General features: G+C 41.6%; 105 protein-coding genes, 6 long non-coding RNA genes and 5 other non-coding genes across 211 annotated transcripts; 52 read left to right on the top strand and 64 right to left on the bottom strand.

The window, feature by feature from the left end:
* Nucleotides 1-4,735: 4,735 nt before the first annotated feature.
* emp1b (epithelial membrane protein 1b) lies at nt 4,736-8,686 on the top strand. The gene is made up of 5 exons (XM_085933036.1): nt 4,736-4,849; nt 6,123-6,210; nt 7,005-7,113; nt 7,444-7,584; nt 7,662-8,686. The coding sequence occupies exons 1-5, from the start codon at nt 4,785-4,787 to the stop codon at nt 7,820-7,822; spliced, it is 564 nt and encodes a 187-aa protein (XP_085789162.1). The 5' UTR covers nt 4,736-4,784; the 3' UTR covers nt 7,823-8,686.
* gsg1 (germ cell associated 1) lies at nt 8,112-11,853 on the bottom strand. Its single transcript, XM_085933037.1, has 5 exons — nt 11,087-11,853; nt 10,321-10,368; nt 10,066-10,230; nt 9,875-9,986; nt 8,112-9,495 (listed from the first exon to the last, which is right to left on the bottom strand). Exons 1-5 carry the CDS (start codon nt 11,382-11,384, stop codon nt 9,048-9,050), a joined length of 1,071 nt encoding a protein of 356 aa, XP_085789163.1. The 5' UTR covers nt 11,385-11,853; the 3' UTR covers nt 8,112-9,047.
* Nucleotides 11,854-12,450: 597 nt separating this feature from the next.
* On the bottom strand, nt 12,451-26,037 carry tcf20 (transcription factor 20). Of its 5 annotated transcripts, XR_015068421.1 has the most exons (8): nt 25,937-26,037; nt 25,456-25,838; nt 15,781-23,721; nt 15,578-15,671; nt 15,339-15,388; nt 14,803-14,858; nt 13,833-14,178; nt 12,451-13,520 (listed from the first exon to the last, which is right to left on the bottom strand). XR_015068421.1 is itself a non-coding variant. In XM_085933035.1 (7 exons), the coding sequence occupies exons 3-6, from the start codon at nt 22,702-22,704 to the stop codon at nt 14,799-14,801; spliced, it is 7,128 nt and encodes a 2,375-aa protein (XP_085789161.1). In that variant the 5' UTR covers nt 22,705-23,721; nt 25,456-25,838; nt 25,937-26,037; the 3' UTR covers nt 12,451-14,178; nt 14,778-14,798. The 5 variants fall into 5 exon arrangements, 4 of the variants coding, with proteins under 4 accessions (XP_085789161.1, XP_085789158.1, XP_085789159.1 ...); XM_085933035.1 differs by having other exon boundaries at nt 12,451-14,178; nt 14,778-14,858; XM_085933032.1 differs by having other exon boundaries at nt 12,451-14,178.
* A 9,749-nt stretch (nt 26,038-35,786) lies between these two features.
* grin2ba (glutamate receptor, ionotropic, N-methyl D-aspartate 2B, genome duplicate a) lies at nt 35,787-98,312 on the bottom strand. The gene is made up of 17 exons (XM_085933664.1): nt 98,248-98,312; nt 91,586-91,704; nt 90,441-90,548; nt 76,376-76,996; nt 61,478-61,621; nt 60,686-60,956; nt 57,363-57,555; nt 50,994-51,108; nt 49,492-49,700; nt 49,165-49,336; nt 45,778-45,931; nt 45,259-45,384; nt 43,434-43,663; nt 43,183-43,343; nt 42,768-42,955; nt 40,550-40,788; nt 35,787-38,141 (listed from the first exon to the last, which is right to left on the bottom strand). Exons 3-17 carry the CDS (start codon nt 90,465-90,467, stop codon nt 35,922-35,924), a joined length of 5,070 nt encoding a protein of 1,689 aa, XP_085789790.1. The 5' UTR covers nt 90,468-90,548; nt 91,586-91,704; nt 98,248-98,312; the 3' UTR covers nt 35,787-35,921.
* A 9-nt stretch (nt 98,313-98,321) lies between these two features.
* Nucleotides 98,322-99,833, top strand: fmc1 (formation of mitochondrial complex V assembly factor 1). Its single transcript, XM_085933665.1, has 2 exons — nt 98,322-98,514; nt 99,405-99,833. Exons 1-2 carry the CDS (start codon nt 98,386-98,388, stop codon nt 99,606-99,608), a joined length of 333 nt encoding a protein of 110 aa, XP_085789791.1. The 5' UTR covers nt 98,322-98,385; the 3' UTR covers nt 99,609-99,833.
* Nucleotides 99,834-100,817: 984 nt separating this feature from the next.
* LOC147044570 (heme-binding protein 1-like) lies at nt 100,818-103,114 on the top strand. The gene is made up of 4 exons (XM_085934724.1): nt 100,818-100,895; nt 102,453-102,591; nt 102,685-102,865; nt 102,937-103,114. The coding sequence occupies exons 1-4, from the start codon at nt 100,818-100,820 to the stop codon at nt 103,112-103,114; spliced, it is 576 nt and encodes a 191-aa protein (XP_085790850.1).
* Nucleotides 103,115-103,850: 736 nt separating this feature from the next.
* On the bottom strand, nt 103,851-107,634 carry wbp2nl (WBP2 N-terminal like). The gene is made up of 8 exons (XM_085934725.1): nt 107,561-107,634; nt 106,522-106,630; nt 106,286-106,424; nt 106,017-106,109; nt 105,719-105,928; nt 105,336-105,449; nt 104,947-105,029; nt 103,851-104,849 (listed from the first exon to the last, which is right to left on the bottom strand). Exons 1-8 carry the CDS (start codon nt 107,617-107,619, stop codon nt 104,793-104,795), a joined length of 864 nt encoding a protein of 287 aa, XP_085790851.1. The 5' UTR covers nt 107,620-107,634; the 3' UTR covers nt 103,851-104,792.
* A 702-nt stretch (nt 107,635-108,336) lies between these two features.
* On the top strand, nt 108,337-111,223 carry LOC147044568 (zona pellucida sperm-binding protein 4-like). 2 transcript variants are annotated; one of them, XM_085934778.1, is made up of 12 exons: nt 108,337-108,597; nt 108,675-108,799; nt 108,866-108,986; nt 109,050-109,184; nt 109,254-109,426; nt 109,523-109,602; nt 109,675-109,808; nt 109,873-110,056; nt 110,124-110,262; nt 110,348-110,417; nt 110,487-110,624; nt 110,700-111,223. In XM_085934778.1, exons 1-12 carry the CDS (start codon nt 108,426-108,428, stop codon nt 110,855-110,857), a joined length of 1,629 nt encoding a protein of 542 aa, XP_085790904.1. In that variant the 5' UTR covers nt 108,337-108,425; the 3' UTR covers nt 110,858-111,223. The 2 variants fall into 2 exon arrangements, with proteins under 2 accessions (XP_085790904.1, XP_085790905.1); XM_085934779.1 differs by having other exon boundaries at nt 110,490-110,624; nt 110,700-111,221.
* Nucleotides 110,983-112,686, bottom strand: rrp7a (ribosomal RNA processing 7 homolog A). The gene is made up of 7 exons (XM_085934780.1): nt 112,588-112,686; nt 112,217-112,359; nt 111,965-112,090; nt 111,750-111,873; nt 111,566-111,663; nt 111,285-111,492; nt 110,983-111,181 (listed from the first exon to the last, which is right to left on the bottom strand). The coding sequence occupies exons 1-7, from the start codon at nt 112,649-112,651 to the stop codon at nt 111,096-111,098; spliced, it is 849 nt and encodes a 282-aa protein (XP_085790906.1). The 5' UTR covers nt 112,652-112,686; the 3' UTR covers nt 110,983-111,095.
* A 476-nt stretch (nt 112,687-113,162) lies between these two features.
* poldip3 (polymerase (DNA-directed), delta interacting protein 3) lies at nt 113,163-118,244 on the bottom strand. Of its 2 annotated transcripts, none has more exons than XM_085933591.1 (10): nt 118,088-118,244; nt 116,305-116,405; nt 115,526-115,953; nt 115,376-115,420; nt 115,210-115,287; nt 114,904-115,122; nt 114,705-114,782; nt 114,452-114,581; nt 114,203-114,269; nt 113,163-114,081 (listed from the first exon to the last, which is right to left on the bottom strand). In XM_085933591.1, the coding sequence occupies exons 2-10, from the start codon at nt 116,399-116,401 to the stop codon at nt 113,868-113,870; spliced, it is 1,356 nt and encodes a 451-aa protein (XP_085789717.1). In that variant the 5' UTR covers nt 116,402-116,405; nt 118,088-118,244; the 3' UTR covers nt 113,163-113,867. The 2 variants fall into 2 exon arrangements, with proteins under 2 accessions (XP_085789717.1, XP_085789716.1); XM_085933590.1 differs by lacking the exon at nt 118,088-118,244 and adding an exon at nt 117,083-117,190.
* fam234b (family with sequence similarity 234 member B) lies at nt 116,399-123,237 on the top strand. 4 transcript variants are annotated; one of them, XM_085933586.1, is made up of 14 exons: nt 116,399-116,429; nt 118,161-118,282; nt 119,248-119,757; nt 119,850-119,963; nt 120,032-120,199; nt 120,340-120,455; nt 120,820-120,970; nt 121,055-121,199; nt 121,333-121,527; nt 121,592-121,670; nt 121,741-121,908; nt 122,092-122,212; nt 122,354-122,580; nt 122,699-123,237. In XM_085933586.1, the coding sequence occupies exons 2-13, from the start codon at nt 118,246-118,248 to the stop codon at nt 122,578-122,580; spliced, it is 2,031 nt and encodes a 676-aa protein (XP_085789712.1). In that variant the 5' UTR covers nt 116,399-116,429; nt 118,161-118,245; the 3' UTR covers nt 122,699-123,237. The 4 variants fall into 4 exon arrangements, with proteins under 4 accessions (XP_085789712.1, XP_085789711.1, XP_085789710.1 ...); XM_085933585.1 differs by lacking the exon at nt 116,399-116,429 and adding an exon at nt 117,666-117,821; XM_085933584.1 differs by lacking the exon at nt 116,399-116,429 and adding an exon at nt 117,666-117,821 and having other exon boundaries at nt 118,086-118,282.
* On the top strand, nt 117,649-117,802 carry LOC147044566 (U12 minor spliceosomal RNA). The gene has a single exon (XR_015068575.1). It is a non-coding gene; the product is annotated as a U12 minor spliceosomal RNA (small nuclear RNA).
* Nucleotides 118,890-123,880, bottom strand: LOC147044563 (uncharacterized). Its single transcript, XR_015068466.1, has 5 exons — nt 123,387-123,880; nt 121,722-121,914; nt 120,814-120,966; nt 120,146-120,526; nt 118,890-120,072 (listed from the first exon to the last, which is right to left on the bottom strand). It is a non-coding gene; the product is annotated as an uncharacterized LOC147044563 (long non-coding RNA).
* smdt1a (single-pass membrane protein with aspartate-rich tail 1a) lies at nt 123,405-124,307 on the top strand. Its single transcript, XM_085933593.1, has 3 exons — nt 123,405-123,601; nt 123,759-123,935; nt 124,162-124,307. The coding sequence occupies exons 1-2, from the start codon at nt 123,467-123,469 to the stop codon at nt 123,894-123,896; spliced, it is 273 nt and encodes a 90-aa protein (XP_085789719.1). The 5' UTR covers nt 123,405-123,466; the 3' UTR covers nt 123,897-123,935; nt 124,162-124,307.
* ndufa6 (NADH:ubiquinone oxidoreductase subunit A6) lies at nt 124,085-125,418 on the bottom strand. The gene is made up of 3 exons (XM_085933592.1): nt 125,215-125,418; nt 124,843-124,958; nt 124,085-124,758 (listed from the first exon to the last, which is right to left on the bottom strand). Exons 1-3 carry the CDS (start codon nt 125,351-125,353, stop codon nt 124,627-124,629), a joined length of 387 nt encoding a protein of 128 aa, XP_085789718.1. The 5' UTR covers nt 125,354-125,418; the 3' UTR covers nt 124,085-124,626.
* Nucleotides 125,419-125,726: 308 nt separating this feature from the next.
* LOC147044560 (TRIO and F-actin-binding protein-like) lies at nt 125,727-137,074 on the bottom strand. 2 transcript variants are annotated; one of them, XM_085933589.1, is made up of 18 exons: nt 136,823-137,074; nt 135,926-136,071; nt 135,588-135,736; nt 133,236-135,231; nt 133,035-133,149; nt 132,448-132,519; nt 129,734-129,790; nt 129,550-129,618; nt 129,358-129,447; nt 129,164-129,273; nt 128,650-129,064; nt 127,976-128,219; nt 127,663-127,774; nt 127,435-127,594; nt 127,259-127,360; nt 126,793-126,879; nt 126,339-126,529; nt 125,727-126,217 (listed from the first exon to the last, which is right to left on the bottom strand). In XM_085933589.1, exons 1-17 carry the CDS (start codon nt 137,072-137,074, stop codon nt 126,368-126,370), a joined length of 4,338 nt encoding a protein of 1,445 aa, XP_085789715.1. In that variant the 3' UTR covers nt 125,727-126,217; nt 126,339-126,367. The 2 variants fall into 2 exon arrangements, with proteins under 2 accessions (XP_085789715.1, XP_085789714.1); XM_085933588.1 differs by lacking the exons at nt 132,448-132,519; nt 133,035-133,149; nt 133,236-135,231; ... (1 more) ...; nt 135,926-136,071; nt 136,823-137,074 and adding an exon at nt 131,049-131,438.
* Nucleotides 137,075-137,977: 903 nt separating this feature from the next.
* Nucleotides 137,978-140,111, bottom strand: nol12 (nucleolar protein 12). Its single transcript, XM_085933885.1, has 7 exons — nt 139,971-140,111; nt 139,287-139,491; nt 138,869-138,974; nt 138,737-138,785; nt 138,523-138,668; nt 138,344-138,438; nt 137,978-138,261 (listed from the first exon to the last, which is right to left on the bottom strand). The coding sequence occupies exons 2-7, from the start codon at nt 139,394-139,396 to the stop codon at nt 138,066-138,068; spliced, it is 702 nt and encodes a 233-aa protein (XP_085790011.1). The 5' UTR covers nt 139,397-139,491; nt 139,971-140,111; the 3' UTR covers nt 137,978-138,065.
* On the bottom strand, nt 139,848-149,406 carry srebf2 (sterol regulatory element binding transcription factor 2). The gene is made up of 20 exons (XM_085933884.1): nt 149,113-149,406; nt 146,724-147,046; nt 146,440-146,572; nt 146,163-146,311; nt 145,959-146,057; nt 145,545-145,805; nt 145,270-145,384; nt 145,060-145,211; nt 144,743-144,941; nt 144,483-144,658; nt 144,092-144,341; nt 143,832-144,001; nt 143,566-143,737; nt 143,332-143,449; nt 143,133-143,239; nt 142,678-142,810; nt 142,356-142,527; nt 141,806-141,982; nt 141,603-141,714; nt 139,848-141,453 (listed from the first exon to the last, which is right to left on the bottom strand). The coding sequence occupies exons 1-20, from the start codon at nt 149,189-149,191 to the stop codon at nt 141,251-141,253; spliced, it is 3,300 nt and encodes a 1,099-aa protein (XP_085790010.1). The 5' UTR covers nt 149,192-149,406; the 3' UTR covers nt 139,848-141,250.
* Nucleotides 149,407-149,782: 376 nt separating this feature from the next.
* LOC147044557 (uncharacterized) lies at nt 149,783-152,736 on the bottom strand. 2 transcript variants are annotated; one of them, XM_085933314.1, is made up of 3 exons: nt 152,590-152,736; nt 151,978-152,045; nt 149,783-151,712 (listed from the first exon to the last, which is right to left on the bottom strand). In XM_085933314.1, the coding sequence occupies exon 3, from the start codon at nt 151,666-151,668 to the stop codon at nt 150,271-150,273; it is 1,398 nt and encodes a 465-aa protein (XP_085789440.1). In that variant the 5' UTR covers nt 151,669-151,712; nt 151,978-152,045; nt 152,590-152,736; the 3' UTR covers nt 149,783-150,270. The 2 variants fall into 2 exon arrangements, with proteins under 2 accessions (XP_085789440.1, XP_085789441.1); XM_085933315.1 differs by lacking the exon at nt 151,978-152,045 and having other exon boundaries at nt 152,590-152,735.
* Nucleotides 152,737-152,788: 52 nt separating this feature from the next.
* On the bottom strand, nt 152,789-158,730 carry ccdc134 (coiled-coil domain containing 134). Of its 2 annotated transcripts, XM_085933317.1 has the most exons (9): nt 158,201-158,730; nt 157,350-157,444; nt 155,809-155,899; nt 155,575-155,711; nt 155,344-155,465; nt 155,074-155,158; nt 154,570-154,751; nt 154,249-154,320; nt 152,789-154,057 (listed from the first exon to the last, which is right to left on the bottom strand). In XM_085933317.1, the coding sequence occupies exons 4-9, from the start codon at nt 155,675-155,677 to the stop codon at nt 153,932-153,934; spliced, it is 690 nt and encodes a 229-aa protein (XP_085789443.1). In that variant the 5' UTR covers nt 155,678-155,711; nt 155,809-155,899; nt 157,350-157,444; nt 158,201-158,730; the 3' UTR covers nt 152,789-153,931. The 2 variants fall into 2 exon arrangements, with proteins under 2 accessions (XP_085789443.1, XP_085789442.1); XM_085933316.1 differs by lacking the exon at nt 155,809-155,899.
* Nucleotides 158,731-158,876: 146 nt separating this feature from the next.
* Nucleotides 158,877-182,090, bottom strand: mei1 (meiotic double-stranded break formation protein 1). Of its 12 annotated transcripts, none has more exons than XM_085933308.1 (35): nt 182,027-182,090; nt 181,261-181,430; nt 176,096-177,610; nt 174,967-175,127; nt 174,610-174,733; nt 174,500-174,550; nt 174,218-174,291; nt 173,726-173,831; nt 172,284-172,493; nt 171,296-171,459; nt 170,561-170,675; nt 169,939-170,058; nt 169,674-169,773; nt 168,851-168,985; nt 168,437-168,551; nt 168,210-168,301; nt 167,961-168,108; nt 167,734-167,845; nt 167,435-167,495; nt 167,031-167,128; nt 166,374-166,554; nt 165,972-166,122; nt 165,708-165,893; nt 165,533-165,616; nt 165,077-165,260; nt 164,779-164,889; nt 164,422-164,532; nt 163,825-164,003; nt 163,502-163,586; nt 162,763-162,947; nt 162,149-162,230; nt 161,508-161,614; nt 161,275-161,406; nt 159,585-159,706; nt 158,877-159,157 (listed from the first exon to the last, which is right to left on the bottom strand). In XM_085933308.1, exons 4-35 carry the CDS (start codon nt 175,108-175,110, stop codon nt 159,088-159,090), a joined length of 3,939 nt encoding a protein of 1,312 aa, XP_085789434.1. In that variant the 5' UTR covers nt 175,111-175,127; nt 176,096-177,610; nt 181,261-181,430; nt 182,027-182,090; the 3' UTR covers nt 158,877-159,087. The 12 variants fall into 12 exon arrangements, 7 of the variants coding, with proteins under 7 accessions (XP_085789434.1, XP_085789430.1, XP_085789436.1 ...); XM_085933304.1 differs by having other exon boundaries at nt 177,460-177,610; XM_085933310.1 differs by having other exon boundaries at nt 159,585-159,685; nt 177,460-177,610.
* LOC147044554 (ankyrin repeat and fibronectin type-III domain-containing protein 1) lies at nt 175,671-185,031 on the top strand. Of its 2 annotated transcripts, none has more exons than XM_085933313.1 (19): nt 175,671-175,860; nt 177,271-177,415; nt 177,482-177,779; nt 177,886-178,086; nt 178,848-178,961; nt 179,043-179,140; nt 179,206-179,296; nt 179,736-179,843; nt 179,912-180,011; nt 180,270-180,399; nt 180,672-180,791; nt 180,998-181,104; nt 181,301-181,415; nt 182,303-182,469; nt 182,727-182,904; nt 183,065-183,227; nt 183,312-183,478; nt 183,590-183,794; nt 183,872-185,031. In XM_085933313.1, exons 1-19 carry the CDS (start codon nt 175,850-175,852, stop codon nt 184,543-184,545), a joined length of 3,192 nt encoding a protein of 1,063 aa, XP_085789439.1. In that variant the 5' UTR covers nt 175,671-175,849; the 3' UTR covers nt 184,546-185,031. The 2 variants fall into 2 exon arrangements, with proteins under 2 accessions (XP_085789439.1, XP_085789438.1); XM_085933312.1 differs by having other exon boundaries at nt 177,089-177,415.
* A 314-nt stretch (nt 185,032-185,345) lies between these two features.
* On the top strand, nt 185,346-186,964 carry LOC147044553 (GTPase IMAP family member 7). The gene is made up of 2 exons (XM_085934403.1): nt 185,346-185,379; nt 185,720-186,964. The coding sequence occupies exons 1-2, from the start codon at nt 185,346-185,348 to the stop codon at nt 186,742-186,744; spliced, it is 1,059 nt and encodes a 352-aa protein (XP_085790529.1). The 3' UTR covers nt 186,745-186,964.
* On the bottom strand, nt 186,846-189,498 carry kdelr3 (KDEL endoplasmic reticulum protein retention receptor 3). The gene is made up of 5 exons (XM_085934044.1): nt 189,135-189,498; nt 188,376-188,476; nt 188,147-188,305; nt 187,821-188,073; nt 186,846-187,520 (listed from the first exon to the last, which is right to left on the bottom strand). The coding sequence occupies exons 1-5, from the start codon at nt 189,223-189,225 to the stop codon at nt 187,477-187,479; spliced, it is 648 nt and encodes a 215-aa protein (XP_085790170.1). The 5' UTR covers nt 189,226-189,498; the 3' UTR covers nt 186,846-187,476.
* A 2,532-nt stretch (nt 189,499-192,030) lies between these two features.
* On the top strand, nt 192,031-194,656 carry kcnj4 (potassium inwardly rectifying channel subfamily J member 4). 2 transcript variants are annotated; one of them, XM_085934043.1, is made up of 3 exons: nt 193,226-193,490; nt 193,560-194,455; nt 194,570-194,656. In XM_085934043.1, exons 1-3 carry the CDS (start codon nt 193,226-193,228, stop codon nt 194,654-194,656), a joined length of 1,248 nt encoding a protein of 415 aa, XP_085790169.1. The 2 variants fall into 2 exon arrangements, with proteins under 2 accessions (XP_085790168.1, XP_085790169.1); XM_085934042.1 differs by adding an exon at nt 192,031-192,059 and having other exon boundaries at nt 193,042-194,656.
* Nucleotides 194,657-201,156: 6,500 nt separating this feature from the next.
* sox10 (SRY-box transcription factor 10) lies at nt 201,157-203,120 on the top strand. 2 transcript variants are annotated; one of them, XM_085933057.1, is made up of 3 exons: nt 201,157-201,862; nt 201,968-202,236; nt 202,369-203,120. In XM_085933057.1, exons 1-3 carry the CDS (start codon nt 201,432-201,434, stop codon nt 203,118-203,120), a joined length of 1,452 nt encoding a protein of 483 aa, XP_085789183.1. In that variant the 5' UTR covers nt 201,157-201,431. The 2 variants fall into 2 exon arrangements, with proteins under 2 accessions (XP_085789183.1, XP_085789182.1); XM_085933056.1 differs by having other exon boundaries at nt 201,968-202,269.
* A 3,862-nt stretch (nt 203,121-206,982) lies between these two features.
* Nucleotides 206,983-208,537, bottom strand: polr2f (RNA polymerase II, I and III subunit F). Its single transcript, XM_085933990.1, has 5 exons — nt 208,388-208,537; nt 208,145-208,214; nt 207,897-208,027; nt 207,678-207,749; nt 206,983-207,381 (listed from the first exon to the last, which is right to left on the bottom strand). Exons 1-5 carry the CDS (start codon nt 208,405-208,407, stop codon nt 207,291-207,293), a joined length of 384 nt encoding a protein of 127 aa, XP_085790116.1. The 5' UTR covers nt 208,408-208,537; the 3' UTR covers nt 206,983-207,290.
* Nucleotides 208,538-208,871: 334 nt separating this feature from the next.
* On the bottom strand, nt 208,872-213,802 carry LOC147044548 (MICAL-like protein 1). 2 transcript variants are annotated; one of them, XM_085934007.1, is made up of 15 exons: nt 213,007-213,802; nt 212,657-212,705; nt 212,377-212,518; nt 212,136-212,182; nt 211,919-212,061; nt 211,346-211,851; nt 211,030-211,192; nt 210,568-210,952; nt 210,344-210,466; nt 210,136-210,256; nt 209,961-210,051; nt 209,781-209,854; nt 209,585-209,699; nt 209,467-209,510; nt 208,872-209,375 (listed from the first exon to the last, which is right to left on the bottom strand). In XM_085934007.1, exons 1-15 carry the CDS (start codon nt 213,174-213,176, stop codon nt 209,269-209,271), a joined length of 2,280 nt encoding a protein of 759 aa, XP_085790133.1. In that variant the 5' UTR covers nt 213,177-213,802; the 3' UTR covers nt 208,872-209,268. The 2 variants fall into 2 exon arrangements, with proteins under 2 accessions (XP_085790133.1, XP_085790132.1); XM_085934006.1 differs by having other exon boundaries at nt 210,136-210,262; nt 213,007-213,799.
* Nucleotides 213,803-214,203: 401 nt separating this feature from the next.
* gga1 (golgi-associated, gamma adaptin ear containing, ARF binding protein 1) lies at nt 214,204-220,804 on the top strand. 3 transcript variants are annotated; one of them, XM_085934581.1, is made up of 17 exons: nt 214,204-214,304; nt 215,361-215,445; nt 215,600-215,675; nt 216,210-216,308; nt 216,405-216,528; nt 216,746-216,846; nt 216,915-216,995; nt 217,096-217,233; nt 217,315-217,396; nt 218,006-218,119; nt 218,190-218,339; nt 218,412-218,485; nt 218,557-218,744; nt 218,916-219,133; nt 219,215-219,384; nt 219,487-219,597; nt 219,813-220,804. In XM_085934581.1, exons 1-17 carry the CDS (start codon nt 214,262-214,264, stop codon nt 219,921-219,923), a joined length of 1,965 nt encoding a protein of 654 aa, XP_085790707.1. In that variant the 5' UTR covers nt 214,204-214,261; the 3' UTR covers nt 219,924-220,804. The 3 variants fall into 3 exon arrangements, with proteins under 3 accessions (XP_085790707.1, XP_085790708.1, XP_085790706.1); XM_085934582.1 differs by lacking the exon at nt 214,204-214,304 and adding an exon at nt 214,689-214,704; XM_085934580.1 differs by lacking the exon at nt 214,204-214,304 and adding an exon at nt 214,739-215,108.
* A 2,318-nt stretch (nt 220,805-223,122) lies between these two features.
* Nucleotides 223,123-224,169, bottom strand: LOC147044546 (leukocyte cell-derived chemotaxin-2-like). Its single transcript, XM_085934951.1, has 4 exons — nt 224,020-224,169; nt 223,830-223,941; nt 223,614-223,765; nt 223,123-223,503 (listed from the first exon to the last, which is right to left on the bottom strand). The coding sequence occupies exons 1-4, from the start codon at nt 224,060-224,062 to the stop codon at nt 223,337-223,339; spliced, it is 474 nt and encodes a 157-aa protein (XP_085791077.1). The 5' UTR covers nt 224,063-224,169; the 3' UTR covers nt 223,123-223,336.
* A 170-nt stretch (nt 224,170-224,339) lies between these two features.
* Nucleotides 224,340-230,926, bottom strand: LOC147044545 (putative ATP-dependent RNA helicase DDX17). Its single transcript, XM_085934947.1, has 13 exons — nt 230,532-230,926; nt 230,214-230,373; nt 230,040-230,136; nt 229,840-229,973; nt 229,681-229,746; nt 229,395-229,536; nt 229,096-229,256; nt 228,835-229,007; nt 228,656-228,766; nt 228,514-228,575; nt 228,383-228,442; nt 226,266-226,499; nt 224,340-225,916 (listed from the first exon to the last, which is right to left on the bottom strand). The coding sequence occupies exons 1-13, from the start codon at nt 230,579-230,581 to the stop codon at nt 225,423-225,425; spliced, it is 1,944 nt and encodes a 647-aa protein (XP_085791073.1). The 5' UTR covers nt 230,582-230,926; the 3' UTR covers nt 224,340-225,422.
* Nucleotides 230,927-231,057: 131 nt separating this feature from the next.
* Nucleotides 231,058-236,864, bottom strand: LOC147044544 (transmembrane protein 184B-like). 2 transcript variants are annotated; one of them, XM_085934948.1, is made up of 10 exons: nt 236,444-236,864; nt 235,621-235,854; nt 234,918-235,083; nt 234,379-234,469; nt 234,224-234,299; nt 234,054-234,145; nt 233,751-233,920; nt 233,496-233,690; nt 233,317-233,343; nt 231,058-232,915 (listed from the first exon to the last, which is right to left on the bottom strand). In XM_085934948.1, the coding sequence occupies exons 2-10, from the start codon at nt 235,852-235,854 to the stop codon at nt 232,686-232,688; spliced, it is 1,281 nt and encodes a 426-aa protein (XP_085791074.1). In that variant the 5' UTR covers nt 236,444-236,864; the 3' UTR covers nt 231,058-232,685. The 2 variants fall into 2 exon arrangements, with proteins under 2 accessions (XP_085791074.1, XP_085791075.1); XM_085934949.1 differs by lacking the exon at nt 233,317-233,343 and having other exon boundaries at nt 236,444-236,859.
* A 986-nt stretch (nt 236,865-237,850) lies between these two features.
* LOC147044543 (casein kinase I) lies at nt 237,851-244,120 on the bottom strand. Its single transcript, XM_085934950.1, has 11 exons — nt 243,875-244,120; nt 241,387-241,477; nt 241,140-241,250; nt 240,534-240,682; nt 240,169-240,397; nt 239,639-239,809; nt 239,399-239,547; nt 239,125-239,320; nt 238,904-239,043; nt 238,750-238,820; nt 237,851-238,668 (listed from the first exon to the last, which is right to left on the bottom strand). Exons 2-10 carry the CDS (start codon nt 241,460-241,462, stop codon nt 238,788-238,790), a joined length of 1,254 nt encoding a protein of 417 aa, XP_085791076.1. The 5' UTR covers nt 241,463-241,477; nt 243,875-244,120; the 3' UTR covers nt 237,851-238,668; nt 238,750-238,787.
* Nucleotides 244,121-244,553: 433 nt separating this feature from the next.
* Nucleotides 244,554-255,730, bottom strand: tnrc6bb.1 (trinucleotide repeat containing adaptor 6Bb.1). 2 transcript variants are annotated; one of them, XM_085934091.1, is made up of 21 exons: nt 255,434-255,730; nt 254,690-254,777; nt 254,597-254,618; nt 253,749-254,183; nt 250,979-253,615; nt 250,742-250,888; nt 250,458-250,642; nt 250,287-250,349; nt 250,051-250,200; nt 249,716-249,853; nt 249,402-249,584; nt 249,115-249,243; nt 248,844-249,039; nt 248,587-248,742; nt 248,276-248,350; nt 248,058-248,204; nt 247,683-247,775; nt 247,353-247,565; nt 247,181-247,251; nt 246,760-246,899; nt 244,554-246,515 (listed from the first exon to the last, which is right to left on the bottom strand). In XM_085934091.1, the coding sequence occupies exons 2-21, from the start codon at nt 254,744-254,746 to the stop codon at nt 245,948-245,950; spliced, it is 5,805 nt and encodes a 1,934-aa protein (XP_085790217.1). In that variant the 5' UTR covers nt 254,747-254,777; nt 255,434-255,730; the 3' UTR covers nt 244,554-245,947. The 2 variants fall into 2 exon arrangements, with proteins under 2 accessions (XP_085790217.1, XP_085790218.1); XM_085934092.1 differs by having other exon boundaries at nt 248,844-249,021.
* Nucleotides 255,731-255,888: 158 nt separating this feature from the next.
* LOC147044541 (caspase recruitment domain-containing protein 11) lies at nt 255,889-269,641 on the bottom strand. 5 transcript variants are annotated; one of them, XM_085934096.1, is made up of 28 exons: nt 269,492-269,641; nt 265,559-265,683; nt 264,830-264,946; nt 264,210-264,725; nt 263,614-263,659; nt 261,999-262,241; nt 261,758-261,895; nt 261,485-261,671; nt 261,267-261,405; nt 260,928-261,140; nt 260,741-260,860; nt 260,528-260,653; nt 260,281-260,460; nt 259,837-259,941; nt 259,530-259,566; nt 259,401-259,438; nt 259,244-259,329; nt 259,102-259,148; nt 258,903-259,023; nt 258,603-258,780; nt 258,286-258,409; nt 257,963-258,203; nt 257,679-257,745; nt 257,499-257,601; nt 257,245-257,403; nt 257,006-257,118; nt 256,737-256,852; nt 255,889-256,670 (listed from the first exon to the last, which is right to left on the bottom strand). In XM_085934096.1, the coding sequence occupies exons 4-28, from the start codon at nt 264,294-264,296 to the stop codon at nt 256,463-256,465; spliced, it is 3,222 nt and encodes a 1,073-aa protein (XP_085790222.1). In that variant the 5' UTR covers nt 264,297-264,725; nt 264,830-264,946; nt 265,559-265,683; nt 269,492-269,641; the 3' UTR covers nt 255,889-256,462. The 5 variants fall into 5 exon arrangements, with proteins under 5 accessions (XP_085790222.1, XP_085790221.1, XP_085790224.1 ...); XM_085934095.1 differs by adding an exon at nt 267,661-267,802 and having other exon boundaries at nt 264,210-264,946; nt 269,492-269,629; XM_085934098.1 differs by having other exon boundaries at nt 263,614-263,679; nt 264,210-264,946.
* Nucleotides 266,907-271,443, top strand: cdc42ep1b (CDC42 effector protein (Rho GTPase binding) 1b). Its single transcript, XM_085934105.1, has 4 exons — nt 266,907-267,035; nt 269,086-269,269; nt 269,418-269,920; nt 270,516-271,443. The coding sequence occupies exons 2-4, from the start codon at nt 269,190-269,192 to the stop codon at nt 271,094-271,096; spliced, it is 1,164 nt and encodes a 387-aa protein (XP_085790231.1). The 5' UTR covers nt 266,907-267,035; nt 269,086-269,189; the 3' UTR covers nt 271,097-271,443.
* Nucleotides 271,444-271,861: 418 nt separating this feature from the next.
* LOC147044536 (galectin-1-like) lies at nt 271,862-288,831 on the bottom strand. Of its 4 annotated transcripts, XM_085934109.1 has the most exons (9): nt 288,765-288,817; nt 288,429-288,483; nt 288,085-288,157; nt 274,261-274,439; nt 274,051-274,139; nt 272,570-272,627; nt 272,403-272,482; nt 272,128-272,299; nt 271,862-272,011 (listed from the first exon to the last, which is right to left on the bottom strand). In XM_085934109.1, the coding sequence occupies exons 6-9, from the start codon at nt 272,576-272,578 to the stop codon at nt 271,865-271,867; spliced, it is 408 nt and encodes a 135-aa protein (XP_085790235.1). In that variant the 5' UTR covers nt 272,579-272,627; nt 274,051-274,139; nt 274,261-274,439; nt 288,085-288,157; nt 288,429-288,483; nt 288,765-288,817; the 3' UTR covers nt 271,862-271,864. The 4 variants fall into 4 exon arrangements, with proteins under 4 accessions (XP_085790235.1, XP_085790234.1, XP_085790236.1 ...); XM_085934108.1 differs by lacking the exon at nt 288,085-288,157 and having other exon boundaries at nt 288,765-288,831; XM_085934110.1 differs by lacking the exon at nt 288,765-288,817 and having other exon boundaries at nt 288,085-288,258.
* pick1 (protein interacting with prkca 1) lies at nt 273,088-277,193 on the top strand. 3 transcript variants are annotated; one of them, XM_085934104.1, is made up of 13 exons: nt 273,088-273,113; nt 273,591-273,660; nt 273,861-273,972; nt 274,082-274,210; nt 274,673-274,739; nt 274,815-274,904; nt 274,986-275,039; nt 275,101-275,163; nt 275,237-275,370; nt 275,437-275,529; nt 275,596-275,646; nt 275,721-275,865; nt 276,218-277,193. In XM_085934104.1, exons 2-13 carry the CDS (start codon nt 273,620-273,622, stop codon nt 276,472-276,474), a joined length of 1,236 nt encoding a protein of 411 aa, XP_085790230.1. In that variant the 5' UTR covers nt 273,088-273,113; nt 273,591-273,619; the 3' UTR covers nt 276,475-277,193. The 3 variants fall into 3 exon arrangements, with proteins under 3 accessions (XP_085790230.1, XP_085790228.1, XP_085790229.1); XM_085934102.1 differs by having other exon boundaries at nt 273,110-273,244; XM_085934103.1 differs by lacking the exon at nt 273,088-273,113 and adding an exon at nt 273,120-273,314.
* On the top strand, nt 277,240-277,312 carry trnar-ccu (transfer RNA arginine (anticodon CCU)). Its single transcript has one exon. It is a non-coding gene; the product is annotated as a tRNA-Arg (tRNA).
* plbd1a (phospholipase B domain containing 1a) lies at nt 277,513-287,326 on the top strand. 3 transcript variants are annotated; one of them, XR_015068510.1, is made up of 12 exons: nt 277,513-277,661; nt 277,952-278,174; nt 278,345-278,428; nt 278,540-278,681; nt 284,692-284,829; nt 284,957-285,101; nt 285,206-285,406; nt 285,532-285,672; nt 285,750-285,935; nt 286,007-286,270; nt 286,450-286,556; nt 286,632-286,674. XR_015068510.1 is itself a non-coding variant. In XM_085934100.1 (11 exons), exons 1-11 carry the CDS (start codon nt 277,592-277,594, stop codon nt 286,806-286,808), a joined length of 1,614 nt encoding a protein of 537 aa, XP_085790226.1. In that variant the 5' UTR covers nt 277,513-277,591; the 3' UTR covers nt 286,809-287,326. The 3 variants fall into 3 exon arrangements, 2 of the variants coding, with proteins under 2 accessions (XP_085790226.1, XP_085790227.1); XM_085934100.1 differs by lacking the exon at nt 286,007-286,270 and having other exon boundaries at nt 286,632-287,326; XM_085934101.1 differs by lacking the exons at nt 284,692-284,829; nt 286,007-286,270 and having other exon boundaries at nt 286,632-287,326.
* On the top strand, nt 287,696-290,318 carry LOC147044535 (uncharacterized). Its single transcript, XM_085934106.1, has 3 exons — nt 287,696-287,870; nt 288,046-288,204; nt 289,502-290,318. Exons 1-3 carry the CDS (start codon nt 287,771-287,773, stop codon nt 289,819-289,821), a joined length of 579 nt encoding a protein of 192 aa, XP_085790232.1. The 5' UTR covers nt 287,696-287,770; the 3' UTR covers nt 289,822-290,318.
* Nucleotides 289,487-296,657, bottom strand: gucy2ca (guanylate cyclase 2Ca). Its single transcript, XM_085934093.1, has 27 exons — nt 296,421-296,657; nt 296,088-296,200; nt 295,949-296,016; nt 295,643-295,864; nt 295,440-295,558; nt 295,169-295,268; nt 294,984-295,095; nt 294,762-294,915; nt 294,595-294,680; nt 294,396-294,513; nt 293,964-294,045; nt 293,802-293,895; nt 293,618-293,680; nt 293,469-293,540; nt 293,281-293,385; nt 292,987-293,073; nt 292,775-292,907; nt 292,577-292,714; nt 292,420-292,508; nt 292,237-292,328; nt 291,994-292,152; nt 291,719-291,911; nt 291,472-291,646; nt 291,224-291,322; nt 291,059-291,153; nt 290,897-290,973; nt 289,487-290,822 (listed from the first exon to the last, which is right to left on the bottom strand). The coding sequence occupies exons 1-27, from the start codon at nt 296,650-296,652 to the stop codon at nt 290,621-290,623; spliced, it is 3,279 nt and encodes a 1,092-aa protein (XP_085790219.1). The 5' UTR covers nt 296,653-296,657; the 3' UTR covers nt 289,487-290,620.
* A 1,187-nt stretch (nt 296,658-297,844) lies between these two features.
* csdc2b (cold shock domain containing C2, RNA binding b) lies at nt 297,845-307,135 on the bottom strand. Of its 3 annotated transcripts, none has more exons than XM_085934051.1 (5): nt 306,205-307,135; nt 305,194-305,527; nt 304,948-305,070; nt 304,528-304,621; nt 297,845-297,914 (listed from the first exon to the last, which is right to left on the bottom strand). In XM_085934051.1, exons 2-5 carry the CDS (start codon nt 305,373-305,375, stop codon nt 297,873-297,875), a joined length of 441 nt encoding a protein of 146 aa, XP_085790177.1. In that variant the 5' UTR covers nt 305,376-305,527; nt 306,205-307,135; the 3' UTR covers nt 297,845-297,872. The 3 variants fall into 3 exon arrangements, with proteins under 3 accessions (XP_085790177.1, XP_085790175.1, XP_085790176.1); XM_085934049.1 differs by lacking the exon at nt 297,845-297,914 and adding an exon at nt 301,919-302,146; XM_085934050.1 differs by lacking the exon at nt 297,845-297,914 and having other exon boundaries at nt 304,272-304,621.
* Nucleotides 299,626-303,449, top strand: pmm1 (phosphomannomutase 1). 2 transcript variants are annotated; one of them, XM_085934046.1, is made up of 8 exons: nt 299,626-299,984; nt 300,128-300,245; nt 300,400-300,476; nt 300,624-300,715; nt 300,791-300,890; nt 301,306-301,381; nt 302,317-302,432; nt 302,816-303,449. In XM_085934046.1, the coding sequence occupies exons 1-8, from the start codon at nt 299,919-299,921 to the stop codon at nt 302,936-302,938; spliced, it is 768 nt and encodes a 255-aa protein (XP_085790172.1). In that variant the 5' UTR covers nt 299,626-299,918; the 3' UTR covers nt 302,939-303,449. The 2 variants fall into 2 exon arrangements, with proteins under 2 accessions (XP_085790172.1, XP_085790171.1); XM_085934045.1 differs by having other exon boundaries at nt 301,306-301,396.
* Nucleotides 307,136-307,283: 148 nt separating the features above from the next.
* On the bottom strand, nt 307,284-308,964 carry polr3h (polymerase (RNA) III (DNA directed) polypeptide H). The gene is made up of 6 exons (XM_085934047.1): nt 308,664-308,964; nt 308,500-308,596; nt 308,269-308,355; nt 308,114-308,177; nt 307,782-308,010; nt 307,284-307,646 (listed from the first exon to the last, which is right to left on the bottom strand). The coding sequence occupies exons 1-6, from the start codon at nt 308,772-308,774 to the stop codon at nt 307,596-307,598; spliced, it is 639 nt and encodes a 212-aa protein (XP_085790173.1). The 5' UTR covers nt 308,775-308,964; the 3' UTR covers nt 307,284-307,595.
* A 269-nt stretch (nt 308,965-309,233) lies between these two features.
* Nucleotides 309,234-315,735, bottom strand: LOC147044530 (aconitate hydratase, mitochondrial-like). Of its 2 annotated transcripts, none has more exons than XM_085934664.1 (18): nt 315,693-315,735; nt 314,765-314,907; nt 314,425-314,683; nt 314,252-314,344; nt 314,004-314,162; nt 313,781-313,931; nt 313,611-313,715; nt 313,443-313,534; nt 313,234-313,339; nt 312,839-312,996; nt 312,659-312,732; nt 312,385-312,496; nt 312,036-312,218; nt 311,816-311,911; nt 311,522-311,713; nt 311,277-311,409; nt 311,081-311,202; nt 309,234-310,959 (listed from the first exon to the last, which is right to left on the bottom strand). In XM_085934664.1, exons 1-18 carry the CDS (start codon nt 315,726-315,728, stop codon nt 310,828-310,830), a joined length of 2,346 nt encoding a protein of 781 aa, XP_085790790.1. In that variant the 5' UTR covers nt 315,729-315,735; the 3' UTR covers nt 309,234-310,827. The 2 variants fall into 2 exon arrangements, with proteins under 2 accessions (XP_085790790.1, XP_085790791.1); XM_085934665.1 differs by having other exon boundaries at nt 313,781-313,880.
* Nucleotides 315,736-316,418: 683 nt separating this feature from the next.
* tob2 (transducer of ERBB2, 2) lies at nt 316,419-321,841 on the top strand. Its single transcript, XM_085934193.1, has 2 exons — nt 316,419-316,983; nt 318,942-321,841. The coding sequence occupies exon 2, from the start codon at nt 319,127-319,129 to the stop codon at nt 320,315-320,317; it is 1,191 nt and encodes a 396-aa protein (XP_085790319.1). The 5' UTR covers nt 316,419-316,983; nt 318,942-319,126; the 3' UTR covers nt 320,318-321,841.
* Nucleotides 321,842-325,830: 3,989 nt separating this feature from the next.
* tefb (TEF transcription factor, PAR bZIP family member b) lies at nt 325,831-330,026 on the bottom strand. 2 transcript variants are annotated; one of them, XM_085933223.1, is made up of 4 exons: nt 329,783-330,026; nt 326,990-327,529; nt 326,610-326,821; nt 325,831-326,403 (listed from the first exon to the last, which is right to left on the bottom strand). In XM_085933223.1, the coding sequence occupies exons 1-4, from the start codon at nt 329,883-329,885 to the stop codon at nt 326,188-326,190; spliced, it is 1,071 nt and encodes a 356-aa protein (XP_085789349.1). In that variant the 5' UTR covers nt 329,886-330,026; the 3' UTR covers nt 325,831-326,187. The 2 variants fall into 2 exon arrangements, with proteins under 2 accessions (XP_085789349.1, XP_085789348.1); XM_085933222.1 differs by lacking the exon at nt 329,783-330,026 and adding an exon at nt 327,853-328,400.
* Nucleotides 330,027-330,384: 358 nt separating this feature from the next.
* Nucleotides 330,385-337,106, bottom strand: LOC147044527 (zinc finger CCCH domain-containing protein 7B-like). Of its 2 annotated transcripts, XM_085933217.1 has the most exons (22): nt 336,846-337,106; nt 336,688-336,750; nt 336,466-336,533; nt 336,214-336,250; nt 335,849-336,046; nt 335,588-335,746; nt 335,431-335,508; nt 335,308-335,359; nt 335,048-335,217; nt 334,398-334,932; nt 334,080-334,160; nt 333,830-333,991; nt 333,547-333,764; nt 333,378-333,478; nt 333,128-333,309; nt 332,685-332,776; nt 332,213-332,379; nt 331,785-331,887; nt 331,593-331,701; nt 331,395-331,519; nt 331,154-331,323; nt 330,385-331,069 (listed from the first exon to the last, which is right to left on the bottom strand). In XM_085933217.1, the coding sequence occupies exons 3-22, from the start codon at nt 336,522-336,524 to the stop codon at nt 330,889-330,891; spliced, it is 2,979 nt and encodes a 992-aa protein (XP_085789343.1). In that variant the 5' UTR covers nt 336,525-336,533; nt 336,688-336,750; nt 336,846-337,106; the 3' UTR covers nt 330,385-330,888. The 2 variants fall into 2 exon arrangements, with proteins under 2 accessions (XP_085789343.1, XP_085789345.1); XM_085933219.1 differs by having other exon boundaries at nt 332,213-332,376; nt 336,688-337,106.
* Nucleotides 336,921-341,693, top strand: LOC147044526 (ran GTPase-activating protein 1-like). Of its 2 annotated transcripts, none has more exons than XM_085933220.1 (16): nt 336,921-337,252; nt 337,793-337,912; nt 338,010-338,137; nt 338,224-338,283; nt 338,368-338,547; nt 338,650-338,784; nt 338,876-339,034; nt 339,233-339,346; nt 339,455-339,554; nt 339,622-339,706; nt 339,786-339,960; nt 340,090-340,206; nt 340,283-340,388; nt 340,588-340,670; nt 340,765-340,886; nt 341,173-341,693. In XM_085933220.1, the coding sequence occupies exons 2-16, from the start codon at nt 337,801-337,803 to the stop codon at nt 341,252-341,254; spliced, it is 1,758 nt and encodes a 585-aa protein (XP_085789346.1). In that variant the 5' UTR covers nt 336,921-337,252; nt 337,793-337,800; the 3' UTR covers nt 341,255-341,693. The 2 variants fall into 2 exon arrangements, with proteins under 2 accessions (XP_085789346.1, XP_085789347.1); XM_085933221.1 differs by having other exon boundaries at nt 336,929-337,252; nt 340,765-340,930.
* A 652-nt stretch (nt 341,694-342,345) lies between these two features.
* chadla (chondroadherin-like a) lies at nt 342,346-345,563 on the top strand. The gene is made up of 10 exons (XM_085934139.1): nt 342,346-342,504; nt 342,592-342,786; nt 342,865-343,020; nt 343,145-343,290; nt 343,412-343,650; nt 343,722-343,984; nt 344,096-344,432; nt 344,496-344,848; nt 344,908-345,074; nt 345,180-345,563. The coding sequence occupies exons 1-10, from the start codon at nt 342,346-342,348 to the stop codon at nt 345,487-345,489; spliced, it is 2,325 nt and encodes a 774-aa protein (XP_085790265.1). The 3' UTR covers nt 345,490-345,563.
* A 212-nt stretch (nt 345,564-345,775) lies between these two features.
* On the top strand, nt 345,776-345,847 carry trnaq-cug (transfer RNA glutamine (anticodon CUG)). The gene has a single exon. It is a non-coding gene; the product is annotated as a tRNA-Gln (tRNA).
* Nucleotides 345,848-346,000: 153 nt separating this feature from the next.
* rbx1 (ring-box 1, E3 ubiquitin protein ligase) lies at nt 346,001-347,306 on the top strand. The gene is made up of 5 exons (XM_085934459.1): nt 346,001-346,155; nt 346,553-346,631; nt 346,797-346,867; nt 347,008-347,093; nt 347,182-347,306. The coding sequence occupies exons 1-5, from the start codon at nt 346,078-346,080 to the stop codon at nt 347,192-347,194; spliced, it is 327 nt and encodes a 108-aa protein (XP_085790585.1). The 5' UTR covers nt 346,001-346,077; the 3' UTR covers nt 347,195-347,306.
* A 185-nt stretch (nt 347,307-347,491) lies between these two features.
* st13 (ST13 Hsp70 interacting protein) lies at nt 347,492-351,155 on the bottom strand. Of its 3 annotated transcripts, none has more exons than XM_085934456.1 (13): nt 350,953-351,155; nt 350,432-350,566; nt 350,083-350,131; nt 349,763-349,856; nt 349,523-349,596; nt 349,380-349,446; nt 349,213-349,297; nt 349,029-349,139; nt 348,847-348,949; nt 348,594-348,710; nt 348,413-348,458; nt 348,154-348,254; nt 347,492-348,049 (listed from the first exon to the last, which is right to left on the bottom strand). In XM_085934456.1, exons 2-13 carry the CDS (start codon nt 350,539-350,541, stop codon nt 347,912-347,914), a joined length of 1,095 nt encoding a protein of 364 aa, XP_085790582.1. In that variant the 5' UTR covers nt 350,542-350,566; nt 350,953-351,155; the 3' UTR covers nt 347,492-347,911. The 3 variants fall into 3 exon arrangements, with proteins under 3 accessions (XP_085790582.1, XP_085790580.1, XP_085790581.1); XM_085934454.1 differs by having other exon boundaries at nt 348,154-348,257; nt 350,953-351,107; XM_085934455.1 differs by lacking the exon at nt 350,953-351,155 and adding an exon at nt 350,683-350,701 and having other exon boundaries at nt 348,154-348,257.
* xpnpep3 (X-prolyl aminopeptidase 3, mitochondrial) lies at nt 347,608-355,081 on the top strand. The gene is made up of 11 exons (XM_085934453.1): nt 347,608-351,553; nt 352,124-352,246; nt 352,420-352,607; nt 352,780-352,999; nt 353,262-353,446; nt 353,554-353,616; nt 353,743-353,856; nt 354,217-354,302; nt 354,393-354,579; nt 354,657-354,777; nt 354,915-355,081. The coding sequence occupies exons 1-11, from the start codon at nt 351,481-351,483 to the stop codon at nt 355,079-355,081; spliced, it is 1,527 nt and encodes a 508-aa protein (XP_085790579.1). The 5' UTR covers nt 347,608-351,480.
* Nucleotides 355,082-357,652: 2,571 nt separating this feature from the next.
* ep300b (EP300 lysine acetyltransferase b) lies at nt 357,653-375,379 on the top strand. 4 transcript variants are annotated; one of them, XM_085934450.1, is made up of 30 exons: nt 357,653-357,796; nt 359,485-360,050; nt 360,422-360,601; nt 361,124-361,442; nt 361,558-361,671; nt 361,777-362,025; nt 362,128-362,227; nt 362,324-362,449; nt 362,656-362,773; nt 362,889-363,072; nt 363,140-363,217; nt 363,401-363,486; nt 363,647-363,799; nt 363,888-364,373; nt 364,453-364,707; nt 364,791-364,971; nt 365,246-365,364; nt 366,847-367,086; nt 367,184-367,272; nt 368,177-368,257; nt 368,355-368,411; nt 368,536-368,613; nt 368,729-368,796; nt 368,874-369,024; nt 369,155-369,415; nt 369,482-369,647; nt 369,755-369,922; nt 370,010-370,171; nt 370,270-370,551; nt 370,622-375,379. In XM_085934450.1, the coding sequence occupies exons 1-30, from the start codon at nt 357,703-357,705 to the stop codon at nt 373,943-373,945; spliced, it is 8,535 nt and encodes a 2,844-aa protein (XP_085790576.1). In that variant the 5' UTR covers nt 357,653-357,702; the 3' UTR covers nt 373,946-375,379. The 4 variants fall into 4 exon arrangements, with proteins under 4 accessions (XP_085790576.1, XP_085790575.1, XP_085790574.1 ...); XM_085934449.1 differs by having other exon boundaries at nt 368,147-368,257; XM_085934448.1 differs by having other exon boundaries at nt 365,246-365,397.
* A 121-nt stretch (nt 375,380-375,500) lies between these two features.
* On the bottom strand, nt 375,501-382,789 carry pold1 (polymerase (DNA directed), delta 1, catalytic subunit). 2 transcript variants are annotated; one of them, XM_085934451.1, is made up of 28 exons: nt 382,661-382,734; nt 381,949-382,113; nt 381,207-381,401; nt 381,013-381,126; nt 380,810-380,950; nt 380,607-380,732; nt 380,346-380,514; nt 380,143-380,257; nt 379,950-380,079; nt 379,697-379,863; nt 379,503-379,607; nt 379,294-379,434; nt 379,090-379,200; nt 378,825-379,016; nt 378,667-378,755; nt 378,482-378,598; nt 378,286-378,399; nt 378,062-378,209; nt 377,536-377,631; nt 377,310-377,447; nt 377,013-377,188; nt 376,753-376,905; nt 376,462-376,564; nt 376,254-376,386; nt 376,064-376,177; nt 375,927-375,979; nt 375,757-375,854; nt 375,501-375,693 (listed from the first exon to the last, which is right to left on the bottom strand). In XM_085934451.1, exons 3-28 carry the CDS (start codon nt 381,391-381,393, stop codon nt 375,606-375,608), a joined length of 3,318 nt encoding a protein of 1,105 aa, XP_085790577.1. In that variant the 5' UTR covers nt 381,394-381,401; nt 381,949-382,113; nt 382,661-382,734; the 3' UTR covers nt 375,501-375,605. The 2 variants fall into 2 exon arrangements, with proteins under 2 accessions (XP_085790577.1, XP_085790578.1); XM_085934452.1 differs by lacking the exon at nt 381,949-382,113 and having other exon boundaries at nt 382,661-382,789.
* Nucleotides 382,106-383,221, top strand: znhit1 (zinc finger, HIT-type containing 1). 2 transcript variants are annotated; one of them, XM_085934458.1, is made up of 2 exons: nt 382,106-382,137; nt 382,258-383,221. In XM_085934458.1, the coding sequence occupies exon 2, from the start codon at nt 382,352-382,354 to the stop codon at nt 382,820-382,822; it is 471 nt and encodes a 156-aa protein (XP_085790584.1). In that variant the 5' UTR covers nt 382,106-382,137; nt 382,258-382,351; the 3' UTR covers nt 382,823-383,221. The 2 variants fall into 2 exon arrangements, with proteins under 2 accessions (XP_085790584.1, XP_085790583.1); XM_085934457.1 differs by having other exon boundaries at nt 382,111-382,137; nt 382,213-383,221.
* Nucleotides 383,222-383,531: 310 nt separating this feature from the next.
* Nucleotides 383,532-391,361, top strand: gys1 (glycogen synthase 1 (muscle)). Its single transcript, XM_085933673.1, has 16 exons — nt 383,532-383,682; nt 386,652-386,770; nt 386,836-387,017; nt 387,586-387,777; nt 387,851-388,036; nt 388,157-388,301; nt 388,414-388,531; nt 388,635-388,755; nt 388,827-388,933; nt 389,053-389,112; nt 389,195-389,387; nt 389,461-389,587; nt 389,658-389,753; nt 389,827-389,990; nt 390,066-390,146; nt 390,229-391,361. The coding sequence occupies exons 2-16, from the start codon at nt 386,653-386,655 to the stop codon at nt 390,475-390,477; spliced, it is 2,139 nt and encodes a 712-aa protein (XP_085789799.1). The 5' UTR covers nt 383,532-383,682; nt 386,652; the 3' UTR covers nt 390,478-391,361.
* On the bottom strand, nt 391,135-393,253 carry aspdh (aspartate dehydrogenase domain containing). The gene is made up of 8 exons (XM_085933675.1): nt 393,182-393,253; nt 393,008-393,104; nt 392,753-392,897; nt 392,571-392,655; nt 392,342-392,491; nt 391,814-392,037; nt 391,588-391,727; nt 391,135-391,491 (listed from the first exon to the last, which is right to left on the bottom strand). The coding sequence occupies exons 2-8, from the start codon at nt 393,060-393,062 to the stop codon at nt 391,454-391,456; spliced, it is 837 nt and encodes a 278-aa protein (XP_085789801.1). The 5' UTR covers nt 393,063-393,104; nt 393,182-393,253; the 3' UTR covers nt 391,135-391,453.
* Nucleotides 392,109-400,478, top strand: LOC147044515 (lysoplasmalogenase TMEM86B-like). 4 transcript variants are annotated; one of them, XR_015068471.1, is made up of 5 exons: nt 392,109-392,292; nt 394,136-394,220; nt 394,300-394,543; nt 394,621-397,086; nt 398,147-400,478. XR_015068471.1 is itself a non-coding variant. In XM_085933676.1 (4 exons), the coding sequence occupies exons 2-4, from the start codon at nt 394,170-394,172 to the stop codon at nt 395,070-395,072; spliced, it is 747 nt and encodes a 248-aa protein (XP_085789802.1). In that variant the 5' UTR covers nt 392,109-392,292; nt 394,136-394,169; the 3' UTR covers nt 395,073-400,478. The 4 variants fall into 4 exon arrangements, 2 of the variants coding, with proteins under 2 accessions (XP_085789802.1, XP_085789803.1); XR_015068472.1 differs by having other exon boundaries at nt 394,621-398,287; nt 399,375-400,478; XM_085933676.1 differs by having other exon boundaries at nt 394,621-400,478.
* On the top strand, nt 400,454-401,335 carry LOC147044514 (lysoplasmalogenase TMEM86B-like; the record flags this gene model as incomplete). The annotated part of the gene is made up of 2 exons (XM_085933678.1): nt 400,454-400,661; nt 400,739-401,335. Coding segments are annotated over 2 exons (660 nt in total), but the record flags the coding sequence as incomplete, so codon positions are not given.
* A 38-nt stretch (nt 401,336-401,373) lies between these two features.
* Nucleotides 401,374-403,714, bottom strand: hspbp1 (HSPA (heat shock 70kDa) binding protein, cytoplasmic cochaperone 1). Its single transcript, XM_085933674.1, has 8 exons — nt 403,350-403,714; nt 402,958-403,081; nt 402,682-402,883; nt 402,387-402,611; nt 402,155-402,310; nt 401,996-402,092; nt 401,789-401,900; nt 401,374-401,675 (listed from the first exon to the last, which is right to left on the bottom strand). The coding sequence occupies exons 2-8, from the start codon at nt 403,075-403,077 to the stop codon at nt 401,595-401,597; spliced, it is 993 nt and encodes a 330-aa protein (XP_085789800.1). The 5' UTR covers nt 403,078-403,081; nt 403,350-403,714; the 3' UTR covers nt 401,374-401,594.
* A 79-nt stretch (nt 403,715-403,793) lies between these two features.
* On the top strand, nt 403,794-406,982 carry tufm (Tu translation elongation factor, mitochondrial). Its single transcript, XM_085933926.1, has 10 exons — nt 403,794-404,055; nt 404,544-404,590; nt 404,697-404,835; nt 404,936-405,102; nt 405,218-405,487; nt 405,569-405,701; nt 405,846-405,950; nt 406,133-406,284; nt 406,367-406,486; nt 406,583-406,982. Exons 1-10 carry the CDS (start codon nt 404,019-404,021, stop codon nt 406,748-406,750), a joined length of 1,338 nt encoding a protein of 445 aa, XP_085790052.1. The 5' UTR covers nt 403,794-404,018; the 3' UTR covers nt 406,751-406,982.
* A 427-nt stretch (nt 406,983-407,409) lies between these two features.
* Nucleotides 407,410-414,922, top strand: LOC147044510 (uncharacterized). The gene is made up of 3 exons (XR_015068462.1): nt 407,410-407,458; nt 407,543-407,580; nt 414,811-414,922. It is a non-coding gene; the product is annotated as an uncharacterized LOC147044510 (long non-coding RNA).
* Nucleotides 409,224-411,573, bottom strand: kcnj12b (potassium inwardly rectifying channel subfamily J member 12b). The gene has a single exon (XM_085933552.1). The coding sequence runs from the start codon at nt 411,518-411,520 to the stop codon at nt 410,240-410,242; it is 1,281 nt and encodes a 426-aa protein (XP_085789678.1). The 5' UTR covers nt 411,521-411,573; the 3' UTR covers nt 409,224-410,239.
* Nucleotides 414,923-416,067: 1,145 nt separating the features above from the next.
* On the bottom strand, nt 416,068-420,957 carry LOC147044509 (uncharacterized). The gene is made up of 10 exons (XM_085934402.1): nt 420,938-420,957; nt 420,571-420,631; nt 419,950-420,208; nt 419,604-419,885; nt 419,412-419,515; nt 419,235-419,333; nt 416,604-419,150; nt 416,426-416,501; nt 416,224-416,315; nt 416,068-416,153 (listed from the first exon to the last, which is right to left on the bottom strand). Exons 1-10 carry the CDS (start codon nt 420,955-420,957, stop codon nt 416,103-416,105), a joined length of 3,591 nt encoding a protein of 1,196 aa, XP_085790528.1. The 3' UTR covers nt 416,068-416,102.
* A 1,013-nt stretch (nt 420,958-421,970) lies between these two features.
* natd1 (protein NATD1) lies at nt 421,971-424,129 on the top strand. The gene is made up of 3 exons (XM_085934068.1): nt 421,971-422,138; nt 422,613-422,731; nt 422,805-424,129. Exons 1-3 carry the CDS (start codon nt 422,039-422,041, stop codon nt 422,919-422,921), a joined length of 336 nt encoding a protein of 111 aa, XP_085790194.1. The 5' UTR covers nt 421,971-422,038; the 3' UTR covers nt 422,922-424,129.
* Nucleotides 424,130-424,445: 316 nt separating this feature from the next.
* On the top strand, nt 424,446-426,817 carry tmem11 (transmembrane protein 11). The gene is made up of 2 exons (XM_085933903.1): nt 424,446-424,516; nt 425,850-426,817. The coding sequence occupies exons 1-2, from the start codon at nt 424,470-424,472 to the stop codon at nt 426,364-426,366; spliced, it is 564 nt and encodes a 187-aa protein (XP_085790029.1). The 5' UTR covers nt 424,446-424,469; the 3' UTR covers nt 426,367-426,817.
* A 661-nt stretch (nt 426,818-427,478) lies between these two features.
* Nucleotides 427,479-430,571, top strand: dhrs7b (dehydrogenase/reductase (SDR family) member 7B). Of its 2 annotated transcripts, none has more exons than XM_085933901.1 (7): nt 427,479-427,588; nt 428,135-428,294; nt 428,396-428,514; nt 428,650-428,887; nt 428,983-429,075; nt 429,164-429,316; nt 429,456-430,571. In XM_085933901.1, exons 2-7 carry the CDS (start codon nt 428,138-428,140, stop codon nt 429,659-429,661), a joined length of 966 nt encoding a protein of 321 aa, XP_085790027.1. In that variant the 5' UTR covers nt 427,479-427,588; nt 428,135-428,137; the 3' UTR covers nt 429,662-430,571. The 2 variants fall into 2 exon arrangements, with proteins under 2 accessions (XP_085790027.1, XP_085790028.1); XM_085933902.1 differs by having other exon boundaries at nt 428,650-428,860; nt 429,456-430,566.
* cramp1 (cramped chromatin regulator 1) lies at nt 430,123-439,924 on the bottom strand. Of its 2 annotated transcripts, none has more exons than XM_085933900.1 (20): nt 439,808-439,924; nt 437,821-438,170; nt 436,472-436,674; nt 436,250-436,403; nt 435,929-436,012; nt 435,672-435,720; nt 435,523-435,608; nt 435,066-435,189; nt 434,897-434,978; nt 433,891-434,799; nt 433,632-433,809; nt 433,333-433,511; nt 433,191-433,262; nt 433,038-433,119; nt 432,856-432,957; nt 432,563-432,708; nt 432,250-432,436; nt 432,020-432,187; nt 431,740-431,885; nt 430,123-431,677 (listed from the first exon to the last, which is right to left on the bottom strand). In XM_085933900.1, the coding sequence occupies exons 1-20, from the start codon at nt 439,837-439,839 to the stop codon at nt 431,564-431,566; spliced, it is 3,447 nt and encodes a 1,148-aa protein (XP_085790026.1). In that variant the 5' UTR covers nt 439,840-439,924; the 3' UTR covers nt 430,123-431,563. The 2 variants fall into 2 exon arrangements, with proteins under 2 accessions (XP_085790026.1, XP_085790024.1); XM_085933898.1 differs by lacking the exon at nt 439,808-439,924 and adding an exon at nt 438,551-439,390.
* A 492-nt stretch (nt 439,925-440,416) lies between these two features.
* On the top strand, nt 440,417-444,493 carry jpt2 (Jupiter microtubule associated homolog 2). Its single transcript, XM_085934584.1, has 5 exons — nt 440,417-440,664; nt 441,534-441,685; nt 442,086-442,237; nt 442,431-442,461; nt 442,660-444,493. The coding sequence occupies exons 1-5, from the start codon at nt 440,609-440,611 to the stop codon at nt 443,094-443,096; spliced, it is 828 nt and encodes a 275-aa protein (XP_085790710.1). The 5' UTR covers nt 440,417-440,608; the 3' UTR covers nt 443,097-444,493.
* A 780-nt stretch (nt 444,494-445,273) lies between these two features.
* Nucleotides 445,274-456,896, top strand: mapk8ip3 (mitogen-activated protein kinase 8 interacting protein 3). 8 transcript variants are annotated; one of them, XM_085933344.1, is made up of 31 exons: nt 445,274-445,851; nt 446,071-446,340; nt 446,841-446,961; nt 447,119-447,189; nt 447,262-447,344; nt 447,944-447,995; nt 448,973-449,207; nt 449,270-449,372; nt 449,454-449,572; nt 450,696-450,753; nt 450,873-451,025; nt 451,129-451,186; nt 451,265-451,416; nt 451,556-451,612; nt 451,695-451,865; nt 452,145-452,271; nt 452,419-452,469; nt 452,621-452,710; nt 452,997-453,152; nt 453,308-453,473; nt 453,559-453,756; nt 453,862-454,057; nt 454,119-454,238; nt 454,320-454,400; nt 454,472-454,539; nt 454,617-454,765; nt 454,829-455,000; nt 455,075-455,188; nt 456,089-456,253; nt 456,504-456,650; nt 456,727-456,896. In XM_085933344.1, the coding sequence occupies exons 1-31, from the start codon at nt 445,816-445,818 to the stop codon at nt 456,849-456,851; spliced, it is 3,864 nt and encodes a 1,287-aa protein (XP_085789470.1). In that variant the 5' UTR covers nt 445,274-445,815; the 3' UTR covers nt 456,852-456,896. The 8 variants fall into 8 exon arrangements, with proteins under 8 accessions (XP_085789470.1, XP_085789471.1, XP_085789468.1 ...); XM_085933345.1 differs by having other exon boundaries at nt 452,112-452,271; nt 453,862-454,045; XM_085933342.1 differs by having other exon boundaries at nt 452,112-452,271.
* A 756-nt stretch (nt 456,897-457,652) lies between these two features.
* nme3 (NME/NM23 nucleoside diphosphate kinase 3) lies at nt 457,653-459,590 on the bottom strand. Its single transcript, XM_085933354.1, has 5 exons — nt 459,453-459,590; nt 458,835-458,965; nt 458,654-458,755; nt 458,297-458,409; nt 457,653-458,228 (listed from the first exon to the last, which is right to left on the bottom strand). The coding sequence occupies exons 1-5, from the start codon at nt 459,496-459,498 to the stop codon at nt 458,114-458,116; spliced, it is 507 nt and encodes a 168-aa protein (XP_085789480.1). The 5' UTR covers nt 459,499-459,590; the 3' UTR covers nt 457,653-458,113.
* Nucleotides 459,308-466,144, top strand: LOC147044500 (uncharacterized). Of its 4 annotated transcripts, none has more exons than XR_015068446.1 (5): nt 459,308-460,066; nt 461,078-461,163; nt 462,427-462,560; nt 462,823-462,898; nt 462,985-466,144. It is a non-coding gene; the product is annotated as an uncharacterized LOC147044500 (long non-coding RNA). The 4 variants fall into 4 exon arrangements; XR_015068445.1 differs by having other exon boundaries at nt 459,309-460,066; nt 462,982-466,144; XR_015068447.1 differs by having other exon boundaries at nt 459,309-460,066; nt 462,823-463,399; nt 463,552-466,144.
* Nucleotides 462,406-464,452, bottom strand: LOC147044501 (uncharacterized). 6 transcript variants are annotated; one of them, XM_085933348.1, is made up of 13 exons: nt 464,380-464,452; nt 464,224-464,323; nt 463,989-464,030; nt 463,857-463,913; nt 463,698-463,750; nt 463,578-463,618; nt 463,438-463,503; nt 463,273-463,365; nt 463,119-463,192; nt 462,979-463,044; nt 462,816-462,903; nt 462,648-462,708; nt 462,406-462,572 (listed from the first exon to the last, which is right to left on the bottom strand). In XM_085933348.1, the coding sequence occupies exons 4-13, from the start codon at nt 463,881-463,883 to the stop codon at nt 462,440-462,442; spliced, it is 702 nt and encodes a 233-aa protein (XP_085789474.1). In that variant the 5' UTR covers nt 463,884-463,913; nt 463,989-464,030; nt 464,224-464,323; nt 464,380-464,452; the 3' UTR covers nt 462,406-462,439. The 6 variants fall into 6 exon arrangements, with proteins under 6 accessions (XP_085789474.1, XP_085789476.1, XP_085789472.1 ...); XM_085933350.1 differs by having other exon boundaries at nt 463,273-463,503; nt 463,573-463,618; XM_085933346.1 differs by having other exon boundaries at nt 463,273-463,503.
* mrps34 (mitochondrial ribosomal protein S34) lies at nt 465,826-467,442 on the bottom strand. The gene is made up of 4 exons (XM_085933353.1): nt 467,091-467,442; nt 466,609-466,937; nt 466,457-466,499; nt 465,826-466,249 (listed from the first exon to the last, which is right to left on the bottom strand). The coding sequence occupies exons 2-4, from the start codon at nt 466,924-466,926 to the stop codon at nt 465,951-465,953; spliced, it is 660 nt and encodes a 219-aa protein (XP_085789479.1). The 5' UTR covers nt 466,927-466,937; nt 467,091-467,442; the 3' UTR covers nt 465,826-465,950.
* Nucleotides 467,443-467,995: 553 nt separating this feature from the next.
* Nucleotides 467,996-471,211, bottom strand: spsb3a (splA/ryanodine receptor domain and SOCS box containing 3a). The gene is made up of 7 exons (XM_085933937.1): nt 471,043-471,211; nt 470,393-470,597; nt 470,135-470,309; nt 469,875-470,062; nt 469,706-469,808; nt 469,498-469,623; nt 467,996-469,408 (listed from the first exon to the last, which is right to left on the bottom strand). The coding sequence occupies exons 2-7, from the start codon at nt 470,516-470,518 to the stop codon at nt 469,017-469,019; spliced, it is 1,110 nt and encodes a 369-aa protein (XP_085790063.1). The 5' UTR covers nt 470,519-470,597; nt 471,043-471,211; the 3' UTR covers nt 467,996-469,016.
* Nucleotides 471,212-471,628: 417 nt separating this feature from the next.
* atp6v0ca (ATPase H+ transporting V0 subunit ca) lies at nt 471,629-474,289 on the bottom strand. The gene is made up of 3 exons (XM_085934156.1): nt 474,034-474,289; nt 472,839-473,022; nt 471,629-472,729 (listed from the first exon to the last, which is right to left on the bottom strand). The coding sequence occupies exons 1-3, from the start codon at nt 474,107-474,109 to the stop codon at nt 472,525-472,527; spliced, it is 465 nt and encodes a 154-aa protein (XP_085790282.1). The 5' UTR covers nt 474,110-474,289; the 3' UTR covers nt 471,629-472,524.
* Nucleotides 474,290-474,906: 617 nt separating this feature from the next.
* ypel3 (yippee-like 3) lies at nt 474,907-478,282 on the bottom strand. The gene is made up of 5 exons (XM_085934157.1): nt 477,943-478,282; nt 477,097-477,215; nt 476,692-476,735; nt 476,140-476,248; nt 474,907-476,035 (listed from the first exon to the last, which is right to left on the bottom strand). Exons 2-5 carry the CDS (start codon nt 477,211-477,213, stop codon nt 475,946-475,948), a joined length of 360 nt encoding a protein of 119 aa, XP_085790283.1. The 5' UTR covers nt 477,214-477,215; nt 477,943-478,282; the 3' UTR covers nt 474,907-475,945.
* A 507-nt stretch (nt 478,283-478,789) lies between these two features.
* Nucleotides 478,790-482,277, bottom strand: gdpd3a (glycerophosphodiester phosphodiesterase domain containing 3a). 2 transcript variants are annotated; one of them, XM_085933976.1, is made up of 10 exons: nt 482,250-482,277; nt 481,581-481,623; nt 481,290-481,420; nt 481,087-481,132; nt 480,879-480,997; nt 480,518-480,607; nt 480,300-480,433; nt 480,168-480,227; nt 479,978-480,029; nt 478,790-479,874 (listed from the first exon to the last, which is right to left on the bottom strand). In XM_085933976.1, coding segments are annotated over exons 2-10 (762 nt in total). In that variant the 5' UTR covers nt 481,582-481,623; nt 482,250-482,277; the 3' UTR covers nt 478,790-479,745. The 2 variants fall into 2 exon arrangements, with proteins under 2 accessions (XP_085790102.1, XP_085790101.1); XM_085933975.1 differs by lacking the exon at nt 482,250-482,277 and adding an exon at nt 481,801-482,166 and having other exon boundaries at nt 481,290-481,425.
* Nucleotides 482,278-483,082: 805 nt separating this feature from the next.
* Nucleotides 483,083-489,827, bottom strand: mapk3 (mitogen-activated protein kinase 3). The gene is made up of 9 exons (XM_085933539.1): nt 489,324-489,827; nt 487,816-487,998; nt 487,537-487,726; nt 486,954-487,070; nt 486,761-486,875; nt 486,554-486,685; nt 486,316-486,425; nt 486,019-486,147; nt 483,083-485,947 (listed from the first exon to the last, which is right to left on the bottom strand). The coding sequence occupies exons 1-8, from the start codon at nt 489,539-489,541 to the stop codon at nt 486,028-486,030; spliced, it is 1,185 nt and encodes a 394-aa protein (XP_085789665.1). The 5' UTR covers nt 489,542-489,827; the 3' UTR covers nt 483,083-485,947; nt 486,019-486,027.
* A 481-nt stretch (nt 489,828-490,308) lies between these two features.
* nudt9 (nudix (nucleoside diphosphate linked moiety X)-type motif 9) lies at nt 490,309-492,978 on the top strand. The gene is made up of 8 exons (XM_085933008.1): nt 490,309-490,533; nt 490,766-491,044; nt 491,275-491,364; nt 491,469-491,555; nt 491,652-491,763; nt 491,876-492,022; nt 492,204-492,288; nt 492,405-492,978. Exons 1-8 carry the CDS (start codon nt 490,436-490,438, stop codon nt 492,548-492,550), a joined length of 1,044 nt encoding a protein of 347 aa, XP_085789134.1. The 5' UTR covers nt 490,309-490,435; the 3' UTR covers nt 492,551-492,978.
* Nucleotides 492,979-493,297: 319 nt separating this feature from the next.
* LOC147044492 (uncharacterized) lies at nt 493,298-496,586 on the top strand. The gene is made up of 12 exons (XM_085933007.1): nt 493,298-493,543; nt 493,736-493,847; nt 493,946-494,039; nt 494,129-494,183; nt 494,247-494,387; nt 494,467-494,627; nt 494,817-494,915; nt 494,999-495,144; nt 495,235-495,406; nt 495,497-495,609; nt 495,733-495,817; nt 495,912-496,586. The coding sequence occupies exons 1-12, from the start codon at nt 493,426-493,428 to the stop codon at nt 495,966-495,968; spliced, it is 1,353 nt and encodes a 450-aa protein (XP_085789133.1). The 5' UTR covers nt 493,298-493,425; the 3' UTR covers nt 495,969-496,586.
* A 323-nt stretch (nt 496,587-496,909) lies between these two features.
* On the top strand, nt 496,910-501,377 carry rabep2 (rabaptin, RAB GTPase binding effector protein 2). The gene is made up of 12 exons (XM_085933009.1): nt 496,910-497,145; nt 497,851-498,006; nt 498,256-498,326; nt 498,400-498,738; nt 498,832-498,927; nt 498,998-499,096; nt 499,230-499,343; nt 499,828-499,909; nt 500,020-500,031; nt 500,148-500,302; nt 500,373-500,489; nt 500,558-501,377. Exons 1-12 carry the CDS (start codon nt 497,100-497,102, stop codon nt 500,660-500,662), a joined length of 1,392 nt encoding a protein of 463 aa, XP_085789135.1. The 5' UTR covers nt 496,910-497,099; the 3' UTR covers nt 500,663-501,377.
* atp2a1 (ATPase sarcoplasmic/endoplasmic reticulum Ca2+ transporting 1) lies at nt 501,009-514,753 on the bottom strand. 5 transcript variants are annotated; one of them, XM_085933003.1, is made up of 29 exons: nt 514,653-514,753; nt 512,922-513,518; nt 512,123-512,178; nt 511,937-512,048; nt 510,172-510,229; nt 509,079-509,215; nt 508,740-508,757; nt 508,426-508,508; nt 507,331-507,435; nt 506,621-506,759; nt 506,443-506,523; nt 506,294-506,379; nt 506,071-506,226; nt 505,851-505,992; nt 505,612-505,778; nt 505,440-505,528; nt 505,273-505,375; nt 505,076-505,207; nt 504,874-504,999; nt 504,578-504,796; nt 504,259-504,370; nt 503,955-504,178; nt 503,640-503,860; nt 503,368-503,570; nt 503,214-503,299; nt 502,990-503,123; nt 502,735-502,852; nt 502,538-502,655; nt 501,009-501,730 (listed from the first exon to the last, which is right to left on the bottom strand). In XM_085933003.1, exons 5-29 carry the CDS (start codon nt 510,183-510,185, stop codon nt 501,720-501,722), a joined length of 3,024 nt encoding a protein of 1,007 aa, XP_085789129.1. In that variant the 5' UTR covers nt 510,186-510,229; nt 511,937-512,048; nt 512,123-512,178; nt 512,922-513,518; nt 514,653-514,753; the 3' UTR covers nt 501,009-501,719. The 5 variants fall into 5 exon arrangements, with proteins under 5 accessions (XP_085789129.1, XP_085789130.1, XP_085789128.1 ...); XM_085933004.1 differs by having other exon boundaries at nt 513,148-513,518; XM_085933002.1 differs by having other exon boundaries at nt 512,123-513,518.
* A 524-nt stretch (nt 514,754-515,277) lies between these two features.
* Nucleotides 515,278-529,452, bottom strand: nherf1b (NHERF family PDZ scaffold protein 1b). Its single transcript, XM_085933105.1, has 6 exons — nt 528,525-529,452; nt 520,188-520,358; nt 519,381-519,534; nt 517,631-517,674; nt 516,445-516,552; nt 515,278-516,360 (listed from the first exon to the last, which is right to left on the bottom strand). Exons 1-6 carry the CDS (start codon nt 529,065-529,067, stop codon nt 516,223-516,225), a joined length of 1,158 nt encoding a protein of 385 aa, XP_085789231.1. The 5' UTR covers nt 529,068-529,452; the 3' UTR covers nt 515,278-516,222.
* An 833-nt stretch (nt 529,453-530,285) lies between these two features.
* On the bottom strand, nt 530,286-537,094 carry LOC147044488 (ras-related protein Rab-37). Of its 2 annotated transcripts, none has more exons than XM_085933106.1 (9): nt 536,637-537,094; nt 535,820-535,930; nt 533,687-533,728; nt 532,941-533,007; nt 532,748-532,800; nt 532,387-532,452; nt 531,739-531,795; nt 531,400-531,476; nt 530,286-531,316 (listed from the first exon to the last, which is right to left on the bottom strand). In XM_085933106.1, the coding sequence occupies exons 1-9, from the start codon at nt 536,745-536,747 to the stop codon at nt 531,211-531,213; spliced, it is 690 nt and encodes a 229-aa protein (XP_085789232.1). In that variant the 5' UTR covers nt 536,748-537,094; the 3' UTR covers nt 530,286-531,210. The 2 variants fall into 2 exon arrangements, with proteins under 2 accessions (XP_085789232.1, XP_085789233.1); XM_085933107.1 differs by having other exon boundaries at nt 536,945-537,091.
* Nucleotides 537,095-537,787: 693 nt separating this feature from the next.
* On the bottom strand, nt 537,788-548,826 carry xylt2 (xylosyltransferase II). 3 transcript variants are annotated; one of them, XR_015068424.1, is made up of 15 exons: nt 548,620-548,826; nt 546,106-546,637; nt 545,817-545,992; nt 544,929-545,131; nt 544,521-544,601; nt 544,068-544,284; nt 543,707-543,883; nt 543,377-543,633; nt 543,075-543,270; nt 542,662-542,995; nt 541,193-542,376; nt 540,573-540,613; nt 540,411-540,468; nt 539,261-539,419; nt 537,788-537,856 (listed from the first exon to the last, which is right to left on the bottom strand). XR_015068424.1 is itself a non-coding variant. In XM_085933104.1 (11 exons), exons 1-11 carry the CDS (start codon nt 548,749-548,751, stop codon nt 542,054-542,056), a joined length of 2,628 nt encoding a protein of 875 aa, XP_085789230.1. In that variant the 5' UTR covers nt 548,752-548,826; the 3' UTR covers nt 540,666-542,053. The 3 variants fall into 3 exon arrangements, 1 of the variants encoding a protein (XP_085789230.1); XR_015068423.1 differs by having other exon boundaries at nt 540,411-540,613; nt 540,750-542,376; XM_085933104.1 differs by lacking the exons at nt 537,788-537,856; nt 539,261-539,419; nt 540,411-540,468; nt 540,573-540,613 and having other exon boundaries at nt 540,666-542,376.
* A 663-nt stretch (nt 548,827-549,489) lies between these two features.
* Nucleotides 549,490-555,068, top strand: LOC147044486 (uncharacterized). The gene is made up of 5 exons (XM_085934297.1): nt 549,490-549,748; nt 550,297-550,406; nt 552,253-552,345; nt 552,655-552,825; nt 554,213-555,068. Exons 1-5 carry the CDS (start codon nt 549,598-549,600, stop codon nt 554,393-554,395), a joined length of 708 nt encoding a protein of 235 aa, XP_085790423.1. The 5' UTR covers nt 549,490-549,597; the 3' UTR covers nt 554,396-555,068.
* Nucleotides 555,069-555,331: 263 nt separating this feature from the next.
* Nucleotides 555,332-558,949, top strand: LOC147044485 (uncharacterized). The gene is made up of 10 exons (XM_085934086.1): nt 555,332-555,501; nt 555,800-555,911; nt 556,609-556,710; nt 557,035-557,136; nt 557,263-557,397; nt 557,524-557,661; nt 557,727-557,775; nt 557,869-557,895; nt 557,988-558,014; nt 558,106-558,949. Exons 2-10 carry the CDS (start codon nt 555,852-555,854, stop codon nt 558,663-558,665), a joined length of 1,200 nt encoding a protein of 399 aa, XP_085790212.1. The 5' UTR covers nt 555,332-555,501; nt 555,800-555,851; the 3' UTR covers nt 558,666-558,949.
* Nucleotides 558,950-559,266: 317 nt separating this feature from the next.
* recql5 (RecQ helicase-like 5) lies at nt 559,267-567,511 on the top strand. The gene is made up of 18 exons (XM_085933703.1): nt 559,267-559,408; nt 559,585-559,706; nt 559,791-560,306; nt 560,498-560,594; nt 560,668-560,779; nt 560,867-561,029; nt 561,142-561,224; nt 563,242-563,454; nt 563,520-563,616; nt 563,965-564,001; nt 564,083-564,141; nt 564,430-564,500; nt 564,636-564,723; nt 564,806-564,958; nt 565,020-565,592; nt 565,656-565,838; nt 565,931-566,003; nt 566,292-567,511. Exons 1-18 carry the CDS (start codon nt 559,297-559,299, stop codon nt 566,408-566,410), a joined length of 2,871 nt encoding a protein of 956 aa, XP_085789829.1. The 5' UTR covers nt 559,267-559,296; the 3' UTR covers nt 566,411-567,511.
* LOC147044484 (uncharacterized) lies at nt 561,259-562,973 on the bottom strand. The gene is made up of 4 exons (XR_015068475.1): nt 562,592-562,973; nt 562,408-562,526; nt 562,079-562,197; nt 561,259-562,000 (listed from the first exon to the last, which is right to left on the bottom strand). It is a non-coding gene; the product is annotated as an uncharacterized LOC147044484 (long non-coding RNA).
* Nucleotides 567,512-567,721: 210 nt separating the features above from the next.
* cdr2l (cerebellar degeneration-related protein 2-like) lies at nt 567,722-571,539 on the top strand. Its single transcript, XM_085933704.1, has 5 exons — nt 567,722-568,008; nt 569,427-569,539; nt 569,634-569,782; nt 570,043-570,207; nt 570,483-571,539. The coding sequence occupies exons 1-5, from the start codon at nt 567,930-567,932 to the stop codon at nt 571,354-571,356; spliced, it is 1,380 nt and encodes a 459-aa protein (XP_085789830.1). The 5' UTR covers nt 567,722-567,929; the 3' UTR covers nt 571,357-571,539.
* A 5-nt stretch (nt 571,540-571,544) lies between these two features.
* arhgdia (Rho GDP dissociation inhibitor (GDI) alpha) lies at nt 571,545-579,013 on the bottom strand. The gene is made up of 6 exons (XM_085933705.1): nt 578,866-579,013; nt 573,505-573,700; nt 573,303-573,386; nt 572,856-572,932; nt 572,721-572,784; nt 571,545-572,643 (listed from the first exon to the last, which is right to left on the bottom strand). Exons 2-6 carry the CDS (start codon nt 573,692-573,694, stop codon nt 572,441-572,443), a joined length of 618 nt encoding a protein of 205 aa, XP_085789831.1. The 5' UTR covers nt 573,695-573,700; nt 578,866-579,013; the 3' UTR covers nt 571,545-572,440.
* A 492-nt stretch (nt 579,014-579,505) lies between these two features.
* On the bottom strand, nt 579,506-582,402 carry alyref (Aly/REF export factor). Its single transcript, XM_085934651.1, has 6 exons — nt 582,025-582,402; nt 580,523-580,675; nt 580,296-580,443; nt 580,146-580,209; nt 579,887-580,067; nt 579,506-579,795 (listed from the first exon to the last, which is right to left on the bottom strand). The coding sequence occupies exons 1-6, from the start codon at nt 582,256-582,258 to the stop codon at nt 579,781-579,783; spliced, it is 795 nt and encodes a 264-aa protein (XP_085790777.1). The 5' UTR covers nt 582,259-582,402; the 3' UTR covers nt 579,506-579,780.
* A 330-nt stretch (nt 582,403-582,732) lies between these two features.
* mcrip1 (MAPK regulated corepressor interacting protein 1) lies at nt 582,733-585,326 on the bottom strand. Of its 2 annotated transcripts, none has more exons than XM_085934077.1 (5): nt 585,209-585,326; nt 584,565-584,629; nt 584,338-584,456; nt 583,871-583,975; nt 582,733-583,782 (listed from the first exon to the last, which is right to left on the bottom strand). In XM_085934077.1, the coding sequence occupies exons 2-5, from the start codon at nt 584,570-584,572 to the stop codon at nt 583,718-583,720; spliced, it is 297 nt and encodes a 98-aa protein (XP_085790203.1). In that variant the 5' UTR covers nt 584,573-584,629; nt 585,209-585,326; the 3' UTR covers nt 582,733-583,717. The 2 variants fall into 2 exon arrangements, with proteins under 2 accessions (XP_085790203.1, XP_085790204.1); XM_085934078.1 differs by having other exon boundaries at nt 584,565-584,652; nt 585,210-585,284.
* A 215-nt stretch (nt 585,327-585,541) lies between these two features.
* Nucleotides 585,542-587,438, bottom strand: ppp1r27a (protein phosphatase 1, regulatory subunit 27a). Its single transcript, XM_085934307.1, has 3 exons — nt 586,763-587,438; nt 586,536-586,686; nt 585,542-586,234 (listed from the first exon to the last, which is right to left on the bottom strand). The coding sequence occupies exons 1-3, from the start codon at nt 587,145-587,147 to the stop codon at nt 586,114-586,116; spliced, it is 657 nt and encodes a 218-aa protein (XP_085790433.1). The 5' UTR covers nt 587,148-587,438; the 3' UTR covers nt 585,542-586,113.
* Nucleotides 587,439-623,913: 36,475 nt separating this feature from the next.
* LOC147044477 (uncharacterized) lies at nt 623,914-626,828 on the bottom strand. 2 transcript variants are annotated; one of them, XR_015068504.1, is made up of 4 exons: nt 626,812-626,828; nt 625,296-625,539; nt 624,892-625,069; nt 623,914-624,189 (listed from the first exon to the last, which is right to left on the bottom strand). It is a non-coding gene; the product is annotated as an uncharacterized LOC147044477 (long non-coding RNA). The 2 variants fall into 2 exon arrangements; XR_015068503.1 differs by having other exon boundaries at nt 623,914-625,069.
* Nucleotides 624,632-628,306, top strand: nptx1l (neuronal pentraxin 1 like). The gene is made up of 5 exons (XM_085933952.1): nt 624,632-625,075; nt 625,342-625,549; nt 626,703-626,947; nt 627,025-627,204; nt 627,292-628,306. The coding sequence occupies exons 1-5, from the start codon at nt 624,632-624,634 to the stop codon at nt 627,511-627,513; spliced, it is 1,299 nt and encodes a 432-aa protein (XP_085790078.1). The 3' UTR covers nt 627,514-628,306.
* Nucleotides 628,307-638,590: 10,284 nt separating this feature from the next.
* On the bottom strand, nt 638,591-645,383 carry sec14l1 (SEC14-like lipid binding 1). Its single transcript, XM_085933739.1, has 17 exons — nt 645,250-645,383; nt 644,339-644,542; nt 644,145-644,231; nt 643,191-643,340; nt 642,837-642,968; nt 642,537-642,665; nt 642,280-642,439; nt 641,922-642,031; nt 641,238-641,427; nt 640,930-641,018; nt 640,773-640,843; nt 640,530-640,701; nt 639,892-640,026; nt 639,678-639,812; nt 639,226-639,477; nt 638,935-639,113; nt 638,591-638,851 (listed from the first exon to the last, which is right to left on the bottom strand). Exons 3-17 carry the CDS (start codon nt 644,205-644,207, stop codon nt 638,746-638,748), a joined length of 2,073 nt encoding a protein of 690 aa, XP_085789865.1. The 5' UTR covers nt 644,208-644,231; nt 644,339-644,542; nt 645,250-645,383; the 3' UTR covers nt 638,591-638,745.
* A 6,331-nt stretch (nt 645,384-651,714) lies between these two features.
* mgat5b (alpha-1,6-mannosylglycoprotein 6-beta-N-acetylglucosaminyltransferase B) lies at nt 651,715-678,296 on the bottom strand. Its single transcript, XM_085933791.1, has 17 exons — nt 677,861-678,296; nt 677,244-677,356; nt 670,905-671,049; nt 669,090-669,199; nt 667,439-667,512; nt 667,177-667,344; nt 666,050-666,214; nt 665,122-665,291; nt 659,461-659,592; nt 658,201-658,334; nt 657,459-657,586; nt 656,316-656,471; nt 656,069-656,215; nt 655,772-655,888; nt 654,105-654,179; nt 653,020-653,291; nt 651,715-652,394 (listed from the first exon to the last, which is right to left on the bottom strand). The coding sequence occupies exons 1-17, from the start codon at nt 677,920-677,922 to the stop codon at nt 652,196-652,198; spliced, it is 2,367 nt and encodes a 788-aa protein (XP_085789917.1). The 5' UTR covers nt 677,923-678,296; the 3' UTR covers nt 651,715-652,195.
* A 997-nt stretch (nt 678,297-679,293) lies between these two features.
* LOC147044473 (uncharacterized) lies at nt 679,294-681,152 on the top strand. 3 transcript variants are annotated; one of them, XM_085934974.1, is made up of 4 exons: nt 679,294-679,432; nt 679,501-679,585; nt 680,010-680,321; nt 680,406-681,152. In XM_085934974.1, exons 1-4 carry the CDS (start codon nt 679,430-679,432, stop codon nt 680,753-680,755), a joined length of 750 nt encoding a protein of 249 aa, XP_085791100.1. In that variant the 5' UTR covers nt 679,294-679,429; the 3' UTR covers nt 680,756-681,152. The 3 variants fall into 3 exon arrangements, with proteins under 3 accessions (XP_085791100.1, XP_085791099.1, XP_085791101.1); XM_085934975.1 differs by having other exon boundaries at nt 679,325-679,413; XM_085934973.1 differs by having other exon boundaries at nt 679,307-679,585.
* Nucleotides 681,153-683,819: 2,667 nt separating this feature from the next.
* On the top strand, nt 683,820-684,517 carry LOC147044472 (ras-related protein Rap-2a-like). The gene has a single exon (XM_085933794.1). The coding sequence runs from the start codon at nt 683,820-683,822 to the stop codon at nt 684,444-684,446; it is 627 nt and encodes a 208-aa protein (XP_085789920.1). The 3' UTR covers nt 684,447-684,517.
* A 985-nt stretch (nt 684,518-685,502) lies between these two features.
* Nucleotides 685,503-691,797, bottom strand: LOC147044471 (phosphoribosyl pyrophosphate synthase-associated protein 1). 2 transcript variants are annotated; one of them, XM_085933792.1, is made up of 11 exons: nt 691,377-691,797; nt 691,083-691,135; nt 690,842-690,908; nt 690,599-690,771; nt 690,401-690,516; nt 690,255-690,310; nt 690,036-690,181; nt 689,221-689,262; nt 687,602-687,672; nt 687,264-687,410; nt 685,503-687,110 (listed from the first exon to the last, which is right to left on the bottom strand). In XM_085933792.1, the coding sequence occupies exons 1-11, from the start codon at nt 691,457-691,459 to the stop codon at nt 686,952-686,954; spliced, it is 1,113 nt and encodes a 370-aa protein (XP_085789918.1). In that variant the 5' UTR covers nt 691,460-691,797; the 3' UTR covers nt 685,503-686,951. The 2 variants fall into 2 exon arrangements, with proteins under 2 accessions (XP_085789918.1, XP_085789919.1); XM_085933793.1 differs by lacking the exon at nt 689,221-689,262.
* A 1,368-nt stretch (nt 691,798-693,165) lies between these two features.
* LOC147044470 (cytoglobin-1-like) lies at nt 693,166-696,708 on the top strand. Its single transcript, XM_085934087.1, has 4 exons — nt 693,166-693,306; nt 693,410-693,552; nt 695,890-696,121; nt 696,197-696,708. The coding sequence occupies exons 2-4, from the start codon at nt 693,410-693,412 to the stop codon at nt 696,359-696,361; spliced, it is 540 nt and encodes a 179-aa protein (XP_085790213.1). The 5' UTR covers nt 693,166-693,306; the 3' UTR covers nt 696,362-696,708.
* Nucleotides 696,709-700,352: 3,644 nt separating this feature from the next.
* Nucleotides 700,353-707,076, top strand: fbf1 (Fas binding factor 1). The gene is made up of 29 exons (XM_085934283.1): nt 700,353-700,582; nt 700,648-700,678; nt 700,817-700,864; nt 700,938-700,983; nt 701,055-701,121; nt 701,224-701,350; nt 701,466-701,534; nt 701,822-701,971; nt 702,064-702,190; nt 702,268-702,395; nt 702,472-702,565; nt 702,751-703,173; nt 703,252-703,329; nt 703,393-703,472; nt 703,657-703,709; nt 703,787-703,834; nt 703,937-704,062; nt 704,131-704,231; nt 704,335-704,541; nt 704,742-704,849; nt 704,969-705,108; nt 705,184-705,302; nt 705,446-705,568; nt 705,646-705,822; nt 705,896-706,072; nt 706,172-706,309; nt 706,376-706,466; nt 706,553-706,671; nt 706,905-707,076. Exons 1-29 carry the CDS (start codon nt 700,562-700,564, stop codon nt 706,995-706,997), a joined length of 3,309 nt encoding a protein of 1,102 aa, XP_085790409.1. The 5' UTR covers nt 700,353-700,561; the 3' UTR covers nt 706,998-707,076.
* Nucleotides 706,792-708,004, bottom strand: LOC147044466 (uncharacterized). The gene is made up of 4 exons (XR_015068525.1): nt 707,751-708,004; nt 707,527-707,579; nt 707,288-707,346; nt 706,792-707,118 (listed from the first exon to the last, which is right to left on the bottom strand). It is a non-coding gene; the product is annotated as an uncharacterized LOC147044466 (long non-coding RNA).
* LOC147044468 (small nucleolar RNA R38) lies at nt 707,192-707,261 on the bottom strand. Its single transcript, XR_015068579.1, has one exon. It is a non-coding gene; the product is annotated as a small nucleolar RNA R38 (small nucleolar RNA).
* On the bottom strand, nt 707,414-707,483 carry LOC147044467 (small nucleolar RNA SNORD49). The gene has a single exon (XR_015068580.1). It is a non-coding gene; the product is annotated as a small nucleolar RNA SNORD49 (small nucleolar RNA).
* Nucleotides 708,005-708,185: 181 nt separating the features above from the next.
* LOC147044465 (sphingosine kinase 1-like) lies at nt 708,186-714,775 on the top strand. 2 transcript variants are annotated; one of them, XM_085934285.1, is made up of 6 exons: nt 708,186-708,289; nt 708,366-708,925; nt 710,984-711,133; nt 712,041-712,135; nt 712,209-712,324; nt 712,553-714,775. In XM_085934285.1, the coding sequence occupies exons 2-6, from the start codon at nt 708,508-708,510 to the stop codon at nt 713,415-713,417; spliced, it is 1,644 nt and encodes a 547-aa protein (XP_085790411.1). In that variant the 5' UTR covers nt 708,186-708,289; nt 708,366-708,507; the 3' UTR covers nt 713,418-714,775. The 2 variants fall into 2 exon arrangements, with proteins under 2 accessions (XP_085790411.1, XP_085790410.1); XM_085934284.1 differs by having other exon boundaries at nt 708,225-708,925.
* A 4,715-nt stretch (nt 714,776-719,490) lies between these two features.
* Nucleotides 719,491-726,337, bottom strand: LOC147044464 (uncharacterized). The gene is made up of 4 exons (XM_085934460.1): nt 725,609-726,337; nt 724,527-724,694; nt 723,432-723,556; nt 719,491-723,342 (listed from the first exon to the last, which is right to left on the bottom strand). Exons 1-4 carry the CDS (start codon nt 726,059-726,061, stop codon nt 720,774-720,776), a joined length of 3,315 nt encoding a protein of 1,104 aa, XP_085790586.1. The 5' UTR covers nt 726,062-726,337; the 3' UTR covers nt 719,491-720,773.
* A 2,672-nt stretch (nt 726,338-729,009) lies between these two features.
* On the bottom strand, nt 729,010-744,161 carry grapa (GRB2 related adaptor protein a). The gene is made up of 6 exons (XM_085933807.1): nt 743,903-744,161; nt 739,435-739,513; nt 737,652-737,749; nt 736,828-736,947; nt 732,985-733,153; nt 729,010-729,846 (listed from the first exon to the last, which is right to left on the bottom strand). The coding sequence occupies exons 1-6, from the start codon at nt 743,935-743,937 to the stop codon at nt 729,661-729,663; spliced, it is 687 nt and encodes a 228-aa protein (XP_085789933.1). The 5' UTR covers nt 743,938-744,161; the 3' UTR covers nt 729,010-729,660.
* epn2 (epsin 2) lies at nt 742,428-752,632 on the top strand. Of its 4 annotated transcripts, none has more exons than XM_085933802.1 (10): nt 742,428-742,749; nt 745,407-746,085; nt 746,319-746,473; nt 747,198-747,310; nt 747,489-747,593; nt 747,678-747,783; nt 748,274-748,426; nt 748,571-748,663; nt 749,438-749,665; nt 749,735-752,632. In XM_085933802.1, exons 2-10 carry the CDS (start codon nt 745,655-745,657, stop codon nt 750,058-750,060), a joined length of 1,710 nt encoding a protein of 569 aa, XP_085789928.1. In that variant the 5' UTR covers nt 742,428-742,749; nt 745,407-745,654; the 3' UTR covers nt 750,061-752,632. The 4 variants fall into 4 exon arrangements, with proteins under 4 accessions (XP_085789928.1, XP_085789930.1, XP_085789931.1 ...); XM_085933804.1 differs by having other exon boundaries at nt 742,429-742,749; nt 748,571-748,600; XM_085933803.1 differs by lacking the exon at nt 742,428-742,749 and adding an exon at nt 744,702-744,778.
* b9d1 (B9 protein domain 1) lies at nt 752,007-754,669 on the bottom strand. The gene is made up of 7 exons (XM_085933806.1): nt 754,434-754,669; nt 754,223-754,291; nt 753,611-753,722; nt 753,442-753,538; nt 753,272-753,334; nt 753,063-753,130; nt 752,007-752,978 (listed from the first exon to the last, which is right to left on the bottom strand). The coding sequence occupies exons 1-7, from the start codon at nt 754,494-754,496 to the stop codon at nt 752,836-752,838; spliced, it is 615 nt and encodes a 204-aa protein (XP_085789932.1). The 5' UTR covers nt 754,497-754,669; the 3' UTR covers nt 752,007-752,835.
* cacna1ha (calcium channel, voltage-dependent, T type, alpha 1H subunit a) lies at nt 752,795-812,828 on the top strand. 3 transcript variants are annotated; one of them, XM_085933798.1, is made up of 38 exons: nt 752,795-754,781; nt 772,836-773,248; nt 791,712-791,823; nt 792,227-792,360; nt 792,672-792,769; nt 793,716-793,875; nt 794,205-794,529; nt 794,872-794,964; nt 796,164-796,402; nt 796,483-797,006; nt 797,485-797,651; nt 797,718-797,912; nt 798,800-798,951; nt 799,074-799,259; nt 799,347-799,464; nt 800,609-800,764; nt 801,454-801,541; nt 801,640-801,914; nt 801,994-802,365; nt 802,627-802,730; nt 802,817-802,940; nt 803,178-803,246; nt 803,605-803,789; nt 804,198-804,324; nt 804,474-804,599; nt 804,797-804,886; nt 805,165-805,357; nt 807,127-807,278; nt 807,415-807,524; nt 807,611-807,744; nt 808,290-808,360; nt 808,735-808,813; nt 809,289-809,410; nt 809,916-810,074; nt 810,144-810,287; nt 810,361-810,529; nt 811,288-811,445; nt 811,524-812,828. In XM_085933798.1, the coding sequence occupies exons 2-38, from the start codon at nt 772,860-772,862 to the stop codon at nt 812,823-812,825; spliced, it is 7,401 nt and encodes a 2,466-aa protein (XP_085789924.1). In that variant the 5' UTR covers nt 752,795-754,781; nt 772,836-772,859; the 3' UTR covers nt 812,826-812,828. The 3 variants fall into 3 exon arrangements, with proteins under 3 accessions (XP_085789924.1, XP_085789926.1, XP_085789925.1); XM_085933799.1 differs by lacking the exon at nt 752,795-754,781 and adding an exon at nt 771,470-771,753; XM_085933800.1 differs by lacking the exons at nt 811,288-811,445; nt 811,524-812,828 and adding an exon at nt 810,732-811,026.
* The last annotated feature ends 1,515 nt before the right edge of the window (nt 812,829-814,343 follow it).

The following is an 814,343-nucleotide window of genomic DNA, read 5'->3' as shown; positions in this document are numbered from 1 at the left end:
TTGCTAATTTTCTTATATTATTGAGTTCAAAGTCAAGCAGCCAACAGGAGACATGCAAAGCCTAATTTGCTTTGCTTTATGTTTTAATTTGATTTTCATTGCTTTTCCACTGAAGCTTTCCATCACTTTGTATAGCTTCTATCTTTCAATCATGAATTACTTTTAGTTTGCACTGTGAAATCTTTGTTTTCCATTCATACAAACATCCATGCCGCCTGGAGTGTTTTGTAAAATTGTTGTCATTTTGCTGAAGAGTGATTCAAAGGTTTTGTGGCTGCAAGAAAATCTAGGAGGTTTATTATTTAACCACTGGGTGCTTATCGTGGTTTTCGTCTCCTCCAAACATTTGTCATATCTATTGGTATTATGTGGTTTTAAATAACTGTCACTTACACTAACATTCAGAGACCCAAGTTAAAGCTCTGCTTTTTGGTTTTATGGGCGCGGCCATCTTGGAAATGGAAGTCGGCCCACTTGATGAATCAAGAAATGTGCCGAGTGTCATCATGGACTGCCAACTGTGTGTTAAAATGGAAATTACACCAAAGGGGAAGTCAAATCAAACATTCTCTTGGGTTTAGGGTTAGTTTGCAAATGTCACATGACCAAACTTTGAAAACTGGTGAGCCGTGATTGGTTGTCACACGAACAACTGTGACGCCATTTTCAGTGTATAGTTAGTGGTCATGACCGCCCCATTCCAATATCACACTTTTTTTTTTTCTCCATAGTTTACGGATCCGTTTTTTTTTTATTCCATACAAATTTATTTAATTTTTTTTTTTTTTAAAGAAAAATGGGCTGCTACTGCTTAAAAACCTGATGTGATAAAGATGGTCAAAAAGTTCAAATCAGTTGCATATAAAGCACTGAGTGACTTGAACCGCTGAACCTTTGACTGCATGGCACACACGTGCGAGCCAAATGTAGCGCTGCTAATTGGACAAGTGTGATCTCAAGTTTTCCTACAATAGTAAATTTTCACAAAGCCCCGAACGCCAACATAAATAACCAAGGCGTGGACACAGAGAAATTAAAGCCATGACCAGTCCTCTAAAAACATACTTTTGTAAAAAGAAAAAAAAAAAAAGAGTTTTGTGTCACTCCCTTAGTGAATGAGTAAGTGTTTGCTTTTGTTTGTCTCCGTTGATGTGTCACGAGCCAGATGTGTATTCCGCATGAGGGTTTAAGATTTTGCCATCGCGCATATGTGTCACTCGGGAGTAGTAGCGAATGATCATCAAAAACAAGCTCGCCCACACCGGAAGCAAGGCCGCAAGTGCCGCCAAGGTCCAAACTGAACCTTTGAGGTAAGCGTGAGCTCGTCCTCCCTTCTAATTCATAACCTAAAATATTCTCAAGCACCACAAGACACTTTTTTTTTTCATATGTGCTTTGGCAGGGTGTGACGTGCAAAACAGCAAAGGAACGAGTGGATTGAAGAAAGAACCACAGGCGAGGAGTTTTACTATTGTGTAACGCTGCAGTCTCATTGGCTGTGGTCAGGCTCACTCGTCTGGCATGTGCACACTGCTTTACTTCCCACAGACATTTTGAAAGGCTCCCGTCCTTTCACAAACACCTTCATCAAGGAATTATCATCCGACAAACATTTGTCATGCCACGCTCTACCGACTTTGAATAGCAATCCCACAATATGCCTCAAGAGAAGCTGTGGCATTCTGGCTTCTATATCATTGTTCCAAGCTACTGGAATTCTTATTGTGACAGGGCATGTAACTCATTCTGGGGAAATATAAAAAAATGTCAAAGTTGCATAGCTCACTTCTGTGTACTGAATAGTAGATTGTGCCCTGCATTCACTTCTCAGAAGTTCACACAAACAGGAACTTACTTTGTAAAAAGAACCACCCTCATCCAAGGCATGCTTGGGAGAATTTCATGGATTCGTCTTTTTTTTTTACATGTGCACACAGCGTTTGGTATCGCACACTCACAAACAATATCACACTGTTCAAACTCTGTTTTATGAGTCTGGTTTTTCCGGTATTCATTGGCGTTGCAATATGACAAAGAGCTGTTTGTTGAGTAAGCTACTCCATTGGTAGATTCAATAGCTACTCAGGCATGTGATTAGTTGACTTGTGCTTGGTTTCCCAAAAAAAAAAAAAAAAACCGTCTTCTGGACCAAGCGTCCGCCCCACCCCGCCTTAGACAAGTAGGCATTGGTAGTAGACCACTTCTTGCATCATCCAAGTGGCAATGAGCACATCCGCCGGTTTGACTCAGACTTTTATCACGCTTTACGAATAGTACAGAGCAAACCTCGCCCAAAGGTGGGGTCGACACACCCAGAACTCAATCGGGTCGGACGGCATTCTCTCCTCTCTATCGTGTCTCGCACTTGTCTCACTCTTCTCTCCGCTTGACACTCAACTCCTCATAATATTCGCAATTCTAATCACCATATCGTTGTGATGTCAGCACAGCCCAGATGGAGCTGATGAATCTTTCAAAGATAAGATGGATGAAAAGATACAGTGTGTATCTTTGCTGGGGGTACGATGAAAGAATATTCATTGTGATTTGAGAAGTCAGAAATAAACGTTAGAAGTCATTTCGGCTCTATGTGAGGGGGAGTGCTTGTGTTTGCATTCTACCATGGGATTGGAAGGTATGTGTGTGGAATTGATAACACCTTCACAATACAGTATGCATGGCTGTAGACTTTTATCAGGAAAGGAACTATATTTTGCTAACACTAAAAATGATCGTAGCCCTTCAGCAACAATTAGGATTTTTGATGAGTATGAGGGTTTTTTTTTGTGTGGTATTGATTAGCAGAAAGTCGGTGAAGGCCCGGGTCCCAAATACTCACTCGCCACGAAGAAGTTTTTGTTTAATTATTTAAAAAAAAAAAAAACTTTAAATTGTATAGTTTTTTTTTATTATTATTTATTATTATTATTATTTTTTATTCCGTAAGGACTCACAGTTTAGTTCAGCTCCCTGCTCCTCAATTTTCTCGAATTCCTCCCTCACGTGACCTGCAGCTGATTTGGCTGAAGGCCCTTGCAAAAATTTCTGTCTTTCCTACGTCACACAAAGATTCTGTCCTCATTCACTGGAATGAATGTTGTACTCATCTGACCTGCCTTCAGGTCACTCTTAAGGTCACTTTCCTGGATGTTCAACAAAGGCTGTTTCTCACTGAGCTGCGACGGTTAGCGTGGGTTTGCGGAAGGTCTGAATGATATTTTTCATCAGGATTCCTTCAAGGACGCAAATGGTCATAAAGACCATTTAACAGTCAACAAAATTTCTATGCGATAAGAAAAAACGAACCGTTTGCAACCTTGACGAAATGCTAACATTCGCTACGTACGCCGACACTTATCTTGGTTTCTGATTAGCATCCTGCTAGCTTATGAAATCAATATTCCGCATAACATTTACCTGTTTATATCTGTCTGAAACAACTTATCGAAACGATGCTATCATACTGTTTGGCTAAAAGGCTTCTTTGAGTTGTTTTGATAAAAATCAGTTTCTCTGCTATCACGCTTTCTCAATTTATGGTTGGTATGTTCTTGCTGTGAGGATTTGACATTCCACAATAAATACCACATTCATACTTATGATTTACATCTTGACTACAGTTGGAAAGCAAAGAGCTCATGGACAAAAAAAAAAAAAACATGCAATGATGAGCTTGCATATATTCAGCAACATGATCTGATTTCCAAGACGTTATATTTTCCCTTTTACTAAAAGAATGCGGTACTGCTACACGTGGGTGAGGGATGGATGACTTTGACTCACTGGAAACATTCAAACCATATACCACAAGCTATAAACGAGCAATGTGGATGATAATAATGAATTAATAGTCTGAAGCCGTCTCCTCCTGTTCTCATTACCCTCGGCTTCTCTAGCTTGACACTCCACCCGTTTCTTCCCCACCCTTGTCGTTTTTTTTTTTTTCCCGTTCCTTCTTTCTCTTTCAAGCTGTGACATGCACTCATTTGCCCCCACCTCTTTCTCGATTGCAACCAACAACATTCTTTCTTCCTCAAACTCCTTCCTCTAAAACAAAAGCAGGAAAAGAAGGGTGTTGATCGTGAAAGAAATGCTACTGGAAACTTTATTTTTCCTCTGAGCTTGTGTTTATAGCTACAGCAATCGCACACCGCATGAATACAAATAAATAAATAAATAAATAAATAAATAAATAAATAAATAATGATCGGCCACAACAGTAGTAGTTTTTTTTTTTAGTAAATTAAAAAAACAAAACAAAATCGGAGACACACCCCACCATTTCGTCATCTTCCAGTTAAAATGCAAACGTGGAGAACTTGTGTAGGTGTAATGACAGATACTTTTGCCCGTATAGTATTGTGATTACGATCCGGCCAGTCTGTCACCATGGCAACCCCGTGTACATTCATCAATGTCCACTGTTAGGGAGTTCCCCCACCAAACCTCAGTGAGTCATCTGCTGCCCTCCCAGAACAAAAATCACCATCAGCTGAGTGACAAAGTCAGGAGACACCAAAAAGGAGGAAAGTATGTTGTATAAGAGTCCCCCGTGCGTGGGTGTATATGTGTGTGTGTATATGTGTGTGTGTGTGTGTGTGTGGTGAGAAGCTGGGCGGGCAGCGGGGAGTTGTGGGAGTGTGCGGTGGACGAGTAGAAACTTGGGGTGGGTTAGACCAAGTAAAATAGAGTATATTAGTTTTGAGTCATAGGAGGGGAGGGCAAAGAGGGGTGTGGACTTGAAAAAGAAGGCGGGGCAAAAGCAGGCGGACGGGTAGTCTCTCATGTTTGTACTTTGCCAGGCTGAGTCTGAAATTAGTGTTCGAGACAGCCAGCCAGCCATTAAACAGTAAGTTGAAGATTTCTATTTATAAACTCCAAACAATACTTATGAAATTATTGTTGCTGATGAGTAGTTGATGGTTTGATTGTGTGCACTTGGTGTTTTTTTTTGTGTCCTTTAAATAATGTCAATTTAAGAGGTTTTGTTTAACTCTTCTATTTTTGTAGTCAGGTTTTGGAAGATTTGTTTTAAAGTCATGTGTTTTTGTTGAAAGTGTAAAAGAACATTTATTGGGTGTATTTTTCCATGTTGAGTAGCCAACTTTTTGTCTTTTATATCCTATTCCGGTAATTATTGAAAATATTACCCTCTGACAGAAAAAGAGATGAAGTCTGTATTTGTACGCCTATCGCCTCAGGCAGAGATTATACAAGACAAATATTTGACGACTCAATCTTTCATTTCACTGTAGGCAGATAAAAGGTGGGGAAACATCGATGTAGATGAGTCGGGCGTGAACACGTGTTTCGGCGTCCGCGTATGCGTTCTTGGCGGTGTGCGTGAGTGAGCGCGTTAGGCAGAGAGCCTCGGCCCAACCCTTGACCACTCCTTTTTTTTTTTTTACTGTGGAAAGAAGCAGCACATTCCAGATGTGACTCTTCCATACTTCACACCCAGTCTTTAAAAAAAAAAATATTGAAATGTCGTATGAATTTGTATGCAGAAAATAAAACCTTCATTAAATATTTGATCAAAGGACTCAGTCAGGGTGGGGCCACCTCATTCATTTTGATACACATTACAAGGCGACGTGAATGGATTGGAAATGTTCTGATGTGGTTTTGTGCTTAGGGTGCGAGTATTTCTCTGCAGAAATTCAAACTAGAGGAAGGATAAGTTTAGGCCCAGTCACACGAAGGAGGGGGGTCTGTGTGAATATTCTTTACAGTTATTTTAAGGAGTGGCAGGTTTCTTGCAGGCATCAGGCAGGCAAGTCCAAACTCATCTTCCCGCCACTCAAAATTTCCTCAAGTATAGTCAAGATTTAGTTTGTTGTATTCAGTCCTCGCATCTAAACAGCAACACTCACGCTTTGGATATAACTCAAAAGTAATTAGAAGTTGGAAAAACCAAAAAAGATGAGCGCGAGCCAGCATTTGGACCTCGCTCGGTCGGGTCACGTGTGTTTTTATGAAGATGGGCGTGTGCTTTTCATTACTGGCTTACGTTCAGAAAGCTAGCGGCCATATTTGACTTTTAAAGTGTTTGATGACATATTCATTTGAAAAAAAGTGGCACGACTGCTTTTCACCAACTTCCTTGTACTTGTCTCACACAGCACCGCCATCATGCTGATTCTTCTCGCTGCCATCTTTGCCCTGCATATTATTGCCATCATTCTACTCCTGGTGGCAACCATCGACAATGTAAGTGCGCACACACACACACACACACAGCTTCGTCATCGCCGTAAGGCTTCAAGGCATGCATAGGAGACATCGGTATGTTTTAATGACAGCAAAAAGAACCTCCTGACGAGTGATTGATTGGCGACGCTTTCATCACTCCCGAAAAGTCTGTAAGCTCCATTGTCTTACTCTTTAGGGGCGCTTGGCGAAAGGGATGGGCAATAGTTTTGACATCTCATGATGAGAGATGACGGAAGCATCTTCCTCTCTTATTGCTTCTAAATTGTAGCTGACACTTGAGGGAGACGACCTGCACATACTCGTCATTCACGCGCAAAATATGTGACATTGTTGCCTGTGTTTTACGTGCCACGCAGAGACTTGCGGAATGCCGCACCGCCCGACACATTCCACGCTCGGATTTTTTGATTACAAAGCACGTCTGAACATAAGGAGTAAACCCTTTCAAGAACAAGCAACCGTGACGATAATATTTTGGGAGATACATCATGAAAAGAGCAGCCAATAGCTACTGAAGGCCCAAACCACGCCCATACACTCGCTGACATCGCTCCCGAGCCTTTTAAAAGGCACACGTCACACCAGGGTTGTTGTTGTGCTATTTCTTCATTGCCAAAAAACAACAAACACACACTGGAAAGTTTAAATGTGGAAGCTGGAACGGATTAAAGCCATTTCAATTCATTTCAAATTGATTCTTGATTTGATAGCGAGTCAATAGAGTTACAACTGGGTCACGGTGTAACTATTTTTATATTAGACAATCAAATTGTTTCTACTATCTCCCTCAGGCTTGGTGGGTGACTGAAACCATATCCACTGATGTGTGGTTCCGGTGGATATTAGTGAATGGAGAGTGGAACGCCACCGACCTTCCGACGGGCTCACACTACCCACAGGGTAAGATACACACACACACACACACACACACACACACACACATAAATCAGCATCAGCTAGAGGGAAAACCTGTTCTTCGGCACAGGTGCTACTTCCCAATTCTAAAAGTTCTGGCTCAGGCCCTGTGTGCAAATCAACAGTGTCAAATATTTGAACCTCATTGGCCTCGCATTTAGTCAAATGAATTCAACTTTGGCCTGTGTTAAACATTTACCACGTGTTTGTCATTTGACAGATATTTTTAATTTTTAAGCCAGACATATTTTTTCAAGACCAAAGCATTATATTACACATTTGAACAGGTATTGCTTTTTCTGACTCCCCCTACAGACTACCTCCAGGCAGTGCAAGCTACTTCAGTGCTAGCCTGTATATTCTCCATTCTGGGAATTTTCGTCTTTGTAGCTCAGCTCTTCACTTTGAACAAAGGACAGAGGTTCACCATCTCTGGCGTTTTCCAAGCCCTTGCCTGTAAGTTTCTTCTCGGATGTTACTTTCTTTATCGTGCGAGAACAAAAAAATAAATGACGATTCCTCCTCCCTCTCAGGTCTCTGCATCATGATCGCCGCCTCCATCTACACGGATCGTTTCCATCTGGATGAGAGTGTCGGTTCTTATGGTCATTGCTATATCCTAGCATGGATCGCCTTTGCGCTCACGTTGATCTCCGCTATCACTTACTTTGTGCTACGCAAGAAGACTGCATGAGAGGAACACCAGAAACAAAACCCATCCAACCAAAATGGTTAGGTTGGATTGATTGTTTTTAGCAAAAACCTGATCTTTAGTTACTGAGCAATAGCAGATTGCAACATTCCACAATGGCAGTAGAATAGGAGGCACAACCAATTTAAATTGTATTGGTGTGGAATATTATTTCCACAAATGTGCATATGATGCAAAAAGAAAGTAAGAGCCAGCATCACTTTCTGTAACAAAAAAAAAAAAGGATTTAACAATTAAAATCTGTAATCTTTGTACGTCATTTTAAATATGGATATAAGTGGATAAAAAAAAAAAAAAGGCGGTGCGTCTATAATTTTTTAAGTTTTTTTTCCTCCCCATTATTTTATTGCAAGTTTATCAAGTTAAATTCATATATTTTATATGGTCTTTCTCTGTGATAAGTGTTACTCAAATTCATTCTGGTGCTTCCCTATCACGACGGCATCGGTCCAAAGTGACATGTTGCTAGATTTAAGAATGACTTGATGCCAATACATTTTCCAGTAAACAATGATGTGTGCTTGTTTAGGAATTATTTAATATTAGAAAGAGTCTAACAGTCATATGTTCAAAGATACAAATCTTTCAGTCATATAAAAAGTCCCTTCTAAATGATCTTTTGAATTGAATGCTCTAGGAATTTTTTTGAAATGATAAATTTTGCTATGGTAACAATAATTTTCACCTTCTAAATGTCATATTGCTGACTTAGGAATTGACACTGCCTTTAATACAACAAATGTAAATATGTTTCCTGTTATGCTTTGTATATCTAATGCTGTTCTGTTTTGTTGTTTCTCATCATGGATGATTATTTTTATGATAATAAAAAGAGATTCCCAACCATTTATTGTCATTTGAGAGTTTTCATTATCCTTTCCATTCTTTCCATCCTTCCCGTCATTAACAGTACTTCCATTTCACCCAAGTGCATAATAAATGCTTTCAGAGTTATGTTCTTTTCTCTGTTATGAATCGGTTAATGGGCTTGTTAAGTCCATTTCCCACCTTGTTATTCTTCTTCACATTGTAAAAAGAAGAAAAGAAAAATGACATCACAGAAAAGGTTTTAGCAGGAATAAAACTTTAGTGTACTTATCAAAACAACATGGAGCAAAAAAAAAAAAAATCACCTTTGTTAATATCCAATTCTGACCTGAGTTCTAGAATTGATCACATCTGACCAAATGAACTGTACCATAAGAGTTCAAATAGGGTTATAATATTCCTGATGTGTGTAAAGGGGAACTATCTTCTCCTGTCTATGGGCAACAGCAGGTGATCCAGGTGAGTGAGATGGAGAAGGGAGGGACAAACGATGCAAAGGAGACGCAAGGTGAGAGGATGGAGGAGGAAAGGACACAGAGTGAGTTAGAGGAATACAAAGGGAAGGCTTACCGGGCAGCGGTGACTTGGTTGGTGCTTGATCGTAGTATGGGGACAAATGGGAGATTGGCGCATTGGATTGGTGAAAAAAATGGCCCATGCCAGAGTTGGGTGTCGACAAATAAGGTGCCGGGGGCAGGAGCCCCACAAAGTTGAAAGGGTTGAGGCTGGAGTTAAGTCGGGCTCCCACCATCAGGACCTTTTTTGTGTAGTTGTTTAGAGTGGACACGCCAGCTGACATGCAGACAGTGAAGGCGAACCAGGCCACGCTGAAAAAGAGACAAATGGGAATGTGTTCAATTCTGGAAACTTTCATTTGACTTGGACAATGTTAGTCTTTGTCGAGGATAAACAATATATATGCCTGTGTGTATTATTATGAACGGTCTAAATGTGTTGCTCCACCATTTGTGTTCAAATTTCCGTAGCCTCTAAAACCGCAACTATCAATGTGTCAGACTTTCCATGAGGCAAAGCAACTTTGTAATATTTTTTAAAATTTAAGTGGGAGTGGCATTAAATAGCTTGAAGGCTATTTTTGAAGAATTGGTTACTATTTGCTATCAAAAGTGAGGTGAGACGACTTCGACCATATAGCGCCGGCGGGTATCTATATTTTAAAAATCTTTGCGTGTATAGAGGACTCACTAAAATGCCCAAGAATAACCGTAACTGTGAGGCTTGAAATCTTCTGGACCCATGGACACCGTAGTCTGAAACACCTGCATGAACATCATGTGACCCACCATTCCAAGCAAACCTGGAAAAGACAGGGGGGGGGAAAAAAAAAATTGAAGACATTCCATAGATATCAAATTGTTCATAAACCAATTTGGCACCTCCCAAAACTGTGAAGACAGCAGCAAAGGCGTTAAGCAGCTGGCCCCAGCGTTGAGTGGACGGGAACCAAGCCCTGATGCACAACTGCACGGAGAGCAGGATGCAGCTGATGAACAGCAGAGCCACGTACATGAGCTCCAAGGACAACGACAGCCACATCATGGCTGAGGGAATGTGAGAGAATAAAAAAAAATATATATATATATATATTTACAAACAATTTAGAATTTGACCAACTATGCGATGCAAGTCACCTTTTTCAGATCCCGGAGTCAAAGTGTAGAACCCTCGACACTTCTCCTCTGGAATAGAAATTTGAAGTTTTATAGTACAGCGGAAACCCATGAAGTCATTCATACAATTTGGAAGTGGACAATTAGTCTGGAAAATATGCTTCTGAGGTCAGACATGATTTCACATCATCTTATAAGAACTCCGATGATATTCAGCCCCTGACCTTTTGCTCTCTGGATTTCTGATCCATGATTGAGCCATACTGCTAAAGACTAAATCTCCACAAGCAAAACACACACTTTAGATAATCCCCTTTAGGCTGAGCGCACACACACGCACACAAATTCTAATTTACACAGACCAGGAGCTCAGTTCCCTATTATCACCTTGGATTTCCATTCCCCGTATGACCCAATTTGTTGTTTCCACTTCCTGTTTGTGTGAATCCTCATCTGACACCTTGGCAATCATGCTGCGCTGCACTCACGATCAATCCAACGTCTACAGCATGGATTGATAACTTTAACAGTTTGGGATTTTGGTGTTTAAGGCCAGAAAGCAAATCTGATTGGTCAGATTGTGATTATAATTTAATTTATATCAGTTATCACTATTAATTTTGAAGTCTAATCTAATATACAGCCAAGAGAAAGGCTACAAAAAAGGAGTAAAAAAAATAATGAAAAAAATCAATTTTATCACTCAAATATTAGAATTCAGTAAATATTTATTTATGCCACTTTACGTGTCCTTTCACCGTTCGTGTGTTTTGCTTTGAACGCTCACCCCACGCGTCCGTGTAGATGTTCTCCTCGCAAGTGACAAACAGGCCCGTGTGAAAAATGGGGAAGACAAAGCGGTCGTCTCCCGTCTCCCAGGAGAACTGGATGCTGGACGAGTTGGACACACCGGGAACTGGGATGCATTTGCTATGCTTGGTGGGTGAACACAGAGGTTTGGGTACCTTCTGTTTACCCACACACCAGTTGGAGGACGTGAGCGCCATGGCAGCCAGGAAGAGAGACACAACAGTCTGGATGAAGGAGAGCTCGGGGGAGCGCATTTGCTGAAGGAAAGCCATCATGCCTGTGTGAAGAAACACCTTGACCAGCGATAAGGAATATATGCCTGAGGTTTGTTGTCTGTCTACATGTGTTGCTCCACCTTTTGTGTTCAGTTGTTTAAAAGGCTTACCACATACAAATGTTATTTATTAGCCTGTCTATGAATGGTTGCACTTTTTTTTTTTGCATTATGTTAAATGAATTTAGATGATCTAAAGCAATGCAGTGTGGTAGTGAATCGTTAGAGATTTTTTTTTCCAAAACCATCAAATGATACACAATGCTACGTTTAACAAAAATATAGAAATAATTGAAAGTATTGGATCAAATGGGAAAACCATAACAGAAAAATAGCAAACGTCTGGTAATTAGAGGGTTAATTCGGGGGAAAGTCGGAGAGAAAATATCCAATTCTCCACCAGGTTTAATTTGAAATAATATATATATATAAATAAAAATGTTCAATTAAAAATAAGAAAAAATGCACTCACCGCCTGCAGCGTCTCTACGGGTTAGTTTCTCATCGCCGCTCCACTTTCAGTCTTCGCTCATCACATAGTGAGGAGTGCCAAATGAGGAGGCCTGCATTCAGACTCAGACACACACACGCACGCACACACACTCGTCTTCTTTAATCCATATTAATCCAAAACAGACAACTCTTTTCCATCTGTTTTCATTTTGGCTATTCCATTCATTTTCCCTCCAATTCATCATCACCGTCACCGCCGCCTGACCCATGTGTGGTCTCCTTCCCCTTTAGCGTGACCTTGACGTGATGAAAAGATGGCAAATAAAGAATTTAATGAACATTGCTTTTTCACTGCTATCATGTTTTCTGAGCCCTAATGGATTCCTGCACTCATTCCACCCTAAATATTTGGGTTGAAAAGCAGAGGATAGAAAAATAATGCTCTTAGAGTAAAACAGTGACTAGGTGGCTTTACAAAAAAATAATAATAATAATAAAATAAAGAGTACATTTTATGTCCCTTACCGAACACGTTACCTGTGGGTGGAATATTTGACTGAAATCAACATAAAAGGAAAATAAATAGAAACTGCTAATTTCATAAGGGGTGGCATAATCTATTTATTGGTTAAATCCTGAAGAATTCTTTGCCAGTTGATTGATTGCATTTTGAAGCAATAGAAGCAAAAAGGCGTAAACTACTCAGCGGTGACTTGCAGAGCTGCTGTTGAATCACTGACACCTAGCTTGGTTCTGAAAATGGAACAAACGTATGGGGAACTTGCATTCACAAATACTTGCGAGCATTGTTGGGCTAAATATAACACTGGCACGGAAACAGAAGCTCAGAACATTCAGAGATTCTCGCACCGCTTTTAAAATATTTAAAAATAACAAAATGCGCATGGATATTCCCTAGAATAGAATAAAACATATTCCAGGAAAAAGAGCATAGTTGAAGCATTTAAGTGTATTCATAATTCATATACATATTGACAATTTTTTTTTGTGATACATGGTTCTGATAGTGTGACTGCCATCTTTTAGCTTTTTTTTTTTTTTTTTAAAACAAGAATAACAATAAAAAATGATCAGGACAACACCATGTACGACTTACAGTTTAAAATCGGATGGCAATTGCGTCTTTTGAATGGATTCTCAACCTCCTTGCTGTGCTACCGCTGCAAAACTACTTGCTTGGTCCCCATTGGCCCGTGCAGCCAACTGGCCAATCACAAGCTCTCCATCAGAACCTCCTACTCATGTTGTTTAATTCCCAATTCCTATATAAGCGTCCAGCACACAGTTCTCCAACTCCGGACAAGTGCTCAATGTCCTTCATCTTAGTCTCGCTCCACATTGGCCTGGACATTGGTCCTTCGTTTTACCTTCTCCGCGCACTTTAGGAACATTTGTATTCCCCAAAATAAGACTGTGTCCATCTGATTTTTCAGGAATACTTGCTGTACCGTAAAAAGCTCATGATGAAAAATAAGAACACTTTTCAAAAAGGACCAGAATGGTATAGCACTTTCTCTTTCTCATGCACACACGCACGCACGCACGCACGCAGACACACTTACACTACATTGAAAGGCAACAAATGTCCGTTCTCCAAGGCAATAAAATGTCTTTGTGGCAAACTCGACCCTGACATTCCAGGACATCAATTTGGCTCCTTCCTCTCCGGGAATGAAAGAAAGAAGGGGGGGAAAGAAGCAGCCAATTAACGTTCTGACTGAATATTAAGTGAGATACATCCATTTCATCATCATGGGTAAATACTGTTGAGGATATAAAAATAAGAATGAGGGCTAAACTATGAATTCTTCATCTTGATACCATGAGATAAAATAGTATTTTGCAAGAGAAAATCCCAATCTCTCTTTGCTCACTTTGACACCCTGTTTTCTCCCAACAGGCTTCCTTAAATATATCCCCCCAAAAATTCCAGACCAAAAAAATTTGTGATGATAAACAAAAATGTAACACTTACAGGGTATCGTAAGGAAATGAAAGTAAGCCCAGAGAAGAAATTTGCTTCTTTTGTTCTCGACTGAAAAGTTCATTTGTTCCGCTGTCAATCCATTCCACTCTGACCTCCGTTAGTGTTTTGTTTTGAAAAGTTTTTCTCCTTCCGCTTTGTTCGTCTACGCTGCGTGTTTTTTTTTTGTTTTGTTTTGTCTTTCAAGTAAAAAAGCAATAATAGCGGCTTTTCTTTAAAGTCTTGAATGGAAATGATGCTGATTCTCGTTGAAATTGTACATTCCCTTTTGTTGCTTGGCCTTGTGCAAGTCGTCTATCACAACAAGTCTCAACTCTTAGCTGACTCTTGTCCAAACCTGAACACAAGAAGAAAAAACATTGCTGTACAAATATCACACATACTGTGCAAAGTGATAATTATTCATTTTGTTGCAAACCACAATTTCTATGAAAATCCGGAAAGGTGGTGTTATGTAAGATGGGAAACATGCCCCTGTCCCATTTTTTTTTTTTCTGGAATGGGTTGCAGGCATCAAATTCAAAATGCGTGAATATTTGCAAACAAACACACACACAAAACAATCAAAAAATGATTTACAAATTGTAGTCATTCATTGGAACTGGGATTAGTATTTCAAATGGAGGTGATGATATATAAAAAAAAAAAATGTTCCCAAGTAGTTAAGGCTTTGGATAAGAATAAGGAAGCGACAAGGTGCTTGCTGCCTTGGCAACAGGTATTCATAGCTTCCCATCTGCAAGAGCAACCGTGAGACCATAATAATTAATCGTTACTAGGTGGTATGTCGAGGTGAAAAAAATAAAATAAAACAAAAACTAAATCATGACCCTGAATGGCAAAATGATGACATAATGAAAGGTGGGCAAAATAGATCAATAACTAAGGATTCCATTGAGCAAGTTGTCGAACAACATGATGTTGAGGACGACTTACAGGTTCCATGCTGAATAAGTCTCACCCTCTCTCAGACTGCTCCAGGTACACTGACATGACGGGCCGGAGGTTCTGGGTAACCTGCGGGTGAGAACAGTGGATGAAAAAGTTCAATCTGTAAAAGTATCAAATGTTGACTAGCTTGTCTTCCTCTCTCTCTCTCTCTCTCTCTCTCTCTCTCTCTCTCTCTCTCTCTCTCTCTCTCTCTCTCTCTCTCTCTCTCTCTCTCTCTCTCTCTCTCTCTCTCTCTCTCTCTCTCTCTCTCTCTCTCTCTCTCTCTCTCTCTCTCTCTCTCTCTCTCTCTCTCTCTCTCTCTTAACCAAAAAGCTATTGAAAAGGTCCGATGTCATGTCAGAGGGCAAGTAGTTATCTTTTTCATGATTGTATTTTCTAATTAAACCGCATTTTCTAAATAGAAAATAGATGAGAACATTTCTATAAGGAAAATCTATATCTTGATAGAATTTAAAAAATAGAAATATCCAGATATAAAATATTCTTCACTCATCTGAGACAGGGATGAAATTTCATTGAATATTAAAATTGCCTTTGCTCTTTTACCTTGTGCTTCGGACACCGCATTGAGAAGTTATCTTCATTGAGGGAACAGTCTGGAAGGGAGAGGAAAAATATGAAGACAAAACATGCTGAACTCATCTTTTAAGAATACCAGTTGTGTCTCTTAAGAGCGACAGGTTTAACAAAAATAACATTGAATAAAGTTACGATAACTATTCTGAACACGATTTGTTAATCTGATTTATTTTTGCAGAGTCAGGTTTTTTAAACCTTTTTCTCACCTGTTTCAATGGCACAAATATAATGATAACGACGTATACAGCCTTTACTGTAGCAGCCCAGGGTGGAGCCGACCATCTCGCAGTATGAACAGCTCTAGGACACAAAAGCAGAAATGTTCATGAGCAGCGACCGCTAAGTAGCTTTCTTAGAAACCGCAGCAATAAACAAATCGAAACAGATCACACGGGTTAACAGTACTTACTGTTTCTCTAGCACCATCTAGCGCCTCCTGCAGGCCGTAAAGTCTCCCATTGACAAGGTATACTCCACTGGTCCACACGATGCACGCTTCATGAACCCACAACTCTTCTGGGTCCATAGGCATCTGAGGCAACTGGGCGAGTTGTGCCAACGGTCCCAAGGAATCCAAAGCTGGCGGCGGAGGTTGGAAGGGGAGTGAAGCCTTACTGTTGGATGGCACCATTCTGGGGGAGTCCTCACTGGATTTGTGCCTCCGTTTGAAGCGTGGATGCGAGGTCAGCTTTCGGTGTTGTGGTCGTTGTTGGGCTTCCTCCGCCGGTTGCTCCGGTGGCTGTATGGGCAACTGCTGCTGCTCCGTGTCAAAGTCTGGCTCTCTTTTAAGCTCTGGAATCGGTATGATATCAAGGTTCAGGTCCCAGGATAAAGATGGGGCTTTATTGGCAGTGTAGGAAGAGGTAAAGGTACTGGACTCGCCAATCAGATCTTCTCTAAAAGATAAGGGAGGAGGTCTTAATGTGGCGCAAAGAGATGCAAGATTGGAATCCAAGTTTACGGTACAGTTAGTCGTGGCCACGGGTCTGGGCAACAGAACATGTTGCTTTTGTAAGTTCTGCAAAGTATCGAAAGCATTTGAGACAATTTGTGGATTTGGTCCAGTTTTGGTTGCGGTCGTATGACATTGTCTAAGTTGGGGCTGGTTTTTGGGGAGCTTTGCGGCATATTCGGCGGGATAGTATGGCCCGTAAAGATCTCCGAGGTGTTTGTAATTGGCCCATTTTTGACAGAGACAGCAAAGCTGGCGGCCGGAGTGTTTTGATTCTGTAACAGCAGGTCCAGAAACAACATAGCCAGATGAAGGAAGTGCTTTTCCAGACTGAAGCGTGGTTTCCACCTGGTCCGTCTCCCTCGCTTCCGATTCTCTTTTTGATAACTGTGAGTAAAGAGTTGAGGTTGGTAGAGAATCAGTCGCACTTCCACCTGTTTTCCCTCCGACGGCACTACGCTCTCCTTTCGATTTGTCATCCTCAGCATTTACGATCGTGCAGACTGACCCGATCTCTGGTATTTTGTTTTCCACATGAATGTGTGGAACAAACAGGCCTTTGAGATTTGGATCCAGGAATCCTCTATTTATGCTGCTAGAGCCTTTCGCCCCCAGCGGCGTTTCCGGGTTATCTCTAGCGGCTGATTGCGATGACGGTGGCCCTCCTCTTCTCATTCTTTGACGTCCTCTTCTATCTGGTGAGCCGTCTTCATCTTTCATACCTTTGCGCCGGCGTCTCACGGGTTTGACTTCTATCTCAGGTTGAATTGGTTCGCTGTCGACATCCACTTTTATTTCCTGTGTTAAAATGGGCGGCAACGGAGGAGGAGTGCTTTTGTTTTCCAAGATGGAGTTGGCTGTGCTGGTTGTGGTTTGAACTGTGTCAGGGATTGTCAGGACATCTGGAATGGGAGTTGGTGGCAGCTGAGAATTCTGATTCATGCTTTGGGCTTGAGACTGGACCTGTGGTTGGCCTTGGTTTTGGACACGTTTCTGTTTATTGACACTTCCAACAGGTCTGCCCTTCTTTTTGCCAGATGGAAAATAGCCTTTAGGCACAGCGTTATCTGGAGTCTTACAATCTTGTGTGGACAGATTTGGCCGAGGAGAGGACATCTGGTGTCTGCTCAGAACATGTCCTTGAGACTGGCTATGATGGGGCGAGGTAGCTCTATAGTAATCACTGCCAGCGTAATCATCAAATCCCATGCCAGATTCTTGAAGTTTCTGTCGAAGAAGGTTAGCGGCAGATTGTTCACCTCTTCTTGTCTCGAGCTGCTGGTAAGTATTGGTAAAATGTTGAATGTCTGACAGGGCGGATGAAGATGGAGGCGGAGAACCCTGGACTGGACGTGGAAGTGGCGGAGGAGGGGGTAACGGTCCGAGCAGTGCAAAGTCCTCCTTGTCACCAGACGCTGACACCACAGCAGCTCCTAAGCCAAAGTCAAAGTCTTTTTGTTTATGAGTTTGTGTTTGCGGATTGCATGCGTAGCCAGACAGTGGCAACGGGCCAGTCTCATCTACACCTCTGAAGGGCATCATGTCATTTAGTGAGTGAGTGTCTTCAATATAACCATCATCCCCTCCTGCAACTCTTGGAAAATTGATAAGGTCTTGGTCCTGTGGGTCATTAAACGGTGGGATTGTTGCATTTGTAAAGCCCGGGTAATGATTTGTTCCGTCATCAACATGGCCGACAGGCTTTGTAACACTTGGTGATATTTTCTGTACTATTGCCTCTAGTTTCAAACCACGTCCTTTCTTTGGAGGCAAGGCTTTTGTAATTCCACTTGATGGAGAAAGAGATTTAGGAAAGGTATTCTCACCGGGCAAAGGGGAAGAGAGGCGCGGCACATCCGAAGAGGATGATTCGTCGTCGTTGCGGTGGTTTGATTCCGAGTGCGCCCCGGCAGCGTTTGAATTGGTGGCAGCTCTCTGTTGAGAAGCATCCTGCAGTAGCCTTTTGGCAGGAATGGGAGAGATAAAAGAACGCACTCTCCTTCTCAATATGAGAGGATTGGTCTCACCAGGACCTCCAGATTTAGTTTGACGTTGCACCTGTGGTTGTTGAGTAGAAGTTGCGTCAGTTTGAGGTTTGGATGAGTTGCAAGGAGGAGGAAGGCAGGGTCGTTTAGTTTCCTCAAGCTCTGCTGTAGCCTTGGAAGGAGGCAAAGTGCCTTGTGAACCTGCAGGAACAGATGACGGTGGAGGAAGTCCCTGTGTCCTGTAGCAAGAATCCGTTTCAGTCATTCGAACAGCATCTCTGCCTGGAGGTGTGGACTCCCACATTTTCATGTCATAAAAGCCGCTTTGTTGATGGAGCAATGTTTTGGTTGCATGTTGATCACTATGAATGTCCGTTTGAGGGACCATCATCTGCCTGTGCTCCGAATGACTGACTTTATGTCGTCCTGGGGAAGAAACGGGCAACATCATCATGTCCTTAGCGGATCTATTCATTGCTTTTACCCAGTCGTTTATTTCCTGTGAATGCTGGAAAGGTCCACGAGGATGAGGATACATTTGAAGCTTGTTTGTAGTTTGAGCCTGGGGTGATAAATTATGGTATGGATGATGGGAAGGAAAATGAGAGTGGCCACGAGGCATATTGCTTTCTCTTGCGTCTCCAAAGCGATAACCTGGGAAATTGTTGGCGTTGCTTGTTGCTAAATCCACACCGTGAAGATATGACTGATGTCTTGATGGTGATGATAAAGGATTTGTGCTCAGAGAATGGGGAGGCAGGTGCCTGTAAGGGTCAGAATTAAGCACAATGGATGAATGTGGATATTTTGAAGAATATTCCATATCACTGTCATTTGTTCCACTACTGCCATGGCAATCGGGATTGGGACCAATCTCTTTGGGTGCCGTTTCAAGTTTGAACACTTTTTTCTCTAAAATGTCCTTTTTACTCAGGTCAGTGGCTGATGCTGGAGAAGAAAATGGCTGCTGAATCACAGAGGCCGCACTCTGGTTTTTCTCTCGCTCCCTGCTACTTTCCCTGTCCCTCTCTGGTGTGCCCCGTCTATTTGGTGACACATCACAGATGACGGAGCGACGTTCTGATTTCTGAGAATCCGCTTGACCGGTACACCCTTTGAGCGGCTCGGGCGCTTGCAAAAGGAGCTCTTGTACAGTAGAAGATGAAGCAGACATATTGGGTAATGTTTTTCTTTGTGGAAGAGAGTAGTCGGCTAAATTGATATGTTTTGGTTGGATTGGCTGTGAGTCAGAATCTCGTGGTAAATGATCTTCGGACAAATCCATTTCTTTTTTGGGAGTATTTTGCAGTATCTTGGGATGGGAAACATCCGTCTTAATTGAAGATTGAAGACCTGCTGCAAAATTGCTTTTACTTCCGAGTCGATGATTCGGATGTTGGGGCTTTCCACTAGTGCCCATTAGGGACAAATGGTCAGTGGCTCCACCTTCCATCATCCTGGTGTTTTCTGTCATACCGTATGGGTATCTGGTTTGAAACTGTTGTTGAACTTGGAGATGTGCAGGAAATGCCTGTTCTGGTCTTCCGTAACGTCGATCTAAATTATAGCCCTGAAGAACCTCTTGTAAGAGACTAGGGAATTGTTGGATTTGAGAAATGTCCTCTTGACCTTTCGTTCCTATTGCTTGGCCTTTCTTCCCAAATGCCTCTGTTAGAGAACTTGATTCTTTTGAATGCTCAGTACCATAAGCAGAGTGCGATTGTTGATAGTTTCTGGAACTTGATTCCATTACACTTGCTGGGCCAGTCCTTCCTTTCTTCATCATTGACAAATCAGAGCCATATGTTGACTCTACAAAACCATACTTATGGGATCCAAACTGGTTGAGATTGTGGGCCTGTTCAATATTTGATTTTGGATGCTGGCTTGAATAGCGACTTAAGTCAGTCCCTTCCTCTCCATTATTATTCATTGATTCTTTCAAATAGGATTGTGAGTGTTTCTCCTTCAAACAGGTGTCTTGAGGTTGCTTGCTTTTTTCAACCTGACTTCCCTCTGAACGAGCAGAAACAATCACACCGACACTTAGCTGTTCCTCAGACGGTGCTTTTTGTTCATTCTCGTCGTGTGCCGTAGAAGCGGTGTGCAGCAAATTTTCTTTGTCCTGTCCATGCTTTGTGCTGATTTCTCCATCTCGAACCATTTGGCTATTGCCTTTTTCCATTTTCTCAACCCCGTCTTCATGTTCGATTTTGATCTGTTCGTGTTTTATTTCGACACTCTTTTTATGGCCACCTTTTGAGTTATTCAATAAACTGGGATGTGAGACACGGTTTGCTTGGGCGGGAGGAATAATACAGGAGGTGGATGAGGAAATAGGAGATTTTGAATGTGAATTTGAGTCAGCATCTGACGACTGACACTCAGTCGGAGATGCTAATGTAGAAGCGGAGCGAGCATTTCCTTTTGAGACTATTTCCCTGGGTGATGACTTACAAATCAATGTTTTAGCATTTAATGCTTTTCCAGGTGGTGGCTGGTTTTGACTGTGAGGGGGATGATAGAAAATTGGTTCCGATCCACTGCTTGCGCCACTCATCCGCCTCACTCTTGTATGTGAGCCCTCTATTAAATGATCATCTTGCTCGATCTTGGTCTCGGCTGACAGATAGGAAGAGTCTTCATTGGCGACGGTTTCTAAAGCAGCACTTTCAGCAATTCCTAGAACAGATCCATCTTTAACTGTGCCGGTACTCGACGCTGCGCTTGCATTTCTACTCCTCGGTTGCAACGGGGGAACACTGTGTGTTGCTTGTTGCGCCGGTCCACCGTCTTTGCCCTTCTTCTGTGACAGCACGTTGTCAGTCCGAAGCATGTGTTGAATGGTGTTTGGTAAATTAGCGACCTGGGAGCTCAAGGCGTTTAGACTATTTAGTCCTGTATCGTGCATTTTCCCAACAGGGGGAGATGAGTAAACAGATGGGCTTTCCTCTCGGGGCACTGAACCAAGAACAGTTTTGTTGCAGCTTGTTGGCGGGACATTGTTTACTCCAACGGTACTGATGTTATGAGCTTTGTGACCGCCACTGCTACCACAACTACTGATGCTACTGTTTGAGTTGGGCGTTGGACTTAACTGTGACGCAGCCCGTATGAATCGATGACCATGACTGCTGGTATGGGCAGTAGATGAAGGGTGGGAAGGACCGGAGGGGTTGATGTAGGTTTCTGAAACACCCATCGAAGGGGAAGGAGTGGAGCTACAGCTGGGGGAGTGTACTGCCGAGGCAGCTGGGGACGGGTTTGAAATTGGGCTGAGGTTTTGGTTCATCTGACTTTGTTGAGAATGCAGTGGGGATTTGGCTATTTCTTGAGATGTTGACGGTGGCATACTCGTCGGGGTAGAGCCCTGGTGATGTTTACCGTATACTGAGCCAGGAGTTGGGCCTTGGTGTTGCGTCTTCACAGGGTTGTCGTAGCCCACACCTAAATTGTGCTGTGTGTTACAGTGCTGCAGTGTGCCTTCCTTGTGAAGTGTTTGCATTTGTGAAATATACCCAGCATAGTTTGATGCATGGTACCGCTGTTGAACACTCTCCACTGGCCCCGTATTGTTATCACCAGCTGAACTAGAGTTTGCACTTGAGTTGACACTGTGAGAACTGTTGACTTTGGGATCAAAAGTAGCGTTGGCAGTCCCATCAACATATCTCTGCGGAGGAGGGCTGTACATTCCCGATGACCCCGTGGACGCGCCAGCCTGCGGGGAGTACTGTGGGTATTGAGGGGTCAGTCTATGCCCAGAGCTCGGGTAACTCCGATGCTGCAGTCCATGGTGGACTGGAGCGAACGTTTGTCCGTGTTGGCGGCTCAGAGAAGCTGGCATGGCCTGCATTGCAGCGTTCTGGCTCATGTTGTATTGATGAGGAGAGAATGCTCCAGATCCTCCACCTGACCCAGTGCCGGGCCCATAATCTACTGAATATTGTGACATGATCCCAGATGATAATACAGATCCAGCGCCAGAATGTCTGTACTGGGGAGGTATGTGTCCATCAATATTAGGGTAAGCAAATCCTGCTCCATAGACCAGACCTCCTCTTCGAGCTTTGTCCTTCCCGGCCAATGAAAAATAATAATCCATTGTCTCCTTCCTGTAAGGGTTGTTACTGCTGCTGTGAAGGTTACCCTGTGTGGGCGGTGGTTCTACAATGCCTCTGTTTCGAGCACCGTAAGCAAGCATGGGGCTGGCTTGATTGGGATGCGGATGGCCTCGATGAAGGCTCTGCTGTTGCATCGCTGCATAATCTTCTGTCATCCTTGGGGAGACCTGGGGGTCTGCGCTTTGTGGGGGATATGGAGGTCCACCTCCACCCCTCATGCTAAAGCCCGGCGGGAGAGAATGGGGGGTGGGGCTATTAGAAAAATTCTGCATGTTTTTTTCCTTTTTACTTAAAGTAACACAATGCAAAATGCCACCCGCATCTGAGTGAAGTGCTGAAAGCAGGTACCATGGATGCAGAATTTTTTCTTTTTTTTTTTTTTTTAAATTAAATGCTTTGTTGAATCCACGAGAACACTGAATCACTGGGAATATAAGTACCCAACAGATGATGGTTGTATCAAAAAGTAAAAATGTTCTCACTTCAACGTGGCATTGGTATATGGTTGTTTCCACCTAAAAAGGCTCACATCACAGTGGGTTTTAAAATGTGTCGTTATTCATTAGCAGTTTGGCATCAAGAATATGATATGGACGGCTAACACGTCACTATGTAAGGCAACTTTCAAAAGTCTCACTTGCAGATGCTGTACCACAACAGCTTGGGTAAACATAGCTGTTTTAGGATAAAGGTGATGGAAAGATAAAATTGCAATTGCGCAAAAAACGGTTGTTCCATTGAGACGGAATTCTGACGAGATTTTTTTTTTCCTTCTTCTTCTGTTAATATATGTTATTTTGCCAGGATGTGAACCCAAATTGTCTTGGTGGATTGGAGTCAAAAAGATTTGAAAAGAGACTTTTACAAAACACTTTCCAGAACTCCATTGATATGCTCATCCACTCTTAGCTGCAGTGTGACACTTTAGCTCTTGTCTTTCTTGGTCATTCTCATTTGATATCATTTTTTGTTTGGCTTTTTTTGTCTGTCACTGCGTGTATTCATCTGGGTTATAAGTCTTTGGTCCCTCTTATTCCATTATTTCTGGGCATAGATTCCTCTTGATGCTCTCCTGGTACTTCAGCATTTAGCCGTCTTACCTTTGTTATTGTCTGTCAACCATCATTTAATTCTACCCGGCTCCATGGCAACTTATTTCCCAAAAGGAAGGTAATCCATTTATTCCACTTCAAGTTCAGTTGTTTCAAACTCCAGTTGTCGTTTGTTCCTCAGTAACTCCATGCAGATGAATTCATTTTCCAGCAGCTGCTGACCAAAAGATTAGAAGTCTGTAGATACAAAGGATACATATCAAAGTCAGCATGTGAGGGCGGAAAACATCATACAAGTATTACCATCATATGAGAACTAATGCACGTTTAAACGTAAGCATACATTAACATTATTATATATGATTTAAATCGTGAATAAAAGATGCCAAAATTATGCTATAATATATTCATTATTTTATTTTTCAAATATGAACAGGATTAGAATAATTTTGCTCACGAGTCAACGAAAACACAAGCACGACAGTATACTCTTATGACAAACATAAACAGCAACCAGCCACATTATTATTACAACTTACGTTGCAAGAGCTGCATCAAATGGTCCTTCATTACCAAAACTAACAATGCTGAGTTTTGATTGACACTGTCAGAGAATTGCTAATTAAGCAACCTCTCTATATGTATGCAGTACAAGATTTGTACACATTTTATCAAATAAATAGAGACAACAAATTTACTCCGCCTTTATAGACATTTAGGAAAATTGAGATTTTCTCATGGACTTTGACAGTATTTACAGGAATTGGAACATAAAGGCATGCCAAAGCATTTCCTATTGACTGATGAAGAGGTTTGGTGAGCAGTGGGAGCAAGCAACTATGGAAATAAAGTGATATCATCACATAATGCAACTGCTAAAGTAAACAACTTCATGAAGCCAGGCCTCATTATGTTGCCACTAAATGTAAACTTTATTGTGTGTTAACTTCTTTTAATTATAATGGCTCACAACTTGTGGGATTGCACCTTTTTTATGGGGCCAGGACCCATAATTGCCTCAAGTGTCAAGCTTGCATTGTCTCTTTTTTTTTTTTTTATTTTTTTTATAACCAACAGAATGGTTAATTGCCCTTTAACACATTTGCACAATTGTGTTTTGTAAAGTACACCATTAAGCAACTCATTGTAATTACACTATTAATGTAAGTGACACCATTTCCCTGACTGTCATTTTCTTTAACAATACATTGCAAATGAGTAAACACAAATAACCCAGTGATGAGCAGATACAGGAAAAACAAACACAGTGTGTCTGTATCAGGCAGTTGTGCCTTCAAGCATGCCACTGGAATCTGATTTAGAGAAAAATCTGTGCAGTTGGAGGGATTCCATTGATCTCCACCCTTGTATCTTGAGTACTAATTAATCACAGTAGCTCACTGAGCACGACCAACAAATAGAAAAAAAAAACACCCTGTTGTAATGTCAGCAAGACATGACAAGCATGTCAGTAACAGCACAAGCTTTTTGCACTGCTGCACCACTTTTGGGCCAAACATTATGCTGTTTTTTTTAGCAGCTGCATTAGCCAAAGAGAGGCTTTACGCATTCCAATTAGCTTAGTCGTGCTGCCTTTTTAGCTTGGTAAGGTTGGCGTTAGCTTATACACTCCCAATTGGGAGCTAGCAATGCTACAAGCTGTGGTTAGCATCTTAGCAAGACAGCTAATTAGGGTTGATTACGCTCTTGCGCGTTATTACAGAGCGTACACACAACGATAGCCACGGCAGGCTAAAATGCTGCGTTTGGCTAGAAAACATGGGTGATTGGGTACAGATGTTTCTCCCCTTACAATTCAGCGGTGCTGTAATAAACTGTTTTAGCTCGTGTTTATGGAGAAAATGAGCAAGAGACGCGACGTGAGATAATTAGCATCACTCTCCTTGGCGTTTTTCAAGAAGCTAACGTTGGTTCAGGGAAGGCTAGCTAACACCTTCCACATATACTTACCTGAAAACGTAGCAATACAAGGCCCAGCTTGGAGTGAAGGGCTCCTTTTGACAATCCCGCTGTTGTGGCAGGAAACCCCCAGTCTGTCTTGAGTCGAACGCTACGCTGCTTTTTTTTTTTTTTTTTTTTTACCTTCAGCCGTTTTGGGTTTAGGAAAGCCCGACCATCGGCGACCAATTTCGGGAGGGGGGTGAGCCGTCACGACAGTCGTATCCCGGGCCTCTCCTCCGATTTGCCCCCTCTTTTTTCCCTTTTGTCCTCACCTCCAGAAATGATGAGAGCGGGGCACAATCAGGGTGCCTGTGGGTCCCGTCAGCGGTGAGGTCCACACACACCCTCCCTCTCTCCCTCTTTTCACACACCGCTGAGGTGATTGCACCTATCTTCAACAAAAAAAAAAAAAAAATGAAACACAGAAGCCTCTGAACGATCTACCGAAGCGCCTAACGTCACTTTGCGTCCCTGAAGTACATCTACATACCTTCCATCACATGCTGATTTCCCTCCAAGACAATTTTTTTTTTCTTGCAACAGACTGCCTTGACTCTCGCACACAAAACACACACATTCCCTGCACCCCCCCCCTCCCCTCATCTTCCACATCACATCCCTCCATGTCTTTTGTTATTGCTCAGATGTTCCTCTATTTCTACCATTAAAAAATAGATCATTTCAACTAAGTGCGTCTTGTTCTCATCTATTGTGTTATTTTTCTCCTGTGTCCAGTCTACAATAGATACAAGATAAGACTTGCATAGACTGCAGTGTTGTTTTGGTGACTATGTTTTATTGATGCTGGAACACAGAGCTATTCTACTAAGAGCAGCATTGTACTTTTGTTTTAATTGGAACTTAATCTTTGCTGCATTTTTGGTACAACATAATGGATATTTATTGATGAATTAATTGCAATTTTACTGGCATTCAATACATTATGCGAGTGATTTTGTTGTTCATTTAGAAATAGGAACTTAGTGATTTTAGTATTTATTCATTTGAAAAGAAAACATGTCAAATGCTCTTCCATGGAAACCTACCCGCTTGATTTTTGTTTTGATTTTTAAATAAAAAATGATTTAATTAATCACTACAGTTCAAGGTATCAGCCAATCACAAGCCACATACAAAAACATCATTTATTTAATTATTTATTTATTTATTTATTTATTTATTTATTTATAGTTATCTATCTGTAAATGAGATTTTGTCAAATGGCCTTGTGGGGAATCTGAGCATCTTAAAAGAGTTGGGTTATTTTTAATGGCATTTTACTTTCTCCTAAAGCAGATCTGATGTCTGACACTTTGAAAATTCTCTACACTCTGCACCATGGAACAACCAAACCACATTTCATGCAAACACATATACAAATCCAACAATCAAACAGGGAACGGTCATTCAAACAATTAACCTTCCGTGGGTCACTTAACCTATCAATCAAGGCTAAATTCCCTTTTCCTCACAACAGTTCAATGCATTTCTTTCACTTGCAGACAGACGTCTATTTCTATCATAGTTGCCATAGCAACTGCAGCGCAGTGCTTTAACTGTGTATAATTTTTAGGCAACTGACATTTGCAGCTTACATGCACATTTTAATACACACCCACCATTCAGCTAGAATCCTGAAACCAAACAAAATGCGTGCAACATGTGGTAGTGCACTTGTGTGAGCGAGCTGAAAGAGAAAGAGCTGGGAAGCAAAGATGCGCCGTGCATTGATACGCTGAACCAGTAAGTCGGCCAGCCAGGCCTATCCAATCAACAGCAATGCCTGCTGGGATACGCAGAGTCGCTCCATCACCGACAAGGTCACAAAAAAATGATCAAATACAATGGCCCTAGTTTCTGTTTTGTTTTCGAATAGAGGAAACAGACCAAGGCTCGTCCATCAATGATTCTTGTTCCTTATCTAAGTGTCCACTTGAAATGTCACTCATTGTGCTGAAAACATGCACAAAATGAGTTTTTCTGCGTCATGCTGGTTTGCCGTTCAGCAGCTTTGTGACACATTTAAATAGGAATTTTGTGCAAGAGAGCCCTCCCACAGGAGGACAACAAAAGAGCAGTATATGGTTATTTTTATAGTTTGCTTGAAACCGCTGAAGAGTGGATTTTCTTTTCCATTTACATAAGAGCAAAAAATGAAATGTTCTGTACATTGGTTTCTGTACTTTTGAATGTCAGTCAAAGAAACACAACCTCCAACAGTGCACCTCATACCTTTCTTTATACTTCTATGTTATTAGAATGAACAACTTGCCACTAAGCAGATGTTCTAGCAGTTTCCTTGACGACCACCAGAAGTCAAATGACTGAGCAACGGGTACACCGACAAGCCACTTCCATCATATTCTCATTTCAAAAACACAAGCTGTATTTATTCTGTCTCTATAATATTTTTGGGATTGTTTGTATTTGGGTGGGGGGCATACAGCAGCACTGTCTGCATAAAAGGCAGCAGCTTGTACCAATACAAAGTGCTTATAATGTTATGTACAAAATCACAATAAAATAATTTAAAATGATAATAATTATAGATATATCTATCCATGGAAATTTTACCGACACAAATCCAATAAAGTATATAATCAAAACAAATTATAGTGACATTTTCAAATTCCAGCGAATGCGGTTGTAATATCAGTAACCAACAGGGGGCGCACTCACCCAATGTCCCAGCAGCTCACCAACGCTGTTAGATTACTTCAGTACATGTTGACTACCAGCAGGAGGCAGCCTCGCCTAATTTCTCCTCGCCTTTTCAACTAGAAGACCAAGGCTGTCTTTCTGCCACACTCGCCTCGTATCCTAGCAACCACAGAACCCTGCCTCCAATCACTACGGATACCGGGAGGGATGGAGGGAGGGTAGGAGGGAGGGTGGAGAGTGTGAAAGAGTCAAAGGAGGAGGAGGCGGAGAAGAGCTTGGTGAGGTATCAGCATCCAATGCAGCAAAGCTGAAAAGATGAGTGCCAGGTAACCATTAAAACCAGGTTCCTGTTGCTGTGTGCTCAGGGTTGGAGGATTGATCCATGGAACCCAGGGCTCTAAGGGACAGATTGAAATCATATTTCAAATCCGTCGTGATAGAAAGTGGAGGGAAAAAGTGAGTTATTGCCCTATTAAAATACTTTGTCTTGTGGGCTCCACAGCTCATACCCCGCCTCTCCTCGTAAGTCGGTCTATCCTTTCTATCACAGTTATCCAAATCATTTCAATTATCATCACCTTTTTCTTTACAACTACCGTTTTTATTGATGTGTTTAAGATAAATAAATAAAAAATCAAATCACTGTTTTGTCCTTGTGACTCTGAAGGTATTTTTCCAGAATGACTGGATTCTATCTTGGCATCTCTTGGCCTGACTTGACCTTCGTGGCTTTTCTATTACAACAGGCACCAAAGCAATTGGGGTGGGATAAACTGAACTATGCACACTTGTAGCGTTCTGCCACAGATTTCACGAATGACTGTCAACCACTGGTTTTGCAGGGATTCCAAATATGCAATTGCATGATATGGTGACGGTAAAAAAAAGTTTCATTGTTCCGAAGTGTGACGACAAAGCACATAATGGTATCAGATGGAGATCAAACATAATTGTGACCATGTCATGCAAATGAGCCCACACAGGCTTACAGTTGAAGCAAACAAGCGATCACACATTTCTCATGCAATGTGGCGCTGACCTCAGACCCGGGATGCTGTCGTCCTCCTCCCCCGACTCCCGCGTGGCTGTCATGTGAGGATACGCAACATTGATACACGAGTGACAGGATTTTGTCGACAACACTGAGCTGCCGTCAATGTCAGGTGGATGCGTAAAAAGTGAAAGCTGACAGCAGCTCACAAGATTGAAGTTATTGTGTTGAATCTTACAGAAAAGGCTTGATGAGCTCTGAGATTCCTACCAATGCATCATAGAATTTGAATATATCCTTAAGTGTGAGTCTACAAAATAAAATAAAAAAAAATGCTTGCTGCTGTCGCCAGGGCAACCATTTTCCTCTAATGTCTACGTTAACCCTTTCTCCCTCAACACATCCCTTTCACATTCTGTCTTTTATCATCACCACATTCTAACACTTTGCTGATGTCCTCTCACTCCATCTGTCCGTTTCTTTACGGCCATGTATCCCTCTGCTCCATCCTTGAAAAAAGTTGTGAGCTTAATCTTTGATTATTCAACCTTCTCGTCCATCCTCACACCTGCCATTTTGTCTGCTACGCGTTTGCATTGTTAGCACTGACTCATTCCGTGTTAAAGAACAGACAATTTGTGCTATCCGGTGTTAGCTAACGGGAATTTCACTTTAGGTGTTATCGGAGGATGTGCTGCTTTGATACACTAAGTAAATGATGTTAAAGAATAACCGTGAGTGTGAAAACGCAAAGGCGAGAGGTATTATTTGCTGTTTGTGAGGAGGACCACGCAAAACAACAACTGACTTTCGATGAGACGACAAACAATAACTTTTGGATCAAGTGAAGTCCGTTCAGACAGTTGATCAGTCAATCATAAAGTATATGCATTAAATTAGCTTATTAAAGTTGATACTTTTTCTTGTTAGCATTCCCATCGTTTTTTTTTCTTTTAAAGCAGTTCATTGTCCTCCCATTTTTGTTTTGCTTTCCCAGGAGCCTTTCTCATTTCTAACAGCAAGAAGCTGCTGAAGGGCGACGGAGTGCGCCAGAAGCTGCAGGACTGGGAGCTCACCAGGCCGCTCCTGGCTAACAACCATTTTAACAACAACAAAATGCTGCTCCAGGCTCACGTTGAACTGCTTGGATGCTTAGCTGAGCCCTAAAGATATGAATAAAGAAGCAGATTGTCACAGATTTCCTAAAACTTGACAAAGGATGACTAAGATTATTGGATGAACAAGTTGAAGTGGAAAATGATGATGTAGCCTGTATCATAGTCTCGGTTTAGCAATGGAAATTTGAAAAATCGGTACTCAGGGCTCAAGCAGAAACAGAATGACGGACAACTCATCTTGCACGCACAGCGAGTGGCTATTTCAGAGCAGCCAATCCCAAAGCATCTCCGACGTGAAAAATGTGCGGCCTGATCTGCTTCGTGATTCAGGTTTTTGACTAGGGGTGGATTCAAAATGGCACGAGGTCAAAGCGGCGTCACGAAAAGCGCTAATTACTCACACTTTACATCTTTGCTAAGCTTCAAAGATGACTAATGAACATCTGGTGTTTTTACAGCCTGCTTAAAAAAAGGATTTTGAACACTCGTCAGCTTTGATTGACTCTGGAATATTTGGCTTGGATTCTTTATGGAGCGCCCTGCTTATTATTCATACATTTCAATATATTCTACAAGTGAAATACTTGTGGCAACAGAATATCAAACGAGATCAACGTCCTTCTCAATGTCATGTGGAGAAGACTGGAAGTTTTCCATCTCTCTGATTTTTCAACCTGACATTATATCAACAATATGTATTTTATTGAGCAAGTCAGCCTAAGATAGGAGCGAGAATATTCCTGTTGCCGAGCAAGGAGAAGGCGAGAGCAGCATGAGAGCAACTCTGAGTGGCCTGAATGGCATCACACAAAGCTTTGTGGAGTGCCAGCAGCAATGTGGATGGTGGAGGGGATGGACCCAGACCCACCCGCTCCACCATATGGCCCTGTTTCTGTAGCATGCCGCTCCTCTGCTCATCTATTAGTGAGTACAAAAGGCCCCCGTTAGCTTAATGTTAACTTGTCATGAAAAATCCCATTGACAAGCTAACATTTAGCGGTCACTCATTTTACAAACCGTTAAGCTGATATCCGAACACAAATGGTGCAACAACACATTTAGACTAACAAAGATAACAAGCATTGATACTCAGCTGCATTTATTCTTTGTCCTCGTGAAGTGTTCTCATTAAATGGGGAGGAATTATGTTTGGAACAGATGAATGGCTTTTCTGTGCTATGAGGAAAAAGTGATTTGAGATACAACCATGGTCACGGAACAAATGAAACTTGCATCTCAAGACAATGACTATAAAACATTCAAAAGTTTAAAACGACTCAGAACCATATGCATGAAACTTACAGCATTTTATTATTAATACTCAACACATTTTGTTCATGTACAAAGAGAAAGAATAGTCTTATTTAATTAAGCACTTATAATTGTAGGTGTTTATCCTTATTAGAAGTACCATAATAATGCATTTTTGCAGTTTTTGCCATGACATGGTTAATTTTTATTGAGATTACTTTGATTCCATAGAAAAAAGTTAATGTATTCTCTAATAGTATTTACACAACCTGTACAATATTTTTTATGCGTGTAATTTCCGTGATCATGATGTAAACATATTGGCATTATTTCAAAGGGCCACAACAAGAAAATTGTGGCCAAGAGCAAATTGAGTGTATAGAATTATGTATACAATTGATCATATTTTACATTTTGTCGAGACACAGTAAATTGAATCAGGTCGTGTATCTTTACTTGGAAAGGAGTACTTTTGTAAACTCACTCCCCCCCAATGTGAAATACATTTAGTAGCAACCCCTTCTGCCACTTTAGAAATGATCCCGATGGAAAAACGGAGCAGTTTTATCCTTAATAGAAATGATATGCATATGCATTTGTATAAATCAGCACGCACACCCCAACACAAACAACAAAACATCAAATGTTAGCAAAGATATTCTGCAAAAAAAAAAAAAAAAACTTGGGAGGATAACATTAGTAATATGTAAAGCTAGTATCACAGTTTAAGTCTTCCTGGCTGCATGTGATGAAATCCAGTGCTAAACACTGAGGTGCCTATTACAAATACTGCTGACAAAGATCATTCAGAGCAATCCCGTCCCAAAACATATTTTAACTGACGCCTGTCATCCGCTTGTCATGGATGTCAGCTGGGGGGTGAGATTTACATCCTCCAGCTCCAGGATGTTCCCGTAACTCAAAGCTAGCTCAACCTTGTGTTGTTAAAAAAAAAAAAAAAAGGTGACACAGTGGGGTTTTTTTTTTTTCTTAAAGTGGTGTGGCATGATTGTGTGCAGAGAAGCCAGGCTGGAACCAATTTGGGTTGAAGGGAAACAAAAAGATCAACAGGTTAAAGGTTAAGGTTTCAAGAATCCCAAAAAATATTGCCCATCTGTCTCATGCATGAACCAAGAAATAGCCTGCTGAATAAACTAGATTTGAGTTCCTTACAGAATTATGAAAACAACAAATTTAATGATGGTCTAAGAATTGTGTGCAATACACAGTCCATGTATTGTTTATTTTGGATTTATTTGGAGCAGAAAGCAAATGGAAAAAAAAAAAAATCCAACTCCCAAGCACGGGTTCATAGTGTCAGTCTACGAACCTGAGCTACAATAAATCAACAGTTGACTCTTGCCAAGCAAAAAAAAAAAAAAAAGCAAATTCTTTTGATAAGGGGTTGCACTAATGCATTTCAATTTCAAATCAATTCCTTTTCCACGTTATTGTGCCGAAATTCTCAGCGACATTAACAGCATCGGTGTGCACTTGTGTGTTCTACACACATACACACGTTTATATACATACATCTTTCTTTACCACAGTGATATCTATCCCAATGATAAAGAGGGAACAGGATAGGCCGGGCCCACGATGGCTCTAAATTCTGTGTGCAATCACCATTAAAGCCCAGCTTCAAAAAAATGAACCCCCCCACCCACCTCCTCCCCCGAACAGAACACAATGATTTCGTAAGATCTGAACAAGGATCGCTGCCTAAAATGAAAGCACACAATATGCTGCTTCTATCTTCAAATATCATACATGTAATATTGTATTATAGAAATGTGTCGAGCAAGAAAAAGCATGAAGTCTAGCTCAGCTTCAAAAGAGAGAATCTAACACAATTCGAGGGAAACTTAGAGCTAAAACTAAATTGTCCCTCTTTAATATCACCAGACGTGTACACCTACGCTAAATTATCAATTCCTCAAACACTTCAGCGAACATATGAAAAAAAAGTAAAAACCTTAACATAATCCAATATATTAAATCGGTAAACTATCGTAACAACGAGTGTAAAACAAAATGGTTGACTTCCATCGCTTAAAATGAGTAATGTTGGTGTTTCTGCACATTTTTATCCGTCTAATTTTTTTTTTTTTTTCATTTTTTAAAATCAGTTTCATTCTTAAATTGCTGTAAAACTTGATGGAAAGTTACATCCTGTCTGTCTGTTTACTGTACAAAGTGAAAAGAGGTTCTGAATATACTATTTACAAGTAAAAGCTTAAACATACTAATGCCGACTCAGATGCCATCACCAAAGTGTTACTTATTTTCTCGAGATTCCTACTTGCTTCTCAGATAACACTTGATCAGAAAATGTGTACATATAAAAATTCCAGAGATCTCAGTCTATTTATTCAGAGTCATGGTCGTATGGTTGGTGTATTGATTTAAGGCTAACAACTATCAATCTCACGATTACATTGTTATCTGTGAATTTATGAATAGTAATCGGCAAATCTGTGCAGGAAAGGGGAAGAAAAAAAAAAAAAGAAAAAAAGTGCTGTTATCATTAAATTGTGACTTGCATCATCCAGCTCACACAACACACACTCACCTATAACAGCGGTGCATTTAGATGAGGTTATAAGATAGATGTCAGCACTCTGCACACTCGGGCAGCTTCAATCTTGGCCGAGCACTCCTGCGCAATTTCTTGCAGCCCTTGAACTTCTGACACCGCCAGCTAATTGAAGATCAAACCTTTAAATAGCTCATAGAGACTTTTTTTTTTTTTTTTGTATTCTGTACAGTTGGATGAGTCATTAGCAGACAGCTTCTGTGAAGTGGGAGGGTGTGTGTGATGGGGATGATAAGGCATGTCTACTGAGTGCCTGAACCTACAACAGGTAAAGGTCCTGTGCAATAATGAGGCTTCACCAGCTTTTGAGAAATAGAAAAAAAAAAAAAAAAAAAGCAAAATTATCTACATCAGTCAAAGCTGATACCTCAGCGACCGTTCTTCTGCTCAACGTATTATGACTATCATTGATCCCCCCGCCCCCTCAGTTTAATTTTGCCATCCGGGCCCACAAACGCGATAGATGTTGGGACACTAGTGAGAGGCCAAACGGGTGGTGACTATTACCATGTAACCTGAATCAAAAAAGAAGCGAAGTAGAAAGGCCGCCGTGCTGTGAAGTGGGCCACTGCGAGACAGTGTGGGGACATCCTGAATAGAACTGGCGTACAGGTTCATAAAATCATTTTTACGAAGTTATAAAACTCTGCAGCATCTTGTATCTAAACCACTGCCAGGCGGCTTCTCCAACCGCTTGTCATTTTTTTTTTTTTTTACTGCAGTTTTTTTGTCGTACGTGAAGAGAACACCAAGTAATGGCGCGCGCCGCTGCGTGACCATGTGAACAAGAGGACACTTCCATTGGAGACCATTAAGGCACGTCCTTTTCTCTCAGCTTCTGCAGCTCTCAGGCTCTTGACTGAACAACAATTTGAAATATCTCAAAACAAAGTATGAGTCTTTAAGATCCTTTTTTTCCCATAAGGAGAAAATATGTACTGTACTCGTATGAAGTAAAACGTCCTACAAGGTAACTAAAGACTTCAGTCTTGCTGGCTTGGAGGTTGAAGAACCTGGCCAGTACTCAAATGGGGATGGAATATCACACCAATTGAAAATAAAGCATTAAAAAAAAAAAAAAATTATAAGCAGTGTTAACACAATCATTGTTGTTATTCACAATGTTATTAATATTATTGTTGATCTTATACCCTGTTTTTTTTTTCTTTCAAGAAGAATATCATCATTCATGATTGTATTTCTTTTGGTGTCGGGGGAGGACGAGGAAAAGGGAGGAGAACAGAAGTTTAAGGGGGTGGGGGGGGGGACAAGTCATCCACGTTGCCACTCCATCAAGGCGACAATGTCTTCTTGGAGCCCAGAGGGGCCGCTCGCTCGCTCCGCCCGCCCGCCGATCTCACAGTCTTCCCCTCGTAAGCACTCAGCGGGAGCTCTCGGGCTGCCGTCGAATCTCAACCAGCGCTCACATGTCCGATATCAAATTAAGATGAGCGATAATGGCCGACCGCGGCTTCACCGGTGGATGAAATGCGAGGCTTGAGCTGAGTGCATTTTCCCAGTTTTGTTTCTTTAAACTGCAACTGGACATAAAAGTAGAGTAGCTTTGGCCATTTGTGAGAGAGGGGTCACCTCCCTCTCCCCCGTCTCACCAAAGGTGTCCTGATTTTTTGTGTTTACCAAGATTTGCTTGCAAAATATAGATTTTTCCATTACTCAAGTTTGCATCCTGTTTCTGACACCACCTTTGGCTCTCGCCTTGCTTATCTTAAATTCCAGTCTCAGTATGGGATAGAGATGCAGTGTGTGTGTGGACAGTGTCTTTAAAAACATCCCTGATCTCCTAACACACCTAACACAACTCTATTCCACGTCTAATCCCAAATCCAGTCTCGGTCTCTCACACGTCCGATTCGATACTGGAGAGTTTCTCGTAGACGTGGCCGTTGCTTCCGTTGAAGGGTCGCGGCGGGCCCACCCCGAGCATGGAGCCGTGGTGGTTCAGTCCACCCAGGCTGAGTTCTTTCGGGAACCGCGGGGACACATTGGACATTGGCGCGGCAGATGGCGGCAGATAAGACGTGGTGCTCAACTGGCTTCTGAAGTCACTTCGGCTGTTTTTGGCAACCTGTTGCTGCTGCTGTTGCTTTTTCATGTAATATTGTTTGGCTCCGTGCATCAGACATTGATCGTCATCAAACGTGGGTATAAAGGGGTTCTGGTTTACCCGGTCCGGATAAAGCGATTTGGATAAAGAGAATGCCGCCCCGCCGCTACCTTCCATCAAAGACCTGTCCCTGTCTCTCATGTCTCTCTCTCCGACGGAGCGGCGATGGAGGCCCTCGCCTCCTCGGAACAGCCCCCCGAATCGGCCGTCACCTCCATAAAACGAAGGGTCCCGGTCTCTTTCCCTTTCCCTCTCAGAACCCCCGTGACGCTCAAATATGTGCGCAAAGGGGCTCGTGCCCTCCATGTAGCGCTCCTTTTCCTTCAAGCTAACGCTTCGGGGAGGTGGTAGCATGCCTCCCATGCCCGGAGCACCCATCCCACCAACTCCTCCCATACCTCCCATCATGCTCCCCATGCCGTCCGAGTCGTCCTTCTGAAGGTCAACAAAGGCGTCGTAGGAATGCTGCCGCCTGAGTGGTTTGCCGAATCCGCCGCCCTTCCTCCTCTGCTGGGCTTGCGATGGCGGCTGGGAGATCGGAGCCCCACCTTTCCCTCCACCAATCTGTTCCAAGAGGTGGTTATTGTCCTCGCTGATGTCGTAGAGGTTTCCCGTCTTTTTGCAGCCCTCGCAGCGCATACAAGTTGCAGAGCTCGGGCGGCTGCTTCCTCCGCCCCCCGAGGAGCCGCAGCTCATACCGCCACCGTAGCCTCCTCCGTGCATGGACATCTGCTTCATTCCTCCTCCGGACCGACAGTTCCTGCACTCCCATTCTCCGCCCGCCAAGCCAGATCCACCGCCACTTTTCGAGTCTGACTTTTTGGGTTTGCCCTTGAGGAAGTCCTCCACCGGAACCAGAGAAGTGCAAGTTGGTACTCCGCCGTCCCTATTTCCAGTGCCCTCAGTCAGATCGACGTGTTCCCACTGAGGGACGCCCTCTTTTGGACGGAATTGGTCCAAATAAAAGTCCCTCACGCTCTCCTTTTCTCTAAAGAGATAGTTTGTGTCATTATTCCCTCCTCGCTTCCGTTCCAATGGCAAAAGTGGCGGTGAGGCCGAGCGATGGTTGTGGTAGTGGTGGTGGCTTATGTGGTACGGCTTTCTCCTGTAGCCCAGCTCGATCTCATCCAGCTCACGTCTGGATTTGGCAGAGGCCGGCCTCTTTTTCAAGCTATCGCGGTATTGTTTGCGCTTCTTGGCATTTCCTTCCAGGTTCCCATAGGTCACCGTGTGCGTGGAAATATCAGAGACATCCGATCGTATATTCCCATCATCGTCCCCTCTCCCTCCGCAGTAAGTCGGACCGGGGACGTAAGTGGAACTGGAGGCTCCTCCCTTGAACGAAAACTTCCCGTACAAGTCAGGAAGGCCACTCTTAAATCCTTGGCCTGAGGGGGGAGTCTGTCCGGACAGAAGGTCAAACTTGCTCATGTTTCTGTGGGTCAGTGCCGAGCAGGGTTGGGTGGTGAAAATGGGCGGAACCCCGCCTCCGAGGCTGTCGCAGTCAAACATGCCGCCCTCCAGGGAACTGGCACTGCCCAAACTATGGGGCCTGTTGGGAGGCGGTCCACTGAGCCCAACTGTGGAACCGTGATGGTGCAGGTAGTGGTCCTGGTACAGATTACTATCCTTCATGTGGACGTTGCCAAACGTCCTCTCCACCTCACTGATGTAATCACTGAACATGTTATCATCCGGTAAGTAAGGCGGCTTGCAGTCCGAGTGTCCCGCCAGGCTGCGTCTGTGTTCCGAGATGTCGTAAACGGAGGATTCGCGTCGAATGAAGTCCAGGGCGCTGTGCGGCGAGCCGTTCACCCCGGAGGCCATGTTCTTTGCCGTGCGTAATAGACGCAAGATGTTGGAATGAGTGTTGTTCATGGTGGCCGATGGCGAGTTCAACGCCGAGCTGCTTTTCTCTTCGATCTGCACGCCGTGAATACAGCTGTAGATACCCTGCGTGGGGAAAGAAGCGCCATTAACGAGGGAAAGGAGACGCTGACAAAAAGACAAACGGCTTCATTTGCATCCGCTGATGTACCGTACAAGCGAATGTATAGGAAAGCAAAGCGGGCTTGACAGATGGGACAGTAAGGGCACATATCAATTGCACAGAAGGATTTTAGTCAGGACGAACATAAATAAGACTTGGAAGAAAGTACACTAATAAAGCGGATACATCTGTCCAGAAGTCAAAGGTCACATGGCTTTTGAATGCTCTATTTTTTTTGTCCCCCTATCACTTTAATCAGGAGGTCAGAAAATAATGACTCACTTTGGTTGATAAATTTGAAAATCAGACACTAATGTCTTTTCCTCACGAACAATGAACGTCATTGCGAGGCTCGGTGTGAGAGCTCTCTTGCGCACAAATTGGCACCATTAGCTCACGCTAGCAAATGTCTGAGAAGTTAATACGGATGAAATCAAATCTTAGACATCACAGGTTTCATATGCGGCAGCTGCTCTTTGACAAAATGGACTACTTTGCTGCTGGCCCCTTTATTAAAGTAGTTGATTATTTGGGCAGGTTCGGCAAATAGCAATAACAGAGATCTTTTTTTTTTTTTTCTCGAGGGGATCACGGTAAAATCTATAAGTGATTAAGCTGGTACAGAGAGGCGGGAAATCAACAAATAACTAGCCGCTCCCTGTGTACAAGTGCATATAAAGTGCCGACAAGCACAAGATCATAATTTGGTTGATACACGATGCAAATAAAGGACGACAGGAGGGGGAAAAAGGGAGTAATTAACAATCCTAATATATTTATTGTTCTAAATTCCCGAATCAATATTTTTCATTAATTTGCAGCAACGGTACAGGTTGGGGGTTCGAGAAACAGGTAGCCCGCGGGAACAGGCTAGCAAAGGCGCTAACCGACCATGAAGTCATGTGACGCCCACCGAGGGTGACAGATGACTCATTTTCTCCACGCCCAAACTCAAATGTTAATTGCAGCAATAATAATAACATTTATTGGATTAAGCTGTGAAATTAGAAAAGCAGAAGGACAAAAAAAAAGAGAAAGAAAAGGGTCAAATAAATAGAAAGGACACAATAGGTTATGCAAAAATAAAAAAAAGTCTCATTTCCACTGTCTGTCAGGTGTTTTACTAGGATGGCGATTTGCATATGCAAATAAAGCGCTCAATGAATTATTTTCCCCCTGAATATGTTTACATACAAATGATCTGGCTGCGTGCGTGGACTTTCATTTAGGTTGCAGCAGAAATGGAGGTAATTTGGGTCAAAAGAGAGCAATCAGTGAATGTTACGGGGAAACGTAATGGCTCTCACATTGCGATTGTTCCCATAGAAATGTTAATGCCGCAATCATAAAAACAAGTGCGCTGAACAGCCTGCCTGAGCGTAGAAATTTAATACAATGTCACCTGACATGTTTGCAGATGACATTTTATGTTCAGTCTACTAAACAGTCGTGTCAGGCAGAAATGATTTGTTCAATGTTATTAAAGAGGATGTTAACAACATGAGTATGATTTAATGAAAAACAATTCAGCGTGAAATTCTGCAATTAAAAAAGTAGAACAGGAAATACTGTAGCTACTAATTCAACTATACAGTGATACTTTTTTTTTTTGTCTTGATTGAAGAGAGTCGGCAAAATTTTCCCTTCAAAATATGGCACCGTTTTAAAGAAAAATGTATTGCGAAGAAATATTGTTACAAAACTAATCATCTATTTTCCTTACTTTTTTGTGCCGTTTTGTTGGACCCGTGGTTTAAAAACATAAATAAGGAAATATGAGAAACCAGGATTGTTTTTCTGCGGCCCCGGTGCCATAGCAGCATATCAACGAGAAGGAGCGAGCAAGCCGCTCGTGGACCTCTGCCGTAAATTATCCGAGTGCTTTTTTTCGCCTGCAGCACTTCACCTTCAGAGGCACGCGGTGAATTACACCGCAGCCGTGTCAAAACAATTGGAATGCAAATCAAACACCTCGGGTGACTTTGCGATCGAGTAATCCACCTTCGACTGATTTTGCTTGAGTGATTGATTGATTTCGTCTCAATAGTTTGACAATATTTCATTTATGGCTACCAGAATGATTTCAGTTAAAAAAGCCAATCCAAATTGAGTGGGCCTAAGGTAGAGCCTTGGGGGATGAACTGGCGTAAAGATGCAGCCATTTATGGATGGGCTTGTTTGTATTGCGTACACGCTTTATGGTAATTTGTTGACATTTTCTTGTCAATTTTTTGGAATTAATCATGAATATTATGCTAACCTTTTTTGCATATAGGTCACACTGTCATTCCTGGGAATTTCAAAAGTTTGGCGAAGGATGTATATGTTACAATTCCTTAATAGTGATGAGGATGAAAAGTATTAATCTCACCCTGCTGACGGAAAAGACAAGGCCGGGGCGACCCGAGCAGACACCCATGAAGCAGAAACGCAGCTGCCAATAGAACCAGTGTTCGCAGATAAATGTGATGAGCGACAGTGCCATGGCGGCCCCCAGCATGTAGAAGACCCCCGCCATGTTGTCCACGTCCAGCTGGCTGGACATCACCTCATTCTTCTCGTGGTGGCAGATTCCCGTCAGCCACAGGGACTCCAGTTCCTCCATCTCACCTGGATGTGGTGAAACAATAGAGAAGAAAATGGAGGGAGGGCAACAACAAGGAGGAAAAGGGGGGGGGGGGATCAAGATCAAAAAGTCAGTTTGGGCCATGGCGCAATGATAAGCGGGGAATAGTTTTATAATTCATGAGGGACTGTGTCCGTGTGTGTGTGTTTTAAGTGGCAAGCAGAAGGGATGTGATGCAATAACATGATGCCTGTTAGAGGACACCAGGGAAGAAGAGAATGATGCAACAGAAGAGGAGAGGGGGGGGGAAAAAGATGGCAGGCATATTTGTCTAAATTCTTAACTAATATTCGCCTGCTTTCTGGATGATATAGGATTTAAATAAATAAATACATAAATAAATAGTCACATGTATTTTAAATAAATACACATATAAATAAGGACACAAATACATATAAATAAATAAATCAACTTGTTTTTATACCGCCCGTAATCACAGAAACATCTCCACGTGTCTGATCTTTTTCTAGGCCAACAGGAGGGGAAGCAAGTGGGGGTGAGGCGTTGCAATGTCACATTGAAATCCAGAGCAGAGGGGAGACATGGCCGCTTGGTTCTTGTCGTACTTTTGAAAGACATTGTTCAAACACACCAAAACAAGCTCATAGTAGATAAAAAAGAAAAAAAAACCACCAACATTTGCCAGGTATTTTAAATAGTCAAGTCTGTCACTCTTGTTTTAGGGTAATAAAAATCAAATCAACGCTCTTTTGTCATGTTGAAAGCGATGACCCAAATTCACACACACACATACACACCAACAAACCTGGAAACCCAAACGCATGCAGGGTCGAAATAAACCGGGAGCGATGCTGGCAACGCTAACTGGGACGCACGATAGCCGGCCCCGGAGGGTCTATGGTTCAGGAGCTGACATGATGGATGTTTTCGTGAATTTAGAAGAATTTTAACTATTACCGACACCATCACGAAAGCATTTTAAACTGATTTTCTTTCTTTTTTTCAATTAATGATTGTCGGTCACTTTGCTGCTAATCAATTTAACGGCTCACTATTTTTTTTCCTCATCATCTTATATCTCCTTACCTTTATTTTTATTATCCATTGTGATAAAGAACATATTTCTTTCAAAAGGCTTGTAATATTAATGCAGCTTTTATTATTGAGATTTATTCACCAAGCCGACGTGTGTCTTTCTAAAAGATTGTTTACTAAAAGGCTTAGACACTTCTGAGTGGGTTCAATTTCCACTTTGTCTTGATGTACTCTGTGATTGACTGGCAACCTTTACAAGGTGTAGCTGGCCTTTTGCCTGAGGTCGGCCGGAATAGGCTACAGCTCCTTATGACCGGGTCCGAGCTAAGCAGTATAGTAAATGGATGGCTGCTAGGCTCCAAATATGGTTGTCCAATCCCCTGAAAGCAAGGACTGAACTTAACCCGCAATTAAATTGAATTTTCTTCCCTTTAGTCATTTGAAATCATAAACTATAATCCCCAAATGAGCAACCTCCATTGGGTTATTCGTAGCAAAAAAAAGATGTCGTCGGAAAGCAAATAATACCGTGAGCTGTGTTTTGCGCACACCCCTAAAAACAATGCAGCAATGGCGGGAAGACGACTATAAATCTGACGTAACCTCTGAGTTGTGCTGAGGGGGGACAATAAATCCAAAGAAGACGTTTGATGTGTGATCACAATGAGCTAACGCTATCTCGCTTTTGAAACATTTTAGAGAGTATTGGCTTGCAGTCATTCCAAGGTGTTAGGAGGTTTAATTTCCCTCAAGAGCTGTCTGAATCCTTCCTTCCTTACGGGGGTCGGCCATAATCGTCTTATTTGAAAATTCAATGTGAGCGGATGTTTCAATAAATCATTCCGAGAACAGAACCTCCTCGTGAACAATCTGCTCCCTTCGCTTATGATGTAAAGGCGGATTGCCCTTGGTCCGCTCGGCGCATTGAGATGTGGACAGAAAACAGATGAGCGCCGCCGCGTCTCACCGTCTCCGAAGAGCTGCAGGATGGCCAGGTCCACGTGTCTCTTCCAAAGCGACTCCTTCTGGATGGCGATGCCGTAACCGGTGGTGGCGAAGATGTAGCCGCTGCCGATGGTCACCAGTTTGCAGCCCTCGTCTCTGCCGGCCATGTAATTCAGCACGGCCGCGTCATAAATGAAAGCGTCTAGTTTGCTAATGAAAAAAGAAGCAGCGGAAGAGAGATAGGTTAGACTTAATTAGCACTTAGGAGCGAGACATCGCAGCTACAACATTCCAATTAACCTGCTAAATAGCACTAAGCTGGTGATAAGTGGAATAGACTTCCAGACAGTTTGCACACAGTGTGGTTGGTGGAGATGTCATGCTCAACGGTCACAATATTAGGTACACCGAGACGCAATATTAAAAAAAATCTTCACCCGGCTTTGAGGCTCTGAAGAGCCTCGTTGACATTTCTCTGATGAAACTTGGTCATGTAGGAGTGCATCTCGGGATAGTTGTTCCTTATGTTTCTCTCTGTGCTCCCATTCGGAACCGTGCCGAACCGAAAGGGAGGCGAGAAGTCGTTGGGGCTTTGGAACTAAAGATGGAAAGCAGAAGATGTGTGTCAAAAAAAAAAATTCTTCATGAGGAGCAAATGAGAAAGACGCAAATTAGACGACCATCTTACCTTTTTGTCCGAGAGTCCCGTTACCTGGTCCACGTATTCCTCCTGGATCATGAAGGCGGCCAAGTTGGCAGTGTAGGAGGCCAGGAAGATGACAGCAAAGAAGGCCCACACTGAGACCATGATCTTGCTGGTGGTACCTTTGGGGTTCTGCACCGGCACAGAATTGTTGAAGACCAGACCCCACAACAACCAGATGGCTTTGCCAATGGTGAAGGATGGACCGTGCGGCTCTGGGGTCAAATACAGGAAACATTTACGGTTATCTGATGTTCCGTCCCTGCATAAATATTAGTTTTCACACCAAAGTAACAACAACAATAATAATAATAGTCATTTCATGATAATAATGCTAACAACAACAATAATAATAATAATAAGTTTTATTATTATTATTATTATTATTATTATTGAATGTCTTCCTACCAAGGCAAACTGCAGTTAACATTCAAATGTGTTTCGAATAATTTTGTCCACAGTATCCAGCGGCAACATAATAAAAACAAAAATCAGCTTGATAGATAAAACGCAGGTACTGTATGTCTGGTACAGTTCTCCTAAATTGTAGTCATCTGCATAAATTGAGTGACATGTCCATTTATTTGACACACTATCAAGTATATGGCGATTATGATCACGAATTGTGTCGTAATGAATAAACTATTTAATTAGTTCTGAGTCATGAACTGAGAGCAGACTGTCTCCCTCTACTCATTATGGAGTGATATAGCAGTTGAATTGTAATGTTTGTGTGAGTAAGTGTGAACGTGAGCGTGTGTGTGTGTGTGTGTGTGTGAGAGGGAGAGCGAGGGGACATGACAAGGAGGCAGACAGTATCCGTGCCCTCCATGTGGGTTTGCATTGTGATGCGATGGGGGGGGGGGGGGGCTTTGTTCATGGACAAACAGACTTTGTTGTGCCAAATGTTCTCTTTTGTAAAGTTTGTGAGAGAGTCAGTTACATAAGTGGAGTGGAGACTATGCAATCTGCAGCCATTGATATCCAGTATTGTTGTTTGGAGTCCTTTGTGTCCAAACTTCGATCTGTGTGATTCCAAACTCCTTTGGTGCAACATGCAGATAAAAAAAAACTAAAACTAAGGCTCAGATAGAGCAGTTAAGGATGAGAACATCCTTACATTTTGCTGAAGTTGGAATGGAAAGAAGAGCGAGACAGATGTCTAAATATAGCCATGTGAGGTGGCCTGGCGGCTTGGAAGATCTGACACAAAACTAGCCCCCCCTTTCGCTGTCAGTGCGAAGAGGAATTTTTTAAGCAGCATGGAAATGTATGCAAATAACTTGCAAATGGACTGTGTGGAGGTAAGAGCACTGACGCCGCGTTGAAAGCAGAGCACACAACACCTGTAAATGATGAAAAGGGCAAACGTGAAGGAGGAGGAAGAGAAGGGGGATGAAATAAGCAAAGGACTGCTGGTCTCCGTGTGGAGGCGGGCTTTGATATTTTTGCGCATGTCTGTAGCTCTCTGCACAAAATATATTCAACAGAGAAGTGTGGCAAAAAAAATGCAATGAGTCACTTTATTACTTTTTATGTTTATTTATTTATTTATTTATTTATTTATTTATTTATTTATTCATGATTTATTTATTTATATTATTTTATTTTATTTTATTTTTATACATTATTTTTATTTTTGACACCACTATTATGGCGCTACTGTATAGTAATTGACGCCCACTAAAAATGAAGCATTCAAAAACACGCTAAATGTCTCCAAGTGATGCAAACCGGCACATCTCCTTCTTGTTTGCGCATCTACTGTGGTATGTGTGCGCTGTGCGTTGATTTGGGGGAGGAGCCTCACCTCTGCCGTCAGCCAGACAGCGGTTGTAGCCCACGGGGCTGAAGTACTCAAAAATGAACACGGCAAATGCTGACACCAGCAACAGCATCACGAACATCATCACCCACACATCCGCGCTGAAGGGCTCTGGAGGGCAAGCCGGCAAAAAGAGAGGGAGAGAAGAGGGGAAGATGAAGGGAGACCAGGGAGGGGGTTTGGACCCACGGTGATAAGAAAAAAAAGACACCAAAGGGAGGTCGTGGGGAGCCAGAAAATTGAGGGGTGATGTTGAGAAATGAAGGGGAAACAGAATGAAAAGAAAAAAAGGAGGTAAGTGAAATAGAGATATGCAAGTATGGCGTGCCAGATTGAGAAAAGGAAGGACGAGTAGGAGAAATGAGTGGGAAGAAAAGGGCAGAGTGCAAGAATAATAACACATGAATAAACTGTGGAATATAAGATTTGAGTCAATGCATTGCCATGTCCGGTAGTTTTATGACAATATCCAGAACAGAGGAGAACAATAAAAACATTGCTCACCTAAGAAGGCAGAAGGTGAAACGGTGCCGTTGCTACGGGAGACCATGACGCTGATGCCGGTCTCGATGAATGGGACTGAGAAGTCGATGACCTCTGACCTTTCCTCGTTGATGGTCAAGGAACCGACAGCCATGTGGGCATTTTTTAACACCACCTGGACAATAGAGGACGGAGACTTTTGGTTCCGGATTGCAGACTTTATCGACCCGGGGTGTATATTTTGCATTGGGGAAAAAAAGTCTCGTGGCACATAAACAAAGAAAAATGTCACAACAAATGGATACACGGGTTAATTATGTAACCTCAGCCATCTAGTGGAAGAGCATTTAATGGTTTCTGCCTGTCACTTGGCGTCGCTGGCATAGATTTATCGCATCAATTAAGCAGAATTGGATAATTTGCCGTGGCGCACCTGATGATCTCTCATGGCACATTACAGTAATGTGTCACGGCACGCTGGTTGCCATCGAACACCTGAACGTCTGTATAAATTAGTAGGTCCATGGAAAATGGACACTGGAAGGCATATGGATCCAAACTGTCAAGAAATTACAACTTCATTTCGGAAAATCTACATGCAGCAGCCTGTATAAAATATAAATTAGTCAGTTGTACTCAAATAAAATAGTATTGTACTAATAATCAACAACTTTTAATGATATTTTAATAATATATAAAAAAATATATTGATTTTATCTGTGGTGTCATTTAAAAAAAACAATTTTGATATATTAAAAGAAATATTGAATTTGTCATTTTATCAATTAAAAAATTAAAAAAATCAAGTCTGTTGTCGACGCTTCTATTATTATCCCTGGAAATGAGAGACTGAAATATGTTCAATGATGTAATATATCAGGGGCAACTATTAGGTTTTTAGAGCTCAGACCTTGCAATCAGAGCATAATAACACCCGTCTAGACATCGTGATATCCAGCAACCGCACAGAGCGAGTCGGCTTTAAATTAAAAAAAAAAATTCAAACCTAGCTTCACCGCTAAAAATGAAGGAAGGTGTGGTTACTGTTAAGATATCCACTGCATCATAATGAGAGCTGATTGGCCCTCTAAAATAGACCAATCCAATTGTTGTTCTTATTTTGGATCTCCTCACATTGTTTGAAATGAAATATTAATCATTGTAGTAGAGGGAGGCGGACTCTCTTACTGCCCATCAGGGCGAGGAGAGGAGGAAAAAAGTAGGTTATCACATTAGGTCAGAACTGCATCCCAATACCTGTCCTACTTCTACTTCTCCGCAGTCCGCCAAAGGTAGTATATTTAGCCCCCAATTTGTGTTCAAGTGGCCCGAGACTATCGAATTAATAAAGTGTGCATGAGTCAAAGCTCCAGTGTGTGCAAAGAGACTTTGTGTGCTTGTGCATGAGTGAGTCACCAAGCGATGCTACCCAACCTTTGTTCCCCACCTGTGAAGCGGACGCTCACAGGCAGAAAGACAATCGACTCGGCCCGGTTGACGCTGTTTGTGTGTGTGTATTTGCAGACTTATTTGTCGGGAGGAAGCGTCGACGCGCATGTCCACCTGTGTGCCTAAACGTGTCAACGTCACCCCGGGGGAGAAGAAGAAGAAGAAGAAGAAGCTCGTGTAGCAGTGCACTTACTTCCTCTCTCTCTCGCTCTCTCTTTCCATTTGCTCTCTCCATCTCCCTCCTACGACATGTTCTCTCCGTGTTATGAAAGTGACCCATGTGGGTGTTATTGAGAATGAGTGAGCAAGGATGGAAGTTTGTGCGAGTGTGTGTCTCAGCTGGTGTGTGTCTTGGGTGGCCTAACTCATTATCTTATTGCCAAGAAGATTTTCGATGAAAAGTATGAATGGTAATGTAATCTCTGACACTTGCTGAAGTGAAGAAAAACTAGAAGCAATTATTGCCCGCCTCCAACCAACACCCCCCCCCCCTTCTCATTTTGATCTATTGTCTTATGAAAGGCCTTAAGTGATCTCAGAAAGTGTTCAAGAGAGTGTTGGGGCACGTCCCCAAATGGGTGCATGTGTGTGTGTGTAGGCACGTGTGTGTCCAGATCTCAGTCCATTAAGAGTTTGAAATCTACTGTCATTTTGGCGACTTTCCAACTGGAGAAGGACAAAGATAGTCGACATCCGCCAGAGAGATGCAACAGCATGGTGCGCATGGGTGTGTATGTGGTAAAATAAATAAATAAATAAATAAATAAATAAATAAAATCTGCGTAAATGCAAATTTGCCAGTGAAAAACGGAGAATATCCAAGGGTCAACTGTGGTTTTAAGTTGTAATATTACCATTCACCACTAGATGGAAGACATGGCTTAGGTGCATTTATACTATTATCTTATATTGCTCTACATTACATGAGCAAGGAAAAAAAAAATCTGTGGCTTTTAATGATATGCGGAATTATACCTCAATAATGGTTAAATTTGAGTACGTTGATTTTTATGAAAAAATACCCAACGTACGTCTGTGCACTTCATTTTGATATGCTGTTCAATAATATCTTTGTTTTTAGATTAGCATAGTGCATCTTATATACGCATTAGGAAAAATATAAGTTGCTCATCTCTGGTTTATATGCTTTTGTGTGTGTGTGTGTTGGGGGGAGAGCAAAATAGCAAGTTTGACAAATGGCGCCTCCCCCCCGATCCTAATGACCATTTATCGGTGAGGCTAGGAAGAAGACAGCACATTATGACGCTTTTAGCAAGGGTGATGGCGTTTATTACAGGTGAGCACACTTATAGCTCGGTGCACACTAAAGCCCAGCAGTGTAGCTTAAATGGCTTTATATAATAGACTAAATGGGTCACTTTAATATAAATTGAATAGCGGGGAGGGGGGAATGGACACATTGTGAAGGTTATGCAGACTTGTGATGAGACACAGCTACGTTTTCAACCTGTGACCTTTGAGCTGCTATTGATCTGCTTACTTTTTCCTTCATTACCAAACCACTGGCCAGACAGCAAAAGTGCATCTCGCTGTAACGGGTTGATGTACGAGAACTGACAGCGAGCTTTGACCGGGACCGGGGTCTATTATGGGATGTTAAGAGCCCACTGACCGAATCGCTTTGGGCTGCTGGAAATTGAAGGTATGAAAACAAATTTCCATGAGGAAATTCATCCTTTTGACGGCAAAGCTAAATATAGAAGAGTTCATTTGGCCTTTGGGAAGAAAGGCAGACACTTTTTTTTTTTTTCTTCACCTTCGCCCACACGTACATAATTGCAATTCTGGCCAGGTTTATTCAAACCAAAACAATGTCCGTATACTTCCGAGCAGGAAGGGCATTTTGGAATAAATAAATAAATGAAAGAAATTCTTGCTGGAGCTTTTCTCATAAAGCTGGAATCATAAATTGGAATAAAGAAAAATAAAACTCCTTACCTCTCCCACCATGCCATTCCACGTTCCATTAATCTTCTTGCCATGCTTGCCATTGGTAACCAGATACAAGTCGTAAGTGAACTTGACTGACTTGGCGATCTTCTTTAAGATGTCAATGCAGAAACCTTTACAGCATCGCTTGATGTAAATCCCCGACTCCTTGGTCTGATTCCTGTATATGTAGTAGATGAAATTAAAATGCGTGATTTCCATTGCCCTCAGGCAAATGATGTCATAATTAAACAGAGCAGAGTGGAGATTATTTAACCTAAACTAATTACAATTTCATATCATAGCTTTAAATAAGCCATAATTGAAGCATCTCACAATGTTTTGATCTGTTTGCGGCAGGGCACAGTGTTCCTCATACAAGTCCCGCTCAGCGGGTCCACGTCCTCCACGATGACGAAAGGAGCCTCCTCCAGCGTCACGATGGACAGGTGGTCATCTTCCCTGGTTGCAATCCCACCATAGAGTTCGTAGCGAGGCCACACGTGGTACTTCATCGAGAGGGAACCGTTTTCCCATTTGCCTACCTGTAGGGCGAAAAAATGCAAAATGGCGATTTAAATTGAGAAACAACGAATGACGAGACAGAAAATGGATGGAGTGGGAGAGTCACATGACCAGCTGGCTATGAAACTCATTCAGATGCAAACTGTTGCCTCCTCTGTGGAGGGAGGAGGGTCCAGCTGTACGGCTGAAGGACCGGGCCAAGCCCTGGTGGCTCTCCTCCAACCAAGAGTCATCAATTAGTCCATTTCCCCAGTTGCCGGTCACATGACAGCACTCTGCTGATGCCGGTTCCTTCAAGTGTACTTATGGAGATGGAACCGGCTTTGGATCGTCCAATCAGAGGCCACGCAATGGGAATCGTAACAGGAACGACGGCATCGGGTTGTAGAGTCATCATTGCACTGCGGGGAACTTGGCATGAACTTCGACAAACATGAGTCAGTGTAATATAGACAAAGACGCAGATGGGGCGCTGAACACGACTGGACACTCTTCACACTCATTCAGAAGGTGCCAGAAAGGACGCTTGTAAGAGCTCGGAACTCATTAGGATCCACAAAAGCAGTTCGGATGGAAGTCAAGCTGAGAATTAAACATGAGTGAAAACGAGAAGGAGGGGGGGGGGGGGCAAAGACAGCAGAGACAGAAGGGGAGACGCTCACCTTGTTCTCTGATCAGAGGACAGAATATAGATTGGAGGGGTAGAAGACGGAGAAATACAAAGAATAGAGAAGAGGAAGAGTCATAGAAGTCAGCTACGAGGACGAAGAGAAGGAAGAGGCGGGTCCGTGCAGCAACTTTGCAGGTGGCGTTCGTTTTGGGTTCGTTTTTGGATGTGACAGCGTGTCTCGGGATTATGAACCTATGACTTGACACATCTGGATTTTCTCCATCAGTTAAAGAAATTTTCCTTCATTGTTTCAAGTCAGGGGGCCCTTAAGTTGGTTCTTACTTTTCTCTCCCTTTACTTTCAAAACAGCCTCAAAATAAAATTGCTAATTAGCAGCTTTGGCAAATATTCATTCAGAAGCATCACTTCGGAGCGTGTGCCGCAGCGTGCCGCTCAAAGGCACCTTGACCATTTTGATCATATCTAATCAGTATGGCGCCTGGAAAGCTTTGGGCTTAAAAACTCCAAAACGTGATGATGAGCGAATCAGATCTTTATCTCCACATCAGCCGCTTCAATCACTAAACTAACTTACTGTCACTTTCTGTCTCATAATTATAACACAGGAGCATTTAGTTTGTCTGATTGATTGTTTGCTTGCTTTTGGTGACTTGCAAAATTAAAAAGTCCACGACAAACTTACCCTGTCCCACTGTCTGTCCTTATTGAGCAGAATGATGACCAGCTTGGGGTGCATCTGGTAGCCATCTTCACTGAACGACAGATTTCGGCCCTCAAACGTCACATTCATTAGGTACCTGAGTGTAGAAAACCAAATGAGATTGTATTATTATTATTATTATTTGAGTGTATTTTACAAACTCAACCGACAACTCATTCAGTACCATTGACGGTTATAGACGTCAAAGATATTAACTGGGTCGGCAGTGAATGAGTTAAATAAAAAGCCGCATCCACAGTGGTAGAGTACAAAAAAAAAAAAAAACACTGCCAAGAGTGCGATATGCTGATAGAGAAGCAGCAGTTCCATCACACAAGGGGAAACAAATGTCAAGAACACAAAATGTGCCGAACCAAAAACAAAAAGCCACAAATTGATGGTTGTCACACATTGCTACCCTTTATTTATCTCTCAGGTTCCTGAATGCATCAGCAGGTTGCATTGCGTCACACGCCTAGTGATGTCACACTATTTACGTAAGCGAAAAAGCTAATCGCCATCCCTGATTTCACACCCCGCTCGAGAAGCACAAGCCAGACGAGGATTTACTGTCCCAAATTGTACCGTGACAAGCTGAACTCAACTTGAGCTCGCTGGAGTTGAGGTCTGCTCAGGGACATCTGAATGGCTGAATTGCATACAAAAAAAAAATACAAATATATATTTTTTTACAGTTTCTAATAACAGATCTTCAAATTAACAATCAAGAAATCCCTCTCTGGAATGAATTGAAACGATTCCCTTGCGGTATATGTGCGATGCAGTATGTCTGCTTCTGTCAGTGTGTGTTTGTGTGGTGGAGGAGCAGAAAGCCAGCAAAAGCAGCATTGTTCCTGTCAGGTGAAATAATTTCAACTACACAACACACACAGTGCACTCTCATATTGCGATCATAGCGAACGTGCGTGTGTGTGTGTGTAGATGGGAACATTTGTCAGGTGATCTGAAATCTCGCACAGCCACACACACTCCTTTTGAAAGTGTGTCCTTACATGACAACCGCAATGTGCTCAAGCATGGAGTCGAAAACTCGAACGGTTCCTCGGAGAGATATAAACAGGCAAAAAAAAAAAAAAACACTCTTTCTGGATTCTTTCGCTCTTCACCCTTTACTCTCGGTCTCGCACCCACCCGACCGCCCCCCCCCTCCTCTGTGACAGTTTCCATGGAAACATTCTACCTCATAACCATGGCTGCCGTATATATTGTATGTAGATGAAATATGTACGAGAGGAAAAAAAAATCAATCTACCCATCCATCCTAGATATCGAGATTAGATTTGCAGACTGGAATGTTTTAGCCAATCATTCCGCAATGATGCTAATGCTAGCCTATTTATTTGATTTCCTGTATTAATAATTGATCTTTTCGATAGCGGCGAGTTCCGCGTGTCCTGCACATGGCCCCATCCCACAGAGCTTTGGCACCGATACAAAGTGCATGGAATAAATCAGAGGCCATTTACAAAATGACTTGACGCCGTGGCCCCTTTAATCTCGACAGAGCGGGCGATTGGTACAAACCACCATGCATTGTTTGCGATGGCATGTTTGGGCGTCCCACACACAAGCATATGTGTGTTGCCATGGCACCCACAACCACTGCGACTTCCGAGCCAATCTGCTGCATCACTATGGTAACGGTAATCTCTCGGAGGGTGGGCGGGAACGAGACCGAGACAGTGTGATGGGATTCAGAGAAAAATAAGGGGAAGAGGACTGCGTGTCATAATTCAAGTGTCTTCTTCTTACATTATATTGTTGCTATCGCTGCCGATAAGGTATTAGTGTGATTATATGTAATGTATAGAAGTGTGGGTAGAACTGAACAGCTGCACTCTGACATGTTGAGAAATTTTTTTTATAAATATATATATAATATATACATATATATAAAATATATTATTATGATATATACATAAGATATTATTATACATATATAATATATACACAAAATTCCCATGACTAGTCAGTTTGGTTTAGTGTGATTTTTTTCAAGTTTGCATTTTCAAATTATGAAAGGCATTGAAATGATAGGTTCCCTTTGTGAACCACTTTTTTTGTCCCAAATGAATCTGGTCAGATCCCGCAGGTCCTGCTGCGTGTCATCATGCCTTGCTTAAAACTAGATGACAGAGGTTGCCATGGTAACTCTCAGTGTATTCCTTGGAGCGCAGCCTCCTCCCTTTATTTTGTGACGTGAAATTGTAGCAAATGATATTGAATTGGGCACCCACTAAATGCCACGATGTGCTGCCAACATCATCAATTGGAATGAAAAGAAGTGTCATGCGTAGCCTGTGATGAAATAGAAGAGCAGCGGCTCACCGCACGTGTATTAAAAGTACAGCGAGGCATTCCGAAAACAATTGAGGCGCTCGCGCAATTTCCCTCATTAATGCTCTTGTTCCCATTTACATGGAAGCACAAAATGCAAAAAACACACAAACAGCCACTCGCTCGACAAAATTCACGGGTTGACACAGATACGTTTCAGCGCATGTTCTCATGTGAATAATGGAGCAGTGTGAAATATTGATAAGTCAGTTTCAATAAATTAACCCCAGAATAAATTAGTCATGAATTACGCTCCTTAGCAATTACTGTGGCTCAATGTACTTATTAGATTTGCATAAAGGAGCCCATTGGAAAATGGGCCATTTGTCACTGTGGGGGGAATTATTATTTTTTTTAAATATATTTACACTGTTTGTAACATACTGTACCTTTACTGCATTCACACTACGCGATGTGTCTGTGTTTAACTCTTTAAGCAACACACTGAACAAAAACGGTGGAGCATCATATGAGGACAGACAATAAAGTTAAGTCATATATTCCTTATCCTCTGCAAAGAATAACTAACATTTGCACAGGTGAGCTGAGAAGATCTGAGGTGTTTCTGATGCATTATACTGCCCCCAGGTGGCCAAGGGGGACACACCCAAAAGAGCAATGCAATTGAAATTCGATTAACATTTGAGTCTTTTCAATTGTATCCTCCCAAAATAGTAATTCATTACTAACAATGATGGAGTGCTATTTTTCGTTCAAGTACTTAAACAAACAGGGACATACAAAAATGCGGGGTTAAGATAAGACGACAGGATAGCGGAATAAACCCAAAGAGGAAAGTAGGAGGAAAACAGGAGATTACAATAAAAATAGAGAGCATTAAAAGACTAAAAATAAGCAGGAACACCCTGATCGAGTTCCAGTCAAGAGCAAACGCTCGCACACACATCTACATAAACACACACATATACGCAGGTGCACATGGCACACACTCATTGCGCAGCTCACTAGGGTTACAACACATTTTTACAAACACACACATACCAAGTTCAAAAAGGTCCAGAGAGCTTCAGAAGCACTTGACACCTTTCCAAGTTCAAACTCATTTGGAACGTGTCCACGGCATGCGAGGTCAGCGGCCCCGCTGTCAAACTCGTGATCCCCTCGCTCGTCCGTTTCCATCGCTGCCTCGTTCTGTTCTTATGCTCTCTTTGTGCTCCTCTTCTCCTCCTCTTCTTCCCGCCGTTATCTTTCCCTTGTCAGGATACCCCAGAGCTGCGTACTGTGGATTTTATTCACGTATAGTTGTGACCTTCACATAATGTGCTGCGTCCTTTTTTTTGTCCTGCACTGGTTGCTTTATTTAGATTACTTTTGGATATAAAAGAATGAATACTAAAACTAACTTTGCCAAAACATTTGGAATGCAAATTACTTCAGATAATCATTTAAAAAAAAAACAATAATTTTATAACTTTAAATTAAAAATGCGTTGACAAATTAAAAAAATCTATTTAAAATTTGTAAATTTAAATTAAAAAATGGGTTTTCATTTTTTATTTTTATTTTAAAGTATTCTGTCAGTATTTTAAGCTTTTCTATGAATCTTTTAATTTGATCCTTATAAGACAAGGCGGGACAATCACAAATTTGGACAGCACTCAGTTTTGCTTGTTTCTAAACTCACCCAATAGAGTACAAACCAGGTCAGTTTGAAAAGTCCAACCTTTGGCTGCAAATGTGAATGGAACCATTTCAAAGTCATGCGTTACAGCTTGAAAGCAAAAATCGAACAGGTTTTGTTGACCCCGCGGAACTCGTCGTGATGATTGCCTGCTCTCCCTGAACCGATGTGACTTCCTCGCAATTGAGCAAAAATATGTTCCACTAGAAACGGAGCGTGCGCTTTTATCGCTCAGGAGGGTAATTTGAGATGCGGCTGCTCAGACTAAAAAGAAAACAGGAAATAGACCGAGCGCTTTCTGAATCATGCTCTTTCTATTTCTACAGATTAATAACTACTCCTAATTAGTTTTTGAGAGTCAGAACAATTTCTAATCCAATTCCACTAGTTTGCCGATTAGTCTTCCTTTCAGCTGCCGGGTTCAATCAATTTTCCATGGTTTGTTTTCAGGACCTATTTCTTGCAGACACTCAGAGAATAGAGAATTAGTTATGACTGATAATCAGGCCCGTTTGAGCTACAGATGGCTGGCCAATGAAATAGAAGATCCAAAACCAAGTGGGGAAAGCAACCTGAGCGGGAGCAATCTGGCAAAAGATGCTCTCGTTCGAAAGATGCGGCTAGCGATGCAAAAATCTCCCACAAGTGTTACGCAATGATGTCGAAATAGGTCGATTGACTCGCATCCTTTTCATTCTGAAACCATTCAGCGACCTCGCTGTCCTGCACAGAAGCATTTATGCGTCTGCATTCATTTCTTTTACAGGAGAGTAAGGCCGCCTTTCATTGAGTCGTTTCTCCGCTCCTCGTTCCATGACTTAGCGACGAACCGTCATGGCCGCCTATGCTGGCGAGCGTCCGTTCGCTTTCGACTTCATAGACTGCATCCGATTGATAATCTCTTGAAGACAAAGGTTATCGCCACCTAAATTTGGTTAAAGCAGCAAGGGGGCGAAGGATCTTCGCGCGGCTCGGAACTGATCTAATCAACGACAACGCTAAGTTGATTATGAGATTGCACGTCCAAAACACAGAGGCTGGCTTTGGAGAGGATGGAGAAGGAGAAAGCGCCACACGCTTACGGGCCACTTCACTAAGCACACTTGGAAAACATTAAGAGATCTTGTACGCCACACCCCGATTCATTTTTTTTTTTTTCATCATTATGATTAAAAGCCTGTTTGCTAACAGTGTTACTCGCATTACCACTGATAGCTAGCATTTGGCTATGCCACACCTTTAAATAATTGTCAAGGCTTAGTGACATCTGTTTGAGTGAAATCTGTATGGACACGCATTTTATGGGGTAAAATAAAAAAAATAAAAAAGGGAAAGAGTCGAGGCATGTTGTCCGAGTGAGGTCATAATCCGTGCAGGTAAAAACACACTGAGCAGCTCAGCCTTCACTGACTTTCTTGACTAAAATAAAAACACACACACACATGGAGACACGACGGGAGAAGACACGCGAGGTGATACCGCCTCTGGCCCGACCGCGTATAATTCTGTGCCGAGCTCTGGAGCACAGCATGACAGAGGTTTGTGTTTGCCCACTGAAACGCCATTGGGACCAATTAGGACGCAGGGAGAGGAAAGTACCGGCGAGCGTCGCGCTTCACAGACGGTTCAAAAAGGGCCGCCGTTGAGACGGACAGCTGAGGGGGGGGCTCGGATTTTCCCGGCAAGGCGCCTATGAAGGGAGGCTTTTGTGAGGGCAGGCTATTATTACATGGAGGGAGGATGATCACAGTATGCGGGGGGATTGAAGGTGTTTGGGTATGTGCACCGGCATCTCCTGCAACTTTTAGTGGTCTAGGGAGTGGAGGTTTCAACAAACCAGGTCGAAACCGCCACTTTAATAGGAACACCTGCATGGAATAATCCAGTACTCTTGTGCATGTTTTTTTTTGTACCCAATATTTTTATGCCCTATTTAACTACATAGGCAAATAAACAAAATAAAATATATTTGTTTCATTTATGTGCAGGAATGTGCAATGCAAATAGAGAAAGCGTTTCTAAATCCTGCTCATGCTGCATTTTAATAACTACCCCCTAATTGGGTTTGGAGAGTCAGAATGATGTCTAATCCAATCCCCTCTCAATATTATACAAGGGGCAGCTTTACAATACTATGAAATGAAAGCGCAATAAGAGACAAATGACTAAATGAATACCCCTCGGTTAATGTCAATCAAAATTGAGCATTATTAATTTTGCCAGAAGGGTTATGATTATGGTTTTGTCATTCCTCCAAGGACATTCCTGTTCAATGACAATAAAATCCGCCAAATGATGGCGCCAACAGGGACAAAAAAAATATTCCGATAAGGACGTCGTGTTTTGCTCACCTGAGGACTTCATTAGGGTTACCCGAGATGGGGGTCTTCTTGTCGGGAGCTCCGTGGCACTCGGACTTAAGCAAGGTATGCGGTCCTCGGTCCATCATCATGGTGGACGTCGCCATGGTTATAATAGCCACGCCGTCACGGACGCGGGCCTCCAGGCCGTAGTCCCATTCGTCGTAGGACACGGACAGCAGCCCTTGATTGCAAGCAGAGAAAAGACCAATTAGAAGATCCAGAAGGCGCCAGATGGATTTATTTAAACAGAGTCAAAGTTAAGGAAGGATTGAAATCCGAAAGGTAAACAGTGCAAGATGACGAGCGAGGTGAGAGAGAAGAGATGAGACGAATCTGCTTTTTGAACAGGCTCCAAGACTTTGTGCATCTATCACCTTGTTCTGTTTGTCCATCTGTCAGTCTGAAGCACTGTCGCTCTCTATTTGTTAGCCTTTGTATTGTCTCTGCGCCTGTTTATCTTCTCTCTGTGTGCCCGAATGCTGTTCTCTCTCTACAATCTGTCGCTTTGGGAAGAAAAAAAAACAAAAATTGTCCATTTTTCCTTTTATGTAACCTGCACGTCATCCATTGGCTATTAAAAGTGCCGCTTTGGTTGATATGTAAACAAAAGTTATTTTGTTGACGTATAGCATTAATCTGAGATAATTGAAAGTCACACAATGTGAGGGGTTGATTTATTTTGAAAATGAGCTCCATCTATTAGAATACACTGGGCATTTTGGTAATGAGATCCATTGATATAATCTGCTGTTATTGACCCCGTATGATTAACTCATGACGGATCGCCGGCGGTAATTGATGAGACGGCGGCTTCTGCAAAACACTGATTTGAGTACGGCACATAGATCATGTTGAAATTAGCGATCATTTTGGACTGTCAGGATTTTGGAAGGTTAAGCGCAAAGATGTCTATTTTGTAAACATCCATCCATTCTTTTTTTTTTTAACAAAACTTGTCCTCATTAGGGCGGTGTGTTATTTTAGATGCTGAAGAAAAAGTTCAGTCAAGGTGGAAGTTACATTTTGTCCTTTTGTAGCTTTGACACATAACAGCTGGAGCTAAAACATATGCTTTAGCACTAACTTAATGAATGTTACTGCTTATGCAAATAAGTGTGTCCTCAATTTTGAATTCTGACCAAACTTCAGATGAAAAACATTCTTCAGTAGGTGTTATTTGGCTTTCTTGTATTTTAAGTGGAAAAAAAAAGAGTATAGATCCTGAGGTGGGCTGGGATTTGGCAAGGTTGGTCTAATAAAAAAAAAACAAAAAAAAACAGTAATACAAAAAAAAAAGTTCATCAATGGTATCGATGAAACCACAAATATGGAAATTTCCAAGAAGGTAAGTGAGAGGGAGGAGGATTGTCTCATCCTCAAATTCTCCGCTGCATGCGCCCTTCTGACTTGTGGAGATAGCTTCTAAGTGGTCCTCTTGTTTGGGCTCACCTCAGGGATGGAGGTCACGGCGCTCTCAACTAAGAGCGCAGTGCCTTCAAAACAATTTATCAGGCTATCTGTCTCTCAGTTTGCCTTTTAATCTGCCCCGCTGGCTCTCCATCAGATTGTCGGCATCCGTGTGACAGTGTATGACCGCATGTCAGCCAAGTGCAGTAGCATGTCAGCGTTCAGAAATAGACAGGCGGCATAGCAAAGTACCCCCCCCCGCCCCTCCCTCGTGGTGGCTTCACCATTGACAGCTCTCTTCCTCCAGGACCGCGGCACTGTCCACACGTTTGCAACACGCACTTGAACTTATTATGAGATGTAAAATAAATGCGTTTTTGCTTTAAGTGCTAGGACCCAGGAAATAAGCGCACATCTCTGAGGGTAAGTTTAAAAATGTCACAACAAAAATATGTCATAGCCCAGTGTGAAAGGAGGGCAGCATCAACTGACAACATTTTTTTTTTTCCATAGCTAATTTGCATTTGTCAAATATTGGTTGCTTATATGATCTTAGTGGAAGCAAAAAAAAATTAAAGATTTTATATCACGCTTACATTTTTATATTAAAGACTAACTTAGAGGATCAATCCAAAATATCTTATTCCTTATCTCGGCCGGGCTGGTTTTGAATTGGAACATTCTGCTGCTGCTGCTCTATATTGCTATAAATTGTACCCCCCCGGATTCTCACGAGGGTTGACGCGTCCCTCCAAAGCACCCGCCCCACGGCTGTGGTGTCCTTGATCAAGACATCAAAACCCTAAACTGCTCCCTGGTGTTACATAAGTCACTCCCCCCCCCCACACACACACACCATGTGCAATTCATGTATTCATGACAGTTAAAAACAAAGAGATAGAAGCTACGAAGAATCTCTGTGTGATAGATATACTTTTTGTCATGTATACTTGGTGCAGTTTGCATTTGATTTTTCATGCATTAAATGAGTAGCTAACATTTAGTCTTCTATCTGTCATTATGTCCCTTATGATTCATCTGGTAATATCTCAGTGTTAACTGAAAAATCACCCAGGCACCGAGCACATGAGCGGCTCGTGATTTTCTCGGTGGCTTCATAAATCAAGAGGGAACTTGTGGCATTTGCATAACTGATACGGTCATATATCAAATTTGATGAAGTGGAGGGAAAGGGAGACAAACTCACTGATAGACATTTTTTAAGTTGGCTTTGAAGAGTTGAATGGAGGACGTGTCGCTAGCACACAAAACACACAAATCAAGCTCGTGCAAAACATATACAGTAAATCATGTGTGAGTGTCCCAAAAAAGCTGAGATAAAAAGTTGGAACTTTTTTTTTTGTGTGTTCCAGAAACTGCAAGTGTGAAACATGGCGGCGCCTCCTTGACTTAAGTCAGGCAACGTTCCATTTGTTTTAACACAGGAATTACAAAGAATCCAAACTGTGATTCCCACTGCAAATTAATGCCAAAAAAAAAAAATGCTGGAAAATATTTGGTTGGGAAATAATAGAAAACATGTCTGATTGGCAAAATTCAGCATGTTGGATTCAGTTTCATCTTATATATAATAATATGCATAAACTAAACTCAGTGAGACAGGCAAAATAAAAAAAAATAAAAAAAACTGAAAAGTTCCATTCCGCATTCCGAAGGTCTGCACTAAATCAAAACCATTGGCGCTATTTTGTTTTTGAATTACGGAGGCCAAAGCGAGCGCTAAGGCACAACCAAGGTCTCCTGCTTCAATTCAAAATGTCTCCCCCTGAAGGTTAACATCCCGTGCCAAAATGATGCTCTTCAAAATCTGGCATCTAATCATGATTGGGCTTAGAAAATCAAATCTTTTTTCCCCCCCCAAAGACTGCATTAAAATTTCCTACCTGTCGGGAACTCGGCGGGAACCACGTCAGTGTCTCCGGCGATGAGCGAGGGCACAATCCACGTGTAGCCATAACCGGTAATCCCGACCGAATGGCCCACCTCAAAAATAGTGTTGGCTTCTTCTTTTGTGCAGTACAAAAGAATAACGGGACTCTGGAGTTTCTTTAGCTGGTTCTGAATCTTGGAATCGCCGTCATCTACAGACATGTCAAGGAGTAAAACTTCTTCCAATTCCCAGCCCACAAAACTGTTCTCGATGGTGCTTCGGATCTGGAGGGGCACAAAAATAATTGTTCAGATTGACCAAGCGGGCCTGAGTTACTTTTCTGAAGTCTGTTTTAACTAAGAGCACCAAGTGGAATCTTCTTCTGCCTCATTAGAGAGCAATGAAACATATTTTGTAAAAACAAAAAAGATCAGCAATCGACAATTAATTAGCATTTGTAATGATTTTACTAAAAGAGTGGTCATGGTTTATCCCGATTTTTTTCAGTTTTATGGCTTGAAAACGGCGAGTGATAGAAAGTCGGAGCTCATCCCACCATTGAGGTAGCTGGAATAAATTCTTATCGACTCGGACAATCAATTTTGGAGCACTCCAGTGTGCCGTGATTTGGAACCAATCCATGGAAGGGTGAAGATTTCAATTTCGCCCATTTTGGAACGCCGACTTAATTAACCGACTGGGAACTGTAAATGAATGGACTCGACAGTTGGTTCATTTTTATCTCCAGCGGGGCTAATATTGAACATTTCAGTGATGCTCTTTAATGTCTTGTTCTGACCGTTACCTTTGTGACAAAGTCCTGGTAACCCGGGTAATATGTGGTAACGATGGAGAAGATGTACCAGTCATACTCCTCCATGATGTTGAGCATGACTGATGCTTGCTGCTCGATGGAGGGGCCAAATTGAAAGAACATGGAGTCGTCATCCTGTAAATGAGAGCGGGACAAGGTTAGGGAACAATATTTGGCCCCAAGCTTTGATTTACTGTCATTGACTTGACACAATGTATCCCGGTCAACATGTTTTAAATTAGCTTCCTTTTTTTTTTTTTTTTTTTTTTCTGTTCACAGAGGACACCGGTGGCGGGAAACGATAGCGCTCACGACTTTCATTAGTTTCTTTTATGACTCCTTTAATCGGTTTGTACACGGGGCTGGTAAAAGTTTTTTTTTTTTCAGGGGACTTCAAACTGCTGTTGCTAATTCCATTCATCCTTTTCATCATTTAACGCCAGCACACATCTGGAGAAAAAAAAAAAAGTTTCAATATAGGTGTTAAATATGGAGGACCATGTATAGATGATCTTGATCTGCAAGGACACCTCGTTTAAGAGAAGCTAAATAAAGACAGGAGACGGGTCGAGAATGTGAATCTTAAACGGTGAGATAATCACAGCGCTGTTGAAAGGAGATATTGATCAGCACACAAGTGGAGGGGGGAGAGAGGGGGTTAAAGGTCAAAGTCTCAACAAGACTGTGAGATGAGCTTGACCCTCAGATGTGAGCGAGGTCATTAAGTCTAAATTTCCAGGAGACAGGAGCAGGCAAGTAGTGCAGATAATAACCAATTGCATGAACTGAAAAGATGCTGACGGACAAAAAAAAAAAAAAATCCTGGATGCTTTTAAAAACCTTGGCCGCTTGCTTTTTTTTTTTTTAGTAGTACTTTAAAAAGTGGACATGTCCAAGAAACAGCATCTGTATGCTGACTAATTCAACTACTGAGATTTCGGGCTCTTTGGCTTTTTTTTTTTAGGACCGTCTTTGAGCTTGTGTTCACATCAAACGGCAACGTGCCCCTCCCTCTCGCACACAGCTTGATCCGCTACCTTGTTTGTGCATTAATGAGATCAGGGCGATGGCGTTGAGGTGGGAGCGTTGGATTTGCAGTGCATTTGGCAAACAATGCTGCCGCGGTACACGTGATGGCGGAAACGTGTCCGTCTCGTGTGCCGTGCAAAACAAGTGCATCAACTTGCCAAATGAATCCGTGTTGGAAAAAAAAGCATGAAATAATGATGTGCACGCTGATGTTGGAGTCGTGTCTCTTTGCTGACGAGAATCCATTTACTCCTCAATTTTATCTTGCTCTGTCTTAATTATCTATCCAGAACCATACATAGCTTTTTTTTTTTTTTGCTGCTTTTCCATTTACACGAGTGGAATGTCTGCCAGGGCACAGTTATAATTGAATTTCCAGATCCAAATTGTTTCCTCTGGCTTCATCTTTCTATTTTACTATTCTTAAGAGCAGAATTAATCTACTGTCCAACACACTCGTTTAGAGAGCCAAATTCCCATTAGCCTTGAAGAAATACTATATCTAAGACCGAAATTGGTCGGGCAAACAAGAAAATTGCTGACGTCAGCGGATTTGAGCGTAAGGAACCTTGAGGAAAATGAAGTGGTGCAAAACACCTCTTTGCTCATTTACAGCAACAATAATTAGGCTCTGGCCACATTAGCACCTTTTGTTGGCACAATGTGATCGATTAGCGAGTATTAAAATTCCCACAGGGGGTGAAGCGGGGCCAGCGAGTCACTCATCCGGATTCGGGAAAGGGGCCAGCGAGGCCTTGGATTCGCTTCCGAGTTGTCTCTTACGTCAGCACTGGCTTCAATGCGTGCAAAAAAAAAACAAAACACTTCAGCCCACGAGTGGGATGAATGGCCAGTGGAGATATGAGTATATGAAAAGAGAGAACAGAAGAGAGTGAAGATAAAAGAGGGATCAAATTGTGAGAGGGAGGAATTAAATGAGAGAGAAAGGATGGAAAATTGAGTTGTAGCAGAAGAAGGGAGGGCGGAGGTAGACGAGGTGTGATGCCTCCTGAGGGACGGCGGCAGAGGACAATGTGACAATGGAATAAATAGACAGGAGGAGGCCAAGCTGGCACTCGGCTCTGATCCTGTGTGGCGCGACAGAGCAAGCCAGAAGTCAGGAGCGCCGTGTGTGTACATGTGTGTGTATGTGTGTGTGGGGGCTGGACAGGTAGAGAGTGTTTCCTGTTAGAGAACGAAAAGGAAGTAGAAACGCCGGTTGAAATGTCAGAGACAAGCTTGCAGTTTCATTTCCTGACCATAGTTTGGCTTGGTGGAGGTAATAAAGCTAATTTAACAAAATTCTGTAATTGGAGCTTTTTTTTCCTGCATTGCGTCATACTGGGACGTCCTGGATTTAAAAAAAAAGAAAAAAAAAAGGCTGCTGTGCCGTAATCTCTGGCCTGGAGCCTCCAAATGAGTGCACTTATATACTCCTTAGAGCAGTTATTTGGCTTGGAGGCGAGACAGTCAATAAGTTAGGTAGTATTTCAATTACACACACACACACGTGCACATCACCGAGTGCAAAAGAAATAATCCTGCATCTAATTTGCTATGGAATATGCATGAATACACACAAACACACACACACTCAAAAATGCACGTTGTAAAAATCTCAAAATAGTCAGGCACATGGGCGAACCACTTGTCCATCATTTACGCCAAAGTTTTTCAATAGAGACTTTCCATACAATTGTATTTGTCTACCAGTTCCGAAGTAGCCATGCAAAAAAAAAAAAAATTGCGATGACGCTGTGGGCTGCTGGGATTTTTTTCAGATTTTTTTTTGGGCAATGCATATTTCTACCCTGTCTATAAAGGCGCTTTTGAACTTGAGAGTTGGGGGGGGGGGGGGGCTGCTGGGTTACTGGCGCTGGTATTGACACTGCCTGATGGAGGAAGAGAGAAGTGAGAGGTTGGACGGCTGGAAAAAGAGAGCTGAGTGGGAGGCGAGGTGGGAGAAAAGGAAGGAGGGGAAGGTGGGTGGGGGTGGGGGGGGACAGCTGGCCTTCACTTGAATATAGTCAATTGAAAAGACAGCAAGCAGGAGAAACTTGCCACCGGCTCTTTCGCTCCCATACACTCATGCACACGGAGAGTCGAGATGCACACACACACACACACACACACACACACACACACGCAGTGCTAAAATGACGTATTGATGACGAGACCTTCCCTTTCCTTTATGCCGCTCTTCACACGAATTATCTCTACCTCAATTAAAAGCCCCCCCCCCTCCGCTCCTCATACCTTAACGATAAGGTTTTCTTATCACATTCGCCTACTCATCCTAAGTCAAACATATACGCGCTTAATTAGCTCAGGCATTTATCACAGCATCGCCTAATTAACACTGACCCTATTTTAGGCACGTTTTTTTAAACCTTAATTTAAAGCTCAGAGACGGTCATTGAATTGATTTGCTTTGCCGTGATAGCTCTTGTACTAGAAGAAGAAGATGTCATGAAGAAGACAACACGAAGAGGACGCTTTTGGTTCATGTCTTGACACGGTGGTCTAAATGTAACACAGATGATTTCTCAGTGGCCCATTTGGGCTTTAAATTTAGCAGATGAGCCACTCTGGAGCATCTGCAGTCTTCTGCTCCTCCTGTTTGTGTCCCGGCTTTTTATTGAACCGTAATAGTGCGTGCTTTTTTAGGAAATGTATTGCTCGGTGAAGTGGCGGGGGCTGAGATGCGTTTTTTGACATCCCGGGAGAAAACTCCATGCTCGCCTAGTTTTCCATATCTCATCTGTAAAGTCGGGCCATGTTTCAGAAGCATTTTAAGGGAATCCGGATTACACAGGAGGTGCAGCCCACATTTGCTTGTATGGGATTTCATTTAATAAAGGAAAGTGGATGCTTGAATAAAAGGCTGATACAAATTTGATTTATGGTATTGCTTACTGGGACTCCCTCCATCTGACTGACAAGAAAATAAACTATTGGCTTATGTCAAAATGATATCAAAGGTTTTGACTTTGATCAGATAAGGCTTCTCAGGCTAGCACGGCGGTGTGTCGCTTCGTTCAGTGTCAAGTCGGTATGTCGAGTTTGAACACATTTCCCATGTTGTCACAATGCATTTACAACCCCCTGGCAAAAAAAATATAAAAAATATAAAATCGCCAGCGGCAGATGAAATTGTTGATCACAAAAATGACAACAAACTGGTCATTTCAAAAGGCAACTTTCTGGCTTGAAGAAAAAAAAAAAACGTGGTGGAATTGATCAATTCTGAGGAAACAATTATGGAATCAACTTACAAATTCCCATTTGGCATCAAATTTGAGAAAGTCCTGCCAATCTGTCACATCAACCGATCAATCACAGCTTGTTCTCTCCTCAGCCACCATCTGAGCTCCATCCACAAAGCAAGGGCCAAGCACGCATTTAACCTTACAAGCCTTTCCAGCCCCCTGGAAAGAAACGAAGCATGGAAGCCAATGATCTCACGAGGGCAGGGAAAAGGAGCGAGGGGCGAGAGAGTGAAAAGGAAATGGAGTGCGAGTGCTTTGTGTGCTCGCAACACGATAAAGGCTGGTTCTCAGTCACTGTCAGTGGAAAGACCACCCTCCCTCCCTTCCCCGTCCCATCCCATCCCATCCAAAGCAAGGATGAGCTCCTCTATATCTTTGTGCTTCAGACTGTGTGCAATTTCAAATTACAGCCACTTTGCTGCCTTAGTGATAAGTGGCGAAAAAAAAAAAAAAGCTTCATATATTCCACAACGGCAGGTGTACAGAGGTAACGGCTCAGATAAAACAAACATGGGGGGTGGGGGGGGGGGGATTATGTGGGGAAATAAATAAAGAGGGTAAAACTTAAGAGGGCTTAAGTGCTCCGTCTTGCACGCAGACCACCCCGCATCTACAATTCCTCCATCCAGCCGGATGAAAATTCAAATCTCTTTTATTGCCGTGACAGCGACAGGGCCGCCTGCGCCACGGCACATGTCGGAAGACGAACAAAGACAATAAGACCGTGTGTATTCTTCTCATCTTCTACCACCTCGCTGCCTCAGCTTCACAAAAAGCTGCACACGCACTTCAAGTCCATTATACGATCAACTGAGCTGGGTGAATATCCTGGGCCATTTTCAACCGACAGTCGTCATACAAAAAGAAATCATCCGCAGTCAGGTAAGCAGAGCTGCATTGTGTTGTGTTCGCGTTCAAATCTATAATGTCCATTCGATTTTAATGTACCCTAAAGGTCAGGCCAATTATTGGAGAACATTTCCCAGAAAACAAAATGTTGTAAACGTTCTAATGTCAAAGGGTACCTTTGAGGATAACAGCCCAAGTAACATGGATCATGTCACATCCAAAGGTTGAATCCATTCTCAAAGGGCTTTTTGGATCAAAAGAATCTGATTGCCACATATTGGTACTCAAAATTCATAGCTGAGGATAATTAAGAGTCTTCAATTAGGCCCTGAGAGGGAAAACACGTTCCAACACCCAGATGAGATATCTTCAAACAATCCATTCTTGAAAAAAATGTGCTGATGGCTTCTCACCTTGCTGCCATTGCAAAAATCCTTGGGAATTTATGTTGGATTTCTTGGAAGGAGCACAAAAACAGAAATAGCATAATTAACACTGCATAAAAGGATCTTTTGTGTATATTGTAACCAACTACAACATCCTTTTACACCTGTCTTTCACCTCAGCAACTTCAACCCTGAAAAAGAAATCTGTGTAAATATTAAAATATGAGATATTATTAAAGGATTATTTAATATCATGAAATATATGATATTAAAATATAATTAGGATCTTTTTTTTTTTGATCCTAATGAATTCACACCTGACTTCACACACATGACAGCTGGTTTATTGACTGATTAACCCCATGGATGTAATTAATTTTGTATAAACAGAAGTGAGGCATTGTTTTCCACATCTAAAAACACTTGACAGCCTGCTCTGCTCCCCTTTATCTCCCCCCTCGTTGTGGCAGCACGTGCGTGCACACATTAATGAATGATTTACGACAGCAAAACACACACATGGTTGCAGGTATGTATTCACACACACACACACACACACACACACACGTGTACAAAACAACAGCTGCCACACTAATGCCAGTTTGGCATGAAAGCCTTTTAGATCTTCTCTGCTCTCTGTACAGTGTCAACCAACAGAAGCCCAATTCTGCATGCACACGCACAAAATATGCATGTTATTTACACCTGCTGTTTATGGAACATATTAACGGCCATCTTTTGTGTTAAAACGGTCTCACGCATGTTGAGCGTTGTCTCCCTTTTAACTTGGCATGATTGCTTTTCTTCTACTCCCACAAGATAAGATGATAACTCCTATCCCTCACATCTCCAGTATTTCCGCATCCAAAGCTCTGAATTCTTGATTAAAACCTATTAATTTTGAAAGGATGCTAAAAATAATCCCCCCCCCCCCCAAAAAAAAGCTAATCAGTTTAGCCAGGGGGGTCGGAGCTTTGAATCCGAAATGTAACAACAATAACATTCGCATTATTTATAAGACGAAGGGGGGGGGGGGGGATCTTTTATAGTGATAAGTGGCACATTGTTTCTCAACTTAAGCGAGCAAAGTTAAACTCGAGTCAGGACACATGTAAAGTGTAAACCCTTGCAGCGCTTCCAACAAGATGATTTAGATAAAGGCAGGCAGGCGAGCGGGCGGCAAGCGGGTAATGGAAGTACAGTCGCGGCATTGTGAGGCTTGTGCTTTGAATTATAGCAAGTTTGCGTGATGAGTTACTTGGCCTCAGAGAACGTTTTCAGCAGCCACAATCAATAGCTGAGGCTTGGGGAGCAGGACTATTTACTGAGAAGGTCGGTCGGCCTTCGCTTCACAAAATCAGGTCACACAAAGGTAAAGCTGTGAACCCCAGTCATAAGAATCGGAGAACAGCCTTGAGAGCACACTGAATAAAAAAACATGGATTGTAAATACAGAATGAATAAAGTTACCAAGTGTTTTGGGTTTTTTTGGTGGGGAGGGGTAGTTGTATGTTTAGTTGAAATGAAGAAGTTTGGTGACATCACAGCTGAGGTGAAGGAGAATCATTGAAGTTAAAAAAAGATAATCAAATAAATCATAATAACAATAATAATAAAAGATCAAATCATTCAAAAGGTAGGCTTTGATTTTTGGAATTTACAAAGCAACGAGAAAAGGCACAAAGCTACAAAGAGTCATCACATCAGTAACCAAACTGCAGGTGCAATGGTCCAAAAAAACTGAAATGCTATTTACAGCTTTTGATGAATTGAAACAGACGGGACATGATGGATGCACACTAACGACATACTTTCTCACTGTAAATGGGAGCAACCTGATGGTTCTAAAAATTAACTACGTGTTAAAGACGAGCGTCTTGGTAATCAATGGGACTCCCGAGCGCCGGGGGCATATATAATGTAACAAACAGTGTAAAAGTCACCTGATGTGAAACATCTCGACAAGCTCTTCTCAACCATAAATGATCACCTGCTCGGGATTCTCATTAGACTAAAGAGACGAGGTGCTCCATCACTGGCGTTTCATTTCCAAGCCCTTCCTCTTCAGACTAATGTGCTCCACATGCATCATGAAGCATGACTTTGTGTTTGCTTTGTGTGACCCGTGCGGGGCAGGGGCCGCTCCTCCTCAATCAGGAGGAAGGTGGAAGGTAAACAGACGGCGGCGAGAAACCTGTCTGGTGAGGTGAAGAGGCCGCTTGACTTGTTGAATTGGTGCCACTTTTTTTTTGCCTCTGGTTACAATTTTCTTTTTCAGGCTGTGTCGCTTCATGTCTGTTTTTTCTGAAGCAATCTGGGGGGGCCTACGCACGTGTCACGACATTTTCTTGTCAGCTTGCACCTGCTTATTAAAAAGAAAAAGCAGGATCACCAGCGGAGTTAATGTGGAGGGCATTGGCCCCTTCCAGATGCCAGGCCAGATAGAAGAATTTGGGGGTTTTGTAAAAAAAAAAAAGAAAAATATAATAATCATCATAAAAAATAAAATAATTTTGTTGGTGGATAGGTGGACAATAAATGGGTCGATTATCTGTCCACCAAATAGCCTAACGCCATGCGTCTACCTCCTTTTAGAAATCACAAAACGTCTTATCTTGATTCCAAATATCTTCCTTGGTAGCCCGACTTGACCAGAACCTTATCCAAAGCCATCTATCCGTTTTCTTTCAACTTAAAGCCGACTCTCTCGCTCTCGTAGCGTTCCTGATTGGATTAGCGCTATTCCTCAAATGGATTTGTCTCAGCATTTGGAATGAATATTTAAAGTGGAATTTCCAAACGTATTATGTTTCAAATGGATTATTATACACAGTGCCCAGCTGGAATTCATAAAAGCGTGAGTTTAGCGTGTTGATCTTTTTCATATTGCCGTGTCTTGTGCTTTAGCTTCAACATTGAATGCTTTGTCTCTGGCCATTTCTCACTCTGTCCTACTTTTGAACCCAGTTCTTCTATCTGTGTCCTCCCTCCAGACCTTCACTCTATGTCTCGGTGCCAAGCCGCCACCCCCTTCGTAGCCCTTCTCTCAACCTCCTTCCCTTGTCCTGCTTCTCTCAATAAGTCTCTCTGAAATGTTAATTCAAATTGCCTAGTCGGGAGGACAGTACAGTTCCAATAAAGCCGGAAGCACTTAGAAGAACATAATCAATCTCTCTTTTGCTTTCCCTTCCCGTTTTCTCATTCTCTGGCTTTTTCTCACCCTATTTGAAATTCCAGCGATACGAGGAGCAGGACTCTCTTGGCTTTTAATTTGCCATCTCGTCACTATGTTCTAATCAAGCGTTTCTTGTGCAAATATATCTTCCCCGCTCTTCACTTAAATGCCTCTCCACGGTTTCGATGGCAGTTACGGACGGGGTGGTGAGTCTGCCGTAATCAAGCACACCATCGGCGATGTGCAAAGCGAAAAGGTTTTCCAAGCCCGAGACGTTTTGTGTTCTTTTCATTGAGCTGAAGAAGAAGAAGAAGCTGTGAATTCCAATTGATGAGCGTTTTCTGTTTGTTGTTTGCATTGACTCCGTTTTATTTCATCAAGTGGCTGCCAAAAAATAAAATGATCAGATATGAAAAATGCATACGAATCCACATGATTTCATTCGTCAATTCCACAAAAACGTTTTTCAGTGTGATCATCGGCTTTTAGTGTACCAAACAACTTTTGGGAATTCTAAATTAATTTCCAGCTAATCACTAAGTGGTCGGACAGAAGTTTGTGCTCCATTAGTGGAAACTCTTTCCTCCCCTCACAGTATGTTCACCTGCCGCTGTCTCTTTGTCATGTACATGCACAAGTCTCCTGAGACATCAGCTTCAGGCCCGTCATGTTTAACTGCGGACAGGTGGAGAGGACGAGACGAACGAGAGCGGAATGGCCAACCACTCCCGAGCTGGTTGAGAATACTTGGAGAGTGACAGGAAGCGAGAGTGAGGGTGAACATAGATAAGAGGGGGAGCGAAATACTTCTAATTCACAGGGACAAGCTGTGTTTCCGTGGCAACGTGGTTTCAACCGTAATAGCCCTGCTGAGGATGCCATTAGTGGAGAACAAAAAGAGAACGGTACTCGGCGTTTATAGGAAGTGCGTATATAGATGGAAAAGTGGAAGAATGCATTTACATTTTTTCAATTTAAAATCCGCTACAATAACAAAAGCAGAACTTCAGCGGAGTTTTAAAATCCTGACAAATTAGCGTCCCGGTACGGATTGTGTTGGAATTTAGAGGTTTGGATTTTATGAGTATGAGGGTAGGATGTTTTAAATGAGTCACTACACGCTGTTCATGTCTAGAAAATGAAGTAGATAATATAAAGTCTCGAAGGCGAGATATTAGACAGCATGTTGGTATTACTGTAGGCAGCAGGCATGTTGCTCGCGCTCTATTTTGCTCCGGGCCATCGATGACAATAACCTAGTTTCGACTGCAGGGCCCAAAAGTCAAACAGACTTAGTTCATAACACTGAAACGGGATTTCTAAATCTAACCGAACATGTCATCGTTAAAAGGTTTCACAAGAAAATCAGAACCTTTGAATCATTTTGGAATGAATGACTAAAATGATTTCTGTTTATTAGTATGTCGCATAAAATGCCAAGTCTCATGCCCTATTAAGTTTCTCCGATTTTTCCAGATGCAAATGAGTGTCAGTCCATGAGAATGAAGGCTCTGTACAAACGCCGATTGGGCTTCCGAAAAATCCCATAACGGCAAAGATTAGAATTCAGAGGGAAAAGTCTGCCGGGGTGGGTTTCAAAACAGTTGAAGGTGAATCGCTTACAACCTCAACAAAGACCTGTAAGCTTATGTCTAAACATGCTGGAGGTTGTACTTGTGGTCTAACAGTACTTCTTTATGTCTGAGTCACATGATGCGTGCGCCGTGTGGGTGAATATCAAAGTATGGAAGCGAGAGCCAGAGAGACGGATGGACGGACGGATGCTTGTGGTAATTTAGGAGAACAAGTGAGAGGAGGGGCAACATTTAGATTCATCACAGGCGCTCACCTCGCCTCAACCTGCATGATGTGAGAAAAAGGGGAGAGAAGCTGCAGCCAAGATTAAAAAAAAAAAAGAAAACAAGAGATACAATGAGACAGAATGGGGTTGAGCCAAAAGATCTTTTCTGTGTTACAGTACTTGGGTTTTTTTTTTTAAATACTTTTGTGGTGAAACACAATTGGAATGTATAAAGGGGGGGAAAAATGAAATATTGTAACTGCAATTTGAGATAAATGTGATGAAATTGGCACAGAAAATAAATGGGACAGCAAAATATAGTGTCAGAAACTCGACATCAGACTAGCATCACGAGACCAAAGCACACCTCGCAAGCTTTTAGTTCAGTTAACATCTACTAATTAATGACATCATTTCATTGCTTTGCTTTTTATCTACGCTGTTTTGACTCAGAGAGTCTGCTCACGGGGAGCGATTAGGTTAATGAAGGTCTTGGCAAATGCTGGCGTTGGGTCTTTGAGGGGAAAAGTTGAGCTATTCTGCTTGCAAGACGTGCAGGAAAAAATAAGGAAGCAACTGATATTTTCGGCGTGCTGTGGGACGAGAGGTGAAGGAGACCTTTTCGTGTGGTGGAGAGGTGTGCAGTGGAAGTGCATGTCCACTGGGAGCCCGGAGACACGAGTGGAGTGTTTCAGCGGGGTGGAATGAGAAAGATTGATGGAAAAGAAACCAGGCAAGATTTAGACAGCACATCTTTGTGTGAAGAATAGACTCCTGACAAAATGTATTCTGCTCTATTGTCTTCTTGTGGCACGTGAACGTGGCGGAGCAAGATGGAGAGCGAGTGTGTGGGTAGCGTGGGTGGCGAAGAGGGAATTAACACTTGCGCATCTGCTGCAAATCGCTCTGTCTGCTTCATGTACGCTGCCCCGACGTGAACCAGATCTTACCGGGAAGCCGGAGGAGACAGGAAAATGACTTTGCTGTGGAAATGGGCATGGAAAGACAATGCAGAAAAGAAAAAAAAAAGCCAAAGTGGGGAATGGGGGAAAAAAAATGGTGGACTAGACGGAAGAAATTGGCTTTATACAGTATATACAGTAATTTTTTTTGTAATAATAATAATAATATTTTTCCTGTATACTGTACACATAAATGCCTTATAAAAATCAGCGTAGGAAATTGTTTTGGTGTGTGATTAAATTCATTTCAGTATAATTTTGTTATCTTGTATTTTCTATTTAGTTTATTTTGTTTTTTTCTCATCGCCAAAAGAGCCCCCCTGTCAATCAAGCGCATGGGCAAATTCTCTCCTTCCGATATAAAGCAACGAGATAAACAAAAGACTCGCTCCGAGTGCAAGTGATGGAATTGAGTGAAGAGGCGCTATAAAAAAAGTTATGGGATGAGTTTCAAAGTGGCCACGTTCTAAATGACCAGAGTAAATTGAGACCAACGGGGTTAGAAAATAGGCCACATATATTAAGGACTCCAACTCCATTTTGCAAACTCTTTTTCCAGGAAAGGGGAAAACAGAGTGGGCTGTCACATTTTCTAAACCAGGACAACACGAGCCTTGCAGCCAGTGGATAAAAAAATAAATAATAATAATTCTTCCAAAAAAGAATAAGTCATTCTTTCATCTTAACACTTTAGATGTGTACGTTATAATAAACAATACCTGCTTTACTTTCAAGTACTCGGTACTCGCCAAAGCAGCTGATACACCAATGATTGCAAAGACAAAATATTTCATATCAAATTACAAGACGAAAGAAAATCCAGAAATAACTTTTTGGAGCACAAGGAAAAGCACACAAATGGACTGAACAAGCGAGCAATGGAGATAGGAAGCCGAAAGAACCGAGAGAGGGACATGAAACAAAAAGAAAGCGCCAAAGGAACGCTTATCATTTACAGATGCGGTTAATTGTGTCTGTTGAAGCAAGTATGAGGCGGTGCCGAGCAGGAGACACATTATATTAAATGAGTTCAGTACCTCAGTGATTACCACAACAATGACTCCTATTATTGTAGCACATTAATTGGGGGAAAATAAGCACAGACACATACATGGGGGGGGGATTCGGGGAATATGGTAAAGCAACCTAAAAAAAGAGGAATTTTTAAAAAAAATGAACATTTGATTCTGCTTTTGATTCCTTTCCATCCTTTCCAATGAATATGTGTGGATGCATGCCAGCACATATTTGCATGCATGCGTTTGTTATCCGTATTACATTCCATTTTCCTCCGGGTCATGACGGTTGGCTGCGTTATCGTTTTTCTTAATTGCTGACGATCTTGCATTTAAAGCATATGAAGGAATGGATGCTATCTGTTTGCTCCAGCGGCAACCTCTCCAGATGATATAAACGCGGTGTGGCCCTGGGGTGATCAGCGACAACTACGGCTATTTGTACCATTACAAAACCATCCGTACCTTCTAGACAAGAAAATGAAAATGGCTAAGAATGTTTTGCTAATATGAACATTAGCCATAAGCTTTAGATGTGTTGATTGTTGATGCTGGTGCACATACGCAATTAGCAAGACAAAAATGCAGAACGGTGCCGGAAACCACTACGGGTTACAAACTGGCAACTCCAGCCATGCTGGCAAGGTAATAAGACACAACATTTATAAACAGGCAGTTTAACAAGGACATGCGTGCCATTAAACTGTTGGATTAGTTCCCAAGCAAGCTTTTGTTCATTATTTTAATTTATGGATGGACGAATAAAATAAAAAATAAATACATAAATAGATATAAAATTGAAAGTAAATTATGATAAGAAACACACACAAAAATATCATTTGAATAGGCTGTTTTTTTTTTTTTTTCCCTAATTCCAGCATGACGCTGATTCAATTTTATTAGAACGTAGTTACTCAAATTTCTAGTGTTCATTTTTCTGCTTGGAGATGAATGAGTCAAAACGATTAGACTAACTCACTTTGACTCTTCATCCCATGTTAAATATATATTTGATGGAACTGTCTTGTACCATTCTCCCAATTTTTTTTATTCTACCCATCATAAAAATTTCAGTATTTTATTATCATCGTGCCATGTCATCTTCTCTCTTTTTGCATGCGGGATAAAATACAGTTTTGTATTTTGGTAATTCTAATACCAGGTTCTGCCTTTGTGTGTTGGTATCAATAAGGTGGGGGCCGCATCCTCAGTTTTAAAAATGTGAGTGGTTTTTAATTTTACCTCCCCCCTCAAAAATACTTTGAGTTGTTCAGATTATAGGACACATTAATTAAGAACATAAAATGCTTTTTATTGGATTTAGTCTTTCATTTTTGGTATCACAAAAAACTTGGCATTTCAACAGGGGTGTGTAGACTTTTTATATCCACCCTATAGTTACATTACTTCCACCTGCATGACCATATCCTAAATATATCCTGCCCCATTTCATCCTCACTACCAGCATTTCCCCCCTTTTCTTTCTCTCTTCCTTCTGCCAATCCTCCTCTATCTTATTTACGCCAGCGCACCGTCTCAGCCCATTAGTCGGACACAAATCCGCTTGGAGACAAAGCCTTAATGCGGCCCTGTCTTAGTTTTCTCAAGTCCTGGTAATGCCAGGAGAAAGCTCTCATGAGAGGTGGACTCTGCTGGTGGCTGGGGATTTTTTTTTTTTCCTTCAACAAAATGGCAATCTTTTCTACTGTCTGGTCAACTCAGACCGTATGGACCCCAAAAAAGTTTGCCATGCAGTAGTTCAGTTTGTCTCTTTCAATAAATGGCATATTTTTGCAGTGGAAGGTGACAAAATGCAAGACTGTGTGTGTGTGTGGACAATAAAAAGGCTGCAAAAAGAAGAGGACTGTTCCATTTCATTTCTCTCCATAATTGTCTAATCAAAAGGGGCAGAAGCACAAGCTTCAGTGGCAGTCGCTGACCTCCACTTGTCACTAAAGCTCGTGTGTGCTGGTACAACTGATGACCTGGACTTGATGGCACCAAAACGACAGGGAAGTGGCACGGTAGGTGGAAATGCATTAAAAAAAAAAAAAATCACAGACCAACCAGCAGACTGCCGGCAGAAGGAGCAACACGACTCAGCTTATTCCACTTAATATCTCAAGCAGATGGATTTGCGCAAGTATGAAACGGATGAAAATTTGGAGGAACGAGCTTAAAGTCCCGATCCAGGCGGACACAGATAAAGCATTTTTTTATCCCCTTAGGTGAGGCCTAATGACTTGGCAAAGCTTTTCTTCTCTGTTCTGGTGCAATCTCCAGCTGATCGCATTATTAGCATCTTTGCCAGCAGTTGTTTGACTTAACCCTGACCTCATCCAGGCCTACTAAGAACAAAAAATCGGATCAATATTTTCTTCCAACAACAAATTGCGTCCTACCTTAGCTGCCATGATCATGGACGAACCCCCGCGAACGCCGAGGATGGGGATATGAGTCTGGGCCGAAATGAAGTCCAGGATCTGGGCGATGGCTTCCTGGTCCGTGTCATCTCCAAACACCACACCTTGCAGCCAGTGCTCCGTCATTAAGTCACAGATGCTTTTAATGATGCTTTTAGGGTCCGTCTCATTCATGGTCAGGATCTCCACATTGGGCGCCATGTGGAGGAAGTCTTCTTTCTCCCGAGCCCCCGCCAGCGCCATCTCACTGGAGTTGCCCACCAGGACCACAGCGATGCTGAGGCCACGCATTCTGTTGGGAAGGCCCATATGGTGCGGAGGTGGAGGAGGGATGGGGATGTAGTGGCCGCCGCCGCCGCCTCCTCCTCCTCCTCCCTTCTCTCTCCGTGAGTGACAGGCAGGAGGCAGGTGAAGAAGGCAGAGCAGTAGGAGAAGGACACCAAGTGTGCGGCAGCGCGGCGATGAAGGCGGGGATGGACGGAGGTGTCCGACTCGCCTCCTTTGCTGCTGGACAACAGAGGTGCAGATCCCAGCGTGGATGCAAAGGGGCGAGGGGCAGCCGCTGATAGGCATGGTGGAGAAGAAGCGGGGGAGAAATACCTGGAGGCACAAGACAGGGAAAAGGCATTGAAAAAATAAAAAACTCAAAATTGACCCCAAAAAAATAGAAGTGAACACAGAAAGCATGCAACATTGATTGAGTAAAGTGGATTGCCGAGAGGCAACATGGCTTATGTGAATTAGTGCATGTCAACGTCTCTCCGCAGACCCGATGGGGAAGAGTGAAGGAAAAGAAGAAAACCCTGTGAGGGGAGAAAAAAAAAAAAAAAAACAGACAAAAAGAGGGATAGGAGAAACTGTCACACTTGGCGAACATGAATAGTTGATGAAACATGATATGAAGATGCCATATAGTTTACATAGACCCAGCTCAAGAATCAATATTTCATCTGGAAATCTCTGAAGTCAAATGATGCTATGCATTTTGAGGACATGAATTCTTCCAGTGAATAAAATACTAGCTGACAGGAAAACATACACTATGATGTCATAGAGTATGACAATTAAAAAATATATATTCTAGATCCCCAACAAATGAAAACTAAAAACAGTGATGAATTAAAATTAAAATTATGGAATTTGCCATAAGTGCTGGAATGTGGTCCAGCTCAGCAGACAAGCGGCATAAAAATAATTTAACTCGTTAAAATGTGCATCTGGATACTTTTTTATCCTTAAAGTTTATGCGTCCTAACAGCATATCTATCACATGAGTAGGTGGGAAGATGTTTGCTGCAGCTATGTGGGCTGAGATACCCAGGACAGTAGTGGTGGAACCGCATTTAAGAGGCAGATGGTAGGAACAAAGCACCCCAAAAAAAACAATAATCAGGAGGAGAAAAAAAAAAAAAAAAAGGCTGACAGCTAATGACACATAAATTGATAGACAGGATTAAAAAAAAAAAGGAAAGAGAATGAGAGGAAGATAAAGGGACTTATATGCGGAGATGACAGAACAACTCCTTTAGGGAAAACTAATTGCCGGGGGTTCGTCAGCTCTAATTACAGGTCCCTGTGTTAATAGTCAACTGCACACGCCTCCCCAGGAAGGACGGAGAGGTGGGAGGGAAGGAATTGGGGGAGGGATAAGGACAGAAAGTGACAGAAAGGGAGGAAGGCGCAGTGGGAGGAAAAACAGGGAGCGTAAACCAACGAGGACCTTGGTGAGACACAAGAAAGATCAAAGTAAAGAAGAAGAGGAAAAAAGAAAAGTCATTCAAGACAGATACGGAGGAGCGAGAACGCAGAGAGAATCACACAGTGCAGGCGCTAGAGCTAGTGATGTCTTCTTTGAATCTGGACTTCTCTGGCAGCACTCTGTTTCCATGGCAACAATTAATAGAGAACTACATGTACTCACATACAGGCACATTTGATGGACACGGAGATACATAACATACATTATACGTGGAATTAATTTTCCGCAGGCCCTTTGATGAATTGTCACAGCACCCACTGATTTATAACTATTTTTAAGATGCACTAATATAGTTATTTGTTTGAAATTTCATTCAACAATCTCAAATTGGCAGAATTTTTGAATCTTTTTTATTTTTATATTTAATTGCATTTAATTTTTTTTAAAGTATAATTTGCTAAACAATCAGTTGACACGACTTTCACCGGGCATAGAGGGTACAAAATGCAATGACATGACAACAAAGTTGGCCTCAGTGTGTACACAGATTAGCAAACAATCCTGTGAACACACAAGAGCCACAAAACACACCACTTTATACATATTTACCCGCAACTAAAGTCACCGGTTTAGTTTGCCTTGTCACAAACACACTTTCAGCAGGTCATACACTCATATTAATTATACACACACTTTTTTTTTTTTTCATTTTCATTTTAAGGAAGCCATTTTTTACCTTTTTTTTATGCCAATTTGAGAAGAGGCACTTATGTTTTTAAAGTTGCACCCTATCCAGGTTAAGGAAAGATTTAAAATGGTTAACTTGAAGTGTAGAGCTCTTCAAGATAATATTCAACCAAAGAGGGCTTATCTTGAAGAGCCAACATATGTCGCTGCTGGATGAGAACACACAAAAAAAAAAGAAAAGTCATGCACTGTTCTATTCTTTTTTTTTTTTTTTTATGACCGCTTCGGCCTCTGATGCCACACAGATGCAACGAGGCATCGGCCAATTAGGTAAAGAACACGATGTTTCAGGTAGTTACTCGGACCAAACCGAAAAAAAAAAAAATAGCCACTAAATGGGCCCAAATGAACAATGAACTGAGTCATTAATGAATGTCAAGGCCAAACACGGCTCATATTTTTGCAGTGGAAGGTGACAAAGCAGGCGATGTGAGGCCACAGCTCTGTAATTGGCGGCGTGCTAAAATTCCAATTTATGTCAGCTATAAATCACAAAATAATAGCCAGAAAGGAAACACATTCCTGCAGGTGTCCGGCTATTAGAGCGCAGGTCATGATTCAGACGCCACAAACGTGCACACGCAACAATTTGTCAGTCAGCCAAACAAGCTTGACTCTTTTCACAGGTAGGTGGGGGGGGGGCGATTCTGACTTTAATATATGTAAGTGAACAGCACTCTGTTCCTATAGCAACATCTACTGCTCTCACTGTAATAAATCCACACAGGACAAGCTGCGGAATGGTTTGTGCGCTTGTGGACTACATGAATGTGTGTTAGTGTGTAGATGATGAATTTGGTTTGAAAGGTTTGCGAGCGGTGCCACGCAGCCGTTGCTCCCTAATGCATTTTTAGAATTGACATTTATGTTTGTTTCCTGGTTTTGTTTTTTTTTTTCTGCTCAAATGGATGAAAAGCCATAAAAATAAGTAACCTTGGCTGTGATCTCTGCTATGTGATCGTTTTGTTATGAGAGTGATTTAACAGGAAAGACGGCACATGACAAATAAAAAAAATAAAAATAAAAAAATGTCAGCGGGTCACTGCGCCGCATACTGATAAGAAATGAACCGGACATCCACCTGCACAAATCATGATCAACCAAATTCTGTCTTAATATGTGAAGTCATTAAAAAGTGCTCTGCTAAATATTCATGAAGCCTATCTGTGGAGGTGGAAGATGCATGTTGTTCGGAAAGGAGCCACTCGAGCAGCCCCCACAGTGAATCAGAGCAGCCGGCCTTCACGCACACATTCACCGAGACTCCAGCACCAATCTACTTTCATTACGCTGTCTGCTACCAAAAAAAGAGAGTACAACCAAGCTGCCATCACTCTCTTCCTTCCCAATTCCTTTCATTTGAATTCTATTTAGCCTCTACTTTATCATTTTATCTCTCCGTCTCATTTCTGCTACTTATCTTCTGCATTTGCGCTCTTTCATCAGCCTCAACATGTACATGTTAAGTGTCAGGTTTGTCCATGGTGGTATTAGCATTAAAAGTGGAGGATTTTCATTTTTCACCATGTTTGAGAAGAAGACAGCGACACTACATTCTGCATGCAGTGCTTCGTTTGTGATTCCAATTCTTCTTTCATTGAAATAAGAATGTCATGCTGAGAGAATCATTTATCAAGATCTAGGAAGGAATAAATAAGTTTGATGTCATGACGCACACTCGAGGCTGTTCAGGGGTATATTTGCAGATGCTGATGGTTGTTATTCATCAAATAATTATGGCACAGGGAAAGAAGTGAGGGTATTGTGGCTTCTTTTTGCACGGGGGCCATAATTAAGCCTCTGCACTTATTCCCTACTTATTTTATAAATTGAGGCACCGCAGGTGTTTATAAATGTGCACGCACCAGCTACAACATTTTGAACGTACAATATTGAGTTCAAGAAATCGACGTTAGCCAAGAAAACAATTTTGAGGAAATTATTTATCAGAGGAATATTATTGAATTTCAACTTTGGAGTCATGTAAAAGTGCATCGCTTCATACTCAAAGCTGTTCCTAATATTTTGGTTACTTCTCCAGTTATAAGAGGGTGTGCACAATTGTGCAACCACTTCACCCCAGTTGTTTATTTGTATTATTTTTTCATTTTTTTTAGATTTCTTTTTCTCAAGGAGTTGAACAGGTTAAACTTCACATTAATAATAAAAGAAAAAAAAAATCTTGAAATAATTTATGTTGGTCTCACCACAAAAATCTAGCACTGAAAGAGGGGTGTGTAGACTTTTTATATCCACATGAAGAAACGTGAGCTAGGTGTTATAAACTGGACACCATCAGAGGATTTTTTTTTTAAATATAAAATAGAGCCTTTAAGAGCAAACCGCAAAGTTCACGGTGTGCCCCGAGCAACATTTAGTTCCATTGTTTACACCTGAAGTGTAAAAAATCCCATAAACGTTAACCTAAGAACCGTTTCAAAGACCCCATTTACCAAAAGACTAATAGGGCTCTTCTTCTTCTGACAGATGTTCAAAAGCATCCTGGACCTGCTCAATTCCCGTCATGGCTGAACTAATTCTCTCTTCCAAATCTCTTTTTGTGAACAAACTGACCTTCACTATGCCGCAGCGACCCACCAAAGATAGAGCAGCACTTCTTCCACTTCCTGTCACCTTGCTAATATTTTACACAACCCCGCTTTACCAAACACTAAGTAACAACATCCTAAAGCCACTTTCCAAGATTACCGTACTTACGCCGCCCACTGCAGTATTTTATTTTACTTATGTGCAAGCTGGCCACTCTGACAAACAGTGGCTGCGGCCCGCCGAAGTGGAAAACCGAGCCGTCTGATCTTGTCTGTATAAAACTTTTTTTTTTTTTCTTGGAGGTGCGCGTGCCTGCTCAAGATGAACGCTAGGGTGGGATTAAATGCGTGGGGACATCCATTTTAGACGTCATTATCCCTTTGGGGAGTCTCATCATCATCTTGCCAGTTGAAGGAGAGTGGCTGCAACAACATCCGGGGCAAGCGAGAACATTCGAAGCTCTAATCGTGAAGGCCGAGCCCCTGCGGCTTCTAATCACGGTCTGACTCGAGAATACCTGGCACTAATTGAAATGGGGTAAAATTAGCCAGGGAATTGATAGCTGAAAATGAAACTCATCAGTCAATATTAAGCCGTGGCTTTCCTCTGGTGTGGCGGTCTCGTCGGTAACCAATATAAGATCGAGTTTTACGATATCACGGATATGCGGCATTACATAACAGTTGATGTAATCTTGTGAACTTGCTGAATTAATAAGCCATTTAAACCTGGACAGTCTGTTATATTTTTTGGAATCGTATATTGCTTTGTTTGTATCGTCAGACAGGGCAGTAGCGGATTAGGCCGCGTTCTGGCTAGAGTTGTGCCGCATACCCAAAAGACGCTGACTCGGACGTAAAGTGACGCCATTCAACTCTTGTCCTTCAGCGGAAGATCCAACGCAAACACACAATAGTTGTTGTTTCTCGCTCCGAAACACTTCCAAAGCAACTAATCCAAAAAAGACGGCCGGGATCCCGGTGCCAAAAATAACATCTCGGAATGAGATGGAGGCTAGATTATCGTGATTCTAATCTGTGGAAAGCTGACAATAGAACACATTTAAAGTGATTACGGCGCTTTGATTGTCACAAGGGTCACAGGAACCTCTTCCTGCCCCGAGCATTACCTGTGAACACGCAAAGTACACGTTATGCGTCGTGGGTGTGAGGTGAGCGAGGCGGGCGCGAGCAAAGAGAAAATAAATAAAAAGAAGCACGGGTGAGGAGGAAGAGGGCGAGGAGAGAGAGAGAGAGAGAGAGAGAGAGAGAGAGAGAGAGAGAGAGAGAGAGAGAGAGAGAGAGAGAGAGAGAGAGACGGATTTGGGTGCTAAAGCCACAAATCATTGACAAGATTAAGGGCCTCTTCAGGAGGTGGTGTAAATAGAAACATGTCCCTGGGAGAGAGACCAAACTTATCTTCCTCAGCGGCGTCAAAACATTTCTCAATCTGAAGGCTTGAATATATTTATGTCTGCCAGAGACGTGATATGCAAAAAAGGAAGCGTTTGGGAGTAGGGGGGAGTACACACCCCGTGAGACAAGAACAAACTGTTTTGATTCTGTTATGACCTCAGGCTTGACTGAGGTGTGGCGTCCAGGTTGTTGATCACACATAACACTCTCTGGTTTTAGTCCCTCAGACGCAGAACCAGCGTGTTGCCAAACAGCTACGGGCGCTTTCATCTGTTCCACAGCTGTCAATGTCAAAAGGGGAAGAATGAGGAATGGCTCCAAATTATGTGCTCAGTCAATGAGCTAAGCTAATGAGCTAACGGTCCCGTGTCCTTCGGGAGAAACGTTGGACGGCATACGGGCTCACCGGGCAGCAGAAAAAATAATTCCGTGCTCGCTTGTTACTCAGCTGGTGGGAAATTCAATATCAAACGTGTCGTCGCGTATCACGCTTCGTTAAAACGACTAACCCCCCCCTTCTCATCACGGATATTTGAAATTGTCATCGTACATAAAAGCTGCCACAGCACAGTTTGGAGTGAAAGTCGATTTGCCACATCAAGACTTACATAATAGCGGTGCACGGTGTAACCTGCCGATAAATTCAACAAAAAAAAAAAGACAAAAAAGCAACACGCTTGGTGAACAAACAAGAACAACAGAGTACATGGAGCATTTCATGTTCTGATTTGTTGCTATTTTGGCTGCTTATTATAAAACCTGCTCGGTTTTAGAGAAGGTACATTTTGTCAAATGTGGCAGTTATAAATCCAAAATAAAATGCTTTGTTAGAAAGTGGCAATAAAAGTATTACAGCTGTCGACATATGCGTTGATATTCCTCGAATTAAAAATCGCAACAAATATCTTCCTCGCTTCAAATGATATTGAGGAAATAACAGAACACCTTGTACGCAATTAGCGTTTCGATTCAGTCACAATTTGAAGCGATGACGACATACTGAACGCTCATCAATGCTATTTCAATCGAAAATGAGACCGCTCACGACAAGTCAATATGATTTGCTTATGAATAATCATGAGCATGCAAATAGAACTCAAGGACGGCATTGATTGTGGATGCGGGGGAGAAGGTGATGTGCAAAAGATAATCTGAATAACTGAGGTCATGACTCCAGCGGAGCTCGCTCTATGCCCGTCACCATGACGACGCGGAGGACTCCATTTACAGCTCTGCGGTCGTCAGAGTGAATCATTCTGGTAGCTTCAATTAGCAGGGCGTTATCATTCATGAGGTTGATTGTGCGGAGCCGTCAATTTGCATTCCGGTTAGTCCGTCCTTTCCACAACACACATTGGAACTTGCAAAAGGCCAGCAAAGCTCTTCATATCGTAATAGCGTTTTCTCACTGTTTCGACCGGATGATGTAAGCTAACAGTACGTATCGGCAGTTATAATTAACAGAGTGGCAGCATGTAGTGGTACGTTTGGCTCCTCCTGGCTGTTTTGTGCAAAATAATGGTGTTGACCCCAGTGGCGCCGCACTCTGGTTTTCGGAGTTTATTATATTTATGCAACCGCTAAGCTCTCTGGCTATTTCACAATACTGTCAACCTTCAGCAGCTGTGCATGGCCAAAGCCTGCTGTGAACATATTCCATTTCTGAAAATTGAACAGTGAAGGCGAGGGAGAAGCAGACAGAGCGAGTCAGAGAGGGGAAGGGGGGGGGGGGGGGGGGAGAAGCGAGGCCTGTATATTTTATTCAGCGGCAGCAGAGTACAATTCATAATCAACGCGGGCTGATTCACAGTTTTAATTAAAAAGTAGCCTCGTAGTGCCGGTGCGAGCGTCTTGATTTATGAAGACCCCGCCACGAGCTCCTATCCACCACAGAGCGAGTCAACAGGGGGGAAAAGGGGGCGAGGACGGGAGCAGAAAGCACATAGAGCTTTCGCGTGGAGGGGAAATGTCTCATTTCTCACAGCGAGGTGGTTGTGAGAGTTGGCACGTAACTCAGTGTGAGTGTGTCAGAGTGTGCACCTAAGCATATGTGTTTGTCTCCATTTGATGCTGACTAAATCCACTTATTGCCTCATTTTAATGTCAACAATGTTTGTCAGAAAATGTTGAAGAATTGTACGCATCTAATGTTTGAATGCAATGGTCAAACTATTAAACTACTGAGTATGACCAGTGTGGTTGTAAAATTAAAAAAGTTTATACATCAATAAACTACAACTATAAAAAATAAAGAATTAAATTTACTTCCCCTTTGACAATTGAGCATTTATTTTCTTTTTTGGCCAGTGAGTTTAAATACTGAGCGATTAGCTCCAGAAATAGTCCAATCCTGCATGAACATTTTATGATGCGTCACTTCGACCTGTGACCTGAGAGAAAAAAAAGGAAGGAAAGGAGTACAGCATCTATATTGGCTTTAAAATATTATGACTTGCAAAAAATGGCCAGCGCAGCAATTTTTTTTCCCCTGGACTGATGGAATTTACTTTGGTCTGACAGTAATGTTAAGTTCGTGTCTGCCACTGCCATTAGAGAATCCCTTGATACAGAAATATCTTAATTAAAAACAAGTGATTTAGTGTGTACGCGCGTGGGTGCGTGTGTGTGCGTGCGTGGTCAGAGTGAGGGAGGAAAATAATGAAAGAACAAGCAAAAAGCAAAAAGAAAAAAAGGTAAATTGAGGAATTAAATTGTCCAAAAATAGCTGAAGGGTTAAGAATGCAGTCGATGCTCTACGTACGGATATGGGCGTTTAAATAAATAAAAATTATAAAAAATATATATATATATATATATTTATTTCCTCATCAGGAAATGCTATTATGTGGACTCTCAATTTCATTCAATCCAGGAGCATGCTAACTCGCTTTTTGGTCAAAGTTAGCTCTAGCTAACCATCAGCCATCATGAGGACAACGGCAATAGAATTTAACATTTTGGTTATACCTCATTTAGCTACGTACATAACGGAAACGGCTCTCAATAGTCAGGCGTTAAAATTGAAAAAGCAGATGTGCACCATCCCATTCAGCAGACCACGTTTTTTAAAAATGTAGCTTTTAAAAGTGAACTTGGTCAAATTGAAAATGCATTCCAGATGGCCGCAGCGTTTCCACACCACGCTGTCAGCACCAAGTTGTGTGTAGCTAACACATGACTAACTCTCGGAAGTGAGAAAAAGCATGGGAGACTTGATATGGTCATATGCTGCGCACACTTTGCAAGAACTTACACCTCTCGAGTAGCAGAAGGACACCGTGTCATCATGTGCCCCTCAAGGTTTGCCTCCAGCAAAAACCAAATCAGCCGTTTGAGCAGCAAATTCCGATGTTGTCAGAGGTCAACTTGTGTCGACGGCTATTATTGTACAATTCAAGCTAACTTAAAAAGAAATACATTCAAGCCGCAGTGTTGAAACATTTTACAATCTCGAATCAATTGTTTTCTACCATCCAGATAACACTCCAATTTATGAGCATGGATACCAACAAATTACATTTTGGCTCGAAAGTTCACCCAAAAAAAAATATAGATAGATATATTTTATTTATTTATTTATTTATTTATTTATTTATTTATTATTTTCAAAGTTACCTTGTGCAAGAAATCCGCTATAGAAATGAAGCTGAAATATAAATAAATACAATTTAAATCAATAAAAATGACATATAATAAATAAATATATATCAAAATCAAGCCTTGCCTCGCCTGATGAGTCTACTGAGTAAATAAAACTAGACTTACACACTCACAACTGTATTGACGGATAATGTACAGTATCGGAATGAGCCCATCACGTCAATCCGTAGAAATATTACAACACAACGTGAACCTTTTAGCCCAAAAATATTCACTATCCACGTCCGTTCTTATCTCGGATCAGGATTTGTCGATTAGCGCCAGCCACTTTCAATCATATGAATCACCGTCCCACAAATTGAATTCTGTGCTGTAGTATGTGTCATACAACAAAGCATGTAGCGAAAATGTTTGAAGGTTGACTGGCGCTATCCCCGCCATTGACTATTATGAGTCGATTCAAATATGCTCAATGGAGCCTCTCACTGACTCATTGCTTTGTTTGCTATCACACAATCCAATTAGAAAATACTCATGTTTTAACAATGTAGTCGTATAATGATAAAAAGCATAATTATCACGCGCTGCTTTGGTTAAATCAACTTTATTATTACAACGAGCTCATTGTTCGTCATTTTATAGTAGAAGAATTTAAAAGCGTTTGCATAATTGAGCTCGCTGACAAAAAAAAAATGGAACACAACCTGTGTACGCTACCAAGAGCCAATAATATACAAGCTGTATGAAAAAGAGTCGTAGACTAACTGAGACGAACTCACTCACTGCCAACCCAGTTAAAATCTTTGACGTCTATAACCGTCCGTGGCACTGAATGTCAACAAATAATTGCATGCGTATACTTTGGGAAATGCTGATCGGTAGCTTTCACAGCTGAACAATCGGGCGTTTGAAATATCTGTAAGTTCTGAAAACTTGTGATTTTTCAAGAATCAATAAAGGATGCAAAGAAGAAGAGTGGATTGGATGCCAAGACAAGGTTGAACAATTACATGAGCTCTGCATCCTCTCCCCTCAGCGGCGCTGCACTGTTTCATCAATCAGACTGACAAAATCTATTGACGTTGTATCTCCCTCCTTCTGCTTTTTTTTGCGGCTACACAACATTTTACCGCTTTACTATATGCGCCACAAAATGAAGTGATACTATTTATTTCCGTCGCGGTTTAATTATGTCTCGCGCTCCGTAGCGGCGGGACCACAAATCGTAGCTTTTGACAGTTTGTGGACAAAACCCCCGCAGGGAAGCATTTGCTTCCCCACTGGGAATTCTTCAACTCCTGCTGGATACTTTTCCTTAACGCATTCCAATCAATAACTTTTGTATTAGGTCCTGGCCGAATCCCAGCTAGGTCTCGGGAAGAGAGGCCGAGAGCCCTCGGAGCAGAAGAGGCTGCGGAGTTTGCTCTGCTTGGTTGAGGCCGCCTTAGCAAAGTGAGCATTAGCCCTGACATTTGAACAGCGGCGGGGCCAGCGGTGGCTTTCTGGCGTCCACCTCGTCTCAGCGAGCATTCGGGAATGGCTGAGGGTCAGTGGCCGTGCTTGAGCGTTTCATCTTCGTATGATGTATTTGTCTAGTGCGGCTTTCATAATGGTAAAGAACATATTGCTTAGTGGAGCTTAGATGAAGAGAAGTACATTAGAAGAGTACTTAGCGGCACAGGCATTTATCAAACGGCGCATCTCAAATTCCACAATTGAATTTGATCAAAATTAAGAACTGCATCTGAGCAGATAAACATGACGGGATCTGATGCTTCCTTCCTCCCTGCAGCGTTGGAAGACATGCCAGGAAAGAGCAGACGCCACCATGTTGAAAGTGCTACGCTCAGCTAAAGATTGACTCTGCGGGCTCTTTTCCATGTGACTTATGTTCCTGCTCATCTACTGGAGACAAGGATGAGTGACGCCCTATTGATCTGCCGTTTTGTGGCCCAATCGATATCACACACGGGGAAAAAAAAAATCCCTCCCTTGCTTGAAGGTCCAGCTCAAGCATGTAATCTTACTGTCCGGATTTAATTACTATGGAGTGATAGTGACGCTTGATGATAAACAATCAGCAGATATTTAGTGGCCGCTGCTTATTCAATTACAAAATCATTGAACAGCCCGGATTGAACAAAATGATTGGAGCGCATTGCACCAAGCAGAATTTGCTCTCCCCAAAACTTTCTTTGAATACTTTTTAGATTTAATGAGATATGCCCACGCTGCTGTGCTCGCTATATATATATATATATATATTTTTTTTGCCACTGTGTGACAAAAAGGCAACAGCAGCTCATGCACATCAGATGTTCTAACAAAGGAACAAGTACACTCAATCGCTGGGACCTCTTGTACTACCAACAAACAAGGGCTGAAACATGTCCTTTTTCCTCCCAGGCCCTTGAATTACATTCAATTTACAAGGACATGGCAGAAAAAGAGAGAAAACAAGCTGATTTTCAAAGAAATTCCCTCCAAATCGCCACACACACAGCATTAGAAGGCCGCACTGGACTGAAGACACTTTATCAAAGGATGACAAATACGTACAATAAATACCTGGCCCATGGTTGTCATTCCATATAAAAATTGAGCATTAAAGGTATATTATTCAAACTGGATATGAATGGTGACGCATAATTTACTGTTAAGTGGATTCGGTAGAAAAATGAGTCGCGCGCTCGCTTAATGAAAGCAGTGACATGATAAAGAGCCGAAATCCTATTACTGTTTCGGAACAGAAACATTTTTAAACATCAGGGTCACGTGACTACATTTCAACCATTTCTTTGTAGTTGTGTCGTATCTTCTACAATCGTTGATTCAAGTTTGGATCTGAAAGTTTGACTGGGTTATGAATCATTTTAGGATTTGAATTAATAACACAAGATCTGTTACAAAGTTAGGCTAGTTCATTAGGGGACTAGCTTGCTAGGGTCCAAATCAGATTTTCCCATATTGCATGCGAGTCAGCTAAGAATTATGGTGGCCTTTAGGCGAGCAAAATCTTTTTGGATGAAGCGCTCCATTGAAAATGTTGAGAAGTAGAGATCAGCAACCTGCATTTCAGCAGAAACAATTTCAAGGCATACAATTTACATGTGTAGCCTCAAATAAGATAGCGATTAAAAAGCTCCAAACTTTAGATAAATTATCAATCATAAAATAATGTTTGAAGACCACCAAGCTTCAGCCAATGTACCCTTGGGTGCCCCCGAACCGCAGATTGAAAATCCCTGAACTAAAGTGTCCATCTTAAAATCTTACTCATTCTGAATTAACTACTCTAGCTTTGATCAAAAATATATTCACAATTGAGGCTTGTAAGCTGTATTAATGTACTAATGACAAATTTCTGATAATAGAATTGTTTCAGCCAAAAGGTCCAAGCGACAAGAAGGTAACTCCACAGGGTGACGCTATTTGGACACTATATGATCAGACGAAACTAAATAGGCCCATAGCTCTCAAAATGCCGCCATTAATGCCACTTTTTTCCTCCTCCTAGGAAGGAGAACGCCTCTTGATGCGATGCGACGACGCAGTTAATTCATCTATATGGTAATGTTTCATGATGTAAGCCGGTTGTAGGCGAGGTGCAACGTCAGCATTAGCCGATGGAGCTGTGTGACTTTCAGCTAATGACAGAGGGCCGAGGCAGAGGCACTTCATTACCCCCTCCCTTCTTCAGTCGGCCAAGGAGGACGATTAAGTAAGTAACAGGACCGAGTGTGTAAAGGCCGTTTCTCTCTTCCGTGAATGAAAGAATAAACAGACGGCGAAAGACAACACATCAAATCCTCTGTGGCTGAAGCGTCATGCAAAACCAGGGCTTATTGTCGATAGGTGCTGGATCAGGTGAAGTGGCATTGATCAAAGTGCTAAAAAGGCGGGATTAAACCGCTCGTCTGTAAAGTCCACCTTGAACCTTGAGACGAAATCTTAAGCGAGAAGCAACAAGGTCGCGGGACGAGGCCGCAACATAAAGACACGCCCCCGCCCCAAACCCCGGGTTTGGTCTTACCTTGCGTTTTGTGGGCCAAACTCTCATCCCCTCGTCTCAGAAGTAGCATGATGGTGCAGGCTGGGCCTCCTCTCTCCCTCTCATAGCCTCAGACTGAGGGAGGCTGCACTACAATCCACACAAGACAGGAGATGATTATTGATCACTGGCAAGTATCTTAAAAGCTCAATGGAACACAGATGGAAGAGAAAGAAAGATGGCATCCATAATGGATAGAAAAATGTATTCTAATTAAGGCTGAACAATTAACCAAATTTTTTCCATCACTAAGGCAACGGGGGGGGGGGGGGTCTGTGCTTCATTTTAGTTGTTTGGTTGAATTTTGTGAATTTTTAAAGGCTGCAAATCAAAGCATTTACTTTGTTTACAATTGAAATTGAAGTCGATAAACTGACTTTCATATTAGTTTGTGGTTCATTTCCCTTTATTTTAGAGCAAGACTAACTAAAATAAATCTGAAACTCCCTGTGATATTTAATTTTTTTTCTTCTAAAAGACACATGGACCAGAAAAATAATAATCGCAATATTGGGGGGGATCACAATTAGCTTATTTTTTAATATCCAACAGCCCTGATTGCAATGATTCTTACACAAATAAAATCCTAAAATGTATAAAAAAAAAAAATATATATATATATATATATATATATATATATATATTGTTACAAAATGAACTAGAGCAGCCCTGCAACATGAAAACATGACATAACATTATGATCAGTGAATATATTTTGTGGACACTATTTGTTTTAGTTTTCATCATCAAGAGGTAATTAACTGAGCTCGGGACAATTTGTTATGTCACGTCAACGCGATTGTGAATTACTCTGCCAAGATGGAATCATTTCAACGAAGGGACACGTCTCATAAACTTGAATGATACCATCTGTCAACATCATCACCCAATTAATAGAAAGATGACTTTAATTAACTCCGAAGAGGATCAAAGATAACATTTAGAATAGAAAATTAAGTTTTGGGGGGGTTTTTCGCAACAGGGCTTTATGTGCATTTTCATTCATGATTAATTAAATGACACCTCTTCATCTTTTTAGTATGCAGGCTAAATATACATTGCCAGGTAATTTTTTTTTTTTCAAGTCCATTTGGAATGACGTGGTTGGTTTAGCTCGGAGAACTCACAGCAATTTAAGGGAGGAAAAGCAGCAATTTCAAGGTAAATGTACTCCACGGGAGCAGCTTCTTTTCTATTCTCCTCCTCCTCGGTGCGCCGGCGTCGGGCTGACGTCTGCCAGTCTGCTCTTTTTAAAAAAAAAAATAAAAAAAATAAAGGGGGAACAAGAAGGACAGAAGGTTACCGGAGGGTTGCGGACACTTTCAAGAGCCTTTAGTGCCCGCTGCGACATTTGACCCGCTGCCTTTCAAGATTCATTCACTTAGGATGACTTAAAAAAAAAAACCTACGTCAATGTGAAAACAATTCCCCATTCTGTTATTTGCTTTAAAATAAAATAAAATCACACAGTGAAGGCCACTTCTTGACAAAAAAAACAAAAAAAAAAACAACCAACATTCAGGCTTAATCTGTTTAACTGCATCTCGTAACTCCCTGTATTAAACTGTGTGTGTGCAGTTGTGTGTGGAAACTGGCAAAAAAAACTGCTGAGTGGACTCAAAAAAGCAAAACCAGTCCAATTGGGTAAATTATACATTTTTTTTGCTCCAGATGTTCAGTAGCATTAAATTGTCTCCGCTTTCATTGCCAACAACGACTAATAAGGGGCGCTTATGAAATCTGCTTATGCATGGCTGACAACATTGAGGTTAGCATGGATGGACGCCGTTTTCAAATGAGACAACTGGACCTGGCTGGCGCTCACCTATAAAGACTGCAGTCACTGAATTTGGTATACAGGTAATCTTCGCTTTTGGCCAGACATTTGAAGCTATTTTTCATGCTGACTACTCAAATGACTGACTCCACCGAGACTTTAATTCATCACCTGCAAAGGCAAGTGGGTGGGTGGATGGACGATCTGAATAAAGAAGTCTCCAAAAAAAAATCAGCATGACCCAGCATTAATGAGATACAATTGAAGCAAACAAGATTTATAGATATATGATGACGCTATTCTTGCTCATTGTTCATTTTTAGTCATTTTGTAAAATTTATTCTGGACCTCTGATCTTTTTTTTCCCCCCTTGACTCTCCATCCATGTTATGTTCCGAACAAAAGGCTGCTGAAGTCTCCATCATTTTCGACTTTGTCTATATCTCCGAAAGTTGACGTCATCGTATCAGTTATCTGGAGTTTGAGTGCATGACAGTCAGCATTTTCTTGTGCAGACTGCACAGCTTCATTTTCTTATCTGTGAGAAAGTGCTCTCTCTTTTTGATCCTCCACAATGTGGTTAGAAATTACACATGATTACCTTGAATTGAAAGTAGCCGGGCGGCAGAAGAACATCAATGGTACAACCAACTGCACAAATACAAAAGTCGCATCTAGGAAAAGGCACGCCAATAAATACAACCAATTGTCAAGCACGGTCTTAAGAAAAATCCATTCAGGATTCAGATCAAAATGATTTGTCCTAATGAATGCACACTAACAAAGCAAATCCAACGATTATTTCAACCGAGCAAACTTGACAATGGTCTTTATTTTGCCCAAATTGGTAAGAGTGAAAGAATGCAGTCCATACTTGAAGAAATTATTCATTTACATATGTCAGTGAATATTAAACACATGTCTGCGGGGTAACAGATTGTCCTTTTCATATTTAATAAATCGATGGGCCACACAAAAAGTCACGCAACAAGTACACGAAACGCAGCGTGTCACACAAACAACACAAGCTATGAAAAGAAGAGCAACACCAACACATTTCAAACACCCAGGCTCTTTTGTCTCATACAAATGCCGCAAATGATCTTAAATGTTGCGATTATGCTCCGAGTACGAGCGTATTTTCTCACCAACAGCGTCTGCATCGATACAAGCCTTTTAATCAGCTCTGATGAATTATTGAGCAGCCCCCTTTTTTTTATATATATATATATATATATATATATATATATATATATATATATATATATATATATATATATATATATATTAGATTATGACCTATATTCTGGCTGCTTGAAAAGATGGTGCCAATAAAGTCCAGATTTAGTTTTGAAGTTGGTTTCAGCTTTAATCACTGAGCAAGACACATCCATGTAGCTCTGCAGATGTAATCATTCATTTAAGACGGCAAGTTCTTCTTTTTTTTCTTCTTTTTTTTTTCTTTCTCCACGCTGCCCCGCATAGCCAAGTGCTCAATTTGTGCCGGTTTAATTAAGGCTGATCTAGTGCTCAGACCTCAACGTGTGATACGTCTCATAGGAAGAACACGGGGAGGAAAAGGAAGCAGCATGAGATTAGTATTCTCCTGCTGTCTCTCCTCTTGGCCTGTTTATCAATGAAGATCATGTCTATGAAGGCTCTTCAGGCACACTTGTTTTCCACATAACCTTCTTGAGCGCTTTTTAAACTCTAAACACTGCCAGGGGTATTAATCATGAAATGTTTTTTTATTTCTACAACAAAGCTGAAAGTGTTCTATTGACAAATATTAGCATCATCTCAAACTATGTTTGTGAAAGGGAAAATAAATTTTGCATTAGTACCATCCAGTAAAACAGCCCAAATCTAAGTTGTAAGAAAGAAAAAATATATATTTGGCCATAGCAGATGCATGCCAGGCCAGTAGATGACAATGTGTCACTGAATCTTTTCCACGTGCTGGAAAATTTCAAAGGTTCCTACACATGAATGTCGGCCATTTTGTTTTTTCGTTTCCACAGAAACCTTAACGGATGTCTATTCAAACAAACTTCAAAATGGCATTGTCAACTAAATCAACATCCATAATAACATTTTCTCTGATATAGTTGTAATATTACAGACATAAAAATCACATTCCAGTGAAAATTTTAGCAAAATAGCTTGAACCGCCATCCAAGTCTCTATTGTCGCTCATAGCCTTTGAAAGGCTTGTTGAGCCCTGTGCCACAGAGGCGCAGCGGAGTTTGCACTCCAAACGTCCATTTTACATCGCAGCAGCTGTGACAAACAATTTGCTTCTCAATACCGCAGCCGTACACAGTTGGGTCACACGTGCGCCTACAGAACCGAGGACAACGGGGTAATGATCCCAACGTTATGAGAACAGGTCCCAGGTACGCTCATAACCTTGACTGCAGACAAACGCGCACGAACGCAGTATAAATCCAAACCGATGTCAACCACAGGAGAGTTAATCAGAGAAAAGGGGTCAATCACGGCTGAACCTTTGATGGATGTTTGGGACTCTCTGTGCGAGTGGGTGTGTGTGTCTGTCAAAGTATGAGTGGGTGTGAAAGCACATTTTGCATCCGACACAGTGAACATCTCATTCAACGGGATGCCGAGTTGCGCTCACATTTTGCAAGCCGGTAAAATGATTGCGTTGAGCTCATGCCCATGCATGACTATTTATGGATGTCGTTTTATTAAGCATTGCGGCCAATTGGGAAGGCGGAATCACAAGCACGCAAAAAAAAAAAAAAAATGCATTTGCTTGTATGAGTGCGGATAAGTGCTAATCAGGCGGATGGCAGGAAACAAACTATGAATGTTTACATCCCTTGCTGCCCGTTACTCTTGCTATACTGCAGATAGAAACAAATCAAAAATAGACTGCAATTCAACTACCTATCATTAAATAGTCAATAGATTTATATGAATAATCTCAATATTTTTTAGGATAAAGTCAAAAGATTGCAAGGCAAAATCAACGTGAGTGAATTTCAAGCAATGTACTCACCTATTGGTTAAAAAAATAATATAACTAAAAAAAATTGTTGGTTGGAGCAATTGAAAGAATCAGTATTACATTATTAATTAGGCAAAATATGCTGCTTGGGGTCTTCAGTCCATGAGTAAAATCCCACAAAGGAAAAAAAAAATGTCAAAGCAGCTTCAGCCCATTAAGGAAAGAAAATCCCTTGTGTTAGAAATTTTTTTTAAACATTTGGAATTAGATATCCAGGATTTAAAAAGGTAATTCCACAGAAAGAAAGAAAAAGAGCTCCATCCAGAATACCCTTATGGGGGTAACAGTTTCCCACTTGTCATTATCTTCATGTAGTGGGCAGAGAAAACATTAAAGCTCCCCTAGAGAAATGGGAATACAAAAAAATGAGGTGAACAAAAAAATAAAGGACTTGTGTGACTGTCTTCACTTTGCTATGCATCTGTTGGTTGTTTTGTAACTAACGCATAACTCAGACACTCTCTCTCTCTCTGTCTCACGACACACTCAAAGAAAATGATCTTGGTTTTCAATTCACCACATTCACTCCCCCCCTAAAAAAAAATCAAACAGAATTTCATTAACCATCTGTTAGTTGTATAGCTAAAATAACCCGAGAAATATATAACACAACTAAATTGCATCACAATTCTGCCAAATGATAAAAAAACAAGATGGTTGGACGTTACTTTTTTTTTTAAGAGGCTTGATGACCAAAAGCAATTGAAATGAATCAATATGTGGATCATATTGTCAGATGATGAATAGAAAGAAAAATGGATGTCAAGGGACTAAAAATACTGATAGTTACAAGAAAAAAGGGGGAGGAAAAAAATCCTCTGCATGATCAAGGCTTTTTTTTTTCCTTCTAGTCTATTGTCTTTCAAAGCTTGTGTCAGTCTGTCTGCAGGAACAAGTCAGTTGAGAGCGATATGAGATGGAACGTGGGTGTGTGTGTGGGGGGTGGGGGGCAGGAAAGTGTTGAAACACAGATGACAGCCAAAGTGAACACACAGAGCTTGTCTACAAGTATCCATGCACACAGTTTGACCTTCACATGACTAACTTGACTGCAAAGCTCATTTTATTTCCCAAAATGATGATCAGTCCTCCACTGAACAGATGTCTCTTATTGGGCATGGCGGGCGGCACACGAGAGGGAGGAAGCTGTGAGACATTTTCCATGTTTCATGAAGGCACGAGAGCAGACTTTTTTTTTTTTTTTTTGTGCAGTAACATAGAAATGACAATGCTGTCGGAATGTGGTTTGATGACGATGGGCAAGAGGGAGGCAGTCCTTGCTTGATGACACGGAGCTGGGGTTGTAGTCAAACAGAACAAAATATATAGAACAGAATGATAGGGAGGCAATAATATATCAAAGTGTGCACGCCACAGACCTTCGGAAACATTGCTAGCACAAGAAAACGAGACTTGGTGACAGACACTAAACACCGAGTAGACCTACCTATGGTTAGATTTAAGAACCGCCCAAAAAAAGGATGCATAGGATGGAAGGAGGGGGGGGGGCAATAGGAGAAGGGGTAGAGAAAGGTACAAAAGTAACAAAGTAGAAAAGAGAGGGGAGTTGATTAAAATGTCTTCATAGTAGGGAAAGGGAATTAGCACATTTGGCGGCTTCAAAAAGTAGCCAAAGTTATGAGTGGACAATGAGCGGCGTCGAGAGGAGGAGGAGGCAACGAGGGGAGGAGGGAGCGTGGGCTGCACAGGGAAAGAAAGGACTGGAGGTGAAAGCAATTGAGAGAGGAGAAAGAATTAATGATGAGGGGGTAAAAGAAAGGATAAAAAAAGGGGGGGAAAATCCCCTTCCTCCTTCTTCTTCTTTCCCGTCTCTCTCACCCTCCTTGTCTGGCTCATAAATAGAAAAAATTGTTGACCAGGTAAATGGCAAAATAGATGAGCAGACAGAGAAGTGAGAGAGCCAGCAAATGAACAGATAAAGCACCTCCCAGCAGCGCGATGAGGAAAAAAAAGAAGAGAAAACGAAAGATAAAAGCAAATACTCCAGTGGCCTCCGTCGTCTCCAGTTTATGTGTGGAAGGGGGGCTTGGCGAGTGCCAGTTGTTCCCCTTCCCCTCCTGCCTTCTGCTCTCTTCTCTCGCTCTCCCCCAAAAAAGCTTCCCATCCAGATGAGGAAAAAGCAGGCACAGGTGTCCTCTGTCCCTCAACTCTGCTTGGACGTGTGCTGCCACTCGCACAGGTAAGACATTGTTGCAGCAGCAACACACAGTGTGAGGAAGAAAAAGGCGTGCAGGGGGGGGCTGCTGCTAGTCAAGCACTGAGGGAAAGATGTGAAGCTGGAATTGCTCTGTCTCCCCTCTCCCGCCCATCCCTGCGAAAAGATGGGAGGAAGGGAGGTTCGCTCGCTCTCTGCATTAGTATTCATTGAAAGAGTGTGCGAGAAAGCCAGCAGAGGGGAGCCTGCAAATGTCGAGGAACCCAACTGGTGTTTGAAAATGACAGGAGAATGGCTCCCTCTAGTGGCCTTTGTCAGTACATCATACGGTGGCAAGCGAATGGACCAAAGTCGACGACTATTTTGCAGAGTTGGGAGATAGATGCAAGTTAAAAGTAAGACACGAAGGCTTGAGCTTTATTTTTGGAGTACACATCATGGTTATAAATGAAATAAGAAACTGTGGCTTTGTCACAGCATAAAGTGTGGTGATTACAAAAAAGTTGCTTTCCACTTATTACAAAAAAAAGACAGTATAAGTGGAAAGAACAACATTTTTATATTTTAAAAAATATATATTAAAATTACATTTCCAACAGTAAACAACATTCGCAGGTTAGTTGAGTTATTTAGGTTTTGCCAGGACTTGAGCAGAGGATGGAATTCGCACAGCCCGACTTGTGCATTCAAGTACCAAAAGTCTGTTGTAGCAAAAATGTAATTGCAACATATAACAAAAAAACAAATAGTGCAACTTCTGTGACAATATTGCGCACACGTGTAAGCAAAAAAAAAAAAATATTACCTTTCTCCGTTGAGAAAGCGTGACTGCAAGTCAGGTGTTTCTGTAGCGCATATGATGGGTCGATTGTGCGACGTTTGATTAAGTTGGTCTGGTTGTGGAGCGCAGACATCGCTCCCCGATCAAAACACTTCTTCAAAGATGGCGGCGTCTCCGGCTTCCTTGCGCGTCTACAGGGGGATTCTTAAAGAGTTGCGGGCCATGCAAGGGCAAAATTACAAGAAGTCGCTGGTGTATAACTACGTCACAGATCAATTTCGCAAAAATCAGGCGAGTTTTCTCTTTCCTGCAGTTCTACTTTGGCCAGCTAACATTTCTTCATCAATACACATTTATTAATAATTTCCTTTATTTGTTAAATGCGTTTTGCTATTTTAAAGCTCAATCATATTTAAAACGTCATGCATGGCCATATTTAAAGCATATGACTGCAGCGCAACTCAAGGGCATGCTAACAGCTAACATGGCAGCGCAGTAGTGTTGCCCAACGTAAGACAGGATATTTTAGCACACATGCATTGGCATCCAACAGCGACATCTAAATTTATTCGTTACCGCGATGATTACATTCACGTTAGGTCAATTGAAGACCCCAAATTGTCTTTTTATTCTGTGTCTTGTAATTGATTTAAGACCAGTTCCAATGCTCCATCCAGCTCACCCGTGACCCTAATGGGGGGGGGGGGGGGATGTACAAGTGGATTGATAGTACATTCAAACACAGTGACGCTGCCTGTTGAAATGAAACATTTGGATAGTTAAGCATATAGGCTTAAAGCTTTGATTATGAATGCTTGAGCGAACAAGGCTGGCCACGGTGGCTGAATGCATGTGCAGTGATGCACAACGGCTAAGGGGGGGGGGGGGAAGACTCGAGCCTGTCAGTGTATATTTGTTGAAACTTCAAAAATGGCCCAAGGACATTATAATGTATACGCAAGATCATCGGGACTGGAGCAAATGTTTCATGTCAGCATCACTTGCTTTGTCAGATGAAGCAGAACATTGTTGATTCAGAAAAGCTGGTGATGATTGCGTATTTGTTATTAATGTCACTTAATTTGCCACATCCTGGCTCCCTGCCCTTACTAATGTCCTTTTCGTGTCAGTTGTAATGAATGAAAAGTGCTGGAGTTTAAATGAATTCTCCTCCGATGCAGGTGACAGGCGAGAGGCACTGCCGTGCCCAGCAGGAGGCGCTCCATGCTTCACAAACCTACCTGTGTCTACTGGCAGCCTCCAGGAACCACCAAATCCTACATAACATCTACCATGGAAAGGCAGAGCGTAGGGCTGAGGAGGTGGCAGGTCTGGTGGGGCTCAGGTTGCCTACTCAGCCAGGAGGCAAAGGCTGGGAGAAGTGAAGGCTGCACGGGGAGCGACGTTGGAAGAATTGATGCCTTCAAAAGAACGATGTGTTATTTGAGAAGCGTAAAAGCTGTGGACTCTGCCTGCGTTCCAGGGAGGAAACGTGTCGAGAAAATGTTCCAAATAGATGTATCTGCTTTGGTCCTGCAAATGTTTGAAAATATTCAAAAGCAGTGGCAGGCAACTATTCTACTTTCTCTATTAAACGATTCATTGCTTTATATTTGGTTTCATTTCTTTCAAATCCAAGGCATGATGAATGCTTATTATTTCAACCAGCATTATGAAATGTAATGAGAAATTCCGTTTCAAAATGGAAACTTTCTATTTGAGAATTCAAGTCACAAAGCTACAAACACGCCATCAGTAAAGTTGTCCCTCGCAGCTAACGTAGGCCGCTCCATTCATTGCTTTCTCACTTTGCCCACAGTGACACCAGTCACTGTTTTCCATTGCACTGTTTTTCCATTAATCTCCCTTTCTCCAGCCCCCCTCCCCCCCCCCCCCCCATCCCGCTGATGACTAACATTGCTTTCAAAGTCAATTTAAAAAGAATGCCCCCAAAGCCGAGCAAGTCACTGCGACACCGGGAGTAAGGCAAGCACCCGTGCATTGTCCACATTCTCCACACTCAAAACCTTTCAATGCATTCTGACAAACCAAAGGCTTGTGTCCCAATTAATAATGCACAAATAAACCGAGACGAGGATGGGGTTCTGTTTGTGACTCAGCACAGTTGTAAAAACAAAAAAAATGAGATAGATATAACAAATATTATGTAGATAATATTGCCCCAGATATGTTTTTGCTGCTTTGCTTATTTTGGACTTCAATACAGTGTGAATGCTTTTTCCAGTTTGTGTCTTAGTATAAATGTAGAGCGAAAAGACAAGTGTGAGAAAGGCGGAGGCACTGAGAGCGGAGGCACTGAGAGTGGAGGCTCTCTCTCCCTCCCTCCCTCCCTCCCTCTCTCTCTCCCTCCCTCCCTCCCTCCCTCCCTCACTCAAAAAAAAAAAAAGACAGCGAGGCAGCGAGCATCTCTTAACTTGTGGCCGCGGAAGGCACACAGAAGGATGAGTTGATGAAGAGGCAGTAAGCCAAGAAGCGGCGTGCACGCTGAAGAACCAAGTGGATACCTAAAACATTTGGAGTTGTGAGACATTAGGGTGACAAGAAGAAAGGAGCGTAAAAGAGTGAGCTGAGACATGTTTGGAATGATCAAAAATTCGCTTTTTGGAAACACGGAGGAGACCGAATATAAACTACTGAGCACAGAGACCAAGGTAAGAAAGAAATGTCAGAAATTTTTAAAGCCGTCATGTAAACTGTGAGACTTGAAGTAAATATAGCTTCTCATTAGCCATGTTTGGTTAAAATATATATATATATTTAAATTATTCTATTGTATTTCTTATGCAAGCTAGACGTATGCACGCGAGCTACCTGAGCCCGTTTGTGGTCAACCTCCTGGCTCACATTAATCACGTGTACTGAGCTCACACGGCCACCGCAATGACATCACAGGGAAGGCCAGGACCTTTTCTTATCTCTGTCGTCCTTCTTCGATTTATCATCTCCATACATTTGAAGACAATGCGATGGAAAGCGAGCGTTGGTGTGTTAACTCTGGCAATGTCCGGCAGCTACTTGTTGTCCATGTGCTTTTTTTGCATCGCTACGTGTGCGAGGAGGCATGCACGCTTTGGTGATCATCTGTTGGGAGTTCTGAGGCCAGATTTAAGCTTTGGGGGATGCAAGGCTTATTTTAATAACTCAGTCATGGGGGTCGTCCACCTACATCCTTGGTTGACACTGACAGCGGCGCTACTGCTATTGGCAAGAGCGTCTGACGTTATGTAGTTGTTTACAAACTTTGACCAAAGTCATCGTGTTGAATGAATGTATTGTCATTTCACCAAATTTGTATTATAACTAGATTCTCAAAAAAAATTTACTTGTTTTCTTTGGAAACGAAGAGCTGATTTTATAACGCAAAGTCCATCAAATCTCTAAACTGGACTCAAGTTGAAACAACTGATACGGAAATCAGAGATTGTTACCTAAACCCTCGGACACCCATCTGACACCTTACACACTTAATTAAAACTGAGAAGAAATAAAGAGGAGCAACCTGGTCCAGATACGATGTAATTAAAAGAGTTGAGATAAATAAAACAACATGGGCAGCAATTTACTGTCGCGCTACCATTGACGGCTATTGACGTCATTTTTACATTGAAACATGACCTGCAGAATAAATAGCATTCGAATGACCTTTACATTTCTATACTTGCAACCTTGGACAAAAAAAGTGATTTACTGCAATCACGTTAACGGCAATGAAGCCACAGAAGCCCCTCAAAACGTATTAAGGTCACAATTGCATAGCGGTGGAGCAGCGTGGCCGCGCTCCGCATTAACCCCTCGAAATCACATGAAAAGACGCTTGCATCATGGTAACAGTGCGCTGGAGGCTGGAAGGGGGGGGAGGGGGGGAGCAAGTTGTGTTTTGCCTGCGTTATGTAACATTGTGTATCTCTGGCCTATTATAATGTGTAGCCTGACTGAACCCACTGCGGCAGCAGGAGACATTAAATCACATCAGAGGAAAAACGTGTTGTCCTCCGGATGGTTTTATCTGGGCCACACTTGTTTGGCACAACCACGTATGTGCAATTGCGCAGACATAAACATACATGTACACACGCTAAAAGCTTTAAAGGGCAACGTTAAGCCAGTCAACCTCAAATGTTATTCATTAAACTTCAAATGTTACTATTTGGGTTGAGAGGGAAAAAAAAAAAATGTGCACATTGCTTTAAATCCGTCCCCACTTCTAGGATGGCGTAAGCTTTGAGGTACGGCGTTATGACGCCGCCAAATATGCCGTTGTTTCCTCCGAGGGACGCACTTATGACCAGGTGACGGGCGAACTGGTGAGGAAGCTGCTCATGTATATCGGTGGAAGCAACGAACAAGGTAGGAAGGACTTCTTATTTTACCCATGAAAAGCGCCGTACAAAATGTAGCATTCAATTTCGATGTACTATTTATTTATTTATTTTCAACAAGGTGAAGCCATGGGTACGGCAGCCCCAACCATCATCACCGTCTACCCTCGCAACGACGGCGTTCTGTCCCGTCGTCTGGTGGTCGCCATCCGCATCCCAACCGTCTACCAACAATGCCCCCCAACACCCACGGACACTACCGTTAAGGTCGAGGAGAGGCCCGGCATGACCGTCTATACACTGTGAGTTATATTTTCGGTCACAACAAGGCACAGAATTCAACGACGGTAAAATCTTGAAAAATCTTTTACAGGCAATTTGGTGGATTTGCAGGTGAGAGCGAGTTCCGAGCAGAGGCTTTGCGTTTGACACGCACCCTTGGCGAGACGGCCCCATTCCAGCGCAAGCAATACTTCTGTTGTAGTTACGACTCGCCAATCAAGCCCTACGGACGGCGCAATGAGGTGTGGTTTATACAGGAGGAGCCGTAGACACTCGGCTTCGCCCATTCTGACCAATTCACTGACACTCGATTCAACTGAGGTAAACAGCCGGTAATGTCGCTTCAGTATTGTTCTTCTCTTTACACTAAAGAAAACAAGTGTAGTATGTTTGTGAATCCAAAATGTACTGTGACTTGTGTATTTGTGTGCATAGCAAAAGGGAACACTAATGTCTAAAAAAAAAAAACATGTAAAAGATAAATATTACCTCGCTTCTGCTTAGCAGTAATGTAGCAATATTTGTTTGTCCCAAATGAGATTATTAGCTAGTTCTTTTGTTGTTTAATTAGAGATGACTATTGTGTATTTTTTCAGGTCGTAGTGACAGCAACACAGAAATACAGTTTATGTTAACAAGTAATTTCCTATTCTTTAATTGGGAACTGGAAATGAACTGGACGTTAAGCCATAAAGTTGTTTATAACGAGTGAATGGTGCCGTACATTTCTAGCCGTTTGTTTTGTGATGATTCGCGTGATGTCACTTTGAAGTTAAAACTGCAAACCATTTTCATGTTGTTGTGCATTATTCATATTTATTTACATCCCTAAAAATAGGACTGTGATCCATCTGTTGTGTAGCTAAAACTGAAAGGGTTCAACTTGTCTGTCGGAAAATAATAAAAATTGTTGAAATAGTCGTATTTACAAGGCTTTTTTTTTTTTTTACACATTTGCTTTAAAGTGATTCTCCTGAAAAAAATAACTGCCGAGGCTCAAGGAAATATTAGAATCAATACATGACAAATTTAATAGATTTCAGTTAAAGAACTTTCAGCCAAGCATTATTCATTTATAGACATGAGTAAAGCAAAATTTCAAATCCACACTAAGTATATTTGTTAAGGGTGTGCAAAGACCTGTTAATATCAGCAACAACAAGAAAAAATGGTTAGCCCTCAGGAGTTTTGACGGGAGGCAAAACGCTGCTGTTCTCTAAATGATGAAACCTGGTAACCGCATACTGGCCGAATTACAAAGAAGGTTTCAGCTTGCCTTTGCATACATGAATGCAAGAGAGGCCAAGAGAACAGCGTCACTCGGGTGAGCCCTGCTTTTCCACTACGGCCATTGTCAACCGGGAATATTGCACACTTACTGTATGAAAATGTACATTTTAAAGGATACGAAAAAAAAAAGGTACAATTTGGGTTATCTAGAAAATGTAATTGTTGTTGCTGATCGTACACAGGATCGCCTGTAAGCTATTAGCTAAGAACGAATCAGGACGTATTGACGGCCATCAATGCATGACTAAAGTCTATTCAACCCACTTCTGCTATTGTATATGAATAAACACTCCATTCAAAAATAGTATAGGAAATACACACTGTAAATGACACCACTGAAATACACTGATAATAAGTTCGGTTGTTAAAAGCTACACGAATGAACTCCAAGAAAGTGTGTGGTGGTGCAGCTCGCTCGTTTTAAAAAAAACAAAATACATTCATCATCCTACTGCTTCCTTTCAGCTCCAGACACGACTGTTTATAACATGACACCAATTATTATATGAAGCAAAATAGCCACAGAGGGCTTTTTGATGGGGGTTGTAACTTCACAAAACTGAATTGTAAGAGATTAAATGTGCTGTTTTGTAATATGCCATATACCGTGGTCAGGGATCCACCAGAAGACAAGGAGGAAGTGTCCGTACCCGAGCCTCAGTTGTTTTTCTTTTCAGGAGAGTTTGGGTAAGGTGCATATGGAGGCGGCATCTCCTTAATGGGGGTAAAAAGTCATTGATCGATAGTATTAAGACGAAATAAAGTTACATGACTACTTCCACATTACTAGATGAAAAGAAAAGTATCTTACCGTGGGCATGTAGACATTGTGTGGATCGCTGGGATTGTAGTACGCATTGCCTGCTGCTTCTGCAGCTTTGGCGTTACCTGGGCCTGAAAGAAACATCAACAAAGAACCAATACGCAACATGAAATCCATTTCCACACCCCGAGGATTTAGTCTTTCATACAAAATCAGATGCCCAACACATGATATCTCAGCAGATTCACAAGATGAATATGAGGGAGGGGAAATGAAATAACAGCACACGAGAGATCATGAGTTGCTTTTTTTTTTTCCTAGGTGGACTGATGTAAAGTGATTCACTTTGGGCCAGATGGATCACATCTGACGGGTGCAATGAAGCAGACATGGAAGAGGAAAACTCAAGAGAGGGGGTTGGGTGTGGGGGGTCAAACCTGGAGGTGGTGGAGCTGTCCAGTTTTGCGGGGGTGCAACCCAGTTTTGAGGTGGCCCTGGATACGGGGGAGGTGGGGCCATGTAGTCAGACCCGGTTGGGTATGGGTACATTCCTGGAATGCATGTCAACACATAAGGTCACAGACCTTGAGATGCCTTGAGGCAGAACAGCTGTTGCAAATCCAGCAAAGGCAAAATAAAAACCTCAACCCCTCATTCCTTCAGAGAAAATTAAGGACATTTTCGCTTTCGTAATCGGTCACATTCTTAGTTATTGAGGGCAGCATAAGAATACAAAATATTTTGTCAGACTTGTCAAAGCAGTTATGATGATTTTATGGTGGTACATGAGAAATGTGGTTTTTGGAAGAAGAAAAAACACCTGGAGCAGCAGCTGGGTAAGGGTAGCCCATGTTGCCAGGAGCGGCAGGAGGAGGCGGCGGCTGCGGGTAGAAGCCGTTCTGCTGCGGAGTGGGCGCAAAAGGATAGCCTTGAGCAGCAGGTGGAGGCGGGCCATAGCCGTTCATCATTCCAGGAGAAGGGTAGCCATGATATGACGCACCACCATTCTGGGCCGGGGCTCCACGGGAAGCTGTAAGACAGTGTGGTAACACGTGTTTTGTAAATGACTTCTCCCCATATGGTGTGGTAACTGCAACAACGGAAAGTCATGAAGAAACCATTTGTGGCCAGTTTGAAGAGATGCTGGCCTAGCTCAATGGCTCCTCCGCTGGGAAATGACATCTTGAAATGAGCTTGACCCTCCCAGCCACCTAGTAAGAGATGGCAAAGTATTTCAGCTGTGCATGCAACTGATACACAATTTGTAAAATATAGTTCTGCATTAAAATCATCCCTAAATGTTCATAAATCAAACAGTCAAAAATATTGTATATTTATAAATTGCATTAACTTCTAAAAAGCGCTCAAATTAAAAGAGGATACCTACCGCCCGGCTCAGCTGACACTGTCCCTTTAATGTAGTTGGCAGCAAACACGGGCTGCTCGATGCTGCATCCCTTCATCAGATAATAGGGGAACATGGCAGAACCCAGGCAATCTTTTGTGTTACTGGACACAAACACCATCTAAGCCAGCGGGCAAAACCCAACAACATAAGAGTAAGGTCAACTACATCATGAAAAGAACAGCTAATGACTCATATGTATGTCATGTCGGCATTACCCTGTATGGTGTGAGGTACACAGTGCCCTTCTTGGTCCCCTTAAGTAGGTCCGATTTACAGCTGACGTCACTGAACGACAGCTCCACATTTTTACATTCCCTTAATACACTGGCGAGGAAGGAAAAAAAGATTTTTTTCAACTCTTGCACTTTCAAATGCCAGTCAGACACACAAATTCTGAACCAGACAATTCCTGATTTGAATCTGGTATATTGTACTACTTTTCCACTTTTTTTTTATATTTGGTTCACAATATACTAAATGAAACACTCAAGAAGGAGCTGTTGCCACAATTTGACTCCTGCTCCTAAAGCCACGCCCCTTAAAGGCAGATATACTGTAACTTCACTTTATAAAACCAACTTATGTCTTAGTATTTATATTTTAATGTGGCGCCATTTGTTGTTATTGGACACGTGTTATAAAACTGTGTTTTAGGGAGGGGCTGGAACAGATTAATGGCTGGTCAAATAATTTCTGTCGTCTAGATTTATTAACATAGCTTAATTATAGAACAATTTAAACTTGTAGGTCATGTTAGAACACGATATGTATCGTAACTCACCTTATTTAGCTTAATATTAGAATATTTAACACGATTTAGCTGAAGCTTTCCAAACATAATTCTATCTATGATGTGATTCAAATCTACGTCATTTCAGACGAATAATATTATTCACATTTCGAAATTAATATATCAATATTATGATACATTCGATTATACCCAGTAAAGTGGCACAATAATGTCAACATACTGGCTTCCTGTTTTGAAAGTTAGCTTATAGCGCGCCAATCTTTAATGAGCTAAACTACAGCGGAACCGTCACTATAGTTCGCACATTAGGAAAATCTGTATTCAAAACATTTTAAAAACATCACGTGGAAAACAGCCAGCGGCACAGCTGCGTCAGCTTAGTTGTGCTAAAGCTAAACTAGGCCACGATGCTGATGTTGATTACAAACTAAACAAGCCAACAAGGCTAATTTTTCCGTCAAATCGCATTGGCAAAAAATAAAAAAAAGGGAAGTTTATCATACCTTTCTCCATTATTGATCATCACTCCGCCATTTTGGGAGTGATTTCTATTTAACGCCATGGTCGTGTAGCTGTTGCGCTCGCTGGTGTTTGGTGGAGTTTGTTTGCGCTCCACTGACAAGAAACGCCACATACGTCACGCGTTACGCCACGAGACCACCTGGGCATACGTCACTTCCTGGAAAATCAAAATAAAGGTAGGATCTTCTGAGTCTCTCAAACGTCCTTGCTTAAACCTGAAGGGTGCAATAAAATTGACATTTGATTTAAAAATGAACTGAAGATCGTGCAAATACTAGTATTTCTGTGCAATTATGAAAAATACATCATTTCAATGTAGTTATTTAAAAAATAGTTGATTAAAATTAACTATAAATGGTTACATTATAAATAAAAATTTAAGATTAGATCAATAATACAGTTTGAATTTTTTTTTTATTTTCGTAAATGTAAATTAATTTGATCTACTTTCAACTAATGAATCAAATTCAATAGAATGTAAATGTGTTTGGAAATGTTTTATTTTCCCAAAATATTACTCAAATGCATGCTCATTTTTAACTATCATTTTTATATTGGCTCCGATTTGCGCCATTAATCCTTTGCTCGGGTTCCAGCAAGCTTCTAAACATCCATCCATCCATTTTCTGAACCGCTTTGTCCCCACGGGGGTCACTGGGCGTGCTGGAGCCTATCCCAGCCGTCATTGGGCAGTCGGCGGGGGTACACCCTGAACCGGTTGAGCTTCTAAACAATTAAAGCTAATTGGACAGTCACATGATACCTACCTGTCTACTTCAACTAGAGATCCACCTAGTTAGATGTGGGCCATGCTAAAGAAAGACTACGTATTAACACTACAAAGAGATGAATAGTCATTTTGTAACATTTTATTTGATTTCCATTGTTTTGACCTTCAACATTCAACTCCATCTGTGTATCGAAAGGCAAAGTCTTGCCTTGCCCAGAGTCAGCTGCTCTCAGAGGGGAATAAAAGCTATATTTGGCTCGCAGGTCATCGATAATATTCGCGTAAAAGGTGAGACTGCACTATCAAATTTAAAACTATTACGCTATACTCACTTTAAAGTTCTGATCGCTTTGCTCTCATGTCAGACAAGACGGGGGCCACATTCACAGTGCCCGAGTCCGAAAGCTTGTGTGGAGTCAAAATGGCCAGACACAACAACCAGAGCCTCATTTTCATCAGCACGTACGACAGCTGCTACGCTCAACTGAAGGTAAAAGAACATTTGAATAGTTCAATTCACAAAATGATATTCAATGTGATGCCTTCGAACCCTCAGGACAGCAAAGTGGTCATCCCACTGCAAGTGCAGCTGACGGGAGATGATCGACACTTCAATGTAAACATCAGCTGCCCTCTGACAAGGAGACCCAAGGGGAGTCCCCCACTCCCACCAAAAAGTGAGTGGAGATGAACTTGAGAGATTACTGTTCCAAAAAAAAAACTTAAAACATTTCTCCCAGAATTCCATGGAGAGTGTGCGATCCACAAAGACCTCCAAGTGAAATGTGGACAACAAAGAGTCTCTCCAGCTTCCTGCGCCAATTACGGATGCTGCTACAATTCCACGGATGCAACGTGCTACTATAGACTCAATTGTGAGTTTTTACAAATTGAATTGTGTTTGTACAAAGAGCCAAATATTTCTGTTTGGGTAATTCTTCCAGCCTGCTCTCTGGATGGACACTTTGTGTTTGTTGTGGAAGCCACCGAGATGGACCTTCCCATGCGCCCAAGAAGACTGCAAGTCAAGAATCAGTCACATTGCATCCCAGTGATTGCCACCCCACACGCTTCCGTCTTTAAGATTCACGTGACGGATTGTGGGGTTAAAGCAAAGGTCGTGCGGATTCCTTGATTCTAAACCTGTCAATCAAAACTCAATGACATAACCACTTACTGTGACTGTTTATTCTGCTACTCCACTTGCCTTTAGGTCAACGGAGATGTCGTCATCTATGAGTTGGAGGTGGAGGAGCTGCCTGAGCCTAGGAGGACAAACCAATCATCATTCAAGTAATTCATACCACACAATTGGCATTCTGAGCATCTTTACTCAGGCCTGACCCGTTTATTTTTTTTTCCAAGTCTCCAAGTTGACTGTGAATATGAAGCATCGGCGGCAAAGCGTGCAGCGTATCTTCATTCCCTCAACAAGGTGACCAACCCACCACCTGTGGTTGGTCTGGGAACCATTAGCGTGCAGATGAGAATTGCCACAGGTCATAAAACGCAAAGACTCCCTTTTTAAGCGTTGATATTCAACAAAGCCATTTGTTCATCTAGATGCATCCTTCACATGTTTCATTCCCGAGGACCAGCTTCCACTGACGTTGCCACTGCGTGAAACAGTGTACGTGGAAATCTCGATTGCGCAACCATCGCCAGACACCACACTATCCCTGCATGTAAGGGATTGCTTCGCTTACCCGGCATCTCGACATTCTGTGTGGATGCTTCTTTATGACGGGTAAGGAATGAACAGAATTATTGGGGAAAAATTGGAGCTGCTAGCCTAATCTTCTCCTCCTGGATAGATGTCCTAACCACCTGGATGACTCCAGAGGTTCAGTCCCCGTGGACAACCAGGGTAAAACATATTCCCGTTCCCAAATCCGGAGATTTGATGTGAAGACTTTTGCCTTCTTTAAAAAAGGCCGGCCGATTGTTGAAGAAGTAGGTTTGGGGGTATTTTTGGAAAGTACAGTGAACCGCAACTACTTCCTGACTCCTTTTTGGGTCGATTTTCTTTTTTTCCCAGATATACTTCTATTGTTGGGTGGAAATTTGCACACAGGATGTGGACTGTACACAACGCTGTGCCATCATTTGTGAGTACTGTATATTATTGTTGTTTGGGAGCGAGAAGGGGGGTTAGGGTCAAACTGAAATGTTCTTAGCAGCATCTGAAGGTGAGAGAAGCAGAAGAGAGGCTTCATCTGAAATGCATCCCACCCAGCTGGTCTCTTTGGGCCCTTTTCTGCTGCGTCAGAATAGCAGAAAAATGAAGGCTGCTCCATGTGTTGAGCAGAACAAGGGTAAGCCCAGCTCATGTCTCAACTGGTCATGAAGATTTGGATCGTTGATGGTTTCTAATGTTGTCTCTTCCTCAGTGTATATGGACACGGTATTTGTTCTTGCTGGCATGGGGGCGATGACAACGCTGCTGCTGGCGGTGGTGGTGGTGATATCGTGTCTGAGCAACAGGACGTTTCCCAAACAAAGGGCAACACAAGTTTCTGATGCTCAAGTTGAAGATGTGATCTCATAATAAACATTTCACCTAGCCCTCAGGAAATGGTCCGGTTTACCGCTTTTCTGCTTTAACTGTTACATTACACTCATCAGCAGTTAGTATCTGTTTATATTTGGAGAAATTAGTAACTACATGACAAATTACGAATCAAAACGTTCCTTTTATAGCATGAAGTTATACAAGACGAAACAATATACAGATAATAGTGATTTGCCAAGTGAGAAACAACGCAGTGAATGATTGTTGCGTTGCTTTAATACGGTCTGAACTTTCTTTGAGCCCTTAGGAGTGCTATTCTTTGTTTGTCCTCTTCGAACTTTTTCCTGAGTTCAGCAATATCTGAAACCCAAAAAGAATCAACATGCCTTATTTTCAGAACAGACAAATAAAAAAAATCTTAATTCTCCCAGAGACTGATGTATAATGGACCAAGCCGACTTACGCTCTTTCTGTGTGTTTTTATGCTGCCAAGAGTAGAAGTTCAAGAGCTCCTTCCTCTTCTTCTTCTTCATTTCCTTATTCAGGGCCCTTTTGTTGGCGACCTCACTGTGGGGACGCGCTTTGCTCCCCTTTTGCCCCCTGGTGACTTTCACCCAGCCCTCCTCATCCTCTTTTTGTTTCTCCTCCTCCTCCTTCAGGCGCTCCGCTTCCTGGTACAAATGAAAACAAATAACATTAAGACCATGCAATGCGCTTGAAACATTCAAACAAAATACAACGTACCTCTTCTTTCGTCTTGTCAAAATTCTTCATGAACTCATCGACTACATTTTGAAGGATGTCCGGCTGAACAATGGAATCTTTGCACTGTTGAATCCATTCTGGGAAAGTCATACACAAGTCAAACTGAATTTAAAACGCAACAAAACACTCATTATGGTGTTATTAATGTGCAAACTTGACTCACTTTGTATACCAGTCTTAACTGTCCGCTCTGTTGAGCAGACCACCAAAGGCACATTGTAGGGGTGCGACTTCGCTGCTGCAATACTGGAAGGACTATTGAACACGATGTAACCAACTTTGAAACTCTGAATAAAAGAATACAAAGAGGAAAGGGCATGAGAAGGATTGCATTGCAGAACAGAAATGACTAAAATAAAGAAAACATTGTTACTCTACCTGTTTTTCAGCCGGTTTGAAGAATCTGGACAGTTTAGGTTCAGATAGGCGGAATGCGCCCGGGTGGTCACCCAACTCCACGGATTTAACAGAGCCAAATTGTGAGAACAATTCCTTGACGACTTTCTGAGTGATCAGAAAAAACACACACCAATGCTTATAGTTCATTTCAATTGTGCACACACACATGTATCGATATTCATTCAATGGTAAACTCAAGAAGTTCTCATTGAATAGTGATTGTTATTGTACCTCAGAGCAATATGGCGGTATGTTAAGGACAAACAACGTCCTGTCGAGTGGTCGGTGGGAACCTGTCTCTGACCGAACTTTGTGCTCCTTCACGTACAACTTGTGTTCAGATTTCATTTCTGCGTTAAACTTCAAGGGCAACACTGCAAAAAAAAAAAAAAAAAAAGAGAGAGAGAGAGAGAAAGGCATATTATAACCGACTCAACGTAAATCTACAGCGTTACCCCTCCCGGCGGATCAGCCAGCCAGGTTGGAGTAAAAAATAACTTCATTGGGCGCTAAATTTATTTATGAAATGACAAAGATATGTTCTTCTCTATGGTAATTTAAGGAAATTTACAAGCTATACGACACAAGTACTGTTTAATTACCTGCAAATCCTCCAGGAATAATACAAGCCTTGCTGTTGGCATGGCTGCGTTCGGACGGTGCCATTTTGTTGTGACCCTTCACACCGGAAGTAAAACCAATACATGACAATGACGTACATCCTGTATTTTAATTTGAAGGAGGAAAGTGTTATTTGGTATTTAGTTGCACTATAAAACTATTAATTGACCGGTACATGTTCATTTTTATAGCAACAGTCGTATAATAGTGTTTCCCACGGTTTTGAATGTAAATATAAAACAAATGGAAAACTGCATCTTCCCTGAAATTTCATGCACATCATGCACTTATTATGGAGCTGTGCAGAGATTTAACTTTTTAACTGCCCACCCCCCCCTTCAGACAGCTATTTTGTCACCTCAAAATGACTACTGACCTCAATAGTTCAGTTATCATTCAGGGTGCAAGCCCACCCATTGCATTCCCATTAATACAAAGTTGTTGAGAATCTTTCATTAGCCTGCAAAGCTGAGGTCAAAGATGCATTTCCTCGCACAATTCTATTAAGAAATAGTATCAACGTAATCTAACGAGGAAAAACAAGCCTTGGACAACCTTTTTACAAAGCTACCTCTTTAATGACATTATAGGACAGTTTATGAGTTCTCTAATATTTTTCTAACTGGCAAATCAAAAGTTCAAAGTGATTTACAGTACAAAATATGTGTACCATGGGAGGGAACAAAAAAATAAAGCCAATCATCAAAATGATGAATGTCACACAATCAAGAACAACAACAAAAAAAACTGACTGGGTGAAACTAGTTTACGTAGAAAGTAAACTGGAATTGGACCACCACGCTGGTTATTTTTTTTTTATTTAACCGTGTAAAAGACTTCCTTTTATCAGGTATACATACAGCAAGGAAGGCAACCTATGCGTCCCGCGTAACAATATGAGTTTGGATTATTGTCTATTTTCTCTTGTGAACTGAACAAACTGAATGAACTGAGCACACAGGCACAGCTCAAAAGCAATACTGTTTTGGACATCGTGAATGGGTATGGGTGAAGTAAGCAAATTGGTGCTAATTTGTAATATTACACACACACACACCAAATTAGTTGGCTTTGGGGAAAATTCAGTTGTCCAACTGTTCCATCTTGGCAGAACAGGGACATATAAAATACAAGATGCTGAATACAACTGAGTGTTGAATGTGTCAAATTGCTTTCCTACATGTGGTGTGTGTGTCTTGCTGTCCAGATGAACCCCACTGAGAATGCATCAATATGTTCAGAAACAGGTTTGGGCGACAACCTAGATTTTGATGCGGAAGGCGGTGGCCTGTGAGCTGGGGGGCTCGGTGGTTGAGGAGGACTGCGCGGTGGACTTAAAGAGAGCTTTCAGGATTGTCTGCGGGTCCACCTCAGGAGTTGGCTGGGAAGTTCTCTGGCTTGCGGAACGAGACAAGGCGGGAGGGAGGCCATCTTTCTTGGCCCCACTGCCAGCGCCCGGGGTGTCGCTCAGTCGCCTGGAAAAAAAACGGGCGAATAATTTCACGTCATTTTTCCTAACTTACCCAGCAATAGTAAAATTCTAGTTCGTCAAAGTAACCTTTACCACTGTTAAAGAATTTCATAAAGCTTGCTTACAAGAGAATGGGCTGATCAGAAGTGATGACATTTCCCTGAATGTGAATGTTACACTTCATGGGCTGACCTGTGTAAACAAGGAAGACAAAAAAAAAAAAAAAAAAGTATAAATGTAAATGCCTGTTTTCCTGAACACAGCAAATGTAAACCACACAGTCCCTAAATATCTTCACGTTTAATTCATTCAGAAAATCTTCACACTTTGGCCCAAAGATCCATTTGAAGGCCTTGTTTGTTCTGAGCACTCACCGTCCAGGCAGCGGTTGTTGTACTTTCTATATGCGCTGACGGCATCCTCTTTGCGGACAAACACGACTTCAGCGACGCCCACCTTCACCAGGCGTGCTCGCTTCAAGGCACCGCACACGCAGAACAGCTCCTGTGAACAAATCGATGTGTTTTTTTGGGGGTTTTTTTAGGGGTCGGTAGCTATGATTTCAATACGAAGGGTGGAAAGTGTCTTTTGAACCATGCGTGTAAATGTAGCCTTGGATTTACTTACCACTATGTCTTCCTCAGTGACTCGGGGATGCAAGTTATTCACTGTTATTTTGGTTCCTTCCAAAGGGCTGAAAATAGGCTGAAAAAAAAATGACAAGATGTCATTAAACCGGTCACAACTATAGCAAGAAGGCTTGCTGTCCTGTAAAAACAATTCTGTAACCCGACATATTGTCGATAAACTAGTTACAAGTGTTTACCTGAGGGGCTGGAGGCGCTGAGCTGTGTTGAGCCGAGCTGTGCTGGAGAGTCCTCGAAACAGGCTTCAATGCTGCAGCGGGAGGCCGAGGGGTTGTTGTACTAGCGGTGGGCCGGGTGGGGGCAACGGGGACGGGAGGGCGAGGGGCTGAGTATGCATCGTTTTTCACCACCTTGGTTATTGGGGCTGACATGGAAAATGGGGAGCCAACTGGGCCATCCTGTTAAATGATCGCAATGAAAAAGTTGAAATATGTGCGAGATGTAAAAAGGAAATACGTCTGTATTGACGCATGATATACTCTTACCCGTGACTGTAGCAAATTGTTGGAAGTAGTAATTTTGATTTGTTTATTTGGAGGGCCATCGTGATCATTTGAGACTGGCTGCAGGACACAAATGAAAGTTATTTTTTGACACTAACGCAATAAAAATGAGACCATTGGTAAACTGAAAATGTAATTTTTGTAATACCTGTGAGTGAAGACGCATTCCACCAAGAACTCCAACTGGGCGCTGCTGTAAAATGAGGTTGGACGATGGGTTTTAGTTTACCGGTTTAAAAAACAAAGAAATTCCACAATACAGCAGATGTAGTGCAATACAGAAAGCCTTTCTGCTCACCTGGATGGTCTTAGTTATTTTTAGAGGCAGTAGAGCAGATGCCAGGGTTTGCGGCCCACTACTCATGCTCCTCTTAAGGCTCAACCTATCACGAGCGTCTGTCATTCCCTTGTTAAGATGGCCCATGGCGCCATCCCTCCCGCTCAGTCCGTGCGTGTTGGGGCCAAACAGCCTTGTGTTGACACCTGCAAAGTGGTTGTTGGCTTGGATCTTCATCTGCGGCACGAGTGTGTGGCTCTGCAGTTGGTGTGTGGCTGCTGTCTTTTGGATGGCCTGTACAGGCACAGTGAACACATTCTGCTGCTGTTTGCGCGAGTTGATCATCTGACGGGCATCCTGCACTCCTGCTGTCGCTCCACCCCTGCCACGGATTTTAAAGCGAGCATCTTTCTGAACCAGCTTTTCTCTGGCATCTTTCAATGGAAATCCTGACAAAATATGGACAAAACATGTGATGTCAATATATCGAATGCTGAAGAGGATTTACACAAAGATATAGTCAGGACTGTACCAAGTCATCAAGGGGGGGAAAACTGGTAATAGTACCTGAGGTTTGATTTTGATTAAATCTTTTGTGACACTAGTCCTGGATAATGAATTCTCATTAATGGATCACCATGCTAACTCCACAATTATAATGAACAGAAAAGAACACGAAATTATATACACTTACTTTTAAGTGAGGGTGAGGAGTTTGGAAAATGAATGAATGAATGAATGAATGAATGAATGAATGAATGAATGAATGAATGAATGAATGAATACTGTAGCACTCTTACCCGGTCCTCCTCCTAGTCGCTGCCGAGCATCAGTCACGCCAATTCTTTGACGGGCATCAAAAGTCCGGCCAACCCCTCCTGCACCCCGTCCAAACATAGTTCTGGGACAGATGATGATACAATAGGTTAGTGACTTTAGCAATATCAAAATAACAATGCTGCAAAGTGCCTTTGGATTATGACTCAAATTACACAGAACAAGGGTAGTTAACTAGTAAAATTAGGCTCGGTGGTCAACCTTTGATAGTCGGTCAGTGGCGTTACTGCTACAGTGGCTCCGTATTTAGTGATAATTACTTAATGTAACAAAACCATTGGTATATTATCATAAGTAACACGTTGTATCGGCTTAGTAAATCTGAATTGTCATGGCTAGACCACATGCTACTATCTAGAAAAGTACGTAGCTGCTAAGATTAGCCAGTCTGCAAAAAAAACAGGCGCACGACAAAACGTTACTATACACCCCATCAAAACAATGTATGTACTTAACGCATTTAAATGGACACCATTACAAACATTTATTGTGAATTGGACGATATGTAAACGAATTGCATTCCAAACTAAATGATTTCAATGCGAATGGCCTAACATCAAGCTAATGCTAATGCACTCGACAAGCGATCGCTGTGAGAGCATGAGCAAGCTATCTCTAGTTCAACATTAGCCAGCAAGTTCCTGAATAAGCCTCGGTTCCCGAATAACGGTTTTAGTGCCAGAAAACTATCAAAAACTACCAACCATCAACCAGACATAAAATAATTTAGCAGTCTTTTACCGTTTAACCGGCACCTTAACGTTTATTCCGCGTTGTCGTATCACTTCATCCAAAGACACGTCCGCCATTTTGCCAATATGCAATCAACTGCGCATGCGCGGTCGACAACGTTACGGAAACTTTGTTGGTTCATAAAGGTTTTATGTTAAATTAACTGTAGTATAATGTTGTAGTAAAACGTGCATCGAATAAAGGCCAAAAGAAAACCAACACCCATTTTTAATAGATACAACTAGTAAAAACTAGTTGACAAAGCAAAGTTTCAGATACAAAAAAAAATCATGATCGATTGTTCTTGAATCATGGGTCAGTCCTGTTCCCCATGAGCCTTTGCGCATGTCACAAGCGTGAATTTCTCATAAACTGGCGACACTAATAACAAAACTAACTGTAAAGATGCAGTGATAAAAAAACACCAATGATATCGACTGTTATAGTTAACATTACATATTAAAAAAAACATTTTCTGAACAGTTTAATGCGGTATACTGTTGCCATTCTTAAAACTCTGACTGAGCATATGTAGTCACTGTGGATAACCACAAGCTCATAACGGTCTACTGGTTATGCCTTAAACTGATGAGTAAGGAAAATAACGACGCGGGGTGACGCCCGTGTCCTCGTACAATTTGCGAGATGAATTTTTGAAAGGGGAAAGGTCCGCCCGTTGAGGTGACTTGCCTACTTCGCTAGATGCCTCGCAGGATATGGATCTTCCCTGCTCCCCAACTAGTTAAAAGTAAAACCATCAGCTATGCAAACAAGTTACTTGTACTCGTAAACGTGTGAGAAACAAAATACGGTATATATAATATATATAATCAAAAACCTACCACACACGATTTCTAATACACACTATTTATTCCTCTACTGAAATCGGTAACGTCCATTTCTTACCCCTAATTTTAATTATTTACTAATAGAATTTGGAAGTCTCTTAGACCGTTATTTAAGGAGACTGTTGTGGTGTAAAATAACATCAACATTCGTCCATTATAAACAGACCTCACTTCCAATGTCTTCCAAAATCCCGTCGACGATGAACTCCAACTCCCATGATGTAACTCGGCACGCACAGATCCAAACGCAGCGGGGTGGTGCGGTCCCTTCCTCCAGGCTCCAGCAGCTCATCACCGCTGTGCTGCAGATCCGCTTCAAGAGAAATGGCAGCAGCCTTATCCCGTGCTCTAAAACTACCCGGTAAGATCCAAATAGCATGATATCAACAGTCAAAGTAGTGACGTTTATTGTTCTATACGATTTACATCATTGCCCCAAAATAGTGGGGACTCGGTCGCATACGACATGCAAATCGGTTATTTTGACGTGTCACTTAATTTGCATTCTCCTGTCGCCTCTAGAAGAGCATCCGTATGTTTATCTGTGTGTGTGTGTTTTTTTTTTATTTCATACATCATTCTCTGGGGGGTACGCATGTATAGATTTATGGAAGTGCTCGCTAATTTTCCTTTGTAAGCATTTCTGCTACCTGCTAGCAGTCTGCTAGCTAGTAACCCCCCTGAGACCCCCATTGTCCTATTGAACTCAGTTACCGTCAAGGTTCATATATATATATATATATATATATATATATATATATATATATATATATATATATATATATATATATATATATATTTTTTTTTTTTTTTAATGATTGACGTTATTACGGACTACCTATTTACCCCTGCAGATTTTTCTTCTTATTTATAGCGCTACATAAACAAAGAAATAAAATAAAAACAATGTATTGTGCAACAATGTGCAAAGGATGACATGCTAAAATAAAATAGTACGTCATGTTAATTTGCTATTAGGAGCAATTTGAGGCAATTGTTATTTTGATAATTAACTTTGTATGCTGAAAAGTGATTCACGTTTGTTCATTTTTATTTACGATTACAGATATTAAATAAATTTACATGTTAAAATGCTGATATTTATTTTTGACAGTAAATTAAAACCGTAATTGAATTCACTGCACTTTATTTGTGTGTAACGTTTAACACTTCACATTGCTATTTGTAACGTTTCAGAATATTTTGTAGCCTTTTGACAAAGTTACATTTTTAATTGTGCAAAGACCTTTTCAAGTGTGTTAACCTTTGACACGAGTTGCCGAGTTTTGTTTGGACAGTATCATTTGCGTGTGTGTGCGTGTGAAGGAAAAAAGGGCTCGGAGCTGGGAGAGTACGACCCACTCACCCAAGCAGACAGCGAGGACGAGAGCGAAGATGATGACCTCGTCCTCAACTATCCCCGCAACGGTCTGGGGCGAGACTCCTTCCACGGCGCCGGCGGCTCCACAAAGCTTCGGGGAAGTCGATCCGGGCGACTTGTGGCCACCGGAGATTCGGCGCAGGAGGATGAGGACGACTGGAGAGAGCGACTTCCCAGCAAGTCCCAGCAGGGCAGAGACGATGTGAAAGCAGGGCAGTACTGGAGCCCGTCGAGGGAGGACAGGGAGGAGCTTGGGGGATCTGGACTGAGGATTCACGGGACGGATGAGGAAGCAAAGAGGCTGAAGAGGAAGAATGCTGTGCGGGCCTCCTTTTTTCTGGTGCCTCTAGTTTGCGCCATGCTTCTCGTGCTTCTTTGTGCTTTCCTGATTCCTTGTCAGAAAGGAGCATTGGCAAAGAGGCCACAATGGGAGAGAGCACTTGGGGATGCTGGAGGTAACAGAACAATAGTTACTGTAACATATGTAAAGGTAACGTCCGGAAAGAAAGGATTTGACGACTTATGTATGATCTCTTCTTCCATTTAGGTGTAACTCCACCTGCGCTGGCATTATGGGATGTCGACGGTGATTCCGTGGATGACGTGCTGCTCAGTGTCACCGAGTGGACCAATGACACGCATCCCGCACAAGGGAACAAAAGTAGGTTGAACCCTGAAAGGCTCTTATGGTGCCCTCAATTGAAATGACTTGTCCTGTCGTGCTACCAGTTTACAGCGCCGTGGTCTTGTCTGGTGCTAATGGGCAGCTCCTGTGGAGGAAAGTCATGTGGGAGCCAGTCATGTACATTCAGTGTGGCCTGCAGCTCAACACGAAGCAGTTACCTGTATGTCTTCTCATTGGGAAGTCTATCATCATGGCTGTGAATGGAACCACAGGTGAGAGATCTGGAAGACAGATTTATCGTAGATACAAAGGAGGAGAACTCCATGTTCTTCTTTGTGGACTTCTTGTAATCTCGGCATCTCAAAGCCGTTATGTATGAAGGCCAATGTAAGAGATTCCTTTGACTTCACAGGGAAGAACCTGTGGTCCACGCTGCTGAGGAACATTGAATCCCAAGCTGTGTTACTCCCAGATGTCCAAGGAGATTCGGTTCCAGATCTACTGATAGCCACCCTGCCTGCCAACGAGGTGCAGCCATTTTCCACTTGACTTCCCTTCCACACACTGGAGCTGGGATTTTTTTTTCCCATCAATGATATCTACAGAGTACAAAATACAAAATGATTTTAAATTTGGAAGAAACATAAAACAATACAGCAAAAGTGTCGACTAGAAATGAGATACTCTGTGTATTCAATGATTGTGGCTCTAACCATAGTGATCGCTCCTCAAACATCTTTGAGCTTTCAAATATTTATTTATACAGAAGCCAGATGAATTTGAATAACGTAATCATTATAAAACGACTGTAAACTAAATGGATGTTGCATACACAGTGAATTCCTCCAGTTATTTACAAAGGCATGAATCGTTTTGCTGTTTTCACCTTCAGGCTCTGGATCTCTCCCTGACTTTAATTTCTGGGCTGACTGGAGCCACGCTCGGACAGTCTGTGTCCTTCAACCTCACCGGACAAGGGAAACTGATTGGCCCTCTTCTGCATGAGACTCAACAAGGGGCACCTTACATCTTGTTTGGCCTAGGTGAATAAAAAATAATTATGCAACAAGAATAGAACTCGACAGAAGTTGTAAATGTACCAAAAACGTCTGCATCTGTTTTCCTAGGTAATGTCGTGGCCATTTCACTGCGGGATATTTACATCCGTGCAACCAGCAAGTTACCGCTGACTCCCACACTAAGACAGAAGGATCCTGGCTGGGAAGGATTGAAGAAAACAAATTCCTCCTCCTCCTTCATACATATCTTCAGGTTGACCTTAGCAACAACACGTAGCTTGACATAGCAAAAAGCCTTCATAAGAGATTCAGGGGAGAATCTCAGAAGACACACATTGAAATAGAAATTCATTTGAGTGTGTTTTTTTGTTGTTGTTTTTTTGTAGAGGATCTGAGCGTGTAGAGTTCTTGCTGCCCCTGGTGGCCGGTTTTGGCACCTACCACAACAACTTGGACACGCTCTCCAACTTGAATTCCAGTAAGAGTGACTGGGTGTTGGTGTATGGCTTCAGCAAGATCTCTGTGCTCAGACAGAGAGATGCCCGCAAACAGTGGACCTTTAATTCCGCCCCCATACACAGGTAGGTTGGAACAGAATTGATTTGTAGTCTCAAACTTGTGACGTCACCTTATATTATGTTACAGCCAACCAACTCCTGGACACTTTAATGATGACGGAATCCTCGATCTTTTCTTTCAGCACTCGGCAAACGGCATTATGAAGGTAATGCAATAAAAAAAAAAAAGTATGACTTAATCCTGCATGTTTGTTTACCAGATTTCTTGAATGACAGGCGCAGGTAATTGACGGGGCAAATGGGCGTCCTCTCTGGACGGCACAGTTCGTGTGCCCCCGTCTTGTTTTGGAAACGGCAGCGATCTCCACTTCCACTGGCCTATCAGCTTTTGTCTTCTGGGCCAGCGAGCCAATCGCTGCACCGAAGAATATCACCAAGGCAACTGTGAGTCTGCCAAGAGAACAAGCTTTGAGACAAATAACATGGTGACAATCCAAAGTCGATTTAAATACTCAACTACTATAAACATCAGGCCCACCTGCACAATCTCATAATAATAATAATGTTTCTTATCTTTGATATAATGATCATAAAGGGGATATTTAATGTTTATAACTCTCCACACAGGTGGCCCCGGGTGTTACGGCAGCAGAACCAGTCATCAGAAAGCTCTTCCTGTTGCACCCCGCCTATCCCACAATCCTGATGCAGTTGGCGACGACCACCGATACTGCAGTGGCTGCCGCAGGTAGAAGTCAAAAGTAGTCAAGTCGCTCTTCGCTGTCATACTAAGGCAAAATGGTGTGGCGTTGAAGTCGGCAAAATGATTTGGTAGGATTAATTTACCTATGTCATTTTTTTTTTCCCCCTCTTGCATCTTTTCTGCCAGTGAGTTACGAAAAGCGCCAGAAGGATGCATCCTACATCACCGTCTCCCCACGGCCGGCGCCCGACTCTGAGCCCGCCGCTCGGATAGTGAAGAGTATTCGACTCCGTGCGGCCATCGCCAAAGGACGGGTGGTTACATTGGGCGAGAGCTTGGAGACTGGGGCCACTGGTAAACTTGACACATTTGAGCTTGACAAGTTCTACAGACACCTGTTCTTCAAATATTAGGTAAGGGCAAGTTGTTTATTAACATAAGTTATTCACTGTTTTATGAGTATATACACCGTACAAATCATTTCATGATAATACAATGTGCACCACAACTCATGAATATTATTGTTTTTAGTAACATGCTGCTTTTCTACCATGCTGGGACACAAGAAAGGGTACAACTGGATAACAGCACTAAGAAGGGATTCATTTGAAGCTATTTACATCTTGGCTAATTCATTGGAACTTCATTTCTCTTCTGTTAATTGAATGTGAAGTATTTCTTGTTTTTAAGTCATGTTATTTATAATTAGTTTCCTCAAATATTTGTATTTATTTGAATGGAATTTTACGAATGTTTTGTTGAATGCCTAATTGCTGACTTGATCACAGCACTTTGTTTTAATGAAAAGAAGTGTAAATGCAGTACTTCATTTATAAATCTTTGTTAATGGTCAGTGTTACATGATCTCAGATCACAATGAATCTTTAGAATCTCCTCAAATGATCGTGGGGTAATTTTCACGTTGCTATGTGTAAAAAATGATTGCTGTACAGTATTTATTAAGTTGATGTATTGTCAGACTGTTTCTATTGTTTTTTTTCTCACTTGGCTGCTCATGATCTTATTGTAAACTGCAACTTCCTGTATTACAAATGAGAAAATAAATTCTTTGTGCAACAGGTTTTTTTTAACACCAGTACTTTCTGGGAAAAGCACATTGGATTCGTTCAATACACGTTACATATAAAGCTTTGGCCAGAGTAAAAAAAAAAAAAGAAAAGAAAAAAAATCTGGTAAAATTGCTGTAACTATAAATTACCACAGGGTGGCGCTGTTCCCTCACCATCTTCTCAACGTGGTTCCGCATTGCTGCCGTGTCGCATCCAAACGCTGCTTATCATGGCGTCGGCTCTTTGTCGACTTGGCCGGGTCTCGGCTGTCAGAAATGTCTTCGCCTCGCCGGCAAAATCTGTGACAGCGTATCGAACGGCCGTGTGCTCCTCTTCTGGAGCCATTCTACCCAAGCCGAAGAAGGTGAGTGTTTATACCGCGTGAAGTCTCACTCGGACGAGTCACTTCTGGCACTGGATGTTTCACCATTGAATGGTGAAATATTTTTCCTCTTCCATGTCGACTAACGTTAAATACCCGATTTATTTCTATGGCGGGGTGTGGGACACCGGGGAAGCAGACCCCCTTTGGACTTTGGCGGATTGCGGCGGTAGTGGTTCCCTTCTTGTATGTGGGGACACGAATCAGCAAGAACTTCGCTGAGCTTCTGGAGGAACACGACATCTTCGTCCCCGAAGACGATGATGACGACGACTGAGCGTGTCGACGAGCCAATCAAGAACATCATTGGAGCCAGGTAAATGCTGCGTTCAATTACAACCCGTAAATAGAACAACCAAAACAATGTTACCCAACCCTTAAGCGCACGTTGACTACGGAATAATACATATAAAATATAACACATACTGAATAATATTCAGACTAATGTCCTTGGATAAAGTGCTCCAGTAAATTGATTGGATATAAACACTTGTTTTCCATATAACAATTCACTGTAATATGTTTTTTCCTTTTTCTCTCAGATTTCATTTTGACACATCTACTGGGGAGCAGTTACCTGAGAATTCCATCCCCCTCGTCAGGATTTTTTTTTTAAACTGTCATTGAGCCTGAAAATGTCCTGTGGTTTTTGTCTTTGCATGCAGTAGTAAAGATTTTTGATAATGTGCTCTGTTTGTTTTAAATAACAGTAACAGTACAAGTGACTCTTCAGTATTTACATTCTCATAAAAATGTCTATTATGAAGTGCACATGGCTAAAACAATATTACAAGACAAATGGGTGACCACTCTTAGCTTTTGGGATAAGAAGCTCAAATTTGGATATTTCTCTTTAATGGCCCCTTTGATAGCAATCTCGGAAAAGCTTGATCATTATTAACAGACACATACACGAACGTGTGAATGTTACATTTGTATTTACAGTAAAGGGATCCCCTGTCGCAGTAGACAAGCACAACAAGGGGGGTCTAAGGTGGAGGAGGAGTTCAGGGTTTGTTACCGCGGTAAAATTTAGACAGGAAATCAGTGGCGCGTGGTTCCTCAGACTCGTGGAAATAACGCATTACATGTGTCTTCTGTTTCCATACGTGGATAGTCTCCTGAAGTTCCATTTTTCCCTGCAAGTGACATTAAATGCAGAAAGGAAACAACTAATGTGTGGCCTATCCAACATGGAATGGAAATAAACTTTTAAGTGTTACCTTAATGACCAACATGTCAATCAGACGGGGGTCAGTGACATGCTTGTTTTTGTCGAACATCTCCCTCACTTTGTGTCGGCCCTGTTGCGTGTTGATATCCAGCTGAAACGTCGCCACTGTTGAAACAAATGCAAAATTATGACACAGCAGCATCTTCATCCGCACTTTGCACATATTAAATGTTAATATGATCATTGAATGCAGTGCCAATATGGCCCAAGTCTAACTTTAAAATGTTTCAATACTGTCCACTAATTATATATGCCTTCAACGACATTTGTTTACTTGCTGCTTTAGCGGCGAAATGCTAAGATGACAGACACGACCTTGACACCTAAATCCTTTAAAATATTTATTCCAGAAACGACATACCTGTGTTAGGGACTTCTCGGTACCAGGCTCGGTAAAGCTCCCGGACTCTGCGTTTCGCTTCGTCCAAATCTCTGCTAAAAATGGGCTTAACAACTTTGGATGCACCAGCCGCAGTTCGGGTCGCAGCAGTGGACGCCATGACTGCTGCCGTTGGGATTTCCGGTGTTACTTACTCGACGGTGGTGTAGTAAGAAAGAGTGTCGCCGTCTAGCGGACAGGCGCCAATTTACACATTAACAATAGTGATATGCTGAAAGTGCCACTGGAATGTAAGGAACCGTGAAATTTTACATTCACACTTGAATAAGATCAATATTAATTTGCAATGTAAATGTGTAAATTAAATGTGTCAATGGAATGAATTGGGGATTTCGAAAAACCTTCCAACATTAGGAATATTGAATTTTTGAAGGAAAAAAAAATGGACGCCCGGAAGGCATGAATTTTTAGAACATGTTGAAGTTGGCCTGAACTGGTTGAAAAATGAGTAAGAAGTAGCAGGACAAAAAAAGTGCAATGAATAAAATATAATAAAGTTTAAGATGTCACATAACCAAGCACGTTTCCTGTTCATAACATACAAAAAAAAAAAGCTTTCATTTCAAAGCATATTTTTAAAAAGCTGTACAGCATAAAAAAAAAAAAAGTGAGATGACAGTAGCTCTGTGTCAACGGCCTCAAGTCACTAACAGACACATCAGGATCTATTGGCTCATCCATAGTAAAAGCTGACATCGAATCACCTAAAATACCTGAAACTATACCGCAACTATTCCAGTTTGAACACAAAAGGCACACTCCACTCACTAGAGGCAGAAGCTTTAGGGAAAAATGGCAAAGTGCAGTTGGTCACACGTGGTCCAGTGTAATGAAGCCAGTTTACAGCTCATCTGCGCTGCTGATTGGCGGAATGCTTGAAACAAAAAGGCACGATCACAGTCCGCTCTCAAACTTTGACCAGATTCTCTCATGTGTTAATTCAGTCACATCCAAGGAGACACACCTGCAAAATAGCAAACAGGAACTCTATGGGCTATTTTCATAGTTTCAATTGGTCAATGATCCAACGGCTACAAAAAAAACACAACAGGTATCGTTTGCTAGCATCTAAGAAGAATTCAAACCTTTCACAACAGGGATTGTCAGCAAACTCTCAGTGGTCCATGCTGTTACCCAGCCTTTGGCCCTCCTGCAGTGCAGCCATGGCCAGCCTCAAATGCTCCTTGAGACTCTGGATCTCCCGCTCACTGCGACCTTTTATTCCACTCAGCTCCTCGTTGACCTCGGCGTATCGCTCGCTGGCCAGACGTTTCTCCTGGTGGTGAATGATGGACACTCAACGATTGGTGGATTTTCTTTTGCAAATTAGCGCTGTCATTTCTGCAAAACTTTTCCATTTGATATTCTTTTTAAGTTTAAGTTTGGTGACATCTTGGTATCATAGAACTTTGCCAAACTTAGTTGAGAAATTTGTGGGGGGGATGCTGCCCTCTTGTGGCATCTTGGTGTCAAGTAACTATTTGGAAGTCTTGTTAAGTTCAAGTATGTCATAACACGCACACACACGCAGTACGGTACCGTGTTAAGGAACTGCAGTTCATTCCTTAGACAGCTGATCTCCTTATGTAAGTACTCAATCTCCTTTTCTTTTACCCTGAGAAGTACCTGGAAAAGGAGCAACACGGTGGTTTCCATTTCCTGCTCCAAAAGTCATGACACACATGTAACATGATGAACACAAATGACAAATTAAATGTTAGTTTATGCAGCCAATACAGGCTTCTTGAGGTATCTAAAAGGGGATTATGAAGAATATGTTATTGCAGTGAATGAGGAGGGAGGGGGGGGGGGGGCATGAGGAAGGTTTCTAAGTTGAACTTTCAGCAGCTTTCTTGCGGTTTACAACAATCCGCTTACAAAAGAGCGAGGTAGTGTCGTCACCTCATTGCCACAACTCGCGATGCAAAGACACAAATACTTCCTTTGCATATGAGGGCACATCTTTATTTTCTATCAGTGTTGAGGTTAAAATAGCGGATCTTACCTCTAGTTCACAAGATGTGTCTTTTTTGTTGTCCTTTGGACCCAAATCGGAGTTGTTACATCGTACGCGGGTGAGCTCCTCTGCCAAACGGTCCTTTAAGTTCTGGAAAGAAATGAATTGGCAGAAGAAAAAAAAAAAAAAACATCTGTGTGTATCGATGTTTTTGTGTTACTTACTTGGTTCTCCTTCCTGAGTTGCTCAAGGTCTCTCTCCTTTCGACTGAGTTCCCGCTCCCTTTCAGCATTGTTCTGTTGAGCTCGGTTCAGCTCCAGACACTTCTGAGAGTAGCGCTCCGATAGTCCGCCGAGTTCTCTCTGCAAGGCCTGACTCTCTTCCCTGCAGACGCGTCATCATGAGCATCACATCCATTTGGAGAGAGGCGATGCTGACCAAATCCATCTTACTGTTGTTGGCTGTGCAAGGTCGGCGGATCGAGCAATCCGCTGCTCAGTCGATTGACCTTCTCCACCTCTCTCTCCAGCTCCTCTTTGTGTCTCTTCTTGATTGCCTCCATTACTGGAATAAACAAACAAACATGATCTTCCCTGAAGCAATTAAGTTGTATTCGATGAAACATTTCACGAATGAGAAAAATGGATGGTTTGGTTGCGGAAATAGGAGTCGCAAAGAACCATTACGCAATCCACCACTTTCAAGGTTTCAGTGCGAGTCATCCCTTTTTCAAATTATAGCCTCCTAAAATGTATTTAAGCCGACCTCGTGACATATCTTGAATCTCCTCCAGCAGCATCCTGTTTTTCTCCGTTTCTAACGCCGCCATCTGGCGGTCGTGCTGCTTCTGCAGCTCGGCCATCGCTTGCCGATGAGCGTGGTCCATGGCGGTCAGACTGCGGCCGCACGGACCGTTGGGACCGCAGCCGCCCGCCACCCCTTCTCCTCCGTCCCCTCCCCTTCCTCCCCCGTGTTGTAGTTGTTCAAGCTGAAGCCTCAGTGACGCCACCTGGAGAGAGACGAAGACGGAGGTAAAGCGTCACTCAGTTCGAACGATACGCTGCTCTGTGATTCAAAAGCAACAACCTCATTTTTTTCTACCTCTAGCATGTTTGTTAGGTTGTTATTGACGAAAAGAGCAGCACGGTCTGTGTGTGCAGTGCGAATAAAAAACACGCCAAAAAGACCACACGATCGCACAGCAAGCAAAAGATGCAGTTGCAGCATTCCCAAGTCCACTTATTATTTTTTTCCGCCCCATCGTTTGTAATTCCATCTCGAAATTTTCAACTTATGGGGGAAAACTGCGGAAGCAAATGCAAGGCTATTTGAAGTATTAAAAGGATGAAAGTGGGAAATACTTCATCGAAATAGATGAAGATTAATTTGCACGTTTATTTTGTTTGCAAATTAAAAAGAAAAACCTGTCCACACACTACCTCCCTCTGCAGCGCCTCGTTGGCTGACTGGCTGGAAGGTCGTGACCCCACTGTCGGTTTCTCCTTCAAAGGCATCCGTTCAAACTCGGCCCATTTTTTCTCGATCTCGTCCTCCGTGCGTAGCTTTTGATTGACACCTCCGCTGGCGCTCTTCCGAGAGAGCACAGCCTCCCACTGGCTGCTCGTGGCGTCTCGTGTCTTGTCCTCCTGCCATTGCTGGCCCTCCCCGATGGCTCTCTGATTGGCCTGCGCGTGGCTGGACGACGCAGGAACAGGGGACAGCTCGACGTAGTCGAACCTGCGCTGGGAGGGAGGAACCTCAGAGGAAACGTCGGCGTGCCGTGATGACGGTCGCCGGGAAGGCAGCTGTAGGCGTGAGTGGGAGTTTTCTTTGTCACTATTGCTATCAGGCAACCTGGTGGAGAATATTTGAAACAAAAAAAAGTCTCATATTCAAGGAACCAAAAAAAAAACAAAAAAAAAGACTTTCTATTAATAACAATGCAGAAATTACTGTGTGATGTCTGGTGAGGTGCTGGGCCTGATGCATTTCTTTAAAACCTCAATCCAGTTCCTCCTGATTCCCGCTGTCATGGCAGAAAGCGTGAACATAGCCTCTCGTGTCTGTGGAATGACAGATGTAAATGCTCTCAGATGTCGCCGCATTTTGTTAGCATGAACACAAAAAAAAAAACAAAAAACAATCACCTGTATCTGAAAGCCATAGTTCTTCTCCACATCAAACTCAGACACCTTGACGCAAGATTTCAGATCAATTTCACCATCTAAGTCATCTTTCTGTCAGGAAAACCAAAGATCCCTTTTCAGTTAAGCTTTCAATGCGGTTTTTATTATCATCAATTTTTTTAATTATTTTGGCTTCAACACTACTTAACGTACCTCTTCTGCACTGGAATCTCTGTAGTACTTCAGTCCAGCATCAGTCAAAACAAACCAGTGCTTCTTCCACTGAATATAGAAATATACATTTGAATAATTATTGTCATAGAAAAGACACACAGGGATGAGCGTTCCGAGAAGAAATAAAGACATCATCTGTGCTGATTTTTATTTTATTTTTTACCTCTCCACAATCATCCAGTTTCGACATCCATCCCTTCTTGAAGTTTAGGAGGTCGGGCTGTGGGGCAGAAAATCACAAATCAATGTCAGGCAGTACACAATTGTTGCATTTGTGCTTGATGATATAATTTTCACCATGAATGTGACCTGTAGACCTTTTATATTCACTCGATGTAAAATGGTCAAGTTCTAGTGCTGCACAATAAAGTTGCAACATTAGTCACAAGGGCGAAAAGTAACAGCGTAGTTCTCCAGACAAGGAACTCACTATCAACATTGGAGAGGCGTTTTAAGAGTGCAAGAGTGTCAGTCACTCTTGTCGTGACCCAGTGACAGATTGTTTTCAAACTAACCCCTAACCTATTTCCAATAGTCATCCTGTTTCTGCTTCTTCTTTTTTTAAACTACAGAAAAACACTTGCAGAAGTTAATAGTGAGGTTTTGGTGAGTCTTTGCTTTAGATTAGACAAAAAGTTTAGGGAAAGGAAAAGTTTAAAGCAAATAGGAACTAAGCCGAAAGTCAAACAAAAACAGACATTCCATCAGCACCCCAGACCAGATTGTGTTTGACCTTTGAGATTCCAATGTATCGGTATTATATTTAGGATTGTATCAGATTGTTGAGGTTTAACAGGATCTTATCCGAGCTGATGTTTAATGTTTACAAGTATTTTATCCAAACAATATTTTAAACAACCAATGTGAGGCGATTAGGGGGGGTAGTGCCCCCGCCTCTAACCCCCAGATCAACGCCCATGGATGTACAAATTTACTGCGTTTTTTGGTTTGTTTTTGCTTTAAGTGCTTTATTACAGTTAAGACAAAACAATCGGTGATTGGTTGTGCATGGTGGTTTCTACTTTACTTTGCATATTGTACAATGTATCATTAATGACTTTAGTGTTGTCAACGCGCCAATGCAGTTGCTAGCGTACACGAAAGCACGGAGCAATTGACATATTTTATTGTAAACAATCACATAACAGCATAAATAAAGCAATCGGCACGTTTTTAAGACGCTAGACTGGCGTTAGAAATACAGAAAATCGTTATCGTGTTTGAACAGTTTGAAAGTGTAAATAGCATAAAGCTACCAACTTAAAACACACCCTTGAACTGTGACAAACACGTTGCTCATTATGGCTCATTAAAGATGGCATGTAATAACGTGTACGGGAAAGACAAACGCAAAACAGCATTTCAAAACGAGGTATTTGCCATTTGAACGGCTTCACTTGCAAAAGTGTCGATCTTTGAGGAAGGAAGAAAGGAAAGCCGTCGCTTTGAAGAAAGAAAAAAAAAAAAGACCAACTTACCGTCATGATAACAGGATCCGGTTAGGACGGGGTTGAAAAACAACAGAGTACCGTTAACTCATGAAGAAAAAAACAACAACTTATACTTCTCTTCTATCACAACTCTCCATTCGACTTAATGAACGAGTGAATAAAGTAACACAACTTTCTTTTAAAAGACCAACGCTCCATTCACGGTCCCACAAACGAAGCTTGAGACAATCACAAGCTAGACTCGAACTCCGGTGAACACACAGTTACTTTTAAAGAAAATGCGACGAAAAAGGAGAAAATATGCGGCGTGCAGTTGGACTGCAGCGACCCCACTAGTATTTTGGACTTGATGTTCACTTCCTGGGCGGCTCCGCTCGACTCTTTGAAGGAGAAAACGCAACTCTGTCGCTCCCGCTCGCGGCGCGCAGCACCGGAGAGTCACTGCAAGCGCCTAGACATAAACCCCTCATCCCTGCTTAACCCGTTGCTGTAATACGTCCTCACGTCGGCCATCTTTGATGTGGCATATCTGTAAATATCAGCTAACCCAGCCATGGAGTGACAGTCTACAGATAGCACAGAATAAATGCATCTCTGGCTAACATAATTTTTAATCTTCCTTGCCCTGGGTGAAATTTCTCTCAGTGCTCCTTATTCTGTCACACTTTCAACCTAATTGGTCAAGGACAACGGCTGACCCACACCAACTCCTGGGTCTGGTCAAGGTTTGAATGAAACTAAATGAATGTCATCATTTTAATATTTTAGGACAGCAATTTGAAACCAGTATGCTGTGACAAAAGTGTGACATGAGGACTCATCAAATGTGCCATACTAAATGATCAATGTTCCATATAGGCCCCGCCAGCATTTTATTTGATATTTTAAAATACATTTTTGAAAAAAATTCTCTGACCCCCTTACATATTGGTCAAGCCCTCTTTTAGCATTAGGAGAAGAAGAAAAAAAAAAACTGGAGCCCATGAGATCTGATTTTGAGTATACAATGCCGGTTGGTTGTACATCTTCAAGCAGCAAATAAATGATCCATCTTCACCAAGCCCTCCATTATTGCACATCCAATATGGTCGCAACTTAGACGCACAATTAGCACCAAGGCAGGATCTAAGTATACATATCTAAGTTCCACACCACCTAAATCCGGGTCACCCAGCTTTGTCGCTGTTGGTTTCACTTAATGCAGCCCAGGAATTTCAACACATGCCCCAGCCAGCACACCACAAGTGACAAAGCTCAATTTGAAGAAATGCCCTTAGGCATTACGAGAGTCTCCAAAACAACTGCGCGGCCGGCAACATCAAGATGCTACAGAAGCAAGGCATATACAGTAAACACAAAAATAAATAGGATCTGATAAGCAACATAAAAAAGGGGATGACGGTTGTTTATACTATCTGCCACATACCTGCATTGGTGCTGATCTGTGATAAGAATCTTTCCAAGAACTGCCCTCATCTGGTGTAGGACTACAAGACCTCTAAAAAAGTAGTAAGTCATAGTGAGGAAAAGCACCATATTATTAATATTTATCTAAATACAATACACTATTCACAAACTATTTGGTTGAATTTCAGAATGAATTCAAAAAGCACTACAACTTTTACAGATGAACTTTATTTGACCTTTTCCAATGCTACGGGCTCTTTCTTCCAGTCACGCTACAGCGGAGCTAATTTACATCATAACTACTACCTGCAGCGAGTTTTTTCCGCCCATGGAGGCACTCCCAGTTCTGCCATTTTCACGTGACGGCCAGAATCCGCACTACACGAAAGCACGATCGAGTTGAAGCCATATCGTAAACAACGCTGCGGTGCCAGGCTAGCGTGGTTTTGCATTAACACAGTTAGCTGTATTAGTTTGTGATTCACCAATCATCACGGTAACAAAAGCATGACTGTGCTCTGGATTTCTGCATTTGCACAAAGTACAAATGCTTCCCAAAACTGGTTTATTTTGGACAAGCGATGGAGGACGTACCTGTGAACCTACCTGCAACGAGAAGGAGGAGTGAGCTCGAGATAAATACCCACTACCACCATAATACCCATCTCTGTTAGTTTCTTCTTTGTCCCACTCTCTGGAGGGATGCTTGCTCAGGGAGTGGCTGAAATAGTACAATAGAGAATCCATTAGAACATTCAAAGAACAGCTCTTGGTGAATTGCTATGATTGAGTTCAGTTAGATCTAACCTGGCTGGTTTGAAGAGTTCCTGTCTTCTCGAGCGCTGAGGTTGCTCTACGTGGTCATGGTCATCTCTCGGATGGATCATTTTGACCTTGGGTAGATCAGCCGTGGTGGCATATTCCTCTTTGTTTTTTCCAGCAGATGCCACAGACTCAGAGGAATCTATGGAGCTCTGCGATAAGGTATGACTTCGCATTGTCACCCGAGGTACAGGGGAAGGACTCCTCCGAGCATGATGAGGTCTTCTGTCATGAGGGGAGGCGTAGTGATTTTCAAGACTGTGTCTTCCTGTCCTAGACCTAGGAGCATCTGGACTTCTCGGAGTTTGCAAGGTGACAGAAGCGTTTCTGTTGACTTTTGCATTCTGCATGGTGGGAGAAGCGGCGCGAGATAGCGAGGAGCCGCGGAGGGAGTGTGTCGATCCCCGCCATGATCGTGGAGAGCGATTGGTGGCAGATTTGGAATCACTGTAATTGTTTTGTCTCTGAAGTGAACGTCCGCCTTCTCCAGCGGTGGCATTTCTGAGGACAGAAAAGCCTGGAGGGTCATCGGTGGTATTTCTAGACGGGGAAGAGTTCCGACTATTGTTATTATTTCTCTTTGGAGAGCTGCTAAGTTTATTGTTACGAAATGAGGTTTGATGAGGGGTACCGTAGATTTGCTTCGACGATAAAGAGCTATGACTGCCGTAACCTTTAACGTCAGACTTGCGCAATCCAGACTGGGTTCGGCTTTCATGAGTTCTCCTTGAAGGAGAAGAATTTCGACTTTTGCGACCATTAATTGAAGTACTGCTAGCTGTTTTTCGAAGTGGATACTGACCAGTTGTTTGATAGGATCTTTTTTCAGAATGTCTATCAAGGATTTGGCTACTATTGCCTGTAGTGAATCCTGTCTTGTTAAATCTGGGTTGACTCATTGTGTCATATCTGGTCGGGGAGTTGTTTGAGTTTTCAAGATCTTGGCCATGAAGTCCATTTCGCAGAAGAGCCTGACTTTCAATGTCGTAACCTTCTTTTATCGGAGACCCGCAGCGTCCATGATGACTTCTTCCGTCCAGTGATGTCATTAATTCTGATTTACAAAGTCCAGATTGGTCCATTGAACTATAAATTCTTCTTGCCGGTGAAGACCCGCGGCTTTCATGGCGACTCTCCGAAGGTCTACGAGATGGAGCGTTTGTATGATGGTTGAGTCTGTGTAATGAACTGACGGTATTTTCAGTTTTGTGGAGTGACATTTTGCCAGAAGATGAGCTCCTGCTCTCAAGACCTCGACCACTTACTTCTGTTTTCCGTAAGGCACTCCGAAAATCAGAAACTGTACTGGATTGGGATTTGACCGAACCAGCAAGAGTTTTAAAGTTTCTCGGCAAAGTTCCAGACCCACCACGTCGTCCTTGTGATCCTTCCAAGGAGCCTCTTAATCGTGGATCTCGACCTTGAGACCACCCTCCATCATCAACGGTAGGCCCTCTGATAGCGGAAGGAAAGTCACTAACCCTCAATCGAGCGTTTCCACGTGCCGGGGAAGAAGAGCGAGAGTGCAGAGCTGAGCTTGGCCTCGAATATTCAAAGCGCCCAGATTGTTGGTAGGAAGAATTATAAGAAGCGTTTCCTCTACCGTAAGAACCGCTGAAACCTTTTCGTTCCACAGAAGCCAGAGACTCCGCAATTTTAAACGGAGTCGGACTCGGCGAACGAGCGCCGACCTGCGCTTCAACCTCAACGGCAATGTCGTAGGGGTCAGGTGGAGGGAATTCCACAGGAAGCTCTTCATCCAACATCGGGGGTACCTGCCTTTCAGAGGCAAGACCAAGATTGGGGTTCCTGAAGGGGATGACATCTTTGGGCTCAACGTCTTTACTGTTAAAGACCGGATGGCCTCTCTCAAAATGACGAAACGGCGTTGGAGGGCTGTTATCACGGGGGGCACGGGCACCCGCCGCCCTCCCCAGAGAGAAGTAGCCGCTTTCTCGCTTCTCTCGGTCTTCTTTAAACCCTGGTGGGAAGGTGAAGTTAAAACAATGTGACAAAAGTAGAATCAAGGAGTGGTGACATATATTATGTTACTGCTGATTGCCCAGGGACACCTCAGGTAGTGGCATCACAAGTATTGCCAGGTAAAGAACACCTTTGGCTGTAACAGGATACAGTCGGAGGCAGTAAGTCAGGTTTACGGAAGGTTAACACATGGATATTCTCCCAAAAAAAAAAACTCTGGCTGTTATCAACCCAATATGGAAGAGAGGCAGTGGCCAGGCCATGAATTTTGTATTTGAGGATTTGGGTTGTCAGTGCTTCAAGCTAGCAGGCCTTGCTATTTGACCCTGGTGACCCTGAGAGCACATCACTGACCCGAACGCCTGATGTGAGCTTCATCCATCCAGGCTCGAGAAGTCCTTCCATGAGGTGGCGGCTCAAGTCGAGTCATTTTCAGTGATGGGTATTCATCCTCGGCACTGCCGGAGCCACTGAGGTCCTGGTAGTCACTTGGGTCAAGATGGCTGCTTGGAAGATGTAATAGGATGGATGGGGGTGGACATTAAAAAGAAAGATGAGTAAAGAAAACACATTGATGGGAAGTGATGAGACAACTTGAACTTCCACTGAGAATATAAAAAAAAAAAAAAAAAAAAAAGTGACATGGTGAACTTGGAAATATCAGCAATCGGTAATCCAATTGGAATCCTTACCTGTCGGTGCTGTTGTCGTCATCTCCGTCCCAAATATTCAGCTCACAGTCCGGGCTCAGAATACGCAAAGAGCTCTCGACATGACCCGGACAACCTCGAGTGACATCACAATAGCTGCTCACCGGCGACAAACGGTCCGAATCCTCCTGATGGGATGATCGACATGGACTAATCACAACTTGACTTTTTCTTCAACTAAATTTAAGATCAAATCATCCTGAAATCCGTCTGACAGGTTCTTGTCTCTTTTAACACTCCCTCACCTCTGACACACTCACATGTGCAGTCTGTTGTTCGATTAGGGTTACACCTCTGTAACTTGACACAGCTTAAGGCCTTGATCATTCATTATTTACATTTTCTTCTTACCGCAAACTCCCGTTTTAATTTTATTGTGACTTAAGATACCTGTTTGTAGAATGGCAGACATGATCCTCACATTCTATTCCACATACAAACAATATACTGCTGTACATATTAAATGTCTTGGAGAATAGCAGCGTATAATATAATAAGGTACCCAAAATATTATATATTATTTTTAGCTGTATTATTGAAAAATGGATGGATATCTATATTATTATATTTATATATATATTATTTATATTCTATTATTATTTTGGTGCAGATGCACCTAATGAAGTGGCTAGTGAGTTAAGTGAGACATTATGCAATATATAAAAGAAAATTATTTTCCAATATCACATTGTTGATTTTTTTTCTTGTGCGAGTAGTTTGTCTCAGTATTCAGGATGACTTTTAACCTTCTATTTTGACCCCAACTGGGATTCTCTCATCCTCAGGTCCAACTAATCCCATCAGTCATTGCAGATTCTGCATTAGGCCGTACCGAGCAACACACTGCACCTTCTTCCTGTCCTATCTCATCTTTCTCACCTTGCTGCTGGTGTCTTTTTCCTCTGCCTGAGAAGAGATTGGCGTTAAGAGCATTCCATTGCCCCGTCTCGTTAGAGGTTTGGCTCCGGTGACGGCATCGAGAGTGGATTTCTGTTCCGGAGGGGCCGCTTCGGTGATGTCCGCTCCGTCGTGATGAAGGCGCCTTTGACGCAAGCAGTCGTGGCAGCGGGAGGGGTCGAAGATGTTGGGTTGAAACTTGGGGCACATGGGCTCGTCATCGGAGAGAGGCATGATTTGGGAATGTGAAATGTCATGGCATCCTGTGTTGGGAACAGAGAGGGAATTTGCAAAAACGTGATATTACAAACAGTATTTCTGTTGTTTGAATTGTGCAGATTATGATTCAATGATTCATCTTGCTCTTGTTTTTTCAATAGCACAAACCACTGACATTTAAACAGGGGTGTGTAGACTTTCTATAGTCAGTGTATTTTACGATAGAAAAAAAAAAATCACACAGCATACCACTGGACAAAAATGTCAAAATGGCAAAAACAGGTTAATTGTCTAGTAGCGGTGCATTTAACCGATTGGTGATAACCAACCACCGAGAGTAAAAGTGAAACATAATCCAGGCATGACTGCTCTCAAAGCAGCACTGCTACCAAAGTATCTGCAAGGCCAATAAATCGCCGATATAAAATCCAGATCGAAAAAACAGCAAAGAACATTTGCAAAAGCATTTCCAAGAAAACAATGAGCCTTACCTAACAAGAGTAGCGTCTTGTTGCCTGACCACAAGTGCCCATTGACCCCCCAGCAAGCACATGGCTCATCCTCATGGTCTCTATAGTTCCCAGCTGCACATCCTTCCTATTGGCTGAGGAGACAATGAGTGAAACAGAAGCATCCACGAAGAGCGCTGGCGGCTCTTCAGTAGCGAGGTTAAGAGGCTCAGGGGTCGGACCCCGCAGCCTGCAAAAGCCCCTTGTATTAAATATCACGGCTGTAGAAAACAAAGTGAAACGTTCGTGCCGGTGGCAGGTGCCACGCGCAGGCTCGGGTTAGCGTAAATAAATAAACACGAGAAAGGAGGGGGGGGGCTGAATATATACATTAAACTCACTGGCAGACAAATGTTCAGAATGAAAAGAGATGATATTGATTATAAACATTGAACCAAGATAAAAAGTGTGACAATGTTTGGGTTTAGCGGAAATAATAAGCTTTAATCAAACTACATTACATTGAGTGTATAAAAATAACACCGTGTCAATATCTCTCAATCCTGTTGACCGCGCTTCTTTCCAGTCATACGTCGTCTCTGCCATTTGCTGGTCTTCTTGGCACTGATTTTGCTTTCTGTGACTCTCTTGTCAGTCTTGTCCGTCTGCTGACCTCGTCCTCCTCGTCCTCCCTGCTTTCGTTTTCTCTTCTTGCAGGTGAAAGAGTTAAGTGTTGATGTCAGCGAGCGGATCCTGAATAATAGGGTGACGGATGGACAAAAGTGCTTACAATGATTTCAATATACATATTAGAGTATAATGAGTAGAAGCCTACTTTTTGTTCAAGATTGGATTGCCAGCCTTTTTTGGCATTGTCATCAGTTTCTCCTCTTGCTCCTCATTATCATTTTCTTTCGGTTCTCCGTTGACCTAAGAAGAAATCAAAAGACTTCATTTAAATGTTAAGGCTGTCAGTCAAACAGACTTGATGCACACTCAAGTTGGTGTGTTGACCTTATTTGTTACTCGTTCAAGCAGGTGATTGTTGGTGAGGTCCAGATCACTGATGGTAGTCACTGTGACCGTGTGGTTCGGATGATCAAACTGAACAGACTCTGTTGTATTGGTGATCACATCTTCCAGATCATCTTCACTTTCCTCTGAACAATAAACATCAAGTTAAAGAAATTTTGAAAAACGCATGTCTGCTATAGACCATCTAACTCACCAAGTGCTTCATGTCGCTCCTTCAGCATTTTCATATATTCCTTATGCCTCTGAAAGACAGTTATCAAAGTCACACCATTTTGTCTTGAGTCAACAAAGTTGTCAACAATATGGCCTTTTGCTTGGCACCTACCTCTTGTCTGACTCGGTTCTGTTCATCCTTGATCTTCTTACGTATTTCTGCTACAGCTGCTTTCCTCCTTTCCACCTTCCGCTTATGGAAACCAGTGAGATATTCCCTGACAGGAAGATGTACCAACACAATGAGTATACTTTACAAATCCAATATAAGCAGTGCGTAAAAACTAAAATGTATGATAATAATAATTACTAATGCTCGCTTTGACACTAAGATACGTTCTGAGAAAATGTTTGTTTTGTTGTCACAATTTGCAGTGATGTACATTTACACGGCACCATACTCGAGTTGTTTTACCTTTTTGAAATAATAATAAAATCATATAAAACGTCATTCATAAAGATTCAGAACTTAGAGCGCGTACATGCAAACACACCGCTAGTGATGCTAAGAAATAATAGGGTAAACTTACGCTCTCTCTTTGTCGTCAAACATTACGACGCATTTATTTTCCCTCTTCTTCGACCCAGGCTTGAATTTGGCCTTGTTGGGCACATTACTGTTCTTTTTTCTGTTTTTCATTGTTGTGTTTGCTTACTTTCCATGCGCATGTGAGTCGGCTGTCTGACGACTTCCGGTGCAGACGGTGTGACTGCGAGCTCGCTTATTATGTCCGACTGAAAACATGCGAAGAAAGATATGTTCCTGCAACTGTAAATACGTACCCAAAAAATTACAATGCAACATGTGTACACAATTAGAAAGCATATGGAGTTCTCACAAAAATAAATCAAATGTAGACAGATAGCAAATACTTAACCCCCCAAAAAAATCAAAATCAACGCATACCATTTGCTATTGAACCAGGAAATGTATTGGTCTAATTCATTGATCAGATAAAGTCCCAATGATCATCGTCACGCACACATCTGGGTGTGGTGAAATTTCTCTCTATTATTATTAAATTAATACAATTTGTTTTAAGATGGCTATATATATATTTTGCAGGGTAGGAACAAACAAGAACTACCACCACCATCACATTTTTTTATTAAAAAAAAAGATCAAAATAGTGAACAAGACTGAAATTTGGAAAGTAAAAAGGATATTGACAAAAAAATGTAACATAACATCAGAAAAGCTGTAATAAACCCACCCTATCCATGGCATTGCTGTTCTTTGTGCAGCCAAGAAAGAGAATGATCTGCCTGGTTTGACCTGTAAGAGAATTTTCTGGAAGTTTGCTTCTCTATTCTAAAAAGAAAGAAAACAGCAACAGTAAGCTTTTACACAAATCTAAAATGCTTGTTCTATGTTTTAAATTCCTCACATACACACAAATTTTGACTTTCCTCCCCTCCAGCAAAGGATTATTCTTAAAAAGGATATAATTAAATAAGACACAAAAGCAGGAATGACAGCACCTTGTGCAAGGCAAAAACTACAAATTAAAAAGCAAACAGCTTTAAACAATTTCTAACATGATTTTAAAAATGACGTGATATAGCAAAATAGTTCTGTTTAAAATAATAATGTTTTGCCTGAAAAAAAAAAAAAAAAAGACATCAGACAAGATAAAACATTTCCACCGTAGCATTGTTGCACAAGCATATATTTTACATGAAACAAAGGTTTGCATTTTTTTTTTCCCCCCCGCTCAACGTAATTACCATCGAAACTTAACTCAGCGAAATATTTTGACATTTGGGGCAAGGTAGCCATAACTGCTCCGCTGATCCAGCCATTAAAACCAACCAGACAGTGGCGATTGTCAGTAATGTCTGTTTCCTCCGACGCTTAAATCTACTTTTAAAAGTTAGTCTATTTTGTATTTACAACCGAAATACAAACTGTTAATATTCGATAATCATACATGCACTACAATATGTATGTATCAACATCCTGTATTCCCAGCAAGTTGCCCTTGGTCGTCGCGACACCTTTGTGATGTACTGAAAGCTGCACGCTCTTACTTCCAATTCAGAATAACCGACCTTGTGTTTTGGGTGTTTTCTTTTTTCCCCACAGTATCAACGCACTGTGACTGAGGTAGATATAAAGCGACACTACTTAAAATTCAGCGTAAACCAGCTCGTCTTCATGTGTATGCATTTTACAGCCCTTCGAATTGAAGCTGGCAAACAGATTTAGAAATTGCAAAGTGGCATTTGCAGCTAAACGACGCACCTCTGCGAATGCACCCATTTGAAGTGATTTATAAACAGGTCCCTTTTTCTTTGGAAGCCCCATTACACCTGATATTCCTGTTACGCAATTTAAAGATGAGGCAGTGAGCCAACTTTGTGAATGACCAGAAGGTGGCGAGATTGTTCTAAAGCTGAGCACTGGAGAGATGATGATGATGATGATGATGATGATACAGGCTTAAAAATGGAGGACTGGAAGTTAATGAGTTCTATCGACAGAAGTGTGTGTTCAGGATGTAACGACGGTTGTGCCACCGCTCAGGCGCAACAGGATCTGTTGACAATCTTGCAGGGATCGCCGATCTCCTACCCGCTCCAGCGTGCGTTTGGCTTCGGCCAGAAGGTGGGCACGATGCCCGGGCGGGGTTAACAGAGGCATGGGTAGGTGGCCGCAGGCCAGCAGAATGGCGTGAGCCCGTTCCCTCTCACCCTCTGACATTGGAAGAGGGAGGACAAAATAGAGATCAACATTTTGTTCATCGTTTTTGTTTTGTTGTTTGTAAAATAAATCACATTCCTTTTTTTTTTTATCTTAACAAGAGGGGAAATGCAGCAGACAACAAGGCAAAGATATTCTTCACCTGCATTGGGGAGGCCGTTGGACCTGCGTCGCAGATTGTGATCCAGCAGCTGGTGCGTCCTTGTGGGACTGGCTCCGGCCATCAGCCTCACCGTGGTCTCGTGGAGGAACAACTACAAGCAAAAGAGTTGTGGCTTAAATACACCTGGAGCCAAAGAAAGTCATGAAACAATATGAATGTCATTATTCTGAACTTCTTGTCACCTTATGCTGGGCCTGTCTGGAGTATTGCGTGAGCTTTCTGAGCGCACTGAGGTCGTTTTGAAAACCAGCCAACTGCGAGGCAGATGCTGGGCCCGGTTCCCCATTAGTGCTGCTTCCTCGCTGCCATAAACTGGTCCTCAAGGTCAGTAGAAGGTCGCATACCAAGAGCTCCATCGCCTTAGATGATAAAGAAAAGATTTTAAACTGGTGGAATTTTTGGAAAAAGAGAATATTCAGTTCGAATATTCGTTATTTAACATCCATTTAACCATTTATGATGCAACTGTTTTAGATATGATTTGATATATTTCTTTTGTGGTTGGTGCAGGAGCAGCGTGCAGACCTTGGAGGTCTCTGTAATGCACTGCAGGTCCATTGCACTTGGCTTGAAGATCATGCAATGCAACTACAATGCACCACAGCCACCTCCCGCCATCTCTTATCGCGCTATAACATCCACCGACCAAACATCAAGCAATTTAACCAGAAACCCAATAAAAATAAAAATAAAAACTCCTTACGAAGAAGAAGATATTTATTTGTTCTTTACCTTGTTTAAGCCATCCCCGGGCTGCCCAAGCGGTACTGAGATGCTGGAGCGCAGGTAGCTGCTTGCTTGGTCACAACGAGACAGGCAGGCTGATGTTCCTTCTCCTTTTAGAGGTGACAGACTCATCTGAATTGACTTGCAGAGTGACTGCACAGCTTTGGGCAGAGGGTGGCTGGAACCAAAAGGAGAAAGAGGAAAAAGTTCATCTTTTGGACACATCTGTAATAGGTGGATACAGTGTGCCAAAAAAAAGAGGGCGAAAGTAGTTGCACGCTGAACAATCTGAGAGCACTTGATGACCTCCCAAAACGTGGCCACTTACTCAAGAGTGTGCCGTGTCCTTGGCATCCGCTCTGCTTCCACCAAAAGAGACCTCACAGTGACATCATCACCTCGAAGCCAATAGATGGTAGCCTTTAGGACCAACGCCCACCACCGACACATTGGATCTCTCACTGCCAGACAAGAAAAAAAAAAAAAGGCAATGTAAAAGGGAGGCTTTCAAAACAAAGCAGCAAACATATCTTTTGATTCCATCTTGAGATTTGAGACGTCAATATTAGATTAATTGCACAATTTTTACAGCCAAAAAAAACCCTCTAAGAATTTCATGAAGGAAGTTCAATTCAGTTCAAAAATATCCCCAACGAGTAAGTGTCAATATTAAATTAATTGCGCAATTTTTATAGCCCCAAAAAACCCCTCTAAGAACTCCATGAAGGAAGTTCAATTCAGTTCAAAAATATCTCCAACAAGGAAGTGTGCTATGTCAAACACCTGATGTGAACGTGTGACTGGGAGGAGTTGAGAAGGGAGGAGCAGACGGCGAGTCCTCTGTACATTTATTCAACTGTTGCAGGAACTCAAGGGCACTGGAAAACTCTCTGGAAGAAGGAAGCAGACGAGTACATAGTTGAACAGTCGTGTCATTGTTTCACACTCGAGTGAATTAGTGTTGGCAGGGCTCCTGTCACACCCAGAGCTTGTTTTGTGTTTGCACGCTTCAAAGTCATTTTGAGGCTGGATGAGGGTGTGAACGGCTCTCTCCAACAACTTCCTGCAGAAACAGCGGTGCAACTGGGCGACTGGGTCCGCTGGAAGGCAAATATTTACAGTGTTTCTCTTTTCACAACCAAATGGCGTTATTTCACATCAAATGCTTGGTAACAAAATCCGACTTGAATCAAGTTTTGGGGGGGGTCGTTTGTACCTGGGTCTCTCCGCGACATGAACACACCTTCGCTGCTCTCTGACTTCAATGACCAATCGCAGCTTAAAAAGAATTGCCGGCCTAATGGGTTGAAGAGCCAGCGCAGGCAGTCAGGGATGTGCTTTGCGTCACATTGATTTGCAAGGCTCTCGGCACAGCTCAGTAAGTATCCCTGAGAAGGAAAAAAAAAAAAAAAAAAAAAAAAAAAGGTGTTGTGTAAGTTGAAATCGATACAATTTTAAAAAGACAAACATAAGGGTACGTACAGGCAAACAGGTGATGTAGAGACCAGGTACAGTGCGCATGGCTGCGGCTGCAGTCACGTAGATCTCGGTGAGTTGAGCGGGGGCCATCTTTCCTTGGGCGCTCTCGCTGAGGTTGACGGCACTCAGAGACAGCGACAGAGCCCACCAGCTGCTTCGCTGAGGTAGCTTTCCTACAAATCACAAAATGTGCACAATTGATTGTTCGTTTTTATTGCGATTGTTTTTTTTGTTTTTTTTTGAATGACCATTCCTACACTTACCTGTGAGTTGCAGCTGGCTCAGACGATGGTATACCAGGGCTGCATCCTTCGCGCTTGTCCTCGCCTCGTCCCCCTCGTGTTTGCCTCTGATTTGGTGAACCAGCCATCCGAGAGGGGTTGGGCGATGTAAACAATAGCGAATCACATTCCAGGTCAACGAGCAGACTAGATCCAGTTTGGTGGAAGGCAACGCTCTGGTCAAGATGGACAAGGAAGTCTCTAAACTTGTCAATGCTGCAGCATAATCTCCCTATGACAGATGGGAAATAGAAGAAAGTTCGAAGAGAGATGACTGCAAGAGCAAAATGGGTTGGAACGCATCATAAAAGTACCAAATACGTAGAACGGCCATAAAAAAACGAAAATATGACTTCATTCGAAATGTACTCACTCTCTTGAGGTGAACATCAGCTTGCTTTCGGTGTCTCCAGAAGGACACCGACTTGGGGGAGTGAAGGGGCGTGACAGGTTCCCAGAGGTAGAGCACCCATACGCAACCCCAAATTGCTCCCAGCCCACTCAGCATCCAAACCATCACCCATGGCAACAGACAGCGCAGCCAGGAGGCTAGGATTCAGAACGAGAGAGCCCAGACAGGGAGATAAATGTCAATCAGATTCCATCTTCGTCACAAAAGCTAGCTTTTATTACCCAAATCTTGAGTGGGGCCCGGGAACCAGAATAGAGATCTCGAAGGTCCGTGCCCAGTAGAAACACTCTCCGAGGTCTCAGAACCCAGCAAAGAGGGCAGTGGGTTCAGGGAGAGACAGAAGAAGGTCAGGGCACAGAGAAGCAGACGAGAGCCATCCATCACTCCAACAAAGTTAGGAGAGTCTGGATCACACTTCATCTGGGATAAAAAAAAAAAAAAAAAAGAATGACATAACGTTAAAGGGCAACCAAAGACAATAGAATAGAAATACCATGATTGTCCAAAAAACGATGGACCCAAACGCCGTGTACATTACCTGATCGTGATCAATTAAGGGGCTGCTGGGCTCAGAGTCCACATTGTAGGGTGAGAACTGTTGAGGTGAAATTGAGCCCAAGTCGGAGGCTGGAGGTGACATAATTGCAATTTCCTCTTTGGTCTCCATATCCTCAGACATTGTCACTGGCCCTGAGATAAACAAAGATGTTCATCATAATGAATTTGCTATAAGCAGTTACTAACTTACTGTTCTTCTGGTTTGCCATCTTGAGACTCAGATTCTCCTGTCGAAGTTTATGATTGACCTGTTTCAGGTACTTAATGTAGTCAATGGCTTTACTCAACACTCCCGACTTATGCATCTGAAAGCAAAAATGTAAGGGGGGAATCATATTTGATTTCATCTCCAACCAACATTTGCAATTTGGACCACTTGCGATACACTCTAATAATTAGGAACACTTCCTATTTGTTCAGAAAATCAAAATTTCACACACAAAAAAAATATCTCAAATCACTGACCTTGACGTCATTGCCGACAACCAAGTCTCTCAGCTCCACAATCTTGTCATTGATGGACGAGCGGTACCTCTTTTCAATGATGTTGTGGGTGGTCCTTCTCTCACCCTCCTTCACCACCCCTCCTTGGCACAGCCCGGCTGCAGTCAAAGCGTTTTGGTCAATGCCGTTGGTGCAGTGAGAGGAGCCCGGCTGCAGGTGTTTGATTGTCAGCTTCTCTCCGCGTCCCAGAACAGAAGTCAGGAGGCTGCTCCCCATCACTGCCTACAGACACAAAAGCAATTGCTCATGGCATTGCAAGTACTAATATTCACTCGAATTCTGACTACGCTGGTGGTTCTAATTGACAAATTCTGGTTGTGTTGTAAAAGCAAAAATCAAGCCCTGTAGTGACAATTAATCTTTTGGGTGTATTACCGGGACTTGCGTGGTCAATGTGGTGATCCCTGCTGGGTTTGGCATGGTGGATAGTACCAGGGAATCCGTCTTCAAAATCTGAGGCTGTTGAACCAGAACCTGTTGAAAAGTACCAGCACAAAATAAAAAATAAAAAAAAAACAGAGCTTGAAGAGCTGACGTGTCTCAATCATCTACTGATGACATGAATAGCAAACTCGTTACCTGTTGCACTTGCTGCGGCACAGCATGGACTGTAGTGGGCGCTGTAGAGAGAGTCTGAATGGTCTGACCATTTGTCAGAAGGCGCTGTTGAATTGTCACCGGTTGGAGTTGGGGTGTTGTCACAATGTTCGGCACCTGTGGTTGAAGTACTGGAAGAACATGAGAAATGGAAAAATAAGTACCGGTGCTCGGTCAAGAGTCAGATTGGAACTGACTAAATAAGAAATATTGCAACAACATAATGACAGGATTGTTTAAAATAACATGTCTTTGTCACCTGAGAAACCAGGAGTTGGGCTCTGGTGGTAGATGACTGGGTTTTGGAAGAAACCCTGCCCAGCACTGGTGGCAATCATCACCGTTTGGGGCGCAGGTGTCTGGATGTGAACTGGGAATCGCTGGGTTTGCATCTGCAATGTATAAGGTGGAAAAAAAATGCAGTTTGGTCCTAGGAAATGAGATAATTTCTTTAAGGTGTTTAATAATGAACTAGTTCTCTGTTTAAAAAAAAAAAAAAAGGCCATTCTTCACCTGGCATGAGTGTAAGAAAATTTGTCAAACCTGAATGGTGGGTTGGGCCACCAGATGGGGTTGGATGGGTTGGACCACCTGAGGCCGCGGCTGAAGGGGCGGTGGGCTGCGGGTCACCTGATGCTGTACTGTAGATGGTGTGGCTGTGGCGGGCGACTGAGCAGGAGAGATATTTGGGGGGAGGGAGCCAGACCTGGGCGACAATGTCGGGGGGGCAGAGAGACCAACGGCGGAGTTGTGGTAGGCAACTGGGTTTGATGCTGGCGCAGAGCCCGAGTTTTGATTGGCTGGTTGAGGGGTGGTGCTTAGAGTGTCCAGCTCCTCAAATAAGTCGGGTTCAAGCTGGAGCATCTCTGAAGAAATATGAAGAGAAAAATGTTTGAGGATACATCAAGATAATTTATTGCATATATAGAAGATGTACAGTATGTTAGCATCAATTGATGACCCAAATGATCAATGCATAAAAATGTTTATTTATTTTACCATAAACTATTAGCATAAGGAAACTTTGCAAATACTCGACCTATTGTGACAGTAATATCGGTGAGGACTTTGTACGTCCTTGAGTAAAAGTGAAAAGCATTACTCAATCATGAAGTGTCTCTGTCGGTGCACCTGAAGCGTGTCAAAGCAGTTTTTACGGCAGAAAGATAAGACATGAAATAGCAGCCAATGTTGCAGATCGGCACACGTACATGCAGACGCAGCTTCTGCTTTTGGCCTTGAAAAATTATGTGCTGATGGCCCACAAAGACAAGCAGAGCTATAAAAGTGGAATTTCAGTCTTGATAAGTTTGTGGTGCTGATGTAGTTGAAACTTAATTGCTTCTTGAAGCTTTAAATGGAATTTTAATATATTATATAGGAAATATTGGGATGCGCAACAACTGTTTCCATTGACTCCCCGAAATATACCAAGATACGACTTGTGGGCCCGATTGCGTAACCCTATTTCTAATGCAGCTACAAGTAAATGAGATAATTGTTCATCCTTGTCCATAACCATTCGTATGAATGTCAATAACAAAGTGTTTTATTTTTCTCCAGCTTCAGATATGTTGAAGTCTTCAACCCAAAACTCCAGTGAAGTGTTTATCATATGTGACGAGGAAATAATCACGAGCACTCCTACCTGCCAAAATAAACCACCAGCAACAACAACAACAGAAAAAATGCATAGCAGTTTGGGGCGCGAACCTCATGGTTGAAATCCTGCCAAAAACGACATCAAGTCATTGTCATAAATAAGCATGGAGCATTTTGACAGAGTGGAAAAGGGGTACGGCCTTTATGGCAACCGACCAGAATTGAACCCTTCATACCAACAATTCAGCGTTTGCCACCATTTATTCAACTTGGACACTCAAGCCAAACGTTTTTCATGTATTGCAGATGAACACATTGATGCTGACAGATACACAAAACCAGGCATGAGTGCACCTTAATAGGGGGGAAATTGTTGGGGCAGACAGACAGACAGACAGACAGACAGACAGACAGACAGACAGACAGAACAAGCCAGCTATAGTAGCCCCCAGATGCCGCAGACAATGAGGATTGGTGTTGTGGGCTTCTTGGTGAAAAGAAAGAAGCTTATGCAACTGTAGTCCCAGAGAGAGTAATTAGGGAGCGGGACAAGTGCATACGTGCGTGTAAAATGGTTCAACAAAACAAGTATCAAACTTTTTTTTTTTTTAAAAACAAACATGATTTTAATACTTTTATGCTCTTAAGGATATGTTGGACTTCAGTGCATCAATGCTAATTTCAGTTCGGCTATCTAACCCTGACTAACACTGAATTACACTGATGAGATAAAAAAAAAAAAAAGTTGTTTGAACATAATGTTTGATTATAAAATGTTTAGTTTTTGTTTGATTCGTGTGAGTTTTACAGTTAACCTTAAGTGACAGAAGTGACCAGAAGTGACAGAAGAACCTTATTTGCAGAAGTGTGCATAGTGTGTCTTCTTTTCCTCAAAGTGATCTTATAGAATAGTGTTTTATTTCCCAGAATAGCGTAAAGTGTGTTTTATTAAATTTACATTTATATGACGTTTAAATGTGTTAAAAGCGCGAGTGTGGGGGGTGTAAAATTACACGTGGAACTGGAATTAATGCCATGATAAATGGGGGTTCACTGTCATTCATTTAAGTGGTCGGATATCTTAAATCATCAATGCATTTGAATGACAACATGCCTAATACCGAATGACATCTTATTGATTAACCTTGCTATAAACGACAGGAAAGATAAAGCCGTTTTCTCTATTTATTAGACTGCAATAAATGCCAGACGCGCTCAGCTTCTTACGCTGCTCCAGACTCGCAAATGCCATGCTTACCAGACTGAGGGGAAACTGGACGAATAAAGCCAAATAAACACAAAGACGGTTTTCAGTGACATGACAACTCACCATAGATGTCCCCTACTGTTAATCCATTTCCAAATTCCGCTAAAGGCTCCATTGGTGCCATGTACTCTCCACAGTCCATCCTTGAACGCCGTCACCGAGTCGCCTCTCGGATAAAACAGGACTGTCGGGTACAAATGTCTCTAAGTGTTTAGTTATTGTATTCACAAGTAAAAGTTGGACAACCCCAGCGCCTCAAAAGAGGCAGCGGTCTACCCGGCTATACTCATATAAAATGATATTTCCTGAAGACGACGCCATATTGTTTTGTCGTTACGTCATTCACAAACAGACGCGGTGGTTTAAAACGGGTTCAGATTGGTCCAAAACAACGTGTTGTTGTCAGCAGACCAGACAGGATTGACCAATGGCAAGCCCGCATTCTTCATGGCCTGATAGTACGTCATCAGAAACTCATGTGTTATTTCAACAAACCCCGCCCCTAGCACGCCCTCCCGAGGAGGAGTAGGGAACCGCACTTGGCAAATGTAACACATTGATAAAATGCTTATGTCCCATACATAGAAATTAAAAATAGAAGCGGGGCGCCTGAATAATTTCCGCCTACTGATGACATGATGAGTTTAATAAGTTTCATCATTTAAAACAACATGAACCTTCCATGTTGTAGCTTGGATTCCCTTGTATAGACGGAATACTAGAAGATCAGATGTCTTGAAAAGTGCATTTACTTGTTTTTTTGGCATCATACAATCCATCACAAATAAAGGGTGAATATTTTCATTAAACCCATGGGGATAAAGCGATACAGAAAATGGATAAATGGATTACAGTAATAAGGAAAACCTACTTGAAAACAAGAACAAAAATACAGAAATGTACTTAACGAATAAAATCAGTCATTTGATAAACAGAAATTTATATAAAGCCTAACTATCCCTGAAAGGTATTTATCAACTTCCAGTTTTTTTTTTGGGGGGGGGGGCACATTCATAACACATTATTTTCTCAAATCAAGGCAATTTTCATATTTCAAAAAAAGCAATGTAAGAAAATGATTTTAAACCTTAACCAATCTGGCACAATGAGAAAAACATAAATGCCCCCATATTTTATCATGGGTTAGAAGAATAAAGAGTACTGTGAGGAAAGTGGACTTAAAATAATTTTTAGAAACAGTCACAAAAACACTGTTAGTGTTCATTTGTTCCATGACATCTCATAAGTAGACTTTTGTGAGTCTTTGTTTTTTTCTATGACCACTTTCACTGCAAAACTCGAGTTCTGCAAAACTGCTTCTGCTGCACACTTCGAAATCCCTACCACTGCATCGAGACCAGTATTTCCGGCTGCAGGAGCAACAGGGGGAACTTGTGCAGTGGCCTGAACTACTTCTACCCCTGTTGTAGCAAAAGAAGCAGCTAAAGATCCAGCTGAGGTTGGGCCATTTTGCCCTGCCAATGGAGCTAAACCACCGTTGGCTGCGGCCGCACCAGTCCCAGCACTCAGAGCCGCCCCTACGCCCAAGGAAGCCCCCACAACTACGGAACTCGCGAGAGCAGTAACTCCGACACCACTAACCACCACAAGAGTATCCAAAACGCCCTCTTTCACACTCTCTGCTTCAGAGCCAGCAATGGCTCCTATCAAACCGCCGACAACTGCCCCGACACCTGCCCCGATAGCGGTGGTTCCCTTGGCTGCGGCAACTACGGCGCTCACAGCTCCGGCGCCAGACGCCCCGGTAAGCTGAGCAGCAACGAGGCCAACGGCACTCCCGGCAAGTTGTGCCGAGAGGGCAGCTGCAACGGGGACAGCGACGCCAAAGGCGGCTCCGAGTATCAGGCCTGAGATGCAGGCAGCCACTATGCGCTTCAATTTTAAAGAGCGAGCGGCATTTTGCGTTTCTTCCCTTATTGCTGCCTCTGCCTCTTTTTCTTCCCTTATTGCTGCGTCTGCCTCTTCAAACATAGCGTTGGTGTAAAACTGTGTTTGGCTCTTCTTCACCATCTCGTCCACCTTCATCATGAGTTCTTGAACCTGCGTCGCATTACCGTAGTCTTCCTCATTGTTAAACACGTGGTACCTCCCCCCGCACTTGTCAATGAGCTCTCTAAGACAAGCAGGACTCTCTTTCAGGTATTCGTCAAACTCCATGCCTTGAAGAGAATCTCCCTTGGTAAAGAGAACTATTGTGTGCTTTTTAACAGCGTCTTCTCCAAAAATTTTAGCCAGATGGATGACAGCCTGGGCCTCGTAATCTGTGTAACGTCCAAGGGGCACTACCAAGAGAAAAGCATGGGGCCCAGGATTGATAAATTCGAATAATTTAGCAATTTCTGTCTGAATCTCTTCCATACTGAGGTGAGTGTACCCAAAGCCTGGTACGTCAACCACCGTAATCTTCCTCATTCTCTTCTGGTCATCACCAACGGCACGCTCAGTGCTCGCGGACTGGCATTCCCGAGTCACTGAGCTGGGACTGAACTTTGCCAGGAACTCTCTTCGCCCCAAGATGGTGTTTGCAGATGAGCTCTTGCCATTTCCTGTGTTCCCAACCAGAACCAGCCTTCTTTCTTCAAACTCCGTGATGGTCATCGTGTCAACTGGCTCGTGCTGTTCTCCACTCTGTAATGGCAAAGCTGCACAAAACGTGTTAAAAGTCGTTAATATGTGGAATGAACCTGCCGATTGTAAATGTTAGCATGGGACAACATGCACTTTTACTATAATCTGTCACAAATTTGGATCCAGCAGTTTTGTGTACAGAAATCATATAAATCAAGTTTTAACCATCCCATGTTAGACTTAAACATTATAAATTGATTTCTTCAAGTATTCCTTAATAAATGTCAGGAAATGGGAGATTGTTGCACTTTGAGGGAAATAAAAAGCAGTCTTGCTTACACAAGTCTTCACGTGAAAAAACCCAAAGCGTGCTTCCTCCAAGCTGTTTGCTTGTCACTTGAAGTTTACTGCAACATTAACACAATTAAAGAAATACGAATTCAACATTGTACAGGCTGGGAATAAATTAGCATATAAGTACTTAATCGGAGTAGTAATATATACAAACAGAGCACATAAAAAATAATCCCAAACATTTCATGTATAATATTTTCTCTACTCTGTGGAAACAATGATTGGAGTTTGGTGCTTTTTTTTTTTTTTTTTTCCTATGTGCATCAGCCAAGCACCGCGCCTTGTCCTCGGTGAACCACATTGCTCAAAGATCAGATATTGTCACATATAAATCTGCGCATTTGCGAAAGGTGAAGCGCAAAGTGACGAAGGATAACTGTCAAAATGATTGCGCAATGCACGCATAAACTTAAGTCTCCTTAGCCTCCCCAAAATACTTCCAAATTAAGTCTGATCAAACTTAAAATGGCAACTCTTGCTGGTAATATCGAAAGCGAAACGAGCCACCTTGGGACGTAGCAACTAATATTATGTCAAAAGACACTGCGATCTCTCAAAATGAAGGCACATCATTACAAATGGTTTCAAATACTTTACCAAGGTCTTGCTATGTCGACTAATGCCAGTAGTCAACACTGCTTGCAGGTCGTTTGAAGTGAGACTGACGATGTTTGCGTCCTCGACTTCTTTCGATGGGTGATCGTAGTCAAATAAGAAAAGAATTGGGTGGTCCACCCACCCCTCGACACACATTGGCTGACAAACAGGGACATAAACGCTGTGCCAGGCCAACAAGTTTAGTCTTAAAACGTATCCGTCACTTTTTAATTCCATTTCATCTCAAATAAATGGCTTGTTCATTCTGCGGCGACAATATGCAGAGATACATTTGCACATTCGAATGAGATTCGGAATCGAATGCATGAGCTGAATGTTTACATTGGTACTGTAGGAAATGTAGAGGTAATGTAGATTACAGTTATTCAGATATGCGTTATATCATAAAAGTAGTTTTGGTAACCTAATTGAGCTACAGAATGGGTGGAGGGGGAAAAAACACAGGCTTGTTGTAGCCTTTCACAGTATACATTGGATCTCACCCTGCTGAAAAAATGAATTCATCAATAATCAGCATGTTTGAAGTTGTTTTTTTGTGCTCTCGCCAGCAAGTCTAGCAGCAAGTGCACAACAAAACTGCCAAACACCCAAACATTTGACCATTTGAACAAATGCTGTTTTTTTCCCTTGCATGGGAAGTAATGTTGTGGCTGGTGTGCATATTTTAACAGTCAGAATTATATGAATCCAAAATGGAAAAATAATACTGTCCAAACAGCATACTCAGAGAAAAGGTGTGCCCATTGGTTTCTTGTAAAACAAAAGTGAAAGTATCTTCATTGGATTCTTGTAAAACAAAAGTGAAAGTATCTTCATTGGATTCTTGTAAAACCAAACTGAAAGCAAAAGCCTTGTTGTTTTCACTCACAAGACGAAAATGTAAGATGCATTTTTTTCAGACCCTTCATGTCAGTTCATCAGAAATAGTCAATGAGGTTTGCTCTAATTGATATTTGGCAATCCGAAGCATACGGACAGTAATGCTACCCAATAGAAAGTCAATCTAGACAAACCAGCACAATCTGGTGGAAGGCTTCGAAGTAAATGACATACATGAACCTCATTCCAAGACACATATTTAAACCTTATTGTAACCTTAAATGATTGATGATAATCTCATAATAAATCAAAGAGTACAGCGATTCTGAACCCCCCCCAAAAAATCACTTTTTTTAAACGTCGATGTTTTTTGTATGATCTTCCTCGATACACGTCTTTCGTGACGGCCACTTTTCTTACTCTGGAATCAGAGTCTGCGAGGTAAACCTTTTTGAATTGCTCGTTCCCTTCTTATTTCACGAAGCCCGGTTGAGGTATGTTGCTATAGCTCGCTACGGGAGCGAGATATGCGAGGGCCTTTTCGGATTTCTTTCCTCTTTTCCTCCTTCCTCCTCCTCTTCTCTTCCTCCCTCAGAATCTTCTGGAAGGCCTCCGCAGTGTGAAGGACCTGAGGCCGTAAGAATGAGACGCCTCAGATAAATTTCCTGGGTATAGCGGTCAGGTAAAAACATACATCTGTATATATTGGACGGGCTCTTGTTTGTTTTGAACAGCAATTTGGCGGTCTCTCCAGCAGATGGCGATCTTATCTAAACGCACTGTATAAATAAGAATTTGTATCGTTGACGTTTTACTTACATCATCTCTTTCTGTCCGGTAAGGGTTGATAAAGTCTGGAGATTTATCTATTATTCCCAGTTCCTGCGACATCTATGAGATGGGAGGAACAAGAAAGTACAGAGGAAAGTATTGTTAAAATCAAAGAAATAAAAAGAAAAGATATATTGGGGTTATGCAGCTGGTCTGCTTTCTATCAGACTCATTCGTTCATTTTCGATACAGTTTATTCATTTCAGGGTCGTGGGTGGGTACTGACAACTGTGCCAAATTTGAAACAAAACCTCACTTCATGCTGCAATTAAAAAATAAATATATATGTATTTAATTTGGAGATCTTACCAGTGAAAGGACATGTTGATGGGCTCCTCCTGTGAAAACTCCAGTCTTGTTACAAAAATTAAGCCCCCAGCGAAGCAGTCCACTCCAGTCAGCGTTCCGGTCAAAATAATGGTGAACAATGCGCGGAAAGCGCAGCGCCACGTCGCCAAAAAATGCGGTGTTTTCCACAATGTGGGAATAAGCTGGAGAGAGTAATTGCAAGCGTGTTAATCAAAAGAAATAACCGAGCCACCGCTGATAAATGGCTCAGAGTAAAGTGATAGATGAAAGGGTGTGAAATGCAGATTTTTGCGCGGTAAAATGCTAACACTGTGATGGCCAGCATAAATCAATGCTCTGATGGAGGAGCAAAAAAGGGCAAGACTGACAGAGGTATTGCTTTTGGAGAAACCATATGTCCTTCAAATTAACTGCTGCTTGAAAGTTAAACAGTGAAATCAATAAAAAATGTAAAGTCAATCAATAAATGAAAATAAACGAGTCAACCAAAACAAAGCATCAAACCTTCTTTGATTTTATCATCCAGAGGGAACGGATCACTGGGCTGCATGTTGGCCGAGACCAGGATTTCTCTGGAGTCTTCCAAAACCTGAGAAAGAAGAAATTTACAGTAGCAAATGCTGAGGAGCAACTTCTTTTCCCAATTAATTCAGAAAGAGGAAAACATGTCGTTAAGATAGAATAGTTTCATGCTCTCAGCTCAAGTTCAGTTCATGTGAGTTAGTGCGAGTACTTCCAATATGAAGGCAACTGTCTGTCGCTATCACACATTACCTTAAAAAGGCCTTTGAGCATGATGTCGATGATCTTATATTGCTGGTTAATATCGTTCAGTTCCACCAGATTCTTCAGTGCGTTGAGCTGATCTTTTCTTTTTGTCTCAAACAAGCGTTTATCTAGTGAGGGAAGTTCAGGAAGAGGGAAAAACACCTGTGGTCCAAAAAAAAAAAACCCACATCCAAATACTTTGCGACCTTTGGAAAAATGCGCCAAAAAGAAGGATACAGATCTCAAAGTTTGTGTCGTGTTTCGGTCTGTGTGCGTCAGTGTCTCCCGAGCCGAGGGAGGCGAGTGCCGCCGCCAGGAACGTCACACACACACTCCGCATGGTCAGTAGGAGGTGGCGGGATGCCAAAAAAAAACTGCGTGGACATGTCAAAGCAGAAAACTGTTAAGTTAATATGGAAAACCAGAGGGTACTCGTTTAATCCCCGAGAACATTTTGAAGTCTTATACTGCCATCGCTTCTCCCTCTCCGCCAGTCCAATTGTTTCGCCATCCACAGCAGTCGATTTTGATGTTCGGCTGCTACGTTTCCCTCCCTCAGAGGCTTTTTGGAAGGGAGGGCAAGAAGATAAATAACTAAAAATAGAGCCTCATCAAATCAAGATTTTATGAGGGCAAAATCCTGACAAAAACAAGAGCAGGAAAAAAAAAAGCTGAAGAGGAAGAGGCTGGCTGGACTATAATTCACATTGCACATGAATAATTTAGCAAGGGCACAATCGATGCACGATGAGAAGGTTAGATGGAGGTGACTAGGGTGGGCCGAGAGCACCACTTTGTGAAGGGGATTAAGGTAATATTTCTTTTCTGAGACGGAGTGAAAATAAGACGTGGAAATTATATAAAGCAAGTTGCGAGATAGCTGAGAAGTAACAAGAGCACCGGGGCATTGTAGGAACGGGAAAGTGGGACGAAAACATGACTGATGGATCTTCAGCTCATACATAAAGTCTCTCCTCCAAAAAAAAAGAATAATTGTGGAGTATACAGAGAAGACTCGGCTAACAAGGAATTTAAAATGGACCGGTATTTCATACTCATTGAATAACAATGATAGGAATGAAATATTTATCATGAAATCTAATGATTTTTTTCAGTGTATAAAATTAGCATAAATAGAAGAATGAAAAAAAAATAATAATGATGAAAAAAGAACCAGTTGGTTTCAATGATACCGAATAGCTGGTGATGACATTTTTTTTTTTTTTTTTGCTCCTGCCCTTTGTGAGACCGTGCGGTAAATATCCCAAAGTGGTGCTTGTGAGCTTGAACATGACCAAATAATTGCCAGGAAGAGGAAGACTTGCCTGTTTTTTTAGATGTACAGCAGCTGGCTGTATTATTTGAGATTCCTGAACGACTCGGGCAGAAGGTTTGTGTAGTTGTACGACAGATGGTTACAGGCGAGATTGTTATCACCGACGGCACCGTTCAAGGGACTCAAAACAACCGTAAAGTAGGTTTTTGCTAACAAAGCTTAGTAACGCAATTACCCGAAGCAAGTATTTGAGATTGGATCGTTGACAGTCAGCTGTTTTTGTCTCTATGTGAAGCACTGCAGTGTCCATCATTCATCATGTAACCCAAGATTAACATGCAATGTTTTGAAGGAATATTTAACATTTTTAATAGTATAAAATCACCTAACATCAACACATAAAAAACGATAAGGCACTCACTCAACTTGAAAATTAAATCAACCCCTATTTTAAAACATACTGCACACAAATAACACCATCTATTGATCAATAAGATGAGGCTTTAGTCAATGGAATTCTCAAATTTGGATAAAAACACTAAACCAAACATTTAATGAAAATAAATGAAAGTTTTGAAGTTGCCCTGCCAGAGCAAGTGCAAATTGGTGGGTTGAATACAATTATGCCTTCGCGTACTAATTTCGAGAGATTACAAGGAAACAGAATTTCAACTGAATTGAATTACATCAGAAAAATTGGTGTTCATTGTGTCTCCATGCTAGATTCTCTTCTCACCTTGTTGAACTCTGCTTCAGCTGCTGCTGCTGCTCCAATTCAGTGTGTTTAGCTTCAAGGCCAGTGGAGTGTGCTCAAGTCCAGGGGATGACAATCTCCTGCGTTGCAGAAGCTTAGGTTAAATATATATTAAGTGGAATTCAGAAATGTCATTTTTCTTTTCTTTTTATATATATATATATATATATATATATATATATATATATATATATATATATATATATATATGTATATATATATATATATATTATATATATATATATAATATATATATATATATATATATATATAGGTAGGCGGGTTACACACTACTCGTATTGTGTGAAATCCCTGTGATTTCAAAACATGCATCCAATATCTAAAGATGCAAAGCCACTCTGCTACTGTTTACTCGCAGTGGATTTTAAAACTAGAAAAATAATCAAGTGTGGGAGGCAGCCAAACGCTCCACATCCATTTAAAGACACGCAACTGAGCCTGGAGGTGTGTGTGTGAGTGAGTGAGTGAGCTTCTCATCGTGGGGATAGGCGCCAATGTTGATCAGACAGATGGACAAGCTTGAATCCCCATAGTCTTTGATGTCTTTGTGAGCAAGTTTCATCTTTAAGGAATGACATCAGTGATATCTTCTTTCCATGCATCCGCAGTACTATGGCCATTCAATCATCTGGACCGATGAGTGTAAATAATGCCAATGATGACATCCACTTATCACTTGACTTATTACAAGCTGTCCTAAGTATCTGCACAAATGTATTCGTGTCAAAATGAATGGGATAGTTTACAAATCATCGGACCTCTTAACCAGCACAGATGATCAGACCAATAAATGAAACTCGCTGATCACTCACCCCGTTGACGCGAGAAATGCTTCTTTTAGAATCTCTATCCGCACTAATGTTGAATTTCAGCACGGCGAAGTGCTCGGCTGGACAGTCACTTCATCCACGATGATCCTCAAGTGGAAAAACACACACTTGGCTGCAGTGGTTAATATACATCCGGACAGCGCTTGCCGCTGCTCCACTCTACTGATGCCACGATCGCACCAGCAGGCTTCCCTGCGAAGAATGACAGCAAACGGACACTCGGCTCAGGCGACGGTTTCGTTCCGGAGTGGTTATAGGAAGACACCGCCAAGGAAACGTTCCGTTTCCGCACGGCCATTTCCGCTGAATTATTGAGAACATTATACCAAAATAAAAGATTATATTTTGGTATATCATTTCTGAAATTACTTGTAATTTTTCTTTAAAAAATTACACTGCTTTTGTAGTGGAACGTTAGTCTTTTAAGATCAAATCTATAATTGGAGAAGAAGTTGCTTTAAAAATTACAATTAGATTTTTGTCGGACCCGAAGAAGTCTGACAGTCCCCCATTGGTTCCTATTTCATTTATAGTACATGGTAAAATAATTAAACACATAATTAACTACAATAGTGTTGCAAACAATTTGCCTGGTGGGTTTCATTTAAGGGATTGGCGCTTCTGTAAAGTAATTTTCTTTTTTGCTTACACTCATAACAACAATAAAAACAGACATTTAATTCTTAACAGTTTCAGAGAATGCCAGTGAAATGCAAGTAATAAACAGCTCTTACTTTCATTTTGGGAACAATGTGATGATTAACGTATCTGTTTCATTCAACTTTCTTTTAACAATCTCCAAAAGGTATGGTGAATTCGCAATTCACCTAGCTATAGAAAAAATAATGGACAAATACTTTCCAAATATGTCACTTTTCTAAAGCGCTTTCACTGTTCACTGTGAAGTCAGACAAACAGATGGACACACTACCAAAACGTCTGGAAAAAAAAAAGGGTTAAGGGAGAATAAAGTGGTAGAGTACTGCTGAGTAGCTTTGAAAGATGGGAGCTTGTTTTGAAGTCTTGTCTTGTAGCCTATATTTTATAGTATTGTAGACCCAAAATTATGGCACAAGCTCCATCTTCTGAAAATGTTCCAGTGAGGAGAGTCCTTTCAGCAGACATACTAGACTAAATTATGGAACAGTTTCCATCTGGTCTGTGTGTGATAAAGAGAGAGTCTACACAAAAGAGTCTACAAGTACGATACTGACAATTACTGAAAAACCGTAATAACGTATGCACACTTTCAAAGAACCTAAGAGTTAAAACTACAGTTTGTTGAATAAAATCAATCAAGTTGCCCACAGCGACACAATATTTGCTGGATGTAACCTGTACTTGGTGCGTGCATAATTTAGGATACAGGATGTTGCAGGGCAAACTGGGCCTCTCAAAGGGCGGCAGTGAGTCCAGGACCTCGATCAGACTCCTTACTCTCTGCTTGTGTTCTTCTGCGAGTGGAGGCTGAAAGACACCACTCTCTATCTGAATAAGAGAATGGAGATAAGCCATTTGATTGAAAGTAAATGACAAGCGCTTAGAGAGAACAATGACAAGATAACAAGATATGTAGTGATAGCAAAGAATAGAGGGGAGTGGGATGTAAAATTATTTGACCAGCATGGCAAAAGTCACGCAAAGTTGCAGAAGTTAATTGCATTTTTTTATATATTGCAAAAAAAAAGAGAATAAGCAGTTTATAAAATGAATGGATTGAATAGCACCAGAGCAAATGGCTTGACAAGCACATGGGCTGTCTCAAGGAGCTTGAGTCGGCTAATTTTCAAAGGCATGTTAAGATATTTCCGATGCATGTTTTAATGACGCATAAGGGCCACTATCCAATCACTGTTTTCTCATAAGACGGCGGCAACAGATGGAAATAAAGAGTGACACACATTATTATCATTATATAAACATCATAAACTCCATTCTATAAATACCATTGAACTAAAACACAATATTGTCCTTCAAAAGAAAAGTTTGGACACTTCTGGAATAAGGTATTCACACTTTGGTGCATATGAATAAAGTAGAAACCACACGCTCGCAAGCATGCACGCACACACTCAGGTATGCTGATGAACTCAAGGACAGGAGGTAAAATATGACTATTGCACCAGTTATCTGACAGGTGCCGGTAACTTCCTTGCGAAATAAGATTTCACTAGAAAATACTGGCAGACAACTGTGTGTGTGTGTGTCTGTGAGATTGGCTGGGAGCAGAGGTGACGACAGAGCAAAACTCATATCAAGAGGAGAGCGTGTCGCACTGAAAACTGTCTCGTCATGCAAATGAGCAAGCAGGCACTGGTGTTCACGTAGTCTCTGATTTCCAGACACACGCGATCTGGCAGAAGCCGTCATTGTCGCTCCGCCTGTTCTGAGCTACTTGGCATACAAAAAGGATTTCTTCGTTGGCATGCCCTGAAAGTGACACCCAATGCCCACTCCGACTTCAACATTAAGATCCATTTGTGTTTGGTACGATACACGTTTGAGACCTTAATAATAAAATGTTTCCTCTGTAGATGAATAAAGCAATTCCAACGAGGAGCTTGCACTCCAGTGGCTTTTAGTTTGACTATCATCGCCGTTTGATCAATTATTTAGCGACAATTTTAAAACATTTCTGGTTGCGCTTGGAAGCGGTTATGTCGGCATGTGCGACATTTTCATTGCAGTAATGTTCATTGTTCAATAATTCAGAATATTGAGAAAGAACGATGATCAAAGATTTGCGGGGATGCTGATGTGGCGAGCAAATATTGTGAATAATAGAGTCGGAATAACGGACGGTCAAAAGAATTATGGTAATTTTATTCAAACATTACAGAGCTTTGTTTTTAAAGTGTAATAATGAATGTTTCATTAGTGCAGGCAGTGCAAGAATGTGTTTCTTTTTTTGACCTCCAACTTGATTTAAATTCAAGCCCTTACTCCACCTCAAAATGAAATATTATCTAGAAAACAATGAGGGTGACTTTGGTCTTAGTTTTGAGTCCATCAATGTATATTTGTATAGTATGCGCTCACTACATGGATATGGATACCTGTGTGAGGAGTAACCTGAGGGCTTGTGATGCTTCCTGGCCGAGCTTCTTAACCCCTGCCTTCTCCACTGCATCCATTACCTGGAGCAGGTCAGGCTCCCACCGTACCACCAGATTGCCATGCCGAATAAACTACACAGAAAAAAAACACACATACTCCACATATTTCAACGCGAAGGAAAAAGAAATGTGATTAGAATAAATGAAGGTGTGGGCTGTGAGTAACATCTCACAAGTGCGATGACCCTGAGGACGGCTGGGTGCAGGAGGAAACTCTCATCTGAGCTATGCAGGCAGTAAAGGAGGAATCCACTCCATGGCTGACAAACCTCATAATTGGCTAAAAAAACAACACATGAATAACTCTAGAATAGAAGTTAAGCATTTTTTTTTTTAAATCATTTAATAGTAAATACAATAATGCGTGTATGTAAATATGTTTAGTTTGCCTTTAAATATTATGAAGGGGTGACAGAGCCTTTAACTTTTTTACTACGCAACAGCATCTCCCGAATGAATTTACAAAATGTTTTGTTGTAGTGATGGGTGGGAACCTTTAAATATTGATGTTTGGCCTCAAAGTGTGTTACAAATAATAAAAAAGTCCCTGCTCTATTTTGTGTTTATTGCAAAATACCTGCTTTTTTCAATTTTGATTTAAGAGCTATACGACAGGAGGAATACTTCATGAAGGCAGCTCACATTAAGGCTGTGTTTTCTTTCCTAATGGTCTGAAAAAGATTTCTATGCGGTCTCTCTCTCTGACTGCAAAAATGGAAGTCAACTGTCTGGGGGTAGACTAAATAGGGACGAGTACAATATAGTGAAAGGGCAGCGCTGACATGAGATATTATTTTATGAATACAAATGATACCAGTCTGAGGGCTCTTTCTCTGAAGGAAGCCAAGCACGGAACTGAGGCAGTTGACTGAGGCTCTCAGCAGCAGCTCATTTTTCTGAAGTGGGCAAGTAGAAAAGTTGTTATACCTCTCAGGAGGAGAAGAATTATGTTACGCTATAAAAATAAAAAACGAAAAACATTATCTTGATGCCTGACGAAAACATGAATACTATATTTAAATATTGCTATATGACATAATCAGAAATAAAAAGCATAATGGAAGACCAAACAAAGCGCCGAGATGAGGAATGTTTTCTTCCAAAGTACTCAAGTAGGCCAGGCATATATAATCAAAGTACTCAGGAGCAAGAAGAGGGATGACAATGCAAAAGGGAATGAGGATAGAGGTAAAGTAGAGGACAAGAAGGTGAATAGAAGAAGTGCTTTGCTTTTTTTTTTTTGTCCTTCTACCAAACTAGGGCAAGCAATGGAGCATTTCTCGAATGCACCAGTATTGGCGAGAGCAAGAAAGAGAGCGAGACTGAAAGATTTACAACCTGCGATACGCAACAAAAATAAACAGTAAAGTATTCAGACAGGCATACAAATGATACTCTATACCCAATCTCCCGCTGAGGTCATACAACCTGTAAAATAAGTCCGCTGAGAGCAATTAAGAGGCACTCAGCCCCTCGGGTGCCAAGCGGGAATAATGCGCCATTTTCAGATTCCAGGGGGGCGTGGCCAACCAAGCCTGGGCAAGTGGTCACACACACCAATGCGGAGGTCAAGTCAACATCGAGTAAGGCCTGCAGCAATCTCAAGTAGCTGACTGAAAAGAAAAAAAAAAAAAGACGAAAAAAAAAAAAAAGTGAATGGCTGGGGGGAAAGAAAACATTACAAGGAGCTCTTAAAAAAAATATGAATCAGTTGTGACTCTTTTGTATCATTGTTGACATTGTTCCATAATATCTTTAACTACTATCTTTGTTCCCATGACTTTGGTTTTGATTCTTATTTTAATGGCTTCCGTTTCTTTCAAACTGTAATTGCTTAATTGTTTTGCAAACTCGTTGAAGCTTCACTCGACTCAACCGACGTACAGGCAGGGAAAATGGAAAAGATAAAATTGGGGAGTCAAATTTGCTGAGGTTCTTTCAGCATATACTCAGCAGTAATTGTTTTTGATGTGAGGCCATTTTGAAAGAAAATAATATAGTTGCAATTTCTTTGGCTTATTGTTTTGTACCAGGGTGGAATAACAAAATTCGAAGCAGCAAAGAGGGTATTACCACGTATTTGAGAGGTGATTGCATACAGTCTTTAAAAATGGCCATTTTGCTTTCATACGTTTTTTTTTTTTTTTTTAGTTTTTGGATTTGTTACCCAGCAAGAGAGTGTCTGTATTCCTTTTCTGAATGAGTATTCGCTGCACTGCAGCGTCCAGGCTCCAACTGAGGCTTTTGTGAACCTTAAATAAATGGAGAGAGACAGAAAAAAAAAAGTGTGGAGTAACTGGCTTGGTTTGCAATAAGAGTCCGTTTTATCCTCGGCTCCAAGGAAGCTGTGAGGTGACAGCAAAATGCGTTGAACACAGCAGCCGTCCACTTTTGTCTTTGGAATTGAAGCTGTGTGCGTTAACAATGTGTCTTGCCCTTGATTCGGCGAATTGGCGGCCAGACATAGTGATGAGGAGAAACAACGTGTACCTGGATGGAGTGCTCGTGCTGCAAAGTGATGAGAGAGGATAGGAGGAGATGACTGCAACATAGCAGGCCTGAGGAAGGAGCAGCTGAAGAGAAGACGGATGGCGCAGAGGACGAGGATGAGGAGAGGATTATCTGAAGCTGCTCTATCACTCCACAGTTGGAGAGTAGCATGGAGACAGCTGGGGAGGAGAAGGTGCCGCATCGTCTGTCAGCATGTGTGTGAGTGGTTGCCCGTCACAGGCCTGTCACTTTTTGTGTGACTTTAATCACCCCAAAATAAAAAGAAACCACCCACACAAAGCTGGTAAAACCAACACACAATAATATAACTTGTGACCAACATAGTACTAACGTTTTTATTTCATTAAATCTTTCTAATAATTTATTTTGGCCTTGTCAGTCCCATTTTTTTTTTGGTCCTAGTGGGAATTGGAACTTTTACATCCTGTATACTATTTATAAACCTGAGTCTTGAAAAAACACTGCTCAATGAATTCATGAATAAATCCATTAGGGGTTCCTATTGAATTGTAAATTTTTGTTGATTATTTTTTGGGGGGGAGGGAGAATAAATTGGAGAAAGAGAGCGTGTCAAACCTTTGCTAGTGCAGTGTGGAGGAGAGAGACTCAAGCAGCAGTACAGGTAGCTTAGGGCAGGCAACAGACTCTCTGTGTTGGACTGATGCAGTCTACCTGCAATATTACTCACTTACACACACACACACACACACACACACACACACACACACACACACACACACACACACACACACACACACACACTTGCTAAATCAGGTCTGCTCCCCACGCGCCGTGCTCACAGACATCATCAGGTGATATGATGACCTCAATCGTACAGTACAGTGGTCAAAAAAGATCATTTAAAAATGACAAGTTGGATGATGTGTGATAAGAAAATAGTGTGACCTGCCAGCAGAGCTGTTTTAACCTCACCGTGGTAGAACAGCTTGAAGTGAACTTCGTCCGTCTTGCTGCAGGGTAGGGCAGGTGGGGTGCTGGCGTGAGTTACGCAAAGCAGCCTGAGCAACAGTGGGAGCGAATTGACTGCAAGAGTAACGGGGGGGGGAAGAAAAAACACTTTTCATGCTGGTTGCTGTATTTTTAGTATGTTACAATAGGCTTGTACATTTGAAAGCAAAGAAATTTTCATTGATCGAGAAATAATATTTTTTTTATCTTTACGTTGTGGTTATTTATGTGCAATTATTTAAGAAACACACATGTTGCCTACCTTCTTCAACATGTTTCTGTCCTTGTACATGGCTCTCCACACTGACTTTCTGCAACGCCTGGAGCAGAGAAGGCTTCAGACTGCTACACAAGTCTGCTTCAAAGTCACTTTGACCATCCAAGAGACACATCAGAACTGACATTGCTCGCTCTGCAAGTGAGGCCTCCCTTGTGCAAACTATGTCCTGGATGGTAAGACCAAAAAAAAAAAAAAAAACAGGATCAGAATATGCAACGTCATCTTCCCTTGATCTTGCCAATGTTGTTTGACCTTGACCAATCAGATTCAATGATTGAATAGCATCTCAACTTTCAGAGCACAATGGCATCGTTGTTACAAAATGACACTCCACAACAACACCGGTTTACTATTTCCAAAAGTCATCAATCCTCTCTCGGTTTTATACCAAACTTCTATCTCCAAAATATTTCTGCTCCGTGTGTATCCTTATCTCACCAGGAGGAGCAGGATGACAGATGGGTATTTCTTTAACACAGACAGTAGCTCCACAATCTCTGCGGCGGGTTGCTGTTCCTCTGTCTGCACAAAAAATAATAAAAAAATTAAAAATGGATGAGTCTAAGAAGCTAAATGGATATAATTCTGAGGGAATAAACCAAATGCTCTTCACCACATCCAAGTCTGAATCTGTGGACTGTGCTTGTCTGGTCAACCAAAATTCCAAGACCAGGGTCCCATATTTGTCTTTAAGCAGCGGATAGCCACAAATGAAGTGGAGAACGGCAGGATGGTGGATGTAAAGCGATGAGAAATTTTGACAGGAGGATAGGGCCTTGTCGATACACACCAAAGGAGCCTAGAATGAGAAAAAAGACCTCTGTATGTATAAATAAAGAAACTATAATGTGATATGGTGTATTATTAACTTAGCTACCCCATCAAGTGTGGCGCTTCCATCCTGTGTCATGGCTAGCAGGTAAAGCGAAGACTGCAGGACCAAGGTAGGCAGGGTGCCGCTGCCTTCCTCTTGCACTGAATGCAAGAGCCACACGACACTGGAAAACACGATCTGGTCCGGGAGGAGCCTAGTTCATACATGTGACACAAACCAGAATGGACAAGCGCTTCTAGATATATACATAAAGGTCAACCTTAGGACAGCAGATACATTTAGTGTGATACTAAATGAATCGATCGAATCACTGAGTAAACATTCAGGACTGACCAAAAAATGAAGAGGAAAGAAATCCACATGATTAGCTTTATTTTCTTCTATCAACATTACAATTCTACGAGAGTGTCTGGTGCCTGATCTTTGTTTCTAATCTGTGTGTACCTGTCGCCTTGGTGAAGAGCGAGGTGGAGTATAATCACCAGACAGTATTGAGTGGCTCTCAGGCCTTTATAATCACACAGTTGGAGCCCCGGGGACTCGCGCAGCAGAGTCGGCCAGTCTGAGAGCCGACAGCACAGAGAGGAAAGATTGTATAGCAGGAGTGTTTCTATTTCTTCTGCATCTGGGAGAAACCGTGAGAAAACAAAAGCATTGGAATCAAGGCGAGAAGTATTCACGAACTTTGTGTTGCTCATAAGTTACGATTTTCTTTTTTTTTTTACTTAGTTGAAAATTTAATAAAGGCAATACAAACATGTATTATGTATAAAAAGGAGGGCCACTGAAATATGATATCGAAAAGAGAATAGCAGAGGCTGTAATGAAGAGTTGGAATTTTTCTTAAAACAAAAACCACAGTACGTATTTTTAATTTGTGAAGAATTGCAGAAAACAATTATAGGGGCATTTGTATAAATGTCTCAAAATGTATCAAGCCTATAAAATGAGAAACAAAATAATAAAAACAGAACGCTAGCAACACGAGAAACAAATTGTGGAAAGGTGTTTAATCAAGATATCGACAGAGAAGTAAAGGCTCGCAAACTAAATTAAGGAACAGCATCGTGGCTTGCACTCTGCGTTTTTGTATCTGCTTACCCTGCTGGGAGGCGCCAGAAGCAGAAACTGACTGGGAGAGCAAACACACACTGAGTTTCTGCAGAAAATCACAGCAAGCTGTGTTCAAATGTGTATTTCTGAAAAAAGATGCAAGTATGGAAATGTTGGAGAGTGCAGTAAAATGAGTTATATAAATACGATTCAGCAAAGAATGAACTACAAGATGCAGAAGAAAACATTGTTCAGTTGACTGGATTTTGGGCCACAAAAACACACAGACCAAAAAAGCTGTATTGTATCAAAAACAGGGATAAAGTAAATGTTTTCCAACAGAGCGAAATACGAAGGATCAACTTTCTTTTAGCTCACAAAGATACACATTCACACACAAATCCAGCTTTCTGTTTACGTGTATCCTCTTGGGTTATCCAGTTACAGTGTACCTGTTTCCTGCACAGAAAATCCCTTTGTGCTCCAAAGCCAGCTTGTAGAAACCAGAGGATGCTGAAAGGAGAAAAAAGGATGAAACAGTAAGTAGGGTGAAGATAGACAAGCAGAAGTTGAAAAGCAAACAGCTGACAAATAAGAAAAACAATGGCTGTTTTACAATTTAGCTAGGTTTACATGGACAAAATGTTTTTCATCCGATCAGAGTTCGAATTAAAATCCTTAATTAAGATTAAGATCAAATGCACTGTTTTTAAAGACAAGTCTGGAAGAAAAAAATGATCACAAAACTTACCCAATTTATTTGCAAAGGCCGGCATAACAGATGGAAGAAGGGTGAATTGCCAAGACAAGACTGAGTAGAAAACCTCTAATATTTGAGGATTGGGTGCACATTCACACACCCTCTACACACACACACACACAAACACACACATATCAAAATGAAAGTACTTGACAGGATCGATTGTTGGGAAGAGAAGATGATGGAACAGATGTTTGCAATTTGGAGCTGACACTCACGATGACGGTGGGTATCCAGACAGAGTCACAATACTGCAACAAGCATTGGCATAGAGACACTACTGAGTCAGGGCCATTGCTCTCCTCCGATGGAGCTGTGAAAGTGTTCTCCTTTAAAATGGGATCTGATGCACACTCCTCAGCTAATCTGGCGTGGACAGATAAACATGGGAAACTTACTCCATCAGTTTTGATGATTTTGCCTCTCTAGAGAACTTAATGTACGTATATTGAAACCTCATGGCTGACCTGCAAGCAGTCTGAAAGCAGAGCAGGGACTGGAGTAGATATTTTTCTGACCAAGATTCCAGGCTGTTGTGCTCTGGCTTCTTCAGACTCACCTGTTGATGATAATGATTGAAAAAGTAAAGAATCAATAGTCTTTAGAGACATGACAATTTATCAGGAGGGTGAAATATGACTTATGCATATTTTTGTTATTTGATTTTAAAGATATTACAAGTGAGTATACTCACTCTACTTCGCTGATCACTAGAGGCAGGTATGGGAAGCTCCGCAAATCTGTTTGTGATGGCCCTCAATATTCCTTGTAACGCCTCGTATTGGACTGGTATGGACTGGTGGTTCAATCTGGAAAGGTTTTGACAAACAGCTGAATATAAATATTGAATACAAAGTGATTGAGGGCCATATTCTTCCCTTTTTTTTTTGTGACGTGAGCTGGCTCATATTGTGTAGTAGTCTGTCAAGTAAACAAGTTGTATCAAGGATGAACTGAGTGTTTGTTGGACTAACCCTTATTTTTAGCAAACTGTTTTTCAAACTATAATGGATCCAATTTGACGTCACCAATCCTGAAAGTTATTGTGAAGAGCTTTTGCAAGCGTCCTTGAGGTTATCATTTGTGTGCTTGTCATTCTTGTTTGTACCTAAAAATGGCGGAGGCGGCGCTGGCAGCTTGTATGGCCACTCTCAGGCACGGAGAATAAAGTCCACAAAGCACAGCCTCTGAAACTGCCACAAATGCTGGAGGACTGAGGAAGAGACGCACATTTGTGGGCTGCCTGCACACACACATCTTTTTTTTTTAATTAAATTCTCAACTTCTCAACAATACACAAAACACAGAGATGGGTATTACATAATAAATAGGGCCACTATTGACATTCCAAATATTGACGTTTTTCACTGCTACATTATGCAGCAACAAAACTATTGTCTCACTGATGCCGCAATACTGGGCTGCCTTTCAACTTTGCGTACACAAACACACAGTCACACAAACTGTATATTCATCCCTGCCCTAACCTAGCCTTAACTTAAAACGACTTTAACGACTTAAGCTTTGCTTTTAAAACTGTGATGAGCCTTGATGTGACTGGGACATGTATGGTACTTTTGCTTGTTCAGCATTTTCTGCTTCACACTATGTCACACAGCGTAAAGGACAACTTTCTTGAAGAGATCTTTTTGTGATTTGTAAGTGAGAAATTGGAATCATCCAATTAAAATTCTATCAGTCTTCCAAAAATGTGACTTTATGCTGATATACAGCCAGTTGACAGTTCATTTTAATCTAATGAAACTTCCAAGTGCAAATTATAGAGTGCTCAACCTACTTTGAAAAAGTGAGCTTTTTATCAATTTCTCACTAAACACAAGTCACATTTTTATGATTTTGATGATTTTGAAAACTGGGTTACAGTAGGTCACGGGTGTATTGCAGTCACTTTTGTTACTGAGCAGTCCCACCTTTCCAGTATCTTGGTGAGGAGAAAAAGTCCTTGCTTCAGCACATCAACATTGGTCAGCTGCATTGCCTGCTTCAGACTGCGCACCAGGGATTCAATACCTAACACACACATGTGCATAATGCATCAAAACAAATTCTTTGTTGAGTACCATGGCACAGCTTCTAATGAATTGCAGGCATGTTTTACATTAAAATAAAAAAAACAAATTTGAATATGTCACACTTACCAAACAATAGCAGTATTATAACTTGAAGGGTTCTCACCATAAACTGAGTGACACTGGGAGAAGAATCGAGGGTCTTCAATTAATAACACCAAACAGTTGTAGGTAGACCACAGCAGCACCTCACTACTTGTATCAGCCAGCCGGTCAAAAAGAAATTCTTTAGAAGGGAGGAAGATGAAGACAAACAATTCTGAGGGCCAAAATAAATACCAATCTTTGAGAGAGAACTATTAAGCCAACACTAGGGGGTCTATATTTGTTGGCAACTAATTTCAAGAGAATGAGTAGAGACGCTTTCAATAGCACAGCAATTGAGTCAGCTGTGTTCACTCCCAAAACGACGCAAACGCCCCTTTCTGACTGCGCCCGTCTACTAAAAGAAAGAAAACTCATAAAATTAGACTTTGCTTTGCAGAACACTTCCGCTGGACCCAAAAATAGGAACCAATAACAACAGAGGAGATGAACCACTTGGATTGCTAACGAATAAAATCAGATGTGTTCATCATCAAGCATCAATGGCGCAAACTGCCTTCTTTTAAAATGCACAAGCTTGCACAGGTCCACAAATACAGTAAAACCTGGTCCAGCCCACATACACTAGACTTGCACTGGAAACAAAAACAAAGTCCCAAGTGTATCTGGTGTATGTACCTTACCTGGTATGTCAGCTTCGATAAAAGGAGCACTGTACTGAGTGGGAGAATGAACCAGAATAGATGCGATACACTTTGCACTGGTCGCCCGCAATATATTATCACCACTCAACAGTAACTGCAAATAGAGAACAGGCTCTGTTAGAAATCAACAAGCACATCAAGACACACGGCTCACAAAAGGTTTGGATGAGATGAGGTAGAAATGACTTGGCTTTCTGTTATTTTTCAGTATGCGGTTAAACATTCTAGCTAGTAATGTCTGTGTCAAAGTCTGTTAGCGATGGGCATCATGGGCATGGAAAAGTATCAAATTAAATCTTAAAACAGTTTTTTTTAATCTATCATGTTAATGTCATGTATTGAAGGAAGGATTTGGGTAGAAAAACAGGAAAGGAGCGAGCCTAGCATAGGATTTCCTGTTCTTTGGTTTGAATACATTTTTTTTTATCCTTTTGATAAGTAGGCTTGCTAATATTTGTTTTAATGATTGATCGGATTTACAGGTAGATTATTGAATTTGTTGTACGAATAATACAAGTCTCATGACCTGTTCTGCTATGTGATCCGACACAAGATACGCTAAAGCAACATTGATTTCCCAGACATGAAGTAAAAATATTTATCCAGAGCAGACCCCCTTGATTCCCTTTGCAAAGACACATTAATCCAGGATTAGCCATTCTCAATATCCAAATACAAGTTGAGGTCATGCAGGCAGGATGTTTGGACAGAGACCTTTTTCAGGATGAGAGGGAGATGGCAGTGGTCCGGAGTCTGTTGCTCTTGGTTTTGACTGCTGGAAATGATGTTGCCATTCTGGCTGCACATGAACTGATCATCAGCGTTGCTCATAAGGACCGAAACTGCCTCTCCCCATTGAACTAGGATCCAAAGTAGAGCTATGAAATAGAAAATAGGTGTGAAAACAGTTCATGACATCTATGAAATATTATACAAGTGATCTATTATGGAAAAAAAAGTAGTCTCTGTATAGCAGCATGTTACCCCAACAATTCTGGCTGAGGATGATAAAATACTGAACATATGCAATATGCTGATATATGAATAAAATATAGTGTTTTAATATACACTGTAGTGTTGAGGTCATCATAAAAATAGAGCACATTAAAAGTTTATATAAAGCCCACAAGTCTCATGTGGAGGGTTAAACACTACCAACTGAGCGTAATGAGTGCTGTGGGGTGTATATAATATAGGCTAATTTTCATTTAAATAAGTGTCAAGGTATAATACTCAAAGTGCATTTCCACAAAGATCTGGAAAACTCGTTAAGTATCGAATCATTTCAATGGAATCAATCCAATGAAACAAAATGTCATCCTATAAAAATTTAACATGAACAGAATAATAGAATAAGGAGAAAATGTTCTTCTGGAACGGTCTTAAACATACAATCATGAAAATCATCCTTTTCTAACTTCTGAATGATGTCATTGTCAAACTGGCCATGAACGTAGACTTACTGCATTAGCGACTGTGGCTAGCATATTCTAAGCTCGAAGATATAATTGAATAAATCTTTATGAGGATACTTTAGTCATTCAGATTTTTTTTTCTTTTTTATAAATTTAATTGCATAACTTACAATTAGCTGAAATTATAATGACCATCTCACTTACCAAGTCATGGCCAAAGACTTTAACGCTTTCTTATCCATCAAATGAATGTGATCTCTACACCCACGCACAATGTTTTTGCTCACCAATGCAATTGTTGATGAGCTGAGGGCAAGTGGCGTTGACAAAGGTCTGTCGCAACAGGATACAGACTCGATCTCGAATGGTGACCGGTAGTGACTGAGCTGTTGAGCCTCCAGAGCTCCCCAACAACTTGAGCCAAACATACACAACTGATGCCTTCACCTCTTCATCCGGATACAGCAAAATCGAGCAGAGTCGCTCAAGTAAGGGCACTGGGGGGACATAGATGCGAGTAAATATGTTGGGCTATAAAATGCACAAATAAATCGCCAAAGAATTGCTGTTGCTGCAACAGTGGCTAGAATCTTTCGGGAATACTGTAATCGGTCATATAAATTGGGAAAACAATGAAAGAAAAAGTCGGTAAGTAGGCCTGTGCTGTCTACCCTCTAAAATCAATAAGGTTGAGTTGGGTTCAAGCACCACATACATTTTTGCGACATAGCATCAACACTAACAACATAACTTAGAACTTCTTTCCAGGAAAACGAAGGGTTTGTTGTTGAAACAATTTAACGATGAACCATATCCCTGATTTATTGAATGTACCTTGCTTAACAGTCAGCTAAAAGCCAGAGTTTAAATAAACAAGGCTGTCTGGGGTAGACTCGAGCAGGTAAAAAGAGGTTTGTACGTCCGTAAAGCTCAAGTAATACCACATAAATCATAGCAATAAGTTGTAGAGAGAAAAGCTGGCAGAAGGAAATGCAGGAGGATAAAGTGTTTAACTCCGTGGCAGTGATTGCAGCGGAAAATAGGAGGAGAGACTCAACCGACTAAGTAGGCGAGTCGAGCGAAAGCCAGGCTGCTCTGTGAAGCAGATCAAGAGCCAAGCGAGGCTTCCGGACATGTTTGATTAAACCAACCAATATGCGGCAGCCAAAATGAGATTCAGAGGGAAGAGTTGGAAGCCCAAAGAACATTTGGAGAAAATAAGATAACATTGACCGAGGTGCCAAAGGTTGTGCTGCTGTTTGCCAAGAGATACTATAATTCCAAAACAGGTTACGTGCAAGATGTTTTTTTTTGGAGGCAATCATTTTTGGAATGACCTTCATGCTGCTCTGTATTCAATTATTTGAACTGTGTTAACAAATCAGAGTAAGATACAAATTGGATCTGTTAAGTGGAAAAGGCAAGACGGCAAGAGTGATAGTGTGACTTCTTCTGTGTTCATGTTGTCAGTGCGGGGTTGTTGTCGTTAGTGATAACAACCCCACTGAGATGTGCTGATTGACAGGCCACAGAGAGACAAGCAGTATACAGTCAATAAGGGTAGCCTGCATCTTGCATCAGCATCAGGCGCCTCGCTACTATTTGCTTCCAAGTGAAGCTTGTAAAACCCGCCAAGATGCTCCATCAGGGTGAAAACATTGTACAGAAAGAAGGCAAGAAGTCAAATCATTTTTCTTTTTGATCTTATGTTAGCATGCTAAGGCCTCACCATATTGAGTCACCAGGATGAGGGCGATGCTTGGAAGCGTTTCTATTAAGCTCCCTAAGAAGTTGAACACTGGCAAGAAGCTCTTCACGTTCAGTTGGTCAATCACCTAGAGCAGCAATATAAAACGGCAACAAATCGATTTAAAGACAGACATTAAAATAATTATAATTATTATTCAAATCAATACCACCTTTTGAACGACTTATTATGATTTATAGCCAGTGTGTCATTAGAAAATAATACAGCCTCATTTTCCAGGAACCTGCATTCTATCGGTTTCTATTCATGCAAATTTCTGATAAGATGAATTGTGTTCTGTTTTTCTGTCATCAACTTTAGTATTTTCCACCCAGCTATAATTTTTCCCTCCCCCAAAAGGAGAGACGTGCATGAGTTGTGTTTACTAAACAACTGTACGAGTTGGTCGCAAAAGTGATGCTACGGTGCATGTGTACATTTTACCCACTCTAAATCTAAAAGTGGCTTACTTACCTGTTTGTTTATTTGATCCAAAACGTAGTGTAGCGGCAGCTCACTTTGCAGCTCCACTAGCAACAGAACTAGAACTGAACAAGATGTACACACAATAACTTATGCTAGCCTAGCAAGTCATTTATGTCATTGAGTTGTTTTCCACCATGTGTCATTATGGTATACTGTATTTACAATTACTACTTTAAGATACTTATAAAAGCTGCTTGAGACAACGACAATCGTGAACAAAACTTAAACTAAACAGCTATGTAAAAGAGTTTAATCATATTTTCTCTTTACCTTGATCCACTTTTTCCAGAGTGGCTGAGTCCATCATAGTGTGAAGCATCCCTGTGGATAGAACAATGATGCTAGGTTTGATTTAACCTCTGTGCAGTGATATTGCTTACCCAGTAGAGAGTCAATAAAATGTATGGAGACTTGGTGGTCTTGCTGGAGCAATTGTCTCAGAGCCCCAGGAGAACACTTCAACAACCCACTGACAGCGGACAAAGCATAAGCCTTTCTGACCGACTGTGGAAAAACAGAGTAAGGAATGGATAAGTCAAATATCACAAAGCGGTTGTGATAAATTATGACTGATACAAATATTAGTCAGCAAAAGATTTGTTTCATAACCAGGAGAGGAACATTCATTTTCCAAATTTCTGGTGAGTTTTATTCAGGTTTATAGCATTTCAACAGATTGTTGATAAATCTTGTCATAATGCGATTTTTCAAAAACAACTAAATGTAATATTACTCACAGAAATCTCATCACTTTCCAGCATTTCAATCACGCAAGCCATGCAGAGAAGCAGCCCCCCTCCATCTGCAGGCCCCAGGCGCCCACTCCATCTTGGGTCATGCCTGAAGTGAATCTTGTCATATATTATCTCCTTGCTCGCCATTTTGGTGCTATCACATTCTAAATCACATACAGAAACAAAACACAACATGATCTTGAAAATAATAGGGAGTGTTGTAATTTCAGCAGGGCAACCAATGTCTAACTTGCTGCACTTTTTTTTATATTCAAAAACATTACACATTCAAAACAAAACATATTTCAAGCTCTATACGAGGCTATATTTATTGTACTTGAACAGAGTAGATGCTTCACCCTGTGGCAATGGTGAAAGAAATATGTTATGAGGCCAACAAAGCACGCAGCCGTCATGCAAACAAATGCGCAAAGTTACGTGGAATTGATGTGAGCCACTTCCTGTTGTGTGATACGTCTTTCATCTTTTTCCAGCCACCCTCGATACATTTTGTCACGTAAACCCTGCATTTTTTTGTTTCCTGTCACGTAAACCCTGCATTTTTTTGTTTCCATCGACAATGAATTGTATTTTTTAACATCAATATTTCCGGTTCAGATCTGTTTTGCTAACGATAAATAAAGAATAAATACACGATCTTCCTGACGTTTAACACAGAGTATCTGACATCAAGTAAGCCGGAGGAGGGCCAGCCGGCCCATCCGAGAGGAGGGTCATAGGAGCGTGCTCTCACCACTGAAATGCATCAGGTGCAACTCACCCACAGAGCGGGAAAGTACTGAATTCATGTCAGTGGATTATATCTGATCTAAAGATGATCATTCCTAAAAAAGGGATCACACTGAAAGAGCAATTTGGAATATAAATGATGAGAAGGTAAGCGTGGCAATTAAATCTTTTGTGCATTTTCGCTTATTACTTGTTTTCTTTTTTTCTCTCTCACTCTCTTGATAGTTTATATGACTTTTGCTACATGTGCCTTGATTTCGATTCCCCTAGTTCACATATGATCCAAAAAATGAACATAATGGGAAAAAAAAACCTGCTTCTGCTTTGTGTGAACAGGAAACAATCTAATGACATTCAATATGATACATCAAGTTAACTTTACCTGATTAATGTCCTCAAATTTCATTCATTCTTACATGAGATAAAATAATGTACGAGTTCCTGCGAATGAATTATAAAGATGAAAAACAGCCCGTGCCACATGTAAGCCACAGCTCAGACGGAAAAAATATAAACGGCTGTCACCACATGCTGAGACACAACAGACCTTCACATGCAAAACCACAAAAGCCTCATGATACATATTTGTCATGAGTCATTGCTCTTTTTTTCGAAGTAGACAAGCTGCCATACTGAAGCACAATATGCTTGCATCTTTTTTCCCCAGATGCTTTGCCTTCACTTATCTGTAATGCCTCAAAGCTATTCCCCCCCCCGCTCTCACTTGCCTCATCAGCACTTTCAAGCTGATGTCATGCATAATAAATAAACGGGGGTAATTATACCAATAACACTGGTTGTTATTATCGCCCTTTGCTGTCACATGCCCGCATTGTGGTAGTTGCTGGTGCTCTCCAAGCATGTACTGTCTATTGTGGGGGCATCATGGGGGCGAGAACCTTCATATTCTGTCCTCGGATTGCACTAACCCAGATGAGATTTTACACAAGAGAAACAAACTAGATTAATTAATTCAATTCATTAAACTCATATGAATGACAAGTGTGACTATTAATGACTGAAAAAAACAAAACACAGCGAAGGTTAGCTAACTAGCAAAGTGTAATTATTCAAAACAATGTATTATTTTCTATTTATGATGTATATTATCTCTCAAAATAATTGTATTTTTAGATTAGAATATGGTTAAAATATGTACCTGACTGAATTTGATTGAGGACTTCTTTATCCGCAATATGGTTGAGCTCGATGCGGTCGTTTACTTTGTGAGCTAACGTGATTTTGGGTGAAATTGATTTTATGATTGATGATTCCAAGGCTGACTGTATATTCTCATTTGTATTCTTCCTCTTTTTATGTCTTACCCCTTTTCCACGCAATTACCTTTCCTTGCACTTTTGTTGTTCGCCCTAAGATTCTTTTTCTCACTTGTACTCACTTCTTCATCCTGTCTCCCCCCTCACGTACTTTAACGGGGGTCCTGACAACACCATTCTTAACGATGAACTAAAAATTGATCTGTCACTCAGCCATCTTCCCACATTCTATCTTTCTGTTCCCCTTCTCCTCCTCTTTTGTCATGTCTGTATCCATGAGGAACCCACCCCATCGCCGGCGCTCTTTGGGTCCCGTCTCACCCAAGCGGATCTATAGAAACCTGTCAGTCCGGTTAAGGGGAGGAGAGTCATCTATCGACGAGCGACCCGACGCACCCAAGAGCCTTGGAAAATCTGCTGATGTGGTAAGATTTCTTCTTTTATGTAACATTACAATTTTAGATGTTACCTTCTTGCTGCTACCTCATTAGTACACGACTTTGTGGGATGCGGTGGAGAATGAAGACACATTGGCAGTACAAAGTCTTCTGTCCCGAATCCACAATAACTATGGAGGCGGAGGAGGTGGTGGAGGAGGAGGAGGGGGAGGAGGAGGAATCCTGTGGGAGAGAGGAGAAAAGAAAGACAGAGACTGGGTGAAAGAACGGGAGAGGGGGGTGAACAGAGTCAGCGAACAGGGCCTTGTTCCTCTGGATGTGGCCGCCCTGACCCACAATTCACCTCTGCTCCACGTGCTGGTAAAGGCAGGAGCTAGGCAGAACCCCACTTGTAAGTACATCCATCATTCGTATTCATGGAAAAATCTAAAACTAGCAAAAATTCGGATGAAAAAGAATCTGTATTTGAATATGATGTTGGTCTTTCTCCTTGCTAGTATGCAGACCAGAAGAATGGGCACATAAGCTTGATGATCTTGTGACGTTAGCGAAAGAAAGGGTGGATGAGAGGAAGGAGGAGTTATTGAAGAAGGCCGGAGCAGGCGCTCATGCACAGGCTGATGTCCACAGACAAGTTAGACTCTGGAGCCTCAGACTGCAACTTTACTGCCGCATGAAGGAGAATTTCCACCACACAGGTCAGTTAGGGGTCCGCTGAGCATTTTAGGCATTATTATATATTTTATTTCTCTCTTATTATGAAATTCCTTGGCCAGAATAACAATTTCTAAAGTTCAAAATAGTTTTTTTTTCCCCCTGACTCTAGTTAAAAAAAATTCAAGATAGTGAAACTCTGATCCGACTGCAAAATTTTCCTGGAGGCTATTGCTGATGTTAACGTAATAATATTGTGGGTTGTTTAATCATAGCAATCCCCCAATGGACCATCTTATGGAGTGCCAATTAATATTCAGGGTCATACCAAAGACTATAAAAATGGAACCCATTGCCTCCCTGCTTGGCACTCAGCATTTAAGGGTTGGAATTGGGGGGTTAGATCACCAAAAATGATTCCCGAGCGCGGCGCCGCTGCTGCTCACTGCTCCCCTCTCCCCCAGGGGATGGATCAAAATCACATGGGGATGGGTTAAATGCAGAGGACAGAGCCCTTTGAGACTGCTTGTGATTAAGGGCTATATAAACTTGACTTGATTGATTGATATTTTTGGCGAGAGGTGCGGAGTCTACTTGGCCGGAGTCCATGACGCTCCCAGTGGTGTTTTGTTTTTTTTAAGCTTTAACAATACGTCTTATTTTGTTTAGTGGACATTTGAACAACAGGGTCAACAATTGAACAAAAACTATTTTAATAAGAATGCCCGAAGAGAATTACACCATTTTAATGCTGCTCATTTAAAACTTGAAATTGTCTTGTGTATGTTTGAAATATTTGATCCAGAACTGCCACATCCTCCCTCTCAAGTCTCCATTGTGGTGACCAGCACATCTTCTCTGTTTGTGGCAATCAAAGAGGTCGAAGGTGACAACGTGGGGCTCATCACCTGCTACAAGGGTAGGGTATTTGAATTCAGGAAAAATAATTCCCACAGGAGAAAAAGAATAATCTGTCAGTGAGATTGTTTTGGCTTCGCAGTGGAATGGAGCACTTCAGCAAGCTTCAAGCGCATCCTTGGCTCAGCCCAAGTTACAGAGACCAAAAATCCCTCCTACACTATCCGGGGACTCAATACTGTAAGATATCAAGTCTCTATTTGGTAATAATTGTGTGTACTAATTTGGAGTTTATTCCAATGCAGGGAGTGCATTATTTTGTCAGAGCGAGTGCCTACAATGTGAAAGGATGGGGCCCGACTCAGTGTTCCACTCCAGTCAGTGCTGCTCCCTCCAGTAAGTATCTTTAACCTTGATGAAGATTTTTAAACAAGGCTCGATTCGCTATCAGTCTTGATTTAACAGTGGTAGGATCAATTCGTAGCGGGTAGATTACTGAATTATTTAAAATGCAGAAGCCTTCAAAGATGTTGCTGTGAGCTTTGTGGCATTGCTGCTGTGAGATTGAATTCATGGTTGGCAATCATTTTCACCTCCTACTGAGAAAATATGACACAAACTGATATGGTCATAAATAATTTGGTTAAATCCTCATCTAACAAAAATATACGTATGATGATCGGTAATAATCGTATTATCTTGTTAGCGATGTATCTGTTACAGTTGATATAAAAAGTCTACACACCACTGTCCAAATGTAGTTGCTCATTTTTACTTCCTCTCTCAATTTCTTTTCCAAATATTCAAATCATGTTGTACTTTTTGTTGCTTATAGGTTGGAGAGAGTGCGATGGTGTAAGGTCCCAATACAGAAACCATGAAGCCCTAGTAAGGAAGCTTCTGGAAGATGCCGGAGAGCCTCATAACAGAGGATACTACAAAGGTATCTTAACACATTTTTGCGGGTACATTTTGGAAATTGTGCCAGTCACTCCCTCTGTGCTATTTCAGAGAATCCGATATCCCAGAGTCCCAGCAAGCGTCTCTCGATGTCTCGAGGCATCAAACAACTGTTCCAGTCTGCAACCAAGTTTGTTCGTCTCTTACAGAGGTAACCCAAGAATTTATTGATAATGCAGAGATGGGAAAAAAAAAAACAGTTATGGTAATACTGTTGAATCAAATGTTACATTGAGATTTTTTGCTGAGTCACTTTGGGTAATAGTACATTCACCAAGACTCAGCGTGGCGGTTGTCATGACGACAAACTCACTAAACCACAATTGGGGACCTCATGAGGTTCATCAATGCTTAATCAATTGCCTATGGATCAGCCTGCAAACTTTCAGATATTATTCTCTAATTTTAGGGGCGCGTACTTGGCAACTGTGTTTTACCACAAGGAGAACATACTGGTGACAGCTGAAGATCAACTCCCACTGGTGGAGTTCCAGTGCTGCTCAACCACTCTCGCTCACAACTTTGTTTGGTTTTCCAAGGTGAACTCACCCATGAACATGTATCACCCACAATATTACAGCCACAGACGCAACTTAATGAAAAATATAAAATAGCTAGCACTATATGAAATATTCTGTCAGTTACTACTCTTAAATATATCTCTCTGTGTCATGCAAAACCAACCATTGCTCTTTTAACTCATTCACTGCCTTGTGAGCTTGTCAATATACATTTCTTCTTATCAATTATTCAGCATGTACGTCATTCAACTCCCTGCAATTTTGAACGGAATGCCATCTATTTCCTACAGTTATCCTGTGCATGGCAGCAAGTGCCCAGGCTCCAGCAAGCACTCTCCTCGGCTCATTCGTCTCCCTCGTCCCTCTTACAGAGCAGGCACAATATTTTAAAAGCCGTCTCGCAACTGCAGGTGGGAAGTTTAATGAATAACGCTGTAGAATAAGAAGAATTCAAATAGGTTCATTGCTATTTGAATTGCTTTTGAGCACATCTTCTGATTACAGCCTGACTTCACTACCCTTAGCTATTCTTAACCTTCTTTTGTGCTAATTAATTTCCAATAGTGACATACGATATTTTGACACTCATGTTAAGCACTCCTCTTTGCTTTTGCAGTCTTCATTGGGGACGATGGACCTTGGCCAAGTATACTATGAACCACTTAAAGACCGACAAGGCAACATTTTACTTGTGACATTAAAGGAATTCCCAAATGCTAGCAGGTGAGCCCAGAATTTGGAGACAGCGTAAATGTTGAGGCACTTTTGCTGAGCTGTAATATGAAATCTGTTGAAGACTATAAAGCAGCATATCGTGGTAATCCTCGAATATTGTACTATTAAACTTTGAGTAGAGTTACGCATTCTGGGTGTGGTTACCTTTAATACATAGAAGTTTTTGGTTTTTCTGTCATTCAAGCCCTCCTGAGCCTCCACTGCAATGGATGCCCCTGGCTCGCCTGGAGAAAAACCGTAGCAGAGCTCCTCTGCTGCCTGAACCCACCGCTATGGATATGCTGTATGAAGACCTGAGGGTAAGGCTTGTTTGGCTAAAAAAAAAAAAAAAAAAAAAGAAGAAAGAAAGAAATGAAGAATGTGACAGACTAACAATTCATCCTGTAAATATTCATATTCAGCCTTTGGCTATTCCAAGTTTAAAAAAAAAAAAAAGAAGGGCTATATTTAATTTTTTAAACAGCATTTTCTTTTCATCCAATTTGGCAGGTGAACAGAAATATTCCGAATTGTAGAACTGCGCAATGTTTTTCACAAACTGATTTGTCATGATCCCTCAAGGGGGAAATTCAACTCACACACTACTGAAAATGTTATTGTTTAAATTTAATATAATGATTATGTGTATTTTCTACGAAATTGGGCACCCTGAGTAAAAGAAAGAAAAGGTTATACACTTTTTAAGATACGGTATGATGACGGTGCCTTGCTCAAGGGCACTTAGCAAGCAGATTAGCATCTCTCGACGACGGCCATTTTGTCCACTGTGGGACTTAAACTCTCTTCGCCTGGCTCCAGTTTTACAGATGAGCTGGAAAAAAAACCTAACAGTGGAAAAGGGGCTATACAAACTCACGTAGCAACAAAAAAAATCAAGAGAATTCACATAAGCAAATACCACAATATTTACCATTGAATAAAAGGCGCGCACAAATCTCAACGCGTTCTTTCGGTACGTCAATTAACTGTGTCCCTTGACAACATATACATGCGGAACGAAAATAACTTCAATCATGCTTTAACCTACTGTAAATAAAAATATAACTTATTTAACACCATATAATGTTTTTCTTTATGGTTCTTCCCAGCCAAATCAAAACTTAAAATAAATGCAGCAATTAAATGAGAGTTGCCTTGAACAAAACTCTTGAATTCACCCAATAATTTATCTCCATTTTGTTCCCAGGGGAAGCTAAACTACCACAGGCACAGCAATCAGTGGGCCAAATCGGGTCTGTATGTGGGCATACTTAAACTATGGAGCTCAGTGGAGCAGATCAGAGTTCTGGTTCCTCAAAGGCTGCCCAATTTACTTTGTTACTCACGGGTCAGACACAATGCCCACGTCACCAGGTAAAACTCATTAAATTATGATTGTGAATTCATCCTTTTTTTTAATCAATTTTATGATCAAATGCTATCAAGATGATAATAGGCCAAGCTGGTGTTATTGGAGAGTCAGGTGTTATAAATGTTTGTAAAAAAAATCCTGCTAAATATGCTCTGGTAATTCATTATCACAAATTTCGTTGATGCACAATTTGTTATCAGACTTGAGGGTCTCTGCAACTTGTCATTTATTTCATAATAACTCTTTGTGTTTGTAATAGAGAAGAGTGGGCGTGGCTCCAGAGTAATGTTTATGAAACGACCAGTGATGGTGTTCAGAACCTTCTGGGCACCATGGATGACACCTTGGTGGAAAATAACAGCCTGGTGGAGTTTATCAGAGCCCTGAGAGCAGCAGTCTCACATCTTCTGACAAAGCTCAACATTCCCCTCTACAGGGTAAACAACGTATTTATCCATCTATGTGGCCATCTGTTTTAACCTTTGACCTTTGATATGAGATTGATAGACCCATAGAAGTCACAAGTGATTAATAGAATGTAGTTTGGAGCAAGAGTGTTTTTTTGTAGATACCAGTATGGCTTTATGTGTCTGACAGGCCTATCAGTACGGCGTATATACCAGAGAGTTGCTGCAGTTAGGAGACAAAGTGTCCATGCTGCTCCTTCTCCCACCAAGTGAAGACTTTAGCTCCAGCTACTGGCCTCTGTTAGGAACCAAAGAGCCTGGCCTTACCATGCCTCTCCAGATCTTTGAGCTGGGTGGGTTCAAAAGCCAACTCGACGGATCCTTAAGAACTAAAGAGAATGATCTTTTGGCTTTTTTTCATCTCTCCCTATATCTAGTTCACTTCTGGACGTATGAGCGGGACTTTGTGTCCCAGTACTGCCAGGCCTGGGTGAGGCTGGAGCTGGACACTCACCTGGCTCAGCAGGCTTTGCGAGAGGCGCTGGACACGAAGGAAGTGCAAGTGGCTCGCGAGCGTCTGAACCATGTTACTGAGCTTTCCCATGTAAGATTTTTTTTAAGAAAAATATGTTGTCAATAGTAATAATAATAAAATATCCAATGTTAAAGAATTGGTAATAATAATCATAATAATCAGCATTTCTTTTTCTATCAGCGTCTGGATGTGGTATGGCGAGATGCCCGCTGGATCATGGACTGTCTGCAGTGCGTTCGGTCCAAGCAATGGGTGGGAGCGGTGCCACTTGGGTTGGTGATGGGCGGAGACCCGCCGCCATGCCCCGACGCTGAAGAAGAAGATGAAAGATTGACTGCCAGACTGACGTGGCCTCTTCGGCTACAATCAAAAAGGGCCACCACAGGTAAAAAAAATTTTTTTTTAAAAAAGTGGACATGTAACTAAAAGAACAGTCTCAAATGTCTTTCTATATTTTTCCAGAAACGTTAGCCAGTATGGCTCCACCAAATGTTGTCACGGCCGAAGTTTCTTCTGCAGCAGGAAATCTGCTTGCCGTTGAGGTCACGCCGGTTTTAATGGAAGGCGTTGCAAAGGGAGGGTACCCAGTAGACATCAGTCAGGATATGACAAACATCGGCCAGTCGGAATTGGGATGCGCAAGCATTTTAATTGAATCGGGACTGGAGTCTCCTATTGTTGGACCATTGGAAGTAGGGTTTGCAGCTTTGGATTCACCTGATGCCTTCACTGCAACAGAGCTTTATCCCTCCAGCATCTCTGAGGTCATCCGTCCAATGGAGATGGCGGAGTTGGTGGATATTTTGCCCACACTGAGTCTTATTGAAGAGGAGACCCCAAGTTGTCCTTCTGCATCATCGATGATGGATATGATTCAAAGCTTCGGACTGGGGATGGGTGAAAAGGGCGGCTGTTTTGAGTCAGGGAATTCACACTTGATGGATGCTGAGCCAATCCTGTGTCCAAATAAAAGCTCCAGCGTGAAAGACACAAACGTGCCCACCTCACACACAACAGGATGTAACACAGAAAGTCTCCCAGAAGATAACATTTCTCTGCAGATTCCCAGTAAGGGTCTGAAATTTCCAGTAAGGAACCAGGTAGAATGGGATAGACCATTTAACAGCTCCTCCTGATAAAGAAAAAAAAAAAGTCTGCAAGGACCTGAATCATTTATACAGCTGCAGGTCAGCTGATTTATCACATCAACAATTTGGATCTATCACAGCACATATTAACTATAAAAGTGAAAATTTCATCATCCATAAAACCTCTTCTAGAGTACACATTAGAAAAATACATGTTATGCTGCCTTCATGCACAATTTCTTCTAATAGTACCATTTTGCTGTTTCATCTCAAATGAAAACACAAAATAATAGAAGGAAATGAATCCAGAATGCAAATCTTGGCTTACTTGACACTCAAAACTTGAGTGATGCAACCATTTACTGTCAAATGATGACATTAAAAAAAAAAGTTTTCTAAAATGTATTTACTCATACCGTATAAACATTTGTGTTTTGAAATGTCTATGTAACGTGTTGCCAACCATAAATTTTTTTTGCACATCACTGAGCTTTAATGATTGGTTGCTATGTTATTTTTCCTTACAACCGCTCCTTTCAGAGGGTGTAGAATAAATTAATATTGTTTCATTATATTGTTATTTTTTTGGGTGATCATTGTGGCAGTACAAAACAAAGTGTGATAGCCACTTTGTCAAGATTGAGCAATTTACAGCTTTTGACTGCCCTCGTGTGGCCTTAGTAAGACATTACATCCATGAAATCAAACTTGAATGCGATGGATGCACTGCAGTATAGTGAAGCAAAAAAATCATTAAGACGCAGGCGATATTTTTGTTTTGTGTGTATCATTCTAGTAATCCAGTCTGTTGGTTATACTAGTAATCTATTTGGAGTTTATCTGTTAGGATGTCAGCATCTGAAAGTGCTGCGTCATCTGGAGGTAGGTCGCGTGCGAATTGCACGATCCTATTATTATTGTGCGAGCAAAAATAACTAAACGATCATTGATCTTAATGTTTCGTTAATTTATTATTGACAAAATATTGTAAATTTTGCTACAGGCCAGATTAGACGCCTGCATTTGACATCCTTTGTATTATATATGTTGCCCTTGAAAAAAAGATTCATTTCAATTTTTAACATGAGCAAGTAGAGTTTCATATTATTATTTTTTGGGGGTTCTTGTATTGGCTCCAACTCTATTTTGCGAGTGATTCCGTAGCTAGCGATATGTTGAACATTTTAATCATGTGACTTTTTTTACCGTGTTTTTGCTGCAGCCTGTGAAGCATCTTCTCGGTCCACATCAGATGCTGAGCTGAGGATTGCTCTTCTAGGAAAGACAGGATCAGGAAGAAGCTCTTCAGGCAACACCATCCTGTGTAAACCGGCCTTCAGTGTTGATGTCTCCTCCTGTTCCGTCACCACACGTTGCATGAAGGAGACTGGGACAGTAGACGGAAGGTGCATCTCTGTGATTGACACGCCGGGGTTCTTCCACACACACCTGTCCACTCAGGAGGTTATTCGAGAAGTGGGACGGTGTATAGTCCTGTCCTCTCATGGCCCTCATGTATTCTTGGTGACCCTTCAACCTGGTAGGTTCACCCAAGAAGAAAGAGATGTCCTGGAGTGGATCAAGGCCACATTTGGACCTGGAGTCACAAGGTTTACTTTGATGCTATTCACGTGGGGAGACCAGTTGCATGGAAAACGTGTTGAAGACTTTCTGGAGCAGAATGATGAGCTGTCTGCGTTTGTCAGCAGCTGCCATGGAGGCTTTCACGTGTTTGACAACAGCGAGCAGAATACGACCTCGTGCTCACAACAAGTGGAGCAACTCCTGAGAAAGATCGACAAGCTCGTGGATGACAACGGAGGCTGTTGCTATAGCAACGAGATGTTCAAGGAGGCCGAGAATGCCATCCGAGACACTCGGGAGAGGATGCTGCAACAAAGACGACAAAGGTGGCTGAATATTGAGGATGACCAAACAGAGGAGCAAGAGCCGGAGGTAGAAAAGAGGAGGAGGAAGGAGGATGAGGAGGTCAGGCGGAGAGCAGAGAGGCTCTTCTGGTGCGAGCTGTTGACTGCGATTGGAACGGGTGCAGCAGAAGGGGCCGGGATTGTCGAGACCGACGGGGACAAAAGCAAAGCTTTGAAGAAAGTCAAGGTGGTGGAGAAGGCGGCGGCGGCTCTGGTCACCTCGCCGTTCTCCATTAGTTCAGCTGCAAAAGTGGTAGGAGGTGCTGTGAGAGAAGGAAGTAAGGTGCTCTATAAGCATCGCAAAACATTTCTACGCTGAAGGGATTCCAGATCAGGCTCAGGAACGAAAGAAATGATGACATCATATCAAAACATCACATGAGTCAACTGGAGTGTTGACAGATCACAATAAAGGCCATGTTAATAAATGATGTGCAATTTAATTTAGGGAGAAAAACATTTAAAGTAACCCAAAAATGCATTGGATTGAATTTCCATTTATATTATGTTTCATTTTTGGCTTCATGGAAAATAAAATTGTTGGCCCTTTTACACCCTACTTAAAAAATACATTATTCTGAAAAAAAAGTAAATGAGAAAAAATACAAAAATGTCACATCATTAGAAATAAAGAGAAAGGTAAAATATTAAAAAGGTAAAGAGGGAGTGTCTAACAATCCTAAGGCACTTTGAGCTCCATCACTGAGTATATTTTTACATAAAATATAATATTGGTGACTAAAAGATTTTAAAACAGTAACCATTTCAAACTGTGAGCACTCGTGGAGATTTTAGACAAACATTTCTTTGAGAGCCCGGTTCATATTCCAAAAACTGTATTTGCGGACTCAATTATTAAATAAAATCTATTCAAATAGTGTTGTAAAGTTGCCCAAATTTGGGCTGCGTGTAAAAACATCAGATACATTTTCATATCTTACCTTACATACATATCAAGTAAGATAAGAAGTACCAGCCAGGTAGGAATTACATTTCAACGGAATGTCGTCTCATCTATCCCAGAGTTAAAGACGTACTGTTCAACTGGTGACTAGACAGGCATTGGCAGGGTCATTTTCCCTCTCCCTCTTAGTACTGCAAAGAAAATTCAAAACGAAAATTTAAAAAAAACAAAGAGAACAGTGATTTGCTCTCATTTCAAAATGCAAGCATGATTAGGTTTGTTATGCGAAGTATTTCACAATGCATTTTTAGTTTTATCTCTGTGACTGCAAACTAGTTGAGCCTGTAATAATTAGTGGCTGCCAGAGCGAAACGTTATCGGTACTGTTTCCGTAACTAGCTGAGATGATCCATATTTTAGAATTTCCAAACAGGTGTAGTTTCTTAAATACTAGTTGCTATCATGCTGTAGGAATTTTTTTTTTAGCTCACCTCTTGTGACATAAAGGTAGAAGAAGTCACAATAGAAAATGGTCTGCACCACGCCAGCCACCACGGCGATATGATCAAAGAAGCCCTCGGTGTGGTAGCGCCAAACCCAGTTGCCGATGTAAAGGGCTCTGTACAGGCCAAGGAAGAACAAATAATGGGTAGTGATGGACTCAGCCTCGCCCGTCTTGGAGATCATGAAGAGCTGCGGCATTATGGCCACAGATTCCAAGAAGATCGAGAAGGTCCAAAGGACCTGGATAGAAAAAAAAGAAACATAAATGTGACTCAGACTCTCACACGATACTGTACAATAAAAGCTTGTTTACCTCCAAGGGTGTGAAGGCGTAGTTCTCCAGTAAGGAAAGACCAATAACCGGCACCAACAGGAACTCCACGCGGAACGAGTCATTCTCAGAGTCGTAAGTGTTTCTGAAGCGCATGTAGATCATGTAGACGGTGGCGTAGGACAGCGCCAGAAACACCACCTTTTCATTACAAAGGAACGCTTAGGTCAGCTGCTAAGTAGTTCCTGCAATGAATATTTTTTTTAGTTACCTTCATAACTGTGTTGTAAGGAGAAATGAATACGGTAAATAAGTCCAGGTATCTGGTGGTGAAGACAAGTGCAAACAGCACCTGAGACTTCCCAGAGATGCCTACAAACAAAAACAATGGTTAAAGTATTGCACATGTTCTCACAAAAAAAGGATGTCTTGTGTTTTCAGGTGAAATTACATGATGAATAAAAAAATCAATGAAAACCTTTCCGGGGGGGGGGGGGGATTTCTTGACATGAGCAACTATTTAGTACCTTTTTGCACAATTTTGTATTCACTTACATAGTGGATAAAATTCACAAAAGGATATTTTGTTTAACTTCTGAGGACGTCTATGTCTTTCTGTGACTCTTCCAGTCTATCTCTGCTGCAGCCACTGAGACCATGAAAGGACAAATCCCACAGAGAGCATCCTGGTTGAGATCTAATGAGTACTGGATCATTGGACATGTGCATTTCAAAAATTAGAGATTGAATTTGGAGGTTTCTCGAGAAATTGCAGCGGAAAGTTTGTTATTAGTGTGGCCATTCATAAACAGCAGCGCAATAAAAAGAGGAAGTAGAAAACTATTGCTACCTGCCACGTAGCTTCCACTCCTAGCCATATTATTCCAATTCCCCAATTAAAATTGATCTCAGGGATATTTGCACAAGTAGTGTTAATACACGATCTCACTTTAAATCAATAGGCTGCAGAATATGCTAAAGCGCAAAGATGCAAGTCACCCAAAATTAAAAAAAAAAAAGCCCACCTTACCTGCACATGATCTGGATTTATATATCTTTATTAAGAGGATGATGATGGCCAATAGATGAGATAAATCACCAGCCAGACGAAATGCGTTCATTTTGTTGACGTTTCCTTTTCAGTGACACCTAGAATTAATTAAATAACTTTGGCGACTGGGCCGACGATCAATTGCAATTTGAAGGCGAGTTGGAGAAAAAAAACATGCCGATCGCACTGTTTGTTGTTAATCCAACTGGTTGTTAAGTGTGTTGATTCAGAAATAAAAACAAAACATACAAGAATTACAAATTGCTCACACTAAAAGTTGTTGCAAGAGGAGGTGACGTGGCTGACAGCTCATTCATATGAATTGCGTTGGTAAAATAAAGCGCTTCCGGTCTAGATTTCCAAACTAAAACTGAAGTCAATTTACCGTAAATCAGTAGTTGGTCGTAATCATATCCGTTATTATAATGGAGGATGAAAATATTTTAGTTATGCTTTTCATTTTACAAATACTTCTATATTTTCATTCCAAATAAAATTTCTTTCATTTTATATGATGAAAAATCTAAACGTATGATCAGAACTTGCATGGCGTCATGTGAGGATTTAAACATGACGCAGTTATGTTCTTCCTCTACCTCAGTGACTGATCCATAATAAAACAAATTGATGACCAAAGAATGTACTTTAGACAGGACATACAGTGGACAAATCGGACGCCAGGACTAAGACACGGCAAGTAATCTGTCACCCAGGCCTGATTAACTTCTATTTATACATACAGAGTCAGGTCTCCCCATCATCCTTCTCATCCATCTCATATTGTTGATATCGACAAAATGTGTTGATCTCCGAGGATCCTTGGAAATCCCTTTCCAGGTTCTACTCTATCTCCATGTTCATGTTTTGAGTTTGACACAATGTTGATGCTATTTACAGTTCACATGTCTCCTGCCACCCACTTTGTTCCTCCTTTTGAAATATGAAATATCACTCCCACATCCTCACTCAGAGGTGATGATGTTTAAAAAAAAAAAAAGAAAAAACATTCCAATCAACGCTTGATGAGTTTAAGTTGTGGCTGGAGTCAAGCAGGTTGAGGATTGTGTGCATCTGAAAATAAAAATGCAAAATGTATTCATTTTATATGTATATCTGCTTGTGTGGCTGCACTTCGAATGAATATATGTACTCCAACACTTGTGCCTCTAAACCTGCATTTTTTTTTTTGTTCTATTACCACATCAACCAAAGTATCACTCAAAATCCACCTATGATGTGCGGTGGAAAATCGTCGTTCTCATTGTCGAATCATCACAAATGTGAGTGAGTGAGTAAGTGAGTGAGTGAGTGAGTGAGTGAGTGAGTGAGTGAGTGAGTGAGTGAGTGGGAGCCCATTGCAGCAGCAGCAGCAACAGCATAAAGGCAGCAGAGAATTAAAGCTGCACATTTTAAAAGCTAACCACAGACAGTTTCTGTGAAAGAGGTTATTTTGTATTATTTGATACTCTGTGTTTCTCTGTTTACAGACTTAATAATGTATTAAAAAAAAAAATCAGTGCTCCTTTTCACATTGCTAGTACAGAAAACATGATGCATACTTGTGTTTTTACATCAACACATTTGGAGCCCCCCATCACCATTTTTAGTTCACATCATCATCATCATCATCCCTCTTCCTCCCCCCCCCCCTCCCATCACGTATCATCCATGCTGTGAAAAAGGTAGTTACGGGAGAGTGCTCAGTGGCAGGGTTACACAAGTCACAAAGGAGGACAATAAGGGATTAAAAGGAAAGAATGATGAAGAATTATTCAAGAGGAAATCAGTGAATGAAAGTGAAAGAGAGGAAGGAGGAATAGAAGCCTTAACAGCACTAGTGGGACTTTGAGAAGTGAACTTTCAGGGAATTGCAATTGCGACAACAGAAGGGTGAGTATGTTTTTCATCATCGTCACACTTTTGATTGCAATTAGATCATTTATCTGTTGAATTCAGGAATCTGACATTGTAGTTTTGTATTATAATAAAAGAAAGGAAAAATGTCAGAAAATTAGTTCTAGTGTTTTGAAAAGTCCTTGGGCAAGTATGACATGGTCAATCTCACTGGGAAGGTGACATCATAGGAAAGTAGTAACTAAAAATGATAGAGACTTGTTTCTTTTTTTTTCTTCAAAGATACAGTATATATAAAAATAAATCTATTACAGCGTCACTCAACTACAAAGAAATAAGTTTCAAAAATGGCCAGTGTTGATTTCAACCTTTTTTCTTTTTTTTTTTTTTTTATAAAGCATTTATCATTTTATTATCGCTGCATGTACAGTCATCCTTATAGATGACTCTGGTAATTGAATTAAATGCATCTGAGATGACAAAGGATGTGATGGAGGGTGGAATGATAACACATCTAGGAAGAGGGCTGTGGCTAGCAGTCGCTCACTAATTGCTGAGTTAAGTCGATGATCGTTTTTGATCATAAAATTCTAGAGTTGATCAAGGTAAAGTTTGTTTTTATTTCCATTGCAGTGTAATGGTACAATCTCATTTATTGGGTCCACAATGCTCCTTGTGACAAGATAATCCTGTCTCAGATGTCTGTAAAACACGGCCAGGGTCAAAGGAGGATTAAGTCTAAATCCACTTTTTTTTTTTTTTTTAATCGGCAATGATATAAGAATGCCGTGGAAAAAATCTGATTAGAAAATCAAGAAGTATCCCGGAAGTAACAAATATGCCTTGATTGATGTCATTCTTCCTGGTGACCTTTTTTTTTTTTTGATGACTATTCCACATTTGTGCTCATTCGCTTCTGTTCTTCTCCAGCGTTTTTCTTAAAGGCCCAAATATTGCCTGCATGTTGGACGCCTGATCTGTGGGAGTCATCAGACTCTGGCCTCCCACCCAAAAACCTCAAATGAGGGATTATTGTTGCCATGGAAACAAGTAGGTCCCACAGGTGATGGAGGGAGTCTTCTGTGTAGGACTCCTAGAGTGGTTGGGTTTGGACGTAGATGAATCCAGACAAGAGCCATGATACCGTATCAGGCAGGCATCTTTGGACACGGATACAGTGTGAGTCAGGAGCAGCTCAGGAATATTTAGAGCAAGCAGATCGTCACAAAGGTTAAGGCCATTCTGTACTGTCCTACACAGAGTTCTCCTCCCCATCCTGCAGCCACAAAGCATGTTATGAGACTAAGGGCACGTCATTTTCTGATCATGAAAAAATGTATGCGTGCCTCAATATCAGTTGACTGTATCTCTTTTTTTTTTTTTTTTACTTGGTTCCTGATTCAATTCCTGTCAAGAAAATTGATGATTCATATTGGTAAATATTCTTCTGGACTAAATTAAAATCAATGAATTCAGAGGGATTTGCAATGATTAAACAAAGTGTATCATATTTGATAAAAAAAATAAAAAAATAATTAAAAATTTAAAAAAATAATTAAATTAAAATTAAAATATTAAACAACTACTGACGTCGACAAAAGTGTTATGAAAATTGGGGGAAACTGTATTGAACAAAATAAGAACTACTATCGATTGATCTTACATTCACCAATTCATCATACATTGACAATGAGGTCAAATATTATTGATGTTGCATCCCCAAAAAACTACTTGATGGCGTAAATGTCAAGGCTCTCACATCCTTCCACACCAAACTCATCAAAGCGTGCTTCTGTTGATTCAACTCCAAATGGACTATGACTCAGACACATCCAATATGTAATCCCATAAACGGACATGACAGTAATCCCTCCCATAAACTCAACTCACCTTCCCAATTTTTAATCCACTTAATGTTCACCTATCTACAGAATACCAGTGACAAAGCAATAAAAGTTCCTAAAAAAAAACCAATCAGTAACAATTATTTTAAATCCAAATAACATGAATCTTGCCATCCTTTGCCTGGCAGGTACAGCATTGTATCAAACAACATAGAAGAGTGTGGAAAGATCTCCATCTTGGATCTCAAGAACAATCACACTTCCTCCGGCGGCCACTCACACTCGGCCTGTGACAAGAAAATAGACGGCGGGAGGAGGAGGAGGCGTTCGGAAGCCTCCGCTGCTGTCCCCCGCGCACGGGGACGACCAGGGATGAACAACTACAACGGGAAGGTTCTGACAAGAGGCTCCGGCCAAGTACGGAGCCGCTTTGTAAAAAAAAACGGACAATGTAATGTTGTCTTCACTAACATGCAGGAAAAGCGGCAGCGTTACCTAGCGGATATTTTCACCACCTGTGTGGACATCCGCTGGAGATACCTGATGTTTATATTCTGCACCAGCTTTTTGATCTCCTGGCTTTTCTTCGGCATTATTTTTTACAGTGTCTCCTTCTCCCACGGGGACTTTGAGGAGCACCTTCTGGTGAAAGGGGAGGGGCTAGGGGTGAATGGGTCATACAGTACGGCCAACTCTGGACAAACGACAGCAGGTCAGACAAAAAGAATGCCTTGCATCCTTCATGTCCAGGGATTTGTCGGCGCCCTTTTGTTTTCCATGGAAACGCAGACTACCATCGGCTACGGTTGGCGCTGCGTTACAGAGGAATGTCCCTTGGCTGTCATAACAGTCGTCGTTCAATCCATCCTGGGTTGCATCATTGACTCCTTCATGATCGGCACCATCATGGCAAAAATGGCTCGGCCAAAGAAAAGAAACCAAACGCTTGTGTTCTCCAAAAATGCCGTCATCGCTCTTCGTGACGGCAAACTGTGCCTCATGTGGAGAGTGGGGAACCTTCGTAAGAGCCACATCGTGGAAGCTCACGTCCGGGCGCAGCTTATTCGTTCCTACGTTACGGCAGAAGGAGAATTCATCCCAATGGAGCAGATGGACCTCAACGTGGGTTACGATGAAGGCACGGACAGGTTGTTTCTGGTGTCCCCGCTGGTGATCGTCCACGAGATAGACAAAGACAGTCCCTTGTATACCATCAGCCGAGTCGATCTGGAGACTGATGATTTTGAAATCGTTGTGATCTTGGAAGGAATGGTAGAAGCCACAGCCATGACCACCCAATTCCGTAGTTCTTATCTTTCCAAGGAGATCTTCTGGGGCCACAGGTTCGAACCTGTCATTTATGAGGACCGCAACTGTTACAAAGTCGATTACGCGCGCTTCGACTCCACGTACGAGGTGTCGTCGACACCCAACTTCAGCGCCAAAGAGCTGGACGAGACCGCGAGTCGGAGTGTTTCTCCCATCTCGGCGTGTATGTCTTCAAAAAGTTTGATCCCCTGTTCGGTCAGTACCTTCTGCTATGAGAACGAGGTAGCGCTGAGCTGCGGGGAAGAAGAAGAAGACATCTTTGACTCCTGTCAAATTGTAGGGAAAGAAAGAACAGAGGAGAGAAGGACTTCTGTGGACTTCCAGAATATTTTCAAAGACACAAGCACCGTGACATCTGGCAGTCACAATCTCATGTGTGTTCTGGACATGGACAATAATCAGATGGAGTTTGACATCCTCCAGAAGACCATTCCACTTGATCCAGTCACCTATAAGAACGAGACAGATATTTGAAGAGCTCAGAGAGGATGCACATTGAACTCATTCACTGCCAATCCAGTTCATATCTTTGACGTCTATACCCGTCAATGGTACTGAATGAGTTAATACTGTTTGGCAGTTTAGAATTCTATCTAGCGAAATCGTGTACTCAAATATATACACCAAAACAGACTCCTGTGCACATACATTGGAAAGATGTCAGCCATGATGTAAAGTCATTGTAAACCGTAACAAAAGGGATGAAGTCAAGTTCATATGTACAATGTTTCTTCAAGAAGTATTTTGTTGTTGTTGCTGTAACATGTTCCTGCTATGTACATGTTCCAATCACATATAAAATAAGATTACTAAGAAAACAAAGCACTTTAAAAAAATAAATGATGTTTCCATTTCATGTCATAAATAAATCTTTGAATTGTCCTTGCTGTTGCTTTCTTTGCCACTAGATGGCAGTGCAGTTATTTAAAGTACAGAGCCCCATTAAAACTAACACAAACGTACAGGATGTGCTCATGAATTATTAAAAGATGCTTTGAAACAAAACAACCAATATGTACTTAAAGTGTGTTTTTACATGAGTTTAGATATTATTTCTTTTTGGTTCATTTAACGGGTTCTACCAAATATGCCATTCGGTACCTACATTTTTCTACGACTGATCATGTGACAGTTGATTGATACTGTGACTGCTGAGATGAATTGTGAAGTGATAAAGTGAATTTAAACGCTGTTGGATGAGGATTATGCTAAGTACTTTCACATTTGTAGAACGGAACCAAAAGCAGGTCATGATTGAGACGTCAGACAGCAAAAGAGAGAGAAGGACCACACAATTGCTTTTTCGCCAGCGGGTTGATGATGGGTGCAGCTCCATTTTGTCTTGTGACCCATACACAAAAAAAGTTAAAGGCTCCAGGCCCAACATGAATCCTGGCCCGAATACCCGCCCAACAGAGTCACAGCAGTATGAAATATTGAGCCCATTGAAAATAAATAATAGCTGTGGAAAAGTTGAAGAAGAAATAAAAAAAAAAAGAGCGACCAGGAGACATCCACTTATGGAGGGAATGAGAGAGCGAGAGAGAGGTCATATGATAGAGACAGTTTGACCCTGGAGGAAATTTGTTCCTTTGTGATTTTTTTTTTTCTTTTTCCAAATCATACCAAAGCAGATGTCAGTGTTTTGAAACTAGTCCCTCTTCCCTACTTCCTATGACTGCATCAGAATCCAAACAAAACCAGTATCTTCCCATTTCAACCTGTTTTGTTTTTTTCCCCACTAAGTCTCCACCATGCTACGTGTCAAAGCGATGAGGTTCCCATGCACCAGCGCCAAATTGGACATTTGAGTCTCATGAGTACAGGAAGTGCATATCGGCCGGTGTCAAACATGAAAGGCGAGAAGAAGGGAGGAAGGGGCCAGTTGCGCAGGAACAGGCCTGGAGGCTATCAGCTTTTCATTAACGGGTCACTGAGTGAATGAGAGTCATGGGTGGAATGGTTAAATAGGAGAAGCCGGGCCGGGTCACGTCGATGGTTATTGGGGTGATCCGGGGGGCTCCATATTGTGTATTGTCCTTGAAGGAAGCAACAGTGAGTCTTTGTGCCAGACATTTGTAAGTATGCTAATTATGGGATATTTGTCTTCTACCACAGTTTGCCACATTCACGCAAGTGCATGATCTTTCATTTGGGATTTGGATTCCTCTAACATTCAAACTTGGTTTTCTTTTTTTTTTTGCAAAACATGTGATGTGAATAAGTCACACTGCAGTCCAAATTGCGACTCAATTCACTTTTATTTCTTTTCCATCTACCCCGTTCCGATGTTATCTTTTAACTCCAATCCGGAAGTAAACACCCCTGGAACTCAAATGTTGATCTTTTGTTGAATATTCATGTTTCGGTATCAAATGTGAATGTTTTTATTCGACAGCAAAAAAAAAAAAAAAAAGAAAGAATTGGCTCTTCTGTTTTATATTTTCAAGCTTGTCGTTTCCTTTTTTTTTCACTTCTTTTGTCTTGATTGAAAATCTTGATCTGTCTGGTTTAGAAATCAGCTGCTTTGCCATCCTTCCATGCTTTAATTCTTTTGCTTTAATTCTGATGATAGATCCAACCAGAGGGGAATTCACAACCTCAGTCACAGTCAATGTCGGCATTGTGCTGACATTTAGGGAAAGAAAACACGACAGAAAATACTGCTTCTGTCCGTCCGTCCTTCCATCCATCCATTCACTATACATTGCCTGTTTCTTCCATTTTCAGGAAACCCAACAACAACAAAAAACATCAGATGTGTGAAACTATTCAAATTGCATTGCCACAGAGCGGAAGCCATTTTCAACACTTAGATTAGTCAATCATTTGTGAAGAAGAAAAAAAAAAAAAAACAGACCCACGTGGGGACCGAGTGAAGATCTATTAAAAAAAATAATAATAATAATGAAAATGACCAAATTTGGACACAGGACGTTTCCGCCTGATGCTCAAATTTGTCATCGATGTTTGTTTCAGGACTGCTAATAATGGACTGACTGTCTTCAAATTGTTCCGTTTTGAAACATCCACGTTTATTTGTGTGTAAACAGACAAATATGGAGACCTAATAAAAGATTTTCTGCATGTTGTCGAAAACGTTTTGTGGGTCAGACAATTTTAAAGGTTTATTTACAATTCCAAGTAAAACTTTTGACTTAGGATTTAGACCAGGATAACAAGATTCTTCACAATATTTATGCGAGCATGTGTGTGTGTGTATGTGTGTATGTCAGCCTGAAGAAGCAGCTGTGGGCCCTGCATTTGAACTTTGGCTCACATGGGCAAAGCGAGGCAGGGCCGCAGGGTGAGAAGGCTCTAGCAGAGGGGGAGAGTCACCCGACAAATTTACCGTCTCCATCTCCTCTTTCATGTCCCTCTGTCAGTATCCAACAACAAACTCTTTCATTCAGGCATCTTTGCAGCCAGCCACCCGCAGACCCTCGAGGTCCCCACCCATTCACGCTGGTTAATTAAATGATCCGTGAAAAACTCATGATTAGAAAGTGACTTTTTTTTTTTTTTCCCATACAGATTCTTTTCCATTTGACGCATCTTTTGACTTCCTGTTATGGATCAAATATTTAACTTAACAAATCAAAACATGGTTCCGTCTCATGAAGTAAAGCCGGGATATTTCATTTTTGGTGTCTTTCACGTCAATAGCACACATTTGTTTCAAAGAACCTTTTGTCACGTTATCGTCAGACGCAAGCCAAGTGTTGAATACTTAAGCAGTTTCTAAAAACATCATCAAAATGGAACAATTTTTTGCATGGCAGATCATGGCTTGCCTGTCCAAAAGGACAAGAAGCAGAAAGATCCACAACAAAGCATCCCATTGTTTGCAGCCAAATTCTTGCACATCATTTTCTGAATTTTCTTGTTAATGACTCAAATTTACTCTCCGCCCGATTCACGATATTCAATCACATCATCCTACAGAGATGCCATCCACTCCATGTTTAATGCATACGAGTGGACATGTAAAAGATATTAAGCCTTCGCACATTCAAAATGGCGGAGAAAAGCAGGACGAATGTAATCCTGATCACACTGTAAAAAATGTCATGAAATGACGCATTTCTTAGGAGAGCAACACATAGCCCGCAACGATCACGTCAGTAGCCCCGCAGCCGTGTTCAGAAAATAGACGTTCGTTTAAAGATTATTTAGGCCGCAATTCAAATTGAACTAGGGGCAATTTTACACAGTTTAATACGGCGTGAAGAAGAACATCAGCGAAGCGCCACGGGGGCATTCAGGGAGCTTTAAGAGTTTCGGGTTACATTTTGGCCAGAATGTGGCTGAAATGGAATTATGTACTGTACAGCAAAGCCTTTGTTGTAAATAAATACTTAATAATGGACTGTACATATTTTGTTATTCCTTTGACGTACTTCTACTCGAAGTGACATCAGTTAATATCTCTCCATCCATCCCTTCCTCCCTCCGAAGGCCGGAGCCAGACTCTAACCTTACACTTCTGAACTGCGAGGCGGACGTGCTAACCGGCGCGCCGCCCGTATTGGGGAATTTAAATGGATGAAATGTTTGTTTTGTGTTATAACGACGAGGCTATAAACCGTTGCACAATGTGTCTCTTTGGTGTGGGTTGATGTCTTTTTTGATTGGGAGCTGGACAGCACGCGTTTTAAGCAAACAGTCTCGCCATGTGAATAAAGAAGGAAGGAGAAGATGGAGACATTTGGTTCCAAACATAGGCGCTGTTCTTTCCTAACAAAGACCACCGCTGTACCCGGCATGCGACACTCTTTGCCCCAAACTAAAACGGTCACACTTTTTTTTTTCTTGGTTTGTTGAATACAGGAACATTAAACCTTGATCTTTGAGTGAGTTGATTTTTTTATTTTGAAAAAAAAGCGTAAAAATTTAAGGATTCCATTTATATTGGCTTCCTGGTCAGCAATATTGCAGCGGAAAAAAAATAAATCTTCAAAATCTTTCTTGTCAGATAGTAGCTCATGCATTGAGAAATATATTCTCAAAAATGATTAGTATATTTTTTTCCATATTTATAAGTGGTGCACATTTATATATCCATATATATTTATATATGTGGCCTTCAGTAGTACTGATTAAAAATGGTGCTCCCCCCCCCTCCCCTCCAGCATTTAAGTTGTCCATCCCTGACACGTGAGCTGGAGCAAATCCCTGAACTCTACAATACGTAATATGCATTGTCCATTTCACGCACGAGTCTAATTAGTTTCAAGAGCTTTACCTCAATTCAAGAGGGAGAGGGAAAAGATTTCAACCAATCTTATGGCAGTTCCATCCCAGGGAGTTGCTGTTACTTTAAGACCTATCCGCCCTTGTTTTATTCTACTATTTTTTTCCTGTCTGGCCTCATACAAGAAGCCGTTTAAGACGGGTGGCAGTCACACAGAGCTTGCATTCATAGCCTGGCACAGAGAGCGAGCGAGGGGGCTGGGGAAGCCTGCAGTGTCACCGTGGTGGAAAGGAACTGGAGGATTCTCCTGCACAAGCCACTGGCAACTTTTCCTCAGTACTGAAGTAAGATGTTCAGCATTTCCTCTCGATATTGCTGATATCCCTGCTCTCAATCTGTCTTTTGCCCCAATTTGATAAGAAGACGCGACTCTGAATTTGAACAGGTCACACTAGCTGACATTTGGAAAATTACAATTCTAATGTCAAACTTTATGCCTGCCTGACAATTTAAAAATCATTGAAGAGGTTCAGTAATTATTTTAATTTTCTTTTTTTTTTTTGCCCTAGAGCAAAAACTTTCATTTAACGTAAGGCTGCTGATGTCAGAAATGTGTTTTTGGTTAAATTGGATTTAATGTTAGTGTTTTGATTGTTTCTTTGTGATTTGAATGTGTTTTGATAAAGTTGTTCCTTGTTTGTTGATACTGATGGGAAGATTGATCAAAGGTGAGCTTGTCTAATTGGAAAAGTGGCAAATTATGGGCAAACTATCGGCATATTTTCAGAATTCATATTCATGTAATCTACTGTGTTCACTGGAGAAAAAAAAAAGTAAATAAAGTACAAGAGTGCTTTGTAAACTGTTATATTCTCATGTTTCATAAGAAATAGCATCAATATGGTTTCGTAATATAAATTCAGATAGCAATAGGGCACAAAACCTATTTGGAATTTTGGACCAATATTTCATTGATTGATTTATTCATCAATTTATTTATTTCGATTTTTTTTACACCCTGCAATCACCACCATTTGAGTTGCTCAGGTACCTAAAGGTCAAGCAAACAAGCTATCTGCAAAAGATATCCTCAAGGAGACCTTATTTGAATAAAGTATTTTTTTATTTTTGGGGGAAAAAAAGTCAATTGAATATTTTGGTGGTCTTCCAATGGCTTATTAAATTGACAATTTCTTTTATAATGCCACCGGATATGGGCTAGAGTTCAATATTTACCGCAATTTACCTTGGCAAACAAACCATTGAGTTGTATGTTGGCGATTCACGGCCCATTAGCTGATGTGGCTGTAAAATTGGGACAGGGTGTTGACTTGACGGACAAAACAAGGACACATTTTGCTACCTCTAATAAACGCGGTCCTGTGCAACAAGCACGCTGTGTCAAATCACACCATGAGGTTTATATTTCCACAACCAGGCCATGTTTATCCAAGAAGTTGCAATGTAAATCCGAGGTCTGTGCTATTGCGGCCTCAAATCATTCCAACACTTTCTCTCCTGGGAGCTTACGTTAACTGCCAAATGTTTAACGACAGTCGTTTATTTAGGCGGGGTGGGGGATGCCCCGCACGCAGAAACCAACGTGGGCCATTTTTGAATGAATTGCTATTAAAAGATGAATTGTTGAACAGTAGGAATTGTCAAGAAAAAGCAACATTCTGAAGTCGTGCCGTTTCAGGTCCGCCGTTGAAATTCCATCGCCTGAGCCGCAGAGGAGAGAGACACGGGAACGTCATCGGATAGGTGGGCGAGTTTGGTGCTGATTGCTGTGCTTTAGCAGGTAAACTGGGGTCTAAGGTGCGCGCTGAGCCGCCTATGATACCAACCACACGGATGGAAAGAACTTTGATGTTCAACCCTCATAGAGTTTTACAACGGAGGCTGAGAGTAGAGACAGATTGGCAGTTTATATTATAATTCAACAAAGGTCAGAAGTGAAGATCAGACACATCGACATCAGTGCATAAGAGTAGGAACCAAACAGCAGGCAGCCAACAGTTTTAGGAAGAAAAAAAAAGTCAAGCAAGCATCTTCATGAAGATGTCCAGAGAGGAGCAGAGCTTGTCAGATGTCGAGCTCAGCCCCGGCAGGTCGGACGACAGTCGTTCCAGATCACCCGGTCATTCGTCCGGCGCCGGCGGGGATGAGTCGCCCCTCCATAGGCAGCAGCTGCTAGCGGTTCTGGATGACGGCACGAGGGGACACCCCCCGGGTAAATCCGACGATGAGGATGAGCGATTCCCGGCGGGGATCCGTAAGGCGGTCAGTCAGGTGCTCAACTGCTACGATTGGACATTGGTGCCCATGCCGGTGCGGGTTAACAACGGTAACAAGAGCAAGCCGCACGTCAAGCGACCCATGAACGCCTTCATGGTGTGGGCGCAGGCGGCCCGAAGGAAACTGGCAGACCAACACCCGCATCTGCACAACGCCGAGCTCAGCAAGACCCTGGGGAAGCTTTGGAGGTGAGATGGTGTCGTCGTCACAGCTCAGGCTGTTGTAGCGTTGACGTGGCCTCGAACGATCGCTCGATCGAAAGCATCCTCCACATCTGTTCGTTTTCACCCAAGGCTTCTCAATGAGAGCGATAAGCGACCGTTCATCGAGGAAGCGGAGAGGTTGAGAAAGCAGCACAAGAAGGACTACCCCGACTACAAATATCAGCCTCGACGTCGCAAGAACGGAAAGACCGGTTCTGGATCAGGGAGTGACGCAGAAGGCCATATGGAGGGTGAGATCAAGCATAGACAATCCATCTACAAGGGCCTTCATCTGGATGTGGTCTACACTGGGGGGGCGGGGTCCCCTCTGGCAGATGGGCATCCCCCTCATGCTGCAGGTGGGCTGCCGGCTCCCTTGACCCACCTCACGAGTATGCCCTTGATATTATTCACGGTTCCGATGAATATCTTCTTGTAAAGTGACTTTGTGACTTCACAAAGTTTTAACGTGGTCTGTCCTGTGTGTTCAGGTCACAGCCACAGTCCTCCTACACCACCAACCACACCCAAGACAGAACTTCAGTCTGGGAGGGCAGGGGATGGAAAGAGGGAGGGAAATGGGGTTCCCCGTGGCCCAATGGGAGCGGAGGGTAGTTCAGGTGCCGCAGGGTCCGGAAAGCCTAACATCGACTTTGGCAATGTGGACATCGGTGAGATAAGCAACGACGTGATGGCCACCATGGAGCCGTTTGATGTCAATGAGTTTGACCAGTACCTTCCCCCCAATGGCCATCCAGGAATCGGGCAGAGTGCTGGTTCAGGAGCAGCGACGCCCATAACCACGGCGTCTCAATACACCTACGGCATCTCCTCCGTTCTGGCGGCGGCCAGTGGACACTCCGCCGCCTGGCAGCCGCAACAACATCACGGCTCCCCTCTGAGCTCAGACCCGTCCAAGACCCAGATCAAGAGCGAGGCTTTTTCAGAGGGGGCCGCAGCCGGTTCCCACGTCACCTACACCTCTCTGAGCCTCCCTCACTATAGCACTGCCTTCCCCTCACTGGCAGCCAGAGCTCAGTTTGCCGAGTATGCCGAGCAGCAGGCCTCGGGGTCGTACTACGCTCACTCTAGCCAGGCGCCGAGCTTATACTCGGCCTTTTCTTACATGGGGCCCACCCAGAGGCCCCTGTACACTGCCATCAGCGACCCATCCGGTGTGTCACAGTCACACAGCCCCACACACTGGGAGCAGCCCGTCTACACTACACTGTCGCGACCATGACAGATAACCAAACCAGAGGGCGCCGGTGCCGGCCCGGCCCCCACGCCCGACCCGACGAGCAGCAGCGGTTTTGGTGAATGCGGTCTGGGCGGAGGGGAGTGGGCTGGCACCGGGGGAGACAGGAGGGGAGAAACCCCGCACTGTTCTCACCCGGAAATGCAGTCAGAGGTGAAGGCTGAGTTTGGAGCGTGGTGCTTTGACCATTTCATGCAATGAGGTTTGTCATGAAAAAAAAAAAAAAAACTCAAAATGTCGAGCGCTCCAAACGACACAATTGGATCACGAATGGTGGCTGGCTTTCTGCGCGGATGTGAGCGAGTAGAATCACGTCACTCACTCCCAGAAAGAACGACAGATGTATTAAACCCTGAGCAATCATTCAATGTATTTTTGGATTTGTTTTATTGAGGAGAGCTCAAGACTTTTGCTGGTCCGTTGACATCTCAGGCACGATTGAGATATATCGCAATTTGTCTTGATTCAGCAAAACAACATGCTAACACTGATTTTTTTTAATAGGCACATTTGTTCCTGTTTATATCGCTCTGTTCACGTTTCTTTATATATATATTTTTTTTCAAATGAATCTGAATATGGGAGGAGAGGGGTTGCCATGAAGTATCTTATCCGTTTTTTTATGAAGTCAACTTCTCACTTGTTTGCCAACATTTACACACATGAGAAAATTGTCAAATCACCAAAGTTTTGAAACCAAAACTTTATTCATATGCAAGAAAGAAACTGACATCATCAAAATATGATCTTGCAAATTGGTACGTAAAAGATCATGTCAAATTTGTATTTGATTTCAGTCATGTAAAAAAAACAAAAATATTTATACTTTCCTCATCAATACATCATTGATCATTTGTTTCAACATTATATGTATTTATATGCTTCGGCCTTTATTATGGCCACTGAAAGTCTGTTCCGCTGTGAATTGTCACGATTGTGCATGAGTTCCAATCAACAGCAATTTTGACAAAAATTGCCTCATGCAGAGAGATCGGCTTTCACAAAGATGTATTTTCATAACATTTAATAGCTACCGTGCCTTATCCTTCATTCTTGCTTTTTATTCATGAAATTCAAATGTAACACATTATATTGTGCATTGCCTAAGTCACAATTTCCATTATTAGTCCTTTTGATATTATTCATCTCAAATGTACTTTTATCTTCACTTGTCCTACATTTAAAAAGCTGGAAAACAAGAAATGACTTTGTTTAACATATATCATTTTAAAATCACTTTTATTTGAACCCAATTGCATGCAGCTTTGCTCTCCTTTAAATTTAATGTACATCACCATAATTTTGCATTTACAGTCATGCTGTAATCTTTTTTTCTCTGTATTATTTACTTTTGCTGTTACTTGATGTTTGTTCCAGTTGTGTGTGACAATTGCACACCAACAGGGAGGATGATTATTTGCACTTATTTCAAATAAAACTTTGCTTTACAAGAAGCTTGTTGTTATTATTTCCCCTTCAATTGAACACATTAGTATACAGGAATCAAAGTCAAGGCTCCAGATAGAACAAATATATTTCAAGTGGCTAACACATTGGGCCAAGTGGAGGCCAATAGGAGGGTATATGATGGATAATCTTTTAATTAATCACTTTATCAACCTCATTACACAACACATGGCAACTGGAGCCCACCACTTAGCTCTCTAAAGAGATAATTTTGCATTGCTAACGAATATGAATGACAAACCTAATCCAGCATCATCTGATGAGTTTACTTCTTTTCTTATATAGAAAATATATATATATATATATATATATATATATATATATATATATATATATATATATATATATATATATATATATATATATATATATATATATATATATATATATATATATATATATATACACACACACACACACACACACACACACACTGGGTTTATTATGTGAATTTTTGTGTGAGTAGCAGCTTGACTCCTAATTCCCAGTATTTAGTAATCGGCTGGGTAAAAACAAAGCAGGCTATTGAAGGGGAACTGGGGGGGGGGGGGGGGGAGCCGTGCCCATAGCTGCGAGGCCAGTCGTTTCACCAGGATACAAAGAGACTCTCATACCGCCCCAGCATAGACCCCTTTTACCAAACCCCACTTGAGCCCTCCTCGTCTACGGCATTTGCACCCCCCCACCCCCTATTAAAAAAATGCAAGCACCCTAATGGGATTAAAAGCATTCCCAGATAAAGAATGTTTACCAGGGAAAGGAGCAGTGACAATTTGTGGCTGCTTTCATAATGACATGACTACATGATAAGACTATAAGTTATGGGGCTACTTATCACATTTAGTGGAAGCTCTTCCGCCTGAAGTTAGCTTTGGAAATCACAAGACATCCTTTTGAGCTGAGCTATCTATTCTTGCATCAGTAAAATGATGATCAATAAATGGTTTTCAGAGAGAAAAAAGTTGCAATGCCAGAATTTTCAGTAGCTTTAAATGCATAGGGGATTTTGTTCTTCTGTTTATTTATGTGGTTGAAAAAAAAGCCCAACCTGGTGACACTTAGATGAAAAACAAACTATTTTGAGCAAAGTGTAAGAATGGGCAGCAGTGGCTCATTCCTTCAGGATAGAGAAGTTGGAAAATATTTAGAACTGGCTGCTGGACAGATTGCTTCTGTGACACATTGAGCAACTCCCCAAAAACATATAAAAGAAGCCAATCCAGTTTTCAATTCAAATCTATGCAGCACCAGATGCAAACAGATTCTTTTCAAATGGAGATGAGGCAGCAATTTGGACTTTTGATCAACACATCTGCCTCACAACTCCTTTATCGTTCAGAGAGCAAAAAAAAACGTCAAAACTTGTCATCTTTTAAGAGCACAACTACAAGACATCAAAAAGAAAAGCACAGTGCTATGGCTTGTTCTAAGATCACTGTCCCACAAGGAAAGAAACGCATGACCACTGAATGAGCAAATGGAAAGAAGACTAATGACAAATGTGGCTAGAATGGCGTGCAGTTTCGAGATGAAAAGATATTTGCAAGATCCTCAGCTGCGGGCGACCTGATGGTGTCCTTACTGTGGTTGGTGCAGCTGATTGTCACATGGCTATGAAAGCAGCCCACAGTTCCCCTTAGGCACCTTCTCTTATGAAAAGACTTACATATGAAATCATCACAAGCAGCATAAATAAAGATTGTGAAAATCATTGCAAATAAGATCATCGCAAAAGTTCCCCATTGGTGTCGTTTGATCGCTAATTTTCTTTAGAATTGTACTGACACACTAATAGTTACAGTGGATATCTCAACAGGGGTGTGAAGAATTTTTATCTAAAACAAAGCAACAAACACTGACCTAGTTACTGCTGACAACCTATTCCCCCCCCCCCCTCCCCCCAAAAAAACAATACAGAGACTGCTTTGTGCGTGTGCTTTCACGGGAAAGAAAGTTTGGAGTTGAGAAGCTTCAGTGCAGTTTACAACCCTCCCTTGGCTAAGGTTGTAAACCATCTTACTCACCCACAACGGGGTGACAAATGCATTAAAAAGCTTCAAATGTGAGTTTTTAAAAAAAAAAATAATTGGCATTTAAATAATACACAACATGGATTGTGAAAATATTCCATTTGGAAATTTCAGATGACAAATTAAGTCGTGGCGCTCTTGTAAAAGTTGTCCGTAACCATGTCAACAGCTCAAGGCGAAATTGGGCAGCATGACATGGAATTGTACAAACACCAACGACCGAAAAGCATCGTTTTTGTTTTCCTTCCTTTTGTATGGCGTGATGGACTTTGACTGACATAAAGAAAAACACTTGTTTCTTACAAAGCTGTTTGCAAGTCCTAGTGTGGTTAGTACAATACAAATACAAGTACTAGACAACAAGTTTATTCAAAACATAAAACAACTATTTTACAGTCACACTTGCACAAAATAACACATTTAAAAATACAGGCTTTATTCACTAAAAGAAATAGTACGGTACCTTCCCCAATTTCAAGAACATCCTCAAACTGTGATTTAAACAGATGAGATACAATGGATTCAATTCAACCTAAGTGGCGAGAGAGGATGCTTCTTTGATACATTTCCACAGAGTGGCTCGAGAGTTGGCGGAACAAAGACAACAGCACCTCCAGTGGGCATTTGCTGATAGAAGGAAGGGTGGCTTGCAAGTGACTTAATCATTAATGATGAGCTCATCGCAGCCCCAGTCTTCATAACTCCCATCTGGAAGGTATCGGCGGATGATGATGGGGATCTTTCCGCACCTAGTGAAGGAGACGAGGTGGTGGTGAATGTGATCAATTTGAGGCACATTAAATCCATTGCTCAGTCACACATTAGTATTAGTTATAAACTGCCGACTACTATCATTCAGGTTATCAGTTACTTAGTGTTTTACTATTGTGGTAGACTTATGTTGAGATATACATTTTAGATATGATAGTTACTCACATTTATTATTACCAAGATATTTATATAGCGTACTGCTGCTTTTTTTTTTTTTTTTTTTTTAAATAAACAATAGAGGGTGCAAAGGAAGACAAATACAAGCAATACTTACTTGAGCTCTTTCATGGCAATTTGTAAGGGGTCCGTTTCTCCTTCCAGTTCCACCATGACCGGTGCGCACATCCTGTTAAAAGCGCTATTAAGTTCCCGCGAGCATCCGGAGAACATGCAAACTCCACATAAGATGCCTTGAGGCAAGATTTGAAGTCAGAGCGGACATGCTAACCCCTTTTGAATTGTGTAATGTTCCCATTCAAGCCAAAACACTTACGCTATCTGGAGAGCTCTTGTTCCCAAAACTCTGGCTCGCTCATATTTCGTCATGTATGATGTTGTTATCCTCTTCTGGTTGGCCTGCTGGCCCTCGCCGGCTGGTAGGATTTGTACATTCTCCTGATCTTCCTGTCATAAAGAGACAAAAAAAGAAAGTTTCAGATTATGGCTCAAAATGTTATCTTGACAGCACGTCGAAAAGAAAATGGACACGTTAAGTAATGTTATGATAAAGCCTGAACTCACATCTTCCGGGTTTTCCAAGTCATCTAATTCTTCATCCTCTTCGGCATCATCAAAATCTCCGTCATCGAAACTGTGAAATTGTGAGACGTTATTTATTCTAACAGGGGGAAAAAAGACTTAACTATTGCAGTCACACATGTTTTGTGGTTAAGTTACAAGGCAGCTAGCAGGACGACTAGCACACATTTCCTTCAAATATATCCCATAAGTGAAGTATTGAATGCAACTTTTTACGTTACTTACTTATCTTCGTTGTCCGACATATTCTGCTGATGAGTCTAAATCCCCCAAATGAATTGTTTCAATGATTTTATCCCCCTGCTATGTTTGATGCATACAGGCTCATGCACGAGTATGATAAACGATTCACTTCCGGTTATTGTGTGTATCACAAAATAGATCCGGACTAACAGAGTATAAAACTATGGTTCCATTTGTTTAGTTTGTTTCACTCCACAACCAGAGTAGCAATGTTATCATCAACACTACCAATATTCTTATAAGATCCGAAAAATATAGTTTTAAACAGTAAAATGTGGATTCAAATTGTTATATTACAGCACAGTATAATTCTGTGGTTTGTAAACAGCGACGTCTAGCGGATCTTTTGCGTCACGTCAATAATCAAGTGTTTGTTTTTTGCAAATCAATATTGTATATGAAACTTAAGAATTTTAACGTACATATTAAATCCTTCTCACATAAAAACACTTAAAAATTCTGAACATCTTGGACAATTTATTAATGTCAGAAGTGAATTCAATCTAAACATTGACACAAAGTATACAGATTAAACACACTTTTCAGAATATAAGATCCTCTCTAATTTCAACACAAAAAATATTTTTTTTATCTTTTGTTAGCCGTATACTATTATCCAAATTGTAACATACAACATCATTGTAGTTGCTCAGAATTTCCTTCTTTGAATTGAAATATTTACAATTTTTTTATGTTCAAATGTATTGAGGTGCAAGCCTCCATCTGTATCTGTAGTAAAACATGCGTACTGTGACAGCATTTCAAAAAAATAAATACATATACAGTATATACATATCGTTAGCCTAATGGCATCATTTCTTACATCAAGGGTAAATATAATAATCTACAGTCTGGACAGAACTTCAGCTGCTTTTATCCACAGAGTTTTTGCTGCGCTCGCTTTTCCGGTTCATCTTAAAAACCTTTGAGGGCTTGAACTTTCCTTTTGACTTCTTGAGCTCTTTCAAATCTTTCAAAAGAAAAATCCACACAAATCATCATTTCCAACACACTATGCAACCATTTGAATAAATCGAGATCATTTCATAGCATATCCTCACCTTGGTTCTTGTTTTCTTCCGAATGTGCATCCTCTTCTCGCTCCCTAATTGGGAAACGGAACTGCATTAATGACTATGACATAAAAATCAATTCTGGAATTATTTATTCTCAATGCACCTCTTCCTGTCTTGATCTAAAATGCTGACGATCTGGTTCCTCTGCTCGATAATGCCAAGCAGTTCGGCCATCAGGCTTTGCTCTTGACTTCGATCTTCTTGACTCCAGACGCTCTCTGAACATCCAGTATAAAAGCACCATAGCGTGTAACATACACATCAGAATTTAATCTCAACAAATGGTTGCACAAACTCACCTGGTTTATTGAGGAGACGTCTAAGCTCATACTCAACATCTGCTTGCCTTTCTTCTAAACTTTGCTGCTTAGTCCTGCCACACAATCAGTTCAATTTGATTATCTGGATTTTTTTTTAAATACACACAGCAGTGCAAACACTTGCTTGTAAAGCATTCCTACAATACTTTAGCTACTTACAAATAAACCAGCTCAGTATCTCGTCGCATCAGAATTTGCCTTTCATGGGTAAGAGCGAGCCATTCAGTCACTAGACGTTCTTCTTCTTCATCTAAAATTTAAAAAGAAATACAATTAGTGTTTTGTTCATGTTTTATGTCCATTTTTTCGGTTGAAAACAAAATGCTTGATGAACCATTCTGGCACTCTCTGATAGTTCTCTCCAATTCCACGCCTCTTTCCTCCAGTGCCTCCAGCTGTTTTGTCACTTGGCTTTTTTCCACCTGCAGATCTACAGCAGAAGCGTACTGGTCTGCCTGCACCTGCCAAATGACAAATAATAGCCAGCATTCCTTTAAAAAAAGAAACATGTAATCCAAATTAGATATAAATCAGCATCATACCTTCCTTTTAACAAGCGGGAAGCCGTGTCCGGGGGCAGCGGCCCGTCCAGATGTGAGGGCCTGGCAAGTTTTGGATTTGGGTATTTCTGGTTTTGCATCATAATGGTCCTTCTCTTCAAAAACCTTCATGGAAAAAAAAAAAAAGAAAATCCACTTACAACTATTGTATACATATGACTTAAATATGAACCCACATCTTTAAAAAAATATATTTCTTTCCATACCTTATTTGATTTCTTGTCCTCTGTCACACCAAAAGGCATTTTAGTAGATTTAACAGCTGGCACAGAAAGACTTCTTGTCAAAGGAGGACTATGATTTCTTTTTTGTGGGACATTAGCGCTCGCTAAATCGAAGCAACCAGGTTGACCGGTGTGTCCATCATGATTGTCTTTGGGCTGTAACTTCGCATCTTCCTCATCCAGGTCCTCACCGAAAGGATTGGGAGGAGGGACTCTTGGTCTGTACCAGTACACCTGTCCGTTTAGACCACGTTTGGAATGCGTGGGGGGTCCCGGGGACTGAACAGGAGGTAGTTGTGTCCAAGGTCCGGGATGGATGATTCCCAACCATGGATGGTTGGTTTTCACAGGATTTTTCAGACTCCTCCTAAGTACGATTTAGAAAACGATGATGAGTGTTTAAGATTCATTTAAGTACAAAGAAACAAATGTCAGCTGACTTACAGTTGTGATGAAAAAGGGGAAGACTGACTTTGAGTGGTCTGTTGAGGTGCCACCTGTTTACTCTCTCCAGTTACTTGCGCATAAGGTGAGGACAACTTTGGCGTCACTTCAATTTTTTTCTCGTCCTTCCGCTCATCACTACTGGTTGTCTCCTCAACGTTTTCTGGGAATGTCATCGCACAGTGTACACATAACCTTGCTGAGTTTTTTTTTTTTTTGTTGCATTAATTTCAACAAGTGGATATTGTGTTCAAAAAGACAGCATCACATTTATCAGACCTAATAAAACAAAATACAGTCAAATAAATTTTCTTACCTGAGGTGCTGCTCGCTGTTTGGGAAAGTTGAGTCCCAGCTGCAAGGACAGAAACCGACGTGTCTTTAGATGCCAGCTGCTTACTTTCTCCAGTCAGTTGCAGTGACGAGAATTCCGAGGGCTCGTCGGTTTTTGTCTCTTCCGTTTGTTTGGTTCTTGCCAAAAGCGATGGCGATCCATCGTTGCCATCGCTTGCCTCGTGGACGTATTCCGGAGCAGGTTGAGGAGACGTTTCTCTTGACATGCTACTCTGTGTTTCCGATGACTCATATTGTACTGTTTGCTCGAACTGCGGTGGTTTATAAAGCAGTCTGTCATGTGACCTTGTTGTCTCAGAATACTGAGGAACGTTGATGAGCGTCAATCCACCAAGAGACAGGCCTTCTTCCTGTACCTCAAAGTTGTTATCTGCTTGAACTGTTATGTGATCAGAGCAAATGAAACAACCAGCCTTCTTTTCTGGAATGTAAAAGCCTGCTGCGAGGGTGCCATGGCACACTTTGCATCTGAAAGAAATAAAAGTTTATATGTGATACATTTTCAGAAATGTTAGCAATATTTGAGTATGAGTACCTGAAACAACTGCGATGGCAGATCTCGCCGCAGATCACTTGTCTCTGAATAAGATGAACAGGTTTCATACAAAAGCGACATGCATTGTGTAGACTTTTGTTAGAATAAAAATCGTCTTTGCTGGAGGGCGAAGAATCCAAATGCTGGTGGAAAAAGATATTAGAAATACAAAATTGACTCTTTCTTTCATATGTTGGAAGATTTACTCTTTTATCACCTTGTTTGATGAAGTGATGTGTGATGACTTCAAACTGGAAGAACCTGCTGCAAAGTCAAGATAGAAAATGGAAATGATGAATAAAGATCACAGAAGAAAAAACTCGTCTTGACCTTTAGCACACTGCATGTAAATGGAATGAGTGAAGATGAAATTGCAAATGTAGGTCACAATTGTTGATTCGCTACCAGCACAATAAATCTGATGACTTCAAATCAAAAAAAGGAGCTTCTATACTTACTGTGAGATACCCCGCTGAAGTAGTGGTAAAATTGAGAAAGGTAAGTGATGACGCTCAAATAGTCAGGCACCTCGGTGGCAAGCAAATCTTTGGGGACCAGGAAAGCGGGGATGCCAAGTTTTCGCTCTGCAACCTCAAAGGCCTGAAAACAGTGCATGGAAAAACACCAAACCAAATTACATGTATTATTGGATAATAATGTGCAACTGGTTGCGAATCACTGCTTTGCAAGAGTACACGTTTGTTCAAAGGGACACGTTATTGTGTGCAAATGACTCACCAGTTGGTTGTTTTCGTAAATATTAGCTCTAGAGAGGAAGCTGAAATCTCTGGATCAAGATGAATGAAACAAAACAATCACATTATTTAGAGCAGGAAATTTCAGCACACAAAAAAAACCATGCCTGTTAATGACATAAGAAATAAGCTGACTTTATTTTATTTTAACCACAACAAACCTGAGTAATCCACTTTACTTTAAAGAGAAGATGGCTACGAGTGAGATTAAGTTGTTCTGAAGAGATTAGGCCCACTGTCAGATGTAGATTAAACAGCATGCTACAACAAATGTAGTTTTTTTTTGTGTGGAACTTCAGTCCTGCACAAATAAAGAAAAACAAAACTACTCACATGAGATCCGGGCGGTGTTTATGGATGATGGCACAAAACGCAAATCCATCTCGGAACGAGGTGGACAAATTGGTAATTTCCACTTGTGGGTAGGTGGTGCAGGTTTGGACACACCACTTGAGCAAGGCTTTCCTCGGTGCCATCGTGTCATGGGTGGAACTGGACTTCATCACGAGGGTTGGGTCAGCGTGACATAGTACATCAACACAGCAACGTGGAGGCAGAAGGCGAACGAGTTCGAAGGCTACATTTAGCACGCCGTGTCAAATGTCAATATTGCATCATTATAAAACAAGGTTAGGTAAAGTCAAGTTAATACTCATTTTCCGCATGAAAAAAAAAAAAACCCCGCACGGAAGTTGACAAAAGTTGATCTTTTGCGACTTAGTCGGCGAGGATTCAGTCATACAAGTCACTTCTCATCCCGAAACAATATAAATCGTTGAATTGTGGCGAAATCGCAGGTATATTTGATCGCAGAGATCCTCAAATGTTATTTAAAAAAAAAAAATCCCCTCGTTGTATGTCCATCCATCTTGCTGTGCGCGACACAAGGTAATCAATAGCTGCCACTAGGGGGAGACAAAACGCTGTCGGGAGATTTTCCTAAAGCCACTTTGCACAACTTTGTTTTCGCGTTTGTTTTTGTTTCGTTTAAGTGTTTATCTCAAACCTGTATAGCTCCTCCTCTTCCCTGTTCCTCTCCAGACTACTTAATATATATATATGTATGTACACATTTTTCACTGACTCGTGCTTGAAGATCCAATTATAGTTTTTCAGTTCAAAATGAATGTAATATTTCGGAATCAGTCCAGTTCATTGTGATGAAAGACTAAATAAATGTCTTAGAATTAATGAAAAAAGTCAAAACGCAAAGTAAAAGCTTGACACACTTGCAGCCCCAAAACATCTGACTGAAAATAATGGAATTAAATACAACCTTGGGATTTTTATAACATTGTAACTCCAGTAACTTAATCAAAACTGTGTCAAATTTCCAGTACAGTGACGTCATTTTGACAGCGCATGTTCAACATGGAGTTATGGCCACTCCAATTATTATTCACACATTGTATCCTAACTATTAAATTAAACTCGCGTAAAAACCCCAAAAGATCATTCTCTGTCAAAAATCAAACAAATGCTTTATTGTTGTTTTCTTGTTAGCTCCGCCTATCCGCGCCTTTACGCATTGTACGTGACTTTACGTAGCTCGTCACAAGGCAGACGAGACGACTTAAAGCTTGCCGTGATGGCTGCTCCTCCCGATTCGGAGAGTTTGGAGTCTCGCATCAGTGAGTTTTTTTTCTTAAATGGCCGCCCTTTATTGTCAGATGGTTACCGAACATACATAATAGAATATCTGCGTGCTAAGTGTGAGGTGTCAATGTTGTTTAAGTGGGTAGCGAAGGCGGAAGGCGGTTCCGTGCCACACAGGAAGCTAACCTAGCTCGACAGCTACCTGTACCTGGCAGCTGTCAACACAGCACAAACTAACGCACTGTCAGCTTCAAGGATTGATTTTTTTTTAAATTATTTTGTTAGTAGTGAACGTCAGGAACTCTCGTTTTCAGTATTGCGTCCTGCTTTGAGTATTATTGCTGTTTACCCGGAAGAAAGTTCTGGATTTGACCGAAATATCGTCGAGACCACACCGTCAAAGCTAGCTAACATTGACGTCCAATGTATCTTGAGGTTGGCCGTTTGCTTTTAGAAGCAAATACTGAAATCAATGCTTTGCAGTCTTTGTTTAGCTACGCCGATATTTTGCATTAGGAAAAGAAATATCACGACACACCCACTAAACAAAATCGGCACATAAAAATTGGATGCACAGGTTATTTATACACTTCCTGATATGTAGTGGAAGAACATTTAATTGAGGCAGCGTTGATTGACCCAGGGGTGCTAGATTTTAGATTTTTGGAGTTTTGAATTAACGCACAGAGCAGATATTACATAAAAGATCATTTAGAAGAACCTCGCATGTAGCAAGTAAGGACCCAGGATGTGTCCTGTAGGAGATGACTGCGAGTTGCTTCATAGAGCACCCCTAAACAGCGCTGGAACAGTTGGCGAGCAAAGATACATTATTTACAGTAAATAACTTTAATACCAATTAAATGTCTTTGAAGAATTTTTAGCAGCACGCCAGATGATCCCATCACAAAATGATTGGCATTCATGGATGTAAATGATCTGATTGTCCACGTCTTGCAAAGCATTCCTAACTATCTCATGATGACTATTTTACTAAGTTGGCATCTTTTGCTCTGCAACTTGACAATAATAATGTAGAAAATGAAGCTTTTCATCCACATCTTCTGTTTCCTGACTGTTGAATATTTCAGACAGAGCAACGAATCCACTGAATAGGGAGACTGACTGGAGCAGCATCAATGCCTTCTGTGAACAGCTCAACAATGATTTGGAAGGGTAAGAGCCAGATAGGATACGCAAATGAGATCATTTTTACCAATTCTGCTTTTTTAGTTACAGTCTGAGAAAATCCATTAAAAACCCACACTGGGTAAAATGGAACTTCTGTCCACCTGTAATGTTCACCCTTTGTGTTTGTGTTGTGTTGCAGGCCTCAGCTGGCTACCAGATTGTTGGCCCACAAGATCCAATCTCCACAGGAGTGGGAGGCCATGCAGGCTCTTGTGGTAAACAAACTGTTTATGTCACAATTGGCTTAAATGGTATTGATGCTTTTTGTTTACATTGGCCTCTTTTGCAACTTCCTGCAATATGTAGAAAGCACAAGAGGGTGACAAATGTTTTGGGTGTTATGCTTTTATATCTCTATCACGGCATCCCGGTCTTTTCTACATAGTGGATCCGGTTTATCTAGCTGCCCATTATTGATGTGGCAACTTGATAGGTTTGTTTTTCCAACTGACTCTGCTTATTATCTAAGGCTACACTGCATTGTAGCCCAAATCAGTTTTTTTTTTTGTTTTTTTTGCAATGCATGTAAATGAGAGCACTGATCAAATTAGCGTTTTATCAGTGAATATGGACCATTGAGGGGATTAGATCAGTCTGTCAGGCTTTTATTTACGATTTCATTCCATCTCTAGTGGTGCTTGCCTCAAGCGCGCTAACTGTGTAAATGATGAATAGTGGACATCTCTGTTAGTCCTTATTCAAGTGCAATACATCAAACTTAATTGATCATATGCCGCCGCCTTCACCAGGTTCTGGAGTCGTGTATGAAAAACTGTGGGAAACGCTTTCACAGTGAAGTAGGCAAGTTCCGCTTTCTCAATGAGCTCATCAAAGTGGTTTCGCCAAAGGTAGGATATTCTAATGTGCACATTCCTGCATAGTTGTTTTTTTTTTCCCCTCTCTGCAGTCCATGGGACATGAGATATGTTATTGTCCTCGCACAGTACCTGGGTTCGCGCTCACCGGAGCCAGTGAAGAAGAAGGTCTTGGAGTTGATCTACAGCTGGACGTTAGGCTTGCCTGATGAGTCCAAAATCATAGACGCCTATCAGATGCTAAAGAAACAAGGTTGGAGGTCGCATGGAAAGCCATTTGCCATTAACTCATATGACCTTTGTCCTTCCTAGTCGAACAGTGCAGCCAGTAGAATAATTGTCTTATCAGTAATGGCTTTTTTTTTTTTTTAACAAAGAGGCTAGCTACAATTAAATATGAATTCAACAGCATTGTGGGAAAAAATATTTCAGTGATTTTTTTTTTATTTTTTTTTCTTCTTCATTTGAAGGTATTATCAAACAAGATCCACAACTGCCTCCTGATAAACTACCTAATCATCCACCACCCAGGCCAAAAAATGCGGTTTTTGAAGATGAAGAAAAGTCTAAAGTAAGAAATATGGACCTTATGACTTCTCACCCACTTGCTTCCTTTTAACGGTCCTCATACTTTGACAGATGTTGTCTCGCCTGCTGAACAGCTCACATCCTGAAGACTTGAAGGCCGCCAATAAGCTCATCAAGGAAATGGTCCAAGAGGTAACCCCAAGTCAAAAGCAGCAATGGAAATCCATTCTGTCTTAATTACAAGCAACTTGTGCACACAAAGCTACATTCAGTCATTTGGAACTTATTGTAGGATCAGAGGCGAACAGAGAAGGTGACCAAGCGGGTGGGTGCCATCCAGGAGGTCAAGGAGAGCATCACTTTGCTGACTCAGCTTCTGCAGGACTACGACGCCAACACTACAAATCAGAGTAACGCTGAGCTCATACAGGTGAAGGCAAAGAGTGTCGCTTATCTTTTTGAATGTAAGATGAAAAATAATTTTGATCACTTGTTTGTATTGTTGTTACAGGACCTTTATCAGCGTTGCGAAAAAATGCGACCCACGCTTTTCAGATTGGCAAGTGATACCGAGGATAATGATGAAGCTTTAGGTGATCACTACCATTATCAAAACCAGTAAACTACATCATTTTTGTTTTGTGTAACCTATTTGTGCTGATTGCTGTCTTGTGCTGCCTTTTCCAAGGTTCCACATGTGTCTTCAGCTATCACGAACAGTAGACTCTTATCAGTAGAGTTGTTTTGCCTGCCTTGGGCATTTTTTCTTCCACTGGCTTTCTAAAAATAAAATAAAACCTCAGATTGCACATTAACTTAAAAAAAAAATACATCTTAAGTAGATCAGTCATTTATTAATAGGACTTGAATCTCAACTGTATCAGATTGTTATTGATTGACATTGTCTGCATGTCCAAAGGCACGGTGTTGCTTTCCCACAATTGTCTGGTAAGATACTATATTTGCACAAACGCAGCAGTAAATGCGCTTTCAGATCAGAGCTTAGAAAGCAGTATTAGCAATTAGCAGTAATTGATCGAAAGCAACGCCGCGTGCCGATCGCAGCGTCCTCTAGTCCAAAGCCTATTGTGGACCTAACAACATAAGCCACAAAGTCATTTCTCAATTGCCGTCGGGATCTTTTGTGTTCCTTATCGACACAGTGATGACATTAAAGGGCATCTTTTCTTGGCTTTCCGCAGCGGAGATCTTGCAGGCCAACGACAGCCTGACCCATGTCATCAATTTGTACAAGCAGCAGGTGAAAGGGGAGATTGTGAACAGCAACAATGCATTAAATGCACAAAAGCAGACAGGTTGGTGAAGCAGTGCTTGGTGATTAGCCTTGAGCACGTTCAGATTTTTTTTTTCTTTCTACAACCATAGTGGGGACAGCACTCCTGGATCTGTCTGGCTTGGACACATCTCCCCAGTCGCCCCCATCCTTCCCAGAACTCCCAACTCCAACCGACAGCCTCAATGCAACCTCGCAGGAAACTGGCATCTCCCTACTCGACGATGAGCTCATGTCGCTTGGTAACCCTAATTATTCATCTTTTTTTGAATCTGTCGTCAAACATTTTGTCATGTTGGTATTGTCCCACACAGGTTTAAGTGAAGGAACACACACCTCTAACCCGGCCTCCCAGCCTGAGGACTCCACAGCTTGGGACTCCTTCCAGGTGCGCGGCACAAAACTGAATGATTTGCAGAATCATTTTTTTCTTGTATTGATGTCATTTTCTCCTTCAAGTCATCTGACAGTATCGATGCAGACACCCCAGCAGCACCCAGTCTTCTCCTGAGTCCGGAACCTTCCTCCCACTCGCACCCAGTCTCTCCCGCCTCTGCTCCCAAAGGCTCAGTCCTGGATGAGCTCGATTTATTAGGAAAGACGCTGCTGCAGCAATCCCTTCCTCCCGAAGGCCTACAGTTCAAATGGTAAAAGAAATACATTTGGGGTAAATAAAGAACTGTCTTTTTTTGCCAGATCTTTTGGTACTGTGCTACAATACTGACCTTTGAACTATAATAGGGTTTTCTTCATTAAACAGAATAATTCCATATTTACACCAGTGAATGTGACGTTAACCAGTCTGTGTCTGCATGTAGGGACAAACAGCAGGTCAAACCAACTCTGAGAGATCTACAGAGCAAGTCGGGGTCTGCTATTCCCTCCAACCGCATCCCGCTCTTCAGCTCAGACCGCCCCGCGCTGCCCCTCCCCTCAGAGGCCACCACGTTTGACATGTCCCCCGCATGCACAGAGACTGCATCTGCTGAGCTTTCCCTGGCTGATGTCTTTGTGCCTCTAGAATCTATTAAACCTAGTAAGTAGACTTTCTTTTTTTTTTCTTTTTTTAAACAACAATTCAATTGCTAATCTAATCATGGATGGATTCGCCTACCAGGTAGTCTGCTGCCTGTGACTGTCTTCGATGGACACAGTCTGCGGGTCCTTTGCCACTTTGCCCGTGATTCGCCGCCATCTCGCCCTGACGTGCAGGTGGCGATCATCTCCATGCTGTCCTCCGCTCCCGTGCCTGTCACCAACATAAACGTGAACATCTCTGCTCAGAAGGTCAGAGAGGATGTTTTTTTTTGTTTGTTTGTTTTTTGGGGGTTCCTTTTACCCATTCTTGTCAATGTGATGTCCAATTGTTGTTCTACTTCTCACCTGCAGTCAATGGCAGTGAAGTTGCAGCCACCATCTGGAAGTGATTTGCCACCGTTCAATCCCATCCTTCCTACTGCTGCTGTCACACAGATCATGCTACTGGCAAACCCAAACAAGGTACACCCAAGTTTTAACTCCTTCAAACTCTTAAGAGAAGTTTGTCTTCTGTCTTAAAAAAAAAAGACATTTTGGTAGGCTTCATGTTTATATAGCAACAAAACACAAAATTCTGCGGGCCATGCAAAATCAGTCCAAATCCAATAATATGACTGATTAAATAAATGAACAAGTATGACCTGTGTTTAACAACTTCTTCCGTTTATGCACTTTAGGAGAAGGTTCAACTGCAGTACAGATTGAGCTTCACCTTGGGTGACCAGGTGCACAACGAGAGTGGCAGTCTCGAAAACTGGCCTGCTTCAGACACTTGGGGGAACCTATAGCGGCTGGCAAAGTCCAACCTGACAGACTCTTGTCCACCAACCTCAGCTACACTCCGTACCTATTCTAAATTTTTGTTTGTCCCCCCACCCCCCCTTTGACTTCTGCTTATGCTCTCTGTGTGTGCTTTGCTTTAACTGACTTGTTAATACCGCCTCTTTTTTTTTTTTTCTTCTTCTTCTTCTTCTCTCTCTTCCCTCAAATCTTTTAAAGACTGCTACAAATGAAGAACCGACATTCACTACTGCATGTGCATATGTGCTTCAGGTCGTTGGCTTTTGAGCACAACGTTTGACTTTGTAGATTTGGTCCTCACTTGTGCATGCTCTGCTTCCATGACGCGCCAAGACAGAAAGGACATATGCGTTACCTCCTCTTAGTTTGTCAAACCAAAAACTGCTGAATCATCACTTATGTCTCATCAATGGGGACTTTTCCTTGTTTGTGTCATGACAACAAAAAAGTACTGTGACATTGTGTATTTTCTGCCATATGTGCCTCTTTCTCAGTTCTGTTTAACTTTTAGCACATTTGTTCTGTAATACATCATTTATTTCAACAAGTTGCAGTGTATCATTATATTTTACTTTTTTTTTTTTTTTAAATAGGATCTTTGTTCAATTGTGACCATGGCTCTTCCTATATCACCAATACATGAGTAAAGTAAAATTGAAAATGCATGAAATGGATTGCTAAACAAATTGCAACCTAGAGCTTGGTGTCCATCTTGTTCATTTGAGGTCTGCAGTCTTGAGAGTCCTTCCTCACTTTCTGCTCCCTCCTCCTTAGTGCGACTGCTTTGTAAATACCAATGTACATTTGACCTGTGCAAAAGCATAAACAGTGCTAAGATATGAAGGAGTAATAAAGGTTTTGGTGGAGGTGGGGATTAATTTAAACACTGGTGCAGTAAGTTTGTGTTCTTGTCACTCAGTGATTCAGTCAATGAATGAACAACGTATCAGTCATCGAACGCGTTGCGGCTCCTTGCGTGAACAAATCAGGGAATGAACGTGATCCAGAATGGAGATAAACGATTTGCCAAGGAAAGAACTACACACTTGTGCAAGTTGCCAAAGAGGCGCTTTTTGTCTGACTTGAATTGAGCTTTCTCGGCTACCGTACACTTCCGCTTCGGCGAGCAGAACATTCATCGACGTAGTGCTCAAGGCTTTAACCTTATAATGCTAAATTACTGATGCTTGACAGAACATTCATCGACGTAGTGCTCAAGGCTTTAACCTTATGAGCGGTAGAACCGTATTCGGGCCTCACTTAGCTCAAAGTCTGCTTCGTGTGGGGCTCGAACCATGCTCTACCGAACACCGGGTAAAGTTAGAGACCACTCTGCCATTTTGCCAAAAATCGTCTCTTTTATTAGGTAATGTACTGTACATAGAGGACGTCTGGTCGAAAAGGAATAATGGACATGTTCATTTTACATTGGGTTACATTCGAGTGAATTGGGGCACTGCCGTCTTGCGGTAGCTTGGGGTCATTACATGAGCCCCCTCATAAAGCATGAACCGCAGTCTTATACCATGCAAACTTTAGCATGTTTATTTTACATTGGGTTACATACGAGTGAATGGGGGCACTGCCATCTTGCGGTAGCTTGGCGTCACTACATGAGCCGCCTCATAAATCATGAACCGCAGTCTTACACTATGCAAACTTCAGCATGTTCATTTTAAATTGGGTTACATACGAGTGAATGGGGGCACTGCCATCTTGCGGTAGCTTGGCGTCATTACACGAGCCACCTCATAAATCATGAACCGCAGTCTTACACTATGCAAACTTCAGCATGTTCATTTTACATTGGGTTACATACGAGTGAATGGGGGCACTGCCATCTTGCGGTAGCTTGGCGTCATTACATAAGCCGCCTCATAAAGCATGAACCGCCGTCTTACACTATGGAAACTGTAGCTCAAAGTTTGCTTCGTGTAGGGCTCGAACCATGCTCTCCCGGTCACCGGGTAAAGTTATAAACCATTCTGCCATTTTGACCGAAATCGGCTTTTTTTATTAGGTAGTGTATAGTACATAACTGACGTCTGGTCGAAAAGGAAAAATGGACGTGTTCATTTTACGCTGGGTTACAGACAATTGAGTGATTTTTCTGATTGGCTGTTTGATCTGTGACGTCACTCGGACACTCCATTAGGTACACCGCCATTTTTAGGTGTACCTAATAACAGGCCACTTCATTAGGGAAAAATCATAGTCAAAGCTAAGCTGAAACTGAAAAGTGCCACACCCGCCCTCACCCCCACTTTCTGATTGGCTGTTGGATCTGTGACGTCACTCGGACACTCCATTAGGTACACCGCCATTTTCAGGTGTACCTAATCACGGGCCACTTCATTAGGGAAAAAGCATAAATGAGAGTGAAAAGTGCCTCACCCGCCCTCACCCCCACTTTCTGATTGGCTGGTTGATCTGTGACGTCACTTGGACACTCCATTAGGTACACTGCCATTTTTAGGTGTACCTAATAACAGGCCACTTCATTAGGGAAAAGTCATGGTCAAAAGTTAACAAAAAGTGAAAAGTGCCACACCCGCCCTCACCCCCACTTTCTGATTGGCTGTTTGATCTGTGACGTCACTTGGACACTCCATTAGGTACACTGCCATTTTTAGGTGTACCTAATAACAGGCCACTTCATTAGGGAAAAGTCATGGTCAAAAGTTAACAAAAAGTGAAAAGTGCCACACCCGCCCTCACCCCCACTTTCTGATTGGCTGGTTGATCTGTGACGTCACTTGGACACTCCATTAGGTACACCGCCATTTTTAGGTGTACCTAATAACAGGCCACCTCATTAGGGAAAAATCATGGTCAAAGCTTAACGGAAAAGTGATTGGCTGGTTGATCTGTGTGTGTTCCTCGAATGGGTTTGCCCCTCCTGCTTGGTGGAATTTCACCTCATGCGCATGCGCGTTTGACACAAATACCATATTGAACTCAAGCGAAGCGAACACGCCCCAAAAAAACCACAAAGGCAAATGTTGACATGGAGGTAAAAGAGCAGCTTGAAACCAGGCAAAGAGCCGCGGGTTGGTCAGCTCCTCGTGCAAGACATTCAAATGCTCCTAATAAAAAGCAAACATTTCAAATAATATCAAAACTAAGCTTCTGACAACATCTTTAAATGCCCAAAGTACTTTATGAAAAATATGAAAAACACATAAATGGGCTGACCTCTTTATTCTTGACACATAATTTGCATATAACAAATTGCGTTAATCCAAATAATAACAACAAAACCTTCCTAGCAGGTTTCATTTATTTGCAATTCTTATGCCTAATACAATAATCCAATAGATTGTCCCATGTTAAAATGCCCCTATTTGGTTGGTGTCAATAAAATGTGGACTTTAATGTCCAAATGGTCATGCCCCCATCCTCAGAAGTATTGTGTGGGGTTGGTTTTGTCACACAGCTCCACATGCACATGCGAGGTGATTCCGGGGTAAACGCTCTGCATGGGCATCATGACGCCCAGACGCTGACCCTTGCTCACGGTTCCTGAAGTCTTGTCAGGCTGCACATAAAACAGCTTGACGCAAAGACCTGCAAGTGTAGGTGAAGGTCAGTAGTTGGAAGTGACAAAGTACATAGAGTTGTTAGAATTTTCTTTGCTTGAGAAGTTATTTTTCTGACAATGCTTCATTTTTACTGACCTCCGCCACTTATTTCAAGGCCGCGGTTGATGGCGGCCTTAGTGGGATCAGTGTAGACATAGAGTGCCCTGTTGATGGTGAGGTCAAATGGAGCGTAGACCTCTGAGCCGTCATCACAAATGATGTCCACACCTTGGTGAGTCCTGCTTCCCCTGGAACACACAAGTCAAAAAGTCAACTCCCGTCTGCCTGACATGTCGTGTCCAGCCACCTTACCGTGGGGCCCCGTAGTGGCCTGAACCCAAACTATCTGATGTCCTCGGGTTGTTGTTGGAATTCCCCTGGCATAGCTGGCCAAAGGTCACTCCTTCACACACACACACCAGAGCTACACACAAATATATATAAAGGTTAGAATGAAATGGGACAGATGAAGATTTTGAGAAACACCTGGTGATGTTCTTACCCAGCAGAGCTGCAAACAGAGCCACGTTCTTCATCATCTTCATTGCAATGACTCCTGCCGAGCTTCACGACAGCTTTTATCCACAGCCTAACAATATGGCCAAGGGACAGCCCGCCTCTCAATGACAACATTTCAAAAATTCCACCTGGCAACAATTTGTTAAGTCAATAAATTGCACATGCAAGCACACAGTGTTGACACTTGACTTTAGATTATTTTGCATTCTGCACATCTGCCCCAAAGTCCTTATTGAGCAAGACTGGAAAGTTTGATCAGTTATCACATTCACACACAAAAATGTCTACGAAATGTTCAAGTTCACTTTATGAAAGACAGTGTGAATTAACTTTTCATTTGTTTGCATGTTTACTCATGATTTTGCACCCCCCCCCCCCCTCCAAATCCTTGATAAAGATGATGCCTGGGAGTGGCACGTCCCATAATTGGTTTTTGTTGTCTTATTACCTTTTTTAAGTTTTTTGAGGGTCACATATACTTGAAGACTGCCTGCAATGCTATTTTACAATGTTTGTTGGCAATGGTTGTCAAAAAAGTGGGCTGGATTTGAGTGAGAGGGACTATCACTGCTAATAATGTTTTTGCAAAGACACAATTACATGAACAGCTAAAATAAAAGTAGAATTTCCTGATGAGTCGCACAGCGAGAAAAGTATTTGCAGAGGTGGACGTGAGTTGCACAGAGCGTGCCTCACTCCCATTAATTTCCAAACAAGTGCCAACCTTCAAATGAAACCTATTTGCTCATTTCGATGAAAGCAAACACACCAAATGCCAAGGTAAAGATAGGCGGTGGCACACCCAGATAGCTGTTATTTGGATAGGGTGAAAGTGGATAGAATCTTTTTTTTTTTTTTTAAACTAGTCAGTAAAATTAATCATATTCATTATTTTGCAAATTCACATACAAACACTTTCCGACTCCTGTCTCAGGATAGACACAGCAAGCCAGAGATATGCTTCTTTAATGTATGAGCTTTCTACCAATCTAAATCCCCAGCTAGCTACCTTGTAGTCACAGAAAAACATTTTGGTACAAACGTGTTGAAAAGCTTCAGTCAAAACTACTCACCCCTACAGTTAAAATACAGCTATCTGACATATGACAAGAGTATATCATTCTTAGTCCATGTATATACAAAACATACTTTCTGATTCATTAGGTACAATTACAAAATAATGCGGTGAAACCTTGCCATCATCAGATCATGATATTCTAATTTCAATTAGTATGTGACACTGTAAAAACTAAATCTAAGATGAAATCTCTCCAATCATTGTTTTAAGAAATCTCCGTCAAGTCAAATATTGGTCGACAATTTGGCTTCATGCTTTTCATCTTTTTGTACCTAATAAATCAGCAAGTTAAGTAGCCAGGCCGATGATCATGTGCCAGGTGGTGGAGGCTGAGCAAACTCAAAGGGAGCGTGCCCCATCAGGCCCAACATAGGTTGGGGTAGGAGTAACTGCTGGGCCATTAGAGGCTGGGGCATTGACAAGGGGGGTGGGACTGGCCCCATTTCACCTCCCACTGCTGAGGAGACCACCACGGGACAGCTATACTGGCCAGTACTGCTACTGCTGCTGCTGTTAATGCTATCTTTCTGGTATGAGCTGCTGCTGGAGACATAGCTGCGCCCTCCATTCCTGCTGCTGCGATCCCTGTAAGACGAGGAGTCCCCGTCCCGGCTGCTGGAGCCTCGAGTGTCGCGGGCGTCACGGGAATCGCGGTCGTCACGTGCGTCACGGCTGTAGCTGCTGCTCCCTCGGGCGCCGCCGCCGCTGCTGCCTCCCCCGACCGAGCGCATTCGCCGGTCACACTCGTCTTGGTACATCAAGTTGGGATTGTCGGAAGAGGAACTGCCCCGGAAACGGCCACCTCGGAGAAGGAAGGGATATGACTCTTATTTTGGTTATGCTGATTTTTTTTGAGGTTTTTATAATTCTGCCCAGTGTTTTACTGCTAATAAATTGTGAAGATAAGCGGCAGATGAATGAATAAAGGAAAACAATTCATGAATCAATAAAAATACATAAAAAAAATCAACTCATGAACAAATAATAAATAAATATATTCATGAATACAGATGACTGGATAAACAAATCATATATAAATGAACAAAAAATATTGGACAGAAAAATAAACAAATGAACAAATAAATAAATGGACAAATATAAAGTGAACATACAAATAAATCAAATATTCTACAAAAGAAAATATCACTCACCTCCGCCACCTCCACGTCCAGTGTCAACCAGCTGCAGCAGTTTGGGATTGATAGCTTGTCTGGCCTCCTCAAGAACCCGGATCAGATCACGAGCCTGACGGAGGTTACTCGGAGTAAAGAAAGTATATGCCGTGCCTTTGTTGTTGCTGCGGGCCGTGCGTCCGATCCGATGGATGTAGTCTTCTGAAGAATTGGGGTAGTCATAGTTGATGACAAACTTGACATCCTCCACATCTTTTGCAGTGATAAAGGGTTGAATGGGGACAGTGCGTTGGGATAGGGTAGGGGAAAACAAAAAGAGTAGTCAGAACAAAATAATACTTGTATTGAACGTTGCAACGTTTTGAGAAAGTCACTTATTTGTATCCACTTACCAGCTATTTTTGTCCAGCATACAATTAATATGAGTCAAGACTATGACAAATATATCAAATGACAAGCAAATCAAGCAGTTTGTTTCACCATACCCCCCTTTTTAAATTGGATCCAGATTGGATGGATACCCACCTCCTGGACAAACATTTTGTGTCATGCATCTACATGAAGTAATTTTTCAATGTGAAGAAGAAAAATCCGCCTCCACAAATTTTGAAATTGATCCTGCAGAGTACGGAAGGGACATACATAATTGCCTTCAATTGTTTTAAAAGAGAGGTTCTAGTTGAGAAGAATTTGAATTGTAGAAGGCACTGATTTGAGATCATTTTGTAATTACAGATGACAGATTGGAGGAAGCGTCACGATGAAGGCTGGGGGTGAAAGGCAGGGGGCGGGGGGGAGGGTAGCGGTAATTACCTACCCTTGACTGTATCAGAGCTAAAGTGATTAAATTACCACTAGATAAATCACCAAGCTATGTTATGTAGTTTCTTGCATGCTACTTTGACCATGAGCTCAAGTCCCGACAAAACAAGACGCTAATCCAATTGGTATTTTCTGCCCTGACTCTAACCAATGTGAACTGCGCCATGGGGGGGGGGGGAAAAACGGGCCCCTGTAGGTAACCGCAACTACTACAAGTGCGACTTGGAAACGGAGAAAAATGGCTTTCGAAATCTATAGGCACTAAAAATGAATGAAAGTAAATAACAGTAAAGAGGTCGAAGAAGAGTGGGATGAAGATGCTTAAGCGGTCGAAGTGATGTGTGGAAGGAGAATTAGGGGAACGAACAATTACAGAGGTGACTCCTCCAGGCCAGGACTCCTGCCAGCCAGGACCAGACATGACGTCCGCAGAGGGAGAGGCCGGCCGGCCGCCACAGCCAGTGCTGGTGTGTTTGGTGGTGGTGGTGGTGATGGTGACGGCGATGGCGGGGGGGGCCTGGGGGGGTGTCAGAATCGTTGGGGGGCGCGCAGCCTGCAGCACAGCCGTCCATGGGCGACTCTGGCTCCGATCCACCCTCAGCTCCCGGTGGATGAGTCGCTCTTCCCGTGACGCACCACAGTGTCTCTTAGTATCAGTGGCACCAATTGAGAGCTGATTGTTCTGATACGGACACGCTTGGTTGACGCTCGCGGCTCCTCCAATCAGTGTGGTGCGCCACTTGGACGATGGCGTGGCTGAGGGGAGCCCACCCTGACAGCCCAGCAGCCCCCCATGCTCGCCCCTCCTGCCGTGCCCCCTCCCCGGTCAGCCAGGCGGTCGGTCGTCCTGGCAAGGCCGGGAGAGAGCATCGTGTGCTTTGTGGGCTCGGCGGCGGCTGTGCCGGACTGATTAATCGGGCCGTCTCTCTCCCAAGTCGGCTTTCGATTAGTCATGCCTAGGTCCGGCTGCAGGCTCCCGAGGGCCTGTGTACTTCTAGTTGGTAGAAGAGAGACTTGGAAACAAACAAAGGAAAGAAAATGAAAAGAAAACAAATGAACATAGAATTAGGTTCACGCTCGATCTGCATGGCTAGCCTTACCTCTTACATACATTTGGTATACCTTACGTTCAACTTTAAAGGGCTTCGCGTCATTTAAAAAATGATTTGCTTCATAGATGCACACTGATCTGAGAAGCAACGCATCATTTCTTTGGCAAAGATGAGACTTCTATAGATTAGCACCTTACTCTTACCTAAACAAATCAAATGTTTGTGTACAGTGCAAGGGACATTTTAACGCTCAGGACATACCCAAACCACGGGAAGCCACGTCGGTAGCGATGAGGATTGGAGCTTTGCCGCTGCGGAACTCTAAAAACGCAAAGAACATTTCATTTGGGTGATTGGAAATAAATCCAATGAAGTGTTTGGTGTGTGTGTACCTGTCAACACCCAGTCTCTCTCTGGCTGGCTCTTGTCACCGTGAATGCACATCGCCGGCCACCTATGAAAAACAAACAGTGGAAAACTCTTGCTATGTCACCGATAGCTCCTCAGACTCTTCAAACATCTTCCTCGGCTCACCCGTCGCGTCTCATCCGACGTGTGAGGTCATCACATCGCTTCTTGGTCTCCACAAAGATGATAGTCTTGTTCTCTTTCTCAGCCATAATCTCTTCCATCAGCTGTATTAACCTGAAAAGGAACAAATATGATTTAAAAATAACACGCGAGCGGGTCTGCAAATGTGAGCCGTTTCTCACTTGTTGTCTTTTTCACTATCCATGCACACGTCAACTATTTGAAGGATGTTGTGGTTCGCACTGAGCTCAAGCGCGCCGACATTTATCTGCACGTAGTCTTTGAGGAAGTCTTCGGCCAGTTGACGGACCTCTTTTGGCCAGGTGGCGCTCCACATCAGCGTCTGTCGATCGGGCTAGACGTGTGCAAATACAAATTACAGGTCATAAAAATGTCAACTTCCAACATCGGGCTGGACTGTTCTACGCGCGGACTGCTGTTACCCTGATCTGGTCGACAATTTTGCGAATTTGAGGTTCGAATCCCATATCCAGCATGCGGTCAGCTTCATCCAGAACTAAATAGGTGCAACGTCGCAGGTTGGTCTTGCCCGCCTCAAGAAAGTCGATCAGGCGACCAGGAGTGGCGATGCAGATTTCAACTCCTGGGAGGAGGGAAGAGAGAAATACAAGACTACAGCTGCAAGGTTTGGTGAGTTGAGAAATGCCCAAATCTATAAATTCATACCCGACCATTTGACGTGAATACCGTACAACAATATTCGAGGGTCAATAACGTGTACCTCTCTCCAGATCTCGGATTTGCGGTCCTTTGGGAGCACCCCCGTACACACACGTGGTTTTAATGCGGGACGATTTTCCATAGTCGTACGCCACCTGCTGGACCTGCTGTGCCAGTTCCCTTGTGGGGGCCAGAACCAAGCACTGGAGAGGATCAAAACAATCCAATGAAGATAAAGCTGTGTTTCTCAAGCCATATTTAAACATGCTTAGAATCATTTTCATGCCAATTATTGATTGTGGTTGGGAATACTCAGCAATAAGAATATTCTGCTACTCTTTACGTACAATGGGTCCATCTCCACGCTCCAGGTAGGGCTGATGGTTGATGTGGACAATACCTGGCAGCAGATACTGTGGATGGACAAAGGGGGATGGATTCTATTAGGTTATGACGAACAGCATCAACGTTAATGACCGTGATGAAATTGATTGTAAAAGACTTACCGACAGAGTCTTTCCTGAGCCAGTTTGTGCGATTCCAACCATGTCCCTCCCACTGAGGGCTAGAGGGAATCCTTGAGACTGAATTGCTGTTGGCTCCTTGAAATTTTGCTGCATCAAGACATCCATCACATATTCTAAAAGGAAAAAGAAATCAACCACATTTGTTTTGTGCATTAGGGTTCAGGTTGGCAGATGCTTACGAGGAAACTTTGCTTGATGGAATCCGGTGACAGGCTTTGGGCAGCCTGAACCTCGAATAGTTATTTCTTTCTTAGTTCTGTACTCCTCGACGTCATACTGGGGGGGGGGGGGGGGGGGGAACAACAGTCTCAATGAAGTTGTACGTTAAAAGAATGCATTCAAAGAAAACATACCTGACTCGTGCGTTGAACTTCCGGATGCTCGGTGTAAAAGTTCTTCTCGAATTTGGGGAGTTCATCCAGGTCCCATCTTTTCTTCCGTAAACGTTCACCCGGACTGCCGAATTTTTTAATCGATGATGAGCTGCTTCTGCTGGACCCAAAACGAGGGCTTCTGTAACATGATAACAATACCACTTTATTAATGCGTATTATATTCGGACATGAAACCGAAGTTTGCGCTTTCGTAGCGCTAATCTCAAACATGGGATGTGTAGAAACAAGAGCTACAGTTAGCTTTCAGGCTAACATGGTTTTATTGTCAAATCTCACCCCCTGTCACGACCACGGTCTCGATCTCGGTCTCCGTAAGAACCTCTCATTTTGAAGATTCTGCTCCCTAAAGAAATAAAGAAATTGTCTACGACTTGTTAGATTTCGTACGCTTTTCTCGAGCTAGCCCTTTTCGGGGTTTCTGAAAGAAGCTACAAATACAAATCAACGCGCCTTCTGGTTCGCACAAAAGATGTTCAACGTGTACCGTTGGTTGTAGTCAACTATGGCGTCGTTAAAAAAAACAATCTTAGTTTTGGAAAACAAAAAAATACGAAGTCACGTATCTTTAATGATAGTGTAGACGTTTAGACTGCTGTTCAAGTGAAGATAACAGCTATGTTGTTAGCTTAGCAATTCGGCTGGGTACATAGACCACGTTGATTGGTTGGTTGCTGGCCAGCCCCGCCCCCAGAATATTGATTGACATATTTCTTATTCTCATCGTAATTCTGTTATTGTTTGCGCCACATTTTTAACACCTTAATCCGAAAACAATGGGTGTCTCAAAGCGATTAACTACAGATTTTGTCTAAATCTTTATTTCCCTTTAACACTAACAAAATCCAACAGCGTAAAAGTACATACGTATCACCAAGAATATACAGATCAAATGTATACAACAGAAAGACAACAGGAATGTATAAAAAATTAAAATAGTAAAACATAGCACTATATAAAGCAATTTAAGTCATCATGAAATGTTTTGTCAGTGCTTCGACTCGTATTCACAACATTCTTTTCTTTCTGGAATGTGTCCTAATGTGATACAGCCAATTCAAATATGGGATCTTAACAGTGTATGAAAATGATTTAAGATCCCCAACATTCACTCAAAGTCTGGATTAATTATGTATTAATCATTTTAGATATGGCATTGAAATGCAACTGGGATAGTCGTCACAGCTTTTTGCATCCACTGATCATGGCCTCAGTATTAGTTTTGAATTTGGATGCACACTTAGATCACTTTGGATCTTCTTACTTTCCCTAAATTCGATACACTGTTTTGCATTTGCCACAACACACAACCCTTATTTAGAGGCAACATTGGGGGGGTTTACTCCACCATCAAACATTTACCATCACAACCACAAACGTGTACTGGCTGCAGCAAAAAACACAAATTTAAAAGCATCTTATTGACAAAAATATACTCAATGCTTCTGTCTTGAAATAATAAATGTGCTAATATGGGTTAATTCCGACTGCTTCCTAATTTGAGGCTCATCCATTTCCCTTTTTTCATCATAAAAGCAAGAATTCCATTCTAGAAACAAGTGATTCCACTTTTTAATGTCCTTGTCTATGTGTGTGTTAAAACCGACCTATTGACTCAATGTTGCTTTAAAAGGTTGGGGCCAAGGCTGGTTGGAGCTGCAATACATGCAATGACCTTAATTGTGGGATTACAATCCAGTGCACACCACATCTGGGCCGTGCTGCATATTCAGTAATCTGCGTGGGCGTTGTCCTTCTGTCAGTCTTCCTGGCTCACTAAAATCTCTCCTAAATCACATCCCTGGGTGAGTCACAAATATTAGCAGGCCATCAGATTCAGTCACGTCACAAGATTCCATTCCTGGAATATAAAATAACTAATGGCTTATGTGGGATCATTTTCATAAATAAACATAAAGCCTTGACCCACTTGAAAGAAAAACAAAAGCTGTCAGTGTTAATCATTATTATTATTATTTGGAGCACATTTTCCTCGTCTCACTATTTGGCAAGGTTTTCCGGCACAAGTTCAAATCGAGATTCAATATGACAAAACGACAAGTCAGAAAATGATGGCACTTTTGTAGCTCCAGCTCAGTAGCTGTTATTTCGCTTTATCTGTGGGGTTTAAAGTGCAGTATCAGGGATATGCTATATGTATGTAGCCACATAGCAACTCAAACACAACTTGCGAATCCAGATTCCGGCCTCTAATGGCCTCTATGACATTGGCATAAAAGTCTAACAAACATATTTTAGATATAACTCCAAATCTCTCTATATAATATTCTCAATCCTCTCCGTGCGCTCGCTATTTCATAAACCACATTTATATCTCAGCTAAACAATGCTAACCTTTGAGTTGTCTGCCATGGCTTCTGAAATAAGAGCTACAAGAGTAAAGGGAGAAACTCCAGAGGACCTGATTGAGTCTCAGAACTCATCGTCGGAGCTGAGCAGCAGGGTCTTCTCGTTGTCCCCTCTGGTGCTGACGTTACTGTGGCTGCGAGAGAGAGCTGGGCCTCCACCTCGCTCCAGTGTGGACTGCTGGGTGTACTGCTGATAAGCCGGCGAGAAGTTATGGATGGCGTCTTGCACCATGTCGCCCGGATTCATGGTCTCCTTCAGGCTGCTGGAGATACTCTTCATTGGTGCGCAGCGGCCTGGAGGGGAGAAAAGATCAAATATCGATTTGACTGATCTCCTATCAAGACAGATCATTCGGAATGTGGACGACACATTGAATCTATATGACTGGATCAATACTCTAATAGCAGTTGAGCATGGACCTATGTCGTAGTTAAAGAGACAATGAAAGTAAAACCAAAATGGAGGCGCTCACCTTGTTTGGTTTATGGTATTTCGCCGATCACATTGTGGGCGAGCAACAATTAAAGCGCACGTGCGTGTGTGACAAAAATGAATGTCGCACAAGCATGCAAAAGCTGTTAGCAGGACAGAGATCCCTTTATTTGTGTGCTGCCTAACAACCGGTTGTCACCATGTGGCCTGACATTGGACGGACAAACATAGGTGATGGAAACAAAGCCAAGGTCACACCTACCGTATTGTCCATAGTTTGGAAAGGAGCCTTTAAATGCAGCATAGCGAGGAAGGAAAAAGGTGAAATATTGAAATCAGAAACAGCAAGGGGGAGACAGAAGAGGAAATTAGAGCGAGACAAAAGTAAAGTAGACTCACAGTGGAAGGAAGGATGAACTTCGATACACAAAATCAACTTACCATATGAATCCAGTCTTTTGTCCATATAGACCTTGTAAGTGAAGGCGTGACGAAGTGCAACGGCAGCGAAGAACATTTCAATGCAGATGAGGAAGTTCTGGTAACCAGCAGCAACAGTTCCCTCCCCCACAGAGAAGTCAGCGGAGTTTATCTGAGGAATGGCGCCACACTTCTCAAGGATGGCCAGCAGCATTCCTGAATTGAACGGAGACGGTTCAGAATACGACCTAAGTGCTGGTTCAGTTGCCGTCTTACCTTGCCAGAAGGACAGAAAGATGACAGACTTGACCATGAAGAACTTGAGCACGGGGCTGTAGGGGACAAGTAGCTCTCTTGTGGCAAAGTAGAAGAGGAAGAGTGCATATAGGGAGAGGCTGACTGAGATGTTGTAGATGATGGTCACGTACAAGTAGCCACTTGCCACGCTGGAAGAAAAGCACACACACAAAAATAAAAAGAAACCATTTCGCTGCACGGTAAAGCCGATCAAATGAGACCAATTTATAAAAACATGGGTCATAACCACTATTAGCTACGAATGACTGTCGGTAAACATACTTGAAATCGCCATCTTTGTATTTTCCAAAGGCCTGAAGAATGACAGTGATGATGGCCATTAGTGGTTTGACCACACAGAACTGCAGAGTGGCCTGGGGGCGGGGAAGCGAGAGAAAGTCAAAGTCTAGGCAGAGTCCTTGGAAAGAATGGAGAGTGAGACTAATTTGTACCTGTTTGCAGAACCTGAGGAAGCCGATGGAGTAGGTCTTACCCCACAGACAGCAGGTCCCATACACGCAACTTGACCTGTGACGTGAAGGTCAGGGTTGCACAGATCAAACATGGCTGGAAACACATCTGCCTGCACATTCTTAATGAGACTTACTCGATGGGTTTCCCTCTGATTTCAGCCATGATAGCACTCTCGCCTCCCAGATATTCATAACACAGACTGAGGAAGTTATAGATGACGAAGGCTGTACAAAAAAAAATAAAAAATCGCAGGGAATTTTTACGACTTCACGAGCAGAGATTCCACACCATGACCACTTAATTGGAGCTGAAAACAACGAGGCATGACATAACCGCCAAGTTGCGTAAGAACTTCACTCAAATTCGGCAAGTATGCATACAAACTCCTGAGAAAGTAGATATTAGTGGATATACCGAGTTTTGTGCGGTTGCTAGGAAACAGGTTAGCCCTTTCCTGTAATCTTCAACAGGCCATAGCCGTAAAACCTTTTGCAAATGGACTGTGCAGTAAACGCTATTTATCACCGGGAAAGCACCATTTACACTTTCTCGGATGGACACCATTCACTTATCTCCGTGGCGACTATCGGCGAGTACGACATCATATTATCCGCTCGGATAGCCGAATGAATCTTGTTTATCAGCTCAAGGCGCAGTCTTGCGTCGGCTCACCTTCGTAGCAGTCTCTAACCGTGTCAAAGTAGACGTAGTACTCCTCGTTGGTGAAGAACAGAAGGCTGAGCCAGGAGTCAAAGGCGTAGATGGGGACAATGAAGAGAATCCTCACTATATGCCTCTGCTCATTTGGAGAGCTGTAGTAGCGTAGGTGCATGTAAATCTGCGGGGACAAAACAAGTAAACGTTACCAGGTTCAATTTATGCAATTCCACATTTGCAGGTAGGTAATTGAAGTGGTCACAGGGGTCACCGCGACATGACAACGGCAAATATTTGCTTAAGTTGAATAATGGAGCCATGTTGATGTGAAAGTTGTGTGCTCTGAGTTTGGCTTTCATCACTTCTATTCAAATGGACAGAAAGCAGGAAGACCTGAGCTGATTTTTATGCCATCAGTCTCTAAATGAACAATAACACAGGTATCGACTTTCCTAGACGGTAAACAGACGCACACCTTTGGTTACAAAAAACTGACAAATTGACCACAGTAACACTACACTGAAAGCTCGAGGAGCCTTCTTTGGGCTTGCAGATGCACCTACTCAACGACAACGGGACGCTAGCTGGCTGCTTTGTATTCATCTATTGATGGATTCACATAATTTGTTAGCATTAAGCTAGCAAACTTTTATCAGATGAAATTATTGTGATCGCTTGTCCGATCAATACTACACTTGCAGTGAAGAAGTGTCTTTACCTGATGACAGGTGATCAGAAGTGCTGTCCAAACAAAAAAACCTGAAATTGTTTGGGCGGTAGAAGTCATGAGAAAAAAGGGCTGCTCCGGGGTGACCACTGGGGTTTCTGGTACCCAGGAGGAGTTCGAGCTCTGTGGGGGCATGGTGGCAGGAGCCCTAGGTGCAAGGCCTGCTGGAGAATCATTCGCCAGCCTCTCTGACAAAGGTATGTCTCGCCTCCAAAGCTGACTCATCTATTTGAAAGAAGGAGGTAGAAAGGGATATTTTAGGCAAGACAATCAAGGGCGCCATGATGACATCTTCAAAAATCTTTCCATGTGGGACAGCAATGATGGACAGTATTAGTACTGACTGATGTTATCGCTTTCACTTTTTGTTTTCACTTATTCTGAATTATAGACACAAATTGCTCCACCTTCATCTACATCAGTATAATTCAAGGAAAACAATGATCTAATCAGTGACTGAGAAAAATGCTCCTCCTCTCAGCACTAGCTAAGGTTGGCATACATGAAGATGAACAAGGATGACTAAAATTGCATATGTAACACTTCAGAATCATACTTGCTATTTTAATTGCGTTACAAATTAGTCATGTTGGAAAAGATGTCATTTGGACCTAAGGAGTTTTTGAATATTTGTTAAGCAATATTACTAGAGAAAAACATTGTGACTATCTGTTATTGCAGTCGTGAATTCACGACTCCGTTTTTTTTTTCCTCCATCAAATGCTGATGTGGTTAGTGTCTGCATGTTCAGCCCGTTTTAACAACAAATGATATCAAGTATACATTTTTACCATGAGATGCGTTTAGTACTTACCTCCTCTGCAGTTGTCTGGTCAGCGAAACCACTTTGTCTCCAAACATCAAATTAGCTCATGTCTCGAGTCGATTACGCACTTCTTGGGCATAACCAGCGAGACGGTGGCATTCCGTCGACTTGCGAATTTAACCTTTGCACTGCTGCTCTAAAACAAATACATTTGCTGCTTTGCAACAGCTAGCAAGGGGAGGGTGTTAGCTCGCGTTAGCTTGCCTTTCGAGTCTTGTATTAGCTTGTTTTATATGTAAAATTAGAGGAAGAGAAACACCACGAGGTTGTGACAAACGCTATACTGAGAATAAACGTCAACATGTAACGACAACTATCTTGTAATTTCCTTTCGAAGACAAATATTCCTGTGCCGTTCGTTCATCACCAACAGTAGCTGCCAAGCAAACATCAGATTCTGGCGCATGCGCAGTGTTTTTGTTTTTGCCACTGTGCCACGTAATAATTGCAATTATTTAAAAATAATAATAATTATATTAACTTCATTCTAGTGGATGACATTCAATTTACTGATTGCTCATAAGAGATGATTTAATAAAGTCTACATGTTTGTGAGATTCGGTTTTATTACTTCATAAAATATACACAAATACTGTTGTAAATAAAGTGTTAAAGAACTGTACAAGATATCAGTACACAATACATAAAGTGAAAGTTTGTCACTTTAACCTATTTCTTAACACCCCCCCCCCCAACACACGCACACATATACAACAGTTACACTGCCACTGGGTCATGGCGCCCTGTACAAAAGTAAATTACACACAGTACCAAGCTATTTACACATCCCTGCAATGAAGTCAGTTACTTTCATCTTAATGACATCATCAAAATTGCAGAGGTTTAAAAACTCAAGAAAAAAAACAGAAAAAAAAAACACTGGACTTAATCTGCAGGGGGAATTATACAAAGCCCTGTATTTTCAAAGGTGATCTGACAGCATTTGAAAGGGAAGAAAAAGAGAAACCAAGACAAACATGGCACAAGTGACTTCCGCTGACAAACTGAAAGATAATTTTTTTTAAAAAAAAGAACAGTTGAACATAAATAGGTAAAAGGAAACCAACCCAAAAGACACAAAATGACCCTTGAACTCTTATTGGGGGATCACACTGTCAGTCGAACTCTCACAAGCAAAAACGTTAAAACACGCACACATTACACATCCGTGACCCAGCTGGCAGGGCAACATTGATGTCCAAAATGTAGTACTTTAAATACCAAAACGTTTTAACTCATCCCATTAATTTGCATTTCTCTACTTTACATCTTAAAACAGAAAACACATTTTGGCTTTTACATCAAAATGTAAAAAAAAAAATATTTACAGTGATGTAAACATAAAAAAATGGATGCCCGCCCCTACCCAAATAATCCCTAATGGGGTCTGCCAACTCCCCTATTTTGTCTGAAGGTAAAAATAAAAATAAAAACATTGAACAGTAAAAATTATCATAAAAATTGCAGCCATATTTGTTGGTTACAACAGGATGCAACGGTATCTGGTCGTTTCTTGAGGATGCCTTTGGAGTATTTTTTTTTTTTTTTTTTTTTCCCCCCCAACAACTATGGTGACATATAACTTGCATTTAAGAGAATAGAGTACACAAGTGACAAGAAAGAAATCGATACTGGATCATTTGAATGGTTTGCTATTCGAGGGCCAATAACTTATCACAGATGAGATCTAGGACGAGCAAGCAACTCACAGGAAACGGAAATCGGAGCTGAAACAAGACTGAAAACTTCTTCTGTCATTCTTAAGCTTACCATCCCTGACTTCCCTTTTCAACCATTCCCCCAAAGAAGGGCTAAATCTCCACTAAGACTAAATCTAAAAAAAAAACAGGGAGTTGACTTTTACAACAAAACATGCTAATGCCCGTCATCCTTTTACTTCTGTTTTCAAAAGTTCCTCTCATTCGACAGACAGAAAGCTTGTTGGGGGAATTGTGTGTGTGTGTGTGTGGGGGGGGCAATCACAAGCAACCATGAAGTAGCACTGTCAACTTTTGCATCGGCATGATGATGAGCCAGGGTTCCGCCGAGGTTTTGTAAAAGACTGGATGCTGGCTACTATAAAAAGTACTTCCCTGGATCCTGTTGGAATTTGCTGTAGTTTTCCCCCAAAAGATCCATGTGTCCATTGGCATCAATCTTTTCATTAGTTGGAGTAAAAATGCAGGAAAGGAGCAGAGCAACAAAAAGTAGCCCTGCGACATCAAACAATTTGTCACACGTCTTAAATAATGCGCTTCTTCGATCATCACAGAAAGTCATCAAGAAGAACTCACCTGTCACTTTCATGTTCATGCAGAGCGCCGAGGAGATTTTATTTGCCCATGTGCTCAAATGGCACGCTCACCTGTGCAGAGAGGAAACATTTGACTCAAGAGAAATACAGTCGCAGAATTGCACCAGTGTGTTTCGAGTACTGTATCTTCTCACCTGTGACGTGGAAATCCTGGATTGGTCGTGACGGGCTGTAAGGTCAGAGGACGACACATTAGCCGGAGCCCCCCGGTGGAGCCGCATGCTCACCTTCCTTTCCCTCTCTGCGCGAGAAATGGCACGAGGTGATGTGTTTCCTGAAATGAAGTATTGTTTCACGCAAGCCGTTTGCTTGGAAACATCCGTTGGAGACCTTGGTAATTCAAGGTCCAACTCACCGGACTGTTGGACACGTGATGCAGGGTTGGAGATGGCCTGGTCTGGTCCGTTTCTGACCCGGTTAGCGGGTCCGGGGTTAGGACCGGGGGGGAGACCTCGTGCCGCAGAGCCCCTGGGAGCGACGCCGATACGATCGTCCCTCTCGTCGCCGGTCCTCCTCTCCCGGTCTCCGTCTTCAGTCGTCCGGGTGGCCCCCTGAAAGGCAAGACCAGACACACGTTTTGAAGAATTTATTTTTTTTGGTAACTAAAAACATCCAAGTGCTCAACTTACAAACTTGAGCATATTCCAGTCAAAGACATAATCGTAGGAAAAGCCCTGCCGGTGGAAGAGATTTCTGAAGAGCTGTCGTAGGTAGGAGTAATCTGGCTTGTCATCAAATCGGAGCGATCGGCAAAAATTCAGGTATGTGGAGAACTCCGCTGTTAAGAGAACAAAAATAAAACTGATATATGCTATGGTTCTTTTTGTTCAATGTAAAATGATCGGGAAGAAAAAAAAATTGTCACTTACAAGGGTATCCTTTGCAAAGAACTTCGATCGGCGTTGACATTTTCTTCTCACTGATTCGTTCATACTTCTGTCTCTTGGTAGCAGCCTTCAGGCCTTGCCAGGGCAAAGACCCCAGGTTGAAATACATGAGGACGTAACCGAGAGACTCCAAGTCATCGCGTCTGGATTGCTCTGCAAAAAAAAAAAAAGTTTGAAAGACTTATGAGCTCCACTAAGAAATGTTTTCGTCCACTAGTAACAGGTCAGATTCGGCGCTAAATTGCGTTAAGAGCCAGATGTCACAATCTTTAATAAATTGAGAAGAATGCGTGTAAACAACAAGACTGAAGGAGCATTCAGTCTGCTCCGTGTAGAAAATCTGAGCCGATTCGTTCTTAAATGGAGGCAAAGATATGTTAACAAAGAGCGACCAGTTATGAAATGGATATTTTTCATTTGAAATTTCATCCTGTGAAGCTTTGCAATGTCATTTCCCTTAGTTTTGCAATTTCAAACGTCAAAGTAACAAATCGGGTTGATGCGCTGCTTACCGATTCCAAGATGCGTGTTGATAGACGCATAGCGTGCTGTGCCCGTCAGGTTCTTGTTCTCCCTGTAGGGGATGTGCTGGTGCGTGCGGGCATCTCGGTACTTTTTGGCCAGACCAAAGTCGATGATGTACACAAGATTTCCCTTCTTGCCAAGCCCCATCAAGAAGTTGTCTGGTTTTACATCTCGGTGAATGAAATTCTTGGAGTGGATATACTCGATGCGGCTTATCTAAAGATGGGCGAGAGAAGGATAATACAGGGGGGGGGGGGAAACATGATTGGATTTTTTTTTTTAAAGCAAAACATGCCTCTCTAATAACACAGATGAGCTCCTAACAACAAACTTTTGTTTTTTTTAGTCCTACCATTTGGTCTGCCAAAAGCAGGACGGTCTTTAGGCTGAACTTTCGGGAGCAGAAGTTGAAAAGATCTTCAAGACTGGGACCGAGAAGCTCCATCACCATCACATTGTAGTCTCCCTCTGCACCACACCACTTTATCGATGGAATTCCCACTAGAATGAACAAACACGCATTGTTAGCATGAATCGGTTCCAACACATTACAAATTGACATTTAAGTGCCAACAGTGGTGGTTTAAAATTATACTTCTGGCCACATTTAGTAGTAACCGTCCCCCCAAAAATATGAAAAACAACTAGATGCTATTGTCAAGTAAACAAGAGATTTCATGGAACACTATTTGTGGTGACTGAAAGTCGCTGAACGACAGCAGAGCTCAGTTGCAGAGTGGAAACAATTCCGGCTCTCAAAAATAAAACGCTGTTCTCCATCTGTGATAATCTTTCTTAATATAGCTTTACTATAATAGTGAGGCACGCTCAAGTAAATTCATGACCATGCAAATTACTTTGACTGGTTTTAGGTTAACATAAGCTTGCTTAGAAATGGGAATCTGGTGACAGCTAGAAAAAAAAAAAAAAAAAAAAAAAAGGTGTGTTTGGTTTGTACCTCCTCCTTGCATCATCTTGTAGAACTTGCTCTCAATGTGCAACTGTGGATGTTTGGTCTTCACACATTCAAGTTTGATGGCTACCTCCTCACCAGTGGCAATGTTGGCACCTGAAGGGATCCAAATAAGTCAACGTTAGCTACAACCACGTAGGAAAACAAACGATCGCTGGACATTTAGAACGTGAATCAATACATGGAAAAAAACCAAAAACAAACAAAAAAAAAAACATCCTTTTCTACTTACCAAGGTAAATGTCGCCAAAGGAACCGCTACCTATTTTCCGCCCGAGCCGATATTTGTTCCCCACTCTGAGCTCCATGATTGCAAGCAGTCACTGTGATTTAAAAAAAAAAACAAAAAAAAACACAACAACGTTTATTTCGGTTATCCAAATTTTAATAAGTAACCCGAATGGCGCTATGCAACAAAGTCGTGGAAACAAGTGAACGAGTGGAACGCATCAATACGAGCAGAGTTAGTACGAGAGCTGAGCCGGATGAGTAGATCAGCAAACAGCTGTCTGCCCTCCAGTCCTGCACGAATAGATTTGTTGGGGGAAGCTGGGCGGGGTTGGGGGGCAGGCAGTGAGATCAGCAAAAACAAGGGCGGGGGGGAAAAAAGAAACAACAAAACGTGGGCTCGGCAGAATTTGCAGTTGCCAATTGGAAGAGAAGTTGGGGGGTGGAGGGGGGGCAACAGAATGAAAACTTGGCACGGAAGAAAAAATGTGGCCCTGCATGCGACGCTAGAGATAGATCATCTTTTTTTTTTTTTTTTGCAGAACTTTTTCAGAACCAGGCCACATTTTGCAGCCACTGTGACTTCCATAAGAGATCTGCTTCTGCACAACACACCTTGGCGACGTGAAGGAAACAACCCCCCCCCGTGCCGTATATAGAAAGTGGTCGAGTGTGTTGACTTGTTCCAAATTTGCCACTGCAGCACATTCAAAAATACACTTCCAGTCAGCCTCTGGACTTTACAATCACCTATTGACAAATGAGCAAGGCCGTGAAACTGATTTGGTTCGCGGAATCATCATTTATACGCTTTGACAGATCATCTTCAAGATGAAAAATGGTGTGGGAGGTTTGTAACCAGCAGAGGCATCGTTTGAGTCTCACCTATGATGACCATCACAACCTAGCATGCGACATTTAAAAATGGAGGCCACAAAAGACCCCCACCCCCCCCGAAATCCAACCTGCCTTTGTTGAGATGATGGATTCCGGTTCATAAAGGATTGGGTTTCAAGAGCGTCTGGTGGTGTGCGTGCAGTAAGATAGCAAGGAACATTTTACACAAAGTGAAACAATAATCATTTAGTTATGTGGTAGAGGATCAGTGATACACACTTTTGTACAGCTCACTTGAGATCAGCTCTAGTTTATTACTTAATTATAAAAAAAATAATAATAATAGGGCATTAATAATCCCAGTGATGCAACATTGATATTTCTAGTTTTAAGGACAATTCACACTGCAGATGTTATTTGACAAGTCGTGGAACAGGTTTCTTAACAGGGTCCATTGTGGTTATTATTAAATCCTCAGTGGGCAATATGATATTAATATTTGTTTAAAAAAAATGATGCAATGATGGACCAAACTTTGAACATTACATAAGAACATTCAATTGTTAAAAGTTGTGTGGCTAAATGGATACTTAATAAAAAAAAATGGAATTTTACGGTGAGTCATGTGGCCCTTTAGTCCTCCCACCCCTGTATTAGTGATATGCGAGGTTCGGTAAGTTGCACCAGACGGAACTTTTTTTAATTTTTTTTATTTCAGATTTCTCTGTATTATCTTTTTTTTAAGGGGGGGGGGGGGTCATGGACTCCTTATTGATCATCAGCTATTGAACAACAGGACAATCTCCAGGTTACATTTTAGTTCCTATTTACAGGCCAATCTAGTTGAGGCAGTTCCTGCAAACTCGATAGTCTCAAAAGCAAAATCACCAGGAGGTTCTAGTGGTTTGTCTGGTGATCTTTAAGTAGAAAAGCTTTACCAAAAAAAGAAACGAATGAGAGAGAGAGAGAGAGAGAGAGAGAGAGAGAGAGAGAGAGAGAGAGAGGGAGAGAGGGGGGGAAATCAAGTGTCACAGCCCTAAAGGATTTCACAATCATGAAGGAAAACCTGTACTGCAACGCCTCTCACTCAGCTGTCATTCCAACAACAACTTCGATTACAAACTCGACAATCAATTATTTGTCATAGATCTATAAAATACAACACGACATGTCAAGTTGCTAAACGCTAGCCAAGAGTTAGTTACTCAGCTATGTTCACGATTTGATGACTGGATTTTTATGCATCATTACATTTTGTGACATATCACAACAGCTTGCTCCAGGTGTAAAGCAAACATGTAGAAAAATGTATATAGATGCTTGAAAATGACTTTTAATAACGAACAATAGATGTCAAATCCACCGTAAGCTAGGAGAAGTAAGCTAGCGTTACTTAGTGGTGGGTTAGCTAAAAACCTTGATACGTAACAATTGCACCATCACATTAACATCAGCGTTACACTTTAAACGTCAAGTAATTATCTCCACTTTTCGTATTTTACATCTAAACCGCACCCATTCCTCCGTCAGACTGGTTTATGTTGATAGACGTGCCCCCCCCCTATGCTGCTAAGCCGTCAATAGTAGACTCTGATTCGGCCAAATCGGGCCCCTTTTCCCCCCTAGTTTCTCCGGTTCTGGAAGCCTCCACTTACCCGATATTAGATTGGTCTGAAAGCTGGTTTTCTAAAGATCGTGTCCAGGTAACTGTCAGGCGGGTAGGGGCCTTGGTCGAGGAGGATTGGAGCGGATTCTAGCGGCTCTCATTCCCCCCAGCTCACGGCTCTGTCGTCGGTTGCACTCCCTGTTGATAGTCCCCGAGAAGCTCCAGTGGCACACGAGCGAGCGAGCGAGCGGCCGTCCGTCCGTCCGTCCTCCCTGCACGAATGTGCCCTCCCGCCTCCCCGTTACTTAAGCGTTGATGATGTCATCCTCCCGACGTCAAGGCACGGGTTTTTAAGGAACAACGCACATATTTGACCCCTTTATACACGAATTGATGCACAACTACTAGTTTTTCACTCGATCGTCATCGTAGTCTTGACGAATTTCTCCCTAGGTATAATTGTCTGTATTAAGAAATTATAGTGTGCATAAATGATTCAAAGCAGGTAGTTAAGGGTGTTCATATTTTATTCGATTAAGTAGTTTACGGTCGGGTGACGCAGGTTGTTAAATAGGATTGCTTTTGGAAAGGATCATAGTGCTTAATCAATGAATTAACGTCAGAGTCATTGTGGTGTATTTTGCAAGGTCAATATATATACACATAAAAGGCAGGTTTTTATCTCATATGAATAAAAAAAAAAACAAGAATTGAATTTACAATCCACATTTAAAACAAGCCAATACTTTATTAATATTGTTCTCATTAGTTTAAATATGTTTTCCTTTGTAAAATCTCGAAACAAAAACACTGAACAGGAGTGTTAAAGCCTGTCTTAATTTAAAACAAATACACATCATCAGAACATTACAAACATATGGTAACTCTGCATTTGTAAACAACCCAACCCACCCGTCCCACTCCCTCCGCACAGTTTGATAAGATTTGGCATTTCCATTTTATATTTCCCCCCCATATTTTATATGCCTTGACCTGTTTGTCTCATTTAAACGTTTTATCTTGAATTATTGCAGTTTGGACAAGAAAAATGGAACTCCACTAAAAACCACTTCTAATAAGTGAAAAAAAAAAAAAAAAGCATTAGTGCCAATATTCTTAACACAGTCAGCAGTACAACGAACACACAAAACAATTTGTATAGACCTTCTGTATAGTAAGCAGCCTTGCCTGCATTTCTGACAGGCAGTAACATGCACACACACACACACACACACACACTCACACTCACAAATTAACAGTGGTGGTTTAATCCACATACTTGGTCTCAGTCCCACTCACACGTGTCCATAGTGTGGCAGATACTGTATCCACACATGGAGAAATGCAACAAAGCCTCAATTGAACATTTATCACTGCAACAGTAACCAACATATTCAAGAGATAATAACAAGAGTGCGCAAGGTGAAACAGTAGGAGGTCCGCATTTTGAAAAACAAAAACATTTTGTCAATATTTTCACAATTCCAAAAATTAAAGCCTTACTATAAACTGGAAAAATAGAAACAAACTAGACATACGCAGTAAGATGCAGTTCTGCTGATTGCATGTGTTTGAATTTGTGTCTTTTTTTTTCTTTTTTTTTTTCCTTTCCCCCAGATGTGTGAAAACAAATTGCACTTCTCACATCAGTTTGAAGTTTTCTTATACAATGAAAAGGTAATGCTGTGTACGGTGCCCTTCTTTCTAAAAAGGTGCATCTGAATTTTGGTGTATGAATGTCAATTTGTTCAAAAAGTCTTCCATTTACTAAGCACAAATACAGTCGAGTCTTTCAGACTTACCATTCGTATTCAGTTTTCAAGTCTAAGCAGTTGAAATCTTCATCTGTGGAAAAAAAAGGCTGTATACAACTAACAGTCCCTGCGTTTATTTATATATATATATATATATATAATAGCTTAAGTCTGGCCACAAGAATGTGTGTAAGCATGTCTCACATTTCTTCTTTAATGCGTGAGCACATTGATATGCAAACAATGTATATGCACATGTGTGGAACATTAATATATGCATATCTGTAAATGTGTTGATGTGCTATCGTAAATACATCACGTTATCCCAGTGTATGCAGAATCAGTGTGTCCAAACCTACGACGGCTCTTCAGATTGAATCGGCTCCACCGCCCAGCAAATCGTCTGGCAGCAAAGCAGCGGGACTGTCCATTTGGTGCCTCTCCTCCATTTGCGGTGCCCCCCACAGACTCCCGCCATGGTATCCCGCAGCCATGCCGCCCCAAAGTCCGGACCTCCCGGATTCTGCTCCACCGACACTTCCCACCCCTCCTGCTCCGTTGGCGCTCCACTGGGAAAAAATCCCCAACCCGGGTCCTTGGGTCGAGGTTTCCGAACAGCTACTTGTACCGTCGAGACCCTGCCAACCAGAACTCGGGGACAATACGCAACTCGGACCTACGGCACCGCTATCCACCCCGCCGCCGCTTCTGTCTCCACCTGAGATGCCGCTCGCTACTACCCCGTCGCTTCTTGGAGAGCTGCCCTCGCTTTGGGTCACTGCGGTGCTGGTTCCGGGTGAAGCCTGCGTACCGGCAGACGCTGCCCCTCCTGTGCCAGTCACATCGGCGCCCGCCGCCTGGCAATGTGCAAAATAGTGAGCAACTTCTTCCTCACTCAGGAACTCTGCCAGGATTGTGGTGTTGCCCAGTACGCACCTAGAAAGAAAGGAGTTGCGAGTCGTTTAACCAAGCGGAATCCTTTTCTGAATGACAAGACCTTTAAATGATGCCCCATTTTACACAATTATGACTCATTTACCACAGTCATGCTTCTAACAGGATTTTTTTTTTTCCAAAATATTCTGCTGTTGGCTACTGCGAGCAGCAAATTCTCAATGAGTGTATATTTAGTTCTAGACAAAAATATTTTGGGGGATGCATTAGTGTTGGATCAACCTACATGTGTAGTGCACCCTGGGCCTTGGCTGCCTCATGACGGCTGCTGTAGCGAATGAGAGCGTTGCCCTGGGTAAGGCCAAGGTGAAAGGTCAGAAGGGGACCATGCTGCATGCAGATCGTCTTAAGCGTGGAGCCATCAATCTACAGGGGGAAGAAAAAAAAAAAAGAATATGAGTGAAGTCTGTAAACCTGATTGAGGTATGTGCGCAAAGATGATCATAATCATAACGATATGGGTGGTGACGTGGGAATATCAATTGTGAAATGCACAATGATTAAATAGTCCAACTTCACAATCCAAGGAGCTGTCTGCTCTTGTTTGAGAATGGAGATGAATGAAAGACTCAGGGATTTAACATGTTCTGACTCAACAAGGATTTATCATTTTAGTCTTTGGAATGAAATTGTCTTGTCTCCCTTACTTGTGGTGTCAGATTGCTCAACAGCAACCAGGAACTGCCTCTTGATGCCACACCATCACTCCAAGCTGTGCCTACATTAAAAAAAAAAAAAAAAAAAGGGCAAATATGTGAATACGACACATCTGAATAACAAATTTATCTTAGCTTCCAGGCCCGAGTCAAATTACAGTACCTGGCCCAAATCTTGAGTCTTGCTTAACACCCCCACCCCAGCCCCGGGCTATCCGTGGGCCTACACTTCCCCAAGGAGAGGGCGTTCCTTGCTTCTGATTGGTTAAGCCGGGAGGGGGGCGTGGCAGCTGCGAGCTGTTGCGATTGGCCTTCCACCACTTACTTTGTCCGATGGGATCGGGGGGCCAACTGGACTTGTATTCGGAGTACTTTCCTGCAAAGAAAAGCGGTGGTGTGGAAAATATGATGTCAATCTTTCATTTGTATTGCGTAACCTTAAGACCAATAAGCAAAAACAAAATGTATGAACAAATATTCAGTCGGGATTTACCTGTACTGTGTGCTTTACTGAGCGGATTATCTGAGGCACTGTAGGGCCAGGCACCATGTGAAGGCAGTGAGGTGTTGAGGGCAGGATTCGGCCCTGTTCGAAAAAAAAAAAAAATCAGAGAGCATATCTGGATTGATGTGTTGCAGTTATGATGGCCAAAGGTGAAAAGCGACAGCAGGCCTCGCTCGACTCAACTCTCGCTCATTCTCCGGAGAGAATGGTGGATTTTAGTGTAAAGCGTCTTATTAGGGCACTTTAGGGAAGGATAAAACTTTCCAACCAGACTTAAGGAAGATTGTCATTTTAAGACCTTGTAATCTACACTCTCCTTTCAGTATGCACGTGTCGCTTTGCTCTAATCGTTTCTCGGCATACCTATGTTATCTCGCAATAACTGATGATCAGAATCGGTGAGGGTTGGGGGTCCTGGGGAGCCGAGAACACTACTGGAGGTCATGTAGGGGTCCGAATCAGAGTCTCCGCTATTTTGCATTCCGTTCCAGGGGACACCCGGCTGGAACTCTGTCATGGAAGAAAAAGGAGATTTATTCATGAGTGTTGCCACTCGTTTTATCCATCTAAAACTTACTCACCTGGTGGCCAACTGGATGTGGAAGGCTTGTTCCCCATTTTACTCCCGGGGGTACGCTGCCAGTTTTCTGAGGAGCCTTGAGAGAGAAAAGCCAAAAAGAGTCTCTTACTGGAAATAAGGTGAGCCTCCTTTCGTGCAAGAGTTCAAAAATCCCCGTGTTCAAGAAATAAAGACGAATGTGTCTCGATAGCATTTTGATTCAAAAAAACATTTTTCATTCAATATGGTTCATTAAAATACACTGTCAATGAGGATGAGTTAAAACCAGATTGAGGTGGTAAAAATTCAGTGACAAACCATCTGTTGACCTACCATTTTTCAGAAGTGTTGAGTCAGGGGGAGATGGAGCTGGGGAATGTCCTTCCATCATCCATTTGAAGCGTGACTGCTGCCCTCCAATGTCCTTTATCCCCCCGATCATGGGACTGCCAAGTTCCAATCCGGACAGGTTACCACCTGGTGGAAATCCTGGAAAAAAAAAAAAAAAAGATATATTTAGCAACATATTTACCTAATAAGAAAACTAGCAAGAATTGATCCACATCTATTCAATTGCGTGTCGCACTCACCAGAGTACATCCCTTGCATTTTGGAATGCGGGTCTGATCCGGGAGGTGGATACGAGTCAACCATGGGCTGTTTCGAAAGACTTCCTCCGAGGTGAGAGGGGGATGATTTGGAGCTCCCCGCCGCTACTCCACCGTGTTGATGTCGTTGTTGCTGGAGAATTGCCACGATCCTTGCAAGCTGAGAATCAGAGAAATGCTGGATGATAAAAAAAAAAAAAGTGATCGTTCCTGCAGTTAGTAGGCAAGAGGTAAATGGCCTCAAATAATTTACCTGCTGTGGATCTGGCTGCTGTCTGAGCGGCTGCGGCTGAGGGAACTTTCGCTGGTTTTGCAGAAGCTGCTGCTGCTGCTGTTGTTGTTGCTGCTGCTGCTGTTGTTGTTGTAGCAAGAGCTGACAAGCCTGTGAATTTTCAAGCAGATTAATTGAGAGTAGATGGAGGCTTCTAGCTTCTGTGAGAAGTCATCAATTCAGAGAAGAAAACAAACAGCATCCATCGTTCCCACCCGTTGGCATAAAAAAAAAAAAATCTGAGTTAAATTTAAAATGTACTCATGTACCAGATGGAACTGCTGCACGTGGGGGTAGATGTTGCTAAGCATAGCTAATTGTTGTGGGGAAAGCTGAGGAGGGAACACTCCTCCAGCAACACCCCCAGCTCCACCGACAGAACCGACACCTCCCACTCCACCGACCACACTGGCACCAGGAGACGGCATCTGCTTCAGCACAGAACCCGGCACCTGCGGATCACAGGAAAGGCAACAAGAGTGTGAGAAAACACCAAGTTGTTTTTTTTCCTCCTCCCCAAATTGAATTGAAAGATCTTCCATGATTCCTTCACTCATAACTAACAAGACCAGACATGCCGGACCTGAGCAGACAGGAATGGATGAGGCACTTGAGCTCGAAGCCCTGCAGATGGGGTCATAGGATGCAAGCTAGGTTGGTGTATCCCTCGGGTCTGATGCATCGTTCCACCGCTGCCAACATACATTCCGTGGCTACCCATCTATAGAATCAAAACCGTATATTAATAACGATGGTGATGCTTTCATTTCATTATTTTTGAATCTTACACCACAAAGAATGATCACATCATCTCATGAAAGGACCAAGACGTGGTGACCCGAAGACGTCGTTAACGTCGAACCTTGCCGATGACCTGATGTGAAATTTTTGCCTCTATATGAAACAAAGTATTCGTACTTTTTCACCATAGTCGACAGGACCCATGTCTTTGGAATTGGACGTGCGATAACCTCCTCCGCTTCTTCCTCCTCTCCGGATGTCCCCGTTGTAGTCAGTCATCCCTCTCTTGTCTCCTTCCATCTTCTTATCTATGCCAGGGTCTTCACTCTAAGAATGAACAATGACACGGTGGTGATCAATGCTTTGATGACATTTTTTTTTTGGGGCATTTTTTTGCAAAAAAATAATCTTACCAGAGGACCCATGTTGGAAAACTGCCGTGATATTGGATTTAGCCAGCTGTCTCCACTTCCACCCTTTGGGAAGAAATTCAAACATTGATAGTCATATAATACAACATCAATATTTGAATCTAATCTAATATTAAGAAAAAGCATCTACTTGCAAGCTCAAATTTGACTAACCTTCACGTTGCCTCTTCTTCCGCCATGACTCCAGCCTCCAGCGTTAAAGGAGGAACTACTTCCTTGGGAGCCGGCGCTATTCCACATCCCTACGCCGCTGTCATCTTCCTCTTCCCAGCTCGGATGACGGGAGGCTGCTACTGAGCTCTCTCCCTTTGCGCCCCAGGCCTCCATCGGCTTGGTACCTTCAATCAAACAAAATGAACAGTTCATACATTTAATTTAGCGATAAAACAAGATTGTGTTCAAAGACTGACGACAAGGAATGATCATCTTTTGCTTACTTTGACCAGGGTTAGGCGACAGGTTGCCCCAGCTGGAGATTTTAGGATCATCCGAGTCGCCCCATCTTGTCGTTGAATCTGAAGTCTGGTTCCAAGCACCTGAGCCATTGACAAGAGATTGTGCGCCCCCTCCCCACATTCCTGGACCTGCAGATTTGTGAAAATTCAAAACTAATTGAAGTCAAGACATCCAAAAATGTAAATATTCAGAGGGTGGAACGCAATTGTAATGCTTACCGACGGCAACGTTTGAGGAGTTGTTTTGCAAGCCCTGCTGTCGTCTGGGCGGCGGCATCGCCGACGCCTGCTGACTGTGGCTTTCGCTAGACGAGCCTCGATTTCTGTCCCACAAGTTGACATTTTTGCCACTGTAGATGGTGGGATCTCCCCAGGCTGAAGTCCCGTCATCAATTTCCATTTTGTGACTCATGGACTGAGGCGAGGGCTCATCCCAGCCGCTGGGTTCCACAGCGTCATCTCCAGAAATTTGAGGAATCGGACCAGATATCCAGCCCGAACTTTGGTTCTGATTCTTGGATGGTGGACCCCCAGCCACACTTGCCACATTCTGTCGGTTGTCCCAACCTCCTTGTAGACTTCCTCCTGGTGGGTGGTGTCCCTGTGATTGGTGCTGCTGATTTGGGCTTTTGATTGCGGCTCCTTGGTTGTTTGGTGACGGTGCCGCCGCGTGGTGTTTGGAACCCCCCCAGTCGTGCGAGGCTTTCACCACATCTCCCCCTCCCCATCCTCCCCGCTGAGATGCATTTTCATCCGGGTTACTCCAAGAGGATCCCTCATCAGAGCTGCTTACACCTCTGATTCGTCCATCTCCCCAGCCACCTCCAGGTTTGGACTCACTTTGACCCCAGTCACCCCAACCAGCTCCTTTGCCTCTTTCAGTTCCCTTCCACCCCCCTGGCCCTTTATCTTCTGGGCCTACAGGCCACCGGCTGCTCTGTTCTCCTTTGTCCCTCCAATTTGCTCCTCTATGGTCCCCCCAGTGGTGTTCTTCACCCCATCCTTTGCCCTGGTTTTCAGGTGGAGGATCACCCCAACCTATAGCGGCGTTTCCTGGACTGCCGTCCATATCTGGTATTTTTGGCTTCTGTATGATCTCATCAGACATGTGAGAACCACAGTTAACCTGTGAAGCGCCACCATCCCATGAGTCCCTCACAGGAGCAAGGTCACAGTTGACACTATCAGCGTGGCCGCCGACAGACTCTTTGTCAGGATTTCCCCTGGAGAGGTTCCCAGAACTCCGACTGTTGGTGTGCATTGTTCCAGATGACAATGTGGAAGATGAGAGCTTTTTTTCGGTTTTATTTGCAACTGCATTCGTGGTGTTTAGATCCCAGGCCACATTCTGACGAATCTGGGTCTGGCCCCAACCCGTGTTGGACAGAACCCTGGGATCCAGATCAGATCGGTTGAGCATGCCGAGTAAGGCCACTTCAGTATCGGAGGTCTGGTTGGACAGCGCACGTCCTCCGTCCGTTTTTGGCCCATTACCGCTCTCTTCTCCAACAGTTTCTGCTCCATCTCCGCTAGAGGAAGCTGGAGCTTCACTACCAGTGCCTTGTGGCCTTGTGACCAGTTGTGCCACACTTTCTATCCCTTTTTGATTGTCCCAAGCATTTTCCATGGTTGCAAACTTTGGTGATTCCGATTCTGGCAAAGCTCCAGCCTTGGTGTTGTTGATGTTGCTGCTCCCACAAGCTCCTGTTGCACTCGCTATTGCTAAGTCATTTGAACTTCTACATTCCTCCTTGTTTCCACGCTCCACTTCTGAGCTCCTGTCTTTCCACACTCCCTGAGATACCGTTTCGATATTTGCGCCGACATCGCTCCTTCCCCACCCTGTATTGTCACCCTGGTTACCCAATCCCCCTAAATTTGTATCCTGTTCATGGATCCCGGTTTGTCCACCACCCAATTGATCTTCCTGTGAAGCACCTGTTCTTGGAGCAGAGGTCACTGCAGTCAGAGATTTTAAAGAGGACGAGACACCAGAGGAGGAAGACAAAGGACCAGACTTATTCACACTCCCTTCTGCAGCATCAGACTCAGTCGCTCTTTTGTCATCATCTTCTCCATTTGGCCCTGGTCCAACTCGCCGCGCTCCTTCACCTGGGTTTCCCGAGGGATGTTGTTGTTCTGAACTCGTGTCTAATTCTGCTGTCTCTGTGTGGTCGCGAGGGAGTGAAGTGACGCTGACGGGAAGTGGAGACAAATGTGGAGAAGTCGCTGAAGTTGATGAAGTCTTGCCCTGCACGAGGGTTGGCCAGGCAGAAGGGTTCACGTTGGGGTTTAAAATGGCACCGGGGAGATTGCTGTTGCCATCTGCGGGACTCTCTTGAGGTCCAGGAAGCAGATGGGAGACTTTGGAATTATAAAATGCTGCTGATCCCAATCCTGCCTCCGCCCGGGCGGAAGTGGAGGAGCTCCACGTGACGCCGCCGGTTTGAACACATTCATTTTGTGACGCAAAAGAGGAAAGAGGAGAAGAAAAAGGTGGGGAGGGATTGTCCACTTTCCCTGCATTTCCTTCAACCGCTCCTCCTATCTGCTGGAGGTTCTTCTCATGACACGAGGCACTACTGTTTCTGTTACCAGGGCCGTCTTGCTCCTGCCCCCCTGCTCCAGATCCTTCAGAACTTAATTTAGCTGTGCCCTGGATGCTAGGCCAGCTGTCCAGATCAGTCCCATCCACGATGATCTTGTCACAACCCTGAGAGGAGGACAGGCTGAAGGACCCTGCCCCCCATGTGGAATTTGCATAAATTGCATTGGTAGAAGATGAAGATGACGACAGAGCAGTGACACATGAGGAGGATGTCGTGTTGGTAGGTGAAGGAGAAGACGAACCCAAATCTGGAAGCAAAACGTTTTGCAGAAGTTAGTATTTGGTTGGTTAATCAATTATTTTATTGATACTGTTTATTTTGGGGATTTCTTTTTTTTTTATTTTATTTTTTTTAAAGGGACAGAATTCCTGTTCGATTACCTGTATCTGTATTTGCATTGGAGTTATCCGCTTCTTTTGAGGAAAGAGGTGATGCGGCACCCCAGGCACTGCCAACCCCAGCAGTGCTTTCATCGCCTCCACCTCCTCCGAGCAGCATGGAGGACAGAGGAGGCTGCCCTCTCTTCAGTAGCACTTTGTGGTCCTGCTGGCAGCGAAATCGCGGCGGAACCTCTCGGGACATGTATCGCTGCTGCTGGGAAGTTTGGTTTGCAGAAAGAGAGGAGGAGGAGGAGGGCTGTCCGTTGGCCAAAGCAGTCCGCTGTTTTGCATTGTTCCCGCCACCAGGAGGAACTGGTGCAGAAAGCACAGGGGCACTAGAACTTTGTGGGGAGGGGTCAACAGGGCCAGGGCTGGGGGAGACGGAGGCAGGGCTGGTGGGTTGCTGGGAACAGGAGGGCTTGGTTGATTCTGGCACTGGAACAATAAAGAGTACTTTGGCTCAAGTATAAATGGGCACAATGCTTTTGGCAATGTTCACCGTGATGGCTTTTGTGATTGCTTTCCACCGGACTAACTTGTTCTATTGAAAACAATGTTGTCTTTTCCGCAACAGGTAATAAACTTGCAAAGTTGTTGTTTGGAATACAGCCGCTAGATTGGAAAATCGGTTTCTTATGTAGATAGCACATTTAGCAAAACTGGACGTTTGGAATACAACAACAAAATCATCCTGACAAATTGCCAGCCCTCATGAGTGGCAATGATGAATGAATAGCATATTTAATACAATGTTTATTATTATTATTATTATTAGATTTGCAGAAACAAAATGAAACCTATTGGAGGCATTATGACAGAGTAAAAAAACTTGGGAGAATTTGATTTACCTTTGACGTTCAGTTCTGGGACCTACAGAAAAAAAGAGCAAATGCTTCAAGGTAAAGAAACAACAAAAAGATGAGCAATGATAAACTATTGACCTTCGGAGAAGTTTCCTTTTTCTTTTTGTCGTCTTTCTTCTTTTTCTTGTCTTCCATTAACTGCGCTTCCCTTTTCAGACGCTCCTGTCTGTGAAGAGACCACAGTAGACATACACACAAAATAAATAATTGACTATCTAAGAATAATCAAGCAAAAAAAAAAAAAACTCTTGCAAGGAAACTTTTGTTCTCAACTTAAAAATGGAATCCTTAAGAACCACTGATCTAAACACATGCAATGAAGCATCCTGCAATGGAAATTCAAACCTGCAACGTCCATTAGAACAAACACAAAGATATATAAGCACATGCTATAAACACGTTCGTATCCAATGTAACGTTGGATACTTGGGGCCACCACTGCTCGCTGCCTGCACGCATTGACAGGAAGAGCCCGGGGGGGCAATGAAGGGGGTCATGACCGTCAGACACATCTAAGCCCGACAGATCCAGTCAGCACGTCAAGTCAATAAACCCGTTACTCAAACTGTGCACCCATTTTGACCTCACACACATAATACACGGTCCGGCCACAAAATACAAGCAAAAATTCCATCCAAAGATTTGATCGACAATATTACAACATGTCACTTATTAATAACTGTTGATGATACACTCGGGTACCGCGTTACAACGCAGTCGAAGCATACTCCAAAATACCTTTGACCTGCGTAACCAACAATGTCCACACAAAACGAGAAAATATGTAGAAATATATTTGTATTAGGCAAAAAGCTGACTTACCTCGGGAATCACATGGGAATAAAGTGCGTCCCGTGCAAAATATGCTCGCAGACCTACGGGCTAGCTAGGTAAGCTAGCTTAGCGAGCTAGTTCTTCGAGGCTTTCAAGGCTAAGTTGGATAAGAAATGACATCACCAAAAACGTGAATTGTAGGAAGGCTAGTATCCTTTTGCACGACTGTAGTTCTCAGGCTGTAAACAGAACACACATAATAACCACCAGATGAGTGACAGACGCTGTTAGATCTGTTAGTTTACTATCGGCCATTTTGCTTCTGTGTGGACCGTGAAGGTTTAGCCAAGCAGCATAACATTTCACTGGCTGGTTGTTGATCACCGAGGGGAGGAGAGATTGTCGTGTCGCTAGCGTCCACTAGAGGGAGATGATCAAATTGAGGTAAACAACAGCGGCAAGTCTTTGGGAGACAAAAATAGACAATTTAATTTTGAATTTTTAAATTATATTTTACGTCCAGGGGGCGCAAAAATTCAAGAAGTGTACATTTTTAATTACATAAAAATAGGAAAGCAATGCACACAAAAAAACTAAGACATGACTTTTTGCAATTGAGCATCGCACTTGATGTGCACAGATAAAAAGGCAGCACTGCTGAACCTCTAAAAAGATTTTAAAAAAACTGAATATTTTGAGAAGACATTGCAATTGAGCAACGCACAAACAATTAGATCAATTGTGTGTGTGTGACTTTTTTGGCTTCTCCTGTCAAGAGTCAATTACAAATAAAACCCAAACTCTATTTGTGTCTTAAGTAGCAATTATGTACCTTTTGTTAGTAGATGTAAAGTAAATAAAACATGGTACTATGAGAGCAAGTAAAGCTACGTTAACATAATCCATCCCCGCTCAAGTTGACACATTCTGCTTAAAAAGATTCAGCAAGTCTCTAACAGCAGCGGTGTCCAAACTCAGGCTCCTAATTTTTTTGGTTTTCATTTCTGCTAAATGATTTGCAGAGATTTTTTTTCTAAACTCCTTGGCTCCTTAAAAGTTGTGAAATACTGGTCTACATTACAGCAGCCTATCAAGCTCAACCCAAGCGACTGACATCTGCTGACTGATGATGGCATTGCGTATGGCTGAAAGCAGCTCTTCTGTGCAGCACCATGTGCTGGGCTCCAATGTGCAGTAGAGCAAAGGCAGAGTCTCCAACTGCAACAGTTCCGCCTGGCACATCTCCTCCATTGCACTTTCGTCCCCACACCGTGGAAAAAACTTTCTGTTGGCAAAGCATATTAGTGGATCATGCATAACATATAAAATAAGGGATGATGTACGCTCTCACCTGAGCTTCTTGTGTTTTTTGCTCTTTGGCAGGATGTGGATGACAATCGGATATATGCCTTGTCTCAGCAAACCCTCAACACATGGCAGCCCGAGCTCCAACAAACAGTGTTTGTCCTAAAACGGGCATAAAAATATGAATTTGAATAAACTCTTGCATGTCATATTAGTTTTTTTTTTTTTACAGACATAGTAGTAAAAGTCACTGTGATGCAATAAATATTGTTGGAACGCCACACTGGCAATCCGAGAAAGAATGTTTCGCATCACCTGGGTGATGACCTCCTGTATGGACTTTAGCCGTATGCCCAAGGCTGGCTCTGGATCCTGGGAATCCAACAAAAATATTTTCTTGTCTCTTCTTTCAGAGGGCAGGATCATCTCTACAAATTACAGGATAGAAATAGGTGACAATACTGCAGTTTAAAAATAAAGCAAACTAGTGTGTAGTTTGGAGATCAGTTGCAGTTTAGTGCCAGTGCTTATAATTCGAATCATTTTGCCCATACCTGGTGCACAGGTGTCATATTGTAATCCAGATTCGACCGGCTGCAGCATTCTCTCTATGAGGCCACGGGAAAGGATGGATGGTGAGAAGATGACGGGCCGCTTGGATTCGACCTTTATCGGCTGCACTAGGCTGTAAGGGATCAAATGGTCCTCATGGCCTGAGTAAACACACATATGTTTTGAGAAAATGCATAGAAAAAAAATGATGTTTATAATTCAAAAGAGATTTGGATTTGTCATTTCGGACCCTTACGTTTGTTCAGTGTGTAAAGAATTTGTTGTGTTGCTCCTATCCCGCGGAATTTAGGGTCCGCTGCCTTTACCAGACGAACTCGACCAAAGGATTTCTTCATGAACTACAGTATATGGCGATAAATGAATAAATACCAGAAATCCATCTTGCAATATAAATATGCAAATAATTCATCCTCACCTTCTTTTTGAAGTCTTTTTGCCCCACGGACATTTTGCGTAACTTGACAAGTAACAGCTGTTGTGCCCTTAAATGGAAAATTGCCTAATTATGCTTTTTTATATTCATCATTATTTTCAGCTACATCAGAAAATAAGCTCCTTATCATATTGAGATGTTCCTTTTTTTATTTTTTTATTCAGCTCCATAAAATCCAGAAAAAATATTGCATGCAGCTCTTGTGATGCACTAAAGTAAAGCTACAACAACAAATTTGAAATAAATGAAATATGTACATGGCCCACCTATTATAGTTGGGCATGTTTCCTGCCTGCATAGTGTTGGCTGTGCGAGGATCCACCAGGGAACAGCGCCAATGATATTTGCCATTGTACCTTGTGTCTGTCACATATATGATGTCATCACAGGACACACCTAGAGACGATGGGTCTCCGAGAGGCCCGATATCGAGATTGACCCGCACATAAAACGAGTCGGCGCCCTTGAAAGTTGGCAAAGAAAGCTGGGAGCACAACTTGGCATACGCTGAGGATAAGAAGCAATGGGAAAGCTCAGTCTCAGCAGATTTATTGCATCAATGTTTTTTTTTGTGTGCAAACTGACTCACCCTCAAAGTTGCTCTGGTGCTTGAGTGAGGTCGGTTGGGTCCACCATTGCAGAGAAAAGTGCGCTACTTCGGCTGTGCACTGGCTGAGCTGAACGTTTCCTCCACCGAAAAGAACATTCTCAAGCTGAATAAGGAAAAATGTATTACTGTATATCAAGTCGTACTAGTCCATCCTCCAACACTTGGGAAAATGCTTGGGAACCGTGAGTGGGTGTTTAATGGACCCTAAACATTTTATCCAAATTTATCACGTTGGAAAATACTTGCAATGATAATGGAAAAATTTCCAGAGCGGCAACATACTGACACATTCGTACCTCCAGGAGCTCACTTCCCTCCTTCAGCCCACATTGTTCTGCTACTGAACCAGCTTGAACATGGCTGACAAAGATTCCTGTTTGGTTTCCACCAATTATGGTAATGTCTTCAGCCAGACTGGCTCTTCCGTGTTTAGGTGTCATAGGAGGGCTTGAAGATGGAGAGATGGGTGGTATCCTAAAAAATAAGTAAAAATAAAGATGGTGCAGATTGTGGCTTGTTCTGTAAAAGTTGAACAGTTTTGAGGTTTTTTTATTTGGCATCATGCAATAATTTTGACCAGAAGTGGGCCGCTTTACCTTGGACTGCTGGGATTGTGTCGATGTGCGTTAACAGCAGGAAGATCGACCAGATCGGGGGGGAAGAAATGAGAATGGAGGGAGTTCCAGGAATCCCAAAGAGAGGGTTCATCATGTTCACCTGAAACACAATTTCCATTCACTGGCAATGTTGCTGAAAATGTAAGCGCTCTTGCAAATGACGTCTAATTAACAATACCTGCAATATTGTCATTCTCATCACTGCCCCAAGAATCCAAGTCAAACCTTTTCAAAAGGATAAACAAAAAGAATTTACTGAACAACTGCAGCGGTTGTTGGATGATGGGGGACAACAAAAATAAACGAACAAAAAAACTGACTCTGTATTGAATCTTCGGTTGATGGAATTCTTACAAGGAGGGAATGGGAATGTTGAGAGCCGATTTATCTCCTTCTCATCTTCTGTCTGAGGATGCAGATGTTGATCACTATATTTGCATTTCCCTTCTGTCTATTCCTAATCTGTGTCATACGCACCGGTGATAGTGGATTCTCTTCAGAGTTGGAATGAGAATCTGGAAATGAACACAAACGATATTCAAGTAAGTCAACAAATGCATTGGTAGAAACTTGGGCTTGTGAGTAAAGAAAAAAAAAATAACCTACCCTCTGAATTTTCGTTAGCTTGCCCTCTGGAGGGCGCCTGTTGTAGATAAGAAAAAATGATGACCTCAAACTACAGCAGCTCTCTTGCATGTACTAACACGTCAAACATTGCTAAGGAGGACGAGCCCACAATGTTTTCATGTTCTCCTAAAATAATGACCTCCTTATTATAGTTCATAACAAACCTAATGTGTTTGCTACTAAAACCTTTGTGTCATGTGTAAAAGGGGCACTTTATAATTCACATCCATGTCAACGCTCATAACTACAAATATATTTTCACAGTAACAAACAGAAATTTGATGACCTTTCGTAACTGAAGATGGGTGCCATTAACAGGAAGGCTCAGGTCCAGGTCGACGGAGCAACAGGGTCCGTAGCACTGGTCTTCGCTGCACAGAGAGAGATGGGACTGGAGAACACAGTACAAAGAAATCATGTGTTATATAATACTTGGCAGCGCTTCAAGCATTTCTTGCGATCTTCTTTTTTTTTTTTTTAATTGCTTTGGAATATTAATATCATTATTATTTTTTTCATTTGTCTGTGCCCTTGGGGACATGCCACAAAGAACAAAACACGCTGGAACAAACAGTTCATACAGGTGAAATAAAAACAATAATCTCTCCAGTAACCATATATTCTCGTTGGACTCTTAAGTATTTTGAGAACCTTCACAGCGACAGGTATCTTTAATCATCTCCGATTTACGACTCAATTATGTATTTTGACAAGCTTCGCAGTGACTTACACAGTGCAGGCAGGAGCCGCTCTGCTCCATTTGTTCTCTTCTCTTTTCGCTCTCTCGCTCCAACTCCCGCTGCTGCTGCTCCATGTTGGCTTGCAGCTCTGCGATGCGTTTTCGCAAACGGTTCTTGTCCAATAGACAGTCGGTGTACTCTAACTGAAGGCTGTCCCGACTCCGCAAGGCCTGAAGGAAAACGGAAGATGGTGTGAATTACAATATGAGTTACCTCAAGTGTCTAATAATTCCTGACCTGGTCCCTCTCCTTTTCAAGTTCCATGATCTGGTTAAAGTAGGACATACTCCTCTTCTGCTCCGTCTCCCAGTCCAGCTGGAGAGTCCTCGCCTTCAGTTGTAGTTGCTCGCACTGCGATTGCAGCTGCGAAATATCGTTCGCAAGCACATCTATTCAATTGCTCTCACCATCAACCTGTTCATTTGTGAACATCTGAAAGAAAATGTTCACCTTGTCCCTGTGCTCCTCGGTGCTTTGTATCTCCCCTTGTAGCCTAGTGATGAAGTTGCAGAGCTCCTGTCTCTTCTCTGACGCCTCCCTGCGATCCTGCCGCAGGATATCCACCAAAGCCTGAAGGAAGTGAACATTAGAAACAAAATAGGATCTGAAATGTCTACAAGATGTACCACGAACATACGATGACTCCAGTATCAGGAAGTGGATCCTTCATCTGACTTCCTGTGTTTGGTGTTTTCGGAACGTCAATACGATAGGACGGCTTTTCTGGTAACGCTGGTGGGCAAGCAGGTCCTCCTTTAGACGGCAAGCTCTTCTTTGGTTGAACTCGATTTCCTTCTGGATCTGCAATTTGATGCTCTGTTTCCGTTAACCTGGACTTTAACTCTTCAACCTGTACGGCGACACAACACAGCAGTCATCGACATATGGAAACGAACAATAACCACATTGAGTGGTTTTCCGCTTTGAGTAGTAGAATTGAAAATTCCACAGTATTTTGATGTTCCCACGGTCTCACTTGCTTGAGAAGTTCTTTCTCTCGTATGGAGGCTTTGCCTTGCTCTTCTAGGGCCCTGGAGTACTTCACAGACTGTTCCAGGTGTCTGTCCTTTAGCTTGCCCAGCTCTCGACTGGCCGACTCCCAGTCTTGACGTAACCTGGATGAAGTCAAGTAATACGTTTTGACTGAAAAGCACGCACACAGTCACAGAGAAAAAAAAAAAAAGATCCAGGAACCTCTCTAGCTGGAGTCTGTCGTGGCGTAACTCTTGAGTTTTACGTTCAGCACGGCTACGTTCATCTTCGGCTACCCGACAACGTTGGGATAAGCGACGTTCGCACATCCGACTGTTTCGAAGCTGAACTCTCAGTTTCCGAACCTCCAGCAGTAGAAACTGAGTCAAACCCTCCGGACCTTCCTCATCTGTGAGAGCATTTGTTTGCATGATGTAAGTATTATGTGACGTTAAAAATGTGATGCAAACATTTACTGATATATTTTTTTTTTACCCAAAATAAGAGAGCAGCGCTGTGTTGGCTGCTCTCCAGTCAGCTGTGTGTATTGCTCTGGATGGTAAAACTCCAGTGATTCCATAAAGGCCTGAAGACCTCGCGGACCTTGGCCACGTAGAATGTCCAGCAAACGACCTGTGTCGATTAATGAAAAATAAAATAAAGTGGGATAATTATGATTTGTGCTATTTAATTTCATGTTATGTTTCACAATTCGAGGGGGGGGGGTTCAACTCACCGGCCTTGGAGATGCGCAAAGGGTACTGAATGGAGTTGAGTACCTCATCTTCATCCTGTTCATCAATAACTTTACACTGGCGCAGATATGGAGTGAGTTTGGCCGGGTTGAGGATGCGGGTCAGCTTGTGTCGCACTCCTTCCACACGATCCCATAGCTCCTCACAGTGCTCCTCTGACCATGAAGGCAAAGGTCTGTTTTCCTCCTGAGTAATTTGCCCTTCCTCTGCCCAACCTGTGATGCCTGCATCAAATCATAAAATGAATGATGACATTTTTGAGTAACATTGAAGGCATCATTTGGAAAAGCATTAATCTCATTCCAAATTATATACAGACTTTATCTTGAAGGTTTCACGTCTTGTTTCTTTGAAATTTTGGCTGCAGTCACACGTAGCTTCTTATTGTAAGAATGATACATATATAACATGTTTTGTCTGATTACACCATCTTGTTTCCAAATATATAAGATAGTTGACAGTTTACATGTCGTACAAACTGTTTTCTTTCTCCGTATCATTGTATTGAATAAATGACGACGCAATGGAATGCAGAACTATCCAACCGTATATGTACATTCGTGAGGTAAATGTTAAAAATAAGTCTATTGGGAGGCCTGTTGTGACTCATTGTAGGGGACTTGGGAGAATTAAGATGCGTGTTTCAAATCTGACAACTACAATGTGAGCCAACAGGCAGGCTGAGAGTTGCCTGCTTGCTCAGGAATCTCTGCCACTAATAAACAGTCTAATGAAATATTGTCCTTGTGTGATTTGCACCAAACACCTCAAATTAGTACTTACTGCAAAACAACAACATTATAGTGACTTTGAAAGAGTTCAGTAATGTATTATTGCAACATAATTGCAAACTGAAATCATAACGTGATAGATGGCTTGAGTGGTGTATGAATAAAAACATGTGTGGGTATGTGGAAAATCAACACGAAAAAAAAAAAGTGCGGTGACATGAATCACTGACTGTTAAAATGACAAATGAGGTTAGACGTAGAGTTGTAAAATCATACGGAAGAGACTTTTATGTTGCCTAGTCTCAGTCCAATGTTCAAGATCATTATCTCATTTGTTTTTATATGGCCTTGTGTTGTATTAGATTAAAATCTCATCTTGTCGTAGACACGTGCCTTTTAATTTAACCTCTAGAATCTAGTTTGATCAGTTTCTTGGGGGGGGAATGTGTTTTTCATTTAACAGTAACACTTGTTTTAATGTATGAATATGTGAAAGGAAACTAAGTTGTAGTATTAAGCAAAATAGAGAAGTGTCATAACAAAAACTACTTCAATCCACCTGTTATATTCATTTCTCAAAAAGTAATTGCAACCTACTGTGATTTCAGTCGTTTTTGTGTTATAAAAAGCAACTAATTGGCTGTAGGGAACTGTTTGTAAATAAATCTCTATAGATGCAAATGTGCTACTAGTTTGTTAATTGCAATAAACAAACAAACCTAACATGATAATAAATATACATTTTCGTTTGTTTGCAAAAAATTCTTTTCATAAAATACTACTTTTCAAATAATCATTCATCAAGAGATATCTGACTATTTTAGTTGATATTATCAATGCAAACTTGTCTTTTTTGTGGACTTACCGCTCATGTCGCCCGCCAAGCGTCTTGTTGACGTCCAGAATCCAGACTGCTCGGTGCATTCATTACCTCCCATTCATATCCGGAGGTGAGTCAGGGGAGACACAAAACACATGACAGTAAGTCTGTGTGTCCCGAATGAGTCATGAGCAAGCTGGAGTTTCTTATCTTATTCATGTCTGGCTTGCTATGTCAATACTGTGCCGCTAGACGGCGCTGTTTACCAAACAAACAAAAGACAACAAACATATTTGGGTTTTTTTTTAAATCAGGTCAGCAAAACTTACAGTGGTTATTCCCAATATAAATTTCACAATATTCATATTGGTAAAAGTACTAAATCAAAAAAATAAATCTCACTTCAAGCAATCAACTAAAATGCCATAAAAACTTTAATGATGTTGATCTCATTTTATAAGTATTAGACATAACAGTTTTGAATGCACAGTAATGAAGTATTTCTACTTTCTACCACTGAATGTAACCAATGTATCTCTAATTCAGCAACAAACTCGAATTAATCTGTAGAAGGAAATAAAGTTTTGCCATAGCAAGGTGGGAACGTCTTCAACAAATCAAGTCATAACATTGTGACTCACCCTCGGAGCTTCCCCACGTCGCAGGTAAGTTTCTTCAACGATTGCTGTCAAACGATAGATGCTAAACACTTTTCTCGATGTAATCATCAAAACAGTTTCAGTTTCACAGTTTATAGACTTGAGTAGGCTAAGGATCGTTCAGTACAATTGAAGAAATCTTAAATGTGTCTTATCCCAAAATGTTATTAGCCACTGTGGAAAAACCAAAGCTGTTTGGATATTGGATGTCATATTGAGTGGGTGGAATGGCATGGAGTTGAGGGTAGGTTTGAAATGTCTAGGAAAAGTGTTCAAGAGCAGCCGAGAATTACGAGCTTCTTGGGAGAAGAATGTGTCTCGTTCTTGGCAAAGTGACAAAACTGGCAGGCCACCCTGATTTTTTTTTTTTCCCCAAACTGTCTGCGAGTGTAGTTTGCGGTCTCAGTGCTGATGCTGAGATTGCACGATTAAAACAAGACACCATACTTAGGAACCCGCACGGACACCCGATCACCCAGAAGATGGATCCACGAGGGGCTAGGAAGAAATAAAGCTGACGTTTCAAGTTGAAGAAGATTTGGAAATAATATCTGTCTGCCTGCTTGAATGAATGAATCCCACAAATAAATCCCAATTCTCACCTGTATGCTTTTGTCCTGGATTGAGTCGGCCTTTTGTTTTCTTCTTCAGACGAAGGCATCCTTTGACGGCTTGACGTGAAGGAGGGTTGGCGCATTGGTTGAGCATTCCTGTTGTCTCTAAGGTGACAGCAACACAGAGGCACTATTGACAGCAGGCCTGGACCTCACAGTCTTTTCACACTGGAATGTCATTACAACAAGCTCGCTCAAACCGAAATAGATCTTGGCAGAATTACTACGACTCGTGTATATTTCTTGGTATTATTATTTTTTTTTTAAACCATTGCTGAAATTTCATTGAAGCACAGAGGAGAGGCAAATGACCTATTTGCTTTCTAAATGGGGTCACATATGACTTTGCGTAATTCAAAAGCCACTACAGAATGTTCTTTTTTTTATATATATATTTGAGTATGTTCCATTTGAATCCAGACCCCCCCCTCCCCCTTTCCACAGCTTCTTCTATGACTCAAGCACATTGTCGCCCTTTGTGTCCCCAATGAGTGTCTTTTTTTACTTGCTTTCAGAAAACAGAAGGATGGTGACATGAGTAATTGGGACAGATGTAAACATGGCGAGTGATTTTTTTTTGGGAGGGGGTCAGTATAGCAGTGAGACATGGGACACGAACTGGAGGGACGTAATTATTTGATATGAATAAAAGGTCATAATCTAAAAACGTAAGAAATTGAGTTGACTAGATTCATTCATGCACACATATGAACTTACGTTGCCACGCTCCCTTTACTTTCCGTGTTTCTTTGACAACAGTGAGATCTGAGGCGAAGTTGGAATTACAGGGTGCAGTCGTCTAAAAGCGAACTCCACCACACTTTTCAACAGGACACCAACCACTGCAGATAAATTTCCAGACACACAAACAGTTTAAAAATGCAACTTTTATTTTTTTTTTTACCGCCATATGCTTCAGGTTGCTTCCAAAAAAATGACGTTGACATAAAATAAACAGTACGGTGGGAACGATACAGATTGGATTGATTGGAAGCTACTAAATCAATAACTATTCCACAAATGTAATGAGAAGATACCATTTGTGACCTGACACCAAATGTTTCAAAACAAACAAACAAGCAGCCGTATTGAGTAGACGAAAACAAAGGTTTGGGTGTAAGTGTCTTTTTGAATTGTTTTGTTGTGACCCAGAAAGCGCTCCGGTCCAAAAAATGACAATGCTCTATTGTTTCTGAGCCAAGTCTCAGCTTCCGGCATTCACACATAAACATTGAGAGCTGTCCAAACAAAATAAGGGATGGCTCCCATCTTTCAAATAATTTACTCCTAAATCAATCTTACCGCAAACAGTCGTCATCATCCAATGATTCCATCTCATTATCTGATTAATTGTCGCCAGACTTACATCTGGATTGCTGAAACCGTTAGTGGAAACAAATAGAAGTGATGAAGAGTGATGCTGTCATTAGTTAAATGCCTCCCCCCCCCCCTCCCTCCTCGGAGAACTGAATTACAGAAGCGAGGTTTAGTGTGTGTCAGGAGTTCTAGCTTTTTGGCATCCTGTATGATTTGTGAGAGACATTTCCTGTGAAAACTTTCTATCTCAGACGCTTAAAGTAAAAAGTGTCTGCCTGTCTCTTTAGCTTGGTCTTTTAGCTTCTTTGGAAACGATAGCAATGTTGGAAAGACTGTTTTCTTCCAACCACCAGTCAAATCTGCATGAAACACACACACACACCATTGTAGCACACACATAAAAGAGCATATAAATCCCGTGAGTGTTGATAGCTGGAGGAAAAAAAAAGAGCGATGACACAGATGGGAGTTTTCAAAGAGATCAATGTCCCGCCACTGAATGAAGGTCAAGGGTGACAACATTCCAAACGAGTACAGGCAGCTGTGTCCATCAAAGAAATCATTAAGACGCTTTTATAAAATGTGCAAAAAGGAACGAACTTGTCAGAGTGGATTTTTTTGCTCACAAAAAGTTACAACCTCAAAATGACCATTGCAAATATTATAGAACAGCTCGGAGTGAAGTCAACTTTCACGATCATCTACATCCCACCCCTTACTATTCTTGCTCCGCCCCCTCTTCCTCTCCATCGCTCTCTTTCCACTTGCCACCGGCATTGCCGACGTGCAGCTGCCCCTTCCACTGATGCAAAATTTCATGTCCATTCGGGAAATAGACACAAATTGTGGAGAGGACAGTGAAACCTTTTTTTTTAAGGTAAGGAAAGTAATGCATGCAAGATGTTTTTAAAATAATTTAGTTTCAACTCCTGTTGGCAATGCAAGATCGATTGGTAGATCATTGTGCAACAAGTCTGTTCTGCAAGTCATTTTACATGCAAGTGCTAAATTTTTGTTGTAAAAAATAATTCCATACTTGCAAATTGAGCTCGAGTGAGTTAATTGGGTCAGTAAAGGTTGAGTGAATGCATGGGCATCAATTACACAGACAAATCTGACAGCCGCATTCCACGACACAACCACTTGGAGGTTTCATGAACTACACCTCGTTGTGGAAGTTTGCTTGGGGGGCGTTTCGAGAAGCATTCACTTAAATGTGCTTTGTTCGGCCATGTTGTTCAAATGTGTTTGCACTTCACTGGGACTTCACTTCTGTTGACAAAAGGCCCTTATTGAAAAAAAAAAAACCCACACCTTTGAATGACTGATTGATGGCAAGGATTAAACTAATCATGAAGATTGATTAGGGTACTTAACCTCCTCCTGTTATGCATTGCATATTTTTTTTCCCCCTTTCAAAAAGTCAACTTGACACAATTACATCATCCTATGTCAAGTTCAGGTTTCATTGACCTTTGTCAGTTCATGAGGAATTCACTTACGTCTGCAGTAAGCTTAGAGAATCAAATCTAGTCTGCCAGGAAATGTTTTGCCACGTTGATTCTTGTGCCGGTTATATTTTGGATCCACCACGCGTAATGATCAGGGTTTCTCTGACCTCAACCATATTTAGCTAGTGCTGCCCTGCAAAAAAAGGACAAGCCACTCTCAGGACACACATTTGATGTCTGAGCCACTGAGACAAAACTTTGCTGTGATGTCATTTCCTGCTCTACTTTAGAGCACAATGATACCACATGTAAAGATTTAAACAGTACATGTGCATGCGGTAGGAGGAGTGACGAGAACAAAACATTGGTTAGCCGCTACAGAATCTGAAATGTCCTCTTTTTGACGGTTCCAAAACTTTTAGACTCTATGTTCTCCGGATGGTTTTATCTGATGGCCTCGATAAATGACATCCGGGCCTGCTTATTTTTTGCGTAATCAATCACGCCGTTTACATGAAACAAGATTGTTGATGGAAGTCTGCAATTCTAAATGAATGACGAATTTGTTTGTCTATGTTTATCTGCCTCCGCATGCCTCGCTGGCCTTAATCGTGGATCCGATATAGCCATGCAGACAATCCATTTAACTTCTCATCTGTATAATTGTCCACATCCTTCTAACCATCCTAACATATTTGCTATATCAAAGACAGTAAATAGCCATTTGGAAATTTGGCCCATCTGGAAAAAAAAAACCGAGAGATTAGTTGTCAGTAAACAGTAATCCAAGGATCAAGCAAGAGTGGCATCTAGCTCAAGGTGTTAAATCACGATTTGGAAGTGGCAGCACCTTCAGCTCGACTGACTTCACCTGCTTGTGGCATTAATCCAATACTGTGACCTAGAGCAGTCACGTGATCATGGCTTACAACTCTGGTGTACTCGAACGAAAACACACCCACACGTATAAACTCTAAAAGGGGGGGGGGGGGGGGTCCTAATTTCAACAAATACTTCAACATGGAAACTTTTTTTTTTCTAATCACAGGAGCAGGAAAGTCCAAATTCTTGACACATGTTGCATCCTTGGACAACAAGATGAAAATGTTCCCAGCATTGATCTCGACCATATGCTTGACAGGCTGTGCGTGTTTTCTATTAGTTTGTAAATCTGCTCCCTCTGTTTATGTTCTCTTTGGTCGGCTGACTGAAAACAGAAACCTTGTAGTACCTGGAAACTATCAGAGAAGTAAGTGGATTGAAGACGCCAGAGAGCAAGTGAGGGAGTCACAGTCGGGGGGTGGTAGACAGAAGGGATTAGAAACTAATCCAACACACGGACAATCCCAAAGAAGCCTTATCTTTTTTTTTTTTTTTGCTTTTTTGCCAGGGAGACTCAAAGAGAACAGTTAACAGATTGTCACTTTTGGCATTTAAATGACCCCTGCTGACTTTTTTTTTTCTTCTTCTCAAAAGGCCTGGCGTTCTTAAATGAAGGAGTTCCAGGAAAGAGCAGACAAAGGGACTGGGTGACAGGATGGTGCCACACATGGATAAACCTCTTCAGCAGCAGATGATGCATGACGCTGGGATCCACCCTGCCTTACACAAGATTCTCTCAGGAAGTGAAGATCTTTTCAACACAAAGGACCCTCTGCCAGTAAGCTACAAGACCTCGGGCAACGGCGTCACGCTTTGAGAATGACTTTCTTGAAAACACCATTGTGATGTTATTTTAGAATATTCTGACCCAAGTAAAATGTCGTTCTCCCATTATTCATTTGATTTTTCTCTCTCTTTTTCCACAGTGGAGCAAATCCGGATTTCCAAACTAACTCTTCTTTAATAAGACTTTTGGATACAAAATTAAAAAGAAACTTACCCGTCATGAGTCTTGGAAAACTTCCAGGGATTAAAGGCCTCGTGTCTGCAGGCTCTCAGGAGAGACGTCGTTTTAAGAGCGACCTCTCGGTGGACATGATCAGCCCGCCGCTGGGCGACTTCCGACACACCATGCACGTGGGCCGCGGCGGAGATGTCTTTGGTGACACTTCTTTCCTTAGCAACTACGGAGGCGTCAAAGAGCCGGGGAGCCCCGACTCGGCAAACAGTTCCAAATCGATGGGCTTCTTCACACGTACCTTTAGGCACATCCGGAAGACTTCTGGGCCACGGGGGGAACCCCGGAACTCTTCATCCCCGCCGCCTGACATCTCACCCATCATCAAGAACGCCGTTTCGCTGCCCCAACTCAACATTGATTCTCCCAACGGTCGCCTGCCGAGGCTCCCGAATTCCATCAGCTCATATGGTGAGATCATGTTGTGATGCGCCTCTTGCCGCTCAGTCTCCAGCAGAGCAAACAACGTGAAGCACTGCATACAAAAACAGGACAATAAATGTCAGCACAGATACAGAAAGGCACTAAACTGCCTTCCTTTCAATGTCATTCCCGCAATCCTCCGGGACAACCAGAAAACAGGTGGCCTTGTCCTTTTGACTCATCACAAATCACAGAGGCAACACCTGTACAGTTTAGCCTTATTACACAAACATGCAGAAATACTGCATGTTTTGCAACCAGTGTTATAATCTATGTCAAAGTGGGACTGTGTAATTCTGTGTATTTGTAATTTGGAATGCTAACCAATGGGAGATGCCGATACTCGACTGGAAATCCCCTATCTTTTCCGAGATTAATCATGAACCACTTCAAAAGAATTCTTTCCATCTAACTTGTGTGGTTTCAACCAGGGATGATGATGACGTGTTGTTTTTAACTTTAGCAGTATATCTATTAATATTTGTGACATAACTTTTGTTGCTGTTATTTTAAATATATATAATATATATAGTTTTGTTATGAAATGTTGACATCTATAAATGTTTTCTTTGTGTGTGCACAGGTATCCAATCTGGATTTGCTACTCTGCCTCGCTTCTCTCGCCTCGACAGACCGTTTCTAGACGGAGAGCACAGAGTGTCTATGCGAGAGCGAAACGGTAAACCCGTGACCCGTTCGGACTCCCTCACCTCCTTCACGTTGGATCTCGGCCCCTCCCTGATGACCGAGGTTCTGGGCTTGTTTGACAATCCCAGCTACCTCCAGAAGGCCAGCAAGATTGTCGCAGCGGAGGAGGAAGAGGAAAATGACGAGGAGGATGACAGATCTCTAACAGAGACATTTGTGAGTTCGACCAACTCGTCAGTGCGTGGCGGAGGATCATCGAGAAGGAACGTGAACAGTAAGGAGAACTCTTGTAGCAGCAGCTGGACTGAGGAGGACAGGAGATCAGTTGCGTCATCCTCCAAATCTCCTCCAAGGTCTCCCCCCATAAAAGAAGCTGCCATGGAGTCAGAGCAATTCCAGCGGGCAGCTGATGTGCTGTCTCGACATTATGGAGGAGGGCCCGTCACAAAGCTGAATCCTCCTCTCTCCAAAACACCATACGCTTTTTCTGAAGAGGAAGAAGAAATCAAAGTGTAGATCACGATGACGAATACCACGTTGCAGTAATCTTGCTGCCACCATTTTATACAATTGATTTAAGTTATTGTAATACCACATCTGGTTTGGAGATTTAGCTTTCTTAGTGTAAAGGAATTAAAAGGAATTCACATAATTCACTGTATTAGTAGTAAATGGCTAAATGCAAGCAATTTATTCCCCAGATGTCTAACCAAATGAATTGTGCAGTCATTTATGTTCACTGTTATAATGCAAGTAAAAAAGCAAATTGTTGTTAATAAACTTTCTTACAAAATATTTGCTTACTGGTTTAGTAAATGACTGCTTTCCTTTTATCCAATAGTAAACTGTATTAATCTCCGGGTAATGTGTATGGTAATATTTTCTAATGTGAATAAAAAAATTACATTTATTAGCCAGCCCAATCACTGTCTGCTGAATATTTGTGAAGAACATTTGAGAATATTGGTAGTTGAGTGTTTGTAATGTAAATCGACACGTCAAAAAACAAAGACAGAAAAACAAGAGAAGTAGTGCATCTCATATTTTAATGTCAATAAAATGAATAGACTGGTGATTTCATTCGAGCTTTGCATAAATGGTTTGTCCAAACCAATCTAGTCTTAATTAATTGAAATTAAGGGACATTTTTGTAGTTTGGAGCTAGCCTGCCATCTGCTGTTGAGTTAGTGTTGTGGGGAAAATATTTCACAATGCGTGGATGAATACAAGTTGAATTTTCATACATACATTTTCATGACAACAAAGAGTGAGATTTCTTACATCTTAACAGAATTTGATGCAAGAGATTTTGAAGTCTCCTGAGATCCTGACATAGTTGATGACCGCTATGTCAACACGGTTAGGAAACTGGATTTGATGTCCATCAGGAAGATCTAGTTCAAACATCTCACCAGTGATCTTCAACACAATCTGTAAAAGAAAAAAAATCTTAACAAGTTAACCCATCTCATGAAAACTTTTTAAAATACATCCTAGCAAATTTGCTGACATGTTCCAAATGTTCCTGCCATGACATCAGACCCCACCTTGACATGTGTGCCTCTTTGCAGGGGGTTGTGTAGCTCCCGTTTCTCATCGCCCCAGTTACCAGCAATCATTGAGTTGCACACAATAACTGCTCCATCTGTGTCGTCATGGAATCGCGGGTTGAAATGCAAAGCCAGGTATTCTGAATCATGACCGAGGTCAATCTGGAATCTGAGTGGATTTTAAATGACAAATAACTTCTGAGTGATGTTGATGAGACAATGTTTGTTATGCTAGCAACTTGGTAGAGTACACACATTATTGTGGCTTTTACCTTTGAGCGTCATGCAAAATTTCTCCTTTTATCTTCAGCTGAGCACCAACTTCCAGGTTAGCGTCGCTTATTTCAAGTTTCTAAGAAACAAGAGTGAGATAGTTTCAGCAAGACAAAATATCATTATATTGAAAGAAAAAAGATGCAAGATAAAAATAAATACTCACCATGCTCATTCTGGGTGTTGGTTTTAAGTCTCTGAGGTACTGAGTACTGACGACTCCCCTGCAACACAAAAATGTAGCTGTGAGGTCTCACTTCTGTTTATGCTCAACTAGACCAAACAATGATTAAGCCATTCTAATCGGTCAGGGTTCTCAAATCAAACATTGCTCTAGATCAGGAAATAGGTGGTCAAACAAACACCAATTTGCGCTCAATACTCAAGTGAACTTCACCAGCCCACTAAATGTTCTACAGTTCCAATTGATGAGGGCCAAAGTTACTCGGCTACTTAGTGTTTGTAACCAGTCACGTTACTCTTTCAATACTTTACCGCCCTCTAGTGGTTACAATGATGTAACACTAAAAGTCGTGCGCTTCTTGACAACGTTTTAATCATTTTCCCTGTCATTTTTACATGATACGTTCTAACAGTAATTACATCAAATCCATTTAATTCACTATTATTAATGAATATGCTTTCAATTATGACGCAGAAGAAACGGGAATTTTATGACTGACTTCCTCTACACCCTGGAAATGACGTCAGTAAGTAAACAGAGGCGCTGTCATTGGGACATATGAATATTAGCAACAAAACTGAACAATTTAATCAACGCCGCTTTGACATCTATAAATAGCAAGGGATGGTGCAGGAACTGACTTAGATTCCGCTGAAGGTTTGTCGTTCTACTGAGAAAAAAGAAATGTTCTGCCGCGCGACTACTTGCTAGCAGCTTATTAGCCACGGTTAGCAATTTTCATGGACTTGGCTACGTCATCAGAAGGAAAATCTGATTTCTTCATGGTTATTAAATTCTGCATGCATATTTACGGTCTTGATTTTTATACAAGCACTTGTCAGCTGTGGCGATCCACTTGCTGCAGTGTCTTCTCTTTTATAACAGGGATTTAATTCTCATTCATAATTAGCAAGCTGCAAAAGAATATTAGTCTTTTAAAATGAGAATATAGATTATAGTAGTGTATTTTTTTCATATTTTTTCAACAATTTCTTTTCAACAGTTTTTTTCAAGGACAGCTGTGAGACTGCTATGTTCTCAGATATGGACTTTGAATTAGAGGAGGATAAATTGTGAGTTCACCAACTTTTCTATTATATTCATTGCATTTGGAAATAAGTATAAACAAAGCCCCGTTTTACACATTAATGCACAATATTTCTACTTTGTTCCAAGGTTTTGTGTAAACCTCCGAGAGTTTCAAACTAATTATTCTCTATAATGCACTTTAACATGCTGGATATATAGGAATATTAAATTCTCTCTGCCACAGAGGGATACCAACAGTACCAGGGACTGTGTGTCTGAAAAAAGATGCAAATAATCTTATTGGGATCAGCATCGGTGGTGGGGCACAATATTGTCCTTGTCTCTACATCGTTCAGGTAAGTGCAGTTCAATAAGACTTATAAGTCATTTTGGGGTTTTTTTTTAAATACAAAAACATTTCGGTGTACTGGTACCTTTTTCAAAATGTGTCTTCTGGCTTCTTAGGTGTTTGACAACACACCGGCAGCTCTGGAAGGGATGCTTGCAGCAGGGGATGAAATCACTGGCGTCAATGGCAAACCAGTGAAGGGAAAGACAAAGGTGGAAGTGGCCAAGATGATTCAAGCTGTTCAGGTACATTACATACAGTACAATGTCAAATGAGGTATTAAGAGATGACTTACAATTTTGAGTCCAGCTTTCACTAAGTGAGAAGAGGACTCAGAGTTGCCGAGTGACTTCAGAGAAGATGAACTTGACTGGTTTTGCTATGCAGTGTGCCACATCCCAATATGTGCAGAGTTGCTGTGTTGTTTTTGCCATCCATTGTTGCTGCGTGGGGAATTTCATGACTTCCTGCAAGCTGGGATAAAGATGGCTTTAGTGGATGAAACAAAAGGATTACCATATCCCAGTTGTGGACCATTCAATAGAAATATTTCTGCTCATTTTTAGGATCATTAACAATTGCAGGGGAGCCCAGTGATAGACTTTTTTTTTTTTTCCCCAATCACAACCATTTCTTTTCAATCGCCGCATTTTATTCATCATGCTGATGCCACGAACAATTTATTTTGTTGTTATCTGATTTGTCAGGGTGAGGCAATAATCCACTATAACAAATTGCAAGCAGACCCAAAACAGGGAAAATCTCTGGATATAGGTTTGTGACACACTCTGTTTAATTTATAAATCTGATTCCACATCTTCACTAAAAGCACACGTTTCATGATTTCAGTTCTGAAAAAAGTCAAACATCGGCTGGTGGAGAACATGAGCTCCGGCACTGCAGATGCTCTTGGCTTGAGTCGAGCTATTTTATGCAACGGTAAGACATTAAACTCGACTCTAAATGTTGTTGTTTTAAACAATTAATTGATTAAACATTGCTTATATATTACATTTGCAGATGGACTTGTTAAAAGACTAGAAGAACTCGAGAAAACAGCAGAGCTTTACAAAGGTAAAACATTTTGAAGTTATATTTGGTCCAATAGTTTTAAATCCTTTCTGCTTTCCTGCAGGTCTGATGGAGCATACCAAGCGACTCCTCAGAGCCTTTTTTGAGCTTTCTCAAACTCACAGAGGTAAAAACCGCAATGGAAAATGATCCAGTTGAGCATTTACATCGTCCAATGCATTGATTGCTTCAACTGGCAGCGTTCGGAGATGTTTTTTCCGTCATCGGCGTGCGAGAGCCACAAGCCGCGGCCAGCGAAGCGTTTGTTAAGTTTGCCGACGCTCACCGCAGCATCGAGAAGTACGGCATTCAATTGCTGAAGACTATCAAGCCTGTGAGTTTTTGCATCCGGTCTTCAAGTCATATTCATTGCTGTAACGACGGATTATGTGCCGTACAGATGCTTCACGATTTGAACACCTACCTTCACAAAGCCATACCAGACACAAAACTCACGATTCGCAAGTACCTGGATGTCAAGTTTGAATATTTGGTAAGTTAACTACTATTCTAGCCAAAGCGGTTGGGTGGTCAATGGACCAATATTTTTCTCTTGCAGTCTTACTGCTTAAAGGTGAAGGAAATGGATGATGAAGAATACACCAGTATTGTAAGTTATAGTTCTGGTTCAAAACCAGAAACCGAGAAATTCTTTGGTCATTGCATAAACGTTCCTTCCAACAGGCAATGGGAGAACCACTGTATCGCGTATGCACCGGGAACTACGAGTATCGTTTGGTGCTGCGTTGCCGGCAGGAGGCTCGTGCACGCTTCGCTAAAATGAGAAAAGATGTACTGGAGAAGATTGAACTTTTGGATCAGAAACATGGTTTGTTGGATTGTTTTGTCTCTGAATCCACATATTAACTTCTATCTTAAAGATCATGTAATATTCTTACAAAGATCCTAAAACAAGGCATCTTACAGAGTGTCTGCTCATCTCTCACAAATGTGTAAGAATTTTTGTGACGCACCCCATGAACTGCCTTCACTAAACATGCATTGTGCTCCACTTAATCACATTACCATTGGTTTCGCTTATCTTAGGACAACGGTTTCGTCTGACCTCGTCATCGTCTGATTTAATTAAACAGAAACTATGCCCCCGACCAAAAAATGTACTCAACAGTCGAAACTGTTCCTATGAATTGAATAGTCCCTCCCGTCTTTGTCTCGTCTAGTCCAGGACATAGTTTTCCAGCTCCAGCGCTTCGTGTCGGGTATGTCGCGCTACTACGACGAGTGCTACGCCGTGCTGAAGGAGGCCGACGTATTCCCCATTGAGGTGGATCTTTCCCGCACAACCATCAACTACAGCAGCCAGTCGTTGACCTATACTGATGAGGAGGAGGAGGAGGAGGAGGTGGATTGTGCGGGAGGAACGGAGGAGGGCATCCAGGCAGAGAACGGAAGCGAGAAACTCATCGATGATGAATGAATGACTGTTATGGTGGACATGAAGAAGTCAGTCCGTGCGATTGACGTAATTATTTACAGAAGGGAGAATAGGAGCGGGGTAAAGACTAGCTACTGTTCTCGTACTTTCTATTTTCTTTTCATGTTATTGTGTTGTTGTTGTTTTTTTTTTAAATACTTTGTTCTCTGCCCATCACGTTGTTAGTTTGACAGAATTTGAATGTTATGGAAGTGTTGTAGGATTCATTTAATTTGAGTTGTGCCTTCTTATTTAATGATGTGTCTATGTGGCGGGTCTGTACTCTGGATCAGTGATGTTTCCTCGTGATTGTAAACCTTTTTATTTACTACCAAGTTGGACCAACAGATGTGATGCCGTAACTGTTTTACCTCTCTGTTTTTGTTTTGTAACATTTTCTTGGCCCGTTTTAAGACTGCTCTACAAGGGATTCTTTCTCGCAAAGCTTCAGAACCAAAGTCTTCAATGCACCTCATTCCGTCTGTTACCGTGATAAAACTCGAAACACTACTTGTAAATAAGAATGTTAAAGGGAACTATTGCTACATTTTAACTTTTGCTGTTATATTTATTCTTTTGAACCTGCTGCCAAATATACTAATTCTATCGAAATAATATATTGCTTAGGTCATTTCGTGTGAACCAGGAACATGCTTTGCATGAATGTTTGAGGTTTGTTTTTTATTAGCTATTGTGCTTTGGAATAAAATAGTTTTCATTTCGATGAGTGGCCTTTTATGAAATTTCATATTTTATGTGGGATCAGTCGCCCCAGTGGCCTAATGGATAAGGCACTGGCCTCCTAAGCCAGGGATTGTGGGTTCGAGTCCCATCTGGGGTGGATGTCAAAATTTTCAATTAAGCGATTATTGTCTGGTACAGATAAATATTACACTGCCATCCTACTGAGCAATACTTCCTCGAACAGGTTGCTAATGTGACTCATCCTCCAATCACGAGATCCGCATGTAATTCCTTCTTTTACCACTAGGCGTTTCCTTGGTATCCACATTTAGGTCTACCAGTCCTGTCTTACTTAACTGTTCCCACTCCTCCCTCGCGCCTTCTCAGTGTCAGCTGGCTGTTGTCTGTAATGCTCACCGCTTGACTTTGTGGAACTATGTTTTTAAATAGTTTGAGTGTTTTTCTGTTACTCGATGTGGCGTTGACTTGCTACTCTGCAGCCGGGGGTAAGTAGGTCATACAAATCGTGGTTTGAACTTTGCGCGTCAAATAACTCGTGTACAGGTATGTGAGTAAACAGTATGTGTACGTGTTGTAACCAGTTAGTTGCAGGATTTTAAAACTACAAATGAACCTATAAAGAGGCTACTTGAAAATACACACATACCATTTGTAAGTTTAAATGAAGATTGTTCCTATTATTGAAGCCCTTTAGTTTTTTTTAGTTTCAGCTCTCATGACTTGACATCATTCTGCATACTGTTGCATGGCATTTTTTTGTGTGTGTCTCATCCAGAGTTCACAAAAGCCACAGTGTACTGGGACGTCCAACAAAAGACGGTCTTGCTGAAAGATGGGGTCTTAGATTTAAACGGGGACGCATATGGCTTCTTGAATGACACCTTGTCCAGTACAGGCTGGAGTGTTCTTGAGATCCGAGCTGGATACGGAGAAACATCAGAGACTGACGAGGTCACCTTTTTCCTGGCGGGGTACCTAGAAGGCTTTCTCACTGCGCAGTAAGTACAGAATGACCCCGCGTTCCTACATATTATTGTTCTTTGAAATCCAACTTGTTGATCATCTCTGTCCTGTGTGTGACCAGAAGCTTTAAAAAGATCACTTTGGAGTTAGATGTTTTGAAATGAACTAAAATCACTCTTCAGACTTTGACTCGTTTCTTGTCCAGACAGATGATAGATCACTACACTAACATATACCCTCGGCTCATCCATGATCCCGATATCCTGGGTCGGGTTCAGAACTTCATGAAGTGAGTCTGCAGTAATATCCTCCCAGATGTACTGTTAGTCATGTGACTTTTGAGTGATTTGGGTGTCGTCTTCAAGCTGTAAGCAACATGTGACTCTGCTTGGTCTTCAAGGCAGCAGGACTCTTGGACCAAACTACAAGTGAAAACGAACAAGGATTCTGATCCTCTGTGGAGACATGCAGGCTTCATTGTGGCCCAGGTGGACGGCCTGCAAGCTGGAGTTGCAGAATGGGCCAAGAGACAAGGAAAAAAGGTGTTCTGGTTTTTGCAATGGACGATCACACATTTAAATCGAAGTGGAAATGATTGGCGACTTCTTTGCATACTATAAAGGAAGTAGAAATGCTGATCTGAATAAAAATGGACAAGTTCTTGCTTACAGTTTTGGGGAAGTTTAGCACGACTAAGGGTTTTATTTTGTTTTTAGTTAGCATGTTCTTTACTTTGTTGAACTCTGTTTTCTGACTATCTGCTGTCATTCTGTTAGGTTTAAACATTAAATGTTAGGTTTAAACATGATCAGACATTAAATCACATGCTGGAACAAAGAGGAGAAGACAACCAGGATGAGTTTACTCGCGAGGAGAACGATAGAGAAAGGAAGCTCAGTTACAATCTCCACCAGTTCTGAGTTCCTCCCCCACGTGCTCCTCCTTTTAATGTCTTGGGTGCCCTGGTTACAGAGGCGTTGCTACACTAAAGGGAGGGGAGATAGTGGCTGTAGCAACGCTGATTAGCTAAGGACTGTAGTGTAGTGTGAATTGATCTTCTCGACCCCCACATTGGGACTGTAGAGTCTGCTTTCTTCCCCCAACCAATTGTCCTCTCCACAGGTGGCCGACTCCTCCTCGACTGTGATCAGATAACTTGAAGCACTTTGAATCTTGCTTACCTGTGAAACAATGCAACTAAACCCTTGCTAAGTTTAACTTCTTAGTAAACTAACACAACACATAATAATAATAATAATAATATCTAACCTTACTTAAACCTTTCAACACATATTAAGTAAATGTAAGGTAACTGATATACAGTTCCTTAAACGAACATTGAGTAAATATGTGATAACTTTAATGTGACTTCTTCAAACTGTATATAACCAATTTTGATCATCTACAATCTATGAATCAAAGCTACAGTTAACTAAAAGGAATAAAGTCCCTTTAAACTGACAAAGAACATTTCGCCTATGCAAAGAAGCTCTGCTCATTGTCATTGAAGACTTCTTACAAAACAAACACAAAAGTAACATAAGGACAGGAAGGAAACATAAGGCTGACGGGGATCAAAAGACATTCCTTGAACCAAATAGAAAGCATTTAGTTTAAAGGAGAGTCGTAAACTCATAAAGATAAAGCCTCCTGGTCTGGCAGGCCAAGGCTTCCCCCGAGATTATTCCAACATTTCCCTCCTGTTTATCACATATTTGCTCAATTTTTACATCACCAAAAATCAACCACTTCTCAAGATTTTCAGTTGTCGGATCACAAGTATGAGCACAAACATGTTCACATCAAAAAAGGATAACGTTACGACATCATCATTCAGAAACACACAGATCTGGGAAAAAGTCTGTAAACTTAAATGCAAGAATTCCATCATCATCACCGTTATCATCAATTTGCTGGCGTTCAGACATTAGGCATACTCGGGCCATCTTGTCTTCCATGGGCGATATTGCTGTAGTGATAAGACGATTAAACAGAGCACGCAGACATGAAATACAACAACATCCACATAAAGTGAGTATAGCAGCAAATGCTGCAATTGATACTATAATTGAGGACACAAGGGCTTTATACTTCCCAAAGGCATTCATCCAGTTGTCCCACATTGATGTGTCCACACCAGAGTGCTCTTTCATCCTCATGTTGAGGGACCGCAGGCCTGCAATGGCCTTCGTCAAGCTCCCATCAGGGGCATTGTTGTTGGGGATGAAGGTACAACATTGTTCTCCGAACATGGCACAGACCCCCCCTTTCTCAGACAACAACATATCAAGAGCAATGCGATTCTGGAAAGCCATTAGGGAAGGCTAGCTGTTCATGCCCTGCCTCAAATCCCGCTTGTGTCCGTTTGCCCAATTTCAGCATGTTGCAATGGATGTAATTTATCCTGTCAACATTCTTGTTCATCGTTCACCAGCAGCAAATGGAGGACTCCCATCCTACTGCAATTTGGTCAATTACTTCTTATTAATCAGGAACTCCTCTTGGGACTTCAATTGCATCTATTTCAGTCAGATCATCGTTGTTACTCAAATTTCAAAGGCATTTTAGTTTTTACCAGCTTTTTCCCCAGATCTTGGCATGTCGATACATATACAATTTCGCTTGACTACATTCTCTGAAAGCAATGTTGTTGTTTTGTTTTTTTTTCTCAACAGATACATCTCTGTCGCACATTTCACAATCAGTAGACGTGACAGATTTCTCACATTCTTTGGTCAATGGCAACGGTACAACATAAAGCTATTAATTTCATTCTTTAACATCTACATCGGTTGTTGACAAAGTACACAAATAAGCATCATACTTACTCCATGGCCAGATGCAACACAGCGGATCACACTGCAAAGGCCAAATTTATCTTTTTTAAATCAACACAATGCAGCCTGTTCTATATAAGTTGCCAACACATCTCTCCCCTATTCATTATGACTCTTAGTTCCCACAAATACCATATTGTTAAAGTTAACAAAACTACAACCAAGATGGCCACCCAGCATGCAATAACGTCATTGTTTCTTTACATAACGTTTTTGCCACTGTTAAGGCATTCAGTGTTAATTTTGAAACAATTCAATCCATTTTAGCACATGTCAAACAAGCTCCACGATTTTTTTTTTTTTTTTTTTTTTTTTTTTTCATAAGTGTTTTGAATATGAATCAAATCCATATGTTGTATAAAGCTGACTTGCCCCACCATCCCTCCTCTTGAGCCATGTGACACACACCATGGCTCAATATTACTGCCCATTTTATCATGTTTTTTTTATTTTGGTAGGATAGGTCAGTCTTCTGGTCATCTATAGATTCTCGACTCTTGCCCCTCTTTTCATCCATAATTGAATTTCAGTCTATGGATTTTGCCGCTGCACATTTTTAAAAACGTTTCAATAATTTAATCTGCTTCCTGTGTGTATAAAAGTTTGAAGTGACTTTTGCGTTGCAGCTATGCGGTTCTGTCAGCAAGCCCGTTACCTCATGACACCTTATCAATCTCGTACGTGTGCCCTGCACACGTGCATATAGCTACTTTTTGAGGCAATTGGATTGCTTCCACAACTAGCTTAGCAAATAAATGGATGGCTTCCCCGCATGGGGAGCGATCCAGCTATCAAATGATAAGACATTTTCACTTTCTTGTACCTTCTTTAGTTACTTTGCAATCATCTTTTCATCATTTATCACAAGAATCTTAGACATTTGAATAAAAATCAAAATGTATGTTTTAATAACTTAGAGAACCCATATGTAGTAAGGTGTTGTATTACTACATATGATTCCATTATTATTTAATTTGACACATCTTTCAAAATTGCTTTTGTTTTGCGGTCCAAATCAGATAGACTACAGTCTAACAAAAACAATTTTTTGCACCTATTTTAGCCAATTTCATCCTTTTAACACATAACACTGACAGCACACAGACAACACAAAAAACAGCAAAGACACAGCTCACAAACAATACCAACAAACAACGCTGCGCAAACGTCATAGAGGACGACGTTTTGGTTATACTTTTTTCTTCATCAGTGCCCTTTATCCTTCATGCAAATTGTCACCACTTCCTTAAGCATCACTCTTCTTCAAACATTCTCTGACTTTCTCTGCCTCACCCAGCCATAGCACACTTCGTGCGAGGGGGGGACGCGGCATCAATGTTGATTGCACACAGGCTGGCCATTTCCTGCAACAATCATGATGCCGGCCCACCACCCACACGAGCATAGCACAGGCCCACGTGCACAGCCCAGACCTGCGACTACGCGCAAGCGCAGGCACGCTCCTCAATCTCACCCTCTCAAAGGGCAGGCCTACTTTACTGTTCCCCCTTCATCGTGTTCACATTCAACATGTTTCACTGTCTTCGACACAACATTTTGTTGTCTCTTATTCTCATCCTATCAAGCCACCTTTCTAGTCACTTTCTGTCACACACTTTATATTCTCTACTGCCACACACCTTATTTTCTCTACTGCCACACCTCAATCATCTTAGTTTCTCCAACCAACTTAAACATACCCATCATCTACTTCTCAACTTCCCTATTATCGCTCAACAGGCTCCTGAACTTTCTCCATGACTAATTTCTTCCATAGGACACACATCTCACTCACACACACGTATACATACACACACACTCATTCATGAGGATCCTCTGCGCGCACACGCACGCACACACACACACACACGCTAGCACACAACATAAAAGACCACAAAGAGCACACTAAGAACACCTTTTTGCTCATCTTATCTAATTTATTCTCTATTGTACTTTTACTAAGATCTTTTGTTTCGAATTTGTAGTCTGTGTTTTTTCCTCCCGCTCTTGTATTTCTTTTAGCTCTCCCTCAAATTTGTATTTTTTTTTTAACCCATTTATCGAGATTTTTAAGTCGATCGGGATCCTGTCTTTCAATTATTTTCCAATCTTTACATTTTAGATTATCTCGGATATTAATTTTGCTTTTTCCATTCCCCATTTTAATCAATTTGGTCCCAACTGTAAAACCATAGGGGTTTCTAAAGTCGGGTGTTTCCAGTGGGATAACGAAAAGATCCTGTGGTGATTCTCACTTCTACCAGCGTACTGGTGGAGAATCCTTGCCTATTGCGTCCACAGAACCACGTTATGTGTTCCCCACTGCTTTAATATGGAATACTATATCTAATGATACGTATTCCCATTCACACTCTCAATCATTCACTATTACGGTTTCCCGGGCACTCCGCCAACCCTTTTTGACGGACTTCTCCGTCTTGTTACATCTCCGTCGTGTAACTTTATTACGGTTTCCTGGGCACTCCGCTAACCCCTTTTTGACGGACTTCTCCGTCTCAACCTAGGACTGGTACCTTTAGACGGACTTCTCCGTTCTAACCTAGGACTTTTATAGGAAGAAAGAAAAAAAAGAAAAAAAACTCACCCCCTGGTTCTCCTCACCTCTGCACCTCGGACTGCCTTCAACCATCAGATCCCAGCTGACGAGCAGACAGCCAGCCTTTGAAAAGGATTCTAGGATCTCACCTATGGAGTTCCTCCCGCGCGCGGTCTTTCTGGATCTCTGCTGTCAGCTGGAATATAATATAGTATATTGGCATCCGGCTCGAAGGACCAATTAAATGTTAGGTTTAAACATGATCAGACATTAAATCACATGCTGGAACAAAGAGGAGAAGACAACCAGGATGAGTTTACTCGCGAGGAGAACGATAGAGAAAGGAAGCTCAGTTACAATCTCCACCAGTTCTGAGTTCCTCCCCCACGTGCTCCTCCTTTTAATGTCTTGGGTGCCCTGGTTACAGAGGCGTTGCTACACTAAAGGGAGGGGAGATAGTGGCTGTAGCAACGCTGATTAGCTAAGGACTGTAGTGTAGTGTGAATTGATCTTCTCGACCCCCACATTGGGACTGTAGAGTCTGCTTTCTTCCCCCAACCAATTGTCCTCTCCACAGGTGGCCGACTCCTCCTCGACTGTGATCAGATAACTTGAAGCACTTTGAATCTTGCTTACCTGTGAAACAATGCAACTAAACCCTTGCTAAGTTTAACTTCTTAGTAAACTAACACAACACATAATAATAATAATAATAATATCTAACCTTACTTAAACCTTTCAACACATATTAAGTAAATGTAAGGTAACTGATATACAGTTCCTTAAACGAACATTGAGTAAATATGTGATAACTTTAATGTGACTTCTTCAAACTGTATATAACCAATTTTGATCATCTACAATCTATGAATCAAAGCTACAGTTAACTAAAAGGAATAAAGTCCCTTTAAACTGACAAAGAACATTTCGCCTATGCAAAGAAGCTCTGCTCATTGTCATTGAAGACTTCTTACAAAACAAACACAAAAGTAACATAAGGACAGGAAGGAAACATAAGGCTGACGGGGATCAAAAGACATTCCTTGAACCAAATAGAAAGCATTTAGTTTAAAGGAGAGTCGTAAACTCATAAAGATAAAGCCTCCTGGTCTGGCAGGCCAAGGCTTCCCCCGAGATTATTCCAACACATTCCCACAGCCACTGTCCCTGTTTGCTGTTCAGTTCCTGAACGCTGTCGGAGACCTGCTGGATCTGATCCCGGCCTTGGTCCCCACCCCTACTAAACCGGCACACTTAAAACTTCCGGGGATGGGACACTGCTCGGCACTCATAAAGGTCAGGAATCAATTGGGATGAAGCATCTAAATCTTTAGAAAACATTGTTCTGGGAGAAAAATCAGGTATAGGGTATGCCTACTCCACACAGAATCTGAGCTGTGAAATCTCCAATCCTTCTTATCAGATGCTCCCAGGCTTTGAGAACCTCCTTTTTGCTCACTCCAGCTGGTACACATACGCAGCCACCATGCGGATCTACAAACATTGGGATTTCCACATTGCTGACCCCAACACAGCCACTGGTAAACTATCCTTCAGCAGCTACCCAGGTAGGCATGAGGAATTCTCAAGTACTCTTGAGAGATTCCCAGTCAAAACAGCCAAGATGAAGTTGCTTATCATTCACCATGACAGGTCTGAATGCCTTTCTCAGGATTTCTGGTGTCCCTGGATGACTTCTACCTCTTGGGAAGTGGTCTCATGATGACCCAGACCACCAACAATGTCTTTAACACATCCCTCTTTAACTTCATCGGCCCTAAAAGCCTGCTGGCCTGGCAGAGGGTCCGACTTGCTCACAGTTTGGCTCATACGGGAGAGGAGTGGGCCAAAATCTTCTCTCAGTACAACTCTGGTGGGTGGACCAAGCATGACGCATGGAAGCCAAACCTTAACGGGACAACGGGTCAAGAAACCCGTTGGTTTCCGAATGGTTGGATATACGTACCAGGACATAACACTGTCGTCAAATTGTTGCAGGTACATATAACAACCAGTACATGGTGTTAGACCGAAGCAAAGTGAAACTGGGCCACAGTATTAGTGATGGTGCTCTGACTGTGGTGGAGCAGATTCCTGGGCTGGTGGAGCATTCTGACCAGACACAAGCACTGCGCAGAGGTAAGAACAGTCCAGCTTGACTCTTTATTTTCAGTTTGGCATTTGTAGTCTTGATCTGCTTTTGTTTACCATGGCAGGTTACTGGCCGTCCTACAACGTCCCCTTCCACCAGAACATCTACAACTTGAGTGGATATGAGCTGATGCAGCAGGAATATGGAGAAGACTTCTCTTATGATCTCTGTTCAAGAGCTAAGATCTTCCGCCGTGACCAAGCTAATGTCAAGGACCTGGACTCTTTAAAGTACATCATGAGATTCAATGGTGGGTTGGACCTGATGGCTCTTGTGTCCTACCGTCTTCCCCAGCAACACATGTCGCTTCTGGTCCATTAGGATGTCTGTGATCCACTTGCACCAGGAGTTGGACACATTGAGCTGGGGGAGCTTGTCTTGGAATAGAGCCGAGAGGATGAAGGCAGAACTCAAGTTCACAATTTAGTGTCCCAGGAGTCCAGATGTCAAAGAACTTGAGGACACCATAGGATTGTGGTCTTTAAGTCCCGTAATGCGTGGCTTCTTGGGAACAGGAAACGTAGTTGGGGTCTTGAAGCTGGCTGACACATGGAATGTCTCCAGTGAGGCTCTGCACAAGGACCGGTTTGTTTGCACTAAAACTTAATGTTTTGTAGTTGATTTGCCAAAATACATAAGCTTAGCATTTCTCACCTTTCTGCTAAACCGGTATTTTGCCTCCTTGTAGCTGCTTTTGTGCTTCTATTTTCTGTCTGTTTTCCTTGATGCAAGTATTTGACTGAAATTCTGTCATTTTTTGTCAGACTACAAGAATGATCCATATTCTAAAGGTGACCCTTGCAAGTCCATTTGTTGTCGTAATGACCTGAAGACCAAAGAGCCTTCACCGAGCGGATGCTATGACACTAAGGCAGGTCACATTGCATGCTTCTAGTTGATCAAATACACCTCTTCAGCTCATTTTTCCATATTGCGCTTGGTTCAGGTCACAGATTTCCAAATGGCAGGTGAGTTCTGTGCAGAAACAGTGAACGGGCCGACAACACAAGGTGGACTTCCTCCGTTCGTGTGGGATAATTTCAGCAACATCAGCCACCAGGGTTTGCCACAGTACTACAATTTCACCTTTGTCACAATGAAGCCCCGCCTCTTCCAGCCTTAACTATTATACAAGGAAACCTGGTGCTATTAAAAGGCATTTCAGATAAATGTGCCTAATATGATTCACATGATTCTTAGACAATGAATAGTAATTATGACTGTACAAAAAATGTAAAAGAGGATACAACTTAATGCAATGATATTACACGCACAGTTTGTTTTCTTTTGAGTCATTTGAGTTTTGCGCCTTTACTTCAATTGTTGAATCAATGTGTCTTACACAATGCATATATCTCAGGGTGAAGTTGAGTCTGGATATTTGATGCCTTTAATTTTTTGCATCTGTAATGACAATGCACTAAGACTCAGTCTAAGCCTTGTATGTGCTCAATCATTGTTGTCTTCATAATGGTTGATGCCATCCGTGATCTCACGATCATTTCTCAGGGCTTTGCTGCAATGACTGGATCAATTTCTAAGCATGTTTCAGTGTTATGCAATTTAAAATACCACTGTCAGTTTTAGCCATGAAGCAGTGATGCATATTTATGGCATTTGATGAATAAAGTTTTAAAGTTGTTTGCTGTCCTGTCTTATTTTTCTCTCCATAAATGACTTACTGTATTGCAACAATTTCTACTTTTAATTGAATGTATTAATGCACTACCATTGCTTACATGTGAGAGATTGACAGGATAGCGAGTCACGTTGAAGTGGAAAAGTTTTATAAATTCTTTGTATGAAATTATGTTTTGATCACTCCTTGATGTTAACTTCATGCGACATCTAAGCAGTACCAGATCTACTGTCTTCATTTAATTTACAATGTATGGTATGTTCAAGTAAAAAAGTGAGTCGTTTGGCCCTAGGGACCCATGTACGTAATTTACCCCTTCCTGTGAAAAGGAGGAACTGAAACGTCTGCAAGGCACTCTTGTTTTATTTTCATATAAAAGTGGTTGCCTTCTATGAGGTCTCACAGCTTTTCTCTTCCCATTTGTAAAAGATACTTCTATTGCAGCTATGACCAAGAATTGTCCTCCTGGCAAAAAATGGGACAATGTTGTCAACGATTGTATAAGTTTAAAGGTGTTCGAAACCAAAAGACCCGAACCTCCAACAGGTGAGAAACACAGAGCCAAGTTATGCGCCTCTTATTTTTACTGGGAAGTTGCTATCATATTGTTACCTCTAATATCGGTCCTAAAATAACACAAAAACGATATTGAACTGTGATTTTGATTTTTTTCTTAGCATTTACTAACATGTCCTGTCATTGTGTTTTGTATTCCCCATAGAGGTGATGCCAGTTTTTGTTCAAAGCACATCAGACCCACCGATATCTCTGATTCCAGTTCTGTGGATTGTGGTGGTTTTGATCACTCTGGGGTCCATTATGGCTTTCGCTCTCTGGTTCATCATATACAGACGGCAGAGCAGACACAGTAGAACCTCAGGTGCGTGCGGAGCTCGATAGTTGTGATACAGTGGAAACTTCCAGATTTGTCATTCTGTTGACTGACTTTAAAATGACTATTCCAATAACTGCATTAAACATGACAGTAATCACACATTGATGGTATCTGAGACAAGGTCTTAACATTTCTCATGCTTAAGCTTTAACATGGCTGCTTTACATTGGACACTTAAACTTGGCTTGTAGGTAGATCAGTAAACTCACCAAGTCACCTGCCAAAAGTTTTCAATGACTCCCAAATCCAGTTCCACTCGCTTATCTATTCATCACAGGAATGAAAAGTACAGTCAGTACACAGAACGATAAAAGCTAGAGCAAATTAGCATGAACGGCAATGCGACGGCCAGCTAATGCTATCAATTAGCTCCTGATTAGCACATGAGGCTAACCCCACCACGATGAGTTGAAAAGTGGTCAAACCCTCGGTACACAGTCTCCAACACAGTTCCCACTGATATATGAATCTTCACTGACACGTATTTTAATATTTTCAATGCGTTTTAATCATTTAATTTCGGTTTAATGTATTCGGTGGCTTACTGATGTAGCAGCTCTCAATCAAGTCTTTTTGAAGGGCGTGGTCTCATATCCGACTGGTCTTGTCCATTTCACCCTATACACCAGATTGCGATAATAAGCGCACTTCTAGTGTCTTTTACATGTCTAAAAGCCAAATCAAATGAAAATAAAATACATAAGTATAATATTGGCAGTATTTTTATCATTTAGTTCAACAAAAAAAAATGGAACCACATTTTTTTAATAGGTTGCACATATCAAATGTTTTTTTCTACTGAAGAAATTTTCCATTAAATTTGTAAAAATAAATAAAATACTATGCTGGGATGTATAGGCATTTCTTTAAAATTATTCTTTTGGGCAAAATTTTATACTAGAATTGAGTACTTTTGTATTTCATTGCATATATTTTCTATTATGTTGAGCTTGCAAATTTGTATGACCGAGAGTATGGTCGTCTCAGGGGTGTTTTGAAGGAAGTGAGCGAGCGGGTGTGATGCTTATGCTCGTTGGAAGAAACTGTGGTTTCTGTTCTTCTCTCGGGCATACCATGGTTTGGCCCCACTCTCATGTCATCACAGAGAAACTCGGTGTAGGGTTGGTTATTATGTAAATTAGTTGACTTTTTTTTTTTTCATTTCACACTTGATGGGTTTGTAGACCCACTAGAAACCTATCAAGCAATTAAAATGTATATTGTCCACAATTCAAGCATATTCACACAAGCATCTTTGTCGTTCTCATTTATTTTATTGCAGAAGAAATGGAGTCTGGAACTGAGCATCCCCAAAAAATAGAGCCGCCCAATGAAAGTCACTTGTCCCCTTCAGCTTCACCAGCCTTTTCAGCCTGTGCCCACCTTTATTGCCAGGGATCCCACAACACTTCAAAATGGGATGACGACTTCACCAATTGCAGGGGGACCTCAAAATGTCAGAAGGGAATGAGCAGAGTAGAAGCAGACCATGCTGAGGAGATTGGAGTCCTGCTACTTTGCAACGCCATGAAAGAACACAGACTTCCACTTCCTGCCACAGAACTTGGTGGCACGGCCTTGGTTACAACCAAAACTGTGTAGATTCTATTTCAACTTCAGACATCATTCTCGGCGGGATTCTGTTGCAGTCACATGAACTGCCACAGTAGGCATCCAGAAATTCTGTTACCACTTCTGTTAGTGGCATCTTTAAACATGACTGACATCATGTTTAAGTGCCCAACAACTTTGCCTGGCAACAGCGTGGATACAGCTCAGTTTAAATTTGCGACATTTAATAATAAAACCCAATGGATTTTCATCATCTCTGCAATTTATAACATTGCAAGTAGATCACATTAAACGTTTGGTACCTATCTGTGATAGAAAAATATCACTGATTAGAGGTCAGTTAGGAAGAAGTTTTGCTTTGACTCATGTGGCTTTGAATAGTTAAATATACAACACTTGCATCTCTCAGAACCTGTGTATGAATACTAGGAAATACTAAAGTCAAGTATTTTGCACACTAAACCCAAGTGATTATTACATCCTTTTGTCAAATGCTTAAATCGGTGCAGACAATGTGGTGCAAATACAAAAACATATCATTAGCGCATCACTTATTAGATTAGCATCCCCATGTTGCGTTCTTTAAATAAAGGCAGTGTTCAGATCATGTCACGTCAAATTCCATCCTTGCTCTTTTTAGAAGGTTGCTGCTAGGCGGCAGTTGCAAGCGAAGAACCAACATGATGCGAAAATAACGACTTGTCAATGCAACAGCATAGTGCGAGTCTCACTTTCCACATGCCTGGCTGAGTCACCGCTGGCTCTGCTTTGTCCTGTCCAGTAGTGTTCATTCAAATTGCTGCAGATTATGGCTGGTAGTACTTTATCATCACAGATAAGTACTGGGGCTATCTGTGACAGCTAGGTGGAAATATTCCGGGGAACTTTCCCCGTGCAGACTGACGCTAGTTTCTCTCCGTCTGGTGGACAAAGTTTTCCTCTTTTCGAAACTCTCTCTGCCTTTTCCGCGTTTTTCCAGACTGGATACGATCATGTCTGCCAGGTCCTGCTGCAGTCGCTGGATGTTCTCCCTGAGACCAACATGGAGGGAATGATTGCTGCAGGTTTCTTTTTTTTTTTTTTTTGGGAAGATTGGTTGACTTACGCTGTTGGCGGTGTAGGTAGATTGTATTTGCCTCCAGTCACTCCAGTTAACCAGTAAGTCATCTCCTTTCCTTTGCCCTGTGGGCCAGTAAAGAACACCCAACATTTACTATTTGCAATTCAGGTTTGGATGAAGAAGCAGGTCAAAGTGCATCCAGCTCACCTTCAGATACGTCTCTCCTCTTTGCTCATACTGAAATTGACAATCGGTCCTCTGCAGAATGTTGATGGTGGACTGACTTACATGGATTCTCAGAGCTGGAACACGGGAATCACACATTAAACCAAGTGCTTACTGCACGGTAGATGTGTGTGCGTAGTTTCTTACGCAGGCCCGTGGATTCCATTCGTGATGCCGTATTAACTGTATCTCCAAATAGACAATAACGGGGCATCTTGTTCCCCACCACTCCAGCAGCACAAGGACCTACACAAACCCAATGAACTTATTGTTATTTATTTATTGAATACATACAATACATTGAATACATTGAATACATCTAATACATTTATTTTTCATGATATGATATTCTTTTTATTTCTTTTTTTTTTAATATCCAAATATTTTTCTTTTACCTGAATGCACTCCAATCCGTATCCACAGAGGAATGCCAGGCAAGTGCTGCAGCTCAAACGTCCCAACAAATGACAAGATGTCCAGCGCCATGTGCGCAATGTCCACCGCATGCCTGTCGCCGTTGCGTTTTGGCAGACCCGATGCAACCATGTACGCATCGCCAATTGTCTCAACCTGAAAACAAATATGGGTATCATCAGCGTCCTGGTTTGAGATGAAATCGAGACGAAAGAGTCGAGATGCCACCTTGTAGACATCATGGTGGTCGAGGACGCTGTCAAAGTTCTTGTAGATCTCGTTAAGCATGTCCACCACCTCCATGGGTGTGCTGTAGTGGCAAAGTGTGGTGAATCCGACAATGTCGCTAAAATATACCGTCACTTCTTCGTAGAGCTCCGGCTCCACTCTGCCCGTCTCCTTCAGTGACCGCACCACTGGGCTGAGATAAAAAAAAAAAAAAAAAAGGATGGAAGCTCATCAAAAATGCTCTTTCAGTCCAACATTTCAGGTGCTAAACCCACCCGGGAAGTAGCATGAAGTTAAGGCGGTCCGCTCTGTCCCTCTCAGCCTTGTACAAAGCTGTCCTCTCCTCCACCAGATTCTCCAGCGTCCTCGAGTACATCTGGAGACGGCGGATCAGGTTGTCCATGTATGTCTCGGTGGCTTGATTGTGCAAGTTGCTGTGACAACAAAAAAACAGCTTAGCAATATTAGCTTTTCACACATCTGAAGTTTTTGCAGTTAACAAGCGAACGGTGACATACCTGAAAATCTTACCCAGAGTTAACTCGATTTTCTTAAAATCTGGCCTCCGTTCAGGATCTTCATCCCAGCAGTTGTTTATCAACATGTACAACTGGCGTAAGACACGGAAGCAGACGCCATAGATCTTATCAGCTTGATCGACCTCGATACGCCTTTCCTCATTCTCAATTTCTCTCTCTCACCTCAGTATCTTTCTCTGACACTCCATCAAAGTTGAGTTCTGGTCTGAAGACACGCATCCCGTTAGGATACTGCACCCTGTAGATCTTCTCTGTTGGATGAGATAACATTTGAGTTTACACACACATATATATTCATGAACTAATCACGAATCAATACCTGCACGACTCAAATTGTACTGCGTATAGAACGGAGGTTGCCTCAGAATGATTTCATGTGCGATGATGCCATAGCTGTAGACATCTCCTTTTTGAGATACCCCATCTTTACGGAGATGTTCCGGCGCTGTCCATACATCTGAAGGGAGAGGAATTAATTACAGCACATTATTACGATAAAAAAAAATCTCCCGCTTACCTCTGCCTGGCCTCAAAAGTGTATGACAGCCAAAATCGGTGATCTTTACCACCATGCGGTTGTCAACAACACAGTTGGTGGATTTGAGGCGTCCGTGGACTGCAATGTTACTGGAGTGGAGATAAGACATGCCCTGGTGCAGGTAGGTGAGAGCTCCAGTTGAAATATGTGAAAAATGACTTCAAAAACACATTCAAATCATAATACATTACCTTTGCGATATCATACATGACTGATATTTTAAATTCCATATCCATGAACGTTTCATCTGGGTAGGAAATTCTGTCGTTCAGAATGTACTGGAAGGAAATTTAAAAAAAAGAGAACAATCTTTTTAGTGTTCTTTAAAAGTATGTCAGCCATAATAATCAACAATAAAATGATTGTGTGCGACGGGAAAAAAAAATAGAGGCCATCATATGTCATAAACAATGTAATCGTGCAATAAATCACATGGGCATTGCACAATTGCGTCAAATTCGGTTTGGCAGTAATGATTTCCTTACCCTGAGGGATCCCCTCTGGCACAACTCAAACATCCCAAACACGGCATACTCAAACTTCACCGTGCCATAGAACTTAGTCAAGTTGTAGTAATCGATACGCAGCAGCTTGAATCAAACATAAAGAGAAATAAAAAATTCAGTGCATAGAGATTTGATGATTACATTGTGCTGATGGATGGATGTCTTACAGTGTTAAGCTCAATCTTCTGCTCATCTGTGAAGTCTCCATCAGTTTGTTTGAGCTCTTTCAAGATAACTGGCTAAAAATACAAAGGGTGTTCATATTTTTGGTCTTTCGCTTCACATTCTTTATGTATGTCAAGTTTTTGTTCTCAACCTTTTTATCATAGCGGCCACGACGTGAGTAGAACGTGCTATCCTTCCTCTTATCTTCATCAATCTGTTCCATGAAAACAAACAGGTAGAGATGATTACAACAACATGGCTAGGTGCCATGATAGTAATAAATACCAACTTGTTTCTTCTATGCATTTCTAATCTGAAATTCTGCAGACTTTTACCTTTAGGGAAACCTCCTTCTCATCCAGCGGACCAATCAGGTGAGGGTTGATGTGAGACCACCTTTTTTGCATTGGACGTTGTTTTCTGTTCTGCCTAGCGTGAATTGGAATCAAATTCATTTTGAGATGATGGTTTTGCACACACACATACACACTTCCTACCTGTAGAAGATGAGTGCGACGACGGTCACCACGACAACACTCAGGCTCAGAACGATCACAATCACAGTTTGCGTGTTGAAACCTATAAGCAAACACAAAAAAAAAGCATTAAGTCATATACTATATGAGAATGTGATGTCTGAAGTAGGCAAATAAAAAGAACAAATAAATAAATACAATTTGTTAATTGTGGAAATTAACCTTTAGAATAATTGTCAATTGGTTACAATACGGAAGATAAATTATATTTGATTTATAATGATGTTTCTACTGACTCATTATTTTTCAACTCTTTTCTTCATCAGAGAAATCAATGTGTTTCTGAAGCGAGTCAGATTGAAAGATTATTAACAAAGGTGTACCCCAAGGGTCATCTTTCGTCCCCTTATATTTCCTAGAATCTGTCAATTTTCAATTTCTGTGTGTATCTACCGTCGGAATTTTCCGGTATATCTTGAGGCAAGCGATTTCCTTTCCAAGACAGAGCAGGATTTTGGGCCACATCTATCGTTTCATTCCTCGACGTGTCAAACACTAGCAGAGTCTCATACTGCGGGAGAAATAATCCAATCAACAACACTCCTTCATTTTGTCTCTCCGAAACGATGAAAGATGCTGCGTCTCATCTCACCTTGCCGGTTTGAGTCGATGTGTAAATCATGGTGAAGTTAACGTCTCTGTCACCGTACTTGTCCAAGACATAATGACCTGCTATACCTGCATGCAGCAAATTTACACTCCATCCATCCATCCATTGGCTAAACTGACCAATATGTCAATACCAAAACGAAGACATACCATAGAAGGAAGCATTCCCGAACGGATTGTCACTAAGTGGGACGTCATTAATTTCTCGGCTACCAAAGTTATTCTTCTTACTGAGCATCCTCTCCCTGAGCACTTTACCAAACAATAGAGCGCCGTCATGATAGCCAGCCACATAATCATTAATCTGCCGTTGAAAGAGAGAAAAAGTTCATTTGGGAAGTTTTCCTACATTTCATTTCAAGTGCAACTCACCGTGTCGTTATAGGGTAAAGTAGATCCGTAGTCGTAGTTTCTCGGTGGGAGAGTGACGACCAGGACGTTACGCATGGCCTGATTGGATGTCGTGTTGATATAATACTCAGGACTGGAAGAATTAAAAAAGGCTTTCATTGTTGATCAAAATGATCAATGTACTATAGCTGTGTTGAGAAGCATACTTGTAAATATCCATGAGAATGAACATGATATCTGGGTGAATTGGGCCCACTTTGGACTTTATTAAAATGATGTCATCAACACGGCCACAAACGATGAAAACTGAAATGAATATATCGGTTGCATCATTAGAGCAAAAAAATACATCAGACTGTGTTCTAATTGAACCGAAGCACTTTTTACTTTTTTTTTCTTCTAATATAGAGATGTAAGTCAGTGATACTGATACCAAGTATCGATACTATGAAATAAAAAAAAAAAAGAGTCACCCACTGTTACTGTGTCGTTGGTCATCCATGAGAGCTTTCTTTAAGTCGTCCTCCGAACGTAGCATTTCTCTTTTTATTTTTGAAGCAAAGTTGGCCGAAGGAGCTTCCAGTCCATTAATATACCTTCAAAGAAAGTAAGGCAACGACAACAGGGAAGATGAGAACAACGACGGCAAAGAGCCGAGCGATGATGTCATCATCGCTCACCAGAAGCAATCCTCTGTAGCGTTATAGGAGAACTTCTTGTAGACGTAAACCCGCTGCCATACATCCTTGAATGGCAACTTCTCCTTCAGAAAGGTGTAGAACATATCTGAGATCTTGCGTGCCGGCGGCAAAATCCGAGTCAATTTCGGCTTGTAGTCGCAAGAGAGGCCGAAGCTCCCGGCGGAAATGATGGGCATGCTCAGGGTCAAGCCAATTTCATCACTGAAGCACCAGGGGATGCATATTCGCATCGGTCGGTTAGAACTTGAAAGCGTGATGATGATAGAGGAGCCGAGTCATACTCACTCCACTAACTGAAAGGTGGCGAACGTGCAGGAAGGCCCGAGCATGACACAACCGTCTTCGCCATTATTCTGTAGAGTCAAATTGAAGCGGTCAGGGACTTTCACGGTCCTCCAAAAAAAGTGTGTGGATGCACACTCACATGGAGCATCTTGAGGATGGCCACGCCTTCGCAAGTGCTGCTGCCGCAACCTTGTCGGTTGTACAGAGTGGTGTTGAGGCCGTGGTAGGTAGCTGTCAAAGCAAAGCTTAAATCTGGACACACGGAAGATAAGATTAATCAAGGTATAACATTTATTGATTAGAATATCATTTTTCGATATCCATATATTTTGCTTTGTGGGATTTTTTTTTTCCTTTTACGAACAGTATCAGTACAGAATAAACTTTAGCTATATATGCTTTTCTTTGCGTAGCAAAACAATGTAAGCCAATAGGAGCGCCCCAAAAAAAAACAACAACATTCAACTCCTACTATGTTTAATGTTCTCCTTCTCGTCCTCATCAATGGCTCGCTGCACCGCCGCCTGCACAAAGGGTCGACTCCATTCGTACGTGTTGTCTTCCAGCACCACAACGTTCATAGTGAATCGACGTTTGGACGCCAGACAGTCGTCCAGCATCTTGTTGCCAATCACCGCCATGACCAACACTCCCAGGTAAGGTAAACTATTCAAACCATTCATCTTATTCCTCATTATAGTCATTTTTTTTTTTTGTCTTGCCACAGTTCCTACATCTCCCCCCCCCCCTCTCAAAAAAATCACTTCCACTTCTTTTCAGAGTTGACCACCTCCTGAGATTGATTCAGTCCAAAGCGAACAGGCAAAACAATCTGTCAGTCGCTCGATTCACAGTCCTTCGTCCAAGTGCGGGGGAAAAAAAAAAAATCTGCTTTCTCCTGAGATTTTAGAAAGACAATGCGGAAGACTGCTTTCCTCCCTCTGCTTCTCCGGTGAAAGCTTGAGAGCAATAATCCTCCGGCTTGCTGTGTGCTGGCGCTATCAGTCCTCCCTCTGTGCGTTAATGAACAACTGATAGTCACAACACCATCCAGGCCAAGGGAAGCCGGCCGATGAAGACTCCCACACTCCATTAGGGCCAACCCGGCACCACCCCAGTATTATTTTACTTTTATCCTACTGACCTTTCCGACATGGAAAATCTTCACAAGAGAAGTGACAGAGGAGTGCTAATAACTCATTGGTTTAATTTGCATGACTAGTCAACTGTTGTTTTCTTATTGGACTGAATGGTGAATACAAAAGGTGACTTACTGTTTGTCAGTGTTTTGATGGTTTTTTTTTTTTTTTCCACTCAAGGGAGAGGGCCTGTATGGTGAAAGGGACAAAGGTAACGACAGGTTATAAATACAGGGCTGGTGTAGAGCTGATAAACAGTGGATGCTGTAAAAGTAGAGTAGATTAAGCCTGTAAAAGACCAAACCGCTTATGAACCGCTGTAACCACTGTTAAAAGACTTGAGACCAATTTTTTTTTTATTTTTTTTATTTCATTTTGAATCTAGTTTTTGGAAAATTCAGTTTGTTTTGATCCATTTTTAAAGCAGGTTATATTTTTGGAATTGTTTTTATTCTTTGTCTAATCTAAATAAATACATGCTGTCAAGTGCTATTTTCTATGTCGTTTTGGTTTTTATCAAATTTGGTGTTGCATATAATGGACAGTAAAAAAAAAAAGAAAGTTCAATTCAGTTGTCATTTTTCAACTGAATCAGTGCTTCTAATTTTAGGATTTTTTTCTGTACTTTTTCATTAAGTACATAGTATGAGTACTTATTCCCACCTCTGGCTTTATTACATCCTTTACCAATCCCAAACAGCACCCTTGGCATAAAAACAACATACCACAGTTGAGTCCATCGTCAATATTTCCATTGAAAGCTTCTTGCTCTCCAGCATCATAACTCAGCTTCCTGTTGAAGTGCCACCTTGCTGGTCGTAAAGCTCCTGAGCAAACATAAATGACGTTGTAATATTTAGGTTGGCGGGGACCAAACAGCCATTTAGATCCATTTCATGTGAGGAGGTCAAACACCTTCAAGTCGCCCTGGCATATTATCGAAGAGAGGAAACATTGACGTATTAAAAGGAACAAGATGAGTTTATTGTGTCCTCACAGTTGTGTTTCATGGTAACCACATGAAATGAAAACATGCAAGAATAAAATACATTTTTTAGGAGGTTCTTGTCAAACAAATTGACCACATTAATAATATTGACATGCTCTTCATCGTTTAGTTATATTTATTAGTGTGCATGTAATATGTTGATGGATTTATTAAGAAGGATCACAACTGGAAAGTAATACAATGCATGTTTTATCGTTTAAGTAAAGTTTAAAGTTGCTAAATGAGACAAGATTGAGGTCAGACTTTGATATGATGGCTTCAGAAGCTAATGATTAGTTCCTTTATGGCACCTCATGCAATTGGATGGATCAATTCGCAGCCTATTAATAAATCAGGCAAATAAGTAACTTGCTGACCTCCATGACGTCACCCACTGGGGAACTCACCCACTTATATGAAATAACTTGGTGAGATTAAGTTCACACGGACGTGCAGCATGAATTCACGTCAGTGACGTCACGTGCCCAATTTTGTACCCAAATGAGGTCACACTTATTAGCACTGTGGCACTATCTTTTCTTTTGAACCACACGTTGACTTACTCGTGATTTATGATTGCTGATAAAACGCCCAAGTGATTCATATTTACCAGACACTTGCACAATCTAATGAGTTTCAGTTCAAGGGCTGTTCTAGAAAAAAAATCAATGTTTACAAAGATAATAGCTCACTTTTGTGTGAGACAGTCATTCATTTATCTGCATGTTTACGATTTGGAGAGGGCGAACTGGAGAGCTGTTTCTGATTGGTTAATTGACCTATTTTGCAACTAATTGGAAGTTGTACTCAATCATTCAATGGTTTGCAATACTTACAGCATCAGGGTCAACTGGGGCTTCCGTATATTGCTTAATGGGACACCTCGAGGACTGGTGATCAAACCAACAAGCTCTGAGCTGGAAGGAAACAACTACAACCTCCGACTTGCCACTGAAGGGCTGAGATTTGATGCGTCGCGCATGCGTAATTCACATCAATTATGTCTTGGTTTGGATTAGGATTCCCTACAGAGAAATATAATCACTGTTGGTTACAAATCTAGACAAACCACTGAATGTTATTATTGGGTAGAATTAACGTTAATGATATTAATTTGTCTGTTTTATTAGAATGTCCGTTTTCCAGAGCGTTTTAAGTCTTTCTCTCTCCAATGTTGCCCTCTGGTGGAAAATGTGACTCCCTGAAAACAAGATAAAAACGAATTTCTTGGATTAAAGATCTGCGCTGCCACCGTAATTTTGGACTGTTATTATAATTACAAAAGGTTCAAATTAAAATTAAGCAGATGAAGTGTTTCTTTTAACAAATAATTTAATCCCAGCTAATACTGACCAATGTATTTGATCTTTTCATTACTGTATGTTATGTGTATATGTATAATAAACATATAGCATGTATCACATTTGTATATTTTGATTACATTACACGATGATTGACAAGCAAGTCCCCCTCCAAACACCGCCTACTTGCTGACGTCACTTACTGGCCATCGTGACCATGATTGGCTACCAGCGGAGCATTGACATTGTGAAAGAAACCCGACACGTTTGTCAAGATATGTTTTGGAAGGTGTGAGATCTAAATACGTATCAGCACCGTGGACTTAAAGGAAAGACAAGAATATGCGGCACTTTTATGAAGAAACGAAATCTTTTTAAAACGGACGATTCGAGTTCCTTGATTGACTGATGCATTCATTTTAAAGACTGCAGCTCTATCTCGGAATTTTTTATTTTTTTTTATTTTTATTGATGTGTATGTTTGTGCACGTGTTCTCGAAAACAGCTGGAATTGAAAGAGAAGACAAAAACAGCAGGTCGACATGTCTGCAGACAGAAATATTCTATGCTTGTTTGATGTGGATGGTACTTTAACGCCACCGAGAGAGGTGAGCGTCTTTATAATAAGCAAAAAGATAAATACTCTCATAGAGGCAAAAGCAAACATCTGATATCAAGTCTTTCCATCCATCTATCCATCAATTGAGTGAATGTTTTGCACTGAGTCATGCATTTTCTCTTTCATTTGCAGAAAATAGACCCAGAGCTGGATGAGTTCTTCCAAGAATTAAGAAGGAAAGTCAAGATTGGCATCATCAGCGCGTCAGACTATTCCAAAATTGCGGAACAACTTGGCGAAGGAGATGACGGTGAGTCAGTTGATCCTTCACCTGGTACTACAAAGAATTTTTTTTCAATGCACCCATGACTTGACATGGAAATGACAACGCTGCAATTACTCTGAAATCTACCAAGTAAAATATGCACTAGCATGTTGACCCAACTTTTCCTCCTTTTTTGCAGTCATCCACAAATTTGACTACGTGTTTGTCGAGAATGGCACCGTGCAGTACAAAGATGGCAAACTCCACTCAAAGCAGGTAAGTGGGAAGTAACTCATGACAATTACGTAAATGCACTTAAATAGCTTTTTTTTAATATATATATATATACATACCTGTGCTGTACTTTTATTTCAAACCCGAGATGTGAACTTTTTACTTTAAAATGAGCGCCCTGCTTCACAGGCAATCCAGAACCATATTGGGGAGGAGCTGCTGCAGGACCTCATCAACTTCTGCTTGAGCTACATGGGGCTCATCAAACTACCAAAGAAAAGGTCTCACATACAGTTATCATTACAAATTTGGGTTATTGTTTTTTGGAACAATTTCCAATGCCTCTTTATTGACAGGGGAACGTTCATTGAGTTCAGGAATGGAATGCTCAACATTTCCCCCATCGGTCGGAACTGCACATTCGAGGAACGAATTGAATTCTCTGAAATAGATAAGGTAAAAAAAAAAAAAGGTTATTGGTATGTTTACTTCATTGTGGTCCGGCTGTTCTCACTTGTTATTCATGAGACGAGATTTTTGTTGGTTATATGAAAACCTGATAGTGACTCTTTGTCTCTTATCCTTTGTGACTGCCATTTGCGAAACTAGTCCGTTAATATTCAGTAGCTAAACAAACTGGTTTGAGATTCAGTAAACGTGTTTAATCACGTAAGGGGAGTTTAAACATTGTTGCGCTTTCAGGACAGTTGTCTCGGCTGCACAATGACGACTCGCTCAAGCCGACAGAAAATTAACCCCCTCAGCTTCTTGCTAAAATTCACATTCTTTAGCAGGGGTAATGAACATATTTGAGCAGTTACAGAACTACAACAACACTTTCTGTGCAGCAACAATGTTTTTTCCTTCACAGAAAGAAAAAATCCAGGAGAAATTTGTAGCTGCCCTGAAGGAGGAATTTGCCGGAAAGGGACTGCGGTTCACTCGAGGTGAGAACGAGAAAGGTCGGTTTGTCTTAGAACATGATGTGTGAGTTATTATAGCAATGATTTATGATTAGATTAGTATTAAAAAAAAATATGATGTATGATGGCACCTGTGTGTATTCTCATTCATCCAGATCATTGTGTTCTGGTTGTCATTAAAGTGTGGTGCAGTGGAGTTTCAAAAAAAAAAAAAAAAAAAAAACCTTCTATAGGGTCTTGCTAAATGAATGTGTGCCTCAAGCTAGAGTCAGAAAGCTTTTTCACTCTCCCCTACATTAGAGGCTGGAAGCAAAGAGCATCAGCGCCAACTGCCGTAAATAGATAACTGTGCAGATGATGGACATGTGAGGAGGCGTGTGAGGGAAAACAGCCTTCTGATTGGCTGCTTGCCCTACAGTTGGTGCCTTTATCACTTGTAATGAGGCATGGGGGGAAATATTTAGGTTAGAAGGGAAGACGGAGGGGTGGGGCCTAATTATATAGGTCAACAGAGGTTATAGAAAAATAAAAGGAATGAGTTTATATTTATATGACTTTGATTCATTTTGTATTTTATTGCTTTCATGAGTGACCTGGTTCCAAAAACACTTTGGTTGTGTTTGGACACAATGTTGACTTGATGGCCGCAGCGTTTGCTGGTCTGCTAACAAAGTCACTGAACTGTGAGGAAAAAGACAGGTTTGTCCGCTGATTGAAAAAGCGGCCATCAAGGACAAGAGTCGTTAGTGCATTTGGCAGCATATGGCTAATGGTGTTGTTTTGACACGTCTGTAAGAAAGAAAAAAAAAAACAGGATTTACTCTATCCTCCTTTTATCTTTATTTGCCTCGTTGTTTGCCAAAATGATTTCATCATTCTTTTGTGTTCTCCCTGGGCAATGGCAATCTAAGATTGTGCACGCGAGAACACAAATATTGACATTTGCTTTGTGCTCTTAGGTGGTCTCATCAGTTTTGATGTGTTTCCCGAAGGCTGGGACAAGAGGTTATGTCTCGATCTGTTAGCGAGCGAAGGCCTGGATGCTATCTACTTCTTCGGCAATGAGACGTCAGATGTACGTTTGTCAAAATTTTGGTCGATAACGAAGACCCTGGAAGACTTACAAGTTCCGCCGGCAAAGCGAGTCGTCCTCAAATAACCTGTAATACATCCAAGGAGCTTTTGTTCCTTCATTATACGTCGAGTGCTAAGTGTTAATTATTTGAGGTCATGCCAAATAGTTAAGAGATGTTTTGGAGGCAGGCCAAGTCATAAATATTGGATTGGAAAAAAAAAAAAAAAATTCTGTTAGAGTAAATAATATGTTGAGATGGGCTCAGACTCAGGGATGCCGATGTCATGCAGTTAAAGGTCAGAGGTCAGATGAAAAGTGGCTGTTTCTCAACAAGACCTAATCAGGCTGCACTAATCATTGCTTTTTGTGTCTTTTTCCCTCAGGGAGGAAACGATTATGAAATTTTTAACGACCCGCGTACGATCGGCTACACGGTCAACTCGCCGAGAGACACTGCCATCCGGTGTCGGGAACTTTTCTTCGATGAGCCGTCGTGTGAATCCTGATGGGTTTTTTTGGGGGGGGTTTTGTCATGGCCTACTCTGCAGAGTATTTGTCTGCCTGCTGAAAATCAACCAGTGCGATCCACTAAACGGGTTGGTTGTAAACTACTAAAAAAATGATTTTCTCCATGACATAAGAAATTTCATTGATGAAAGCTAATGATAAGTTATTTTTTAAAATATCTACGGTATAACCCTAAATAGGGTGTAAAAGACAATGTCTTTTTTTTTTTTTTTCCTTCATTGTCAAAACGTTCCAGGTTTATTCATGTCTCTGAGGTGCATGTAATTTACCCATCTTATCTGCTTTTATCAAGTTGATATGAAGTATAACTGAATTTTGAACTTTTACAGAGAATTAAGCTTCTGTGATGATGTGACCATGCATGTTAAGTCCGAGGTCTGCATCAGGCCTGTTTTAAACTGTCAACAGTATGGTGCCTACACTGTAAATCAAGAAGCTACTTTTATTCATTCAGTAAATGTTATCACTAATAAATCATTTTGACATAAATTTACATTGCTGAGTAGACTTTACTCTTGGATTATTGACATGTGACTTCTAAAGTCCCCCGCCCCCACTCAAAAAACAGACAAACTGTGAATCGTCAATTAGTTTCATGTAATTCCATGGCTCGATAGAAGTCCCCCATCAAAGGAAACAAAACTTGGAGGTGACGAATAATAATCCAAATTCTACGTTGCAGTGACACAGACAGAAATGCTAAAGAGGTCGTAGTACCATTTGAACACAATACAGTTGAACTGATCACAACCTGAAATTCTACAGTACGACAAAACAGTTCTGTGACGATGACCGACTAGAAAGTCAAGGAGTCGACTATCATACAAACTAAGCATACACAAAACACACACACACGGAATATTTCAATTAGTTCATGGCTCCATACACGAAATTATTTCAAATACAACAGTAAAACAAGTGGAGCCTTATTTTCGCAGTTAACTCGGAGCGGAGTTTCACCATTTGGGATGTTTTGGTGTTTTCCCGCAAGCAAAGATTTAACAAGTTAAATCATGAAAAGGAGTAAACACAAGACGGTAAAATAACATTTGATATGCATGTTGTGTGCTGCTTCAGTCCTCCAGAACGACTCCTGACCAAAACTAAAACATTAATCGACTTTTTCCTGTGTTAGTGTTCGAATATTTTTTTTTTTCCCTCAAGCAAAACTAAACATTCACGTTCCTCTTCCAATGAACTTGCACTTGACGTAAGAACCAGGAAGAATATTCGGTGCCCTATTTTTGTACCGTAAGTATCAGAAAATGGAGTACCGTACATTTGATAGGGTAAAGAATCGTTTTTGGCACCTTAAGTCTTTTCTCGTTGGCCACATTTGTTCACAGGTCAACGCAAATAAAATGTTTGATCCCGTCATAGTTAGTGGAAGAGTAGTAGCTAATAAGTGAAACGCTAACGGCAAAGGGAACATGCGTTTGATATATGTTTTCAGTCCCTCCATCTACACCAAGTGCAGACACGATCCTGGAGCCCAAACCTAAGAACTGATGATCTGGCCGGACCAGGTCTCGTGTTTGGTGCCTGGGTTCAGATGAATTATCCTCACCTCCACCGCCTGCACCTTCAGATTCTTGGGTGGGACTCTGCACACTTTGTACGTGACCTCGTCGCCTTCGACGGGAACATATTCACCGTCGATGCTGAAACAGAAGACGGATACGGGGTCACCAAATATTCCGTCGGTCAGATTTCAAAGTGAATATTAAATATCGAATATATTTCAGATGTTTTGTATTGTTAAATGTAACTAGCTGTTGGATTGGATCCAGATATTTCATAGACTTTACATGTATATCTGGATCCAAATGATTTTAATTTGTGCACCAGCTTGACAAAACATATTTGAGTAAATTCAACATACCACTTTTTTTTAGTGCAGAAGATTGATGGAGCTTAAAGTGGATATCACAGATATGAAATAAACACTCCACAACTTTCTTTTCATCACATCTCAACCGTCACTCACTCTGAGATGTGAACAAAGATGTCTTCGCCGCCATGGCTCGGTCGGATGAACCCGTGTCCCTGGGATCTTGAGAAGTTCTTACAAACGCCCTTGAACACCGGACCTGAGTGAGCTCGGACCGTGCTGCGTGAAACAAAGAAGCAGAGGCCATGAAAGAGAAATAAAAGCGAGACCAGAGGATGTCAGATCTCCCTCATTGTGATATGACTCAATAAGAAGATTCATTTTTCACATTGAGCGACTTACGCCGAATATGTGCGAGTACGTTTGGTCGGCAGCGGGCTGGGAAGTTCTCTGGGTAGCGCCTGCTCTCCCCTTTCCTCCCAAACTCGACTCCCCTCCCTAAGGAACGGGAAGGAGACGGTGAGCGGGGCATCGGGGGATCGAAGCGGGGTCGCCGAGGGCGACGTGAGGTTGGGGTCCGTCATGTCGAGTTGGATCGGAGGACGAGGGGGATGCTGCTGCTGCTGCTGCTATTCTTCAAGCTGCAGTCTGCCGCCGAACACAGCTGTCTCCTGTGAGGCCTCGAACTCAGCGAGTTATCCGGGTCAGCACTGTCACTTTGTGTCTATCACACATGCTGTGTGGAAGAACAACACGAGGAAGTGGAGCACATTTAGTGACGACGGAGCTTGTTTCTGTCAAATACTGGAAAGCAGTGTCGCAAGTCGTTATGCACGCTTAGTCATGAAACCACATACTTGGAAATATAGATATCACTGGTTGAAACATTTGTAATGTAGAATAGGAATTAAAATTGCATGTGATTTAAGACGGATGATTCATTGCATTGCTCTCGTGACACTCGAGTACGTGTCACGCCCACTCCTGTGTTTGATACTGGCAGGTGACGTCAGAACAGCTGCAGGAGGCTACCACCGAATGACGTAGGCAACCCCCGGTCACCAATTCCCAAATGACCACGCTATAGAAATTGCATTATTCATCTTTTTTTTTTTTTTTATAGAAGTACCAAAAATAGTACAAATAGGCAAAGAGTGACACAATGACACAAGAGCGAACCGGAAAGATGAATAACAAGCCAATGAATGCATCACATTCACAATCCAAAATAATTGCATGATCTTATTTCTATCGGATTGTTGCAGTCACCACTATTGACTATCAATTTAAAATTGTCAGAAACACAGGACAATATTTGAAGGTGATTTTCCAAAACAATCCGTCCCCATCCCAAAACAAAGCGTCCCTCACTGACGGTCACCACCATGCAGTATGAAGATGAATGTTACTTACAGCGCGGTCCCAACCAGCTAGTTGGACGGTCGGCTGGCTCACTGTGCCAAACGTATGAGTTGAATGGATGCGTAGCATTATATAAGGACCATATTAAATAAATAATGGGGAAAACCTAATGTGACGGCGGGCGGGCGTGCGCAGCTGACGGTGGTTTCCGATGGCGTGATGCCAGAGTGCGCATGCGCGCCGAGCTGCCTCCACCCTGCGAGGGAGCGGATGAGATGCGTTGAAAGTGGACTCGCTGGAGCGGAAACTTGATGACGCGCGATGACGAGTCGTATTAGTGCAGAGAAATTTGGGATATTAATTGGCACAATTTAGGGAGTTGAAATTTTGTAATTAATTGCAGTGGCGTGCTGTGCTTTAGGGATCTGGAGCTTCAATGATTACAGAGGGCATCAATGCATACAAATAAACAAAAATATCAAAAAGTGAATCTCCGTTATAAGTTTTTTTTTTCAACAAAATGGGTGCAGGAGTGATACATAATTAGCAACTGTGGTCAAAGGTAAATTACTTAATTACAATTTGTGAATGAAACAATTTCCCCAAACATTTAAAAAGTGTTGAATGGTACAGTCCGTAAAGGGAAAAATCTCTTCCTACTGGACTATAATCATGGTTTTATTATGAGACAGTAATAGCAGGGAGAAGGGAGTCATATGAAAGGCATCCTCTTTATCTGATTTGTTTTTTTGGATACAACATGACCTAGTTTTCTCAAACAACCACCCAATGGTCTCACAGGGGTCACATGAAACACATTACATATATTTATGTCCTTCAAAATATAGGATTTAAAAGCTTGTCTCTAATCCTTTGTGGCTTCCTGTCACCACACAATTGTGACAAATCACAATCATCACACTGATGACAAGCACTTCACATTATTTGATATTATGTTGAAATGTCTGTGTATTTAATAAAACATCATAGAAATAAAATATTAAAGTATGTTTAATTCACCACTTGGGTTTTTCCTGTTTTTGACATCTTAAAGTAAATATGTGACCCACAGATTTTGATCATAAAAAAGATTTCAGATTCATCTTGATATCATCCTTTTTGTTATGGTGAAGAAATCATTATACTTATTTGACTTGATTGAATTAATCCATATTTTTCATTGATTAGGGAATGTGAAATAAAAGAACTAAAGGATGATATTTAGGAATCATTCTGCATTAAATATATGCCATGATCATTGTAGGTCTTTTCCCCATATGATGTTCCTCCGTGTGTTTTGTCACCAATGTCCATTTTTAGTCTCTTAACCAAGTCTGCAAGTGCAGCAGAAGGATTCAGTCAAAGTCAAAAATCAAGTTTAGATCCAACCACAAATCTTGCAGAGCAGTGATGATGATGGTCCAAATAATTTCCTTGCCCTGCTAATTGTTCCACCATGACAGCAGCCCCAGGCCTGGCTCACAAATGGTCCCCTAAGAAAAGAAACGAGAGTAGGTCAGTCTTTTTTCTCATGGTATGCTATTCGAAATAGTTTAACACACACTAATTAATTAAGCGCATTTAAATATGTTGGTGGTTTGTATCCATGCAGCAATAGCAGGTCTTACTATTATGGTATACGGCGCCTCTTTCTTCTCGCTGGTTTCTTGTGGAGGCGGTGGAGTCGGCTGGCCAGGTTGGGCGGGTGCGTCATCAGTGGTCGGGCCCGTCGGTGACGTATCCACAAAAATCTCATCGGCCACTCGAAAACGGATTTCCTCTCCCTTGTCCATGTAGAGGTCGTGTGCTCCTTCATCTGTCTCATATTCCCAAAGCCAAACTTGCTCGGCTTCGTCGCTTGAGCTTGTAGCTAAGGAAGACTACAGCCAACGCTATAAAGTAAATCAACTTCATTTAAAATGTCACAAAAGAATATTTTATGCAATATTTGAGAGGATACAATTTTGTGGGTTGCTGAAGAGACTCTGGCGGGATGAGAATGTCATCAAAGAAGCCCATGGTCACTGCGAAATGAAAACTGAGGTGAGAAGATCTATATTGTATTCAATAATGGAAGCAGGACATGAGCACTTCAAATGAATAAAATGAGATTACCATGAACGCCTTCCTGACTGCAATACTTGATTTTACCGACCAGTATCTCATCCAGAAAGGGGTGAAAAACAACATACCTGAAATGAACTGACAGCAAAAAGGGAATCTAGGTCAAATTGTTTCAAGGAATTTTTGTGCCCTTAAACATCTCATCTTATGTTGGAAGGCATGATGATGTCTTCATTATGTCATTTAGTTCATTTTAGACTAAAAGTAGTGCACCAATAATACCTTTAGTATGTGATGCACCATCCCCTGGCAATATGTATGAATCTTCCAGTTTGGTTATATCATACAAGCAGATGCAAAGGCCCACATTGTAGACCACCTGAGGGAGGGGAAGAGAGCAGATGAGCCCACTGTTATATTATGACAGATAATTATTAATGACTCACCTTGTTAGCCAGCTTTTTATTCAACTCCTCGGACACAGCCTCGTTGACCTGTCTGTGGAAGTTCCACGGAGGGATCCTGACTGTGTCCATCATCTCCACCAACACAAACATGGTGCAGGCTCGACAACTCAAAATATAACGCGGTGTGCGAACTACACGTGAGAGTTAAAGAACGTCTTTGTTTTTGTCTCATCTATCAAACACATCTAATAAAAGCATGTCTAAAACGTAACGTTACCGTTGAGTGTATTAGCGACATGTTGCTACCGTACCGTGTGACTTTTTTACGACAGTGCTAAAAGGTTTATGATATGTCGTAATGCCATTTAAAGGGACAGAGATATTTTTTTTCTAAGCCTTATGTACACTAGTATTGATATTTGTTTATTATAGGATTCACATATGTAAACATTTTAAAATAACACTAACATTTCGTAATATAAACCCATTTTTGAAATGCTTTCATGCACAATCAGGTGAATTTAAATTGGTGTTTGCTGCAACTTTGTATGTGTTTTACAACAAAGACTCCAGCAGCCAAATGAATTTGATTATTTTATTACACTAATTATTAGCATTGGCTACATAAACTATACAATGAAGATGGCACACATTTTTCATGAGTTTGAAGATCAGGCTTAATTATCAAATGGAGAACTGTGGAAAAAAATCATATTGAAATTGTATCACATTGTATTGAAATTGTCATTTCATTATATTTGCTAAAGCAGACCAAAACAAGAGGATCAATGGGCATTTGATCACAAGTTCATTAATAATACAATTTTATCCAACACTTATTTCCAACTGAAAGGTTGATAGACTATATTGTGACAAATTGCTTTACAATAGGAGTAATGTTATATTCTCAAGGTATTTAATATTTGACCATATAGAATTCAAACACATGGAATCATTCATATTGTCAAAGGCAGTAAAAAGTCAAATATTTAGTGTTGAGCCAGTTTTGAGTAACTATGAATTTCCATATTATTAATAGGGACCTTAAATGATTGCAGTCCTCAAGACTAGCAGCATACAGTAACTAACTTTCACTTTAATATATATTTATTCTGTTATTTATGTACACACTTCTTTACATAGTGCAGCAACATAGCACATCATTTACACCAAACTGTTGACATTTAAGCACATTTATGGAGCTCTCATCATTGTATTAAAAAAAAAAAAAAAGAACTCTGCAAAAAATACAACAAGAAGACAAATACAAAAATAACCTCACAGGTTCTGGACTGTAAATATGGGATAGCTAATGATTATATTGTTGGAGAATTCATGTACGACGAGTGAATTAACTCACAATCTATCAGGTGCAAAATAATGACACAACATAGACGCATTATTAAGGGCTGGATGATTGATGTACAGGCATTTGGACAATATTGGAGTAGCTTGTGTGTTGGCTAGTGTAACAAATCTATCTGGAGGATCAACTTCCAAATTCTTTCAATGACAAATCAACGATGTCATGTTTCAGACGCGCAAAATGAACGCATAAACACAGGCAAAAAAAGAATAAAGAGGAAAGTTAATGCTAAGAATAGTAGCAGCGTGTTTTGTTAGGAATAAGAAAAAGGGCCACATCGAGAAATATAGCCTATATATTTATATCTATTATATTATAGGATATTCCTGCAGTCATCAGAGTCAAAGGCCTTTGAAGTATTATAATCAACTATGGTAGACATCAAGGATGATAATTACACTTGCAACAAACATGAACATAATTTCAATAGAGAAGTGGGCCTGAAACACATTCTGCTTTGAAAATGACAAGAGTGTTTCTTTTAATTCATGACCTTATTTTGATTTCACAGCAATAAAACTGATTTGTGAAGTTAAAAATAATCAAGGTTCACATGTACTAAAGCGAAGACACAAATATGGAGTGCAGCCATGAAATAGATGATTTGCTAAGCTTCTCACACAAAAAGTCAGTTGTGCTCATTTTGTTTCACTCTATATTGTGCAATCTAATCAGTGGCTGTGTGCGCTTTTCATCTGTCCAGCGACTTTGTGTTTGTGTGAACGTGTTCTTACTAAAAATGGACTACGGCTGTGGTTATCATAAAGTGTTCCCCTCTTCACCCATACTAAAGCCCTTGGGTGGCCACCGTAAGCCTCGCCTTTCTTCCTCGACCAATTACTGGAGCATCTTCATCCTGTTGAGAGCGGAACCGGCTTGGAACCACTCAATTTGCGTCTCATTGAAAGTGTGATTTAGGGAGATGGACTCCTGGCTGCCGTCGCCATGTTTGATCATCGCTGTCAGTGGCTAGAGGAGGAAACAGATTATTCATGACTCATGTGGATAAGCCACAATCACAATTCTAAACATATTGGCGGGAATGACACGATCCTCGTGACTGTTTTGATGGATGCGCGATGTGGCTTACCTTGCCGGGAGCAAAGGATTTCAGGCCAGTGATGGAAATGTGGTCGTCGGGGCGAATTTTGTCATAGTCACTCGCATTGGCAAAAGTAAGTGGCAGCAAACCCTGCTTCTTCAAATTGGTCTCTGTCAAAACAGATGACGTAACCTAGTCTAGAAAATGCGTGGATGGACTCTTTGATTTTGCCTCCAAAACTTACCGTGGATTCTCGCAAAGCTTTTGACAATGATAACCCGTCCCCCCAAGTGTCGAGGCTCCAGGGCAGCGTGTTCTCTGCTGGATCCTTCGCCGTAGTTTTCATCTCCAACTACCACCCAGTTGACTCCATTGGCCTGGATGACACAATGAAAGACTGAATCCAAACGGCAAATAAGATCCATAAAACCTGAGATAGAAACAATGAATTTCAATTCACGGCATCAAATGGCGACATTTGAAACTCACCTTGTAGTGGCGAGCCACATCCGGCACTCCGTCATACTCTCCAGTGAGATGGTTCTTGACTTTGTTGACCGCATCGTTTTCGGTGTTAACAGCACCGATGAGCATATTGTTAGAGATGTTGTCCAGGTGACCGCGGAATTTTAGCCAGGGCCCGGCGGCACTGATGTGATCCGTGGTACACTTCCCCTTCACCTAAAAGATTCAAATGAGAAGAAGGAAGAGGAATTGGTCATAAGTTGTGCATTCAAGCAGCTCATGAATTATAAATAGGTCAAGAAAAGATTTTCATTTCACCTTGATAAGGACCTTCATGTCTTCCAGGTCTCCTCCATGCCACTTATCAAAGGGTTCCAGTAGCTGCAGGCGATTGCTGGAAGGGTTTACATCCACCTGGGCAATGTATAAAATGAGACCTTATTTTTTTCCAGCTTTTCTTTACAAATACAAATTAGATAATTGTATTATTCTTACTTTTCCTTCACTTTGGGTGCATACTCAAAGCTAATTAACTGACCTTAACAGAGCCGCCTTCAGCTGGAGGATGCTGGTAGGTATCTTGGCCGGGGTCAAAGTCTCTGGAGGGGAGCTCGTCACCACAGGGGGGTTCCAATTTAAATTTCTCGCCATTAGGAGCGGTTAAATAGTCTGTCTCTGGGTTGAAGTTAAGGGTTCCAGCGAGAGCCAATGCGGTGACAATCTACAATGAAGAGATTTATAACGCTTAGTTTTGATGCGAAGCATTTTTCAATAAAAAAAATGTTCAGGATGCACTCGTGACAAAAGCTTTTAAATGTTTTATTTATATAGCATGGTCATGCTAATACGTGCTACTCCGCCGTATATTTACCTGCAGCGATGCTTACCTCAGGAGAGGTGACAAAAGCATGCGTAGCTGGATTAGCATCATTTCGAGCTGTAAAATTTCTGTTGAAGGAAGTGACAATCGTGTTCTTCTCGCCTTTTTTCACATCCTGCCTGTTGACGGTAAACATACATGTTAGCATCAAGGACTATTTGACATTCAGTAGTTCTTTTAGGTTGTCCAAAGTTGAAATAAAACCGATCCCCCCCCAAAAAATATATTGGATTAATTTGAATTCTTTAAGCATTATATTTACATCAGTATGTAGGTCGTACCTGTCCCATTGACCGATGCAAGGTCCACATGCATTGGCTAGTACAATCCCACCAACATCACTCAGGATCTTGGCCTGGATGAAAAAAATATGAATTGGAAATATGTTCTTCACACAAACAGCCTATGCGTCAACTGTGCCAATTTAGAATGGAAAAATATACTGTGAGGTTCTGACTCACATATCCATCTCTCTCAATGGTAGCCCGAATCTGTTCAGAACCAGGGGTGACTGTGAACTGAGCCTTGCACTTCATTCCTTTATCCAAGGCCTGCTTGGCAAGTGAGGCGGCTCTGCCCATGTCCTCATAGCTGGAGTTTGTGCAGCTACCGATCAGACCTGAAGTTTTAAAATCACAGCCAACATTAGGAACACATTTAGCCAGCATTGCAACGCTAGTGAAATAAGTGATCACATTGTGTCCACATTCCTCCAGCAGAGTTGAAAGGAAAACCCCTGAGCTTCCTGATTCAGCAGTAATGTGATCATTGCAGGTCAATAACACAGCTAGTGGCAAAAAAAAGAAAGCAATATCCCACTTCACTAAACAAAGCATGACCAAAAAAAAGGACTTACCAACTTTAACCTCGAGGGGCCAGCCGTTCTTCTGAGCAGTGGCGCCAATGTCGGACACAGGGTGGGCCAAGTCAGGGGTGAAAGGCCCGTTGATGTGAGGCTTCAACTGTTAGGAGAGTTAAACAATGAATCAAGACAAAGACAATCATTACATGACTATGTGTCACATGACATTGTAAAATCCCAGAGACTTTCACAATATACGCCACCTCACTCAGGTTAATCTCAATGGTCTGGTCGTATTCGCAACCATTATCTGGAACCAAGTCGTCTTTGTACTTTTCAGACAGAGAGGCGATCTCTATGGAAGGAACAAAGAAGAATCATGAGTGATTGAATAGTGACTAAACATCACAAGACTTGTCAAAATAGCTAACCTGCACGACCAGTTTTCTCAAGGTAAGTCTTCATGCGATGGTTGTAGGGGAAAAGCGAGGTGGTGGCGCCAATCTCAGCACCCATGTTGCAGATGGTGGCCATACCTGGTAAGTAAAAGGATCACCTCAATCTTACGAGAAAGCACTCATCTGCAAAAAATAGATCTTACCTGTACAAGAAATGGAGTCAACTCCTGGCCCATGATACTCTACAATGGCACCAGTGCCTCCCTTTACAGTCAGTATGCCAGCCACCTTCAGGATGACATCCTTTGGAGATGTCCAGCCCGACAGGGAGCCCGTTAGCTTTACTCCAATTACCTTCAACCAAAACACGACCAGGTTGAGAATATACAAGTAGATATTGGGTCCAAAAAGATGGCAAGAACTCACTTTGGGGCACTTGAGCTCCCAAGGGATTCCAGCCATGACATCAACAGCATCAGCTCCACCAACGCCGATACAGACACAACCCAGACCACCACCATTGGGAGTATGCGAGTCTGTACCAATCAGCATCACCCCAGGATAAGCATAGTTCTCCAAAATGATCTGGAAAAAACAAGACACATTCCATTTTTACATTTCCTTTTCTCGGTGGTATGCAAAGCAATGAGCCAGGGAAAACGTATGTCATCTACCTGATGAATGATTCCTGAACCTGGTTTCCAGAAGCCTACTCCGTATTTGGCACCAGCAGTTGCCAGGAAGTTATAAACTTCCTGGTTTATATCCTGTGTCAGAATAGTGAGGTATTATACAATGTAGTTCGCTCAGGTAATGTTAAACTTGCTGGATGTTGGGATTACCTCACCTTAGCCCTCTGTAGGTCCTGAGCCCCTCCGATCTGAGCCTCAATCAGATGATCACAGTGGATAGTGGACGGTACCGCCACCTTGGGAAGACCACTGCTGATGAACTGGAGCATGGCCATTTGAGCTGTAGCATCCTGCATAGCCACACGGTCGGGACGCAAGCGCAGGTAAGTGCGACCGCGCTCAATCTCCTGCCCTGCCGGATCATCCAAATGACCGTACACAATCTTCTCAGACAGCGTGAGAGGTCTGTTGAGTCTAATGGAAGGGGTGGACGGGTTAGGAATGAACTTGCAATGCACCATATGTGCAGAAAATTGGAGCTACGAGGGAGCTGACCTCTTTCTCACAATGTTGATGTTCTTATGCAGCTGCTCATAGTTAATGCTGGAACCCGGCTCAAAGCGGCTCATTGCCACTTTGGCCTGGGCGCTGAGGGCAGCAGACACATGCAATCGCCTTGCACCGCTTCCAAGGGCCAGCTGCACCAAGACAAACAAAATAAGATTCCAGGATATGACATGATTTTATTATACAGTTTAGGAATAAACAATTACACAGTAACTCGATAAAAGTATGAAAGGCAATAAAATGATTAAACTGTGAGAGCACAGTCTGAAATCAAATTAAGGGGTAGATTCATAAAAACATGCCCCATGGTTAAAATCGAACATTTTAGTCACAGAACTTTTTGAGTGCAACCAAGACCTAAAATGCTGGTAAACAAAATCAGACGACTAAACACGTGTATACGTGCTTCCATTTAACCCTAACTTTTAAAGGTAAAGGGAGCAACGTGTTAAACTGTTTTTTTCCCCTTTTGCTTGTAAAACAAGTAACACAATGACGCTATTCACTCCTGAACACTTATGTGACACACGGCCCAAAAAGCTGCAGCAGCAGCAGCTGCTCTATTGTTTAACCTTGCTGTCACCTTGCAAAACTAAAGTTGGATTTCGGACGAATGTACAATTTACTTAACTCATTTGGATAACATGACATGGTTTAATATTAGTTCACGTCAAACCGCAGGCAACGTATACTCGCAACACGATGACATGCGTCACACCTTCGAGTCATCCAGGGACACTGTGACCTGCCTAGCAACGGTTCAATAATGTGCACTCTAATATGCATTTTACTTGCTATCAATTAACCGTAAACGAATATTAGTGGACTCCAATCTACAAACCAATCTGTTTTTTATGCTTATCGTATTTAAAAAGACAGTTCATATCTGTGAGAAGAAAAAATGTAATGTTTTTACCCGCAACCGAGTGACAGTGAAACAGTAGGACGCCATTTTGTTTTGTAAGTATGAGTGTCGCACTGTTGTGACGTCATTCAATGTTATTTACGTTCACAATGACAAGCCATGACGCCAAAACATGTATCCGCGTTGTTTGTGGTTTGATTTGTTTATGGTTCTTTTGGATTTTGCTGATCCTAATGCTACTGAATCCCAAATTGCCAAATTGTGCTTCCACTCATGTTGTCATAAAAACAATCGCAGAGTCTGTTGTTGTTGTTGTTGTTGTTGTTGTTGTTGATTATAACACCCATGAGAAATAATTGTCTTCATCTTAGAATGTTTATTCCAAAGTTCAAAAATCACAAATGTAAATTTGCCGTCAAACACATTTTTATTAATGTTTTGAAGGAATTAGATCTAGTTTGCATGCTAGGACCTAGAAAGCAAAATAGAATTTGCGAATCATTCCAATTGAACATGGAGGATAAAAGACATTGTTTTTTTTTTTATGATTCATTTCGTACAAAGCAAGATGTCATGGTAGCTTGTCCCATTTGAGGTGAGTAAAATATTCAAAGCACAATGTAGATTGTCACTTCCAACGACTACATCATTATTTATTCTTAAAGAACGTCATTTCCCACAAGCCCTTGTTTAAAAGAAATGTCGTGTTTGCTGTTGCGAATGGATAAGGCAGCCCAATAATTTGTGGGCCCGCCCCTCTCTCAGCCAATAGCCACTCTGTTGCCATCACCGCTTATATTTTTAGCAAGCGCTCAGCGCTCCGATAAACTACAAATATCCCTCCGCGCTATTTGCTGTGGTTCACTTTGCGAACTACAATATGAAAAGAAATCATTATTATTTTCTTATACTATGAGTCTTTTTTTAAAGATCGTTAAATGATACTCGATCGTGAAAACGTGAATTTTTATTCTTATATTTCCTCTTTTTACCTGTTATTATGATATAATATTTAAGCGCTGCATGTATTATTGATGCAGGTAACGCTTAAGAAAAATACGAATTTAAAAATAACAGAAAAGAGGCCATTACATCCGAGAGAAAATAGTTCCTGTCGTCACGGGGGTGTAGGCGAGTCACTCTGTATAAATACGTCGGCTTGTCCGAGCGTAAAGTTTCCCTGGACCCTCCATTCAACTGTCAACTGCAGTCTGGCAAACGATGCAAAACGAATAACTGTTGCAAGGTGAAACATGGACTCGACGCTGTGATATCCTAAAAAAAACAAAAAAAGAAAGAAATCACGAAGATTGCATTCAAATTCGAAGCCAAGTAAAGGCCGGTAAGTTGTAGCAAAAGGTTGATTTGAATTTGTTTGTCTTTCTATGTGCTTGCTCATTTTCTCGCTCCATCCAAATGCTTTGGCTCCGATCCGATGCTTTTCCAAGAATGACAGGTATTTTTCCACAATGTCTCTGTTTATGTTAGCTTCGCCTCTCAAAGCTGCAGCTGTCATGTGTATTAATCATGCCTGTCGGGCTTAAACAATTGTTTACTCTCATCTTCATTGCTGCATATAAAATGTCATCAACTGGCTGTTCGCATCTCAATTCCAATTAGTCTCATCATTTGCTTCTGATATTTTGCTTTTTGCTTCGCTCAGTCCTGTCGCATGTCAGTGACGCTAAATTCTCCAATCCAGTCTCTCCGATTCAGTTCAATTGGCTCGAGGCTTTAAAACGGTCAACAATCATGTTCAATCATGTACAAACAGGAACCTACGCTCTATAATATAATATCAATTAAAATGTTGCGTCTTTAGATTTAAGGTATTAATGTTTTTTTTTTTTTATTGGCTGTCAGTGCGTCAGTGTTTTTCTAGTGCGTTTAGTTTGCAGCTCTGCACTTACATTATACTGAGCGGTGTTTCTGTTTAGTACATGACTTTAAAAAAAAATAATCACGGCTCTCCTTATGATGCAGTGCAGTTGGACACCACTGCAAACTACACCCATAATAATAAACATGTTCAATCAATAGCTCTCAAAACAATGTCAGTTTGAACTAACCCTTTTCGAAAGGCACAATGTTGCATTGAGCTCATTGGGATTGTGTTCATCATATCAGGCTCTCCTTTTAAAATATGGTGGTTGTCATGTCTCTTTGAAATCACATTATAAGCACCTAGAAGAAGACCAGCAGTCACGTAGCTGAGATTTCACAGCTCACTGGCACATGTTTCAAGCTCCATGTAAACAACAATACAGATTGCTCGCTCAGCCTGCAACAAAATGATCCAAACAAATCTTAAAAGCATCACTGATGAAGAATAAACTGAAAATAAATAAAGGGCAATTTATGATTTATTTTGGTGCACAAATCTAGCCAATCTATTTTTTTATACATATATTTTATTTAGGGTAGTTGAACAAGACTGAAAACAATGCATAGTACAAAATATGTCCCTATTTATAGCCCCGCTCCAACCAACCCCCCATCTTATCCTCTCAATGTCACCTTTTTTTTTTTTTTTTTTTTCCCCACGTAGAACTAAAAATGTAAATCTCGTGTTCTCCTCCTCAAACGCCGCAATCCGCCATGTGCGGCTTTATCCGTTGCAAATTTGGAATTGTCTTTTAATCAGATTTATCTTTCAAAGATAAAGAAATTCCCATCTGGTCAGGGAAGTTGATGTGAGAGGATTGTTTTGTTCATGAAGGAAAGGAGGGGAGGGAGGAGAGGAGAGGATTGTGTGCATTGCATGATGGGAAATGATGTTCTATGATGGACAAGCTGCCATTTTACAATCCTTCCTGGGATGGGCGTCTTGTGATGCTGGTTTTTCATTTTTAATATGACAGTGACTTAGCGCAGGGATGAATGGGCTGGAGCATTAAGCAGGAGGAGCTCGGTGGGATCAGATTCGGATTATGAAGGATTTATGAGGCCAACATCGCATCTGTCGCATCCATCAGTACATCCTGTGCTCGTACAAATCCAAATTATAAAACGGTGAATTCCTTTTTATGTATGTGGACTCCGACAGATGTTACTCCACTAATATGTCGTGGTTCCGAATCCATCCATGTAAGATCAGAGAGGTTTCAGCCTTGAAAGTCTTTTGAGAAGATGATCTGATAAATATGATAAAGAAGATCAAGAAGGTTCATTAAGAATAATTGATTGAGAAATAGCACAAAACGGCAACACGAATGAGCAGCAATATTTACAAATGACAAAATCTCCCTTGATCAGATTCTTGTGAAGTACTAACGTTTCTTCTACTTTTCATCTCTGCAGCACTGAAGTTTCCTTCACTCGAGACGCCGACAAACAACCTGCTGTCCCTGCCTCCGAGGTGCCTTTTCAAAATGGTGACACTAAAGTCACGCAGTGTACAGTAAGCCAGAAGAAGAGTCAAGGACATTCTGCTTTGGATCACCTTTCGAAAGAGAACCTCATCTCACACGCTCCAGAGTACAGTCATGCATCTCGAGGTGAAGGTTGCCCTTAACTTCATCGTGTCCTATTTGTACAATAAGCTACCTCGGCGTCGGGCCGACCTCTTCGGAGAGGAGCTGGAGCGTATCCTGGTGTCTCGCTTCGAGGGCCACTGGTATCCCGAGGCCCCTCTTCGGGGTTCCGCGTTCCGCTGTTTGCACCTGGGAGCCCCGAGAGACCCGGTTGTGGAGTTGGCCGCCAAGAGAAGCGGGCTGGATACGGAGGAGGTGCGAGCAAACGTCCCCGCGGAGCTCAGCGTGTGGATCGACCCCTACGAGGTGTCCTACCAGATTGGGGAGAAGGGGACGGTCAAAGTGTTGTACCTGGAGGACCCCCCGGGCCTCAGCTGCGACGGCGAACGACCCGAAGGGGTCATGAGGGAAGTTAAAGGAGACTCTGAGTTGGATGAAGCCAAGAGTTTGGGCTTCAATCCAGACGCTCAGGTGTTTGTTCCGATCGGAAGCCAATTATCTCCTTCCCTTATGGCGCCGCTCTCCAGTTCTCCCACGCCGCCGTCTGTCCATCCCGGCCCCGCCCTCTTTAACTACCCCACCTGCAGCTCGCCCGCCGACCCGACCGCCCACTCGTCCAACACGTCCACCCCTCCCCCTTTCCTCGCCGCTCAGCAAGCCACCCCTTCGCTCCCCGCCGCCCGTCCTCAACCCATCACCTTCACCACCGCCGCTTTCGCCGCCACTAAATTCGGCTCCACCAAAATGAAAAAGTGCAGCGTGAGCGGGTCGGCGGGCGCCTCCGCCGTAGTGGTCGGAGTCCCGCCTGTCCAGAGGATGCTCTCCCACTCGCCCACCGCCATGTTGGCTCCGGAGATGCTGAAGCACAAGTCGCTGTCTCTCTCCATGCACTCGCTTGTGGCTCCCATCCCCAGTCAGCTGTCCCCCAACGCCAAAGAGTTTGTCTACCCGGGATCCCAGAGCCCCCTTTACTTTGACGCGGACCCCCAGCCCATGCAAGCTCACGCTAGCCGATTCCACAGCATGGGCACCCACCCGACCTTTGACCCTTTCTCCAGCCCTCCTCCATCTCAGAGCGTGGGCATCTTGGGCACCAACGGCGAGATCTCCTACATGGAGAAACCTCAATTTGTTGAGGGTTTAGGGAGCTACAACCTGCAATATCCAAGCCAGTCCTTCCAGCCTGTGGTGTTGGCCAACTAAAGCCTTTCTTTGTCAAGAACTGGCCCAGATAAAAAAAAAAATTTTTTTTTTTTTTCTAACACCTAATACTAATGCAAGCTAACACTTAGTTTTCCTACAGATTTAATCACGTAGCTTTCCTACAGAGATTTCAAGATACTCATTATCTCATGGTCATTTTTTTTTTTTGGTGGTCATCACACGGTCTGCTTCGAATTCGTCATTGTCATTGTTATTCCTACTGGACATGAACTACTGTAAAGCTCCAGTTTGCACGTCACACTGTGGAGAAAAAAAAAAAAAAAAAGGATCTAGCCAAGTATTGCACTTTGCGCCGCAATCTGTTCATACAGTGCTGACTATTCGGTGAGGAGGAAGAAGGTGAGGGAGGGGGGGACGGGACGGTTGCTCGCATGTGTTATGATGTCGTGCCTCAGTGTGATCTGGAAAAAATATCACGTGATGGCCGCCTTTGCACGCTGACATCACAGCAGTAAATACAGAAACGGCTTTATCATCAGCGAGAGAACACGTCGGTGGAATGTTTTGGCGACGGGGCGAGCATAATAGAAGAATGTAATTCATCTGTCAAGGGGGGGGGGGGGGGGGTTTATTGCAGCGGGGAAGGTCGCGGAAACCTCTGTGAGGGAAGGAAGCTTTGCATCTTAAGAGGACGCCGTCGCTCACGTGCCCATGGCTGCAGTCGTGTAGACCAAACGCACATGCACACACATTCCATGTCATCCGTGTGTGAAGGTGAATAGGCAATTGCGCTTGAAGGAAGGGAAGGGAAGGGAAGGGAAGGGGGGGGGGCGTTATCCAGTTGTTAAAAAACAAAAAACAAAGATATTTTGATAAATGGCTCGGTGTGACTTTGGGGATGTAGCCATGTTTTTCCCCCTCCTCAGGGAGAAAAAGCAACAGCGAGAGGGTCGCTTTGTCTCAATGGCGTCCGGTGTGTATTGACTTTGAGAGCGAGCATTTTTTTTTTTTTTTTTTAAACCCAGAACACGTTGCTGGTGAGCTTAAATGGTATTGAAGCGAAAGGCTAACACTCTTCTGCCCCTCCTTGAAATGCTTCAGTGCGGAGGGAGACTGCTTTTTGTCTCCAGGTTGTCAAGTGGGTGAATGTTGAAAATTGATGTTGCTGTTTTAAGATGGTTGCAGCTTTTTCAGTCTGTTATGACAAAATGGGCAATTTGAGCACTTTATTAAGCGGAGCTCTACTCTCATCCATTTTTTTTTTTTGTATAAATGCATTCCACTGTCATTGGAAAAAGATGCAAGTACTTCAAAAATGTATTGAAGATGTGGAAATGAAGTTATGTCCATTTAATGTTTTTTCTTGACCGAGATATGTATTCGTGTTTTGTACCTAAGGACCCTTAACTGTTTTTTTCCCTTTCACCACCCTTTTGGATTATGTGAAGGGAAATATGGATTTTTTTTTTTCTGTAATTAAAAAAAAGACCCGATAGTATATTTTTGTTTTTGCAAAATTAATTATCAAGTGACAGTCCAAGAAAAAAAATGTAAATATAAAATTATTATGTTCAGATTTGTTTAGTTTCTTACATGCTGAATTTATTTTTGCAGAAATCAACCTGGATATATGCAAACTGATTAAATCAATTAAATAAATACAGGTATTACAATTATGTAGAGAGTCCAGTATTGAATGTGTATTGTACCTTGTACAGCAGCAGTCGAAAGAGACGGGTAAATGTATTCAAGCCGGGGGGATTTGAAGAGCTGAATGTTGACAAAAGATGGTTAATATCACCGCCATAGCCCCAATCTGAAAACAAAATCTTAACTCATTCACTACCATTGACGGATATACACGTCAAATATCCATTTGAACTGGGCTGGCAGTGAATGAGTTAATATACAAATTCATGTGATTTAAAATTGACATTTAACTCTTCTCCCCTTTTTGTGTGACCCTATGGTCTCTATGATATAGCCATATCCCAGTCAGTCATTATTTGGACAAGTGAAAAGACCCCGACGTGGGTTTCTACCTCTCATCTCACGCTATGTTGGTGTCTTTGAATAGGAAGGATGAAGGAAATGAATGTTGTACTCGTAGTCAGCCCCGGTTGAGATGGCCTGCAGAGGCCCAACTTGGATTCCTGCATATTTTATGGCACTTAAAAGAACTCCAAATAGGGTGTGCGTAAGAAAATTGAGAACAACTGCAAAGCGTGTGCTGGAATTGAGCTCTTTGACATGCACCCCAAACTTTGAAATGCAGGCTACAATGGGGGTTGAAGAGAAATAAGATTATTTTGTATTCTGATGTTCTTTGCTTATAATGTGTTTTATTTTGCACTTTGTAATATTTCATTGTTAGAAGAGTTTATTTTCTATGTGACATTTAACATTAAAGTATAGAATTGAAAAGATGTATAAATAGGTTTTTCTTTTTCTGATTGTATTTTTATGATTTCCACCCCCCTCCTATTTTGTATCCGATCCGTACACCTTGTAGATGTTTAACAAATCTTTCACGAATGAAATGCAATGACCTGTTTTCTTGGAATGGGGCATTACTACTGCAGTTTCTTATTGTATCAAATTTCTTTTTTAAGTTTGTAATAAAAAGACCAGTAAGCATGGAAAATAATCGAACCGTCTCATTGGTATTTTGTTTTGAAACAACAAATGAAGATGCCCACCCACGTCTTTCTTTCCTAGCACCAAAATACTCGAATGACGCATCCAAGTATTGCAGTAAACAAACTCCAGTGATGTTTTGATCAATAATTCAAAGCAAAGATGAAATTCTCCAATGGCGAGGAGCCAGATTGCGCACCACCCACCTCACAGCAGGAGACATCCCAGAAGATATTGCTGCAGATTTCATCATGGAGCACTTCGATTGGAGTTTGTACGCGTATTGGGAGTGGGGGGGGGGGGGGCGTCAACCAGCTGTAATGTTGGCTCGCTCTCGCCCCTTTCTATAGTAACGTGTGGAGACATTTATCATGCGTGACTGGCCTCATCCTTGACTCTCCTCTACTTCTCCCTCCTGTCTTCCTTCATCCATCTTTTTTTTTTTTTGCTCCACCTCAGCATTTCCTTTTCCGTTTTTAAGCCCATCCCTCAGTCAGCTCCTCCTTTGCATCTTTCCTTTATGAACACACACTCATTCTCTTTGAGGGCTGTTGCTGTTACGCAACACTGCTCCCCTGTGTGTGGATGGGATCATTACGCAATAGCTCCTACTCTTTTGGAATACTGATGAGCAGAAGGGGGGGGGGGGGGGGGGGGGACGCGTGCAGCATCCAAAACAAAAACATCGTGTGTGTTCACGTGTGGATGATAAATATGAAATGAGCTCTCCGGTTGAAGCGGTCTGACAATATAAGCAGCCTGGTGCTGACTGATGACAAGTCAAGGTCAAAATTGTCTTTACATGTTGATTTATTTGTTTTTTTTCTGAATGCTTGATACATAATACAGAATTATGCAGTGTCATGTATTCATACATGATTAGGACAATACAAAAACACCCAACAGAATTTTTTTTTTAATAGAAAGTTTTGCAAAACACCCCAAAAAAAAAGACCCCCCAAAAAAAAAATCTATTGATACAATTAAATAATTTTCTATATTATAATTGTAGCTGCTTTAAATAGATGTAAATGGCAAGAAGTAAAACAGGGCGGTTTTATCTTTAAATATACATTATTATTACCAACAAAGAAAAATATCTTCATATAATTTGTGCTTGGCAATATGTTTTACACCGAGGAGCATATATTGTATACATGCACATTACTAAACATGTAAAACAATGTTTTACTTTGTGTTGTGCAACAAATAAAAATACAGTAGACGCAAATAAAACGAGAGCTTGCACGGATTTAATTTATAAATGATGCCAGTGCAGCACAATGTGAGCACACGTGCTCTCTTTTTTTTTTTAGCATCATTGGAGCAGACGAATAGAATCTGGAAAATATTTGAGCATATATATCTGTTATCTTCAATTTCTTACTTCGCATAAAACTGCTGCAATACACACTGACCAACATCATTAATAAATCTAATAAATTCTTTCGGCGCAGTCAAAATTATGCCGGACACTTTGAATTTAACAATAAAAAAATCATTGGCTGCACTGACAGTCCAATGCAGTGCATATTTTTATTGAATGTCAATGCAAACTAAGCTTGAAATTAGAAAAAAAATCTCCTACAACCCTTTTGAAATTGAAACGATCAAGAAAACACTTAAGCACCGACTGATCCAGTAAATAAATCTACATATAGATTAATTTGCAGTTCATAGGAAATAATCCACACAGTGATCAAAAAGATGCCATTTTTTTACCCCAATAGGAAATCAAGCCAACCATACTCAGATGGTTGGCATTATTATGCGGGTCATAACATCAGACTCCAGATGCTCTGCATTAATATGCCCATTGTGAAGCACGTCTGCTCTTTAGTGAAGGTTTACCGACATAAGTACACTTGGTGTAAAAATCGTCAAGACATTGATAGAAGACAAATTACACGGGGTTTCATGCATTTACGATCCTAAGACTACAAAGGATCAAAGTGGAAGCACAAAAAATACTTTGAGGGAGTTTCTTTTAAGAATTAACATCATGGCAATTTTACATAGAATATCACGGAAATCAAACAAGCAATATATAACAGGGTATTATTGCCTCATTTTTGGCGCACAAGCCGACCAAAAATAAAAATCACACACCCGAGTCTTGTAACAGTCTGTGAGGTACAGCCAGTCTACCAACCCATAAAAAAAAATAAAATGGATATTTTGCCAAATAGCCCTACATGCTGCATTTCCCTATTTCAACCATTTCAAAACCGTGAAGTGGTCGATAACCCTGCACATACTGTATCTATATCTTGAATTGAGATAGAAAATCCCATGTCATGATATAAATCTGTTTTTAAAAACAAAACACTGTTAACCCATTGGAGTCCCTGCTTAGTCATTGGTTTGATTTTCCTCAAAGAGATATATAAAGAATTTGACATCACAATCAACGGATGCATTATTACCATCAGAATAAATACAGCACTCATTGACTATTTGGCAAATATAAGGAATAGTATTGGATTATAAAGACACAGTCAAAATCCCTGTTTTAGGATACAAAGACCTCCAGGCTATTTTTTTAAAATTTATTATTTACAGGGTTTAAGAGCCTGTCGGGAAGTCACAATTCATTTTTTTTTTTTTTTAGTAACCCCTCGCCATCACCACACTACCTAAATGCAGTGGAGGGCTACTAGCGCCCTCTACCTGCAGAGTGTAGTAAAATAAACATCCTGACGTACATACCCCGCTTTCTTTCCTTCCCGATCCAAGTACCTGATTTGGACTCGATTCTTTTTCTGCCTAGGAAGGAATTAAGACACAAAATATACGTGCGACACAAGGAAAGGTGAGGGGCGCCGTTCTAAATTCACAACTGATGGCACTCATTCGCTAAAGGAAGTACGATGCAGTGATTTTAGAAAAAAAAAAAAAAAAGTAATTTTTTTGACTATCATCTGCTTGCCATTTTCACATTTCCTGACTTCCTTGAAAGCATCTCGAGACCAACCATATTTTCTGTCTGTGGGAGTGTTGCCGTCTTCCTCTGGGTGAAGGAGCCAGGCGCTCTCCACAGACCTTCCTTCCCGTGACCACCGCTGCCAGCCTAGCCCCCCCAAAGTGTGTATCAGACACTCCGGCGCCAGGATCGGACCCGCGACTGGAGCTCGACACAGTAGACCGGAGGTCAGCAAGAGTGCAAATTTGAATTTTTCCCTTGTGTTTGTGTTGAATTCTGCGGGGTAGGAAGTTCTGCTTTTGTCGGATTGATAATTCGATTTTTGGTTTTTGTTTTGTTTACCAGGTCTTTACAGCGGCCCATACTTGGCCTCATAGCGGGCAACTATGTTCTTGCAGCGACCGCAGTCTTTCCGCATCTCGGCCACTTGTTGTCGAAGGGCTGCGTTTTCCCGCTCCAGGAAGGAGGCACGCACCGTAATCTGGTTTTCTTTGAGGCGCCGGGCGTCACGGGATCGTTTGGCGGCCAGGTTGTTCTTCTTCCTCCTGGACCAATATTTGTCATCCTGAGCAAAAAGAAGACAGAATGAAGAGTTACGTTTTCTGGCTCACATTTAATCCATTTAGCAAAGGGCTGAACAATTTCGAAGAGGGAGAAAAAATAAAAAAAAAAAAAATTGAAAATTTAATTCCTCTCCATGTCGATTTGACCGCAATTAATTTCAGTAATATTTTCGACCAAACATGCTCGCGAGTGAGTGAGTCAGATTACCTTCTGTTCGTTGGGAACAAACACTTTCTTGGCTTTCTTGATCATGGGCTGCGGCTTGAGCTCCTCGTCAGAGAACTTGTGTTTGCGTGGGTTGAACAGCTCTCCCCCCGGCACGCTGGACAGGACCAGGTCGGTCGGATCCGGCTGAAAGTTAACGTCCACCTCGATGTCGTCCGGGTTGATGGGAGACGGCGTGTTACGTTGTCCACTTCCTGTCATGTATCAGAGAAGATCATTGAAATACTTAAAACATTGCCTGTACTAGCTGGTGGATTGGAATATAAAGATTGGTTTCAAATGATATATAATGTCCAACCAGAACTCTGAGGTGGCACGTGACATTTTTTTTGGACACACTTGGACTATATAAATGCTCTTACCAGGATTCTTCTTGCTGACTTCCACAGCTTTTGCCTCTTCTTTTGCTTCCTTCGGCAAAGATTCCTCTTCCTGATCATCATCTTCCTCATCCTCATCATCATCATCATCTTCTTCCAATTTGGCAGGCAGTAGCGTAGTGACAGTTACCGCTTCCTCTGGCTCTGAGGCGACCGTCGTGGTGTCGGGAGCAGGCGGAGGAGACGTAGAAGCAGACATTGTCGTCGCGCCGGGAGCGCCCGTAACCTTGAGGGCGCTTTTGCCTTTGCCTTCAGCCGGAGTCAGCGTTTTCTGCAGCTCCTCATCCTCCAGACTTGCAGGGATCCCGTTCTCCAATAAGAACTCATCCAAGTCCATGTACTCCAGATGAAAGGTCTCTCCATCGTAAGGAATGGTCTTCTCCCAAATGGCTGGGGTCAAGGAGGCTGACACGCCTCCGGCGCTGCCCCCACTGCTTCCCCTTGAAACCCCACCAACGCTGGCTGCAGCAACCCCGCCCCCCTGCACATCTTCAGCTGAGCACAGTTTCTCCTTCTCCAGCTCTGAATTGAACACAAGAGGAAAACAGAAGTTCATGTCATCGTCAAATAGGGCGTGGATGAGAAAGGGTGTCAATCACATTGACAAGGGGGGACAGTAAGTATCATAATACAATGACAGGATGTTGCACGGTCTACATACGCACCAAAATAACAATTTAGAAACGTGCAACATACGAGCCAACATAATAGAGTTGCGTTTGAGGCGCATTAACAGTGTGGGTACGCAGAATACTGCACTTGGAACTTTGTGTTCTTTTCGATTTTTGAGTAGCACCGAACGACCACTCCACATTCCCCAACACATTTTGATACTGCGGTCTTACCATCGTCGCCTTCCTCCAGAATGTTTGGAGGAGGGATGTCCATAATCTTCTTGATAACAAACGGGAAAGACTTCTGCTTAGCTTCTGGACCGACGGTTGAGTCGGGCTGATGCGCGACATCCACCGCTGCTTTACCGGGCATCGTTCGCCACCGAATTTGAAAAATTTGATGATTAAAACCGACACTGGATCACCGTCCAATTTCTGCGACGTTTAAAATCCACCCGTCGACAAAAGAACACCGATATGCGGAAACTTGACTGCTCCCCTTTGTGTTGTCTGTGCCCATGCAGAGCGTGTGTTGGGTATTCATGAGGCAAAAGCCACGCCTATTTGAGGTATAGTAGAAGCTGATTGGTTGTTTATTCTGCCATGTGACGGTACTGTCTATATGGGACACGGCAGTGTTTTTTTTTTTTTTTTTGCTTATTTTTTTTTTATTGATCGAGACAAATTCCGTTTCTTTTAAATGCAACTTGAATCGCAAATGTGTCTTAAAAACAACAGCAAGTAATTCATATCAAATGCAGATCGTCAAAACGCTGAAATAACACGTCGGATATTTTTGCAATATAGTCACAAAACCAACCCGCGGCTATATGACAACTTGTCACTTGCACAATGTTGCTAAGCAGACAAAAAAAAAAGGTTGCAAAGCACCGTTGGTGGGTTGCAGGCGAGTCGCGAGAACACTCGTGGCAAAACACGTGCACCCCGCCTTCACCCGCGAACGTGACAGTACACTGTGGAGGGGGCGTGGCCGCGTGCTGTTCCCCGCGTGCTGCTCCGCACGTGCTGCAAACTGACGTTCTTGTCAGTGGAAGAGACGCAATTTTTAAAAAAAAGAAAAAGAAAAGATGATTTACAAAATTGAAAAAATAATCAATGGAGAAAAAGGATCGATTCAATCGACATTTTTTATTATGGTACGTATAGGTTCACAACTAAAGGTTTTGTACTGCACGGTCATGACGCCTATGATTTGGGTGACCGATTTTTATATATTTATTTTATTTTTTAAATCGATTTTTTTATTATTTAACAGCTTAGAGTTGATCTACATCACGCTTTGGTGCACGCATCGGGGAAAGCGCGAGAGAGAGAAAAAAAAGAGGGGGCAGTAAGGAAACTGGTCAAAATCTAAGCAATTTTTTACTAAAGTAACACACAAAGGAGTTAACTACTATATTTTTTCAAAACAACACATTATAATGGCTGATTATTATTTATTAGGTAAATAAAATTTAATCGTGAGTGGCTAATGTGTGAAAACAAGGGAGGTAATTGAGCTGTCAATACTGCCCTCTAGTGGGCATTCTTACAGCGAACTAATATACGTATTACAAATATTTTAAAAAGCGTATTCTGATTTTCCACTGCAAAGAAAACATTTTAATCAGCATGAATATTTTTTAATAGTAAAGTTAATCTCAGTAATTTCCTTTTCAAACTGTTTCAAATAGTCTGCTATACATTTCCAGGAAGAGCAAAATACTTGACGCCACACCAACTCTCGTCAGCTACTATACAGAGTATAATTTTTCTATAAAATTGGAATAAGTACACCTCTGCATAATATCAACTGTATCCCAATTAACATGTTACTTAGCGGTCACACGCCCCCTCGCCAGCATCCGACCGCGCATACCCAGGGGGGGGGGGGCAGTTTCACTATTCTAAGTCATGAAACCAAGACTGATTAAAAATTGACAATATGGTGGTAGCGTGCACAAAAACACCCTTAAAATCCACATATGGTCATTTGGAATAATTGTAATTAGAGGCCGAAGTTATCAACACAATCGCATCAAACCACATGAGTTCATTGACGCACAAAGCAATTCTTTTTTTGGGGCCAAGTTCCGAATGCAGCCAACTATCAGGTACAACAAACTATGTTGAAGAAGAAAAATGAGTGAAAATTTCTTACCGATATCATCAAAATCTGGGAAAGAGAAAGGATAATCAGCCAAGGATCTGATGAGATCAGGAACTTCCCCCCTTTCTCCAATGATATGATTTAAGGTTGACATCTTTGAAGGATGACGAGGAAAAACAGCGAGTCTCTTGGTCGGTGCTCTCGAACAAGACTTTGGAAGAACTTTCAAGCAGCTCAAGTCACTCACATCACGGGGACGCCTGCATGTGCCGAAACAACTTGCTTTGGAATAACTCAGGTAAATCCCGCCTTTTATTGCGGATGGCGCAAAACGATTGAGGGAAATACCTGTCACTCTAAACTTTTAACCAATCATGGAGCAAGGGGATGGGGCAAAACGAGAAGAACAACATTGCTTCAGCACATGCTTCGCACTCGAGCACATTTGCAACACGCACCGCTGCACGTGGAAGAAGTTGCTGCGTGGGAGGGAGGTACACATGCGCCATCTAGCGGCCACTATTATCACTACGTGATGAATTAGGATATTGTATGTGATGCATAGTTTACCCGAAGTTAAAGAGTTTTTAAATGAATAGAGAAGTGGTGTTTGTTTTGTTTAAGTGCATATTCCCAACAAAAATCAGAATACACATGATGCAAACTTTTAATTTGTCCACAATAAGATGAAACCGTGAACTACAGGTTTTAAAACATTATTCCGAAAATCTTAGCAGATGTAAACAAAAGTACAAAATGTGGAAATAGCCTTGATCATGCCACTTATTAAATTACAAGGCCTATCAAGAGAACATTGTCTGCATGGAATAATTATCTTTTATATAGAGTTGTATGACAGTGTTGTGCAGGATTTTGTCATAAATTTTTATTGGCGCAATTTCACGAGCAATAGAGAAAAAGACAACACAAAACTCAGTTTTAAAATACCTGTCATTTCCCAAAAAACAGTTACTGTGAATAGTTCGTTTTTGTTTTCCTGGATTCCCTTGTTGTCTAAAAAAAACCAAAACATTTTTCTATGAGGCCCGAATTGAAAACAAATTGATTGAAATCATTGAAAATTGTGCAGTAAAGACAAAATAAAATAAAATGCTGTTTGAAAAAAACAACAACAACAATTGGTTCTTTCGTAATTCTTAGTGTTGAAGTAGAAAGTTGTACTGTCCGTAGTCGTCATCATCGGGCATGATGAGAAGATCTTCCCTGGCTTTGTCCAATTTGCGGCGCAGGAAATTCCGTCTCTCGATCCACTCCTGCAACTCCTCGCGACTGTGGGCAAAGTCACAACTGGCGCCTTCGGGGCAGTCAGCTTCAGACCTAACACGCAGCACAAACATAAACCAAAAATACTAATAGTGGTTTTCATATTCAATATGTTGGCCGGGTGATGACTTTACTTACTTGGTACAGAGCTGGAAAGAAACACCGGGGAAACGGTGGGTCCATTTCAAAGCCTCGTCTTCTCCTTCACAACTGAACAGGCGCTCCTTGTGCTTGGCGGAGGAAATGTGTCGTTGCCATTGTCGCTCGCCGTTACTGTGCTTGCCACACAGAGGACAGTAGATGCCGCACTGAAACGTAGAACGCAAATATAATTCATCATGAAATCGCAAGCGGGAATATAATCATAAACTCTACCCACCGTTGGTTCCGGATTATCTGTTGGCATGACGATGTCTTTTTCTTGGGCGGGCGCGGTTTTGTCTGCTTGGCAATTTTGTGCGGTTAATGTCAGCCACATTTTGTATATCTGCAACATATCAATGACTGTAAAGGAAGGAGGGATACAATCATCAATTAGGGAACAGTTCCAAAGATTTTTTTTGTTTCAATAACTCGCCATTTTGAGTCTTCATATACATCCACATCTCTTTTTCTTCTGGGCTGTGGGCAAAGGAACACTTGTCACCGTAGTCACATTTCTTCTTTGCCAACATCTGGGCGCACAACTGCAAATAAAAAAAATAAAAAAAAAGTTAATAAACCACGGAAAGAAATCGGAGTGAACTAATTCAACAACTTCTCAACTCACTTGATATTGTGCGGGAAAGTATTTTGTTGGAAGCGGTCTGACAGGGACCCAATTATTTTTATCCAAGGACTTCACCATGAGCGTGTTTTGCTCGCTCATCCACCTGGGAGTGTTCATTGTTTGTACGTGAAAAGAAGAGGGAGTGTGAGCAGCTGAATGTTGAAAATATGTAGAAAAACAAAAGGACTAAAAATACCGGTGAGACGTCAGAACAAGGAAGGCTTTCCTTTTCTGCTAGTCTAAATAAGCACTTCATTTACCAATCAAAACCTAAATGATCATTTTTGTTTCACAAAAATTGTCTGACATTAAAAGAAGTATTTTTATGATGTCAATGTACAGATTTGACTTTTTCTAGAATTGTTTTTGATGAATTAGGTAAATTTAATTTGTGGCATAGCACACATTTTCCTGCTCCTTTTACTTACGGGTGCTTGGCCTTGCCGGAGCAATACTTGAGCTGTATGTCTGGCGTACTTATGTGGCCGTCTTGGAAGCAGCTTGCACAGATAAACTTCATCTTCATGTTCAAACTTTTGCCTTTTAGTATGTCCACATCGTTTGTAGCAGCAGCAGTAGTAGCAGCAGTAGCCTGCTTAAAAATAAAGGATACAAAGCTAATTGGAGCTAGTTTTCAATCTAATCGGTGCTTAGTTGTTAGTGGAGTTAAGTAGTTTAATCATGCAACATTCACGGAAAATAAATTGATGAAATATGAGGGGGAAAACAGAGGCAATAGCAAAATGGAGGATGGAGCATGAGCAATGACTGCAAGTGATTATGAAAACAAAGATCTTCCTCATCACATTTAAAAAAAAAAAAAAAAGAATTGTTTGACATTGTCAGCTGATACTGATATTATTTGCAATGTAAAAAACAAAAAACAAAAATCTGCCTTACTCGACTTGATCTGAATTTTCTTTCGTTTCCGGAATTCTGCTCCTCTTTATCATATTTTGCTGAGACTTTAACAATCTCATCAGCAGTGATACCTAGAAAAAAGCACACGTCAAAAAGACGAATTCACTAATTGAAAGAAACTAAACGGAAGGTTTCCCCAAAGATAATACAAATGATTGAAACAATACTTTTATTTCTTTAGTGGGTGTTTGAATCTTATTACCGACTGGCTTATATATTCTTCCACCGGGGAAACAAAATGATCATTTAAAAAAAAATCTGTTCCAGTGCCGCTCCGAGTATTAAAATGTGAGCGCTAACTTCATTAATCCCATCCAGCACTGATGAAAACATGCAAAAACATTCAATGCCATGGGAAACGTTGATGAAGAAATGATGACGATAAATCCCCGGATAGAATATTCAACGACACGTTTCCTCACCTGTGTCTCTCTGCACCTTCCAGGTTTGCAGCTCGATGACGGAGTGAGCGTTATGACACTTGTGCTCCCCGAGGCATCCGTCGTATGACTTTTGGCTGCACACTTTAAAGTGGGCCAATATATTAAATGGACGCACTTTTCTGTAGTTGCTCTGAGAAGTCTTCACTTCAAATGTTAAACATCTGACGGGCACAAAGTCGACAAAATAAAAATATGCATTACGGTGAGTCGATATTTGTGTTCTACTCACTTGTTAGCGTCGAAGGAGTGATGGACGTGAACGTTTGAGCACACTGTGTGATTGTCTCTGCAGCGCCGACTGATAATCCGAGGTTTACTGTCATAGCACTCCTTGCAGACAAAAAGATCCAAATGAACAACTCCCCAAAAAAATTCTACATTTTCATCTCCATCCTGACCTGACAGAGGAAGATGAAATTGCCCTTGTGTTCCTGTCGAAGGCGTATGATGCTGTTCACAGGGTCTATGTCGGCAACAGTCGATGGTCCGAACAGTAAATTTCTGTCCAGGGTCCCTTTCCTTTCCTCGGTCCAAACGTCAATTTCCAGCTGGTTGTAGGCGTAATTGCATTTTTCCCCAAACTTACAAATGCCCAGATCTTCATACTTTGGATGATCTATATAGAAAACAAAACAATGGTTGGTTTTCTATCAAATCAAAAGGACAAAATGTCATTTTTACGTTTGCAGAGAAGAAAAGGCCCCGTAATGAACGTCCATGTCGGTGGCTGTCGCACTCTGGTCCATTCCGAAGGTAAATCTGTCTTTCGTCTACACAGGAGAATTTCTCGCTTACAGTTGTGGCCTGGCTCGGGTTTGTAAATGAAGGAGTGAACCCCTTGACCTGGAAACATTTTTTTTAAAATTATAATTAATATTTTGGACAACACAGAAGTATAAAGCTGGGCAAATGTCCAGATTAAGCTGCCTACCTTCGCGAGGAATGCAATTCCAACAGGCCTGCGTGAAGTCGTGGGTGGCCCACAAAGGGTTTGAGACTTGAGTTTGTGTTACTAAAGGGCAGAGAAAGAACATGGAGAACACAAACTAGTTTCACATATTGTGATAAAGTTTCCTGTGATAAACATTTGACCTCTCAGTGCCACACGTGTTTAGGAAAACCGGCATTTGTCACTTTTTAAAGTCAAAACAGTATGCGCTCACAAGGTGACTAAATATCTCCATCTGGAAGAATAAATGATTCCATCTGCACCTTAGCCAATAATCATTTTTCAACGAGTTGTAATTACCAGAAGAGCTGAAAAAGATGAGCGAGTCCAGGCTTTTTGCTTTCGACAAGCGTACGGGCACAGAATGCCCCTCGACTTTCCCGGCGGGAAACGTGTCCAAGGAATCGAGCGAGTCCAGCTGGCTCGAACGGAGTTGAGCGGACGGGTCACGGGTGAGCCTCACAGGTTGATATTTATCAAGCAAGTCATCAAAAGAATTATCTAATTGTTCTAGGTTTGTTTTAGGTTGAGTGGCTTTTAGCGATACGCCGCATGCAGTTGGCATTAAGAGGTCATCTAGAGAATCTAGTGTTGTTGACTTCAAACGCATATCTTCTCCACCTCCAGGGAGGTTATCAGAGGAATGCGGACCCTGTGGAGCTGATAGGTCATCAAGGGCATCTAGTGAGTTGTGACCACCAAAGGAAAGGGAGATCTTGGGGTTAAATTGACTCATGGGAGAGGTAAAAAAAGCTGGGGGGAGCTGAGGCCTTGAGGCAGGAAGCAAAAAAGTGCTTTTCCCACTGGGAGGTGAGGCTACTTTCGGATTGTGGACCTAGAAGAGGAGAAGAAAACAAATTCTGGATCTTGAATATATTTTTTTCCCAAACGAGTGTCTATTTATTTCACAAATTGATTTATTGTGTTCTTCTCACAATGCTAGCAATTACCTCAACAGGTAAATGTTCATTGGGGACACAATCAAGAAGGTTGTCCAGGTCATCTCCTAAGAGCTCAGAGTCCTCCAAAGCATCCTGCCTGTCCAAGTCTGAGATGGCAGACTCTTGCCTGACATTTGCGTTGCGAAGGGCAAAGCATTGAGGCACGCCAGGAAAACTGACTAAGGAGATACAGGTCCAAAAAAATGCATTCAGGATCTACATGTTGGTGAAAATAGCCATGTGGTTGCTGCAATGTCGATGATACTCACCTGGTGCAATTCTACTCAAAGGGTTTTGAATATTTCCGATATGATAAGACACCTAGGCATGAGAAACACATTAAAATGATAGTCATATCTAAGACACAATGAAAAAAAAAAATTAACTCACACCTTGCTGATGTAGGGTTTTTGTTTTTTTAGTCCCAGATGGTTCATAAGTTCCTCTGCGAGTTCATTTACCTTTTTGTCCTGTGATTAGACACAAATTGAATTTCTGCACTGGGACGGTAAAGAATATTTCTGCAATGTCCAAATGTGTATGATTTACCTGATGTGCGATGAGCAAACAGTTGCTCGTGCAGTCATAAGCCTCCTTGTACTTGCCCAGCTGCTTCAAGCAAAGGGCCTTCAAGTAGAACACTTTGTGGCTTTTTTTACACAACTCCAGAGCTTTATCGCAGTCCTTTATGCAATTATCATATTTATTCTGGAAAAAGGCATTAAAATTGCAGGTGAGCGAATAAGGAAATGATTTTGAAGGAAGGAGAATTTCAATACAATAAGTTTCGAGAAAGCAGATCAATCTCACCATGCTGTGGTAAGCAGTTGCTCGGTTGACATATAGACTCTCCACTAAATCCTGAGGAATCTCGAATCCTTCAAGTGAGAAATATTCAGAAACATTCAAGCCTTCGCTGAACTGCCTCACTGCCTGCTTCCAGTGGCCGTCCCTGAACAAGTTGTTGCCCTCCTCAAGAAGGTTGCAGATCAACTTCATTAAAAAGTCCTGTGGATCAGAACACAGTTAGATGTGTTGATATTGTCGCACAAAATTTATTTGGTCTTGTCACTCCTGTTACCAACCTACATAAGAGTTAAGATGTGGATCTTACATTTGTAAACTAACCTATTAGCAGAGAGGAAACAGAGAAAAGACACAAGATTTTGTTGTACCTTGTAGCCTTCAGGATCCGGGTATGGCACTGAAGACCTGAGAAGAATGCAGAAAAATGTGAAGAAAAAAAAACCAGCCTGAAAATAAAGTTTGGAGTCTAAGCACACTGGTAATTTATTGACAAAAACACACGAGATCCTTCTTTAGTGCAAAGGAATTAAATCTGAATTTAGAGAGAAATTTATGTTCTAATTGATATTGATTTGGTGTATGAACATTCCTGATGAAGATGTGTAAAAGTCAAATCTTACTGTATGAAATTCAGAGCTTTTTGGATTTCTTTCTTGCGTTTCTGCCTCTGCGAGTCCATTCTTACTCCCTGCGAGAATGGGGGAGAAAAATGCAAAGAGAGGGGGGTCACATGTAATGAACGCGTTCCTAGTTTCAATAGGAACATTTTAAGCGATATTTGGGCTAATTGTTTAGAAATGAAACATGGCGCCACTGCCTAGCAGAACTTAGAAAGCACCTACCTTCTTTAAGTGAGGAAGTTCATTGATGAGCAAACAAAATGGTGTGATGTAGCAGGGGGATGACTTCCAGCGGCAAATATATTACATTAGTGCACGATTTATCACGACGACTGCTCGCAGTTAGGATAAACCAGACTATTAGGTTTCTGATAGCTTACTTTCGATTTCTCTTGAAGTCCAGATCACATGACGTCAGCTAACTCCCCAGCAAAGATAATCACTATCGGAACAAACGTCGTATGATTCCCTCTGATTTAATCTGGAGTGTTCGTCAGTCAATCGCAAAACAATTTACGCTGTCTGTCAAATAATGATTCCAGAAATTTCTGAGGAAATTATGTGGTTTGAGTCTGAATTTTGATGGTCTGTACTGAGAATATTTTTTTTTTTTTTGGAGCTTAAGATGGGAACGTGAACGCGTCAGTGTAGGCTAATAGAACTACAACTCCCTTGTCTACCAAATAAGTCGTAAAGCAGTTTGTTGTGGTGCTGAACTGTCGTTTGAACGTCAGGAACGAGCGGGAGCCTGAACTCGACGGCATTCATTGACAACTGCAGTGCTCGGGTATTGTTTTTATTCATATAATTATCATAATAACAGATTTGGTTTTGTCTTTGACTATTCTTAAGTCGCTGTAGTACATAACTGTCGGTTGTGTTTGTCTGCGGCGTGCGGTTGAACCACACGAGGGGCCGAATCACGTTCCAACACTTTCCACGTTACAACTGTCAATAATTAACTCCACTGTTATCATACACTTCGCACCAAAATAAAAGATTTAAATATTTAGTCAAATGCTTTCTTTCGGAATTTCCACCCATTGATGCGATTTGATAGCAACTGTATGTCTCCTTGATAAGGTTTGTAGTTCGAAGTTAGCATCAGGTGGCTAACGCTTGACCAAGCTAGCCGGTTGCAAATAACATCATGAAAAAAAAATCAATACTGTACATAACGATAAGAATTTCACATATCTGACAGGCTGAATTGGATCAGCGGATATTTTGCATTTGATGCAAAGTCAATGATCAGTTGAATGTCATAATTTGCTGATTGGTTACGTGTTATTGATGAGTGTCATGCAGTTTTGTTTTTTTTCCCCAGGTATCCTAATGGCGACAGACATTGTTTCACAGTTGGCCGACTCCCTGGCCAAAGCTAAAGTTGTAGAAGGGGAGCTGAGTTACAAAGGACAGGGGAGAAAGCTCGATGATTCTAAATCAGGTGCGAGATGGTGCACTTGCCATTCTTTCAGCCAAGGAAGGAATGATAGAAACACATTTTGTGCTACTTTCTGTCTTAACCATTTTTTTAATTCTAGTTGAAGAGATTGTGAAGGAGATCGAGAACTTTGAAGGTCTCCAAGCTCTACGATTGGAAGGAAACACTGTGGGTGTTGAGGCAGCTAAAGCCATCGCCAAGGCCCTTGAGACAAAGAGCCTGTTCAAGGTTTCACCAATATACTTTTGATTTCACTGAGGGTGACTCAAGAAAAAAAAAGTAGCAATAAGTTAGAAAACCTTTTTTTCTTTCAGCGCTGTTACTGGAGTGACATGTTTACTGGCCGTCTCCGCTCTGAGATCCCGCCTGCTCTGGTAACAACATTGTCCTAACTGGGTCTTCTTTAAATGTTCTCTTCACTTACAGGGTCTTAATATTTTTCTCTCTTTCTGTCAAAGAATTCACTGGGTGATGCTCTCATGCTGGCGGGTGCCAAGCTGACCGTTTTAGATCTCAGTGACAACGCCTTCGGCCCAGACGGGGTGAAGGGAATTGAGAGGTTGCTCAAAAGCTCTTCCTGCTACACTCTTCAGGAACTACGACTCAACAACTGCGGCATGGGTATTGGAGGGGGAAAGGTAAATCAACCTCAATCGAGGCGTATTTTAAATTGATTGAATTTTCTATAGGTTGATTGTGCTCCAGTTTAAACAGTAAAAACTATGTTGTGCACTTGTCAGATATTAGCTGCTTCGCTGATTGAGTGCCATAAAAAGTCCAGCGCAGAAGGTCCGCCTCTCAGCCTGAAAGTGTTCATCGCCGGGAGGAATCGTCTGGAGAATGACGGCGCCACTGCTCTCGCTCAAGCTTTCCAGGTAGAGAAGTCAAAGAACCAATTGGAGTTCTACAGGAAATGCTACTGTCCGGAAAACAATTTTGTTGTATAAGCGCGTAATTTGTTTTCAGTTAATGGGCAGCCTGGAGGAGATCCACATGCCCCAAAATGGCATCAATCACCCCGGTGTAAAAGCCCTGGCGACGGCTGTACAGCACAATCCAAACCTGCGCACCCTCAATCTCAATGACAACACCTTCACTGAGAAGGGTGCCATTGCCATGGCTCAGGTATGATTACAAATATTGCATAATGATCATGTTATAACCAAGACCTACTTTTATTATCTGACAGCAGCTTGCAAGCTTTAAGGCTTAAAGCTTATGCTTAAACTGTAATGTAAAATTTGAAAATATGATTAATCGGACATGAGTGTTGACTAAGATTATTTTGTTTCTGTGTTAATACTCTTTTTCTGTCATTCACAGGCCTTGAAACATTTACGAAGCATCCAGGTGATCAATTTTGGAGACTGTTTGGTGCGCCCAGTTGGAGCAGCAGCGATCGCTGAAACGGTTTCAGAAGGACTCCCCATCTTGAAGGTCTGAGTGTTCATTTGGCCTGTCTGTTGTATATTACAATTTATGAGATTGGCATGATAAAATGAACTTCATCTCCTATCTGACCAAATACTCGGTTCCAATACACAGGAACTTAATCTGTCATTCGGAGAGATAACTGAAGATGCCGCACTGGCTGTGGCCCATGCTGTCAAGAACAAGAATCAGATGGAAAAACTGGATTTAAATGGTAAAAAAAAAGAAAAGTATATTCCTCTGTTGTGACTACATATAATACGCTCAACCTTGTTTGGCAGGAAACTGCCTGGGAGAGGACGGCTGCAAAGTTCTGAGAGATTTCATGGAAGACAGCAACATGGCCGAGCTTCTGGCATCACTCAGGTAACGTTCAAGTTCATTTACATTTGTGTTTATAACACAATTTTGTCGATTATCAAAATTGGTTTTCTTTTTATTTTAGTGATGATGAGGGTGAACCAGGAGATGAGGAGGATGACGATGAGGATGATGGCGATGATGACGACGAAGATGATGAGGAGGTGGATGAAGAGGAGGAAGAGGAAGACGAGGATGAGGAAGAGGAGGAGGAAGAGGAGGAGGAAGAAGAGGAGCAAGATTTAAACATTGGCAGCAAGGTAAGTCGGATCAGCATGCTTCTCATGAGGAGAATTCAATAATACAGATAGACTTAATACTTTTTTTTCCCCCCGCTTAATTAAATATCAGCCAAACTTTTTTTTCTAAAACCGTCTTTGCCTTTCCAGTTATCCACACCCCCATCAGCACAACGACCGCCCGACGTCTCATCCTTTCTCAGTTTTCCGTCGCCGGATAAACTGCTCAGGCTGGGGTCCAAAAGAGCAGCACTGATTGAACAGCAGGTATAATATAAGAGAAGACTTTTCGGTGACCCGTATATGACCTATCGTCAACGACGTTCCATTTTTTTGTGGCCAGGTGGATGTGAGCGATGCGAGAAAAACAGCTGAAGCCTTTCTCAAAATTGCGTCTGTGTATAAAGAGGACAATAATGAAGTCAAGAGTGCAGTCTTGGAAAGTGTCGGTGAGAGTTTTTTTTTTTTTTTTTGGGTGGAATACAAAGAGCACCTTTTTTTGTGTGTGTTGTAATTTTACAATACTGTTTCCATATCAAATTCTTCATTAGTGTAGTTTCTTTCCAATTTACGCAAGATAAAATGTGCTTTTGGACTTTCTTGGTACTGTATCCATAAAAGCGAATCCCTCCTTTTTTCTTCTTACAGATGCCCTTTTGAGGAAAGCCTTTTCTTCTATCCAAGGCTACAACTTTGTATCCTCTTTGCTCGTGTTGCTGGGGCTTCTTAAGGTGAGCGGAATCAGATTCCTTCGACCTCCGTGTCCTTTTGAGTCTCTGTACCAACTTCCTCTTCTCTCTCCGTCCGCTCCTGTCGTCATCTCAGAGTGAAGACAAGGTGAAGCCTGTGCTGGTGGTCGCCGGTCACCTACAGGCCTTGGAGCACGCCGTTCGTCAGGATTACTTCCCCAAAGAAAGTGTGGCTGTGCTGGAGGCCTTCATGTCCCGGTAAGGGCGTGACAGAATGAGCCAATCAGCAAGGCAGCTTCCAGGTATAAAACATCGCTCAATACTCACCAGGAAACAATGGTGACTCTTCACATTGATGTATTCTTGATAAATGAATTTCCTGCAAGCATTAACTAGGACAAAGGAAGGTAGGTGACTGTGATTTCAGCTAATTTGATGAAATGACAAATACGGTAGCATTAACATCATGTTTTGAAGCCCGTCATGCATGATTGGCCATTATAGGAGTTGCGTACTGATGACAGAAATGTTTTTTATCCCCCAGAAACAACAAGGCTTTGGAGTCCTGTGGCTCTTCTCGATACAAGCTTCAGTCCACCTTGCAGACGACACGCACGGAGAGCTGAGGACCGTGGGTGAACACAAATAACGCACAAATTTTAATTAAAGGGGCATCATCCTCATTTTAATCAATCATTACCGTCTTGCATTTTTGGGGAAGATCTGGTTGCTTGAACATGCAGTGTTTTGTTGCGCAACACTTCGATGACATCTTTGGAACCGCTGGTATTTTTAAAAATAAAAATCGGGACTGCCAGGCAGGTGGCACTCATCTGCTGGCTACACAACACGTTATATTGGACTATGTACATAACAGTAGTTTTTGGTTTTGTATCTATTTGCTTTTTTTTTTCTATTTTGAAGCTATAAGCTGTAATGTGCTATGACTGACCCATTAAATGTATTGTTAAAGTGAAGGTAAACTACAAAAGGGATGTATTTTTTTTGACTAGAGTCACAAACTGTTATGGCTCTGCGTCGTTAAAATAAATTTCGTTGATTTTACCTTGTTGGCGTGTTTTGTGCTTTATTTAGGTCGGTTTTACATTTATAGAGTTACAGCACACACACACACGTAGATGTACTTGAGCTGGAATGAAATTTGAGATTATTTTCTTAAGTTTAGGATTCGGAATCCATTTGACTAGTCATGCTTCATTGCAGCGTCTCAGCCTTTTAACTAGTCCGAAAATGTAAAACCAAGGTGTTAATTTGCAGTTGGGGGTGCAGGGATCAAAGGTCACAAGAGGAAGAATTTACCAAAGACTCGTTCATCCATTGGACTCCACAGACTCCGGTGAACACGCTGGACGTAGAATTTTGAAAAGTCGCTGGCATTGATATTTTCTCGTTCTTATTTTTTTCTTTTCATATCAACTTCTGCATGAAGGTAAGATATTTAGTTGTTTCAAGTTCCTGAATAATTGCAACCTGCTACTCTCAAAGGTTATAATGTAGTAAAGATTTCCATGTGTCTCACTAAAGATATTTCTATTTTGACACTTATCAAGGCAGTATTGCTTTTATTTTTATTGAGTTAGGTGGATTGTAGCAGTTAACCAACACTATTCTTGTCAGCATGATAGTTTTGATATTTTTTAAAGTACCTTATCTTACAGCCAACATTGTAACTGAAATTCTCATTTTCCTTGCACAGATGCTTCCCCTCCCTGCTGCCGTTTTACTGGGGACTTTTGCAGTCATATCAAACGTGGAGGCAGGAAAGTGTCCTCGGGTGTGCAATTGCGACAGCACCAAGCTCACGGTGGCCTGCGTTGGCAAGAACCTTACTGAAGTTCCCCTGACTATTGACGAGGTGAGAAAATAATGTCTGGTAAAAAAAAAAGAAAATAGATTTTACATATGTATGTTTATTTCTCTCACTTGATGTAATATTGCACAGATCACAATCAAACTGGACCTGAGGAATAACAACCTACAAATGCTCCAAAGGGGAGGATTTGTACACACACCTTATCTCACCCACCTCAATCTACAGCGATGCAACATTGTCAAAGTGAAGGAGGGGGCTTTCCGTATGCTAGGCCGTGTGGTCTCCCTTAACCTGGCCTACAACAAAATTGACATCCTATATCAGGTTTGAAAACTAAACCAATACATCTAAAAGGGTTGTGCTATTTCAAATTAATCTTCCACTCCATACTGGCTTCTATAGGAATCTTTTGATGGCCTCTCGTCTTTGAAGGAGCTTCATCTGGACCACAACCAAGTTGAGGAGATCCAACCTGGAGCTTTCTTGCAGCTTGGCTCATTAAACATGTTGGCTCTCACTCATAACCAGTTGGTGTACATCCCCAATATGGCTTTTCAGGTACTCGGAAGCCCAAAAAACAAAAGAGACAGTAGATGACAATGTATTTTGATTTATTTAAAATAATGCTATTCTGACTCAAGTACCAAAAATAAAGGAGTCACTTTTCATGTGTGTCTCTCAGGGCCTGCAACACATCAAGTGGCTTCGTCTTAGCCATAACGCTATCAACAATTTGGCTCCTGAGGCATTTGCGAGCTTGTTCATTCTGACCCGCCTCAATCTGGACCACAATGAGCTTCAGTTCTTCCCCACTCAGGCTATGACCAGGTAGCATTTTTTTTATGAAGTACTTGGACCAGTGACTCCTCAGAAATTCTCCTAAAAGAGCCCTCAAAAAATCTGAATGTCTAAAACTTGCTGGTAAAAACGTGTTGACTATCTTCTGTAGACTCAAGGAGGTAACACACCTGGACATGAGCCACAACCGCATGATCTACCTCGGCGAAGAGTCGGTTTCCATGGGCAAGCTCACGCACTTGTACCTCAACCACATGTCCCTCCAAGACCTCTCCGAGCAGGCTTTGTCCCAGGCTCCTGTGCTCTCCTACTTGGACCTTAGTCACAACCAGCTTCGTTACTTGGAGCCTCTCGCGGGCCCTAAGAACCTTGCCAGCCTCAACCTCACTGGTACGTAGCATAATCACACTCAAAGCCTACTGAGAGTTAAATTTTTTTGCACTATTTTTTTTTTTTCCAAGCCAACCCCATCTACTGTAGCTGCTACATGAGGCCGCTAAAGAACTGGGCGAGCGTTGGAGGTGTCAAACTGTTGGGAACCTGTGCTGGACCTCCTCACCTATCCGAAGAGCCTCTCCGAGCCGTGGCGGCGGCGGACATGCGTTGCCGCAGCAGGGGAGACACACTGAAGGACGAATTTGAGGAGGAAGCGGTCGCCGTCAGCATCCCACCAACAGTCAAACCCAAACAGAACGTCAAGTGTCCGCTTAACTGTGACTGTCACGTGAGTTCGGATGAGAGTCGTCAATCATCCGGAATATTTGTATCAATACGACTGTACTGTAATTTTGCCACGTTTAAGGCTATAAAAAAAATTCTTTTCAATCCTTTCTAGATTGAAGCACAACATGCTACATGTGAGAACCGAGGTCACAACAAAGTACCGCGAGGCTTCCCTGCAAAAACTCAACTACTGGACCTTCGCAGTAACCACTTCCACAATATTCCCGCCAACAGTTTTCCAGCCACCAACCAAGTTCTTTCCCTTCACCTGGAATTTTGTCAAATTCGCGAAATCGAAAGTGGCGCGTTCCGAGGAATGAAACAATTGTTTTATTTGTATCTTTCTGACAATGACCTCACATCGTTGGGGCCGGAAACTTTCACTGGAGCCCCGGCGCTCAGTTATCTTTACCTGGAGGGGAATCGTTTGACAAAGTTTCCTGGTTCAGGTGAGTAGACTAGAAAGACTGACTGGAATGAATAAAAATGAAATTTATTTTTTCCTTCTACAGCTCTGCGACTCTTACCAAATCTGTTTGCATTACACCTGGAACGCAATGCCATTTCAAAAATGGAACCCAAGGGTCTGCTGACCTCGGTAACTCCGAAACTTAGGGAGCTTTACTTAACTAATAACACCATACGCACTATTACCAAGGGTGCTTTGGACTCTGCCTTTCTTGGAAAACTTCACTTGGATTCAAATAAGCTGACAACCATTCCAACTGATGCTCTATCCAAAGCCATTAGTCTGGAGGAACTCAACCTATCTCAAAATCGGATTCTCTCAGTGGGACCAAATGCATTTCGGCCCATATCACAAAGTCTGAAGAGGCTATACATGGACCAGATGAGCACTGAGAAGGTATGAAATGGTACCAATTTGTATGTTGGACCAGTCTAATGGTGCTGTCTGATGTCCAGATGTCTCGGGATGCTCTGGCCGGGCTTGGCCCAAGATTGAAGGCTCTCACTTTGAGAGGAAACAAGCTAAAGGAGCTTCCTGACTTAGTCTATCTCACTGGCCTGGAGGTGGTTGATCTTCAAGATAACCCTCTACTGTGTGATTGTACTTTGCTGCCGCTGCGCAGGTCAGTGAACAACACCACATGCAATTTCTCTTTTAATTTATTTTAATGCAAACAGAAGACAATCAAACATAAATGATTTGAATTGTTTCTTTGTCTTTGCACCAGGTGGATGGAGAAAGTGAGTTTGGAGGTGGCAGCTACTTGTGGCCTCCCTCCCAAGCTAAAAGGGCAAAAGGTCAAGGATCTGGAGATATTCAAGTCCTGTCCGGAAAACAGCTCCAACTCTGACAAAAAGCGTGTTGTTAATGTGGCGCCTGCTCATGTAAAAGCCAAGAAACCTAAACTCAACCTTGTGAAAACTTCTGGAGTCAAGACTAAACTAGGAAGGGTCAAGACAAAACCACCAAAGCCAGCAAAGAAAAAGCCTCAAATGAAGCCTGTTGTGACCAAAAAGAAGAAAGTGACAAAAACATAAAATATTTTCTGCAATGGCTGAATTTGTGACAATGTGTAAAAATGATTTATTGTTGTAAAAATAAATATGCTGACTGGATGGAATGCAGTGTTTGCTTGTGGAGGAAATCATTTTTGTTGCTTATGGATGTCACAAGTGTGGAGCAAAGCAGTACGTGTACCTAAATGAAAGCTTCAAATTCCCTAATTTTAACATTTCCTTGAACATCAAAAGCAAAGATGACGCACTAGCCTTGGCCCAGTAAAATAACAGTCTTATTACTATTTACACTGCGGCCCATTCATGTGGTTCCATGGTGTAATGGTTAGCACTCTGGACTCTGAATCCAGCGATCCGAGTTCAAATCTCGGTGGAACCTAAATTTTCTTTCTCCACGCTAATCACCTTCATTTTCTCCAAAATATTTTTTTGTTTAAAAGGTTATGCCTAAATAGCAAGTCCACAACAATATACACGTACTATTGAAAATCGTTGCTTTGTACCAATGAATGACGTTTCAAAACGTGACGTTCTCTGCTTTACGGTTTATCCTACACCGGAAGTAGCCTCTCGCTGAATCACGTTCACCCTTAACTTGTGAAATTCAACATGGCAGCGGCGATGGATGTTGATGCACCTAGCTGTTCCAGTAGCGGAGCAAGTAAGAAGCGATTTGAAGTCAAGAAGGTATGGTTTTCTGGGTAATTGAGCTACTCGCGTGTGAATAAACGCCGCAGCTTTTTCCTAGATCAACACGCTAGCTAGTTAGCATCAATTAGCATGCTAAATTGCTAACGTTGTAGCACTGCGGCTTAGTTAGCTTGCGATGAGCTTCACTAAAGCGGTGGAAACTCTTGGTTTTTTTTTAATACTTGCCATTGGGTCAATTCAATTCAGCTTCCACTAAGAGCAATCAATTGCATTTGAAGCAAAGTGCATAATAATAACAAATTAAAACTTATCATAAAAACGTCATTCCTTCCTAAACAAAACCAGTCTGTGACATGTAAACAGTCATGCAGCAATCTGTTCTAATCCTTATGTCGACCCATGTTTAATCTAGTTGTTTTGTTTCCCCTTCTAGTGGAATGCCGTGGCACTGTGGGCTTGGGACATTGTTGTGGATAACTGTGCAATTTGTCGAAACCACATCATGGATCTTTGTAAGTTGACGTGAATATCTAAAATATGTTTATTACAATAGATTGAACATAGTGGTGAGAGACATGGCCATTCAAAAATCTCAAGTCATTTGTTTAAAGGGTTAAAGCTGCCTTTGTTACTGTAAGAGTTTAAATATGTTAAGCATGTGTAATTTGTTTCTCCAGGTATAGAGTGCCAGGCCAACCAAGCTTCTGCCACGTCCGAGGAGTGTACAGTTGCCTGGGGTGTTTGCAATGTGAGTTTTGCTAATTTAACTGAAGAATCTTGAGGATAATCCAGTGCAGATTGTGTCTGCTAAAAAGCTTTGCTAGGAAGTAACACATTTAATGAAGACCTTGACGCTTTAATGGTTTCATTTATCATCGTCATCCACAGCACGCCTTCCACTTTCACTGTATTTCCCGCTGGCTCAAAACAAGACAGGTGTGTCCTCTGGACAACAGAGAGTGGGAGTTCCAGAAGTGAGTAAATTAGTGATTTTGATTTTTTTTCATTGCTTAAATTGTTGGGGAGTTGGTCGTTATGTCCTTTTTTTTTTTTTTTTTCCAGGTATGGACACTAGCTGGAGAACTTTAGGTTATGCCCACGGTGTTTCTTTTCCCATCCAACTTGTAAGCGGAGTTGTTTGTGTACATTTTTCGTTTTGTTTCAAATAAACAGTAATATTAATGACAGAGCAGATTTCAAACTATTATTTTGGGATGGGTGAATCTGATAATTTAATCATCAGTGGTAGGATAGCCTCTAATCCAATTAAATGCTGCCTCATAGTCCCGATTTAGGTGTAATTTGGACATTATTTTGAAAGGTCTCAGAGATGCTAGTGTCAGTACAAAGTCAAGTCAAATGAATTCTCAAATGCCTTTTACAAACAAGCTTTATTAACCCATTTCCCCAAATGTCTCAGACACCTTTTTTTTGACAGAACAAAACAAAAAACTGGTTAGGTTCCAAAATCTGAACAAACCCTCAGTTAAACGACTGTAGAAATGGGTTAGCGAGTGCGGATGGAGCTCTCAGAATGCAAATGCGAGAAACATCAACTTTGTGTTTTAAGAGTTAGCTAATTTAAGTCAATACAACCCAGACGGCACTCTGGTTGCTCTTAGTACTGATTAAATAGCTTTGATTCAAATTCACCCTCAGCTCCTCTAAATAAGCACTCCGATTAGGTTACCAACTGAGAACATTTGATATGCGCGCCATAGATTTACTGAAAAGCCCTCAAAGATTGCAGCGGCGAACAAAATCTTCATTTCATCTCTGTTCCCGGTCTCCTCTATGGCTGAGGTGCGGCGCCCCCAAACTTGGAGCTCAGCTTGGTGACGAGCGCCATGACCTTGGGGTTGTTTTGGTACTTTGCGATGTTAGCAGGGTTCTGTGCCACATCCTGGAAGGCAGCCATCACCTCTGGGTCCTGAGAACATGGTCACATCTTATATGTTCTAGATATGGCTACTAGCCAAAAAGTTCAACCTCAGTTACGAGTAACATCTTTGATTGAAGGGAACAGTGAGTCACCTGCATAGCGGTGAGCAACTCGGGATCTTGCAGGAGGTCGTTCAGGCCGGGCATGCCGGGGGCTCCTCCGCCTGGGAATCCACCGGGGAATCCTGCACCACCTCCTTCAAACCACAACCGGTATGTACGTACACTCAAGGATTCACCAAAAGCGACATGTTGAGTTAAATAGTTACTGTACTATAAAGCGTGCATTAACTTGAATACAATTTCTAAACTAATCCGAATGCACAAATTAAAATCGAAGATTTTTTCCCACCTGGGAAGAATCCTGCTCCACCTGCCCCTCCTCTAGCTTCTTCTTCCTGTAGAGGCGGTGAAAGACGCCAATATATCACTTTTCAGATAATGTTAAATTATTCTGACACCTATGAACCATTTATAATTGTGGGGAACAAATGTATAGATTTCCTTTTTTTTTTTTTTAGCAAATAACTCACCTTCTGAGCCTTAGCGTGCTCCTCCCTTGCTTTCTTTATACGCTCTTGTTTCTCCTTTATCTCCCTCTCTTCCTTCTTGCGTTCATATTTGCGCCTGTGTTCGCTGATTCTGTTCGCCTGAAGCGTACAGAAAGAAGGCGCAATATTAGCGTGATTGATATTGCAGCCAGCAACTCCATTCTCTGCTTGATGATATGCCAACGTGGTTACTAGATTGGGAAAGTCAGAAGTTGTCAAAATGGGAATACTGAACCTTTGGTTGGACTTCCTTCAGCAATGCATCGGCATCCTCATCATAATCCAGTTTACATGCTGTGGCCAGATCACGGGCGGCGTCCTCCCAGTGGCCCAGCATCCTGTGAAGGACATCATGTATAGGAAGTAGTCAAAACCATAAATAAATAAAAAAGCTTTAGTGTGAAGGAGAATGGGTACTTGTGGGCTTTCCCCCTCCACTTGTATGGCTGCGCCGAGTCTGGGTTGATCTTGATGGCTCGGTCACAGTCTCTGATGGCCGCGTTGGGTTTCTGCATCTTAACATAAACACTAAAACAAAAAGGACAGAACGTGAGTAGCATCTCAAAATGAACTCCAACTTTGGCATGTGGGTAAATATCACCTTGCTCTCTTTGCATACAAAATGGCCAAACAAGGATTCAGTTTAATGGCCTCAGTGAAAAGATCCAAGGCTTTCTGTAGATCGCCTACAACAAACGAGAACAACCGAAGCAGAGATTTAAATATAGACGTCAGTAAGGTATGCAAAGCACAGGTGATGACCATAACCTCCTCCGAGAGCATCAATGGCTTCCATCTTCTTGTCATTGGCCTTTTCTATCATCTCTTCTGTCACCTGAGTGAATATCCACACACACACACAGTTAATTTTAATGAATGAAAAAAATGTGTTTATCATATCTGACAAGGACCTCAACATTATCTGGATCTCCCATTTCCTGTGGTTCATCCATGTCTGGTTCAATGACGCCCTCAAGATCTATTTCTGAAAAAGCAAGGGACATTGTTTACGATGAACCGAAACCTATATTACATCAGAAATGTTGTTGTTTTTCTCATGTGCAGCACCAGATATTAGCCCTTCAGACATCAAAATGAGAGAAGGCTCATAAGACAGCAACAGAAAAACTGACCGAGGGATTGATAATTACCAAGTTCACTCTCCTCGTTCTCAGATGGAACAGCAGGCTCAGGCTGAGTTGGGGGAGCTTTAGATGTTGGAGGAGGACCACAGGGACACTCACCCTAAAAGCCACAAACAACAACTATGAAGCCCAAGAAATGTTCTCTCATTTTTATTTTGGAGTAAAACTTTGTTCAGTAGGCTCTTATCTACTGAACACCTTTACAGATTTGAATGCCTGCCTGGTAGACTGTTACACATGTATCTTGTTCAAAAAAACATAAAAGTAACAAAAACCTAAGAACATTAGGGAAAATGAAAAACTGAAAAAAAAAAATCATGCATTACCTGGCAGTGACTCTTGGGGGAGGTTTGGGAAGGTATCTTTGCACCCATGCTGCAGAGTAGACAACATTCTTGTGAGCCATATTAAATTTGTTGCAAAACATAATCAGTGCTAACTGCGAAAATAATTGTATCAGTACTTTTTTTTTCACAACTGGCCTGCTAGAACCTGAATGCTTGCAGGCTGAACATCTCTTTTCAACAAACTCATGCAGGTCTGTCAAGTTTTGCAAGTTGCCTGGATCTGGTGTCCACGTGGTCATTTTTTTGTTTCTACCATTGTTTTAGTAACATATAATACATCATAAAATAAGAACACCGTAACTCATAAAGCAAACTGCAGTTACTTTACCTTTGCAACCAGGTACGGAAGAAAGCCATCTCGGGAAGTTGCAGGATGGCGGGATTGGACTCGCATAGTTGCACAAAGCCCTTCAACTCTGCCACTTTTCGAGCGTCCATGCTTCTGTGTCACGTCCAACACGCACTGAGTGGCATCATAAAAACAAACCACTCAAGCTGTTTAAGGTTGAATAACAATGTCCCTTTACCGTTAGGTAGCTTAGCCGTGATAATATGCTAACGTGCACGGACGAAACGCACCTTTATTTATTGTATTTATGTCCGCATACCTTTTTGTGAGAAATGAATCAAAATCAACACGATCACCGAATGAAAACAAAGAAACAAATTGAAGCCGTTTTAACCGCGGATCACAAATAATAATGGCAATAAAGCAAGACAGAAGTTTCGAGAGACAAGAACCATATTTGACGCAAGATCCTGTATGCTGTCCTGTTAGCATGCTGCAATATTTACAAAACAAAATTCATGTCAATGCAATGAGGGTAATAGCAAAGGAAATAATCGTACCTGTGCAAGGACTCGCTGAATTAAGACAGAAGGTGAGAAAACGGAGAGCAGTTGTCGATATTTATCGTTGCAAATCTGCTTCCTTGGCGCAGGCGTTTTCTGCCTTTTCATTCAGGCACGAAATCAGACAACCCCCATCGAGTTAATTATCTGCCCTGATTTTTGTCTTGCGGGAATACTAAAACATAATCATAATTCACCTAATTATTTTTATCGTATTGAGAAAGTACAGCCACGATAAATGTGTCCTAGTAGAACACGTTGGTTTCGTCGAGAACAGTGAATGCCGCTTTGAATCAGCTACAAGCCATGCATGCTGCCTCAAGCATCCGTAAGATAAAACGCAGGGTTTAACTCATTTGCGAGGTTGTTAGCAACCCGGCTAGTAAGGTTGCTATCGGATGACTCTGTAATTTACATTGTGGATGACAATTCAACTTTGTGAATTGTTGGCTTTAACTTTTATGTTTCTCAACACTTTATAAATGGCCATGTGTCCGTGACCTGTGTCGTCGAGAGGCAGCGACAATGATGTCCTCCGGAGGCAGTGTGCTCCTCAAGGCTGCTGTCACACTACTACCAAAACCAAGTTGGAGCCGAGGTGAACTTCGATATTTTTTTTTCCCCTTCAATCGACTCAAAGTTTAACAAACACATTTGAAAGAAAACCCTTACATTCTTTTCAGCGTCAGTCTGTAAACAACACTCCATAAATAGTACAAGAGTGTCCCTCAAGTCTGGACACATTGACTAAGGAGATAAATGGAGATTTTCAAGAAATGACATTTGCAACAAGCTTTGGAATACTAACAAATAATTCAATTCAATTTCCAGCACATGTGATGTAGTTTAATGTGTTTAGTAAGATTCTCGTGAACATGTTGCAATCATTTGCTGTGATTGTCTGTGTACACAACAGTAAGTAAATACATAAGTGTCAGACGTAAATTAAATATATCTCTCTGTTGATTGGTTGATTGATTAATTACACGATTCAGCGGTCACCAACTTGGTGCCCATGGGCCCCAGGTAGCCCCCAAGGACCTCAGTTGTAGCTGACGGGCTTCTTCTATAACGCACCAGTGATGGAACATTGAAATTCTGACATCCATGCTGTGATTGACTTAAATCAATATAAAAGAAATAAAAGGTGTTCTGTCCCTGCTTTTAGGATGTTTGTGGTGTCCATGCAGGAATATTTCTGTGAAACCGGGAGACCTGAAACCAAAGACGGTTCCTGCTCGCTACCTCGGCCAGCCAAGCCCTTTCACTCATCCGCACCTCATCAAACATGGTGACAATCATACTTCAACCACTCGTAGTAAACTCATACGTATGTTGAACATGTTCATGCATTTTAAAATGTACGCAACCCTGGTATTCTAGAAATCAGCAACACTGTAATCGAGCAACAAATATGTGGTTTTATTTGCATTCGGTAAGTCAGTTGTGCTATTTGATTCTCAGGTGAGGTGACACCTGGCCTGAGCCAAACCGAATATGAACTCCGTCGTCACAGGCTGGCCTCACTCATCGAGGCCCACTCGGATAAACTCGGACCGTCTGCATCGTCCGGCACGCACGTGCTCATTGTTTTGTCCCATCCGACCCGCTACATGACCAATGACATACCGTATCCTTTCCACCAGAACCAGGTGGGCTTGCATTCTCAGTAATGTACAGTAGAACCTCTAAAGTCAAAAGTTTGTCATCCTCCATTTGTTTCAAAACAATTATTTCCAATGTCAGACTGTCACCATAATTGACTTAACTATGCAGACTCAATTTTCGCTTTTGACATTGAAGCCTTTGCAAAACTTTGCCCAGGACTTCCTCTACCTGTGTGGCATCTTGGAGCCTGACAGTGCTTTGGTCCTCCACGGGAAAGGGCGACCAGACCAGGCCATTTTGTTTGTACCTCGCAGAGACCCAGGCAGGGAGCTGTGGGATGGCCCGCGATCAGGGTTGGATGGAGCTGCTGCTTTGACTGGAATAGAGAGGGTTCATAGCACAGAAGAACTTGGTCTGGTGCTCAAAGCCCTTAAAGGTGAGTCGATTGTGAAGATGTTCCCCTTACACATTCCCATCATCTTCATTTTTTTTTTAGATGGAATTTCCATGATAAAATAATCTTGAAATATATTGTTTGCGACTGTGGGCTGAAAGTGCACTTGCCAACTGTAGGGGGAGCTCTGAACCAAAATGATAAATCGACTGTATTCTCAACTAAATGAAGTGAAGGTGTTGATTTTGAATGATCCTAAAAAACTGAAGCGATGGAACTCCTTTCTACTACCATCTTCCTCCAGGCTCTACGCTGTGGTATGACCATTCTCATCCATCCAACTCTCGACTCCACCAAGCACATGTCCATCCCGTCTTGCAGGCCGGGCCAATGCCACGCCCCCTAAGTCCACTCATTCATTCACTTCGGGCTTTTAAGAGTTCAGCAGAGGTGGCCCTCATGCAAGAAGCAGGTCGCATCACAGCGCAGGTTGGTGTCTAATTAAATGCAAATATGAATTGTAGTTGCGGGACGTGTCATAATTAGTCACTTCTACTTTTCATTCCGTTTTCACTTCAATCCGATTTGCTTTTCAGGCTTTTAGGCGGACGATGGCTCTATCTCACGGGGAAGTGGATGAATCCGTACTCTTTGCTAAGGTAGCTCGGTAAAAGAAAGCGCTATGAGCTGTTAAGTCAGTAATGTAGCGATATACAAGTTGATTGGAAGACAGTTCCCCCCCCAATGTAAAAATGAAAGGTTATCATTTCTCCTTCAAATTGCAGTTTGATTTTGAGAACCGGGTCCATGGTGCAAATTTCCTGGCCTATCCGCCTGTGGTTGCCGGTGGGAATCGTGCCAATACTCTGCACTACATAAACAACAACCAAATCATTAAGGTAACATTGGAAACTTGAAAAATGTCACTTTATGTGTCTTGATGCATTATAAATGAGGCCCACAAGCTAATGCCAGCTAAAATGAGTAAAAAAAAAAAAAGAAACCTGGGGAAAGCTTCTTTGAAAAAAAAAAGAGAGAGAAGCAGATGACTCCAATATACTGTTAGCAAAAAGAAATGATGAGACCAAATAAAGAGAAAACTCGAGACAAGACTGCGTTTGTGTGAGAGTGATTCGTATTCATTATGCACTTTATTATGTTTCATTATGTGTGCACATATAAATTCTTGCATGGTGCTGTTCCCTTGCCGCTTAAAAAGATTGCAAATTGTATGAGTCAACTTTGTTATTCTTCCTCAGGATGGTGAAATGGTGCTCCTTGACGGCGGCTGTGAATATTTTGGTTACGTCAGCGACGTGACCCGAACGTGGCCAGTAAATGGAAAGTAAGTTGATCATCCCAAATAAAAAATAAAAATAAACATTTTCCGCTCGGTGACATTGCATTCTGCCTCCCCCCGACCCCCTTCTGCCAGATTTAGCGCTCCGCAGGCAGAACTTTACGAAGCCGTCCTGGAGGTCCAGCTCTCCTGTTTATCTCTGTGTTCGCCAGGTGTCAGTCTCGACCATATTTACAGCACCATGCTGGCCATGTTGGCAAGACAGCTCAAGCGTCTTGGCATCGTCAAATACATCGGTACCAGCGATGCTGATCTATTAAAGGTCAGGAAACTTTTGAAGATGTCACTTGTTAAGACTGATTTTCCATTTGAAAAAATTCTTTGTTATCCTCTACCCAGGCTGCAAGGCGGTACTGCCCTCATCATGTTGGACATTACTTGGGCATGGATGTCCATGACACTCCAGAACTGTCCCGCTCACAACCTTTACAGTCTGGAATGACCATCACCATAGAACCAGGTGACAATAGGAACTTCCTAGATTTTCTTTGCGATAGCAAACAACTCAACCTACTTTGTGTTAGTTCTATGATTTAAAGACTCGCTTCTATTAAAGCTCTTGAAATATCTGCTTTCATGTGTTCTCTCTTACCACAGGGTTGTATATTGGCGAGGAAAATGAGCAAGCCCCAAAGTGTTTCCGCGGCATGGGTATCAGGATCGAGGATGACGTACTGATCCGGGACAAGGGTGGGCCCTTAATTCTATCCGCTGATGCCCCAAAGACCATTGGTGATGTAGAGCTGGCCTGTGGCCAAAGGTAGGACAGACAGGAGGAGACGTGGCAGTGATGGTAGGCATTGATTGTTCTCCACTTTTCATTTGTCTATATGGTGATGGAAGATGGTGACGCTTCATGAAATTTGTGCACTCAATTTGAAAGAAAGATGAATAACAGCATGAATATATTGGCAAAAACTTGGTGACTCCAAAGAGCCAGAAGTTTGGGTGTAGATTTTTCTGGACATGTAGAGTATATTTATATACATATGATCAAGATACTCAAGTTTTTAACCATGTGAAATCTACTGCATTGTTACGGAGCTGTCAGCGTATGAAACCAGACACTGAGCTTTGAAGACAAGCCCCAGAATGTTAATTAGCACATTTTATTATGTCTTCCCATGAATTCTGCATTGTTGCACACACAAACACTTGTCAGAAAACTGCACGGTTGCTATCATTTCACAACTCATTCTAATCTACATTAAATGTGTAACGTGAACGTGCTAGGTGCTGCTAGGTAATCAAAATCAAAGGCCTGCAAGGGTAATGTGTTTGCGTTTTGCCAGATCTATTTTTTTAAGAAAATAATCTACATGTGTGTTTAAAAATGTCTCAAAAAAAAAAAAGTCGTTATGTTTTTTGTTTGTTTTTCCCCGTTGTGTCAAAAGTATCAAATTGTGTTGATACTTGGCTTTTGAACATGTACTTTTTTTGTTTTACTTTTAACTTGACTAATTGTGTGGCGTTGCATTTGGCGCTTTCTATTTGAGCGTCGACCGAGCGTTTCCGGAGATTCCCGAACACGTTCGAAGACTTCCTCCCACCATCCTCCCCTTCACGCCTAATGTTGCCGTACCTCCATCCCTCCCCCCGCATCAGAGGAGTAGAAACAACAAGCCGCCATTTTGTTTGTGCGGACTGACCGTCCGAGCGGAGGAGATAACCGAGGGAAGGAGTGACTCTGGCGACCGGTGACAGCCGCTCTGACAACCGCCGGCTGGAAAACAACCTGGCCAAATCCCGTCCGTGTTACACAGGGAGAAAAAGACGTCCCCGGAAAAAGAGAAGGCGGCTGTGGCGAGGAAGCGGGAGTCGGTGATATATATATTTATATATGAGAAGGAAATACTCTGAAAAAAAATCCAAGGAAGGGGGTGTTTCGTGGAGCGAAGACGCGGAAGAGGGCTACATATCATAACGCACGGGGGAATTGGCGAAAAAACGGCTGCAGGAAAACATGAAAAATAATAATGACTGCGTCGCGCAGGAAGGAAAAAGCCCACATAGACAATTATATAAATAAATTGCTACCGGGCAGAAGGGAGAGGTGGAAAGAAAGAGAAATTTAAAGAGACGAGAAATTGTTAGAAGCAACGCAAAAGCGGCGGGGGCATTCTCCATCACAAAAGAGTCAATGAGTTGTTTAAGCCCCAAGTATTTCATGATCGTGATAGCGACCCTTTTTGCTTCATTTACTTCAGCGAGGCAACGTCAATGTTTGTCACATTATCTCCGCAGCACTCCTCCGGCTTCAGTTTTCCCCCCCAAATCTTTCTTGTAGGGGACAGGGAAAACCATCACCGAGTGCAGTGAGTGGCATTCTAGGTTTCTCCGGTCTTGCTTTTCAAGCGTTTCTAACGAGAGTTAAACGATGGGAGATGCTCACAGATAAGTGATCGTCTGTAAAAAAAAAAAAAAAAATCAAACGAGGCTAATTGGATCAATCTGACTGGCCGCTCATCGCCAATTAGCACCTTAGTTTACCCTCCCGAAACTGTGCTAGCCACGAATAAAGTCTGGTTGAGAATCGCTTGCACCGTTTGTGATTTTTGCCAAGTTTCTTTTGGTGTCGTTGCCCTCGCCTGCATGCTGCAATAGGCACGATCGCGCCGAGGGGTTGTAACCAGCAGATGTGCAATATGAGCCCGTTCTTGTGGACCCCAGTGCCTTGCATGATTCAAACACTCAAGTGCACAGATCAATCTCACGCATGACCATTTTAGTTTTTCTCTCTGAGCGGACACTATTCTTATACGTCCTTGTGCAGCATTGTCTTAATTCCCCTTCTACGGGAGGCAGCACCATTTCGCAACGCACCAGTTGATTGCCTTTTTGAGAATTGGGAAATCTTGCCGCGATGTATGTCCAGCTGAGTCAAATTGGTAACACAACGGAGGATTCACCCAGTGTTGCATGAGGGAAAAAACCTCGCTCGCCAAAAAAGTGCTGATCGGGATTGCCGTTGGACTCCTCACCGGAGCGTTTCAAGCAGAACTACCGGATTGCTCCGCCACCATGGCGGATAAGACTTAGCAAGGCGACGGAGGAAGGATCCTGGGACAATTGTGCGCAGCCCAGGCTACGTGCGGTTGTCAGCGGACCGCACGCCGACTCCACCTTCCCACCTCCTTCTGTTCAAATCAGCGAAGAAACAAACTATCCGCCAGGGAGGGGAAGGGGGGGCCTGATCTCTGTACACAGGAATAAACCGAGAAGGAGAGCGGTGGAACAATTCAACATAGCCGTCTTCTCCCCTCCCGTCCCCCAAGCGGTGGGGGGACGATCGGAAGCAATTCGGATTAGAAAGCACAAATAAGGGCGAACACGATTGCCCTTTGTGGATCTAAAACTTTTTTCTTTTTTTGAATTTGTCAAAAATATGGCCGATAATGTCCTGGAGTCCGGCCCGCCTTCAGCCAAGAGGCCAAAGCTATCCTCTCCAGCGCTCTCCGTGTCTGCAAGTGATGGAAACGGTATGTAGAGATTTCGTATCCATTTTGTTTGCGAGGAGACAATAACTTGAAAGTGTGCGTTTATTACTTTCTCATCTTGCAGACTTGCACGAATTGATCTGACACCGATATAAACAACTTGTTCGGGGCCTGAGTGTGTTTCTTAGTCGATTTTGGAGGAAAGTGTGTTGCTAGAGAGCAAACCCAAAGTGCAGCTGGCGGCACGATCAACTTTCTCCGAGTGATGTTTTGAAGCGTTAGCATCAGTGCGCTAACTAAGCTAGCGAGTGCAAGATCCACCTCCAAACAATGGGAGAGTAGAAGCACTCCAAATTGCCGTCAAAGTTCACTTTCGGCTTTAAAAGTCAACAAAAACGACGGACGTGACCAGGCGGGCATAAGAAGAATATTACAATCGCAAAAAACAACAACAACGTGAACATACAAAACTCAGTTTATGAAACTGTTTTCTTAGAGAAAGTGACGCTACAAGAATGGGCTAGCCGACGAGCTTGTTTAAAAAAAAAAAAAAAAAAAACTACTGGAGCCACCGGCCGGCTAGCTAAACACATTGGCGTAGAATTTACTCAACCCTATCGATCATCAGAACGACGCTTTTCCGTCGCTGAAATCACTACTGTTGGTCAAAGCGAGAATAAATTTGGGGTCCCTTAAATGTCTTAGACGTGTATTTTCGCTGCCATTAGACTCGGGCTTAAGTGAACAATTGTAACGCAGCTAACCATTGTTCAATACTTGATTGAAGTTGTGCGAAGCGTTCGAATCAAATCACAAAATGTCGTCTTTTTTAAATATGGCGCCGCGTTCTAAAGGAATTGTCGAGCATTTCCATGTAAGTTCTAAGGCCAAGTGGTTTTCACTTTTTGTTTTACCGACAATGCCCCTTCTGCTTCTCCCTCCATTGTCTGCCAGCGCAGCGACAATGCTCCACTCCTTCCCCAAATAATCGATCGACACTTTTCCAAACCATTTGCAATCCTCTCAATTTAATTGTGCTTTGAAATATTTTGAAATAAAATTATTCCACTATTTGACGCATAGACGCAATAAACTTTACGTGTGTTTAGACTTTTCCTATGACTACGAAACAACTATACTTTTTGGACGTGTGGACAATAATGGCTATAATAATGCATCGATACTGAAACATAAGTTTCTTGCAATCTCAATTGATTGGAATCATTTCTACAACTTTACTCTTAGAAAATAAAGTCACTTTTGCAACAAACTTTCCTCTAGTCTCCTATAAATTACATCTCTAAATAATCTGTACTTTAAAAGTAACTGTGGTTTGATTTGCATTGTGAAAATTAAACTGAATTGATTGATTTGGTAATATAATTACTTGTATAATGCTTTTGTTTTTAAATACTATCAATTATAGACCTTTAAGAGTTTTTATGTGTATACTACACTTAAAAACCTTTTCCTGTGGACCCTCACATTCATTCAGTAGTTTTGAGCCACCATTCATTAAATAAAATATACAAGTAAACTGATTCTTGTAACTCAATAAGCGATGAGGCAGAGACGGTCCAGAATTTGAAAACAATTAGTAATAAAAATAAACAAATGTTTTTCAAATGTGAGTCACCTCGATGCCACATGGCATATTTATTTTACTGGTTTTCAATGTAATCAGTCTGTCTTAATTTTACTGGCTTGTAATTTGTGACTGTTACTTCTAGATTTTGGTTCACTTTTTGACCTTGAGCACGACCTCCCGGACGAGCTAATCAGCTCCTCGGACCTGGGTCTGACCAATGGAGGAGACATCAACCAACTCCATACAAGTCTCGGAGGCATTGGTTTGGGAGGCCAGGATGCTGCTGCGAAACACAAACAGTTGTCCGAACTTTTGCGTACTGGTGGACCATCACAGCAGGGTGGCCCCGCTTCCAACAGTGCCGGACCAGGGGCTTCCATGGGCATACTGGGAGGTGTCAGCATCTCCCCCGGTGCACCTCAAGGCATGCCCCCTCAGAGCCAGCAGCAACAAACTGGACTAATGCAGCAGGTTGGGATGGTTGGAGGCTGGATGGGTGGCCAGAGAAGCACCAATGGACAGCAACAGCAAGGCTTGATGGCGGGTCACGTGATGAACGGCTCGTCAAGAATGGCTTACCCTAGCGGTGCTGGCATGGGTAACAACAGTAATCTTCTAGCCGAAACACTACAGCAGCAGCAAGGTCAGCAAATGGGGTCCGGGGGTCAGCCAGGGATACGACCGCAGCAACCAGGAGCACTGAACAAGGTAAGGAACCCAAACATGAATGTCACATACTTTAGTTCTTGGGAAAATATTCACATTTCAAGATGTTGGTCGTTGTTGCAAGTCTGTGGTATGTCGGGGATGCGGTTTAGTTTGACTCCCTGCTGTACGGCGATTGACCCGTTGACCACTGTGCATCTCAATTTCCCACGGAATGGAACATAAATCTGGAAATGAAAGTTATCAGAAGAACCTTAGTCAGCTCCATTTTTTTCCGCAATTTCAATATGTTTAAATGCTGGAGAAACTATCTGACTCCCATGCATTCATTTAAAAGGAGAATTATTCACCTAATCCCTCATATTAGTTTTCCCATCTTTCCAATATCTGCGTTTTCTCTTCACCTCCCACAGATGAATATGATTGCCAATGCGGGCCCCTATGGTGGTCCCTATGGTCCGTCTGCTAGCCAAGGGCTGCCTGGAGCAGGGCTGAGCCCACAACTCCAGACTAAGGCCGGAATGACCAACAATATGGCCAGCCAGTTTAACATGGAAAAGAAGGTGACATCGGGTCAAGGCATGCCTGGAATGGTAAGAATTATTTTTTTTAAAAAATGATATCCTGGTTCAAGACAAGCATACTTGATTGATCTGGCAGGCCCTTTGAATTGTCTCGAAATGTGAACATTAATAGTTGTTTGCCCCTATGTGTCAACCCTGAGATTGACAAGTCGAGTGTGTTACCTCACCCAAAGTCACCCGGGAAAAGATGCACACTACTCAAACGCTCAGACAATTTGATTAAAGCGGAAAAGTGTATCATGATCCTGTCGGGTAGAAAAAAAAAAAAAAGGGGTGAATTTAATTACACTGTCAGGATTTGGTGATGGATTATATGCACGTCTTCATCCATAGAGGATATGCTTTGATTAAATCATTTGTAGTAGTTGTAGTGTGTGTGAGGTGTTGGGGAGGCTGAAGAGAGGTTGCTTTTCATCAGAGTGAAGAAATGACATGCTGTCATTGAAGCTCACCTTCTCCTACTGATCAAACAAATCAGTGTATGGAGAAAGAAGATCGCTTGAAAAATTTTGTTTTATCTCTTATTTCAAGATGCCTCAGCAGCAGCAACCTCCAGGCATCGGCAGCGTATCAGTCGGTGGAGCAGCAGCAGCAGCGGCAGCAGCAGCGGGAGCGGCTCAGGTTGGACTGGGTGCTGTAGGGGCAGGTCCCTGCACAGCGCCCCCTACAGCAGACCCGGAGAAGCGTAAGCTTATTCAACAGCAGCTAGTCCTCTTGCTCCATGCGCACAAATGCCAGCGAAGGGAGCAAGCAAACGGGGAAGTGAGGCAGTGCAACCTGCCTCACTGTCGTACCATGAAGAACGTACTCAACCACATGACTCATTGCCAGGCTGGCAAGTCCTGCCAGGGTGAGTTTATTGGCGCCAGTTGCTCGTTAAACTGTTTGTTATATCGTCATTGTCAAATCTTTTTTCTTTTGCTCCTTCTTCAACATAAACTTTTTTTTTTTTTTTTTGGTCCTAGTGGCGCACTGTGCCTCATCAAGACAGATCATCTCTCATTGGAAGAATTGCACGCGGCAGGACTGTCCGGTGTGCCTGCCTTTGAAAAACGCTGGAGACAAGAGAAACCAGCAGTGTGAGTAGACAGACAGACAGCACACGTGTATATTTTTTGGGGGGGGTTTCTTCAATCTCACCATTTTTCCCCCCTTTTCATTTTTTTTTGTTCCCTTCACCACAGCTCTTGTCAGTAGTGCAGGGCTGGGTTTGGTGAACTCTTTAGGTTCAGGAGTACCGGGTGGGCAGTCCAGTAGCCCAAACCTGACCCCGCCGAATCAGATCGACCCCAGCTCTATAGAGAGGGCCTACGCTGCGCTTGGTCTTACCTATCAGGGCAACCAGATGCAACCACAGTCATCCCAACCCCAGGCCAACTTGCCAAACCAGGGGATACAAGGGCAACCCGGGTTGCGTAATCTGAATGTCATGGGTTAGTTCTCTCTATTCGTTATGAACGTTTTTTTCTCATATTGTGCCACCTTGACTTACAAGTCAATTGAGTTAGGCACATTTTAAAAAAAATTCTACCCAGGAGGAAACTCAATGGGAGTGAATGGTGGAGTGCAGCCCCCAAACCACCAAGCGCCCCTGCTGCCAGACGCCATGTTGCAAAACAGTTTAAATGCGCAGAGGTAAGACGACTTGACATGGGGATCTTAAAATCAAACAGCTTTTCTTAACATACCAAATGTTGTCTCCGTTTCATTCCCCTCGGGATTTCACCACAGTTTAATGAATGATGGTGTGGGGAACCTTGGATCCATGCCTACTGCGGCTCCTCCTTCTGCAGCCATGAGGAAGTCTTGGCATGAAGACATCACGCAAGACCTGCGTAACCACCTTGTACACAAGCTGTGAGTCTTCAGACCATTTCATCGATTCATTTTCCCCACCTCTCACTGGGTTGCACTTTTCTATGGAAACCCACACACATTTTCATTTCATATTAGATGATCAAAATATTTTCAACATTATCTGCCTGGTGTCACTTTTAGAGGGCAAAACAAGTTTTATTTCGTTCAATTTGACCTTTTTTTTTTTTTTTTTTTTGGGCGAACAGCGTACAAGCCATCTTTCCTACTCCTGACCCAGCTGCTCTGAAGGACCGGCGGATGGAAAATTTGGTGGCGTATGCTCGGAAAGTAGAGGGGGACATGTATGAGTCTGCCAACAGTAGGGTAAATACCAACAACACTTTGTGTCCAATGAGCAAAAAATATATATATATATCGTCATGAATTGTTATTGATGCATCTGGGCTGTAACATTCTCGCATCTGCTACTTTTCTCAAGGCCGAGTACTACCACCTCCTGGCAGAGAAGATCTACAAGATCCAAAAGGAGCTTGAGGAAAAGAGGAGGACACGTCTCCAAAAGCAGGGAATGATGCCGGGGCAACCTAGCTTGGCCTCCTCAGGCTTCCCACAGGGCCCTCTCAGTCTGGGCCGGCCCCCCATGCCCCCTGGGCAACCTCCAAGTAAGGATACATACCATTTTTACAATCCAATCGATCAATGTTGTTACTGATGTTTTCATTGTGTCAGATGGTCCTCACACTGATCCATCCATGATTCGACCAGGAGGACCGAATCAAATGGCGAACAGGATGCAGAACCCAGCAGGTGTGTCTCTTCAACTTCCTGTTGAAAGATTTCAAAGGATCTATGAACGTTGATGTCGAGATTATCGAAAGATGATGTTGAATTTATGGATTCTAACATAACAGCATATCTGCTTTTATCTATTTCTTTTTTATCTTTTAATGTCACCCCAACTCTTTTTTTTGTTGTTTTTTTGCCATATAGGAATGAACCAGTTTGGCCAGCTGGGGATGCAGTCACTGGGTCAAAGGTCGACACCGCCGCTTACACTCAGTTCGCCGATGAACCAGGTCGGTATCCTGCATGTAAAATTTCAATGTCATATACATTTTAAGTACATTCTAAAATACACCAAAAGAAGTGGAGTGACAAATTAGACCTGTTTTGATAAGACAAAAACATAAGATGACATTTTATATCTAACCAAAACTTTCTTGGTCTTGTTTTTAGATGGGTATGGGATCAACAAGATTGGGGCAACCAAATGCCCCGCAGTTACAGAACCAGTACCTCCCATCAGGCCAATTTCCCGGTTCCAGTCCTAGTCTTGGTTCTGGTCCTGTTGGTGTCAACCAGCCAGGATCACAAACTGCTGTGCCGCTGGTAAACATTTCAGGCCCGAGATGATGACGATGAGATAGTAAACAAGCGAATCAAAGTCCTGAAATCATCCTGACCTTCATCTTTGCAGAACCAGATGTCAACCCCGCCGTCGCTACCAGCCGGCAGCCCTTCAGCTCAATCGGCTACCCCTGCCCCGGTCTCTGCACCCTCTGGTGGCTCCATTGGGGGGGCCGCCGGTGTCTGCGGTGCAGGGCCTCTGCCCAACCTGCCTCCGTCCTCGACGTCAAATCAGCCCAACGCATTTCCTCACTGCCCACCCATTCGTACAAACTCTCCATCACCAGCGCGCAGCTTAACGCCTCAACCTCATCAGACGACGCCCACGTTACCTCGTTCTCAGACGCCGCAGCCGCAGACCCCGAGTACGCCCCAGCTGCCCCCTCAGAATCAACAGCAAGCGACTCAGCAAGGGCAGGTGGGGGGCTCTGAGAAGGTTCATCAGCTTCCACAGCAGACGCTCGGGGGTGCTACTACCTCAGGCCCCCAGGCGGCTCAGGCTTCTTCTGTGCCTATCCAGAATGCACATGTGCCACTACAGCTGCCGCCAACGCCAGTGAGTACTTTTTCACCCCCCCCTTCCTCCATTATTTGTAATCATTAGACCATCTCACCCTTTTTTTTTTTCTTTTCAGAAGCTGTCCCCTAAGGTTCCCGTAACAACGGATGGTCAGGTGTCTTCACCAGCCTCGGTCAGCAGCAGCAGCGCTGATCCAAGTTCCCAGCTTGCCCACCAGGACGGTCCCAGTCCCATCCAGGAGCATATCAAAATGGAAGTGAAAAAGCAGGAAGAAGAAGAGGAAGAAGCAGAGGAAAGTCAAGGAGAGGGCAAGTCTCTGGGCAAGACGGGCAAAGTTGAGCCTGATGATAAACCGGAGGAGAAGCATGAGGTAAAACTGTCAAATAATTTTTTTTTTAGCCAAATGTGTCATCGGTTTCTTACCGAAACTAATAAATCATATCTTTATCCCAGATAAAGAAGGAGAATTTATCAGAAAATGGGTGTGAAGCGGAGGCCATGGATACATCTTCGTCCTCTGCATCTTCCTCAGTGAAAACTGGGGAAGACAAGAAGCCCGAAGTGAAAAAAGAGCCCAAAGAGCAAGACGAGGCATCTGCAGGCTCCCCAGCCAACACTCAGAGCAAGAAGAAAAGTAATTTTCGCAGTTCTTGGTTTTTTTCCCCCCCTACTGCTGCCAGAGACAGCAACAATTAATTACATAAAAAGTAGAAATAATTGATTTTTAAATGCATTGTGGTTATAGCCGCCGACTGAATCCCGTGGGTCAGTGAAATAACTTTGAATATATTAATAAAGGGGCAGGTCATCTACATCTTTCAAATGGTAGCTATGTAGTCACACATCAATTATTTTTTCCTTAATGCTCCCTTTGTGCTCTTTGTTGTTCTCGCTGTCTTTGGCTCCAGTCTTTAAGCCCGAGGAGCTACGTCAGGCTCTGATGCCCACCCTGGAGGCTTTGTACCGGCAGGACCCCGAGTCCCTCCCCTTCCGTCAGCCGGTGGACCCCCAGTTACTGGGAATACCCGTACGTATTCGAACTAGTAACAAAACTAACCTGGTAAGGGACTGCACTGGCTGCCATTTTGCTTCAACTCCTCTAAAAATGTAGTTTTTTTTTTTTTTTGGTTGACATAATTTTCATCTTCTATCATCCCCCCCATCTTTGGCATTGCTATTGAGTGTGTTTTATCGGCATAATTTGACCACAATGCCTTCACGCTTTCATTTCTATTGCATGTCGAAGGTTAAGAAAAGGAGATTTGGATGTGACACATATCTACGCATCTGTAAATCAAAGCAATTTCTCTTATGAACATAATACAAGCAACAACTATGTGCTGAATACAGTTACATCGGAAATGTTTAGTTTTTAGTTGATACAATTTAATATGTTCCGAGCCTCCACTGGCCCTTAATAAATAGTTTAAAGACAGTCAAGCTTTCATACCACATTGCTTGATATGAAAGTATTTGTGGCTTTTTTTTAACGTTCATAAGCCAATTGCTTTTATTTATCGCATTGATTCATTGACCATTTCCAAAGTAGCCTTTCGTCAATCACAACATGTCGGCCATTTGTGTGTTCCATCGCTTGCTTTCTAGTTCAGTTCCTCACCAGTAGCAGTGCGTTAGTAGGCAGTGTGTAGAGGCGGGGCACTAATTGATCATATTGACGACAATGTGTGTGTGTGTGTGCCTGAACCTGTCAGAAATTGTTTCATGTGAAATGGAGAAATATTCATGAACAGGCACGACTGGATGACTTGAAACTGCCTCTCGAGTTCGATTTGATATATGACAGTATTTTTTAAAAATTGTTATCACGCCATCTGCGTTCGTCCTAATAGTAAAATTGCTAATTTTATCAATTGTCCGACAGGAACAAAATCTCCGCTTCAAAAGAACATTTCCAAACTTCTATATTTGCCTCACCTCGGCACAGTTGGCTTGATTTCACGCTGCTGGCGCTTTTAATGCCGTCCGCCATGTTGCTTAAAAAAACGTAAAGCTTTTGTCTGCTTTTTGCCGTTTTGCTCCGATCGGTCGGTTCTTAGTTTTGCACCCCGTTAACTTAAGCAGCTGGGGCTCTGAGCCAGCTACTTTTTGAACAGAAGGAAGCATGGGAAAAAAAAGCAAATAATAATCATCCTTCTTTTGCAACCAACTTTGCTACCAAGTCCAAATGAGCAGACTCATGGCTCTCAGCTGGTCCCAGTTTCCGACATCGGCATAAATGTACGGTCCAAGGTGCAAAGCGAAGATCTCGAGGGCCGAAGTTGTCATGTCTCTCTGTTTGCACACAAACCTTCTTTTCTGCAGTGCTCAACAACATTGTCCCCCCTGCACCCTCTTCTCTCCCTACTCTGGTCCAACTTCAATGCCTGACGTCGCTGACGATGGCGCTCTCGATCCCTCATCTCGGCCTCTTGGACATGCTCTCTCTTCTCACCCTCAATTTCTACTCCTCCTTGATTTTTGAATCCGGACCACGCCTTTTCCGACCCAGGACTACTTTGACATCGTGAAGAACCCCATGGACCTGTCAACAGTCAAGCGGAAACTGGACACGGGGCAGTACCAAGAGCCGTGGCAGTATGTGGAGGATATCTGGCTGATGTTCAACAACGCCTGGTTGTACAACCGCAAGACATCCCGAGTGTACAAGTACTGCTCCAAGCTGGCCGAGGTCTTTGAGACCGAGATCGATCCTGTTATGCAGGGTCTCGGATATTGCTGTGGAAGGAAGGTGAGCAGACACAATCCCAAAAAAACAAATCACCCCCAAAATATTTATGCACTGATAAATATGGCCGCCATTTTTGTTTTTGTCTTTCTTGCTCTAGTTTGAGTTTTCCCCCCAAACTCTTTGCTGCTATGGAAAACAATTATGCACCATCCAGCGCGATGCTGCTTATTTTAGCTACCAGAACAGGTAAGGGCTGTCTGCTCATTGGACACACCTCCAAATAATACTTTGACAATGGAATTTTAAAACGCTTTCCAATTCAGCTCAACTTGTTTTTGTATTTTGCACACTAATAATACTTTCTGCCCTTTAGTATTATTGACGTGGTGGTACAATCACAAATGAGTTTTAATTTGGCTTCAAAAATATCACCCTGCCTCCATTTTCATCATTGACCATTTAGATTTTCATTGTGTTGTCATTCATAAAGTGGGGCTCCTGACTTGTTGCTTACTAATTTGGGGTAATTTTGCTCACCGTCCGAGAGAGGGTTCCCACTTTATAAATAAACAGAAAGGGTCTTTTTGTTGCTCAACCGTAATATTTCTTCTCATCCACCCTCATGTTTTGGAGACTGAGCCCTCATGTTGCTGTAAAGTTGTTGTTGTTTATCACTGAATGTCTGATGCTAATCTTTGCTTTGCCTTGGCTCTCTGTCCTCTGTTGGTTGTTGTCCACACTGTTCCTTCACCCCCCATCTTCCTCCCCAAAACATCATTGTCCCTGTCTGTAACGATTTATTTCACGTCTTTTTTTTTTTTTTTTAAATATTCATTTTGACTCCCTCCCTTTCTCTCCCTCCCTCCCTTTTTTTAACGCTTGTGATGTCTGCATTGGCCTGCTTTGGTGTGACCAATCATCCACTCCGAAATTTACGCTCAAACTCAAAACCCCTGCCCACACAACACTTCTGCATCACGATTGGCTGCTGGCGACGACCTTCCTTGCCCTCTGCCTCCTCCTGTGTGTACGCCCCCCGGCCTGCCCCGCCCTGCCCTGATTGGCGGCTGCTTCTTCGTGCCCTCTCTGTGATTGGCTGTGCTGATGGCGAACGGTGTAGTTCACCAAAATATGGGCTTCTTGCTGACAGGTACCACTTCTGTGAGAAGTGTTTCAACGAAATCCAGGGCGAGAGCGTCTCCCTGGGCGATGACCCTTCCCAGCCTCAAACGTGGGTTTCTCTCCTCAATTCGTTTTGTGAAGAACTTTGAATATTTGCCAAAGCTCAGGATGATTCTCACGGTTGACTTTTCTGGTCTCTCTGGCAGGTCCATCAACAAAGACCAATTCCAGCGAAAAAAGAACGACACTCTTGATCCTGAGTTGTAAGTCCTTTGAACATTTCTGCAAATGTTATGATCAATATTTCATAGCGAATGGCAAAAGGATGAACTTCAATGGCGCTCCTAACTGATGCTATATTGTCCTTCATCGTTCCTCTTTGCTCAGGCTTGTGGAATGTAGCGACTGCGGTCGTAAAATGCACCAGATCTGTGTTCTGCATCATGAAACCATTTGGCCCTCAGGGTGAGCAAATATTTATTTACGTGAATAATTTAATCGCCCTAATTCTTGGATTTTGGACACATTGAGTCGTTCCATACATTTGTACTTTTGTTTAAGAGTCTTTCTTTCGATACAGCTTTGTCTGTGACAACTGTCTCAAGATGGCCAATAAGACCCGGAAAGAGAACAAATATGCAGCTAAAAGTAAGTTGGAGAGAATTTCTAGGTTTCTAGTTCTTTCAAATTTGATCGAAATGAAACTAAATGTGATCGTTTTCCAGGGCTTCCTCAGACCAAGCTGGGGAGCTTTCTGGAGTCGCGAGTGAACGATTACATCAAACGACAGAATTACCTAGAGGCTGGCGAGGTCACCATTCGAGTGGTCCACGTCTCCGACAAGGTGGTTGAGGTCAAACCGGGCATGAAGTCCAGGTAGGATCGGACAAATGAACCCGGCTGCATAGTCCATAAAGTCCCATTGAGCGTTGTGTGAGGGAAAGCCAACGTAAAAAAAAAAAATGTTTTGCTCATCTTGGCCCTTTTTTTTATTTTCATTTCCCAGGTTTGTGGACAGTGGAGAAATGTCCGAGTCCTTCCCATATCGGATGAAAGCCTTATTTGCATTTGAAGACATTGACGGAGCAGATGTGTGTTTTTTTGGAATGCACGTTCAAGAGTACGGCTCTGACTGCCCGCCCCCCAATCAGAGACGTGTGTATATCTCTTACCTGGACAGCGTTCACTTCTTCAAACCTCGACATCTCAGGACCCACGTCTATCATGAAATCCTGCTTGGTTACCTGGAATATGCAAAGAGGCTCGGGTAAGTCAAAACTGGATTCATTCAAGCATATTCTCAATGAGTCAATGTTCTCATGTCTTGCTTTAGGTTCACAACAGGTCATATCTGGGCGTGTCCTCCAAGTGAGGGCGACGATTACATTTTCCATTGCCACCCGCCGGACCAGAAGATCCCCAAGCCCAAAAGGTTACAAGAGTGGTACAAGAGGATGCTGGACAAGGCGGTATCTGAGCGCATAGTCCATGATTACAAGGTAATACTTTTCATCTATTGGAGCCGTACGCCAATCTCACAGTTCCGATGAGCCCAAATTTATAATTTGGGATATTAAAAGATTATATATGACAATTTCTTCCCCAGGATATCTTCAAACAAGCCACAGAGGACCGCCTGACCAGCGCGAAGGAGCTTCCGTACTTTGAGGGGGACTTCTGGCCTAACGTCCTGGAGGAGAGCATCAAGGAGCTGGAGCAGGAAGAGGAGGAGAGGAAGAGGGAGGAAAACAGTACCTGCAACGAGAGTACTGATGTAAGCGTAGGTCACGTGACACAGCCGCCGACTCGTTTGTTTATGAGGAGTGACAATGATGTTGAAATGGACTCTAATGTTCCCTAGGCCACGAAAGGAGACAGCAAAAATGCCAAAAAGAAGAACAATAAAAAGACCAGCAAGAACAAGAGCAGCATGAGCCGAGCCAACAAGAAGAAGCCGGGAATGCCCAACGTGTCCAATGACTTGTCCCAAAAACTCTATGCCACCATGGAGAAACATAAGGAGGTTTGTGCTTCTCATTTTCCAAATAGAAAAATAATGACTTCTTTTTTTTTTTTTTTGGTCTGGAATCCACACCTTTCAATCATTTCTTTTCTGTTTAGGTCTTCTTTGTCATCCGGCTCATCGCTGGCCCTACTGCCAACTCCCTGCCCCCCATCAGTGACCCTGACCCCCTGATGGCCTGTGACCTGATGGATGGCCGTGACGCCTTCCTAACGTTGGCCAGGGACAAGCATCTGGAGTTCAGCTCTCTCAGGCGCTCCATGTGGAGTTCCATGTGTATGTTGGTGGAGCTCCATAACCAGAGCCAGGACCGCTTTGTCTACACTTGCAATGAGTGTAAACACCACGTGGAGACGCGCTTCCATTGCACTGTTTGCGAGGTAAGTATTGTGATCAATAGAATTGATTTAATGATATTCTGAAATTCTGTCTTCTCCATTTCCCCTTCAGGACTATGACTTGTGCATCACCTGCTATAACACTAAAGGCCACGAGCACAAAATGGACAAGTTGGGACTTGGGCTGGATGACGACAGCAACAACCAAGCGGCGGCGTCCACCCAGAGTCCAGGAGACTCTCGGCGTCTGAGCATCCAGCGTTGCATCCAATCCCTGGTCCACGCCTGCCAGTGCCGCAACGCCAACTGCTCGCTGCCGTCGTGCCAGAAGATGAAGCGTGTTGTTCAGCACACCAAGAGCTGCAAGCGCAAGACCAACGGCGGCTGTCCCATTTGCAAGCAGCTCATTGCTTTGTGCTGCTACCACGCCAAACACTGCCAGGAGAACAAATGCCCCGTTCCCTTCTGCCTCAACATTAAGCAAAAACTCCGACAGCAGCAACTTCAGCACCGGCTGCAACAAGCGCAGATGTTAAGGAGGAGGATGGCCAGCATGCAGAGGGTGGGCCAGCCCGCTGGAGGTCAACCGGGAGCGCCCGTCATGGGACTGCCGTCACCGGGCACGAATGGCATCACTGCGCCCAGTACGCCGACATCTGTCGGGACTCAACCTCCAACTCCTCAGACGCCCACTCAGACCATGCCCGCCGTCCCGCAACAAGGATTGGGTCCAGGCCCCGGAGGTCAGCAAGTTCCTCAACCGAGTGGCATGCCTCTGCAGCAGCAACAGCAGCTTCACCACCAGTTTCAGCAGATGCAAGGTGGAGGAGGTGGCGCTACTGGGGGCATAATGAGCTCCCCTCAACATCAGCACCAGATGCTCTCGCAGGTCCAGCAGCAAGGTGGAGCAGGAGGCAACCATCAGGAACTCCACCAGCACTCCAACAACATGCCTGTGTTTGCTAGCAGGGCCCCCGGTTCTTCTCCGCTCCACCATTCCCAAGGAAAACCGGTTCTGGGATCGGCGACGCCGCCTCGGCAACAACCCGGTTGCCCCGTCATGGTCGGGAACGTCGGGGCTCAACCTCTCAACCAGCTCCAAGGCCAGCCCGCTCTTCCACAGCAGCAGCAGCAGCCTTCCGGCCCCCCGCCGGCCGCAGTGGAGATCGCATTGAAGATCCAGAGGGTCGCCGACGCCCAGAGGAAGATGGCGCTGCAGCGACAAGCGGCCGCGGGCCTGATGCCTCCTCACCCCCACCATCAACAAGCCCAAGGGCAACAGATGGCTGCGGGACACCCAGGGCCCGCAGGGGCGGTAGGACCCCAGGTCATGCCACCTCAAAGCCAAGCCGCAATGCAGTCAGCTCGAGCCCACATGGAGCAGCAGCAGCAGAGCGCTTCGGCCGGGATGATGGTTGGCAGCGGTGGGCCCATGCTACAACATCAGCAACAACAGCAAGGCAACGTTCCACAGGGCCAGATCCCATCTCAGCTTCAACTTCAGCAGCAGAGGATGGGCACTCCGCTTCAACAGCAGCAGCAGCAGCAGCAGCAACAGCAGCAACAACAACAACAACAATGGACAGGTCAGGGGATGCCACCCCAGCAGAGGCAGGCTATGATGAACCAAATGGGGCATCAGGCTTTGATGGTAGCGCAGCAGCAACAACAATTGCAGCAGCAGCAACAACAGCAGCAGCAACAGCAGCAGCAACAACAACTGCAGCAGCAGCAACAACAACAACAGCAGCAGCAGCAAGCTCAGAGCCATACTGCCATGATGACTATGACGCAACAACAACAGCAGCAGCCTCCACAGCAGCAGCAGCAAGGTGCTGCTGGAGCGATGCTGGCAGGAGCTGGGCCAGGAGCCGTCGGGGTCCCAGGAGCCGTCGCGGGTGGCAACATCACCCAGGCCGCCCTGCAGGATCTTTTACGCACTCTCCGCTCGCCCAGCTCGCCACTCCAGCAGCAACAAGTCCTCAACATCCTGCGCTCCAACCCTCAACTCATGGCTGCTTTTATCAAACAGAGGGCCTCCAAGTACAAAGGTGGCCCGGGAGGTCCCGGACCTACCGGGGGTCCTGTCGCTAATGTGATGGCGGGAGGGGGGCCACAGGCCAACATGAATGCAGCGACTGGCCAATCGGCCATGCATATGGGGAGCCAAGGAGGGGCCAATATGGCTACTATGGCTCAGCTACAGCAGCAGCAGCAGATGCAGCAGCAGCAACAGCAAATTCAACAACAGCAGCAAATTCAACAACAGCAACAGCAAATTCAACAACAGCAACAGCAAATTCAACAGCAACAGCAAATTCAACAACAACAGCAGCAAATTCAGCAGCAGCAGCAGCAGCAGCAGCAGCAGAGACCAGTCCTTGGTGGTTTGCAGCAGCAGCAAGTTGCAGCTCTCCAGCAACAACAAGCCGGCGGAAGAGGTCTGCAGGGTCAGGGGTCACAAATGGCCAATCTGAACAATCCCCAATTTCGAGAGCTGCTCATGAGGAGACATCTTCAACAACAACAACTACAGCAGCAGCAGCAGCAGCAGCAGCAGCAGCAACAACAACAACAACAGCAGCAGCAACCGCATCAACATCAACAGCAGATGGGGCTCAATCACGCTCAATTTCAGCAGCCCCAGCCCCCACCGGGCCAGGGTTACATGCAGCCCCCAGTGGGACAGGGCCCCTCGGGAGGTCCTCAGCAGCCCGGAGGTCCCCCCAGCCAGCAGAGTCCGGGGTACCCCGGCTCGACCCAGCAACAAGTCGCGGCTGCGCTGCAGCAGCGGCTACAGCACCACCACCTCCAGATACAGCAGCAGAACGCTGTGACGGGCTTGCCCGGTGGCGATTCGGGGCCCGGTGGCGGCGTAGGACCCCCGCAGCCGTCCCAGGGTCCTCAGACGGCTCAAAACGGACCCTCGCCCTCTCAGGCCCTCCTTCAGCAGGCCCTCCACCAGAGGCTGCTGCAACAACAGCAGCAACATCTCGGCACCGGGGGCTCGCCGGCGCAGCACAGCAATCCCATGAGCCCCCAGCAGCCCCCCCAGATGGCCCAGACGCTGGCCAACCAAGTGCGCTCTCCCCAGCCCTCACCCAGACCCCAGTCGCAGCCGCCGCACTCCAGCCCGTCGCCGCGCATGCAGCCGCAGCCGTCCCCTCATCACATATCACCCCAGATGCAGACGGGATCCCCCCACCCGGCCCACCTGAACCAGCACCACCCAGGCATGGTGGTCCCCCAGCAGCAGCAGCAGCAGCAGCAGCAGCCTTCATCCCAGCAGCAACAGAACTCGATGGAACAATTTGGCTCGGAGCAGAATGCCATGTTATCTCAGCTGAGTGGGATGGCGGCTCTACATGGGCAGGGGGGCAACAGTCAGGACCCATTGGGCCAGAACATCAATCACAACCCTTTAGACATCATGTAGGAATTCTACTTCATGTGTCATGTCGAGCTTTGGAAAAAGAAAACAAAGCTCGGATCCTTCGCACAAACTGCACTCATCCAGGACAGTGTTATCTATCTATCTTTTTTTTTTTTTTTTACTTAGCCTTTCTTTTTTTTTTTTATATATATATATACGTATAATTAAATGTTATTTAAAACGTTTTCAATACAGATGCATTGAGCTGAACTTCCTATGGGAGATGAACAATAAATCAAGCAGTCATTAAATAAATTAGAGTAAATGAATTGTAAGTTATTGCTGTTTAATATATTTTTTGCCAATTGTGGATAAAGGGGGGGGGGGGGCGGCGGATGTGTCGCACCCCCGCGTCTTGCAGAATACAGTGCGTGAAAGGTAATATTTTTGGAGGGTTAAGGGGAAAATGCCTTTTAAAGAAATGTTTTTAAGTATTCAAGAATTAGAGGAAGTAAAATAATGCAAATAATCTTTTTTTTTTTTTTTTTAATTATGGAATTGTTTACCACCGTTCAGTCTGTTTGTTTTGCAGAGTGAAATTTGTATTATTATTTTTATTATTATTATTCATGTCAATCCAAACATGATGCATATCTTCTCTTTTTTTTATGTTTGGCTTTGCTTTATTTATTGTCTTCTTTTATGGTGGGGGCGTGATGTACCTTGAGACTGCGCCACATTTCCTATAGAAATCTATTTTTGTTATTGAAGGGGTTTAGCGGATTTTTTTGTTTTGTTTTCACTTTTCATCTATTTAGTTATATGTGCGTTTGTGTATCCTGGGCGGGGGGGGGGCGGAACAAAAAAAAAAATTCAGATGTCAGTGTTTTCTTGCAGTTTGTCAACAGTCTGCTGCTGTGAGTTTGACAAGTCGAGAGGACACGTTGTGATGTCCCCGGCCAGCCTGTGTTAACGGACATCCGCCATGCTGGAAGGGAACGTTCCCTCGCAAACATGCAGGCCCTCTCCCTCGAATGTGTGTGCACTCCTTCCTTAAAAGACATTCATCGTGGAGCTTGGGAGACTTGGGGAGGGGGGCTGCATACCTGTGTGCCTGTAATCTATCGAGTACATCGGCTGGGATGCGAAACGTGAGCGTGATGGGCTCTTTCTATTTTTTTTTTTTTTTATTACAATTCTCCAGTTGGAGTCAAAGGAGAATATCGATCCAAATGAACTGCGTTGCACAGAAAAGAGGAGAATGCAGGAGATATGAACAGTCATTCTCCATCTTTCTGCCTCATCCCAGTTGCTGCTTCCCTTGGACCCCCCCCCCTTCCCCACTTGCCTCTGCCAGGGGGAGAGTTGCTCTTTCCCAAAGTCCATCCTCTATCTTTCTGCTAAGAACTTTGGGAGTTTATTTAATATTTTTTACTGTACAAAGGAAAAACTGTGGACTCAAATACTGTTTTTATAATAAAATGAAAATCAACATTAGTCATGTGACTTATGTGTGCTTATAAGACTTTAGTACTTGATTTGGTCATGTCACATTATAAAGGATGCTCTGTGGCAAGAATTTCATATTACATAAAAATGACAAAAAAAATACTTAGGTTGAAAAGCATATCAATTTATTCATATAAGAAAATACAAAGAATTGTGCATTTTTACAAATCCCCCAAAAAACAGTGTTGTAACATATCCAGATGTGAACATGGTCTCACCATCCAAAACGAGACACCAGCTTGCTTTGATCATCCAGATCTTTCTGAACCTTCTTTCTCATGTAGAAGATGGGGCAGTCACGGCTGAGGAGTAAAGCAGGACGCTTCAGTGAACGGACGACGCAACTTGTGCGTAGCGTAACGCACCTGGTGCAGAGGACTTCTTCATGGAGGGAGCCTTGGCAGCGCTGACACTGAGTCCACAGTCGAGAGAAACGCTCCTCCAGGGTGTTTAAATGGAAAATCTGGAAGTTTGAACCCAATTCATGAAAACGCAGAACACGTAAGTGACTTGGGCTACATCGGCGCTGACCGACCTCTTTCTGGTACAGTTCCGACTCCTTCTTCTTACAAAAATCGCACACAGCAGCTGCAAAAGAGACAATCGACAGCTAAGCGCTACACCACTCTTCCATCCATATAAAGCTCCTGGAGATAAGTAAAATCCACACACTGTCTGTTTTCAGGACCGCCTTGCAGCCAATGCAAGTGCTCCTCTTCTGAGCGAACGCCATCATGCCTCCCACCTTTGACGTCAACACTGTCTTACAGCGCGTGTGGTCGCCCTCTGAAATAAACGTAAGTCGTGTTTATGTTTTTCATTCAACTGAGCGCCAATGTTGTCTGCGAGAAAAATCACTGACTGAGGAGGACGTTCTCTGCCTTAGTCTCTCCCAAAATGGGCTCAAATATTCTCAGCAAGGGCTTGGATAGTTGCTGGTCCAGGTAGTGTTGCGTGTCAATGGGGATGTTGTTTTCCAGTACATAGATGGGGTCCTAGCATCAAAAAAAAAAGAAAATGTCACCAGCGTAAATACAGAGCAAGCATGAATGTCACTGGAGGGGACAAACCTCTGACTTCATGTATGCTGCGGCTCCTTTGGCAGCCTTGATGATGACGTAAGGAACTCGGTCTCCTAGGTTAGGGGCGCTTCCTGCGTCTCGCTTCTTCATTCTGATCAATTACACACAAATTGGTAATTGACTTGTTATTTTTATTGATTGTATGCAAATAGTTAGGTGACTTGAGCACAACACTGGTCAATAGCGATCATTCACTATATAGTATAATAATAATAATAATTGGTGTCCCTGGAGCCTTTTGCATTTTAAGGAAAGGATATTGGAAAAAAAACAAAAGACCTCTCAGCTAGTTCCACATGCGCCTGCTTGCCAGCGTACTCCTGCGCCGTGCGTGTCAGCTCCTTGGTGATGACCAGCTGGCTGATGTCGATGCGGTTGCACAGCAGGTCAGAGATCACCTCTTTGGCATGCGTCACTGCACCCTGGGGATCCCTAAAGAAATAGAACACCACGCTCAACACATGCTTATTCTTTTTTAACACACAAAAAAAAATAAGAATCATTTGCCCAGGAGTTGTCTGTGTTGTAGGGAAGCACACCTGTCGATGAGGATTTTCTGCAGGCAAGTGTTAATAAGGTTGGCCACAAGGGGGCAGTTGTCTCTACGGACTGTTTCAATGCCTTTGCAATCCATCTTGTCGTGAACGTCTGCTTTGGAGGAGAAATAGAGGCCGGCATAGCGCTTTTTGTTGATCAGCAAGTAGGGGAAGTACACCTGGAGAGATTATGGAGAACATTTCATTTCGAGAGTTTGGTCCAAATTTGGAATGGAAGGAAAAGATCTCAATAATCTATTCCGCTACACGAGTGAGCAAAATCGTTGAGTGATAGTTTACCTTCTCAAATTCCAATTTGATGGGGGCTACGAAATGGGAAGACACCCACTCTGCAGCCTCTCTCCCGATATTCATGGCCTCCTGCACCGTGGCGACACCGAGCTTTACCATGACAGAATCCGTATCTCCATAGATGACCTTTGAAATAGAAAATGTCAAATTCAACAATATCAACTGACAGTGTCAATAAAAGTGTAGGAAATTAGAGAATCCAAATGTTCCTCACCTTGGCATCGCCTTGGTAACCATTGGAAATGGTGTACTTGGACTCTACCAAGCGTTTGGTTTCCTCAATCATCTGTCTTCCAAACCCTGTCACACTCTATATGTAAAAAAAAATCCAAAAAAATGTCATTCCTAAATCATTTCATTTCCTTTTTTAGTCATCATTCAAGTTTGGCGTGAGGCAATAAAGTCACTTTCTAAGCGCTGGTTTAGTCAGAATCCAAAAGAGGATATTAATGTGTTATTTGAGGACAATCTAATCAGTTCCACATTTTATTTGGAAAAAGCCATTCTGGCTTCCACTAACTAAAGAAGATTCGCAAAGCTTTTGATGACCGTGAATTTTTTTTTGTGTCAATTCCCATACTCATTGAAAAGACCGACATATTGTTATTATTATTTCCCCATTCCTTGCCTCCACTAAATCTTTGCTCATTGTGACCTCATTGTGCTTTGACTTCACGAAGGGGGCAACGTTGGAGGAATAACCTTTTCTGACGCTGGTGCAACGAGGCAGCCGCACTTACCTGGGAGATCTCCAGGCAGGGTAGCTTGCCCACCTGAGCCCCCGTGAATCCATAGACGGAGTTTGCACTGATTTTGAGGGCCAGCTGCCGACCATCCAGCACCTGCTTCTTAAAAGGGTCCGTTTCTTTCTTCAGCTCTGTTTTAGCTCTATGGACAGACAGAGCAGGCGTGAGGAGTCAGGCAGGCAGGTTATGTTTTACATTTATGCACCAAGAGTCCAAACCTCTTTCTGGCTGACAGCAAGTGCTCCAGAATCTCAGGTAGTAAGCCTTTCCTCACAGAACTCTTCACAAAGTGATCACCTGTGGGTGTCTTGATGAAATCTGCTGGTGACAACCTAAAATTTCCAAAAAGCGCCAATGAGTTCCTCATCCCTTGATCTATTTCTGGAGGAGATTTCATTTTTGAAACAAACCCACCCCAGTTTATCGGCGGCACCTTTCTGCAGCAGGGTGGTGTAACACAGATTGTGAGCCATCATGATGGATGGATACAAGGAGGAAAAATCCAAAGTGGCGATGGGAATGCTGTAATAGCTGAATAACAGCCGGGCGGCAAATACAGAATAAAATGAAAACCACAACGGTAGCGGCAAGCGACGTACCCTTTCTCTGGCTCGATGACAGTTGCTCCGGTGTAATCTTCTCCTCCCTGCGGCTTCACCACGGGCATCACCAGGTTCTGTTTGGCAGCCTTACCATGAAGACGTATTGATTAGACAGGGATGAGTTTTACGATTGCGCGGATAAATGCATCTCTCACATGTCGCAGTAGTTGCGAGACAACTTTGATCTGCTGGCCTCTGGACAGCAGGTAGGTCAGAGGCACTCCGGTCACTCGGGCCATCTCCATGTAATTGATCACGCACATCAGTTTCTGAAGTAACCTCAGCGGCAGATAGGCGTCTTTCAGGCAATACACCGCCAAACGTCGCCGGGTCTGTTCGTTGCCGTTCTGAGGCGGGTTGGAAAACGTTGGGAGTGAGCAGAATTGTGGGAGATGGTTGACCAATAAAAGTGAGTGTTACCTGAAGATCGGTGATGATGGAGTGCTGGACATCCTCCTTCTGTTCTTGCAGAAAGTGGAAACTGACAGCGTTCAGTGTGTAGGAGCGCAGTTTGTAGTCCCTTAGAAGAACCTGACAGGGAAACAGAACAATGAGAGTCCAGGGTTTTTTTTGGTTTTTTTTTATTATTGGACTGACAGCGTTGTGAAAAAGGTCCGTGCTGACCTGCAGCAGATCAAACTGAACTCGACCCTCCATGTTGATGATCTTGTTCTCTCTACGACCCATCTGTTTGCTCTGGAAGTTGAGGTCTCGCAACACCGACTTGATCCCTCTCACGCGGCCCAAATATGGAAACAGATTGACCTGCGCAACCAAAAGAGGTCATTAGAAAACGCTAAAGTATTCAAGTAGATTCAATGATGCGTCAAAACCTTTAAAGTAGCAGCTCTGTTCAACAAGTAAGGGAAGTCAAAGTTTTGGATGTTGTAACCGGTGATGATGTCAGCGTCGACTGTTCTGAGGAATTCGGCCCAGCTCTGCTCAAACACAAAAAAAATATCACATTGAGACAATCGGAAAAAAAAAACAAAAAAACGAATTGTTGCATCGTGAGGCCAGTGTTTACCTGCAGAAGCTGCTTCTCTTGAGTGAAGCACAAAATCTGAGAGCCCACAATGCTGGCGCAGGACTGCAGCGTGAAGACCGTACGGATGAAGGGCTCCGTCTCGCCCTGACGCTGCACCATGGATGCAATCTGAATCACCGGGTCTTTGTCAGCTTCTGGGAAGATCCCTGTTTTTTGTTTTTTTTTGTGCAAAATTATCTATTATATAACTGACAGTCATTTGATTTTTTTCTTTTTTTTTTTTAACACATGCCTTTTCTTCCAGCGCATTCAATGTCAAAGCTGAGGACTCGGAGCGGCGCGATCCTTTGCCACTCCCCTTCTGCTGGGTGACTTATCAGGTCGGTCCACGCCACATCCACCTCGTACTGACACAAGGATTCCTAAAAAAAAAAAAAGCCCAGAATTAAATGAGCCAATCACAGCAATCTCAAAAAAGTACCTACCTTGCCCGGCTGCTTGGAATCTACGTCCACTGCACTTTTTTCTTCGCGGACTCTGTATCGACCTTTAGGAAGTTCGATCCAGCAGCATCCGACCACGTCACAGTCCACCATGAATCTGGCGACACAAAATTCTCATGAGGATGATGCATTCTAATAAATCATTGTTTACACATTGTTAGACAAACGTAACATAAAAAACACACCTTATTTCAAAATCTATGTTGGCTTCAAAGGATTGGAAAGACTGGATGGGGAAAGGTCCAAACTTCAAGCCCTGTTCCAGCAATCGCTTGGCGGGGGCGATGAGACGAGGCATGGCCATGGTGATCCGCAAGAAATCCACGCTTTTCCTACCGTGGTAACCGTACATATCTGGCGAGAGCGTGAACAATCACAATGATGAGGGTCGACGGTCATGACAAAACTCATTCCTGTTGTCATCTCTTTTGATTCAGCATCCTCACTTTCTTTGCGGATGATGTCCACAGCCAGCACGGTGACGGAGATGTTGTCTTTGTTGGAGCGCATGTCCTTCAACACAGCGCCATTGAGTTCTCGTTTGAAGTCGCCCAAGTAATTTGCTGTGAACCCTTTTCGGAAGGAGCAGAGAGGACGTTTTAAAATAGATTGCATTCACCGACAAAAAAACAAAAAAGTGAGTATTCACCATTTGGGGCCGGGACGTAGAAGTAAGGTGCAAACCCATGAACGTGACAACACACACTGTTTCCGTTGTCCGTCACTCCAAACATTCGAATGATGGGGACTTTTCCATATGACTGACCGGGCATGCCTTTTATAGTCATTCCTGAAAACAAAACACTCTTAGATTTACAGCGCACTCTCACAGAATGAAATGGTTAAGTGTACCTAAATAATAGTCCAGATCAATCTGTTGAAACACCAAAGAATCAGAGAATGGGTCGAGCGAAGGAGCGTGAGGTCTATGCCAGCGAGGGTTAAGGTCTGTCGAAAAGAGGTCACCTACCACACAAAACAGGGTTAGAGCGGTTCATTTAACGACATACCCGATTCAACTTTCAATTCCGACACTTCCTACATACCAACGGGAATGACGTCGTGACCGGCTTGCCCCTCCAACTCCTCTGAATCCATGTCCGCATCATCAAACATGGACAATTCCTCCTCAAAGTGTGAGGGACTGTCCTCCCGTTCGCTGGCCATCTTGTTGCGTTTGGCCTGGGAAATGCCACCCGTGAAAGGTCCACCATTGCGCTTTTTATATTCCATGACTACAACTGAAAAACAAAAACACACTCATCTAAACACTGGCTTAGTCGTCAAAATTAACAAAATGCTATTCCAATAAGAAATGTATAGTTATTTTACTCATAGCAGACTTTCCAAACATCAACATTGAGGAAGAGTTTAAGGGTTGTTTATTATCAAGGTATAGTCTGCAATAATCTGGCAAAAATTCTAATGTAATGAAAGACCACTAACACATGATCTGTTGATTCTTTTATGTGCGCCACAATGGAGGAGCAGTACAAAACTCGTGGTTAAAATCGTTTGTCAGTTTATTGCTGTTACATTCTTCTAATCAATAGTTCAATTGATGTGACCATAACATACGAATGTTGATCAACCGAGTCTCTTCATGCGTTGCATGTTTCAGTTCGAAATTACAACAGTGTGCTACAGTGACAAGCTAAGTAACAATCACAATCGCATCAGTATCGCTCTATCGCAAATTTGATTTACATTTACAAACGTTTCGGTGGTCATGCTGAGATCGGCTGTGTTTCTGAAAGATTGTAGTTGAAATGAGGAAAGTTAGCTTACTTTCTTTTCCCAGAGGCCTGACCTGACAACAACTCCCGCCACTCTTTAATTTCGCGCAGAAAGCGCGGAAGACCACTTCCGGTTACTGTCCCGTCCCATTCAGCAAACGAAAAGGAAATTGCGTCATGGGTAGGCGGGGTCTCAAATTCGACAACAACAGAATTTCTGTGAAGCACACAGCACAATACAGTAAGTACCCCAAAATTCTAACCCACTTATAAATTCAGATGAAATCTTTTTAAATTTTTAACGTGTTTAACGTAGGTAATCTTCTTCCCTCTTGCTGTCGAACTCTCAAACAAAACACAGCCGACAGCGCCGCCTGGCAGCACTTTCTAGAAGTTCATATTATTGGCAACACCGGAAGTCAGTACGAGCCAACATCCGCAAACAGAGAGGCAACATGGTGCTCGAGAAGAAAAGCTCGGCTCGCGTGGAGGCAGGTCAGCGGAGGGTTCTTGATGATGCCACCCGATTACGGAGGCTGAGTCGGCAGCTCGAGGCTTTGGAGAAAGACAATTTCCAGGACGATCCTCTGAGTTCGCTACCACCGGCAGGTTTGACCGCTCGCCTACCCGCCTTCAGTGAAACAGAAGAACCCGAGAAGAAGAAGAGGAAGACGCGAGGCGACCACTTCAAGATGCGCTTCAGGAAAACCTTCACGGCGCTCCTCGAGGAGGAGAATTTGGCGGATAAACCGGAGCCCAATTACCTCTCGGCGCTGGCTCCTCCCTCGTCGCTTCCACCTCGCCATTTCTGCTGCGTGTGCGGCTTCCCGTCAAACTACACTTGCACAACCTGTGGGGGGCGGTATTGCTGCGTCAAGTGCTTGACAACACACCGTGAAACCAGATGTCTCAAGTGGACGCTGTGACGGACGATACCTGGTTCATTCATTCAGTTAGGAGGGAAGCAACAAACAGCCCCAAGATCAACAGCAACCAAACTATTTTATAGTAATTCCCCACTTATTTGCAAATTCAAACCTTCCCTCACTTTTTTTTTTTTTTTTTTGCCCGACTCAAGGAAGTACATTTTAATGCAGCTCATCTTAAATGCTTTACTTGTACGTGTTGTTACTCAATGTGTTATTTGCAGTTACTATAGCATCTATGCTGATTTCTGTTTTTTTTTTTCATCTGTCATTTCACATTGTATGATGACATCAAGATAGTGGACTTTAGGTGAAATTACATGCTTTGGTTAAACATTTTGTAATAATAAATGTTATAACCTTGATTTGCATGTCAACTGGGAATGACATAATCCTGTATTGTGGGGTTTGTTGAGTGATTATTTCTTCCTGAGTTCCCAGAAAAAAACTCATGGCCGATAATCATCATGGCAAATCTATATTTTTATTGTCATTTTTATTTCCCAATGCACAGTGAAAAATGTGCCGTCAACGATATGCCAGTCCCTTTAACTACTGCGCAGCTTTAAGGGTACCGCCTACTTCCCTTTACGTCAGATACAGAGGCGGAGTCAAATCAAGCTCATGAATAATGTATAAGAACAAGAGGCATTCACGGACCTTTTTTACGGTCGTATCCCAGTGTACGCACGTAACGCACGCACCATCCCTGACGTAAGACTGCAACCGCACGTAGCCAATGTGTGTGGATGACATTTAGCAAACGCTACCGCCCCCTTTTCCCACTGTTTTCCCGTTCTGATTGACTGCGACAGCTGGCAATGTGTGGTGGCCCGACCACTTGAAGTTCAAGCCGAAGGGTGAGTCTTTATTATTTACAAATGTACACCAGTGAAATGCTTCCTTATCCGACGCCGATGTGTTTGAAATTGGCAGTGTCCTTCGCGTGTTTCCGTGGGTTGCAATAAGCGATAGTGGTGACGTTGAACTCCATCAAAGACGCTCATAAGCGTGCAAACGTGCATGTCAACGCTTGACAAGGTTGATGATGGACTTCTTGTGTTCTGTGCAAGCGTTGCTAGATTTCAGTTCTTATTGTCTGGGGCCTTCCTGGAATGAAACTAGTGGACAACAAGTGGACAAGGGCATGATGATGATGACGATGATGATCACGACGATGAAGAGGATGATCATGGTGCTTGGCAGTGGTTCAGTTGAGCACTCGAGTTTTGCTGATTTACAAAATTGTCACTCGGATAGTATGGAAAACATACTCGTGCTGCAATTAGCAATGTTGATAATTGATGAATAGAGCAATCCGATGACCCCCCCCCCTAAAAAAAAAAAAACCAAAACTTTCATGGAGGACTACAGAAATACAACAATTGGATATTTACTCTTAAGAAGCTGAAATCCTTGCATTTGTGCTATTTTCAGAAAAAAGATCCATTTGATAATCAAAATGAATGAATGCACCTCTAGAAACAATTAATCCTTGGAAAGGTTCCAACCAGTTACTAGGTTGACTCAAATGTTGAGCCCCATCACAAAGCCCCGTCACCTTTTCAAATATATAAACATGCCCCCTTCTAATGTGACCCTTAAAAGACTGGCAACATCTATTTAAGGTTGTAAGGGATCATGTTCAACAACTGGACAACATAGTGTTGTCACCTTTGTTGAGTGCCGTTCCATGGCGGACTGTTATCAGCTCCAAAGTTAACCATACCCAGTGAGTGGTTTATGACAAACATGTCAGGCATTTGACATGTCATTAAAAGTAAATCATGTTAATACTTGATCCAGCTTTTTGTGGGACTTGTTTCACATCTGCGGTTTTTTTTTTTTTTTTTTTACCGTTTGTTCCTCAGGTTGCACCATTTGTGCAAGCAGGAACTAAACACAAAGCTGTTCTAACTCTTAGTGCCAGGAATTTAACCTAACCTAAATGAGATTCCTTCATGATAAGACAACAACAATACAGCGAATGCATCTTTTTTTTTTTGGGGAGTGTAGAACCCAGTGAATGATAGCTTTTCTATGTTGTTCGAAGTCTCTCGGGGTGGGGGGTTGGAGCACACTGTGTGTTTGTGTTTTTGCAGTTTTGCTCTCTATACAATCTAAGCTGGTCAAAGGGCTTCTTCTGGCTGCCTTCCCAAGTGGCTCTATAAAAGACTCTCGCGCTCAAACATGCACAGAGACAATGATGGCCCTAAATTGCGCAATTAATTCTGGGGTGGAAAACAGACTGTGGTTGAGCTTTTACCTTTTAGTTTTTTATTTTTAGTTTTTTTTTTTTTTTAAATCTCTTCTAGTCTTTATATTTTGAATCCACAAATGAAATATCCACTACTCAACTTCAAAGGCTTTGAGACAAACAAAAATAACCTATGTCGTGTGGATGTGCAAAAGTGGCGAACAGCAAAGCAACATGAACCCTCAAGACCAAACGCATTTGCAAAGATTTCAATCCGACTCTTTCACCTGCAGTAAAGGGAAGTCAAGTTCATCCGCTCTGCATGGCAGCAGCCGTCTGTCACAACAGCCACTCGTCCAGTTAAGCCACCATACCCGTTTGCAATACTATTATGGCTCAGAACTCAAATGTAGTAACTCATGAATAATGCACTTCAAATCAACTGCTAGGGTGGGGGGTGTTCATGGAAATCACAATTGTATTTTTCGTGCCATTCACTTACCGTGAATGGTTATTTGTTTATATCTGTCCCGTGATTGGCTGGCATCCTTTTCAGAGGGGGGGGGGGGTACCCGGGCCTCTCGCCCAAAGTCGGCAGAGAATAGATTCCAACTTACCCATGACCCCAGAAGATCTAGGAATGGATGGCTGAATGTCGACCAAGCATTTGCTAATAATGGCACGGTAGTGTCTAACAATAAATAAACAGAAAATAAAATAGTGTGTCTATCAGCTCATGGAGACAGAATTAAGATTTCTTATTTTTGAATGAGACTCTGTGAAAAGATGAATAACTTTAAATGGATACACAATGTCCTTTACATACTGCTTAAATTCTTTCTCACAAGTACTGAATGAAGTAAGATCCTCAGTGACAGTTGATGTAAACCCTCAAGGGCAACAAGACGTTTTGTCGAAGTAGTGATTATCTCTTGACAAATATTGCCTTTCTCATTGGCAAACTGGTGTGTCATCAATTAGGACAGATATACTTTCATAACACACTTAGTCAATCCTGATTTGAGCAATCTGTATTCGCTTGCCAGGGTGAGTTCATACTGGTCGTTATTGACGGCTAAATTATAGTTTGTCTAAAAGGTATAGAAAAAGAAACTATGAGTCGTTAGGTGTTCAATATCGATCATATTTGCATCATTAAATTAAGCGGCGTAGTTGAGTACTCGCACTGGATTTATGGAGAATAAGAAAAACGCTAAAAGGAGAAATATTGATTCATCTGTCCTTAAGAGAAATGAAAAAAATAAAAATACAGACTCTAAAATATACTCAAGTCCAAATATAAAGATAGATTTTAATGTCAATTTAATACGTATTTTGATAACGAAGGCCAACTGAAAAAAAAAAACGTCTTAAAAATAAAAATGTTGCATAGGGCTTATGTTGAGCAGGATTAAAAAAACAAATCACACAGACAAGGAATTTTTAGCCTATTTCGATAATGCAAAGATCTGTATTCAAATGGAAGGAGAAAAAGTTCAATGTCAGAAGGAAAAATAAATACTCAAGAAATGTTTAATCTTGAGTCTTACGATTTTAATTCTATTATTGAGAGCCGCTAGACTGGCACGCCAAAAAAAAAAGAAAAAATCTGTGACTCTTATGTGTTGACAGTATGCCGCTGGCTCGCAGCTTGTCCGTCACGTCCCTTCCCGGGCTGGAGGAATGGGATGAAGATTTTGATTTGGAGAACGCTGTACTTTTTGAAATAGCTTGGGAAGTGGCAAACAAAGGTACGTGCTCGGCGTGATTGTCGCTCAACTCACTCCACTCACAATCTGGGTGACATTTTGTGCAGTCGGGGGAATCTACACAGTCATCCAAACCAAAGCCCGCCTGACGTCAGAAGAATGGGGGGAGAACTATTTCCTGGTGGGTCCTTACGTGGAGAGCAACGTGCGCACACAGGTGGAGCTCATCGAGCCCACAAATCCTGCGCTCAAGAGAACCATTGACAAGATGAACTCCAGCGGGTGTAAGGTGAAGTAACGCCAAACACACATGCCAAAGTTAGAACTTAATGTCCCAATGGAGAACAGGCCCACTCACTGTTACTATTCAAGCCTTCGGTACCAGATCATGCTTCGAAAATCTCGTGACATTTCCTCGTAAAGGTTAGAGGCTATATGAAATAGCTTTGACTCCAACACGTGTGCAGAAGGTATGCAAAGATCATAAAGTGTTTTTTACGCTGTGCCAATTGTAGGTGGCGGCTTTATTTTAAAGGGATATTTTTAAATTGTGGCACTTAACTGCCAGGACAAAATAAGAGCCCAACCGGGTGTTTCAGTTTCACTTGCTTAAAAGTGGCGCAACGGCGTATAAACAAACAAATTGGACGAACCGGTTAGATTCTAAATGCTGTTTGATTTATCAAAATTTGAATCATAATCATCTCTGTTAGCCAAGTATGGAAAAACAGATGAGGAATTTGTCTTTAGTTTGAACTAGCTTAGTACTATAATTAGTCACAAACAATTATAACAACAAAATATTTTGTCACGTCCGGTCAAGGAAAAAAAAAAACCAACAACGTACTTTTCGGCAGGTGTACTTTGGTCGCTGGCTCATCGAGGGGAGCCCCTATGTGGTTCTCATCGATGTGGGCTTCACCGCTTGGTCTCTGGACACGTGGAAGAGCGAGCTGTGGGAGCTCTGCGACATCGGGGTTCCGTGGTTCGACCGCGAGGCCAACGACGCCGTGCTGTTTGGCTTCCTGACAGCGTGGCTCCTAGGAGAGGTCAGAACATCCACATTTGAAAATGGTACATCTGTATCTTCTCAATGTCATTCTATTTGACTTGTACGTGCAGTACACGGCCCAATGCGAAGAGACTCCTCACGTGGTGGCCCATTTCCACGAGTGGCTGGCCGGCTTGGGCTTGGTGTTGTGTAGACATCGGCAGTTGTCCATCGCGACCATCTTCACCACTCACGCCACGCTCCTGGGACGCTACCTGTGCGCCGGAAATGTCGACTTCTACAACAAACTTTCAGAGGTTTGTGTTTTGAGTGAGTTCACTTGTGTTTGACACTTGATTGAAGCAGTTGATAATCACCAATATTAAATAAATTAAAAAAAAGGGAAATAAAAATGTCCGAATGTTTGTGTTTCTCAGTTCAACGTGGATAAGGAAGCAGGCGACAGACAAATCTACCACCGCTACTGTTTGGAGCGAGCGGCTGCCCACTGTGCCCACGTTTTCACCACCGTGTCCCAGATTACGGCCATTGAGGCGGAAAACCTGCTCAAAAGGAAACCAGGTGTGGCAAAAAAACCTAGCACAGTTCTTTAATGTTGTCATTTCCCCAGCGGTCCTAAATGCAGCATGAGTGCTGAGTCATCATTTTGCCTTATGGAATGTTTTCCTCACAGATATTGTCACTCCCAATGGACTCAACGTAAAGAAGTTCTCAGCCGTGCACGAGTTTCAGAACCTTCACGCGCAAAGCAAGAATCGGATTCAAGAGTTTGTCAGGGGACACTTTTATGGGTCAGAAACTTAACACCACATCTATTGAAAACATCTTGGCTATAGGTTATTTTTCTTTTTTTTTTTATATATATTGGCAATATTTGTTTGTCATGACCATCAGGCACCTTGACTTCAACCTGGACAAGTGTTTGTTCCTTTTCATTGCTGGAAGATATGAATTCTCCAATAAAGGAGCTGACATATTCTTAGAGGCCTTGGCCAGACTCAACTATCTGCTTCGAGTAAGTCCATTTGGTGGATTGTAAATGTGCATTTTTTTTCTATTATTATTATAATTTTTTTTTTTTTGCAGGTCAATCACAGCGATGTGACCGTCATTGCATTCTTCATCATGCCGGCTCGGACGAATAACTTCAACGTGGAGACCTTAAAGGGTCAAGCGGTCAGGAAACAACTATGGTGAGTCTTTACTTTTTACATGGAGTGTGTAGACATAAGTTTTGGGACACCGGGCAATACCACACTAATTGTGAATGTACTTTTCTGATAATTCTACTTTTATTTTCAATGACTGACAGGGATACAGCTCACACAGTGAAGGAGCGCTTTGGAAAGAAACTTTATGAGTCTCTGCTCGTGTAAGTTCTTTCATATCTTCCTGTATTGTAATAAATGTTCCATGTTGGATGACACAAAAGTAAATGTTTCCCTTGTTATTAGTGGACAGCTGCCTGATGTGTCAAAGATGTTGGACAAAGAAGACTTCACCATGATGAAGCGAGCCATCTTTGCGACTCAAAGACAATGCCAGCCTCCGGTGTGCACTCATAACATGCTGGAGGACAGCAGCGACCCCATTCTGAACTCTGTGCGCCGTATCGGCCTTTTTAACAGCTCTGCTGACCGTGTTAAGGTGCGTTTCGATAACCTCCACCACAATATCCATTTTTATTGAGTCGCTCCGTCAAATGTCTTTTTCCATCCAGATTATCTTCCATCCCGAGTTCCTGTCGTGTACTTCTCCTCTCCTTCCGATGGATTATGAGGAATTCGTAAGAGGTTGCCACCTGGGCGTCTTCCCCTCTTACTATGAACCGTGGGGCTACACACCAGGTTTGAGCCATGCGTGGCGGACTCGAAATGAAAGTGTCAACGTGGACTATAAAGTTGGTGTCGTTTCCAGCCGAGTGCACCGTCATGGGAATCCCGTCCATTTCAACAAACCTGTCTGGCTTTGGTTGTTTTATGGAGGAACACATAGCGGATCCTTCAGCATATGGTGCCTTTCGATTTTTGCCTCGAAACAAAATGGGATGGATGTACTACTTCTGACAACCTTTGACCTTTTACAGGGATCTACATCCTGGACCGGCGGTTCCGAGGGGTGGACGAGTCGTGTAATCAGCTCACCTCCTTCCTGTTCCAGTTCTGCAAGCAGAGCCGACGCCAGAGGATCATCCAGAGGAACCGCACCGAGCGTCTCAGTGACCTCCTGGACTGGAGATACCTCGGCAGGGTATGATTTTAGCTTGATTCCTTTTCTTCGTACGATCTTTTGGAAACCAACGCTATATATTTTCGATTGTATCAGTATTATGTCGCCGCACGTCACATGGCCCTGGCGAAAGCCTTCCCTGACACCTTCTTGTACGAACCTCACGACCCCACCTCAGTAAGTTAAACCTTATGTTTGATTGATCTCTGAAGAAAAGCTTATCCTAAATCCTCTGATCTATCTCCTGTTCCCCCCTCAGACGTCAGGTTTCCGTTACCCCCGCCCCGCCTCCGTGCCACCTTCTCCTTCCCTCTCCCGCCATTCCTCCCCCCACCACAGCGACGTGGAGGACGACGAGGAGGACGACGAACGCTACGACGAAGATCTGGAGGCGGAAAAGGACCGAGTGAACATTCGCCAGCCCTTCACCATGCCGTTCAAAAACAAGATCAGCGCTGCCTACAAGCCCAACGGGAACGGCAACGGAGTCGCAAGTGAGAAAAACTGACACACGGAAACACGCCCGCACACGTTGAATGACGCTTGTTAGATTTTGGATGATGGATAACGGCCACATATTTAGCGAGCTCATTATATAAACAATTTGAAAACAAAATGGATCTGTCTTCCCAGCTAAATATATCAAAACATACCTGGTCCATTTCAATTATTTCAGCAGTGCTACAAGTGGTTTTGTTTTGAAGTGTAACCAGCACATCACAAAGGGAAAAGTCAAAACTGCTGTATTTTACTAACACTGAATTGGGATAAAACATTTTTTTTTATATAGAGCAGCCAAAAAACAAACAAACAAACAATCAAATTCTCCTTTTTACTTTTTTATTATTTTCTACTTGAAGGCAGTGCTTTCCTTATTGGGAAAAAACCCCAGCATCTTTTGCTGTAGGTATCCCAATTACACTGTTTTGCAGTCAATGGTAGCATTTTTCGGTCTTTCAAATGCCTTATTTCTTTAAAAACCGTTAAAAAAAAAAAACACACCAATACATGACACACTCGATGCTGCCAAAAAATCCCCCCCCCCTCAATCTTGTTTTTGTGTTTTCATTTTACTCCCAAGCCTTAAAAGTTTTTTTTTTCTTTGCTGATTACTGTGAACCACCTCACATGCACCCCCCCCCCCCCCCCCCCCATGTATCCGCTTGTGTATTTACGAGTATTTATGACAGCGGTAGGGAAAAAAAAAATATGTGAACGTGTCTTGGTGATTGCAACTATTTGCACGTGTGAGATGAGCCTTGAATAGGAGCTAGAAAATGGAAGGAAGCAAAGATGTAATGTTTATGTATGTCGCTGTGAGAGTTTTATCATTTCTTCCCATCTTGCACAATTCAACTTATAATAAAGACGACCTGTCTAAGGTTTACAAATGACAACTACTTTTTGCTTACATGTGATTTATTGGGCCACAAGCATGTCCACTGTTCACCTTCTAGAATAATCTTCCATGGGCATCAGATACTTCAGCATAAATAAACTCGACCCCCGTGACCTTTACAGACTGAAAAGAAAACATTTTAAATCATCACTTTCATCTATACAAATTCTCAGTCATCCAAATCCAGTGCCGAGCTGCTCAAAAAAAACAAAAGCTTACCAATTAGACTATTCCAAAACGAGTTATATGTTGCACTACCGGTTACGGCGCCAAGTCGGGCTGGATTCTTTCTCACTGTGTGCACTGAGAAACCGTCAGGCCCTGTCACCTGCACCTCCACGAGATGATAATCGCTCAACCTGGCCCGAGGGGGGAAAAAGCGTGATCACATTAAACGACGTGCCAGGTTGCCTTTCTCATAAAAATAACACCAGGGAGGACTCACGCCGTGTCGGCCACAATTTCTCCCCGAACACCGTTAAAACCGAGCGTCCCCGCAGCCACTGCCGCCGCCGCCATGGTGTTGACGTTGTTGGGAGCGAGCGGACACAGCTCCGCCACAGAGCCCGTGAATAAAACCCGCCTCCCCTGTTCCTCTGCCCACTCTGAGAGCACATCTCCAGTCAGACGGAAGCAGGATGGATGCTTGGACATCCTTATGAATAAAGCCTGCAAGCAAAGATTGATTGGGGGGGTCAACTGTAAACATGACATAACTCCTCGTCAATCACTTCACTGGTTCTTTTATCACAAACAAGATAGCATGTATGGCTACATGCTCTCTACCACCTGGATAGCAGCAGAGGACGTGACTCACCTGTCAAATCTGACAGGTGAGCCACACCTTCATCCATCAGTTGATAAAGACTCATCACAACCACACCAGTGACACTCCGATGAAGGTGGAAGCACAAGCGGAAACAGGTAAATGCAACCTCAAATATTTTGTTTGTGATAAAAGTATGAATTTTACCTGCAAAGTCCCGCTATCGTTCAACTTCTGGATGTCTTGACCTCCCCATAAGGCGCCACTTGGGACGTAGAGGGTTCGTCCATTCAGCTGGGCCGCCTTACGAAGTTTTGTATTCAGGTCATGATCAGCGAGGGCAGAGGGGGAACCGACCTACAGGAAATAGGAACACACTTCAGTTAAAGTTAAATCGCTGAATTCGACCTGCTTTTAGTCAATGGAAAGATCTCACCATAAAATGTGAGTGAGACAGGAAGCGGACTCCGAATTCTTTCACCACCTGAGGATGGCACACCTCCACAATGACATCACATTCCCTGAAGAACATTTGTGAAACAAAGTTGGATGACGCAACGAGTGTCTGACAATGAAATATTGGGGCATTTAATTCTAATCAAATATTCATGTCGGTACCTTTCTGGGAAGGATGACAGATTATCCAAAACAAGTTCATCCGGTACTAAACATTTCAGTTTTTCAGGATTTCGGTTCCAAACAAAAGCTAAAGTTAAGCCTACAGAGGCGCCATCTTTGAGGATTCTCTCTAACAAGTACTGTCCTGCGAAGAGAAATGAACAATAGTGAAACAAACAATAGTCGTTTCCTCATATTTGTATTCAAGGAGCTTGTCTAGTAGTGAGTGTTTGTGCCATGAACGGAATTTCACACCTAGATGTCCAAATCCTACAATTCCAATTCGCAGGGGAGAGGAATGCGTTGCCATTTTCTCATGCAGTGGATATAAATAGCTTTGGAAAAAATTCACCTGCATATATAAACACGTGTAAGTAAGTATTAACTTCATATCAGAACTCCCATAATCAGTGTTATGGCTCCACTCACCGATAATTCCACACCTTTCTCGGGTCTCTCAGTCCGAATCAAGCAACTCTTACAATGGAATCATGGGAGAGCGCATAGTACAAGGTTTGACCACAGAGGCCAAAGTTAATCATTGTTAGTTCTTTAAGGATTGGATTGCTATCATCACTCTTCAAACTATTGTATTGTAAAGTATGACAAACTTATTTTTGATTCTCAGATTTTCAGACATTGTCAAAAGTTTGCTTAAAAAAAAGTGCTAAAATTATTGACTGAAAATAATGATATAATTAAATTAATAAGAAATTATAATATGGGTGTGTTATGTTAAACACAAAGATGTATTAATAGTAATTCCCTTGTTGCAATTAATTGCCCCAGTATTCAGAGCACCACAATCACATGTCAACTTTTCAAGCCAAAACTAGAGCAATGCACTAACTTGAACGCAATCACAATTTCCCAATCTCACGGAAGTGCTGTATTTTGATGACGTGTGACTGATGGAAAACAAAGAAGCCAGCGTTTTTCTTTTTTCCATAGGAGTGATAAAAATCAATTTCTTCTTTTTCTTTCTCTGCAACGCCGCCTAGCGTAGAAAGTAAGCAGTACACATGAAGGCAGGAAAACTTAAACACCATTCAAGCTGAGCCTGTATTAGAAGCAAGAACATCAGTAGTGCTCTGCATAATAACAAAAAAAACCTGACAATTCTATGGAACCAGCCTCACCAACTTTGCATTATGTTTTGATGCATTCCCCTTGGACAGGTCAAAGGTCAAGTTTCTTGTCACAATGACTCAAAACAAGAAGAAGGTTGATAATTGTGGTGTAATCACAAAGCAAGGATCAGTCTAAAGTTCATGGCTCAGTAGACAGCAGCGGATTTCATTTTCACAGGGAAGAGCAGAACAAGTAGGAGCTTTTTATTATTTTTTATTTTTATCCTTTTGTATTTTTATTTCTTTTTATCAGGCAGCTGAACAAGAGTTGGAGATCAGTGGACAACATGGACATCCTTGAGACACATGCCTATGACAGACGGCAGAAAAGAAACACGGTATTGTCTAATTTACATCAATGGACATTTAAATCATTCTTCATATTGTGTTTCTAATGTTTGTTCCTCTTTCTTTCAGTCCTGTGCTCTGCTCCTGTCTTTGATGCCTTTCTTTTTGGCCTCAGCCTTGTACTTCTATCTGTGGACTCCAGACTCCCCAGCGTCCATCACGCTGGCGGCTGTCAAATCGGCACCGACACTCCTGCTGGCTGCGGCAGTGCTGAGCTGGAATGGAGGTCAGAGTGTCCTGGGTGTGGGGGGAGGACTTATCTTCTCAGCTGTGGGTGACTACTGCCTGGTATGGCCTGAGCTTTTCCTTCATGGTAAGCGACACGTTTACTTGTTAAACTTTATTTGCAGAATGAATAATGTCGGATAAAATACGTGATGTGTTTTTTAGGAATGGCTGCCTTTGCTTTGGCCCATCTTCTCTACTCGCTCGCCTTCTTTTCATCTCGTTACGAGGCATATTCTTTTTCCTCGTGGACCGGCCTACTATATTTGATCCTGATTGTGCTCGCAGGAGCTTTCTACACATATTTGTTTCCGTTTTTAAAAAAGGACCCCAACTCAGAGCTCTTAATTCCCGCCGTGGGGGGATACGTTGTCGTAATAACACTGACGGGAATATTAGCCATCAGAACCCGTCACGGATTTACACTGTTGGGAAATTTGATTTTTATTGTCTCTGACCTTTTGTTGGCGTTGCAACAGTTTAAGGTGACGCCGACTGGGCAACACGGTCACACTGTTGTTATGGTGACATATTATTTAGCACAGCTACTTATTAGTGTTGGGGACATGAGGGCAACGGAGATCAAAAATGACTTTGCAAAATGGAAGCGGTCCTAGCAAGTTTATTAGCAATACTATAAATTAATGAATGGCAAATTGCTTTGAAATAATTTTATTGCCATATTTAATGACAGCGACACTATGTAATATCCATATTTAAGTGATAGTTGAACTGGTTGTCATGTATAAAAATACCCATTTTGACATCTATATACAGAGTCTGAGTCTTCCTCAAAGAATTTAAAAGTCTTTTACACATGTACTGACATGGATGAGTGACAATTTGAAAGTATTTTTTTTCCACATTCTATTTGAGATGCATAACCCAAAAACTGATATTATTTATAACATGTTGAATGACATGCAAAAAAACAGACAAAAGAATTCTGAAGGCGGAGCTGAAGTCAGAGACTGGTGTGGAGCTGGAGACGGAGCTGAAGGCAGAGGCAGAGCAGGTCTGGAGCTGGAGGCAGAGTTGAAGTCAGAGGCAGAGCTGGAGGCGGAGCTGAAGTCAGAGGCGGAGCTGGAGGCGGTGCTGAAGTCAGAGGTGGAGCTGGAGTTGGAGGAGGAGCTGTAGTCAGAGGTGGAGCTGAAGCTGGAGTCAGAGGCGGAGCTGGTGTGGGGCTGGAGTTGGAGACAGAGCTGGTGTGGAGCTGGAGTCAGAGGTGGAGCTGAAGTCAGAGACTGGTGTGGAGCTGGAGTCAGAGGTGGAGCTGAAGTCAGGGTCGGAGGTGGAGCTGAAGTCAGAGACTGGTGTGGAGCTGGAGACGGAGCTGAAGGCAGAGGCAGAGCAGGTCTAGAGCTGGAGGCAGAGTTGAAGGCGGAAGTGGGGCTGAAGTCAGAGGCAGAGCTGGAGGCGGTGCTGAAGTCAGAGGTGGAGCTGGAGTTGGAGGAGGAGCTGTAGTCAGAGGTGGAGCTGAAGCTGGAGTCAGAGGCGGAGCTGGAGTCAGGGTCGGAGGTGGAGATGAAGCTGGAGTCAGATGCAAAGCTGGTGTGGGGCTGGAGTTGGAGGCAGAGCTGGTGTGGAGCTGGAGTCAGAGGTGGAGCTGAAGTCAGAGACTGGTGTGGAGCTGGAGTCTGAGGTGGAGCTGACGTCAGGGTTGGAGGTGGAGCTGAAGTCAGAGGCAGAGCTGGAGGCGGAGCTGAAGTCAGAGGCAGAGCTGGAGGCGGTGCTGAAGTCAGAGGTGGAGCTGAAGTCAGAGGCAGAGCTGGTGGTGAAGTCAGAGACTGGTCCATTAAACCATATAGTGTACATTCCTTCAGTGTACAAGTCTTCATGGTATAGTGGATAGTGATCTGGACTCTCACCCCAGCGACCCGAGTTCAAATCCCGGTGGGACCAAAGAAAATATGTCATCATGGAAAAGGCGTTGGAGGCGCAGCTGGTGTGGAGCTGGAGTTGGAGGCGGAACGGAAGTCAGAGCTGGAGCTGGAGGCGGAGCTGAAGTCAGGGGCGGAGCTGAACTCAGAGGCAGATTTGGTGTGGCGCCGGAATAGGAGGTGGAGCTGAAGTCAGTGGCAGAGATGGTGTGGAGCTGGAGTTGGAGGAGCAGTTGTAGTCAGAGGTGGAGCTGAAGTTGAAGTCAGATGCAAAGCTGGTGTGGTGTGGGGTGGGAGTTGGAGGCAGAGCTGGTGTGGAGCTGGAGTCAGAGGTGGAGCTGAAGTCAGAAACTGGTGTGGAGCTGGAGGCGGAGCTGAAGTCAGAGGCAGAGCTGGTGGTGAAATCAAAGACTGGTCCATTAAACCATATAGTGTACATTCCTTCCCTGCAACACTAGTGAAGTCTTCATGGTATAGTGGATAGTGATCTGGATTCTCACCCCAGCGACCCGAGTTCAAATCCCGGTGGGACCAAAGAAAATATGTCATCATGGAAAAGGCGTTGGAGGCGGAGCTGGTGTGGAGCTGGAGTTGGAGACGGAACGGGAGCCGGAGCTGGAGGCGGAGCTGAAGTCAGGGGCGGAGCTGAAGTCAGAGGCAGATTTGGTGTGGCGCCAGAATCGGAGGCGAAGCTGAAGTCAGTGGCAGAGATGGTGTGAAGCTGGAGTTGGAGGAGGAGTTGTAGTCAGAGGTGGAGCTGAAGTTGAAGTCAGATGCAAAACTAGTGTGGAGCTGGAGTCAGAAGCGGAGCTGGAGTCAGGGTCGGAGGTGGAGATGAAGTTGAAGTCAGATGCAAAGCTGGTGTGGGGCTGGAGCTGGAGTCAGAGGTGGAGCTGAAGTCAGAGACTGGTGTGGAGCTGGAGACGGAGCTGAAGGCAGAGGCAGAGCAGGTCTGGAGCTGGAGGCAGAGTTGAAGGCGGAAGTCAGAGGCGGAGCTGGAGGCGGTGCTGAAGTCAGAGGTGGAGCTGGAGTTGGAGGAGGAGCTATAGTCAGAGGTGGAGCTGAAGCTGGAGTCAGATGCAAAGCTAGTGTGGAGCTGGAGTCAGAGGTGGAGCTGAAGACGGAGCTGAAGGCAGAGGCAGAGCAGGTCTGGAGCTGGAGGCAGAGTTGAAGGCGGAAGTGGGGCTGAAGTCAGAGGCAGAGCTGGAGGCGGTGCTGAAGTCAGAGGTGGAGCTGGAGTTGGAGGAGGAGCTGTAGTCAGAGGTGGAGCTGAAGCTGGAGGCAGAGCTGGTGTGGAGCTGGAATCAGAGGTGGAGCTGAAGTCAGAGACTGGTGTGGAGCTGAAGTCAGGGTTGGAGGTGGAGCTGAAGTCAGAGGCAGAGCTGGAGGCGGAGCTGAAGTCAGAGGCAGAGCTGGAGGTGGAGCTGAAGTCAGAGGCAGAGCTGGAGGCGGTGCTGAAGTCAGAGGTGGAGCTGAAGTCAGAGGCAGAGCTGGTGGTGGTCAGAGACTGGTCCATTCAACCATATAGTGTATATTCCTTCCCTGCAACACTAGTGAAGTCTTCATGGTATAGTGGATAGTGATCTGAACTCTCACCCCAGCGACCCGAGTTCAAATCCCGGTGGGACCAAAGAAAATATGTCATCATGGAAAAGGCGTTGGAGACGGAGCTGGTGTGGAGCTGGAGTTGGAGGCGGAGCTGAAGTCAGGGGCGGAGCTGAAGTCAGAGGCAGATTTGGTGTGGCGCCGGAATCGGAGGCGAAGCTGAAGTCAGTGGCAGAGATGGTGTGAAGCTGGAGTTGTAGTCAGAGGTGGAGCTGAAGTTGAAATTAGATGCAAAACTGGTGTGGAGCTGGAGTCAGGGTCGGAGGTGAAGATGAAGTTGAAGTCAGATGCAAAGCTGGTGTGGGGCTGGAGTTGGAGACAGAGCTGGTGTGGAGCTGGAGTCAGAGGTGGAGCTGAAGTCAGTAACTGGTGTGGAGCTGGAGACGGAGCTGAAGGCAGAGGCAGAGCAGGTCTGGAGCTGGAGGCAGAGTTGAAGGCGGAAGTCAGAGGCGGAGCTGGAGGTGGTGCTGAAGTCAGAGGTGGAGCTGGAGTTGGAGGAGAAGCTGTAGTCAGAGGTGGAGCTGAAGCTGGAGTCAGGGTCGGAGCTGGAGTCAGGGTCGGAGGTGGAGATGAAGCTGGAGTCAGATGCAAAGCTGGTGTGGGGCTGGAGATGGAGACAGAGCTGGTGTGGAGCTGGAGTCAGAGGTGGAACTGAAGTCAGAGACTGGTGTGGAGCTGGAGACGGAGCTGAAGGCAGAGGCAGAGCAGGTCTGGAGCTGGAGGCAGAGTTGAAGGCGGAAGTGGGGCTGAAGTCAGAGGCAGAGCTGGAGGCGGTGCTGAAGTCAGAGGTGGAGCTGGAGTTGGAGGAGGAGCTGTTGTCAGAGGTGGAGCTGAAGCTGGAGTCAGAGGTGGAGCTGGTGTGTGGCTGGAGTTGGAGGCAGAGCTGGTGTGGAGCTGGAGTCAGAGGTGGAGCTGAGGTCAGAGACTGGTGTGGAGCTGGAGTCTGAGGTGGAGCTGAAGTCAGGGTTGGAGGTGGAGCTGAAGTCAGAGGCAGAGCTGGAGGCGGAGCTGAAGTCAGAGGCAGAGCTGGAGGTGGAGCTGAAGTCAGAGGCAGAGCTGGAGGCGGAGCTGAAGTCAGAGGCAGAGCTGGAGGCGGTGCTGAAGTCAGAGGTGGAGCTGAAGTCAGAGGCAGAGCTGGTGGTGAAGTCAGAGACTGGTCCATTCAACCATATAGTGTATATTCCTTCCCTGCAACACTAGTGAAGTCTTCATGGTATAGTGGATAGTGATCTGAACTCTCACCCCAGCGACCCGAGTTCAAATCCCGGTGGGACCAAAGAAAATATGTCATCATGGAAAAGGCGTTGGAGACGGAGCTGGTGTGGAGCTGGAGTTGGAGACGGAACGGAAGTCAGAGCCGGAGTTGGAGGCGGAGCTGAAGTCAGGGGCGGAGCTGAAGTCAGAGGCAGATTTGGTGTGGCGCTGGAATCGGAGGCGAAGCTGAAGTCAGTGGCAGAGATGGTGTGAAGCTGGAGTTGTAGTCAGAGGTGGAGCTGAAGTTGAAATTAGATGCAAAACTGGTGTGGAGCTGGAGTCAGGGTCGGAGGTGAAGATGAAGTTGAAGTCAGATGCAAAGCTGGTGTGGGGCTGGAGTTGGAGACAGAGCTGGTGTGGAGCTGGAGTCAGAGGTGGAGCTGAAGTCAGTAACTGGTGTGGAGCTGGAGACGGAGCTGAAGGCAGAGGCAGAGCAGGTCTGGAGCTGGAGGCAGAGTTGAAGGCGGAAGTCAGAGGCGGAGCTGGAGGTGGTGCTGAAGTCAGAGGTGGAGCTGGAGTTGGAGGAGAAGCTGTAGTCAGAGGTGGAGCTGAAGCTGGAGTCAGGGTCGGAGCTGGAGTCAGGGTCGGAGGTGGAGATGAAGCTGGAGTCAGATGCAAAGCTGGTGTGGGGCTGGAGATGGAGACAGAGCTGGTGTGGAGCTGGAGTCAGAGGTGGAACTGAAGTCAGAGACTGGTGTGGAGCTGGAGACGGAGCTGAAGGCAGAGGCAGAGCAGGTCTGGAGCTGGAGGCAGAGTTGAAGGCGGAAGTGGGGCTGAAGTCAGAGGCAGAGCTGGAGGCGGTGCTGAAGTCAGAGGTGGAGCTGGAGTTGGAGGAGGAGCTGTTGTCAGAGGTGGAGCTGAAGCTGGAGTCAGAGGCGGAGCTGGTGTGTGGCTGGAGTTGGAGGCAGAGCTGGTGTGGAGCTGGAGTCAGAGGTGGAGCTGAGGTCAGAGACTGGTGTGGAGCTGGAGTCTGAGGTGGAGCTGAAGTCAGGGTTGGAGGTGGAGCTGAAGTCAGAGGCAGAGCTGGAGGCGGAGCTGAAGTCAGAGGCAGAGCTGGAGGTGGAGCTGAAGTCAGAGGCAGAGCTGGAGGCGGAGCTGAAGTCAGAGGCAGAGCTGGAGGCGGTGCTGAAGTCAGAGGTGGAGCTGAAGTCAGAGGCAGAGCTGGTGGTGAAGTCAGAGACTGGTCCATTAAACCATATAGTGTACATTCCTTCCCTGCAACACTAGTGAAGTCTTCATGGTATAGTGGATAGTGATCTGAACTCTCACCCCAGCGACCCGAGTTCAAATCCCGGTTGGGACCAAAGAAAATATGTCATCATGGAAAAGGCGTTGGAAGCGCAGCTGGTGTGGAGCTGGAGTTGGAGGCGGAACGGAAGTCAGAGCCGGAGCTGGAGGCGGAGCTGAAGTCAGGGGCGGAGCTGAAGTCAGAGGCAGATTTGGTGTGGCCTGAGCTTTTCCTTCATGGTAAGAGACACGTTTACTTGTTCAACTTTATTTACAGAATGAATAATGTCGGATAAAATACGTGATGTGTTTTTTAGGAATGGCTGCCTTTGCTTTGGCCCATCTTCTCTACTCGCTCGCCTTCCTTTCATCTCGTTACGAGGCATATTCTTTTTCCTCGTGGACCGGCCTACTATATTTGATCCTGATTGTGCTCGCAGGAGCTTTCTACACATATTTGTTTCCGTTTTTAAAAAAGGACCCCAACTCAGAGCTCTTAATTCCCGCCGTGGGGGGATACGTTGTCGTAATAACACTGACGGGAATATTAGCCATCAGAACCCGTCACGGATTTACACTGTTGGGAAATTTGATTTTTATTGTCTCTGACCTTTTGTTGGCGTTGCAACAGTTTAAGGTGACGCCGACTGGGCAACACGGTCACACTGTTGTTATGGTGACATATTATTTAGCACAGCTACTTATTAGTGTTGGGGACATGAGGGCAACGGAGATCAAAAATGACTTTGCAAAATGGAAGCGGTCCTAGCAAGTTTATTAGCAATACTATAAATTAATGAATGGCAAATTGCTTTGAAATAATTTTATTGCCATATTTAATGACAGCGACACTATGTAATATCCATATTTAAGTGATAGTTGAACTGGTTGTCATGTATAAAAATACCCATTTTGACATCTATATATATACACAGAGTCTGAGTCTTCCTCAAAGAATTTAAAAGTCTTTTACACATGTACTGACATGGATGAGTGACAATTTGAAAGTATTTTTTTTTTCCACATTCTATTTGAGATGCATAACCCAAAAACTGATATTATTTATAACATGTTGAATGACATGCAAAAAAACAGACAAAAGAATTACATCTTGAATTCCAATGACGGATATCTGTTGGTATATTAACATTTGATGACAAAACATATCCGAGGTCAGCGGTCCATTCCGTGGTCGTCTGGCTGGTGTCCACAAAAACAAGCCGTCTTTAAGCGCTCACAGAATTCCAGTTCTTCCTGTTGAAAGAGGAAAACCCAAGTTGCTGTCAAACCAATATCTGGTGAATGGAAATTGCTGTGCTCTACTGAGTAGCATTCTAGTCGAAATTTGAAAACAGTAAGTGACTCACCAGACTTTCCTCTTTGCCTTGGAGCTCTTTGGCTCGCAGTCGTAGCAACTCTTCAAGGCCGAGAGACGGATCCCTACAATCCTTGAGCCCCTCCACGCAGTCTTCCACCAGGCTGGAGAGACACAAGAGGCAAAGCAATGAATCACGGCCAGGCTGACTTACATTGTCACTGACCCAATCGTCAGTTAAAGACAGAAATTGTCTTACCAACAAAGAGCGCCGAGCACATGTTCATGAAAAGGCGAGTGTGGAGCTCGCAGGACCGAGACCAACTGCTGCACCATCCCCATGGAAACCACTGCATCTGCAAGAAGAATAAAAGACACACTGTGATACTCATCTAAGGACGTACATCCTCATCCACACCTTTCTGTTCAGGGTGTGACGTCAGCAGGTTGAGCAGAAGGAACGCCGACTTAGTCTGAAGCTTCTCGTGTTTTGACTGCATGCCTCTCATCAGCACCGAGAAGCCATCGTGTGACAGAAAGGCCTCCAATCCCGCATCTTGCTCTCGAACCAGACCTGCAGTGACAACAAGAGACGGATGAGGATAAAATAATCCATTTGAAGAGTTTTATTATCACATAATGTTACTCACATGAGACGGCATACAGGGCTTTGACTCTGACTGTGGGGTGAGGGTCTGAGTCTGTCAGCTGCAGAAGCTTTGGCAAAATGTTTATCTTCAGTAAATGATCTTGCACTTGAGGCATGTTCTGGGCACAGGTACCGATCAACTGAGCAGCGTTCCATCTCAAACTACTTTGGGCATGACACAAATATTTGGAGACACACAGATCCAGGCCTCCCAGAACCATCAGGTCTGTAATATACACAATTAGGTTACTGGTCTCATTTCATGAATTCATATAATATGTCATGATAATACCAACCTCTGGCATTGTCAAGGTTCTCACACAAATCCGACAGCAACTCAAAGGCTGATTCTCGCTCATCTTCATCTTCATCATCCCTTTCCCCCTCGCCGTTCATGTCCTCCTTGTTCAAGACAGCCAGGCACTGCTTCATCTGCTCCACTTCATCCATCTGCCCTTTGCAGACATCTGCGAGAGCTTCCCTTAGCCATGCGCTCCTCTGAAGAACAAAAAGCAGAAAACAAGATTTAGATTGATTTCAACACTTCAATATGCACTTTTCACAACACTAACCTCTTCTAAAATGGGTTCTACTGGGGCAGGCCCCTCTGCACCAGAGCCAGCATCAATTGCCATCTGCAGGACCCCCTGAAGGTTCTGGGGATATCTTCGATCTTGTCTGTCTTCCGTCATGTCGCTTAAAGGGGGCAACACAATTTTATATAAGAATAATTAAAATGCATATGTACAGTATATATCGTACTTGACTGACGTAAGATTTTGAACGCAAGTTTGGACACGCCAAATGATCCGTAGGCCTTAATGGTTAGAACCACCAGTTTAGGATTACCGATTTAAATACAACACTTAACTGTCATGCTCAGTACAATTAAAACAAGGCAGCAACAGCCCTCCTAGCTCTATATTGAACCTTCGGCTACATAAAATGTTTAAATCCACCATACCTTCAAAGGATCATGAAATGATACTGGGAAAAAAAATGTGATCACAGATCCTTTTTAATATAACCCTGAAGGTTGACGCCTCTTTAAACCCGAAGACACATGTAAGCGCTAGAACATTCTAGCTAGCTAGTAGCTAAAAGCAAGCGCTTGAGTAAGCTGCCATGTTTTACCGTAACTGTAAAACTATAGCCGCAAATATCATTTGGTACTAACAGCTGTCTGCCCAGTCTGTCTATAGTCAAGTCAAGTTTTACATTTATTAAAAAAAAAGTTAAAGTCCCAATAACTATAGAATAATCCACACAGTGATATAAAGATTGTACTTTATAATATGTATTTTACAATTTCATTAAGAAAAATGTTTGCTCGTCTATTAGCGGATTTAAAGTGAGTCAATGACGTAAGAGTTGATCAGTGTTCAGAGAGTACTAGTGAAAGCAAGAGTGTTATTGTTTTTACTGTTCATCGTTACCCAACGTTTGTCATTGTTTAAAATATTTTAGATTTTTTAAGATGAAATAGAATATTGATTTAATTTAGGGTGAAACAAATGACAATGCTGGTACTAGGGAGAAGGAACGGGGAAGAGTAGACATTATGACAGAATGCACTGCACTTAACATTACTCTCTTGACGACTTGTTTATCTTTGGGTTTCTGAGTGTTCAAGATGGCCGCGCTTTTGGGACTGCGTGCGTGTGTCTCCGGTAAAATTGTCAAATATTCGAATTCTTTAATCGCGTGATGCCGTATTTGTGATTCCTTCTGTTCATTTGCATCGCTTTGTCTTGTTGTGAACACGCTGTTGTGTGTGATTGCAACTTAAACAAAAGGGGATGATGCTGTCCATGCTTATAGCAGTGCAAGGTCACGTTACCGATGGTCGCAAGCTAACAATCCAACTAATCACAATGAAAAAGTGATACATTAGTATTGAATGGAATTGGGATTTATTCTTAAATCGGGACAGGCAATACTCCGATAAGTAGTAATACAATTTGGGGTCGTATTTTAAGTTTTGGTGTGTTTGGCAAGCTAATATTTTTTTCCAAGACCTGCTTAGCGGTTTTATCACATCCTCTTGGTCAGATTTGGCTGAAGACGTGATTTTGCACATGCACTGATTGAAACGAAATTGCCTTGCCAATCTATTTGAAATGATTTTATGCTGTTCTATTGCTTTTCTTGTCTCCAGCTCTTCATCTGACCACACCAAGCCTGGTGCAGAGCAGCCTTAAGCTCGTGAGTAACTAGCCTGAAGATAATACATTCATCAGAATTTGCAAAAGGTTTAAATATTTACATTTATATCTCTTACTGATTTATATGATGCTATATTATATTGTAGTGTGCTGTGCCTCTAAGTCGGCGGACCTTCGCTGCAGAGGCTAAGAAGTCTTACACTAGAGAAAAGCCCCATGTCAATGTAGGGACCATCGGGCACGTTGATCATGGCAAGACCACCTTGACTGCAGCTATCACAAAGGGTAAGGGTGGGAACATCTTTTCTGGGATGCTGGACAATGCTGGGACAGGCTCCAGATCCAATGTATTCTGTTTCCTCATATCTTTGTTTGAAATCTTCAGTACTTTCTGACGCCGGCGGTGCAAACTTTAAAAAGTATGAGGAGATTGACAACGCCCCTGAGGAGAAGGCCCGAGGAATCACCATCAATGCCTCTCATGTTGAATATACAACAGCCAACAGACATTATGCCCACACAGACTGCCCTGGTCATGCTGACTATGTCAAGGTAAAGTCTTCTGTGAGATCAAGCCAAAAGTTCCTTGGTGTACGAGTGCTACAATTTGCAGGTTTTTGGTCAAAATCAAAACTAATTGGACTTTTTTTCCTCTTTCTTTCTTCAGAATATGATCACAGGTACTGCTCAGATGGACGGCTGCATCCTGGTGGTGGCGGCCACCGACGGCCAGATGCCTCAAACGCGGGAGCACCTGCTACTGGCCAGGCAGATCGGCGTTGAGCACGTGGTAGTGTTCATCAACAAGGCGGACGCGGTGGACGATAAAGAAATGTTGGAATTGGTGGAGATCGAGATCCGTGAGCTTCTCACCGAATTTGGCTATGACGGCGACAACACGCCTGTTGTGATAGGCTCTGCTCTCTGTGCTCTGGAGGTGAGCAAAGTAGTTCCAGTCATTGATCACACGCAATACATTTTTGAGTCTTGACTGAATGTTTGTTACGGTTCGTGTCAGGGTCGTGAGCCGGAGCTTGGCATCAATGCAATCCTGAAACTCCTGGACATTGTGGATTCATATGTTCCATTGCCCAAAAGAGAATTGGAAAAGCCCTTCCTTTTGCCTATTGAAGGAGTTTATTCAATCCCAGGTATGAACCAAGGACTGGGCGATTACACAAACATTGATCACATGGTGTGTTTTAAGATTTGAGTCTCTTGTAAGGCGCAAAACGCTGACCTCTGCTGGTCGTAATTAGACATTGCACCCTATTATAGTTTTTGTGTCTGTTCAGGCAGGGGGACAGTCGTGACCGGCACCATGGAAAGGGGCATCATCAAGAAAGGCGACGACTGTGAATTTGTGGGTCACAATCGCAGCGCCAAATCTGTGGTTACAGGTGAGAGTGAGAAACAAAATCGAAAGACATTGGAGAACGCAGTGGAGACTCAGTTGGAAAATTGAGGAAAGACTAATTCGAGTCAAGCTCACCAATCCATTTATTTGAGACTTTAATATAATACAAGAGTCAACCAAAAATACAGTTGAGTGTAACTGTGATGTCCTCTCCGCTGGGATCAGGTATTGAGATGTTCCATAAATCTCTGGACCGGGCCGAGGCCGGAGACAATCTGGGTGCTCTTGTCCGAGGCCTGAAGAGGGAGGATGTGAGGAGAGGGATGGTGATGTGCAAGCCGGGAGCCATAAAGCCTCACCAGAAAATCCAGGCTCAGGTTTGGAAAATAATTACATCGATAGACCCGTAATGTTTTGTTCAACCATACTCATTTTTTTTTTTCACCACTTGCGTTGCAGGTGTACATTCTGAGTAAAGAGGAGGGAGGACGACACAAACCCTTTGTCACCAACTTCATGCCTGTCATGTTCTCCCTGACGTGGGACATGGCCTGCAGAGTCACTCTGCCCACTGACAAGGTTTTGACTGATTTATGTTGTGGCGTCCACTTTTTATTTACAGTTGCAAGTCAATGTTTTGCTTGTTCGTAACCACACCATCTGGTCATTTTCAAGGAAATGGTGATGCCAGGCGAGGACACCACCTTGACGCTTACGCTTAGGCAACCAATGGTCCTGGAGAAAGGTCAGAGGTTCACTCTCAGAGACGGCAACAAAACCATCGGCACCGGCCTGGTGACGGACATCCTGACGGTGACAGAGGAAGATCAGTGGGTCTCATAAGAAAGTGTGTGGGGAACTGGGGTGGGTTGGGGAACTATGGCAGGGTTGGAAGGGCAGGTGGTTGCATAAAAGAAGTTAACCTTACAAAGTTGCAAATACACAGGATAGATGACACACTGCATCATCCAATATTCCAGTCAACCAAAATATTTGTAAAGTTAAGCAAGTGTGGTTATGGTAAAACACCAAACTGCTTCATGATCTTTATGTAATAAAATGTATTTAATAACAACTTCAATTTTTGTTTTGGTTTTCTGCCATTTATAATAGCAGTGTTATTGCACTAAGCTAACACACGAGGGCAGCAAAGAGGCTTTGAGAATTGTTTACAAGTGTTTCAATACTGCTATCTTAGTGTAGATTTGTTGAAATGCAGGTTGGTTATTTTAAAATCAGAAACCCAAGTTCATTTTAGACAGTTTACATTTGAATATTGAAAAAAAGATCTGCTTTAAAAAAAAAAAAAAGTTGCTACAGTTGCAAGATAGTAGAACTGATTTGTAGACTATTCAATATATGGTCAGCTGAACTTCTCACACCAAGTCATTTGAGATAGCCTTCATCTGCCTGGCGTGACTCCCACTGACGACAAGTAGCAGAAAGAGAATGGAAAAACAGCATCATCTCGTGAGTCCCGACCTCCTCCTCCTAATGTCATCACCACAGCACAGCGTACCATAACCATCCCCTGATATCATGCAAAATATTGTAAGCCACTTAGGAGCTATTAATACGAATGACACCATCTGAATGAACGCTCACTACTTTTTGTTTTTTACTTTTTCCCAACAGATACGAAGAAGCAAGACATACAACATCCATTATTTCAAGTAAGTCCGAGTTGATATCTGTCACCCCTGGTGTACTCGGCCTTCCGCACAGGAAGTTCATAAACAGTGTTTACTGGCGGTATTTGAATCGGTACCTCATCCTGTAATCCAATCATCTTGTTGCCGTAATCACATAGTTGTGGACTGGATTTGACGCCGCATATCTGCCAGTATCGCTGAGTGATGTGCTCAGCTGCACATCAGCATGCTGCAGAACTACGATGTAAAACGATATGACCGGACAGTAAACACGCTTTATGTTTCAGTGACCTTGATTCTTTTTGCTGAGTCCAAATGTTTGGCTCTTGACATATTTGCAGAGTCATGTTTGGACAAGAGTGATTATTTGAAAGAAAATGGATGAGTGGAGAACAATTTTGCCTCATTTGCTTTCTCAGCCTCTCCCCGTCCCGCTGATTTCTTCCATTCCCATGTTCTCGTTTTTCAAAACGTTAAACTGTCTACATCCCTTGGAAAAAGAATGACAACAAAAAAAAAAGCTATCCGATGTGAATGGAAAAGAAAAGTGATTATTATATCAAGAAATAGTCTCTGGCATGGGAAAAGATGTGAAGATTGATTGCTTGACGTCTCACAACTACAGGCCAAAGATGACTTTCCCCTGACATTTTCAACGAGGGCATTCATTTCCCAAAACATTGCTTGATATTTTGTCAGCTCATTCCCATTTGAACTTTTTTTTTTGCTGTGCAAAAACCAAAACAAAATTTCATCAGTGTTTTTTTATTGTTCAACTCGAGAGAAAGAATTTGGCATGTCCTGTTATCGCTGGCTGGAAAAGTGCTAATTGTACTCCAGTAGCCACAACAAAGAAGAATCGTGCTGCAGGGTGATAACATGATTACGTAACGGCCTGGCTTAGACCAAAATGCTCTGAAAACGCCGCTATCATGCAAAAATGATCAAATACAAAAACAAATAAATACATGATCCTAATTTACTCATTCACTGTTAATATCCCTAACGTCTATAACCGTCATTGGCGCTGAATGAGTTAATAGCTTGAAGTAGTATTTTAGTCGAGTATTGCTACTTTTTCCTCAGCCTCCATCTGAAAAAGGAAGGGTTGTGATAATTAAGGCTGCATCCCACTCTTCACGTTGCAATAGCGGCTTTTCCACTGGTTCTCCTCCTCCGGCCTTGTGGAGTGGGTGGGATGCATCTCGTGATCTTCTCCACATTGTGCTTACATCATACGGCACATCTGACGGTACAGTCAACATTCTCATGGGAAGAAGGAATTATTAGCAGTGACCTCAAACTTTTGTGAATAGTCATCAGTCATTATATTACAGTTGTCAAATATTTGCAATTGCTTTGAGGGCTGCTATGAAGGTCATAGGTTATGGTGAACTTTGGAGTGTAGTGTAGCCATAGCAAAGATGTTTGTGAAGGCTTGCATAAGAGTGAAAGAAGAAACCTTTGGCCCCAGTAGGGACACTGGCATCCAAAAATTCTCACGTCGCCATTCCTTCTTCTGATTGTCCGATTCCTCCGAGGGGAAAACAAATGACCTCAATTGCTATATTCTTATTTCAGCCTAACGTTGCTTCAGTCTATGCAAATGCTGTAATAGAATCAATGACCAAAAACAAACAGCAAAAAAAAAAAAAAGCTGGTTTATTTACAATACAGACCTGACTGATGTTAGCGCACATTGTCGTCTTTGCATTCTGGATTCTGCTTTTTCCGTACAAATGTCCACAAAAAAAAAAAAAAAGCATTCATTTTTCAGACAAAAACCTTTCCTATTTTCAGTAAGCTCCCAAATGTAAATATGTCAAGTTTGTGCTGAAATGGCATTCAGGTGCACTCACGCTGCAACAACTCACACAGAAGAGAGAAAGAACAAAAATGACCTTTGGCCATTTATTTATGCGCTATTTTGGTTATGTCTTTGTAATCTCTCCTCTTCTCGCTAAAAGGTTTTTTAACTTGTACGTTCCCATTAGACTCGTCTTTGAAAATTCCAGTCGTTACAGTACCTCAAAGTTGTGTCCAATGTGTTTTTCAAGCAAACGACAAAACGAAAAGGTCATCGCTTCAAACGTTACATCACCTTTTTGTTTTTTTTCTTTCTCAAGTTGCAAACACTCATTACTGCCGTGTTCGTTATGCTCTTTCAGTCTATACAAAGCTGCAACATTTGTCATTCAAATGAGTCCATTGTCCATTTTCAAAAATTTCAGCTTCACAACATGCAGCCAATGTCTGAGCGACACAACAAAACAATTCATTCTCGCCACACTTTTGGTTCAGGGCTGCTAACACAAATGTCGGAATATGATATAACACACTGCTACGATTGTTATTGTTACCATTTGCCAGGGGACATAATGGCCTTCATAAAAATGAGGTGTAAAACCTTTATCTTGTTTCTCCCTCGGCCACAATCTGCTACAATGTATTGACAGTAATGATTCAGATGATTTCCTCAGTTACTATTCATAGATGATAGGAACAATTTATGGAATTCATGTATCATGTAAATTATAAACTATAAAGTTGCAATTTACAGTTTATTTATTTGCATTTGAAATTCCACTCGGGAAAGTTTTTGCAACCCTATCCACTTTGCAGTCATGCATGCAATGGTGCTATAAATAGTTTGTGCGGTGAACTTTTGTAAATGTCAAGTTCAAATCTCGGATTCTACGCTAGATGATTTTTGATCACGTTCAGAAGCGGCGTGATCATCCAGGAGGGCCGTAGAACATTGTCTGTCGTCCTCTTTGTCAAAGTCCGCCTCCTCCTCCTCATCCCTGCTTATGAAAGCCAGCTCGTTCTCGTAGCAGAAGGAGTTAGCGCCTGACGTCGGGAACTTCCTGCCTTCCATGTCCCTGGCGCTGCACCTCGGGGTGGACGGTACCTCGAAGGTCTTGTGAAAATAGGCGTAATCGATCCTGTACTGGCTCTTTTCCTCGAAGATGAGCGGCTCAAAGCGGTGACCCCAAAGGACCTCCGACGACAGGTAGGAACTGCGCGCCTGGGTGGTCATGGCGGTGGCTTCCACCAAACCTTCTAGTATGATCACAATCTCAAAGTCGGATGTCTCCAGATCTTGTTTGCTGATACCAAACAGGGGGCTGTCTTCGTCGATCTCGTGGATGACGGTGATCGGCGCCACCAGAAAAAGTCGATCGGTGCCTCTGTCGTAGCCGACGTTCATGTCGATCTGATCCAGTGGGATGTACTCGCCTTCCTCCGTGTAACGAGGCTTGACCATCTGGGCTCGGACGTGAGCCTCCACTATATGGCTTTTTCTTAGATTGGCTACCCTGAACATGAGACACAACTTTCCGTCACGCATGGAGATGACGGCGTTTCGGCTGAACAGGAGCGTCTCGGCTCGTTTTTTAGGCCTGGCCATCTTCGCCATAATGGCGCCAATCATGAAGGCGTCGATGACGCAACCCACGATTGACTGAAAGACCACCATGAAGACGGCGGCGGGACATTCCTCCGTCACGCATCGAGCTCCGTACCCGATGGTGGTCTGGGTCTCGATGGAGAACAGGAAAGCGGCCACGAAGGTGTTCACCTGCGTGACGCACGGTACAAAAGTCTCATCGTCTGCGAGACGTTCCATATCGCCGTGCAGGAGGCCGATGACGTAGAAGCCTAAGCCGAACATCAACCAGGACACCACAAATACCAGGCTGAAGACCAGGAACATGTAGCGCCAACGTATGTCCACGCAAGTGGTGAACATGTCCGATATGTAGCGACTAGACTTGTCGTCCATGTTGGAGAAGTGAATGTTGCACTGGCCCGTCTTGCTGACGAAGCGGCCGTGCCTTTGCCGTCTGGTGTGGATCTTGCCATTGCCGAAGCTCCCCACGGCAGGCATGCTGGTCAGTCTCAAACCTTCTTCTTCACACGATAGGAAATTGTGCTGGTGGGCTCTTCCCACGTTCATGCCTCACGCGATCAAGGCTGACACATACACGGCAGGCCCGGGCTCCGTCCAACGTTGACTGATAGATAGTTCTCTGAAAAGAAAACCATCGGGATACATTGAGAAACATATCAGATGCTGACGGAAGTCCAATTCATCCATCACGGCTGGCCCGTCGTGGTTTCCTTTCCCTAACGACATGGCTGCAAACAGCCAGGAGCTGGTTTACACAAGCGCCGTCACTGTTGACAGCTTAGCAATACGGAGGCTATATTTAGAAACTTTTCCGACCCCTCTCGCCCCATGTTTTTCAAAAAAAAGTGACTTTAATTCTTGCATCGCCAAAGATAAATTTGAACTTTTAATCTGAGATATGTGCCTTCAAGATCCAAATGTTTTGCAGAGTTCATCTGTCCAGCTTTACATAAACAAATAGTAGGAGAGTTTTAATACTGCAGGCGTGCAGATTTACGGGCTCAGTCATAATCATATCATCACTTATATTTATTTATATATTTTTTTATTTATATGTATTTATTATATATATATTTTTTCATCCCACTCTTTTCCCTTCCTGTCGATACTGTACACATGTAATCGTTGATGATGATTGAATGATCTCAGCTCCCAAACGGTTTCCCCAGTAACAGCATTTGTGTTTGGACAATTGATAAATCATTTAACGAGATGAATGCATACCGGAGTTGGAGTGGAGATGGGAAAGTGCGATAGAAATGGAAAATAAAGTTACCTTCACTTCAGTGATACAAAATCTGTTTTTCTGTCGGACAAGGTACAGAAATAGCCAACTAATCTAATGCGCTGCCACTTTATGTGACGTATCATCTGTTTCTCACAGCTGGCATAACTATTAGGCCGCTGCCCAGTGTGATTCCCTTGTGAGAATGTGCTGGAAAACAGTGTGGCGAAAAAAAAAAAAAAGATAAGTCCACTATAAAATCAAGCCTAAACTTTCTGCTCGTATTTCAAGTACTTTGAGATGAGAAAAAATGCATATATTTTTTTTACTTTTCAATATTTAAATCGTTTTCATGATATGTGTTAGTGATAACGTTGCATTATATTTTGTGTTTTTTTATTTATTGCATAATCAATTGCACTTTTTTGGTGTCTTGATTTTTTATTGAATTTTTTTGGTGTCTTTATTTTTCTGTTGATTGGCTTGGGGAAATCAGACAGTTTTCCCCTCCTGGTTCCTGATAAAAGGATTTAGGCTAATATTATTTCTTGTCTGCTGTTTGGTCATAATTGGCCAGCCACAAGATTAAAAGTCAGGGATGCATGAAATTGAACGTTTGGGACACAAGTCATTTATGCTAATGTAGACTAAAGTAGTGTTCGAAAGATTAAGTCACACACACACCAGCTTAACTTAGCCTTCCATGGAAACTCAATTCTGAATTTGACGTCATAAAAACTTTACTCCATTAAGCTGCAGGGACCCTAAGGACATGACTTTAAGTGGGTCAGTGCAAAATGACACGATACTTGGCACTTAGCTGCAAGCGTATTGCTTTGACTTTTGGCATCTTAGCAGTGAAGTTATTTTCTACCTCTTTGGCCCTCAATCGGTTATGTCATCAATTAGCCGCCGGCGCCATTTAATTGTGTCTTTACAATACACTTTTGAATATTGTGTTAGGTCTATGAATTTGTGTATACGAGTTACTTCACACTTGCTGGCTCACACTGCTCTAGTTGCTAGGCGTCAAGATGATGATGATGATGATGATGAGTGTCCGATTATCTAATATATGCAAGAATAACTCTCCACCCGCCTGCTGCTGTGATTTTAATACCAAAGTAGAAATGAATTTAATTCTGCAGTCATTGATCGATAAATATAAAATTGCTTACCTTGTTTGCTGGTTAAATGCTGCAATCTGTCACGACCAGAACTTTTTCGTCTTTTTGCTCGCACTACTGCATAGTTCTTTGAAGGCTTCCTTGTTTTTTTTAAGGGTAGAACCACTTTATCCTTGTGAGGCAAAAAAGTACATCGCCACTCAACACGTTCATCCCTTCAAGTTTGATTGCACCTGTTCCTCTTGCTCTTCTCACTGAGGTCAGCATTACAACCACAAGTACCTCTAATCAAAGCTTTGAATTTTTCCAGCTTGAATGATAACAACGCCGTCCCAAAGTCGATATATTTGGGCTTGCGTGGGCTCAGCGATACAAAGAGAAGTAAAAATCAATCCAGCACAGATAATTTGGGCATAGTCTGTCATCTTCTGCCGTCTGATGGTTTTTGCTGAGGATCCTACTCTGTATCTCACAACCACGCAAATGGTGCGTATTGCTTAGCCCTCCCCTCCCCTTCCCTCCCTTCCTTCCACTATGCCATGGTCCATACTTGGCATTTAGAGGTTGAGCAGTCTTGTCTTACCTAGAGTGGCACCCGTTAGAAATACGTAAAATTATACAAGATGGATGTCCACTGAATAACTAATCAGATTTGGAAATTTCCCAATACTTGGTTGGTGTCACATGATCATCCAAAGTCAAGTGTGAGTGTCAGTTTTATATATCAGTGACATTTGCATTGGTGTTTTTTTTACTTAAAAAGAAATTGATAATGTCAAACTTCATATGGGCCATCTATAATTAAAGTTGTGAGCTTGTAGCCTCAACTTGAAAATAGGTTACAAATGCTGCCAATATATTGCAGTCCTGATGTGAGGGTTACAGCCAATGCAAGTTATTTAAAGTCTCCAAAGTGGGCCAGCCTGGACCCAACTCAAATCCACATTTTGGGCTAGTTTGAGGGGAGCTGTCAGTCATGTTTTAATGGCGAGGAACATTGTCTGTGTTAGGATTCATGTGGCAGGTAGACAAGTATTATGCAAGAGTGGAACCATCTGGTGAGGCCCATCTGAGAAGATCTCATGCTGGTCATGTTTTGTTGTCGGGTGTCTCCGGACTTTGTGTTTGTTATTGTTCTAATTAATACAATCTCTAGGCACTTCATTAAATTTTCACTTGCACCATCTACTGAACTTCAAAGCATAAAAAATATTTCATTTAACTCTGTCGAAACATTGTTTATTATTATGCTTGAAATTTATAGATAAAATATATCAAATAAATAGAAATAGAATATATATATAATGAGTTGTTCATTTTTTTGCCTCCCATTGTTATGGAAACAAAATGTCGCTGAGGTGGGTCACCCGCCACGTCAGTGAACTCCTTTTGAGTTGTCGTCTTTTCCCATAGTGTGTTTTGCATTTTGCAGTCATTGGTCTTTGCATGACTAAATAGGACATTTATTTTTGTATCCCATGCAGGTGCACCTGGATGCTGGTGGTTGTGTATCAGCCAATGATCAGTCATGAAGCCCGGGAGCTTTTGTAGGCCAGCTCAGCTCCGAAGGAATCCCACGGGCGCCCAAACACAAAAGTACGTAAGTGACCTCATACACACAAAAAACAGATTTGAGTTGCCCGTCACTTTTGCCAATAGAGACAAGTATGACATTATGTTTACAAGTATAAATGTCAAGATGGCTGCAAATAAAATATGATTCTTCTTATTGTATAAAATATAATTTTGAGGTACATCTAAAGAATGTTTATTTTATTTTATTCATTACTATATATATATTTTTTTACACTTTTCAGCTAACCTTATGAGCTAACAAACCGATTCCTTGATTCCTTTTCCTTTCATATGAGAGTCGTTGCAACTAAATAAAAACACAAAAGCAGATTCGTCTTCCTCATCTCGTGTAGGTTGAGATGCCTCCTCCTGCTCTTTATTTAACATTTCACTGCCCTCCTCCATGTCTGCTTAAGTCAGGTTACCATATCCAACATGTTTTAGTTGTTGTTATTTTGATTGAAATATTTTTTGCTGCACAAGTAATTTTGTTGAGAAAAAAAAAAAAGAAAGAAATATGATTCTGTCAATGAGCACGAAAAGTTCACCGTGCAGTCGTATGAATGATGTATAGCATTAACATGCAACGTTGCTCTTTTGAAAATGTTGCCTCACATGACTAGAGCTTCTCACGTTGGAGTCACAGGAAAGGGAGCGCAGGTTTAATGAGGTGCGATGTTCCTCATGAGAAATGCCACTCCATGGAAGTGAACAGCAATCAAAAACAAGACCTTTTGCAAGGGCCAAGCTGATTTATAAGGTACAAATTCATGACAGCTTTGCACTTGTAATTGTTATTAAAAATTATAACTATGAAATCTGTATCATTCCAGTTAAGGCTCAGGTCAATCCAAAATTGCATACGAAGCAACTGAGGGTGAGCTGAGTCCATTAGATTTATGTTTGGGTCATACTGACCTGCTGTGGTATCAATTCTGTATTACAAGTTAGCTCCAAAATGTTGTATCATGCTACATCTAGTGGTAAAATATGTTCATCACAGTTATTTTTGAAAATAATTTTTTGCCAATATGTATTTACTTAATGGGAAATTTTAGTTCTGGGGGCACATTCAGAATTTCATTTATGTAGGCGTCATTGTGAACTCCAGGGGACAGAATTAGAAACAAAAGTTACTTTTATTAAAAAAAAAAGAAGCATTTAATGCCAGTTGACTTGGACCCAATCATCTTGATCAGAGTCAATCAAACAGTTTCATTCTTTCTTGGCCAGAAAGACCTTCTTTCAAACTCTGCAAGGCAAACAGAATATTGAAAAAAAAATCATAATTTTAATCGAGGTACTGCAGCGTCAGATTTTACCTTTGACCTGACCGCTCGAAGTCGACGTAGAAGAGACGGTTTGTTATTTTTCTTCACTGATGTGGTGTTGCTAGTATTGGCTGCGTTGACATCTGACAAAACAATTAAATATCATGTGCACTATAAAAATAAATGTTCATCACTTCATCACATATTTAACAGTTCACGAGGGGATTGCCAAACAACTTCGGCATTCTCTTACCAGAATTTGATCGAGGTGTGATTCTACTAGAAGGCAGAGTGGCAAACTTGACATCGTCACTTAGTAACTTGACATCCTGAAAGTTTTCATCATCAGTTTAGTGTTACCAAACAATATCAAAGTTCTTTTTTTCACCATAGATTTTAAGATAGCCTTACTTATTAGCTTTTTTACTTACCTTTATTTGAAAATCTGCTTCTAGTCTTTGTATTTTTTCCTTTTGATATTCCTCAATTCCCCATTTGTCTTGGTAACGGGACTCCATGGATATCAACGTGTCTTTGGCATGTTCTAGTTCCTCTCTCAATGCTCTGTTGTCCTCCTGGAGTTCACTCAAGGTGTGATTAAAAAGCTCCCGCTCATCCGTTAATGAGGCCTCCTGCTGTTTGCACAATTTGTCCTGCAACATCACACATCGTTGCTGCTCTTGCTCCAAATCTAAATGGAGCCTGTCTGACAAATAAAGCAGCTTTACTTGCTCCTGCATCCACTTCAGGTCCACTCCAGAGGCCGTTTCACAAATTTCCTCCTCCTCCTCAATAGTCACCTCGTGATAGAGCTGCCACATGACTTTAGCTCTTCTTTGCAGCCTCGTTATAAGTCGCTCTAACCACGGCGGATTTTTTATGTCCTCAGAATGATCTGTCATATCTTTTTTATTCTCCTGCTCTTCATTAAAAACAAATATTGGATGGCTGGAGTCTACCAGATTGTCTTTCTGATATTCTTGCTGGATTTTAAAGGCAGCATAGATGAACTCTGCTTCAATGCAGGCGCTCATGATGATTTCGTGGTCCTCCCGAGCTCCGCCTTCCTCGAATTGAGTTTGTTTTAATGTCAGTATTTGTGAGATGATGAGTTCGTACCTGTAGGCCACGGTCATATCTTCTTCTTTTGGCACTAAAAATCTGAGTTGTACATTTGGACTCTTTAGGGCTGTTAACATTTTTTCAACTAGGACTAATTGTCTCTTTAAAAACGTCCCAACACTTATGATGTCCTCTGCGTGAGTGAGTTCAAGGTTTTCATCAACGCTGCTCTCAACTCCAGCCAAGACATCACATGGGATTTTGTCTTCCATTTTGTAAGCGTTCAAAGACGCATGTTGCTGTTTTTCCGCGTCATTCCGTCCTCGCTGAAGACACGTCTCAACAGCTGCTAGTCTCCCCTCAAAGTCAGTCAATTCAATCGCGTGGCTGTTTTGAAGTTTCTCTCGACAACTTTGGAGGATATTTAGCGCAAGTTGAAAGCGGCCGGCCAAAAGCCTGCAAAGATTTTCGGTCTCCTGAGCAAAGCGCTGGTTCTGACTGGCCCGGCTGTGAAGGAGCAAAGCGAGATGCTGGGCCGAGGCTCGACTATGAGTGAGCTGGGAGTTAAGACGGGGGTCCGGGTTGGTCTCGTGATCTTGGTGCTCCTCCAGTCGTTCTGTGATTTCCCGTAATTTCTCCTCTGTTACAAAAAGCTTTGTTTCAAGTAGCTGGATGGCCGATGTAAAGCGTTCCGGGTCGTCTCCTGCGGTGATGATGTACTGGTGCGATGGGCCAAGTGAGTAGGATCGGATTCTTGAGTGATGACGGTGGTTCTGGTCTCGTTCCTCTGACCTGTCGTCACTTGAGGGCTCCACCGTTTCCTCCTCCTCGTGCGGGATGGCCTCCAAAGACTCCTCCTCCACATGAGAAGAGCCACAAACCTTGAGCTTTTCATTGAGTTGTGCTTCCGTCTCCTCCAAACTGTTACCCAAGACTTCCATCTTCAGCAACACCTCATTCAGCTCTTGCTCTTTTTCATCCAGGAGTCTCTCAAAGCCGTTTCGCATTTCCTGAACTTCAGCTTCTCTTTGTTGCGCCTTCTCCAAAACCGTCAGCAGTTCCTCTGAGATCTTCTCATATGAATGTTTAAGATCCTGATAGTATGTCTCTTCTGTTTCCAAGCAATTCTGCAACCTGCTTTTTTCCTCACGTGCCTCCGTCAGATGATTCTGCAGCTCTTGGCATCTTTGCTCCATCTGTTCTTTTTCATCTTGATACTTTTGCACAGCAGCCGCTGAAGAAGCTAACTCCTCTCTGAGTTGTTCTCGGGTGTCCTCAATGTCCCTACTCCACACATATGCCTTCGTCAAGCTCTCCACTTGCTCCTCAGCTTGATCCAATTTCTCCTGAAGTTCTTGCGAGTGTTGCTCCGCTTTCGCCAAGCTGGCTGCCAAACTCTTCCGTTCTCTGTCCTGACTTGCTTGAAGGAGCGTGAGATGTTTCTGCAGGAGTGTCTCTTTTTGAGCTTGTGCGTCCTCGTTGGTGCGGAGTTGCGTTGTGGTCTCTTGGAGAACCTTCCTCAGCTCCTGAGCCTCATCCTGGAGAACCCGGTGACTGTACGACTCCTCCTGTAGCCGCGTCATGCGCAACTCTGACTCTTTCCTCTTGTCTTCGCTGAAGCTCAGCTGGTTCTTCAAAGAGGTGAGGGAACGTTCCCATTCCATCTTTTGCTCATGGAACCATCTACGTTCTTGCTCTAGATGGACCTGAGCGAGCGCCGTGGCATCTCCTGTCACAAGCACCTGCGCTTGTTGAGCTAAGAGCTCCACTCGCTGACGTAGATCGGCTTCCCTGGCTTCCTCCTGTATTCTCTTTTGCGCCTCCAACTCAACACGGAGTTCGCGATTCATCTTCTGCAATCGGTGCAATGCCGAAACTGGATCTGATGATGCGTTAGAATTGAAAAGAAGATCATTCTGCATTGCAAAAAAAATAGTATATATTAAAATAACAATAAAATAAAATATATATTTATACTTTTTTTTTTTTTTTTAAATAACCTTTTCGCTTAAATGAATCTCATCTTGCATCTTGAGTTCATCTTGCAGTTTTCTGTTGAGCTGCTGAATCCGAGACAGTTCCATCTGTGTTTTTTCCAACTGGACATGAAAATAATACAAATCAATTTAAAAATAGATTTTATTTTCTCCTCCCCGATAAATTTATATCTGTCTCACCTCTTTGAAAAGTCTCTCTCTGTCTTCCTCAGAAGGACGACGCTCTTGATCAGAACTGTCTTCATTTGATTGGATCACACATGATGATGAATATGGAGAGCCCACTGAATGTCATAAATACAAACATGAAACACAAGCAGTTATAAATCCTATATCATTGAGTAAATTCCACATTTTGTATTATTCCCGTACCTTCTTCTGCTTGCTGTGTCGGACTGAAATGAGATAATGGCGAGTCAGTGCAGGGTGAGGAGGTGGGCGACAAGCTGGGAGACGACACCGAGGTTATGTCAGTAGATTCTTCCTCCATCTTTTGCTGCAAGTTGATTTCTTCATTTGCTTTCTCTGAGTCTTCTGCACATCCACAGCATGTGTTTGTTTGCGAGGCGTTGTCTTGATACTCCACTTTGGAATCATTCTTAATGTTGAGTTTCGATTTGTTGCTGTGAGGAGCGTTGGGGTCCGCATCAGAGTCTGTTTAAAAAAATAGCACCTGTTTCAGTTTTCTTGGGGTGTAAACAGTAAATTATAATTAAACGCTCATTACCGTCTCCGGTAGCTCCTTGGTCAAGTCTATTGAGAGAGCGACTGCTCCTCATGAATGGAGTCGTAGTGAGGGAGCTGGTGTGGAGGGATGTAAAACTCCGACTGCTAGAAAGCTGCAGAGCGGGTCTGGACGGACGAGATGATGGCCTGGAAACCCGGTGACCTCCACGACCTTGCTGGCTGGTTTTAGATGCATCGCTGCTAGCTTGTTTACCTCCAGTAGATACGGCCGCTGATGATAATGACGCCTCCTTTGAAAGAGACGGAGAGACAAAATCAAATATTTAATTGGTACTAAGTTTTAAAACAGTCTATCGTGTAGTATCTGTCTCTATTCCAACTTGGACTCTTTGATTTGTTCAATCCAATCAACACCGTTGCAAAGTGTTAAATCCGAATCAGAGCTTTTAATTTGCTTAAGCGCCATCTGACTCACTCTGTGATCATAAACACACACACGCACACATTTAGACACATAAACATGCAATAGTAATATCTCCATTACACAAATAGGCTGAGACTGTCACATGACCTACAAAACTTAAAATCATATTTGAAATTGAATTGACCCAAATGTATGTACAAAAAGAATGGTTGAATAATGGTAACCTACCTTTCCTCCTTTTTTTAGTGTAGGTTTGGGAATCTTGGTGTTAACCAGAACCTCAGGCCATCTAATATTCAAACAATGTGGATCATGTTCATTAAAGTTGCAAAACTTTTAAAGTAGATGTAAAGACAGTCGGACAGTGTTAAATGCATTGAATCACAGTTTCGCATCAAGGAAGTCCCGTGACAAATTGTTTTTTCTGACAAATTTATAAAATATTAAAAGGAATTTCAACCACAAGAAATGAACACATTGAAAAAGTTTTTTTTTTAAGAACACATACCACTTTCAGAAGTACAAATAAAATCTTGCACAATTTTTTTATTGACTTATTTATTTACCAAAAATGTGTTGCCAAATTGTTTCTTACCTTGGTGCCTTGGACATCATTTTCAGAAGAATTTACTGAATGAAAATCCAACTTTTTTCACATCAGAGCAGGAAAAAAAACGGAATAATCTGCTAATCCTTAAAATGTATTTAAAAATGTTAAGGCAAAAGGGAGACGCGGCTAAATTATTGATCCGACTGCAAAATACAGTTGTGATCGCTCAACAAATGAAGGGACAAATCACAAATAGCTGTTTGGAGAGGTGTTAGACAACCGTAATCCTCGACAGAGTTGACAAACTCCATTAGTTTTGAAGAATGAGGTCAAAAGATTAACAGGCTTACCACGCAATCACTTGGGGCCCATCTTCTTTGAAATCACTAAGGTTCATCGTGTTGTTTGTGTCCACGTGTGCATGTGTGTGTTGTGTCTTAGATAAAGTGTCTTTGATTTTGGGTCATGGTTAATTTTTTTAGTATACTTAGCCCATCCGATAAGACCAAAACATTTATGTAATATTTATTTAGAAATTCTATTGTTTGTTGCAATGCAGGTTCATGTAATGCTTATGTTTGTTTAAAAATACATAAAAACCTGGAAAAAAACAAATTGCATCTTAAATGGCAATCTCAATATTTGCAATTAGATGATTTAGATTATTATTGCACCAAAAGGCCACTAGATGGCGGCAGTAAATTTGGGGGCACTCGTCAGTAAATGTATTTTCTGACTTGATCTTCCGTTGTGCTGTGATTGATTATCATTATTATCTTTTTGTGAAAAAGACTATTGCTCAATAAAGTTTGGGCAACTAGTGTAGTGTGGCACCTGCACAGGTATTGATCACAGCATTGACAAGGCATGCTCTGACGTCATCAATTCCTCTCATTGCAATATTTTGAATGTTATGAGGTAATAACTGGCAATGCGTCATCGTCTCATCATGAAGTCATTTCTAAGAGAGAAAGAAAGAAAAAATATAATTATTAGCATTTCTAGCTGCCAACAAGCCAAATGCGGATTGGCCGGGCGTCACGTGACCCTCCAGCTGATTTCCTTGCATGGTGTTTTGCTTCTCTGGAGCCATTTCTGCTTGTTCACATCAGTCGTCGTCGTTTTGTTTTTTTTAATCACACCACTATGGCTCATACGGCACAGGCAAATACCTTCGACGCCAACAACCCTCAAATCCAGGTGGAACACGACAAAAAGCGTCGACAATTTGTCATTCGACTAAACGGTATGATCAACGAGATGTTGGTGGTGATTGATAGCTTTTGGCTAATGCTAGCGCAAAGCTTGTTGTTAGTTAGCTTCATTTAGCGTAGGGAGCCTCCGCAAGACTTCATCAACCACAAATCATTGGACACATGTTGTGTTGCAGCATAAGATTATTGCATGTCTATGCGATATGGATATTGCATATCATGTTATCTATATTTTTCAATATGTTGTGCAGCGCTACTCTGTCATATTTTGATATTCTTGAATTTTTTTTCAAGTCATTTCTCTGGATTGGTTCTTATAGATTGAAATGTCAAATTGCATTGTTGTTATTGTCACTTGAGTTTTTTCTCTATGTTATGTCTGGTACATTTCATGTTAGTCCTTATTCTCATCATTGGTGTTTTGTCAGTGATCTGAAGAAGGACAACTTATGTCAACTAGCAAAAATGGACGAATTAGTAACTGTGTTGACTTTGATGTCCTTCAGGGTCTCATGATCGTGCCGTCCTTCTTTATGAATACGTTGGAAAAAAGACGGTGGACCTGCAACATACTGAAGTTCCAGATGCTTACAGAGGGAGAGGAATTGCCAAACACTTGGCCAAGGTAACATTGCATTTTGTCACTTAGTAAGACCTCATTGTTGCAGTTTCCTACAAGTATGCTTCTGTGAACACAGGCGGCCATGGACTTTGTGGTGGAAGAAGATCTGAAAGCTCATCTGACCTGTTGGTACATTCAGAAATACGTCAAAGAGAATCCGCAACCTCATTACTTTGAACATATTTACCAATGACCTCACATGGTACCAAAAGACAAGAGAGACTCCAAAGTGAGGTATTCTTTGAAATTAAAGACTGAAATGTAACAAAGGACCTTGCTCCAGGCATTGTTCAAAGGAGCCAGCTGATCTCCTTGAAAGGAACTTTGATGCTGACATGACTTGGTCACATCTATTCACAACAAGGGGAATCTCCTTCAACAGAAAATAGGACTCCAATCAACTGAGTTCAATGTCTCTTATCAGACAGAAAAGATTCAAGATGTGAATGACTTCTTCACCTGTGTGTAAACAAATGAGTCATTTGATTTGCGCTCAGGTAGAAGTCAGAGCTTGGGGTTTGCCACTTTGTTTTTATTCATAATTGTTTGACCGAATTCACCTTTTCATCACATTTGACGTTTGTTTGAAGTTTTGTATTGATGTGGTAATACTTCAAAAATTACTCACAATGACTAATAATGGAAATTTGCAGCAAGACAACCTTCCACTACTTTCATTCAAAGAGATCAGAAATCTGTGCTAAAAGTGTATTTTATACTCAAATTCAAATTTTTTTTTTAAACCTTTTTCAGTTTTTTTGGTCTTCCCAGAAATGTAACCACTTTGACAAAGCTTGGATGAAACTACAGGACCCAAACCTTTTATTTATGGCACCGACATGGTCGATAGCCTGTCACTGTCACGTGTGCAAATGGACAAACCAGTATTTTAAAAAAAACACAGCTGCATTGAGGGCATTTTTATTCAAGTTCAACCACATCCTTTGTTTATTCTAGAGCTTGAAAACTGGATGGCTGAAGTTTACTCACTACGTTCCTATTGTGTGTCATTTTCTTTCTTTGGCACCGCAAACAATCGTGCTTCAGGATTTCACAATGATAGATAAAATCCCTGAAATGTTTCACTGTGGTTTTTCGCTAGTTTGGCTCCTTTGCTGTTGACAATCTAGGTGTTGAGGAGAAGCAAACCTCAGGAAATTCCTTACACTCTGTCAGAACTACATTCACACGCTGGGCTGACTGACTGCTTTAAATGCAGAAAACAACTAGTTTACTAGGTGGAAATCACCTATTCATAGGGCACTATTTCATTTCTTGTTTATATGTATGTATGTGTACATTCTTTTGAAAGCTAAATGACTAAACCGTTTCAAACATTCACTTCACTGTGAAAATGTTTTGTGCTTGACACTTTATTGTATGAATAAAGTTATAAAATATACTAACATGAATAAGGTCACTATTTATTTTGCATGATTGATTAATATACTCCACACAAAATGGTGGTAATGTACAATACCATAACATACACACCATGAATTCGAATGATCATATTTCCGCTCAAATACGCTACATTGAATGCGTCATATGTATTTTCTTCTGACCTCGCGATACGTCAAAGTGCTCGTGAAAAATACGTACGAATGATGCATGTTAATGCATTGTGGGAAATGTAGTTTAATTTCACTAGGAGTTTATGTAAGTCACTTTCCGAAAACTACATTACCCAGGACGCCTTACGCCGCCATACGTCACTTGCCACAACGGCTCTATCTCCATCATGGCGTCGCTGGGAAGGAGGCGCGGTGTCCCAGTAAGCAGGGAGAGGTCAGTTACTTCACATCTTTCACATTCTACCAAAATGTTTCGCTCATATTGAAACGTTTGTCCGTGTCACCTATCGTCAGACAAATAACGTGTTTGTCTTTCAAATATGCAACGAGAACCTCACGAATGATTTTATCTAATGCTTAGCTAACATTAGCATGCTAACTTGCTAACGTGTCTGCTAGCTAGTGTTAACAAGGAAACCATCTAGAGGCTCATGTGATGTTTTGATTATTTCACATCAGCCGATCAGCGACTGGGAAAGTTGTCATGAATTTTGCGTATGCGGGGAGGTGCAAAATAGACTTTACTTGGTGTGTTTTGACTCGAATATGCTACGTTTTCCCACTGATGACATGGATCCTTCTTCTTAACTTAGCTGACCAATCACCACAAGTTTCTTCCATGCTAGAAGCCAGTTAGCCTCGCATGAGTACACTGTGTCCTGTGTGTTACAACAAGCTACCTGTTGCCTATTTTATCGGAACAACCTTGAGCATTCCAGTGTCGTTTAAGTTGATTTAGAAATACTTCCATGTTGACTATCTTACTGTTTATCTGCGCAGAAGTACTGCCATGAATAATGAGGAAAATAGAAATATTTATTTGCATCAATCATGTCTCTGGTATTCAATGCTGTCTTGATTTGTAAACTTATTTTATTCCGTGACCACAATTCTAACTTCAAACTCTCGTCTCTCCAATTTACCTAAATTAATTTAAAGCAATGGAAAATTCCTTTCCTCTATTCCATTGGCCCAGAACGCCAACAGAAGTGTTGCTCGTTTTTGAGTTGGAAAAAATGGCACTGGGCACTTGTATTGTCCTTTGAATAGCATACTGTAAATACATAATTTAAAGGAATTAAAGAATGAAACATTTTGGACATGATAATTCAGATGGCATTGTGCTGATCATTTTGATGTATGTGCCTCGGCCACCAGAGGGCAATATAATGTGACTTACAAACTGCGTAGTTTTGATGATGAAACGCAGAAAATGAATGCTTCATTAACTCCCTATTGTAAAATGGCACCATGATTTCTTAATCTATTGTGCTTTTTTTATGTATGATAGTTTAGGGGAAAAAAATCTCCCACTAAAGTATGAGAATTGTACTCGTGATGAATCCATACCGGGGTGAAACCAAATCATCCGAAAATCAAAGCAATATTTATATTCCACAATTCTAAGAACTCAAGGCGATCACAAGTGTCCTAATATGCTCGGCGACACTCGGACAAACCGGGGGCAGTGTGAAGCCGTCAGACATTCCAGTGTATACATTGAGTGGTGTTTAATTCTTCGGTCGTCATTGTCACCCTTTCTGCAGGGGAGTGATGGCGGCGACCGACTGCTATATAGTTCACGAGATCTACAACGGGGAGAACGCGCAGGACCAGTTTGAGTACGAGTTGGAGCAAGCACTGGAGGCCCAGTATAAATACATTGTTATCGAACCCACGCGCATCGGCGACGAGACGGCGCGGTGGATTACGGTGGGCAACTGCCTGCACAAGACGGCCGTGTTGTCGGGGGCCGCTTGCCTCCTGACGCCGCTTTCGCTGCCTCCAGAATATACGCGTTACGTGGCGTTGCCAGCCGGCGCCCTCAGCGTGGCCTGCGCCGCCCTCTATGGGATTTCGTGGCAGTTTGACCCCTGCTGCAAGTACCAAGTGGAATATGACAGCCAAAAACTGTCGCGGCTACCCCTGCACACACTCACCTCCTCCACGCCCGTGGTCTTGGTGCGCAGGGATGACGTCCACAGAAAGAGACTCCATAACACGATAGCACTGGCCGCGCTGGCGTACTGCGTCAAGAAGATCTACGAACTCTATGCTGTATGAGTGCACTCTGAAGAGCGTTTAAGAACCGACAGGAGAAAAATGAGATAAAACTACAAAAAAGAAGAATAACAGCAAAAACCTATCCACAGTCTGGTGTGTGAAATGTGGAAGGTCACAACGGGGCCCACAAACACTTGTGGTGACTGCTTTGAACTTTGATCAGAGGGATATAGTTAAAACTAGAAGGAAGTTGTTGTTTTTTTTTTTTTTTTTCTTCCCGCATTTGTTTTCTTATAGTGACAGCCACAGCACACGTGTTCTCTGTATTACCTTTGCGCCTCCTTCCCTGCATTCTGACACTTGACCTTTGTGTAAAGGCTCCAGCTGAAGCTGCGTGGTTGAGATGGACACGAGTGATTTGAGCTTGACCTTTTCCCTCGTCGTTTTACTGTACTCCCTTACTTGCTGATCAGTACTTCACCTTTCATTAAACATTTAGGCAATTTCAAAAGGGTGCTTCTCTCTATCTGGCTTTTTTCCCCCAAAAGCAAACATACTGTAATAGTCCAGCCATGTTTCGCAGTATTGTACAACACTGAATAGCTTGACACGTCCACCTGGCGATTTTCGTGTCTTGAGTTGTATCAGATGCCGGTATCTGCTGTACAGAGATAAACTTAATCCATGCTAAAATATTTTTTCCATGTCCAGATGTCCAATTCTGATCAAATCCTACTTGACCTTGCATTCACGTACCAAATTCAAGTCAAAACAAATCAGCTTTGTCTGATTTTTGGATTCTCATAAAAATGTTTTGATGATGTTTTTGTCAAAAACGACACAAGACATAAAAAACAATCTGACAGCAGGTGATTTAATGGAAAATGTAAACACCTAACTTTTAAATTGTGCTTTAAACAATCGTTTTGGACTCTTTCTTTTCTTTTTAGTTATCTAATAAAAGTGCAATTTCAAATAGCAACTGAAAATAAATTATATGTTCACCTCTCAGTAGCAATTGTATTTGGAAATAATGCAAACTCTTGGAGCAATGGAATACTCTTTGAATGTGTAATTAGTTTTCTCAAGGACATCTTTCAGAACTAATAAAATATGAAACACAAAAAGTCAAACGCTTTTTAATCGTGCGTACACGTAAAACTCAATAACACTTCAGTTCCCATGAGCCTTTGCGAGAAACAACCCGGAAGTAATTTGTTGTAAAGGAAGTGATTGTGTGTGAGAACAGTACAAGTCTGAACACAAGAAAAGCGTTGCAAAGGTGAGTACTGCATTATTATTATTTTCTCAATAGCGGAGCGATTTTGCACGTTCTGCAATTTTATGTCCGGGTTGCACGTTTTCTGTCATAGCGGTAGTCACATTCGTGATACGGCGATACTAAAAGTTACGACGGATTAAAGTAGACTGAGCTACAATATGGCAAGTGGGTGGAATCTAATTGCACTGTGTGCCCTCTAGTGGACATCACATAGAACCAATTCAGTAAATTGGAGAATTTCCTGCAGCAATATTAATTGACTTTTACGCAACCAGCATCTTCAGACAGGCCTTTTAAAAGACAATTCCAGTATTTTTTTCTAATAAGAGACACCATGCTTAAAATAGCAAAGAAGAGTCGCAAATGAACAAACACTTTAAGTTGTTAATGTACATCATAAGGAATAAATGAGGTACAAAGTGTTTTTTTTGGAACCTGTTGTATAGTTGATTTTTGGTGATTAAAACTAGGCCATATTTGTGTGTGTGACAATTTTACAGCCATTCAGCCTTGCAGAAATATAAACAATGATATTACCGTGTGTAGGTGATGGAGCGTGTCACCGGAGGAGGAGCGCTACCGGCATTGCTCCTCGCAAGTTTGGGGGTTTTACTTCTCTATCGTCTACTCGGCCGACTACGAGGCGGAGCTTCTCTCCGGGATGCAGTGGTGGTCATCACGGGCGCCAGCTCCGGATTGGGCAAAGGTTAGTTCAGCTTTCTAGTCATTTCTTGTCAACTTCAATTTATGTTTGTTTGCTAAATTGTGTCCCCCCCCCCCCCCCCCCATCCCTCCCTCCTCTTGTAGAATGTGCACGTGTTTTTCACAGTGCAGGGGCTCGATTGGTACTGTGCGGTCGTGATGGAAGTCGACTACGGCGGGTGGTTGAGGAGCTGAACGCAAGTGCAAGGGATGGAAAACAGCAGGTATTCAAACGTACTCATAAGGAACTTCTGGAATTCAATTGACTTGTGCATCAACCGACCATCTAAAGAGTTACATTCGATTAAAAACTTGTCACTGCTCGTGGATTGACAGCGCTTTCTGTGTTCAACGCGCAGACGTACGTTCCCAGCACAGTTATCTTCGACCTGAGCGACACGCACTCGATGGACAGAGCGGCACAGGACATCTTGAAGTGCTACGGGCGAGTGGACGTCCTGATCAATAATGCCGGAATCAGTTACCGCGGCAACATACTGGACACTCACCTATCGGTTCAGAGAGATGTTATGGAAACCAATTACTTCGGGCCGGTGGGTCTCACGCAAGGTCAGCGAGGAGCTCGGTGGGCTCGTGGTTGGTTAGCACGTCGACTGTTGTTCCATTTATTTGTTAAGATGGACATGTGCATTTAAAAGTTCCACTTTTATTTATTTTTTTCCTTTCATCAGCTCTTCTGCCTTCCATGGTTCGACAGCGCAGTGGCCATATTGTCGTCATAAGCAGCGTTCAGGGCAAGATCGCTATCCCATACAGATCAGCCTGTGAGTTTTTATTTTTAATTCAAATTTATTTATTTTCAATGTTGTTGCAATATTTGGAAACAAACTAAAACAATCTTTGTATTTTTAGATGCAGCATCCAAACACGCCACCCAGGCTTACTTTGATTGTTTACGGGCAGAGGTGGAACGTTACGGGATTCCAGTGACTGTCATTAGTCCGGGATACATCAGGACAAATCTCTCCATCAATGCCGTCACAGGAGATGGATCAAAGTATGGTGGTAAGGTTTCTTAATTTGGCATTTCTAAACATATGAAATTGGATCTAGAGGAAGAAAAAAAAAAAAAAAAAGTCCATCATTATCAGGGGCTGTATTTTAATAGTCTTGATGAGTTTTATTTCTTGTTGCCACTTTTTAGTTGTGGACACGACCACGGCGACAGGTCGGGATCCAGGAGATGTAGCTCAGGCAGTTCTGAAAGCTGTGCGACACAAGAGCAAAGATGTTGTTTTGGCGGGACCTTTGCCCACGGTGGCCATTTATCTCCGCACGTTGTGGCCCGCCCTCTTCTTTAAACTTATGTCCTCTCGCGCTCGGAAAGAGCACAAAGCCAAAAATACTTGAGCCTGCTTAAGGACAAATATGGTGTTGCTTGTTTAAGAAATACACCAGGAAACCGGTGAGTAAATAACTTTTTGGTTTGGATAGACTTTCCTCATTCATGTTTATTTGTGAACTCTACATTATGGGCACTGAAAACAATGATACATTTCTGAGCTATTTCTACTATTTTGTCACAAAAGTCCTTTGCTACTAAAATGAAGAATTGTTGACTATTTTTCTTTGCTTATTTCAAACCTTAATTATGCATTCATTTATGTGTATGTAATAAATTTATAGTGATTCTACATCTGCATTTGTGCACCTAAACATTTTGGAGCTTAGTTTTTGCAGACAAAAAAACCCCATCACCTTCAAACATGAACCTAAGAAAAATAAAATGTATTATTCACACTTCCAACTTGAATGTTGCAATATATAAAAAAAATTACCTCACTGTGTTGTGGTAAGAAAAGACACAAATACAAAAGAAAACTTTTTTTTTATAGCGAACTTTTAAGCACAAAATAAAAACACCTTTAACCAATGAAAATTTTAAACAGGTTCTTCCATTTTTTAAATGTAGTCTTAAGTTAAAGAGAACCACTTTTTAGAAATGTTAACAATAAATATTCCAAATAACAATTTACATTATGTTACAAAAGCGCAGCGAATACTGGAATCACCATTTGTACAAAGTCCTTCAACAAAATAAATCAGAATTTTCTTTAACACCCCAAAAAAATCTCACTTTTAAATGTTGATGATAGTGCTTTCTCCTCTTCCTATTTCCCCACATACCCGCAAACAGGATATTTCAAATCCAATCAAGTGAAACAACAAATTCACACAATGGTTTGCTAAACCACTCGTAATGACGGCGGACTTTTGAGATGTATTTGCAGGAAATGGCTGAGCACTAAAATGGGGGGGGGGGGAGTGTTGGTCGGTCTATTTCATGAAATCAACATACAAAGAGCAGCCTGAGATGAAAACTGCGGTTGCTCTTTTTTTAGTGACTATTGGCACAATCAGTCCATTTTTCAACTGTGTTCAACATAACCGATCCAATGTTATGTCATGAAAGGTAAAGTTAATTGGAGTGCTAATTTAAAAACAAAAAGACGTCTATGGAGTCAAATGAATGTTAGGTTTCAAATGTGAAGCTATAAAATGTACAGCTCTTCTTCCAATCACAGTTAATGCAGCCAGAAATAGTTTTTCATCAGATACAATTAGGTCATCAAGCAGCCGGATATTTACAATGATTTAAAATATCATTTCAGCACCAAATTGAAATGAAGTTAAACTTTCGATTGACCAAAGCTGCCATATTGCATACTGCCTTTAATTAATAGGAAGAAGAAAAAAAAACGGAATTCATGCTGCAAATATTCACTAAATTGATCAAATGGAACGGATGGAGAGGAAATAAATAAATCAACAGTAGAATGACCGGGATTATTATTATTAATTTTTTAAACAACCACCTTTTGTCAGGATGCATTTGCATCCCCGGTTCATCCCAATGGCCCAAATTTTTTTAGGCATTTTGGCAGATATGCACATTTTAGGGGACAAACATAAAAAAGCAGGAAAAGACAAAAACGGTTCAGTGACATTTTTTTGTTCAGATATGGCAAAGTAATTTCCTGTACATGAGGTTGTGTTTTGTTAACGTATGAGTCTTTTAAAGGGACTTTTTCCATCTCATTGCAAAAAAAAAGTTCATTGAAGCCAGCGTGTCTTTTGAACAACGTGGCTCTCTCTCACAACATGAATTATTGCACTTTATCAAACAGGGCAGAGGGGGGGGGGATGGCTTTGGGTTTGTGGTCTGTCGCCGCAATTTGTCTTTGATAGCAGGTAGAACGCGCTCACTTGTTTTGTCCAGATGGCGTCGGCGAAGCCGGCCCCGCCTCTCCCTCAGGGCGGTGGAATGGAAGGCTCGGCCACGGCCAGTTCCTGAGCCAGGTCGTTGAAGCGTGCGATGTAGTCCACGCTGCTCTCGCTCATCATGCAGGCAAGCTGAGAGTCCATCTGCGGGCACGTAAACATTTGAAATGCGCAATACGGCCTCCAGAGCTGGAAAAAAAACATACCTCTGCCACATCAGGGAGCCCGCGTGATTGAAAGGAATCATGGGAGTTGCAGTCAAGCAGGCTAGGACCCAGCAAAGCTGTGCCACTGGAGGGGCCGCTGGGGGTGAGGGTGCTCCGCCTGCCCTTATCAGAAGACACCATGCTGGCTGGAAGGACATGACATCAGGGCATAACATTACAAGATCCCATTTGTCTTGCGCTAATTAGAATATCTTCTTTTAAACTAACATCCCAACCCGTCGGTTGAGGAATAACTACTTTAGAATCTCGACAGACTCACAGAGGAGGCATCCCAGAGTGGAGTCTGAGGAGTCACTGGGATACCATTGCGGGTCGTGGCTGGGCGAGGGAATCCATCCTCGGGACGGGCTGACGGAGGGAGACGACGTCAGCAGTTTGGAGCCGTCGCTGCTGCTCAGTTTAGCGGAAGAGAGCGTCGCCTCCTCGCCTGTATCGACGACAATCATTAAATCATTTATGGCTCTTCAAAGCGACTTGTCATTAACGCACCGTAGTGGGCAGAATTGATGGCCAGTTCAATGATGGAGTCACTGATGTGTGTTTGATTCTCTCCTGGGGTCATAGCTTCCTCAGGGGGGCCCGGGAGAGAGATGTCTAGTAATGAGGCGACGCTAGGCGGGGAAAGGAGCGAGTCTCCACCTCCTGTTACTCCGGGAGATGGCGGCGGCAGACCATTCTGTCAAAGAATCACCATTTTAGTTATTTGCGGCGACCTACGTTTAACATCAGTTGTAATATTTTGACATTTCCAATGCCCAATTCAGCCATGTCCATCTAATCTGCCAAGGTGTGTTATTCTGACCTCAGAGATATTGTGCTGGAGGAGCTGCTGAGGGTCCGGTTCAGCGTTAACAATCGGAGCAGGGGCCACCAGCGCAGGAGAATCTGGCTCTCGACGAGGACTTCCTGGAATGATGCCTGCAGATTTTGCTGCGAGGTCGATTGCACCTGGGGGGGGGGGAGGGGAAGAGGCAACGGCTATTAGGATAAAAACATACAGGTAATGTGAAAATAAGGTAAGTCTTTCCATTCTATTTATATTGTTGTGTTTACGTAAAGCTGACAAACATTTAACATAAAGCGCAAATGACATACTGGAGAGTTGGCTGGCTACTGCAGCTGAAGAAGCAGCTTTGGACGGTAGAGGGAGGGAGCCAGGGGCAAGCCGAGTTTGAATTGGCCGGAAAGATCCAGTTCCTGAGGTGGGGAAAAACAGGAAGTGAGTGATACAAACAATAGTTTACTGGGATAACTCCACAGTCAGAGTCATTTCCAACCTGTGGCAGAAGAGTTGGAGAGGATGGAGAGTGAGCAGACGTGTTGCGACGTGTCCCCCGTAGTTCGCGGTAGGAGAGTTCGCTACGGACGAGAACCGAGCGGCTCAGCTGGATGTCGGACGTGCTGCGTTCAAATCGTGAAGACAGACTCACCTGAACGACGAGCGGCTTCCGGAGTTTGTTTCGAGGTTTTCTAGGACGCGAGAGGAAAAGATCTGACTGCATCTGTGAATAGGAGAGATTGACAATCGTTAGGAAGGCATAGAAAGGCCGGCTTGGAATGCGCACGTCTTACGCTGATAGAGTCGAGCTGCTGCCTCAGGGCCAGCTCAGCTTCTTTGTTGGGGGAGAACATTCGATTGTGGCGGGAACTGTTCGGGGGGAGGGTGGTGGGTACTGCGAACACGTTGCCTTCGGCGTCACTGCCCGCTGCCCCAGATGAGCCCAGCAGAGAGCGGGGAAGGTTACGTGCACCTGAGGACGAAGACCGGATAATTGGACGCCATTTTGTTTTATTTGACATGAAGAACGCCAATACTGTAGAAAAGGGAGTGACTTCAAATCCAAGCCACTGAATTTTTGATCTACTGATACCTGAGCCTCCAACGTTTGGCAGGTGCAACTTGGCCCCTCGGACAGAGGCGGGCTGCCGGCCAAAACTTGGGCTACGGACCCCTGCAATGGGACCTTTTCCCGGAGGTGTGAGGGCCTGGTTTTGATCCTCCTGAGGAGTCTTGAGGGGTGATGTAGCTGTGGAACAAAGCTCCGGAGCCTGGAGGTGAATACATGGCGAGAAGCATCAGACGTGTTGCAGGTTTCGCCGCCAGTGCGTAAAGAACCCACAAGTGCCTACCAAAGGTTTTGGGTTGACCTCTGTGGTGACCAGTCTTAGCAGACAGCGTAGCACTCGTTGTTTCCCGTGCTGCGCTGACGCTTGGCCTTTTTCGTGAAGGTCCGAGCTGGCCTGCCACTCGTACTCCAGCTGCAGCTTGCCGGGCTTCCCGAACATTAAATACAACTCTGCCAGCGTGACGTTCTCTGCGTCGCGGATGTTCCAGCCTTCCCCTCGGATCTGCTCGACGGTTCGTTCTTTGGTTGCGGGGGGCGAGCTCTGCGGCGTTGCTTCCTCTGGGCCGACCACCGAGAGCTTGGCTGGAGCGGTCTGGATGGTGTCCGAGGAGGAGTTTGCGCTCAGCTCCTCCTTGCACGGTTCTTGCGAGTTCTCTGCGGCGCCGCATGATGCATCTGTCGTTTTGGTCCCTGCTAGGCCTCCACAGGACTCCACGCTCGCAGTGCAGGTTTTGCTCCCCTCGAGTCCTCCCTCACTTGCTTCCTCTCTAACAATTACCACTTGCTGAGGAATTGCAGATGGAGATGGCCTCTTCTCCTCTACCTTGGCAGAAGCATCAGGTGACATCTCAAGACTGGGGGGCTCTGTTTGACCAGTGTCGGTCTGCGGGGTCACCGAAGCGGCTGACGCCGTGCTTCCTCGCCCAGATTTGTTGTTTGTCCGTGAAGTTGGAGCTGTGTGAATACCCAAAATCTGGGCGGCGGGTAGCTCTTTGGCATTGGGCCGGGCTTTGCCACTTTCTTGCCAGTGTACCGTGCACGAGGCCTTGGAGTGTACCACACGAGCCACGCCGGGTAGCGTGGTGAGGGAGCTGCTCTCGGCCGGGAAAAGGAAGAGCTCCTCGGGCGGGGCTTTGGTTGGAGAAGTGGCGTTGGACACCTCTAAAGCTTCCCTTTCCATCAGACTTTTTATCTAAAAGAGCAGAGTCAAGGAAATGTCATATATTGACTAGACTGTGACATTTTGAGCAGATTCCTAAAACAAGGTCTGGTATCGTATTGACGGATACAATTCTCTGGTCGTGATAGGCCCATTTCTGCTTCAGGTACTCGATGAGGCTGGAAACTTTTCTGTGAAGTTCCACCACCATCCTGGTACACATAAAAAAAAAACAGTTATTAATTTATAACCAGATGCTTTGTTTGAAATGTATAGAAAATAACATGTACGTTACCGACCTGAGGCGAGGGTTGTGCGCAAGACTCTGAACGCGGGCCCAGGAATAGTTGCTGCGTGGTTGAAGCTCCACCGCCACCTTCAGGGGTAAACGCACCGGCTTCTGGTCCTCCTCGTCACTTACTCCTGCAGGGTCGTGAAGAACAGAGTCAGGCAGAGTGTGTCACATAAAATAACTGCGATGACTAAAAAAAAAAAATGTATATCATTGATAATCTGACAATTCATAATCATCGGTACAATCACTAACAACGTCTCCCTGTACGGCCTCTTCTTCCTGTGGTGTTACTATGGCAACACCAACAGCCCCCTCATTGCTATTGTTATTGCTAAAAACCCGCCAATCAAAATCCGGCGCCTCGTGATTGACACACTTTGCATTTTCAGCAGCTTTGTTTGTTTACAAAGCATTTGGCCTATTATAGCTGTCTATCTGTGTGTGTGTGTGTGCATGCTCACCATCCGGGTCACAAAGTTTCTTCAGCGCACGACACATGGGTGCTTTAATTCGCAAGTTTCTCCCTTTGGAACGCACAGTGGTGGCCCTGCTCAAAGAGATGGAATAGTGAGAATTGATCAGTGCTATTTTACGTGATAATGCAACTCACCCTTGTTGGATGAGTTCATTCAGCTTTGCCACATTCTTGTCATCCATGACTGTATGAGACAAAATGCCAAGTCAAACAATTGTTTGTTCCTGCAGAGCAGCTTTCCCAAAAGACCAAAAGGTGTGTGTTTGCGAGGAAGGGGGGGGGGTTAGGGCGGAGCAGGTTGTTTGCGTGCCACGTTTAATTGCATCCCTCGTGACCCCACACCCGCAGGCTCAAAACATGTTTTAGGAAAGGTCTGTCGAACTTTTACTTACGCCCTCCAACTTTTTTGCGGAGCTCAGCATAGCAGATGAGACCGTACAGCTCCTGAGAGGATTTTTTCAGCACTCGAGTATACACTGAGGGACGAGAGAGGAAACGAGAGTCAGGTGAGACGTACGAATCGAGACAGTAATCGTGGAGGACGTGCAGTGAGGCACAAGGGTGTCATAGCCAAAACACTTTCCTAAAAAACAGTGGCACGTGCCAAAGCAGCAGGTGGTGCTGTAATCCCATATATTTAAGACAATTCGAAGTGTCAACTAAATAAATCTGTTTGGGATCATATTTTTTTTAGACAAGACAAGAAAACGTACCGTTAGCAAAGTCAATGTGCTTGGAGATCTTGTGCCATGTGCGGTAGTAGAAATGGCGGACCTGCTCCTTGTTTTTCACCATATTCGCTGGCTTGCCTCTCTTCTTGTACTTCATGGCGATGTTATTCTGGATGGCCTCGAAATCTTTGCCATGCTGTAGAACGTTACGATAAATAGATGAGAAGGCCCCATTTCATATAAAACCACAGTTCCGCCTCCTACCTCATAAAGCCCTTCGAAGAAACTGTTTTTATCCTCTGCGCTCCAAGACTCCCACTGCCGACGAGCTCGCTTTTGGTTACCAGCTTGCTCCTCCTTCTCAGTGGATCCTTGGCCCTTTGTGGTCTTGGAGACTCCCCCAGAAGTGCCAGCCGTAGGTCCAGATTGTCCCAAAGCACCTTGGGAAGATGAACCATTCTCTGCACCTGGAATACACAGGTCAGTTACACATCGCCCAAGCTTCTAACAAAATGTGTGTGTAAAATTTGTGTGAGGTTGTCAAAGCACAGAACCTGCAGAGATTTTCAAACTGGCGTTTAGTTTTGGCAGAGAACCAAGAAAAGTAAGCCAGTTTGTTTGGCCAATTCTCTGGCACGCAGATCCAAAATCAACTCCGGGTGGGCTCCAATGGCCAAACGTAAAAGCACAATTGTGCCAGAAGGTATCAAAACAAACACAAAGGGAGTTGTTAGCTTGCTGTGCATCTCAGAGACCCTAACCTTGATGCGCCTCGCTCTCAAAATAGATGAGCTCAAAAATAGCATCGATGTACATATAGCTTGGTCAATGATCTGTGAAGTCCCGCAAAATAATTTCTTTTTGCCATTAACTCAAGATATAAGACAATATAAGATGAAGCTTTGACTACTTCACTGTCAATACAAATTCATTGTTATTGTGAAAACGCAAATTTACACTAATTATACAAAGAAAATAAGGCTTAGCTTCAATTGGCACGGTCAGAGAGCCTTTTAACACTGTCTATTGTTATTTATGGGAGAGTTTTTTTTTTAAATTTATATTTCTCTTGCCACAGGACTACAAACTACAACCATAATAGCAAAAAATAGTAACATTGACACCACTCTGACATTCAAAAGTGCATTTTCATCGCAAAGACATTTTTTTATTGGATCTTTCACTTAAGCTGAGGGTCAGAATGTTTCAGTTGCACTGTGTATATTTTGGTTTTACGATACACATCAAAAATGTGGCTGTAAAATTATCTTTAGAATCTGCGGCATGAAAATCCAGCAGTCACTTATTTTTTCCACCCACCAAGATCGTTTTTTTTTTGTAAGATAAAGACACAATGCCTTTATCTTTCTATGACTATAATTCTACAGACAAACAGACACCTTTTGTTTGAGTGGAAATAATAAGAGTAAAATCTTTGAAGTGACTGCTTTTCTCATGGCCCCCATCTAACATGTAGTCTCAAACTAGTGGGGTGACAATGCGAGTTTTGGGTCACTGTGACTTGTCATGGATATTGTCAAAGCAGTGAGCATGTTCGGAACCAGTCCAAAAAAAAAACCACACACTTAAAACAAATTCCCGTTTGCTGTTACCTTTCGATTTGGCCACGCCATGGCCGTTGATGGTCGAGCCGATGGAATCCTTCCGGATCCTTTTGCTTGGAGGTCGAACACTGGATCGGAGAAAATGATGTTGGTCGTGACACGGGGTATTGGGCTCCACCGAGGGATGGCTCTGTTGGCTGGAACCCGATCCGGGTTGAACCGAACCGGGGCTGAGAGTAGCGGGTGCTGGATTAAGAATTTCCACTCGCTCGTCTCCCTTTGTACTGAGCTCCTCGGTCGCCTGCTCTCCGCTCTCCTCCTCGTCGCAACCGTCGGCTTTTCTGGACGGATTCGCCGTCCCATCGACACCGATCCCTTCCCTGGAGCCCGGTGTCATGCTGGCACAACACACAGAGTCCAAAAAGACACATGAGGACTAAAGCGATGAGCAAAATGAACTTCTAAACACGACGTTTGCTGTCTCTCAACATGGCCGCCGCTGTTTGTTTCAAATCCCCTCTCCAGTCCCGACAAAACAACACAAAATATATTCATTTACAGCAATCAAATCAATTTAACTTAACCACCGACACATTCCGCGAACGGGTCGGGGTGTTTACTAGCCTCCCCAGCGTTTGATTTGGCCAATATGAAGGTTGAATATGAACTAAATTCAAATGCAAGCGCTTTTCAGTTTAGCGCCCTGCAGAAACGACAACGAGAACCCGTCGGTGCATTCGACCTCTATTTAAAGTGTTTCTTTCAAACGCAATTTTACCCAATTTCATGATCTTCGGAAGTGGGCGACGTCTTCTTTCTCTTCACCATGGGTATGACCGGTTCGACTGGCAATAACTGATCAAATTGGGCATAATAAATCCACCACGGTGTCGTCGCTCCCTGCTGCTCTGTCGTTGTCCAGCTTCAACTGAGACGAACTCAGCGCAGTTCCACTGTTCTCGATCGGTAATATACTCAATGCTTCGATAATACAACTCATCAAAGTTTTCAACCCGACACTAGAACGTCATATTTGACCCATGCCGCCAACAATATTCCCCATTAATGCGGTCATTTGTGCTTGTTTGCCACGATAATACTTAAATAAATCTTAGTGCACTTCACACGTTTCTTCGTCGCTGTCTACACGTGCAGTATGTAAATCACATTTATTTCATATACATCCTGTATTTTTTTTTTTTTTTTGCTTAGGTGATTGCAATGTCATTTCTAATTGTAATGTTGACACTGTTATATTCCTGTTTCGAAATCTATGTGTGTGAGGTTACAGTTATACTGATTCCTAAAGTACAGCTTGATAAAAGCTGTTCACCCTCAGTTATTTACATCTTAGTGGTAACAAGAACGTAATAACGGATAATAAATGCAGATTGTGATGAGGATTTGGAGTTGAAAATGCTAAGAAATTACAACATTACAACCTTGTTGTGTCATCTGAAAGCTAAGTGAGTAATAAATGACACCTCTCTGAAAACATCTCATTATTACGGACACAAACTGCAGGTCCAGCCTTCATTTTACAAAAACAACAACTTGGGTATTTGTGGAATCAAGATGAAAAACGAGCCAAAACATGCACATTTAAACGATCAACATGCTCTTTGTGACTTCAGTTGACTTTCATCAAATCTAGCATTCTTACTCTCACGTATTGTAGTTACAGCAATAAAGGAATACAAACTTGTGAAAGCAAATTGCCACGTAGTAACTGATCGTGAGGAGAATAAATCATCTACCCATCCACTAATTCTGTATTTTACAAACGAGACAATGTTTTGAGGGAGACAGACGATCAGTTGACAGACGATCAGTTGACGAGCTCATTGTTATCAATAAGAGTATACAACAGTCATCTCCATTCATAACGTGATTTCTAGCAAAACCGCTAACATCACCAGCTAGCATTTGCACACTGCATAACTGTTTGAAGTCATGCCGTTTATTATCCATTAGTATGAAGCATTTGTTTGGAGACTTATATATATACATAACAACATGAATACTTGGGAATTACCTGCAGTAAAGGCCCAAAAGTGACGTTTCCATTCGAGGTCCAAGCTAACTTTGCACGTTAGCAGCTTGCCTCCAATTTGGCTGCATGACAGTTCATGTGGCTCGCTCATCCACGCGCGTTGGCACGCCCACTACAACTCGAAAACAAATCCTGTGATTGGTTTAAAAATCCACGAGGAGCGCGGATAAAGCTTGATTGACGTGACGTTCTACCAATCGGCAATCTCAAACGCCGGGCGAAGGACCAATTGTATTTCTTTTCCTGTCACGTATTTTAACGTTTTCTACTCCTAATGATTTAGGTACCAAAACGTGCTAACAGTAAATTAATTTGTTTAGCTAATTTTATTTGACTACAATTTTAGATTTGGAATTACATTTGCAGCTATATTGAAGAGTTACGCCCAGGTACACACTGTATACTATCTCACAGCGTTGGCATAAAATGATACGTTTCGGTCTTTTTCAGGAGTCTACTTGAGTATCAATTTTCTGATGACTTTTGACTTTTACTTTCAACATTTGAAAATAAATGTACCTTTCCTGCTTATTTTGGTCCAAAAAAACAGATTTACCGATCGTCCCTACGGGCTATCCTGCGACGTAAAACAAGCGCACCCCATCACAGCAACACGGCAACGTACCAGCTATATCGCGCGGTGTCACTCTCGCTCCGACTAACACTCTTCACAAAGGAGTTTGGGTGGGATCAGACGAGACCAAGGAGGAACCTCCAAGTCGTCCAGTTGGCAGAGTGACGAAGTTGTCTTCGGAAATTTGAAGACTCTCAACTAAAACCACGATGACTTCGACGAACATGTTTCAAGGGTTGGACACTGGGTCAAAACCAAGCTCAAGGTAATTATGAGTTTTTTTTTAATGATTATTTTAAGCTTGGGTAACTGCTCGACTAGCGTATGTCATGTGGATTAAACATACGTTATAGCTCTTGGTGTCCGTTTTTTTTTTTCCTCGTCAAATATGTCAGCAGGAACCTTTCAAGTCATGATCAGTTGTTTGGATCATCTCAAACTGGCGTGTTATAAATCGCCCTGACGAATACATTTTGAGAATTAGCTTTGAGGCTAAGCGAGCAGGCGTTGTCTTCTGCGCCTGCGGAAGTATTGAAGCTCTTGTCTCGTCTTTGTGCTAGCTCATCCGCTACGCGGCTACATGATTGTTCCCTTTAATAATTCAACGTAGTGATTCTTAAGATCCATTTCTATTGCTCCGTTTTGTTGTCTGCTGTAGAATAGCACGATTTAAATCGTGTGATTTGTTTCTGATAACTTGTGAAAGTCTCGCAGTTTTTGCAACGATATGGCGACCAATATGATCATGTTGTCTGTCAGCGTGGACTGTGTACTGCGTTGACTGTCCATTCCGCTTTAGTATTGCGGTGTAGCATACAGCAGTGTTTAACAACGCCCATATTTTTGGCACACAAAAACTCATTGCACACTGTCAAACAAAAAAAGTGCTCAGTTTGGATTGAATCAATGTTTGTTGGCAGTGGAAGAGCATTTAATTATTCTGTTAATGTGAGGGGGGGGGGGGGGTCACTGTGTATGAAAATATTCCACTGTAGGTCATATAATCCAAAATGGTGCACGTCGTTTCAGATTGTTTTAAGTTCTATATGGATTCTGCACTAAAGACCGACTACATATAATTGGATTGCAAATTTAATTCTCATTAAAGTTGCACTAAGAGTCTTTCCTCTGCAGGGTGCTGCGACCCCCCGGCGGTGCCTCCAGTAATCTGTTTGGTGGCTATGAAGAGGAAGCCCCCCAATCTAGAAGACCAAATAAAATGGCCTCTAACCTGTTTGGCTCTCCAGAGGAGCCCCAAGCTGCACCCAGGCGCTCCAACCCTCCAGGTGATGGATGTGGGAAAGGGCTTGTGTGGGAAAACTGTTACTTTCATGTGATGAACTCTGCATAGACATCTTCACTGTTCCCTCCTTTGAGCCTTTCCCAAGTTAAGCATGCCATCTTTGAATTGTGACTCATCAATATAAGACTTTGTAAAGTGTGACCTAATATGATGAATATTCAAAAAGTCATTAGTCATATCAAACCTAAGGTGAACAAAGGCTGGCTTTAAGAAAAAAGATTATTGTACTTTAATTTACATCATTTTATTTTGATGAAATGAGCCATGGTCTGTGACTAACATGCTTATGTAGTCAAAAGTCTTATTCAAGCATGTTGATATGATTATGTACAATGGACAACAAACCATTTTATAACTCATAACACACATCTGGTGTCCTGTAGGTGGTAAGAGCAGTGGAATATTTGGGGAACCTGAACCTCCAGTTCAACCACAAAGACCCATTCCTCCAGGTGGACCAGCCAGCAACATATTTGGCTCAGGGGATAATGCAGATGTTCACAGCCCAAGCCGAAGTCACCCAAATAAGCCAAAGGTGAAGTCTACTCGATTTATTTTAATTTCACCTTTCTCTGGTGACTAACCATGACCAGCTTGGGGAGTGAAGCATTGCTACGTGATTGAATTGGGAAGATGCTGAGTGTCCTAGTGCAGTGCTGCGGGTTTACTTAGAGTCAATAGATTGTTGGCAATTGGCCATAATTTTTTGTTGTTGCTTTTTTTTGCAGGACAATCTAAGTGTAGTACCTGAATCACCAGGTGAGCGTCTTACACAAAGCTATTAAAATATTTTGAAGTTTTGCAACATTAAAAAAAATATATATATATATATACAGTTTTGTATATATAAACAGCAAGCAACTATACTCGGTTTGAACCTTTTTAACTAACCCTTCCACAAGCACAGCTTTAGACCCCCTCTTGGCATTTTCATAATGAATATCTTTCATCTCATAGCAACTGAGGTCAAAGTCAGCCAGCCCGAGGTCAAAGTCAGCCAGCCCGAGGTCAAAGTCAGCCAGCCCGAGGTCAAAGCCAGCCAGCCCGAGGTCAAAGCCAGCCAGCCCGAGGTCAAAGGCAGCCAGCCCGAAGTCAAAGGCAGCCAGCCCGAAGTCAAAGCCAGCCAGCCCGAAGTCAAAGCCAGCCAGCCCGAAGTCGACGTGAGCCAGCCCGAGGTTAAAGAGCAAATTGCTTCACCAGTCGCTGTGCCAGCTCAGGAGGAGCCTATTGCCGCTCCAGCTACCCTAGAGCCTGCCCCCGACTCCTCAGGCTCCTCATCCACCCCACCCACTGATGACAAGAAGAACCACGAGCCTCACCTGGGACCCAAGCCTCGCTCTCACAACAGGGTCCTTAACCCCCCGGGCGGAAAGTCCAGTGTTGTGTTCTACTGATTTGCCGACCCCACCCCTGCTCCTTTTGTGTGTCTCCTCTCTCTCCATGTTTCGTCTGCTCCCCTATGCATTTCCTTTCATTCCACCACCAACCGTCCCTCATGGTTGTCTGACATGAGAAGATCAAGATCTGCTGGTCTTGTAAGCAAACGCGAACTGATCTGTTGTCGTCATCTTGTTGCAGTTTCAGTCTAACTTCCAGCGCCTTGTCTCCCCTCCCTATTCCTCTTTCACCTCATTAACCTGCATAATACAATCACTCGCCTTTTCAATCAACAATCACTACCACTGTGAAATGGTTCCATCGCGATACTGGTTTTTTTTTTCTGCACCAGGCCCTTACTCAAATTGCAGGGTGCACAAGCCCCTCATGTTTTGCCTTTTTTCAAGTAACAGGGTGGCCTTTAAAATGACCTTTCTTTTTTTTGTCATTGGCTTAGTTCAGACCACAAATGAGAGCAGTTCTCTCATCTACGGTCTCGTTCATATTCCGCTTCCTGTCATCCAAACATGTGCCTGATCCAAACGGTCCTGTGTCGGAATAGATTTTTTTCAGTGGAGAAAACCGAATACCAAAAAAATTATATTGAATCAAAGACGAATGCGATTGTTTACTCAAATGTTTCTGTGTTCCCTTAAGAAATTCCATGTTGATTTTTATACCAATGTGTATTTCTGCTTTGCCTTCATTGCTTGCTATCTGAGAACATGGCGTTAGTTCTTTCTTTTTTTCCCCCCCTCCGCCTCGGGGTTGGCCTCTGTTTATGTTTTAAATTAAAACAGTTGGTGACAGGGAAACTCTGAACAAATTGTGGCGCCTGAGTCAAGGTGAGCTGATTAGTTAGCACCTCATCACCCATTTCATAATCCATATTGAAGGTATTCCGGCACCGGCCAGTCCCCCTGTGTGTTGACGTGCCTGGCAGTGGCAGCAATGAGTCCAGCAGACTTCAATCCTGTGTATTGCAATAAAATGTTTTTTTTTGCAGTTGAATGCCCGTCTAAACGTCATTCTGTAAATAGTTGAGCTTTACTGGTAACTATGAAAATGGTGAGACACTTGCAAAACAAATACTGCGCATGCCCTGAATGTTTATAGCAGTGTGAATTCAGCACACAGAGCAGGTCTTGTTTTCCAGCGTGCTTGACAATTCTTGCTCTCACAGTATTATCACCCTCGGTCTTTGACCAAAATCCATCTTGTTCAACTGCAGTCAGGAGGAAAAAAATGCATATTTTAGCACTGGTTGCAGCATTTAATTCAATTATCATTACCTGTGAGTTTTGGCCAATGGATACTGCCACCTTGTGGCAACTTTTTGTAGTGTACAAAAATAATACAGTATTATTTCTTTGTCACCATTATTAACTTTGTCACAACCATTCCATAAGAAGAATATTTACTTTAGATTCTTACCAAAGCAATTTGTTTACAATACGTCACAGTTAAGTGTTTAATGAGCACATCAGTAGTCAGTACATCAGAGTGATGAGGTAAAAAATTCATCAATTACAAATGTATATTTTTTTCATGTTTCCTTCCTCTGTGTTTTCTTTGTGTGTATTGCTTATTTTCTCCATATGACTGCAGGCTGTGCTCCAGCGCAAGGCCTTGTGACTCAAATTATCTTGCGTGAAATTGATGTTCCACCATATCTTTAATATTTTCCCTGTTGCATTGCCACATTTGCTTTTCAACATTAAGCTATAGCTTACTAGTAATCACTTTTACATACAGGGCATGTCTTTTTTTTTTTTTTTAGCTGTGCATCATCGGCTGTCTTTGTCTGAACAGAGAAGCATCAGTTTCAGAGTGCATCGTCATTATTATTGTATTGTATCACCGACCACTTTTCAGGCTAAGTGCTTTGGAAAATAGTCAACTTCCGGTTTTAGCCTGCAAAATTAAAACATGTGCTTCATGGGATTTGATCTCACAGAATTTATGCTTCAAAATAAGTTTATACGTGAACATTATATCGCTTATATGCACAGTTTATGTGCTGAGAAGTCAATATATTGGATTAATATATATTTTTTACTTTTGTAGTAGTGACAGATGTGGTTTATGTTGAAGCGGTCTTGATTTTAAACTTTCAGCATTCACCCAAATTTCCGGTGCCTTGTGCTAACTTGATGCAATCACTGTGACGTCACCCCCCACCGTGTCAGCTGTCTCCTCCATCCGAACGGTAGCGAGAACCTCTCCCATTGGGAGACATCACGATCACCTCCCGACCCCGAAAAAAAATGGCACCAATGTCTTCACATTGACGTAGGTCGTTATTAATCTTATTTATTATTGTATTTATTAATTTATGTATTTATTTCCCGAGCCAGCAATGGCTGTGCTCGGTGGCTGCGGCTGCTGAGAAGCAGGTGCGGCATTATCGACGAAGCCATCTCTCGCTTATCACTCGCCATGGCCCCGGTGATACCACATCCATTGGAGAAACATCAGCACGGTTTCACCGTCGCTGAATTCGGTACATTGTGTTATTCGGAGGGAGTCAACTAGCTGGGCCGTGACACGACGTGCTGGCGACGGAGGAGGAGGAGGAGTGGCCCTCTGTATATTTTTCGTGCCCTTCCCTGAGTTGACTGTTATGCGGATTTACACGTTTCTCCTGCGTTGACTTGATCCAAAAACATCTCGACAGTCGACAAGGCCTTTTGAAAGTCCTCATCTGGCTCACCGCAGCCAGCTGCAGCAGCCACGATGATGGAGCTACAGATAGACGAGGTGGTCTACCAGGTAAGATTGCAAAGGGGCTACATTTCCATGAGAGTTTTGAGAACCTCTCCTTTCATATCATTTTAATATGTTGGATTAGTGGAATGCACTTTGGTTTGGAGTCAGACAGTCCTGGTTCAACTTGCTGCTGTTTATCTCGCCTCCATTTTGTTTGATCACACACAAACATCCATATAATATTTGAACAATTCCTGGATTTTTCCCCAACCCTATTACCAGGACGACTATGGCTCCTGCACCGTCATGTCAGAGCGAGTGTCGGGCCTGGCCAACAGCATCTACCGGGAGTTTGAGAGGCTGATCCGCAGCTACGATGAAGAGGTAGTAAAGGAGCTGATGCCCCTGGTAGTGAACGTCCTGGAGAACCTGGACGCTGTGCTGTTGGAGAACCAGGAACATGAGGTGGAGCTGGAGCTCCTGAAGGAGGACAACGAGCAGCTGATCACACAGTACGAGAGGGAGAAGGCGCTGCGCAAGCAGGCCGAGGAAGTGAGTCACTCTTTTCGAACGTCACATTGATCAACCACTGTTTGTTGTGACATTTGAGAACTCTATTTCCCGGGATCCCGCATCACTTTCATTAAAATGCAAGACAAAAAAAAGGAGGCGATAATCACAGGGACAAAATGGGGGAGGGGAGGACATCATCATGAGAAATCAATACCATGAATGGGTCTGGCACTGTAACTTGATTTGTGCTTGCAAGAAGTAAAAACAGTGCAACAAGAACATCTACTATGAAGAGCAGCAAGGAGCGGTTCAGATTACAAGGTCAATAGACGCTAATGCTAATAAAAATTAAATAAAAAACTCAATGTCTCTTACCTGACAATCTTACCAAGATATGTTTGGCTTTTATCATGTTTAGCACATTTTTTCGAGTTTGTCAGTGTGATTGTTGGAAAATGATTTCTTTTGTTTTGTTTTGTGAACAGACTTGTGTCATGTTCATCATTTTGGATTGTGTGCTCACTTATCATCTCCTCTAGAAATTCATTGAGTTTGAGGATGAGCTAGAAGAAGATAAGAAGGAACTCCAGGTACAAGTTGAGTTTTTAGAGCTGCAGGGGAAACAACTGGAGCTGAAGTCCAAGAACTATGCTGACCAAAGTGAGTCAAGTAAAAATCTCACTCCAAGCTCAAACTCACTTGTAATGTTTAAAATAAAATAAAAAAAATCCATCCAAAAATGTAATTCACTTGTCATGAAATTCTGTATACTTAAATATTATACGCACCCAATACAATGTCATTGTTTGTTTTTCAGTCACAAGGTTGGAGGAAAGAGAGTCTGACATGAAGAAAGAATACAACGCTCTGCACCAGCGCCACACTGAGGTAAATAAATGGCAATAAAAAGCGTGACCAGATACTTATTCTTCTTTTTGATTTCTCACTCTGTTATTTAAGATGATCCAGACGTACGTGGAGCATATCGAGCGTTCCAAATTACAGCAGACGGGAAGCAGCCAATCAGACGGCAGTGGACGAACGTGAGTTGTTTGTGTGCGCGTGCTGTGGGAGTATTTTTTGTGAGGATTATCAAATGTGATATTTTATTTTTCATCTTATATGTATCAGGCCTCTCATATCTTCACTGCACTGCTGCTGCCATTTGTTTGTCAGGGTCCATCACACGTACAAACTGAGATGACCGAAAACAAGGGATAGGGCAGACGCATTTAGCAAGACAATAAAAGGCCAACTATATATCAAATATCTCCAGCTTAAAAAAAAAAAAAAGATAGCAAAGAAGAATTGACTTGCTCGTCATCTGACATTTAAGAGTGTGCTTTCATGTGTCTTGTCATTTTCCGATCGTGTGTCTCTCGCTAATCTGAGACTGTGTGTCTTACTGGCTTGCTGTCTGTGCTGCTGTGTGCACAGTCACCGTCACACATGGAGGAAAAGGTAAATCCAACATGCAAGTGCCTTCCCCCCACCTTTTCTCTCAATTCCCTAAATCTGCCTGCTTGCATTTCAGTCTCTGTCAAAAGTCATCTTGAGAATAATAATAATTAAAAAAAAAAGAAATTGTGGATATTCTGAAAGCACAACTCACGTTTGGTCTTTGTGTGTTCCCCGCCAACAGCAAAGCAGAGCGGCCGCCATCGTTGAGCCTGTACCCCAGCGGCGAGGGCATGGTACGTGGGGGTCTCGGGGGGGCTAGGATGATGCCCGGGAAAGACATCTGGCAGGTCAGCGAGCTCGGCCAGTCCACCCTCAGTTCGGCCTATCAGGTGGGACAGACAGCGGCCATCCTTTTTTCTCCACAACCGCCAGAGGTGGGGGACTTGAGTCACACGGCTTGACTCGAGTCAAACCGGAGTCGCCAGTTTTAGGACCTTGGGACTCGCTAAAACGTAGGAAAGACTTGACTTTGACTCGAACTGTAGGACTTGACAAGTACACATACTCAAGTGAAAAGTGGCTACTATGCAAAATTCTGCACGATTGTAAATCGTATGACTTGATTCATGACAATGACTCAACTTCCTAAAACTTGGCATGCTTGATTATTTTGATTTACTTTTTTTCAAGGTTAAGACTTGACTTGCACATAGATGAGGTGACTTGCTCCCACCTCTGGCAACTGCTGGCTGTTACGGGGCGTGGCCAGCCTTACCGCTGAGCATCCGTAAAGCCACGCCTCCAAGGACCGCCCTTCATGCCTGCTTGTGTCACTTTTGATGCAACAGTGTCATTGTCATTTAACTCTAAAACCACAATTTGTCTGCTGACTCAAGCAAGCTGGGGTCCTTTTTAATGGCTTTTCTTTTTCGCTTTGTGATCGTTTTTTGGTGATCATAAAGATTCTGCCTAGTGTACTCGTGTTTTTGTTTTGTCAAGGCTTTTGGATTTTTTTGTGATGTGTTTATGTGATATTGCTCTATGTATGCAATTTTGGTTCATTTAAAAAAATGTATAGCTGTCTTGGTGTGACCCTTTCTTTCTGCTATTTAAGAATGATACCAACAAAATGAAATAATGTCCAAAAGTTGATATTTGTTAAAACTTCAAGATAAAATGGGTCATGCCGATGTTTTAGCTATTTCATCACTCCGATGCTCATACTTAATATTTTTTGTCTCTCGCTCCTCTCATGCCACATCCACAAAAGGAGGATGGATCGGAGTCGGACTCTGTGGCGGCCACCCCCAGCAGCATTGGAAGCAAGTCCAACACGCCCACCTCCTCCGTCCCCTCCGCCACTGTCACCCCTATCAACGAAGGCTTCCTTCCCGCCTCCGAGTTTGATACCATGCGGGCCGGCAACCGGGGCAGAAAAAACGCTAAGCGGCTCAGCCGTAATATGGAAGTCCAGGTTTCCCAGGAAACCAGGAACGTTAGCATCGGTAAGGCTAACGAAAACTAGCCCCCGCCAAGCATTGCGTAGTTGACATTTTCTGTTTGACAGGTATGGGAAGCAGTGATGAGTGGTCAGAGTTTCAGGAGATCATCGATTCTACTCCCGAGTTGGACATGTGTGTGGATCCTCGAGTGTATGGAGGAGGAAACAGGTGAGCAAATAATTATCCAGGGTGGTCTTAAATTTTCAGGTGCACAAATGACCAATACGGTTTGTGGTGTCGCTTTCGCAGCCCCTCGCAGGGAATAGTCAACGAAGCCTTTGGAATCAACACGGATTCTTTGTACCACGAGATCAAGGACGCCAAGTCGGACATCATCGGAGACGTGGATGCCGGGGCAGAGCTTCTCGGTATGAAAAGCACAATGACCACGTAAATGCTCACATGCATGTCGGCTGAAATCTAAAATATGCGGCTGCAGCTCGGCAATTCATGCGTCACTGCAGTCTTGCCGGGATCCTGACTGGCAGCTTTTGTTACCCACAAAGCTTCATTCATTTATCTTTTTTTTTTTTTTTTTTTTTTTTATGCTTCTGTTGTGCAAAGACAACAAACCTCAAAATGAATGCGGAAAAATCAAGTTGGATTATTTTCCATTTGGAATGCTGACATTGAAGGAAGTGCTTATTATATTCTGTTAATGTGGCACTTTTTTTTATTTTCTTTTGTCTCTTATTGTGCTTCCACTGGTGACACCTTTAGGCGAGTTCTCAGGTGTGTATTGGAACATGTTCTCTTCTTCCTGTCGCTCACTTCTCACCTCTTGCTGCTAACCCTTAATTTTAATGAGTTTAATGAGCCTCATATTTATTTCTAATTGGAATAGAAAATTAACATCAAAATATTTCTTGATCATCATTAACTGTAGCAGTATTTTTTTGTATCCAATAACGTCACACAACATTGAAATTGGTACTGTATGTCATTGTAACATTTTTTTGTTAAATAAGATACATTGCATAAATATTACACTCCTTTTTTAATAGCATTATATTATCTTACAAATGATATTGTTTTTAAACATTTTCAGCAGGTAGACCCTAGGCCAATTTGATGTCATTTTTTTTAACCGTCCTTATCTACCTTGATGAATTTTTAACAGCGTTTTCCGTCTCCAACCTTAACCTCCCTTTTCCTTCTCTATCCATCATCTTTCCTTCTTCTCCGTTCCCTCCCTTCTTCTTTTGCCTGCAGTCCGAGATGATTTCTTTGGTAAGGCGCTTTGCTTCCGCTCATATTTGCTAATAGCCCACTTGTGTGGCTTCTTTACATATTTTGCCTTCTTTGCATTTCATAAAAAAACAGTTAAACATATTTTAATGAATAAAATGACACGTGGGTCCATTGTGTAATTTTTCATCTTAAAAAAAAAAATACTGTTAACATTGCGTCAGATATTTAGTGAGGTCACTCGCTTGTTTTCTTTTGACAAATAAATTCTTGGCCTATCTTAAGAACACGTTTGTGCTTCAGGGATGGGCAAGGAGGTGGAGAACCTGCTGACGGAGAACAAACAGCTTCTAGAGACCAAGTAAGAAACGTAGAATTGCCTCGATTAGACTTCCGGGCATCCCATTTTAGAATCATATTTTGTAGCCTCGAATATGTTGCCATAAAATAACTTTTTTAACTCTCCTTCCTCCTTCACAGAAATGCTCTCAACATTGTTAAAGATGATCTTATCGCCAAAGTGGACGAGCTGTCCAGCGAGCACGAGGTGGTACGGGAGGAACTGGAGGCCCTGCGGCAGAGCAAAAACAAAGTGGATGCCAGAGTCAAGGAGCTGGAAGAAGAACTACGGAGGTGAAAATGATTGTGAACTAAAATGAATACTAAGAAATAATATTTTATATGAATGATCCAATTTCTTGCCTAGTTTGGTAATATAAGCACTTAATATCTGCAGGTTAAGGGCAGAGGCTCTTGGAGCATCTCGGGACTCCAAGGATGAAGGAAACGATGACGTGAGTTTTCCTCAATTCTCACTATGCATTGTCAAAGAGCTCTGGAGTGTATTTCAACATTTGCTTCTCTCCATCCAGTTTTCATCCCCCATACAAGATGGCGATATGACCATGACTCAGAGGCGGCGGTTTACCAGGGTAGAGATGGCGAGGGTGCTGATGGAGAGGAACCAGTACAAGGAGAGGCTGATGGAGTTGCAGGAGGCTGTGCGGTGGACAGAGATGATCAGGTAACAAGATGTAAATATAGATTTTATGAGAGATAATTTAAGTATGCCGAGGAATGGAATTATTTAAAAATCCAAATGAGTGATTTTGTTCAGCTGTACTTTATAATAATGTCAATATATACCGTTTTCTTTCCTCCAGGGCTTCTCGTGAGAGTCCTGCAATCCAAGAGAAAAAGAAGTCTACCATCTGGCAGTTGTAAGTTTGCGCTTTGAAAATGTGTCGACAATCCCGTGCTACCCAAAATGGAATCAACGTTAATATCTCCGCATCCCTCCAGCTTTGCACGTCTCTTCAGCTCATCGTCCAGTCCGCCGCCTGTCAAGCGTCCGTACTACAGCGTCAACATTCACTACAAGTCTCCCTCACCGGCCGGCTTCCCTCAACGCCGCAGTCACACCATGTGTCAGATCTCCACCTCCAACCGCACCTTGGAGTTCTTCCCAGAAGAGTGAGCACGCACCCTGGCTGCCTTCCTCTCCACGTCAACGCCTCGCCGCTTTGCTGGCTTTTTGCTAATTTCAATCTCCTCACGCACGATAAAGTGACAAAAATATTTAGAGCCATCCCCTTTTTTATTAGCATTGACATCATATCACGATGATATTTCTTTCAGTTTTGTGTGACTGGCTGGTGGCTGTTGGCTAACGCTTGGCTCTCTCTCTCCTCGCTCCCGCCGCCTGGCCGTTGCTTCCAGACTGGCCAGTAACGGTGTTGCGTCTCTCCTCAGTGACTCGGCACTGTTGGCCCGCCGAGAGCAACGGCGGGAACAGTACCGGCAGGTGCGCGAGCACATGCGCCGCGACGACGGCATCATGCAAGCCTGTGGCTGGAGCGTGCCGCCACGTTTCAAACAGGTATACCCAACCCGCAGGGTCCCACGTTCTGCTGTGTCCACCTCATTGGCGAATCACGGTTGCAGATCTTTTAGCCCTCGTGATAAGGGCTTAAAGTAAAATCAACAATCCTTTTCACCCAAAATCCGATTCATGATTATTATCCAGAATGGTGGTCAGACGGACAACGCTCAGGACAGCCAGCTGAAAAGACAACAGGCAAGTGACGGCAGCTCGAACATCCTTTTAATACCCATGACGTGCATCCTCTCAGAATCCGACTCACGAGACAAACTTATTTTTATGTCGAGGTCAGCAACACAGCAATTAAATACTTTGCTTGGCTTGTATTGCTACGTTTTGCTTTTAGCCCACCGGTGAGAAAGAAGACAACCGCATGAAGAACGTTCCCGTCCCCGTCTACTGTCGGCCCCTGGTCGAGAAAGACCCCAATAGAAAGGTGAGGAATTTTTTAAAAATTCTGATTAACTAGCTCCAGATGAAATTTAACCAATGCGGGTCGATTCTAAGATAATCAAACATTTTCTGGACAAAATTGGATCACGCCATAGAGCTGAACTGTTAAAATGTAAAAGATTTTTGTTGCTGGCTCAGGGAGAAAAATATAAAACGACGCCATAGAGCTGAACTGTTAAAATGTAAAAGATTTTTGTTGCTGGCTCAGGGAGAAAAATATAAAACGGTCCATCTACAAGTCTGAATGCTCATATTTGTGCTTGCCTCAGCTTTGGTGTGCCGCCGGAGTGGATCTGGCAGGATGGAAAGCCTGCAGCCAGGATTCAGAAGCACTAAAAGCCATCTCCAGTGGAAGTGACCCCCTGCAAGCAGAGGAGAATGAAGGAGGCAAGATGAGCAACCACAACTCTCCTGAGAAGAAGAAGGTCAGACTGTCTGCCAATGATCATGGCCTCTCAGTTGTTCCCATTGATGGGAATTAAATAATAGTGCACCTCTGCTTGTACCAGCATTTTTTTTTTAAGTTTAAATTTAAGATAATGAGTATTATTGCTCCTCTAACATTCCTCTCCTCCTCCAGTCCAAGGAGCTGCAGGAAGCAGACACCATGAGCAGCCGTGTTTGGATTCTCACCAGCACCCACTCAGCCAGCAAGGTGGTGATCATCGACGCCAACCAGCCGGGCTCGCTCGTGGATCAGTTCAACGTTTGCAATGCTCACGTACTTTGCATCTCCAGTGTACCAGGTTAGGTTCTCTCACCGACTTTTACAGTGTTTTTGGACTTGGATTTTACGTATCCTTTAAATGTTTTCATTGCGTGCGTATTCAGCTGCTAGTGAGAGCGACTATCCGGCTGGTGAGATTGTGTTGGATCCAGGTGATGGTGGTGCAGGGGGTGGCGAAGATGCCGGCAGCGTGGAGGGTATGTTGGCTGGTATCACGCTAGTGGGTTGCGCCACTAACTGCAGTGTTGCCCGTAGCAACTGCTCCTCACGCACTGACACTCCCATAATGGACAAAGGACAAGGTGGGCACATAGTGAATACATTTTTTTTTTAATATTAACCGCTAGGGAGGTGAGACAATGTCCACTCTGTCAGATGTCACGTTCATTTCAAATCCTGCGCTTTAGCCCCCGTCGCTCCCCCCGCAAGCAGCAAGATTCTCCCGACCCAGTCGGCCGAAGAGGCCACAGAGGCCACCGAAGTTCCAGAGTCAACGTCCAGTCAAACAGAACTCAGATCGGCTCCATCCGGACCGTTCACCGAGCACGTGTTCACCGATCCGCCGCCTCGTTCAGCGGATGCCACTGACAGGTGGAATCAAAAGTGCGAACGTGCAGAGACGGTGAAGAGGAGACGGAGCTCTGCATGCTCTCTGTCCACACAGGGCCACCGGGCAGTCCAAAGAGGAAACGTCAGTGCCACCAGAAATAGAAGATGCTGGTGAAGAGGTGAAGAATTACACCAGCATGGCACCTACCATGTGGCTCGGGGCTCAGAACGGCTGGTCAGTATGCGCAATGGCATTTCAGGTTAATGGTGCATCACACATGATATGACGGAAGACTCTTCTTCTGTCACCTTCCAGGCTTTATGTCCACTCAGCAGTTGGCAACTGGAAAAATTGTCTCCACTCCATCAAACTCAAAGACTCTGTGCTCAGTCTGGTGTAAGAACCTTTCCATGTTTTTGGGTTGCTGTTGTCCAGCGAGACCAAGTTGTGCTTTCTCGCCACTGCAGGCACGTGAAGGGTCGTGTGCTGGTGGCTCTGGCTGACGGGACCCTCGCCATATTCCACAGATCAGAGGGTAATGCACGTGTTAAATTTAGGTCAGTGATTCTGATCAACTTTGGCCGCTAGCCCTGAAGTTTTTCGTTCATGCAGACGGCCAATGGGATTTGTCCAACTACCACCTCATGGACCTGGGCCGACCTCATCATTCCATCCGGTGCATGGCCGTCGTGCACGACAAAGTGTGGTGCGGCTACAAGAACAAGATCCACGTCATTCAGCCCAAAAGCATGCAGATCGAGGCGAGTCTGGTCTTTTCTTTTCTTTGTTCGCCGTGAACCACGTGCTCACTTCACCTCCCACAGAAGTCCTTTGACGCCCACCCCCGGAGGGAGAGCCAGGTGCGCCAGCTGGCTTGGATCGGCGACGGCGTTTGGGTGTCCATCCGGCTGGATTCCACGTTGCGCCTCTACCACGCCCATACGCACCAACATCTTCAGGATGTGGACATCGAGCCCTACGTCAGCAAGATGCTCGGTCAGAGGACGAACGGACGGACGGATGGATGGATAGATGGACATTCTGCCTCAATCTCATTTTTTCCTCCACAGGCACCGGCAAGCTGGGCTTCTCATTCGTACGCATCACGGCTCTCCTGATTGGTGGAAATCGCCTGTGGGTGGGGACTGGAAATGGCGTGATCATCTCCATCCCACTAACAGAGAGTGAGTGTGTTTTGCATCCGATGTGCAGAATGAAGCGAGCGATAACAAATAGCATCTCAACGGTTCTTACAATCTTTATTTTTGTCATCCGTTTGTTGTGAGTTGAGTGTGTTTACATTGCAGCACCATCATTTAGCTCCTTAATCTGTAGAGGTTGAGAACATTTTGGGTTGCTCTTGTAAATTCTGGGATAATTCTCATTCACTTGAACAGTGTAAGTATTGTCCCCTGAGTGGGTTTCTCCTACTGTTTCTCTACTTTCTCCTCTGCTCTCCTTTCTCCTCATCATCCTCTTCCTTCTCCCTTTCCTCCTCTTCCTGTAGCGGTGGTCCTTCACCGGGGACAACTCCTGGGTTTGAGGGGTAAGTGGGAGTGCTCCTTCCTCCCGCTACTGGCCCCCTCCTCTTCACCTGCCTATGTGTCCCTTTAATAAGACTAAAATGAAAAGATTTTAAAAAGGGGGTGATTGTCTCAAATATTGATTCTGATGTTTAATTCTGCATCAAGTTTCTAACATGCTAACACAAATAGTAGCAACGGTCAATGCTATTGGCTGCAACATGGCAGCATTGACTATGTTGCATTTAATAGCATGTTAGCATTCAGGTTCAATCGTGCTAAAGGACTTAATAGTGGTTGATTTGTTTTATATCTGAACTTCATGACATTCCCTTGGTTGCTGGTTGCTTTGCATGTTGTTCATCTTTGCTACACTGTGTTGATGACTTCAGTGGGATATTGTTGGAGTGGCTTTCTGCATGCAGTTGTGCGGGAATCCCATCACTCTAATTTGCGATTCCTGGTATTTTCAAGTTCTTTTTATTTGGGGCCTGTTCTTAAACACATGTGCTGCTTGGATATTTCAACAAAATAATCAAGTTTTTCTGTGATTCCCCTCAGCGAATAAAGTATCTCCGACATCTTCTGGGGGGGTGATCCACGTGTACGGTGACGACGGCTCGGAGAAAAGCAACGGAAGCTTCATCCCTTACTGCTCCATGGCGCAGGCGCAGCTTTGTTTCCACGGACACCGCGATGCTGTTAAGTTCTTCGTCACAGTCCCCGGTAGGCCTTGTTGCTGCGGTTAATTAAATGTGCAGTATGCTATTACAAATTGTTTATTAGTGTTTCCAAACCTTCATTGAGCCAATGCATTTTTTAGTATTATTTTTTGTTGTTGTATTTTCTTAACATCTTGTGTGTTCAAATATATTTACAATGCATTTAATTATTTGTTTTAAATATATTGACATTTCTTGAATCTCTCATGACACATTTAGTCCTACTCTTATGCCCTTTTTATTGTTTATACAAGGCAATGTTCTAGCCACATTGAACGGCAGTGTGCTAGATAGCCCGACAGAAGGTCCAGGCTCCACTGCCCCCCCGGAGACGGAGGCCCAAAGTGTTCAAAATGTTTTGGTACTCAGTGGTGGAGAGGGTTACATTGATTTCCGTATAGGTGAGCATTCACTCAGCAAGAAAAAAAAGTCATTTGATCCATCTTCTTTTTAAAAATATTTTTGTTTTGTCCTCAGGGGATGGTGAGGATGATGAGACAGAGGAAGGTGAAAGCGACGACACCACACAGGTCAAACCCGCTTTGTGCAAAGCAGAGCGCAGCCACATCATTGTGTGGCAGGTGTCTTACATACCTGAGTGACTTGTCCTTTCAAACTCTGTAATATAAATCCCAGGTCACGTATAAGTTCTCCCTTCTAAATCCATTACTGAACAAGCTGTGCATCATCCCTTGTGCCCCGTCAACTACTAACCTTTAATGTTCCTAATCTACCTGCCCTGCTTTTACCGTCCCCATCAGGGCATTCCAAATATCATTGTGGGCCTTGTAACTCCGCTTCATAACTATGCCTCCCTATCCCGTTTTCTCTGTCGTGTATTCACCCGTCAAGCACTCTCTAGTCCTGCATCAGCCCCATGGTTCCTTCTCTTCCTTTAGTTCGCCACCCAGTGAACCCAGAATTCTCCAGCTCAAAGCCCCCCCACCCCTTCCCCAAAATCTATTGTATGTACCAAAAATATTTTAAAAGATGCTATGACTGACAATTACATTTCAAGTAGACAATAGTTATCTTTCATCCAAATATACCCTTGTGGGAATATTAACAATTGAATACTACTTGATTAATAATGGATGGATTAGATGGTGAAGGCATGTTCACCTCAAACCTAAAGAGATATTTGTCAATAGAAACAGTTGAGAGGACCTGCAGCTTCCTGATGTAAATTTAAGATCTGATGTCAATGCGGTGCTTCAGGTGACAAAAAGCAGGTGGATTTCTTGTTACTGTGTGTACAGGTCGCTGTAAATGTCTACAAAGCCCATCCGTCTTTGGTCAAGATGGAAAATTCTTGCATTGAGCTCAGTGTGGATTATATTAAACATACGTGTGCTGATAAACAGCAAAGTTGAGGTCTTGGTGTATATATATGCATAATACAAGACTGAAGAAATATTTTATTTGAGCAACTGCAAAACAAACCAGTCATGTAACATCATCTTGCATAAAACCAATCGATTAAGTAGGCTGGATGTTTAAATCCACAATTTGCTTTTTGACATTTTCACTTTTCCTTACCTATCTAGCGGCCAAAAAATGGCAAAACTAAAAGTGTCAAGCTCTGATTCAAGTAAACAATGGACACATTTATTCATTACTAATTTGGTCACGATGCTCACAGCACGAATGCATGAGCTATAGAAGCAAAGTGCATTTTCATTGTTTAAACGGAATATTAGCCAGCGAGTGTGTCATTTCTTGCAGCCTTTTATTTATTAATAACAAAGCTGGTGTTCAATTAAAGTCATACCATCTTTTTCACCCTCAAAATTGTAACTGAATTAAGGTGACCGATGCCAGATCCTAATGACAAAGCTGAAATGCAGAATCCGTGTCGTCGTCCTCAGTAGATCCAGGGCATGCTGTTGCGCTCCCACATTTGAAGCTCCTGCTTCTTGAACCACAGGGAGATTTCCTTTTGGGCGCTCTGAACAGAGTCGCTGCCGTGGATCACATTCCTGCAGTGTGCAAACATTTTTTTTAATTTATTTTTTAAATCGTTTTTTATTGCCTCAGTTGTTCTTACCTTCCTACATCCACGCAATAGTCTCCACGAATAGTCCCAGGGAGAGACTCAGCCGGATTGGTCTCACCCAACATTTTGCGTGCCGTCTTGACCACATCGAGACCCTGCCATACCTGAATCAACACACAGCCATGTACGCAAGAAGCATTATTACGTGTGTTCAAAGTAGAGGTTCACGTTATTATTATTTTTTATTGTATGCAACAAATTCATGAAAATACAGCTGTTGCTAAGTTGATATTTTTGCTTTGTGTCCCAATCAAAAATGCGAGTAAGGAATGATTTTCACTTCAGTAACATAATGGAGCCATTGACTTAGTTTAATATAAGTGCCATTTTAACACAAGAACATCTCACCATGGCAACCACTGGACCAGACCTCATGTAGTGAATCAGTTCACCGAAAAAAGGCTTGTTCCGCAGATCCCAATAATGGTCCAAAAGAAGATCCTCTGATGCCTGAGACACACACAATTAATGTAAGAAAATAAGAAATAAAGAACAACGTACTGTGGGTGCTTGGTTGCACGTCTTATACCTGCATGAGTTTCAGTGCCACCAGTTTGAACCCTTTTCTCTCAAAACGCTGCACAATCTCACCCACCAGTTTCCGCTGCACGGCGTCTGGTTTGATTGCAATAAAGGTGCGTTCGTTCACACCTGTCCAGCCTGGAGAAAATAAAATAATGTATTTATTAATGCCAAATCAAAGATTTATCATGGAAATGATTGCAATAAACATCTGGATGTTTCATCTGAAGAATAAAAATTACAGGATTTCAGATAATAAACATCTCTTGGGTCACAGCTATTATTTGGTTTCTATGAAAAAACAAGGATGTTAGGATGTCATTTACGAAATTCAAAAACTCAAAACGTTGTCAGTTTTAAATGTATTTATTTGGAAGTTCAATAATTTAGCCAGCAGAGGGCAGTGCACCAATATAAAAACAACACATCAGCGTCCGCAAAGTTTTTGTTTAGATTCACCATGGAAACTGCTAGCTCCAAAATGGAAGCCACATCCCACAATGCCACGCGATTCACAACTAACTTCACCAATGACGCTCGTTTGCATTTGGCACAAATGCATCTCACTAGCTGCAAACAACCACGCGGTGACGAATTGGAGAGTCGAAGCTGATATGACACTGACCTGACTGGAAGATTTGCGAAAACAAAGAAAGAAAAAAGCCAATCATGGTGGCTGTGGACGGTGTTCACTTTGAGCAAGCAAGACCAGAGTTCGGCGCACTGGTTGACGTATGTTTGGAGTCCTTGCAGTAAGATAAGCAAACGCGAACTATTTCATAGAATTTATCGACTTTTTTCCTATGCTTAATATGTTAATCATAATGAATATAAATCAAATGATGAAAAAAATAGAAGTATTTTTGTTTTGTATCATAACATTCCCGTAACTCGACATTAGATTTTTTTTAATCTTCCGGGACCTCTCTAAAAAAAAGTTAAAGTCCCAATGGAGGATATGCACTGACGTCACAGATTGGGGCGGCCATTATTGTTTGGGTGGCAAAAAGCCTCGTCCGGGGCCACGAGACTCGTGAGGATGGCGGCCTGGGTGGGTGTTGTGATTATTTCGTCCAGTTGGACCAAGAAAGCCGCAAGAGATACATCGAAAAGTTGAAAAAATATAAAATTCATGTTGATCCGCTGTGGAAACCAAGTAAGAACGCCACCAGCTCAAGCGTTACCATTGCCTGATGGGAGCTCAGGATCGGCTGTCATGCAACGTTTGGACGCTTCAAGGTAAGCAAGTTCTAACAGAAAACAGTGCGCATGGAGGTTTTTTTTTTTTTTTAACACACATATAAGTGCTTATAAAAAGAAAGAAAAAGTGGCTCCAGACCATTTTAGCCAATTTGGTTGTCACGTTCAATCTCAAACTATTTATAGTCTTCAGGAATAAATAATGACCTCAAATGTAATGTGCATGTTAACAAACAGTTCAAAACTACATAAAAGATAGACATTTACAAAGTCGCCCTACAGCGTCATTACCGACATTTAATGCTTTGCGCCTGCAGACATTAAAGATGATAATGAAACATAACGACGACCATACTATGGCGCACATGCAGACGTGAGACTAGATAGACTCGATAACAGATATGCAAATATAACAAACTAAATCTACCTGGCAAATAGCAGAGCATGAAGTCAATTAAGAAATAAATATAGACTAGATAACTGATATTCAAATATAACAAACTATATACAAACTAAATCTACTTGGCAAATTGATATCAATTGTTGTGCAAACTTCCAGTTTTATGCTGCAAGCATACTAAATGGTGATTGTTGTATACAATCAACTGTTAAAAAAGTCATGTTTATGTATTTGCCGAAATCAACAAATCAAATACAAATAAATAAATAACTGTAAAATATTATTATTAAGTTGGTTAGTTTGGTCGGTTGACCAGCAGTCTAGCCATTCATGTTCTGTGGGAGTCGACGTCGATTCCGGGTGTTTCAAAAGTTGTGGTCAAAAGACGTCCTCCACCTAGAAATAAGTGGGATGGGTGCAGTACAACGTTTCCCCCGCAGAGGGAGGCCAGTTGAAGTTTGTATTAGGGTTGAGGTCACCAAGAAACTGATTTCTCACACAAATGCATTACGTGTTGGCACATTTGGAAATTCACTCATCATCAAAGTGAACTATACTACTTTGTTCTAATAATAGGACTTGAATCTTTACAAAACCCATGAGTGTGAATTTATGTTATTCACTCCTTTTTTTTTTTTCTTGTTTGACAGGATAGTAGAGGTTTGGGGCCCGGAGGTGCAGCCGACAGTCTTGTGGCACATGAGGAAGGGACTTCAACCTGCAATTGGAACGTGATGTGAGTACACAGGGCTGTGCTTGAGGAGCTGATGTGTGATGTCTCATTGTACCACAAGGTGGCTGCGAGTGCACCTACCTCACCTCTCATTTGTAATGGCACACAAGTGCCACCAGGCAGAAGGTGAGCACATGCAAACATCTGACATTGCTCATTTGGCCAAAACCTAAGTGCCAGGTACTGCCCAACTTTAACATCAAACACTTCTAGATGTGTTTTTAATGACATTGATGCAAACCAGGTTAGTCAGAAATATACTTTTGATGAATATTTGACTTACTCGTTTTGCATCAGTGTCATTGAAAAACACATCCAAAAATGTGTGATGAAGATGTCATGTAGTACCTGGCACTTAGTTTTTGGCCCAGTGAGAGAGGTCAGCTGTTTGCATGTGCTCATCTTCCCTCTGGTGGCATTAGAAGTAAGTGACATCACACTTGATCTTATCAAACACTTGTCGTCAATGTTTGTGTGCAACCAAATTAGTCCCACGCAAACATTGGCAATGTTTTCAAACTGCATTTATGTCTAGTAAATTGTTTAATTGGAATGCAAGTCTTTGTGTTTTATGTGCAAGTTTGCTGTCAACTCATTTGAAGTCTTTCATATTTGGTGGATGCAGCAGTGGCACTTAGGTTTTCGGAGGCAGTTTTCAGTCTTGAGGTGAGCGTTGGCCTTCTGTCACTGCCATGAACACAAGTCTTTGACTGTTTACTCTCCATCTCACATGAAGGTGACAGTCAAAGACTTGTGTCCATGGCAGTGACAGAAGGCCAACGCTCACCTCAAGACTGAAAACTGCCTTCGAAAACCTAAGTGCCACTTTGCCCGCCTCCTGGCTCTGTCAAATTCAGTCTGACCAATCAAAACACGGCACCCAATTTGCATAACCACGCCCACTTTTGGACAGCCAATCAGAATTCGGCATTTGCACATCTGACCAATCAGATTGCGCCAAATATTCCCGACCACGCCCACTTTTATGCCAACCAATCGTGGAGCACCTCATTTGCATATACACACCCCCTTTTTAACCAATCAACAGCGTTTATTCTTATTGCACCGCCCACTTTCTGAACCCTCAGCCAATCATAAGGCCACATTCCAGTATTGACCCGCCCCCCCCCAAAAAAATTTCTGAAAAAACCTGGGCCAAAAAAAAAAAAAAAAAAAGTTTTTTTTGGGGGGGAATACATTTTTGTGATGTGTTTGAGAAAGGAGAGTTGAGTTAAGTAGTCTTTGTAAACAAACTTTATTTTGCAGAGTAAACATTCAATCACAAGAGTTTTAAGTTGGCTGACAGTCTGCTCGTGGTGAAGTGGTCTGCCAGTGGGATGAGCGGTGAAACGGTCTGCCAGTGGTATGAGCGGCGAAACGGTCTGTCAGTAGGATGAGCGGTAAGTGTGTGCCTGAACCAAAGATAAAAAGATCTGTAAGTCAAAAGTCAAGTCAACATTTTGTGCAGAAAAAGCCATGAAGCTTACCATGCAAAGGGGTTGTTCATGGCACCAAGTGTTAAGAGCTGCATGACTAGTTCCTTGCTGCCTGTCAGAAAATAGGGGGGGAAAAAAAAGATCATTGGAACAAAGTTGTCATGACTGTGCAAGAGGAGCAGTTAAAGAGCATAGCACCTAAGTGCAATTGTGCCTCACTTCTCAGGTTGCCTTGGAGATGAGGACGCAACAAGAAAAGTGTAATTGTCATGTGCCTTTGCCCTGTCTTCCGCTGTGAGCAGGTACACTACAGTAGACAAAAAGAAAAGTTATTGAAACTTTTAAACATTCTACCTGAATTAAATGTACTTTCTTCTCTTACCAGCAGAGGGTTTACCTTCAGCCTGCTATAGTTTGGACTGTACTCCAGGTGCTTTGTCACCTCTGCCTGTAAAGAAAAAGAACATTGACAACTCAATTTAAGTTGATTGCTTTTAGTTTTAATTGTAGAGTGGAACTTACCGCTGAAAACCTTGGTCGATGAGTAACAGGCTGAGAGCCTGAAATGTTACAAAGACTCTCCTGGATTTCCACGCCTGCACACAAATGAGGTAACAGTCAAGCTGGTGTCGAGCAAGTTTTTTTTTTTTTTTTTTTGCACGTCTCAACACTTAACATTGAGGCAGCCTTAACGACCTTCGACATGGTTTTGGAGATTTACTTGGCCAGGCATGTGGAGCATCTGATAGAACCCATACTGGAAACTCGACTGCACTAAGAGAAGGGGGAAAAAACCCAAAAAGGTTAGTTTTTTTACAAATTTTTGGTGCAATTAGGTCACCTGTCAAATGTTGGACAGGAAGTTGATCATGACGCCTCATTTCCTGATTGCCTGCACCAGCACCACCTGAAACGGGTCAAGCACTCTGATTAGTCGAGTTTGTCATTCTAACAGGTTCAAATGTGGCGCTTTTACTTCACCAGTCGATCCATGCTGCAGGAAGCTTGTCCTTTGGCACCACCTAGTGGACAAGACAGTAAGAAAATGCACATGCTGAAATCAATTGTTCAAACATTTGTACAGGTGTGCATGAGTTTCACCAGTGAAGAGCGCAGGACGGCACTGGACTTCTCTCCAACTGCAGCTTGCTAGCCTGAAAGACACGGTAATCTTGTAACCAATCTTGTAAACTTTGAGCTTTACCAGTTAGTTTGGGTTAGAAACGTGGCATTTGGTCGACATGCTTAGCAAGAGTAGACCTGCAAACGTCTCATGAAGCCACGCATTAAAGGACAGCAAATCGGCCATTTTGAAACCTGCAGACAAAAAAAAAGTCAATTATTTAGTCTGTTTAATAAAAGATGTTCTGCAATTATAAACGAGATTTTTGCCTTTTTTGGAGTAAACGTGGTTCTTCTGTTGCAGATGCGCACCTGTGGACAGAAACGAGACAATTAGATGCAGTCAATTGAAAGAGTTTACTTGCGAATCGCTCAGAAAGTCGGTCATGTGAGGCTCATTAGGAAGATTTCGCACTTGTAGAAAGAAAGGGAAAAAAATTAACGCGCATGCATCAAAAATATTTCATTTATTCGGTTGAGAATCTGTGCAAACGTTTTGTCTTACCTGCGGCAGAATGGCGTTTGATGCAATTTGTGATAGAAGACGTTAACTGGCAACGCTAGTGCAAACATTTTAGCTTGCGTGTCCAAAGTGCAAATTGACGCTGAAAGAGAGCAAAAGCAGTTAGTTGAAATTGCTACTTAAATAGTAAAGACTCACCTTGTGAAAGTTTTGGACGCTGCATGCTCTGCTAGGGTGTGCAGGGCAGCATGACGTGATGGTGTCTGAAATGAGCAAGTGAAAGATTGTCGCGTTTGTGACGTCTTTTATAGTATTTTTCTGATGACGTCACTTCCGGGAAAAAAAAAAGGACAGCTGTTTAATGACAAAGCGAGAGAAAATTGGCAAAGTGTTTCCTGAGCGCTTAGACGGGGCTCGAACCAGGGTTCCACAATTTGGAGGCTAAGGCGTCAACCACTCGACCAGAGCCTGTTGAAAGTTTTGCGAAAGTTTTTTGTATTTATAGAGTACTTTGAAACTCTTTAAAATTTGAAAAGTCTAAAGTGCCATTCAAGTACAGAGAAGCGAACGCCAATTAGTGTATAAGAAATGGTCGAATGGTTAAACATTTTGCCTTAAATTCGGGAGACTCGAGTTCGATCCTTGAGCATCGCTCTGTTTAATTCGTAAATGTTAAACAGAGTGAGATTGGAACCCGGGTACACCAAACCTAGTATTATACCACTCGGCCACATTGCCGTGAAATTGTATGATGGAAGTGATGAACAAATACAGACAAATGAATCTTTCTTTGGTGGTCACGATTTTGCCTTCAGTTCAGGAGAACCGAGTTCGAGTCTCATACATTACTCTGTATATCTAAATGTTTGACAGAGCGAGACTCGAACCCGTGTCTCCCGAACTCCAGGCCAAGTGTTATACCATCATGCCACAGTGCCGTGAGAAATTTCGGAATTTCTTTTGTGGGTCTTTCAGAGATATGGCTTGACCCACATACAGACAACTGAATCTTTGTATGATAATTTCATTTGTCTTGTGATTAAAGCTTTTACCTAGAATTCAGGAGAACCGAGTTCGAGTCTCATACATTACTCTGAATAATATCTAAATGTTTGACAAAGCGAGACTCGGACCCGTGTCTCCCGAACTCCAGACCAATATATACCATTATGCCATAGTGCCTTGTAAATTTCAGATTTTTTTTTGGGTGGTTTTGCAAAGGTATGGCTTGACCCAGAACTGGACCTTTGTACTATAATCTCAATTTGTCTTGTGATTAAAGCTTTTTCCTGGAAACCGAGTTCGAGTCTCATATATTATCTTTGTAATATATAATTGTTTGACAAAGCGAGACTCAAACCCGTGTCTCCTGAACTCCCTATCAGTGTTAAACCATTATTCCACAGTGCCGTGAAAATTCCAAAATTGTATACACAAGCGAATAGTAAGCCAAACGTTCAACAAGCTGCAGTAGTTTTATGTGTTTGCAATTATTTTACATAACTTTTTTCCCCCCAGAATTTCAATTTATTCTACACATAAGACTTTTTCTTTTTTAAGAGATCACATCCTCTTTCCACACACTAGTAAATTGGTCAAATCTGTTTGGACATGATTTTGAAAGACACACAGTTTACTACACACTACATTTAATCACATTTTATTAAGATATTTAACAAGTCATTTTACACATAAAACAGCACTGCCATTTGTTTCTGATGGTAGAATTACCAATTGGTTCTTGTCCTTCACTTTGACAACTATGGACATCAAACAGCTGTCTCCAGTCTCTCCTTCTTTCCTTGGTCTTGACTCCGGAAAAAGTCTTTAGTGAGCACCACTTCCCTTTCTAAAGGCATTAGAGGCTCCTCCGTTAGGATGGTACCTTCCATTTGCTTGTGCCGTGCCAGCTTCATGGCACGTAGCAGCGGAGGGTAAGGGACATAGCGCACGGGTGGCTCAGGAACCGGCACAAAGTCCTTAAATTGTTGCTCAATGTGCTTGGGGACGAGGCGCCAGTCGTGGTACATCACTTTGTCGATTTCTTTGACCTCTTTCTCCTCTTTACCTGCCAAATAAACATTTGATTAAGATGAATTCTTTTCAATTTGTGGATGATTTGTGATACCAGTGTTTGGCCATAAATGTATGCAACATAATCGGGAAAGCACCACTTGGCACTTAAAAGGATGTGCAAGAAGTAGAAGTAGCTAATTGTGACTGACAAATGTGTTATGGCCATATAGTTTGAATTTACAATACTTGGATGACTTACCTTTATAAGTGAGGACGCCCCAGGCTTTTCCGTGATCCATGTCCTAGATGATAAAAAATATTTTAAATGTGGGTCAGCACTTCTGACAGTGTTAAGTCCATCACTGCCACAATATCCTCCCTCACAATACTAAATGAGATGAATGCTCGTACCTCAGCCGTGTAGTCCACCTTGACTTTGGTGATCTGCCAATAACTGGGCTCCGTGTGGTCCTCCAGCCACGACTTGCGAGTGAACACACGGCCCACTCCGAACATCCGCATACCCGCCAGCAGAGAAAATAAGCGACTCTCGCGGCGGACATCCTGCCAAGCCAGTACGGGGAGCATCTTCCCCGTGTGAGGCCGCTTCATGGTGTCGTAATCGAGGTCGTACTTTTGCGAGTCCCGCGGTCGGTTCTTCAGCTCGCGGTAGGCGCGGATCTTCCGAGCCATCTCTGCTATGAGACGAACACGCTTTTTCTTCACCATGGCTGTGGGACCTGTGGAGGAGATGCCACAGAAGTTTGTTATTAATTGCAAAACCATGCGACTCTTTTGTGTTAATAATAATATTAACTTTGCAGCAATCTCCATCTAAACACGTTTGTTGGTTATGGAGCTTTTTAATCAACAATATATTCAAAGCATATTACCTGGATGTTTGTGATCGGTAAAACAAGTACAATTGACCTCCGCAAAAATAATGCGTGACTTCCGGAATCTTGGTCCGTCAGTGAAATAGCTCCGCGTGAAACGAACGTTTGTTCCTATACTTCTTCTTGAGATTCCGGTGCAGCTCGCAACCGTCTTGCTGTGTATTACTGCCGTCTTGTGGATACTTGTGGTATTGCGTGTTTTCCATAATATATCCCCGTAATTCAACAATTAATGATACATTTTTACCTCTTAGGAACATACATAAAACACAAACAAATGATTAGGTGGCTGTGATAATTCAATTGACCTCCGCAAACATAACGCAGGACTTCCGGAATCTTGGTCCGTTAGTGAAATAGCTCCGTGTGAAACGAACGTTTGTTCCTATACTTCTTCTTGAGATTCCGGTGCAGCTCGCAACCGTTTTGCTGTGTATTACTGCCGTCCTGTGGATACTTGTGGTATTGCGTGTTTTCCATAATATATCCCCGTAATTCAACAATTATACTTTTTTTCACTCTTAGGAACATACATAAAACACAAACAAATGATTAGGTGGCTGTGATAATTCAATTGACCTCCGCAAACATAACGCGTGACTTCCGGAATCTTGGACCGTCAGTGAAATAGCTCCGCATGAAACGAACGTTTGTTCCTATACTTCTTCTTGAGGTTCCGGTGCAGCTCGCAACCGTTTTGCTGTGTATTACTGCCGTCCTGTGGATACTTGTGGTATTGCGTGTTTTCCATAATATATCCCCGTAATTCAACAATTAATTATACTTTTTTCACTCTTAGGAACATACATAAAACACATACAAATGATGAGGTGGCTGTGATAATTACTGTACACAAAAGAAAACATGTTTGTGCATATTCAGCATTCACTTTATTTTCATCTGAAAATCATGCTGATGAAAAAAGGCAAGTGAAAGACCTTCAAATAGCTTCATAGTTAGTTAAATAAGAACGGTACGTTTCTTCCTTGTTTTTAATTATCAAATGACACAATGGTAAGTGCATGGATGCATCAATAAAAGACAAATGGAGTTAAAGACCACAACAATAACTGCATGTCAGATCTGAAGGGGGAAATAAACATTTAGCAAAGACTCGACAAAAGAAAAAAAACATTGTCATGATGGTCTTGAGCCATGTACGTAAGTTTTTGATTTTAAATGTTTTTTGCAAACTATTTCACAATTTTAAAAAAGTTGAGTGCTTCTAGTTCATAAATGTGTGAACCTTAAATGACAAAATATTCTAGCTTTTTAGGGATTTAGAGGAAAATGACCTTAGAGTTAAAAGGGTGACTCAGGTGTTTGCAAAGTATATATATAAAAAAATTGTTGTCAACAAGATGCAACAGTAAATAAAGGCAGATTAATGTAACACTGATGACCAGAGTCATAAATATGTTGGTCCTTCATTTGGAACATTTAAATGAAGTGCACTCAAAAGTTATTCTCAATTTGACCAGTAATATAACCACATTTCCAGACAGCAAGATAGATGATTATTTTGATAAAATGATTGCATTGAGTTTAAGAATATGCACTATTTGCATACCAATTAAAAAAAAAACATAGCTGCATGGCTTATTCCGAGCGACACACGTTTGCGGAAAGCACCCAAAATGGCCACCAAAATATCTCCACCTTTGACACTTCAGTGTTACACTCGACAGTACGTCGTCATATTAAAAACAAATCCCTGTTCACGAATGGCAAGAGATATCTACAGTTGACGTCTTTTGCTACAGTAGTCCTTGCTTTGGACACCGTGTGAGTGGTGCTCTTGCATGAGAAGACCGTTCCCTTCCGGTTACATTCTTCAATACTGCAACACATTTGAAAGCAAAGTATTGAGGCAGGTATTTTCGACTTGTAGTAACAGTTACTGCCTTGTTTTCACGCCGCTTGTCAAGTCCAGCGACACCTCTTCCTCTGGCAGGCCTCGGGGTCGGACGTACAACCTTCCCAGTCACTCTCAGAGGACGACGGGCCGGCCGAGGGAGGGACGGGCAAGCACGGGGAACGTTCGGGGGTATCCGCGCTTTCGTCTGCGACGCCGCCGTGGATATTGAGCAACCAACCCAGCTTGTTGTGCAGCAGGTGACGAAGTCCCGGCGGCAGGGGTAGGACGTCCAGGGCGTCTGTACAGTCCGGCAGGAGCTGGCGAAGGCGAGCGCAGCACAGGTACAAAAGGGAGGTGGGCGCTGAGCAGGATCGGATCACCTTCATGCTGCTTTTGGCTGCTGTGGAGCACGCCATCGGGTAAAATCTTTTGTTGTGGAGATCTGTGGCTGCGATACCTAGTTGGACAATAAAGACATTTACTGTCTTGTGATTTATTGAATGGTGTCACACACAAAAATATCCCACTTTAATCTTGTGAACTTACCTATGCACTTGCGATTTTTAAAGAACGTAAGCGTGCCGTGCCACGTGTCCAGATGAACCCCGATAATGGAGCCCTGGCCAAACCGAGAGGAGAAGTTCATCTTGTCTCCTTTATGATGCAATAAGCCTGTCAAAATAGGACATTTATATCTGGATCAAGAACAATTTCGTGCAAAATCAATATGCATGTTCAGAATGAAGGCTTTTACCAGTATAAGACAAACCCCAGCTGTCCACATCCTTCCCCAAAAGGCTGCAGAACGAATGTCTGTATTTATCGAGGTTGACATCAGTAGTACCGATTCCAACCATCTGGGCAGTGACAGTATAGAAAATAAATCCACTTGAGCTATCCATTATTCTAGCCAGTGTGCATACCATGTCTGTTCCATAAACGGGGGAGGTCATCTTGATTTCCCAAAAGTGCTGCCCTTCCGCGAGCTCCTTGGAACCTCGAATTGCAGCCGTGCCGCAGCTGTACTCCGAGTGAAAGTTGACTTGGCGATTGTCGCAGCTCAGTAAGGTCGCTGTCGATCGGCTGCCGGCATCCCAAACCCAATCAAAATCTAAAAAATAGTCCAATCAGTCCAAATTGAAAATCATGCAATAAGGCATCTTCACACCACACTATATCTGACCTTGATCATCCTCTCCACAGTGACAGTCTTTGACTTGGTAAAAACCTCGCCGATGACGGATGGTCTCAGCTTGGTAGTCGCAGCCACAGTAAGATTCTCCCGTCACAGGCACAGCGCTGGGCACCGGAGGGACCATCACCGCCGAGTAGTCGGCCTCCGAATCCGAATCGCTGTACTTGAGATCGTTAACAGTGACAGGAATGCAGAGATAGTAAATGCCATACTTCCGATTTTCAGTTGCTGCTGATGAGTGCTAACCTCCAGGCGTTCATAGCCCCATCCGTCACTTTCTGAGGCCAAGACAAGCGCTCTTGCATCAGGATCTCGACGTATTCCACCCCAAACATATCGCCAAGCGCGGCTGTTCCTGCCTCGTCTGGACATGGCAGCGACGCGGAGCTTGACTTTCACTTGACGGTCACGTTGAATCGAGATGCAAAGATGTCAAACAGCATCTGTCCAGCTGTCGCAAGAGAAGATGATTTTTAATCATCATCTGATCGTGCTCGTATTAATCCACATCCAATTATGTGATTGCAATTTTAGATTAGTTTTAAAACTATTTCACGACACAAATGTTCTGGATGATTGACACATTGTGACTCCGAACAACGACGACTTGACGTGGTGTTGTTTTTTTTGTCCCCCCTTCCTCAATTGATTCTATTTTTACAACCATCGACCCGAGTGTGCAGCTATCGCTTACTCGCAATCATTTCGATGAGCTATAGAAGCTTTTTAAAAATGTAACAATTGACACATTTGAGTTATTTTGGCCGTATGTAAATTTATACAAGGCGAACTAAACTAGCGGCAAAATGTGATTTGTTTTCTATCTAACATAAACATGCAGAGCAAACATGCACGCTAGTTAGCTTTGGTAGGCTACTTCGTAGCATCAACATTACCTGGCTGTTGGCAACTGAAGTAAGAATCTTCATTAAAGGCGCATATCCAAAGACGACGAAGGAATTTATGACTGTATATGCTTTCTATTTTGGCGTGACCCAATTTTCTTCCAGCGTGATCGCAAACAATAACATGCAAGCGGATATGGAGCTCAGTCATCACTTTACGTCTTCCCTTTCCGGATGTTTTTCATGGAAACAAAACGTAAATAAATATACATTTAATAATCATTCAGATGTGCATTATTACATATTTTTATACAAAAATGTCTTCATAAATTGGTCGTACATCCTAAAATATATAGTAATAGTATTATAATTGACCTAAAGTGTAAAGGGAAATCAGTGTGATATTAAATATTAATATCGTATTCCGGGGCTCTGAAATGATCGTTAACGTCACAATTTGCTCAACCTTTCCTTTCACACACACTACAGCAAAAACTACTTTGTTGGTAAATTTGATCTGGTTAAAAAAAATCTAAATAAATCATTTCCAGATGGACCAGTGTTCTTTGTAAAAATACTTTTAAATATCCTTGATGCGACTCATTTTTTTTTTGAAGAAAATATCTTGACCACAATGTTCTGGAGGAGGATGAGTTTTATTTGGAAATCTGACTATAGCACAGCTGAACAGTAACCTTGAAACAAAGAAAACCAAGACAGCAGCACTACAGGTTGACAAGAATAGAGTTTGAAGATGCCATAGTAAACATAAATTCACTTGCACACATGATGCAGTCAGATCACACACACTTTCAATTTCATATTAACATGTGGACATCCTCCAGGAATAAATCACACTACATCCAGAGGAATTTCAAGCACTTAGAACAATTACCGACAGTGCAGTTACTCTAACTATACACAGATCATTTATATCTTTTTAATGTATATAGGGTATTTCATAAACAGTACTCCATTTAGACAGTTTCATTAAGTCTTCATAATGTTCCATAAATAGCACAAAAAAAAAAAAATAGTTGACAGCTCTTCACTGCTGTGATTCAAAAACGGTCCCCAGAAAGAACATTAAAACAAACCAAAAAAAATACTGATGTGCACAATTCCGCTGTAGTGTCGGATAAGAGTGACATAAGAAGAAATTAAAGTTAGGTTGGGGGTGGTGGTGAACGTTGATACTCAGCACAGCACAGACCGATTACTACATTTACAAAGGGGTGACCACTGTACAGGATAAGATCAGACAACACGTCAGGCAGACTGTCCACACATCATCCCACAACAACCAACACTTCATCTTCATGCCCACTCTGTACACCGCACCTGACACAAACCGGATGGCTTGGAAAATACAATTTGGACAGATCACAATGATTGATGACACAACTGCCAGGTCCAACGGCAACAACGCCATCCCATCTTGTCAGGCCCTCTTGGTGTTATGGAAGTTGGTGAAAATCTATTTGTTCTCGCTGCTTCGATGTGGAATGAATGAAATGACGCTGGTGTGGACGCTTATTTCGTAGATAGGATAAGAGCCACGATCAGGCCGTAAAGCCCCAGCACCTCGGCGAAGATCAGGATCAAGATCATGCCCACGAAGAGGCGTGGCTGCTGGGCCGTACCTCTCACGCCGGCGTCGCCTACAATCCCGATGGCAAAGCCGGCCGCCAGGCCGCTCAGGCCAACGCTCAGACCGGCGCCTAGATGAAGGAAGCTTCTGTTGAAGGAAACAGAAATGATAGGTGACAACATGGCATAAACCAGTCAAGTCTTACAGACATAGATGCTTGAACATAACAGCAGCAGATGTACATGATGAATCTTACTTGTAGAGAGTCACCCTTTCCGTGATGCTGTTTGCTATCAGCACCGCCACCACCAGCCCGTAGATGGCGATGATACCCGCCATGACCACGGGAATGATGGACTTCATGATGAGCTCTGGCCTCATCACTGACATGGCAGCGATGCCAGTGCCGCTCTTTGCCGTTCCATAAGCCGCGCCTAGAGCTTAAGGAGAAAGATGGGGCTAACTGTTAATACAGTCTTTTTTTTTTTTTTTTTTAAATGCAACACATTGTGATTACTAAAGTGTGAAAAGTGAAATTATAGCTTAGACACACTGAAAGCAAATAACACCTTCTCAGTTGCTGCAGCAGGATGAGGAATTATATAATTTCAGTTCTCAGCACTTGTTAATTAATGGGCGTCGCATCCCTCCGTCATCTGTTTTTATTGCTTGCGGCAGAAAACAAGACAGTAAACTCCAATTTAGCCCAACAATGTTATATTAGGGAATATATATTCACTGCACATTTTTTGATAGTGTCAGTCCTAAAACTGACTGGTGAGTACTCCAGGTTGGACCCCATCCATCCAAAAGTCAGGTGGGATTAGCAGAGAATGCATGGATGGTTGGATTCATTTAGTACAGCATCTCCGAGTTAAACCCCAACGAGTTTGACACCCCTGGGTCATAATATTAATTGAAAATCCAAGGCATCCTCTACTTCCCATACAATTGGATGAAGCACAGGTGTTCCTCGCCCAATGCATGTAAAGCTTGAGGCCCTCAGGAATGAATGAGTGCATGTGTGGTTTTCTCCTTCACTGTCATAGACCGAATGATATCAGGCCTCAAACAGCCTAGTGTGTCCGATTTCATTCAAAACTGGGAGGTTCCGATCTGTTGGTATAGAAATATACAATTGCATTATTTCTAACGATATTATCATTATAAGAGAATGCCGATTGATTCTGCGTGATCACTCGATGACAGCCAAGCTAGCATCAGTTGGTGGTCGCTCGCTTATTCGATGAAGGCCGGGGGGGCAGCTACCCGCCACCCCGCCGCCTAATGACACGTATCCCCGGCGAGTATAGGAAGCGTAACCGCTAACACCATTCAATCGCGTTGAACTAAACGCGGAGCTAAGTTTTGGAGGTCATCGATCGGCGCTACACGACAGGAGAAGCTACAGACGTTCATCAAATGTCAAATGAAGAAGCAGCTGTAGTTACCACTGAAGACCATGGCCGCAGAGGCTCCCATCACAGCGAAGAAGGGCGAGTACTCGGGGCTCTCCTCGGATGACATTCTCGCAGTATTTACGGGCCCAAGAAGCGACGGGAGAAGGTTCTCTTACCGTTTACCTCTATCCCACCGTCAGCCTCGGACAGGTTTTAAAACCGAGTGTTGCTATAGGCTACAGAGGGGTAAGAGGACCGGTGCAGAAGGGGAAAATGGCGAAACGGAAAAAGTCACATGACCACCTGAATTGGAAGGAACCATTTGTATGGTTTCGGGGGTGCTACATGCCATATTTGTGGAAATGCTCTATTTTATTGGCAGTAATTGACGCCGTGAAAAATATAATAGAGAAGAATACTGTTTTTAGTCATTTAAATTGATACCTCTAATTGGAGTAGTTTGATGTACGATATTAAATGGTGTGAGTAGAATGAACAGTGTTTACATGGTGGTATATTCTGCTGCAAGTGCATACCTGCAGTTCGGCCAGTAGTGTAACATTTGTTTTAAATACTACTTTTAATAAACTTTATAGAAAGCGTGAGCCTAGTGGTAAAAAAAAAAATACTTATTTATATTACTGTTGAAATAGATTGGTCAGAGTTCATTATGCATTATACCTTTCTGCTTAGTTGAGCTCTATTAACATGCTACATGATTTTTTTGTACAACTCAATAAAAAGATTCAGTTTGGCAGCCTAGTGTTGACACACTGAGAAGGTTCTGGGTTCTAGTCAGCAAATTTGTCTTTCAGTGGGGTCTTTGGATCAGCCTTCTTTTCAAAATGTGCCAGCCAAATTCATCTGCGACTAACTGGTGACCTTGATTCAAATTCCATACATGCAAAAATGGATGAGGAAATCAGCACCACACATTACAGATGGACTGTATTTTAATGAAAGATCAGATTAAAATTATGTTTTAATGAAAAGAAGCAGACAATAAAAAAAATCACCATAAATATCCTATATACTGTAATTCTAATCACGCATTGCTCAAACATGATTGAGTAAATGGAGCTGCAAGGGCCTCTTCAGTGTTACACTGCACACAAACACAGAGGCTTGATCTCTAAAATGTCAGCAAGCAGTGGATATCCTAATTGTGCAGGTAAAACTCCAGGCATACACTGCAAACAAACTTCAAAATTCAATCCCTGTGAGACACATTGACTCCAATTCAAGCATCTGACACCTACCAGAGAGCCAGTTTTGCTATTGACTGAATATGTGCTCATTGGCCTCCCAAATTTCCCACAGAGCTGAATAAACAAGTTCACACGTACGCACAGACTCACATACCTAAAAGCAAAAGATAGTTCAGGTTTAAAAATTGCCTGCAGGAAATGTGCATGGCCATGATTACCATTACTATTCACCAACTTGTATTTGTGACATTACTACCGTCATGTAAAAACAGAAATGATCATAATTGTTAAAAAATAAATGCTGCTTCATCTTTTCATTTGTAGAATCTGCATCTTGGCCAGATGTATCTAAAACGGCATTGTAAACCTATAGGGGCGGGGGTGTCACTTTTGCATGACTTGCACCGGCTTTTACCCTTCTTTGATTATAGATCACTGGTAAGAGGTTCATTCACTCAAACACACGCCTAAAATCCAATCACCAACCAACCCTACAGTCATTCTCACCTACACCAAGCACAACTAGCAATCAGGATTGCATTATCAGAAACCTTGCTGTGGCTGCTGGAAAACACACAAAGAAAGGAGGAAGATAAGGCATCACATGCTATTCATGGCCAAGCCATGGAGAGTGAAAGTGTGGCACAGCGACGGGTCCAACGCGGGATGAGGGAAGCTACACTGGAGCCCTGCTAAGACGAGGGGATGCAACTTGGAAAACAAAAGTCATGGAGAACAATGAAGACTTCCCAAGCTCAGTCCCAGCCGTTGTCTTTTATCATGTGGGACAGCTCGATGATGTATTTTCCTTCCTTGTACTTCTGACTCAATTCAAAGGCTTGTTCCTGGCGAAAAGGAGATGTCAGTGGTGAGGACAGGAAATGTGTTACAATTTCAAACTCATCCGGCCAAACCGTAACTTACTCTTCTGACTTGTGTGGACACTTACATATTTCCAGCCCAAGGTAGTGTGACAGTTTTCACAGTAGATATCAGCCACTGCGTGAAGTCCCGTGAGAAGCAGCCTCTCCTCTGCAGGACCACAGCCGATGTTCACCCTGAAAATCATCAAACGCCAGATAGATGTCACATGTTGCTGAAACAATGTGTGTGTCTCTAAAACAATGACACTTTTCAGGGCTCAACAAATTTAGCCTGAAACTAGATACTGTTATTCCCAGTGATTACATCCAATCTTAAGGTCACAGCCTGTGTTTTACTGACCTACTAACCCAACAGTAGCATGGCTAACACCCAACTTCAAGGTCCACTCGAGTAAATCAAATTATCTGTGCGCTATCAGGTTTGTGTCAATACTGATACTGGGAAACTGTTGAAGCTATAACTGGACTCATTTAAATATAACATGAAAGAGGGATAACAATTCCATCCTTAACCTACATATAGAATTAGTCCAATGAGAATACTTTTGACCTAAATGGAGATTAACCAATTTGACATATTGTCAGCAAAAAAGTAAGACTGAAATCAAAATACTCACACAGAGTTGAAGAGGTAAGCTCTGCCTTGACTCCCTTGGAAAGACTATTATGGAAACACAAATGAGACAAATCAACCAACAAGAAACCCTCCCAAGACTATCTTGGAGCCAAGCCCAGATTGTTAAGGTTTTATGTCAGTGCAGTTTGACCAGTTTCACCACACTATTAAAAATTGTAACAGAAAAAGATGTCCTACTCTTTTACATTCACAATCTAACCGCCCCCAAAACAAAAATAGGGCATGATAAGGTCAAACAATACTTCTTGTACATTGTTTACAAACACACTTGAATTGTGACGAAATCTCAGAATTTAGGGGATAGTGCAACACTGCAAGTTTGTTGGCGTTTGAAAATGCTCAAGCCATGTGACATGATAAATACAACAAAAAGGTGGCAGCTGACCTTCGAGATTAGATCATCATGGTTGGCTAGATGGGCGCGGCAGTGCACACAGCTGTAGCGGCGGTGACAAGAGTCCAGGTAAGCCTGGAACGTCTTGGCTTTTGTCAGCTTCACCATATCTGAGCAAGGAAAGAGATGCCACATTATTCTTGCTCATGAGGTTCTCGCAAAGAAACTTATCATGTATATGCACTGATGACCTTAGACAAGGGAATATTATATTGAATAAACCATTCCAATTGGGGTGCCATGGCAAATTAGGGTGCCGTTGTAAATGATACAATTCTACTTTATTGTTCCAAATATTATTTCTTTATTACACTTAATTACATTTCTTAGTTAATCTTTCCATGCCAATGACATAAGAGTTGTCCCTTGTTTTGTTTGATAGCAACTTGGTTTTATTTTACAACTACATAAAAGAAATTGACCTCTGCTAGTTCAACATTTGCAAACCATAAATCAATGATCATTTCTATCTGCTAATAGAATCAATACTACGAAGAAAGGAAAAAAAAAAACACTGATCTGAAATGTTCATAATAATTAGCTTTCTTTGTCATATTTACTGGCTCAGCCAGAGCACGTAGAGCAAGAGTTATGTTCGGACATGTCTATTGTGGCATCGTGCTTCAACATAGAAAGAAAAAAAAAGAGCACCACCACCTCAAATTTAGTATTATACACAACAACACTGGATTTAAAACAAAAGTGGAGCAGCTTGATCTAATCGATTATCTCGGACCTAGCCTGGCTTCAGTTAGCATGTTGGCTATCTCCGCACTGTCACAACATTGCAGCAGCTCAAATGCGCACTGCAGCTTCTTCCCGCGTTTAGCCACTTACCTCCCGATGTCAAGTCTCTTTTTTGCCAACACACTGTGGATCAGTGTGATTATCGGGTGGAGAATAAAAAAAAGAAGAAGACTAAAACGGTACGAAGCGCAAATTGAGCTCACAGCAAGAAGACCACCACGCGTTGACGTCTTGGACAATAAAGACAATACAAACGGCTTCTGTTTATGACATGCGGTACCGCGTTTCTTTGCTAAACGTAATCGATTCCAAAGAATATATTTTTTGTTACGAAAAAAAAGCGAGAGCTAAAGTCGACAAAGGGAGCAATTTGACAGATTCGTGACGAATCGCGCAGCAGACGGATGAAAAATGTGGTTTGTTTATGAAAACATACTTGGGGGAAGTCTGAAGCACATGGGAGGGCAAAACAAAGGATTTGAACCAATAGGAGCTGTGGAATACATTTTAGAATGTGGGTCAACCAATCAGATTGAACGTCACGTGAGCTCTTCGCACCGTTCCCAAAGCAGTGGCTTATCATTTTCTGCTTTTTTTGGTTTGTGGATTCTGGTCCAATATACAGGAATTTACTGTCCTATACTGTTTTAAAAAATAAAATCTTATATTTTGTACATAGATCTGTTGCCTGGTATTGTATTTAAAAATATTTTGCTGTAAGATGTGACCAGAAAGTATCATTATTGTTGTTGTTCTATAAACATAACCGAAATAAGTGCAGTCAAATGTTTTTTTTTTCTTTCCAAGTTTAATTTACTTGGCCAGGGGTCACCAACCTTTTTGAAAATGAGAGCTACTTCTTGGGTAGTAATTGGGAACGCACACACTTCTGAAACACCAAATATGATCAAATTACATTGAATTATGCTATTATTAATAATGAATGATATCCATGTTTGTGAATACACCAATTCATGATTTATCAAGGTAGTCATTTCAATATGCGACACTTTATTTCTACAAATCTCTCCAAGTATTAATATTTTCAAATGACCAATTTTACAACATGACAAAGAAATCCCAATGTTCCATAACTGAGTGAGTGGGTTATTTTTAGAACAGGTCCACAGCTTACTAGTGAGGTGAAACCTGCTCAACAAATGTGATTTGTTGTTATATGCTACATTACATAAGCGACCCATTACAATTTTGCTAAAACTATTTGTCTCTTGAGCAGAACCTCCAAACCTATACACATGTATATTTCTTGGCAATGTATAAAGCACCATTCTATATTTAAAAAGCTTTGTCCACATGCAAGCTGAATTTACTTTCTGGAAGAGTACCTTTTCTCCTTGAAAGTGTTGACGTCAATGACCCATTCATATTCCATTACCCACTTGTCCCAATGCAAAGCACAGCTAATCGGGTCAGAAAAATACAGCCTTTGTTCTCTCTCTCTCTCTCTCTCTCTCTCTCTCTCTCGAGAGAGACTGTTTGATTAGTACCACAATAATGTGGTCGGACTTTAACCATGCCTTGACAAAGTGAACACACTGTTTTCTTTTTATATTTGCTTCTTTGTTGACATTCTTGTCATGTTATCACATTGAAACATACAATTGTTAATTATCCATTCAGTGCAGAAGATAATTCATTTTAATGACAAAGTAATCGACGTCGTTACTCGGGAAAATGAATGTAATACTGAGCTGTGTCTGGATGATTGGTGGAGACCATGGAAATGAATCAGATATATTCTAACTGTGTAATCGTGAACGTTTTGTCAGACTGTTCTGACACTTAATATGAGCTTCTTGCTTTTGGTCTATTTCAATCTTTGCACACCAAAAAGCTGCCATTTGTGAGTTACTGTGTTCAAATGTGGAGACATCAATTACCCCGAGTGTTTCTGAGGAGGTAGCCCGACAGACGCGAGGGATAATCACTCATCACCCCTGTTGCCCCCACTTCGAATGCCGCTCTTATGTCCTCATCTGTGTTGCATACAAACAAATGCACCTGCAAAGTTGCAAAGTTACAAGGTCATGCATTCGTTGGTATTTGGGAATAAGCAAGATTTCAGGTTATCCAATAGAGGATAAAATAGACAATAACTTCATACCTGAATTCCACGAGCTGCAAGATGTTTAAAGAGACTCTTCCTCATAGTAACTCTACAATCATGAAAAATTTCAAAGTCAACTATTTTGACCCAGATTGTGAAAATAGCTAATTTCTATACTGGTACACCCGAGACTGGTAATCAATCTCAGCATGTAATACAAGAGTGTTTAAGAAAAACATTCTCTCACTTTTCTAATAAAGTGACGATCAATCTGTTCCTCAAAATGTTTTTCTCAGGAATAAACGTCCTGCAACACATGAAACATGGAGTAAATATTACACTACAGAAAAAAAGTCCAGTTTCTACTTGACTTGGCCACCTGTTGATTATGCGCGGCAAGTAGAACTGGAGTAAACTCTCTCCCAGTGGAACAAACGGCAGTAGGCCAGTATAGAAGAGAAACAGCAGGAGCACACCTCGATATAAGGAAAAGCTATACGGCATGGCTCCATTCTAGAGTGAAAGAGACCAAAAGGCATTGAGATTCACACATTGCAAACAGAAAACTATTTGAGCTCGAAGTATTCTTCTATTTACCATTTTGCGGCATTTGCTCAAGATTTTTGAATTCACTGATGCCCAGACGGTGATCTTTTCTCGATGGTGGCGTTTGACCAGCTCAGACACCTACACAGAAATGTTTACAGTCAAAGTAAGGCAAATATCAAGCACATGTTATTGCCTTCATTAAAGCGAGTGAGCAACACGTGTGAGTTACGTGTGAGCATTTTACTTGTAAAAAAAAAAGTGCAAATGTTCAACTGGGAGAAGACAATCTGTAGATCTGATCATGGTTGGAATTTAGCTAGCTGGTTGCTAAGGGTTATTAAAGCATAAAGGTTATGCTGCCATACAATGAACAAATTGTTATAAAAGTTATATAAAAGTTTTTTTTTGCCTTTTCTATCAACTGGGTGTTGTCCTCTTTAATCTCAATGCTGATTGGCATCTCCGGGAACTTTGTAAACACATCCTCCAGCAAAGTAAATTCCCTGTCGGAACCACTGCTGTAGTGACCTGAGTTATGATAACAAAAGTGACGTCACTTATTTGGAATTGTTTTTGTTTGCCACTTGTGAATCATCTACAACATTGGAGTGTCTCACCTCCATAAAATGTCAACTCAAGCTTTTCCTTGTACAAGGGTAAATCCTAGAAAAGCCATAGGAAGAACATATTATTGATCCATATTAATCCTGTACAAAAAAAATATTTAAATGGAGTTTGAAAATGTTGATTGTATTAAAAGTTGGGGGGGGATCAAAACTATATCTGGTTCTCTCTCAGTGAATTGTTTCTCCCCCTTTACCTGAATGTTGACTGAAGACATGGTGACATCGTGGCCTGTTTGCCTCAAAAGATTCTCATCATGTGACACAACCACATATCCGTCACACGTCAAATGACAATCTAGTTCCAACATCTGCGTTCCTTGAGCCACTGCGCTAAAGATTAGGGCAAATAATGTTAGTTCCAAAAATTGAGTCAATTCATTCGGACTTTGGTCCAAAAGTATTCTGATCATTTGGGCTTTATACATAACTACAATGGTTTTGAAATAAATATGAGATATATAGACACACACAAAAATATTACTCACTGACTGAAGGCCTCCATGGTGCTTTCTATCCGCTCACCACATCCTAGTAAGATAGTAAGCAATTATCTTAATCAGAATTTTATTTAGTTTGAGCTCTTGCATACTTTTTAACGAGTACTACTTTTAACAACACATTCATTTTTTTGCTGCTACTGTGCTGAAAGACACGAGGCTAAATTTACACTCTATAAACACTCCTATAAATGATTCTCTCGCTTACCTCCTCTGTGGGAAATGTGTGTACAATAGAAGCTTGTGCATTTTCTCTTATGAAGAATTTGAGGGTTCTTCAGCAGGTATAGCGAGGTGAGGGTGTACCCACCCAACGCCGGGAGAATGACACACCAAAACCAGCTCATCTCCTTTTAAAAAATCTCCGCAAGCTCTCTCGTCGGATTGAACTAACAAAGTGCTAAGTTGCTGGGGAAAAAAAATGCGAGTTTTAACAGAGCGGTATCTGATCCCCAAAAAAAATCTCAGTAGGAGAGACTACCTATTGTCTTTAGCCACCTAAAAGAAAATCTCGACAGACAGGTATTGCTGTCAATGTTCGACAATGTTGGCCCACAAGCTTTCCTAGTCTTGTCTTGGCTGGCTGCAAAAGACATTTGGAAGCAGCGGAGCTGTAAAAATGAGTTAATGAAGCACCACAACTGACCCACAGCTCACCTTTACCTTGACGGGCCGGCCTCTCCCTGAGACAGCGCTGGGCAGCTATTTGGATAAAACACACATTGGAGGTTGACTATTTGAAAATGGTTTGCTCTTTACAATCAATCCATAAAAGACAAGTGGCAGGTTAATGAAGTTGAATGCATTTTGATTAACTGTGCAAGTGTATTAGAGTAAATGTCTCGATAAATGTAGTTCACAGAGTGCAGTACAAGAATGTTAATGAGACACTATGAAGCGAATCAAGCCTGGTTTTTACAATTATGGAGCAACCCAATCAATGCAAAATAATAGAAATAGCATTTTCCCACATTAGCAGTTTGGACTCTTTGGTTACATAAATCTGGTTAGTTTGTGGGATATGTGGCTATGATTAACCAAACAATGAAAGTACAGTACGAATCATTTTAATTGCTATGATGATGTCATTCTATTTCCAGGCAAGAGAATGTCCGAGAGGAAGGGCGGTAGCGTGCTGAGACGTGTTGTAAAAGAGGATGTGAAAGTGGCGGAGCTAGATGAACAGGTTGGATTAAAAAGTGAGGCGGACTGTCAAAGTCACCGTAATTGTAAAAACACAGTGGGTTTAGAAACTGACGGATTTTGTCGTTTTATAAATCCTCACAAACTATTGTTGTATGAATAAAATTTTAAATACAATTAAAAATGGACTTTGTATTTTACATAAATACTAAATATTATTAAAATACTTGAACACAAAAGTTTGCCCAGCTATATTGAATAAACCAAGCAATTATCTCAGGTCTGAATCACTTTCATAAATACAGACAAATATAAATGATAAAAACAGAGAAAGAATTAACCATAACTGCAACAGTATCAGGAAATTTTTATTCAATTATATGCAATATAATTTTGTTGCTTTGTTAATCATTTAATTAATATCCATACAATATACATACTACAACCCTTAACTCATATCTCTTTGACAATTGACAAATAACTCCTTAAAAATAATTCCTTAAAAAGAACTTGGAGGGAAAAATCCAAGAAGAAAAAAAATCTGAAATACAGAAAAGACTATCAATAATTATCACGCCCATAGGAGAAATTAAGAAGAAAAAAAAATACAAATAAATGATACTGATTATTTTTAAAAAAAAATGATACAACTTTAACTCCCTTTTAAATTAAAAAAAAAAAAAAAAAAAAAAACCTCACCAGTATAACAACGGTAATAATAAGAACAACCATTTAAAAACAACGATATCTGGAACCAGGCCGCATGACAGACGGCCCACTAGAATCATCAATACTGTGTGAATGTGTATAACATGTTCAAGTGCAACATTTCACAGACTCACGCAGATACACTTCTCAGTTAAAGAGTGTGTAAGAGTGTGCGATTGTAAAACCTTGTCCTCTTGGTTGGAAACCATGGCGACCTAATCTAATGTCACGTCAGAGGAGAAAAAAAAGCAAGCAGGGTTGGCGTACTGATGGCTGATGGATACTCAAATGAAACACGTTTTTTTTTTTGTAAGACCTCAAAAATCAACAATCTCACAAATAGGGATGGCGTCCAAGCCAACACGCAAAATTAGGAGGGAAAAAAAAAAAAAAAAAAAAACATCTTGGCTGAATGATTACTATAGATACACATAGACTGAAATCACACATACACAAAGCATAACACTTAAAGCTGAGTGAGCAGGATCAGACAGATGGAAAAGACTGAGGACTCAAAAAAAAAAAAAAAAAAGTGCAGACGTGCTGATTGGGTTGAAAAAGTGGTGGCGATTGGCAAAGTCGTGGCTGGAAAGAAGTGCACGCAGGAAGGGAGGCAGGGACGGAGGCAGCCCTTTTTTTGAGTAAAGCGTGGCAAGTGTCGGGAAGGCGAATTCATCAATGGATTTTCACCACGAGCACAAAAAAAAGCCTCACACCCATTGTTGGGACAGTCATAGTGCTGGCTATGGCTTCTGAAAGAACAGCGACAGACCATTTGAAAAAAGCGCTCCACCTAAGCACACATGCAAGTTGCTGAGCTGGACGCATAGGGTGGCGTTCCCCCCCCCCCAAGTAGCAGTAAGTAAAGACACACACACTAGAAACGATGGGAAACAATGCCACTTGTTTGCGCAGTGAGGCGGGTCACTATGGCAACTGGATAAACAACGTCAGAGAAGATGGGCGCACAAAAGCAACGCTAAAGATTGCTGGCTCGGCTGAGTTGAAGGTGACGTTTTGGTGCTTTAAGTCACATGCAATTTCGCCAGTAGTCACAGGAGGGAGCCGCTCTTTTGCGGGGGGGGGGGAAGAAAAAAAAAAATTAAAATAACTGTCCAACTACAGCTACTCAACACACACATACACACTCACACGTTTACTGAGGCAAAAATGATTCCAACCTGAAAAGACTTCCTGACTTCAACTGACAGTTCGGTGTAAGATGGCACAATCCCAACAAAGTGCTCCCCCTCACAAAGTTTGAATTCCATTTTCCAGGTTCGTCCTGAAATTTGACTGGAAAGCCAAACATTCCTAATGTTAAGTAGTGTATGCTTCCTTGTCATGCAGTTGAGAAATGAGATAGCAGTAACAGGATGCCGTGGTGGCTTCATCGGGGTTAATATTGAGCGGATGAGTGCATCTCACTGGCCGACTGTCTTTTATGCCTGTGCAGTTGTACTTGTAGTTGTGCTTTTACTGCTCACACAACCTCGAATGCGAGTAGGTGCACATTGCAGAAAGCATCCCAGCGTATTCTGAAGCTTTGTGAGACTTGGCAACATGACTGACTGCTTTGAACCACACCTTAGTGTGACTAAGAAATAGAGGGTGAGTTCAATCTGTCTTGCCCTTTTGTCTGAGCTGGAACAGCTCGAGAAACATTTCAAAAAAACACAACACGTGATCAATCCGGTCGCTGCCCGTTTTGGAGTTTCTTGCATCTCTCACCCACTTTGGTTAATTTTAGGAATGCATGCATTCATATGAACATCATTTAGAAAAAAAAAAAAAAACTGTAAACCTGCAAACATGCCAGAGAAAACATTTGCCTGAATGTCAAACGTTTCAAATGACTTGCACAGATCAAAGAACATATAAATACAAGGAAGCCGATTTTTTTTTTTTTTTTTTTAAAGCAAACAATTGCGTATGAATGAAAGCCATGACGAGCCTCCTTAAAAAAAAAAAGAAGCTTTTTTTGTTTTGTTTTGTTTTAAAGTTATTGTATGTAATGTACATAATCCCACACAACAAGCACCCCCCCCATTCTTTTAGCCCTCGTTTGCAAGTTCTACTGTACACGTATGTAGCAAGACAGAGTTAATGGTGTTGGTTAATAAGGAATAGTCATTTATATTTGAGTGCAAGAGAGCTGGGGGAAAAAAACAACAACAGAGAAGAGATTGATCAGATAATGAAAGGTGATCATGATGGAGAGGGGCTGGGGGAAAAAAAACAGGACAGAGGAAACTGAAGAGTGCAGAGGAGAGTAAAGAGCGAAGAGCCGCAACGGCCCCACCTAACCACGCAAATCAAATTCAAACACTTAGCTTTCTTGCGGTGGAAATGGAAAGAAAAGCAGCCAATGTTCTGAGTTTTTATCTTTTCCTTGGATTTTTGAGGATGCATTTTCTTGTATTTAAGCATGTCATCTGAGGGGGGGGGGGGGGGGGCAGGGCTTCAGGTTCCAAGCCCGTGGTTGCCGTAGAGAGCCATTTAGACTAAAGGAAGGAAAGAAAACAGGGTTACTTTCAAGATCTTAACCCAAAAAGTATTTATTTTTTTCATTTACCTGTGTGTCTCAGGAACCCTGATAGGTCTCCTGGAAGCGAGCTGTCTCTTCAAATATGAGTTCCTTCAGCTTCTCCTTGGGAAGGTCATCCAACTCCATGGTGAAAGTGAAGGGCTCTTCTGCCACTGGCTGCAAACAAATGCAATTCAGATGTGTTATTGTTTGGTGAGGTTGGTCAAAGTCTTTCACTTTTTGACAGGCTTGCAGTTTTAATCTGACTTTTTTTTTGTTTGACAACTTGCAAAGTCAATTTTTAATAAAATTTAAAACAATATTTGTGTTACTTTGTAAGTATACCTCATCCGTGGGGTCGTAGTACTGCTCCAGATAGGGATGAGCCAGTGCCTCCTCAACACTGATACGCTTGTTGGGGTTAAAGGTCAACATGCGGCCCAGCAGGTCCAAAGCTGTACGAGTTAAACATTTGCATTTGATTGACCAGCAGAAAAAAAAACAACAACAACACAATAATAATAATCAGGTCATTTCAGGTCGGTTAAACATCATTTAAATGTATGCAAATTTTTTTTTAGACCTTTTGAGTCGCCCCTGCAGAAAAGCTTCTCCCAGGGGATTTTGGGTTTCTCAGGCAGAGACTGCAGATAGTTTCGGGCTTTCATGTTAATGATGCAGTTCAGATCTTCTTGGGATGGAGAGCCAAGCACACCTACATAGAGGAGATATTAGCAACATAATTTTTTTTAAAATGGCTATTCAGGTGTTCACAAGGATGAGAACTCACCCAGAATGTGGTTGAGCTGATCCAAGTAATGCTTCCCAGGGAAGATGGGCTTGTTTGATAACATCTCAGCCAGGATGCAGCCCACTGACCAAATGTCAATGGACTTAGAGTAGCCCTGAGGCACAAGCATACTCAACGGGTTAACAAACTACTTAGTCAGACTAAGACATGCACAGGCACAGCCACAGCTCACCTTTGAGTTCAGCATGATTTCTGGAGCCCTGTACCAACGCGTAGCCACGTACTCGGTCAAGAATCCCGTGTGGTCGTGCTCAGGGTCAGCGATCCGTGCCAGTCCAAAATCACAAATCTTAGGACCAAAATTAATTGTCAGCCATCTTTCGGTCAATACAATATAAATCACAAACCGTATTACGCTGACAAGAAATTATCAACATAATAAAAATAAGCTTGGTGGGGCTTAAGTTGGGGAAAAAAACTAAACAATGGAGATTACTAAATTGTTTTGTTTTTTTCTGCAGATGGTGACGATTGTGAATCCATTCTGTCAATTGACATCATGCAAATGTGATCATAGCTATTTGTGCAACATGTATTTTTGCACACGAGTAAAATGCATCTGAAAGCCACTGCAACAGGTGCCGCTTTTGTTCTCCGCTTCCCACATGATCGGCTAATCCGAGGCTTGGAGTCTGCCTAATGAGAGCTCACAAGTGTGATGTGAAGCCGTGCTATACAGTACGCGTTTCCTTTTTTCCTCGATATACTGGGGACCTGATTGTAAACAGCTACAACCATGTACGTGCAGGGCTGACCTTGAGGTCACAAGTGGTGTTGATAAGCAGGTTGGAGGGTTTGAGGTCCCGGTGCAACACGTTGGCAGAGTGGATGTACTTGAGTCCTCGCAGGATCTGGTAGAGGAAATAGCAGACGTGGTCGTTGCTCAGCTTCTGGCTCTTGAGCAGCTTGTACAGGTCTGTCTCCATCAGCGTCTGCACGATGTAACTGGAAGGCCGCTCGAGTCAAGGAGCACGGCAGAGTCGGAGAGCGGCGGCGAGATATATTACGTAACAGCGCGGTAAGATAAAGGATACACGTCTCTCATGTTGTCGATGTGGCGAGCTCTTAGAATATCATTGATACCGATGATATTCTCATGGTTGAAACGCAGCAGGATCTTGATCTCCCTCAGTGTACGCTGGCAGTAGGTCTGGTGTTCAAAAGGGCTGATTTTCTTGATGGCGACGCGCTGGTTGGTCACGTGGTCCAGGGCAGAGCTGGATGTGGAGAAGAAGAGCGGGCACAAAACAGGGCTCATGTTACACACTGCGGGATTCATACACGATAGCTGATGATGGGGCGTTGGAGAAGTCTGAGCTGCAGAGTTGAGCGTGTGACACATCGTTTAGCTGTGGACAACTGGAGGTGTATGCTACACCTACACCGTTTTTGGAGTAGGTGTACAAGTGAAGACGTGACCAGGTAGAGCTCATGGAAGTACTGGATTGTGCATTAAATGAGACACAAAATGCAGAACTGTTTTAGCATTAACGAACCAAAACTGAACCTGAGGAGTCTTTATGCTCCATGCAGCTATGGAAAAACATTCTTGACATTTTTTCCCCAAGCATGTGCTAACATAAAAAAAATGCACCCTCTCTGGACCACAATCGAGTACCAGTAACGTGCATGAGAATTCTGAGAACACGCAGTGCAAATTCTCACATCATCTCACGTGAGGGCAGAGATGTAAGTGAAGCAGAAGAGGGTGAGCATTTAAGGATTTGTCGGCTCCATGAAAGATTTGTTGTCTTTTCAGAACTTTTATTTTTTTCGTTTCACTTCTTCAACCAGAATGTTTTTTTACACCAGTATTTCTCCACCAGTCAAGTGTGCCTAAAATATCAACATGAGCTGCAGCAGAATCGCATGATCTTGATGACACAAACCAAAACAGACCTCAATGTCGTCAGTACTTCTCGGAGATGATTGTATACTGGCGTGAGGCCAAATGCTCCCCACGTAACTTGTGGTCATGTTCGCAGCTCAGCAATGACTTGCCACTGCAATCACAGCAGTGACTTTAGTAGTGATATGGCATCGTGCGCAACAGGTTTCCTCAACGTGCCCACACAAGGCTGCAGATCACCAGCAGCGATAACAGGAGGCCTCGGTGCAAATCCCCCATTGCGTCCTCTGCAAAAAACGTTTTCTGCACAACCGATTATCTTTAGCGATCGTTCATTATATCATGGGACTAGAGGTGTCAGTTGCATACAATCGGTAAGCAACTTGAAACAGCGGAGAATTCGACTTGGGTATGCTTGGAGAAGGACAGCAAACTGCGTCCCTGCGCCAAGCTTTCTCTATAGCATTTCCTGTAAAGCTCATAGCCACGCCTGTAGCTCCTTTGCTAACCTGCTAGCCACAAAACATTTCTGATTTAGATCAAGCGACGCTCTGACGCTTGACACCAGGCGACGTGTACAGGAAAACATGGCTGGAGTTCGGAGGGTAACACTCGCTGATCGTAGCAACAACCAACTGTCCGATGTTGGGGGGGGGAACAACTGGCAGGCTTGATTGAAGAAGTACTACTCACCACACCATTCCGTAAGCCCCCTCCCCGATGTAAGACAGGTTGGTGTAGCGGGGGCCCACGTCGAAAATTTGGCCCTTCACAGACTCTGACACGGGTTTCTGCCCCGTAGCACCCGGCGCTCCATCATGCGCAACAGTGCCAGCCGCCCCAGCAGCAGTAGCGCTGTTGGAGGCTGACGCTGCGGCCCCGACCGCTGCGGTGCTGCTCGAATCCGCCATTCTTCCTCTCCAAGCCGCGCCTGCCTGTGCCTTCTCTGTCAGGGAGTTTTCACCGAGGGACCTGCGTCACTCTCGGCAAGGTTTGACGTCTCAAGTTAAGGCTTTCGCGGACTGGAATGTTTGATAGACGGAGCAAAGGAAAGTGGGGCCTCTCTTCGAGCGTAAACGGATTGCGTGCGCGAGCTGGGATTTGGTCCGAGTACAGAGCGTAAATGAGCGTGCTGAGCTACGGTGATGCAGTTGCGTTAGATTTGCTAATCATGTCTACTTAGCCGGGCGGAGTGATGTCCAATTCCCAGCTTTTGAAACAAGCACCGCCTGCCTAGTTGCTCTGTGCACTACACCGAACCAAACGTGTTGCATTGAATAGCGCAACCTTGGGTGGGCGTGACCAGTTATGTTCCACGAAAATAGAAATATTAGACACATTAGTTCTGATTTTATTGTTATTTTCAATATATGTATCAAGATAGATAGATAGATAGATAGATAGATAGATAGATAGATAGATAGATAGATAGATAGATAGATAGATAGATAGATAGATAGATAGATAGATAGATAGATAGATAGATAGATAGATAGATAGATGGATGGATGGATAGATAAATAGATAGATAGATAGATAGATAGATAGATAGATAGATAGATAGATAGATAGATAGATAGATAGATAGATAGATAGATAGATAGATAGATAGATAGATAAAAAAAATATTTTCCTCTAAATGAATAAAATAAATTGATCTCTATGGAAACGAGTGCAACTGTGACCGCGCCCCCTAGTTGCGTCATGACGAAGTCAGTGAGTGTACTTCCTGGTTACGTCGCGAATGGTACAGGACATGTTGTTTATATAAAACTCACCAATTTATAGAATACTTTCGTCTAGGAATGATACGTTTTGTACTGCGACAAAACTGGATGATCCCGATTCGTTTAGCGCTCACCATTTTGGACTTCCCGTATAGAGTCAACACTTACGGACTCAGGTTTGGATTCAAGTCATAAATACTTAAAGCTGCCTTGAGTAATGGAAACCGTTGGAGATACATTATGTTACTTTTGGGTCGTAAATCATGGACATAATTGTTGCAATCGGGTGGCTTTTATTTTGGCTACAGTTTCCATTACCATTGATCGGTTTAGGGCGTTTTGTTACCTAAACTGGGTATGCAGTGCTGAAGGATCTTCACTTTATTGAGTAAGTTTTCTTTCCTGCAGGGCTGTCATCCCCTGCTCAGTTGGCCATCCTTTCAGAGTCAATCCATCAATCGCTCTCATCAGTTCAAGTTGTTCGAACTGCTCCAAGTGTGTCTGCACAATGAGAGCTTCAGCACACATAAAGTCCAGATGCCCCGAGTACCCAGCCTCCCAAATCAAGCGCTTCCCAGTGAGTGATTCCCAGGTGGACTGGAGTCGGAACTTCCCAGGATATGAGCCAATCAACTATACTCATCCTTCAGTGGCAAAGAAGCCAATATGGGCAGATCCTGAAATTGGGTGAGCATCACTATTTTGAAGAGTGACATTTGCATGCATTTGGAGCCTCGGCCTTCAGTGTGACTTAACCCACCTCTTGTACACATGAGAAAAATACATCATACTCACTAGTAATTCTGATTCGTATTTGCAGATTGCTACATATGTGCTCGTTAAAATTGACTCAGTTGTGACTGTATAGTTTTGATTGATTTGGGCTGAAAAATCATCTTGATTTATGTCTCTTGCAGTTTATTCTCTCCACAGTTCAATACTTTGGATGGGTCCGTGGACAGGAGAAGCTTTGAGGGCTGCTACAAAGTGGAAGATGGAAAGCCACTGTGTGTACTTAGAGCGAGAGATGTCATACTATGTGGACTGGTTGTCAAGTCGACCAAAGATGTCATTTGTTTTGTTGGTGTTTTTTTTTTTTCTTCTTCTCTAGAAATCCTCATGGACGCACGGGGCTGATCGGTAGAGGTTTGCTGGGACGATGGGGACCCAATCATGCTGCAGATCCTATTGTCACAAGGTATTTTTTTTTCCTCATTACTTTGCTACCTATTACGATATCAAATTTTCAGATTAAATCTAACCTTCTGCCTGTTGCAACTTGGATGTCTGACAGATGGAAGGTAGACGCCAAAGGAGAAAAGATTCTTCATCATGTCTCCAAAAAGGCCATCCTGCAATTTGTATCCATCAAGAGAAAAGATTGCGGGGAGTGGGCCATTCCAGGCGTGGGTGGCTTTTTCCACATTTTGCTCATATGTGTTCTTCACTTTCCTGTTCTCGTTACTTCTGCCACGATTCTCGAGGACGAAACTCACATCTTTGTGGCTCTTTTTTTAGGGGATGGTAGATCCAGGGGAGCAGGTTTCTCTCACACTTCAGCGAGAGTTTTCTGAAGAGGCTTTGAATTCGCTGGGAGTAACGCCATTAGAAAAATCAAAAATTCATGAGCGCATCACCCAACTCTTCAAATCATCCGGTTTTGAGGTTTGCAACTTTACAAATGATGAAAATAGTTTTACCAGCATGTTTATCAAAAAAAGGAAAATGCTGACATAAGTTACAAGTGAACATAATGATAAACGTAGAATAAGCTAAATGTGATTTCCCATCATAAATTTCCCCATTTTGTTGATCTTAAGAAAAATACTTTCTTTTTGTTCTGCAGGTCTTTAAGGGATATGTAGATGACCCTAGAAACACTGATAATGCTTGGATGGAGACTGTTGCGGTCAACTTCCATGATGAAAATGGTATGCATGATTTGAAGAATACAGTGTCTTACATTTCATCGACAATTCGCTGCACACTGAAGCAATTGCCATGTTTAGTGAATCCATTTTTTTTTCTCTCTTTGTTTATAACACAGGCAACAGTGTGAGCGAGCTGCCGTTGCAAGCTGGCGATGACGCAGGCCAAGTACAGTGGGTTGATGTGGACATGTCCTTCCCACTCTATGCGAGCCATTCTCATTTACTGGAGCTTGTTGCCAAAGAGAGGAAATCCCACTGGTAGTCAATGCAGGAAACATTTGTGCACTGACATCTCCGAGTGTATTTTCGAAATGAAAGACAACTGTATCGATTTCCTTATGGTTAAGACACATAATCAGATTTGTCAGTCTCCCCCCCCCCCTGTGTGTGTATTACACGCACACACTGTGCAGTAACATCTGATCCGGGGGAAGTTGAACATGCGACAGGACAAGGAGAACATTATTTCTGTTGGAGAGAAAATTATGCTAATATATTCATTGTGTACGAGGATCACATTAACCCAATGTGGTCATGCGAGAACAACACAATTAGCTTAATTAATTTAAAGATAAGAGTACAATCACAATGAACTTTCATAGATTGATCTTTACATGTGAATATAAATGATTGACCACAATGTTTTTATTTTTTTCTCACACAATAAATAACAAGGATGTATGTATATTATATCTGTCTTGATGATTCATCAGTCACTATTGTTAATGTAGTGTAATCAAATGGTTCCTTGGATTAAGATGAGTAATCAATTTTATATTCCTGTAGCTATTTTTCTAGCTGTGAATTGTAATGCAGAGAAATACTAAAAATGTTTATAAAGTGCGCACTGAAATCACGTTTCCATTATATTTTAAGTAATGTAATGGTTATATTATTGAATGAAGTGATTTCATTTTAAGAGACACGATTGGTCAGTTTGTACTCCAAAACTAAACTACATTACCCACAAGCGACTGCGACAAAGAGCCGCTCAAGTCGCCGACGTGGCCTGTTTATTACGTCATTTTCCTGCGTTTCGATGTACCGGGGCGATTCAAACTAGACAAGGAGCCTTCGCTCATCGTAACTCAAAACTGCGGCTGCAGATGCTTTATTAGAATATCTGTGAACGGAACAATGCCTGGAAAAAGCAAAAGTAGGAGCGCAGCAAATGCGGACTTAAAATCTAGCGGTGTAACATGCGATGAGCGCATTTTGCGGGATTGTCATCAACTATACACGGAACCCGACAGTGGTGAGTTGGCTGAGCATCCTGCTGCTAGAAAAAGTTAGCTAGCAATCCGGGGTCGGCTCTGCAGATAGCTAACCGGTAGTTAGCTCATTTAATAATTCAATAATTATAATAAAATGATCTTCAAAATTGTGCTAATGCTCCTATGCGGGGAATGATTTCGATGACTCTTAACACATTTATGGATGTATTCAGGTTTGATTGCCGTGGCTGAGTCTGTGGGTGTAAAGCTGCTGCCCCCCAGGAAGAAAATTACTGTCATGCTGATGGGCAACCATTCTGCTGGGAAAAGCTCATTCATTAACTGGTAAATCATATTTCATCCTGGTCTTTCAAACTAAATTTGATTCCATAACCTATCGTCATTGACTCCTTTTTCTAAATTTGAGTGTTCCTGCCTTTCAGGTATGTCGAAGAGCATATTCAGCGCACTGGTGTTGCCATCGAGACCCAGGGATTTAGTTTTGTCACAAGTGGGCGAAAGAGAGAATCCCTCACGGTAAGATCTCTTTTAAATGTTTGATATGAGCCCAAAATAACAAAACCGGATACAAAGACAATTTCTGTTTTTTTTTCGTTTTTTTTTAGGGAAATGCCACCCTTCATTTATATCCCCACTTCAAGCCTTTGCAAGAGTTTAAAGGTGAGCTTTCATAAAATGTCGACATTTGTATCGATATGATTATTCCTATTGTTTGCTTTCTAGGCGTAGCAGAGTATCTGAGCACAGAAATCTGCACGTCACGGCAGAAACGTTTCAGCCTGGTGACTTTTGTGGATTCGCCTGGGTTGGTGGATGGTGATATGAAGTATCCCTTTAACGTCGATGAAGTTGTCCTGTGGCTAGGTGGGTTAACACCTCTTAACGTCTCTTTCTTTGCCGTGCAGTGTGCTAAAATAATAGCCTTCTCCATGTCCTTATTTAGGTGATCTCTGCGACTTGATTCTGGTCTTCTTTGACCCGATGGGTCAGGCTCTCTGTAAACGTACCCTGAACATTGTGGAGGCCCTGAATGACAAACATGGAGATCGTCTGCGTTTCTACCTCAGTAAGGCAGATGAGGCCGGGGGAGAGTCTGACAGACAGGTAGGTGCAAAGTAAATGGGCCTTGCCCCCACCCTGCATTCAGCTAAATAGATTTTTTTTTTTTTTTTAAATAAAGTCAAGTCGTAAATATCAACTAAATTCAAATGGTTTTCTCTCAATAGTTTTGAAAAACAAATGGTGTCTTTGTGCTCCCATCTCACTATAGATCCTTCATGTTCATTCTTTCAGAGAGTAATGATGCAGATTGTCCAGGAGCTGTGTAAACGACCAGGATTGAACAAATGCGGTTTTGACATGCCCACCATCTACGTTCCTAATCCAAACAAGGTACATTTCAATCAATGCCTGTCCCACCTTGTGCACCCAAACAAATTGTCCTGTAATGTGAAGTACCTGTTTTTTGTTTGTAGCCCAGCCGCTGTGTCAATCAGATTGAGGAGGTGTGTCGCACCATTGAGAAGACCATCAATCAGACAGTCCAGAATACACTCAACTCTCTGGAGAAAGACTGTGACATCATTAGTGAAGCCATCACTGATAAAATAACCAATGACAGGTACAAACAGAGTCATAATAATAAAATATCCTTTTGTAACAATTTTGGACTATAAGTTAAGTCTCACGTTGTTATTTTTTCATCTCAAAGGCAGATCAGTATTGAGAACCGAAGAGCACGCTGCAAGAGCTGTTTCCTGACTCTACTGGGCTTCAGCATCCCTATGACTCTTCTGGCGGTACTGCTACTGGGCACTCTGTCCAAGGAGGTTCTGGCGATAGCTTTGGGCAGCCAAGGAATCGAAGCCCTGTCTCTTTATTTGGTTGGTGTCCTCTGTAGATGAAGTGGCATTTTTCTTGACTGAGCTGTCAGTTCTGAAACACTAGCGGTTGTCGCTTTGTGACCTCACCAGGTTCCCGCTGTACGTTTATTTGAATCGCTGCCTCGAGAACAACAGCTTTACGGCTGCGGTGGGATGGTCCTGGCCTCTTTCCTCCTGCTCATTATTTCACGATTCTCTTTCAGGTACCGCAATTATATCTCCATATAGTATATAATATGAAATGCATATTGGAAGTGAACATTAAAACAGAATCTTTTGCTACATATGCACAAGGAGAATGAATTATTGGCGTTTACTCTTTGCAGGACTCAACCGACTATGTCAGGAAAGCAGAAAAGACAGTTGCAGGAGAAGTTGGACTTTGTTCAGGAGGTGGCAAAGACCAAAAAGGTAGTGCGTTTGGAAAGTTGTGGTTCCTTGTAATAGGATCAGAATAAACAACAGCATTTATACATATTAAATGTTTTGTTCCTTTGCCTTGCAGAAAAAGCTGTACGAAGATTATCTGCGGCAGAGTGTCAGCGATCACGATATGAATTAAAGACTGAAATAGACACAACTCGGACCAAACATAAATCAACAACACTGCCGCCTGGAAACAGCAATAACTTGTGATGAGATTTTGTTTGAAGTACACCCACAGAAATGTCCTCCATAGACTTTTTTTAATTTAGACATTACTTCTGTGAAATATTACCTGAGAAGAGAAAGGCCTCGTAGCAAACAGGTCTTATGACTTTTTATTCATTATCTATGGACAATTTATATTTGTCGACTCAATCGTGATTGTCACATTGATACCACTCTAGAGTAAATAGAATAACTTTTGCAAAGCATTTCTAGTATTTCTTTGTCAGTGGTACTGAATTTTGGGGTAATAATCATAAGGCACTGGTTTAATATAAGTTACTGCCCTTTTGTTTTTTTACACTTACCAGTATTTTATATCGTGTTTTGTTAGGAGGAATTGAATACTGTATTAATTTCAGCTTTTTACATTCCCTTTTTTTTTCCAAAAGCTTAACTAAAATAAATAAAATGCTCAACTTACAAAAATTTTCTTTGTCTTCAGAAATTTGTGTTAAAAACTTTGTTGCAGCTCTGCTACTTATTTGTTTACACCCATGAAAATTTCAAGGTGAACTGACTCAAAAGGCCAAAGATTAAAATATAGCTTAAAATTCCAGAATGTGTAATTTTTCTTGGAATATCTTGGAAATCAGATGATGATGAAAAATGGTTATGCAATAGTTGTTCCTCTGGAATTTGTGGAACGTGATCAATAGACGCAATATATTATTATGGTTAATTTTAGCCTATATTATATTTATTAAAATTGCACATGTATTTCTGCAATTGCAGTTCTGACGTGCAAAATTGGATGCCATGACCGCAATTGCAGGGGATGGAATATTATTCTTCCCTCTGCAAAGAACTATTCAACTTCAGCCATCGTAAATAAATTCCACACAGAGAGAGCGCGCGAGGTGGACACAGGAAGGAGGTTGACGCGATTTCCGCAGGCTTAGACCGGGGAAAGTTGTTTCCTGAAGTTGAAGCTGTACTAGTGATCATTTCCACACTAGAGTCTTAGTAATTGTAAAATGCCTTGCGCAAGTTCATCGTCATCGTCCGTCTGTCTGGTTTTGGTTGTGTTATTTTTCGTCTTCTGATGGAGTTGTCTGGTGAAAGAATGAGCTCAACGAGAGAAGACACAGGTACAACTAAATAAAAGATTGCATGGGACGTGTGACATGTCTGGCATGACAGCTGGCTGGATGTAAATCGATCGTGTCATGTACAAACGAACTTGTCACTTCACTTTGATGAAACCTGTTGAAGCTGCAACTAACTTGACTGTGTTAGCATTTAGCATCACTAGCTCGCCGCTTGCCCTGTGATACTTTTACAAAACTCGATTTCTCTCGGCTTGAGATTGTTCGATCATTTCACTTCTTATATAATCCTATGGAAGTGTTATTTTTGTCATATTATTATTCCGAACAATGACGTCATACATCAGTTCTGCTACTCATGTAACATTGTCTTTAATAATGTGACGTCACAGATCGTAAGGTTAGGGTTTACACCTGTACTGTACTATGTACATGACAATCTTGTAGGCTATTTCCTTTCTTAACCAGACAACTCGAGATGTATTTTAGTACTGCTAATAGTACAAATCAACTTGTACTGTTTATAACAAATTGGAATAATGCATGAACATACAAATTATTAACGAATAGGAAAGATCTGATTCTTGCAATAGCATCCGAACATAAACAATAGTCAGAAACTAAAGCTTTCTTCACCCTGTTTCTGCACGAAGGCTAAAACATGCAAGTTTGCGTAAAATCAACACAAATTTATTGTTGATGGTGATGAATATTGTTGTGATCATCTGTTTTGTTTTGTTTTTTTAGAAGGCATCCTTCAGGCCCAATTGACGGAGTGTCAAGCTCAGGTTGAACACTGGCAGGGTGTGGCGACCATTTGTGAACTAAGCAAACGGGAGGAACTGGCAGAGCTGCAAAAACAATGTGATCAAGAGATCCAGTCTCTTCAAGAGGCTCTTAGGGGTCAGTGCATAATATACACATGATTTGACAGAACAGTAATTATGTGCCTAACTAATTAGTTTTAGCCTAGTATGTGTATCACGATCAAGCTAACGAAACACAAGTGAAAATGGACGGATAGATTTTTTTTTCCCGCAGTCTGGAGCCGAGTGGGCCCATGAAACAAACAGCAATAAAAATAGAAAGACTTTGATGTAAGAGAAGCAAAAGTTCAGCCCATTGTGGAGACATTTCGTAATGTTTTTACAGAAACGGCAGCACAATATGAATCCAGGATAGCCTCTCTACTTACGGGAAGGAGAGCAAGTAACCAGAATGAGGTGAGTGTTATGATCTCAGTTTCAAGGTGATCACATTCAATGCCACTATTTCTTCTTCTTCTTCATTCAATAGGCGAGTGGAAAGAAGGGCAAAATGGACACAGAGGCCACCAGCAATGATTCTCAAACATCACCAGACAGGTTACACGGCCAACAAGTAGACCCTGAACTTGTACCGGAGGGAGAAGCCCCACCGATTGTTACGGAAGGATATTTTTCACTGCGGAACTGCGACTCGGCTTCGTTGTCCTCGTTTTCCGTCGGCACACCCTCCCTACCTAGAAAGCTCCACGCTCAAGAAGACACAGACTCCCTGGTTTCAACAGGAACTCTGGTGCCCGAAGCAATCTACCTGCCGCCGGCCGGCCATCGACTGGTTACTCATAGCGACTGGGATGCACTCAATGCTCAGGTAAGGACATGAAGGAGACCAGCCAGCCAATCACAGGGCACGTAATAGACTAGCAACTATTAACATCCATGCTTACAATCGTATGTTGGACAGTTGTCAGAGTTGAGAGGAGAGGTGAGTCGACTCTTGGAAGAGAAAGAGGAATTGGAGAAAGAACTGGACACGCAGACCAACCACACACACAAACAGGTAGAACTTAAAGAGACATATACGCAACAGAAGTCTTGAAGTTATGTGAGGATGTCATCTGTGTGTTCAGGTATCAGTGCTCCAGTCTCAGGTCCAGTCATCAGAGGCCCTCCTTCAGGAATTACAGAAATCCCTCAGCCAGTCACAAACGTCAGTCCAGAGTCGACTAGTGAGTGATGATGATGATGATGATTTCATTTGGCCCCACACATTCTCCATTTTTCAAAGCACAAATGTTGAACCTTATCAACTCTTACATGTGCATATGCTTAAAAGTGTGTTTTGTCTGTGTGCAAATCTAGTCCGAGTTGTCGCTGTCCCAGAAAAAGGTATGCAGTGAGCTGTCCAGACTGAAAGGAGATCCGTTTGAGGATGAGGTAACAGGCTCCACCTCATCGCTCCCAGCATCACGGCAGGTGCCGTATTACTGTTTGCACAAAAAGAAATGCTGCAGATACCATTTTGATACCAACAGTTTGAAATGCACGAAGAGAATTAACAAATCAAGTATAACAATTAAACCTCAAAAGTTGCCTCAAAGTTCTCCATAGGCAGCAATGTTTGAAATTTGACCAAAATGTATGTGATGTCATGACCTCTCTCCAACAAGGAGTTGTCTGCAGCAGAAATGTAGCTTAAGGTTCTAGCTGCACAGTTTATGAACAGTAATCCTGATTAAATATAAAGCCGTACGTAATAACTAAAATGGCCACTAGGTGGCAGTGTTTTCTTGCAGTAAACACTCTTTTTCACCATTCCATTAGTCAGCTGTTCTCTGAGAATGTTTAAAAAATAATTGTTCTCTTGTGTACATATAATTATGATGGAAAAAAATAATACCGTGAACGGCATTATTGAACACGGCAGGCGCATTTTACTGTTGCGCTTTTATCTAACCAGCAGGCGGCGCACTGTGAGGAGCGCCTCCGTATTGAGATTGTCAACCTGAGGGAGCAGCTTGACATCCGAGCAGAAGAGAATGGTCTGTAATAGGATTATAGGTTTTGTGGTTTGTATTTTATTTTCTGCTTGACTGACATATTTTGGATTTATTGTCTTTTATATACCTGCTCATACACGGAACTACTTCAGAAATGCTAGAAGGTGAGCGTAAGAAACACATGAGATTTATTTTAAATATGATTAACAAAGCCAATATGTTCACCTAAGACATCATATGTACTTTCAAACGAGGCCTTATTTGTGCTTATCTTCCACAGTGCAGTTTTCAAGTTTAAAAACCGAGACTGAGAAGATCCAGGCCCAGAAGGACCTGATTCAGGAAGAGCTAATGGCTTGCCGCACTGAACTAGAGGCCCTGCGGGTGGCTCTTTCTCACGTGCAGTGCAACAACAAAGTACTCAATCGTGATAATGTGAGTCCACTTCTCGATCGATAGAAGCGACGGAACTAATAATAATGAGTTTCGTATTTGTATCTGGCAGGAGGCCTTACACGAGCAGTGTCTGGAGCTCCGCAGCCAAGTGATCAGCCTGCGCTCTCAGGTCGACACCAGCCAGACTGTCCAGAGAGATTTTGTTCAGCTCTCTCAGTCACTGCAGGTATGAAATGAATCTTAAAACGATGAGCTTAAAATCTGTGCTGTATTTGACACTGCGTTCTCCCTCAGGTGAAACTGGAGTTAATACGACAGGCGGAATCTCTTGAACAAGTCAGGGAGATCCTGGAGGAGGGAAGGAGCGAAGGCGATTCCTCGCCTGCAGACGCCTCGTGAGGCTGCTATTGCACCGATCAAGCCAAAAGATGGACCAATGATGCTCAATGTGTAATCTTGAAGAGAATGACAATAATGTCCGCACATAAACGCAGTCTTACACTAAACCACGTTATTAAGACAGATATATTTTAACAGGGAAACCTCAAAGGGGTTTAACATGAAATATTTAGAAAGCTAGTGATTCTTTCTGCCTTTTCCACTTCATTAAACCCCCGAGGCAGCTCAGTCGTGCTAGAAAGCTAATCTATGTTTGAGCTTTGTAAATGATGCATAAACCAACAAACCACACTAGCTCATTATTTAAACATCCAAAGTCTATATTTTGACAATATGTAAACATTTTCTAACCATCTGTCCAGCCTTTTTTGGAAAGAGAACGCAATGCAATAACGGTTCATGAAGTGATCCAAGTTTTGGAAGTGTTTGTCATGTGTTTTTCTGAAATAATCTTAATTTGTGTCTTACTTAAATTTTCTCCTTTCAACCAAAATGTTATTTCCTGCAAATGATTGTTGTAGCTTCAATATTGACCATTTTGTGTTTGTGCAGAAAACACATGGACACCATATATGACACTTAGCATTTTGGTTTGTCAAAAACACTATTTGAAGTAATACCTTCAAATGTCAACTTTTAATTCTACATTAAAATACAATACATAATGAATGCATAAGAGCTGGATATTGTCAGTGAGTAGCAATAAACTTTACTTATGAACTTTTATGTCGTCTAACTTGTACGTCATTGAAAAACAACAAACCAAAAACTAAACAGCTATCCAACATTCTTTAAATATCTTTATTCTTTAAGAATAGAACACTATAATTATTATTATTAACTCTGACCTATGTATTCATTTCAGTACATACACAGAAAAAAAAAATATTTTGCAGCTTGGTGTATTTTCAGATGGCTTATGTTTGTTCTCTTCTATCAGATCACGTCAAGTAAGTGACTGTTAAGCGCGCTCTTTAGCTCTCTTTCATTTGGAGCGCCCAGTCGCTTATTTGTTCATCCTCGCTCTGTGGCAGCTCAATGTTGGTGCGCTTTGTTTTTAGACTTTCCCTGCGTCGGAAAACAAAAGATCATCAGTTGAAAAAAATAATTCAAATGGTTTTGCTCACTTTTACTTGGCGTGTTGAAACGAGCAGTTTGGGATTGTCGTGCATTTATTTATTACTATTTATGACAAAAACGTTTGTCATGCTGTAGTGAATCCCAACATGCATTTTGAGATGTTTTTTTTTTTTCTTCCCATTTTCAGTACTTAGGAAGAATATCATCAACTATTCTATCTTACTTTATACTATTAAATATTTAGATACTTGTTAACCGAATACAACTCGATTTATTATCTAATAGTGCAGCGATTGCAGCAAGCATCAATTCAATGCAATTTATTCCAAGCGCTTTCAGTGACGTTTCAATATCGCAATGAAAAAAAAAGCACGAGCTCCACTTCATGTTAGACATGCATAATGCTAAGGATGCTAAAACCTTGGGTCAAGCAATACCTTGTCTTGTTACAGGGTTTGGAGGAGGGGGGGGGCAGGTTTAAACTGGATTGTAAGAGGGGAACAGTTAAAAAATAGAGCACCCAAAGGGAGGAAAATTAGATATCATCATGGGAAGCATAGGAAAGTGTAATTTGGAAAAAGCAAGGAGAAAGAGATTCGTTTTTTTTTTTCAATGTTATAAATAATAAGGGGTAATTCTTTTTCACCATTCTATTGAAATATTGTCACCGGCATTACCCAAATGTTGTTAAAAACAAAGTACAGTATAGTAGTCAGATTAAAAAATGAAAATATAATAAATGCATATTACAAATACTCGATTAAAATAGATTTATAAAAAAATATATAAACCTACCCTCCAGATATGTGCGAGCCACAAACTTGAGGACCTCATCAATTAGAATGACTGGAAAGGAAAGCTTCAATACCACAATCCACTGGTCTACTTTCAAGTGAGTGAGCTTGAAGATCATCTACAGGAGGCACAAAAACAGTTTTCCCAATTAGGAGGAGATAGATGAGAAAGGCAGTAGAAGAGGAGCTCAGACTCACGGGCAGGGGGTCCACATAGATGATCATGAAGTGAAGGGACATGGAGAGAGTCATGGCAGCCACTAGCCAGATGTTGCTCCAAGGGGGCATGCGCATCAGGGACTGGTTCTCCGACAAGCTGGTGGCAGAAAAGATGACATTTTACTCAAGGTTCTTTGGTGTTTGAGCAGTTTTGAAACATTCTGCAATTTTCTATACAAATCCCCCAAATTTGTGGGAGCACTGCATTGTATTCTGCCGTTTCATTCGTCCTACCTATTTAGAGCATTGCACATCTCGATCGTGACCAGCACGGACAGAGCCATGGTCATTGGAGGAGATGCCTCAAACACATGACAGTGGATTCCAGCAAAGTCCTCATTGTCATCACTGCACTGCATGAAGTGTGACTAAAGTCCAAGAAAACATTCCAAATGATTATTTGGTAGATCCCGAGATGTTTATATCATAGAATTGTCTCTGATCATTTCAATACTAACCAGTTGATGGTAGGAGATCAACGGTCCATCCTCACAATACAGGAACCACCAAGCAGCTGCAGCGACCGTTGCAGCACCAACATAACCTGCAAAACATTTGACACGTTGAAGTTGATTCGGCAAACAAAAGGAAGCAAGTGAAACCATTTCCTACCTCCGATGGCCAGATATCTGAAAAAGAGCCAACCGGAGATCAGGGGCTCCTTGGGCGATCGAGGGGCTTTGCCCATAATGTCCAGGTCTGGAGGGTTGAAGCCCAAAGCAGTGGCAGGAAGCCCGTCAGTCACAAGGTTGACCCAAAGCAACTGAACTGGGATCAGAGCCTCAGGCAGACCCAAAGCTGCAGTCAGAAAGATACTGAAGAAAGATGGAAAAGGGGTTAGCTTGAGCATTCTCGATCTCGTGGAATCATCATCAAGTACTTACCAGACGACCTCGCCTACATTCGAAGAAATGAGGTAGCGGATGAACTGCTTCATGTTGTTGTAAATGGCTCTACCCTCCTCCACAGCAGATACGATGGAAGAAAAGTTGTCATCAGCCAGGACCATCTCAGAGGCTGACTTGGCAACTGCAGTGCCAGAGCCCATGGCGATACCAATCTCCGCCTTCTTCAAGGCAGGGGCATCATTCACGCCATCACCGGTCTGTGTTAATTACGAAAGGGTATATTAGCCGGGCTCCACGGAACAATTGGGAAGCTTCTTCCATGTCAAGTTCAGGGGCCGTTTGTCTCCTCACCATGGCAGTGATCTCATCAAAGCCTTGGAGGAACTCAACAATTTTCGATTTGTGGGACGGTTCCACCCTGGCAAAGCAACAAGCCTTACGGACTGCGTTCTTCTGGTCATAAGAAGACAGGTCATCAAACTCACGACCGGTGTAGGCCTTGCCGCTGACGTCCTCCTCCTCAGAGAAGATGCCGATTCGGCGACAGATTGCCACTGCCGTGCCTTTGTTGTCACCTGAAGAGAGCAAAGTGGAATAACTGACCTTGTGAAGTTGGGGAGGGGGGGGGGGGGGGTAGAGCTTGTGAACCACTGACCGGTGATCATGATGACACGAATGCCAGCGGCTCTGCACAGCTCGATGGAACTCATAACTTCCTTACGTGGAGGGTCAAGCATACCAACGCAGCCCACAAAGGTCATGTTGGTCTGATGACGAAATAATCCCCAAAATGATGATCGATCATCGCGGCTAAAAGCTTGAAATCAGTTCCAGTGTGTACAGTCAGTAATCAAGATTTCGAAAGAAGTTCTAAGAACTCATTCACTGCCATTGACGACTATAGATGTCAAAGATCAATTTGAACTGGGCTACCTCTATTTTCAATCCAAGATGATATCATAGCAGTCATTCACCTCATAATCTGCAAACCTGGTGGAGTCCTCCAGGTTCATCTCCTCCTTCCTCATAGGGGAATCGCAGGTGGCCAGTGCCAAACAGCGAAGAGTGTCTCGCCCTGTCCCCCATTCCTTGATTACTGCCATGATGTGATCTTTGACCGGCCCAGTCAAGGGGAGTCGAGTGGTGCCCACGCGAACGTAGGAACAACGCTCGATCACACCCTCGGGGGCACCCTGGTAACACATTTACAACGTGGCATCGTTTTGTTGGCTCTCTTCCGAGGTGACTTGCTCCGTTTGTATTCACTCACTTTGACAAACATCTTGTTTCCTACTGGGGCTTTTCCAGACTTTGCTGGAGAACAATAGACTGACATAGACTTCCTGTCTCTGGAGAACTCTAGTGTGAACTCCTTCTTCATCAGCTGCTTAATCACCTGTCAGAGAAAAGGAAAAAAAAATAGAGAAATTCCTGGATGTGTTTTGTCTCTTTTGTGATTTTGCTGGACTTACACTGCAGCAGGCATTGGCTCGTTCCACCTTGGACAGGCTCCGCACTTCGGTGTTGAACACGTTCATCTTCTCCACCAAACAACACAGAGCCGTCTCAGTGGCCTCGCCTACTTTTTCATAAATTCCCTTCGACTGCAAAAGAAGAAAAAGGATTTTAGATGACTTGACAGTTGCGATCTCGTTGGCGCTCGACCGACCTCGTTGTAGTCAAGCGACGAGTCGTTGCAAAGAGCACAAATGGTGGCCAACTCAACCAGTCCATCAAACTGGCCACATTTTACACTCATGCCCCTCCTTGTCCTACGGAAACAAAACCATTTCAGTTTGTTCATTTTATACTTTACTTGTACACAAATACACTTACACTTCTCCCTCAGGTGTGTATTTGGAACCGGAGATGTCAAATTGACCGAGAGTCACGTTGTCGTCGTCCACTTTATCGATAATGAACATCTGTGAGGGAAACAATTTTTGCTTCAACTCTCCAGAAATGAATGTTCTTCCTCTGGAAATATCTACCGAGAATGAGAATGTACCTTAGTCACACACATCTGGTTGGTGGTGAGGGTACCGGTTTTGTCAGAGCAGATGACTGAGGTGCACCCCAGGGTCTCGACAGAGGGTAAACTTCTGACGATGGCATTTTTCTTGGCCATGCGGCGCGTTCCCAGAGCCAGACAGGTAGTGATGACGGCCGGCAGACCTGGGATGGTTTTCATCATATAGATCAGTCTGGCCTGAGGTCACGGATATTGAACCTCATGTTGGAGTTTACCTTCAGGGATGGCAGCCACAGCTAAAGCCACAGCAATCTTGAAATAGTAGATTGCACCCCGGAACCATGAGCCACCATGGACCGGGTCATTAAAATGCCCGATGTTGATGATCCACACTGCCACGCAGATGAGGGAGATGACCTGGAGAGGGCAATTTTGAAATATTCATCCGTCAGCACTTGGTCTTATTGTATTGAATGTCTTATTTCTGGCTCCCACCTTGGAGAGCTGCTCTCCGAACTCATCAAGTTTCTGCTGCAGAGGGGTCTTCTCCTGCTCCGTGGCAGCCATCTGGTCACGGATCTTCCCGATCTCAGTGGTGACTCCGGTTGCTACGGCGATGCCGGTAGCTTTTCCAGCAGCAATGTTGGTGCCCTAAATGTAGAGATTTAAGCCATGAGAATTTCTTGTTTGTTTTGACGTAAAACTGTAAGACACTCACAGAGAACAACATGTTCTTCTTGTCCTGGTTGACTGCTCGGAGATCCGGGACGGCATCAGTGTGCTTGATCACGCTGACTGACTCACCTGGTTAACCCGAATATCAGTAACACTCCTTTGCAAAGTGTGTCCATGTATGACAACACCTACCAGTGAGAATGGACTGGTCCACACGTAGAGTGGTGGATTTGATGGAAATGATTCTGATATCTGCTGGTACTTTGTCACCAACTACAAAAAAAAAAAAAAAGATTAAGTATGCCAATGGCTTCTAGCTCATTAAATGGATGTCTTGACTTTAGAGAAGATGATGAAAGAATAAACTTACCAGAGACTTCCACCACGTCACCAGGAACAATCTCCCTGGCCTTGATTCTCTGCACACTCTTCCTGTCCGCCCGGTAAACCTTCCCCATCTCAGGCTCATATTCTTTCAGAGCCTCAATGGCGCTTTCTGCGTTACGCTCCTATGGAAAATATATCCAAAGAAACTTTAGGGATCGCTCAGGTGAACACTACATCAGTCCGACCAACCAGAAGTTGACACCCCGTTCCTCTCATTGCCTCAACGTGTAAAGCCCTCTCCATTCTTGTACCCCCCCCCCCCATGTGTGAATCCTCGTGCATAGTTTCCAAATGACTGCCACAGTCCTCCTCCGTCAAACACGGATTGGTAACGTGATCATTCTAAGTATTTTTACGTGTAGAGTCTTCAAGGCAGGTCGGCTTTAAGTCTTCCATACCCCTCTGTACCTCTGCAAGCCTGGCTTAACCTTTCACCCCCCACTTACTGCTTTGCTGATGTCATGCCGCTCATTCTGGCTTGACGTGAACTTTTAAGCTCTCGCCGCGGCTCTGGAAGGAGCACGCCGCAAAGGACAAAAGAGCGGCGACCCGACTCTTTATAATTTATTATGTGTGACTGGTTCTAAGAATATGAGTCTATTTAGGTGAGTGTAAAAGACGGCCTTCGGGGGGCCAGGTATGTGTCCTTGAGACTGCGATTGTTCCTGTGTGTGTTTATGTGGAGTCACTGACCTGCCACACACCAACGATGGCGTTGGCAATGAGGATGAGGAGGATGACAAAAGGCTCAACGAAGGCTGTGACTGTTTCCTCACCTTCCTCGAACCAAGCCAGTACCTGAGCGAGTGAGAGAAAAAGCAAGCAGTATTACATGTGATGTGAGAGTAGTTGTGCAAATTGTCAAATAGATTTTTGTGGATCATTATTGCTCCTCTCCACTGAAGTGTGCTTCTGTGCGTGACAGCTCTGTTTTGGAATAGGCTAATGTCATGTTGACATCGACACCGATTAGTTTCAGGCCAGTGGCGCAAATTCCCCGCCATAAAAAAAATAAAATCCCGACAACCTGACATTGCTCTTTCACCTTGCCTCCAATCAAAGACAATCGACTTCCAGAAAATTGCAAGCCTGTCAGCACATGGCAGTGGCGGGATATTCCTGTGTGTATGATTAGGGGAGCAGTGTATTCCCAGTATTTACTGTTCTCTCTTTTAGAAAGCATACACGAGTCCGAATCTATTGCTCCCGTTTGTCATCGTGACAAACAATGGTGTTGTGCAACCCAATCCCCAGAACCCTTCTGGGGTCTCAATCTCCCGCTGCTGCAAGCCGCCCCTCGTTCCTTCCATCCCTGACCTTTGTCCAAGGATACAGTTTCTCTTCCTGGCTTGAGAATTTCTTAAAATAAAGCTCCGGCCATGTGTATGTACACACACACACACACACACACACACACGAATAGAGGGGCGCCCTCTTTTTCAGCCCGCCTTTCTCTTTCTCACACACCGGCACCATCGGGCCTTCTAAGGTCATCGTGACAGCTGTGTAGGCAGGCCGGAGGGTAGAGATGGGAGATTAAGACAATGTGTGCCGCCTCCCTCTGCTAAAGTGTTTTGGAGAGAACAACAGAGGTGGGAGTGAGGCCACCAGTTGTAATGTAATTCTAGAACTCGGGAAGGGTTTACCAGGGTTTGATGTCAACTTATTGTTGATGCTAATGAGCTATTGAGAATTGGACAATATAGTATGATGAAATTTAACATTTAAATCTATTTCGGCTTGTCTAGCAAAGTGTCCTTTGACAAAATGAAAAGTCATCCAACTCACAAAAGAGATGCAGGCGGCCAGCAGTAAGATTCTGACTAACAGGTCCTCGAATTGTTCCGCTACTAACTCCCAGATACTCTTACCTGGAAGAAATGGATTCAAATAAATTCAAGATGCATATTGAGGGTTGCGTGGAACATTGGTACTCATTTCAGCCACGTTCAGATGAATGGTTACTATATTGTTTTTGAGCATGCAAGTGCGATCGATTTCCCATGCCACGAACGCCACAGCAAAAGCTGATGGTAGGTGTTAAATGTACGTCTCGCTTGTCAACTGATGCTTCCAGATGGATGACAGAATGCCAGACTCACCCTCCTCCGCCGGCAGCTCTGTGGGTGAGGAATGAGAAATTCCAGAGATTAGCAAGACCAAATAATGACTTCACTACATTTACTGCACCGTTTGATATTTTTGCTGCATGAAGTGACACGAGTCCCTCGATGCACCACCAGCTGTGGGCATTACTTTGCGGTCAGTGGCTTTACTAAATGACCTTTTGTGACCTTTTGGTCCATTTGTGCTTGGCAATCGATACCAAGTCATTTTTATGGTAAAAATGCATTTGTTTCCTCCTGGATATTAAAATCCTGACCACTACGTTTGATTTCTCTATCCTTCTGCTCATCCCTCCATCCGTGTCCCATTCTCACCGTTGTAGCCATACTTGTCCAGGTTCTTCTTGAACTGCTCAGGCGTTAGGCCTTTGTCCTCAGAGACTCCAAAGTAGGCCAGAACCTCCTGCGACTCTTTGGCGTGTGCGTTCTCCATCCCGGCTGAAGCGGAGAGGCTTCGGAACACACGGGAGACGTTAAACACGCTTTAGCCATACTCACATCAGCTGATCTGATGTTGCAAAGTTGAATGAAATTCACCCACCACTTTCTTCAAGTGTTTGGGAATAAAAAAGTGGCTACCCCCCCTCTGCGTTCACACTGACTCGACCCCCTCGCTCTCTCACGCTCTCTATGGGACGTCGCTCTCCTCCAGGAGCCCCGGACTGACAGAATGTGCAACTTGGCAAAGTGCTCTCAAAAGTTTTATACGTGTGAAAAGGTTTTCTCATTGGTGCCCGTTCACCATGCGCTCGTTCGTCATTGGATGATAACACCGCAAGGGGGAGGGGGTTGAGGGTAACAACTGCAGAGGGGGTCCGCTGGAAATAAGATGTGTAAAAGAGAGACAACCAGGAGGGGTGACACTTTCTGAATGAGAGCTAGGGGACAACTGATGGACACGTGCAATTACTTTGTGTAAGCGCGTGCGTGTGTTCGCACTCATTCACTTAGCTGGGGACGAACAGAAATAGATACAATTACAAATTATTTGATTTAATTGACCTGTGACTTTAATCTTGCAAGATTTGGTAAGATGCGTTTTTGAGCGGGAGTAAGTCATTTTGATTGATGCGGTCATGGATGTTTTAATATAACAATGGTTATTATTAGTGGTGTTGAACTCTAGCTACATCTTGTGTGTTCTAATGCAGTGGTTCCCAACTTTTTTTGCGCCACGGACCGGTTACGTCCGTTACGTCTAACCCTAACTCCAGCCCTAGCCCTAACTCCAGCCCTCTAGCCCTCACCCTAGGCCTAAGCTTTAGGGAGGTGTAGAGCAACTGTGTTGCAAATATTTCCATGATAAAATAGTTTAGGTCCCACTGGGATTTGGACTCGGGTCACTGGGGTGAAAGTCCAGAGCACTAACCTATGGAACCCTCGCTTGTATTGCATGCAAGGTACGTACGTATATGGTTTCATGGAGCAGCTCACAAGCCAATAGTATAGAATCACCAGTCGACATCCTGCAATGAAAAAAAAAAAAAAATTTGAAAAACCAAATATGCAAGTCAGAAACTTGTTGGCTGACTCATTTGATTGCTTTGTCAAATTCTCATTTGCATTGCACATTTTGCTTCTGCATTAAATGATTATGTGCATAATAAATAGGAGCTTGAACTGGATGTGATGTAACCAGGCAGGGCGGAGGCTGGTATGTAAGTCACACTCGTGTCGGCTAATCATCGTGATGGATCCGGGAAGTCCTTAGCAGGAGAATAGCAACAATGTGTTTAGTCTGTGTGGTATCATGAACGGAGGGGAGGGAGGGGGAGAGGGCGGGCAGCTGCAGTTTGAAGTACTCCACTGTAACTGAACCGAGAACAGCAGTTGTGTTCCTTTGGTATAAATATAGTGGCATGGGCATGTGGGCAGGCAGTTATGACACAATGGCAGAATTTCACTGTTCTTTCAGGGAGCTTGGAGAATGTGACACCCTGCCAGCAAGGACACCCCTCGAACCGCTCAGCCCCTCCCCCAGGTGCTTTACCGAGTCTTGAAGGTTACATCAAGGTGGGCATGGGGATTGCATTTGTGAGTGATGTCACAATAGTGGACAACTGGATTTATTTGACTTGAGGAAGGTAGAGTGAAAAGTGTGCCGAGGCGTTTTATCATATGATGATATTAAATGTTGAATGTGCAGGCAAAAGGTCACAACAAAGTCTCGCGCAGAGCGGCCATCTTGGTGCTCACACCTTCAGGTGGTTATTTCAGGCTCTGCTTTTCTTCTAAGTGACTTACGAAAAAGTCTTACTTACAGTGCGAGTGTGCCGCACTTACAGTCGACGTAAAATAAACGCACATAAGATGACCCGATATTAAATATCGGAAACAAACAGGTCATGCTGAAATGCGATTTTTTTTTTTTTTTCCATCGTCGTCATTTTAAGATACAATTCCTATAATAGTGACTGGTTAAATCCCAGTACATCCTAATAGTAATCTAAGAAATTTTCTGGTTTGTGATAGCTGTCCTCGCCACACCACTTTTCCACCGCGTGCCCTTGGAATGTGACCCCCGGGTATGGATGCGCTCCTAAGCGTGAGTGTCCCTCAGAAGTGGTAGCAAGGACACACTTGGAGCCTCCTTTCATGGGTGGGAAAATTGTAAACTGATGAAGTGCCAATTCCTTTACAGAAGATGTGTTTGGGCTTCGTGATGAAACTGATCCAGAAGGTCCGAAGTTAAAACACACACACACACAACACATCTAAATATACACGCTCATATACAGTACACGTTGGTAGTCCAGGGTGTCTTTTCCAAGTGTTGTGGTTTTGTTTACAGGAACCTGTTCCGCCTTTTATGAGCTTCTGACATCAGTGAATGTCTCATTAGCAGCTTGTGCCCTCTCTATTTATTTGCCATGCACTCTGTAAATCCACACACTGGCTTAATTCTTATTGGCTGCTATTTTTTTTTACTCTCAAGTTGCTCCTCAATGTAAGCATTTATACAAGAGTAGTCATCCCCAAATTTTTTTAATTGTCTTTATTAAATTTACTAAATATCTCATTATTTTTAACTAATTGATTTTTTCATAAAAGTAATGGAAACACAGTCAAGCCCAAAATTCCTATCAGTGGCCGGAGAGAAATGAGTGGAATAAATATTTGATACCTTTTTGGGAGCAGAATCGCAATAGCGTATAATGACTGGCTGTACTCACTGATGCGGGGCTTTACCCAAATGGCTTCCCAGTCCCATTAATGGCTGGATCGCAGAGGCAGGGTTGGATGACAGGATGATTGATGTTTGTTGGGTGAAACTGAAGAACACCACTGTGAAGAAGTTAAAAGAGACACGGAGGTGAGCGGGGGACAACACTTTATGACCAGTGATTATCACCTGTCACCTTTTTTTTATTGTCCAACTGGGGGCACTGTTGTGTTGTTTACACACTCAAGCATCCTGAAGGAGTCATATACATTGCTGTTAACTTTTCAAACTATCTTGGCCAAGTGCCTTTTAAAATGCGTATTTGTAAATGTATTGTACAAAATACAAATGTTAGCGTAAAACAGAACCAAAAAAAAAAACCCAGACAGGCAATTATTCGGACAGTCAGACTGAGTGTATGGCATGCATCAAACAGGTGTGTGTGTGTGTGTTTTGTGTGCGCGACTGACAAAGTGCACATGTAAGGATGTTTGCATGCAACAGGTGTATAGTTGGAATGGTGTTAATCTTTAAGTACTGTCCCACCAAGCCCTATTCCTGGGACATACACACACACGTGACGATGATGCTTTCAAGTGAATTGTGCAACAGTTACTAATGATTATCTTAAATTAGGAGCGTTTACGACTTTGATTGTATTCATCACATACTGCATGAACATAAGGAACACTGATTTGGGTTTGAGCTCGAAGGCCTCAAACAGACATTTGATGGCAGCATAATAGCCGCCATTATAAATTAACGGCGGCATTCGTGGAGCTCCAGGGCAGGAGCCAAAGTGGTGAAAGAAGAGCCAAGTAACTTAGTCTGTCAGTGATGTTTGGAAAGCATCCTCAGCAGTGGCTTATGGAAGTCATGACAGACAAACAATGACGGTGGACTTTCAGGAAATAAAACACAATATGTCTGCAGGAAAAAGTCTTAAAATTAGAATAAATGCTCTCCATTAAACTGAAGAATTACTAATATTAAACCTGTAAAGTAAGTCAGGTCTTCAATGAGCCGTAGAGAAATAGAAGGTCCAGTTGACAAGACTTCCTATTAATAGTAACGACTGTCCTTGGGTATTTTTATAAAAGGAGATGTGGTGTGTACTGTGGAGTAAGACAGAAAGGGATGAGGGATTTCTAGGAGAAGGCAGGGGAAAAAAAAAAAAAAAAGGTCATGTTCCAGGAGCGTCACACTGCATGCGGATCGTACGTCACACTTCACCCATCGGCCTACGTCTCTCCTCTCCTTCATCCTTCGACGTATTCTCCATGTAACTTCTTCCATGAAACTGCTTCGGGCAGTCATTTTCTCCACTGCGGACTCACACATACACACGCACGCGTGCACACGCACGTTGGCCTATTTTTAGCACACTGTGATGTTTGAAGGTAGATCCGGGTTGACCCTTCGATTCACCCGAGCTTCGGCCCTTACAAGGTCCCCCAGGGTGGACACGGTTGCTAAGCGACCTGCCGTGTTTGCGACTCAGCTGTGGATGTCCAGCACATGACCTGCACCTGCCCTTCCATCATCTTCACCATCCATCCTCCTCCATTTGGTCCTCATATCATGTGTTGGAGCTTAGAAAGCACACAGATGGAGCGTTTCCTTTTTATTTTTTCCAGTTACATTTCATTACACTGCTAAGCTAGGTTGAGATGAATTGATACAAATGTTCCCTTCAGTAAAATAATAATTGTGATTATTCCATCTCATACCACCAATTGCCTAAGGACATACATAACAAGCATGAAGTGTAAAGATTCACAGTGATTGCTAATGAAGGCTGTGCGATGAGCTATCCTGGTAATGACGGTAGCTCCAAGGAGAGCCGAGTAGCAGCAAGGTCGTGGCGATTAATACAAGACAGCTGGTGGAGACACACTTGACCCGTTGGAGGACATATGAGGGCCGCAGACGGACGCTCAAGTGGGCAAAAATGTGAAAACATCAGATCCTGTGACGCATTTTCTCGTTTGCTGAGTGAAAGGTGATCTTTATGGGTTTGTGTCTCTTTTGATCATTGGATACTACGTAATGAGCAGTGATTTAAAAAGTTATTATCATATTTAATATTTTTATATTTCATTTTAATATTAAAATACCAAAATCGAAAAATAAAATACAGGATTATTTTTCATTTGATGTCTGGAAAAGGTATGACTGATTTTTTTTGTAATTCTAAAACAATTTTTAAAAAGTTGTCACGCTTTTGTTAATTTGAATTGAGCTTTCTCGGTTACCACACACTTCCGGTTAAATACCCCCCCCCCCCCCCCCAAAAAAAAAAATATATTATATATATATATATATATATATATATATATATATATATATATATATATATATATATATAATATATTTTTATATATATTATAATATATATATAATATATTATATTTTTTATATATATATATATATACACACACACACACACACACACACACACACACACACACATCCTGACTCATCATCACATAATTACCTGCGCGTAACTGGTTTCGCCATACTAAATAAACATAAATGTACTTTAGACAACACACTTGCTAGCGACCGTTAGCCGCCGTGGAGCTACGTAACGGCTACTCGTATGAAGCAAGGAAAACTTAAAAGGAGCGCACCAAAGCTACCAACCAAACGGCGCACACACAAACCAATCTGTGACCAGACAAACAGCATAACAGTAAACAGTAAATTTAAATGTATATACTCACTTTTTCGGCAAATACACACACGATACTCGCTAATTGAACTTCCACTGTCTGCAACTCACCGCTGCGCGCCGACTGCAACAATCGCGATAAGATGATGTAACTCACGCGAGACTTAAGGCGTGGTGACGTAACTTTCTACCGCAACATTCAATACAAAATATACATTGATTTTCAACATAAACATAGGAACCTTTCTAACATAAATATATATATTTTTTTTAGAAAGTACTGTAAATATTGTACAATGCCATTAGCTTCATGATGTCACCAGAGGAATGTTTGTCAACTTGGCTTGAAATTGAAGACGCACATGTGACAAATATTCGTGTAGCTTGTTATTTTTCTTTATTGATGATCACAAATAAAGTGCTTAAATAAAACACAACATTTTTTAAATTGTGATCTTGTATCTCTAAAGTGTGAACAACAAGGGAGCAACAAGAGCTGAAAAAGGCCACGCGGTCGCCATCTTGCAGCACTCGCAGTCTGACGTCACGCCCACCAATTCAAGACAACCTTGGTGCGCAGCGCTCTGCACACTAGCGCCACTGAGACCTGTCATGATGACTGCTATTTGATATTACTGCAGGAGAAAATATTATATATTCAGCCATGTAAAGAAACATGACATTTATAATATATTTTATTACAATAGAGACTCTTCATTTTGTTTACACAAGCTGGCTTGTACTACAACTTATCACAAGTCCATCATTCATTTGGAAAACAATCGCAATACTTGACAAAAGCACACAATCTAGAGAAGCGCAAACATTCTTTAAGACGTCAACAATCCCAAACTACAAATCACTAGAACGGAATAAAAATTTGACAATTTTTAAACCCGAGCAAATAAGACACATTTAAAACTTGTCTAAGTTGAGTCATGTCAATCACAGACAAAAAGATGTGAGCTTCATTCTGGACTTGATTCTATCAAAAATGTAAAAATATACATGATATATGATATATATACATTAGAAGAGAAACCCCTTTTAATAAAATCATTCCCGTTTAAAGCCATCAGTGCGCTTTTTTTTCCCAGTTAAAAATCCATTCTTGAAGGACAGCAATGACAATAACCCTTTTTTTTCTGTCAAAATTGTGCTAAGACAAAATTAGATGTGCTGCTATTAGACGTAAATATCTACACAAAAATATTGTTAACAAGAGTTCAGAAATAACATTTTAAGACTTTTGATTCACTCTGATTACCTGATAAACTAAACGATACACGATAAACTGATTGTCAGGTGAGTGAGTGTAGCAGCAGGCACGCACACACGCGCACACGCGCGCACACACACACACACACACACACACACACACACACACACACACACACACACACACACACACACACACACACACACACACGCATTTTCAACAGTCCAGTCATCGTTCGTGGTTAGTAGTACATTACTATTAGATCATTTGTGGAATATCTTTTCATGAATAGTAATGAAGTGACTAATATAACTTTCTTTTAAAAAAGGGTCTTTCTGTAAGAATCACAGCAACACAGATTGTGTTGTTTTTGTACTTGTGTGCGTCAAGTGAGCTGAAGGCCCTATAGGTTGCTGAAGAGTTCATTTTTCTTGGTCCAGTCCATGGCCGGAGCTCTCTTATTCGAGCGTTTCTGATGGGCCAGCTCTTTCACCTGCTGCAGGCTCATGTTCAGAGCTGGGATGGCCTCCGTTGTTACGCCCTGGAAGAAAGACACAGTGCTTGTCATCCAGAACAGAAACATAACACTGTATCGAAATGATGCAAAAAGGGGGCCCTGACCCACCTCAGGAGGAGTGCTTGTGGTTGGCGTGAGTGAGGCGTTGGATGAGGCGTTGGATGAAGAAGGGCTGACGGAGAGCTTGGAGTCCCTCTCAGTCCCTCTGCCGTTCACCTGGCAACACAAAGATGAAAATTACTTCACCTGATTGGCTAGAAAAGATTAACAACTCATCTATTCAATGATTGCAAGCCACCTTGAAGTACCAAATACCACCACAAGAGGGCAGCCTTGTGTTTGTAACAGATTTAGGGTTGTCAACGTTTTTTTCCAAATAATGACTATTAAAAACATTCTTAAAAAAAGACACTAAGAATACACAAGCATTAAAACGACTGTGGAAATGACAGCATGGAGAAGTGTGTAGGACTTAGTAATTATTGTGCTTTTGAAATTTAAACCATCTGTGTGCTTGAATTGGAATTCCTTAGGGGAAAATGTCACGAAAATTCATGAAAGCAGAAAACCACCACAACACGTGTTTCCCTGAGGATTTAATGTTTGAAACATCACATGTTTCCGTTCTTTTACGGCACTCATTACTCCAAATGAGCTGATGTGATGACGTTGGGAGGACTTTGCATTGCCGCGTATACAAGCCACTAAACATCAGCTTGTAAAACCCACCCAACTTCAAGAATTTTTAACCCAAACCACCACCCGTCTAAAGTCTACAAGGTCCACCTGACACATGATCTTGTGCAACACCGCTATGCTATTTAATCACGCTTTGAGTTATGTAACAATAGAGGACCTTTAAATCTGTACATACAGTTCCTAACAGAGAGGAAGGCTCCATTTTGCCTATCTGCTTGGTTCCTCACGGGCTCCTTTAATTTTCAACTGGTTTGTTGAAGTATGCAAACTATGCTCCATTATTTGCGTGGGATTTAACACCGTATTCCTACAAAAAAAACAAATTATTGCCTGGGAAACATTTTAAAATGTTACCAAATATGCTTCCTCTCTAATCCTCCGCTGGTTTTTACTCAACAGCAATTCGGGTGGAGCCTTTTCTGCTGTGGAGTCCACATAGAAGACAATCACAGGAAAGTACGTTCGGTCCGAGTGGAATTTGGTGATTAATAACTCATCAGAACGCCACTTCTCTGTAGTAGCAAAGCACATGTAAAAGCAACATTGACCTCCTCCTGAAGGAACGAGACGCTCCCATCATGCTAGCAAGTCTCACCTTCTCCTCCATTCCTCCATTGACGCCAGGCTCAGGTAATGGACCTGTAGGTAGAAAAACAGCGTAAGCATGATCTCAGTGAGCTTTGCTGCTCCGTTTGCCTTTAACCCCATCAACAGCGACCCTATTATATTGCACAGGTATGACCACGTCATCTATAATTCACATCTTCACGTTCACTGCTTAGCTTCTTTATTCCTAATGGCAACCGAAATACTATACAACAGCATTTTCGGCCAAGGAACTTGTTTTAAGTAGGACCATATTTTTTTTTTTTGATACACAACATTGCAGCCATCCCTTACCTTGCATCCCTCAGGTTTCTTTATGATGGCCTATTAAAGGAGATAATAACTAGTCCTTCAGTATTAATCTGTTCTCCCTGGTAAGTGTGTATGTGTGTGCTGGATGATGATGTCTATGTGTTGTTTTGAGAAAGGAGCCTCTCCATGCCTTAGCACACAGCTCCAGGCTGAGAGGCCCACTCGGAGTGAGCTCCTTGGAAACCAAACAATGGGGCTGACTGGCCAACAAGCGTGCGTGTGAGGGCAGCGGAGTTAAGAGTCAGCCTAGGCAGGTGCCCTCCGAGTAGGCGGCGTGCGAAAAACAGCCGGTTACCTGGGAAACGCCTCGCTGGAATATCTTCCCCTGCAGTGCACTTGTAGTTTTAATGAAAGACGGAGCGAGTGAGCGTCATGGAAACACTCCAGAAGTGTATGAAACATTGGCACCATGGCTCAGTAAAGGCACTTGTGGTTCTCACTCAGCCTGTAATGCAGCTGCTTCTGCCGTGATGATAAAATGTCCAATATCTCGTGAATAAATGTTTACTTAATCAAGTGCATTTCTTTCTTTTTTTCATGGGTTGCCATGGCAGCACTGGATACACGAGGAGTGTCTTGGAACAGAGTGGCACGATTTGGAAGCGCAAGATTACCAGCGAACATATGCCTGACTGTGCAAGGGCTCCCCCTAGGGGCTTTGGTAGGAACAACTCAGATAATCTAGGCCAGCTCAGTGGCCTAGTAGTAGAGTGTCCGCCCTGAGACTGGAAGGTTGTGGGTTCAAACCCCGGCCGGGTCATACCAAAGACTATAAAAATGGAACCCATTGCCTCCCTGCTTGGCACTCAGCATTAAGGGTTGGAATTGGGGGGTTAGATCACCAAAATGATTCCCGAGCGCGGCGCCGCTGCTGCTCACTGCTCCCCTCTCCCCCAGGGGATGGATCAAAATCACATGGGGATGGGTTAAATGCAGAGGACAGAGCCCTTTGAGACTGCTTGTGATTTAGGGCTATATAAACTTGACTTGATTGATTGATTGATTGATAAAGTATTGCACTTAAGTCTGTTTCAAAATGTGTATTTTTTTTAATGTTTACTGAAGTAAAGAGTTTAATCAGTACTTCTGTTTTTCTAAGACTACTTAATTAAAAAGCACTTTTGCAAGCGCTGAGAAAAATCACTGTGCTGCCTGTGATTCTTGGCAGAAGAAGATGAAGACAGAAACACCAGCCGGATGAAGAGAGAGGAAGAAAGCGAGTGTGACAGCAGCTTTTAGGAGCCAGCAGGAGGCAAAGTCCTGTTTTTTTTTTTTTTGTGCCTTCAACCTGTTGTCAACATGCCTGATAATAAAGCTGAGGTGGAACATTCAAAGATAAAAGCAGTCATTTGCTGAGTAAAAGAAAAAACTGCCTTCAGAGTGATGATGCAATTTTGCACAAAAAAAAAGGGGCATGGCCCTCTCACCAGTCAGGTGGTCCAATGTGGGGATCACTCGGCACTTCTTGAAGAATGCATCCGCTTCGGGGTCGACCACGAGCAGGCGGGCCTCGTCCCCGCCGGCTTTAATGGCCGCCACCACCTCGGAGTGTGTTTTGCCCTCCACCGACATGCCGTTCACCTGAGAAACACACAAAGAAACGCAGAAAATAAACATGCCGCCAAGGTTTTCTTTGTTTCCCACACAGGATTTCTTTGTTAATATTATCACTTTGTCTCCTCGAGGTCAGGAAATCCGGAGTCTGAGCACAAATGCATGTACACGCATTCTTGTAAACAGCAATGCAGAGAAACCAAAAATACACATGTTACTGATATCCATTCAATAAAAACGGTCCACTTTACCACTGTGAATCTCTCATGTGACTATTGTCAAAAACTTTCTACTTGGTTGTTTTTCTGGGATCAGACCCGAACATGTGAGAAATGTCTGAGTGTGTGAATGTGCCCTTGTAATTACGTCATAGGGTGGACCTGCTTGTCTAAGCCAGTCCCACAGAGGAAACTGGACAATAGCAGCTCGGCCAGTAATAGCAGCAACAATGGCGGCCGGCTCCCCTCAAAGCCTACTCCTCAGTGGGTGGTGAAGACTGTCTGGGGGCCCTTGGGAGGGGGATTGGAAGCCCCTCAAATTAAATCCCTGCAACCTCTTTTGTCTGCATTTTTATACAGCCTCTTTAATTTAGAGCATTTTGTTGATTTTAAAATAAAATGCCTCGCTTTCACACTTGTAGTATTTGTAGATTTTCCTGACGTGTGGGTGGAAACAAGTACCTGGACTATCCTGTCTTTAGGCAACAGGCCTGCCCTCTCTGCGGGGGAGTCTTCGTCCACAGCTCGGATGTACTGGCCAGGCCGCGCCCGCTCGCTGTGTAGGTTGAAGCCATATCCGTTTGCTTCTCTCCGAATCACGCAGAGACGTGGCCGCAGCTCGGGGCTCACCTCCTGCGAGAGGACACAGCAGATGTTTTAATACGAATCTCTTTGTGCACGCCAGGCCCTGATGAAATGTCAATTCTGTAACCATGGGTGGGTGCTGGTGAGAGGCACAAAGATGCATGAATGGGATTCCCGGGTGCTCGCTGCATACTGATGTGCTCAGAGATGTGTTTGAAAAAAGTTTCAAATCACTCAAAAGTGCACTTTGAGTCCTCGTGACACCGGCTGCTTGCCAGGAAGGAAGCGGTTCTTGAAGGGGGGGCGTGTGATTGGAGGGAAGTTTTGAGGAGGGGGCACTTGAGGAAGGGACCGCTTCCGGCATGTTTCGAGCGCTAAGGAGGACAATGGCTGCTGGGCGTTGACCTCTAACCACCTTGTCTCGTCCAGTTCCCCTCCTCCGGGATGACGGGAACACGTTATTGTCATCCAGGAAAAAAAAAAAAATCCCTGGACCTCCCTTCCGTTGCAGAGATGAGGTTCTTTATTTAGCTGGGAACAAGTTAATCGATTTTTTAATTGAAGCAATCAGAACATAAGATGAGTTCTAAGCACATTGGAGAGTAAAGTCAGGTTGACCTTTTGTCACTGTGACCGGACCGAGCAACTGCCGGAGAGAAAAATTCACAACCTCTAATTATATCAAAGTGACTCATAACTCTTTTATAGAAAAGCCGGTATGAGGAGCCAAGAGTCGCTTTTTTTTTTTTTTGTCTATTAACTGAGCGTGATATGTTTGGTGCTGATGAGATGCAAACCTGATCAGCACTTTGGACTTTCAACAGGCCCAATCAATCATTACACAAAAGCGATTCTCTATGATTTGCCACCTTAAAAGCCAAGCAGGGCTGTTTACTGAATCCAAAGTCCAAGCACAAAGTAACAAAGCTCGCCTTTTTTTCCCCTATCTTCCTTGAGTTAATATTCAGTTTAACTTGCCTGAGTCGCTTTCTCGACTCAGGATTTGTATCTACGACATACAGTAAGACAGCACATCCTGTCAGTTGGTAAGTCAAGAAGTTCAGTTCACCGCAAGTGACTCTGTGTCACTTCGAGCTTTTTTTTTCTCTCAACATGCTCTCAAAATGCTTGTGATACTTTCAGCCATTTTTTTTTTCCAGTGTCAGTACATCGCTAGTAGAAAAAGATGCTCGGGGGAGAAAAAAAAAAAAAAGCATAAAACTTAGATATGGTAAATAGGGCTCTTCTTGGAAGGGTGTGTGTGAAATTTGAAAAGATAACCTCAGCAGGACTGCAATAAGTGGAATTTGCTGAACACTCAAAAGCCACAAAGGTGACATATTGACGTGTTTCTGCTGCTCATTACCCTTCTTGTTATCTTTATTGAGTTGCTCATTACACAGCAACAATCTCATAAAAAGAACTTGTTCGGATGTAAAAGCTACGATTACAAAAGACTGAGGGAGTGTAAATAGTTCACATTCAATAAAATGACAGGGACACCCAAAGAGCCTTCTATGAAAGTTTGTTTCAATAGAAACAACAAAGTATCTACTGCCTTAAAGAGGAAGTCAACCCCAAAGTTTTCTCACAATAATTTGTGCCCCCACTTCTGATTAATTATACATTTGTGAAATATGATTTAATCCGCTAAATTCACCCATTTTTACCCTACTCAGGGAGCGGCCATTTTACCAATTGCTGTCGACTGAAAATGACATCACAGTCGCTAGAGGTTACAACCAATCACAGCTCAGCTTCAGAAAACTGCTACGCCGTGATTGGTTGTGACCTGGGGAACTGTGATGTCATTTTCAATCGACAGCAAGTGGCAAAATGGCCGCCGCTGAGATGGATTTAAAACAGGTTGCCTTTGCCTGGTTATATATATATAACATATTCCACAAACAAAACATTAATTCGACTAGTTGTGCTGCACTGAACATATTATTACTAGGAACATTTTGGGATTGACTTCCTATTTAAGTTCAATGCCATGTATCGAAGATGTCCATTGTGTAGTGGAGCATTGTTTCAAGATGAACAACCTCCCAGTGACACAAACCTCCCTTCTAAAGGAGGGTGTAACACAGGAACTGTCGACACATCTTCTCTCAATATGCTTCCCTCCGCTTTGACCAACTTCCTGACATCAAAGCAAAATTTAAACACAAATCCTCTAAACTCATTGAAAAACAAACACCCACAACATGTCCTGACTGTCACCAGACAACATCTGGGTGGACAAGTAATCCAATTAAGGCTGCAACTGACTGATTATTTTCCTAATCCGCTTCTAACCCGTCACTCACTATCTAGGAGGTCACATTTTCACCGTCCTTTGCTAGTTGTTTATCAGCAGGAAGCAAAACCTACCAGTATGTAAATGTTATCGTGTGGAATGTGGAGATTCACACTCAAAACATTGCATTAGAATATGAAGGTGTACCTAATGACGTGACTAGTGAGCGCACAAATGCAGCCTAGGCAATTTAAGCAGTGTGTGTACTTTCAATCTCTGTTTTTGCAAGGCTTTGGCAAAAAAAACAAACAAACTGAGAAGTAGCGTTGAATACCAATCATTCCGAAACAATGCCAGGCCTCGTTTTATATTCTCTAAACACGCGAGTTACAAGATTGGCCTCTTTGAATCGGGCGCTCCATTGAATTGCTGCTTATAGTGTTTCCTTACTTAGAAGCTAAAGTTCATATTGTCATCTCTGAGAGCGCACAAATATGTGAGAAATAATTACATGAGTCGTTAACTTGAGTAAAATGCCCACTTGTCGGGAATATGGCATCAATGGAACACCCCAAAAGAAGAATGGTAACTCCCGTCCGTTGAATCATAAATCATGAATCACTCCATGAATCACAAATTAACTTTCCAACTAAAGAACACATCGACAATCACAAATTATTTGTACTGTGAGTATTCCAATTCAATTCCATTTAAGCACTAATATTATTTTACATGACAAATATTGCCCCCAAAAAGCTTCACTGATCATCTGTCGGCTGATGACAGAACACATTGTGTTGTGTTTTAACTGCAAGGAGGCAGTCTGTGGTTTGTGCGAGTGTCAAGGAGTGTGCGTGTCTGTGTGTGTCGCTGTCACTCGTTCAACTTGCATGTGAAACCGCAAGCTTGCCATGCCCACAATGTGAAGCACTTCTGGCTGCCGGCTCTTTTCGGTCTTGCACGTCTCACACAACTTTTCCAAGTCCACGTCCAACTGGATTTTTTTTTTTTTTAATAATATAAATTGGCCTCCTTCTGTTCTGTCACACTCAGCTGGTCACTCCTTCAAGTCTCTATTTGGCTTATTCTCTTCTCATTCCCACCCCCTCACTGAGAAGGGGGCAGCGCTCCCACAAATTTGCCTCCTTTGATCAAGCGTAAAGAATAACCGCGCGGTGACACTCCGTCGGGCACCATGGTGACTCGGTGACGTGACAAATCAGGCGGCCTACTGGGCCGCTTGATTGTCACGTGTCGGTTTTTTTTTTGGGCACAGATTAACAACGTCCCTGGACGAAGGCGGTAAATGTTTGATGGCCTGGCTATTGTGAACTGGGGTCCCCTTTTACTCAACCACACTGCAGGTTTTGTGATCCAGAGTGCACAGAGCGCAACACTCTCCCAGGCAGGACGGGGGTGTTGGATTTCAAGAAGGACCATTGGACCAGCTGGGAAGCAGGCAGAGGAGGGGAAACAAAGAAACCTACTGTCCCAGACTTCCATCCCAGGATGGGACAAACTCCACAAAAGACACCAAAGCTACATTCTCAAGGAGGTTCCCATTGCAATGGGGGGGTGACAATTGACAATGTCCATCAACACAGCAGGGGTGGGGGGGACTGTGATAAGACAAACTGATTAACAGTCTGAGCTATCTTGAAAATCCTCTTGCAGATCCTGGCCAGAAGTCAAAAGCATGTCTTCCTTTTTTTTTAAACATCTAGATGACCTGCCGCTGAGTCTTATACAAACAAGTTTAATCTTCCAAGCCAGTCTGGCTTCAGAAACTCCCGCTGCTCTCACCTTCAAGCTCAAAAACTCACAGTGACAGCAGGAACTTCATTCGGACATACTGCTGTATGTCAGGTGCCCCCCCCCAAAAAAATTGCTTGGTGGGAATAGAAAAGGACAAGTAGGGGTTGAGTCTATTTCAGGGTGAGCAGCAAGTCATTTCCCCCTCCACCCCCCCCCGGCAGGGCGCGGCACTCCCGCTTATTGTCCGGCCGGGGTGGTGAACCTTTAGCAGAATGGAATGCGGCATTGTGGACTCTCGCTCCGCTTGCGACAAAATCACTATCACCATCCACCCACTTTTTACACACACACATGGACACAAGGCCCAGGTTTCAAGCTCTGCCCGGACCAGGATTGGCCTTGGACTCGTGACAGTACAGTGAAGCTGTTGTTTGGACTGGCGTCACTAAGATACGGATACGTCATGATTTGCATACGTGACAAATTGAGAGCAACTGTTTGCGTTGAGAAACATTTTTTTTCCGTTATATTTCATGACTAATCTGTGGCATTTGAAAAGCTGTCGTCATATCTGATGGGTAGATTATTTTTCATCATTTCATAAAAAGAAGCCCGAAAGAGTTTTCACAGTTGACATCTCGTAGCGACTTCGCAGAGAGAACCTGGCTCGGACAGGCTTTGACAATGAAATATTAAATACTGCGAGTGAACGTGACTTTGGTCAGCTACAACCGAATTGTAACCTCGTCGTTTATTCGGATTTGTGTGATGCTGTGCACAGTTTAGCTGTATGTCTTCTGTTTGCCAAAAAATGACAATTCAGTCCATACCAGTACATTAGAGTCCATTTTGAAAACCCACACGAGCAACCAAATATGGTTCCTTGTTCTATTAAAAGGCGATCTCTTGATTTAGCTTGTGTGTGGGTGAGGTAGCAATAGCTGGATCATGTTTGGTGGAAATAACGTTTATTTGGTTGGCTTCCCTCTTTTATTAATCTGGTGCTGGGCAGATTAGTGATGCGTGTTCCTAACGTGTTCAAAAAAGACACAGCGGTAATCAAAATTGAACCACCCGAGTCGCAATCGAATCAAATTCTAGAGAGAACCGTAACGTCGTCTCTCCTGACACACTTCTCTCCTATGATGCAAAAGTGTTTTATTCCTTTCCTATAAATAATGCAGCGTGAGGAAATTTATAAAAGGGCTGGCTGCGTTTTCAATGCTACAACCTCTTCCTGTGGATTGTTTCTTCTGAAAGCCATCCAAGGTTGGAGGCGGAAAGGGTGACTCTTAAATGTTATCAGACGTACGTGAAGTCACAAAAAAAGACCATGTGATAAAACGCACACACACGTAATAGTGAACAACGTGAACAATACCTGCTTGAGAAATACACAAACTAACAAATACGCTATGAGCTGGAATTTCGCTTTACTTTGGACCCTGACTAATATTTAACCTGTCGATATCTGCATCCTTTTATTGTTTTGCGACATTGGCATAAAATCAGCATCCTATCAGCAAAATGCTCTTAGTCACCAGGCTTGAACTATTCCGCTGTATATATGCAATACATGATAAAATTTGACACATCATGCTCTTACTGGCAATTATTGGATGTCATATAATGTACGTATTAAAACTCTTGGGATGACAAAGCGACGGGATATGAAACATCAGAATACGCTGTCCCCGGAGTAGCAAAGAATCTCTGTGATGAGGACAATCAAGAAGACAAGGTGGGGTAACCTTCCAGTGAAAACAATGACAGGAAACCAGCACAAATGTTCTCTGTACTCCTTGGAGACCCCAAACTCCCAGACAGTAACAGGCTGAAAATATCCAGATTCAAATCTGTATCGAAGCTGCTGCTAATCTCCACTAACTGATGAACGACCACTCAAATTTGCCCTTTATTATTTGCGTATCTTATCGAACTCTTCCCTGAGGCATTCCGGCAAATGTGAAAAAGGTAACTTCAGATAAGAAACTCGTGGAGATTCGGACAGAAAGGTCATGCTGTGTATTAATTACGTAAAGATCAAAATTTGGATCGCATCGTGGGACCTTTAAGTTTCTTTAACCGAGACTATTACATAAACATTATGGACACTCCCAGTTGAGGTTTACAGTAAACTACACAAAAATAAAGGGAATCACATGTTGTGTCTTTCCCTAAACACAAATGCTAAAAGATCATAAAAAGCAATGTGTTCTCCTTCTCCAAATTATCATTGCATAATCATAATAAATAACTAAAATGTGCAGGTGATGTTGCTTGTGTACACACTGCTTGTTGCCATGTTTAATCTTGACGCACTGTGCAGATGACCTCATGCTACAATTAATTGACTTTGGCTCTTGCATTCTTGCCATGTGCTGGTTGAAAAAGTGCCGTGTCTCCACGTTGGGTTCATCTCAGCCCAGGATTTTTTTTCCCCCTAACATCCTGTTTGGCATTCCTCGAACCCTACGCTCTAGTCAAGAGTGTCACGCACACACCGCTGACAACCGAGCACGCTTGACGGGCCTGATCTTTTGAAACGACACAAAAAGAGGGTTTAGAGCAACGCCCTCTCTGGAAGCTGTGGAGATATCTTACACGGTCGCTATGGTTACGTAGATGCGATGATGCTGCATTTGAATGTAAAGTCGAACATACTGTAGGTGACTGCGCACAAATGCACGCGTGATGAATGGAGGTCGCCGCGTGGAGAGCTGACCCGCCTCCGAAAAATAAAAGAGGATGTGTCGTCATCATCAAACAAAGCAAAAATATACACAGTTCGTTCCAAAGGTCGTTTTGTCGCTTGCTTATCAAGTACTAAAGCGATTAGCGCCCTGCGCAGGCGAGTGCAAAAAAAAAAAGTAGCAAGGCAGTATTTGAATATATGTTCAATATATTTCAAACACTTCAATATTGACTCTATCTGCAGTTTGTTAGCTTTGTGACCTTCATCAAACATGCATTTTGTTTTAGGCTGGTCTGTGACACTTTGGCAAAAGAGGAAAGGACACATTTGGCCTCTGGCTGTAGACATCTTGGCCCCTCATCCATGTAAGCAAGCGGGGGGGGGGGGGGGGGCTCACACAGAGACAGACACAAACAGCCTGGGGGGTAAACATTGACAATTCAGTGGAACGCAGATGTGGATCCAGACGCTTTTTCATCAAGCGCCTTTTAAATGAACCCCGATTTTGCGTTGGCAGCCTCGCACACACTGTGGTGGGAGATTGAGCCCCAAACAAAGTCTCAAAAATTAAATTTTGTGTGATTTAAGGAGATCAGAAAGGCAAATAAGAGTGTCTTGTCCTCTTTTAGTTTGTTTTTCATTGTAAATGTTTTGTCTATGGTGTTTGGTCATTCGGGTCATGGAGCAGCTTGGACTGGTTGCCAGTCGTTGGCAGGGCACAATCATCAACTATTTGAGAGGAGGAAGTTGATGGGCCCTTGTTCTGTTTTCGTGATCTGAACCTTTTGTGTTTGTCCTATTTGGGCACCCACAGCAAATGTCCAGCCAGCTTGCCCACGGCCAAAAAGCATGTGGGCACAGCTTCACTACGGTGAGTGAAACAGAGGAGCTTATTCTTCGCGTCGCTCTCAGCGTTTAATCTCATTTGCAGGGTTCACTCGAAAATGTCACCTGAGGACTTTTTCCAGATCTACTTTGTCAGCTTGGGTGTTTCATGTACACATACCAGTCACAACACCTGCATGATATGACAAATAAGAAATTCAGATCACAATTCTGTCTTTTTATCTTTTGTTACGGCAATAGCTGTTTTCAAAGTGCTGTATAAATAAAGATGGATTGGATTGAATCGAGATAATTGTTGTTCTTTTTTTTTTTCAATATGCTACACTTTATTTCTATAAATGTCTATAATTATTCATATTTTCTAATAATCAATTTGATAATATTTCCTAGAAAATCACATTACTGGTGAGCTATCTTTTGTTGTTCTTTTTTTTCAATATGCTACACTTTATTTCTATAAATGTCTATAATTATTCATATTTTCTAATAATCAATTCTATAATATTTCCTAGAAAATCACATTACTGGTGAGCTATATTTTTTATGCATTTTACTTTAGCATATTTTGCGCTATTTTTTACTTTCACTTTTTTTCTCTGTCAGTACTTTTGGACTCTTGCAATGATGTCATTGGAATGAGAGTGCAGGTGTACCTGAAGTTTCTGAAGCGACTCACCTGGTCTGAATTGACGCTCAGCTTCCTCTGGACGATCCCGTGAATCTCTCCGTTTCTGTCCGGTACGGGTGTGCTCCCTCTGGACCCCCCACCTCGCTCCTCCTCTGCTTCGACGCTGTGGGCTCGCCTCTCATCTCCATTTTCTGACCTCTTGTCCTCGTCCTCTTGTCGGTGCTTCTCAGCTTCATCTTCGAAAGGTAACGGGATCCCGTCATTGACGTACTCCTTCAGACACTTGATGTTATGCTTCTTCAGCAGCTGCTCCGTGTCCGGGTCCACCACGATGAGCTCCAGCCGACCCGAAGTGGCTCTGATCCGGCCCACGACTTGTTGGTGGCTCTCGTTCTCCACGTCGTCCCCGTTGACGAACACCAAACGGTCCCCTGCGCGGAGCCCCGACGATTCAGCCGGGCTGTCGGGCTCCACCAGCCGTATGAACTGGCCAGTTTTGCCCTTCTCCCCGTGGAGGTGGAAGCCGTAGCCGTTGTCGCCTTTATCCAGCGTGCAGAGCCGGGGCCGTAGAAATTGGCTTTTACTTGGCATGGTCGGCTGCTTCTCTCGGCCGAGGCTTAACCTGTTGCTCAATACCCGTGGAAAAGACTCGAAGAGCGGAGCCGGAGGGATGCTGCTTCTTCTCCTGAGTGGGGAGTGTCAAAGGAAAAAAAGTGCGAGCGCTGCGAAGAAATACTCGAGCACACTTTTTTTTTTTTTACTTTGACCGAGTAACGGGTTCAAAGTCAAACTGGGGTTGTGGTCCTCTACGTGACCCGCTTGCAGCGTGGGGCGAAGGTCCCGATCCAAAAAAACTCCCGTCAGCACTCTCCACGACCCAAGTAGAAAGTCCACTCAGGAAGAGGGAGGTGCGTTCACGGACCAGCCCCAGCTGGTCTCTTCATGCAAAGCAGTCGCAAAGCTATGGGAAACGGGTCAACGGTTATTTCATTAGGCACACTTGCACAACGGAAGCGGATACGATACAAAAGCTAATGGTGCGAATAAATGTTGAAATCCGCTTTGTTTTGTTTTTTAGAAGCATTCTGACGTCACGTGGTGTAACCAAAATCATTTGATAGACAACACACCTCTGGGGGTTGCTCACGGTCTTATTTTGGATTTCATTAAATTATACTTGTTAGTATTTGACTGACTTTTTTTTATTTTACTTTTTGACATTATATAGAAAGATAGATGGATAAATACTCAGAACTCTAACGCCTCCCTGCAGAATAAAGTTTTGGACATTGCAAAAGTCCTTAAAATATATATTTTTTTCCTTCAAATAACTGATAAGTGGAGAAAAAAGCGCACTAAACCCCAACGAGGACATGTAAAGCTGTGGGAGTATCAGCATTGATAAGTACGTGTGTTAAGCTGTGCAGCTCCTGGCTCAGCTTGAGGTAAAGAATTGAGAAAGTCCATGCAAGCTGATGCACACTGACTGACTCATAGAGTAGATGCGTGAGGAGGAGGAGGAGGAGGTGTGAAGGCTGGTACAGTGAATCACAGATGTGCACCGTGTTTATAAACTCAAGCACATCCTTCACTTCATACAAAGTATAGAATCACGGTCAACATCATATCTAAGACATTTGGCATTATGTGAAGCTATTGAGAGAATGTAACATGACCACTGTGGCCTATAAATGTTGAACATTTATACATATTGGAGGTTGCACAAAAAAAGTAAACAGACTCAGTGCTGCCACACTGTGGCTTATTGACTTCAGTACAACTCCCACTTTGATGAAAACAGCAGCAACATACATTACAAAAAAATACTTTATATAGAATATGATAACAAAGCACTTTTTCATGGCACTTTGTGACACCTCCGAGAAGGAACAAATGTGACCAAAAAAAAACATTGGAAACGGACATTGAACAACTCAAGACGATACAGTGCATGGAACAATTACAGATTTTTTTTTGCACAGTCTCCACAACAACATTGTTCAAAGAGACACGTTTACGTTTCAGAGTGAGTTTTGAGGACTTTCGAAGCAGGGCAGGAAATACAAGTAATCTCTGGTGCAACAGTGAAAATATCCTGAAGCGAATTGAATAAACTACAAGAATGGCCCTCAAGTTGACGTACAGACACAAAGACAAAATGGGCAGGAGGCCTCCAACATTGATTTTATTCTAACAGCTATCCACACGTGAATATGTCCGACTTTGTGGCTGTTTATGTACACTCGATTAAAGAGAAAGACTGAAAGTCCAAAAGAGATTCAGTTCACAGCCTCTAAAAAGTGACATGGAAACAAAGTTGTTCTATTCCCTAGCAACGGTCATATTGATTGTTCATATAAAACTAAACCAAGCGCACTGCAAACATGCTCCTCATTGTCCCTGCAGACGGCAGATAACTTTGTTTTGTAAATCCTGACGCTTTTTTTTTTTTTTTTTTTCCCCGTTTGATCACAACTGTCACCACAAAAACCACAACACATTTCTACAGAATGATATTCACATTTTCGACAAGGGGACGGCAATCGGATTCACTGTCGTTCATTTGAGCGGAGAAGAGCTTGACGCTCACTTCTTAGGATTAGCGCCGGGATTGGCTTTACCTATCCTACCCCTACCCCACCTCCCTCTGTCTTGATCCCCTTTTTATGTGTGTGTGTGTGTGTGTGTGTGTGTGTGTGTGTGTGTGTGTCTCCTGGCTCAGTGTTGGGTTTAGCTACACAAGGGTGCAGCAACCAGTCTTGTGCTTCTGAGATTCGATGTAGTCGTGTATTTGGAACTTGGGCTCGTTTGGCTGTTGGGTAGTTCTGTGCTTCAGTTCCCTGATGGAGAGATAAAGAGATCATGAAGGTTAAAAAAAAAAAAAAAAAAAAGGAAAAACCCTTTAAGCAGTTTTGACACTTACTTTGCAATAGCTAGAAAAGCTAGCTCCACATTGATGCCGGTCTTTGCGCTGGTCTCCATAAATGGCACCCCATATTCCTAAAACAAAAACAAACGATGCAGACTATAAATTATAATGCGCTATGCGTCTGTGGGGATTTTTGTCAACAAAGGGAAGTGAGGTCAGGGGTTACATACAAGTGATTCCCACAAGTATGCTTTGGCACATCATGAAGAATCCTCAAGTGTGCTGTGGAATTTTTTTCTTTATTGGTCAGCACGTATATTTTTAATTGCCAAATTAATTGATTAAGAGTTGAGTCCCAAAACCTTGACCCAGATAAGAGATTTAAAACCATACCTTAGCCAACTTTTCCCCATCCTCCTTTTTGATCACCCTCTCTGCGGCCATGTCTGCCTGTTGGAGGTCAGAGGTCATAGATTCACTGAGGCCCACAATGTCAGCTCATGCACATGGTCTCATCCTCTTATCCAGCAGCCATGCAAGACTGACAGCCAGATAAGAGGATATTCCCCAGGCAAAGCTCTTGCTGAGTGAATGGGTGTCACAAACTTCACCTCCGGTGGAGTACTGACACCGCCATCCCAGCTGCTCTCAGCACAAATAAGCCTCATTGACATAACATGAACCCCCCCCCCCCCCCCTTGAGCAGCGAGTCCTCTCTCAACCACCAGAGGGAGCTCTTTGACGTATTAGTTATGACTGTTGCTGGCAGCCAGGAGACTCATCATTACCAGAGGCATTGTGCAGAAAATGGTTTCAAGCAAGGAAACGCTTGAAGCGAGAGATTCTGAATTTATGATGGGGTCGTTTTGAGTGTCATATTTCGGGTCTGCTTTTAATACACCCCCCCCAAAAAATAAAATAAGCTTCATGTGTTGATCAAATAGCTTTTTTCTTAGAAAGCAATCGAGGAGGAAGCGATGGTACCCTTATCCCCCCCTGATCTTTTTTATGAAACACAAAAGTAAAGGAAGGTTTGCTCACCTTGTTGCCGAGCAACATGATGACCACATCCTTCTGGGCATACTCGTGTATTTCATTCAGCCAAGCCTTTAAAAGGAACGAGCAGATAGACACAGTAGTGATGTGGGATTGAGTTACAAATATCTCAAGACTGCATCGTGCACGCCCCCGGGGACACATCCGTCAATCAAACGCCGTGAGAACCAGCTACCGAAGAACATTTTTATGTCTTTTCATTTTCCAAACTGGGCTGCTCTAACAACATTGTGTTGCTTCCGGAAGGCCATAGGCGGGAACGTAAAGCCGTAGTTTGTAAAGGGCGTTTTAAAAGCAGGAAGCTCCACATACAAAAGGGAGCAAATAGTCTTTAAAAAAATCTTACCCTAATGTTGTCAAATGATGGCTTATTGGTGATATCATAAAGCAGAAGTAATGCTGTAAAAAAAAGGGAAAGAGAGACATCTGTGTTGCAATAGGATAACATACATACAAGTCTATGAAAAGTATTGCATTACTTAAGAAGGTCACACCCATATAAACAGTATGAGGAAGTAATCTTAACCAGTAAAGGTTACCTTGGGCATCTCTGTAGTAGGCGTGTGTCACGCTTCGGAATCTTTCCTGGCCGGCTGTATCCCAGATCTAAAAAAAAAAAAAAAAAAAGAAAAAGATAATTACACAATGTCGCAAGCAGAAATGTTCCCGTACTGAACTAGTCAAACAACCAACAGAAAAAGGAAGCATAATGCCACACGAAATGTTTTAGTACAGGCCAAGTTGTTTACGTAAATCAGTCCACTGAATTGTTCTCATCATTTTTTTGGCATCATCGTGGATTCATTTCGCACCACTTGAAACAGAGTCTGTGCTAAAATAAGAATATTTTAACTGTTCTATTTGTTCTACTGTGAATGTGTACTGACCGTGATCAAATTTAAAGACCGACATATGGTTCCCGTTAAAAATGGTAGCCAATTTAAAATAAATGTGGGTCATACAACTGCTTCACTAATGATTTAAACTCTTCGTAGGCGTCTAAGTTTGCAACAACGGGAACATATGATGCAAGACTTGCCGTGTTGAGGGTAAAAGGTTAAAGCTCCGCCAAAGCGACCGCAGAGGTATCTAATTTTGTCAACTCCCATTCCTGTTCAACAAACAGGTTATGAGGAAAGACGACCCGGCGCCTTTGTGTGATGAAATCCGGTAAAGTCCTTCCAATTTCTAAACCCTAACAGATGAGTTTGATATAATCCGTCGGATGTATGGGTGAACATGTGTGGTGTGAAATAGATGAGAGGAAAAAGGTGCACTCGCTCACCTGGAGTTTGACTTTCAGGTTGTCAACATCTACCACTTTATTCTGGCGGAGGGGGGGGGGCACAAGCAAGAAGAACCATGAGACATGCACACAAAGCAGAATGCTGTGAGGAAATGGCACGGAAATGAATGACGTACATTTGAGGGGACTAAATAAGCAGAAGAGGCTCAGCCTGTGGCTGACGAAAAAGAGACGAGTACAAGTGGTTCGTAAACGCTGCCAGACAAAAGTTAATTGCAAAACGCTCACGGCAACATCGGTGAGTAAGTAGGACAATGGGCAGAATATCAACTGACTCCCACTGTTCATTTCCTGTTAACTCACAGGGCGGCAATCTGATTTCACGAGCAAAGTTGGGACGAAAACAATTTCTACCCGAGAGCCAAATTAAAATACAGAATATTGCTGGAGTGAGTATCCAAATCTCGAGAGCTGAATTGATTTGTTTAGGAATCAAATTTTGACCAACGTAAAATATTCTGTATAGCATCATAAAAGACATTAACGCGTCATTTGACTTCAGTCTTAGTTAGCGCACAAAGTCAACAAAAAATATGAATCATGTGAAAGTCTTTTCAGGTTCTATGACCACATCGAATCAGGACATTGTGGTTTGTTAACTTCTCACAACAATAACCTCTCCACTAGAAAGCAATTCACAGATAAAGCAAGTGTCCCAAATACGTGTGTGAAAAACAACACGGTTAGGAGAAAACTGAAGATGTGTTCAGAGGCAGCAAAGGCCACCTGCTGAATCCTTTGCCGTGGCAGAATGGACATGGTTCAACCCCTCTGCATTAGTTGCCATGGCTTTCCATTTCCCCCCCAATTATGATGTGAGAGAGCCTGCATGCTGAGTAACCGCTACAAGAAAGCGTGCCGAAAATAGCCCTGCTACGTTATAAGCTGACACAACAGCACTGCCTTGCCTTTTCATGCACAAATAAAAACCTCAGCATCCAACTGTTTCACTTAGCTTACTCCATTTTCCAGCAGCTTTAACCTTTCTTTCGCCTCCACAAGAAGCCCAAAGTATGAATGCGTGGTTTTCTTCTGTCTTTTTATCTGCGGCTCGAGCACAAGACCTGTTGCTTTTTCCTTGAGTGCTGGAAAAAAATAAATTGTTCTCAGTGGAGATGCTCCACAAAGCTCTCGCCATTATACTCTGTAATGTCTTTCTCGCCAAGACAATGCATCACTCTGGCTAATGCAACAATTTCCGTCCAAAACCACCCAGAGTTGTCTCGAGCATTAAGTGGAGTGTTTTGTGTCGATTGGAGGGACACAAAAAAGGTTAAGTGGGTTCACTATTAAAAGACCACTTTTTGCGTTTATCACGATGGTGCTTGGGATTCCAAAACACTGTGCAGCTCATCATGAGGTTTGTGGGAGAGGAAATGAGCCAGTTAATATAAACAATGCATCTTTGTTGTTCTATTTATGCCAGCGTTGTTTAGAATGACAATTGAATTCTGTTCCAGCAAATAGGGGAAGATACAAGTTGTCCATTTGTTGCGAGTCAGAGATTTGTATCCAACAACACGTGCCCAAATTTTACACCTAATGAGAAGGATGAGATTATTATTTCAATGTATAGGGCTGTGATAGACTTTACACAAATCTGATTGGTTGGATTGGATCATCTTATATTTTGAGAAGCTGAAATGAGATGATTTGTACAATCGTCATTTAAAAAATGTCTAAGCGATAATTCAATGATCAAAATAGGATATTTGATCGGTTTGTTGTCGATTCATGGATTACTTTTGACATCTCTATCTACCGTGTGTACGATCGGGTGTCTTGGCTCAATACTAGAAAAGACTACAGTAGAGAATTCTCAGAGGTCAGCTGTTGGATGAGTTAGGAACTTCAACAGCGCCGAGCGAAGGAGACGAGGATGTGGGCGTGCATCCATGTAAGGCGCAGCCGGCGGCTCCTAGCAGCACAAGTGGGCTGTGAACTCCACTGACAGGATTTGTACATTGGGTGCTATCATCACTCCGATGGAAGCGAGGTGATAATTGGCACACTCAGGAATGGCTCGCTATTTGCTTTACACTTGTCAGAGTAATAGGAATAGGAGACAAAATGAGACAAATGTGAGGAAAAGTGGGAGTGGATCTCACTCACCCTAAAGTCTATTCCAACGGTGGCAATAAAGTTGCCTCCCACAAATGCCCCATCTTTAAATCGCAGCAAGATGCACGTCTTTCCCACAGATGAGTCTCCCAACAGCATCACCTATCGATTAGAACAAAAAAAACAAAACGTCAGCCGAGGGAGGGAGCGAAGGCACAAAGGTGAGGTTACAATTAAACGCAACGATGCTTTTGATAACAAGTGCAATTATTCTGGGGAGGAAACGAACGCTGCGGGTTGCATGAATCATTTTGTTTTCCCCACACGCTGTTGCACAACTGGAAAATGAGATTCTTTCAGAATGTGATGAATATAAAAAGACTGCACCCAGGTGCCACCAACATGTGACAGTCAGGTGGGATTAGATGGTTTCAAATATGGTTGCAGTTTGTGTAGAACTGCATTCAATTAGCCAGAAGAGCAAAACAATGTAAACATTAAAAAGGAACTGCAGTTGCAGCTATAACAATACACATTTTTGTTAACTTCAAATCACCTTGCAGTCAAACGGCGGTAATTGCTTAGTGCAATTTAACTAGACAGTCAGAGGTGTGTCTTTTCTGCTTTAAGGAAATGAAAGGAATGCAACAAGTACACCCTCAACAAAATATTTACATCGGCACATGTGGAAGATTTACAGTCGCACACTGACTTGTTGGAAATCACAATTCAAACTTTGAGTCTGTATTGAAACAAGACACAAAAAAACACACCACGTCAACGTCACTATACGTAGGCACGTTGTGATTGCTATAAATCTACAAAACGATCAATTCGTCTGAAAGACATAAAAAGCAAAAATACACACCTTGAAGGCAATATCATAATATTCGTTAATAGAAGCGCACCGCTCCAACACATATTTAGAAGTCCCGTTTTTAGACTGCTTTTGCGTCAACGATGTCTTCCTGATGGACATCGCGATGGCAAATGATGCGTTCACGGAGCCAAAGCCACTCTCGTCCGAGATATAGTCCAGTAGGGACGCACACAATACGTGTTGTTATGTACAATGTAGATCTCAGGCTCTGTCTCCGACAGTCTCGAGCCCTTTTGCTTGCATGCTGTGCGCTCACAAAAATAATCACCAGGGAGAAAAATGGAAAAAAAGCTCACCCTTCAGCGTTTAGATACAGAAAAAAAAGTAAAGAAAAAAAAAACATGAAGGAACTAATTTAGAACCTTCCGGCAGTCATGAAAGCAGAAAATGACACAGGCGGAAACATTTCTCTGCTTTGCATCCTGGCGTGGGCAGACGCAGCGTCTACTTACTGTGTGTGTGAGTGCGCGCGCGCACACGTGTATGCGCGTGAGCGTGTTTTCATGAGTGAAATATCATTTAGTCCAGCCCCCCCTAATTGTACCCTAAAAAGCCACAGGGGGTCAGACGTGACGTAGTTGACTCATTTGTGCCACAGGTGTTGTCCATATCTAAAGCACATAATCGCCTGTTTTTGTTTTTACTGGACTCATTTGAACGCCCCATGTGTTAGAACGTTTCATTCATGACTACCGCTGGCACTGTTATAATCTTGCATCGCTCATTTCTGCTCTATGTAATTTTCCCCTCTCTTTTCCTTCTTAACGGACAATCGATCATTTGCTCTTGTCGAGAACAGATGATTCTATCTAAAAAGAAGACTCGTTTGCTTAATTAACATGTCACGCGTGTCAAATCGTTTCACCACGAGGCAATTTAACAATTAAATATGCAAGATTTTTTCAGCAGTATTTGGCGCCGCCTTGCGGTCATAATAAGTAACTGCATTTTGTCTTCACGGTGTTGATTTACATTTCTTTCCTAGCATCACACCAAAAATCCAGCCGCACCTCAAACCATAATAATAAATTCCAAAATCGACAAATAATCAGTTCAGAGGGCCAACATATAGTTATCAGAATCAAACGGTGAGCTAATACTATTCTGTGCATCCAACTAACCTCAGTGCAGCTCTGCTTACCTTGACATGTGTTCTTGTTTCACGCTTGTGTGGTGGCACCACTGATTCATTGAACCATATCAGTCACCTTTAAAGAGAAGGTCGGAAATCCTTGCTTTATTTAGAATGGAACATGTTAACAGCATTAGAAATGCAATATTAAAATCACTTATTAGGTTTTATTCATTTAAACACGTCAACGTTTTATGCCACATTCAAATTGACGCACCGCTTTCTATGACTGTGAAATCTTTTTTTCCAGACTCTGCAATTTTCGTTGTAGCAAGTGATAAACCTGATATCCTTTCTCCAAAAGAAGAAGAGTAAAAGACTAAAAAAAAAACAACCTCTGAAGTTATTTTACTATCACATTAAAATGCTGATATGTTTTATCACATAAATCAAACATCAAGAAGGGCTTCCTTATACCTGACTGCAAATAATTTGTGAGATAAGCCACCAAATGTAAGTCAGGATGAAGAGAAGACCTTGATCTTTAAATGTCAACACTGACAAATATTTATGCAGGAAAATGCCAGCAGCAGATGGTCACCAGTCACAACATTAGGTACGCTCGTGCAAGCTTTTATCTTCATACGGGACTGCATGTTCATCGCAGGTCTCCATTTGGATCCTATTAGATTGTGTATGTTTACCGAGCAGTGTTTGGTTGGCATCCATTATTTACATCATTCATCCTCTCATGCAAACACGCCAATACAATAAACAAATATTCCTCAGACACTTTTATAGGTTCAATCATGCCCTTGAATGCATGCTGATGCACATGAAGCACCTTCAATCTAATCAAAATGGCAAAAGGCAATCTCTTTACATTCTCCCTCCCAGACTTCCACCATGCCGCTCTATAAAACGCAGCGACATAAAGCCAAGTGCCACATCATACACTACGTCTGCTCCTCCTCCCCCACATCACAAAAGCGTCATATCATCCTTGTTTTAAAACACCAATGGAGCCAACACCCAAAAGCAAAACAGACTGCTTCCACACTGTTCACCGTCACACCACTCACAATCGTGACAGGAGTATAATTATCCTTATCAAGAAAAGACCCCCCACAGCATGTTGAAAGCTTCTTTCCAGTCTCCATTCACTTTAGAGACTCAAGCATTGCACAGTAAATTGGGAAAACAAAAAAACAAAAAAAACAAACAGCAGGCCTTGTTATGTCACAACTTGAGTACAAACAGCTCGCCGTGATGCCTGTGCCCTTCTCATCACTCAGATGAAGGCAGCAGCTTGTGGGAAGGTTGGGAGGGGGGGTGGGGGGGGTTATCTTGCAAAACAAACTCTTGGTGAGTGGGTGCATGGCAGAAAGTGCACTCACTGTGAAACTAACCCATGCAGGACCCGAGAATGAAATTACAATGATCTACAGAAACATAATTAAAATAATCATTATATTCAAACACTTCTCAACAGCCCCACAATAATCAAGTTATTTTATTTATTTCCCCACCCCATATTCACCTTTCTTATTGGATTGTGCAAGTGACACAACATTGCAGGATGCAGGAAACGATCAGTATGGTCGCCATGGTTATGGTTTCATTGCGCCTAGAGCTCATTGGCAGCAGATGCTCATGTCTTTTGATGACATTTATTAGCACCTCCTCCTTCGGCCTTCTCCTGCAGTTCAAAGAAATTAAAACACAGACCAGAAAAAAAGAAAAATAGTAGTGCATGTGGCAATTATACAAAAATCATCAACACATAAAAAAATCCATAACACACAATTGTGCAATCATCTGGAGCAGTTCCAAATCAATATTTCTCTATTAACATGACATTTTTTCTAAAGAATAAATAATACTAGTAGCGATTCTGGAGGCCCTGGGAAGAACTGTCAATACATTTGTGTCAAACAAAATGTTAAAATAGGATTTTAACATACTTAATGGTCATTCAACCATAAAAAGAAGCTAACCTAAAACTAAAAAAAAGTTCCTCACAAGATGATTAGATCTCCAAATTATGTTTCCCGCAACACTTGGGTTAAAACTGTATGACATTTGTATTGTATAAAGTACTTCATTCCGGTTTTAGCAATAATAGCTTCACTTAGTCATTGAACTGCCCTGGGAATGTCACGTGACCAGTTCAGGCAACTCTATTTTATGCTTCCTTTAATATTTAAACATAATTGCTTCCTCTTTTCTTGCAGTAAAACGTCTACTTGAAAATCAGGTAGCATTTTTTATCACAAAGAAGCCTCTGGGGAGAAAAAAATCTTTCATGTAGAGTTTGGGTTCATTGTGTATTCACAGCACCTAAGATGCCGGATGTTTCCATGGCAACATAAGATTTCTCAAGAGCTTGCCATCTATTCTGAATTGTTTGGGGCATTTAAGAGCCACATAATGACGCACATAATGACAGTCCTAATGAATGCAGCAAAGAAACACACTCACTTGGTTATATTAATTGTTATGAACTATCTTAATTTATAGTTAATTATAAACTGCATTATTTGGTGACTCATCTAACCAGGAAATCCAGTACACGCTGTTTTTGGTGGAACAATTCAATCTTGCTGGTAAATTCCCTTGATAAATATCACCTATATTTAAAACCAGCAAAAAAAATAAAAAATGGAATCATGCATTGAATTTAATATCACCTCATGTATCCGTGCCTCATTATAGGTGAGATGTTGAATGTAGGTGTCAGGCCACACACTGCAAGAGTTGTGCACACTGTCAAGGGAAACCATCTTCACCTCATCTTTCCTCTGTTTCGTCTCACCCATCCTTTTCCTCACTGTGCTCTACTCATTGCTCACCTCATTTCCTCTTACACTCCTGTTTTGCATGCTTGGCTACCCTGTGAATAGGAAGGAACAAACCTGACTAAATATTTATATGTAGAAACCATATCAACAAGGAAGTGACAAGAAAGTCTGCAACAACCTTAAGGGCAAAACATCCGGCATACGTTTACAAAACAAACACGACCAAACCTTGATATCCGTGTCTTTTTATTTTATTTTATTGATGTCCATGTTTCTTGTTGACATAGTCCTTCTCCAAGACCTCGTTAGCTTACCACAGCAGCAAGGACAGAAAGCTCAACCCTTCCATCACTGATCAGGAAATAAAATGTAGGTATACCACATTCAAACAGTACACAGTATAAAAATAACATCTGCAGTTCTTTTCTTTTTTTCTTTTTTGTTGCAGACACGGGCTTCATGGAAGCAACTGTTCTGTGCAAGGTAAACAAGGTCACTTGAAAAAGACAATTTTGAAGAACATAAAAGACCCTATTAAATGTGTTAAAATTGCACATCTTGGGAACCTTTAATCCTGCAGTAAACAAGTCATCTCAGCTAAGTAAAGGCAGCTTTGAGTTATCGTAATACTCTAAAAATAAACCAAAAAGAAAATTATACAGTGTTTTTACCATTTGTGGTCACTTGAAGTGTTTCTCCCTTGAGTGGAGCGCAGACCCATGAGGGAAAAAAACCCGGCATCTACACAAACATACATGAAATGAAACTGTCATTTGAATTTCCTCTCTTCTAGCAGTGGCTAAGAAAGACATTAACACAAATTTTAAGAGCACGTGGACATTGAATGAAGCTATCCAGAGTTTCTAGACACTTTCTGGGAGCAAGAAGCTTTTAGCCTTGTGAACATTTTCAACATGTTTACATGTGTAACGAATGCTGTGCCCCCCCCCCAAAAAAGAGGAATGCCTGTTAACATATGTGACCCACAATAGCAAATAAACAACTGACCTTTTTTCAGCTCCTCCTCATTGCAATGTAATCAACTGAATTTTGCGTAACGTTATCTAACAGTATAGTGCACTTGTTCCATTTCGGATATAAAATGCTTCAAAATAAGCACAACAAGAGCTTTTGTTCGATCTTCAGATGTGAACAAAACACGGTGAGAAACCTAGCTGAGTTCAAACTGTATCTTGATCCCAAGTAGGGAGAAACTCACGAGTGAAGATTGGTGCTTCACTCACCCATCTGATGTCAGCAAAAAAATGAATAAAAATAAAATGCATCAGTCATTCATATCATCCTGCAAAGCAAGAAAAAGCTTCTTGGCTGGCAGATGTCAATGTGCAAATTTCCAGCATTCACCAAGTCATTTCTACCGAGAATGTTGTGACTTTTCAGTGCAAGATGTCATTGTTTTTGTGGCCTTTAGCTTTGAGCCAAACCTCCCACACACAAAGTTCTCCTGGAGCTGTGATGGCTGCTTGCAACCTCCGGCACAGACTTCCTTTATGTCCTCCCCACCACTGGGGCTACCTGATTCTCCCGTCACTTTTCACCGGGCCCAGTTCAGACTTGGGATCCGGGGACAGGGAGCTCCAGGTAGTTTTGGAGCATGGCACCAAAGCTGTGCAAGATGAAGTCTGCGCTGTGCAAAGGTTTCCTGTAACCCAAAGGTTCGACAAACTCCAGTCGACCCAGACGTCAAGGGGCTGGCCCACGATCTGGGCGTTTCGTTGCGCTTCCAGCGTGGCAGGCTCTTGAGGCGGCAACTTCAGTATGGAACTCAAATGCTGGAAGCTCTGATCCAGGTACAAATTTCCAGGTGGGCCTGCATGCAGCCAACTATCCTTATCTGTAGGAAATGACAGACATTTTTTTTGGCTTGTGATCAAAATGTACTAAAATGATCAATTGCAGTCAAATCCAAGGGACTTGTTGGCCCTGCAGGAAAAACAAGCTGCTATTGTAAAGAGCATACTGCCATCTTGTGGTTCTTTTCTGAACTTTAGTCTTTACAACATGTTTGGCAGCTTTTTGACATAGCTCTCAAAATATTCTGCATGTATGCAAGAGTTAGTTTTTGTTTTTCCACACCATTTGATGTGAACATAATAACTGACTAAGATTAAATTCTCACCTTTGCGCAGTGGCTTCTTATCTTTGAAGCTCAAAGGTACGATAAGGAAATGAAGTTGGGCCACACGCTGCCACTGTTTCAATACACGCACCGTCCAAATGCCAGGGCGTAGGGGGTGCTGCAGGGGTGGCTTGTATTGTGTGTATTCTGTATCTGCATCCACTGTGACGTCATAGGAAGTTGCCACCACCTGGGCCGGGTCGATCCACACTATGGTGGCGGTGAGGTTGGGCCCGCGAGCCCATTTCTGAACCGCAAGCGGTTCATCCAAAGGGCCGATGATCCCGCCGAAATTACGAAATACTCTTTCCTTTGGATCCCATTCTGTACCAATCTGTTAAGGAAAAGGATGGAGGGTTTAAATGAACTTTTTTTTTTTTTTTAAACCAATTATCCCCTCAGAGTGTGCTCACCTCAAGGTGTTTGAGCCTTTCAAACTCTTTAAGATTCTTCTCAAGAACCAATGCCGTCTGGGGCACAGCCCACATCTCTATTGACTCCTTGACCTTTGATCCCACAGCCTGAACTTCCTGTTGTATCAAATACCCTTGAAAGCGGTCATCGTAGAAGTACAAGTGCACTGACGAAGGGTAGCCGATAGGTTCAAACCTGTCACCGTGGTGAGGGGGCAAAAAGAACAACAACAATTGCGTGAACTACATGGTGACGTCGAAAAACTCGACTTGAATCACTATCATTGAATTTGTTTCCAAACCTGCAGGCTTCTTTTTTGCCCTGAGGTGTCGCAAGGCTTTTCAAGCCGAGGCGAAACAAGGAAGCGTGAGCAGTGAGCATCACATCACTCAGCGAGCCTATGCCATCCATCTGCTCAAACTGGTTCTCCCAGTACGCCTTAATGGCAACAGTTCCAGGTGCGTACTGGCCATACAAGTGCGTGTCCAGGATTTCAATGGCTTCCTGGTTTATTGACGACTCAAATTTGCGTGCAAAGAACGTGGGCCGGGATAATTGCTGTGGTTAAAAAAAAAAAAAAAAGTACACAATTAGTGGTAATACTTTTAATGGCTTGTTCTGAGTCACATACCTGGATGCGAATGAGGTCTTGGGGTTTGAAGTCATTGGGAGAGCAGCCACACCAATCCACAATGTGCTTGTACTGGCATTTACAGCCCAGTTTACGATTCCAGTTGGTTACACGGAGGTTATTGTCGACCAGGCTGCCGCACATGTGACTGTTTCCGAGCACGGTGTGGAAGAAAGACTGAAAACAGAGAAGAACGACAGTTACAGTCTGATTCGTGTTTTGCGTATAAACGTATCCTGACACTTCGGAGAACAAAAGCAGGCAGTTAGATGACACGGGTGAAGCTTTCTCTTATTCTGAGCACAATGCACAGCGCCGTGTCACCTTATCTATTGTGAGGGTCCACCTCGGGCCAACTCACCTCAGCAGGGAGCAGAGTATAGGAATAGAACTGCTTCAGTCCCGACACCAGGTTGTCTTGGGAATTGATGACATACTCCACAAAGCGGCGGGTGAGCGCAAACCAATCGGAACCACCCGACACTTCCAGGCCATCGGGAATCTTGCGCTCTCCCAGGCGCCACATGTGGTTGTCACACTCGTGAAAGAGACGATCGAGGCCCTGCTTTTTAATAAACCTTCAACATAAAACAAGTGGCAGTGATGAAGCATTTGGAAATTTCAACAAGATTTTTGAGGGTTGGGCTTTTATCTAATCAGCGTGCTACCAATCGTACGCCATTGGCAGCATGTTATGCTAGTTTCGCTGCACTCTTGAATTCCGAGCCGACTTAGTGCGCCAGCATGGTTGCACAATTGACGCAACCTTTTATTAACTACATTTTTTGATGTATTACATGACAAAAAGTCTCACCGGGTGTTCTCTCTGCCATGGGACTTGAGGAAGTTCTTGTCTCTGTGTTGTGATAAAAAGGCCACCAGCTCATCATTAGTCCTGCAGGGTAACAGAAAGAGCAAGTCTTAAGTGTAGAATTCTAAAAAAATTATTTGGAATGTGGAAGTGACCACACATCATGAAAGGAACAACTTTTACATGGAAACCGCAACACGAGTATGACCAAATCCCCTCGAAAATCTGTTAAACTTGCCTCTTGGCTAATTTTGGACTCCAAAATGAGAAGTTGCATCACGATCGAAATGTTCATTCGTAAATGAGAAACATGAAGAAACAATGCAACGCATCATCCAGTGGTTGTCATATATAAAAAGAAGTTACTGTGTATTTGGTCTACATTGTTTTGATAAACTTGGCTTGACCAACCTGGTGGGGAAGTCTGTGCCACTGAGATTGATGAAAAAATCCCACTTCCAATCCAGCAGGGCGAGGAGGTCCTGCATGCTGCGCAGGTACGCCTTCAGCAGACTGGCACCACCCCAGATGGTCACCATCCTCCAGGGCGTGGCAAGTATATTTGGGTACTGCTGGGCTATTTGGAGGACTTCCCGATGCATGTAGCCCGACCGCTGGACACGGTGACGAGCACACAAAATATAAAATGTTACAACATCGAACACAAATCATAAAGCTATAAATAAGTCATGTATCTATAATTATATTACAGTGCACACCCTTGTCAAATTGACGGATTAACTCATCAGACCTCTTAGGAGAAATTGCTCAACAAGGTTGACTCAGAAGAGGGGAACAACCATCCATGTGTAAGCACTGTCTTCGAACTGTATGGCTCTCAACTAAAAATAAATAGCTACCATTTGCTGAATTAGCAGCGGCTTGTTTCCAGACCAACACACCTAATTAAAGTTTCCGGCGGGATAAGCGGTTCAAAGAAATTAATCATTTGAGGACACGACTTGATTAGTCAAGCTCGACAGTCTGAATACACCAGACACAAGCACTGCAGATTTTCTTTTCCCCTCTATCAATTTAAAACACAATACTGCAGTCTTTCTAAAGGTGGAGTGCGACGTTTTCTTGCTGTAGTTTGACCTTTTGAACTTCAGCAGCACGTGAGGGTGGCGTTCACTAAATCCAGCTGCTAAGAATAACATTGCTTGATTCTAATCCCCTCAACCACGCTGTTAGACCCGTAGGATAAATGTAACCTACATAATGCCAGAGGAAAGGTAGACTTTTTTTTTTTTTTTAGGTCAGTGCTGCCAACACCAAGAAAAGTCCTTGTCATCTTACCTTGTCAACATGGATGTAGTAGTAGTGATCAGAGTGGTAGATGGCTTTAATGAGACGCTTGAGCTGCCGTACAGAGCGGCCGTGGACCATCAAGACGAAAACCACACGGACAGGGTTCTCCACGTTGGCCAGGCTGTTGTCCAGCTCGCCCACTGACTGAGCAGCACTCAATACGCCTAATGAAGGAGGATTAAAAAAAAAGTACTTTGGGGCTTGTGACTTTGAGAGACAAATTTACAGTAACAACAATGGCGAAATAAACAGTGTGCATCGTGTGGCGGTTTCTGACCTGGCTGAGGGCAGAATTGCGGAAGGTCATCCGGCATGAGCTGCCCGGCCTGATGCATGCACACAACGTTGGCGATCTCCTGGCGACACTGCTGTGAGCTAGCACGATGCAGGGCGGACCACGCATCCTTATTTCTGATGTTACATTTGGGCTCAAAATCACTGCTGGGGGATTGGCGTGCCCCGTCCACACTACCTGGCTCCCCTGGCAAAGCTAAGGGTAACTTGCCCGCCGCTATCGCCACATCAGCGGCGCCTCGCATCTCACTCAGGTTACTGGATGGGTCGTGGGGCGCTACGCCGTCCAATTCGGTGCCGGTTTGCCCCTGCTCGAGGGGATTCTTCAGCCTGACGACGGGCTTTCCTTGTTTTTGACTGGCCCCTTTTCTAACTGCGCTGGTTGTCGTGCCTCCGGTTCTTTCCAGTCTGCCCTTGTTACTTCCAGACAACGAAATGTGTCTTTCTAAAACCGTGGCATCCCTCCTCTGGTCCTGGCTGTTGTTGTCGGGCAATTTAGATCGTCTTGCTTTTTTCTGTGGAGAAAAGCTAAGAGTGAGTGAAAAGAGGAAAAACCATGACATTCAAAATCTAATCTTGCAAGCATAACAGAAAAGAACTGATAACAGATTTTGATGACGCCAGTAACTGTAAAAAGTCCACATTAGGCATCACCAAAGTTATTTTTAACTTGGCTGATTTTTATTTTTATCAGCTAATCTGCACAAGCAGTGAAAGACATAACAAGCCTGATGGATCACTGCAGAAAACTGGGGCAGGCCCCTGTGGCAAAGATTTGAGGGGGAAAATCATACGCTGGTGACGTGTTTGCACACATTCCACACACGCATGAGTACGGCATGCAAACCTCAAAAATTTTAACGTCTTAAAAATAATAATCTGGGAGCTCTGCATTCAAAGATGTCCACAATTTGAATACATTTAGCTTTGAGGATGAATTACTGCGCTTCACGATTTATGTGTGTGCATGAGACAACTGGCACTTAACGTAACACAAAAGGAATTCCTACTATGTCATTAGAATGGTTTCATTTTATGACTTTGACAGTTTGACCCTGGAATTTTTCATTATTTGGAAATTGTTCTAAAAGCCTGAAAGACTGTTTGCCTAAAATGTACAACACACTCTCCTGAGCAAATGCTTTCTCGCAAAAGACGAACATCCTAAATTTGTAGCTAACGTTCCAATTTTCCTTATCAGGCGTTTGCACAGCTTTTAATTAACACCATCCTGTCAAAAACGTATTGATTCAAAGCCAAGTTAGCCAGCCTCTTTGCTTCCAATTAACAAGGAGAAAAACCATATCAGCATCGCCATTCTGTGAAGCGGCAGAAGCGAGCGTTAAGTTCCAGCCACTGCTGATAAGGACTTTTCTGTCTTTTCAGTCCTTCCCTTCTTATGTGAAAGCTTTTAATATAACACATTGTGATGACTTGGTGTTATTAGGGTGCGCTCAAAATTGACAGACGTGTCGCAGCGTAATTAGATTATGAAAGAAAGCAAGTTAATGCAAAATCCAAAAAGCTGGGAACACTCTCATCAAACACACCCACATTAGAACTTTAAAGAGGGGGCAAGTGAAATTTGAGAGTTCCAACATGCTTTGCTGAGCATAATTCTGCCGCATGTAATATATGAAGTAAAAACAAGAAGGCAAATACAATTCATCGCTCTTATTTATTCATTGTATGTGTCTTCTTGTGTTGTTTATAATATATATATATGTATTGTGTAGAGAAAAAGAAATCAAGGGCTAGAATGAATAACATGCCAAACTTTTTATAAATCACAGAAATATAGTTTTGATCTCACGTCTCAGGTCACATTCCAGTGTCAGAATGAGAGATACATTGCGATTGTGTCCTGACTTGCCGGCATAGATCCAAAAGTTAACCTGCCACGGTGACACTGCCTCAAAAAGTAATCGAGTTCCAGGTGTTCTTTGGAGATCTCATACAATTGAGTTCAAATGTTGGTTGAATGTTTTATCGATCTGCAGGATATATGTTTTAATATTCACCAGGGCGCAAAACATACCCACAACTAAGTCATATTGTTTGTATTAAATAAGTTTTGGACCATTTCTATGAAATTAAATACGATTGGAAACCAATCTATTATTATTATTATTATTATTATTAAATGTCTAACGCTATCTTAACTGTGATACAGTAAGAAAGTACATCAAGACTTCATGAGGGACTGCTCGAGTACTCGAAATGATGCTACTCATCCTCGCCTCGACCAGCCAACATATAATTAGTTTTTTGTTATTGTAAGAGTTATCTGTAGTATGCTAATCCTAAAGTACAGTCAGGTCTGGTTCTATTAAGTACTAACAAAGCTTCTTCTAAGCTAAACAGCCTCAGCTCAGCTAACTGTCTGACCTAGAGTGACGTCGAGCTAAGCTAGCGGTTAGCAGCTATATCACCGCTACAAATAAGCCCAAAAGGAATTCATGTCATCCTTCTTAGTGTCAAGCGGGCCGTTGCTCACCTCCGCCTCGCCCTCTTCTAGACTTTTCAGGCTCCACACGACGAGACTTTGAATGAGGAGGATGGTTAAGGCGGCGGCGATAGCTAGTTTATATCGTCGGAGGAGCTTCTGCACCCTCGCGATAGCCGCCATCTTTTCTTCAGCTCAATAAGTTTGAAGTCGCGCGTGGATGGAAGATTCGGAGATGCGCGCACACGTACGCGCGCCTGTGTTGCGCGCATGTCTTCTAAGGATGACGACTGTGCCGTTAGTACGTTTATACATTAATGTCCTAACATAGTGTCCTAAGAGACACAACCAGTTGCCATACGCAAGAACTGATGAGTTTTAAAAAAACAACATACTTGAACACTTTTAAAGATTAAAATTCAAAGTACTGATTGAATCAATCACACTACATTAGGGATATAGAAATAAAGAAATAAAGAAACACTATCTTACCAAGGCACTGGTGTAGCATGTTAGATTTCATCAAATTGTCTTTTAAGTGTGAAAGTAGAAACATGATTACTAATTCTCTACTTTGGTTACTTGTTTGAATACAAATCATCTCAATACGGGACCCCCCGTTTCCAGGGTAACAGCAAAGCGCTCCACGCATTCAGACCTCCATGCTGGGGTGCCTCCGTGGAGGAAACAGGAATGACATTAATCTTACTATTACATGTGTAACGTCAAAACTAATGACTGTTATCTTGTGTTGAGCATGTCAAACATATGCAAATGCACTATTTTTCTTCTTTTTTTTTTTTTTTTTTTTTGAGGGGGGAGTCACCCAACCAGTAAGCTGTAGTCTGACCGCTGCCCGGTGACGTCAGTGCGCTTTCACCGGCTTGTAAACGCGGCGGTGTGTTTACAGAGCGCCGGACACTTGAAGATCCGGCTTACAGAGCGCATGTGGACTGTCAGCCTGTTGGATTACACCATGTGGAAGATCTACCAAGCTTGCCTCCAGTACAGACGCACATATTTGAGAAGATGACAGCTTTGGTGTTAAATCTGATGAGTTCGGGGACATCTCTGAAAGCAACATTAACTGTTTACACATCAGAAATGTCCGCAACTGCAAGTCCAACCATTCCTTCTTCTCAGATGACATCGGATCAACTCACCGTGGTCGCTGCTTGTTGTGAGTATATTTGTAAAACATCTCTTTTACTTTCATACATTTGTCCTTTTATTGCATTATGAGAAAGTTTAGATGATTTCATATTATGTTTCACTATGTGGCAGGAGGACTTTTTTTTATTAGATGAATTAGCATTGACATTAATTTTAAAATTTATTTATTTTTAAATCGGAAATCATGGATCATGAGATGTTATGTGCGAAAATAAATGCTTAATGAAATTAAATGCTTCTAAAACCAGTTTATATGTTTGCCCAGCCAGTTTAAGTGAGGAAAAAAAAGAAATTTTCTAACATTTAACCAGAAACAGGAAGTGGGCGAATCCGATTTACTTTCTGGGGCCACACAAAATGTTTTTTTTTGGGCTGGCTGATACATCACAGAAGATACCACGTTCAACAAGTGTTGTCTATAAACAGACTTTCAATCCATTTCAATTGAGTCAACTATTATAAGTATTGTGAATACATTTTTTTTCAAATTGTTCCAACAACAAACTAGAAGCCTGCTTATCTGAGATGAAACCTTTTTCTTTTTCTCTTTCACAGTTTCCTCCCTGGTGTTTTTTGTTATTATTTTGGTGCTCCTCTCCATCATTTACCGCAAAGATCCTCAGTGCTGCAGATTGCGCTCCTATCAGGGCCCACGTGCTGATATGGTAAGTCCTTGCAACAACAAGAAAAAAAGCAAAATAAATAACTTTTGTGCTGAGTGGTCTTATGACATGGTCTGCATGTTCTCTTTTGAGATGAGACTGAGAAAATGAGAAAAGCCAGGCCTGACCACACCATGTGATCTGAGTGTGTTGCAATTAGCAAGTGTCACATTCAATTTGCACAGCGGTGTGAGAAGTTCTATATTAAACCTGATATGATCATCGTCTCCTAATGGATTTGCCACAGCCAATTAATTGCTTTGACAATAATAAATGTGGCACTCACAGCAATGTCATTTTTCCTCGATAGAATTCCAAAACTCAATCTTGAGTTCAAAAGTTCACAAAGCAGTGGCATGTATTCAGATTTATTTTAGTTTCAAGAATGTCAGGGGCATAATCTCAGCCAAATATCAACGAAAGATAATGCATTTGTAAAGCTGCTGGGAGATAGTGAAATGTAAACACACCAAAGAGGTAACGTTTTCATTCTTTCTGCTTCCTCTTCCTGACTTCTTCCTCACCTCCGTGAGTCCCATGGAGTGAGGTTTCACTGTTATCTTCTTATTGCAGGGGCATGACTCATAGCTCTCACACCACAACTGACAGGAAACTCAGTTCAGTTACAGTTTTAACAGAGACCCCACCAAAGAACTTAACAGAGCATTTCACCAAGAACAAACTGAGTTGAACTGAAACTTGGGCCATATGTGGTTAATAAGAGAGCATCATGATAAGAGGCTGGTCAAGAGTTTTTTTTTTAAAATGTTAAATTTGACAAAAGAGTTTCACTGTCAGCTTTGTTTTCGAAGAAGAGTGAAGTTTAAGAACAGACGCACTTGTTCATTGTGTTGCTTTGGGACATTTGCATGTCTTCAACTTCATCGTCACATACCTTTCCCTGCTTCATTTTGCACCATGAATAGTGGACAGACCCTCCGGTGGGTGTTGGGGACGCAACGAGACAATGGGTCTCCTTTTTAGTTTGCGCTGGTGAAAAAGGCACGCTGCCCTTGGGATCCTCCCCCGACTTCAGTGCTGATTTTACACGGTTGTGCTTTTTCACACAAGCTGAGTCAATGGCTGGGACAAAAGGACAAGTTTTTGTCTCCTTTCTTTTTTTTTTTTTTTTTTTGCTTCTTCAAACTATCAGCCAATGAGGGCAAAATGACCCCTGACATCACATTTTTAGTGTCGTCCCGAAATGATGTGACGGTTATGGCAAAGGTCATTTGTGTGCGTCGCTTAAAATAGAAGTGATGTCATTGTGCATTGTGGCCTGGGAAAAGTTTTATAATTTAATACAACCTGTGCGTGTTCAAATTTTAGTACCCCTTTATTCTCCTGCTAAATTTAGTCGGGTAACAAATTGACTTTGTTGTAACGCCGCCCTAAATGACAAACGAGGTCATAATGTGTAGTGGAGTGTGCTCGTTAAGCGCTTAAAAAGGGGAATGAAGAGATGCTGAAAAGGCCAAACTGTGTGGTTTGTTGCCTAGGGACTCTGATGACACAGTAGGACGCCATATTGTTCCCCAAACAAAGGCGACTCATTTAGACCCAAGACAATTACCTTCTCTTCCTCGCAGGCTCCCCCCCCCTTTAAGATGCCAACACCTCATACAGTGAGACGTTGACAGGTTGTGTTGTAAAAAGGGGGGTGGAGATGGGAGGAGGGTGGTCGGCTTATTGATCAGATAATTTATGGTATTGCTAACCAGCAAGTATCCACAGTGATTAAACAAGGCATGAAAATCGGAGCAAAAGAAACACTAATTGAGCCAAGTTTATGTATTGACAAATACCTTTTCAGTGTCAGATATGATTTTCTAGTTTCTTGTTTTTACAGGACGCTCCTCCTCAGTACTACAGCAGCAGACAGACACTGATGGGATCACCATGTTTAGAGTCGACACATTTTCTAGATGGCAACAATGCCGATGTAAGTGGGCCGTGACGGAAATCTGCACGTAAGCGTGTGAGAATTTGCTTTCTGTTTGTAAAAAGCAGAGTTTAAATCCACATCTTGTATTGAATATTATTCAACATTGTGCAACTTATTGAACAAGCTAGTGAATGTGTATTATGTTCAAATTGGATTATTTTTTAGCACTGCTCACACTGCCATAGCAACATAAAAAAACAAAATCAAAACATTTGATCATTATTTCCAAATTCTGTATGCAATTATAGATTGACCCTAATAATGACTCTCTGTCTTTTATGGCTTTGTGCGTGACACTATGCGCAGGGAAGTCAGCTGTTCTTTGTCGGCCTGCCCTCCAGCTACAGTCTGCCCTCTCTGGAGGCCCCCCTGCCCAGGCTTCCCTCCTACGAGAGTGTCCGAAAAAAGGATCGCCAGAGGCAGATCCACATGATGATTGCAGACCGCTTTGGCCTCAATGGGCCTATTGAGACGGAGGTAGGAAACGTTAAAGTTGGAATAGACACGCGTGCTAGATGACGCTTGCAATGATGTTAGCTCCATCAAGCTTATCTGACAGGTCCTCAGTTTAAAAGGGTTGATAATAATACATTATATTCAGAGCTCATTTGAAGCCATATTGCATCCACAAAACATGCTATTAAGTCACCGAGCGCTAACTGCCAGCGACCACGTTTCAAGGTTTTACAGTGTTGATCTTTGGCTGAGCTTTTGACTCGCTTCAACAAACAAGGTAATGAGAGAAAGGCACATCAAACATAATTAAAGGCAGCACCCTGAACACAAACAATCTCCGACAAAAACTGCTTTGTACTCGTGTCAGTTTTTACCGCTTTGACCTTTTCTCTTTTTCTGTAATTAAACAATCCCAAGCGTGACCGCTTGTATTTTCTCGATATGATTGACCAGCATGGCACACCCACGAAGTGATCTTGTCTTTGGTCATCCAAAATGCCTTGGTTAAACTTTCAATTGGTTTCGTAATTTCCCCCGTTTGTCCTTTGGCCCGAGGTATGATAGCAGTAAACTTTGCAGCCTTCAATGTGTGTGATGATAAAGAGTGACGTTGTAGAGTGACTCCAGGGTCCCTGAGCAATTAAAAGATAAGCCAGACTCAGTATCCCAGATGTGTTCAGATTTCAGAGAGATAAAAAACAATCATGTCCCAGGTGGTTAACCTGAAAAAGATGAACTGTTAATGTAAGCAGATTTGCAAACAAATGTAATAATGCCATTTATGATCACGTTCAACACCTTAGAAATCAAGAAATCCCCCAAAACTATAACCCAAGGTTCAGTTCTAATGAGACGGCAAATCAATAAGCAGTTAATGGTAGCAAGTGAATTAATGGTGCTAATTTGCTGTCAACACATAAGAGAAAATAATTCCGACTTATTCTACTGATACCATATCAGTTTATCTTGAACTTTTAAATAAATAGTGCTGTCCACTTCACTATAATCTCCTTAATTATTTTATTTACAAATCCTGTGCAACCATTACAGCAGTTTGGATTGTTTTCTCCCCAAAGCCATAATCAACCACTTTACAAGCCAAAGCCCAGCAGAGCAGAAATAAATAATTCATTTTTCCTATTCCCCATTCACAGATTCATTTATTCAATAGAGCCTTGTTGTAAATGACTTGCTGCTGACAACAAGGCCAATAGAGCCGTGTCGTCGATAAATGCATCCCTCCAATGATAAGGCCAATACAAACTAGTTACGCAATCAATAGCGTCCTTTGAAACCAGTTAGGGACGCTATACGGAGGAAATAACGATGATTTCGAGAAAATCCTATTTTTAATTTCAAGCAATGACTGTACAAATTGGGATATTTTATTTTCCAACACGCTTCACAGCCACCTCCATCATATGAGGAGAGCGTCCGTCAATCCGTGGTGCTGCCTTACAATATCCTCTCATCAAGTTTGGACGCTTCTCCCACGCTGGGTGAGCACACCAACTCTGCAGCTGATGTTCAAAGTGAGCCGCCACCTCCTCCGGTCAGCTGTGAGAGCAGTGACAATGTTCTTCCTGTATGACACCCACGCTGGATGAATGTCAACAACTGGACAAATGTGGATTTTAAAACCATGAAATGGTTTGGAACTTTTGTGTTGATTGAAATACCTCAAGACTGACTTCTGGTTATCAGGAGCTGCGTAACCAAAGAAGAGCTGCACACATTTTTGTGCAACACACACACACACACAGAAAAGACTTAATGATGCTGGTACAACTTGAATAAGATGGTGAAATGGAGACTGCATGAAAACTGTGAACTGAAGGATTTGAAATGCCAAAAAGGTTTGTTTTGTTTTTTTGGAGGAGGTCGTGAAAATATTATCAGCGAAACATTTGCGGTTTGTACAGGGCAGTAAACACTTTTTCTGATTTCCAAGTCTATGAGTATTTTTGAGTGGGCTAACTGCTCATAAAATAAATAGGGCACGTTCTAGATGTTGATAAATTAGGGATTTTACTGTTTACATCATGCAATTAATTTCCAGCTAAACCAACGAGAACTGGATTTTTTACGTTGATTTCAGCTACATTTTACATTGCATGACAAATAGGTATAAAACAAGTGTCAGTGAAAAGTTAATAAAAAAAAATCCATAATTCTCTATTTAGACCTGTCATTGTTACATTAGTTTACAGACACTTTGTGTAGCCCTCTTTTTTTCCCTTTCATTATTCATCGGTTTGTTTGTTTTTTAATACAAATGTACCAAATTAAATGTAACTCTTTTAATAAAAATAAAAAAATGGTATAACATTAGAACTGGTCTTATTAGAACAACAAGATGGATTGGTCATTCCAAAACAGAGGACATTTTCTGTCCCATTCTGAACAAGGATAATTAGGAGGATGAGAAAATTAGAAGATATAATACATATTTACATCTACTTTTAAATTAGTACAATACTGGCACAGTCCCAGTGGCGACCTTACAAAAATGGCTGCCGACTGCACCCACAGTCGGGTTGGCGATCGACGGGAAAAGCCGAAGTTTTCCGAAGAGCGGGGTGTCAGTCTGTAAACAAGGACGCTCGCTGCAGCACAGTCGAAGGACTTTAAATCGTGCAACTCTCATCTTTTTGGGCGAGGTTAGGAAACTGCTTCACCTGCTGTGCGACAAGACAGGTATTTGTGTTTTACTACCAAATTTGCATCGTAAATGTCATTTGTGCAAGTCTTATAGATATTGTATCGTGTGGAGGAATTGCATATTTTATTTTAACTGCGCATTTGGTGCAGTGAACTAGTGAGGTATGTTGACGCTGCTAGCTTCGCTCGGGCACGGTAAACAGAATTGCACTTTAATTCCTACCAGATTAACAAGAATGATGTGTTTTTAATCCGAACATTCCCGAATTTGATTTGTTTTCTAGATTTCTCAAAAAAGTCTATGCAAATACATATTTTTTGTATTTTCTTTCAGCATCGTCACATTACGAATCTTACGTGCGCGTCTCCCATCACTGAGAACCAAGATGTTGCAGTGTTTTCACTTCATGGTGGAACCTATCAAAAACTTGGCCGTTCAAATAAAGGTAACGCAAGTCCACAAGGTGCAACAGTGTTTAATGTTTAAACTGGATTTGTTTTGGGCTCATGGGTCACCTTGATGCATTTAACCCTGTTCGGTAACTTATAATTGGATTTCCCTGACTAAAACCCACACTCCGATTGAACCATGACAAAACAATTGCATACTATTAAAATAATGTTATGACAATCATTATGACAATTCAAAACTAAACATGCAATTACTCCAGTAAGTGTCACTTTTAGATTTTGAATTAAAATTGCAAAATGGTGCTTTCACTGCAGTTTAAATTCACTGCACGGCATGCCAATTGACTCTTAAAATAACAAGAAAAAAAAAAGAGAAGGTGTTTTTGCATCTCAAGTGACAAGGTAGTGAAATGAAGTGACAAGGTGTACCATGGCACAAATCCTAGAGGGGATGGCTTTTGTTCTCTGCTGACAAGTAATCATTACAATCAGAATCCTTAATTCTTCCTTTCCAGTTTGACTTGAATGTAAGACAGCAATTACAACACAGTCAACTAAAACACCTCTTATTGACACGATAAGGTTGCTTAACTTGATTTTTTCCCACTAACTTGCACCTGGATAAAACACAAACACTAGTGACTGTAAAAACATACTGGTGTTAGTGTGTGTGTGTGTTAGGGTGTGTGTGTGTGTTAGATAAATCTCAATTAATCCTGAGCTTTTTCTTAGGCATCTAATGTGAAATCTAAGCAAAAGAAGATGACAGACAACTTGGATGAAGACCAGCTAGTCATTATTGAACTGGCGAGAGATCTTGGTCGAGTATGCCAGGTGCAATTGAATGTACTTTATATACCAAGCGTAGTAATTACAAGCCATGTTTGACAACATATTTTAAAGGTGCTATAACAATAAATCATCATGTAGTTTTGTCGCTTCGGCTAAATCGATCATTTACAGCTATATCTTTTGCTGAGTGTTATATTTTATATGATCACTATGATAAGTAATATTCATGACTACTTGTTCATGCATAAAAGCACATATTAAATCAAAGTATAGAAAACACTATTTTTGGTAAACAGATTTTTTTCAGATTGTTTTTGTCTTCACTAAAGCCACCGCCCACTTGTTTCTCTGTTGTGCTCAATGAAGGATTCATCAGTCCTGGAGCTCATCTGGAACCAGCATGAGATCTGGCCAACTCCTCTCTGCTGGTTCTTTATGCTTGAATGGGCTTCTATGATTGAAAAAAAGGTACTTGTCTGGGTAAAATGTACATTGCAATATGAGAAAGTATCCATCGGGATTGGTGGATTGCTTCTGTGCTTTGTACAAATTCTACTCACAATACCATGTCGGGTGTCTTTTTTTTATCCACAGACGAGGGCCTTGCAGACCGATGGCTGGCCGGAAACTGATTGTGACAAAAAGTGTGATCTCTCTGAGCAGCAGGACATGCAAAAGGCCAAGTTAGGCCTCCTTGAATGGATGAAAGAACTGAAAGCTCAGCCTGAGGCAAGCAGCGTGTTCCTCCCATAGTTAGATACCCTCCCCTCACAGAAATTAACCATTATTATTATTATGTATTATGTATAGTTAGATAACCCCAGAAATTAACCATTATTATTGATTGTTATGTAGCAAAGCATTCAGCCTGGGGAAACAGTGGCAAACATCCTAGAGGACTTAAGGTCAGCCTGGCGTTGGGGCCGTGTGCCAAACCTTCTGAGTGCCATGGAGCTGCTTATGTGGACTGTGATGCTGCAGGATTCAGAAAAGGTCTGTACATCTTTAAATGGATAAACATCCCCAGCAAGGACTGAGCTTTTATTTTGTACCTGCAGGATATCATACCGCAGAAGTGGTTGATCTGGAAGCAGAAAACAAAAATTGGTAAACCCAAAATATTATGTTTAATATTTGAGTAAAAACATATTTAATGATTATTTTCCCACCATATAATTTGTTGCATTTATTTTATTTCAGGTGCTCTCTCATACATTCCTCAGCCAGGTCAGTGGCCTTTTGTTATTATAACACCACCTTAGGGGGTCTCAAATGTTCACATGCATAAAATTCTCTCTTTTTTTTTTTTTTTTTGGCAGTGTGGGATTGGATTACAAACGCCGCAGGTACAGTGTTAATTCCATCAGTGTTTATATCACTGTAAACCTTACCCAGCCTATCTTGCTGTTAATATAAGAATTGTATGTCTCGTGTCAGTGGAAGTGACTCTGAACCAAGATACAGCCAATCCTGATCTTCTCATCTCTGGTGATGATAAGAAGATGCGTTGTGGGTTTGAGAGGAAAGATATTCCCAATTACCACCAGCGCTTTGATGGCTGGTGGTGCGCTGTTGGAATGGTAGGCTATGAATCGGGCCGCCATTACTGGGAGGCGGAGGTGGGTGAGCGAGACTGGCGCCTGGGCGTGGCCAAGGAGTCCGCTCTTAGGAAAGGCTTCAAGTCCCTCAACACCGACACGGGTTATCTGACCCTGCGTCTGGAGAGAGGCACTGAGTTTAAGGCACTCACCGTGCCCTTTACTGCACTGCCAGCGGGCCTCATCCCTCGAAAAGTGGGTATCTACCTTGACTACGAAGGTGGCCAGCTGTCCTTCTATGACGTGGACCGGCGTGCCCACATCTATACTTATAATGAGTGCTTCCATGAGAAGCTCTTCCCACTGTTTGGCACAGTGGAGATCATTAATGATCTGGTGATAAGGACCCTTGACGCCAATCCCCAATGTCTCTGCGCCACATCCTGCCTGTGGGGTTGATTTCCTACCTGGACAACTTTTCCTTCAACATCTCCAGTAGATATCATATTAAGGAATACAAAGGTGACAAAGTTATTCAAATCACTGGGAGGGATCAACGATGCTGCCATTCTTGTGCTTTCAAATAGTTTCAAGGCGTGACCACTCTCTGTGCTGCTGCTGCTACTCTCCTCTTTCCTCAAAATCAAAAGGTGTGCTCACATATTTGGTGTTTGGAAGGAGAACTGTACTATCTACATTGTCATGTACTGTAATTGTCATCATACACTGAATAAAAAAAAGAGTTAATGATGATGATACCGTCTCTTGTTTAAGTCAACACATTGCCGTTGTTTCACCATGCTGTCAAAAAGCATATTTAAAAATCATAGGGTGGGTAAGTAAAGACATTTTAAATCAGCGTTGAAAATACCTGTAGACCAGTGTAATCAAAAAATCTTTAAGCTTGATTATTTTTGTTGCCATAAACATTTTTGTTCATTATAAAGTCCCGTGATTATTTTTAAGTACCAGAATGATTTAATTTAAATCCTTCACTGATTCGAAAAAAAATAAAAAAATAAAAAAAAGAAGTTATATATAGGTCAGCTATGATGTCATCAATGTGCGACGCTGTCACCGTGTTCTGCTAATGGAGTCGCAAGCCACGACAATAACATTAAAACAAGCTTTAAATACCCATTTTGGGTTCGACGGCTTCAGGTCGAAAGTGCAGGAAAATGTTATCAATGCAGTTATCCGAGGTAAGTTAAAAATCAAGCGCAGCGACGAAGTTGTGAAGTAATCTCTGCTCATTGTTCGATATTAGCCCTTGCAAAACAAAGGGGGAATTGTATAGTTTCTTATCAAGGTATAACGATGGATATGAACATTTATGACAAGTTGTTCTTAGAATGGTTAATGGTGTGTTTTCCTGTAGGCGACAGGGATGTGTTTGTGTGCATGCCGACTGGCGCAGGAAAGTCCCTGTGTTACCAGTTACCTGCTGTATTGGCGGCAGGCATCACTCTGGTTATCTCACCGTTAATTGCTCTTATTCAGGTCAGTTTGGTTTCATCATCCACATTGAAATAAATCTGCTAGAATTATTTCCCACTCACCACTGTTTTCATATTGTCTTTCCAGGACCAAGTGGATCACTTGAGAGCTCTAAACATCCCTGCTTGCTCCATCAACTCTAAACTCGCAGTAGGTGAGCGCCGGTTGATTCTTACGGATTTGCAGAGTACAAACCCAAAGCTCAAGCTCCTCTACATTACACCAGAGATGGTAGCTTCTCCATCATTCCAGCCTTACCTGACTGACTTGTGCTCCCGGGGCTTGCTGTCCTACCTGGCAGTGGATGAGGCTCACTGCGTCTCCCAATGGGGTCATGATTTCAGACCAGACTATCTCAAACTGGGCGAACTGCGTGCTCGCTTGCCAGGCATTCCCTGTATAGCGCTCACAGCAACAGCTCCTAAAAAGGTCCAAGAGGACATTGCTCAGTCCCTGAAGCTGCATCAGCCGCTGTCTTTTACTACGCCAGTTTTTCGCAGTAATTTGCACTACGATGTCATCTTCAGTGAGTTTCTTCCAAAACCCTATGATCATCTCCATGCTTTCATTAAAAAGGCACTTGGTGGTGTTCCAAAAGCACAGGTTGGTAGTTAATTCATGAATACATAGACATTTTCAGTATAGCTGTACTCTTCAGCACCCATGCTGCACACGAGCTTACTTTGAAACTATATTTCCCTTACATAATAATAATGGCCAAAATAATAGGAGGGGATGATTTGGGAAATGAATGCATTTGGTCCTGCAGAAACGTGACTTATGTTTTCGGACAGGGTTGTGGTATTGTCTACTGTCGGACAAGGGAAGGTTGTGAAACTGTAGCCTACCAGCTTACCAAACTCGGTGTCCTGGCAAAGCCTTATCATGCTGGTAAGTCTTCCACTATGGGCGGTATGCAGAGACTTAAATTGTAAGTTTTTTTTTTTTGTTTTCTTATGTTCAGGTCTGAAGACAGGAGATCGTACAGAGGCCCAGGCTGACTGGATGACGGGAAAAGTGGTGGTTATTGTAGCCACCATCAGTTTTGGTATGGGTGTCGACAAGGCCAATGTAAGGTAAAGCAGTAAATCTGTAGGTTGAGTTTTTTGGGTGTTTTTTTTTTTAAAGCGATAGCTCAATTTCCCTGTCCATTATTACCACAGGTTCGTCGCCCATTGGAACCTCGCGAAATCCATGGCCAGCTACTACCAAGAATCTGGGCGAGCAGGCAGAGATGGACTGCCATCTCTTTGTCGCATTTACTACTCCCGGAAAGATAAGGATCAAATTCTGTTCCTCATCAATCAGGAGGTGCGACGGAAAAGGGTCAGTATAGCAGCAAATACTATTGCAGTTAAAAAAAAAAAATAGAAGTTGAACTTTTGTTGATGTCATCATAAGTTCACAATCATTTAAATGGTGCGACTTTTCCCTACAGGACAAACGAGGTTATGCAAAGGAATCAGACAACACGGCCATAACAGACTTTGACGCCATGGTTCGTTTTTGTGAACAGGAAAGGTAAGTGATGATGTCACATTGTCTATTGGCTCATCGCGCTTTATTCCAGTAAATGTCCATTTTGCTTTATACATCGGCGACATGTCAAATGGGAATTTTTTTTAGGATAATATGTCGTATGTGTCGCAGGAAAATTCATGCGTCTCAGGGGGCGGCCATTTTGCCACTTGCTCTTGACCGTAAATCACGTCGCAGCCAATTACGGCTCAGCACAGTCACCGGCAATCTTAACAAAGAACATTTTGGGTTAACTTCCCCGTTAATGCTGCATAAGGTTTAGTCAGAAATTAATTGGTTTCATTTCCTTTTATGTACAGCAGAGAAATCTTAGAGAAAACAGAGAATAAATATATGTTAAATTATGGTTTGGATGTGTCCTGTCCTCCAACCAGGAGTGATGTTGTTGGAGACGTTTGATTCAAGGAATGTCGATTGTCCTGACAGTCAACTGAGTTGACTCAACTCCATCAAGTGGCTTGGCACCAAGTTAGGACATCGCTGTCAGTTGAGTTGTCAAAGAGGGCTGGGCTTCTTCTCGCTCTTCGGACACACCTAGCCAGGCCACATTCGCAAACAGGTCGTCTTGCTGAGGCATGATAGCCAACCAGTTTTTACGTTTTATGAGTGGTTGAAAGTAACTTAATGAGGATAAGTAGTGTACATAATAGCTGGGTGTAGTTGAGATCTTCAAAGGTTAGTCCCCTCCTTTTTAGCCTTGCAACAACAACAACAACAATATGTCGTGCAGATCAGGACGGCCATGGCAACAACCACCACTGCAGGAGAGCAAAAAAAAAAAAAAAAAATCAGCTTGACTACAATCCAGATTCTTATTCACACTTGAGGAGACTCACAGATGAATGTTAAAAGGATGAGGAAAGCCCCGAGATCGACGGGGTCGGCATCGGGCAAATTCTGCAGCTTGGCCCAAATCTTGCTTAGAAGACTCACTGCTTGCTCTTTGGGGTCCATCCTAATGAGAGACAACGATAAACAAATTGTAGGAATGCTTACAAATAGTTTGCTTCAAATGCAGTTTGTTTACCTTCTCTGTCATCATGTATATATATTTTTTTAAAAAGGAAAGTGAGAAGGAAAACAGGAAAGAGACGTTCTTTAAATGCCACAAATCAGTCGTGAGCAGACAGGTTGACGACATGACATTTCTCCCTGACATTCTTACCTGAGTGTCAGTTTTTTTTTTTTTTTTTCCTTGCTGGCACAAGACCCTCATCGTCCAGAATTCCTCAGGTGCTGCATAAAATTAGCCCTCATACTGATCTCAGGAGAGATTATTTTTATCTGCAAGGAGAAATTCACAAAGTTTCACCTACTTTAGTTTTAGTTGTGAGTATCATACGACTTACTGCTGTTTGTTTTTCTTCCGAAGCTGTTTTTCAGTCCAAGCAGGGAGAAGCAAAGAGTCTTTTTGTGTGCGTCTCTCTTTCCCCACCTCCTTAGTGGGAGCGTTTTCTCGGTTTTCTCATGGCTTTGTTAACAGCGTCCTGCTTTCTCGCAAGGTAGTCTGCATGTTGTTAAAGTGGCTCCCAGCACCGCCTTTGTTCATGCGTGCTTGTGCGCTGTGAAGAGCGTCTGTTGCATAACACGTGCTGCCTGTTTTTCCTTAATGCAAACTTTAGGTAAGTGGGAAAACTAGTAGTGAGAGAGGAGCATCTTTTACTCATAAATATTAGTCCAAGAAATGTACTTGAGCTGCCTTTCAATTTTGATTGAAGTGTTTTTTTGTTTTGGTTTTTTTCCCCCACTTGGTAGCGCAACTTCACTCCAAAGCAGGACGGAGGCGGAGCTAAACTGCCTGTTGTCAATTGTCCCAAAGTCAGTCCCACGTTACAATGGAATGTTGAGTGGAATGGGAAGAAAACAAAGACGGCATTTAAAAAAAAAAGAAAAAAAGACAATTATTTTCACTTTGTGTTTCAGATTGACCAATATCAACAAACTCAAAGCAGGTCAGAATTATATTAACTCTTCAATATGTTTCCTGTCTTCCCATTAGTTGCCGCCATTCTAGCATTTCCAAGTTTTTCGGGGACCAGCCGCCGGACTGCGCGGGTGCTTGCGACTATTGCTCCAACCCGAAAGGCGTGCGAGCTCAGCTGGAAGCGGCTTACAGCACCAGCATCGCCGCTCCAAGCAAAGAACCAAGGAAACCGTTCGGGTTCGATCAAGAGCTTTACGGAGGAGGAAGGAAGGGATATGGCTTTGAGAGGTAGGTTGACTTTTGTGATGTTGATTTTTTGCATTTGATTTGATGACATTGAGTGCTCTTCATAGGTATGACGAAATCGAAGAAAGCGCTATTGACGACGCCGACGCCAAGAGGAAAAAGGAATTCTCTGATGTCTTCAGGAAGCAGATGAGCATGAGGAAGGTAATTGAGAAGCAGCTACATACAAACATGTTTGCAGGATCCCATCCTGGAATTGTCTGGATGTGGACTGTATGTGTTTTGCTTCTCAACACATTTTCAACGGCTGTTGGCATTTTAGGGCCCCTTAAGTGAAGCCAGCTGTGGTAAATGGAGAAAAAAAAAAATATTACTCAACAACTGAAGCTGGGTCGGACAGTTTGCAACTTGTGGGCAGCTTCGCTTGATTCACGATTCATCGAACGCCGTTTGCAGTTAACACTGAAAAGTGCAAATATTACACAATATTTGACATTGGACAGTGACAGTCGGCCATTTTTGCATTCATCTCATAGTTTGTTTTATTTTTAGGGACTTAACAATGGGAACGATGACTTTATTCCTCCAGGTAAATTATTATTATTATTATTATTATTATTAATAAGAGGACCCCTCAGGCTCATGTCGTGTTCTGGTAATCTTGCTGTAGATGCCGACTGCCCACTGGAAGAGGCGAACAGTCGGCGGATCCCCAAGCTCCCAGTAAAGGTACACCACAAACACATTCTTTGCTGGAATTCAGTGACTCATGTGTCGGAAGTTGAGAGATGGAGATGTTGATTGCAAACAAATGTAGCCAAATAAAAATACATCTGTGTTTTAGTCTTCTACTGCTTTGGAGGCATGTAACTGACTTTTAAATCATATAATCGCTGGAGCCGTAATCTTAAAGCTAGTATTTAGGTTGGCGGGACATTATTATGTGTATTTTTATTTTTTTTTATTGTTCATTCTTCTGTTCAAGGACAATATTCAGTCATGTAAATTGCATTTCAGGCTAGAGAGCATTGCCTGACACTCTTGCAAGAGGCACTGTATGGCCACCAGGGGGCAGACGACTCTTTTGGGTAAATATGTTTTGTGTTGTTGCCCTCTTTTTATGATCTGCTTGAAGTTCAGTAAAAAAAAAAAGCAGTATTATAAATGTATGAATGAATTATATTGAATTATAATGAATTGTGCTCTTCCTCTTTTCACTGCAGTGGTCTGTCTTTAGCTGTGGATATTGAACATGAGGTGTTCAAGAGAAGCAAGTCGTCTAACTTGTACAAAGCCGCAATACTAAAGAAGGTTTTCATGCATACCTACATCCTTACGTTGCTTTATAAAACAAGGTTTGGACGAGACTGACAACCATCACTTTGCAATCAAGGTGTCCGAGTTGAAGAAAGCACCGGCCGTAAGAGACGAGGAGAAGACCATCAGTGGTAGCGAGACCACGCTAAAACAGAAAGACAAAGCCGACCCTTCTACTTCCTTTTCCGAAGACCTGCACGGGTTCAAATCTGCATCGGAAGTCTACTCAGTGAGTTGGAGCATTTCACACGCTGAATTCACATATAATCATTTCTTTACCATTCTTCCAGATGAAGCGAAAGAGAGCTGGAGCAGGTTATTGTGTCTCGTCCAGCGCACTAGCTGAAAAACAACTGCCGAGCGGCTCGGCGGTGGACAACGCGTCTGTCCAGGAAACACCAAACGGTGGCTCAGTTGGCGGGATTGGACGGAGTCTGCTCAGCAATTGGTGTGACAAACCATTGCCTGAGACGTCATCCATCCGAGCGAGAACAAACTCCGCCGACGCTGCCCCCTTGAGCAGCCCCACAAAGAGAACCTGGAGCAAGAAGCAACAGAAACTGGAGGAAGCTGCAAAACATTCTCGTAGCATTTCTCACTATTTTGCCAAGTCTCAAACAATTAAGGAAAGCCAAGAGCAAGAGACCAGCATCTTGATTTCAGATGAAGACCTTGACCCTGAGCAGCCTTCTCCTGAAGGTGGTGCTATTGAGCCAGTTATTGGTGGTGTGATGCCAGCACAGACCAGACTTGGGGTCATAGATGAATTCAGTGATGAAGGAGGGACGCCTGCACAAATGTCGCAACTGAATCCACTCGGACATGACACAACAGAAGAGCACAATGCAGCCGCGACACAAGAGGTACGTCTCCGTCAGGTTTTAAAATGCTTGTCCCACTCTGATTATCCATACTTGGCCAAACAGGCCCACGCTGAAGAAGCAATACCAGAGCAGCCTCCTCCGGCAAAGCGAAGCCGTCTGGTGGACAAGAACGACGTGCAGAAGAGAATCGTGAAGGAGCCAATGACTGTGACGCTTAAAGAGGCGGCTGACGTGGTGGTCCGCTACTTGGACCCTTTTTACACTCGGGGGAAGTTTGCCAGCAAGGTGTGCCAGATGAGCAAGTTCTTCAGCAAGTCTACGATTCCTTTAAGGAACCTTATGCTAACTCAACCATGTCCTTCTTTTTTTGTCGGTAGGACCTCTTCAAGTCCTTCGCTCGCTATTTGTCCCACCTTCTTGCAGAGGGGGGGACTCTTAAAAAGGGACAAGGTAAAACGATTATTAATGATCACTGTACTGTTCTTTTTACAAATACGAACTTTGAATTTGAATCCAGATATTTTTTGCATCAGTTCAATGGCTATTTTGCTGCTCCTTGTGGGGTTTGCACCTTGGCCACATGGGGGCAGTATGATACAAAAATTGATATATGGAGTTACACGGAGAATTATTAAGAGATACAATGTCATAAACCAAGAACCCCCTGTGCCTTTTTGTATTTTATGAATATCACACTTATGCACATTTGCTTCCTCATCTGTCTCTGTTGGCCCACAGTGAAAACAGAGGCAAAGTCTCTCATCAAGCAGTTCTTCTGCAAGGTCAAACGCTGCGAGAGTGAAGCAGACTGGAAATATCTTAAAAGACCGGACTGCTGTAAAAACTCAGCTAATTAGCAACGACTATGAAGAACAGAATGATTTGTGGAATTTCTCTCTGTTAGTGCCTTCTTGTTGTTTTTTTCACTTGACCTCATGCTTCAACGCACGTTCTGACTAGGTTCAGCTCCAAATGTTCGAGCCATAATGCTCTGCTCTTAAATCTCCAATGGAGAAATGGATGTGAATTATACACAATGCTATTGTTTTGGCTCAAAAGTGTCAGAAATGCTGTTGGATTCAATTGTTGGAGACCATTCAAAGTATTTTCTGTGGAAGAAACGTTCTGTTGATGAATGATTCATTCTTGTACCTTTTTTTATTTGTAAATATTTTGTATATTTTGTACGTGGAGACATATACAAAACAAATTGACAATTATTCTCTAAGAATAAGATGATTTTAAGCTCCCAAAAGGGCAAGGAAAAACTAAAAAAAACTTACTAAAAGAAACAGTCGTATCATTTTATTTCATCGTATTTATATATTATTTATTTATATAACCCTAGCCCTAACCCTAGCTCTAATCCCTGCCTCTAATTCCTAACCCTAGCTCAAACCCTAACCCTGGCTCTAACCCTAACCCTAACCCTATCACTAACTCCTAAACCTCGTTATTTGACCTTGAGTCACTGGGGTGAGAGTCCAGAGCACTAAGCATACACTACGGAACACTCGTTCAATTTTCATGGAATGTACAGATATATGGTTTTATGGAACAGCTCACGAATGTATGATTTATTCATATAAATGTAATCTTTATTCACATAAAGGCCGGTCCGCGAAAATATTTCTGACACGTAACCGGTCCGTGGCGCAAAAAAAGGTTGGGGCCCGCTTTACTAACCAAACAAAATTAGCAGAAAGGCGCTGCTGTTTGCGCTGTCATGTTGACGGTGACGTCACCTCCAATTGTGCTACATTCATGACTCCTCGTAAAAACTACAAAATTCAATTCTTAATTTGTTGGATGTAATATAACGAGCAGACATCTTGGACAATTTCGTTACTAAAATTCTCAACGCAAATAATATGTAAAATAATTACAGCGGACACTCGTTAGACCTTCCTACCAGAAACGTTTTCCATTGTATAACAATCTTGCCTACAATAAACAGATCGATACACAATTCAAATATTTAACCGCGTTAAATAAAATAAAACACGGTCATTTACTAGCTTGCATGACCATGTTTCATGACTGTGAATGTAAATAAAAGTTTCTCCAAAAAGGATGCCTTGGCGTATCGCATTTCCCAAGCGCCTTGAACGTCTCAGCTGCACAGTAAGAGCGGACGTGCATGATGCTCATCAAAGCCCGGTGGTGGTACCACCACATGAGAAGCACCACTGTTCTCTCGAATCATCGAGGCCCACTGTTGTCAACTCATTGACCAAGCTTTCCTCCATCATTGCACCGCTCTTTTTGTTTTACCCCCCCCCCCCCCCTAAAAAAAAGGCTTTTACGCCCTTTACGGAGGGTTAAAGTTTGTGAGTCTTGTCACTTCCGGGGGTGCCTCGGGGTGAATTAGCCTCAATGCTCCGTGCGGGTAGGATGGAGGAGTTTGTCACGGAGGAAGAGGAGCCGTGGTACGACCAGCATGACTTGGAGCAAGGTGAGCTTTAATCTTAATGGTTATTGATTGACGACGGGGTTGCAAATGTATCATATTGGATGCGAGTGTTTGCAGCCGCCTTCTTTTCCAATGCTGCCAATTATTTGAAGCTTTTCTGTGCAATTCCCCCCCCCCCCCATCAATCTTTATGTGCTCGACATGCAGGCTCGTTAGCGCATATATAAACGATATTATTGCATGCAAAATATGAGTTTAATTAATCCATGTATAGCTTTCATTGGATCTGCTGGCCTCAGCATCACACCCCCAGCTCCTGATTACCTGCTGACCCAAAGAGCCAAAGCAGCTTTATGGCTCATCATTGCAACCCAGGAACATCCCACTTGAGTGTTTTTCTCCACCAAAGTCTGAGATCATTAAGCCCCCCCCCACCCCTTTTTTGCTTGATCTGATTAGGCACTAGACAGCCCCAGACCGGTCCAGACCAGGGTATCTTTGCTGTTGCTTGCACAACCCTCCATTCTGTACTCATGCATGCATTTACTCCAGGATCTCGGCTCTTATATAATGTTTTGTGCTATCTGCTGACCGATGAGGTCATTTTGAACATTTGAAATGATTTGACTATTTAAATGCAAACAATATGTGCTAATTTCTATGCTTAAAACAACAGTGGCAGAAATGTGAACTGGAAGTCGTAGAGCTATGCCCAATCTAGCGTTAAGTACATCACAACGATGACAAGTCATGCTGGGCTCCTGTTTTCACATCAGTGTGAAATGACATAACAGCCATGAGAAATAGAGCTGATGAGTGGAGGCTCCATAATCCACAAGCTCATTAGTGCTTCAGCCACTTGGGTTAATGTTGTCATCATATTTTCCAGCCTAATATGATTTGCACCATATGATGTGCGCTCATGTACCAACAACTCTCCTGCTTTCTTGCTTACATCTCCCATTGTGTGAAGCTCTCTTCACACTTTTGATAATAAGGCCTTTCTGAGAATGAAATTTGAAAAACAAGCTTTTTTGCTTATACTCTACATTGGGTTTGGAGGTGAGTGTGAGTATTTTATTGATTTTATTCTTTTTTTTCATATGTGTCATGTGATTGGCTGGCGACCAGTCCAGCCTCTCACTGTAAATCAGATGGGATGAGATTCATCTGTGACCTAGATCAGGATAAGTGCTAGAAAACAGATGGATGATTTGTTTGTCCTTTAGCAAGTGTCTTGATGACAATTTAATTACAATTGAGCTTGCTTCTATTATCCATCTTGACCAATGTTCCCCCCCCCCTTCGTGATCCTGCACAGGATAAGCTAAATAAACAACATTAGAAAGCCTTATTGGTGTTCTGCAGCTTTGCGTATTTGATTTGCTTGGAATGACATTCTCCTGGATCCGCCATTTCCCCACTGTTTATCGTTGGCCCGATTCCTCACCTCCCATCAGACTTACACTTGGCAGCGGAGCTCGGCAAAACCCTGTTGGAGCGGAACAAGGAGTTGGAGGATTCCCTTCAGCAAATGTACATCAACAATGAAGAGCAAGTTCATGAAATAGAGGTACACAAAACACTATCACCTGCTTTTAAAAAAAAAAAAAATAGCTGGTCACTTTGCAGATACCTGAGCTGATTTTCAACATGTATTTTCACAGTACCTGTCAAAGCAGCTGGAGATGCTACGGGAGATGAACGAGCAGCACGCCAAGGTTTATGAACAGCTGGATGTGACCGCCAGGGAGTTGGAGATCACCAATGAGAAGCTGGTGCTGGAGAGCAAAGCATCACAGCAGAAAATAGACAGGTGAGCACCTCACGCCAGCCTGACCTTTTGAAAATATCAGTTCATGAACTCTCACCATGTTTTACTGATAAGCCAGCTGAACCTTTCCTGAGAAATCTTGTACTCAAGGCTACGAATCAAGCTTGCAAATAGAGCCTTTCTAAATCTGCTACTTGAGTGGGTAACAATAAATCCTTGTATAGTTGAGAGTATGGTATGCTGAGAAGTAAAATCTCCCATGCTGATGACATAACAGGCTCTCTGCATGCTTGTACGTGCAGGTTGACTGGCACAATGGAGACCTTGCAGAGTCAGGTGGATAGTCTGACAAGTCGGGTAGAGGAGCTGCGCACCTTGGAGGAGCTGAGGGTCTTTCGTGAGAAGAAAGAGCGCCGCAAGACGGTCCACTCGTTTCCTTGCCTCAAAGAACTTTGCACTGCGCCAAGGTTACAATTTCATTTACAAGTCTTTCTACCAGTGACAGTTATGACTGGATGTTCTAAGCATAATAGTGTGCCGCCCTCTAGTGGCAAACAGTGAAATGACAAAAAAAAATGAAAGAAGAAAATATTCAAACATTCAAACTGTACAAATTAAATCAGCAAAGTCGCATGACTCGACCACAAACCCCGAAAGGAGGTTTACTCCACATTAATAAAATTTTAATCTACAAATATTTGTAAATGTTAAATTTGTATCTCTCAATTCCTCATTTTTGAAGGTATGAGGATGGCTTCCTGTTGGCAAACCCCGGCAGCGTGGACCTCGCCGAGAGGGAACCGGCAGAGGAGGAGAACGAGCGCCTGAGGGACATCGTGACGTCTCTGCGTGCGGCCATGGCCGCCGAGCGCTCCAAGAGGGAGGGGGCCGAGCGGGAGTGCGCCGCCGTGCTGCAAGAGTTCGACCGCCTCGAGCAACGTCTGCTCGGAGCCGAGGGCTGCCAGCTCCGAGTTCGTGAGCTTGAGGCGGAGCTTCAAGAGATGCAGCAGCTGAGGAAGTCCAGGGCCTGCTTGATGGAGGACGGCATCGAGTCGATGCTCGGCAACGGCCCAGAGACTGACACGCCGGATGAAACTTCCATTCCGGACGCGGGAGGCGAAGGCGGCACCGGTGAACCGGGAGGCCCCGTGAGGAAAAGCTGTAGCGACACGGCCTTAAACGTCGTCACGGTCCGAGACCCGCCGGGGAGGCGCCAGTCGGGTCGCAAACGAGGCATGTCCATCTTGAGCGAGGTGGATGAGCAGTACCACGCCTTGCTGGAGAAATACGAAGAGCTGCTGGGAAAGTGTCGACGCGACGAGGAGAGTCTGTGCCACGCCGAGGTGCAGACGTCACGCCCCGTCTCCAGGGACCCTTCCTTGAAAGAGTACAGTATGGCGTCCTTGGGGGCGGGGGCCGCCTCCCCGTCTTCTCTCACTGACGCGCCGTCAACGCCAGAAGCCTTGGAAGGCATCAGCAGGCAGGTGGAGCAAGTGGATAAACGTCTGAGTCAGAACACGCCCGAGTACAAAGCGCTCTTCAAGGAGATCTTCTCCCGCTTGCAGAAGACCAAAAGCGACGTGACCGCCACCAAGGGTAGGAAAAGCGGCAAATGAAAATGCCACTACAAATAAGGATAAGATGGATACAAAATGGATGGATCATTTCTAATATGCTTGATTTTTTTTCTTCTACTAAGTTCTGAGGGTTTCTCATTTGTGTGACTTGGAAACAATGCAGATTCTATGGATGTGGTGAATATGATTACATTTTCTGTTCATTAAAAAGAAAAGCATTTACCAAGTTTTTGTTTTCTGTAAAGAGGACATGTTTTAATTTCAACATTTAAATGTCGTCGCAGGAACTCATTACATCGGGCAGCATGTAGCAATTGACTGATTCAAACCGCAACCAAACACCAGAAAAGATCTGAATGAAGCTGCAAGTCTCCATCAATGGGTCCAATCGCCATTACCAATGTTTGGTGGAAGAGATTTCTTAACATAAATTGAGTAGATGCATTTAGAATATGAGGGCCGATCGGAGATGGGAATAATTAATAGTAAGCATATTTGCCTCCTGTAAACATGCTAAAAAAATAAATTCAAATTTACCTTGGTTAGTTTTTTTTTTCTCTACTTGTCCTGAGGGTTCATGTTAAGAGGCCACAAGGCAATAAACAAGTTGCAAAAAAAAAAAAAGCATCATGAGATGGACCAGACATTTTGCCACAGCATACCAGGGGGGGGAAAAAAAAAGAGGTGACCTAAATTTCCCCAAATTTCCCATGACGACAAATCTGCTCAAAGGCTTTAGTCGGGCTGTGTCCAAGAACTGAGTCCAGCAATGATGCAAAATGACCGTAAAAGGCCCCACACACTCAACACGTACATACAGCAATGCTCCTGTAGTTTCCCAAGGCAGATATGGTGATCATAAAAAAAAAAAAAAAAACAGGGTTGAAGGGTAGAGGAAGAAAAGAATCATAGAATTTTTTTGGAACTATTGATTCCTAACCAAAACATTGCGCATGTTTTCATCTCCATTTCCAGAATTTAACATTTCGCAGAAAACCGAATTCAAGATCGAGCGAGCGAGCTCGGGTGGACGGAGAGGACCTCAATCAGAAACAATGGAATGACAGCAAGAGAGGAAAGAAAGCGGAGGAGGACGACTACTTCTCAGGTGGTCTTAAGGGACTCAGTCTTTCCAGTCCTTCTTGATGATGAGGCTCCACTCCCAGGACAGATGGTCGTGTTTGTCGTCGTCGGTGAACTTGGACTTGATAGTGTACGTTCCGCGGGCCAGCATACCTTTGGGCGCCTCTTCCAAGGTGGTGAGGAACTCGTATTCCTTGTCAGGTCTTGGCCCGTAGCTTCCCACCATGTAGTCCGACTTGTCAACTGGTCACAGAGAGTGGCTAACAAGATTAGCAGCGGCATCAAATCTACCAGACTGTATTCGAGTAGGGTGTGCTCACCTCGAACTCCTTTCCGGAATGACTGCTGAATGTACTTCAAACCCGACACAATCTCCCTGTTAACCTGCAAAGGCGTCGCACGTCAGTGCGCCGAACAATAACGACGGCGGGCGTTGCACGGCGTCGCGCTCTCACCTTGAAGTTGACCTTCATTTTGTACTCCACGCCCTCTTTTAACACAAACGGGTTCTTCTTGAAATTCTCCAGATCTCCTGGCAGGAACAGAGTATAACAGGTCTGGGTCAGGGTTGCAAATTCATTACTATATGTTCATTTTGTATTATTACCATCATCATCATTATGATTATTTTCTATCATCATCATCATCATCATCATCATCATCATCATCATCATCATCATCATCATCAGTGATGTTGTAGTAAAGATGTTGACCACTAGATGGCCTTCTTCATCACACAGTTTAATGAAACTAGAACTTCAGCAGAGTCAGTCCATGAATCATTTTTGGGAAGACGTGGTTGAAGGAAAACTTCTAAATACATTTAAGTCCAGATTATTATTATTTTTTTTGCTCCAGCCAAATTTCCAGTTCAGAATATTAGTTTCATAAAACACACTCACCCTGCAGATCAAGCACCAAATTGTTTGGAGCGGCATCACATACCAGAGTCATTCGAGTCACCTGGATGTTTGGTGCGCCGGGATCTGAGACAGACGACATTTTCGTCAAGTCACGTATAAAACAATAGAATAGATGGACACACAGAAATTGACACACAAAAAAAAAAAAAATCCCATGAAGTGCCTGTTTTTGATATCTCACCTCCGGTCACACAAGTGTTGCCCAGTAACGCCTCCTTGTACTTGCGCAGGCTCTCGTCATTTTGATCCAGTTCTTGGATCTCCTGTAAGCTCTTGGGCGCCGGAGGTCTATAGTTGACGGCGGCGTCCGTCTCCTCGTTGGCTGCGGCGAGTGCGGCCAGCTGTTCGGGAGTAGGTTCCGACTCCGCCATGCTGTGCTGGTCCCAGAGAAAGGCGGGAGAGGGAGGGAGGTTAGGTGGGTCGGTCCATAACAGAATCAAGTGATAAACAAACAAGGCCATTTTTGGTCTGAACACCACATGGCGTATTCCAGAGACAACAGCGGTTCTCAATCTGAGGTTCCCGGACCCCGTGGAGGTCCGCGAGCAGAATCTTGAGGGTCCTTCAAATAATTTGTATACTGAATATAATAAAGATACTGGAACTTTTTTTGGGTGTTTAGATCCGGCCGTTCATCAAGAGAACATTTTGCTTGACAAGAGCCAACCAAAACTCAATAAGACAGTGCTTTCAAACAAAATCACGGGAAAACTCAAGTTTATAAAAGCTTCTGAGAAGGCAGTGCAATGTTATCTCAGGCTGTTGAGGTGCTATTTTCTTCTCATGCTCACACAAACACACATTTTGGGGGCCCATCATTGTCCAGTTGCACGCTCACGCCAGTCACGGCTCATTAGAAGCAAGCACACTGAGACTGAGTAGAGCCCACCACAGCAGAACAAAGAAGTGCTTGGCAGGGGGATGCCACGCAACTACTCGCCTTGATTAACGACTCGTCAAAATGACTGCCTGATTTTTCAAATACTCCTTTCAAATGGCTTGATATTTCAAAACAAAAGAGATGATTAAAAGTGAAGACAATTTGCAATTCTAGTGATGAACAATTTGTCTTCGGGGGCCACATAAAATGATGTGGCGGGCCGTATGTGGCCCCCCGGGCCTTGAGTTTGACACCTCTGGCATATAGTATAGCTGGCTCGCTCTGTTCCAATCAGTTGACGGCTTTGCGAGCTTGCTCCGTTTCTTTTCTCACGGTGAAACTAAACAAACTCTGAAAAGCCTGCTCATAAAATCGTCGTGGAGCTAACACGAGGCAGGCGTACATATGCTGTGCTGTGCATATGCTGAAACCATTACAACTTATCAACACCTGCAGCAAGTGGGAAGCAGCTGGACGCCAAGACGTCTTATGACAAACACCAAGTCGCCACACTGGCAACGTTTAGTTTTAGCTATTCCTCCCTTCCATTATTGCAGCCTGACAGAATTCGACCCAATCTCAGCCAGAAGTGAGATTTTAACACTGAGCTGACGGTTATAAATCACATTGCGGCAAACGGAAAGGCTGTTGCGCAATATGAGCAGTCGGGTATTCGCCAAGTAGGACCTGCATTTTCAAATGGGGCCCTCTGAGAAAAAAAAAAGAAAAAAATCATTTTCTGCTAAGAGCCTACAACGGCTGCTTGACTGTTTGTTGTTGAAGTAGAGCGAGACAAAGGGACAGGAAAATCAGGCCGGGAAAAATACAGTGGCTGTCGTATTATTTGGTAAGGAGGTAATTTCTCGTACTTCCGCTATACTTGAGAGTGAGCCTACAATTACAGCAACGTGCGACATACCAGACTAGAACGACCTCCAATAGGATTAGGGTTGTTTTATTTTGTTCAGCTTGAAAAATAACAAACAATACAAATCGAACATATTCCCAAAAGTGAAGTTTAGGAATGATGACAAAACGTTTTTTTTCTCCCTGCAGCCGAGACCATTTATTATCTGACTCCAATTTCAAATAGCTTCTCGTGAAATTGTTTAAGCAGGACCCAGAATAATATTGAAAGGGATTTTATGGAGTCTCTTTCGTTCCTTGCAGAAAAACAGACAAAAGTATGCTTGTGGCTAGCTCGCGTCTTACTTAGAGGTGCCAAGTCCAGCTCTTATCTCGGCGCTTGGAGGGAAAGATTAAAAACCGAGATAATTACGTCGCGAGACATGCTTGTTATTAAAATAATAATAAAAAAAAAGAACTGTATTTTCTGAAGTAGTTGATAGTCATATTTTCTATTTACTATGGCTATGTTATTCCTTAAATATGAATCAGTCAATTGAGATCAACACGGAAATTAAAATAGATAAACTTGAACAATATCATCACGGCAGTCATTATGCTCCACATTCTTGCAGGTTGACTGTGCACAGACAACACATTTTGTCTAAGTGGCTACGTGTCGTGCTCATTTTTCCGTCGTCTGACACAATTCAGAGGTCGGGAGATCTTCCAAACAAACGCTGGATCAGATGATAACTCTCGGGCGGAGGTTAAATTTGCAATGGCACCCGTAGAGAGTGAGATTACAGTAAATGGGATTACGCCCAATGAAGCGTTGAGCGACGTGATTGGGAAGTTCCCAGGCTAAAGAGGATTCTCTTGATGGGAATTATTAGTGTCAGACATCACTGATGGCTCCCTCTGCGTACAATCACACTATACATTAGGGCCTGACCTATATTGAGAAACGATTGGCAATATTTGGCAGAATACGATATCAGTACCCGATTAAAAAAACAAAATGTATTTTCGGGTCTCTTACAATATTAAATGAGAGCTGGTTGCGCAAGTGTGCACACCCTCTCGTAACCGGAGCTGTGTTCAGAATTTCAGCCAAAAACATTTTCAGTATTGAACATCCGAAACATGCCATAAATTCCTGCAACTTCTTGTGAGCCTCCCTGATTAGTATTTGCGTCACTTCACTTTTGGATGAACGTCAAGTTGTTGGTAATGCGTATGTTGCGCAACATTTTCCACTCTTGACAATAACCGTCTTTACCACGTTACATTGTCTTGACAATTAGCTTGTACCCCCAAAAAAAAACAACCCATGATGTGTTTTTGTGTGATTTTACAGGTTAGATGATTTGTGCCAAGTTTCATCTCCAATAAACAAACACGTGTGTCATTATGAACATCCGTGCATTATCTGCCTAGCCAACAAAGCAATTCACTGTAAACATCTTCAAGCACGTAATAAAGCGACCATTTATAGGGACGGATCTGCACTTGGCTCAAAGTGATAGTTAAAGCAATTCTGAGGTGACATTTAGCTGCCCGAAGCATCACGTCACCTCTGAAGCTGCCCTTTTCAAACATCTGTGGTTGTTTTCATCCGTTGCTACCAAATCACCACTTCTCTTTTTTTTGTAGTCTACATCTACGCTAAAGCCAAAATCGCTGGAATTCATTTGAAAATTGGATTCAATTCCACCAAAGTGTTGATTTGAATTTCAATGATTGTTCAGCTCGAGTGTGTGCCGTTGAAAATGAAGGCTAGCAAGCATGCTAACACTTCCGCCAGCCCATGTCACAATACTATTGGACCCCCGCCCTTACCCTCAAGTTACATAAACGTGTAACTGGCGGGAGCTCGATGATTCACATCCTCCTTAATGCTAAACCACATTCACAAAATGTACTTTAACTTGCAAACGACGCGCATAACACAACTTGAATGACTGTTTGGAGTTTTGACATTGAGAATGCAGACAAAAAAAGGCTCATGTTATCTATCGTATGTGGACAAAAACACTTAGCACTGGCACACAAGTCAAGTAAGGAGGAAGTGCTGCAGCAAGAACTGATGCAATGCAACGGATGTCCGGTCAATGACAAAAACAAGTTATGCAGTCAAAAGAGAAGAAGAAAATGTTTTTACTAGACATACAAGCTTGTTATAGATGATAATGCAAAGTGACTGCTCTGGGATCAAACTGTTGATTCTCTTTTTTTGTATCTCATCATCTACGAACAGACATATATGGACATCAGACGTATGTAACTTACGGACATGATTATGACAGGAAGGACCAGAACAAATAGAAATGTTAAAAATAGCCACGGAGAAATCCCTACAGGCTGTGGCAGGAAGTTGTGACAGAATGGGATAGCGAGATGCCCAGTTGAAAGGTCACACATTAATCCTCCCATATAGTGATCCAACACCAACCCCGAAAGCCCCCCCACTCGCTCTTTGTGATTTTAAAACATTCCAAAGTTATCATCTTGTTCTTTTTTCTTTAAGTCTGTGAACCAGTAGACATATAATCAACACCACCTCTGCTGGTTGCAGCCAAGTACTGCAAGACATTTCTTCATAATGAGATTTCACATTATTGAATGACAAAAAGTGGCCAATGCAGCAATGCCTCGGTTAACCTAATTTAAAAAAAAAACAGGTGGAAAAGAAAGCCCAGATCAACAACACAATATGCAAGATTTACTTATTTGCATTTATTAGTTTGGTAATAACAATTTGGTAGTTTGAACATGCAGGCATTGGAAGGTATTTGTCACTTGAAAAGTGCACATTCTAAAATTGGATATCTATTTTGGAATTGGGCACTTGGACCTCTGCTGACATCCGTGCTACGTGAGAGACAACAGTGTAGGTTACAATAGTTTGCTGAATAATTGAAATATTGTCAGGTGATGCACCTTATTGGAAATAAACAGGCCTTTCATTGCATTTTAAATCATGCAGACACCTTTAGTCATAAGAAGCTAAGTCGATATTTGTGTTGAGTTTGAGCGAGACATGACAACTTGCATACTGCACACCGAACTAAAATATATCGGGTGAGGTGAAGCTGAAGCAGGATAGAAACAGAAGGGAGGATTTGGAATAATCACCTATCAGCCACAATCACTTGGAGCACAATTGATCTGAGAAGGTGTGATGTTTTCACACTGGCTTACGTGAGATTTTACGCAGCCCAAAAACCGATTCAAGTGTTGATGTTATGAGCCATGCATGGAAATTCATATATTCGGACGAGAGAGGGGGGATGGAAGAAAAGTTGAGATCCAGGAAGTTGCACGGAATCTTCCAAAAAGGCCACATCGGACTTTGATTAAAAGTAGTCAGCTTTTTAAGATTCGTGGACGAACTATACCAAGCACTTGTAACATGAAGTACACCCCTGATAAATATGAACTATCGACAACATGGAAGCGATACCGCCACAAGCGTCGGTCGGAACAGATTTTACACCCGGAAATGCAATGAGAAAAGTTTTTTTTCCTTCCATTTTCAAGCCACGACACAGAAGCGCGAAACCAACATTTCACAAAAAAAAAGTGAAGCATATCAAAACATAATTAGACTATACTGATAAAAAAACAAACACAATGTTCCTTAAAATGCGCTTGCAAGAGGAAGTTGCTTTTTGCTTAACGAAATACTCGTTCTAGTTCGGGGTTTCTCGGGTTGAGTTGGCATATACTTCTTTCAAATTGTACCGGACACCGCATAATAGGCCAACAAAGAGTCTACGTAAATAGTTTGTTAAATGTTGCAGTGATTCTTACCGTTTAACCTCTAATGGACTGAACAGGGTCTTGCGCAGGATGGCGAAAGGAGCTCGACTGAAGTGAGGAAGACAAGTGACACCCGGGGAAAAAAATGAATTGTCGTTAACAAGCAAAACAACATCCGGCCAATACCAACAAAATAAAAGCACAACTCCATCTGGTATAAAAAGATTGTAACGCTTAAAATCTGACTGCCCTGACATTTTATGCAAAGTTAGTATCATGAAATATTGGTAAAATACGCGACTGATTTCTTCTAAAAGCATGCACTTCAGTAACACTGCCAGAGCCGTTAGCCACTTCTTTCATAACACATTTCCACTGTAAAAGAACAGGTGACTGCGGCAAGATGGCGGACATTTTGACGTACAATAAGACTAGCAATGAGGAATCTGCCTTTAACCGGAAGTGGTTTGCTTGGAAAACATTGAAATCTATTCTACTTTTAGTACTTATTTGCTGCCTAGTGACACCTAGCGGTACAACTGTAGAGCTGCGTTCGCTTCATAACTTCACTGCATTTATTTGGAGGGTCATCTTCCTCCATTACAGATCAGACTGACTAAAATAATAATAATGATGATGATGAACAAATTGAAGACCAACTGCAGATGTAGGAAACAATACAAAACATTGGTTGATTAATATACACCGCAGGTTTTATTAGAAGTTTCATTTACTACAAGTTTTAAGGAATGAACTTGGAAACTCCAACTTTTACCCTACAGACAAAAATCACTTTTGTCAAAAAAAAAGAAAAATAATGGTAAAAAACACTTCAGAGCAGTTAAGAAGCTGGAGCGACGGACCAATCACATCAGGACAACCATGTGTAAAACAATTCGCACTATCGTAACAAGCATCCTTCTGTGCAGGACGAGAAAGGATGACCAAGGAGAACTGCAACACTTCTTAGCTGGTGTCCATCTGAGAATACAGAACCAGAGTAACCATTAGACAGTTGAAAAACAAAAGCAATCCTTTACTACACATTGGTAGTTTCCAAAGTCAGACTCACTCTTGCATTGTAGGCGTCTAACTGGGCATCAAGTTCTTCTGCTGATATCGGCTGCTTGCTACCGCCTCGGCCTCCTCGACCCCGTCCTCTGAAGTTGCCACGACCTCCAATGCGGCCTCCTCTCTGCATGCCACCGAAGTTGCCCCCGCGGCCCCTGTTCATGCCACCGCCTCTGTTCATACTTAGGGGGGTAAAATAAATAAAATAAATGAACATCAGGAACTTTTAGGGACTCAAGTTTGTTGATAAGGACACCTACCCCTGCATTGGCCGCCTTTGAGTATCAATCTGTGATGTGACGAGTTGAATGTTCATGGGCCTCCCTGAAAAGATAACCAATCATCAGATTTGTAAAAAAGGCATGCAAATAAACATTGATTGCAAAACAAAGTCTTTGAACAGTACTTACCATCTAGCGGGATGCCATTGTACTGTTTCATGGCCTTTAGCGCATCTGCCCTTCTTTCAAAGTGAACATCTGCAGTCCCTAAGCTTCTTCCCGAACGATCGTAATGGACTGCGGCCTTTTTCAGTGTGCCAAATTCAGCAAAAAGTTCCTACAGAGCAAAGGAAACTTGAGCAAAAAAAAAACGCCATAAACCTTCATTTATTGACAAAAACAACATGAAATTGCACCTGAATATCGGCGTCAGAAACCCCAAAATCGAGATTGGAGACAAGGAGTTTCCCTCCGGTTTCGACACCAGCGCCGCCACCCGCTGCGCCGTTGAATCCACTGTAGCCGTTGTCGAACATGTCGTGTTGCCATTTATCCGGAAGTTGTTTGGGCTGCAACAGACGAAAGAGAACGCACCTGCTGACTTGAGGAATCCGCTTGCCTCTCTGTCAATCACAGAGTCCACATGGCTGGGCGTTGGGGCAAGCAGAGGCTCCACTTCCAACACGGCCAGGGTGCTCCGCTTCCCCAAAAGGGTGCCCATTAATGCCTTTGCCCACCCAATCACCAAATGCATGTCAATCCTTCCAGGAGGATGTAATCAATAACAAGTAGATGTGGGCGGCACTGCCCTTCATGCATGCATTATTTAGCTCAGTCTGGTGTTTGGTGCTTTTTTTTTTTTTTATACATTTCTCCAAACAACCAATCTTTTTTTTTTCTCTTTTCCTTTTTTTTTTTGTGGTGGTCAACTGACCCACCCAGACTAACAGCAAATGCAGCCCACTGCTTCCTCCACCACAGGCTCTCCAGAAATGATCTTGATCTTCTTTGTCTCCTGCTGAAACAGCCTTGCCTCCCGCGATGAACAAGCATTCTTGGCTGATCAAAAGTTCATTTAAGCCAAAGGAAGTGGCTTTAATTGAAGTAGGGGCAAATGTCCATGATGAATGTAGATGGAATAGAAAACTAGCTCAGCTACGGCGTTTACAGAAGCGTAGCTTTTAGCCGAGCGTCCATTTTGAGACCACGCCATTTTGACTGGGGCTTCGTTTGGTACGTTCAAGAGACGCACGCAAACATGGGCCGGTGATTATTTAACTACCAGGAGGACACTTTTATGAAAAGGTGGGGTGAAGTCCTCGGATCCATCGACCACACCGCTTGAAAAAAAAAAAGGCCTTCATATGGAGCCGGTCTGCCACTCTCGCACAAAGGACATCGTGATCTCTCACAAACTGCTCCTTCTTCTTCTGAGATGGAAAAAAAATAAATACTGGATGCTCTCTCTTGGGGGGGGGGGGGGGGGGGGGGGGGGGGGTCTCCTCTCACCGCCACAAAGACGCTCGATGAGAAGCAAAGATATAGGCGGTGGCCGAAAAAAAAAAATGTAATCTGCGGTAGTAGATTCAAAATGGCGCCGTCAAGACCTTCCACGATCCAACTGAAGCTAATGGGGCCAAGTTGGCTAGCACATTAGCCGTTTCAAAAAGGGGCTTCTTCTTGGGGCGGGTTGGGGGAATGCAACATAAGGTTGGTTCGGGAAAGGACAGACATATAAAGCATACAATTTCCTTTAAAGCTCAACCGCTCGTGTTTAGAGCTCTCCGTCGAGAGAAATTTGGCGGCTAGCAATCGCTTTTATTCGTTGATTAGCAAGCTGGCTGGAGTATAGAAGGATGTTACCCAGGCATTCCGAAGTTTGCCCAAGGTTTTCCCCCTTTCCTGCCCATTCTCATACCCTGTTGTATGGCGTCGGTCTGCCTCGAGCGCGATTCGTGTTTTGACGGCTCCTCATGGGGCCGGATCCTCCGCCTCGGGTTCCAAATCCTCCGCCGCTCATTCCAAGGCGCCCAACGCCTCGGCCGACGCCAAAACCTCCGCGGCCTCGGCCTCTTCCACCCCTGCCACCACCTCTCTGCTGCCTGTTCTGTTTGATAATGTCGTCTAAAGACATATCCATTTTGTCGGTCATAATGCTGACTTCAAAAAGCTTAAATTGAAAAAGTAATTGTTTTTTTTTTTTAAAAAAAAGGTACACTGGCCTAAACTTGCTAATCTTGCTCGTCTGTCTTCTCTCGCGCCCGAACGCAACTGGTTCAGTCAAACACAAAGGGTTTAAAAAAAACCCGTTCGGTTACTCCTACGTCATCACGTAACATACGTAACTACGTACTTACGTCACAGACCTTTAGCGCTGCTGTTTTCTCAAATATTTTCTTTTGTAATAACCCCTTGTTTATAATACGTTTTGAATATCTTTTTTTGTTTCCAATCTGCGTATTGCGTCAAATTACAATTTTGCATAAAAAATATTTCATTCTAATGAAAAATTTGCATATTGGAAATATGCAGTAAAACAAAACAAACACCCCCCCCCCCCCCACAAAACTCGCGAGGGTATTAAAAAGGGTAAAAACATTCAGAATGAGCAAGAATTTTCAACAGGATAAATGTAAACTTTATTATCAGAGATATTTCTCCCAAATCGTTGGCTGCCTCAGGGACATAAAAACAATAAACACCTTTGGTGCCATGGCATAGCCTTAAATAATTTGCAAAGCAAACAGGTGAAGTTTCATTCCTTTTCTGTTTATTGTCCTAGGGGCGATATTTGTATGGTATCTGGCCATTGCTATGGAATGCTGAGATGTTCTGAACAGTGTTCTCAGTTCATTCTGTTTGTATTTAGGAAACAAAAAATACAGTGTGGAAAGATGTCATTCACAGATTGTTTCTGAAAGTTTTCAATATTCTTACATTCTGGCCTGGGTTATTTACTACACTGAATGTCGTCAATATCCGTGGTAGATGAATACAAGAAGGTTTAGTGTAAAAGTATTTTTATTCAACATTTTGTTGCAAGGCTTTTGGAAGAGGGGTTTGTCAATTGAGAATACTTTGGGAGCTTTCTTATGAAGCCTGTTTCAGGGAAAACACAATTTGGGATTAAGAACGTTGGCATAGCATTTGGCTTTTCAAATATGCTCATCAAGTGTGCATCCGATGCGTCGCATCTTTCATGCTACACCTTATTTAGCCGACTACCTTTTTACAAAAACAATAAAACAAAACAGAAAAGCCCTTTATCATCTTCCCCCAGTAGTAAAGACTGCAGTCTTTTGTGTCCGATGGAACTGTTTGTACCTCAGCATCAGATGCTAACAACATCTGAGAGAGGGTTACCCGTCCTTTTTTCATAAATTAGCGGAGTTGTGTGGCCTTCAATATGATTCGCGACAAATTTTTAAACAAGCAGAACTCTTCGTCACTTCTAGGGTGTAAAGATGAGGGCTTGCTGTAGTTCAAAGTTCACAGAAAATTGTTTGGCATTCTGCCTCAGACTGGCAAATAGGGCTGACTTTGGATGTCAGGGGAAAAGTTCTCGATGATGACGCTTGGGGAGGATAAAAGTGCTCGTACCATCTTGAGGACTAGGACTTCTTTGAGTCCTGTGTGTTACGTTTCTTGAGGTCAGTCAGGTCCACAGGCGTGAAAGCTGATGATCACCAAAAGGAAAAATGTCAGTATGTCACTTTGTATGAATCCTTTACTGATGACTGACATTTGATTTCACATATGCTTACAGTGTAGGTTAGGATTTGGATTCTTCTCAACATATTCTTGTGGTCCACGGTCATTACGCTCTGCGTTCTGTGCTGATCGGATTTCTCTGAGCACAAACTGCCATGCTGTGAAACAATTAAAAACACATAGCTTGCTTAATTTAGACCCTTAGGGTAGAATCTGTTACACCCTTATGCTTATGTTGTGCAAGGTTGATTGGATTGTTGTTCAAACATGCTCCACCAGTATCTGTTTGCAAGATGTTGTCAAGATAACCCCACCCTGATTTCTTACAATTAAAAAGGTTCTCGTAAGAGGGGAAAGTCGGACTGCTTTTAAGCACTCTCGTGTCACACAAGAGGGATACAATAATATGGCTAGGAAATACAAAGAAGTAATAATAAAAGCAAACAACAGTTAAAATGGAAATAATATTTAATAAGTATGTAATATTAACAAGACTTGATCTGTGTGAACTGATACTTACTATCATGAATAAAACGCACATTTTCCTCATGCGCTGGGGTGAAGAGCTCCCCGCAGTTGGTAGGTGACCTGGGGCTTGTAGTCCGCTTGTAACTATTCACCATTCTGGGAGCAGATGAGCTGTAGAGATTTGAAACAACCAAATCAGAACAAGAAAATGCACGTTGGAATATGAACTGATTTACTCGTCTGATGTATTTATACGAGTTGTAATAATGCACAATTTACCTTGTCATCCTGTTTACGATGCTGCTCTCCCCTCACTACTCTGTGGCGAGTATCCTTGAGGAATTCTGCAGTTTCAAAGTCCCCAATCAGTAATGAAAATCAGGGAGAATTTTAGTAAAACTTCACCTGATGTCAAACGTCAAAACACAACGGTAAAACCGAAACAAAACCGTAGCATCTGTGCCACATAACAGAAACGACCATGTTTGAATTCATATAAAAACTGTTGATGCTCAGTTGGTGGTATAAACTCTGTGGCAAAGACACGACATACGTCAGCAAAATTGAGTAAACAAAGGAGCTTTGTTTACATTCGGACTTTCCTCGCTCATATGATTCAGTTTTACTACTAAGCCAAGGCAACCAAAACTACAGAAGAACGTAGTTCACACTGTGGACTGGCTGTTAAATATTCGTAGCAATTATATAAGAATGTCGCCCTTTAGTAACTCGGGGACAACAACCGCTGCAGATTTGCTGACACAAGAAATTCAGCTAACATTAGCCCGCATTGCTAGCTGTTAATTGTCTTGTCGTAACGTTAGCTTCGAAAGCCAAATTGTTTATCAACATGAGCACTATATTTAATTATTACAAGACTGCATGTATGTTTATATAAAACAAAGAAAATCTCGAATACAAACCTTTAAAAATATTTCTTTAGGTTTCTTTATGCTGTTTACGACGCTAGATTTAGCTAAAACGTTGCCAATGCCAACCAATCATTTCCGGTGAAAAACACGGAAGTGCTTTTCTTCGTCCTCTCTTTGGGTTTTACGATGCAAATACGCTGCATACTGCCGTCTACTGTATAGGTATGGAATTGCAATATATAGGACAAATAATTTTAGCGATTCATATATTAATATATATACATGTACACACAAAATATTTGAAACAACCAGAAATTCTGACATTTATATGTTTATTAAAAACATCTGTTTATGAAAATGTACAAAAATAATTATTGAGGGGAAAATGATAAGACTTTCCTTGCTGACATTATTTTATTCAGCATAGTCTTTATGACAAAAACATACTTGTATATAATGGGGAAATTGTACAGTAGTAGATGAAGAGCATCAAGATTTTCCTGACTGAAGTAATAATTTATCATTTTGATGCTCCTCTTTCTGCCCAGCAGCTAGAATTTACACAATAAACCTCGACTGAATGGAGGACAAATATCCCAAATCCCCCATTTTAAATTAATTTCAAGAATAATAGAAGTAATTCACAAAAACTGCTTACACCAGGACATAACATAACATTTCCATTCAGTGATACATTTTGGACATTGCGTTACACTGGTAAGGGTAAACGGAAAAGGGAGTTACTGTCAGCCACCTACTAACAGCAGAACAGAAACACAGAAATAGAAATAAAAAAATGACTCATTAGAGAACAGCTGCAGCTCCCAAATGATATTTAAAAAAAAAAACATGACAAATTCTCATTGTCGTCAGTAGCAAGTTCTGTGTAAAACCCCCTTTGGATAAAAAAAACAACTATTTTCCAAGCTTCACTCCTATGACTAAGAATTGCCTAATTACACACAGCCAGCCTCGAAGAGTTTAGACAACGCTGTGCAGTCGGGGTCAATGAGGTCGGCGGGTTTCTCTCCGTTCTCATTTTCTGCCTCTTTGTTGGCTCCCAGCGCAAGGAGATAGCTGTGTGAAGCATGGGGTTTACAATTTTAGACTGTAGGAAACAATTTCGTGTCACTTTTATTTCTTTATTTTTTACTTTTGATTTCATATGTGATGTTAATCATTTAGTTTTGGGGATTTGTACACATACAATATATATATATCGTACAATTAAAGTTTTTTTTTATATGAGGCAAAATTCAATATTAAAACAAGAATCTGTCCATCTATCCATTGTTTTCTTTCCATTATTTTTTAATTTTCATTATTGATCGTTTTTTAATTTGTAATTCACTGGATAAAAAAGGAAAACACGGCTTACCTTGCAATCTCGGGATAGCCGTCACTGCAGGCCATGTGAAGAGGTGTCCAGCCTTCCTCGTCCCTCTGATTGACATCAGCACCAAACTTAACCAGCAGCGTCACCACTTCCAGGTTCCCCGTCAGCACCGCTTCGTGTATCGCTGCCATACCTGCACCACACACACTCCATGAAACCATTTCAGCATTGCATCACACTCACCAACCAATGACTGTTTTCATGCTCACCTGATGGGAAGAGCGTATCCACACGAACTTTCCTCGATCTGATGAACCGACCGATTTGCCCCAATTCTCCCCGTCTAACAACATCCTGGAAGATGATGTCATTAGGAAAATGCACAGTCCTCTTAACAGGTATGATAGGTTTCACAGGAGCAGGATTTTCTCGCCTTTGGGTACTCTGAGTTGAGCTGTAGCGGGAGGGGATGTATGTTGATGTAGAATTGTAGGAGGGGGTGTAATGTGTGCTACTATACTGGTTCGGGGTGTATTTCGATGTGTACGATGGTGTATAGTGACTGGATGCATAATGTGAAGGTGTGTGGTAAGTTGGGATGTATTGAGAATGCCGTGTGTACGTTGACACTGGCACGTGGTAGTTGTACTTCATTCCTGTAGTCTTCTTTTATGCTGTTAGCCCAGCAAAGAGAATATAAGAGGTCAAATAACAAAAGAAAAAAAAAAATCAGCCCCTCAAAAAAAAAAAAAAAAAAAAAGAAAGAAAAAAATATCCTTTTTGTTCCTTCGTCCTTGTTTGTCTTGGATCCTTTTAGCTTCCACCTGGGTCCAACTGTAACTTGCTCAGAATGATAAAAGTTATTTTATAATCATTGTCTTTAGTCCGTATTCCCCGGTTAGATTGTGTGATGTTTCTTCTTGTTGTAATTCTGTGCTCGTTCCACTGAAAGTTTTGAAGGCAGAAAGAAGCGTCAGCTGATGGTGCGAGCTTTGCAAGGTCAGCTATATAGCTTCTGTTGAGCTATTTCTGGGTCTAATATCCAGTGACTTCAATGTGAAAATGAGAAGCCCTTGTCCAACTCCACCCAATGTGAAGTCACTTGACCAATGAAATTGCACACACGTCCTGCTCATAAAAATGTTTACTGCCATGATGTTCCCTGGAAGTCTTGCAAAAAACATCTAAGAAACAAATGGGGTTCATCATTTTATATTTTCTCAGGTCCTCCCAAATATTCCATGTTCATTTCCTTCCACATTCAAACATTATAAAAACGATTGGGCTAACAACAAATACATACTGAACGTGTGAATCGTGTTGTAACATGGAGACGATGGCACCAGCTGTCCTGAGACTCACTGATCATCTGCTCATAACTGGCTTGAAGGAAGAAGAACCATTTCAAAACGGTGTTGACAACCACCGTAACTTATCTGCTCTCAAAGGATTCTCGTCACAGCGGGAAATGATCTCGCACCACCACCAAAAATCTAGGCGACAATGTTTAGATGCTTGGGCGGAGTCTATTAAAACTACAATTGGAATTTTTACAGCTTGAGAAGGAGGCCTTCTCAGGTTTCAACATCTCTTATATGGTACTGCAGAAGTCCAAGGGTGTCCCTGAGCTATGGTGATCCTCCTTCCCCACTGACTTCCCAAAACAGTACCTTGAATGCAAGAAGAAACCTGGAAAATGTTTGTTTGCTACATCCCGGTGTTAGGCCTCCTCCTGGTCGTGTGCCAAGTGGAGGTCTCACACGTTCCATCGGCTTTCTATACATAGGTTCAGGGTGCCCTACCTCCCACCTGCTGTTTGGGGTGCAAATTACCAAGAAGTCACAGTTGACATTCGGATGCACCTAACACGGCCAAATACAACGCCAGCCGCCCTCTGTCTCCAATGATTTGGATGTTTACGTTTTGTGAATTTTAATCTTTCTTTCGTGGCTTGACACATTAAAACAGACACATTAGTGTCAAGGCCATGGATTTAACTAGCACTGGCCACTTCTCAGTATTCCATGCCAGGGATACCTGCTCCACTTCAGGAGATTATGATTCAGTTACCAGTTCGATTATTTTTAGTCTCATGGAAATATGACATTGGTATTTTTGCAAATCCGAATTCAATTATTATCAGTTATTCCTTCACGTAGTGCCCCGCTACTAACTTAACTACATATATGAGCATTGCTATTTTCAAGATGAAATTATATTTCAGTCATGCAGCTACTATAGCAATATTTTAGACCGGAATCTAAAATACATGTAGCTGCAAAAAAAATAAAAAATAAAAAGTCACACTCACCTCGCTTACCAAAACGAGTATATGCACGAGTGATGCATTTCATTACTGACTCTCATGACCCAAGGTGAATAGTTTGGTGACTTCATTCCCTACAAATAAAGAACTGTCGCAAGCATGCAAGTAGTGATGAAATTCAAAACAGTCATCGGGTGTAACACAATTCCCCTTTTTTATGGACGCTTTAAAAATGATGCTAAGTATAAAGAGAATGAAGACCATGTGTAAGGCACAGTCCTCTCCAAAGGTATTGGAACGGTAAAGTCAATTTCTTTGTTTGTATTGTGCTGTATATTTTAACGTAAAGATGTTTTCAAATGAGACCTGGGATCTTTTTTGTTGTGTTTTGGGCATAAGATTTAAAACCTAAAAAAATGAACCATCATTTCCAGCATCATCTATGGTGGCGTGTAAACACCATGAAGAGAGAGAGTGTGTGTATGAGAAAGAGAAATACATCTCTTCATGCCAGGTTGGCAAAGAGAGTGGACGCTTTTAACTCTCATGTGCTTATCTACTCATAAACACAAAAATACTTGCCAATGTTTTGAAATGAAAGAGCCTAATAGAAGAATTTCTACAAATGTCCTATAAGAGTCACTTTAAGAGTCATTGCAAGGTGTCTCTCAATGGAGGTAATCAATCATATATTATCCAACATTGAATCAAGCAAATAAGTAAAGCCTGGAACGGATACAGCAGCTGTCCAGAACGGGAGGACTGAGAATTAGCACGCAGTTGAACGGGAGTATTGAGCTCTGGCTCACTTGCTTGCGTGAGGATGAAGTTACACAAGCCCAAAACTGCATCCGTGGAAAAAGATGCCAAGAGAGGGCGAAAGGTCATCCCATATACCTCATGATGCCCGATTACACAATAGCGTGTGTGTTTCACAGCGTAAATGTCAATTATAACCCGGCTCAACAGTCACCTTAAACAGTCCGGCCGCAAAGTGTGGACAAGGTTATTGAATTAGAGCTTATGCAATGAAATATGGTGTACTCACAAAATCTAACCTTTTTTTTTTTTTTTTTACTGAAATCAATAGTTATTTCAAATTAGTCAATTTTATGCCTCAAAGTAAATAACATTTCCATTTTGTTAATGGCTAAGTCCAAATGATGACCCCATTATTGTGCAGTATCCTAAGACAACAGATTTGTCCCCATAAGGCCAAGTCAAAACAAGATATTCCCCGAGAGCATTTCACAGGGGTCAATATGCTAATATTATCCCATCAGCCAGCGGCAATTTAGGAGTGGTGCGCCAGAAAGAGGTGACGTCTGGGTTGGGTTTCACGGTGAAGACATGAACAGCATATGGGCTGAAATAAAGAGGGGTCAGAAGACTGTTGTATCATTCATATTACGGTGTGTCAAGTCGCTTGCCTTATTTAGTACCATTACTCTCAGTCTTCCTGTCAGAGAAGTCTTAATAGCCTCTGAGGGCACATGAACTCTTCCGTCATCATCTAGAATGTTTGCATCTTTTCTCGTGACACACCGACCCCCTTCGTCTCTATTTTTTTTTTGCTATGAGGTCTTGTGATTTCCCAAAATAAAATGAGCGATGGCACTCAACTCAGTGTCTACTTCCCTATGAGAACATCATGGTTAAGATTAATACTCTTACTTGCTATTTAATTCAAATTCATAATTTCAAATGATTATTTTATTGTTTTGATTATTATTATTATCATTATTATTATTATTTATGGGTTCCTTCATGGTCACACCACACTATTCCGCAAAGATTTGTGGATTTTATCATTAATTGCAAGTCCACAATAATAATAATAATAATAATAATAATAATAATAATAATAATAATAATAATAATAATTTTTAAGTAACACATTTTCATGAAACAACAATATAAGAATAGTGGGAATACAATATAAGAAGATGGAGTTGACTTGGAATTTCATTGAGGAGCCACTGCCATCAAATTAATATATCGACTAATAGTTTGAAATTGCTACAAGGGACATACATTTGTTAAATTATAAATAAAAGATAAGATAAAAAAAAAAACCTCATTAAATTCTAATGTAAAAACCAGGCAACTTCTCATTGGAATTTTATCATGAGGCAATTCTCATTAGTGTTTAATGAGATTGCCTCGATTTCATCATGATCTTGCAAGATGCATAGATTTCCACTGAGGGGTGCTACAGATTAACAAAAAAATGGGGGGGGGGGGGCGGTTAGGACGCTTGGAGGCACATCGTATCAGAATAGAATAGAGGTACATGATAAAATAGATATGAGGGGAAACTAGAGACTATATTGCAATATGTGGTTTGATACTTCTTTTTTTTGCTCTCTCCATGCACGGCCATATTTGTGCCGTCTATGCTCTGTCCAGCTGCTTTCGACACAGAACAGCTGTAACAGGTCAACTTTAGTTAAAACTGTATTTCTCATCTATTTTTTAAGGACTGTGTAACACAGCACAGAGTGATGGATGGTGACCGTGGCAGTAACATTGACACTGTCAAATTTGGATGGTCCAATGGGGCGCTGTGATTGATGCTTCTTGTTCAGAGCTCTTTTGCTGTCAGCACTCCTGTCCACCCAAACAGGAATCACAGACATGCATTGTGTATGGATTGTGCATTACATGTGACAATGGTCACCTAATCACTACTTTTATCATTAACTCAGGATGCAGGGAACAAGTTGCTGATATTCTATTTATTGCACTTAGTTGAAAATGCTTTAAGGACACTTTTACCACTCGTCTTTGCCACGCCATACACATAAATATTGAATATGTCAAGAGGCTTAGCAATCTCTGCAGGCACTCTCTCTGTAGGTTAGAATCATCATGGCATTGCTGTAAGGCCACAAACTGAAAGGGGACCTGCTCATTGTTCCGTAATGCAGAACATAAAAGTGAGCATTGCCGGATGTGTGTGTCAGAGCACAAACCTTCACTCGTCCCCCGCTGGCGTTGACGTGGACTGCCATCAGGGGGGTGTTTATTAAAATATCGGAGGAAAATCTGGATTCAAGGAAACATTTTTTGGGTGTGCTTTTAACAAATACAGCATTGAGATACGGAGTGACCTAATTGACGTGATTTTTGAGCAGTTGATTGGATATTTTGCTTTGACTTACAAATACAAGGACAATATCAGATCAGTAAATAGTCTGCAAAAAGGCTTCAAGCTCTGTATTGACACTCTCAACTAAAGGTTACTGTCAAACGAAACATAAATAATTCTCTTGAATGAAAGATATAGAAAGCCACCATCCATCCTTTTCCCTCAGGCAGGAGGCGATGGAGCATCTGGAGCAGGATCATCAGGCAGAGGAACGACTTTTTCCCTAAGCTGTTATACAATAGAGCACCACTGTATTGTATAAAAAATACATTTCTTATATTCCTACATGACAATAAAAAAATGATAACAAATAAATATACTAAATATATAATAAAAATGTAAATAGCCTATTAAAGGAAAGCTTGACTCCAAGGTTAATATGAATAGGAGTCACTGGAAGGAAAAAATGTGATTTAGAAGAGGAAGAGAACACATGAACTGCAGGATTTGACTGTCACCCCGAGCAGACAGATTACAACGCTAAGTGGATGTGAGCGCCAACATTGAAATAAGGCACAAGACACAGGAGGAGTAAAATGAGAGACATTTTCTCTTTGCCCTCACCCTTTTTCTCCCTATACAATAACTCAGAATTAAAAAGTTGGCTCGGTTTGCTGCCGACAATTACTTTTGAATCGCCTTTTCCTCATTAAAGGTCATTTATTCATTATCCCAGCTGTCTTTGGGTAAGAGACAAAATGGTTGCCAGCTAAATTGCAGGCCACAAAAGACAAACCATTCCCACTCACATTTACACCTGCAGAAAATTTCCAGTTCAATGATAATTCAATTCATTTGAAAGCAATTCTTTTGCTCTGCAATAAAGAAAACAATAACAACCAAACAAGCAAAACCCACACACTGGGATGAAAAGATAAATGTCACTGCTGCTTTTTGTCCTTTCCAAAGCACAGTAGAACTATTTTATAAACAACTGTGACTTTTGAGAGACTTTTGACTGGAATATAACAAAAGTGTTACTATAGCAACAGTAAAACAACAAACTGAAACTAATACATCTGCGTCTTAAGCAAAGTGAAGCTGAGCTGCAATGTTCCTTTTGAAAGGGAGTCGTGTTGTTCCGTGTTGCCATGGTGAAAATGTCCTTTCGTGTGGAAGCACTGCATACTGTTATGTGTGCCAACTGAGTTTGAATTTAAATTTATAACATATATTATTTACATTCAAGTGTAAAAAAAAAAAAAAGTAGACTCTTAAATTCAAAATCAAACTTAGGGCACACTGATATTAAAATACAGTCATCAAATACGGCCGTTGACATTTTTGCTGTTTAACCATATCACAGATTTAAAAAGAATTTTTTTTTTCCACAGAGACAAAACAATAAGTGTCAACCAAGAGATAAAGAGTGCATCAAAGTCCAAAATGCTACATTTGAAATAAAAGCATTACAGTACATCACAAAGGTAATTAGTTTTGTTCCTGTTTACAAAGTGACTGCCATCTTGACAGATGATAATTTACAACCGCATCTGTTACACAAGCCATTTTGACAAGGACGCAGCACCACCTTGCTCTTGTTTTCATGGCTGCCACCTGACCTGACAGCTGCGAATAAATACACACCCGATGTGTGCGTTACAAAAGCACAACACAAAGGCAATATCGACAAAAGGCTTTGATGACGACGGCATGTCTGTCAACTGTTTGAAAACGGAGAAAAAAAAAATACAACTCATATTTCATATTACATGAAAGGTGGATAGTCTCCCCTCCGAGTCAGGAGATTGCAGACGGGGGGACAAATAAAGACATCGGCATGCGGCAGCAGAATGAAACACGCGTGATGATAATCTTAGTCGCACAGGTGATATATAGCAGCAAATGGTGATTAGAGTCTTGAACAAAACCATAATCCCACAGGTTTCAATTATAGAATTTAATTATGGCAAAAGCTAAGCACACATTATTCATATCACCTTTGCGGTAGCAAAGATGATACACTTGTATATAAAATGACTCAGGGGAAAATCTTGGAGCATATGCAAAGTGATGCAAGGCTGGAAGCATACTTCAGTGTCATGCTTTTTGAGATTGTTTTTACTCGTGGGACTGATGATTCTGTTGGCAACTTGCATTTTGCTGCACTCTAGAGCGCAATCTGTGATGTAAGGATTTTTTTTTTTGTCAACACAAAATAGTGCCATGGAGGAATTATGGTGGCTAATGTTAGGTGGCATTTACATGACACCGTTTAAAAAACAAAACAAAAAAAACAAGGGTACATGTTTTTGTGACAGTTAGAATACTCTGGAGACTAGAACGTTCCAAAATCCATAAATCATATAAGACCCAATTTCTGGCGCAATGTATGTGCTGTGCACGGACTCCATTTTTAAAACAAGCACACAGAAATGTGGCTTCTACGCTGAATTATTCATAGTCAAGTGCTCTTTTTCTAAAGAACAGGGATCAGCAGCCCCTTGGAGAAAGTTCTCCGGGTTGCCGGGTTCTTGGAAAATCCCTATCACAAGTTCACTTAAGCCCGATGATCAATATACGGTCAAATGTATATGGATGTATGAGCAAAAAGGAAAATATGTGCTATATAGAAATTATATGTGCCAACTGTGCTAGATAAAACTTCACTACACTTACACCATGAAGGCGAACCATCTGTATAAAAAAAATAAAGAGCAATTAATCAGATTTAATAGAGTGGAAATTTCCAGAAGAAGTCGTGTCTTAAAGGCAGTGAAGCGTATTATATTTAAAAAGCAGCCAGAAGGATCAAGTGCAAGAGACAGCAAAGATATGGAACAGTGGCATCTGAGGAACTGATCTGAATTCTAAAATGAAGGGTGGGAAGGGGGGGGGAGGTGTTGGGGCTCGGAGCATTTCAAAAAGTGCGCAGGTGGGACCCAAGTGACAGAACATGAGCCAGCGAGCATCTGACTGTCTGAGATAGACCAAACCTTCTTATGTTGTGTAACAGAAAGAAAATCTCAATGGGAAGACATTTTTATAATTACAACGATCGTTATGTTTGCACAAATGTTTTTTTTACTTCTATTATCCACAATAATTGTGTGAAATTAATTGGATTTTACTGCTAGAAAAGTTTTCTGAAATTACTGGAATGATGAAAGTTTTTGGTTTCTCTCTTATTACCATTAGAAGCGACATCACAGTCAAATGTAACAAGAGATCTCTTGAATGGAATGTTAGCGTTTGACAGTGGGGAGCGAATTCTAACGATGAGGAAAAAAATGAGTGGGTGGACCTGGACCTTGAACCGAGAAGAAGCTTCCAACGTACCAATCAAAATTCTCTCAATGGATTCCTGAGGCAATTACAAGATCCAACTTACAAGATAGTGGTGAAGACAACAAGTAATTTAAATTCCTTTCCCCAATCAACTGCCCAAAAATAATTAACTCATTCAGTGCCATTGATGGTTATAGACGTCAAAGATATTAAGTGGGTTGAATGAGTTAATATAATTTTATCAATGGCAGCACACTATTTCCAATACTTTCTGATTAGTGCTTTGTTGGTTTAATTTAGTGCTCTGTTTCTCATGCTCTCAGCATCTCGGACCAGAATCAATATTACAGCAAGCAGTGATTAGTGCTCAATTAAGGCTCGCCTTTTTTTCCACAGTTGCTTTAATTTGGACAGAAATCATGTAGCTGATTAAAGAGATTGATTCAATTTTTTTTCTTTGAGCATTGGATGTAAGGATGTTTTTTTTTTTTTCTTCTTGGCTGACTCACTGCAGCCACCTTCAATGTTCAAATTAATTGCCTGTCATGTTGCAATATTGCTTTACAATCCGGAACTAATAATGTAGACCACAAATGGCAGCCATGTTGTCAATCTTGATCTATAATTATGAAGTTTATTATGCGATGTGATGAATATAAAGTTCTATCCAGCTGATGAATATAAAATAATGGAGATGGAAGTGATTTTCTGATAGCGTTTTATTATTATCATTATTTTTAAAGTAATTAACTTGAGCAGGTTAAAAAATTCAATCGTGAACATTCCTCAGGTCCCAATGAAATATTTTGTCCTCCTTTGCTCACACTACAAATATATTTTGAAATATTGCAAGCAGGAATGTTTTGCCCGTTAACATGACAACATGTCACGGCATCAAAGGAAAAGAACAATTCAGTTCCCTTTGCTATATGTGACCTCAGGGTGTTGACACAATAACGATCTCAATCTGTCTCTGGCATCAGTCAACAAGCTACTTTTTTTTTTAGCTTACTGAAAAATGTGACACTTGTAGGACAGATGATAGATGTGTTCTTTTTTAAATTTATTTTTTACTGTCCATACATTTTTATGACGTGTCTGTCAGGTGTCTTCTAAGTGTAAATGCTTTTGTTTCATTTGACATTTTTTTCCATCTTATCATACAGCGGTCTTAATACACTTAGATGACATGTTGAACTATTTCTTTAATTGCCTCGAATTCAATAAAGGTTTCCTGATAGAAACCAATTTTAATTCATTTTACATCATTGGGATTTTTTTCCATTCCAAATGATGCACTATACATCTATTGTACAATCCTTCCATATCTTTTGCATCTTTCTCCTCACATGCCGGTGAAGGTCAAGAATACCAGCACTGATCAGATTGCATTTTCTCTGCAGGAGAGCCTTCAAATTGTGATTATTCATGAATTCAAAGCTTCAGGGTTTTTCTTATGTTCACGCCGAGGGTCCCTGAAGAGCATCAGGCTACTCTTGGATAGAACATGATCATAACATTTCTAAAAGGTTTTCTTGGAAACCACAAAATGGATGGACGGATGAATGTCTGACAGACACTTCATAAAAAGTAATGGTCAGTTTAACAAAAAAAATAAAAGAGCATGTTTATCATTTGTCTTGGGAGTGTCAAATTAGCTGTAAGAGAAGCAGGATTTATGACAGGTTACACATATGACAAACCTTTTGCCCGACCTTCATTAAGGCCATTGTGATATATGCAGTGCACATTTAATGACAACCTACATGGGCACTAATGATCTACGTTCATGGCAGCCCCTTCAGCACTTCTCTCGGAAGGCTTGACATTTACCAGCGCTACGACAAAGCAAGTGTGTTCTCTCTGTTGTCTTCTGCAGGTTGAGCGGGTTTACGCCACTAAGATGATTGTCCACAATCTGGTGGAGTGCAGCTGATCTGCTTCTTTGTTATATTCTAATTACTCTACTGTATTTATAGTTTCTAAATATATTTTTGCTTTTTTTTTTTGTTGGGTAAAATCACAATTTTTTTTTTTTATTTCCACATGCCAAATTTCCATTAAAAAATGCCAATTTGCTATGTATATTATATTTGAAATAAAAATTCTCTAGATACTTTTAAAGTAATATTTCGAAATGGAAAATTTTTCACTGCATCCTGCCAATCACTCGGAGAGCTATTAAATGTTTTCTAAATGTAAGGTCTGGCATTCCGTTTTTTTTGCTGTTGTTGGAACGCAATATAAAGCAGTGCACCTTGGTCGATGCAAGGGCAGAAGGTTGCAACATAATGTCTGAATTTAAAAATGTTTGGATTATCTGTGTGCTGTCGGAATGAACCCGACTGAGCTGTTATACAAGCGTGTATTCATGTTCTCCACACTGCTTTACTTCGATTTTATCGGTTAACACAGACAAAAAGCAACAAAATAAAGTTTTAGGCTGAAAACTGAGTGAAATTTAATACTGCAATTTAAATATTGTTGATTACAATATATAGTCTAAAATGAACTGGCAATAGCAGTTGAGTTTTGACGCTATAGTAGATTTAAGGGATTAAACACTTTGAATGGGTTCTATTCATCCTTTCCAGACAAATTGATCCCGATTCATATGTGACGTCTGACACACACGGACGGCTACTGCTGTGTCTAAAATAATTCACATGAAACAGAGCGCCACGGCATGGGGCAGAAAGAATGACGCAGTCGTGTCCTCTGTTCCATCCAGATGTTGCGTCAGAAAGTCACAGCTGCCGTGACACACGTGCTCCCTCTCTGCTCGCGCTGTGATTTGTTCCTTTTCAATCCCGAGATCCTTTTTTCCTCAATGGATTATAGATGGTCATCCTGCTACACACGTGTAACTCTTGGGTCACACTGTTGAGATGAATCAGAATCTCAACTTTTTTTTGTTTTGGTCAACCAAACATGGCAACTGTCCTTAAAAAAAGTAGGAGAGTACTTTTTGAAATTGCTTCTATGGTCATTGATCAAATCAAGTTTACTTTTTCAACATCTACAATATATTGTGCTGACATGATGACCCAGTGTGACACATATACACACATCGCCGAGCACACATTCCTCTTTCCCCTTGATGGGATTATCATCGTGAACGCTATTTGATGAGAACTGGACCTGCCGCAGCAGTAATCCATGCTCTGGTGTCACCTGACCTGTCAGCATCCCCCTCTACGCCATGTGACAGGCGTCATGTGTGATTTATGACGGGGTTACCAGAGAGCCCAGATAAAGGTTACGGCTCAAAATTACACAGCGTGACTTCAATTGACACGGGAAGATAGCACCAAATTCTGACATTGACTTCAATGTTGGGGGAAGGAAAGTTTTTAGGATATTCTTTTGATATTTTAGTGTATATATTATTATTTTCTTCAATGTGTCAAATATGATGTTATATAATGAGAATTTTCCTAATGATCACAATGACGTGCGGCCATGTTGGCCTGACATACTTAGCGACTATTTACCATCTAATGGCACTTAAAAATCCAGACAGCTGCTGCGTTCTAATTTCTGATGATCCCGTAATCCCGCAAGTCGTAACCTGCCAATGGGAACATGATGCAGAACCATTTTCCCTGAAAAAAAGTTTTCAGGCCGTACGCAGTAGTGAATATAAAAAAAAATGATAAAAGCATCAAAAGTAAAACACTGCACTGAAATAGTCTAAAATCAGAGAGACAAAATATTTAATCAGTCTGCACTCTATCTGGGTCAGACTATCTGAATTTCCAGCAATGAATAAACAAATAAGAAATTTAAAATACTGAGAATTTGAAAAGCTGCCCAGCCGCGTCAGTAATCTTTACTGGAATGATTTTGGCTCAGATTCATACAAAAGTCAAAGTAATGGTCTTTTTTAAAAAATTTTTTTAATTCATGGCACGTTTGTTGAACGCACACAATCCCATCCTTCCTCCCGTAATAATATTCCCAGTGAAGAGTGTTGTGATTTTCTTTTTCCACGCACAACCAGCCGTTTACGACTCTTCACTGCTTCCTTCCACTACAGTCCATGTTTCTCCCGCCTTGTATGTGGGACGAGACGCCATAAAACAGCAATGACTCAGGATACCGCCAAGGCTTTAGACAGGCCGTAAAAGTCAGGGACCAGCTGATGATTATGTGCTCAGCAGGACATCAGACTCATGGAGGCTGTTTTATGGCTTGACATCACCCCACAAACAGTACTTATACAAAAAATGCTTCGTGTTGCATAATTTAAATTGCATGCGTATTGTAAATATCGAAATGGCCCAGTTTTTCTCAACACTAATTGTAATGATCCCATTTAGTTATTAATTCAAATAAAAAAACATTCACACTTGAATGCAATCCAGCCAAACACAAGGCAGTGAAAGTCACATAATATAATGTGACAGCTATTGTTAAGTTCATTTTGTCATCATTTATTATTTATCTCCACAGCCAGCCTTTACATTTAATTGGTTGTTATTTTCGATTTGCAGGACAACTCGACGTAACCGTACACTTGAACTGTGTCACTACAATATGAAGACTGTGCCCCTGCTTAGATTTTACATGTGACGGGTAGATGGAGGTGAACCCCGCCTGTAATTAGGACCCAGATGGCATTGCACTGACTAATTATAGATGGCGCCGATATGTGACAGCGCATAATAAATACTCATGCAAACAGGAATATATCGTTAAGAGTCTGATGGATTTATGATTCATAGGAAGCTGGGGTGGTGAGAAGACAAATTTATCTATCACATGTTACAGTTTCATTTAAAAACAAATATTCCAAGTGCTCTCTTTTGTCTAATTTTCCGGCTTTAGCTTGCTTGTAATTTTTTTTCCCCCTATCTTTTTAATCATTCCTTTGAAATGATCCCTCTCATTAAAAATGGATTATATTATTGGTTGGGAACAGCTGCCAGATGTTGATCTCCCACTGCTTCCCATATTCATAAAACTACACTGTACAGTATACATCAATGAATAAAAAATCATAACAAATTATAAATTCAAACTTAGGGGGATATCTTTATATAGTAGTTTTCAGTCTAGGATTTTTAATGTGATATATCAAAAGCATTGTAGAATAAAGTTGACTAATGGAGGCATTGATTTGAATCTCGTTGGCTCGTGCTGCAACATGAATGAAAAACAAAACAAAAGCAATTTGATAGTATCAATTATTGACACCGGTTCGCCCCCTTCACTCAATCAAAATTGAGTTGGAAAAAGAGCAAATAAAACTGTCGTGGATATACTACTCTTTGTTCACTTACAAGTCTCGGTTGTGTCTTTCGATGAATGCCCTCAAAATTGAACCAGATGAAAGTCTCCAGCCGACGAGAAAACAATATCCCTTCCAGTCAAGACTGTCAAACCTTTCATCACAGCAAGTCGGAGTTGCCAACCAGCCTGAAATCTTTAATTATAAATCAATTTCTTATTACAGAGTGCAATCAGGAAAAACGGCCGCTCGGAGACCTCCCGCAGGACTAGCGAGCCCGTTTCGCCGCGTTGAAATTAGTTTCAACACACAGAAAAACAAATGAGAATGTTGACAGATGCATGTCTTCAATAACTACAAAATGTAAATAATTTCTAGAGGCTTATTAGCAAGTTGATTGATACGAGAACATATTAGATTTTGGTAATAAACCCAACAGGCGTTTTGCTTTTGCTTCACATCACAACTGTAATTTGTGAGGTCGATGAAGCCCAAAGACGGAATGTAGGCCATGTTGTGATACTAATGCTCTCCACTGACAGTAATAAAACTGTTGGAGCTTAAAAAAAAAAAAACTTTCTGAGGAGGAAAGTGTTGAATAAATTAAACTTCAAAGGAAGGAAGTAACAATAAGCAAGCGTAACTGCTGTCGCCCGAATAAATCTAATCACATAATCGTGTAGCTGAATACCAATTACATTTGATTTCTGAAAGCGGCACACGCCATTTGTCCGCTTCACTGGCATTAATGGATTGAAAAAGCACGAGCGTTTGTTTAGGAAGGTAAGAGGACGTGACAAACATGTCGGCGGTATATTTTGATCAGATAAGGTAAATTACACGGGAACAGATAAATGTAGGAAACAAGTACAAGTTGGGTTAATATGATGCATGTAGAGTCTAGACAGCCAGAACGATTTAGACCACTAGTGACACATTAATGGGGTTTTATGAAACAGGGATTAATTTCTGAATGGGTTATCCATGCGGAGTGTCGGAATCTGTTTTTATTTATTTATTTTTTTCTACTGCGGAGTTCAGCAGTTGGCAGCGGCTCGTTCTGGTTTGGAATTAAAACAGATTATGGGTCAAGCCTTTGGCTAAATGTTTATATGTCCGATTCAAAGACTCAACATTAAAATGAGCATTAAGATTTCCTTTTATTAGAAATGAATGGTACTCCTTGTAAGACGATAATAGACTTTAAGAGCACTACCTTGGTTAATGTTTTGGGAGTTTGACATCATTTATTTAGGTACTGTCTTTCGGAGTGCTGAGGTCCCCACTTTGCAGTGTCCAGGCAGGATGATCCTTTAAATAAAGTTCTCAGTTTGAAAGATCTTAATAATTTGTCTTGCATTTGTCAAATTACCCAAATGATTAAGAATTATTACACACTTTACACACTTGTCTTGTTGAAATCAGAAATCTGAACCATATTTCTCTTGCAATTGCAAGATATCGGAAATATATGTGTGGCTGGATCTATAATATAAAAAATATAATTTATTTAGATTACAATGTTTTTGTCTATCTTTGTCACCCTCCATATTTTGCACCTCTCTCTCTCTCTGTTGAGAAAACATAATGGAAACATAGTTTAACTCTAAGGTATTAGTCTTCTCAAACTTTTTTTTAAAAACAATCTAATGTGGTTTATGATGTCTCTTGAATTATTGAATAGCCTACTAAAGCAACAAAAGCCCTTTTCTAAATTAGACACAATCACCTCTCCAAAGCCAACACATTATTTATCTCAATATTAAAAATTCATGAGCTACTTAATGGTCACATTATATAAAACATGTCGACTGCTTGCGTATTTACTTCTTGTTCTTCTCTCCCTTCCAAAATAGTATTCAAGGCACATGATTTGAAAATACAGCATTTGAAGGTTCTTTGCAGTTCAACACAGCTTTGAGCTTTGATGCGTTCTCACGTGTGAATGCGGCTTCCCTCCAGTTCTTTCAAAAACACAAAAACTAATCTTTGGAATGAGCTTAACTTCACTTTTTCAAGGTTACACTCCACAAGTTTCAACAATTATTAATATTATTTTTTCTATCTTACCAGCACATTTTCTTATCAACTTGTCATGTTCCTTGGAAACTGAACAAAAGATGAATTGAGGAATCAATTCAACAATCTACTACAATAGACAAATTCGCCTCAACAACTCTGCCTATTGATTGTTGACGAATTGTGTCTTGAGACTTGAGAAGCAAATTGAGTGAAATGTCATCAGTGCTTTATTTGCAAAAACAACTTTATGAGACGACAACAAATATGCAGGACTGTCAAAAATAAACCAGTATATGTGCTTGCCATGAAGCAAATCTGCTGAGACTTCACACCCGCTTGCATGATGGCCGCCATTATCGTAAACCATACCGAGCGCGGGGTATATTAAAATGTTTACTCCGTGCATGCCGCTGAGTGCGATCAATACAATCTCAGTATCTTACGTGCTGCTTGTCATTCTTTTTATGTGCGTCATTACTTGACTAATAGTTATCCTCAGCTGCAGGAATCTCAAGAAAATCAACCAAAGTTAATAGTCAAGGAAATAACAAAAAAAGGAAAAGAAGAACGGTCAGTACAGAAACATAAATCTAAAGTGACAGCAGTTTATTTCAAGTTGGATGACAAAACGAGACATTTCAGTCACCGGGCTGATGATATATAGTTCGGATACTTTTAAAATGCAATATATAATGAAGTTGAAGGTCTGTAGGTGACATCAATAAAAGCGCGAGAAAAAAATTGATTAAAATGACTTGCTTAATAATGCATGATTAAAGATCAGCTTGTTGGTGAGCCTATGAGGCCATCGTGCGAAATCAGGACAAGGTCAGTAGACAGAAAGTATCGTGGATTATGCGTGCAGGTGGGAACGTGCTACGTAAGCACATGCTAACGTGTACTGTGGAAATGGGTCAAAGGGAAAAAAACGTACTTTCGGTATGTTTACATCGACAAACACTTTTGACATTGAAATTTCCAAAAGGGAATTGGGTGAAAGCACATTTTGTTATGTTTGTGTATTATCTTTATGGCAGTGATGCGAGAGACAAAGACTACACCTTCATCAGACAAGGCTCACATATCTCGGGAACAGAGGGACTCGAGAAGAAGATCCTACCTCTATTATTTTTTAAGGATTGTTTTTATGGAATTGTTTTCATTCCCGTGATACATTTCCTCTTTTCTTTTTTTTTTACGAGACACTTATCTTGAGGGAAATAAAAGATTCCTCTATTTGCCATGCACACTATTATTGTACTGTTATATTATATCAGGCAGTACTTGATTGTTAGTAGTCCTGAGTATTTGTGTGTCCGAGTTAATAAAACAATACCAGCCCGGAATTAGACTCGTTTATGGAAATCTCAACATGTTGGAACAGATTGAGTTTGACATCTGTGATTCCAATAATGTTTAGTGTGACCAGGCAGATTGTGTGGTAGGAATTCCCTTGTTCCATATTTGCAGGTAATCATTTCTGGCACATAAGGATGACATGTTTCCAGCATATTTCAGATGCCAAGAGTCTATTTGGGAGTCCAAGTTTCCTTGACGGTCCGGAACACCCATATGCACCAGATTAATTATTAACTCCGGCAGGGGAGAGAGTGGGCCAAGGCATCTGCATTGTTCCAGATGGTGACCTGCAAACCCTGAAGATGGACTTGTGAACAATTTTGAGAAAATGAATTAGGAATGCAAAATGGGGGATAAACAATGCGGGTCGTGATTGTGAGTTCAGTACATTTCTGGTAAATTGATGGTTTTGAAATTTCATTTTGTGTCCCAGGTGGCGGCTTTTTCAGATTTGTTTTTATTCAGTTACTTTACATTCGCTTCTAAATTCATAAGGTCTCCACAGGGGAGCACTTTCCAAATTAGTCTCCGCTCGATATGATTCAACTGTTTTGACGGCATTAGATTTGACTCGAGATTGCTACCTTGTTGTCGTGTCTCGATTTTTTTTTTGCAAACAAAAAGATAGAAACCATTATCAAAAGTGGCAAAGAATTCGGAGGCAGAGGTCCGTGTGGGTGGCGAGATGGAGTCGACGATGTGCGCGGCTCAGGAATTCCTTTGACTGTAAAGAAAAGACGGAGGAGTCGCTGTCTCACTTCGACTTGGATTGAAATAGCAAGAGCTTGCGTGACTGTTAGATTCACGAGCGAGGAGAGAAAATATGTCAGCATGTAGCTTCAATAATATATTTACATCAAATCCATAAACTGAATAATTAATTTTCAAATAAATCACATCCCATGTCGTGAGTCACTTCATCGTCTTTGTTTCACTCTACCGCCAACAATTGTCATTTCAAATAACCGGAATAGGCTACAAAGACAAATCCACTCTTGCTGGGCCTTGCTTGAGTCACCATTCTGCTAAAATTCCGACTTATAGTGCATTATAAGATGTAAATAGTAAAAAGACTATAGAACGGAATTGAACCTATAAGCTTTTCTCGCCCGTGTTACGTAACTGTCTGTTACCAACATCAGATACATTTTGATGTTCTAATAATCCACAGCTTATCTTTGCAGAGTCTGAAGCATCACAAACTGTGTGGGGATGTGAGTGTGTGAGCATCTGTCACTCTATGCATTTGTAAAATTCCTACAGATGTTATGTATTTATTTTCACTTAAATACAAAACAATCTAATCAGTCGACAATCGCACGCACGCTTTCTTGTAATCGCACAGATGAGCCAGGTCAGAGGTCAGGAAGGTCAACTCAGGGGGAAATACTAGCATCATGACAGTAGAGCAGAATATAAAATCGATCAATATAACAACATAAGCAGTCGCAAATAGACAAAAGGATTTCGATTTATTTGTTATCGTTGAAACACTTACAATTATCGTGTTTATTTTGCTCGACAAATTGTTTCAAATGTTTTCAGTGGAGAGTTGATTGTTTTTCTTGTTTTCTAGCAAGTCCAAGGTAATTGGGAAGCTAAAATGCTGCTTTACACTGATCTATAAAAGGTTCGGGGGATTCTGGGAAACATCCCAAGCCCCCAGTGAACTAAAAGAGAATAAAGAAGTGTAGAAAATAGATGCATGCATTTTGTCAGTTCTTTTTTATGTTTTTATTTTGGTCTAAAGCTCCAAGGTAATCTTTGTTCATCTTTGCAGAATGTGACCTCTTTATCACCCAGCATCTTTTTTCTCTCTCAATCTACCCGCATTTAGTCTTCCTGTTTCATATGCTGTCGAGGTTTGGACTGTTCACAGGCCCAGCAGGAGCTGGTCAGTCAGGTTGCCATGGCAGATGACGTGGCGGCAACATGGCTCAGGAAGCAAAGATTATGTAAACCTCCAAACTGACTGCCAGAGAAGTGCAAAGAATTGTGCAATGCTTCCAAAAAAAATAAAGTGACTAATAAATGTGACAGAAGGAGGTGGAGCTTTTGCAGTTCTATGAATCCATCAAAAAGGTTTGGGGATTTTGACGACAAATCGGGTGTCAAATGATTTTTGACATTCCTTTGATACATTTTGACTGATGTCTCTATCAAAACAGTCATAAAAAAAAACGGCTTAAGGAACGCGAAGCAAGGAGTGCTACTTTTGTTAAAAATGAACCAACACAAAGTCAATTCATTTACCATTTGCTAACAAAAATGTCACAATATTGACATTTACATCTTTAAGGGTGACTATTTCAAAAAGTATCTTCACAATATTGACATTTAAAAAAAAAAGGAAAATATTTTTATTTTTATGGGTGACTATTTTTAAAAAGTATCTTCATTCTATTCCTTTTACAAACCACGGTTAGATGTGCACAAGCCTTACTGGAAGGATTACAACTGCTACAAATCTGGATAAACACCTTCCCAAACATTACATCACTGTCATTGTTTAGGACAAACCCTTCTTGCGTCATACACACATCCAGGGCTAGCCATTTGGCACCCTGTCAAAAAAAATAAAAACTCCCACTGTGAGCCCCTCTATGTCATTTCTGCAAATTGAAAATCTTGTTTCTTCAGCCCCTGTCAGTCACGGGGGCCAAAAGAATTGGTACCACCATCAAGCGACTTGACTTGAATGCTTCCATATCCACATGACCTTCAGAACATCTTTTTTTTTTTAGTCACACTGTAATCTGCCTTCAGGACGACAACCACCCAGCATCAAAAAAGGTGTCATGAAGGCATCTATGGGCTTCTGGGCGACGTGCAAACCTACAACTGTCCCTGAAGAGTCAGAGGCCATTTACTTCAAGGAAAGCTATTCTGTCTTTAACATTGAACCCAATAGTCATTTATTTATTTTTTTCCCATCCCACAAATAAAAACGAGAACAGCACTCGGAAGAGCACTGACCTCAATCAGGGTTTTAGCGAAACTAATTCAATGGTCATGAATGTGTGTGTGTACTTGTAAGTCCACACATGCCCACATTGAGATGTCTCACGTGCATTTTAGGAACAGATAGGAAATCATTTTGACACACTGAGAATTTGTAATCTTTCACTTCCGTCCAGGCATTTTCTGATGACGAGTTCTATTTCATGCAAAAAGGTTATTTATCGTCAAATCTTTCTTTTAAAAAGCCAAAATGATAATGAGGTAATATATCTGCCCTTCACCGGACAAAAAGTAGAGAAGATGAGTTGAGGAAGAAAAGTAGACCAAATGAATCAGTGGACACGCTTGACGTCGTACGCTTGCTCCATCTTTGTAATATGCAACCATTTGTTATGTTGCAGTGAAGGCTTGAAAATGTGCATGTATCTCATATAAATCTTTTTTTTTTTATCTAAGAGTGGGATGCCTTTGGGTTAAAAGAAAAACAAAAGCAAAAGTAGGAGAAAACCTCAGTTTGCACTTTGTGTTTCGACCTCAGCTTCCTTTGTTCTCCGCAGCTGTCGACCTTTCCCCGCTAAACTCTCGTGCGCAGTTTTATCCCTGTTTACTGCATCAAAAAAAGTGCCAACGTGCTTGCATCCGCCACTGTTTTATCTCCTTACCAAACAAAAAAGGGAGACGAGCTCGGATTCAGTGAATTGTGTGAGCAGTCATTATCTTCAAAGTGCATTGATAGGATTGGGTATTAAGGAGACAAGGTTGACTTTGTGAGTGTTGATTCACAAGGATGCTTATGTAACTTGCAGTCACAGGCATGAATGTTTCTAAAATCCCAAATCTAAAAAGCAGATCCTTCCTTCATTGAAAAGTCAAAAAAATAATACAATTCGTGACTGATATGAACAATGGCTTGCTTTCTGATTTGAGTAAAATTTGGATGAACATGACAGATTGTAACTTTTGACACCTCTTGAAAAATAGATTTTTTTTTCTAACCACAATTCTATTTTCTGTGTTAAATAAAAATTAAATAAAGCCAAATAAAAATACAACAAAAGTACACCTCTTAGTGCACGGTGTCAAACCCATGGCCAAGGGGCCAGATTTGGCCCACCATGTCATTTAATTTGGCCGGCAAAAACAAATCATGTCAACTCCCATGATCATTGCTGAAATCTGCACCAAAATGTATAATTTACATTTGCAAAAAAAAAAGGTTACTCATTTTAGAATAATTTGAACAATATTTAAATAAAATAACATTTCTGCTTTCTAAACTGCTAATTTGTTGTGTATATGTATTAATACAACACGATTAAACATTTATTTGGTGTCACTGTCCTAAGGGAAGCTGCAACCACAAAGAGGTCCACAATAAAACTGAGTTTGACACCCTTGCATTTCTGTACACCGCTGCCTAACTACAAAGGTGTGATCCACCAAAAAAAAAAAAAAAAAAAAAATCCCCCTGGCTTGTAATACAGTTTTGGCCAACAAATTGAACACAGCAGGAGCATAAATAAATAATCTGCCATCTTGTGAAGAAGACCTTAACGATCCCACGGTGGAGAAATTCGCTTGTTGTGTAAGCAGACTTGTACTTAGACTCCATCTCACAATGTGCCACATCACACAGGTGAAAATGTTTCCCATGTGACGCATGGAGTAATAAAATTAAAGATAAAAGCCAGAACCCTGCTGTCGAATCGCACCCCTCCACTCTTTTGATCACTCTACGAATGGCTCAAGGCGCACGCTCTTGTCGTTAAATAAAATGCATAAATCACACTGAAACCTTGCCAGTCGGAGTGCATACACTATTTACCAGGAGGACATGCATTTTGTATTCATGATGATGGCTGTGTCAGCAAAAAATTCATGCACTCTTCTCTCAGAACGCATTACAATACAGTAGATGATGGAGAACATTATATTTGAGTACATTAAATTCTTGGAGCAACTTTTTGGCTTGAGTCATTCACATGATTTGTTTGGTCCAGTTTTTATGTTGTACGCCATATCATATTGCATCATAGTATCATAAAATAAGAAAACATTACTGTACCATACAGGAGATGGAAGATCTGCAGCTTGAGTGAGTTTCGGCCACTAAATAGAAACAAACAATGATGATCATAATAAATAAACATCGTGCATGCAGGTGGAACAATACAGCATGATAGTTAAAATACTCGACATCACACAACATTGCAAGATAACATGCATCACGTGACTGACTGAACTTAACTACCCAAATATGCTACAATAAATATAAATTCAAGTGAGCTGAACACTCCAAACAAGTCACCAAAGTAGGAGTGGCCGCTGTCATGCATGGCGGCACCTGTTAAAGTGCACGCTGCATATGTCAGGACGTGCTGCACAAATTGTAAACAATCATTGTAATGTGAGGCAATTCACGCGAGAATTAACACACGGTGACATAATAAATGCCAATGCAATGGTAACCAACACAAAATATATATTGATGTCCAGCATCAACATTTCTAACAAGTACAGAATATGATGTGTGATACAGTAGTAGTCAGCAAAATACAGCAAGAGGCACTGCAGTGTATTACTATATGGCAACACTACTCCAGAGTGTGATGCAATCTCTGCAGTAATGTCCATTATGGTGCCTAACAGAACAGCATACTTGCTGCATAGTAGAGGAAATAATGAGGGGTAAAATAAAAGTCAATTAAATGGACATTCAGTATCCTCCAAAAGTAAAAGTTGAGAATTCTAGGTTTTATTTCATGCTATTACATTTTAAGATGGCTGGAAAAAAAAATCATCTATTATATTGGAACCCAATGCCATAGTGGTGATTGTTTTCCATTTTTTGACCCTTGACGGCTCCGGAGGCCATGGCAAGTGTCTCATCGATGATGACTTACTTTGGCACTTCATATGGCAGCGCCTGCCATAAGTGGGTGTCTGTGCTGTAAAGCACGATGATTCATTGGTAGAGATTAATATTGCTGTGGAATTTTATCAAAGTAAATCAGTCTCAAGTGAAGCGCTGTGTATAATCTTGTTTCTGTGAAATTTATGATACCCAAAGAGCGTCACTTCTCTCCCTCTTGATTTCTGTCCTTCTGTAGCGCTTTAATCTTCTTTATAGCTCCACAAAGATTATTTGTGTGTCTGATTACTCACATATCCATAAACTAACACATTCAGGCATATAAAACACTCAGTTTATGGAGCATTGTGTGACCCTGCTAAGTTTTGTTCCCATTCAAGTTGATTTTGCAATAGTAATATTTGAATATATAAGAAAAGCTAAGATACTTTATTGGTGTGTTGAGAATATTTCATTTAACATGGCTTCACTTGATTTTTTCTGTGTCCCTGTAATGCAAGATGTCCCCAAACAAAACAGGATTAACAAACAAACACTCGCACACACACACAGACATGTAAACAAACAGAAGGAAGTTGGCTGAACAGGCAGGTCAGTTAAGGGAAAGGGCTTCGGAGACATTTGGATGTTGTTGGGCCACATGTGCAGCAGCGGGTTAAATACTAGCGCTGATTATCGGCTTGGATGGAAAAGACAGGCTTAACTAAGGCTTAAGCTTAACTTATAGCTTCTCCCGGTGGGCAGGATATTTGCTTCAGGATGCCGACCAAATAAAGGAAATGGCATGCTAACAAGGATTAAAAAAATAAATAAATAAATAAATAAATAAATAAATAAACCATTGACATGTACTTTTGAACAATGTTGACATTCAATTTCGTTTCGTGTCTCACAGATAAAAATGACAACAAAGCCAAAGAAAAGAGGGAATAAAGTGACAAGTATTCCTAGCCAAGGGCGATGGAGTTGTTCGTGCTCGCTGTCAACACCATCTGCTTCCGGAGCATGTCAGCCTGCCAATGAAGGGAGCAGCACAACAAGCGTGTGCCAAGACTATTTTTTGCAACAACATCGCAAGCAACACAAACAAACCTCGCAGATTGCAACAAACTGCACTGCAGCATCGTAACTATCCATCAAAAGCCGCAATCATGACGTAAAATGAATTCCCAGCGGCGGGTAACACAATAAGGCAAAAATAATAACGTTCATGTCGGAGATAACTTGCAATACTCTTGTGAGCTGTCTTCAGGTGAGGCGGAGCAAGGCTGGCTGAGTCAGGCCCATGATGACAGTACCCGTGAGAAAGCAGCTATGTGTGGCAATGTGCTGAAGTCAGCTCCACCAATATCTGGTCTCGGGATTTTTTTTTTTTCTCTGCTTGTGCCGCATATGTTTTTGTGGCTGTGACGCGGTTGCATATAAAAATCTCACATACTTTTCTTTATCTTACAGACTAATCCGGCTCACATTCCCAAAACATGCTTGCTAGGTTAACAGAAGATATTAAAATCAATAGGACTTCGCAGATGACCGCAAAGTCTTTGTCTTTTTTTTTTTTTTTGTAGACTCTCGGCATGTGCCCTTTCCAAACCAGCATGTGGACAGTAGAAACATGATTTGTATGTTCAATAGAATTCAGAATATAGCCACTCCATCTTCCTATACCCAACCTGTCAATGACACTCAAATGACTTCTTTACACTTTACTTTAGTGGGGGGGGAAGAGTAAAGGAGAGAATCAATGCACATGCACAAAACATTTGCGTAATGTTTTTTTTTAGGTGGAAAACAAAAGTAGTACATATTGCCAATTACCATTTCCACATTAAAACACTTCTTAAAAAAAAAAATCTTTGATAAGGCTCAGAGGTCAATTGGCTCAGAATAATTATGTTAAAACCACAGAATTACTTCATTAAATTGGTAAGTGGCTTTCATTTTCAACAGTGATTTTTCAATCTTTAGAAGATTGCCAAAACAAATGCATTTCTTATTGAAGTAGTAATCCGTCAAGGATTGTGCCGGACCCCAAGAAAGTTTCCCATCGATCCATCCATCTTTTGACACTCGTCCTCATTAAGGTCACAGGTGAGTTGGCGCCTATCCCAGCTGACCTTGGGAGATCAGCAGGGTGCAATTTCAGGCTTCCAACTTTGAATACATCTGGGAATTTATTTTCTAATCCCAATGCACAAAAGCGAGGTCGAAGGCGTGCTTGGATGGGTACGATGTCGACCAATTTAAAAGCCCTGATGCCAACCCCCATCAATCACCTAAGAGATGAACTACAACCAAGATTCCCGCATTGCTGCATATCGGAATAGCAGAAACAATCACGGCTAGCATTGCTCATTAGTCGACAACGGCATCGTAATGTGTGAGGTGACCTGTCATTTTATAGTTATCAACCACGGTCACATGATGACTCTGACCCTTTCTCCCATGAGCGTTCCTCTCAATAGCTTTGCCGCCGGCAATATATTTCCCCTCTCATATATATATCCACTACAATCACTAACAATCTCCTTCTCTCCTTGGGCTGCAAATGATTGGCTAATGCCAACGACTAGCTGAATGGTAATTTGTGAAGGAGCGGACCTTCATGCTCTTGACCTTCTCTCCAAGTGAGACAGCAGACGTCAGTCCCATCAATTCCTCTATTTAATTTCCCGCCCGCCAGTGAGTGTCACTTATTCTTTCCTCTTCTCTCCCTCTCCATCCATCACTCTATATTTTCTTGTGCCAATTTACACTCCTTCAGAATAAACACTTTTTTTTTTTAATTGACTGATAATGAGCTGACATTAGTTTTGCATGTGTCGCTTCTATAAACGGACGCAGGTGCAGCCCCCCCCCCCCCCCCCCCCTCAGGCACACGAGGTTGGCTATCATTGAAATTCTAATGGCAGACACGCAGACACCACAACGAGATGAGGCTTGAGGAATAAAACTCATCTTCTGAGTCAGACAGAGTCAAGAGAGCATTTGCTCAACAATGCAGAAAGAGAAGAGGGCGGTGTGACGAATGAGTCAAGTTGATTCATCGTTGGTAGGCGAGTGTGCGCATTACACTGCAACACCCACATATTCAACATGAAGACCTGCTGTGGGCCGCCTGCTCTCGATGGCAGACATTGCCTATCTGATGTGTCTCTTTTGAAACTCAGAATAGGTTTCAGAGATGATCTACCCATACGGTAAAACGTATCCCAAGCCGAGCTCGCAATCTTTGTTCGGGTTTTTGGAGTTATATAAAGTTGTGCTGCTTCCAATATACTTTTTTCCCCCCCTATTTTGACCTTTTTAAAAAATACAATTGTGATTCATTGAGGTAAACTGTTGTTTGCAGCTGAGTCAGAGGGATTTATGACAATGGATGAGGATATAAAATGTCAAATGCTCTCAGTTTGAAGGCAGAGGCGTTTCACTGTCCAATAAAAATAACAATAATAATAATAATAATGATGATAATAATAATAATTTTGTTTTGATTATTTCTATATTTTTAAAATAGCTTTTCATTACGAGTAAAGAGAAAAAGTCAGAGTGCAAGTCCAATTTTTTCACCCGTGCTCCATTATGTTGTTACGGCAACTAACTTGTGAATGAGAAAATTGAGAGACTTGCATATACTGTTAATACACGGGTGCAATGTTTATACTTCTTTTCCTCTTCTTCTTCACTCGGTGTAAAGCCTTTGGGACCGGTCAGAACCCGAGCTGCTGCTTTCTGAACGAGACATTAGTAAATCGAGAGACCCACTTTCTCAAGAAATCGTAACTAGCGTAACATAGCGTAACATAGCAGAACCATGCACTTAATAAGCCCTATCCTTTTTTGTCACTGTGGCTCACTAAAAAGAAACAAAAAAACATGACAAAATAAAAATATCACTATCATCATAAAATAAAATAAGACCAGCTACAGTACATTTTGATCCTGGTGGTCCCTGCTGATTCCAGCTACATTTGCAGGTTAATTACAGAGGCTGCTGAGCCTCAGCAGCGGACCAGCTGCTTTGTAGGCCATTGATCCTGCCAGCTGGGCACTGCCAAATGACCCAAGCATCTGCTATGTTGTAGTCAAAGACCTTGTGGCATCTGACTCTCACCTTACACATATACACTCATTAATTGGGCTTGGTAATTGGCTTAATTAGGACATTTTGTCAGGTAATGGGTTGAATGCAGATCTCAACTCTTTGTAACTTGAACTCAACATTTATTATTTGTGCGCTCGTGTATATGCGGAGAACACTTTTGTCTTTGCAAGCTTTGAATTTCCATAAGGACAAGAGCTCAAATGCTTAAGCTGCTGTAACCAAGTACAATTTAGCAACCGAAGAGAATACAAGATGTGTCAGAAAAGTTCCAGGACTAGTGTCACGAATCCGTACACGTTTTCATATCAAAGTAATCTCCCCCCCGGATTGCAACACACTTTCTCAGCCTTAATGCGCCCCTGGAAGGATTCTACCAGAATCTCCTTTGTGGCAGCCATCTTGATGTCATCCATTTCTTCAAAACTGCCCCCTTGTGACCCCATGTTTGGAAAATAAGAAAAAAATAGAGCCAAATTGGGTGAAAAGGGAGGTTGCCCCAGCATGTCGATGCTATTCTCAGCTAGGAACTATCAGATGCTCATTGTCTCCAGGCGTGTTGTCATGGTAACACAGCATTTCAACACGATTATAGCTTACTTCGTTGAAGGACATTTTTTTTCCTAACAACCTACACGAGGCCTTCCAACTGACACAGGCTTGGACATCCTAATTTGTTTTACTTCAGCTCATGAACTCCACCAACTGATTTAATCTGTGGGAGATTTGATCTGAGGATTGCTGCAATGATCCTCTGCGAGTTTAATGATAAAGTTGAGTCAATTTTTAATGGATTTCACTGTGTCAGACTATGCTCAGCATGAGCGCGATGTCATGTTAGAGCCGCTTTCTCTAGGTTATATTGATGGATTGCACCTTCAAGGCTATGCTACCTATAGCTCAGTATAGGAACTGTGAACTGCAAAGCAGTTGGTGAGCCTGGGAAAGAAACATGTCTAAAATTAAGTTCCATGAACTCCATTTCTTGGTATGCAGCCAAGATATGTTGACTGTTGGACAGCTCAAGGTTGGAGTTCACATTTGATGAAGGCATGGGTGAGAAAGTGTTGAATTTACAACCTAGGCATAGAAAATTCCATCTTGTAAAAGGCCAGTTTAATTGATTTTTTTAGAGAGCAGCCAATAAAGTCTGAACATTTCCAACCTCTCAAAACAAGCACTTAAGTCCTCATCAGAACTCACCCAAACTTGGAGGCACTGCATAATAATCCTTCAATGGTCTATTTGATCTCATCAGAACACCACGGGCATCATAAAACAAGCCCCTTTAATCAGAAAACAGAAGTTAGAGCACTAATAACATTTTCTAGGCATTTGATCGAATAGTTTCTCCAATATTTGAACTAGCTTTGTGACACATAATGTCACACAAATCAAATGACAGATGATGCCAAAACTGCTACAAAACAGCACTGATAAAAAAAAAGCAAAAGGAAAAAGGAAATCACGAATCATAGTAAAAATAGAACATGGAGAGATACAATAAAATCTCCGCAGGGGATTATTAAAAGACTGCAACGTTGAAAGCTGCGAGCTCTTGACTCATGATAAAGGGTCATTCTAAAAAGGTGCGACGAGGCCATGAAGAGTCTTAGCCCCGTTTCTACACTGTATGTGGTATGCAGTCTTAAAACAAAAGCATAGACTCAAAGAATGGATCGATCAATAATTACCTGATTGTTCACACTGTGCGATACATTGACTCTTGGCTCTGGCTGACTTTCGGGCTCGACATGCGGAGCTTGCGGCATCATCGGTGTGAATCTCACTCAGGTTGTTGTCATGGTGACGGCAAGCTGAAATGCTGAGATTGAGTTTTGTGCATTGAAGATAGAAGAAAAGGAGGAAGGGGAAAAAAAAAAACAGTAGGCAAAAGGAGACGCAAACTACTTGAGCATGGGAAAACCCCTAATGAGATCTGTTTGGCCAGAATTGTCATTAACAACCAACTCAAGGATGTTGGAATTACAAATAAATTGGAATTAAAATGACTTAGCTGTCTTTCAAGAACTTTTTCCTCTAATTAGAAAGAACAACACGTTTGAAGGACATTACACAATGAGCCAACATTCTACACATGACACAAAAATCACAGATATATTCTCCAAAATAAGCAAATGCCCTGTTAGGGGGGAAAAAAAAAAACAATCTTTAAATTAACCAGATAAAAAGACACACATATTAGGTTTAGGCCTCATTTAGTATAATAAATAAACAAATAAGTAAATAAATCTGCTTTCAGCATATGCAACAATGCACTCTATTAATTAAACTTATTAAACTTCACAACATCGAAGATCAATCTCAAGGTCAACTTGAAGGAGTAAGATGAGGTATTGGATTTTTGCACATTTGTACTTGGACTAGATTAACAACATTTATCATCAATTTGGTTATTAGTCTCATGTCATTGATCTAAATGAAATCAATCGAGCTCAAGTAGGGCAAGAATGTCACATGCTCTATCGTTCAATGAACTTTAAATGTGTCATATTAAAAATTTCATTGGCCGTAGATACTGTACGAATGTTGCAAGTGTTAGTCGGAGCCTTTCGGCATATCGCAGCATGACTCATGTTTCTTTTTCTTTTTCTGGCTCCTACATGTCTCTTTGTAAAGCTGTCGTCAGATTCTTCCCTCTTTATCCTCTCTTCCTTAGTGACTTACAGAATCAATACTCGAAAGCGGAACACTCATATACGAATCTCAAAGGGCCACAGATTATTATTTTTTTTCTTGAAGTCAAAGGTCCATTTATCGAGATAACATCAAATTGAGCCTTTTTACTTCACAGCTGCTGAAGGCGGGGGATGACTACAATACGCCGACTCGGCTGATTTGAACTGATGAGGTGGGCATGGTGGGGCAAACCTGAACATTCTTTTTTCATGGATGTAGCCCAAACTAAGGTTTGTGCGTTCCATCGATTTTTTTTTTTTTTATGATGTAGAATTTTGCAGCACCACGTGACGCATTTAATTTACATGATTGTATTCACACACACACCACCGGGGTTCCCCTGGCCACATTTCTCTCCACTGACGATATTGAACCTTCAGTTAAGTTGAGAGAGTGGTCAGTTTGACTTTGCAAAAAATCCTGTCTTGCACTTTGAATCCCTGCCAGGCAAACCTGCCTTGATCGATGCACAGAGGCTTAGAAGAAGCAGAGAGGAGCTGGCACCTGTGAGCCGCATTGAGTTTCAGTTGCTGAGTTCTGAGGTGTTTCTGCGTGTAGGCAGGTGGCTGAGCCTCAGAGACCTCTCCCCGCACTTTGTTGTACTCTCGTTAAATAACTACAAACCACAAAGCAACACAATTGCCAATTGGTATCTTTCTTATCAAGCATTTATTTTATTTTTTTACATCCAATCGTGAGAGCTCCTTCCTCTGTGTGAAAAGCGTGAAATTGCAGCAGCTCGCAAATGAATTGTATTCTTCCCAGCTTTTTTTTTTCATATTGATTTCTAGATGAGATTGAGGTGTGGATGCCTTTCCTGACATCAACCTTCCCTATTTATCTGGACTTGAGCTCAGCAATGAGTTTAGCAAAACACGCTTAGTTGCAAAATAAAAAAGAAGATATATTCTTATCTGAGCTAGGATTATATAAACCCAATAGGTTATATATCTGTACAGTATAGTGAGTGGCCATTAAGAACATTCAAAGGTTTTTGAGGTCAAACTCCTTTTGGTATGCCTTTAAAACAAAGTCACCACTCAGTAATCTTCAGCTATTCTGGAAGCAATCTGGATATGGAAGCAACAAGGCTTTTAGAGAGTAAATATAGAGGCAGAGTGTGATGTACATGCAAAGTACCCGCAGGGCATTTGTGAAGATGTACAGCTGGTAAATATGGCATTGCACGGGAAAAGTCGAAACAAGCTTTTAGTAGTTGACCGCGTGGAAACAGAGTTATTCTGCTGCCACAATTCAACAACAATGAAAATATTCATACAAATGTTCATACAAATACTTCAAACGAGACAGATGTTCATTTGTGAAAAAAATAAAAAGATCATAAAAATAAAAATAATACAATTTAGATAATCTGCAGAATGTGGAACATATTATAGATTTTTACATGTGTAAATGTTTCCAGTTGCCTAAAAGTGTTTGCAGTTATGCTTTTAGCTGCATTCATGATTTGCCATTCAGCCCTAACAGAGCGATGAGTCGACTCAATGAACTGTGTCCTGACACTTGGATGGCTTTTCTTCCCACAAGCCAAAAGGCATCTCGGCAAATGCCCGTGTGTATTCATCAGTGACTTACAATAAACCGTTGAAGCAAAACACGAAGATTTTGTTCATGTAATGGGATAATTGGGTTTTCCCTGCTTTCATTTTCTGGACAAATACAGCGTAGGTTTTTTTTTTTTCCCTTTTTTTCATTTCACCCTTTGCAACACAGGGTTACTGCTGTTGCCATAACAAAGATTAGATTCTTTTTTACTACAAACTTTGCACTCCCTAATAGAATTCTCAAAGAGGTGCATGACAGAAAAGTTGCCTCCTGAGGACAATCACTACAGGTACAATTAGCAGAAGATAGATTGTTGGTGTTTGTGCTAGGACACACTGTCCTAAAGAATTCTACCAATTTGCCTCACCGCCATTATTTCGAGTAAACTCAAGAGTAATTTAACTTCTGGCAAAATCTGCCAAGGATAAAAACAGACTGCAGCTTTGACATCTGCTCCATTGGCTGCTGTGTACTTTTACACCATAACTTATTCTTAAGCTCTACTGGGACACTGCGGTGAGCCGATAAGGTTGGACACGCTCGATAAAAGAACATAACGTGCGGCTCATTCAGGACAAGTGAGCTATTACTTTTCTTTGTCGAATGCTCGTTTGCTCTGAAATATTGGACATTTTCTGCAAGCTCATAGACGATATCACAGATTGTGCTCATGTAATCCTCATGCTGCTCAGAGTCGGACGGGGCCCAGTTTTAGGATTGGCATGATAGATGTGATGAACTGCTGAATTTTTTCCAAAATGACGACCGTATTTTCCAGACTATAAGGTGCTACTTTTTGCACAAGCTTATAGTCTAGTGCGATTTATCTGTAGATTTTTCTTGATTTTGATGATATTTTCTAATTTGTGTATATTTACTTACATATGGAAATTAAACGTTAAAAAATCCGCGGCCCATAGTCTGGTGCGGCTTATATATGAACACAACCAGGTTTCCCTGAATTTTAGCTGGCGCGACTTATATTCAGGTGCGAAACCCTGATCTGAAAACTCTTGTGAGTGAGCAGAATGAACTATAAGTGGAAGTCAAGCTGACACCAACATGAGCACTATCAGGAACCTCATAAGCACACATTATATAATAAATAGCAAGGTGGCTCTCAGCGGAATATTCTCCTTCCTTCCTTCTAGTCAGATGGGAAGGTCAGTTGAGCATTTTGTGCAATATCAGTTGAAGAACTCTAACTAAAAGCCACCAAGGGAAAGCCACATAGTGTATAAGGTGTACTCGAGTGCCAGTGAAATCACATTTGCTCAGAGGTGGTGAGACACACGACTGATCATGCTGTGAACAAATGGGCTCGCAGTAAGCGCTTCTTCTTTGCTTGAGTGTGCGTTACTGATGACAAATAGGAGTTGGGATTAATTGGGAAGAAACAAGCAAAGAAAGGCTCAGAGTAAATTTATCAAGAGCTTGCTGCATGTAGCAGTAGTTCTGAAATAAATCACTCCAAATTATGCAAACAAAAAAGAGGGAACAATTCATAAGGGGTGGCCGGAATGCATACAAAAATTGCCACTATTTCTATTCATTCTGATTATTAGTTATATAATACTCGTTTATATTATATACCCACCCACTAACTAAAATATTTTCAATGTGTCTAAATAACATGTGGCATACATTTGAATAAAATATCTCATCTCCGTTCTTTTCTGTTGTGAGCCGTTCGCTATTCGCTAATATTTTTTAGGTCTTTGATTTTTTTATTTATTTTTAGACAGGTTTGAGAAGTCCTTGGCCACCGAAAAACATCCTAGCTCTACCAGTAGCTAAAGGTATTGCGGAAATAAGCCAGACTGCACACCCAACAGTGAATACAGTTTTCGTTACCATGACAACAAGGGGGGGGAAGCTACGGTGGCTCCTTATGGGAATAATGTTGGATCAAACATGCCCAAAAAATATTTTGACTTAAGTTAAAGCTTTTAACGCATGCCAATCCACGCTGCCAACAAAACTCAATGCAGCTCTGCCTTCTTTTTTTTTTTTTTTTGCAAACTACACATTCCCTCTATAAGCAGCACACAGTATGATTGCAATTATTGCAGAGTTATTCCAATTATTGTACACGTTGGGCTACAATCCAACAGAATGCACTTTTCCTACACTGACAATAAAGTGTTGGATTTACTGTCTAAACTCAGAATACCTGGGCGAGGGTAAAAGCCATTTTAAATTTAACATACATCTTAAAGAACATCAAAAGTGATAGAGTGATTGAAAGTGCAAATGAAATATTGAAGAGAAAAGGAAGTCTATTTTTAGACGCAAGTGGAGGTGGGTGGGGGGTGTGGTTTCCTTGTATTATTGATGTGTCTCTGTGAGTATGGGGGGGGGGGCTTTCTGGTTTCTCGCCTGAGAGAACAGCTGAGCAGAACTTTGTGGTGTTCTGCAAGGAGAGCGAAACAAGATTGGGCCGAAAGAGTTCTTAGCTGCAAAATAGTTGCATATCACTTTTACAGCGAGTCTGCAGACGCCAGAAGAATTAAAGGAAGTTCGTCAGACATCTGGTTTTTATTTTGATCCATGTAGTCTATTTAATCATATCGATGCTTGCATAATCTGTCATCATCCACATAACTCCGCAAACTACATTAGATGATCTAAACGTGATGTACTTAGGTGATGACGTTAATGCTCAAAATACTTCTGTATAAAGTGGTGATGGGCCTTACTGAGCTTCTCCATTTCAGACTTTGCACTCAACCCAGATATTCTCTGAGTTTTAATCGAATATAATTTGCTAGACTCTGTCATCTACTAAGTGTGTGAGAGTGTTTGAATCTTAATAAGTTGGGTCAAAGCATAACTTTTTTTTTCCTCCTCGCCTGTCTACTTTTCTCTCATGCCAGGCGCGAGCTAGCGTGATGACTTCAGTTTGGAATCTCTTCTGCAGAGAAGGTGCCAGACAGAAACCTTGAACAAGTCACTCACTTTTCCTTTGTGTTGCTAAGCAAGAGCACATCCCTTCATTAGACTGCAACTCTTGACAAGCTGTTCATGCTTCCACAGCTTCTCTGACAGCACACTGCATGCTCCACCGGATGCACGCTACAAAGGAAACTGTGGCACAAACACAAAGCATCACAAGCGTTCATTAAATAAATAAAAAAAAATAAAGTAAATTAAACCAAATAAATAAGTACATTAAAAATAAATAAATAAGTAAATCAATAAAATAATGCTGTGTTTAGAATAGTGCAAAGTGTAAAGAACTTCCACTTTAGTATGTCCCTTTTAAATAAGTACTCAAAAAAAAAAAATAAGATCCACAACTTGCATTCATTAAAAAAAAAAAAAAAAGACACAAAATCAGTGTTCTGCAATTACCAGAGGCCACAATAATAATTTGGTGAGTATATCACATCAGAAATGTGCACATGTAAGCCTTCTTTTCATTGATATATAAAACAACGTGCTTGCCCCATAAATCTCACATTGATGAATCAAATCTTGAGTATGAGGTTCTCCGCTTTCTCCTCAGCATTTCTTTAAAAGGTTGCAAACTGCCAAAGGAAAAAGTCAACATGGACAGTGTAAACAGATAGAAGCAGAAAAGGGCAAGTGCATAAAACCAAACATGGACTAACTACAGAGAGCAGATTACTCCTTGGCAGATTACAAATACTGCATCGGCTCACCATGACTATTTTCAGTGCCTGAATCTTTGCATGCATTTCAGATTAAATGTGAGGAATTAAATCAGGAATAAGCAAGTACTGGAAAATCCCAAGTGGGATATATTTAGAGTTCTTCACAGTCTTGGCCATGTGTAAATCTGCCATGCACTTGTTTGTAAACAGTCGTTACTCTTCTTCTGGAACGAGAACACAGTCACTTAATGAGGCAGGATGATTCCGATGCATTGCATCAATTTCCAAAGATATAGCAGCTCATGCAGAAGAAAAAAAAGTCATTAAATCACAAACTAGACCATGAAGCAAATTAGAAATAAAAATAAATGCAGCTGTAACACACTGTTTCTCCATTTAATTTAGCTTCTCTGAGCTATTTGTGTACCCCGTATTGACAATTGCTTGGCATTAATTGCAACTACTTCATATAGTTCCAGCCTTTAGGTGCCACAAAAGGGCAGTTGACCTCAACAGGATTGCTACTTCATGCTTTGCTTCAATAGCTCCAGTGGGGGGGAAAGAAAAATAATAAATAAAAAAAATATTTAAAAAAAAAAAAAAAAAAAAAAAAATATATATATATATATATATATATATATATATATATACACACACACTTAAGTGACAACACATCAACAAAATTATTAAATCTGTAATTTTTGATTCATAGTTTACGTTTCCATGCCCACTTTAATCCACCCCCGATTGGTGCACAGCCCTAGACAGCACCATTGATTTTTCCAATAGTGTATAGCAGAACTTCATAACATATGCTTGACCGAGGGGGCGCACTCCATTCGCTTTGATTAATAGGATTTATCTTTGGCGATGAACATCTATGTTTACTGCTACCAGTGCAGTGGGCAGTTTGTCCCCCTTGATCACATTCTCACATCAGCAGCACAAGTCAGGGCAATGAACTCAAGCAACATGTGAGATTACAACTATTGATTACCTTATCAGTGTTGTTGCGGATTTCTTTCCCACCAGGCTCGAAAGCATCCATATGGAGACGACAGGTGGAGGCTGACCTGGTTACAAAACCATATGAAATCATTCATCGATGCAGCGTGTATAATTGTGCAACAAACAGCTGTTATGTTACATATTGTTTTGTTGCCACCTACACTATAAAATAAAAGTCCATTCTTAATTCATGCACATAGAGCCTAACAACATTAGGCAGTGTGTTCAACAGCCGTTAGTAGAAAATATTTACCCCCCACAAAAAAAAGAAGAAAACCACAAACAGTTTGTCCAGGCAAATAAAGTTCTGCCCACTTAAAGCATCTGGCATGAACACTTGTTAGTGTGTGGGAGGTACTAAATAATGACTATACAATGAGGAAGATTTTGGACATGTCAGTGATTTGGCTTTTAGAAATGTAAAAACAAAAAAAAAAAGAGAAAAGGTGGCTATTGTGTCATCTGTTGGCGGACAATTGGAGGTTTGAAACAATTTTCTTCGACAGGACAATACACCTTATGTTTCATAGTTTGTATTGAAAGAGCAAATTATAGCAGATGGCTTGTTTAAAAAGTACGTATTGTTGTCGTTTCCCACTTGCATACTAATGACCCTGTGCTGCAAAACTCTTGTAGCCATTTTGTTTTTGTCACGTTCCCAAAATCATTATTATTTGCGGAAAATTAGGAATTTGAGTGTGAGATTGTGAATCTACAATATATTCAATGGTTTGATTTTGAATTAAGGTTGTACTTAAGTTTTCAAAACTTTTGAACAACCTTCAGCGTCATGGTGAATGGACACTAACTAATGTTGCATTTATCTAGGAGATGCAATTTGACCCCAAAAAATAACATCAAAAATGAAATGACATGATAACCGGTCTAGGTTGAAGGTATCTAAAATTGATGGCGGTTATTTGCCATCTAAAGAGCGACGCCTTCGACTCCCATCTTAACAGATGCTCCCATAGCATTGCAATGAAATCATTATGTACATGGACAGCTACGATACACGACCCATTTATGTGTAATTGATGGAATACATCCATGACACATTAAAATCCATCCAAGCACCTCCCTCCCTCAAACACTTTTGTTAATCATCCTTTTCGTGCCTCCCTATTCCTCCTCTCCTAATACATCCATTCTAATCTGACCGACCCAATAGATTTTCATTGCTAATTGAATGTTCTCATTTTAGGATTCGGCACGAGTTGAATGATGTGTGCCGAATGGACAAAGGAGAGTCACAAATGTGTGCTTCTTGGATAATGAATGTCATGATATTTCATTTATTAATTTTTTCAAAACACTTATCCTCATTGGGGTCACAGTTGATAGCATGCCAGTTTGAGGTTTGATTATTGAGGCTTTACCCTATTGCGGGTTTTTATGTCGTGAACTTCGCCTTTTTGGACCAGTCAAGAAAATGTCAATTAAAATAAATAAAAAAAGATATTCAGAGATTGGTGGGGGGGTTTACTGTATACAGTTAGAGAGAAAGAAGTCATGAGGTTTTGATTGTGTGTGTGTAAAAAGTAAAGGGCATGGCAAAAATGCTGTTCTTTGGATGGCGCTGTCCTTGGTCCTGAAACTCAACTTGCAATTCTGCATGTGCACATTTGTGTGTGTGTGTTGGGGAGGGAGAGGGAGGGGGAGAGAGAGAGGGAGAGAGCGAGAGAGATGTGTGTTCACAAAAAAACCAACAACACAAATCATGCTGCATTTAGCTGTTGTCTTTCCGCCTTGCGTAAACAACAATCAGCCGCGATAAAGGACAAGTAGTCAAATGATAGAAAAATTGAACATGTGCAAGCCCGGGAGCAAAATGGAGGGGCTTTTCTTTGGGAAGTGACGCTGCCTATGGTGCCTATTAATGAGGGACTCAGATTCCCTCCCCTCCGGTGGTGATGCAGTGAAGCTGCTCTGCGCACAAGCATGCTCTCTGTATAAAACGGGTCCTCCTCCACACACGGATTACACTACACACGAGAAGTCACTGGGGCTTCTTTTATAAACCAAAGCCAACCGCAGACCTCCAAAAGCCAACATGCAAACTCCAGACGATGTGAGCTTTTGGAGATTTTTTCTATTTTCATGCCTCTTTTTGCAGAGTTCCAGTCAAGACTTTGGAGGACAGACGCAATTTATCTGCACCTCGGTCCCAAAGGATACGGACATATGCGCCGCCACTTTGCAAAATAGCGTCCCGGGTGATGATTTGAAGAGCACCGTGGTGCAGCTGAGGGAGACGGTCTTGCAGCAGAAGGAAACCATCATGAACCAGAAGGAAACCATCAGAGAACTGACCTCAAAGTTGGCGCGATGTGAGAGCCAGAGTGGCGGCGAGGCAGGGGAAGGGCGTCCCGGGGGTAGGAGGAAAGAAGCTGGCACCAAAAACACCATGGGGGATGTTTCCAGGGGCCCCGCAGACACTTTGGCGCAACTCTCGCAGACTTTACAGTCCCTTAAGCAGAGATTGGAAAACCTCGAGGTAGGGTGGGAGACATTGCGATCAGGCTTTTTGAGAAAATATGCATCAAGATTTGATCCAATGCAATGAATTATTTACTCATTTACTAATAGCTACGACACATTATATATTTTTACACAGCTGCCAGAATTTGTGTATTGTTTCTTATGCATGAGCAAAACTTCAAATCTTTTTTATGAGCAGTATCAAATTGCTGCCGTGCTGAGAATAGATTCCTCACCTAAAGCTCAAAGTGTATCTATCTCTCCTCCTTTCCTTTCTCACAGCAATTCAGTCGAAGTAACAACTCGGTGCAAGCCAACAGCCTCAAAGATCTGCTCCAAAGTAAAATCGATGACTTGGAGAGGCAGGTGTTGTCCCGAGTGAATAGCATTGAGGAGGGAAAGCCCGGACTTCGAAATGAGACAGAGCAGCGTGGGAGAGTGGAGTCCACCCTCACGTCTCTGCACCAGAGGATCACCGACCTGGAGAAAGGTACAAATACACACATGAGAGGACATCTGGTAGGTCCTTCAAGTACAGAACAAGAACTGTGGGGGTAAATCGGATCATTCCATCATCCCACGAGGGAGCAAATATTTTTGGAGGCTTTACTGCTCTTCCATCAGATTAAAGCATTTTATCCCTCCATTTGAAACCTAAACCCAGAAACGTGTTCATGTGTTTGGGACCGGGCTCTGATTTCCTGGCAGACACAAGTATTCATGTGGCAGCGAGATGAAGGTTGAAAACGTCACCTCTCCTCGGATGTGCATATCCAATTGAGATTAAAAACAAATCCAGAGCATCGCCATCGTGGATTTGTTGTGTAATGTATAATTCCAATGTAAATCTCCAGCGTGTTTGCACGAGTGTGCTGAGAAGGATCCATTCACTGGACACTTGATTAGGGATACTAGCGCAATCTGAAGAGGGATGACCAGACAATTTAAATATGTTTTAAATACTGAAACATTTAAGATTAAGTAGCTACTGGCATTTCTTTGTCCTTGGGTCATTGGGTGGCCAAGGATATCTCTCAATGAATCCACACCCCCAAATGTTTTTCACAAAACCCCCAAATTATTCAGAAAACACTAAAAAACATTTATTGTATGTTTCCAATGAGGGATGGAGGGAAAAATATGAAAATACCCGAAATCTGGCACCTGGGGAAGTCCAGTGCCCCCCCACAGTCCCCCCTCTAGCTCAGTCTGTGAAGATACCGTACATTTATTTGCTTTCTATTCAAACACACCCATCTTAACTTTTGAGAATGAACTAAAGTGAATGTTAGACATCTTTACAAAGTATTTTGATGTACTTTTGTACATTTAAGGTCTGCCTGTCAAATATTTTTTGGGGGACCAATTAAGTGCAATTGGATCATTTCTGACCATGCACCTGATGAATCACTGGTATACTATATTTGGAGCTTAGAGGTGTTTTTTTCATATTTTGGCCTCATGTAGAAGGGCAGATCTAATTCCATTGTGCGACTGTACCGAATCAAATGTTTGTAAATGTCAATGTCTAAGCTAACCAAATGGAAGCGTGATTGAGGAAGCACGTGTAGCAGCATTCTGCAAAATGTCGACATCATGCAAAATATATGCCACGCAAACACATTTCCATTTCCTCTAAACAGGTCAGCGAGAAAACAGGCCTCTGGATAAATTCCAGCTCACATTTCCACTGAGAACCAACTACATGTACGCAAAGGTGAAGAAGAGTTTACCTGAGATGTATGCACTCACCGTTTGCATGTGGCTCAAGTCCAACGCGTCTCCAGGAGTGGGTACGCCTTTTTCATACGCTGTTCCCGGTCAGGCTAACGAGCTGGTGCTCATCGAATGGGGAAACAACCCCATGGAGATCTTGATTAATGATAAGGTACTGCTCGTTTTTTTAACTTTTGTATCGGCCGGGCTCGATTGAGGTTGACGTATTGTTTCGACACTGCCGTCAAGGTTGCCAAATTGCCTTTCCTGATCAATGACGGCAAATGGCATCATATCTGCGTGACGTGGACCACTCGTGATGGGGTCTGGGAAGCTTTCCAGGATGGCGTCAAGAGGGGGAGCGGTGAGAACCTGGCACCGTATCATCCTATAAAACCACAAGGCCTGCTGATCCTCGGACAAGAGCAGGTGATGTTATCAAATTGTCACAAAATTGACCAAAATGGTTTTCCCAATCAATATTCAGGGATTGATTCAATCTGTATTTTTTTACAGGACACGTACGGTGGAGGGTTCGATGCCACCCAAGCGTTTGTGGGAGATCTGGCTAACTTTCACATCTGGGATCGGAAACTATCCGTGGGAGAAATCTATAATTTGGCAACTTGCAGCAGCAAAGCACAAGTGGGCAATGTTTTTGCATGGCTGGAAACCAACCTTGAAATTTACGGAGGTGCCTCTAAGTGGACATTTGAAGCTTGCCGCCACCTCAACTAAAGAATGTTGTGGTCAGAAGGTCTGTAAAGGAATTTGAAGGCAGTCACTAGATGCTGAGTTGAAAAAAAAAGAAAAAAAGAAAAAATAAGCGAAGCCTTTTTTAAAACCAGATTTCCTCTTTGGGAGAGTTTCTGAGTAATGCACATTTGCAACTTTATGCGATGTGTAAAATGCACGACAGGTTCTCCGATGAACCGAGGATGCTTACGACAACACAAAGAAAAAATTGAATGCAGCAGAAGGTCATGTAGTCTTTGTAAAAAAAGACGTCCTGCGATTCAATTTCCTCGAGAGATTCTTTTTTTTTTTTTTTTTGACTGCCAGGGATTTTCACTGTGAAAATGGACAAGGCGGACTTCTTTGAAGAGAATACGTTGCTCAACAGACCGCTGGGTTTCCTCTCTTGCTTTTCACCCCCCCCCCTTGCTTGACGTGATTTCGTGTGAAGAAGGGTGACACGCCCATTGCCAACATTCAAGCCCGAGTGCCTTGGGCTGTTGAAAAGAATCTCAGCGCATTCCTGAGTGCTTGTCTGTCTCAAATTATTTTTCTTGAATTTCATTTGATCCGTGTGTTTATCAGACCACTTTAAACAAAGGCAAAGGGGTAGTCAAGGATAAATCCTGAAATGCAATTCATGGGGCATTTTGCAGAATGTTTGTACATTATTAGGAATGTTCTCTGTACAGTAAACAGCATGTCTTAACTTGTGTAAATGCTGTGTAAGCATCTACTGTATGATCTTTGCTTTTACTGTTGGATTTTCAGGTGGAGATTTTATACTGCATTGTTATATGCTTAAAGCATGGCAGCACTAACAGATGAAAAAAAATTCTAGTTTTTGTAATAAATTGTGATACTTGACTCAAAAATGTGTTTTTATTATTATTTATTGAGTGCCGAGTTTCTGTCACACAGATTATGAACAAGTGGGCGGACAGATGCTGTTTTTCAAATGTCGCTATTGAATATCCAACTTTCAATCTATAGATTTTCTGTGGAATAGACATTTTTTTCCTTTTTGGTTCCTTGTAATTATCGGGGTGATTTGGCTCCACAACGGTCAGGTCAAATGTTACGCTAATTGCTTTTCCATTCACTGCTTGGTTGTCTCCTTATCGAGTGACCTTTCACCGGACACCAGACTAACTAGGGAACATACCAACGACACCTAGTGTGACTCTATGACGCTTGGATTTCAACGGCTTCCACACCGAGAGATACAAAATTAAAGTTCTAGTCTTAATTGATACAGTCTGCTAAATTTCAACAAAACCAAAACATATATTTTGGTGCAGTGCAATCGTCTAACTACTCCCTCCCTCCCTTTTTTTTTCTTTCAGCCAGGGGTGAAAAGACCATAATCAAAAGTCACAGCAGGGTAGTAGCAAATATCACTTCGTGGAAAAATGCTTACTGGGCTCTTTATAAGGGAAACACATGAAATGTGTCACAGAGTGGCTGATGAAAAATTCATGACAAGGGAGAAGGAAAACAAACACGAGCTGGATGCGCATGGACTTCACTGGATTGTAACTGTCCCACTGAGGTCGAGAAATATCTTTGGACTGTTGTCCTAGACATGTTCGTTATTGTTTTTCATCCAAAGAAATTCATATGTCTTATATAAGTTTATAGAGTCCTTGCAGCATGGAACCTCTCAGAATGCAATATGTTAGTTTATCATTCTTATATTTCTCCTGTTCAATTTTATTCTAGTTCAGCTTTGGAATTGTTTAGTTTAAAAGCTCTGTAAACAAATTTCCGAGCCCCAACATCTGATTTTGAATGTGCTATGGGTGAAGTCAGGGCCACTGTGCGTTTGGAGGAGATGCAAGAAGGATTTGGCGCACATGAGGGACACATTCAAAGTTGTTCTTATTCTCAGAGCTCCTTAAAACCGTATTGCTCAACCCCCTTTGCGACCGAATGCATAATTAATTCTCTCTTGACGGGGGAATTTCCTGAACCAGTTGGCCATTTGAGCCTCAGTCCACATATATGCAAAAAAGAAACTGGAACAAAAACACTTGTGAGGGAATGCATCAGTAGATTGACTCAATTAATATTTGAAAAGTTTAACGACAAAAAAAAAAAAAAAAGGCTCTTGATAATTGCGTTTATATATTTTGTTTTACGACGAATAAAAAGAAAATGTGTATGTCAGTGAGAGTCGTAAAATGACCACTGGGTGAGACCAAGATTTCTGACATCAGGCAGTACGTTTTGCTCCGGAATACCTCCAATCTGATCAATCGGAATACGATTAACAATCGGCCGAACATAAAGATAATAGGAGATGAAAGAGAAAGAAAGAAAGAGAACGTACACAAAACTTGACCCTGATTATTCCATCTCTTGCCAAAAAGCTAATGATGAGCACATAAAGTTTCACAGCAACCCGCCTGAGATGATTAAAGATTAACAGCTCAGTTTCCTTACAAGAGAGAAAAGCAGGCCCACGTCCAGCATCCTGGGATGTGCTTTGCCTCTGAGCACACCGATAGATAGACGCTAATTAGAGCAAAAGTCCATTTTTGAGAGAATCCCAACCATATTTAAACCCAACATATCTGAAAATAAAAAGAATAATGATCACAATTCTACAATGACTTGAATTGATAATATTAAATGATTGATTATCATAATCCACCTCACTCTCCTTGCCTTAAAATAGCCACTTTCCCACCAGGTCCCAGATATTATCAACAGGCATCTTGCGACAGAAGCCGGCGCAACAGGCGTATTTTTGACGCCACAGTCCATGTAAGCTCTGGGAGCTATGCCAAGGAACCGCTTTTCATGTTTTTCAGGTCAGTCATAGACAGCATGATCCCCCCACCACCACCACTTCTGCATCACTCTTAAAACAGAACATGGACGCCTGCAGTGCCTGCACTTGACAACCAATGCTAACAATAAGAATAGCAACGATGACTGGGCTGCTCATGTTCTAGTCGAACGTGACAGGGGCGTTATATTTGCTAATGACTTCTATACCTCCTGCTGTTTTACAGAAAATGGCGTGGGTCACATACGGCAGACTATATACTTTACCAGGAGTGAGTCACTGTACATGTTTATACTGGAGGTAATATTCAGTTTCCAGTCGCAGCCTAGTCAACTGATGCTGGGAATCTTCAGGGTGCCAAGTCACAAATTAATGTAATCTTCCCTCGTTAACTTACACAGTAAAGAGAGAGAAAAATATATATCAGTCATTTCTTTCCACAAGCACTGATTTGTATCTGCATGTATTTATTGGAATTCATTTGTTGTGTTGAAAATGATGTACACATCAATAAATATGATGAGAATTTTAAGAGTTCTGTGATGGAAAAATATTCATATCATTTATCAATTCTAGCCACATTGAAATGATTATTAAGCATTGCTAATGTTGAGTATTTTGCTTATCAGAGAGTTTTGATAGCGATAGCTGGTAAAGAGTGATAGAGATTCCTAAAAGTGTCGTACGCAGTGACAACCGAACTACCCAGACCGGAATTACATGACTGTTTCATCATTTATAGCCAGGGAGCTTCCAAAATAACACTTCAGTTTCATAGCAATGAAATATCACAGTTGAGAGGCGAGAATAAAAGAAGATCTCCCAAATGCTCGCTCAATTCAGCAATCAAAAATGTTTTGTTTTTTCATTTCAACTGTGTTCAATATTAATACCGTATTGGCCCGAATATAAGACGACCCCGATTATAAGACAACCCCCCCCTCTTTTTCAAGACTCAAGTTTGAAAAAAAGTCTTTGTCTAGACCCCGAATATAAGAATATTTTCAGTTTTATTTTAATGAAAAAAAAACCTCGTCTTATATTCAGGCCAATACGGTATATGATGATAAAAACGGAACACCAACAACGAAAGATAATCACGTTACATCTTATTGGGTCAGAGAGCAATTATTTGTATTAGACTCAACCGGTTGGTGTCAATCTGGTCTGATCAATGTCACATGTCAAAAACTGTGCGTGTGTGTGACAATGTTTGGTTCTGAAATGACGCAAGGAGGCTTGTCCTCCTAGCAGGCAATGAGGCAGGCACACAGTGGGACAGCTTCGTGAGCCATGAATAAATCATGAGCTCAGAGGCACCAGGAACAACTCTGGGTATGCGGTGTGAGACTTTAACTGAAGCAACCTGTCAAACGAGGTCAGGATTGTTTACAAGCACCCGGCACAAGGTGGGAGAATATACCAAAAAAAAAAAAAAAAAACAACTACAACAACAATGGTGCAGCTGTGCTTCAGAAACGTTATTTCCCAATTGTATTTGTGGCCATAACTTTGAGAAATCACAGTCATAATAGCCATTTAAAGATGGAATCCCCGGTGATACATTAAGGTACAAGACAAATGCCTTACAAAGTTTTGTGCTCGTCATAATATTAAGATATGAATTGGACCGCATATTTTGTAATGTATCTACTCTGGCATTGTGGTTTGTTGTTGCTTTTTTTAATCCAATTACTTTTCATATTTCTAGCAATGATTTCAGTGTTCTGTCTGTTGACCAAAACTAAACTATATTCTCGATTTATTTTACACATAAACTCAACCTTGTTGCCTTGAATTGGTCGAATTTTTCTCTTGCCGGCTTGTTAAAGTAATTTTATTGGTGCACAAACTTCTTTTTCTTGAGCTGCGTTAACTGGCTGGTGAATAAACTTCAATCAATAAAAACTTTCAAGTAAGGGTGAATTTTCCCGTGCTATTGTTCTTTTGTCATCAGTTCTAGTGCAATAATATTCTGTGGGCTGTGAGAGTAGCCGGAGTGCCATTGACAGCTTTTATCCTTAAAGTCCTTTGTGGCTCAGTTCGACAGGCTTACGAGAACCAAAGCATACTCTCCAGTCTGGGTTTAATTGTAGTCTGTGATTTCAAACAAGATCCACTTACCAGAAAAGTGTTTGGGCTCATTATTTTCCTTTAGATTAGTCAAAAGAAAAAAGAAAATAAATAAAAATAAAAGAATATATATACGTAAAATTATATATTACAAAAAATATATATATATATTTTTTATTTTATTTTTTTCTTCCCCAGAACTGTTTTTTGAAATGTAATATCACTAATTACATGGCTTTAGAACATCCTTCCCTCGGAGTCCAAGCTTATACGGGATCAAGCTGAAAAGGCCAAAGCCACAAGAGAGCTTGATCTCTCCCATACTTGTCTCGGCATTAAACCTGCATCCATTGCTCAAATGCTGTCACGCTCCACTACCTTCTAGCTTCTTATAATAACCATCCTCTTTATCTTTGTCTCGTGTTGCTCCCTGCAGACCTTCACAAGGCGCACATGACACGCAATGATATCTTCTTTGTAAAGAAATATACCAGGGTATTGTATCAGGACCCAATTATCAGAGTTAGATGGATGAAAGTGGCTTCACCCATGAGGAGGATGGCGGGAGTTATTTGAACCGCTTTGTTGGCGCTGCTATTGATCGGGGAAAAAAGTCACAAAACATGTCATCAAACGCAACTAGCCAAACGTATTGCAACATGCGTACATTGACATTTAACAAAAGCATCTTCATTAAAAAAAGAGCCGTTTGTGTTGGAGTAATCAAAGCTATAACATCTTCCAGAGAAGTTATAGCTGATGGTCACAAATCTAATTCACTTCTAGCAACATCAAATACGGCGAGGAATATAAACAGCAAGCCAACAGATTCCAAATCAGAGCCTGACTCAGATCTATTTAAACGTAAATTATGCTTGAGCGAATGATGCAGCAATGGGGGAGGATGAAATCATCTCAATACGGGTCGAGCACTTTCCCATGGTGATGAACTTTATTGCAGCATATCCACTGAGTGTTAAATTGAGAAGCCATTAGGAGCCAAATGGATCATTTTCGAAATGCTTTTTATACACAAAATGTGAAAGGAGGAAAAGCATCTTAAATAACTACGGAATGATTGCAGTCGTTAAAACGGGCATTTTGTAGATATTCATTGGAGTAGCTGTGGCTTAAAATATTTTCTGAATTTTCTCTGTCCTCAATGTTTATTTTTGAATACTGTGTCATGGCAATACTAAAAATTTGGTCACATGACATTGCAAGTTCAGCCCTTGGGCACTGTGATGTCATTTTGTTTCTCTTGTTAAGTGGAAGCATCTTAATTATGAAGCAACCTTGGGAAACAATCTTTTTTTTTTTTTTTTTTTTAAAACACATTCATGGACTCCTTCCTTGATCCCCAGGAAGAGACAATTGTTTGATTGAAGGTTCTCAATTGCAAGTGGCACAAAGACATGTCATCATGTGGAGGTAGCAGAGAATAAAGCTTCCATCATCTCCTGTGAGTCACATTGCAAGTTATGGGCAGGCAGGAAGACCTTAAGAGTTTGATCTCTAACATTATTAGCATTTAAATGGCATGTTATGTGACTGGAGAGAGCCTAAGCAATGTGAGATGACGGAAATCTATACAATGTTGATAGACAAAGCTTGAGGCTATTCTCCAGTCTTATTTTGTCCGTCATTCTCCTCTTGCTTTTTTTTAATTTATCTCTTTTTTAGATGCAAGCGCTTTTAATCAACATTTGGCAGTATTTATTTTTTATATATTTTTTTATTATCAAAGTTTGGCAGTACTTATTTTTTCCTATCATAAATAACTACTATGTTTTCCAAAAACAGATTAAAAAGAAAATAATTGCTGCGGTGTCATAAAAGTGTCACTGGGTTTGCGGGTAGTTTTAAAAACAACAATTACAAAAGAATCATAGAATCAATTATCACGGGATCATTTTTTGTGTGAGCTATAACACACATTATCAATTTGCCTTGAAGCATAAAGAAAAAACACATTGGTGAATTCATTCTTCTTTTTCTTGGTAATATAACAATAATGTCCAATATTGGAATGTTGTGCGGTGTAAACAATTGCTAGAAAAATGTTCCTCAGAGTCAAGGATACATTTATGAGGGATGTGACAGCAGAAAAAAATCCTACAGCTATTATCACTTGACAAAAGGATATTTCACGTGAAAAATTATTGTGTATTGTGCCCAAAACAGCATTTTAAAATGCCGACTGTTCAAGGTTTTTCTTTGGCGGTATTACAATTAAACAATGTGCACGGGGATTATTATTGTGTTTAAAATTATAACTACTTATTCTTTCAAAGGTTACATATACACTTTTGTGGCCATTTCCAAATTTGTATCCTATTTTTTATTTTATTTTTAAAATTATTATTTTTTATTTTTTGCAGTGACAACATGATTAGATTTTTACCATTCAATTTCCTAAATTAATTCTAATATCCATTTAACTGTAGGTAACATCTGCATTAATCCACAATCGATTCCTGGAGCAAATTGATGTATACTATATTTAAAATGTAATCTATCCTTTTTGGACCACCTTACATTCTATACAATATTTCATTATTACATTTTGAAGAAAAGACAAACATAAAACGGTGATGATAAAGCAAGTGGTACAAATTGTTAAACAGTGAGACATTCTTTCATATTGGATTGTGTTTCCTGATGCTAACAAGCGTGTAATAGGCTCAGCTCTCCTTGGCAGAAAAATCCTCCAGTCTCGAGGCTTAAGTCACACTTTAAGGCAATTAAAAGCACCATGCCTGAGCCCGATGGGGATTGACAATACAGCTACTCTCTGTTCATCTTACTACCATGGCGGTGACAGGAAATTGTCTCAGCGGAAAGCTCAAAGAAAAAAAAAAAAAGAATATGGTCATTAAACACAACGGATTAACCACAATGTGGTCGATGACTTGGAGAAGATGGTGAAGAACACCAAAGGTGAAATTTCAAGTCAATCAAATTCAAATATATCCCGCACACATCAACAAGCAGGCTCCTTGACAATCACTCCTTGACAAAAGTCTGAACAGATGAAAAGTGACTGAGAAACAAAACTGGCAGATGATCCCATGAGAAGCCCCGCAGCTTTTTAAAATGAGAACTTGCCTTGATGGCCTCGCTCACTTCATCGCTAATACCACCTTCGTACCTTTATCTACCGTCTTTTGCTCTCACGCATTTTTTGCTCTTCTTTATCCTCATAGTCGCAAACGAATGGTCGCTGAGCGACAGTGGCCTGGTAGGTTAAAAAGGAAAGACAGACGCCTTCAACTTCAATCTTTTGTTCAGTAGCAGACAAGATTTGAAATGACTGCGGTGTTCTATTGATAATTGCGTCTCATCGGGGAAAAAATGTGGAGGCATGAAGGTCACCTGCACTGTGGATGTCAAGAGAGACACTGCGGTATGTTTTTATTTTCGTGTTGTGTCTGGAATCATTATAAAAGTGTTTTAAGGAGATTCTCAAAGCAAGGAAATGATTATTTTTGAGTTGTGTCTTTTTTTTTTTTTCAGATTTGATCACGTGCCCTTGCAGAGTCTCTGCAGCATGTTGGTCACGATTTCTACCTGACGCGAGAATAGATTCTCTTTCCTTCGCCAACTCTCATCGTCTTGCAACGTTACATGTGAGATTTGAGCTGCTGCTGAAATCAAACACTTTTCGCTTTACTTTTTTTTTTTTTTTTTTACATAACATCACATTTGCCAGTGACGCTTCATTAAAGCATGATTTTCTCTGCCTAAACATGCACGCAACACTGTGGCATTTGTAAATATATTCAAATCTATCATTTAAAAAGATGCTATCTTGAAGAAAATCATCTCAAGCCTAGATCCAGTCCAAATGAATTATCCCAACACAATATTGTTGTCACATACCACATGAGACATTTAATTTCCATCAGCTAGCTATGAGGTGAAAGATGTTAACCTTCACATGGTTAAGCCTGTCGGGGATTGTATTTTAACTGCATCAGGCAGATGAGTGCAAAAGATCTCACAAGTGGCTCGTGATCTAATTGCCAGGTGCTCCCGTCGTGACTCACAGGAGTCTTAAACCCAACAGCCCTTCCCATGCAATCAGAAAATCATTGAGTTGGTCTCAAAATAAAAAATAAAAAAAATTAAATAAATATAAAAAAATATATATATATATATATATATACATATATATATATATATATATATATATATATATATATATATATATATATATATATATATATATATATATATATATATATATATATATATATATATATAAGATATATTATTATACACACACGCATATTTTTTCATTTCTATTGCACAGTAAGGACAAAATATTAGTCATAGTTTACTATATGGCCTTGTTTATATAAACACAATATGCAGTCACAGTTTGCTATCCATATGTGATCAGCATGAGATCCAACACAAGAGCTAAAACAGTATAAATAAACTGTAAACTGCATAATTGTAACCATAAATGAATTATGTTGTCACTGACGTGCACAGTATAGTAAGAAAAGAAGAAAGCAAGGTCTTGTGTTAAAAAAAGCAATAAAGCAACATTGGGCTGTCTCTTCATTGCAAATGAGGCCAGCGCTCAGGCGTCGTCAGCCTAAATTGAGGCCAGATTGATGGTCTCTCTTATTGTGGGGAAAAAAATCAATGCTGGAAGATATGAGATTTAGTGTGAAGTAGCTGAGATAAGTAACCGTGACTGCATCCATTTGTCTGAGGACATTTTAATTAGGCCTACTAAAATCATGTATTAAAATAAGGGTTCCAAACGAGTCATTGAGATTAGCGGTCAATGCTAAAAGTCCTGCCTTTCAGTTTTTCATCCATTCAAATCATCTCATTTAGTGAGAAATTGGCAATTTCTGTTATATGGACAAAAATCGTGACAAAAGAAATGAAGTATAAATTACAGGACGCATGACTGCAACTTTATTTTTCATTTTAGCAAGACATTTAGCACAGTTCTATACTTCACAAAGTTGGGGAAGACCATGAACTTATCTAAAAAGTTCAACTAGAAAATATACTACCCAAAACTTATTTTTCTTTCCTGTTTTTTTAGGTGTCTTGAACAGATTAATTGGATTTACATGATTTCCCATGAGAAGCATGCTTTAGTTTTTGTATTCATTTTTTTGGGGTATTTAACACTGCAGGCAAAAGTCTATGAAAGTCAGCCTACTGATCAATCAACATACTGTTGAAAAGGGTACTTTACAAGTAAAAAAATAAAATAAAAAAATCTCCAAATATGTTCTAACTGTTTAAAGTTTGAGTTTAGACCGAGAAGCAGCATACATTTGCCGATCGAGAGACAACAAAGAAAATTTAATCAAGATTGAGCTGGGAGCATATGTTAAGTTTATGGATATTAAGGTTTTATGTAAATGCATTGTGCATCCAAAATAATAATAAAAAAAAAACATCTCATGGTTTTCAAATTAGCAACCTCTGAAAACATGTTTATGCAAATACTTCAATCTCATCCTGCATCAATTTATGGACAGCTTTTGTGTATTTGTTGTTTTATACTTACAACCAAATTTCATTCTATTTCCCAAGTCTATATTTGAATGCAGATTGTATCTTCTACCTTAATGCGAGTCAATCAAGGCACTTCTTATCAAATACTTCATGCAAGGAGCAATCTGGAGTTTTCCTTTCCAATCATCCACTTATTGCTGTGGAGAGGAGAACTATTACAGCTCCACTGCAACACAGCCACTGCAGACATTTCTTTCCTCCATTTCAGTATAAAGGCTCTCTAGAGGCCACGGCAATGTATGCTCTTGTAATGAATTCTTTATTCAAGCAACTCTTCTATTCCTTTGCCGAATGAGCTGGAATGGGGGGAAAAAATGTATCTGCTACACATTTGGGACAACGAGACTTTCAAAGGATGATGTTTCTAGCAGTCTCAAGTAAATCTGTTGTTTTATGTCATTAAAGATGTTTGATTTCAGCTCAATATAAGGATTTGCATCAATTCGCAAAATGTATGCGGTAATATCTTGGAGTGGAGTTTTTAATAAGTGGTAAATGGGCACCAAAATATTAGAAACACCCCTCATTGCTGGGTCATAGTAAAATATACAAACGGAGGATTGAACATTTTCTGTGCAAGAGAAGCCTGACATCTAGTGGACAAATGTTCTGTGCAAGAGAACCCCGACATCTAGTGGTCAATCAAAGAAATTCAGTGACTGCCTTATCTTTTGACATGCCGTTTATTGACCTATCAAATGCAGTGAAGACCGTCCAATGATTGATTAGACTTGGCGGAAATTTCAAATCCAACACAGGTTGACTACAGCGAACCTTCTGCTACGGAAACGATCCAATTCGTGGATTCCTCGACGCTACCTTGAGACAGTTGAGCTGGCGTGTGATTGACTAGAAAGAGTAGTGGACACGCTAAGTTGAGAAAAACCACTATGACTGGACTCTAGACTGGTCATGGATCCCCTTTGAAAAACACACATATGGATTTCTTTATATTCTCTTCGAAAACAAACACACGCACACATCCGGGGAATAAATGAACTAACCTGATGTCTTGGGAATCCAGCACCTCTGTATAGTACATAATTTTACACTTATGGGAGCAGACCTGCAGAGAGGCCAGCACATCATCCACGTAAGACAGACTGGAGGCCGAGGCGGCCGGGGCGCTGTGAAAGCACCACTGGAGGATGTAGTAACCAGGCCAGCGAGTGATGTGGGAGCCCTGTTTGAACAAAAGGCCCAGGCGCTCGATCAATATGAGTGAAAGAGGATGGCGCTGGATCGTCTTGAGACATGTTTGAGAGGCCAAAAAAAAAGAAGTGCGTTCCATTTACCTGAGCACTCTCCCCCTCCTTGCATGTGAGGGATTTCTCCACCAGGCTGTAGTCCCGACCCAGTACCCAGCTCTTGTCTAATAGCTGCGGATTAACAGAGCCTAAGGATGTAAAACCGTGTGCGGCGATGGTGTCTTTTTTCGGTGGTTGTGGAGCCCTTTTCGAATGGTAGATGTTGAAGAGCACGTCTCCTTTAGATACGTCAAAGTCCCATGTGATGACAGAAGATGCTTCCACGATCTCAATCAAAATCTGAAGGCATTTCGATCGGATGGGAATAAAGAACAGAACAGTCAACTGTACATTTTGTAAACGTTCTAACTATTTCCAGTAGGTGGCGGCCTAAGCTTATAATGTACTTTTCATTATGCCCGAGTCTTCTTTGGCAGAGAAAAGAACATTTAGTTTTACATTTAGCTTCCATCAGTGTTTATTTAGATAAGTGACTGTACCTCATATGGAGCTCCCTTGAAAATACTGGCACTTTTATATATGGATTCTGTCAATAATCCATTGTCTTCCATCTCCAGCTCCTCTGCTGTCCGATACAAAGACTTGGGGACTAAACCTCCATCTGGAATGTCACACTTGAGAGATAAGGAAATAAAATAGTAAGCTGACCATAAAACAACTCAAGTGCCTCTTTATGGATTGAACAAAGCTCACCACGCACTCTCCTCCTAAAAAATCGGGAATAAACGACTGGTCAATGTAGTCCACCAAACCTCCTGGACCTTGGTAGTCACTTGCAGCATACACAAGGAACTTCTTACGGGTGTTTTCATTGATCAGAGGGCTGACCTGCAAGTCAGAACATCAACTGTGAAATACAATATTGATGCAATATTCATAGGATAGCCCTAATGTCATAAATAATGCATTTTTTTTTTAAAAAAAATTATTTTGATCTTTAAGATCAATTAAATGTTCTTATTATGGGTAATAGCCTCAACCGTAAAAATAAAATATATAATAATAAATATATAATACAAACAATGTATATATAATGTGATTAAAAATATCTATACTAAAACATTTTGTTTGCTTGTGCGCTGTGACATCCTTTCATTCTATTCCACATTTAACATTCTCGAGAGGTTTGGAAAACATCAAATAAAGGCCACCACCATTATCTGTCCATCCAGCATCGCACGGTGTTATCATGTGCAATCTTTCAATAACAATGAATTGTTGACATTTTCCAATTTTGAACAAGAATGGCCAATTATATTCCACGTGGTGACCTTTTTCAAAAGAGCAAAATATTAGAAGCATCTCTCTTGCATATATGGATTTCTCCTCACCAGGGTCCAGATGACAGGAAATATTCTGGGTGCTTTCAGCATGAGCAGGCGACCCAGCGTCTCGGGGTAGTTGGCCTCCACAACTTCAATGATCCTCAGTAGAGCCTTTAGTCCAGGTCTCCACAGATGACGCATGTTCAGACCCTCCAGATCCACCAGGCACGTCCAGCACCTGGCGCGCATGATATTTTCACCATTGTTTCATTTTTATAATTTACGACCACAAAGAATGAATTCTGGCACCGGATTGGTCGACCGAAGAGTGCCGTGTTTTCCTCACAGCGCCGCAGTCCCTCTTCATTGATGGCGACGGCCTGGGTCACCAAGGTAAATGTCAGCCATGAAATCCGTATACAAAACAGGCTGAATGGTGTGTAAATGTGGGCTTAAACCTTTTCACCTGCTGAACCAGCACCTCCTCTGTCAAGGCACGCATTAAACCCTTTGTGTCCATGTGACCCAATCGCAATATGTAGAGAGGTCGGCCATCTAAACACAAACGTATTAATAAATACTTCCATCAAAATTAAATTGGAAAGAAATATTTTCATTAATTGCTGGTCTGTGTTTGACACGTGGGAACTATGACGGCTGCTAAGTTAATCATCTACATGCCGGTTCAAGCTTATCTAGTTGCACAAGGAGTAACCCCTTCTCTAAATATGCAGTAAAAGGTAAATAATTAAAAAAAAAAAAATAAGACTGTGCCTCTGTCATTGTGGTGCCAGCCTCCACTGTAATAGTCCTGGAGAAGTTGAGGACGCTGCCATGAATCCAGTAGGAAATCCACTTGATGTTGCTTCCTCCATGTAAGCGATTGGCACAGAAGCTCTCGAGCTTTGTCAAAGTTAAAATCCGTTAAAATCAGAAAACGCAGAACATGTTGATCCTTTGGACTCTGGAAAGCCAAAAAAACAAAAAAGATTCACCACAAGATCACCATAAAATATAAACCTACTGACTTAAGTTAAATCAATAGGGCTGTCATTATCAAATATTTTTAGAACTGATTATATATTATAATATTTTATTTTTCATTAAAAAGTGTATAAAACATGTTCCCCCTATTTATTATTTGGTATTTTTTGTTGATTTTCCGTAGAAAAAGCAAACATTTACAAATGTCTCGTTTTGATTCAACACAAAATATAATGGTTTGTTTTCATGAATAAATAGTACAAAAAAATAATAAATAATAGCTGTTGAGAAGCAGACATAAAAGGATTTGGACAATTCTAAGATAAAAAAAAATGGCTCTAAACGATTACTCAGGTCAATTAGGTTGATAAATCGATTCAGCGCTAAAATATACCAGGGAAAGCAGCAGATAAGTAAACAAAATGGATTGACATGGAAAAGTGACCTTATCTGTTCAGACAAAATTTATAGGACCTTGCCCTTGTTGGTTTCCTGGAGCCACTGCCGCAGTCGAATAAGACAGCTTTCCTGCAGAGGCGTTAAATCACCAAGGTAACGTCTGATGTAATCAGCATCCAACTTGTCTGCAGGCCAAAACACAGCTTCAACTTAGCACATCGTCCATTGCATGCATTACAGAAAGTCTCGGGGCACTTTCAACCTGAATGAGAAATATCATCGACATGCTCAATGGGAAATGTTCGGACACGTCCAACAAACAGGGATGGTGTTGCTCTTTTCTCGTGCAACAATCCCATTTTTGTGCTTTGTCATCAGCTACAAAAGGCAAACCAAGAAAGTCAAAATTTGTAATATCAAGGTTGCCACCTACCATCAGCAGAGGTAGTCGCTATTTCTGTGTGGTGGTCCTTGTCATCTTTCACACAGTTTCCGGGGACGACTCCCGAAGGAGACGGCGGAGTCCAACGAGGTATAAACGTTATCCCTTCTTTTTCCAGCTCGTTCAGGTGATACTGGATAATTTCTTTACCCTACCAACATAGATCATACATCAACGGAATGGTAAACATCAGCCGAGACGTTTTTTTTTTTCTGCCCACACAACAAATCATTCCGATCAATACCAACCTTTTCAATGCTACTAGCATATTGTTTCATTGCTATCTTCTCTGCCATGCTTTCAAAGCCAAAGAAAGATTTAACATCGAGACTAGCTGTTTGCTCAAAACATGTCCATTCCTCATTCTCGGGATGAACCTGTGAAGTAAGACCAGAATTTATGATGACGCTACAAAAAAACCAAAGTCAACTTTGTTGTCTCAAAATGTAAGACTCGTTTTAAATGGCACAAAGTCCAACATTGGACTGACTGGTGACGATACAAATCTGGATTGATTTATGTCATTTGGATTGGATAACAACTCTCACCGTGTATTTGCAGCACTCAGACGAAATGACCCTGTTGGAAAACGTTTCGTTCAGGACCTCAATGACGAGAGTCCGCTCTCTACGATTCAGGGTATTCTTTTGGATGAAATATAGGTACTCTATGCCAGCAATCTTGGTGGAGAAAAACAAAGCAAAAAAGATACAATGTGGTGGTTATAAAAAGTCTACAAACCCTTGTTCAAATGCCAGGTTTTTGTGATACCATGAAAAAAAAAAAAAAAATGACCAAGATTAATTATTTAAAAACATCTTGCATTAGTGTGACCCACAAACTCAAATAAAATAAAAATATTTTATATGAAATACAAATAAAGTAGGATGTAAAAAGCGAACCCGTTTGAGGATTCGAGGTGCATCAATGTCAATAGTGCAGCGCCTCTCGATCACCAGCGTGGAGCCATCCTGGCTTTGGCTCTCGCTGATTATCTCGCTGTCTACAAACACTGGGATCAATGTACACTTCGGGAATCTCTTGTTGTAAGCCTGACAAAGAGAAGAAGTCAAAGTAGCCACAGTTAAGGAGTGTAATTTACTGCCGTACCGACAAATCAGAAGCTGTCGACAAACACAGAAGATCATTCCGACATTCTATAAAGTTTTAAAACCAAAACGGGCTCATCATAATAGCATTCAGGCACCTTATTAAAAAAAAAAAAAAAGTGTAATTAGAACAGTTGGTAGGAATACCGACTGCCAAAGGCAAGCTGAGAGGAGGTCTAATGAAAAATCTTGGGAGTAAATAAAAAAAAGTCTGAAGGGAGAGACGATTTATTTAGTCTCAAAGGAGTTGGAGATTCTACAAGAAAGTATTATTTTATTATCCCTTAGACGTAGGAGACTTACTTGACGAGAAGATTCTCATGGAGTCAAACAAAGTGTCTGTAAATGTTTACTCGCACGATGTATTGAAAATGTCTGCGGTCAAAGTGTCACGGTTATTGCGTAAGCTCGGTTTAATGTATAACGTCGTCAAGGAAAAGCAAAAAAGGAAAAAAGCTGGTCGAAATATACGTAAAACCGCTATGCTGCATAGAAAGTATCAATACGACATTCAATCAAGCTAATCATTTCAATTTTGAGCTGCGTGTGCCAAAGTGCTGTCACATTGGCACCTCCAAGCTGTCAGCTGCTCAGTTACGTAACCGTCTGTCAACATTAAAAAATAAATGAACAAATAAATGTCGACTGGCTACGACAAAATAAATAAACCTGCAGTAAAATGCCAATTGTTTTCTTGCATGACAATTATCTTATCGCAGGAATAATATTAATGATAAAAACACTTACGGCTATTATCAACTCAAATGGATATTTGTAGACCCGGACAGGCGACTGGTATTCTCGCACCATGGCTGTAGCTCAGTCAGTCAGTCCCTGAATAAAATCAATGACATGCTTTTATAACTGCTGATTATATTTGCAAAAAAAAAAACAAAAGTTTTGATAAAACCCCATACAATATTTGAAAGAGTGTGACTTACAGGATGTTGATCCACACGTTTAAGATGTTTCAAGTTAGAGATTCATTTGAATGCCGTCCACAATCAGCTGGCAGATGAAATCGTTTTTTTTTTTTACCTCATTGAGTGTTGTAAAACTGAAAGCACCGTGACCAGCTGGTGACTGTGAACTCCGCCTCTTTCTAGCCAACAGGAAACCACAAATCCGTGTCGGATTTAGTATCTCTGGTGGAAGAGGACAGGTAGGTAGGTAGGTTAAGTAAATGGAAGCTAAGACAATCGATGTTCACAGCAGTTATGAGTTAACACAACTGAAACTGTCATCTTTGAATGGGAAAAATTAAATAATAATGGGAAATAATTGAGTTGTATTTCTATATATACATGCACTTACTAGGATTTATGAGCTTATTGAAAATACAATAATCATTTCAAGATGAAACTCAAAGTGAAGTGGACCTCTTCAAAATGGGTCTACTTCAGTTTTTTTTTTTTTTTTTTTGCTCAGCTTGCTCTAACAACGGACGGAATGGCCAAAATCACAAGGACGTCCACTTCTATGCCTTTCTAATTTCTCTGGGTTTTTGTTGGCTGACTACCCTCTGGGAATATTCTATTTAAGTCTTCCAAGGGTAAGATACCTTTTAGAAATTTGAAAATGTTTTCCTATCAAGATGTCAACAGCATGATGAAGATGAACAATTGCACAATTACTTTTTTTTGTAATGACACTATTGCATTTGAATAAATACAGACATGGATCTGACAATAAACATCCACCTAATGTCATTACATCAAAAAGGGGAAAATAGACTTTTGACATGTTCAAAGTAAACAATCCATTTGATCAAGGCGTGATATAAGTTAGATTTCGTTTTATAGCAAACTACCCAAAAATAAAGACTAGTTTACAAAAAATATAGATATATTACCATGTTGCAGCTTGCAAGTTGACCCTTGCAGACGTTGAGCGTTAAAGTTCAGTTGACAGCAACGACGCACTTCCTGGAGGCAACCGGATGCCACATTAATATCGGAATCGTTTTTTTTAAATTATTATATCCGCCGTCAAAATAAAGAAATCGATCGTTATGCGTAAATAGTGTGTGACGTGAGAGCGTTTCACCATCTCAAAGCCAGCCTGTTGACGTCATTGGCGTCAACTGACGTCATTGCTCAAGGGTTACTGTTAGTCAAGCAATAACAATGTTTTTTATATGGATTGTAATTTTTTGGGGGATGCTATAAGGTATTTTGTATATTTTTTCACCTGTTTAATTGGTCAATGTTGAAGAAACAATATTAGCCAGGTTAGTTTTTTCCTAGTTTCACATTTATGCACACATCATTAATACATCACATTATAATAATAATTGTAATAAAATCAAGTTGCACATTTTTAACAATTATGATCTTGACAATTGCATTCACATTCAGCTAGGATGTGAACTATGGCTCGTTTTATTTCCCATGATAACAGAATACAAGAACCAATCACGCTGAAATTGCTTTGGAAAATGTCAACTTCCCGGTTGCCTAGCTCATTACTTAATTTTTACTTAATTATCACCTGTAATTACTCTAGATGTCTTTTGAGAGGCATCACGTTTCCTCCTGTCCTTTCAGTTTTTTTGCTCATTTTTTTTTTTATAGAACTCTTCCAATAATCATCATCACATAAAACCATCGCAGACAACAAATACTGAACTTTACAGGATTTGAAGTAAACAGCTCCCAATTTGGTATCCACCTGTTGAGAGAACTACATTTTTTATTTTACACAATATAAAATATCTTAATTTATTTTAAATTGAAAATCATCCGCAAAACCAACGAAGTATTGTAGTTCATCTTCTGTCCGCTAGAGGGGCCCAGTCAATTATGATCATCACTTGAATGTGTGATTTACATGCAGGGGCGCGTCAAGCCAAGTAAGTAAGTAATTCAACGTCAAACTCCGCCACTTATTCACATCAACCTCACAAGATATATAACTGTCATGTTTGTGCCCCGGGGCTATCACCTTTTTTTTTTCTCCGTAAGAGAGAGGCAATACACCAATGTCAGATTAGCATTTATATCCAAAGCATGTGCCCTACTTTATTCCCTGAGCTGCAGCACCAATAAATAAATAGCACTCATATCCATCTAACATTGAGATGACTCCAGTTTGTCAACATCATAAAATAATAACAATGATGAAATGTTACATTATTATTATTATTAAGTAAGGCAAGGATCAAAAGAGACGATGAGTCTAAATGCTAAATATATTTTGCTATTAAATAGTGGCTTCAGTTCAAATTGAATGAATGTGCTACTACATATTCAATACATATATATAAATGTCATTTTCATTTTCAAAAATACTGAGAACAATTGACATGCCGATTTAACACAAACGTCATATGACCTTAATGCCTGTTTATGCTGCATGAAGAACACATTTATTTTTGTCATACTTTCATCTAACTGGCACATCATGAAATGCAAGCCATGCTCCCCTGTAATGTTTCCCATCAAACATTGCCAACATAACCTGCCCCCTACGGAATCAAATCAAAATCCAGAAGACAGATGTGATTTATGAAAATCCTTCGCCTCACATTTCCAGAATAAAAAGACTTGTGCATAAGAAATCAAAGACACTTCGATCTAAAGAGGAAAAAAAATGAATACATTTAGCTCTATGAATAAAAAAAAAAAGATTCTACACTGGAATAATTACAATTGAGTGCAATATATTTCCCCTTTGGATTAAAGAGGTTTCAGCGAATACAAAACTGAAGTAGTTAAAATAGAAATAATGTCTTTGCTTCTTTAGTGAAGCGGGAGAATTATGCGGCGGTGAGTGCAAAACGGTGTCAAGTGAAGGCGCTGCTCATTAGGAAGTATAATCCCATACAACTGTTATTTAACTGCTGCTTCAATATATCTACACACCGATTGACAGTTTCTCATTGTACCAACTTTGGTTGACAATCACATCGCACTGGAAAATACTGTCGATCAAGGTTACCACACAAGTGCTGATGCAAGCGCAGAGTTATGGACGGAAGACCTCAAGGACTTCAAATACTCGAAGAAATTTGGCAGCGGGATAAAAATAAAATCTCTACATACTGAGGTGAATTTTTTTTTCCTGAAAAAATATTATGTCATAATATAGCACGAGTTAATTTGAGTCTTGGGGGGAAAACAACGTTTTTTTTTTAAGTGCACTTAAAGCACTCCTTCCAAAATTACAATCCCCAAATTGCCATCATGAGAATGTTTTTTTTTTTTTTGGTCATGCAACAAAATGGACAATTGTCAAAGAAAGTATCTAAATAAATCATTTAATTTGTACAACACAAAGCAGCAGGGCAGCCATGGAGAAAAACAAAACAAAAAAAGGCTGTTAAGCATCCCTGCGTCATCTAATGGGGGAAAAAAAAGCTTAATTAAAAAGTCTGCTTTTCCAAAGATAATGCCCAATTTGGAGGCTTTCATTTCAGAATGTATTTCATTTCTCGGCCTTTTATACAAACCTCTTCAAACACTTTGGCGCCCTAATTGAGCAATTAGATGATTAGAATTGCAAGCTGTGGTTTGATATATACCAATAATATCCTATTTTTCAACCTGATAGTGAGTGTCAATCAAACCTAATTATTATTATTGTAGGTTTTGTACATTTTGTCAGATTGCGACTCCACCCAGCCGTTACATAAAATTGCTTACATGACATTTAGACAAACCGGCAAAGTCTGCCGACAGATGTGATGGGTGCAGATGGAGACATCAAACCAGCTCAAATGAGACCAATTAAAGCAATTACACGGGAGATTACGTGAAAGTGATGCGTCACTCATCACATGTTTTTTGCCGCGTCATCGAATTAAAAAGAAAGCGTGCATGAAATAGTTTCTTCAGAATAAATCGTCGTGGTGATCAAGATCTTAATGATTACTCTCGGCATGGTATACTCAAAGAGAAGTTCACATCTAATATTTATTTTGCAGATCAAAAATGACATTGATTTTTTTTTTTTCCTATCCAATGATGCTTAATCAATTGCGGAATCCGTAGCAACGTTCAATCTTGGGATTTGATTAGTTGTGTGTTACATCTTTTATTAAAGACATTTCTGCAAGATGGAAATACACACAAGTGTGCGTCAGAAAGATTTAAAGAAGATCTTAATGATTTAGCACACAGATGTGAGTTTTTGGCAAAAAGTCCATTTGTAGTTTTCAAAACACCAGCACGACTTTAAATGGCAAGAGAGCCAATTCAAGAAAGTCACGATATGTTTGGAGTCCTGCAGCTCCATTCGGCCTCCATCTGACTCATCTGCAGGCTTTTTCACCTCCAGCATTGATCCAGAGGTTAAATAACACATGAGAAGTTGCACCATGTTGTTTCCAAGCAGCGCAGCATATTCTCATCCCTGCGAGAACTTTGACATCAAATGTTTTGACAACCCTGAACTGCAAAAAACATTTTCTTTTTTCTGGCATTTCAACGTGATGAACTTTGTAGTCCTCGGATTGATGTTTTGCGCAAGGATCACTTTAAAGTTAAATCATCACAAAGGCCTGATGCATCCTGTCACGTACGGCTAATTCTTTGCTGTCATCTCTTCTCCTATTTCCGACGTCTGATTCACTTGCTTGTCTGCATCCTCTTTTCAGTCAATCCGTTGGTTTCATCCGAACGACAGACAGTTTTGTCTCCCACGTGGAAAATTCTTTTCACACTCAATCACCTCAATGACAACTTGACAGTCCACTCAGACTAAAGGGTCAGCGGGTGCAGATGAAATGCCTATCAAGCGTTTCGCTATTTCTTTCTCCTCGTCTCATCGCTATCGCATGGTGTCTTCGGCTTCTTTATTTGTCAAGGCTGATTATTCGGTGACCCCGGAAGAGTCATAAGCCGCAGATGAGCAGGCCTCCCTTGTCAAAATTGTGTCAGACTGTGTTTTCTGGGTCTGTTAGGCAGTTTTGAAGTCATCCGATTTAGTGCTACATATTATTTCACGTTAAAATACTTCAATCATTTCAGAATCGATTAGACTATCGATTATTCCATCGATTTATCAAATACCATTTTTCCCTGATTACGGGTTATTCATCATTTAGTTTTATTTGGTATTATTTAGTGATTATAAACACGTACAAACTATAAATAAATGTTTGACCCTGAAAATGAACAAATATATTTATTTCTCAGACCAACACACAATTCACATCACCTATTATATTTTCCCCAGCTTCCACTTAACCGGGACCAGCAATCAAGATCCAATTTAAGAGCTCTGGCAACAATTTTGTTCTTTCAAAAAAAAAAAAAAAAAAGCTTTAGTATGTTCATGGTTGAATGAGGTATCAAAATAAATAAGCAGCATTTAACTACGATAATAATTTTCCATACCTATTTCATTTTCTGTGACGAGTCTTAATCTCACATACCATACCAAACACATTTGTTACCTGTACGACAAATAATCAATGTCAAAAAATGGCACACTTGTTACCCTGACAACGTTTGACAACGCATGTCAAAATGATTCTATTTTGCACAAAGATGAAAGAGACAACACTGCTTGGAAGAAATTATGCTTTAGGGAAAAAGCTCTCAGTAGGATGCTGTGCAGTTCTCCCACAATAGTGAACATACTGCACGGATAATTATCAGAGGAAGGCACGCTTGGGGTCTCAAAGTGTTCCGTTGGTCTAGCCCAAGGGTGTCAAACTCATTTTTTTTGTGGGCCGCATTATTAAAAGTGAAGACAATTTGCAATTCTAGTAATAACACATGCATTTGATGCACAATTTGTCTTCGCGGGTCACATAAAATGATGTGGCGGGCCGTATCTGGCCCCCCGGGCCTTGAGTTTGATACCTGTGGTCCAGCCCATTGAAAATACAGAGCCCTTAAGCAATTTGATAAAAAGGAAACAAGCCATCTGTGACAAATGCAGAATTGTGCCTCTGGTTCTGGAGCAGCCACGGACAATAACGATTAAGCGACCGGGGGAATTTTTTTTGTTCTTTTTTAAGATGCTTTTCCATTGCAAGGATGTGCCAAAGCAATTTTGGACTAGCTGCACCTTCATGCGAGCTTAGAAGCACCCACGAAGAACTGTTCTTTTTACATGAGCAAGACCTCGGAGTGACTACCGTTAAGACGGCTCCTGATTCAAACGGGAAATTTGACAGGTTAGCATGAACGGGTTGAATAGCGTGCTGAATAAGCCACTGCCTCAAGGCCGCTATATTATCATACCTAAAGTGCGACGAAGGGGAAAAAAATGAAACTATCAAAAGCTTTACCTCAACTGTCACTTTGTGAAGACAATCAATAATTCAATAAAATGACCCCATACAATTTTATAAGGTAGAAATAAAAAAAAATATATATATACATAAAAAAAAAACATTGATCACAAATAATACTGATCATTTGATTCTGTTGAAATATTTTCTTGACTGTCAAAGTGCTTCAACGCATATAAAAATTGCTAATCTGAAATTTTTACATTGGTCTAACAAGTTACACTTAAATATATGCTCAGTGGAATGCGTGTGTTTAAAACAGATGGATACAATCGCTTCAGTAACTATGCAAATCCTGACAGTTTGCATTGATGGTGTAATTTCTAGCAAGATATCCGTGAAGCAGCTTTTAACACCATCTGGGCCGACAGACGCGGCGGCGGCTGCGACGACGTCACAATTCTGATGGGTTATGGTGTGTCGATTAATGAATATGACAGAACGAGATGAAGTGAAATGCCAACATTAACCCTTGGTGAGTCAATATTTACTCGGTGCCTTCACACCCCACCTGTGATGCCCCTGGTTGTTTTTAAATGAGACTGGCCTTATCACACACGCACAGAACACTCTGCAAATGGAGCGGAACGTGTTACCTCAGGTCTCTTCTTTGCATCTTGGTATTTGCATGAGGGGGGGGGCAATCTCAACCAGCGGGATTAATCAATGAAGATGAAAATTACCACTGCGGAAGAAAATGTACATTTAAGATCAAATGAGAAAGTGATTGAATGGCTTTGCAATGCAATTTCAATTCTTCAATAACTAAATCATAAAGAGCAAGTCCTGTTGACCTTAAGAATGGAAAATATTTCGCACATACCTGTAATCTCTGTGGACTTCTTTCAGGCACCAAAGACTCCTGCCGGTCTTGAAAAAGGTCACGTCTGTCTGTCTGTCTGTCGGCACATATGTTACATGTTAAGTGTGACCTCAGAATAGATTTGCAAATGAGGTGCCGACTTGTACACTTCACATACGTTACCTTTCCTCAAACGCTTTGATGGCTGTCGGGATCATCGTCCTCATCATCTGATGGTATTTCAACACACCATTTTGTTGTTTTGTGTATTTATTAAATAATTATGTACAAATACAAGACATGGAAAATAGTACATCTCAACATGGTGTAAATGGCTTTGGGTGCATCTGATACAAATATACACTTTGATCACTGAAAGGATTGGAAACAATATCAAGACACTCACATTGAAAATTTTCAAGCATGATGTCCCTTTTTTTTTTTTTTTTCTTCACTTGCATGGGAATTCATTTGTAAGCTCACAGACATTTACGATCGATAACTTTCATATGGTCCTAAAGCACGCACGTAAACCTTTCGACTGAGACTCAAAGCCCGACAAATATAAAGTACAATCATGCAAGTCCCTGAGTTTTTTTTTTCTTTCTTCTTCTTCTTCTTCTTCTCCGTCCTACTTTGACAGCCAGATTGTAAAGGATTTTTCCCGGTGGTTCATGTCAAAACGTTTGAGCAAGACCACAAGTTATCCAGTCGGAGAGAATCTCCTGGGATAACAGAAGCAGTTGTCGCCAGTCACAAGCAGTCTCTACACAAGGCCACCTGGCCATCTCGATAGTCTCTGCAGGGACATAGGCGTTGGTATTTGATGCTGGCACCTGCACAGCTGAACAGCAGCGGGTCTTGCTGCAGGCTACATTCTGCATGTTCTGCTGAGAAGGCGGGAAAGAGGTGATTCATCTCTGACTCCAGCCCCGCACATTGGAAGTCCAGCCTTGAAGACAAAAGGTAGAGGACAGAAAAATGGAAATCTGATGAAAAATCTAAAGCTAGTACGACACGGCTTTTGATGTAGCTTATGAAGACAGATGGAAAAACGTCCAATGGGGAAAATACAATGTTGCCATTTATCAGGTTCAAGGTTATACTCGACAAAAAAAAAAAGACTAGAAATAACTAAGAATAGATTTGAAAGAAAAAAAAAAAAAAAAAGAGTGCTTTGAAAAAAAGCACAATTGACTGAAACTACATTTTACATTTATAAAGCTAGCTATAATGATTGTGGAAAATGTCCTTTGTCTGTTCTTTCATTCATGAACTGTCATGCTAGATTTTAAATGCCTTTATTTTGGAATTTGAAGGTTGAAATTGTAGTTTGTAAATTGTATTTAATCACACAATAGTATGACCTTTTTTTATTTTTGAAACCTTGCACTGAACTGAAAGAAGCAATTTTTCAAACACTGAAAAAAAAATAAAATAATTATAATTCAACAGAAAAAAAAAAATCAAACAATTATCTTGTCCTTTCTGCTGCAATGCTTCAACATTCTGGATTTTAGATCATAGTCATAATATTCTGCAAAACATAGTATCGAGTAAAAATCCACACATCTTACGCATTAAAGGCTTCCTTAATGTTGATGAAGCGATACAAGGCAGGTTCACAGATTAAGCCCGCATCCTGGCAGGCCTTCACACACGACTCTCCCTGCAACGAAGCCAAGAGCTGCAGGGTACCCAGGGGGGGCCAAGATGTGTAGGAGGTGACGTTGGACGCCCAAGTGAGGACGCTGGAGTTAGGCAGCAACATGAAAGGAGCCAGTGGGCTGCCTTGCCAGAACCTCGAAGCGTTTACTGGTGGAAACGGAGCTTCAGGAGAGCAAAAATCCTACAGGTACACACAAAATAACTCTGATCAGCCGTTAAAACGAACTACAGTGGCAACACGTTGACCTGCCGGTGAAAATAAATTCCACGAGTGAGTGATTACAATTTGCATATTTAAATGAGCAGGTTGAATAGCATCTGGGCAAGCCATAGGAGAAATAACAAAACGACCATGACAATACAAAAGGTGCTTGATGTATCTGACAAATGCTTGTCAAATTTTCCAATGTGGTTATTCCACCCAACAACAAATGAGAATCAAAGATGAATCATGCTCCTTTGAGAGCCAGGATTAGATTCCCTCCTTCCAGCTCGAGCTATTCATAAGACTCAGGTAATAACATTTCTCTGACATGTCCCGCTGGCCTCAAGAGCCGTTTATTAAAGCGTCTCGGGCACCTACAGCCAATAACTAGTCTTCCAATCTTCTTGCTCTACTCCCCTTTAAAACAAAAATGGGTAGATGTTGTTGTTTTTTTTAAACTAACATGTAGGCATGTTGTGGAAATTGTCCAATCCATCGCTTCAATGCAAAACCCAAAATGGTTGCATCCAAAGTGAAATATTTTCTTTTAAATCGCAATTCATTTAATCAGAAAAAGAAAAACTGTTGACGGAATGATCAGGAATTAGAAATTAGGAATTACAAGAATAGAAGTTTGAAAATTTCATGCAATTTTGAGATAAAATGCTATCTTATATTTATTTAAAATTATCTTTCATTGTCTTTTTTTGGAATAATATCCATAGAGGGCGTCGACCTTTGTGGACAGTCACATTTTTATTTTCTTGCATTTTGCGTATCCGGACCCACCTGGTTCTGAATGTAGGCATGGACTCTTTCCAGCATGCCCTCACAAGTGTACTCGAACGGCAAAAAAGGCTCCACCTGCAAACACAGAGTATGTTGTTTTTTTTTTTTTCTCCAGAACCAAGCCAATGTAATTACTGTCACCGAGCAAAGTAGTTAATCAACACTGACATATTCATTAGCGTAATTGTGAAAGGCTTATATCGTTCCATGCGCTTCACATTAAAATCAATGACCTAATACATCACAGGGGGACAGCGTTGAAAATTGATTTCATTATTTTAGTGATGACTACATCAATATGTCAAAAACATAGATTAAAGTGATGGCGGCGGTCTTGAGTCATTCTGGGTCTGGCTTTGGATATTTTGAAATTGAACAGGGGAACATTGATCAATAGTTTGGCCTTTTTACTTTTTAATTATGTCTTTGTAATGCTCACACCAGCTCAGAAGTGAAAGAGAAGCACACTTGGCTATGTTGAAAAGTCCCCAAACTATTACAAAATAAAAATTATAGTTGAGGTGGCTCCAGTCATCACATTAGAACACAGTTTAGTTTAAATTGCTCGCATGGCGGCTTAAGCATCTAATCAGGCAAAAGAAATATTGGTAATGAGAATGTCTATACATACAGAAAATAAACTAAATTTAAAACAAATAATTCATAACTGGTATTTAAATGAGTGCCGCAAAGTGTTCGACATAATTGTTTTCATGTGGCTACGAAAGTTCTTCACTCCAATTAATTAAATGCAGTAAACTACGTTTTTTTTTTTTTTCCAAAAAAGCATATTTCTTTTAAACAGAAACGAATGAATGTTGACTGGAAATCACTGAAGTTGTTATGATCACACTCTGTAGGTCACAGACATACAGTTTTCAATTAAACTATAAAATAAAATATTTTAGTCACATTGGGAAAAACTCACAACCTTCAGCTACGTGTTGATAAGAAGTACAAACATGTTATTATGCAAACTCATCATATCTTGCAGCTTCCATTCGTATCGCGACATGATTTATTGGGGGTGCAGTGACTTTTATCGAGTTGTTTTAATGAAGTCCAAGCAGTTATTTGGTTGTCCAGCCCTTTGACCTGTTGTTATGGTACTCTCAAAGGCTTTAGCCGCAGCAATTAGGCGATGGAGCTGGTGAAGCAATCACGCAGTTAGCCTGATATTTCCCGTGGGAGTTCATAGAGACAACGGCTCAGGTTGGGTCAACGACTTCGTTATTTTCGATTTTTTCCGAAAGGGAAAATAGAAAATATTTTGCACGCCCTGAACTCTTTGCCGCAACTATAAATATGTGTGTTGTTAGTCTACTTCCTTGTACACGCTCTGACAAATGAGCGCTGCTGCCATCTACTGCGGTGGATGTGCAATTACACTTTATTCTAGTCGAAAAAAAAAAAACACCCCCCCATCTTTCAAACTGAACTCCAGACTGATGTAAAGCTGTTCCATAATTTTCATGTAGAAATGCTGTCAAGCAAACAGCATTTTCTTTTATATTGTCTTATGACACAATGAAGAGCTCTCCGGCTTCAGAGTAGGTCAAACATGAAGAAGCGAATCAATTTCTCATCTTCTCAAGATATAAATGCCATTTTTACAGTCGAAGATTATAAGAAGTGAGGGCCGCAGATGTGTTACTTTGCAAACGTACATTACTCTTTAAGATGTCACGGATGGCTGCGTCAAACTCTTCGGAGTTATTAAAGTCCACTGTAATGACGTGCGGCTTGCCGATGTACTGCTCTGCATAGGGATGCTGAGAAGACACCTGAAAGAAGTACAGAGGCCTATAAATGATAAAACAGTACACATTTAAAAAAAATAAAAAATACAATTAATTCAAATTAAAATAATCACCTCAGTGTACATCTCTAATGTGTTTTGTTAAAAGAAAAAGAAAAAAACGTATTGGTTATGTTTAGAGCCGAGACCATGAAGGTGTGCATACCTCCCTGGAGGTGGGCTTCCCTCTGAAGAACTCATGGTTGAGAGAACTGTGAGGAGGGCTAAACTTGGGCTGCAGAAAGATGCAGCCATTGGCGATGGCTTCCAAAGGAGCAGGACCTTCATATGGGAAGCCAAATCCAATGAACAGCTTTTAAGGGGAAATGAATAGTAGAGAGAGAGAGAGAGAGAGAAAGGAGTCAGGAAGCCATACACAATGCATTCACTTGATTTTCATTTCAAAGTTTCACCTTAGCCTTCCGAAGGAGCTGCTGGAGTTCCTGCTGAGGGAGAAGGCCGTGGTTCTTCACAAAGGCGGGCACCTCTGGGGGACGCTGCGTTTCATAATACACAGTCCCATGGATCTCCATGTGGCGATGCAGGATGGACAGGAATGTTTCCTTACCCTTTTGAGTGATAAGATGGATGACTAATTTATTCATTTATTTATTCGTTTGTAATTCATCCATGCTGAAAATATTTTCTTATTGAGAAAAATTAACTCAATAGTGTATCCAAATACTTTTGTCTCATAGCTTGGGTTTGTATTTTGCCTGTCTGCTGCGAGAAGTTAAACTCTCCCGACAGGACTACAGATCAAAATATAAAAGTCGAGCAAAATACCCAAAAGGTGTGCTTAGGAGCAAAAGGCGTTGATGGATTGCACGAGTTAAATCGAAGTTCAATTGATGGACATAATTGTCTAGACATGCGGACAAGAATGACTAAAATGCATTTGGAGTTGAAAAGTGATTCTGAAGAATGTTATGAATGATTTACTCAAACTGTGTCTTCAAGTTATATATCATTTATAAATGTCATATGAATGTAACTCCACACTTCTCATTTTGAAAGTCTCTGAGAAAATATGTGAGTGGGGGAGGCACACTTGAGGCAATGTCTCCCGGTCTTTAGTCAGCAAAGGCATCTATTTTACATTGGAAAAATCTCACAGCACACCAAACAAAAATGTCACAAAGGGGATGAATAATAAATAAGAGGGAATTATAGAGCATTAATTCATGTCGATGTAAAGAGGTGTCGATAAGCTTTGTTTACTTACGTGAAGCTACGTCATGATACAAGTGAGGAAGAAAAACAAAACAAATAGTCATTAGTGAGAAGAAAGAATGGAATTTTAACTTTCAAACTGTAAAGAAAAAAGAGCTGCAGTTGAACCAAGAGGATTGTGGAGAGAATGAAGCTTACTTCAAAAGAACTTTCAAAGAAGTGACTCTGAAATAAATGAATTAAATGTCCTTGCAGCTTTGGAGTTTCAAGTCACATTTCAGGCAGAAGAACTTGCTCGCCAGAAGTAGCAAAAGTTCTTATCAACAAACTACTTTGAACATTATACGATTATAAGAACAACATTTTTTTTTTTTTTTTTTTACCTTCCACATGCTGACCTCTTTGCCATAGACGACAGCCATGTTCAATTTGCTTTTCTGGATGTTCAGTCTTGCAGTATCGTTTAGCTCCTCCGCCACAAATCCCATAAAAGAATTATCTGGGGTGTGAGCTGTAACAGAAGAAACGGCCCAATTTAGGCTGGAGTACAAAACTAATATTAATACTACTAAATTGATGGAATTACAAGCCAGTAAAAAGTTTAAAATGGAGATTAAAAAATGCTTGCAATATATACATGTTATTAAAAATGAAGACAATTTTAATATTGGACCATGAAAACTGACGTCCATTGTGCACAACATGCCTTTGCGGGCCACATAAAATGAAACGACGGGGCCAAATCTGCCCCCCGGGCCTTGGTTTTGACACCAATCTATCATGACACTAATAAGCATGCATCATGGGAGGAAGCAGGCGTAACTAGCGAACAGGGTGAAGATAAAAACTCAACAGAATCCTTAATGAACACTTAATCGACTGATTGATTATTATGCTGGTTCCCGTCGGTAAAACAGATTTTAATTTTGTTTTGGCATGCTTGTGCATGAGTCAGTGCGAGCGCGGCCGGGGAACTGCTGGCCACAGTTGGCGGCTTGACGCAGCTGCTCTGTGGAACGCCCACAACTCGCTGCCCTCCAGCTCAGCTCGGAGAACACAGCGACAACTGCAGATGTGCACACCTTCAAGTGTTTTGTCACATATCACATTAAGATATCCACATACGGAACATGGTCATGTACTGTTGGCTGTTAAGGTTCCAGTAACCCCAGTTGGTTCTGTAGCCATGCAGAGTGGCATATTCCTCGTGGTTGTAAGCCGGCTCCGTGCCAAAAGTGTCAATCACACGAATGTGGCACCTAGGGAGGAGAAAATATGAAGTGGAGCTATAATAAGAATTTCAGATGCTTGATAAATTGATGACTAAAAATAAATACTGTCACACTTATGGTTGTTTTTTCTTTCCCATCAACTCAAAACAGGAAATGCTTCAGTATTTTGATTTGTGCGTGAATCAGTCTGCCTATCCGAGACACTGTGTATCATGGAGCAATGAGGTCGGTAATTAAAGTAGTAAAGTAGTCACTTTGTTGACTTAATCACAGATTTGTTTTGAAGTTAATTCGAGATAGGTTGCAGTCATAATTAAATCTATTTATTTCTGAAAAACAGAAGCCGGGACTGAAATGGGCAAGAAAGCCTTTACAATTTTTGCTTCATCGGATTTTTTAAATATTGATAATATTGTAAGAACGCTTACCGCAACGATTTTTCTGTGTATAGCTTGGATCAATAAAAGTCATTTTTAACATGATTGACAAAAGCATTCAAAAAAAATCTGTGTTGCCATAATAACCGGGTACAATGACAATCCATCCACCAGAAAATGAGTCATTTCACAATGCTTATTATATTGAGAAGCATAATCCTTGCCGGTACCGGATTGCCTTTTAACTGCTCACATAAAGATTTTTCGAGCCATTTTCAATGACAGCATTTGACCCTTAAAAGCCACTATTTTCAAGTAGTGAAATCTAATTAAGGGTGCACCTGCGCATTTCAATTTCAATGGGCCATAAGAGCCAGCGAGATCAGCAATAAACACAAAATGATCACACAGGGAAGCCCCAAACCAATTGATCTAAACCAATTTGAGAAGATTTATCAGTGCACTGCCCACAGCCATAATCAGTGTTGGTCCTCTAGAGACAATGTAACTTACAGTAGCAATTAACAAATAGTATCTCACTCTCTGTGTGACATTTTAGATTGCTTGTATTTTCATTTTTTTCCATTTCACCCCCACAAAAAATCTAATTTATTTGAGATGATTAATTATTTTGTATTTAGATTTACTGAGTATCTGGCTCATAATGAGCCAGAAACTCAGTAATTAGTCCCACAGTGTGATCAATAAGCAACATTAATTTACGGAGTATCATAAATCTTATTAAACAACACAGGTAGAAAGCGCAAAGCACTAACTTGTGCTTCTTCAGTGATAGCCCCATGTGCTGCTTCATTTGCTGGAGTCCGTGGTAGTCTGTGTAGATGAGGTCAAAGGGCAGAGGGCCGGTCAGAGGGCAGCTTCCTCTCCCTGGAGGGACTCCCAAAAGCCTGCACACAGGATATCAATATTCAAGTTGATTGTGTTTTCTTATTATACATTGTCTTTTTTTTTTTTTTACTGTCAAAACTCATCAGCGAGGAAAGTGTGTGTGCGTGCGAGTATGAAATCATCCTAGGTGATGTATAGATAGAGACACAGGCAGTGTGTTCAAAGAGTAAAAATTAAAACAAATAAAAACAGAACTCAATTGCTTTGTGAAGCATGTCAGTACTCTCAGGAAGATGATAGTGAAGCTACTGAAGCGTACAAACACAGCCAGCAAGTCTCACAATAGGGGAGTCAGCCAATTTGTCCACACAGCTTGGTTTTGGATCTCAGAAGAACACACACACACACATTATCTGTGCAACACTGACGGCACATCTTTGACGGAACACCGGAATGACTGCTTTCAAGTATTATTTCTGCTCTACGCGTTTGTCACGATGCCTTCGTGGTGCTTGTCACATCATGCAAAATGTTGCGACAGTGTTTTGTTTGCATGTGCATTGCAGCAATAACAAGACATGAATGGTACTTGGTCGCACACAGATGTTTTTTAAGGCCCAAATAAATGCCATGTGACTTATATTTGCTTATTTCAAGTCAATAATTGAGAATATTTACTATAATGAAACTTGATATCAAATTTATATTCAATTATATGATATCATATTATATTAAATTTAAAACAGTCAAATATTCTGCCTGTAATTCATATCTATATTGCTATAACTATTGAAAATTTTTATTTTATCGATTAATTGTTTTTTTAATTAATCAGCCGACGCCCAAGAAAATCCAAATGGGTTGGGCCCTCAATTAAAATATACTTGTTTAACTAGTTGGAGATCATATTATGGGACAAAGGAAAAAGTTGGTGAAAAGACGGAGGCACGGTGAGAAAAACTCCTTAGCAAGTAGAATACGCACTACATACACAATGCATGATGGATTAATTATACAATAACTATGACAAAGATGTAGCACCTGAATTTCTCCATGACCTACTTGAGCGGTGTATAATTTATATTATGTGAAGAGCATCTAATCAGACACCAGGCTACTTCTGCATGCACGCAAAGCATCGACCAGTCCCAAATAACACACTGGGTGGTTGAAAAACAAATTTCCCCAGCAAAGTCGTCATGCCACATTTCACCTACGGCAACGACGGCGGGTCATTATTTGCACGCAACTCGGTGGCAGTTGGTTGTCGACACTAAATGACACGTTGAGCGGGAATGTGTCAGCTAATGGCACTTTAAGTTGTCCATCGCAAGGTAGACCCAAATGAATTTCTGCACTTAGGCTAGTAAAGTGCCATTTGTATGCTGCTATATAACCCTAGAGGACACGCCCCCCCCCCCTTTTCAAATACATATCAGCCATTGACTTCAGCAATGACCAATTATCTTAACATATCTTCTTATTGCTCATAGCTGAGCAGCACTAATGTAAGAGCACATGTATTACAGGAAATAAGATTGAAGTGTTACGTGACATTGCCCCTAAGAGATCCACTGATGCTGCTAGAGGTGTAATTGGATATATGCAAATGTGATGGTAAAAGGATTAGAGTGCGATGAAGATTTGGCGTGTGTACACACTAACATCTATCCCCCCCCCTATAATGATGAAATTAGTTGTTTAGGATTGTATACAAAAAAAATATTCCATGAGCTGTTTTACTGTGTTCAGATGAATGCTGTGAAAACAATAGAAACTTGGGACGGCCTCGACTGATGTATAATATAATGATGAATGAGGTGCATTACTGGAAATGTTATCCATTAGCTGACAATATGCGCTCGGTTAAGGTTTGAGAGATTCGTGTTAAATCATCTGGGTGAGAAATCAAATTTTAGGGAGGAGGCGGGGTGAGGTGACTGCAATGCACAGTCAGCAAGTCATTTGTATTCTCGCCATATTTCATTTTTCTCTCTCTTTTAGGAGCGCATTGAGAAGCATGGCGTATGAATACCTCGTTTTGTTAGGCCGAAAAATTCTCGAGGAAAAGACGCCAAAAAGATGTTTTTGACGTTAAGATGGATTGAAATGTCGGGTTTCTTTGACAAAGTGCTCTCCAAAACAAAATGAGCTTTCTTTAAGAATGTCGATACACAACTGATGGTAGAATAAATGTGTCCACCTGTTGCCTTTCATAAATTAGAGCGCATTTTTAAACAAATAAATAAATATTCATAATAAATAAATATGTAGAATAAATAAATAAATACATATTTTGTAGATAAAGCTAAAAAAAAAAAAAAAAAGTGAGGTAAATTGCCATCCATAGTTTTTTGGTTAGGATAGAGTTTGGTTTCATCCAAGATTGCTGCAGCTTTTGGTTCCAATCATAAAACAGAAACGGAGGTAAATAAATCAGAAGGCTGCAAGGTGAGCACATACGCAGCGGCCACCAACCCGAGACTGCCGCTATAACGAGGATCATCATTTATCGACCTTTCTGATTTGACACCTCATTGTCTCTGGCCCAACCCGACAAGCCGACTGATTACCCATGCGTTTGACACACTGATATTTCTAAAAATAAATCCTTAGTTACCGTGACACTATCACACATAGATACTTGAGAAAGTGTGACCACTCCTGATACCTTCGAGGAGCTCGTGGAAGAATAATTGATAAGCCATAGGCAAAATGCAAAGCAGCACTCGCAAGTGAAGAATGGGATCCAAAAGCATGAGGTGAAGTTGATGTCAACCACAGAAATGAAGAAAATGAGATTTGTACATTCTATTAAAAGTAGTTCCTGTGAGGTGTCTTCAGATTATCTCTGGATGAACACATTCTATGTCCATATGTGAACTTGATGAATGAGCTATTCTTGCTCTGCAGATACAAACACCAATGATGTCATCATCGCCATTCTCGTTACTGAGAGGCTTCATCCTCCTCACAACTTCATGACTCAACGCCAAATCAACATCCAAGATGAAGCTTTCAGAAATAGTGCACTGAGGCAAAGAAAGCAGGATCTATTCATCTACTTTCTATGGGACTTCTAATCTTCAGGGTCGCCGAGAGCTGGAGCCGATCGCCGCTGACATTGGGTGAAATGCAAACTGGAACGGTTGCCAATCAATCACCTTGCTATAAATATAGACGGATAAACAGCCACTCCCCTGCACGGAAGCTGAGTAAACAATTGTTGTAACTCTTAAGGCAATTTCAAACATCTGCCTAAATCACAAGCGTCAAATTTATCAAGTCGATTCGATATTGCGCAATAGATTTTTCTATTCAATCAATCATGCATCCATCAGATGATAAATGTGCCGGTGGTTACATATAAAGTGACAATTTCATATTCATTTGAGAGGCCGAGAAAAATTAGGTGCTGCCACAAAGTGGGGGAAATGGATGTTTCTCTACTGGGATCAACATTATTAATCAATAGGACATGTCAAAAAGCAGATAAAAGGAAAACAATTGACTTATAGAGCTAAAGATGCAGATAGAGCTGTGGAACATGTGGCCAGTCTTCTTCAGAAATTTTGGGCTCGTACAAAAAAAAAATGTTCGTATCAAGAAATTTTAAATATATGAGGTGCCATTTTGAGCCTCTTCTTAAAACATGAGTGGGAAAGCTAAGAGTAGATGTAAATAGATCCAAGCCCAAGGGACTCTGTGGGAGCAAAACCCACATAGCAATAAGTCAATTTAGTTGCAAGTGGGCGAGCAAGAATATGAAATTGAGAGATAAGTATACATATTACTCAATAACAGTCATGGGAAATGGATTTGGAAATGTTGCTTATGATCATTTAAAAATGTATCCTTTGCAGTACATACAAAAAAAAAAAAATCACTCAAGTTGACAAATATGGCGGATGCTCACAAACGTATATTGTCCAGACTTTCACTTTAGCCGAGCTAGTCATAAAATCAGAAACTTGAGTCTGACTCGTATCATTCGAGCCTGTGATATCTAAACGGACGCTGCATCCCAAAGAGGTTGACAAATCCATTTGGCTTCAATTTCATCCTCTCCATTACGCTTTCCCTTCGGCTGCACATTTTATTTCCTGATGAATATCAACTGCAGAAGATTTGCCATGCAGCCTGCCTCTAGAAATGTATATTTACTAACAAGCTCTCCACTGTGTATCTCCAAAGCAGAATCTGCTGACACACACACACAAACACACACATCACACACTAGCGATTACGATTTAACAACCCTAACCGCCGCGTGTTTCTTCGGCATTTCCTTTCCGGCTGCACGGTTCAAATGGCCCACTTCCATTATTTATCATCAGGCATCGATAATGCAGCTTTCTTTTTTTTTTTTTTTTTACTACAGGAGTCATTTTGTGTAAACACATATTCCTAGTTTAATGTCAATCTAAAAAAAAAAACCAATTGGGGATAAAACCAGAATTCAAGCAAAGCAATCGTTTCCGTCTTATTGTTACCATCTGGCACCCAAATGAGTTACCCCTGCCACGAGTCAATACGTCATGACATCAATTAGTGAGGTAAATAATAGTTCGGGCAGTTTCCCCCCCCCACCTCACGGATCTCCTGACTCTGCCCTTATCAAAGCACCTTTTCTTCCCAGCCTGATATTTAAGCTCAAAGGGCAGCACAAACTCATTAACGCCATGGGCTCTTCTCAACAGTACTGGATAGTTTGCTCACTAACAAGCACACATTATCATCAGCCTGTCTGCATCGACTTCTCACCGCCCACAGAAAATCAAATATTGCACACCAGCGTTTTCCCAAAGGTGGAGAAATTGTCAAAGTCGCTCGTGTGAATTTGGTGAGAGTGACAACGGATCAAGTTTGGGGTTTTGAAGATGAAACCCAAGAAATGCCAGTTGACTTGGAAGAAATGTCGTGCGAATGCGTACGTCTCGTGACAAGCGACAAGACTGTTCTCACTCTGGAGTTGGTGAGCTGCGGGCGGAGAGGAGCTGCATAAACTGCAGTGATGCTGTCAAGCCTTTCCGGGAAAAAAAATACCGAAAGTCGGAATTATCAACACCGGCGTTGGGGGTGCAAGTGGGAACAAAGGTGATCAAGAAGAGGAAAATAAATAAATAACAACAACCCAGATGCGAAATAGCACTGTGATTGCGCTGTTGATTGCTTTCAGAGAACACCGAATCATTTTCTTTGAGTAAACAATGTGCGAGACCAAGTTAACCATCCACGCTGTCACAAATTGTTGAAATTATTCTTCAACAGCAGAAAAAGCAGCACATCAGTTTAGACTAGAAGGAAGTGGCTTGCTGGTCGATAGGGATGCTGGGTTCTACCACTCAGCTTGAAACAAAAAGGTGGGGGGAGGGAGGGGGGGGGTCACATGGTTTAACAGGCACGAAATTACACAAGCGGTTTTGGAAAATTCTCCCTAAATTCACAATGAGAGCTAATATTGCTGTATAAAGTTCCTGAATCAAAAAATTTCCGTTTCCATCTTTGGCTTGGGAACGACCCCAATGACCTCATTAAAAATGGCTTCCTTAATGAACATAAATAGGTGTGTGTGTGTGTGTACATACCTGTGGAGCTCCTTGACAGAAACGGAGATCTTGAGGTCATGTCCAAGCACATAGAGAGCGGTGAGGATGTCGGACCACTGCACCATCTCACCCAGCGGACCCCCTTTCAGCACTTTGGGGCTGAACACATCACCGGACTCCTCTGTCAGAAATCCCACGTGGACGAGAATCTGTATTCAGAGAAATGGTCAAGAGTGAACTCGGGTATAGAAAAAAAGTCAAGCACATTTTTTTTTTTGATTCGGTACTACAAAAAAAAAATGGGGCACTAAGATTTTTCTCCCTTTCTCTTTTTGTTCATTTAATTTGACTTTGAACACTTTGTATTGATCGCTAGTCAATCCCAGGGCACTACTGACAACCGCTGACGTGGGAGTAAACACAGGAAGAAAAATCCATCCTGATAAAAAAAGGATAAAAAAAAAAAAATCCCATACTAGCAAAGTTAAAGCTGTGATTCTTGATTTGCACATTTACACACTCCATCATGATTCCTGATTGCAAACGGTGTCATGTAAGTGCCCACTTTCCCACTAAAAACACTCTTCAAACACTATTACAAAAAAAAAAAAAAAGAAAATTGGGCTGGACCTTCAATTACTCAACCGCTACAATGCGATCAAGAAAAGTGTGCCAATTTAAAAAAAAAACAAAAAAAAACAAACAAACAGTAGTATGATTGAAACAATTTAACTAAGGCTCAAGTCTCTCATTCAAAAATATACTTGACGTTGATACAATTACGTAAAAGAGTCACAAAGCAGTTATGGAGCGGGCAAGCTTGTGTTCAGAACTGTCCCGGTGGTTTGTTTGAACAGTATTAAGACACTTCAGTAAAACCAAATGAGGCACTTGAAGTGTCGTGTCATCTGTTGGTGGAAGCGCTTGAGTGCAGATTCCCCTTTTTTTTTCTTCTCTCCACGCTTACCCGCTTCTCATCCCTCCAGTGGCTGCGCAGCTTGTCATCGAGCCGTCGGGCAGCAGAAGCCCACTGCGCTGCCAGCCTGCGTATTCGTCTCTTCATGAAGTTTAAAGACTCTTTCCCGGTGCCCACCTGCTCCAGCAGAGCGCCGGTGTCAAACCGGAAAATAGCCTGGAGGAAATGAGCCATTGTTAGTGGTGGAACTGATTAGGTTGTTTTTTTTTTCTTCACATGCCAAAATTTTATTTCTCATTGATAGTGGTGGGAGAAATGAAGCTTCAAATTCACTTCATGAATTAGTTGCATTTTTTTTTTTTAATCAAATGTGTCATAAGTGCTGTCTTTACGAATAAAATTAATGATCGTTTTATTTATTTTTAATATATATTCATTTATTTACATGATTATTTTTCTTATTTAATTGAATACATTATAAACTGTCAATCAAATTTTTCATTTTTGTTTTTAAACCGCTTTTACGCTAAATCTCATTGGAAAAAATACATTTTTTTAGTACCTCTGGAGGCCAAGGTGCCTCAATAAATGCATACAAATAGAGCGGCGCTCTCCTCCACTCGCAATGACGCTAACTATGAAGAGCACGGTGTGTACAGCAAATCCACACGCAGAGCACTCAAGGGATCCATCCGAGTGAGTTCAGCCGGCAAATACACAAGTAGACTGACTCCGCATCAAAATTCACTGTGGAGGCCACACAACACTCTGGGGACTCGACAAACATTCATGCGAGAAGAGAGGCTAAACAGGGAGCTGGACCTTTCGCAATCATTGCACTTGAATGCATCATTTTGCTCAGAATGGAAAGATGGCGTGCTGCCGGGATATTATTGATCAGATGTGACATTGATTTAACAAGTGATAAATGTTTAGGCTGACCTCAATAAGTTAAAAGCATAGCGCAGAAACAGGCTGAGGTCCAAAGGTAGGGAGAAGCAGCTCTATGTTTAGTATTCCGCTCTACTTCATTTAGCTTGTCATTTTTTGAAATATTCCCTCCCCCCGACAGCTCTCACACTGGGAGCGCTGTTCCCAATTGCTTATGCTTTTCAAGACAAAGATCTTTGCAGGGGTAATAAATACCATCCCACTACGTCGGTGCTTTTGCTCCATACTTGTTTTCTGGGTGGAGGTTTCAAGGTGGGTGTCGCAGTTTGGTTCCTCCAGGCCAGTGGGGGGCAGAACCATTCCACCTCACTCAGGTAGATGAGAAAAGAGCAATCCGAGCCGTCGACTCCATAAAAGGCGTAGCAAGGGTCAGAGGTCCAACGGGCTCGCATCCACTGGGAACACACACACACATGGAAATATTTTTCGATTTACACTGTGACATCATTTCAAATAGTTTGGGGAATTTACACTTAAGGGTAGACTTACGTCCATCTTCCCGAGGCAATCTGGATAATGAGGGTCTTTAGGAATGTCACACTGTCCCAATGTTCCTTCCTTAACTGGAGACAAGAAAAGTGGGTGGTTATCGAAGCTGGCGCACACACACAAAACATCCCTCGACCTCGTTTCAGACGGCGTCAAAGGATCGAACTGTTTTGATTTTTCTACCAGCTTTCTGTGACTCGTTCTCTGGAAGGAATGCGCCAAGAGAAGAAAGGAGATGGAGATAAATATTCGACAGAGGTTAATGTCAATGACAGAGGGAAGTTGTATTGAAAGCTGAAAGACGCCGACACGTTTTATTCAGCGTTTCAATGTCATGCCAGGTGAATATCATAGCAGAAGTTTTTGTTTTTTTTTATCCGTTAAGTGATGCTCAGTGTTGTTACTGTTTTTTTTTTTTGTTCTCTATTTCCCACAGCGTTCAGGAGTTTGGATCTTGTGTGATAGATGTCACGCATTTGTGTTCTTCTTGCAAAGAACCAATGAAAGAAATTCTGGACTGCTTTCTCTGTTAAGCTTGAAGTCGTTAACAACCAACCGGCTTGAATTTTAATGTGTGTTTAACTCAAGTCAAATTGAACATGTTTTCTTATTAACTCATTCACTGCCAACCCAGTTAATATCTTGGACTTCTATGGCACTGAATGATTTAAGGTAAGGAGATTTATTTATTTTTTTTTTTCAAGGCTGGATTTCCAATAGGAGTACCTAATATTTTGACCAGTGCGTAACTTACCTCTTCCCTTTTCAACAAAGACAAATGAGGTAATATGAGTAGCTCGCAAGCTCATGCAAGTTATTGCCCTTACATGGCTCATGTGCTTAATGACCATGTCAGCTTTTATTATCCCTTGCAGTGTCCTCTTTTTTTTTTTTTTTTTTTTTTCCTGTTCCCTTCTCACTTAACTCACTCTGTCTTTATCACTCCACACCTCCTTCCATCTCCATCCATCCTGCTCCTCAAAGGCCCGGCCGACACTGGTGAGGCCAATTAGAGGCGCGGTTGCAGCTTCTACCTCATCCAGCATCTCATCAGTCACAAGGTCTTATTAGCGCAATAGAAGCGTGACTTGAGGAAAAAAAAATACAAATATTTCCGCACTTGGATCAAGCTCATTTAAATGTCATCAGACATTATGACACATTAACGAGACAGCGTGTTGGATTGTTGTCGCAAAAAAAAAAGCGGCGAGGATTAAAAAAAAACGTGATGTTGCTTTGTAGCTAACGTCGAAATTGAAAGTGACAGCTAATGAAAACGCTGACAGAGCCACATCGTATTAGCTCGGAGGTCATTCATCATCGTGATTTAAATATCCTTGTGCTACGCGAATCACCTGAGTGCTTCCGCTTGTGACATGAATGAAGGCTTCGCTATTTGAATGGGCAATGTGTTGTGAATAATACTTGTCATGTTTTGGTGAGCTCAACCAGCGTGTGCAAGTTCCTCATAAATTGTGCATTTGAAACCATTTGAAATTGACAGCTTGGCTTGTGTGGGCAGAGAGGAAAGTGTTTTCCAAATTGCAAGGATTTGAAATAGAAGGGTGGAATTCATCTCAAGGGCTATAGCTTTATTTGACACTTTCAAGAGATGTGTGTGTGTATGTGTGTGTGTGAATTTCAAAGTCACCTCTTTTGCTGGCCATGCTGCGCTGGAGAATCTGCTCCACCCTGCCTGCCATGTCCGACATGTTTTGGGCTATGGCCTGGATCCGTTCCACCAGACCTATCGGCTGAATTCTGACACACACGCACACAAGCCAGGGACACACCATCACATATAGTCATTTCCGACCTTGTACTACAAATGCGGTTGTATAAAAAGAAAGAAGAAAAACAGCTTGCTGTCTCCACAGTCTAAAGAAAAATAAATAAAGATGAGTAAATTACATAAATTGGTTTTAATTTTTGGGTTTTCTATTGGGACTGGAAGCCTTGATGCATACAGTGAGTATATTTGTAATATTAAAGCGGAGATCTCAAAAGACATAATTCTGGAATCAATTATACTTAAAAACCAATTTGTCCGCCATATTCATCAGTAAATTATTTTTCATTACCCCGCTAAATTCCACAAAGGAAGAACCGGCTTTTGTGGATCTTGGCCTGGATAATGTGAAATGAACTCGTACATTTTTAACTTGTGGAAGAGTGGGAGTATTAAAGTATTCATAAACACCGCAAACCTTTTCACCCACACAAAAAACATTGTTAGCAATTTCTCATCGGGTAGTTTACAAAATATAGAAGTCCTAAGTTGCCAGCTATTAGACTGTCCCTTTTTCACTTTTTCACAGGCTTTTCGCAACAAGCTATAAATTGTCTGAACATGGCTCCTCTCCTTTTAAAGAGTTCTTTTTAATGAGCTCTCTCGCTTCGCTTCTCTGAAATTCTCTTCAAAGTAATGGAATGGTGGTTCCGTTTGGTTCTGTGGGCGCCCAGCTCATTTGCATAACTACATTCGAGCCGAGCCTAAACTTTTATTCCTCCTCACTATTCCGGAAAGATGTGATAGGAAAACATTGTCCTTTATCCTTTGGATCAACAGATTAGTAAAAATGAAAAGTCATTCACGGGGAGACAAAAAGCATAACAGAGACAATAAAGTTCACGCACACACACACACACACACACACACGCGTGCACACGTAAAAGCGATAATGTCGAAACGTAACAGCTGTGTCTCTGAGGTCGCCGTTTATTAACCGGCTTCGTCAAATGAAATGGAGGTTGGCATTATAATCATTGGGAAAATTAGAAGCGCCAAATTGGTAGCCCTTTGTTATTGTAACACTTGGTCTCGAAAGTGCCAATTAAATGTTCATTTGAAATCTACTCATTCTAATTCAAAAGGTATTTTGCAAAGAATTGATAGTGTAGTCTGAGCCGCACTGAATTTGCTATGTGAGAGACCCAAAAAAATTAGAATTCATTCAATGTTTCCCTGTGGGGTTCTTAAAAAAAAAAAAAAAAGCAAGCGTGCATCTTGGTCATTTCAGGTCACATGTTTTACTACTTTCCTATGTACTCCAAACAAGAGGTGATTACGCAATTGAGTGGAAGGATGGAAGAAAGCTCGGGAAAACATTTTGATGGAAATGAGGAGCATTATATATAAAGAGCAAGGATTCTCCTTTACTCCAATCCACGAGTAGATTCGAGTATGAGAGGTCCGTTGCTGTGGCAACCACACTCAAATCTGGGTTGGCAGCTCCAGCACTTTGTTAAAGACCAATACTCTTATTGTTGGCTCACCTCAACAAAAGCGGTGAACTCCAAATTATTCAGAGTTGTTTGGTCTCACTCACAAAAGACCAAAATGACAAAGAGGGACGTACTTAGGGATTAAACTCATCCAATAGCTGCCTGGTGAAAAGTGCCAAGGCGGCGGAAATATTTGCTCCAATAAGACAAAACGTGTCCAGCTGAGACGTGCCAGGTTTACCTGTCAAGGACGGAGGCAAGTTCATCCAGTTTGTGGCTTTCACTGGTGTTACCCAGTCTAGACAGAGTGTCGATCCGCTTCAGAATGACTTCCAGCATGTCACTGATTTTCCTGAGCACACCTCGAGATTCTTGACCACCAAATACTAAGAAGAAAAAAAAGGCAGAGGAGAAAAATGACAGCTTGTGAAATGATCAGGGAAATGGAAAACAGCAAAAAAAAAATGTGTGTCTCCCTTTAAAGAAAAAATAAACCATAAACATAATTAAATCCATGCTAATTATTAATATTAATAATTAATTTTGATGAATAATAATGACTTTGATTAATAAGAATAAAACAGCTAAAACACACAATGCCATTTTATTTCTATATCTACTAGCTTTATTTTTTCCCCATTCTCCTTCATAACTAAATCAACAGCTGACTGGGAGTCAATGTTATCACAGAAGGGGGTGAAAAGGCAGAATCAGCAATTTATTCTGACAGTATCGCTTTTTGCTTTCTTGCTGGACTCAAATAATTAATGACCCGAGTGGTGGTCTAATGCTGTTAGCAAACACCTTGTCAATTTATTGGCCCTACAGCAGCACACAATGAGGTCGAAAGACTGCATTGCGATGTGTTGACGTCCGACCTCAGCGCTGTTGTTTGATCACACTAAGCTCCAAACGCTAATTAACACCCGATAGCATCAACAAGCAAGCGAGTGAGCATCCTTGCAGCTAAAAAAAAAAAAAAATCACAAATTAGACCAAGCAGATAACCTTAGTGCTGGATTTATCTAATTTTTTTCATGTTTTCCCATAGTGGGGGAAAAAAAAGGAAGAAAATTGAAACCAAGCACATTTTTCCTATCTAAGAAAATATTGGTCCATCATTATGCATGACAATTGTAACCTTTCAACGGCAACACGTGGACTTTGCAAAACATTGAGTTGACATTTCCACTACTCTCGGTGAAAAGTCGCATTAAATTTCCAGTCAACAGAATATGCACTGGAGAAAAAAAAAAAAAAATCTTCTCTTTGTCTCCAGTGTCAAGGAAAAAATTCCAGTCAGAAAACTTGCACGAGTCGTTCATCCGGTAAGCGAAAAGTGTTTTGGAGAGAGCGTAAATATTTCCTTCTCCTTTTTCTTAAACCTTCAAATCATTGCTGGGATATATGCAGTCAAATAGGCCAACCGAGAGCCTCCTTTCAATAATTCAACACTGACAACAATTTTTTTTCATTTCCATAGAAAGATCAATTCCTGTTCAGGCAGCTTTGTAGCAATGCTTTAACATTCACTATGAATCCAAACAGCAAAAGGGTGAAGAATTCAAATCGGACCCAAGTGCTGCATAATAAAATCGACAATACTGTACTTTGACCACGCTGTGCGCAATTATTTCCGAGAGTGGGGCTTCCAGTTTTAAATATTGGAGCTCCTTGAGAAGGATTCCAGATATTTGCTATAAGTTGCTTTCTGAGCTTGCAGTGCTGCAGTAAATCTAAAAGCCTCTGGGCTAAAGTGTGGGAAGGAGAACTCACAATTCTTCACAGTAATACTTCTCATAAATCACCATTACCGAGACCAAACACCTTTTCTGACGTTTTTTTTTTTTTAGACCTTTATATAGCGTCTGGTTGCAATCAAGTGTTCATTAGGCCACCGTTCATTCGTTTCTTTTTGCCTCTTGGGAAACATTGTGTTCCTTTATCCAAAACACATGGAGTTTGGATTTTTGTGGCTATGTAGCGCGTGATTGGCCATCTGACGCGGTGAATAAAGAGTTTGAATAGCGCTAGCTAATCTCATCTAACGACTTTGCGGCAGTGCCACGGCACCATCAATATTAAAGGAGTTCCTGTATTAAACCGCTGCGGCTTGCAGCGTGTTCTCGGATCAGCCTGCTGCCAAGGTAACCTAATAGATGAATGCAAAATCTGGAAATATGCCATAAACACCGACAAGCCACAACATTCTGACCTCCTGCCAAATATAATCATAAAAATTGCAAATATTCTGTTATGTCAATCTCCCAGCAAACAAATGTCCATCTTTCCCCCCCCCCCACATCTCACAATATACATCAATAATCCTGACAGCAATGTTCGTTACTTTCTGTAGGCATAAAAAGCAGGATTAAAGAGAATTTGACACTGAATTAAAAAAAAAAAAATCCTGTTTTCACTCATTCTTTCAAATCCACACAGTGTAAAATGACCACCATCTTCTGGTCAACATTGGAATTACACTCCAAATGATTTTTCACGGTTTCACACAAAAGTGTGTTCAACGTTATTATTTTGGGATAGCTCCACCATACTCCCCCCCCCTCCCAGTCTCCATCTCATCAGGATACCATCCGAAAGCTCTTCCTGTGCTTTCACTCCTAATTTAAGGATTCATTACAGAGGAGGCTGATTGAGATCTGGCGCTGCAGGATGGAAAAGATAGAGAGAATGACTGTCCCTGAAACCTCGGTGCAAGTCCGCCTTCTTATTCTATCTGACAGCTTGGAAATGGAAACAAGCTGGACTATTTAAATAGCTTCGATCAAAAGTCGCTGATGTCTGCCGTTATAAGTCTGCACGATTGTTTGGTTGTATTTTATTAGATTCCACGACAGAATTAAAATCATATTGTCAATTTGTGCTAGGAGTAAGATCGGTTAGATTAAATAAAAGAAAAAGTCCAGACAGGCTGATAAAACTCGAGGCTATTAAAATATAACTCATTTCACACAGACAATGAGGATTTGAGTTATTACGGGTTTCATTCTCTTTTATGCTCTCGCTGCTCTCATTGTGCCAAACCAGGACAATATGAAGATCATTTGCATAGGCGTATTTCCTCTTTCCATAGCAAAACAAAACAAAAAAAAAGGGTTTTGCATGTATGCAAACTACACAGACGAGGATTGCAAATATTTCCTGAAACAGGACTTGATGTAAATTTCCTGACCCACTTTCACTTCAAACAAAAGAATCAGCCATGAAATCACTTATTGATGATTCAATGGATTTAATTGATGAAGTCCTGAAACTATCAAATAGATTTCTGTGCCACACAAAGTGCAGCTTTTTGTATTTCTTTTTTGTTCTGCAGCTAATTTAGAGAAAGCATTGCAATTACGTTGTTAATTTGCCACCTCGTGAGACAATTGAAACAAGTGGCACAACTTACATTGATACTATGTGGATAAATTTGAAGCAACAAGTTGTTTTCAGCGTGAAATAAAGGAAGAGTGAATGCTGATTAGGCTCGTGCAGTGGAAACGTCAAGCTTGATTTGGAACGTGTCTATGATGACGATAGCTAAGCCAGGTATAAAAAATAACTTGACATCAAACTGCAAAATGACAAATATTCAAATCATCCCGTTACAAAATGAAGACATACTTGGAAAAGCTACAATGTATTTCTTTTTTTGTTTTTGTTTTGGTTAATAGGAGTCAATCCATGCCAAAGAAAAATAATGGCAAAAAAGAAGAAATGTGATTTATTGATAAACAGGCGATCATGTTTTGGAACGGGAGAATTGTTTAATATATAGTTAAGAATTTGATCTATTGGGTGGAAACCATTGTTGATTAACCACATCTTGTAATATTTAAATGAGTTGCTATATAATCTGAATAACCTAGAAATCTATTATTGCTCAAGAAATTAGCTTCAGTTTGTATGACAAAAAAAATTAGAGAGTGGCACATTAACATCCAAACCTTTTAGTGAACTTTGTCCAAGATAAGTATCACAGGGTCTTGCTGCATTAAGACCCTCAGGTTAAAAGAATATACTGAAGGTGGTCTTCAAAGAGCTTATTAGAAAGTACCTGTACACCTCTGGAGCCTTTTAGATAGCTTGGATCAAACGTCTTCATTGCTTCCTACTCTGGTTGAAAATGTATCCCGGCGCCACTCTTCTGCTTTTTCACATCATTAGTCGCTTGCACTTTCATGGGGACGTATTAAAGGGAAAGGAAATACGTTCCTTTTATTAGTGGACGGGATACAGCTCGGCAAGCTTGGTGACTTTGGAACCGTGACATACTGTGAGGTGTTTCTAATATGTTGCCTTCATGTGAGATCTATACGTCAATACATTTTGAAAAGAACTCATCATGTTAAGGTTTAAAGGGGAGACAATCCCAGCTGGCTTACAAACTAAATGGGATTTCTAAACACGGGATTGAGCAAAAAAGGTCAACTGTTGAAATGGCAAAAAAAAGAAAAAAAAAAAAACTGCATGAGAAGTCATTTCAGATTTTTTTTCACTTCTGTGACCTATGAACTGTGCAACTCAATAGATTATTTGTTACCACTACCACAAGGCAAAGTAAAAAAAATAAACAATTGGAATAACAAGAGTGAAATCTAAAAGTTGTCATGCCAACTGTTCATATTTACTCCGTCTAAGCCTTGGCTCCAGTTTGAATTGGGAAGAAAAAAAAAAAAAAAACACGACTCTACCAGGATCAACTTCACTGTGCCGTTATTTCAGTGATGACGAGCGATCTAAAATGATGCCCATAACGTTCGGCCTTGGTTCTATTGCTTAAACTAGTTGCTTGCTTTTTTTTTTTTTTCTCCATATTATTGGAAATGGTTTTAAATGAGTCAGAGCTGTGCAGGCTGAATAGATACATGTTTATCAATATGTTTATGGACGTGGGGTTTCGACACGTAGAAGTCCATGTGAGGGTTTGCCGTACGTAGAGTGATCTTCCATGGCATGCAGTAAGGCTGATTTTAATGAGCTAAAGGCCAAACAATCCTTCCCCTGACGATAGTGCGCGAGCGCTAAATTAATCAGACAGCTCTGCTGTCGTTTACAACCCACACTTTCACAACTCTGCATATGGGGGCTTCATTAATGAGCAAGAAACCTTTGAATTGTTTTTATGTAAGAGGACTAAGTGCACATTACTGGAGCTTCCTTTGCTTACTAGACTTAAAAGTACACTCAATAACATTGCACCAATTATTCAGCCGGACATGTAAACTCATGAATGGTATCTGGGGAAAAAAAAATAAAAATGGATGGTCAAGTCAACTACACCATCACTATTATTTCACAAGCTAAATAAATTATAGCAATTATTTGGTCAATAGAAGACAAATGGACTGTGATAGATTGAGGCGTCGTTCACTGTTTTTTTTTTTCCTGCCAGCGGCTATCAGCCACACGAGCTCTACACAATGTCAACAGCATGCCCGACACAGATAAAAGGTGAGACGGTGGAGAGGGTAAAAAAAAAATGCTAGCAGCCATTCTCCCAATTGGCTCATGCTGTGGCCATTTATATGCACAGGCACAAAGCGGAAACACTGACGTGCTTGGAAAGATAACACTTTGCTCTCTCAATAACAATTTTAATGTTCTGCTGGATTGCCAACAGTAACTTGTCAGTGTGATACACGAGAGTGTAGTCTTGTGATAAATGTCATTTACATCCTACTTCCTATTTCTATCCTCGGCGGTAATATTGGTTTACGATACAAAGGGCTATTTCCCCTAAAACGCTATAAATCTATTTCGTTATGAGGAAAAAAATGGTCATTATTTACCAAGATCTTTAAATTGGAACGAACGTTAGTATCCTGGAAGTCACAATTCAATGTCTGTGAAGATTTTCTACAAAAGTTAATAGCGCCGCGATGTAATAAATGGCTTGGCAAGATTCATCTTTTTATTAATTTGACTTTTAATTAGTTTTTGGAAAAAAAAAGACTTTCTAGTACAGGCAAGGTCCCAACATTGCCTCTAATGGGAAGATTTTCTCCACGACTGTGTCGATGCGGATTGTATCAGTATCCATGGAGACGGAGAAAAGGTCTATCTCGCAAGCTCTGTTGAAGTTCAGACAATATTGTCAAAAAAGATTATGTTGGGGTCTTTTTTTTTTTATTATTCCTTGTGGCATTTACTTTTATTTTTTTCAACCATTAACTTGCATTATCTTACAAAGAAATCCTGTAAATACTTTGTAGAGGAGATTTGAATTTGAAAATCTGACTCCCTGAAATGAACCTGCTCCTCAAAATGAATAAATTGCTCCTTGAATCAATTCTTGGAAACTCAAGTTACACCATTTCTTGGGTAATGTTCAGTGCATTTGCCTCCATGATTGTCTTCTACTACTTGTGGAACACACAGTAAAAAGGATTGTGCTCACGTTGCCTATTTCATAGCACGAATCAGAAACCAAACTTGATGGCTTCTTGATGAACAAAGCAAAGAAGTCTGCTACCCTGCTATGCAGCAATCAAGGAAGCAGAATCATGCAGAGCTCAGCATGATGTTGCTCGTCTACAGACATTCTAGAGCGCTGGTAGAACCGCAGGCCTACCTTCCGCCCGTGTGGTGAAAGGGGAATCGGAGGGTCGCTTGGCTGAGAACTGCCCCCCGAGAGAAGTCATTAGAAAGCACAAACTGAAGAAACCGATCCCTGCCACGAAAATCCTAAAAGGAGACGAAGACAGCAACAAAGTCAACATCACATCTGAAGAAACAACATACAAATAAAAGCGTAGGCAATTTTAGTTCTTGTCACACATTAGGTCCACTGAGACGTTGACACTGCACCGATGGACCTATGTGAAGCACTTTCACATCTTTCATCAATGTGCTGAGTGAGCGATTCTATTTTTGGTTTTCTCGTGGCAAAACTCACTGGCCACAAAAACACAGTCATTGAACTCTTGTGATGGTTTAGGAGCTACTATAGTTTTTTTTTTTTTTTTTATGCAAATGCTTTTAAGATATTCATGTTGAAGTATTTATTCAAGACCAGCAATCATTCTTGGAGCAGACATAAAACCAATTCAATCAATAAGTCAAATTGGCAGTTAAGACAAAACATAACTATTCATAGAATTCATAATAAATTTCTTCTCATCCCAATGCATCAATTAAATGACGCAAAAGCTACAGCAGCACGTCATTAGCGAATTCTCTTTTGCTTACCTGAATGGTTTGTAAGTGAGAAGACATCTCCTCGTCATCATGAAAATATCGCTGCTCATCATTGTGCACGCGTGTGTCCATTCACCGTGCAGTGTGTGCAAAGGAGGAGCGCAGGACTCGAACGCATAACTTGAAATCGGGCAGGTGGCAGCCAGAGTGTCCCTTAAAAAAAAAAAAAAAAGAAAAACAACTTCCACGCTTCTCTGCACTGATCCACACCACTTCGGCCGGGATGCAACTTCTCCTTCTGATGCGTAATAGTGCGGCTCGGTGGTTCCAAGTGACGCTTGATCCACCTCACGTTGCACACTGCGTGAATATTTGCTCCGGGACTCACAGCAGTCTGCGGAGAGGGCATGAACACCTCACGACAAGCATGAAAGGAGAAAAAAAAAAAAAAAAAGGCTGGAGGCGGCTCGTAGCGCCATCTAGCGAGTCACACTGTAAAAGGAGAGTAAACATGACAACAAAGCGAACATAATTTGTTGATTCAATTGCGGAATTTGAGACAACTAGGTCAGCGCACATACAGGGGTGTTCCAGTTGTGTCCTTGAAATAGAGCAAGATGATTCAGAGAGAGAGAAAAAAAAAAGTATTAAATAAAAAATGAGCCAAGTACTCTTATTGCTCATCAGTAAACTTTGCCGTGTGACGTCTGAATGTGATACTGTGAGGGGGGAAAAAAAAGTGAATTAGAATCGAGGTGTTGGAGAGATGCTGGTCTGCTTCCAGACAACTGTGAAGGTCCCTTGAGCAAGGTATCAGATGGTTGGACGGACGGGCAGACTGACAGATGGATGGTTATCACGATATCAATATTATATCAATTTTAAGAGTAGGGCCAGCACCATGGAGAGCGCCTGTGGACTATAGGCAAACAACGGTTTGTACCTGCCACCTACTGGCCAAATCACACATTGCAGCTTTTAGTAGTGTCGGTTGGGGACGCAATTCCAAATCTGAATAGTTACGCAATGCGAATAGTTTGTAAACTGAAGTTATATTTCTGATGAATAGAAAGCAACCATTTATTTCAAAGTTTCACTTTTGTATTTAAGTACATTTCAAAGAAGTGCCCCTAGTTTCACTTTTACTTGAAAAAGCACATTATGTTGTCACTGGTAATGAAATTTTTATTTTCTCCTTGTTCACATGCTTTAAAAATCCACTTGGACATCTCAATCGCTTCGGAAACATTTATTGTTGTTTCTGTTCTATTGGGCAATTTCCCAACACCTCAGATAGTCCAGAAATTCCTTTGACCTTTTTCTTCTTCCGGCGTTATTAAATACAAACTTTACCTGTCCGCTGACTTGTACCTGCAAAAAAAATAATGCCGGTACCCTAAAGCTATGCTACTGACAGTTGTATTACATAAATGTTGTTGACAAGTTTGAACAGGGAAGGGACTTTCACTCTCTTAACTGTCATTCCAGGACATGTTGAAACAAATGCATCATACCATAGCAGACGTTTGGATTCAACGCTTACGAGAAGTCACACGCGGGCTCTGCTGAGATTAAGTGGATATACCTGGACAACAAAAGTCACGGTGTGTGCAGAAAAACATGGTGAGTAAAGATTATAACTAAACATGTGTGAAGTTTGCAGATTTTGTTCCTCCCCCATACAATTGCAGATAAGAAGCATTTTCTCCTCTGGTGTGTTGACATGTGTGTTCAACTTTTCCATCATGTGGCTCACGATGGCATTTGCCACAACTGGTGAGTGATTTATCTGCATCAAATTCATGTTTGAGCTTAATGTATTTTGTGAAATGATAAACTGCTTCGATCAGCCTGCTCGAAGTCTTTTTTTTTTTTCCTCCACTACTAGCACAATTGATGTTCTGATTAAAACTGTTCAAAAGTGGCTCCCATTTTTACTTTCACTTTGAATACTGTGCTATAAACACATTAAACTGCAGGAGGCAGTAGTGCTAAGGTCTAATTAAAACTATTAAAAAGTGGATCAATCTTACTTTCACTTTACATACTGTGCTATAAAGGTATTAAACTGCAGGGGGCAGTAGTGCTATACGTTTCTTTAATCTGACATGAAGGGGCCACAAGATAATCACACTACTTCATTTTCAACTATTGCCGATTATCATCTGAACTCTAATATTACTTGTATGACCTCAATCAGATGTGGCGATGGAAACGACCCCCAACAAGACAGTTGGCTGCGGGGATAACGTAACCCTGACATGTGAGGCCACCTCGGCCAAGATGTTGAATGTGGAGGATGTGAAATTATTCTCCTGGAATGACCCCAACTATATATCGCTTTGTAATACTACGCTCAACACCTCGATGTGTCGGTACGAAACGGATGGATCTTTCCATAAACTCTCTGTGACACTCTTCGACATAATGCCCATCCACAAAGGAAAGTACCTTTGTAAATTACACTCAAAACTGGGAAGAAATTCCAGTGCCACTTTTATCACCGTACAAGGTAAGCTTGCTAGTTGTTTTTTTTGGACTTGAATGAATTGCTGCCTTTGTTTTTATTCTTCTAATGGTTCTGTGTCTCTTCTAGGTTGCCTTGGAAATCAAGATTACTTTGTTAATGACTCAATGGCAAAGTGCATGTTCAATGGGGTTTACAGCGGGGGTGACATCCATTGGTTCGAGGGAGATCAGAAATTAAACTCGAGCTCAAAGAGAGTTGTTGACAAATATGGGCTCTACGATATTATGAGCGCGATAGACGTACAGAGCGGAAACCGTACGTATTACTGCAAATTATGGATACATGATTTGAGACATTATGTCTCAACTCAAAAGGTGGTTACAGAGTTAAGAAATTCATTTGGGAGCAAAGGCGAATTTCAGTGGATTTGTATCATGTTACCGGTCATATTAGTCACATTTATTGTGAACATTTGAATTTATGTACTAGAATTGTATTTTTTGAAATGTTTGTTTTATATTACAGGATTGTTTTTAAACAGAAGTCTCCATTTGTGATATGCAGGCACTCATGTTTTTCTTCGGGCAGCTGGAGCTCAGTTATTCCATGTTGAACATGGAGGATAAATATTAACTCATTCAGTGCCATTGACAGTTATAGACGTCAAAGATATTAACTGGGTTGGCAGTGAATAAGGATGTCCTGATAATCTGATACATTGATTTCTCCAACTGAGTCAAATCAATTGTCCAAACTGGACACAAAAATTGCAGTTGACTCGATAAACCTTTGTATCAGCTAAAATGAGCGGTTGTTTCTATGACACCGTTGCCATGGTAAACTGAAAGCTCATTCAATAAAATGTACAAGATTTGATGGATTCCATTTCTTATGTTTTTGTCTTTGGTGGACATTTTTCGGGATGGAATAATGAGATATGATTTGAAAAGCACTCCCGTACTTGGAGCAATTTGAATGCTCATCAAGTAAAGAGTCCAATTAATGTCTGGAGGGGATGATGGGCATTAAAAATTTGGGTGGATTTAACTGGTGAATGCATTCTGTTATTTTTCAGTTCCATTTCTAAGTATTCTATGAGTTGGACATGAAAACCAAGGGTTACATCAAAAAAATAAAAAAACAAGGAAGAAATGAAGTTCATTTCCACGATATGACTCTTCTGACAGCGCTAAAGGTCAAACCGCTCTTAGCGAGCATTCTTTGAAAAATCTTTTCGTCCCTGCCGACATCTGAATACTATGAAGCAAAATAAAAAATAAATAAAAAAACAGCGGTAATGCCCTAAACATCCAATTACAATTATCTAAATATTCAAGCACACAAATATCTTCATAACATTTCTCTGGCTCTTTTGTGTGAGTCCGATAAGCCCATATAAGTGAGCGAAAGATCATTCGTATATGTAACAGGATCAAAAGCCAAATTCGCTTTTCCTTCCCGCTATCTTTTGCCCACAGGATTATTTATGCTAATTGTATGCAGACTGAATTTGCATTCACATGAAATAGAAGTGAAAGGTTACAGTTTCGTGGAGCTTCAACTCCAAACCACTGGCATGACTCTTGCTCATGAATATTAATAAATAAACATATCAGCAAACGCAGAGTATCTGGACTGAGCACGATATGGTACGACATAACGCATCACATAATTGCACTGCAAAAATCTATTAATATCCCAATCGAATTATTAGCTGGAAGGCATTTTTAGGAAATTGAAAATGCACTTAATGCAAAATCAGATTTATTTTGCTTAAAAAACAAATGGAGGCTGTTATCGTTGCTAGGCATAATTCCTTAACCCAAGAAAAACAAAGCACTGAACCCTATGAACCTGAAGTAATGTTGTCAAATCGTCCAAATCATGTGCCGTATATGTAAGTTTGGATAAAGAAAAAAAAACAAAAAACACCCCAGGTACAGATTTAGCCCATTTAATACTATAAATGGTTCTTGAAGTAGGGACAACACGATCGAGCGATGTAATTAGAGGAGATGCAAACACTGTGCCAGCAGGAACACACCTCTTGTTACCAGGACTGGATGTTCCCGATTAGAAAGCCTGCTCCAGAGGAGCACTGAAAACAAATTTGTAAGCAACAAGCATGTGCCATTTAATGTGTGAATACACTACGGTACAGAGTGAAAGGCTGGATTAGTGAGCGAGCAGAACATATCGGTGTGCGTGCTCTCGTGGGATTTGTGAGCAGGAACTTTATGGTGATAGATCATGTACAGGTAGAAAATGAGCATGAGTAAAAACTAATGTCAGATTGCAGTACGTTGCATGTAATATTTAGATCTGTCACATACGCCACAACTTAGACCTGTGTTTAGATAGTCTAAGATCTGTAAGATCTAGTAAGCCCTAAGAGGAAAATAGTACAGCTTTATCTGCCCTACTTTTCCAGCGTACGCAAAGAAAGATGTCGAACTAGTGTCTCTCCAGACTTCGTTACGTCGTGCAGACGTTAATTTACGAAGCTGTGAACATCGACGGATGTAACACGGCGTTGGCAGGGTTATCAAAGCAGCTTTCGTAAAATAATTAGAATTTGGTTACAACGAGAGGACTTCCGCGTAAAAAAAATAATTGATGAGTTGATGAGACAACATGACCTTTCCAATTTAAGCGCATGATAGAAGTAGTGCAGTTGTATTGGGGACACTGAGCTTGATAGATATGGAGCCGTTTAATCCTCGTGATTATCTACAGCTCAGAGAGTGGCTGGCGACTGCCAGACATACGGAGGCAAGATAAAGGTCAAGCTACCCAAAACTAAATTTGTGGAATCAAGAAATGATCAATTGCATTAAAGGACATGACTGAAAATACTTTTAATGACCAAAAATACAAAATCAAAGTTGATTCAAATGCGTACGACTCATCATCATCATCATCATCATCATCTTCACAGCAATTATGACCATTATACAAATGAAAGTCCAATGTGCTAATTTACGTAATTAGTATCTAACATCACTTTTCAATCAACTTGAAGTCTGGTGACAGCCTCCATATGCGCTTAAGTGCATATTGCTCCTAATAAAGGTGGTTTCACAGGTATCATAGCAACAAGTGGCACATTTTTACACTCGAGTTGCATCGCACAGATTTTTGCTTTTACAAATCTACAAACTACTAACAGTAGCACAATTGAAAATAAAAGTTTAATCGATGCAAAAGGTAACGTAACGTAAGTTGCCTTTGAATGTAAAAATCAAAGCTTGTGAAATTCAGCGCCATCGACGGTTATAGATGTCAAAGACTGGGTCGGCAGTGAATGTTAATTGGACTCTATTATTGCATGGATATAATGGTACTGCATCTTCAGTACACTATGTCTTCAAATGGCTGCTCCCACATGACAAGCTGTCTCACGATTGGTTGGAAAACAGAGGAGGCAGGCATGTGTGTGAACATAAAAACACTGTGCAGATTTTCATTCAGTCATCATCTGCCTCAATCGAAACATTTCACGCAAAAAAAAAAAGAGATCCGAAAGCTTCTCCAGCAAGCATGTCTCTTGAAGAAAAAGACAAGACCAATGTACGGATTGTTTTTTTAGGAGCAGCAGGTGTGGGGAAGACAGCCCTCATCCAGCGCTTCTTAGAAGACACTTTTGAACCTAAGCACCGTCGCACCGTCGAGGAGCTCCACAGTAAGGAGTATGAAGTCGGAGGTGTCAAAGTCAACATCAACATCATGGACACCAGCGGGAGCTATTCTTTCCCAGCCATGAGAAGGCTCTCCATTCAGAATAGTGATGCCTTTGCATTGGTCTACGCAGTGAATGACCCGGCATCCCTAGAGGCGGTTAAACGTCTACGGGATGAGATCCTGGAGGTCAAGGAGGACAAGTACATGCCTATCGTTGTGATAGGGAACAAGATCGACCGTCAGCACGAGCGTCAGGTGTCGAGCGAGGATGTTGTCTCGACAGTGGAGCTGGACTGGAATAATAGTTTTGTGGAGGCATCTGCCAAAGAGGACATTAATGTGCTACAAGTGTTCCGGGAGCTTTTACAGCAAGCTCATTTGCCAAGTTGGCTCAGCCCGACGCTGTGCCACAGGAGGGAAACCTTTCCCAAGGGGAAGGACAAGATGCCGAAAATGAACAAGGCCAACAGCTGCCTTCTATCCTAACTGAGAGATTCACTGAAATAAAAATTGGTTTCTAAAAGGGAAGCTGACTGAATGGATGTATTGTATTGCTACTGAACAAGACCTCAATAGAAGTGCTTCTAAATATGTGATTTTAAATATGGACTTTCTTCTTGTCTTTTATGGAACGTCTGAAAAGTTTTCTGTGGATGAGTGTTGAGAATTAGCACTTGCGCCAGAACATTTAAAACAATGGATTCGGTTTGTCCAGTGGTTTTGTAATGTCCTTCTCGAATAAAGAAATGAATAAAATATGAGTACCTCTTGAAAATAAACTTTGGACGCTGAACAATATAAGATGCCAGAACATTGGTTACTTTGAGTGGAAATGATTTCAAATTGGCTGCATTTCTCACAGCATTTGAGACTATGGAAGAACTCAAGCAGAAACCTGTCTGATACTGCCCTCTTGTGGTCAATATTTCCAATGTCGCTCCAGTACTTTCTTAATAAATGCCAGAATGATTACAAATCTGATCTTTTCCTCCCTCTTATTTGCATTACAATTTGGAACAGCTTGACTTCTATCTGAATCTGTGTTGGCATAAATGATTAGCTTCCCCATTAGCTGACAGGGGTTGTGTTAATGGGTGAAAACTAGAAATATTCACCTAAAATCTCATTTCATTGCCCTGCTCGGATAGGCAAACCAAATAGGATGTAAATCGAAAATTCAAGGTGGATAATTTACTGCAATAAAATCAAAGTGAGATCAAAGATAAGTTCAAATGGAGGTGGATTCGTTAGCACTTCTGTTAGAATCTTCACGGCGTGACGGAGACCTTGTAACAAGTCGAATTTTAACGAGACGTCCGCTTTCACGTGCTCTTGAAGACTTCTGACATCAGTTTGCCACAATCACACATTGTTGTCGTTTCCACGTCACGTCCTGAGTGGTGGAATTCACACACCCACTTCCACCAAACTAAATCCATCTCAAAATTTGCAATATAAGTGAGTTTGTGAATTTCTGAGCTGTTTTATCAAATTTGAGTTGGATTTTTTTTTTTTTTAAATAGTCACTTTTTTATAGATCGGTATGGCAAATCGTTTCTTTTATTGAACGGACAATGACACACATTCAGTTGGGAAGTGGACAAAGGAAAACGGGAAGACATCATTAAGTTATAGCAACTGCCTGCTTGCAAATCAGCACGTGGGCATTTACAGTACAGAGAAATAATACATTGGAAACAAAGGGCAAAAAAAAAAAAAAAGCAAGCATTAAACCAACATCAGGAACATGGAAAATATTTTTTGCATTGTCTCATTAGGTATGTCCCTGAGCAGAGAACTATATTAACATACAGAGTAGACGAAGCAATAATTCTAACGCTCAAAAGGTGCACATGTTCAAAACATACATTCGTCAACATGACAACCTATGTGTACACTGAGACTGTAATTATATTTGCATTATTGCTAACAGCAATCACTTTTTCCAGATATCAATATAGGCGCTGGTTGTGTTTTCATTTTCGTGACATGTAAACAAAATCATGTTTATGGAAACGTACAAATTTAAATCGAACTAATTCAGTATTGTCATTTTCTATCATCACAATTGTGACTCGATGATGTAGGAAGATTAAAAGTCAATGGGGTAGCTAAATGTGATTTTGGTTCAAGAAAAGATGCCTGCTAAAAGTAATATTAGATTGCTAGCACGTTTAAGAGTTGATACTTTGCATCGCCATTGCCTTTGGGTATTTCATCAAAAGAAGGTTTTACAAGACGATGGGACCAAAAGTGTTTGAAGTTCATACTTCGGCTAAGAATCAATATTTAAAACACTGGTGTGTGTGTGTACTGAGAAAACATACTGACTTGTGAAAATAATCTTTGGGAAGTAAAGTTAAGCTAAATGACTAACACAAAAGCGAAGCAGACATTTTGTGGTAGCAATGTGAATGACATCACTGTTGCTAATGGATGATGAGAAAAAAAAAAACTCTAAATCTGGTCGCAATGAGGAATTTGGCTGTCTGAAAACCTCCCGCCCCAAATGAAATGCCTGCTAATCATAGTGCAATGCAGCTCAGACCGCAAAAGTCAGCAAGAGAGTTGGAGACACATAACAGCAAGAAGATGCATCCTACAACTTCTCAATTCATCAGTAGCATTTTTTTTAAGGCAATGATAAATCATCTAGAGTTATATACAATATGATGATTTAAGAAAGCTTCCAAAATACACGAGACATAATTAAGATTTAAAAAGAAAAGAATTCTATCACTTCACTCTTGTTTTGTAAACACTATTGGTGTGGATGACGATTTTTTTTTTTTTTTTTTTTTTGGCAGTCAAAAGGGGAAAAACACGCGTACAAATGGACAATAACATACATATGTGATGCATCTATGTTTCATTTCTTTTTTTGTTGTTGTTTTTGTTTTAAACATCATTACAATATGTTAGAAGTAGGCGGAAAAGTCCAAACCTTCCTTCAGTCACCATCTGACCCACCTCACCTCTCTGGTTTACACCTTAGTCGTCCACAGCAATGTTGCGGAAAAGGTAAGCCATGGACTCGCCGTTATGGATACGGCGGATGGCCTCAGCCAGGATCATACTGACATCCACCGTCTTGATTTTGGGACACTGAAGCTTCTGCACTTCATGCGGGACTGTATTGGTCACCACCACCTCAAACACAAAACAAATCCTTACTTACTAATGTAGTGCTTTTTTTTGTTTAAATATTCGTATTTTTGGATGCACCTGTACATTGTGTTGACGAGTAAAGATTCAACAATGAAGTGTATTAGACATTAATTATTTTGTTGTTGTTGTCCTCACCTCATCAATGGCCGACTCTTCGATGAGACGTGGAGCATCGGCTGAGAGTAATCCATGTGTGGCCATGATGTAAATTTTGTAGGCGCCTCTTTCTTTCAGGATCTCAGCGGCTGCCAAAAAATCTCCTACGTCGTCGATGATGTCATCCTGGAGAGGAAACGCGGCAGTCAAGAATTTGTGGATTTTGCAAAAGTGGACCAATGTTTGCAAATTGGTGCATGCAAAATTTCAAGTATGCACATAATTCAACAACAACAACAACAAAAATCAAAGCGGCAGATAGTTGAATGCATCTTTTGGTTGGGCGCAATCAACCCAAGATTGGAGCAACCTCTTACCACGATGATGGCAATTCTTCCCCCCACGTCCCCAACAACAGTAATGGGAGGCTTCTCCTTGGCCATCATCACTGAAAAGCAAATCGGTTTTCGTTAGCAGCGTCGCAGATTCGGCGTTCAAGCCTGTTCGTGAGTCACTCTCAGTAGATTGGGTAAAATGGGTTGAGAAAATAGTTAGCATTTTAGGAAAATCACTGTGCCAAATTCCTTTTTGATGTTAAGTTCACAACGCCATCTTCATGTTTAATTGGCAAGAGGCTGCAGAATTATTCCCCCCCCATTCTACCCCACCTATGAGATTTTCTTTTTTTTTTTGAAACGCCATAATGTATAGCACATGCCATGCAAAGAATCCAGAAGTTTTTTTTGTTTTTTTTTCTGCCCAGGATACCCAATCAGAAGGCAGCGCCGCAACTGTCCGCAGCGTGCATATGAACAAGTATGCACCAGAGAAACGTTATTTGACGCTGGACAACAGTGTATGGCAACCACTGCCGAGGCTTTCTTCATTCACGGTTGCCAATCTCACGGGGTCAATCGTCAGTCCAACATCGCTGCTTCCAGCGAACACTTGCATACATGCACACAATCGTCACAATGCACCTTGAGATTTGTTTTTCATGTGTGTTTGTGCGTTGTTTTTGTTTTTTTGTTTTTTTTTACTTTGCTTTTGTGAATGTTTCTTCCAATACAGTAGCATTGTGAGAATTGTTGGCCATGTAAATGCTTCGATTAATTCAAAAGGGTTGAAGGAGACAATCAGCCAAACCAAGCCATTTCTAAAAGGGGAAAGTATCAGGAAGAAGAGAGAGGAAGGCGCATGCCTTGTGCAACACTACTGAATACCCACACGGCATCAGTCAGTCATGTAAACACCACAAAGTCAAACCAATGATCGCCTGGTTAGCAGTAAACACACCTCTGTGAAGTTCTTAACGACTTGCCGAGACACTTTGAAACATGTCTGATCTCCAAAGCGTAACGCTGCGCTTTTCTAAAACGAGCCCAAAAACCCATTCAACTAAAATGTCAGTAAATAAAAGAGATTTTTTTTTTTTTTTTGCAGTGTTGAAAATTATCAAGCAAATTCATTTGGAAGGTTACCTCTTCCTGCAGGTAAATCATTTTTAACGCTAGGGAAAGTATGCTTCATCGGTCTCATCACGTGCAGTCGACAAGAGCAAAAATGTTAATCGGATTTAAAAAAAAATAAAATAAAAAAGCAGCTTGAATAAAGATGCCACATGTGCTGATTGGCAAGATGAGTCCAGATATTGAAGTCAAGAAGAAAAAAAGGAAAAATAATAATGTTTGCCGTGGTTCTGGTTTTGATTTATGGAAAATAAAATCAGAACACTACAAAACAAAGGTTTGGACCATCTTGTAGAAGGAACCGTCTGGAATGTGAGGTGGGGTGCAAAACAATTTGCCATTTTCTCTTTTACCGCTTATATACGTTTTTGTTTAGTTTTTTTAACACCGGTCACCCTTCTTCAATCCAGACGATTTTTTTCCCAGGATGCGACACAAACTCTTTGCCGGCACATGCACGAACTGAGGATCCATTTGAAGAGGAACCGTTTTCATAGTTAGAATGTAGGTTAGGTTTATGCTCGTACTTGGAAGCTCTATGCCAGGGAACGGAGCTTGTTGTTTGCCTGCTATTGCCAACAAATAAACACCACATTAAACACAAATGCACACATTTCACAAACACATGATGCCAAGACTTGCAAAATCCTCTTGTGGATCATTCGTCAATAGACTTTCTTTGTATATGTTGACGGAATTTGACAATTGCTGCTCCAGGGGAGGATTTTTAAAGTCAATGGTGAGAATAAAAATATAAGTAAAAAGGAGAAATATGTTGATTAAATAATGAGGATGTTGTGGGGGTTTTTTTTTTGGAGTCATTTGCCAATGACACATTTTGGTTTTTTTTTGGTCAGACTCAGTTGCTGGCCTGAGCCTTACCGGCAAATGATAAAAAGTTCCAAATTAATCCAGAGAAAACAATACATACATGCAATAAAATATATTTTTTAAAACTTGGACATTGGTCTTATATTGTTCCCCAATGCACAATCCATTAAACTTAATTAGTTGACAATTGCAAAAAGTAAGATAAGTAACAACTAATTAAATTTAGGTTATTTATGAAGATATTTTAAGGTTGCAACGTGATAAATAATATTTAGGCAATCAAAAGCATGCAATCGCACAAATTCTATTTCTTCATTCATGTATGATTGGATGATATGGGTGGCTAAAATTTCATGTTTGGTTCAAGTATGGCAAATGAACACAAAGTTGGTCTTAGTTCCACGAAACCATACAATGCGCTGCTTTTGGCTTCATTCCAACCTAGGAAATTCATAACAGAAAAATCACAGCAGAAATGAAAGTTATCCATTTTAAACAATGGCTTCCTTACAAGGCAGCTCTAATCCCGTGTGTCCCGTGGTGTTGCGTACACATGGTGGCGAATGCCTTCCGTCAGCCATGTCCGACTCAGAACACTGAGCCTCGCCGTGAATCACGGCCAGACCCAAACGCAGGCGTTCCGCGTAGGACTGAGCTCTAGAAGAATCAATGACAAAACCCATTTTTTACTTTGTGCCAAAATGTCATTGAATGTTTTCCAGGCATTTACCTCTTGGCTGCTGCTGGAGATTTGGCCACTATGATGGCGTTCCTGTAATCTGGAATCTATACGCATATGGAGGAAAAGAAAAAAAAAATCTTTAAAATAGGTACGTTATTCAAGTGCTAACAAGTTTGCTTGAATGGAATTATCACCTCTTCTTGGATATACTGGATCAAGAATGGGGAAGCCCGCAAATTGTCCACGGGAAAGGAAAAGAAACCTTGGATCTCTTTTTGATGCAAGTCCATTGTGATAATGTGTGTAAGACCTTCATCGTAAAAAAAATGTTAAAGATGAAATTCTTACAATATGTATATATAAACAAATGAGGTGACAGAGAGGCTCTTTACCTGCTTTTGCCAACATGGATGCTAACAGCTTACATACTATGGAGCCCCTCTTCCTCATCTTGCACTGTTTGCTGTAGGGGAAGTATGGAATAACCCCGATGATGTTTTTGGCACAAGAAGTCTTGAGGGCATAGGCCATAACCAGCAGCTCCATGATTGCCGTGTTGACATCTCTGCTTGGAGTCAAGAGATAATGTAATAACAAACCGCCAGAGCTTCAACCACAGATATTGCGACACTCACCGTGGTATGGTTTGGATTATGAAGATGGTTTGTCCACGAACAGATTCTTTTACATCCACTCTTGTTTCTGCATACAAATAAAATATGTAAGAAACAACAAAGCAGTGTCGTGTTTTTTGGTGTGTCATATCAATATTTCAGCTGATGTATAAAAGTATGACTGCGGCTGGAAAAATACTTGATGGAAATGTTGAATGCTTTCTTTACAACTCTTTTTTTTTTTTTACTATTTTTTTCTTACCACTATTAGACTCTTGGAAGACAACCGACTTTCCCAGCTCAACTCCCAGTCGTCTGAAAAGCAAAAGCATTTGTGTTACGCAGACTCACCCAAACAAGTGGTCTTTCAAAAATTCACAATAAATGATTTCGTGGATTGATCGACCATGTAATAGACAGAATGCAGTGTATGTACTGTTCTTAACAAAACTATAACAGGTCGAACAGGTTTAACATATGGAGACGAATGTGTAACTTAAATAGTTTAGTAAATATAGCACGCATGTTGGAGCGAGATGAATTGCAACATTCTTACTCTGTTATCTTCTTCGCCAGCTCTGTGCATGCTACGGAGGAATTTGCAGAGAAAACACGATAACCACTTTTGGCGACGTTCATGGTGCTGTTGATCCCGTCCACTACCAAGAGACCCACACTGGATTTGAAGTGAAATTTGCAGTTTCGTTTCTAGTGACGTTGACGTTAGCTTCCGTGTTAGCTGCTTGTGCGCTCGCCAGTGATCTTAAAACTGCAACCGATCAAAACTACAACTTTGGATTTGTTGGAAACGTATGAAAAGAGTTGCATAGAAGTATGCTACGTCATTGAAATTTACTAGAACGTCTTGCGATCTTCTCAAGACTGATGGATACCTGACCAGTTCAGGTAGCGTGCCGCTGGTGCAAGTATCAGCTGGTATTTGTTACTACGGAAGCTTCGCTGAGACAAACTTTGCGAATTCGCGTCGCACATTAGCGTCACCGCGTGGCTCAAATAAACCCTTAAATAACGCGTTACTTTCAGATTATTTTTAAATACGACGTTAATTACTTATATCTAATTTCTTAAATCCCATAATTTGCCACCCCTGCAGCATGTGATAGAATTTGCCAGAATCCTTTAGAATCTAAAGTTGACCTGGTTGTGAAGGTATAGAAATATATTCTGAACCGTTTTCCATCATTATTTCTAACGGAACCACATACAATCAATTGTCACTCTGCCTTTAATTCTACCAATAGCAATCATTCAAGCAAAAATATGACTATTATATTCATATTATTATACATTCTGATGTATCTTTTTTTTCCACCGCTTGCATGCAAGGAGATGAATCCAACAAATCTCTATCTCTATCTAATTGACCTCATTTGACTTGGGCTATGTTGATCATGATGTCAATCAATCATCTGAAATGGATGACTTCTGTATGGTATGTACCTTGAGGTGCAACAAAAACAAACTGAGAAGATAAACACCTGCAAAAAAATGACACACTGGTCGGACGACGTTGGCAGTGGCACATCCGCACAACGTTGTGTTCTTCCCTTTTCTTTTCTTTTCTTTTTTTTTAAACAGCTTGATCATTAATGACACACTTGTCAATGTTTAACCTGTACGTTTAACACCTTCTGCATACACATTGTAGCACCTCTGTGTATGTTGATCTTCACATTTAACATTTATTTCTCTCAACAGGTGGCCTTCAAATAATTCTCGACTGATTGATGTTCCGTTCCCAGCCAGTCATGAAATCTGAGCACATTCTCAGCTGTGACAACAAAACCAAGGTACCACTTCCTTGGATAACCTTTGTCACAGGCTCACAGCAAGGGTGAATAGTATACATTTCAAAGAGTGCTTCATGGGCTGAGAGTGTGTATGTGTGTGTGTGGGGGGGGGGGCAGACTTGAAACCATGCAGTGATGCATGCAGTCTGTAACAAAGAAAAAAAAATCAAAATAAATGAGATTCTGTCCCATTTATTACTGACGTCATTCTGTTTAATTTACACCATTTATGCTGTCTGGTTTTGTGTGGAATTGAAAATGTTGAGAGGTTAATCTCCTGAACAGTTAAGAATGGGAATAATGGAAGAACAGGTCGCATTGGGATTTTATCCTTTTTTTTTATGTCTTAATCTGAAATTGTATCTCTGACGGCGGATTATTTTTCCAAATTTCTATCTCATCATGTTTTCATCAAACAGCACTTATAGAAAAGTGAGGTGGAAAGGGGAGCAGGAGGAGAGGGAGTGTGTGAAAGGGAGAGGACAGAAGCTCCTCCTTGTTCGCTGCGTGTGTTTCTTGTGGGGGTTTTTTTCTTCTCCCCAGCCCGTTCTTCACTCACACCAAGATTCAGTGCTTGGAGCGCAACAATTCTCATTGGGGCAAAGACGCAAAGGAAAGCAGCTTGCTCCCCCTCTTTCCCATCACAAGAAAAGAGCCAAGACAAAAAAAAAAAAGGTAGGATTTGACTTTTATATGCTATTTATTTAGTAAGTAGGGGGCAGCTAGATCTTTGCCCTCCTTTTTGTATGTGTTAAGCACTGATCAAGTGTGTTTTTAGATGGAGAGGATGCAAGGAGAGGGAGATCTGGACCACCTGGAGAGATCAAGCTCACTGACTGACAAGGATAAGGTGAACATCCAGGAGACCTGGGCAAAGGTTTACCAGAACTGTGATGATGTTGGAGTGGCCATACTCATTCGGTATTTACTTTTACTCTCTTGTTGATAGCATCCGATAGAGATTTTTTTTTTTCTTCACACATTATTTTCAAATTTATTCTCAGATGGGCACCAAATTTATATGACTGTAATTATCAAGCCATATTGATGCTTCTTTGTTACAGTACTTTTTGGAGCCAATTTTATACTGATTGTTTAAAGGAACACAGCCAGTCATAGTTTTTTTTTTTTAAATGAAATAGTCTCACTTTCTTGTAGATAATCCCATTCATCAAAAAGTAGAGGCAAAGGGATAAACAATAATCCATCAATCAGACACCCTTGGCTCTCAAAGGGCTCCCTCCCTTAAAGCAGGTTATGTTTTGAATGCCAGGCATCCCAAGGTGGCTCGACTATATCACAAGCAATCTGGCTTTCAAAACATCTCTTTTTTTTTTTTTTTTTTTGGTAGCGATAAGGGTGAGTGTGTTTTCTTTACAAACTGCATCATTGAATTTTGTGAAGTCATCATGTAAACATCAACTTCATCCAAGTATGGTGGACCAAAGCAATCTGTTTGGGTTTATTCTGGAAGTTTTGGCAGCTGCTGCTGTTGTCTTTTAAAAAGGGAGAGGAAATGGGTTATCTACATACATATGAATTGGAAGTTTAAGGGGACCTCAGATGGAATGCAAAGAATTTACCTCCTCCCACTCACCTTTATTCTTCTATATTACTTACAGATGACGGGGTGGGTATCGCAGTTGAAGCATAATATTTTTCTAAACACTCACTGGAACTTTGATTCGAAATATCAGTTCCAACGCACACTCACTACCGATGAAGAATTGTATAAATATATTACCTGTATAAAATTACATCTTAAACAGTCAATTTATCAGTTGTATATTTTGGTTACTATATTAGATTGGATAAGAAAAAAAAACATAAAAATTATTTAAAAAAAAGATTTGCTTGCATGGCTAATGCAGAGTGTCAAACCCAGATACTGTCCATCTTTAATTCAAAATCTTTTTTTTTTTCATTCCATCCAGCGACCTTGAAAGATTTAATGAATTAATCCACGGTAAATTTCCTGCTTGTTGCTGAGAGTCCTCTCCATGAAACCTCAGAGTAAACTTTGAAGCTATGAAACTGCCCATTCCCCCTCTTACAGGTTACAGATAATATCTAAAAGAGTAGACTTTGACACAGCCTGTGAAATTAAAAACTTTCTCCAGGTTCAGCTTCTGGGTTCATCTTGAAGAATAGATAACGAAGGATTACGACTGTGATGGCCGTGTAAAATACTAATGAGGCTATTTATATGCAACCACAGGTGGTGCAATTCCATGCACCAAAGATTAAACATCATGGTCCCTCATTAGCTTGTAAGAGTCAAATTAAAATACTTATAGAGGTCTTCCATTTACATAGAGCTCAACATCCAACCTGAATCTTTGTCAAGAATTTCAATTCATAAAGAAATCTGAAAGAGGAAGTTCATTGTTTAAAAGCTAATTAGTAGACGACAATGAAACATCAGGATTAGATTAGCAGATGTTTTGGCCTTCGTTCTAAAAAGTGGGAGGGGTTAAGGTTTTTTTTTTTTTTTTTTAAATTTGGGGAAAATTTGAGATATGCAGTATAAAATTATTCCCAATTGAAACTCATATATTAGCAATAGGCAACTTTATTTCACAATAATGAAATAATCCACCCATGGATAAATTTTTATACTGCTTGTCAACAAGGTCAACCAAAGTCTCTCCTAGCTGACAGATGTGAGACAGGCTGCAGACTTGTCTGGACCTCCTCTCATTTAGTCTCAAATTGTCACATGTGGACAATTTAGAGTCTCAATAATCCTAACACACATGTTTTGGGAATGTGGAAGGAAGCTGGGAGTACCTGAAGAAAAGGCTGGAAATGAAATTCGAACCCTGAAATTTTTTTATAATGAGATCCAGATGTGCCGACGTCTCACCAAAACTAAACAAAAATATTACAAGTTTACTACTAACTTTGTTTTCACCAGATGTTATTCATTTAATTCAGTGAGATTTTTAACGTTAAATTATTCTGTTATTGCATTCCATAGCCAAAACAAAAATACTCACGGGATACAGGTTTTATTCTTTCAATGTGACTTTTTTTTTTATTGTTTTATTTCTACTGCCTAAAATCTCCCCAGTGTACATTTTTACAATAAATATATAAACACAACTTTGTCAAAAACAATCGGTGATGCATGTGTTCCATTGGCTGCATGTATTTGCTCATAATATCTCGGCGCCAATAAAAAACTAGTGCAAGCACAAATTCAAGGGATTAAATGAGCTCCGCACCCTCATACTGATTTTCATCCCCCTCCGACAGGCTGTTTGTTAACTTCCCCTCATCCAAGCAATACTTCATCAAGTTTAAGAACATAGAGGACCCAGAGGAACTGGAAAAGAATCCCCAGCTGAGGAATCACGCACGCAGAGTCATGAGCAGCATCAATATGCTGGTGGAGAACCTGGCTAACCCGGAGAAGATAGCCTCAGCGCTGAAGCTACTCGGCAAAGCACACGCGCTTCGGCACAAAGTGGACCCAGCGTACTTTAAGGTTGCACCACAAACTCATTACAATTACTGTACAATTTTTTTGGGGTTTGAATTTTCTCATTTTTGTGCATGTCAGATCCTCAATGGTGTTATCCTGGAAGTCTTGGGAGAAGTGTTCCCAGATGTGATGACAGCAGATGTAGCAGGAGCATGGACTAAACTCTTGGCTACAGTCTACACCGGTATCACCAGCACCTATGAAGAACTGGGTTGGACAAAGCTCTCCACCTCAACCGGGTGAAGGTTTATTGAACGGCGCGTACCTATAGACCTCTGACTGTGTGTCTTCAAGGATGAACGACTTCACTTTGAAATGATGTATCTTCTTCGCATAGAATCTATATCGCAGAAATACCGTCTCATGTTATCTATCGGCAGCTATGGGATAGCATCGAAGTGTATCAAAGGAGAAGAAGACACGTAGAATGTGCCTTGTAATGTATGTGTAAAGTACATATATCCTAAAAACTGCCATGTAAATAATGCTTCTGTCTTTGCTAGTGTAAACCATGCGAGAGACTGAGAATAACATTTTTACATTTTTAAAAATAATCATACTAGATTTTCTCATCATGACGTACCTTTGTATCCACATTTACCAATGTTTTGAAATAAAAATATATTTAAAAAAAGGCCACGTGACTCGATATGAGATACCAATATTGCTACTCGTTTTGTATAATTAATTTGGTCCCGTTTCGATCTCGTTACGCTTAGCTAATGAGTGTATTGAATAATATATGGTGACACCATTGCATTTAACATGAAAGAATATCTTTAAGAGCTCGTACATTATTTAGCCCAATGATTTCTGCAACGACAGTCTTGATTTAAGTACTCCAGATATCATCCATGTATTTTCTATTTTGCATTCTCCAGGTGGATTTGGCTTGCTGTGCTGACAATCTGACAATGAATCTCATGGTGGTTGTTTTTAGAACAGAACCCCACAGCAGGCTCTGTTTGCCTCCTAGTCCTGCCAGCTAGATCGAACCCCTCCTTGATCCCAGCTAATCCTCTCAGCTAATCTTTACGTTTGAGAGTCACAGCCAAGAGGAAGACAGGAATAGTCTGATTGTTACACCACAAGTGTTTGCCTTTTCAATTTGACGCTTTCAATGGGAGCGGAGGTCTCGCTGCTCTAATCACCGGGAGATCCTTGGGAAAGGATCATGTGCACCACAATGGCAGTCCTTACCACCATCGGGCTCATCCTGCGGCATAAATTCTCCAGTAAAATCAACCCGTAAGTAGTTTGCTGGTCATTTTCTTGGAGTTTGCAGGATGTGAATAAATATTCTTATCATCGGACGCAGGCAGAAGGAGGAAGAGGTACCATATGTGAAGAGCAAGCAAGCTCCAGAAAATCAGAAATGACAGTGAGTATTACTAAAAAACTTAGGAATGGGTCAAATAAGAAGATCCTAGGAAAACTTGTAGTGTGTGTGTGTGTGTGTGGGGGGGGGGGGGGGGTCAGAAGGGGCTCCAGACAAGGGTGGAAAGTGGAGCAGTGGAACATGTTCCTGAGGCACAGATGCATAAAGATCGCAAAGATGCCTGTCCCACATTTTTCTGTTATGCACCGGCTGCAGCTCGACTTACACTAAATGATTCAGAGGCTGAACAACAATCCATCATCATCACTTTGGAAGCTTAGAACAAATACATCTGCAGCTGTAGGAAATGTGATCAACAATGTGGTGAAGGTTTGATTTTGATCAAAATGGATCAAGTTTTAGGAAATCAAGTCATTTGGTGGAGCAACTAAAGCAAGATACATCAAACTCAAGGCCCGGGGGCCAGATTTGGCCCGCCACATCATTTCATGTGGCCTGCAAAATCATGACTGTCAACTCAATGTTTTTTGTTAAAATGCCAAAACTCGAAATTGTATTTCTTCTTAATTACTGTGAGATATTGCAAAAAAAATGGTTTGAAAATTGTTGAACTTTTCTGTTGATATTATGGTTGACCTGTGGTTTATTATGTGGCTAATCATGGTTGCAGTTTGGTGGACATCTGTCCCACGTCATAGTTATCCCATAAAAAACTAGCATGTCATCCATGAAAGAATTCAAAACATCAATCTGGGGTCAAATTCCATTCACCCAAATGTCTCGTCTTGGAACCACCCTGACCTTGACCCAACTTGACATCTGTGGGATCTACTTGGCATGTTTCGACATTTGGCTGACCTGCCATGCTTCATGAGTCATAAGTCATCGGCGGCAGTGTGTGACTATCGTGAGGAGGCTGTGTTTGTTTTTTTACTCATGTTACTGATCTTAAAACATGTCTTGTTTCTTCCTTATTACTCATTATAAGTACTTACTCAATCTAACTAGTTTGTTGTTTTGGCAGTGTATTTGGGTTTTTTATTTTTCTGCATGATGAAGGGTCACTTTGCTTGCAACATTCTTCAAATTGGTAGATCATATTTTGTAGTTCTTCCTGTTCTCCTTGCTAATGAGTGGCTAACATCCAGTAGTGGTTTTTGGCACGGGGTGGCTTTTTTTTTGTTTTTTTTATGTAACGTGGGGGGGGGCACGAAAATTTCAGTAATTTGAGATTGGCTGGCGATCAATTCAAGGTGTGCCCTGCCTCCTTGCCCAAAGACTACTGGGGTGGGCTCCAGCATGCTTCGTGTGGATAAGTGAAATAATTCCTTACATGTCTTCTCATTTTCTCCCAATACTGATTCGGACAGGTCTGCTCATCGAAGCTCATGCCTATTTTCAACCTGGAGTGAAGAAACAACAAAGTCTGTCGAGGGGGGGAGGATTGAGCATTCTGGTCTGTCCAGCACATGCTCTCTTTTCTGCGACAGGGAACTGAGGCAAAGGGAATTTGGACTGAATTCCAGTTTCAAGATAACGTTTTTGTGTTTTCATGCCAGTTTAAGCTGGTTAGATTTGCACTATGGCCCTTTATTGTGGTTTGAGTTAGCTTTGCGCGAAAGAGTTTCTGGCAGAGAAACATCTAAAACTAGTTATGTGCCTCCTTGTAATAAATAAATAAATAAATAAATAAATAAAACGGTGGTCTTTTTGACTAAATGCAAAGGATGTCTCTTATGTGACCTGAAGTCTGTGAAATGGTCAAATTCTGTTTTCCTGATTTTTTTTTTTTTTTTTAAAGCTTACTGTCCCCTTTGCTTAAAAAAAAAAGCACACACATCTGTATGCTGTTTATATCATAATCTACTTGTTTGATGCTGATGAAAGAAAAATAAAAGTACAAACACGGCAAGTGTCAGCAAGTAATAGTCAAGGAATGTATGTATGTCATGAATCATCCCGTAACCTGCTGTGGTGAATTAAAATGTTAAGCCATGTTATCTCTAGGATTCAATTAAAATCTTTGAAAATACTGCACTAAAAATACTTTACATTTCAGTAGAAAGGATGGGATTAGTTCTGTCCATTTTGGGTTATCAGGAGGCATTATGGAGAGGGCATCAGATGTACCCCCCAAAGTCCAAGGAGTATGTAGTAAATCATTTGGATGATAAATGACACATTTATTCAGATGGTTTTAATTGCTGTAATGCTATTTATTGCTGAACTGGAACTGAACTCACTTCTTGCATCATACCACACTGAAGCAGTTTAAGATGTTTTTTTTTTAATGTAGTTGCATTTAATATGTGTTACTTGCAGTATTCTGAAGTCGCACTAAAAGTCCAGTTAGTTAGAAATTGGGCAAGTAGGCCAATGTACACAAAAAGAAAAGACTTGCAAGATAATAAGCAACGCTCACACATTTCTGCAGACTAGAAGTTATTTCTCGGTTAACGTTTTGCTGACTTAACGCACATGTCTTACTAAATTAAATATAGGCAAAATGTGAATTATTCTAATAGTTGAACTTTTTTTAAAAAAAATGTATTTTGTAAATTTCGATGCCACCTGGTGGTGGAATTGTTGGAAAGCATTATGTGGCATTTACAGGGTTGCACTGACAAGCGCAGTAATGTCTGAAGTGGTTGGAATGATTGAATGAAAATAAAAACACAAATTTTGCTAATACCATAAAATGTGCACACAAATGTTTATTCATGAGTTGTACACGTATGCAATAATTAACTTTGAATAAAAATGGTTTAAAAAATAAATGCATTATGATTTAACTGTAAAATCAAATTTTAAATAAAACATACTTTGTTTTACTGCAAATTTACAGGAAACACAGGGTTAGCTGAAAACAACATTTCCCACAATGCAAGTCGGCAGGTAAACAGGAAGCGTCCCTCCTTTCACGGTTCAAATCTTGGAGTTTGTGTGCCCAAGCTACTAATCCGCTAGAAGTGTGCGAACGTTTAAATTAACTATTTTATTGAAAATGGTGAAGCACGAGTGGTAACAGGAGTGTTTGAAATCACCATTGTAGACGACATGCTTCATCAGATTGATGCTAAAGTTGCTAGCTAACTGCGACCTAAATGGTAAACAAACCAAAAATGGTGAGTATCTTGATTGACTGCAGTCTTCTATTATTATTATTTTTTAACTGGGATGCCTTTTTCAGGCCACAAATCTAAAAGGGAAACCAACTAAAAGTAAGTTTTGTATGTCATCAATACAGACTTACAATAATGTACTGTACTTCATGAACTGCTCAAAATGTAATACACAGAAACAACCTCGCATGTATAAAAATAAATAATCATAATTCCCATTTTCATGGATCACCCAAGGCTCATTTGGTGATGGAGATATCCACGAAAGCTCATTTGATGGTGGCAGTAAGTGATAGCAGTTCTGTGGAATAAATGAAAAAAAAAATCATTTTAATATTTTATTAAATGTACTCATCAGAACTCCCACTAAGAAGAAAATCAGGACGTGGTGGATTACGAAATAGGTATGCTTGAGTAATTTCATTTCATACATGAGAAACAATACTATATTTTATGTATGAATCCTTTTTTCCAGCACATCTGACATTAAAAACATCTTCAGTATTCTAGATGATGTGAATTTGGATGAAGACGACACTGAGGTTTGTTAAGGAGTGTTTTAATAGATAAAATAATTAAAGAACAATAAAATACTAACAATTTTCAAATGTTTGTCTGTTGTTTTTGATTTTACTGATGTACAGGGCCCAGAAATGAATGCTGCATCAAAGAAAACTTATAATTCAACTTCTGCAGAAAGAAAACTGTCTGATGATAAAGAGTCCTTGCCAGAAGCAGATATAGCGAGTGATATGAAACCAAGGGAAGCAGGTAATATAGCAGTGGCCTTATTATTATTTTGAAACGCTTTACTCATTTTAAAAAAAAATGGTTTAGATGTTTTCCTGAGAGCAATGTGAGTTTTTCTCTTCCCCACTTCACCTAGATGAAATTTCCACAGGAGGGAAGAAGATAGACGCATCTTCAGCACGTAACAAAAAGTTCAGCTTCCTTGGTGAGACTGCCTTTTGTCATTTGAAACTTCTGCATTTCAAGTATAAAACTGCCAAAATGAAACATTTATAAATACAAATTAAAATAAAAACAAACATACAAATTACACAGAAATAATATATGACAAAATATATATAGTACAAAATAAAAGTAAACAAATACAAAAACTGAAAAAAAGTGTGTAAATAAATAAAACTCAGTACAATTAAATATCAATTTATAGAAATAAATATATATGTATATTTGTTTTTCTTTTCAATTTTATTTCAATCAATTTCTTTTCCGCAGACTTCGATGACCAGGATGATATAGATGACCTGTTGGATAGTTTACCGCAAACCAAAAAAAAGACACCATCCAAATCCAATTCACTGCCAACCAAACCTGAAAAATCTACACCTTCACATTCTGCATCTCTCGGCCAAAAAAGAGAAACAAGTAAATCTTATTTTACAGGATGTCATATTTTTCATATTTCAATACAAATCTCACAGGCTAAATTCCTCTCACCTTTTGTGTGTTTTAATAAGCCAGTGCAGCAAAGAAATTAAATGAACTTGTGTTTGATGATGAGAAAGATGATTTGATTGACGAACTTGGCCTGGACTGTGAAATTCCCAAGAAAAAAGAAAATGTGCTTTTTTCCAACAGGGAAAGGTAAGTCTTTTTTTTTTTTTTCCATCTTACGTCTTTATGGCCTGAATCTTTTTACATATGTCATTTCACCACCGTAGTGACCAACCACAGAGAGCTCGTACCAGACTCGATGAGATTTTAGAGAACTATAATTCCCAACGTCCAGAATGGCCACCACCAGGCGGGAAGAAGGACCAGTCTTTGTCTCGGGAGAAAAACTACAAAGGTAAGATGTCACCGGAGTGTTTAAAAATGTGTGTAGTGTTTAAGAATAATTTTGGAGCTTTATGTCTATTTCTCAGAGGCCCTTTTAGATGATGACCTCACATTTGGGTCATATCAGCCCACAGTGGGAGACACCGCTTCAGGGCCACTGTCCCGTCGGCAGTCTATCAGGTGCGTGATTACTTGCGAACCAAAAATTGTAACTATGAGCAAGCTACAGACATCATTTGTTTTATTCAAAAATCGTAGTAGCTTTTGTAATGGATCTATGGCATTTCAATTCATTGCGATGAGGAAAACTGATATGTGATAACTTGATCAATAATTTTCCTCTTTTGCTTTAAAAAAAAAAAAAGATTCCCCACGGAAGATGTCATTGCTTCTACCCCGGAGAAAAAGCCCCCCATTCCCCCAACCTCCACTCGATCCCGCAACCCAGCTGATTGGCTCTGTCTCAGCGCAAACGATGAAGACGACGTCAAAGAGAAGACCTCCATAGAATCTCCAAAATCTCCTTCTCCTTTATTGGAGAGAAAGCGTTCGCTCTCTGGTGAGCAAAATCCAAAAATGGAAATGAATGCCTCAGTTTTGAGTGACAGCAAAGCAGGAAAGCCCGAGGTGATCAAAAACCAGAAGAAAGTGGAGGAAGATGATGACTGGTTAGCAGGAGCTCTTAGCAGGAAGAAGTCTTTCTCGGGATCAAACATTGATGGCAAAATCTTAACTCAGGAGCAAAATTTAGGCCTTGGAGAAGAAGTGGATCTGGAGTCACTTGTTAGGTAATGGAAATAAGATGACACCGTTTCTCAGAGGTTTTATTTTTCAATATGGATTTTTTTTCATGATCTTGTTTTCAGCAAGGAAGCCACCTCACAAGCCCGGAGAGGCAGAAATAACATCCCCGGGAAACAATCGTCATCCTCCATGGATGCTGGGTAAGCTTTGGCTGAAGAATTAAAAGAAGAATATGACTTGTAATATATTTTTCTATATTGTAGAATTCCTTTCAACTCTTCACATGGGCAACCGAGTCTTGCTGCACAACATGCCCCTGAAAAAGAAGAGAAGGCCAAGCAAGGTATCGTATTCTTGTTTTTTTCTTACATGACGGCATTATTTGACCTGTACATTTTATTTAAAAAAAAAAAAATACACATACAGTATTTTTATTGCAGATTTTATCACATTTAAATTTGCAATTTTTAAATCCCATTTCTTGTATTAGAGTATATCATCTTTCCCATGGATGCTTTTATTTTCAGTGCTCCCACAGCCAAACCTTAAGACAAACTCGTCAGCTGGTGTCCAGCAACAGGTTTTTTTTTTAATTTATGTTTTTATCATCATTTCGATGTAGATTGACTCATTGTAATTCCTTGTCCTTTTGAGCAGGTGCCATTTTCAGCTGACAGCCTGCAGCAACTCTTACTACAACAACAGGTGAGCCCAGTTTTCAGATTCATTTCAATTCTATTCACTTTTGCATGACTGATGCAACACATTTTATTTTGTTCACATCACATGATTACTTCTGAATGAAAGATGATGCAGTCACAGTTATTGGGGCTTCGGGGTGTTTTGGATGCCGGGGACGTGCAAAAAGTCAACGAGCGCAATCATCGTAATGGAGAGGATTTACAAGCATGCATCATACAGCTGGAGGCACAGGTATTTGAAACCTATGGATGGAGAAGACTTGGTTACGGAAACCGAGACCTCGATCTGTTTTTCTCCAGGCGAAGACGCTGCAACTGGAGCGAGACCACAGCCAGATGTTGCTAGAAAGTATCCAGCAGCGACATAAACAGGACATGGAACTCATGGAAAACGCACACAAGTATTAATTCCAAGATTACATTTGTACTCTGTGTTTGCCTTTCCCACCTTGTGTTTCAAAAAAATGTGAGTCATACTTGAATCATTTTATGTGCCGCTCGCAGGACTCGCGTCAAGCTTCTCGAGGAATCTGCGATTCAGAGGGAGATGCGGATGCGACAGGAGAGCGAAGATCTCATCGAACGCTTGGCCGCGCTAACACAAACGGCTGAGAAGGAGCGCTCAGAACTGCAGGCTCACTACCAGAGAAAACTGGCCCAGTTCCAGCAAGACCAAGATCGTGACATAGAAAGACTCCGGGATTTGCAAAGGTAGACTTGTGCTGATTTTCTGGAGATTTTTTTCCCTGGGTTTTTAAAAAGCCCCCAAAAAAAAAAAAAAGCTAAAAATTGAATTTTTTATTTTACTTGATCTTGTTTGCTTCAATTAGTGAAAATAAGACGATAATAAAAGGCTTATTCGGTATTGTAACAGTTTTCACAGGTTCCCACCTAGCTTTCTTTCTTTTCAGAAAATCCATCACAGAGATGAAGAAAGACCACGAAGACCATATTAATAGACTGAAAAGACTGAAAGAAGAAGAGATTGACGCAGTCACAAGTGCAACATCTGAGACCAGGTCCAGCATTTATTTAGCATGATTGTGCTTGTAGATTGTGCGTAAAATACTTTGTATCATCTGATTAGGTGGTCAGGATTTTAAGAATACCGTATGCCTTTTTTTTTTTTTTTGTCCAGGTCTCTAACGCTCGTAATCGAGAAGATGGAACAGTTTTCTTTTCGGCTTGGAGATCTCTCCAGTTTGGTCGAGAGCAGGCATGAACACACAACCCATGGCTTGGAGCAGGGGGCACGGCACAGAGATGAGCAACTCCGAAGTATGTGCCGCACACCCACACGGATCGACATTCACTAGTGGACAAGGTCGATTAATCCTCCAATGTTTTGCTCAGTCATGCAGGATCGTTTGGCTCAGCAAGAGAAAATAATGGCGGAGGAAAAAGCTTACCTGAAGGAAATCATCTCGAGGATGGACACTCAGATCAATGAACAACAGAGACAAATTGAGAAGGTTACAACTTTCATGTTAAGAATCATCGCTTGTGTTTTTTTTTTTTTTTCCCTCTTACAAGTGTAAAATGAGTTTCCAGCTGTTTACCAAAACAAGTCAAACCCACGATAGAACGACTTTGTTGTAATTTCCAAATGTTTCAGGATCGCTGGAAGATGACAGGAGAGCAAGCCAAGGTAGAATCCTCCCTGAAAAGTCTGGAAGAAGAACGACGTGCCCTGACCATGCAGATGACCATGGAGAGAGAGGAGCTGGAAAGAGCCAAGGTAAGGGCTTAAAACAGGCCGAGTCACCACAAAAATATTATTCCCTTTATGACTCTTCTGTTGTGGTTACACTTTAGAGTGCGTTATTGGAGGAGCAGAAGGCAGTGATGCAACATTGTGCGGAGGAGAGAAGAAAGCTGGCAGCCGAGTGGAACGTCTTTCATGCTCAGGAAAAGCAGCGTCGAGAAAAGGCCGAACAGGATGTCAGCACTTTACTGGAGAGAAGAGAGGGCTCCATTATGAGTCTTGCGCAGGTGAGCTGAAACTCAGCGAATCTGCTCGGTTACAAATCCCCAAAACATCAAACTTTGCATTACGTTGTAATAGGAACAAGCTGATTTGAAGCTTCGCAGCGGAGAGCTGAAAATAAAAGAGACAGCTGTGGCACAGGAGAGAGAGGTTCTGGAAAAACTGAAAGGAGAACTGGAGCAAGAAAAGGAGAGGATAAGCACCACGGCCCTGAGGCTCAAGATCCGAGCGCAAGAAGTTGATGCCTTCAGCAAGGTGAATCGACATTTTTTTCAATTTGACTCTTATGGCTTCTATTTGTGAAGTAGTCAATTTATGAAGTCGTTTTCCATAACTGTTACTTGACGTGTGCAGCTGGCAGCAGAAAAGTATGAAGAAGGAGAGCAAGCATTGCAGGAAGCCAAACGTGTGGCGTCTGAACACCAGGCAAGGCTGAGAACGATTCATTCCCAGATTGAGAGACTGAGGCAGCTCGAACAACGTGCTCTTCAGGTATTATATTTATCAAAATAATATTATGGGAAGTCGTAAGTAATATACCTGCACTTTTAATTGTAGGACCGAATACGATCCAACCCTCAGGAAACGGAGAAGTTTAAACTAGACCCTCTGAGTGGCTCTTTGACACAAACTACTCCCACTCTACCAGGTCATCCTATTTGGATATCAAGTTTGACAAATTTTGAATTGAGCCATTATGCAAAAACTAACCCTGATTTGCATATTTATCCATAGACATGGGTTCTGCAATCCTGCAGCCAAAGCTAACTTCAAATACTAATCAGGTAGTACCCAATTCTCAATCTGTGGCACTCCAGGCAAGTTTGGCCATATGGAAGTACAATGCACGAAAGGTAAGCAGCAATTCTTTAATTTTAGTCAAAATGTAGATTGTGTAAATAGGGACTATTGCATATCCTAGATTCATAGTGGAATCGATCATCTTGTAGCAACATGGAGTCCACGACAAAAGATTGAAATGTTTATCATCTTTATTGAAACTCACAGTGAAGGGTTAACGTAAACACTTTTTTTCCCTCCAATCATTGAATGGATATCTACTAAACTAAATTACTCATGGATACAGGAGCATGACTACCTCCAAGAGCAGCAAATCTTCCTTGAAAACTTGAAGAAAAAGTCAAACAGACTTAAGTCGCAGTGGGCTACAGCATTATAATTCAGGATTGCTTTACATTTATACAGCATTTTTTTTTCACAAGATTCAAAGAAAATAAAATGGAATCATTTTCCCTTGACTGATTTTCTTCAGATCATTCACTCCAATGCAGAAATGCCACCTAAAAAGATACAAAACAAGACAATCATACACTGGAGGCAACTTATGATGATCAAGTGAAATGATGATTGTGATTAAGCCTCAGGTTACCATGACTCAACATTTGTGTTCAGACAGGGATAACTTGTTTCATCACTGGCTTAAATCTACAAAACTCACACAATACATACCGTTTTTATTCCTTTCCCACGGAGAACTCATGTTCCTGATGGCGGCTAACTTACAGCACCTAAGAACAATTTTATGATCAGTATTTTGTGATCAGTTTCCGTGCTAAGAATATGTCCGAGGACATTTCTCAGATCATTGCAATCGTCAGTTATCGCATCAGACGGCACTTCCTATGCAACAGTTATCATCCTTGAAACTGTATTACAATAAAAGGGTAATGGAACAGTGTGATACAAACCTTTGCAAGGTCCTCTTGTTGAATAAATTGAAAACAAGCGGCGCACAATTGACCTGAAACAATAACAAGAAGATCATCAGCAACGTGTTTCTGCAGGCCTCACCAACTACTACTGATCAGATTGTTCTCGCACAGATTTTAAGACAAGGATAACAAAACTCACCACATACAAAGAGCAAATTACATTTTGAAAAGTGTGCATTAAACCGATTATGACAACTTACCCATGATTATTCACTTCTACGTGCATGCTCTGCACCACGTGCTGATTCCATGGAAGCTAACGAGCTAGCCTTGCATGATTGTAAAGTCGCTAGATTCTCCATCCAAATGCTCTTATAAACAACTTCTGAGTTCAAGGAGGACCGTCTGCATTCACTAACTTAATATTTGAGCAGCGATGCATTAAAAGATGTTGCACGCTAGCTTTGTAGGGAGTGTCCATCTTGCAGGACTACGCCGACAAGCAGAAAGAGACAGGAAGTCTTGCGGAATCCGCTTTTATTTCTTGATGACGTCACAACCAACGTGACAACGAATGGGCGTGGCCATAAAGTGCGGTTATGAAATAGATATTTAGATTTACTACAGTACCTCTCAGTCAAATGTAAGTTATTTTAAATAAGGAAAATAGTTTTATCAACACTATTATTTAGAGGTAGTTAATTTACAGTGTCTGCGTCTTCAACAATAAGCAATATTTCCCTTGTGGACATAATTTATTTCTATAATTCTCTGATTTTGGATATAAAAATAATTCTAGGTAAGTGACGATCATTATTTTTCAAATGTATACGAAACAAAAATAATACTGAGATTTATTAGAAAATGTACTGTAGGAGCGTGTTGGCTGCACTCTCACCTTTGGCCACTAGGAAGAGACGCTGAACCAGGAATAGTGCCCTGGCGCACGGAGCGTCCCGCAGCAGAACTCTACTTGAGTCGGTACCGCACCGCCATCCTCGTGCTGGCCTGGCCGGGATGGAGCCTGGAGCGGAGCCACCCCGTCAGCGGAACGGCTTCGTGGGCATGCTTTATGGGGAGTTTACAGACACGCTCGACGACAAGGTCCGCTTCTCTGTCAGCCTGACGGAGAGCGCTCTGACCATCCAAAAGATCTCCTCATCGCCCAGCCGGACTAAGGTGGTCTTCAACTTGACGGACTGCGTCGGTTGCCGGGCGTATAGAGCAACGGACAGCGCGGACGTCGGAGCCTACTTCACCGCCTATTTCTACCCTTTCAAACGGCGCTGGATGAGCGCAGGAGTGGCCCGGCAGCGAGTGGAGCAGTGTTTTCGGGTGGCGCTGGTTCAGGACCCCCGGACTAACCTGCGGGAGGCTGAACGGTGGGCTTGTGCCATCAGGGATGCTTCTGCGCAGCAGGCGCGCCGGAAAGACGGTGAGCAAGGTCACATTGTTTACATTCATGCATTTTATATGGGTCATCCCAGAATTCACGGCCGATTAGACATAGATTATAAATAGCATTGTATTTTATTCATATATATAAGAATAACTTTGATCATGTGCGTTTTTTTTCTGCTATTATACGAGTGTCTGTATTATCAGACAAAAGTTTATCATAAGTAACGAGGTTGCATTGGTTTAAATGACAAAAAAATGTTGAGGAAAATACTGTCCTTATGTCTGTGGTTTAAAAAAAAAAAGTGAATTCTGCTTAGTCATGTGGTTCATTTTTTTCCCTCCTTTTTAGATAAATATCTTTTTGTAATGTATATTAACTTCTAGCTATTATTTAAAATATGTCTGTGCCTACAATGCTCTTTGTTATATTGTGTAAGTTCAAACAAGATGATTCATGTTCAAACCGACTCACAATCCTCGCAGAACTAGTTTGCCGGACAATACGCTTGCATTTCTTTTCCGTCAATAACCTGCTAAACTTGCTCGGAAGGTAAAACGTGAAGATGAAAAAGCATTCTAGACTAGCACACATAATTGACTGCGTTAGTAATATGGGCCAAAGTTAATCAATTAATCATCCAACCACTCCGCTTTCCATATTCGACTTGTTTTTCCTGCACATTTTCTACATTGGAAAATAAATGACCACAAAAAAAAAAAGCTGATCCACATTCATCCAGATTTTCTATTTACATTTCAAACTACTGCACTGTCAACAAGAGCGTCGCTGCTGCTCACGCTCTATTCATCTGAGCAATCAATTCCCACCGAGGATTTATTGTTGATGTGAAGAAAATGAAAACACAGCTGATTTCCACAGCTAAAACTGTCTAATGAGGTCCCGTCCTCCTTTGCCTCCCGATCTAATTAGTCTCTCATCTTGGATTACAATGAGGTGTTAATTAACATGTAAACAATACGGGGAGCTGTTTACTCTGCTAATTACGACATCACTCATATGGGAGGACTGTTTGCGTGCAAGTATCAACTGATAACTGGGTAACCATTTGGGATGTTGCTTGAAAAAGATGGAAGTGGCCACATCCAAATCAAATGTGTCCATCCAGGCTCCCTATGGTTTGCAGTCAGCAGGAGTTTGGCAGACAGAAGTGAAGACGGTCGGTAACTTGAGCGGTATCAGTGGCGCTTGGTCTCTGTCCTCCGATTGGCTTATCATTGATCCACTTTACTAGTTTGATGAGAAGCTCGTGAAGATTTTTTGTCTTTTCTTGTTTTCAGCTCGACACATCTTTCGCTTCATTCCAAATCTAAAGTAGCCTGTAAAAACGAATACTGTTGCGGTAGTAAATGACGCTTCTGTGGCAAAGGGTGAATGAAAGTCAGCGTGAATGGTTAATCCCTTATCGAGTATTTATCCTAAAGTTAATTACATTTGAGCTTGCTGCAGATGGTAAGGTTGGATTAAAAGAGCAAGAGAAGTGCACAGTGCAAGTTTTGTATTATGTCAAATAGTCTGCAAATGAGAAGCAATAAAATACACTACTGATTGACTTCTAACTTGTTTTGACTTCAATTCATTTCATTTAATACTTTATTTAAATTGCACCTCGGAGGTTCTCAGTTCAAATTTTGCAGCTCCAAGTCACTGAAAAAAAAAAATCATGATGGGTTGGATTACATTTTTTGCCATTCAAAAGCTCTTCCACAATTGAATTTCCACCATTGTACTGCATCTGATGATATTCTGGAAGTGAGAAGGTCCTTTGTGCTTTGATACAAATAAAAACAATGCTGACCGTGTGTGGCTGAATGGAGGCACAGTTCGGGCATGTGCATGTTTGTTTTTCCACCCTTTCCTCACGCCTCCTGCTGGAATCACACCTCTGTACCACATTGCCAATGTGGAGTCACATGCAGCTAAATCCTGCAGTGCATTGTGGGTAATAGGTTTCAAGCTTATGTCAGATTGATGGATATATAGTTTGGTTTGTAATACAACAACAAAAAAAGAAGAGGAAACTGATTGAAACACACACATGCTCAAAATGAATTCATGAATTTGATTCCCCAGGTATCAGCAACTCGGAGATACGGCGGCCTTGCAGAGTCATGATCCTGGTCAACCCTCTCAGTGGACGCGGCCAGGCTCTCCAGCTCTTCACCGGCCACTTGCAGGGCATGCTCACTGAAGCTGACGTCCCCTACACGCTTGTCATCACAGGTCAGCAATGCAGTTCTATTTTACAATGCATAACCATAAAGAGGTTAAAATTTTCTTTGTAAATGCAACACAACTAGTTGAAACACGGTGTTCTGATTAGTATTTCATTTGTGGTTATTTTTTTATGAGGTTTCCTCTCTAATTATAAAGTGTGATATTTGTAAATAACTACAACCTTAAATCCACTTTTTAACAATCATGACAAACGACATAGAAAATGAATAGACGTGATGGCTATTTTTTTTCCCCAGCTTTTTCTGAAATCAAGACATAGTACATAAAGCCAAAGAAGCGAGCATCTCCGGGTGGGAGGGATTAAACTTTTAATCTCAGCAAGGGACCACTGCACTGACAACTGGGCCATCCAATCTCCCACTTACACACTCTTAATTCGGAATATGCGGGTGTGCATCATTTACTCCGCTGAAGCTTCTTGTATTTCAATTGCTCCTAAAAAAAAAAAAGATACATAAACACACTCATGTCTGTTTTTTTTAAGTAACTAGACAACCCCTGAAGGTTGAGGTTAGCGTGTTAGTCAGTCACTCCTGAATAGGAAAGTGACTGGGAGGGTAATGCATCAGGCTTGAGAGCTGACAGCTTCCAAGTGCTGACTCGGCTTGCTGAGCAGTTTGCTCCTTCTGCCGCTTTTGTCTGTCAGCACAATCTATCCTGACATACTGTACAAACAAAACAGAGCAAGGGAATAATTGTGATCAATATTGTAGCCGTCTGCATCCATTTGTGCTAATTTAGCTGTCTCCGTTCTTGTATGACTTTCCCGTTTTTTTAGGATTATTAACACGCTGCTCACGGGAGACTATTATTATAGCCATACTAGAAAAGAGCCCCAAAAATGAAGAAACACTCATTTTTATTTATTTGGGTATTATTTGTGTGTCATCAGAGCACCAGAACCACGCACGGGAGCTGGTGAAGAAGGCGGACCTGTCCCAGTGGGACGCTCTAGTTATCATGTCAGGAGATGGGCTGCTCTACGAGGTGCTTGGACTAAATCCAGCTTGTTTATGTTCTACGTCTGGTTATTATTATTATTATATTTTTTTTCAAACAGGTGATAAACGGTCTGATGGAGCGTGACGACTGGCAAGAAGCCATCCGGATCCCTCTGGGCATTCTCCCAGGTGGTTCTGGCAACGCCCTGGCTGCTTCTGTCCACCACTACTCTCAGTCAGTTGGTCCTTTAATGAGTTATTTAAATGCATAGGCAAAAAGAAGAGCCAAGAAAAATAATTGCTGGATAAAAAAAAAAAAGTGATTTATCTTCTTCCTGTGGAATAATGGTCTGAGCTGACTGGGCACAGAGATACAGGAGAGGTCACTTAAGGCAGAGGGAATGAAGTAATAGTTTACAGATTTTTTTTTTTTTCTTTCGAACTTAATTCTTGTGTCTCTCAGGTCACCCCCGGCATGGAATGAGGAACTTCTTCTAAGCTGTGGCTTTATGCTGTGTAAGGGCCTGGTCGGTTCTTTGGATTTGGTGTCCATCCACTTGGCTTCCAAACAGCGTGTCTTCTCCTTCCTGTCCCTGGCTTGGGGATTTGTAGCTGACGTGGACATCGAGAGTGAGAAGTACCGCCACGTCGGGGCCATCCGCTTCCTGATGGGCACGTTGGTGCGTTTGGCGTCTCTCCGAGTATATCAGGGTAGGTTGGCGTACCTGCCCGTGAAGGAGAAGCCCGACCTTTCGTCCACGCCTCAGCGACCCTCGCTGTGTTCCTCCCTCCCTTGCCAACTCATTCCCAATTCCTCGCCAGCACACAAACCGCGCCGCCATTGCAACAACTTCAACCAAAACACCATCAGCGACTCCTCCATTCACACCAAAAGACCCGAGACTCCCGGCGACGGCAAAACCCGAGCACCAGTGGATTCTCTGCTCCCGGGACTGGAGCAGCCGGTCCCGGAGAGCTGGACTGTTGTCAAAGCGGAAGACTTTGTCTTGGTGCTGGCAATTTACCAGTCTCACCTGGCCGAGGATTTGTGGGCGGTCCCCGGCGCCACGGCAAACGACGGAATCATCCACCTCTTTTACGTAACTGCGGGAATCTCTCGCCCCGCCCTTTTGCGCCTCTTCCTGGCCATGGAGAAGGGTGGCCATTTAGATTGCGGCTGCCCCCACCTGGTCTACGAAAAGGTGCTAGCGCTACGCTTGGAGCCCATTTCCAAGGAGGGTGTGATCACAGTGGACGGCGAGACGGTGGAATACGGGCCGGTTCAGGCTCAAATCCACCCCGGACTGGCCAGACTCATATATGGATGAAGGCAGATTATGTTAATCTTCTAGTTGGAGAGCTTTCAAGTTTGGCCTTTTCACTCAGTGTTGATCTCTTTGTATACGCTGTGCTTTCATAAGTGCCAAAGACATTTAATCAGCCTCGGAGAATTCCTCTATTTTTATACTGAAGCAACTTGGCGTGTTTTTTTTAATTTATTTTTCTCATCCCTGCCCTTCAATTCAGGGTTCAAATTACAAATCGTTCTTCACTGCTGGCTGGTTCCAGCGTAACACACTTGAGAGATCGTGTACGTCGTTAGGGCGGATTTAACACAACGTATGTGTGCATGAGGAGCTTTGGCACATTGTTGCCGTGGCAAAGTAGTGCATTGTGCACTTTTGCTGTCAGACCTCATCAGCGCCGCACATATGAAGACAAGCACATTTTTTTCCCCATATTCCCGGCGGGATAGTCGAAGCCTCAGAGCAGGAAAAATCCCTGAGAAGATTTGAGCTAATCTTTTGTGTATGGAAAAAAGATGGGGGGGGATGTTCGAGAAAGACCAATTTGGGTTGTTGCTCATTTGATGGGATTGATCATCTTCTCTTAAATTGGAAGATTGTACTCACCCTCCTCTTGGTTCATGAGCCATCACCTCATGTGTCCTTATTAGCTTCATTTCTGTATATATATATTTTTTAAGTGACACTAATTGGGTGCATAAAAGAAGCACAAGGTCTGGTGTGTTGCATTTAAAGAGGTTTGCAATCTGTTGGCTGGAGGGAGTTGGGCACTGTTTGGACTTTGGCCGTGTTGGATTAGCCTCGGGGCGGAGGAGATGACAAATGTTAACTTCATCATCATTGGCTCATCAACATGTTTATGAACGGTGCCGCTGACTACGCTGCGGCAGCTGAATGAACATTATCATGCAGCAACGGAGGATCTTAGATGACCTTTAAGGCAATTTCGCCTTTCCTGACAGCAGATAAAAGGACAACAGAATTATGGCAAAGATGAAATGTCAAACATTAACATTCATGGTCCGACTTCTCTGTGTATTCTGAGGGAATGGCTATCTAAAAAGTCTGCACACCCCTGTTCAAAATGCTTTTTTTTTCTAATGTAAAGCTTCAACCTATCATTTTAATTTTCTTTTTTTATATTTACTTTAGATTTTTTAAAATTATTTTTAAATTATGTGTCATTAATGGTGGGAAAACACATCATTCAAAGTTTACATTTGAACAGGGGCGTGCAGACTTTTTAGAAATTGCGTGTTTACTTTTTACAGTATTTCTATTGAGGGCCCAAAATAACATCTTCCTCTCACACGTAAAGCAAAACCATTCCCACTCGCTGGAGAACTCTCATGGTCATCCAATAACCTCTCACAATAACTCCTAAAAAAATAAATAAATAAATAAATAAATATATATATATATATATATATATATATATATATATATATATATATATATATATATATATATATATATATATATATATATATATATATATATATATATATATATATATATATATTCCTTTTGCTACAGTAAGAGGTTAATTTTTTGGTGTGAGTGAAAAAAAAAAGAAATATATATGTCAATTTTATTTATTCATTAAAAAAATTATTTTGCTAAATTTGAGAGGCTTGTTGGTGTGTATGAGAGTTTTTGGGTCAGCGTTTCATTATTTATTTGGTCGAGTGAGAGTTTTGGGTGCGTGTGAGGTAAATGTTATTTTTGGCCTATACAGCACCTCATCTTGGATTGCAATGTACCTGAAGTAGACTTGACCCAAAACAAATCTCATTGAAGTAGCCAATTTTTTTTTTTTTCAATTCTTGCATTTAAATTTGCTTTATAATGCTCATGGTTGCAATATGAACCAAAATATTGCATCCTTGTTATCAAAGCATGTTACGCTCATGCATCATCATGATTACACACGTTCTCCCTATTGGATGAGTGACTTACAGTAAATATTGCTATCTGGACTTACCCTGAGCTTCTCGAGTTATATAATGCACTCTCTTCAGACTGCCACAACATTTATGTCTTTTTTTTCTTTTTAACTTAAATCTTAAGGATTAAAGCACAGTTGTATTAGAATTTGATGGGGGCTAAAAAAAAAAATCCTCCAGCATCTTTTGTAACTTACTGCCAGAAATATTTACGTGAGCCTTGCATAGAATATGTAAAGGAACGCTCATGGTAGGATGTTGTTGCACTTGTGGTTCGCTATGATAAATTATTCCACTTACTGCTGGAATGTAGCATCAGTCTGAACACAATTAGAATGGCTAGTGTCTTTGTCATGAGATTTTATTCATAATTTAGGAGACGTCTCACCGAGTTATGTGCAGAAATGAGGTCACTGATGCAGTGAGGTTTGCTGTCAGATTGTAAACCGACATTTTTTTAAAAAAAATTTTAAAACATCTTTTTGGAGTAGTATATGGTACTGTACAATGCTGGACTTGAACTCTCATACAATCAGCCTGAAGTATAATTTACAGATGCAGTAGCAGATTCAGTTATTGTTTTGCTGGTAAATGAATTGTAAATGCAGTAGATCTGTATACTGTTGTTGCTTTATGTTGGTAAGACAATAAATTTTGTAACATCTGGAAAATTGTATTTTAAATGTGTGCTTTTAAACAAGTACAAAAGTAAAAACATTATTTTACAGATATATTTTTACATTTAGCTGTGTAACACCACTCAATCACCACTGATTATATAATAATCCATAAAGAAAAATCACTTTATTTATTATTATTATTTCTATAATTGTTAAATTTAATTTCTTTTTGTGTGCATTGCAATTTGTGATAATGCTGATAATGCATTGGCCGCCATATCTCGCCTAAATTCCTCAAATCAAAACCAAAAGCAGTTTTTTTTCTTTTCTTCTTTTGCTTAAGTTGACGTGTGACAGTTTGGTGTTACAACAACAGAGGGCGCTAAATGTTCAAAAATGAGTTTTCTTGTTAAAATGACGACACGCGTAGAAGAACTGCAATGTATCACTTTTTCCGCTTGATGGAGACAAACACCGCGTAATATACCGATTATGTCTTCTAAGCGACAGCGTGTTTGTGTGCAGGTATGTCAAGTTTGCATTTTTTAAAATGACACTATATACCTTTTATTTTTCTACTGAATGCATTACGTAATTATTTGTGACATGTCGATATCTTATACAGTCAAAGCAACAACATAGGTGAGACAAAGGAAAGTCGAGACGACTAAACAAAGAAAACAGGTAAAAGCCAACGCCCAAAAAAAAAAAAAAAAAAAAAAAACCCAGACAGACAAACAAGTCTTATAAACAAATCTCAGTACTTCAATGAGAAGGTGCAATACAAAACCAAATAATGCAATGTGAGGCAATTAAATAGCACACTGTGATATATTTCATATTTGTTTACATATTGAATCCAAATAATGCTTGAGAGGTTTGTGTTCTGATTCCCATCATTCTCATAAATACAAATCTTGTGGGGCTACTTTAAAAGTGATGTCTGCTCATATTTTATTTAGCGTCCCTGAGCAGTTAGAAGGTGTGCAGATGGATTCTTCCAGAATCTGCATGCCACGTTTGTCTTTGGCAGCCCAGCTTCAGTTGATCATTGACCAAAAAAAGCATGAGGAAGTACACCTCAGAACTAATTAGTTAATTAACTGTTTCGAGAAAATTAAGTCATACATTCAGCCTGAATCTTAATTATTGGCATATTGTAGACACAAGGAGTGGAAGACTGCAATTTTACACTTGAGACTTTTCTCCATATATGTTGTAGCGCACCAAGTTTCACATTGATTAGAAGTTTATGAGAATGTCGATTGTCATGACTCATCAAATATGTTTTTTTGCAGACATTAACAGTTAGTGCATCGAATCATGTGTACAAGCTGCTCTGCACTGTTTCCCAGAAATTCCACAGTCTTCTGTGAATTTGTTTGACCTCAAAGAAGAGTTCAGAGCGTGAGTGCATGACTCGCATTTAGGTGTGACAGTATTTAGATTCAGCAGGATGAGAAACAAACTGGTTGAATCTTCAGCAGTCATTGCACGCATTTACATTGTATTACCACGACTTCTATTTTTTTTTTTGTGTGAAGTGGGTTAATAAATTTATCAAGAGTAAGTCAAGAAAAAATGGCTTTATAATAGTAGGTTTTATTCACCACCACCAGTCTAAACATGGCATTGTGATTAATATTGTGTTTTTGGAATATGAAAATCTTTTTTTGTTTCAAGGTGGGCGACCATTTTGCCACTCGCCGTCGACTGCCTTGGGACTCAGGTAACGACCAATCACAACTCGGTTTACGGCCCAAGTGGCACAATTCCAATTGTTTCCTTTCATATGACGTCATTTGTGAAATTCATTTGCCTTTAATTAATATCTACAGTTTTTATTTTAATTTTAAATCAAGTTTAATCTCATGTCACATTCAAATTCTCTCTGTAAGTCGATTGGACACTCTGCCAGATGAAGTTAGCACAGGTGTGACCTCTGGGAAAAACACATGAAGTCAGCTTCCGTGCCACTTGGAAGTTTTTTTTTATTTTTCCCCCGGGTGGAACGTGTGCCTAAAAAGCAAGCGATGAAAGCAACTGTACAATTTTTGGTACTTGCCGAGTTGTTCAGCATTAATACCGCTTGGCTGCTTTCTCAGCAGACTGATCTTCACATCTTCAAACCAGCTGTTGTCATGCAGCATCTGCAATTCAAAGCTGTTCTTCGCGTGACTCGGCGCTGGTCTTAAAATATTTTTGGAAATATATTCACGTCTGTAAAAAGGACACATTTGCACTGACCCGCGTGTGCATGATCAGAAAGCTGATGGAAAATTTCATCAGCCTTTTGGATTAATTGAATGAGCGTGAGCACGCTCATTAACGCGTGACTCATTTGGCGTTACTATCATAAATAAAGTCCTTGATTGGTATACACGCCAATTCATTCCTATCACGTCTGGTATGGTATTTCTAGTGTTTTGTTATCTTTTATTTTTTTATTTTTGTGGCTGTTGTATCATCATCATCATCATCACGCCGAAGGACGAGTATGTCAGGATTGATCATTTATGATAAGCGCTTTGAAGGCCCGGTTGAATGGATGACTTCGAGCGTAACGCGTGTGCTCTCGTCTTTATATCCCACCTCCATTGAGTCGAACGGTCTTTCTCCTCTCTTATGCGTATTGTGTTGTCTGATGGCAAAGTCAAGTCTCTCATCACCATGTAAATGGCTTCAGGGAGACGAGAGACGATTGCCATCCAAATGTAGATTTGAATGTGAGCCGCATCCCATTCCGGGAGTTGCGGGATATTTTTGCACATGAGTAAACGTTCGCAAATGTTATCAGTCTGGAAATCGTTCCGACAATAAATGGCTTGCTTTTCTTTGAGGTTGTCCATCATCGGTCTTAGCTGATACGTGCCCATCCCCGCTCCATCTATCTTGCACGTCCTCCCTCACGTTTTGTTTCTACTTGTTGAAACTATCTCAATGGAATATTAACAACGATATTCATTCCAGTTGATATTAGCAAAACTAGAATGGGACTGTGGATTAACACTGCAGCCTTATTTAAGACACTCCAGACAAGGCGGAACATGAAAAAGATCAACTTCTTAGATATTTAATCCATCCCTGCTTGTTCCGCCTTGAGGCATGCATGCTTTTTGGATTTAAGTCAGTTGGCAGAGTCTTTTCTTAGCTGCTCGGAAGAAGTCATCCATGATTTAAGAGCTAATGTCGAAGAATTGAGGTTACCTGACTTTCTAGAGTCAAAAACTAGTTTTGCCTAGAATTTGTCGGAAGAAAGGTTTGGGAGATATGGCCCGAAATTAAAAAAATTAAATAAAAAAAATAACAAAGTGAGTCTTTCTTTACTTTTGAATAATTGTATATGTTCATGATAACGTTCACTTAGTAATACTTTTTTTTTGTTGGTACTATTACTCCTGCTTGGAATAAACAAACTCACTAATCCTTATTTACACAACATTTGAGATGCAAAAATATTTCAGTCAATAAATAGCAGCAGTTTCATTGATGTCTAAAACGGCTTTATTTGTCCTGAAAACAAAGACAGATCACCATTTTCAAACTCAAACGCCAGCACTCTTGCCTTTTTATCCATACATAGACGCTTTTTTTTTTTCTGCCAAGGCAACTGTGAATGTATAAATAGTAACAAGAAAGAAAACACAACTTGAATTCTCGAGTCACTAAATCATTTCAAAAATCGCCCGTACCGTAATAACAATAGCTGAGTAACAGAACATTCCGTACAACAGAATATCTACCTTCAACGTACTTTAAATGTAAAGTGCACCATAAGCGTCAACTGGAAAATAGCCCTATAGTCACAAAAAACAAACAATACAATATTCCTGTTTGATTTTTAAATCTTATCTTGTGACTTTGAAAATATACATATACACAACAAAAAAATTGACAATCGTTTGGTTGAGTTTGTAAATATACGCAGTTAAAAACTATAGTTTCAGTTTGTGATGGTCTGTGAGCATATTGTCCTTTCATGATCTACCTAAATAAAAAGCAATTGTTTGGTTAGACTAATGAATATCTGTACTACGCTAACAATAGCCTAGCAATATTAGCAATAGCATCAGCAGCTAAAAGCAACATGTTATTGATGCGAATGTGCGTACAAATACAAATCGATGCCATTCGTTGTCGTCTTCACGATTGTTCTGGAGCAGTCGAAAACAACGCTTAGGTGTGTCGTCTTGTTGCTGAACTGTCTGGCTTAACCAGTCAGACAATGTGACGGAAAAGCAAGTTCATCTAATTAACTGTCAGAGGTGTATTCAAAAAGTCTTCTTTGTTCCGTTTGTCCCATGAGAATAAAACCAAAACATCTCTGGAAACAAGTTGGCATCCAAGTCCTCCGGTTTTCTGCCACATCACCGAAACGTGTATTATACGGGATAACGGAATACGTGATATGGAATTCAACTTTGTTTCAACTCAGTTCCTGTGCTGAGGTAGCTTTCGGGGAGTGAGGGAGAAGCTCATTTGCTTTAGAAGAGGATGTTGGTGCTGTAACAGTCCAGTTTTACCGAGGCTGAGATGGGACGGTATGGTTGTGGAGATGGAACACTTCTCAAAAGTGTAGCGTCAGCAATGTTGTACAACCTGAATAGAATCTCCGAGGAAGTTATTGAAAGGAAAAAATATCCGTCGCGGTAAAAAAAAACAACCTGTGGTGAGTGTCATGAATATAACGTGCTCTAAGAAGTGGAAATGAGGTCTATTGAGATATTCCGATCGATGGCAAACACCAACGTATACAGTGTTGGCGGGTAAACTGATTTTATCACCAGCGTGTGAACGTAGCCGTCACACGGTCATACGTTCTGACCGGCGACCTCTTTAGCCGACCCATCCCTGTTGTCCACATTGCCGGATCCCGATCCCCTCTGAGTTCGTGACTTTCTCACAAGAGCTTGATTTTGCCCTTCCTTTTCTTTCTCCAAAGTCTTTGACTTTAATTCGTCAACACTCCACCTCTCTTTCCCTTTGGAATCTCGATTGGACGTCTTTTTGATTCCACTCTCTCTACTTTTCACGTCCTCCTTATCCCTCGTTTTCACTTTCTTCTCAACACCTTGCGTTTCTTTGCTTGAGGTCGGTTTGGTTTTCTTGTCAAACAAAACAACGTATGCGGTGTAGTCTATTAATAAAGAACTGGCCGTAGCTTTGTTCGATGGATTTGTTTCCGTGTCATCGGCAGTATCCGCTTTACCGTGCCTTTCCAACTCTTTGTTCGGCGAGTCGCTACAGTCGACATACTCCTCAGAGGTGGAGGAGCGATTGGAGTCATCTCTCGAGCGATCTCTCGATAGATATCTCGAGCGATCTCTCGAGAAATCTCTCGCACGATCTCTCGAGAAATCTCTCGCACGATCTCTCGAGAAATCTCTCGCACGATCTCTCGATAGATCTCTCGAGCGATATCCAACACTCGTGTCCAATGTCGGAATACGCGAAGGCAAATCAGCAGAAGTGCGTCTGACGGCCGTGGTTGACCGTAGTTCTCTCTTTGTTGATTGGATGGCTTTGGATGGTGTTTGTTCTTTTGGAGATTGCGGGGAGTCTTGCGAAAGTCTCCGGATGTTCTTCTTTGCCGAGTTTGCGGTATTATCAGGAGACTTTGTCGACGTGGCATCCGTCCTGTCGGTAGACGTCTCGATCGTCGCCGCTTGAATTCGCTCCCACATAGTCAATGGGGAACTTTGACTGTAAGATATTCGTTGTGGTTTGTTTTCTTTGACATGGTACGTTTTCTTGTTAGATTCACTTTCATTCAGTATTTTGCGAGAATCGGGATCGGTGAGCTGTTTCGATGTAGCCTTGCTTTCAAGGTCGTCGACCGTCTTTGACTTGTCGACTTGTCTCAGCGTCTTTACGTCATCTAAAGTATTTTTTTGAATATTCACATTTTGGCTATTTGGTGGTGGTGAAGAATTCAAGGCATCTGATTGGATTTGTCTTTTGTTCCCCGAGACCACTGGAGTACCTCCCTTTCGATCATGTAGTCCAACGGATTTTTTATTCTGATTGTCTGCAAAGGTTTCTTTTTCTTTATCCTCGTGATTTTTCTCGAAGGAGTCACTCCTTGTGTCATCTTTCTGCAATCCCATTTTTCGATTACTATTTTCATGCATTTTAGGCGCAGACTTGATTTCTCCAGCCGACTTGTGGATGGTTTCTTCATCTCTGGTCAGGCTGTTCAACCTCTGGAGAGTGCTTATATTTGGCGTGCTCGGGCCGTTGCTGATATTCTGGTCTTTGCTAGTCGGGTGGGTAATATACGTTTTCAGGGTTTGATTACTTGAGCTTGAAGATGAGGACGAGGAGGGGTGGGAGGTGTCACGAGTGTGACTTTTCGAGGAGCTATGTGATGACTCTGTATGATTAGCTTGAACCAGATGTGTGGTTTTAGTTTCTGTGTGTTCTGTTCTCGAGTTTGAGTCACCTGGGCTTGGCAGGTTAAGGGCTTGGGCAGAAGATGAACTAGTCAGACTTTCTGACGATAGTCTATTCCTTTGTTCGGAAGCGGGTTCGATATTACCGGTACTACGACGGATGTGTTCAATGTTGCTGGACATGGCTTGACCATCATTTTGACTTGTTGATGAAACTGAGTGTATACCGTGAACAGGTCTGGATGAAAGTGAGTGAAGGTCAGGTTTGTCAGCTTTTGTACCGGTGGAATCCATGCGATGCAACCTATCATATATCGACTCTTTAACTTGGATCCGATCTTGAGATGGTGGGGGATTTGTCTTCTCCTCGATTTTCGTATCAGTCTCTCTGGGTTTAGCAACCTCTAGCATGGGTTCTTTGGGCATGGTGAAAGGATCTTTGAAGCGAATGGCTTGACTGGTTTCAAACCTCTCGGAGCGTTGCAGATGCACTTGAGTCGGTTTGTTCATATCCATGATGTTTATAAAACCGATAACATCCCTTGGGGGGTCAGGCTCGGGCCAGGTGGGCAAGTAAGGGATCAAGTATGCCTTCTCTAGATTTAAAAGTCCAGGATGGATGCTTTCATCTTCTTGCACGGGTTCTTTACTTCCTCTTCCTCGCCTTCTCTTCTTAGTATCTGGCACCTCTGTTGTCTGGGACTCTTTTGGGCTGTCTTGGTCAGGAGAGTTAGTGCTAGCATTTTCTCCAAGAAGTAAAGCATACATGGGGTTGTACATTTTCTTTGGATTCGTAGAAGCAAGGACAACAGGTTCTAGGTGTGGGAGGGGTTCACGTTCAGGCTCTGGATCCATGCTGACTTGCTGGAGATCAACAAATCTTGAGGTGGTGTAAAGATGGCGAAAGACGTGATCAAAAGCTTCCACTGCCTGGCCTGTAACCACGGTGACCAGGTTTTTGTCCAGTCGTGAGGACATCCAGGTGAAACTGTAAAACAAAAAATATATTCATGACAAAAGCCGTCTGAGAGTTGATGACAAAGAAATTTGTCACTCTCAAGCATACATGTCAATTACCTAAAAGATCCAGATACGGCTTTGTCTCCATCGATGAACATGAATCGGTGTCCCAGTCGACCTTTCACCTTGGTGCAGGAACGAGTGTAGAACTCTGTTCCTTCCGTGCAGCGTACCCGAAGGTGCTATAATTTAAAAACACTCATTATATTCTTGCTCATATGCTGAATGCTAGGAAAACAAAGTAAACTGAAAATAATTGAAAGCGGTATTTGTGATGAGTGCCTTTGAAACCAGGATATTACATTTAAAGACTGGGACAATATCGTCTTTTGTCACGACATGACACGGTCTTGTGAAAAATTCCCCTTTGCTTATGATCACAGCTTTCTCTTCCCCTTTGTGCATTCCTTTGCGTGATAAGCAAACTCAGCAGATTTTATTTGAAGCCTTTGGGCATTCAAAAAAGAATGTTGTGTAAAATATGATCATTTACAAGATCATCTCATTGCAGTATTTAAGTAGTGTAGTGTAAACAAACACAGATGCATGAAAAATATGCAAAAATAAAATGCAGCTGGGGATTGTGAAAATCTTGAGGGTTGATGAAGGCAGATGTTGCCAGAGTAAATCGGTCAGAAAAGCAGCCCACTTGGCAAATGCTGAGCCGAGCTCACTTGTCATGTTTGGCTGTCATGTGCAAGCTTTATTGAGCTCAGGATCCCTCACGAGACTTGCATTTTCTGCTTTTTTTTTTTTCTTCTTCTGGTAATCCAGAAGCAGATGGTACCGAGAATCCTGTCAGGCTGCCTTTGTGCTTTCTTTTTGTTCCGCCAAAGAGTTTGAGCGTGACTGTATTTTTTTTTTTTTTTTTTTTAATGTTTCTACCGCATATTGTAAACAACAATGCGCTTGTTAAAAGAGCTGCTTATACGCCAATGATGATTCAAGACCATCTGAAACCACAACGATGATTCAAGCATAATGAAGTCACTAACTTCTTTTTAAATGTGTGTGAGAATTTTGCCTGGGGTGCAATTGCAATTCAATCTTTATTCGCTTTTCCTCTGTCGTCATCCGATTATGAGGTTACAAGACTCTTTTTTTAAATATTAATCTTACAGTAGTTATTCCCAATGTATTTTGACAGTGTACCTTAAGATGTCCTGCGTGCATGTTGGCTCGCTGACACATAGACAGGAAATGAGGTAATGATGTGCTTTCCAACAAGATGTAGACAGAAACCTTCCTTCTAAAGCCAGCATCAATCAAATCTTTAAAGATGTCAACATCGGTGAAGACGTCCATTACAACAGCAATGACCTGGAAGAGACACACACAAAAATTGGAGTCAAGAGGTTCCACGGATTTTGTTTAACTCATACTAGTGAAAACACCAACGTCTTCAAACGTGTTCTAGGAATGCTGCGTTCTTGCATATCGTGACTGTTAGTGACGTTACATAATGCACACTTATGCAAATAATTAACAAAGCATGAAGGCACAGGAAGGAGATTCCTTTAGTCTTTTAGGTAGGTGATTCATAACTAGTGGGGCAGGACACAAACGTGGTTCGTGATTCACATTATTGCTGGTTTTTGGACCGGTAGTACTCGTTTTATGGTACCTCAAAAAAGCATGCTCTGTTATTTATTGGAATATTTGACATGTATGGCTTTGAAGTGTTTTTAATATGAATACATATTTCATGGAGATTTACAGTACTGTAATAATGATTTTACTATTGCCTGACTGGAACTTGGTGAATGACTACAGGGCGTAAAAATGGATAATGCCACTGCCCTAAGAATAGGACTTGGTCGTAAATCGTGGACAGCCAGTACAGTCTAATATTTAGTGTGTATCGCAGCTCTGACTCGGGAAAATAACTTAAAAAAAATAATAATCAATTATTTTTCCATTTTTTAAAGTGGGTCACGAGTTAGCGTCAACAGAAAAAAATGTCAATCGCAGGGCAACAACAGTTAAGAACCGCTTCTTTAGATAACACTGATTAATCGTCACACTTTGAGTTTGGACTCTGAACTCAAACTTCCAGCCTACAACATTATGACAGATTCATATTTTTGTATTTTGGAAATGAAGCAATAGTGCAGCAACCGCACACTATTCATAACAGATGGCGCCATGTTAATTTGCAAAGAAAACAAAACACGTTAAGTGCAAGCAAATGTAGGAAATTGCACACGCAAAAAAAAATAAAATAAAAACAGCACCTTTTGCGCCTGTGCGATCATCCTTCTGACAATCTCCTTAATGTGCGTCTGACCCTCCAGCGGCGGTTGCGTGTACACGGTGGTGCGCGTCACCCCGCGGTAAGACTCAGTCTGCGGCCAGCCCAGGTCCATCTGCGGGATGGACATGTCCGACAAATCGGGCCAGTAATGCTGCGACAATGGGTCCTCGTTTTCCTCGGCATCCTCCGGGAAGAGATCTGAACCAGGGTCATAAGGCTCCATAGTCTTCGTGAGCATTTCCTGCTCCAAATCCGAAAGGAAGCTCCGTATTTGGCGTTCCTCCACGAACTTGTGGAAGGTCTCGCGACCATCGCGGAGGAGAACCTCCAGAGCGAGCCTCTGGTCCTCGCTGTACAAAAAGTCCGGTTTGGACTCATTTGTCCGTGGGTTCACGTTGTAATCGTCCAGGCACTGAATTTGAGACAGAGCCATAATGAAATCAAGAATAAAACGGAAGTTTCCAAAAACCAAAAAAAAGTTTGTGAAGTTCCTAGTTGCGGGGAAGTTTGCTGAGTTTGAATCACAACAGTTGAACTCCGGGATGGTTAAAAATGACTCCTTCAAATACTGTCATGGAAAGAACTTCCATGTTACATGAAGAGTTGATCTCGTTGCATCTCACAATGAGGAAGAAAACGCTTCAGCTCGATCGGCCGGCCGGCGAGCGAGAACTTGGGTCACGCCTCTACTGAGGCACCGCCCGACAGGTGTGAACTTGGCAATGAAACAGACACCTGACACACCTTTGCTCACGTGACCCCGCAACGATTTCTTGCAAAAAAGATTCTAGGTGGAACTCCGATACAAAGAAAGGCAACCCATCCCCTTTAAATGATTCATTAAATCATTAGAAGCAATGCTGAAAATCACCAGCAGAAACCTGATGCAATGTTTTACCTGTTCTTGAAAGAATTCAACTTCCTGCTCGAGCATGGGAACTCCAGAGATTTTGAAGAAGACCAAAATGAAGCACATAATCATTTGGAGTGACTGGAAATATTTTAGTGGGGTGATGAGGTGTTGTAGGCGTAATTATTGATGTATTCAGACTTTAAGTTTTTTTTTTAAAAAGAGATACATTCGTATTTAACAGGCATATATTGTTTTATAATTTCAGAATGAAATAACAAATTGTACATGTTGCATTGGTTACATTCAAATAAATGAAGCTGTAATTAATTCTCATATTTGATAGTCTATAGTTAGCAATAACAATGGTTAATGTTGACTGTTTTACATATGTTTGTAATTGTTTTGTAGGTAGGTAGACAGTTTGCTTCAGGCGCTGGCAACCCACATCATGCCTCAGCTGACTAAATGTCAGCACTTCTAATAAAGACTTACTAAGAAGGGAAGAGAACAAAAGTCGTCACAAGTTAGCTCGGCAGATTTCAACTTCCTTGGAGACATTTCAAGAGGCAAGACCAATGTAGTTGACTCCATTATTGTCACATGATAGTCTGTTTTGGTGCAAGTAAAATAGTGAGAAGTGACATATCTTCTTTTAACAACATTGTGTTTTTGTGTTCCCTCATTTTTTGTATATATATATATATATATATATTTTTTTTTTTTTAAAAAGTAGGTCAAACCAAACCTCAGGGAGCCAGCCAAAGTGCTGACTCCATGACTTGAGTTCCTCTTTTTTTTTTTAGCTGTGTAAGGATTGTTTGTCCATATTATCTGTTAGAGCGAGTTGGACAAATTTGATGAAATTATACCACACAATGAAAATGTTGCCACAGACAGCCCGAGGACAAATGTCCCATTTTTTTCTCATAGCACATGATCTTATAAAAGAAACCATGCTAAGCCGCCTACTTCACACTGATTAATTGTTTCAACACTTGCAGCATTTATACAACTTGTGAAAAAAACGAGACGTGTGCTGTTCTTCCCGTCATTAGATTGTTGAAAGCTGCAAAGTCAGTCCAACTGGTTTCACATTTTTTGTTGTATTTGGCTTCACTATCTCAAGAATATTAGTGACTTCTTAGCTTTGACACTTTCCCGTCTGTTGCCTCTCACTTTATTACTGTCACTCGCATGTCTGCTGTTGATGTATTGCTTCTCCTCCCTGCATTCCCTTCTTTTTTTTTTTTTTTTTTTTTTTTGCTTCTCTTCCGCCTTAGCTTCTCTTTCACCACAACCCTATTTAACTGCTGTCACATTTTGTCACGTGTCACAGGTTCTTCTTTGCGTGTCGCTTGTTGATGTCAGCACCCAAGTAATCGAACGTCTGGTGTGCGACACACAAAAAGAGCATTTGTTTTGAAATGACTCGGCAAAATTCTATTTCAAGCGCCAATGAAATAGGAACTATTTTCGTCACACCTTTTGACTGCATCCAAACTCCCCCGTGAAACCCGAGTCAAAAAATACGAGGAAATATCACACTGAAAATTAATTGATCAGAAATGATGCGGTCGAAAGGGGATATCCAAATGTGACCTCATTTCCTACTCCAGTTGAAATCTGACATCCTGGTGAGAGAAACAGCACCACATTCTTCACATAGCACCAGTCAACTGACAACTGCGTTATTCAAAATGGCAGGATTGTGTGTGTGTGTGTGTGTGTGTTTTTGATGCTAAAACATCAGCTTACTGACTCAAAGAATGACAGAAATTTGAAATAAAAACATACACACATTTCAATGTACCAGATAAGCCCATCGTAGACTTACTAAAGTAATAAAAAACAATATGATAGAACCACCATGCAACTCAACATTTCCTTAAAGAGCAAAATGCAAATGACAAGTCAAGGTGTGACTAAATTTTGCATGAATATGGTTGTGAAATCGCACAAAAACAACAATTTCCTGCTACTGATATTACAATTCCCAGAATGCAGCTCATTTAAATCTATTAAATAATATGTGGATGACATAAGTAGCTGCTATTTGTTCCCTAAATTAATTAGGATTAAAATATAATTTTTGTATAAATAATAAAAAAAGAATGTCAGTTCAAATATTAACTTTTTGGGAATTTTTTTAATCACATTTGCTATTGGGTGTTTGCGTATGTGCCTTGTTTTCCATAAGCAGTACGTGTCACGTCAGACTGGTCTTCTCAGCATTGCCCCGCCCTTCTTAGTTCACAGCCTATTTGCTTTCTCCATTGCGTTGGTACTTGTAATCACTCAGAGCATATTAAATTGCTAACCCTTCTTTCATCCGCAGAAAACATCAGAGTACTTTGTGTGTTAGGCTTTTGATATGATTTACATAATGGCATGACTTCTTTCTACAACTTCAAAGCCTCTACTCAAATAAGCTTGACCTTAAGTAGAAAGGAAAGTTCCTAAGAGGCCATATGTACCTGCCCCACTTTATTTAATCATCGGAAACTAGAATGCAACAGTGATGATCAGTCTTCAGAAGAAAATTTATTGAAATGACTCATATTTGTCATGAAATACCTTGTGACTCTTTCTAGCTAGTTGCTGTGACCGAAAACATTTATACAATGTTTTATTTTACAAGGAATTGACCAAGATATGGTAAATACAACATTATATACAAAAAAAAAAAAGAAAACCACACACAACTGGTCTGATTTACAGTTCAAACAGAGTACAACTGGTTTGTGATTCTTTTTTTTTTGGGTGGCCTATTCACACTATCATACAATTCAATGTGCTCTTCAAGTATTTCGGGAAAAATTGTACATGAACTTCCACTGCTCTCCACAAACATTGCGGATATGCTGAAAAAACCCCCCCAGTATATTATAGAATGATGCGGTTATGGTTTGGATTTCTACGAGTGCATTAGTGGAGTAAAAAATTGTTTACATGCCTTGAATGGTGTCACTGATTCGATATAGCTGAAGAATATGGGCTGGAGTAGATGTTGTGCCAGTCACAGCTGGTCAGGTGGGAAAAGCAAAGTATTTTCGAAATGATTGCATCACTAGTCAATCTCCAGGCCATCTGCTTCAAAGATGACTGGTAGCCAAGAGCAGAGAAGAGCAGAGAAGCGGTGGAAGTGACGTCGATGAGAAGGCCCACTTATATGTGTGGGTTCACTGACAGTGGTAAACAAGCTGGACATACTCTGGAGGAAAGTAGCCCACGTGTCCATGGCAACGGCCCCTCCAGCGCAGTGAGTCGGAGCAGTCAATGAGCTCGATGACGTCACCCCGCAGGAAGCGTAGCTGCGAGGGGTGGTGAGGGTTGAAGTCGAAGAGAGCGTGGGCATGGTGAGGACGCTGACGAAAAAAGAGCGAGAAAGATAGAGCAGGAAGTCACAAGCGGAAGAACTAAGAAGGAAAGAACAAACTGGGTGTCTGTATATTTGCAAACTATCATTGCGTGGAATAATATTTCATTCAGGCAAATCATAGAGATAGATGAATGGTTGCAAATGCAATAAGTTGAGTTTTTTGCTAGTGCTTTGACATTTTCATTCATTTCATGATTATTTCACTCAATTGCGATAAGTCAACCGAAGAGCGAGATCTAACCACATTGAAATAAATATTCAGTGATGACTAATAACTCTCTGGACTGCCTGATGTGTTGTAGTTGAGTATCAGAATGTTTGGGGGCTGCAAGCAGCTCATGGTGAAAATTTGGAGATGAGATTGGAATGAAGAAATTATAAACACTTTTGACTCAAATGAAATCAAATGGGGCATCAAACTCATTTTTTGTCGTGGTCATAGTTTCCTTCGGAGGGTCATTATGGCTGTCAACGCCTTATATTATATTCAGTAATATGCGACACAACAAATCAATGAATGTTTTGAAATCAGGGACTAGTAAAAACTGTTCAAATATTTGAAAAAGATCAACGATAATAAAAATTGCCAGCAATATCTTTATGTTTTGAAAGCAAAGACAATTTGTAATTTTAGCGTTAACATAAGTTGATGCACAATTTGTCTTTGTGGGCCATATGAAATGATGTGGCGGGCCGTATCTGGCTCCCGGGCCTCTGGTTTGACACCGTTGATTTAGACTCATTTTGAAAAAATAAAAATAAATCTGTGGTTTGCCACAACTCTTTCCAGTCGTCGATTTGCGATTAGTTTCTTATTTGAGAGCACACAGCTAGTTGGTTTACGCTTTGTTTCTTATTTTTTTTTGAGAGCACACAGCTTTTATCAGCGGAAAACCGCTTGCACAGAAAAACAATGAAAAAAAATCGAGAGAAGGCACAGCTAGCCAAACGACGTGCGCAGAGGAATGTGTGCGATGCCGAGATAAGCTCACACACACCTATACGCTAAAAATAAAACTGCCTTCAATAAAATGTACCCCATCGCCTTTCTGTCCAACTGTGTTTGTCTTTAAGTGCACCAAAAACAAGTCTGTGTTTACTTTTCTGCTGGCCATCAGCCTCCTCTGATCTCTGCAGGCTGACAAAGTAAAAACTGATTAGCTGGAGAAAAGTGACTATTTTAAGTAGCGCCTTTTCAACCTCAGTGACCTCTCTTTGCTGTCAGTTGCACTTCTGTTGAAGAAAGTAGATGTGAACTAAGAGGGAGATTCAAGCTTGGAAAGAATACCGATACTTTGTGCTTTATATTTAGTCATTTGGCTTCTTGTCAAAATTCACAATAGTTGCCCTAAACGTGAATTACTTCAAGGTGATGCAGTGTAGTCTGCTTTTTAAAATGTCAAGCAAGTTTTTGCATGATCATAGTTTTCTGTTAGAAGTGGACGCGTTGAGGCTCGAGGGTATTCGCGATCTGAGGATGGAGGGGTGGGTGGGAAAAGCGAGAAGAAGAAAAAAAAACCATTCGCCATCCTGCCATGATGAGATAAGGAGCGATTTTGTGCCGGGTAATGAGCTCATTTGGAATTAGTTTGGGAAGAAGATGACACAAAAACGCATTGTAACTTAAAACTGGTCGTCACATATTTGATCCGATCAGAGCTGAATTATTTCTGTGACATTATATATTATCGGTAATATTGAATTCCCAGGCCTAGAATAGAGCTAGGATGATATATAAATTGGAGGGAATATATATTTTAGAATACCAACTAATCAATAGAAAAAAAATATATCAATGTTTAATGTTCTGTTGAGTTGTGCAGCTGGGATCCAAGACTGACAAAAAATTTCCGTGCCAGGCACGTTATGAATTCTTCTCGCTTGCCCGCTGCCCAACAAAAAATAAAAAATAAATACGCTGCTCGTAGTAATGTGTCTATTCATCAAGAAAGTGGAAGCACGTCAAGTACAAGGACATAGGAGATGACCTTTCGTTGCATGAATTTTTTAGATTCAAACGCGGGCACGGAATTCAAGACGTTGTTATGTATTGTGTTGATTTTTAATCGATAAATATTGATTCTGAACTCCTCCAGATAGTGTTCGTGGCTCAACTGTGTGCTATTATATTGAATTGATCTCCTAATTTAGCATCTTGTGAGGGGCAAAAGAAAACCTAAAAAAAGGGATTCATCTTTCAAACATAATTCATTTTTCACTGCATTGATACGGTAATGATATGATCTCATTGATTTCCTTTTACGGTATAAACAAGGGAGTTTCTAGTTCATAGGTGTGTGTCACACCAGACGACCTTATTTGGATGATTGACGTATGATTGGCACTTTGCTACCACAGCAACCCGTCAAGCCACATGGTTGTGCGTATGAGTGGGGATTACGTCCAGACAACACCCTGTCGATCATGATTTTCAGGTGTTAACAGAGGACATCATCAAACCTTTTGCCATTCCACTCTCCGCTTTTGATTTCACAATAACATCATGGGAGCTTCAGAATCTTTATATTTGCTCGGATTCAAAAGCTCTATTTTATTTTATTTTATATATTTTATTTCTTTTATTTTAATTAATTTTAATGTATTTTAATTTATTTATTAATTTATTTTATTTCAATGTCACTGTGTCTTCTAATGGTCAAATTAGTCTTGGAATGGTTTTAGAAATATGAACACATTTCTCACATGGCAGATGGAAGTCAATAAAGGAAGCACACACGGGACAGATATGTTTTGTTAATGGTGTGGTTAACACATTGAATTAGACATGAAGGATGAAATGAGACACAAAAAAACGGAGGGCATACAAATATTTATTTGACTTGATAGGTTCTACCTGCCCACACCTCTTTGAAGGTTCAAAAAAACATTTCCCGGTATGACGTATGCCAAAATAATAAGGACGTTGTTAAATTAATCAGTCTGTGATGTTCTATTAAATGTTAAAATATAAAAGTATTTATTAAAGAGGGACACACAATGTATCGAGATTTCTGGAGGACATTGATGAAATGTCAAAATGTCAAATGGGCTCTGTGTATTTGTATTTAGTATATTTTAGAAAATATATGTTATAAAAGGTTTAAAGTAGAAGTCACGTGCTCACTCTTGCAAAGTGTTCGGGATCTCGCAGAAAGACGGTTCTCTCCTTAGCGATACTGTTGCTATGATAGAACTCCACAAGCTCATTCAGGGAGGAGAAGAGCTCATCCCACACGTAGTATTGACTGCAACGGTCCTGCAGTACCTTAAAGTGTTGGACGTGGTCACCATAACTGTCAAACACAGAAAAAAATATATTTAAAAAATGTCATTTCATCGCTCACAACACTTTTTTGCTGACACAGTCGTTTTGTCTTATTTAAAGCTAGTCACTGTTACTAATAATTTGTTGTTTACATATTTAAAAAAAAAAAATCAATTCAAAGTAAGTCATTGTCTAATAGATAATAATCTTATAAAATGACTCATGTTCTGTCTGACGGAAAAAAACAACAACATGTCAGCCGACATTTTGATGTCATTGAGTCATTAATGGTTGTTCCTAATGGGATGCTCATTTGCGTGAACAATTTCCTCATTTGCAACGTCACTCAAGAGACATTTCCTGCTATTTATTTGTTATTGGAGCAAAAAAAAAATAAAAACCCTCAGTACTTATATAATTAATTTAGTTCCTCAGAAAAATCAATGCATGCTGCAATTAAACAGCCATTTTTCTTCCGCCGACACTTCCTACCTGCTCCCCGTGGCGGTTGCTAAGTAACTTAGCAGTTTATCTTTAGAAATCGGAACATCTCACCACGATCATTACTGTTATATAAGCTCCTGTAACATACAGCCAAAGTCGACTCAACACCCCCTTATTTCTCAAATCATCCCAGAGTAGGAGGGTGCAATGTTTACATTTAATGATTGCCAAATATCGGTCGTGGCAGATTTTGCAAAATCAATCGCGTTATGTGCTTTCAACTAGACTAAGTCAACCTGTGACAATAAGTAGCCCCTCAATTCCAAAAGTAACTCCATGCTCCATGCTGTGAAGTCATCAGCCCATTATGACGTCTGATACCCTTTGCTGCCCCCTACTGATCAATTTGGGTCACTGACACTCCTGAGTGATGGGCATGACCTTCCTGTGCTCTTGATATATTTCATTTTTGATTACCCATTTTAAAATCCACGATTTGAACTCAACAACAATGTGGTTGAAGCAAACAACAAAATATATTTTTTTCTTTTTTCTTCCTTAATCAAAGTACAAATAACTTTATAACCTTCTATAAGAATGTCATTTGGAATGAAACATGTTCATTAAATGGGAACAGATCAACCACAATAATCCAATCAATCATTCACTGCCAAGACTTTTCGCTAAAATCCATATTTGGAATCTATAACCATCAATGTAGAGTCCTTCCTATCATCATTTGAATCTGCCCAGAAGTCCGGCCGATAAACTCTTAGCATGACAACGTGATGAACAGTACACACACATTAATACAGACACAGGCTCGCTCTCTCATTTGTGTTCTTTATCCAGTGTAATTAAGGCCCACAGCGATTGAGAGATTATCTTCTTTTTCTCTGTACAAAGAAATCTGGAGGAGGGATTGAGACTGACGTTTGGAAAGCCACCTACTGGAGATGACGCGATAGAAAGCGGTGAGACATCCTGACAGCCAAGTTATTTTTACAACTTTTACCCGACGCCAGCACAATTGGAGATGCATGAAGGTCGCTCTGCTTGTCTTTCCCTCGACTTCCTCCTTCAATTTGCTCTCACTTCCTATGTGGTGCTATCAGGCCCCGTTCTCTAATCTCACCTTCTGTTTCCTCAATGTCGTGATTATACTGTAACAAATGAACGCCATACCCACTGATTTGGCCGGAGTGCGTTTTTGAAAGGAGGATGACGTCAGGGCTATCCAAATAACAATACATCGTGTGTTTTGGGGCTGTTTGCCAGATTGTGTGTGCAGATGTGTCTAATTTATTCTGATTTAATTGCGCATTTATTCAGATGGCATAACATATAATAATGTCAGTACAGGCAATAATATTTCTCGAATTTTTTTGTTTTATTTTGTCACCTGAGACTACATTTTGCAATTTTTTTGCCACTTAAACACTATTTATTCGCATAAAAATATGATAATTAATTTATTATAATTATATTGACTGTGGTGTATTTATGATCATAATTCTAGAATTATATAAAACAATATTTTTATGAATAATTATATCGTCTAATCATAATGATCAAAATAATTATAATTCACGTATTGCCAAATTAATACATCTCTGAGAGTGTCTAATAAACACCTTTTTGAAACAGCATTGCATCAACGACAGTCTACAACACATGAAATATACATAAATGCGGTAGATATGAATTTTGGGCAAATATAGAGTACAATTATTTAATTGCCGGTTCATTACGGCTTGAGTTAGTTATTAAGACTGCGGTCCAAAGAGCGTGGGTTTAATTCTCATTCCGTGTCACTATATCGGGCCTGTGACTGTCGAACACCTTTCACCCAAAAGTCAGCCGGGATATGATCCAGCTCCTCGTGCCTTCTCAACAGAATACACAAAATTCAACGATTGTAAAATTGCCCACTAGCAATTGACATTCATGCTACACTAGATCCCTCAAAGCTTATGAAGCCGTAACATCAACACAGCCTTAAGTGGCCATTCCTTTTAACAAGCCCCGATAAGACACTAATGATGACTGATGACAAAGATTCTCAAAGCCAAACGGCCCGCAGGAGCATGAGTCAGCGATATCAGAGGTCGTGTGAATAATGAAGCAGCGTTCAAAATGGTTTCCCCTGTTTACATAATAGACAAGCAGGTTTTTACCCAGCATGCATTTGTTGACGATGTCGGCTTAATATGTACAAATGCATTAAGTGTGTGCAATTACAGCATCTTTGATATACTACGTAAATATTGCATTTCTAGATCTCATAAAAGTATCTGATTATATCATAAAAATAATACAATCAAAATGATGCCGTGTTAGATAGCAATGTGTTTCATAGCTACCCTCACTCAATCGTATTTTATTTATGGACTCAGAGACGTAATAAGTTTAATGTTTTTTTTTTTTTATATACAATATAAATGTCACAACATAATTAGTCATGCTCATGATGCATCCATTGAACTTCCAACTTCGCCCGGCTCTAAACTCCACTGGTGTATAATTTTGGGAAACTTTGATCAACACTGGTCCAAAATAACTTGGACTTCTAATATGGAAAATTAATTTCTCATGTCTCTTCACAAGAGTCTAGGTTGCATCACTTTGGCCCACTTTCTAAAAATAAACTACTAAAGAACCCAACGGGGCAGATTTCCTGTCGTGGTTTCACGCCAGTCACCAGACACATTTTTTTTTTTTTTCCCCCCCATAATCACCATGACAAAAAAGTTCAACAGAAATTCTGACTCTGACACTCCACCATAAATTTGCAATTTATATATTAAAACTGCACTTAGCTGAGTTCGGAGTGAAGCACTCACATTAACTGTCACCAAAAAAAACGTCTTCCCAGATATGAGGAGCTGTCAGCGCACACACCTGACCCAATTTTGGTGCCTACTGCACCATCCAGCAAACAATACCTGTACAGATGCCTACAAAGTGCCAAAAATGTCGCACATTTTAGCCTTTCCTCTGAGCTCAGGGCCAAAATCACAAGCGTCCACCTCTGTCAATACCTGCCCGGCCTTACAATCAGTGCCATCAAGATGCTTTCGTGTGCAAGATGAGATTAGCTTCCTGCTTTTTACACCCCCATCACTCCTCAAACTGTTTTCCTTCGTAATGAGTTCACAGTATTTACAAGATTGATGTCTCATTTTTAAAAAAAAAAATCGAATTAAATGAGCGTAACATGTATTAAGAGGAGTAAATATAAATGAGAATTGTCTTTACCTGACCGACATGGAAAACTCCCCAGGAGCGCTCTCGCTCTCTCGGACTAAAAATGCTCCACATTCCCGGTGTCGCAGTCGACTTTCTGCCACACCGCGAGATATACGACCTGCAAACCACCTGAGGGATTGGAAAGTAAACACAATGATATTAGAGTGGTTATTTTATTTCTTTTTTCCGAATCGTTGCAAAGTATTAAATCAAATTGAAGTATTGTTTTTTTTTGTGTGTGTCATAAGAGAATGACATTTAAAAGGAATTCTTACAATAGCATAGATCACCGCTGTCGGACACATGTTTATGAAGTTATTAAAAAAATAAATCAACTGCTAAAATTGCACACAACAATTCTGTAGAAGCTGTATATAAAGTAAGTTTCACAACATTCATTTCTTTTTAGCCAAACCTTTGCTTTTGGAAAGGCTTCCTATCTAAGAAGCTACCATTTTCTTTTTTTTTCTTTCCAAGACAAAGCCTGCTGTAACGTTGTCACTTTAGCATCTGTCGGTAAAAAACAAACAAAACAAAAAAACACTCGGAGCCCATCTGGTGTGAGACAGTGATGGAAATGCGGTGTGTAGCAGCAACCACACACATACACACAACGTGTAAGATTACGTAAGTGAGCGTATGAGTAGGATGGGTTTGTCTTTTGCTGGGATGCAGATGTCCAAATCAGAGCAGAAGATGCCTGGAGCTGCCACAGGCTCACACTAATGAGCTGTTAAGATCGAGCATTTTCTGAATATGTGTCTGAATCTGCTTTAGCGACGGCATCGTATGTGCGCGTCAACGTTTTGTGTATGCACGCTGCACGAACTCACGCGTGTGGCCGCAGGTTGATATAGTTCTTTGGCACGAAGCCTTTTCTGTTGTCCAGCTCAGCTGTGTACCAGTTGGGATCATCCTCCATGTTGGTGATCTAGCAACACAAGGAAATAAAATATTGGATCATTTGATTCAGGTTATTATTTCTGGGTCAAAGGTCATGATCAAGTATTGTTTTTTTTTTTTTTCAGGCTTCTTTTCAAACAATGAAACTGTAAATGTGCATTTAGAAGCGTCTGACGTGTTGACCAATCAGGTTTGAGCATTTGAAGCTTTTTTTTAAGAAAGAAAAAAAAAAAGGTGTAAAAATAACATCCTCTTTTCGTTTTCTCACGGCACACCCATTCTGCTGCTTTGATTCTCATTTGCAAGCAGAAAAATGTTAACTTACAGAAATAAGTTTTGTGATTTATACCAATGAAGTGTCCATTGATCGTGTCACCTTGAACACTCGCATAAAAATACACTACTGAGTTCTTACAGAAGGGTAGACAAGCGTGGGTAGATAGACTGACAGACATTTAGTGGGAGTTCAATTACCTGTCCTTCTACCCTGCTTTCCAATAAATTTCCACCCCCACCTTCTAAAAAATAAAGAAAATCTCACTTTAGTTGTTCAATGTTAATGTTGTTTTTTTTTTTAAATGCTCAAATGAGACACACACATTGTCCCAGACGCTCATACTCACTTTAGTGAAAGTAAAAATGGGTTAATTTATAAGAAATGGATGATTTACTATGTTGTTGTTTTTTGAGCACATGAGATGTTGTTGGGATGAAACAATACACATTAGGAGGGTTTTGATTTAGAGACTGTCATCAAAACCGATTTTCACTTTTAGGATTTACTGCTTGGAGAAAAATGGATTTTTATTTTGGTGGCTTGGCAGTGGAACACACAACTTTTCCTCCCTTAACAAGGCTATTTTTAAATTGTGAATCGACTGTCCTTTCTTCTAACTGCACACCAGGACTTGGTCAAACTCCAACACAAAAACAAAACTGCTCTTGTGGGACACACAAAAAAATGGATTTTTGCCTGTATAAAAGCAGAACAAATAGTAACCCATTCACAATGATAGGAAATAGGAAAGATTCATCTCGTCGTATTTGACCGAGATTTGAACCTGACCTATTTTGACTGACATAAGCAAAACCGTTTTGCTAAAGTTGACTATGCTACCATTCCCCTAGAACATGAGTCATCAACAGTCTACTTAAATGAAAAAAAAAAAACAAGACGCCACGAGTAAAGATATATGAGTGCACCATACCAAAAAATACATCACAAAATCATACACATATTTCAATGTCAATATTATTATGTCTTATTTAAGGTGACTAAACTGAGTGATGACGCAGCAGTCCCCGAGCTCCTTCTATTCAACATCCATCACCACTATGACATAAATCAACTTTTTATTTTTGATCCACACCTCATCATCTCCCATTCTATTATGCAGCGCTACATAATAACACTGCAAGTATGGACTGTTTGTAAGTTTAGCTCAGTGGTCCAATCTTGCAAGTGCCAAGCTTACGTTATCTTGATTCATTGCCCATTGTCGTGAGACTTTTAAAATCCAGCGGCTTAATCTCTTCTTGTCCCTTTACATGAGCTCTAAACAGCTGGCATGTTACAAAACTAGAAAGAAGTGCCCGACAGTCCACCATCATCAAGATTTGTGGCATTTCTCAATCTGTTTTATGCAAATATTTAACAACTATATGCAGACATGAAAAAGTAGATGCTTTATTATTTTATTTTCTTTGCTTTACCTTTAACAACTCTCCTTTGTTGAAACTGAGTTCATCGCCCTCGGTGGCACGAAACGTATACAGTGCCACTGCCTCCATCCTGATAACCACCAGAGCACGCACACACATACACACACACACACAACTCAGTCAAATACTTCCACAAGTGTTCCAGAATGAAAAAAAAAATGAAAGTAGACAATCTGAAAGAAGAAGAGATGGTACCCGCTCTGTCTGCGGAGCAAAAGGATGAGAGAGAGCGTTGTGAGCTCAGAGAGGAGAAACACAACTGGCTGGTGCTCAGCAACACACTGCCATGAGTAACATTCTGAGAGAGAGAGCGAGAGAGAGAGAAAAACAGAGACCACACACAGGATAAGAGAGTGGGAGGCACTTCCCGTGTATGAACGTTTGCTTCATAAGGTTTGTGGTTCCTTTCTACACTTAGCTGAATGTTGATCACAACTCATGTGCATCTCGATAAAAGCAAGACTTTGTTTTAAAAAAATGAGCAACATCCGATTTGTGTTGATTTGAAGTCCTACAATGTTGGATGGTGTTCCACAGGGTTCAATTCTGGGGCCTTTACTGTTTTTATGGTGTCTGATATATTTGGGTTCCATCTTGTGTAAATGATCAGATGTATGTCCTGCTAAGCATAAAAGACATGCTGCAGGGATTGCATTGATGTTTGCAGAATAACGAGGATGTAACATTGAATGTAATATTGAGGCAGATTTCCACCCCACATTGGAGGTTAGATGGCTTCCATCGTTATCGCTCACGTCGAGGCCTCTTAAATCCATCCGAAAAAAAAGTCTTGTCGATATATTTAGATGTGATATATGCTACGTGCCACATAAAATAGAATGAAGTGCGTTGAATATTTTATGACGACAGAGAGCCAGCAATGTGTGAGTGACATGTAGTGTTGGTATGCATGTGTGAACCCAGCAGCAGAAACGGGTCGAGTGGAGTGATGGTTGATCTTGCGTCATTTTTCGGAGCTGAATTCACTCTTGCATGAAGACCCCTGGAGTTGTTGAGAAAGTGCTCTTTAAATATTTCAAGGGACATTCGCAAGATCAGACAGCGATGTATCAAGTCTCACAATGCATTTGGGCCAAATATTAAATTGTTATTTATCCAGCATTAGTACACAAATTCCAAAACAATGTTGAGTTTTGGAGCAAAGCAAAACATAAAACTTAAATTTGGGCAAATTTACTCCATCAGGTTTACTTGCCTAATTATTGGACATTTTTTTTTGGATCAAATCATACTAAATCCCCATTCTGTGCAAAATGTGCAGGTTTTCCAAAGGTTATTGCCTTTTTTTTTTACCCCCTCCTACTCGATCTTTGAAATGCACCAACAAGTTAATTGCCACATTGTGTTTATGAGCTCTATGGGAAACTGTAGAAAAGTAGCGAGAGGACAATGCGTCCAGGAAATCCAAAAGCTTGTAGATGTAAAAAGCCTTTCTCAGGGTGCTGAAAGGGTGAAGCTAGAACAAAATAGGAGGAAGTTTTCAAGTTTCAAAACGCAAACACATCATTCATCTGCTCTCCTACTGTTAAACTTAGGAAATCATTTTTATGTTGGTGGTGATTTGGCATTGGGGTTTACAACATTTGAAAGCTTCTTGTTGTTTCAGGTGATCAAACAGTGAAGTTGCATACTTCTTTTGACCTGTGAGAAAAACTTGGGAGTCCAATAATTAATACACCACATATATGTGTAACCTTTAAATTCCCCTTTTTTTTCTCCTCAATCAAATCTTGAACACGTCTGACCTCTGTTGGCCAAAACTGGAGGTGCGTGATCGTTGAGCTGAAGCTCTATAATTTATTGTATTTAAAATGTATCATTTATTTATTTGTTTATTTATTTGCAGTTACTCTAATATTCTTGTTTCAGACTAACACAAACAAACCCTGTCATTGTACATTAGCTTCACTTCAGCTTTAGTTGTCCTAACATAGCACCAAATATAAGCTTGTAAAAGAACCAGTAAGGATCTAAATATAATAATAATAATAATCATCATCATAGAACCTTAATTCAACATTCAACAAAACCACAGCTTAAACTGTATTACATTAATATTGTATTTCCTCCTCTATAAGCAGGAAATTGTCTATTCATAGCTCAGTCCACTTTTGCACTCGTCTATTCATAGAACCTAATTTAAATATCATAAATGATTTTTTTTCCATCTTAGACGTCATGTGACTATTGCTGTTTGGACATGATCAGACACATGCAGTGGAAAAAGACTTAAGGGATGGAATGCTGCCCTGCCATGTTTTCTGGGTTTACACCGTCACACCTGTAACACACACTGGATGCCTTGGAAATTCCAGACCTCATGTAAAGTCTCTTTCCTTTTTCATATTCCATTCATCCATCAATTTTACATATTAATTTGCCGGCATAGTGGGCTAATAGTTGGCTCATATGGCTGACATTTCTGGAGTTTGGCCTGGGGTCCTGTCTTCCCGTGCTGAGTTTCCAAGTTCTCCCTTGTGCTTGCATGAGATTTCTCAAGATACTCCACCCTCATTGCAAAACACAATAACATTCATGTTACGTCAACTGAGGACACAGAATTGTCCAGAAATTCGATTGTGAATGTTTGTGTGCATTGCCATCAGCTCACGCAACCTTTGACCTTAGTGAGGAGGGTTATTATATCAGTATTTTTTTTTCTGCCCACAAAGGTTAGCACGTTTTTGACCAGTTAACATTGCACCTACATCAACTAGCATTTACGTGAGGAAAAACTCTCACATTACATTGATTTAGTAGTTTTAAGAAGATCATTTATTGATCACTAATTTCGAAATAGCCTTAATTGTCCTTCACTTGTGGGATGAGGAAAAAGTACAGTAACAAAGTAGTTGTACTTAGTTACTTCCAACTAATGGGAACACTTAAGATGAGTTCTACTATGAAAAAAACAATTATGTTTTTGTTTGCCCTTTGGAAACAAACTGACAGTGTGTTATTGACGGCTGGCTGGGTGACATGGCTAGCATGGAAGGAAGGTCTTTGTGTGTGAGTCAGGCCGCGTCGGTCACACCCATCCTCGGCTCTCCCCCTCCCAAAGCGCCCGCCATGTTCTGGAGGAGGGGAAACCTTTAGCTTGGCATTAGCATTAGCAACACTTTGGCTAGGCGGAGGCGCAACAAGCTCGCTGCAATAAGTACACTATCTTGATTTTTTTTTCTCCTCCTCTCCTGTTCTCGGCATTCCTCTGGAATTTGAGGGAACACGTTTAAGGGTTTATAACCCTGGACTCTCGTTTAAGTCCGACCCAGTTCGATACATACGGTAAGATACCGCCTGTTTTTTTAATACGTAGTGGAATTATTGAGATGTTTTCCAGAGTCCCTTAATCCAGTTTTCAGTGGCGATGTCTCCACTCAGCACCCCGTCTCATCTCTTAGTAGATTTGCTAGCCTAGCATGCTAGTCGATTGATTTTAACACAGTTTATGGATGAGATAAAATTTGGAAGAGCAAGATCGGATAGAATTCCAGTAAACATAAAGCAAACTGCACGATTTGACGCCATCTGACGTGATTAAAGCGATCAAAGAGAGGACAGACAAGCTCTGCGGCTGGCTGGCTAGCTTCGATCCCAACTTTTTTTTTTTTTCCCCCTCCCCGTCGAAGTATTCCAATAATCGTCGTGAATAAAGCATCACTTGGCTTCAATGTCTTTTTAACAGATGTGTGAAAAACAATAAAGGGTGAATCCACATCGATCTCCCTTACGATTAAAGTTAAGCAAGTTAACACAAGTTTGCTCTGAACCTGCTAACGTTAGCGCTAACAGCTAGTTAGCACCAAGGCTATTTCGACTGAGATTTCACAAACTTCGAACTGAACTATGATGTTTTTTTTTCCCCCCTTCCACACCAAATTCGTAATTATAATACCGTATATTTGTATGAGTGTGAGCACTTTGTGACTATTAGGAAAACAAAGCTACGTCAGTGGCTGGTGAGATACCAAACACGTCACTTGTAAAACAGATTTGTTCTATTTATTTGACACTATCGTGATTTCCCCATCGCTTCCTGGAGATTCACACATTTTTCACAATCGGAATGATGACACAATTTCTTCCTTTGCATCTTTTGGTCGCTTTGCGTCATTACCCTGCCAGGGCGCTGTCTCTGTCCATTATTGATTTGGTTTCCAACTAAAATAGTACACAATAGTGTTGTGGCAGTTGTATTGAATATGAAGAATGTTGTGTTGTGGACTAAGCCGGTGTGTTGTAAAGCGAAAGAAGAATAAGCATCATCATTGTTGTTTTAGCGTGCATGACCTGGCTTATTAATCGGAGGGTTTGGGGAGGATCAAGGATGCTGACATTGATCATGTTCAAATGAACCACAGATTATGTAGGAAATGATCAACCTTTTATATGATCTGATAATTGTGTGTGTCTTTAGTTGTGTTCAATAAAGACAAACCCTGTCAAGCTCATGAGAGACGTCCAGACGAACATTCTATCTCCGCTTTCCGTCGCTCTGCTTTGCAGCTCTTTCAAGGTAGCCTTGTTTTCAGTGTGTTGTACCCGTTATGGGGGAAAAGTTTCAGGAATTTTGAGGCAGTGATTACCATCGAAGTGGTACTACGTTGTCTTGCATTGGACTCTTTGTCTGATCAACAAATGGATAATATCTTGCTATATTTACAGAAGAATAACTGCAGACATCCTGTTCTGCCTGAGTGTGTGGAACTTTAATACAAAGCAATAAAGAATCAAAGGAACAACTGGGATAATAAAATTATTTGGGTGTGTGCTGATTCAGGATGGGCATTTTAATACATGTTTTTGTTTAAATATGCTAGTGCTGTGTAGGCTGTGCTTGAACCATCGCACTTTCATCCCAGTTTTTTTTGTTGCCGACATTACACTGCACACAAGCCGGTCTCGTGTTGGCTGTAGGCAGCGGGTGATCGTTTTTATCGATCAGCAGGGAAAGGCATTGATCGACATATGCCGATCACGTACATTTCCACATGAATCGCCCGTTCACGATCGGTGGCCGATCAAGCAGAGCGCCGCTAGTTTTTATTCTCACCACAATCATTATCGTCATCCGGAACTGCAACCTGCTGACAGCTTATAGTAGTTGTCTTATCATTTTTTTAATAGCAGGAGGCTGATCAAATCATTTAGTAGTTGAGAAAGGACTTGAGTGATGAGTATGGTTGCGGCGGAGGTTGTTCCGGCTTGTGTATGTGAGCGCATGCGCGTATTGGGGCGGGGGGGGTAGTATCGAGGAACGGCAATGGACAAGACAGACTCTCTTCTCTTCCTCCTGTCTGCAGTGAGTGAATAGGTGATTATTGCAGCAGATGTGTAATTAGGCCTCGCTCGTATTCAAGGCCATGCAGGGTGCTGAGAGAAAGTTTGCCGGGGGGGGGGGGGCATGCGCCACAGGAATCACATTTCACCGGCATTCAGTCAATTTACGGGATGTGCCAAGTTGTTTTCTTATTCCCAAGGTGCTCTCGCTCATCCTGGTTTCCTCTCCAGCTGTCCCTCCCCGTGGCACGGCGAGGCCGGAAGACGCCCTCACAATGACACAAGTGATTTCTTTGCAAATGAATTGTACAAGTCGGAACACTCCCTACGCGCACTGTTTACACCAGCGCTTGCTTGGTTGCGGGGGCATGCTGGTGCATGCTGAGTTCACACAGGATAGGACTCAATGTGCGACGTTGAAGAGAAAGGGTGTGTAGAGAGAAGAGATCAAAGTTGAGATTAATAGTTTGGAGAGGTGCTTGTTTTTGGTTTTGTCGCGAATGACCTCGATTCGCCGATAATCAGATCATATGTCATCATCTGACGAGTTGATTTATTTCTAGGTTGAACGACTAACAAAGTTTGACGTCATTTCTGATGCGTCACCGTAAGCTTATATCTGTCACCCGTAATTTATGAATTTTTCTTTTTCTGCTTCCTAGGTAATGGCACGGTTGGAAATACTGCCGGCACTTTGTGTGTGGAGATGGTTTTAGCAGACCTTGTTCCGGAGGACTCAGGAACATCGCACTGGCCTGAAGAAGCCTCATAAACTCTTATCCCGGCATCAAGTTATTCAAAAAAAGAGACTTTGACTGACATCTAGCTGTTGTTTATTTACGCAAAAAGTTTGTCGTGAAAGCTCCTGTTCGTTCATTTCTCCGACGCCGGTCCCGTTTCGACCGCCACCATGCCGAGCTCCACCATCCGTCGCCAAATGAAGAACATGGTGAACAACTACTCTGATGCGGAGAAGAAAGTCAGAGAGGCCACCTCCAATGACCCTTGGGGGCCCTCATCTTCGCTTATGTCGGAAATCGCCGACTTAACCTACAACGTGGTGGCCTTTAGTGAGATCATGAGTATGATCTGGAGACGACTCAACGACCACGGCAAGAACTGGCGCCACGTCTACAAAGCGCTCACCTTGCTCGACTACCTGATCAAGACTGGCTCGGAGCGGGTGGCGCTGCAATGCAAGGAGAACATCTTTGCCATCCAGACCTTGAAAGACTTCCAATATGTCGACCGAGACGGGAAGGACCAAGGCATCAACGTGAGGGAGAAGAGCAAGCAGCTCGTGGTCCTACTCAAAGACGAAGAGCGTCTCAAAGGAGAGCGGTAGGAAATGAATCGGCAAATTAAAACATTGCTATCTTCTTTACCCTGAATCATTTTACAAGGGACATTAAAAAAAAGATACATATGGATAAAAATTCCCCTTGAGGAATTTCAAATAATAATTGTTCGGTTTTCATAACCATGAGTTTCCCCACTGCCATTTTGTCCGACCGGATCTTTTCCAGGATGTGAAAATAAGAGCTTTTTTTTTTTCTCTCTAAACTCCCGCAAAGGTCTCAAGCTTTGAAGACCAAAGAGCGCATGGCCCAGGTGTCCACAGGGAGCAGTCAAATGGGCTTTGGTCGAGGCTCATCGCAACCCAACCTCTCGACTTCCTACAGCGAAGAGTACGGCAGGTCAGAGGGCTCGCCTGCATCCTACCATGGCTGTGAGTACCAGTACAGCACACAATTAGGATGTTTTTTCTAATGATAGTTACGGCACCGGTACTTTTTTTTTTTTAGTCGCAAAGTCAACACACAGGCGGAAACATGGAGGGAATTTGAAACAAAAGCTCCAAACCTTTTTTTTTTCTTTTCACCTTTTGACACTCAGCCGTTCGTACACACCACCGACGCCGCATGTTGTGAGCATGTGGTTTGAGACGACACGGGGTCATACGTTTACATTCTCGACCTTAGTGTGTGGCCTACATTCCTGCATGTAAATACCGCTTCAATATGGAGGCGGAAGGGCCAACAGCTGAGTCATCATTTGAGGAAACGGAACTTAAAATCAGGCCAAAAAGGGGTAAGACTGAGCCGACAGTGTGGGCGTTGCCAAGGGAGATTTTTGAGATTCCACTCCAAGCTCTCTGGGCTATTTTGCGTCGGCAGAGCGCGAGTGAAAAACAATGCCACTGTAGAGTTGACCTATCACATGCCCTTGTTCTCAAGAGGTCCAAAGTAGGTCAGAAACCTATATTTAATTTGGCTAGCATCCCTCCGAGTCTACACAGCGTACATGTAAAAAAAAAAAAAAAGCACTCCCGCTGTGATGTTTCATATTCACGTCACAGTATGGAATCCAATATGTTAAAAGAGTCCACAAAGTCCTGAAGACATACCTTTCGACATTGTTGTCAAGTCCGATGGCCGATTTTGTCCCATCAGCTACGTCCCCCAACGCGGGATCAGAACTGGAACAAGCCAGACCGCAGACGAGCGGCGAGGAGGAGCTGCAGTTGCAACTGGCTCTGGCCATGAGCAGAGAAGCCGCCGAGCAGGTACGAAACATGCGTGCTACGTGGCGGAAAAGAAATCACCACGAGGACACATCTGACTTCATTGTATCATTGGATTCGCATTAAAATATCCGCAGTACGTTCTCAGTGACAGACCTTAGGAGAAGATGAAGTGTGAATCGCTCGGGTGGTGTATGTTCTCACAAATGTCCATTTACAGGAGGACCGCATACGCAGAGGGGATGATTTAAGATTACAGATGGCCTTGGAGGAGAGTAAGAAAGGAGGTCCGGACTCTGGCAAACTGATACACAAGCGAAAAGAGGTATACTGGAGTAACTCAGCACCACCCTTGTGATATTTCAGTCTCCTCGTGCTTATTTCCTAAATGAACTTTTTCTCATTTTAGCCGCAATCATCTCTGATGGATTTGATGGATGTCCCAGAGCCAGGTGCCAGTGCTGACCCCTGGGGTGCTGGAGCTCTGGCTAAAGGAGACCCCTGGAAACCTTATGGTATACATACATTTAGGGAATGTGGTTTTTTTTTTTTAGGTGCAACATTCTGTGTACATGTGGACTGTATACAAGTGTCTCACCCCTACCTTCAGCTCTAAGAAATGTTGGTTAACGCTTTGTCAGCTAGGAATGTTGCTCAGCAGGACCAGTGACAATAAAGTAGTCACTGTACAAGTTCACCCCTGACAGACCACATTTGAGAAATAAGTCCCTATTTCCAAGGAGGTTGTGGAAAAACCACCAAGGAGGGGAGATATTTCCACACTATTTACCCAAGACCTCACACATTGTTGACATAAACAACTCGAGATTGTTCACTTGCAAAATTGTTGCACGGACTTGTGAGTCTACTCTGTAATGAAGAGACTTAATTGTGTTAGAAAGGTCACGACAGAAGGAGAGAAGTCACTTGCAGAAAACCTCTTTTAGCTTCGGAAACCACCTACCCGTATTTTGCCACTCAGCAAAACTATTTTCCACTCTCAAGGTTCTGCTTCTAAGTCGGCAGCCCCAGCGGACCCATGGGGGGCTCCTACCTCAGTTCCTCCCATGAAGAGCAGCGATCCCTGGGCATCAAACTCCACTCCCGCATCCGATCCCTGGGGCTCGGCAGCTACTCGCCCTAAGGCTTCCAACACAGGTAACCTCATCGAGGAAGGATGTTCACGTCCCGTCTCCCTTTAATGTCCTTCGATAAATCTTCACACACATTCATATTTCTTGAGTCTTTTCTCATCCGTCCACGTCTGCTTCATATTCTATGTGACATATTGTCCCCATCCAGGTAGCTTTGAGCTGTTCAGTGAATCCAACGGTACGTCCAAAGAGGACTTCTCAGAGTTTGACAGCCTGCGCTCCTCCTCCTCTGTCCCCGCTGGTACTCACCCTGTCCTTGTCTCCCTATTGACACAGTCTGTGGTGTTCTTCCTCTGTGCCCTCAGATGGCACACTGTGTCCTGTCTTTCTATGTTTATTGTACGACCAGACCGGAGCAATGAGCCATCTTTCTTCTCCTTGACAAAATTCATGAAAGAAATGAGAATATTATTTTGTAAAATAAGGCTATTTGCTCTGGTCTGGTTTTGTATCACCATGTTCATGTTATTGTGGTGTTTTTTTTTTTCCCTCACAAGGCTCAAACCCTTCTAAGGGTTTCCAAATATCAGCTTGGCACAGGATTTCTTTTTTTTTTTTTTTCCTCTTGCAGTTAGATATTTGTGGAGAAGCAGACACTGAATGCAAATCTGTGTTCAATGCAAACATGTTGGATGTTAAAAAAGAAATCAAACTTCTAAAGTGACTGAAGGACTCCAGGGGGAGTCAGTTTACCTCTTTTGTCATTGTTGTAAGTGAGTTGCTATTTTGGGCTGAATTCGTTCTAATGCCACGTGTAGCAGATGGCTTGCCGGCTATTGGTGCGTTTCCATCGCTCTTTTTATTCATTGCTACCAAAAAGACTGTCCGCCTCTTGCTGTCCTCCCAAAATAGTTTCCTTTGTTTAATTGACGACATCAAAAATATTTCAGTGAACACTCGCCTGCAGATGGATGATGCATTTGAGCATTTTGAACGCAACTTTGAATGTGGAGATGTTCTGTTTTCATGTAAGGTCCCAACTTGATTGGAAGGAGGGTTTCTATGTGTCTTGTAGGTGATGGTGGTTTACCATCCTCCATTCCCTCCCAAGCCAGTCTCGCTAGCAGCGGCAGTTTGGACATCTTTGACCCTCTTCCCACATCCGGCTCTGCTTCTTCAAATCCCATCAGGAAGACTCCAGAGTCTTTCCTGGGGCCCAATGCTGCCCTGGTCAACCTGGATTCTCTGGTGACCAAACCAGTCCAACCTGCACCAGCATTCAACCCATTCTTAGCTTCGACAGGTATCTGGAGCTCAGCTGTTAAAATGCCATAAACTTTTTGTGCTTCTGACATTTCCCATGTTTCTCTAGGTGGCGCCGCCGCCTCCGCCACAGCTTCCGTGACAGCCTCCGCCGCCCCTGCCAATCCCTTCCAAGTGAGTCAGCCGGCTCCTCCGACCCTCAACCAGATGCGAGTCAGCCCCATGCCTTCGGGGTTCGCCAGCGGCATGACCGAATCCCTGGCCGTATCCTCCATGCCCATCCTACCCATCAACATGGCCCCTTTGGCAGGCACGGCCCCCGCGGGCCACTCAATGGGTGCAATCGGGGTCGGCGCTATGCCCCAGCCAATGATGAGCTTGCCCCCCCAGGCTGGATCGCAGCCCACTGGAGCCACCAACCCGTTCCTTTTGTGAGGAGGATGACCGCAGGACAACTTGCACCTCCCCAAAAGCTCTCTTTTTCTAACAAAGCGAAAGCAAGGTCATCACCAACGTGGCATCCTTTTAACACGACCACACGCTTCCTCCCTCCCTCTTCCTCTCTCAGTGCTACCAACCGCCTTGTCCTATGTGTTCCATTTCCATCCGCCACTGTCCGTTTTGGCATCAGAGTTAGAGTAGCAGGGGTGTTTACATTCCCGCCCCACCCACCGAGACAGGTTAAGCTGGTCAGTCCGCTAGCCTGCCACCCCCCCCTTCTGCCGTAGGATTGCTCCTTTCTTCTGGAGTGACAGAAGCCTGACTCTAGCTAACGCCAGGATCTTATCTCGTCACTAGAGCTAATCTTTTATAAGCCCTGTCAGCTGAATAATGTGTGTGTGAGTGTGTGTGTGTTGGGGTGTGTGTGTGTGTGTGTGTGTGAGTGATTGCACATACTAGTGCTATTACACTGTGTATTTTCCAGGAAGCTTTTCCTTCACTTACTGGAGTTAGAATGATAGAGACTGTCAGAAATGTTTATACAGTGTGTGCGAGTGTGTGTGTGTGTGTGTGTGTGTGTGTGTGTGTGTGTGTGTGTGTGTGTGTGTGTGTGTTCCAAAGCAGGGATTTTGCACATTTTGTTGGCTTTGTTTTTTTTTTGTCCCCCCCCCCCCTTAAACAAAATGATTTCTGCAACTTTCTGGGCTCACCGTTACACCTTAGCGTAGGCAAGGAGGCTAGCTGCTAACCAGGATGTGACAACCTTTTTTTTTTTTTAATTTTATTTAGCGCACTGCATCACAAGCGCTCAATCCGAGCACTCCGTTTGGACCACCACAAAACACGGCAATTTCCAAGGCTCACGATCCCAACATTGGGAATGCTTCCCAAAAGGAGATGAACTCCCATGTCCGAGTGATTGGCACGCTCGCCGATGACCTGCCAATGCTTCGATGCTCCGTTTGATGTTTTAACATCAAGGCCCACACCCTAATGTGGCTTGAGACATAAATATGAACTGCGACGGTGTCATAGTGAGGCATTGTGGGATTTGTTTTTCTACTAGGGTCAAAGGGAAGTGGGAGTGTGTGAGGGAGGGAGGGAGCGGGCGGTGCCAGCTTCCATGTGTACTTGAATGAGCAACGTCAATTGTTAAGTGGCGGCGGTTACGTCTGCAACATCAACGTGGAGAGAGGATGATTTTATCTGGCCAACACGCAGAAGTTCCAGGGAGGAGGTCGTAGGTCATTACCCATGGTTACTTTTTGGTTATTTACTTGTGCTAATCCTTTTTTTTTTTGTGTTGTTGGGGTGTTTACTAGCTGTATTTTAAATTTTAAACTACATGAGGTCATTCTAGTGTTTTCACCCTATGGGTCAAGCATTCACTTCTCTTAGAAGCACAACTGTTATCAAAGTCACAGCGACTGATCTTCGAGGATGCCCCCCCCCCCAGAGTAGGCCCAGCATCAGGGTCACAATGGGTTTTTCTTTTTCTTTTTAGTAACACTCCATTCTTACCCCCCCCCCATGTCATTTAGAGCTATTTTGAAGTTTGTGCAAAATGTTTCGATATCGGAGTATTACTTTGGAGAAAAACTGTGTAATACGAGATGATGGAGGCAAATCTATCTCTCGAATCGTCTATCACTGCCAATATTTTTTTCCGATTGTTTGGTGTGCCGCCGCCCCCCTCCTATCTGCTGTGCTACGCTAGTTGGGCCCCCTTCATTTTTTTTGCGCTACATTTGTCTCAGGCAAATGGAGGGGCGGCTTCAACCGTGTATGAGTTTGGATAAAGCTGAGAGAAACTGGGATTTTTCTTTTTATGCTTATGGACAGATGGGTGATGAATGATTTAAGCGCAGTCCAGTCAAACTGTTTAATTGCAAGAAAATATATATATATATATGCAAACATTGTGGAAAGATCATTTGAGGAAAAAAAAAAAAAGATAAATGAAAAGCTGATATTTTGCAAAATTGGATTTGCTAATACTAGGCCTACTGTAATCTAACTAAGACATGCTGTTTTCCCCTCACCCTCCTAGATGTCACTAACCTTGAAGTGATGACGGCTGCATTAAAAGAGAGAGAAAAAATGGAACTGTCGGATGACAACTTTAAATGACCACTTTTTCCGACTGTGTACTTGTGGCAAGCTTACGAGGCATCACTTTGTATTCACTATGCTTTTATTGAGGAACTACCCGACTTTACAAGACTTGTCTTTATATGCATTAATTAGCCACCTTTTTATTCTTCGTCACGTCTTGTCTAGTTACCTTTCTCATAGTACCGGGAGCAGGCTGCTTTTTATTCGATATGTGCTCAATCTGTCGGCATTATAACTGTATAATATAATTTATCATTTGTATTATTGTAACATACCGTTCTTTTTTTTTTTTACCTTTATTATTCTGTGTTATGGGTTTTTGTAGGAAAACATCACCGTGGAATCTTAACGGCATCTAAACAAAATGAAAGCAACAGGCCGCAGACTGTTGGTTGAGGATGAGTGTAGCTGCATTGGTTCAAAATAAAATGTATATCACTTTCAACTCTAACGATTGTCAGTGTCTTTAAAAAAAAAAAAGAAAAAAGATCATAAAAAGTATAAAGTCAAAAATACATTTACTTTTAAAAAAAAACACTTTTATAAAACATGTTTGAATTCAAACAGTAAAGCATCTGTTGTGATCATCATCAGAAAGTTAGGGTGGACACTAGAAATGCTCATGATTACTTAATATAATCACAAATGCGTATGTTACTCTGTGGACAGGCCCGATGAGGTGGCGAAAGGTGCACTTGGTGAATTTGATGGTCCAGAATCATATCCCAGTTTCTTCATGTCCTTCATTACGATGTTAAAGCAGACTGTGACAAATCCTTGAGAGCAAACCCGTGTCACTGCAATCATTAAACAACAGGTAACTTCATGCAAACACAACACAACATCCCCAAGTTCAATAGAGAACAAACATTCACACTTACCTTCTCGGCCTTCACCCTGGGCCACCACTTTAGGGTCCGTGTACTCTGGTCGACGTCCCCAAAGCCAACTTAAAAAAAAAAAAAGTATAATTGAGTGTGTAATATAATCCAGAGCTAATTTGGCCAATGATAATTTTTGTCTTGATACACAAATGATTGAAATTGAACTGAAGTGTGGTGTTAAATCACTAACCCAAGGATCAACTCACCTCGTGAACCTCTGAAGTCTCCATGTGGGTTCAGGAACAAACATGGGGAGGATCCGTGTATGTCTGTGATATTAATACAGGTCTTAATTAATATTGGATCTCAAAGTGACTTATTTCAATAGCATGGAATTTAGTCATTAAATATGATTTGAAGTTGATATCGTACTGACTTTCCAGGTGTTATTGGAATGTGTGTTGCTCCATAGCCTCTGACCACATCGTTGCCAAACATGTCTGGTCCATACACACTCAGCACAAGTTGAGGCCCTGATTTAGAAAGAGCACATATTGCATTAAATATTAAATCCAAATTAAATCTTATATGTGCTTAGTACTCACATCCCGAAGGGTTTGTGCTCTTAAAAGTTATGTCCAGTGGGAAGTTCCATATCAATTTTTGTGACGGCTGATTGCCTTTGCAAGTTATTTGAGTGATGCCTTCCTCCAAACCCTAGAGGCACAAAAAAAAAAAAAGTTGACGTGACTTCCGTCTTTGTGTGCGCGGACGTCTTAATTCAGGAGTTTCTCGTCGACTACTATTGCAATGATTACATCGTAATTATTAAATTGCACGATGACTTTACATTAGAACTTTAATTCTTGGCATGACGACTTTAACTCGTCAGTATGACGAAATTTCGTCATGCCGATTTCAAATCTCGTCCCGTCTTTTTTTCTTCTTTTTTTTCTTTAAATTATGATCGCTGTGTTAAGCAAATAAAACGCTAAACAAATTATAATATTGAGACATGACCATTGCAAATCTGGAAAAAAGAAAACAAATCTACAGTGTAACTCTGGGCGAGAGGTCACAGGTGTGCAAAAGGTCGCCAGCAATTTATACGGTAATTATTTTTAAAAAATAAAATAAAATCACGCATATATTTTTTCAGATTGTGCAGTGTTACACCTAATTTTACTGTAATCCGCGGTATTCAAAAAGGTACTCACAGTGGTGGGTATCCAGTCTTGGCCATAAACAAAGCAGTATTTGCAGTACAAGTCGTCATAACTCGGAAACTGAAATGTGAAAACACGCCATGTCAAATGCATGAACTATAATAAATAATCTTATTTTTGATCTTGCACAATTGCAAAGTATTACAATCACTGTTAATGCTAACGTGTTAGCCGTAATGCTAAACACTTAAGAAAACCTCACATTCGCTCCCTCAATCTGTCCATTCACCGAGAGAAGAAACACTGATGGGTTGCTTGTAGCCATACCGGTTTTAAAAAGTACATCGAAATTTGTTTTTGGAAGATTATAGCTTTTGAAAAAACATTTTTTGCCTGCTCGTTGTAATAGCCAGAGCCTCACTGTTGCTAAGGCGACGATATTTCCAACCTATGGTTCCTCGCGAGGGACAAACTAAACGAATGCTCAAAAGTGGAAAGAAATTCCTGCAATGTCCACAAGATGACAGCAATATAGCAAATATTCAACTGATGAAGCCGGAAAAGGCTTACAACAGGGATCATGAGGAGCGGAAAACGGAATTGCATGTTGGTGAGTAAATATGTGGAATTCATATTCAACTGTTGTGTTTTCATCTGTCTTAATTTCTGCAATTTGTATTATTTTTTTTAATTTTTTTTTACTGATGGTCTATTACAAAAATTTTTCTGCCACACCCTTTGCATAAATTGAACAAATTCACTGCTGATTGGGTGATAGACTGAACCACTTGACTGAAAGAGCAAGGCAAGGACAAATAACTCCTGTAATATATATAAAAAAAAAAAACACTATCTAGTGATTTTGATTGCAAAGTCTTTGTTTTAAATATACAGAAATAATTAAATGCATGGGAAATTGTGGAAACAATTTGATGCACAGATTATACATTGATATGATTTTCAGTCCTAATGGCCCTCTGTGGAAGACAGAAACGATGTGGCATGCAATGAAAATGAGTTTGACACCATAAAGGTACATTACTGTAAAATAATGAACCAAATGAATTCACCATGAATAATGTTGCATCATCGCTAGCGAGAAATGTTCTTAAATGCAATGGGAAGAATGACAGTTGTCGAACTACAACACCCATAATTCTCAATATCCAAACATTTGATTTCTTCATTGTACCACATTGATAGCCTTTCTACTCCATTCAGTTATTAGCTTCCTTGATAAAGATAATTGAATGTAGTTTGAGTCTCACTGCAGAAAGTTAAGTTGTCACATGAATAATCCATCATTTTCTATTTGTGTTTGTACACACCTCTGTTTTTCTGTAAGTGTCAGACATGTCAGTGTATCCTGCTGTCACGCAGCACTATGCGTCCCCTCTGCGTGTGTTGCTGCCCAAGCAACTTACTAAGGATCGTTTCAAAGAAATAGACGTGGCCACATGCACACATATACAGTATTAATGGGTAATATTGAAAGGGCGACTAGGCTGGGTGAAGAAAACTCACTCGAGCACAGCCACAAATTGCCCCATGTGGCGACGAGAGCCAAGATTTGTACCCGTAAGATTTGACTGTGTTGAAGATGTTTTCTGAAAAAGAATGACCAAAGTGCTCATTGTGGAAAATGGGCATAGTAGTGCAACTCTGTTACATCACGCATCAAGTTGAAAATAAACAAATGGCCCCATGTAAGAAGATAACGCCATCTCCAAGTAGTCTATACCAGATTAGAAGACCATGTTGACCATATATGGAAATTACATTGTTCTACCTTGTCATTCACAATAAACAAGGCTAAAAGTTAAAATGACAGATTATCTGACGGCATGTAGCAATTCCACATTTTTCCCCCTACATGTATCTGTACTGTTTAAAATTTCGTGGTAAGATTTGCATTCTATCCATTGCAGATCTTTTTCAGATTTCATATAAATTATTCAAAAATACTCCTTTAATGCACAGTTGCTTACAAGGAGATAAGCACCTTATTAGATCATTTATTTTTATGAGGCGCCTTGAAATAAACAGAATCAGATGACAATCATAAGCCCCAAAATAAAAAAAATAAAAAAAACATTTTTACAGCAGATCTCTATTTTGAAATATTTATTTATTTATTATAGTCCCCAAACTTATATATATATATATATATATATATATATATATATATATATATATATATATATATATATATATATATATATATATATATATATATATATATATATATATATATATATAATATATATTCATTTAGCTTCAACAAATCAATAACTGGATTGTTTTTTTTCATCCAAATTCTTCTTGTGCTGGCTGTTATCCTTCCCCCATCTGATCAATGGCTTTCCCTGTCCCATGCTTCATTTTGACCTCTCCCATTCCCATCCCCCTCTTTTCCAGCACCTTCCAGCTAATCCTTTCCCTGCCTCCCATCTGTACCTTTTTTGGTTACATTCTTGTCATCCTCTCATCCCCCTACTGATGAGATATTGCCTCCTCTCCTGTTCCCTGTGTCCCCATTCCTTTTCATTCCACCATGTCCTCCTCCTCCACTACCACCTTCTTTGCCTTGCCAAATGTGTGTCACCCTTCAAACTTTACTGCCAACATTACAACCCCACGCTCCACCTCCAAATGTCTTCATGACACATCACTCCTTTTCAGCATCTCGTCATATAATTCCTCGACATTGTACCCCAAATGCAACATTTTGCCTTTGCATTCAAAAAATTCACACGTCTAATTTTATCGGGTAATTTATCGATTTTCATAATGCCGTACTCGACATGTGAAAACACATGGAAGACGATGTTAAGGCCTCAGTCGTGACCTTCAGAAATCCGTGCACCGATGAAAATGACTCTACATGTTCATTATGCATTCATCACGGTCATTTTTTTTTTTTATGTCACAGAGCACATATTGATTTTATACCTGGAAGCCACGAGAAGATGCTTAAACATAGACACTAAAAGAGCATGGAAGCATCCACATGCAGAAGAAATGTTTGTCCAATATTTATGTCTTTACAATTTGAGCATTAAGCATGAAGGTGAGAAAATATTATGCAAGAAATATAGCTAGATGACTAACCGCTCATGGGAGAATACAGTAACTCTGTAATACTTGCAAAGAGGCAATGAGTAAACACACTTGGGAGCATTTGGAAACCTTAGTGTGTAATCTTGCTATTCCCCAGGGTTTCTTCTGGCTGGACACGTTTGGAAAGCCTGGTGAACTCGAGAGGAGATTTAGCTAGGTAGAGGAATATGTAAGACCCACAGGTGCATTTGTGGTTTGTGTGTTGGCCTTATTAAAAAAAAAAAAAAAAAAAAAAAAAAAGGAGTTCGGTGAAGCGCCAGATCGAGATCGCCACATTTTTTTTTTTTTTTTTTTTTACCAAATTCTTAACTCTGTTCCTCTCAGAGTACTCTGGGTTCCCAAAGGCCCATCAGCCCAGAACATAATGTTTCAGTTTAGTCTACTGCTCAAATTATTGCTTTAGATTTTTAGGGGAGATCATAAAAAACACTCCAGTCAAGGAAGTTATGTAGACTTGACTGATTTTTAGAATTTTTTTAATGTGAACTCTATATTGAAATATTTTTGCTGGTGTATTTTCTAGACTGTTTAGGAATATCAAGGGTTTGTGTTTCTGAGAAAGAACTGCACGTATGGTCATAAACACTTTTGTTGGCTTTCTTCCATCATCTTACCAGAAATATTTTGAATGAATATTTAATGATACTACACCACTCCCATTATTATTTTGTGGCAGGTCCACAAAGGTTAAGGGTATATTTCTGTGGGAACATAAGTTTTATTTTTTTGTGTGGGGCTCTTCTATCCCTTCCAAGAAATTTCTATTTGAAATATAAAAGTACAATATGATCTAGTATATATATTTTTTCCCTAATAGTTGTAATTCGCCACAATATCTCAAGGTACAGTACTTTGAGAAGATATATTCTAATGCTCCCATGCTAGAGAGCAAATTTTTCCACAAATCTCTTTAACCTCCTTCAACCCAGAGATGATGGCGAGAGGGGGAATGTTCCCGGGTCAAAAAAAGAAAAAATGAGGTGCCATTTTTAAAAAAAAGTTTCATCAAGGAGAGTGAATAGAGAGAAAAAATGGATTGGAAGGAGAAGAGCTTATTTGTATTAGCATGACTGGGTCATTAAGGTCAACCTGGATTACTGGTGATGGTTGATTCAAAATGTAAAATCTCAAACAATAATTATCAGCTTCACCAAACTTTTTGACCGTTTTTGGTCTCCATAGGGTGATGCCTTTTCCATTAGACTACTGCAACACCACAAATACACCAAATGTGACCATTAGATACCACAGCAGCTCTATTTTCTGCGGTTTGCCTTTTAGAAGTCCTTAGTCCTTGGTCAACCCGCTGAGAGGAAACCATGTTTCGACTAATGAGCTCAATCTTCTGTATATGTGTTTGTGTCTGACTACTGAGTAAGCCCAGTATGAAAAAAAAAAAAAACAGGTGATAAATTCCCCAATAAAACTTTAATGAACAGATGAAATGAGTCAGGTAAACACAGCTACAATGACTCTGCATAATTGTCCGATCGTGGCCGCAAAGAGCCAAACAAAATATCATCGATTTAAAGCTGGCGTCTGAGCAAAGGGAGATGCAATTTCATATGGAGATCCATTAGTATGCATATCTGTGTGTATTTCGAAGAAAATAGGAAAAAAAAAAATATGGGGTGGGGTGGGGAAACAGTATTCATTAATATGGCTCCACTACCATTAGCCTGAGTGCTTTCGTGTCGCCCAGACAACAGGGTCACCGTTTATGAACACGGCAACCACTGATGTCAGTGTAGTAAAGTAGCTCCCAAAGTCCCACTTGGCTAAAGTAAAGGCTCTCTTCCATAAATGCAGACATTTAGGCAGGGCAACCTGTGGGGCGGGATACGAGAGGTTTTCTCAACCACCAATCAATAGTGAGAAAGAATGGCTGGGTGAGCGAGCGAGTGTCTGAAATGAGAAAGAGAAAGAGAGAGAGAGAGAGAGAGAGAGAGAGAGAGAGAGAGAGAGAGAGTCTTCCCTTGTGAGGAGTTCTTTCCTGTTACAATTTGGCCGATTTTCATAACCTTGATGTTATTAACTGTTCCATTAGGGCACAGCTGACCGAAAAGTGCTCGAGATGTTTTTCGGATTAAGTTTGCATTTACCGTAACTTGACTCAAATTGGTTTGTAAAGTGGAAAAGAAAAAGGGATCCATTATCAATAGTTGATTTGTGGAAATGGCTGGAGAACATTAAAGATGTCCTTCCATTCCCCCCCTGAGAATTGGATAAGATTGACTGATGAATACAAATGGGAAATATAATAGCATCTCCGTGTATCAAATTTCCATTCATTCTGGTGTAATGTTGGAAAGTTACACTTTAAACTAAACTCAACCAATTTTTACTGTCATGCTCAATGTTAATAACTGAATATGTGACATTTATTTTTGTCACATTTTTTGTGATTATAGTCAGAAAAGCAAATCAACACTCCGCCGGAACTTTGGCACTTTGCACAAGCTGGAGAAAAGATCACTTGCAAATGAATGGCTCCCTTATCTGCTATTTCTTACATTGACATTGTCTGCAAATGGTCCCGAGCTAGGCACTCTGTTAGCTGGTCTTAGGGGAAACATAAGAGATGGCAATTTAAGATAATATATTCTGAATATGGGACACATACACTGGTGTACAGAACAATATCATTTCTGGCTATACCACTACAATGCAAAAAATAAATAAATACAGATGTGTGGATTCACGGTGAGCACTTTGACTCGGATTATTATTTTTTTATTTTTGATGATTAATTGGTTGCACCGGTGGTCCATTTGTGTCACCCAACCACGCACAATATATCCACTGATATTGTCCAGGGTGTCATTCGACTCTCACCCAACGTAAACCAAAATGGCGCCAGCACACCCATGACACTAATGAGCATCATGACAAGAAAAAAAAAAAAAGATGGATGTAAACTCCTGGCGCTACTAATTGCCAGTTTGTCCCTGGTTGTCTTCACATTCCGTAATTATTGTCAACTGATGGTATAAATTGTAAACATTGGATAGGTTATGTTTAGCATTGACAGTAATCGAGTTAGTTATGCTCATTACGACTCACAGAGGATCAGTGTGGATTTATTTCACAAAGTAAGCTTAGATGTGTGGATGACACAACGGATTGGATTTTTCACCGTCAGAACAAAATCTTTTGATCTTTTGTCATGGTGGGTCATGTGAGCGGTGACCTTTGTGAACTGAACGCTTTTGCTTTATTGTTCCTTTGGATTCATCTCGGAATGACTGTCTGTCTTGCTGCCGTGGGTCGAAATATAACCATCCACTCCTCGCAAAGTGCGTGGTTATGCTGGCAAACAGCGCAGTCTGGTCGCCATGGCAACAAAGTCAGCCTTCTCTCTCTCTCTCTCTCTCTCTCTCTCTCTCTCTCTCTCTCTCTCTCTCTCTCTCTCTCTCTCTCCCGTCCTTCCTCTTGACTTCTTTTCCATGTGATCGTTCGGAATATAATGTTGCTTGCAAACCACCTCAACGCGATCACACGCTCAACCTTGAGTGTGCCGCTTTGCTTGACTGACATCACAACTTGCATCTTGTATGTAAAGAAAGATATCAGCCTCATTTTCTCCTCTTTAAACATCAGTAATAGCTTTAAAATGCAACCTTCCAATACAGTCTCTCCTGTGGCTTAGTTAAACAACATTCCTGCCTTCATCCCTGCAGCGTGAATCGTTCTGTGCAAAATTAACAATCTACCAACAGATGCCACGGAACTCATTTTCCATCTATTTGATATGATATGACATCCTCCTGTCATGTTGCTCTGTCACTATGATCAATGGATGAGATGTTTCCGAATGGGCTGTACAAGAGTGACACATGTACCCTTTCAAGTTTTGTTTGCACAGTAATAAACATGTGGTGGGTTGTGTAAAAAAAAACAAAAAAAAAAACAACATTCAATCCATGTTTAGTTTATGTGCATCTGGTTTGTCATGTTTAAAATGCTGCAAATGCCAGAAGAGGTCTGGGACAAGATGTGCAAGGAAGTGGGTATTATTAGCCAAAAGGGGGCCAAGTGAGTCCACTCATTCACAAGCAGTGCAGTAAAAATACTGTTTATCATGGATTTGGCAAGCATGGCCGGTGTTGGCAACGTACATCTTTGTGAGGTAAAGCAGACAAGCCTGTTATAGCGCCCAGCTGATGCTTCACGTCTTTGTCTTGCAGTGTTACTCATACAACCCATGCGGGGGTTCATTCTTGGCACTAAAATTGCTCTTCACACCTCAAACCTGTTGGGGATATAGCGAGGTGGGTGGAGATTAAATGCGGTGAAGGAATCAGGCGGAAGAGCAGAAGCCACCCCGGTTAGCATACGCTGAGTTATGCTACTAGCTTATTTGCTATAAAGTTGATTTGAAAGCAAAAGTTGTAGTCTCAGAAAATCTCAGAAGTGAAGGATTTTAATTACCGTATTTTCCCGACTACAAGGCACACTTTATTTCAACTTCAGATGCAACAAATGACTTTATAATCACAAAATAATGATCCATAGTCTTTTTGATTCTTGATTCATAGTCTTCAGCGGGCCATTTATGATTGATTTCATGACACGATGCGTCGGGTCAGTTTAAATTTAGGAATTTGGTCCATATATATATATAAGGCGCACCGAACTATAAGGCGCACTGACGGATTTTGAGAAAGTTTTCGGTTTTTAGGTGCGCCTTATAGTCCGGAAAATACGGTAAGTCTTTGGCCTACTGCAACTAAAAGGCAGAAATATTTCTCGAAGCTCCTACAAATGTAAACTGTGATGACAAGATTGGACAGAAACACCAACCATACCTTGACTTATTGAATAGTTAGCGGCCGTGTGTGTATAGCGTATGTTTGAGCGTGTTTACGTGTGTGGACATTCTTGTGTGTAAAAAAAGGACCTTCATTTATATTCATTAGGGGGCATAGACTGTGTTGGAACCTCATGAATTAAACATTCAGCCAATATGCAGAACCGAGTTGTGTTAGTCTGGGTCAGATAATTTGACTGACTGAACAACAAAAATTAATTGATTTTTGGTAGCCGATAAAATTAATGTTAGGATTTCGATGTTGACAAAGACTCTTTACACTTTGTTTTTTGGTGCCCGGTTTTAGTTGGCATTACTGAAAGTAAAAAAAAAACATCAAGAGAAATTTAATTTCTTTATTTATCCACTAGACTACACTAAATAAATCAACATGCGTATATTATATATTTAGCATGAGGTTGAATAATCCTGTTACAATTTTGCTCATTTCATATTTTGTCAAGTCGCCTGATCTTCTGTTAAACTTGTCTTTCCCGCTTACATTCTTACATTTGTTATTTTCCCCATAAGAGACTTTTACGATATGTAAGTTAATATAGAAAAAATAAAAAATTTATACACCTAGACCACAGGGAGCAACTTCAGTCTTTCTGATACACTGAACTGTTTGAATTTTGTAGCTGACTAATGACACTTATGTAAGGGAAGGCCCGGTTGCATAACACGTCACAGTCGGTCGGCAGCGAGAACAAAGAACAGATATCCTGGTTTCATGACAGTCCAATATGAAGATATTGTCATAGAATGGAGCTTAGATTGGCCGGCTAACAAACCTGTGACTTTAAATCAAAAAAACTATATGTGTAGATTTAAATTTTAGTCGATGAATGCAAGCCAGGATCTGTTATCTAAACTTGTCATGTAAATGTACAAAAATGATTGACAACATTTTAGAATGCAAAGTGATATGACCAATAGCGATTAGCAATTCATTTTTAGGAAGGTTTTAATTACAAATTTCCCACCAAGGTCATTTTTTTTATTCAAATGTCTCTCTCTGGACCAAAATGGTGCAGAGTAATCATCAACATAAAGCAACCCCTTCCCCCAAGTTGGAGACTGATTACTTCATCAATAATCTACACACGGAGTTGACCTTTGACCCCAGAGTATGCATACACGGAAATTTTTGTTATTGTCGAATTAACTCAATCTTTTTTGATCAAGTGGTTGCACAAAATACAAAAATCATCCAATTCACACGCAAATAACAGATCGAAATTATTGAGTTGCGTGCATCCACCCCGCTGAGGTTCCTGCAGCTCGCATCCATTTTCAGATCCTATACCGTGCAATCAGATGCACAGTCACACACTTCAATTAGTGAGATTTAAGTAATCTGAGGGAGTGATGTGTCAAGGTAAGGCAAATGCTTCCCGCTAGATTTTATTATCCCTCTGTACCGAGGATAGTTTTTACACACACAATAAACCTTTAATTTAATTATCCAGTAAAGCAGGAATATACTCTTCCACTAACATGGACCATTAACTACAGTTCATTTATTATTGACAGCTGATTGACTGTGTCTTTAAAGGCCTACAATGTAACCAGAGGCCACAGGGTTCGATAACAGGTCGTTTTGAAATGCTGTTTAAGTAACGGAAAGCAATAGAAAGCAAAGAAGTCAACGGCTCATTTGATTAAATCCAATAAAAATAACTCCACCATCCCTCAAATCCTTAATCACAACTATCAAGATGCAAATTCAGTTCTCGACTTGAAACTAATTCAGTGTAAAAGGCCTCAACTTCGAGATGTCACTTTGCTCCTTGCATGGAACATACCTGAGCGGAATTTTGACAAGAAAAGACACAGTCCGACAGTTATTGTAAATCTTGAGCTTCCCTCTCATCCTCTGACTCATCATCCTTAGTTGCCAGGAAGTCACACTTTTGTCTTGACATACTTTTTGACACTTTGCCTCCATTGCTCTTTTGTTCTTACCTTTTCATTCCCTTTGGCTTTATTACAAACATTTGTTCCATTTCGGGAGGGAAGGGGTCTTTTTTATTCTGGCAAACATGCTTGTTAAGTGAACTGAAGACTCTAAAATGTCCATATAGAAGTATAAAAAGTCTGCACAACCCTGTGAATGTTTTCTGTCTATCTGTCCTGCGATTGGCTAATGACCAGATCACAATGCGTGACCTAAGTCAGCTGGGAGTAATATAGAAAAATAAATGGATCTATAAATTCATCCTAGCAATATAGTGTGTTTTGAGCCTACCCTGCCCTTGGGTGATTTTTCACGCCATCTGGATCAAAGTTGCTAAGCAGAATTAGCAAATGACGCACCAATTGGATTACATGGGCTGCATCACCCGCAGCATAGAGATTAGAGTAAATTAATGGTCAGGAAAATAATGGGATGTTGCAGCAAATTTAATTTAGGGCAGAAGAGTAGTCCGACATTTACATATAGTGTTTACATTTTTAATGCACACTCTACTAGCTCACTAAAACTGAAGCAGCCTCCTCTTGGTGGATCACAATGACAGTTTTTTTTTATTTTTTTTTTATACCATGAATTAAAAAAGTAATTAATCTATTGGTTCTATAATTTCTAAATAAATGAAGGCGTAAACATTTTTCAGAAGTCCAAGTTTGTCTTTACAAAAGTATGAACAGCAATGCTTAAAAGTTTGCCATTTGAAGGTACCTCATTTAAAATAAATAAATAAAAGGTAACTAATTGGATTCTTCTTCTTGTTTGTTTTGGCTATTGATCGCACGGGTTGCTCTCATTTCAAACCCTCTAATCCTTTCTTTGTTACTTCCACTCTAAAGCTGTCCTGGGTCTTCTCACTTGTGGGTTCTTTTGCGGTTACAAACTGTTCCGCTTTTAAGATCTTATCCCTCATCTAATGCGACTAAAACATCCTCCAAAGTTCAATGATTCAAAGCGACTGACAATTGGTGAAGCATCTTTGTTAAGTGCTCCTAAGTACACCAGCAAGCTCTAGTGTGCTCCCAACCTCCTACCTTCCTCCTACTTCCTTCCTTGCTTTCCTTCCGTCTGGGGATCTTGTTTGATCTCTGATATGACAGCAGCTGCACCGTGTAGCTACTCCACACAAGCTCATAAATTGACTGACAAGCGCTAGTTGCCTTCACACAGGCTCACAAACATCGCTTAAAGAGCGCTAAGGAATGCAAGTTGTCGGCTGGCCCTTTAGCCAGTTGAGGAAGTGAAGACAGTATAAATAACCCTTTAAGTGCATGCAAAGTCAAGGACAATTTTCAGACCACAGGCTGGCACCACTTAAAAAAAACAGTCTTGTCTGTGAGATTTCTTACCAGGATTATTTTCCCCCCCCGTCCGTACCCACTAATGTGCCCCACAGTCTACAACTGTGACCCAGGTGGTCGTGAATGGAAGTCCATCATTAAAGTGTCCTTGAGCGAGATGCTGAAATTGCCGAATGTTGATGTGCTCGTGTTCCCTCAGGTTGCGATGGAGTCATTTGCAACTTTATTGTTTTATAGCCCTGATAAATGAATAGAATGAAAATCCAGGTACAGCTTTCCGTAGCATTTTCAATTTAATCATGAAAATTTACATAGAGAACTCAATATAAATGATTCATTCTCAAAAATAATCATGTCCAATTTTGGATTGTATTGATAGAATGTCTTATAATAATTCTAGTAGCTAATTGTTAGGAGACCCACATTTGAGGTTGTGAGTTAAAATCTTAGCACACAAATCGTGCACCCAGATTAGAGAATGGATTCAATCTGTTCCTAGACGCAGCTCTCCGATTGGGCAGATGAATGCGATGGCGATTATCATTGGATGTCGTGTAGGTCAAGTGACCCAGCTCCGCCGACTGTGTGAGATTGTGTTTTTGCATGTGACTTGGTAAAGTATGAACATGTTATTCTGTCAAGCCTTGTATTGAGATTAGAGGACAACGTCGGACAGTAATCCTTTCTTGATGAACATATGTTTTAATCCCCCAAACCTGTTTAATACTACACGTGTCAAAACAGATCTGTCGATCAACTGATTTATGGGATATGAATTTGAATAAAACCGAAAAGGATTTGAGGTGGCATTGGAAGATTAACCATGAGACGAGAACGGTACATGAACCGCTCTGGATTTAGAGACTCAGAGGTCAGCGAAGGAGTGGGCTGATTTGAAAGCACATCCGATGAAATGGTAATTCACCATGTGGCTGTCCGGAGACTTTTCAAACCACTGCTCTGGTGCGTTCATGTCTCACTGTCTCATTAGTTTGAAGCTTTCAAGTGAGCAATGTCACCAGCAAACTTGTTAGGACTCACAAACTCATGCATTAGAAGTAAAATACTTCAGACCACAGTCTTCAGTATAATCCAATAGTTGTGTCGTGTGGTCCGAGGGGTACTATTAAAATATTGTTAAAATGATCAGTAAATTGATTTCTATAATAATTCAGAAGATATTATTTTTTGCCATGGTGTTGCAATGCAAGGCTACTATTTGCTCAAATACACCAAAAATTGCTTTCCACCATCTGCGTTACCATTTAGACCTGCTTTTAGGTAGTCTAAATTTGATTAAAATGATCATCAAGTTGAGCCTTTTTTTTTTTACAACAAGCAGTTTGTGCATTTTTTTCCGAGTTATTTTAAACAACACATTCATTGCTCCATCTATTTTCAGTTTATCCTGTCTAGGGTCACAGGTCAGCCAAAGCCAATCCCAACTGACTTTCGGCAGGAGACAAAATAAACCTGCAAGTGGTCTCCCATCAATCATAGGCCACATATGGACAAATGACTGTCAATGAAATAAACAAATGTAAAAATACATAAAAAAAATAGAGAAAAATATATCTATTAAAAAAAAATATATATATATATATATATATTTTTTAAATATAGAAGTGAGTCGACGGACCCCAAACCAGCTAATTCCTCTTTCAGTAAACCTTTGCCAGACAAACACGCAACACCTATAGCCTGACTGGTAGCAGTGACTGGTCCAGATGGTGGGAAAGCAAGCGGGTATTACTGGATAATGTGACGGAGACGGAGGGGAGCGGGTGGGGTTTGGTGGCACACGTTGGGGCGAGAGGGTTAATGCTCTTTGATTGGAATGCACAGCTGCCCTGGCACACACACACACACACACGAGTCCATATGCACACGCATGTTGTTACACAGCTGAGTATGTGAAGACTGTGCAGACGTTTTCGGGAAGCTTGGAGAAGCTTCAAAGAGCTGCATGACTCAGCGGCGCATAGAAGCTTTTTCGTGTTCTTCTCCTGATTGTTTTAATTTATCATGTCAGCCAACTCTTGCCTTCTCTTTCACTATCATCTTATTCTGACATTATTTGAGTGCCGTTATTGTGTCCTATTTTAGCGCTCACATTTTTCAATTAAAGTGGGCTTCGTATAAAAATAAGACTGTTTTTTTTTCTTTATAGTTTACAAATTAGTGAGTCTTTAATTCTGTCAAGTGTAAAATTAAACAGCCTCATTTCATAGCTAAAAAGATAAGCAGAGCTGCATTGTTTGTACAGATCAGCATTAGCGAACAGTCTTAGCAGCATTAGCCTGGCAAAAAAATAAATGATAATAATGTTCAGATAATATTTTGCGGTAGCTGTTGCCTTTGCGTGATGAAATGCTTTCTTTCATTGACACTCTAGGGGCTCTGCTTCGTGGAGTAAAAACAAACAGCTCGCCGCGACTAACGCTCACAGTCGAGCAAGGCGGACGTGGAGACAGTCGAATGCCGGCAGGAACGCTTCAGCCAAATTTGCCCCACTGTTGCTTGCTTATTACAGCTGTGTAAGAGCTGCCGGTCCGGAAAATAGCTTGACTTTTGCGAGAAAATTGAATAAAAAGTATTGTTTCAATTATGGGGGGGGGATGCATTTTATGTCTCTTTCAAATGTAGGTCATCACATTTGAATGCACAGCCACCCGCCAAAAATAAGTTCAACTCGGAAGGAGCAATTTGAAAGCGTAATTAATATTTTAATTTAAGCAAAAGCGTCAGGCTTTTTTAGTACATGGGCTCTTGAATTTAAATGAAACCTACATCAGCTCAGTTCAACCTGAAGAGACTCATTTGAAAGCTTAATTAATTTTTTAATGTAAGCACTGCAGGAGGATCAGACTTGGGTGCTTAGAACACTGGCAGTGTTTGATCGCTTTGGAGTGAAGTCATGTGACTTTGTGTGCTTCTGATGTGAAGGAGATGTCCTCCCACTTGCTTGGTGTGGATGGACTCAAGGCCTTTCTGCCTTCAGCTCCTTCCTCTGTGACAGATACCCTGTTATCTCCAGTTACTGGCTTTGTGATAGTTAGCGATGTGTGCTGCTTCTACTGTTCAGGTTCCAGGGAAGGGTTAGTACAAAATGGACTGACCATTTCCTTCCCATTTGTTTCACGTGGCTTTTCATTTTCTGCACATAAAAGTAGCATGAAAAGGAAAAGTCTACTAGTAGAACATGAATTGTGGTTAATCAAAAGCAATTTAAATGGTGGCAGGTGACTTCCAATCAATTTTTAGTTCTGGGCTGTGCACACTTATGCAACCACCACTATTTATTTTGTATTCTTTTTTTGTTTAAGTAAGCTTTTAAATAAGCCACATTATTATTAGACATTTTTTGAAATGATATATCTCGAGCTCACGATGACAAATTGCCTTTGCACGATTCTGTTCCATACTGTGCGTAGTTATTTGAGATGATGTAACATCTTTTTGTTCCTTTGGTGTTTATGTTTGCAAAGATATTTCCCCCCTCATCTCTCTAATTAGAATGATTACATTGCTATGTTGCTGGAAACGGGGGCAGATAAGAGCGAATGAAAGAGCCCTGCTGCCTCTTTTGTTTTTCCATCTCAGTGTATTTTTTTTTGGAGCTCAATGCATATTTCAACGGCTCTGCGTACACAAACGTCACTTTCGCTTTACTGTACGTACTGTAAAAGCCTTTGCTGCTGTTGGAGGGAAGCCCTCTGAACGCCCCCTCCTTAAATACGTCAGAAAGCCTAGTAGGAAGTCTCAGATCCCCCCTGAGAGAGCGCGAGAGAGAGAGAGAGGGAGGTAGGAGGATGTGAGGGAGTGTAAATATGCATCAGAGCTGAAGGTAGAAAGAAAATGTTTAAGCGCTATTTCTGAGAGCTGTTCGGTTTGTCGTGGCCATTTTTAATGTGTGGAAGGATCGTAAAGCATTTGGATGTGATTTTCTTTTTCTTTTGTGTGTTCAGGCCCTTTTATATTTCATAAGCCCCTTCATCTCATCTTTCTTGGATCATTCATTGCTTGATTGCATGGTCCTGCAGCCCAGACCTCATTCAAATGTAAGAGGACACATATTTGTGTCTTCTTGAACCTTCTTCATCTTTCTTCGTTGCCTTCAGTCCATCCCCGCTTAGTAAGCTCCCCTGTGATGGTCACAGATGAGACACGGAGATGAGAAAAAGCAGGAAGCATGGCTGGATGATGAAAGCGTGGGAGTCAAAGTGGAAGGGAGGATACTGGATGATAGGATGTTGGGGGGGATGGGCAAAACGCTTGGCACGGCACGTGCAAGCGAGAAGGCTGACGGAAAAATATTGATTATCTGTAGACTGCGCAGGCCAATTCTTCTTCGTTTAGACGGTTGGCATTATAGACAAGAAATTCAAAAGTGATATGATCAAAACATGACTATAGGTAGACTGAAAAAAATATGTTTGTAAAAAGTGTTTTATTTGGTTTGTGTGGTCTGTTTTTGCTGAACATGTGCGTTTAATCCCGGGAGACGAGAGGTCAACAGGTGGGAGAGGAAGACAGGTGTTAGATGGGTGCGTACCTAAGGAGGTTTCATCTGTCAGTGCCTCCTCGCTTACATGTACGCACAGCTGAGAATGAACCTTTGCACCCCCACACGAAGCCCCCCCCCCAAAAGTCGCTCGCCCCATTTGACTGTTTTTTCCTCGACAAGACGTAACATCCACTTTAGCACAGGGTGACTCACAAACTGGCCCTGAATTTTATTTTAAATCATTGAGTGACGCATGGACTAAAATCAGATTGGGGGGGAAACACACAAAAAAAAGCCTTTTAGTGGTCTTGGTCTACTTTTAGTTTCTTCTGATTATTTTTTACCAGTCTCGGTTGAATTTGAGCTGAAAGTTGTTTGAAGTGTTTCCCCATGATTTTTTTTATTTATGGTGTATTATTTCCCAACTCATGAGACTTCAATATATGAATATTTTCTTTTCTTGATGTTGCATTCCAATGCATTTTGGCAAAACAGAGTTGCTATCTTTCTCTCTTTTTGGCTCTCTCTTTCTCATTTCTGCTATATGATTACTGTTCAGTTTTTCATGTTGTGGGCAGGTGTAAGTGTGACTATGTGGTGTCTGGCAGCTTCTTGAAATAGTGTCGATGGGGGGGGGGGGGGGGGGGGGGGTGCTGCCAGACAAGCTTCTGACAGCAGGGAACAAATGTCGAGCATCAAAATACCTCGACTGATTTCTATAACCGCAATTTCATGATTACAATTACAATATCCTTGAAATAATCATAAATTGTGATTCAGATGACATTGACATCTAGGGGATGAGTGGAGCCTAAGGCTATTGTTGACTTATTTAACTCGTGAAACACAAATAATCAAGCAAAGCAAAACAAATAAGATTGAGAAAGTGGATGAGTGTATTTTGAAGTGTTTTAGTTTCAAAGGAAATAGTTTACTTCAACAAAAATCTATGGCGGCTTTGTTGTCAAGCCATTAAAGAGGAGTTATTTATTGATATTTTTTCCCCAACACAAATCAATTAAATAAAAAAAAAAAATCTAAGCTACCTGTAGTTTAATTTTATTGATTAAAAAAAATATTTTGAGTGAAAAATGCCTCATCCTGGCCATTGCCTTTAACATAATCACTCAAATAAAAAAATAGCTGTAGGGATAATTCAGTGGAGTCTTCTTTGATAGAGCCAACTGAACATTTGTTTCGAAGCAGCTTATAGGCACACATTTTCGGCTTATCTGTGAGTAAACTGCAGCCAAATATATTATTGATTCCATTGCAATTATCTACCGACTCCATAGAGATTCACAACCCCCCCCCCCCCCCCCCCCCCCATGGCTTGCGCGCCCACGCCGCTCCTCCATGCTGCCTGTTTTTTTTTCCTCTTTTCCCCCCCCTTTCTATTGTGCAAGCGTGCGTGTCTCTTATTCGGCACTACATTTCCAAAGCGGGACATACACGTCACATGTTAGGGTTCCCGAATCAGGCAAGCTTTTTTTTTTTTTTTGCCCCCTCCCTTCTCATATCCTCCACGAAGCCTCAACCCAACAACCCACGCAGTCTGCGTGCGTCTCCGCTCCAGGCTGCGCCAACACACCATAGAGGATGGACGCGCGAATAGAAGGATGCGCATAGATGTTTCCATTGAAGAAACCTGCAAGACATTTTCACGTTGTGATTTTTTTTTAATATATATATAACTACGGTGGGATGAGCTTCCATCTCCGAGCACAAACAGAAGTCGGATTTTAAAAAAGCACCCAAGAGAGGAAGGAGCACAACTACAGCTCCGGGTTGCTGGGCGAGAGGCTGGGCGCGCTGGAAACAAGCAAAGTAGCGGATCATGCTTATGGGAACTTCCTATTCCGTCTCCTTAAGGTATAGTTTTGAAACACACTTTTATTTTACAGCTACCTGTCTGCAATTTAAAACTGCTTTTATACGTGTTGAGCACTTTTAATGACGGACGCTCCTTTTTCCCCACAAAGGCTGATTTTAGGATATTGATGACATTTTTATTTGATGACTTTTCAACAGCTACCATCGTGCAAATATGTGAAGATTAATATTTTTTTATACAAATCTTATCTGGAACGCTTCTCGCGCCTCCCTCCCTCCCTCCCTCCCTCCCTCCCTCCCTCCCTCTCTCTCTCTCTCTCTCTCTCTCTCTCTCTCTCTCTCTCTCTCTCTCTCTCTCTCTCTCTCTCTCTCTCTCTCTCTCTCTCTCTCTCTCTCTCTCTCTCTCTCTCTCTCTCTCTCACGTCCCTAAACAAAGGCCACCAAAGAGACAGTGAGATGTAGCGCACTTCATATGACGATCTATTTTTTCCTGTTCATTTATTTTTATTAAAATGATTTGATTTGATACAGTGATTGGGATTGGAGTCACGTTCAGTACTCTCTCTCTCTCTCTCTCTTTCTCTCTCTCTCTCTCTCTCTCTCTCTCTCTCTCTCTCTCTCTCTCTCTCTCTCTCTCATTCTCTCTCTCTCTCTCTCTCTCTCTCTTTCTGTGTCCCTCTCTGTCTCTCTTTGCGCATTTCTTGGCCACCATTGCATGGAGTGGGCTCCAAAAGCATCAGTAGACCAGAGACAGAACAGTCCATCTGTTCATCACATAGCAACGGGAAAGGGGGATGAGAAAAAAAAAATCACACTGACATTTCTCTACCACCATTTACCTTCAATTACAACGAATCATAAACGAAGCCAACCATTGTGGTTAATTAAGTGTACGATATAGCATTTATGCAAATGCATCCTTTCTCCATAAATTTGAATATTAAGCTCCAACAAGTAAAAGACCTGCATGATAAAGAAAGCATACATCTTAGCAGGATGATCTTTGGCATCCCAACGTTTTCCTCATCCTTCCAGTACCGCCCTGATTCCGTCTCCCATCAATGCGACCCCTCCCACTTTCCACCTCTCGCTAACCTCTCTCTTCTCTGACCCCCCCCTAGAGTGGCTCGGCCTGATGCTCTATCATGACTGATGGCGACGGGAGAGTGCACATTCAGCATGCAGATAGCCAAGAGGAACAGGAACAGGAGGAGATCTTGGAGGAGGTGAAATCCCACCAGAACGATGTAGAACCAGGAGGCCTCGGTGATGACGAGCGCATGGGGCACACTGCTAGCTGTAGTAGGACGAGGAGGAATGATGAAAGAGAAACTCAAGTTCAGCAGGAAGCTGAGTTGGAAGAGGATGGCGGACCGGCGCTGGATGTTCGCATCGTGGCTCCCATACGGGATCCGGACTGCGTCTCGGAGGAGGAGGAGCAGCAGGTGTACCCGGCCCTGGCCCCCATCGCCTTCTTCTGCTTAAGGCAAACCACACGGCCTCGCAACTGGTGTCTTCGTGTTGTGTGTAACCCATATCCTTTCATAACAAAGCAACGTGTGCGTGCCCGACGACCGGTAAGACCAACTTTTGTGTTCCAAGTTTGCCTTTGGTCAATTTACCGTTGTTGGCTTTGCAGCCTGAGCTGCTCCCTGAGAAGTTTGACAGGTCATTTTTATGATCTGGCTACAGTGGCGGCTCTGGTCAAATGCTTCCGGAGGTACTAAATATTATTATTATAATTATTTTATTATTTTATTTTTTCAAAGTAACATTGATTAAACTATTTTTTAATTTTCTATAAAAGTACAAGGTTTTACTTGAGTGATTTTTATTTTTTTAATTATTATTTTATATTAATTAATAATAATTATTAATATACTTGTTTTATTTTTGAATTTGTTTTAAAAAAGGAACAAATAAAAAAACTGTTCAGCACACATGAACAGTTTTTTTTTTCTTAACTTTAGAGGTTCCACTGTAGCGTCATCAATAATAAATATGTTAAAGGGTGAGACTGCACTTGCCAAAATATGCGCACGTGTACTTTTAGGAGGATTCTACTGCCATTATGCATGATGGCATCTGTTTGATGATCATTGAAGTTGATATTTTTATAATGTTGGCTCCATCTCTATGGAGTTGGCACATTTGCACGTTCTACCAGTGATTCTCTACTCTTGCTTCCTACAATATTCCAAAGAAAATGCTTACCTCAAACGTTTTTTTTTGTTTTTGTTTAAACTGAATCTCCCCACCACTAATTCGAGTACTTTTTTGGGGTTGTTTTTGATACGGAATCCTGCTATATTCTCCAGAGAGTAGACCGGGCTGAAGTAAAAATGTAAGCAAAAACTAAAGTTGGGGACTTGAGTCACTAGGGAACCCAAACGTTGCCTGCTTTTCACATTATTGCATCAGAGGAAATATCTCATTTTACTTGTTGCATTTTTTTTTGCATAGTATTTTATATTTACTATTTTATTTCAAGTCAAAAAACAGACAGATGGTCAATGTTTTACAGCACGAATGTGTTTTAACCGGCGGCAAAATGAAGTCATCCCTCATGTATATTTTACGGTGCCCCTGTGCACGTCTCTGTCTGGCAGTCGACCATTTTGTGCTTAACAATCATTCATTCTTATATTATGATGCAATGCAAAATCACATCCAATTCGCTACCTTTTATTAGCCTTCAAGTAAATACTCCGCTTGCTCATGTTTTACCGCACTGTTAGAAAAGAACATGATGTGCATCTAAATCCAAACATCAGGAAAGTAAATTGAAGACAAATTACTGCAGCATCCAGCTATTCTTGATGTAGTTCAGCGGGCGGCGTAAAAAACAAGTTGGGATGTGAGTCACCATTTATTCCCCCCCCCCCCCTTCTCATCTGACAAGATTTGACTGACATTTATCTCATATTGACTTAGTAGTTTTGTGGCAAGGCTTTTAAAATGCCGGTAGCTGTTTGTCACCGAATCTTCTATCCTCATCCGTAAAAATACTTCATGATGTTCTGCTTGTGTAATTGTTTCATCTCTGGTTTTGACTGTTCCTTTACGACCCGTGTTCGACCTGGCTTAGTTACCGATTAGAGGCTGTCTGGCCTTCTATGGCTTGTGAAACCGCCCTAACATTTAAATGACATTTAAACAACACGATAAAATGTAATGTATTTGGACATAATGAGTAGGAACAGAAACAATTATTTTTGTTTTTTGTCAGCATGGTAGTTTTTTTTTTTCATGTGAGAAGAAATGTTCTACTTGTAAATAACGGCGGCAGCATATTCTACATTGTTTTGGTATTTACTGTACATGTCAGAGAGAGAGAGAAAAAAAAAGATTTCAGTCCACCTCAATTACCTTCCTACCGTTCCAAAACACATTAAGTCAACACTAAATACCAGCTAACATCAGATGGGAGATTGCCAACAGGGAATACCCTCTTGAGATTAATATTCTCCTTTCATACGGACGCCCGGTGTCAAATGACTTATCCATTAAAACGAAAGACGAGCTCACTTAGCGAAAAGCTATTGAGGGTGAAATTGAGTGGAGTAATTTGGCAGACCCATGTGGACATTTTGGGACATCTTATTGCTAGTTATTTTATTATATATATATATATATATATATATATATATATATATATATATATATATATATATATATTTAGGTCGACTTTTTAACACAATACCGCTGTGTGTATGCAAAGTGTGCTTGCGGAGATTGATTCGGTATTTGAAAGGCATCGGTCATGCGCGACGGTAAAAACTGGTTTATAGTTGGGTACGCAATTAGCATAACGGGCATTGGAGCCGCACAGCATCTCTCATTTATCATGTTTATGATGTTGAGCATCATTGATGAAGTGCTGTGCTGGCCGACATCACATCTGAGGTGTGGCGGTCTCAGTTCAAGCTGCGATCGCATCTGCGAGCCATTCAAGTTCTTCATTTAATGGACTCTTGACTCAGTACGGTGGGTCGGTACGCATGGGGGGGGGATGCAACTTTGATCATGTTTTTTTAATTCTTTCGCCCTGAATAAAACAAGAGGGCAGCAGTTAGTTTCAAATATCTTCAAGCTAAGATGAATAAAAGTTTGACAGAGAGTGCAAGTTGTTTTTCAAGTTTGTACTGATTCAATGGAGAAGATTGAATTGATTGTGGGCAAAATACAAACAAACGTCTTGCATAAGTGGGGCAGTGACCCAATAGATCCCACTAGATGGGTAATTTGCACCCTTCAAGAGAATTTGGGGACATTTGATGGCATATTTTAAATAAATACACGTTACTGCATCACTTGTGACCTCATTTGTTGTTTAGGCTGAAAAAAAAAAAACTCTTACCAGGAAGACAAAATGGAAGATGACTGTCGTTGATTAGATCAGATTCTAGGGGTCGGACAAGGTGAATGGATTTTAACGAGCCGATTCGTCTCGTATTTATGTCTCGATTTGTCATCTCGTACTGTAAAGTCACTTAGCATGCCGAGAGGGCCTCGCGTTTCCTCCATAAATGAATACAAGTGAAAGCTGTGTAAAGGTAGAGATTTCTTGCCTATGCTGCTAAATCATTTACATGATCATATAAGAATCTGTCACAGATTTGATCAGACCTATTTGTCGTTAGGAAATTGAGCTCTAAATCAAAGTGGTTCGCATTGGATTGCTTTTCACTCTGAATTGTATTTTTATTTTTGAAAATACGTTGACCTTGAAGTCACCAGGTTGAACGTCGTCTCACGTGTCTTGGTCAAATATATTTTGGGATGTGTTTGCAGGTCTGTGTTATCAGTTGCTGTGTATTTATCCCCGCATATTGGTCTGTTTGTGTTTGATGACTCATTATATTTGGCTAGTACTTGTGCTAACAGCAGATAGGAGGTCATGAGGTGTTCATCGCTGCGGAGACGGAGCGATCTTGCCTCTCTGACGTATTAAGTGCCAGCACACGCCACACCTCCGGTTTTGTGGGCTCAATCAGAAAAAAAGTTTTAGCTCGCTTATTCCTCATGCAGTCTGCCGTCTTTGTTCGGAAACTGATTAGCTGCTGGGTTATCTTGCCAAGGTTCTTTTAAGTATTGTAATATTCTTTGTGAGTGATAGCTTTCATGTAGAAGCTATGAATATCTGGGCATTGTGAATGTAAATGCAGGAGTAAAAACGGCGTGTCAAGAATACATAGTGATGTTAATTAGATGAGAAAAATGTTCACTACTTAAAATGAGCTCATAATTATCATAACAATAAAAAAAAAAAGCTTAGCAATGCCTGCTCAAATATTAAAGTGGAGCCAATGAAGTCGAACACATTTTTTTTTTTCTCAGTGCATTTTTTTCCTCTATAATGGCAATTGAAATAATGCCGTGATTATAATTAGCATTGATGATGTCATCTGTGCTTTTTTTTTTAACATGAACAGACTCTTCAAAATAACCGTAATAAACAAAACCACATTTGACTTCGAAGACACAAATTAAAAATCATAAGTTCGCTTGTTTCACAACTGCTAAGCCAGGTTGTAGTTCATCACAGGATACATGAGTCAGTAGTATCGGAGGTGAAAGGTCAACCTTGGAGGAGCTTCTGTTTCAGGTCATAGGGTAATCTGACAAAGTCCAATATTGAGTTTCCCGGTCGCCTAAGTGCATTCATAATTGAAAATAGACAGACTTGCTATGCATATAAAGTAAAAAAGTCAACGAAAGACTATTAGTGCAATTTTGGATCCTATTTTTTTTCTCCCTCTGTGTGTTTGTTACTGATAAAATCCATGGCTGCTGTGAGAGCATCTGTAGACAGACATCTGACAAGCCACCCACCCACCCGTGAGACAAGCATCGCTTGTCACCAGCTGAAGCGTCCGTCCTGCCGACCTGATACTATCAGACAAGCCAGGTTGGCCATGTTCTGCTTTGGATTCATCCAATGGAACAAAAATCCCAATAATAACAGACTGTTACACAGCACACTAGTTTCATGGATAATGTAGCACAATGTCATTTTTCAACCGTGTCTGCTTGCTAATTCCTTTGTCTGTCATAAGTGATTTTATTGCCACGCCTCAATTTGGTACTCACTGTTGGGCCATTTTAACAATTTATTGCATTTGACTGGAAAACTGATTTGGAATGGGTGTGCAGGGCTGAAGTGGCCATTTGTGGCATCCGATGGGCTGGCGTCTTTTGGGGCATTTACTTATTTTCCTCAGAGACCGGGCTACGATTTAGAGATAGCCGCCCATAAATCCATTTCCAATTTCGACAGCAATCCATCAGGTTGACCACTGACTTGAATGAACTTTTGGTAGTTTACTTTTGGTATAGTGCTTTTTTTTTTTCAGGTGTTCCTAATATTTTGTGCAATGTCACAATAGTAGCAACAAATGACAGGCTCGACTGATGATGATGCTGCCCTCTATTGCTCTTTTATTTCATTTTTTTCTAGTGGTACCTGCTTCAAGACACAACAATTCCTCTTCCTTACACTCCCTCTCTCACTCTCCCTCCAAAAAAAGATGCATCTGGTACCGTGCGCTGGCTTTGTTTGTGTGTTCCCCCCCCCCCCCCCCCTCGGCGCCCCCCCTCATGTCTTTGTTCTTTGCTGCTGCGTGAGTGTTGACTGCAAATGCATCAAATCACTTGTGGATCTATTTTAGTGGTTGCACATAAGGGAGTAGATCAGTTATGCATGTTTACGCCCCCCCCCCTTTCAATATTGCAAGCTGCATACTGAAAACACAATATTTTTTCTTCTTCCTAACTCCCAAACTAGGGTGACTAAATACAGACAAGCTGGAAAACTGAAGTCATTTGTCATGATGCTTCTTTGTTCTTAATTAACTTGGCATGAGCTGGCAGAAGCCACGATGCATTGGGATTAAGTCTTCTCTAGGTGGATAAGAGTAATTAAGTGCTGGGGCGTCTCCAGGCGTTACACAGGTACACTTAAACATTTATACTCCCTAACTGGGGATCCTTAAATAATGAACCTAAAAGGAAGTTAATTTGTTGAGAAGAAAATGACAGTATAGTTCTGGCAGGGTCAAGGGTCATGAGCGAAACCTTGCCAGAAGCTCTTTTTTTTTTTTTTTGTACCATCAAGAGGCTGTTTAATATTCATTTATGTTTTTAGGTCACATTTCCTGTCTTAATGAGTTTTTGTGATCATTTGAATCATTTCCCCACAACAATGAATAACACAGCAGCCCTCCGCCATGTTGCCCATCACATTATTGTCTGATGGTTATTATGATAGAAATGAGTATAGAGCGAGGCAGTTTGTTATAACCCTTTTTTTTTTTTAATGTTTCAAACGCAAGATGTCAGAAGTTCTGTTGGAGTCAGCTGATGTTGCAACCCAGTATTTAAACGGGGGCACGTGTGGGAGTGGATGCAAGGATGAACACGTGTGTGAAGATCCACATCCAGGCTTGTGTGTATGTGGCGTTTGTTGGGTTGAGAGTAAGTAATGCAGAGATGGATGAATAAATAAAAGATCTGGGGGAACCCATCAGCATCCAGCACTATGTTGTCATGGCAATGCTGACAGCACACCAGTGCGAGAAGCAAAACTGCTTGAGTCTCCGACAACAATAAAAGTTCATTCCATAAATGATTATGAAATAAAAATAGCAGAGTTCCGAGGTCATACTTTCAAAATCCTCCTTAAATCTGTTTTATTTACAATATGTGAAATATAAGTGTCTTCCCTGTACCTTAAATCGGGTGGCTGTATAAAAGCTTACGCATGAGCGTCCAAGAGAAGCTTTCAGAGTGCACCAATAATGCATATTGCTGAATACTTAACCCGGTCTCCCGAGAGTTCTGAAAACTTCAGCTTTTCTTGCTTTTCCGCAGCACATGTCTCTGCTTTGTCTACAAAATGGGCCGACCTCCACGGGACCTGCACGAGTGAGTGCGTTGAGAAATGCAGATTTTGGTGTGTGTGGTTTTGTGCCAAATGAAACAAGGAGGTCTGACTTTGAGCATGACGGCTATTGATGGTGAAGAAACGCGTCTGAGGAATTTTAAAGCCCGTTCGTTCAAACAACTTCAAACGTGTGAGTGAGAGAGACAGAACTGTGAGAGCAATTGTGGGCAAGAGAGGTAGAGAGAGAAGTCTAGGACAGTTGGTTCATCTTGGTAAAGATGCTGGACTAGAAAGTCTACCTGGTTACTAGGCAACAGAACAGCGCTGGTGCGCACTGTTGCAAAGTGGTGGTGGAAGCTATCTCGAATGTGTGTAACCATGTTTCAATGAGTCAACATTTATGTTTTGTGAGATCCACAAGGGCTGTTTCAAATATTTTGCCTTTGCAAAATAAAAGGAACACAGAATAATAATAATAATAATAATAATAATAATATTAATAATAACGACCCACAACAGCCATTTCAAATATTTTGCCTTTGCAAAATAAAAGTAACACAATAATAATAATACAAAAAAAAATAAAAAAATAAAAATAATAATAATAATAATAATAAAATAGCAATATTTGACAAATGCAGTTTTTAGTAAAAAAATATATTTATCTAATTTATTGTTTGCACTCATCCGATTATACTATACAAACAAATGTAAAAAAAATCGACTTTTATTGATGTGCTCAGACGGTAACCAGTTTAGTTTGCCTGATTTCGCATCCGTCGGAGTGTGTAACTCGCACTGAACTAACAATGAACCACCCATCCGTCTGTGTCGCCGCATCGTAGTTTTTAGTTCGGTAAATTTACATTGAGTCACAATTAATCACAATTCCAGGTACTAAACAATCCCCATCGGTTTGAGATGATTTATTCCGGAGTGTTTGCACCTACCCCCTTGTATGAGTGTTATTGATGTGAAAACCAATCACTGTAGTTTGGATCGAACCTGGCATTGTTTGTGTCAACACAATCATACACACAGACAAGTGAGTCAATGTGATTGGATTCCTCTTCCACCCTGCAGTTCGTCAAATATTTAGTTAACGCCATGATATATATTTTTTTTTTTTATATGCGCCTGTGTGTGTATCTAACTCCTCTTGTTAAATGTCAGTTAGGCTTTAATGAAGAAACGCTGCTCTCAGTGGCCCCCGTCTGTTCTCTAATGGACCTCTATTAACACAGTTCATACAAATACACACACATATTGATACACCCTGCACACACACAATTACACAAATATGCACTTGAGCGAGATTAAAGAGTGTCACAAAGCAGCTGACCCAGCTCGAGTATTTGCGGGGTGCAGGATGTGATTAAAAAAAAAAAAAAAAAAAAACTACTTTGGTTCAAGTAGCTGAGGTTGGCCATTTCTAATTTGTTTGTGTGTTGAGTGTCCGCTTCACTCAACAAAATATCGTTTGAACAAAGTCACGAGAGACACGGGCGGCATAGGAACAATGCTGAAAATTTCAGCGGGGACATATGACCTATAAAAAAAAAAAAATGGCTGGTTCCCTCTTCCGTTGAGTAGATAAGACCTGCACCCAGTCGCTATGTGATGAATGACTGTATGCAGCAAGTGGGAGGGAATCCAATTCACAATTGCTATGCCTTGGTGATCTTTGCGCTCAAGTGAGTGTCATTATTATTTGTATTCTCATTATTATTGGAACACAATCTTAATCATCGGCTGAGATAAATACAGTTTTGATTCATGTCAGTGCCTGAACTCGGTGATCAGACGACTTGGATTTATTGAAAAGTTGATGTTGGGATGATGGAGTTACAACAATAGCAGTGTGATTGTTTTTATTTCCTGTTTTGTGATGAATGAGAATGGTCAAAAGTGGGCTGAAAATGTGCATTAGCAATAAAGCATTGCTGGAGGCCTATGGGAAATTAAGTTGTCAAAAAATCTGCAGCACAGCACTGTTTTAAAATCTTTGTTCTTATTACGTAGAATGTTTTGTTTGACTTGTGCTCCTCAAAAAAAAAAACTATTTTTGATCATATTTTCATGATCCAAGACTACCTTCAGTTGCTTGTTTGTATGCTGCTTAGCTTCTCAGCAAGCAGGTGCTTAACATGAGCGTGAGTGACAGACCTTCCCCCGCACTAAGCTCTGTTCTGGTTCGTTCTGGTTCAAGGTCTTGAGTCAGAAATTGAACAGGCACTCCTTTAGATGAAGTGCACACTATTGGGATGCTCCCCTAGAAACAGATCAAAACACATTTGACTCGCTTATGTGAGCATTCAGGAGTCACATTTTTAAAAAAAATTTTTTTTAGCCAGTCTCATTATGCAAAAGTAAGCTCACATATGCCCCCAGCATTAGAGATGATGCAAAGAAACCATGTATTAAAAAAAAAATCCAAAGATAAGATCTTCATGCTGTTAGTTCAAAAGGAGCTGCACTTTTGGACTCCCAATTTTAGAACATCACCCTGCAGCCAATTCAGGTTTCTAGTTTCATGGTAAATTGGCATACTTGGTCTAGTTTACTTATCCTCAGTAATTTTTTTTTAGCAAAGTTTTGATTATGGATAACAGCTGTGTTCAACACAGGTAGTCTGTGTACCATGAAAAGCTTTTGTGGATCAACAAACATGATCACAGTATTCCATTTTAGTAGGTCTTGTTGCTAGGCAGAATGCCCAAAACGTCAATTAAAAAAGAAACTGGCGCACAGCATTCACATATGCTACAATGCACAACTTTAATTTCTGATCTATTAATTTTACAAGTTGTATTAAATATTTGGCAGCATGGGTTATGAGGCTTGGAGTTGAAATCTTCCTGCCAAAGTCAAGCTGGGATAGGCTCGTGTTTTTTTTTTTTTTTTCTTCCTCATCAATGCATCACACTGACTCCTCTGCTGTACCGACAGCTCTAACCTCTTATATTTATTGCAAAGTATGCCATGTTTGGGAGACCTTGCATATTATTTCCTAATTTGGTAACTGACATGGTGAGCCATGCGGTGTGTGTCTGTGTGTGTATGTGTTTCTCTAGCTCATGTGGGAAAAAGAATGTGTGTGTTTGCTTTATCGTACCTTTGCATTTTTCTGAATGATTCATATCAAGTGATGTGTGCGTTCGGTATTTAAAATAACGTCAGGCTTCCTCTTTTACAGTAGACATGAGAAATGTTGGAATATCGTGTTTTTTTGTATCTAATGGCAAATTTTGCAAAAGATATTCAAAAAAAAAAAAAAAAGCTCCACACCAGAGCAATAGTAGTAAAGTCCAGTTAATTACTTTGTTACGAGGGCAAGCAGAGAAAGTGCGGAAAGCAGAGTAATAGGTCTGCATCACGATCAATCTGTGCCTTATCGTCTTGAAACCATAAAATACATGCTGAGCTTACACGTGTACAAATACACGCTCGGCTGAAAACACTGATAATAAGCTCACAGCAGTTTACTGACAATAACAACATTATTGGACTTCAAGCAGTTTTTATAATCCAATGTCTTCTCATAAAATATGTTTAATTTAGATTTGAAATGATAATGATTACAAAAAACAGTCTTGCTCATTTTCATCGACCTTCCCAATGTCGTTGCGCCACTTTGAGCCCCACACCAGTTTGCATCATAATGTTTACTCCGAGTGATCTGATGGAAGCTGATTTATCTCTAAGGTCGATATGGCTTTGACCTTTAATTTCACTGAAGGGTTAGCTGCAGGGGAATGGACAAGCGTGGTTGGAGATCCGTTTTGTGGGGAGGAATAGATGCTAATTACCGCGACTGTAAGTTTCTTCTTGGAGCTCCCAAATGCAAATTACATTAGTGAACATCCAGAAGCATGACTCACATTTTAAGCGGGACTATGTGAAGAAAAAAAAAAAAAAAGTTTCCAGAATCGAACTACACATACTAAGTGCATTTATAAGCATTTGCAGTATGCAACAGCTGGTTGGTTATGAGACAAACTGCCACAACGCTTCCAGCCAATTTCATCAAGCAATGAGCGCTACTCAATATTCAGGCTGTATCATGCCAAAGTGCCTTTGCACATGACTTAATATGATTCTTTTAATCACTGCCATTCTTCCTCTTTATCTACGACCGCATGCATAATTTATTGAAATTAAAACATCTATAAAATTGGTCTGACCAGAGGAAAAAAAAAAAAAAAGAGTCATATTTTGCTTGTACTTATTTATACCTCGAGGTACCATAGAAAAACACAAATCATCTGTATTTTGTTACACTTCGGGATTTAAGTGCACATGCAGCAGGAGGCTGTCAAGTTGGGTTGTCGTCTTCTGTCGGGTTTCCTCAAGCATGTGGCAGCCCCCTTAGACAAGAGGAGAGATAAGGATGAGGAGGCGAAAGGAATGCTGAGAGCAAGGCGATAGGGATGGTGGCCTTTGTTTGCGTAAGAGCAAAATGAAAGAGATGAAATCATGAGTAGAATACAAAAATGCAGATTTTATTTCCTTTCTGGCTCCAATAAAAACAAAACAGTGTTCATAAGGATGATGAACTCTTTCATCTTCAGTCCAGTCATTGTTGTTGTGCAGAATTTTGATTTTTTTTCAACCTTTAGACTTGAATAATATAATAATACATTGTTCTGCACTTTTTTTTTTTTTTTCTAATCGTATGCCCAACTCCACTAACACTCTGGACTTTGATATAGCACAGCTCCAAGTAGCTCATTAATTAATAGAAGGATCGTTAGATGAATGGATTTGCTTTAATTGTGTAGCAGCACCATCCACATAATCGGCAAGTAGATTGTTAGAACGGTAGATGAGTTAGAAATTGTATTGAGAATGAAATAATAAATTTCCCAATAATGTCAAACCGCATCTTGGGCTGCATAAATGTCAACGGTGACGCTTGTTTTTGTTGCTCTTCTTCAGCCAATCAAGAGCCACAAATGCTTCTGAAGAAGTGTTGATGAAATGATGTTTGACATTTGACGTTTACAAACAATAAGCCAATGTGTAGAAATGAGGTCAGACCGAAACAGCAAATAAAATCGTAATCGTTACAGCGTCTTATTATACGATGTATCCATAAGTTTTGTTAAGATCTGATTGCACAGAAGCTTTCGTGAACAAGATTGGTGCAGTCTCTTGTGCTTGTGTGATGACATGGTGTCACTAGAGATGACTATCTGACTGCCAGCCTGGTGCGTCAGCTTGCAGCATGTAGAAGTGGATCTGAGGCTGTCTGCTGCTACTCACAGCAAGAGAGTGACTCCTGTATCTGTTTCTATGGAAACCTGACTCGAGACACACTTGTGTAAAAAAAAACAAAAAAACATTTGACTCGCCGCTTTTCAATGCGCAAGTAGTTGAATAACACATCCATGTAAAATATTGATAAGTTGTGTGCAGCAGTGAAGTATCATCATGCATTTATGACTTTTATTTTTCATCTGCAAAGACTTTTGCTATGAAAGTTTAATTATTTCTACAACATAAAAGTCATGTACTTGCTTTTTGCTCCTAAACATCATGGCAGCATAAAGTGTTAAAAAAAAACACACACACACACACACATACGCACATGTAACTGGATACCTTCAGATTCGCATAGATATGTACGGCAAAGCACTACTTTTGTCTAAATAAAGCTCCTCAACTCACGTCAACATCGTTTCTTCCATGTGTAATTGACACCTAATCACATAATTTCCCCAGAATCATTAACCAGGCAAGTTTATTAAATGTTTCAGTCCAACTACTTGTATCAGTTCATCTTCCCTCCCATTGTGCTTTATATTTGAATCTAACAGACAGTTCAACTGTGGGCGGTGCTGAAATAGTGTTTCTTTAATTGCGATAATTCCATGTACCATAATTAATAACGATTACTAGGCGAGTTGTAATTTTCCCTTGGGATGTAGATTGTAATCAACACCTGCTGGTTTGAGAGAGAAACCATGCAAAGACCCTCGAGGAAAAAAAATAAAATAAAATAGAATGCAGTTTGGTTTGCAGAGTAATTTTCTGCAAGTGTGTGGTTTCCATGGTAACTCAACCTGAAAATATATTCAAATTCAATTATCCCTTTTTACGGATACACTATTTGCCCTTCGCTGCCCCGAATATGAAGCGCCTCCCTTTTTATTTTATTTAAACACTCTGCTTCTCTTCCTCCCGTTTTCCAAGTGGAGTTCAGTTGTGTGCAAAGTGATTCAGAACAGGAAGTTGTCTTTGCTGCACACATTGAAGCTGAAGGCGAGCGTTGGGAGCACATTTTTACCAATTTGTCAGATATTTGCGTGTGCATGTTGCCGCGTGGATGAGTGCGATGAAGAGGAGGTGTTTTACAGCTTGGAGGAAAGATTTTTCAGAGTAAAAATGTGCTGCAGCATTGCAATAGCCTGCAAGCATCGAGCGCAGAGGTTAATACAGAGGTGTAAAACTCATTCTTGCTGCGGGTTTCCCTCGGAGGGCCACGTATCGTATAGGTTACTAGTTTTGGAATCAGAGAAAAAGTTCAAATAGATTAAAAAGATGAATGGTGATCAAAATTGCTAGCAAGACAATCTGTCATTTTCATCTTCATGGGCCACATAAAATGATACGGCGGGCCGTATCTGGCCCCCGAGCCTTGAGTTTGACACCAGTGGGTTAATACATCTCTCAATAAATTTCCTACTGCAATCTATGCTTTTTTTTTTGTGCACAATTTTTGTCTTTCCCTCCATCATCTCATTAAACCCGACGACTCCTTAGTCATATAAAAAGCAGATGTTCGGGTGCAAAATGTACACAACCGCCCCATGTAAGAATGGGATCAGTGTTTACATCTTGTTTAACGGTATAATCTGACACGTCAGTGTGTTATATTACCTTAAATGGCAGCACAAATAAAAAATTAAAAAAACAACCAAAAAACACTGAAGTGAAAAATGACTTCAAGCCATTACTGTCAATTCGCACTCCGGCGCCTTAGGAGTCTATACAGCTTTTTCAATAATGTGGTTTTTTTACAGCCTCGCACTTCATGAAATGGAAAAATTTAATAAACAGCAGATGCTTGTTTCAATAATTTCCTTGTGATTAAATTTAGTCTTTCTTCTGATGCTCTGAGATAGTTCCTGAAATGGAGTTATGTGGTCCATTATATGCTCTTAAATTTGGATTGGGTTGGTTCTTTTGCAATTTTTACATCCTTTTGGTTTGAAAGTCAAATCAAATGTACTTTTAAATAGTTTTGCATTATGGGCTAAAAGCTTTTGTATTAAAACTGACATATGATGGGAGACATGTGATTACATTATATATATGATTGTGTAACGTCTAGACGGAAAATGTAATAAAATCCGTGAAGCAGTTCAGATTAAATGCTGATGTCACTTTTTTTTTTTTTTTTTCCCTTGTTGAGTAGGAAAAGTCCACAAAGCTAAGAAGCCTTCTGCTGCGGTGATTCATTGGGATCAATTTCATGGATTAGTGGTTGCTTTATGTACAATTAGGTACTGATTTTTCATTGTGTTTATTTGTGAAGGACTTTGAGTGTTTTGTTTAGTTTTTAGGTCATTAGGGAAGCGAGTGTGTTTGTCATAGAAAAAGGCAGAATTTGAAATGGATATTGATGCACATTTATTTACTCGCTTTGTTTTCTTTCCTTCCTCTCAAAGCTCATCACTCATTTCTAATGTTTTTTTTTCTCATTTTTCGGCGAATGTATTTATTCAAATATATAAAACATTTACTTTCAAACAGCTTATTTATTATTGATTAGAAAATAATATGCCTTAAACCAAAATGCTTTCACATCAGGGCAGTGCAGAATCTTTTAGTACTGCGTGTCCCTCATGTTTTTTTGTCTGGCGCAGCTGGAGCTTTATTTTTTTTTTTTTAATAATAATATATAACTACACATGGATCATGCGGTTCATGTTTCCAGAACATACAGTACTGTACAGTCCAATTGTAACGTTTTATGTGCTCAACTTTTGAACCCATTTCCTACTAAATCCATGAAGGCATATATAAGAATAATGTTTTTTGTCTTTCTGGGTATCTGATGTTGTCACTCAGTGACATCATGAAAGGCTTTAAGTCTCTAAATGTTCCCAGCTCCCCCACAACCCTCAACAGCGATATTTAGAAACTGGATACTTTTTCTTCCTGCAAGCCTATAGTAACAATACAGTGCTAATGATTCTCAATATTTCTCTCATTTAACGTATATCTTCAATGAGCCACACAAGATAATTGCTCGTAGAACCTAGCTAAGAAAAAGAGAAGTCAGCAGCATGAAACAGATATGAAACACATTAAAGTGGGGGAAAATATTTGGTGGTCAGCACTATAGTGTGCAATCCCCTGGAGAGCTATGTGGCTCCTGAGCAACCACGGAAATTCACTGAAAAGCCTGCACTGAAACAGCAGGAGCACAATTTTCAAAATTAGACTCAAGCAACCCGAGAGTCCCATGAAATATTACAATTTAACAGGATTAAAAGAAGCCATCTTTTGTGTTGCCCAGAGGAGGTTAGAATAAAAATGTGATGTACCCCACTAGCTCATACACAGAGGTTGGGGGAAAGGGATGGACAAATATAATGGGAAATTTTTTTCCTCACCCTTTCCCCTGACAATTGTGAGTGAGACATTAGTTTAGAGAAAGGAGGATACCAGAAGAAGAAAACAGAGGATAGAAACTATCAGACTATATAGTCGCTGCTATGCAGATAAAAAAAAAAACCCTGAAAATCCTTTCGACAAAGCCACAAAAAAAAAACTCCCTGCGTTCCTGTCCTCAACTCTCCCTCGCTTTCTCTCTCTCTCCAAGTGTGGACAGTATGGACTGCGGCTGGTTACTTAGCAACCGGAATCCTGTGGAAACTGTGTCAGACGGAGAGAGAACATAACACAATCAAAGAAGCCTTCCTAATCGCTGTAATCAGTCAGCATGTTTATGTCTGACTGTCTTCTTTGCTAGTCATGTTGTCACCATGACAATACATCACATCATTTACAACCACACAATCACAACACTAACAACCGCTAATTACTAAATTGAATCTCCAACAGTATTGTCAGGAGTGTCGTGTGGTTTGTTTGAAACTTTTCATGACATAAGAAATAATTGAACAGGTGGTGTAAATATATTTTTAAGTTCCATACAAGTATAAATAAAAGACAGCCTTGCCGGGAATAGTGAAGTGCCACAATATGGCGGGAAATCACCCTCTTATGTGAGACGAGTGATTGGATTGATGAGATGAAGCTCCGCCTCTCATTTCAACATATTTACTTGACACCAGAGCAATATTTGTATTTTTTTGTGGCAAGTTTATTCTTCTGAAGAAAATGAGAGGAGCCGCTTCCTTAGGCCCCCGGGCAATAAATCGTCTGTATACACTCCCACAACGGCGCAGACGCCCGTTTGTCACTGCTCACATCTACGAAAATACCAAAAAGAAAGAAAATTCCACCCTTGAGCACAGTTAGACGACTTTTCGCACTAGACTTGTTCTTGGCTGGAAAATAGGGCCGTTAGTCTTCAACTTTGCTGGAAAAATGTCACATTGGAGCCAACGACTCAAGTTCGAGCTGAACGTCTGTTTCAGGTGCATCTGCCCTATTTTTGGCTTCCTGTATCGCCCTCACTCGTTCTGTCCTTTCTTTTGTCCTCTTTGACATCTCCGACTCACACACACATACCTGCATGCGCTCTAACACCAAATTCACGTCATCTGTCATTCGGTTTAAAAAACATGGAACAAAAGCACGAGAGGAACGAGCTTGCAGCACAACGCCGAAGAATGACAGAAAGGGAATCCTAGTGTAGAAGTGCGTCACGCCTGCCTCGGTTTTCTCTCCGGGGTGTCGTGAGCGAGGCGGGGAGGTGTGAGGATGGGGATAGAGAGATGAAAAGAGTCAGGTAGGTGACGAGGGAGAGAGGAGCCAGTTCAGGGACAGGCTGATTTATGAGCTTCCCTTTCTTGCCATCTTTGGGGACTTCTGCTCTGGGATGAGCAGATATGAAGCTGCGTGTACGTCCTGGCCATACTGTTGGCGAAGTAGAGATCACAGATTCTGTCTAGTTTTTTTTTTCTTGTGAAGTTTGATGTTTAAATGAACAATGGTCCAATCACAGTTCAGAATCTGGATTGGGAAAGATTCTCTTTATACACGGAGATGTTGAAACATCACCAGGAGAGCGGAGAACCTTGTTGATAGTACAGAAAGGACACAATGGAGGAGGAGGAAAATGTTTTTTAACACAGAGCTGGAGAGGGTGGAAGGGAACGCAGCTCATTAGCGGGAGAAGGAGGACACGCATCCTCACATGGTCCGATTCCAGCTGCTGCTTGAATCACAATGTATTCCTCTGAGATTGATCTCATCAACAAATTAGTGATGGGATGCTCGAGTGCTGAGTTGAACAACGGCAACACGTTGCGTAACTTTTCCCAACTGTGATTTTTCTGCTCATGATTATAATTTTAAGATAAGATTATCTATCTTTTAATTCTCTCTTTTTGCTGTTTATAAAATACGAGCGACGACCGGATCCGAGCCATAGGAGTGTGACTATGTCGTTACATCCCATGCGATTGAGTTTGCCCTCTTCTAATGATCGAGGGATGAACTGGAGCGTGAAAAAAAAGAAAGAGACAGCGTAGGGGTGCAGTTAAATGGATTGCAGAGGAGGTGCGAGGAAAAGAAACCGAGGGGGGTGGGGGTGTAAAAAAAAAAAAAAAGATCCGAAATCGAGGTGCTTGATGGTGGAGAGCGGAAAGTGAGAAAAGGGGTTAGAGGTAAAAGTCAAGCTAAGGTGAAACCAGTACAATAACCAGTTAACCTTGGCAGTAGTTATTTTTAATTTTTTACCAGCTCCAAGCTGGAGACATGCAGCTCTATAAAGTTAAAAGCGGACTTTGTCAGGTCTAAACAAGCACTTTGTTCTCTTTGTAGTTGTCTTGCCGTGTTATAAAATGTACCAAACATGAGCTTTACTGTTATTACTCAGCTGCAGTCAAACAACAACGTGATTCTTTGTTGTCGTCACTCAGCAGCCCTTCGCTGTTGTCTACCGACTCAGCTTTACTTTTTTATGTGCACCGGCGCTGACCTGACAGCTCAGCTGGAGCGGGCTTAGCAGTTGATTTTGTGTGTGTGTGTGTGTGCACTCTTTTAGACCTTTCCGGTGTTGTGTTGTGGTTTTGCACCTTCACACGTGCGTGTATGCGTCAAAAGGTTGATAAGGGTGTCGCTGTTATGTCTCATCAGCTGTGTGTGTGTGTGTGTGTTGACATCCCACCGGTATTGTGTGGCTGCCAGCCCCAATGGACATTTGACGTCTATAGCCGTCAATGGGAGTGAATGAGTTAAATGATGACCACTCATAAAGTGGTTTAGCTTAACTTCTGGTGGACTTGTGCATCTTTAGAAATATTAGTTGTAATAATAACAGGAGAAAAAGTCATGGTGAACTGCTCGTTGGCATAGAACTAATTTGCTCAGTTTCTCCGAGACACAAATCGACCGTAACAAGCAAGAAAAGGAGCGCTTAGTGGTCATGCATGGCTTCCCTTTGAGCTTCCACTATAGTGATGTCATTCTGTTATACTCAAAGTTGTGTATCACATGCAGATATAAATACCTGCAAAAAAAAAAAGAAGCTTTTTTGTCATGTGTTTTCAGGTTATGGCAAAAAAAAAAAGTAAAAAAAAATGGCCTCTATGTTCCAAAACACATTTAAAGGGAAATTTATCGTACGTTTGTGTTGATTGCAGCGATTAAAAAACAAATGAACGGAAACAGAGCAGAAGGAGGGCAGCAAATGACTGAAGCGATTCTTTAAATATTCAAATCGCTCATTTCTATTCAGCTCAATCCTTCATTTGTGAACGAGCCTTTGACCTTCCATTTTAATGATGATATTTTTCTCCCAGCCTCAATCCTAACACATTGTTAATGAACACTAGTAAGATTGCATCACCACATTTCACTTTAACACAATATCTCCATTTCACAATTTGACTTTAGATGAAGTTGTCATTTATCTGTATTTTTATTTGTATCACATCCTTCAAGTTTGAACCTTAACTCCTTCCCGTACGTGGTTCGAGCACGTGTCCATGTTGGTGATCCTCCTCAACTGCATAACTTTGGGGATGTATCAGCCTTGTGAAGATCTCACCTGCTTGTCAGAGTGGTGTCGCATACTCAAGGTTTGTTGAAAAAGTCTAAAGGTGTTCCCACAAAGCTGGAAAAATAACTTCCAGGAGAATCAATATTCTGTCAAGTCTAAATTGATTCACTATATTCCTCCGAATGGTTCAGTTTAAATCCTTCCTGAGCAGTTTAGTGTGACTGTGAAAAAAATAATGTCCCATTTTTGTCGGACATTACTTTCCAATTCTGCCATAAAAAGAGAAATAGTGATTGTATATTAAACTGGCTGAAAGGCAATGAAAAATCTTTTCCCACTTTGTTTTGAAATTTCCAATCAATTAAAACACTGATAAAATGTCACAAAGTTGGAATGAGTCAAAATAATAGATTTTTTCCAATGTATGTAAAGCAAGTTTCTCTTTACAATGTTAATTTTTTTTTTGTTTGTTTTCCCTTCAGGCATTGGATGACTGTATATTTGCTTTCTTTGCGGTGGAAATGATCATCAAGATGGTGGCCCTGGGGATTTTTGGCAACAACTGTTACCTTGGCGACAAATGGAACCAGCTGGACTTTGTCATCGTCATGGCGGGGTGCGTCTCCCGCAACGTTTTTCTTTTATGCCCGGCAAATTTTCAACTGTAAACCACCCCGTGAGTTAATAAGCGACATTGTGTTGTTGCTATGTTGTGTGAATTTTTTTTCCACACAAAAGAGAAAATGATATAAACAGTTTTGAGCCCTCCGAGTAACTGTAAACACCAATGGACATTTTTTTAAACGACTCCCAAAACTTGCATGTCTTTTTTTTCTGCTAATACATAATAGCAATATTATCTTAGTCAGCATGTTTATTTTTTATGTGCATAAACTAGAAAAAAAAATCCTGCTTCTGTGCCCTTAGTGTGTTGGAGTACTCTCTAGATGGACATAATGCCACTTTCTCGGCCATTCGTACCGTTCGAGTACTGAGACCTCTACGGGCCATCAACAGAGTACCAAGTAAGTCCTGGTAGCTCCGTGATATTTAATACAGGATGTTTTTTTAATCAGCAATCTACGCTCGGATTAGCGATTTTTATTTTAAGATATCTAATCATCTCATGCACATGAAGATTTGTTTTTAGTCCGAAGGCAGTGAACGTCCTACCTGCAACCTTTTAATGGAGACAATAGTTTGCCTCCGGGAATAATCTAGACTGCAGCCATGGAGAATGCGGCGTCAAAATTATATATTGTTCAAGCCATGGTTATGTGTGAGCTACCTGAAGGTTTTTTTTTTTTTTTTTTTCTGGTTGAGGGTGACATATAGGTTAGCTCGTGCTTTGCCTGCAGCATACTCAAGGTCAGGGTAGAAACAGACAGGCACACTTCCACCCTAAGGACCCAAATGCTTGTTTCCTCAAAGGTACACGCAATCCTTACAGATGTTCACCGCCCGCCCAGCCCTTCTTATTTTTCATTCTTCTCGATTGTCATCAAGAACTCCCAGCCCTCAGCCACCACATATACTGAGCATCTTTGTTTGCCACGAAACTATTTTGCTTTCACTCTATTTGATGAGAACTTGCCATTGTTAGGCAGATTTGAATATGTATGTTAGTTGCAGTGAGTCATTTGTGAGACTGGGCAGGGATCAAAAATGAAAAGAATGAGGATAGTGACTATGCACATGATAGTCTTTTTGACTCGGATGCTAACTGCATTTGACAGATGAATTTATGTAACACCAGCCACGGGGAATTTGATTTTACATCCCTAAGGACAGAATTATGTCAAACTGTCACATTGCATGAAATTATTTTGGCCCTAGGAAATTGAGGGTTAAGACCACACAATCGATAAGAAATAAAATAAATTTGATCGGCCGAATCTGCAACCGGTTTTGTATGTTTATGTTTCTATGCTGATTTAAAACCATACTGTCATTTTGTTTCTCACCCTGTAGGTATGCGAATCTTGGTGACGCTGCTGTTGGATACCCTTCCTATGTTGGGAAATGTCCTTCTCCTCTGCTTCTTTGTCTTTTTCATTTTTGGGATTGTTGGGGTCCAGCTGTGGGCGGGGCTTCTGCGAAACCGCTGCTTCCTGGACGCTGATATCAAAGAGTAAGTCTCGTGATATGACTCCATCGACGCTGAGCCTAACACCTACAACAAATTTTAGAGAAAGCTATTTTATCTGGAAAATGGAACAAGGAGTCGACGCACTCTAGGAACCTCTTGACATATGTCGACAAATTGTTCCTCAGGGATACAACATGTCAAAAGTTCCTCGGGTGTTCTGAAAACATGATCATAATGTTCCTTCAATGTCTTTAACATCTTTTTTTTCCTTCATCTCAGTCAAATTCATTCATTATATCAATATAGCGGTAATTCATGAAGACCTCAAAATGACTAGAACGAGATTGGATAGCATTTCTCTTCCTTTCTAGAAAATACAAGTTGGATATCAGTCCCTACTACATGACAAACGATGGCGAAGACAACCCATTTATCTGCTCGGCACCTCGTGACCACGGCATGCTTCACTGCCATGACATTCCGGCCAAAACCGAGGCCAACACCGAGTGCCAGTTACCGGCACCGGACCAAAGTTCAGATCCCATTGGAGGAACCCCTACTTCGGGAGGGGACAGTGGAAAGGGATGTGTTAATTGGAACCAGTACTACAATGTGTGTCGCCCTGGGGAGTACAACCCTCTCAAGGGAGCTGTCAACTTTGACAACATCGGCTATGCTTGGATTGCTATTTTCCAGGTAAGTTTCATTGATTTATTTCTCGTGACATTGTTGCACGGCCGGTTTTTGGCTGTAATGTGCTATGCAAGCTGAGGTGTAATAGGTGAGGTGTGAGTTTTTTATCGCCTCGGCTGAGCTCAGCCGATGATTTCGAGTGTCAGCATCCCAAATACTCATTAGTACGCCGACTCCACCGAGGAGCTGTGTCAGTCCTTTTGATGCATGCACACAAATACACGCATGGTTTACTTGTAACACACAAAACAAGCCGAAATAACACAGCCAACACACATTTAAGGCGCATTTGTGCATATTCACGCTAATGACTGCCCCTCTCTCACTTCTCTCTTTCTCAACCAGGTCATCACACTGGAAGGATGGGTGGATATCATGTATCATGTCATGGATGCTCATTCATTCTACAATTTTATATATTTTATACTTCTCATTATTGTAAGTAACCACTTTCTTTAAAAAGACTTCATGTATCTTGGAATGTGTTGTTTTGTCACGAGTTTGCCATCCCAGAGCTGACTGAAGTATTTTTTAATGTGTTGGCTTTGGGCATAGAAAGCCTCAAGATGTTTGGTTTGATCCTGGCTGGATCTGTTGCTCCATTTTTGTAGAGAAGTGGGCTAGACTAGGTTTTTGGTATTTTTGCAGAGCTATACAAAAAGGTAGGATTTTCAAAAAGGGCATTGTGCGCCGTCGTGGGTATGAGCACGGCCGACTTGATTGGCTGCCAATCAAAGTGGCTTCTCTCATTCCCTCTCGCCAGTCTCGCTTCTGCCTGTAACCAAGACCAATTCTAATTCTTTTTTTTTTCTCTTATACTGACAGTCGAAAACAAAAACACCAAGATATGAGTCATGACTTTAGAATTACGGATGTGAGAACAAATCCTTAACTGAACTTGGGAGTTTGAATAAAACGAACACAAACATCGAACTCGGCACTTCCAAAAGTACACTTGCATTTCTTTAATAGCATTCATTTGATTTGGCTCTGTATTGTCGGCATTATTGGGGTTTTAGTTCACAGCCAATTTGCATATGTTTAAAATGTTGCTCCCGGAAGATGTGTTTGTGTACTTGCAGTTCACTTCTTCTTTCTGAAACCCAAAATAACCTTTCTAAGCGCTGCTTTGAGCACAGCTTCTCCCCTACTGTATCGTGTCCTATTCCATCATGTATAATTTCCCTTATCGTGCTTCTGTGTAGGTTTTCAAAGATCCCAGCTTAAGCGATATTTCTATGAGCTTGCTTGTCTGCCTGTCGTTTGATGTCAAAGTGCTCATTATGCATTTGGAGAATAGTTGTGGGGAAAAATCGGGGGCAAGAAAATAGGCTGTGTTGGGGATGCTGATGATAAATTATAGAAAAAACAGAAAAAACTGAGAATGCATAAAACATTTCTTTGTCCTAGTTCTGACCTGTTAAATAAGCTTTTTGATTGATTAACTTCCCGTTCGAGACGTATCCTCATTTCCGAGGCATTGTTTAGCTAAGCTCCCCGAATGTTAATTAAATGAAGCCCTGGTATCAGTTGTAAAAGGTTAAGAAATACATTCCTTTCATAATCCACAGGTAGTGAAAGATGTCTTGATCGACATTATTATCAAGGTGCTTCTTTATCTTTACCTCCCCGATTAGGTGGGATCTTTCTTCATGATCAACTTGTGCCTCGTGGTCATCGCCACCCAGTTCTCCGAGACAAAGCAACGGGAGAACGCTCTCATGCGGGAACAGCGTGCTCGCTTCATGTCCAATGATTCCACCCTTGCCAGTTACACTGAACCGGGTTCATGCTATGAGGAGATGCTACGCTACATTAGCCACCTTTACCGAAAGTTCTCACGCAGACTACAGAGGATATACTCTCGATGGCACAGGTCAGATGTGGAACGTAAAGTGAGATACATTGTGTATAGGACTTCCGAAAACAAATGTTTTTTTTTTGTTTTTTTACTAGTAAACGGCGTAAAAAGGTGAATCCTAACGGCAATGGCGGCGGCGGTAACGGCGCAGGTAACGCACACGGCCACGGCTCTGGCAGGGCCCCGGCTCCGAGTAGCGCTTTGTGGTTGAGGCCGATCCACAACCTGCTGCAGCACCATCAGCACCAGCACTGTTCTCAACCCAACGGGGGGCAGCACACGAGCGGCGTGGAGAGCACAGAACATTCACCTGGAAAAGGAGGAACCACGGAACTGGAGATGAAGTCACTTCCTGTTAGTAAAGGAAGTCGAAATGGAAATAGCAGTGGCGGCAATCAGTTGGTTGTCACCCAAGGCATGGGGACCACGCTCAGGAGAGTCAACGGAGGGATGAACTACCCCACCATTCTACCATCGTTTGTGTGCAGCTACAGCAGTAAGACACCGCCGCCTCACGCCCAGCAAGGTGGAGGCGGTCCAGATCAGCATCCGCCAAATCACTCGACAACCGAACAAACGGAAAAACTCAACAAACTCTACCAGCTTGTCGGACAACACGGTAAGCAGATACATACGCAAACGGTCGACTTATTCAATTCATTTCCTCACGCCAAGTCTAGTTAAGGTCTCCTACACCAGAACTTAAAATATATTCTAGCGGAAAACACCTTGGCATCACATCAGTTACTCGTTGATGAAGTCAGTTCATATCCAAAATGCCAACCTTATCTTCCACCGTCGTGAGACTGTGGTCTGAAGCTCCCAGACAGCAATTTCCTTTCCGACGGGGTCGAGCCATCCTTGTCATGCCGGAGCTGTGAATCCACGGGTGGCTCAAAGTGCATTTATTCATACCCACACCTTAATCGTGACACTTTGGCTGCTGCTCAAATAGTCATCAAAAATTGAAGACACTACCTTTGGACTTAAGAAGTAAAAGGCCGAAATCATGATGTGACTGATCTGAAAATGTTACGGTAACAATGAATCTTTGCAAAAAATTCAATCGGAGCGAAACCTCATGTGATCCCTCTCAGGTCACCAGAGTTTGCTGTACCAGCTGGTAGGGGTGATTCCCAGTCCACTGCTCCTGGAACTTCTGAGCTGCCCTCTATGTGCACGCAGTCTGGAGAACTTGGAACTGCAGTTGGGCGACTCGGAGGGTTGCAAGGGAGAAGCCGATGGACTGCACGACTACCCCCAGGTCAGTGCAGATGGCGAACACGGTTGATTAGCGACATTTCCTTTGTCTGAAATGATCCACTTTTAGGGAGGAGATCTAAGATGCTGCAGAGGTCGGGGCAGACGACCCGCGCCCCCGGAGTTCAGGAACAGAGCACTTCGGGCGTGGATGAAGTTCAAGGAGAAACTGAAAAAAATTGTGGAGAGCAAGTACTTCAACCGAGGAATCATGATTGCCATCCTCATCAACACTCTCAGTATGGGGATAGAGTACCATGAGCAGGTACAAGAGCTTGTGACGAGGATCATTGGGACTTTTTTTTTTTTTTAGCAATTTGGTTTACATGACAACCCAACTGAATTTTGTCTTGTGTCATCAATTATTTTTATCCACTGTGTCTGTTTGCCCTTTCTGTTCCCAGTCCCTCCCTAAATGTCTCCAGAGAACGTATTTGCTTGTAATTGTGTCTCTGTCTAAGCTCCTGTTGGCAACATTAGCAATGACAAGGAAACCTTAGATGTTGCCTAAATGTCCTACTTCTTCATTATTCCTTTTATGAGTGCATACTTGTGAGCAGAGCTGTAGGAATGTTGGAAACGAGACAAAAGCCGAGACGAGACCTAAACAAAAATCGGGACAGGATGTTAAAGTTTGTATGGCATTCAAAGTATGTCGGATAGTGAGGACAAGCGGTTGAGAAAATGGACGCCATTATGTCATCATCAATTGTCAGTAGGCTTTTTCAATGATCATTTATATGATGATCCCCTCAGATAAATCCCTGTAAATAATACAAATGGCTGAAAGCATGGAGACTCGCAAGCGTGACATTTGCTGTGGATAGTTAAATGGAAATGATTGCACTGCAATTTCTTCTATGATGTTGTCGGTGTGGAAAATGACAAACGCCACCGTTAAAAGTACCGCGCGAGCTCTTGAATCATCAGAGTGAAAATCTTTTGTTATGGCTTGTCAGTTAAAGTCATTGTGAACATACTAGCCCGGCAAGCACCTATAAAGCAATTTTGTGTGTGGATGCTTTGTTCAATGTTTTAATGACTTGGAAAAAAAACACATCTATTTTTAGAATCACCTAAAAAAATTAACATTTTGGTAAATAGATTGGACAGTCATCCTTAACCTATTTTTTTATTTTCTCATCCCCGCAGCCGAAGGAGTTGACGGATGTGCTGGAGATCAGCAACATTGTCTTCACCAGCATGTTTGTTTTGGAAATGGGATTCATGATTTTGGCTTTTGGCCCCTTTGGATACATCCGAAATCCGTATAATATATTTGACAGCATCATTGTTATCATCAGGTACACATTTAATTTGCAATATTTGGGCAGAAGCATCGGAAGATCGTTGTCAAACAATAACGTATTTTTTTTTGGCCTTTGATAATATGTCCAAATGTTATCAAATGTCCTCTCCTTCTCAGCGTGTGGGAGATAATTGCTCAAGCCGGCGGCGGGTTATCAGTCCTGCGTACTTTCCGTCTGCTTCGAGTTCTCAAGTTGGTTCGCTTCCTTCCTGCATTGAGGAGACAACTTGTAGTCCTGATGAAGACGATGGATAATGTAGCAACCTTCTGCATGCTATTGATGCTCTTCATCTTCACATTTAGGTAGGTAATAATTCATAAAGAAAAAAAATATTCATCCAAATCAATAAAACAAATAATGTCTGTGCTGATGACTATCTATCTCTGCAGCATACTGGGTATGCATCTGTTTGGTTGCAAATTCAGCGTTCAGACAGATGATGGCGACACCATTCCTGATCGCAAGAACTTTGACACTCTGTTGTGGGCAATTGTTACCGTATTTCAGGTAAGTTGCACTTTAGTGTGAGTAATGACGATGACAATAATCATTAAATTAAATTAAATTAAATTAAATTAAATTGATAATAAAGTATCACCTATTTGCAATAAGGTATCCAATATACCAGAAACATCTCAATATGCTGCACCACATACTAAAATGTTGCACAGACAGAAGTATTTATTGTACTGTGTATATCCGCCGTCAGTTAAAACTCTCTACTTGCAGTACTGCCAGTGATTGTCGATACAGAATTTTAATGACTTAACATCCAAACATCCTACTTGTGTGTTCTCTATCTGGAACCATGTAAGGCTCTTTGAGGGTCACGCTATTTTTAAAGCACACTTGGCAAAGAAATGATATAACTCATTTTGAATCTTCCCTAAAGTCAACATGCCATCCAAAATGGGAATGTAAAACTTAAGTGTTGTGTCTATGTGCTCACATATATATATATAAGATACATCCTCATGAGCCCAGCTTCTTCGCCAAGCTCTGCTCATTAATCAAATCCTGACAAGTACATTGTTCTTAGACGCACCCACTACTCTTATTTTATTTTCTAACATGTGTGGAGATACTTTTCTACTTCTCAGGCTGAACATGGAGAAGCATTCATGCAAACTTGACTATCATGTGCAAAGGAACTATATTCTCGTTGCCGAAACACTAACAGACATCCAAACACACGCGAGGATGGATGCAGCCAAGCTAACAGTGCAGTAAAATAGCGCCCTGCCACGGGCTTTGAGTGGGCAGCCAGCTTTCATGCTGCATCATGAACACTGTCCTACTTTTAAATGCTTTCATCTCCGGCATTGGTTTAAAAGCTACTGCGCGTAAACACGCACGCTACACACGCACACTCACTCGCTAGACCTTGCTTGTCATCTTACAGTAATCCCTTGTGAGAAAAGTTGAAGTACTGCTGCGTGTCGGCAGTAAAAGTAGCTCTTCTCAACAGGAAGATCCCTTGAGTACTGAAAAAGAGGCAAAGTTCCCAAGTCTTTATTTTTACAGTATTTTTACTCTCTTTTTTTTTTTTTTTTTAATACCCCCAAAACTTTTCAGGGTTTGGGAGTTAGGGTCTCTTGTTTCAAAGATTTGTGACATAATAGGTCAGAAGTTGTTTTTCTTGAACGTGCAGATTTTAACCCAGGAGGACTGGAACATGGTGTTGTATAACGGCATGGCCTCCACCACCCCATGGGCGTCTCTTTACTTTGTTGCACTGATGACGTTTGGGAACTATGTGCTTTTCAACTTGCTGGTGGCCATCTTGGTTGAAGGCTTTCAGGCTGAGGTGAGTAGCATTATTTTTGTAATTATTAATTTTTTTTTTTTATTATTATTATAATTATTAATTATTTTATTTTTTAAATGTATTTTATTTATGTATTTAATTATTTTTTTTGACTTTTTTTTAAATGCATGAGAGGCGCCATATTGGAATCGTGCAATACATTTTTTCTTAACACAACAGACAATTGCTCAACCAAAGTGGGTTTATTGTTGTAGCATTGGGCGAGACAAGAGAGAATAGATTTATGTTCTCTTCGGGAACAACAACTCTCTTTTCTCAGCGGTGTGTAGTGTAATGGCCTCGTCTCGCTGTTAATAAACTCCCAGTTGAGCCATTGCGGGGCCACAGGTGCAGCCTCTCAATTACAGAAATGTCACATGAAGTGAGGGATCACTGTTTTTAAAAAAGGGCAAAAGGAGGACGATTACTGTCGAGTGGTCCCGCAAACTCTAATCAATTTGAGAATCAATCCTTCCCCTTCCACCTTGGTTACAGTGCGCAACCCTAAAGCGCAAGTCAACTCCTGGCACGGTACAGCCTTTAGTGATTTATTCTTTGCTCTCAGACGCTTTGAATCTGAAAAAAAAACTGGCCACATTTATTTTGTCCTCCTGACAAAATGGTGTTTGTAAAAAAATAGCAATTCCAACGTATCACTGAAATTTAAATTCAACTCGCCTATGTCATAGGGTGATGCAAATCGCTCCGAGTCAGATGATGACAAAAAGTCAGACAACTCTGAAGACGATGAGAAAGTAGAGCAACTCCGAGAAACCGGTAAATGAAATGTTGCCTTTCATATTCATCTCACCTGATGACAAAGAGCCGCATTATTGCATCTGAAAAAAAAAAAATCTCACCTGTTCCCTCCACAGAACTGAAAATGTACACGTTGATGATGACGGGCAATGGTCACGCCGACCCTCGCGGTTCCATGGCTCCTCCAATAATCATGCGAACAGCCGCCACACCCATGCCTACCCCGAAGAGCTCTTTAGGTTTGGAGTCCTACCTGGAGGATGACGTCATGGCCACAGAAGGAGTTCTGCAACACGGAGAGGTCGGACCACCTGAATCCGCCGTCCATCAAGAGTCTCGCCGTGGGAGCGCCACCTCCATGGATGTTTTAACGTGTGATCAGAGATCTTTGGTGAGCTTCAAACCAGGGATTGTTTCATACCCGATGAGTTATTTGATCTGAGTCCTCGTTATTCCTGTAATTCCTCCAGAGCCATTTCAGTCCAGCACGCCGCTCCCCTCTCCTTCCTCGCGGATCCAGCTCATGGGGCAGCCGTCGTTCCAGCTGGAATAGCCTGGGAAGAGCGCCGAGCCTCAAAAGGCGAGACACAAGCGGCGAACGAGAGAGTCTATTGTCCGGAGAGAGAGGAGAGGAGGAAGAGGGTGCGGATGACAATGCCGACGATGGCGGGTACGATAACAGGATCCAACCGGACCCCTTGGAACTGCTACAGGCGTCCACTCTCTGCCCGGCCGTCGGGGTCCAATATGGCGACTGTAATGGCGGGAACATGATTCATAATTCTAATGTGAACACTCACGCCAAAGAAGACTCCTTGCCTGAAGATGACACCGATTATGAGGTAAGTTGCTCGGGCATATACGTTTTGGGAAATCGACTGGGATTTCCGTTTCGGATTTGTACATTGCGACCAAACCTTAGCCTCGATTAGCAGACGTTTTAGAATTGCCTATTGCTGTTTCAAGGTGGCTGCAAAGCACTACTTTTGTCTAAATGAGACTCTTCAGCTCTCTTCAACAATATAACAGTATCGCGGTCACGCAAGATAGAGGCAAAGCTCAACGTTTGTCTAAATTTGACATGTAACTTCTGACATCTATAGCCTTCCTTTTGCTGCATGATCAAGAAAGAGTTCCTCAACATGAAACCTCGCTGGTGCAAAGAACACGAAGAATGGACGTTGTACTTGTTTTCGCCAGAGAACTCGTGAGTCTGTTTTTCTTCTTTTACAGTTCAAGGTGTCTTCTATTCACTTGCTTGAATTTTTTTGCTTTATTTGTGTGTCTGTTTAGATTTCGTGTGTGGTGCCAAAGTGTGATCTCTCACAAAATGTTTGACCATGTGGTGCTGGTTTTCATCTTCCTCAACTGCATCACTATTGCGCTGGAAAGACCTAATATACAGCCACACAGCAATGTATGACGGAATGATGGAATCTGTTTCATGTTGACTGTAAAATTGTTATACGAGGACAAAAGTTCATAGTAAATCATGAAATCTGTACTGGAGTGAGGACTACAAATAGAAATCTGGTATTCATATTTTTGCCTGGTGAAAAATGTGACATCCTAAATGTTTATGGAGAATATTATCTGATAGTTTAATGCATTTCATCCCGAATGCATAATAATCGTAATCTTTGTTCACCTTTAGGAACGAATGTTTCTCAAAGTGTCCAACTATGTTTTCACTGTGATCTTCCTGGCAGAAATGACCATCAAGGTAATATCATTGTTTGTTTAGCCACATTTTTGAAGAATGATGTTGGTACAGTTCCATTGAAAAAGTGATTTTGTTATTTTATATTACTAGAAATGTTTGGGATTTTTGGGATATTAATTACCCACTTATTTCTATTTAAAAGAAAAAAACTATTTTTTTTATTTGATTGATTATAATTGTTTTTTTTTAACTTGACTTAACATATTTTTAATATTGTATTCTATTAATATTGGTATGACAAAATTTAGGATTTATAATGTACATTGTTTCTAAACATATCGATTACATTTGGGGACCATGCACAGTCACAATTTTTTTTTTCTTTAGTTGATTTTGTCATGTTGTGTGCTTCTGTCAGATGGTAGCGCTCGGGTTCTGCTTTGGGAAGCAGACCTACCTTCAATCCAGCTGGAACATTCTGGATGGTATGTTGGTGTTTGTGTCTCTCATCGACATTCTGGTCTCTCTGGCATATTCTGGTGGGAACCGGATCTTGGGCATCCTCCGAGTTTTACGCTTGCTACGCACATTGCGCCCACTCAGGTACATCATAAGCATTTATGCATTTGTAAAATCCAATGTGTCCTTAAAGGCAACCCAAGTATATGCAGTCTTTATTATTGTTGGTCATAAACGTTGACGTATTCCTATTACTGTAAAAATTCTAAATATTTAATACATATACCGACCTCATTACTTTGCAATGTAATTCTTTGACATACATTCACAGAATTAAATAATAGTAATTATATAGCAGTAATGAATAAATAATGTAATATGCAATAATATGAATCACAGAGAGAAAAAAAAACATGTTTTTATTTTGTATTGTGTGAAGTCACTTTTTCAAGTCACACTAAAAATGTTTGCTTTTATTCTCTGAAATGAAGAGAAAATATTCATGTATGGCTCCAATCTGCATAAACATGGTGCCTTGTTTGTGTATTCCAGAGTGATCAGTCGGGCACCAGGATTAAAATTAGTCGTGGAGACCCTCATCACTTCTCTTCGGCCTATCGGCAACATTGTCCTGATCTGCTGCGCTTTCTTCATTGTGTTTGGCATCTTGGGTGTGCAGGTAGTTCTCTATAAACATTTTAAATCATTTATAAATTGACACATTTAAAAGTATAAATTTGGTACAACCTGATGTTCTTGAATAGTCGGATGGAAAATTAATGAAATGGCCATGTGTTTAAAAAAAAGCCTTCTTGGTGTGTTCTCTAGCTTTTCAAAGGGAAATTCTTCCACTGTGAAGGTCTTAACACCAAAAACATTACCAATAAATCCGACTGCCTGCAAGCCAACTACAGCTGGAAACGAAGGAAGTACAACTTCGACAATCTGATTCAGGTATGGCGAGAAAAAAAATACACAATGATCGTTCATTCCATGGCTTTAAAAAAAAAAAAAAAAAAATACTGCAAGTGGTTTCAGAGAGAGAAACCTTTATGGTTGGCAAATAAATATCAACACAGGGTTTTATGAAAGGTGGACAAGGGGGCTCTTGTGTGTTGACCTTCCAATTTTTTTTTTTTTTTCCACTCCAGGCTTTGATGTCTTTGTTTGTCCTGTCATGTAAGGACGGCTGGGTCAATATTATGTACGACGGCCTAGATGCAGTAGGAGTGGACCAACAGGTAAAGTGTTGAGTCAGAATGTAATTTTTTTCTTTTTTAAATGCTCTATAAATAAAGTCGAGTTGTAATCCTCGGGAAATTATACAATTACTTTCAACAGGCACAAAATAATCAATAATAAATAATAAGAAAAATAGAATATAATGAATAATGATAATAATTACTTTAAATAATTAATAATTAATAAGTCTCTTATTTTATTTTATTTTTTTACTGTGACAAAACCACCCGACATTGCTCGGGATCAACTTTTCAACTTGATTCTCTTGTCTTTTCAGCCTGTGAGGAACCACAACCCGTGGATGCTGATCTACTTCATCTCCTTTCTGCTCATAGTCAGCTTTTTTGTCCTCAACATGTTTGTGGGCGTGGTGGTAGAGAATTTCCACAAGTGCCGACAAGACCAGGAAGAAGAGGAGGCCCGTTTACGTGAAGAGAAGAGGCTCAAAATCATAGAAAAAAAGCGCAGGAGTAAGGAGAAGGAAGGGGCTGGTCGGTAGTCTATTTTTCTGAGCACTGCCTGCTTTCAGAGCCTGACAAAAAAAAAAAACGAAATGAAGGGAAATTTCCGTCCAATGAATAAAGTAGGGAGAGTTTTACAGACTGGCGAGCTCACACTAACAGTGGTTACTGACAATTTGTGGGCTTCACCACTCTGTGGCATGTCATTGCATGACTGCTGCCCTTCCTCCCCCTTAACACTGCATGCAAAATCACAGGAAATCCAATCTTGCATTCCAATCATCCATTATGATAACACATGTGCATGCCAAACCTTTTTTTTTTTTTAACTTATAAAACCAAACCAAAACAACACACCATGCTTCTTGGAGCAAATTTCCAACCCGAAATGTTTGATCTATTCCAATGTTTTGTTTTTTTTAAGTCAGCTTTCCCTGCATGTGTTAACAATCCAGGCGCCTACTTTACTTGTTAGCGTGTTGTGAAATTCATTTCGGCCAAATGGCAATGTCCCCTCGTCCTTCTTTGAGGGAGCCGGAGGCATCTCGTCATTCGGGTAGGACATTTCTTGGTAAACATGCTTTGACTGGCAGACTCAGAAACATAGCAGATGCTGTTACTGCTATATAGTTTCCTGTATGTTAAGGAGAACATATATGAATGTGCAAATCAAGAAAATTTCAGAAACACACCACCTACTGCAAAAAGAAAATTACATTAAGTCAAAATGAAAAGACGTGGTGGATCGTCAATTGCGTTGTGCCATCCAAAGGCAGTATTTGGTGTGATCAATTCATCAAATGTTTTTGTCCAAAAAACAAAACTATTTAGACTACTGAGTGTCAGCAATTCAAATGTGGCTGCTGGCTCTTCAACTTCACAGTCCTGATGCAAATTTTTGACATTTCCTAACCCAATTTGAATGTCCCCACAAAGAAGTGTAGATGATGGAGAAAAAAAAAAGCCCTTCGTGAGCCTCCTTCGTTATATTTGTTTTAACTCAAAGGCATGTAAGCACGATGGAGACATGCGTTCATGCATACATCTCATATCCTTCATATGGACATGTGATTGCGCAATCCAAACAAATACTTAATATGGGGAACTTTGATTAACCAACAAACGTTTCATTGTAGTTTAAAGTCATGAATAATTTGTGATTGAAACCATTTTTAAAAATCATAACATACAATACTTGTGTGTATGTATACAAGATAGAAAAAAAATCCCTTCAAAAAGATTATATGTATTTCTTGGCACTGTTTAATCAAACAGTTAATTATAGCATTTGCCATGAAGAGGCAAGTGAGTCACAATTAACACTTTAATCACCCAAATTCACATTTCCATTTCGAATCATAGATGAAGAAAATGTAGGCTGCAGTATGTGAATTAATGACATGCTTGCTGAAAATAATTGTAACCATCTTTCTGTTGACTGCGGTTGCTTGGTGCAGATGTCTCAAGTCCAGCTTTAACTTGGGTAATCTGCAAAAGCAGAGGTGTGCAATGACTGTCTTTAGGGTGGGGGGGTACAAATTACTAGCACATGCAAAAAAAAATACAAATAATATTTGTTTTATTAATGTAAAAATGTAACTAATGAACTGAAGTGGGCTCTTACTGTATTGCAGAAGAGTGTGATACTTTCCCTGCAGCTCTCAGTGCACACCACCGTACTCATCATAATTAAGATTCAAACCATCAACACACATTTGATTCTCTCTCACATTCTTGTTTTCATTGTGTCAATCTTTGTGTCTGTTGCTTTTCACCAGAAGCCAAACAGAGGCCCTACTATGCGGATTACTCCATCCAGCGTTTGACTATCCATAGACTTTGTACCAGTAACTACCTGGACCTTTTTATTACCTTCATCATATGCATCAACGTGTTCACCATGAGCATCGAACACTACAATCAACCCCAGGTAAGCCCGTCTCATGTTTACACAAATATTCCAGACAATAAGGGAAGTATCCAATTTAAATTCATAGTTTTCTGTTCCATAGCAAATTTGCATTGACTGCATGTCGCAAGATGATTGTTTGTCTGTGTGTGTCCAGTATTTGGTGGTGGTTTTGAAGTACTGTAACTACCTGTTTACCTGCATCTTCATCATCGAGGCCCTTCTTAAACTTATGGCGTTTGGGATACACCGATTTTTCAAAGACAGGTAACATCAAATTGATGAATGACAGCATTTTTTTTTTTTCTTAATCACTGCCAGAGATATGGAAGAGTGTCATTTTGTCATTTTAGGTGGAACCAGCTGGATATTGCTATTGTGGCTTTGTCCATCATGGGTATCATCCTGGAAGAACTGAAAATGAGTGCATCTCTTCCTATAAATCCTACCATCATCCGAATTATGAGAGTGCTCAGGATAGCACGAGGTACACATAGCAGCGACTGTTTGGATTTTGACACAGTTGTTCCTCGGGGAAATAATAGAATGAGAATTAATTTGCTATATACTGTACTGTACATATGTATAGTGACAGCCACTGGCGAAGCTATTTTTTTTTTGTGTGTGCAAAATACCCCAAAAACAATTTTATAGCCTGGCACCTGAAAGGTCAAAGTCAAAGTCTGCTTTATTGTCAATTTCTTCACATGTCAAGACACACTAAGAGATCAAAATTGCGTTTCTTACTATCCCACGGTGACAAGACATATTACTTTATAATTATATTACTTTATCATTATATAATATTGTATATTTCAGGGTAGGGGGTGCCCCTGTGCCGAAGAAGCTGTTACCATTCATAGAACTATTTTAAAACATTTTTCTTTGTGTAGTCATGAACTTTTTCTGTTTATTTAAAATATATACTGTACCTAGCTAGATCGGCAACAGAAATAATTACCTCTGTTTTCCTTTGTGAATTGAGAAATCTTTCACCAGTGTGAAAGGCATCTCCACTGTTTTTTTCCACAGTACTTAAACTCCTTAAGATGGCCACAGGCATGAGATCTCTACTGGACACAGTCATGCAAGCTCTGCCACAGGTAGGTAATTTATTTTTATTCTATTTGTGGCCATCCGGGAAGATTTTATGCCTGGTTTGGGCAGCAGCTTTAAAGCGTATGACGTTACTGACTCGATTGCTCAGCCATTTTCTAAATGTCACGTGCAGATGAGGTTAGTGATTGCAGAAAAAGGCACAAACCAGCCCAAAAAAAAATATCTGGACACATTCTGATACTACAATAGAGAAATATCAATTTCCTGCACCTCTTGTTAAAATAAAGTACAAGTTCACTTTACTTCAAATTTCTCATGAAGAGCAAAAAGTGTTAATTGGCTAAAATCTTTCATTCTTTACCTCGCACTGGCACGTTCACTCTGTTGGAAGAGGAACTAACATTTCTTTTACCTCCAGGTGGGAAATCTTGGTCTCCTCTTCATGCTGCTTTTCTTCATCTATGCCGCCCTGGGAGTGGAGCTCTTTGGCAAGCTTGGTACGTCAAAACACATCACTCTACTCCCATCTGCTCCTGTGTCACGATCATATAACGGAGCTCTTCTGTGCTGGAACAAAATCATATTTATTTACAAATTGCTTTCTCTGTAGACCATCTTCGTCAAATACATTTTTTTTTATCAGACTGAAAGACTGAATTGGTAACTGATTTTTAAGATTTTTGGGGTCTCCTCAAAGACTATTTATTTATTTATTTATTTATTTATTTAGTAATTTTCAATTTTTTCATTATTTTTTATTTTTTTTATATTTTAGCAACTGAAATTATTACTAAATGAGAGCAACTTCTAAAATAAGCAAAAGGCGGTTCCGTTGGTGTGAGCCAACTGCAGCTTACTTTTCTTTTTTCTTTTTTTGTATTCTTTTGGTTCATTTGACTTTGTTTGGCAGGTCCACTCTGTCCATGTTTGTGTTCGCTTACCGTAATGAAACTGTGCTTGTTTGTTTCTTAGAGTGTAACGACAACAATCCCTGTGAGGGTCTGAGCCGTCATGCTACCTTTGAAAATTTTGGGATGGCCTTCCTTACGCTTTTTCGCGTATCCACGGGAGACAACTGGAATGGCATTATGAAAGTATGAACACACATTTTTCCATGCACTTCCACACTCACATGATAGAAATGACCTCCAAAACCAATTATGGACTAATAAAGAACTGAGCAGTCTGAGTACTTTCACATCTTGACTTTTACTTCACCCAAAAAAATATAATTCATGATGGTTATCCCAGACAATCATATTAGGGAGACAATGTTATTCAAAGACAAGGGCAATATTGCGAACCGACTGAGACTTCAAGATGGTGCTCAAATACTAAATAATCAGTAGATTAGGAAGGAGCACTGGAGTCTTAGTTGCATTAGTGGCTGACTTTAATAACATCGCTATTTCTTTGCAATATTAAAATACAAAACAATACAAATTGCTTTAAATTGAGCAAATATTGTGCTTTTAAATGTAGGTCAGTGCTTCTGTGAGTGTTTAGGCCAGCGGTGAAGACATTCCTGGCCTTGACAGCTCATCACTGAATCAAGTACTATGCCAGTGAACATTTTTGTGGAACTATTATTTTCTTCAGGACACCTTGCGAGAATGTCGTCCAGAGGAGCTTCACTGTCTCTCCTACCTGCCGTTGATCTCTCCCATATATTTTGTCACCTTCGTACTCATGGCCCAGTTTGTGCTGGTTAATGTGGTGGTGGCCGTGCTGATGAAGCATCTCGAAGAAAGCAACAAGGTATGGGCTCGAGGTTTGCAGTCTTATGTTATTTAAATAAGCTTTGAAATGTTCCAATCATTTTTAAAGGATGCGAAAGAGGATGCGGAAATGGATGCAGAAATTGCCATGGAAATGGCGATGGAGAAGAAACGCACTTCGAGCATTTCTTCCCACAACAGTTCAAATCCAGGAACCTTTGTTGGGCCATGTCCACCACAATCTCCTGGCCGGGTAACAGGCGCTTCTCATCTGTTACACTGTTACTGTTATGTATTTAATGACTGGTCTCTGTCGCCCCCTAAAGGACGAAGTGGTGAAATGCAGTGAGGATGCGCTGCAAGTTTCTGATAAGATGTCCGTATCCAGGATGCACTCTCTGCCCAACGACAGCTACATGTTCCGACCTGTGAGACCTGCTAGCGCTCCTTACCCCCTCGAAGAAGTGGATGTCAGTCCTCAGGAGCAACATTCAGGTAACAGTTGTTCTGTGACATGAGAAGAAAAAAAAAGTTTGGACCAATGGGACTTAATCACCTTTTAGTCCTCTCCTAATTGCATCATAATTATGGAAACCACCAATACTATAAAAAAAAAAAACATACTCACCAGAGATGATGGTTATCATATTATTAGTGAATTTTCATAATTGCCCAAGTCATTTTTTTATGTTTTCAGAAAACAAGAAAAAACATAACAAATTCAACAAAAAATGAGAGGCCAAGGCAGCACAGTGGCACACTGGTTAGCATGTTGCATCACAGTTCAGAGGTGCAGGGTTTGATTCCTGCTACGGTCTTCCTGTGTGGAGTTTGCATGTTCCCCACGTGCCTCCGGTTTCCTCCCACATTCCAAGAACATGCAGGGTAGGCCGATTGACCACACTAAATTGTGCCTAGGTACGGTTGTGAGTGTGGTTTTACGTGTGCTCTGCGATTGGCTGGTGTGCCCCCGTCTACTGCCCGAAGTCAGCAGGGTTAGGCTCCAGCATGCCTGCGACCTTCATGAGAAGAAGCGGTTCAGGTAATGGATGGATGCATCAGAGTCCAGTTAGTTTGATTCAACTGTTGCGGATGACTAAGAAACAATACAGACATTAAATTAATGGACATGTTTTATTAATATTATTAGCTCATGGCCAAAACTACCGATTCTCCATTATCAATGTGTTAAGATGGTCCCTATGTATGATTTGCTGAAGTCTATTCCAAAGCAGCTTCTTCTGTACTTTCAGGCTCTCTGACTTCGGTCCATTCACAGCCGTGTGAGAGTCGCACTCTGCTGCAGGTTCCCGATGTTTCCCCCGTTCACCCGCGGCTGCTACCTTCCGTCAATCTGCCTCGCATTGCCCCGCCCACGCCACATCCCTCCCCTCGGCCCCTACGTAGACAGGTGAGACAAGAGTTCACACTTTTAGCAGCCTGACAATGATTCATGGCGCCTCATAGTGAATCAAGTCGGATTTTGCAGGTTGCAGTCAATGTGGATTCTGTGGAAGTCCAAACGTGCGAGCAACAAGAGAGAGCGACCCCTGTCCATCTTCCTCTGCCGTCCCCCTTATCGCATTCTCCCCGTAGCCCCGCCCCATCTGCCCTGCCTCCTCTCCCTCCTCCTTCCCCCTCGGCTCTATCCCGTCCACCCTCCTCTCCTTCTCCATTCCCACTCCCTTCAGTGTCTCCTTCTTCTCTCCCTCCTATAATCTCATCCTCCCTCCCTCCTCCACCGTCCTCCCCCTCGCTTCTTCTCCCTCCGCCCCGCTCTCCACGCTTCCCATTACGCAGCGCCAGCCTCCACCGGCCCAGACCGCCCTCCGCCGCCTCCCTCTTTGACCCGACTGACGAGGAGGTGTGTCACATCACCAGCTTGGCCCGCCACCGACAGATTGCTGAACTGGAAGGTGGACAGGAGAGCGGAGCGAGAGGAGGTCGAAGCCATTCCCTCTCTCCGTACACCGACTCCACCTCGTCGCCTCCTTCTTTATTACCGCGACCGTCATCCAGGAGCCCGCTTGGAGCAGAATCGATAGACCGGGACTTTAGGAAAGGCTTCAATGTGGATTCCCAGGCGTCCCCGCATAAGCCGTCGTTATTGTCCGCCGGTTACCTCGACGAACATCGGCGCCACTCCATCGAGGTGTGCCTCCCGCAAGACGGCATCCCCGGTGATGAGCAAAACTCGGAGCTCCACAAAGGAAAGAGCAATTTCCCGATGAGGGTGCAGTCAGTCGGAGGTGGACACCGTAAAAAGAAGACCAGCCCCCCTTGCATATCGGTCCACCCGCCTTCAGAGAGGGAGAACCCGCCCTCACCTCCAAAACTGGCCGACTGCAGCATGATGCTGAGACGAAGGACGCCGTCTTACGACTTACGACAAGACGTCGAGGCGCACTCGCCCATGCATCGGGCGCTCACGCCCGTCCAACTCCAAACGCCGACACGCACGCTCACACCCTCGCCGAGCTCCACGCCCACATACACTCCACCGCTCCCGTCAACCCCGACGCACCCCCCCATCCCCATCAGCCCAAACATCTTCATCCAGCCTCACGCACCTCTCGTCCCGAGACCTTTCGTACAGACACGCCCCATTTCGCCCGCCGCCAGGCGCTCCGCCCTTACAAGGGACTGCATCCCCTTACCCCAATTCACTTTTGACCAACCACAGTCCAGATGCTTGTCGGACGCAGATCCTGCGCCGTGCACTTCACCTTTTGACAACAAACTGGGAACCGGTGCTGGATTCACTGCAAAGAACCGGAGGACCGCCCAATGAACATCAGGAAGAGGAAGTAAATTCACTGGTCCAAAATCTCCCGAGCTGGAGAACATGCTGACCTCAGGAGTATTGGGAAGAGTTTGTTTTTTTGTTTTTTTTGTTTTAGAGAGACGGATTCTATTGTTTCAATGAATTTGGCAGATCGCCGTACCGAGACGGACAGACACCGGCACCGACCCGTTACCGACACTGGATTTATCCAGCTCCACTTCGGTGGCACCGAACAATGAAGGACTAAAGCCACCTAACTCTGTAGCCAAAGTTCTTTTTCTCTTTTTTGACGCACTGTCCACACCCACGTGAGCCAATCAGGAAGCAGCGTCTGGCTGACAACCCCTGACCTTTTACAGGAAGTGGTTTATGAAGTGCAAGCGTGGGGTGGGATTGTGGGATATGCAACTTCAGGTTTTCTACAGAAGTTCTGCTTGCCCCTCCTCTGCTCCTTGATCACATTGATCCGAGCAGGTGTGTGTGTGTGTGTGTGCGTGTGTTTGAATGAGTGTTTGTACGTTTTTGTACGTCTCTTGTTGTCCCGTCGCCGTGTTTTTCTTCTTTCTTGACAGTGAGGGGGAGCAGGACAGCTGTAGTGTACGTTTTATCTGTGTATTTGTGCAGTGTAAATAAAGAAAATATTATTATTTGCTGAGATTAAAATAGCTCTATCCATATGCACATATTTTTATAGAGATCGAAAGTGTTTTTGCACACAAGTTTGAATTTGAACTTTTTTCCCCTCCGTTATCCTCTTGTGAATGTACGTTTCCTTTTCAAGAGAGGAACAGGAACGAAGGAGGCAAATTCTCCTCCGGCGGGATGACGTAGAGGATTGGATTTTTATTTTTCTATTTTTAAGAATAAGAGAAATCATATATATATGTGTGTGTGGTGTGTCTTCTGTAGTTTTGTCTTTTATGTATTTGGTGTCTTGATTGCAACGTTCAGGAGCGGGCTCAGTGATACAAATCAAACTGATTAGAAATTTTACACTCCACCTTTTGCAGAACCAAATAGTGTACATTATTTCCTCACGGGGAAAGGGGGGGGGGGGGTAAACAAAAAAAGCCAAATCAACTGAAAATATAATTCTATGCCTTTCATCCTTTCCTGTCCCAATTAGCTTTCCGTTGCATCACTGAGCCTTTCTTCTGAATCACGTGACCCCCCATAAAGTGTTTCTGTACATCTAAAGACAACCAAACTAACTTACTTACTAGATGTGTAGCCAGAGTGCAATAATATTACTATATCTGTATATGGTAAATATAGTAATCTACACTACATTGATCAAACCACATGTTTATACATACCGTCAGAACTATGATATCAATTTTTATATGAGGATTGGCAGTTGATGGTACTTCTGGCCTTTTGCATGCAGAGAGTGGCTGGTAGCAGCGTAATGTACTGTAAATTTCTCCAGACGCTCAGGCTTAACTACCAATTGTTTTATTGTAAGCGGAGAGAGCGACTGAGAGAATTATTTGATGAGGAATGGAGCTTCGTTTAGTTGTCATC

This window comes from Syngnathus leptorhynchus, chromosome 16 (assembly GCF_054491065.1).
Source record: "Syngnathus leptorhynchus isolate UIUO chromosome 16, UIUO_Slep, whole genome shotgun sequence".
NCBI classification, from domain to species: domain Eukaryota; kingdom Metazoa; phylum Chordata; class Actinopteri; order Syngnathiformes; family Syngnathidae; genus Syngnathus; species Syngnathus leptorhynchus.
The sequence above is the reverse complement of the archived record's forward strand: the minus strand, read 5'-3'. Positions and strand labels throughout refer to the sequence as shown.

Excerpts from the sequence above, each read along its gene's own strand:
- emp1b (XM_085933036.1), top strand. The coding sequence starts at position 4,785 with ATGTTTGTACTTTGCCAGGCTGAGTCTGAAATTAGTGTTCGAGACAGC. Across the intron at positions 6,211-7,004 it reads TGGTGGCAACCATCGACAAT|GCTTGGTGGGTGACTGAAAC; the intron begins GTAAGTGCGCAC and ends TATCTCCCTCAG. Across the intron at positions 7,585-7,661 it reads CGTTTTCCAAGCCCTTGCCT|GTCTCTGCATCATGATCGCC; the intron begins GTAAGTTTCTTC and ends CCTCCCTCTCAG.
- gsg1 (XM_085933037.1), bottom strand. The coding sequence starts at position 11,384 with ATGATGGCTTTCCTTCAGCAAATGCGCTCCCCCGAGCTCTCCTTCATC. Across the intron at positions 10,231-10,320 it reads GACTCCGGGATCTGAAAAAG|CCATGATGTGGCTGTCGTTG; the intron begins GTGACTTGCATC and ends ACATTCCCTCAG. Across the intron at positions 9,987-10,065 it reads TGTCTTCACAGTTTTGGGAG|GTTTGCTTGGAATGGTGGGT; the intron begins GTGCCAAATTGG and ends TGTCTTTTCCAG.
- tcf20 (XM_085933032.1), bottom strand. The coding sequence starts at position 22,704 with ATGCAGAATTTTTCTAATAGCCCCACCCCCCATTCTCTCCCGCCGGGC. Across the intron at positions 15,389-15,577 it reads TATTTGTGCCATTGAAACAG|ACTGTTCCCTCAATGAAGAT; the intron begins GTGAGAAAAAGG and ends TCTCCCTTCCAG. Across the intron at positions 14,179-14,802 it reads CTGGAGCAGTCTGAGAGAGG|GTTTGGACAAGAGTCAGCTA; the intron begins GTGAGACTTATT and ends TCTTGTGTTCAG.
- grin2ba (XM_085933664.1), bottom strand. The coding sequence starts at position 90,467 with ATGAGAGTTTGGCCCACAAAACGCAAG. Across the intron at positions 49,701-50,993 it reads AGGACAGACAGTGGGACAGG|GTAGGCAAATGGGAAAACGG; the intron begins GTAAGTTTGTCG and ends TTCGCCCTACAG. Across the intron at positions 38,142-40,549 it reads TTGTCTTTTCCGTCAGCAGG|GGTATCTACAGCTGTATTCA; the intron begins GTGAGATTAATA and ends TTCCCCACGCAG.
- fmc1 (XM_085933665.1), top strand. The coding sequence starts at position 98,386 with ATGGCGGCGTCTCCGGCTTCCTTGCGCGTCTACAGGGGGATTCTTAAA. Across the intron at positions 98,515-99,404 it reads ATCAATTTCGCAAAAATCAG|GTGACAGGCGAGAGGCACTG; the intron begins GCGAGTTTTCTC and ends CCTCCGATGCAG.
- LOC147044570 (XM_085934724.1), top strand. The coding sequence starts at position 100,818 with ATGTTTGGAATGATCAAAAATTCGCTTTTTGGAAACACGGAGGAGACC. Across the intron at positions 100,896-102,452 it reads TACTGAGCACAGAGACCAAG|GATGGCGTAAGCTTTGAGGT; the intron begins GTAAGAAAGAAA and ends CCCCACTTCTAG. Across the intron at positions 102,592-102,684 it reads CGGTGGAAGCAACGAACAAG|GTGAAGCCATGGGTACGGCA; the intron begins GTAGGAAGGACT and ends ATTTTCAACAAG.
- wbp2nl (XM_085934725.1), bottom strand. The coding sequence starts at position 107,619 with ATGGCGTTAAATAGAAATCACTCCCAAAATGGCGGAGTGATGATCAAT. Across the intron at positions 106,110-106,285 it reads AGTGTCAGCTGAGCCGGGCG|GTGGCTGGGAGGGTCAAGCT; the intron begins GTAGGTATCCTC and ends ATCTCTTACTAG. Across the intron at positions 105,450-105,718 it reads TTACCCAGCTGCTGCTCCAG|GAATGTACCCATACCCAACC; the intron begins GTGTTTTTTCTT and ends CATGCATTCCAG.
- LOC147044568 (XM_085934778.1), top strand. The coding sequence starts at position 108,426 with ATGAATAGTCATTTTGTAACATTTTATTTGATTTCCATTGTTTTGACC. Across the intron at positions 109,427-109,522 it reads ATTGTGGGGTTAAAGCAAAG|GTCAACGGAGATGTCGTCAT; the intron begins GTCGTGCGGATT and ends ACTTGCCTTTAG. Across the intron at positions 110,263-110,347 it reads GCCGGCCGATTGTTGAAGAA|ATATACTTCTATTGTTGGGT; the intron begins GTAGGTTTGGGG and ends TTTTTTTCCCAG.
- rrp7a (XM_085934780.1), bottom strand. The coding sequence starts at position 112,651 with ATGGCACCGTCCGAACGCAGCCATGCCAACAGCAAGGCTTGTATTATT. Across the intron at positions 111,874-111,964 it reads TCAAACCGGCTGAAAAACAG|AGTTTCAAAGTTGGTTACAT; the intron begins GTAGAGTAACAA and ends TCTTTTATTCAG. Across the intron at positions 111,664-111,749 it reads AGTTAAGACTGGTATACAAA|AATGGATTCAACAGTGCAAA; the intron begins GTGAGTCAAGTT and ends TGACTTTCCCAG.
- poldip3 (XM_085933590.1), bottom strand. The coding sequence starts at position 117,150 with ATGGCGGACGTGTCTTTGGATGAAGTGATACGACAACGCGGAATAAAC. Across the intron at positions 115,421-115,525 it reads AAATAACTAAGACCATCCAG|CAGCGCCCAGTTGGAGTTCT; the intron begins GTGAGCAGAAAG and ends CTCATTTTACAG. Across the intron at positions 114,270-114,451 it reads CAACAACCGCTGCCTGGACG|GTCAGCCCATGAAGTGTAAC; the intron begins GTGAGTGCTCAG and ends TTGTTTACACAG.
- fam234b (XM_085933586.1), top strand. The coding sequence starts at position 118,246 with ATGGCAGCAGCCTTATCCCGTGCTCTAAAACTACCCG. Across the intron at positions 120,200-120,339 it reads GGCTGTGAATGGAACCACAG|GGAAGAACCTGTGGTCCACG; the intron begins GTGAGAGATCTG and ends TTGACTTCACAG. Across the intron at positions 121,671-121,740 it reads CGGCAAACGGCATTATGAAG|GCGCAGGTAATTGACGGGGC; the intron begins GTAATGCAATAA and ends CTTGAATGACAG.
- smdt1a (XM_085933593.1), top strand. The coding sequence starts at position 123,467 with ATGGCGTCGGCTCTTTGTCGACTTGGCCGGGTCTCGGCTGTCAGAAAT. Across the intron at positions 123,602-123,758 it reads TTCTACCCAAGCCGAAGAAG|ACCCCCTTTGGACTTTGGCG; the intron begins GTGAGTGTTTAT and ends CCGGGGAAGCAG.
- ndufa6 (XM_085933592.1), bottom strand. The coding sequence starts at position 125,353 with ATGGCGTCCACTGCTGCGACCCGAACTGCGGCTGGTGCATCCAAAGTT. Across the intron at positions 124,959-125,214 it reads CCGAGAAGTCCCTAACACAG|TGGCGACGTTTCAGCTGGAT; the intron begins GTATGTCGTTTC and ends TTGTTTCAACAG. Across the intron at positions 124,759-124,842 it reads TTGACATGTTGGTCATTAAG|GGAAAAATGGAACTTCAGGA; the intron begins GTAACACTTAAA and ends TGTCACTTGCAG.
- LOC147044560 (XM_085933589.1), bottom strand. The coding sequence starts at position 137,074 with ATGCCTCTCTCCGATGACGAGCCCATGTGCCCCAAGTTTCAACCCAAC. Across the intron at positions 135,232-135,587 it reads AGCTCACATCAGGCGTTCGG|GGTTTAAAGAAGACCGAGAG; the intron begins GTCAGTGATGTG and ends CCTTCCCACCAG. Across the intron at positions 126,530-126,792 it reads AACTGCAGTTCCTTAACACG|GAGAAACGTCTGGCCAGCGA; the intron begins GTACCGTACTGC and ends ATTCACCACCAG.
- nol12 (XM_085933885.1), bottom strand. The coding sequence starts at position 139,396 with ATGAAAAACAGAAAAAAGAACAGTAATGTGCCCAACAAGGCCAAATTC. Across the intron at positions 138,669-138,736 it reads GGAGCGACATGAAGCACTTG|AGGAAAGTGAAGATGATCTG; the intron begins GTGAGTTAGATG and ends TTTATTGTTCAG. Across the intron at positions 138,439-138,522 it reads TTGAACGAGTAACAAATAAG|GTCAACGGAGAACCGAAAGA; the intron begins GTCAACACACCA and ends ATTTCTTCTTAG.
- srebf2 (XM_085933884.1), bottom strand. The coding sequence starts at position 149,191 with ATGGACTGTGGAGAGTACATGGCACCAATGGAGCCTTTAGCGGAATTT. Across the intron at positions 144,002-144,091 it reads GAGCCAGCTGCAACTCACAG|GAAAGCTACCTCAGCGAAGC; the intron begins GTAAGTGTAGGA and ends TGTGATTTGTAG. Across the intron at positions 141,454-141,602 it reads CAACGGCCTCCCCAATGCAG|AGGGTGAGAGGGAACGGGCT; the intron begins GTGAAGAATATC and ends TTCCAATGTCAG.
- LOC147044557 (XM_085933314.1), bottom strand. The coding sequence starts at position 151,668 with ATGACCATCACGGAGTTTGAAGAAAGAAGGCTGGTTCTGGTTGGGAAC.
- ccdc134 (XM_085933317.1), bottom strand. The coding sequence starts at position 155,677 with ATGCGGAGTGTGTGTGTGACGTTCCTGGCGGCGGCACTCGCCTCCCTC. Across the intron at positions 155,159-155,343 it reads TGCTCAAAGGCCTTTTTAAG|GTTTTGGAAGACTCCAGAGA; the intron begins GTAATGTGTGAT and ends CTTCTTTCTCAG. Across the intron at positions 154,058-154,248 it reads ACCGGACAGAAAGAGATGAT|GTCCTTCACACTGCGGAGGC; the intron begins GTAAGTAAAACG and ends TTACGGCCTCAG.
- mei1 (XM_085933308.1), bottom strand. The coding sequence starts at position 175,110 with ATGGCGAGCAAGGAGATAATATATGACAAGATTCACTTCAGGCATGAC. Across the intron at positions 174,551-174,609 it reads TTTTATTGACTCTCTACTGG|GGATGCTTCACACTATGATG; the intron begins GTAAGCAATATC and ends TTCTATCCACAG. Across the intron at positions 162,948-163,501 it reads TACAGACACTCTCTTGCTGG|TCAGCTACTTGAGATTGCTG; the intron begins GTAACAAATCCA and ends TTTTCTTTTCAG.
- LOC147044554 (XM_085933312.1), top strand. The coding sequence starts at position 177,254 with ATGTCTGTATCCATGAGGAACCCACCCCATCGCCGGCGCTCTTTGGGT. Across the intron at positions 177,416-177,481 it reads TTGGAAAATCTGCTGATGTG|TACACGACTTTGTGGGATGC; the intron begins GTAAGATTTCTT and ends CTACCTCATTAG. Across the intron at positions 178,962-179,042 it reads GCTCATCACCTGCTACAAGG|TGGAATGGAGCACTTCAGCA; the intron begins GTAGGGTATTTG and ends TTGGCTTCGCAG.
- LOC147044553 (XM_085934403.1), top strand. The coding sequence starts at position 185,346 with ATGTCAGCATCTGAAAGTGCTGCGTCATCTGGAG. Across the intron at positions 185,380-185,719 it reads AAGTGCTGCGTCATCTGGAG|CCTGTGAAGCATCTTCTCGG; the intron begins GTAGGTCGCGTG and ends TTTTTGCTGCAG.
- kdelr3 (XM_085934044.1), bottom strand. The coding sequence starts at position 189,225 with ATGAACGCATTTCGTCTGGCTGGTGATTTATCTCATCTATTGGCCATC. Across the intron at positions 188,477-189,134 it reads TAAATCCAGATCATGTGCAG|GCATCTCTGGGAAGTCTCAG; the intron begins GTAAGGTGGGCT and ends TTTTGTTTGTAG. Across the intron at positions 188,306-188,375 it reads CTTACAACACAGTTATGAAG|GTGGTGTTTCTGGCGCTGTC; the intron begins GTAACTAAAAAA and ends TGTAATGAAAAG.
- kcnj4 (XM_085934042.1), top strand. The coding sequence starts at position 192,031 with ATGAGGGATTATTGTTGCCATGGAAACAA. Across the intron at positions 192,060-193,041 it reads TATTGTTGCCATGGAAACAA|GTACAGCATTGTATCAAACA; the intron begins GTAGGTCCCACA and ends TTTGCCTGGCAG.
- sox10 (XM_085933056.1), top strand. The coding sequence starts at position 201,432 with ATGAAGATGTCCAGAGAGGAGCAGAGCTTGTCAGATGTCGAGCTCAGC. Across the intron at positions 201,863-201,967 it reads ACCCTGGGGAAGCTTTGGAG|GCTTCTCAATGAGAGCGATA; the intron begins GTGAGATGGTGT and ends TTTTCACCCAAG. Across the intron at positions 202,270-202,368 it reads TCCCTTGACCCACCTCACGA|GTCACAGCCACAGTCCTCCT; the intron begins GTATGCCCTTGA and ends CTGTGTGTTCAG.
- polr2f (XM_085933990.1), bottom strand. The coding sequence starts at position 208,407 with ATGTCGGACAACGAAGATAA. Across the intron at positions 208,028-208,144 it reads ACTTGGAAAACCCGGAAGAT|GAAGATCAGGAGAATGTACA; the intron begins GTGAGTTCAGGC and ends TCTTTATGACAG. Across the intron at positions 207,750-207,896 it reads ACAAGAGCTCTCCAGATAGC|GATGTGCGCACCGGTCATGG; the intron begins GTAAGTGTTTTG and ends CGCTTTTAACAG.
- LOC147044548 (XM_085934006.1), bottom strand. The coding sequence starts at position 213,176 with ATGAAGTCCAGTTCCACCCATGACACGATGGCACCGAGGAAAGCCTTG. Across the intron at positions 212,519-212,656 it reads TTTACGAAAACAACCAACTG|GCCTTTGAGGTTGCAGAGCG; the intron begins GTGAGTCATTTG and ends CACTGTTTTCAG. Across the intron at positions 211,193-211,345 it reads AACAGCGAGCAGCACCTCAG|AAAACGTTGAGGAGACAACC; the intron begins GTAAGAAAATTT and ends TGACATTCCCAG.
- gga1 (XM_085934580.1), top strand. The coding sequence starts at position 215,018 with ATGTGTCCTGTAGGAGATGACTGCGAGTTGCTTCATAGAGCACCCCTA. Across the intron at positions 216,996-217,095 it reads TCAAGGAAATGGTCCAAGAG|GATCAGAGGCGAACAGAGAA; the intron begins GTAACCCCAAGT and ends AACTTATTGTAG. Across the intron at positions 218,120-218,189 it reads AAATGCACAAAAGCAGACAG|TGGGGACAGCACTCCTGGAT; the intron begins GTTGGTGAAGCA and ends CTACAACCATAG.
- LOC147044546 (XM_085934951.1), bottom strand. The coding sequence starts at position 224,062 with ATGAAGATGATGAAGAACGTGGCTCTGTTTGCAGCTCTGCTGG. Across the intron at positions 223,942-224,019 it reads TCTGTTTGCAGCTCTGCTGG|CTCTGGTGTGTGTGTGTGAA; the intron begins GTAAGAACATCA and ends ATTTGTGTGTAG. Across the intron at positions 223,766-223,829 it reads GGCCACTACGGGGCCCCACG|GGGAAGCAGGACTCACCAAG; the intron begins GTAAGGTGGCTG and ends TGTGTGTTCCAG.
- LOC147044545 (XM_085934947.1), bottom strand. The coding sequence starts at position 230,581 with ATGAGAGGTTCTTACGGAGACCGAGATCGAGACCGTGGTCGTGACAGG. Across the intron at positions 230,137-230,213 it reads AAGTTCAACGCACGAGTCAG|TATGACGTCGAGGAGTACAG; the intron begins GTATGTTTTCTT and ends CCCCCCCCCCAG. Across the intron at positions 226,500-228,382 it reads CGTGGCTTCCCGTGGTTTGG|ATGTGGAGGATGTCAAGTTT; the intron begins GTATGTCCTGAG and ends TCACTGCAAAAG.
- LOC147044544 (XM_085934948.1), bottom strand. The coding sequence starts at position 235,854 with ATGAGTCAGCTTTGGAGGCGAGACATACCTTTGTCAGAGAGGCTGGCG. Across the intron at positions 234,300-234,378 it reads ATCAGAGGGAAACCCATCGA|GTCAAGTTGCGTGTATGGGA; the intron begins GTAAGTCTCATT and ends TTCACGTCACAG. Across the intron at positions 233,691-233,750 it reads CTTTCTGTCCTTCTGGCAAG|GAATGCTGCTGGCCATCCTT; the intron begins GTAAGACGGCAA and ends CGTTCAATTCAG.
- LOC147044543 (XM_085934950.1), bottom strand. The coding sequence starts at position 241,462 with ATGGAGCTCAGAGTGGGGAACAAATATCGGCTCGGGCGGAAAATAGGT. Across the intron at positions 240,398-240,533 it reads TGCTTTTGGCAGACCAAATG|ATAAGCCGCATCGAGTATAT; the intron begins GTAGGACTAAAA and ends GCCCATCTTTAG. Across the intron at positions 239,810-240,168 it reads CAACACGCATCTTGGAATCG|AGCAATCCAGACGCGATGAC; the intron begins GTAAGCAGCGCA and ends TTTTTTTTGCAG.
- tnrc6bb.1 (XM_085934091.1), bottom strand. The coding sequence starts at position 254,746 with ATGGAAGACAAGAAAAAGAAGAAAGACGACAAAAAGAAAAAGGAAACT. Across the intron at positions 248,743-248,843 it reads AATGCAAGGGATGTACTCTG|GATTTCCACCAGGTGGTAAC; the intron begins GTGAGTGCGACA and ends TTTTTTTTCCAG. Across the intron at positions 247,252-247,352 it reads AGACTCAAGATTTGGGCCAG|GCACAGCTTGGAGTGATGGT; the intron begins GTACTGTAATTT and ends TTTTTAATGTAG.
- LOC147044541 (XM_085934094.1), bottom strand. The coding sequence starts at position 264,296 with ATGATTACATCGAGAAAAGTGTTTAGCATCTATCGTTTGACAGCAATC. Across the intron at positions 256,853-257,005 it reads TACAGGAGGTCATCACCCAG|GACAAACACTGTTTGTTGGA; the intron begins GTGATGCGAAAC and ends TGCCCGTTTTAG. Across the intron at positions 256,671-256,736 it reads AAAAAACACAAGAAGCTCAG|AAAGTTTTTTCCACGGTGTG; the intron begins GTGAGAGCGTAC and ends CTTTGCCAACAG.
- cdc42ep1b (XM_085934105.1), top strand. The coding sequence starts at position 269,190 with ATGACGCTGGGATCCACCCTGCCTTACACAAGATTCTCTCAGGAAGTG. Across the intron at positions 269,270-269,417 it reads ACACAAAGGACCCTCTGCCA|TGGAGCAAATCCGGATTTCC; the intron begins GTAAGCTACAAG and ends CTTTTTCCACAG. Across the intron at positions 269,921-270,515 it reads GAATTCCATCAGCTCATATG|GTATCCAATCTGGATTTGCT; the intron begins GTGAGATCATGT and ends GTGTGTGCACAG.
- LOC147044536 (XM_085934108.1), bottom strand. Across the intron at positions 272,300-272,402 it reads ATTTTGCATGACGCTCAAAG|ATTCCAGATTGACCTCGGTC; the intron begins GTAAAAGCCACA and ends AAATCCACTCAG. Across the intron at positions 272,012-272,127 it reads AAAGAGGCACACATGTCAAG|ATTGTGTTGAAGATCACTGG; the intron begins GTGGGGTCTGAT and ends TTTCTTTTACAG.
- pick1 (XM_085934104.1), top strand. The coding sequence starts at position 273,620 with ATGTTCTCAGATATGGACTTTGAATTAGAGGAGGATAAATT. Across the intron at positions 275,040-275,100 it reads AACAGCAGAGCTTTACAAAG|GTCTGATGGAGCATACCAAG; the intron begins GTAAAACATTTT and ends GCTTTCCTGCAG. Across the intron at positions 275,164-275,236 it reads GCTTTCTCAAACTCACAGAG|CGTTCGGAGATGTTTTTTCC; the intron begins GTAAAAACCGCA and ends TTCAACTGGCAG.
- plbd1a (XM_085934100.1), top strand. The coding sequence starts at position 277,592 with ATGTTTTTAAATAGTTTGAGTGTTTTTCTGTTACTCGATGTGGCGTTG. Across the intron at positions 277,662-277,951 it reads TTGCTACTCTGCAGCCGGGG|AGTTCACAAAAGCCACAGTG; the intron begins GTAAGTAGGTCA and ends TGTCTCATCCAG. Across the intron at positions 285,102-285,205 it reads ATCCTTCAGCAGCTACCCAG|GATTTCTGGTGTCCCTGGAT; the intron begins GTAGGCATGAGG and ends TGCCTTTCTCAG.
- LOC147044535 (XM_085934106.1), top strand. The coding sequence starts at position 287,771 with ATGACCAAGAATTGTCCTCCTGGCAAAAAATGGGACAATGTTGTCAAC. Across the intron at positions 287,871-288,045 it reads AAGACCCGAACCTCCAACAG|AGGTGATGCCAGTTTTTGTT; the intron begins GTGAGAAACACA and ends TATTCCCCATAG. Across the intron at positions 288,205-289,501 it reads CAGACACAGTAGAACCTCAG|AAGAAATGGAGTCTGGAACT; the intron begins GTGCGTGCGGAG and ends ATTTTATTGCAG.
- gucy2ca (XM_085934093.1), bottom strand. The coding sequence starts at position 296,652 with ATGACTATAATGAGGAATAAGATGAATGGTTTGAATAGTTTACCTTAC. Across the intron at positions 293,541-293,617 it reads GTGGCCGCTATGATAAAAAG|CCAGTTATCTTGAAAGAGCT; the intron begins GTTGAGAACAAA and ends TTGTATTTTTAG. Across the intron at positions 290,823-290,896 it reads CTACCTACACCGCCAACAGC|GGAGAACATCCAGCGACTGC; the intron begins GTAAGTCAACCA and ends TGTTGGTCTCAG.
- pmm1 (XM_085934045.1), top strand. The coding sequence starts at position 299,919 with ATGTCTGCAGACAGAAATATTCTATGCTTGTTTGATGTGGATGGTACT. Across the intron at positions 300,477-300,623 it reads GCAAACTCCACTCAAAGCAG|GCAATCCAGAACCATATTGG; the intron begins GTAAGTGGGAAG and ends CCTGCTTCACAG. Across the intron at positions 300,891-301,305 it reads AATTCTCTGAAATAGATAAG|AAAGAAAAAATCCAGGAGAA; the intron begins GTAAAAAAAAAA and ends TTTCCTTCACAG.
- csdc2b (XM_085934049.1), bottom strand. The coding sequence starts at position 305,375 with ATGACGGACCCCAACCTCACGTCGCCCTCGGCGACCCCGCTTCGATCC. Across the intron at positions 305,071-305,193 it reads CGTACTCGCACATATTCGGC|CACGGTCCGAGCTCACTCAG; the intron begins GTAAGTCGCTCA and ends TGTTTCACGCAG. Across the intron at positions 302,147-304,527 it reads TGAAGGTGCAGGCGGTGGAG|ACGTGTCAAAACAACACCAT; the intron begins GTGAGGATAATT and ends TCTTTCTTACAG.
- polr3h (XM_085934047.1), bottom strand. The coding sequence starts at position 308,774 with ATGTTTGTGTTGGTGGAGATGATGGACACAGTCAGGATCCCTCCGTGG. Across the intron at positions 308,597-308,663 it reads ATAAAAAGCTGGCTAACAAG|GTGGTCTACAATGTGGGCCT; the intron begins GTGAGTCATTAA and ends CCCCTCCCTCAG. Across the intron at positions 308,011-308,113 it reads CTTCAGCAACCCACAAAATT|CGACGAAGCCGAGCAAGTTT; the intron begins GTATCCTCTCAA and ends TACAAGCTCAAG.
- LOC147044530 (XM_085934664.1), bottom strand. The coding sequence starts at position 315,728 with ATGGCGTCCTACTGTTTCACTGTCACTCGGTTGCGG. Across the intron at positions 314,908-315,692 it reads TCACTGTCACTCGGTTGCGG|CTGGCCCTTGGAAGCGGTGC; the intron begins GTAAAAACATTA and ends GTCTTGGTGCAG. Across the intron at positions 312,733-312,838 it reads CCATTGAGAGAGATGGATAT|GCCAAGATCCTGAGTGATGT; the intron begins GTGAGTCAGAAC and ends TTTTTCATCCAG.
- tob2 (XM_085934193.1), top strand. The coding sequence starts at position 319,127 with ATGCATCTCGAGGTGAAGGTTGCCCTTAACTTCATCGTGTCCTATTTG.
- tefb (XM_085933222.1), bottom strand. The coding sequence starts at position 327,994 with ATGCCCGGTAAAGCAGCGGTGGATGTCGCGCATCAGCCCGACTCAACC. Across the intron at positions 327,530-327,852 it reads TCTGGAGGAAGGCGACGATG|AGCTGGAGAAGGAGAAACTG; the intron begins GTAAGACCGCAG and ends TGTTCAATTCAG. Across the intron at positions 326,404-326,609 it reads TTGTTCCCAACGAACAGAAG|GATGACAAATATTGGTCCAG; the intron begins GTAATCTGACTC and ends CTTTTTGCTCAG.
- LOC147044527 (XM_085933217.1), bottom strand. The coding sequence starts at position 336,524 with ATGGACTCGCAGAGGCAGAAACGCAAGAAAGAAATCCAAAAAGCTCTG. Across the intron at positions 335,218-335,307 it reads TTTGAGTAGAATTGCACCAG|TCAGTTTTCCTGGCGTGCCT; the intron begins GTGAGTATCATC and ends GTATCTCCTTAG. Across the intron at positions 333,765-333,829 it reads GCCTTTTCTTCTCTGCAAAC|ATCATCCAAAGTATGAAGAT; the intron begins GTAAAAATGACA and ends TTTTCTATATAG.
- LOC147044526 (XM_085933220.1), top strand. The coding sequence starts at position 337,801 with ATGGCGACAGACATTGTTTCACAGTTGGCCGACTCCCTGGCCAAAGCT. Across the intron at positions 339,707-339,785 it reads GAGCTTCTGGCATCACTCAG|TGATGATGAGGGTGAACCAG; the intron begins GTAACGTTCAAG and ends TTTTTATTTTAG. Across the intron at positions 340,207-340,282 it reads CAGCACTGATTGAACAGCAG|GTGGATGTGAGCGATGCGAG; the intron begins GTATAATATAAG and ends TTTTGTGGCCAG.
- chadla (XM_085934139.1), top strand. The coding sequence starts at position 342,346 with ATGCTTCCCCTCCCTGCTGCCGTTTTACTGGGGACTTTTGCAGTCATA. Across the intron at positions 343,021-343,144 it reads TCCCCAATATGGCTTTTCAG|GGCCTGCAACACATCAAGTG; the intron begins GTACTCGGAAGC and ends TGTGTCTCTCAG. Across the intron at positions 343,651-343,721 it reads TGCCAGCCTCAACCTCACTG|CCAACCCCATCTACTGTAGC; the intron begins GTACGTAGCATA and ends TTTTTTTCCAAG.
- rbx1 (XM_085934459.1), top strand. The coding sequence starts at position 346,078 with ATGGCAGCGGCGATGGATGTTGATGCACCTAGCTGTTCCAGTAGCGGA. Across the intron at positions 346,156-346,552 it reads AGCGATTTGAAGTCAAGAAG|TGGAATGCCGTGGCACTGTG; the intron begins GTATGGTTTTCT and ends TTCCCCTTCTAG. Across the intron at positions 346,868-347,007 it reads TTGCCTGGGGTGTTTGCAAT|CACGCCTTCCACTTTCACTG; the intron begins GTGAGTTTTGCT and ends CGTCATCCACAG.
- st13 (XM_085934454.1), bottom strand. The coding sequence starts at position 350,541 with ATGGACGCTCGAAAAGTGGCAGAGTTGAAGGGCTTTGTGCAACTATGC. Across the intron at positions 349,140-349,212 it reads TTGTATGCAAAGAGAGCAAG|TGTTTATGTTAAGATGCAGA; the intron begins GTGATATTTACC and ends TTTTTGTTTTAG. Across the intron at positions 348,258-348,412 it reads TGGAGCAGGATTCTTCCCAG|GAGGTGGTGCAGGATTCCCC; the intron begins GTGGGAAAAAAT and ends TGTGGTTTGAAG.
- xpnpep3 (XM_085934453.1), top strand. The coding sequence starts at position 351,481 with ATGATGTCCTCCGGAGGCAGTGTGCTCCTCAAGGCTGCTGTCACACTA. Across the intron at positions 354,303-354,392 it reads ACGTGGCCAGTAAATGGAAA|ATTTAGCGCTCCGCAGGCAG; the intron begins GTAAGTTGATCA and ends CCCTTCTGCCAG. Across the intron at positions 354,778-354,914 it reads GACCATCACCATAGAACCAG|GGTTGTATATTGGCGAGGAA; the intron begins GTGACAATAGGA and ends CTCTTACCACAG.
- ep300b (XM_085934447.1), top strand. The coding sequence starts at position 357,703 with ATGGCCGATAATGTCCTGGAGTCCGGCCCGCCTTCAGCCAAGAGGCCA. Across the intron at positions 368,258-368,354 it reads GACCCTTCCCAGCCTCAAAC|GTCCATCAACAAAGACCAAT; the intron begins GTGGGTTTCTCT and ends TCTCTCTGGCAG. Across the intron at positions 368,412-368,535 it reads GACACTCTTGATCCTGAGTT|GCTTGTGGAATGTAGCGACT; the intron begins GTAAGTCCTTTG and ends CTCTTTGCTCAG.
- pold1 (XM_085934452.1), bottom strand. The coding sequence starts at position 381,393 with ATGGAATATAAAAAGCGCAATGGTGGACCTTTCACGGGTGGCATTTCC. Across the intron at positions 378,756-378,824 it reads TCTCGCAACTACTGCGACAT|GCTGCCAAACAGAACCTGGT; the intron begins GTGAGAGATGCA and ends CTTCATGGTAAG. Across the intron at positions 376,565-376,752 it reads CATGTGGAACTAGCTGAGAG|AATGAAGAAGCGAGACGCAG; the intron begins GTCTTTTGTTTT and ends GTAATTGATCAG.
- znhit1 (XM_085934458.1), top strand. The coding sequence starts at position 382,352 with ATGGTGCTCGAGAAGAAAAGCTCGGCTCGCGTGGAGGCAGGTCAGCGG.
- gys1 (XM_085933673.1), top strand. The coding sequence starts at position 386,653 with ATGCCGCTGGCTCGCAGCTTGTCCGTCACGTCCCTTCCCGGGCTGGAG. Across the intron at positions 386,771-386,835 it reads TTGGGAAGTGGCAAACAAAG|TCGGGGGAATCTACACAGTC; the intron begins GTACGTGCTCGG and ends CATTTTGTGCAG. Across the intron at positions 389,388-389,460 it reads GCTCTGCTGACCGTGTTAAG|ATTATCTTCCATCCCGAGTT; the intron begins GTGCGTTTCGAT and ends TTTTCCATCCAG.
- aspdh (XM_085933675.1), bottom strand. The coding sequence starts at position 393,062 with ATGGCAACGCATTCCTCTCCCCTGCGAATTGGAATTGTAGGATTTGGA. Across the intron at positions 392,898-393,007 it reads TGTAGGATTTGGACATCTAG|GACAGTACTTGTTAGAGAGA; the intron begins GTGTGAAATTCC and ends TTCTCTTCGCAG. Across the intron at positions 391,728-391,813 it reads GAAATTGTGGCCGACACGGC|GTTGAGCGATTATCATCTCG; the intron begins GTGAGTCCTCCC and ends CCCTCGGGCCAG.
- LOC147044515 (XM_085933676.1), top strand. The coding sequence starts at position 394,170 with ATGGACATCCTTGAGACACATGCCTATGACAGACGGCAGAAAAGAAAC. Across the intron at positions 394,221-394,299 it reads GACGGCAGAAAAGAAACACG|TCCTGTGCTCTGCTCCTGTC; the intron begins GTATTGTCTAAT and ends TCTTTCTTTCAG. Across the intron at positions 394,544-394,620 it reads GCCTGAGCTTTTCCTTCATG|GAATGGCTGCCTTTGCTTTG; the intron begins GTAAGCGACACG and ends TGTGTTTTTTAG.
- hspbp1 (XM_085933674.1), bottom strand. The coding sequence starts at position 403,077 with ATGACGGAAGACAGACAAGATCGAAGATATCCCCAGAACCTTCAGGGG. Across the intron at positions 402,311-402,386 it reads AGCCCTGTATGCCGTCTCAT|GTCTGGTTCGAGAGCAAGAT; the intron begins GTGAGTAACATT and ends TTGTCACTGCAG. Across the intron at positions 401,676-401,788 it reads AAGGCAAAGAGGAAAGTCTG|GAAGAACTGGAATTCTGTGA; the intron begins GTGAGTCACTTA and ends CTCTTTCAACAG.
- tufm (XM_085933926.1), top strand. The coding sequence starts at position 404,019 with ATGGCCGCGCTTTTGGGACTGCGTGCGTGTGTCTCCG. Across the intron at positions 404,591-404,696 it reads TGCAGAGCAGCCTTAAGCTC|TGTGCTGTGCCTCTAAGTCG; the intron begins GTGAGTAACTAG and ends ATTATATTGTAG. Across the intron at positions 405,951-406,132 it reads CGCCAAATCTGTGGTTACAG|GTATTGAGATGTTCCATAAA; the intron begins GTGAGAGTGAGA and ends CGCTGGGATCAG.
- kcnj12b (XM_085933552.1), bottom strand. The coding sequence starts at position 411,520 with ATGAACGTGGGAAGAGCCCACCAGCACAATTTCCTATCGTGTGAAGAA.
- LOC147044509 (XM_085934402.1), bottom strand. The coding sequence starts at position 420,957 with ATGATGTCCAAGGCACCAAG. Across the intron at positions 420,632-420,937 it reads ATGATGTCCAAGGCACCAAG|ATGGCCTGAGGTTCTGGTTA; the intron begins GTAAGAAACAAT and ends TTTGAATATTAG. Across the intron at positions 419,886-419,949 it reads TACCGGAGACGGTAATGAGC|ACTCTGATGCGGACCCCAAC; the intron begins GTTTAATTATAA and ends TTTTTTAAACAG.
- natd1 (XM_085934068.1), top strand. The coding sequence starts at position 422,039 with ATGGCTCATACGGCACAGGCAAATACCTTCGACGCCAACAACCCTCAA. Across the intron at positions 422,139-422,612 it reads ATTTGTCATTCGACTAAACG|GGTCTCATGATCGTGCCGTC; the intron begins GTATGATCAACG and ends GATGTCCTTCAG. Across the intron at positions 422,732-422,804 it reads TTGCCAAACACTTGGCCAAG|GCGGCCATGGACTTTGTGGT; the intron begins GTAACATTGCAT and ends CTGTGAACACAG.
- tmem11 (XM_085933903.1), top strand. The coding sequence starts at position 424,470 with ATGGCGTCGCTGGGAAGGAGGCGCGGTGTCCCAGTAAGCAGGGAGAG. Across the intron at positions 424,517-425,849 it reads GTCCCAGTAAGCAGGGAGAG|GGGAGTGATGGCGGCGACCG; the intron begins GTCAGTTACTTC and ends CCCTTTCTGCAG.
- dhrs7b (XM_085933901.1), top strand. The coding sequence starts at position 428,138 with ATGGAGCGTGTCACCGGAGGAGGAGCGCTACCGGCATTGCTCCTCGCA. Across the intron at positions 428,888-428,982 it reads AGGAGCTCGGTGGGCTCGTG|CTCTTCTGCCTTCCATGGTT; the intron begins GTTGGTTAGCAC and ends TCCTTTCATCAG. Across the intron at positions 429,317-429,455 it reads AGATGGATCAAAGTATGGTG|TTGTGGACACGACCACGGCG; the intron begins GTAAGGTTTCTT and ends GCCACTTTTTAG.
- cramp1 (XM_085933898.1), bottom strand. The coding sequence starts at position 438,600 with ATGGTGAAGAGAAAGAAGACGTCGCCCACTTCCGAAGATCATGAAATT. Across the intron at positions 436,404-436,471 it reads TCTTCGAAGGGCTTTATGAG|CATGGCAAAGATTTCGAGGC; the intron begins GTAGGAGGCGGA and ends AACGTTCTACAG. Across the intron at positions 431,678-431,739 it reads GGCTCCCTGATGTGGCAGAG|ATGGACTCTCAGCTTGCCTG; the intron begins GTATGTTTTTTT and ends ACGTGCCCGCAG.
- jpt2 (XM_085934584.1), top strand. The coding sequence starts at position 440,609 with ATGACTTCGACGAACATGTTTCAAGGGTTGGACACTGGGTCAAAACCA. Across the intron at positions 440,665-441,533 it reads GGGTCAAAACCAAGCTCAAG|GGTGCTGCGACCCCCCGGCG; the intron begins GTAATTATGAGT and ends TTTCCTCTGCAG. Across the intron at positions 441,686-442,085 it reads CAGGCGCTCCAACCCTCCAG|GTGGTAAGAGCAGTGGAATA; the intron begins GTGATGGATGTG and ends GGTGTCCTGTAG.
- mapk8ip3 (XM_085933337.1), top strand. The coding sequence starts at position 445,816 with ATGATGGAGCTACAGATAGACGAGGTGGTCTACCAG. Across the intron at positions 446,962-447,118 it reads CAAGAACTATGCTGACCAAA|TCACAAGGTTGGAGGAAAGA; the intron begins GTGAGTCAAGTA and ends TTTGTTTTTCAG. Across the intron at positions 454,766-454,828 it reads CCAAAAGCATGCAGATCGAG|AAGTCCTTTGACGCCCACCC; the intron begins GCGAGTCTGGTC and ends CACCTCCCACAG.
- nme3 (XM_085933354.1), bottom strand. The coding sequence starts at position 459,498 with ATGATTGGCTTTTTTCTTTCTTTGTTTTCGCAAATCTTCCAGTCAG. Across the intron at positions 458,966-459,452 it reads TTCGCAAATCTTCCAGTCAG|GCTGGACAGGTGTGAACGAA; the intron begins GTCAGTGTCATA and ends TATTTTCTCCAG. Across the intron at positions 458,410-458,653 it reads CTGGTCCAGTGGTTGCCATG|GTATGGCAGGGTCTCGATGT; the intron begins GTGAGATGTTCT and ends GTGTTGATTCAG.
- LOC147044501 (XM_085933346.1), bottom strand. The coding sequence starts at position 463,883 with ATGCGTGGCTTCATGAGACGTTTGCAG. Across the intron at positions 463,619-463,697 it reads CCGTCCTGCGCTCTTCACTG|GTGGTGCCAAAGGACAAGCT; the intron begins GTGAAACTCATG and ends CTTGTCCACTAG. Across the intron at positions 463,504-463,577 it reads CCTGCAGCATGGATCGACTG|GTGGTGCTGGTGCAGGCAAT; the intron begins GTGAAGTAAAAG and ends GACCCGTTTCAG.
- mrps34 (XM_085933353.1), bottom strand. The coding sequence starts at position 466,926 with ATGGTGAAGAAAAAGCGTGTTCGTCTCATAGCAGAGATGGCTCGGAAG. Across the intron at positions 466,500-466,608 it reads AGGTGGACTACACGGCTGAG|GACATGGATCACGGAAAAGC; the intron begins GTACGAGCATTC and ends TTTATCATCTAG. Across the intron at positions 466,250-466,456 it reads GGGCGTCCTCACTTATAAAG|GTAAAGAGGAGAAAGAGGTC; the intron begins GTAAGTCATCCA and ends TTTATTTGGCAG.
- spsb3a (XM_085933937.1), bottom strand. The coding sequence starts at position 470,518 with ATGTCCAGACGAGGCAGGAACAGCCGCGCTTGGCGATATGTTTGGGGT. Across the intron at positions 470,310-470,392 it reads GGGGCTATGAACGCCTGGAG|TACAGCGATTCGGATTCGGA; the intron begins GTTAGCACTCAT and ends AACGATCTCAAG. Across the intron at positions 469,809-469,874 it reads CCGTTTATGGAACAGACATG|ATGGTTGGAATCGGTACTAC; the intron begins GTATGCACACTG and ends GTCACTGCCCAG.
- atp6v0ca (XM_085934156.1), bottom strand. The coding sequence starts at position 474,109 with ATGTCATCCGAGGAGAGCCCCGAGTACTCGCCCTTCTTCGCTGTGATG. Across the intron at positions 473,023-474,033 it reads TGCGGCCATGGTCTTCAGTG|CTCTAGGCGCGGCTTATGGA; the intron begins GTAACTACAGCT and ends TTTCTCCTTAAG. Across the intron at positions 472,730-472,838 it reads GAAAGGGTGACTCTCTACAA|AAGCTTCCTTCATCTAGGCG; the intron begins GTAAGATTCATC and ends TTCCTTCAACAG.
- ypel3 (XM_085934157.1), bottom strand. The coding sequence starts at position 477,213 with ATGGTGAAGCTGACAAAAGCCAAGACGTTCCAGGCTTACCTGGACTCT. Across the intron at positions 476,736-477,096 it reads ATGATGATCTAATCTCGAAG|TCTTTCCAAGGGAGTCAAGG; the intron begins GTCAGCTGCCAC and ends TTTCCATAATAG. Across the intron at positions 476,036-476,139 it reads CTACCTTGGGCTGGAAATAT|GAACAAGCCTTTGAATTGAG; the intron begins GTAAGTGTCCAC and ends CCTTTTCGCCAG.
- gdpd3a (XM_085933975.1), bottom strand. The coding sequence starts at position 481,939 with ATGAGCTGGTTTTGGTGTGTCATTCTCCCGGCGTTGGGTGGGTACACC. Across the intron at positions 481,133-481,289 it reads TGTCTTCAGTCAACATTCAG|GATTTACCCTTGTACAAGGA; the intron begins GTAAAGGGGGAG and ends TGGCTTTTCTAG. Across the intron at positions 480,030-480,167 it reads ATCGTCACTTTATTAGAAAA|AGTTACTATGAGGAAGAGTC; the intron begins GTGAGAGAATGT and ends TCATGATTGTAG.
- mapk3 (XM_085933539.1), bottom strand. The coding sequence starts at position 489,541 with ATGGCGGATTCGAGCAGCACCGCAGCGGTCGGGGCCGCAGCGTCAGCC. Across the intron at positions 487,071-487,536 it reads ACACCACTTGTGACCTCAAG|ATTTGTGATTTTGGACTGGC; the intron begins GTCAGCCCTGCA and ends TTTGGTCCTAAG. Across the intron at positions 486,686-486,760 it reads TCAGCTCAACCACATTCTGG|GTGTGCTTGGCTCTCCATCC; the intron begins GTGAGTTCTCAT and ends TCCTCTATGTAG.
- nudt9 (XM_085933008.1), top strand. The coding sequence starts at position 490,436 with ATGATACGTTTTGTACTGCGACAAAACTGGATGATCCCGATTCGTTTA. Across the intron at positions 491,556-491,651 it reads GCAGATCCTATTGTCACAAG|ATGGAAGGTAGACGCCAAAG; the intron begins GTATTTTTTTTT and ends GATGTCTGACAG. Across the intron at positions 492,023-492,203 it reads TCAAATCATCCGGTTTTGAG|GTCTTTAAGGGATATGTAGA; the intron begins GTTTGCAACTTT and ends TTTGTTCTGCAG.
- LOC147044492 (XM_085933007.1), top strand. The coding sequence starts at position 493,426 with ATGCCTGGAAAAAGCAAAAGTAGGAGCGCAGCAAATGCGGACTTAAAA. Across the intron at positions 494,628-494,816 it reads GGGGAGAGTCTGACAGACAG|AGAGTAATGATGCAGATTGT; the intron begins GTAGGTGCAAAG and ends TCATTCTTTCAG. Across the intron at positions 494,916-494,998 it reads ACGTTCCTAATCCAAACAAG|CCCAGCCGCTGTGTCAATCA; the intron begins GTACATTTCAAT and ends TTTTGTTTGTAG.
- rabep2 (XM_085933009.1), top strand. The coding sequence starts at position 497,100 with ATGGAGTTGTCTGGTGAAAGAATGAGCTCAACGAGAGAAGACACAG. Across the intron at positions 498,327-498,399 it reads GAGCAAGTAACCAGAATGAG|GCGAGTGGAAAGAAGGGCAA; the intron begins GTGAGTGTTATG and ends TTCATTCAATAG. Across the intron at positions 499,097-499,229 it reads CGTCAGTCCAGAGTCGACTA|TCCGAGTTGTCGCTGTCCCA; the intron begins GTGAGTGATGAT and ends GTGCAAATCTAG.
- atp2a1 (XM_085933002.1), bottom strand. Across the intron at positions 505,208-505,272 it reads CGTCGCTTGACTACAACGAG|TCGAAGGGAATTTATGAAAA; the intron begins GTCGGTCGAGCG and ends CTTCTTTTGCAG. Across the intron at positions 504,179-504,258 it reads TCGTGTCATCATGATCACCG|GTGACAACAAAGGCACGGCA; the intron begins GTCAGTGGTTCA and ends TGCTCTCTTCAG.
- nherf1b (XM_085933105.1), bottom strand. The coding sequence starts at position 529,067 with ATGCCAAGTAAAAGCCAATTTCTACGGCCCCGGCTCTGCACGCTGGAT. Across the intron at positions 520,359-528,524 it reads TGAGCGTCAATTCAGACCAG|GAGGTGAGCCCCGAGCTGCG; the intron begins GTGAGTCGCTTC and ends GTCCTCTCGCAG. Across the intron at positions 516,553-517,630 it reads ATGGAGGAATGGAGGAGAAG|GTGAACGGCAGAGGGACTGA; the intron begins GTGAGACTTGCT and ends TTGTGTTGCCAG.
- LOC147044488 (XM_085933106.1), bottom strand. The coding sequence starts at position 536,747 with ATGTCCATCAGGAAGACATCGTTGACGCAAAAGCAGTCTAAAAACGGG. Across the intron at positions 532,453-532,747 it reads CATCATTTGACAACATTAGG|GCTTGGCTGAATGAAATACA; the intron begins GTAAGATTTTTT and ends TTCCTTTTAAAG. Across the intron at positions 531,796-532,386 it reads TCATGTTGCTCGGCAACAAG|GCAGACATGGCCGCAGAGAG; the intron begins GTGAGCAAACCT and ends GACCTCCAACAG.
- xylt2 (XM_085933104.1), bottom strand. The coding sequence starts at position 548,751 with ATGGCGGCTATCGCGAGGGTGCAGAAGCTCCTCCGACGATATAAACTA. Across the intron at positions 544,602-544,928 it reads GGCACAGACTTCCCCACCAG|GACTAATGATGAGCTGGTGG; the intron begins GTTGGTCAAGCC and ends GTTACCCTGCAG. Across the intron at positions 543,271-543,376 it reads GGCAAAAAAGAAGCCTGCAG|GTTTGAACCTATCGGCTACC; the intron begins GTTTGGAAACAA and ends CCACGGTGACAG.
- LOC147044486 (XM_085934297.1), top strand. The coding sequence starts at position 549,598 with ATGACAGCTTTGGTGTTAAATCTGATGAGTTCGGGGACATCTCTGAAA. Across the intron at positions 552,346-552,654 it reads TAGATGGCAACAATGCCGAT|GGAAGTCAGCTGTTCTTTGT; the intron begins GTAAGTGGGCCG and ends CACTATGCGCAG. Across the intron at positions 552,826-554,212 it reads ATGGGCCTATTGAGACGGAG|CCACCTCCATCATATGAGGA; the intron begins GTAGGAAACGTT and ends CACGCTTCACAG.
- LOC147044485 (XM_085934086.1), top strand. The coding sequence starts at position 555,852 with ATGTTGCAGTGTTTTCACTTCATGGTGGAACCTATCAAAAACTTGGCC. Across the intron at positions 555,912-556,608 it reads ACTTGGCCGTTCAAATAAAG|GCATCTAATGTGAAATCTAA; the intron begins GTAACGCAAGTC and ends GCTTTTTCTTAG. Across the intron at positions 557,776-557,868 it reads GAAGCAGAAAACAAAAATTG|GTGCTCTCTCATACATTCCT; the intron begins GTAAACCCAAAA and ends ATTTTATTTCAG.
- recql5 (XM_085933703.1), top strand. The coding sequence starts at position 559,297 with ATGGAGTCGCAAGCCACGACAATAACATTAAAACAAGCTTTAAATACC. Across the intron at positions 564,142-564,429 it reads TCCCCAAGCTCCCAGTAAAG|GCTAGAGAGCATTGCCTGAC; the intron begins GTACACCACAAA and ends ATTGCATTTCAG. Across the intron at positions 564,501-564,635 it reads GGGGCAGACGACTCTTTTGG|TGGTCTGTCTTTAGCTGTGG; the intron begins GTAAATATGTTT and ends TTTTCACTGCAG.
- cdr2l (XM_085933704.1), top strand. The coding sequence starts at position 567,930 with ATGCTCCGTGCGGGTAGGATGGAGGAGTTTGTCACGGAGGAAGAGGAG. Across the intron at positions 569,540-569,633 it reads AGCAAGTTCATGAAATAGAG|TACCTGTCAAAGCAGCTGGA; the intron begins GTACACAAAACA and ends GTATTTTCACAG. Across the intron at positions 570,208-570,482 it reads GAACTTTGCACTGCGCCAAG|GTATGAGGATGGCTTCCTGT; the intron begins GTTACAATTTCA and ends TCATTTTTGAAG.
- arhgdia (XM_085933705.1), bottom strand. The coding sequence starts at position 573,694 with ATGGCGGAGTCGGAACCTACTCCCGAACAGCTGGCCGCACTCGCCGCA. Across the intron at positions 572,785-572,855 it reads AAATGAAGGTCAACTTCAAG|GTTAACAGGGAGATTGTGTC; the intron begins GTGAGAGCGCGA and ends ACGCCTTTGCAG. Across the intron at positions 572,644-572,720 it reads ATTCCGGAAAGGAGTTCGAG|TTGACAAGTCGGACTACATG; the intron begins GTGAGCACACCC and ends CTCTGTGACCAG.
- alyref (XM_085934651.1), bottom strand. The coding sequence starts at position 582,258 with ATGACCGACAAAATGGATATGTCTTTAGACGACATTATCAAACAGAAC. Across the intron at positions 580,444-580,522 it reads TTTCTGACGCCGATATTCAG|GAACTTTTTGCTGAATTTGG; the intron begins GTGCAATTTCAT and ends TTTGCTCTGTAG. Across the intron at positions 580,068-580,145 it reads CAAAGGCGGCCAATGCAGGG|TATGAACAGAGGCGGTGGCA; the intron begins GTAGGTGTCCTT and ends TACCCCCCTAAG.
- mcrip1 (XM_085934077.1), bottom strand. Across the intron at positions 583,976-584,337 it reads TGTGCGTTTTATTCATGATA|CATGGCAGTTTGTGCTCAGA; the intron begins GTAAGTATCAGT and ends ATTGTTTCACAG. Across the intron at positions 583,783-583,870 it reads TCCAAATCCTAACCTACACT|CTTTCACGCCTGTGGACCTG; the intron begins GTAAGCATATGT and ends GGTGATCATCAG.
- ppp1r27a (XM_085934307.1), bottom strand. The coding sequence starts at position 587,147 with ATGAAGTACAACTACCACGTGCCAGTGTCAACGTACACACGGCATTCT. Across the intron at positions 586,687-586,762 it reads GGATACGCTCTTCCCATCAG|GTATGGCAGCGATACACGAA; the intron begins GTGAGCATGAAA and ends TGTGTGGTGCAG. Across the intron at positions 586,235-586,535 it reads GGCTATCCCGAGATTGCAAG|CTATCTCCTTGCGCTGGGAG; the intron begins GTAAGCCGTGTT and ends TGCTTCACACAG.
- nptx1l (XM_085933952.1), top strand. The coding sequence starts at position 624,632 with ATGCAAACTCCAGACGATGTGAGCTTTTGGAGATTTTTTCTATTTTCA. Across the intron at positions 625,076-625,341 it reads AGAGATTGGAAAACCTCGAG|CAATTCAGTCGAAGTAACAA; the intron begins GTAGGGTGGGAG and ends CCTTTCTCACAG. Across the intron at positions 626,948-627,024 it reads AGATCTTGATTAATGATAAG|GTTGCCAAATTGCCTTTCCT; the intron begins GTACTGCTCGTT and ends ACTGCCGTCAAG.
- sec14l1 (XM_085933739.1), bottom strand. The coding sequence starts at position 644,207 with ATGGTGCGAGAATACCAGTCGCCTGTCCGGGTCTACAAATATCCATTT. Across the intron at positions 640,702-640,772 it reads CTCTTCGGTCGACCAATCCG|GTGCTGGACGTGCCTGGTGG; the intron begins GTGCCAGAATTC and ends CATGCGCGCCAG. Across the intron at positions 639,813-639,891 it reads TTTTAGGAGGAGAGTGCGTG|TGTGACATTCCAGATGGAGG; the intron begins GTGAGCTTTGTT and ends TTATCTCTCAAG.
- mgat5b (XM_085933791.1), bottom strand. The coding sequence starts at position 677,922 with ATGATGAGCAGCGATATTTTCATGATGACGAGGAGATGTCTTCTCACT. Across the intron at positions 667,345-667,438 it reads ATTGCCTCGGGAAGATGGAC|TGGATGCGAGCCCGTTGGAC; the intron begins GTAAGTCTACCC and ends GTGTGTTCCCAG. Across the intron at positions 655,889-656,068 it reads GGAAGCCCACCTCCAGGGAG|GTGTCTTCTCAGCATCCCTA; the intron begins GTATGCACACCT and ends TACTTCTTTCAG.
- LOC147044473 (XM_085934973.1), top strand. The coding sequence starts at position 679,456 with ATGTGTGAAGTTTGCAGATTTTGTTCCTCCCCCATACAATTGCAGATA. Across the intron at positions 679,586-680,009 it reads GATGGCATTTGCCACAACTG|ATGTGGCGATGGAAACGACC; the intron begins GTGAGTGATTTA and ends GACCTCAATCAG. Across the intron at positions 680,322-680,405 it reads CACTTTTATCACCGTACAAG|GTTGCCTTGGAAATCAAGAT; the intron begins GTAAGCTTGCTA and ends TGTCTCTTCTAG.
- LOC147044472 (XM_085933794.1), top strand. The coding sequence starts at position 683,820 with ATGTCTCTTGAAGAAAAAGACAAGACCAATGTACGGATTGTTTTTTTA.
- LOC147044471 (XM_085933792.1), bottom strand. The coding sequence starts at position 691,459 with ATGAACGTCGCCAAAAGTGGTTATCGTGTTTTCTCTGCAAATTCCTCC. Across the intron at positions 690,772-690,841 it reads ATAATCCAAACCATACCACG|AGATGTCAACACGGCAATCA; the intron begins GTGAGTGTCGCA and ends GACTCCAAGCAG. Across the intron at positions 690,182-690,254 it reads TCTCCAGCAGCAGCCAAGAG|AGCTCAGTCCTACGCGGAAC; the intron begins GTAAATGCCTGG and ends TGATTCTTCTAG.
- LOC147044470 (XM_085934087.1), top strand. The coding sequence starts at position 693,410 with ATGGAGAGGATGCAAGGAGAGGGAGATCTGGACCACCTGGAGAGATCA. Across the intron at positions 693,553-695,889 it reads GGAGTGGCCATACTCATTCG|GCTGTTTGTTAACTTCCCCT; the intron begins GTATTTACTTTT and ends CCCCTCCGACAG. Across the intron at positions 696,122-696,196 it reads TGGACCCAGCGTACTTTAAG|ATCCTCAATGGTGTTATCCT; the intron begins GTTGCACCACAA and ends TGTGCATGTCAG.
- fbf1 (XM_085934283.1), top strand. The coding sequence starts at position 700,562 with ATGGTAAACAAACCAAAAATG. Across the intron at positions 700,865-700,937 it reads AAGCTCATTTGATGGTGGCA|AACTCCCACTAAGAAGAAAA; the intron begins GTAAGTGATAGC and ends TGTACTCATCAG. Across the intron at positions 706,073-706,171 it reads AAGTTGATGCCTTCAGCAAG|CTGGCAGCAGAAAAGTATGA; the intron begins GTGAATCGACAT and ends TGACGTGTGCAG.
- LOC147044465 (XM_085934285.1), top strand. The coding sequence starts at position 708,508 with ATGGAGCCTGGAGCGGAGCCACCCCGTCAGCGGAACGGCTTCGTGGGC. Across the intron at positions 708,926-710,983 it reads GCAGGCGCGCCGGAAAGACG|GTATCAGCAACTCGGAGATA; the intron begins GTGAGCAAGGTC and ends TTGATTCCCCAG. Across the intron at positions 711,134-712,040 it reads CTACACGCTTGTCATCACAG|AGCACCAGAACCACGCACGG; the intron begins GTCAGCAATGCA and ends GTGTGTCATCAG.
- LOC147044464 (XM_085934460.1), bottom strand. The coding sequence starts at position 726,061 with ATGGCTCTGTCTCAAATTCAGTGCCTGGACGATTACAACGTGAACCCA. Across the intron at positions 724,695-725,608 it reads TGATCGCACAGGCGCAAAAG|GTCATTGCTGTTGTAATGGA; the intron begins GTGCTGTTTTTA and ends TGTCTCTTCCAG. Across the intron at positions 723,343-723,431 it reads GCCGTATCTGGATCTTTTAG|TTTCACCTGGATGTCCTCAC; the intron begins GTAATTGACATG and ends TTTGTTTTACAG.
- grapa (XM_085933807.1), bottom strand. The coding sequence starts at position 743,937 with ATGTTCGTCTGGACGTCTCTCATGAGCTTGACAGG. Across the intron at positions 739,514-743,902 it reads TCTCTCATGAGCTTGACAGG|GATGGAGGCAGTGGCACTGT; the intron begins GTTTGTCTTTAT and ends GGTGGTTATCAG. Across the intron at positions 736,948-737,651 it reads ATCAACCTGCGGCCACACGC|GTGGTTTGCAGGTCGTATAT; the intron begins GTGAGTTCGTGC and ends CCAATCCCTCAG.
- epn2 (XM_085933802.1), top strand. The coding sequence starts at position 745,655 with ATGCCGAGCTCCACCATCCGTCGCCAAATGAAGAACATGGTGAACAAC. Across the intron at positions 747,311-747,488 it reads GCAGAGAAGCCGCCGAGCAG|GAGGACCGCATACGCAGAGG; the intron begins GTACGAAACATG and ends GTCCATTTACAG. Across the intron at positions 747,784-748,273 it reads AGACCCCTGGAAACCTTATG|GTTCTGCTTCTAAGTCGGCA; the intron begins GTATACATACAT and ends TCCACTCTCAAG.
- b9d1 (XM_085933806.1), bottom strand. The coding sequence starts at position 754,496 with ATGGCTACAAGCAACCCATCAGTGTTTCTTCTCTCGGTGAATGGACAG. Across the intron at positions 753,539-753,610 it reads GAGCACAAACCCTTCGGGAT|GGCCTCAACTTGTGCTGAGT; the intron begins GTGAGTACTAAG and ends TTTCTAAATCAG. Across the intron at positions 753,131-753,271 it reads AGACTTCAGAGGTTCACGAG|TTGGCTTTGGGGACGTCGAC; the intron begins GTGAGTTGATCC and ends TTTTTTTTTAAG.
- cacna1ha (XM_085933798.1), top strand. The coding sequence starts at position 772,860 with ATGACTGATGGCGACGGGAGAGTGCACATTCAGCATGCAGATAGCCAA. Across the intron at positions 807,279-807,414 it reads AACACTACAATCAACCCCAG|TATTTGGTGGTGGTTTTGAA; the intron begins GTAAGCCCGTCT and ends GTGTGTGTCCAG. Across the intron at positions 807,745-808,289 it reads AGTGCTCAGGATAGCACGAG|TACTTAAACTCCTTAAGATG; the intron begins GTACACATAGCA and ends TTTTTTCCACAG.